At 40.3% G+C, this 1,153,433-nt stretch overlaps 5 protein-coding genes and 6 long non-coding RNA genes across 20 annotated transcripts; 6 read left to right on the forward strand and 5 right to left on the reverse strand.

Moving 5' to 3' along the window:
* Positions 1-12,147: 12,147 nt before the first annotated feature.
* Positions 12,148-22,833, reverse strand: XRCC2 (X-ray repair cross complementing 2). The gene is made up of 3 exons (XM_068673421.1): positions 22,679-22,833; positions 18,582-18,663; positions 12,148-13,134 (listed from the first exon to the last, which is right to left on the reverse strand). Exons 1-3 carry the CDS (start codon positions 22,715-22,717, stop codon positions 12,419-12,421), a joined length of 837 nt encoding a protein of 278 aa, XP_068529522.1. The 5' UTR covers positions 22,718-22,833; the 3' UTR covers positions 12,148-12,418.
* Positions 22,834-45,366: 22,533 nt separating this feature from the next.
* ACTR3B (actin related protein 3B) lies at positions 45,367-71,535 on the forward strand. Of its 2 annotated transcripts, none has more exons than XM_068673424.1 (12): positions 45,367-45,580; positions 53,038-53,093; positions 54,899-55,023; positions 56,007-56,117; positions 57,476-57,571; positions 57,727-57,834; positions 59,200-59,343; positions 59,933-60,106; positions 62,781-62,873; positions 69,338-69,463; positions 69,908-69,991; positions 70,583-71,535. In XM_068673424.1, exons 1-12 carry the CDS (start codon positions 45,537-45,539, stop codon positions 70,676-70,678), a joined length of 1,257 nt encoding a protein of 418 aa, XP_068529525.1. In that variant the 5' UTR covers positions 45,367-45,536; the 3' UTR covers positions 70,679-71,535. The 2 variants fall into 2 exon arrangements, with proteins under 2 accessions (XP_068529525.1, XP_068529524.1); XM_068673423.1 differs by having other exon boundaries at positions 70,587-71,535.
* Positions 71,536-79,471: 7,936 nt separating this feature from the next.
* On the reverse strand, positions 79,472-81,859 carry LOC137852104 (uncharacterized). The gene is made up of 2 exons (XR_011093656.1): positions 81,622-81,859; positions 79,472-81,199 (listed from the first exon to the last, which is right to left on the reverse strand). It is a non-coding gene; the product is annotated as an uncharacterized lncRNA (long non-coding RNA).
* A 128,325-nt stretch (positions 81,860-210,184) lies between these two features.
* LOC137851649 (uncharacterized) lies at positions 210,185-211,881 on the forward strand. The gene is made up of 2 exons (XR_011093320.1): positions 210,185-210,346; positions 211,227-211,881. It is a non-coding gene; the product is annotated as an uncharacterized lncRNA (long non-coding RNA).
* Positions 211,882-380,033: 168,152 nt separating this feature from the next.
* LOC137851650 (uncharacterized) lies at positions 380,034-385,421 on the reverse strand. 2 transcript variants are annotated; one of them, XR_011093322.1, is made up of 4 exons: positions 385,291-385,421; positions 384,570-384,660; positions 383,452-383,515; positions 380,034-383,115 (listed from the first exon to the last, which is right to left on the reverse strand). It is a non-coding gene; the product is annotated as an uncharacterized lncRNA (long non-coding RNA). The 2 variants fall into 2 exon arrangements; XR_011093321.1 differs by having other exon boundaries at positions 383,447-383,515.
* Positions 385,422-418,671: 33,250 nt separating this feature from the next.
* On the forward strand, positions 418,672-968,019 carry DPP6 (dipeptidyl peptidase like 6). 5 transcript variants are annotated; one of them, XM_068673426.1, is made up of 26 exons: positions 418,672-418,896; positions 796,748-796,862; positions 804,985-805,083; positions 828,211-828,305; positions 831,354-831,428; positions 850,748-850,800; positions 865,399-865,480; positions 883,390-883,510; positions 913,633-913,787; positions 914,659-914,756; positions 919,584-919,707; positions 920,644-920,682; positions 926,345-926,452; positions 926,999-927,090; positions 928,672-928,719; positions 930,629-930,747; positions 950,859-950,906; positions 955,438-955,536; positions 957,917-957,986; positions 959,997-960,191; positions 960,870-960,924; positions 961,686-961,791; positions 962,268-962,326; positions 963,885-963,957; positions 964,057-964,130; positions 965,784-968,019. In XM_068673426.1, the coding sequence occupies exons 1-26, from the start codon at positions 418,837-418,839 to the stop codon at positions 965,928-965,930; spliced, it is 2,409 nt and encodes an 802-aa protein (XP_068529527.1). In that variant the 5' UTR covers positions 418,672-418,836; the 3' UTR covers positions 965,931-968,019. The 5 variants fall into 5 exon arrangements, with proteins under 5 accessions (XP_068529527.1, XP_068529529.1, XP_068529526.1 ...); XM_068673428.1 differs by lacking the exon at positions 418,672-418,896 and adding an exon at positions 476,884-477,262; XM_068673425.1 differs by lacking the exon at positions 418,672-418,896 and adding an exon at positions 558,559-559,455.
* LOC137852105 (uncharacterized) lies at positions 683,660-691,478 on the forward strand. 3 transcript variants are annotated; one of them, XR_011093658.1, is made up of 4 exons: positions 684,811-684,953; positions 686,513-686,614; positions 688,915-689,018; positions 689,131-691,478. It is a non-coding gene; the product is annotated as an uncharacterized lncRNA (long non-coding RNA). The 3 variants fall into 3 exon arrangements; XR_011093659.1 differs by lacking the exon at positions 684,811-684,953 and adding an exon at positions 684,963-685,613; XR_011093657.1 differs by lacking the exons at positions 684,811-684,953; positions 686,513-686,614 and adding an exon at positions 683,660-683,985.
* Positions 804,916-808,814, reverse strand: LOC137852107 (uncharacterized). The gene is made up of 3 exons (XR_011093660.1): positions 808,268-808,814; positions 807,456-807,567; positions 804,916-806,001 (listed from the first exon to the last, which is right to left on the reverse strand). It is a non-coding gene; the product is annotated as an uncharacterized lncRNA (long non-coding RNA).
* Positions 809,873-813,358, forward strand: LOC137852108 (uncharacterized). The gene is made up of 4 exons (XR_011093661.1): positions 809,873-810,477; positions 811,840-811,917; positions 812,450-812,535; positions 812,747-813,358. It is a non-coding gene; the product is annotated as an uncharacterized lncRNA (long non-coding RNA).
* Positions 968,020-995,270: 27,251 nt separating the features above from the next.
* PAXIP1 (PAX interacting protein 1) lies at positions 995,271-1,029,521 on the reverse strand. 2 transcript variants are annotated; one of them, XM_068673432.1, is made up of 21 exons: positions 1,028,963-1,029,521; positions 1,025,457-1,025,591; positions 1,023,572-1,023,615; positions 1,019,048-1,019,111; positions 1,017,937-1,018,050; positions 1,014,508-1,015,152; positions 1,011,314-1,011,911; positions 1,010,378-1,010,472; positions 1,009,323-1,009,418; positions 1,008,839-1,008,976; positions 1,007,329-1,007,450; positions 1,006,586-1,006,770; positions 1,006,341-1,006,384; positions 1,004,455-1,004,522; positions 1,003,980-1,004,082; positions 1,001,371-1,001,539; positions 999,586-999,686; positions 998,240-998,374; positions 998,081-998,156; positions 997,469-997,533; positions 995,271-997,047 (listed from the first exon to the last, which is right to left on the reverse strand). In XM_068673432.1, the coding sequence occupies exons 1-21, from the start codon at positions 1,029,047-1,029,049 to the stop codon at positions 997,036-997,038; spliced, it is 3,096 nt and encodes a 1,031-aa protein (XP_068529533.1). In that variant the 5' UTR covers positions 1,029,050-1,029,521; the 3' UTR covers positions 995,271-997,035. The 2 variants fall into 2 exon arrangements, with proteins under 2 accessions (XP_068529533.1, XP_068529532.1); XM_068673431.1 differs by having other exon boundaries at positions 1,011,314-1,012,037; positions 1,028,963-1,029,515.
* Positions 1,029,522-1,050,324: 20,803 nt separating this feature from the next.
* Positions 1,050,325-1,055,519, forward strand: HTR5A (5-hydroxytryptamine receptor 5A). Its single transcript, XM_068673433.1, has 2 exons — positions 1,050,325-1,051,385; positions 1,052,279-1,055,519. Exons 1-2 carry the CDS (start codon positions 1,050,642-1,050,644, stop codon positions 1,052,609-1,052,611), a joined length of 1,077 nt encoding a protein of 358 aa, XP_068529534.1. The 5' UTR covers positions 1,050,325-1,050,641; the 3' UTR covers positions 1,052,612-1,055,519.
* The last annotated feature ends 97,914 nt before the right edge of the window (positions 1,055,520-1,153,433 follow it).

The following is a 1,153,433-nucleotide window of genomic DNA, read 5'->3' on the forward strand; positions in this document are numbered from 1 at the left end:
GAGTCTCTTCTGTGTGCAGGAGGAATACTCAGAGGAGGACATTAAAGTTTATCACTGGAGTTCAGGTGCCAGGTAAGCAAACAGTTTCTCAGGCCAAAAGCAATCATTTAAGGCAGTTATTCCAAACACAAAATCAACCAGAAGGTATTAAATAACCTTGTAGCCTGGATTCCCCCTGGGAGGGGAACACTTCCTGACATTGGATGGCAGCCTAAAATCTATGCTCTGGCCTAGAAGGGGCCTTTTTGTTTTTCCTTTCTTAATTAATAAGCTATGAATTTTCACCCAAATGACCACCATGGACCTTGCTGTCTTTTTAGGCTGTGAGGAATGAAACCACAGATCCACCTACATTACCCCTGGCCCAGACAGACTGCCCTTTGGAAATCTGCTTGCCTGCTTGGTCTGTCTCAAATCCAAAGGCTGAGTGCCGGAGGGGCACTCCAGGGGCTGTTTATACCATTTCCCCAATTATTAGAGGCATTAATTCAGGAGCAGACACTTCCTCTGAGAAATTATTCTGCAGCCAAAAGCCCTCCCACGGCTGGATGCGGCAGGCTAAGCGCTGGGGCTGGAGATGCCTCAGCGGATCACCAGACCTTCCACCACCATCCTCCCACTCGCAGCCCATGCACGAGCTCTCGCCCACGTTCAGAAGTTTCCAGCGGGGCCGAGGGGGATATGGGGAGCCTCAGCGGGGCTTTTGCTGATACCGATCACCAGCGGTCGCCCTCCCACGCAGCCGTGATGGTGCCGAGAGGTGCGATCGCTGATAGGCCTCTGCCACCTACTGCAACAACCTGTTCACCCAGAAGGACGGACGCATCTCCCACGGCTCAATGGGAAAGCGTCCCAGGCTGCTCCAGCACCAAGAGCCTCCACAAATGCCCCCGGGACATGTACGGGGTGGTGGTGGTGGAGGGGATGTGAGAGAAACGCGGCTCTGCCGTGTAGGCCGCTCACATCCAGGTGAGGCCCGTTGCTTGGAGGGCAGCGCTTTGCTGCGCCACGGCGTACAGGACGCAGCACAGAGCGAATGTCCAATTACAGTTCGACACGGGTAGAAAAATCAGGCGTTTATTGGTTGGGTGGGTTTACGAGAGAAATGGTGTCTGCGGAAAACCAGCCTCATCTAGCTGCTTCTCCTAAAGCGAAGGTGAGGACACTGAAACCGCGCTCACACAGACGCTACCAGGAAGTGTGACTGACTGTGTGAGAAACGCGTGAGTAAGAGTTCGCTGACTAACCCCTACTTAAAGGAAAGGAATTGATTTATTACAACAGCATGACAAATTGAAGCACCAGTCTTGCAAGTTGGTCCGTGCACCCACGTGGCTCTGATAGGGCCCAATAGGGCTCGGAACTGGGTGTTGCAGTTGCCCAACCAGCCAAATTGCTGGCTCGATAGCAAATGGTTGGAACAACGCTGGTTAGACTTTTCCGAAGGCGCCTGACATTTCTGTGGGAGCCAAGGGACGTGGAGCACCTAAGCTGAAGCAGAACAGACAGCAGCAGCACTCCCCAGCATGCGCGCTGGTAAGAAAGCACTGCCTTGTCTGGCCTTAAACGAAAACAAATGGCTTTCAGGACCTTGGAGCTGAAGAGGGGAGTGTCACCATGTGTCCAACAAAAACAAAAAGACACGCTGAGCCAAGAGCAGCCCAGTGCTTGTCTGCCATTCCCTGGCTATAACCTCAGGAGACTCCTCTTGGCTTGTGCGAGACTGGGAGGGAATGCAATCAGCGAGCAAAAAATGCTGTTTCTACTTGATAGCTTAATACATAGGCAGCAGTTATGCTTTCCTACTGAGCATGCTTTGCTACTCTGTGGGGTCTTAGGCTGGCCCATCCTTTGCAGTAGAGAAAATGAAACCGAGAGGAAAAACACAGCTACTTTTTCTGTGATGTAGATTTTTAATATATATATATTATTTCATTTTGTATCCTAGTTCTCTCCTCTCCTCTCCTCTCCTCTCCTCTCCTCTCCTCTCCTCTCCTCTCCTCTCCTCTCCTCTCCTCTCCTCTCCTCTCCTCTCCTCTCCTCTCCTCTCCTCTCCTCTCCTCTCCTCTCCTCTCCTCTCCTCTCCTCTCCTCTCCTCTCCTCTCCTCTCCTCTCCTCTCCTCTCCTCTCCTCTCCTCTCCTCTCCTCTCCTCTCCTCTCCTCTCCTCTCCTCTCCTCTCCTCTCCTCTCCTCTCCTCTCCTCTCCTCTCCTCTCCTCTCCTGTGGAATATTAATGCAAAACAACAGCGTGATGCTAAACAGTCAACATGATGACTGATGCATTTGAAAGGGCTATGCGCAACCCAGGTATGAATAGTACAGGGGACTGGCAAGAAGTGACAAAGCTCTTCACGCTTAGATCATGGATTTGATCCAGAAGAAGGTGGAAGTGAGTACAAGTCATTACAGTCTGGTACCTGTGAGCCCGTGGGTACCGCTGCAGGCCCTGGATCACAGTGCAAGACACCAGCGATGGCCAGCACTGATGCTTCCCTTCTCCAGCCAGCAGCAGCTGGCTCTGTGTGTGTGCGCTGTGTTCCAGCCACCACACTAATTTTTTAATTCCCCATGTTCTGAGGATCTGGGGACAGAAGCAGGAAAAAGGAAGCCAGTCATACACCTCGCTCACACATGAAATGGTGGATTTCAACTTTCCAGTTGGAGGTATAACGGGCTAGTGTTAGAATGCTGGTGCAGTTAGGTATGTGCACGCAGACACAGCTGGAGAAAAGCTTTGGGCATGGATGCAAAGTGCAGGCCAACTTTGTAAAGAGGTACCCACACCCTTAACTTTAAATATATAAAATTTCCCATTGACCTCCTTGGAACTATTCATGCATTAAACATATGCATGAGCCTTTCTAGAAATAGATAATATAAATGAGACTACCAAAATAGTTAACCAGAAATACTTTCTGTACAAGGAAATAGGAAAATTTACAAGGGGTGTGTGAATATGAGCTCCTAGTGATCCCTCTTGACAGAAGGGACTAAATAAAATCTAGGCCACATTGTTAAAGGACAAGGCATTGTTGCTCATGTATGAGAGGGTGTTTCCAGCTACCCATCGTGCAGACTGGAGTGTAGTTTGCATTCATTATGTTAATTAAACAATTTGCTGGAATTTAGCATGTGGCGGATTGGCAGGAGGCAACTTTAACTTGGGCTCTGCAGGCTGAGATCCTTTCATTACACGGACGACCCTGAGTCATGCCAACAGAGCAGCACCCGTGGTAATGTGTTGCTGTTGATGGCTTTTGTGTAAAGTCACACTTAAACAATGCAATTATGGCCTCAACAACTACAACAACAACAACAACAACAACAACAACAACAACAACAACAAAGGTAGAAACAATCAAGATCTACATTATTTAAGCATCCGGTTGTACGCAAGATATCCAGAGTCTAGTGATAAGTACAGAGTTATTGTGCAAGGGGTACCATTTAGAGGCTGAAGGCCACTTACTTATGCAAAGCTGCACTATACTGAAGCCTTTTAGACCTGCATTTGCTAAATCATTTTAAAACAGACCTTTAAGCTTTGCTGTTTCATGGCAGAACTTTCAGCAAGCTGCATTCTCAACTATCTTCTACTTTTGCTTTCATACATTAAAAGTGGATACTTGATTTGAACAAGGCCATTATCTGTAGGTCTACAAAAAGCCATCTCCTTATTCAGGAGCACTTAAGGCTTTTAGACAATTGCATGTACTGGGAGGGGAGGAACTGCTGGTTCCTTATATCAGACTACAACCCAATCTCTCTCCTGCATTTAAAACCTAACGTTACCCTACCCAGGATTATCAGGGTCTTCTTCTGAGCATCAAAACCAAGGAACTAGTGAGACTTGTAGGTAAATAAGCCAAGTCTGCAATGAGGCGAGGCTCCATTCTCCATGCCAGTCTGTACTTGTATTTATTCTGCTTTACAATGGACTTCTTTTGGCACAGGGAGATTCACTGCACTGAGCTTGGGCACACTGCTTCAGACATGGAAGAAGTCTGGGATGGGAGACCACAGCGTAAGAATATTTACTTTGCACTCAGTTTTTGTTAAATTTGCTGGAGCTAAAGGGTTTCTCCGTTCATTCCTTTTGAATGTCCTGTTTTGTGTGATGACGATTTTGTGAGATGAAATATCTTCTGTCCTATCTGTGTGTTGTTGTCATTCACACCAAGAATCCCGGAGTCAGGAAAACATATGTTTTAGTCTGGGGATGAATTAGCATTTTAGTTTAAGTACAGCCTACTCCATAATTATACAGAATGGTTTTTGGAAAGAGAATCTGAAAATGTACCTAGTTCCCAGGAATAATGATTTTGGCCTCAAATAAATGGCAGGATAACAGTGATGCTGCTATCCTCCAGAGCAGGGATTAGCCAGTCTCCAATTGTAAATATTGGGAATAAAGCACACATCGAACCTCAGTGCTGCTATTTTGTGATTTCTTATCCCAACAGAGAGGTAACATTTGTGTTGCCTTTATTTTCCTAGAAGCTAGACCTTGCTCCTGGAGAAAACAGATTGTAGGATCAAAAGAGCTCTACAGAGGCAGCCTTGGTGCTCTGTCTGTGCGTTTCCATCTGCAGGCTCTAATTCAGCTGTGCTGGGTATGTAAAAGTGCAAATGCAGAAGGAATAGTTCAAAGTTGTACTCTTGGCTTTCATACGCTGCAGCATTTTGTTCTCTTTATATCCACTGTGTTTATTTAAATATCTTTCTATCTACCTGTAGCTCTGCCTGCACCACCTTCTGGTGCTCCCTTCTACTTCTGCCATTGTCTGCGGTATCTTTGATCAATCCAGGAGCGGAACAACACCGCTGTGTAACGCTCAGTCCAAGCTGGAGCATGGATTCAGTCCAGGAGATAGGTCCAGAGGCTGTGCCCCTTTCTTTCCCCTTGCCTTTCCTATCCCCCCTGGGTAGGATACCACCCAAACTGGGACTTACCAGAAAAGGAAGCATTGGGAAATTTTGTTTCCTGGAAGAGATACTAGTAGTGGCCATAAAACCCTAACAAAGAAGAAAAGAAAAGGCTGTTTTGAAATCTCAACACTGTTATGCTGCTCTGATTTCTTAGCAGTCAGCCCTTTGCTGATACTGGTAGGGATGGGTAAAATGGCACTGGGACCGACAGACACGACCTCTGCCCTTCAATCAGAGAAGCAAAACCGCTCGAGTTTCTTCACAAATCGAACGTGACTCAACGCAAATCTGAAGCAGGTGATCCCACCAAACCAGAGCCATGTGTAGAGCTAAGGAACTTCAGTAACAGGAGGGGAAGGGGTTTACTTGGTGCTTCTTGTACCGCGGTACTGCCACCACAGGGATGTCCTGGGGGAAGAGGGGACAAGCAATGAGACCCATCACCATGTCTAAGTGTGGTGCTCTGGGAGGAGAGGAGATGACAGGAGAAGAGAGGAGAGGAAAGGAATCTGCTCTCGCCATGCAGGACCTCCCAGCCTTGATGCGAAGTGCTCTTTGGGCTCTCAAGCTGGTGGTGGGTCACGGGGGTGCTTACTGACATTGGTGTGTGTTGATCCATAAGCAGCAAAGATCTGAAAAGTGCCAGAAATTCCCATTTCCACCACCAAGAAGGGCTGATTTGCTGTTGTGCTGAATACATGTATAATGAAAACGAGGTGCATTAGGATTTACCTTCTGAGTCTGGAGGTGTCCCACTTATTACCCTGCCACTGTGGGAGACAAAACCTTTGCTGAGCATTTAGCAGTCAATGGTTCCTTCAGGGGGTCGATGAAGATTAGAATAATAATCATACTTTGAGTGCTGCCATGGATTTTGAAGCCCCTTTCTCTAACTGCATGGCCTATTTCAGTACCTTGGTCTACTGGCTTCCATAGCCTCATTACCTACATGATTGGTCTGTATCGTTTGCTTAGGTTATTCACAAATTTTGTTAACAACTTGACTTTTTCTGGTGGATGAAAATAGAAGTGTATTTGAGTGGCAACCTGCTGTTCCTACCAGGACAAGCTCAGCAGGTTCAGAAGAGCAGCTGAGCAGCCCCGGTGGTATGTCCTCTCCTGCCAGGTCTTCCTCTTCATGGTGGCCACTGGCTGCTCCTGCAGCCTCCTGGACATTTTAGAGTGTGCCCTTCCTAGCAAAGCTATTCCTTGTCATCGTGGGCATTTCCTACAGGCTCTTGAGTGAAACTGAGTCCTTTGCCTGCCAGTTTCTGATAATCACATGGCTTTCCTTTCTCCCAGGCTTTAGGAAAACCTAGAGGAGCTCCCACAACAGCCTCCCTTCTTCCCTGTTCCTTCCCATCCTGCTCCCCTACTTAGCCTGGCCAGTAGTCAACTTCTGGTGTGGCTGTGTGAGGTGGTAAGCTCGTTGGGTGAGAAAGGGACAAGCTCTTACTCATTATTCAGCCTTGAAACAGACAATTTTGTTAAAATCCCCTTCACAGTTTCATACCCCAGAGCCTCTTCCCAGCTGCCCTTCCATGTGTTTTGAACGTGGAGGACAAGAGACCTCCATCAAGGTGGCCTTGGGGTGATGCTGCCTAACAAGTAGGGACCCTCCCGAGGTCCAGTGTCCTCATACAGGCACTGCCACAGCTAATACATTAACTGGGGGACAATATCCTACTGTCGAACCAAAACGGTAAGGGTATGCTAATTTTTGAGCAAGGCCAGGGGAGCACAGCAGGCTGCACATTGCTGAACTAACCCCTCACGATGCTGTGGAGCTGGGCTGGCACAACTGCCCCCGTGCAAAGCCGTGAGAAGGGTTTCCAGGCCTTATCTTGTTGGGGACATACTAACTAAAAATCCCATTTGATATTCTCTGGGAAGACGGTCAATTTTTTGGTGCCGTTAATGCCATTTTCTGCCACATCGTGGGACTCATCTTATTTGTGCCTTGTAATTGTGGTGTGCCACGTGGTGCCTTGTTACTTTCATAATCACTTTTTAACAGATCTGAAGAGCACTCTGCTTAAATGTTGCAAGACGAAAGCAGCTTCGGAGCCGTCAAATCTGCCTGAGATTTTCCTGGGCAGAAACCTGCCTTGGTGAGATCTCCACCAACGTGTACTGATTTTCTCACTGCATGGTCCAAGCGCAGCACGGCCTTGTAACATGGGGTGATGCTTCAAGTCACACGCTTCTGTGGAGAAGGATTCTTCATTGGATGTGACGCCTGCTCACTCACCTCCTTTGCAGCACTCCTGTTAGTATTAGGGAGGAGGAGGGTGGGAGTTCATGGAGATGTTGGGCTGGAGACAGCTCTGCTGGTGACAAGGTCTAAACAGAGCTTTGGAGATGCCCTTCAGAGACTGGACTACCCACTGCAGCACGGCCTGCTTCCTTGGCAGTACGCTGAAATGTGAGGACACACAGATATCCCAAGTTAAAAATCCTAAAAATCCTAAAAAACCCATTCATCTCTTCATAATCTGGACAGCTGGTAAGGGTGATGTAGAGTCCATCCCTTGACCTTCTCCAAACCACTTCTGAGGCCTTGACGTTTACCTGCCACTGCCAGGAATCCCATGGCATTGCTTGGCCTCTTTTTGTACTAACAGCCTAAAAATCTTGTCTTTCTTATACTCAGGAACCAAAACTTCTTCTCTTTCATCTCTCCCCAGAGGGAGAGGAGGTCCTTAGTACAGGCCTGGTTAGATGCATGAAAAGAAGCCTGGCAAATGGTTTAAATTAGAAAGTCTAGTGGCTGTGCCAAGGCCTGCAGTACAAGAGCGCCAAAATCAGGAACACGGCCATTCACCGGCGTTTGCAAGGCACTGACATTTCATCACCTCTCTCCACGAGCACCGGGGCCCACGTGGGTACATGGAGCAGTCATCTGGGGCAGGATGGAAAGCAGGGGGGGAGAGCAGAAGGAGGCCTGCCCGACTTTTCCTAAGGAACGTCACAGCCGTGTTTCTTCAAAAGCCTCTGCTCCGATGAGAAGTTATTCCTGATCACAAAGTGAAACAAAAAACATACCAAAATGATAAAATATATATATATATATATTTAACATTTAATTCTTCCTGGATCCAAACCAGCAGTTTTTTATTATTATTATTATATATATTTTTAACCTTCATTATAAATAAGCCATGCAGCACCTACATAGCCAAATCCATCATCAGTTTTATCTCTTAGTTGGAAGAACCTGCAGGTCAACTCTGGCCAACTTTGTACTTCAGAGCATTACCATGCTAGACGCGTTAGTTAACAGTTTAAGAATCTTTTTGTCTTACTACACATTATTCATAGCCCAGTGCTTTTCTGCCTTCTTTCAGGCACAGAGATGGCCAGACTGTTAATTTCAGAGGCTGCTGTAGGGCATCGGGGTTTTCTATCCAGAAGATCATGCAGATGCATTGCACGGATGCTCCTTTCCCAGTCTGAAAGATTTTTCCACTGCCAAAGGCTTCCAAGTTCTTCCAGTATTTCCTCCTTGTTATAAAATCCACAAGTCTTCCGATATTCTGTAGTTGCTGGAAGCATCACAACTGTCTGCAGCTCTTACTCCCATCAAGTATTTGTTGCAGCCTCCTACGTAAGCCCAAGCTCGGCGATGTGGCATGGCTTTCCCTCCAGGTGGGGACTGAGTTTGGCACAACAACGTTGCCTGTTGCCCCAGTATGATATTTGTGTAGGAAAATATATTTGAATACAGAGGGTCAAGAGACTATTATTACAGCAGGCACTGGAAATAACCAAAATGTCACGTTCCTCTCCAGGACGTGGCCCAAGCCTGACGTCCAGTGGACATCAAAACAGGATTGCTTTCTGCCTTTGTCCATTAGTCTCCAGTAAAAACAACTGTGGGCATGTTTCCACATGTGAACCTTTACCTTGTGCCATTTCCAGACTCGACAGAACATTAAGGGGCTGGCATCAGTTATGTAAGAAAAAGGAAACTCCAATTTTATGTGCAAGTAGAAACTTAAACCAAGCAAACTGGTATTTGTGTTTTATTTGCTCTATTAAAAAGCCTAGGAATACAAAACACTTTTTGCTGAATATAGAAATGACATTTTCTTTTCAGGTGTCTGCAAAAATACAGGTTTATCCGAAAAATAAATAGAAAACCTGCAAAATGCCTTAATTTGTTTTTGCTAAAAAGCTCTCTCATTATAAAAGGATGGGGAAAAAAAGGGTGAACTAAAAAAAGGGTGAACTTCCTCTTTATTTCAGGCTTGCTGCTTTAATTCACTGTTGCATATGAAGCAACAAACAGGAATTCTAAGGAATGTAAAAAGTTCCTATGGCTACAAAAGCCGTGATAATACAACATTCAGCTGAAGTACAATGACACTGACATGAAAGGATTTTCATTTCTAAGAAATACTTGGATAAATTAGAGTTTGGGTACATGTGCGTTCTTCACTCCTCTTAACAACACACGGCGGCACTTATCTTTTGCAGGGCTGCCAGCGACATGGACCAGCTCACCCCAAATGTTCTCCCTCCCTGTAGGGAGACGGAGCTGCGGCAGCACAGGTCACTGCAGGCTCTGCAGGTGGCTGCAGACTGGGCGGTAACAGGTCCTGGTGAAAAAGGAGACTTTGGAGGAAAAAGAAAACATGGTAAAAAAAAAAAAAAAAAAAATTAATACCCACAGTTAATTAAAGTACAAAAATTGCTGCTACCCAGGTTCTTTATCACTGCATCTGTTTCAGATTTATATCCTAAAGGTTCGTTTTTCCACATAGCATAATTCTGGCAGAGCATAAGGTCAGCACGCTCCCAAATTGCGTACTGCCTACCCCTCCTGCAAGCTTACAGGGATATGCTGATGCTCTGCGCTTCTGAAAGCAAGGCTCGATGTGTACCCAAAGCAAATGTGCAGAGCATGAATATTACAATCAACAGAAAAGTGCAAAATCTGCCTGCTTTCAAAGTAAAATAAACAGTGAATTTTCAAAATTTCCCGAGGTAAACTCTTTCTGATCAACTAGAACTTTGGCTTCATTTCAGTTTATGCATTTATTTTATATTACAATGCAAAATATGAACTAGACTGTGAATAATAGAAAAGCTTTCTTTTCCAGATGGGAATACCAGAACATTTCCATTGTTGTTGTTGTTGTTTTCTTTCTCAAACATATTTTAGCAAGTACACTTTTATGAAGCAGTTTATCTTCAGCAGAGTTGCACTCTGATAGAAAAGGAGTTTGTTGGTTTTTAAAGTAGAAATCATGTAGCCGTGTAATTTTCACTTTTAAGAGGTCTGTAGTTATATTTTTATCTTCCCTTTTTTTCCCTTTTTTTTTTTTTTTTTACAAAAGTGAAGGTATGTCTGCATAATAATTCCCAGTGGAAGCGTTCACTCATATTAAAAAGAACTAGCTCTGCTTCAGACTAGATTGAATGTTTAAGTTTTCTGCTTTTCATGTATTTGTATACTTATGTTCTGAAGTAGGTAACAGTCATGATGGAAGAGAAAGCACAAATGAAATGACAAAGTCAATAAAACCATCACCTCTTTGGAGATGTTGAAAAGGGAACGTCCACACATTATGTCTCACAAAAAAAGAACTGAAGGCATGAAGTGATCAAATGGTTGGAGATGAGAAAAAAAAAAAAAAAGGAAGTTCTCCCACAGAAAGAATGATTAAACTGAATTAATTTTGAAGAGATGTGGTGGAGTCCAAGGGGATAAGTAAGTTGGAAATGGATTGGGTGAGTACATGGAGGATAGGTTTGATCGTTGGCCATCAGACACTGGTCCGAATGCAACCTCTGGTCAGGAGCTCCCCAAAAACACAGCAGTAGAAGCCGGGAGCACTTGTCAGTGAGAATTGACTTTTCTGATGCTCCTCCCAAGGCCTCTGGAAACAGCTCCTGCTCCAGGTGGGCTGGAGGGATGCACAGCTGTCCAGAACCTTCCCAAAAATCCAGTGGATTTTTCAAGCAAGCAAAAAAAAAAAAAAAAGAATCCAACAAAAATCATGCGGATGCCCAGTTCCACGAACAAGAGGATGGACACATACTCCCAACTCCATACACAGAAGCCTGGGCACCCGAGCCCACTTGTGTACTGCAGGGAATTCAGGCATACATCCAGCTTGGAAAGGCTGGGTTCAGAAGTCAGGAAATTAAAAGGTAAGGCATCTTCCTCAACAAGATACTGTGCTAGGTACTCCTTAAATATGCATTTTTATTAATAATCTGTTCAATCTAAACTATAAAACGTGTTGTGCAACATGACTGAACGAATATTGCTGTGAGAAATATTTTCCCCTTGTTTGAGTAATTTAAATTTGTAAGCTAATGTAAGTTTTTGTATTAAATAATGTACTGTGTGCAATTTTCTTTCTTGTAAAGCACTTTGAAGCTTTCAAAGGGCACTCTAGGTTAATAAATAATATGGTATCCTTTGCCAGAACTGTAGGGCATTTCCCATAAGTTCTGAATCTTCTCTGCCAGAATTGCAACACGTTGCATGCCAAATCCTGCACACAAATGTTCTACATGTGGCAAATGCATATTGGTGAAGACCAGAGGCATGGCATTCCTGGATTTCTTAGGGGGAGCGGGGGAAGGGAAAGAAGTGGGAGGGAATAATGAAGGAGGGCAGGGAAGAAATTTATGTGTGTGCATACATCTTAAAAAAAAACACCACACACAAACCAACACCACCCACGCCAACCCATAGCCCATCCTTCATTATTTTCAAAGACTAAACAGCTTGCTGCATGCAGAGCAAACTCCCAAGTACCCAGAGCTGAGTTTTTCCTTCATTTATGGCAACAGGCTTCCATTTTTGTGATAGCTTTAGATTCTTCAAACCCAGATCCCCCTAAAGGTCAAAACACCAGCAATCCTGGCATCTCATGTGATAAAATAAGCAGAGAGATTGTGAGGCTGGAGAACCATGGTCGGGACTACTGCTATTTAACAGGCTGCGAAAGCGAATCCTCCTCTTCAGGCAGAGTTGTGAATGCATTTCATATGCCCTAGGCTACTGGGAATGAACCAAGACCAGTATTTATGAAAAGTCAACACTTGGCCTTTTTGCAGTCTACCCCACGGAAAAGTCGGCTTCTACGTCTCTACCCTGGGAAAAGAGGAGTGAAAAGCAGTAAGACCCAGAAATGAAGTCAGCGCCTTTGACTGCGTATCACAAAGGTTACACTAATGAAGGATACTAGGAGGTTTAAATGACTTTGGTTATAATTTTCTTGATTTAATTGCTTCCTGCATTAAGCACAAACAAATAATTGCCAACATTCCTCACTGGTTGGGACTGAACGCAAACAGTAATTCAAAAATGTTCAGGTTTCCTGCCCTTTGCTAAATTTTAAGAAAATGATAACAAAAATTCGTAATCACCCAGCAACAAACAGCTCATTTAAAAGCTACTAAAAGCTACTTAGAGCTTTCCAGGCCTTAAGCACCAAGATTTGCTAGGCATTTAAAAAACAAACTGAAATTAAAACTGAACACCGCATTCTGCAACACTAAATGAACGTTTTACAACATTGTTTTTTTTGAGGTGGCAAGAAACGACTGTAAAACCTTTGCTGTTGCCAGAATTAAATTGCTTGGAGAAAAATATCCTGTGGGTTACCATTTGTTGCCATGATTTACAGAGATAAGGCCTGTAGTCCGTATCAAATTCATGCTGAAGCTTTAAAGGAAAAAAGCTTTCTGCAGAGCTTGTAGATTTCTGCATAATTGTCTGCGTTGTTGCAAACAGGGCTAAGTGGTGTTCCCTCACAAGCTTTTCAAGAAAGTTTGCACATTTCTTCAGATTCATCTCCTGCAAGTTAAGACTCTCCCCTCCGTTGCTTCTGTCTATCCAATAAAAAGCTGATATGCTATCTACAATCAAAAGGCAGAGAGAGGGGTGAGTGCAGAACATGTTTTCTAGAGAGTGAAGAGTGAGAAGTAACTGGGTGCTGCTATTGCAGTTCACAAGAAAAAGCCTTCCCAGGCACTGCTTTATCATTTCTTCTGTGCTTTGCACCAGTCTGTGCTCAAGAATGGTCACTAGACGAAGCATATCGAAATGGTAGTCTGTGTCAATGAACATGACTTCTACTTCCAGTCCTCCTCCTGACTTTGGAATGATGCAGCGGGCTACCAGGTGGTAGAGCATTTCAGTTTTTCCTGTTCCTTCTGGACCGTGGAATTCAATGACATCTCCTGTTCAAAAACAAAGAAGCAAGCTGTCACGTGAGGCCGTTTATAGCTCAGAGTCAAATTTCAGTGCTTACGGAACCAATATTCACTATTTCACTCATTGGAAAATGTGTTTCTGAAAGCTTTGAGAGCCATCAAAATTGTTTAAATCCTGGTTGGCATCTACCAAGAGAAATTCTGATTTTCAAGGAAGGCCTCTGAAGCGAGGGAAGTCAACTGGCAGCAACAGTTGAAAAAAAGCCTGCCAATAGCATCTAGGACAATGATACCACTAAGGGGTTGGCAACTGGATTTCATTTATCAATACAGGTAGATGAAGGTTGAAAAGGAAACTGCGACACAAAAGAGAGTAAGAAACCATCTATTTACATTATGTACATAAAACTAAGAAAAAAAAGTAAAGGACAAGAAAAAAAAAGTTGATGTTAGAGGTCTAAATCACATTGGCATATCTATTTTTACAGCACAGGTTGTCCTTCAACACGTTATGTCTGCTGTGTGCTTGTTTGGTAGCTGCACACATCACAACATAACAACAGGAATCTGAGCCCACATATTTTTTTATGTGACCACAATAAGAAGCTGCTTCTTTTGTCAGAAAGGGGCTTGCAGGTTGCTTAAACTCCAGGCAATGAGTGCTGTCTGAAGCAGAGGTCTCTGTTCATACATACACTCAGCCTAACTGCCTGATCTGTGTGTCAGTAACATAAAAATCACGTGAATTTAACAAGTTAATTAAAAAAGCATTACCCATGACTAGGAAATCAGTTCAAATGGGAATGCAAGAGACTCCAAAGCCTTTTCCAAAAGCCTCTTATGTCTTAAAATCAGAGCAAGACTCTAAAAAAAAATGGTTAATTTATGAGGTGTCCTTTCCAAAATTCTAATTTAGAACTGGATTATTTATCATATTCTGGATTTTAGGCAGCAGGGTAAATACAAGCAGTAAGGAGAACACACAACGATAGCTATAGGAAAGTCATGGCTTTTTATGGCCTTGGCAAGTGCCAATGGGCTAACAGCTTTCCATAGCAGGATGCAAGAGTAGAGAACTAATTGCAACTTCACCTGAACGTGTTTGTGCCTGCCTGAGTTAGCAGGGTAAACTCAGCTCACAGAGGATGCCCTTATTTGCACATGCAAATGTCAACACGCAGCTTGGGACAAGGGGCAGAGTGTGGCAGGGAAAGACTAAGCTCCTCACCTATTGCAAGTGTTGTAAGGAATTTACCCCTGATGTGACAATTCGCCCATTTCAGTGGCACTCAGCCTGCCTGCCTCTCCATATTCAAGTTCCCTGCTCCTCCAAAACTGCAACACCAGTTTCCTGAAATTCTGATAATTTGAAACTTATTTAAGAAGCTTGATTGCCTCCCAAACCTTCATTTATCTGTTCTGAATGGCTCTCCCCACTTTTGAGATGAAAGGTGACTACACATCCTATGACACAGATCTTCACTTTCTCTTCCCGTTGAGAAGTCGCAATTTGCAGCTCCACCACTTGCAGCCAGCTGATGCTCTGCTTTGTTACATCCATTGCGCTGGTGACATAACAAACCTGTGACAACAGGACAGGTTTTTTTTTGGAGAAATCCTTCCAAATACGCTGGGTAGGCCCTCCTACTTCAAGTCCACTGAAATATTTTAGAACAAAGGCATTTGTTCTGAGGCATTTCTCATTAAAGAACAAACTGTATGTTCTTCCTGCCCCAGGTTTTGGCACAAGGCTTCTGCCACCCTGAGTGGCATTGCTGAATCCAGATCAATGGACTGGGCCACTACCCAACGTGGATTGCTAGACCTACCTTCACTGCAAAATACCTTGTTTAAAGAAAACACAGTAACTCTGTGCCCTTTCAGAAGCAGCAGCGGGCAGATCTGACTTACTAGTTGGTATTATGCAAACAAAATGATTCTGTGAAGTGCTTGACTCTATCCATTTGAAGATGTTTTATCAGGAGCTCTGTCTAACCTCCTACAGCACATCACGTAAGAGACCTGCAATGCACAGAACATTGGAGGGGCCTTTATTGGCAGAACTAACTCATTTATTTAAGTAAAAAATATAAGCTCAGTGAAAAATCGTTCTTAAGAGTTTTTGTGGTGGCTTATAAATGTTAACAGCACGACAGCTGAGCACCTGTCAAAGTTTGTTCCGTACTGCCCCAAAAGATGCACACCCGGGTTGCAGTTTGACCAAAACACGGACATTGTGCTGACACTCCAAAAAGACTAAGTTTGGACTGTAAGAAAACCTCAAGGGAGCAGGGGATTTCTGTGCCTTCACGATTATTGAAGAGACTGCCCACAGAAAGAACTGGGGCAAAACAGGAGCCATTTATAGCAACAACTGTAAACGCAGGGTTTCATTAAATTAGCAACCAGGCTGTAACGGTAAGATAACGAGGGGAAATTCATCCTTCTGGATTAGAGCGGACAAACAGTGACACAGCAGAGGAGGAAGTGTGGCCAGCAGTGTTTTCAAAAAGCCACTGACACTATCTCTCATGTTAGGTCATGGAAGAAACTAAGTGATCAGTACCAGCATCATCCATTAATGTCAAAACAGTTTGAGAGGAGGATTAGTAAAGAGATACTGTCAAGGGATGGAAACAGTCTGGGAGGCCAAGTAGGGACAGACACTTTAACATGGAAGAAAGTTAATGGGATTTTTTTTTTTTATTAGAATTGGTGTTGCCCAACATTACCAGTTCATCTACCAGTAGATTAATGTCCCATTAGCTTGGCAAAAGGCGGAGAAGACAAACTAATTGGGTTAATAACTTAAGGCTGTGAAGGTTTTAACGTATCAAGATAGATTATCAGAGTGATTTCATAGGAAATTCAGCACTGCCAAATTCAAAAAGTATGTTTTAAGGAGTAACCCAACACATCGCTTGGCTCGTAGCAGCTTGAACTGGAGACAAACTGGAGCTGGCCCACTACAGGCAGACTACAGAGCACAATGGTCCACTGCTATGCAACGTTGCATAAACTTCAATTTTCATATAACACTAATATATTTTTAACTAAAACATTGTGCTCAGTTCTGGTCATCTTTTCCATGTTATTGTTTCAACTACATTAGTCTTAAAAATTTCCTGTAATCATTACATTAGTGAATGTTGGTAAAACTGTTTTCTGACACTGGAGTTAGAGGCAGACAATTAGAATACTCAGCACTAGCTTTACAGGTTTCATACCATCAAATACCTTGAAGTTACTGGGCTACTGATTTATAATATTGTACAGAAACGGTCATTGATATTTGTACCATCTGTAAGTGGGGTAGAAAGGCCTAATATTTATTCCAAATTCATTTTGGATGTCACACTGCTGCTGAACATTGGAGTTTTACATGGACACCCACACCTTTACATCAGGGCCACAGGAGAAATACGCCTGGCAATAGCGGAAGCTTACTTAATGCTCATGTCACTTTTCCTCCACTCCAGAAGAGCTCAAATGGTATGTAATTAATACACTTATGTCTTCTTAAATACACAGTTCCATCACAATCAGAATCACGGCACTACCTATGTTAACTGTTCCTATTCTGTAGTATTCTGACATGCATGTTACGAACACTTAATGATGACGTAACCTTTATATGGTTTATTGGAACTTTATATATACGTAGCTTTGTTACAAATACCATCGGGAAAAAGAAAATATGTAGGTCACCACGTAGCTTTAATCATACCATTTCTTTGTGGGCAATGTGTTCCAGTAGTCCCTAATGACCTACTAAATGCCAAGTTCATGACAAATGGAGAGGTAGATCTTCAACAGGGATTTAAGACTGAATAACGAGAACACACATCAAAATAACACATGGACTCACATAAATATATATACTGTGATATTAAAAGACAAAGCAAAAATGAAATAAAAGGTGAAGGCCATTTATATATATATAAAGATCTCTGCTAACTTTATGCAACTCCATTAGTGTCAGCCAAGAAGCATGACCAATACAGATAATAATTGATGCCATTTGTTAAAAGCAGAAGAAAAACAGAAGTGCTTCCCAAGCTCAATGTATGTGTTGGCACGGGGAGAAACCAGTGATGAAACTAGAAAGTTTCCAGCCATCTCAGAACTGAGGTTCTGGAAGAGTTGTTAGACGTGAACAACCTACATAGCTTTAAAATCAAAGTTGAAAATTTTGGGAATGGAGTTATTTAACGCTGTTGACTGCAACACCAAGGGCAATTACTGAATCCCAGGAAGGCTGCTCGGAGGCTGTTCAACCAGAGCAGGCCCAGGTCAGTCCCAAACATTTGTTACTTGTATGTAAAGTACTTAAAAATAGACTGAAATATCAGCATTTCCTATAGCTGCATTTCTTTCAAAATAAAAATATTTCTTCTTAAACAAAACAACAACAACACAGACATGTTATGACTCCAGGAGCCTTTTGAAGCCTACACCAGTTTCACTACTGGTTCTTAATTCTTCTTGTCGCAATTCAGAACTGAGAGTGTTTAAATAATCTTCCATACTCCGCTCCATTCGCAGTGACTTACCAGTATTTCTCTGCCCTTTGTCTTTGTTATATCACATTTGAAACTTCTAGGGGCAGGCATCATATATTGCTAAACCCTTAATGTACTCCCAAGTGCTGCAAAATAGTACGTGAATGGTCTCCCAGAGACTGCATTTGTGGACTACGCATCATCTCTCATCCAATTATCTTGATTCTTTTTATTGCTTTTTCTGCCATTTCTTCTGAACCTTCTATGATTTGTGGGAATTCAAATTGCAGACAAGTATGCTGATAACCACTGCAGCCACATACTTTTCATATGAAGCCCATTCATTCATTCATACATGTATATATATATATATATATTCAACAACTGTGGTATCTCATAGCATGAGCCTTTCAGTTTGCCATCCATGTGCCTTTTTTTATTATGTATTTCTAGTTTTGTATAATCAGAGTAGTCTTTTCCATTGTAGAATCCATGAAATTTCACATAATCTGGAAAAACAGGCAGAATTCCTGGATAATCAAGAAATTACTAATTGTGTTTATTTCTATTTAGCTCAGTATTTCTTTCATTACAACATCCAATCTTGATTTTAAAACTTCTTGCTACAAGACTCTACCTTAAACTTGTACAGGTGTCAAAAAGACCACTGATTAAAATTAAAAAAAAAAAGGTAAGTGACAATGTAGAACAAATATCTGCAAAACTCTATGGTAACCAACATGCTTGGTATTTACTCACCTACACCTGTGCTTTAAAACCCATAAAACATTTTAAAGCAGAATAATGCTCAGGAGGATGACTTTGCATTATTTCACTTTATCTGGTTTGCCTAAAATCACATTAAGAGTTACAATTCTGAATCCAAGGTAAAAAGATCTATTTGAATGCTTCTCTCTGAGAAAACTTTCACAATGACATTTTTGCATAAATAGGATAGAGATACATTTTTACCATGACCAGGGGATCCTTCTTCAGCAAACAGACAAGGTTCAAGATTTTTCAGAGAACTTCTGCCCTCAAGGCGTGCGAGTAGCTTTTAAAAAAGGATAGAAGAGACATGCTGTCAGCTCAAAACGATGGGTCTTGGGAATCACATTGAAAGGACTCCAAGAACCGGGAGTTTTCAATGACAGTCCTATCAAAAGATTGGTTTGATTTGAAAACATTTTTATAAACACATAGGCACAACCACAGTCTTTGGGTACAGGAGCAGAAGTTTCCACCCTTACAAATAATTAACACACAGATTCCGTGGCAATAAGGAGTGGATATACACTAGAAGGAATATAGCTTAAAGAAAATAATAAATAATAATAATAATAATAATAAAACAGAAAAAGCTGCACAGGTACACCAGCAAGAGCGATTGTACAGAGCAGTGCTGCCATTTGACACAACAAAGGGATAGCAGAGCATCCGTAATAACCCACACCTCCACAAGGCCACGAGGTTGAGAGGCAGAGCATTACCCATCATGAGTCTCCTGAGTCACCCTCTCTGCATATTTATCAGTAAAAGCGCGTACATTGTATTTGCAAAGTATGCAGGACTCTCATGGACCACCTCACTCGTACTATTTGCAGTTTTGGCACACAATTAGCACTTCACCCTGTGCAAGAGCTGTTATTCCACATGTACATTAACACACACGGGAAAGGACACGACCAGGACGCTCACAGCACCTATCCTGGTGCTGAAAATTTTATTCTCCAAGACAACCAGCTGCCATTTAAAGAATTAAGCAAAACGAAAAAATCCCGTTTGCTTTTACTGCCTCTTCCTTAAAGGCAGTCATGAAAGGAGCAGTGGGCACAAACCTCTAAACACACGCTGCCTTATCTTACTTTCCTCCCTGCCATATCGATGAGGAGCATTTACTCTGAATTGTCTCAAAAGTTGTTTAAACAGTTGTGCATGTGTTTGCCTTTAATGGCAGAATAAAGCCCCATTAAATGGCCCTGAATTTACTTGAAGTGGTCATGATGGGAATTTAAGTGTGACATTTTCATTGACATTTTAACATTCCCTTCCATTAACAAAATGTCAATGTGTTTGCCTTTGTTTGCCTGTTCACACTTTTTCAGGAGAGTTTTCTGACATGTTCACTGAAGGGCCATAAAACGCTCGAACTGACCTCGCTCGGGATCTGCAGACCCTCCTGCTACGTTTCACACGTTTGTGCAGCACACAAAACAAACCTGGAGAACTCTGGAGTGTTTTGGGAACCAGCAGGTTCCCATGACCTGACCGAAGTAAAAATCGGGATGGATTTACATCCACGAGAACACACCAATGTCTCTCAGGGCACATAAAGTAAGCGCTTGCCACTACCAACCGCACTGCTGCAGACCCTACGCACGCAGCCCGGGGCTGTGGGGAGGAGAAACTTCCCCTCTTGGAGAAAGGCCGGGAATTTTGCCCCCCTCATCTGGTGCTGGAAGTTGAGAGAAACAGGAAAACCACCACAGGCTGCTGCTTTCTGATGCCCTTCAATTCCCAGCAAAAGGAAGCACCACTGGGCTGGGACACGAGGCCCCACAGGATGGTCAAAATATGGTGCTGCTGCCTCCTGCTCCCAAATTCATTCCTACATTAACAAATACATTCCCCACTGTTGTTTTTTTTTCCATTTCTTTTCTGGAAACTAAGAGCACTTTCCTCTTAGACTATTACCTCTTTAAGATTACCGCTCCAGCTTTGGAAACACACAATAGATCGATCTCTATCGTTTAAATATGAATCTGTGGTTGTTTAAATGATGAGTTCTTATGTTCATTTTAAATAACTACAGGTGCTTACTCTGAGCAGTGCTCATGTAGGTAATTTATGGTAATTTGCTGATGATAGTGCACCTGTGTTTTTATCAAACTTCTATTTACTTCCGAGTTCTGAAGCAGAATCTCCAAAGGCACTTGCCTCATTAGTGTCATGCTGTGAGCAATGGGGTTTCTGGCAGAAACAGCGAACAATTTTCCTTCAGATCTCACAAAGGTTTGTCCACACCACAACAGAAGTGATGGCAGCGAAGCTGCACCGAGATGAGGCACCAGACAGGAATCCCTCACCTCTGCAGACAGTGAAGACAGTGACAATATGGGTTCTCCCAAACCAGAAGCTGCCTTGGCTCAGCTCCAGGGAGGGCATTTCCATGTTGCCTTCTTACACTGTCTACTATGGGGGAGGAGGGAAAAAATCTATGGCAATTAAAGAGTAATCTGGATGGTGGGAGTCGGGTGTCTCATGCTGTGTTGTGGACATGGTACTTCTGGATAAAACAGTGCAATGGAAAAAGCCAGGAAAAAATAAGCCTACAATTTCAAATAATGTATTAGAGACATCTGATTCTATAATTCAACTGTAGATGCTCGTTTCTTCCTTTACAATGCTTTCATCTTCTTTTGTAGAAAACATAACCTTTTAGCAACATGCTAGTGGTAGGTCTTCAGTCATACACGTCCTTGAGAAATGCAATTACACAAACAAGAAGCTGTGCACAGGTACACGTGGTAGGAAACAAGCTATCCAGCATGAGCTGGGCAACAGCTGGGTTAAATTTCATTAATGACAGCAAGGCTGACGAGACTGAAGTATTTCAGCAATGTCTTTTATGGTTTATCAATTCAATCTTTTTAATAAAGAAATATGCATATGGGCTGTCCCATTGACTAATATATTGTAATGCTTATACTATATTGGATTCAATGAAGTTATGCATAAATGTAAGCATACACGTAGGTCTTGTCAGAGATATTACTTAATTAAAATGTTAAAGAAATTCAAATTAAATACTCTAGCTCTGCTAGAGGCCATGAGCTAACCTACAGGCTATTTATAAACACAAACACATCTCAAGCATGAGACAAAATTTAATTTTCAACCACCACAACCACTCTAACTGAGCTTCTGTAAACTTTGGGCATGAAGATGTATGCTAGCGATTTATCATTTTATTGTGAGATACCAAAGGTGTCTTGCGAGAAGTTCTAATTTGTTGCATTAATTACATCGAAGAATAAAATTATCAGACTGCGGTCTCAGCCTAACCCTCAGTAAAGTCAGATATTCTGCATGAGGCTATTTGAGGAAGTTTGCTTTAAATGAAGTTCTGTTTCAAGGGCTTTAAGCATTTTTCTTGACCACTTTCCTTACTCTTTCTCTATGCCTTAGCTGTCAGTTCTCCCCAGTTCAGGTCTGTTCATCTGTTCCACCACCGGTCGTTCTGCCACGTGAATCCCCAGCTGGTGCTGCTCATGTGGACAAATACATATAACCACTTAGACACAAATGGAAGACGTGTCCTTAATTTGTGTATATTTTTGTTGCTATCTTGTATATTTTTGTGTATAGTTGCTGACACTGGGCAGCTGTGTTTTGTGTGCCAAAAGAGCTTAAGAACTTGTGCCTTAAAAAAAAGGAGAGAGCTTTAACAAGAAATACTTACTGTCATACCTGTTTCTATGTTTTTGTACTTAGAATATCACGATACCATAACACACATTACCTAATTAACTTGCTGACTGTAAGTGTAAGTAACAAGTAACATTTAAGGGAAGGGAAAACCAACAAACCCCCGAACCCAACTCCTTTTTCTCTGAAGAACACGAAAGCAACTCCTCTTCACACGCTGTATTTAAACCAAATCTTCCTCATTTCTTTCCACAGCTCCTCCTCCTCGCTACATCCACCGCCACCGTGACAGGAGCTTCTCCCGGTGGAGCCAACCCTCGGCACCCCCCGTATCACCCCCTCTCCGGCTCCCTCGCCCTGAGGCGCTTCACAGGGCGGCGGGGCGCGGCTCTGCGGCTTCCCCTCCCCTCACACACCGCCAAGCACGGGGGCAGGGCGGCCAGCCGGGTGTACCCTGCCCTTCCCCGCACCCCTCTGGGGACAGACAGCTCGTTTACACAGCGCCCGGGCACAACGAGGGGCCGGACGGCGAGCGAAGCCCCGAGCGCGTCCACACCGCCCGCCCGCCCTGAGGGAAATGGCGGCGGGCGGCGGCCTGAGGCGGGGGGCACTGAGGGGGGGGAGGGAGGGGGGGGGCTCACCTGAGTGCCCGACTCCGCCCTCCGCAGCGCGTCACCCATGGCGCGGCTGGGGGAGGGGGAGCCGCTCCCCGCTCCGGCCCCAGCGGCGGCGGCGGTGGCGGCCACTGCGCAGGCGCCTTGGCACCGCCCGCCCGGCCCCGCCCGGCGCACGCGTGGCTCAGCGCCCAGGGTGGGCTGTGAGGCGCTGCTCGGGGGGTCGCGGGTTCGAGTCCCGCCTCGGCGCTTTGTGGGCGCCGTAGGCATTCCAATAATATTCCATATTATTCTATAATATAATAAATAAATTATTTGTTTATTTTGAAGAGCGTTTCTTTTCATATATTCTTGGTGTGTGTTTTGCTTTTATTTTTTTTTGGTCATTATTGGTGGCCCTGAACCACCACCTTGCCCCTGTGGGGAGCACCATGAGGCGTGGCGCAGGTCCTGTGGGGCGCGAGGCTGTGTTGTGCCCTGCGGGTACTGAGGGCATCGCCCCCGCCAGCCTCATGGCCAGGGAAGTCCTGCTTCCTTGGTTCTGCAGGCGAAACGTGAGCAATCTTTCCCCTGTGCGGAAATGGCCGTCTTGGGGCTGAAGTGACTCAAAGGAAACCCGTCCGCGTGGCCACCATTAAACCCCGACGCCTGCGAAATGACTCCCGCAGAAGCCAGCTCTCAATTAATGGCTTAGATGAAAAGAGCTCTGGAATATTTTGCATACATGCGTACACCTGAGCGTGCGATGCTCCTGGGCAGGATCCGGCCGCCCAGCATGTCTCGGCAGTAGGATCTGCTGAGGACTGTGGCCTGTCCGCCGCCACCGTGCAAGGCAGCCCCGAGAGGGATGACGAGCAGGGGAAAACGTGGAGAACCTGTTTGTGTTTTCCATAGGCTAAATGCTAAACCAGTGGGATAAGAATAGCAATCCCACTCCCTATCTGCATATCAAAGAACAGCGGTGATATCATCCCTTTGGGTTTAGCGAGGTTATCAGCGATACTGCACGTTCTTACAGCTAGGAGGAGAAACTGGTGGTGGTGGAGATCTTTGTTTCTTCAAAGAAATAAGTTTGTCTATATAAAAGGAGGCTCAGCTAGCTTGGGCCTGAGTACACCACAAATCTGAAAAAAATACCCTCAAATAAAAGGCATAAGCCTTGTTTACTCTTTCAACCTTTTTTCAGCCCCAAATATTCTCCCTCTAATTCAAAACACCCTGATGTTGCCACCCAAATCAAGGTTTCAGATAATTCCACAAGGACGGTCAGATTTGACCTAATTCCAAACGGTACTTCTAATGTCAAGTCCTAATATCTCATTACATCACTGAAAAGAGATGGTCTCTTTTGGACAGCTGTCGTAGGTTTTCTTATTCTCTGTGTATGGATACATATGCAAAATTATCAAAGCCAAGGAAGGTGATTAGTGAGCTTGGATGGCTACAAAGGGACACGTGGCACAAAACAAAACTGCAGTACTCAGTTTAATTTTACTGAAGGAAGCCTCTGCCTCACGTTTTGGCAAAAGCCACCATAAGGGACAGACAACCTTAAGAGTTGTGTTGCTATTGTTACAGTACCTTAGAGGTCTGAACCATATTCCCTGGAAGAGTTCAAAAGGCCTGTTAATTAGAAGCGATTGCCCTTGAAGCTGACTGATGATTGAACCTAACCCAACAGTAGAGTGGACTCATTGTGAATTATGACAAAGACACTACTCATTGCATCAACCACATTTTTTTTTTTTAATTATAGCTTCTTTGTTGTTGTTCTCCTCTAATTAAAGCAGTTGCACTAATTTAAAAAAGTGATCACTGTTTGAATTTGGAAACATAAAATATATAGTACACATAAATGCCAGTTGCCTGAAACCCCCTCCTACCTCGTCACTTATCACTGTCTGTATCCCAGTAGGGTCCTATGGGAACTCTTCTCCTGCATGGGCGAACACAGTTTTGGTATTACAATCTAATGCAAGATGAAGTGTCACAGTTGAATGGAGATCAAGTGACAAAGATTCCAGAGAGGGTAAAAGCATCGAATTCACCAGAACAGTAAAAAATTGATATTTTAATGGCTTGATATATTTAGTACATAACACTTAGAAATGTGTAAATCAAACACAGCGGTCATCTTGATAGACAGATTGCTGTAACCACCTCTCATATGTTACCTTTGCATTCATTTGCTTAATACAGTGTGGCTGGCATTATGAAGTTAGAAAATTGATGCTTACTTTGACAGCACTCTGCCTTAATAAAGAATCACATTTGTGCTTTTTACATTTATTTGTCAGTTCAAGTACTTCTTTTCTCAGAAGATAAAAAACCTAGGTTTTGGCAATGATACACAGCCTTTCACCCCAAGCCTTACATAGATCTTTGTATACCTAAACTTCTGCTCCGTGCACTCCAGCAGTCAACACCACTGGCATCTTGCCAAATTCAATATTATTATATTTTATTCAAAACTGTATGTGTATTTCTCATTCCTTTGCCTTTTTTTTTTTTTTTTTTTTTTTTTTTTTTTTTTGCCTATGTGTAGAGTAAATCACTGCATTTACCTTGATCCTTTAGTGATCCTTTAGAGGAAAACAACATAGGTAACATAGGTAAGCAAGAAATCTCTTTACCATCAGCTTCAGCAGAGCCAGGATTTTTCCCTCTCTCCTTTTTTTTTTTTTTTTGGTTCTGTGTATATTTTTTCATATTTCTCTGCAGCATTCTCGAGTGATAGTAAGCATCAGGAGTACAAGATCCTACCTGCTGCTTACTCTGTTTCTCTCCTAAATAGCAGAGTCCTCCTTAATGCAGAATCCTCCTTAATGCAGTATAGTTTTAAGTGGATTGTAGTATCCAGGGATTCGATGCCCCAGCACTCCTGTTTCTACAGGCAGAAAATTAGTCTTCCTTTGTTTGGCATGTGGGGAGCCTGAGGGTGCCCCTTGAGCCATAGGCACTGTTTATGTAGTGATTCAGTAGCAAGAGCAATGACTTCTCTAATAGCAGAAAGATCAGACTCCAGGGGTATGCATCTCTCTCTGTATAAAGTGTATATTGTGGAGAAAATTCCTCTTTCCCAGTCTAGATTTTGAACGTCTTCCACGGTGAGAGATTGTGTTTTCCATTGCATGTGTCTAAGACATTCACTGTAGGGAGAGAAAATGATATTGCTAGAGAGAGATATTTAAAGAAGAGTTGCAGCCCTAAGTAATTTTTTATTTTTTTTTTGGGGGGGTGGAGGGGTGGTTATTTGCTCATTTATATGTTCATCATTACTAATTTCAGCCAACAGAAGGAAACTGGGTTGGGCTCTGGGGAAGGAAGGACTTGCACAGGTGCCCTGGGGCTGTAGAGACCTGAGTCTACTGTTTATACAAATATTAACATTTTTTTTTTTTTAGGAAACAAAGTCCTAACCTTAAATTGCCAGTTGGTCTACAACACAGAGCCAGCCTAAAGAATTAACACCCTGTCCTGGAACAGGGCCTGAGGTAAGAGCTAAACAAGAGAGAAAAGCATGAAGAAAACCAATGTGGTGACAGGAAATTTAGATTGTGTGAGGATGTTTGCAAAAAAAGGTTAAAATACTTCAAGCTACTTTTATATTTAATTAGGTAATAGCTAAATTAGAAACTGGAATTGAAATGTTTCCTCCTGTAAGCAATTTTTTTTTCAACCACTGAGATTTTGTTCCAACATGAGCTTCTTCATTTTCAGTGTATTGTCACTTAATGTTCTCTTGCAAGATTTGTGTGGGTGACATTCCAGCACAAACCAGCTCCAAACAGATCTTCTAGGTTGAAAACAGTTTGTCTCTGTTCATACAGTTGAATTAAACTCTTTCAGTAAAGTCAGCTGTTGCTTTTCTAATTAACCTCCAGACTCTTAAATACCTTTGCTCCAAACGTGACAAATTGGCTATCTGAAAATTCATTAAGCAGAAAAATCACTCCAAAAGACAAAATAGGTCTCATTTGCGCCGTCTGTCTTATCTACTCCTTTGTCTAGCAATGCTCAAAACCCCAAAGGTTTATGAACTAAAGGCGTTCTCAAAGTTTTAAGTCTCACCCAGGATTAATAATAACACTTTTGAAAGTTGTGACTTAAGGTTTACAAACTAAAGACCTTCTCAAAGTTGTAACTCTCAGCCAGGATTAATAATAATAATAGCAATTTTGAAAGCCGCGACTTAAGGTACACGTTGAGTCTGCAGGTGGCAAAGCAAATGATGAACTGCCTTTCAGATTATGTGCAACCTGTCTGTTGTGCGACTCCTCCAGTTTCACGCGGCTGATTTCTGCCCCACTGTTCCAAGTTTCTCTCAATAACTGAAGTGATCTGTCACTGGGCTTTATTAGATTTTCTTAGAGCAGATGGCTGATTCTTTTTACCTGGAGAGCTGCCACTTTCTTTAGATGCATCTCCGTTTTATGGTAGTATAATTTATCTGTTTACTTGACAAATAAACAGGTTAAATTACAAGGGTGTTATAATTTCTGTGACCTCAGAGAAGGTGATAGATTTGCTGTACAACCTGGAAAAAAAAAAAAAAAAAAAAGAAGGAAAAAAAAGAATTTAGTCCATTGGTGGATCGACTGCTTGCCATGAAAAACCAGCCCAAGTCATTACTAAATTCTGGCATCCATGTTAAAGTTTCAGAGCTGCTTGCTGGATATTTCGCTTTACATTTCAGCTTGCAGAGCTACATGGTGAATACACTTGGTCTGTGTAGCCATTCACATACACTTATGAGTAGACTTCTTATTTCTGGAGATTGCCTTTTATCGGCTTGTATTCCCGAGTTTGAATTCCTCTTTGTTTATTTGCACCAGGTTGCTCTTTTCCTGCTGCTGCTTCCGTCCTGTTTGAATAATTCTGTGCTGGTTCGTTGTGAAACTGCCAGATACGCCTTACGCAGCAGTTAACCACATAGATAGGGACTGGTTTTGTACCACTGACCTGCTGAGGGATATTTTCTTGATATTTTATTTATTTATTATTATTATTATTTACAAAAACTGTCTTTAATTGGAGCCCATTCTGGGTCCCAGTTTAAGGTTAGCAATAAATAAATATAAAACGTACAGAGAAGAGCATGCAATTTATAGAGACAACTTCATATTCAGAGGTGACTACAGACAAAGTTTCGTTCTGAGTACTCCAGCTCTGACCTACGGCCGTAGGTCTTGTGTTTTCCCTTGTGAAGCCCCATTGCTGCTCAAGCCCCATAGACAGGAATAATGAAAGTTTTGCCCCAGTCAGAAGTGCTTTTGAAAAGGTTCTCAGGCTTCTACAAAGCTGTTCAATGAAGTATGGATGATCTTTCTTAATTCTACTCTTGCAAGTTCCCCTTTGTTTGACTGTTGATGCCCTTACAAACCCCAGGTTTTACAAATGTGACAGAGAAGCCATACAGCCACTATGATCTTGTTGGAAAATAATGCAAATCCTAGGCTTATTGATAGGAATTAATTAGCACGTTAATTAATTAGCTATGTTGCACTGGATATGCTGCTAAAAGATACATCCAGGTAGTTGACATGGAGCCTAGGCCCACTGGTATTCCTTAACAAAAGTCAACCAGACATTGCCCCTGTGGTGCAGGGAACTAATGGTGCAGTTCAAACGTGCATTGCCAACCATGAAACCATGAGATAAAGGCCAGGAAGAATAACCGAATAATCCAGGCCATTCCCTTTTTTTTTTTTTTTTTTTTTTTTGAGAGAGAACTGGCTAGGGAATCCCCGTTTTACCCTTTTTACACAAATTTAGCATTAAAGTTTCTGTTTTCTGTAATCCCGACGGACCTCCTGTCAGCGTGAAATATACATCTATTTCTTTTCTTTTTGATCTTAACACTTGTAAGTAATAAATAATTGATTGCCAATGGAATTCTGGGAATATATTCAGCCTTAAATTGAGCACTAAACTATTTGCAAATGTGCTTAGGCACCAGCCCAAAAGATACATCAAAAGAATGTCAATTGGATATTGGGAAGTGAAGTGCCATCGCATGTTAGAATTAGGAAGCATAAAATATAAGCAGAGAGATAACAGCTGTCAGATCTGTTACTAGGAGTAATAGGAAAAGGTATGTTTTTATAGAAGGCTATAAACCTTTGTTTAAGCTAGACCACACTTTCACCTCGTTAATGACACTACAGACCATATTCAGGGAATGCCTCGTTTGCTGGCTGTAGTCTTGAAAGTGGGGCTTGCTATGGAACTTACCCAGGAGACATCTACAACTTCATCTGAATCATCCGTGAAATAAATCTATTAGAAAGAACTGGGGTGTATCTACTGCCATGACTAGCTGTCTTTGGTATGGACGACAGATTTACTATGGCAGTCTTATTGCACCATGGCCACAAGCCCTGGCATGAGCTTGGTCAATAAAGCTATAGTCTGTGCTCCTGTGGCTAGACTATTTTTAGGGTCTGAGCTAACCTGAGTGTGCCTACGCTGCTGTGTTTGCAATGCAGACAAACCCCAATATCTGAATGTCTGTGGAATGAATTTAGATGTTGTGTGATGTTGGCTTTGCCACTACAACTGGAGCTGAATGTGCTTTTCATGGAGCACATCCTCTTGGAATCCATTTCCAAACACACAAATGACAAGAAGGCAGTAACAAGGAAAGACATGGAAAAGTGATGACAAGGAAGAGCGAACAGATTTATTTACCGATGGAAGTCATGCTTGACCAACCCGATTGCTTTTTTATGGTGAAATAGCTAGCTATGAAGATGAGGGGGAAGTGATGAATGTAATACAGCTCATCCACAGTAAGGTTTTTGACACGTAGCATTAACTGGAAGCTGAGGAAGTATGGGTTGGATGAGCAGAATGTTACATTGGTTGAAAATTGCCTGGACTTCAAGACTTGGTGAACAGTCATCAATAGCTGATGCCCAGCTGGTGACTGGTAAGTACTTGTGCACCCCCGGGTTGATACTGGGGCTGAAACTAGTCAGTATTTTCATTGTGATTGGTGAGAATGCACCCTCCAAAAACTTGTGTGTGACGCTAAATTAGTGGAAATGACACACACACTGTACAGCATCTGTCCAGGAGTGCCTAAAAAACTTGTGGATTGGACCTTACAAAATTTAGCAAGGTGTAGAAGCTTCTTATCTGGAGCAGAATAGCTATGCAGCACTACAGACTGGGACCTTACTAATAGTACTGGAAACAGAGGCAAATTTGAGGGCAAAAGCCAGAGTTTTCATCTTGCAAACTGGATGTTAGCAACATTTCATAAGTAGGAAGAGAGTACAGCACTGGAATACATTATTTCAAGTTGTGGAATCTTGATCCGTGGAGAGTTTCAAGCATCAGCCACATAAAGCTATTACTGACTTGATCTAGAGTTTGTGAGAGCCTATATTTGAGTGGGAGGTTGGTTCAGATGGCCTTCAGGAGCTTCTTACAGTAAGTGTTTCTCTGATTCTGTAATCTTTGTTTCCACACAGCAGCTCGAAGAGTCACAAGTCCTCTCTACAAGTACCTCGAGGTCGTAGTGGGGTGGGGGTTGGTCTCTTTTCCCAAGCAACAAGTGAGAGGACAAAAGGAAATGGCTTCAAGTTGCACCAGGGGTGGTTTAGGTTGGATATTGTAGGAGACATTTCTTCACTGAAAGGGTTGTGAGGCATTGGAACAGGCTGCCCAGGGAAGTGGTTGAGTCACCATCCTTGGAGGTGAAAGATGTGTAGACGTGGTGCTTAGGGACATGGTTTAGGGGTAGACTTGGCAGTGGTAGCTTGATGGTTGAACCTGATGATCTTAGAGGTCTTTTCCAACCTTAATGATTCTATGGAGTGAGTTTTCTTGTGACCTCCTCAGATCCGTTAGGTTTGTCTTATATAGAAGCTTCTTGGATCTGTCCCAATTGGACATCCGTGACCAGAGGTGTATATCGAAGATGACCTTGCACTGGTTGTGTCAGAAGCTTTTCTGCCCTCTGGAGCTACGGGAAGCTGCATCAACTATGACGTGGGTTTCATTAGCCTCACAGATTTTCTTGTGTAAGGCAACTTGCAGTAACTCTTGTGAGGTAATGCACGTGTGGAGTGTTGCAAGGAGAGCCTGCTCTGTCCGTGTTCATCTGGCATGCTGCTGGTTCAGTCGTGATGATGGAAGATGGTCATAGGAGTGATGTGGAATAGAGTCAGTCAAGCTCACTGTTCAGTAGTTTTTCTATCAGGGATTACAGGCTGGTGGAAAACAAAAAGTTCTTACGGACTTCCTTGTGATGTAATAATGAAAAGGGGCTGGAGGAGACTCTCATCTTCATAACTTCATGGGTGGTTTTTTTTTTTTTGGAAGTTTTGGAGACATCATCAGTTAGTGATTTCAATGAGAAAATTGTCTCATGGAACAATTTTCTTTCTTTATAACTTTTGAAGTTAATTATGCTAAGACACTTGAATGAGAAAGGCCATAGCTGCAATGAAATATTTAAAAAATGTTCATGCTGGCTCATGGGTGGAATCGAGTACAAGACTTTGCTCTTTCAGTTTTGAAATTCTGAAACTCCCCTAGGATGGAAGCCTCTTCCTAGCGTATGTAAAAGTGAATAGCCATCTAAGGTTCTATTACGTTTGGGTAGAACAAAATACACTTGTCGCTTGAGAACATTTTACTGTGTTTTGATATCCTATATTCACTACATTGTTACACTAGTGAAAAAAGTCACTTTGGGGTAAGGAGCATTTCTCTAATTTTTAGATGCATTCACTGTGCTCATACCTATTTTAATACTTGATTTTCTGCAAATGTTCTAACAGTAAGCTGCTAATAGGAATGTTCACTGAGGCAGCAAATACTTTAGTGAACATTCAAGTATATCGTGAATGAAAATGAATTCTAAATATATACATAAAGTACAAGATTTTTCATCAGCTGTATGATCTGTGCGCTCACATAAGCAGTCACAGCCTGAATTTTTTTGGTGGTGCTTACGTATAACAAACTTGCTGAGACACAGTTTACAGAAGGAAACAACAGAAAAGTTTGAAAAAAAGTTAGAGCAGATCTGGTAATGGTAATTTCTGGATTAAAAAAAAAAAAGAAAAAAAGAAAAAAAAGTATATGACAAATTTCTTTCTCCGCAAATGGGGTTTTCTGAAATGCTACCTCAGATTGTGTAGATCACAAAAGCACAGTCACCTCTTCCACTACTATAGTTTTTAATTAGCATTGCAGCAGTAAGTAAGGTTGTATTTAAACATTAACTGTGAAAAGGAAGCACCTCACTAAAACAAGTCTGAGTAATTTAAGATTTCCAATCTGGAGACTTAGGCTGCAATTGCTTCAAAATGGCATAAATTCAAGCTGCTGCTGCAGGACATGTTTCCCCTCTGGACTCTAGGTTCTTGCTGCCTCCTTTGTGCTGTGCTGGTGGTTGAGAGCGAACCAGCTCAGCCCTGTGAGCCAGATGGGAGCTGATGGAGGCGAGGGGAATCAGCCTGCCTTTGTTTTCAGCTGCTCAGCTCCCTGATGTGGTGATGGGAACACGAAGCCAGAGGTGAGGGAGGGCAGGACTGTCTCATGCTGGCAGCCTGTATTTAGTTTGGCCAGAAGCGACTACAGAGCCAGTTGCAGGGAGATCTCGAAGCACTGTTTAATCTCAAAAGGTTGATTTCTCCTCTGTGAAATTTACTGTCTCAAAAACAAAGCTTAAAACTCTGAAGCACAAAATGAAGTGTGCAGAAGAAAACACCCTGTTGCTAGGTCATCCGGAGGTGATCCAAAGTGTTGTTTGTGCCTGGCCCAAAGCAAGGCAGTTTCTACCCTTTAATTTGTGAAGGAATTGCAGTAGGCTAAAATATTTTTTTTGTATAAATCCTCTGACGCCATCAGAGTTTCAACAAGGGTGATTTTGCCCACGGTAGTATCTGCAGCAAGAGATATTTTACAATGCCTCCCAAAGACCTGCACGCAAGCACCAGCGTGGATTTATTAAACAGATGGTCAATAACAAAGGAGATGGTGTAAGACAACATGGTGAGCTGGAAAGGTGTAGCAGACTTGTGGGAGCTGTCACCATAGATTTCTGGGAGCCTCTCCATGTCCGTATGGCATTTCACAAGTTACCAGGCATAATAAAAATAATTACAAGGATCCTCTGCATCAAGAGTAAGGTGTCTGGTGCATTATGGCCATTACCAAAGGTCACTGCATTTCTGAGAGACCATTGCAGTTGCCAGTAAATCTTTCTGTTGCTGCAGGCATCAAGCTAAGATTAACAACCCAACTTCTAACTGAGCATAACTGAAATCGGTGAAAAAAAGATCTGAATTTAAGGATAACATCATTAAGTTTTGAATTATTTAGACCATCACAGAGTCATGGGGACCCAGAATTGCTCTTTTCACCCTGTTATCTGGAGTCATCGGCTGACTGTCATATTTTCCTGTCCTTCCAACGTGAATCTAATAGTTCCTTTAAAAGGAACTAAAAATATCCAAACTCTTTCCCTCCATTCCCCTTTACCTCTTGCTCTTGGCAACCAAAGCCCTGACAAGCAGAAATCTTCGCTAGTGAAGCCTCCACCCTCAAAATTAAATTGAAAGATAGCATAGAGGTAAAAAATAGTATGAACTGGGTAATTTTACCCATTATTATAATTAAAAGTGTTTATAAGCAAGTGTTCTCCAACTTCTTGAGAAATGAAGTGTCTCTGAGGATTTAAACAACGCTGGGTAGATGATGAGTCTCAGGAACAGTGAAAGGGAACACAAGTAGGTCATCTTGCTTTCCTTGCAAGCAGCTCTGCAAATGTTTTAATGCAGACATAAATTAGTGACTTGGAGAATGAAAAGGAAGCAGTCCTGATAAGTTTGATCAATTGTGGAAGCATCTTCTGGAGGCAGAGTTCCACCTTTATCTGCATCTTCAATGTTTTCCTCTTTCTCTTGGGACCCTGTCTTGGAAAAAAATATCACATTTCACAATGCAAGGTAATTAGCCAACAAAAGTGATTTAAATCATTAATTATGAGCATCTCTGTTTGCACATGACTATGCGTTGACCTTTTTATGGCTGGATGGACTCCTGTGTCGCTGCTTTCTTACATCTTTTTATCACTTTTTATGGCCCATCTCTCTTGTCCTCATGGCACGTTGTCTTTCTGTGCCTTGCCTGTGGGGCATGTCAAGCCAGGTAGTGGCTGTGTGCTCCATGGATGTGCAGCTATTTTATTACATGCAGTTATTTTTGTTCATGCTGGTGTCCTTTCCACTGGCACGCTGGCTCCTCAGTGGCAGCAAATCCTCAGGATCTGGCCCAGAAAATGGTGGCTGGTGGATTATAATATTGCTGTCTTCACAGCGGCAGCCGTGTGTTGACCACAGCAAGAGAGAGAAATTTTGATTTTCTTTTTCTCTGGGTTATCCACTCTTTTTCAGTTAAACAACAGGTGCATCAGGCTCAGTCGGTGCCGAGGTGACTGCTGACATTCTCCAGCTGTGCATTTATCATCTGCTTCTTCTTTTTTTTTTTTTTTTCCTTCCTTTTTTTGTAGGATGAAAGTAACGACAACGTGGGATTCTAAATATATCCGAGTAGCTCGCAGGTTCTCTGATTGCGCTGTAGGCTGTGTGAAATCTGCAGGCAACAGGACGCCTGCCTTCAGTGTTGCTTTAGGTGAGATGCTGTTTAGTGCCCTAAGACAAAGTCAGAGACATACAAAGGCCCAAAGGCTGACATGCTGGAGGAGATGCTGGCAGGGCTTGCCTGAAACCCTCCTTCTGTTAGCAGGCCGTGCTGCTGCTGGAAACCAGTGTGTGTAGCTCAGTGGTAGATCCCCACTGCAATGAATTAGACACCCACCAGCAGACAAAGCTTTATCCAGTGAAGCAGTGCTGGGATAGGGCAGAGGAAGGACCACCCTCACAGGGGAACCCTAAAAATACCCGATCCTAGTGAGGCATTAATTTTTTTAGGGCCTCAGGCCTGCTGCGCCTATCCCTTCTGCTCTCTCACCTCTTCCTCTGGCCAGCCGCTCCATCCTGCCCCCTTTGTCCTCCTTCTGCTGCCCTGGCACAAGCATTTGGACATGTGGTGAAGTGCAAGGGGAGAGCTGATCTGGCTGAAAACAATCCTGGCTCACAAAGAAGGGACGGGGGGCTAGCCAGCTCGGCTCCCTGGCCTGGTCTATCTGCTGGGGGCACAGGGAGGAATGCTGCAGGGACTCCTAAACTAGACAGAGCCACTCAAAATAATGCTCCTTGGGCCATGGTGGCATTTCCTTCTTGTGATTACTTCTTCCTGCCACCTGCACGGACACAAGGCTGCCCCACTGCAGGTTGCCTGGAGACGAAATCACCTCACGGCCTTTAGCGCTGGGCTCCTTAATTTTGAGGGCTGGGATGTGAATTGAAGGGGGAATTAGAACAAAGCATCCTGTCAAGACCTTTTAGATGCTTGTCTCTTTGGCATGTAGTTCAATTTAAAATAACAGGTTTAAAGTAGCGAAGCCCTGCGTGGTTTGAACCTTGTTACCTCCAAAAAGAGGAACTGCTCAAAAGCACTGCTAAGAGAAACCAAGAGATGATTAGAGAAACATCTACGTAAAGGGAAATGTCTCCTTGGTTCAGGAGTACCTTAACTGTGCTCAAAAAACTTCTGTTGTATGTTAAATATTATCATTACATTTATGTGTATATCAATATTGAAATATGTTTCTTTTATTTTTCAGTGTTATGTACCTCTAGGCCTGAAAAAATAAGTGGAGGCTACACAGAGCCCTTTCAGTGAGGAACTTCTAAAGTTGCTCTGAGGATCTGAGGTCGCATGAGTACTTTGTAAAACATGACCAAGGGTCACACTGGAGCATACCCTGCTGCTTCAGGGTGAAATAATGCTTTCTGACCAAGTCCTGGCCATCAGGTGGTGACCCCAAGTGCTGGGAGTCTCCAGGTAGTCAGTGAGGACAGCTGAGAGGGCATTTCAGAGGGGCTGAGGCAATACCTTTCCTTCTGTCTGTAATGAGCCCACGGGATGAGGAGGTCTGAGGAAGAAGTTCTTGTGCTACCCAAGGGGAAGTGATGGATGAAGATGTACCTGAGACCAGGTGCTGGATTGGGACTGCCCAGTGGGTGTTTCTGTCCCTTACATGTCAGGAGTACTGAGCTCAAGGAAGGTAGGTAATGAAAGGTAGGCTTGTAAATGGAAAAATGCAAGTAGTCCCCGAGTGAGAATCAGCTTCCTGCCTTCCAGAGGTCTTACTATTGATGAGTAAGGAGTCAGATTCACGCTTATTTTCTCAGTGGCCCATTGAATGCTGCTTTCTTAGCAGCTCAGTGCCCCACTGTAGTAAACGTATGGGATGGGGGCTGAGCGCTTGTCTTCTGATGACTGGAAGGTCTTGCTGAGATGTGGGAGGAGGGGGCAAAGAGGAATCTGGGTCTTTCATATCTTAGGAGGGTGCTATAAACCTCCTCCTCAGTTATGATACAGAAGATTATCATCTTTTCCAGTGAGTGCCTGTGTAAGACTCACTCAGATATACAAAGATGGGTTTTGCAGGAAGTAAGAAAGTTTCACAGCAAGTTGGAGACAGTGTTAGGGGCTCTGCACTCTGCTTCTGTTCCAGCCCTAGGTAAGTTTGTATTCCAAACTGATGACAACAGCTGATTTTGTTTTTATTTAATATTTATTTTAGTTCCTCTGATAACTATTTGATACTATGGTGAGTGATTCGAATCACTATCTGAGAGCATCTCCAAATTGGCTAAAGTTGGGATTTGCTGATGATGTAGCTGTGGAGGATCTGGCCTTATGGCTATTAAATTAGGCAGATTTTTTTTTTTTTTCCAAATTGATTTGTGTTAGAGAAGTACAATACAATATGGAGCAAGTCCTTTGAGTTATGTTTTTTTTTTCATTCCAGCAGGAATGGCTGGGGGCAGGGAAAGGAGGGGTGTGATGCACAGAGATCAGTCCCGACTTTGTCTTTAGAAAGTAAGTATTTACAAAGTGATGAGGCAGTGGCTGTGTTTCTGTTGTGTGCTGGGCAGATTGTGACTGCTGGATAATCTTTAAACTATTGCCCCACCCTCTGTAACGCTGAGCTCCCGAGTTACATTAATCTCATGTTTCATCTGTAAAGCCGTGAAGCAGATACATTTTTCAAAGCCTAAGAAACATTTTTCTTTCCTATTTTTTTTTTCGTGCCAATTCCATATCTTTCCTGAGAGAGCTATAATGCCTGGCTGAGTGGAAAAGTAATAGTGGGTCTGCAACAAGTAGATAAGATGGAAGGCTTGCTCTATTGTACAGGGTACAGCTGCTTGATTGCATCTGCTTATTTTGTCTGCGTGTGATATCCACTTTCTAGTTGTCAGAGTTTGAGATTATTAGTACTGCATCTTCACCTCACTGCTTGCATCTACTGATAGCCTTTCTTATTTTCAACCCCATCATGTGATAGTCTCAGCTACTGTAATGATAGCTAAATTTATGAAGGAAGAAAAAAAAAAAACAACACAAAAACAAAACATATCTGAAGCAAGTCGCAGCACCCACACAAGTTCCAGAGAAGTGTTTCTTCCTTAGCTACTCCACGGAGTTGCTACAAGCCTTGACGTTTGTCAGAGTGGGGTTTTAGGCAGGGGGAGGTTTGGTATGCAAAGACTCACCCAGCAGTGGAGTGGCCACGCGTGTCTACCTCCGCTGGGGGTCTGCTCGTAGCAGGGGCGAATACGTTTCATTTGGCTTTCATCTGCTTTGCTTGGGCAACAAGCAGAGTGAAGAGATCACAGGAAGTGCCACCCACTCGGTTAATCACCCACAGCCCGATCCAAGCTGCTGTGTTGACGCTGCTGCCTAGAGCTGAGATACGCAGGACAGGAACAGTTAGCAAATGTTTACAGGTGCTGCAATTTCTTTTTTTTTAATTATTATTATTTTTTTCTTTCCAGGTGCAGCACAGACCTGTTGTTCCGTGGTGTATGTGAAGGCATTGTGTGAAACCAGGGGTCTGTGGATCTGAAAGTCTTTGTTTTCACAAATGCTGAAGTTAAGATATAGGAGACCTGAACCAGGGCATTTGGGCTTCATAAAGAATTAGTACCGAAACATTTCATAATCCATTAGCAAAATTCTGACATTTATGGAAACATCCTAATTTGTCCGTTAGTAGATATGTATAGCAATCCATGAAAAAAAGTGGAGCTGAATACATGGAAGCATTAGTGGAGACATGGGAGGTGAGAGGAGAGTGTTTGAGAAAATTAGATTTTCCATATAGCAGAAGATGAAAACACTACTTTGGGAAGATGGGTTTTCTTTGATATCTCATATAGACACATATTAAGTTTTGGTGATGACTGGGCTTGTATAACTTAGAAAAATAAGGTGAGCATAAATCTTTATGGTGTTTGAGGTACAAAAGCAAAAAGGGGTAAATCAGTGGACAGTTGTCAACAGGAGAACTACCATAGTTGTGAATGCTCTTCAGTAGGTGGCAGCTGTTTGATGTTGGACTTATGAACTGCAAGTCAAAACAACACCCCTTAGTCTGCATTTTTACTGCTAAATGGAAGAGTACTTGCTCTGAGTTAAGTCCAACTAGAGATTTTAGGGATTCTTCATCAGCTTTCATCAGCAACTACTCCCCAGAATTTATTTGCTTAAGGTAGAAGTAAGATCCAGCTCCAGTTTTTGTGAATCTTTTTGTGGAAAGGCCTTTGTTGGAGGAAATGACCCGTTCCTCTGTTGGCAGAAAAAAATATATTCTAATGTTTTCATACTACTGAAGAGAATTAGCCCCTGGCCTCTGTGGAAGGCTGGGCTCCCACCTCAAAGTACTGTGTGGCCAGTACCAGCCTCAGAGCCCTTCTGGTGCGTGACTTGTTGCAACCTGAAGTATTCACACAATTTTCCCCAAAAGCCTTTTTTTTTTTTTAAAAAAAAAAAAAAGAAAAAACCCAAACCCCATCAGTTCTGCTGCCTGGATAGTTAAACACAGACTTGGAAAGATATCTGATAAAAACAGCAGGGGGTTAGGAGACGAGGAAAGGTGTGCTGCTTTTAAAGGAGCCTCTTGGGTAGGTCCAGTCACGTGTACCTTGGATCTTCATGATTTTGGACAGCTATATATAGCTCTAATAAATATTTTTGTAAAGCCCGATCAGATCAAAATGATGTTTGTGTTGTGCATGAGGGTTCTTGTGGTGGCTCGGTGAACCAAAGACTTTGTCTCCACAGAGAGGCTTCTTGATACCTCTGGTTTGGCTGAGTAACAAATGCATTTAGTAACTGGAAAAATATGTTGCTGCTTTGTTGATGTGTTGACTCACTTGATGTATTAAAAAAACAAAACAAACAACAAACCGATTTGCCTGTCCAAACTAGTCTAACTGACATGTCTGCGGAGGTAGGCTGGGCTGGAGGATGGCGAGATTGGCTCAAATCAGACCATTGTGATCTCTTGTTTGCTTCATGGTCTTTATGAAGAAATCGGTTCTGTATTACCAACAGCTCTTCTGGGCCTCAGATGAGGTCTCATATGGCATTGCTGTGACAAGCAGATCTATGCTTTGTGAGCAGAATGTTGTGGGAATCTCACCAAGCCACAGAACATGAGCATATTTGAGATTTGATAAAAACTCCATGAAAAAAAAACCAACATTTGATTGATATGGTAATGACTCAGTAAGAAGAGAAAACATTCTATTCAGTGCACAGGAGACGAGATTGGCAGTTCCCAAGCTAGTGTAATCGTGGGTTAGTTGAACCTGCCGGCAATTTGAAGGGTGGGAACTCTCAGGAAGTTTTGCACATATTTGTGTAGTCGTTTTTGAATGATGCACTTCTCCTAGTGGGGGTGGTTTTATATCGCGCGGAGCTGGGTTATTGTTTGCATCCTGGTGTACTCCTGGGGGAGTTTGAATCCATCTTTTTAGCGTGTGTGTCCGTCTAGGTGGAATTGCCATTTTGGGAACCGGCTGTAATGCATCTGTTGTCAAGCAGATAAAGATTATCTGCGTCTATCAGAGAGATAATACAAGCTTTTTTCCTAAGAACACCAAATTGAAAACTCGAAGATGGAATTTGGAGGTGAACACTACAATTAATATAGAACTAGAAAGATACAGCTAATTTCATGCTATTCCCATGTTCATTATGGGCAGTCTTCTTTTTTCCCCTAAAATTTGCAATTTGTAAGTGTATCACTGGCATTGTTTAGGAAGATAGGGATGAGTAGAGTAATTCAGATGTTCCCTGGGTACTGGCTAGACCTCCTGTTTTCCAGGTTTCTTCAGAAGTGCTGAGGTAAAATCCCGTGATGTAAAACCACAGCTTCTGGTGTATTATTTCTAAAATTAGAGGTGTGATATATGGCAAGCTCCATGATGCAGCATCATAAAGTTGAGTATATCGAACAAAATGTTGTATTAGTTTTTAAAAGCATGTAATGCAGTTTTGTCATACATATTGTGTTTATACATATACACATACATATTCAGAGTTTTACCACAGTTAATAACCCGATTTCAAGGTAGACATGAAAAGATATGAAAGTGAACACAAGAATTTACTAGAATTCTCCTTGCTTTGCTTGAGTTTGATGAACTACTGCTTTCATTAATTATGAATGTTGTAGCATAACGTTTCTCTTAGAGTAGGAAAGCTAACTAAATAAAAGGGTGTTATTAAAATAGTTGTCAGAGTTACTGTGGTTGATATTCCCAGCTAAAACTGGGTCCCAGGTCATGCTGGACTGGTTTCAAGTTTCAGACTGTTACTTGCAAAGAGCAGAAGGGTAATTTCTCAGCTGGGGTAAACTGAAGTTGTTAGAACTCGATTTTAAAGGCAAAGAATTGGAGTGGTTTAAAATAAGCTTTGCGTAGCCTCTACCTCAAAGAGACTTTCTAAGGCATTCAGCTACCATGGTGATGAATGTGGTATAAATAGAAAATAGATTAGATAGAATCCAAAATGTTTCTGAGTAGATCTAAATTAACAGTAGCCATTTGGGAAAGAGAGGTAGGAAATCACTGTGCACAGTTTATGAAAATACACCAGTAGTAAATCTAGAGTGGTTTATACAAAGAAGAAGGTAGGAAGCGGTTGGTAAAGTCATGGCTGGGAATGTAATCTCAGTGGGAGTACTGGGTTGTTATTCTGTTCAACCCTAGCATGAAAAAAGCAGAAACAGAAGATGGACTAGAAACCTGGGAAGCACAGAAAAATTCTACCTGGGGTACAAAAACCTCTTCTGAGCAGGCTGGTGCTTAAATGGCAATGTTCCCCCATATGCCTATGGGGCAATTAAAGGATCCCACAGCCACTGGGAAGGACACGCACATAAGTCACCTGTTCTACAAAGGAGGTACAACTCTGTCCCCCCTCAACCAAACCACGGGCTCTCTTTTAACTTGTCATAACAGAAGACCCCAATATAATTTAAAGATAGCAAGTACTTTTTGTTCTGATTACACAAGCAACGTGTGGCTTTTTGCCACAATATATTCAGGTCAACTGTCTGGTAAAAATTCAAGCTTGTTTAGGCCCCAATTTCCAGTTACTTACATGGTGTATAGGTTTAGGGATATGGATAATTTTGTTTTTAGTGGGACTATTCATGTGCTTTAAATTACAGATGGTCTTAGAAGTAGCTGTTACAGGCCTATGTCGATATAAAGGATATACAATAGGGTAATGAGTGCTCTACAGGTACATCTTTGTAAGAATAATTTGTGCTGTGTTGCTTCTTCTCCCTGCCCCCTTTTCTTTTCTTTTCTTTTTTTTTTTTTTTCTTTCTTTCTTTTTTTTTTTCCCCTCCTTTTTCTTTGGCTGCAGCTGAGGGAAAAGCTCAGACTCTCCAGCAATTTACTTCCCAGTGATTGAGTAATACTTCTGTGATTTCTAGTGTGTGAACACCATTACTTGGTGACCTTTCCTAGTGATTGTATGATGACAACTGCATAACAGCTGCCCTTAAACTGCCCTCATGTCTGAGATGATCAGAGGATTAAAGACCTGTCTTTCATGCTGTTACTTTTAGAGCTTCTGAAGTGAGTCTTTTTTCATGCTGTTATCATTTTTGCTAGTTAGAAAAAAAAAACCAAGTGCATACTGTAATTATGTATTTGTGAATAATATGTAAGCACAGTTTTTGGCTGATCAGATGGGCAAAAAGAGAGGGTGTGGTGTATCTAACTCAAAAACAATTCACAGGCTATGATCTGATAACAGTTCTCTGCTACTTGCCCAAAATCAAGGTCTAGAGGAACAATACTGACCAGCCATTCATTTAGAGATTGAAGTTTTAGATTTTGAAGTGCCTCTAAAAAAATACATAGCTGAAATTATTTTCGGTGAGGGATGATGGCTGGATAGAAGAGAACCTTTTGGGGATGTGCCGATAGTGCTCTCTCACCCTCACATTACTTGATTCACGATACTACAGACATCACTGTGGGGTGCAGGAGAAAGTTCCTGGGGAGCCTCTGTGAAGGTTTCCACCAAAAAAAAGCAGTGATGGGGTCAACAGAACTATCCCTTCAACTAGGATTCATCACAAACATATAGGCTGAAGGAAAGCTGTTCAGGCAATGTGAACTTAAGTGCCAGCAGTGTCATCCTTTAGATCTCAGGTCTTATCAGTACCACCACGTTAGCCTGGTGCTTTTACAGATCAGATCAGCAGTGAAGAAGAGCTGACTTAAGCTGATCTCAAGCAGGGGGAGAGGTTATGTAAGCAAAGAAAATCTTATTTGTAGCCTCGTTTATTTGAGGGTAGGCAAACACAATTAGTTAACTTGTTAATTAATTTGGCAGTGTCCCTGGACTCTGAGCTTTTGCATGCATTTTGTTTAGGAACCCTGTCTCCTCCTGGCAGATTGCATATGTAACTGAAGCTGGGTTTCCATTACCCCTTCTCCAAAATAGCAATGTGATATATCTGGATATGACACTATCAGCCTTTAAGATGCATGATTTAGAACACAATGTGCAGTTCATCTTAATAACACAAAGCTAGTGCAAGTGCATCAAAACCACCCTCCTCTTCCACACTGACTTTTCACAGCTGAGCTCAGGCTCACTGTTTCAGTTATCTGAAAAGTTTCTTGAGGGCTGCCCTGTTGCTGTTGAATTAATCTCACAGGAGTTAAGGGTTATCAAAACTTCAACACCTTCTACTTCTTTAGATTACCTTCTTTATTGTAAACATAGAAGAGCATCAACACTTTAAAATAAAAATCCTAAAACAAAAAACAACCATCTGCTGCCTACGCAGTTCTCCCTTTGAGAATGAAATGAAAGAAGGGCAGATATTAGCCACATCACTTAACATGTTCCTCAAAGGCATTTGGATGCTGCGGTGAAAAGGGGTGTAGTCAAACTGATCTAAAGGATCTTCAATCGTGTAACTCATGGTAGGCTCTGCAGATAATAAAACTGAGACCGCTTAAGTTTCTTGGATGTCTTATTTCCCTTCCAGTATAGCTTAAACTTGGCACAAACTGTTGTGGTCTATACTGTGCAAAAGGTGGAAGGATGTAATGATCCCTGTTGGCTAAAAACATGAAACTACAAATAATAATGGTTTTGTTTTGAGGAGAAGCCATGACAGACTTCAAATGATGAAGAAGACTTTATCAATCACTAAGCTATATCGATCAGGTGTCTCCTCCTTCCTCCTCTACCTGAGGAATTACTTACCATTATTTTCATTTAAATAGTCATTAGCTATTTGAGTTCTAATGTATCACCCGGACAGATGAATGTTCTCACATTAGTCATTGCTGCTGGGTAAGATCACTAACTGATGTGTGTTATCATAGTTTTATGGCACAGTTTTTGTTCTGGGTCTTCCATGGACTTATCTCTATGTTACTTAGACTATGGACAGATGTCCTCTTCTGGATCCAGCTGGAACAGCTCAAGATGTTACTGTGCTTTACCCCTCCCCTCACTTCTGCTAACAAAGCAGTTTGTTTGAGTGCTCCCTCACCCACTTCAGGCACAAGCAACTGAGTTAGCTCATAGCACCTATTCAGACTGTTTGAACTATCTCAGCTGGTTTTGCTTGAAGTGGGTTAGGGAGCACACCAGCAAACAGCTGGGAGAGCTAGGGGGTAGTAATCAATGCTCCAGGGACCATGATAAACAGCTTGAGAAGAGAACAGCAGGGCACACATGCTTCAAACCTCTGCAGCTGTTTGCAAATTGAATTTCTACATGCAGGCTGCATGTGAGCCATGGCAATACCTCTCTTTCCAGATGAGGCTTTTTCCTCAGCCATCACAGCGAGAACCTTCTTTAAAGAATAATAAACATTAAAAATTAAAAAAGTGAAGTTAAAAATGGTAAGAAAGTTTAGAGATGTGCCCAGATACCATATGAGCGCATATTCTCCGAGCATAGCATATTGTGTAACAGCATGTGAGAGGGGAACTTTTGGCCAAGGAAGACAAAGTATATTCTTTATTTTATCTGTTGGATCTTGAAGCAGTGCCTTTTATGTGCCGTTCAGATTTGACTGTCCTGAAGAGGAGGCAGATGATTTTCATCCAGCTTGAATCCCCAGTCCCAGAGCCTACTTATTAGAGCCTGCCTGTTAGCTATTTCAACATACTGATAAGGGAGCCCTTCCAACAAACAAATTGGGCTGGCTTCCACTCCACTCTGTTATCTTCCAAAATTTCCACTGGGACTGGAGGACTGGAGTGAGCAAATATGTTCAAGCGAGTGCGCTCGGTTCGGGTAAATGGCTGAACAACCCCCTAGGGTGTCTGCACAGTCTACAGCTATTGCACCAAAGATGGCCTTTCTAAGGACCAGGGAATGCATTTCATTCATGGTTTTACGGACAACCTGTGTCTGTATGAGCTTCTGTGCAGCAATGTCGGGCTGGAACAGGGTGGTAGGAAGCAACACCCTCATAATTAACAAACTTGTCCTTGTGGTGAACGCTTGGGTCAAGGCATCTGCAGGGCCTATTTCTGGTGTGCACACACAGTATGACCATGGCTGAGTCACGTATGAGAAGACATTATCATATATGTAAATAGGGTGTCAACAACTTTGCAGGTGATGTTTGTTGCAGCCTATTTTTTTTTTTTCAAGCATCGCCGAGACCTGTGCCTGAACTTACTGCCTTCTGGGCCTGCTCATGGCCAACGGAGAGGATTTGCGGGCTGTGCCACAGCCACCTGCACCCAGAGAAACCCAGCTTTGTGTTTTTACAACTGACTGCTTAAATGGTGGTGTTTTTCCGGGGGCAAACCCCACCATCACTGAAACGTTAACCACCAGGCGAGTCTTGCTTGGAAGGGCAGCAGCATCTGCGATGCTTGCTGAGGGGTGGCGAACCCTTTCTTTCCCTTCCTTCCTTCCCCAGCTTTGTGGCCATGTCTGAAAGAAGCTTTTTCATCTCATCAACTCAGTCAGCGCGCACTTGCTGAGGTGACGGGGCACCCCTCGGAAAGCTGGGAGATAAGCACAGCACCCCTCAAAAATCACCATGCCAAGCCCTGACAGAAAATTAGAGCATTACAGCCCTGCTGACATGCATAGCCCATGACAAGCCCCTGTAGACCTCTCTGGAGCCCGTAACAACGCCACGAAGCTCTGGGACGGACCCCAGGGGGGCATGAGGCTGCCCCTCCGTCAGCCCCTCCGCCCTCCCCTAAAATGGCCGCCCGCGAGCGGCGGAGGCGGGTGGGGGCCGCGCCGTGTGGTGGCGGCGGGCGGCGCATGCGGCCCGGGGGCGGCGCTGCCGGGCGGCTGCATGGTGCCGGCCGCCGCTCCGCCGCCCATGCAGTGAGGCCGAGCCGGGCCGGCCCGGGGGGAGCCGGCGGCGGCCCGGCTACTGGTGGTGGCGGTGGTAGTGGTGTAGGAACCGCGTTGCCGGCTCCCCAGCATGGCGAGCTACCTGCCCCCCTGCGTGATAGACGGAGGCACCGGGTGAGTGCGGGGAGCTGGGGGGGGGATCGGTGCTGCCGGTCCCCGTGTGGGTTCGTTGAGGGGGGTTTTGTGCCGGGGGGAGGCTCGGCGGGGCGTCCTTTTCCCTCTCTGGGTCTGGTTTTTCTTTGTCACCAGCCGGGCTCGTGCTGTGTGTCCCGGTCCCCTCTATCCGCTGCGGGCCCCTCTGCTGCTGGCAGGCCGCTGCTTCCCCCCGCCGGGTGCCCTCTTCATCCTCTTCTTCCTCCTTCTCATCGTCCTCCTCTCCTTCCTCCTCCTCCTGCCCTTCCTCCCCTCTGGCAGCCGCAGCAGGGCAGGCCGTGTCACCCCGGGGATGCTCCGTCTCCCTGTGCTCGTTTCCCCTCGTGGGTCCACTTTCCACTCACGTTCACTGACTTTAAACCATCATAGGGCTAAAATGCTAAAAACGCAGGTGGTGTTTTGAGTGGCTGCATGCTGAGAGAAGCCCTGTGCTTGTCTTGCTTGTGAGTTGCACGCCAGAGGTGACCGTGGGCCAGGTGAGGCGTTCTTGCTGTGCTGTGGCGTCTCCCTTGCACACAGCGGCCGGACCACGGTGGCCTTGCTGGGTTGTATCTGATCGTGCCTCAAGGAGTGCACATCTTCTAGAGCTTTTTGAGGTATTGCCTTCAGCCAGCAGAGAGAGGAAAGCCACCTGTATCACATTAGTGGTGTCCTTTGGTGTTATGTTATCCCTTCTTAGCCCTCGTCAAGTCAACGTGAGATGTACTCTACGTTTAGCCAAGCCATGAGTTTTGTAATCCCCAGTGCTCCAAGGACTCAAATCTAAATTGCAGAAGCTGTGCTGAGGAGGCATTTCTCTTCTCAGAGGAACAGGTCTTACCTACCTGTCTGTGGCTAGCGAAGACCAGTCATCATCGAGTTGGTTGTGCCTTGGGAGTGGGAGGTGTCGGAGGGAGTGCTAATGAAGGAGATACTGGATATGTAATGTGCTCTTGCTAATCTCTTTCCTTTGGCCCAACAGTTATGGAGAGCTTTCGGGAGGAGAGGAGACACCGGTCCATGAGTAACTGTTCAGCCAATAACTTCACCTGTCAGGCTGTGCCTCAGGGTCACTGATTGCTTTAATTTATTATGATAATAGACCTTCCTTCTGCAGGGAACTTGCTGCACTATTTTCATTTATGTAATGCTTGGAATTTACTTTTAAGATTTCCAAAACTGAGCCATCATATTAAGAGGAAACAAAAAAAGAGGGAACCAGAGGAAGCACATTACATTGACGTGGTGTCACCTTATCTTCTTCCAGAAAAGGGTTTTGTATTTTGAAGTATGTCTTCATTAAACTGTGACAAAATTTTAAGAAGTCTCTTGTCTCTGTTCATACCTTTATATTACAAGAAATCAGTTCAGGCTTCTCAGTGGAGAATACTGGAGTGCGTAGCTGAAAAGAAAACTTTGGGAGCAGAACAGAGAATGGGTTTCATCTTGCATCTGATTCTGCATGTGCATTAGCAACTTCTTGGTAGTTCCCCAGGTTCAATCTATTTATTTGCTGAAGATGTTTTAAGTATCTGTTCTGCGCAGAACTGTTGCTGTTACAGGAGTATTGATTCACAGTTTTGAAGAGATTTCCTGGAAAGCGAGGGGAACTCTAGGTGAATCCTTTACAGAAGCTACAATATAAACTACAGAATCCAGAAAAGGCACAAAATATGCCTGTGTCTTTCCTGAGACCTCTTTTGGTCTAAGTTTGTGAAGTGATTCCTTGCACTAGCAGTAGATACTGCTGACCAACAGTTATACAAAATAAATAAGGACAGAAAATAGCTTACTGCATGCTTGCAGAAAAATAATAATTGGAGTTTCTGAAATCTATTTAGTGCTTGCATGGCAAAAATTGTTGGTTGTGTGTGTGCTTGTATATCAGTTTGTTCAGAAAGGGTTCAAATATCCCCCAAGTGGACTTCTAACTTCCATGCCTCCAAATGGTCTTAATTCATGAGACAACGTGGTGTCACTTCTGATGGGACTTCTGCTTGGCTTTGCTGCACAGCACCGAAGTGTTGAAGACCTTTTAGCAATGAGGTTACTAAATCTGAAATAAATAATCTTCCAGCACAAGAAGAAATATTCAGAACAAAAGCAGCCAGAAGTAGCTTGAGTCACTGATAACAGTCTCTGGAATTTTCCTCTGTGTGGGTTGAAAACCTTCTTATTGTTAGAATGAATCTACTTTGGGCTACAAGCTTCAAACAATTCATTCAAATTATTCATGAAAAGGCTTTCAGATGAAACATTTGGAAGAGCATAGCGGAAATGAAAAGGTATATGCAGACGAGCTGTGGAACGTTACATATATAAAAAACACTTTTCTACTTCTGTGTCTGGTACTGAATGAGGTGCTTTGTCTGGAGTCTAATCCCTGTTCTTTTCATGTAAGTGGATTTAAGAAGTTTGTGAAAAGACTCTTTCTGTTGTTGTTTTGTGCACAAGAAGCCCGAGTGAGTTTACTGTTTTTAGCAGCCACAGGCCTCAGTCCTGCACAGCACTGGAGTTCCTCAAAAAAGCAGCAATGGGTGCATAGGAAATACAGGGTTTTGGCGAGAAACTTATTGTCATAGCAACAGGTTAACATTCCTCTATTAGAGAGATGACTTTTTCTTTATGAATGAAAGGCGAACCATTTATGACAAATGTTTGCAGAGCGCAGTAACAATTTATTGGATATGATTGCTCTTTTCCAGTAGTATTTGCAAATGACTTGTCCAATTTTGATGCCCTACATCTTCATTTTCTTTGCGGGAGGTTTTTCTGGCGGTCAGGTTACGTGTTGCTATCAGTCTTTTTGTGGCGAAGGGCATGCTATTTTTAGTTGGTTAAGGGCTCCCAGGCCTGTCTGATGTTGCTGTTTTAAGTAGCTTTAAACTTCATGACTGGTTTTAACAACTGGCATTTAGTGGTGGGCCATCCGCGTGCTGGTAGGTGGGTGTGCAAAACAGAGGTGGCTCAAAATACTTCTCGTCATTGTGTGTATTTGCAGACACTGAGGAATACTTCTATTTTGGGTTTATTTTACTCGAGTCACTTCATTTTTATTTTAGGAAGGAAAACTTACTTTGGCAGTGCATTACCGATCAACTTAGAGGTAACTGCTTGATTTCTGGGTTGAGTGAGCTGAAGTTGTCTAAAAATTGGTGATATAAGTGTTATATATATGTATATTTTAATTTTATTTTGTGTGTGTGTTGTTGCTGACCTATTAGAGATAACATCTTCCAATGTTGCAGCTACTTTTTTCACCCCCCCCTTATTATATACTTCTGGTGTGAAATGGGTTGCTCTATGCAAGTATTACCTCTGCCCTTTCCACGTGAGACTTGCGAACAGCCATTTTCCTAATTGCTGTTCTGGGTCTAAGGAGCATGGGTTAATTAGCTGTTGTTTCTAATCACGGGTTTCAGTCCTGTAAAGGTCTGAACCACAGGCCCCAGTCCTGCTCGGCTCTCTCAAAGCTTATTACTGTAGTGGCTGGTGGTGCTTCTTGGCAAATTGTGCAGACATAATAGATTGGGGTTTGATATTTCCTACTTTGCATTCCTTCTTTCTTTGTTCTCCTTCCTTTGTGGTGTCCTTTTTCATTTCAAAAGCACTTTTCCACATTTTGATGAGGACCTTGCATTGCAAGTTTCTCAGGCATGTTTGTAACAATGATAATACAATTTGACAATTTGCTTATGGCAGGATGTTGTGACTGGTGTCCTGGAAGTAAAAACTGCTAAGTATTAGCATCATCTGAAGTTTTCCCATTACGGAGGTTACTTTTTTGTTTCTTTACAGGACTTCCTTTAGCTCTTTTGATATTCTTCATCATTTTCTCTCTCTCTTCAGAGCTTGTTTATGGATGTAACACACCACTTTTTGGTCCCAACCTTTAAAGCAGTAGAAATAAAGGAAATTTGAAAATGTTTACGGTCTTGCTCTTCTGCATAGCTGTCCAGAAAAACATTGTCTTCTGTTTTGAGGTGGATAAGGCAACTGCCTGAGTTCGTGGTCTCATGTGCCTAAATTACGTTGTTCTTATGTTTTAGTAAGAAATTTCCCAAATATATCCCTTTTTAAAGTGGCTGAGGGGTCCGTATCTCTTTCACTGGTTTGGTCTGTTTGTACATCTTTGCAGTCATCTTCTTGTACATTTCATTTTTCTTTGGATTTCTTTTAGCGTTTCAAAAAGACCTCAGAAGAGACAGGGTTTAGACTTACCATTCCTCATGCCAAAGCTAGGCAAACTGATTTGTGTATTAGCTGACCACCTGGAAAAAATAGTACTTACTAAAACTCATTTCTTTTTTAATTTTTAGAAACTGTTTCAATAATTTTCAGGTGACTGTTTTTAAACTATTTCCTTCACATCTCCTTTCATAATGTAGCTTTCATCTATTGGATCACATTTCTCCTAATTGTTAATGAAGTCTCCAATATGCTGCGTTTTGTAGAGTTTCCAGTAGGTTCCTATCTCACTAGCAATAAATCTGCTACTTTTAATGAAATTAAATTGACATACGCATTCCCTAAAGCTGTCTGTATAATTTACAGATCATGAGTTGTTGCATTACCATTAGTCTGCTAGGCTGTTGCCCAGGAGAAAGCAAGCCATGTTTCAGATGCTTAAATATTCATTGGAGAAGGGACTGGAGAGCAGGTAACCTCCCCAACTGTTTAAGTCCAGAGCCTTTCAGGTCGATGAATATTCAAGTGTTTAGAATAAAAGGGAACAAGGTCCGTAGGAGGTCCTGAAAGTGGGTCACCCAACGCTTTAATGGACTCCTGGGTTCTGCTCTGGGAGGTGGGACGTGCTCAGGTCCTGCTGGGCAGGAGAAAAGTCTGGGGCCACATCTACGATGCTCTGAGTGAGTGGGCTGGGTAAGAACGGGGCGCATCGTTTGCATCGTTTTTCTTCCTCAGTGGCTTTGAGAGTACTTTGAGTTTCCCTTTCATGTGGTTTTGTCAAAACACCTGAAATATGCCACAGACACTGGAAAGTCTCTGTATCTTGTTTGGTCCCAAATAGGTTATTTTTTTGGTTTTGAACACAATTTTTTTTTTCCACTGAAACTGAAAATACAGTTATTTTTATAGCTCTGATATGATTCCTTCATGGATTAATGGCATACAAAAGAAACCTTTCTGGATGATCTCTTCTGTGAGGTACCTTCTTCCAAGGGAACTCTTTCTACTGATACTGGAAAATATCAGGGAGATTTTTCTGGAGCAGAGGAAATTCAACTAGTGACAAAATACTGAGCTATGGCCTGTTGGTAACTGCTGAAGTAATTCTGGTGGGATCTGATCCCTATTTGGGTTATAAGGTATTGTTTTTAGAGGCTGCTGCCCCAGATTGGCTCTTTGAGGGTGTCTTTTTAATACTGTGATTGACTCGGTGAGTTTGGCAAGTGTTTGGGAAGGGGAAAGATGGCAACCTGAACTCACCTTTGGGCCACTGTTTAGCTTAAGACAAAAATTTTGGTTGTATTGCAGGAACTTTTTAATTTTAATTTGCGCACACACACACAAATTGTATTAAAAAGCTTATATATACATATTTATAAGCTTATACATATGTGTATATATGTATATATTGACTTGTTTTGTGTCAGTGGGGCTTGGAGGGCTGAGGTATGACTGATATTTTCATGATTTCACGAGGCTTCTGCGTGATTGCCATTTCTGAGGCTTAGACATAGGCCTTCTGAATCCAAAAATGGTTTTCTTGGATGGCAGTATGGGCATGCAAGCCAAACCCCTTTCAGAGAGACAAATGAAGAGTAAGTATCCTGTAATGCATCTTAAATCCCAGTGTAACGCCTGCTTTGTTGTTGGGTACTTTGCAACAATATTCCCAAGGTGGGCTTCCTTCTAAAATGTGCAGAAACTAAGCAGTAATTATCATAAGAAGAATTCTTGCTAGTAATGGCCTTTTTTACAAATCAGTCTAATTTAATGCCCTGATTATATCTTTTGAGAGCCATGGAAAGTATGCATAAACATTCTGGATTATACAGGCATATGCTTTCAGTCTAATGATGATTAAAAATACAACAAACCCTTGCCCCCAAAACGCAGCCCTTGTCTTTTTAGCCTTGGGGGAAATGGCTTTTTTTTTTAAAGATTACTTGAAGTCTATTGAAGCTACAGCTTTGAAGAGATGTTGAAAATATAATATTTAAATTCCAAGGTCATTGCTAATTCAGTTTTGATTTAATTTCTTTATCTAAGCCAACTGACTCTTAATGAGTGTTTTTATGCCGAATACTCCATGAAGAGAACTTTATAATCTGTTTAATGAAAAAACAACCCTCGGTTTTAGCGATGTAGTTTGCAAATATTGAGAGCAGGCTGCAGATGAAGATCCTAAATTCACTTTAGGACCTAGGCTGTGATTTTGTGGTTGGTCTTGTTTAAGAATTTTGTGGCTTTAGGTTTTCAGGGCAAAACTGGCTGTGAGTAATGCTCATTTCCCTCGCATCTTGCTGCTGTTGTACTTTGTAGATGTCTAATGACAATATTGGAGGAAAAGTTCAGTCTCTGGAATAATTTGTGTTTTTCTGAAACTGCTTCTGAATGTATTTGTTTATTTTAGGGATTAGAGCTATTTTCCATAGTCTGGGATGCTAATTATTTCTAGTTGCTAGAAGCCCAAGACGGTTTATAGCCAGTAACATCATGCAGAGATCTTAGGCTTTGTGTCAAAATTCCTTTTTTTTTTTTTCCTTCCCAAGTTACTTGCTTCTTTTTTTTTTCCCTCTTGATACTTTAGTTGATAAATATATACTATATGTATATTGAGACAGACAGACAATGCTTCATACCATCTGCTGTGTTTCATGAATCCTGCTTGCTTCTGGGTAGTATATATAGATTGCCATACCATACCTGTGGCAGAGTGAGTGGTTTGTGCAAGGCATGAAGAGAAGTTGTATTGGGTTGGAAACTGAAGTTCTGAACTGTGGATTGTACTTAAGCCACACTTTTCCCACTGCCCTTTGTTTGACGATATTAAATATGCCGTGTCTCACGAATACTTCACTTATATTAGCTTTCTGAAGCTAATCTTCCTTTCTGAAGCTCCATCTTCCTTTAATCACAGCGTGACCTGCCCAAATTTTGTCGTAGCTGGTGAATGGGATGGAGAAAGTAAGAGCTGAGCGTTCAGAATTCACGGTTCTGAAAATCCACTTCCAAAATCTCTGGAAAAGCTGAAAGTGTCTAAAAAATAGCACCTAGAATATTTACCACTTCTGAATTTCCTTCTCAGCAGGTTTACACTTGAGAGCATAACCTAGAAAATATAGACGTGTTATGTGCATGTTTGGCCTTCACTCTGAGAAGTGTTGTGAATTTTTGTTTGAAAGCTTTATTTATTTATTTAAAAGAGTGTGCATCTAACGCATGTAATGACCTTTTGATCATTCTTTTCCCAGGTACACCAAACTTGGCTATGCAGGGAATACAGAACCTCAGTTCATTATTCCATCATGTGAGTAGTGTTTTATTTTTGTCCCTCCAACACTCAGTGCACACTGCTTATTACTAAGCACTTTGGTGAGTAAATGGCTTGCTTTCCAACTCCCAGCTTGGCCTTCGTAGTCTCTTGTCCATCTGGGAAGTGATATTCACCGTGTTAGCATCGTTGGCTGGAGTGTAGCTAAACAGAACTTGTTTGCAGTTAGCTACGACTGTTGCTCATTAAATCAGCTCTTAGTTGCTATGACAAACATGAAGAGACCTCCAGTCCTATTTCCTTTTAATCTCCATTCTTTTTCTGCCAGGACTCTCAAGTAGGCAGAATGCAACTCACCTCCTGTCTACCTGACACCATGGTTACTGCCTGGATAATCTGGGGAAGGCTTCCCATCAAATTAAGTACTGAAGTGCAGGTGGCGTCTGCCTTATTTACGTTTGTCTGGGGCTTCAGACAGTTCAATAGTCAAAAAAAGACTAGATAATGGTCATTTTTAGTGGGTAAATATAAACCAAATGTTGTTACCCATTTGTTTTATTGAGCAGAATTACTATTGTAATTTGTTTTCTATGTTAAAATTGTTTAAATTAAAATGTTACGCATTTTCAGTGTTCTTGATTTTAATTGTAGTCTTAAAAGTTCCTCTCAAATGTTATATATTTGTATAGATTGTAGCACTGACTACGTATTTAGTTCCCTAATGGCACTTACTGTCTCACAGTTAATCTCCAATTACACTAAACACTGTCTTTACTTTTTGTGGACTTCATCAGTTAACTCCTTACTAAAGCATCTAGCCTGCCTTTCGAATACTCACAGTAGAAGGTATAAAGATTTTAAAAGAAAAAAAAAGAAAAAGATAACCGGGGGGTCAACGAGTCTTCTATCTAGACTACTGGTTATAGTCTATCTATATTAAGTATTGTTTTAAAAAATCTAACGTAAGAATTTCTAATGTAATTTTTTTGTAAAAATGTAAATGTCTTATATTAAAGGTGTGGGATACCAAGTGTTTCTCATGTATTTGTTTTAAATACTGTTACGTAAAACTGAGATAATGTGTGGAGGCTTGAACGAGTTTCTGAAAGAATTGTTTGCTTGTCAGTATTGGTCCTGGTACTGTTTGGTGTGTTTGAGGATGATGCCTGTCTACTGTGCATTTTCTACTCTGTGTGATTAAATAAGTAGTGTTTTACTTCATTCCATTTTTATTTATAGCTTGCCCCAGATTTTTTTTTGCTGTCTCATCTTCGTGCCTATAGCAGCCATCTAATAATTTTAGTGATAGTTGCAGGCTGATAATGGGACACATGAGAGTCTCCAAAGATTTCTTTGTAGCACTGCAAATTGATTTCTCCCCTCCCTGCTTCCTTGTTCTCACTGATGGGGATAATGACTCCACTGCTTATTTCTGAAGTACATAGTTTTTCTTCTCCTGTGCTCTTTTTCTTAATTCTCAGAGTTGAAACTCAGAAAATCACATCACTTGCAGACTTAAAGGGTATCTCTTGGTGGAGTGCTGCACCTGTGCAAGTTTAGTGACTGCTGTAGGCTGTAACAAAATGAATTTTTAGAGATTTTTTCTGAGTTATCATTTACTTTAATGAGAGGGAGGTGACCGAAATCCTACCTGAGAGAGCGATGAGGATGAATTCTGCTATATTGGTTTATCAATAGATAAAATTTCAGCTTTCTGGCAACTATACTTTCTATATTCCAACTTTTACTCCTGGGAAAGAATCCTTAGTTAAAAAAATGCATATCAATTTTATTTTTAGCTCTTTTAATTTTGCCTCAATTTGTTTGGATTTTATTTTAAGGTATTGCAATCCGAGAATCAGCCAAAGTAGGTGACCAGGCTCAGAGGAGGGTAATGAAAGGTGTTGATGATCTGGACTTTTTCATAGGAGATGAAGCCATAGATAAACCTACCTATGCTACAAAGGTAAGAAAATCTCTTTTTTTTTTTTTTTAAAGCTTCTCAAATTTGCACATTATTACTGTGTATTGTTCTAGACCTTTTAGATAGCTATTTAAAAAAACACATTGGCTTTCTTGTGAAATATTTTGTGGCATTTTAACAACTGCATGCTTTTGGTTTGTTGGCCTTACCTCTTTTAAATGTGTGTTTACTGGTGCTGCCTGTGTGATTGGTGCTTGATGACTTTTGTAAATATCCACCGCACAGTGCAGTTGTTCAGTTTTCAAAATGATTTGCTATTAAAATAGTCATAAACACTGAATATTTAAATTCTTGCTAAGAGTGTATCCTTTTAATGTGGTGTATGAATTGGGGAACGTGTTGGATACTTTTGCTTCAGGGAATGTCACAACTGCTTTGTGGAAGGCTGTCTTCAGTGTGGCTTCTGTGTGAATCATATTTTCCATATCCTACTAGAGGACTCATTGTACTTACAAGATGTTAACAGCTTATGAATTATGTGGAAAAAATCATATTTTATACATCCTACTCTGTTACTTAAATGTCATCTGTGTTCTTACCATTGAACAAAATGTAAACATATCAGATTGTATGTTGAAAAATACATTGCCTATATGGTCTTTATTTCTTTTTATAGATTGGCAGACATATTGAATATGAGTATGATTTTCAACTTTCTAAGTGATAAAATTGATACAAAAAGAAATTGAAATACAGTGCTGCTACAAAACAATAGTGGATTAAACACAGTCTGGCTTGCAGTCCTGCAACATAAAATTGCAATTGGAATTACCTGAGGGTACAAGATAATTTAGAGTCAACTACTTCAAGTTAAAGTGAAAATAGAGGATTTGATAAAGTGATCATGAGATGAGATCTTTTAATTCTTGCAGAAGATGTAAGGATTTGTGGGCTTCCAGCGTTGCTATTTTTGGTTTTGTTTATTCTCATATGGTCCAGAAGGTTGACGTGTTTTCTTGCTTCAGTGGCCTATACGACATGGAATTGTTGAAGACTGGGACCTCATGGAGAGATTCATGGAGCAGGTCATTTTTAAATACCTACGAGCTGAACCTGAAGATCACTATTTTTTAATGGTGAGTTATTGAGACTGGGGAAATGAAACATTATTGGAAGGAAAACAACATTTTTCCAAGAATATTTTTCTAAGAGGAATACTTAAATAATATTCCAAGCTCAAGCTTCCAGTATTCCAATTCCAAGCTCCGTTAGAGGATTTTTCTCTGTATGTCTTGCATTTCTTCATCACCTGGAAAAAATATCTGTGAAAGTGCATCAGAACCAAATTCTGTTCAGTTTGTGATTTAGGCTACTGAAGGTTGGATTTTGTTTTTGAAAGGCTTTAATTGCTTTATTTAAACTGAATTCTGTTTGAAATTATTGGCTGACTTTACAGTGTAGTAGAGGATATTCTTGCTTAGTAGAGCACCATATGTTAGTGGTAAAGCACAAATCTATGAAAATTTCTCTTAAAGATCAAATTAGGATACTAGATTTTAACAAGTAGTTTGCAATAGGCTTTTTAAAAATTATTCTTTATATACATTTGCCCTTATGCCTGGTTTGTCTCCAGATTTTTCATTTAAAGGAGCCCTTTGTTGGTTCTAGTTTTCACATTACTCTGAATCATGGAATCATCTTTGTTGGAAAAGGCTTTCAATATCACCAAGTCCAACCTTCAGCCTGGCCTACAGAGTTTCATCACTAAACCATGTCCTATGGTGCCATGTCCACATGTCTCCTAAATACCTCCAGGGGTGGGGACTCCACTGCTTCCCTGGGTATCTTACACTGGAATTTTTGAACAAAAATCCCACCTCCTGCTAACTCTATGGTCTAACTCTCACTGCCTGGCTAAAACTGAGTGTAGGCCGCATGTAGCCATCCCACATCCCCAGCATGTCTTATTTTGTAGCACCAAGCATGTGTGGCAGTGTCTCAGCCCACAGCTACTCAGTGCACTGAACATGGGAGATCTGGGGCAGGAGGAATCTTCAAAGATTGTCTGCTCCTAGCACATATGATTAAACCTTTCCCCTTTGTTTAAGCATTGAGTGCTGTGTTTTTTCCTATGAGTAGTCCTTCTGAAATCAGCTGTGCTACTCTAACACATTACTATCTTTGTGAACATTTGGGCGTTGAAATCATGCCACTCTATCTAGCCTCAGTGAGACAGTATGGTACAAAACAGCATTTCTTGTAACGTGATTGTTACTTTCCTTTGGAAACTTAATTTAAGTCATCTGTTGTGGAAATAACCTCCTTGATACTCTCCCCAGATTGTATGAAATTTTTAGTTTTGGAGCTTGTTTGAGACTTTTGAGTTCATTAAGAATCTAAAAAGTTTATTAGCATACTGAGCTAGTCATTACATTAACTGTTAGGACACCAACAGGAACTTTTTCAATCTTTTTCTTTTTTTTTTTTCCTCCAGACAGAACCTCCATTGAATACACCTGAAAACAGAGAGTATCTTGCAGAAATTATGTTTGAATCATTTAACATACCAGGACTTTACATTGCTGTTCAGGTGAACAAAGTGAATATATCCTTCTAAAGTACAGTATAGCTGCAGTATGTATAGTCTTCCATATGCACATGTCTATAATGCTTGAAACAATACTTTCTGAGATAATAAATGAGCACATTCTGCCTGCTTCTAAGTGTGTTCTGTTTCTCATTTAGGCAGTGTTGGCCTTAGCTGCCTCTTGGACATCACGACAAGTTGGAGAACGTACTTTGACTGGAATCGTCATTGACAGTGGTGACGGAGTGACCCATGTGATTCCTGTGGTATGTAGCAGGGTGCATTGTGAAAATATCGGTGGTTTGGACAAATTCACAGTTTGGCAGTTATTATTTTAATCTATAGAAAATAAAGTAAACTTTGTTTTAAAAATTTTAGAGGCGCTTGGTTGTTTGGGATTTTTTTTTCTCCCTTATTGAGGTTTTGCAAAATTTTTCTTATATTATGTGGCTTTATTTATTATTTATGGGATTATTTTAGCTGCCCAGGCTACATGAAGACCACAGTAAGGAATCATTAGGCCATATTTTGGAGAATATTTCTGTGTAACTCCTTGTCTTGCATTATTGTGATGCCTCAGTTCTGTTCAGTATTAACGCATATCAGTGGGTCAGATCTCCTGCATGCCTAGCATGCTTCTTGTGAGACATCCAAACTTTTTTTTTGGTGACCTGCACTTTGTGTTGTACAGCTAGTGTCTGCTTTTCATTTTTTTTTTTTTCTCTTTTGGAAGTTAGTGAACTCTGCTTGTATGGAAGCAACTGCAAGCTTGCACAAATGCATGTTCATATATATGTGGTTGATTTCAGATGGCTTAATTCTGTTAGGATGTTAAAAATACCCAGTTATCTGTGCATTACTAACATCTGTTTTATTGATGACAGTGTATTTCTGAAGCATATAGTATGCTTGAATGATCAGTTATTTTAGAAATGAAAATTTGAGTCCTGTTAATTTCTTGCATTTTGGTATTAATTTGGTTATATCAGTATTGTCTTCAACTGGGAAATATTAGGAAAAAAACAACACACAATTAAACACATGAAGTTCTGAAGAAATGTATGTGAAAGGCAAGATAAGAAATAGTGTTGGCTCAGCAATACCAGTCAATACATCCTGGGAAAAAAATCAACACAGATTTCTTGTTTTCATTGTACTAATAGTTAGATATTTCTTCATTTAATTTTTTTTCTGATCATTTTAATAAATTTATACTTTTTCCCATTTGTTCTTCACTCTGACACAGAACATGAGCAGTCTATTCATATTACTTTATCTTTTCAGATTATGCCTGAAAAAAAATACCTGATCAGACTTTGGGTTGTAATGTGTAATGTGTACAAGCTGTTTTTTGTCTACCACTTGTGTGTTTCATTGTCTATTATCTAATCAGTATCTGTTTATATGTTGTAATCAAGGATATTTAAAAAATAAACACCTTGCAGGGGGTTGCTTGTACATTCTTATGGTCATTTTACAGTTTCAATATTTTTCTTTTTGATTTAAAAATCAAAATGACATAGTATAGAAATGAGTGATAGTTTTGCTGTTAATTGTTGGTATTCCACACTGTATGAGTATGCCTAAACATATTTTTTTGTTGTTGTTTTTCTCCCTCTCCTCCCACATAGGCAGAAGGCTATGTAATTGGAAGTTGCATCAAACATATTCCTATTGCAGGTAGAGATATCACTTACTTTATTCAGCAGCTCCTAAGGGAGAGGGAAGTAGGAATTCCTCCTGAACAATCTCTGGAGACAGCAAAAGCCATAAAGGTACACCCTTTATCTCTTAATAAATATATAAATAAAATTCCTTGAACTAATTTTTTGGCTTTAACAAGTTGCCGGTGGCTCACTTAAAAATGCAAATACAGGCACTGTGCTGTAATTATGCAAGCTTCTGCTGGTTTGTCCAATCAAGTGCAGGGGAAGGAGAAGAAGGAAATCTTCATGCTAGACTCTTTGGTAGAGTTGAGTATGTTCTGCAGATTAAATTAGCATTTTAAGTTTGAAATTTGTTTAAAATTTGCTTTTTAATTTAATAAATATGCCAGTAGGCTGATTGTATGGGTCTGATCTTGCCATGAAAGCTTGCCATTGAATTTCCCTGTTGTCACACACCTAGTGCTTATGGCATTTTCATTTTGAGACAGACTAATCTGATGAGTTGGTGTGGAATTTTATTCAATATATGTTGTCTTGGGTGGTTGAGGCTTCAGTATTCATTTGGGTACAAACATCTGTTGAACAGCCCCATCTGTAAGAGTGATTACATATTTTTGTTCTTCTGTTTGTGATACATTGTAATTCATTAACGGAATAATTATTTTGTCAAATTTTAATGCATGATATTTCTCACCAGGAGAAATACTGTTACATTTGTCCTGACATAGTAAAAGAATTTTCTAAGTATGATGGAGATCCACGAAAATGGATCAAGCAGTATACTGGCATCAACGCAATCAACAAAAACAAGTTTGTTATAGATGTTGGTTATGAAAGGTTCCTTGGACCTGAAATTTTTTTTCATCCTGAGGTAAGTGTATCATTCTGAGGTAAGAACAGGTACTAGTAGTATTAAGTTACAGGCACTTTATTGTGTAAATAAAGTGGAGGGGGGAGGGAATTACAGTGATTTTTGATGCGAGTGCGCCATCACGTGGAAGCGAGGAATCAGTAAGTTTCCTAACTCAAACCTTGTACAGTCTCAGGTAGCATAAGCACAGAAAAACATGAGAACATTGGGTAATTATTTTCTTGTGTCATCCCATGTTACATTTAAAGCCCCATATTTTCTTTCTTTAAAGGCAATCTAAAATTGAGAAGAAAGTACTTGCACTTGCAGATTTTATATGGTGCTTTCCTTCTTTCTTTAAGCACAGGTTTAAACTAGTATGCTTTTATGCTGTGTATTTGGTTATGTTGCCAGTCCTTTTGGGCACTGCTCTGCATGGTAGCATTCCACTAATACTATTTTAAGTCTTGGACACTGACTTTTTTATACTTTCTATTGACATTGAGTCAATTTATAAAGCATATATGCTAAATTTCTCCATTGTCCACTGAAGTCCACTGAAATCTCTTGGTGTGGAAATAAGCAGTTTTGGGAAACATTTACAGTACCTAGTCTGGTTTTTGGTACTTCAGTCAGAGTGAACTTCAGGATGTTGTGATATCCTGGGAAAAGATAGAATCAAGTTTTAATATGTTACAGCATGGCAGAGTGTGTCTTCTCTATTAAGCTTCTTACAGGCAACTGTAGTCAAGTCTATATTAACACTAAAGTTTCTTCTTGTCTACCCTCTTCCTATTGGAAAGGCATTTGAAAATCTCATTCTCTCACCTTTTGTCTGAATTCCAGCCTTAATCTGTTTTGCGGTCAATTTATAGGCATCTAATCTTATGTCATCACTAAACCTCGAGGCTAAATAGTTTCTCCTCCCTCCTGTTTACCCATGTAATTCTTACAGAATCCTATCTCACACGTTGTTTTAATAGTTTCTCTTTCCATAGTCCCACAAAGACTGTTAGGAGTAGGATAAAGGACTAATTTCCATTTTCTTCATTTCTTGATAGTTTCTTGGCCCGGTATTGGGAAAACAAACAAACTGAACTGACTTTCTAGACAAGAAAAACGCAGTAGATGATGTGTACTGTATCCAAAAAGAATTTCTCACTAGACTTCATTAATTCCTCACTTCAGAGGGTATCACATTAGCTAGGTAAAGCTGCCTTTTGTAAAGCCATCTTGTCATCTTATCCTATTTTCAGTTTATCTCTGTCTTAAAAGATTTCAGAAAAAGTTTTGTAATTCTCCTGAAGTTAGGCTTTGGGGTTTATAGTAACTCAGATAATTTCACTGCTTTTAAAATAAGTACTTAGGTATTTTACTTGTCACTCCCTAGCCATATGGTATTCGCTATGAGATGTAATTTCACGTATCAGTTCTCCGGTCCTCTTTCTGGGAGCATGTTATGCTCTGCTTTGGATATCATAACTCTAATTTATACGTGTCCCTTCTGCCCCGCTCTTTTATCAGTATACTTACTGGAGAGGTTGGGAGAAGATTTCTGGCTGTAGTTCATTCAGTTGAGAACTCTCCATAAGAAGCAACACCATTTGTTTCATTATTCTCTTTTAATTTGTATCTTAATGTTTTAACTTCTTGCATGATTAATTCTTACAGTGGAAATTAGCTTGACTTCTTGGGGATTTTTCACATCATTCTTATGGCTCTTGATCTCCAAGCCAATTTCATTTGCTAATTTCTCTTTCAGTTCAGTGTATACTTTGTGTTTTGGCTTTTTGTTATTCATCCCGTTAGATAGTTCATCTCGTTTAGGATATAAATCACAAATAGTGTTTGCACCTTTGGGAGAGTCTTAAAATTATATAATAATATATTCTAAAATAATATGTTATGTATTTCTCAGTAATTTACTTAATTACTCAAAAATTTATCTCTGAAAGGGCAAACCCTAGGCTACAAGTTTTTTTTTTTTTTTTTAAAAGCATGTGTTAAATTTTAAATGGAAAATGGCCAGTAGTCCGAGATTATTTACTAGCATTAGTAACTCTGACTTTCTAGAATTTATAAATGCAGAAATTTTATTAGCACTGTACTGGTATTTGTATAATGATGGGGCTTCCACCCAGAACCTAGAGTATTTATGTCTGTTTGAGTATTGGAGACACTTCTGTGCTTGGGTAGGAAAAATCAAAAACAAAACAGACCATACCCTCCAAAAAAGCCTCAGATTTTTTTGTGGGAATTTAATGTGCATGTCTTAGTAGGGTTGAAATCTTTTACATGGAACGTTCTAATTTGTGCACTGATGTATTTGATTTCTATTAAAAGGAAAGACATGACTTCACTGCACAGTAACAGCCTATTTGATATTGTAGGAGAGCTCAGACTCACATCACATGCAGTGGTAGGCTTCTAGTGCATAGATTTTGAACAGTGAATTTATGACCAAGGAAGAGAATCTGAATTTCTCTACAAGGGAAATAAGAATTCCTTTTTCGGTGTAGAAGTGGGTTTGATATAATGTAGAATACTTGGTGAACAGGAGTAATATTGGCTTTTATTTCCCCTATCTCCCTTAAAAGTGCTATTGCAAAATCACTCTAAGGTCTCACTTCTGCCTTTTTCGTTTCTTCGTTCTTCTTGGAAGGAAAAATACAATGTCTGTTCTGTTTGATTCTAGTTTGCTAATCCTGATTTTATGGAATCCATTTCGGATGTAGTCGATGAAGTTATACAGAACTGTCCCATTGATGTCCGGCGTCCATTATATAAGGTATGATCTTTCTGTTGTAAGATTAACTCGACTAATTTGATAACTAAATGTCAACATCATCATCATGAAGCATTTATATATGGTATGCATGGCTACAATTTCCACTAGTATGACAAATGTGAACTTTTGTCATTTTGTTTGAAATAAACAGCATGCCACTTCTGAATAAGGAGTATTTGGTATTTGCTGCTTTTATTTTTGAGAGAAAGATTACCTATAACAGTGGCTTGATACACAGGTAAGTTTTGTCCCCAAGGAGCTCTATTTGTGTCTGACATTTGCAGTATAAATTCTTGTGCGTGAAAGTTCTTGGATTTTGCCCATTTTAAGGGTTACCTCATGGTCTTCCCTTCGCATAGTTTTATATATTGATTTTTTCATAATCTTAACATGTATATGTTCACTGCCTGCAGTTTTAGCCGGGTGTTGAACCCATTGTTAAAGTACATGAAGACAAATTCTTTTAGGAGACAATGATTAAGCCTGCTTAAACTTGTCTAGGGGTGTAGTCCAGAGAGTTCTTTCAGTCACTGATTCCTTAAGAAATCAAAATGAAGGTACTGACAGGCATAGCCTGTGGCAAGCTCTCTTGCTGTATTGGCAGCAGACCATATGCTTCCTAGTTGCTTTTTGCTCGTGCAGCAGCAGTGCTTTTTTGGAAATAACAGCCTAAAGTGAGAGTGTGGAGAGGTTTGCTTGCTCAAGTAGAAGGCAATAGTTTTCGTCTCCTGTTAGAATAAGCGTTACCCCATCTAGAATAAGACATTGATTCAGAGCAAATCTGGAGCAGGTTAAAAGATGAAATTCAGGTACTTACCAAACTCAAATGGAAAGTGACTTTTTTAGTACTTCATTACCTTCGGGCTTAGGCATGCTGCAGAAAGTTTTAGGAAATGCTTAATGCCTGGCTGTCTTTTGGGTCTGCGCTTTTTTCCTGCAAGACCAAAGTTTCCACAGAGAAACTTCTTTCGTTGCTAGGGTAGAGATTAGTAGTGACTTCTGGAAAGTGGTATTCAACAGTTGAGGTAGGTTACTCTTTCTGTACTGTAATCATCGGGCAAATATTAACTGACAAGCCAAGAGAAATTTGGGATTTTTTTTTTTTTGCCCCTTTCTGTTTTTCATTATACTTGAGTAATTGAAACAATGTTACACAACTGTCTATTGAATGTAAATCAATGTCGTAGTTGCTTAAATGAGATTGTAAGTATTAGTAAGGTCATTGCAAAGAGAAGAGCGTTTCTGTTCTTTTAAAACTGTGTAGGTGCAGAAATTCACTCACTTAATTTGTGTGGTTTGTCAATTCCAGTTGCTCACAGTGCTGCTTGGTGGCCAGCCAAGGCCCTGTGCTGTGGTGCTGGGTTTCCACTGAATATATTTGTATGCTTCATCAGTGTTCATGCAGAAATTATCTGCAAGTACCTTCTCACAAATTACATGTGGCATGTAGCCTTTGGAGAATTATTTGCAACCCATCTTTTGATGTCCTACGGTGTTTCTATCAGGTTCTATTGCCAGGATCCCTGTTTCCTGGTCTTATCAACATCTCTCTTATAAGGCCAGCTATCTCACCTTATGTCGAGGTTTGGAGCAGCAGGACCTTTACAAGGTTGTTGTTTGGCCAATGCCTGTAGCTGTTCAATAAATAGCACATGGAAGCGTTCTTTCACACGTTGTGCAAATGAAGCACATTAATTCTTCTAAATTGTATAATGGTTACTAGCAATGCACTTTTTAATTTCTGTGATTACACCATCTTAATGTGTTTGCTTGGAAGCATTGTTTTGTATTCAAAGAATCATAGAATGGTTTGGGTTGGAGGGGACCTTAAAGATCATCTAATCCTTCCCCCCTGGCCGTGGGCAGGGTCACCTTTCACCCACTCAGAGCCCCATCCAACCTGGCCCTAGACACTGCCAGGGATGGGGCATCCACAACTTCTTTGGGCTACTTGTGCCACTGTCTCACCTCCCACATTGTAAAGAAAACTGCCACTTTTATTTTGTACTCTATTTCATCTTCCTTTTTCCCCATCCAGAGTCTCTCCCCAGATACTTACAAGAGTTTTGATAGTAACGTGATGAGAACAGTTATTGATAGGTCTGTGCCTTCTGCAAGTGTGATGCAAGTGTAAGGTCATTGGTCATCCCCATGATTGATTTCTTTCAACTCCTCTCCATTTTTTGCTGTGGTTTTGGCACAAACATATGGATGAAAGACTTTAAGATAAAAATGATGTCTGACAGAGCATTCACCTGGTTTCAGAAATATCTCTGAAAGGTTCTAGCCAAGTAAGTTTAAATATTCAGGATTCAATTCAGGGTGGATCGAGTTCTGATATCCTTGGCCTCAGACTTTCTAAGCTTGCTTTTCAAATAGGAAGCGAGGCGTGAGGAGGGGGGTGTAGCATGTTGGAGAATGTGGGCTTTAATTATGGATAGATCATCCAGGTTTTCGGTGGAAATGGAGGTGGGACAGAACTTGAAGGATGCTAATTCTTTTCCCTAGAGATGATTTTCAGTTGGGTGTGCAGCTAATGTGGGAAATTGTGAATTTGAGCTTGCTGCTGCAGTTGAGATGTGGCATAGGCTTGTTAACTTTCTTTCAGAAGGTTAAACTGTTAGGGAGGCTAATCAGGGGTAAATATCTCTCTCATTTCACCTTTAACTTAAGTTACTTTGCTCTTTGTGTGAGAGGAGCTTCCCATGCACTGCTTGGTGTGTAGATGGCGCTGTCAGACCGCTCTGTGGTGTGTGAGCTGAAATCCTGGCTGGGTTGGTTCCCAGCTTGTTCGCTGTATCAACCCTGTCCTTACCTTTCCCCTCTGAAATTGTAGGTGTCTTCGAGTAGAAGACTAGGTAGGGTCAAAAATGAGGTTTGCTGTTAATCACTAATGCAAAGGGGGGAATCATTGTGGGGGAGTTCAGGCTGGAGCATGGCCAGGCCTTTAGATCTGCATCGTGTTGGCACTGATGGTAAGTCATGGGGGAAGGAAGGGTGTGCCTACTGCTGAAAATGGAAGCCCCAAGTGATTAACACTGTCAGTGTAGCACAGTAGTGCTGAGAAGAAACCCTTTATATGCTTATCCCTTCTGTTATTAGCTCTATAACATTTCTTGTGCTAGCTGGCCTGACAGGAGCTGAATTGCGGTTGCTTTTGTCTGAGTGCAGATGTGTTTCTGCAGAACAGCAGGGACCATACTCAAACTGTTAAATGGACACTGAAAATCGTGATTTTTAAAGAAACATATATATATTTTTAAAGAAACATGTATTTTTACTTCATGATTAAAATAAAACTAATTCCAGAAATAGTGTTTCTTACAATGCATTTACTTCATTGTGGAGGTAATGTTTCTTGCTCAAGATGTAGAGTACTTCTTCTTACACCTTATGTACAGTCTTGGCAAATATTGCCCTGTTTTAACTAAATTAACAAGTGTGTAACTTAATTGATTCACTTGCTTGTGGAACACTTGCCTTCAGATTGTGAATCTTCCTATTTTTACCCATAATTTTTATTAACAATCATATGTTTCTCTAATGATGTGTCTCTGGTGGTGCGATTGTGTCATATAAAACAACTTTCAGCTATTACTTAGAAGGGGGGGGAGCTCTGGACATGTTGCTGAAGTTCTTATTTACCAGGAAAACAGTAGTTGCTTATCAGCTGGGAGCTGCAAAGTCTGAAGTGTCCAGCTGAGAGTGTCCTTACACTGCGTTGCATCTTTACACTGCACCAGGCAGAAACCACTTCTGTACCCTGTGTTTGATAGCGTGGAGCTCTGTGAAAACTTCGAGATGTTTCACCCCCAAGTTTCCTCCCATAAAAGGGCTGCTTTTATTACTCGTGCTTACCTTATTCAAGTGCATGGAAGGTCTTCCACCTTCTCTTCTAAGGAAATATATTCTTTTCTTCTAAGAGTGTATATTCTTTCAAATCAATGTAACTTACAGCAAGTTAGCTATAAAAGTCAGCTGGAGCTTTTTTCCATCAGATGGTAAGATCATCAGTGTCAGCTGTGAAACCTGTGCTTTGCACAGAACTGTTAAACCAGCTGAAGTGTGTTTAAGCACAGTAAGATCAGAAGAAATCTCATTTAAACAAATCAGCTGTAAACAGATACTTGAATCCTAACTCTTGATGTCTTTTTCTGGGAGGCTAGAGAATACCCAAGCAGGCTGGAAATCCAAATAACATGTGTAGCATCCTTCATTGTTACTGTGTTTTTCATTCCAGTAGATATGGGCATCTTTGTATTATGCTCAGTTATTCTAGAGAAGGTATTTGCTGGTGTTTTTTCTTTTTTTCTCCGTACAGTCTTTTGCTACCTTCCCTGTGTCCGTTGTAAATGGTGGTGTTTGCTCAGGGGGTGGGGAACGTGTGTGGATTCTTCTTCCATTGTGAGGACTACCTGTCTTCTACCCTCCTTTCAGAAGATTGACCTGCTTGGTGAAGCCTGTATGTGAGCAGTCAGTCTTCTGCTAAAGCAGTAGGAGAGATTTGGCCGAGTGCTGACCAGAAGTGCAGGGAACAGGGGAACTGTAGCTGTGCATAATCATGTTATGATGGCAGTTAGCGTCACCTTGTATCACACATGCTGCTTGGCCTGGCTTTTCCAGATATGTGGTAATGAGGTGACTCACCTTTTCAGCCAGTACACCCTCTTCTCTTTCTCCTTGACATGCAGAAATACTTAAATAGCTATAATCTGAGGGAGCTGTGACCTTTTAGCTTCTTGCCCTGGAATGATAAAAGATCCTTCCAGTGTTACCACTATCTCTGTAGCTGCATAAGTTGGTCTCAGATGTATTCACACAATTATTCTCAGGTACATTCTGAAATCCATTTTTAGTGGTAGCATTGTCTACTTTATGCAGTATACTCAAAGTTTAATTTGCTTTGAACAGAATTATTGCTTTCACTCTCTTTGCCAACTTCATTATCTCCAGGTAATATTTTCTGATGGCATCTTTTTAATTGCTATTTCATCACTCAAGTTAGTTATGTTTTTTTTTTTTTTTTTTTCCTGTCTCATTAGAAATTTTCTCATATAGAGTGCATGACCACTTTGCAGGGTAGGAGATGTTCTTGAATATGGGGGGAAAAGGGGGATCTACCTCCTGCTTAATTTTCTGACCAACTGTGGTTTCTGGCTCCAGTTTTTATATCTATGGCTCCTTTGTCCTCCTCTTATGAGAAATCTTTCAGTAATGTTATGGGGAAGCGTGCTTTTCTTTTAAGTATCTCTACTCCTGCTTTGTTATATGGTCTTTTATATTGTAGATCATCTGAAACCATGAAGAAATGAGTTTTCCTTACTGTAATGGATTTTATGATGTGCACAGATTTTATTTTTTTTTCATAAATAAGCAAACAGCTTTATTCTCACTTAATAAGGATAATCTTGTTTGTGACTTGTAATCTGTTGCTTAAAATCCAAGCAGTTACTTCTGCAGCCCGTAAGTGAATGCTTATTATGCATGTCTTCAACTCTTTAGATCTATATGCAGGTTTCCCGGCCATATTTTTTCATTACGTGCACAGTTTTGGTCTACAGTGTCAAAAACTATTACCAAGAGGTAACACTTTGCTCGGCGTGTAATGAACTCTTGATGTAAGTCTAGTTCCTTGTCAACGTGTGTCTCAGGCATAGAAGTGATTTTAGTAAGCACTTATTGACATTTGGTTTGTGGTAGCAGCAGTATGCAAGGGCACACATGCTTTTTTTATCACGTAGAGTTCATTTTTTGATCGTGAACTGAATTCTCGCTGCCACCAGTGTTACGTTATAGCGTTCCTGTTTTGAGTCCCCTCATTGTTGAGATGACTTCTGCATTAGTCTACGGCCTTGCAGCATTATCATCAGAATTAAGGACATGACATTCTAGAGCCTGTCTTCAGAATCCAAGCACAAATCCAGCTATGAGGCTCTCAGCTCTGCTCTGAAAATAAAGTAATACCAGAAAAAGGGAAGGCACTGTATTTTTCTCAGCATTGCAGTCCTCTTTGGAGGCCTGATACATTTTTGAAGAATCCTTGGACTTGCTGGATACCATGTTTAGGAATTTAACTCTTTAAAAAAAAAAAAAAAAAGTACTAGATAACTTTACATATTGTGGAAAGACACTAACGGTAATATAGTCAGGCTGGAGCCTTATTTTACATAAGGGCTAAAACTGCTAAACTGCTTACTGTGAACATCTCTGAAACTTCTTTGTGCTGCTCTGCATGTATAGAGTACTAGCTAACTATTTTAATGGAGTCTTTCTTTAGCGATAGCACATTCTACACAAAACTCTTCTTTAAAGAAAAAAGAAGAGAACGTAGGGGGCCGTGGACCTACTATGGATAAAAAAGAGCAGTGCTTAAGGTGTTCTTTGTTGCATGTCAGCTTCCTAATACCTTTTGGGAAACTTGCTTGAAGATAGATTTAAAGAGTGTGTCTTTATTTTCTGCACAGAATGTGGTCCTCTCAGGAGGATCCACGATGTTCAGGGACTTTGGACGACGACTGCAAAGGGATTTGAAAAGAGTAGTGGATGCAAGATTGCGACTTAGTGAGGAACTCAGTGGTGGTCGGATAAAAGTAAGTAGGAATTTCAAATGCTTTGATTATGAGCGTAATAGAAGAAATGAAGTTCAGAATTTTCAACTCACCAAGTGAAAGCAGTGCTATAAGATGAATTGTGTGTATGTATGTATTATTAAATCTGTTGGTAGCCTTGCAACGTATGACATGTCTTTACAGAAACCGTGAAGTGACTGTGAGCAGTCTGTAAGGGCATTTCTGGTAGTATCTTTCTAGGAGATAAGTGATCTTAGCAGTAGGCAAGAGGGGTTTAACTGTTGTGTCCTTCAGTGTTCTAATCAGGAAGAGTTATTTGACTTGGTCTCCCAGGGGGTATAGTACATAGAGTAATAAGTGTGAGATAGCGATGTTAGGGGATGGGTGAAGATCTCTGGTTATTTTCAGTTTATAAGGGTCTTGCCAGGAAATGCAAACTGACTAAATGTGAACTGTTTCTCTTAGCCCAAACCAGTTGAAGTTCAAGTGATAACACATCACATGCAGCGTTACGCAGTTTGGTTTGGTGGTTCCATGCTGGCTTCAACAGTAAGTCTTCAAGAAAAACTGCTAAATTTTTTATTGCATGTTTTCTCCTGGCTATATTTGATCTGAGTGCTAACTTCTAAACCTTCTAATGATGACACCATGAATTATGTCACAATCTGGAATCCTCATGCAACTTTCATCACAGCAAAATTTGTACAGGTCAAGTGGGAGCTTTGCTTGAGTAAGGGTATTATGATACGGCATAATTCTGAAATAATTTTTATATGGTAGCTGTAATATAGTCCATTTATTCTTGAAGATATCAGTTGGGATTAGCCTTGACTTCAGCAGTATAGGATCCAAAGCAATGTTCCTAAAACTGAGAGAGAATCAAATGGAGGAAAATGAAAACAATTCCTGTCTCCAAAATGGGATTTCTTATTGCTGTATTTAAAAGCAGTCTTTTGGTTCAGACAAACTTATCTTGATTGCCTTCACATTTGAAAATTTCTAATTTTATTCTGTTGTGAAGGTGTAATATCAGATCATAAAGCTGCAATCTGCAAACATTTTAAATCATTATTTATTTGTCTGTTTTTCTATTTTATGCATTCTTATGTTTTTGAGAGGATTTGTTTTATATTTTCATAGCCAGAGTTCTTCCAAGTATGTCACACCAAGAAAGACTATGAAGAATATGGCCCTAGTATTTGTCGTCATAATCCTGTTTTTGGAGTCATGTCATAATGCTCGTACAATGGAAACAAGATCTCTGATTTCTTGCTCGTGAAGAAACTTGTGTAGAGCAGAGGAAGGCAGCAGGTACTGTAAATACTGAAACAAGATGTGGTTATCTCTCGGAAGCATTTGGATCACCACCGTGCACTGCAGCACAGCTCACAGCCCCAAGTCATTTCAGTGAAAGCCATTTCTCTGCAGACTACTTCAAAGCCTATCCTTCTTTCTTCCTAAACGTGAGGTAATTGAAAGTAGGTAACTCTCTGTTTAGGAGGTTGTGCAAATACTACTGAAATGGAATCTAGAAGAATAAGGCAGTGTTTTACTGCTTGTGGAAAGATTTAAACCTTTCCACTTGCCCCGATTCTGCAATCAAATCTTTAGCAACGGAGCACTAAAAACCACATTGCCTTCAGGGGAGTTGGAATGGTTGCAGGTACCTACCCAAACAGATTAGATTGCAGGATTGGGACTGTACTTTGTAAATGTAGTTTTTTCATATCATTTTGTATTTTATTATATTGGTAGGGTGAACTGATGACTAGTTCTAAGCACGAACTGCTGTCAATGTCATGGAGTGATGTTATGCATTTCTGGGTGTGAGGCATGTACTGGAGTTGTGCTGGTATGTTTTATTTTTGGGGAGAAAAAAAAAGCCATGTATGCTAAAAAAACGATTTGTTCTTGTTTGAATGACACAAACTAAGTGATTCACAGTATTGTATGAAGTTTATTATAGCCACTGTTATTTTGTTTTGAATTTTCTGAAACTGTTTTATAGAAGATGATGTTTTGTTTTGATGTTGGTGAGTGGTGGATGACACGCGGGCCTTGCACCAGTGAAATAAAAGCTGTTAACATCTTTATGAATGTCTGTGGTAGTCCTGATTTACATACTCCTGTCTTATCTCCCAAGGTTAGCTTTTCATTTATATGTCATTGATATCTAAAACTCCAGTTGAAACGAGATCTCTGGTCAAGACTCCTGTTCAGGGCAATGCTTGCTTCAAAGTTAGGTGTGGTTGCTCCAGACCGGTGAATCTTCAAGGATCTTTGAATGGGGATTTTTCAGGACCTTCAGACAGCTTGTTCCAAGGCAGAACTACCCTATATTGGTACGTGTTCTTGTGTTAAAAGAACAAACACTATGTGCCCATGATTTCAATTTTAATAGAGTAAGAAACTACTTTTTTAGGGTAGGAAACTCTACTTTTTCTGTCTGTGTTGATATTTATCTGATCTTTGGCAACAGGCTTTGCAAGTCTGCTCTTGTAACAGTTTGTGGAGCCCAGTAAGGGTTTTGCAATAGACATCAATTTGATTTTAAGTGTCATGGAAGGAATGAGACCAAGCAATTATTTGTTCAGCATAAATTAAATATTAAACAAAGCATAACTCCATGACTCAAACCTGGTTCTGAATGCTTTTGAACTAACAGTTCGGCTCAGGGTGAGTGTATTGAAGCTTACTTTGCTCAAGTCTTTCCCCTAAGAAACAAATAATCTAATGTAACGTGCAGTGTTTCAGCTTGTACCAGTGTTACATCAGCTTGTCTGTGTTCAAATATTTTGCACGAAGACTTACTGAAAAATATGGTGAGGTACAGACTTTAAATAGGTGCAAATCATATGAGAGTAAATCTCTAGGAATACACTTAAAATGCTGGACGAGTATTTCTATGCAGCCCTGAACTGAATGAGTTTTTCTGCCACTTCCAAATCATCTGCTTAAGCAATAGCTTGAGGAAACAGAAACATGGGAATAAGCCTGAAGAATTCTGACATGTTAGCCTAGCAGAAGTTCAGAGGGTATTAATTCAAGGAAAAGGGGTGATCCTGAGAATAACATGCTTCAAAATTACACACAAAATCAGGAGCCATTAGCACCATCCATTCAACTAGTCTCAAAACGGCATTGCATTTTGAGAATACAGAATGGAAATTTGCTGCTGCGCTGCTGGATTTTCATTTTTTTTAGTGGATGCGGCAGAACTCAGATCAAGGAGCACAACGTGATAGAAGTCAGGCTTCAGAGGAAGACTTCCATATTCAGTGCACCAAACATCTGTGGGCTGAGACACTGTCACACTTGCTTGGTGCTACAAAATAAGATGTGCTGGAGATGTGGGATGGCTACATGTGGCCTACGCTCAGTTTTAGCCAGGCAGTGAGAGATACCGTAGAGTTCGTAGGAGGTGGAATTTTTGTTCACAACTCCAGTGTAAAATGTGGGCACCCTTTTTCCATGTTTGTGTGCTTGTATGCGTGTCAAAAAGCAAGCAAGCCTCACTTTGAAAACAAATGAGGAAATGAAGAAGAAAAAAAAAACAAAACAACAAAAGGCCCACCCCATTGGTAGCTAGAATACTAATACAGAATATTTGAGTGTGCTGAAGCTGGGCTCCCCTGCTCTTCAGCTTTTTGGAAGGCTGCCTTGCCTATCACACAACAGAGAGCATGTGAGGTTAAAGCCATCATTGGGCAGAAAAAAAGTCCAGATGAGATGTCAGAGGACAAATGTAAATGTGACTTGTTAGCCTCTTTATGTCTAATTTAAGCTTGTTGGCAACTCAGCATGCTTTTTTACAGATTCCTTGCAAACAGTTAATGAGTAAGCACACTTCTCTGTGCACAGCAAGTTGAAATGTGCTTCGTTAACCTGCTGCGCTGGGCACTCACCTGAGAAGGAAAGCGTGCATTGGGTTTGAATGTTCTTGGGCAGGGGAAGGAACTGAACCCAAGGCATACATCCAGAAGGAATAGGTATCCATTCTTCCTCCAGTCACACGCACCAGCAGTTTTTAGTGTATTTCTACAAACCCGATTTCTTAAAGTGTGTTCTCTTAATACATAACCTTTCAGGGTAAATTTCTGGAGCCCTGTGAGGCTAGTGGATCAGCTACTCATTCCTCTAAGACAAGTCTTTCTGTATATTTTCAGGAACAGGAAACTGTGTTTAGATGGAAAAGTGCCTGTTTTTATCTACTTTGAAGTGGTGAGGTGGTGTTGGTATGCTGTCTTCAACAATATAATTTGGGATCAAACTCTGCTGAAGCACGTAGGACTCTGTAGAGTAAAACAAGTTGGAATTCAGAAGTAGCTAGACCAAGTATTAAGTTTGACAGGCTATTTGATTTCACCTACCACTGCAGCCTGAATGCTGAGACCCAGTTTGAATCTGAAACCAGGGATTTTTTGCCTGGGAACTGCTATGTGGTTAAGCTGGGGTTTCAAAAGCACCTGAATTGCTCTGATAGCTTGCTGCTGGAGAGCTTCTGGTCCTGCTTTGTCCCTGCAGCAGGGTCTGGTGATCACAACGCTTCTGTGAGATAATTTGGTATGCTAGCCTTGCAGAAACCTCGTTTGTCTCTGTGTGTCGTTCTGTCAGCCTAATGAGTTGAATAAACTCTTTGAAAGTCCAATAAGCACTGGAGCTGATGCAGTGGAAAGGTAATAATATGCAATTTGAGTGGGAAGCTCAGGAGGGGGCATTTTGCCCCACCCTGTTTTCATGCATGCAAAGATCTGCTGGATTGGTTCACTGTGTGTGGTGAAGCTGTAAATTTACCTAATAGAGGACTGACCCTGGGCCTAAGCTGGTCTTGAGCTTTGCTGTCTGTTGCTCAATGAGTCTGGTGAAGTCAGTTCCTCTGTTTTGCTCCTTTTTACTTTGCTTGTAAAATCGCTTGAAAATCTGTAGAAAAGCACTGTGAAGACCTAGGGCAACACCATCGCTTCAGTAGCTGCGTGGAGACTGGATGCAGGTAGGCTAAGCTGCAGCAGGCAGTTGAACTGCCCAATTATAACTGGGGCTTCTGACTTTGAGTTTATGATACCACATGCCTGTTGAGAATGGGGTTTATCTGTCCCCATCAACCAATTAGCAGATGATGTATTTTAGCCTTGATTAACTTTGACTTGATTTGAGTCAATGCTCCCGAAGTGGAAGGTATTGTTTCCTGCTACTGATCCCCTGAGCCTTTTTCCTTTTGCAGTAGTATTTAAAAGCACTTAAGGCTTTTATGAACCTGAAGACTGTTGTGCATATGTTCAGCGTGGTACTTTCAATTAAATACAATTAGTGAAGTCTTGACGTGAACCGGAGTGCTGATCTTTCTTTAAATAATTCATTCTTTATGATATAACTAGGTTCTCTCTCATCTGGAAAAATTACTGTTGTGCCAAACAAGCGTTGGAGACGGAACATGTGAAAAGCTTATTTAAAACCACCAGGGATACTCAGAAGAGATACGCAACCTCCTGCTTAATTGAAGAGTGCATTGCATAATATTAAGAAGTGCTGCATAGTGGCTGACAGATAGTTACAGTGAATGAAAGCTCAGGTAAAACTATGGTTTCCTCATTTTCATATGCTGGACTTTAGTAAGAACATTTCTTCAAAAGGTAAAGAAAAATACCAGGAAGGAAAGTAGCAAATGAGTGTCCATATGATTTTTAACTTTTTAGGCTTCTTCTCTGTCCCTCACAGCAAGCTGAACATATGTGGTAGAAGATGATGAGGAACTGCAAGTATTCATAGCTTGCTTCTGTGGCTTCTTTTGTTCTTGTTTCAGATGCGATGATCGTCCTGTTGACATTCAGAGCCTGGCCCAAAATCAGTGAAAAGGCTCCCTTTTGGGATTACTGATCCTGCAATGTTGCAATCCTACGAATGGCACTTGCCATTTCTTACTGCCATCTGTCACTGTCAGTCTTTGCATCATTTTGGGGAAGTTGCTTCATTTCTGTATGCTTTTTGTCTCTTCTGGTCTTTTCCTAGGGGGCTGCCTCTTAGTGCTGTAGTGCTTGCCTGCTCTGAATTAACTATGAAAAGGGGGGTGCAGATGTCTGACATGGTCACTCTGGCTTCAAAGGGAGTAGCATAATTGTATCTTGAGGGCAAGTTGCCTCTTCCTCAGATGTGCAACTAAAGCAGGTCAGTTGACTCATCCTTTTTGGTAGTGCTTTATCCCTTCTATTGACTAGAAAAGGCTATGGTGTCTAGCACAAATATTACATCTAATTGCGAAAGGCTCAAAGTTAGAGGAAAATCCCAGCCTAGCCTTGATTTTGGTCTCTGTGGATGGTCCAGGTGGTGAGGGAGCATGCTCACAGAGGACGACTGACACTACACCCATGAAGATCAGTGATGATTGAAGGATGAGTGCTGTGTTGCTTCAGCTCCCAAATGACACGAGCGTGTTTTACTTTAACGTTCTTGCAATGAACAGCCTTTGAAGTCCTGTGTATATGTTCGCAGCTTGCCTAACTGTGCCAACCCGTTATTTGTTTGGTACGCTCCATACCTTGTTCTGTGAATTTTTTAAAAGTAACTCCTGTAAGCTGCAGCTTATTCATGTGCAAGGTAAGTGTGTTAGCGTAGCAGGTTTGATATGCCTCAGGAAACAGCACATGTCTAACAGCTGCCATGCTGTGCTCCCACAGCATCCAACACAGAGCCCCTGTGTGGCAGCGGCTTTCTCGTGTGCACCAGCACTTTTCCCATTGGTCACAAAGGAAATTCTGACCACTGCGCCTCTATATGCAGTGTGAGTGGCATTTATGTCTTGCAGCACTCCCCTGCCAGGCCGATGAAAGGCTCTGGAGCTAGCCTAAGAAAGTCTGCTGCCTTGGAAGCAGAGGTCAGGGTAAATTAGGGCACTTTGGGTTATTTTTTATCTCTCTCTCTAGTGGAATTGGGAAGGGGAGGGAGCGCTTTATAACTTCCTAGGGATTTAAATGGTATTTGCATTTTTTACAAATTATTATAACAAAATCTAGGTGTCACACTGGGGAGAGACATAGGATTCATAAGTACCTGTAAATGAGTAAGCAAACTCCCTGTCACCTTTCCTGCTTCTCTGCTGCTATTTCCTTCTGAGTTCTGTTGAGTTCAGCTGATGAGCATAACTAGGTTATACTATTAGTCACTGTTTTTTAGCTATGTCTAGTTTGAAGTTTGCTGCTGCTCTCCTTGTGGTCCCCGGAGCCTCCCAGTTACATCAGCTATTCTAAAATCAAAGATCTCACATTTCCCAACAAACACTGCATCGTGCTAACCCGAAGGGATTTTTTCTTTATTTCGTCGTCCTCTGCAGTTGGGGCAAGGAGTGACAGGGCTACCTGTAATGGGAGATATTTAACCCTCTGACTGCATGGGAGACAAAACGAGTGGATGTAGACTGGAAAAGACTGAAAACCTTGGGTATTTTTGAGGGTGATGGCCACTACACACAAGGTTTGTGATGCCTTTGTGGTCATGGGCATCTCCATTATGCTCCCTAAGCGGTGACCATATATTGACATAATATATTGATATATTTACTTATATCAATAAGTAAAGGGGCAGTGTAGTTTGACTAGAACTGCACTCATCTTGGACAACTTTTCAGTAGTTTGCTGTGTGATTGTTTTTCCAGCTCCTTGCAGGTTAATGACAAGAGCTGCAGCCACTTTCACAAAGGGAAGCTCGCTCATTGCCTTTGACAGGTGGTAGATGCTGTATATGAAGAGATAACACATTTTGTCTGTGTCCTAAACCCTGTCCCTTCTCTGGAGCAGCTGATTAAGTGCTTCAGGGACACTTCAGACCCAGCAACCAGATGTTTCTGGTGTTTTTCATTATCTTCATTCAGAGTTCACTAACTTAGCAGGGTTGAGTCTTCTTAAATGTGGCAGGTGATGCCTGCCTCTAAAGAACTAACCTTGGGGCAGAACAGCTGCTGAGGAAATTTCTCGTTAGGTTTAAGTGGTTTCTTGTGCTCCTGAAGTCTCTTACACCAGGAGAGGATGTGAGAGCCCATCAGAGACTGGAGTGGGCAAAGGGACCAAGTTCTAGTTTCTGTACTTGAACTGTTTATGCATTTGTATTGGCAATCGCTGGTTAGAAATACAAGTAACTCTTGGATCAGTGAAGAGATTTTTGAACAATGATTTACCTACCTGAGACTAACCACTAGGCTCCAAATTATGTTTCCTTTTAAGCATTTTCTTTCTGGTCCCATGCATTGTGTGTGTTCTTAAACATTTCACTTAGCAAACTCTCTGCTTCCTTGGCTTTTATTTTCCATGATAAAACCAAAATATGACAGTGTCAGTGTGAAGAATGTAAATAAGAGATGACCAGAAGAATAGTTCTCATTAGCAACTGGATGTATGGTCTATTGTAGTTTAATTGCATTTTGGACTGGGTCAGCATTTACTTCAAAGTAAGTCCTCGTAACTTCTTTCTGAAGAATTGCTGGAAGCCTGTTTCTGCCCCTTGCTTGATGGTTGGTTGACATAGGTGGCAATTTATGACACATTTCTTTCAGTAGTTTTATGCATCCAGTAGGGTACTTTAGAAAACCAACTATTAGTGCAACGCGTACACAACATGAGAGCAGAAATCCTGATGTGTCTAGGCTGTGTATTCTGTTGCTTATTAATTGTTCATCTTTGTTTAATAGCCTTCATGACAGTTTATGCTACTGCCTTTACTGTGGCTTGCTTGCAGGATGTTTTAGTACGTTTGTTCATCTAGTCATACGGCATGTCTATAACACATTAAATGATATTGGCAATTAAAGGATTACAGCCACGATATAATTATGGCCCGGTGAAATAAAGTTTTCAAATTACTCTACCACAGTCTATAATTATACAGTGTGTGCCCCAGTGCCAAGGATTAATAGGGGGATTACAAACTGTTTTCCCATAACACGCACTTCATGGATACACAGTTTACAATTTGCTGGCTTTAAGGAGTTAGTGACCTCTTGTGGGAAATATTATGAGAGGATACAGTCAAAGTGTAATGTTTCTGTGTTATATTATGCTTTTTCCCTCGTTCACCTGGAGTTTATCATGCAGTGACCAGCCAGAGTAGCCCGTGTCCTGAGTGTCCAGGGAGTGAGAACAGACTAGCTTCAATGAAGAACACATCTCAGCAAGATAACCTGGGTTCTCCATCTCTGTGGGATGGAGAAGGGAGCCTGTATGATGATTTGTTCCATATTGCGCTCCTAGTAGGGTTTAAACATTTTATTTATGTGTATCTGGAAATGATTTACTCTATGAACCTCTGCAATCAACACTTTTCTAAAGAATTGCAATCATTTGGTTGTAATGAAGATAAACCAATGTTAATGCTATTCAAAATGGTTGAGAATGTAACTAAGGATCATCTCTGACATAGCAAAACAGCATTGAGTTGGTTCAATGGCAGACTTAGGCTTCTTTCTACCAAATTTCAGGTAAACTGAACACTATTTAATTTTCTGTGAACTTGGCACTCTCTATCAAGCCTCGTATTAACTTTGAAATGCAGCATCTTGCTTCCCATGTCAGTTCTGAGTGGTTATAGTAATGCTTATAAATTAAACATGCTCACAACCCTTCTCTGGCACTGACATCCACTTGCATGTGAACAGCCTGCTCTTACTAAACTCCTGCCTTTCCCAATAAAGTGACCACATGCAGACTGCTTTTGGGATGGTCTCAGGACTGTGCTAATTCCCGAGTCGTGCTCTGGCATTAGCTGGCTCAGTGGCAATTGGCCATGGCCCAAATGGTGCCATGGATCATGCTTGCAACTGAACTATACAGCTTATGTTACCCCAGTGCCTGAGAACGTCCCTTGGCACCATTTAATTTACCAGCATAAATCGAACCCGTGTATCTGCAGTGGCAGAGTGATATCAAATAATGGACTATTTTATTTTCTTAAGGCTCTAAGTTTTTGTCATGCTGTTTTTTATATGAATATGTTTTGTGTTTAAGCAGAATGCTTCTACTATGGTTTCTTCTACTATACAAGAAATGTAAACTGTGTGCTGTCAGGTAATGATGACAAATACAGTTTTCATTATTTTTTTTGAAAAAAATAATTTTTTAAGCCAGTGTTACAGTTCTTGATGTCAGAATAATATTTAAACGTGCAAGTTGTACATACATAGAAGGACATATCAGTACCCTCAACTTTCCATGCTGTGGGGTCGTGGGTTCTGCAGGTTTTGCAGCTTTTCACTGTTAATGCTTTTTTTTTCCTCAGTCTTTTCACTTCACTATTTTGTATGAGTTACCATCCTGTAACCTCTGTAAGGCTCCAAGATTACAGAGACGTATCTAACATCTAATTTGTCTCTAAGAATCTTTCCTCCTGATGGCAACATGCAAGAAGGGAAAAAAGAACCCAGCTTGACTTCTACGTTTCTCTGGATAGCTTTATGGAATTATAAATCGAACAATTTGTTCTGGAGTATTGCCACAAATCAGGCCTGGCAGCTGCAACTAGCCTGCTATGCACATTGCATGAACATCAAGGCTTGCAAGTCTTTCTCCTCAAGCAGAAGTTGCTTTGAAATTGTGGTATTTTTTTTTTCCCCACCTTGGTTTTCTTCTGTACTGGACTTCATCTTGTGTGGATGTTACAATGAATGATTGAATTAACGCAAATATTGGCTGTGACAAAATAGCATTTTTTGGTAGAGGTGGGAAGATTTTTTGGGCAACTCTACCAGAAACATTCACTTTACTTAGTATATTTTTCTGAAGAAGGAATACAATTACCAGTATTTGGCAAGATGCAGTCTTCTGAACCAACACATTCCCAAATGCATCAAAACTGAAACTCTAAAGCTGCTGGGTGCAGTTGCCATCATGGTTTGCACAGCAGCAGAATAACACTGCAAAATAAATTGTTAATGCCCATGAAAGAAAAGTTTAGTGATGGCATTATTTTCTTCAAAACCAAAGAAGAAAGCAAATCTTACACAGGTTGATAATTTAAATCTTCTGCCCTTTGAGTTACAGACACTTGGTCATGAGCACTCTAAAGCCCTAATATAACCAAAGGTAACCCTGAAATTAATTCCTCTTTCCTGCTTGGAGACTAAGTGTAATTGGAGTATTATCATCAGTTGCACCGTGTTGATATGAATATCCCCCCAAAATACTGAGCAAATTGCAGCAAAGCCAACTCAGTTCTTTCCCAAAGGAAGGTCCTGCTTCTTCCAGTCATGCTTTGTACTACAGACACTTTTATGGCAGGACTGCCAAAATCTTATAAAAATTGTAGTAGAGTAGGATCAGCCACCCTTAAACATATTGGGCTTCCAGCTGTGAGCAATTTGTCCCAGAAGCCCAATGAGTTTTGTGTGAGGTTGCTAATTTTCTTAAAATCCTCTTTAATGGTGTCTATTATTAAAGCTCTTTCTTCCTCCTGGGTGTATACAAAGAAACAAGCAACTCATGAATAAGTCCGTGCTGGGGTGCCGGCCATAGCACTTAGTGATTCATGAGCCATTGTCTCTTCAGAAGCAAAAAGACAACTACGCTCGAGAGCATACTTTAATTGTTCAAATAGGTGCATTAAACTTTTACACTTGAATAATAAATCGAGTGGAAGTAGGCCTGCCTCTTTGCAGCGACTTTCTATCTGCTGCAGCCAGCACCAGGGGGATCGTTCAGGTGGCTTCAGCCCCCTGGGATCCTTCAGGTTGCTTCTGGATGAGTCCAGTGGGCTGGAGCTCATGGGCTGCCTTTTCCAGGACTGCATCTTAAAAAAAGATAAAGGCCTGGTTGGAGTAGGAAAAAACAGCATTGAAAAAAACTCATTTACTGTATTTTATGATCAGGCAGAAGCACAGTAAGGCACAGCAGTGATCACTTGGGAATGAACGTAACAGGCAAGAGCACACATACAGTTTGGGCATCATAGAATCATTAAGGTTGGAAAAGACCTCCAGGATCATCTGGTCCAATCATCCCCCTACCACCAATGTCACCACTAAACCACATCCCTAAGCACCACATCCAACCTCTCTTTGAACACCCCCAGGGACAGTGACTCCCCCACCTCCCTGGGCAACCCGTCCCAATGCCTGACTGCTCTTTCTGAGCAGAAATGTCTCCTCATTTCCCACCTGAACCTCCCCTGGCACAACTTGAGGCCATTCCCTCTAGTCCTGTCACCTGTGAGAAGAGGCCAACCCCCTCCTCATTGCAACCTCCCTTCAGGAGGCTGTAGGGAGTGGTAAGGTCTCCCCTGAGCCTCCTCTTCTCCAGACTAAACAGCCCCAGTTCCCTCAGCTGTTCCTCATAAGAAATAAACCCCACCTTTCCTTAATTTGTTTTAATCTTGTTTCATTTAAAGTAATCTATTTCCCAAATTTACCCCACTATAGGCTCTGCTGAGATTCCCAATACTGTACCCAAGCAGCATCAGCTATGAGAAGGATTTTGGGATCAGCACAACTGAGAGCTGAACTGGGGTCAATTAGTTCAAACAAACATCAACAACAACAACCACAAAGCTAACAATAACTGTACCTTGTGGTACTAGAGCTTGAGGAGAGTTCTTCATGGGCTGCTTAGCATTTCTCAGCCAGAGTAAGTTAGTCCAGAAACCTCCTAAACTTTTTTAGATAAAGCCCTTTCATTAAAGGAGTTATATTTATTTATTTTTTCCTCTTCCCCCACTGAAAATAAAACATTTAATTCCCCAAATTGGAATTGTTCTTTTCTAAATTATATTAGTGCAAGTATTATGAATGAGGTACTGTTATGCTGTACTTCACTACAGATTGGATTTGATAGGGATTTACCTTTCCTTAGGGATCCAGGCAAGTGCTTTCAAGATTTCTCACCAGCCTTTTTGGTATCAGGACAAACCCTGTTCTCCCTGAGAGCTTACCAGAGACAAGAACCTACAAACAGAACCCAAACTACCATGTCTTTGGGGTTAGCTCGTGCTATGTTAACAAGAATGTCTTATTTTTTCAAATTCTCTTGTGGAGAAGTTTTTATTTCAATGAGAAATCTTAAAAGAACTTGGTCAAAGTGCTGTTTTTAGCTTTTGTGGGAAAAACTGCAATAAACTTGATATTTTGACTGATTCTACTGACTGTATGCTCAGTATGCTAACAGACCTTCACAGGACTAATGAACAGATACTAATTTCCTTCAATCCAGATGATCTCTCATTTAATCATGAGAAGGGTGTGAGCTAACTAGGAAGGCAAACATATGGCAACCTGGCATGCTTGGTCTACGCTAGCATCTAGCATCTTTTGCTCTAGATTTTCCTCTTTTTTTTTTTTTTTCTTTTTTTTTGGTCTTGTTATATACACCATCACTTTTTCAGCTGTCAGTGGGCAGCTCTTGTGAAGGGCAGCAGAGTAAATTTAGGGAGGAATGTGAAGAAAAGGGTGCTCACGTTTAGTATTCTTGCTATTTTAGTGCTAGTGGATAGTCAACTAAATCACTGTTGTGTGCTAAGAAAATGGAATCATAACCCTGAGACTAGGTGCTATTTTTGAGGACATAATTCATCCACTTTACCTTTAGGGTTCTCAGAGTTAGTTATCTAAATCTGAGCTCATCACTTTTGGGCCCCTTTATAATCCAAGGAGAGAGGTATGTTCCTGTGAGGGCAACTCATACAGGTCTAAAACAGGGCAGATGAACGACTCTGTGGCACTGCCTGCATTTTTTTTTTTTTTTTTTTTGTGAAGTTAGATCAAGATTCAGAGCTGAACTTAGGTGAAAAGAGCTCTTTTCTCAGAAACTCTAATCTGTGCCAGAAGCTTGGGCTCAAATTTCTGGTAGTGCATCTGGTCTCTGACAAGAAGACATTTGCTAACCCTTCTTCAGAAACATCGGATCTTTTCCCAAGTCTGAGAGCATCAGAAAGGAGGTTAGGACTAAAACCTCTGAAAAGTTGGAAAAACCTGTTTACTCCTGAAGTAGAAAAATACCCTGCATTTCTTACTGATATTTCTGGTGATGTTTTCATGTTGTCCTGAACCTGAGTTGATTCAGACATCCGTTTACCAATTACCAGCGTGGAGTAGCACTAAATTGAGTGTAACAGTCACGATCAGATGAACTGCGTGTTTCTTCTTTTCACATATCCTTTCTGCATTATTCAGTTGTGCTTCGTGAGGCTGTATCTTAACTGCTTGCTGTAATTTGTATGGGTCTGCATGCTCCAGGTTTTCAAAGGCTCTGGGCTGATGCGCAGTGTCAGAGCTGGGGAGGTTCATTTCACATTGCTGCTATTTATGACAGTACAGCTTAGGTTCAAAGATCTTCTTCTGACAACTTTGAAATCATCTGACTGCTTCTTTGTGTTTCGTGATTCTACCTTCAAAGTTATCTTCTTAAGTTATCTGCTTATCTTCACTGAGCTATCAACATCTCCTCCTTCTGGAAGCCATACTGCATCGGCTTGCTGTATTGTGTTTAATCAAGTGATAGGGGCATAAGCTGAGACATTATAATTTTGTGGTTCAATAACAGGGAACTCGTTATAGGAGTCTGTCATATTGCCCTAAAGGCAGCTGTAGTGCATCAGTGACTTTAATTCCTGTTCCTGGGTCTGCATCTGTTGCCACTGAAGACAAAGACCAAACCTTTTGGATTCATTTTGTATAATTTGGGATTGGTTTAACCTTTTCCAAATGAAGAACCAGAGCTTCTAAGAAAGAGCAGACAGAAGAGGAGGAGGAGAGCAATGTGTTAAACACATGTACATGGAAAAACAGATGGGGACAAAAAGCCCAAGCAAGACCCTGGGGGAACGAGGGCAGCCAGCCCTTCTGTGGGGCCTGTTTTATAGGGCTTGTGTTTGGTGAATGAATTCTATGTGGAAGGTGCTATAGGATTGAAGGGGCACTGCTACTGTGAGTCTGATATTTTGTGTTTATTTTGATCATAATGGGAATTATTAGACCTGAGACAGCCATGCCATGACTGCATTGCCTGTGTCCTTTCCAACAGCTGGCCTGCTCTTTTTGACATCTCTGACTTCCTATGGCATTGACAAAGAATGTGGCCCGTATTTACAGGGACGAGAATGACAATGCCTGGCTCAGTGCTCTTTTTGATGTTCTTCCCTGACATGGTGCTGAAGGTCTTGGTGAAAAAGTGTGCCAATTCTTATGATGTAGTCCCTGTGCAGTGCTTTAGCTGTTGGTTTAGTGTGAGTAGAAGGAGTAGAAGTATAGGACTTGGAAGTCCCAAGTCTTCCCATCACATGAATTTAGAACAAATAACTGGTTAATGACAGATTCATTGGACAACAGTTCAAAAATCACTTCTAGCTAGTATGAAGCACTACCTATCGTCACCTTAGCACTTCCTTTTCAGGACATTTGGGCACTTACAGCTCAGTTGTGTTCTTTCATTGTTGCTATAAAACCACAGACTGTCTTTTCCTGCTCTCAGCTGCCATATGATGTTGGTTATTATACAGTTGTTGTCTATCCAGCTATTTGTCTTGCACTGAAAATTACTGCCAGGTGTCCTGTTGTTTCACCCATGTTTGCTTCTTGTAAGATCATTGCCTGCCCGATCCACTTATGTTCTGTAGCAAACAACAGCAATTGCCCTTGACATGAGAGTGCTGTAAGTCAACTCTCTGATTTTTGAGGCATATCCCAAGTTCCTCATCACAACGATGTGGTTCAAATTGGGAATATAATTTAACCCTCTAAGAATGACTCTGAAAAAGCAAAGTGCTTATGCTGTTACCTATTTGTACCATTATAGTGGCTGTTCAAACCACACCACGGTTAAGAAGGTGTAATTGTAACAGAGATATTCACATAACATACATGTATTCCACATCACAAGAGTAAAAACGTCTGCTTCCATGTGGGCTTCCTTTTTGCAAGTCAAGATTTGTGCAAGGTGGCTCAATATTTTTATGGGCATTTCACAGCTGGAGGAGCAAAGGCAGAGGACAGGTAAATGACTAGCTGTAGAGGATCAATGGCTGTGGTGAAAGCAGAGTTGAAGTTTCAGAGGTTCCTCTCTGAGCTCAAACTGGTGAATTTCCCCTGCTTTCACCCCAGGTTGTTAGTATTCTCTGGCTGTGGGCTGCCATCGTATGAGCACATTACTCTGAGGATAGGCTTCTAATTAAATTGTTCACAGATGGGTGATTTGCTGGACTACACACATGGTGTCTTAATAAAACTGCCTGTCCCGAGGGTGGAGGGTGTAAAAGGAGAGATTTCAGCTGCCTGGATCAGCTGTGGTGGGCACGTCATGGGACTTTTAGGGTCATCACAGGGAAATTTTCCCTGCGATCCAGCCTGCATACTCAACCTCAGACTGGCAGAAGCAACACAAACAGCTCCAGTGTCGGTTCTTGCAATCTCTGTTCATGCTGTTCAGAACAACTCCTTTTTTTATTTTTTTTTTAATTATTTTTTTCATCTGGACTGTCTGTCATATGAATATTCTAAAGGCATGCTAATGCTATGGGATGTTGACAGTTGTAGCAGACCAATGTTTCATGGGTGAATGTTCTTGAATAATGTTCATTTATTTCGTTATTTGTTAGTAGCTTTAGAGTAAAAGATTGTGAGAAATCAGAATACATGCATGGGCCAGTCATGTCTCTCCTCCTTGGCTGGGAAGGATCCTGACAATAGATACGATACGAATTGGGTGAAATTCTATATTATGCATCTCCTTTCAGAGATTGCTAGGGTTATCTTAGTATTGCAATTTGTCCTTTTGACTACCACAGTTCTTCTGAAAGCCTTAAGCAAGGACCTGAGCTGCTGTGCAGGTGCATGATGTGGGAGAAGATACAGTGATTTATCCCATGGGATCCCTAGGGAAAATATTTTTATTGCTCTGTAGTTTTCACTAGGGAAATTGCTAAAAGTTCCAATGCTCTTAAAAAAAGCTGATTTAATTTTGCCTGTTTGTTGTTGTTCTGCTTAACATGAATAATAAATTGAAAACATTTGGCTTTCTCCAGTTTGATGAAAAAGTTTGTATGAAAGCTTTCCCAATTGCCATCCACCACCAGTGTTTTAAACACCGTCCATTAACTTGTCTGCTCCTGCTTGCTGGTCAGTTTTAAACCCTTCTTGCAATGTTAAGATCCTGCTGTTACACTGGTTAATTAAAAGAAATCCAAGCTTCTGGCCAGTTTGTTGCATGATGTCTTAACTGATGCAAACCTTTTACTCTTCAGCTAACATTTGTACAAGCAGAAGGAAATTGGAACAGCACTGTTAGCCTACAAGAAGCAGATTTTTAGCTGCTGGGTAGCAAATGCTATCCTTACGTTGATTTTTGTGTAAGTAAAGTACTTCTGGTATACTGCCAACCTGCCAACTTTTTATTTTTATTTTTTTATTTTTATAGTCATTTCTATTTAATGCACCATACAGCTTAATTCTGCTACAGCTCTCCCTGAGCAGGATTATGAATTCCTGTATGCTGGAAGAATATCTTTTGAAAACCTACCTTGGATATATTTTAAGGGCCTTACAGAATACTGAAATAGTTGGGTATTAACTAGTTAGGATGCTTTTTAAAGGATTTTGAAGATTATGAAAACAACAACAAACTAAAAGTTAGCATTCGCCCCAGTGCTCTTTCCTGAAATTTAACTGGGACACCCGTTGGAAGTGTGGAAGCAGCTCAAGAGCCTTAATTTACCTTCTCCATTTCAGATGTGAGTGGGAATCAGCAGAGGAGAGCTTTCAGGCAATGATGATGGTTGGGAACCTGATGGATAGATTTCGACATTTTGATGTGCCCTTTCTACAGTCCAAATGTTTTTCTGATCAGTCTTTGCAGGATCCCAAGCTCTGGGGAACTATTCCAACTTGCAGTGAACAGTCCTTGCTGCCCCACTGGAGATCAAATACAGAATATGACATTCACAGGGAGTTAAGCTGGGCCTGGGAAGGCAGCACGTTCCTCATCCTCTGTTTCTGCCAACTGCAGGAGGGTACAGATGAGGACAGTTGGTGGGGTTGGAGGATTTGATCTCCACGGGGATCTCACAGCTTATTTGGGAGAGAGGAGTCTCGGTTCTTCCCTGTAATGCCAGTGTAGGATCCTGTACCTGGCAGGTGTAAATAACAGCATCTGGTCAGGATAATCAGAAAGAGCTAGAACACAATTCAGGGTGTGATGTATAACTATAATTTGTATTCCATTTAGGTCCCATATGCAGTAACATTGTGTGTTTGCATCCAAACAATACAAAACTGCACATTTTCCCAACCACAAAGATGGCTGCACAGCTATTAGTTCCTATGACTAACATTTATGTCTCTGGCTAAAAAAAAAAAAAAGAAAACCCTTCATTAAAATAGGTATAGGTGGCTGGGTGGTGCCTTGTGCTTTTTGCAGAACACCTCAGCTAGAAAAATTCAGAATTCTGAAGCCAAGAAGGGTGAGCAGCATCAAGCAATCAGAAAAAATTAGCCCACTATACTTACCCACAATGTTTAACGACCTTTTTGTTGCTGTGTGCATACATTCATCCCATGCTACTTGTCAACCCACAAGACCACAGCCATCCAACATCTCGTTACCATCCAGGTTCCCAGGCAGGGGGTCTTCTGTACCAGGAAAGGTGTGGTGCTCTCCATTACAATCTGAACTGTGCTGACTTCCCTTTTATGAATCCTCCTATCTTTTACTAAAACAATTAACTTTGGGAAAGCTGCTGAGTGCCAGTAGGAATTTTCCATTCATTTTGCTGGTCTGCTCAAGGGAAGAGTGACATGAAGGGGAAAACACCATTTAAAACGTGTTTGTATATCCCATTTTCTACTTTATTGCTTTTTAGTAGTTTGATTTTTTTATAGTTCGATATTTGGGGAGGACACGTGATACTGGGTGGTAATTTAAAACTGAAGCTTCTTATGATGGATTAATGAAGCTTCGTTTTTTTGATCTGATGACATTTGTGAAATGCATCCTTGTGAAAGAAAAGCATTTGTGCACAACAACCCAGCAGGGTTAATATTAAACATCATCCCAGCCAGTCCTTGGGCTGTCCCTTCTGCCCAGCTCACGCTGCTGTGCTTGGCAGCCTCTGGTTTGGATTTCATTCAGTCAGAGGAGGCTGTGTTTGGTAACCAAAGCCAACACAAATTGCAAATGAATCTGAGAGTAAAGTGTAGGTATTGATGACATGTTTTACAACAGCCATTTTGTCACCTACCCCTTTTCTCCCCTAACCAGAATTACCCCGTGATGGTCAGTATGGGTTTAATTTCATCACAGAAATTCTCCATGTAGCACTGTTTGGGCATCAGTACAATGCCAGTGGGCCTCCTGCTCCTGGTAGATGGGTCTTAGCATCCCCATGGCTGTGTGAATTAAAATAAACTAGCAGCCAGAACTTGTTTGTTAGTTATGGAAAGGCAATTAATTTACTAATTGGAAAGGGGATGCATAAATATGACTGGCATGAGTAGGAAATACCTGAGGAAGCTGACAATTCATCTCTACAATGTTGTTCCTCAGAATTTCTAATTAGAGATTGCAATTGGATCCTTTTAATTTTCTTCCACATGCACTCCAAGCAGCACGAAACTAATTAACTTTCTTATTGCATCTATACATTACTTTATGTACAGAACATAGTGATAGAAGACATTTCTATTTGAGTTCTTGCCTTTTGGCCTTTAATAGAAAATCAAATATTTGCTGTTTATTAGACTATTAGGGAGTATGTAGGAACACTAATTTTTATCTTTTTTTTTTTTTTTTTTTAAATGTATTTTTTTTTCCTACCAGAAAAGAAATCCTAGACTTTTATAGTTCTAGAAATGTTTTTGTACAGCACTTGTGATTTCTTAGCAATTATATAAACCCTGATAAGAACACAGATTAATTAAGTTTAGATGAAGGAAACTTCTTTGCAGTTAATCTTTGAAACCCAACTGCTGTTCTGTACATAAAGTTCTCCTTGGCTAGGAGTAGGTATTTAACTAGGATTTTGTTTTGGGGGAAGGAAACGTAAGCTTAAGTCTGAGCACTTTGCACGTGCGTACAAGGAGTGTGCTTAAAGTAATATTAACCATTTTGATACACCTTGGGATGATTAATATGTTTAACTTTTCTCTGCCTGGCTGTCTTCTCTTTAGATGGGACTTATCTCTCAGGGAAATTTTCAGTAGGTGGAACCAACCCTCATTGGGATGCAGAATGATGTTAATTAGTGTGACTGCAGTGAGCACAGGCATTTCCCTCGTTAAGTTCCCAGGAATTTATTTTGTTGGAGTTTCCCCTTTCTCCTGGCCAGTAAGTAGTCATGTATCATAGTTATCTCTGTCTCAGCATGCTGGTTACTGGGGGAATGCTGAATCTCTGCTGTTGCTTTCTAACAGTTTAACTCATCCCCTGGCTAGTGCTGCTAGAAGGATTTGAAGAGGTCCTTTGTCACCTCCCTAAAGCTGCTGAATTTCAGGGATAATTGAACAATTTCTGCTTGGCTATGTCCTCCTGGTGAACTTGGAGAGAAAACATAGGCTGCATTACATGGATTGACATAGCAGTATTGAGAGCCATGATTCTTTTTTCCCCCTAAGATACCAAGAGAGTTACAAGAGGTAGCAAAAGCTCCTTGAAACTGGAATGGAATCAACATCGAGGAAATAACCTGGAAGTGGCATCTCAGGAAGCTGAACTTGATGGCTTACTTGTTTGTATTTATTGCTGTCCTCTAACCTGTGGGGTGATGAGAAGGAAACTTTTATACTTTACACACACGATACTGCAATGCTTTCTGCAAAGCACAACTTGTGCATACACAGCATCGCTCTGTGGTGCAGGTTTTGTGCTACTGAACACTGCTTGATTAGCCAGAGGGAGCTCTTTGTCTAACATACATGCTTTTTCAGCCCAGCTTTTTCTTATCGTTAAACGGTAATTTTAATATCACCAGCCTGTCACAACTATTCTTTTCCAAACATATTTTAAAATGACATTTAAAAATTTGGAATAGGTTTTCTGTGTAAGAAACTGAATTTTGCTGAGTTTGCTTGTCTGATCTCTAGGAAAAGTTTGGTCATGCTGGTAGGAAAATCTTTTTGTTTCCCTTGTGACGAGTTCCTTGGGAAAACTGCTGTTCGCTGGCTTCATGTATGGGCATGCTTTTCAGACCCAAAGGGCAGCTTTCTTAGGTGAGGATTCCAGGTTTGTCACCAGTCTTGCTTACAGGGAAGGTATCCAGATAGGAAGGTGCTATCAGAAATCAGGGCATGGTAAAGCTGTTCTCTGTTTACAGGACCTCCATTTCTCTTGTAAACCTTGGATTATGCTTGGAAGAAATATTAATGAGTTAGCTTTAGGTGCTGAAAAAAAAATGAAAACAAGAAGTGCAAAGGCAAATAACTCACTACCTGTTAGAAAAAAAAAAATCTCCTTTTTTGGTATCTGATATTGTTAGAGCTGTATATAAGCGGTATTTTCTGGGGAGAAGCATGCTTGCTCATGGGATGCTTTGCTCCCTAACTGCCTGATCCAAAGCTTTTTGCTGTCCATGGGATGATACCCAATGACTTCAACAGTCTGATCCCAAGTATTTCCTGCTGAAGAGTTACAGTACAGAAAGGTTTGCAGTGCTTGCAGGTTTTCAGATCTTTGCATAGGTGTCAAGAGTACAACCTGTGACTTTTTTACTTTCTGGTCAAGCCTTTTGCTGTTTTGTGTCTGAATATCAACACCTCCATGATATTTGATATGATATTGTGATATATGGTATCATATCAACACATCAGAGACAAAACAGCCAGCCTAACTGCCCCAAACCTCAAAATCCACTTTGGTCAGCTAGAGAGAAAGAGTGAGATGTCTCAGGTGTGTGTGATAGATTTGTATCAACAGCTCTTACAGCAGGCTGGTAACTGGAACCACAAATATGAAGATGCAGCTGTGTGACTCCACCATTGCCAAGAGTCTTCTTTCTAGGTGAACAATTTGTTCTGGGCAGGACAAAACATTATTTCCATGTTTGTATTTCAAAATAAATATATTCAGGGTGAAAAGTATGTTTAGTTTAAATGCTCAAAAAAGCTATTCAGTTTAGAAATAACAAAGTTAAATACTTTGGAGCCCTTGAAAACTACCTAATTTTTCCTCCACAAAGTGATTCAAATAAACTTGTGAAAATTGTTAGTCTCCCAAACTGACCTTTCTTCTGCCCACCTCCAGACCCCTGCTCCCACATAGTGTTGCATGGGGCGGTTTCAGACTGGCAAAGCTCCAGCTTGAAGGGGGAGATGCTGCACCTCAGCTGTGCAAATCAAAATCACAGCCTGAAATATTTCTTCTAAACAACCTGGAAAAGAAAGGTATGCTTTGCCCTTTCCTGTCCCTCAGGTGACTTTCGCAGGGCCTGCTTTCTAGCTGCTCCTTAGGAACATCAATCAGTTTGGTCTGTAAGGGAGCACAGATGAAAACAACATTTTCTTCCTTATCTGCAGTCAAAGATGCTCCAACTGGCAGCTGCTGTGGAAATCGCTTCTAATCTTGTCTTGCAGAAATGCTCTGCCAGGTAACATGCACTGGCCTTCCTTTCTCCCCGTTATGGGCACAGCTGCCAGGAGCTGGGGCCGGATCCAGTGGGCAAGCTGGCAGCAGCCCTAGGAAGCTCTGCTGTAGGAGCAGCCATGACAACATGCATTTTGCATCATTGCAGCTGCACCTGTGGATTGTATGTATAGGCACAGATTTACAGGGGACAGGTTAAGAAGGATACAGCCCAATGAGATCAGCACCAGATGCTGATGCACACTCACCCATCACCTGATAAGGACGGAGTTATGAAGCTGCACAGCCCACCTGCTCGTATCATGGTGCACCTGTGGAAAGGTCAGGGGGGTTCCCAGCACCACTATCATTATTTTCTGGCCTTGGAAAATGACTGCTCCACAGCCCAAGATTCAATCTCTCTAAAATTCTCAGGCTTGGGACCTCTACCATTTAAAAATCTCTGGCTGAAAAGTTTCTGACGGGTAAATCTTTTCAGGCCAGTCTGTGAGTCTGCTAATTCCTTTGTTCATTGTGTAAATAACTAATTTTGGGGGAAACTTTTTGAATGCTGTTGTTCAGAGATACAAACCATGTGTCTGGGGTGGAAGTCTTGGAGGTGCCCCAGAGGCTGACTCTGCTGGTTTAGTGTAAAACAATTATAATTACATGGGGATTTATTTGCTATCTGGCTTAGATACCAAAACTTATGTGGATGCAATGTAAGCATCTAAAAGTGAAGCAGATATTTGAGCTCACATAGCCGATGAAGATGTAGGCAAAATAATCAGTGGAGTTGCTCTGTTTTGCAGAAAATTAAATAGTTCTTTGGACTGCTGATGGACTCTGTTGATGAATTTTCCATCAACTAAACTGGGCACTTGGACACCTGGCTTCCACGTATAGATCTATAGGTAGTCATTTATGTATAGGTTCCTTTAATGGGGACCTGAGTCCTACCATAAATGAATAGAAAAGAGAATCTGGGGACTGATAGAAACAGTCTTTCTCAGCCTAAATAAGAAAAGATTGAAGAGAAGTAGTGCTAGTCTTCAAATACACAGAAGAGTGCTACCAAGAATAACATTTTTTCAGCTCTCTGGGGAATCCGATGAGAAAAGATGGATTTTAGTTGCAACAAGGAGGATTTAAGATTGACATCATGAAAAACTTGATAATGAAACGCTGAATAGATTTACTGGGAAGGATGTAGAGCTGACAACATTGGAGGTATCTGTCAGCAAGTTACAGACAAATATTTGTTGGAGATGGGAGAGAAGATTGGCTGAAATTCCTTCCAGTTCAGCAACTGAAATGCGAGGTCACTTCACTGTTGTAGTATAACTGAAAGGCAATATATAAAACGCTACACAAATCATGCATTTAGAGAGACAGTTTCTCACCCTGGGATTGGGGATGTCATCAGGTTGGGATAGTCCCCATTTGTAGCTTGCTGACCATGCTTACGTTTTCCTAAAGATCCTGCTGTAACAACAAACCAGTTACAGCTTTCTGGAACAGTGCAAAAGCAGTTCAGTTTCCAAAGACTTAAGTTATTTATAAAACTAAGTGTAAGCCATCTATAAAGACAAGTGGCATGAACATTTCTGGTAGCACTTTTGCTGTTGAAAGGAACCCCATTCACCATTTTGAGGGTGTAGGCCATCTTGTTGTGCAGGAGATGCTTATGAAGTTGCAGGAGTCCTACTGAAACCTGTGTGATCGAGTGACTCTATAACACGTCATGTCTTTTGTGTGAGAGAAATTTGGCTGAGAATTTGCAAAATTCACGTAAGAAATGCTCAGATACTGGATTTTCCTGGCCAAAAAAAAAAAAATAAAAAAAAATAAAAAAAAAATACAGAGAAATGAAATCTTCAAAGGCATTTGACAAAAAGTCGTTTAAGCCTTGTGAACTGCTGAAACAGCATGTTTGGGTAGGGCTATCTACTGTAGCTATTATAAATATCAAGCAATATATTACTGTGGCTGTGTTATCTGTGACAAGATTAAGTACATTCCTGTCATAGAGAATTTTCCAATAAAGATTTCATTGCCTGTTCCCCACATACAAAATGATAAGTGACCCTGATATTTCTCAGCTCCACTTTATCAATAAAAATTGTTCTGGTTGGCTTATTTCTGTTTGTCTCCTAATGAAGTGACATTTTGTGATGTGTCAGTCAATTCTGGACTTCAGAAAGACGTATAAACTCAAATCCGCATCCTTAGAGTAGTAGATATATACCACACACTGAAATATGCTGTGCTGTGCTTTTAATCTGTTTTACTCATAAAAGGATAAATCACCCATTAAAAATAATTACTGAGGTAAGGGAATAGATTACTTGATGAACCAGATTGCTCACAGTGAATCATACCACCACTTGCTGAAACAGGCGTCTGATGATATGGAATTGGAGACATCAAAACTGATTTAGGAAGAGACACTGGCAATGTTAAATCAAAGTTACTGCTTAGGGAGCAGAATATATGCTCTACTGGATAGATGTTCTCAGGACTGCTTGGGGTCCCATGAATATTAAAATATTCTATGGCACATGTGAAAAATGCAACAGAAAGTTCCAGACAATGCATGTTGACCTGAACTGGTGACAGTGGCTGCTGCATTGAAGCCTGCTATCGTGGTCGTTTCATCGCTCACTCAACCTTGTGCACCAGTTTCCAGGGAAACTCAGCAATGTTGTGATGAACCCTTCATGGTAAATTGGACCCAGCACAACCAAAGCAGTTGTGCTTTCTGTTGGCATGGCAGAGCTTACCCAAAATAAAAGTTACCCACTGGCCTCTCTGTAGGTTAGAGAAGCTCATGATCACTGACACTAGTTTCCAGAGCTTCGTGTGAGCTGTGAATCTTGTTTCAAGAATACTGTTAGCAATGGGGGTGGCTTGGGAGATGCTAGAAGGAGTCTGTGGCCACAGAAGAAGAAGCTTGCAATATCTGACCATTCCTGGCTTGGAGTACAGGGCACTGCTGATGGTAACTGAGGGACTAACCAGAGTTACACCTCCACCAGGAGCAGACCAAGGCATGTGTTATTCCCCGAGCATGAGAGCAAAAAGATGGAAAATTGTATAGGGATGGCTGAGGCTGGTGAGATCCTCTGGTTTAGAGTGTGGAATTCTTTATACAAACTAAGGCATGGAGCAAAGGAAAGAGCAGTGAGCTGTGACTGGAGAACTGACACCATGACATGAAGGAATGAATGATTCTGTCCAAACAAAGACCCATTGGTTCTTCTTAGACCAGGGGTTATTCTGGTAGCCTTAGACTACCCAAATAACAAGACCAGAGACCAAGAAATTCTACACGACTCTGCAGCAGCTCGTGCCACTAGAGCTGCAGCTGCTTTCCTAGGTGACATAGTTTTCACTGCCTGTTATGATGTCAAGTGTGCTAAATTTATGATGCAATGTGTTTATTTTAATGTGCAGTGTCTGCATCTCAGCAGTCACATATATTTCAATCTTTAATGTAGCCATCTCATTGTATTATAACACTTTGCATATTTACTCACAGGCTCTCTGAATGGAGAGTTGAACAGTATCTCGCAGAATTTTTACTAATTAAATAGATTGTGTGTTTTGCTGGCAGTGTGTTGTGAACATTAACTTCTGAAAGCTTTTTTCATTTGTCTTTGTCTCATTCCTTGGCATTATGATTACTGCAATTTTAAATGTGATAAGACTTTACAGCAAGTTAGACTGTACGTCAGAAATTCCTGCCTGCAGCAATCTGCTACACTAGATAGAAGTTTAATGGGATTCATAATGTTCACTCACACTCTCTCTTCATCAGCACTTCCTTCCTCTTGACTGAAGGTTTTATTTGTGTCTCTCCATATTCCGTTTGGACGGTGGGGAAGGGGGGCAGCAGCCGTTTTTGATTTCCTGCTTTAACCTTGACTCTGAAATGCTCCTTTTTGTTGGGAAGCTGAGGCCTTTATGTGGTGTTTCAAAAAGGCTTGGATGCTGGAAGATCTTGCAGCTACGAATTTGATATGTGCTCTCACAAGTGCTATGGACAAACCTCAGCCTGTTAGGATGTGTGTGAGTTCTGCAGGCTTAGTGACCCTGGATGCCCACCCTCAGCTTCATCTCCAGCAACAATCAGTCTCCTCCAATTTTATGAAGGACGTCCTTCTTTCTCCTTCTCCTGGTGGCCTTTTCACCTGATGATATGCCTGTTCACGTACATATGCATCTTGTAGCCCCTCTAAGCACTCTGACACTTTTTTATACTTGTTAGGCTCTTCTGTTTCTTTAAGGTAGGCAGCTGCTCTGGTAAGTTATACTTTTTGAATTGATTTTTTTTTTTTCCTCGGGCAAAATAAGATCAATCAAATCATATTGGTAATAAAATTGATAAAGAACCAATAAAAGCCCAGTGACACACCATCTGGCACGCTGAAGATGAATGACAAGAAAACCAAACCACCGCTCAAATCTTAACCTTCCTTATCACATTAGAAGCTCATTCACACTTCATAATAGCCCAACATTTCATTTCGGCTACTGAGATTAATGCCAAAGAATACATAATCACACAATAATTCTCTGTATCTTTCTATCCAGATGCATGAAGTGGAGTCATCAAAACAAACAGATCAGACATTTATTCCCCCTCACAGACCATATTCACTAGCACTGCATCAGCAGCAACCGAAACAGAACCTCTGCAGTTAGAGAGGATCCTGCTGTTAAACAAAAAGCAGCTGGAAAGAGCAGATTTTCCAAAGCATCACAATTATTTAGGAGCTGAACTCTTGTTAAAGCCCACAAAATTTCAGCCTGTAACTTGCATGGCCTCAAGCTCTTGACCCATCTATGTGCTTCTGAAATATTCACCTGACCCTGCCAAGAAGGATGTTAGTACAGAATATACAATTGAGACTTGGATGCAGAGCTGATATGATGGCACCCTGCTTCAGCCAATGGAATTATATCTTGCCAAGGGTTGATTTTGGCTTTCAACCTTCAGGAGTAAATTGCAAAAGTCAAATAGGGGTTCTAGATGCTTATTGCAAGTCATAGCACTCAACAATCACATCTATAACGAGTGACCTTTTGGAAATTGCATACAAATATATCCCTAATATGAATCATGACCCTGATGCACCCTGCAAATGTGTGATATTCTAAAAAAATATTGATAAGTGGTCAGTGTAATCATACCAGACAGGGCTGCAGATTTGACTGCATATTTCCAGTGCAGATTGGTAAAGGTTTCTCCATTACACCTGTCCCGGTGCTGACTGTTCCTCTAGCAATGTAGGATATCATGTAACACCCATCTGCTGATGTATTGTGAGCTGTTCACAATGCTAGTGACAGGTTTTGGTCATCTATCACTGCAAGTCCTAATCAGGGTGCCACTGTGCTCGTGATGTGTTGGTGTAATACATCTGCACAGGGACACGGGTGAGGATTACATACTGACACAGCTGGCAAATACATATGCCCTGTGTGCTTATAGATGTGTGTATGTACACACACACATAGTGTACACACTGTTGCTCTTTTTGGCTTTAGATTAAAATTGTATTGATGTTTACAGTGTAGCTCAGGCTTCCTGGAAGAGAGGGATATTTATCTCTTGAGATGCTGGATTACCAAAGCAATCCTTGGTGCATCTGCCCTAGGGAATGATATGAATTTGGACCTATAACTCTAGGGAGATTGTTATAATGAGTGTTATGTGAGTCTACAGACATAATTTAGACAAATTGCCTTATTTAATATTTAAATAAAACAAATTTGATCTTAATGCAAACAGAAGTAACCATGTTTGCGTGTAGCAAGGATTTATATGGACACTTTAGGTCCAGTGATATTAAATGGCCACTAAACCATTTATTAAACCTCACGGTAATACCCAGTGTCTTATAAAGCTGTATTACCAGGAGATCTCAGTGAGTAGATTTATCTGGGGAGATGTGGTCAAGCATAGGGTGCTGCTTGGTGCAATACGTTTGTTAATGACCTAAAAGAAAAGATCAGCTCATTATTAGCAAGGTTTGCATTTCGGAGCAATAGTTGGCAGTGGTGAATAATGGTAAGGGAAGGACAGTTCTACATCGTTTTGTAAGCTGGAATGATTTAAATAGCAAGTGCTCTTAATGTAACCAAATGCCAGCATCTGCTTCTGGGAAGTGGCTCTGTGCACTTACAGGATGTGGGGCTGCCTCCTGGAAGGCATTGCCTCGGGGAGAGGATGGGAGGTCATGGCCAATAAACAACACACCACGGCTGTGCAATATAACCTTGTGCTAAGAGAAGTAATGGGAGCCTCAGATGTATAACCATGGGGAAATTACATAAAAGGGGGAAAGTTATATTACAGCTGTTTGCTGCAATAATATGTCTATTTGTCAGAAGTGATTGTGTGGTCTGTATAAAGGCACAATGCACTTAATTACTACTAGAATAATTGCAGATATTTTTCAAAATTATTTGAGTTCAGGAAAAAAACAGTTTACTTACAAGAGGAAAATTACTCAAAAATAACGATGCATCTCACTCACTGTCTGTAAGCATCCAAGTGGGGAGGAAAATATTGATGGCAGAGGACTGGTGGAAGGAAAAGGTAAAGCCCTAGTAAGATCTAGTTCCTGGAACTTCAAGCTGGACATATTCAGGGTAATGACACGAAATAACTTTATGGAATAACAGCCCTGACAATGATGCAGCTAATGATCTTGTGGACTCTCCATCACTGCTGGATTTCTCTAGGTAAATTATGCTCAATTCAAGCTGAAGTTATGCAGGAATTACCAGGTGAAATGTTATGCCCTGTGTTACGGTGCTGTCATACTCACTGATCATAATGTTCCCTTCTGGCATTACAAATCTATCAACCTAAGAAATGCATGACCAGAGGGCAGATGTGGTACAGCTACTGCATTCTTAAGTGGAGAGAGCTATCTGGGTCATCTCTCAGGGAGAGAGACTGTGTTAGGCTGGGGACACGGACATAGGTGAGAGCTGACCTTTGGCTTGTTCACAGTGACAGGAATTGCAAATACATTTTTTTTTTTTTCCCAGAACTATATCTTAGCCAGTCCTAGGAAACCTTGTTTCTGCAAAGGTCTGCTGTATTCAGCACTGTGCCACCCCCTGCTGTCGATGCAGCCCAGAATACCACCGGCCTTCTTGCCTACAAGGGCCTACTGCTGGATCATGTTCAGCTTCATATCCAGCAGGGCCTTTAGGACCTTTCCAGCTGCTCAGCCCCCAGCAGGTACTGGTGCCTGGGTTGTTCCTCCCCATATGCAGGGCTTGGTGCTTTCTTTCCTTGAACTGCTCAAGGTTCCTTGCCAGCCTGCCGAGGTCTCTCTGGAGGGCAGCACAGCACTCCTCCCAGCTTTGTAGGGTTTACAAGCTTGCCTACTGATTCACTAGCTCAAGCTGGTGGACATTCTGCTATTAAAAGTATCTTTCTACATTTTCAGCAATGCAAGGAACTACATGCCCATGCAGCCTCGCTTTTCCAGGGCTGTGAGCTGAATGCTACAACTGGGAGACCTCTACAGTGCAGGGTCTGTGCGACAGCATCCCCCTTCACTTACCCTGGCAAGTGGCAATCAGTGGGCCAGGAAAACATGTCTCCAGGAGAAGACTGATAGCTCCTGTGAATCATGAGCTGTCAAAAACGGTCTAACTCCCTGCACCCCTCCCTAGTGCAAGGCTAGACTAGAAGACCATCTCTTGGGCTATCCCAACTGTGGTCATAGCTACTACCCCTTGCAGCTGCTTTCAACTATTAGCAGGACACACTACTAGATTCTTTTCAGACTCACTAAATCCCAGCAGTACTCTGAGACTGAATGGAGAGCTGTGTTCTCAGCTCCCTGGAAAATGAGGGCTGTTATATTGTCACATCAACAATTGGGCAGGCGTTTTTGCAGGCAAGTAATACCAGATCAGGTGGGAAGATTGAAAGGTGTAGCCAATAAAAAGAACAAAGCAACTGGGATGGAAAATTGTTGTGGTGCAGACTAATTGCAAAGCAGTTATAGATGTAAAGCACAAGTCAAACAAACAGGTAGGGAAAAGATAGCTTGATAGACAAGGAAAGAAATGCAAAGTGCATGTACAAATGTAATTTCCACAGGAAGCTTTATGAGGAATTATTGCCCTGAGGTAAAGAATCTGAGTCTGTAAGAAATAGCCAATAAAGCAGAAAGAAGGTATTTTATTATTTGAAGAGGTTAAGGTGTAGAAGCAACATCTGTGACTGTCCTCTAATATCAGTAGAGAGTTCTGAGTGCCATTATTCCCCCTGGATAACCTTGAGAAACCTCTGGGGCTTCTCCAGCCTACAAAACGAGACCGGCGGTAGCCTGCCCTGTTGACGAAATGATTGCAGGTCCTTCTACATAATTCAAGAACACAGGACAGTGAAAAATTTAGAGATAGAAAATGTGAACCTGAAGGCTGAATGAATTTGATGAATGCTTAACTTGTGAAATGTATTGCCCTAGGCTGTCATGGTGCCCGCCACGTTGAGACAATGATTGAAAAAATAGTAATAAGGAAAAAGGCTACATTATATTGACAGGTTGACATTACAGCTGAGCTTGCCTGGCCTATTGAGCTGCTGTAGGCATCACGTACCAGTTCTTTTTTTCAGATACCAAGCTCATGAAACAACTGTCATCTGCTCAATACAGGTAGCAGCAGCTCCTGCAGTGTTCACAGGTAACATTCCTGTCACTGTGACTACTTGGCAATTCCCCCTGTAAGACTGTCAGATGAAGTTGGCATAACTTTTCCAGACATTAATAATTAGGGGAAAACTGCCCTTGATTCAAGGAGGGTGGATTGGTGATTTCTGTTTTCCTTAGCTTGTATCTCAACCATGCCCAGCTCAGGCATGGGGTTGTGAAAATAGGCTTGTTTTGAGGTGTCCTTTGGGCAGCCAGGGCCAGTTTTCTTCAGCAGTTGGCATATTCCTGGTGTAGTATTTTTTCTAATTGCTGCAAAGGGTTCCAGCACATAGTTACAGAGGCTGTGTGTGCAGGATTTTTGTTTACAGGGAAAGAGGAGTTTGATGTCTTTCCCTCCTGGTGACTCGTTCAGAAGATGGAAACCCTCCACATATGCTGATGCCTGATCTAAAGCTCACTGAACTAATGCCTATCATCTGATGAAAGCCACTTTATGAAAGCTGCTTAACAACTTCCTAAAGAATACTGATGTCTTGCAGACCATACTGCCCGTACTAGATGAAGGTCTCTGGAGAACTTCCCAACAACTCCATGTGGAAACACCTGCCTTATGTACAGAAAAGCTCTCTGAAAACAAACAAACAAACATATCTATATCTTCTTTGCTAACTTGTCCATTTAATACAAGGAAAACTGTGCTGATTAACAATCTGAAAGAGGCTGAAATAGTTTGTTATTAGCTAGACTGAATGAACAGTTCATAAGGATATGAGAATGGCCATACAGGGTCAGATCAAATATTCATCTATGCCTGTGTTTGACATAGTCAGTGAGGGTTGCATAGGAAAAATACAGCACAAAAGAGCAAGCAGACAATATGACCTCTACTGACAGCAATCTGTGGCTTCCTTATAAGCATGCATTTTTTTATTTTGTAGTTTATTCTCTTACTTTCACAAACATAGATCCCAGTGCTGAACTCAGTAGTCACATACTAGATTTAGATAAGTCTGATGTTTCTGTTGGGCTGGGTCAGTGAAAAGTCATCCCTAGGCCAACCTGCCACACTGATAAAATGCCCTTTCTGCAGGAATAGTCCAGATTTGGGGATCTCCAGTGGCTAGATTTAAGGACAATTAAAGATTAGATAGGATTGACTGGCTCTCTGGGAATTGTGAGATACAGATTTCGTATTCTGTAAGAGTAAAAGAAGTCCTGTTTAAACTTTCAGGGATTATATGTCACTAAGAAATAAACTTTGCTTGTAAATTCTCTTGAATAGCTTTAAAAGATACCCTTCAGTGTTTCAGTAGAAAACGGAAGCCTTGATGATATAACAAAGCTGATGTACTGAAGCAAATGAAATTTTGGCCAGTGAATTCTCGAGGCTCAGCTAATCAGTGGTTTAAAGCCAAGAGTGTTTATTCTTTTCATTACTGTAAATACAATAAAACTTGCTATAAATTGTGCTGGTTGTGTATGGTCAGATTATTTGTGGGATTGATTGCTACATGGACTAGAATTACATTACCTTAGGTTATTGGATTACATATCATGTCTTACTGCATTTTAATATAATTTTGTTTAAATGCAAATGCTAAAATAAATGATAGTTTTTGCTTTAGGGCTGTGGATTAGTTATTCAAGATGATCTTACTATTAACTATGCAGGGAAGATAAATCGGTTAAAGGAAAAACTTGACATCTTATCAATTTTTTCTATATAGAGGCTTTAGTGGAAAAAAATGCTTGGTACAGCAGTTTCCTTTTAGTTCCTTAATCATGTGTTAAATAAGTCTGTACTCAGAGTTTAATATGGAATTTTAAAGTGCTTAGACCTGGTGAAACCTGAGAAATCACTGCACGCAGGGCAGCGGCACTATGGCAGTGGCAGGAGAAGAGGTGTTACAATAGGAACAGCTCAAACAAGGCACGCTGGAGTTCCTCCTTCCCAAAGACAAATTTATCAAAGCATTTATGGTGCTTGATGGCACCAAATTTTGGGTGCCAGGGATTCACAAGAGAGGCTGGTAACTGCCGTGTCCCTCCAGGTTGGATGAACAGATAGATGCTGCCTAGAGCTGGGCCAGATGGGGGAAGAAGATGGGAGTCACAGAAAATGTTTTAATTGTGTTATTTTTCCTTGGAAGGCCAAATAATATTTTTCTTCTTCTTCTCTGGCTATGCCATGACTTTGTGAAGAAGCTGCTTGCCCTTGTCCACTGAACAGTGGCATTTTACAGCTCAGTATGAAACACCTGAGACAGCAAACTGGGGGGGTTGGAGAAAGGGATAGAGAAAAATGAAACGATAATACAATTTAGAGAAGAAAAACATGGAACAAAACATGGCTTCACAGGAAAGACCGAGCACATAATGAGTAGTAGGAAGGGGGTGAGAGTGAGATCACGGGTGTTGTTGCAGGGAGCCCAGGGACAAGAAGGCATTTCCTCTGCCCTCCCCAAGCCAGCATGCCTTGAATTTTCTGGTCTCCCTGGGCTGGTCTTAGCTGGGAGACACTGATGGACTGGATAGAATTGAAGCACAGAGAATAATAAGGGCTGTATGGCAGGATTTATGAAGAAAAGTTAAGCATCAAATGTGCACCGTTTGTCTCTGTGACAGCCTGACATTACAGCAGTGTAAATACAGATGAAAAGGAAGAGGTGTCATTTAACATAATAGAAGGATGCCGTGAGCAAGGGCTTTCCCTGGTCCTTACTTCAAGCAAGTCCACGCATTAATTGAGATTAAACTCAGCCCCTTCTTCATGCCTGGATGCTGCTGAGACACCCTCCCTTGGCAGGCGCCTGATCCCTATCTGCAGGGGAGTTGCTCTCAGTCACCTCCCAGGGGGATGGAGAGAGAGTCCCTCTGCCTCCTGGGAGCCAGAAAACTCCCTTCCCATTTCTGCAGAGTCTCATTGTAAATCTCCATAGTCATTGCTCTCCTACAGCCCATAGCTCAGGTGATATCTGAGTGCTAGCTATTGAGGCTGTTGTCTCCAGTGCTGCAAGCAAATTTTGCTCCGTCGGGCAACAGCAGAGGATGACCTAACTACACTTAGCCCTAAGCAACCACCTAGCAAAATTGGTCATAAAGTTACCAAACCTTAGGGAAAACTTTGATCATCATCAGGTAGAAAGAAAAACCCATGCATCAGAACATGTAACATTCCTGTAAGCAGGAATTATGCCTCCCCTCTAAGATTACAGCCATATTTCCAAACCTCACCATTACCTCGCTCAGGCATTGCAGCTGCCTGAAAGCTCCTATGGCTCAGAGCAAGGCAGCGGATGCTCAGCTATCAGGAAAGCATCCAGAAGTAGTAATTTCCCATTATTCCTTAGACTGCATTTTAATTATTGACAGGCAAACAGCCAGCACTGGATGGTGATGACTGCAGGGAGCTGGAGTGCCCAAAGGCATTCTGCAGTAGGGGGTTAAATTTTGTTAATGACCTGAGTTTGTGCCAAACTCACTGCCACTTATCACGAATGACACTAACTAGACTTGGAAGCTCTTTCAGTTAAGTACTTACACTTTATTTACACAAGGAATTTCATATACTGCTGCTCAGAAAATACAAAAATGCACAGAGAAAAAATAAGGATGGGTGAGTACCTTTGGATGGTCAGCCAATTTCTTTCCTCACATTGCAGAGTTATTTTTCTGCAGCTGGGGAAGAAATTAGCTCATATTGTCACAGCTATCTCAGAAAACTCCCTTTTCCTCTGCTACTTGTATTTCTTCCAGGAAAGAATTTTACTAGGGCATTTGGATTTTATTTTATTTATTTTTTTTTAAACTGTAATGTTATGATTTTTGGGATCTTCTCATAAGTGTTAATATGTCTGTTTTGTTTTTCTTAGTGCACCAGTCCAAGGAGTCACACAGACAGTTTACATTCATAGCCTCCCTCAACTAAGTCTCTTGTAAGATATCACCTTCCTTTTGGGTTACAAAATCCGTCTCCCTCACCCCTTATTTTCCACCCTTTACAGCTTGGCACATCCATGTTTCGCTTTTGCCCTTAACACTCATGTATTAAATTCAGAAATCCACCTGCCCATTGCAAGTTAATTTTCATCCTTCCATTCATTCCCTGCTTTTGGAAAACCTTTTTTTTCTTTTACTATTGGGGAACTTCCAGCAAACCCCTATGGTATTCACCCTCCCCAGAACTCTTGGTAGGCTCTTGTGCCTCCCATATCAAAGAGAATGGTGCTGCTGCCCCCAGAGGTAATAATACCACCAGTTTCTTGGCCATGAAGAGCTTTTCCACAGGACTGCCATTTTTTCCTAATTCTTTCATCCAAAATAAATGAGTGCAGCAGTGACAATATGTCATGGCAGTGACAATATGTTCAGGAGGTGACCTAACTGCATGCTGTGTCTCAGATGCTCAGTAGATATTGCAACAGTAGATGATGCTAGCAGGATGGTCATTTCAGCTCGTCCTTGTGGCTGTGGGGTTGGTTGGCAGAGGAGGAAGGGACTGAATTGTCAGGCAGTCACATTCAGCATCAGCCTTGCATCTGGACAGCTTCCCCTGCTCCTTGAGCAGTGGACACCTTTGCAGTTCCTTGCAAGGTGAATGCTGGGAGACTGAAGATCTAACTTGCATGTTTACTGCTTACACCCACACAGCTTGATTACAAAGCCCAAACTCTTAAGCAGAATTTAAGACTGAGAAGTATGAGATAAAAAGTTGTGTGGCTCCTTGCTTTAAATCAAGAGAGCAATCATCTATAAAGGCAGTCTATTTTCCCTGTTTTATCTTCTGAGAAGAAATGAATGGCTGATAAATTTATAGAAGTTAACACAAACAGGTAATTTCAAAGGAAATTTACACCACCCTCAAGAAATCCCTTCTGCTCATATTTGGCTTTCCACCAAATGTGTTGCAGAAGGCCCACTATTAACTCTGTTTTGATTCACCTTCCAGTTGTGCACAGAAATGTATGCCTAATCCCTCTCTTCAAGTTAACTTCAACTTTATTCAGAAGGGTGCATGGCTGGAGAGAGGAGCTACATTTGATCATTACAGGAATTTTCAGTCCATGTGTGTCCAAAAGAATAAGCAAAGTCTAACTTGTCAAGGGGATTTTATCACAATGTGAATCAGGATGAATGTCAGAACCGTGCTGGCCATTTGTTCGTTAATATGTCTCTCCTCAGTGTTTACTATGTTGTATGAACCGTGGGACCATTGCAGTATGGCTGGTCTGGGATGAAGGAAGAAATGGGGCTTCCTCTCCTATATCAGCCCCAGTATACGCACAGATCCACCTTGTCCATAGGTTTCTTTGGCCTCTGGGTCTCTGAGTGGCTGCACCACCTGGATACTGGATGGATCTTTTTGTACTTATACTGTCTTCATCTTCACTGGTATCTACCACGATGTCAGATGCAGACATGCAAAACAGACCAGATGATCTGTGCCCATTACTGTGCAAAGATGTAGACATCCAGCATCTTGGTAGCCCCACTGTTCCCCACAAGTATGGGGTCTGCACTTCTCATTTGGTCAGTCATATCTGAAATGGTGGCCTCTTTCTCCCTGGGAGAGTCATTCATATACCTCCTGAGAGGGACCTATAGGCCATATGAGCTCAGTCTATACCTCCTGCTTGAGACAGAGAACAGGCAAGAGGTGAAAAGTCTGTCACTTTGCTGAGTAAGCCTAGCAAGCTGTATATATGTGGCTATATAGTCTTAATAACCCCAGCTGTTAATGCTCTAACTCTTGGGTTGTTTTTATTTTTTTTATTTTTATTTTTTTGCTTCTACCGTATAAATAAAGGGCAAAGTTCAATGCACAGCATTAGTGTTCTTGTTTTATATTAGTTTGGTCAAAGCAGGAGAGGACACTGATTGAAGGATAGGCTTTGTGCTTTGTGTCCAGCTCACTCCCTTGCCTAGTTCCTTATCCTGGTAATAGACTCCTAGTAAAGTAAAATAAAGCTTAATAAAACTTACACTTGAAAAAGTAATTTGCCTGGACTATTGATTTAATTAACTCGAGTCCATTTGTTTAAGCACTATTTGTTTTCTAAATGCATAGCACAGAACCTACAGAAGAGTGTTTTCACTGCACTGGAGTACCCTGCTGCAGCAAGGAGAGTTATGGAGAAAAAGTAAAGTTTCTCCTTGCAGGCACCCTGATGAAAATCTAAGCATTAGAGGGCTAAAATAACCCATCCATGACCTCTACCTCCATGTGGTTTAACACAAGCACTGATGCCTATGCACTGGGATCCCCTTGAGTACTTGGTTTACTGGAACATGTGTTTTTAGTACAGAGTTGGCAGCTTTATATAAATGGAGATTTTGTTTGAAATTAGCTGGCTTTCCTTATGATTTCAATAAAAAGGACCTTTAAAAGACCATGAAAGTTTTCATGCTTTGCAAAGCTTATGCTTATTCTAACAACTCAATCTCTTTTTTGGTTAAATTTGCTCAGTTCTATTGTTTTTTAATGCCAATACCATTTCATTAGCTGTGAGTCGCTTTATCCATCAGATCTGCTTGAATACGTCTTCTGGAAGGCTTCATCTACAAAAGATCTTTGAGTGAGAGGTGGAAGGATCCTTCCATTTTGCTGTTTGTAAAGCAGGATTCTTCCTTTCTATTTGATTTAGTGGTGGTGAACAGTCTTCTAGTGGAGAAAGAAGAAAGTAGAAGGAGGTAATTTTAGGAATCTTAGCTCTTTGGTACAAGAGTATATAGTCAGGTTACCTTGGCTCTGTGATTGCTAATAAGGGATGAGAAAGTCAGATTTCTGTGTCCATTTTTAAGGCTGAGATATGGAGAATGAGAAGCTTTACTACTTAAAGCAGTGACATTTTTTATTCCAGTCACTCACTGTGAGCTGGGAGTCACTAGTGTTTAGTAGGAGTGTCTAAGAACTATACAACTGATTAAAAATAGTATTTCTGTAAGATTTTCCCAGGCTAGTACAGAATAAAAATTGTGGTGTAAGGTTACACATGTCTATTGAATTCTCTTTTGTGGGTATGAGAACAATGAACTGCAATCACCTTAAATCACTGAACTTTATTTCTACAGAGAGTAAAAAGTAAAAAATGCCCCCTCCTCCAAGGCATGACAACTCTGTCATCTGGGAATCCTGTCAGGGCTCCAGGGATTGGCTACATCACTGAATTTATGTCTGGAAGTCTCTTCAGCCCATATTTCCATTCATGAAAGGTGCCTAAGTAAATCTGAGGGATGACACTCTGACTCTGAGGAATATGGTACAAGAGCCTGAATAGGATGGAATAAATGAAAATATTTTTATTCTGTTTCTTGTTTAATGTACCACATTCTTCATAAAATTCAGAAGGCAGGTTGGATTTTTTCTTCTAACCTGACATTTCATTTCCTTCCTCAGCTGCAAGGTTGCCCTTTTTTACCATCAGCTAATTGTTCATTACAGTTGAAAAGGGGAGAGCAATTGGAAATCTCCATGGAAAGCAAGAAGTCACCTGGTTCCTGTGGGTGGGTTCATATAGCCAAGTGGACATGTTTATTGGCCAGCTAGTAACCTTTACTCCTTTGACAGTCAAAGGAGATTTACTCTATAAAGTCAATGAAGTGCATCCAAATAAGCACTCTCATTAGGTTTTGAAATAAGGACCTCATCACATAAGCCATTGATATTTCAATTAACTTGGAGAATCTCAGCATCCTTGAGGTGCCTGATGTTTACAGACTTCTGGCATTCATGGTCAGTGATGCTAACACACCATTAGATACGAGCAGGTTCATGCTCTTCTGAAATAGAAATGTATTTACTGCCAGAGACATGATTTTACAGTAAACAATTATTTGACACAAGAACTGTTAGTATTATTTCATTTCTCATTTTAGATTCCCTCGGATTTTTTAAGTGGTTTTGATTAGTTTATTTAAGTCCCATTATTCAATATCTCTGTGCCTAAAGAGAATGCAGACCAGTGAGACACTGTGATCTATTACATCCATTTCCTAATAAGAAAGATATGTCAGAAATGTTTAAGATTGCAAAGTCAGACACAAAGAACTTAGGAAATTACAAATCTGCTGTTGTTCGTTCAGCCATATCTCTCCCTCTTTGTGTATCATTTAATGAGGCATACATGGAAAAAAGCTTGTGAAGGTGCAGTTTGACTGCATCATGACATATTTCTGTGACAGACTGCTTGCTCTATGGAATTTCACAGAGCTTTCTTCTAAAATATCTGATATCATAAAGTTCGCTGTGTAACCACTAGCAGGACACCTGCTAGACATCAAGACAAGATCTGAACGCTGGGAAATCATCACATCCTCATTGGTATCACCCTGTCACCCTCTGGGTCTTTAAAATCTATTTTGCTGGGTGCAGATATTGAGTTTTCCATTAGCAGCATAGCAAAGATTTGAATCTCACTTCCTAAAACTTCACCTAAACTCAGAGATTTATATGTTTGGCAATCACCTTATGGATTGTTGTGACAGGGAAGACATAAGAAGCCATAGATTACCCCAAGACGTATTTGTAGTAGCTATGTGCTTCTCCAGACTTCAGAAAGGAGAGCCAATGCACATAAACATTTCAACATGTTCAACCTATTCAAGTCAACCTATTCAATATAAGGGCTGTGAAAAATATAGTATAATATTGAAATTTTCCAGAGCCATTCTATGTTCTGTGAGCCACTCTGCTCCTCACCAATTCAACTGTAAAAGCACCATTCACAATGTTATTGGCCATTTTTTGTAGCATCTTTCTTGAAGCTGTACCAGAGGGGATACAAAAAGGCGGCTGAGGGACTGCTGGTGCCATATTTATTATGTGAAAGTCTTTCTCAGTGCTGTTGAGAATGATAATAAACAAAAGGAATAGCTTTTAAATAATTAATTGTTATATTAGTTAAATAACATTGAAGTAAGAAAGTGCTAGGGCTTGTAAGGCTTTGTTTTTGTTATTTATTGATTTCAAAAAAGAGCTTATTGTCTAGCCAAGCAGATTTTTTACTGCCTTAGTGAAAATAATCATAAAATCCATAATATGTCCCCTTCCTACCCACTATCTCCTTGTCGAGCTGTCTAAGATAGACTTGGCCAGCTGCTGCAGCACACTGATACTTTTAAATCCAGGCCATGCTTCTTGTAAGTGGTTGCAATCAGTGAGGTCAAGAAAACTTTGCAGAATCAGCTTTTTTAGACTCAATATATGTGAAAAAAAATTAAAAGTCCAAACTTCTGAGCTAAGGAATTCATTCAGCAAATTCTTCCCTTAATCACAATCAAATCAGATTTCTATTAAAACTTATTCAGCACTTGACTGCATGCTATAGGAGCCACACAAAACAATTAGGTATTAGCTGCCTTTTTTCCTTTCCTTTTCCTCTGACCCTTAAATCTGTACAACATCCATTAAGTGCAACTAACCACAATCCTTGTATGTAATCTTAAAATGTAATTAAAACAAAGAAGTGTGAAATGAAAAGCAATCAGACGGAAAATATGGACTCCAATCAGAGCACTTCTTTCTTTTCTTTTGGGAATATCAATTCAGCTGGTTGTATAACTCAGACCAGTACAGTCTAATCAAAGCGATACTGGAAACCTAAATGAGCTTTGGGGAAGAAAAAAAGAGATGCAATCTATAGATTATCCACAGTGTATTGGACACAAAGCAGCCAGAGTTGTGAAAGTCTTCTCTGGTGTGGAGTCAAGCTCATAGACTACAGGAGACAAGCCTGTGCTGGGAGTCCCACAGAAAGGCTCCATCACCCTCCAGGGAAGGCAGCGAGTGCCAGTCTGCCAATTTTGGTTACCTCCCTGTAATTGTTGAGTCACAAATGGTAACAGGGGTCATGCACCACCAACAAAAGGAGCAGCAATAACATCTGGTTGGTTTGGCATCTTTCTCAGGTCAGATCTTAGCCATATTCTGCTTTGGGTTCCTACCTCATCCAATCATCACCGAGGAGGCTTTGCAACCATTAAACACATAGTTTAATGCTTAATCCTTTCTGTGCCAAGGTTCCTAGCCTGCAAAACAGAAAAAGAAAGAACAAAGAAAATATAATTACTGTTTCTGGGAAGTTTTTGGCAGAAATTATATGCTTTATATGAATACATCTCCTAGCCAAGTGGGAACTTCATCTCTTGACTATTTTCATATTACCAGGATGATAAATGAGCAGTTCATGGCCATGCTGTTTTTATCCTATGGATCAGCTCATTTGACTCAAATGTTAAATAATAATAATATGAACATCAGTTACCGATACAGATAATAAAGCTCTCAATCAGCATATCTAAGAGTGCTTTACGGATGTGGTCAGGTACAGCAATAACTAGTCTGCAGGCAAGGCAAACGTGTAATACTCAATGTTCTCTGTCTCAGAATAACACAGATAGGGGTCCATTTGTCCTCATCTCTGTCCTTATTGTGCACTGGCTGGGATATGAACTGTTCAAGTGGAAAATTATTTTTTTTTATCAGTATTATCTACAGTCCCACAGTGGAAAAGTGGCTCATAATATTACATAGATGGTTTTGAAACAAACCTAATCTATGTCCTCTCAAGAACCTTAAAATGAAAGGAAGGATCTCCATCACCTTTGGCAGATTTCACTCTGTTGGTAAATTCATTTCTGCATTTGGCCTCTAACCACCATCACTCTTTGGCAGAATTAGGATTAATTCCCTTTACTGCACCTCCTGGACGCACAGTGCAGGGAAGCGTGTGAATATCCATGCAAAAATGTCTTTCTCAAGGGCTATTTTTCTTCATTTGAATCAGGATTGTGAAAAATCTCATCACCATTTTGTCCTGCTAGGCTGCTCATCAGATCAACGTGAGCTCAAGAAGTTTGGGGACTAATCCTGCATTTGCCAGTTGCCAGAAGTAGGAGGAAAAGTGTGGAGAGCTGTGCAGCAGCAATGAAAAGGACAGTCTCATCTCCTTGACAAAGCTGGCACACTTTAGGAGGACCCTGACAGAGAGAGGAGCTGCTCCTTCACAGCCAGCAGAAGAGCTCACTTGCATGGGGAAATCCCCTTGATGTAGGGTCACAGTGTGCAGAGACCAGGGAACACACAACAGGGCTGTAGAAGAGGTGAGGACCAGGAAAACCTGAAGGGATTCAGGGAGCAGACCCTCATCCAGGCCTTCAAAGGGAAGGAAGGAAAGGGCTATTTCCTACAGACCCTGAGGAATACAGTCCGTTGAGCCCCAGAAGTGGCCGAAAGGTTGTCAGACTGAGATCTAGATGGAAGCAATGGATCCACTGTGTGAGAATGAGGCAGATCTATTTACAAACCCTTTTACTTTCTGGTCCATCACACCCATAAGGTCCAAGTTTGATCCAACTAATAGTTACCTTGTTCCAGTATGTTCTCTGCCAATGAACAGCACTTGGGGTTCAAAGATCTAGGGTATTTTTGGTGGGGAAGATGGAGGCAGAGCCCCATCAAGTCTAATGCCCTCTGAGAGCACTAGAGAACCCGGCCAGGCTTGCTTGGGTTGCCAGCAGGAACTCAACCTTCAGTCTTTCCAGTACCAACCCAAGAGCCTCTCTAGCAGCCAGGAGATGAGTCCTGCATCATGTTTTCTTAGAAGATATACCTGGGAAGGGTTGGGAAATGTCTGGGGGCAGCCAAATTTCAGACTGGAAAGCCAGACTTGCCCAGTAGGATTGAGTAGAGAAGAGGAAAAGCCTGAAAATAACCAGCAGTGCTTTCCAGCTCATATTTTCCGTGGTTTAGCAGGAAGGATGACTGGTGGTTTTAGCATGGATCAAGGGTTCAGTGCAAAGGGAGGAGGAAAGCAGCTGAAATAGTGTTGAATGGAAACCTGCTCCACTAAAATAACTTTATCGTGACAGTGTGCTGGCCACTGACTAGAGGAGAGCTGCTGGGCTTGGTCATGATCTCTGACTATGTGCCTGTCTAGTTGTTTGGCAATGTGACAGAAACACAAATTATTTTATATTCCTTATTCTTCCCGTTTTAGTACCTCTCTCCTTTCCTCTCTGCACTTTTCTTGGTCTCTCCTCCTTTCCTTGAACTTTAATTCTATCAGCCTTTTCCCCCATGCACTGTCAGTGTTTTCCCCTAATTTCTCCTTTCATGGCATCTCTCTTTTATCTCCTTTTGAGACCAAATTACTTTTGTTTAGTACCACCGGTGTTCTTTCACCAGTTCTATTCCTCCTCTTTACAACCCAAACTCTGTTTTCCTAGGAGGCTTGGCTCGTCCCAGCTCTTTGAATTCAATTAATTGATCTTCATCAGCCAGATTGCCGTTGGCAAAGAAACCCAGCACACTCACTGTCTTTGTGCTTTAACTTCTGTTTTATCCTCATTCAATTTGTGCCCTTTGCAGCTTACTGAGCCCTAATTACCTCTGCTACCACCTCACCATATTCAATTACAGCCTTCATCTTGCTGACCTGATGTCTCTGCCCTCATCAAATCTCACCTCTCTGACTTTGCCCATTATTTTTGTACAAAGTCAGTACTCTCCACGGGGACCTCAGCTCTTCCCATCTCTCCTTTCACCTCATTTTCTTGACTACTCCCGTGCAAGAAGGACATGCCTGCTTTGTGTTTCCCTGCCTTCACCTCTCCCAGCTATTTTGGGGTGGGACAGGATGGTGTAAAGGGTTAATAGATGCAATGAGACTGCTACCAGAGCACAGATGGACCAGTGGCATGCAGTGGCTTCAACCAGCCTGCCTTGGCCCGGCTTGTGGAAACCTGGTCTTACAGCACCATTTTATAGTAAGGGTAAAAACAAATCCCACAGCCATCACCCAGCTGTGATAAGCCCCCCAGATACCCATGAAAAGCTATTTAATATAATTTTTGTGACAATTTTCTGATGAAAGCTTTCCCACTGGTGTCTGTGTACCTCCTCGCTCCTGCTCCTTTTGCTCCTTTACCTATTATCTCTTCTCCCACTATCCCACTACTGTTGGGTCATGATCTCTAGGTAATTCTCTTTCAAATAGCCTAAATTTTCCATATCCTTCACTCCCCGGCCTATTTTTTGTTCTGCTCCTGCCCTTTTCCTTCTTACAAGCCAATCTATAGTATGGAAGGGAGCTGTATGGAAGTCCCTCTTCATTCTGATTTTTTTTTTTGTTTTCCTAGAAAGGCCAATGACTTGTATAGACCTAACATGCTTTTGCACCTTTAAAATTTTTACCTTCATTTTAATATGCCCTGGTTTCCAGGATGGTGATTTCTGAGTGAGTTATTGGCTGTTACTGGGAAGTTGGGGTAGTTTACTTCTCAAAAGAGTGTTATCACTCCACAGAAATGCCCCTGAAGGTTCACTTCTCACTGAGTTGGTCCTTCAGAGTACCTAGGTTTGACTCTTCCCCCCTCTCCCTCCTTTTTGCCTCCTGCTCTGAAACCCCTTCCTATGGTTGGTTCAAGCTCCAGACTGCACCTGCAGCTCTGTCCTCCTCTTTCAGCAGGTTTCTGGTCAGTGCTTAGATCTCTGTGGGTCATCAGTGAACTTTATATATTCATGCCACAGCCATTGGAGCTATGGTATCTGTTAATTCCACTTGCCTCATTATCTGGGAAAAGAAAATCTGCAATTGGAGACTGCTGCTGTAGTGCCCCATCTTGGGGGTGCTATGAGAGGAGAAGATCCAGATGCAAGGACCTGCTGTAGGAGCTGAAACCTATTTAAAAAATGTCCCTTTGTGTAATTTCTTTCTGTTATTGTAATCCATCTCAGAGGTGAGGATGTCTGGGCAATTACTGTTTCTACAATGTATAAATTCCAAACTCATTAATCAGGCTTCTCATTTCTCTTGAAGGTCTGATTCCCATTTCAGCTCATTTCTTTGTTAAACACTGGGCTTTGTAACTGACCCCAGCAACTCCATTCTTTTTTGGCTGAAGACCAGAGCTGGTTTCTCACCAGTGAGAAGTGGCCATGTGGGTGTCTGTGCACCACAGGTGTTGTGTTATAAATTGTACGTGACCCTCCATGGCAGGTCTTTTGCACATGGAGCCAGAGGCCAATGTCCTACAGGTGAACCCCTTGTGAGGAAAAGTCATGAATAAAGACTTTGAGCTTCTCTCTCCTGCAGTGAGAGCCACTGGTCCTGGGATGAGGGTGGTTTGTGAAGTCACAGAATTGCAGCCTGGTGAGGCTGGCAGCATCTCTGGGTCCCTCTGGCCCAACCCCTGCCCCAGCAGGGCCACCCAGAGCAGGGTGCCTGGGCCCATGTCTAGGTGGCTTTTGGAGCTCTCCAAGGAAGAAAACTTTACAGCTTCTCTGGGCAGATGCAAATTCCCCAGAAATGGGGGACTCATCTCAGAAATGTCCATGAGGATTTCCCTGAATTATTTTCTTACAGAAAGAAAGAAATGCATGAGAATAAAACAAAGAAAGCATAAGTTTGGAAAATAGAAATTTGTTTTGATTACCTGGTTGCTTTTGTGCATTCCTTGAAAATAGTCTTTCTGTGTAGGATACTTTTTTTTTTTTTTTTTTTTTTTTTAAACCAAAGGAGTACTTTGTGCTTTCACTGCTTATTGAGGTGTTTTGTGGTATACACAGGTAGAAAAATATGATACCAGAGCTTCAGGTGTGCTCTGATTCCCATTTATCCTAAAGCTTTGCATGAAATCTAATTATTGTGAGGTCACTGAAAGAGTGTTTTTCTAAGGCTCCTGGAGCAGGCAGTCTGACCCCAATCTCTTCCCAGGGTGCAGTGAAATGAGATCTTCTGCCCTACTGCAATATTTATTCCAAGACAAACAAGGCAAATGATGGGGCTTCGTAAAGTAAAGTATTACTGTAGCATTTATTATCATATCCAACTTATTCCTCAGCTTTCCTTAAATTTAATTTACTTACCTCTAAAATCAATGTATTTATGCTTCAAATGTGTACTATAGCTATACCCACCTGGAGAAAAATAGATAGTGTGCTTACATCTTCTCATAAATGTGTATAAAAACACATTACGAGGGTCAGAATTTCAGCAGATACTAACCAACCTTGTTTCTTTAATATATTTGTAATATCGGCCAACTTCCACTGCTTAGAGTTTTATATGGCCATTTCCCCATGTATGCAATGCATGGGTGTTGAAGCTACAGTTACCTAAAAAATAGCGAAGAACTGGGTCAGACTGGAGTGTCCGCACCTATTGCAGAATGAAAACAGGACATAAAAATGAAGTTTGTCCAAATCAACATATGAATTGTTGGCTGTTAAATGTGTAGGCTTGGTGGTTTGGTGTTTGGGAGGAAGGATTTGGAATTTTGCTGCCTGTTTATTTATGCACTTTTAAGTGAAGCAGGATGAGACAGTGACAACAGTGCTGGGTGACTGACCTAAGGTTTTGTGTGATTCTGGGCATATCCTTAACCCAGACACAGCATCTGCTGTGTTAAATAAAGACACTGCTCCTCTCCTCTGCACTGTGTGCTGAGGACTGTAGAGAAGTACAGCTTTTATTTTTTAACACAAAGCCTTTGTTGAGAAAGGCAGGTTGTACCTGTACTGATACATTGCCTGTGAAGGTAAACACCACAGCTCTTCTGTTTTGAAGATGAATTGTAAGCACCCTGCCAATTTTTGGGTTCCCAGGTAGCGGCGAATCTCTCTGACTTCCATGAATACTAAAGTTTTGTGAAACCTGCTCTTCTTCCAGACCAGTGAATGGAGGCGCTGCCTTGCTGTCATGAAAGACGATTTTGCATGTAATGCACTTTCACCCCCTGCACTCCTCCTGGCAATTTTCTTCCAAAGCAATCTCAGAGAAGTAATTTGGGAAGCCATGCTTTAATTTTCCAACTCCTCCACTGACAGACCTCCTTCAGAGTCCAGGCCATTCCCTTAATGGTGATTCACCTTCTGCCACCCTGAGCATTAGGTTTACTACCCATAAATTTAAAGGAGGCTCAAAATGACATCTGTTCTCTTCTGCTGGGAGAGCTACAGACTGAAACGCAGTGGAAAAACCCAGCATATCTCCTCTTATTTAGGAGTTCTGACATCCTTTGGAAAAGATGGAGGGGAGCTTCTTACTTTCTGGGATATCTTCTGCATTTTGTGTATCTATCATCCCTTCAACCACTGTTGCACTTTGTGCCCTGTTTTCTCTTAGGGTGGGTTGTGGTGGATTTACCCTGCTGGGCAGCTGAACTCCACCACAGCTGCTCTCTCACTCCCCTTCCGCAAAGGAAAAAGGGGGAGAAAACATGATGAAAAGGGCTCAAGGGTCGAGATACAGATAGGAAGATCACACACCTTTTATTGTCATGGGCAAAACAGACTCAGCATAGGGAGATTACTAGGCTACTCCCTCCTCCTCGAGTGGCACGGGGAAATGGGGACTGGGGGTTGCGGTCAGTCCCTGAGGCTTTGTCCCCGTCGCTCCCTCATGGTCTCTCTCTGTCCCTGCTCCATGTGGGGTCCCTCCCATGGATGCCGAGTTAGAATAAAACAATTAATTCCATTTTTTATATCTGTGTAAACTGTCTGTGATTGCCTTTGTCTTGGGATCTGTGGGAGATGCAAGGACCTGAGAACAAAGACCCCATTACTCAGGATTTCTCATGGCTGAAAGACAGCTTCATCCAAGAAGGCAAGGCCTGGGATATTCTCATGTACCTCTCTGAGTTTCAGCTTTTAGCTGATAGGACTTTGGGTGTCTTTACTCCAGCTGGGAACAGCTGAGTTCCCAGTGCCTACTCTGAACTTCTGTCCTGGCTCCTATTTGCAGGGGCCGTCATACAAAGGGGGCTCTAATTCAGTTTAGGGCCTCTCTGTGTTTTTCCAGTATTACTGCCAATAATGATTGAACAAACATAAAGGCTAATCAGCAATAAATGAGGATTGCTAAAGAATAATTCACTAATTTCCCAGGTTCATATCTTGCTGAGACATTCCTTGTCCTCAGAGAAAATAAGTCTTAAGTTACTGATGCTAGAACCGGATACAGGGCACAGTCTCTAGACCCTCATCTTCCTGAGGGTTTTGTTCCAGGACCATTGGTAATTTCTCCAAGGCTGCTGATGTTGAAAATTAATAATTCCCCACTTGAATTAATTAATGTATTTCAATTGTCTTAGTATTAGAAATGTAATGAAGAAAAAGTGGATATGGGGAAGGTGAGCCCAATTAAAATGTAATTGTTTCATGCAATTCACTGTTTTACATTAGTGAATCTCTGAAAAGGGATATTTGTAGTTAAAAACAAAAGTGGGGTCGATGTTGACCACAGCCACACTGGGAATCCACCTACATTAACATATCTGTGGTGATCTTTAAAATTTGCTGTTTTAAACAAAAAGAAATTCAAGATATCTTCGTATGGAAAAAGCATCTGTTAAATACCCCTCCCTTCTGACTTACTAAGAGTTTGTTAATCATTAACATGTGGACAGAAAAAGCCAGTCAAAAGAGAAAAATATTTCATGTTAGGTAGATTTTTACCACCATTTCAAGTACTGGAAAGATATAGTGCATCAAGGGAGGGACCCTCCCTCAGCACAGTAATGTTTTATAAGCCTTATAAAACACCTACCTGCTAACTAAATTCCATCTGTCCAAAAGTCTTCAGGAAGCACTGTATTGCCCTAGATTTTGGCAAACCGTTATATGAGGTTTAGCCCCATATTAGCATTTTAATTGCTGGCTGATTGCTTTTATGTTGCAAAACTCAGTTCACAACAGTATGTAAGTTGCAATTAGTTTTTACTGTGTGATTCATTAGTTCCTATAAAGCATGTCGTGCTGCAACATTTGGAAGGTAATACACTGGAAACATTACTGCTCGCATTAAAAAGTGTGGAATGGCATTGAAAATGTACTAGTCCTGACAAACACAAAGATCACACATTTTGGCAGGACATATTCTCTCAGATGAGGTTTGGCTGACAGCTGCAGATAAGGTTGTTTCATATTGACAGGTTTTCCACATAAACAGAACCTCAAACCTGCAGTCTGTTCCGTATGGGTTCACATCTGTGTGGGGTTTGGGGTTTTGTGGGGTTGGTGGACACAGGTGTGGGAGTTTCCTTTATGAGGGTTTGACTGCAGAGCTCAGCCTGGTTTGTGATGTTCCTCCAGAGAATATCCAGTATCTTCTTCATGCCTGGAGAACCATGTTTCTTTTGGAGATGCTGTCTTGTTTTCATTGCTTGTGATGGTGAGGTGTGTGTGTAAGTAACATTAATCAATCCTGCCTTGAGGAAGAGGGATAAACTACTTACATCTTTAAAACTTCCCTACCCCTGTTGTCCTGTATTCCTTAGGCAAAGCAGCAGCAGCTTTGGCTGGATTAAAAACCAGCCAAGACTTATTGGCTCCATTCTGATAAGAATTGAGGTTCTTTTTGCTTTGTTCCACCTCTTTTGGAAATTGTTGGCAGAAAATTTCAACAAATAGTGCATGAAGACATGATCAAGGAGTTTTCCACTGCTAAACCCCTAGTATGACATACTTTTGAGTGTCCCTCTCAGTCACATGGATATTTCGATCTTCCCTGACTGGGTGAAATGACCCTGGAAAGGTTGCTCTGCATGTGGGTGCTGGCAATCCCAATTGTCAATCCAAGCTGTGGTCTGGTGGCTGCAGTGCCATGCCATGCAGTGTACATCATCACTTGATGTTCGTACCTTACTGGAGGAGTAAAGCTCAAAATTTAGCCTATGCTTTTGATAGAATATTTGAGTTTTTCAAGACTGATGAATAAAGAGAGGATGCAAAGAACAGTTGAAAAATTTCCCTACTGGACACTTTCCTGGGGTATTTTCTGTGTTTTCTTTCTTCTGTTTTCACAAAAACCCTGCAGATTCGAAGTCAGGCTTTTGTTCCTGTTTGTTGCCAGAAATTTTACACTGGAAGCAGTTGCCCAGTGAAGGGAAATATTGCTTATTCTTCCAGAAATATATTTATGCCAACACAGACTGATACATTTGTAATCTCACAACAAATGAGGTAAAATACAAACTTTCAGGACTTCAACACAGATTGTATCAGGTCACTCAATTTTCTGACATATACTTTACAGCTTTAGGGGTCAAAAGCACCTGCAGCTGGTCAGTCTGCCCCATTGATTTAGAGTAAGTGTCTGCTGCCTCCTAACCCTTATTTTAATCTCTCTGGTTAAGCATCTTGCTGCTCACACCAAACTGTAATACAAAGTGTGGTTTAATCCTGAATTTTAGAGACATACTCTTGTCAGGCAGTGGCAATTCTGCTTTTGGAATAGAAGAGTCTTCATTTCTTTTAGCTTAAGCTGTGCAGTGAAGACAGAATGACTCCTGAAAGCATGGACACAGCAGTCAGATATGCTGATGCAGCAGGTTGAGAGACAAGTGAGACGACTCCAAAAGTTCTGTGTTAGGCGAGGGAGTCAGAAACTCAGAATTTATGGCTGCTTTTGTGTTTCTGCTGCCTGGAAAATGAAAACCATATGAGCCGTATTGACAGCAGCAGAGGTAACAATGAAGTGGGAAGGATAGAAATTTTTCACCTGATGCCTTTTCTTGTTTTCATAGTTTATGGTGCATGGAGTTCCTCCAGCCAGAACCTTCTCTGAGGTGTTGTTTGGTGGTTGCTGTCTGTCTGCTTCATCAGCTGTGCTCATGAAGCATTTCTGTTTGAACCCTTGTGGGATGAGAACAGGTGGGGTTTCCTGAACGTGGGTTTGTCTTGCTTGGTTTAGAGGACCAAGCCCAGCTTGAGTGATGTAAACTAGTTCCACTCATTGCAGTGAAATGCCAGTGACTTTCCAAAAACAATGATGCCGTGAAGCAATTAGATAAGGAAAACAAAACCAAAAAAACATTCTTGCTTTGGAGTCAATCGAGTGGTATGCTCCAAGATGCCCAGGTAGTACCTGGCGATGGCAGCTCAGCTCATGGTAAGACAAAATGAAAGTTGTCAGTGACTCTTAACCCAGCAAACCAGCTAATCTCAGTGCCATGACAGACCAATTTGTGACTAATTTATCCGTCCATATATTTCTCTGGCACCCTTTGTCTCCATTTTGAGAAGAGCAAGACATTTGTGTTTGCAGCATGTAGGAGGTGATGTGTCAGTGGCACTACTCAGGGTGTTAGTTAAACACAAAATAACTTTGTTTTTTACTAAATGTAATTCATCAGAAGCTGTACAGATTAACTGGGTAGAGCTACATTGAACACAATGGCATCTGCAGATAAAAAATGACAAATGATATTACTCCTGCTCTGTGATTCATTGGGAAGAACTCAGAAGCAAAGCATTTTTTTTTGAACACATTATTCAGTGAAGGCCTAACAGCAACTATAAAACAACAAAACCACCACCAATGGTTTTAAATATTGTTGTACATAAAATTTAATTTATATGGTATTAAAGGTTTTTTTTGGACTACAAGTCATCTTTGGAAAATACTATTGTCTAAATGGTTCATCAGACACATCTCAAACACTTTTATGATTATTAGTAAATGGAATTAGAGCACCTTGTAGTAGTTTTATTACATTTTGCACAACCATAATGGATTACAGGGAGGCTTGCATCAGGCAGCATAGCAGCTTTTAACTCAACATGTGCTTTTCATAGGTTTTGTGTTTTTTATTTTTATTTTTTAATATTTTGTTTATTTATTTATTTATTTATTTTTATTTTGGATAGGGGAGGGTTGGAAGGGACAGGATGGGAATGATTCACTGCTCTTAAGTGATTCATGCCTGATCTCAGTTGAAAGTGGGAGCAGTGGAACTTGGCTACCTAGGTTCACTAGGTTCACTAGCATATAACGTTACGTGTGTAAATGCCTGCTTTGCCACCTGTTTTTTTTCTTGTTTTATCTGGCAATTGGAAAGGGATCTGCTGCAACCAACCAAGCCATCAACAAGTTTTAAGATAGGGAGGCATTTGCTTTGGATAATATTGGGTGTCTGCTGTGTAGGGTTTACGTGTGATCTTGCTCTGTAAGCTTCCATGATTCACAGTGGTGTTCAAGGAGTGATTTCAGCCCTGCTCCCTGCTGGGATGGCAGCGTGGTGCCAATTCCGTGTCTTCTCTACCTCTCTATCTGCATCTAGGGCTAGTCAATGTAGACCACACTGGAGAGGAATAAGTATGTTTAGGTCGTGAGTTAGTTTAGATGTCTGCTTTGGGGCATATTAGACTACAGTGTGAGTGTCTTTATTAGGTGTATGTAGACAGACAGGCAGCTTGGATAGATGTATCTGCCTTTGGTCAGACAAAACCAATGTGTTTAATCTAAAGTGGTTTTGTGGACTCTCCCAACAGCAACAAATGAAATAGAGGGTGATTTTTCCTACCTTTCTTGGACAGATTCAGATGGGATGAATTGCTATCTGGTTCTCCACTGACTGCAGAGAAATCCTTGATGACTTGTTTAAGGCAGGATAGCTAACCTACAGCCAGCTCAAGTCAAATGAGATGAATCTCAGCTGTACAGGGATAAAGAAAGATCTGTGCTGCCTACAATTTGAAAGTTTTCTTCAACTCTATATTATATAATAGCAGATATTTCATACTGAACTTGTTTTTTTTGTCCTTAAATCATCATAGTTACAACATCATGACTCAGTCATTTAAAAAACTGAACCCAGCTTCTGATTTTTTTTTTTTTTTTTCTTTTGAAAATATAAGCAGTTATCCAAGTAGGATAGTATCTTGTCCTAGTGGGGGCTGGCCCAACAGCATTGATAGGACAGGTTTTACAGCCCCCATGCTTTTTCCAATTCACAAGAGGAATTATGTGCATGCTTGCTGTGTGTTGAAGTTAAGCACACGCATAAGTGCTTTGCTGAACAGGGATTGATTAAAATACATGCTTTGGGGCCTTAGTTAATTATTTGTCATGGAATGCATAATTGCCTCTATACTGGAGATGACTAATAACTGTCTCCTGATAAGTCTGAACATACACAGTGGTCCTGACCTGTAATTTATCATGATAATACCAGCTTCCTCAAAGCCCGTGCAAAAAGTGGGAAGACATTTGTATCTCTGGTTCCTTGTGAGTTTGTGACCACAGTCTGTGATCCAATAAAAAGCAGCTTCAGTGTATTTTTCCACTGAAATAGCTTCTTACTTGAGTGGATCCAAGGAGTCCCTGCACAGCTGGCAGATGCTGAGCTTCCCCAGGTAATAAAATAAAATCTCAGCCACTGGCCAGGCTCATGCTGACAAATTCACTGCATAACTTGCACAGATTATAATGCCCTAAATAAATTTTAAATAGTTGTCTGGTACATGATGTGCAGGACACTCTCTATTGCTTGGATATAGTAAAAGACATGAAACTGTGTCTGAGCCCTCTGCTCTGTGTCTTCACACACTGCTGTGCTAACAACATTTGTAGAGCCTCACTAAACAGGCATATTTAGTAAATGTGTTTCTTTGGGACCAGTTTTCTTGTCTTTTCCCTCTCTTGTTGTATAGAGTAGAAAAAGACAAGCTGCTGTGCTATTGGAGTACAAACGTGCACTGGTGTCTACATTGAATACAAGCCAAAAGAGGCAGGAGAAAGACCTTTGGGGAATGTGGGGGCTGCATGGGTCAGCTCTCCAAATACAAGACCTGGATGAAATTGCTGATTTGTCATTCCTATCCATGGATGGGGCTTACAACTTCTGTCCCCTGCTGCTGTCTGTCTTCTCTCAGTGACTCTGTAGGGCAACTCTAATGTCTTTTTTTTTTCCTTTTTTTTTTTCTTTTCTTTTTTTTTTTTTTTTTTTTTTTTTTCTCTCTGCATGCAGGTGTGCTCCTTCCTGAAGAAAGCTCAAACAAAGATTTGTAAGACATGCTGGGAAGAAATGTACTTTTGTCTGCAACTGGAAAGGCATTGATAGGTGTGTTTGAGTTTTCCTATGTGGTTCTGAAAGTCAGCTTGTGCTGTACGGTGTAGTGTAGGTAAGGAAGCCTGTGCAGCATTCACACTCTTGTGACAAGTCCTGCAGGACAGTGGTTTTCAGCCAGGGAGGCCGTGGTGGGTGCAAGGTCCTTTCTACTAAGTCTGAAAGAAGCAGACAGGTGAAGCAAGCAGTTTAAATTTACCATACAGGAAACCCTTGTGTACGCTGCCATATAGCAAAGTCCTTGAATGTTCAAAAGTAGATTCCAAAAGTAGAAAGAAGGATGAATAGCTGTCCAGAGACATTTCCGTACATGGACTCAGTTGTCCAGCAGCAATCTGGAGTTAGAAAAGCAGCAGGAGGTCTTTGGAGGGGACAGGTGGCATGACACAGCTTTGGTTGTGGCTTTGTGTGTTAAAGGAAGAAGTTTTCTGTGTGAGACAAAGCATTTACCAAATTATCCCATGTTTCCAGGCATCTGAGATATTGAATTCATCTTTTTCTTTTGTTTTTCTTTATTGTGGCTTCTGTTTAGATGAAATTAATTACTTTCTGTTAGTTTCTCTAGCACTGTTCTGGTAGGGGGTTTGTACATTGGTAGGATCAGATTGCATAAAAGGAGGCTAAATAGCTTTTCTTTTGTTTATGAACCTACTGGTGACTTAAATATTTTAATATCATTAAGTAGCTGCTGCTCTTCATGAAAGTAGTAAATATTGTGCAAAACTGAAATAAATGTTATATCAGGAAACTCCAGGGATCAGTAAGAAAAAATGGTCTTTAAACAGCAGCAGAACAGTAATTTTATGTTTTTACTTAATTCTATTTCCCAAGAAATTATCCAGCTTTATAGTATAAAAAGTGATCCTGCCGAAAGGGGAGATATATTGTACCAAATGTGATACAAACTTATTAAATCAGGACTTACTGTTTCCTGAACAAGGTAGAACAGATGTTAGAACAGTATAAAAGAAAACAAAGCATCTTTGACAGTTCCCTGAAGTTAAGCAAATGGGAAACAATTGCTAAATGGAAGATTGAAAAGGGCAATCCATTTACTAACAGGGTTTCTACAAGGTGTTTGAGAGAGAGAGATGGGAAAGGTGAAAGATACAAGCCAAAGAGTTGTAGTTGCCTTAATGAGAGGCATTTGTTAAGTAAGACAAACAGTGAAACAGGTGCAGATGCAGGCTGTCATCTCATCTAGCCCTAGCTTGTCAGAGCTGGTGCCCTCATCTCTGACTTCAGGCAGCACACAGCCATTTCAGGCAGGGTTTCTTTGCATGAAACTTTGGAGTCACCTTGTGATCCCTTCATAGTTGGTAGAAGTTCAGTTCTTAGTAGTAAAGACTGTATCACCATCACAAAGTAGGTATCTTCATCAAGCTAGAGCAATCGTGCTCCCAGGGTGCTTCCATGAGAAGGAAAGATATTTTGGGCTGATGGCTCAGCTGCAGCAATTCCAGCTGGGCCAGCAGCTGTGGCATGGCAGAAAGCTTTTGGGCCATGGAGTTCACCATGTGCCACCTCCCACACACTTTGAACTTTTTTGAACTTGTGTCCAAGCACAAATATGCTGCTCAAGAGAACAGAGATTGCATGAAGGGGTGTGTGCAGGGCACAGGAACATCCCCCTGCCCTCCATACCCCTGGAAGGCCACCCAGACCCTTTGTTCAAAGAAGCATTGCATCCTTTGGAGGGGTGCACAAAATGAATGCCAAGCATCTAAATTTAATAAGGGCGTATTGCTTGCAAAGTAGGAGGAATATTAATTTAATGATGGTTAAGGAGCTAATAGAGAATCCAAAAGCTGCTGGGAATAGGCAGTGATGAGAATTAGAGAGTTGTGAATTATTCACTTTTTGCCATCAGATAACAGGAGAGGCGTAGTGCAACTGATCCTCTCCATTGCTTGTTCCCTGCTGTGTGTGACTTACAACCACATTAGGTTACAGAATCTGCCATAAAAATTAAATTACGTTACTAAGAACATTTCAAAGGCAAAGACAAAACATTGAAGGATGCTCCCACCTCTGGGGATGCTGGTGCCTTGCAAAGGGTGAGAATTTACTGAGCAATTCAGAGATGGACCGCGGGGGGTTCTGCTGCAGGTTGGTGATAAATCTCATTGTTCCTTCTGTTCCTGGTTCTCCTTTGCAGGGGCGTCCTTTCTGAATCTCTTCTGCAAAGACAGAAAGTGTAAACGAGGGCAACTCCATCAGAGATGTCCATGTGAGATGCTCCCAGCTCCTTGCTAAGCCTCTGGCTGTGTCTCCATTCATATCCCATTGAAATTGCCCCTGCATCCCTCCTTCAGTACCTGGATGCTGCTCCCTCCTTGCGAGCCAGACGGGATGCTTTTGGCCGGCTTTGCCCTGAGGGAGGATATAAGTGCTGTAAAACTTGGATATAGAGAGCACAGAGGCTCCTCTCCCCCGGCATCCCAGTTACCTGCCATGTTTAACAGAGGGAGAGTTGAATCGATGAATAACACAAGACCCTTTTATTTCCAGGTGAATACCTTGAATGGCTGCTGCCCAGCCTGTCTCTGAATTGCTTAGACCGACGGTGCAAGCCAAAGCCAGCTTAGTGAGACCCCATTTTGAGCTCCTGTGACTTTGACTCTCCATTGCCTTCTGTGCAGTATCTTCTCCTTCATGCTGCTGTTACCAAAAAATGGAATTGGGGATTGCAATTGCAGCAGATTCCAGGCTGATAACGCCCTGTTGACAAATGGTGCTAGGTAATACAAAGCTTGTTTATGTTCAGCTTTGCACGGCTCCGCTATCAGCCACCAGTAGGTTCTGGTTTCGGTGTTATCAGGCTGCTACAGAGACCTTAGCATGAGGTACAATGTAAATTAAACACAGAGATATACCCAATAATTCACTGCCTTTCCCACTTCTAATTTGGTGATGGGAGAATATCACTCCCTAATACAACATTTGGTTCCCGGCCAAATACTAAATTTAGATGTTCATTGTCCCTTGTTTACCATCCGCACACAGAGATAAATATTGCTTGTGTTGAGTCACTGTTAGTACCTTAGAAATAGTTAAGCTGCCCTAAAAACTCACTCCTTAATTGAAACGGGCAAAAGGTGTGTCAGCTACAGGGGACAGGGCATCCCCAGCAGAGGTGATGCTGTGTCCTTTCCTTGTGCATGGCTTGATTAATTTTTGCTGTTTACTGCTCGGAGGGAGCCATTGCACATCGCTTTGAGGTAACTACAGGGCATGGCTTCTTTTCTAAGACGGGAGGCTGTGACACTGCATTTGTTATCACGTTCTTTGCTAGCGCAGTTTGTTTTTCCTGACAGGCACAAATCCTGGTGTAGTTTATCTCACAAGGATATTGATAACAGGGGAGCAGTATCTCCAGAATAGGAACTTTTTGTGGGAAGATTAACAAAAGAGCTTCTCCTCACTGCTGTTTAATTCCCTTGCTGACTCGAATAAGCAAGTAGCAGGGGTGGGCCACATCTTTTGCACGTGAGCTTGTCATCTGCAAAGCTAGGAAGAAGTGGGGGGGGCAATGAGAGCCTTTGGCTAGGAGTGTAACATAACCAGTGTGCACAGGTTTTATAGAAAAGGCAGGGGAGCTTTGTATGGCATACCAGCTGTCCTGTAGCTATGGCTGTGCCATAATTCATCTGAAGGAAGGACAGTCACCTACCCATGGGCTTTGGTGAATTCTCTCCAGTTTCCCATGTGTGTGTGTGCATGTTTTTTTTTTTTTTTGTTTGTTTGTTTTTTCTCTTTGTCTTTTGCACAGTTTATGATCTTTGTCCAGTGCTTTTGCAGAGCATCCCACATGGATGTTTCCTGGCCCTGGGTACTCCTGCAGGTGGATGAGCCACCTCTGGTTCTTTCTAGTGCCAGTCAGTGTATTGGAGACATACGCTGGTGCAAATGCACAGCTTGGGCTGTGGCTGTTCATGGGCAGAAACAATGCTGTGAAGATGATACAGTATGAAGGTGTGGATGCAGTTTTGCACTGGTTTGTATTATTAAGGGCTGCTCAGAAACTGGAAATTGAATTTTGTTTGCAAGGCATGTCTGCCTCTCTTGCTTTTTTAGCTGTCAGGCAACATGAATGAGTTAAATTTGACAACTGGCTGTCCCTCCATCAGGAAAGATAGCTCAGAGGAGCTGATGTTGTCCCCGTCTACAGCTACATACCACAATGGATTTTACTTCAGACCAGTTTAGTCTGGCAATCTGGAGCGTGCAGCCACACCTTCTCCTTCGCTTGGATCCCTACACCCCATTTGGGACTGCATTTTGGAGTGCATTTGGTGCACGTGTGGAGAAGAGCTTCTGCTGTGGTTTCCTCCAGAAGCAATTTATTTTGTCTGCACCAACACTATATTGCAAAACAAACCAGTGCATAGGAAGTCAGGACCATTTGGGGATTTTCTTCCAAACCTCTTTGCTGCTTTGAAACAACAACTGCCCTAATGCAGACACAACCAGTATGAACTAAACATGACTGGGCGCTTTTTCCCTTGTGACTTGTCCATATTAACTTGAACAAATCTGACTGCTCTCACCCTCTCCTTGTCATGGCTGCAAACAGGAAAAAATCAGTTCAGAAATGCTTCTGGGAGGTGGCATCTGGGAATGGGACTGAGGGTGAGTTGTAAACCCTTTCTCTAATGGAGTGGACTGTGGGCTGTGTCTGAGGCACAGTGAAGCTGTGTGGGATTCTTTGGCTGCAAATCATGATGGGATAGCCAGCCTGGCTTCAGGTCTGCCCAAATACCGCGACAGAAGCAACAGTACTGAAACGCCCACTAATTGCACTATAAGCTGTATTTTTGGGCAGATTTTGTCCTTTGTCCCTTCTTCCCCCCTCTCCTTTTAATTCAAGTTGGTTTGAGCTTTTCATTTAAAGTTAGAAATTATGCTAAGAGAACACTTTGAGCGTAGTTTTCCAGTGTGAGACTGTTATTAAACATCGTTGATCAGCCCTGTTGATTGTTGAATTTGTCAGGTTTCATTTTGGCATGGTAATACAGACTTTAAAAAGGAAACTTCTTATGAAAAGACTCAGTGGTTGGTTATATAAAAAAAAAGACAAACAGATGTGGGTAGCAATAAAATCACACCATGATGTCTTTTAATTCCATATTAATATATAATTGAGTAATAAAGTAGCAGTCTAATGTTTTGCATGCTGCAGCTTTACATACCCATAATTTAGTCTGTAAAGTTACCTGGCTTCCTTAATCTTATCATGGTATAAAATTGGAATTTCATTATTTGAGTGAAATTCTATTTCTGCTACGCTTTGTCTGAGTCTGCCAGGCAGTAGTGAAAACCTTCAGGACAATTTCCTAGGAGCTAAAACTGCCATTAAAACTCATATAAGATGAAATGACATCTTCCAGTAATGTGGGTGATAATATACAAAAGCTGAGCTTTATAAAAATTAAAGAATAAAAGGGGAATGGCTTAGTTTTAAGTGAGTCAAATTAAGGCTATAAAACCACTATCCAGAGATGATATTGAGATGTTGATGTCACAGATTTTCTGATTTTTAAGAATCTGTAACCTAAAAAAAAAAAAAAGCAAAACAGAAAACAAGATGCAAAAAACAAACAACAAAAAAACATGCAAAGACTTGAAAGCTCTAAGAGAATTACTTAACCAACCCATTCCAAATGCAACTCAAACAACTTTCATGATAGCAATCTTTTGGTGAAGGTTCTCTGCCCGTGGCTTTACTTCCCTCTGGCTCACCCTTATTTCTAAACATTTCTTATAGAGAAATCTGTCTGGATTTAGCGGTACACAAAATAAATTATATAATTGTGCTTATTTCTGTAAGTCATGACCATTGCCACGGGACAGAAACAATACATGTGTGATTTGTTTGACAGTGATGTTGGCACAGCAAATGCTGCTGCTTCAAGTGCTCTGCACATAAATTGCTTTTGGCTTTGGCAAGAAAATGAAATTAAATCCACAAAATAGAGTACATCAAATAATTAAGGGGCTCTTTCATTATCTGTAAGCTGGGCTTTTTACAGGTTCTTTAGCTGTATGCAGTGCTTTCAAAATTGTGAAGATTTTCAACTGTATGTTAAGAAAAAAATCATACAAATATTACATGGATAGTTAACTTGTGAATCTGGCAAACCATACATATTGCATTTAAAAGCAGGAGTAGGTTCAATTTTTAAAGGAGTGAACGTTATCTGAAAAGCCCTGCTGAAAAATGGGGCTTATTTTTGAAAATGCACTTTCAGCAAAGCATCATGTCCAAGGCAAAGCCTTTGGGAAGGGCCTTGGGCTCTTAGTATGCTACAGGAGGATGGAGCCTGGCCTGATTTGTGCTCTGAAATGCAGCATGCAACCTTCTGGGACAAACTGACTTTTTGACATAGCCATAGGAAAAAAAGGTCAGAGCTGGGACAGAAACATGCAAAATTGCAGAAAGCGGCCTTGTTTTGGACAGTCTTCCAGAATGTAGCATTTTGCTCGATACTTCACTTGTTTTTAATCTCATATGTATGTTTCTCCTGTCCTTAAATGTGCTATCACTCATTGGAAGCCTTGAGTTTATTGGTTAAAATGATATATGTTAGCACTTTTCATATATTTTCTGTATTTTCAGTACATTCAGTACATCCAGACCTGTTTCACTGTCAATATTAATAGAAGTTCAGCAAGCTGTCGAGTCTGTCCAAATCCATTTACAGAGAAAAATATTATTTCTGTTGCCGTGTAAGAGATAGGAAAGGGTGTAATAAATTCCACATTTTAAAATAGTTGTGGAGAAGCAGCATAGAAGATTCTGGGAGTCTGCACACATTCATTGAACTGAATCTCTGGATACAAAATATGATGAACAAAAAAAGTTCACATCCAGCCTTTTGTGAAGACTTGACCCATCAGTACTTGGGAGTCTTAAAAGCCTTTTTTTTTTTTTTTCTTCCCTTCGGGGAAAATGACTATTTCTAGGTAAGATGATCTTACTTGTTGTGAAGGTTAGATATATAAGAGCCAACGTATATCACTGAATGCAATTCTTTTCCGTATTTTCTTTTCTGCTGAGACACTTTTATATAAGCTAGACTTCTGACTAAAGACTTTGTTTTTGTTATAACTTGTTTTTCAGTGAATCCTTTGTGATAAACTTCAGCGCTTCCCAGATCAGACTATTCTACTTCTAAGACAGCGCCTTGAAATTTTTAACATCATTTTAGCACTTAATTAGTATTGAGTCACAAAAAATGTCATTCCGCTATCTTCATCCTTGCCATTATGAAGAAAAGGTAACCCTTGCATTGTCTCCAAAGAAAGTGATAATCGTTGGAAAATATTTAAGATCCTTTCAATATGCATGTAATTATCTGGATAGTTGTGCCTCAATATTTTGCTGTGAATCTCCTATAATTTTGAAACTCCTTTGGCAGATGAAAAGTGACTAAAAACTTCCAGATCAAAGGACAACTTTCTGATCATGCTCTATTCTGTGTTACACAGTATGAGAGTGAAGTACCTGGCTGGAAGCAAATATTTGTTCTTGTTTTCCTTTGAATTGTAGACATTAAAATTAAAATTAGCGCTCCAAATAAGGTTGTGTGTTCAAAGTCCCAGCTTTTTGCTTGATTGTAGGTATTATTTATTTATTTATATATTTATTTAAATCTGCAAGCATTCTAAATTAAGTTTCACTGCTGCCTGTTAGATAATCAGACAGTGGATTATTTCCCTTTGAAGCACAAAGTAACAAGCAGTTTTTGGAGATATTTTGGTATCATACTTTCAAGTATTAGAGAAAAAAATAATAAGCTATTTTCAACTATTTCATGTACTGTTTATGCATTTGGAAGAGGATGTATAGGTATATAATGTATAAGGTATACAAAGGAAAAGCTGATATATTTTGGCCATGCACGAAGCTACTGAGATTCATCATGTTATCTTGAAGTTTTATTTTCCATGACTGACCCTTAACTTTGCAGTTACTTTCAGGGTATGAGTGACCGTAGGTAACGCTACTGCGCTCTTCTGCTGCTTGTGTAACTTTGTCTCTTTCTTTCTCCTCTCTAGTTCTTGGCAAAGCTCTTCAGAAGTTTTGTTCTAAATAGTTATAGAAAACTATTATAATCTGCTCCATTTGCATGTTGCCTTCTGATAGCCCACTATGAGGAACATAGAAACTCTGCCTGCATAAACTACAATGAGCCTTATGGCCATTATTACTTTCTTCAGTGATCCATGGAAAATTGTGACTCATTTAAGAAAATGCAAAGTTTTTCCTTCTTTCAGGGCTTATATCTTGCCTTGCTGATGGGATGTTAACATCACTGTCACTGTTGGTCATGAGCTTTTTAGGGCTGTAATGCAGCTAACTGTAAATACATAAATAATCCACGGATTTGAGTTTAGCTCAAGTTCACTTAGCCTGCTTGCTCTCCCTCTGTGCTGGCTCATAGCTTCCCAGACACTGTGTCTGAGTATGATCAGTGCTTACCACAGGTGGTCAGACCATGGCTGAAATAATCTTTGGAAAGCAAAAGCGTATGAGCAGATGGCAGTCTTTACATGGTGATCTTTATGCACTGACCTTTCTGGTCAGGCTGAGGAGATTCTAAGAAAAAAATTCACATTTTTTTCAGCCTCCCTCTCCCCCCCTTTTTTTTTGCATGTTGGTAGTGGTGGTAGAAATTGTCAGTTTAAAGTTTTTAGTGAAGCTTATGAGCTATTGTTCTTAAAGGAGTTTCATGAATGCACAGTTTTCTCTAAGATCAAGTGTATGATACGTGATATAAAGCAATACAATTTTTCTGGGAAATACTTCAGCCTTCCCTGAAGTCCACCTTTTTATATGTGATAAATTTTGAAGATAAATGTCTTTTCCAAGAGTCGCCTAAACAAAAGCTCTTTACTTTGTTTTTACATCTGATTTTTAAAATTATTTGCTAGGTATCAGCAAACATATTGTGCTGATTACAATTTAATTAGTAAATTTAGATTACATACATGTGTCATCTCAAGAGGCAGACACTGAAGAAAGAACCAGCAATCTGCCTACAGGGCATATTTGCTAATTTCAAAATCAGAGAATCATAGAGTCATAGAATGGTTTGGGTTGGAAGAGACCTTAAAGATTATCAAATTCCACCCCCTGCCATGGGCAGGGACCCCTCCCAGCAGCCCAGGCTGCCCCCAGCCCCATCCAGCCTGGCCTTGGGCACTGCCAGGGATGGGGCAGCCACAGCTCCTCTGGGCAGCCTTAGCCAGGCCTCACCTCTGTCACAGTGAAGGATTTCTTCCTAATATCTAATCTAAACCTACCTTCTTTTAGTTTAAAACCATTCTTCCTTGTCCTATCACCACACCCTCTGACAGAGTCCTTCCCATGTTCTCCTGTAGTCCCCTTTAGGCCCTGGCAGGCTGCTGTGAGGTCTCCCTGGAGCCTTCTCCTCTCCAGGCTTAACAACTCCAACTTCCTCAGACTGTCTTCATAGGAGAGGTGTTCCAGCCCTCCGATCATCCTCGTGGCCCTCCTCTGTCTGTGTATTTCTTGTGGTAGGGATGTGCGTAAGAAAGACCAACTACCAATTTCCAGATCAGCATCAGCACTGGATAATAACTAATGAGATACTCTTCTGGGCTTTCCAGGACATTTCTGTCTGCAAAATCAAAGCTTTGTTAAAGAGGAAATACCACAGATTCAAAATCCTAAGAACTGTTGAAGTGTTTTGCGGATGAAAACAATTCTGAATGTAATCAAAGGACTTGGGCATTAGGTTTCTAATAAGATGGAAACTTCAAGGAAATCACTGAAATGGGCTGCAAGTTCATCAACCACATATAAGCTGGAGTGTATCTTCTCTCAGAAATAAAATACATACTTGAAAAGACAAAGCACTAATGAAGTGTTGGGTAAATGTGATACATTAGGTGATGATGGACAAGTGGAAAAAAATTCAGCCAAGATTATAAGTGAAAGTATGCAAATACAGTAGAAGGTCACTGTCCCAGTAGTTGTTATTATTGTCCATAAAATCAAGAATATAAAAGAGGGTAGAATACTGTTAAAATTAATAATATATAAGCTGAAACAGAAAATGTTGCATTCATCAGACATAAAATTAGACAAAAGTAGTTTATAACCCAAAACAGAGGTACTAATAAGTTATTTTGGTGATGCCTTATGTAATTAGTTGCAGGTGGAAAAAATCTACTGAAAGCATATGTTACTACTATTTGTTCTGGTCTTAAAGGTGGTACCATTGTTCTCTTAGATTAATAAACAAATTGCACTGTTCTATGTGACTTGTTCTTCAGAAATTAGGATTTGTTTCATAACTAGATCGGTGTTGTGTATTTTCTACTTTGAATTAGAGCAATGTAGGTAGAGTGGAGCACTCGGCAAGTGTAGGTGTCTACTTTTGACTGAGTTGAATATCTCTCTAGATTGACTTTTTTGGACTTGATCACTATTGACTATAATGGGAACACACTCATACAGACCCATTAGTTTATGTGTCTGCTTCTTTAGCTTAATTGCACATGCAGAGATAGTAAGGGCTTGGTTCAGCTGCCCACTCTCAGGACACCTACCATTGTTTAAGATGTCCTCAGGTATATTGCTGAACTATCAGTATATTATATGATATACATAGAGGGGGCATTTAATTTTCATTCATTAACCTGTTAGCTTGGATCTATTAACCTAACTTCAGTCCCTGGAAGAGTTATGATGATTATCCTGGGTGCTATGGAAAGGCACTTGAAGAACAAAGCTATTATCAGTCATACTCAGCATGGGTTTATCAAAGGAAAGTCCTGCCTTAGCAATTTGATCTCCTTCTATGACAAGGTCACCCGCTTGTTGGATGAAGGGTAGGTGGAGAATGTAATCTTTCTGGATTTCAGTAATGCCTTTGATACTGTGTCTCACGGCATCCTTTTGGAGAAATTGTGATTAGGAGCAGCAGGAAGTTCAACAAAGAAAAATGCTGGGTGCTGCACCTGGAATGGAGTAATGCCAGATGAGTGGCTGGAGAGCAGCTCAGCAGAAAGGGATCTGGGGGTGCTGGTGACAGCAGGCTTGACACGAGCCAGCAGTGTGCCCTCGCAGCCAACATGACAAACTGCATTTTGGGGTACATTAAACACAGCATAGCCAGCTGGTCAGAAGAGGTGATACTCCTGCTCTGCGTAGTGTTGGTGTGGCCTCACTTTGAATATCGTGTCTCCACAATACAAAAAGGATGTTAAGGTTCTTGAAAGATTCCAGAGTTGGCTTGTGAAAGGGCTGGAAGGCATGTTCAGTGGAGAGGGGCTGAGGACACTTGGGTTGTCCAGTCTGGCGAAGAGAAAGCTGAGAGGCAACCTCATTGCTCTCTGCAACTTCCTGAGCAGGGAAAATGGAGAGGAGGTGCCAGTGTTTTCTCCCTGCTAATTGATGACAGGACACACAGGAAGGGCACACAGCTGCACCAGAGGAGGTTCAGACTGGATATTAGGAAAAAATTATTTACCATGAAGGAGGTCCAACACTGGAAGAAGCTTCCTAACAAGGTTGTTGATGCCCTATGCTTGTCAGTGCTCATGAGGTGTTTGGGCAATGGCCTCACTAATATGCTTTAACTTTTGGTTAGCCCTGACAAGGGCAGACAATTGGAATAGATTATCTTTTAAGGTTTCTTCCAACTGAACTATTCTACATTTCTAACCTGCAACCCAGAAAATAGTTGTTAATGCTGTAAAGAGTAAGAAAAAGAAAATCAACATCACAACACCGTATCTGCAAAACAACAATATTAGAGAAATGTTTTTGTGTTTCTACATTACAGGCATAGAAATAGATTGCAGAAACAATCAATCAAACAAACAAGAAAAACAACAAAACCCCAAACCTGCATGGTCACATATATCCCCAAACAACCCCTTTCCCTGGTCATGGGTCTGTGTTACTAATAGAGCGAGTCTGGTTGAAACTATAGCTAGTATTAACAACATTTGCCAAATGGGGTACTTCCAATCGTTAGAGCTTTGTGAAGATGCAGCAAGTAATAGAATTAATGTAGTATACAGCAGTTACAAGGAGATATCAATTTAAAAACTTGTGGAATGAAATGGAAGATTCAACATAAGCATTTATTTCAAGAACGCAGCAGCAGGTTACAAAATCAAGTGTATAGTTCCATTGGCAAGTTGAGTCCTACTGCATTCTAATTAGAAAAATAGGTGAAAAAATGCTACAAAGATGTTGTATGTAAGCTTTTAATAGTACTAATGAGCTGCTCTGATTCCAGTTAACTTATAGCACTGAAAGGAAGAAGACCTTTACTTGTCTAAGGAGCCATGCTCCAGTGGTTTTCTGCATGCACTGTTTGCATCAAGTAATGGGTACAAAATAGTCTTAATCAGAACTGAAGAATCAGGCAATCTTGGGCTCTCTGCATTGTGCTCAGTAATGGTGTGCTCTGCTGGGTGGAGGGAGAGTTGTAAGAGACTTGGACATGGTTTATTTGAATTAATGATTTAGCATTGTCCTTTGAAACTGCTGCATGGAAAACACTAATTTTCCTGCTTGACTTTTCATGGGACATTGATATAGATTTTTCTGATAAGAGAAAGCAGGAGAGCCTAAAACTCTTGCAAAGCTGGTATCAGTGAATACCATTGCCAGCTCCTCTGTGCCAAAAAGAACAAGCGTGACACTAATCACAGTGTTCTTGCTTGTGTGATGTGCAGACTATTAATGAGCAATCAGGAGACGCTCCTGACAGCAGGAACGTGATGTTAGGCACAACAGCTATGCCACTGATGCCAATGGACTTTATTTAGGTAGGTCAAGTAGCCAGACTTGGAGACTATGAAATGCAGCTGATTCCATTTTTGACAAATTGGTGAATGCAGGTGCATTAGCAAGGTATTAAAGCATGCAGTGATATGCAAGTGTTACCAATCAAAAGGCTGATGTTGAAGAGCAAAAGGGAGTATTAGATCATTTCAATAAAGATAAGGAGGAGGAAGAGAATTACCATAGTGTTTGAAGTATATATCAAGTGTCTTACAAGTGCCTTGCCATGTGTCTGATATTCTTTTATCAGAAGGAAATATTGAGCTATTTATGTTACTTTTAGAGAGGAATATGTAATATATTTCTAGTTCCTTGCATGTATTAAAAATCTCTTTTTGACTAGTAAGTAGCAAGATTTAATTGCAAACTAAGATTCTTTCAAGAGATTATCACTCTTCAGAATCCTGTACTGCTACTGAGCTATCTTTCAGGGAAGGACATCATACTTAAACCAAGTCTGTGGCCCTAGACATCCCCATAGAGCATTTTTAGTGATTGCCTTAACTATTAAAGTGTTAGCAACAACTGTCTCTGCTGAAGTTTGTTCATTGACTGCTGAATATTTTTTCTTCATATTTATTTGTTTATTTATTTATTTTACTGAATGCAAGAGTATTTGCTGGGAGTAAATCTCGAGAAGTCATAAACAGGAAGATTAAAGACTAAAGGTTGGACCTGGTGATTAGAGGCATGGCTTAGTGGGTCACATAGGTAGTAGGGTGATGGTTGGACCAGATGATCTTGAAGGTCTTTTCCAACCTTAATGATTCTATGATAAGCTCTTATTTTTTAATTTATATTGATAATTAAGTGGAATGACAGAACAGAACCAAAAAGGAACATTCCCCTCTTTTCTTCCCATTGCCTTTTTTTTTTGGAACATAGGGTGTGTAACCCCCTTTCTACACCCCAACCTCTGACATAACTGTACTCATTCTTTGCTTGGGCAGAAAACACTGAGTTATTGTGATGCATGTGGGATACATGGGTAGCTCTCCCTTGGGAGCTGATGAGAAACAACATTGCTGTAAGTAAGTGAATAACATCTTAATGAGTTTATTGGACATATGTTGATTGTTTAGTGGCCTCAGGTCTAATCTGACTTCTGTTTTCAAAGGGTCACTGGGACCATTAACGAAAGAGGGATTGTAAATGTGTTTGAAATACCATGAAGGCCTTTATCTGATTTTATTTATTTATTTATTTCTAGCATTGCTGGAGTTAAGGGCAACCTCCCAGACTTTGAAAACTCTATTTCTGTCTCACTAAAGTTAGTGGGTGTTTTGTTTTCTATTTCCACAGAAGGAAGGTTGAATCCTATATCATGTCACTTTGGTTCTGTGTTGCTTTATTTTCACAGTACTGGCAGACGAGCTGAGTGGGTGGTTTGAACATACCAATTAAAACATTTTTCTTGGTTTTAGGTCAAAAAATGACAGTGCCTTAGGTGCATAATGAGAAATCTTTTTATGAAATCAAGGACTCAGGGCAGAGTTTAACAGGCCATCTTCATTGAGGAAAATACACTGCAGCTTGTAAAGTGTGTTCCTTGCATATATCCCATCGAATTCAATATATTTAAAACATATAATTGAAGTTTCTGTAGAGTGGCAGCTCTTTGTGGCATTTTTCACCCTGCCCAATGTATTTGGTAGCTACTAAAGGATCATTTTTTAGCATGTGAGGTTAGCAAGTACAGCTAGACTTTCTAAATGAACAGCAGAACAAGAGGTAATTTAAGTGAGTCACAATAATGAAAAATAGACAGCACAATTGGAGTATAAAACGTGATCTATTTACACAGGAGAACAATGCCCCAATATCTGCATACCTCTACCACTCAGTTCTCTTTATGCACAGAGGAACAGGAGGTATTTCTTTCGAAGTGGAAATAATAATTATGCAAGCTTCAAGTATATGTTAGGTGTCTTGTCTATGCTGGGGTTGACTATGGCCTTAGGAGAAACTGAAGAACAGAGGGAACTCCTTTAACATTGTCCAGTTTGCTGGGAGATCTCATGGGAAATGCAACAGCCAGCGACACAGAGTTGTCAAGGAAAGAAAATTTCTAAGAGATGACTTTGAGTTAACTGTATTCATCTGAAAAACATGGAATAACAAAAGAAGTTGCCCTGCTGAGGACAACTGTGATTTCTCTTGAATTGAGGGAATTATATAATTGAATTATAAGAAGGAAGCCAAGGTGAGACAAATGTAGTACAGGTGGGGTAACATCTGTGAGCTGAGAGACAGGGTGAGCAGAACAAATCTTGAGGAGGGTTTCTGATAAGATAAAGAAAATTCAACACACCAATGTTATCTTTTAACTTGTCTCTCTTCCAACCTTACTGAGTCTGATTCTTCAGTGGTGCTAATTATCACATATTCCTTTTTCCTTGGAGGAGTGTTTTTTGGAGGAGTATGTCGTATATTTTGCTTCCAAGTTCCAGATGATGGTAATATGTCTTGGGGAGAGCATGGTACATATCATTAGCCTAATAGACATGAAATACTATGGGAGAAGGATTGGCTGTATAACTGTGGAGATAAAGTCTTACCATGGACTCAGTGGAACCAGACACTCTCTACTCAGGAGAAACCTCTCTTGTGAGTTATTACTGAGGTCTTTTAATGCGTAGACTTGTAGGACATATTTAATTGGTTGTGTATATTCTGTTGAGGCAAACTGTGTGTTGAATTGTGACTGAGAAAGCCGTACTTGCTTGTGTCTAATCCTACCAAAAACTTTCTGAATGATACAGTTCTCTGCTGCCTGCAAAGTCAAGCTGACTTCAAAGGCGGAGAGGATGTGAAGAAGCATCTGAGCAGGACCTGGGTTCACAAAGAAAATAAATGTGACTGGGTTGTGCCATAATCTCCTGTCCCTGAGGTTCCTCCTACAGTTCTTCTAGGGATGACTGCTGCACAAAAATGTCTTCAATGAAGACAATGAAGGCAAGATTAGTGTCAGAGGACAGAAGACTGATCATGCCATGTGCAGTCTTAGAAGTCCATTCATCATCATCAGAAATTCCCCTACCTTAGAAGGAACTGAAGCTGAGGTTATGGAGCACCCACATTTTGACACCTTGTAAGACATGGGGCAGCAAATGCATTGTCTTAAAATTGTTTCCCTCTACACAGCTGTATTGAGTATAGTGGATAAGCATGTTTTAGAAAACATTCATGACTGCTACGTTTTCAATAGTCAAATGCAGTAAATAATAAACAACAATGGTGTTTGAAATCTGTTGCACCTACTGCTGTCAAGTGGCGTGTGCCAGTGTTTCACTTTCTGTAAAATGTTACCTTTTAGACTTTTGATCACATTTTCTTCTTCCTAACTGCCCAGTTTATTTTGCTGTTGAACACTCCTCCAAAGGAGGGCTACAAAGATGGTGAAGGGTCTGGAGGGGAAGAGGTATGAGGAGCGGTTGAGGTCCTTTGGTTTATTCAGCCCAGAGCAGAGCAGGCTGAGGGGAGGCCTCATGGCGGCCTGCAGCTCCCTCATGAGGGGAGCGGAGGGGCAGGCGCTGAGCTCTGCTCTCTGGGGACAGCGACAGGACCCAAGGGAATGGCATGGAGCTGGGACAGGGGAGGGTCAGGCTGGGGTTTAGGGAAAGGTTCTGTACCCAGAGGTGGTCGGGCACTGGAACAGGCTCCCCAGGGCAGTGGGCACGGCACCGAGCTGCAGGAGTTCAAGGAGTGTTTAGGACACCACTCTCAGACATAGGGTCTGGTTTTGGGGTGGTCTTTTGGGGACTCAGGAGTTGGACTTGGTGGTCCTTGTGGGTCCCTTCCAGCTCAGGATATTCTATGATTCTATGAAGAGGAAAGCAATGAATTTTCACATGGGATTGGATTCTCAGCTTACTTTAGATTTGGTTAGAGGTTTTTGGATGCAACAACAACAGAAACAAAGGTCGGGCAATTCAAACCTGATTCAGAGGACTGTACTATTCTGGGGGTAATCCTAGGGATAACCCAGTTGTCATTTGGTGATTGAGAAGGAGGAAATTGGTCTCAATTCAATCCAGTTAAGCCCCTTAGGTATGAAGAACATTGTATCATGACAGCTTGTTTAGTCAACTAAAAAAAGCATATGGAAAATCTTGTCATAGGCATGCACAAGACTGCTCCCTTGTGTGTGTATGTCTTCTGCTATTGCCTGTTTCATCAAATTAAGCAAACGACCAGTGTCACGTTTCCTGCCCAAAATTTATTGAGTCAGTTAATGTTCTCAGACCTTTGCTTCTATTGCATATTAAATATGACAAGCCTGATCTTAAGATCTTGTCACATTTTGATTAATGATTGTATTAAACTCTGATCTTGTGATGCTGCAAGAAGGAGCAATAGCATGAATGAGTGGGTTTCCTTCAAAGTCTTCCGGTTTAGCCCCAGCAGATAGCTAAACCAGCACCACACAGCTGCTCACTCACTCTCCCCATGTGGGATGGAGGAGAGAATCAGCAAGGTGAAATTGTGAGAACTCATGGGCTGAGATAAGGCCTAGGTAAAGCAAAAACCACATGCACAAACAAACTAAAACAAGGAATTGATTTGGTACTTCACATCATCAGGCAGGTATTCTGCCACTTCCAGGAAAGCAGGGCTCATTCACACATGTGTGAATCCAAAATAACTGCTCTTAAAACAATAAATCAATCGATTTGCTTTGCATAAGTTATCCCAAGTTTACCAGTGTGATGTAAAGAACAGCATCTCACCTAATGAAGCAGTCTAAGGGACAAAAGTTAACTCACTGGGACTTATTTTGAGTAAATGAACAAAGAGTTTGACTGAAAAGCTAACTAAGCACCAGGATGTGTACTTGTAGAAAATGAGTTATTGCTATTCAGGAAGGAGGGGAAATAATAATACTAATTATTAAGAAAATAGATATGTTCCTGCTGAAGCTTTCTATTCCATGGCAGCTATTTCCACTGGAATTAGCATTTTTACTGACTTTGATCATTCCCTTAGCTGGCAGTTTATGCTGCAGCTCTGTATATTTGCTTTCAGTGTGACTTTGGTGTATCATGCTGTGGTCCTCTTTCCTCACTGACTTCTTGTGAATGTGTCAACAGTGACTTTAATTTACTCTGCTAAATCAATGGCTACCTTAATCCCCTTTGTACTCAAGCTGAGGCTGATGTTTTCTGCAATGAAGAACTCAGTAGATGGTTGAAGGCTTGGAGGAGATGAAAAATGAGATGTGAAAAAGCAGAACAAGATACACATAAATAGGGTGGTGAAAATGGCCTTAGGCAAAAAAACTGCACCTGATTTACTACATCTTTCCTAAAGAACTGGAGATTATTGCATGTTTGCAACACCAAGTAGAATTTTCTGGTAGTTATGCACCAGTTCTTATAGGTAATGTGATACTGCTTAGGTCACTGTCTTTGCCAGTCTGTTTTGCCTCCTTTTCTCAATTTGATGTGTTTTAGTAGTTCTTTGTCATTTGCCTGCTATTCAGAGCGACTGCATTGTTCTGAGCCTGCCAACATTTTCTCCTCCCTCACAAGTTTCTCTTTTTATCTTTATCTTGCTTCTGGCATCCTTCTTCCTTTCATGCAGCACTCTACACTTTTTGAATCGTTATCTTCTGTGCTAATTGTGATCCTTATCCTTCTTTAAATCTCATTTATTTTCTAGGGCTCTAATAAAAATCCCCTAGGCTCTAACAAAACCTTTTGAAACTGTTTGGTTCTTCTTGCATTGACATCAGCAGCTACTAAGAGTCTAAAGCTGCTTTTCCTTAATATCATAATTCATTAAATCGTAAGACCTTGCTGGTGAATAGTCTTGTATTTTAGCCTGCAAGCTCTAAATATTAGCAATGCTGGCTAATGAGTTAACAGGCTAATGCTGGGACTAGGGGTGATGAGACGAGTTGCAGAAGTGAGATCCAGGCAGGTTTAAAAACTACAGCAATTTGCTGTGACTGAGGGAACTGAAATCTTGGTTTCCTGTGGCTTTATATTGTGTGGTTGTATTATCTTCCCTCAAATTAAGTACAGACTCTGACTGAAACTTTTCCTGGTTTTGTAAGAGCGCTTGTAACAGTTTGCACTCAGGGGGATTCTCTCATGTCTAACTTCCTAATTAAACTCATGCTGAATTAATTTATTTTTCTCTCCCCTGCATTAGAACATCTTTTCACAAAACTTTTAGGGATTAAGTGCATTTAAGACTTCAGTTTCTCTCTTCAAACTTTCACCAAAACTGGCTAAGCAATTCAGATGTTAGGACACTCAAAGGTAGTAATTGCCTGTCTACATTTTCTCTCAAACCAACCTTAGAAAAATGGCTTCCACAGGACCTATTACCCAAATCTTTTGAAAATTGATGGCAATTTTCCAACCTGGAATGGATGAAGGATTGTCTACAACATTCCCTACTTATCTTTTAGTGTAAAGTGTCAGTAACACTCAATAGATGCTCTCTGAATTACAAATATAGTCAGCATCCATCATCCGTATACATGCACTTAAAACCATCTCACTGTGTCAGAAGATATAGAGAATGAGGTTTATTCTTGTTCTACATATCATCTTTATGACAGTTCCATTCTAAGCAAACAACGAGAAACAGAACTTCGTAGCAACATTAAAATATCTACCTTTTAAATAGAAACTTATCTTTGAAGTGCATTTCTGTAGAATTAAGAAGCATGGACTTTTTAGTGTGTAAATTATATGGATAGTAAGAACATAACTTGCCTTTTGAAAATTATTAAAGGGAGAAGTCCAGACTTTTAGGGACCCAGAGGGTGTTTTTGTGTTTGCCTTCTGAAGGAGATTCTGCTTACATGGGTATTTACCCACCTGGCTTTTATAGTTACTGGACAGAATTGAGGTGCATGCTCAGCTCGATTTGGGCACTTGTTCAGATGGTGAAGCCATGAAAGGGGTATGGCACAGTTTGCGTACTGGTAGAGAGTGGGAGGAAGTGGGTAGCTATTGTGTGTATGAAGAAAAAGAAATACTGCTGTTTATCTACCTAAGAATGTTGTCCATCAAAACAGAAAAGACTGGTTCCTTTGACCCCCAGGTTTTAAATTTCTGATGAACCTAGGTGATGGCACAGAGGTAAACTTGTCATCGTGCTGCCTTGCTATGTGTTGGACTTGAACATTTTGAAGCAGGAATCAGCTTCATGCATTGAAATCCCAGATGATGGCTAATGGCTGTCTGTCTTTGTAGAAATGCCAAGTGAAAAAACAAAGACATAGTTCTTGATGTGAGGAATCACTTGGAAACTCATTTCTGTAGCAATTTGTCAACATATTATTTTCCTTTGCAGAAACAAAGGGGAAGGGAATGCCTGTAAAAGTATATTGGGATTTAGTCATACCTGTATTGAATTAAATCTTCCTGAATAAGTCTTATTAGTTAAATTGAAACATGTAATTTAGGAAGTTGTTTAATTCCAAGGGATGGCCAGTGCCTTGTAGTCATTTGTAAGCATTGTGTAATGATTAATCTCTCCTAAAAATTTGCTTTTATTTCTTGCTTGAATTTGTTTCACTTCAGATATTGGACCCTGTTATGCCTCTGTCTGCTAAAGATCCTGTTAAGTCAAAAAAATCTCATTCTTTGAGTAGTTATTTCTAATCTAATTAATCATTTAAGCAAAATTGTGCTTTTAAAAATCTATTGGTGCAAAGCTGATTTTCCAGATCTGGAATTATTTCTCTATATCCCTTGTGAACTCTTTCCTGACCTATGCACTCTAAGAATGATGATGACAAAAATGTAATGGGCTGATCTGTCATCATGATGTCCCAACAGTCATGTGAACAGGCAATCCTATATTCTATTTATAGATTTAACAATTCCACAGTCATCCCAGATGGGATGAGTTACAGTGGGGAGATGTACATTTATTCTTTCTGGCATAATAGTTTAATACTTTACTTCTTAATCTTCACTACTAATTTCATGCAAATTATAGATTATTTATTTATTTTTTATTTTATTTTTTTACCTTTTCCTCTTCAACTTGACTATTTATCTGGATATTTCACAGAATATACTTTTTGAACTAAGAAGCACGTGCTTAGGGATGCAATATTCCTTTAAAAGTCTTGCTTTCCAGTCTTAATTGCATCCAAGCCAAATCCTCAGGCAGCAGAGCTAATGAAACAATGCAATCACAGGTTATTCAGAGAAATCTGAATCTGTAACTGCTCCATATTCTGTATGACTTCATTATATTCCTCATTCTGGTATTAACACAGGCAGCAGACTTAAAATATGTTTTTTTTTTTTTTCCTTTTTCTTTTTTTCCAGCCACTAAGTATATAATTAAACCATAGAACTTATTGCAGCAGCAAAGTGCGAAAGCCAAGTAGGATGGGACAATTTCACAGAAATGTTTCATTTTGGGCTATTAAACAATGACCCAGCTGCAACGCTCAATTCAGAAAATTGCTAGTTATCTTTTTTCTAGAGTATATGTCATGTCTTCTGGTGAATGAGACTTCTGTAGAGCTGTCAAAGCTTCTCAGTAAGCAGCAATATCTTGAAGATAAGTTTCTGCAACAGCAAGTAATTCCTGCTACTCTCAGCTTGTATTATCTCTGCTAATGAGAGCCAGGTTTCCCTGCTGAAAGGTGTTGTGAGCCTCAGATCTACAGGAGTGGAAGGGATTAAAATGAAATCCAATGAGGATGTATTTATTTTTTTTAATGACATCAAGACTTTGTATCTCACAGTTGCATGAGTATCATCAAGTCTTGGTGATCTCTGCTCTTTAACATATAGAGTGTCTGTGCTTCATCCTATGATAGGGATACAATATCAATGATAAAACATGCTTCTCCAGTAACAAGTAACCTGGGGCTTACGTTTTCCCTTCTTTAGAAACACTCCAGTACAGTGCACTCCAAGAAAGGATTTTGTTAACAGGTTCAGGGAGCTATCAAGTTTCTTCCTCTCTCTGGGCAATAAGCAGATGTACTTTCTCATTACAGAGCTTTGCTGTTGCTACATTAATCTGAAACCAGGAAGAAAAGACCAACAAATACTTAGGGTGATATGGGATTTGCTGATGTTTCATGAAGGCAGCTAGATTGCTGCAATACAGCTGGGAAATAGGAATATTAAAGTCTACTCTAAACTCTATTTTACTGCAATGATTCATAAAATATTGGTTCTTTGCTTTAAGAGACTCTGGCTGTATAGTGACTTTACATTTCTGGAGAAAGGAGCTCTAAATTGGGTACTAACTTATCAAATTGAAAGGAAACGAGAGAGTTTATTTATTATTATTATTATTAGCCCAAATGTGATATTCTGGCCTCAGATTTTAAAGCAAAAATTGGAAATAAATCTTATAAATCTTAAGAAAAGAAAAAATAGACTGTAAATATAATAACTTGGTAGAGCACTTTAGAAACCCTCAGCACAAACATTTCTTGTGATAGCTTTGTAGATGGAATGTGGGTCATATTTCATGAGCTGATGCATACAACAGTAGCTGTGCTATGTGAGAAACATCAGTTTTTTGAGAAAGCCTACGTCCCATCAGTACAAAGACCTACCACTTAGAAATAAGGTTGAACTTTGTTATCTTATTCACAATAAAACTGCAAGTATGTTGTTGAGGAGAAACAAAGAACGCAGGCAGCAAAAGGATGGAATATAATCTCATTCATTTTGAGTTCTTTGTTGCGCTCATTGGACTCCAAGCTAAAGTGCCCTCCAGAAAGGCTGTTTGCAATGAAACCACGTCAAGGAAGCAGATCTTTAATTCATGGAAGTCATGATGCTCTGCAGTGCAGCTCCACAGAACTCAGCAGAATTATTTCAGATAACCCCAGTGGAGGGTCTGCTCCGTCTGTTCAGTGTCAGAACAACTTAACGAAGAGCTGATATAATTCTTCCTAAGTTCAGTTTAATGTACAGTTAAGGATGATCTCATCCTGTTCAGATCTAGATGTCTCTAATCTAGTCATCTGCAGCTGAACCCAGCCAGCCTGTGCTCCTTTTAGTCAATAGGTCAGGTGAATTGGACCCTAAAAGTGTCTGTTCCTGGGAACTGGATGAAATGTGAAGTAGGGATCTAACCTTTGTGAAAGAAGGCAGAATACACATATGTTAAGTCTTTTGTAGACAGATACGAGCTTGTTTTGCTCTTGGTATGCATCGTAAAACAATGTACTCATTTCTGTGCTGTTCAGAGTTCCAGAGCCTTCCTGCCTTTATTCAGGATATACTCCAGGTTTGAACTGGATATTCTCCAGGGTTATACACCAGGTACCCAAAGTTACTTGGCTTTGAGTTTAGAGCAAGAAGAGAGCAAGCATATCTCTGCCAGCACAGTGCCTGAGGCTGCATCCTAGGTATCACCACCCCTATCCTTTGCAAGTACCCAACATGATTTGCATGTGCCAATGCAGCAAGGTGGGTGAGCAGCAGGGTCCTGAGCTGTGCAAATCCACAGCTACACAGTATGGGAAAAACTGCTGCAGAGGTGCCTTCTGGCTATTTTTCCCCTGTGGACCTTTGTGTTTCATGAGCACATCTCAGTCATTTGAAGCAGGTGTCCCAACAGGGGGAGAAAGATGCTCAGTGCTGAGTCCATAGCCCGCAGGACTAACCTGCTGATCAGGAGACAGCACGCAGCTAGATATCATGCAAGTATACTTTTACCCAGCACGTTTTTCTTCCTCTTGTTTTGTTACCATAAAATTTCATCTACCTGTGACTTCTTTTACCATTGAGTCTGCACCAGCCAGACAGGGAAAAATGAGTGGGGTCAGAATAGCAATTTTGGGCCTCTTGTGATTATTGCAGTGAAAGCTAAAGAAGCCTGAAATTTGTTGTAGAAATGATGGGAATATGAAGGAGGCCTGCCAGCCAGCTTCTCACACTTCCTTGTCATTTGTGCTGTTTTATTTGGCTGCACCTCATAATCCAGCTCAAAGCAGCTGCCGGGGGAACAAGCTCAAATATAGCTTAAAGCTCTCAAGCAAGGGAACGAATACCAAGATATTACAGGAGACTTTAAAGGGAATGGTCAGGGCAGCAAACACTCTGCTAGACAGTGATTGCTGCTCAATTGTCCCTTAATACCTTCTCTGCTTTTCCCAGCACAGGTCTGAAAAGGTGTTGTTGTGAATAGACTTCTACACAGCAGCAAGTTAAGATTTATTAGTACTTTTACAGTAAATCATGAGATCAGATTGTGTCATTCTTAACAGCACTTAATCAGCACTTAATCATCAGCCAATTTAACACAGTGATTCAACAGAATTTGCTGTAATAGAAATGGTGGCTTAGTTAAATATTTGAGAAAGGCAAGGTTCACATGAGACTTGATGAAGGGTACTGGGAGGTGGTTTCTAGGCCCAGTTACACACTTACTATTTGTTTTTGTCCCGTTCTAGTGAATTATACTTCTCCCTCATTGGAGTTTGTCTACAGATAGGCTTTGATCCTTGAGGAATCAGCCCTGAGAGATTTTCCACCTCAGGGTACCCTGAAAGGAGTCCTACCTCAGGGGGAGATCAAGGGTCAACCTCTGCAATCCATGGAGAGCTCAAGGCATTCTCACTTAGGATCACTATTTATAGGATCTCAAGATGATTAACTTCAGGCAGTATTTTTCCATTCTGGCTCCAATTCAGAAGAGGTAATTCTGGAATTCCCACCAACTACACAATTCCAGTACTCCCCAGGCTGTACAGTTCTTGTCCTTCCAGATCGTGCTAGGATCCAGGTTGCAGCAATTCCAGGTACAATCAGGGAGGGCCTGATCTTCCCAACTCACAGGGATGAGAGGAGAAGCAGCAGTTGTCTCACGAGGACATGTGAGTCCCTGCCAAGACTGTGAGCTCAGACAGTGTTTCTGCTGCTGTGGGAACAAGGCAAGGACATGTTTGCAGGGACAGGTGTCAGCAAATTGTAGCTTGTCCTGCATGTGCACTGAACCATGTCCAGTCCTGGAGTCAGAATTGCAGTGCAGTGGTGCAGTGGTGCAGCTAACAAAGCCTGTCCTGTCTCCTTGTCTTGGCTTAGAAAATATATATATATATATATATATATATATTTTTTTTTTTTTTCTGGAGTAAGTTACTCAAAGGAAAAAAGGAAAAAAAAATCTTTTAAAAAATCCTTAAATCTGTTTCCAAAGATATAAATTATATTAGTGCACAAATCAGTCTGCCTCAGGAACTGGCCAATAATCTAAATCAATCTAACACACAGCAGTAAAAAAATACAGTGAAAACAAAATATGAACAGTTTCTTTCTGAGCAAAGGCTCAAAAATGCTGATAACATTTAACCTTCTCTTCTCTTCTGTAAATATCTGTCCCCTGAGAACCTGGGCAATGTTTTAAATCCAACTGTTCAGTCCAGCATAGCTCCAGAGACATCCAGCTGTTCTAAAATGGTGACCGTGAAACAGGATGGCAATATATCTTATTATAAAAATTCCCTGTGATACCATTTGGGAGACAATTTAGTATGCAAGAAGTGTCTTGGAGCTGGATAGAGGCTTTCCCATTTTTCATCCTCCTCTGTGATATTATCTATGTGGGAGGCAGCCACTGGAAGGCTTGTGGGAACTTGAGAATTTGACTGAAAGCCATAAAGTTGCACAAATATGTTCAAAAGCTTTGTAAAGTTTCCATTGGAATCTAGGCTGTGAGTTTATGATGAAACCAGCAAACTTTGCCTGCTTATTATCTTTTGATGTAAACTTTTTGAAATATCTAATTTAAAATATGAAAATATGTCTGGAAAAGGTGTAAATACATTCCAGGAATTGACCCCCATGCAAGAAATTAATTACAGAAAAGAATTCTTTGCAACAGCTATCAACACATCTGTTTGCATCTAAGGCTGCTGTTTGTTGCCATTCAGAGGTTCTTTCAAACTGTTTTACATTGCTGTGTTAATTAAGATGATGTTTTCATTAGTTTCAGTTCACATATTATTTTAATCTAGATTTTTGAAGAAAACGATTTTAGCAGATAATGGAACGTGGGCAGCACGGTGAAGGCTACAGGGAGCTCATTACCCTTTTCTCAATTCATTGTAGTTTCATCAGTCATTAATTCCACTTTAAGCTTCCCCGTTGCTGGAATGTACATTGTGAGTGACTTTATTTTTCATATTCAACAATGTGCCACTTTCCATTCCTAATATAAAGGTAGAATGCAATTATTAGCAGAATTAGAACACTTCAAAAAGTTTAAAGAAGTGGGAAATGGCTCCCTGAGGAGAGAGCATTTAAGAATGTTTGAAACAGCAACACAAATAACCCTGTAAGTGTGAAGAAAAAGGCAGAGGAGAAAAGGGGTGATGTGGAACTTGCTCTCCCTTATATCATGAAGTCACAGAATGAATTAGGTTGGAAGGAGCCTGTGGTCCAGATCCTTGCTTAAAGGAGGGTTAACTTCAATGTTAGGTCAAGTTGCTCAGGGCCTTCTCTGACTATCTCCAAGAATGGAGATTCCGCAGCCTCCCAAAACACTGATCCCAGGCTTTGATAACCCTTGTGGTGATAAGTTTTTCATCATATCTATTAGAAAATTTTCTTGTGACAACGAGCATCAGTCACCCCTTGTTCTATTGCTGTGCACCTCTGAGAAAAGTTTGGTTCTGTCTTATCTCTATGCCTCCCCCCCACCCCTTAAGTAGTTAAAGGCTAGATCCCCCTTAGATCCTCTCTCTTTTGCAGGCTGAACCAACCCAGCTTTTTGAGCCTCTCATGGTACTTTTTGTGCTCCAGCCCCTGGAGCATTGTGGTGGCCATCTGCTGTACTAACTCCAGCATATCTGTGCCATGCCTGTATATGGGAGGACCAAGTGGGACACAGTACTCCATATGCTGTCTTACAAGTGCCAAACAGAGAGGAAAATAATCACTTCCTTTGGCTTGCTGTCTATGTTTTTGCCCAGTATTTGGTTGATTTTATTTGCTGCAAGGAATCACTGCTCACTTGTCATCAACTGGTTGTCCACCAGGTCCTTACCTGTAGAGCTGCCTTCCAGCCTGTTGGACTCCAGCCTGTGTCCACTGTGCAGATTATTCCTTTCCGTGTACAGGGCTTTTCATTTGCTGAATTTCAGGAAATTTCTGCTAGCTCATTTCTCCAGTCTCTTAAATCCCCCCAAACAGCAGCCCTGCCCTCCAGCGTATTGACTTTTCCCCCAGTTTGGTATCATCTGCAAAACTGCTGATGGGAGTCCTTGCTATCGACCGGGTTGTTAATACAACGTTTAAAAACTACTGGCTCCATTACCAAACACTGAATCATACTGTGAGTAACTGGCTTCCAGTTGTACTTGTAAACTCTTACCACTACTCCACGTGCCTAGCAAGCAACATCCACTTAGGATGTTTAGACAACTCATCTGGTCCATATCTCATCAATTTGGCTATAAGGACACTACAGAACAGATTGCCAAACTCTGTGCTAAATCAAGGTTCTTGACAACTACTGCTCTTTTCTTGTTCTCTCATCACAAAAGGCAGTCAGGTATGTTAAGTATGATTTCTTTTTTTTTTCCTGTGCTGGCTGTTCCCAATCACCCTCTTGTCCTACATGTGTCTGAATGCATCTGAGCTGTCTTCAAGGAGGATTTGCTCCATAACCTCTCCAGGACTGGGGTGAGGATGGCCTGTCATTTCCCAAGCTTCTCTTTCTTGCCATTCTTGAAGATACATGTAACGTTTACCTTTTTCAAGTCATCAGGAGCCTCCATGACCTTTCAAAGATGATAGAGAACAGACTCACAATGACATTGGCCAGCACCTTCGGATGCATCTTGCCCAGTCCCATATGTTTGGATATAGTAGACTTCAAATAGATCTGCTTCTGCCATGAGTAGTACTTCATTTCCCCAGACTCTGCTCTAAGCACAGGGACAGGGGAGGACTGACAGAAGACCTTTCCAGTGAAGACCAAGGCAATGAAAGCACTGAATACCTCAGGCATTTATAATCAATGTTCACACTCACATTTGTTTACACATATGTGCTCATGACCACATATATCCACCCTCCTTATAACATTCCACCTCCTTATATCACTGCAAATGAACTACATATGTACTAAGGCTCTCAATAGGGCCCTGGAGGCAAACTCCCCTAAATGGATTGAGTTGGTAACTTGTTTATGGCTGGGGTATGCTTTATTAATAGTTTTGCTATTTGCTGACAGCTTGGTCAAATTCAGAAGTGAAGAGTCCCCCTAGAAAAGAGAAGTGAATGCTGGTGCAAATGTGTGCAGAGAAAGGTATGAAAGAGAACTACCAGCTATTAGAAAACCTGACGTATAATCCTGGCACAGTCCTATAATTCACAGAGCATATTAGGCACTGAAATTCTTATTCCTCATTTTCTTGACAAATGATGCACCAAGAGCAGAAAATGGCTAATATGAATCTTCTCTCAAGACTACGATTGCAACGGTAATAAGAAATGATGTAAACTTAACTCACTCTTCTTATGGAGAACTAAAGAGGACAACTTGGGCTACAGGAGCAGTGCAGAAGTTTGCTCTGAAATAGCTCTTTAATCACAGGTATTCATATATATATATATTTTGCACTCTGTTTAACTAGCATGGTTCTTGTGCAGTACTCAAAGAGGCAGAAAACAAATGCATCTTGGATGTTCCTTTTGACCACTGCAGAAAATTTTATATAAATGAAGGAAAGTGTGTATGGAAATAAGGCTGTGAATCACTTGTTCACAAACAATGTGTTATGGTCAAGCTCAGGGTTGTTCTGCTTTACTTGAGCATGGACTCACAGAAAACACAACATGGAGATGCAGAAATCATATGAAAAGGAGGATTCTGTTCTTGGAGAACTCTCTTTACTCCTTATTTTCTCTGCCTTTTGATCCCATTCTATATTTTCTAGGTAAAATGTTACTGAACGACTAGGCTGTAGTGAATCCAATAACTGACAACCCTTCAGTTTTATTTCATGTAGCTCTAATGTGTCTCAGCCTTTTAGAAGGTCTTTCTAAGTTCTGCAGTCCTCTGGGCTGACAGGCTGCTGAGCTGTCAAGGCAGGGATTGTCTCAGGTGTTATTTTTGACCCAGGTTCCTGTAGTTTCACTTGCTTCTGCCAAATTCTGAGAACTCTCAAAAGCCTGATTCCCTTATAGGTTGTGTTTTCATCTCTGATTAATGACTGTGATTGAAAATGATTTTCTGGAAGATGATAGCTTGGTTTGGCACTGTCCATTTTGCTACATTCTTGCCTTTTTCTTTAAAACTGTGGAAACACTTTTCTTCATTCTTTAGAAGTGCTTTGTTTGCAGTATCTCTGTTCTTTGATATGTTAGCATTTCTTTAGTGCCTCTATTCATCTGTGGCTAAAGGAAAACTACTTTTGCTTTATGTGGATTTTCTGATTCTGGTATTCATTTTGGTATTTTCCTTCCCATCACTGTAGGAGTTGGTTCGTTCATCTCTGAAAAACATCCCAGAAAACGGTGTTAGTATTTTGATATATGGAATATGCACACAAACTGATTCTCTTCCATTTGAAATGTTTCTTCCTGAGTTATTTGTTTCTGGTTCATCTTGCAGACTTGCAGACTCAATGCAAAGCTTTTTATCATGTTTGCATACATTTTTACTACTTGTTTCAGATCATTAGCTACTCTTGAAAGTGGTTGTGCCATTACTAATGGCACCCAAGCTGAACCTCATGATGAAATGCTTCCACATTTGTAAACGCTTCCTGGTGATATCTGTTAGAGTGTTTTTTTTTTTTTTTTTTTTTTGGGGGGGTGGAGAGGGTAGCCAATGCTTATTGTTTAGTTTTTGTTTTGAGACCATAACTGCTGCTTAGGTCAATATAGCAAATGTACCATCTATTTCACATTGTGTACACATCTTCAACTACCTCTCAAACCTGTGGGTGTATAGGATGCTGAAAAACAACCTGCTCTGTGATTCTGCTGCAGTACAGCTCCCAGACCTCCATGTTGCTTCCGTGAAGAGGGTTTGATATCTTTCAATAGGTCAAAAGTTGACATTTACTGTGATGGCAGAAGATTCTCTCTTCCTGTGCTGTAGCATTAACACCCTCTCACTATTCTGGCACAAGTTCTGTGAGCTTTGCAGAGAACTTACATTTGCCCCTCTGACTTTTTAAGCATTTTGTATTTGAGTCTTGGCACATGCAATATCACTTGAAAAAAGGATTCATATGAAAAGATTTTTTTTCCCTGAGAATAATATGGTTCTGGCTTAAAACTAATGTATGGTGTTCTATGGTTTAAGACTTCGTTTCAGTCATTCCTAATGCTTGCTGTAGCTCCATGCCATCAGCATGCGTTTTCACATTTCTCAGATGCATAAGGTCTGGCTTGTTGTCCAGTAAAATTCCTTGGGAGATCAAGTTATTCTTATGGAATATATGAATCCTAATTTACAGTGATGAGGTGAGCATGGATATAAAAGCTTCACCTCTCTCCTAGACTTAGCATCTTGCTTTCACAGTTTTCCATCTCTCATGGCACAACAGCTAGAAAAGTGTCATTTTTAATTCTTTGTTGCATGGCCTTCGCATGAGGGAAAGAGAATGCTCAGCTCCTTTTTCCATTAATGTTGGCACTCCTGTGTCATTTGGCCAGATGCATGCCAGAACTAAAAACTGCAGAGAAGTTATTCTGATATTGAAATGGTCTACCTCCTTTCATCCTTCATCTTTGCTTCATTAGTAGCCAAGGGGAAGTCAAATCTGTTGGTTTGCCTCTTTCAATGATGTCCTCCGCTGTCTTTTTCAAGCTATTTCTTAAGGCTGCTCTGAACTTCTGTGTAGCAGGTGACACAGGCTCCATGTTTTCTCCTGTGACCTTACTGATGAACTGTGCTTGGTTATATTTGTATTCTGGGCTCCATACAGAATATATTGTTGGTGAAACTTAGAAATTCCTTATTTGCTTAATTTGGTTGCTTTTTTATGTGCCTTCAAATCCTTTTACCCTTTTCCCCTGTGTATTTTAGTACTGCATATGCTATTCCTGTCCCTTCAGTGAAGCCCCTTTGAACCCATTCTTCTGGAGGGTCTTGTACAGTAGTCTTCCATTTTCTTTAACTACATATACTTGTCCCTCCGCATCCAGCTGGAATGTTTTGTGCATGGTATTGGAATATTATTTAATTAATAAGATCTCTTAAGAACAATGTTTAAAAATTCATTTCTGTATTCAAAACACACATTTCACTGACTTTTCTGTAGACTGGAGCATAACAGTTGCACAACAGCATAGCTTTTTTTTTTTTTTTTTTTTCCCCATTGTCTGCACAGTTGCCTGGATAGGGATATTTCCTGTATTTCTGCTGTGTTCCTGGCACTGTGTCCTACTTACCATCCTTTTTAGATTACATCAAATACATCTTTGTTGCATTTGCTTCCCAGTTTTGCTTGCAGATACTTATAGATATATTTTCTTGGTCTTTCTCTAGGGTTCTACAAAGCTGCTTCTTTTGCTGCTAAATATATGTATATCTGTATCTATGTTGACTTCAGTAGTGTCAAATCCATCCCGGTAGATGTCATAGACTCGCTTTTTAATAGTTATAACCTGTCTAGTTTTTAATAAGAAAGTCTTTTATGATTCCATCTTCAAGAGAAAGGATCCTTAAATTTGTCTCTTCATTTTGTCTCCTTCTTATTGCAGTTTTTTAATAAGTAAAGCACAGTGCTCTAGACTTGCATTTCCATCTTTGCTGATTCTCAGTATAAATTTTCTTGGAAAAATTCACGTGATGAAGAAGTAAATGAGACTTTCTTCAAAAAACACGAGGCTTATGAGGAAAACTTTTGCTAGGACATAATGAAAACATTAAGTGAAATCCTGCCTCTGTTGTCATTAAAGTCAGTGGAGACCTCGTGTGTTTGCCTTCAGTATTTGAGTGCAACAGGGAAATGTTGTTCACAACTGCAGATGAATTGTGAAGAAAATGAATCCAGGTCCTGAAAGATATTTAAGATCTAAGCATCCCCGAAAATCTTTAAAGTGATTGCATTCTGTCATAAAGGGCGCAGCTGTGGAGCAGGGAATCACCATGTAATCACAGAGAGCGTGGAGAGAACTCTGAAGTTGGATGGGGTTACACAGGGCCTTATCCAGGCCTCTTTGAAAATCTCCAGAGCTGGAGGTTCTCTGAGCACTACTCTCCCTGTGACTATCTTTTTCCATCTGCCTACCTCATGCCCTTTCAGGTGCTAGCTGCTGGGTCCTTCCATCTCTCTTCAGCACCCAAACACGTTCACTGAACTGTTGAAGTCAGATGATCTGCTGTGGTCAGCTGTGTGCAAACACATGTGGGTCAAAGTGGTTACGAGGCTGCAAAGGAGAGGCAAGGATGAGAGAAACAAGGGCATAGCTGGTGTTATTGTCAGCCCACTGTCTGGGGTCAATGTTCAGGGAATGTAAATTTGCATGCTGGAAGCAAACACATGGCTTCATACTGGGAGGCCTTTGTTTCCCTAACCTGAGAATGATCTTCTATAAGTTTATGAGTAAAAATGGAGATTGGGGAAGATCTCTGACTTGGAATTAATCAGTCCCAGAGGTAGCATAAACAATGATGACCTAGATGGACATAAAATACGAAATAAAATACAAGCTGGGTTGCTCTTCACAGTCATAGGACCAGATAGCTATCACTGTAATGCATGAAGGGTGAAAAATAAGCAAAAGTAGATGAAAGTCTTACTGCAGGTTGTTAGTTACCACATATCTGTTGCAAAGAAAATACATGTCAAATATATTGTGCTTAGCAAGTTTTGTGAATGTGCTTCTGATTAAAGAAATACATCTGGTAAAGATGATTAAAATAAAGTAACTAATATGAAAATTTGATTAGATACTGACCAATAGGAAGAAGTAGGTTATTAAACAATGTATTGACAAAGGGCAGTTTAGGTGAGAATGATCATGAAATGATACATCCATGATTCATAGGACTTGAAGGAAGATAAGTAGCAAAACAGTAACAATGGATGTCAGGTAGGAAGACTTCAGTAAATTGGTAGGTGTTGCCTGGGAGGCAAGCCTGATGGAATAGGGAATTTTAGAAAGCTGGCAGTTCCTTAAAGGAGAATGTTAATAAAGCTCTCTGGTTGTGGAGGAGAGATAAGAAGTCAGTGAGAGATCAACTTGGCTAAATTACAAGCTTTTTATTGACTTCAAACACAAAAAGAAAGTATAGAGAAAGTAGAAACTAGGTCAGACTACTAAGGAGAATAAAGGCATTGCAAGAGCTCTCAGTGACCGAATCAAAAAGGTCAACACGTAAAGTAAGAAGAAATAGCAAGGTACATTAGTTATGAGCAGTCTAATCATTGATACTTAATAGAAGATTTGGAGAAGCTTAAAACAATGAATGTGTTATTCTGTATTAGTCTTCACTTGCAATCAGGTGTATAGCACTATTAATACCAGTGCCCAAAGCAGTAAGATGTCAGCCTAGAGCAGAAAAGGAACACAGTAGAGGGAGTTTTGAAATGTTCTTGGATATGCAAAGATTTAGCAATTATATCAGTACTATTTTATTTTATTTTTTGTAGTTGGAAATAAGATATCCAGTAGGTGTAGAAAGTGGATGAATGCTAATGAACAAGGAAATATAGACTGATCAGTACGCTAAGAACAATGTAGCGTACAAGGATTTTATGTTGAAATAAAGGATATTGACAGTAAGATTCTTGAAGGGTCTTCCCGGTGTTTTTGTTAGTGACCTGTGTTACGGCAAGGAAATAGAGCTGAGAACATCTATCAGTACACTGCAATGCGGATGATAATTTAATCTTGACAGAATGGAAGAATGATCTAAAAATATGAGAGCATTATTTAATAGGGAATGGCTATATATTTATGTAGGAATTATCAAGTATGTGAATATAGGAAGAGAAAAAAACTATCTGGATATTCAGAGAGGGGTGAAAAGGTAACAGAATTACAAACTGGAAACAAGCGAACAACAAAAGCTTTTACAAACCATTTAGTATGATAGGGGGAGTGTGAACAAGAAAACAGCCTACAAAATGCAAAAATTAATCATTCCACTTAGCAATAGGATGACCTGAAATGAAGAATAGTACCCAGATTTGGATATTACCCTTTAAGAAAGAGATGACCTATGCTGTAGCTGAGAACAGCTAAAAATATGACCTACAAAGAGAGATTGAAAGAGTTGGTCTTGCTCAAGCTAAAGAAAGAACACTGAACAGAACATAGAGTCTTCCTTATTTAATTTTCTTTTTATTATTTTCCTTATTTTTTCCCTATTTTCCCTATTTAAAGGAAAAAAAGAAAGTATTTTCTCTAAATGAATCTTGAAAATGGAAAAAAAAAGTAAGAATCTGACCTGAAGCAAAGAAGATTCAAGGTGAGCTATGGAGATGCCGTCAGTCTCCATCAGCTGCTTTCAGAATTGGTTTGACAAATATTCACGTGGAATGCCAGTGGAGAATCCTGCTTTAGGCAAGGAGATGGAAGGACCATTTAATGCCTTCTTGGATTTCTTCCAGCCTAATTTTCTATGGTGTGAGTAAATAAGATTTTTATTTTCATGACTATTTGGAGGCAGTCACTCTTTGTCCTACTAATGCTATACTGGCTAGTGAACAGGACAAAATAAGGATGAATAGGAATTTTGCTCACAGTAATCGTTTGTTGTTGCCCCATCTTTAATTTCAGATACCCAGTCAAAGAAAAGAGAGATAATATCACATGGCATAGCTGACTGCTTTTGTTGTGCGGACAGCTAGTGAAGTTCACAAATGAGCAAGCCTTTGACTGAAAAGAGTTTAACTCTGGAGAATATGTATGGCTAAATAATGCATTCTCAACAGTGGTCACTTCACATTTGACAAAAGAGTAGAAAAACAAACGTATTTTTTGTGAATGTTTGTTCATAATACAGACAAATCTGCTCACAGTATGAAATGAAATCAGCTTTACCAACTTTTGAGAATTGTTTTCAATGTTCTTTATGCGTCAGTATTGAACACATTTGAGAGAGCATATTAAGCAAGATAAAATTGCAGAAGATGGAAGTTGGCCAAGGAATTAGGACTAACTTGTGTATCATCTTTCATCCACTAATTGTAGAGGGGCATAAATGGCTGTTAGACTCTTAAAGTTTATTTTAAAACAGAGTCTGTTGTGTTCAATGGCAATAAAACTGTCCACAAGGCAGTATGTTTCAGCTTTTTGTACTCTCATTTCTCTAAAATATTTGTAGATAGAATTTCCCAGAAAAAAAAATATTGAGCTGTAGGTTACCTAATACAGATGAACACAAAGCCTTCAAATGCTGTTTGGCAAATGAAAAACCACTGGGAATACAAGGACAAGAGAGAGAATTTTGTTTCTAATAAATCATAAGCATTGAAAACTTTTAACGTCTGGGATGATATTCTCAAGACAAAAGCATCAAGTTTCAGCACTTGGTATTGTTACACTTGGAAGCCATTTGCTCCTAGACACAGAAAGTAGCTGTATTCTGTTGAGGATGCAAGTTTGAGTACAATCAGAATGTGTAATCAAATGTTTTTGTATTTTAATATTTGTTATTACTTGTGGGAAGTTATGCATAATGCAACATTTGAGAATATTTTTAACATTCCTGCTAAAGAAAATCCATTAAAAAAAAATATCTCAGGTTTTAATGAATGCAGGAATGGGTTATTCCTTACAGTCATTATTTTGAAGATTATCCCAGGTTATTAGATTTGATTAAAGGATTTTACGCTTGGCTTGCCTGAGAGCTGAGGATTAAGCAATAAGGAGCTTTCTCCTGTAACTTATCTTTGAGCTTATCATTTCAGTACTGCAGGGCTCTGATTACCTACCTGTTTTTGTAAAACATACAGATTTTGTTAATTTACAGCTTTTTAGATCAGTTGGAGCTATTAAGCCTGCTAGATAACCTGGCTGACAAGGCCTGTTACTTGCTAGATTTGTTCCTGTTGGCCTGACCAGTAAAATTCCTTGGTCAGTACAGAACACTCAACCTGTGTGGCCTCCACAAGGATTTCAGTGACAGTAAGGATTGAATTCTCCTCCCTATTAACCAGTACACAAAGTTTTGGGATTGGAAGCTTTTTTGTTTATCTTATAGGAAGGACTTGACATTCTCTAACTCCATCTAGAGTAATGGAGAGATACCAACATGGCTTGGGGTACCCCTAGCTGGGTTGTCCATCTACCGTATTGTAGAACTATTTCTGATCTGCCTTTGCACAAGACCTGGCTGCATTGGATGCTTTCTTCTAAAGACCCTTTGGAGGAGAACAGGTGGAATCTAGATGCTTGCTTAATCATTGCTCTGTCTTTCAGGCAAAACAACAAATGCTTTTCCACTATACGTAGACTGGGGGTAGGGGTCACGAGTGCATCTCTTTATGTCCCCTTTCTGAGGCAGTACACAGGTGGCCAGAAGTACATGAACAGAGTCAGAATATCACTGTGAATTAACTTTCTGAGAAGGAAAAAACACTCTGCACATGGTCCTGTTCCCCATGTATTGTCAGCTGTAACTGTAAGAGGTCTTCTCCAGGCCAGTGGATATATCTGGCTGTTGTGATACTGTTGATCTCCTGCACAGTGGTCTATATACCAGGGCTGTCCAGGTGGAAATGCTATCACTCAGTTCCCTCCTGACTAAAACTGCAGCAGTTTCAGCAATGTCCTGCTGAAGACATCTTTGTCTTCCCAGTTATTCTGTCAAATATTATGTCAAATTCAAGGATGTGTGTTTATGTTCTGTGTTGATTTTCAAAGTTGCTGGAAGCTTCTCAGGTAAATATGGGTTTTGTCCATGGCAAATGACTTCCCCTGTTCCTTGAGAGCTGCTGCAAGATTAGAGCTTGTGGCTCCTGGACAATTCTTGTGATGGCCCTTCATCTCATTTCCAGTGGTGGGGTGATTGAAGGGACCTTGGAGTTTAAAATAAAACCAAACGTCTGTTTTTTCAACATAACTGCCCACAGACAGCTTTCTGACAGGATTATCCCAGAGGCTTGCCTAAATTACTTTTTGATATCTCAAGATCCTGCATACTTGCACATTCCTTGGGATGTTCTTTTAAGTCCATGGATGGGTGGTGTCTTTAGTGTGAAACTTAAATGTACAGAACCAGATAAACAGAGTTGCTTAACTTTCATGATTGTTAATGCATTTAATTGTTTCTGTCCCATTTGACTTGATGTTCCCACTTTGGTTTCTCTCTCTCTCTCTCTCTCTCTCTTTTTTTTTTTTTTTCCTAAAGCTTTGACCTCTTTTCTATATCAAAGAGGTAGAAAACTGACACCATTCTTTTACTTTTTATTCCCTTAGGTCAGTTCATAACATATTCAGCCTAATAATTGTGCGTTGCATTCTGCTTGGCTTTTCTTTCTTCAAACAACCCTTTGCAGATGTTGCAGCTCAGTCTTGTTGTTAGTGTTCTGGTGCTAGTTCTCTTTTGTTAGGACTTAAACTCACTTTCAGCAGAAAACAGTGGCCCTATTGACAGTGCAGGGAATGCTCTGGACCGCATAGCTAGAGTCCACTTAAAATATGTGAGGTGATATGGGTGGTGAAGGGAGGAGTAGAAGGAGTAATTAATAGTAATACCAGTGGAGAGACCTACAAGTGACTTAAGACTTTTCTGATGCTGTTCATCATTCGTTATGTATGCTATGTATGTTATGTTATGAAAGCAATATGCCATTGCTTTCCTTGCTTTCCCTTTCTTTCCAGACTCTTGTACTTGTTTACATGCTAGCCTTAGCAGTGGTATTTTGGATGTGTTAGATAGCAAAAGGGTGCCACCCCACAAAGGGTGGTCATTTTCAACATGAGACCAACATGTGCTTCTCAAATGCTATTTGTTCAGTTGTACTTTTATAAGCTTGGAGGGACAGACCTCAGTAACCTGAGGCAACAGTGAAGAAATTAAAGTGGCTGATAACTCAGAAACTCTTCCTAGCTGAAACACATCTCATATTTTTTTTTTCCTGGTATTGTTTTAATCAACCAATTAAATTTATTAAAACATGAGTCGTATTCAGAAATTAAATGTCTTTCACCTGAAATAACTTTAGACAGAACCATTTTATTAGTATTCTCAGACCTCCAATGAAGACTAATGATGGTAAATCATTAATATATATTCTACCATTTTAAAAATTAAATCTGTGCCATGATGTGTTTTACTGTTTTATAACTATTCTATGAAGCCCCTTGGGATGTTCTCATAAAAGGTGCCCCATAAATTTTATATAGCCTTGTACTGCATTATATTTTATTGCAATATTCCAGATTTCAAAAAGCCTCCGAGGCATCATTTTTTTTTTTTTTTTCAAAAGGCCTCCATGGGAGAAAGAAATCAAAATTTGTGTTCACAATTTCTAGTGAAAACACCTACCATTTGCAATTGTCATCCCTGTTCTTAGTGACATATTGCCTTCTGTCATTTTGAATGGAAAAAGCTTCAGCAAAAAAGATACAAAGGGAGATACTGCTGGAAGAATAAGGTGTATCTCTTTTTGTACATATTTTTTCTGTCACTGATTACATATCAGTTGGTTTCTCTTTGCTTGTTTTGCCCTCCCACTGAGCTGTTTATGTACAGGGGAGAACAGAAGCAGCCACTTGGGTGTGATCGGAATGCCCCAGCCCCAGACGATTGCCCTGGAGATAAGCAGAACAACCCAGGGGTGAAATCCAAGCTTGGGGGACATCGTCCCAAATTGCCACCTGGTATGAACAAGCAAAGAGATCTTAATTTTTGTCAAACCTCTAAGGTTTTGAAAAGACAGGAAGAATTCTCTTTCTCTCCTAAAGAAAAGAGGAAGAACTGTGTCCTGCTTGATAGCTTGAAATTTAAGATGTGGGCTTAATTCCCATATCTGTTAAAGAAGACTCTCTATATTGATACTACATTGGAAGAAGGCAGGTTTTCGGTTGTTTTAGAGTGTTTTGGTTATTTTCAGTTACTTTAGACTAAGGATGCAGATAGGGCCTCTCTGTGCTTTTAATGTGGGGATGCTGCAGTGGTCTGGGGTGCTTAATGATAAAAAAATAGAGATGTGATGGAGTCCCTGAAACAGATGTCTTCTCACTCCAAGTGTGCAGCGCCTAAGGCAGCAATGCCTGGAGGGAAGGGAGTCCTCCAGGAAAGCAATTCTTCCAGTGCCTGTGATTCCTGGATTCCAGAAACAGCAGCTGCTCCTGCTGCAGACTCTGACAAGGAGGGATTGCAGAAACCTGGCAGGTCAAAATAGACTTTCGCAGACATTGGGGAATACTGAGGAATACTTGCTACACTGTGAACACTCTTCTGCGTGATATCAGTTGTTTCTTAATGTGGAAACAAGTTTGTCAGTACCACTCTACTTAAGAATTTAAATTAATCTTTGCTTGAATTACTTTGGGGCAGGCAGGCAGGAAATTCTTTCCAGGTCTTTCAATTTCTTCAAGAGCTAGCGTTGCTTTTCCTTAAAGCCTTATGTGCTGTGTGATTCTTAGTTATCGATTGAAATGTCCCCACTAGTTTCCAAGATTTAAGATCATGGGGAAAAAAACTTTAAAAATTAGAACTGTTAAGGCAAAAGATACTTTCAAAAGGGTTTTATGAGTTTTCAAGCTCCTGATGTTCCTGAGCACTTGTGAGTTGCTTCAGTTATTTTTGACAGAACTAGAGATGTGCCGGCTAACCCTGCTCATTGACAGATCTGAGACAGTACCAGACCTATCAGAATTGCTGCCTCTGAGCAAATTGCTTGAGAAATAGTAATTCCAGGTTTTGCCTTTTAAATGATGCATGTATCTACCCCTTTCCCCATCTGCGAAAGCTATGATCTAATTCAAAAAGTGAACTGTGAAAGTAAAAATGGTTTTGAGACACGCTTGCTTCTTGTATTTTTGCCTCCCAAGTTTTTCCCTCGAGATTCGGTTTTGCAGTTGTATTGGGTGTGTTGATGATCCTAATGCCTCTGTAAGCCCATTTACAGTCACACTATTTGCTCTGCTCAGTTCTGTTCTTCATTGTTTTCCATCCCTGTCAGCAATTTTAATCAGAGTGATGAAACCAGATTAAAACTATTTAAATATGCTAATATGGTGACAGGCAATTGAATGGCTTCTTATAAATGATTCAAAATCAAACATAGCTTCCTGTGCCTTGCACAGCTGCACCTTATTAGCTTTGATAGTTCTGCTTGTCAAATACATTATATTGCCACTTACTTTCTTTGCCGTCTGACTTACCTTTTCCATTGCCCTAGGTTTATTTTGTAGTCTTCTCAAATTGCTTTCCTGTGTTTCTGTCATCACAAAGGTGGCTTTGTAAAGCAGCACCACGAATTGCACCTAATTGGATTTCTTATGCATCATAACCTACCAGAAAAGCGCGTGATTGTCCACGAACAGTTAAACAATAACTGAAAGACTTAAAAGGCTAAATCAGGAACCCTTTGGCATCCATTTTGAAACTAGAAAGACTGGAGATATAAATTCAAACTTTAGAAATCACTGATGGGCAAGATGTAAGAATGCAATGTTAACAGAGTTGCCAAATCTCCTGGTGAGGGGTTTCAGCACTCCAAGATAGTTACAGTGTTGATTTTATTGCCAGGCTTAATTTGGTCAGCTAGAAGTATGACTTCATTTCATGCTCCTGACTAACCTAATTATGGGAGCAAAACGTTGTGCATTAGCAGTCTCCAGTGTAACCCTAAATGAAAAAGACAGCCTCAATCCCAACAGAGAAACTGGCCTGTTTTATAATTCTCACAGAGTCAGAGGGAGTGGGAACAGATAAACAGTGTGTCTGCTTTGTGCTTGCAGTGGAAGTGCTTGTCCTACATGGAATTATGTGGGGAATGCAGAGTTTGCTAAAGGATGGGACCTCTAGACAGATTTCCTCAAGAAGAGGAAAATTTTCTTTAATTTTACAAACCAGCTAGTAAAGGAATCGTTTTGAAATTCATAACATAAACATTGAAAATATTGGATATTTGGTTTTGGTCAAAATTGTTGTGTTTAAAGAAAACTAATTTAAAGACTCTGGAAGATGAACTCTAGAAAGGTAAACATCTTCTGAAAACAGAAAGCACGGATTTCACAGTGCTCTAAAAGCTGGGCAAGAAGTACTCAACATAACATACAGAAAGGGAGATTCATGTTAGAAATGCATTCAGGTTAGGAAAAAGTCTTGGAAGAGCTTTAGAACTGTGTGAGAGGTGTGCAATTTTTGTCACTGAAGGTCTTTAACAAGTGCTTAGGTGAGCATTGCTTGAGATGGTTAAAGTATATCAGATTCTCATCTGGGATATAGTCTATAGGTCTGTCAGAGTCCCTTGTTTCCTGATTACTGTGTTAAATGGGGTAATTATGGAATTTATGAAAATTAAAAAAACTTCAATGATTTATCATTTCAAGTAAGTCGCTAATTAAAAAAAAATGTATCTGGAAGGCCAGAAACTCTTCTTCTGAAGGTATTCTGGACTCTAGGCTTTGGATAAATGAAAGGTAGATTAAGTCAAGAAGAAATGTGGAGAATATTGGACAGAGTAAGGTGCATTTCATTATTTTCTAAGCAGGTTACCATTTGTATGCTTCACATCAAAACATATATATATATATAACTGCAGTGGTTTGTACCTCCTAAAAAATACTAAGTACCTCTTCACTCAAGCAAAAAAGTCTCTTACTGTCATGTACACCAAATGTAGTCTCCTTGAAGGTGAGCTCAGAGAAAGTGACTAGCTTTTGGCAGTTAGGTGAGCATGCGTTGAGGAAATCTCTGGATACTTTCTCTGGTTTCATCACCATTGTATGCAACAAAAAGAGTTTTTAAAGTGGTAACCAAAATCCATCTCTTACAGATATTCACAGTCCCACATCATGAATCGTGGCTGTTAAGCAGGCATGAGGATATTTTTGATGGCATTGCCATCATAAAATTAAGAACTTGCTTAGTGTAGGACTGTATATCAAAGCTGGACAAATAATTTTAGCCATTTTCTAGCCTGGTATGTATATATATAGCAAATGAATATACAGAGCAAATTCAAGATTTTCCTCTGCAATTAAAAATCTAACAGAAACAAATCAATGTGTATAGAAACAAGAGAGAAATGTAATTAATGTCTCTTAGTGAACTCTTCTCCAAATAAAAAACCTCTAAGAAAAACTACACCTGCAAGTGACTGGGTAATATGAAGTGTCACTGACATCCTTAGCTAATGGAGATCTCAGTACATAAAATGATGATCTCCTAGCCATACAGATTACTGAAAATGATAAATAGTTCAACGCACATGAACATAAGCTGAGCTGAACTTGCTGCTCATCTTTTCCAAGCCTTCTACAAAAGGGGGATTTAAACAGGAGATGGTAAGAAGCTTCTGGCCTGGGTCCTATCACCTTCCCCTACCCAGGGCAAGGCTCTTCTTTATAATACATTTTCTAGTGTTTGTCCATTTGCTATCCATGAGTAAAAGAGACAAATCTGAAGATAATTGCATGCAGTTTTAAATGTAGCTTTGAATCAATGCAAAATTAGTGTTGGGTCCTGAAGTGCTTTTATATGTTTGATGAATTATTATTGTCTTTCTTAGTTGGACCAGACAGGAGGTGTTTGTTCTTTTGGTTACATTGATTTATTCTGCTGTATTCTGTGATTTGAGCAGGAGAAAAGCTTTTTTTCAAAATCTGCCAGAAATCTTATTGTAAACAGACTTATCATGCCTTCTGTCAGTTTTTCACTGAAAAAGCCCTGAAATTTCAGCTTTGGTTTTGGATTTTTTTTTCTACTTTTCACCTATTTATATTCCAATTTGTAACAGTGACACAAAACTGTGATGTTTTTTCTTTTCTGTGTTATCCCTTTTGTATGTCCCAAACCTCCAACTCAAGGGCCTGGCAATGAAATGTAGCACTGGTTTAAATTCAGGTCCCTTATAGATGCCGTCTAGTTATGGGTCTGTAAAAGATCTGCTTTCCTGAGATTCAATTTCATAGACTGTATTTTTGGATGAAAGTTCCATCTCAATGAATGAACAGTATTTGATACAACAGAATCTCAGACTTGACTTCAGTCTTTAGGACTTCTTTTAGTGAAAGTAAGCAATTAAAAAGTGGTAAGAAAAATGTAGTTGCTGAGCCATTACTCAGCAATCAAGTGGTTTCCCTGGCACCTTTACCTTTACAGTCTTCAGCTAATCCTTTGGAAGTGTTTTCACTGCTTATACTCAATTAAATTTATTTTTCATTTTCACTTAAATTTATCTGTTTTTATAATAATAAAAGCCTAGTTCACCATTCAACATTCCTGGTCTTAGTATGATCCATTTTTGAACATTTTAATCTGATTATACTGGCAGTGCAACTCAGGGAATTAGCACAGTGAAGTGTGAGCAGCTGGATGTTGTCTGACTTTTTTTGAGGGTTGGAGATTTTTTTTTTTTTTCATGGGGGATTTCTGCTTTTGCTAAGAAAACAAATGAAATGACAATGCTGGAGAAAGGAAGATTAAACATAAGGTTAAAATGAGTCAATAACAACTAGGCAGAATGGCTGTGTGGGAGCTTATCAGCATTAACTCCCTTCTTGAAAGCAGGAAAGAGCCCGGATGCTCTAACTGTTCATGTGGACATGACTCCCCAGTACTCTGGTAATTCACTTTTACTGGTTTTTAATTAAACCACAGAACTCTGAGAAAATTTAGAAAGGAAGATAAAGGTAATACTGTAAAAAAAAAACAAACAGAGGAGACCAGCCCATTTTTTGATGTCACAAAGACAATCTGAAGCTGAGGTCTCATTGACTTTCAGGAGAGTAAGATCTGAAGAGTGGTGGTTGTTGGCCAAGGTGCTTGTAGTGATGTCTATTTGGCAAAGTGCAGATGACTTACATAGACCAGGACAGGATAGTGCTACCATGATTTATTCCATTCCGTAGAGCTGCATAGTGGCAAAATTACATCTGCAACACAACCACACCGCTAAACTTTTGTCAGTACAGCATTGGTCACAAATCAGTTTGCACAGCAGTTGGTGGAAATAAGTATTATAGCAACAGCTGGTTCCAAATATCACTGATACAGGCTTTTTCCCTCAAAAAAACCCTTCTACTTTTGCAATTCTGCCTGTACAAGCAATACAACCCTTGCTTTGGTTACACCAGTGCAGATGATATTCAAAATTAGTTAATTGTAGAGCTATATCGTTATAAAACTACTCCACTAGATTGTATTGTGAACTAGTTTACAAAGCTGGAGCAAGGATGAGTTTGAGGCCTCTGGATATAGTTGGGTCAGTTCCCAGCAAAACTTTTTAAATCTCACCAAAACCTTTCTTTGCTCTTCAGCCTTAATAGTGACATGCTATGGTGACATCAAGCTCTAGATGTCTACAAAAACAATATTTCAAAACTGAAGAACAATACAGGTTATTCGTTACCTGGATAATACTAACAAGGTAAGAATATTCAGTTGTTACGCATGGAAATTAAAATAAAGGCCATTTCCTTGTAAAGAGTCCTGTAACTTGTTCCTGCATGGCCTTAGCCTGGTCTTACCAAATTGCCCCTTTTCTGTGCCACAGTAAGTTTTCTTCAAGGCAGTACATTTTCTTCTTTATGGCATTGAAGCTTCAAATTCACTTTTGATTTTTTACAATCGTTCCCCCCCAAGTCTGCCCTAAAACCCTTACCCTGTAACGCAGAGATTTGGAAAACATACAGATTAACTGAAGGGTGACTGTGACAACCCATCTCAAAGACAGCTGACGTGTTCCTAGCCTGCTTCAAATGTGAGGCAGAGTGTTTTAATTTTACTTCTTCCCCCACAAATCAGATTAATTTGAATTACACTGTGTTTGTTGCAGGCTGTGTGTTGCCTATGCAGGGATGGAAGGGTAATAACATTTACATGTGTTCAAATCCTCCTGTCAAAACAACAACCAAGGGCAGTTCACATATGGAAAAGGTAGAGATCTTGGTAACCTCCATGTGAAGAAGACAAAGGAGAGAGAAAAGAAAGTGGAATTAAGTTCACAGGCACATCTGTAGGGGCAAGGAACTGCTCTGAATACAAAGGCAGGGGATCAGCTTGAATGGGGTCAGTGGAATTATGCTGCAGGTATTAGAAATCAGTGAGTGAGAATGAAAGTTGGTTGGAGTGTAGGGGCATGAGAGAAGCAGCAGAAAGAGATCACTTTATAGGCAGATTTGCATAGGACCTTTAAAGAGAAAAGTGGGAGATCTGGACTTGATCCAGTAGAAAAAAATACCTGAACTGAACAGAAGAGACAGTTAAAAGGGGATTTATGGACCTCAGTGGGCAATGTTCAATACCAGGGCTTGTTGTACGTTACTCAAGCCCATCCTCTTTCCCCTGCTAGTCACGTTCTGAAATATGGACCTACTAGGAATGTAATGGAGAGAGGCCAGAGAACAGAGGAGGTGTAGGGCAGCTGGGGTAATGCTGATGTAACTGAGAGCAATAAAAAAGGCAGTAAGAGAACTGTTAAGATCCCTGAGCTAACTAATTACCATCTCTTTTGTAAAATCAAATGTTTCGAGAGACCAGTCTCCGTTTGATGGGCAAGAGGAAGGAATCCTGCAAACTGGTTATCTTTCCAAAAGAGGACTGAAAATTCAGGCAAACGCAGAATTATTCACAGCTGCTCTGCCACAAGCCATTGAACTTACACTGAAATATGAAAGTGACATTTTTGGCCAGATTGGATTAGTGAACCAACCACAGCTATTAGTGAAACTTAAGGCACTGCGAGATACAGTTATCCTATGGAAAATAATGTGCTGCAATATAAAAGGTAGGTGCATTTGGCACTTTTGATAGCTAAAGGCTAATGACTTTGTATCCGCTTTTCTAAAAGCAGATGGGGGCTTATGAATAGGAACAAAAATTTGTATATGTTTTTATTAACAGTGAAGTTACTAAGGGATCATAAAGAAAACAGTTTTTCCTTGGTGGGAAATTCTTCCTGTCCTTCCTTGTTGGATTCTTCCCCCATTGCTGTGCCGTCATAACTAGGATGGAAAACACATGAAGTGAACTGACAATTTGCATTCCAGCTCTGTCATGTTTCATTTTGCAGTGACAATGTCCTGTCTGGGACATGACAGAGGACACAAGTACCTTAACTCAAATTTTCAGAGTTGTTTTGTTCAAATGGATTTTTTTTTTTCTTTTTCTAAAGTAATGTTATAATGTTACGTTGTTTCCATAAAGAGGGAACAATGCCTTTTCATCCATATATTAGAGATTAGTGCCTAGCTCTGCCTCCAAATTTGCCACATTGGGTGGCTTGTTGGGGTAGGGCAGGAAAAGGTGCCTTGGGAAGGCAGAGGGGCTGGATCTGTGTGGAAAGCTATGTGGGAAGTCACAGTAATCACCTGTATGGATATGTGCTTCCCAGGTCTGGCCCTGGGACTCTCCAGAAGTCCCTGGAGTTTCCATGCTCATTAGATTTGAAGACCTGACCAACTGACTCCTTAAATTATTAATGTAGTGAGCATTTATCCTGCATTTATGCTTCACAGATATTCCACTGTTCTCCATAGGCACACTTTTCACAGCATGGACAATGTAAAGAGCTCGATTAGTTTTCCTCATGTTCCTGCTTTGTTTTGGTATCAGATTCCTGGCTTTACTGTGTGGTTGGGAGCACTGTAGTGGGATTTTTGTTGAATTGCAAAGACTCTTTCTACTCAATCAAAAAAAGTAATAGAAACATTAACCTCACATTCTGCCTAAAAATATAAGTCAATGTAAATGTTGAATTTTAATGGATAGTTTCTATTATGTTTGGGGAGAAGGTCTCAGCAAACCTCACAACACATGTAAACTCCACTGCATTTGTCCATCCATCTTGCAATACTGTAATATGATTGCTTTGCAAAAACAGACTATCTAACCAGCAGGAAGGAAGCGAGGAAGTATCCAATCTTGTAAGTGAAGAGAAATCTCCATAGCTCAGCTTAAATGAGTCGGAGATGACAGGTGTCTTCTGGACTTTGAGTATGAGGAAATATTAGCAGTCACCTGTGCTTAGTGGTTTTGCAGCATCTCAGTCTGTGTCAGTGTATCACAATGAATCCTGAGATCAATACTGAATTGTTTTGCATAGTTGCAGAGCTGAATGATTAATTTAGCAAACAAATATAACAAAAGGACAATTCCCTTCTGAAGACCTTTAGAGGAAGAGCATGATTTCCTTTCCAGTAGAGTTGGAAGCCTGCATATTTTATTATGTCTGGTTCCCAAATTGTGCCCATTTGATCTGTTTAACAGAAGGTGATGCATGGATAATTCATTGTGCTGAAGGACTGAGGGCCTGTTACTTTTGCCTTCTGATATTTCCACTGGATGTGGGAGGTGGGACTGGGGTTACAGTCTCAGGATACTGCCTGCAGCATCCTCCTCTGGAGCAAATGATCTTGCTCTGAAATTCCTGTACCGCCCTTCATGCTTTGGGCTGATTTTCTTTCCTTTTTGGTAGCTTTCAGTATTTACTTCAACCTTTGTTCAGCTCTCTCTTGAGGTGCAAAGCCCAGCATTTTGCTGCTTTTATGATTATTTTATAATTCCCACTCAAATTATGCACCTTATTTATAGTCTGAAATTACACTACTGCATTCTGCCTTCTGTGTTTCCTTCTGCTTTCAGAAATCCTTTCTCTCTGTGGGACACAAGGCCAACATGGGCACTCTCTGAATTAAACCAAAGCCACACCAGAATGTCTGAACTGATTAATTTCAGCCATGCCCACTGAAACCCTCACAACCAGCCTTGTGTCCACTGTTGAGCTCACGTACACAACACATCTTTGAATGCTTGGCTCACCTTTATTCTTAAGATAAAGGTGACTTTCCTGTAGCTTTCCACTTTGACTTTCCTGTAGCTTTCAGTATGTGACCAAGTTGGGTTTTCCCCCAGAAGCCTATTTAGAGCCCTTTTTACTTCCCAGGCTTTGAGATGGGGCTTTGCTTTCCTGTAACTTCACCTTCATGCTCTCCATCCTGGACTGTCTGGTCTGCTCTCACTCCCCCTGCACTGCCACCTTCCCTGGGCTACTTCTCAGCAGCTCTGCTCTCAGTCTTGGATACCCTGGACTCTGTTATGGACTTTGAAGTACAGCCTAATGCTATCACACAATAGCTGTTTGACACTGATGTACATAATGAAATGATGATGGAGAAACTGCATTTGTCATTGCTTTCAACCTCTGCTCAGCATGACTGCAACCTTTAGAAAATTTTCTTCTCAGTGTAGAAATTGTAAGCACTTACGTGGCACTTGGTTTCTGAGAGCAGAAGTGAAAGTAGTCATGTTTCAGCCACTTGTTATGGCAAATTCTGCCCTCTGCATAGAAATGGGGACACAGCAATGTGCATGTGTATGCATTACCTCTCGGGTAGGGGTGGAGGATGTCGCTTGCACTTTGGCAGAAACAGCTTCAAATTCCAGCCTTGCTTGCTGTTAACAGCACTTCCCTGTCCTTGTCATCCTGAATTCTGCACAACGAGGGCAGAAATTATCTCTTCAGGCAACCAGCTTCACAAATGCAACTGTGTTTTCCACCTGCAGCCTCTGATGTGAGTTGCAGGAAACTGCAGAACCTTTGCCAATTTTTTTTTTCTTCTGATCAGTCCTGTACAGAGAAGACGTTATAAACAGTTCATTTCCCAGACATGTAGAGAGGTGGAAGTAGTACTTTGTAATTAGAGATGGAATTGCCACTTAGGTAGCCAGACAGACATTAAGCCACCTTCTGTGCTGAAGGAAATGGCTCCGTTTCAGAAAACAGGCATAAATCAGCTGGACATATAAACTTGGAGATGTGGTTTGGTGGGCTGTTAGTATAAAGAACTATTCCTAGAGCTTTTTAAATAGGCTGTATTTACTTAAGAAATAGCATGAAATACTGAAGGGATATGCTTTAGACAAACACTAATTATTCATTTTGATGCATGACTATCTTCAATAACAGCAAGTAATTCTGTGGCTGGGTGATAAAAGAGATAAGAGCTGATGTTGTAATCGGTCTCTTCTGTTGTTACAATCCACAAATACAGCAGGGAGAGTGAGGAGGATCTGATATGAAATTTACTTTGGGAGACAGCTGAACCTGTTAAAGTCCAAATTTAAGGAAAATGATCACGAGTTTAGTTCAAAATGGGGAAAAAATGCATTTAGAATGTAGGGCTTTTTCATCCTTCCCCCTCTCCAGTTAGCTGACATAACATTACTGAAAGATTTAGAGCACAAAGAGGAACTTACTGTAGGTTACATCTCTAGCATTTTGCTAATAAAAGGTTATTTCTTTCAGAAATGCCACTATTTTAAGCCACTGCCTCAATGCTCTGCTCTGTGGAGAGGTCCCAGTGAAATGAGAATATGTCAGTGGAAGGAGGTAGGAACAGGAGCATTTATGTAATTGGTCCCAGAAATCAGAAGATTCAAGTAGACTTCTAATCAGAAGGATTATGTCACTCATGACCTTAATTCCCTCCTTATTATCAACAGTTGGGAAGTACCTCCTGCTTGTGTCTTCCCAATAAAATCAAAGGTGCAATGGGGGCGATAATGGTGTCTAAGATGTTGAAACAGCTCATGGACTCCTATAGGTAGGAGAGAGAAAAGAGTTGTTCTGTGTTTTTTCTCTGCTCACTGGCAGAAAATACTTTATTGGAAATTGTCTAGAGCCATTAGCATTTCAATTGTATTAGTATGCTTCCTTCATGCATGTAATCACAGCCGTTGCCACTCTTAGTGAGAGGAAATAATTATCAAAGGGAAAAGGAGACCTCAAGGTCAGGTTTCTATCTGAGTGCTTTGTATTTCAGACACCATCAGTGACACAAGCCCTGGGACCTCCTCTGTGAGCCTTACCTGCTTAAAAATAGGTGCCTTGTTGGTGGAAAGCAGCACATCCATACATGTCCTCCATTTAAGTAAAGGAAATTTAGATATTTGCCTTGATCTTTTCACTTCCAGATGGGTCCTTTGAGGGGGAACAATCCCTTCCTTTACTGACTTAAAGGAATTTTCTCTGCTCTCAAAAAAGTGACTTTCACAATGTTTGATGCCAATGGGACTTGTCTATGCGTGACAAAAGTCAATCAGATCTGAACTTGCTATTTGATATAATAGACTGATATTTTAAAAGAAATTTGCAGCTTAGTAAAATATTTAGGAAAACAGTAAGACATGGAGCTTCTTTTTTTCCTCTTTGGGGGGCTTTGCACATTTTCTTAAATCTGTAGATAATGGTAGCAAAATTTATTATTCAGAAACTCAGCTTTCATGTTTCAATGTGTATAAAAATGACATACAGAGCAGGGGAAAATTCAGCGCCTTAACAGTGTTGTATGGACACGAAACTGTCGCAGTTGCTTAAACAGCTACATCTCATTAGCTGTGTTGCACAAAAGGGCGTGATGGCCTGTTTTTTTTCTGACGCAGTTCAAACCTCCTCCTTTTCCTACAGTACTTCAAGCTGTGCCTTCCAGGGATTTTTGCTTGTCAACTGCTGTGCCCATTGGCCTAAAGTAGATATTTTTCTCTTTATAGATCAATCAGAGGGGAGGAAGCTTTCAGGAGAAGCAAATACCAGACAGAAGTTTTAGTAGGTTTGCATGGGCTTTTCCACTCTGTCTTTCTCCCTTCCTTTTGTCTGAGGAGCAGCGATCATTGCCTTTAAGATCTAGTGTTGTTTATACTTACCCACGTGGAATAGCGGGCCTCAAAACTTCACTGATTTTACTGCTGAGCTCTGAGAGATGCACTAAGAGCACTGGGACTTGACATAACATTTCTTTTCCTGTCATCTCTGATGATGCAGATGCACAAACGAGGTTCTAGCTGTTTACTTGCATGTTAATTTTAAGCTTAATTAGTAACACAAGGGGTGCAGGGAATTAGTGTTTGACAAATGGTAAAAGACACATTTGGTAGGAAAATGAAGCAGCATTTATTTTTAAGCTCCTAAGAGGCTGATCCGAACTATGAAGAGAAAAAGAAAACAAAGTTGAACTACAGGAAAAGTACTTGAGAGTGTGTCCTTTCAAGTACTCCCTCTTCTAATTTAAAAGGCTAATGACTGCAAATATAAAGAATGCAGAAAATTTGTCCTGTATTTCATTTGCTAGAGGAACAAGAGCCAGTCTGAACCTGGATGTGCTTCCCCAGGGAAGACATGTGACTAAATTACAGAGGAGGAAACATTATCTGCAACCTCTGTGCTGGTTACATCTCCCTCCTGAAAGCCGTGAAAGTATCTATCTGGTGAAGTTGTTCAACTGATAGACAGATTTACATTTTAAAAAGTTTTAAGACATTTATACTCTTCCTAGAAGCTTTCTCACTTCTATTTGCAGGATCTTACCTCATCCACCAGCTGTATGGAGTCACTTTGGAGCAACTGATGTATTTTCTCTTAGGGATTACACATCTGGGTGCTTTCCTGCTTGTGATTGTGTCTTTGTCCCAAGGATTTCTCATCTTCTTTTGGTGCTGTCCAGGCATACAGGACTATGACAAGTTAAATAGATTTTTAAAAATAAAGTTAATGCTTAAGAAGTTCACTTGTACTTAAAAAATCTGTAGCTCCACCAGAGTGAATCTACCTGTCCTACTTTGTGTTTTGCTTTCTCTTGCATTGACCTAATTGTTACTTCTTGTTAGTGAAGTGCAGCCCAAAGACAAAACTTGGCAAGTAAGAAAAGTGCATTTCTGTTGAGGGATGTACTTGGTCTCTCCGTGGCCAGTGGAGGAAGTAAGCCATCAGCTACAGGTAGGGACTGGCTGAGGATCTGACCTTCCCATTCACAAGGCTCACCCTGCTGGCCTGTATGTAGAGGGGTGCAGGAATGAGCCAGGAACCTTGGGCTGCGATTTTAGTCAGGAGGTAGCTGAAAAGGGCATCCCATATCATTTTATCCATCAGCTCCTCCATTACCACTGTTAACAGCATTAATGGGTTTCTTCCAGCCCTATGTTGGTTAAATGGTGAAGAACAGAGATCACTTTCATAACCCTATCTAGCAGTTGCTGGGGTGCAGGAAGAATGGATTTAAGTACCCCTGACAATCTGTTTCACCCCTAATCTTCCCCTTCTCTAATTTAAGAACAGCCTTTCTGAAGAATCTCACCTACTCTTATTTCTAAACTTGGACAGCAAAATGGCAAAATGGCACTCTCCAAGGGCATGGAGAGGCAAAACCTGGTGTGAGGGGTAAGACTTGTGTGCAAGCACTAAGCAACTGCATCACAGGACAATATTTAACATTGGCTTATGTCATATTGCTGCTCCTCTTGTGCGCAGAGGCAATATTTCACCCCTTCCTGCTGTATGTGACACCTGCTCACCTGGAAACATAGAGCAGCAAGATCAAAGCATGTGAAGCAGCTGCCTTGCACTTGTAAAGTACTTCAAAGTTTTGTGCCTCCGTTCCTGGGAAGACAGCAAGCTGTCAGTTGTACAACCTCAGCAAAACATGATGGCTTTGCTCTGCAGCCTGCTTTTGATTTCTGAGAGACTCTGGAGGGCAAGCACTTGATTTAGATTTGGAGGAAAAGACTGCAAAAGTTCAGTGGGAGCAGGTGAAGGGTGGGAATTACTGTGCAGCTTAAGTGCAAAAGCTAAGAGGTCAAGGTTCCTGAAGAATTTAAGCTTTGAATGATTATCTCTTCAGCACAGTGCTTTGCACATGAAGCTTCTGTGGGGTTGTCTTGGCAGCTGGATATCCCTGTTGTTTTTGTTTTGTTTAAAATATCATCCAGCAACTCTGGTAAGCAAGAGCATGTGGAGAGGGCACACTCAGTGACCCGTGCTGAAAGTCATGAAAAACAGCTCAACACCTCTCATCACCTGAAAGGGCTCCTTCAACCATTGTCTTCCAATGCAATTTGCTTCTTAGTGCCTTTGTGCTGTTGTGGGAGCACCATGCAGAAGTGCTCCAAGAGGCCCGATGTGCTTTGTGTTGCCTGGATTATTCCTGTGTGTTCCCCTCACCTGAGCTGGCTCTGCAGCAAACCAGCACCTTCTGGTTCTGCTACTCCCTGAGACCTCTTGTAGTGGCATTAGGGACTTCTTCCAGTCCCCCCACACTACATCTCTGTCATGAAAACTACAATGGCCAATTATTTTTAGCATTTTGTACAAGCACCAATGTTCTCTATGTTTCTTGTTAAATGTACAATGAGCTGAAGAACAAAGAGTGTTCATCTGCCAGGTATCTATTTTTGTATCGATTGGCAGTCCAGTTTTGAAGTCCATATGCGTTGTACATCCTGCTGATTTTTTTTTCTTCTTTCCCTTAGAAAAATATCACTGTTACTAAATATCTGGTAGCATTGGGCTCTCTTTTCTTCCCTGCCATGCTGGTAAGCACTTTGAGAAATTTTGACATCCCTGGTAGTGAAATGAATTCACTCTGGAGGTTCTGAGAGGAGTCATTGGCTCTGCATAAATCTACCTACATTGCCCTGGATGGACTGGGTTATACAGTTTTCATTTTGCTGCTTTACCTTTCCCGAGAACCCGTTTTTCCCTGAAGCAAAGGGGCAGGTCCACACCACTGCAATGGAAATTGGATTGGTTCTCAAGTGACATTAGTCGTTCCCTGTTTATTGGGAAGGACTTTCAAAATAATTGACTAAACTAGAAACAGATTTAATACATGTTATGCACTTACAAGCAATCTACCTTTTGGGTTTCTACTGTGCTGGCTTTCTTTATTTCTCTTTTTTTAAAACCTGTTACATCTTTTCTTAGAGCTTCAAGCTGTTAGTGCATTCTGTAGCTACTTACAGATAAATATAGTATATGGCATGTAGGGGGTAAAAGTACTCTTCACCCATCCTTGCCTGAGTTGCTTAAAAGGAAAAAGCCCATTCCATGTTTTAAATTTACCAGCTTCCATAAAATTAAAAGACATAGAGAGATTTCTCCTTCAGACTGAGCTGAAACCAAATATTTTCTGTCTTCCACCAGGGACTGAGTGCAAGGATGCTCAGAGCTTCCTCAGCAAGGTTTCCTGAAATCACAGGGGAGGCTCTCCTTACCATGAATTCAAAAGCCAGATCCTGACTCTCAAACCAGCACTCACGTATGCTTTCTCCCTTTATCAGTGTTCCCTAGATCAAAGAGGCAGTTTTCTACATCTAAGAAGCATGTAAACATGCATACTCCATGCATGTTCTGGTTATATTCATGATGTAAAAAGTTTCTAGACTACTGCTGCAATATTTTTAGTATTATCTTTTTTCCTCATTTCCATTTCTTAGCATTTAGTCTAGATCTTGTAACTGACCTGGTTAATGCAATGAAATGTCAAGATGACAATAACCTTTTTTTTTTTTTTTTTTTTTTTTTTTTTTTTTTTTTTTTTTTTTTTCTGAAAAGAGAATGGCAGTCTTATTTTTTTAATTGTTACTTTTTAATGATGAGTTATAACTTCTTGTTTGCTGGCAAATCTATGAGTCATAATCATCTTTTGAATCCATGGTTGTCATAACTGACTTGAACCAGATAACTTCTTACCAGACTTCTGCAGCTGGATAACAATTCTTTTGAGGTTTACATAACTACTGAAACACACTTTTACTGCTTTTGCCAGTCACTCACACTTATGTAAATCTTAACAAGGCATAATGCTACAGATCCGTGCTGACTTTTGCTCTGTTCTAAGGATAACCCCTTACCTGTGATACAGCTTGCTGTTCTTTGTGCTCCCACTGGTAAATATACCACATTTTTAGTTCTTGTGTTATTTATTTTGTTATTGCACTCTATATGCATCTTTTTTATTGTATAATTATCCTACCTATGTGGTTGCTATTATTATTACAAAGTTGTTCTGCTCAAATCTCTGCATTTTTCTGAAAGTTCATATTATTCCCCTCAGATAAAAACACATCCCCCATTTGAAAAATGACTTTCCCATACACACTATTTTTTTTCCTTGAGAGAAGGAATTCATATCCTTTCTTAAGCTATACATTACAATGTTTGATCTTTCCAATCCATTTTAATTTGGAGAATGACAAAGGGTGGTTTAATTTGACCCAAAAGTTTTTCAAAGTCAGAGGACAATTCTGTACAATTTGTTGCTGAAACCCATTCCACATGCTACTATCTGGGACAACACAGGAACAAGGTTATCCCCCCCTTATATTATAAGTAGACACAGCTATTAGTTTCCCTGTTGATGAATGCAGTGGTATTTCAACGTTATGCATTCATGTCTTTTCTTCAGCATGTTTCTAAGGTGTTTACAGAATAGGATCTCTACCTACTTTTAGGAAAAGGAAAGCAGTATTTTCTTCTTTCTTTTGCAGACTGTTTCCTCCCTTGATGAAAACCTAGCTGTCTGGACTACTTCTTTACATGCAGGAACTTGTCTCTCTACTCTGGCTCTTATTTGAAGGGAGATTTTCTGGTTCTGTGTTATCTAACCCCAAAAGTTCTGCTGCCTCTAGTTAGGCAGGCTGGCTGCACTCCCATCTCCTCCAAACACAAATACCTGATGTTAGAGTGCTTCTAATCAAAATGATAGATAAATATCTCAGTTCTGTGGGATGTGAACAAAAAATAATAATACGTGGAAGGGTGGATGAATGAATTAATTTCAATTTTTGAAATAAATTCTAGAGTAATGATGATTCTTGTCTTGCATTCTGTGTGATATTCACCTAATAGAGAAAACATTGTCCTCACATACTGCCCTATCATTCCCACATATGCTTCCCTTCCTACTTCCCACTGAGGTACTGCATGTGTTATTCTTCTGCAGCTCCAGAGAGGAAATGCACATGGACCAGAAACAAGAACAGCTGAGGATTCAGACTACATGAGGGTCTGCCTGTTAGAAGGTTGTGAGGCTCCCTGTGATGAGTGGGCTGAGTTTCTCTGACTCTCTGGAGAGCCTATGTATGTAGGTGTGTGGGAGAGAGGGTTGTCAATAGATCGGGGTAGCAAAACCTTCTGTTGATGTATGCTCTTTTGGGGGGGAATGACTAAAATAGCAGAAGAATAGAGCTGAAATTTTAATTTTGGCAGAGTAGCAAATGGTTGGAAAGAACCATCTGTTAATGCCAAACACTCCATAGAACAATGTTAGAGCAGGCTGGTCTTTCTAATTATACCTTCCCATGAGCCACTTCAACAGACTCACTGTCTTCTGATAGCACCTCTGGACCTACAGATTTTGTAGCTAATGGTCCTTCACATGAGCTCAGCAAGGCTCTGTTATCTGTTGGTGTCTTGCCTTGCCTGTGGCAAGGTTAATTTGCATTCACTCTTGCACTTTTTGTGTTGCTGTCTTTTCTTATTCCTGGTACTTTTCCAGTGTCTCTTATCTAGGTGTACTGAGGAGACCTAAACAATGCCTTTTCTTCCTAAATCTTCTGCTGTCACTGGTAGTACTCCAGAGGTAGCCATAAATCAGGCCTAATGACTTTCCTCTCTCTGCTGTAATACACCTGGCTCCATTAACTTCCATACATGAGGCCCCATCTTTCAAAAAGCATCACTATTCTGACATGTTTGGGGCCTTATGTGAAGAGTCTGGTGGTGAGGGAGGAGGAGAGACACATCCTGCCCAACCTTCCTCTCTTTACTCTGAAAATACTTGTGTTTGCTGATGTTGGTCACAAGCACAGGGCACCTCCAAATAAGAAGCTCAGCATGTGCTGTCAAAGAGCAATTTTAAATAAGAGATAATTGCCAGCTATCAGCAGCAGCTGTAAACAGATAAATCAAAGAGGCACAGATCCCTTTCTGTGACATTAGCATCAAAGGCAGCAACCATGCAGCGAGTGCCACAACACAAAGGGGTCAAACTGTCTCTTCCATGGATTCTGCTCCTACCTTTCTTAGATCATAACCAAATTTAAGCTTGACTTTGCCTTCCTATCTCCAAGTGCAGAGAAGGGCTCTTTCCCTCTCCTCCCCATTTTATGACCAGAACCTGTCATAAAAATCTCGGGAGATCAGTGTAGATCTCCTTGCCAGCACTGCAGACAACATCTCCAAGTCTCTCCAAACCCATTGACGACAGACTCATTTCATTACACGGAACTACCAGAAACACATCTCCAGCAGTTCTCTTTGCACTTATGTCAGTGAAATGGTGGTGGTTTCAAAATGTGAATTATTTCCTAACTAAAAAAATTAATAATAAAATGAGTGGGTAAAAAATGATAGCTTAAAAACGAGTCTCATAAAAGTAAATTGAGTTCTGCAAAGTCAAATGAGATATGATGGTCTTTTTTTTATTTGGCTCCCCAAAATCTTGTTAATTTAAGGTCCTGGTCATTCAAATGTTCTGTATAATGAGATCACTAAAAATAATTAGGTATATGTTGCTGATGTAAAGGAAATTCCAGCAGAGATTGTATATAAACTGATAAAGAATCGCTGCTGGTACAGTTCTTGGAAATTGAAGTCAGGAAGAGGATAATTACTGTAGAAATCAGTAGTTAGTTACATAAAGCTGTCCTGGTCTGTTAAAGGCAACCCTGGTTCTGCAAAAATGAGGCAGTATTTTCCTAACAAGGATATCACTTGGCATTTCTGATGCCATGGAGCCAAAAAACAAAACAAAACAAAACAAGACAAAAACCCACAAAAGTCAGACTGGATTTTCCCTGCTCAAATTTTTCAAAACATAAGCCCTAGTGGATTATTTTCCATTAGTGGATTATTTTTATGAGGTACCAGGAAGGCTGCAGGCTTGAGGGCATTCTGCCAGGATGCACAATGAGCCGAAGAGTTAACTTTGAATTTTTGATGTCATTTTCAAAGTAAGGCACAGTGGTTCTGCCTCTGCTGAGGTGCTGGAAAATAACAGCTCTGTAAAGGATGTATTTTATTTTGATGATTTTCTGCTAGAGGGAAGGAAGGCTGGACAGCACTTGCACAAACTCCAGTGCCCTACAAAGGGGAGGCTGGGGAGGTTGACTTCTTCACATGGCTAACACAAACCTTACAAGTAGCCTTTGGCTTCCCTTGCAGCAATCTCCAGAAGTCATTTAGGAAACTTTGTCTCCCAACTTTCTGCAAATCAGTCTCTGAGCAACCCCAAAAAACAGGACACAACAAAAGCCTGAAGACTCTATGGGCACGGTGATTTCCCCATTGCAAAACTGCCTCTGTACAAACGAATTCCTCCTCTTTGCACTGCTGCTCTTGGCTGCTGCTAACCACTGGTGTTGGTGTGGCCCAGTTAATTTTCAGCCTGCAGAGCCTGGCAAAGTGCTTTGAATCCCACTGTCTATCTAAAAACTATTTTATTTTTCTGTCAGCTTCCATACAGACTGTTATTTTCTTGTTTTAGAAGCAAGAGTGCTTTTATACCTTTGGAGGCTTAGGTTCACCTCTTGGCGAATAACTGAGTCTGGGTGTCATTGAACTCAGCTTTTTAAAATGATTTGGTTTGATTCAGTGCTCTTCCATGAATACAAAATTATTCTTTTGTTTGCTTCACCTTTCCCCTAAATGTTCATACACCTTCAAAAGCAAACTTCAGGTAAAAGGCCATTGTTAGAATGCCAAAACATTCAGTGTGGGTGTTAAAAAGATATTGCAAGCAATTACACTAGTGCTAATAAAGGTAATTAGAATTGTTTAGCTTAAAAGGAGCATGATGGTTTTAAAAACCTAAAAGCTACTGAGTTCTGCAAGCAGAGGGATCATCCTCAACAGGAGAAGATTTCATTTTTAATTCATGTGAGCTTCCAGCCTGGAAAATAAATATGGGGAATGGCTGGTTTAGGAAAGTTTTACCTTAGAATAACTGGCATAACAATTCAAGTCATGGAAGAGGATTGACTTGAATCCTGGTCTTCAGATAAGCTCTGTATGAGTCCCACCACTTAAGAGTCATTGGAAAAATTTCTATTAAAAGACTGCTTACATTGAGCTCATGCTTATGAGGAAGGAAGAATAAAGAACCAAAAATCCTGATTTCAGTAACAATAAAACTCCTGTTTGCTTAAATGGAAGAAATTGCTTCTGGTGCTTATGGTTGTGAGTAGGGTGCTGTGGTTTGCAGTTACTGTAATAAGTGATTTCTTGTGTAAAATTAATCCAAACTATCAAAGCTACCCTACTAAAATCCAGGCAAAGGGTTGCTGGATGTTGGAGGTCAAGGCTTTAGTTCAACTACTAAACCATAAGACACTACTGTGTGTCTGAACAGACAGGAATAGAATAGCAAAAATAACTGTGCTGCGAGCACTTTAAGTCCTGGTAAATGTGAGATAATGAGGCTTAAACTTCCACTGAGATGAAAATAATATATATTGCACTGCACTTGCTGTGGGCATCGGAGCCTGTGGATGGTTGCCATGGCTCAGCCAGCACATGGTAGCCTTTTCTCAGTAACCTGAGTGTACATCTGAACCTAACAGAACAAAAAAACAAAACAAAACAAACAAAAAACCTCCGGGGCTTGTAAGGGTTTGTGATTATCTGGAATATCAAAGCTGCTCACCATCTCACCATCTAGTTTTTCTTCTCTCATACCATGGCAAGCAGACCACTTACCCTATAGGTATGTAACAGATATCAAAAGCTTTAATGCTTTTTCCTACTATATCAGCTGGTCTAATAACAAAGTCCTCTTACTCTATGCTTCCCTTGTACCCTTAAAACCCTTCAACACTATCCCTGCCATATACTTAGCACACACAAAACATGAGGGGAAATAGATGATAGAGTACAGTTACATTGCTAAGGCTGTCAACTAATGTTACTGTATTTATTTTAGTGGTAAGAAAATTCAAGTTTTAATTGGATAAAATATTGCCTTTCTGATATCTCTTTCTTGGCCCTGATTTGATTCCTTGAAGTCTTGCAGCTTCTCTTGTCTTTATCAAACTCCTGGTGGAAACCATTTAGTTGGTGGTAGAACCAGCCCAGAACTGTCTGCACTTCAGATAGGTGACACTCATGTCTGTAAATCTTTACCGCCTCCTTTGTACCCTGCTGTGACTGGTTTTTGTTGCTCTGCTCTCTCTTTAAATCCCGACTACTAATACAGAGGGAGCTCAATGCAATCTTGACTCCTTTTGTGTTACTGAGCCAGTGACTCCTTTTGTACTATTGAACCAGTTAACCTCTGATATATTCATGTTAAACTATAACATTCAAGAAGTAAGGGCTAAGCTTTAAATAATTGAACACAGGGTAGCAGAGTAATTACATATTATCAACTGAGGGTGAATAAAACCTAATAATCTGTAGAGAACAGCAAACCCATAGAGGAAACACCTCTAGAGAATAACTCCTTTTTAATTTAAGAGTTAGTAGACAGACAAGGTGTAATACATATACCTGAAAACCAGGCTGTCAACACTGTGCAGGTCAGAGGGAAAATATATATAATGCTCATATGTCCAATATGGAATATGTAACAGAGTCCAGATCATTCAGATAAATAGTTTTTAATTAGCTAGGGAATCATGTTGTAATTCATATATATGAACACTCCCAATCATCTTCATGATTTATACATGGCTGTTCCTAGCTGCCATGGAAGCAAACCATGCCATACTACAAAGCTCAGTTTCCTGTTGATAACAAAACAAAATCCAATGGTAATTAAATCCTAATCAATTTATTAGTCTTGATGCTCCAAAAGGTTTTCATCAGGCAGCACTGCAGGGAAAGAGTACACACCCTAAATATTCCTCTATTTTATTTTATTTTATTTTATTTTATTTTTTTTTTTTTCTGATGCTATTAAAATACTTACTCAGATCTTATAGGATTCCTGCAGTTGGAGACCCCAATAATTTAGGGCAGGGACATAAGTTCCCCTCATAGTCAGCAGAGAGCTCCTGGTGACACAACTCTGTTTAAAATAAAGCTTTTATTTCATGAAAGCCTACAGTATTTGGATCTGAGGATTTTCATGCAAAGATTGAGAAATTTGGTAAATAAGTATTTCTTGGTATTCCTTCATGACATTTGCTTGCAAGAGCTCAGTCAGTTTGCATGTGCTGTTGAAATTGCCTACAGTTATCTAACAGTTCACAGCAATTGCTCAAACTGTGAAAGAGAACAATATTTCAGTGTGATTAAGTCAAGACAAAGTCTAACTGGGCTAATGCATTTTGAACTCAGTAGAACTGATCATGTGGTTAGAATTAAGGGCTCAAATCATCTCTAAAATTAGTAGACAACAGCTGGATTTCACCATAAGTTTATTCACCCACATTTTAAGGGCATATAACCAAATAAGCAGATTGTACAACCCCCCAAAGATGGCATTGAGTATCTGTCAGCACTTTATTTAAAAACAAAACAAAACAAAACAACAAAACAAAACATTGGAAAAAGGGATATTTAATGCTTTGGCATGGAACAGTTCATCTTCCTGAGCCTCCAGTGATCCTAGAGGATAGGAACTCCTCCAGACAGTTGAATTATTGATGCCTATACCTAGACCAGTCATCTTACACACCTATCTTACTGTCTAAACTGAGACACACTGAATCTCTTGGTGATTTGAACTGCTACGTAAACTTATTCCCACAGCCAGCTGAGTCTAGGGAAGATAAGCTTGCACTGTTTGCAGTGGAGGATTCAGACTTATACCATTTTCTGTCTTTCTCCAAACATGTTTCTATTCAGGGTCCCACATAAAAACCTGGAAACTTTTCATCTTTAAGGAAAACACAGATTTGAATGCCAATATAGCAGCTCTTCACGTTCAAATAGGCCATTTGGACAACTGTTTCTATTCAATGCTTATTCATGAGTACCTTGTGACCTCAATAAAAATCCTGAGGTCCCTGGATAGCACACAAGGCAAAATCTCTTTACTTAAATTAATTCAGTTCGGGGCTTCCTCTGGAGTCTCAAGTAAAATCATAATGGTGTCAATGTCCCTGGGAAGAATGAAGGGACACCTTTGGAGGTAAACTCAGCATCTCAGCTCAGCTTTGGCATTTATTCATTATGTGGTAATTCCCAGTGAGTCTCTTTGTACATTCTTCTGGAAATATACACAAAAGGAGAATCTCAAAAAGAGGGAACATGGATGCTGTTTATAGATGAAAAGTATGTTATCAGGAAATTAAATTGTTTTAGTAAAATTTTGGCTGAAATTCTTAGGGTCCCTTGAGATGAGATAAAAAAATGCCCTGAGTTACTTCTATTAGTGATTTATGATGACTTCAGTGGTCTGTAGTATTATTCTCTCTGTGCCAACAACGTTTTCATACCAATCCAAATGAAAGCGTGTTCCTTGCCTTGAAGAACAGAAATAAATGCTATATAAAAATAAACAACATGGGGAGTAGAAGAAATTTCCCTCTTTAATCCACTCTTATATCTATGCTGCAAACCTTGCTGCAACAGCCTTCATATCGATCAGTCTGTATCCTTCTTTCACAGTTTAAACAGAAAAATAAAAAAGAAATTCAGCTTTTATACCCTCTTCAAATACAAAGCTCATCTGTTTATTTGTGAATCCTTTCTTTGTTCTCTCCTGATTGTATCCATGTGTAGTAGCAACCACTAATGTGTCTAATAATGTGGCAAAACGTGCAAAGGATGAACGCAAAGAGTAGAAATACTGAAGTGTGAGTGTAATTGTGCTAACTATTATTTTGTTCTTTCTTTCTCATGTGGGAATAAGATTTGCTTTTTGCAATGTGCTGCAGAAGTGGCATCTCCCAGGGGTGAAGAGATTGCTTCTTGCAACCCTAGCCAAAAGAAAAATTAGAGGTGAGCAAGACGTTTTTATCCTCCTCCTCCTTCTTTCCTTTTCTCCCTTTTTTTTTTTTTTTTTTTTTCTTTTTCTTTTTTATTTTCCTAATCTCTCTAAGGTTGATTTTGTGTAATAAGAAGCAGTATGTGTGTAAATAAGAAAACTTGCACGTGTAATAATGCTTTATTTAAGCAGTAAGACATTTCAGACACTGAATTTTAGGGTGATAACAATGTACCCCAGGTGGCAATTTATTTATTTATTTATTTATTTATTCTCAATTTCTACATGTGCACCAACAGAGTGCCTTTTTTTTTTGTCTGTAGACTCCTTACCATATACTAAAAAATTCTACGAAATGAAGACAAGAAAGAATACTGGCATACTAAGAGATCCTTTTTAGGGTACTAAAACAGCTATCTGCAAACAAAACAAAACAAAAAACAAAACACATTTCCCTTTCCCATGGTTCCTCCACAACATCTCAAACTTTCATTGTAAAGACATCTCCTGGATCCCTAAAGCCCTGTAAACACCATGCCCCATGGGATTTTTTTTGTTTAAACCAGGGTTTAGCAGTTCTGTTGACCCTATCTGTGGAAAGTGAGAGTGCCTTGGCTTTGAAGCGTGCTGTGAGCATTCACAGTTTGTGATTAAGAGAAAATACATTGATCCAGGGATCTAGATGTGTTACCAAATGCTGAAACAAAATACTTTGAACCACATAGAATCAGAAAACTTGTACCCAGGAACTTTAAAAGACTTGACCAAAAAGGCCTGGCCTAATATTTCACAAACTGCAAAAATCCTGCCTTTCTGAACAAGCATTAAAATTTGCAATTTATTAGTAGTATTAGCTTTTCAAAGGAGTTCTTTTGAATCTTTTTCTTTTTCTTCAATGTGTAAGGAAAAGGAGAACTAAACTGAGAGATAGGGTTTTTCATGTTTGTTTCTGGTGGGAGAATTCATAATCTTCTACTAAAAAACCCCAACCAAACAGGGATTATATCTGACAGACTTTAAGATGATCAGGAGTAGAATTTGCCAGTTAAATCGCATATTTCACAGTTTCTTTAAAAACACTTAAATACAGTTCACTTTTGCTTATTCTCTTTTTAGGCAAAATCAAACACTCATATATAGGACTCACTATCCTTTCACATATGTATTTTGCAAAGAGATTAAATATCATGATTTTTGACAGTGCTTTTGTGCCACCTGTCAGTAAATCCCATTCAACTTTTTTTTTTTTTATTTTTTTTGTCAGATGAAGGAACTTTGTAAACATTCATAAAATATTAAAGTAACCCAAATATACCACTGTGCATGATAGGAAAATTATAGACAAACATTTAAGCTGTCATTTCTTGCAACTGCCAAGATGGTTTTTACACTCAGAAGAAATTATATCTTCTATAATGATCTTTGAGTAGTCTGTAAACTGCCTTCATTTATCACATCAGGGTCAATGGAAATGAATAGTCTCTGGGTCCCATGATGCCAAAGCCATTTAAACGACTCTTACTTCCTTCTACAGTGTCTTAATCTTGTCTTTTTATTAGTAGGAGTAAATGGATTAAAACCACTTCTGAATTAAACTCTGAGCTCATGCCTTGATCTTCTCTCTGAACCTCGTCAGGTCAGGTTAGTCAGGTCTCTGGATGAGGAGGCAGTATTATGTTCTTTGACAAGATGCTGGGGCAACCAGAATCGTTTCTATTTGGAAGCGCGTATTTATTTTCTCTGACTGGTGTTGAAAAGAAAAAATCTTTCCTGAACAAGGCTGACCTGCAGTGTTGCACTTGGAAGAAGCAGAGGGACTCCTGCTCTGGGGTGTCCTGGTGTGTTCATTCTTTCTTACAGTGCAGAGACGATGAAAGGCTCTTGCTTCTGCATTGGCATGCAGCTGACTGTGGTGTGAGCTAGATTTGCTGTAAACAGACTCTGGAGATACTTGTTGTGGGGAATGGAGGAGCTTCTTCAGGCTCAGCCCTTTCACTATGTGCCCCCTGGGACACCGTGGTCACAATGCTGATCGGTGCTAGTGGCGCCAAGGGAACTGTAAAGCAGAGAACGAAAAATCAAACTCTTCTATTTCAATTAAGGTAATCGCTAGTAGAACAGGGGCTGTAACTGCTAAATACTGTTATTACCCTAAATGATCTGCAGTGACTTTGGAGACTCATTTTCACTTATTACAGAAGATACAGATATGAAACTCTTTCTCCAAAACAGACACAAATCTTGGGCCATAGCAATGCTACACACACTGCTCCCATTCCATGCTGTGGAACATCCAACTAATTGACTTCCTAATGCAAAGAAAAAAGGGAATAAGATGGTGATAAGTAAAGCTTAGAACTAGTACAGAGTGAGGTTTTTAAGGGTTTCTTTCATAGATACAGTAACCAGACGTGTATCCTATTGAGAACTGAAGTACAAGCTGATAAGATTCTGCTGTACCTTAGAAGTTGACTGTGAATTGCAAACTGTAAGCAGTGTGGCAGATGTTCAGCTGCTGAAGCATGGCAAGGCTTGAGCAAGTCAAGCAGGAGCTGCATGTATCTACCCTAAAATACACTGAGCTTCCCTAAAAGAAAGCCTATCTGGACATCTTTTGTTGAAGTTATAGCCGAAATGCCTTGACTTCTGAAAAAAGTTTTGTTAAAACTCATCAAATAGTAACAGAAAGCCAGTATCTGGAGACAGTCCAGGGCTCCTAATCCATTAAATAACATTTAGGAACTCAGCATGACAAAATTTACATTCTTACTCAAGGCACTTAGTGTCCCTTTTCAGACCTGTTCAATGTAATTTACCTTGCTGGCAATGCAAAGCTCAGACAGCAAAGACGAGATATCTAGATACAGCTTCCTCTCAGGCATTATTAATAATCTAGATTATGAAATTCCAGTCATTTACCTCTCTGCAACTTTGTTACAACTAAGACCAAGGATAGTAAGGTTTAATTTAACTTGCAGAACATGTGTGTTAATGGAATTGATTTTTTTATAATCCAGATTTTTTTTTTTTTTTTTTTAAATGTGTCTGACTTTTCAGACCCAGTGGCTAAAAAAGCATATCATTTCAGCATGTTTTTTTTAATTGTGTTTTTGGCACACTTATACCTTATACTTATATATGGTAGTACATATTGGCACACTTATACACTTATATATGGTAGCACATATTGGTGCCACCATGCTTTCTCATATGAAAGGAGACAAACGCGTGCAATGTCCCCATAACATTTATAGTTATGTTAATACCAGCTAAATATATCCACATTTGTAAATGTAAGCGATTGTCATGGAAATTTAAAAAAGGAACAAAAATATATTCCCTAATTCCAATTGTAATACTACTGAAAAGTATTTGGTAAGCAGGGGCCCCTTCACTGAGAAGAAATATTTAGATTCTTGTCTTCCTTGCAGCCACATGTAGAAATGTCAATCCTTTGGTAGTAACTCTAAGCAGACTCCTTATTACTGATCTCATCTCTTTCTAGCTAAAATATCCCAAGAGAACTCAAAGAATTGAATGAATTGTCGCCCAAACCAGATGGACTGATGATCAGTTTAAATTTCATATGGGTTTGCCTCCCCAGCAGTCATTCAGTAGTGCATAGCAGCTTGACTTGTCTTCAGGAAGATGGAAAGCAACCTGTCAGGAGGACAAAAACGCCATCCATTCACACTGTGATCTGTGCTGATAATGCCGATTGAAACTTGACATGATTGAACTGTATGATGCTTGAACAAATGCCCAATACCTACCAATAGCTCAGAATAGAAGGCAAATTGAAGGGCACTTCTCAAGTTTGGAGTTTGGTGTGGAAAGAGCCTGAAATTGCTCTTGTTATTCACAAAGCTTATCTGAACTTTCCAGACCTCCAAACCTGCCCTGTAAAGTAGAAGAAAGTAGTTTTGTAGTATCTCTGGTACTACCTGATTATAGCTGGGTTACATATGACAGGTTAATTTCAATCCCTTTTCTTTATATGTTTTGGATGAGTCCTAGCATATTAAAGGCAAGAAAAGTCAAAACTTGCTTAGGCCTCAGCCAGCTGGGCTTCCAGTCCAGCAAGGTGCATCCACTGAGCTGTGAGCACTGTTTATGTGCATGCTCTATGCCTATGACAAACACAATGTACTGTGGCTTATTTACATCTTGTTCTGCTGCAGGAGGAACTGAGTTAAACTGCTGGGCAGTTGGATCAGTGGCTAAGCTGATGAATGGCAACAATAATTGTGTAGTCACCTTAACTGAAGGCAGGGGAGCTACCATTTTCTTTTGAACTGCATGGGCATTTTTGAAGCAGCCCCACTTACCTTCCTGAGGTCTTACCTCCTGGAGATCTCCTGGAACACGTGAACTGAACTGCTTTCCAGTGAAACTATTCCAGACGTCCTCTAGGAATACATATAATGTGCTCCAGTGGCTAATAGATGGCTAATAATTCTGTAATAGAACCAGTAATGCATTCAGTGAGGATGTCACTTCCATAGTGCTGTTTCTCTTTGCATATCTGCTCCTGTCAGGCCACATTACCAGCTATCGTAACCACAGATATTGTTTCTTCTGTTTTCTAAGCTGAAATGCTTCAGATCCTAGGAGTCTTCTTTATGAGTCAAAATTGTCTGTGAGCTCCCTCTTGCAAAGGAAATGAAACCTGAATATTCTTATTGTTGTGGTTTTTAGGGGGGGTCTTGGTTGCAAGCAAAGCCAGGGAATGACAGGTACTGTGCAAACCCAGAAGACAAGACAGGCCCTGTCCTCACCACTTAGGTGGACAGCCCAAGAGTTTTACCAACCCCAGCAGTTTAAAGATTGTGAATCAGGTTCCTATAAATTTAGATAGCAGCTGTAATTTATTTATTTTTCTAATGGTGAGTTCTGGTTTCTTTTAATTTAGCTCTTGGTAACTAAACTTTTTCACATGTTTCCTTCCTTCCTTCCTTCCTTCCTTCCTTCCTTCCTTCCTTCCTTCCTTCCTTCCTTCCTTCCTTCCTTCCTTCCTTCCTTCCTTCCTTCCTTCCTTCCTTCCTTCCTTCCTTCCTTCCTTCCTCCCTCCCTCCCTCCCTCCCTCCCTCCCTCCCTCCCTCCCTCCTTTCCTCCCTTCTTTCCTGTAATCAGAAGGAAGGAAAACTATGCACAACATATAAATGAAACTCTATAAGTGAGAGAAATGACAGAAAAATCAGAATTTTTGATATTCAAGTGTACTGGGTCTCTGACTGGGTTGGAGTTGACTTTCCCCACAGAAGCCCATCTAGAGCTGTGCTTTGCACTTGTAGCTGACCAGACCCGTGATGTTGCACCAATGTTTTGGTCACTGCTGAGTGCAGCATCAAGGCTATCTTTCCAACTCTCCCTTGCCAAAAAGCTAGTTGGCTGGTGGTAGGCAACAGGTAGTGAGGGACACAAGCAGGACAGCAGAACTAAACTGACCAAAGGGATATTCCATACCACTTACACTCAGCCATAAAAGCTGCAGGGGGGTGAAGGGGAATGGAGGACGCTAATTATGAAAGCATTCGTCTACCGAAGCAACTACTACATGTATTGAGGCTCTGCTTCCCAACAAGTAGTTGAACATCACTTGCTGATGGAAAGTAGAGAATAATGTTTCTCCTTTTGCTTTCATGTATTTTTCCCCCATTTCTTTCATTAAAGTTCTCATTATCTCAACCCACAATCTTCTCTTTTTCACTGTATTTTCTCCACCTGTCCTTCTGAGGAGGGGGAGTGAGAGAGCAGTGCATTGGTGATTAGCTACCCATCAGTTGTTAAAACATCACATCAAATAACACAAGAGAAAAACACTGCTGTTATTCCATTAATGCTGGAATAAGGTTGTCATGCCCTTAATCTATGTGTATAATTTCCTCTAAAAATTCCTTGTTATGTTAAAAACTTGGAGGAAAGATTTCTCTTCTCAAAACCATGAAAAATCTCAAAGTTCTTCAGTGACTTGATCAGTCTTCAAAGCCTGACTTTCCAAATACTGTGAAGTCTTTGTGTAAGAGCAAACTTCAGTGATAAGAAGTCTTTAAAAATGAGAACAACTAAGACAAAGTGTTTGAAGACAGACTTTCTGATGGTCTTTGAAGTCACAGGAGACAGAAATTACTAATTGCTAGGGAATTTCCCTCTAATAAGATCGTTCAGCTGAAGTCTTGATATTACTAAAGCTATTGTGAAATGTGTAAATGTGCACAATCTCCTGGAGCACAACAAGAGATTATTACATTATTACTACTTTGCAAGAATTCTTATAACTCTCTTATTGGCTCATACACTGGATTTTCATCTACACTGATTATTATCATTTGCTTCCATGTTTGTTGAAGTTTGCTTTTGAGAGCTGGAACAAAGTGGTTGGGTTTATGTATTTCTTTAAATCATGTTATGCTGCTACCTAGAAAAAACAAACAAACAAATTAAAAACCTGTCGACAGCATATCAAAGACAACCAAAACCACTGGAAAATAGTTTGATATCTTTACCTTTCCTCTGAATAGTTCACTGATGTTACTGTTCCACTTTTGTGGACATGCAAGCATCTGGGGCATGGTTATTATTTACATCTTTGTTCCTATAAAGAAAAAAGTTTATATTTGTATTGAATAATGCTCTTCAAAGGTGCCTCCCAATTGTGTTTCTATGCCTTTAATGAAAAAAAAAAAATGCCAGCAAAGTTAATTGTTTACATTACAGCAAAACTCAGTCTGAAACAAATGAGGTGCAGAGTCCTTGATGTGAATGTTGCTCTCTGTTTTCACTTGAAAGATGGGCCTGTCTTATACGGCAGGACTCCAGCCAAAACTGTCTGTCAGAAGAAAATATTTTCCAAACATATAGCCAAATGCTGTAGATACAGTTCTGTGGGAAACATAGTGGGTGATAAAGGTTTTTAAAGAGTAATAAAACTCATTCTCAGCTCTTGTGTAAAGTCTCCATTTCCAGTTTGCTCCTAAATCTAAGCTAACCTTCCATTTCCTTGGGAGTGAGATAACAGCCATTATCCCCATTTTACAGATGGAGAAGTTATAAAAAAAAAAAAAGCTTAAAATTATTATTATTATTATTATTATTATTATTATTATTATTATTATTATTATTATTATTAGTAGTAGTAGTAGTAGTAGTAGTAGTAGTAGTAGTAGTGAAAACTTTATGCAAAAACACAGGTGTGCCCAGGACCCCATGTTCATCCTGTTCAGATCACTGTAATTTCAAAAGTGCTTTAACTGATCTTAAAGCCTAAGACATCTTTTGTAATGGGAAGCCATGTAAGAAACACACTCAGAATTTCATTTGTATGTACAAATGTTTGTACACATATATGTTTTCTCATCTGAACTATGTTCACTCAGTCCTACCTTTGCTGAGAAAATGATCTTTGTAGATGACATGGCTGTTCCTTAAAATATTACTGTCTAAATACTATGGTGACCATTTGTGTCTGAATACTTGAACTGTGTTAAAACTAAAAACTTAAGTGTTTTCAATCCAAATTTTCATTGTTTTGGTGCTTTCAAGGTTTTTGTGAATACTATAAAAATGAAAGCTTTCAGTATTTAATCAGAACATAAAAAACTGTCAAAAGCTGCCTGATCCTCATGGTGGGTATGTTTTTTTTTTTTTAATCGTTTTTTTTTTTCCTTTTTTTTTTTTTTCTGACACTGTGACATCACCACTCTCCTCTACAAGACAGATTTTTCTGTTCTCCTCAGCCTTTCTTTTTCAAAATACACTGGAACCAGGAACTTTATATAGACCACCTTCCTTCCCATTATGGGATGGACTTTATGTGAAACCTAAAAGGCATCTCATCTTACATTGAGTTGGTCATGTTATCTTCAGAAAAATGGGTAGCATTTTGGAAAACTACTGTTTGTCAAAAACAGGAGCATTTGCTAGAAAACCGTCTATCTCTTGGAATGATTTTCATGCCTACTGAATAAAAAGAGAAACCTACTTACTGTAGAATAACCAGCAGGTATTCTACACACAAATGATCAAAATCTGTTGAAGAAGAAAATTTACATTTTTCAGTGAAACTAGTGATGGTTAAAAATGAGATCCACACAGCTGAAATCTCAGTGTAACATTCAAGGTTGGTAGCCATGAAGGATTTTGACATGGTGAACTCCAGATTGGTTGGCACGCAGTGTATGTTTATGTCTCTATTTTTAGTGTATTCTTGCATTTGTATTCTCCCAGTTTGAAAGCCCGATCATTTACATCTTACAGCATAAAGATGGATGGGTCTGGTATTTTTTCCAGTTCTGACTAATGCTGAATGTAGAGGTTGTTCTCACACACGTAAAATGTCTAATTTTTTAATGACTATAACTAAGTGATTTGTTAGGTGAGCCAGTATTTCCTAGATCTTTTGATTTATTAGAAATTTAAAGTGATATAATTAGCCTCTTCCATATGGAGAAAAATGCTTTTCTTTTTTTTTGTATTCAAGGGAATGCAAATGAACCAAAGTGTCAGCAGCTCCTCAGATGCAATTACAGTCTCCTCCAAGAACTTGTAACACTTGTATCTTTAATATGAAAACTAATTCAGCATCTGATAGCAATATGACAGAGACCATACCTGAGAACGAGCATTCAGGAGTGAACATATGACCTGTGATACATACGGCATATACTGATTTTTTTTTTCTGTTATAGAAAATTGAGCAGAATTCACACTCTACTTGCATGCATACACATTTAATGATGTTCAAGTTGCAAAATCAATATCTTAAAAAGTTAGGAATTGACAGTATGAAAGAATCATATCCAGTCTTTTTTATCCACTTTGAATATACACTGTCAGGGTGTTGACTTTAGTAACTTGTAAGTATAGTTGACATTTTCATTTCCACAGGATTTCTCTTTCTGTGTTTCAAGCCCAGTAGCTTTCCTGCTGCTTTTTGTGCCTGTAGTTGTCACCTGAGTGCAGAAAGAGAAATGAGAATAACACTGCCGCAATCTTGGGTTAAACTCTTCTCAGTATAAGCAGTATATTCTGAAATTCCTTTTGTACTACAATAAGTCTTTTAATTTAGTGAATGAGTCAAGGAAAAGTACTGAAAGGAATGTCTCCAACAGAAACATAATATTCTTCAAAATTTGAAGTATCTGTTTCAAAAACGGGAATGTAAGAGAGCATCTCAGAACTACTCTGAGGAGGATTTAAGTATAGCACACTTCTTCATGGTAGACAGTGCAAGCATTCCCAGTTTAGGATACAAATTTGGGACTGCACAGAACCACAGTCCCCAGAAATTATGAGCTCTCCAGCACAAGGACAGTTATGTCCTGAACAGCAGACATTTCCCAGATCAGGTGCAAATGACCCAGGCATACAAAGAATCAGGACCAAGTGCATGTTCCTATCATCTTGCCTCATTTCCAGGGAAATTTGTTGAAAACCAAATCATATATGTACAGTTTAACAAATGGTTAGATACTGGCAAATTATTAGACCATTTTTATTTTATTTTTGTTAAACCAAATATATTCTGGTATAAATATTCTTGAGAAGGAGTTAGCTTTTTAAAGGGGAAACCATAAAGCAGAGGAAAAATTAGAAGCGTTTTTGGCTTAGGTTTCAAAATGACCTTTTGTATGTAGAAAATGCAATTCAGAGAGTTTTAGTTGCTGCATATGTTTTACACTTTAGCTAATATCTAAATTTATAAAAGCCAAAATAAATCTTTTGAAGAAAAAAAAAGTCTGTTTTGTTAATTAATTAATTAATTATTTAGTTAATTATTTATTTTTTAAGTTTGGCACATGTTTAAGCAAAGCAGTATTTTTAGCAGGAATGTTTGGTAGAGTTCATCTCAATGAATGATATGTCACTCAGAACAGGATTCATCCTACCTTCCTGTTGCTGTTTAGAAATAAAATATTTCATCTGCTCTCATTACTTAAGGTGGGATTTTGTTCAAGACCAAGATCCATGTTTACGTGTCTACCTGTGAGACAGGTACTTGAGCCTGTGCTGTAGTCAGTACAGCCTAGAGAGACATTCATCCCTAATTCAGACATGCACACATGGTTATACACCTTCATGTGTTGTAATCTCAACCTTTAAAGTCTCTTAATCATCTGGGCTGCAGAGAGGTGAAATGGATTTTGCACTTACTGATTATTATAGGAAGCTGTAGGAAATGTGTGCCTTACATCGATACCCTCAGCTGGAACTTGAATTTCCTTTCAGGAGTATTTAGCAAAGAAGCAGGTGTGAGTCATGAGGATAGCAGTAAGTGCACAATGCCAAGTGCAGTCTTGTATGACTGGTTTCTAAGGCATAGAAATGTTTCTAATTCAAATGTGATTGCCAGTCAGCAGAATGTATGGTGAATGCTTTTAATGATGTAAAATACCGCCTGCTCCAGTTTTCTTCCTAACAGACTGCATGAACTCTGTAATAATGGGTGCAGGTGCATTTTTATATGGTGAAATAATAGCATATCTATCCTTTCACTAAAAGCAGGTATGTTTTCTGTGCAGTTCATTAGTTACAAAGAGAGTGAGAAATAAGAATGTGATGTGCAGCCCCGTCTGATGACATTTTTCTGGGAGGGCACTGGGCATGCTGGTGGCTGTCTGAGCAGGTATCCTGGTGGCAGCTGTGCAAAAAGCAACCTCAGGATGAATTAGTTAACCCTGGCACAGCCTCACATTAAGAGAAATATGAAGGGACCCATAAGCTGCAAACCTGCTTCTGCCAGCCTGTCATATGATAGGTGTAACACTTCTAGTGCAGTCTAAAATATGCTAGTGCTCTGCAGAAGTTCAAGATTGAATGGGCTTTGAGTTATGGAGCTTGGTTTCCTCTTGGGTAACTAGTCACTAAAGTCACCTACCTTTGCACAGGATTTAACAGGGAAAGAGGGTTTTATGGAGAACAAGTCCATGTGAAGAGTAGGGTCTGACAGTTAGATCAGGGCATGAAGTGGGAGAAGGTCAGGATGGCACTGTACAAGTAGATGGAAAATCAATGGACCAAGATGGTAGCAATATCAACATGAAGAATATGGTGAGGTACTCTTTCATAAAATAAGGAGAAATAAGAATGCACAAGATGTTTACCCTGAAGTAGTCTAATGTATACAAATAGTGGACTGAGAAAGCTGTCTATTCACACAACCCAAAATACTTGGAGGAGCCAGACATCTTCACTTGCCCCAGAAAAAAAAAAATAGCCAACCAACCAACCAACCAAATAGTATTAAAAAGTCCTGAATCCAGTTTGGATTCAGATTAAAACTCTTGCTAATATAGTCCTCTTGTTTCTGATTCTGTGCCCTACTCTAATGTAAAAACACTCTTCCCAATAAGTTCAGCAAGACCTGATGTGTCTGAGACACATTACATGCAGGGTATTTCATTTGTCATGTAAAGAATCTGATAGGCCAGCAACAGCTGAATGCTAATGATGCAAATTTGTATTCGCAAATAGTCTGTGCAGCAAAAGAGGTGAATTTTTGCTGTTAGTCATGCCTGTGTGAACCCAAGAAAAGGTTCATTTCAATTCCAACTCAAATCATGGGAGGAAGTGTCTGGTTTTGTTCTCACTTTCATTTGTCTTTGTCCTGTCTGCTCTCTTCCATGCTGCAAACCCAAACTCATCTTTTAGGGCATCTCAAAGCATTTCATGGATATTGTTTAATTAAAACTTCACAAGCAGCCTTTAGAAATAGTTTTGAAGCCTTTGTCTAACACATGGAGGTTTGAGTGGTTTGCCCTATGTGCTTTGGATCTGAAGGATGATGACTGTCCGCTGGACAAAAAGGGCATTTTCTTATTAAAGCTGACACCAGGGGTGATGTTTTTGCTCTTGTGGAGGATGAAGTTTATCTGCTGTACTCTTAGAAGAGTAAGATCTTACTCTTAGAAACCTCTGGTGACTACCCTCCCTTCTGTTCCAGGTCTTCAATATCCATAGTTAGTGAGTTTTCCCAGTGTCTAAACATCATTAATGTATCTTAAACCTCTTAGTTCTCCTAGGCATGAAGAATGGTTTATTTCTCTGTTTAGTTTGTATCTTTTGTATTGTTGATGTTTGTTGTCTCAGTGTCCTCTTCCCAAACTGAATTGACCCCATGCCTTCCTATAGGTTGTATTTTTTAAGAGCTTCTGTTTTTGTTCTTCTCTCTTTGATCTATTCATTCCTTGAACTGTGATGCTCAAAGGAAAGCATAGTGCTTTTTTTTTTGGGATATGGTTGCTTCTGAGTGCAAAGAAGGAATTCTGTTTGTGTCTAATGTTATTTTTTTGTGCTTCTTTTCAGTCTGTTTTTTTTTTTTTTTTTTTTCTATTTTTTGTTTTCATTCCAGCTAGTATGCAATTGAGATCTTGTGGCCTTTCAATATATAAAGCTAATAAGCTAATAATATATAAAGCTAATTAATCCTGTATTGTCAGGACATGAGATAATGGTTTAAACTGAAAGATTGTTAATTTGGATGGGATAGGGAAGAAATTTTTCACACACACACACAAAAAAAAAGGTGGTTAGACACTGGAACCGCCCAGAGAAGCTGTGGATGCCCCATCATCAGAAGTGTTCAGCGTAGGGTTGGATCAGATTTTGAGTAACCTGATGTAGTGAAAGATGCCCATGCTTGTGACAGGGTGCTTGGACAAGAAGATCTCTGAAGGTCCCTTCCAACCCAAACCATTCGATGATTCTATGATTATTCTGTAGAATTTGCACTTGTGTTCTGCATCATCTTCCTTATAGCCTGCTTTACCAAGGGGACAGTTTTATCAGTTCACCACACTGAGAGGCACAACATATAAACCTTATTTTAGAGATGTGTTAACTGTAGGTGCTGTTGTACTGGCTGGTTTAGTGCCCAGGAACAATTCACCTACATTTGCAAGAAATTAAAAATAAATAAATATCATTTTTGTTTTAACTAAAGTGTCCTTTATCCCATTCATATATGTTATATGTACACACAGTTAAACACTGACATGAAATTATTTTGTAACAGAGCAAAGTTCATATCTAGAAGGGTAACAGAAATTTTAGTTCATTGTATCACTTTTTTCCTAGAGGAATTTTATTGAAATCTGTAGAAACACTCAGAATGGGATGATATGATATTTTCTGTGGCAGAAGTGGTAAGCTATATTATTTCCTATCTACTCAAGATCAGAGATGAGTTGCAGCTGTCTTCTTTTCACATGCCAAGTTATTCAGGAGATTTAGGAACCTCCTGCTGTCTCTCTTTGTATGAGTTGGAGGATGGTAACTATGGGTAATTTATAAGTAATGGAAATTAACAAGTGATTAATATAGGAAAATAATTTCAGTCCTGCTTATGTTCTTCTGTAATGAACAGCATTTGTTCTTTCATGATCACTATTATCACACTGTGAGGTTTAATGGAATAAGAGAACTGAGGGTGTAGATCTATTTGCAATCCAAAAAATAAAATTCAGTCGCAAAGAAATCAATTCCGCTGTGAAAGTGTCCTAAAACTTTTAATAAAAAAGATAGTCCTGTTCCCTCAATGTTTATGCCACAATGTAGAAGCCTTCTTGTCACAAGTCTCACTCTTTGCAGTTTTCAGTATGACAAGAACCTTACAAGTGAACTTGATCTTCTGCAATCTGCACTATTTATTTATTTATTTATTTATTTATTTATTTATTTATTTATTTATTTATTTTCTGTCTAAATTCTCATTTGGTTGTGTCCTCTTTCTTGAATGTGGTTTTCTGCTATTAAATACTGCAGCTCCCTTGAGCTAGCAGTTTCAGTAAACACAACTTTATTCTCTGAGCTCCTAGGGTGCTCCATGTTGTCTGCTGACTAGAGGTAGTTTCAGATATCATTACTACAGTGCTCTCTCAGGTGCCAATTAAAAATGATCTTAAAACATGTTGTGGTATATAGCCTGAGAAATCTGACAGCTGTGTTATAAAAAGTAGGAAGATTAGCCTTCTCCTGTAATCATTGAGAAATCCCGAGTAACACAGCATTTTTAAAGAACGATGTGAATGAATATAAATAACGTGCATTTTTACACATTTTAAAATATACAAAATATTTAGGAGCTGGAATTACATCTCTAAAATCCCTGTGAACTCTGTTTCACTTCTTCCCATCTCAGTAACATAAATCTTACCTAGGGGAACTATTTGCAAACCCAAGCAGGGAATTTCAAGCCTATGTGAGCACCTCCTTCCCATCTTGCTGTGGATCAATCAATACCACAGCAGCACGATAATGTTCTGCATCAAAAATTCTGCAGAAGCCTTATCAAGACCTACCAGGGAATGAAGTCATAAAGTGTTATTTTGAGTGCAAAGGCTGGCCACACATTTTGAGAGTGAGGCTGTTAATCTCAGCACTGTCACAAAGTGTGGTACCCGGGGAAGAAATAAAAAGTAATATCATCTTGCTTTTGTTTTTGTATATATGGCTGGGGAACGCAGTATTTCCTTTTCTTAATCCTCCTTCTGTCTTCCTCAACAGATTTCCCACCGACATGGTGTAATAGGTCAAGTTAATAGAACAAGAGTGCCATTTGGTTTGACTGGAAGAAGACACACACTTTTTTTTCTTTTCTTTCTGTGTACTTTTGCTTGGCTGTCCATATAGACTTGTGGGGTTCATATTTTACAGATTACTCTGAAAAATGTAAAATGTATTCTTCTGCCTTCTCTTAAGGCAGAAGGAGAGAAACATGGTTTTGGAATATTTAAATTAGTTATGAATATTTTGAATCTGAATCCCTAGCATCTGGTTGCAGCTACTTATACCCTGAAAACTAGGTATAAAGTGCATTTTACAGGTGTGAGTAGCTGTAAAAACATGCAAGGCAATGTGCTATCTAGCGCTGAGGTTTTAAACGAGTAAGGAAGATTGTGTTTTAACCTACAAGGCATGGCTTATTCTTGCTTATACCAGGCAAGATATCATCATAATCACTTCCAATAGCATTCTTATTAGTCTCTTACGGTGTCTATATTAGTCAGGGGCAAACAGCTGACTTAGCATGATTCATGTAGAAATCAAAAGCATACTGTGTCTCTTATCACAACATCAGTGTGATAGGTCATTAAATGTTAATCAAGCAGTCTCCCAAGGTTCTGGGCCATAATTTACTGCTCTACCCAACATGATGGATTAAAGCAGTAATTCTGCCTGATAAGATAGACTCCATGGTATTTTTCCTCATTTTAATTCAAATGATAGAATTTAGTCCTTTCGGTAAGACAGTTTTCATATTGTATGTTTGTAGGTAGCTTTAGGAGGGGAGGATATGACAATAAGGCACAGGAAGAAAGAAAGAGTTTTTTTGATAGGGCAATAAAATACTGACAGCACAGCAAGTTGGGCAAAATAGCAATCTTAGAGCTCATCCCCTTTTGAAAAAAAGCTGCAATTCAGTGCAGTTCAGCCTCAGGAATGCTCTGAATGTTGTTTTTTTTTTTTCCTTTTTTTTTTTTTTTTTTTTTTTTTTCCCCTGAGTGAAAGGTCCAATACACCATTTTTTTCCTTCCCTCCTAAGATTTTATTTTTTACTTTTCTATTTTGAGACAATCTCACTCACTTGGAAAGCAAAAGTTCAACAATCAGAAACTTCAGTCCAGTGACTGTCAATTGCTGTAGCACTCCTGGAGGCATTGAAAGCTGTATTGTGTCAGTAACTGGTGAAACCATCTGGACAGATGGAGACACGTGAAAGTTTGCATTAATAATCTTCTTCGCTTATTTTGAACTTGGATTTATAGTTATAACAAGAGCTGCCAGACCTGGCTGTTAAGCACACTGTTCTTTCTCTAGAAACTCAAATGGAAACACAAAACTAAACCTTGAGGCTGTTAAGTTCATGAGTCTTCTACAGAAGTTAAGGTAAAAACCACACAGTGTAGATTAGTCATGGGAATGGTGAATTATTAAGAATCCAAGCCTTCTGAAACCTGTGCAAGTTGTGCAAGATGTGTCATCCCATATCAACTCATGCTAAAAAATTACTACGTTAAAGTAAAATGTGTAATGCAGATTATAATTAAAAGTCTAAATGCACAGACCAGGGCTAAAAGGGTTGAACAATAAAAGGCACCTTTTCTTGCTTCATCACTTTTTCACAAAGATGTTAATAGCAGTCTCTGATGAGAGCATGCCTTTACTATCTATCCACAAAGCAGCACTGGGGGGACTGCTTGCATCAGTAAAGGAAATAGCACTTCTTGGCAAACTAATTTTCCTGTTGTCAACAGAAATGATGTGCAGCACTGACAAGTTCAGGAGGTATCAGCTCAGTTTTCAGTAATTGATATGACCTCGTATTTGACCATGTGACATTTGTTGTTAATAGTGGTTAGGTGTGTGCTGTGTTCTATAGCTTGCAACTTTTCTCTACCCAGTATTTCTGATCATTCTCCCTCACTGTTTAATTTTCTAGAGTTCTTCCTAGAGCACATTACACCAGAAATACAAAGTCATACTCAAGCTTTTGATGGCATTTTAACTTCTACACAACTAAGAATAGAAAACACATGATTAGCATAGTAAATGTGTATAATCCAGGTGAGAATCTAGTCTGCAACTGAAAGCAGATGGTGTTTGTGTAGAGAAAAGAAGTCTCCAGTGATGAAAACATTGGGCACTGTTAAATTCCATGGGTTCTTCTGGCTGTGGGAGAACATATTTTTTCCTAACAATAGTGCAGTTCAGTGTACTTTGGGTGCAGTCTAGACTGCTTCAGATAGTGTTGGATGCTGATCTTAATGCCATGTGTTACACTGAGAGGCAGGGCTCTCATATGGAGGTGTGTAATGTTGGAGTTAGGACGCTGACTAAGTTGGAATTTAGTTTTATTTTGAAGGAATCTGAAATAGGTATGGCTCTCCTCCACAGCAGGGCAGCAGCCCTTCTCCAGTGTTGTGGTGGCTCTGGGCAGCTTTGTGTGCTGGCCCCCAAGTGATTGACTATTCTCATGGTCCCCTTGGCTTTCACCTGTGCTAAGGAAGAAGATTTTATGATGAACCTCTGTGTTGTTCCAACAAACTGTGCACTCCTTTCTCATTTTTTTTCCTTCTTTTTCTGTGCCACACTGATTCTGCAATATATTTGATTTTCTGCCCTCCTGTAGGAATGACTGGTCTCTTAATGGACAGTTATAAAACTTGACCTATAGGCCATTCTTCTTCCCAAATAGTTATTATATTTTAATGTGGAAAGAAATATTGTCATAGAAAACAATATTTTATTTATATTTTCCCCTCAAAATGAGGAGCAAGGAAAATAAATAAATAAAAAAGAGAGAAGAAGGAGTAAAAAGAAAATGGGACTTTTTCTGCTTATTCTGCTCCCTGTGACCTGACAATAATTTATGTGTAATATAAAGTAAAGAAAAGTTGCCATAAAGTTGCATATTGTCTCCCTCTTGAGGGAATAATAATTGTAAAGCTGCAGAACCCAGATCTAGTTTACTGTTATAAATGGATTGTATATATGAATAGCTTTTGGAGGTAAGTGGTGGAACTGTTGCTGATGAAGGTGTTTATTTTATATTGCTTTTGCGTGCAGGGCAATCATTCTCCACTTGTTTGTGATTTTTATTAAATATGATACCCACTCATACTTTATGAGAAATGTTTATGCAAAGTAATCTATTTGATTCAGCATCTCAATATTTACCTAATGAATATATATTGCATCTGATTAATCTTCTTATATTTTACTGTTCCCAGCATTTTAAAACAAAATATAACCAGAGTGGGCAGCTTCATGCTATGCAATAAACTGCAAATGAATAGAAGCTTTTATCAAAGGTGTTTGAACTTATAGCTCATGGCTGGCTTGCAATGTTTTGCTTTCAGACAAAATGACTTTTTTTCCAAATATATCTTTTTTTATTCTTCTGAACTAAACTGAACTGGAATGCCTGACTTGTGATTTATATGATTTAAGAATTTGAACTGTGTAATTGGTTGTAATCTGCAATTTGATTCCATCCTTTGATTGTGTTTGTATCTTCTTGTTTCTGATACGACTAAAGCCACACATTGGATCTCTACTGACAAGTAGGACGGCTTTAGTTCTTCAGTTCTTGACTGATGGCCATGATACTTATTCATGCTATTGCCACACAGGATACCAGCTTTGAAGAATCAAGTCTGTGGCAAAGCCACAGCAATGGGGAAGCAGAGATGAGGATTAAGATATGGATAATAATTTCCAATTTCCAAATCAACTTCCAATTTGCATGTTTTGAAGAACATATATGTACTGTTTTTCTACATAGGTTCCTTTATTTTGTTACTGTCTCTGTCCATGATTCAGTAGGTAGCTTTTCTGTGGGAAAGTTGATTTTTTTATTTTTTTATTTTTTTATTTTTTTATTTTTATTTATTTTTTTTTTAGGATAGCTTTATATAAGGTTAAAAATGTTATTACTACAGTTTTTATACTAATAGCTAAAATAAGAAAACAAGGAAAATAATCAATTTTCCCATAGGATGGCAATTAAAAAAAAAAAAGTATTTCATTTTATTTGTTTTCCATACCTCCTCTAGTTTTCATATAGATTTACAGCAGTTTGGTTTAGTGGCTTTGCAAAACTGGCTAAGGATGGTGTTATTAAATTGTAAGAGCCATATTAAATGTAAGAGCCATCAACCTGGGCTAAACAGAACGCATTTAGTTGGTCTCTATTAGTGATTCACAGAGATGAGGATGAACAGGTTATGTGGGGAGCTCTCTTTATGTGGTATACCCTACCAGCTCCTGGCAAAGAACAGTTCAAAGAATTTCTCAGCCAGTGATAACATGCATTGACATATTCTCTATCAGTAAGTTTAATTTCTCTTGTGAGCCATATTTTGCTTTTTTCTCTACAGTTTCCTGTGGCAATGAGTTCTACACTTTAATTATGAAGTGTATGAAAAAATAATTTCATTTGTTTTTGTTAAACCTTCCTTCTGATCATTTTATTTCAGACGGCCTATTTCTTGGGCAGTAAGACGTTGTGAATATTAATTTGCAATTTTTCTTGTCTGTACAGTGCCTAGCTATAGAGATTTCTCCTATCCTTTTCTTCTCTCTCTATAATTCCCACAACCTATAATTTTGAATGTGTGGCTATGTTTTTTTTTTTTCAACTAAATACATTATTTTGTATTCATCAGTATTTAAATTTGACTGCAATCTTATCACACTGTCACTCAGCATTGTGAAATCCTTTTGTGAGTCTTTGAAATCAACACAGAATTGACTATTCTGAATAATTCTGTGTTATTTATTCCCTTTTCCAGACCATTTATGAATATGCTGAGCAGAACAAACTCTGGGAGAGATCCTTGAGGGACTTCCCTGGCAACTTTCTTTCACTCTAAGTTATCTGTTATTCTTTTTGTTTCTTGTGTTCTAAGTATGTATTAAGCTGTAAGGAGATCATTTCTCTTCTTATCTGTCTACCTAGATTCTCTTAAAGCTTTTGGGAAGGGATGCTGTCCAAAGCTCTTAAAAAATTTAAGTATGCGATATCAGCTCAATCACATCTTTCCTCATGCTTGCTGACTCCTTACAAAGCTCTAACAAAAAATGCCTAAACTGCATTGACCCTTCCTCGGTGTAGCCATGGATACATGGGCTCGTTCAGCCTTCCTGTGATGGCTGTCCCTTCCTGAGAACTGCTGTCTTGCCCTGGTCATGTCAGGTCTCCTGTGGGCCTTCTGCTTCTACTGTTTGTAATGAAGGCCTTATAGATATTTAGCAAATTGCTCCTTGGTTTTGTTTTGTGGGCTGTCTTCTAGTAGTGTTAAACTTGTCAGAATTTGTTCTCTTTCTCTACATTTTGGTACAGCTTCCACTTTTGAAGCTAATTGCCTCCTTTTATTATTAATCACATGGTTGTGAGATTTGACAAGTAATTTTGAATGTTTTTTGAATGGGTCATACCTATTTACTTCAAAAGTATTTAACACATGTTTTTAAATAGCTTCTGCCTCTCCTGCAAGTATTCTGCCTCTTTCCTGCCTCTTTAGTTGTCTCTCTTCTTTTGACTTACAGCTAATTTTTTTCTATATTCAACTTATGTCTTCTAGATATCTCCACAGAGTAGCCTGGAGGCAAACCTGGCCTTGGGCACCCTTTAGTTTTACCCTGGAAGATCTGTTCTGTCTCAAACATATCTGAAGCTTTGCTTAATTCACTTATTTGATATTAAAACATGACAGCAGCACTTCTGAAAAAGAATGTTAACATGTATCCTCTATCGGCAATGCCAGTATCAGTTGGCCAGCAGATAAATAATTCATTCACTAAAGGTGATTGCAATGTGCAATTGCTGACTCAAGGCTTAGTTAAGCTCTGACTACATTGTTTGTTCTTTGTAAATGGAATTTTCCCTGCAGATGGTGTAAACGTTTATGTGTGTGTGTATGAATAAGCCTATATATCTTAAATGGACATCACTTTTTATAGAAACATGTAAATAATGATGAATGCAACAGACTATTAACATTTGACAAATATGATTCATGGTACTTCAGTGCCCTCCAAGCCATGGTTTGTCATGCAGGTGTGCTCCATTTGGTTCGTCTGTCCACACCTGGGGTCACACAATGCATTGTTTCCTATCCATATTCACATGCTCCTTTTCCAGCTGAGCTTTTTTCACAAAGGGAGACCAATTCCCTACTGATTACACAAGAGGGAATCATGTCTGAGACTAATGGAGTTCGGAGCAGATCACTAAGCCTGGAAATCCCACTGATAGTTGAGGCTGAGGTACCTTTCCCTTTGTCATCATCCGAAGAGAACAACTACAGATATAATAAATAGTACACTGTACTCGGTGCAACAGCAAGACAAGGAAGGGGAGAACAACAGACCTGGCTGTTAATTGAACTTGACAAGTGTTTACACAAGGCATCAGACTGCCTGTGGCCTAGAAGCACTGATTTATATAGCTATTGATTAGCAGTGACCCAGTCAAGAAGAGCAATGGCAAACTGCTGCTTCAGCATTGCCCAGGAGAGCAAAGTTCAGTGCAAACAGCCCACGCATGTATATTTGTAGAAGTAACCATACACTCATTACCATCGCAGACTTCTATTAACATACCCATATCTTACAACATCTGTACATTCACCAGACCAAACCCCTACTCTGTTATCCTTCATATTGATTGGGTTTTTACACATGTATTGAGACAGATGTACCAGATGTACTTGTTTTTTTGTTGATACATATTTATAAAGGCAGACAACTAAGTATGCACCTGTGGCTGCAGTTTATCTTTTGCTTTGCCTTGCTTTCCTAGGAATTAAGCACAGCTCTCTTCAAGATTACTTCCCTTTTTATTGGTATCTCATCCTCCATACTGTAGCTGCTTCTCCCTCTAAAATAGTCCAATCCTTCGAATTATAAATACATCTTAACACTCCCTAATGTAATGCATGATATGTATGCACCTCACACTGCAAAGTCCTTCCCTAGTATGAAATATTCACTTGGTCTGCTTGGCTTGCAGTACATGGAATATTAAAATTTTGTACCAAATGACTTTTATTTTTTTTTAGGTAAATATTTATTCATCAACTTAATATTGGAGGATTTTTTTTTTTAGATGTATGCATAAATTCATTGTTTTAAAATCCTTATCTATACTAATGCTTCTGAACATGAGATGAAAATACAATACAAAACAAGAGGTTTTTTTGCCCTCTCTTTGGTAGCACAGAGAAATGCTCTGTTTAAATCCAACTTTCATTTTTTACTTGAATTTGCCCATTGAGAGTGAGTAGATGACAGACTAGGAATTTACAATTTGTCAGAATTAAAAACATTTCAGGGTTTTCCTATCATCAAATTAAAACCTGAAATTTCGCAAACATACAATCTTGAAAAATCCATATCCCAGTCTCAAAAATATTCAAACACAAAATCATTCAAATTTTATTAGTCAAGTTGTTCAGTTTTTAATTTTGTCCTTTAAATATATACACATGCATATTAATTTGAATATCAGTTTATTAAAATTTCCAAGCTTGAGCATGTTTTTAAAGAAGTAGATTTAATAACTTTGAAGTCAGATACTTTTGAATATTTGGAAGTGGTGGTATAAACTCTGATCAAAAAAGTCAGAAAAACTGAATCCTTCAAATATCTTTGGTTCTGATGAACTTCCATCTCCTGAGAAGACAAGCTTTGAAACAAGAGATTCCCAGCCAGTTCTACTGACATGTTCTGGGTCTGAATCAGACCTGGTTTCAGAGTCCTGTTTCCTGCATGCCCCTGAGCTTCTAAGTCTGGGAGAGATCCTAATAGCTTAGGCTTTTGAGATTGGTGACTGGAAGTGGTATCCTTCCAAGGTGCTCTGAAATCACAACATGTTCTTCCAGAAGTAGCAATGGGGATGCCAAAGTCAGACAGAGCCAGCAGTTAACACAACAGTGATACATAGTGCAGTGTGGGCAAAATTTTCCTCCTGGGCAGATTTTGGAGTCACCATCAACATCTGAAAGCAACTCAGAATCTGTCTCTACAGCTTAGTTGCATTGCTATGAATTGTTGCTAGAGGCTTTGTTGGTTAGTTATAGCACTAGGAAACTTTTGGGCTGGGTGTTCTGAAGTCTGAAATGAGCAACATCCATTAGGAAAGAGTTGAGAGTGCAAAGTGAGGCTGCCAGATGGGTACAAGGGAGTTAGACAGCAAAGTGAGGACACAATGACTTGAAAGCCATCAAGCAAAGCAAGATGAAGTTTAGGTCTCTGTTAAATAATCAAATTTGCAGTTTTTATTATCAAAACTCTCATTACTACAGCAATTGTTCTGGCTATTAATATGAAGTTTGTCTTGGATATAATAGAAAATAAATAAAGTATTTGAAAAACAGACCTCGTCTAATGGGCTTGAGAAGCAGTGTTATTTGTATTTATAAAGACTGATATTAATCATTTCCTATCATTACTCCCATCTGACTGGTCAGAGCCCTGGAAGAAGACCTATTGCTCTCTCCAACCCCTCCATCACGGTCTGTCATCACAGCTCTCACAGCTCCAGACAATAGCATCCTATTAACAGGGTTGGTCCCCTACCATCATCTGGGTAGAGACTGACCTGAGGGCAGTTGCAGGGTCCACATCACTAACTGTCTTCTCCTGGAGAACTAAACAAGCTATCTGGGAGACCAACAGGAGCCAGAATTACTTATCTGTCTCATGCGTCAGCACGAGGACCATTTCTAACTGTCTTTGACTCTTCTGTTAGTTCTACAAGAATCTTTGTATGAAGTTATGGATTCTGCAGCTCTATAAATTGTCCTGGCAAGAAATCAATAAAGCCTAATAAATTAGGTTTCCACAACGGATTTCAATAGAGGCCCCAAATCAGCCAGGTATTTAGATGGGCTTACCTTTAAGCAGCTGATCAGTCTTACTTCTAGTCAGCTCTCTGCTGTCTTAGCTCCAGGCATGCAAGCAGTTCAGGTAAAGACATCTTGATGGAATAAGTTTATTTACATGATAAATCACAATAACTGAAATATGTGCTATGTGCTTTCCTGAGCACAGACTTAACCAGAAAAAGGCAATTGCTGTGTTATTATTTTATTTTATTTTATTATTTTATCCTCTGCTTTATGATGTCACCTATTAACTTTAGGTGTGACTAAAATTCACAGAATTGCATAAACAGAAAAATAACTAGAATAATTTTATAATGTGCATTAACACTGGTAATTTCAGAGACAGCAATCTGGATCTCCAAGCATCTGTTATGAATACAGAACAAGAAGGCCTGGATTGCACCCTTCCACTCCTCTGCTAGTCCTGCAGCTTTTTAGGCCAAGAAGGTGGATAGCAAAACTGTGGGTCCTGGAGGCTGTCTTACACTTTATCCTTCCAACTTCTAGTAACCTCATGGAATTACTAATTACATTCCTTACTAGGGCTCTCTGAGAACCTCAGTTTCTTTAGCTGAGAAAGGGTGTTGGAGGGAAGCAGGATTTAAAGAGAAAGAGGGATGAAGCTGGAATACATAAACTATCCCAGTTTGTAAAGTACATGCAGCTGTGACTATTGTTTTGCATTTGCCATTCTTGCTTTGCAGATAAATAGCAGCACAAATGGATTTACATGTAAATTTATCCCATGATGATACTGTCTAACTGAAAAGAACATGGCTTTCCAGGGCTTGCCTGCTTCAGTTCAAGGGGTAGCAAATTCCTCTGTGAAGTTGGCTCATGTATTCAGTGTTTGCAGGGTTGAGACGAGAGGAAAGAAAGAGAAATCAGGTGATTCTTTTTTCCTTTTTTTCTACCAAGTTTGTGCAATCATGAAGTAGTCCTTAGAGTGGGTTAAAGCATACATCAGTGTGGTGGTGCAAAGAGGCATATTTCTTTTAGGGAGAAAATTTCCTTCAAGAGCATTTCCTTCATTTGCAGTTCAGAAGCCACACAGTGCTCACTGCTGGGTAAGTGCTGGGGCTTGGCCCCTGCAGTGCAGAGGGCAGCTGCTGCATGGCTAAAGGGAGATGAAGCAACCCAAAGTTTGTTAAAACAGCCCAGAGCCAGCTCTCTTGGGCTGAGTGACGGCAGAGTTCTGCCTGCAGGAACATTTAGTTGAGTCCCCCTGAATATCAGCTGTTTGTAATGGAAATGCTGATATCTTATCTGCAGTGACAATAATGGAGGAACCAGGAAATATGTCCAGGGAGACCCTTTATTGGTTGTAAAGTAAAAACAGAGGTACATTCACAACTGTAATCTTCTCGGGACAGGAATTTGCTCATGTTATCTGTGGGTCCAAATTTAATGTGTTTTTAATTGCCTATTCAACACACCTAGCAATTAAAGCAAAATGATATCTCTTCTTTTGAAAAATGCATGAGCTGTACAATTAGAAGTAATTGTCTTCGTTAATTGAAAGTGCAGCTTTATTTTCTGTTGATTGTATTTTGTTTTATTAAAGGATTCCCAACTCTTTTGAAATCCCATTAAAGGGCAAATGCTATCGGGTGCTTTCACTGCAGCCACAAAGGACAAATGAAAGGGTTGGCTCAGCACTTGCGGTGCTGTTTAAACTCTGTGAGCATTCAGCTTAAAGTTAGTCATGTTTAAATATGCTAAGCTGTGCTGGACTGTAACTTTCACACTAGACATCTCTTTCTCACAGCAATCATTGTTAGATCCTTGCCTTTTGGGACAATGGCCATTGCACATGTACAAGGCCAAGGAAAATGGTGCCAAGGCTGTGTGCTGCTGTTTGTTGAAGGAAGATTAAATACAACTGCACTGCATGAAGGAGAAGACACCTGGGGAGAACTAAGAGCTTTGGGAGGCCCAGAACAAAAATTGGACACAGGTCAGCAAATCTGTAGCTAAATCAGGCAAACAGCCAAAATACTACACATGGATTGCGGGTGGTGCTTCACATCAAGGTTGGAGGAGATTGGTGTGACCGAGCTGTTTCTGAAATGTTTCTCTCAATGTACGAAAGAGAGCCAGATTTCTTACTCTCATGTCATATACTGGGAATGGTTAAACTGAAGGAAGACAGGAAAAAACGTGAGCCCAGATGAAAATATTGAAAAAAATACACACTTGGGATGGAAACATCAGGGTAGTCCTTGTATATTCTGAACATGTCACTGGATATACAAAGGCATCTGTAATAGAAGCTGCATCATGATTTTGATACCAAAATTACACTTGTAGCAGAGGAACTGGAACACTGTTGGCATCCAGGCTACTTTGCTTATCAGTGGATGTCAGAATTAAACCTCAGTGCATGGAATCAAGCCTCAGCACCATGTAAAGTTTCTGCACAAGACCCTCAGAGTCCCTCTTCATCCTTCAGCAGAGAGCTGAGGTGTGCAAAGGTGCACTGACTTACACACAAAGTCATCTTTCATCTTTTCTTGTCCATGGCCCTGCAAATGGAATCAAATGGACATGGCCAGGCTTTTCTTCCCACAACCCTTTGCCTTATTCTTCGTTTCACCTTTAAATTACTAGATGCTGTGTTTCACAGAACAGCTCTGAAGAAAGACACGAGGCAACTGCTTCATTTAACACTGCTTGACAAAGCGATCTTGCATGACCTCCCAGCAGCAACCTGCTCACTCATTTTAAGTACAATGTAATTGCTGAATGTCTGACTCACCTCGCTGTCTTTCAAGTGCACTTCTGTGCCTACATTTTTAGGCATGACTTTAAAATATGGTGCTAAACACTCTCCACTCATTTTTCTGTATTGTGCTGCTGTTCTCACAAGGATGTCCGTCAATCAAATGGATGTTTAACCTTTTCTTCTGGGAGGAGAAAGTAATGCGTGATAATATTCATTGGTCTATGAGAAATGAGAACCTGAAAGCTTCACGCTTCTGTATACTTGTTTGAGTGTAATTAGATTTAATAGGACAATGTTTGCATTGCTTCTCCCCAGATGTGGCAAACAACTCAGCCTTTTCATTTGTGAATATTTTAGGAGTAGCAGTCTTGTTCAGCTTTTGAGTGGTTCAATGCCGTTCTGACAAAGGTCTGTGTATTCCTCGCAAAATGCTGGAGGATCCAGCAAATAGCAAAGATGCAGCTATGGTTATACTCCACATTAAAGCACAAGAGTATTGTTCATGCTGTGTTCATGTCCAGATGCTCTGACAAAAGTCTTGGTCCTGCTGAGGCTGACATTATCCAAACCATCCCTGCCTGGAGCTCTGTAATCCCTGAAGTCCAGCTGAGGAAGAGGAAGGAAAGTGTTGCAATGGGATGTGATACAGGTTTGCTGGTAGAGTTAGAAAATGCATCTTCATCCCCAGACCAGCACATTTACCTTGAAGGTTTTGCAACTCTTTTCACCTTCAAATGCCTGAAGATTTTTTCATGCCATTTTAATATTTATAATTTGGTGACTAGGCAACATAGAGAAAGAATGTCAGCAGCATCCCGAGAAGGCATTTCATCCTGTTTTCAGAAGCCTTAGCAAGGGGCAGGTATCATCCTCAAGGGGTGTGACTCTTTCCATTAATTATGTTGGAAGACTGCAACTAGCCAGTCTAAATAGTATTCGCTGAAATTAATTTCTACCATTCTCTCTAAAAATGGTGTCAGAAAATACCTCTTGTAGAAAATCCCACTTGTTCTATAAATGGAAATATATATATATATATTTTTTTTTTTTCTGACATCTACCTAAAGATGTGCTGAATAACTCTGTCAAAGTACCTTTCTCCCCACCAAGTATTCAAGGAGCCCAAGAGTGGACTTTCAGTCAAGAGTAGTAAGAGCATCCCCAGTCCAGCTGGATGAGCCATATTTGACCACCTATTCTTTAGTAACAGTCTGTACTTGTAGTTCATATTTCAGGTATCAGTGAATATATTTAAAACCGTACTTATATTTATGCAGAACAAATGCTACAATTTAAAAACACATGAATAATATTCCCTTAAATTGCTTCCAGGGCTTTCCAGCTCATGCTACCACTTTGCACTAAAATTAAGTGTCTTTAAAACCCATAGCTCTGATTCCTGTTGAGGAAACTCTGGGCTGAATTTGGACCCTAGGGACAGATTCTTTGCTGATGTAAGTGGGTGCCTGATCTTCTTTCTTCAAGTGACAGCTGTTATGTCTTAATCTGGAGACTGAAATATTTTTCAGTGTGAACATGTTGTCTAATGTACAGGGCATTCAGGATAAGATTTCTCATTGCTACCGGTCTGCTGTGGCTGGTTGTCTGTAACAGTTTTCCATCTCAGATCTCCACCAGGTAAAGTGTGTCTGTCTAAGGCTTTACGCCACAGGGCCCTGAATGCCTTGTGAAAGTCTAGAAAAGTAGACTTCAGTGGTCTCCCATAAGCACTGGGAATGTTAGGTTCCTTACAGCTGGATGCTTTTAAAGAATAGGGCTTGCCTTGTTCCATAAGCCCTTTTTGATCTTGTTTTCTCCAGCCTTGTCTCCTTGTATAAATATGACTTGGTCCCTAAAGCCAGAAGCCAGCTTTGCAAGAAAGTGATTACACAAGGTGTTGTTTACATTAAAAATTGTTGAAGACACGAATTTGGAGCAAAGCAATTTTACTACCTGTTAAGTCTTGAATAGTATCTCAGATGAATTTATAGTAGCTCATTCCTATGTTCTATAATTCATATGGATTTTTAATTCTCCTTCAAGAAGCATACTGCCTACAGTGATGTGCATTTTTTACTTTATTTGTTTCTCCTGCCATTCCCTAGCTTGTAGTGGGGAAAGGGCATTTTTGAGGCAGAGACTACCAATTACTATGTCTATATGTAATTTAGCCATGAGCAATACTATATATCTGACTCAGTGGAGGCGCTGCAATGTAGATGAGCCAGCCATCTGAAGCTGCCAAGAGTAATGGCGTCAACATAATGCAAGGTATGATTTGTGGCCTTTTAAGGTAAGTTTCTAAACTAAATCAAATGCATCATTTTCCTCTCCATCTACTAGGAAAGCAGCTAAGAGAGTATAGTTCATCTTTACAGTGTCCATGCTATAGATGTCTGAAGCTGGCTAAGAAAACACCCTTCATTCCCTTTATCCCACTGGTAGGTCCCAAGCGATCGGTGTTTACAGAGTTATGCACAGACATCATCTTGGCTCTTGTTAGGGCTCTGTCTCTCAAGACTGTAAGTCTGGTAATAGCAACTGACAGTTCCAGAAACTACAGTGCAGCTGCTGATGGGAAAGATTTTTCATTCTCCAACTTGCAAATCAGAAGAGTTTTCATTCCGTCAGAACTGCTATATCCCATTCTCAGGGTGACAAAAGCAGTTTCTTGGGTCCAAGTTCACATTTGCTAGGAGATCACAATGTGCTATAGAAATTGATTTTCTTTGTCACTACAAGAACACCTAGAGACAGCTCTGAGTCCTGAAGCATGGTGTGAACTTGTCTCACTCTGAGGACAGATGGCAAGCATATCTGGGATTTTTCATTTTCAGACTGGTATCACTCCAGTCTTTCTTTAGCTTGACTGGGACACAGTTGCTAATCTTGATAAACTATCAAAATCCTTTTTTTTTTTGTGCGTATTCATTGTTCAAAGGAGTTGCAGAGCCATTTGCTTATTATGTATAGCATAACACCTTAGCATGTATTTTATTAGTGAGGGGGTGGCATGGAGAGAACAGGAACTATATGTCCTTCCTGGGGAAAAGGCTAAAGAGACAGTTATCAATGACCAGCTGGGATCTTAGAACAAAGACCTGAATCATCACAGATCCATTCCTTTACTCCACAGTGCAAGTGGCTGCTGAGGTCTATGAGCACCATTGCCTCTTCATACACTGATGGAAGCTAGGACCAAGAGTGGTGGAAAGTAGTCTCTTAGGAGAAAGAATTATAATCCTTATCTGAGTTTGGCTTACTGTGCTGAAGAATAGGTATGACTACCTTGAATGTGGGAAAAACTGCAGAAAACCAGGAAATAAATTTCAAAATTAAGATCAAATAACAGCACCTTCCAATTCCCATGTTTTCCTCTCACATACTCAGTAGTTTTTCTGAGTGTTTTATGTCCTTTCACATTTCCTTGACAGATAATGCTGCAGTATCTCACTGCTGTTCTGTGATCTCTTCCCATACTGGAATGGGTTTAGTCTGATCTTTTTAATGATTTCTGAACATTTGACTCTAACGATCACAGCACTGTCTAAGGTGGTGAAGTGTATCTGAGCTGAATGACTGATGATGCAGCTGATCACAACCAGAATCACATATTTTCATTTTCACCAACCTGGCTTCACACAAAGACATTTTATTGGTAGGAAGTAAGTGTTTAATCTGGAATTTGATGGTCTTGTTTCATTGGTTTGAGACTACTCACTATGTGCAATAATGAAACAGCGAAATATAAAACAACCTATCTCCTGGCAGTCATTTCATTTTTCTGTTAATTGACAGTGTTGTAAGGCTTCCCTAGCACCATATTGGAGTGAATGTGCAGCTATTCTCTGCACTTATGATACTAAATTAGTGTTTTACCCATACTGTGGGTATGTTCTTCACAGAAAATAGAGGGGGTAGTCCTAAATTTAGGACAGCATCACAGAGCTGGAAAAACAAGCAGTTGCAAAACATTACTAGTGACCTACCTTTTTATTAATAGGTCACAAATTTTGTGGAGCTTTCTTACCAGATGGCATTTTTCTCATGGCTTCTAGGGTGATTGGGATAGACTTCACTGCAGAGGAGTGAAAAAAGGAGATAAATCTGTTTTATAGCTTGGGATGGAAACATCCCTATTCTTGTGTCTTTCCCAGAAGGTTCATGGTGGATAAAAGTGTAGGTCCATTTCTTTTTAAACTGTTTTTCTTTGGCAAAGTTTCTCCTGGTCCTCATTCTTGCTAATTCCCATTTTCTTTTAATCTCTGAACTTCTCCCACTCTGTCCCTCCCTTTCTCTGTTTCTTTCCCCTATTCTACACATCTGTTATTGTGCCTCTCTTCACTTAGTTCACTTTCTACTCCATAACATCATTACAAGTCTTCCCTCTACCCTTTCTTCCCTTTCAGCAGCCCTCAGGCTTCTCATCTCCTGATCTGTTATCCTGTATTTTGTCTTATATTATTTTGTTGTCTTACGAATGTTGCTTAACTCTGCCGGGTACTTGTCATTCCCGCACTGGCAAAACACTGGGCAGCTTAAATGGTGTGGACAAGTTTTACAAAAATAATAATCTTTAATGTGTATATTTGCATGAAAAGTTGGTGTAAGTCCTGCATAGGTTTCTAAGTATGTTATTGCAGCAATGACTACAATAATTTTGTTGGCAGTACTGTTCTTTTTGTGTTTTATGTGAGACAAGAAACAAGTAGCAGAGGCTTGTTACAGATATTACTATTTACCTTACTCTACCCTTACCACCACTATCCAATTCAGGACACACTTATTTTCATCACAAATTCCTGGGATCAGAACTGTGCAGTATTTTCCAAGGCATACAAAGCTTTGATAAAATATCATATGGCAGGCTGTCAACAATAACAACAACAACAAAAAAAGTAAAGTTTTTTTTTTTTTTAAATATATATTTACCATGTAGTAAGCTCAAGCTCTAAAGATTTAGTAGCCTTTTCTTTTACCTGTGCACATTGACCAGCTATTGGCAGACCCCACATTGCCCAGAGTACTGGGAAATCTCATGGGGTCCTTTGGTCCTTTACAGCAGTCTGGCCAATTTATGTGTTAATGGTGGCACACCATCTCTAGAGAGATTTTCAAATATGCCTCAGGAATTAGTCTTTGTGAAAAGAATATTCTTATGCGCTCAGCTGCTGCTAACATCAGGTCCAAATGAACTTCCTAAGGTGCTCTTGAAAGTAAAAGGCATTGGATTATATGAATGTGTGGTTTATTGCCGCTTGAGTACCTAAACAAATCATTGAGATGTTTATGGTAACATGTCGTTTCAGCATCCCAGCACAAACAGCATTGCTTACATACATGTACATGCAGGAGTGAAGCACTTGAGTATGCCCACACTGGCTTGCATACGTACACCCCCCCATACATGTGGGGAGATAAAGGGAGAGGATTTTTTCACCATTACTCTCATGGAAATTTTAGATCAAATTCATAGAGAAGTTAAACTTTGTCTGCCACATTAAGTTGATGTTTACTAAAGGTACAATAAAGATGCAAAGACATCAATGAGCACAACACCCGGTGCAGTCAGAACTGACAGGCTGAGATCTCTGAAACATGTGATTTCTTTCCTTTCTCTTTAAAGCTTTTTTTCAAAAGTAGCAGCAAGCATAATTTACTGTCCTAGCAAGATATAAATTGCTTTCTGAGAAAAGAAAACTGGGCTTTTGCTTACATATTTCATGCAGCTGTGATTATAGAAAAAAGGTTTTAGAAAACTGGCCATATCTGATTGCATGCTTGTTATAAATACATTCATTTCCATATCTCTGTTTTGTTACAACTGCAGAGACGATTTCTTTTTTTATTATTCTTTTTTAAAATTTCAATTAATGTTTATTTTTTAATCAAAACAAATATGTCATAAGGCAGTTATTCCTTATACACAATGTTCCTTACCCAACATTTAGGTATCTTTTTAATGATTTATTTTCTTTCCCAGCAGCAAATTCCTCTCCAAATCTCTCAGATCAAGATCAATTGCCCTTATGGGGGGGATTAAGGAATCATCAATGCTGGATTTCTTTCACAGAAGATAAGGTGGACAAACTTGCATCAGAAATGGCTAAGGTACCTCTGATTCTGTGCCTAAGGGTCTCTCCCAGTCTTGTTTTCTATGATTCCATGATAAAGCATCACTTAACCAAAGAAATTCCACTGCTGTGGGAGCAAAAGTAAACGGGGAATGATGTATGAGAGACATACTCTGCTCTGTCAGACTGTACATAAACTATGAAATTCCAAGAGTTAAGAAAGCTGACAGTGGTAAACCTTGACAACCTTGTTAAAGAAAGACAGTCTGTGTTCAGAAAAAGGTCTGGGTAAAGGTAACATATCAGTCATGCTCCATATTGTCTTCTATGTAAAATGAGTCCAGCCTCATTGTGTTTTTCTTGTAATACATTGCAAAATCTGAATACAAATATCAGACCCATAAAGACCCCAAAGCCTATTAAGAATAGGGAAGTATTCAAGATTTCTCCTCGATCCCTGATAGAGCAAGCTGGAATGATAACATCTTCACACATGCCAGTGAAACACCTGACAAGTGCAATCCTCCCTGCCAGCATATTACATCAAATACTCAAAATATCAAAGTTGTATGTTGTTATTAAAAAAAAAAAAAAAAAAAAAAAAAGTGTAGTTCTAATTCACAAAAAAGGGTTGGAGCAGTCCCCAGCCTCCTGAGGAACTACTCCTCAGAAGCAGGACTGAGGGTCAACATTGTAGCAGGGTCTCACAAGGGGATGTATGAGTGCCTGCAGTATACAGCAAGGCAGGGGGTGCTGCTGAAAGCTGAAGTTCAAATATGTTTTTGGATATGAGAGTTGAATGTTAACAAGGGTAAAATCAGGCCTTTTCTACATTCTGCATGGAGACAAGACTGAAAGATATGATGTGCACAGCAAAACATGCAGAGCTTCAGCACATGAGAAACATGGGCTTCCAGGTCACAGTGACAAAGATGTGAAGTTTACCTTACAGCTTGGACTTGCTGGATAAATCACTTCTCTCCTCTGGTCCATAAAACTATACAACAGTTGTTACAGATGCAACACTGTAAAAGAGCTAGGACATTTACCTTTCTGGGAGAAGCAGCACATTCACTTCTGCAATTCTCTGCATCTGCAACAGCTTCTTATGAGAGTTAAACACCTATCTAAACCAATGGGTACAACAGTTCCATCCACCTATATTCTTTATAAGTATTGATACTTTTTGCTAGGATGCAGTGCAATTTACACTTTGCTGCTAAAACTGAAGTTGAAATAAAAAGCTTATCTTCTACTTAATTAATAACATTTTCACAACATTGCCTTCAGGTGGGTAATTGAGACCTGAAAACCCACATGTCTTTGATTGTTTTACTAATGGATTGGGTATTTAGTGACAGTGACAGGTTCAAGAAACTTTTCTTTTGAGGTAGCCAATAAGATAAGTCAAGGATATACTTTTTATTATCCCTAAACAGCAGTAAATCTTGGGCCTTGTAAATCAATTCCTGATAAAAGAAGTATCTATGCTATGGAATCCAGCTACACTCCTAATCTGAGATCTTAATGAAGTTTATATACCACTTTCATTGTGTAGAGAGATGTTCAGAAAAAAACAACCAACAACAAATCACCAAAACAACAAACAAATCAAACTATCACTCCTAACAATCACAAAGACATTCACTATTTCCTCTGCAAGGACAAATTAAGTCATAAAATATACTGCCTGTTTGCTAGAGCTTCTGAGGCAAGTCATCACCATAATAACAATATGGCCTTTCTTCAACAGACTTGCATCCAGATAAGTTATCAAAATGGGTGTAGCAGAGTCTTTTAGTGCCTCTCACAGTAAGAACAGAAGAAGCCCATGCTAGGTAAGTAAGCAAGTGATGAATTGACACTTTATGAAAATTAGAGCAGATTGAACTTGGGAGTTGGGTGATACTCTTAGCTATTTCTGGGTCTATTCATCTGAGAAATAACTATCTTCAAGCTCTTTAATGGGAAAAGATGAATCCTTTATTTTTTTAGGAATACTCTGCAGTCTCAAGAGTTTTGTTTGGGCTTTCCTACATAATGAATGGCAGGGAGGAAGGCTGAGCTGAGAAAGACATGAAGAAAATCATGTTCTGCTTAATTACAGTGCTTAAAGAATCTGCCCTATTTTTAAGCTGAAAATTTGATTCATCACAAATATAAAGAAAATATAATCACAGGGTGTAGGCTTCTGGCATTGTGTTTTGTACAGTACATAGCCACACCACTGAGAAATGTAAGGAGGGTCCATTTGTGTTCCATTTACTGGTTTTTCCTCCTTGGAAAGATTTTTTGATGATAAATGTGTTTAAAAATCCATTACAACCGGTACATTGGGTTGTTTTGAATTGGAATGGGGGAAAAACAGCATAAACAATTTTATATTTCAAATGCAATTCATGCTGAAACATTCTGCTGCAGCATAATTTAAACTGCAGACAGATTGGAACAAATAATGCAGAACTGCTTTGTTTTAAAATATTGGTATAGATAAAAAATGTATTATTCGAGACAGCTCTTTGGGCTAGTTCTGAAATAGAAAATAATGTATGCAGATGGTCTTATATACATACGTAAGTGAGAAATTTGAAGAAGCAGTAGCACATGAGACCCAGCTGTGATCTCATCAGATGCTCTACAGGGATACTCTCTAACTTGTAAGGTTTATTTTTCCTTTTTTCAATTCCAGTTCCAAAGGCCCTGGTAAATATTTTCCATCGTTTATTCTCTGCTCTACGCACCTTATTTAACCTTCCTTTACATCTCCCTTCTTAGCGATCCTTGATAAGAGTTTGATCATATCTGAGCCTGCTTATGCTATTATTTCTCCTGTTTGGTTTTATTGATTTTGAGCTCTTCATCCTCACTCTGTCTACAGTAGCCACAAGAAAGACATCTTTGCTTTTCCATCCTCAGACAATCTCTATGCCTCATTAGAGGTTTCTTTTTTTTTTTTTTTTTTTTTTTTTTTTTTTTTTTTGGATACTTGGGAAGTTACCTGAGCTGGAAGATGCTCTGGAGCTTCTGAAAAATACTCTCAATATTGCCTGGTCAGGAAGGAACCAGCGTATAGGCCTCCCCTGTAACACAATAGACATAGCTTCTCACATGAAAGCTCTTCCTGAAACCTCCCTGTGAAGCCCTATTTTTGAGAAGTTGAAGCAATGTTGAACAACTTGTGTTTGTTCTCAGCAAATGGCCCAGTGCACTAAACAGTTGGAATGGGTGGATGTTTGCAGGAGAAGCAATACTCTTCACTGCCAGGGTCATTCTGATTGCTGTAACATATCTCCTGAGTGGAAACTCAACTGCAAAGACACATATTTCTCTCCTAGCAGCAGCTGGACTTGGGGCACCCTGTTATTTTTAAAGGAGGAATCAACAGAGTTTTATTTTGCAGCACAAACACTTCAAGTGGAAAGCAACAAAATGCAGTTTATACTTAGTGCCCACTTATACTAAATTGTTCTCCTGTAGCTCATGGAAAATATGTTAGCTGTTGACTGGGACTGCATTATGTTAGACGCTGTATGGTCAGAAAACAAAGAGACAGTGTGTCTGTGAGTCTGCAGTGTCATCCTACCACTTGAAAGCAATATGCTGCCTGTGAGGCCTTCCAGCGTCACTCACTGACTGTGGAAATGGCAGCATTGGGGTTCAAGGCTGGCAGAGAGACGGAAGCATCACTGTAAGTGTGATGGTGGCTGCAGTCTGCTGTTGCCTCCGTATTGCTGGCCTCAGATCTGTGACAGCTGAGCCTTAAATTGAGCTACTGCTGTGTCTGAACCCCTTACCTAACACCCCTCACCAAACACATTTCCCTTTCCATTGCTAGCTCTGGGGCCCCCAACATAAGAAGGATAGAAGGATGGGGACCTGTTAGAGTGGGTCCAGAGGAGGGCCAGAGCAATGATCAGAGGGTTGGAGGCCCTCTACTATGAAGGCAGGCTGAGGGAGTTGGGGTTGTTCAGCCTGGAGAAAAGAAGGCTCTGAGGAGATCTTACAGCGGCATGCTAAGCCCTAAAGTGGGCTACAGGAGAGCTGAGGAGGGACATTTTTTTCAGGGGTGTAGTGATAGGACAAGGAGGAATGATTTTAAACTAAAAGAAGGTAGGTTTAGATTAGACATTAGGAAGAAGTTCTTCACTCAGAGGGCAGTGAGGCTTGTCCCAGGCTGCCCAGAGGAGCTGTGGCTGCCCCATCCCTGGCAGTGCCCAAGGCCAGGCTGGATGGGGCTGGGGGCAGCCTGGGCTGGTGAGGGGGTCCCAGCCCATGGCAGGGTGTGGCACTGGATGGTCCTTAAGGCCCCTGCCAACCCAAACCATTCTGTGATTTTCTGATATGACACCAAGAAACTTTTGCCATTACAAGTATCAGGACTAGTGCAGGCAGCAGTTGATGAGCAAAGTATCTCAAGCCCTACAGCATGCCTCTGCCCCTGGCCAGCATACTGATCCAGTTGAGTCAGTAAGCAGGAGGATTGCCTTTGGACTAAATTCTTTGCCTTTAAAAATCAATTTTGAGGCCAAAAAATAAGGTTAGTGTGTTAACCAGAGAAGAGGTAGAGTGTACTCTAAGAATGATTCATGCCTATTGCCATGTACTGACATGGGGGGATGCTTAACTTACTCTTGGGTAGTATGAATGAAGAGTTAAGATTTTCAAATCTGTCTAATAGATAATTGTTGTGAGAGACTGCAAAGCTTGTAGGCAAGGAGTCAGTGCTGCCGTATTTGCAAATGACTGAGAAACTTGGGATAGCCTTTCTTCTGGTGTGTGCCTAAGAGCTGATGTGGTCTAAAACAGTGGAGATAAAAGTCTGTGGGCAGATGCCACAGATGACAGAAAGCATATTTAATTTCTGCCCTTGAGAGAACTGGTGATGGGAGGAACATTTCAAAGCAAAGACTGAAATAGGTACTATGTTGTTTCACCTTCTTGATGGGCTTTGCTCTACGTTTTTCTTCTAGTCTTTCAACCAAAGAAACTGTACACCAGGTGACATTTCATATAAAAAAGGATCTCAGTAAATAACCAGGTAATGTTAAAGGATGTCTTTAATACTAGCAATGTGCATTAGTAGCTTTAATAGGCATGGAACTAGCTGTAAAAGTGACTGCCCTTTGTACATACCTCAAATTAGCGTATTCTGAAGAATCCTTTTGATGTGTGGATATAATCTGTCTTTGAGTAGTAATCATGCACCTCACACAATGGTATTAGCATGTAGACCATGCAGTTTGGCTCCATGAATGCATTCTGCTGCAGCAGATGGAATAGCAGCTTGTTTTTGAAATTGAGTTAAAATATAAAAAAAAGTAAAGGCTTTGATGGGGAATAGTATTTACTATAATTATGGAAGATCTCATGACAGCAGGATCACATACCTAGACCCTCTTAAGTTAAGACTTTTATCACCATGAGATAAAAATGCCAATTCATTCTTTGCAATATCAGGGCTTACATTTTCAAAATCAACCAGTTATTTCTGGTGCCCCAGTTTCTAGTTTTCTATTTTTTTTTTTTTTTCCCCACTATACAGAAACCTATTTTTGCAAAGAGACTCTTCAGAAATCAAGTCTCTTCAATGAGATTTAAATTGGACGCACACAATCCCTTTTTATTTGTGAATAATTCAGGCCCAGATGATTCTGATGTAAATACCCACCATTTATCTCTATCAGAGTCAGTTAATATTCGAGAAACAGTTTAAAATGCTATCAATCCATTAATGTTTTATGTCTATGTGAAAAGAAAAAATAAACTATTAATCGTGCCCACATTGGACTGGACATAGAGTGATGGGATTAAATCCAATGGTTTGCCTTAGATATGAAGAGTGGCTTTCTAGCAGTAAGACAGCACTAGAGTAGTTCAGTAGGGAGGTTGAAAAATCTCTATTATTTGAGTTTTTTGTGGAAAGCTTAGATACCTACCAGGAATGATCATTTACATCTGGTCTAGCTTTGCAGACGAGCAACTAGGTGAGCTCACAAGCTTCTTTTTCTATCATTCTGTGGATGTGTATATCATTTTATCTGAGGTATATATTGTGAACATCATATATATGATTTAATGCATATGAATGTTTCTATTCTCACATATATATGCGCATATACAGGACTCACAGACCAACATACATGTATATTGGCAGTTTAGAGACACGGTCTGCTGGAAGAGGAGTTTTCTGTTTAGATTTTTAATTTTTTACACTGTGACATGAAAAGCTAATCAGGCTAACAACAGTGAAGGCCACTGTATTTGCCAGGTTGGCAAGAGCAATGCAAATGCAGAGGTTTTGCTAAACAACTCATTCTTCCTTTTTTAGCTCCAAGAAGAGTCTGCAATAGAGCCACAAGGTGGCAGATGAGCTGCAAAGATTACAAAAGATTACAGATTAATAGCAGTAAAATAAAATAAAATAAATAGATTGCAAATGACAAGTTAGTGGAAAAGCATAAAGGATAGGATCATTGTAGTACTTTTGGATGCTTTCATTAAAAAACAGGCGTACTTCCTATCACATAAGTAAATCTAATACCCTCTACTTCTTACTGCAACAGGTTTGAGCTCTAATTGTACCCAGCGGTAGCTAAATCAACCACTGCCAGTTTTTTGGGTAGGATCCTTGTTTTGGGCATTATTCCAACAAATTTCCTATGGCTGACATTTTATCAGCCACAGGTTAAGCTTCATCCTGCACCTTAAACACATTCAAGGGAGAAAAAAAAAAAAAAAAAGCTTCCAGGACATCTCTTGCTGCTTCAAATTACTGCTTCAGTTTTCAGGTGCTATAAGAGACCCAGCCTTTGGAGGTCTCTGTCAGCACCTTCCTGGCTGGTGTCCTCTGTCCCCTGGCTGTACTGGGTGCGGGGCTGGGAGGCTCCTGCACGCTGTGTGGCTTGTGCTGTCATGAGGATGCTCAGTTGCTGAGTGTTCAAACGAGGCTCTTATGGACTTTGCCAAAATTCAGCATCCTGGAGCCGCTGAGGGGGCAAATGGCCAACACTGCTCCAGGCTTTTGCCTGAGACCCAGCCCAGGCCAGCCCAGATCAGTTCAGCCTCAGCCAGAGAAGACAGGCTGATAGACCTGAGAGCCTGTGGAGCAGGCAGCACCTCAGATATCCTGCCCCCCAAGACCAATAGGTTGGCCATCTTCCCTCTTTTCAGGTCCTTATTTACTTGGATGACTCAAAGAAGACAGTTCTTCAGATTTTTTTCCGGAGGCTAAGCTGATCCTATTCTTGTAAGATCCATTTAACGCATGGAATAGCTTTCAGAGAGTGACAGCCCCTCACAAGCAATAATAAGCCTAATCTGAACAAAGACAAGCTGCTTGCTAATGGAAACATTAACAATGATTCCATTGCACTTGTAGTTGAAAACAATTTTATTGAATAATTAAATGATAATTTATTCTTTTTTGTTTTGAAAGCATTCCTCTCGCTCTTTGGCTTGTTTTGTTACGTTGTTTTTGATTTTCCTGTGTTTGATCTTATGTTTGCTATAAGAAGAATATACACTGAAGTACTTTTAAAATGTAATAGATAAATGAATTTGTTGCCTGTGGTCTTGTGAAAGGCTTTGCAATTATATGAGTAAATCTTTTGTCATAAATAATTCAGTCAGTATTAATTAAAAATTCTTGGTTAGTAATCAGTGGGTTCCATATCTTCTGTTTATTACTTTTCATTTTATTATAATAGTTTCTCATAAGTTATTGTCATTAAAGGAATTTTCTAAATATATTACAGAGAGATGCCGTGACAGTCAGAGAAAGTGACTGAAAAAACATTTCTTTCAACATTTTTTAAAAAGATTTATCCTGTTTCTGTTATTTTCTTACCTCATTGTCCAATGAACAAGAACAATTAAATTTTCAGAGCACAAAAGATAAATGTTCCCAGTGTTTCTTGATTTTTGATTATTTATAGTGATTAATCACAATCAATTATAAATATTTAATGGTTAAATTCATGAGAAATCAGAAAAATCAAGAATGCTTTTACTCTGAATGTGTTTCAAAAGGCAGGTATGAATTAGTAGTTTATATGTGTCAACAAATCCAAACTGTTATAGTCAGAGAAGGAAGAAAAAATGTTCATTATGATACACACATTCCTAGATTATTTAAATTGAACAATAAGAATGGTAAATTCCTAGTCCTGTTATGTGAGCATCCATAGCTTTGACTGACTTTAGGAGAGTTGAGGTTATTAAGGTGCGGCACCAGTTCTTGATGCATTAACAGAACAGTCTAATGGCTCCTTGCTGAGCTGGCACAGCAGAGACTGGAAGTGCTGTTTTTCTCTAAGTACTGCAGTACTTACACTAATAAGATAAAATAATTTGTTTTATGTAGTATTTGGTCACTCTTCTCCTTTGTATTTTCTGATTTATCTTGGTTAGCTACCTGTGTCCCTAAACAGCAGTTCCAACAAAGCCTCGTCTCTGCAAAGTAGTTTTTATAGTTATTACAAACCTTATAAAAAACAACTGCTCCTTCTGGTATTATTCTACAATAATGAAGCTACTAGGATTAGTCAATTAAGTAATTGTTTTCTTAGGGGAAAAGGACATATTTTATTAGCTTTATTGACCACGTCATTTTCAGTATTTGAAGCAGGAAAAAAATGACAGTTAGGAAGTTATGAGGAGTGCACGTTTTTATAAGCCCTCTCAGAAGTCCTCAAACCATGTTTCAAATTTTGTCTGATATCCTGAATAAAGTTGATATATTTTTGGAAAAGTTTGTGTTGTGAGACTGCATACATAGGAGTTACTTGCATAGATGTCTACATCTGAATTCATCATCCTTACTTTCCTTTACAAACACTGGAGGAAAAGCGTAGGACCTGCAGGGTGTTATACTTCTTATTCAAAAATAATTTAAGTGAATCACATCCTTGAAGTGTCTTATTCTTCCTGCTGACCATTAACAGATGCTAAGGTGGTTAGTTTGGCATCTTTTCTGTGGATGTTTAAAATGAGATGAAATCCCACTCACATAGTAACTCTAAGACAAGATGGGAAGACTGTGTATAATAGTGCATCATGAGATCTTAAATGATGTAAAGCCAGATTCATTTTATGAGTCAGTGATGCTATTGTCAAGGTCTGTGGAACAGCTAAATCAACATCATGATTACAGTATCAAGTATCAGTATTATTTTTGCATTTCTCTAGTTACAACACTGTGATTAGCTATAATATGCAATAGTAACAACAATAATACTATGATTATGAGTTATTATGCAAAGAAGTATTTCACAGGTCAGAAAAAAAGAAAGAAAAGCTATCCCTAGAAGACTGAACTGAAATCATTACTGACTTAAAAGTCTATGTGCTTTCTGCATGGATCAAGTTTAAACACAGTATTTATAATTTAAAATGGGTATTTATGAGTTTTTCTGCAGAGTCCTATCTGGGGGATCTCAGATATTTCATACGCTTGTTATAAAGTGCCAATGTGATACCCCACTTGAGAACTGAAGTGGAGACTCACTAGCTTAATTGTAGCTGTGGCTGAACATTATCTCAATTTTATAACCTACTGCATGTTAGTTACACACTACAGTAAATGGATATAGTGCTTTGAAGGGAAGATTTTCTCTGAGCATATGCCTGCAGTGCACATGAAGACCTGCCTTGCCAATGAACAGTGGAATGGAGAGGAGACATTACCAGAATATGAGGACAACAGACAGAGCAGAACATGATTCGTGGTAATTTTGGTAGTAGACATCTTGAAGATTAGATTACTGCTAAACCTAGGTAAGAGCTGCATTCCTATGACTACTGACATAAAAATGAAAGCATAAAAGAAGGAATCTGTGAAAGGAACAGCATATCATAGCCTTGGAAACTGCTACAAGTGAAACTTCAAAGAAAGCATGGTGAAGGAGTTGGATTGCAAATATGTTCCATCGTTAGAAAACTTTTTTTTTTTTTTTTTGGTCTTAAATTCCCATTTATCAACCTGCAAGAGAATACTCATGATATATCGTAGAAGATACAAGATGCCAAAGTTGATTAGCTGGAGTTAGGAGGCTCTATAGTGGCTTTATCAGAGTTCTGGAATTAATTTTATGTCCTTCAGTATTATTTTTTCATCTTCTTCCAGTCAGAAAATACAACAGAGTGGTCTTTCACAGATGTAGGGTAGGTATACTTTTCCTTTGCTTTCTTCTCTGTGGAAAGTTCCCTTCTGAAGTCAATAAAGTCCCATCTAGGCAGGAGCTGGAAAATCTCAGCACAATGATTCATAAACCATTGTACAACACTAATAAAATGTCATCAACAGCTGTATGAATCAGTAGCATATTGATTTTATTTCCAAATTATTCTTACATTACAGGCCAAAGATACCTATCTGTGGAAAACAAGACCATTTGATGGAGATGTTCTTGCATGAGGATTTGTTATCAGTTTATTTCTTTTTTATTTATTTATTTATTTTTCTGTATTATCACTTAATCCATTTAATCCAATCATCTGGTCAAAATCTCCCCAGAATGGTTTTGTTTGATTATATATTACCTCCAAAAGAAATATAGGCAAGCAATTGCAATATTCTTCACTCCAGTGTAGCTGGCCACTCTTTGAAATGCAATAATACCAGTTGCAACAGATTTCTACAGCAAGACTCTTCCCTGGGAACATTTTTGGATGAAGATGCCAGCAGACAGATTTAGATGGTTTGACTGCAACTCTAAGGAAGTAAACATGCCTGGGACTATCACAAAGTTCAAGTGGCACCAAACAAGCCATTTCCATATTGCCATGTTCTCTTTCTGTCCAAAGTAATGTACTAGGAATGACTAACTGCTCTCGAAACTAATAAGGTTCTGGAAGACATCGGTCAAATTTCCTGTTGGAAGGACTCTGACAGCATACCAGGAATTACAGCATTGCAAATATTTGGAGCCATTGTCTGGAATTGTTTAGTTTAGTAGTATGGGTACAGTTTTTGCAATAACCAGAGTTATACATGCATATTGATATCACAAATATCAGTACTCAGAAAGCTACTTCTTCCAGGACATCCAGCAAAACTTAAAGAGTTATTTGCCAATTAAATATGCTGCCAGTAAAAAGCTATGTTTTTGCATCTCTGAGGCTGAGAATTAGAGGAAGAATACATTATTCAGGAACTCAGAAACTAATCTGTTCCCTTACATATTATTCCTTTTAGATAAATGCATCTAATAACCAAAGAGTTCACTTCTTTCCTCAGCTGCCTTCATACTCTGAAATGGCTTCCTCTCTTCAGACATCATGGCTATTAGTAGGAATTGAATCCATGACCTTCAGTATCAAAAGAGTAAAACTTTATTATCTAAGCCAAAAAAGTACACCTTTTATCTGTAAGAAACCAGTGGACTATTGCAGGTGCTGGGGCTAGCTGTTAGATGAAGACATGATTATACACTAAGCCAGTGTGTTATTACACTTTCACTTCCTCTGCTGAAAGGTCTATTATCCTCTCCATGAGCATGATCTAATGTCTGTTGAAGTCAGCATGAGCTTTTCATTTAGTTTAATCGGCTCTGAATCATGATCTAAATGTGTGAGCCTCTTTGTACGAGCTAGAATTAAACAGAGTGTGAGAAATATGAGGAAGCAATCTTTAAATATATACGTAACTATATATCTACCCCTATATACTGATTACAACATCTCTCTTTATATTCATCTATCCTTCATATAAACACTGGGTTGGACATATTTGAGACAGTTATATGAAGGGGATAATATGATGTGTGAAGGAATTTAGTCTAAATTTAATCAAGGGGTTGTAAAGAGCAATTTAGTTACAACTGATAGAAAGATGAAGATTTGTGTGTGAAAGGAAAAGAGAAGATGGAAGTTCTCAAGAGTAACCTTCCCAAAGATGGGAAACTGAGAGTCTGTTTTATGGTGGTTGTTTTTCCTCTTGTTGCTATGAATAGCTTGGCTAACCCAGTTATGATTAAGACATTTTCCTACAGCAGTTTCTTATAATCAGCATATATTTGTTTGAAGTTTATCTTTGACTTTTTCTTTGTCACTGTAATGATTTCTTTTCTCCTTCTGGCAATGTTCCTCAGATAGTTTGGCCACAGATTTCATCACAGTTCTAGAAAGAGTATGGGAGAGGGGTCTCATCTCAACTGACTTTAACCACTTAAAGCAAACCATCCAGTCTCACCTTTCTGTCAATGGAGGGCACCTCCAGGAAAAAATGTATAGCATACACCTTAGACACAGGATGAGATGAACGCATTTTGGAGGATGCCTACCAGCTTGCAGAAGACTAATGGGACACTTTTACCTGTGGGAGGTTACACATTGGCTCTCTGCTTCTGTACATGTAAGCTTCCGAATCTTAACTGTTCTAGTCTTTGCAAACCTAATTCAAAACAAATTGAACAGCTCCTTCCTGCAAGCCTACTTGTGCAGCTCCATCAGTGGGCTGTTTTGTAATTACCGCTTTACTAGTCATGGAGTTTCATCAGGAATGTCTTAAAACTGTACGTTCAATTTGACAGCTGTCATTAAAAGTTGGGCCTCCAAAAGCAGGGCGGTTCTAATTGAAAAGTCTTTTGGCAATGAATCAGCAATGAACAGCACTCTGAGACTACAAAAATAATATGGAAAAAAGTGCCATCTTTCTAATTCTGGACCATATCAAACAGCCCCCAAAGTCTGAATGTTTAATTATTTGAAACTGTTTCCAGAGGACAATGTATAAGGACAAGATGACTTTAGGACAGTTTTATATGGCAGGAAAAGGGCTCTCAGTAAACCTCAAGTAGTTGACCTGAATCTGTTAAGACATTACTACTGTATATAAAAGTGACCACACTGGAGAGACCAAGGCTTTGTCTGGCACCACATCCTGTGCCTGATGGTAGATATGCATGGGTACTCAGGAAACGAAGGGTCCATCATAAAGTGCATTTAGAGCTGTTCTGCCATTTATGTTCCTTAGCTTCTGTTAGTCAACAGTTTAGGAAATTTCAGAACTGGAGGTTTTGTAAATAATGTATGAAACAGCCAGTTTCAGTCCTCCCCTCAGGTATTCTAGTTATATTATAGAATCACAGAGTGGTTTGGGTTGGAAGGGACCTTAAAGATCACCCAGTTCCAACCCCTCCCACCAGCCCAGGCACCCAAAAGCCCCATCCAGCCTGGCTTTGAACATTTCCAGAGATGGGGCATCCACAGCTTCTCTGGGCAACCTGTTCCAATGCCTCACAACTCCCAGAGTAAAGAATTTCTTCCTAAGTATTTCTCCAACAGTGTAGAGAATTTTCTAATGTATTTCTTTCTTGACAACTTCAGCCTATTTGCATACATTCTCATGCCTACTTATTGATGAATAACTAAGTTACAGTCTAAAAGGAAGCGTATGTGCCATAGTTCTGCCTACACCATGGATTTCCCCACTTTCAGATAGTAATATGACTGCACAATTACGACTTTTTAATGTGACAGCCAAAATAAGTATCTGATGTGTATATGAAAGACAATAGAATATAGCAATGGAGAGAGCATTACATGGCATACAGCTGTGGGATGCAGACTGCTGGGATCAAATTTTCCTTTACATCAAACTCATAGAAATACTGACACAATTGAAATTTTGCATAGTTTGTCCCTGCCAATAGAGAAATCATCTAGCTGGTGTTATGCTGTCTGTAAATAAATGAAAACTATCATAAATCAGCCACTTACTTTTTACAGATAAAAATGTATCTTAGTAATAACACTGTGCTGACAAATTCGAACTCTCTGAAGGGCTCACAGAGACTTGTATCCAAAACCTTCTGCAGAGAGTAGAAATTACTTTCAAGGATTTGGGGGCAGGTTTTCTAAATTTCCCTACCTTCTCCTACATCTTCCAGTCAGCTGGCATTAACATCAATTACTATACTTGCTACAAGAAATGGAAATGTTTTCCATACTATGTTATTGGTCTATAAATCATATTGTGAACCTGGAAACACAAATCTAATGGTGTGATATGTAGCAAAAACAGTGGTGAAAAATGGGAAAGACTGCAGTCTGCACCTCCTCTACCTTCCCTTACCACAGTCAGCCATGGCACAAACCCAAACACCATGTCTCCGAGAGCTCCCATGTTTCAAGGACCCATGCCAGATGACACAATTCTCAGTCTGTATTTCCATCTGGCAACTTCCCTCTTTCTGACCATTTGTCCACCCCCTGGATTGGTGTGGGCTGCTCTTCATCGTTTGCTGCAAAGTAGCAGAGGTGCAGAAGGGAAGTAAAAGTGAGAGGAGGCTGGAAGCCTCAGTGTTTGGAGGTCCAGGCCATGTTTGCTTCAGCACAAGCTGTGTGCCATTTTGAGATCCTCATCTATAGTATGTATCTTCTCTGTAGCATCTCCTGTACACCCCATACACATCTAGAATACCTTGGACTGTGACACAGGGAACACTAAAAATGTGAATGAGCACTGCTCTTTTATGAATAACATTAAATCTCTGCTATGGGGAACCAATCTATTAATTGAAATTTTTCCAGTAACAATATGGCATCCCTAGAGAGCTGTTTTAGACAGGAAATGAGGATAAAAGGAAAGGAAATATAAATTAGGCAATAGAGATTTTTTTGACAGAGTTTTGGTGCACTTAGCAAGGGTGGTCAGGCTGGCTGATCCAATTTACATTTGACCTAATAACCTTCGTCTGCCTCAGTACCAGTGGAGACAAGTAGGCATTGCTAAGACATGACTCATCTCCTGAAAGCAGACATATAGTCAGATGAAGTCCCCAGAAGTACCTTTTTTTTTTTTCATTGATCATATAGGTCAGACAGAAATTCTCAAATTACAGATACATAAAGTTAGGAGGGATGAAGCCTCCTATAAAGACATTGCACTCTGAGCAGAAAAAACACTTTCTACCTCTCCATCCACCAAGTGTAGAGGAAACGAATCAATTACACGATTAAATCTTTTGAGCAGAGAATATCTTCCTGATATGCAATTTCAGGTAAAAGTCTTGGAATTGCCATAAAGACTCTCTGTAATGTTACTAAGGAAATAATAATCATTTATGTATCTTACTGTCTTTGGGCTGGTGTCTTATTTCTACTTAGATTTGGATGTTTGGCATTTTATAGTCTGGAAACTCAGTGTCTGCACTGAGATACATAACAGAATCTATGAAATAGAACTGACATTAAAAGAATGTTTCATTTTATTCATCGTTTTGGCCAGGTTACAGATAAAGAAGGTTAATTTTGGTATCTTCTTAACTATTCTTGGTTAAATTAGTTTTTAGGGGTTTAGAGGATTATGTTTCCACATAAACTTTTATTGGCTACAACATGTTTATTACTCAAATCAAGTAGGGTCTGGTTTTCCAGACTTTATTTTGGTCTTGTAAAGTTATTTAATTTTATTAGATTGTTTAATCTTGTCTAAGTGCAGCTGTTAATCAGTCCCTTTCCACAGGCTCCTTTCTTCCTCTGTCTTTTCTAGAAAATTAGTTCTGTCATTACTACCAAACTCTGCTAGTCTTAGCAAAAATCATCTTGCTCACTGATATCACAGGAAAACTTTTTATGATTTCCAGAAGCCCAGATGCTCTCTGTAGGACTTGCTTTTAGCAGGTAACTGAGTGAAAGTCTTAAGACTGGGTTGGAGTAACCTTGTTATAGTTACCTGTGTGCATTGTTTTAGATTCACTGGTTATTAGCCCCACACATTATTTTTAGGAGATTACTTAAAATATTACTTTCATATCTTGCTGCTTTAATTATATCTATAAAATGTACAGCTTTCATGATTTTTTGTAGATTACACTTAAACACAGATGAGTGCTGTAAACAGGGGCAGTTGTGTGATAACTGCTATTTTGTGTTTCTGTTCATAAACAGGATTTTTATGTTTAATATAGTCTCACACGTTCTGAATCTCAAAGATTTTCCAGATGCTTTTTGTGTCTGTATTTATGCAAAAATAAAAATAACCTTCTGCAGAAAAGTAGATATATATACGCTATAAATAGAAAATTAGTTTGTTGTTTTCTAGGTTGCTAGAAAGTATTTGCTACCCAGTATAGACATATATCACCAATTTAAGCAGAAAATCAAGGAACATGAATCAAGAAGGAGGCTGAAAAAAAACACACCTGGTGTTGGACTGATCTGTTCTTTCAGCTTCTGTACATGGACATCACAAAAGTCCTAATCTATTTTTACACCGTGAACATTTGTTACTTAACAAAGCTAAATATTAGCCATTTTATATCTCTGTAGTACTCTATGTGCATGTATAGTTTTAAGAAAACAGCAATGTTCAAAATATACAAAAGGATTGAAAGATAAAGTTGAGAGTCTGCTGCCCTGAATAGGATTAGATTCAAAGGAGATAATACGATTCAAAGATTCAAAGATTCAAAGGAGACCATAATAATAAGGAAACTCTAAAAACTCTAAAAATGTTCATTTCCTATTCATGGTAGACCTCTAAGGATGCCCGAAGGGTGTTTGAGGTGGAGTAATGAACTTCAAAAAGATCAAAACTACAAATGTCACATTAGTGACCACACTTTAACCACTTTTATCCTGTTAAGATAAGCAGGACAACTGAGGCAATGGAGAAGCAATAACCTCAGGAAATCTACTCTCTGTCTGGGTCCATCCCATATTTATTCTCTCTCTGGTGGGCAGCACTACCCCAGGGCTGCAATGCTCTCCTGCATAGCGCTGGGTACAAAGACACACTCTGCACAGCTCAATGCAGGTGAAGTGCTGGTTTCCCAAAACAACACTTATCCTCTTTATTTTGTCCATTAAGAGCTATGCACACTTGGGTTCACTGTGTGTCTGGGGCAGTGATTTTTCCCTTATTTGTGACTTTCCCTTATTTGTGACTTTGTGATAGCTCCAAAAGCTGATCATCAGACCATAAACTCTTGCATGCCCTGCCTTATGTGCTTTCTGCACTTAAAATGTTCTTCGGAGCTAAGAATTGGTTCTGAAGAAGTGTCCAGCTCAGTGTTATTGCTTCTTCTGTAGCTATATTTTCCTTGTCCTCACCAGTTCATTCCCCTCTGGGAGCTGCACAGGCCAAGCAGATCTTTGAGCTGGGAATCTGGGTTGTGCAAAATGCAGTTTAACAAACTGTGAAATACCCGGCAGTACAGAAACAATATTAACAGTAGATGATGATTAGAGCTATTGGAGCCCAATTGTTAATTGGATTGTTACAAATGAAACACATGGACCGTTAAAAGGACATCAAACATGGTGGCATGCAGTAGGGACAGCAGGCTTAGGCAAAGACAAATTGTTCATTAAGGCCATATGATGGCGATAAGTAGCAGTCGTTAACACCAAATTTCACTCTAATGAGATGCTCTTGGGTGCCTGGTTAATTTCCCTTTTCATCTTGTGCTGCTTTATTTATTTCTTTTTTCTTATATGTTTTCTTTGGATGTTTTGCTGTCAGCTGGGTTCACTTTTGCCCTGGCAGTCTCTTGACAGGTTTCCTGTTTGCCTGGTTGTTTGTGCAGCTACTTCTTCGCCAAGTCACTGACACACACCAGGAGACACATCAGTCCTTTTTAGCTTGGTGGGAACACTCCAGTACACACGAGAGCCCCCAACTATTCTTTATTATCCTGCTTGCTTTTACTTTCTGTTCCATTGCACTGTTCCCAGGCTTCCTCCACAGCCATCCCTCTTACTGACACAGCCACAGCTCCCTACCTAGAAATACCCATGGTTCTGCTCCAAGACTGCCTTTTTTTCTCAATCAGCCTGTGCAGATCAGAAGCAATTCCACCAAAGGACAGTGTAATATCAGCACAAGCAAAGTCAGGAGCAAGGCCTCAGTAAGGAGATCCTCCACACATGCCAAGGTAGTTTGTTAGTGCTCTAAGATATAGTCGGTTCTGAGAAAACCTTCCAGTCTACATGAAAGGGGGTTTTGACTAATTTCAAGATTGATCTTTGTATTTCTAACCTATAATTACTGGAGGGGTCTGCACTGTGCAGCACTGAGCCCTAGGCAAGTAGATGTAGCACCTGAGCTGAGCCCTGGGTGCATGCCATGGTGTGCCCCAAGGTCCTGCCTCTCTGTTTCCCACACCAGTGCTCTGGCTCCAGTGCTGGGTCTCCTCTGAAGCTCTTCATGGAGGCTTTTTTTCCCCTCACAGGAGCAGGTCTGGTGTGTGTTGCTCAGGTCTTGTCCCAGGATGCTCAGTTTTGGATATAGCTCTGATTCTCATCCTTGCTTGGTGTTCTGTAAACCCCCAGAAGCTGGCTGCTTTTTCTGGAAGTGGGGGCCATGGGCTGACAGCACCAGCAAGTGAATGCACCACCTTTTCATTAGGCTGACTTGTACAGCCTTTCCATATCATGCAGCTCAGTGCAACACTACATTTAACACATTTCATTATTCAGAGATGCCCGGTACACAGTTTTAGTGCTGCTCAGAGGGTACATGGATGGGTCCAAATCCCCCAAAACCCAAGCTCAAAGTATCCAAGCTACAGTTTCTCATTGTGCATATTTGACCAGCCCTTTATATATGATGCAGCAATGGGAAAATTAACCCAATGGCTCTCATCAAGCATCTGTTGTGCGTATTTTTATTACTTAATTACTTTATCCATACTCCTAGCATGCACACTAGCTCCAGTCTTTAGCAACACCATGTATTCAATTCATGCTGTATATCTTTAAATTGTGTATTTGAACATTTTTGCAGTCTGCTCATCTTTCTCCATGCAAATACCATGTGTCTTGTGTAGACCTTCATTAATCCTCTGATGGACGGCAGGCAGCCTGATCATTAGTGTTGTATTTAATTGCTTATCAGTCACACTCTTAAGCTTTCCATCCTTTGAGCTGCACATTTACTATTATTAAAAATGTCAACTTCTGCAGAACTTTCTAGCTTTTATTTATCATTTGCTTGGGTAGAGGAAGCCCTGAAAGATCTCTACGTGCTGGTTGAGAGAAGAGTGAAGAGGGGAGGGATGCTCTATTCTGGCTTTATCTCAAGTGAGATAGAGGTTTGCATGACTCACAGCAACATCATTTTAGCTTCAGCAACCCTTCTTTAGTGATTTACGCTGTGTTTGTATATCCAGTAGTACCAGAACCCTGCCTGTATCCTGTGTAGACTCAATGCAGGTAGCACTGTGAACACACCAAGCCCTTAGAAACACTTATGTGCTCGTACCATTCATAGGAAGCAAAATAAACAGATACTGCTCTGGGGGAAGAGGCAGTGAGTTTGGCATGCAGCTTTGCTTGGCAGGTTAGACTGAATAAATTCATACAGATACTCGGTCACTCAGCTGCTGCAGCTGTGTAGCTTTGAGGAATTTGAGCCCTTGGTGTCCTTCAGAAGCAAGACTGCACCAGACACCAGGTGTGATAACAGCATCCATCTCCACACAAACCTCGATTCTGCATCTGATACTGTGAGCAGGAGCCTTTTCCCATGAAGAAATCCTCTGACATTAAGATTTCCCAGGCTGGGCAGGGCCAGTTGTAGCCAGGGAGAAATATTTCTGATATGTTGGTAGGGATACCAGAAGTAACTCTGTAGGGATCGAAATGATTTTGATAAAAACTGAATGATGCTTGTCTCAGATTAATGCATTATATGTATTCTAAGTGCTGTCTCTCAATGTGTCTGGCTTGAATTTTGAGTAATGGAAATGAGATATTTTCCTCCTTCCTGCTTCAGTTGTTGAAGAAATGTTTTTGTTTTCCCAGGAACAATCAATATTTGCAATGTTTTAATCTGTGTAAACTCTGAACTCTGATGTTTAAAATTACTTGCAATTATTTCTTATGGCTGGTCTTTACAACCCTAAGAAGCTATTGATGTCATTGTGCTTGCTCCTTATTAGGCAAATGATGTCCTGTAAATGTTTTTTGAGCAAAATTAATTGCTCCATCTTGTATTGACCTGTTTGGTTCATGTAATTGATTTATCTTTTATTGCTGATTGGCTGATGATGTTCACAATATAAATTGATAGATAAATCCCTTTGTTGTACAAAGTATTGCAAAAGAAATTGCTCATCAGAACCTTTTTCTTTGCAATAGAGGTTTTACTGATAGAGAAAGGAGACCTGTCACAATGAATAAAACACCAAGGTAATTTTTGGCTGCAAAAATCCTTTTTGTAACGGGGAGAGATAACTCCTGAGAATTGAAACTGCTTTATCTGGTCATGGGAAGACTGTTCCCAATGGAAAATAACCTTGTCCCTAAATTTCTGTTGTAAATTTAACAGAATCATCAAGTTCACTAAACGAGTCAGGGAGACTGAATGATGAAATATGAATGAAGACTGATAGAGATGTGAAGCTTTTCACTTCTCTGTGACATTAGCTTATTTAATGCCAGTTCTTGAAGGTATCCAAATTCACATTGGGTATCAGATATTATTATGGAAAGACACAATTGGAAGGTGAGGCCTGTGACTGCTGTATTGTCCTTGGTCAGCCTTTCCCAAGCCATCTGGGAGAAATAAATGAGGACCGCGTCCATCACCCAGGACATGTTCTTCTTTAACCTAAATATGGCTTTACCAGTGCGATGCCATCAGTTTGCTACCTACTGTACCACTCTACTCCTTTGTAGAGCATCATAAATATAAGAGGGTTTTGTAGTCCAGTATGATAGCAGTTGGCGTCAGTTGTGCTTGTCTTGCAACAATGTGAAGGAGGGAGTGGATGCCAGGTCTACATAGGCATACTGTGGTGGTTTTCTACCACAAATTCATAGTAAATATGTATATGAGCTGTGGTTTATACCCATGTATTACCTTCTAAAGATTCATGAAAAAGCAGAGTGTGTTTACCTATGCTGTACATCCATCTATGTATGTGAAATTTCTAAATAGATCCTTATCCCCGCTGGAAAGTGTTGAGGGGTCTATGAACCAGGAGGAGCAGGGCTGGACTACATTAACAATTGAAGAGCCACTTGCTCTTTCCTTTTCCTGTCTAACCTTCTTCAGGATCATCTTTTAAACACAGAAAAGTTCAAATATGTAAAGATATGTACATAGTTTCCCAGAAAGTATAAACCTTCAAAAAGCAATGCCTGGAACATCATTGCATAACATAGATTCAGTTGTGAAATGTGGCATGTGCTTGGAGTCACTGCCTGCACAAGTCCTGTGCTGATGGACAGAAAAGATTTTGAGACCATTAGCTTGTGAGAATTTTAACTCACTGCTCTTGAGTTCATGCTCACAAGTTTCAGTAGTTTGGCCATTCATGCAGCATCACAGGTAGCTAGAATTCAGGTGCTAATGTATTCAGTAACATTATACATGATTTTAAGAGGGCTTTTGGAAATAAAGAGGGGTGTTATGCTCCCTATAAAAGTATTGTTTGATAATCAAGACCCCAAACCAAACTGCTTGTGCTGAAGTCAATGGTAATTTTTGCTTTCTCTTTTGCATGAGCTGGAGTGGGACAAGAGAAAGATGTTTCCCTTGGAGTTACTGAAGGCAGGAAATGCAAAGATAATCAAAATTGAATTCTTTGATTATTTTCTGCTGTTCTATTCTAGCTTTCCAACCTGCTGCTTCTTTCAGTCAGAAAATGTAGAACAATATTAATTTGTCTGAAGCAAACCACATGTTCTCATTAAGCAATCTCCCATACCTGGATTGTCTTGCCTTGAGAGCTTTTTTGCATATCCCATCTCTAATTGTCAGCCATGCTGACCTTCAAGCACTTTGTGCAGAATGCTGAAAAATGACCAAAAGCAATGTTTTAATAACTTCTCTAGCATGTTAAAACATGGGAAAAGTGTTACTTTATTGTGTGGAGCAGCTGGTACTCATTCCAGTAGGATTTACTGAAAAAACTTTTTTGCTTCTGGCTTTAGGATGAGTCATAATTGATCCCAAGAGGATAGCTCAACTAATCTCTGAACAAAACATAATTATGATAAGTATTTTGGAAAATTTAATTATTCTGCCCCTGGGAACTTACAGCCTTTAGAAGAGATCAGCTTCTTACCAGATTTATTTGGACTAGTGATTTGTAAAGGGACAAATAATGTTTAACTCCCATCATAAAACAACCTTAATTTCAGTCTCATTAAACAAAATTAATCAGGGGACATATCTTTTACTCCAAATGACATCGGTGTGTAGGCCAAGACCCAGGGCCTCTGAGATATGCAATTGTCCAGATAGGAATTAGATAACTAACATCATTGATTTTGATGTAATTATTTACTGAACTACCTTTGTGGATCTGGGACTGAATCTTAGTGAGGACCTCTGTTTTTAAGAGGCCCGTGCAAGCACCAGCTGGCATAGTTCATATGGTGCAAATGCTGATTTTACACAACAGAGAGAGAGATACTGAGCGAGTGGTTCTGACACAATTGGTGGTGGCTGGTAAAAGCTGGAGATGTGTAGTCTGGGGAGCAGAGACTGAAAGCAGAACTACGTCATTGCAGTCATACATGTACAAAGAAGTGCAATGGATTCTAGCAAGGGGAGAAAATACCATATGTTAACTTAGTATTAGAAGAGACCATATGTTAACTTAGTATTAGAAGAGATTGGCCATAGTTCACTTATTGCTCAAGCATACTCACAAACATCCTCATAATGGCATCCATATTTTATGGGCTCAGACACCTTCTAGAGCATGTAATAAAAAATATATTGAGGCCAAAATCAGAGTTAGAGGTGTTACATATGAGTATAATAACAAATCTTGTTCAGTGTCGGGTAAAGTTTGGATTTTGTTTCTGGAAATACTGCTGGAGGGATGAACCTAGAAAAAAGAATTAATTCTTTTGGTGAATGGTGACTGGAACATTACATTCCTAGTTTGTTTTAAGAGGGAGCTGTCACTGGTAAATCTGTCTTTTTGTTCTTAGTTGATTGGAGAGACAGTGTAGAAATATTTTTTAGGCTGAGGGAGTTGGGGTTGTTCAGCCTGGAGATGAGAAAGCTCTGGGGAGACCTCACAGTGTCCTGTCAGGGCCTAAAGGGGGCTGCAGGAGAGCTGGGGAGGGACTCTGTGTCAGAGGGTGTGGTGATAGGACAAGGGGAAATGGCTTTAAACTGAAAGAGGATAGGGTTAGATTAGATATTAGGAGGAAATTCTTTTCTGTGAGGGTGATGAGGCCCTGGCACAGTTTGCCCAGAGAAGCTGTGAATGACCTGTACTTAGCAGTATCCAAAGCCAGGCTGGATGGGGCTTTGGGCAGCCTGGGCTGGTGAGAGGGGTCCCTCGTAGGGGGTTTGGATTAGATGGACCTTAATGTCCCTTCCAACCCAAACCATTCTTTGATTCTATGATTCCATGATTTTCAGGGAAAAAAAATATTTATATGAAGTGCAAGAAAAACCTCTCAAATGAAAAAAAAAAAAAAAAGACATTTTTTACTGACTAGAAATGATCATTCAGTCTTTCTGTCTTTGCTAAAATAGTCCAAATAATTGAAAAAATCTATCTTAGTGTCTCGTAAAAATAATGTCTTCTTTAGTTAAACAGAGTAGATATATTTTTGTTTGTTGGCAAAATTATATTATAACTCTAGACTATTTTTCTCAATTCCCTGAAATAGCCATAATAAAGGACCCTGAAGCTAAACAAGTGCTCATGCATACCAAATTCATTTGCACTATGTACCTGTCATAGTAATGCTTAAGAATGGAATCAAGTTGGTGGGCATGAGCTCTTTCAGTCTGCTGTGAAGTGTGGATCTAAACATTGTACCAGCAATTTCCATCATTCAAAAACTCAGGTGCTTATAGCAAGTAATAACACTGACACCAAAAAAAAAAAAAATATATATATATATATATATATAAAAAAATTAAAGCTGTAAAGCTGTGAAGTCAGACTCTGATCCATCTATAGCACTGGTGTTATACAGAGTGATGCACAGGAACCACCAGCTGTCACATGCCTGTGTTTTCATCACCAAAGTGCTACAAGGAGGGATATCAGATCCACCTTGGAACTGCAGATGTTGAAAGGGACAATTTGGAGCTAGATGTGGGGATTGAGCTGCTCACTCTCATGGTCACAAATTGCACTGGTGCTGCTAGAGAAAAACTTTTTGATCATTGGGAGGGTGCAAGTGGAAAACCTTTCAGAGGAACAGGCAACATTTTTGAATCCAGGAAAAAATGAAGACAAGCTTTCTGGAATTGGTAATCTGGACTCAGGTTAGGGGAAAACAGCAGCAACTGCAAACTGTGCAGGTACAAGTGTGCCCTGCAGTGCCTATAAGCTGCAGTGTCAGCCTTGCCACTACCTGCTTGTTGTGGAATGGCCGTCCTAAGGGGGATTTGCAATGTGAATGCCACCTCTCTTCAAGGATCTCCCATAATAACTGCTTGCTGTGTTGTGGTCAGTGTGATGTTTTTAGCACTCTAGTGGGCTGGAGAAAGTGGATCTCCAAACAGAAAAGTAAAGATCACTGTTTCACAAACCTCTCCATGTATTTATTTATTTACTTATCTTGCTAGTAAAAATATTTGTTTCTGCAATTAACTCCTGTGTAAATCCATTAGCCTTCAGCTGGACTGTAGGATTTCTGTAGCTGGGTTTTAGTGAATAAATTACAAAAAATGTAGTTGTATACTTGACCATGTAGCATACTTTTATTTCTCTATGACTTCTGCTTCTACTCCACAGGATGATCTTTATTGGTGATCCACCTTTTTCCTTTACCTTTTTTTCCCTTTTCGTTGTTTCTTCAGTTTTCAAACAGCTTACTTTCTTCCTCCATCTTTTCTCATGCTTTTTATTGACATTAACTTGTGGCTGTTGTTTAAATGAATAATTGAGTGGATTCAAGGTTAAATATTGATTAATTGTTAAGGAGTCCAGATTCAAAGTGAGTGGCTGTTCAAAGGGCTGGCATGTGTGAGTAGGGAAATACCAGGATGGAAAAGATCTTATTTATTGCCTGATTTTGTCATATATTATTACACAGCTTAAAAAAATAATGTCATACTCTTTTCAGCTCCAGATCTGATTTTGCTGTAAAAAGAGAATATTATTTTTTGTGTTATGCTGCCACAAAGAAAGAATTGTCACACTCATATCTACTTGTCAAGATGCAAGGAAAATGCAGCCAGCACATTCAGGTGCTCTTGTCACACCATCATGTTACCTGATCATGCCTGAAGGTTTTCTGGTGTTTGAAATCCAGATCCATTTCACCAGATGTCCATTCCTCAGCAGTAAGGTTCCTGTTCCCCCAGTCACCCTATGGTGGTCCTAATGGCAACTCCTTGGTCAAAACAAGTCACAATGATTTAGAAAAGGGTTGGAATAAATTTGCTTAGCAAAAGCAGTTAATGAAGGACAGAAATATTCCATAGGATATTGCAGCCCAGTGGATCACTCATTTTAGGAAGTGGACCGTACTATCAATTATAGATCTTCTCTACTATCTCCTACGTTACCATTTCTTGCAACAGAAGATGATAGCTGCATGGCAAGGGCAAAAGCATCACTGAAATCAGTACAGCTAGTTTAGATTTACTCTGGCAAAAATGCATTTGAAATTTGGCTTCCTCTTTTTATGACTTGGGTGTGTCATTTCATGTTTTTGTTAGGTCTCTGCCTAGGTGGAGATTGGCCAAGAACTGGATTTAATAAATGGATAAAACCAATTAAATATGTATGCGGAACTTGCTTACCCATTCAAAAAAGTCCATTTTTATTTCATAACAGAACCAAGGAAGTGATGTTCATTCTGGATAAAACTACAGAAATGACATTAAAAGTGCATTCTTCCAAGGATTTTTTTCCAAGGCAGAAGTACTTCACATCATGATGACAGAAGGATGGTCTTCTGTGCAGTCCCTGTGCTCCAGAGGAGGACAGGGTAAATCTCTTCTGAATTAAAAAGGATCAAGCTGTGTCCTCTTGCTACATTCATATCAGGGTGATCACCCTGTCCATCAGTCTCAGCAACTGGCCATGTTGCCCATCGTTAAGATACATTAGCACTCACCATGCAAAATATTGTCAGAAAGAGTTTCTGTTTCCATTATAATTTGGTTCAATATCAGTCCACATAATAACATGTAGCAAAGAGGCTTATCAAGAATTAAGGAGCCCTTTTGGTGTGAAATAACTGGTGAATCTCTGATGGCACTGACTGTTTTGGTGTGTCTGGTATGCAAGCCTGGATATACTGTTTCTGATGACATTGATTTATCAAATCAAGAGATGTGGGATATAAATATTTCTGCAATTGCATGTTGAAAGTCAAAATCAGGAAGGGTTTCTGGCTGTGCTTCTTTTAGCTACATTTTTATTTTTTTTCTTCTGAAAGCAGTGATCTGAGGCAGGCAGGATTTTTAGGGGAAAAAGTAACATTGCAGAGACCAGTGCTCTAGAGATTTTTGCTTCTCAGCATTGAGTAATACATTTCCACAAGCCAGTGCTTTGGCTTGCAAGAGGGGGAACAAATAGGACTGTAAGGATTCATTTTTCTCCCAGACAGCAGTATTTGCTGCTTTGTGGGCAGGTTTGTAACCCTGCACAATAGCAGTCTTTATTACTTACTTGGCTACTCCATGGCTGGTATTGCTGCTTTCCTTGCTGTAACGTGGGTTTTTGTGCTGTGAAAGATCTGTGCTGCAGGGGTGAGAAGCAGCTAGTGCTGGCCCTGCTGTGGAGAAGACTCAGCTCAGAGGAGGGCCACGAAGAGATGTTCGGTCTTTCCAGCAGCCAGACAAAAGATCTTTGTGTTTGCATTTTCAGACCGTGACCCCAGGTCTCTTGATTTAATAAATCAATATGACCAGAAACAATCTGGCCAGGCCTGGATATCAAACATGCCCAAACAGTAAACTACTTCAGAGCTGTACTGCACAGCAGGGGTGAGCAGAGAGGTCATTTATCCACATCTATAAGTTCACACAGAGATGTCCTGCAGCACTGCTGAGGCTCTCAGCACAAATCAACTCTCCACCACCCAGCTGAGTACTAAAAAGCTACAGTGAACCTTGCCTGGCTTTATAAGAAGTGGAATTTGACTAGTGGTAAGTGCTGTCTAAAACTGTAGTTTCCCTGCAATCTGATGAACCTTTTTGACAATTTAGATTCTTTCTGTGATGTGTTATCTGCAGAAGTGCTTATGTCTTTATATCCAGTATTAGTTTGATGAAACAGCAGCTTTGCCCTCATGAATTATAAGACACCAAAATGCAGGGTTGGTTGGATATTTGATCAGTCACTGCAAGATGCCACAAGAATATAAGAACACGAGTGGCCGTATCAATTCAGATGAAGTGTCCATTAATCACAGCAGTGCATCCCATAGCTGCTCACTGAACATCTGTGTTTAGTTTCTGCAAAGCCTTAAAGGGGAGGGAGCAGCCCAGAAAACCCCATGTCACAGCTGTATCAGGACCACCGGCTTTAAGGGATTCAGTGAATTGTGTTGTGTTTTCCAGGCTTTTGCTGCTGTGCAGACCACAGCCATCCATGATGATGCAGCAGCTAAAACAAGAGCAGTGTTTGGGCAGGCTACCTGCTTAGATATGAGGGGAACCAAATTTGAAACAAGCCATGTTGAATCTAATATTGCTGCTTATTTTCCTTATCATAGCTTCTACTAACTGGCCTAGTGCAGCTACTAAGCTTTCAGCCTGTTAGTGATCCAGAGCCCTCTGTGATCCTTTTATTTGTCACTCCCTATATCCTTCAGTTCCCAGGGAAGTTTTGTGTGAAAGGCTAAATGTTGCCAATAGTAATTCAGCTATTTCATTGCTAGGAAGGAAATGGATCCTCTGGTTAATCTTCACTGTCTATTTGTACATTGTCTATTCTGTGATTACTTCAGTGTCAGACAGAAATACAGGCTGCCACATGGTATATGAGAATCTTCCCAGTTTCTTCTAAAGCAAGCACCAAGACTTATTAGCTGCCTGGTAATGGCCTTCTCTTCCCTGACTGCTCCTTGTTTACTGGTGCTATCAGCTGGCCCTACAAACTTCCCAGGCAAGCTTTTTATTCCCAACGTGTTGGGAGAATAAATTACTATTTGTTTTAATCTTTTAGATGATTGCTTATCACTGTTCATCTGACTGATTTTTTTTTTTTTTTTTTTTTTTGTGTTATTAAAAGGTTTATGACAGTTCACTATTATTGTGTTATTATTATTATTTGAATTGGGTTCAGGTTCAGTCTTTTAAGCAATGCCTTCTTAATTCGAATAATCTCTATTTCTTTGCTGTGTCATCACATTGATTTCTTTTCATCCTTTCTCAATACTATTTTAATTAGTGGTAGTCATGGGTTCTATACTTCCAGTTTGGCATCCTTCAGTAGTCTCCACAGTGTGTAAATGGATTTAATTCCTTTAGCTGTTTTAACTTTCTAACAAGCTCCCTCATTTTTACTGAAGACATTTATTGGAGTTTGGACCTAGTAGTGGATTTTTGTTGCTTCTGTAAGAATATTGAATCTAAGTGCATTTTAGTCACTGTTAAAGTGTAGGGCTTCCACTGTGCAACTTTGAATCAGATCCAGTGCATTGCTCAGTGTCAAGGCACAGGTTGCTTTTCATCTCACCATCTGCTCCAGTGAACTATTGCTGAAAACAGAAACCCCTGATACGTGAAGAATATAATTCCTGTTTCACTGAAGTCATTGAAATCACAATTTTAGAAGATTTGCCTGGGGAAGATACAGGGATATGGAGTTCAAACCCATTTGTAGCCAACCTTCATCAGTGAAGTGAAGAATAACTTGAGGAATGGGAACTACTGTTGAATTTTGGAATGCAATTGCCCTTTCCATATATCTCAATTCATGAGCAACTGGTACTCGGTCATTGCTGAGAGTGATAATACTGCTATCTTATAGACATCTATTGGGCTGTTTGCCAATGTCATACATCTTGTACCTGCAGGGTGTGTGCAGAATGGGAGAGGTGGAGATCTTAACAGCAACTCAGAAAGAAAACATCCTCTGATTGCAAATCAACCACAACCTTTGGCGATGTGCTTGTACCATATGGCACCATACAGCTCTGAAACGCAAACCTGACAGAGCAGGCTTTGCACAGACAACCTAATGTGTTGTGTCTTGCTGTTATTTCACACTTCTTAGGTACAGCTTTGGGTAATATTCAGCATATGCCAGCATAACCCCCACATTTTTTTATTTTTTTTTCTTTCTTGGGGTCAGTAGTATTAGGAAGGAGCTTTAGACTAACAAACTAAATGACATGAAATTGACCTTATTCTCAATGGAAAAAGATGATATTCTAATTTCATTTTACAAATGTCACATTCCCTATTCTGTCTGCAATGAATTTTCAAGTGTTTTTAGGAGAAAGGAGATTAAGGGACAGGATTGGAGTAGTTTTCCCAGAAGGCAAAACTGTGTTTTGAGATCATGAAAGCAGGAAGTGAATCTTCCCAGACAGTGATTCTTACCCTGCGCTGTTAAATACTGCTATGAAATTGGCTCCAGATGCAGATAAGGTGAATGTAGACTGACGCCTGTTGAACCTCTGCCACTTTTGTTCTTGAACTGTGAAAATCCATAGATAAAATGAACAATTTTCAAGTATTAGTCTGTGTTGTCCTGGCAAAACCCACGGTAAGAGGAAGATGTCATGGTGTTAAGGGATGGTAAACGAGGGAAAAGATTTTATCTTCTGAAAAAAATATTACTTTTTGTTTGAAAAAAATAATATAAAATGAAAATCTAAGCCCCACAAACAGTAACAAGACAAAACAAAACAAAAATCACAAGTATTTATCTTTGCTTCTTGTTATGACTGGGCAGAGAGAAGTTCATGTACTCATGTTGGCTTTGTATACAGTTTGGTAATGGTGTCACACTATTGGCAAGTACTCAACTGAACAGAAACCTGTGAAGATACCTAATGACACATTATAATTTTGGAGTGTATTTGTCTAGTGTCTTGTGCATTCTTAATTATTTATCCTGTTGACCAGCACTGACAGCTCCTGTTGCAGGCTTGGCCACTTACAGGAGCATAAAAAAAAAGTCAAGATCTGTGAATCACAAGAATACTAGCATATTAGTAGCATATTAGAATTCCCCCTCTATTTGCCTGAGCTGTCAGATAACAAATATTTAATCAGCTGAGGATCAATAAAGCACACGCCCCACCTGCCAAGGTCTTAATTTGGGAACAGAGTTTAAGAAGCAAGACCATTGCAATGCAGCCTTTGTTAAGTATATGTAGGACAGGGACAAGATGGCTATTGTTGGCAGTCTTATTTAGAGCCTCTTGTAATTTCATTAAAATTTGATTATTTCACCCAGCCAATTTAATTCCTATTATTATTATTTTTTTTTATTGTCATAAAGTGTTAAGAGAAGATGACACTGTTCTGTCAAGTCTTACAAGTACTCTTATTAACTCTGGATGCTATGTACACTATTGAGAGCTTTTCGCTTTCACAGTGAATTACAAAGCTGAAATGAGAAAAACAAGTTTGTGCCCTTTATTGCATTTTTATAATGCATAAAGGCAGTTTCAGAATCTGTTCTACCACTGGCCTTTCAACAGAAATGCTCTGAATACCTGGTTTTGCTCATGAGCTCTGTGGGGAGTAGGTTCAACAGGACAGAAATATCATAATGGGTAGAAGCTGAAACTGCTGTTTATACATTATTTAACCCCTGAACTGCTGTGTGACTCCAAAACATTACTTTACTACTCTTTCCGAGGATTGATTTCACCTAAGTCGAGGTGTCATTTGAAGTCAAAGGAGAGAAATAGGTGTGTTTAGGGAGTGGCTCATCTGACCTATCTTAAATGTGATCTTTAGCTTGAGAAGAAACATGCCAAGAATCACACGGACATGCTTCACCATGTCATAAAGAAGATTTCCAGAATAAGTCAAATGAATCACTTCAACACATAGAAGAAAAATCACTGACAGAGCAACACGGTGCCTCCTTAGCCTTATTTGCACATAAACGTGTTAACTATGCAACAGTCACCAAGGCCATAGAGGCCTTCATCTGTTTCCTGAGATCACATACTGAGATGCTTTATCTGATTCCCAGGATACAGTTCTACTTTATTTATGAGTCTAGTTATTTTTAGGCAGAAAAACATCGGTGTTTCTTCTGAAGAAATCCTTCAGCTTTTCATCCAAGGGTAAGGAGCTGCTTGGAGGCTAAGAATAAATGAATATGACAGTACCTTCCACCTATATTTAGGTGTAAGAAAAGTAATTCCATTTGTCGCGTGAATGGAACTGGCTGAGAGCACAGGCCATAGTGCACTTGAATCCTCACCTGAACACAGATAGCAGAGACACTCTAGAAATAAACTGCAGGTTTCACATATCACTTGTGTTTCAGGCTATTTTGATTTCCAAAAATAATCCTTTGGCAAAAAAGATAAAAGCAAACTTGCTTATTCTTGGTAGATAACAGGTAAAAGCCTATTTTGATAAAAGGATGTGAAAAGATACAGTGACAAGCATGTAAAAGATTCATCTAACATTTGATCAAATACTTCTAATATGTTAGAATATCTATTCCTGCTGAACGTCAGTGCTGATATGCCCTTTGGGCACACAACAAGGATAAGACTCGAATGTAAATTTGTGCTGGGAAAACTATACTCTGAACAGGGGAAATCTGTGCATTACAATCATTTCTCATGCATATCAGCAGCTGTTGGTGGCAATCTGTTGTAGATAACATTAATATATCTCCTTATCACACTGTTAACCATACCTATATTTCCACCAGTATTTTATAATCCCACAGTTTTGACACAGAAACAGGGAATTGTATAAAGGGTTGTATGTCATCTTTGTCAGATATCAATTGGCTGTCCAATGTTGTGGCTGGTTAGTCTCCCAGTGGGGATCTGGAGGAGAATTGATTCCACCCACAGATATATCACAACTCTGAATATGAAGGAAGCCTTGAAACTTGTTTAAATTAGACAGGTAGAGTGGGATCAATCTGAATACCTGAGCTCCTTCACCTAGAGACAGGAATCATTTTATCTTAGTTTATCTTTGTTTTCGGTCAATTAATAGTAAGGGGCAATTTAGAGGATGATATATGTGATTACTTAGACATCTGCTTTGGGTTATAAATCATAACACAGATTCCCTTGACTGGGCACGAAGACAAAGGTTGAGTGATGTCTAAGCGAATGTAGGCGAGACCTTTCTGAATCTTTTCTGCTCTAACTCTGCTTTTCTTCCTGCTCCGAAAGCATTTCTTCTTGCCATTTCAAGGGCACTACTGAATGCAGTACAGAGCAGTGTCAGGCTGGCAACCAAGCAGCAAACCCAGCAGTACCAAGGCATTAACTTCTTCTAATAAAAAATTGGCAGGCAAGTCTGAGGAGTGGGACTGTGTGAAAGATAACTATCACACTGTATTTTGGAGGCAGCACTGGAGCATAGCTTTCATGGAAATATAAAATAAATGTACTTCAGATTTTAGCTTTAGGTTGAAAAGTCAACATATGTTGCTGCCTAGAACCAGCGGCTTCAGTTTGCTATGTTCACCTCTGGAAAATTGTTGCTCATCCAACTGTGAATATCTGACAGAGAGCCAGACACCCCCGAAGGCACCTCAGAAACAGGCAGTTTCAGTAAATACTGGTATATTATCAGCATACACACACCAAGCAAATGTGTGCCAGTGAGACCCGTTCCCAAATAATGGCAAATGGTAAGTAAAACAATAATATTGTAGGCCAAATGATGGCATTTTTTAAGGTTATTGTGGTATAGTTAAATGGACAGAAGGTGAAAGAGAAAGATATCTGGATGCAAGGAAGTCAAGGAAGATAGCTGGGATTATTGAGGTAACTCCTGAGAGAGGGAGGACTCCAAAGGGCTCACAGGCCTCTGAACCTTCTTGCGACTCTCTTGCCCTTTTACACACATGCACTTTCCTAGAACTCTTTTTTTTGTGACACAGCCAGCCTGCCAAAAAGAGTGGTGCCATTTCCCCAGCCTCGGCTGGCAGTTTCCACCCTTTCCGTTCCTTTGTATTTGTTGCTCATACTTACCAGATCCTGCTAAAGACTTTCTCATTCAATTTGCTTTCACTGTCATTTGAGCATTTGAACACTGTCATTTGACTGAAGAGTATCTTTGGTCATTGGCTTGGCAAGTTGGAGGAGAGGGCTTTAAACTAGAGTTGTCAGGGGAAGCAAACCTCTATCCTTTTTGCTCCTCTCGGTTTGACACCTCTGTCAGTGATAGGTGCCCAGAGCCTGGAGAAGCATAACAGGTCAGCAGGAGAGCACCCGAAGAGTGGCACAAAGGAAGTTCAGCCATTCCGGCCATTAAGCCACCTTCATCGGGGCCAACTCAAGTGTCTCTATTGCTAATACAATCATCTCCCTGTACTCTGCTCTGGTGAGGCCACACCTTGAGTGCTGTGTTCAGCTTTGGGCCCTTCACTACGAGAAGGACATCGAAGCCCTGGAGTGTGTCCAGAGAAAGGCTATGAAGCTGATGAAGGGCCTGGAACCTAAGTCCTGTGAGGAGCGACTGAGGGTACTGGGGTTGTTCAGTCTGGAGAAGAGGAAGCTCAGGGGAGATTTTATTGTGCTCTACAGCTACCTGAAAGGAAGCTGTGGGGAGCTGGGGGTCAGCCTCTTCTCACAGGTAACTAGTGATAGGACCAGAGGGGATGGCCTCAAGTTGTTCCAGGGGAGTATCAGGTTGGAAATGAGGAGACATTTCTTCTCAGAAAGTGCAGTCAGGCATTGGGACAGGTTGCCCAGGGACGTGGTAGTCACTGTGACTGGGAGTATTCAAGGAGAGGTTGGACACGGTGCTTGGGGACATGGCTTAGTGGGTGAAATTGGTGGTAGGGGGAAGGTTGGACTGGATGATCTTGGAGGCCTTTTCCAACCTTAGTGATTGTAGGATTCTGTGATTCTATGATTTATGTGTCAGAGGACAGCAAGAGGAAGAGAGTTAATGGTGACTACAGGGCTGGCATATGACATCGGCAAAGCCCCTGGAAACTTCTTGGATCCCTTTCTCAAACTTTGCCTATTTCAAAGAAATCTAATCCAGGATTACAGTTTGAATCATATGGGAGCAGACACAGTCAAACAAACCTATAGGAAGCAAGTAGGAAAATAAGTTGCAGAAGATTACACAAAGATGGCTAGAGGCTGATCAGTGGTTTTAGAACCTGTTGGTGCACTCAGGGCACAACTTTATGTGTCACAGACTTCCTGAGTATTTAAGTTATTTTGGATCATATTAATAAGAAACATACAAGTGCATCAGTAGTCTAACTTACAGTCAGAAAGGTGACCAAAGCCTCTTCGCATCAAAGGTTTTGAAATTTTGCTTTTAATACTTCCATGGCTCAGTAAGAACACTGGAGAATTGGGATGGTTATGCTTCCTTACCACACAAAGGTCTCAGTAGGTGGCTATATCAGAATTAATATGGGGGACTCTGGAGTTACCAGTTTCCAGTATGACAGCTTGTTTGCAGGATGGTACTTTGCAAGCAAAAAGGACAAGACTGTATTTCTTAAAATAGACTTATGTTTTATAACATTCTGCATGACATCTCCCCACAGCCAGTGCTGCTGTTTTGTATCATCTAGAGTCACTTGAACAGAACTGTTTCTGCTGCTCAACAGAGGGGAGAATTTGCATTTCTTTTTTGTACTTCAGTCAGAGTGAGGATCCCACTGTGACGGTTTAGAGAGTCTCGTTGGGGGAAAAGGATTGGGAGCTCAGTTATCACCATTTTCCAGTTGCAAATCTGATTGCAACTTATGTGTGAGAAACAGCTTTGGGGGAGTCCACATCACTGTTTCTCCTCCTTTTCTGCATCAAAATCTTTCGTGGTGAAGTGATATGCAAGCTTCTATAATGGGATTTATTTTAAGCCCATTGCAGCAGAAAAAGTAACCAATGCTGCCCCACGATATCTATATGTGTGAGGTGCTTCCCATGCATCATCCTGACCCATCTTTTTTCTGTCAATGAAGCCAAAGTGGTTGTTACTAACACCATGTAAAGCATGTGCAGCAATTCATTCACTCCAAAAATAGAACCTGTCTTGCTGCTGGGAGGGTATCTGAGAACAGACCGCAGTTTCCTACAGGATTTTGCTCTTCAATCTTATCTCAATATTTCTAGAGTATGAAGAGTTTGATTTTGGGAACTGAGTTCTGACTCAAAATAGTTTGAGAACAATTCTGTTTCTGCAGCTGAAGCTCCCCAGGTTCTGTTCTGGATGCGTCTGATGGCAGTTGAAGAGCTATAGGGGTGATGTGCTGCCCAGGGACCCCTTCAGGATATAACTTTCCTCCCTGTGCCCAGATGACAATTCCTTCTTCCATGTCCCAGCATGGTGGAGCTGATGAACTGAGCTTCCCATCCCTTGATAATGCTTTTGACCATGTTAGACACCTGGTGTTTCCTTCCCCAGTCTCTTTTCACAGCAGAGGTCCAGAGAACCACAGCTGATCCCCTGATTTTGTCATTTGCTGCCATATTTAATCAAACCAAATCCTACTACAGAAACAGCCAAAATCATTTACATGTGAAGTGCTTATCAAAGTGCGTTCTGGAGAGCTCCTTATAAGAGTATGAGCAGGAAGGAGAACAAGGTAGGAAGAGGAGACCTTCATATGGCCTCTCCAGGTATGCCGCAGCCCTTTGTGCCCACAAAGAGTTGTGTTCAGTGAGTAAAACCAGATCTGAAATTCATGTGAATCCAATAGGCTAAGCTATAAAATTACTAATATGATATGGAGGTGTTACTCAGATGTAATAGGCCATTTAGAAAAAAATGGGTATAGATTTTCTGTCTTTTACCTGATCCATTTCCTTTCTCATGAAGGAACAGCTAAGAAGGAAAGTGCACTCTTGTTTCATAACTGTTCCTCTGATGCTTATGGTGATTCTTTAATGGAGATGCTTTGAATCATTTGCTTTAAATTGCTGTTACATATTATTTTCATATCCGCTTTCCGTTACAGTTAAGCAAAGCACCCATTTAGTAATTCTTGCCCAAGGCCACAAGCAAACAATAGGAAGATATTTAGTGTTACTAAGAAGCCGCAGAAATGTAGTGTATGTGTTCATAAACTATACATACATTTCCGTGGACAAAATGGGCTAGCACACATGGCTGGGATTTGTGCTCAGAGTTATAATGGTTAGTTGTGAAGGAATCTTTACATTTGTGCTCCAAGAGGAGGCAATTTCAGTAATTTATTAGAAAATGCTTCATTACAAAAGGTGTGAGCACTCTTTTTAATGCAAAGAATTCAGTGCATGTTGCATATGCTTCTTCAGCACCTTCTTTGCAGGGTGGTTAGGCTCACAGCAATCAAAATTAAAAGCAAATCCCCAGATGAAGCAGTAAAACCCCTGGATTCAGCCCTGAAGGCCCTTAATACCAGTGTCAGAGCAGATGAGTGATGGGGCTGCTTCCAGAGATGATTGCAATTTCCTGTTATTATGATCTGTCAAAAATGGTGGGTTTACCCAAAGAGGAAAAAGTAAAAAATATCGAAATGAATCTATCAGCTTCAGCAACATTTTTCTCAAAGCAAATAAAATGCTTTAAACCACCCTGCCTCTCCCTATCACACATGATCACCCCCTGCAAACCTAAGGAAAGACTTTAAAAGCGGCAAAACATTCTGCTTTTGACATTTTCTGAATGCATCATTTTTCACCGCAAAGTCATCTCATACTTCATTTTCTTTTAAACCTTTGTGAGTTATAGTAAAAAAAAATAATAAAAAAAAAACACAAAGAAAAGCAAATGACAACAGCAACAACACAACACATAATTCACGGAAACCTTTCCATGAAATAGTTCCTATTTTGTTTTACAGACTATGAGTTCATTGAGCTGATATTTTCACCTCTGGATGCTGAGGTATCATATTGAGCATATCGACACTTGTCTGCACTTTACAACCAAGGGGTATCAGAAATGGGCATATGAATAGTGGGAAGTTACATTGTGGTATATCATCTAGAATATTATAAAAAGGGGCTGATTTACAGACTTTTAGCCACTCTGATGGCACAACCTCGCATCTGAGAGCTGTGGGAATGAGAAAGCTGTATCCCGTGACAAAGTGGCTGGTGTATCTGCATGTACTTCTTCACTTACATTAAATTAGGCTGCCTAATGCAGACCTCTTTCCGAGTTTAGAAAATAATTGGCTGGATGAAACCAAATGCAATCTGAGCAAGACCAAGAGAATTAATGATTCGTCAACTCTGTGTTTAGTAACAGCAGAAATTAAGAGACTGTCAAAAAGATGTGCTTCAAAAGGTAAATAAAAAGGTTTTATAATAAAAGTGTAAATCAAACCCTTTATGTTTTTCTAATTCACATTGTCATGCTTAATATTTATTATGTATCTTGTGGTTTTCTCACTACCTTGCTGTTAATTCAGTGAGACAAACTTAGTAGGTGACTGACTCAGTAGTAATGTAATTAAAACTCCATAAATCATTTTCACCCACTGTTTAGCAGTGCTTGGCTTTAGGTCCTTCTTGAAAACTCATTTCTAGAGCATTAGGACACGGTGTAGTGGAGATAAAGGATTAATGTTTCTTTGCTCTTCTTGTTTTTTTAAGACTATTTCAAAACAACAACAACAACAACAACTAAAACCTGCAATAAATGCAACCAAAAAAAAAAAAAAGGAAAAAAAGGAAATGATAGTCACTATATGGTGCTAACTACAACAACCGCCAATGACAAAAACAAAAAACAATCAACAACAACAACAAAAAAAAAAAAAAAAAAAAACACAAAAAAACAACCAACCAACTACCACCATCACCAAAAAAACACAAAAGAAATGTTTCTCAGCATAATTACTGATGTAACTCTATCACCTGGTGCCACCCTGTTTTTACTACATAGTGAGGCAACTACACCAGAGTCAAGTGATACAAACTTCTTTCCTTAGTCATGCACAGAGGGGATCACAAAGTATTTGCTCCCTAACCACTCCTACAGGGTATAAGGGGTCAATCTGATTACTGGTTATTGCAGCCTGATGCCACAGTGATCCCTGAATTATACAGCCTGGACTTCAGAGACCTCAGCCAAGTCCATCCCAGTCAGAATTTCCCCAGGATGTGGAAGACATGCCTTTCTCAGGAGCAGGCTACATCTTGCTCCATACATCTAATCAAACACAAGTTTCTCCCGTGTCGAGAAAGGCTCTTTCCCTGAAAGACCCTGGTAGCAGTGGCAGCTCGGGACTCTTCTGGGACATCCTTGTACTTGGGGCCAATGGGCAGTGTGCTGGGATGAGTGGTACTCAGCTGCTCGCTCTGAAGGGAGTTGCCTTCTTTTCTGCCTTTAAACTAGACACAGTCTCTCTGGAAGATTCTTGCAGATAATACAGTAATGTTGTTCATCAGACAGCACAAGCATGTGCTTTCATGCTCATTTTTCTAGTTCCAATAGTTAAAGGATTATAAAAGCACAGGGATGGATAATTTACATCCAATAATTTTAAGGGAACCAGCTAAGGTACTCTCAAGTTCCTTTAAAACTGATGGTTAGCAAGGCCAAGAAATTGCAGGGAAGTGAATACACCAATGTTTTTAAGGGATAAATAGAATGACTTGGGTAATTACAACTCTTTCAACGTGACATTGATCACAGAGAAGATAATGGAACATTCAATCTGGGATTTGACTGATAAAGAATTAAAACACGGTAATTCAATTAATGCTAATCTGCCTAGGACTATGGGCAATAGATCTTATCAAATTAAAGTGGCTAACTTTACTTGATGGCTTTACAAGCTGTGTTGACAAGGGAAATACTATCAGTTTGATGGACTTAGACTTCCCTAAAACATCTGACTTAGTTCCACATAGAAAAATAGAAAATCAACATGTATGCATTAAATTGATTAAAAGCTGTTAATGGGCAGGACTCGGAACATTCCTGTAAATTGAGGATCTTTACCGGGCAGGTGAACTAATAGTTAAGACTCCTATTTAACACTTCTGTCAATGTTTTGAAAGAAAGCATAAAAAACTTCCTGATAAAGATTAGTGATGACAGTAATATTGGGGGAGTGATAAATAATAGTAGCGGGGTGATGGACTCAGAGTGGTCTGAAATGATTGCTAAACTGAGCTTGGCCAAGAAGCATTGCCTATTACAACAGCAAATATAAAGTCATAAATTGAACAAAGAAAGCATTGATGTTGGATGGAGGCCGCTGCTGGAGAAGCTGATTCCCTGGAAAGGCTGCTCAGACTAAAACAGACTCAGCATGGTATTCTGTTTGGGGGTTTCACCACATGAACCGAGAGGCTCCTTAGACTATCAAATAGGGGAATACCAAATTGGTATAGTGAGGTTTTAACATCCCATATTGTTTTAGAATATATACATGACTAAAGCCTCCATTTTGCAAGATAAGTAGCGCCATGCTGAGTTCTTTCTTCCATTAACTATATGCTTAAAGCATTTGCTTAGCTGGGGACCTTCACCACAAGATATTCTTAAGATATTCTTCCATTATCTTTTTTTTTTCTCTTTTTTTTTTTTTTTCCTTCTTTCTTTTTTTTTCCTCCTGTTGGTTTCAGAAACTCATTTGGATGCAGTGGTTTTCTGTGGTTTAATTTACTTTCTCTATGTTATTATTGTCTCCAAACTGTGTATATTTACAAAAGGAATTAAATGAGTACTATTTATTTTACAGCCTGTAATGGTCCTTTTGGAGAGAAGCCATTATGTAGATACTTACAGCATACATCTTTTCCTATTAGAGAGCTCTTATGACATAAACACAACAAAACAAATATCAGGCTCAGTCCTGCAAACAGTTTCTCGCTTTATTGCAAGAAACATGCTTTATTTCCAAGAACAGTTCAGTTAAGACACCGAAGTATTCATTCAGCTTAATAGAGGCTGGAATATCTCCTGATTTCATCCCATTACAACAGATGCTTCGTTATTGATGTCTGGGTAAAAGTGTCATTCAAAAATTAATGTGCTTCTGTGTGTGATCAAATGAATGTGCAAAAATCTCAGCTAGTCTCAGTAGGAAAGTTCCTGTGGCTCCCAGTTTCAATTAGGATGGGATATCTGCGAGGATACAGTCCTACAGTACCCCACTAACTACTGGCCTCCAGGTGAAACCCATCAACCATGACACTTTAAGGCCAATCATCCAACCAGATTTTTATCTAACTGGTTTCCTACCCATTCAGACCATAACATGCTAACCTGGATACAAGACTATTGTGGGAGGTGGCTTTGAAAGCCTTGCTAAAGTTGATTTAAATGACATGTACTTCTCTCCTATTGTCCACAAATCCATTTTTTTTTTATTATAGAAGGTAATCAGATGAATCAGGCATAAACCATCTCTGGTCCACCTGACTATTTCCTTCTATTCATGAGCAGAGAAATGTCTCCATAGTTTTCCCAGGGATTGGAGTGTCTTCAGGAACTCTCCATTTGTTGTGATTTATCTGCACATCTTTGAGGTTCATTTCAAGGAGTAGGTACTGAAAGCATTTTTCTGTGACTGGCTTAGTTTGAAATTCACTCTGATAACACTAATAGTTGTTGGGCAAGGAACAGATGAAAGAATCAGATTCCTTCAGTCCCTGGACATCAGCTCAGTTCAGCTCAGAGAACCAGGCTGAGCTCAGCCACATGTGACAAAACCAAGTACTTGGCACTGGAGCATAAGGAGTAGAGGCAGAGCAATGCAGGTAGTGCCTTGTATAGTTTAGTTTGATGGAATTTTCCCTTTCTAACTCCTAGTTTCATTTGATGATAAGTTTGTTATCATCATCCTTCATCTTTCAAAGCTCTCCAAGCCAGATATCACCTCAGGCTGATGCTTATTTATTTATTTTTGTTATTATTTTAATTATTTACAAATAATTATATCCAGAGAACAAATATAGGGATAAAAATATCATGTTAGCTGTAGTAAAAGCTTTCTTTCAGTCATGTTGTTGAGAAGGTATATCTTCTGTGTTTTGAGATGATGACTTAAGTCTACAGCTAGAAGGTTTGTATTGTAGAGCTGTGTTTTTGCCCTTCATCTGAAAAATGTTCCAACACAAATCTAATGTAGTAATCTTCAAAAAAGCTACAGTTTGTACATATTTTTTATCAGATACAGAGACCCGGGACCAGGAGAATCAGAGAGAGCATGGTGGAACAAGGACCACGAGCTGTGAGGTACAAGGGGACAGGAGACCAAAGATAAGTTTGGAATAAGAGGGTTATTGTGGTGGTGCAGCAGAGGTGGTATTTTGTGGAGAACAACTACATTTAATACTGTTTTGCTATAAGCTGATGACCACTGAGGTGGGTGAGAGCAGTATCTCAACTGACAAAGTCCATATGGATTGAGAGTTTCAGGGGAGACTTTATCTGATTTCTAAATACCTTGTCCTTGCCAAGCAGAAAGGAAAAAAAGAACAAGGTAGCCAAGAAACTGTTGATTACAGAGAGCACAGCTAGGTAGAACTGCTGTGTAAATTTGAAAGAGAGGAAAATGTGCCATGGCTGAAGACCGCAGAAAAATGTTGGTGTCTGAAACATCAAGTGAGTAAAAGGGAAGAGCCTTTCTGTCACAGTGGCTAGAGGACCAGAAGTGCTTCCTGAGAGGGAGGCAATAACATTTTATTTGATCTTCTCTATTACAAAGCTTGCAGATATTTGCTGATCAGCTGACAGAGCTGTAAAATTTCCACACATTATGCACTGGATCCTATATAACCCTAAATCTTTCTTTTAACAGTGCCATTAATTCAAGACTTATTTGTTTCATGCCCTTCCGGAATGAGGAGATTGGGCAGATGCAACCCTTGCAAAACCAGAAAATTTGTAGGCAAGCTGCAGACTTGGAAACTGAAGAGGGACAAGAGCATCTAAAGGACACAATATTAAAAGATTTGTCTTCCTCCACCTGCGTCACCATCACATAAAAGCTTGTATAATAGAGAATTTCCTATATTCATTGATGTTGCTGAGCTTCATTATTCTGCAAACAAAACTGACACCTACAGTTTATAACAAAGTCTGTCTTCATGGCCAACTGACAGGCAGAAACTGGGAAGTGAAGAAAATGAGAAATTTCACAGATTAACGGGATAACCAGTGGCTTTGCTGTCTCCTGAAGCCTTCATATCAAGACTGGATGCCTTTCTGGAAGGCAGGCTTTAGCCAGATACTAATTATTGGACTAAACAACCAGATGGAATGGGATGGCTTCTGTTTTGGTAGAAGATCAGGTGGTCTCTGATGACCTTAAAATCTATGACTATCTAACAAGCAGGCATAAAAAGACACCCAGGCAATGTGCTGTTATTAGCACAATTCTAATATGGAGTATTTGTGGAGATCAGGAGCTCTTCTTGCTCTACCAGACCTAAATCTCATTGCTGTTTTGGCAAAGAACAGCTTAGCTCTACCCCATCATGCTTGTGTGGTGGTCTTGGTATCTTCTGTGAGTTCTGAAGTAGGACTGTGCTCTTACTGGTGTTATCAGTGTGCTGATAACTGTAACAGGACAAAGTTGGCACCCTATTATGAGCTTTGCATTTACTTGTTTCAGTTATTTACCTTGAATGTTTTAGAAGGGACCAAGGTATAAGCTGGTACTGTTTCTTCAGCACTAATCACTTTTTGGGGCTGTAAATCATACTATTAAGTCATACTTGTTACAAAGCAAAGCATTTTAAAATGATTAAATGTAACTACCAACACAGTACTTTTGTGTCTGCAGTAGTAAGAATTTTGTCTTTACTCTTAAAATTCATGGAAATTCTAAGTTATTTTCTTCAGTGGGATTTGGATAAAACCCCATGACTTTCTGCTTCCATTATTACAGTCAATAATGATGTTTCATTGACAATAATGGGGCCAGAAGGAAGCCACGAGGAAAGTGTTTAAATGGTCTGTCTTTAATTAATTCCCCCCTACAGAGTACCAGGCCATAGAGTTGCCTTAGAAAAATGGCTTCACAATGCAATTAAATGGGTGCAACTACTTTCCTCATACAATACTCATCAGTATAAAGAAAACAAACACTCTGAAGTAAACTTATTTTGCTCCATGGGTTAATCAATGGATTAATCAATAAAAGAGTGTATTCCATCTCTCATGAGCACTTTATTCTAGTAGCTGGTGATCATCTACCTAGGAAAGGATTGCAGGACTCCCAAATACATCTCCTTCATACGTTACACTCTGCTTAGAGCAGTGGAGGAAGGGATCTCCAGGACACAGGGATTAGGCTGTAAACTTAACAGGCAAACAGAAGAAATGGCCAAATCTAAGGAGAAGATTTGACATGAACTTTGTTAAATTATCACCGTCTTTTATATATTTGAAGTCCAAGCTCAGGGTATGGCTGCTTTATAGTGCTTTGTAAGTTAACAGATACCTGGCATTTATAAATGCCTGATAGAAATTCAATAGTTACTGCTTATGTTCAAGGTCACAGGCCTGGGAAATGGGAACCAACCCACAGCCAGAAGCATTCTCTCAGGTGAGGTAGCTTGGAAAGCTTTCAGGGAGAGAGTGGACCGCCTTTCGCAGATTCACAGCAAGATCATAGCTTCTGGAGAAGCACCTGATCTCTGAGCATTTGCAAGGAGTGTTTTTATTGGTTTGTTTTTGTTTTCTATAATACATGCATTGCAGACTACCACAGCCTCTTCAGATTTTTTAGGGAAAAAAGTCATTAAGGGGTAATCATTCCACATTCATAGGATAGTTCACTGGCAGTATTTGCTCTAATTGATCCATTCAGGAGAGTTATGTTGGTAGTGTGAATATAATCGACCAGCAGCAGATTATTATTTCTGTCACAGAGCTTCTCTGCAGATGTGATAGAAAGTAACTTTGGTAGGGGCTTACGGGCTTTGGAGAATCTCATCAACCCTGAGCTGTGCACATACTTGTATGCCACTGAGATAAACATGAAATACAACATTCATAACCACCAGACCCTTGGGCTCAGAACACCTAATGAGCGTGGAATGTGTTTCTTATATTTATGTAGATGTTAGGGAATGTTACATATTGACTGAAAATAAAGTACTATTCTTGCAATGTTGTTTTTTTTTTTTTTTTTTTTGTAAAAAAATTGTATTTATATTTATACTTAATATGTTGGAATAACATCTGTTCATATTAACTCAGGAAAATTATTGACTCAAACACAAATTATGTGAACAATCATAGATTTCTGACTGACAGCTTGTTAGCAACATTTGCATTTTATGCCTGTATCATGACAGGTCTGGCAAATTACAGCTTACTAGTCCATTAATATTCAGGAAAGTATTGATAACGTTCTTGTTGCAAAAAAATAATTTGTTTTTGTCATCTATCTTTTAGAAGCCAAAACCAAAATTAAGTGAAATTTGTCTCAGATTACCATGAAAATGCTGTACCTGTAAAGAACAAACAGTAGCTGAAATATATCGAGGAGTTTAATTAAAGAATATCTCTTGGTTTGGGATTTAATACTTAAATCAAGTTCTTTCTGAAATCATGGCATGCATGTGATTCTGTATTTATGGTGGTGGCAGGGAAACACCTTCGCTGTTCCACTGCTAATAGGTTTTATAGAAGCTGTGATTTGGCAACAGTTCCCAAAATCCTGATTGTACTTTCTCCCTACCCACGATCAGTACCTTGCCAAGACTTTTTTTTTTTTTTGTATTTAAATTAAAAATGAAAATACAGCATGTGCAAACTCTGAAGTAAGCCAGTATATGAATCATTTAAACTGCAATGTATACCACTCCAAAAAATAGTTTAGAGTGCATTTCTGAAAAGAAAATTGTGCGAAAGAATGGCACCTTCTTATCCACAGATTTGTGGCTTCCTATGTGTATTTCAAGAAGATTGCTTTGTTTAGTGACAAATGCACTTTATTACTGTTGTAGCTAAGACAACTGCACAGCAAAGAGGCAATGAGCTGTGCATAGGGTTCTTTGTGTGTATTACTGTTGGAGACTCTTTCCTGTCTCTGAGAAGTTGTGTATGTGCAAAGCCATTGAAAACAATGGTATTGAAAAAAAAAGTTAAGGCTGCAAAACTTTTGCCTTTGCTGCGAAATTACTTTAAACCCTCAAGCTCTGCCCACACAAAATAATTTATGGTCTGGAATGAGATGGTGCTTTTATGTATGTAGAGTATACTGGTCTTGTAGGTCACATAAACTAGAGTCTAAGTGTGCATCTATGACATATTTGATGAGGAAAGGGAAAGGAAAGGGAGGAAGAGGAAAAGGAAAGGGAAACAGAAGGAGTGCAAGCCTCAAGATGTTAAAAGTGCATATGGCTGGAAGCAAGAGATTGGCAACTCTTGTATTTGTGTATGAGATAAAAATGATACTCCACAGCAAGGCCACCTTACTCACCCCTTCTCAGTCCTCATGGGACTCCAAGGGACAGACTGAACCTGTCCTGGGCTGGGTGTATAACAGGGTTTTTGCAATGAGGATGTTTTGCTATGAGAAATGAGCTCTCCAGCCAGACTGATATTTAAATTTATCTGGTCTCCAGAATATTGTAGCAGCTCATGGGAGGCATGTGTTATTTCTGTGGAGCGTGAGACTCCCACAGGAGGGTTTACTGAGGTGAAAAACCCTCCTTTAACTCTGCAGAATGGTTTGTAGCTGCATCTGCTGTACGCTTATTTCTGCGTTTCTTTTGTCTCCTTCAGGAGAGTTTCTCTGAGACTGGAGTAGCCCCATATGACAATGACTCAGTTCCTGAGTCCATTTCATTTGGAAACCACTGAGAAGCAATAAACACAGAATCCCACATTGGCATTAATGCAAAACCACTTTTTAGAGCAGAAGCTGACATTACCAGGCGCCAACTGATGCCTTTTATGAGCCACTGACAAGTGCTATTTGTGGAGACAATTCAGCATTTAACTGTGTGTAAGAAGTGAGAAACAGGGTTGCCTTATTTTTATCATATTATTTAGCATAAAAACATCACTTTGGCTTCTCAAATGTTGACTTATTCCTCTTGCTGCTGCTTTACTTGAACAGACGAAGCCAAATTTATCTAGGCTACGATTTTGACTTGAATTGAGATGAAAGCCACCTTTCATCAGGTACCTCATGCTTTGTTGTTCCCCTGCCATTCCTTCTGTCCTATTTGAGCACATTATCTACTTCTTTGTCATTTTAATTTTGTGTCAACTATTGCCAAGGCTGGTTGTTACTGTCTTCCCTGACCTGCAGATATGTTACCAGAAATAATTTGGGATAGCCAGACTTCTTCAATAAAGAAGTCAAAGCTTTAGAATTATTTATTCAAGTTTTAACTCATCCTTGGAGCCATTTTGGCAAGTGGACAAAGAGTTGTGATTTTTAGAAAAATTCCTAGTTTTCTAGTACCTTCTTTATTTCCACGAGAGTTAAATGCTCTGGCTAAAAAAGCAAAAGTATTCTGGAAATATTTTCTACAGACACGTTTCTCTCCTTGTAACCCTGCTGCTGGCAGGAAAACATGCTCTGGGTGGCAGAGGAAAGCTCCTAGGGAAGTACATATGGCTGGGTTTCGAGCTTTTGATTTTGCAGGGGACCTATGCATTATGGCTCTCACATATAAGGTTTCCAAAAAACAGATTTACTAGCAGGGCTTCTAAAGCAGGCTGTAGGACTTGGTACAAAACCAAAAGCTCCGCTTTATTTGGGATCATTCCTTTTTTGGCTGAACAACACTAAAAACTTTATTAGCACTTGTCTTCAGATTTCCCAGCATTGCACAAGTCCAATGGCAGCAGTAGGAGGAACAAGTCTCACAGAATTAATACCATCTAAACTAGGACTTTGTAAGGAACTTGGTGGATTCAGGATACTTACTTCAGAGCCCAGGCTAGGACATGTTTCAGAGAGGAAAAATCTAATGTGATTCTCTGAGGAGTCTTATTATGCTGTTTCAAGTTGTGTTGTTGGTAAAGGAGACCTCCAGAACCACTAGCGATTTAAGAAAGTACAGGAGTGGCTGAGAGCAATGGTTGTCACTAGAGGTCCCACTGATCCTATCTCTGTTCGATTGGCCCTCATCTCTCATGGGATGTGGTAAGAAATGTGTGTGAGAGAGATACTAACAACACAAGCAAACACAGACTTATTGTCCTTGACAATTAATGAGATGTGCTAATAGCAGAGATCTGCCCTTCAACGGGTTTACAAATCAGGGAACAAACCAAGGTCTCTGGGCTGTGACTTGGATTGTATAGTCCTGTCGACAAAAGCTGAACTATTCCTGATAATATCCAGATACTTGCAGTTCAGCTTTCACAGAGGACCCATGGGATGATTCAGAACAAGAATCAGAGAAAGAATCTGTCCAGGCATCAGGTACTTTAAAAAAGAAAAAGAAAAAAAAAATATTAAAAAAAATAAAGAATAAAAGAAACATCTTTGGGTTATTAAATGTTGAGAGCAAATCTTAATAATAAGAACTTTTTTGATTTTGATGTACAGTATTCAAACTTTATGAGCCCCACCATATTATGTAAAGAATCTGTTTTGTTCTTGACTGGTTTTCAATTTGGAACTGGCTCTAAAAATGGGAGAGCATGTGTGTATATACAGAGAGCTACAAAAAGTCTGAGCTAGAGGTAGAGAGAAAAATCCATATGGTTTTATTTTTAGCCTATGGTCTGTGACTCCCCAGAGGGAGGTTGAGGGCAGGGGGCTAAGAGGGTCTGTTCTTTCTTTATAAAGATCCTCAAGGAGTAATTAGAAAAAAAAGATAGGCTAATCTTACTATCTAGGGGTTCCTGCCTCTGTGGGAAATTTCTGAAGGTCTGCAAGTTGGAAAAAATAGACAAGCTGAAAACCATTAATCTGCAGCAACACTGGAACATCACAGTATTTCCAGACTTTGCTATGAATTCTCTTGTTTCCAGGGGGTGTTGAGTGAATAATGTCCAACAAATAATTTATGTGATCTGCTTTTTAATTTTTTTTTTCTTCTTTTATTTTGTCTGTATATTGATCAAAGTTTTCAACTCTGCCTCTGGGCTTATTTGTAAAATGTGGGCCCTCATGCTTACCTATCACAGAGGGGTCTTATTAGCACAGCTGGGCAAACCCCACAGTCTTATGATGCAGCCCAGTTCTTCGGCTCTTTGAAAGTTCAGTGAACTTCAATGTTGAAGAAGCCAGGTGGGATTTGTCTCATAGTACTGTGCAAACAGCCTCATTCTAGGACAGAAAAGGCTTTTGAGAACACTACGCAGGGTTCTGTGACTGTAGTTCCAGCTTGAACAGATTCAAGGGAGAGTAAGCCTGGTTGTTAGACTTTGTTCATTCACTCTGTTGAGTTCTTTTGAAGGATGAAAGGTGTTACCAAAGTGTATGATGAATTATTAATTCTTAATAAATGCACCTAATTTTAAGTATACCCTGCACATAAGAAGGCCACCTCACCTATACAAAAGGAAAACAACAACAACAACAACAAAACACGAAATTTTCAACAGAGCTACATCTAAGTAATGTATATAATTATGAAGCCACACAGAAAACATCCCAAGCTTCGATTTTGTCTCCTATAAATAGGAGTCCTGGGCTAACAGTATTCTGCTGACCCATAGAATAATAGTTGTCGTGGCCCCACAATCACTTGCATGCTCATTGACAGCTTGAGCATATGCTTATTTTATTCTTATTTTAATAAGCCGAGTTCTTCTTGATGGATAACTTCTGTCAGGACTACACTCTGGATACTGCAGTGGGTTAAGAGTAGGGTCTCTTGTTCTGGCAGAGCTTATTGCTGGACAGGGACTTTTTCATTTCCATGAAGTTAACAATGAAGAAGAAGCAGTCTCATGGGTAATGCTAGTTACCTTCTAAGGCTTCCTTACTGAAAAACAATATGATCTTTTTCTGCTTATAACTGATTTCATGCAAGTTATTTCTATAGTACAAGCCCTCAAGAAACCACACCAGAAATTTCAAAGAAACAGATCTTTGCTGACTAAGCTAGGAACATCATGGAAACAATCTCTCTGATGGTACTCTTTATTCTAATTATAGGCAAATCAAGAGCAACAAATATAAGGAAAAAAAGCATGAAAGTCCACTATATTTTTGTTTCTGCTTTTTTTTTTTTTAAAAAAAAAATAATTGCTTAATTAATTAATTATTATTATTATTATTATTATTTTTTTTTTTTTTTTTTTTTTTTTGTTTTTTTTGATAAAGATTTAGGTGGCTTCTTGGTTCTAATCTGAACTGTTGACCATTGCCAGCCAACAGAGGTCTGCATTTGAGCTTGAATGTCTCAATAACTCCTTTTGACAATCATTCAACTTTGCACTTAAATAGTTTGAAGCAATTGCCCCTTGATTCCTAACTGGTGAGAGTGGTCTGGTCAATATGTCTATCTCTTTGATGAAAATGTTGAAGTACTATTTTCATCGTGGGAAAAAAAAAAAAAGGCCTGCATAAAATAACATGATTTATCCAGGAGGTACGATGAGGATGTTATTTTTAATGATAGCTCAGCTAAAATAAAATGTGCAATGACTCTAGGAGGTTATCATCTGAGAATCAGAATCTCATGAAGACAGAAAAAGGGCAGCATGAAAAATTGATCATAGGGATACATATCTAGCTTACACAGAAGACATTTTTCAAAGAGGAACACCTTTCACACTTTCTGAGGGAGTTCTACCATTTGAAAATACATTTATCAGAGACAGGAAACAAGAGTGCTGTGAAACTTTCAGCCTGAATCTGAAAGGTGGCAAAACATGTTCCTGTGTTTGTTGCACACTTCGAAATTTGGATACATTCACTGAAAGCTCTAGGTAAATTTGTACTGATCTTTGAGTGATTTTGGACAGGTTTGTGAGTGCCACTGAAGCCTAGGTGACAGCCTAATTACTAGGTGAAAGCAATGTCCATTAAAATCTGTAGAAGCTGAAAGCACTTAAGAACCTCTTAAGAAAAATGACTCTGGCTCAGAAAAGCCACATATAAATGATACTTACATACCATTTACATATTTAAAAGCCTACATTTAGTTTGATACAATAAGAAAAAGTAAAATAAAACATGCAACATACCTCAGTCTGTTCCTTAATTTCTTCCCAAGATGAACATGTGCGTCTGTGTGTCTGGTGTTTGGTTCTTTCCTATTAACTCAAGTTGATCATAGAAGCCCTTGATGAAGGGCTTAGGCTCATGCTGTTTTTATTATTATTATTTATTTATTGTTTATTTATTATTATTTAAAACCCTGTTAGATTTTCCCCTCTGAGCACATTACGTGTTGTGCCAGTCTGGATCATGCTACTGCACACATTTCCGAGAACTGCTGCTAGATCTGCTCTTATGTCTCCTGGCCATGCTCCCAAGCACACAACATAGCTATGAACAGTTTGAACTTCCATGAGTTTCTCACACTTGTCCGTTGTATTTCTGTCTTTTTACTATGCGTTTGGTTTGACTCATATAGCAATGTTTGTTGGTTCTGATGATTTTTTGTGCCAGACTGAAGGTGCTGGAACTTGGGTGTGTTTAAACTTTTTTTTTTTTTTTAATATAATATAATATAATATAATATAATATAATATAATATAATATAATATAATATAATATAATATAATATAATCACAGAATCACAGAATTTCTAGGTTGGAAGAGACCTCGAGATCATCGAGTCCAACCTCTGAAATTAATATAATATAATATAATATAATATAATATAATATAATATAATATAATATAATATAATATAATATAATATAATATAATATAATATAATATAACATATATAACACAATCTCAGTAAAGACTCCAGGAATTCATATTTCCATGAATAGATAAGCACTTTTTTTGGGGGCCAAGCTCATGTTCTGACAGTCAGTGGAATTAATGGTTTTGCTTTGCATACCACAAGATTGTTGATAAATTTGCTGGACTTTAGGCAGAACCCATGAAGATTAGGCATTCTTGGAAGGCAGATATTTTTGTACAGCTTTTTGAAATCTATCCTTTCAATCTGGACATAGAATGTGTGTTGAAGGTTTAACAGTACAAATTATCACTGCTCAGTGGAGTTATCATGTGGAAATTCATAAATTCTATATTGTTTGCTCAGTAGAACTAGGTATTTTATAGTAGCCAGTCTCTTAAAATCCCTTTCAGAGGTAGATAATGTTATTCTTGTAGTTCTCATGTGACTTTTCAACTCAGAAATCTATGTTCAGCCCATGCTGCTTGTGGTCTACTGATAGATTTTGTGTTACAAGTAATAGTTCATTTACTATCATACAGAGATAAAAACATTACCCTGAATGTATACATTTTATGGAATAAATAAAGCAGGCCAAGTGTTGTGCAGTTCATAACACTTGTACTGGATAGCTAAAAAACCTGTGAAGTTAATGATATCCCATTCAGCCCAGAGCAGTCTGCATCTTGCTGTGAATAGAAATGGCCTGCGGTAGTGCTCATTCCTTGTGCTCATTGCCACCTCAGGAAGTGAATGCATTGTGACTCTTCTTTGCTGACAATGAAGAACATGCTTTTGACATAAATTGCAGGGAAATAAAGATTTTCCTGTTTATAGCACTCCAAAGTCAATGAATACTTACTCAAGGACAAATTCACTCCAAGGACAGTGCTGGATTGAATTTAGCACAGGGACATAGAAAACAGGAGAAAAGATACACCACTCCTTTTCCTTTTCTATAATGTGAGGTCTTTAGACTAATTTAGATCTCCTTACCAGCTACAACAGAGTTCTTCAGAGTCCTTGAAATCCCAGAATGGGTCATGGCGAAGTTGGTGCCTTTTCTCTTTCGGATCCCATCCCATTATTGTAGCTGTTTCCATCAAAGGGAAAAAAAGTCCTTATGCACATTGGGCAGCTGAGGGCCACTGCTTCCTTAGCTAGCAGTAACACCCCAGAAGCCATGTGAGCCCTGACTGGAGCCGGTGGAATCAAAGAAGTTTTCTTTGGCAGATAACCAAGGCACAGGGACAAGGTGACAGGAAAACAGTCTCCAAAAGTAGGTAACAGGCAGAGCTCTGCTGACAGCCAACCTATGAGCTGTTGGACTATCTTCAAAACTAACACGGCCATGCAGAACATTCCCATTCCAACAAATCAATAAGGTCAAGTGGCAAAGTGGCATTGATCTCTGATCAATCAGTTTTCTTCTCTCAGTTTAACTATATCTCAAAATAAGGTCAATTTTTGTACTAGACTTACATTCTTCCTGGTGCAGAGCTTCAGATTGATGGAAAGTTATTGTATTCCATAGACTTTCAAGGGATTATGTTTTTATTCTGCCATCACTTAAAAATTTAGTCTTGTATTTAGTGTATTTGATATAATATTCAAGTTCATGTGCTTTAAGTTTAGGTGTGTAGTGACTTCCTCATATGTATGACTTACAGCAAGACATGCCTTAGGATTTGAAAGTGTATGAAAAGGTAGAGAAAAGCATAGAGAGAAAAAGACGGATGTGTCACCTTAGCAGACTTGGAACAGAGATCTGAGACAATACTGGTTCATTTTTGAAAGTAAGTTTCCTCCTTTGGAATTGTAGGACAACAATACCATTAAACAAGAGCTATCTCTCCAGGCTTCTACCAGATGTAAATATCTATAATACCAAACTAGAGAAAGGAAGGACGAGTCTTAGTCTGCAATAACAAGCATTAGAGAAGAAAAATGTTTTGCTCTTTAAAATGTTTACTTTCTACCTGTGAATTGAACAGCGATGTATAAGGTTAGTTAAGCAGCATTTTTATTTTAAAAATAGGGAGGGAGTGTTCATGTCCTCAGGGTAAAAAACTAGATGCTTTCTGCTTTCTTTTTGTCTTTTGCAGAAAACTGCACTTAGTTGTAGGTTTTGCAAAACATTGTGGAGACTGTTGCCTTTGAGTATAACAGAGGTGTAATCACAAGCAGGGAGAAAGAACTTTCAGACAAAGATCAGAGGTGGAACAAAACAAAATTACTATAAATCTTCCACAAATAAATTTAGACTGTATTTCTACAATAAACAAGGCTGTCTTTCAGTGACCTTAATAAGGTCAAAGCAGCTTGTCAAATCTCGAAGTAGAGCTCATGATAAATTACATGATGTGCTAATGCAATAGCAGAGCATGGGACCCAGTATCTGGGGAGGTCCCTGGGAAGCTCCATGAGGCAGGAGCTCTGCAGTGGTGCCTGCAGTTGGCAGCCACTGCCAAGGTCCTCCTGGGAAGGACCTACTGCCTGGCAGAGGACAGCCTGCAAAGTGATATAACTACTGGGTACAGATGGCCAAACACTCTTTCCTGGGCACAAGTGCAGCTAGAAGCTCTTACTGCTGCCACTGCCACCATGAAAGGTGGTGTGGAGGCCTGGCTCATCTATCAGTGTAATTCATGTTCTTTTTCTGCATACAGTATGGGGTCAGTTCAGTTGCACACAGACATGGGGCCATTTGAGATGTCTCCACCTGCTGCAGGCAAGTCTCCTGTGGATCCTGCATCTTTCCTGAAAAACACACTTGGATGTCCTGGGTACCCATGGGCATTTTGCATGGCAAGTGCGCCTATGTTTAGGAAACTAAATGTATTTCCACAGGGTAAATCATCTACGTTCATCTACATCTACATAAATCATGGTCTGCATCTACAATGCAGACACCTGTATGAGCTAGTCAATATGCCCATTAAACATGCCATAACTAAATCAATAGAGATTTAGTCAGTATAAATCAATGGTATCTATGGGGCAATTCATATCCTTCTGAAACTGACATCTAAAATAGGTCGTATGACTCCCACCCTAGATGTGCTGATTTCTCTCCTGTGACTATAGAGGCAGATTGAAGTAAGACTGCTATAATCCTTCATTCTTCAGATGTCAAATATAAAAGTGAGATCAATCCCTATCTTATTGTAATGGTTAGGTGTGAACCCTGATTGAAACTCCCTAAATTTAAGAGATTCTGGTTGGAAGAAAATGGACGGTGTAGTTTTAGTAACTTATTAATCAAAGATTTGTCCAAGGGATGGGGTCAGCTGCCATCCCCAGTGATGGTAACCAGCTCAATGACTCACATTGCTTGGTTTAGATCAGGCCAACTGCTTGAGTATGACCAACAAAACACCAAAGGGAGCAGTCCACTTAAACAACTATGGGTCAGATGACATTCCCCTGCTCAGAAATCAGTGTAAACAGATTGATTTGCTAAACTGTATAGACACATTATCCTGTCTGTTAGCAACGTTTGTGGTATTTGCAGTGTTCAAACACTATTTTTTTTTCTTCTCTTTAGTCTATCAGTGTTTGAGGTCTGTAGATAGTGCTATTACATGTTTTGCCCAAAATATCTGAAGACAAAATTAACTGATATCAGCAATTACAAGACTACAGGATTCATAATCGACCTCTTTTAGAGTGACTATATAAGATAAATGGATGTGAAGTCACTAAACTGGTCTCTGATTATCCCTTAGAATCATGAACACTCTTGCAGGTAACATTTGGGATGTTATGTAGGAATATAAATACAAAATTTATTGATGGCTTATTGATTTTATACAGTGACTCAAAGCATTTATCTTAGCTCTACTTATTACTTATCTTATCTCCAAGGATGGCAGCAGCATCAGATTCCCACTAATGGAAAATGCATTTCAGATTTCTCTGAAGAGTGATACAAATTGTTTGGTAATAGTATTTTGCATAATCACCTGTTTAAATAATTACCAGCATCTTCGTCCTCCTGATGTTCTCTAATAAACCTAATGATTTCTAAAAACATTTTACAATCTTCTCTAACAGGCTCAGACATGTCAAGGTTTTCTGGTCTAACAGTCCACAAGGTGAAGAAATCGTGCTTAGCATGCATAAGACATGCTCTAGTGTCAAAGCCAAGTGTTTAGCCAAACAGATTGCTAATATGTAGTGTTTTCTGCCCATATCCAGCTGATGCTGCCTTGCATCACAGAACATTTAGGTTTCTTCTTGGATCAAGAAGAGAGAAAATAATTTTGTCTTTGGGATTAAGCTGGTGATTAATCTTTTGAGTTTTCATTTTGATTATTTATTTTATTTCTTTTTTTTTTTTTTACATGTAGTAACTATGGTTACTTGATGCTGTTGTTTGAATTTATGATATTTACATAGCCTTCTCCTGTAGTGGAAGTGGGAAATCGACTCCTCAATTGAGCTGAAAGTGTACTTAAATAAACAACAGTATAAAATGCAAAACATGTTGTGGCTTTACTTCAAAATTTGTTTTGCCATTCCTGTCAAAGTGAAAGAAAATTCGGAGAACATATTTTAGTGGAAAACTTATTTTGCTTTCATTATGGTTACATTTAAACCTGCTGGAAGGTTGTAAGTTGTCTGCAATGATGCATTGAATGCTCATCGTAGACAGAGATGGTGACATGCAAAATGTTCATAGATGTGTACAGTTCTTTTGCTGTATCACAGGCCTGTGGAACATGTGGGTTCCTTCAGTGCATAGTGTAGAAGAGTCAAGTATTTACCCTTGAAACAGGGAGACTGCCAGAAGGTGAGAGGTCTTCAGAAAAAAAAAAATCTGGAAAAAGCCAGTCTTAGACTAGGATGGTGGTTGAGATTAATTTCTTGTTTCAGTCAACCCAGAAGAAATCTCCTAGAAAAAGGGGAATTTGGATCAGATCCAAAATGTGCTGGGTACACCACAGCAGTATCATCACTTTGATTGTGGTACAATCAAACCATGACATCAGTCTTGATACCTCATGATGGCAATGGCACATCTCTTTTTGGCTCTGTTTGCTTGGTGCTACCACTTTTCTGACACTTGCCCTTTAAATTGAACAAAGCCAAGATGTTTAATGATCCTTCTCAGTTTAGTGAAAGTGAGGTCATTACTTAACTGCTTTCTGTGTCAGCATCATTGTTTTTTTCTACTAAATGTCCTTATCTTTTCTTGTGCTTTCATATTCGTAAGAAGATAACAGGTCCTCCATAGGACCAAATTTTAAATGTATTGCTGTTATAACCTGCAGATACCGATGAGCCAGAATTAATGTTTAAACCTCAAGGGCTTCCAAATGTCAAAGACAATATGGGATTTGTGCAAAGACCTGTTCAGAAACTTTCCAGAAAGGCTGCCTGTTTGCAAACAGTGATTTTCACTTAGTCGAAGCACTTCACTTAAAACTCTCATTCTCAAAAATTAAATCTTAGAAAATAATTACACATTGTTTCAGTTTCCGTGAGGATGTGCTATACTATTGAGTGCAATTATCATTGCCAACCTGTTGTGAAACAAAGTACTTCATGCTAAAAGCAGCGGGGATGATGGGCATTGAAGCCTTCCTTTTAAAAACTCATTGGACTGTGTGCACTGGAGTTAATGCAGTCCATTTTCCTCTAGGTTGTATCCTGTGGCTGGCTATCTGCTGTCTAATGAAGTGTGTGTTCATGTTGCATCTTTTAATACTTTACAATCTTTTGTTGGCAGCCAGTTTTCATGAAACATCTCTGAGACGTGTGCTCTTGTGTTGAATTTGGTTTCATTATAGCAGGACAGTCACACAGTCACTTTCACAAATGCGCTAAACACAGCTTAAATTTTATATCCTTAGAAAAAAAGGCTAAAAGGGCTTGGCCCAAAATAGTTAATAAAATTCAGAATTTGCTTGCTGGGTGTGGTTGTGTACAAATCACTGTTGCAATGGCCAACTCCTGTATTTGCTGGTTGTTGCATGAGTCCATGCCTCAACCAAGTGATGTTCTTGAAGACAAAAGTTGCCTTGGGATTGTTTGTGTCAGGAAGGTCTGAGGGCTGTGACTGCCATTGGAAAGGATTTGCTGGTTTAGAGAGCACTCTCTTGTCAAACGAGTGCTAGGGGGTAACATTTTGTAGTTAGTAACTTAGGCTGGTGATTGCAGCAAAATTGCTGCTTGTGGCAGAAGCAGATGATGGCTCTGTCTGCAACACAGAGTCAGAGGATTTGAGAGAGGTTTTAATGATAAGATATTGTTACCCTGCCCTAGACCCGAAAGCCTGACATCTAGTCGTGAGAAGAATAATTATCCCTGATAAAGATTCATTAAATGTGTTCTCAAAACATGTCCAGCTCCTGCATTAGACCATCTAGTTTGTAAAGCATTTCCAAGTACCCATGAAAGCAGCCAACAGTGAGATTTCACTAGTGGTTTGAAGGCTGGAAGATGTGTAACCAGCTCTCCCTTCTCCAGTATGGATACAAGGCAGTGCAAAGCCAACTATTTGTCTTGCTGAGCTCTCTCAATATTTAGTTCAGTGCTCTGGGACAACTGCCCTCCTGCCTTTGCAGAATCCAGTCCTCAGTGCACTGCAGGGGACATGGTCTCCCAGACAATTTGTCTCCCAGATCAGATGTTGGACGTGGTTTCCCTCACTAAAAATGATCTGCCACAGAAATGACCTGTTCTGATCATTCTTTCTCTTTGGAAATCTCATCTAATGGTACATTTTTCCTCTGACTACCAGAATGCTAGTGAAAAACATGGAGACTAAATTGCAGAGGTAGAAGAGGGAAAACTCTGGGGTTTCTAGACTCTTTTCTCTGATAATTATCAAATTACTCAAGCAGAAAAACACAACAGAACACAACAGAGAATTCACAACAGAAGTGAAGGTAGGGAGGAGTTTTAAAAATACAATATTATTATATATACTATATATGTTATGCATTGATATAGTTTTATTGTATTAACAGATAAAGAATATTGATTTTCAGTAATTCTTTGGGGCAGAATTCTCTTCTGAGCTCAGCACAGTTATGTTATTTCCTTCTCTCAACATCTGGGAAAACTTTGGTGTGAGGGTGTATATGAATGAGCCTGGGCCGCTGCAGGAATCTGATGTCTATAAGTGCTTCTGCCACGATCTGTGGTGTGGTGTTGCACGGTGGTGTAGACCTCCCAGCTGAACCCTGATGGGACTGGAGATCTCCAGGAAAAAGGACAACAGAATTTCCCTTGCATTTCAGGCCTGGTACTGCCTGAGAAACATGGCTGGACTGTCCCACCTGAAGCCGTTCAATGTATTTCGGTTCTTTTACTCAAACAACATATTGTAATACACATTGAAGCTGAAATCTCACTCTTCTCTCTTTATTCTCATAGTGCTGGATAGTGACTTTTTAAGGTGTATTTTTTTGTTCTCTGCCATAAGAATACAGCACTGAACACAGGTGAATCGTCCCTGTATTAATGTTAAATGAGGCCTTTCATAAATCATGACTAAATTTCCTGTTACATTATGCCAGAAATTCTCAACTTAATGCTCAGTGAATTTAAAGTAACAAACAAAGATTAGTTGATATGTAAGTTGCATATCTACCTAAAAACACATTACAAACTCTATTAAAAATTTGCAGATAATTTAAATGCATTAATTTAAATTAAGGTCATTAAGTAGGGATACAGTGTATTTTTAATGCTGGAAAATTCCTATCTGGCAGCCTAATTAAATATTTAGAACAAACAGAAACAGCTGAGATCTAATTTTCAAATGTAACTCAGTCATGTTTGGAGAAAGGTAAATACACCTGCATCTGTCTACCTTTCCAAACAAAGAGGTTGACAGCTACAGGGGATCACTAGAAGATTTATGTCTCTTTTTGTCTTTCATCTACCTAAAACAAATAAAATTCATGCTACAGCTGTAGGGATGGAAGCATTAAAGAAAAAGGTAATCAAGCAGAAGCTCATCCTTTTTTCCACAAGTTCAGTCCTTGCTGATGAAAACAGCCCTTCCACTGGTGGCTGTGACTAACAGCCTTAATTCTACTCCTCTGCAAGTCTCGAGTTCTATTTAAATCTTTATACTGGAGGATTTACCATGTTCATCCCACTTGAGACTGATCATCTGCACAGCATATTCCTTTCACTTCAAATACTGCATTCACTAGAACTGGTGCAAGTGTCCATATCCCACCTGGTCCCACCATGTGTATAAACTCTGGTGCATCTTCAAAGGGAAAGCAGCACACAGGTGAGTACTGGGTGTATTTACATTTTTTATATGCTTGGCCCAGTTGAAAAGGTCCCCTAGGGATAAGGCTGAAGGATGTCCATGTGGCTGAATGAGCCAGAAGCATTTGATTGAGGGGAAAAAAGCAGTGCCTTGACTGTCCATTGCTCTGTACTGTCATTTGCATACTTGGTATGGAAGTACTTCACACCCATTCAGGGTGGTGAAAATCACAGCACAAGGTACCAGAGAACCCCAGTTTAGGGGTCTTTGGTGTCTCTGGACTGCAAACAGATGGAGCAGGAGTATATTGCTCCTTTGGCTTAACCTCCTTGGATCAGTGTGGCTTGTGCTGGTCTGGTATAGAACGCACCTTAGTATTGAGGTGTGTGATGGATAGAGATGTTTTGGGGTATCTCTTTTTCCCTTGCTGTAACTTCCTGTGTAAGAACTTATTTCACTGAAGGAAAGAAATGGAACCACAGATAAAAAAATAAGTATTTCTAGTGTTGGTCAGCCAAACTGGATCCTCTAGAGTGGGGCTGGTCAAGCTGATGCCCCATTGAAGCTTTGTTATTCTTCAAATACGTTACCCTTTTCTGAAAGCACTAACGAGCCTTCCTCAGAAGAACATAGAATCATAGAATCACAGAATATCCTGAGTTAGAAGGGACCTACAATGACCTCCTGGCTCCATACAGGCCCACCCAAAAATCAGACCCTACATGTATGCTTGAGTGTTGAACTCTGTCAGGCTCAGTGCTGTGACCACTGTCCTGGAGAATCTCTTCCAGTGGCTCATTTTGGCTGCCCTTTCCCCATGGTAGCTAAAAAACACAGCTAAGGAGAAGCAAATCCTACCACAGCCATGTGGATCTACATGACACAATGTAGAGCTGTTCTAATTTATGACCCATCCTAAGGCGGCAATTTTGTCACCTGGGATACCTTTGGTCATCTAAGCTATCTGCATTAAGCTGACAGATATTTTGTAAGTCATAAGGAGGACCTGATTGTTTCAGACAACAGCCTGTACATATCAACAGTTTCTAAAAAATCAGATGACTGTGTTTTTCCAGAAGTGTTGGCCCTAAAAGAGGGGTTCAGCCAAACACTTGTGTCTGCAGAGCGTGCCCATGCACCTGCTCCCTGTGGCAGTATCCCCAGTAGTGCAGTGACTGTGTTTCTCTATTTTAAAGCAGTAGATAACTGCTTGAAAAAATTCAGTGGCCTTATAAAGAAATGTTTCAATGGGGTGAAATCCCTCTGGCCTGCTGTTATTTTTATACCTGCCAGCTTTCCCAATGGGTAAGTTTTTCCTCCCCTTGTTCAGTGTCTTAACAAAAGTCATTAAAATTGCCACGAAGCTGTCTGTTGTGAGCAATTCCTGTGTGTGAAAGAAAGCAGACAGGAGGATGTTAGAAGAAACATGTAGTTTTGAAGAAATCTTTTCATTCTGCTGATCAATTTGTCTTCTTCAATCATGTGAAATAGAAGCAAACACTTAACTAATAAGACTATTTTGTAAAACTTCTTTTTCTTGTCCTTGTTTTATATTACATGAATCTATCAGTTTGCCCTGCATAAACAAACAAGATTAATAATTTCTGGATGTTCACGAATATATCTACCTCTCATTGTGAAACCTACTGAAATGATTAAAAGGAATAATAAATACAGTATTTTATGTTGAATAAAATGTCATTTATTTGGGCATTAACGCACTCTGGTTCTTACTTACCAATGCCCCAAGAAACTAAATTCTCATGAGGTAGATTAGCCTTTGAGGGCTAATCAGAAACCCAGTAGAAGCATGTTTGAAGGGGGACGTATTTCAGAAGCTGGATGAAGTATGGATGTTAAAAGCTTGTTTCACATGCAAACTGTTCAGCATAGAAAATGGTTTGTTGTCACCAGAAGTGACTGTGAATCCATTTCCCTGTCTCATGAAATATGTCGAAGCTTCACAGAATTCTTTGTTCCAAACCCATATGTATTGAAGACCTATCAAAATGTTTATGTTTACTTATTTATATTTCCTGAGAAATGAAAAAGGGAGGTAGAGGAACACAGAAGACTTGGGAGAGTGAGTGAGTAGCTTGTAAATAAGTCTTTCTCTTGCACGCTCTGTAGATGCTCTGGTCTCCTGTGTAAGAGGAAAGGGGCACCTTTCAACCTTCCTCCAGTTTTGATAACACTCAGTAAACATCCATGCATGAACACATACTGAAGTAACACAGTTTGTATCTTCTTTGCCTACATAGCTACTGATTGTGGATTTTGGCTTCTCATCCTCTCCAACAGAAGAGACCTGGTCTTGGGGACAAGAAAAAGAGCAAAGGCTCTCAAAGACTCATCATTTCTTAACAAGGCATGCCACTGAAGATTTAACTCAATTAACTTTTTTATTTTTTTTTTCTGTATTCAGCCCAGCACATAATTTTCCTGATCTGTGCCTGGAGTGATGGCACTGTTGTAATGCAGTGGATAAAAGTACTGCTTTGCTTCTTATGACACATTGAGGAGACATTGAAGCAGTTCTTTGTAAATTTGGGCTGTCTTAAGCACTTGGTGCCTTGGGAGAGTAGGAGCACAGGGATGTGGAGGACAGATCCTGCAAGATTTTGGGAGCCTGACCCAAAAATGAGTTAAGTGAGCTTAGCCTATATTGGTACCATTTCTACTCAAATTAAATACTTTACTATACAAATAAGTTACACAGCAAAGGGTCAACCACCCTGTCAGCATCAGGAGGAAAGGGAGATGAGGTGGAGTCTCCTCTCCACTCCCCATATCATCCCTTGCCCCCATAGCTTGTAGGTTTGAGTATCTATCTTGAGGGAAAACTCCCTGGGCAGCAAAGAAGCAGCTAATAGAGAAGGTAAAAATAGGTCAGTACATGTATGAGCACTGAAATGCACTAAAGAGAACCACAGTGACCGTTTGGGAAGTGTCCCATGAAATGGGCATATATCAACAATTGCAAGAGCATTCAGTTGGGGCACAGCTGGTTTGGGATCATCACCATGACCAGAAATGCATGGAAATGTGGTGGTGTATTTCATTTTCTCTTCCTGCTTTCACCCCTGTCATCTAAATTCAGTGTGGCATTCTCTAGACCAGTCTGCTATGTTCAGAGCTCAGAACATGGTTGTCCCCAGTCATATTCCTACCAGGATTGTTCTGACACACAAAGATCACGACTTGCTCTCTCTTTTCTTATTAATTCTTCTCTCTCTCTCTTTTGGCCTATGAATATGGGAAGGATTATGGGCTGAGTTCATCTTCAGTTCAACCTTCATCAATAAATATGATTAAAAGCAAAAATTTGCCAAAGAAAATGTATTCTGTCAGCACAAACACTACCTCAAGTCAAACCCACTCAGACAGGTGGATGAGGGGAGCGCTACGTGACAGACTTCTGAAGGGTTGCTCCAGCAAGTGTTACGGCTGCTTGAATTTAAAATGTCAGAGACTTGCTCCAGTTATAACTCCTGCTGGGCACCAAAGCCTGTTGAAAAGCCCTAAAAGACAGCTGGAAAGGGAATATTGTATCAAATGTCAGTGTGTTTTAATTGACTGGTCTGAGCACGGAAATCCACAAAATACCCAAAGGCCAAATCCTTGCCCTCAGATAGTTGGCTTCAGGAGAACTTGCAGGTGGCTTCAAAGTGTATATCATGCATCCCTGTTGTCTGAGAAGATAAGAGTCTAACGCGGCTGCTGAAGTTCAGCTTTGAGTTTGAGAGGTGTAGATCTGTGCTCAGCTCCACAGGTCAGGGGTTCAAACCTTGCTAACGACTCTTGAGGAAGCAAATCTGACACGTCTATGGCAGAAATCAGCCCTGGAAGTTTAACGCTGGTGAGTTCTCAGTGATCTATTGAAAAGCAATATTAGGAAGAAGGGAAACTTTCTGCCTTTGAAAATGCAATCTCCAAACACTGCTATATCTGAAAATGTGCTTTAGCGGTGATGTCACATTATCACCAGTGCTGACCTCTTTGTACTGGACAGACCTGCTCAGAGCCAATAGGACCATTTGGGACCATTTGACCCAATAAGTGTTTATAACCAGGTGTTCAGGGCTACAGCAATGGGTAGAGGTTCTCAGCATTCACTGCTTTTGAGGCCTTTGGCTGAGCTAGACTTGAGCAAACCTATTGGGGGGCTGCTTCTAATGCCCTTGGTCATCTGTCTTTTCATACTTGCCCATAGCTTTCTCCCAGGTAAAGGAAAGACTGTGGTGAGATGGATCACTCAGCAGGTATGGGCAGGAGAGCTAATACTTGTCTCAGATAAGAATATATGGTTGAGCAGCTAAGGCCACAGGCCTGGGTGGGATAACACAAGTCAAAATATTTTGACTCCTGTTTCAGTCAAAGAATCATGAAAGCTTCTGAGAAAACAAAACAAAACAAACAAAAAAGCCACCACCACCACAACAACAAGTTTCCTTGGGAATCACCTTCTAAAGTGATACTACAATGCTTTTTATACATAACTAAATAAAAATAAGACCAGTGTGCAGTGCTTACTTCTTTCTCTATTTTTCTATTTTTTTTTTCATGTGAAGTTTTTGATCACTTCCATATGTGGGAAAGAAAGATATATTTGAACTTTATTTCTAGTAATTCTTTGTGAAGGACTTTCCAACATCTTACAGGGCACCAATAACTGCTAGAGAATGGACTAAGAAAGAGCAGCATAGAGGCACCTTCCCATCACCTGAGTCACGTGTGGCATGTTGTGATGTGCATGCAGACAATATGGGAGACAGCAGCCACAGCCAAGGAAAGTTTGTGGCAGGCAGAAAGGGCTTAAGTAATTTAGAAACATGATATGAGTACCCGCTCCTTGTGGAAAAATGAAAAAATCTACTGTAAATCCTCTGGCATGACGCAGAAAGAAATAAGTGTTGTGTCTCATGGCATAGCCCTTTAAAGAGTGAAAAAGATGTTCTTGCTCCCCTGTGGTTCACTTGAAATAGGGCTCCAGTGTCAGCTCATGAAGGAGCCAGCCACCTTGCTCTTTTGTTGCCCTGCTCCTCGAGTGCATCCACACCTTGTGCACAGAGGGGAAGGCTCACATTCTCAAGCACTGCGTCAGCTTATGATAAGACCCAAGGCAGGAAAAGAAGAACTTAGCTTTCAAGTGGGAGTGGAGGATTAAAATAGAACCATAACCTGAGGAGGTTGGCATTTTTATTTTATTTTTATATTTTTGTATTGTGAGTAGCATCAGGCACCAAAAGGAAATGGAAGAAAAATCCACTCCTGTCCCCAGAGATCCAGCAGTCTAAACAGACAAGTGAACAAAAAGTAGGAGAAGAAAGGGATGCCTGGAGAGGTGAAGCAGCAGCTGAAGGTCATGGAGCCAGGGCAGGGTTAGCAGAGGAGCCAAAGCTTTCCTACTAGCAGCCTATCCTTTGTCTATTTGTTGGACCTTCCTGACTTTAGATGCCAGTTTCAAAGCCAAGTTAGCAAGTATAATTGCACCCCAGTCACCTTTATTGCATTCTTATAGTTTACTCCGACAGCCTTATAGGCACATCATTTTATGGACCACTGAAATGGAGGTATCTGCAGTGAGGAGCTCAGTTTAGACTGTGCTTAGCACTACTGTAAAGTAATGGCAGACAATAAACTAGAGAAGACAGGTGGGAGGGCTGTAACATTGAATGTGCTGATATATCAAAGAAAAGGTAATGAAATCCTACGTTGCCAGATCATCCTTCATCCATAAAACAGGACAGTTCACAGCAAGGGAGGATTACATTTAAATGCAGTGCTGCCTTACTAACATCTTTTTGGCCTTTTTCCTTCTCTCTTGCCTGTGCTCTGATGACCACTGGGCTTTTCCTATAAGAGTTTTCCCTTTAATCTCAAACTTAGGGTGTGAACCAGAAAAGAAGTCTTTTTTAAGGATAAACCAAATATAGGTCATAAGCCAACTGTGCACTAAGCATTTGTTTTCATAAAAGAGGATGAGGCTGGACCTGGAAGTAAAAGTGTGCTTGCCAATGAGAATGTACATATTCACAAAGACATTGCTAAATGTAAAGGAGTAATGAACACAAAGTGATCAATCTGCTTTGTTCAGGGAGGCTGGAGCATGACTGCCCTGACATACAAAAAGCCAGGAGGGTAAAATTGCTTTCACAGTAGCAATTTTATAAATGTATGCTACAACTGTTGGAGAATACACTATTGGCTTCTAAAATAAGCAAAGAAAGTGGTAGATACAACCAAACACCAATAGTACAATTGTACTAACATTTTTGGAATCAGTGTGAAAGCAGGGAGCAAACAAAGACATGGAAGTGAACAGAAAATGGACAAAAAGTAATACAGGATCATCAAAGGGAGAACACCAATTCTGCCCAATACCTTCCTTTGAAAGAGATTGTGTCCCTGGGACTTTCCTTATTTAGAAAATCAAAAGCATTTGAGACAGTGCCGCATGGGAAACTATCAGTAATATAACAAAACATGAGGTTGAGTGCAAAAACTCAATGGTGAGTATGGAAATGACTGAACAGAAGGCATTAACAGTTGCATGTAAAGGAGCTGTGTCAGTCTCAGGGAAGTTACTGACAATTTTACTCAAAAATCTTTGCAAAAGCATGTAATAGACAAGATGGGAGATAATAAAGAAAGAGAAATACCTTCCTTTACAAGAAGGCTATGAGCTACTAATGTGACATGGCTATGAAAAGGCAAATGCTATAGTAAGCTGCAAAGGGAGGAGCACATCCAGGTAGAAAAAGTAGAAGTAGTAACAACACTGTAAGGCAGAGGAGTTGTAACATTTTGCTATATAAAATGTAATGTAAAATTCTGGCCAACTATATTCAAGTGAGATTAACCACAAGCCAAATGGAGCAGAAAAGTAAAGTGGATAGGAGCAAGAAAATGTGCTTTACAAAAAGAGACTAGTAGGCTATGACTCTTACAGCCTACCAACAGAGGGATGAACGAGTGTATGACTACTGTCATCAACTATGTGACAATGAGCAAATACACAGGATGGAAACTCAGCACCAGGAAAAGGACGATTAATGCAGGTGAAATAAGAGACAAACACAGACTATCTGGAGATATACTTGAGCTAGATATTTCTAACCATCAAAAGAGTGAGGCTCTGAAACAATTTCTGGAATGGGTCACAGTACAAGAGACTAATAAGGTGGCACATAGTTTGTGCTGCCTGCAACAGCAGGGGCTAAACTCAATGATCTAGGGGATCCCTTCTTGCCCTGAGCTCTTCGACATCAAGGAAGAACGGGTAACATCATGGGTGGACACAGGGACATAATCTTCATATGGATTGTTATTCACTGCCTTCTGATGAGGATTTTTTTTGTTAGTTTTTTATATGTATTGGCAGTTTGAGCACTGGCTGACTGATTCTTGGATGTGATGGCTTTTGGAGTAATTGGCACTCCTTTCAGCCCAGTCTTGAAGGCATGTCATCCAGCTGGGAGTGTGACCCTGAGCATGCTGCCCTCCAAGGATATGTCCAAAAGAGCTGGAAGAAGGCAATGCATCAGTTGCCTAAAGGCATTTATGCGGTTGTAAGACACGCTTTGTTTTATGTGTCTGTTGTGGGGGAGAGGTAGTGTGCAAAGTATAGCAAATAAACTGAGGGTTGAGCACTGCTTTTACAATTACTAAGAGATTTCACACCCCATCCATTCTAAGAAGACCTCTGGTCCAATATCTAAGGTTTACAAACAACTTGCTACCATAACTCACTAAACCTTCATGACTCCATAGGTCAGAAATGCAGTCCCGGTGATTAGAACTCAATAGATCTCCACCTTCTTATACCAGGATTAGGTCTGGCCACAGTCATCCTGATGGCCTTTGACAAAGACAACATATTACTTTCAATACAGAATTTATCTATGCAGTTCAACAGAGTAAAGTTATCAGTTATCCAAATAATGTAATATGGAAGGGAAATACAATTTCATTTAGAGATCTACAGGGATAATTTAGTGTTCCAAATAGCCTCTTGACAGATATCTGAAAATTAAGGGTTACTCTCTCCCTCAATTTAATAATAGGGCTCTCCTAGATGCATCCATCTTAGTAAAAATAAATTAAAAAAATCAAAATCTAATTTAGCAACTCCCCACACAGTACTGGGATATTTATAAGCAAGTAACATCTGAATTACTCCAGACTTTAGTAAGCCTATAAATATCATTTAGAGAAGTAGACTCAGACTTCTGTGAGCTGGAATCAGTGGGCTACTACTGAAATCCTCCCCAAACACCCCATTTAGATACCTTGTTCTACAAGGAGCTACAAGAGATAGCCAAAACCAAGCTTATGATTTTGATTTACAGTAGTTGTATGCAGTGTGTAGAGCATATTTGAAGTATCTCAAGATTTTTCTGGTTGGATTATCTTGTGTATCTCAAGATTACCTGGATTATTGCCTTGTGGCAATAGGACTGTCCTTTCTGTGATGTGTAGCAAAGAACTGTTACATCTGTCTGAACAACACTGCAGAAGTAGGAGATTTCCTCTCCCTAGCCCTACCAATGTCATTATTCAGTGTCTTGTTCTTAGCCAGCCTAGGGCAAAGAAGTGTTCTCCAAGGTCTTGGTGGAACCTGATTTTCTCTGCAAGTGTCTGGGGAGGTGGTTTGAATACCTGAACTTGCAAATTGATCTAGACACTTTGAAGACCATCACCATATCCAAAATTCTAATGGCCTGGGTTGCACACTCAGCTGGGAAAAAACACCTTGCAACCCAGACCAGCCAGGTGAAACCCAGGCAAGCACTTTGTAAAGATGGTAAAGCTACCTCAGTCTTTAACTGGGGTGTTTGGATAGTGCCACAGTTGGAAAAAGCCACTGGAAAACTTTTATTTTGTAAGGATGGCATGAAGAATACAGAAGTTGAATAGGACAACTCATATCCAGTGATTCTGTTAAATGATGCTGCCAATACAGTCACACCCTTTGTTTGGAAGGACATGAGTATGTCTTGGTGTTTATTTGGAGACAGCACTTAGAAGGAGGAGCACCACTTGAAAGACAATGAGCAATCGTTTCTTATTGTGCCATTGAAGTTTTATTTATTTATTTATTTATTTATTTATTTCATAGAATCACTCAAAATCACAGGATGGTTGAGGTTGGAAGGGACCTCTGCTAGGCCATCTGGTCCAACCTCCCCTGCTCAAGCAGGACCACCCAGAGCAGGTTGCCCAGGGCCGTGTCCAGGTTGTTGTTGAAGATCTCTAAGGAGGAGACTCCACAACCTCTCTGGGCAACCTGGGCCAGTGTTTTGTCACCTGTACAGTAAAAAAGTTCTACTTGATGCTTAGAGGGAGCCTCTTGTGTTCTAATGTGTACCCATTGCCTCCTGTCCTGGCACTGAGCATCACTGGCTCCATCTTCTTTGGACCTTCTCTGGGGGTAATTATAGACCTTGAGGTAAGACCTATGGCTAAGATAGGTCTTACCAATGTGTCTTCTCTTCACCAGGGTGAACAGTTCCAGCTCTCTGTTTCATCTCACAAGACAGGTGCTACAGTCCCTTGATCAACTTGCTGGTCTTCTGTTGGGCAGTACATGTACATGTATGTCCATGTCTCTCTTGAACTGTCGGCCCAAAACGGGACACAGTACTCAAGGCTTTGTCTTGTTGATTTGAGCAACTTTTACAAGCAAACATCATTTACTTGTGTGAAAGTCTTGGAGAACTCAGAGAGGTCTTTTGAAACATCTCTCTGAATTTGTTACAATTGCAATATGAAAATGTACAGTTAAAGGAAAATTGTAAGAGTTCCTTCACCACTGATAGTTGATATCCAAGAAAGATAAGATCTGAAATAAGAAGTTCCACTCACAGACATTTAGGCTGCTATGCAATACATTTTTTGCCAGCATAGTTACTTCACTCGTCGATGTGATGAAGCTGATTTCAGGTAGAATTTGGTTTCCAGGCCAAAGGTCCTAGTTCATCTGCATTTACATGCCATTCATTCAATATAGTTTATTTTCAGAGAATTGAACAGTTGGAGAGACAGGAATTGAGACACAGATCCTTGAAGGTTGTCATAACTTTTCTTTACTGTCCTACTGATGACAGTATTGATTTGTCTACCATCTATGTTCAAACACACAAAACTGTAGCAGCACAGAGAGCTGAGAGAACATATATCTGATCAGTTATCTAGGCAGATTTTATCAGGAGAGATTGTTGTGTCCCTTCCTGTCATATCTGTGTCTTCCCATGTCTCTGAAAATGCCTTGCTTCAGTGCCTTTCTTTAGTGTGCTGAGTGGAGGTATTTGATTTATGCATCTTCTTTTGACGCAACTGGAGGGCACTGCAAACAAAGCACAAAGCAAAGACATCTTCTCCCTGGGATGCAAACTCCTTTGAGTCACTGTCAGACAACATTTCTGTAGTCTTCCAGTTCACAGCTCAAAGCTGGGTTTCACAACAGATTCCAGGAAACACCAAAATTTTTAAAGTTCCTATTGAAAGGGACATGTACAGTGTGAGTCTTAACACCTACTCAGGTCAGGTACTTCTTTGATTCTGCACAAAAGAGGGAAGCTGTGAGCTGCAATTCCCACAGAGGTATTCAGTGTTTATCTCCAAAGGGGTATGACACATGAAGCTTAGTAATAAGCACCCATCTTCCCAAGCAGACAAAGCTAAATGCAAATTTCATGGCAAGGCAAATGCATAATTTTCAGTTCATGCTAGGAAGAAGGGGGTGGCTTTTTATGACCCGATCCAGTTTCAGAGTCTTCCTCAACTGATAGATTTGGTCTGATCCAAACTAGCTGCTGCTGCCACTGAGTGCCAGCAGTCCTTGCTGTCTTCTTGCTGTTTCTTTATTTCTTTCCTAGAATCTGATCCTCTGCCTTCCTCTACCCCCCAGCACTGACTGTGTTTCAGTGCTTTGTGAAGATCCTCCTTCTGCTCCCCTGGGGATCCATTTAGGATCTACATTGCTCATCTGGGACATGCTGCCCATATCGACCTCTCCAAATTCTCCTGTCTCCCAGTCTAAAGCCTTAATACCTCCATTGCCCTTCCCAGGCCAAAACAGTGGAAACACTTCCCAAACTGGACAGTCCTACTGGGTGGTTCTGATTGCTCATATAGCAGGTTGTAGGGAAGACAGCAATCACATGAGATACTTTTTTATTGTGCCACCACTTCAGTGTGTTCAGCACAAAGCCCCAAGTGTTACACCAAGCAAGAGCAGCTTCATTTGGGATCCACCAGCAGTTTTCTGCCCCAGTGCATGTGTCATGCTGATCAAGGCCAATATGCAGGGGGGGTGGGGTGGTTTTGCATTTTTGGTGAGTCTCTCTCTTTTTTTTTTTTTTTTTTGTCCCAAACAAATTTTTCCCTCCCCTTCCATTCCTGCTTCCCCTTCCCCGTACATGTGCACAGCCAGCACATACTCATGCACATGTATCTGTTGGCTGCAGCAGCTCCTGGCTGGCATGGGGCAGCTACCCAAGGACACTTATGAAGTCTATGGTAGAACAGGAAACCAACATCCCATCAAAATGCCAAATCATCATTTTCAGAAGCTAAAATGTCATTTTTGCATTCTTTTAGCTCAGAGCACAGGCAAAACACCAGGCCTGACATGCCTGTCAATGGGAATGGAAGAGACACTTTGCTGACTCTGTACAGGTGCTGCTGTCCTCATACCAGAGGCAAGGCTCAGGGTTCTAACACCAGGATGCAAGTGACCGCTCCAATGTGCAACTGTGGCTGCTTAATCTTCTAACAGGAGCACAACATTGTTGCTGTTCATGGAGCCAGTGTACGGATTAATTGAGTGCTTATCTTCAATGATGCGCCCTGAAATTAAAAAGTGGAGCTTGCCCAGCCCCTGCTTATCAGTCATGAAACAAAATATGGCCACTCAGATTTCAGGTTCTCTACATTTGCAGGAAAAGTGGTGGTGCAGAAACCTCCCCATGGCTACACCCCATATTCCAAACCACAGGCAATGAGGAAAGGCAAAGAAAGGGATTCGCCTGCCCTGAGCAGCTTGTGTAAAGCAGCATAAAACCCTCCCCAGCTAGCCCACATCTGGGATGCGAGCTCCTCTGAAGATCTCCCTTTGCTTCAGATATGAGCAATGCCATGGCCTTTAATCACATTCCTCCCCCAAACAGCCACGTGTACAGGCTGGGGCCTCTCACTGCAGTGCGTTTATTCCCACAAAGCCTGTGGTGCATGTGTGAGGTACTGTCTTGCTAACTATGCCTCTCTTCATAAATTATTGATAAAGCTGCTCCTTGACAGATTACAAAGCCAGGGAGCCCTGGGCAATTCTGCTCCTCCCCTAAAATGTTCTTAAGCTTCTATTTATCTGAAGAACATATGCATGCTTTTACTGATGACTTTGCAGCTTTTGAGATTGTCGCCTTCTTCAGGAACACAATTGCTCTGCCTTTCTGCAGACAGGAACACCTCTTTTCTCCCTGCTCCCTACCACTCCACTTTTCATATTGCTTTTGGGTTTAATGGGGAAATACTCTGATGGAGACGTGAACAGATTGCATACAGATAGATCACGAAGTATGAATTCCAGGCTGACAACTTGTTTTAGTATAAATCCTCAGCAAAGAATTGGGTTAAAGCACAGGCACTAGCACGCAACTGTAGCTGGCTTGTGCTGAACTTTGCTTTATCACCTTGCTGGTGAGAGAGGAAGGCAGTATTACCTCCAATTGACTCCTTAAGGAAAGCCATATTGGACAATGGGAATGAGTAAATTGTATAACTGTAAAATAATTAAACTCCTTGGTTCTGGTTCTGTTTTCCTTCTGTTTGTATGGGTTGGCCATATATGTACTCAGTTTCCCCCTTTGCAGAACTGCATGCAACCTTCTAGCAAACCACAAAAATAAGCTGTGGCAATAGTCAGGATGATCAGGTTTTGTTCAGGAAACCATCCCTGTGTCAGTGTGTGATACAGGAAACTCGTTTAACACTATTTTTTTTTACTCAGCTAACCCATCTAAAGCAGCAAAGAGTGTTCAATGCTTCTTAAGTCTTGAAAGCACTATACATAATTAACAGATGTGTGCAGAATGTGTGGCAGTTCTTAAAGGAGAGGCCAATGCCAGAGGGATTGCCTTTATTGCTACTGATTGTATTATTATGCCTGGTTCCCAATGGGAATACACGATTTTTCATCAAGCTGGGGGCAATGTTTCGTGGGTGGGTGATGATCAAGTATTTGTACAGGTGCACATCCATCCAGTCATCTGGGCAGCCAAAGAGCTTGGGTTCAATCCATTTCTGTAACTGTAGGACCGTCTCAGGATAGTAGGAAAACATAACTTTAGTAGAGTTTTTCCAAATACAGGCTCAAATTGACCACCTGGGAGCCAGCATGGAAGATATGAGCTTACAGGAGAGTGCCTGTGGAGTGAGTGCCTGCCCCAAGTCATCCTAGTGTATTAAGAATCATTAAAAACACTGGGCAGAAACACATTACTGTTGGAAACTGAGCTCCCCAGACACATTCTGCCTGCAATAAGTTGCCTCTGAGGTGCATTAGCAGCCAAAACCTGACTTATCTCTTGAAGCAGGCAGAGTAGCCTTCAAATGGTAAAGAATACATATTACTGTCAGTGATGGCACAGACAGGACTCATTGTCCCAGCCACAACCAAGTTTGAACTGCGTTCAGGGAACTCTGCAGTGCTTGAGCCAAAGAGGCAGGCTTGGGGCAAGCAGCTTTGCTGGAGTCATGTCCATACACAGGTCGTGTCGTGTTTGCAAGTTTTGTTTTTTTTTTTTTTTTTAAACTGGAAGCTGGTTTACAGTTTTTAGAAAGTGGGGTAACTGTCAAACTTCAGATTCTTTCCACTTCTCTCAAAACCATCTTTCTAGAATTCTGCACCCATCTACTGTGCCAAAAATATTCTTAAATATTCCTTTTCAAGTCAGCAAAATCTCCTTCTATTTCCATATTTCACTTCTGTGTTATTTTTGTCTACTCTGTTTTGCACTTCTAGAATGAGGTAGGGCTTTTTTTTTTTTGTTGTTCTCTTTGAAAGCTGTAAATGATTCTGTGCCAGTCCTACTTTGTGCTGGCTTCAAGGAGAAGGCTCCTTCAAATTCCCTGAGGAAAGGGGTGTAGAAGGGAGGAGGGCTGGTAAAAAAGCATGTAAAGGAAGATGGTCCACACTTATCAGCTCCATTTCTGAATCGTTAGAGTCATAGAAACACTGAATCATTTAGATTGGAAAAGACCTTTAAGATCACCAAGTCCCACCAGCCACCTAATTACCAACACATGTCCCAAAGCACCAAGTCCACACATCTCTTAAACACTTTGAGGGATGGTGACTCCATAACCTCCCTAGGCAACCCATTCCAGTGCATAAAAACACATTCTATGAATAAATTCTTCCTGATAACCAGTCTAGACCTCCCCTTGTGCAACTTGAGGTTATTATATGAGAATACATATTTTCTCATTTGAAGCATTTATTGGTGTCAATGGCAGGACTTGAAGGGTAAGAGCTTGCACACTGCAGGTTTTGATTTTTCAAATCAGATGTAACTTTTGCCTCTGTAAGTCATCAGATATCATACTCTAATGGACATTGTTTCCTTGCACCAGAGAAAAATACAATCTTGGTTTCTTTCCCCTGTCCTGCTGGGCCAGTCCATGTTTCAGAATATGAAGAATCATAAAATGTAAGTGACTGGGCTATTTTTACTGTACTTTTTGCTGTTATATATACAACTTCTCTGGCAAAATCCACGTTTACTAGCAACTGTTTTGTTTTGTGTTTTTTTTTTCTTCCTTTTTTTTTTTTTCCTATTTTCTCTTGAGCCATCAGACCTGGTGGCCTGGCTCAGTTCTTGATTTCTGGGTAAAACTTGGGGGTAAAGTCCCTCAGCTCCATATTCTTGTTATATATCCCCTTTGCTGTCTGAGACCTGCACTTACACTAGTCCAGAGTGAACTGGTAGGAGGAACATTTGCTACTTGCTAGAATATGTATTTCTCATCCATTGTCAAAGGTATGTTTCCTTAACCTTAAATTACAGCCATTTTTCTGCACACCTGGAAGAGAAGGTTAATATTGAAAATAAACTAACTGGAGTGCCTGAGGGCAACCTCTCTAGTAGCAATTACCTTCCCTGTGAGGTAATCCTTCTGTTCAGTTTTTAAAGGTTATAGTTTACAGTGCCAGGGTCTTTTGAGGTTTTCACTCAGGATTATGAGTTTTTAGGTTTGCACTGTAGTTGGGATCTCTTTATGTAATGTTTTTTTCATTTATTTATTTTTTTCCATGATCAGTGAGTGTTTTAAAATTGCTACTGAAACAATCACTCAAAGGACACCAACAGAAGTGGAACATCAGATGCCCCCTGATCTGTTACAGATATTGTGAAACATTTCTATGAACAGGACTTCTGGGTTCTGATCTTGAGAACAATGGCTTATTTCTGTAGCTAGTAACATAAAATTAATCTGAACAAAACTCCCCAGTTCAAGAAACTCAAAGTAAGATATCTTCTCATTTATTTGACGTTTCTGGGAAGAGTTTCTCATTCTTTCCTGACCACAGCCTGTTGGCAGCTCTCATAGTGTCTCACAGACCTGATCACATCTCCCCCACTCATGCTCTCAGTGAAAGGCTTGCAGACGCAGAATAGATGTGCCAGCCAGGTGTACCTAAGGCTTCTGGAGTCCCACAAACCACAAGTGAGGAACTTCTGGGACTGAACTGCATGGGCACATGCCAAACAAACTGAATATAAGCAAATTCTGTATTGGTCCTCAAGAAATTGCAACCTGAAACACTGATACCTCATTCCAAGGACATTTTCAAAGCTGGAAGAGTGATTACACTGCCAGTTTTTTTGTCTCAAATTAAAGTATGTCAAACTGTGAGACAGAATATAGTACAGAGGAAACACTGGCCAGCAGTGACCCATGTTGGAACCGGACACACTGCAGTGCAGCACTGCAAGAAGATGCCAGCTGAGGTCTGTCAGCCATACAGCTGTTCAGGCTATGGTCCAGTCAGCCCACTCTTCCTCTCCACAGGATGTGGTAATACAGATGCTAACACAACTACTTAGTTACTGAAGCAAGCTTTTTATAGTCCTACTTTATGAAAGTAGGATTTTATGTATTATTTTTTTTTCCATCGTTCTGTGTTGAAGATTCCTCAGTTCACTTAGTGTACTAAGATCTCTGCACTTGGCTTCAGCCTGGGACATGACTCTACTCTTTTTCATATGTTCCATTCTCCTGATTGCCTAGTTTTTACCAACCATCCTAAATCTTCCTCCTTACTACAACAAGAAACACAATACTCATTTCATGTTTTGTCCAGGGCTTTAGTCCCTTCACAATCCATACTGGCCCTGTCTTGTTTCTTCTTTTTCCCTTTAATATCAACACCTTTCACTAGCTCTTATTTATTTGTTTTGACAGAATTAAATCAGTTTAAACCTTGGAATTTCTCATCCTGCTGATAGCATTACCAGATTGAATCTTTTTTAATGTTTCTGTCAGGATGGTCCAATTCTCCTTTCTTGTTCAGGTTGGATTATAGAAGTCATTTGCTAAAGGCAAATAAACAAGAAATTTTTACTTGTAAACAAAACTTAAAAGCTGTAATAGAACAGGGAACATCACAGTGCCCTTCTGACAAAGGATGAACCATCACTTTCTTGTTCATTGATCCCATTTATTTTCTATAGCAAGAAGGCTGCAGCTCCCAGCAGACCTCTGGAGCACACCATGGAAACATGACTCTTTTTGACACATGCATTTAATTTAACATCCCTCACAAGGGGCTGCATTGTCCCATTACCCTGTCTCCTATCTTATGTGTCAGCTCCACTGGTGTGGTGGTTTTATCCAGCTGGGCAGCTGAACTCCACCACAACCATCCTCTTATTTGGTAGAAAGGGGAGAAAATGTGATGAGAAATGTGGTCAGTCCCTGAGGCTTTGTCCCCGCTGCTTCCTCATGGCCCCTCTCTGCCCCTGCTCCATGCAGGGTCCCTCCCATGGATGCTGTCTTTCCTGAACTGAGCCCGTGGGGGCTGCCCACAGGCAGTAGCTCTTCAACAACTGCTCCCACATGGCTCCATCCCATGGGGTCCATCCCCCAGGAGCAAACTGCTCCAGCACAGGTCCCCCACAGGCTGCAGCTCCCCCCAGACCCCTGCTCCTGTCCACGGGCTGCAGCTCTGGCCTGGGGCCTGCTCCTGCAGGGGCTCTCCATGGGCTGTAGCCTCCCCCAGGCCACATCCACCTGCTCCACCGGGGGCTCCTCCACAGGCTGCAGCGTGGAGATCTGCTCCATGTGGGACCCATGGGCTGCAGGGGGACAGCCTGCTCCACCAGGGACCTCTCCACAGGCTGCAGAGGAACTTGTGCTGTATGCCTGGAATACCTCCTGCCACACTCACCTTGGGGGCTGCAGGGCTGGTGAACTCATATTTCTCACTCCTCAATCTCCAGCTGCTGTTATACAGCAGGTTTCTCCCCCTTTCTTAAATCTAATCTAATCTCACAGAGGTGCAAACGACTTCTCTTACTGGCTCAGCTCTGGCCAGTGACAGGTCCCTTTGGAATGGGTTGAAATTGCCTCTGACGCAGGACAGCTGCTGGGCTCTACATACAGCGACCACTCCTGCAGCCCCACACTACCAAAACCTTGACATGTAAACCCAGTACACCCGAGCAGGTGAGACCCATACATTTGGTGCATGACCAGCACTCAGCCCTGGAGAAGCATACCTCACCATAGGGCTATTAGGTGTCACCTTGTCCGCTGAGAAAAGATGGCAGTGTTTAATCATCATCACCACAATTTCATGAGCGTTAAAACCATCCAAACTGTTTTCATGTAAGTCTAACTAACAGGTTTTGTTTGTGAATAATGAAAAGCAGGGTGAAATTAAATACCTCTAAAATATGTTGTCAGTTCTCTCCCCATGTTCCAACTCTGCTTTGCACTGACAGAAAAATAAGATGCATATGAAAATAAAATCACCAATGAATAACTCATCTATTCAGGAGAGCATGCAAAGTCAGGAAGATTGTCTTTCCCATTTATGAGTTTAAAGCATGAATAATTTAGCAACATACTGGCACACTAAATATTTATTTGTGGTACTGTTCTAAGCAGAAAAGATTAAAAAAGGTACAGAAAAAAATACTTTAACCATAAAGATAAAAATAGGAGATTTACAAACAATCTTAAATGATTTAGGAACAGAATTTATGCTTCTAAATCACTGCATTTCTGCTGGAAATGTCCTCCAGCATCCTATGTGGTTCCTAGAGACTTACATTGGTTTGTCTTGATGTGTCTTATATTCTGCCACTTTTTGAACACAGTTTGTGCTAATATTCTGGAAGTAGCACTTGAAAAACACACAGTGGATACATGGGTTTTAATTCTAAATACATTTTATCCAATGAAAAATTAAATTCCACATCCTTGACTAGTTTTTTTTTTTTTTTTTTCTTTGTGATTGGACTAATATTCTGAGCCCTTGCTTTTTTTCGTTCAAATCAAATCATGATCAGCTGTCCCTGAAATCAGCCACTAGAGGAAAGATGGGGGCAGAAAAACAAAGATACCAGACACAATTTGCTGTAAATAAGGAGGAAGGAATACACCAATGTGTTTGCCACCACGTGGTTTCCAAATATGAAAAGCAAACAACATTCAACATGCACAGGCAACTCAGGATCTCCATTTTCTCTCCCTGTTCTCAGATGTCACCATCTGAGGTGATACTCAAGCTCCTAAATTTCTGAGTTGCTCTTCTGTATCAGTTTACAAGCAGTGTATGGGGGGACAGGACAGACTGGATGACATGTTTGGAGACAGCCCCATGTGTAAGTTCTTGTTTTTATAGTTAATGCACCATGATTTTAAGACAGAGCTGAGTGCGTGCAATTTTAGTTAGAGACAAGCAGTATAGGTAAAACTGTAAGGAGAGACCATATTTTAAATACAGAAGCACAAGATGCCAAAGCTATGAGTGAGCATTCAAATATTTGCTTTCTGAGTCATATTAGAAGTATTTTTTCAAAAAGCTTTCTCCATATTCTTAATTTCTGCAATCCCCTCCCTCTTTTTTTTTTTTTTTTTTTTTTTTTTTTTTTTTTTTTTTTTTTTTTTTTTTTTTTAATAGGCTGAGCATATTGTTTCTCTCTGTGAAGTGGTAAGATGAACATCACACTTTCAGGCTGGTAAATGAGCTGCTTGCATCCTGCAACACTGTGCCTAATGTTATGCTAAACCAGTTTCTGCCAAACCTCCCACACAGGAAAAAGTACTTTGTGGGCCTTGCAGGCTGCTATTAGAGAGGATGGGAAACACAGGCTCTAAACACAATGTTAGCTTCCAGAAGAGGAGCAAAATGTTTGAAGTGTCAATGAGATGAAAGAAGAGTCCTATTTAATACTTAGGGTGTGCATATAGAAATTGTTGGATGGGATTATGTGTTGGTATTATGGCAGATGGTTGAAGTCAGACTAGATGACAATGGTCCTTTATGGCCATACAAACTATAAATGGCATGAAACTGTATATATGTATTCATGTTACACCCACAAAATCTATTTGAAACAATCACTAGGATTATGTGATTAGGCATACACCAGCTGAGGAAGGCCAAAATTAAGGGATGACTGCTAATTTAAGAACAGCCACTATCCTTGTCTTTTACTTTCACAATTAATTATGCACATTTCTATGTGATGTGAGGATCCAGGAGGAAAAAGAGTTATTTGTGACCTCTCCTAGGTAGCTGGTGACAAACCAGAGTGAGCAGACCTGTGGCATCAGCCCCTGGAAGCAACTGCCTTGGGTTTTGGGAAACCTTGAGCTTAGAGCCCTTGGGTTTGGGACCTCTAGGAAAAGGGACTTGGCTGCATCAGGGAAGGGTTGTTCTTAGGCTTTCCTATTGAGTGAGTGCTCCAGCTGGCAAGACTCCGAGCTTCACACCAGGAGACAAGCTTATAGTGACATTCAGACCTGCAAATCCCCACTCTATTATTGGAGTAGACCTCAAACCTCAGGTACCAACTGGAAAACAGAAGCAACAACATTTATCAGCCACAAAGGAGAGCTATAAGGATAAAGAAGTCTATTATGGACATACAGCAAGGTGCTCAGATAGCAACACTTAAATAAATAGAAAACATCTCATACAGGCCTGTCATCTCCTCCATTGATCATCTCCAGGGTGGAGGCTGGTAATTATAGCCCTGTACATTAAATTCAATCATGAGTTTGTCAAACAAAGCATAAGTTAATTAATTTTTACTTGTTCTCTGTAAGATTTGTACTCAGCTCATTTGTGTTAAAAGGACAATGCCTTAAACCACTGCCTTTAGTGTTTTCCAGCCTCACTGTCTTGGTTTAGGTACAACTCAGATCACATCACCCTGAAGCTTGTACTAGCCAAATGTGTAAAAGCTGATCTGTTTTTTCATATGTTGTCCTGTGGTGGGTGACTGCTTGTCTGAAATTAGAATCACGGCCTTTGTTTACTATTCTGAGTATAAAACTTTCCTGCTTGAATTCCCTTTTCATCCTTGATGTGATTTCAGGCTCTTTAATTATTTGACACAATGAATATTTTCTTCTTCACTTCACAACTCTGTCTGTTTAAATTTCTTCTCCTCTTCTAAAAAAAATAATAAAAATTCATTATTTGTTTTGCCATTCAGAATAAGCAATCTTCTGGAAGCTTGAGAGTGTCCATCTCTCATCTTTCATCTGTAGGTGAAAACCTACAGCTGCCATGAACTCATCGGTAGCATGTAGTAATGCCAGCAGTGTTCACACTGAGAGATTTCCACCCTCTCTCTGAATCCTCCTTGCTTCTTGCACAACCATCACTGCAGTTTGATGAACTAATGGCAGTTTCCTTGGCATATCACTGTTTAGATGGGTGTTGTTTTAGTATTTTCTTGGCAAAGGATACATGTCAGGTACATGTGGTACATGTCAGGGTGGGAAAGTGGCCACGGTCCTGTTGTGTACGTTTACAAACACCAGTGCCTTGGACAGCCAGGCTTGAGTTAGTTTCTGAAAAAAGAGTAGAATTCAGGGTGACAACTACCAGCAGGGGAAGGAGCATTGTCCACCTCCATCACAAACACCATGCTGGGCTCTGAGTTTTGACCTTTCTCTTTCCCCTTCCCCTTGTCATGGCAACAAGAGTCTGTACCAAGCCTGGCACATCTGTGTCAGTGAGGTAGCAAATCCATCCCTGGAATGCTGCTCCCCTGCTGTCTGCTCAACCCAACACCACCTTAAGCCCTATAGCTATTGCTGTCCCCATGCCCAGTCCTAAGCTGCCGGTGGTTTTACTTATCTATGTTTTCCAATCGCCAGGCCCAATATGACAGCTCAGAACTGGCTTTTTTGAGTGAGGGTCTTCAGGACAGCTCATTATCAGCCTAAAAATATTTGTTTCTGTTGGGTGTTACCTGTCTGTTGGAGGTTTCCTTATCCTTTCACATCTCTTAGTGCTGCCTACTTTGAATATTTTTCTCTAACACTTTCTATATCCTGGTACCTGAGCTGGTGTGATTTGCACTAATCCTAGAAGGACTTTGTACTGTCCAAATCTGGATTTAGCTCTAGAATCCATACTTGGAAAAAAAGAAAAAGGCTTCTGAAAAGTGGAATACTTATTACCCAAGCATACATTTAGAAGTAAGGCTTTTTCATTTTAGAAAGACTTACCTTGCTTTATTTTGGGTGTAATGATCTTTGTTAAGAGCAGCATCTCCTTTGTATGAAGACTGACTGAAGCCTACAGTAAATGAATGTATGCAGCACTGAATGAATGTTCAATCCAGAAAATTCAAGAGTGAACCTAAATAACAAGAAATCAGCTCCTAAGCTAAACTTTGGAAATATTTAGAGAAAAACATAGAGTTATGCCTATGTAGATTCAAACTGATTTTTGGACTTAGTTTACACTGTCAAAATTTGTCAAAAACAGGGAGAGAACTTTTTTCATTGAAGGAAGAGAAATGGTTAAAATGCAGCTTTTTATGGCATTCTAGGGATAAAAGATAAGGTTAATGTTCCCGACTTGTTAGTGAAAGATGAACCAATGACAAAAATGTAAGAGAGACCCAGAGACCACAAGTGCCTTTCATCAAATACTGCCCAATCAATACAATGCTAAACAAAATCTAGACTGCTGGGGTAAAAATAACACAGTCAAGATCACTTTGGAAATTAGACTAAAAATAAAGGGTAGGTTTCCTTCTTTTTCTTTATTTGTTTAATTGTAGTCTGGTTTGTTTAGCTGGGGTTTTCTGTGGAAGGTGCAGTTTCAAAAAAAAAAAAAAGTTTTTATAGGAACAAGAGAGGGAAGAAGGGTAAATGATTTTCATCACAGCTGCTTATTTCTTTTACGAAGCAGCTTCCAGTCCTGCAGACCTCCCCAGCCTACCTGCAGCAGAGCCTTGCTCAAGGCAATAGGATCATGCTTTTGAGAGGAGCTGGAGGCATGAGCTCTCTGGATGCAATATCTATTTGGTTTTTTGAAAGCTCTAACTTTTTCGCAGTGTTCAAAGCTAAAAGATACCCAACAGGTTAGTTGTCTGCTAAAACGGTTGCTAGGGAAGTTGGTGGGAGTGAGGAGGTGGATGAAAGTTGGCTCAGTACTCTCTTTGCCATGAGCATGGGGTTATCTCCTGTTGGATTAGCTTATCTGAAGGATTTAGAGAAACAAAAGAGCACTGGCTCTGTCACATCATTCTCTTTCCAACCAACCCACATTCAGTCGTTCCCCAAGCCTATGTTGGAATGGAGATGGCTTGGCAGTTGCTGTTGATGAAAATGGTTTCAGACAAATTTCTATGAAAAGAATAACAGAGAGCTTTCTAATCAGGGAGGGTCTGGTTGGCAGAAAAGATGCTAACCAGCTATTTTAAAATAAGTTAGAGAGAAAGCATAGTAGACAAAACATATGCAGTAACTTAATAGCAAAAAGCTGACAAATAATATGGAAAGAGGGAAGCTGCTGTGAGCATGCATACAAAACAAATGTTCTGCTGAAGTGAGGTTCCTGCCTCTCTGTGGGAATTCAGAGGAAAAAAAAAAGAGTTTCTGTCTCTGATGCTACTATGAAAAGTAGTTTTTTTGCAGTACAGTACAATAAACTAATTAAAAAATGATCTGTCTCATGGTGAGTTTGGAGAAAAAAGAACTATCTCATCTGTTTTTGAGTACCAGAAGTGATACTTCTCCATGATTTTACAATATGAATTCTCCCATTAGAAGATTTGATGCAGAAGTAGAAAAGTAATGACCTTAGTGGGATAACCAACAATATTTTATGTCAAAGAAGATTTTACAGAAATTTGAAGTTTAGTGTGCTGTTGCTGTAGGTATCTGTGTCAAACAACCAGATTTGTATTTTAAGTGTAACTTTGTATTTCAGCATAATTATATTGCTTCCCTACTAGTGACTAGCCTGAAAGCATTTTTAAATTAAAGTTTGCTTACTTTGCTTTAAAAATGTGGAAAATTTGAAGTTTTTATACCTCATATATATGAACTTCAGTGCTTGATACACGTTTATAGAAAACAGGATGTTCAGGTAAGAAGGAATTATAAAATTATCTGTTCTACTGTAGCACTGTGTTCAGCCCAGGTGAAACAGCATTTTGGAGAATTTATTAAAGTTATGCCCATGTTGAATTCAGACTATATTGCCAGTCTACTTAGCTAAATCTGAAGTGGACTGCTTAAACCTTCCAGTATACATAAATTCTTTAGGGAATTAGGTAATTCTAGACATAATCTGCCAGAAAACACACACACTACTTCAATCTTTTAGCTACCAAAATATCTTCTATCTGGTAAAGACTGTATTTTTTTGATTTCTCTTAGACTAAATCACTGATATGATCGTGATATTTAGAATTGGTCTTCAAAATTCTTTTAAATGTGTTCTTATGCATTTCTTACCACTGCCAAGTTATTTATCCGAGTCTCTTACTGCACCACTACTCATACATAATTGTGCACTAAAATTGGATATATCAGCTAAATCTGATTCTCTTTCACTCCTGTAGATATAGAGATAGGTACAAGGCATTAGCATACCTTAAGGAGTGCAAAATTTGATACTTTATATGTGACTCACTAGCTTTCTGTGGGTAAACACTAAAGAAAGTTAGCTCTTCTCCAAGAGATTAATCTCCTTCCTACCCACATCCACTAATTGATTTTTCTCTGTAAATTGTTGCAGTTCTGGAAATAGTTTTACTATCTACTGAGGTTTCTGATTCACTGCTTTATCTGAAGTGGCACTTTCTATTTCAAGGTATTCTCTGATTCAAGCACTTCTGCAGGTGTTGTATGAAAAAGGTTATCATGATCATCATTGCCTGCATGGGAGTCACAATGCTAAGAAGATGCCATACAGATTGGATTTGTGCTGTTGCTCTCATCACCTGGATCATGTTCAAACACTTTGAGTTGACAAATGGCTCAGAAGTTCAGAACATCAGAACAGGAGTGTTGGAAGCAGATACCTATCTCTCTGCTCTAATGAGCTCCTTGGTTCTCTTTGATTATTTCCTCAGAAATAACACAACTAAATGCTTCTTGCAGCAAAACTCTTCCTTCTCTGGTGATAAATTAGAATAGAATGGTTGTGACTTGATTATGAAATGCAACGTTACTGAGGAGACGAAAGAAGAGGTGAATCATTATTAGGAATGGCATTAGGGTGGTGATAAGGTTTCTCAACAGTAGTGATGTTAAAGGGAGTGTGCAAATTATATGCTGCAGTTTTAGTATAACTGCAGAGTGAAAGGAAGACATAGGACTTACAATTTACTGCAAGGAAATTGAGTGGTTAGGTCTGTCCTAAACTCCCTGGAGGAAGTCACTGAAAGAAGTCATTTGATTTCTCAAAGTCATAGCATCATAGTGTTGGAAAGGCCCTCAGAAGGTCAGCCAGTACATCTGCCTCTGAAGGCAGGACCAACTTTATCTGAGTTATTCTTGTCAAAGCTGTTCTGGAAGATGTCCACTGCTAACGATTCATATGCTCCCTAGATAGCTCATGCTCATGCACCCTGACCTAATCATAAAATGCCTAGAAAACTTTTTTCCTGGTTTACAATCTGTTGGGTATTAGTAAAATATTTTGAGCTTGGTTTTTAAAAGTCACTTTGTGGACTCAGTGAGAAGACAGCTTGTTTAGGACCACAAGGCAGATACCTAATTCGTGTTGTAATACATTGCTGCAAAAGGTCTACTGGTTTAGTTCACAGGGTTTAGCAGATGTACCCATGGCAAACAATTATGGTAGAGTCCAACATTTGCATCTTGCATCTTACTGTAGCACATATTGAACTGCAGTTTTGGAGCTCATTAACAACATCTACCCATTAGTTCTAATAAAAAGACCTGAGATATGGATTTTGAGTTGTCTCAACAAGAAGGAATTTTATTTAAAACTTTTGCTGTGTATCTCCATGAAATTAAAGTTGATTCAGACTCAAGTTCTTGTTTTTATTATGTGAACACATAATAAAATTTATTATGCTGAAGCACTACAACATTTCAGAAATTTTTCAACATTTTGTTATTTCTGCAGAAAAAAAAAAGAAAGTGTTGAATTCAATAGATGCAGAAAATTCAGGAATAGTTCCAGACATCTCAAAACAACATTCCCAGAATACAAAGGAGTCAGAAAATTATTACCTTTGGGCTTTGGGTTTGTGAAGATATAGGGGAAAGCAGCTTGTCTGCTTCAGAAAACAGGGAAGGCAGAAGAAGGGATAAACATAAGGCTTTTTTTTTTTTCCTTTTCCTTTTTTTTTTTTTTTTTTTTTTTTTTTTGCGATGGGGCACTGCTTTAGTTGTTTTCTTTTAAATATCATATTAGCAATATCTAAAAGGAATAGATATCTGTCTTGATGTCCATTTGCTATGATCCAGGACAGACCCATCAAAGGTTAAATCCCAGGATTTTATAAGAATTTAAAATTATTTTTTTTACTATTTCTAACCACTTTCTTCCTAAGCATGAAGAACTTAGCAGTTGCAGACAATGGTTCTCCATGATCCAAAACAAAGCACATCTCCACACCCTTTAGCCTGGTTTCCATGTACTTATCTTAAAAAACTGAAATCAACTGAAATGGACTCCAGAATTGCAGTTTGTGTTATTTTTGTATCAGGAAGTGGTGCTGGAGCCCAAGATAAAAAGCTAACACTAGAACACTGGTGTTGCTGCTGCTGGGGCTTTCTTCTCTTCTTTCCACCCCAATCCTCTTTTCTCTACACTCTTGAGAATTAGCATCCTATTTCTGCTATTCCACTGTCTTCACATAGTTACCCATGCAAACCACATGGATACCCATGCAAAACACGGTCTTTCTTTCTTGCTATCACGACTGTCTTTAAAGTGGGCAACTATCCTTCATGGGATGGTTATGAAGATGAAGAAATATGCCCTGGTAGGTGAAACATTTAGTGGGGAGATCTGGTTTCATTTATGAATATGTTTGGTGTTCATGGAACAGTCCTACCAACTCTCTATGCCTCAGTTTCCCCAAGAGTAAGCAGAGATAATAATGCTTACCTTTCTTTTCTCAAATATTTTTTTTTTTTTTGTCTGATGATGATGTATGTATATAGTTGTTTTTACAAGTGTTAACACTAAAGATTATATATTGCATATGTATCTTAGGAAACAGGGAGATAAATCCCCTCAAAAAACAAAACCCTGTCTGGAAGAACTGGATTGTTTTCAACTGGAGGATGAGCAACTGTTTGAAACCAGTGCTTGTATGTTTGTGGATGGAGGCACGTGTCAGGTGCTGTCCTCCAGACAGTTGACTTCTGCCTGATGTCTACAGCTGTGACAGAATTCCTCTTTCAAGTGGCCACTGAGCACTACCAGGATATATCAGAAGTGTATTGAGACAGTTCATCCTGGAAAATGTGATTTCACAGTTAGTAGAACATTAGACATGGTGATAAAAAGGCTTAATGTGTGTTGTTTGTTTTTCTGGCAACAGTGATTTTTTTATTGAACGTTTGAAGCCAAGCAAAATGAAGTCTCTACAAGATTTCCTGAGTGACTCTGTTTTGATTTTTCATCTGGAAGAGTATTATTTCCTCAGACATTACAAAAAAAATACCCACAAATTTTTTTTGTATGTTCTTGACAATAATATGCACAATCCCTGTGCACTTTGGCCTTGGACTTTGCCTGAAATACACATCAGAGGAAGACAGCTTCTTCAGACAGAAAGGGCAGCTTTGGTGTTGACATCTAAAACTATCAAATAAGGAAAGTATTTTAATAGCTAGGTTATGATAACCTGAGTCTGCACTGCCTTCTGCCCCAGCTGCCTGCCATGCCCCAGTAGCAGTGCTTCCAGCATGGCAGGTATAGCCAGAGGAGCTCAATCCAGCGTGATGCTGATGCAGCCAAATAAATAATGAGGCTTCATCCAGAGCAACTCCTTGCAAATGCACAGCTCTGGGCAGGGAGAGGGATGAGACCAGCACTTTTGACAGCAATATCAAATTATGTAACCACATTTTCAAGTTTGTAGGCTATTAAGCCAAGACTGCTGAAACCCAGGGCATTAATGTGCTGATGGTGATTTACATTAATCCAGAGGCTGTGAGCTGTAGTGCAGGGGTAGCTACATACCTACTTTAGATACGGCAGTGAGGAGGGAGGCAGAGAGCCTAAACTTCAGCTACCCCTAAGCTGACTGTGAAATTTAATTTACAGCCTTGATTTAATTATGTTATGGCAAGGAGGTTCAAAGTGATGCATGACATTTTACCTCCTAGCTCTTAGCAGTAAAGGCAACAGGTTGGGATGCAGGATGGTTGCAGGATGGTGTTGTTAGTATGTGTGTCCTATGCTTAAAATGAAACATTTTGCTCACCTGGCATGTCAGTTATCTTCTAAGATACTTCATATGTTTTCCAGTATCTTGTTTTTTTTTTTTTTTTTTTTTTTTTTTTTTTTTAACAAAACTAAGAAGAGTTTTATATATTGAAGCTCCCCATCACTACTGTATCTGTGTGGTGGCAGGACTGGGGTGGCAGAAATGACTGTAGGTAGAAGGGACTGCCAGGACATGTATGCCAGCTCCTGTTTTAATGTGTAACATATAGGATCAAATCAGAGTCAGCTCAAATGGATTTGACCAAAATAACAAGTGAAGAATGAGCCGACCAGAGAAGTAGAAAGGGGACTGATAACCTGTTTTCTTTGAAAACATCCCTGCTCTTACTGAATTTGCACCTGGGGCAGATGAGCATTCTTCATGCAACTCTGAGAACACTTCCAAAAGTGAGGAGAGAGCAAACATCTTCAGACCCACAGGGAACCAGAGATGTTGAGAAGAAAACCACTTGATCAAGGACATCAAAGAGAGAAGGCGGGTCTCTGGGAATAGGAACAGATGAGTAAACCCAATCCATCATCATGAGTGGAAATGCCTCTTGGAAATGCGCTTGCTTGTAAGCAAACCTAAGTCTCACCTGTCCAGCAAACTTCAGGAATCTCCTGTGTTTCAGGAAATAACACAAGCCCCTGAAGTGGCAAAGGATCACTTGTAATGACCTTCTATGAGATAGGACTCAATTTAGGGATCTAATCTGTGTATGACCCCTGCTTCCCGCTCTCATCAGTTATTAGATGCTGGGTGCTACTGGAAATCTGAGCTGTTTCACAGAGGATTGCTGAGCTGGACAGGGGGCAGGACAGGTACAAACATACCCTTGGCTTTTTGAAAGGGAACTTGGAGATCCACTGATAAGAAATTGAGATCTGACTATGTAAATTGTCATGGGGCAGGCAGAAAAAAGAGGGGATTCCTTTAAATCCAGATAAGTGAATCAGCTGTTTATCAGCTGTTGTTTCAATATGGCTGACACAGGTGACAATTACACAGAGCTTGGGGAAGTGTCAAAGCATGGTCCATAGGGGCATACAAAATTTATGTGGATATAGTTGTACATTGTATAACAAAGAACTGTGGTTGCTTTCAGCTCTGTTCTTGATTGGTGACTAAATAAAAGAGAAAATTTCATCTGGTTTGTATGCCCTAAAAGAGATACTCTGTAATATATATGTCTTTTTCTGTCCCTATGCTTGTTTTGGGTAGGAACAGGTTTGTCAATCAATCAAGACAAGAGTTCATATGTACAATACAGTCATTTCCAATTCCTGTGATGGAAAAAAAAATCAATATTTGTAGTCAATGAAAACAGGACTTTATCCAGAACAGTAACAATCTCGAGTTGAATGTTGGGATATACTTTCACATATAATGGTGGCATGAGATAGTAACCCCCTCCCTGTCTAGCTTATTAGTTAGGTCTGTAGCTGAGCATCCATGTGACCCCCAAAACATTTCATTACCTCCCTGTAACTCTTTCTCCCTTTTTTTTTTTTTTCATTTTTTTTTTCTCCAGCATGTGGTCAGGTTGCAAGACGAGGGTGCTAAATAAACTTTATTCTTCCTGCAGCACAAAATACCTCTTATCCTATTTGGGGATCTCAGAACAACCATATCATGAGCATCTTGATCAAATATATCAGTTACCATGAATGAGTACAAACTCTTTTCAGCTAGCTTTGCTAGTGCTTTTGCCTATCACTTGAGGACAAAGAGAACTTCTGTAGTGTAGGAGTTGTGGGGCAGTTGGGATCCTTCATCTTTCATATTTTTTATATTTTTGAGATTTTTTTCCTTCACCTGCTCCTGTGCACTGCCTTCAGATGCAATAAAGCACATTTCATCAATGTTTCTAGTGGGATTCAACACATTTCAGTACTCCAGATTCTCCTTTATAATTCTGCTTTTATTGTCATATTGTTTATCAACTATTCCTGCCACAGAGGCTCACAATGTGAGTTTATGGTGATCATCATTTTTCAACATGAGTCTCTGCTCTATACAAGTAGTTCCAGCTGGCTTAAAGCAGAGACTCTGGAAGACCCCAAAGCCAAACATAGCTTTCAATAGACATGACAAAATGTGGGTGATTTTATTAATTAACCACTTGTTCCTTATCAGCTTTAGACAACTTGCCAGAGTATACTTTGTCAGTCCATTTATCATTCTAATTACTGCATAATCTTTATTCCCCCACAGTTCCTTTGTAGAAGATATCTTTCTCTGGCATCTCACTCTTTAAACCTAAACAAGTGGATTTTAGAGTTGCATGAGAAACGCTTTAGCAATATGTATATATAAATGATCAAAATTTTGTTCAAGGAGACAAATCTTAAAATAAATAAAGGAAGCAAAGACTCCAGGTGGGGCCTCACAATGGCAGAGCAGAGGGGGACAATCACCTCTGTCCACCTTCTGGCCACACCTCTGCTGATGCAGCCCAGGGTGTGGTTGGACTTTTGGACTGCAAGCACACTCTGCTGGTTCATGTTGAGCTTTTTGTCTGCCAGAACCCCCAAGTTCCTCTCTTCAGGGCTGCTCTCAATGAGTTCTTCTCCCAGTCTGTACTCATGTCTGGAATTGCCCTGATCCAGTTGCAGCATATCGCATGTGGACTTGTTGAACCTCATTCAGTTCACATGGGCCCACTTCAGCCTGTCCGGGTCCCTTTGGATGGCATCTCTTACTTCTGGTGTATTGACTGCACCACTCAGCCTGGTGTCATTGCAAACTTTCTGAGGGAGCACTTGATCCTAATGTCTATGTCATTGATAAATGTCAGTGTGCTCCAACTGGATATAAGCCTTGTTGGGCAGTCAGGATATAAACTCAAGCACTATCCAAATAAAAGTATTGGTTATGAACCAAATAGACAATACATCTCCAAGAGATGGAAAAGAAACACTCATTAAGTGTTAGAAAGGTTGGCAGATTGTTTAGAAATGTGTGTTAAGGGCACAGTATCTGCTCTGCTCATATAGGCATCACATTAATTAGCAAAATCTTTAAATGAGGTTAAGGACTTAGAGCATGAATTCTTGCCCTGAAGATCTCAGGGGAAATACCTATCTTCCCTCTTTCTTTTTCTCTCCATCTTTATAGCTCTATCAAAAGGAAAATGCAAGGCAGATGTACTCAAATGTGATGAGACAAATAGGTGTCAGAGTGCTTCCCTATAGAGATATGAATTCAAAGTACAGAAGGGGTCAAAGATGCTCTGGCTTACACTAAGCCTCCAAACACTCAAAAGCATTTCCTGAGCTGCTTGCTGCAGGTGCCTTCTGAAAATATGGCCCCATTTACAATTGCTGGGCACCAAGATCTTCAAACAGTAAGTTCAGTGGAAATTAAGACAAAACATGCCAGAATTTGGTGCTAAAAAGGAGACGATGCCAAACAGAATCTTTTCTGATGCCAGCTGCTGCCTACTTTGCTCCTTTTAGGAGCTATCACCTGCTTTAATATTCTCAGTGATTAATGTAGGCCATCCCCAATCCTCAGGCAAAAGTTGTTACTACTTGATTAATATTAAATACTTTTGGCTTTTTAACATAATAATTTTGTTTTTGCCTAATTATGATCTTTAAAGGATTATATATAGTTTTTTCCTCTCTGTTTGGCAGCCCTAAGTACTCAGTAGTTATTGATCAGAACTTCAACATGAATCCTAATGGAACCACGAGAGCATGTGATACATCTCTGATCAGTCTCTGCATTGCTAATGAATGTACTTCAAGCGAATAAGATTTGTTTCAGCTTTGTGCAGTTCATACAGAGGCTTTGAAAATACACGAAATAAGAGTCCTCGTGCTTTTTTTTGACATTATCAGAGATAAGTTTTATCAGAACCTGGGGTACTAGCCTATTTTTTTTTTTCTTGGAAGCTGCCAGTATAAACTCTTAACTCTCTTCTGAATCGGCACAGCACATTTATCGTGCTCTGCAGCAAGAAGAGATCAACAAGAGATAATGGACCATGATACCACCACAGCTCTGGGAAATGGGGCAATGGAAACAACAGCAAATGATGATTGAAATGCCAGTGTTAAAGCTCAGCCCTGGAACAGTTTGTTTGCATTGTCTATTCAGTTTCCTCCTCTGAAAAATAAAGCACTGTCTACTTCAGACAATTCTCATCAAGCTTAGGGAAGCAACACAATTTTTCTGATTCTGGACAGAATGGCAGGATTGGAAATGGTGGGCTGACATCTCTTAACAAAAAAAGGAAAGAGGAAAAGGGGAGCTTAGTCTTTCTAAGTCCTGAAGGAGGATTGCTAGAGTAGTAAATGCTCAAAGAGAGCCTATACTTGCATTACGCATTAGACTGTGACGAAACCAAGCGCAACCAATGTGCAAGCTGAGTATGGGAGACATAAGAATCAAAGCTTGCCTGTAGGTGGCTGGCAGAAAACTGCTGGGGACCAACACATCTGACAACTAAACCACGTTCCTTGTTCCCAAAATCTGGATATTGACATTTGGCAAACATTTCTGACAAAGAGGGCTGAGTTATGTCTTCTAGTGTGGTGGTGATTTGTAATTCTCTTGAGGTTTTACATGATCTCAGGAATCTTGCTAAGAGCATGCATTGTCCACACACTTTCTTCAGCCATGAATGGCTCAAGTCTTTGTATTTCACACTACTACGTCTTTAGGGTGCTATGAGGTCAAAAAAATCCTCAATGATTGGTCTTTGGACACTATGGTAATGAAGCCATATTATTTGCCAGTAAAAGTGTCAGTAATTGACTGGTGTGATCCAGCATGAAGTGGAAGATAGCTTATTTTTAGGAAAGATGTTTTTATCCATTTTATCAGTATTTTACACTTGCTCTCAGAACTTTGAAATTCTAACAAGGACCATTTTAGAAATTAAAAATGTATGGCATGAGGCTATTTGATTTTACCATTAAGGCTCTCCACTGCTGTATTCCTGAGTCATCAAGGGAGGAGGAGGGGGGGTATCCTGCAAATTAGCAGCTAGCTGTGCATTACACAGCTGCACAGAAGGACCTTGAGTGCATTTTACTCAGGGAAAAATGGTAGTGGTGGCTAACAAGAGCTACCTTTTATAACAGAAATGGTAAAAAGCCAGTCAGTTTGCAATAAAAAGAAATACAAACCTCTGGACATGACACATCAAAACATTTAGACTATTTTGATACTGAATCCCAGTCACTCAGAGAGCCCAATGAATGCACCTCACAACATGCATGCTATTTGTTTTATGTGTTTACCCCTTCTTTTGGAAGGCTATTGCTCTTTGCTCTTCTGGTCCACATAATTTTGCTCGTGTCTAGATATTATACAACCCCTAATTCCCTGTGCAGATGGCTTTTCTGTGATTCCTGCATTGTGCAAGAAGAATAGAATTGGAAAAGTCAAGGGCTAGGTTAATTGTACTGCTGCTGTTTTGCAGGTGTGCTCAGCACTTCTTTAAATTCCTGTTGGCTAAAGGGTTCAAAGGCATGTGGCTGAAAACGGGCAGCTACCTCTTTATTTAAACACTTGCATGTTAATGGCCTGACCTGTGAGAAGCAATGGACACCCACATCCTCCTCTGCACACATTTGGGGCATTATCATAAAATGACTTGAATATTAATGCCCCATCTTCCAGTTGGTTAACCCCAAGGGTTTTGCTAATATTAAAGGACTGAGCCCTGTGACTTTTCTGTTTGGTAAATATATTTATCATAGGTGAGCTACAACATGGGGCAAGAGGAGGTCAGAACAAAATTCATGCCTTGAATCACTAACAGAACTGGAAAGAAAACTTCTGTAACCGTTACAGTCAGTCTAGTTTCTTGCTATAAGTCTCCCTGTGGTAAGGTCTGCTTGATTATGGCTTATTGGTGTTCCTTATTGCCATTGTTTTGCTCTCTTTAATTCTGCAAAAGCTATCACGCTCAATCTTTGTCTGGTTGTCTAAAGGAGTGGTCAGAGGATACTGGTGTAAAGTGGAGTAAAAGACCTTCATTCATCTGCAGGTGGAAGGTGTGACTCTGAACCCATGTCCAGCCTGATGGAAATGCACCAGCCTCTCTTAGGTCTTTGTAAATATTCCTCAGACTTCACTTAAAAAAACAAGCTTTGGCAAGTACTTCGAACTGGGTTGCAAAAAACTTTTATGGTCACAAGTTCCAACCGTGAAATGGACCTACCAAGTCCCATCACTAACCCATGCCCCACTGAAGTGTTAACACTGCATTCTGGTATCAGGGACATCCCCAGATTGGTATCTGAGGGTTTGACTGAAATACACAAAATGGTTGACTATTTCCAAGAATAACTGGGTGAAAGAAGATGATGTGCCATCTTGGAGACATATAGTAGTAGACTAGAAAAATGTCTCTTCTGTAGACTTCAATAGGAAGATTCTGATATCTAGAGGAGAAAAAAATGTCAGGTTTTAAGAACTGACTTACATTAATGCTTAAATGAGTGGCATGGTTTGGAATGAGACAGTAATTTTCTTTGTAGAGGCTCACAATGTTTTTTTTTTTTTTTTTTTTTTTTTTTTTTTCATGAAAATAGAGATTATAACAGACTGATTTATTAGTTGTTGCAGAACAGTGCTCACACAGAGCCAAGGACTTTCCAGCTCCTCATGCTGCCCTGCCAGTGAGGAGGCTGGGGGTACATCAGGAGCTGGGAGGGGACACAGCGAAGACAGCTGGCCCTGACTGACCAAAAGGATGTCCCATACTATGCAGCATCATGCTCAGCAATAACAGCTGGGGTGAAGAAGAAGGAAGGGGGGTAATGTTTGGAGTGATGGTGTTTGTGCTCCTAAGAAACCATTACAGGTGATGAGTCCTGCTTTCCTGGAAGTGGCAGAACGCCTGCCTGCTGATGGGAAGTAGTGAATTAATTTCTTGTTTTGCTTTGCTTGTGCATGTGGATTTTGCTTTATTTAGTCCTTATCTCAACACATGAGTTCTCACACTTTTACCTTTCTGATTCTCTCCTCCATCCCACCTAGGGAGAATGAGCAAGTGGCTGGGAGGTGCTCAGCTGCCTGCTGGGGCTGAACCACAGCAGTGAGGGTAATAGCTAACTGTAGTATGACATGAAGACCTTCTCTTCCTCCCAATTCAGTGTGGCATGTGATGATTCATTCAAATCTCCTTAAAAGCTCACAACGGTTTTAAGTTGATCTGATGGCCACGATGCCCATGATCTGGTGCCCATTTGTGCAGCGTCCCCTTGGGCTGGCTTCACACCATGTTAATCTCTTCTCATATTTGAATTCAACTTCAAATCAAACACGTTTGAAACAGCTTCAGCACACATTCTGTCTACAGCACCAAGAAGCAGAAGCTGTATTTGCTGTGAAACTTGTGATACAGTTCTTCTTTGTCCACACATGAAACACTAAATCACTGGAAGGCAGCAGGAATGGTTGTACTGTGGCTGTAAATTTGTTAGTGCTGCTGTGATGAGCAAGTCATACTTAGTTAAGCAAACTGTTTGTTTTCACTCTTCCTGAGCAAGAGGCCAAGAGAAGTTCACTGTAATTAACAGTTAGGAGATACATGGGATGGAAAAGCATGAGGCAGTGTTTATTTAAAGAGCTATAAAACTGGTAAAAAAATAATTTTCCTACCAGAGGGGGAGCTATTAGAATCAGCTTTCATTAGGAATGGTTCTGTAATAAAGAGTTGTAAGTTCATAAAAGAGTGTAAAGCCATCTGAATAAACACCAGGAGGAGATCTCAGCAGCCCAGGAGCCACAAGGGAATGGAACACCAGGTAATACTCATAGGTCTTTCACTTCAGGCTCATGTGCATGTAGAAAGCTGCATTTTGTTAAATGCCCAGTGAATTGTGAACTTCAGTGGCTGGAATGGAAATTTAGGAGTCCTGGTGGGGAGCTATCCCTCCTGCAGCATCCATGTGAGAAATGCTGGAGGGTCTTTATAGTGTGTGTAATATTGCTCGGCACACTGCTGTGCACCAATTCCTTCTGGCTGCAGCTGTAAAGTGGTGATAATGTTAATAGCCACAGTGCCATGGCTGATAATCATCCTTAGCTTGGGTTTCCCAGGATGCATGACTTTTCATACTGGTAGTTTGAGCACCTCAATAGTCTGTTCCTTCCCCTCACAGAGGATGGGAGAGGAATAAGTGGGGTCAAAGTCACAAAATTCAGAGTAGCTGGGTTGGGCCAAAATTTCATCCAAAATGACCCGGGAAACATGCAGATCCTCAGGGCACATGAGCTCAGCTGAGGATGTTCCATGTACCTTCCTCCTGGGCCTGTTGAGAAGGGCAGCAAACATGCTGGCGAGGATAGCACAGGACACTGACCCCAAAACTATTCAAGTGGTGTGATAACAGCAGTAGCACAGCTGTGCTTGGCTACTTTGGGGGCCTGTGTTTATATTTTAATTCAGAGCCAAAGCTAATGTTTGAACAAAGGATTTTGCTTTTTGTTTTTTGGAAGGATGCTTTAAAACCTCTCATGTTCTTGAGAAATGTTCTCTCAAAATGCAGATGTCTACTGGTCAGCACAGGTATATTTTTTTTTTTTTGGGGGGGGGGTGAGGGGATTTCGTTGATATTTAATTTCCAATAAGTCTCATTTTTAATTTGCTTCTCTTCCCTTCTATATTACCAATCATTTCCTAAGGTATCATTCCTACTCTAAGTGACCGGAAATTAAAATAAAATAAAATAAAATAAAATAAAATAAAATAAAATAAAATAAAATAAAATAAAATTAAAATAAAATATAAACTCCACTGAAATTACAGGTGGAGGAAATATATTTGAAAAATAACAAAGGTTGAAAAATGGCCTGGCAACATTTAATGTGGACACTAACTTTTATTCATAAATCAAATGGCTTTCTTACTTAAGGAACTTGTCCTGTCTTCACTCCTTTGCAAGCACTCACCACACCTTTGGGTGCTGTAAAAATAATAAATAATAATAACTATCATAATCAGATGTTGCCAAAGGTAGTAAATATAAGTGTTACTTAAAAAGAAGTCTAAAAATTATAGGTGTTGGTTCATTATCAAAGAACATTTTCTACTTCACACCATTGTATGAGCTTTTGGATTCACGAGGAGAGTACAGAACTGAAAATAAAATCCATTCTCTAAAAGCTTAGATTTCACACACAGTGCTTTATCTTTATTGCTTAGTGGGATAAATTTCTAGCTAAAATTTACACAGCATTTTATAAACCTAATAAGATATTTTCTATGCTCCAGCGTTCCCCAGTCTTAGAAAAAAAAAAGTCGATTCATATAGTTAAGGGAATATAGGAACCTTGCCACCTGCCAATGGACCTGAAATCCATCTTCTCTACTATCCTGGCTCCGACACCGACCCATAGGAAGTGCTTCAGAGGGAGACCAGAGAGCTTGGCAGCAGGGAGATACAGGCTAATTTGTTTCCCCATACTGACCTCTAATTAAAGAAGATTGGCTTAAATCCTGATGGGTGAGGTTTTGAAATCCTCCAAACGCCTTAAGCACAAAGCCCTCTATGGGTGAAGGAGGGAGATGGAGAGGAACAAAATGAAGTTATGAAGCTCACAGGAGTCCTGTGTAGGGGAATAGAGGGGAATGACTCCAAGACCCTCCATGTAGCGAAGCTGCTGGGGATGCAGATGGTGTGCAGACTTCAAGACTTTCCTCTGACTTCATGTGGACACTGGAAAACATAAATTAATTGATTCAGGTGACATTAGGGGACTTTTGTAGACCTATTACCCCAAATCAGACCTTTTAGGACCCGTGTCGGGACCTGTCCTCCTAACAGGAAGACAATCATTTCTAAGCAGACATCAAAACTAATCAGTCATTATTCAATTTATTATTAATAATGGAAGCATTAATATCTCACTGTTTGTGCTCAGATGGCTCTACTGATCGGGTTTTGAACCACTGTCTAATAATTTCAAAGGGATTTTGTATCCACATATTTCCAGAAAACTGAAATGGCAGATAAGTCACTGTTTCAAAAACCCCAAGATAAATCCAGACATTTCTTGAACCTTTCATTTGAAGAAATTAACATGATGAATTAATTAGGAGGGAGTGAATTTATGTACAAAGTGTTTGAAGTCATTCTCTGAGACTGTGTTTGAATGATATTTCATACATTCTTTGCTTTCCTCTCCCTCGTTTTTAGTAACTCAGCAACCTGCAGACCTGAGGATCCTGGAAATAGCAGTATGGACAGATTGCACAGCTGCTGCTTGGAACTGTTCATTTTCACTCCTATCCTTGGAAAACAGAAATTTACTAAACCCTGTTCAGTGTGAATTAAGCTCATGATCACCCCTTTTCCAGGAGGACATGACTACAAGGTGAGGTGACAGGTCTGGCTACTCACTAACATCTCTCCCCCCCCCCCCCCCAGTGACTGTTCTCACAGTACAGTAAATGTTGGGTAATTTGGTGTGCTTTCTGCTCTGTCAGTGAGTTAGTCCTCAGACATGAGCACAGTGCAGACAGGTAGATGGAGAGAAAGCACCATGTGTGGGTATAACCAGTGTGCAGTGCTGCTGGGCTTGGTGTTAGCCTGGGTGTAGGAGGGAAACAAGACATAGGGTGACTTTTTTGAGCATTATAATTCTTATGGGAATGAAACAACAGTCTCCATGGTAAGCGATTAGTCAAGAAAGTGCAAGGGCGATGTTAACAGGCTGAAATAAGTCCATTGGAAAGGCCCCAAGGTAGTCAGGGCCTAAAGTGTGATGGCTAAGCTTCTACAAGGCCAAGCACAAGAGCAAGGACTTAGAGAGCTGTAGACTCTCCACCAATCGAGACATTCAAAACCTACCTCGACAAGACCATAAGCTACCCTGTATAAGTTTGAAGCAGGCTCCCTTTGTGCAGGGGTTGTACCAGATGAAATCTGCAGAGATCCCTTCCATATCTGAACTTTTCCATGGACCTCTCATCTAGATCCCAACAACCAAATTAAGGACACCTTGGCTTACAAACTGCCGAGAGAAAAAAGGGTCAAAGGGGATTTGGATCTATACAGTGCAATCTAACCCACCTGAATCTTTTTGAGGTGCAAATTCCTCATACTTCCAAGAGATGGAGATTGCCACAGTGAGTAGTTGCCAGAAAAAAAATAATAAAAAAATGTATCCCTTAGCTCATAAATCTCAAAGCAGTAACTTAGGAAGAAGGTAAGGCGTATACCCAGTTGGAACTTTGTTTGGATAAGTGTTCAGCACTTGGTTCTGCTCTCAGAAGCACACCAGCGTGAGTTTTAGTTAGGGAATGAGATTATCAAAATGCTTAGAATTATGTAGTTCACCAGACCAGAAAAATAAAGCTCAGCATTAGCCAAAATTGAGCCACTGCATAAGCTTACCTTTGTGGCAGGGATTTCTTAAGCTTAAAAATAAGGTCTCTCAGAAACGTATAGACATATATATATACACACATATATACATTACATTACATATATTATGTTGCAGAAGTGCGTTGTGAGGGATAAGAGTGCCTTAATTTATTTATTATTATTATTATTATTATTATTATTATTATTATTATTATTATTATTATTATTATTATTATTATTATTATTATTTTGCTTTGTATCTTGGCAAGGAGAAAGAGTTTGACTTTGAAAATAACATTTGAAAGTCCCTATATCAAATTTACCTCCCTTTGAGATGCTGCATGAATGGCTGTCAGGTGGAGGCGCAACAGATTTGATTCAAGTGTGTAAGAGGAAAAGTAAAGTGAACTTTTTTTTTTTTTTTTGAGATAAAATATGTTTACCTCTATTTGTTTCTTCTGCTAGATTTTATCATGAGCAGTGATGAAAAGAGAAAAAGGTTTCCTTAGCTGGGTTCACATTTTCATTTGCATTTGCAAGAGTAGAGGAACAAAGGGCAGAAATGTTTTAAAGCAGAACTATGTAGATCAGGGAATTTCCATACTGAGGGAAATGTCAATGTCTTAACATTTGCTTGCTCTTCAGAATGAAACAAGCTTATTTTTGAAAATCACAGAAGTTCTGCAGAAAACTGATTTTAAAATTCTGGAAAGGAGTTTATTTCACAGTTTCTATGAAAATAAAGAAGCTGTTTAGAAGTACCAGTATTGCAAAATATTGATTCACAGGGAAGTACTTCATTCTGAAAGTTTCCATCAGAAAATATAAATTATTCTTTTATTCCCTAGGAAGAACTCTCCTGCTTCAATTGATTCCTTTGCCAGCCTCCCCTTTCCCCCTTTTCCTCACGGTGTCATTGAGGAAATTAAGTTAATTGATAATTAGTGGCCAGCTACACTTATTACAGATCACACACAGTAAATCACTGTGAAAAAAACAATGTGCAGAGGTATTGGGGGACACTACTTCTTCTGGCCTCCCTCCAGCCACCATTTCTATGTTTCATGGATGATGGATATTTTAAACTTGAGCTTCTATTCACCTGTTATTTTGTTGCTGCTGAGCCAGCAGGAGTCTTGCAATGGATGTAAACTCCTCGTCCTAGGAGAAAAATTACCTATGAATACTTCTTTTTACAAACATGTTGAATTTTCAGGTCAGTGTGGAGATTGTTCTTCACTAACTGGTAGCTGTCAGCAGCATGTTCTGATTGGTAATTAAGGCAGATTTACGGAATGGATTGCAATGGGGGAAGGTTAAGATGTATCTGTCTTTTAACCTGTTTTTAACTCCAGCTCTCAGTTTGGCTACATCACTGCTAATCAGGCACTTTCCTGAACCAGAAGTTTCTTATTACATATATATAAAAGGACACTCTTTTTAAGAAGTGAGAAATACCATCTCTGTTTCATCCACTACATTCTTTCCAGAATACTACTGAGTGATCTTACAGACAAGAAATAGCTCCTATGGCAGTGCTTATAGACAGAGTAACTGATATTTATGCAGTTCTCAGAATAACATGCAGTTACTCCTCTGTAGCATAAAGAGCTCTATATTAGCCATTATAATGCACACTGAACTCATGTTTTCTCTAGGAATCATAAATATTGTGGAACAATTGAATCACTATTGCAGTGGCTGTAGCACTGGTGATGACTCCAGTGCTGTTTTCTCTCAAGTCCTATTTCCTTTGAAGTTTTGTCACTGTCTTTTTCAATAGCAAGATCAGATACTTCTTCTGCATAAGTGTTGCTGCTCAGGACAATGCTGTGCAAGACCTGTTTCCTTATTCAGGACTTTCTGTTGACCTATGTAATCCATTTGTATCTATTATAGTGCTGGATATCTATAGCTCTGTCACTAAAACTGAGAGTTTTGTGATTTATTTTGTTCCATTTTGAGAGTGTGGCATTTGTTTTGCTCTTTTAAAATCCTGAAACGGTTAGGGATATTGGAGCTGGTAATATGTATGCAGTTAAAAATATTTTATGTTTCATATCTTTTATTCTCACAATATACTATCATGACTTCCCAAGAAAATCCCCAAGTATCTTGATGGCAGTTAACAAAACATATATCACTTATCTATCATTAGATCTGTCTTAATAGAATAAAATTTAGAAGTTTGATTATCTTTATAAACTTTTCTCCTAGGCACAGGGAACAATTTTGCACTCCCTCCAAGTTAACAGTGTTGCTCTGCTGTTTTGCAGTTTCATTGGCTTATGACAAGAGTTGCATTAGCATATTAACATTTCCTTCTTCTAATTTTCCTTGCTCAGAAAATAGCTCTCCTTTGGATACCTGAGATTGTTATTGCTATTATTGTTGTTGATGTTATTATTTACATTGCTTTCCCGAGGCAGAAAAATTATGCAAGTGTGTGTGTGTAATAATTTCTGAACCATTGTCCAGTTTTAGTCAAATTGGTGAGAGGTGACAAAATAGAAAGAATAGAGAAGTTAGAAAAGATTTTGTGAAAATTGGAAACCAAGATGCCATCCTTAGTTGCCCCATCTGAGTTAAAGTGCACAGTCTGAAATTTCATGGTATCAGTTATCAGAAAACCCAAACTGAAGACATGCAGGAAAGGGAGGAGACAGAAGAGCTCTTTTGAATAATCCAGTCACAGGCAAATCAGGGTGAGGGCTTATACTTTATTTAAGGGCCAGCCAGGCATACACACGGCAAGATGGGAAATGAGACTCCAGTGCTCCCAGAACTGCATTATTGCAGTTAATGTGCCCATAGAGCAGGACCTCTTCTTGCTTGTCCCTGTTCAATCACATGCCCTGATGAGGAGAGTTCATAGTACAAATAGATAGATACGGGAGTTAAAGTTACAGGTGGTGGTAGGAACAAAGAGACAAAATGTGACATTCGTGGAAATAAGTCTAGAAACTTATATTCTCCAACTTTTGATGTTGTATTTTTAAAAAGGAATTTTTGGTATCTCACTGTGGTCAGTACAGCACCACATGCCCCCCTCAGTTACATTCAGCTAATGGTAAGGTTATTGTCTGATATGCTGAGAATATTTTGTCTCTCACATTTCAAGCATCCACAACTGCAGAGATAAAGAACAAAATGTCTTCAGTTCCTCATTTATCATTTCTGCTCTCGTAGGATCTGTCATTGTGAAATTAATTTTCAAATTGAAGTAAGGGAGAAATCCCTTTTAATTGCTAAACTTTTCTAATTTTTTTTCTCTTGTTAGTTGCAGTTAGATACATGAATTACTTCACTGTCTATAGTTCATCAAATATCTCCATAAAGTGTCTTTGTAAAGCAATTTAATTTTTAGTAATACTTTCCCCTTTCAGGGATAATGTGATGACAACATAAGAGGAAGTTGCCAAAAATGCTTTCTGGGGGGTTAATAAATCGATGTAGTAAACATCAGTTCAAGTAATATTGAAGGCAAAAGGCAAAGTGGAAATTTGCCATAAGTAGGTATGTTCTTATTTGCATGGATATTTTGTTGGTATCATATTTCACTGCCAGCGTGTTATAATCTAAATCCTTTCAAGGCAATGAAAGAAAAAACAGTCACACTCATTGCTTCCAAATAATTTTCAGATTATGTGTTCCATTTTGCCATTTTCTTAGAAAATCAATTCCATATCTCTTTATTTTAACTTTGGTGAACACTTTTTTTTTTTTTTTTTTTTTTTTTTGGTCTGGAAAAGTCCTGGTATGCCAGGTTATTTTATCACTGACTAGGATCAGCAGCATCTGCCAGAAATGCACTGTCTTTCAAACCCCTAAACTTTATATATATAAGAACCCACCTAACATGTATTTCTTCATCTTTAAAGGGAAAGATATTATGGAAAAAAAATATGGTAACTGGTTTGTAATATTATGGTTAAAAAAGGAATTCACCTTCTTGGAGTAATTTTTATTTTCTTTTTTATTTTTTAAGTAGGAAGAAAAAAATTTTCCTGGATTAGCATATAATGACTCATACCAGTTCCTATACTAATAATATGCAGGAAGTTACACTACTAGCGTTCGACATATTTTGGTCATCCAGAGAACCAGGTCACAGATGAGTTGTCTGGGATACTCTTGCATAAGCCTTTATAAATATGCGAAGCCAACTGTTTTTAGCTTCAACAAGGTATTTAAATAGCTTTTAAGGGCCTTAAGGCAAATGGAGAAGCAAAAGAACAATTTCAGAAACACTGGCAAGCTCTCTAAGTCTTGGGCAGGCTTCAAAACTGTACACAACATAGAAATAAACTGGTTGAACTTAGTTTAAGGAGGTGTTGCTCCTGCACCTTCACACTGAAAACCCATGCTATCCAAATCCCTCCTGCAAAAGTACAGCTTCTGCTAGGTTTTCTAGCTGGAGAAGGAGTCTTTTTTTTTTGTTGTTGTTTTGTTTTGTTTTGGTATAACCAGGTAAACTCTGATGCCAGCTTTCTTTTTAATTAAGTATTCTGTCTTTACAAAGCAGGGAGTCAGGTCCACACATCAGACTAAATATCCCCCCAAATAGGTAGCAACCAGCGATGCTTTGCTCCCATCATTCTTTGAGGTATGGCCAGAACTCAATATGGATAACTATGAAACTCCAGCCACAACAGGAACAACATTTTCTTTACGTATTTAATGTAGAAAGACTGAAGCATGTATGCAGTGTTAGACATAGCTGCAACTGGCCATGTTGTTCAAAACTGCAAAGCTACAGCAGGAGTAGGAAAGAGCTGTAGGAGCAATCTATAAACAATCTATAAAAAGTTAGGCAGTCATATTTTGGAAAAAATGAGCAGTTGTTCAGAAAGCAATATGATGCTTATATGGAGTAAAAACAAACAAACAAACAAATAAATAAATAAATAAAATTACTTTACTGTATGTGCCCAGGTCCTGGCCTCAGGACTACCAAAGGAAACGTTTTGGAAATTCAACACCAAAGTGGTCATTTTAGAATGTTCTTTTTAAAGCCACATTTAACAATTATCTCTTGTTTTTCTTCATGTGTATTAGCTAATTGCTTTTCAAATCAAAATGAATAGAAGTAGATCTCCTCAGGGACTCTGGGAGTATGCTGGGAACATGTTGTGTTACATCTGCTCATTTCACTTTGAATTGCATCAGATTTTGTTGTCTAACAGACTGTTAATGGGTGCTGTCACATGTAGTTTGACACGTTCATATGTCTACATTATCAGCTTGCAGTCTTGATCTTGCCCCCACTGGAGCCATGAGAAGAGGTTCAGTCCTTTATAGGACTGACATGTAGATATGCCTTTGCATTTTGGGAGAGCTTTCTGAGGTTGCACTATTGCATAACTGCCATTGGACAATATCACTTTGCACATGGAAGGTGCACATGGACTCCTATCTTACATTTAAAATGTGAATGAACTACTTTAAGGAGCTAAAAACTATCACTGGATCAATCCAGTCCAAAGAACATCAGCCTGCCCATAGAGATCTTCAGGGAGAGATATTCAGCTTCAGCAGAGAGATGTTCATTCACCCTGAGAGCCCTGCTAGAATTTTACCAAGCATTAAACTTACATCTGTTAGTTACACAGTGAACCAAATTCTTGCCTTCAGCAACATTAATTCCAGGAGTTAATCTGTGGAGTTGCTGTGAACTACGGCTAATGGAAATGAGAAGCAAATCTGATATAGAATCTCATGTGAAAACTGGCAGTATAGATTATTTGAGACATTATTTCAGAAATATTTCATAGTCGATACTAAGACTTCAAAGCTCAAAGTCATCTCAAATCTCTTGGCATGGGTATATGACATTTATTAATAGCAGTGCTGAAGGACCAGCTTCCAGTTGATGTCATCAGACAAATTACTTCTCCATTACCTATTGATTACAGTTCTGCCTGGCAAAGAAAATGTGCTTACTTTTCATACCAACAAGAGACAGAAAGATGTAATAGCTGACCACTTTAGGTAATTATGCAGTTCTTGAAATGCTTCATCTATAGCCAGATTGAAACTGCAGCTTTACCAGCATCCAGTAATCTGTCTTCTCATCAGGAGTCCCAGAGAACATATTTCTCGTGTTCCTCACATTTCCATGGATCTTTTCCATTAGATACAAGGTTCAATTCATACTTCTAGCCTGATTTCACGCAGCTGGGGAACTGTTAATCAAAGGGTGACTTTATTATATCTGATCAACAGGGTAAGAGAGAATCATTAGTGGGGCTTATGAAAAAGTTTAGATCCATCAGATTTACACAAAAGCCACACATTTATTTAAAAGAAAATGCTTGCAAGGATATGTCAGTTTTCACAAAATATGTCAGGGAAAAATCAAAGTGATTGTTTGTTCTGATAAAAAATACCATATATCTCTATCCTATGAAATAAGCCTGGTTTTGTTGCTCCTACTTGGAGATGGTGTGGAGGTGACTGTTTAGACCTAATTACATCTGGGGTATAATAGACACAACGTTGAGACAGGAGAGCTAAAGGACAGCCCTTGAGCTAGGAATGTGATGTGCAGGTCTTCAAGGTGAATCCCAGTGAAGAAAGGATGGAGGCAGAATGACTGTTCTAGATGGGTGATGAAAGAAACATTGTTAATTTACAGGCATCATCAAAAAGGCCATTTGTCTTGTCCAGAGTCTTGTGAATCACTGCTAAGGATGCAGAGCAGCTGAGATTCAATTCAGACTTTCTGATCACTCTGCAAAGCCCAAGGGGGTGGAACTGGGAGGGACAGTGGCACTAGGGTGGGCAGAAAAAAATAAAATTTGTAGGAAGAATGTGGACAGCCAATCTCTTGGTGCCAGTCTTCAGCTGTGGCCTGGGAAATGACTGTATTTTACTGTTTTCAAGTGTCTCTCTCAGAGGAAGAACATGAAGAGGTATTTCTGCAGGAGCTAGAGAGCAGCTATACAAGAATACACAGAAAATACTGCCTATCTCAGCAGTGTTGTGGACACCCATGGGTGTGCTCTGAAAGTCTGCACAAGGCTGTTAAGACCTCTAAGATTTACATGAAAACAACTTTGAAGAACTCTGCCCTGATTTACATCTTTTACAACTCCAAACCTTCAGCCAGCTTCCACAGGGAATAAATCAGAACAGGATTTGTCTCACTGATTATTTAATTACTCTGGGGTTGTTGAGCAGCTCTCTAGATTGGCACAGAGTGGCTAGGGGACTTCAGAAGACATTTTGACTTCTTGCAGAGCATGAAGAAAAAGTAATATATATATATATTTAATCCACTCTCAAGGGAAAAGTGCTGACCCACTGAAAAAATGGTCAGTGAGCTGGATTTTATCAGTTAAAAAAAAAAAACACTCAGAAGTCAAACAAACAAATTAAAAAAATCACACACACAAAAGAAACTTAGATAAAAAGCAGCAATTCAGATCCATTGTTAACATTCGTTTCACAGAAGAAAAAAAAAAGCAAAAAAAAAGCTCAGTATCTCTAGTTTTCCTGCAACATTCCCCTTTCTCAGGCAATAGCGAATCCACTGTCAACTCTTGCTTTCCTGCTTCCCAAACCAGAGAGAGGAAACACCCCACCTCAATGAAGTGAGCATCTCAGTTATTTCCTAGTCTCTGTTTTGAAAGCATCAGGTGCTTTCTCCACATCATTTAGTTGTATGAACACCATGATTATTTGTTAATGTTATGAATAGAATCACCTGTAAAAAAGATGAATGAACTCCAAATAGGATGCAAAATTGAGGAGCTAAAATTTATTATATACCAACATCAGCTCTCTGAACATGAGCATCAGGTGAATGGGCAATTGCAGAGCTACAGCAGGTGGGTGTTTGACAGGGTGATGCTTTTATTTTTGTGAGTAGAATTGGGCTCTTCTTGCTTGATTGCCTCCATCCATTTTTACCAGGGTGACATTTTTCTCAGTGAGGCTGAAGTTCTGGACCTTTCCCATATGCACAGTGAGCTCTTTTGCAGTTAGGCATGTTGCTGTAGCGAGGTGGGGGTTGGCCTGTTCTCCCACGTGCCTGGTGACAGGATGAGGGGGAATGGGCTAAAGTTGTGCCAGGGGAGTTTTAGGTTAGATGTTAGGAAGAACTTCTTTACTGAAAGGGTTGTGAGGCACTGGAACAGGCTGCCCAGGGAGGTGGTGGAGTCACCATCCCTGGAAGTCTTCAAAAGACGTTTAGATGTAGAGCTTAGGGATATGGTTTAGTGGGGACTGTTCGTGTTAGGTTAGAGGTTGGACTCGATGATCTTGAGGTCTCTTCCAACCTAGAAATTCTGTGATTCTGTGATTCTGTGATTTATCAGTAATAAGTAATAATATGTATGTTTATCTATGTTCACAGTCAAGAGTTACCCACACCTCCAAGTGGTGAGTGAGCCAGAACTCAGGGTCCAGAAGATAAATAAATGAAGAGACAGGAGCTTTTTATTACTTTTGCAATATCTGTAAGTGCTCTTGGTAAGTGACTACAGTTTTAACAGAGGAAAGTTAAGCAGCCTTAAAAGAGAGTACAGTTTTGTGTTCACTGAAGTAGAAAGGATAACTTTTCTGGCATGATGGAGGTTTCTGAATGATATTACAAGCCCCGTGAACAAGTGGAGTTTTAAGATTACAGTTTCAGAACTGAAACCTATTGAGGGATACATCAGGGAGATGAGGCAGAAACGTAAGCCATGGGTAGGTCTGTTATCAAGGATAAGGCATGTATGGCATGTAAACAATATCCAAAACATGTGAACAAATCTTTTGAAAGGAATTTTTGCAGCAAAATTTAGCGGGGGTGGAGATTTGTTAGTGTTTCCAAAGAAGTTCCCTCCATGAAAAATTGATAGCATGCTAAACTAAGTGAATGAGGCATTCACCTGTATTTCATGTAGCCACCACCATTCCTCAGTCTCCTGGCATGGGCTTGCAAGCAGAAAGAGGAAACTGAAGCTGATGGAAGTTTTGACACCATCTGCAGCAGAACCAGGATTTTGGTCTCCAGTTTCACACAGTTATTGCACTTAGGAATAAGAGGCTGAGTTTAAGCACTACCTACCTGCTTGCCTAGGTAGGGGAGCTATGTAAGACTTTGGCATGAGGCATTTGGAAGAGGCTTGTAGTGTGGCTGTGCATGTTATAGAAAATTGCAACTGGCATATGAACCTTAAGGGTGAGACTTCGTTTAATGTAACCATGATACATCACACAGAGTTCCTTCTGCATTTAATGGATAGAGAAAGATGCCTCCAAAGGATAATGGTGCAAAACTGCTGGTGAATAGGCAGAAGTCTTCTCTGTTCATTTTTACAGATGGATCTGCTGCATTTTGACTGCCTTCATCTTTATTGTTCAGAGCCCAAAGCAGAAATAATGTAGCACTTTTCAACTGACTGATAAGCAGACAAAGCATGTCTGCTAGTCCATGTCCCTCCTGTGATGCTGGCTTCATCAGTGTGATGATATCCACAGACTGATGATTCCCAATTTTCACTGAACCTCTTTGGGTAGGATAAATAGGACAGGCATTTGTGTTCTTGTTTAACAGCACTTTCTGCAGATTGCCTCCTTAGATTAACATCTCGCCTTTGTTCAGCTGTCAAAAATAATTCATGTAATGGTGCAAAACGTATTTGAGGCAAATAATAGCACAATAATGAATATAAACCTTGTAGCATTGCATTGCAGGTGAAGCAAAAGGGGAAGGAGATGGAAGAATTAATAACTGAAACTACTGGATACTGATTCTTTTTTAAAGATAAACATGGAGTGATAAATAGTCTAAAAAGCAAACATCTGTGCAGCCTGAAACAAGGTGTAGACAAGCAGAACACAACCTCCCCCTAAAAGCAGTAGAAAAATAATTGGAGAACATCTGCCAAGGGAAACTAAGTCATTTTTAAAGACTGCCAACAAATAATACATAATGGATTGGATTACATGCTTTGGTCTTTGTATACCCCAAGCTTTTAGTGGTGTCAGGAAGAACTAGCAGAGTCATTGGGGTAAAGTGAAGCCCTGAATAGGAATCCAACACAAATTCTACATTGTTTACATCCTTCCCTGCCATGCATAGGATTATAGGATTTTATACCGTTGCTCATCACCTGAAAGCAGAACTCAGCAGGGCTGATTTACATAATGTTACATTTAAGCTTATTTATCTGGAACAGCATTGCAATTTTGCTTGAATCTTTTCTTTTCCTCCTTTCCCTTTCCCTTTCTCTTTCCCTTTCCTTTTCCTTTTTCCTTTCCATCTTCTTTGTCTTTTTCTTTGTTTTGCCCTTTTTGTCTTATCTCTCTTCTCTTTTTCATCATACTGTTGGATGAAATATATTAGTATTGAGTTTGCAAGAGAGAAAAACCGAAGATTCATAAAACTTCATGAAAGAGAATTTTACCAGCCAAAGACCTGATTTAAACACATTTACACAAGTCCTTAATTCCTTCACTATCTGAAGCATCACTCAAGTATGTGCTTAATGCAAAGTATGTTCTTTCAGCCCATTGACAACAAGGTCTAGTAAAAGTATTTGACTAGACATTTTTTCCTAGTTGTATGAAAGCATATTTTATTGTACAGGTTTCCTGTTTCTTAGAATAATAGGCCCAACTGTGGTGGTTTTACCATGCTAGGCAGCTAAACACCACAACCACTCTCTCACTCCCTCTCCTTAGATGAGGAGGGGAAGAGGTAAAGTAAAGAACAACTCACAGGTTGAGATAAGGATAATTTAAATAAAGGGAAAGAATAATAATAATTATTAAGGAAAGATTATTATTAACCAAACAATTTAACTAAAGGGAAAAAAAAAAAAAAAGGAAAGGGGAAGAGGAAGAGGGAGGGGGAAAGGGAAAAGAAAAACCAAACCAAACCAAACCAAAACAAATAAAGGGTATGTGGAAGTGCAGAGGAAAGAAATTACTCTCTGCTTCCCACAAATGAGTGATGCTCGACCATGTCCTTAAAGCAGGGCCTCAACGCACGCAGCCGGTGTTCGGGAGGAAGACCGACATTTTCATGAGAGCCCACTCCTCCCCTCTTCTTCCTGTTTCCACCTTTTATTGCTGAGTGTGACATTATATGGTATGGAATATCCCTTTGGTTGGTTTAGGTCAGCTGCCCTGGTGATGTTTCTTTTGTCACTTTTTTGCCCACCCCCTAGGAGGGTTACAGAGAGTCCTGATGCTGTGCCAGCGCTGCTCAGGAGCAGACACAACACTGGTGTGATACCACTGCTGTTCTAGCTACAAGTGCAGAACACAGCACTGTATGGGCTGCTGCAGGGAAAGCGTAACATCCCAGCCAGACTCAGTACACAAACAAAAGGTAGCTTAGATCATACTACATTGTTCTCTTGGTGATTAGGACAAGCAGGTGTCATCAGGCTTTTTAAAATCAATGACTCTTTTTTTTTTTTTTTTTTTTTTTACAGTAATCATACCCTTCTTGAAAGGAGATTATCTATTTTGTTTTCAGAGGAATTTTTAATCATTACTTTTTAGAGAAATAGAGGTAGTTTTTATCCAAGACCACTAGTAGAAAACAAACCAAAAATCTAATTGATTTGCTCTCCACACACATTATGTTTAAGCTATGCCCCTTGCTTTGGGGCATTATCTAGTCATCTCAGGGGACAGAATATATTTATTTTCCCCATTTTTAAGCTATAGTTTTGCTTCTGGGAAGGAACCACAATGAAGAATGGTTATGGTTACAAATATATGATAGGGAGGATGTGCTGGTGCTCCTAATAGTATTAGTTGTTACACCTAAGATTATAGTGTTTTGCCTGTTTTGAGGTTCCAAAAGGATTTTTCTCCTCAGTTTATTTTCAGGAAAAGGGAATTGATGTCCTCTGTAGAGTGGGTTGCAATTGTCCTAGGGTACCTGGGAGTAATTTAGCAAATCTTCTGCTAGAGAAGTCCAAAGCAGGGAGTGAGCAGCCATAGTCTCCATCTTTCTAATGTGGCACGTGTGGATTTTAGTTCCCCTGTCTGTTTTTGGTCAGCATAGCTTCTTGGAGAAGAAGGTCCGTGGGGTGAAGACATCTCTGAGCCAGCTAAGGGTCAAAGAGTGTCATTTAAAGAATGTGGGAAAGGATGGTTTGGGGTTTGATGTCTTTTGTCTTGTCTTTTGCCAAATTTGACCTGATTTCAGATTTGACTGTCAACAATGTATCATCAGCTAGAAAGTATTTCAGACATTACTGTCTGTTTTGTGATCATGTGTACAGCAGCTTTCCTAGACAGGCCCAATTATACATTACCCTCAGGAAGTCCCTTCCATCGGGAGACCTTCACCTACTTTTCAAAAATTAGAAATACTGTTCCTTTCAGACAAATGAGGAGTGACAGCACATTGGCTAGCAGTGACCAGGTGCCACTGGGTGTTAATAGGAAAATTAATAGTGAAAACCTGACTAATCAAGTTCTATGATACATACTTGGCTGATCTTTGGGTCATGGTTATCTTTGTTTTTCAGGTCCCCAAGTGTGCTGCTGCTATGCTGTGTTACAGAAAAGATAAAGCTCTACAATGGGAGTGTGTGAGATAACATGAAATAAGTGCAAAGCCCTACTAGGGAAACTAAAGAGGACCATATCTATCATCTGATGGGATTATAAGGGTGGGGAAGCTTGAAAGATTTAGCTCCTTTTGTACAACACAAATCCATTCACCACCTCCTCACATACAGAGCTGTTCAGAAGCAAGAAGCTTTGGCTCTTTTTAGATGGAGGAGAAATAATTTTCTGCTAAGCTGCGCTTTTCTTATTTATAAAAATTATGTATGTTTTGTCTATGTCTAAGAAAGATGCAGACTGGATATTAAAAAGCTTTTTTTTTTTTTTTTCATGCTGATATTGAATGGGGTTTGCAAAGCACCTTGACGACTAATTTTCTTTCATTTCAATGAGTGCCAGGTGATTTAGAAAATGCTGATAAGTACCTCTTACCTCTCTATAAATATCTTAAAATATCTGACCTGCATGACCTATATAAAAGCAGACAGCACAGTTACAATTTGGATGCTTTGTGGATGGTAAATGATCCAGGCTGATTGTCTGGCTTCTCTCCACACTGGAATTTCTCCTTCGATGGTCACCCCAGAAAGGACAGAACTTTCTGAGGTCAACCAAAGTTATGTGCATGAGTAAGGGAGTGGAACTGCTCAAATGGAGGGGTTGGCCTTGTCTGACAGCTAGAAAGATCCTCCTGACATTGTAGGAGTAAATCTGGGAAATGTTTCCACAGGGGATGGATGTTGACATCATCTCAGTCACTTCAACCAGGACTGGAAATAATCAGGGCCAAATTGAACTTCTCTGGGAGATAAAACACTGAGGGAATAACAGCCTTCCCCAGTCTGCTTTCTTCTTGCCTCAGACACATCTTGAATATTCAGTCAATATATTTATTTACACAATATATGGATTTGCAAATGTTATCGAAGGGTTTCTGATATACCATTTGAAGAAGTTCTGATGCTGTAGAGGCTCTTGCCATGTTGTCATGTGCTTCTGTGGAAAGACTTAGTATTACTAATTCTTCCATGTCACATTCAGTTCTACCTTTTGAGTTTCTGAAAAAAACAAAAAGTGTTGGACTTGGACTCTTGGGAGTTGGGGAAGTAGGAAATTCAGATTAAAAACTCTTCCTTGAGTTCTTTAACCCTGGAGAATTTTTTACTTTGTTTGGGAACAGGAATAGGAAATATTCTTTGCTCTATCACAAGACAGGAAATGTCCTGTGGAGGACTGAGAAGAAAGATACATTTAGAAAACATTTTCAACAAGCACGTATCACTGGAAAGATGTCCGTTTTCATTTCCATCTCTTTCTTTTTTGAAAAAAAATCTCTCCAATACTCTTTCTTCATTTCTCTTTTTAAGAATCTATGGCACTTAGCAACAAGTGCCAAGTCCTGTGTCAGGAAACTGGTGCCAGGAGCTATTAACATTTATGTGTCCTTGAATGTGGCAAGGAGTGTTTCCTTGATTTATTTATTTATTTGTTTGTTTTCATTTTTATGATCTGGCTTATAAAACTGGTGAAAGCAGACTGTAAGAGAGTGAATACTTCACTTTCTTTTAAATTCCTTCCACCTACAGTTGTCAGAAGCCATAATGTAGCCTAACTAAATGTCATAGTACAAAAGTAGAGGTATTTTGTTCTAAGATCCTTTTATTCTTCTCCACTGCTAGCTCATGAGTTGGTGTTGATGGTTGTGGCTTTCAACTTGACTTTTCACAAATCCTCTTTACTTGTGGTTTATACTTTTCAAAGACGGCAAATACATTTTCTTTTTTTTTTTCTGAATGTACTCCAAACACTGTACACCATTATAAGGTTGTTCCTATAACTCTTGTTGCTTTGAAAACCAAAATGAAAAGCAAAAAACCAACAAACCAAATGAACAATCCTCCTCCCCCTCCCCCAAATCACTTTTTCAAACTCCTGGCAAATCTTTCATGTCCTAACTTTCTGCCCATGGGCATTCTGGTCATTGAAGCAAAAGATATGGGTATTAATTGAGTTTGTACAGCATCACTGTGGGAACAGTGAAGCAAAATACATGTTTGCTAGACTATTAGGATGCCTAGTGGAAAAGTGCACTTTAGATATGGCTCAGGATGTGAAGTCCTGTAAACTGGTTGCTCATCTGTGGAAAAGAGACTACCATGAGATCTCTGGGTGGAGCACAGGTCACTATTGGTCTGACCTAAGTTAGAGTTGAGGACTGCCTCTTCTCTGAACTGGCTCAAAGCTTCCCAGCTAAGACAAATTCTATCTGGCAGCAAGACCTGGATGTGGGAGGAAAGATGAGACAGCAAAACACTCACATATGGGGAATATAAAGCCAGAGGCAGGCAGGCCAAGACCCAATGATTTCTTCCAGTTTCGCTGAAGCTGTGGTTGGCAGTGGACACTGATGGTGCTGTTGATTGGAGAAATTATCTCCCAATGAGCTCTACTCCCAATGAGCACCTACTAGAGTAAACACTGGAGATTTTGTAGCCAAGGATCTCAGAGTCTTATCCACACAGTTAAGTAAGAATGTAAGGGTACATGCTCTGGCCCAGAAGTCAGATAGTGTGGTACTGCTTGTGTCCATAGAGCTTTCTCCCTTAAAAAGAATGGCTTCCCCAATGCTGCATTTTGGGACCAGCCACTGACCTACATGATCCTCCAGGAGACTAGCTTCTTACTGTCTTGTGGAAGCAGGCTGGGAGAGGTCACAAGCCAAAACTTCTAGGAGTCTACCAGTAGCGGCAAGCATGGGCTTGTGCCCAGGCTGTGCTTGCTTTTATAGTCCTGGGGCCTCTGATCCTGCAGACTTATGGACAGATGACATATAAAAAAAGGCAGAGTTATTTTACAATGTCAATTTGTCCATTGGTAATGAATACCAGTCAGTAAACTTATTTTCCCTTTGAGCTCACTATGCAACCTTGCAAAGTGTAGAATTTCATAGGCCCAAAGGGCAGTTACAAATGCCAGAAGAAGAAAATCTTGCTTTTCTTCACCCAGAGGAAAACCATCTCTTTGGTGTGTGCAGTCTCAGATTAGTTTGCAATTTCTTGTGGTGGAGTTCTCAGTGCAGTAGTGCTTTCATTTTAGTACTGTAATAGAACATCTGACAATAATCTCTTATGTAATTATCAGTGCTCTGTTTCTATCAGAAAATCCTGATATACCTGACTTCAGAAGATAAAGCTTTTTGCAAGATAGAGGAGGACAGTTACATACTGTCAGTAAATACTGCATCTAATATCACATCTATTTTTACTGAAGTCAAAATCATTATTTTAATGCATTATTAGTTGGTGTTTTTCACCTAAATGTCACACATTAAAACATATCATTTAGCACCCAGGTGTTGTCAAAGTAAAGATATGAGGTAGCACAACATCATCTGCAAAAATAACTTATAACAGGAGTATTGGCGATGAGGATTTCAGTTATATTCTATCTATAAAGGAAGACAGTGAATATGATATCTGGGAATATCCATGTGGTTGAGTAAGGAAGTCAGTGTATGGAGCAAGGGACTGTCTAACTGAATCAGTGATAAATGTGGATGGCAAAGGTATAATGTGATTTTTGAGTTGGCTTGGGCAAACAAAATGTCAGGCTGCCATTGAAACAGGCAGTCTCTGCTCATCTCTGCTGCCCTCCTCATCTTCAAAGTTCTTCTCCTTCCCTTTGTGGTTCATGTACTTCTACCGGGTGACTGAAATGTTCAGCCAGATCAGTGAAGATGTTTCTTGATACTTAGTTTGGCATTCCTGTTTCAGAAGAAATTGGGTATTTCTCAGCTTCCAGCTACAGATAGGTGCATTCATGTCCTCACTCAGGACTGGGGAAAGATGGAAGTATTCATTGAATTTTTCTGCCTCCTCCTGATTTCCATGGGAAAGGAACCTTGGTTCTTATACAGATGGGTATAGAGTAAACTGGTACATCTTTATTTGGACATAATGGCTACAGAATCCTGGGGTGGTCAAAGTCTTTGCTCCTCAGGTAGATACACAGCGAAGAAATGCACAGCTTGTATAATCACAGAATCACACAGAATCACAGAATTTCTAGGTTGGAAGAGACCTCAAGATCATCAAGTCTGACCTCTGACCTAACACTAACAGTCCTCCACTAAACCATATCCCTAAGCTCTACATGTAAATGTCTTTTAAAGACCTCCAGGGATGGTGACTCCACCACTTCCCTGGACAGCCCATTCCAATGACTCACAACCCTTTCGGTAAAGAAGTTCTTCCTAACATCCAACCTAAAACTCTCCTGGTACAACTTCAGCCCATTCCCCCTCATCCTGTCACCAGGCACGTGGGAGAACAGGCCAACCCCCACCTCACTACAGCCTACTTTAAGGTACCTGTAGAGAGCAATAAGGTCGCCCCTGAGCCTCCTCTTCTCCAGGCTGAACAAGCCCAGCTCCCTCAGCCGCTCCTCGTAGGACTTGTTCTCCAGACCCCTCACCAGCTTCGTCGCCCTTCTCTGCACTCACTCAAGCACCTCGACGTCCTTCTTGTAGTGAGGGGCCCAAAATGGAACACAGTACTTGAGTAGTCTCAGTCACGGGGTCTTGACATGCTATCGGCATTTATCACTAAAATATATCACCTTTACGTGTTACTTCCATGAAAGTCAGGGATGTTAAGGGCTCAGTTCATGTGGAGTATTTTAATTATCCATTTTAGGATGAAATAAATGATGTCCTGAACTGTACTGATCACAGTGGCTAGATTTCCATGGACAGTGGCTAGATTTCCACAGACCATTACAGGAGACCAAGGTCAACCAGCTTCACTACAGTCCCACTCCCTTGTCCCAATGGGACAGCACAGCTGAAACATTGCTTTTGACATGACAGGCATCTAACATGTTATTGGCCCTAATATACTGCAATTAGAGGTACACTTCAAGACTGAAACTGTTTACAGATTCCAGCAAGCTCTCTCTGAACTGGGCAGGGTTATTGACCGTGATGGCTTCTACACCAGTAAGACAGCCAGCCTGGCCTGAGATCAAACTAGCCAAAGGAATATCACTGTCAATAAGTTATGGTTTCCAAAAGCCAATGTCTTTTAACTATTCTACCACAAGAGTGCTACTGGGACGTGTTTTCTATTATCTAATTTGGTAAAGCCAATCCTTATTTAACATTATTTCCAAGTTTAATATAGTTTGTCTTTTGTTAGGTCACAGCACCCACAAATCAATATGTATTGAGTTAGCCAACCGCAAGGAGATAGTTAATTCTCATCCACCATGCTTTGAGCACTACTTTCATCGACTAGAGAAGGCAGAACTGGCTTTTTACACTGAAAAGCAAGGGGGAAAAACCACTAATGACAATGTGAAGAAGTGACCCCAAGTTATTTAAGTTAGAATTATCACTAAAATAAACCATCAGTTCTTCCATTGTGACTTTTTCAAAGTCATTCACAGGCTTTGAAACTTCTAGCTGCACTGTATAGTTATACGCTATATGGCCAATTTCAAACACATTAAAGGCAAGAATGATACAATCTGAGTTACACTAATGTATTTTCTGTTATATAAATTACATGTTTTTGCATTTCTGTGAGAAGTTTCTGTATAAAGCAGCCAATTTTGGTGCCACAGGTAAAAAAAAAAAAAATTACTGCAGAGTGTTTGGCTACTAGAAAATACAATAAGAAGACTGTCTACACAGCTTATTGTTATGCACAGACTTTACTAGCTGGTAACAAATGGTTATCATATCTTTAACAATGTGGAAGTTTTTAGATCTATGAAGTATCAGCAGTCATTGTCATTTATTTTTTTTGAATAACTCCAAGCACCCCAAACAGCATTTTCCTTGAAATGCTGCAGTATAGCTGATCACACATTGCTTTTCTTTTCCTCTAATTAAAAACAAATATGTAAATGGGCTTATGATTAATGGGAAAACCTGAAAATGTCATTATTCACAACTTAAAACTCATAAGTAATAATCCTAATACATTTGACTTCAAATGATCAAAAAATATGTGGATAAATACGTAAACAAGCAAACAAACAAAAAAGAAACCTGAGACTGGTGATGATGAATGTTTGGCCTAGAAAAGGAATTTATGGTTCACTCAGAGCATGTGGGAACTTAATGTTCTCTGCCCTACAAAGGCAGGATCCCAAACCCAAGTAATGATTGTGGAGTGTTACTGATACACAGAGATAATATAATTTTTCTAAGTGCAGTGTTCAGAGTCTTAGCATTGTTTGATAACACTGAACAGAAGATAATGCCTGAAGCAGATTTCAGTCTCTGGGGGATTAAATGGCCGGTTGCCCAAAGCTCTATCAAATTATTATTTTAAGGATACCTACTAGGTAATGAGAGACCAGAAAGAAGTCACACCCAGCCTTGGTGCAACATCCTGCAACACCACAAGGAAAGAGGTGCCAAGGTGTGACTTGTGTGGCACTGGTGGCACCCAAACCATGTCATGGCTATACCTGACGTGGCACAAATCCAGGAGCTTCATTTCCCATGTGTGAAACTAATTGGCTTCTGCAACAGCCACTGAGGCTTCTGACAAAAAAAGCTTGTGGACTTTTGTTTATGCAAATGTGGGAGTGCAGCCATTTTAAATCTCCTTTCCTTCATCAGTCCTTTATAATCTTTTCTATCCAAATTTTCCATAATCAATTTTGCTTTAAGCTACATTTATGGAACAATTTTAGTTAAAGGAGTTCTGCTATTTCTGACAAGAGAGGTGAGCAATTTTCCAGCTTCTCTTGAGACATCTCAGTATTTTTAAGTGTTTGGGTTTGAGATCTGAGTATTTTAGTGCATTTTTGTATGGTGGTGTACATCCATGCAAAGGCCACGTGTGATGAACATTACAGGTTGCTTCTTGCAGTTGCTGCTTCTCTGAGTTTTGGAAGCATGTAGGATTTTTGTTTGTTTGTTTCTTTTTCTTCTTTTTTTTTTGTCTATCGAATTTTAATTTATGAACACAAAAATAGCGAGAAGCAGGGCTTTTTTTTTTTTTTTTTTCTATCTGCAAGATGAACTAGCATTGAGTCCAGATGGCACTGTTGAGGATTTACTTTTAGTTACTTTTGTGAAGTAATCCAAATGTGTATGAAGACCTGTACTAACCTTACTGTTCATTCATATTCCAGACCATGCGGACTTTCTATAATTGTAGAAGAGGTTTTTGCAAGATGAAGTCTCTCAGTTCCTTTTAGTGCTGTCAAAGCTGATCCAAAATCTTTCTTCCTTCTCTTGGATCTGACACCTCACTTAATAACAAGGAGTTTTTTTTTGTTGTTATGTTCATTTCATTTAATTATAAGTACTGGTAAAATAAAATTTACAGCAAACTTAAAGGTTTAATGTTTTGTGCATGTACTATTTCCTGAATGTATTAGCACCTTTCCCCAAAATTTCATACAATTTTGTGATTAAATCCCCAGAGTTTAAGGGCGAGGTTAGAGAAGACCTGTCTTACACATATCCCACTTGAAGGATGGTCTCTTAAATGCACATGTCTCTGGTTTTGGTTCCAGACAAGGATGTGAACATTGGTTAAAAGTGATGACACTTGCAGTGTCCTTTAACTTTCTGCTTCTTCAAAATTTGGACACAAATGAAACCTCTGCTCTTATTGCCCTCTTTTATTTTACACTGTTCTCTTCAGTGTCACATGTGTACACTTCCAGGGACACTTAAAAAGGGAGGGTTCATTCATTGTCCTGGTTCATAAAGACCAGCTGATGTGGAAGAAAAATTAACATTAAAGAATTTTCCTGGAGATTTTCCAGGGAAAGCCTCAAGACTGAGCAAATGAGAAAGGCAATATCCATCAGTTACACCTGACTGTTCAGAGAATTAAGCTTGTAATGGGAATGATAACAAATGCATTTTCTGTCAGTGGGAGGTTTCCTGGCAAAGCTAAAGCCAGGAGACGAACATCAGGCTGTACTGAAATTGCCTAGTTTAGTGGTGTTACAATCCATACCTGCTGCAGCTTATTTGAGCTGTCATTCACGTTTCCTCGCTGGTGCTGGCAGTGTTGTTACGTATTCTCCTCCTACAAAAACTAGCCAGAGATACAGCCAGGAGCCAGGATAATGTTCAGCAAGCCTGTCCAGCAGTCCTGGTTATGCCACCAATCAGCTGAATAATGCAATGAAGGCATTCTGCCCTGTGGTTCCCACCTGGCTCTTGTCCCACTTAGAGACAGTCTTGGCCATGCCAGGGAGACAGGGGTGAAGCTGTGTTGTGCAAGGGACTATAAAAAGGGGTAGAAAAATAGATTTGTACCTGAAGAGCATACAATGGTTGCAACTTCTAGTGTTGCTGTAATACAGTTTAATCACAAAAATATTTTATTATAGCTAAATATTCATGGTTACTGTCTGTAGATTGATAAATAATCACAGCCAAAGCCACACAGCAGACTTTTGCTCCTACGTCCTCTGACTGGACAGGTTCTGCTGGATTTTGGAGGACGCTGACCAGTGACAAGAGGGATGTTGGGACAGGTTCATCCTGGCGCCTGAGGTAACCAGCAGCTCCGATGAAGTCCCGAGACCATGATGTTAGGGACGGGAGGGGATGTCAAGAGAAGGTGGGTTAGCTAATCTGGCCTTTAGTAAAAGATCTGACCACATTACTACTTCTGTAGCCTAAACAAACCCTGAGATGGATTAAATCATAAACAAGAGCAGCAGAGATGGAAATTTTTCCATTTGGTTGATACTTCCAACAAGTCTCTGCAATACTGTTTATATCTTTTCTCTCTCAGCTATGTGGGTCACAAACAGACTTACCTGCTCCTAAAAAGTCATCTCATGCTTTTATCTGCCATCAGGACCAGACACACTGCTGCAGATCCACCTTGCCCTGGCTCATGACTGTTAATTCTTCCAACACACAAAATGTGCCAGCAACTGCATTTTCCTACCAAAATGCATTATTATTACAGGCATAAAAAAACTAGAGGATAGGTTGCATAAGCTGCACATGGACGAAAAGAAACAGGTCATATCTCATTTGCCAGCCTCAGTAATTGTACAGGTTCCCCTAAGGGCAGCTTTCCCAAGACTGCCTCCTCTTTGCAGGGTTGGTCCTGTAGCATCCTGCATCTGCTACCTGCTGTGCACAACTTCCCTGGCTGCACCTGCCTGCAAAACAGTTTGCACACAGCCCCTGTCTGCTGCTCACTGTCCAAATTCTGCTCCTATAGCATCATGGTCATCATAAGAAGAGTGCTCAAAGCTGTCAGCAGCAGACGGTGAATTTATCCACCTGTACCATGGCAGCCATGACTGCTCTCTGCTCAGCCCCTCCTTGGCAATAGCAGCCAAGATCTGGTCACTTGTTTTGCTCCCAGTGGGAATATTGTATTCTTTTTCTAAACATCTACTAGAGGAGAAAAGAGCACGGCACCTACACATGTCAGGAGGAGGACACCAGAAAAGGGTTGGCATGAGTTTTTCCAATGGGTTTGCAAGATTACAGTGAGAACGAAGACTACCAGGAATGCTCGTAATACTGGCTATTAAATTATTAAACCACTGTTCTCCACTGTTTAAAATACTTCAAAGTGTTTGGAGCAGAGAGATGCTTAATTTGTAGTTTAGCTAGGACAAACAATAGGCTATGATTTGTTTAGAGATATTGCAATTTCTTCCATGTATTCCTCCATGCAAACACCCAGAATTTATTTACTATAGAACACCAACACTGGCCAGCTGGTGTCTGTGATGGGAATAGGGCACTTCACTTCCTGGCTCTTAGGTCCTTTTGCAGAAGCTGATTCCTCTCCTCAGCCTGGTTCCCTCCAAACAAGGGAGAACATTGACTAAAATGCACCTTGTCCAATGTGCATTGGTCTCCAGCTGGTCTAGACCAGGACCTAGAAGACATGGAATTATTCCCAGAAAAGAGAAGGAAGGGCACTGCAGCCTTTCAAAGGTCATTCATGCCTCCAGGCTTAATCCAAGAGCCTGAGAATTTCTTCTGTCATGTCACTAGCATCCAGTCAGTCATATTACACTTGAGGTCCTTTGCTAAACAGGGAGAAAGAGTTAAGAGAAAAATGAGTAATCAGCACATCTCATCCCTCAGTGCATTAGTTCAGATGTTCTTGCCCTTGGCACATCAGCTGTATGTCCTCCTGCCTGCTGGAGGGCAGAGCTGCAAGACACCCTCACCTTGCATGATCTGCTAGATCCTGCAGCTGAGCTCTTCATCGATAGTAACTACTAGTAGCTAGCACCTACCCAGAAACACAGATTTGGCTGCAATGTGCAAAATGAGAGAACAATAGCCTTGGGTGATCCCTTCTGTGCCTGACTATCTCAGCAGCAGTTTGGGTTTAAGAATAACTTCAGCAGAAGTTCCATGCTTTGGAAGCTGTCCTCCTTGGTCTCGTTTTTTTTAATCTGGCCATCTTTAGAGCACAGCCTGTCCATGATCTCCAGAGCTGTTCAGAACCATTTCTGTGGATATCAAACTTTTATTTTTCACATCTTCATTTCAGTTTATTCACAGCAAGTAAGCATACCTGAATCTTCAGGATATTTATTTTTTTTTTGAAAATTAAAAACAAACAAACAAGCAAACAAAAATATTGTGTTTATTTTGAGAAAAGAAAGAAAAAGGCACATGTTCTTAAACAGAGCCAAGGTGGATGTTTAAAATATTGATATGGATACAGAAGGTCTGTTGACAGAATGATAGCTTGGCTTTGTGTGTATTTGTCATTCCCTTTGTTCTCCAACGAGACAAGCCTGGTTATTTATGCTGGGGGCAAATTCTATTGTACAGGGTAACAAAGCTAAGAATTAATTATTAACTCATTGGACAGGTAAGGAACATGCAGTAGCTCTCCTTGGCTGGAGACTGCTGCCTTCAGTTCAGCTTGGGATGCAGGGATGGCACACTGCTGGAGGTGGGACAAAAGAGCCGCCTTCTGAGCGCTGCTGTGCTCAGCCACCTGGGGTGGATTTAATCTCACATGCCTTTAGAAATCTAAAGTATCACCCTGGGCTTCCTTTAAATCAGCAGGAGAAATGGGCACCTACAAGCAAGTGCACTTCTGAAGCAATATTATAGATGCCTGATTTTGAAGGAGGTAACCCTCTCCCCAGACACTGCTGCCTGGATCTCCATGGATTCCAAAATATGTCTTGGGGCACTGGAGTAGCTCCAGGTACTTAAGTGCAGATATCTACTTTTAGCCAGCTGAGTGCATCTTTGGTGGATGGACGGATTTTTTTTTTTTTCTATTTACCAGAAGTTCTTTTAGCTGTAAATTTATATATTCCAGGTTTTTTTTTTTTTTTTTTTTTTTTTTGATATCTACAACCATTCCCTGGAGGTGAGGAAGTATGTGTAGCAAATTTAATTCTTCTAGAAAAGTGAGCTTGTTTTTCTTATTTACTTTTCTTTGATTCCATAGACACAGTCTTCTGACTTGCCAAGGCCCATGGATGACCAGGTATAAGCCACTGGGTTTTAGAAGTGTACTGTAGGTGAAGCTATGAAAATAACCTTGGTGACAATGTTAGTGGTTTGTACTTTTTGAACCAGTGAGATACCCCCAGAAAAGGTTAACAAACTAAGGGATGGAAAAGTAAGAAACAAATTTTTGCTCTCCCTACGTGTACAGAAGTGGGGAAAAATGGTTTCCTGACAGTACTCTTGGTAGGTTTAATCAAAGCAATTGCTGCTGACCTAATTCTCCTCTCTAGTAAACCAGGTTCTGACCTTTACAACAGTAGAGTTAAGGCAGCCTGAATATGTAATACTTTTCTCCATCACTGAGATGAGAGTCCCTGGCATCCCAGGGGTCTCAGTCCACATGAATAATTTTGCTTCCCTTAGACCCAGCTTGACTCTATGTGTGGGAACTATTTAATCTCCAAGTCCAGCCTCTAATGGAGAAGAAGAGACTTCACAGATGCTTTCATGAGCCTTTTCCTTATGCATTATACCTATAGCCTAACAAAAGGCTCTCTTGATTGAAAAGTATGCAGTTTTTCTGGGAAACTGAAATCCCTACATTGCAAGCTGGAGATAAGAAATAATTGTGCATCTGTATTGTATAGAGACAGAAGCATTCTGCTGTTGCAGTATTAAAATAATGACTGGCATAAAGAAAAGATTTTGAAAAATCAAGCAGGGGGAGCAAGACTGCATGCGAGTGAGTGCACATGTTGCATAAAAGGCTGAGTGAGGATTAATATTATATTAGTTATTCAACAACACTGAATCACTGCAGTTTTCATTTAATGTTTCTCCAAATGACTATAACCTTAAAAGTCAAATACATGACAGATGCACTTAATCACCTCTATGTAAGAAAAATAATGTTCATGCCTGTTAAATAGAAGAAATGAAACATGACTAAGCTGGTGTTTGTTACAGTGCCTAGTTTCTGACTTTTCTGAGCTGTTTGATGATAAGGCGAGTCTGTAAGGAGTAAGGTAGTTGCTAATGCCTTTTCATCTTCAGAGCAATGGCACTCATTGTCAAAGCAAGGGTTTCAGTACAATTCTCCATGCTGGCCGTGGGGTTGGGCCAAGTCCACACCAGAAGGTAAAGCCTTAGAGCACCAGGATGTCCTCGCCACTGTTGTCATTGGGATTGGGGGAACCATCTGCTCCAGACTAAAGTCCTGTGTAAGGTGACGTAGAAATGAATAACTCTGGGAGGCTCAAACTAAAAACTAACTAATTAATTAATTAATTAATTGTTATGAAATGTTGCACCTTGTTCTTCAGATCCATGGGTCAGCATTCAGCTTACACCAGTAAACACATGTAGTTTTTGTGAGCAAGCATAGCTGGGTGTCTTACACAGCAAACATTAAAAGCAGGGGGAAATGCTTAATGACATAACGTGTTCATTTTTATCTGTTGAAAATCATTTTAATTTTTCAAAGAAAACTTGACATTAATGGTAAATTCAACTCTAGGCTGAAAAAAAAAATACCTTTCCAATGCCCTTGGCTACTCCATCAGAATGCAAGACTTCTGATTGGAGTACTTTTTTTTTTTATATAGTGCTTCTTTCTTCTTCTCCTTCTTCGTTTTTACCCAAATTTTTATTCATTACAAAGTCAAAAACTGTTGAGCTGAAAAATTATCACGTTTAAATTTCTTTTATGTTAAACGTTTCAGTGAAGCAGCAAAGTGCTTTTTGTATTTCTCCATTGCCTAAGGCATTTCTTAAAGCCTTTTCTCATGAGCTACTTTTACCCAAATGCCTGAGAAAAGGAAAAAAAAAATATTCTGAATGAATTGATTTATGAACATAGCTATTGGTTTTTAGCACACCTTTCATTTTTTGTCTTTCTATCCTGGATGAAAGATACTTAGTCTACGAATATTATTGGCTCTAAAACCCTTCTCTCATATTTCTCATATAGTCACAGATATTAGAGAGAAAGAAGACTTATTGGGCCATTTAATTCATCTCCTTACTACTACAGGACTGATATCTAGAATATTTACAGTACTTTGTTCTGTCCAACTCTAAATATTTTGGTAGATTGTGACTTTGAAAAAGCCTAGAAAGCAATTACAGTGTCTCATCAGTCCCAGTTCCAGCAAGACCAGTCAAGATAGCCCACTTGGACTAGTATGGTCACAGCACAAATGTTTTTTTTTTGTGTACAGGAGCCAGTGATATGATTGCCACAACTTGTGGCTGCTTCCCCGGCCCATCCATTTCTGCATTGCTCAGGCTGGGGCAGCTTTTTCTGTAAGCCTACAGCAGTCCTCATCCTGGTACCCTTGCACTCTTTCATCTCTTACTGCTTGAGGGTTGGGGACAGGAGGGAGTATTGCAAACCTTTCATGACTTAATCATTAAGGATGCTCTGCATACAAGCTTACTCCAAAAACAGTGCTTATGACTTTCAGAGAGACCTCTCTGGGTGTTTTTTTTTTTTTTTTGTTTGTTTTTTCATATATGTAGATACTGTGATTTTTGTTTCTGTAGACAGCACCTTTAAATCTCATGGAGTAGAGTGCAGCAGTAATTGGATTTTAGCAGACAGAACACCGAGTACTTTCTGTATACCAGGGACTTTGCCTCAGTTTCTCGCTTTTTCTCAGAATGTTAAAACTGCTGTCTTCTGGCTGTGTCCTAAATGTAATTGGATATTGATATCCTCCTTCCCTTGATCTGTTTTTTGGGGGAAGAAAATATTTGAGTTGAAGCACATAATGTTATATCTGAGTGCCTTTGACATATTTTAATACATTTATTTTTTAATCAGAAATTACTAAAACATCCTGCAAGAGCCAGGTAAGGAATTTGGATTTGGTCCTGACAAAGTGTTTTATTTCTGAACAGAATACATTGTATAGCTTTACCAGCATAAATGTTATCTAAGGTCAGTATCTTTGCTGATCACACAGATTATAAAAAGTGAAGGTTGAGAAGAATGGATTCAAGCAAAAATTAAAAGATTATTATTTAGACTCTTACTTCTATTAGTCTTGTGAAACAAAAAGAAACTAAAAATTTCTCAAATAGAGTTTTGGGTCCCAAAAACTCTCGCTGGAAAACTAAAGCTTGGAATTTAAATAATTCCAGTGTATTATTATAGATTCGTGAGGACTCATTCTTTCAGTCTGGGTTTTCACCTGTAGCAATCTGTCTGATATCATCGTCATCAGGAGAGTTTTTTAATGCAAATGAGATGAGAATCCAGCTTTCAGTGTTAGAAAACTTAGTATTAAAGTAAGCTGGCTAAATTGTGTCCTCTGTCTAAATGCAGAATCCTGCCAAACAGCAAAGGGAGATAGATAAGAATGAGGGAGCAACTGATGCACCTTCCTGTCTATTCTTCATTAGTGCATCACTGAACCCTGACACAAACGTTTCTCCATGGCTGTGTAGCAACACAGCTTTACAATTTTTATTAAGGCCAGTTAATGGGTCTTCACTACCCTTGCTGCTCACTGTTTTGAAGTATTGGGGCTCTATCCACATCACTTAATTTTTGGCCTAGGAGACAGTTGCTGACTGGCAGAGCCCAGCACTAGCTGTGTCAAAGCATGGGGTGGCTGACTGAGTTTCTGCCAAATGTTATTAAGGGAACAGTTGCCAGTAAATGCTAGTAAAGATATGGCTTGCTCTACTTTTAAAGAACAGCCTGCAAAGTGCAACACCCACTCATCCTACTCCCACAAGTCATGTGTGCTGAAAGATAAGCAAATCTATATGAATAATTTCATTGAAATCTACATTCCTGTCTGTATTAATGTTTGCACTGCTGTACCACTTGGAAGCTGCAGTCATAGATACATACCATCAATATTCTAGGTACAATGGCAGGAAAACAAAATTTGGAGTGTTGCCATCATGTTTTTTGTTTTTTCGTTTGTTTGTTTGTTTTGTTTTGTTTTGTTTTTCAGGGTCTCGTTCGCCCTGTTCACCCTTAAGTCAGGTAACCTTAGCACTTTCCTAAGCAATTACTGTTTTCTCTTGAACTGGTAGTCTTGGCTGTAATCCACTTTGACTGTTCTGGATATTATATTAAAATATTACTGAAAGCAGTGTAGAGACTGAGCATCCTTGGTACTGTCCTAAAAATAGTGCAATCATTGGCTAACCAATGCAAATAATTGGCTAAGTAAGGGTGGAGCAAGAAGTCACCAAGTAGAACATCAAAGGTAAATTACGCAATAAATAAGATTAATAAGAAGAATGAATGGAATAACAACTGAGCAGCATAAAGCTAGGAGGCTCTCCTGTTAAAAAGGGATGTGCAATACAGGCTGGTCTAGGAATCTTCATTACTCCCTACAAAACAGCAAAGAAGTGGAGGAAGGGGGAAATATTGGAAAAGCAGAGCTTCCAATCCTGCTGGAGGGACAGGCTGAAATTCTGCCTCCCTTGTGCAGCTGCTCTTCACTAGAGCACAGGACTCCATAACCAAGTCTGTAATTCAGCCTTCTCGACTCGATTCTGAGCAGGGCACTGACCATATCTGGGTAACTGCAGATTATTTGCAGATATTCCTTTGCTTCCAGTTTAAGGTCTCTCACAGAAACAACGATAAAAATGCTTAGATTGTTACTTCAGAAACACTCGAAAATCATTGGTCTGCTTTCCACAATGATCCCTTGAAGCATGATATTGTCATTGTTCATGGGGAGGCACAATGAAAGCCAACAGTAAGCACTGAGACATGCATCTGTAGTGGTGAAATTCTGAATGGGGATATGGAACACAAGTAGGAAAAAGAGATGGAAAACCGCTTTCTGCAGCTCTTTGTTGCTGTTATGAATAGCATCACAATCTCTCTTAATGAAGCAGATGTTCAGATAAACAGATTTCAGGCTACAAACACTAAAATATAGAAACTTCCCCAGGGCTTGAGTTCCAGTTCTGTTCTTTTTATTAAACAGTTGCCATGCTCTGTTTGCTACACTGTAAGCAAAAGGCACCTATTGGATGGAGAATATTTTAGAAATAATGCTATTACAGTTTCATAGGCACATTGTGGTGTAGTTTCCTTCATCATCTTGGATGTAAAATTTGTCTTTCATGTTTGTGATCCCAAATGCTATTTCTCCTTTCTTTCTCATGTGGGACACCATGGCTCTAATGCACTGCTATTGTGAAATTGGGAAATCAGTTTGTGTAAAACAGATGAGTTTTCATTTAATGTTTTTTAAGTCAAATAATGTGTCAGTGGGACTGTGTCAAATAATTTCCAAAGCCTCACGAGAAAATTGTTATATCCAAAATAAATTGCATCCACATTTGGTAACACTAATATATTTACTTTGGGGACTGGTGCTTGTTTTTGGATATACAGAGGACAAAATTACAATGTGAGAGTGAGAAGGAGACCTTTTGGAGGAAAGTTCTGGTTTGTACTTGGAGAAACCTAGATCAGCTGTGAGGTCTCACCGATTCTGAAGCAGAACACAAGAGATGGCTTTGGAGGATACCTCAAAGGACACAGCAGCTGCTGAGGAAGCTTGGTGAACATTGGTTTGGGACATAGACCACTGTGTCAAATACAACATCTGCACAGGGAACATCTGCTCTAGGTTTGTTTCCAGCCTTGGACATGAAGTCCAAGCAGCCACCTGAGGAGTGTCCATCAGGGGACATCAGCCACAGGTATAGACAAAGTAAAAAATCAACCCTGTGTATATCTCTTAGAAATACACACTTATTCTTAAGCTGCTATTGTCGATTTTGAAGTGGTCTGCCTGGCTTGTTCACAAGCAGGAAATTGGCATCTAGAAGTGTAAATTTGGCTAATGAGAAAAGGCGCACAAATCTGCAGAAACAGAAGCTGGCTCCATGCAATCTGGAGGCAAAGCAAAAAACATCATGTGCACTGAGGTATAAAATGAATAAAAAAAGAAAAAAAAAAAAAAGAAAAATTGGACCATAAAGGGCAGCAGCAGTGACTGCAATATAGCTTGTGTGCTTCTGGCCTCCCACAGCCCATGTTAGGCAGCACAGCTGCTGTACATGTTGTTCTTCTCATGGTTTTGTCTGGGGAGTGGAGTATTTGCCTTGTGATGTGGAAGAGCTGTGTGGTGTAGTGGCCAAGACAACGTGTCAAGACCTGCACAACTTCTGTCTTCATCCAGCACACGGCTAGATGGCATATCTCACTGCAACAGTGATTAGAAAGACACAGTTCCCTACCATCCCCCCAGCTTGACTCAAATTAAAAAGTAATAAGGTCTTGAGTTACAAGACACCTGCAGTGAAACCTCTGTAGAGGCAGCTGGAAACAGAATAAGTCTTCTCCAATATCAAGGGGTAAGAGTTTGCCTTTAAGCTTCAGAATGCAGCAGCATTTGTGCAGGCCGTGTGAATATAAATGTGCATACCCCTCAGTCCACACCTGAGCATGATTTTCTGTTTTCATGCTGTGAGTCCTGATCAAATCAGGTGTGGGAATGGCTCTGTCCCACACCTGTCCTACAGGACCTGCAGGGTAAAGTGAATGTTATATAAAGATCAGTTTAGCATTCAACAAGAGAAAAAGGATCCTGAATGTACAGGGTGGTATAGATGGTAGAACTCATCTGAATTATGCAACATTTTATAGAGTTAGTGTTAGTTTTTCATGCTTGCTAGTACATATGGATGTTTGGTGCTCTTGTGAAGACAGACTGGATGCTGAGGCTGGGTATGTGCACATTTCTTTCCTCAGGAGCAAGGATGTTTTCTGGAGTCCACAAATGCAGGGAAGAGGGAATTTCTGGCCTAGAATCATAGAACCATTGACAACTTGACAATCCCAAGTTGGCAGGCACCCACAAGGATCATCAAGTCCAACTCCAACTTCTGGCTCCACACAGAACCACCCAAAAATCAGACACTGTGTCTGAGAATGCTGTCCAAATGTTTCTCGCCATTTCTACTACAGCTCCTGTAGTTTCAGGCCTTTTCATTTAAAAATCACAGACTTCTCTTGGGCTATGGGAATATGTCTCAGGGAGATGGCTTTCCTATGTGAGTCTGTGTCGGTCTGCAGTCCCATGTCTCCCTTGTTTATTATATTAATAATTGACTTGAGATGACTCCAGAAAAAGAAGGGTACATGAGTAAAAATGACTTTATAAGAACTAAGTATGATCACAGGGGAATTGAAATGACTTTCCCCATTCAGACTTTTCAGGAAAATCTGCTTCTGAATCTATAGGACACTTTGTTATCCGTGGAAAGAAAAAGGTATGTTAAGAGTGGAGGTCATCTGACCTATTATAGATGTCTATTTTAGAACAATGGTTTTCCCCCACCTCTGTCTCCATTGACTAGACCTCCACTGAATTTAACAGAAGCCTACAGTAACCTCAGCTCAGTAACCTCAGCCTCAGCTACAGATGTCTCCATTTAGTCAGCTAAATCCACAGGCTGATACAGAGAATCTGGGTCAGAGATGTCAAGTGCAAAACTAATAAAGAAATGAACAGACACATTCATCAAACTCTTCTATAGGACAAAACAGCAGTGTGCTAGCAGCAATACACAGCTATTTCTTCCCTTTCATTAAAATGTGCTTAACTTGGATTGCAATTCACTTAAAGGCCTTCCTTCACATTTTGCCTCTTCCCTTAGAATTAGCCTCTGAACTCATAGCATTTTCTCTGAGCACCATGACCTCCACTAAGAGTACGTTATTATTATTTATTTATTTATTTTTAAACCAGGATTGCTCTTGTGTAAACAAAGCTGCATATTAAGCAAAATTAGTTCAAAACACTAAATCAGCTTCTATTTGGAGCGGGTGAGGTGCATGCGTTTGGGATGTTTAAATGATGTTTCAAACCTAATTAAACAAATCCAAGGGACTCTGAGTTTTCCCACTGGAATATGCCCTGTGCTTGTTGCACAGAGGCTAATGGACTTTTGGTCTCCCAGTCACCTCTGTGTCCCTCAGTAGGTGTGAGGCTCTGTGGAACAAGCCACCTGCACAGGAGAATTAAATGTACTTGCTGCTGACAGCAGTCTCCTAACAGCGTGCCCAAAGCAGAGGACACAGACTGCTTTCTCTTCTTTGGCTAGGTACTAGGTGCCAAGCACTGTCTGGATGTCTAAGGGCAGTGATTTATCTGCATGCCTCATTGCACCTGTGGGGTGATGGAAAGAAGTAGTGAATGTGGCACTCTGGCATGAACAGCAGACTACTGCATTTCTGTAAGAGAAGACTTTGCCTGGCAGTGCAAGTTAAGACCTTTTCAGTCATTTATGATAAGCACAAGAGCCAGAAACATGAAGAAAGCTGTCAGGAAAATTTCTTAACACCCTGGAACTCAATGATAAGACAATGGCCTGTAATTTCAGGCTCTCAGAGCTCTCCCAGCCCTGGCACAATATGAAATGACTTCTGTTCTTTATTTCTGTCAAAGTGCTACAATCTCCTGAAGCCAGGAACAGCTCGAGAGGCCAGATGAATCATGCCAGTGGCAGGGCCAATTGACTGCAGTCTGGAACTAGGTCTGCAAGGGGTGGAGTATCCTCCCCCAGTCCTGTTCACCTCATGGACTGGTGCCACTCCTCAGAGACATGCTCCATGCCTTCTGGGGGACAGCATCAGAGAGGCAAACTGTCTGTAACAGGAGATTTTGTAATTCTATTCACTGCTTGGTCTGGTCTTGGTCTCTGAATTTTAGGTGATGAGAGTCTGGTGTGCCAGGCTGATTGCAGTAGAAATAGCTTCAGAAGATCCTTGGTTTCAATGAATGTATTTCTGAATGTATTGCCTCTGTTATTGGTTCCACGTGAGACCTCACCACGCTAGTTTTTATATAACCAGCAATCCCCATAAACGTACGGAGTTTTAACATGTGTCCTGTCTTGCTTTTTTTTTTTTTTTTTTTTTTTTTTTTTTTTTTTTTTTTTGTGCCAAAAAGCTTTTCTGGCTATCACTGCCACCTGCAAGTCATTTCTTCTTTCCCTGAGTCTGTCCATGCCTCTTACCAGCAGTTTTGTGTAACTGCCATAGATAGTCATACTATGGTATTGGTTGAGTGTGGTGTGGGTGGGGACATTTGGGGACATACAAAAGTGTGGTGCTTTGTACATCACTGACAAGATGTGTTTGGTAAGATGACATCTGAATGTTAAGATTTACTGCTCTGTAGGAAATGAAAGCCTTGTTGTGAGTTACATTAGGTGTTAGCCCAGTAGTAGCTCCATTCAGGATGCAAGAAGTGCTCTTTACTTGAAATATATATACTTAAATCTTTGGAACTGAGTTAAAAAAGATTAAACTGCAAAATACATCAAAGATATCCTTCTTGGCTACTTCCTCATCTCACCTCTCTCCCTCCAGGTTACCTAATTAGTCTCTTTGCCTAAAAGGGCTGGATTTGCTTCCGTGTTTCTTCCGTGTTGCCCAAAGGAGTGTTAAGTCAGTACAAGTGTTAAGATCTTCTTCCACTGCCCTGTACACTGCCTTCATCTCCTTTAGCCCCAGCTATAGAAGTTTGCCACCTTGTTTATGATGTTGCCACCCTGTTTCACACCGCAAGATTTTGAGAGTACAGCCCAGCATTTTGTTTACCTTCCTTCCCCATCCTTGTCAAGACTCCTCAATGTTTCTGTTGTAAACTATATTTCTAGTCACAGGTCATTTAGCTTCTTGCCTACACACTGGATATAATCTTCTGAAGATGTTTTGCGAAGATCTTAATCCTTAGGTTATGAAAAATTTGAAATGCACTACTTTTTCCCTGGCTTCACATCAGTTTCGCTTTGTAGATATTGACTGAATATTATGCTCAAATAACAAAATCGGTACGGGGTCCTTCATTTCAGTAGCAATCCCTAACCCTTTGAAACCATAGGCTGTATGGGATCTCTGCTCATCAGAGTGTCAGTCTGTGTAAGAAAATGATAAACAAATAGCTTAGCCAATATCCCAGTGGTTGTGCCAAATGTGGACCTAACTAATGTGGTGTCCAGACCACAACTAGATCAGTTGGATCACACTTTTTTCTTCAGTGGCGCTTCCAAGTATCTCATTTCTGACTGAGCTGTGAATTTATCAAAATATTGCCTCTCCTGCTGATCATCTTACGTTTGGTTCCTTCTGCTGGGCCATAAATCATAAAGTTGCCCTCTTTGTTTATACTGTGCATAGCACAGATGGAGCCATGACCCAAGGCTGAGGTCATCTAGCCTCCTGTAATGCCAGTATAATAATAACAAGCTTAAAAGAAATCCGTGCCTTCCTAGAGGTGCAGGGAAGGACATCTGCTGTAAGCAATTCTTTTGTACAAACTGCAGAGAAATACTGTGAAAGCTGTGCTTGTGATTTGTCACTGATTTCTGTGCAGTCGTTACCCTTTCTCTCACCCAAATATTTTCATCTTCAATTGTTCCTATATTGTTAATCTCTTTATTGTTGTCGTTGTTTTTGTGGATACAATTTCTCCTCATAAGTGACTTTATATTGTTACAAGCATTGTTTCATCACCACATTGTGTTGTACAGCTGCTATTTTTTCCTAGAACTGCATTTGTATCTGTAATTTCCTGCTTAGTACTTAGTACAAAACCCTGTTGTCCTTGCCTGTAATTTTTGCTTTTTCTCCTTCTCAGTCCTGCTTTGCTTATCTGTCATTCAGCTTCTATAGCCATGTTTCCCATAGTATCCTTTTCCTTCTTTGTAATTTGTATCTCTTGCAATATTCAGTGTGTTCCCATTTCAAAGTAAAGTTGCAGCAGTTTTATTCAGATTCTTTATTTTCTTACACATCCTTCTATTCCAGATTCAGCTATCCTTTCTTTTCCCTAGCATTTCAACTATCATAATACCACAGTTTCTTTCTGCTTTATTGTAATGCATTCTTTCCTGTAGTTTAATTTTATTTTCTGCTTGTACCTTTTGAAGCTTTGGAGTGTTTCTCTACTTTCAAGTTTTTGTTCTCTTTCCAGTACCATTTCCTTGATTTACTTATATTTTTCTCACCCCCTAAAGCAATTTCTGTACTTCTCTGTAATGCTATTACAACTCGGGGCTTTTACAACTGGGCAGGTGCCAGGTGACTGCTGGTGGCTGTGCTCAGAGCAGTGAATCCAGTGCTCAGGAGCTGCTCCGAGCCCATGTCTGTCAGTGGACAAAATGCCCCCACTGCTGGCAGTGGGATGGGGCTCACGGCACCCACCTGGATGCTTCAGAGCAGCTGCTACTGAGACCTGGGGGCTACGAGGCTACAAGAGGGAGACCTCAGGTATAGGTCTGCAGGCAAGCAGCATGAGAGCTGAGCTCTCACTGGAGGCAGCTGGTGAAGCTGCAGAGGTTTGCACAGGGAAGGACCTAGAGGGGATTGCAAGTTGATGCTCTCCCTGCAGGTGCTGCACCCAATGGAGGGCAGGAGACAAAAACCTGTGCTACTCCCTCCCTCCCAGGCACTGCCTGTGTGATCTCCCCCATTTCCCAAATGCACTACATCGCCCTCTTTTTTCCCCACAGAAACCTGACTGCTCCCTGCCTCTCACCTTCCCTCTTATTCACCCCCACCGGCATGGTTTTCCCCCTTTCTTTCTCTGCCTCCCTCCACACACGTCTCTCACAGAGCTACTTCGTATCTGCCTAAGCACCCTGAATAGTGGGATCTAAATAATTATTTTGCTGTCAAATGTTCCATTTTCTTTTCCTTCCCTGGTCTATAATTCTTCTGTGAATGGTGACTGCATAGTTAATCGCAATTCATTACACGGCTGTCAAAAACCAAGCCCTCGCTCCTCTTGATATATTTAATCAGTGTCCTTGGCTTGTGCGCAGTAATGTGTAGTGGGCTTTAGATTAAACTGTTATTGTTTTTTAACAGCTTATACATCTTCAAATGGAGTCATTGCAGGACCTTGGGGGAGCTGGTTGGAAAGACAGGGATAGAGTGAGCAGCAGGAGAAAAAAACAGCTCCTGAGCATGATTGGAGGAGATGTGGTACAAACAGAGGCTGAATGAGGACTGGTGGGAAGATGCCACCACCTGCGAGCTGTCTTGTAGCCAGACTGCCTTGTGTAGCCAGGCAGGACTTGGGGACCTCAGCCCAGGCTGCAGCCAAAGCAGACGGCACCTATAGAGTGTGAGAAGGGTTCTCCAGTGAAATGTTGTACAAATATCTCTGAAGCTTGATGGGCCAAGAGAGTAAGTGAGACAAGGCTTGTGTAGAGAGGTAAAATCATTTTCTGTGTTGGTTGTTAGCATTGGCTGAAGCAGGGGGGCTTTTAGGTAAATAAGCCTTTCTTCCAGCCAAAAATAAATGCACTCATCCTCAAAGCTGAATTAAGCTGAGGGTACTGTTTAAATCACCTCACTGCTACCATCCCTGCCATGAGGGACATGCACCAATATCACACCCTTGGTGACAGTGCAGCCTGTCCTGTGTGCCTACAGCCCATAGTGAGGACCTGTCAGCATGAGGTCAGGCTTCAGGTCAGCCCAAATATATTGCTGAGTTCATCTTTTTCGTAGTCACTGCCAACACAATGTCTCCAGACTGCCTGAACATCTATAGGCACTGAAGTGGCTCCATACTGCAACTTCACTGTTCAACACTTAAGAAGTTTAAACAACCTTAGTTTGAAGCCAAGTTTAGTCAGCATTTTACCTGGGAATCACAGATGGCATCTTCATTGTCTGAACTGAAAACTTGGATTCACTCTCTGGTTTCTAAGGCACATTCAGTACACTCCAGTCCTCCTCCAAACTATCTCCTGAACACTCCTCTAACAGTACCAAAGTCCAGCAAACTATGTCAGCATAAATATGGTAACCAAAACCCCATGCTATATAACAATGTGCAAGTCAGCATAAACACCTACATAAACCCAGAAGTCATGTAAAATGTATCAAAACAGTTATAACAGGCTGCCAGGCTTTGAACACCACCATGTCCTGTTGTAATGAGAACCTCAACAATCTAAAGAAGCTGCTGGCCCAGCAAAGACATTCAACGAAGACAGTAAAATATGATGAAACTTTGAATTTTTCTCAGAAACTTGCTTCACAAAGCGTCAGCTGCACCCTAGATCACCAAACTCATTAACAGCAGTACAGAATAACCTGCACCAAGTGGAAACATGTTGTGTATGAATAACAGGTATGAAAATTGTGAATATATTCCCACTTTTAGAAGTATCCCCCTATGACAGCACTTTAAAATCCGTGAATCCTACATCTGCTCCTCCCAGAATGTAATACACTTCACCCACTTCACAATGTCCTCAGAGAAATTTTACGGATAAAACTAAACAGCCATGAATCAGAAAGAACTTGAACAGGCAAAGAAAAAAAGACAAAACCACCCAAGTATTAGTAGAATTGTTATTATTATTATTATTTTTACAATACAGTCACTCCATTTCTACTCTCTCAGTCTTGATCCTCAAGAGAAAGCTACAAAACACTTTCCAAAGGTGACAATCAAAAGACATTACTCATGATAAGAAAAAAAATCACAGCATCAACAGAGACAAACATTTATGGCATGTTATAATTCTCCCCTTTCATCACCACATGACAACTCACTTCTCGGATAAACCAGCAGTGCTCCATGAACTATAAATTCTCTCTCTGTTCTGTAGCTCTGTCTCTCTCCTTCCAGTAGAAGATATTGCCATGTCACCTTTCACTTTGTAATATCCTTTCTTCTGTCTCAAAGTTACCAAATGTTATTTTTTTTTTTCTAAGTGATTAAGAGAGTCTAAAGTCATACCTTTCCCCTCAGCTCATATTCACCTTTGAAGTTTGGTGCACCTATTTCTGACCCAGTAAGGAGCTTTTGAGCCTAAAATGTCTGTTGCAAAGTAAATCAGTTGCTGTAACAAAAGATGCTACCTTCTCCCCACAAACTTTGCCTAGCTTCATGAATAACTTAGATTTGTGTTGAAAAAAATTCATCCCAAATATATCTTTTTGTAAAAATGTTATTCACATTTGGTTTTCAGAACCCCACTTTTATTTATTTATTTGTTTGTTTGTTTATTTATTTATTTATTTTATCTCTCTAATCTGGGAGTGATCTCTAGTGGGGTAATATTGTCTACTTTATTAGGAATTATATGAATTGGATTACTTTATTTTTGAAAAGTATGTGCAGATGTGTGTGAATAAATCACCTCAGATTGGCCTGGGTGGTTTGTAATACCAAATTAATGCTTCGTGGCTGTTCCTTTCATAATACACATATAACTGGCTCAACATTTACATGTGAAATATCAGTTTTTTAAAGCAGCCTGTCTGTGTTAAGCTATAAGATATGTATTTGTGACTCTGACTCCTGACAAGATCCCCTAGGTGCTACAACGAAAGAAGGTATTATGAAGCAGGGCCTAATCTTGCCATTCATGTGGTGTCTTGAACTTAAACCAGCGTGGCACCAGATATGCTACTTGGCATGGGGATTGCAAGCAGGGCTGGGCAAAAGACCCTTCTGAAGCACGAGTACATGAATCAGAGCAGTGCTGAGCTCCTCATAGCAGCTGATCATAGATGGAAAGCCCCCAGGTGAATTGTGCAGTCTGATACCTGATGGTGAACAGCAGCTTTGAAACTGGGAAGGTTTTGCCCTTTCTCCCACAGAGCCTGGTGCGTGATGTGAGTGCAGGAACATGCCTGCTGCTGCTCAGGGGGTGAAATTGGTTTGATAGCAAAGCAGGCAACAGGCATGAACACTTGAATTCAGGACCCTCATTTATGCTGCTACTGAATTTTAAGACTGCTAAAGTGACTTCTCCTGAATTACTGCTATCATTCCACAAGGATTGTATTTTATCTTCTTTTCAAAAAAGACTTGTTTTCTTTCAGTCAGTAAAAGCTCACCAGACTATAAATCACTTCTGTACTCTTTGTGTCATTAATAACAGCATATTATCTCCTAATCTCTGTGTATGAACATGCAGTAGGGAGGCTCTCAGGGACTGAAATTCCAGGGAAATATTTTCCCAGGTGAACTGCAGCAGTTGGGATGGCGGCTTTTACTGTAACATTTAGCATATATGATGTTTCAGCTCAGGATAATACATACTCAGACCTCTCCCTGGGTTACGTGCAAGCTGCTTGCACTGCAGACCTGACTAATAACACATTCACTCCTGCTTGCCTCAATCCGACACGGATTTTGTATGTGTGACACTGTTGCGGAGTCAAAGTCACCTGCATGCTCTCAAATTGCAGAAAAGGCCTGGAGGAAAGTAAGTGTTCAAGAATTGATGCTGTTTTAACTTCAGTAAATTTCTAATGTCATTTTAGCTTGTTATAGTACCAATAAATGAAAAATCCTGAAAACCTTAAATGTGTCTTTGCCAGTTGTTTATGCTAAGGACTTGTGGCTATATGAGATACAAAGGGGATGCTCCTGGAGATCATTTATTTATAAAAATATATCAGCTGCAGTAGCTCTGACAAGACAAGTGCCTGTTTCCACCTGGGTGGAGGCAATCAGGTGCACAAAACCCACTGGTTAAGGAGTGCTGGGGTGGGCAGTGGTGCTGTGGAAAATGATCTGGAAATGGGAGCAGGCCCCACAGCAAATGCATCAATAGGGTCATGGAAATAGGCATCATGCTGGGATGTCTAAAAATGGTGCCATGGGTAATCTTCCATGATTATACCGTGATATATTACACTATGATATAATGCAGAAAAAGTACAGCATCAGCTACAGCACTGTATTCAGTCCAGGGCACTCAAACATTAAAGTGGACTAGAAGTTTGGAGGAGTTAACTGGAGTTTTTTGGTCAGAGAGGCAGTAACAGCCTTCAGAGATGCAACAACTTATTATGAGCAGCAAGGTGATAAACTGGTCACCTTGTTCCTTGTGAGTGGGAAAGAAAAAAGGAGCATTAGGCTGCAGCATGGGAAATTTGTTAGGAAAAAAAATGTAAGGTCACTTAAAAGCACTAGGAAGGCATAGCATCTCCACCTTGCAGGCTGTTGTGAAGAAGTCACGCAGGCACCTTTTGGCAACGGTATGTTGATGATTCCAAGCAGAGCTGACCTCTGAAGGTTTCATCTTCCGTAAGTGGGAGGACCGTGGTTTTTGTATTGCCCATACATAATTTAGGAAGCTTGCAGCTGCTGCCTGTAGGCTTCCAAAAACAGCGATGCTCAGAAGTCCTTGGCAGCACTTTTCTGTCTTTCTCAGTGGCACTCAAAGGTGTATATGGAGGGAATTTTTTTTCTGTCTGATCATCAGATTCCTCTGCTCACTTATCCTTGGTGAACACTACGTATTCAGTGGTTAACAGAAAGACAATGGGTACTTTCTGAGAAGTTAGGCCATCTATTTTGCCTCAAATATTGTCTTGTCAAACTGATTTTTTCTTCAAACTTATGAAGAAGCATCCAGAAATAATTAAAAACAACAACAACAAAAAAGGAAAAAAAAAAAAAACAAACAGAACCAACCAACCAACGAACCAAAAATCTCTGAAACAGTCACAGCTCATTTATTGCCTTGACAGTTTTTCAAAGAAGCATTTATTTTACCATGCTCATACTGACTTTTCCACTTTCATTTTCTTTCTTTCTTTCTTTCTTTCTTTCTTTCTTTCTTTCTTTCTTTCTTTCTTTCTTTCTTTCTTTCTTTCTTTCTTTCTTTCTTTCTTTCTTTCTTTCTTTCTTTCTTTCTTTCTTTCTTTCTTTTTCTTTCTTCTCTTTCTCTTTCTTTCTCTCTTTCTCTCTTTCTCTCTTTCTTTCTCTCTTTCTCTTTCTCTCTTTCTTGTTCTTTCTTTTTTTTTTTCTTTCTTTCTTTTTTTTTTTTTCTTTAGAGAACAAAAATAGGTGTATCAAATCATTTTTCCTAGTGATACACAACATTTTTTTGAAGCTGACTGGACACAAAGTAGTCAAATACTTACACCTACTGTTTTCTTTGGCTTCTTTAGAGGGTATATGGGCAAATAAAAATCCCATTCAAAGACTTGTCTGTAATTTCAAGTTTACGATTATCTTACAAAGATCTTATTGATTTCCCAATTCAGAAAGTAACTATTACAGCAGAATACCCAGGCCAGGTCCTCACTCCAACAACCTGATGACTGAATCACTCTTTTCTTATGAAGAACCAATAGGGTTTAGATTTGATTAGAGAAATAATACTCTGTTTTACTGACAGTTCTAGCAGCCTTGTAATATGTTAATCCACCTTTAACAACCTCAGTGGTCTTCAGACTTGACCGTACTTAGTTGGGGAGCAGGTGGAGCAATGACACAGGGCAAGAAATGCAATGGTTTACTCTCCAGCTGTGGGCTATGAAAAAAGCTCCTAGAAAATACCTCTAACAAAATTTACAGCTGGAGACAGCAGTGCTACCTGAAGAGCAGGCTGTCCTTGTAAAATTATAAACACCTTTCTTAGCCCAGTATGTGCAGCATTTGCAAGCTCATTGAGCAGTTGTTAAATAATGTATTCAGTATCTAATTATTCTCTGAAATGGGAACAGTCAACAGGTTGTCCAGCTCTGCTTTGGTTATGAGCTTTGATATTTGCTTAGCAGGTAAACCAGCTGGATGCTTCATTTTGCTTGTTTTGTTTGCAATGAGCATGAACCTGGAAGATCTTACGATCCTTCTGCAAACTGTCAGCTTCTCCGCATCCCAACTAGTTTCTGGAGAGAGCAGAGAGGACTGAGCACCTTACAAGGCCAGATCTGCATGAGTAGAATACTTTAGCATGAAAAATGTAGTTGCAGTCAGCAAAATATTTCCCTCTAGGTTTAGCAAATGTAACAGGAAAGCAAAGGAAGTTAATGTTTGCCAGAAGGGAAATGAGTAAGCTCCCCAGTATGGTTCTCAACCAAGCAATCAATCTTGAATATGGAGCCCAGCATGCCCAGAGGCAAACACCCTACTCCTTCCCCCCAGCAGGAATTTATTAGCTTGAGACACTTTCCACAGCTTTCTCTCTGTACTCTGTTTTCATAGTATAGAAGTGCTCCTTGGGGTACAGACACTCTGAAAGTGTTATTCAAGTAATTGTTGCATTGCTATTTGAGAAAAAAAAAAAAAAAAAAAGTGAGCAGCCATACACATTCCCTTCTTTGACCAGGATGGCTGATGCACCAGAGCATGTATTTTCAATTACAGAGAGATGTGGCAGTTGAGATACTTCTGGTGGGGCTGTCAGCCACAGCCCTGAGGCTGGTTTCCCCTGCAGGACTTTATCCTGTGGCATTGCTGAATGCAGTGGGGGGCTTTCCACCTACAGCCATGATGAGTTTTAAGCAGCACTGCTGGCTGAGTGCAGATATTGAGACTAATTCTCCCTTGTTCCTATTCAGAACCATCTGAGAAAATATCTTATGGCCATTCAGAAAATATCTTAATCTTCCTGGACAGCATGGCAGAGATAGCAATGGTATTTAACTGTAATCATTACTTTGTTTAGGAACTGTTGCAGTGGTGATCAAGGGAACTGACAGTCTCTGTCTCTGATGTGCTGGGGTCATGACCGGTAAGACTTGCAGTCATCTCGGTGAATCCCTTGAGCTGGCATCTGCCTTGGGATCATCTTGCTCGTCTTGGGGTGTCTGCAGGGTAAAAGTTACCATCTGAGCCAGTCATGCTTACTGGCAATGGATAGGCACAGTCAGGCTGTCACTCACTGAATCTGTTAGACCTCACTTCTAGATAATTCTCCCTTTAAAATTCACACTTGTTTCACCAGTGACTATAATGCATATCACTGCCTCTACTCCTGCTTCAGACATCTGCATTTGGTCAGAGCCAACCCCTTCTCTGGACTTCTGCTACATGTGAAATGTCTCTGGTGCAAAGACTTCTGTCTGAGAATGTAAGGAACCGTATTCTGTACCAAGACCAACAGGTTTGAGACAAACCTATTCTGAAGGTTCAGTGATTAATATGCTGCTGCTATCAACTTGTATTTAATAATTAATGTGCTGTTGGTGTCGACTTGTTTTTAGCTTCTTTTCTGAAGAGGGATTCCCAAGGCAGTAATAAACTGACCAGGGGTCAGATCAGAGGCATCATCAACCTTTGTTTGCCGGTGCCACTACTAAATCTTAAACACCCATTACAAAGAGACCATGGCATTGTTTCAAACAGTCACTACCTAGTTTGAATAATGCTGTTATTTTTAAACCTCTGTTAGTAATGAATGCTCTCAGTCTGAGAAATCTTTATTTTGTAGACTTGGTTAAAGATTTTGAAGAACATTTTTCAGAAGGGGATTGCTTTGATGATACACTTTAACCGTAATAATTGAACAATCCCTATCTGAAAGCTGTGTTGTTGAGATATCATTTTACTTCTGGTGGAAGCTTGGAAATGCTGATGGTTTGTCTATAAGATGCATGAGCAGAGGAGACAAATTAAAAAACAGGGTCTAGATGAATAATTATTTTGCACGCTTACCAGATGAAATTGATTATCAGACAGTCCTCATCAATTCATTTTCCCTGCATCTGCTTTTTTTACAAGAATGAATATATTTCACTCTATTAAAATTTCATGATCTAAGGGAGCTTTTAACACTATTAACCAATAATGCCAATAAACTTTTAGCGCAAAGAGTTGAGCCTCATAGAGATGTGCAAAATCTTCACATGTGGACTGAAGTAAAGAAGGTAGAAAAAAGAGAGGAAAGAGGAAGAACTAAATGAAGAGAAAGAAAGATTTAATAAGTGGTAACTTATCTTTTGTCTCTTCATCCTTGTGTTACTTCCTGATTAGAGTTTTCCTATTATATTTCTATCTGAAATTGTCTCCTTGTTCTATAAAGCATAGTGAACACATCAGGTGAAGAAAAATAGTCTATCACAATGGTTTTTGAGACTGGTTTTGCAAAATTCATGACATCTACTCCACACTGTTACCAAACATCCATGCTTTGAAATTTGTAAGCTCAGGCCAATACAAGAACATGTTCATGTTGAGGGCCTTTGCAGTTACCTGATGCAGGACATGCATGACTTGGGATATTCAGAGTGAGAATCCTGAATTCTGCCTTTGATAGGGATACTGTGATTTGTCCTGTCTGGAGTAGTAACATGGCTTCATGAGCCTTCAGAATTGATATAACCTTTTACTTTCTTCCTGGCACTTCTTGCTATCTTGTCAGCTGTGAAAAAGGCCCATAGAGTCTCTGCATGGACTACCTGCCTTTGTAATTGCCAGCATACCAGAAACAGACACAAATGTGGCCCTGGGAACATCTTTTGCTTCTGTTTAGAAGCTCCCAGGGGTGTGAGAGAATTTTCTGTGTAATTATTTAATGGTTGTGGTTGTTTTACAGTGTAACTGAATGTTGAGCAGACAGCATTTCTGCTTTGATTTTATTTTTAATTTTTTAATATTTATTATTATTTTTACAGGGTATGTTTTAGTTCAAATGTGTTACTGCCCAGCATGGAAATGGACAGTTAGGGAGCTGGCAGAGTTTGGAATTTGGCAGGGTATGTTTCCATGATGTACCTGACTACCTGTTACTACCGTGTGTCTGCTTCTGCAGGAGTTGCTGTGTTAATTTGGGACTGACCATTCATAGGTGATGAAAGACCTGAAACTTGGATTTACCCAACCTAGCCTTAGTATCTACTCAGAAGACTCAAGTAGGCTAGAGAAAGCCTATTACCTAGTCATTAGAAAGAGATAGCACTGCCAAGCAATGGCTTGGATTATAGTTGGATTATTTTGGCTTGTCTGCTAGAGAGAAGGCCTGGGAATACACACTTGGGTGAGAGCTATGGAATTCAGTTCATCCTGCAGTAATATCTGAGGTGCAGTGGGGAATCAAGGCTGTACCTGTGTGCAAACCGTGCACTTAATGTCCCTGGCTGCACAGATGACTCAATGGCCAAAATTCAAGTAATAGACCAGCTTGAGATGAGGGGTCTGACTGAACTCCTTGCCACCACATTTCATACAATGCATTTCACTACTCAGTGTAGGAGCTCACCAGCTGGCAATTTTGGACTGTCCCAAAGACTTCCCCAGGCAGTTCCTGCTGTGTCTAGAGCAATTTTTGTGTTTCAGAACAATTTATACATTTTGACATGTTGATTAATACCCTGGGTGGAGAATCTGGACTCCCCGAGGCAGTTCCCTCTGCAAGATTGATCAAATTGTACATAGATAAGATATGCATAAATGTACAATAGAAACATCTCTTGTAGATGCAGAAAGAGTTGCAGAGGACAGGCTTTTGTTCTTCTGTACTGTTGTACATTTCTACTAAGACAAGAGAAGTTTGTCTGTAGTTTAAGAACACCAATATGTACATGTATGTATTGTTCACTTGCTGTTGTGTTCATGTAGGACCAGGAACCACCTGAGTATAAGAACTGTTCATTGGGGGTTCTCACATGATCCAGATAGAGATGTTCTTGCAAGGGTGTTTGTAACTCAGACTCCTGTCACCATCCAGGCAGTGACCAGTCACTGTTCAAAAGATTTAATTCACCATATGAGAGTCACCTTTGGCAAAAATTCCAATAAATCATTTTTTATCAAACACTATGTGTTGATTGAGTTTCTGTGCAACATGTAGCTGCTTAAAGGTGAGATTCGTGCCTATCTGAACCCATAAAATCAATTTCTACTATAGCAAATTGTCTAATCAAGGAGCGAGATATGTCATACAGTGTTTAAGAAAATTTGTCATGAGTCTGCAAATGGCTCTTTGCTATTTCACATTCTCCTCTATCAGCTCAGAGTTCTGTTTATAATATTGTGTCCTCCTCCAGAAAATAATTTCTGCATCAATCTCAAAAATAGGAAAGTTTTCTTAATCAGCTGCATGCCAGTTGGGAAAGAGGGAATAGCAGCAAGGACAAAAGTGATGTCCTTGAATCCTTCTTACAAATAATTTAGATTCAATCTGTTTACAGAGGTTAGATACCAGTATGTAATTCAAATCCCATTGGACTGTAACATCAAGGGTGAAGTGGTATTTAGATAGATCATGCAAACAAAAATCTTCATTTTCTTAATGAAGTTAACTAACACATTTCACCTTACAGTGCAGAGTAAGCTGTTTCTAAAAAAAACAGCAAAGAAACATAAAGCAAATTCTGAGTTTCTTGATTAATCTTACAAGCAGCATTGCTGTTTGCATGGTTACAAAGTTATTAATAGGTCAAGACACATCTGTATTTCCAGGCTAAAACCACAACATTAAAATAACAGGAAATATTTCCACCATACATTATGAAGGAAAGAAGGACAATCAAAAACTCAATTTAAGTGCTTCAGTTCATTGTGATATTGGCTCACTGTCCTGAGTACTGTGGAATTAATATAACAGAATTTGGACGCATAATATATAGACTTCTGCTTAGGAGTTCGTAATCTCCTTGAGCTTCCTGTGTTATCATTGGAAACTCAGCTAGAGAATTTTCATGGACTTTGAGATGCAGTTGATCTCAAAGTTGACTTTAAAATGTTTGTTCCTCCCTGTGAACAGAAGAAGAAGCCTTGGTAGGTTCATTCATTTGTAGATTGCAAAGGTGCAATGTTAGCTTAGCTAAGCCTACACTACTTTCTATAGCAGAGAATCCACAGAAGCACTTGAACATTTTAGCTGAATATAAGAGTATATAACTGGATGCTTTTATTGTTCTGAAGAGAGAAGACACACCACAAGTCCATGAAACCTCCAAAGAAACCCCTGGGAATGAAATCAGGAACAAGTTCTTGTCTCAGACACATCTTATAAAAAGTTGGTCTTGCTTCACAGAGTAGGACTATGGGGATGGAAACTGTCATGCTCATTTTCAGAATTCTAGAAACAGCAAAACTGTAGAAATCGTAGGAGAAAATTGAAAGGCACTGAATCTATGCTCCTTACAACCAGTGTATCAAAACTTCCCTGTCTCTGCACAAGCACTGCTGCTGCCAAGAGAAGGATATTTTGCACTAAACTCAAAATCTCAACTTGCTGCAGCAGCTAGACTCACTTAAAAACTGATGGCTCAGCCAATGACCACTCTGCTGATTTGCTGAAGAGATTATTTCTGCCAAAATGCAGAAAGAAAACGAAGATCTGGGCTTTTTCATCACTGCTAATACAAAAGTGAAAGTGATGAGACAAACTGTGTGTACAGAAAATTGAACCTCTGGGACAAAACAAACTAGTTAGCTAAAAGGGGAGCCAAGCAACCAGGAGACAGTGACACTGAAAATATAAAACATCCCCATCTTTGGCTACCAGGTTCTTAATAACTTCTGCTTTTGCTTCAATGTTTTGCTCACCACCTAATGGCTCTATATTTCCTTGCCTTGGAAAAAAGGTTCTCACCTCATTTCTGCTTATCAGTTTTGAATTACATCTTTCTCAGAGATATTCCACATTGGGATGTGCTGTCTGTTGAACACAGAAGCATAGAATCATTTAGGTTGGAGAAGACTTCTAAGATCATCTAGTCCAACCTTTAACCTAGTACTGATGTCCACCACTAAACCATTCTAATAAGTTCTAAATCTGCATGTTTCTTGAAGACCTCCAGTGATGGTGACTCAACCACTTCCCTGGGCAGCCTGTTCCAATGTCACACAACTCTTTCACTAAAGAAATTTCTCCTAATATCCAACCTACATGCACCTACATACAACCTACATACACCCCCCATCCCCCTGCCCCCCGGCACAACTTGAGGCCATTTCCCTTCATCTTATCACTTGGGTGCCAAAATTTTCAGGTAACTAATAAAGAAATTTACAAATGACAACAGCTTCTTCTTCCAGGAGTTTTCCCAGTACTCAGCACAAGGTGTTTTGGTCCACGACTGAGCTCTTAGGCTTTTCTGCATACAGTTCATGTCTGTTCTCACTGCCAGCTTAAATCATTATAGGATCTTGACTGTAACAGAGCAGTGACTTACAAATATTGATGGCTTACATTAAAAATGTAGAAACAAACTATTATTGAAAAGGAAAGCCATCTTAATCACAAGAACAGTGTTCATTTAGACTTGTTGGTACATTTGCCCTTCCTCCTTGAAGACTACCTTTAGAAAGAGGAAGGAGAGCCCTTAAAGCTTCTTTTCATAAAGTGTGTCTTAACACTGACAGGTATGGTATGAGATGCGAGAAACTCTTCCAAAGCAGCAGTCTGTCATCATGACTTCTAAGAAATCCTGTATTACACAATGTGCACATACGCAATTATGGATGAAAACCTTCCAGAATAACTACATGTTGGCCAAACCTCATCTTCTGAGCATTCTGCTAGACTGCCACAAGATTCTATTTCTAAAAAAAACAAATATTCACAAGTAGTTTGAAGATGGGTTGCTGCTGGGTGCTTAAAATCTCCTAGCTTTGCTATAATTATTTTTAATTATAGAGCTTGTCATGGTGAAGTGTTTATGCGATTCCCAGCTTTTGTTGACTGTCAAAGGGAAGTGGAGAGCTTACTCCCTTCATACTATTGGAAAAAAAACTAGCACTGTATAAACCTGTTGAGTGGAAATGAGAAATTTAAAATGTGTTTTTCTAGGGCTTTGGTGACAGCTGTCTTCTCCCCTTTCATCGCCATGCTAACAGGTGATAGATGAACAAGAAAGGCAACTATCTTCCTTCTTGCCTTTGTCTCCCTTCAAAAGGAGACAAAAATGAATCACTTCAGAATAAACATAATTCCTCACCCATGAAGGGCAATTAAACTTATTTTACTAGTGAAAAGGGGAGCTTAATAAAGTTACGAGTGTTTTAAAACTCGTAAAAGAAATTTTTACATTCCCCCTTCACGGATGAGCTCACACAAGTCACAAGCTTGTGAGCACATTATCAGCTGCATTCAGAGAATAGCAGGCTGTTAAAAGTACTTTGTCAACTCTCTCTGTTTCCAACCTTTTTCCCATTAATTCAAGAATCCTTTTTTTTTTTTTTCTTTTCTTTTTTCCCCCATCCAAGGGATTCAAGCCCAATAACAAATATGATCAAAACAAGACAAGTAATATATTCAGATGTTCATCTCCTCTTTTTATGCCATGTCAGTAAGTCATCAGCCAAAGAAGTGGTAGATTTTCTTTCTTTCTTTCTTACTTTTTTGTTGTTGTTGTTGTTTCCTCTGTTTCCTCCAAAATAGCTGTTGAAAACGAAACAGGCTAAAATATGTGACTTAGGCCCCAAACACATGACCAGAGAACCAAAGCTCAAAGCAGTGTGATGGAGCAAATCCTGAAAGGCAGCAGTAATGTGCAAGTAAATAGGTTAACGATAGGCATTTGAAAGCCTAAGAGGTTTAACTCTGGTTCATCCATGAACAGAATTGGCTCTCTCTGAGCAGATGCATATTGCTTTGGATGTTTGCATCATGTCTGGTGTTTTCTGCATTATTTGGTCTTTTCTTCCCCAAGTCTGGATAATATGGCTTGCCGCAAGCTGACTTATTTTAGTGGTTCTGGCCTCAAATTGATTTGTATTTGCAGACAGAAATTGTCTTTCTTTTTAGTACTTATACAATCATACATACAACAAGGGAGTGGAGTGAGAAGGGAAGAGAGGTCTTGATCTGTTTCTGGTTTCCAGGAGCTCACGTACAATAGAAAGCAACTTAATTTGTGACCTGCTGCACTGAAGATTCCTGTATATGCCAGTGCTACAGGAATTGAATGCAATTCCTGTGATAAAAGTTACTGAGAATTGTATACCAAAAATAAAATAAAATAAAATAAAATAAAATAAAATAAAATAAAATAAAATAAAATAAAATAAAATAAAATAAAATAAACTTGTCTTTTGAGAACATTTTGTATCTAGCAACATAGTATAAATATTGGGCTGAAATGCAGTGTTTTGGTCACACCTCCCATTTCTGGGGTGAGCCTCACAGAAGGTAACATCTAAGATAAAATTTCAGACACCTAAAACAAGTGCACAATAAAGATGCACCCCAAGTGTGGCATTTCCAGAGGGATCAGTATAAAAACAGTTGAAAAAGATTGCTAAAAACCTGGGTGTCATTGGTGTCACTCAAACCCTCCATAAGTATGGTTGCCTCTTAAAAGTGATCTGTTCTGTGCCTCTTGTGTTTTTTTTTTTTTTGTTTTGTTTTGTTTTTTTTTGTTTGTTTGTTTTTTGTTTTTTGTTTTTTTGTTTTTACCAAGAGGTAGCTCAGCACAACCATGCTGCTCTTTCTGCTCTTTTCTTTACCCCCCCTCTTCAAAAGAACAGGGACAGAAATTATGTTAAAAAAGAGCTCATTGGTTAAGGACATGAAGATCATTCACCTGTCAAGGGCACACTCAGCTCAGGAATAGGTTTCATTGCCCTTTTTCCTTCCCATGGGAAATAGACTCCTGGCCTCTGGAAGTGGGGACACCTAGGTGAGATAAGATGTCACCTGTGGGTGGCTCATGATACAGGCCCTTCAATGGGCCTGAACGTGGAGTGAGCACTAGAGAAGCAATTCTGGTGTGACCAACTCAAAGTACAGTCAAGGAAAGGAAGTCAAGTGACATGATACTGTAGGCCCCCAGAATAAAACACCCATAATCTACATTTTGAAGCAGGCAGAAAACAGCTGTGGGAAAGTTCTAAACATGAACTATTTTGTCCAAAGCTAAAGAAAAGTGCTAATTAGTATTACAGTGTCAGTAAAGCTTGCCAATGAAGCAATCATATTTTTTTCTTTATTTTCTGCATCCTCTATTTGCTACCCTTGCTTTTGAGAGCCCGTTACTCTTTGTGTGGTACCTGAAGCATCCTGCACAGCTTTCAGATGCCTTAATTGTGAGGCTGGTGAAAAAAATCAGACAGTGTCAGACAAGAGCAGCACAAAATATTTTCCAGTGGTTGTCGCAGAGAGCAGGGAGAACAAGAAACACAAGGAAAACTGCAGATAGACATACCTTGATGATTCATTTCTGATTCTGTTGATGCCTGAAAATTGACAGGACTCCCCTCTCAAGAATAAGCAGGGGAAAAGGAGACAGAGATAAAATCAGGTGGAGAAAGCTCACTTGCTATTCATTGCAATAATTTTCATCTCCTAGCATTAAGCTTTTGTATCTGTTCTTCTAGTGACAATTGATGAAGATGTAAGAGCATGGAAACCTAAGCTTTATCATCCCATATCTTCCTAATAATACTCAGGCAAAAGAGCAACGTCCTTTATCAGGCAGAATGACAATGTATAAAGCTGGGATAAGCAATTTCCTAGGACACCTCTGTGGTGGTTTTACTCTGCTGGGCAGCTGAACTCCACTACAACCATTTTCTCATTCCCCCTCCTTGAAGGGAAAGAGGGGGAAAATGTGATGAAATAGGGCTCAGAGTTTGAGATAATGACAGGGAAATCACTCACCAATTATTTTCATGGGCAAAACAGACCCAGCATAGAGAGATTAATCTAATTTATTATCCATTACTAAGAAGCTAGATTGGTAAGAAACTAAAAATATACATCTTCCCCTCATCTACCCTCTTCCACCTCCTCCCATTAAGAGGCACAGGGGAATGGGGAATGGGGGCTGTGGTCAGTCCCTGAGGTTTCGTCCGCGTCACTCCTTCACAGTCCCTCTCTGCCCCTGCTCCATGAGGGGTCCTTCCCATGGATGCCATCCTTCCTGAACTGAGCCCGCGGGGGCTGCCCACAGGCAGCAGCTCTTCAAGCGCTGCTCCCACACCACTCTGTCTAACGGGGTCAATCCCCCAGGAGCAAACTGCTCCAGCACGGATCCCCCATGGGTGGCAGCTCCCCCCAGACCCTCTGCTCCTGTGTGCTCTTAGCTTTACTGCAACAATATAATTACATCTACGCCTACCAACACCAACATCTGCAACTTCCAGTAACATCCACAGGCCAAAGTAGAATCACGTCTCAATATCCAACCCTTGACATGGTCATTGCAGAGTGATGGATCAGCATCACTTACAGCATAGAAGTCAGAAAGGTTACAATAACACCAACTGTATGTTAGCACAATAGCTTCTGAAAATAATACACATTTTTCCCACTTACAATGGTGATACATTTAACAAATGTCCCCTTCAGACACAAATTCAATAAGCCTTTGGTATTCTGTGTGGGGCCCAAATATAATATCGTTATGTGATACACACCATTTTACTGCTTTCTAATATAACAACTCTCCAGTGTGAAATATGGTTTATGATCAGCATAAAATACCGATCACTTTAGTACAGTAGTAAATCAAAATTTATTTTGTACCTGGGCTGCCATGAGGGTATGATTAACTTTTATAAAATGGGCAGGATTTTGGGAGCCATTTGATTGGTCAATATTAGCTCTAAACCACAGGTATAAATCTTTATGACTAAACAGGTCGAAATTCATTAGCCCTGTGCCCCTCCCTCCTATCACGTTGCCGTAAAATGGTACAAAAAGAGTTCCAGTGGAAAAAAAAATAATCCTTGTATTCATTCCTTATTTCATCCCAGAGAATACAAATATACTGCAGGATTTGGGTTTGCACTTACTGAATGATAATCACTGAAGGTCTGACAGCCACGGGCTGGTTGTGTTTGGAAGGTTGCACAGCATGGAGGATTTCACAGGAGCCAGCATCCTGCAAAAGGTGCTCACCCTTCTCAGCCAAGGCCCGAAGCAATCAGTGCTCCTTTTCCACATCCCAGGCCAAGCCTGAGAAACGAAGCCACCTGGTGCTGCTTAGAGAGCCAAGATGAGGAAGAAAACTTGGCACAGACTGACCAGAAGTCTCCAATGTTACTGAGTCGCAGTCATTGCTTCCTCTATATCTTGGGGCAATCCTCTGGCCACATGATCAGCTCCATCTCCTCTCAAAATCAAAGGCACCTAATTTTGTGCATTTTTTCATTTTGGTATTTTGTCCTTGCTTCCCAGTGCACGAATGTCCATGGGAGATGGGGGATTCCTCCAAGCCCACGCAGCAGGTGAGTCTGAGTTCACTCAAGAGTTCATGTGCAGGCCATGATGGAGACAGTTGTTTTTCTTTTTTAAATTCTACATGAAGAAACAAGATGGCAAATGGTTTGGCACCTTGTGTTTCTAACCAGATTTTTTCAACATTTACCCTCCTTCAGTGTTAACCAAGGGTCCTGCATTTTCACCTCCTGTAGGCCCCTAGTTAGGTGGGGTTTTTGTGTGAAACCCATGAAATGCCATACTGCCATGGTGTTGACACTTCCATGGTTTTAACCCCACTGATGACCTGCTTTGCAGCCAACAAACTGTCAATCAGCTATGTAACCAGCAAAGGGACATTGGCTGGAACAGCAACCATGGGCCACGGGAACATGTGCCCAAGGGACTAACACCTCAATACCCCTATGGAGTTCACCTTCAACTGATGGTGACAAGGACACATGGAGAGGCTGTGTCACAGCAGGAGTCTGGCCAGGACCTTTGTATCTCCTCTGTGCCACCTCTCTGGCAATAAAGCTGTAATAATTGTCTCCAGACAGTTAATGGTGTGTTCATGTACCAGAGTTTCTAACACCATATAAATGATTCGTAACATTCCTTTAAACATCTTCCTTCATCCATATTAGATTGCTGTTCCCATGAGATCTATAAATGGATATTATTCATCAGAGAACAATGTTATTGAAGAAATCAAAACAGAATCTATTGCTTTATGCTTGGGAATTAGGTGGCTTTATTATGGAAACTCAGGGTATAACTAATGTAGAGTTAGGATTAGGATAATAATAAATCACCTATTGGATGGGAAATAGCTTTCTTTGCTCAAACGAAGCCTAAGGAAATTTCCCCAGTCTGAACAACAAATTTAGTAGAAAGTTCAGTTAAAACTAGAAGGAGTATGCATGCAAAACTTGTTAGGCAAAGAGGACTCATTTCCCATCTGAGTGGCCAGAGATTAATCCTGTGAAGGAAGTATCCTCTGCAACAGATTTTAGCATCTTTCTGACCCAGTGGCCAAAAAGCACAGCCGAGCATGTGAAATCTTGCTCATCGCTTCCCGAACACTCACTGTTTATTGTTTAAATAAGAAATGAGTCATCAGCAATTTTAACTAGAGGCATTGCTGGCTTCATTGAGCAGATTTTTTTGACTTCAGAGAGCACATCCCTGCCTCAAACCATTCCTTTAGAGGGAGGATTCACTGCTTCTTGTCTGGAGCAGTGTCAAGCATGGCACAGCACTGATGCATCTGGGGTTCTTCAGAGTGATTTGCTCCTGTTTGATTTGATTTCTTTTAAAGGAAAACAAACAGACTAATAGCTATGCTGAAATAGAAGATGCTTCCCTTATGGACTACTATTTCTGGAACTGGAGAGCCTCTTCTTTCTGAGCAGCACGGGATGGGATATGTTTAGATTCTCAGGTAGAAGGAGAAGCGCCCCTTAGATGTGGCTCATACAATTATACACTTCTCCGTTAACATGGAGTTTAGGCTGGGCAGACCTTTAAATGTTCTTGTTTGACTTGTGCCCTCCACATCCAGGGTTGATTCACAATCTTTAGTGCCTTTGCATGGCCATCTGGTCACCTGGCCGTCTGCCTGGGGACAGCCTGCTCCTACCCTTGCCCTTGGACATATGGCTGTAGCGATGAGCGAAGGGGAGTCTCCACTACAGGACGAGAGATAGCGAGGGCATGGAACTGGGAAATTCAGCGGAATTCTCCTCTGTGCTCCCCTCTGCTCTCAGTCTCTGCTCTGGCAAGGAAGGGGGAAAGACCAGGATGAAAAAATACGGAGAGTGAGCCTGGCATCTGCAAGGTCCCTGATTGCTCACACTGATCCCATGGGACTCATAGACAGGCAGAGGGGATCCAAGGCAGGTGACACCCTTTGAGCAGTTTACCCTGAGGTCCCCTGATGGTCTGCAGAGCAATTTGAGTTATCAGCCGCCTAACTTCAGACTGTCTCCTGCTGAACACACCCAGCTCTATGGAGAGCTGGGGAGAGCTGATTCCCATCAGACATCCTGCCTGCAGACATCTACCCGTGGGCAGGTAAAGACCTCATTTCCCACTGGCTTCACCCAGTAACAGTTCCCTGTGGGAGCACAGCCCCAGGACACCCACCTTGTAAAGCTGGATTTGCATTTTGCACAGATGGGTGGGTGTCATTTTAAGGTCTGGGTATGAGAGCATCAATACCATGAGTGCAGTTCTCAAGGGTGCAGCCCACAGAAAGCTGATATTCCCCCCTCCTTTTAACAGAAATTGCTAAAAAGCATTCCCCTAGGAGTTTCATTTGTGTACAGTCTGGCAGAAAGCAGCAGGTCTAAAATATACCTGGACAGAGATAATGAGCTCCAGACTTTCATGCTCAGGAATGATTAGAGCAATAGAGTTGTTTGAAGGGAGGAGATATCTCCAGGGGCTAGCAGGCAGCAGGTCCAAACCCACAGGGAATTAAGTCAGTACTTATTACAGAAGATAGTTGATTTGCCATGATTTGTCACATATGTATAATTCCAAAATTAGTGTGCAGGTCTGTTCCTTCAACAGTGTATTCTAACGGTTTTTGGAAGGATTTATTTACAAAGGCAATATCTTGCAATATTTTGTCCATTTCAATTTCACTTTTTTATTACAGGCAACAGAAGCTGGAAAAATACAAAAGAATTGCTTCCTCTTACTATACTCATAAACTGCCCTTGATTAGACAGTGAAGTACTGGCTATTTTACAGAAAAGTGAAATTAAATTCTTGCTTCGTGTTTCACCACAGTTTTGGAAGATTTTTACACCAAAACCACTCTTTACAGCTGCAAAGTTGGAAAAAAAAATCTCAAAATGAAGTGCCAGCAGAGGAGATTTAGGAGTAAATTAATAGATTAAAAAGACATAAATTGCTAGAGCTAGATGATACTAATCCAAGTGCTCAAATAGTACTCAAATATGAAATCGAGGAATATTAAGAATTGGTTAACTGAGCCTTCCTATCTAAGAAAGGCAGGACAATGAATACAATTTCAATGGCAAACATGACATTTAAAAATGTTTTAGGCATAGTGTAAGGATCCTGAGATTAGTGATCTTCTCTTTTGCATCAGACAAAATGTATAAGCTCTAATAAAGAAAAGGATTATAAAGCAATGATATGAAAAAATGATATATTGTGAAAAATTAATGGGATATTTGTCAAAATGAAATTACATCTTACATATCACTTTTAGGATTATTTGCAATGAGCCCATGAGCATGAAGATAAGTAAGGTTTTGTTGGTGCAGAGGACCTGGAGTTTCAAAAACCTTAAATGTCTCACCAAAGACTTGTAAGGACGCTAAGTTCTTATAGGTTAAGAAGGAAAGTCCTACTTCAGGTTAATTACTGAAAGCAATTAAACTAGCAATTGCTTAATTAATTAAGCAGTTAGGTAGAAATAAACAGTTTGTTTTTACACTGAAGAGTAAGAAGATGTGGGGTTCTACATTAAGGATCTCCATTAAGTTCTGTGCTGTGTGTGCTTTCACAAAAGATGGTGGAAAAAGGGAATATACTTAACCAAATCTACACCTGACTGATGAGCTGTGAAAGAGTCTTGTGATATTCAGAAACTTGGAGATAAAAAGGCATGCATCATTCATTCTGGACCCCTTGTTGAGGTCTCACCAGCAGATATATTACATGGGTGTGGCCTATCTGTTCTATCATCTGCACACAGGATGCCTGATGGTATCTTTAATGGTGTGCTACATGATGTGTGGATGCTTTCTGAAGCCATACAAGATATTTCATTGGAAAATTCCATCCTTCAACACAAGACCTCTGGCCAGTGCACGATGTGCTTGTGGTTTTCTTACATGCTCAGAGCCAGACTAGTGACAGAGACAGCAGACACACCTGGAAAACATCAGGCTGTGGAGGGAGGTGCCCACACACCCCAAAGCAGCCATAGAATCGTGGGCTTTGTGCACAAGCAGAAACCCAGTACAGATGTTATGAACAACATTTAAAGGCAATTTGCTGAACTTTAGGCAATTTGCTGAACTAAAGGCAATTTGCTGAACATCTTGCAATGCTCACTTAACTCTACATATAAAAGCAAACTGATAAACAGGCAGGCAACACATCACTATTTAAATAAGTCAAACTGGAAAGAAATGTTGAAGCAATGTCACTGTGGCAAAAGTAAAGTCCAATAAAAAAAAGATATGAGTGATGCGAATGTATAGGAAAGAGTATTTATGAATGTCGATACTGTAAATCCTTTTAAATCTATCCCTGTTCTTGAAAAAACTGAGAGCTTTCCTTTCTGTGGCTCACTGTCCTGGTGTTGCACATAAATCCTCCCAGGCAAAAAAAAAAAAAAAAAGCTGATTTTTATTTTTTTATTTTTTTATTTTTTTTTTTACCTTTGCTCCTAAACAAAAGTGTCTCCCCATGGTCAATCTGTGAGCAGTCAGTGTTCAAATTATGAGCTGAAAATTGCATCACTGAAGAGCACACACCACATAAAGCCCAAACAGAAGAACTTTCATCTCAAAAGAAGAGAGGGGAGGGAGGAGACATCTTCTGTACACTCCTTCACCACCCCATGTCCATTCAATTTTCCCTCATTGCTGAACCAGTCTCTTTTTCTAATATTTCCTGTATTTCCTTTATGTAGGTTGAATCAGGCCCATCCAGTATTTACGGCAGCCCTTATTTCATATTGATTACTTTTAGCTCTTAGTATTCAGCAGCAGCAGAATTCTGTATTGAAGTTCAATGTGAAATCTAACTAGAACAGCACTCTTGTGATAATTATTTTATGAATTAATTACAGGTAAGTGGCTGTGCATAAGGGCAATTGTAATTATCTGTATCATACAGTGAACTCCTGCAAATTGTCATGCACTTGGGCCTATATACTCTTCCCCTGCCTCTTGAAAACCAGCATATTGAAGCTGACAGAACTGCTTGCACCAGAATTTGGCTCACAGTGCTGACTGAATGCAATCCTTCTGTTCTGGGCTTTTTTTTTTTTTTTCCAAAAGGATCCTGTTAGTGGCTTTTTCCTCTCTTCCATATTGTTATTCAGTTGCTATGTGAAACAAGTTTCAAGGTCAGGCAATAACTCTGTTAACCTTCCTGATAACACCCCTTCTTTGGGCAAAAAATCAAAGTGAATCAGGAATGAGTATGGAAGCATCTTCTAATAATGCCTGCTTGTCTTGGGGATCTGGTTGAGCCCTGCTTAGTTATGTGATATCCCATCTCTGCTGCTTCACTCCTACTTTTGATTTTTTTCTAAAGAGAGTATTAAGCCTGAAGCCAAACAATCATGAAATAGTACAGACAATAAATTCAAGGCTTATGCACATCTCCCCTCACACATGCTGAATTGCAGCTTCATGTCTGAGAAACCCTTACAGTCTGTAGTGGCCAGGAGCAGCTGACCGGGATGTCACTGGCGCATCCTGATGGGGAAAGTTTATTTCTCCATATCTCCATAGCACCAGTGCCAGAACCTGACCAGGGTACCCCCACAGGAGCTTCTCCAGTGAGGGCTGAGCTGGGGGTACCTGCTCTACCTGTGGCCTCACACTAAAACTGGAAATTTTTTGTAACTATTTCTCATTGTCACAAGTGCTCCCCACATGCCTTGTCCTTCTTTAGCCAGTGTTCTTCTGGGTGGGTCTGTAGACACACAAAGGTGTTTGGGCACCTAATTCCAGTGTGGAATGGAGAGATTTAGGCACCACTGTAGATCTGAGTTGAAGGAAATACATCTAAGCTAGTTCAGTGTACTCTGGGGCAGAAACTGCAAAAGCTGGCCAGGGTTTAATGAAGCTTTTGTAGGTATTCAGAAACTATAAATATCTGGCACAAATAGCATGGAATGTGTGTAGGGGTACATCAAAATTTCTGCTGATCAGGTAGGCACATCCAGAACACTTAGGAGATGGGAAAAATCATATCTCAGTCCTGATTTGAGGGCTTAAGGGTCCCTTTGCTCCCCCCGTCTCCCATGCGGATCTCTGCACACATTCTGTGTAGCTCCCTAAGATGAGCTCCAAAAGGAAAACTAGTGTTTGAAATCAGAGAAGATGATTTGTGTGGGAAGAAGAAAAGATCAAAGACTAATTAACCTAGATCTTAGGAAATGAACCACAGATCAAGCAAGAAAGAAATGAGGAAAACGAGAGAAAGATTTCTTAGGCTACAGAATTTGGATCTGGAGAGTTGAAGTACTCTGCAAGTCTGCAGTGAGACCAAGGGGCTCCATGGCCATGCAGTAACAAAGCTGAGAGAGGATAGAAGTAGAAACATTTTTCTCCAAAACTGTTTACAAAACACTCAAGGAATGCTAGAGAAATGTATAACCTGTGCTGTGTGTAGACTGAAATGTATCATTTTTTGCAAATGTCAAAATCAATATTATAAAGAATAGGAGTCATTTCCCCAAAATGTAGACTTTGAGAACATTTTCATTAGAGTGATAGAAGGCACTGCATATTAATTGCTCTTCAACATTTATTCAAGAAGCTCTGAGGATTTAAACCACTGGTGGAAGTTAGGAGAACTGCAGCTTCTAAACAACTCCGAAAATCAGTCATTTAATATTTCCCTCTTCGGGTTGTTGTAAGGCATTTTGATTTTCTGACCATCCACAAGGTGGAAGCTAGTGGCCTTCTCTTTACAGAGGACAACCTGCTTGTTGGACTATCACTCGGCCCTGAGCAGTGCTAAATAAGAAAACCTAGATGAGTAAAATGTGTGGGATAGGGTTAAAACAGAGCAAAGGGCAAAACCTGCCCCTTTTGAAACCTATCTAAAAATCCCATTAATGTGCAAGGGGGCAGAACATCAAGTCTGCTTTGGAGAGGATGACTTTAATTATATAATATGGTCCTCAGCAAAGATATAAATTCTCACAATGTCTTCTGCCCTTACTGTAGACTCAAAAGAGCTACTGAGCCCGGAAAGGAGGCTGTTCTGTCCTCACACTCTACACTGCTCTGATGAATGGTGGTCTCCTGAAGATGCTGAGATGGAAGCTGAGGGCCTTGTCACTTTCTAGTGCTATCAGAAAATCTTGCAACTGTCAGGGAATAAAATGTAGCTGCACTCACTCTTCTATGTTTCTTTCTTGTGGCTGCCCATGACATCATTTTTTCTACCATCCAAAATAAGTGGCAGGACATAGCCTCCAGAAATATATTTCAGGCTGCGTGCATGATAAATCACCTTTCACTGCAAAAGGTGAAGAACTGACAGCCCTGTGTCTATGCTTCTTAGCCATGTCCTTTAGAAAGAAAATTGCCTCCATCTGTTTTGAAATGTTTGTTTAAGTTCTGGAAATAAGAAAGATCTATTTACATGGAAGTATTTTTTTTTTTTCTTTTTCCCTGGAGGTATCCATAATCTTGTCTTCTACAGTGGTTGAAGCAAAGTTCAAGAGATGTGTGGCCAGAGACAGGTTTATGATTATTTCCTTAGAATTGTCTATTTATTTATGAGCTAGGTTAGCCTGGCTTAAGTAATGTATTCAGCAGTCTCAGTTCTTTTGTCAGGAATATAAAATATCTTGAGTGTTTGAGAAGTTGATTTTTATTAATTCTCAGCCCTTTCAAAATTCAGTTTTACTGCTGTCCTTTCAAGTGTTCCTGTCTAAGACCAAGTGCTGACTACAGCAGCTCATCTTGGGAAGTTACTGAAACCTCTGAAAGAGAATAGTCAGGCTGGGAGAGAGGCTGGGAGAAAGCACAGCTCACAGCCAGGCTGGCTCATCTGCTTAGATGTAGGCAAAGAGACACCTGTGTCTTCCAACTTCTTGGGTTTCTGTGGCTCCCATATCTCATCTTAGATCCTTCTTTTCTTCAGGGCACAAATGTGGGCTTCTGCTTGGTGGTCTGATATGACCTATGGGAAGACAACTAGCCATTTATGTCTATAAAGTAGTGTAAAACTGAATTCTGCAATATGAGCTAGGGGATCAAGAGACGCAGAATAAGTCTCCAACATGAGATTTTACTTTGCCCTTTCAAGATTTTACACCCTCCGGTTAAGTAAAATATTTTATAGTCTAAATATTTTAGACTTTAAAATATTTTAGACACCAGGCTTTCTTTACAGAGTTGTAAACTAATGTTTTTCCAAGTTGCCAGTTCCCCTTCTGTTATTTCGCCTTCCCCTCCACACAGGTGAGCCCTGGGGGCTGAAGAATCAATTCTCATCTTCAAAGATGTTAAAGCAGCTAATAAGATTGATAGGGTTACCTTCATCTCCAGATAAAGCTGGCCAGCTTTTACTTGCTGCTCTGTATATCAAAAATTTCTACCCCTCCTTTAGAAAAAGAAAAATAATGGCTAATATTCATTCTTGATTGATATCTGATAAACATTTGAAGGCACAAAGTACAGTGGGATATAACTGGTAATGGAACAAAATTTTTCATTTTTGTTTTTAGATGTTTTATGAAAAGGACATCACAAGCTGTAACTGTTTAGGGATTTAAAGTTCCTACATGTGTCTCAGTTACAGTAAGTGTTTATAGCAATGTGAAATCCCTGTTGTCAATCTGCATCTTCTAACGTGACTGATTTTGTAGTCTCTGTTGAGAACTGCTAATGAAAGTTTTGTTTAGCATGAAGTCTTCTCTATCTTTTAAAAGCCTGAAAAGAATCTCCTCCCCTACACAGAAAAAAAAAAATAACCCAACATACAGCCTTGTACAGATTAGTCTACCCAACGCAATGGAGTAACAGCATGGTCCATGGTCCTGGGCACTTGGACTGACAAAGGAGAACAGTGGTACTTCACTGTTCCCAGTGCAGACTGGCACTGAAAGAAGACAGGACACGTAGCTAGCCAGAAGATTTCACACCTTTTTCTTGGAATAAATTCTGATGAAGGTCTGAATCCCTTTCTCATCCATGGTGGTCAAAAGTTTTTCTGCACGCCTTGTATCACTAATGCATTATGTTTGTCTCCCTCCCCTTCTCTCCGGCTTGGTCACAGTCTTAGTCTCCTTTCATTGGCTCCTCTTCTACTTCCTAGTGCTAATCTCTTTGTCCAGACACTGTTTCTATCTTAATCTCTGCCTAATTTATAGGCAGAGATCTACATATCTCAAGATCTCAGAAGTGTCTACTGATCTGGTAAAAAGGGTAACATCCAAAAACTTCAGCCTGAATGATAATCTATGATTTGCACAATTATTTTAGGCATAAAGGTAACTCTTCTGTCATATTTTCAAATGGTGGAAGTGGTACTAAATCTGCTAAGAAATGTTTCAAGGGTTGCATGGCATGAGTAATGGAGCATATTTTTCTCTGTCCTCTCCTCAAAACAGTTGTGGTTCCTCCGGTGAGAGTTTCTGGTTAAGTTCAGCCTGTGGTAGATATATGATGATGAGTTTTATTTGTATAACTGATGTTTGGCAAAGTCATAAGCAACTCAAAGCAGGTTGTTAGATGAGAACCTTAGTAATCATGCCCCACTGCCACGTGCATGCAGTTTTGTGCCCTTGTGCATGTGTGGGTCTGTGCATCAGGCAAGAAACATAAAAGAAGTTGTTTTCCACCAAGTAAGTAGTTGTAATACTTTGGCAGAGCCCTCAAATCAAAAGGTCATGGAAAAGTCAAAGCACACAAAATCCACCTTGCTCCACAGGTCTCAAAGTCAACTGAATAAGAATTGCTTCAAGGATTAGGATTAATTCAGGACAGAACTGTGCTCCTGTCTTGGTATATACATAGCCCTCACTGATAGGATTCAGGAAAGAGAGAATGAAAAACAGTGGAAAGAAAGTCTCATCTTGAAAATGTTTGTGCAGAAAAGCAGTTCCAGTGAGCAACCATGCTAATAAAAAAAAAGAGAAGGCAATTTCAGCTATTGCCAGGACTTTCATGCTCTGCTTAGGCTGCACCTTTGATCCTGTATGAAATCCCCAAAGCTTCGTGCCACCTGACAACGATGTCCCATCTCCTGTGAACTGGTTTAAAGGACGAATCTGTTTCTAAAGGACAGAAAATGCATGATACAGGCTCTACTTAGGAAAACCCATGTGATTTCATAAAAACAGGGTTATGCTTCACTGGCTTGTTAGAACATGTTGAGTTTTACTGTCAGTGTAAAGGCTTCCATAATGAAACAGCACTACACTGGATAGGATATTCATAAAGCTTTTAAGCCAATTCCTTGGTTTCCAATTAAAATAACATCTAAAAGGCAGAGTTATAGAGCCATGAGATATTAGTGCAGTGCTTAAAATTAGGCTAATTCTAGAAACCAACTCTTAAAAAAAAAATAAAAAAAAATTAATGACCATGAGAGACTCTGCAGAAGCCAGCTGTGGGACATGAGCTTTGTTATTGTTTATATTAACGAGTATAATGACACTGAAATCAAGGTTTTCTGGTTTGTAAATTACGCTAAATACCAACAAATGATATGGGCTTTGAAATTGGACTCTGAAGCAATATCAAATAGTGAATGTGATTAAATATAGATAAACAGAGAACAATCAGTCATGGAACTAGAAACCAAAAAAGCAATTGCAAAAAATGGAAATCTGCTGCTATAAACTGACAAGAAAAGAAATTTGTCAAAGAAAGAGAAAATGTATCAGAAGATGTCCTGAGTTCAGGCAGCAGTTTCAATAATGAATGCAAACAGGACATTGTCTGCAGTGCTGGGGAATATAATCATCTGAAAATCAAAGGGAGAGGTAGAGCAGTGTTTCTGTACAACGTATTAGTTAAAGACCTTCTATAGTAATTGTCATTATGCTTTTGAAAAAAAAAACACACACACACAAAAAAAATTAATTTCTCTTAATGGGACAAAATAGAGATGAAGTCTAATATTATGCATTTCAAAGATTTGAATGATAGAGAAATTGTATAAAAGAGACTCATTGTTTGGTGAAGAAGGCTATACATGTAAACATTCTTACAATGAACCATCAACATTGCTCCTGAGGAAAAAGTACACATAGGTAGGAATAACAGAAAAGAAATATATTCCCCCCTGGTAATTCTTACCCAAATGCCCTGGTGCCTTCTCCTCTCCTACAAGGTGAGGACAGCACTGTTAAGAGGGGTAAATGGCAATGAAATATTAAGAAGGCATGTGCTGGGAAGAGTACTTCACATGAGGTGTCTTTGGTGCAGTAATGGACATTCAGGAGATGTCCTGAAGAACCAACAGCTATTGTTACACACCATTTATGAAGAGATGTGTTCTACTCTTTAGAGCTTTCAATGCAGATGAGCAAAAGCAACCAGGGACAGCAAGACATTTGCAGTGCAGTGACTTAGATGGGGAGTGGAACCACAGTTTTGTAGTGTTAGAAGTACAACACTATTTCTGAGGTGTAGAACATATGTATAGCGAAGATTAATTCTGTTCATAGCTTTCCCATGGGCTTTTTCGGCAGCTGCAGTTCTCCTCATTTCTGACCCTCAATTTCCAGATCTGCTGTGTGCCCCTTTCCTTTATTGCTGCTGCAGTAGAGCTAAGCTCTCTAACACATTTAATACATTTATCCTGTACAGCACAAGCTGTTCAGCATGAATGTATTGCTCTTTGCTCATCCCTCTTGTGTTCCCATGGCACTATTGTTGACAGGTTTTGAACACATCACAGATAGAGAGGAGGAGAAGAAGAAATGAATCAAGCTAAAATCACAGGCAATGAAATTTCTTTCTTCTGAAACCTCTTTTTGCTTTATGTTTCATCAGAAAGTTCATTTATTACCCTGTTTTTAAGTGAGTTGCCTATTCTACCTTCAGGATCCTAATTGCTTTTCAGATTGTGTATATCATTAATACGCTATATCTTCATTTTCTAGCCTAGGTAGTAATCAAGCGCTCAGTCATTGTTATACTCACCATTCTGCCAACATTTATTAAAATGAGGCAATTAACTATTGTCTTAAATGGAGTTTAGAGGTAAGGCTCATTAGTTTTAGACTCATTACAATTAAGTGGGATGATAAATGTAAAATTATTTCACTGCAGCTTTGTACAGAAAACTTGTTTGATTATGTACTGTCAGTGTTCACTTTGTGTTGCAATTTTGCAGTTCTTCTGGGCCCATTTTATGAAAATCCAAGCCATTACACAGGCACTGTTATAAATGGTAACTTGCATTCCATTCACAGTCCCTGTGTTTGACATTGGAGTTATCCTGCCTCTCATCTTCTGTAAGGCAAAGCTGCCCCATGAGAACTAGATCTGCTGTCTTCTGAAAGTAGTTACACCGTTCAGTCCTAGGGGCCATTTTATTCTTAATCTTGGTCCCTTGGCATCTGTTTTTTTCTCTAAATACTTATGAATAAAGTATTTCTAAAAGATCCATGCAATAGCATGAGGAGGCTATTATTCCTCCATTGCCTCTGTAAGTGTCTCCATATTACTGTAAGTGATGCTGTAAGTGCTGTAGGTTAGCTGGTTGTGATGTACAAAGTCCTATTATGAGGTTGACAAAATCTTCAAGGTACAGCCCTCAAAGCGCATTGAGAGAAATTGTTCAGCATGAGCACTCGGGAACACTCTCAGGGCAGAAAGCGCCACCCTTCTAGCCAAGACCTCCAAATTTGACCATCTAACCTTAAGATCTATCACACAGAGTGACCTGGTTTCAGAGGTTGGTCCCCCCTACTCTGCTCAGCTCCCCTACATGGAGCTTTCAACTTAAGGTCCTTTTCTAATTAGGGTCTTTGAACAGAAAAAGGTCATCAGAATCTAAATATACCCAGCCAGGCTTGCAGGTGCTGTCGTTGGTCTCCTCAGAGGGAAGCCTCTGATGTGTGGGGCATACCACGCCACCACTCAAACCTGAGGACAATACACTTGCTTCACTTTTTGAAAGTTTAAACATCCTTTAACTTCCAGGCTGGTATTTAACCAAGTTGCCCAGTTTGGCTTGTTCATTGTCTAGAGACACAAGAGTGAGGAATATTATTAATATCTAAAATAAGAGAGACTGAGGGAAAAGGTAAATAATAATCTTGGTCACTAAAAGATCCCTTAGGGCATAACTATGCAGTACAACTTTTCTGTGCCTTTGAACTAGCAGCTGAACAGGGCACTGTGAAAATATTTCCAGAGGTGGGGTATGTGTTCTCAGAGATGGGGTATTCTTATCCAGAGACCCAAACATACTCTCCCTTGTAGGACATATTTCAGCTTTCATATCACTGGAGATGTAAATTGCATCGACACTTTGTTTATATTCATTTTAGAAAATTAAGGAAATCCATCAAAGTAAGGAGCAACCTAGATCTGCCCAGCTCCACACCTCAGTAGCTTCCTCACGCATTTCCACAATGAGATAAAAGGGACAGAACTGGCTAATGGCTCTTTGAAACCTGCCAGTCTTTCCTCTCGGTTTGTGACAGCTTTGAGAATCCCTGGGCTGGCTGCAAAAATGCTGCTGCTGTAGTCCTTGCTCCAAGCTGTTCTTGTCTTTGAAACCAGACCGCTAAAGTCGGGGGGAATCTGGCCTCTATCTGCAGGGAGGTCATGATCAAATGCCTAAGAAAATTGCGCTGAGTCACAAATGGTCTTGCTCATCAGAGAAATACCACTGGCAGATAAAGAGGACTCTGTTCAGTCACAAATGCGTCAGTGAGTCCCCAAGTACAGGGGAGCTGTGTCAGGTCCTCAGCATATGCCAGGGTTGGACATATTTGCACTGGGGTGTCACATTAGTCATGTCATCTCCTTGAGAAAAAAAAAAAAGAAAAAAAAAAAGTAAGCTTGAAGAATTCAGTCTCTTTTTGGAGTCTCTTCTGGATGCTCACTAACATAGATGTGCAAAAGACCTGTTTTTTCACTTCATTAGCCAAAAAGAAAAATGGGACAGGGAGCAGTGGGAAAGAGGAAAGGATTTCTCTCAGTTGAAAGCCAAAGCCTTTGCGAACAGGAAACTAACAAATAATTCATGTCACATTGAATAAAACCTTGTACTTGATCCAAAACAAAATGCTTATATGAGGAGTCTCTTTTATGTTTGAAAGTTTAATAAAAGCAGTCAAACTAAATTAAATCAAACCTGACTTTGAGTGAAGGCCTCTTCTTTTAAAAAATGTCAGAGCAACAGGTGACAAGGCAAGTAAGAAACCTGCGAAGTGCAAACAGAACGATAGAATAATTTAGCCTGGAAGGGACCTCTGGATCTGCTTGCTAAAGGCAGTGTTCAGCTGAGTTTGAGCATCTTCTGGTTTGTAGATTTCACATTCCCTCTTGGAAACTTTTAAACAAGATGGCCATGGAGCACCACTAGATGGGCTTCTGCAGGAGGGGAAATCATCAATGCAGAGTCCTGGTGCCTCAGCTATCTGCTACTCCTCAGCAGCAAGGCAGCAGTCACTCTGCCCAGCATCCACCCAACTTAATGTCATCTGAACGTTAGATGAGGGATATAAACAGCTTTTTTTTTTTTTTTTTTGCATTTTTTTTCTTTTTAAATTCATTTTATTATTGTTATTGTTGTTATTGTTGTTGTTGTTATTATTATTCAGAGACTCTGAGATCAGGTTTCTAACCCAGAAAACAATCACACTGAGTTAGTGACTAAGGTTGACCCTGAAGTGTGCACAAATCACATCACTCTAACGCCTGGGCATCATAGTGGTGTTAGCTCAGCCTTTCTCTTAACAGGCTGTGGGGAAAGATGTGTTACTGTCTTCTTTCCATGGGATGGGGAATAACGCATGGAGAGACTGTGGCTTGAATCTTCAAGGGCACCTAGTATGCATGGATGCCATGGAAGAGAAGCAGTGTCTAATTCCTTTTAAAAAATGACTTCCTATGAAATTTGTTCAATGCTTTCCAACCATACTGCAGTAGAGCAAAAACCGAACCTTTTCTCCATGGCCTGAGTACCTTGAGTGCTGGAGCAGGCTCTCATTAATGGTGGCTGTTCTCAACAAATGAGTTTTTTTGTGAAATGTTGCCTATAGAAACCTGCAGAAGGATTCGTGATTCTTACATTCGATCTGCAGATAGAGCTTTAAAAATGTCAAATGTGGCCCCAGGTGAGGCCAAAAATGCTGGTTTGGAGCTGGCTAGCAACACACTTGAGAATCAAGTATTTTGGCATGATATGAAACTTATATTATCACTCTGGTTTGTAAAAAAAAAAAAATACTTCCTTAAGAATCCATCATCCTAACCAGTTTGCAGTGACAACTTTCTTTATGCGCATAGAAGAATCTTTCCCATAACTTCAGACACTTCAGTTTGATCGGTTCCTTGGCTTTTAAACTGTAATGTGTAATATAACATACAATTTAAAATAACAAAATGAAAACAAGTAATTTCTGATTAATCAAAATGACTTGATCTTTTTCAGAAAAAAAAATAAATAAATCAGTTCAGACTAGTACATTATTTCAAGCTATTCTGTGTTAAAGGGAGTATAAACCAAACCAAACAACAAAACAAAACAAGCAAATGTGTTTTCAACATGGTACCAGATTAAATTTCATATCTGACAATACTTCTTGGGTCAGAAATTTTGTTTTTCAGCTTGTTCTCATTATGGATTTCCTGGGAGAGCTCAAGAGGTAACAAAACATAATACAGAGAGGCTACAGAAAGCCTAAAACCCTGTAACAAATATTTTAGGGAATGTACTTTGTGCTTTCAATTGTGCAGTATTGCATCCATGTAACCAAGAGGAGAATTTGTGCCTTTCTGAGGAACTTGCACAGAATCAGGCACTGCCATTTTTCTGCATCAAATCCTCAGGAGCCAGTATATTCATACTTTCAGCAAATAAATAAGATCAACACTGAATTATTGGTTTCAACAGTAAAATTCCAGGCAGCAAGCCTCATTACACTTGTTTGGGAAGGGAATTTAAATGAATGAAATTCAAAGCATCTGACTTACAGTGTCACACTGCAAACGGCCTATCACTCCTGTAAATCACTCTCAACTGCCTCAAACAGCAGTTTACCAGAGAGTTTCTGCTCACAATACACTACCTCTAATTTAAGAAAACCTGCTAGCAGCAAGGGTAGGAAGCCCAGGTGCCTTTACTTACACATCCTGTGTTTGCCCAGAGAAGAAGGGGAGTGGATGGACTGATTTGCCAGATTAGATGTGACCCCACTTCCTATCTCACTCAGAACAGAGTGCCTGTGATTAGTAGCTATCTGTGAAATCTTCAAAGTGAATTGAGACTTAGTGGTCTCGTCTGACTCCCTAATGGTATGTAATCCCTGCGCATAGGGGTTGAGATGAGTTGATGTGACGTAATTTGTAATTAGGCTGCTTGAAAAGCTGAGAGCTGTCAGCTAGCTGGGTAAATCCTGCTTTCTCCAGGGAGTGTATTTTACAGTGTAAGATAAAAAAAGCAGCAAAGCACCACACAGCTTTCAACAAAGCTGAGAAACACCACTCACACTGTTCATAGCCCCTCACTTTTCTCTCTCCTTGCCTCCTGCAAATAGCCTCTTCTTTCCTGGGATGTTCCCTATTCTTGGTAATGTGGCTTACTTCCAGAAACTGGGGTTGCTTCCTGTATCACTGATGTGAATATCCTAGTTGTGGCTCTAAAGAAAAGGAAAGTAAATACTACATTCATTCAGATCCTCACTTCATGCCTATTTAGATCACCGCTGACTTCAGTAACCCTGAAATAATTCTATTTCTGTTTGTAGGAGATTTAATGGCCGGTTGTCACTCTATTTTAAACATCAATATCACATTGTGTTTCTCTAAATAGATGATCCAGGTGTTTTCTCAGGATTAATAAGGCCTATTTCTTGTCCTTCTCTTATTTCCTGTTCTAATTCAGAAGGAGCTGGTTCCTATGGCATCTGACTTAAATCCTTGTTAAAGTACAGGGGACTGTGTGAGGGACCCTGGGGATCTCAGCATTTCTCTGCAAGGGACTGCTTCATATTGAAAGTTCATTTTATGTCACTCCACTGCATTTTCATTGTTCATCCTCCAATCCAAGATTATCTTTGCCCATCTGTCATTTATCCTACCAGTTACATGACATGACCTGTGAATCACCCAGCTTTTCTCTTAAAATCTCTCTCTCTCTCTCTCTCTTAGTTTTTTTTTTTTTTTTTTTTTTTTCTATGTTCATTCATTACTGGAAGTCTGTTTGTCAAAAAAGAATTACCAGCATATAGTTTAACCTGAAATAGCAGCAAGCTCCACAATGTGCAGCAGAACTCTTTGTGCATGCATCTGTAGCTATGTGTGCTACTGCAGCCTCAGCCCCTGCCCTGAATATGTGATTCCCCCATATAACACAAGGGCAGCAGAAGTCTGGAGAAGCACATGTGTACATGCTGCAGCCCTCGAGGAAGTCCAGATGGCCATAATGTCAGATTTTGCATTTGTGATGCTTCTTGAACAAATGCAGACCTGGTAGTATACACTAAAAAATTGATATTGGAATTTGTCACTTTTTTTTTTTCCCCACTCGCTGATGCAGTTTGCACTCACACTCCCCTAATATTGCCCTTGCAAAAGTGCTCTTTGGCAACTGGTTTTCGTAGGAAGTAGGTCTGTCATCATTCCTAACTTGCTGGTCTTCTGCCTTTCTGGATCACAGAAGGGTTTTGCTTATGCTCCTTCTTGCTAAGCCATGCAGTAGCCATATGTGGGTCTTAGCACAAAGAGGCAACCTTTGACCGAAAGAAAATCCGTGTCCCCAGAATAGCTGTGGTCCAACCAAAGCTATTGCACCTGAAACAAATTAATACAAAGCTATCTGCTGGACTTATGCTATACAGAGATCTAATAAGATGTTCACATAGAGTCCCTTCTGGCTTTAAAGCCATCCTTCCTGTCTTTTTTCTTAGTGAGTAATTACTCAAGAGGGAGACTGAAAATGTGATATTGCTGCTACTTATATGCACTTTGCATTATATGGCATCTTTAAAGCTTCATTTGGGGCCGTGTCCCATTATGCTGGGAGCCATAAAGGCAGAGGGGAAGTCACTGTTGACCTCAGGGAAATCAGCATTTAATTTAATAGCATAAAACAGGTGGCTGTGAAACTTGGAGGTTGGCAAGGCCAGGGAGTGTGGACAAATGGAGGGAAAAGGCTAATGGGAGCAGTTCAGACAGGAGGAGAATATATGGCAAGTTAAACTGACATTTTCCATTCTAACTCCTCTCCACTGCAATTCTGTGTTTAGGCTGCTGTAAAAGCAGAATAAGTCCCAGCTGTTTTGTCTCAGTTTCCACGTACAATATCATAATTTTTTACTAGATTTTAAATGTTTTAAATTCTTTGTCCTTGCAAAATTGTTGCTGTTACCTGGTGCTATAACCACCCTGCTGCTGGTAAAAGAACAGTGTCTTAATGTTTGCAAAGGGCTGCTCTAACCAGAACTTGGAGCAGTCTCCTACACCCAAACAGCATAGCACACTCTCCTGCACCTCCCTCTTGCTTCCCCTTTAGTACATGTACAAGCTTTTGCTACCTCAATGACAACTAAATGGTAGCCCAGGGGAAAACACAGAGGTGCTGGACAACAGCTGCATCCTTCAGCGTTGAAGGATTGGTGGATAGGGGTAGAAAAGCTAGAAAATAGTGTTAGGCAATATTATTTATGTTCCAGGTGGGCTCTAACCACTGAGCTCAAAGGCACATCTTTCTCTCTTGCACATGATACTGAGCTTCTTCTATGGTCAGGAAGGAAGCAGGGGGCAAGACAAGCTGCTGGTTTCAGGCTCCAGGCTTAGTTCCCTCCCTGTCTCTCATCTTTGCAAAATCTGTGGATTTTCATGGGAATTGCATTAGATTAGATTGCATGCCAAACATCTGTTCTCATCTCCCTGCTCATGGAGGTGCTGGAGAAGTCAAAAGAACATTTCTCCCCCACCTCTGTTAGGTATCTACAATTGAAAATACCACCCTAAATGGCTAAAAACAGGTACGATTTTAATGGGCCACCCATAGAAAAGAAAGTGCCACTGACCCTGCCTGGTACATGGTACAAAAAGAACAAAGACACTTTCCTGTTGTCAGAAACCTGTTTACCAGTGACAGGAAGAAAGGAGCCATGACTTCAGCCTCATAGCTGCAGGACGATCTAGAGCAGGCAACTGTCCTCCTGCTACCTAAATCCTCAGAGATCTGAATCCAAATGCTGTCTGTTGCTCATGGAAAGGAAAGGGAGCTCCCACATCCCCTTCCCTTGGTATTGCTTGTGTCTGTGCAGAGGCGGATGGGTTCTAGCAGCCGTGTGTTAAGACATGTCTGTGTGGAAGAAAAATGTCTTTTCCACAATACTAAACTAAGGCAACATTTCTTTTTTTTTTTTTTTCTTTTTTTTTTCTTTTTTTTTTTTTTTAAGTAGAATTTACAAGCCATTACCCATCACATCCAGAGTATTACTGGAGCTGTCAAGAGAAAGGAATCAGTGTAGAAACATCATTCCACTGAGAAATGTAAAATGGCAACAAGTTGGTCCCTCTACAGTATGTCCAATGCTTAATATAAAATGATGTACAACTAACCTGCAATGAGTTCTGTGCATGAACTCTCTTCTGGGATGCTTGTTTGTGATATCCTTTCTTGTTCAGAAAAATAGCTCCTTTTTAAAACATTCTTCTTTTTTTTTCCTTCATTTTTTTTTTTATTTTTTTTTTCCAGCACAAACTAATGAAAAAGCTGAGTGATTCAGCTGCTAATGTGATCATAGGAGGGACATGTTTCATCATTTATGATTCTATGGTGATTATAACTCCCTCTCAGTTACTTTCCATGCCACACACTCTGCATTACTAACAAGTGGCTTCAGGCACATTCCTTCTGTGTAGGACAAAGTGCTGGCTCGGTGACCAAGTCTTTTCCTTGCTCATCTGCAATCTGTACTCATTGCTTAGTGCCCTTCTCTCTTCCATTTGCTTCCTTCCAAAACTTAAATTTACATTCCAACTTCAATTAACCTCTACTGATGCATTGTTTCTCCTGGCAAGGGCTCAAGGACCTTGGAGGAATCTCCTGCAAACATCTTCCCCATGCTCTTTCAGGTCTGATTTCAGCTCCTGGATTGAATCTCACACTGGCAAATAGTGGCAAAGTGGCTAAGAACTCCAACCTCCTCCGTCTTTTCCTCTTCTTTTTTTTCCTCATCTTTTTCCCATCCACTCTCCCTTGTTTTTTTCATAGCTTCCTTTTCAGACATGGTCCCATGGTCCTCTCCTTCAGTATTCAAATACTTCTGAGGAAAACAAAACAAAACAAAACAAAACAAAACAAAACAACAACAACAAAACATGTCTGTACAACTCCACTAAAAACATTTGATTTTTTCTCAGCAAATTGTACAAGCCATTACCCATCACACCCAGCACATTGTTGGGGCTGTACTCACCTGCTTCCCTAATAAACTTCCCACCTCCTTGGTTTCCTTCTCCTTTCAACTCTCTAAAAATGCTGATGACAACAATGAATTCAAGTTTATATTATGCCAGCCATTTTTTTCTGGCTTACTCATCACCCAGTTTTATGGACGATCTGAGTACTCTGACAACTCTTTTTTACTGGCTGTTTAGATCTTTGTTCCCTCCCTGTCCTCCTTGACACTTAGGCTGCTTCTGATATTGTTTCTGTCTTTTTCAACACTTTGTGGCTTGTGGTGTCCTACAGCAACAATTCTTCTAAGAGTTCTTTTCTTCCTGATTTTTTTTTTTTCTCTTCCACTTTTTTGTTGTTGTTGTTGTTTGTTTGTTTTTTTTTCTGGTCACTTCTGTAAGTGATGTCAACTCCTTTTCTCCCTTCGTGGTCCTGGTAATCATTCATGTGTTTTGCCCTGCAATCATCTTTCTCTGCCACCTCTCCTTCTTGTGTCTAAGCATCCCAGATGCCTAATGGTCACCTCGATTCTCCATACAGACAAACCAAACAGGATGGTGGCTGAGGGAGCACTTTCCAGGAGAGTTTTGGTGTTGAACAGGTTTCTGTACATTTGACACTTCTGTGCAAATTCAGATGAGGTAGTTGTAGATAAATACTGCACAAAAGGCATATTATGGGTGACCCAAGCAGTTGTAAAAGTTAGGTCATAAGCAAGCATATCTTCACAGTATAACAGTAGTTTTACAACAGGAATTTTCCAGGGCCTGCTAGATATTATGTCCTATTAAGATGATCTGTTGCAACCACTGTTCCTTCCCTAGGATGCAATAAAGAGCCATTCCTTATATATTATTTACACTTTGCTCTGGACTAGGTAAATATATATGGTAATGCTGAGTGGGTCATTTTACACCTCGCTGTGCTCTCTCTATTTTATTTGCTGTGTTAATACACTTGTTTGCAGTGGTCATTTCATCAGAGTATCCTTCAGAGTAGCAAGTACCATTTCTCAGGTTATGGTGCATACATTTTCTGAGGGATATGGAGAAAATTGAAATAGAAGAGATTATTTTTTAAACCCCAAGATGTTTGTCACTCAGACTGTAAATCAACTGCGCATTACACAGCTACATTACTGATTTTTAAAGTGTTTGTATTTGAAAACCAACTATGGAGGAAGCTGCAAATTCCCTCTGGACTTCATGCCATTAGACTACTTTAATCATGCAACAACTTCATGCTCGTATTGAATAGAAAGGGCCTGATTTTCATTTTTGTTAAAGGCAGTTTCTACCGAGAGCAGAGGTGCATTACCAGGAGCAGCTCTCACCTCTTAAGGCTGACAGGGCTCATACTTGGTGCCACCAAGCTGCCAAGGTTTCAAGTAGCTGAAGATGAAGAGATGGCTCCTGTGACAGGACACCATCAAACAATGACAGACCAGATAGATACCAAGCCACCGCAGTGTTGCAGTTGGAAGGGGTGGCTGGGACCTCCTGGGAGCACAACCCTTTGGAGGGGTTCAGGATCCCTATGGATAGGAGCAGACTGTGGTGACAGCATCACTGAGTGAACATCACAGGGCTTGGTGAGTATGATAGGCTGTGGAGTGGTTTCTCCAACAGGAGGAGGTGTCACAGGGCTGAGCCTCTGCTCTGGTTTTGCTGAGGTGTGCAAGCTGTCTTTTCTATAGAGCTTTCTTGGAAAAAAACTGTTTCTCTGAGCTACACTATATCTGTAAAACCTTCCTTCTTTTCCAGTGGTGTGAAGAACAAGTTGTCCCTCATACTAGATCTTTTTGCCTCTCCAAGATATAGAGAAAAAAAATACTATTTGTCATTCTTGAGCACACTCACACAAGTAGGTAGAAGAGTGTGAGCAATGCGAGTGTCCTGCTGTGCTCTTGCAGCCTCCCACCATGCTTAGGACTGGGGTGGCACTTTTCTGTGCAACAGCACTTTGCAGGGTTTTTCCCCCTGAACTTATGTGAATGTTTCTTTAAGCGTATGAAAACAATTAGCATTTACAAATCCATCTGTCAAAACTCCCACAGCTTAAAAATTTATTGGGCGAAAAGAACTCACTCTGTTGAATGTTTGTTTGGTTGTTTTTTAAATTTGCCACATTACAACATCTTATGATGACCTCTAATTCCTGTATTTTGTGTGCCATGTGCAATTATCACCTTGTCAACTCCATTGTGATGTTAACATCTTGTACCTCTGCTTAGTGGTTCTACTCAGGCTAGTCACTTCTTGTATGGAAATTGTTTCACACCTCTACTTACACTTGTGAGTTCCTCTGAGCATTCTCCAATTGTCTATACCCTTTTGGAGAAGAGCCATTAAAATCACAAGCATTACTTCAGATTCGGGATCGTTTAATGGATATAAGTAATGGCATAATGATGTTTTCTATTCTTATAGTGTTATGAAAGAAACTAGTAACTAACTAACAGGTTATGCATATGGTTTAGTAGAAGGTCTGTCAACTAAAATGAAAGATCTCTGAGACAAATTGTTCAGCTGTCAACTGATATTGTTGAGAGGTTCACTCTTCTGCCATTTCAATGTATAATCAAGTCTCTGCAGAAGTAAGTAAGAAATATCAACCTGTGATCTCAAAACAGTCACCTGTTCTCTGGACCATTTAGTAACTTTGCAATGCAAAATCCATGTTAGAAATGAAAAGCTTGTATAGCTCGACACTGCTGAACCACAAAATTATTGACTGTCCCAAAATAGTTATGCCCTGCTAAGATAAGACAGTTAAGTGCTTCACCACAAGTAAATTATCATCTAGAAAGTATAACCTTTGCTTAGTAAATCTCCAGAAGAAGTGGAATCTCTGTAGATAATAGCTCAGATAAACTAATGAATGACAGTCAGGAAAACTTTACTGTATAATCTTGTTGTACATACATGGGCTGCTTAGCAGGTGTTATGGAATGAACTCTTATTATCTAGTAGAGTCTTTAAAATAAGGCTACATCTAAAGGTCTCCACTGGTGCAGGGCCACACTGAGCTCAGGACTTTGAATATAAAACCTGTGTAATAACGGAGCACCGGGAATTAGTAAGTATTATAAAATCAGTTATTCAGTTACTTATCTTAAGCCTTCTTTGAAGTGAGAAGGATTTTTAATGCAGTGATGCCTTGAGTTTAAATTCACTCATTTCAGGGCTTACTACTCACTTCCAAGAGTTTCTATAGACTATTGGATCAGGTAGTTTTATTTCTTACTTATCAAAGACAAAAGGCTTTCATTGAGCTGTTCACATGGAGTCCACACAGGGAGTCTAAATGCTGGATAAGCTTTAAGCATCTGTGCAGGGTGCCTCTCCTCCAGTGCTGATGGTGAATGTCTTCTGTGTAAGAGAGTTGTAGGCCGTAAACTTGCAGCATCGAGTTTCAGTCTCTTCCTTTTAATCTTAGTTCACCAACAATCTTTCTTTTGTGATGATGACAATTTTGTGACTATACTTTGAATTTCCAGAAAACTAGGATTGAAGACAATTAGTTTAATTTCTTTCCAGTAGCAAGAATGACTTAATTCATCTACACTACAAAAGGATGAGCCGTATTGATTCATGAGCTACCATAGCATCCGTGTACAGAGTGCAGACACCTATGTGCTTGCTGAATTGCAGAGGACTGAGATGGTCCCAGTCTAAGTGGAGAAGAAGGAGCTTCATCTTCAACTGAAGGAAAGGAAGGGAGGAAGGGAGGAAGGAAGGAAAATAGAGAGAGAGAGAGAGAGAGAGAGAGAGAAAGAGAGAAAGAGAGAAAGAGAGAAAGAGAGAAAGAGAGAAAGAGAGAAAGAGAGAAAGAGAGAAAGGAAGGAAGGAAGGAAGGAAGGAAGGAAGGAAGGAAGGAAGGAAGGAAGGAAGGAAGGAAGGAAGGAAGGAAGGAAGGAAGGAAGGAAGGAAGGAAGAAAGAAAGAAAGAAAGAAAGAAAGAAAGAAAGAAAGAGAATTTGAAAACAGCAATATTTCATATTAGTGTGGTGATATAACTGCTGGGGGAAAAAAAAATCCCAAAAGAAATTATGGACAGCTTTCTGGAACAAACATTTTAGTCAACACAAATTTCTGGGCTAAACAAGAGTATGTGTAAACTGAAATGATGAGGGACACCACAGAGGTCAAAACAAGGGATCTAATGATCCATTCAGTGTTTAAAGTTTTCTGAGTTCATGAAGCTGATCTTGTACCTGGCTTCATTAGGGCTGTAGGGATGCATGGGTTACCCCAGCTGTGTGACCAGGCCTTATTATTTATTCACAATTACAGAGATTGTCATTGTCACATCATATGATGCTCTGTAGCCTATTGCATTTTTAGGAAACAGGGCACTACCAATATATTCTCAGTGGAGTTGCATTTGACCAGGTAGGAACACCATCATAAAAAGGGAGTTCAGTTTAAGCTTCCTCAAATCTCAGAAGAAAAGGGTATCGATGAAGAATTTCATTTCCAGTTTGAACTGAGATTGAGTCCACTTCTGATATGATTTCTTTCTTTTCCTAAAGAACATAACATCCTCTAACTTTAAGGCCATACTCTGCATTGAGTCAGTGATACCATTAATGCAACTTTACCAGGACATTGTCTTCACCTCATCTATATTTACTTTAACAAGATGCAATAAGATGTATCTTGGTGTTGCAGGATTTTACTATCTAACCCTTTGAATATTGTCCATTCCTCAAATGCATGTCCTGATTTTCTGAAAGAAGAAAGTGTATCTCCTGGGAATCATACAACTTCAGAGACAGTAATGAGCACCATTGACATTTATTTGCATTTTTAGTCCTACTAGAAAATCAAAGCAGGATTTTTGTGAGCAGTTCTCAGATCTTCTAATATGTTTATTAAGAAAAATATTGTCTTGCTCTTTTCCTCTGGGTTGTTAGAGAAAAAAAATAATCTGCTGCTGAGAGAGAAACTTGGCCCTAACTCAACACTAGCTAAACAACTGCTTATGGTGCACTCTCTGAACAATTATGTATGTTCTTAAATGTGTAGTTGAATCAGGACTTTTCTCAGTCCCAAGATAGATTATTGTGGTCAGCCTTTTCTTCTCAAGCACCACCAGAGTCTGAAACAAGAGGATGTTTAGGCTTATTTTTACCCCCTCCCTCCATTTGAAATAATTAACCAAGGCTCCTAAGTACATTTTTTTATTTTTATTTTTTTATTATTTTTTTTTTGTCTCTCTAAAACTGGTGGAAATACCTTACTCCTCTTGACATGGGCAACAAAAGGCTATAAATCTCTGGAGCCTGCCCCACACCACTGTCTTCAAGCTCCTTCGTAGCATCACCGTTTGTTTTCCAGCACTGGAAAAAGGAGGTATGGACCATACTGGGGTCAGCTTCCTGAGCACCAGCAAGACCACACATCTGTGGAGACCAGCAAATCCATACAGGGCCACTGGACCTCAAGGGAAGGTGGAAAGAGCTGGTGCTCTTCCTAGAACTCTCTTTGCCAAGATGCAGTGCAAAGTGTGCCTACACACAAAGATGATTGTATTGGGTTTATGTAGCAAGTATATAGCAAGGTATTGGTAGCAGGGGGGCTGCACGGGTGGACTCTGTGAGAAGAGCCCAGCAGCTGCCCCATGGCAGATCAGAGCCAGCTCCAGTTGGCTCCAAAAGGACACGCCACTGACCAGACCCGATAGCAACAAGCAACGTTGTTTGTGTCTCTGTGAGAGCAGATTTAAGAAAAGGAAGAAAAAAACTGCTGCGTAACAGCAGCTGGGTGAGAGGATTGAGAAGCAGCCCTGCAGCCCCCAAGGTGATTGCAGCAGGAGGGCAGGAGGTGCTCCAGGCAGGCAGCAGCAGTTCCCCTGCGGCATGTGGAGAAGCCTTTGGTGGAACAGGCTGTCCCCCTGCAGCCCATGGGTCCCACATGGAGCAGATCTCCACGTTGCAGCCCGTGGAGGAGCCCGCAGTGGAGCAGGTGGACGTGTCCTGGAGGAGGCTGCAGCCCATGGAGAGACCCCACAGGGGCAGGCCCCGGGCCGGAGCTGCAGCCTGTGGAGGACCTGTGCTGGAGTATCTCCTGGGGGATGGACCCCATGGGATGGAGCCATGTGGGAGTAGTTCAGCCCCGCAGGCTCAGTTTGGGAAGGACAGCATCCTGTGGGAGGGACCCCACGTGGAGCAGGGGCAGAGAGAGACTGTGAGGGAGTGGCAGGGATGAAGTGTCAGGGACTGACCACAGCCCCCAGTCCCCAAAGGAGGTCAAAGAGGGTGGATGGAGGGAAGGTGTTTTTAGTTTCTTACTGCTCTAGCTTGTTAGGTAAAAAAATAGATTAATCTCCCTATGCTGTGTCTGTTTTGCCCATGACAATAATTGGTGAGTGATTTCCCTGTCCTTATCTCAAACTCTGAGCCCTTTTTCATCACATTTTCCCCCTCTTTCCCTTCAAGGAAGGGGAATGAGAAAATGGTTATAGTGGAGTTCTGCTGTCCAGGAGAGTAAAACCACCACAGAGGTGTCCTAGGAAATTGCTTATCCCAGCTTTATACATTGTCATTCTGCCTGATAAAGGACGTTGCTCTTTTGCCTGAGTATTATTAGGAAGATATGGGATGATAAAGCTTAGGTTTCCATGCTCTTACATCTTCATCAATTGTCACTAGAAGAACAGATACAAAAGCTTAATGCTAGGAGATGAAAATTATTGCAATGAATAGCAAGTGAGCTTTCTCCACCTGATTTTATCTCTGTCTCCTTTTCCCCTGCTTACTCTTGAGAGGGGAGTCCTGTCAATTTTCAGGCATCAACAGAATCAGAAATGAATCATCAAGGTATGTCTATCTGCAGCTTTCTTTGTGTTTCTTGTTCTCCCTGCTCTCTGTGACAACCACTGGAAAATATTTTGTGCTGCTCGTCTGACACTGTCTGATTTTTTTTCACCAGCCTCACAATTAAGGCATCTGAAAGCTGTGCAGGATGCTTCAGGTACCACACAAAGAGCAAAGGGTTCTCAAAAGCAAGGGTAGCAAATACAGGATGCAGAAAAGAAAGAAAAAAAGATGATTGCTTCATTGGCAAGCTTTACTGACACTGTAATATTAATTAGCACTTTTATTTAGCTTTGGACAAAATATTTCATGTTTAGAACTTTCCCACAGCTCTTTTCTGCCTGCTTCAAAATGTAGATTATGGGTGTTTTGTTCTGGGGGCCTACAGTGTCTTGTCACTTGACTTCCCTTCCTTGACTGTACTTTGAGTTGGTCACACCAGAATTGCTTCTCTAGTGCTTACTCCACGTTCAGGCCCATTGAAGGGCCTGTATCATGAGCCACCCACAGGTGACATCTTATCTCACCCAGGTGTCCCTACTTCCAGAGGCCAGGAGTTTATTTCCCATGGGAAGGAAAAAGGGCAATGAAACCTATTCCTTTTCCCCTTCCAGCATCATCAAGGAGGAGACAGGATGGTCTCCTTTCTCCTTTCCATTATCACACCCCCATGAAGAATACTTTATCTGCTCTGGGAAGTGCTGCTTTCTGCCCTGGCACAGCACCCAATGGCAGGCCACGCAGTGGTGATACCCAGTTAGACAGCATCTGTGTCTCTGCAGGAAGGAAGCAGCACACAAATTCCCCTGCCAGCTGCTACGGGGGTGAGCAAGGAGTGTTGTGCCCCATCTGCACCTTGGTCTGAATTTATCATATCTAATTTGGGCATTCAGAGGTGATGGGAGACCAACCATTTCTGCAGTCAGTGCAGGAATCGTTAGATCTTACTGCTCTACTAACCACAGCAGGATCATTGGCTTATTAGTTTTACAGCTTAGGGTACTTCAGGTAAGTGCCTATAATTTGGGGAGAGGGAAAAAAAAGGACTCTGGACTTCATTCCTGAAGAGGAGGATATATATTTATTTTTTTTAAGTAAAGTAGGCTATATAACTTTAAGGTTATATATCCCATAAGTGAGGGAAATTGCCAAAGAAATACTCCTTTAACTTCTCTAACCTGTATATGATAAGGGGAGTAAGGTGTGAATACAGACCATACTCCAGGTAAAAGTATAAAGTAAATCATTTTTTTCTAAGTAAGAAGGTCTGAGAGTGGATATGTACTGAAGAAGCTTGGCTAATATTGCCGCTGTAACATGTAGGAGTGGATGGGTCATAAATCAACTTCATTGGAGCTGTAGGAAAACTGCCTGGAAAAACAGATTCTAATGCAGCTTCATGATGGCAAAATTGCATGAGAAACCTCAAGCAGCTCAGTTGTAACTTCATAAGAAAATTAGATGTCTCTTTTCCCTAGACCTTGCTTGTTCTCCAAAACAAAATTCACTCTACTTAAATTATTTCCTTCAACATATCTTCCGTGCATAAAGTGGATACATCAGTTTTGACATGGACTGAACAAGGCCATTTTACTTCAGTGCTGCTGGTGTGTGGTTAAAGATCTGTTACTGAAGATATTATTAATTGAAAATTAATTAGTACATTGTACTTTCAGTGACCTCTACTCTGTGGTGTACCCCACTGTACTTAGAAAAATGCAGTAAGTAAAAAGAACATTACAATTTTATTTTTAGAGACTTTTAAATGAACTCATTTTCCTAATCATCTTAATTTAGAAGGTGAAGAGAATACAATGGGTGGTATACTTATTGGAAAAAAACAAATTCCTAGTCCTTTTTCTGTTACATACAGTATACTCTAGTAATACCTCTTGCATGAATTGTTGAGTGTGTGGTTGAAGAAGAATCTACATATTACTTAGCCCATGCTTATCATTAACGGTGGAGTTTTTTGTGGTTATAACTGTTACTTCTCATTAACCTCTGTGTGACTACAGCACTGTAGTCACCTCTCCATCATCTGGGGTCTTGGTAAGTTGGAATACTCTGAATAACAGCAAAACCCTGGTAACACTAATGTACTGGAATGGATGGAGTAACAGTAAAAACATTCAGCCTTATGAGTTTTGCTCCGTGCTAACCCCAGGCCAAAGCAGGCTGCTGTGGATTCAGTGGGATGTCATTGCACTGCACTCTTCAGTGTTCTGTGCTTCTGGAGGACTACAAAGTGCAAATGTATGGCAATAATTCAAATGTGGCCTCATAACTGAGCTAACAAAGCAGAACCTGTTTGGATTCAGAAGGACTTTTCTGATCCAAACGCAACAGTGTGGGACCCAGGCTCACTGCTGTGAAAATGCTCAGGTTATGCTGGTACCAAGGGGTTCATGAGTACTTCCCCCGTCTCTGTCCCACATCCTGACTGCATTCTGGGGCACCACCTGGCACAAAACATCCTTCTCTCCTCCCTTGTTTCCCATGATCGTAGGAGTCAGTGCACTCAGGCCAGTGTCCAGATGACAGCCTGGTTGTCCTGAGACATGTCTTCATCTCAGTGCCCTGTAGTTACTTTGAAGGTAATTCTAGCAGAGGATCTGTTATCTCTTGGTTGCAACTCCTAGCAGGAGTTAGGAACGTGCTTTTTTGTCTTGCTCCATCAAGGCTGGAGCTAATGAGCCCAGCATAATCTAAGCTGATTGAACATGGAACCACCACAGGGTGGGGGTTCAGACCTTGGTCTAAGAAATACACTAGGGAGGTACCTGTGGCAGTCTAGATAGAGCCACTTTTATTCCCACATTTATTTATTTATTATTTTATTTTTACTTCAAGTTAGCACAGCCCAAAAGTGAGCGGACTTACCTCTGGCTCTAGAAATAATACGGCCATATCTCTACGTGTTTCCTCAAACATCACAGTCAGAGGTGAGACAGTTCTGAAGCTCTGGCATGGATAACCCACAGCCCAGGTAATGAAAGTCAACCACACTCAGTACCCAGAGTGCATTAGCTTAGGCATGCATTTTTCAGAAGGAAGGGAATTCAGTTAAGTGTTGGCATTGCAGACTTCAGTATTTAAAAACTCCCTAGTTTTAGAAGAGCTTTGATGTCAGCTAAGTAGCTAACCAAATGATATCCTTTGGGAGAACAGATGATGTAGTTAAAAGAAACGAAGACATCATGTGAAACCCAGAGCAATAATCTTCACGTTAGTAATACAGATATTTAACAGGTACAGCTTTTCATCTCTTCAGCCGCCCCTGATGTCACCGAGAGGATGTTTGTGCAAGGGTGGTGGGATCATACCTGCAGTGATCTGAGAATCAGTAGATGGGAGTTGATGGCTTTTTTGAAGGGAAGAGGGTAATGCACAAGTCACCAGCTGTAATTTAAAATGTTCAGCCTTACAGAATACCAGGAGAAAGAAAAAAAAAAGAAATAAAAAACAACAACAAAAAAACACTTTTCATTAGAAAATGGTTAGTCAAAACCAGCTCCCCAGTCTAGGAATGTTGACTCTTAAAGAGAAGGGGTAAATTATATTCCTTTGTTTGTAAAAGACAATACCCTAATGGCCAAAGCTCCTTTGCAGACAGGGCAGAAATCAAGGGAGAAAAGTAAAGTGACTGAAAGAGGAATAAGGGTCAACAATGTCCCAGGTTTTGAGCTAATCTGAGCTTTCTGTGTTGAATTTTTCAATGTAAGACCTCATCTTTTATTCCAACTCTGAACAAAACCTTCAAAACCACTTTTTGTGTGTGTACATTGTTTTGTTTTTCCGGCCAGGCCAGGCTGTCAGTTCCTTTGAGGAGCGGAAAGAGGGAACCCACACAGCATATGGTAATACTTGGCTGCATTGCTGTTCCCAGAGAAAGCTGTTTGGCTCTCCTGAAATACAGACAGCCAAAGCATGTAAGGAAAAGTACTGCGGGTTAGCACTCATACGCTGTGTTATCTCAGACACAACAGTGTTGTTTTTTTTGTTGTTTTTTTTTTTTTTTTTTCCCTCTGAATACAGCATAAATAGGACAAGTAACTTATACTATGTATAAGTTATATAGTAAATAGTTAGTTTTTTGGAGTAAATCACTGAAATTACTTAATCCAGTAACCTACCAGATTTGGTTTATACCAGTACACTGAAATTAAAGTCTAACTATGGGCTCTCAGGGTTCACAGAAATTGATAAATAGTCCACATAATTGGTGTCAGCAATGGACCTCTGATTTTCCACTCTAGTTTGTCATTAGCTGGCTCCTTGGCTTTACTCTGGGCCTCCTTAACTGTCACTCTCTGACACAAAATTTAGCACAATTCTAGCACCGTGCTCTTCAGGGACAGTGCCTTAGAGGCTGCGTGGGCAAGGCTGTTTGCTCTCTTCTCCATAAAACATTTTCCAATAATCCCAGAGGCAGGTCCTACACAGTGTGGATGTGGTCAGTCTTCTCCAGGAGAAGCGAGACCCCAGGAGGGTGCACATAGTCCAGTCTGCGCCATGTGGACTAGGGTATAGGGCTTGGTGACTGACCTGTCTTTATTATATGTTCTAAATAACACATTTATAGTACATAAGGTAGTTCACAGCCTCGGGGTGCATGCTAAACCTGCATCATAGCCCTCAGTCTGAGTCCTACTCTGGTTACTGTTCATGAACCACCTTGAGTAGTGGCTCACCTAGCCTTTAAAGCCTATTGCCTCCTTAGGATCACTGTAAGGAGAAGAGATATTACATCAGATTTATCTGTAGTGTAAATGTACTTGAACAGGCTTGCTTCAGGCAATCTCTTTCAGATATGCACCTTTAAAAGTTGGGCTGAACTGTGTTGGTTACAAATGTTCCCTGTCAAGCATATTTACTGGCAGCACTTGTTCCCAGCTTTGCTGCTGGTCAAATGTCTGTTGAAACATCAAGAAAACAAGGGCTCTGGAATTTTAATTCAAATAGTGGTATGTCACTGACAATTATCAGAAGCCTTCCTATTGTATAACCTCCCTAGGTTATCAAAACCCTTGGGAGTAAATACTTTAGTGAAAGACAGCAAAAGCTGTCTGAAAGACTTTTCCCCCTTCCCCTTTTCTTCATCATGACTAGCCTGGTGACCACCGACTCTCTGATTTCAGTGTGCAAGTTGTTAACCTAGCAATTAATTGAAGAGCTTGGATCAGGGCAGGGACTTTGCCTAACAGCGTGGATAAAGTACTTGTGGCTTTTGCTAATCATTTAAGTGGATTTACTATGTGCCTGGTTTTCTCAGTTCTCAGGCAACCTGAACTGCAAGTGCAGCTTTAGATAAGTTGAAGGGAAATACACGCTTTTAAAGATGAATCATCCAATATATTTTGAGTGTCTTTTCTGCAATGAGATGATCATGTCACAGAGTCCATTGAATAATAGATGAGATCTGCATTGACTAGAAAGGGAGCCCTTAGTGTAACTCAGAGGTACTCCACTGTAACTCCACTCCACTGTAGCTACCTACTGCTAGGCAGATGAATCCCATACTAAATGCCTGTCTAGCAAATTCAGCCAGTTTGAACCCCAGGTTTTTTAACTCAAGGCACACGTGAAAGGTGAATGTACATGAAACTGACAATTTAGGATCCCTCTCTTTACACGTCTATAATATCACTGTCTATAGAAGGATGGCTATTTCATTTCACTGTGGTGTACCTGCTGTGCAGATCTTATTTGGGGGATAAAAGCAGCTGGGTATCCCAGCAATGTAAATCAGTTTAATCACTCTACTTATCTGGGTGTATGGTGTGGCTGCAACAATGAAATCAGCTGACTTTCTTCAGCTGTTGGCTGCTCTGGACCCATGGAGAGATTTCTATCCTTTAGAAAGGACTCTACAACTACTGAATGTCTGAAGTAATTCAGGGACCTGTCACAGGCTTTCCCTGTGACAGCAGTGAGTGAAGTTTCACCACAGAGGGAAAGGAAGAGAACCTACTTTGCTCTTTTAGTATGGATGTAATCAGCATCATTACCCAAGGGAATTGAGCTGTAAATCTAATGTCAACTTCAAGGTTAGTATCATCCCAAGCACGTCCCAGGAAGGTCTGGGTTCACTGCAGTGAAGTGCTTTGACTTACTGCTGTTATGGTACTCTTGATTATGTAGCCCTGTGACTACATGAGCTGTTACCTTGGAGGCCATTTCCTACCTGTGTCCCTTGTGAAGGTGATTTTGAGGGCTAGGACACTGGGAATTGAAAATCCACAAAAAGTAAGAGGAACAGTTCAAGTGTGGTGTTTGGGGCTGAAGTGTTCAACTGCAATGTTCCCTACCCATCACAATCCCAAATCCAAAGAAGAGGGTGGGTTTTGTGAATCAGCACTTTCAGGATGAATTTCAGTCCCAAACCCTTCTTCCTTTGCAATACCAACTTCCATCCTCCTGCACACTGTGCTGAGGGCCTTTCTGCATAGACAAGGGGTCTTTCTTTCACACATGTCCATGATGAGATTTAACCAGTAGCATCCAGAGCTGTGACCAATGCCAGAGTAATCTGAGCCATGGAATTCCTTCATTCCATCTCCTTTGCTCTGCCAACTCTTCTGGGGAATGACCTTCTCCTTTTAGAGCTCCCTAATTTTTTCTGGGGAGTCTGAGATCACAGAAATGCCTTTCTCTTTTTTTCAAGTCTGTCTGTGAATGCATCTCTGTCTTTCCATCCACCTGTTCTTTTCTCTTCCTACAGTTCTTCAGGGAAAGTTGTTGTCCCAACTTAGCTACCCCAGCCTGTCCAAACCACCACAGAAAAGCAAGCTGCTCCAGAAGAACCTCATGATTACTGAAATAATGCAAACTCACATTGGCAGACTATGGGTTTTGCCTGTAGCTCAAAATAAAGACAAAGCAATTACAGGCACTTAAAGGTACTGGATTAAAATTCTATATGGCCTCACACTTGCTCACAGCTCCACTCAGCATTATAGCCATCCTGAGTTATGTCATCACAATGCCACTTAATCCTATGGGGTACCATCTTTTATATTTTAGGAAGTCTTCAGCAATCATCCCTTGTCCATTTCCCTTCTCTACACTCTCTTCTGTGTCCCAGCATGGTAGGCTGTTGACAGATATCTGAAGCTGAGCCCTCTTTGGGCCGTGTTTAGGATGGACTCTCACTTGGCTCCAGAAAAGGACCTGTCTGTTGTTCTTATACACAAAACCTTTAAGCACAACCTTAATGATAGGAGACAGAAAGGGATGTAAACACTTGTTAAACCCAAGTGTGTCCCACTGTTCCTTGCTATATGATGAGTTGCCATGAATTGTATTGGAAGAGTGGCTCTGAAAGAAGCCAGAGTTTCAGAACACAGTGTTTCGAATCACAGATCAAAATAGAGGAGTGAAAAAAATAATTAAAGTAAAACAAATAATGCTGTAAAGTAGCAGACTTCCATGAAGGAAAAAAGAGTAATTTTTTTTTTTATTCCTTAAAACTCTGGAGTCTGTTACATCCTTAAGAATGCAAGCACATTTATTCTGATACCACATCTCCATCCCAAACTGGCAAAAAGGCTCCAAACATTCTTGCCCCTTTCTGTCACCTTCAACATCCATGTTCCCTTCTCTTCCCCCCCCCCCCCATCTGATTAACTTGAAAGTGAATACTCATGCCTAAACACCTGTGATTGAATCTTCTGTCCTAATTTGAATGAATCAGTTCATTATTTTATGAACTCCCTTTAAATCTGAATACTCACTAATGTTGCATGATCATTAAAAAATCCCCCAGCGGAATTTGACTGCACTTTCCAAATTCTCAGAACAAATTGGCCATCAATTCCTTCTAATATGACTGCAATGGTAGCAATGACACCAGGAAGATCATTCCAATAGGACAAATTTTCCTCTTGTTTTATCCCCCTGAAAACCCCCAGGCAAATTTTCAGTCAAAATACTTTAAAGCAACATCCGAGTAACAAAAGTTTTCAGTTTTGCAGAGCTCAGTAAGACCTTGCAGGATCAAATTTCTCTAACTGAAGCCTGGCCCTAATGCATATTTATGAACACGGAGGCTCACTATGCAGCCAAATCCTGTAAACTATTATTTGTATATGATAAGATTTACACATGAAAGGGCAATTGTTGTTCTTGTAAATAAATAGCTTGTAAAAGGCATTTGCAATTATGCAGGCCTCTTTTCAGGACTGCTGGCTTTTGCTACCAAATTTGGGTGAGAAATAGACTTCAGCAAGGTTTTTTTATAACTCTTTTTATTATAACTGCATGACTTCTTCCACTGTATTCAGCTGAGACACTAACTGTGCACCTCAAGATCTTGGAATATTAGTTCTGCTCTCTTTAAAGAAGGCTTAAAGTTCCTTCAGTTAGGCTGTAAAATGGATAGTCTGCTATGTAAGGAAAGCTAATAAACTTAGATTTTTTTTTTTTTTTTTTTTATTTTTTTAATTTTCTATTTATTTATTTATTTATTTATTTTAGGAAGCCAGATGATAGCTTTTCCCTAGATTGCTTCTTGCCATAATGAACTTGTTTGGTGGCATCTCATCACAGACTGATGAGGTGCAGTGCCTCTTTGCAAATGGATAACAAAGCACTGCAAAGAAGCCTTGCCGTTGTTTAATTATGAATAAAATATATTAGATGCTAACTCATAATGTGCAGAGCAGGAACAAGATTTGCAGTGTAACATTTCCTGCTTTCCCTGTTGTTACTTTTAGCATATCAACTAATAACCTGTAACATATAATTATAATCCTTGTATATAATGGACATGAATACCACTTAAACCAAGAAGAGCTGCACTGTGAAAGAAAGAAGACAACAAAGCGGTGATACTAACTTTCATGACAAAGTATAGTTATAGAAGTCATCATGCACATATGTTTGTGTGAGTCCTAAGGAAGGATTAAGATCATATATTACTGGAGTCAGCTCTGTGTCAGGTTCTGTATGTTTGAACTAATTATTGATGATATAGTGCCAAACAAATATGGCTCTGTGTTGATGGATACGTCAAAATCACTGTCTTAGGACAATGTCTATTAACTCCTACATTGATTACTTTTGATGGAAGAAATGGTCTAGTGGTGGAGAGAGCAGACCCAGGTCCAATTTCTTGTTTTACCAAGAATGTCTTGAGAAGTAGGAGCAGCCTTTTATCCTCCTTGGCCTACTAGGCCCATGAAGGGTTTGAATATTTGAATCTTGGACTTCTAATGGGACATCAACTTGTCGTCCCATGCAATGCCTGGAGAAAAGGAATGTCTCAAGAGGATTTTCACAACCAGACTAGGAAAGTGTATGTACTGTCAGAGGAGATGCAGCAGACAGATGTGTTTCTTAAATCCTGCTCTTTCCACAGTTCAAGCACTTAATGCATCACCTTCTTCTATTTGGGATTGAATTCTGAGCTCTATTCTTTCCTTGAGAAACACAGCAGAGATCAATACTGTTTTATGAAGGATATACTGCTGTAGCGGCAAAGCTGATGTATCACATATACTCTGTGTTGGATCATTCAGTAGCCACAAGGCACCAGCATCACCTCTGAGCATATTAAAAACTTTATTACCCACCAAGCAAGCAAGCTAATGGCCTCTTCTTCTGCAAGCAAGTGCCTAAACCAACAGGCTCAAAAAAGCCATGATCTTTGTCTGGAGGATCTTTATTCAAAATGCAATAGAGAAGCTGCAACAAGAGCAAATGAGAATGACTTCCTTGCTATCCAGGCCTTGCTGCCGCCCCTCAGAAAACCTGTGCACAGCCCAGGTTGACCTCTAGCACTGGGATAGGGGATGTGCCCATAATCATCTGTGGTGAAATAGAGCCAAACTCAGGTCCACCAGGTGCTGGTGGAGTGCTTTAAGAAGCTGGTTATTTCTGAAACATGGAAACCGCACTCCCAACTCAAGCTGATGTTGAAGGAACCAGCTTCTGATGCATGTTTTTTTGCAAGCCAGCCTCAGCAAGATGCCCATCAGCCCAGAGGGTGAGGTGGGTGGACAAAAACAACTTTTTCCATATTTCCCAAGGCAGTTCTCTTGATTCCCCACAGAGTACTTGAGGTACCTTGGGATTTTTAACATTCAGAGATAGCCTGCCTTTCACTAACTCCAGAGTTGGGTGAGAGGACAACAGTGAGTGTTGCAGCTTTCTTTGGATCAAGTCCTCAGTGTCTCCATTACCCCTCTCTAACAGGGGAAAATAGCATATTTGAGGGTAAATACACTGACAATTGCAAGGAGAGAGGTTAGGTGCAGTGGTGATTGAAGTGTTCTCTTAGCTGGGCAGAATCAGATGTCAGGCAAATCTATCTGCCAGAGAAAATCAATCCACAGGTAAAACCAGATCAAAACCATGAGGAAAACAGAATTAGAGGGGAGAAAATTCTAGTCTGCCACTTCCCAGACCTTATAAAAAACAAGTCAATTCAACACTCCACTAAAGCCTTCTTATCAATCAGACTGCAAAAAAAAAAAAAAAAAAAAAAAAGTGTAAAGCCAGTGTTTTTATACATACTGCAATTGTACCTACATCTTTTTAAGAAAAGGGTGCTAATCCAGCAAGAAAAATCTGTTGAATTTCAATCTACACCTGACACAAATATAAGAAGTGACTGAAGCCTCTCTTCGTTCTTTTTATTTTTCTATTCATAGACCCTTTAAAATCCTGATTTCTGACTACATGATTTGACCCCCAAGTCAGATTGCTGTGTAAGTTTAACCTTCTTTTTCTGTACCCTAATAAACATTTACATTATGAACGTCTTCCTGTTCAGTTGCCACCTTTTGCCTCATTCAGTTTACTGTGTTCACAGAAATGCCAGACGTTGCACTTGATCACCTACTGAAACTCACTATAAATCTGTATCATTGTTCATCAGGAATTAACATCTTGAGAATAAATGAGATAGTTACCAACAGACACATGGCTGATCCTTCAACTCAGTTGTATATATTTATAAATGTCCATACAGTGCACGTCTCTGCTTTTACATATGCATTAGTCTGTTCCTCCCTAAAACCTTTTCAAGGGACTGGCCATTTTAAACCCAATTGGATGGAGAGTTAAGAGTCTCAGAGTTATTACAAGATTCCTGAAAATAGCATAGGAGAGGAGGGATTGAGACCACAGTAATTCCTCACTGAGAAAAGGGCTGCAGTATGAAGCCAGCCCCTGCTGGAGAACCTAAATGGAGGACAGCTGTTACAAACATCCTAGCTGGAACAAATGTTTCAGCTGAGCCTTGTCCTATTTTGAAGACCAGAAAGCTCCATTCTTAAGAACCTAGTCTTTGTTTCTTTTATGTTTGTGAGGCTCTCTCTTGTGATTTCCTTCATGCTTGTCCTTCACTAATTCCCACAATTTTTTATTTTATTTTTTTTATGTTGACTCTGCTGCCTGCTGTGTGAGGAAATATGAAGATCTTTAATTAGACTGGAAGATGTGTATTGTTTTCTTCAAGGACAAAAAATCAGCTGTGGGGAGAAAAATGAATGTAGGGGGGTGGGAGAAGGAATCTGGAGAAAGGCTCATGTGGTAGCTTTTGTTTGGTGGGGTTCAGTTTTTTTTTTTTTTTTTTTTTTTTTTTTTTTTTTTTTTTTTACTTTTTCCATTTAGCAGATTTGTTTTCTTTGTGGTGACTTTTGTGGATGATTTCTAGAATGCAGTTTAAGCTCTCTGTTTTTAAGAACTTGGTGTGGCCTACAGCAGTTGCATTACTGTTTATAACATTAAAGAAATATATGTGCTGAGTCATTTTTGGTAGTCTTTGACCCTAAAACTTAGATTGTTTGTGCATATGACCTATATTTTTAAGATCTTAACTGCATTGTATACAGCATATGTAGAAATTCTGATCTCTTTTTTATTTTACCATTCTATAGACTTATTCTTGAGATGGCCTTACCAGAAACATTTCCTGAATAGGATGTAAGGCTATGTAAGGCTGGCTATGGTGACTTTAAAACAACAACTTGAATCTAGTTCCACAATTACATGTAAGTGTGCACTTGCAATGATCGCTAATGCTGGGTGTTGTTTCTGCCTAACTTTTAATGAGGAAAATGAGTTTTATATTTGTAACAACTTTCTTAATAACATACCTCCCAATCAGTCCTGCACTGATTAATTTTAAATGTAACATGTCAGCAAGTGCACCCCAGTGGCTTAATTTATTTGTCAAATTAAGGATATGTGTGCGTTGCTATAGAACCACCAATGTGTAGGGCTTGACTCTAATGCTGCAGTCAATTGTTTTTATTTTTTCATTTTGAATAATTCATCAATAAAAGGATCAACTTAATTTCCCCCATTCCCTTCCCAGAAGACTGTAATTAACAAAGACCACATTCCTTATGAGGTTTTACAACTTTAAGTACACAAACTACACTTAGTTTTTGGTTTAAAAGACTAGACAACATCCCCTTAATATTAATTAGAATTAGGTGTTGTCTGTATTGCAAGCTTTTTCATCTTATTGTGATGAATTCTTTTGAGTTCCTATAATGTGTTAGAGTACAAATTATTCCTCATTGATCTCTTACATGGAAGTAAGGTGGGGAGAGCCTAGAGTTTATGGTTCAAAGTAGCTGGCTGTTAAGTATTGATCTGTTTAAGTTAACAAGAGCATTCTTGTCAAGTAATCCCTGTGTTCCTATATGTTTTGCTCTTTTATATAAAAGTCCATATAAAAGAATTTTGTTGTTTTCTGTAGACATTTTGATAAAGACATCAGAAAGCACCCAGGAAAGGGAAAAAATAAATTAGAAAAGCTGCTAACACTTGCACAGCAACACGATTAATTCTTCTGGTAACTGATTTAGCAATGTTTGCTTCATTTGCTGCTCTTGATGCAGGGAAAATCTGTTGTTTCAAAGGTTTTCTCTCACTGCTTGTGAACTCACCTGAATGTATGTGCTGTGGGCTACATCGCTTGTCTGCTCAGACAACTAAAAGTTGTTCCCACACAGCAATACTACAGATAACAACTATACCTACAGAGATAACATAGCCTGTTTTAAAAACACACAAACAAATCCACAACACACAAAGCCACTAAACAAGACCTACAGTAGACTTGGAGGCTGAAATGCCCTGTTAAATAGGGTACGTTGTAGGTTGTGTTTTTGTTTTTTGCCTTGTAAGGGTACTTTTAGGTATAACTGCTTTTATTGATGTCTGACAGCCTTAGGCAGCAGGTTATATAGAAACTACTAACTCTGAGATGGTACTGGGGTTCCTGAAAGTGTTACCTCATTGTATTGGCAGTTATCATAGAATCATTAAGGTTGGAAAATACCTTCAAGATCATCTGGTCCAACCATTACCCTACCACCAATGCCACCCACTAAACCATGTTCCTAAGCACCGGGACCAGCCTTTCCTTAAACACCCACGGGGATGGTGATGCCACCACCTCCCTGGGCAACCTGTTCCAATTGACCTGAAGCAGAAATAATCCAAGGACTGATTGTAGCCTCATTTATTTATTTATTTGTTTGTTTATATTTTGAAAGGCCATAGGCTTGATACAACTAACACACCTGCCCCTGACACTGGTTGGGTTAGATGTTCCATGGTGGGAAGCACTAGGGTGATTGCAGTTGAAGAGCAGAGGGAGGCAGGGACCCAGGTGCAGACCCAACCAGGTTAATCTGAGGGATGGGAGCTGAGGATGAGATGACAGAATATGCTTACAGCTCCATTTTAAACATCAGACCATGACTTATGAGGAAGAGTAGTGATAGGTCAAGGAGTAATGGCTTTAAACTAAAAGAAGGTAGATTTACATTAGATATAAGGAAGAAATTTTGCACTATGAGGTGGTGAGGCACTGGCACAGGTATCTCAGAGGAGTTGTAGATACCTCATACCTGGAAATGTTCAAAGCCAGGTTAGACAGGGCTTTGGGCAACCTGGGCTGGTGGGAGGTGTCTATGCTCATGGCAGGGGTTTGATGATCTCTAAGGTCATTCCCAACCCAAACCATTCTGTGACTAATACATGGCTAAAGCCAGGCTTCAGTAAGAACATACAAATCCTAAGATACATAGATTGTTACATTCAGTGGATGAACAGCTAAATCTTGCCACCATAAGCTGTGTTTGAACTCTTCTGAGATCATCCCTGAAACTCCAGAGCTCCAGAAAGTCTTATAAGTATTGAACTACATAGCACAAAAAGATCGTAACTAGAGAAACTGAGCTCATCTTCGGGTACATTTCAGGGTCTGTCTTAAAGCTCAGATTTGGCACTGCAATATAGAGCATAAACTGCATCCCGATCGGTGTTAGAGTATCCTCAAATCCATTTTCTTGTGCAGCACAGCCATCCAATGCAGGAGGTAAGCAAAGCTTTCCCCCAGATGTGTATTCAAGGCCAAATCCTGCCCTCTAGTGCACTGTTGCTGAAGGGGGAAGGAAGACTTGACTAAGGTTTGACCTCTGTACAAAATTAATACACCTCATTTACTCCTGATTTTTCTGTCCATTAGGCTGCAGCAGTCATCACTATTTTTCAGCAGATGGACTTGTTTTGCAAAGTAGAACACTGTTCATTGGTGTTAGCAAGGCCTTTAGTGTTTCAGTAATGGTTGCCAATGTGTATCTTGTGTCTAAGTTCTTCCTGTTATTTTGTTTGCATTGTTTTGTTTTGTTTTTCTTCTTCAAGTGCCAGTGGTAAGCAATAACTTTTACTGCTATTTTACTGATGATGTGCATGGGGGCTTCAACAACATCTCGTGTAATAGTAAGGTAAATTATTTGCAAGCCAATGAAATTTATACTGAAAGTGCAAGGTAAAATGCTTAAGAAATGATAGATGGAAGATAAGAGTGGGTTCCCAGGCAATCATTGCAAACGTTATGTGGTAGTTTCAGTTCCGTGTTGTTTCAGGGGGCTCCTACAGTATTCTCTAGAAATATGTTTTTAGGCTCTTTGTCTTTAGAGCTTATAGTAGCCACAGTGGGGGTAGGACCTTAACCTAAGGCTCTATCACAAGGCTCAGGCCACTGAGTTGGGTTATCTCACAGTATTGAAATGAGGCACAATGGATATTCCACTCTGGCTTACCTCACATTAATCACAGCTGTATCAAACTGACCTGGTAAATCCTTCGTCCCTATGGCTAATGTGAGATTTACCAGGTTATTTGTGTTTCTGTGCACCTGAGTATGGTTTTCAAATACCAGAATTTAAAATACTTGAACTTCTAATTGTTTCCCTCCCCTGCCTTCCTGTAAAATTGCAAGCTTTTAACAGCATGCCTTGGAAGACAATGAGGTGTTCCCAGCCAGATTTTACACAGAGTTAAAGAAGGGGTTCTGCCACTGACTAGCAAATGCACAAATGTTCATGTGGCAATTTTACAGCAAATTGTATGAGTTTTGAGTTGAATCATTTTGAATCATTTAATTTTTGAGCTTCCTCTTCTAAGTCAAGTTAAGGAAGATAAGGGGAAAGGCAAGTCCTTTCTCACCAGAAGGGTCTGCCCAGGTGGAGGTATGCTGTCTGCTGGGGGCTGTCGTATAGGCCTCCACAAACTGGAGGTACATGCTGTAAGCTGGTAGGTCTTATCTTCCTCATCATCAACCTTGATTTCCACTGCAGGTTGCCCAAATAAACAGTTAAAACGCAATGAATTCAGAAGCAGCTATTCTACAGGAGCCTAATGCAACTTGTCTTAAAAGCACCTGATTTTAGGGAGTGGAAGCTCGTGGCTAGCACTTTGTGAAAATGAGGAAGGTAACTGAAGCATTCAAAATAACTCATCTGTTTTCAAGAATCTTGGCTTAAAACATCTTTTTTTTTTTTGCTATTCTTTTTACATTTAAGTAAATGCTTTACTTGCCCTAGGGATACTGTGTGTTGCATATCCTTCATGCTAAAAAGTAGTTCACACAGAACAAAAATGAAAACTAAGGCTGCTTTGGAATTTTCCATCAAAACTGACCCGTGATAAATACTGTGTTTTCAACTCAATAAGGGCAAAATGGATTTTCTCCCACTCCAGACCACTTTTATTGGGGGGTGAGCAAGACTTATTATTATTATTTTTTTTCTGGAAAGTCTTAATGTTCTTACTTGAAAAGACTGTTAAGTCTTAAAATAAAATAAAATAAAAATCTGGTTTTGTGGATACAAGGGATACAAGTCCCTTTATCCTCTGATGTTCAGGATTCATGGACTGCAGACCTTGGTCTGGGTCGACTGCTTCATTTCCAAAAGATGACTGATAAACATCACAAGAGATGAAATGAAACTGAGAAGTCCAGCAAAATGGGTTTGAATTACTTCCCCTGTGAAAATCTGAAGAAATCTTTCCAACTGCTTTTCCGCTTATTATGACATATTTTGAATTGATGAAGATATTTCCCTGAAAACCTAGATTATTTTTGTCTTCCCCATTTTTTTAAAATTTTTTTTTTAATGAGGAAAAAATTCCTTTGACTTGCTCTAATGAAAAACTTTCTCCAGAAAATTTTAAAATAGAGCTTTTATTATTTTATTTTATTTTTATGGATTTTGTACATAGTAGCTGTCAAAACTGACCTGAAGTTTCAAAATATCTGACTGGTGATTGGTGAAGGGTCAGCAAGGCTCTTTGAACTTGTCACCCAATTTATGCATGGCCAAATGTTGCACCATCTTGTGGACAGCAAGATTATGACATCGTTGTAGAATTCTCTTTCATCCATTTGTAGAAAGTGGTACCAGAGCTTTAGTTAGATACAGACACTCATTTTCAATGCACATATAGTACTCTTTTATCTGTTTCAAAGAGCTTGTTTCTTTTGCAAAGGTGAAATTTGAATGAAATTTTCTCATTGATTTATTAAATTAAAAGGCCTCATGTAGCCTTAATCTAGCCTCAAGAACACTTCATGGCAGGTTTCATTGGATGATTTTTTTATGTTTATAATTTGTATAAATTATGCAATATTTTTGTAACATCCTATATCATGATATGATTTAATATCTCATATATATTCTTGAGTCTGAAAGTAATGTGGAGAGATGTCTTTGAAAGACCATTAAGTATAAATAAATTAGAGTGAGAGCTAGAGTGGTACTGATGAATAACATTCCTCAATAAGGAGACCTAGTAGACTAAATTAGATGAGTAAATTATTACTTAATAATGCCATGCTTAAAACATTCCTAACAGTTAGGGCATTCACCTGGGAGTGTTAACTTATCTGGCCAAAGCACTGCTTACCCAGCAGCTATGTAATATAAAATACAGTGCAGTTCCAGAAGCAGGCACAAATGAAGAAATACCAAGAAAACGCCCCTAACGGCACTCTGTAGATGAGGGTCACCTTGGGCATGTGCTCTTTAGCCTTATGAAACCTGATTTCTTTGCTGGACAAGTTCATTGCTTTCAAGGAATGTGGGCTGGGTGCTGCAGATGGGACTTTCTGGGTGTCCCTGGTGCCCAATGAATTTAGGAGCCTCTTGGAGGTACAGAACACCTGTTAGAAAACCTGGCTGTTTTCTAACTAACTTATTTTGGTTCCACTGAGGTCTTTTATCAAATCTAGTCTGCTGCCCTTCCTCCAAAGTCTTAGAGCCCTGGTACAGCCCAGATCCTAGATGCCATGCAAGTGCTCAAGCATTTGAGCTCCTACTTCCTCCTGAATTACTACAGCAGGCTGAGATAAGTGGGCAGGGAAAGGTGAGGTGATATTTGGACAAGCTGAGGGGTCCAGCATCTGTGTTATTAATTGCTGCTAGCTTTTTAAGCTCCCCTTTTCCTGGTTGTCTTGGGTGAACAACAAGCAAAAGAAGAGCTGGAAAATGTAACTGAGGAGATAGGAGAGGCTTGGTGACCACATAAGCTGATTTCAGAATGCTAGGAGAACGACACCAAAAACTTGTGTCTCTCATGCTTCTGAGGTTCTCACCGGGTTGACCTCTTTCAGAAACAGATTTACAACCTGTCATCACTGCAGCCTGCAAGGGACTGCAGAGACACTGTGAACTAGCTCTAAATGCCCTCATGTAAGCACTGAAATCTGAGCTTTGAGGGGGAAGATTTTCAGACCAAGTTGGGCTCTGAGCTAGCAGCATTGGCTTGATGTTTTACCCTAAGTTAGAGTCAGCATGGATAAGTCCTGGTAGTCTGTTGAATCTCTGCTCATGCTCAAACTTTCGGGGAACTTTGGACACCTCCTTCCGTGCCTGTTCATAAAGCCTGGAAGTCCACATAGATAGCTCTGTTCAGGGAAGATTTAAAGCTAATTTTTCCAATCACTACACTAGCTTTGATTAACCCCCACTTCTGGTAGTGTTAAGAAATGAGTTTGGAGAGCAGCTGTATGCAATTTCACTGCAGAGCCACTGAATACAGTGCAGACAGAACAGGTCCAAGTGCTGCTCTCCAGCATTTTGCTTAGTCCATGTCAGTGGTCCCAGCAATGCAACTGCAGCAGGAGATGCTCAGCCTCATCCACATGCAGAATTTTTCTGTAGGGTGAGGGTACCCTGTATGTACTGATTTTTTTTATTTTTTATTTTTTAACCTGTGTTGCCTTAACAGAGACTAAAGGATATTGTGAGCCTCCCTGTGTTGCTGTTATGAGAACTGTAATGATCAAGCCAAACTCTGCATTAACTGTGTCCACTTCAGTGGATTCAAAAAGCTCAGTCAGGCTTCTGGCTATGACTAAATCATCTAATTATAGCCTTCCCGTGCTGTGCTTTTTGCATTCGTTCCTGATCCATCATTGCATTGATTTTTAGAATTGTGTTCTTTAGCACTCTGTGGTCTCAGTTTTCACATCCTCCTCGTCTCCTCTGTTCTCAACTTCTCTGTACTTGCTGCATGTTGACTTCTTATCTTTCTAAGCATTTTCCTTAAACCATGGTTTTAATCACGTTTCTCTGCCTAGGTGACTCTTCACCGTTTCTGCAAAGCTTTGACTTTTGTGCAAATTCGTATTAGACTCTCTGTAGCTCTGCTTTTTGACCTGTACAAAATGGATGTTCCCTCCTGGTTACATCACAAGTGACGTCAAAAATTGCAGTGGTAAAATATTGAGTTTTAGACTACCTTGGGCAGCTTTCTACTGTAAATGTCAAAAAAGGAAAATGAAAGTGTTATGTCTTTGCCATATTATTGCAAAAACTTGGAAGCCCATGGAGTTCATAGAGCAGTGATACTATGCCCTATTCAGCTCAAATTTAGATCAAAACAGGCTCCCAGAAATAACTTATAAACATGGGGACATATTTCATCTAATTCTGAGCTGGAACTTGAAACTAGTTGAATTTAATGGTTTGCAGTCCTGCTGTTTAATATTGAGATTTGTGATACTGAATGTTTCTCTAAAAGCCTCAAATTGTAGAGACAGAATAATTATGGAAATCTCTTATTTTTATTTTGTTTTAGTTTTACAGAGGTTTTTCTGTGAAGTATAAATTTGAAGAACTCATAAAAAAACACTCAACACATTATTAAAATTCTATGATATAGTTTTAGCTTTTTTTTTTTTTTTTAAATCTTATGTCATGATTGTGTGAATTTTCCTGTATCTGTTTTGCGTAGCTGTAGCTCAGCTCCAAAGACAGATTAGCTGTCTTGCTAAATGTTCCCAAAAAGTATGACTGAGATTCCTTCTTAATACCCTTCTCAGCTGAGCTTATGTATAATCCTTTTCAAAGTGTAAAATGCCGAGGGATGTTTATATGCTGTAGCTTATATGACAGTATATTGTTGTTCCTTCACACTTCACTGAACTGTCTTCGAATACTAATCTATAAATCACTTACAATTCTCATATGCACTTTAAAACTTTGTGCAGCTCGTGGCATTGTATGTTCTTCTCTAGATATATAAGACACTTTAGTGTAAAAAACAACAGACTAATGATTTCACATTTGTTTTTCTGCGGTACTTAGGGGCCTTTGCTGAAACAAGGGACAAATTATGCTGGACCCTGTAGGACTGCATGGGTATGTCCTGCTTTAAGGGAGCTGTAAGTGGGTGGGCAGAGGTGGGATCTTCCCATCTCATTCATGGCAGAAGACTTTTCTTTTTTTTTTTTTTAAATTTATTATTTTATTCTATTTTTGTTTTTATTTTTCCCCTGAGATCATATAGGCTTGGGCAGAGTTTGCAATTGAATTGATATCTCCTGAATTTCAAAGGCTGCACTTCCACTATTCATTAGTCTTTTTTTTTTTTTTTTTTTTAAGGGTTCATAAATATCAACAAGCTAACTCATATTTCTGAAAGCAAGTGCCTTCTCCCCACTAACCTAATTAGAAGCTATTCTTTCCCATGTAGAAATGAGGTTCAATGCTGTAAGGTTTTTCTCAATTTCAGGGGAGAATGGGGATTCCTGCAAGTGGGGCTCTGGGCAAGCATTAAGTGAAGAAAGGAGAGGAAGTAGGAGACTCCCTGGCTCTTCCTTGCCAGGGCAGAAGAAAAACTTTGCCCTGTGGTGAAAATAGGATCCTTGACTGCTCTAGTGGGCTGGCTGTGGATGGAAGAGGAAGGGGTAGTGGAGTGGTGTCTCTCCTATACTGCTTTGCTTCAGGACAAATCTGTGCTGAACAAGCATGGGGTGACACCCACATGATCAGTCTGTGTGATGCAAAGGGTTTATTGTTTAAGGAAGAGAATACATAGGCAGGAATTTATTTTTTTTCCCTGAAGAACTTGGCTTGAGAGGCAGAATAGGAGAACAGATTTTTTTTTCCCCTGTTCCCTGTAGTGGTCAGAAGGGTTTTCCATGCATCTCCTTGGGCAGTTTTGCTTGCCTAGTTCTTCTTATGAAAACTGTTCAGCCTGGATTATTTGCAGTTGTATGAACATGGACATCTGTGTGCTCAGCACAACAAACTCCCGTGAGACTATAATGCCACCAGGGCATATCAAACATGCGACTATCTGCTACAGAGGGAAGTCTGACGTCTGACAACACGCTAAGTCTTTGGGACCTCTCTCCTACATCAGAGCTTAAAGGCTTATGGCTCTAATTAAATTTACCTTTTAACTACAATTCTGCTATCGGCTTCCATAACAGTCTCTCTAAGCCTATTCTAGCCATGCAGCTAGAAGATTTAGCCAGTTAAGCATGTGATGAGATGTGTACTGTTCAGAACTGGAGGAGCTGGGATTCTCCAAAGCAGTGTTGGCTCTGGTGCTTGGTGAGCAACCCGGGCACTTCTGCTTTCCATAAAGCATCATGGCCCACACTTGCTTCCCTGAAGAAAGAAGCAACACCCAGGAAGGATTTTATTTATTTAAAGGTTTTTAACTATGAAATAGAAACGCACTAAAAATGCCTTCATTAATCTGATTGGATAGCTGAACCCCCAGGAAAACAAAACAATTTCATAAGATGAAGCATGCATGCTTTTAGCCTCGGTTAAGCAGATCTTACTCAGAGGTAGGGCTTTTGTTTGTTTATTTATTTAATGCTCTTTTCCCTATTTTGCAAACTAGATTTTACAAGTTTTTGTTGTGAAAACAGAAGGGGCAGCATCTGGCTTCATGGGCTGAACTGGAGGGATGGAACAGGGCTAGCAGAATGTGTCTGGATCATGACTTGTGATGTAGATTATTTACTTTATTTTTACTGTTTTTATTTTATTTACTTTTTTTTTTTTTTTTTTTTTTTTTTTTTTAAACCTAAACACCAAATTTTTATCAGCAAAGCAGAGTTGGCTGTACAGTCCCCACTTCCCCTGAACTCCAGCACCTTTGGAAGAAGAATTCTACCAAAAGCAAACAAATAAAGTAAGATGCAAATTTCATCGCTTCTTAGAAAGTAAACATCTCTCCAGCAAAACACAACCCACCTTTTCTTCCACTGCAAACAGCTGGCTTAACCCCCCTGAGCACCGAAAGGGGGGAGGATAAATAAATAAATAATCTTCAAGCTTAGTGGAAGCCTTGAGGTTTTTAACGCGATTTCTCAGTGTCCGTGCTGGGGTAGGGGGGAAGATCGGGATAAACCCGGAGCAGGGGAGCTGTGCGGGGCGAGGGGCGCGGAGCTGAGCGTTCCCCCCCCACACGCCGCGGCGGCCCCGGAGTGCTGGGGGCGGGCAGAGCCGCGCTCGCCTCGCCTCTGCTTTTGGAGGGCGGGGGAAAGAAGCGGCCGGGTGGGGAAGTGGGGGGGTTGCTTTGGGTTTGGGTTTGGAGCTGGGAAGCCGGGAAGCCAGCTCGCCAAGCCCGGCGGCCGGGGGCGAAGTCCCGGTGCGGGGGCAGCCCGCCCTGTCCATCCGCCCGGCGGGGCGCAGAGCCCCCCCTGCCCAACTTTCCCGGCCGGCCCCAGCATGAACCAGACGGCCGGGGTGACCAACAACGTTCGCTGCTCCGGCGGCAAAGGGCCCAAGGTAAGACCGATAAACTGCCCTGTTCCTCCTCGGCTGTTCCCGGGCAGCAGCCCCGACCCTAAACCTGTGGCTTTGGAGCAGTTCTCCCCGCCCCGGGGCAGCATCCCTCCGGTCCTACACTTCGCCAACTTGAGCATCCATCCTTCTCTGGCTACCCCCAGCTCTGGGCTCACGGCCGGGTTCACGCCCTTTAGGCTGCGGCTCCGGGAGGTGCCGAAGCGGGGTTGTAGGGAGCGAGGATGCTGCGGCCTCGTAGCATCAGTGCTGGACCGGTCCCGGCTGGCGCTCCTGCTTCTAAGGGGTTAAAATGATGTGAAAGTAAAGATTAGCGCCGGTGTGCTGTGTGCGGTCAGGTGCGTCTGTAGCTGCTGCTTTGCTTCTTGCCACGGTGTGTTTGCATAGCCAGCATCTGGAGAAAAAAAAATAATAGCTGGGATAAAACACCTGATTGTGTGCTCTGCTGAATCCAACAGAAATGGAATGGGGTTCTTGCACCTGATTCAGATCAAATTTGCACTAGCCTTTTCTGGTATTAATGAGCATGGCCCTTGCATTTGTCTTTACAACACTGGTACGCTGTAATGTTAAACGAGAGTTGGGTAAATTAATGTGCCTCTTGTAAGCAATTCTGTTGATGCTTCTACAACTCTTCAAAGTGTATTTCAATGTTTGTATTTCTATCAGGAGAAAGGGGGGAGTGGAGGGGAGGAGGGAAGGGGTTTTTGCTTGATTTTTCTCCCCAAAGATTTCAAATGTCTTTGTAAGGCTAGCATTTTGTAGAGAGACATGTTTCCATGTTAGTTAATGGGGTGCACCATAAAGAAATGCAAAATTTATGTTTCACCAGAAATGGTGCTATTAGCTTCTTTTTTATTTCTTATTTTACCTCTTAATACTGGCTTTGCGTTCCGTCTTCTAGACTTGATGTGGTGGTGTTGTTTAAAATGCTGGTTCTGCTGCTCACCTGGTTGGCAACGTCCCGTTTAATCAGTACAGCCCTGCTTGTGAGAGTTTGCCAACTCTTAGGCACACTGATGTACCCTGTACCTCTCCTGAAAAATGAATTCTGTTAGTCCTTTTTTTCTCATATGATGTTTTAAGGATTAAACCCACTTGTCCTGCATCTATGTGAGTATTATAAGACACTACATGATGAGGGCTGTGGAAGTACACAAACAGATTAGATGAGTCTGCTGAAGTTATTTACTTAGCTCCATGACTAATCATATATTTGAAGTGAAACCCATTCATAAGCAATTTGCATAATTCGAGGGCCTTAAACTGAAGGTCCTCCATGGATCTTGCCTATAATTGCAAAGTTGGGCCTCCTTTCTTTGGACTTTCTGTTTTTCTGTGAGTTTTGGGTTTAGCAGGTAAGGTTATTGCATGTCAGTAATAATTTATTTTATCAAGCTGCTTTAGTGCAGAAGGAAGAGACGAGGCCCAGATGTGTATGTTCTTAGCACATGGTAACTGATACTTTTGTATTTGTCTTGAAGGCAACCTCATCTTATTTTCAGACATTGTAATAAATGGATTTTTTTTTTTCCATTGGAAATAAATATATATTTTTTTCAAATCAGAAGATTGACATGATTGATGGTTTCAAGTTTTTAATTAAAACACAATGAGCTCCATGGATGACTGATTTATTTGCAAGAAAACCTTGCAGAGCTCAGAAATGTGAGCATATAAAATAGAACCAAAAAATAAGCATCTGAAAAATGTCTGTGGTGGACTAGACAAGAGGCAAAATAACTAAGTGTTTTGTGACACTGACTTCTGAAGCATGGAAATGCTTGTGAGATGTTTAATGTCTGTTGTTTTTTTTTTTTTTCTGGGGAAAAAAAATAAGACAAAAAAAAAAAAAAAAGCAAACCAAACTTCTCTGGCTTACCCATCTCCTAACTTTTGAACTCACTGGCTAACTTTAATCAAAATAGACAGAACTATGGAAGTGTTGCAAACATCAACTTTCTACAAGTGGCATGGAAATCAATTGCTTCATAGAGAAGAATAACTAACCTGAACAAGGGAAGAAATAGGGAGAAATCATCCCTTATCTCCACTTGCCCTGTCTCATCAACCCAGTCAGCATGTGGATATAAGTACAACACGGGCTGTCCACAGACCATCCCAGGCTGCGTAGAGGTTGGGACAGAATGGGGGAAAGGAAGAAGTGTTGAATAAACTCCCAAAAGAACTGGATGGTTTTGTTAGGAAAGCAGCAGCAATGTGTGAGAGCTGGGGTATTTGCAAGAGGGGATGGGTTGTGCAAATAGTGTGGGGTGGAAATCCATTGCAAATCAAGCACTATTATTTTCACAGCTCATGAAATAAATTGTTCTTTTTCCTTCCCCCAAAATATGTTAGCACATTGTGTCATCTTAAGAGCTGCAATTGCCAAGTCACTGGGGCAAGGTCACTCTTCTTCCTGTCTTCACTTGATTTTTCCTCTTGCTAGACAATAAGCACTCAGGCTCCAACTTTCCTCTGAAAGATTTACAGCTATGCACAGTTGTGATGAGCAGTGGAGACAACGTTTTAGAGAGGGATACTGTTAAAGGCCTTAAGTGACTGCCTTGGTTGTAATTTCAAAGTGTAGTAATGCATGCCCACTAAAACATGTAAGGTTTATAGACATTTCCATGTAACACCTTTTACCTGTTTTAACCAAGATCTATCTCTACGACACCAGTGGTTTCTACTGAAAGGCTGCAATTTGTTTGTTAGAGAGAACTATTTTTGAGAAATTGTTGGTGTACATATGGTTTTTAATGCTCTTTTTTTTTTTTTTTTCCTGCCTATGACTAATCCCATTGCCTTTCTTAAGAGAATTTGTGGGAGGAAGGAGAGTGGATTCACCCCAACACTGCAATGAAAATCTTCATTGTAGGAACATTTCTGACATGTTTGGGTGCTTGGGGTAGTGAGCCCTAAACTGCTGAGAGTCTGCACAAAACCAGCCAGCCCTCTTGTGTGGGCTGAGAGCAGGCTTCAGCTCTAAGGAAGTGAGCATTTTTGGAGAGATGGTTCAATTATTCAGATACTGTCATAAGAATTTGGGGGTCAGTTCCCAGCTGTCTCATTTTGACAGATTTCTTGAATGAATTAACGAGGGCTAGCTCCATATGGGGACTCAGACACTTCAGCACTGCACATTGCAGCTCCTGGCTCTTGGCTTCTGTTAGCAGTCCAGAGCCCTGTGCCAACCAACACAAGGCACAGAAGTTGTCTTAAATCTTGCTTCTTTTCTGAAATTATTACCACAGTAGATGTTGTGAGAAGTCACTATTTGATATTGACACTCCCAATTTCATCCATCTCAAGGGAGGAAAGTCTACAGAAAAACATTGGGAGTCATTTCTTTCTTTGGAAACAGTTCTGGTTGGGGTCTTCTATCTGTGTACAGAGAGCAAGGAGGTATCACAGGGAGCAGGATTTGTGCATCTGGTGTACTTTTAAGCACTGATGGGGATTCAGAGTCTGACCAGCTCCTGTACTCCAGGGAGTTGCTGTAGCTAAAGGAGGACAGGCTGCTGCACAGCAGGAGTGCTCCTGTATTCCCCTCTTGGAGAAGGGCCAGTTCTTCGGAGTGGGGAAGGAGATGGAAAGCCTCAGTGTCTCCAGGGGAGAGAGGGATGCACTTTCTCTTTACTTTGTGTGAAAATACATTTAGCCAAACCGTTGGCTCATACACACATCTGGAGGGTATGGTTTGAATCCCACAGTTTTGTACAGCAGCCTCATGTGAAGATTAGTGCATAATGGTTGGCACAACACTCCTGCTGATTCAATCTCTTCTGATTTCTCTCTGGCCATCTCTTTGAATGAATATATCTGTGGTAGCTCTTTAGTGTGGAGCTCAGTCTTAGACACAGTCAATGTGCATCTTTTGGGTCATGTTTCCTACCTCTGAGACATGTTGTCCCATCAGATATTGGTACAGCTCTGTTGGTGTACACCAGTACACAATGCATGACCCCAGTAACACATCAGTGATGAGATCCCAAATAGCCTGCATTTGTTATGATGGTAATGCTTTTATTTTGATACCTAAATTGCAATGTTTTGTTAGACATTTAAATCTATTTGTGGATCTAGGCTTTAACCTCTTCTTAATTCAGATCGCAATGAGTGGGTTGGAGGTGAGTGTTTTCTTCTCATAACAGGAGTGATAGGAATCACTCAAGCTCTATGGCAAAAAGAAAAAACACTGGGATAAAATTGAGTAAATGGTGTATGTTCCCATCATGGTTTTCCTATGTGTGGTTTACAGGACACATTTTAGGCTACAGGAGACACTGAGCAACCACCCTTCCTCTCTTGGCTTTATGTATGTCTGCATATTGAGAAAAGCTCATTGAATCAAACTCTTGAGGTTGGGACATCTGCCTGAATAACTGTAACTTGATTTTTAATCAGCACTAATGAATGCCTGAGGATAGCAGCAAATCATTTGGACAGTCTTCTTCTTCTTTTTTTTTTTTTGTTTTTTTTTCTTCTCATTTTAAAGAAGAGACAATTGTACTAATTATCAATATCAGTATGCAAGAAAATGGGTATGAAAACAACTCAGTGGAGTAATTTAAAGTCTTTGTAAAAGTAAAGTACACTGAATTATGATGAACTGGAGATAGAGTTTTGATTGTACCTTTGCTTGCACTGCCATTATTTTGAAAATCACAAAATTAACCTATAAGAGAAATAATTTGTAGTTTTGGGGTGTCCATACAGAACAGAGTATTTGCAAGGAGTTCAAGGGGTTGATCTAAATGGGCAGTGCAGTGCTCATGCATCTGTGGTCAACAGCTCAATAATGACCTTTAAACGGGATATGAAAGATTTTTTTTTGTTTGTTAATGTTGCTTTATTCTTTAAACTGTCCTATAATAAAAGATTGTTTCATCTTTACTGGGTGAATCTAATTCTCTTCTCTTCTACATGAACTATTACCCCATGTGAATTTCACTGTTTTCAGTTGAATTACTACTTATTTATGTTGGTTTAATTGCAGACAGATTCAATACCTCTAAATTTATGAAAGCAATAGAGCTGCAGCATTTCTAGCACTCCTGGATGCAGAAAATGAAGATAAAGAAGCTATAGTAGTTCCTGTGTATTATTGCTAAAGTGGAAACAAGTTCAATTTTACTTGCACATTGCATTTTACTGTGTAGGGGAAGCTGCCATGTATGGGCACAACTAAGGAGTATATTTATGAGTTGTCCATTTTTAATACCCTATTGGGAACGGAAGGTTGAATTCTGCACCCTATAAGTATTAAAGTAGGACCTGCTGTGGCTGCTAGGGTTTTAAAGCATGATCAGTTAGCCATCTTCAAAATCCAGCCCTGCTCAATGGGCAGACCCTTAAGAAATCACACTTCCATCTCAAGACATCAACCTTTCAGAATAGTCTAATATAGCACTGCATGAGAGCCCCTGCCACGTTTGAGGCCCAGCCCTGCTGGATGCTGTAACTCCTTATAGACAGAAATGGCTTTGCCTCAGAGAGTTTACACTTGAAGTTGACAATAGGGGCAAAAATCTGGGATAATAGGAGAATTGCCTTGTTTATACAGACAGTGAAGTAAGGTGCTGAATATAAACTACCAAACATAACAAACCTAATAAGTTACTAAATACTTAATACTTAACTGAATTTCTCTATCATAGACAAAGAAGGCAAAACTAGCTATTGTCCATTTAAGATCCAGTTGGCACATATGCTCTCAACATCCCACCAACATATCCCTCTCTAAAAAACTTATTATCTCTTGCCCAGTATAAGTGTCAGCAGGAGAAAGTTGGGGTCAATGAAAAGGAAAAAATTTATTGACTTGGGAAACCTATACACTTCCTCTGTCCTTTAGGAAGCCAGGATTTAGTCTGGCTACTCATGGAGAAACATTTATTTTGTACACGGGGTGGAATTGTGTAGTGTTGATTTAACTCTTTCCCCTCTATCAGTTTTTACAGATCCTCTATCTACTCTATCCTTTGTGGGGGATTGTTCACAAATCAGCAGAGGAAGGCAAAACCTGCCAAAACTGGGAAAGATGAACTGTAAATCAAGAAAAAATGCTAGGGAACTTCAGGGGAAGTGTTTGAAACTGTTTTTGTCACATTCTCACTCTTTCTTGTAAACTGTAAGTTCTCAGTTGGCAGTATCTGGTGGAAGTGCTGAATTAGTGAGAGATGTTTTGCTTCTGTTGATGTAAATGAAAAGACTTAAGAAATTTCTAAAACCTTAAGCAACCCAGCCTTGAGAATTTTAGGAATATTGATTGTGTATTATCTCAGACAGTGAAATCTGATTTCTCTGTGGTTCTCCCTGTATACCTGATGGCTTTGCCAGTTAATTCCAGGCATATTCCCTTGAGTGCTTCCTTGCACCCGTCCTAGTGCCAGCTGTTCTGTAAGGTTTCCAGCAACTGAAAATTTTGCAAGGAGCATGATGGCAGGTTCAACACTAGAAATTTTGGTGGAAGATGCAAAGATACCCTTTGAAGTATGGGAAGACAAAGGGAGATGGCCAGGCTGACTTTATAAATGCCCAATGGATCATGAACCTCCTGGTAGGGGTCATGCTTTCCCCAGATGAAGAGAATCTAATTGCGAAGTGCAACCTGGGGAGCAGCTCCTGCAGTGCTTGTTGATGCCACTTGTTTGTGACATACCAAATGTATTCTGGGCGATGGGGAGTAAAAGGAGTGGGGTTGGTTGTACGGTTGTGCAGGTATGCACCTGCAAGGGTGTATTTTGCCTAGAGCAGATGTTATTTCAAGGTTTTTGAGGGAACGTAAGAAAGAGGTTGGAGAAGGACTATTCTTTCACCAGTAAATGCTTGCCAGGAGCATTATGGTAGGGCTGTGAGGAGTTTCCAGCTATGTGGATGATTTTGTTCTCCATATCTCTGCAGTGACCTCAGGTGAGGGCAGCCCCAAGCCCTGAATCTAAATGAGCTCTGGGGATCTGCAACATCAGAGCCATCCTGCTCTGGGTTTATTTGTGGGTGTTGCTCTCTGCTGCTGTTTTTCATCTTTAATGAGAGCTGAACACACCATAAAATTTTATTGAGTGTTTATGCTAACAAAATTAACTAACAGTTGGTGCTTTAAAAACGCAGCCGGAGCTATGAGTGTTATAACTGGAATCTGCAATGGCTTTTTAACTGGTGTAGGACAGGGCAAATGTGTGAGCATCAATGTCATTTAACTGCAAACCTCTTTATATTAACTTGTTATTGACCAGAGCAATTTAATAGAAATTTCAAGAAAATCTTAATGTGATATGTGCTGATATGTGCTCAACCCTGCCCCTGCCGCCCCAACCCCCTGCCAAAAAAAAATAATCCCCCCTCCAAAAATCAAAAAAAGGCAGTCATAGCTGGAAGCTACATCAAAAATGTGGGGCTAATTTATAATACCAAGACCAGTGGGCTGATAATCAAAATAAATTAGCTTAGCAATTTCAGTACTTAAGTGCTTAAGTCAAATAATAGGAAGAAGATTTATTTTAGCATTTTGACTACTGTGTTTCCCAATAAAACAGATATAATATCATGCTGTGAACGCAGTATGGATCACTTGAGGCCATTGACTTCAGCAAGAGTACAAAGAACCTCTAGGCTATAGAAAAATAAGAAAAGGGATTAACTTCAGATGCAATTTCTTGTTCACTGGAACTCATTTGGGTTATTTCTATATTGGTGCTGTTAAGTAAACAGGAGAGACATTTGCCTTATTTATTTATTTTTCTCATTTGTTTATTTTTGTGCATCTTACCTACACCTATTCTGGACAGAATTCAATATTTATGATTTTTATATTATGCTGGGGATTTTTATGCCCATTTTAAACAAAAATAGCTAGATTGACATGCTGGGACATTTCTTTTGTAGATGAAATGGTTTGGTTATCAGTCAGAATTGAGAAAAATGTATTGACCTAGGTATTGGTAGGGCTAATTTGCATTTCATGGTGTTTCCAGAAATAAAGTTTGGTGTATAGACTTGCATAATGCTAAAGGGGAAGATCTTGATTCACGGATTAAGTCCCATGTTGCACTGGGATGTTGGCCAAGTGATTTGGGCTTTATGTTTTTGCATTGTCACTTAAAAATCAGCTGGGATCTATGATAAAGGCCAGACACTGCTGCCAGCAAGAAAAAAATGCCTTAACCTGCTTTTAGTCTCTCAGTATAGGTATGGTCTTGGGGGTCTACTGTGAAATCACAGCAGTCAGTAGTAATTGTTCCATACTGGGGCAAATATTCTGTCCATGCTTTAGTTTTTTTCTGTTGCTAAGAATATGTATGAGCACTTCCTTTGCATGGTCTGCCAGCTCTTTCATGAAGGATAACAACTTTGTAACCCACTAAGTGGGGTTTCCCTTCTTATTGTTCACCTTATATTACTGTGTTTAAAATCAGAGATTTTAGGAAATGTTAACATTGTTATGAACATATTCTCCTTTGTGTTCAGGCATAGGACGGACAGCAAGACAGAAGGATGCTTGGTCCTTATACTGTGAAATGCAAACCTTGCTCTGGAAAATGTCCCCAGGGGAACCTTATGCAAAGGAGCAAGTTGAGCTTGGAACAACATGCATGTGGCGAGAGCAGGAGCATGTCAAATTTTCAGCTTGTTTGAAGGGGAGATTCTTAATATTAGGAAATGGTGGGGTAGCAAGAAAGAGAGCATGTAGACTAATTTCTAGGTGTTGTGCCTTAGAGTAGGAAAAATGAAAGATGCTGTGGCAAACCAAAGGCTTTTCCACATTGAGAGTCCCAGGGAGAGTGTTGGGAGGTGACAGAGGTGGCTGGTGCTGGGCCCCTGCCAGCTAGGCCTGCAAACTGAAAAGGGGCAGAACAGCTATGTTTCGAGGTGAGCTAACTTGCTTATTTGCAGATGGCATCTCAAATTGGAATGCTAGGAAGAGGTTTAAATTATGGCAGACAGATGTGTGCTGCTGCTAATTTACTGCTACTCAGGGCAGTAGATACACCATATGCTTTTTTTTTTTTATTATTATTATTTTTTTTATGTTTCTTTATGTATTAGTTTATGCTTCTAGGCTTTTGACTCTTGGACTTCCTCTTAGCATCCCAACACCACTGTGTTTGCAGCTCTTCAGTGCAGTATTTCTTTATCCAAGTAAGATTTTGCAGGATAATGACCTCACACAGAGCCTTTGCTGCTGCTTTAACTGTTCTCCAGAGTGGAGGATCAGATAGTTTTTCAAAAGAAACAAGTCCAGGAAAGGTGCAGCAGCAGGGACTCGCTTCAATGTTATTTCTATTGCAGCACTCCCTAGGAACACTGGTTGCATATTGGGATCCAATTGTACAAGAGGCTGTGCAGCCAGAGAGCACAATACTGCTTCTTATCAAAGCACAATACTGTTCCATCAAAGAGCTTACATTTTAAATTTGTTCACTGGGTTAGGGATATCCCTCAAACTAAGGACTTTATTCTTCACATTTTATTCTTGCTCTTCAGCACTGATTTCAGTGTGCGATCTCATTGATTGTCATGGGGCTTCTCTTAGGTTGCTTAACGTGAACCAGGTTTATATCTGGGGCCCAATGAAAGCACACAGTGTAATGCATTTTTCTCGACATGATGTGTTGCCGCACTGCCAGTCCTCTTCTGACCACCTGTGGCACAGTTAATCTGCCATCAGAGAGGCTGCCAATGTCTTTCAGTCATTTACGGGTAGTGTAGTCACTTGTTATTGTTAAGGATCTCTTTTCCACCAGGTCAGGACTAATCTTGGATTTCCCAGGTTATCTTCTGTGTGTTCTCTATCTCCATATTTTCTGATTTGTTCCCACCTCAGTCATTTGAATTATACTGACATTCCTAAACTCCCTAAGGCTGCAGATATATTACAGAGCATATCTGCATCTGTCCTGTGTCTTTCACTCCTTTATTCTAGGTTCATTCTTGCTTCCTTCCTCTACCTAATATGCTCCTGCTGGTTTTCATGGCAGGGAGGACACTGAATATTCCACTTTACAAATAAGTTAATTTAGTTCTTGTCAATAAAACCAGATGGTTTTCCTTTAAGTAGTAAGGAAAACTCAAGACCATTTGTTAACCATTTGTGTGAAACGTTGCCCATGAAGGATGTCTAAAGTGTTAATAGACCCGAATACACTGCCATTGTGATTTAACCAGCTCATGGACTGACTCAGGTTGAAACACAGATATGAAAACATGAGCTACTGAAAAGTTAATGATGTTTTTTGATTGCTACAACACAGGCTTTTAAGAAGGTTTTTAAAGCTGGTGCTCAGAATCTGCACCTAAAATTTGGAGCCACATGTGATCATTATAGAACTGATGAGATATATAGCCAAGGATTGAAGAGAGGAAAGAGACTGTTTTTGGACCCTCAAACTCTGTATGCATAGCAATATTTCAAGTATTTTTTTTTCCTTGCCTCTTTCCTTTCCCTCAAAAAAACAGTAGAAAGTTTCAGTTTTTATTACTTTAATGGAAAGTAATCAATGTTCTGCACATCATAATATTATGTTAAAAATACTCAGTTACAGTATTTTGCTGTCAAAGATAGATTTAAGTGACTCCAATGGTTAGCCTTCCTCAGATACTTTCCTTTGCTAGCTTCATTGCATTTTACAGCTTATCTTTTGCATCAGAAAAAAAAAAAAAATGATTTCTATTTGATGTGGACTAACTTAAAGAGCTGAAGATTATTCCGTTTGTTGTTGTTTTTGTTTATTTATTTTTGTAATAAGAAGAAGGAGATACATGTCTAAATTTCAGTGTTGCCAGCAGAGGCAATATATCTAAATTTCTTGTGTACTACTGGAAGAGTTCCCACTAAAGCTTTTTCAGAGTGTAAAACATGAAGTTTATTGAAGAACATAGTAATGAAAAACTGTGGCTCCTGGTGCTTAAAAATTTAGTGGTTGTACAAAATGAAGCTTTCGGCACTTCAAATTATAGTTTGTAGAGACATTAGTACAAATGACTTATTCTTTCTGAAAAAGCTCCCCTCTTCTAACTTCCTTGTAAGCATTTATTAGATTTGGGTTTTAATATGGAGATCATCCAGAAGATAAAAATATCAATATTTTAGCTAGAAGCTGTCACTTATATATACTCTTCTACTATAGAAACAGAAATTGAGGAGTTAGGGGAAAGCTAGCAAAGTAAAAAGTGGTCCTACCACCTTTGCCCTCGTCTTAGCAAGTTAACCAAGACTGTAACCCTCTTTGTGTAAGCAATGACTGTGTCCAGCTGAGAAATTTGCAGAGGCTGAAGCAGTCAGATGCACCCAAATACTAAAATAAGATGACAAAATGTAAATGTTGTCAAAACAAAGGCAATACAATATCCCTTGTTTTGTACAAAAGGTACTTACTGTCCCATGAGGTGCTTGGAAGCCAGTTTGTATGTGCTTGTCAGTGGTTCCATTGAGTTCAAGTCACAGTGCTTGCCCAAAAAAGGTTTATTTGGTGACTGGGAAGGTTATATTGGTGCACCACTAAAAAGACAGCTTCTTTCTGATGTATAAATGTGAAGGAATTTTCACATTTTGGCTACATGCTTAGCTATGCTGTTACAGCTCTCCTAAGCATCACTATAATAGCATTGCCAAGCATGAAATTTCACTTATTTTCCAAGGTTTCCAATTTCTTTTAATAAAAAAGAAAATCAAATAATGTTCAAGCTTATAGCTAGTATTGCTGCAGAGATGTTCCATTAAAAGGTGAAAAAATACCATCAAGATGATGCAAGGATGTTTACTTGAGTCCTCAGGAACTTTCACTCTAACTGGGTAATCAAGGTAAAGTGGTCCTTGAAGGATAGGACTCAATTTAAGGATTACAACACCAATGTTTAGGTGTGTGATTTCATCTGACATGTAATTTAGGGGTAGAGTTTCTCTCCATTATCACTATGTGAGATGCGCCAGGTATCCTTCCAGCTGCTGTACCATGGGAATACAAATTTCCTACAGCTCTTGTGTTGTGTTTACCATCATCAACAATACATCTTGGAGGTCCTGGGACATCTCAAATGATCCTGGCCACTTTCACTTAGGTAGCTGTATTGGATTGGCCATACCTAAAATCCAGTTATAGTCACTGGGATACATTCAGTGCAATTAAGCTAACTGTAAGGTCCCCGTGGGCCTGCTGATCCCTAACTTTGACTTTTTTTGACTAGATTCTTGTTGATTGTAACAGGAGTTTAGACACACGGTATTTTATAAGCACCTAAATTTAGGAATCCTAATCTCAAATTGCAACCCGCTTGCAGTTGCAGCCTTGTACACTGTGTTACTTGCTGTCTGTATGGATGAGAAAAGATGGGAAGAATTTTGGTTTTAAATTCTTGCCTGCCGTTTCTCAAGGGCCAGGACATTTGTTGTGGGTCAGGCTGGAGGGCTGAGTACTACAGTGTGATTAGCATACCTCTGATCAGTTTATCCATAATAAGATCTTGGGGAAAAATGACTGTTTTTATTTTCCTAGAATTTGTGGCTTGGAAAAGAATGGGTTATTCTGATCAGAGTAATTGTGATCAGAGTAATTGTGGCAGGAAACTTAGATTGATGTTTGCACTTCAATCCTGATAAATCTTTGGAGAGAGAACCTCTTGTCTGGAGCAGGAGAGAAACGATTCTTATGTGAATTGTGAAGTAGTGTTTTTTGTTGTTTTAACTGTTTACTTTTTTTTTTTTTTTTTTGAAAGGTTAGACCAGAGAAGCCAATCCTTTTTAAACAGGGAAATAAGGGTTGCAAAAATGCTGATATCAGTGAACAAGAGATTTATGAATCTCTATGTGGAGATGAAGGCAGATAAAAGAGGCAAGATTAAATCATGCTTTGCCTGTAATTGTGAATGTGATATCAACATTTGCAAGGTCTTTTGGGAGCCCTGCAGGGCACATTGAAACATTAGCTGGTCAACTACTAGCCAGGCCATGGTTTCTTTGGCACAGCTGCTCCCTCCTCAATTGCTCTAAGAACCAAAGATGGGGTAATTACTGGGTGTTCATAATTAGGGCTAGGTCTCATTCTCCACTACATTAACATGGTTTTAATGCCAGCATGGTGACATTTTCTTTAGTCCTATTGCCTATTGCCATGACCTCACTTTTTTAGGGAAATATAGCTGCCTTTATTCTCATTTTCTGTTTGGTAGCTTTGGATTGTTACAATGGAGTTTTCTTCTTCAGTTGTACTTTTAAAAGATATGCTTTCCCATTAAAAATAACTCTACAGCTAAGTGACAATATAATATGTAAAAATCAGTAGGAAAACATCATTTCCTATGGAAATGAGGAAGCTCATTGGAAAGTTACTTTCAAAACTCTCCCAGAATTTAGAGACATTATCCTTAGAAGGGAGGGGATTAGGAGTGAAGGAAGAGGAAGTTATCTGCTAGGATATTTCTGTGGACTCCATTGGTGTAGTGTTTCAGCTTCTCAAAATCTCTAATGAGATTTTCTTCAGATCACTACTGATTACTGTTAAATTGGATTGGATTATATTAGATTAACGTTACTCCAGTTTTACAGACAGTGGAACTGAGAAATGATGACAATGGATTTTTGAAGATAGTTTTATATTATATATAAAGATGACATTTTGTGATCTTTGCACAAGCATCTGCCATTACATGGGAGATGGGAACTATTTGCGGGATTTCTCCTTTTTGCTTTTGAGAATCTCAGGGGTGCTTTCCTGAAACAGGCTACATAACTCTGAAGCCCTTCTGGGATGCCCTCTGCTGCAATCTGTGGAAGAGCAAAAGAAATGAGTCCAGACTTCAGCATTGTATAATAATAAACCAACCACTCATTTATTTGCCCTCTGGCTGGCAGAAGGAAGGTATTTGCACTCAAGTGGTTTAGTGACATCACTGGAGACTACCAGCCTTTGCTGCTTTTATCCAATGCCCAGACATCTCTGGAAATATAAGTATTCAATTTCCCTGATTTCATTAGGGTTAGGTGTCTAGATACTTAAAGAACAGTCACCCTATAAAACTGCTCCTGAGTAGTTTTGACTTGGGAGTATTCACTGACATCAGAAATAACAGATGGTTTCAGATACTTGCTATTGTCCTGATAGTTCTGGCCCTTTAATTATTTTCAAATAAATTCATATAAATGAGTGGCACTTGTAAATATTATTTTTATGCACTGAGTAATATGCTGAAGTGAAATTTTACATGCCAAGTCCACAAGTGCTATCAGCTTCACTGCCTCTGGAAATAATCAAGGTTTGCCATGAATGAGCTGCATGATATCAATAGTCCTCAGATACTTACAGGCACTAGGTCTGACAGGACTGAGTTACTTAGGGGCCTCTATATGTCCAAGGACAATGGGGATCTAAGAAAAAAAAATTTTTCCAAGTGTCCACCTAAATCACTGAGGGATTGAACTGGAGAAGAGGTTAAGATGCCTACAACACAGATGAGATTCAGTTTCTCCTGTTGCAGTCTTTGCAGACATACTTTAAAAGAAAGGTGTCTTATAGGGAAGCAGCGAGGCCTGTCTTTAGTGAAGTTCTGAGATCTCTGTGTTCAAGGCCAGGCTTTTTTTTTACTTGGACTCATACAAGCTGCACTAATCACCATAATACTCTACTACTCCTTAAGAAATTTGAGAATGAGATTTTGGCACTTTTTCCTCCTTGTAACATCCCTTTTTAAAAATTTCCTTCATTATTTAAAGGGCAGAACAAGTTTTCAGGTGCATGCTTAGTATTTTGTAAGTTGAATTGTATTCTCCTTCCTTCTTGTGGCTTGAATTGAATTTTAGATTTTTAGAACAGTGATGTAAGCCATTAAAGTCTTTCTGTTTAAACAGCCACAGTGCTTCCTTCAGAAAAAGATCAGAAAGATAGCATACAGAGAAATCCTCAGTGGTTTGGAATAAATAGCATGTTTTATTGAACAACCAGAACAAGAGGGTTACAGTGGTATATTGGTGTGCATCATCTTATGCATTGGCTATACTCATGAGTTAATAGCCAGCAAGAGTTTACTGCTATTTATCTGCCTATCCAAACTCAACTCTGGCATGTCATTCCCAGCACAAAGCCATTACTTCTCCTCCCCTCTGGGGTGACCTTTGTGTGGGAAGCCAAAGAGAAGTTGCTGTATTTTTACAGCCAACATGGCTCTTCTCAGCAGGGCCCTACTTATTCACTGGGTGGCTTCCAAACTTTGCAGCCCCTTGCCAAAGCAGCTTATCAAGCAATGCATGCCCATGTTTCCACCTCAGTGAGCTCTCTATGTTCATCACTCTTCATAGAGCACCAGAGATGGAGATCCTGATCTCCAAGGGATCAAGTCAAGAAGTTCTCAATGCCAATGACAAGTAGAGGCTGATGCCTGAAGTGCAATATCAAGAACTCTACCTACCACTTTTCTTCCTATACTACTTTTAAGGCTCTTTCTCTCCACCTGCAGTGGGCCAAAGGTCTCAAGCCTGGCTGAAAATCAGGACTGTTCTGTCAAATTTTGGTTTTATCTTTTTTGACATCAGCAAATGGGGTATTTTCTAACAAGGCCCAGATGTAATCATAAGCTGCATGCTGAACTCTGTGCCTTTCTTTTCTTCAACCAAGTTTCAGATTTTGTTTTTTCTTCTAAGGAAAATGAACACTGTTGGTTCCGGCTATCAGAGATCTATTTTTTTTTCCTGCTCTGCGGCTTCAGTTCAGTTTGTGTTAGTACGCTTAACATTTTTTGTGGGAGGTTTGTTTATTTTTGAGATGAGAACCTATGTCAAGCTATCCTTGTATTTATCCTGTTTAGCTTTTCAACTCAGATACTTGAGGTCACTCATTGGTAGTTTTAATAGTCAATATTTGCATTCATTAACTTCTGTCTTGGCATCAGAGGGGTTTGCATTCCCAACCTGAGATGCTCCCTGTGAGGGACCTGTTTCCAGAAAAGCTGTAGGAGAATAATTAGGTCATTTATTTAGCAAAGTTAGGTAGTTGCATATCACTTTTCAAAAATCCTAACTTTCTATACATATATTTAATTGTGGAATTAATTTATTTAAATATTAAAGTCTTTGAAATCTCTCTTTCATAAGAGGAAAACATTTACCATGACATCCATTTCATGCTGCCCCTTTGCATCTGAACAGGCTCAAGTTGTAACCCGCTTGGTCACAAACTATCAGTTACTTCTGTAATTCTCATTCAAAGTTCCTCTCACAGTGCACTGCAGGAAAAAAAAAAAAAAGAGGGAAAAAAAGAAGAAAAATAAAAGACAGATTTTATATGCTAAGGAGACTACTTCAGACAGAAGCAATTAACTGGTGTTGTACAGCTTGTACAAGAAAATCAGGAGATGTGAAGTGAGGATTGGTCTTTGAAAATGTAAGTAACAGGCAGGGCTTGAAAGACTCCTGTTGTAGCAGAGTGGGTGGAGGGCATAGCATAGTGATTTAATTCTAGGTCCTGAGCAGCTTCCTTACTGCAAACTGAGATGAAGACCTTGTTTCTCCCTGTCATCACATTCACAGGGATGGGGCAGTTTTGCTCTATGCTGGAGGCAGCCCAGAAGTCTCTAACATAAAGGTAGTGCCCATCTGTATCATCTCTGTTTGTCCAAGAATTATATGTGACCAAATTCTTTGCTGGAATCAGTGCTGCTGGGGTGAGTGGAAATGTGCCTGCTCACACTAGCAGAAATTTTGCACAGCTCCATCATAAGCAGACAGACACCCCCAAACAAGGCTTATGTATGTGCTAAGAGCTGAAACTGATTGACACCAAGAGGGAGCATGTCCAGGGGGGGGAAAGGGCTGCTTGGATCTGCCCCAAAGTACAGTCATTCAACACATGAAATGATACAATGGAGAAAAGCATCTAATGCCTCTGAAGATTAAATTAGTGGAAAGAATCCTACTCAAGGAGTAGCAGGGTATATAGATTGACCTCACTGGGACTCAGGGGCTCAAATTATCTTTGAGCATCTGGGCATCAGTCCAGTAAAAGCCAGATTTGTGTCCTATACAACAGATTTTCCCTGGTTCTTCCTGAAATAATGCATTTCTGGGGCACATTTTGTTCATATGAAATGTTGCTAGGAAAGCCAAGATGGAAAATTCATAGATACCTTTTCAGACTGAAGCAGCTGGGAGATCTCTGTTTACATGTGACTTTGCTAGCACTTTTTTTTTTTTTTTTTTTTTTCAGATTCAGAAACCCACATGTAAACAGAAAAGCTCAGGAATGTCATGTAAATTAGTGACACTACCTTACAGAATAGCCAGACCATAAAGCAATAGGTGATTTACTTTTTTTTTTTTTTTTTTTTTTTTTTTACTTCAGCTCAGTTTTTCACCGTGAAAGGAATTATGTATGTCCTTTGTTTAATACATAAAATAATTCAGCATGCTACTGTATACTAGAAATCAGGGATTAGTTCAGGCTGTAAAATTCATTTTTGCATTCCTGTTTTTTCCTGATTTTTTTTTATTTTTTCCCCTGTGTGGCTAGTGATACCCATGGAGTGGGCAGGGTTCAAGCACTGTCTGGCTCAAAATCTGATGGGCAATTGGAGGACTTCCTTGCCCCAGAGAAGTTTTGGGCTTCTCTGTCATTTGTCCTGTTTTATATCCTCTCTTGAAAATAAATCACTAGTGTTCAAAATACTCTCTTCTTTTCATTTTGTTGAATTAGTATATTTTTCCAAGTTATTCACAGAGATTTGTGCTGGTTAATTGTGCAGGTTACTTGCTAAGGAGTGGCTGACCTGGAGACATTACTTTATCTGCGGAGTATGGACTCGTTTTGTTGTTGTTGTTTTAATTGTTCCCTCTTAACTTTTAATCTATTCTATATTAAGTGTGGATTGCTGACAGGTTCAGATCAGGTGATCTCAAGGTCTATTTGTATTAACCAAACCTGTGCTCTTTTTTATTAGAGATGGAGCTTTGCATTTTGGGAGGTAAAGTCAGCAGGTTCAGTGCCACTCTTGTAGGAATTTCTTTAGCTTCTGACACCTATTTTACTTGGGGGCTTAGGTTTTAGGTAGATGTCATTCAGCAGTTGCCACTCATATGGGAAAATTTCAGCACCTGTTTGAAAAATGCTAAATAAAATCAGGTATCGTAGCATTTGAACCATAATACAGGCTTTCCATGCATTAATACAGCTAATGGAAGAGCAGACTTTTCATCTCTCACTAATAATGCTGTGCATTAACCAGTGGTTCAGTGCGGAATAAAATGGCACAGCTTTAGCTAAAATATGTGAAGGCAGTGCTCTGCTGACCAGTCTTGAAGTTTTTCTCCAGCACTGCTCTTGCTCTAAGCATGCAGATGTGAATAGAAGCGACCCATGCCCCTGCCACACGGATAAATCTAATGCAGTAGTAACAGAGATTTTTCTGCCCTCATAATATGGAGAGAGACCCACTTCAAGTCTCACAGAAGCAGAGTGCAGGAGTGATGAAAGATGTTGAATCTGGCCCTTTTTTCACAATTTTTACACAAGGAGCCAGAATATGTAAAAAAAAATAAAATAAAAAAATCTGTAAAGGATGAAGATTCAATTCTGCATTTTGTGTGTGTGTGTGTAAGTCAGTTGCTGGAGCTGATTAAAACTCAGAATTTATCTTTCCTCCAAAAATTTTGTCAAAATCGATATCATTTTGTAAACAGAGCCGGTTTTCTCAATCTGGCTTTTCCTGACGGAAAGCTGTTCCAGTGGAAATCTTCTGCCAGACCTTGTTGAAGAACATATGGATCCTAAAACTGCTGTGACTGAGGAATGAGGCAGTTGTCTGCTTGTGAATTTAAAAAATAAAGATAATAACAATGAAAAAAAAAAACAACACAACAAGAGGAGCTGCTGATTTGGGACTTATTTCCCTATCCATCTCCAGTTTTGTTTCTTGGTCCGAGCAGAATTCCTGAGCACTGATCTTCATTTCTGAGAAAACAGTTTCAGCATGTATATGGCCACATACAAAAAAGGATCACACAAAAACAGGTTCAAAAAACATTAAAATAATAATAATAATAATTAAAAAAAATAATTTACTGCTTGTGGTGGAAAGCTGTAAGCTTTTAATGATGGTATATTTGAACTGAAGATGAAAAGCCTACTACTATCAGGGAGCTGAGTGTACTGTCAGATAAACAAAAGCAAACAAATAAAAAAAAAGAAACAACCAACCAACCAAAAAAAAAAAACACCAAAAAACAAAACAAAACAAAAAAAAAACACACAACTATATGAGGCAGCATATTTGTAGCAATGTTCAGAGGATATATTCTAGGTAAAAGATAATCATCCTAATACATATGCCTCCAGTGCATGTGCTGAATTAAATAATGGAAGTATACTTTCTTACAGTAAATATATGTATCATCAACAGCAATGCTGAATTTGGCTCGCTGGCTCTATTCTGTTCTCTTAATTGTTCATATGAACAGTAGCTCTAATACAGTTAATAAAGCAGGTTACAGTTCCTGGGGTTTTGCCAACTTCTCTAGTGTATCTCTCAGCAAAAGCGGTCAGCAAAAAATCCTCTGGGAAAGATAGAGTGTTGGCAGCAAGAAGTAGCAGTTCCCCAGGGGTCTTGGCAGGGGTCTTGAGTTAATATAGAAATGTCACTGCTGCAGTAATAAAGCAAAGATGCTTCTTTCCCAGTACTGGCATCCCAGATGTGGTTCCTACATTATCTAAAATTCATGGAAATTAGATATTTTTAGCACTGTGCTCATTAATTCAAACAGAAATGGAGTCCCAAATAGTAAGCAAATATTTTTCAGCTTTCATGGGCTCAGTTGCATCAGTCTATTCTTAGCTTATTCATTCCTGGTTGTGATCAAACTGGATTAAGATGTGCATTCATACGTGGTGACAAGTTTGACTCAGTGCCTTGAAAGGTAGGAGGATAGTTAACTGATTTCTATAGCTATCAAAGTATTTGATTGTGATTAGCAATCAGAAGCATGAAAGGAATTTGCTGCAGCAGGGCTGAATCTTTAAATATCTCCAGTACATTTCCCAAAGCTCACCAAACTGGCCTCTGTGGTTAAGGCAAACGCAGAGTTAGAGATGAACCAAAGGGGAAGGTGGTATTGGAGACAAAAGGGCAAATATATTTTGAATTCAATCAGAGAATTGCTTTGCATCACAGTGAGTTTTTCATTAGAGGTGTGTGTTAGAGGACTTTTAAACTGTTCTGAGAGAACATTCCTGCTGTTTATCATCCCCCCAAATAAACAACAAATAATGTCCAAAACATGGAATCAGAGAGGCACAGTGTTTTGCTCACTATCCCATTGCAGGTCAGGGGCAGAAGGGTGAGAAAGGCTTGTAAATCCCAAATTCTCTTTGCATAGACACTGAAGGCTCTTCTTAGTAGCTGCTGTCTGGCAGAGAGCAGTAGGAGCCCCACCTGGCTTTCTTAGGATATTTTCGATCCTGAGAGCTGTTCCTGGTGGGTGGCAGGGATGACCTGGGTGCGTCTGGCTGCTGCTGCTGAGCTCAGAAATAGCCTGAAGATGTAGCTTGGAGCAATTAAGCTGTCTGTTTTGCAGGTGTGCACGTTTGTACCTTGAGCAAAAGCTAGAAATAGGTTGTTAGGGGAGGTCTTGTACAGCTGACTGCTAATCGTGGTAAGAGATTTTTATATGCCTAGTGGGGACTTTCTCCAGTGCAGAACAGATTTCAGCTCAGCTCTGGGGAAATGTGAATGCTGGTCTTATCCTTTGTACAGCTGATGGCTCTACTTAAAATCTCTAGGTAAGAAAGTGGCCATCACCTTAAATGTTCTCTGATCTCTTCTGGACCATGTCCATTAGTTTTCTGTTAACAGAACTAGAGACTGAGTCATCTGGCATGGCCTGAAACCTGGACACCAGGCAGCTGGCTAGAAGTCCTGTGCCAATGCAGTACGACTTGTTTCTTTCTCTAGTGCACTCTTCTTGTCAGAGCACTTCTTATATTAGTGCCCTGTAGTCTGCCAGCAAACGCATTTGGATCAAGTGTTAGTGGGGTTGAATTAATTGTCCCTGCTATTCCCAAGTGAGGAAGTACAAGCAATGCTGTGTTTGTGGAAGCACAGCATGCCCTTCTCTATCACTACATCCCTATGTATTCTCTTCTGGTCCTTCTGGAGAGGCAGCAGAATTAGGGTACATGATGTCCCTATGCATAACAGCCTGCAAACTTCTGTTTCTGTATGCTGCTGGACTGCCTTGACTCCAGTAGATTGAATATGTCTGGGACAGTTCTCAGATGGTAAGGCCATCTGGCATAAATTGCCGTCCTCTATATCGTAACCTCTTGGAGCCTCCCCAAAAGGGTGCAAATTGCTTTTTGTAAAGGGACAGCACCTGTGTTAATTCCCAACCTGCACCAAGGAGTTGCTTGGGAGACTGCTAGCATGCAAAGGCCAAAAATCTGCCTGTAACTTTGTTAACAGTTTAATGTCATAAAGCTCTCAGGGCTTGTGTCCATGAATGGTCTTTGAGACCAGTCATTTGTTAGCACAGGGACACAAGCCCCACAGTCCTGGGTGCACAAGGATCAGAAAGGCACCAATATCTGTGAGGCCTTAGTGAAGAGAACTGTTTTCTTAAAAGCATGCATAGATTTCTCATTTCTCCACATGGCTTTAGGATAGGACTGAAATCCAGAGGTAAAAACTCTCCTGAGGTGTTTCACTTGCTCTCATAAGTCACTATGTAGTTTGTTAGCATCTTTAGAGAATGGCAGAATGAAAGGATTGAAAAGGAACACAGGCATCCCAAAGGCACCTTGGCTGGTGTTCTAGGTTGCCATTCTCTTATTTAGATACGGGAGACACGGGCAGAGCTTCTTCCTTAAAGACCCATAGATGGATAGTCTATGTGTCAAGATGCAATTTAAGAATAAAAAAAGCCCATAGTAAAAACATTTCATTCCATAGCTCTTAGTGCCATTAAACCAGTCAGCACAGGATGTAGAAGTAACCCAGGAAAGAAAAAGCATGATAATTTTTAAAAGAACATAGGCTGCTAAATTAGTTTGCAGCTTCCAACCATCTGGGGAGAAAAACAAAGTATGCTCTTCCCTGTTTGAACTGATGAATTAAAAGTGAAGAAGCAACTGGGTTTTGTATTGATGGTCTGCATGTTAATTCAGAGCCTGGAGCTGGTGGATTCTGCATTGACTGAGCAGAGTTAGTAGAGCATATATGTTGAGAACTTGCCTCTCTGATACAATGTGAATTATTTCAGCCTGATAGAAATGGTTGCCCAATGGCATGCACAAATGGCAACATCTCTTGTCTGGTTTCCCTGGGGAAAGGGGGCATTATGTGATCACAGTGTGTGTGAGTGTGCACTCTGCTTCCCAGTAGTTTTTGAATTCAGTGGGCCAACATCAACCAGCTCTGATGAATGGCCCAAAAAGCTTCATGAAAATCAGTGACTTCATAGAGGAGAGAAACTCTTTTTGTGCCTCCACCATATAAAAGGCTGCAGTACGTGTTTGTTCACTATTCACAGGACACTGGAAGCACTGTATGAAGGAGGATTAATAGGAATAATCAAGGGGTAAGTGTCATCCGGAGATGACACCTGGTTAGATGGCAGAGAACCTAACTGTGAGTCACGGAGCTATGGAAAACCAAGCTTTAGTACCTCTGTTGTATAGGGAAAGCCATGTTGTTTTAAGGGCTCTGGATCACTGAGAAATAAATAAGACACAGCATCCTGTTTAAGACTTCCAGAACGTAGCCCATCAAAGAAATAACTAGCAAAGAAACTGCCTTCTAGATTGTGCTGCCTTTCTGAGGCAACAATACGATGGTTAAAGTACCAGCTCTTTATATCTTCCTTTGAATTTGTGGACATTCCTCTTGTAAGGAATGGTTGGGTCCTTTCTGGATAAAGAACAGCTATTTATGTGAGGATTGTCTGTGCCATGATGAGATTATGGACCTTTTGTAACACAGACTAGGTTCCTTTATCTTTTTGCACACATGGGAAGATAAGAGCTGTGTCCTGGCATCTTTGCATGAAGCTGTGTTTTTTTTTTCTTTGCAACATCCTTTGCATATTTTGCATCCCATATTCCTAAAACTCATCAGAGTACATCTGGGTGCAAGGGAGGTAGAATCTGCCAATTAGTCAAATGTCAAACAGAAGTAATGTTTCATTTAAGTTATTCTGTTCTTTAATGCATTCATCTTCACATTACTCCTGAAAGGTAGAGAAGTCCTCATAGCCCTCTTCTGCAGTTGGAAACAGTGACACAAAGTTCTTTTTTCAAAGTATTTCAAGAGGTCTCTGCAGGAAGGCAGATTAGACTGAGGCTTCTAGGCTTATTTCCAAATCTGTGTAAGATCAGCTTTCACTTGAGGTCTTTACTGATGGGCTGTGACTACCTCCAGATATGGGTTAATTTGACCAGGGCAGATGTGGGATTTTGAAACAGCTTCTACTGTAACCTTGGAGAGATGATGGATAAAACACAGAGATGGTTAGGAGCTGTTCATGTAGTCCATTGATATTTGAGAAGAGGCACTACTTTAATAAATAACCAAACTTTTGGGCTGACAAACCTCAATAGATTTTTTTTGATGAATAATACCCAACTTTCAGACTTAGGTCTGTCAGCTGTTGTCTTTTGCTGTTTGTGGATTTCTTCTCCAAAACCTTTTTGTAGTTAATAATTCAAATTTTGCAGGCTTTATATTCGCTTTGTTTTCATCTTCACCGCATTCTTTGAAAAAGCATGGGAGCTTTCCTCGATATGATAACCGTGGCTAGGTATAATATACCCGGAGAGGTCTTATCAGTTCCTTCCAGTGTATAGCAATTATAGTAGTGCTTTTGATTTATGTTATATTCTCCTAGCAACCACGCATTCTGTTTGCCACCTTCATTTCAGCTGCATATTGGACTAACAGCTTTAGGGATTTTTTTTTATTATTTATTTTTTCTCGCAGTAAAAATCCTTAATCTCTCAAACAGCTCCAAATCACTTTCCTGGTCAATGTGCTAAAGCTTCTCATTTTTTATCACAGTTTTTCTTTTCTTAGTATTATTACCATTTTATTTTTTTTCAAGATCTTTTACTTTCTTCATTTTTGCATAAGCTTTAAGCTTAACCACTTCATTTGTTTAATACCTGGCTGTATCTTTTTTTAGATTTGAGAGGCTGATAAAGACACACCAGGTTTACTCCCTATTGGTATTGCAGTCTTACTGACCCTATCCAAGTCCTTCATTCAGAGTGAATGGTGACACTCAGAAGTTGCCAAGGAAGCCTTTACTCCATCCACAATACTTCCACTGTTTGTGTTGCTGTTGAATTTCTGCTGTGAATGCCTCAAAGGGAAAATAGCATTTCCCCCCTCTTGCTTTCCAGTGGGAGAAAAAGAACCACTCAGAAGAGTGCATTTCTCTTGGGAGGGTGTTAATTTATTATGGTGTTCTAAATTTATGTATAAACAAATGCTAATTTGAGAGCAGGCAGCTTTTATAGTGACAGAGCCATCTGTAGGGGACCGATTCTAATTTAATTTTATTATTTCTCTTTCTATTTCTAGAACACAACTATCACTCACATCTCCAGACCTCTGTGTCATTAAAGAAAAACAAAACAAATCAAAACAATAAGAAACAGCAGACACCAGGCTCCTGAGTAAATCACTGGGGCAGGTCAGGGCTTGTATAGCTAAGCATCCCTCATATGGCATACTGGGCAAATGGGGCCTTTGGTAACACAGTCTGAGCCTGGTTTGGGCTTTGACTGGTTTGACTCAAAGGAAAGCTGGATCTGTTTCTGCATCTCTGTTGTCTGTCTCCATCTCTTCAGCATCATATAGCCTTAGGGCCAGATCCTGCACATATAATTGTGATTGCTTTGGGTACACATTCACTCCATAGTCAGCATGAAGGCAGGTGGGACAGGACCGAGCAGGCACCAGGACATACACTGGTGCTAACATGGGAGCATTTTTCTCATGTGAATGGCTCCAAAGACATTTCTTCCTGTCCTGACCTCTCCATGCCATTGCTCACATCCATAGGCACAAACTCTAAGGTTCCATCCTGACAAACATTATCATGGAAGGCACTAGCATTAGGAGAGAAATGTGAGCAAGTTCTAGAGAGTGAGTTAAACCTGAGCTTTGTCCTCTTGTTGCCTTTAATAACCTGACTACATATTGTAGACAGGCTGGCCCAGGAGCCTCTTGTGAGCTCCTACTGATCATGAACTGGGGGCTCCTCACTCCGATTTAATTCACTGGGAGACAAACTCTTTGAACTTTTTTGAACATTGAAGCAGGTGGCAGCCTTGGTTCAGGTGCAGATCTGAGCATCAGTGGTGCTGAACTCAGATGTGTGTGTATGTGTTTTTGTTTGTTTGTTTTGTTTTTGTTTTTTGAAAAGTCGAGACAAGAAAACAAGATTTTCTTTCATGATCTATCCAAAACAATTATGATGGCTGGTAACCTTCCAGAGATTATATAAATATAATATCAGCTCCTCTAGAAAATGCATATTAAACATGAAAAGCTACAGAGTGTGTAACAAATGGGAGGAACTGGGTATTTTAACATAGTTCCCAGTTCAGAAACCTACATCAATCAAGTTAAAGGCTTTGAAAACTTGTCTTACTTCTGGGGAGCTTTCATGTAATGGGATTTATCACTTCAAAATCCCATTTGTAGGACCTAGCATATAAACACACACACACGTGCACGTGTACACACCCACTGTTTTTTTCAAGAATAGTAAAACACATGTAGCATTAGCACAAGATTTTGGAGTGTGTTGTCTTAACACAGCATATTTCAGTCAGTGGCAATCTTACTTTTCACAAATTCTTTGGGTGGTTATGAATACATGATGTAAGAAAGTACAAGGAAATCTTCAGGTAAATTGTAATTTTAAAGCTATATTAGGAAAATGCTGAGATATGTTTATGCAATTTAAGAAAACCAATAGTTTCTAAACTGTACCACCACATGAGTATGTGGCATGACAGCTATATATGAGCTAGGCAGGCTGTTCCCCTTTTCTCCTCTTCGAATGTCTCTGGAAAAAAATATTTTTCTTTTCATACTGCTCATCTGTGTGTATAATTGGTGGCAGCTATGCTATCAGGAACAAGAGCAGTTTAGCAATAATTCTGCTGAATTTCAATTAAAATTGAATCTACATTACCCTAAATTCCAAAGATCGACTCTTAGCTTTATTGTTCATGGGGAACACATTTCTTCATGTGACCTATGAACTGCTTGTTTCAAGCAAGATGATTGCTGGTGGGGAATTTTCATTTTCCTTTATTGTTGTATAAATCAGAAACCTCTATAAAAACTTCGTGCATTCTCTGGTTTAATCCTAAATTACTACATGATATCAAATGTATTAGCAGAGAATGTATTTGTGAAAGATGTGCATATGAGATGTTTCACCACAGCTGGAGATGGAACTATGCAGCCCAGCTCAACAATGTATAGAAGAAATCTCAGATGCCTTTGAAATGTATTTGGAAATGTTTCCCATGCTTTTGCCCAGAATAAGCTTTGAAGCCTTTATATAAAAAAATTTGGATCAGGTGCTACAAATTTGAAGTAATCAGCAGTACCAGGGTCTTTAAGAGACATTGCAACAACTGACCAGAGTGAATGGTCTTGAAAATCTCACAGCTGTAATTTGTATATTATTTCTTTGGACAAATACCCTTTCCAGTGGGTGTTCCTGTGTGTTACAGTATACTTATGATTGACTTATTCATGTTATCTGATGACAGACTTCTTTCAGGCTACACCATTTCAGCATTGGTTAGGAGCAAGTCCTAACACTGCTTTAATATCAGTGGACTTCTAAGTGAACATCTATCCTACAATTGTGGTCATTTCCAATTAACTACTGATCTGGAAATTTCCAGCTCAAATTAGAGAGATTAAAAATCAGGATGAAGAGGAACAAGGGGTATGTGCAAAGGTGTTTTTTGATGTTTTGCCTCATTCTGTCCTACTTGGCCATTTCTCTTGCCCTTTTCTTCACTAAGCAGGAGAAAGGAAAAAAAAAAAAAAAAAAAAAACATTTGTAAAACTTTTTGTATTCATCTCCAGGGTAATTGTATCTTTCAATGCCCAGAAGTCCTTAGGGCTTTGTAACTCATGCTGTGTCCTGATACAGTGGAAGGATGATAACTCAAGGTGACATATTTGAGAGGCGGTGACCGTTAGTTCACTGAAATGAGTTTGCCTTTGGCGAGAACTAGGTCAAGTCAACGTACTTACGAAAATCCCACCCTCCCTCTGTACCAGACATAGCCTTCAGGTGTAGCTGTCGTAGGCAGATAACAAAATCCTAAGTATTATAGAACACTGATAATTTATAGTAGCACATACTTTTCATTTCCATCTTTATAATCCTTGGAGAAAATCTGGATTTGTCCACATTGACTTTATAAGTTCCCTGAATTCAAGCCAGGAGGCAGACTGGAAGGAGCAGTGATGAATGCACCCTCATACTTCTCTGGAAAGAAGCAGGCTCTTATTCCCAGTTCTGGACCTTCTGCTACACTCGGCATAGCTGGTTATGCTGTTTTGCCATCCTACCGAAGGATGGTGGCAGCACTCCAGAAAACTATTTTCTAATGATTGACACTTTTCTTTGAGGACTTCACTAGGAGAGGGCATAGACCCTCCCTGAGTCCTCCCTGGATTTCTACAGTGCTGTAGCCTGTGCTCTAGTGACAGTTTAGACATCCCCTCTGACCTCTGTCCCCTCAGTCTGAGAGCTGGCTGAACCCAAGTACCAGCTCTACACGTAAGTTGTATCTGTGGGAAGCTTCTTGTTTTTCTTGGGAACTCTTCCATGTTGTACTGATGATAAATTACTTGCCTTCCTCTCCATTTCCCATAGGAAAAAACACCTTATCACCCCAACCTCTGCAAAAACTTCCCCTTCTGCTGCACAGATGCAAGCTGCTTTTTCTTTCAGGTGCTCTAACTGATTAAGATACTTTCTTTAATTCTGAACAGCTGTTCTTAGCTTGCATGTATTTCTGAAGAGTCATGTTTCTGTGTCAGGCCTGGAGGAGGTCATTGTGTGTCCAAAAACTTGTCAGTTTTTCCAACTTTATGAGCTGGTCTACTAAAAAATGTTTTCTCTCTTCACAGACAGAGGTATAAAGGAAAAAAAATCATGGGTTGCGTGGTATGTGTGTTTGTGCTTGTCAGCAAAGTGTAGTCTGTTGGCAGTTTGCTATGGACAGAAGAGTGCAGTTTTGAGTTTTCCATCCTAAATATTACTTTAACTCTGAGTGGTGCATAGCAATCTTTGAGACACATTAAAGAAAGAAAAAAGAAAAAAAAATGACAGTCCTATCTCTGGGGTGCTGTGTGCCATCTTTACCGGAAATAATGCAGGCTTGGTGGCCTGATAGTACGTTAAATGCCTTTATTGTTTCTCACCTTTAGTATTGAAGCATTATTTCATCTGACCTTGAAAAGAATTATGTTTTTATGTCCAGAAAAAGAAACAAACCCCCCACAAAACAAATCTAGCTGAGAATGTAACTCTAAGCCTCCTCAGCAACATGGATTACTAAAATCACATCACCTCTGTGCTGTGCTCACTCCACTGACTGCCTATATAGAGCAGCAAAAGGATTATGCAACCATCTAAGAGATTGGCTGTCATAACAAGATCCAAAATCAGGTGAGTCTGATCTAAATTTGGGTTGTTGTGAATGCTTTTCAGATAGCTCTCTGTACACAACTCCAGGTGTCTCAGTCTGAGAAAAGGGTAGATTCATTAAAACTCAGAGTCAAGCTCTCTCAAGTTTTTTTTTTTTTTTTTTTTTTTTTTTTTTTTTTTTTTTTTTTTTAAGTTATAGTACACATAATTACATTTAGGCTTTAAATCCCTAGCAATGTCTCTTTGATAGTTAGTCTTAATTAGCATTGGTCTGTATATGCTGAGCAAAAGCTAAAATTTTAGCTTTGCCTTGTTCCACTCTTCCTTTTACTGGAGTAGTTTAAAGGATCAACTTGTCAGGAAGAATAAAAGACTCTCTCGTGTTGAGAGTTCTCATAAAAGGCCCTAAGAGCTTCGATAGAGCCATTACTGTCTATTGTGCACAGCCAGTCTGTAACATACAGACATAAGCCTATATTTAATGCACTGAACTCTGTTAACGTGATTGGGAATCAGCATGTTTTCCTGCTGAATTGGGCACCTTTAGCCCCTGTCTCCAAGAAAGCCCTGCTATTGTGTGCTTTCCATCACTAACTTTATTGCTTTGAAATGGTTTGTATCGTGGAGGAAGAAAAAAATGAAAAAATATGGAGGAAGAGAGGAGATGTTGACGTTATAAGTGTGAGCATGCTTTGTGCTGTGACAGTCTATGTATTAAAAAGACGGCTTAAGGAAAATTCATTTCTATTAGGAGTGGGAGAATTGAATGTGTAGAGACCTGAATGAGATGCATAAAATTAGAAGAGATGAAAAAATACTGAGTGTCAAAAAAAAATGAATCAGGCTGCAAAACAATGCACTGTAAAGGGTACTAAAACTTTGAAGAAAGATTGATGTAACAACAGCTGCAGTTAAATATTGAAGGAAAAAAAGTTCTTTCTATACAGTACCACAACTCTTGACTTTAAATCAGTTTTAAATGGGATGAATACATCAAAACGTGTAGGGGAAAAAAAAAAAGACACTGTATTTGTGTAAGGATAATTAAGAGATTTTTTTTTTTTGGCAGCTTTGATCACTGAAAACTTTGTTATAGGAGAAAATTTGGAATTATTTTTGCAATTTTGTGCTTACAGTCTGTGGGACCCAGAATTCCTCATGGAAGATATAACAAAGCAGTCTCATACACTGATATCTTGGCAGTTGCGTCAAACAGCTCCCTCAGCATCCCACCTCCATAGCTACCAAAAGGAAAATGATATTAATGCTATCAGAAAGAAAAAAGAAAATTTCTGCATCAAAAAGACATTTTGTCAGCAAAGATAGAAATGGATAAAAGGCTTCAGAGTCCATTTAGAATTTAGCTATCAGTGACATTTTTTTTTTTTAAATTGATGGTCCAGTGCTGTCCAATACTGTGTGGAACTAAGGAATGCTAAAATAGTGAAGTAGACCTTTTCTTTAAAGAAAAGTTAGTTTTTTATGAGATTAACAGAAATATCCATTGTTAATATACTACAGACACCTTTTTTTTTTTTTTTTTTTTTTTTTTTCCTCCTGATTCCTTTGCTTGTTGGGGGCCCAATTCATTTTTCCTAACTGAGAAATCCAGAAAATCTTCCATTAGAGTTAATTTCTGTTGGTGAACAAGTCACTGAAGGGACTATATTCTGGATGAGAGAGACATCTCTCCAGGGCTGCATCTCATCACCAGCAGAGACAAAAACTGCTGGAAATGCCTGTTTCTCTCAATTGAGAATACCTGACACTGATGCCGAGGTAAGGGTGTTGGAGGAAATGAGATAAATACCAACATCAGCCTTCATAATTAATGTTAGCCATCACAGTACAGATTTCAGGCTATAGTTTATGGACTTCATGCAAGCGAGGTTCATTTTTTACAAGGACACTGGCTAGGTTTTAGTAACATAGTGAACCTTGCCATTCATCCCTACAGCTTTTCTAATACCTTTCTGTTTCCTTTTTATGTGCTTGGATGCTACAGTACTGCTGTGCTGGTGGTGGGGAACCTCCTTCCAAAGATGCACTTCATTTATGGGAGGGATACGCCTTGCAGGCAAAGGATATGCTAGCCACCCTGCAGCCAACCTAGCCAAAGAGGAATCCTGGTTTAGAAAAGGTTGAAAATGTGGAAGTACCAGGCAAATAGACTAAATGCAGGAATCTAGGCACACGCTGACAAGCGTGTCTCCAGTGTCCAGAAGCAAGCATAGAAAAGAATGAGAGATTACAGCATGATCCTAACGGAAAAAAAAAAAAAAAGCCTGATTCTTTCACAAAGTTTTTTTTTTTTTTTTGCAAAAAAAAAGAAGGTTCAGTATTGTCAGCAGGAAAATCCACTTTTGGATTGTATTCCAGGTTATAAGCTTCCAATAATGTTTCAGGAGGAAAAAAAAAAAAGGAAAAGGAAAAAAAAAAATGAATAAGCAGATTTACATCAGGGAAATATCTGACTGTCATCCAACAAAACTTCAAAGATTGTCTAAGCAGTTGGATCAAAAAGAAGTTTTAATTTGTTTGGTTTCGACTTCAACATTTCCATGCTTGCTTTTTGATGTTTTTGCTAGTTCTTTTCTAAATTTCAGTCTTCAATATTACTGTCTTTTGTTTCTTGGTGTTGTTGAACTTGTAAATCAGGTGATAACTCCTAGTGTAACAACTCCACTTCATTTATTTTGTGCACCAATCACTGTGTTAGTTGAAAAACAGTTTATGCTTTTTGCATTATCTAAATGAAGCTGTTTCAAGGTGCATTCACCTACAGCATCAAGAATTTATTCCTTACACCTCTTTTGCTAATTAATCAGTGCATATTTGGCACAGTTGGTGCTCCATTCAGGAAAATTTGTCTCTAGTAATTTTGTGCATCTCAAAATTGTGTCCTCAGTATAACCTGTCTATCTTACAGTGATGGAGTGGAGCCATATCAGAATTTTTATATTTTATAGCATTTGGTCAGAATCCATGCAGATTCAGGAGCTTTACCTATTTGCAGAACCATAACATACAGTGTTACCCTGTTAATTCATTTTTCAGGCAGTGGGATATACAAGTATCATATGATTTTTCATAGATTATTGATTATTCTTCTCTCTGTGGAGTGGTGATAGGACAAGAGGTTTTAAACTGAAAGAGGGCAGGTTTAGCATAGGAATTAGAAAGAAATTCTTCACTCAGAGGGCGATGAGGCCCTGGCCCAGGCTGCCCAGAGGAGCTGTGGCTGCCCCATCCCTGGCAGTGCCCAAGACCAGGCTGGATGGGGCTGGGGGCAGCCTGGGCTGCTGGGAGTGGTTGCTGCCCATGGCAGGGGAGGTGGAACTAGGTCCTTAAGATCCCTTCCAACTCAAACAATTCTTTGATTCTATGTTTTGTCAGAGTACTTTTGTAGTACCAGAAATTGAATTCCTCCATGATTGCTTTTGGATTTTTTTTTTTGGCATCGCTAGTGTCCCAACACTGTAGCCAAACTAATCTAAATTAATTTAGGTGTACTGATTTTATGGGCAATTTGTATTAACTGGTGATCTGTCCTTTATGGTTAATGTTTTTTACATGAGCTTATTTTTACCTGCTGCATTAGCCTGGCATCCAAATTGAAATTTGTCAAACTTTGCCTCATATACACTGGGCATTTGACAAAATAATAGATTTCAACTCATCATCTTCTCATTTGCCTTGTTAATGCATAAATACAGTCTATTTTAGTATTTTCTAGACCGACTACACCTAAGTAATTTTCTCTCCTTTTCAAGTGTTGTCACTTCTAAGAAAGTGGTGTTATCCCCAAGATCTACAGAGAACTTAACGAAGCCCTCTGCTCATCCTCACCATGTTGAAACCTGCTATGTATTCTTAGTGTTTTATTTTTAACCAGCTTCTAACCCATGACATTTCATTCTCAACCTATGAGCCTGGAGATCCTAACACAAATCCACTGAAGCTGGTGTGAATCTCTTTCGATTGTCTTCAAAGGGCTTTGGATTAAAACCGTTTCCCCCATAGTGTCTTCGGAGGGATTCTTCAATAAAATAAGATTGCTGTAATATCATTGTCAATCTTACCCATTCTGTTACCAGAGCACTGTATGACTACAGAGGTCTCACTTTATCCCTCATAAAAGTCTAATGAATTAAGGGTATCTGTGCTAGGGATCTGAACAGGGGCAGGCCAGAGACTGATAACTGCATGTGGTTGTCTGTGCTGTTAGGTTGTTAACACCGTTGTTGGCACAATTTTCGTCTGTCACTGTCCTCAGAAGTGTTCAGGCACAGCTCCAGCTGTAGCAGAGGCTAAAGACCTTCCCAGTGGGCTGTCAGCATATGCTCCCTGTTTCAGAGAAGTGAGGGACTTCAGATGGATGGATGCAACCATGTTGCTTGGCCTCAGGAGGGGAGATCATCCCGTGGGTTATTTTGTGTGCTTACATAGATATAACCATTCAAATTGGTAATAAATAAAATTTTCCTAAGCTGCATATTTTGCATAGCTTTGTGCACCACTGTGTTTTGATGCAGAAGACAAGGTTGCACTTGATGTGTGAACTGGAAGCCAGGGCATTGAGTGCCTGAGGAGACATTGACAGGATCGGGACTGGCCTCTAAGAGGCACAGAAGGGGATGGGAATGAGTTTTGATGTCCTGTCCTTCAGTCTTTTCTTCCAGACTACCTTCCTACTTATAGTTTGGCAGGTGCAGAATGTCCTGGTCTGAGATTGTGATGTGGTTGTCCTCCAAATGATCCATGCAGGATGTTCAATGGTGCTTTTAAAACTGATTTTTTGTTGTTGTTGTTAGTTGGATATTTTGTGTAGGCAGTTGGATGAGAGAAAGATGATATCCTTCACATGCATACTTTAAGGTAAAAACCTGCAATTTTGCACTTTAACTGGAAACAATGAAGTTCACTGTCAAGTGATCTACATCCTAAATAATCTGTGTAAAAACATTAGAGAACACAATGTTGCAGGGATTTTTCAATTACTTGATTTCATCTTTCAAAGACAAAATGACATACCACAGTGACTCTTGGACAAAAGACCATCCTTGCCCCAGATTAACCTTGTGTTTATTGAGTGCAATTGTCTTCTGCTCTTAAATGCCATGATGCTATGTCTGTTGAAATATTTTTTTTTGTATTCCCTTGAAACACACGAGGTGTTTTTTCAAGTCCCTCTGAAAGGGACTTGACTTAAAAAACAAAACAAAACAAAAGACAATACCAACACAATCTGAAACAAGAGACAGAAGTCCCTCTGAAAGGGACTTGACTTAAAAAACAAAACAATACAAAAGACAATACCAACACAATCTGAAACAAGAGACAGGCTGTGCCCTTAGGGAAGGACTGTGCTGGGCATTTTTGAGCATGTGAAAGAACAGAGTTTTTCTTTCCAGCATGTGTCAGCAGACCTGCATGACATTTAAAATGCTTTGGGTTGGAAAGCAGACTAGGAAAAGTGACATTTCAGTTCATCAGTCTTATATTTTTTAAAGTAGTATTTCAATTGCCCAAAGTATGCTTCTGTTCCTTAAAATAGAAAATGTATAAGAAAATCTGTTAACAGGTGGGATAAGAAGTTCATGGAATAGATGTAATACTTTTCTACATGCCTCTCTACAAAGCATCAATGCTCATCAGGCAGTGCAGCCAGTGGTATGACTGGGCACCAACGGTCATTTTGGCAAGATCCTACCAAAATGAGAAACAGGAGGAGATCTGTCTCCTCAGCTAGCTGTAAGTGATGACCAGCCAGAAATGAGTAATCAAGAACACCTCTTGTCCTCCAAATTGCCACTTATCTCCATCTTCTTCACTAAGAAACTTATGAACCACCTTCCTTCATAAGTTTCCATAAATCTCATCCACTCATATCAGTGTGTAAAAAATATGAAATAAGAAGTAAATGTAGAGATTAAGAGTGGAAAATGTCATGGTTTTCTTCCCTCAATCAAGGCCGTGTGCTTTCACAGGGATGGTGCTCTTGTCTATGCTTATCTTTGTCTTTCCCCTCCATTTCATTTACTCTGAGCATCTGAGCACCACACCACTGTCTGCCAATGAGCTTTGTTGTATGTGTCTTAAAATGTAATTTCTCCATACAAAGACTTTTTCCTGGTGTTTGGAAAGTAACATGCATTTCAGTGTCAATGTTTAATGGAATTACTCAGAAGAAAAATTATTCTGGGTTTAAAAATCATCATGATAAACCATTCAATAAGACATCAAATCAACACTTTAAATTACCTAGAAACATGAATCTGTACAGGACATTTGGGTTTGAGGCCATCCCTCTGCCATGGCCAGTCTCTGTCAGATAAATCCTTTCATAAACTAATTAACTGATCCTTCTTAGAATAAATTAGGTTATTTGCTACCATTACTCCCACTGGAAAATTGTTTAAGAGCCTTACTTCTCTATTGCTTTGAAACGTTCTTCTAATTTTCAGCCTCAATTTATTCACGACCAGTTTATCTCCATTTGTTCTTGTGCCAGTGTTGTCCTTTAGTGCTTAAATAGCTCTCCTTCCTCTCTTGTTTGATTCCTTGATGTATTTATAGACAACAGTCATATTCCCTCAGAGCTTTTGTTTTACTAGGCTTAAAAAGCCAAGCTTGTCTCTTCCCATAACACTGGCATCATGTTAGTGTGATTTTCTTCATCCTTCTACTGAGCACCTAGTGTTGTCTGAATTTGTTTCACCTATACTTGCATGGTAACCTACAAATACCTGAAAATAATAGCAGCCAGCTCTATTCAAGGTTCAATAAAGGAGAAATAATGGGAAATGATACTTGAAGTAGATGAGGTGGAAATTTTTCATATGTTTGGTAGCATTTATAAAAAGCTGAGCTTATTTCAAACACAAAAGCAAACCCACTTAATGCTGTAAAATGTTTACACTTTGCTTTCCCCCACTGCATCTAGCAGCATGTTAGTTTTGCTGTTTGAAGCTGGTGTTTTGTTCTCCCAGGATCTTTTTCAGGCCACTGTTTTCATTTTAGTGTGTCTGGGATAGATGCAAAAGGGAGAGTGGGGGAGGCTGTGCATTTGTGAGGTCACACATCTCTTTGGCAGGTTATTTCCCTTTTTTTTACCCCATCTTCATGTGCAATTGTGCACTGCAGGAGCTGCTGTGTAGGTTTGCAGCACACTGTCTCATTATTACTAACACCACAAGTTTCCTCTAGCTCTAGTTCACATATGGTGGCCTGAGCACTGCCCTTTGCTTGGCAGGGTTGAGAAGCTGGGACATGTGATGTGCCAGCAATGGGTCAAGCAGCTCATTGGGGTCACTTTCATACCTTGAGCAAATCCAAGACTGGAAACTGGTCTAGTTTTCTTTCATGCTTTCCCATGCTCCCCGAAACATGTTGTGAAAGCTTCATTATTTATTGTTGTAGTCATCACATTGTGTTTGTTTTTGGGCAAGAACCAAAGATGTTGGCAGCAGCTTTTGAGTAGTATATGAAAACAGATTCAATGAGTTTGTATTCTGATGCTTCAGTACTGCATAGATTTAGGCATCTATTTAACTTTTAAACAAAAATATCTTTTAAAAATACATGTAACTTTTAGAAATGTATGTTCATCTGCTTCAGGTTAAGCAACTGTGAAAGCCTTTGAAGAGTTGGAGCCTATAAAGATGCACTCAGCTAAGACAAGATGCTTTGGGAAATGCAGAAGAGGTGTTAACACACTTATTAATTCAGTTTCTCTCTTGTATACACAAACTCTCATGTGCTCTTCTCTTTAGAATAAGAAATGTGACATTTATGGGCCTCAGTGGTGGAGTAAGTCTGTAGAAGAGACTTAAAACCTGGTGTTCAGGTGTGTGCTTCATTTTATGTGTCAAAGTCAGTTTAGAAGACACATACAACTTTTTTTTTCCCCACAAAAAATCCTGAAATCATCTGTTATTCCTTTCTCTCTTCATATTCCTGACACATGCTATCATCAAATGGCCACTTCACATACTTAGCTTCTATTCGCATCTCTGTTTCTCATCTAAAATACTTCCCTTTGGTTTCAACCAATTTCTAAGCTTTAAGAGGGTTCTTAATTAGAGATGATCAAAAACATTTTAAATTTAACAACTATCAGGAAATGCAGCTTAATCAAAGTAGACACATTTTGAAGGGACAAATTGGTTTCAGTTTTGATACAGTTTTAAATAGAGAATAAATGTAAATGAATGATGTCAGCTGTTTCATTTCAAAGTATGAAATATTTCATTTTTACTTTCCTGGTTTGATTAGTTTTGTTTTACCTGTCATAGTATCAGTCAAAACATTATTCACATTGCCATTTATTGTGTATATTTTTTGTATTTAATATTTAATTAAAATGCATTGGCATTATTGGAACTTTTCTGTATTGTGATGAGATTATTTTTTTCCTCCAGAGTTTTGTGTTAGTGAGAAATTTGGATTGTTAATTTTGCTTTCTGATTCAGGATTTCCTAATTCCAACAACAAACTTGTGGTGAGCCTCTCCTCTGTATTTTATTTTTTTTTATGCTGCATTGGGAGTAATGCTTCCCCAGACTTTCATTTTGTTACAGAATGATCCAGATCAGTCCCATTAAAACAACCTTTGGCACCAGAGGGTTCACCCAGATGTCTCTGAGTACTGAAGCTGGCTTGGCAGATAGAGCTCTAAATTTCTCCAGAAGATGCAGAGAATGGCAGAGGTTTCAGGACAGGTGGTTTGAAGTCTGTCTCTAAGAGGCACACTGGGGGAATGTGTGTTGAAGGAGTTTTCATGAATCACAGGCTCACAGTGCCTTTAATGAACAAACAAATAAATAAGTTATTGTGACACGCAAGTTTTGTAGCTGAGACCACAGCATGGAAGGCTGGGAAGGCACTACCCAGGTCTGGGTATTTATAATGTTGATTTAGCTTTCTTTGCCATTCAGTGCCCCGTAAGCAGTTTATTTTCTGGAAAGTTTGAGAGCCCTGTATTTCATTGATGGTTATGCATCAAGTGTTTCCTTGGTTCCCAGGCTGTGCTCAGGCATCTTTCCAAATTATGGTAAATATTGATTTAGTGCCCTGCTTAAACATGCATCTCTGGTGCAAACTCTTCAGTGAGTGTGACTGAGTCAAGCAAGAATTAAATTCACAGCCAGAGTTCACTATAATAGCTGTCTTATTCTTGCCTTCTTGCAAAGCATCATGCTGTCATGTGTGGCTCTGAGGTACATAAATGAAATAAATGTATTAAAATGCTAAGATCCTTGACAGTGAAATATCCCCAGACCCTTAATTCTGCAAAAGTCACCTCTGAAGAGTGACTGTAAAAATGGCGTGTTAAGGCTGTGCCCTAGGCTTCTAAGAGAGGCTCCCATCAACCCTTCCTCCATCCTGAAGCTGAACCTTCCAAGCACTTTGAGCTTGAGCAGTTGGTGTTGTTCCACACAACATCAGAAGTAAAAAAAGCATCCCTAAGAAAAAAATTTATTCTTGGGTTTGTGAGTGAAACTATAGCATCTAGAGGGGATATGGTGGAACATTTGGATATTCTTTGGTGCATGGTGCATGATGTGGAGTCCTCTTCCCCATTGATCGGCCAATTTAACATCTGTTGGTAGGTAAGCTTTTCTGACAAGATTTATGTGATTCGTGATCTTCACAGAGAGCTTTCACATGATCCCCTGAGGCGTTCTCTGATATTACTAAATTGGGGTCTTTGCTACGTGAGGCTAATATTAAAAGAGTTCCTAACTCCTCAGGATTAGCTCCTTTGACCAGAGTTTTTACAAGAACACCGACTATGTATGTATTTAAAATAATGCAGCAAAATAGAAAATGGTTGCAATGGTTGTCTTGAATGGTTTGAGGGATGGGGAGGGTTAAGCAAGCTCAACTGAAAGGAAAAAAAAAAAAAAAAAAAAAGCTAACTTCTGCCTGCTCCATAAGAAACTATTTTAAACTGTGCAAGTTCCATCTAAGATTTTTTTTTTTTTTTTAAGCACTTATATGAAACCAAAAATATATTCTCTTTGATGTTGTATAAAGCCTAGCCACTAGCACTATTTAATAGCTTGTGTCTCTAAGAATCCACATTTCTAGCAGAATCTAGTTTTCTTCATGAGAAACATACTGTTGGCTGTACTGGATAAGACTGTATTGGATAAGAGGACTTTTACTTCTTACCAGTGTTGCCTCTACTCTTAACTGAAAAGTTTCAGCCCCATCCTGCAGGAATGACACAGCCCTCGGCAAACCTGGGAGGATGTTTGCTTAACAGTGTCCACTGCTTGCACAAGACCTTTTCCTGGTCCTTTCCTTTTCAGATGCCACCTGGGACCTGCATGCACCAGTGGCTTAGTACCTAATGCTGCATTTCTCCTACAGCCACAGATTTTGCAATCTGCCTACAAGCAGTGAAACATGAGTGAAGCATTATTTCTTTTTTTTTTTTTACATCTAAAACCTGTAACCTGAAACACAAGTTTTTGAGACCTCTCTTACACAGAAAACTTACCCATGGTAAAGGGAGGCACTTGGAAAAGGGAGGCAAGGCATTAGAGGTCATAACTGAGCTTTATTATTATTACTACTACTATTATTATTATTAAATATGTTTTATTATTATCTTTTGTTATTATTGAGGAAAAGCAGATTTCAGCCTTAACTTGTATATCAACAGAGGTTTCAAGAAGTGGTAAAAAAGGGAAAAATAGACCCAGGTTACCACTATATGTGTGACACATTTCTTTGTGTCTTTTATTCCCTTGTGGCCTCTTTTCTTTCTTTCATGCCCATACCAGCCATTGTCAGAAGGGAGTGTGTGTTTTGTGGTAGGTATGAGGCAGGGCGCTGTGTGCAGGCAGCTGATAATGGCTCTGAGAAAGGAAGAGAACATAACTCTTGGTGGTGTCAGTTTAAGGTGCTGATGGATTGAATGGCAGATTCAGAGAGACAGGTTGGTGTCCCTGACAAGATCAATGATGTGAGAGGTTAATTAATGGCGCATGGCTCATTTAGTGTTAGGAGGGGCACCAGCTGGACAGACCATGAGATAGATTTGTTGAAAGAGCATTACAGCTGCAACTAAATGTGTTGGATTTTTTCTCACAGAAATGGGCTCTTCATGTGTACTTTCCTACACCAGCTTGGTTAAAGGTGCCCTAGGGAAATTTGCCCAAATATAAACAGTGTGTTTGTACGTGTTTGTATATACGGTACATGTATGTATGTGCATCCCATCTTTGGCTCCCTAAAGGTCTTAATGAAGCTAAGGGTCTTCTGAGAGAGGAAAGCTTTGATGGTTCTCAAAGAGTCATCATAAAGTTGGGTTCTACTGAGCAAACTGACTCCAGCCCAGGCATTTATTTAATAATGTGCTGAACTTCTAGCATGGGAATAGTCCTAGTAGGTCAAAGCATGCACATTAACGCTTTGCTGGGCTGAGTCATGTTGCTCAGCTTTTTGCAAGGTGGAGGCTGTAATAAGCAAGGCTGTTCAGTGTAATTGTGATATTTCACAGTATTCAGACACAATGGTGCTCTTCATTTAAGCACTTTAAAAAGGCTATGGTTTTGCCTCATTTTAGCAATGGAAAAGGACTTTTGCTCAGGCCAATGGCAGATTTGTAAGCAAAATTCAAATCTCTTGAGACATGGCCCTACTTCTGGAGTAAGTTCAGCTGAGTCTCCCTGAGGATCCACTGTCACACAGGTACGGTGCCTGCTGCAGTGCAGCTCTGGTTCTTTTGGCTCTACCATCATAGGAAGTCACTGTGTAAGGACTAGTTGTCACTTGGCTTCCATATCTAGGTCTATGGGGTGATGAGCAGAGTGAGCAGGACCCCTTCTTCCTCCAGTCACTGGGAACGACAGTTAGTTCCTGTGAGCATAAGCTTATGTGGTGGGGAAGAGGTGTTGCTCAGCAGTCTCCTTCAGGTTTCCCATAGGAACCAGCACCACTCAGAGCTAATTTTACTAATCATGTGGAAAGAACTGTTTGATCTGGATCCACACGTCTTACACCTCTACCAGCAGGGCTCCACAGAGCCCTCAGTTCTGTGAGAGGAGCAGAACACATAAGTGAAACATTATTTTAAAAGCAAAAAATTGGCCTATTCAATTCATCTGTCCAGGACCTTGTAAGTAATTGCTGGAAAAGTTGTGCCTGCTGTGCATGGCCATTAACAGCAATATGATTTTGTAGAAGCTTTTTTATACTAGATAAAAACATTTTTATACTATTTTATACTAGATTTTATACTAGAGGCAAGAGGGTGTTTCAGAAAACATTCTCAAAAAAACCTTTGCATTACTTAATACATCCCAGAACCCAATGTTTCAAGCAGATGCTTCATTTCTAGACAGCAGCTGAAAAAACACTCCTTGAAGCAGGTGTACTGATGTGTATTTAGTAAGAGTAGGGAGGCATGTTTTTCATTTCTTTGTTATAAAAGCAGCTGATCTCCAGAAAATAGGTGGGTAATTGCTGATTAATCAAGTATTGGAACTAATGGTATAAAACAGTACAGTAATGGAAAATATTCAAAAATGTATATTGATCTTCACTGGTTTGTTGATTTTGTAATAAATACTGATTCAGCTGAAGACCCACTGAATGATAGGTACAATTGATGCTATTTCATCTTATAAGTTCTGGTGCTGTTGGTTGCTACGGGTTTTTATAGATTATCAAAAGAAAGATAAACATGTCTGAGCACCTGCCGTTGACTGTCTTAGGAGCATTTTGAGAAAATACAGACTAAGTTTGCCCTCTACTGGATTGCAAAATTACATCACTGACTTTATGACCAGCTAGAGATATTATGTGCTTGTTATTCCCATGGAAGTTTTCCATTATGTGATATAACACATACACATTTTTACCTCAAGAGTGTATAATTTTCTACGTCATCTTTCCAGGCAGTCACCTTTGTGTAAATAGTTCCCTGAATTATTTTATTAATAGTAGTTTCTCTTCAAAATGACTGCATACAGTGTAACCTTTGAATACTGTTTCTTTTTCTGCAGTGGGAATAATTCTGAACATCAGGAATAAACTAACAACTGATTGACAGAAGCCATCTGCTTGAACAGGATCTTCCTTTTTCCCTCTGACATCTTGTTTTCAGCTACGGCTGGGGTCTCCAGCAAGCTGTACTTGCAGCCAGGGAATGGGACCAGAGGGGCTGCAGCTCCTGCTCTTTCTCTGCCAGTCCGGCTGCCTGCCATGTATTTACCGCATGCTTTTAGTGTGGATGGAGCCACTTTGCAGTCAAGGCATGAAACTACGCTGCATCCTATTTCTAATTGCGTAGTGGGACTTTGGGTCCCATTTGGCTTTTAGTTTTTAAAAATAGTGGCACACATATATCTGTGATGCACTGTATTTTGACATCAACTCCAGAAGGATGACCCCAGAGTTATGAGGTCATACCCATGAAAGCTGATTCTGCCTATAATGAATCACAAGGTATATGAGGCCAGATGCTCATCTAATGTAAATCAGCAAAAGTTCTCTGACCTGAATGTAGTTGTGCTGGCTTGTGCTGGCTGAGGATTTTTCTCATTTTTAATATAATTTCTCATTTTTTGTTTTCTTATTTTGGATGAGCTTGTAATGAATGTTTTTGGCCTCATCACACCACTTCAAATTTCTGTCCTTGTTTGCCATTTTTTGGTCTGCTGGGTTCTGTTTTACTACCAAAAATGCTATGTCACACATATATTAGTACCAAAAAGAAAATCAATAACTGACTGGACAGTGCTCAGTAGATCTTTGTTCTGACCTTTTGTCCAGATTTGTTCTAAACTGCTGGTAATGTGTTACAAGCAGTTCGTGACAATTTGTAGGGCTCCTTTCAGCCCTCCTGTGGTCTGTGGAGCACCCAGCAGGAGTGTGAATCAGAAAGCCATACTGAGAACTGTTGTCCTGGCAAAGCTCTAGTATTTTGGTATAAATTGTGTTTCCACACCCTGGTGAAAGGTTATGGTGAAAAGTCCTGAAACCAAGACCAAGCCAGAGAGCCCAGTGGTTCCCTTGATTTCCCCACAGCTCCCAGAAAGCCAGAAATTGTCTTCTCTGTGAGGTCGGAAGACCACAACCTGAAAAGGTGATGAGGCACAGAGTTTGCTCTTCTGAGAGCTCTTCTCATCCTTATTGATGAACAACAGACTCCAGGGCTCCTGAGTGCGGCTGTGCAAAGCTCAGGGAAATCATACAAATCCATGGCAAATAACCGCAAAGCAACTGTGTTTCCCCTTCACCACTGTACCACACTAAAAGTAGAGCATCTCAGGCTCCCCACACGTAGGGAAATTTACCTTTTCCAGACACATAAAGTTCTTTCCAGTAACATGATGGTTTTCCAGAGCCAACAGGTTGTGCCTTTTTTTTTTTTTTTTCTCCATTGTAGTGTTATATATGACTAACCTGAAAGAGGCATGGAGATTGAATATTATCTATGCTGCCCACCAGTCAAGACTAAATTTGGAGGGCAGGAGGAAACCAACATATCTTACAGCATCAGGTAATAGAAGAGGAGATATTTCTGGCTGGCTGATTTATATGTCTATTTATTTCACCATCAATTTTGGAGCTAAAGTCCCTAGGAAAATGGAGTAAGCAACAAATGATCAGTGGAGAAAGGTGCATGATAAATTAACATGCCCATGGCTTTACAGTTTGTCTCAGAGGCAAGCACCTCTGCGGCAGGCAGAAGAGAGTGCAGCTGCTTATGCTTGGGAAGAAATCTTTTAATATTTGAGTGCTGGATAGGTGGAAAAGGAGGTCCACTGCAGTAGTGGAGAGCCCACTGATTGCTCTGACCAGGGAAGCTTCTCTCAAAGTATGTAGGTGGGCAACTTCATCAGCCTTTGGTTTCTGAATTACTTTAGATGTCAAAGCTTGGTATTTGTCCCAGAGGTTCATGTCTCACAGGTTCCAGACACTCTCTCAGTCCCTGTGGGAACAACTACGTGCTGTGGTTTCTCATGCTGGACAAAGTTTGTTTGCACTGGGGAATGTGAGGGCAGAAACCAGCCCAAAAAACTCAAATCAGGAGGTGTAACTTGGCAGAGAATAGCTCTGCTGAGTAAGGATTTTCTGTGGTTGTGCTTTTTGTTTCATTTTGTCTTGTTTTGTTTTGTTTTTAATAGTTCCCAACTAGCCCTTCTGTGCTAAAGTAGCACTGCAAGGAACACATGCTAAATGTCCTGAATCCCACATTTTCTGAAATGTGACATTCTTTGGGATCTCTGAGATTTGGGGACTGTCTGGTTCAGAGCAAAGAAGGTGATACAGCTCTGTGTTGTGAACAGGGCTGGATATGGAAGCAGCACACAGGGTATTCACCCTCCTGCATGCACCCTGCCCAGTGCCAGGAGGAGCTGTAAGGAGTCTGTTGGCTGCAACATTCCTATCATTCCTGTAAATTCTCTCATTCAATGTGATTTATTTTCTCTTTCTCAGTGAGCAATCAAGAACAGAGTATGTCAGTAACAGCTGAACAGTTGCATTTTTGTGGTGCCAATTCATTTCTTGACAATAGAGTAATGACTTCACTTTTGTCCTGTAACTGATATTATTGGGATAAATCCCAAACACTAGTATGTTTGATTGTGCATGGCCAGAAAGGTAGTGGCTTCATCACTGGGGCAGGGAAAGCAGTCTTCTGAACTTTCAGTGTGGCTTCAGCATGGGTTTCTGCCCTGAGGCTGGCAGAGTGTGGGCCAGGAGTAGTGCTGATGCTGTGTAGCAGAGAGGAGAGCAGGTCACAGGGGAAGCTTTCAAGCTTTTATGTTAACACCTTTGATTTATATCTTTCCACCCGTGAGCCCAAGCTGTTCTAGCACCATCAGACCAGCTGTCTTTCTAAGGTAGTCAGAAGGTCCCCTGTTATCATGGTGTCATATAAATTTTTATAATGTTTTTCTAAGGATAATTCTGTAATAGAACTGATAGTGCCTTATTTTTCCATGGAGTGACATTCAGAGAAGCTAAGATGTGGGTCCTCAAAATTTTTTGGCCTTATTAGGCTATATTAGGGTTGTCAGTATGCTAATGAGCCTTGATTGCCCTGAACAGCTTCCTCTTGGAACTCTGCCCACACCTTCTGCCCATGGTCCAGGAGCTCCATTTAAGGTTGAGCTCAGAAGTCCAAGGCTCACCTGAGCTATGCTGTAGCTCAGCCCTGAGCCCAGTCCTGTCTCCTGCTCTCCTGGTACTAACTGCACTCCCTGGATATACCCATGGATCTACAGCGTCAGTATCATATCTCCAGACCTGTCTTCTGCTGGAGCTCTTGGAATGGCCCTGGACCTGACCCACCATTTCACCTTAGGACTTCACCCGTCACCACCCTGGCTCAGGTGCCCTATCACCCTTAGCTCCTGACTTATTCTCCCTTGTAGAGCAGCCCTGCTTTTCCTACTCCCTGGCACTCAGCCCTGTTGAAGTCATTGGGCCATTTATAGACGTTTCAAAAACTAGCCTGTGTCTTGCCTGAGGCTGTGGAGTGATAGCACAGACAAGAGAAGTCTTCATTGAACCATTGTTTTTTATGCTGCATTAATCCCCAGTAATTAATAAGATTTACAAACTTACATCCATTACTTAATTGCTTCAGTATTCATAAAAATGTCACAGCATTTTAGTTCCTTTAGCTTGAGAAGCTGGAACTATGCAATCTGTGGGGCAACATGCAGATGTTGCCTTTGTTATAATGTCCCTTTGTTATAACATTTACTTGGTAGATAAATACATGTAGGTCTTTATTGTTAGCTCTGGCCTGACAGCTGCCTACTAAACGCATTTTTGATAGAGAAAACAGAGAAAAGTGATGGAAAAGAATTTTGAAAAATGAAAGAAAATCTAAAGGGTAGCTTGATAATTTTCATTTCTCAAAAGCCATTTTAAACATCTTGGGAGTAGATGGGCAGAGAGAAGAGAAAGGGACCTGGACTGTGAAGACATTACATGGAAATGGTCAGGGGGTTGTGTAGAGCAACTCATTTAGGATATAGAAAGACTCCTTTTTCTGTAATGCACATGAAAGGAGAAGAAACACCTGTGTCCATTTTCCTTGCATTGGAGCCTGGCTCTGAATTCAGTTCTCTAGGTATTACAGAGCTAGTGTGTTACCTCATTTGGTAGTCTTCCATTTTTATTTTCACAAACAATAGCCATGGCATTAGAATGCAGCTGTGGGATTTATAAAGGAAAGGAAATAATTTTTCTTGCGTTCCATCATATCAGCTCACATCTAATTTATTCACTTCATAGATGCATAAATCCACACAGAAGTCAGATTCAGCTGAAAACAGAGTAGATGGAGTATTTATTGTATAGGCAAGAGCAGCCCAGGGGATGCCAGAAAAAGAAAAAAGAACACCAAAGTACATATTCTGATCCCAAACTTAAAAGAACCTCCATCTCATAAACAACTCCGATTTCACATTCTTTACAGAAAGGAAAATAGTATCAGAGCAACAGCTTAAACAGGCTTGATATTACAGCTGACTGGAGAGTAGTTTCATCTCCTGTACCAAAAAGTGCTTATTTTTTATTTAATTAAAGAAAATTGCAATGATTTTAATAGGTAGTATAATATGGCATAACAGCTGTAATTGCCAATCTCATCCAGCATTGGAGTTACATGAAATCATTCTCCTCTGACTTTGGACCAGATTGGTAAGACCTGTTTTTATTTCAGAACTTGTTTTCTCTGCATTTTGTAAAAACAGTGAACACTTGAATTTCAAAGAAGTAGCAAGCATTTGTGTGGAAGTGAATGGGAGACAGAAGAGAGAGTGGCTGCCTAAGGTTAGGATTTCAAACCACTTCTAACTGCAGCAACAGATGTAGGAGGATGTATTTTGTGCCTTAGTAAAGTGATGAGAAAATAAGGTAATTTTCTTCCTATAAACTGTTTGCAAGCTCTTCTGCTCCTTGTCTTTTCAGGATATCTGCATGTATCTGGTAGCTCTTGACCACAGAAGACTTTGGGGCCCTGATTTTCTGGGTTAGAAAGGCTAAGGAGAGGACACCTTGCTACAAAGCTGTAGGGTGGTTGCTGGATGGTGGTTTGTAGGGAACCCAAGCACACAGGCAAGCTTTGGAGTACCGAAGCTATGCATGTATGAGAATGAGCATGTATGTGTGTGTATGAGCCCAGGACAACCTTGCATGTCACAAAACCCAGTGCTGATGGAGATGAAAATACCACAGCAAGGTGAGGGCTGAACAGTAATTTTCATGGTTTTGGCTTTAGATTCAAACATGAAGAGAACCATGAACATACTGGAAAGAGTTCAATGTGAGTCCACAAAAAGAGGACTGGAGCCACCTCTTCTATGAGGTGAGGCTCAGAGAGCTGACACTTTGGCCTGGAGAAGAGGAGGCTCAGGGGTGACCTTATCAATATCTATGAATACCTGAATGGGGGATGTAATGTGGACAGAGCCAGGCTCTTTTGATGGTGCTCAGTGCCAGGACAGGAGGCAGTGAGCACAGCCTGGAGCCCAGGAGATTCCCCTGACCCCCGGGCAGGTGGTGGAGCCCTGGCCCAGGCTGCCCGGAGGCTGTGGGGTCTCCTCCTTGGAGAGCTCCAAAAGCCGCCTGGCCATGGGCCTGGGCACCCTGCTCGGGGTGGCCCTGCTGGGGCAGGAGCTGTGCCCGCAGGACCCTGAGGTGCTGCCAACCCAACCCAGTCTGTGATTCTGTGATTCTGTGATTCTGTCTATTCCACTCATGTCCTGCTTTAGGCTTCTAAATCTTCCTCTGGCCTTAATTCCTTTTGTCCTTTGTGTTTCCATTGAAGAATTACTGTGGTAATGCTTCCTCTGTCCATTCTGCCACGTATTTGATCTTTGTGTCCTTTCACAGCATGGATTTATTAAAATGTGCTGTTTACATTTTTAATTTGCTGTTAATTCATCCTTGGAACAAGCAATTGCACTTCTATAAGACATTTTGTTTGACTCTGTAAAAGATAATTGAGATAGGTTCACTTTGCATAACGTCTTGCAGATAGCTATCACAGGAGTCAAAAGCTTTTATTACATAAAATATTTCAAAACCAGAGTTTCTGCTTACAGAAAATTTTAGCATAAAATATATTATTGTCCATAAGAGAAGGTATTAATCAGCTCTATTTCAAAATGTTTTCCATAGCAAAACTTCATAGTGTCACTTATACTGTGTGCTGATATTTAATAAATTGCTTTTGTTTTTCAGCCATGACAAGGCAAGATGAATTTTGTGGAAAAGGACTGTCTAATGGAGATGTGCTGTATAATTTGGATGATGAATTACTGGAAAACCAGAGTAGTCTGTGTTGTGGTCTTTTTATTGTTCAGTGCACTAATGGAGTTAAGTTATATTTACATTTTCTAATTATATTGTGTTACGCAAAAAAAATATACGTAAATATCCTCTTGCCAAACCAACCACTGAGCTCCATTCCTCTCTTAGAGAGAGAGAAAAAAAAATAGAGAGAGAGGAAAAAAAAAAAAACACAAACAACTAAGCCTGAAATAGAAAACAAAATAGATAATGAAAGCCCACTGCAATCACAAAGAGTCTCCACATGGTATGCCAGGCAAGCCTCCTGCTTTTCATCACAGCCATGCCATGGTGTTTGCTTGTCCATCGAGCACACAGTTTGAAGTCTTCTCCTGCCAATAGCCTTGGCCAAGATCCCTTGCTCAACGATGCTTTGGGAAACTGTCTTTACAGCCCTCTTGATTTTAGATTCAGCCAGGGAATGTGCTTGCTAGGGGTTGTAGTGTTCAAAAGGCTGTTTGAAATCATGCTCTCCTGTGCCAGATGCAAAAGAGCTATAAGGGCAAGGGTAAGTGATCAGATCCCAGCATTTGCCACTTTTTCCCACCAGAGCCCAGGCACAAAATCTTTTACTCTGAAGGGATGGTTCAAACTTTGGTGCTCCTCTGTGTGGTGTGTTCTGGAAAGCAGGTGAGCTGCATGAGTCATTAGTCCTCTGGGGTAATTACAGAAAGGGAGGGACAAACCATTCAATGAGGCACATTTTTTTCTTATATCTTTGTCTAGAATGCCAAAGCAAGTTACAGAGTGCATCACTGTAGTACAAAAAAACGTTATCATTTTAAAGCTGGTTATTTCTTTAAACATGCTCTATGTGCCTCAGTCAACTGAGAGTCCCTACAAAACTCCCACTCACCAAAACTTTACCCACTTAAATGAGTTGCTAATAACTGAATTTCCTGAGACTTGTTAGAGTCAGTGGATTTGGTTTATTGCTTCATATCTATGTATATTTGTAAGAGGAGAATGGTATAATACTTATTCTTTTTGATGAGACTTCCAGGGCTTGTTCTTTGCTGCTTTCCAGGCATTAATTTCAATTATCTCTGTTTTCTTACTTAGCTGTTTCCCCATGTTTAAATGACTGTGTCTAGATTATACACTACAGGATACATTAGAACGCAAATTGAGAAAATGTATTCATTTATGATGCCCAATAAAATAGAGCTTTGAACCATACCTTTTAATGAAAAAGATGTCCAAGGCAGGTTTAAACTTTGGTGCTACTTCCCCAAAGGTAGCAACCTAATCTGATGTCTAGGGGAAAAAAAAAAAAAAAAAAAAAAAAAAGCAATCAGATCCTTTACTGTCTTTCTAAACAGTTTGGGTATTCAGAGACAAACTGACATTGTTCTAATGTCATGTTTTATGTTATTGTAAAGAAGCCGGTGTCCTGTTTGCTCCAGCATTTTAGAAACATGATAAAAAGTAGGCCATACCCTAAACAGTTCACACCTTTATAAACCCAAATAATACAAGTTAAGTGATTGGCCCAACCGATTAAGTAAATCCTTGACTTTGATGTCCTCAATAACACCAGCCTGGCAACTGGTGCACACCAATACACAATACAGATTACTTGTAGACATGATATCCACTGTTCAAAAGGATTTACATGCCTTATCTCAAAGAAATGAGAATTTGAGCCTTGCTCACCACTTACACCTAGGAAGAATAAATAGTATGTTACAATGCCTATGTTGCAAGATTTGGTCATCCACTGTACTGAAAATTCATTGAAAGTCCATTGAAAAGTGAAGCAAAAATTATCTGCGGGTGTTGTAGGAACATCATCTGACAGTAAGAAGCATTAACATCGCCTTCAAAGTGAGAACTCAAAGTGAATTGACAGGCTTATATCAACCTCTCATCATATAAAAGGAGTAATGCAATTAAATGTAGTCTTATTTTGTTGAAATATTTTTGTCAGGCACAGGGTGTTCTGAGGTGATACAGATAATTAGCAAAGAAATTTAATCATCCGTATCACAATGAAAGAAAAAAAATTGGCTCCTTAATCAAAACATAGACCCACATGATCTGAAATTAGAATGTTTCAGTATGTCTTCCAGGCTAGAAAGTCTAGCTCAAAATTAATGGGAGTTGGCAAGCATTAAATTATCTACCTAAAAGAACCCATACAGTTTCATGGAAGAAACAGAACTATACTGATACTCACAAAATAAAAGTTATCTGCAGGACTACAATACTGAAATAGTGTCTTTCCTAACATATAGCAGAGACAGAATGCTTTCTGAGCAATATACTGTCACTAGGGCATTTATTAAAAAGAATGTTCATTCTTGGGTAGAGTGGGAACTGTACTATTTTTACCGATAGTGACCTTGACTTACAGTGTTGCACACTGAAGGAAACTTTATGGCTAGACCCTAGCCATAGCTGTGGGATTCAACAGCTGGGCTTTTGTTTCTTTCAATGGGATGAGCTTGCTTGGGTCCTAAAGCTTGGCATTTTCCTGGCAATATATGTGAGATTCTACTTGTGGTTTTGATATCTTTCCCATTTGGCTGGAATCACTGTCAGGAGTGAACACTTGAGTGAAGGGGACTTTGATGCTTTTTGCCTTTTCAAAGTACCTGTCATTAAAAAAAAAAAAAGTAACTGTCAGAATGGCATTGACTTAAAAATATTTTAGAGAGTGAAATCCAGTGCATAACAAAATTTCAATGTTTAACACAAGTCTGCCAATATTTCAATTCGGTGTTAATGAAAAAACTTAACACATATGTTGCTTTTAGCATACCATGTTTTAGTTATTCTTTTATGAATTTAGTATGTGTTTGTTTTTTAAAACTCTGAAGCACCCACTTCAGCTGGAATAACCAAATAGCACAAGATACTCTTAATTTAGGAAAGACACTGTGATCTGTTGTTTATGCACTAGATTTGGTGAAGTCCATATGGAAATCCAAAACACGTTCAATAGTGAGAATACTTGCTTAAAGATGTGTGTACGTCATTTCTACTACAGAACATGTAGTTTTTAAAGTTTTAGAAATTTTATCTGTGTTTAACCAGAAGTGGTACTTACCTGAAAAGCAAGGTCTCAGAATGCTTCATATGCTTCATATTAGTGTTTTCCTGTTGTCACTAGTGCATCTAATGTTTTTGACCAGATTTTCCTACCGTTCCCATATATTTAAATTTTATAGGCCATTCTATTTTGCAGAAAATGTATTCTGAATGCATTTCCTCCAACTCTGAATCCCTTGGCAACTTCAACAATCAATTTCATTCATGAAAAAGTAATTATTTGAATTCTGCATATTTTTAGCTTTTATTCATGGGGTTTAGAAGCTGGAAGTGTGAAGAAACAGAAGATTCAAAGGGGAATCAGTAGGTTTTTCGAGCAGTCCTCTGGATCCTACTGTCCTAGCCTGCAGCTGTCTATGTTGCCTCACACTCAGGCTGTGTAATGGAGTGTATACACTGCCTGTCTTAGCAAGTAAACTCACACACTCTATATGGGCACGTACATCCATATAGACTCACCTAAGCCTATCTTCCTATATGCTGTATGAGTGCTGTAAGTGTACTTCAAGTGTCTGAGGCATTTAGAGGTTAGACAACACCAGAGCATAGCTCTTGGTTCAAAATTTGAAAAAAAGCCACAAGTGCTTCTATCTAATAAAGTAGAAATGCAGGACATGTGGGCTGGGAGCTCTATACACCCATTAGTGCTACAGATCTCAATATGAGATCTCTCATCAGATATGCTTTTATGAAGCATACTGAGTGTCTAAGCTAGTTGAGGTGGTGGCATAACATGAAGGCAGTGCCCTGTGTGAGCCTGTAAGCTCTGTGGTTTGTCATGGACTACATGAAAACATGCTGTACCAGTGTTATGGTCTATTTGCAGCTGAATAATTTACTTGCAGATAATGGGGAGTTGACTGCATTCCAGGTAGCTGTCTAAAGGTGATGTGTCTCAAGACAAGTCCCTGGTGAATCTAATAAATTACCATGTTTTCTAAGAGCTAGATGTCAAAGCACATACATGTACATGGTCATTTAGTGTCTGAATAGCGTCAGAAGGAATCAGTTGTATTGAGCCCCCCACAGTTTTGCCCAGCATGGAGTAGATACATGACAAATAAACTGTCCAGTTGCACCTTAGGGAACATGTTCCTATTACTGCAACAGAAACATGCTGGTAAGTCTTTTCTCAAAAGGAACAGTTTTCAGCTATGTGGTTTTGAATTCCCTGGGCACGTAACGTTGCTTAGTCCAGTGTCTCACAGAGTGAGGTTGTGCCTATGCAGGAGGATGAGAAATAAATGGCCAGGCTAGCAGAGAAATAAGGTCAAGAATATGAAGAGGGGGGGAATGTCCTTACATGGTGACAATGTTGGCAGTACCCCCACAAAAATGTAGGTGTGGGTTTTAAAAATAAATAAATAAACAAATTATTAATGGCCCAAAGACAAATCATTCTGAAATTCATATCATACTCCTTATCCTCAGCATATCTGAGATAACATTATTTCCCTCCTTTCAGCCCCTTCTCTCCTATTTGGGTTAACAAAGACGTCTTAAGTACCCTCATGCAGTAAGAGCTAGCAAATGTTAACTTTTTAGCAGCAGCTGCACTGTCAGTACTCTAATTTCTTGAAGAATTAGGGATTCTCAGAAGTCAATTTTTAATTTATTTAACAGTTCATTTACTTTATCTGTCCCTACAACGTCTTCTCTTTACTAGAATGAATTATCACTACAGTTGTCTCCATGTTTTTGTTTAAATACATAGGCAAGGTTCCAGCATAGTTTGAGTAAGAGTTTTTCAGAATAGAGATGTAGCATGGCTTGACTAACAAAATTCTCAAAATTGGTCCACTTAGGAAGAAAAAAATTGCTTGTTTGTAACTCTCTCTCTTTTTCTCTTTTTTTTTTTTTTTTTTTTTTTTTTTTTTTTCTGTGTTGTACTACTAAATATCATTATGGAATTTATTTACTACTACAAAAGTTCTTTTCTTGTCTTCCATTAGGTTTGCACAATGTAACACTCAACCATTCTATTTGGGATATCACCAATCCCATCTCTCTTGCATGCTATAACTTAATAGCAAAGCAAGTACTACAGGTGATCTTTCCCTTGGTAATTATCTACTTTACTTGGCACTTATTAGACCACATATTAGAACAGATTGCACAGTGAGGCTGTAGAGTCACCATGCCTGGAGGATTTCAAGACGTGACTTGATAAAGCCCCAAGAAACCTGGGCTAATGTCAGAGATGACGCTACTTGGGAAGGAGATTAGTGTAGGGATCTCATGAACTCCTTCCAGCCTGAATGATACTCTGATCCTGAGTTTTTAAGTTGGGTTCCTCCTCAGGGTTTCTACAACAAAACACTATCACACAGGTAGTAAGTCTCAATAGCAGAGGAAATTTTGTATTATTATTATTTATTTTTTTTTTGAGACTCCTGATTTATTTTAGATTTAAGGCTGAGTATTTTCAAGTTCTGCAAGTTATGTTCCCTTGGCAAACTGATGTGTGATAGAAAATGCAAATCAAACCCACCCCAGTGCTCAGTTCAACCCACTGGCCTCATAAAAGGAAGATGTGGGTCTCACCACAACACACTGTGCTGTGGACCTGGGTCTGCCAGGAAGTAAGAGTGTGAGGTGTAGTATGACTTGGTTTTAGAGAGCACAGTCTTGAAATTAGGGTGGAGAGAAGCCTGAGCAAAGGCTTGTGGATTGAGGCTGACAGGAGATGGGATTCTCACAGAAGTGTTTGACTTGGAAAAAAAAGTTGTTTAATATATTTTGAAATTACACAAATTATTTTACAGGGGAGAATAAAAAGTGACCTTAAATTAAGGAGAGGAAGTAAATTGCTGATACTCTCAGAAGTGACTTTTTTTTTTAGTTCAACAGCTGTTGTATTTGTCTGTGGTCTTACATACTTAAAACATTTTTCTTTAAAAATACTGAATAAATGAAAGTCAGTGCTCTGCAGCCAGCTAATACTGTGTGAGATTAATTCTTCCCTTCTATTCAGAAGGACTGTTCCCAGGCTTGTTTTGGCTAGTGAGAAGGAGAGCCAGCATCAAATGCAGTGAATGGGTTTTATTTGATAAAATAAATTCTCCCACTCTCTTATCATCATAGCTTTAAATAAAGTATTGTGAATAGGATGTAAGCATTGTAGCCTGTGTTCCCTTTCAGATAAAGAAAGTCTGCATCAGAGTACTGAATCCCACAAAGAATAAAATTTCTATAAGGCAGTTTTTTCTTTTTTTTTTTTTTTTCCCCATATATTGCATACTGTGATAGAAGTGAGAAAAACACATTTCTTCAAAATAGCCTATAAAAATATTGGCAGATAAAGATGCCATATTGTTTTTGTCATAATACCTGAGATATAGAGAAAATATCTGGATCAAGTTTAAAAAGCCCAAGTTCCCAGGGTTTTTCTTCAGGTATGTACCTTAGATACAAATGGATGGATATTTATATATAACTATATTATGCATATATGTGTATATAGTTATAAAGAGGTTTCACTTAAAATCATGCTGTTGAGAGTCAACTGAGTCTAGGCTGAACCTTCCCATGTTTAAATAGTCAGTTACTCTGCTGACAAAGGAGGTACATTGGGACTAAAATGACCAATGCAAGAAGTCACGAATTCTAACAATTTTTCTCTAATAAAACATCTGACTTGGTTAACAAACATTTTTATTTTTGAATTGAAGTTTTCTGGACTAGATCTTTAAATTCAGAATAGCCACCAGCAAGCTTTTTAACAGCTTAAATCTTGTTACTGTCTTTGGTTGTAGGGTGATTGGTTATCTTTCCACATCATTCAAAGTCAAAAATGTTCCCTACAGAAATGGGGAATTTCAAGTCATTTCTACATTCACCATTTCACTTCCTAGGCATGGAAATTTGATCCTTGTTCAGTGAGAATAAGTATTGTTGCAGCTCTAGTGAATTTCCACTAAAATTACCTGGGGAAAATCCATGAAGAAGAAAAGCTCAATAGTGAATGCCAGATGAAAAGAAGTCCAATGGGGTTAACATACTTGAGAGATTAATGTGGTAATATCATTTGTAGCTGCCTAAAACTTACCAAACTGCTTCACTGACCATTTTTAGTGTAATCCCCTGGCCACAGCTCAAGGTACAAGTCTGGAGTATGACTTAGTCTCACACTTCAACATCCCAGTGCAAGTCCTAACTGTTTCATCAGCCAAACAGAAGTGATTCAGATAGGGAAAAGAGCAGCCAAAGTCATGATAGGCAGAAGCCAAAGTCCTTGTGACCATGAGGGTTGCAGTTTTGGAATCATCTTAGAAAGTGACGCAAGTCCTTTCCTTAAGAGACATTCTGTTTTCTTATATAGATCAAGTATCCTGCTGTCTGGATGGCAACTGAGTACAGCCAGTAACAAAAAATGTCATTCAGTTTGGAGTTTTCTGATCTTATGGGTCACAGGATAATTTAGGCCTGTCTCTAGCCCAACCTCCAGCTCAGAGCCAGGTTGCCCAGTAGGATCTTGGAAACCTCCAAGGGTGGACACTGGCCATAAAGCTTTCAGAGATAAAGTGATTACTGCCTCTTTTCTCAAAGTGTTAAATGGTTCAAAAACCTGAGAACTAAAAGTGGTAAATCAAGAATTTGTCACATAATAGATTTTGGTTTTTCTCCAACATCGGCAGTGTTATCATCTTGCACTGTGTTGCAGACACTGACTGTTGGTTCCTATTTCTTTTGAAATCTCTGGATTATGAAAATGTGAGCATAATTTGTGGTAGGTGTAGAAGCACACTAATGCACATATGCTGGCCAAATGAACCCTGGTTGGTTTCAAAAAATAATTTTTAGAAAACTCAAGAACTGGATAACGTCAAAGGTGAAACTAAGCATTTTCCCCTTAGTTCAACTTCAAACAAAGCTGTTTTAATCAAGGCAATTGCTATGGTTATTCCAACTGCATGTAAATTAAAAATTAAATGAAAATAGGCAAGCAAACCCAGTAGCTGCATTATGCCGAAGCTGAGGGAAATATATCCAAAAAACACTATTTCCAGAGTGCAATATACGGTAAGTAATTCTATTGGTATATAAAGTAAAGCAAGAGGCAAATGGGACTACTAACTGTGAAGTAGATAAATATTCTGCATTCATACATAATTAAAACACCTGAGGGTAAAATACTGAGATGCAACAGGAACTGTTTGATAAAATATAAAAATTGAAGTAAAGAAAACAAGAGACAATATTCGAGAAATGTTGTGAAGAGCTTCCTGCTCAAGAGGCACCATGTATTAGGTGTATGCGGTTCCCAAACAAAGACAAGGGAGAAGATAACCAAGACCTGTAAGGTAAGTTTCAAGTGCAATTGAGTGGCATTTTTGCTGTATGTCAGTTCACACAGGCGGACCTCACGTACACCAGCATCGTGTACAATGCCATCGGCATTTCCCATAAGTGGCTTTGGGTCTCAGCCTGGACAGAGGTTAGGCAAGAATTAACCATAGCTAAAGCACTTTACAGGTGTTCACTTCCTCATTACCATTGCTTTCTAGACATGTTTAACATCGTAGGTGAGAGATTTTATATTTGAGTATCTTTCAAGAGTATCATGTATCATTGTATCATGGCTGAAAGAAAAATAGTGTGAGCACCACTGTGGGATTGCACACTTTGTCTCCTGTTTCTAATGAATGGCCATTGCCTATGAGATGAAGATGCTACAAGCTGTGAAGGACTGGAGTTTGAGGTGCTACAGATCAGCACAGCAAAAGGACTTGTGGAAGGGTCTGCAACTCCCCCAGTGGAAAAACAGGGAGCTTCTACTCTAGCCATCGCTTTGGTTAAACCTTGGGTGGCAAGAAGAGAGTTTCTGCCTACGCCTTTTTCTTCTTGGTTTTCCTTCTCAGCTATTAAGCAAATCACTTCCTTTCTTCTCAGAGTTTCTTCTTTGGAGTGGGCAAGACCATCCCAAATGAAATCGATGGGCATCTAATCCTGGAGATGGCTGTGATTACTCCTGGTGCATCACTGGACAAGTGACACACATACAATCCAGGAAGAGAGAAAAAGACGCAGCTCTTCTGGAAAGAGTTTTTCACGTGGGCAGGCTGAGGTGTAAGCCTTTGGGATGTGTGGCAGGGCTGTTTCTGGAAATCCACCTACCTGCAGCTGGAGAGGAGCATCTTCCAACGGCCGCTGGAGGAGCGGCTTGGCTGGGGGTAGAGAGGTTCCCCCGGGCTCACAACGGTGAAAAAAAAAAAAAACAAAAAAAACACAGGAGAAGTGGGGATGCTGCTGGAAGGGCGCAAAGGGATGCCCGGGGGCTGGCTGTAGGCACAGGCGTTCATTTCCCCACGGTGGGGCCGAGCTCCAGCTGCATGGAGGGAGGCACCCTGCACCCCGTACCCCACACTGGGGGCGCCCCCAGGACTAAGCTGGGCATTTCCCGGGGGCTCCTGGCGGGCAGGGGGCGGCGGGGATGGGGGACTGCCATGGAAACGGCGGCGCGCATCCCCCGCTGACCCCCGCCGGTGGGATTCCTCATCCCCACCCTCCCTGCAGCAGCCGTGGCCTGTCAGGGGCCGCGCAGGCTCTAGGCGGTGAACAGTTAACGCCGGGAGAGGCGGCTCCTCTCCCCCCCTCCCTTTCCTCTGATTCTGTTTGAAGAAAAAAAAAAAAAAAGAAAAAAAAAAAAAAAAGAAAAGAAAAACGTGTACATCTCCCCCCCCCCGGGAGAGCAACGAGTCGGGCACGGCCAAGGCAAGGGACCATCACCCCACCGCCCTTCTCCATCTCTCTCTTTTATTTACTATCCAGCCCCCCAATTTGCAAACGGTCTCCTGGGGTGGCCTCGGCTCGCCGGGACCTCCCGGGCCCGGGGCGGTGGCCGAGGATGGCCGGGGCGGGGGCGGGCGGGCGGCTCCCTCCCGCTCCCCCCGGCGGCTCCCCAGGGCAAAAGCTGCAGCTGGGAGGGGACTGAGCCCGGCTGCACCCCTCTTCTGCAAGCTCCTGCCTCCCCTCCGGCAGGGTTTGCTTTTTTTTGCTTGCTTTATTATTAGTATTATTATTTTTTTTGGCAAAAGGGAAAATATATCTCGAAAGGGTGGGGAAGGAAAAAAAAAAAAAAAAGAAAAGCAAGCAGGCAGCCTCCTCCTCCGCTGCTCGTAGTCCCCTCCACTCCACACCAAAAAGCCATCGCAAGTGCATGCCAGTTCTTCACTAAAGTGCTCCAGCCGCTGGATTAAGTAACTCCGGGAGAGCAGCACACGCACGCACAGAGCAAAAACCATGAAGGAAAAGGCGATGTTTCAAACCGCTAAAATGCAAGGAAACATGATGGTAAGTGGCTGCGGCTGGCGCCACCAGTGCTTGTAAGTAAGTGTCAGGGCTCCCTGCTCGGGTTCGGCGCTGCCCGGAGCCCTGACACCCCCCTCCACGGGCTCCCCTTGGGTGCTGGGGCACCCAGGGAGGATGCTCCTGGTCCCCTTCCGAAGGATGCTTCTGGAGGTGCGGAGGCTGCGGCGCTGCCCCCCACTAGGAGGGGGCCGGGGGCGCAGCGAGGGGTGGGGGGCGCCCGGCTGGGGGTCGGCAGAACCGGGCTCTCTCCGGGCATCGCTCTCTGGTACGGGCAACTTCGTCAAGTTGATGTTGGGGTGCTGGTGGGGGGGATACCTGGCGTGCCGTTGAGTATTACTAGTGCAAGCATTTGCCTCGATGCCTTTAAAAAAAAAAAAAAAAAATCCTACTCGGGTACTCGGGATGCCTTTCTAATCAGCTCCCCCTCCATTAAGGAAAGAGGAAAAAAAAAATAAAGAAAAAGCCAGCTGCTCTCCCGGAAGAAGTGCTGGTTGCCATCTTGTGCTGATGGAAATATATTGGTGTGTTTTGCCCGCTGGTTTGACCCGCTGGGGATGCATGGTGCCCCGGGGGTTGCTGATGGGATGGAGGGGTGGTGATGGAGCAACGGGATGTCTGTAGGGCACTTTGCTGGGAGAATAACTTCCTGTGCCTGACCTGGAGCTCGCGAAGGGTACCTGTTGGTCTCCTGTCCCCTCCCTGCTCCCCAGCAAAGCGCTCATAGCTGGCTTTTGGCCACCCCTGGGGGGGGGAATGATGTTGGGGTGTGATACAAATAGTACCATGAGTCTCTTTTGTGCCTTATGTCAGCGTGTTCAAGAGGCAGCCAAAGTGTTCTCCATCCTTTAATTAAGTTCCGTAGTAAAAGGCTTTGCTGGCTTTTTAAGGCAATGCCTCCTTCTCCAAGTCCGGTAATGTTGCTTTTTTTTCCAGCAGTAGTTTTTAAGAGGAAGGTGCAATGCTATGTGACCTGTGAATTCAACTAAGGGAACTGAACAGGAACTTCTGCAAACAATTCCCCAGCAGAATTGCACAGCCAGTGTGACTGCATACTCCTTTCATTGTGCCTTTTAAATGCCTGGGAAATATCTGGTGCTGGAACTTTTTTAACATGGGGAAATGTAGATTATTATTTGCTCAAGCTACTGATCCTAGATGTCGTTATAGTCTGTGATGAGGATGTGCTCTACCACTAAGAAAAAATAATTAACCACCTGAGATGACATTGTTCGATTAAAGTGCAGGATTAACCTAATTTACATAGGCAATGTCACAGAACTAATAAAAGCCTCACACACATTTTCCTTGCTGGTGTATGAAGTCAGGAACTGAGGAACGGGCAGGGATTCCCCCACTGCCGCTTGGCTGAGGGCTGGGGCTTCTGCTGGGATTTTTGGCTGGTACTTCTGAGTGTGGCAAAATGGATCCGCATCTGCACACCTCTGCGAGATGAGCAAAGGCTGGAGTGATCGATCTACACAGAGAGCTTTGTAGCCAGGGCTGTCCACAATTCAAACCCTGCCAGAGACAACAGCGCTTGCCTTTGATTCAAACGGGAGGGGAGCAGGATCCAGCCCCCAGGCTGCTAAGTCACAGTTACCGCTTTCTTACTGTCGCTCAGGGGGGTCCCCCCTGACTTGATGTCAGGTTTCCCTTTGACAGCATCTCAGGAAAGAGTTCTTCAATGAAATACAGAGACAAGGAAACTGTTCCACTGACACAGCTGATTTCTTTAATTAATGCTTGTGTTTTTATGGGCCACCTAAAACACACAGCTGGTTTCTGTGCTAAGCTGGTCTGTGGTTGCAACTGAATCTGCAGTTTATTTAAGCAAGAATTAAATTTAGGTGAATATTTGAGCTTTAAAATCTTTGGAGGGATTTCCCATTTCTTCAAGTTAATAGCTAGTGGACCTAATCCTGAAATCTCAGCTACACTTTCAGTAGAAGCTCTAGCAAGTTAAGACTAGTAGTTTTGTTACCCCTTTTTCTTACCTTTTTTTTTTTTTAATGTATTTTTCTTTTTATCTATTTACCACTTATGTTACAACTAGTATCAGAGTCCTGAACTAATCATGTCAAACCCTCCTGCTCTAAGTATCTTCTCACACACCTGGCAGTCACTGAGATGAGGAGAGGGCTGTGTGTGGAGTTGCAGGGGATTGCATTAAACCTTGCACTACTTTATTTGCCTTAAAGAATTTGAAAAGTCATTGAAAATTCAAAGTCTGCAGTGTTTTCTTGTTTGTTTGTTTTCTAGCACTTTTGCTGTTGCTTAGAATCTGGACAAGCTTCTAAGTATATATTGATTATTTTTTTTTTCTTAAAAAATTCTTTCCTAAACTGAGCTATTTCATTCTTAAATGATGTGGCAGCAAGTGATAATACTAGCATGATGGCCATGCAGTGGGCCTTTTTTAAGTATGGTGATAGCTCACAGAGTTACTACACCTGTGATTTCTTTATTACCTAATTAGACCAGCAAAAACAAAGCCATTCTTGTGACACCAAGATAAATGTTTTTATCCTTGTGATTGTATTTCACCAGGGCTTTCTTTTGGCTTTTTTAAAGAACAACATTTACCTGGAAAGGTGCCTATTTTTTATTTTACTGCACTATTTCCCATTCATCATTTGAGCCAGGGGAATGTAACTTTGAGAAATAGTTCATGCTCTTATAATGGGATTTCTCTTAATTCTACATAAATACTATAGGGAGTGATTAACACACAATGGTTTCCTCTAGTAACAACTGACATATCCCACGAGGTTTTCACAGTCTCTTTCAAGTTAATATGCAATGATAAGGCTTGGAGATAAATGTGCATCACTTCTGGAGATTAATTTAATGCACCTACATTTGATCCTAACTGTAGGTGCAGCTATATGGTTTATTTCATTGAAGTATTTATTTATTTTTGTATTCCCCTACACATTCAGTTGTCAGGTCAAGGACGATAATACCAACTTCAATTGCAGTTGTTTTATTCTGCCCATGCCTTCTTTTCCCCCAGGACTGATCTATCAAGCACACACAGGCTTGCTTTTTTCATCTTCCTTTTTTTTTTTTTTTTTTTTTTTTGATTTGCTTGCAACCACATAGGGAAAAAAAATTGTTTTAAAGAGGACCTCTAGTGCAGTGCCAGGTTCTCATTTTATGTACACCCTTGTATATTTTGAGAACTAAAATGGGTAGGGGTGCAACTGCAATGAAAATGAAGAGGAGCTGCTACCTTTGGAAGTAGACACTTAGGCAAGTGGAGAAAATGGGCTTAGTGAAAGCACATAGGGGTCTGTGAGGCAAAATTCAATCTTCTGTACAAGAGCATGCTTTATTAGGTGTGTTCAGTTGTCAGTGACAGCAGTGAGCTCCCTGCTGTAGCCAGCTCTCCCTGTTAGAAGGATGTGTTCTGAGTTAGAGCTCTTGTTCTGAGTTCCAGCCTAGCCAGAATCTGCCCTAATGTTTGGAAACTACCAAGAGAAACTCTAATGAATGTGCTGGTTTTCTGCTTTATTCTCTTGAAAAAGAATTATGACTGGGGCAGAAGAGGCTGTCCTGGTTCACTGGGAGGACTTATAGAAGAGTCTGGAGATTTAGATGTTTTCTTTGACAGTTTGACTCCTTACTCTGGTAGCTGCAGCTTGGATGCATATATAAAAACAAATAAAAATAAGCCCAGTGGCAAGTGTTATCCTCAGAAACTCTGCTGGCATCTCTGAGGCCTTGTAGGCCTCAAGGGTACAAGTGGCATTAGGATGAAGCTACCTTGTCAGTCTTGGTGAGCGCTTTCTGTGTCTTCCTAGAGACACAGTGGTGCAGCCAAACAGAAAATCTGGCTTTGCTCCTGCCCATTTTGTTTTTCTAGTGCCTCTCAGGAGCAGTAAATTCATATTAAAACCCATAAATAATAGGCATTGAAGTTCCGTTGTAATTTCCCTTATTTGCTGTATTTTATCTACAGGTTTATTGCTTGCAGTGATCAATTACATTACACTGAACGTGGGGTAATGTTCCTCAGCCAAGAATACAGCTGGCCTACCATGGGGTAAAGAAGCTGCATAGTGATTAATCTTTTCTTGAAACTTCCACACTGGAGTAGGTGGTTGTGTTTCTGTTCCAGCTCAGTCTCCCTGCTACTTTTTCCTTCCCTCTGCCTCAACTCCCACTTAATTTAGAAGCCTAACCCAGTCCATAGTTTGTGTACTGCCCATCAGCTGACCACTACCTCAGCTGAAACACAGGGGCTCCAGAGCTACAAGCAGGGGAGCTACGGCAGCAGTTCCCAGGTGAGCTATCATGGCTCCAACTGAAGTTTAAGTCAGGCAGAAATGAAATTGCCAAACAGCAAGAATTGCAGCAGAAGATCTTTGGCTCTACTGCTGCTTATTGAGAGGTGGTTTGTATTTGGAGGACTGTAGCAGTCCAGTATCCTTTCTGGGTCAAGCGTAACGGAGAACAAGTTTTTCCTTTTGTCAGGATAACACATGCAGCAGAGGGTGCAATCCACAGGAGGTACTGGAATTCCTGCATTTTGCCCAGTGGAAGAGCTGTGAGATGTGCTGGGCCTGTTCTGATGTTGTGTCAGTAGTTGATGGGAAATTAAGGGTGTTTGCACGTTTAAGGTGGGATAGTTGAGAGCTCCTTGAGGAAATATCCAGTAGGATCGCGGTGTTGCCTACTTTGTCTAAAGGGACACCTTTATTCTTATGGTGTGGAAGGGCTGAGTCTACCCACGGCATGTTGGGAAGTGGTAAGGGATCTGCTGGAGCTGCAAATCCCATGAGAAATATACGGGGCCAGGCTGTGTGTCAGAATGGCTTTGGGACTCATGTAGTAGTCTGTGCTGCTGGTCAGTATTTAGCAATGGGAAAGAAAAATTGGGAACTTGTGGTGAAACTAATTTTCATAATTGGGAAGGTTCAACATCTTGAATTTTGATGCAGGAATCACTCCTGCATCACTCTGTCTTGGGCATTAACCAGCAGCTCCTCTTCTTCCTCCTGCTAGCAAGGAGAAAGGAACACTTTAATGTTCTTTTTTCTGTCCCTCCTTTGGGTCTTGACTGTTCACAAAATAGTCTAACCCCTCTCTTTCTGAACCTTTTCTCTGCTTTCCTGAATGGTAGGTGCCCTAACTGAGGCACCTGTTGTGATTTTACTACTACCCACTCAGATGTCATTCACTAGCACCCTGAACAGTAACTGAGACTGCAGAGCTGGCTGTGCAGTCAGGACAGCAGCACTGTAGTCATCCATATCTGAGGGGTTACTTTAGTTTGGTAATCAAGTGTGGAAGTGCAACTTCTTTCACCACCTAAGATCACAACCTAAAGTGAAAGTTTTGGAGAGGTTGATGGCCTGAGATGATGAGGAAAGTTCCCCTCTACATTGTGCAATGTGTCTTTCAACTACTAGAAGATAATTCATGGTATGCTCCTTTGCACCAAGTGTCACTCCTGTGCATCCCACTGGTTGAATTTCTTGGCAGAACCTTGTGCTCACGTAGTATTCATCTAACTGTCTATATAAAGAGGAAGGCAGTAACAAGTCATGCACAAGTATACCTCTGGTTGGTACGCAACTTTTAATAGGAACAGGATCTTTAAAGTAACTGACAAAGGCAGAGCAAGATTTAAAAGCTAGAAGTTGAAGTTGGAACATTTTGGACTAGAAAAATAAGATGCACAGTTTTTACAGAGAAAGTATTTATCTACTGGAATAGTCTCTGAGGGAAGCGTTATAGTTTCTCTGGCTCTTATAGTTCTTCATTAGAACAAGGTAGGAATAGGATTCCTCTGACTAAACATTGGCTTCTTCAATGGAGACATCTGTATCTAATACCATCAGCCTTGGCTCTCTTTACAATCATTTTAGTTGATGGAGTCTGGGGCATGATTCATCCCAACTTCATGTAGGTGTACAAAATGGACCAGAGGAACTGCACTCTTAAGTGCCGATTTCCTTTCATTGACTTAAAGAAATAGGGAGTACTGGCTGAGCCATAAACATCTACACTGCAGATATCTATGGCTTGAGTCCATTGCTTAAACATAGCCATAGATATTCCAGCGTATCTCAGATGACACTAAACACCTCACCAGGTCTTTGCCATTATCAGGACAAGTACTGCTCTGCAGGGCATCTTCAGTGGGATTGGGGATACACGAGCTGCATGGTTAGAATTTTACTCTGGCCAGGTCCCAGCACACACGTGCAGAAGCAGGTTGGGTTTTCCACTGCTGCAGTCTACCTGTAGCAAGAGAGGAGCTGCATCTCAGTTAGATGCCATCTTGCTGAAGAAATTGCTTGGTCCATGGTTTGCGCGTATACAGAGCTGCCCGAGTTCATTATAATGCACCTCTAGCTTTAAAAGGACTCAATCTAAGTGGTTTTATGTCATCACAAACTCAGTGAATGCATTTATCTTCTAGGTCTGTGTGTTTGCATGTGTGTTGTCTGTGCATTGTTGTACTAAACAGTGACTCACGTGAGGTTAACAAGCAAAACCTATTTATTAGATTGTTTTATGTCCCGTAAATCCTGTGTAATCCACTAATGCATAATGCTGTCACTTAGGAAGCCAGGCATTCCTTCCCAATGGAGCATCGCATTTAGCAGATTCCCATGGTTCATTTTAGAAAGGTTTCAGATGGGAATATTTTTTTTAAAATAAAACTAATCTACAGAATAAATACATGTATAAACCATTAGGGCCCAAGTGCTGACAATACATCAGTAATTGGGTCCCAGATGTAGCATGCATATACACATAGATGTAGATTTGCTACCGTCTTAAGGAAATATTATTATTGTAGAAAGGAAAGCTTGCATTTGCCATGTCCTCATTGCCCTTGAAGTGGATTATCAAGGTTATGTTAAAACTCTGCTTTTGCAGTGGCTGTCTTTGTGGTGGTATCAATAAAATCCTGGGATTTTGTGGAGCACCTGTGTTGTAATGCTTATTCCGTGCATTGGGAAGAAAAGCGTGTCTTGCAGGTAGTTTCCAAGCACAAAACTTTTGCTGTGAGATTGGTATGTCCAATGATATCTTCTCCATCACTATCAAATTAAAGGCTGGGAACAGCAACAATGGAATCACCAATGGTATTTTGGCCAGAGGAGAGAAATACTATTTGTGCAGCTGAGTCTGAGTTCAACCCTGAATCATACAAAGAAAGCTATGTACAGTCTGTACATACCAATCTGAACAATTACAAAGCACAAAGTAGGAGAATTTTATACTTAGTGAATGGCCAGCAACCAGGCCAGGATTTTGTTTGTAATAAGAGCCTTTCTGATGGTGTGTCTTGATATTTATTGTCTTTATTAAAAAATATGAAGTATTTCCACCATCTCATCCCAAATCTCTCTAGAGATTACCCTGAGATGCACCCAAAAGCCCAGCCAAAGCCCACGTGAGACAACTGACCACTCAAGACAGTGGGATTAGCTGCACTGCTGGCTGTTGCGTGCCCAAGTGAAGCACTGGACGTTAAGCAGGCTGCTGAACCCTGTGAAAAATCACACTCAAGTTACTGAGAACACTGGCCAGAAGATTTCATCAACTCAGGTGTGTGTGGAGATGGTTAGACTTGGCAGGAATTCCAGTCACACATTAGATGGCCTCATTCTGTAGTCATTATTCAGCACTTACTCAAGCAAAACTTTCGCTGAACTTAATGGGTTTACTACCTCTGCTGAGCTGAATAAGGAATTTGTCTGAGCCTCAGGTGTCTTCAGACCTGAATCTCAACACAAAACCCCACCACGTGATGTGTCACAAAGGATTTTCAATTATTATCTTTTTAAGATTGCAAACAGAAATATACTGGAGATAAACAAAAGAAAAACAACAAAGGTAAGGGACATGATAAAGAAGTAAAGCAGAAAGGGAGAGTAAGGTGGTTATCTGAGAAGATGCAGCAGGTTGAGGGAAGCTCTATAAAGTTTTTACTTTATCCCATTTTGTGCATTGTCCCCCCATAAAGAACCTCAAACGCTCCATCAGATACTTCATAGAGCATGCTGTGTGCCTGCACTTTTGTTAGGATTTTTTCTGATAATGATGAACTGGGAAACATGCTGGAAATGAAACATTTTTATTTGTTTACAATTTGGGACTGATATTAAAACCATGGAGAAAAATTGGAATGATAGTTTGGCATGTTTTCTGTAAATACTGAGTATTTCTTCTGTAGTATACGATATAACCAAAACAACCTAGAAATAAGCTTGTATTGCTCTTTTCTTGCGTCTAATTATGAGGATGTGAAAAATATGTTCATATGAATGCCTTCTCATGCTGCTGTGAGGGGGCTGAAAGTACCTTTTATGAACATCTCGTTTGTAAAGCAAATGATTTTAATGCAGGAATATTATTATTCATGAGCTCTGAGTTTATCGACTCCATTAAAAAACAGATCTATGGTCCACATGAAGGATATGTGAATTGCTGTGGGAAGAGCAGAAATTAATTGTACTTCATATCAGTATGACAGTACCTTTGCTGGTCTTGCTATTTGAGAGTTTGTTGTTATTGTCTTTATTTTTCAGGAAAGGAAAGCTTATGCTATGGTCCCTGATGTTTTCATGTTATTCTCCATGCATTTTATTTTATTAGCATTAATCATGAACATTTTGATTTGTAATTTGTCAAAAACTTTGTTAAGAAAGGTACTATTAGTTTGGATTTGCACATTCCTGAAGGAATCAAAATCTATTAAAGACTACAGCAAATTTAAAAATAAAAGATAGTTACTTCTTTTGGTTCCTTGGCTTTTATGAATAGGCTTCCATAATACAAAGAGAGCATCCCCACAACTTACTTATTCATTTTCTAACAGAACTGGGGTCCTACTGGATAAAGGAGGCTGCTGGGCAACCAAATAAATTAAAAGTGCATGTATGCAATAGAAATTAATGCAAAACTCACATTCTCCAGAGGCACGCTCCTTGTTATGTTCCCTGTTCAGCAGTGTGCTTAAGCACCTGTTTAACATTAATGGTAAACATGCATATGCTTAAATGTTTCTGCTGACTGGGGAGTTATGAGAAGTCTGCCTTGCACACACATAGTTAAACAGCCCATTTTCCATCTGTGTGCAAGACTAGAGCATGGTGCTAGCTGAGCATTTTCCAGGTTAATTAGATTGGCATAACAAGATCCCCAGTGGACTCTGTGCAGTCATCAGCTCTTCTGCACTCTCCAGTTATCAGGAGGTCTGCTGGAAGTAGCGTATCTTTTGCTAGTAACTGAAACAGAATATTGCACTGTATTTCACCAGCGTGTTCAAATGGAAACAGAATTGAATGGATTGTGAGTACACCATAAATATCAATTTGGCTCCATATTGCTAGCGTGAATATGGTGCATCCTTCAAACGCACAGTGTCTACCAAGGACTATTTATTCTATGGAGCTACCAGTAATGGCTGTGCTTTCATGAATTATGCATGTATTTGTCCCTAAACTTCACCTAACCATGATTTGGAGTGTTTAAATTTGATGCTGGCTGTAAGTACAAATTGCAGACATTTTTCATAAAACGTAATGTCTTTTCAGATTTCTCTGCAGTACTAGTAAGAGTCTGTCATGCCTGCATCAGCAACAAAAGAAAAAAAAAAAAAGGAATCAAAACTTTTCTAATTCAGTATAGGGGGATAAAAAGTATCTTGATGCTACAAAGCCTTGCAAGGCAAGGCAAAATTATGTGAAGTCAAGGGTACTCTGTTCATCTTTTCACTAAAGCTAGTGAAACAGGATGTAATCCCATTGTAGATATAAGGCAGTTATTATTTATCAAATGAAGAAAAGAAAATGATCCCACTATATGCCTAGAAGCAGCTTGCCACAGTGTAACGTTGTAGCGGCGAGAATCATATTAGCCCTTGAGGCCTCTTGATGGGTTAAAATGAGGGAGAAAAAGCACATGCTTTTAGGGAGAGATTAAATACATGAGAAGGAATGTGACTATTTTAGCTGAATTCAGTGGCACAAAATTTGGCTTTCCAGTATTTTCATGGAGTGACTGCTTTGGTTTCCTCTGAAGAGTCCCCGTTTTCTGTGTTTATACAGTTCTATCTGTACATTTGAATAGCTGTTTTCTGGAGATTTCTCTAGAATGGGCTTGTTGCTGTTTCTTAACCTATCCTCTTATGTTTTTAAGGAGTTATATCCTCGTGAAGCATTGCATATTAACAGTGACATGATGGAAAACATTCAGACAAAGCAGGCTAATCCACAGAATGGTGACAAATGGCTGTAGTGCTGTCCTGAGCTCTGTTTCCTGCTATATTGAAGAAGACACATCATGAATAGATGCAACTAAAGAAAGGCAGAACAATGAAAAGACCGGAAGGCTTTGGGCAATTTGCATTTGGGTATGGTGAAGCTTTCAATCTTCAGTCACAGTTTGAATCTATCCTAAATTGATAGTTATTGATGCTTGCTAACGTCCATTGCCTGCTTGCTAATCTTGGTGTGCTGTAAGAGGAAGAGAGCCCAAGCTGCATGAGGAATTGCTGTGAACCAGCCCATGACCACACCACTTGGGTGCTCTCTGAGGTGGCTGATGGAGCCCACGTTGCACATCATGTAACAGGAACCCCGCTTGTGCCCAAGTGGCCTTGGTAATCTTGTCACAGGAATTAAAATAATTTGTGTGGGATGTTTTTTTTATTTTTTATTTTTTTTAGCTCAGAAATACCAGAGGGTAGAATTCACTCCTTCTGAATGATGTTTTTGTTGTTTAACATAGACGTATGTGTGTTGCATGTAGGAGTTGAAAGTACAAGACCAGCTGATATAGGACTGGGGGATGAGATGGGTCCTAAGAGCTCTTCATCTCTGTGGGGCAGGCTCTGGAGTGGACTCTTTGTGCACTGTGCCTTTTGCAGGGAGCTAGCAGCATTGCTTGGAAAGCAGCTTGAAGGTAAATTGCCATGTATGAGACGCAGACGTTCAAGTCGCTGTTCCTGGAGTGAAATAAAGAGCGAGCTAAATTTGTAGTCAGGACACACGCAGTCTCCACTTATGGGCAGAGTCCATATGTCAAAGAATACTGCAGTTGGTGAATTCATGCACGGGCACATCAAGAACTTGCAACACATAGGAAATATTGGAATGGAGGATACTGAGCCTAGTTCCTAGCTATCTGAAGCAATCACAGTGTAGCAGTTTTGTCATCGGTGTATGCAGGAGAATTTTTTGCTTGAGGCTAGTAGAGTCCATCAGATCACAGAAGCTGAGCCCAATAAACGCTTTTATTGTCTGAAAAGTGAATGCAATTATTTCTCTTGTGCCTTGTAAATGTGTCAGACTGGTACACCTACTGTGCTAGTTTCTATCTTGTGCTTTCTCTTTTGGAGATTCTCATAGGAAGACACTTTTCATCTCATGTAACTAAACATACAGAAATTCATAACAGAAATATTAAGATTGGTATTAATGAAATACAAATAATTTTGGCCAGGCTACTTCAACACACAGCTCTGGGTGCACAGGGCAGTGTGATGAATGAGCTCTATGAGAGAATGAGAGTAGAAAGGTGTTTATTAACAAAATCTGAGCATGCTGGCTTTATGATTTTATTCCATAAGGTCTTGCCCTGGAGCTTGTGACACTAATTTCCCACATATTTAGGAGTTCATAGAACAGTAGAATGGCTTGGGTTGGAAGGGACCTTAAAGACCATCTAGTTCCAACCACCTGCCATGGGATGGGGTGGCAGGGATGCCACCCACTAGGTCAGGTTGCTCAGGACTTTGTCCAACCTGGTCTTGAACTCTTCTGGGCTGGGGCATCCACACCTTCTCTGGGCACCCTGTGCCAGTACCTCACTGCTCTCTGAGTGAAAAATGTCCTCCTAACATCTCGTCTAAACCTCCCCTCTTTTTAGTTTAAAACCATTTTCTCTTGTCCTGTCATTGTCTACCCAAGCAAAAAATTGCTCTCAATCTTTTTTTGTAAGCCCCCTTTAAGTACTGAAAGGCTGCAATGAGGTTTCCCTAGAGCCTTCTCTTCTTCAGACTGAACATCCCCAGCTCTCTCAGCCTTTCTTCATAGGAAAATGTCTTCATAGGATTTGATGTCTTTCATTCTCTGAATGTTACCAGCAAGGCTGCACTTGCTTTGAGGATGGGGGAAAGTCAAATGACCTGACCTCCCCAGCTATGTGATGGCAACGAAGCCTGGAAAAGATGGTAGAAGGGGGGCTGGAGACTGTCAGATTCCAGTCATGGGGTGTCTTAAAATATCAAAGCTTCATACATTTGTGGATGTCTAAGTCTATTACACCCACAGCATTGCCTTTATCAATCAAATCTAATCTCATCAAGAAATGAAATCAGGTTTATTTGACAAGACCTATTTTCCAGAAACCCATATAGGCTAACCTTAATTATACTCCTGTCCTTTAGTTCTTAATTAATTGACTCCCATGTCATTTTTACTACTTTTCCATTCTTAGAAAGAGTCCCTCTGAAGGGAGACACCAGCAAACTATCGCCTCCATGGGTAAATAGGGCATTAGTTTTGAAGAGTCTGGTTGTAAATTCTGTAAGTCATGAGAGTAAAGTCAGCAAGGGTGAGGGGGAAATGCAGGGAGCTGCTTTGTGATACGAGGTAAGACAAAGAGCTGTGAGCAAGAACATCCATTCAGGATCCTATGGCGTCAGTGAAATGATGGAGTGTGTGTGTCCATGAGAGGACAGAAGAGTGTGAGGCAGAGCAAATTGATGTTAGTGAAAGTCCTAAGGTGATGGTATTGTTTGTTATAAATTTTGTTTGCAAGCTGAAGGAGTGTATGCTGAAGGTGTGAGGAGAGGCAAAAATGATATTGATGATTCAGTAGAGAAACAACTTTATGATGAGAAGAAAGTCACTAACAATTCTCAGCTATAACGAGGACAGACTGGGGTGAGAAGCAAAAGAATACTGATGCAGGTCTGTGTATGCTGTGCTGGAGTGGAAGGATGTGTTGCACAATCTAACTGAAAAACCTACACCACATTGCTATGATGTGGAGCAACTTAAGAAGTTGTTAATGCAAATGTGTCCTGCCATGGGGAGAAAAGCAAGTCTAGAGATTTGACTATAAACGAGAGGAAGGACTAACCTATGGTAATGAAATGCAAAGTGTCTGATCAAAATTCAGCATGTTAATCTGAATAGTAAATCTTTTATATGAATGTGTCACTTGAGCCCCATAGTCTACAAGGTTTTCTTCTTTCAGTATATGTTGCCCTTGATGTCCATTTTGATTGCAGAGTGTGGTAACGTTTCACTGTTGCCACTTCGTTTGCCTGCCAGGGCTGCTTGAAATCAAACAGCTTTAAAGATTTCCAGCTACTGGAGGCTATAGTGCGTGTAAGGCAACTGTGATGTGTTGAAATGGAAAGCATAGGGCCTTTGCCTGTGATCGAGGGAGTGTGATATTTAACCAAAGGGCACCTCATCTGATCTAGTCATATACAAATGAAAATTAAAAGAAAAACTGTATTTAAGTACCAATGAGGGTAATGTGCCCAGGAAACCATGCTGAGCAGTGGCTGTTGTGTCCTCAGCTTCACGGAGGCTTTGACGTGTCATGCTTTCTGAGAAGAAACACTGTCCAGCAGTGAAGACATCTGCCTTGGCATGCAGCAAATTTGAATTTGTGGGAAATACAACCCTGATATCTTGTGTGACCCTGGGTAAATCTCTCAGTGTGGCTTTGTCATCGGGGGGCAGCTCTATCACCTCCAATTGAGGTTGCTGCAGCCTACGTGGAGCTTCCCACTGGTCTTTTCCTCTGTTCCCCAGGCGTGAAATAGAGAAAATAATTTCTTCCTTTGCCTTTGTATGTTTTGACTAGTATTTTAAGTTCCTATAATATTCATGTGTATTGTTACAGTACATAAACTGTCTCACTCTTCTAAGTTGGAATATTGTCTATACTTAAGATTATATTAAATGTCATGGATCTACTGAAGGTAAGTTATGCAGTAGGAGGTAATAGGGACATGTAAATCTCTACAGGTGAGCTGCACTTGTAGAGCAAGTTTATTCTAAATTACAAAGAAAACAAGATAGTTTCTTCCATTCTTGTCTGTGTTTTTGTCCAAATCAAGGTTTTATTATGAATCTAAGCAGTATTTGTTACTATAGGTGCTCTGTAATTTTTTTTTTTTCCAGTGGTATTTGATGTATTACTAAATAGATGATATTTCAGTTGATGAGAAAATTCTGACTGACAGTGGAATCTAGTAAAAGAATTGAGATCTAGTATTTCTTTATTTTTAAGCTTCTGGATTTGTGTCATTAATCTTATACAAGAATTGCATGATTTTGATAATACTTTGTTTAGAAAAAGAGGAATTAAACCACTCCACCAAAGTCAGATGTATGGAAAAAGAAAAACAAACAAAAACAACTTTAGCATATAATCTTTGATTGTTGTTTGCTTTTATGTAATATAAATATGTAGAAAATTAATTTCAGTTTTAATAAGATGAGGCAATCTGATTGATGGGAACTGAAATTTTGTTTACCGGGAAGTTCCAGCGGTCCTTGTTTTCATCCTGCTTAGGAAGAAAAACAAATATTGAATTTTTTTTTTATTTTTTTTTATGCTAAATTGAGATTTAATTTTCTTTCCTCATCTTAGTTTTACTTTTTAACACATAACTTTTCCAACAGTCTAAAACCTACCAATACCATCAGAAGTATGCTGTAAATTGGGGTGACTGAAGAAAGCATACTCAGACACTAGCTATTAGTGCTTAATTCATCCTTTGCTGTTGTAGCTATCATGTTATGCAAAACCACACTCCTCATACACAACTCCTTTAATATCCAGCATGGTATTTCAAGCATGAATTGACTTATGTTTGCATAAATAAAGGGTGGTATTGGATCTGGAACTGTCTACAGGATAGAAACATTTTATATTGAGGAGTATTTTGTTTCTGTGTCTTCGGAAAGAAAGACATCTGCTGTCTGAGTATGCAATGGGTATGTGTAGCTTGCTTTGTCTTGATGCCCTGTTGGATATGAGATAATTCCAGAGGAATATTTACAGCTTTCCCAGGAATGAAGCAATAGTTCCTTTGCAGCTGTGAATATCCATGTAAAAATGTACTTTCAAAGTCATTCATATTTAGAGTGCAGTAACAAGTACTGAAGGCTTCCTTAAAGTCCTTGGCATACACTATGGGATGGTTTCAAGCTGATTGTTGTAGAACTTACATATGGACAAAATTTTAAAACGTACCTAGCTGAATGTGGCATCCAAATCCCACACTGGAAATTGGAATTCACTCCAGTTTTGGTGCCACCTGTTTAGATCTTGATTCTCCATGCATCTCATGCGGTTGTGTTGTTCAAGAGGAGTAAAGAGATGAAAATGATGCCCAGGGAGAAACTGCAGCACATATAGACAATATTCATCCTATTTTCCTGTAGTCAGCCACTGACAGTGAATCTGGGTCAGGCAGCTGCTCTGAGTGCCACATTCTCATGACTAGACTAATATCATCCCAAACCTGCTTGTGTGAAAATATCAGAGCTGCTGTCACACTCGACTGCATTTAAACTTGCCCTTGATCACAGTCCCACCTCTGTTCCTTTGTTCTAAGTACAGGGTATTCTGCTCTTGTTAGCTTTGCCAAATTTGCTGAGATTTGTGTGTTGACTTTAGACAAACAGCTCCCAAGGAAATGTTATCACTTAAGGTAATCCTTATTACATAGCAGGTTTACATGGCAAGTGGAGCGTGGGGTGTGTTCTCAGGAGGGTGACTTTGTGGTACGAGGTCCCAGAGTAGCTGGTAGCTGTCTACAAGAATGGTCCCAACTGACTCAGAAAAGAGCTGTGCTCAGAAGCTGGCCCAGAGGTTTGCTGTTTTTATTTCCCAAAATAGAGACCTCAAAGTTTACACTGTATGTCATAGGAGCTTTTTTAGAAGGTAACAAAAGAAAAAACAAGCTGAAGAATAGAGTTCAATGAGCTCTTTGGAGATAATTTGCAAAGGACTATTCATTTAAATAGTTGCTCATTGTTGTTATTCCTTGTATGGACTGCATGCTTCTGTACTATCTAAAATAACTGTGCGAAAACATCAATAACAAAGTTAGCTGTGGTCCTAACCTGGTTGATTTTCTTCCTGCAAGGAAGATGTAGCTTTCACCTTCTCCTTCCTTCAGGCCTTTCCTATGATTGCAAGTGCAGTATGGGATAAAAATCATCCGCTCTTCTTGGTTTGACTCCCTCTACCTTTGCAGTGTTGTGGCATATATGTAGGTCACAATGTTACTCTGCTGTGATGAACAGGAGAGGCAGACAGTCTTTTTGCTTTCCCAGTAGAGAACTCAGATGTTACACTGAGGCATTCCTACTTCTTACTGTTCTTTTTTTTTTTTTTTTTTTTCAGTCTGCAGTGTTGCAAGGAGTGTTTCATTATATATTGTTGTAAAACATAATTGATAAATATTGAATCCAAGGCACTGAATTTAGCAGTTAGTGAGATAGTTGCATATTTATGTAGACAAAAGCTATCATGGAGTTTGGGTGCCAAGTTCTATTCCAAATGATGTGCTAAGGCTTTTTTTAAAGCAAAAGCAATATTTCATCTCAAAGCTGCAGTGCATAAGGACCATGTCATGCTAGCTGTGCTAACTGCAGTCTTTTCTGTTGTAATGGCAAAAATTCAGGGCTATTAGCAAACTGATCCAGACAGAGAGGGATGTTTTTGATGCAAAGGAACTGTTTCCTTTCCACCTCGGCTGCTCCAGCGCTGCACAGCAGAGACTTGTGGAGCTGCAAGTAGGATGGGGTGATCCTATAAATGACCCTGATTATCACTCTCATAAATGACTTTGCGTTTTCTAACCAAATGACCAATGAAGCAAGAGACATTGAACAAGATTTTTAATTATAACAAATGGAATCTGTGCTCTCTAATCAGATTGCTGTATAGGTGGCTATTATTTATTGCTAAAAGTTAAAGCAATTAAGCTTCAAGCAGTCATTGAGCTTATACCAAAGAATTACTTCATTTGAGTTTTTTTTTTGTTTGTTTGTTTCTTTGGTACTAATACTGCTGCCAAAATAACAGCTGCAGGTGTTACTGTTACATACTTGCAAATGTGAACAAACTTAATATTTGGATTACATAGAATATAACATGGAGTTTTTCTGTTTCTTTTCTTCTTCTTAGCATGTCTTTCTTTATCTGCATTTTCTATCTATCTCTGAGCAGATTCAACAATGTTCTTTCTCCTTTATTTTTCACCTGCATCACAGCTGTCTGCTTGCCTGTCAGCCAAGCATGGTGGGGTATCTGTTTCAGCTGTTTTAGGGCAACACCAAGAGTAGACATGATGTCTTAGTTCAGAACACAATTAGTTGCTGATGCAGCATGATGACATTTTGAAGAATAAGGCTCACTCCTCCTTTGTAATATATTTGTACCAGGGATTTGCACTGATACAACTACTCTGGTGAAAAAAAAAAATCTGTTTCAGAAAACTCTAATTCACCTCGTATCTGTGTTCACCTGTTTGTTAAGTGGGCAACTTAACATCTGTCTATCATGTTGGGGTGCTGTAAGGCTTGCTCAAGAGCTGCTTTTAAAGCATTTGGAGATGCTTAGATGATAGACACTATAGAAAACCACTGATTCTGTGCTCTACTTTATTTCTCCCTTTTACCATATTAAGTCCAGCTCAGCAGTTACACAAAAATATCAGCACAGTGCTGTTACACAAAAACACGTTTGCTCGTTGTTTTTATTGAGAAGTGATGTTTGTATTCCCCATGCATGCACACATAATACCTTTAGAAATTAGAGCAAAGCCACCTAAGTCAAAGTAGATTTAACTCACAGCAGGTCACACTGAGAAGGTCCAAGACAAATGTTGCCAGAGCTCCTCAGACAGCATAAATAGCAGAAACGAGAAATCAAATGAAGTCTGTAGTTGGATTGCTCTTCTCTTACGACATAGTCATCTGGAAGCAGAGGCAACTGGTTACTTAAGGGAGCTCTGAGCAAGGATCTGAGCATTCCTCTAAGAGGATAAAAGTTGCTGCTTATTCAGATGTTTTCCAAAGCTTTCATGGGATTCGAATGCCTGGTTCTTTAGAAATAGAATAATCCTCTGAGTGGCCTGGAGGAGCCCAGCCTGGAGTTATGCTATCAGAAAGGCATGTGTGTTGGTACGCTACTGTTTGGATGTCAATGTGAAGGCATCTTTTTTGACCTCTTCATGCCACTCAGCACAAAGGGATTCATTTGGAACTACGCAGTGATTGTAACAGAAACCTGTGTGCAAAGTACTGTACGGAGGCCTGCTCCAGAGGTACCAGGAGAATGGTGTCTTCTTAAAATGTGGCCAGGATTAGCCATTCAGGAGACAGACTGAAAACGCATTATTAATACTTGCTGCCTTCCCCCATACTGGTGTGTTATAGAGCAGGCCAGCATTTATACCCACAGCCCCCCATTTATTTCTGTTCGGACAATGTCAGAGCTCATCTGTCTGGGGGTGCTCATCAAGGTCTATCTGAATTAATTAAATAGTTGTCAGTTGGCTATTTACACCACACTGAACTCTCATTCAGAATTAAAGTATCCTTCATTTCCTTTTATTTATTTTACTTGTGAAGTGGATTAAGCTAAATTAAATTAGAGCTATTTTAATTCCATGTGGGACTATCCTCCCAGGAATTTAATGTGGCATAACTCATCCATTTGCAAAGTAAATTTATATATGTCTTCACTGAGAATCTCAATATAAATAGATCCTTAGGCCATATCAAGAAAACTGTTTGCTGTTAGGCAATGCACTTGGGAAGTGTGTAAAGTTATACTGCAAAGTTATACTGCACCAAGTGTACACCTGGGCAATTGTTGTGGAACAGTAATGGAGTATATATTAACATCCTGGATTAATTTGTAGTATTCTATCCCCTTTATAGACAAAACAGGTTCTGTTGAGGTCTCTAAGAATTTTCCTGGGAACTTATGACCCTAGATTCTGTTTAGAAACATGATAATCACAGATTCATAAAGCGAAGCTGGGATCTGAGACCTGATTCAGGAGGGAACACTGTGAAAATGCTTAGCTTTAAATACAGAAATAGTTTGATTGACTGGTTAAGAATTGTTCTGAATCAGAGCCAAAGTGCTGTGGCTTTTTGTGACATTTATATGGCCTCAGGATATGGATGTTCAGAGAAAACTTCAATGACAGTCTTCCTTAATAATTCAGAAGTCCCGATTTTTCTTCAGAATTAATATCAGTCACGATGATACAATCATTCTGTTCACTTGAGGCCAGACTATATGAGGACCTGTTTGCAGAAAGTAGCTTACTGATTACAGCTTTCTAACAGGCAGCGGGAGCACTGGGCTGTAACCCCTTCTTTTAATTAAAGTTGTTTGTCACTTATTAAGGCTATTTTTAAACTTTTTTTTTTTTTTCTTCTTAGTTTCCTGGGGAAAACAGTGTCATGCTTTTCATCAACTTTAATTTTTGTTTAAATTTTGTTTAAATTTTAATTAATTAATGCTAGATTTCTATATGTGCGGCTCTTGCTACAGGAGGTCTCTCTTCATCATTAGGAGGTGAAAAACATTGATAGCAACACTATTGTGAAGTAACACAGAGCTGTTGATGTACTTTACTGCAGGTAAAGATTAATATTTCCTGAGGAATTAATGATAGAAAAGGGATCAGTAGGGAAACCTATGGGAAATCATGCAGCACCTTACAATTGCTATGAAATTTACACATTTCTACCATTGTAAGTAAACTCTCTGCCACATATGATGAATGGAATTGGAGATGGGCCACAAAAGCTTTTTTAAAAATTAAATTAAACAAAACATTAAAAAAGGAACATTTAAATTAAAAAAGATCATCTGTAAAGATGAAAAATTAACAACTGTGAGAATTTACCTAGGGACTTGAAAATTTCTAATCTGAATCTGAATTTTTTTTTTTCTCCTACAGTCATCTTCAGTATCATTGGAATAGTACAGAAAACACCTGCTTTGTACCACTATCTTTCTTGCAAAATACTGCAAAGCTGAATGAGCAATATTTTTGTAAAGTTTGGTTACCTGAGATATGAATGATCTGTCAGTGGTGCTTTAGGAAACATGAAGAATATTTCAAGAAGGAACAGTTTTGTTTATTGCAAATCTATTATTCACAGCTGAGTATACGCATTCTTTTTTTTTTTTTTCCCAAGTGTGTAGACTGATATTACAGATACATTTGAATATGCTGTGAAATCTTAAAAACCTTAAAGTTAATAACCTAAAATAAACTTATTTTAGTATCTCAGTAAGCAAGGGGAAGAAAATTCACAAAATCAAATGTATTCTCCCAAGAGCTTCAAAGGAATAAAATCCCTTTCATTTAAAAAGTCATCTTGTAATTGCAAACTTGCAATGGATTTCTTCACAAATGTATAAAGAACATTTTAGAAAGGAGTAATGCATTGAAAAAAAAATCTATTCCGTAAGAAACACTTAAATATGAAATTCAGTTGGGCCCTGCCCAGACAATTTTCCTCATCTGAGGCCTAGGCCAAAGCCAAGGCTTTGGATCTGTAAGTGCTCAATTCCCTGGGCAACCTGATTCTGGAACCCATGGGAAGATCTAGCATGCATGGGTGAGCATCTGCAGAGCACCAGAGTGGGTCTTACCCAACCCTGATGCAGTTCATGTGGGGAGCTACACTGGCCTGCCCTCCCCTTTCAGGGGGGTTGTGGCTCTGCCAAAACTGCTTGTTGATAATTCTTGTTGATAAGAGTTGATAAGTCTTATCCCAAAGCTTGTATTGAATAATTTCCAATTGCTTGCAGTCTGGTGAAATAGGAGCTAATGTGAAACTGGGACACAGGCAAATTTGGGAATCACGTACATCTGTGCCTCTAAATCTCATTCAAGACCCTGTATTGTGTAAGGTCAACCCTACCCTACAAATTGGTCCCATATTTCATTGCTAAGCAAATTGATGTCACAGTCATGTCCTTCCTATGAAGTAAATTATATCATGGGAACTATTAAAGCTTTCCCTTTAAACTACTTTATTTTGTGTTTTAGTACAGGACCATTTTAAATTAATTATCCTCTAATTTGTAGTTGAGGCACTCAGTGGCTGTAAGTGATAACATCTCCACAGTGCAGTTAATGTTATGCTTCTTTGTGTGTATAAATACTTCACAAAAGCATTTTTCTCTGATGTAAATTGAATTCTAATACGTTAGACAGGATCATTTCTGTATAGTGCTTAGCAATGCATTCCAGGTGCTTGAAAGCAGTTTTAGAGAGGGTGAAAAATTCTCTACAAATTGTTCAGATCTTAGAATTTCTGTCTGTATTCTACTAGAATAGAGTAGACCTAATATTCAGTTAATAAAAAACATTTTTTCTGTATGAATTTAGCTACTTGACTGCAAAGAGAGTGAAGTGATTTGGATTTTCAGGATTTTTGAGTTTTTAATGCAGGTTCAGTTGTGAATTTCTGATGAAAAATATATTAAAAGTTAAAAAAAAAAATGAGAGAATTCCTTTTATGTTCTGATATACTTCTATACTTTTTTTTTTTTTTTTTTTTTTTAATAGTGAGGTTGAGAGCAGGAATTCCAGCAGTGATTTTTGTAGGAGGCTTTGTTTTTTTCCAGTGTTCAAGGTGACATTTTAAAGACTCTTAGCAAAGGATCTTGCTGCTTTTGGGAAATAAGGCCCAGTTAGGGATGAGTTGAAGTGAAGGGGAGAAAAACAAAAACAAAAACAAAAACAACTGTCTTCAAAGTCTTGGTCTATGGATTTAAAATCTTTGATTAAAAAAAAAAAGAAAAAAAAATAGCAAAAGATCTAGCATTCAATTGGGTTTCAAAAAGCTGAGTGATAAATGAATACTAAAGAGTAAACTTTTTATTTGTGCTGTTAATATATTGTTGATCTTATTAACCCATCCACAGGGGAGGGGAAATAGACATGGTTACTAGATGGATTTTTGCTCTTTTAGATAAAGCCCTAAACTTTGAAAGCACTCTCTGAGACATTTTTATGCATGTCTTGATTGTTATCCCTCCGTCATTTATGCTGTAATGCATTACTGGAAGATCTTGAGTAAATTTAATTTCCTTACCAGCTGCAGCCTTTTCCTTTTGGCAAAGAGTGATTATGTTTGGCTGTGTTTAGAATGAGAATAGAAAAAGCTTTTCACAGGGTTTCTCAGATCTGTGGTGCTGTGTGAAGTACTAAAGTAGGAACCGGTAATGGCAGAGACCCTGTGAGATGGGAGATGAGACATTCTGCTACAGCAGCAGAGTCCCTGCTCTCCAGTGGCATTGCAGGAGCTCTGAAGGAAATAACTGCTTTCTGCCAATACTTAGAACACAAAGCATACTAGTACCGCAGACATCACAGACTCTCTTAACAGTGAGAACAATCTGGGATATTTTTTTTTTTTTCCTTTTTATTAAGTCTCCATCCAGTGTGATGTAGTTAAAAGACACCAAAGAGCTTAATCAGCAGCTCAGCATTACAGAGGTGATTTCCAAAGTGCCAGGCTTAGCAGAGTTCTCATTGAAGTCAGTGGGCATTTTCTCAATGACATTATGGCTATGGGGAGCTTACATGTTTTAAAAAAGCAGTTTGTAAATTCATGTCTCGTGGGTGCATTTCAAACAGTCTCAATACAAGAGCTTCATCATTTTGCCCTGATCACAAATTCATTTGATTGTACCACATTAACACTGGCTGTTCAGATATGTGGGGTAGATACAATCTAATGTTACTACTAAATCTGTTTTGTTATTAGTAAGTTTTTCTATGAACCCAATAAGACTGCATTTTCAGGTGTGGCTTTGCACCAGAATGTTTATTTCCCTGACCTTTATGTACTGTAAAAGAGCAAACAAACAAAAACCTTGGAAGACAGAGGAAAACAGAAGCACAGCATGATAACAGCAACAACTCAGCAAGCTTCAGTCTTACCTAAATGCAAATCAGCACAAACTTAGACTAATTAAGTTCTGCAGTTAATGACAGACTATACAAGCCTGATTTAGCAGATCCTCTAATGAGACCCTTGGGACTTGGAAAGCAGAAGCACAGTGCCCTCTGAGGTTATTAAGGCATTGCATCCTCACTAAAGATTACAGAGCTGCTACTGTGAATGGGAGGCCAGGGCACTCAAGATAGTCAATCCAGGTTTCCTAGAGCAAATAAGAGTCAACGAAAGAGCAGGAAGGAAACATATCACCCTGACATTGCTCTCCTAGTTATTGTTTGTGTACTCAGTATGAGAGAAAGAAGATTCTCCAGGGAACAAAAAGAAGGGGGTTTGGGCCTCTTCCAATATGTTATGCAGCAAAAGATCTGTTTGTTTAATTATTTGTTTATTTATCTTTTTGTTTGTAATCAGAGGATTAATAACAAATATAATTTCATTTGTGTTTTCAAGCTTGCTTTGGATGTTACTTGTGTGCTGCAGAGAGATAGATGCTTTTCATTTGCTTTATTTCACCATCACGGTATTTGCTGCAAATTACCAGAGATCTGCAACTAGTGCCATTTGTTGGCACCGTACTTCAAAGTTTGTCACCAAAGAATGCCAAGGAAGTTAAATGTGGGAAAATAACTTTTTTTTTTAATTATTATTTATTTTGTTTATTTATTTGTTTTTGGTGTGTGTGTGTTTGTGTTAGAAATGATTCAACACACATGAGCAAGGGCCTTGAATGTTCACTCTGAAATCAGAGTTCTGACACTAAATATCTCTGGGCTGTGAAATAGATATGGAAAAAAAAAAGCATTCTAAGGATTAACATGCAAATAAGGGCACAAGTCTGGTGGTTTGTTTTCAAATTCCCACATTCAGTACTGCTCCAATAGCCTTTTCAAAGTGGAGCAGTTTGCCCACAGGATAGGTTTATAGGATCACAGTGGAGCCTGTTCACTCTGGTAGGTCTCACCACTCCGATGCACTGATTTGACTTCCATGCTAGGATCCAAATTCTTGTTCAGCACAACTCCAGTTTAACTGCAAAGATACGTCAGAGGTCTGTGGAGTGAGGTGCAAAGTCTGGGCAAAATAAATTTCTGTTTTTCTCAAGGCAACCTGTGTGCACTTAGAAAAACAGCAACAACAACAACAAAATCCTCAAACTTAACAATTGGCTGATTTACTTCTCAGAGAAAAAAAAAAAAAAGCTTTTCTGAACACATGGGTACACCTTATGGTAGACTACCACATCATATGATCCCTTCATGAATCTGCACTGGTAGCCTAAAACAGGCATTTGCTGTGACATTCCATTGCTTGATTTGTGCTAAGTGGCCCCGAAGGCTCAAAGGGAGTATTTGCTCCTATAGACAGTTGTTTGTAGAGCATCTAGCACAGTAGGGCCCAGACCTAAGTAGGGCCCTTGTCTCAGCCCAGCTGTGGCTGCCATAACCTTCTTCCTGCTGTCACATCTTCTGAGAGATGCCTGGAAATACACATTCACAGTGGTTCAAAAATACACTTCATTTTCAAAGATAGTTGCAAGCAAAGGAAGAAAACATTGAGGGTGGAAGACAAAGCAGATATTTCAGTGTTGCTCAACATCATACATTTTCACAGAACTTTTTAAGTTGAAAACCAGCTTTGCAGGAAAGGAAATTAAATTGGTGTAAATTTATATAGTGGCAGCTTCTCTTCAGTTGCAGATTTTACCAGAAGAAAGGAGTAGAAATAAGGAGAGGCACTCAAAGATGTTTAAGGATAAATATCAGGAAAGAGCTCCTTGTTGATAAAGAATTAACTTGTCTTTGTCTGACTTTTCCCAAGAACTGCATACTATTTCTGTTAAAACAGCAGAAAACATGTCATCGGTTATTGTCTGGGAAAAGGCATGGGACTGGGTGGTACAAATGCATTTTTTCTTGTTCTCAAGCCCACTTCCATGTAAATCTTAATTCACTTGATGACTGCCCACTGGAATTCCTTGAGCTGTTTCCTCATCTCTCTCCTCTTTCCCCAGTGCTATGGATAAAGTTCTTGAGTCCAGCTACTTTCCCCAATTTTCTCTGGTGTGTTTTCTTTGTGGGATTTGGTCTTCAACCACAAGTCCTTACTCATATTCCCTGATTGTTCTTGAGGGACTGGCTGCTCTGTTCTCCAGCGTGGTGGTGAAAGATGTGCACCACGACACAGCATGAGGTGCCAGAGGCTACTGAGTCCTGGGGAGATACCATGCTCTTGTTTTGAACCTGGTAAAGTTCTCTTAGCTGGTGAGCCTGGCTGAACAGCTAAAGCAAGGATGCTTTAATTCCAAATGACTGTGTATGACTTCAGTGCCTGGGAAGTCTAGGTTACAGACCAGGACTCACTGTGGCTCTTAGAGCAGAAGAAAACCATGGTAACTGCCCCAAAGAACTCGTAACTTAAGATTTACAATCCAACTGGTAGCAAAAATAAGTCTCCAAAATGACTGTGGTGTCAGAAAAAAAGATTCACACAGAAATAGGAAATCATCACTCTAAAGGCAGACGAGAGCTGAACAAAAGCAAATCTAACAGGAAATCTACCAGTTTCGAAGTAGTCACCTTGAGATATATTGTTTTTAAAAGTGTGTTTCATTAATGCAGAGGTTGATTAACTATTTCCTGTGTCTGGTCCTAATTTGTTAAAAGTACTTTTTTTTTTTTTCTTTAAAGAAGTTCTTTTCCAAAGTTAAAATTTATCAAAATTTGTGTAAGTTTAAAAAAAAAAATTGTCATTGTGACCATTATTAAAATTAGTAAGATTAATTACTTATATCCAGCATGTTAGTATCTAGATCTGCTTTCATAAATGGAAAATATCGAGAACGGCTTTCTCACATATCAATTGCTAAGTGTGAGTATACATATATATATAAAAATGTGTGAGCATATATACACATATTTTGAGTCCATTGCAAACATCTCAAAATGAAGCCATTTCAGTATTTCAAAAACATCTTTTCATTTTTCAGCCAACTGACTGATAATAACATCTGATGTACATACAATGCTAAAGAAATACATCATTTCTCTAACACAGCATCAATGTCTAATTTTCTGCATTTTCAAGTGACAGTTGAACATTTTTCAGTATAATCTGTTTTACAAGGTTGGACCTCCTGCTGGGGAGTAAAGTGCTGTATCAGTGAAGGTAGATATCAAAGCAAAGTGCTTTTTTTTTTTTTTCTCTTTTTTTTTTTTTTCTCCCCACTTCCTTCCTGATAAGGTAAAAAGCAGCCTTAAGGGCCTAGCTTCCACTGAAAAATCTAAAAGTGTACCACTTGTTCATCTACAGATGATGAGCTATCAGCTGGCAATAGTGTTTTAATCCACAATCCTGAGTAACCCTGCTGAGAGCAGGTCTAATCGGCACAGCAGTGATGGCCCAGAGGTGATGGAATTTCCCAGGTGTAGTCAAAACTAAAGGTTAAGTGCTGTTCTCTCATTGTTTTTTATTTATTTATATATATATTTTAGGACTATCAGAGCTTTATCTTTTCTTTCTTTGGGCTCAAGGGCTTTGTTTATAGCTTCAGCATTAGCTTTATTCAATGCTGCAATCTTGGTCTTCTAAAAACGCTCACAGCCTTATGTTGTAAAAAGAGGTGGGGAGATGAGGATCGGATTGCTCCAGCTTAATATGTTCAGCAAACCAGCACTGGCTTTGAAGATGCCTCTGCTAACTGGGAAATGTCAGTTGTACTGTTTCCTGGCTTACTGAAATTATAAATTGATGTGGAGTAATTTGCCAAACAGTTTGATGGAAAAGAGACACCTGGAACAAAATAAACAATTCTAAAGTGCTGTATGACAAATTTCTCAGGCCCAGTCCTAGCACACAATAACTGCTTAGGCAACATTGAGAACTGGTAATGAAGGAGAAAACATGATTCTTATTTATAAACAGAAGTTACTACAGAGTTGCTACAGGATAAATATAAAGCTTACTTGCTGTTCTGCAGTAATGTTGTATGGAGAAAATTCTATTACATAATCAAAATGCCATTGTGTGGCTTTTAGAAATTATTGCTATAGTCCTCTCGAATGAGGAAGAAAGGGTGTTTCAGTGTAGTAATAGAGAGGCTGGGACAGATTTGTGTGAACAAATTCATAAGAATGATGTTCAGAGGGCATGTTGGAAGCAGGACAGTCTGCTTCTTCATGCTGCAATTAGTCAAACAAAGAGGAACATTAAAAAAAACAACAACAATGCACTAAACAAAGAGAATAAAGGTGAGTAAGGCTCGGGAATTTTTTACTACTTCCCTCGTTTGCTCTATGCACTTTGTTTCTTTCAGAGGTCTGATTAAAGAATGCTTTGTGCTGACGATGCTGTCTTAGAGTCATTTTAATCAGGTCGCTGTTCAAATATCCCTTGAGTGAAAGAGCTTAGAGATGTCAAATGCACTTCCTCTTGTTGCATTAAGAGTGCTGGAAGATGGAGGAGCAGAGAGAGCTGCTGTATGATCCAAACGTGCTTGAAGCAGGTGGTGCTGCTCAGTGTGGTGTAGAAATCCCAGCCTGTCATCTCAAATATGAATTAGAGAAATATTCCTGGGGTTCTTTGGCACATGTCTCCTGGGGGCATGACACTGTCTTTGTCTAATAAAAGCCTGGCCTCAGCAGGGTGAGTGACAACTTATTTCCATATTTTTATTGAACTAGACTCCTCAAACCTTGTACCAATGTTCATTAAAAGCTGCACAGTTTAGGGAAGAAACATAAATCCGGACTCCCATTTTACATCAGAAGTGACTAAAAGGTCATCAGACTTCCCTTTGTGACTTCAGCAATGTAGATTTCTCTTTGAACTTTGTTCCTTTTTAATATGAGTTACTCAGGTCTTACAGTATGCTGATTACATGTTGGAAACAACTTTGAAATGTGCTGTTGGCAAAAGGTCACCAGACTAACAATTTATCAAAATCTTTTAAATCCTTTCTGTGAGGAATTCAGTTTAGATTTTAAGAAAGGAATTTCTTTCAACTGATTATAATTAATTTTAGCCCTTTTAGTAAAACAGAAAGGACCATTTTTTAAAGGCATTTAACTTCAGTGATATTTCTTGTCCATGGAGATAAAACTGCTTTTAAAATTAGAATAAATAACTTCATCCTGATTATTCTAAAGTCACCAAACAAAGAGGTGACCTGACCATGATATAAATCAAATATCTGACAAAACCAGTCCCTTAATCCAGGGCCTTAAATCTGGAATGTGCTCTTCTGGATTTAACGTTACAAACCATGATGTATGTTCAGTTTGAAGTCTGTGGATGATCTGAAATGAGTTCACTGGGATTATGAGGCTTGAAGCAAAGCTTATGGGCAAATCTTCTAGCCTATGCAAAGTCAACACAGTCAGTCTCCAGTTAGGAGCAATTTGCTTGAATGGTGATCTGCCAACTAAGGTAGTGTAGAGGGGCTGTAGGGGGTACAAAACAGGCTGTTGGCTGTCAAGGGAGCTGAGGATGGCCAACTTGGAAGTTTACAGTATCTACATTTGATCAGATAAATCCTATCCTTAATAAGTATTTCATTCTCTAGAGTTGTTTGTTGCATTGTCTTAGTTTTCATTTATGGATAGTGAGCGTGTAGCCAAGGACCATTTAAATCTTGTGAGGAGGAAGGCTAGAAATAAAATGAGGTAAACAGATACCTACCAAGTATCTCTTAAGTATCTATTAAGTATATATCTATTAAGTATCTCCAAGTATCTACTGGGGAATGGCTCTCTTGTCTTTCTTTGCAACCCTCCACTTCTCAATGCCCAGAGGAGAAAGTGTGATTTATTACAAGTTATATGCAGAACTGATCACTGTGTGAACCTCAGGGTGTCTCTTCACCAGGAGGTCTGTACTGAGAATGTTAAACAGTAGCTGGTTTATTGATTATCTTTCTTATATGTCATCACCACTTTTGATACTCTTTTAAAAGGTTCCCACTCCCTGCAGAAGAACCTGACAGCTTTTGTTTCAGACTGCTGCCTGAAGTTTTGATTCAGCATTTTCCATGACACAGAGAATGGGGACAGGAATGGGGAGGGTGGAAGTGACTGACTCAAGTGATCAGCTGCATTCTTCATTAGTGGCCTGTCTAAGTGTTTTCCCGTCCTTGTTGCGTCTTCCATCCTCCATCCCACATGTGGAGTTTCCTACCCACAAGGAGCAGTTTGAATGGCTGCACTCTCTGTAGAGTTTTGCAGTCCAAGTGAGCGTAAAACTATCTCCCATGCTCGCCCTCTGCTTCCACAGCTGCATGTTGTTTTCCCTTCCTTTGCACATCAGTAGCAGTCATGTCCTGTGTGATCTGCTCACTGATGAGCAGAAACCGAATCTTACTTTATTTTGATGGGTTTGGCTGGCTGAATGCGCTAAAGTGATTCACCAAGAGCACGACATCTAAGTCAACAAGGAGCACATGGTAAAGAGGCTGAGAAAGAACCTCTCCATTCAGTGTTGGCATGGCGTTAGATGAGCTTAATCACAGCTTTGGGGGAGGAGAACCTTCTGGGTTAAAAGATAATCAGATTTGGTTTTAACTGGATATATTTAACAGACTACTTATTTTGCTTGCAAAGCAAATTTAACAGTGGTGATATAAACAGGCCGAACTGGCTCAATTCATGCTGTATATATGGTGAAAAGTGAGTGTGGCAACAGCCTGAAGAGTTGTGTGTGCTACCTGTGCATACATCGTAATTTCCTGAGCATATCACAGCTAAAGGGGGATCAGAAGAAGAAGGGAAAAAGCAGGAGTTGCATGATTTGTGAGCAGTAGGGGTACCTTGTAACCAGCCAGGGTGAATGCTGAGATGCATCAGTCATTAATTGGTCACTGTAGCAATACTGTAATAGAGCTACAAGAACTTTGATTTTCTGCAAATGAACAGTGATATAAATATAAAAGATTAATTATACTTCTGTTGCTATGTGGGTCTCCATTTCAGAATAAATATTTTTTTTTTTCTGGAATAAAAATTATTTTATTCCAGATTAGAGTGTATGCACTGGGAGGGTATTAACTTATCTATAGCCATATATTTTTTCTGTTTTGTAGCCACACCATCTAATTTCCCCATGTAGCTGAATACAGAACTGGGTGGGTTTTGAAGCCCAAATGCAGTAATAAGTGAGATGTGATACAGTGAGAAAATTGATCTGAATGTCACAGCTTGTAATGTAGAGGACACAGGTACCTGTTAGTACCTGTAATGCCATACTCCTCAGCCTCAGGCATGATGGAGTAATCACTTTGAAAATTATCCAGAGTGGAGGGCCATCTCAAACAATTTGCTGAAAATCAGTTTCTGCGTAGGTGTTCCTGCTAAGCGAGTACCTCATTTAAGCTTCATGCTGATTAAGAAGGCCTTTCTATACACAGGGAGATATTAAAAAGAGGTTGCTCAATTTTTTCCTAGTAGATTTAGCAGATATTTTTTCTCTGGGGAAGAACACAATTATTATCAGTTTCATTTGTTAGCAAGTAATAATGTTGCATTTATTACTGAGTAACCAAGGAGAGAGCCTTGGTTTCTTAGATGCTATAGACAGAGAGAACAAACAGCTCTTACCCCAAAACCACGTGGTCTGTGTGAGATAGATTTGTAGGGAATAGGTCAGGAATCTACAGTTTATACTTAAGACAGTCTTAATGTTTGTATTATGTGCACAGAGCAGGGCAGTGCACTTTCGTAATAGCTTCTGGGACATTTTACAGTGGTTCTGCTTGTTCAGCTGGGAATTAGCTAAAAGGAAAGCAGTGGAGCAGGTGTGAAGTGAAACCTAGGGCAGAAGATGCGAGAGACAGAGTTGGAGAGAGCTGAAGTGCAGAGAATATCAGCACTCAATGAAGGATGTCTGGGCAGCACTGCGAATGTTCCTGTGAACAAAGCTTCCTGATGTATTTGCTTCCACAATTGTTTCTGTTTTCTGGGATATCTGGAAGACTGTCTTTTCCTGGTGCCATTTACTGTGAAAGAGACACTGTGAGCACTGTACAGTGGATAAGCCATCTTCTGATCAATTTTTGGATCAGAGGAAAGAGAAGTTATTCTTAATGGAGGTCACGTTACTGACCCCCTCTTTCTCTGACCCAGATCCTCATTTGATTATAAGAAAACCTCTACTAGGATTGCTACTGGTTTACTTGTAAAACAGTGGTTTGCTTCTTTTTCCCTACAACTTGTATTTCTAACATTTCAGCTTTCATCAGTTCTTGCAGGGATTTTGTGGAAGCTGAAGATGTTGGTAATGTTGACAGTGTTAGTTTTGTGTAGTATAAGAGGTAGCATTCTCTTTTTAAGGACAGAAGACAAAAGAAGGACCTGGGAAAATAAACCTGTAGGTGTTAAGTTAACCAAGGCAATCACTGCGGTGTCCCAATCAAAAATGACAGCATTCTTCTTTTTTAATTCAGACCAACACATGACACCTTCTGCAGTCCTGCTGACAACACATGTGCCACAGCACGTACAGCAAGATCAGATCTGATGCTAGACTGACTGAAAAGCAAGAAACTTAGAGCCTGAATCCCAGTTCTGACAGCTACTCCCAGTGACCCATAGGATAATGTCTGGCCTGCCACATTTGCCTCATTCTAGGGCAGTGAGTGAATACCAGCAGCCAAACACTTACGTAGCACTTACTGCTGTGAGCTCTAAATAATAAACTCTTGTACTGTAAGGGAGGGGTCATAAACTTGACATTTGGTCATCAGCTCTGGAAAGGTTGGTCCACCCCAATTTAAATTATCCCTTTGGGGGAAGAAAAAAAAAAAAAAAAAAAGACAACAAGACGACCAGACAACCATTAACCTCTATATCTCTGTTCCCACACAGTGGCAGAGGAATAAAAATGGAGTTTATTACATAAGTCTGTAGAAATAGTATTTATTGCCTCAGGACTTCACATCAATGCAGATAATAAAATGCATATCGATATTGGACCACATATAGCTGTGCATGAGAAAACTCTAGTCTGGAAGAAAGCGCAGTTTTTCATTCTTTTCTATAAAATGTCAATGAAATCATCAGCTTGGTGAGACCTCATAGGCATAGCAGTGGTAAAAATTATAAATGCTAACAATTATGGCTGTGTTTAATTGGGCATGGATTCTCTTACAGCTTAAACACAAAGTTTTTTCATGCCAATGACTGTCAGCACAAACGATTAATCTCATTTGGGGATATGGTTTTGAAATGATGGTCCCTTATCAAGAAGAAAAACTACAAGGATCACTTTAAATCTCTGAAACATTGAGGCAAACCTTAGCTGATGCAAGCTTTCATTCCTCCCCATATTGCAATCCAGTCAGCAACCTGATAATAGTGCTACTTATGTGTCACCTTATTGTTTAAAGCAGCTTCCGATAGGTATGAAGCAGAAGCCCTTTTTATTCTCTAGAGTAAATGATATAGAAGAGATGTTCAGTGCTAATCTGTACAGATGATTTTCTGAAATATATTGGTCTGGGGTTGGATTTCAGCATCTCTATGTGAGAATGAATATCTGAAAAAAGCAGTGGTCATACATGTATGTTTAGTCTTTTAATGGAATGGATCTCTCGGTGTTAAACCTCATTGCTATTATGAAGGATATCTTCTAGAAGAGTATATTAAGAAAGAAGCAAACATTTGATTTGCACAATATTACACCAGCAACTTAAAATCTCTTCTTAAACTATATCATTTCTCTATTCAAATTCAGGGACATTATACATGTAAATGCATTGTTAATTATGAAAGTTTGCGCTTTGGATAAACATTAGGATGTAGTCACAAGGGATTGTAACTGAATATGAAAATTACTTTTACAGCTATATTTTACTCCAAGAACATGCTTAAGCAAGGCCTATCCTGAGGAGGCTGCACAAAGAGCAATTTTTCAGTTTTATTGGTGATCTATTATAGTGCAGATTGGCCAAATTATGATTGTCTTGGTTTTACCCCTACAACTATAAAATAATTGTGCCAATAAAAAAGAAGTTGTGACTATTGACTCCATGACTTTTTAGGTAAGCTGAGAAAAGAGGCTATCCAAATTCCTCCAAATTAGCACTATTATAAAGATCTATTAATTCATCTGCTTCACTCATTAATCAGCTATAGCTAATAGGGTAAAACTGAGCAAAGGTTTCTGTAACAGAGTGCAGAGCTTATTAGCACACAGATACCCTGGTCCAGCATGCCTGGGGTGTTATAACAAAAATAGTCTGAACTTGGTTTACTGAATAGTTGTATGAGATTAGCCTATCCTTTGCATTACATGTGCTGAATGGAATAATGAGGTCAGTAATCAAGAGCTAAAACTTTGCTGATGGATAATAATCCACTTTCTGGTAATGGTTGACCCCTGTGAACAGTCAGCATGAGTTGCATTGATTAACAAGATGAGAGACTGCAGCTTGATAGGAACAACCCACTTATTAGTGTAAAACAATAGACTTATTGTAAATTGCACAGACCAACAAATGAGCAGGAATAAATTGATGCTTGGGCATTTTGAGATCTCTTGGTGGAAAATTCCTCTATAGCATGAACATTAAGCTATGCTCCTGCACTTTAAACTGCCCTTAAGAGAAAGTAATACAGATCAGTATGGCAGAGAAAAGGCAATGGATGTTCACAAAGTGGTCGTTCATGGTACATGTTGATACCTAATTTATCAATGTACGCAAATGATCTATGGTAAAGATCAGGACCGTGACACCATATATAAATAATGTGCTTGGTAAGCAGTTGACCTGACCTCCTAGAAGTAGAACATCAACAAACTGTACCCAATAAAATCACTTATATGCTTAGCTTATGAAAATTACATCCAAGACCTCCTTTGAGTAAGGTCTGAGAAGCTCCATGATAGGCTTTATGCTCCCACTGTTCTCAGGAGTATGTAATGCATGTGTTACTGTGTAATGTAACTACTAGCAAAAAGCATCCAAAAAGTTTGAGAGGGACTCAGCTTTTCCTAGGTAAGAGTGGGATGACATCTTTGTGTAGGTTAAATGCTGGAGGAGACACAGCACCTTCATAATCTGTTGCAGAGAGTTCTTTGGTGCGACATGTTGGGTAGGAACCTCATGTTTGTAATTATTTTTTGAAAGAAAAAAAAAAAGAAAAAGATTTGGTGAAGTTTTTTTTCAGGCTCCATTTCTCGACTATCATCATCTAAGGTAAAAAATAAGTAAATATTGATTATAGGGGGGGAAAAAAAATACATTACCCCATTACCCAAACATGTTCTGTTGTAATTGGGACAAACTGATTCCAGAAAGGAAAACTGCATTATAAAAGTAAAACAACAGCAGCAATTATAAGTGAAGGCAAATAGGAATTAAAAATTATAGCAGAAAAATCCCTAGCAAAGCAAAATATTTCTAGTTGTGATATTAATTTCCTTCTGACTTCAGGGAAAGAGGGCTAGCAACAAAGGTGCAAAGTTAGACAAAAATGTTACTTAATCTGTCAAGACAATTCCAAGGAATCTGTTGGCATTGTGCAGATACCTAATCTCACAGGTGATGCCATAAAGTTGAACTAATTTATTCGTGAAGAGTTAATCTTCCAGTGACAAATCTTTAACCTGAAAGCTTCTTTACTGATATATGGCCTTAGTGCAAAACACAGAAATTTACTCAGTGAAAATATTCTTAACACAATTTGGCAGGAAATGCCTTCATTCAATCATATCCCTAAAAATATCCTTTTGGTGCTGTTGTGAATGCTTACTATTTAACAGCAATGCTTCTTCAAAGATATGAAATTCAGGTTCACTGGAGGTGAGCGTTCTTGTTGCTTAACACGTCCTGTGTAAAGTCTGTTACTGAAAAGTTCTTGTTACTCTGTGATCCTGTGCACAGTAAGCTGCTGCTGGCACTTAGGTCAACATGAAGGTTGAAGGACTTCTACTCTACATACCGTGCTATTATATGTTGTGTTTTAGACAAGATGAAGGCACTCAAGTGGTAAACTTTTGCAACTGTGTATTTTTAGGTCAGCAAAAAGTTGTTCATAAATTTGGTCTGAATTTGTTGAATCAGATTGAACGCCAAAAGGAAAAAGGAAGATTTGTAAGTAAAAATTCTCTGCTTTAGAATTTTCCACTTGAGATATTTTGTCTTTTTCTCTTATAGCAGTGCGTTTCTTTATTATTAGACCACACGTACTTTCTCCAAAGGACAAAGATGATGCAAGTTTAGTGAAAACAAAATGAATGTTTTGTTTGTTGTTAAATTATTGTTTAATTGGAAGATACCATATCCAACTTTTCACCTAAAACTTTACCCATATTCCCTTTACTTTTCTAATCAGTCACTAACAAAAAATTAGTCATTCAGGTTTTATTTCTCATGACCCCTTCTATTCTCACTGAAGTCAATGGATAACATTTCAGGACAAGAGTAAACCATAGTATGATACTGGTTCTGCCTGCCTTCATTTTGTCTGAGCTTCTGGTTCCTTTCAAAACTGACTGGCCTAACCTCAATTTTAAATTAAAATTTACCTTCATAGTAGATGAGGAAAATATAATAGCAACAAACTATTGCTTTTAATAGGTTTATGAGTTTATGTTAGTGGTTCCTGAAACTTGAAAGACTCATGGATCTCAGTGGGTAGGTTCAAGAGATGAGTTTCATTCAGAACAGGATGCTGAAAACTTCTATCCATTAAAAGACTTTTAGAGATGTAAGTAAGAAGAATTTAAGATGGTGAAGTGGCTAAATGCATTTTCTGAACACTCAGAACATGATTCTTCTTGTCATTAATGATGTTGCTCACATTGTTTAAACAAAATATCATGGTCCACTTCAAATATTGAGTACAGAACTGAATCTAAACAAAACAAAGCAAAATTGTTTCTGCTTTTAAGAAGGTGAAGAAAAAAAGCAAAAAAAATTAGTATCGGGTCTTTCATTTCTCTGACTTTGGGTGTACTTTTCTTTGTCCACATTCATTTTGTATGTTCTTACCTAATCTATAACGATTTGAAATCTAGTATCACTCCCTCTTTGACGAGTCTGCAGAGAGTATGTGTATTTTCTTAATGCACATTTTTTTTATGTTTTGGGAGATGCATATTTTTATGCTTTTTTGTTTTTGTTTGCTTGTTTTGGCCTTTAATTTGGATATCACTTTCACCAGCAGTCTATCATTAAAAATACCAGAGTAATATTTCTTTAATCAGAAAATGGGCAGTGTATTCAGATGACTTTTTTTTTTCTTTTTTTTTTTTTTTTCACTTCATGAGCATCTTTTTCTCCTGTTTCTCCAAATTTCTATTTTGGGAGAAAAGCTAAAGACTTTTTCAATTCTCCCTCCCTCCCTATCCTCTGTATAGCATTGATTTGTTGTCTCATTTAAATACAGAGCTCAATATTGAGGTGTATAAGAGTGACATAAATAAAACAGCACACTCTGCTGAGCCAAAGGGGCTATTTTGCTTGGAACTGGGATAATTTATGGTAGGCTTGGCACCGGCACAAATATATAGTTGGTTTGTTATCACAACGACTTTGGATTTGTGGGAAACAGGTGGTCTTGGACAACGGAGTGGAGAATAGGAAAGCTGAGGGCTGCTGCTGCACTTGTTAGGATAATGCTTTGAGGCAGCTGTGCCTTGGCATGACTGTGGCTGGACCAGCCCTGACTACTGCAACATGCAGCTGCAGGAGGAAGGATAGTTGCCCTAAATGGGGGAAATGGTGATTTTTATTTAGGTGATTTATTAAACCATGATGAGCGCAATGAGAAGATCCAGGGTGTGGAGACAAGATTGTTTGGAAACTTGAGCTGAGGAAGGGGCCTGGAGCCTTGACCTGACTGGGAAGGGGGATTTTCCTTCCCTCTGTCACTATTTTTACCATGATGTTGGTGATGATTTTGGCTCAGCAGAATGAGACCACCTCCTCCCCCCTCTCCTCAGCCTCCACACCTCTCAGCCAGCTGGTGGTCATCCTACCCTTGCGTACTCCCACCCAGCCATGAGCCTCCTTGGCTGTGCATCCCCCCACTTTGTAGCCCTCCCAGGACAAGAGACTGCTGAGGTTCCCTCCAGTTTGCCCACCAAGGAGAAAAACCTCACTGTGCTTTTCCTATGGAGAAGCTTTCCCCCCTGTTCCACTGCCCGGGGCAGCCGGGACTGCTGTGCTGTGTGAGTCGACACCTCAGGCGAGGTGTGGGGACCGGGTGAATGCTGCCAGGTGGTGTCAATTTAAATAAAGCTGCCAAGAGAGTGCATCATAAAAAGGAGGGATAAATGAATCTCCAGGATGCAGCTTCACCATTTCAGCGACCCACAAATTACTATGGAAATTGCACTGCTCATCACCCCCCCCTCTGCTTCTCGTCAGGCAGGAAAGCAGAGTCAGCGGAAAGCATCGTCGTCCAGAGCACAGCCCCAGTGCCCATTAAAAGCAGCCTGAGGAGGGACACGGAGAGTGCAAACAGCGAGGAAAATGCCTGTTGAGCAGGGCTTGGCCTAGGGGAGCTGCCGTACGTTCAAATGTGCTGAGGGAGAGGGGCTTAGGCGGACCTTGTCGTGGCCACAGCGTGGCAGGAAGCAGGCTGTGGGCTGAGGTGTACTGGGGGCCCTCACCTCAATTGTCTGGCAGAGTGTGGGGCTGTGCCTATCTCTGAGGAGAAAAAGGCTTAAATCACTTAGAGCATGCTGCTTTAAGCCTCTAGCAGGAGGGAGAAGGTGGGTTTATTCCCAGACCATGATTTGGAGCTATGCATGGTGCTGAACAGGGTGACGTGAAGTCAGTAGGTCATTTATTTGCTTGATGGATCCTCTGCTTGGATCTTCCTCCCCTTCACCCTTCAGATACTCTCACCAGATACTGGCTTAATGCATTGCAATTAGTGTATGTGCACAGTTTTTTGGTATTAACGGAAGGAATGCTGTGCAGCATTCCTCATATTTCTTGCTGATGCTTTTCTGTGCAAGATCTGAAGACCACTGAACCAGAAGTCATAAGATTTAATCTATCACCTGCATATCTATAAGATCGATCACCTGAATACCCTTAGGAGAAAGGCAAATCCTTCTCTAGGATTAAGCTGAAAGTAGGGGGAAGCCATTCCCCAGGATAATGTCTCAATAATGCTTCACTCCAGTTAAAATGCTGGTGTTTTTCATCCCTTTAAGCACTTGGCTAATAGAAGGTAATAATTGGGTTGATTATAATGTTTAGTTTTTGTTGTTGGTTTATGCTATTTCCTACTGTGAGGAATATATGTAAGATGGCTTTAAACTGTTTCATTTTGTGGCTTGAAATCAAAATTAATCATAAGGCTCTCTTTTCTTTTTAATATAATCAAGTGTTTCAAGTTGTAAGATTCAGCTTGCGCTGTACACCACCTCATACAAACTGCATGCTTCACGGAGTTAAATAACAGAGTCAGGGCTTTTAATCATAAGTAATGGCAAAGGCAGAAACAAATTAAGAGCTGCAGGCAAGAGAAGAATAATATGTCCTGGTGAGCTTTGAGAACTGATGGTTTATGTGATTATTCATACTCCAGGAGCACTGGTGGGCTTTGTCCTGGGAAGAAGGGCTCGGTGCAGTACACACGAATTGCACAGGAGATTCCTGACTGACAGTGAAAGGCAAAAGGTGAATGAAATACACAGATGGAGCAGAGGATGATGGAACGGGAATGTGTCCATTTAGGTTTTCAATAAAGTAGCTGCTGGCACAATAAAGTCCCATGGATGTTATAGACATTTGGCAGCAGCGGGGAAGGGGGAGAGAAAGGGGCCCAGACACAGCTCTTTGGGGGAATTTGGTTAGTGTGTATAAACACAAAGAGGCAGTGATGCTCAAAAAAATGGTTCCTGGGCACAAGAACTGCAGAAAAGGCATTTTAACTTGCAACTTCCAGTTGATAGGAAGACATGGCAAATAATTTCCAGGGAAGAAAAACTCAGGGTGAATGTGATGTCATACTTGCAGTTGTATATTTTTTAAAGTAACTTTTAATAATATTGCAGAAAATGCCAGTTCTTGGCTGGAAACTGAGTATACAGTTCTGAAGCCCAGAGAAGAAAGTGTTGCCAACTGAACCTTGCTGGTATTTTCAGATTTCTGGAAAATTCAATGCATGCAACCAGACTGATAGAACTTAAAGTATTAAGAGCTTATGTTAATATTTCATAATATACATGTCTATCAAAATATGTTCTTTCATTGCAACTGCAGTATGTTAGTATTTAATATGTTCAGCTGATCACTTAACTCGATATAGTTTCCAGCCTGCCTCTCCAATGCCTTGTGCTTGAGGCAGTCATTCACACCCTGGGCAAGGAGGAGTAACCCTCTGCCACAACAGAATGGTTGTGATTTAGTCTCACTTTGCATGAGTGAAAATCATTTTACATGCTGGGAAATAATATGAGAGGACTTGGGAGTCCTGCAAGCAGCCATAGGTTAAGGGAGTTTTTGTTTATTTTTTTACTCTGATGGAACAATTTCAACTGATACTCAGTCCATGGATGAACAGACAAAATTTGTGCTGCCCCTCAAGCTTTTCCTACTGCTGCCTGTGTACCACCCTGCAATCCCATGCAATGACCTGTGCAATTCTTGTGGCCCCCATGGCACCATTTGCTGACTAACTGGGGCTGGTGGTTACCAGTTTGTAGCATAGTTTTCAGATGTGGCAGTTAGAAACAAACCATCTGGATGTTCTGTGCCTTGTGCTCTAGTAAATGATGAATAGTAATTTCCTGTTATTATTGGTGTTGTAGAGAACTTTTTGCTGTTGTTGTCTGACACTGAAGTGATCCTTAAGCTTGAGTTCTGCCCCTTCAACATGTAATCAGCAGAAAACTCTCTTCTCCTGTCCTGATCACTCTTGGTCCAATTCCCTGGATTTACTCTACAGTTACCTTCCCAACCACATTTCCTGTCTGCCTTCACCCCACACCCTGAATGCAACTGTCTAGTTTGGTGCGTTTTCTACTGCAGCTTAGTTCGTTTCCTCTGTGTGTCTGTTTCAGAGCTGAAAGCAGTCCAAGTCATCTGTTTGCAACGGCTCTTAGGTTCTTGGCTTCTTTGCTTCAATAGGAGGCCACCCTGGTTTGGACTTTTTATCTGTGTGTTTTTGTGGTGTTTTTTGCTTGTTTGTTATTTGCCTGTTTGGAGTTTTTTGTTTGTTTTTCTTAGTGGTCACTTCTCTGTTAGGCTGCAGTTGTGTATTCTAAAGAAAGCAGAGAGAGTCCTGACTTTCTGTCAGTGGAAGGGATGATTGTTTCTGCCTTCCTCCATAGGTAAACAGGGAAAAACTGGCATCACAACACTTCTGTGTTTCACCACAGTTTGGATGGTATCTTCTTTAGTCCCCTACCTGAACCCAGCACAACAGATGTGCCTCCTATGGCAAAATTTTTTAGTTTCAACAGTCCATGGTTGAACATCTTCAGATCTCCCACATTAGAGAAACTGCAGCAGGAACCTCTGAGTGGATAGTTCCCCACCCAGTGCTGTAGAAAGGGGATTCAAGTCAAAGAATCAGTGCTCATGATATTTATTTATTTATTACTGTTGCTCATCAGCTCTCTGCTCATTTCAGTGGATGCAGAAAGAAAAGCTCTCAATTTCCGTGATCTTTTTCAATGACTCTCATGAATGCTGTGTTTCACTGGCCTCCTGGGTTGCATGGGATGGTCTGTTTCTAGCTCTAGTTTGCCAGTTTTTAGTCACTTACCTTGAAATGTGTTGTTTGATTGTGATACAATGCTGTATAAAGCCTCTGGTGACCTTCTCCCTCCTCTGTCACCTTAGGATTTCCTGGTGTCATACTGTGATTAATCCATTGCTCATGTTTCCCTGCAGTGGCTGATCCTCTCACATTCCAGCTACTGTGAGCTTTATGCGGTACTTGCTCTTGTTTTTGTGGTCCTCTTATCGACATTCTGCATTTGCCCGCTGGCCTTAAAATGGCTTTGTCTTTCATCAGCTCTTGCTCACAAGTACTATGGTCTGCTGTTACTGCCTCGTCAGTGTTGTAGGGATAGCATTGCAGCTGGCTACTCAGTCCTGCTGGAACAGAATTGGTCATTGACCTAATGGTGTACCTGCCAACATGGTGATTGAATTCTTGGCAGTTTTTTCCTATAGTGTGTACACATTGATAGCCCTTAGATTTGCTGAAGTCATGTTGTGGAGCTCTGTTTAATTGGAAATCACTGCATCTTCAATCACTGCATGCATCACTTTCTTTCTTCTGAGAATGGTTGTGGCTTTTAAAATTAAAAGAATGTTGATTTCCAACATGTTACATGCCAAAGACTGCTTGTCTTTTTTTTCTTTCTACATTTTTTTTCCTACCATATATATTCCAGACTCGAATGTCTATGTATGTGTTCTGCTTTATGTTTTCTTTTTACCTTGGCTTTCAGTACTTGTTCTCTTTTAACCTTTTCCCTGTCAGATCACTTGGCTTTGCTGTTTGCAACCATTTCTCTAAGATCAGCTGCAATTCAAACATTTCTCCAGTATGACAGAATCAAACATCCCAGACAGTTATTTTCTGATTGGGCATCTCTAATGACTACAGTGTTACATGCTGATTGCAGTAAGGTCCTACCTACTGCAAGACACCGACCTCTCAGCACTGTGTTGTTCAGCAGTGGCTGTTCAGCAGCAGCCAACAATTTTGCTCCATTTCTCAGTTCTTGCTACATGAAGAAAGGTATTTCTCTACAGGCTGTTTCTTTTCCTTGAATGCCAATACTTACCAGAAAGTCTCATTAGATGTTATGGGGTTTGAAGCAGTATTATTCCTGACAAGTCTCTCCTAGGAGGATTTCATTTTTTCTACAGTGAGATAGCAGAAGTTCTCATTTTTGTTCCTTGTAGGTGGCTGTTAATACTGATTGCTCTTTCTTTTACTCTTTCCATATTTTCACAAAGGTTTTGTGTAGAAAACTTCTTTCCTCCAGCTGCCAATCAGAAATCTGAATCCCCATCTGTATGCCTTAGTTTCTAGTAAATTGTCTTCTGTTCTGTTTCTCCCTTTAGTATATTACTGTATTTTTGTATCAATTGTAAGGGCATAAAAATCCCCATTTTAAAAACCAAACTCACCTTTTATTAAGAGAATTATGAAAATGCTGTATGTAATATGGAAGTACAAACATGATGATTGCCTTGTATCTTCAAAAAACTTTTTTCAAGATATGATTTGTTCCCTCCAAGTTTCGTGGTGTTTGCCCAACATTGTGTACAAATGTTTCATCAATATATGAGGCAATGGAAAACTTTAATTTCTAGAGTGAAAGCAAATTCATTAAGATTGTTATGCACTATTACACAACTGTGTTTTCTGGGTGTTCATCTTTCTCATCTTCTGTGATAGGCCATTTCACAAGTTTTTACTATGTCTGTATGTTTTCCTTTTCACACATGGCTCTTGGCTAATAATTGTGTTATACCTGCATCTCTGGTTCTCCTCAGTCCACATCAGTCCTGCTTTTTGCACAGATTATGGGATAAAGTGTGATACTGACATGTATATTCTGGATAGTGAGAGCTGAATCCAGAACGAGGATTCAGCTGATGAAAGCTGAAACTTTCAAGAGTTTAGGCATGTAAGTCTAGAATTACAGTCCTGACAACCTTGGCTCAGCTACAGACTAAAATTCTGGATGCCTACATGTAATATCTTGCTTTTTAATCTTACTCTGCCAAATGTCTTGGACAGCCTCTCTTTGCATTCTGAGGTTTGTGTCTGTTTTTTCAAGGTGTCACAGTCTCCTGCCTGTGCCTTGTCAGGAGGAAGAGTGTTCAGCTCTCAGCAAGGTTGTTCTAGTAGGTGCTGCCATTGTGTGCTAACCAGGCATCCATCAAGTTTACTGAAAAAATACGTCTGCTGCTTCAGATAAATGGTAGAGGAGTATACAAGAGGGATGCTCTATCTTTTTCTTTTTCCCCATAGGACATTTTGGGGGTTGAGTTTTCACCTACATAAAGCATTAGACTCTTCCTCTGCCTGAAAAGGATTCACACCCATGTGTCCTTTCCCAGATGTAGCAAAACATTTTCCCTTTATCCTTTAAAATGTTAGCGTGCAAGCAATTTGGGATTCATGGGCCAAGGGACACCACATGACCAACTCACCAGCTTATTAAAGTACTTATCTTTGAATGAGAAGTCTTGGGTTCACATTCTTGTTTCTAGGCCTTTTTATGTATTTTGAATTAAATAGTTATTGGTTATAGCTCTGAGTCCTTCAAACTGACATTGGATGGCTTGTTTCATTATATAGAGCCAGGTGATAAACTGTGTCTGTCAGATCAAAAACTAAATAAATATAAATATCCCTTAGGCCAGGGAAATTCTCAGTTTACCTTGCAATTTTTTGTGGTAATGAAAACGCTTGGAAAAATCAGCACCTCAACTTCAAGAGGAGTTTTATACAGGAGAAAAATGAACACAGGAGAAAAGTGCGCAAAAGCAATTTACTCCTTTCAGCAGCTCTCAAAAATCCATCGTCTTTCAGTCCTTATCCACAACATATATTTAAAAAACATTCTCTTCACACCTGATCTCACTAAGAATCCTTAATCAGATCTTCGTCATTTTAACCTGTTGCAAGTAGAAATTGAAGAGAAATCACAAATTCAGCATTTTTTAAACACAGTAAATAACCTCGGGTGAGGAGTCTTGCTTTGTCTGTGCTGCCACTGGTGTCTGGGACCTTGGACAAAAACTGGAAGCTTTGTTTGTCTCTCCCTACTAGTAAAGTAAAAGGAACCTCCTTCCTAAAGGAGGGTAAAGGGTGTTGGGAGGTATGGAGTAACATAATCAAATACTTCACTTTTCTTCAAGTTATTATTATGTAGTCCCATATATTTCTGAAAGGCTATCCAGTACCAAACCTAAGCTAGAAACAGGTGATACATCTGAGAAGCAGCAGATCTGGTCCCTCATGTGTTTTAGGAGCCCCAGGAAGTTCTCATATAGCTGCACCAAACAGCTGACATCCCCTATGCATAGTCATTGTTAACTCTTTTCTATTAGGGATCCTCTGTTTTTACAGTAAAAATCCAATGAACACCTTTTGTAGTCCTTAGGATATGTGTTGGTGATTAGTGGGAATTCTTCCAGGAATATTTATTGGGACTGGCCTGTAATCAGACCTAGGAAGGACATTCACAAGAGCAACTGAAGTAAGTCTGGACTTCACCTCAGTTTAGCATCGGAGTGTGGACATGTTTTCTCCCCTGTGCTTGGATAGCAATCCCCTATCCTTATAAATAAAGGAGAAACATCCATCGTTACCAAACATTTAAAAAAAAAAAACAACTCCAGAGTGCTGCTTGTTTGTCTGTTATCTGTACAGATGCAGGTACAAGTAGTATCAGTGAGAAGAAATGTAATAGGGGGGTCAGAGTCTAACTGCTGAAATGGATGCTCCGTCATTGTATGCTTACTGCCCCAGTCAGTTTGGACAGAGAGACTTCAACTGCCTTCCAGCAGACTTCTGATTTAATTAAATTTATTGGGATGTGAGAAGAGTTCTATGCTCTTAGTGATATTTTATATTAATATCTTGCAAAAACACTGGACTAAGCTACTTTTGTGGTTTATGCATAGCTGTCTGGACTGAACTAATATTCACTTAAACACAGATGTATTTTTTAGTTTACACTATGTCTGTTTTGTAATTGCATTATGTTCCTCTCCTGTCTTTGCTGTATTTGGCTACAGTACTCAGATCTTAAGGCAGCAATTTCCTTTGTGTTTTACATGCTGGGGAGCCTGTCTGTGCTGCTTAACATTTTATGGTGAACTTTCTCCCATTTTACAGTCACAATCTTGGATTCATGTTTATCAGAAAATCTTATATTCAGTAACGGTATTCTTAAAGGCAATTTTTGACCATGGTGCTTATGAAGGAACTTGCAAACAGAAAGTGAAGAGAAAATAAAAGCAGTATAAGTAAATTATTTTAAACCTCATGATTTTTAGGCTAGTTGCAGTATTTGGAGAAGTATAGCACTGGACTTATTCATACCTTTTCAAAACTTGCATTGCTGACTTTTTGGTATATTTTTTATTAAATGTTCAGTGATGCTACTGTGTACTACTTGGAAATAAAATGAATAATAATAACTTAGTAAATTGGACTGAGTAAAGTATAAAGAAAATACAAGCATGCATATATAGAGAGAAGAAAACCTTTTACTTTATAATATGTTCAAAGTTCTTCTCCAGTATGAAAATCCCCATATGAAAACTATATAGAAACATAATAAATCTTCAGTAGAGTTCTAAAATATAATTTCTGCGGATGCTACCAAAAAGATAATAGATCCTTGAATATCTCCTCATGAACTCCAGGTTATTATATACCTTACTAGACATAAGGCACAGCATTAGCAGAATTTTAAAAAGTACAATTAGGAAGAAAGTGATATTTTGTCTACCTTTTCCTTTATTTGCAAGTAAATGTTCACTCAGATTAAATAGATATTAATTCAGGTTGAGTAGTACTTAACAGGTCCATTCACAAACCAAAAATGTGACTGTGCCTGGTGCTATATAAACGCTGAAAAAAATTCTAATGCAGGCACTTAGAAGTATGAATATCAATTTTCTTCTCTGCTAAGATAACCACCTGTAGAGGAGATTGTATACAATGATTTTATTTATTAATTTATTTATTTTTATCTGGAAACAAGCTTTGGTGGAGATACTGAAAATATTTAACAATATACTTGTATGTCCCATTTTTATCCCCTCCTTTTTTTTTTTTTTCCTCCCATGTCTCCCTGGTAGTCAAATGCCAATGGATGTTTGACTTTGACCTCTTAAAACCAGTTTTCAACTGCTGTCCATTTAAAAAAACTAACAGTGTGGTAATGAATAGTATTTCAAAAATATTTCTCAAGTATTTTGTAACGGGTGGAGTACTTGGCTCTCTGATCATGTTAGTGAGATGTAGTGTTTGTTCCAATACTCTGCTCGATGTAGGACTGAGGATCAATTTTGGTTTTAGCTAATTGCCAAGGCCCAAATAGTACACAAATTGCATTTTATGTCAATTCAGACATCGCAAACCCTTAACACAGAGTAAGGAGCTACAAACACTCCTCTGTTTCCTGCTTGTGAAAGTAATATTGGAAAAATACAATCCTAATAAGCCATGTCAGGTTAAGGACATTTCTATTTCAACACATCAGTTTAAAGTGACTAGTGCATTGCATGTTTTCTGACGATGATCAAGTTATTAAATAGTTTATAATTTGGTATGTTTTTTTCAATGTTTTATTTCCTCTCTCAATAAATAAACTAATTAATTAATAAAGAGTGCAGCCACACAACATTTAGTGCTGTGCATCTTTGACTAAGTAAAAATGTTCCAAGTGTTACTGGTAACATTCTGATCTGCATCAGGCTGTGGAGAACTTGGTTCAAGTCTTTATTTAACATCAGTGAATTTAAAAACAAAAAAACAAAAACAAACAAACAAACAAACAAAACCTCTCTCTGTCTCATGAACTTTCAAAATATCTTGCAGGAGCGAACAAAAGTGTCCCAAGCCGGTTTCACTGGCATCTTGGTAATGGAGAAGTTCTGTTCCTTCCAGAAGAGGTCTGATACTTGACTGCATGTAGCGATATGTGTCTTGCACCAGAATTTAATGTATGCACCACCAAGAAACAATGTGATTTTTCAATTGAAAAACTCATTATTCTTGTGAAGTTTGCATGTGGAAAGAAAGAACGTTTGTTTGTTTGTTTGTTTGTTTGTTTGTTTCTTTTTTCTTTATTAGGAAATCAGACTGCAAGACTTTTTACAGATAGAACCCTTGCCAGAAACAGTGGTTTCCTGTTTGTGCTCTTTTACATTTTGTAGACCCTCAGCACTTACTGAACGACGTAAGAACTCAGCCATTTGAAAGCTGAAATAGCAGGTTGATAATTTCTTCTTTTTCTCTTTTGATTTTTTTCTGAGTTTCTGTTAGAATTGGTGAATTGCCCAGAATTGTAGAAACACTGTAAACAAATCTATTTTTGCTATTTTGTGCTCTGCTGTGGTCCAGTCTTCCTCACGTCTTCCTCTCTTTTCTGTCCAAGCTTTTCAAACTGTATTAAAGCTTGAGGGTGACACAGCTCTGTGGGAACAGACAGGCCTATCTGTGTTCCCTGGAGAATAAAGAAGCTATTGCTCCAAAATAATTTGTGCTCATCTATGGACAACCAGATCACCCAGCAAGACAAATTGGATCTAATTTGGGTTTTGGCACATGCCCACATTTCTGTCAGCTTCCCTTGCACATATGCAGGCTTTCAGGGCTGCTGTGGAAGACCAACAGGACCTGATCTCACCAAAGAAATTGTCCGTACTGAAGTCAGACCAGCTGAATGTGTTGCCATTGGCCACATCTTGTGTCATTTAGCTAGGAGGTTTTTGTTCTGGTTTTGTAAGCTTTCGAGCCAGATTTATTGTATTATTGAGCAATGGTCTGAGCAAGAAAATGTGAGGTTCTTACCTGTGCTTGTTAACAATTAGAAGGCAAAGACATATTTGTGCAGTAGATTTTAATAAAACAAGGTTTGTTTAAAAATTTTTGTGAAAATGGATTTGCATTAAAATATATCTAGTTTATACTCCTTGTAAAATAAGTTACATATAACACAGTTACAGCTTGCTACAGAGGCCAATGGCAAAAAGCTCCCCGGAAACAGTCCGCTGCCTAATCCCACTGCTGAGGCTGTCAGCATTGTCTTCATACATGGAAGACAGTAAGACTTTAACATGTTTTAATTATTTTTTTTCCTAGATATTGACTACAAAAACTATTTGCAGAAGTTAAGCAGTTACTTTCTTAAGGCTTTGACATCTGTCGACTTTGTTAAACTTCCACAAAACATTTTATTTGATTGTAATAATTCAAGTCAAGCTTCTTACTAAACTTTCTAAGTGTATATATATATGTATACATATATGTATATATATATATATATATATGTTTTTTTGGATGACAACTATGGATGATGGTTTGACACTGCTTGTCAGAGTAGCTGAGACTAATATATGCTAAAGACAATGCCCCTCTTCAACTTGACTACTTGACTAGACTTTTGAAGCTGAGCGGTTGAATGAGTAGTAAATGTTTTAATTCTGCTGGTCTACGTTTGAGTAATGGATTCATGTAGTAGATGTCAGATTGCTGAGAATCTGCTTTATCATTAGACAAGTTTTAATAATAACAAAACCAAAGAACTAGTGTGTAGTAAAGAAATAAAGAAGCAAGAGATACAATGTCAAAACACATCCCCAGTATTATGCTTAACTATAGGGATTTTCCTTATCTGTTCCAGGTAAGTCAGCTACTTAACTTCTAAAGCCCTTCACAATTGTTGTGTCCTGGAGACTTCTTGAAGTTGCATCGTCTGCTTTCCTTTTTTTTTTTTTTTTTTTTTTAAAGCAACTTGTTTCTACTTATTTATTTATTTATTTATCAATGTAAGATAGAATGATCTAGCTTTTATCAGTCGCTCCTTTCCAAGACCTCATTTTGTTACTTGTGATCTACCACTGGAACATCACAGGTATTATGACTGTATTAAATTTGTGTTTTTCCCCTGTCCTTCCCAAGGTTTATTAATTAACAGTCCTATAACACATAGTGATGGATTATGCACCTGACTTTAGGCTTTAAGTTGCCTTCCTGTTTGTAAATTAAGTGATTTTAAAAGATGATGATATAGGTGCTAATATATTAAGAGAAATATTATCAGCATACAGTCATTTTGAAATTTGTGTTATATTGCTCACCACATAATTTTCTCAAGAATATGTGAATATGTGTATATATGAAGATAAAAATCAGTCTTTTAGTGAATGTGTAAGGATGGAAAATTAAAACTGCTTAGCTCTTCACTTCCTTTCACTAATGCTGTTAGGTTTGAAGGGATTTGGCCAACTTTACATTGCAGGAGTCTAGTTTTACACTGTGGGCTCTGAAAAGTGTTTTAGGAAGCAGCGAGACTATTTTCTTACACAATACCCAACTTCAAATGCAATAGCTGTGCATCTGTTGCCTTCTGTTAGCTGTATCCATCATCCAATACCACTTGCTATTGCCCAGAAGAGATACAATTTTTATGAGATACTCCTGGTTTGCCTCCCAGGATGCCTTAGAACTGACATCTCTGTCAGATTGGGTCAAAAAAAAAAAAAAAAAAAGTGTTCTATAGTCCATCAGTGAAAAAAGAAAACATAAATATACACATCTTAAAAGAACTCTATAAATTTTGGAAGCTGTGCTTGTGGGCTAAAAGAAGACTCCTCATGTTCTCTCTCTCATTTGTTTTCTAGACACCAAAACAACTAATCATACCTTTCCAGGACATTGATTTATCTTATGTGTACATATTTCCAGCAGCTGGGATGGACTTCCAAAGTATAAAAGAAAATACTTAGAAGTACTGATGTGGTGCAGAAAGAAACTGGGGATCTTTGATGTGGCTGTTTCTCATTGTTATTCTTTTCCATGGAAAGTCCCCCCCAAAAAACAAACAAACAAACAAACAAACACCTCAAGTTTTGGTTCGAATTGTTTTAAATGCAGTATTTTTTAAAATATTTTTGCAGATAATTTTTCTCTAATGTCAACATCAGCAAGAGAGTTAATCATGGAGGTTGAGAAGTGATCTGACTATGAGTTTTTTTCCACTCTGGTGCTGAGGAGCTGAGGAGCTACAGATGCCACTTCAGAATTTTGACCTGATTCTGCAATAATCTCACATGTTTTGGTTAGTTTCAGGCAAGATGCTCAGGAGAATGTGTGGAAATTACCTTTTTTTCCCCAAAATTATCAAAAGGGATCCAGAACAACATGTGCTATTTTGTAAACTGAGGTTGGTTTTACTGTCTCCATGACATGGACTCCACTCTCTGAGTGAAGAATTTCATCCTAATCTCTAATCTAAATCTCCCATCTTTTGGTTTTAACCATCCCTTCTTGTTCTGTCATTATCTGACTGAGCCCAAAGTTGCTCTCTATCCTTTTTATAATCCCCCTTTAAGTACTGAAAAATTGCAATAAGGTCATCCCCGAGTCTTCTCTTTCTCAGACTGAACAGCCCCAGCTCTCTCAGGCTGTCTTCATAGAAAAGGTGCTCCAGCCCTCTGACTGGCTTTGTGTCTTTCTTCTGGACCATCTCTAACAGCTCCACATCCTTCTTGTGCTGGGAAACACAGACCTGGACACAGGACTCCAAGTGGGGCCTCACAAGGGCAGAGCGGGGACAATCATCTCCTTCTGGCCAATCCTCTGTTGATGAAGCCCAGGATGCAGTTGGCCTTCTGGGCTACAAGTGCACACTACTGGCTTGTGTCAAGCTTTTGATTCACCAGAACCCTCAAATCCTTTTCTGCACAGCTGCTCTAAATGAGTTCTTCTCCCAGTCTGGATTCCTGTCTGAGATTTCCCTGACCCAGGTGCAGCACCTTGCACTTGGACTTGTTAAACCTTATTAGGTTCACATGAGCCCACTTGTCAAGCTCATCCAGGTAAACTCTTCCATTTTTCTCTCGTGTATATTAGCTCTGCACTCAGCAGCTTGTCTCTCCTAACTTTCCTTGCTTTCACTAGAAACAACACTATGCAGTGCCTCACCTGTGTTTCACTTTCAAGCCCGGTGTGATGTGGTGAGGCAGATGAGATTATCTGAGCTGTTTGTCCATAGTAAGAATCCTCATATATGAATGTCTACAGTTAGGATCTTCAAACTGAGAACAGAGTTGAATGTTAAAATATACTATTAAATTAACTCATTATGAGTGGAATTAGGAATGTGTCAAGAAAACCGGTGTCTTGCCAACTGCAATTTCTACTTTACATATCATAATGCCAGTCATTTCCAAACAACTTTCTAGTTCTTTGAAAAGTTATTGAAAAATCTACTCCTACACAGGAAGAGGTTAAGGAAGGTTGGTCCTGAGGTTTTTCTTTGGATTCATTTATGAAAGCAGTAACACTTTTAAATGCAACTGTTAGCTAACTTCAATTAGGCCAGAGAAACTCATCAGGAATTCAGAGGAGTCTTGTTGTTTGGTGAAGCAAATAGACTTGATACTTTCTCTCAGTTTTGCAAATACTACAGTCTGTTACTGATGCAGTAGATACACACATGGACTCTTAGGAATTTGTTTTAATGCTGAGAGTATTGATCGAACAGTAATCTGAGTTTCTGAAATGTCAACATCAGTTTACAAAATTATCTCTGATAATGTGCTGGCTCAGATTATGGAAAGAATCATAGATTTTGTAGCCTGAAACGGGTAATTTTGATAACCTAATCAGAGTTTTTGTGTAACACAGCTCTTTAGGGGACCAGGTAGAGCTTCTGTGCTAGTTTGGCTGGCGGGCTTTACCTGCAGAGTATATTGTCTCTTACCTTACATAAAACTGGGACACTTTCTGGGAAGAGATCAGTTTTCTGCTATCTGTCCCCATTATCTGACAGATTTTTGGTCCCTACTAATGACTCAAAGAATCTACTGAGGAAGAAGAAATCTGGAAGGAGTCTTTCTATTTATTTATTTATTTGTTTTTGTGTGAGCTTGTTCCTGTTTGTTGGTTATACTGGAAAGTTCTTTTGACCACCTAGAGAAACCAAGTCAATAACCCTTGAGAACCCTGAGATAAGCAATACAAGCAAGACCTTAAAGTTTTGTTCTGGTACTGATTAGACACAACTTCAACCAAAGTCTTGGAGTCAGGACTGAGGTTTCTTAGTCAGGAAACTTTGAACAGGTAATTTGGAAAAGATAGAAAGAACAGTCTTGATGAGGAGGAAAGAGGAAGAAACTTCAGAAAAACAAGTAGAAACTTTGGCTCTTGTAATTGGGGCACATAGAAGAAAACATTAGGTTCATTTAAAACCTCTTGCTAAGAGAGAGTGCATGTAATCCTTCTTGTGTGATAAATCTATAGCTCCCTTAGGTAAGTGCTTTGTTTCAGAGAAACTGCCTGGAGTCACCATGTCTTTCTGTGGATGGGTCTCAAACCTGTCCAGCCCTGAATGAAGTATGGCCTGATGAGGAAGCACAGTTGCTCTCAGAGTAACTCTCACAGTTAGGATTATGTGAGAGCAATACCCTGTTAAAAAGCTGCACAGACTGTAGTATTTTGCCTTAAAATGTTAACACACTTTGGGTCTGCTGGTTGGAAAGGTTTGTGCATATCCTGAACCCTGTATTGAGGACACAATTTTAGTAATGCTAGTAATTGGTGAACTCCTACATAAAGCAAAGGGTGCAGTGATATTAAGGGGAAGTCTAGTTCCCACACCTAGCCAATGGGAAATTTTAATTAATCAGTTGATTTGTCCATGGTTTTGCTCTCCTAATTTTAATTCTGTACATATATATATATTTTTTTTTTTTCCCCAGTTTTTCATGCACTGGAAGGCATATGAACTTCTGATCGATGCCACTAAACCTGATTATTTTTTTTTTTTACTTTCTTTTATGAATAGCTTCTCACACCTCTGACTTTGAAATAGTTTCAAAGATGTAGTTTTACTGTACACACAGATCCAGTTATGCTGCTTAAGGCTACATACTGTTCTTGCATACCAAACAGCTTTACCTGATGACCAAGTGTCAACAGCATTCTCTTGCTTCAGGCTACTTTGTGTAGGATCCGTCATTCAAAACCAGGTCATTCTAGCTATGTGATCATTTGAATATCTTTAGTCATGCTTGCAGAACACCTCCCCATTAATTAGGTACTTGTTCCTCCAAGGTGATTAACAAACTCATTTATTCTGCTAATTGCCAGAGGATTTGACACCTAACCTCAAGAATTACTGTAGATTTGAGACAGGATAATGCTCAAGATTTCTTCTTTGACTAGCTGATTCAATGTCCTCTCAGTTGTTGACAGCCTGCACAATCAGCAGAACAGTTCTCTTGAAATGGCTTCCCATCAGTGGTGCACTAGGTGAGGAACAGCAGGAGCTCTTTTATAGGGAAGAGAGGCAAAGCATTTCCTTTAGAGTGCTTATCTTGATTGATGATCCCCAGAAGTGTCCATGGCATCCTCAGTTAACCTCAGCTCTGGAGCTGAGATTGGTTTCCAATCACTAGGTTTTATAGGTTTACCTTTGTTTTAGGCACTTCCTTTTTACCTCTTATCTAGGAGTCTAGAGCCTTTTGCTTGTATCTTGGACAGAAATTACAAATTATTTTTTCAAAAATTTTTTTTGGTTTAATTTTATTTTTTATGGAGAGTCAAAATAATGACTTCTCTTATGAATAAGGCATTAGAGTTGTAGTTAAGCAGGGAGAGTAGTTAAGCAGGGAGAGTTCCATTGCAGTGATTGGAATGAAACTTCTTTCCAACAGAAAAGCATTTCTGCCATATCTATTTGTGCATGCAAGGGAGGACTATGTTAGTGACAATCTGCACTGTGGATTTTATCAGTTTCAACCTTCATGAAAAAATTTAGCAATCAAAAAGAAAAAAAAAAAAAACAGACAAGACATAACATGATGTTTCACTGCTCCCTAAAAGCATAAAGTTTGCCAGTGTCAGTCAGTTATTTTCTGTGGCAAAGCAATACTTTTGTAGGGAACCTAAACTAGCTTTTACTTGATTGAGAATTAGACACTTTACCCTTTCTGAGTACATTCTTTAAAAGACAAATAGCGGAAATAACTTACAAATGTATTTGGAGGAAAACAGTGAAACAAAAATTATCTGCTATGAATTTTCTTGAGCCTTTTGAGGTGAAGTATCCTATTTGATAAAGGACTATTTTGCTCTTGGAGGAGTTCCAGGAAAAATATTCTCAGCAATGCTGTCTCTGGCAGTACAATATTCTTGGTATTGAATAGATATGTCCTTGTTTTGGGTATAGGCTTCTTCAGGGAGTTGTCTGAAATATAGAGAGGCCAGTTCTCATTCTTGAATTTTCTGTTCAAATCTTACAAGTCCTGGTTTAACATCTGGAAGGTGGAGAAGCTTTATGTCTGTAAAAAATGAATCCTGGCCACTGGAGATGCCACTTGAGTGATGATGTGACAGTGCTGGAGATCTCTCGTATTTTAATACTAAAAATAATTTTAATAGAATGCAGTTTGGGGGCATTTTCAGTTTAGTTTAATTCGTAGGTTGATTGATGGGGTAATAGTCCTGTGGATATTTCCTCAGATCCAGCCCATCTGTAGAGTACTGAAAGTCATTAAAGCTTTTGTTCAGAGGTGGAATGAGGTCTAGAAAGAGCACCAGACTCTCCAATATTCCTTAGGTTTTTTGCTGCTACATGCATGAGCTCACTAGTGCAACTCACCAGGAGATGTGATCACAGCAACTAACTGCTAAACCTGACCTTTTGAGGGAGCTTGTCTCATTCTGTGAGAGTTTTCTTATGAGTTTAATCTACTCAGTCGCTTCTATTGTTTTTAAGCAGACGGCTGTATTCAGTAGCTTGCTGAAGAGTTTTTCACGTTACTTATATTTAAGAACTTCTGGATTGAGTTACTGATAAATCTAGCCCCATCTGTAGGGTTCTGCAGGGGGGTTCATCTGCCTTTCTGTGCTTGTGCAAGCAAGCAGTCTTAAACAAATACATTCATGCCACTGCCATGAAAGGAAAACCTGGAGGACAGAAGTAAATTGCAAAAAAAAAAAAAAAAAAAAGCTTCAGAACATTAAGATCTTGTAATCCCACAGCCATTTTACTACTTCAGGGCTGAGTCTATTCTCATTTAACGTAGTGGAAAAATGGGAGGATTAATGCCATTGAAGTCAGCAGGAGTGATGCCCGCTGAAGTGAGAGTAGAATCAGAGTATAATCAAGTGAGAAATAGGTAGTGTAATTATGAACATCTTAAAGATACCTGCTATGGTCCATGGTGGTGTTAATGCTTAGATTATGATGATGATGATTATTACAGAACTGTATCATTGTAAATATGCACAGTTCCCATGGAATAGAGAGACTTTTCGGTACATTTCAGCCTTGCAGTTTCCCAAGAGAACTTGGAAGAAAGACCAAGGATATTCTTTCCTGTTCATTCACAAGAAAACCAAACAAAACCAAACCAGAGCTATCTGCTCTGCTCACCACAGATAGGTATACAGTTTTTGCCATGTACTTTATAACTGACTGTTAAAAAGTGTTTGGTCATTTTTTTTTGATTCGTTCTATTTTTTAAATCCCTCTCAGTTTAACAGTTATTTTTCTTCTGTATGTTTCTCCTTGTTCTTCTCCATGCTCTCTCCAAAACTATTTACATTTTGTCTCTTCAAATGGACACAGAATCCCAAATGTAGTCAAGTAAATATCTAACTGGAATTACATTGAAAACTCTTTTTCTCCTTCACCAGTCCCAGCATAGTATTTGCACTTCTCAAAAGCATGATGTAGTTTTCTCATACTTGGTTTAAGATTCACTTTAATATCAGATCCTTCCCCGCAGAGCTTCCATTTATGCAAAAATTCTCCAACCCATGTTTGTGTATTTCCTTATTTTCACTGAACTGTAGTTTCTGTTCCTTATTGCATTTTTCTATTTCTCCACTTTAAGGTCTGTCTGAATTCTAATATACAACAGTGTGTTGGTCAGCGTATTCTAAAATCAGGCATACCTGTGAACTGTAATGAGCCAGAGAGAATGATGTTACAGATGATACCCTCACATTTGTTGACTTTGGAGGAGTGGAGGAGTAAAACTATACTTTTGGCATGACAAAGTAGGTGCTGATGGCATTATGAGCATAGATCTGTCTGGTCTGTGATGTTTACATCACTTTCCTAAGCCAAAACTTAGGGGTGCATTTATACAAACTGCAGAGTAAGACAAGGAATCAGCTCAGCTCCTGACATAGAGATATTCATCTCTTTGCAGAATTATACCCTGTTATATTTTATAAATAATGAGATACTACAACATTTTCCAAATATCTATTAATATCCAGGAGATACAAGTGCTAGTGATAAAAATCACTGTAGCATTACCAGTTTCTTCAGAGGGAGAATGTTGCTGTCATTCTCAGGCTGAGGGCAAAGCAGAGGAAATGTATTTTTTTTTCTGTAATGCTTTTACCCTCTAAAGAAATCAAGGTGAAATTAAACCCATCATAGCTGTGCTGAAAAATAAAATTTACACGAGGAGAATATGAATGCAGTTTGTGGGCAGACTGTTTTCTGCCTCTAGGAAATACAATGAAAATTCAAACTGGCTGGCTGAGTATTGGTTTGTGAGTGTTTTTGTAAGGTTGTAGACAGGCCTGACGAGTCTCACACACAAAGTATAACATCACACATTTGGCTTCCACCTCACGCTCCCTGCGTGGATCCTTGGCTTGTGCATCTTGCATTTGAAGTATGCATGGTTTTTCTCCTGTTCAGCGACCCCTTAGGGTGTGTGATCTCCCACCGCAGCCTGGTTTCGTGGCTCTCTTTTTTTATCAGGGCATGATGTACAGGGACACATCTGCATCTGACGAAAGAGAGACTCCATATCTGAATATTTCTGTAAATTTAATCTTGGCTTCTCCTCTCACTTGATTCTGAGTAGAACAGACACTGTCAAACAGTGTTTTTTAGTGGCCTACCAGTGGGAGTTTAAGTACGTTGATGTTTGTGTATGCATGGACGTGTTTTCGGCTATGTATGCAGACACTCTTCGTTGCTTTTTCCATATTAGTTTAATCCTCTGTGAAAAAGGATTAAACTAGAAAACAGTACTCTTTCTGTGAAAGAAGTTGATTGTGGTATTATCCTGTCCTCTCCATCACCTTTGTAGCTGGGGACAGCTCTGTTTGCTTTTCCTTCTGCATTCATTGATGAGTGACTTCACACATACATAAAATCATAGGTATTCTTTCAGGATCCATGCAATTTTCAGAACCCTCAAGTCAATAGACATACCATTTTCAAAAGTGAGTTAATGGGAGATGATCAAAGGCATTTATGCTCTCAAGTCAGATATGGGGCTGAGACCAGATATCCTAGGTAACTCGGAGATATGCAGACATTGAAAGTTAATTATTTTTTCACATTTCTTATTGTGTTTTTGGTGCCTTTAGATCTCGTCTCTGTATGAAATAGGTTCTGAAATAGATTGATTGCCTCCTAAACTAAAGGGGTTGTTCATTATACAGGGAGCATATGTAACTAGAACTTAGCTATAAATATATACATTGTAGGTTCTTAAAGGTATAAAAAAAAAAAAAACCCTCACCTTCATAAAGTGAGGGCATATCATGGCTAACAGTTCAGGTGATAAGAAAACAGTGAATTATCTGTGACTGTAGTTGGTTTCTAGAGAAAGTCTGGCATACACTGTTGGCTTGAGATCCCTTTCTGCTATGTTGTTGTGTTGCTTTTTTGTGTGTGTGTGTGTGTGTGTATGACATTGCAGAAATCACTGAGGCTGCAGGTTGCAAATGGGCAACTGTGGTGTATTGGAGCTTTATAACCGTGCATTCATCTAAATATCGCAAAAGAGGAGTCTCATTGTGCAGAAGCAAATCCATAGATAGATAACATACTTTATAATGGCCTATCCATCCTGTTTCCACAGTAGAAGACAATCTGGAAGGGGGAAATCTGTGCTGTTGTATTGAAATACAGGATTTTTGTGCCTGTCAAATGTTTTATTGCATGCTGTTAGTGAACTTATATGAAGAAGGAAGACTTACCGTGTTGCTATCTGGAAACTCTGAGGCTGGTGCTCAGTATTGATTTAGTCATTGTCCACAAGAACACTGAAAATTATGCCTTCTGTGGTTGTTATGCTTTCATCGTAAAGCCTTTATTGAACAGCCTTGGCCAGTAATACTAATGGATAGAGCACTATTAAGCTCACTCCTCTTGTGGGTCAAATGAAGTCTTCTCAAAATTTAGAAGTTCAGCGTGTCCTTTCTTTGTCAGTGATTCTGCTATCAGTTTTCCTGGCCAGGTGGAATGAACATTGCAACAATTGTATTGTGTGAAAAATTTGATTCCTAAAATAATTTGGCTCCAAATCTCTAGACAAATGAGAAACCTGAAGTGTCAGTTACTGAAGACATTAGGGAGCTCTCACATTCCCTGAGACAGACAAGGTTTTGTGTTGTTTGACTTAAGTTTTCTACTGTGTCTGCATCAGTCAACAAGGAAAGATTGACTGATGTCATTTACTTGGACTTCTGTAAGGCTTTTGACACAGTCCCACATGACATCCCAATCTCTGAATTGGAGAGAGATGGATTTGAAGGGTGGACCATCCGGTGGATAAGGAATTGGCTCAATGACCACACCCAGGGAGTGTTGGTCAATGGTTCTATGTCTTGGTGGAGGCTGGTGATGAGCGGTGTCCCTCAGGGATCTGTCCTGTGACCAGTGCTTTTCAATATCTTCATTAATGACACAGATGATGGGAATGAGTGCACCCTCAGCAAGTTTGCACATGAAACCAAGCTGAGTGGTACGGTTGATACCAAAGAAGTAAGAGATGCCAGGACAGTAGATCCTGGCAATAGATCCAGAGATGCCTGGACAGGCTGGAGAAGTGGGCCTATTTGAGCCTAATGAGGTTCAACAAGTCCAAGTACAAGGTGCTGCACCTGGGTCGGGGAAATCTCAGACAGGAATCCAGACTGGGAGAAGAACTCATTTAGAGCAGCTGTGCAGAAAAGGATTTGGGGGTTCTGGTGAATCAAAAGCTTGACACAAGCCAGTAGTGTGCACTTGTAGCCCAGAAGGCCAACTGCATCCTGGGCTTCATCAACAGAGGATTGGCCAGAAGGAGATGATTGTCCCCCTCTGCTCTGCCCTTGTGAGGCCCCACTTGGAGTCCTGTGTCCAGGTCTGTGTTCCCCAGCACAAGAAGGATGTGGAGCTGTTAGAGGTGGTACAGAAGAAAGCCACAAGGCCAGTCAGAGGGCTGGAACACCTTTTCTATGAAGACAGCCTGAGAGAGCTGGGACTGTTCAGTCTGAGAAAGAGAAGACTTGGGGGTGATCTTACTGCAACTTTTACTTAAAGGGGGATTATACATGTAACTCGATGTTCTTGACTCAATGATCTTGAGGTCTCTTCCAACCTAGACAATTCTGTGATTCTATAATTATAAAAATGATGGAGAAGGACCCTTTACTTGGGTAGTTAATGATAGGAAAAGGGGGAATGGTCTTAAACTGAAAGAGGGGAGACTTAGGGATGGATCCAGGGATGCCCCATCCCTGGATGTGTTTCAAGGCCAGATTGGACAAGGCCTTGGGCCTGATCTAGTCGGTGACATCCCTTCCCATGGCAGGCGGGTTGGAACTAGAAGGTCTTTAAGATCCCATCCAACCCAAGCCATGCTATAATTCCATGACTCTATGACAATGTAGATATCTGCAGGTGGAGGTGGGAAGCCTGGGCTCCCTTGATAGTGGAAGGATCAATGTGCTTTTAGGGAGTGATTTATCCAGCCTTTTTAGATCTCTGCTTAGCAGGATATGGTGTTAACATCATTGTAATAACATCCTTGATGTTATTAACTATGTTCAGTTGCTCTCCACTGACTGTGAAGGGACTTTGTTATGACTTGTTCAGATGTACATATTTATTTTTAATCAGATTAATCCCAACTGAAATCTTAACACCTTCTCTTTATCCTGAGATGAGACCTCTGTTCTAGTCCTTCTTATAATTTTAGTAGGGACTTGAACAGGGTTTCTGGTATCAGCACTGTTATCAGCTATGCTCTATTGTAAACACTGTTTCTCATCAAAGTTTTCAGAGTGGTTGTAAACTTGCTAGTGGTTGTAAAGTGCCGAACTAAAGGACCAGATAATTACACTTGCATGTCTGTTTCATCTGGCATTAGTCACAAAAAAAAAAATAAAAAAAATTGTGTAACATTTCTTGAGGATCTAATGAAAGCTCCACATCAGCAGACCCCACAGTAGTATAGTGGCTGTGACTGTTTACCTTTGTCTTCATTGGACTCAGACCTCAGTGTAGCTAGATACTTAACTCATCTTGAAGATGTCATTGATTTATTATCTCATGAAAGCTTTCTTGTTTTGAATGTGTAGTTCTTTGCTTTGTCAAAAGTAAGGAAGATTTGATAAAGAATGCCCTGGAAACAGGACTGGTTTGGGTTGAAAAAAGTATCCATCTGAAAGAGTGGGTAGATGAAACAGAATGTAGAAGGTATTTCTAGTGATGGCATTGTCCATGGGATTGTAGTTAAATCCTAGGAAAGGTATTGGATTCTAACAATTCTTGACCCTTACATTAGGGTAAGTAGTAGGTTTTTAATGTTAGCAAAAATTTCAATTAGGAATATATTAGAACATATGGATTCTTAATGTGTTTATGTTTTCTGCTTTAACTTCCAAAGGAAATCTTCCTATTTCACAGCACTTTATTTCTTATTTAGGAAACTGCTCTTGTTATGACTACTTGTGTCAGAGAATTCTAGAGTATGGAATTATATAATTAATTTCTTAAGGACATAGATTACTAGTCTATTGTCAGAAACAGCTTGCATAACATTTTAACACCAATATTACATTCTAGATTTATATAAAGGTCCCCTTGTGAATTTGGTCCTTTGTGACTCTGTTGAGTGTGCATTCAGTGTTTATCTGCAAATGTGAGCATGTGTGTGCTGTCTGATACATTCACAAATAATCCTGGGATTATAGCATCAGTATCCATCTCTTAACAAGCTAGCTATGAGCTTTTCTTTCACTTAAAATGCTATGTAGACAACCTGAATGCAAGAAGCCCTGCCTTACTCTGTGAGGTTCTTTAATCTTGCCTTGTATTACATGGAGAAATTTACTAAGAACAAACATTTATTTTGAATAGCATCATTTTTGGTGGTGTGAACTGAGACCTTGTAATTAGTACAAAGAGAAAAGAAGAAGAAGAAGAAATGAGCTTGATTTTATTCTGCCAAGACTGTATTTTAGGAATGTGCAGAGTTCAAATTTCTGTCAGCCTCACTTGTAGGGAATTTTGTTTTCTCAAGAACAACTTCTTGTAGTGTAATTAAACATCATATGTGAAGTATTGTAGTGATTAAGAGCCTTTTAAGAAGTTAGCAAAGGGCAGTCTATTGTGATGCTTATAAATCACAAACTAAATATAAATATGTATCTAAGAACAGGGAGAGGTCTGAGATGGGGAAAAAGAATAAACATTGATGTCTCTATGTTAAGTCTAGTGAATTAAAATTCTCAAGTGAAATTAGTCTCTAACCTTTCACCACCTTTTGATCAGGTTCAAGTGTTTTAGTGGATAATTTAATGGCAAGAGTTCTTTTGTGTCTGTTGTGGGTTTCATCCTGCCTGGGTCTGAGATATGCCACAGAAGCATAACAAAAGCATTTGTCTATTCTTGGAAGTTGATGATGAGCCTTGTAGTCATTCCCATACTTCTTTCAGTGGAGAAGATCACACTCACACAGAGAAATAAATCTCCTTAATGCTTTCATAGTCTTATGGCTTCATACTTCAGGAGATGAGGTGACCTACTTAGGGGAAAAAAAGATGGTTAAAGAGAAGTAAAGGACAAAGGAGCAATGTAGATTCATGAAGAATCATAGCAGAACAAATTGATCATTTCGGTTTCTGGAGAAATGAATCGGCTTGCTTTCTGCTTGAGGCTCCTCAGTTCAGCTTGCAGAGATCCTATGGAAACGGTAACGTGTTCAAAGTATCAGGCTGCTTTGGGTAACAGGCAATATGACCAACTGGACAGGGGACTTTGGTATCTGGAGGGAGAGACTTTTACCTTTGTGACTGATTTTGCTGCAAACATGTTAGTTCTCTCTGTTGCTTTCTCACCTTCTGCCTTGCCTCTGAAAACTGTAAGCTCTTCAGAGAGCTATTTGGCTTACAGTGCACATTTATATGTGCACATTTATATTACACTGAGACTGACCATGTTTGGGGTTCCTATGCACTGCTGGAGGAAAACAAAGAAACAGAAAACCTCCTTTTTTCTTTCATTAGTTTTAATTCCACGTATATCTGTTGATATTTCCCTAGTTGTGTTCAGATATTTGAGATTTTTGAGGCATTTCAGGAAATGCCCACAGTCCTTGCTTACCAGTTATCCTACTGCCTGTCCTATCTATTATTCAGACAGAACTCCACTGACTGCAGCTGAGTCTGGGATGAAGCATTACCACAAATAAAATTGAAGGTATGATCCCAAATGGCCTTCCAGTAGTGACAGGTGCAGGAATGGTATTGACTTTTCTGTACATATGGTTCCATTTGTTTTATGTATGTTGAAATGATGTGAGGAACAAATGCTTTGTCCAAATTTATCATCTTTCTTTTGCTGAAACAGTACCCACATCACATGGCATCTTAATATTCTCATATATCCCAGAGGGTGTGTCAGATCTATGCCAGAAAATTCCCACAAAAGCTTTGTGCCTTTGAAATCTTGCCACTTCTCAGGTTTGTGCCAGCTCTGCTTCAATAGTCCAGTTGCTTCTCTCCCTAGAAGTCCTTCAGAAATTGCTTTGCCTCACAGCTCTTGTGGGGCAGGTCATAGAATGTCTCAGACCCAGAGAGCATCAAACCTTTGAAATCATTCTTCAAAGGAAACTTGCTGGTTCCGTGGAAGGGAGTGTTTGGAGGGAAGGGGGAGCACTAGATCCACAGAGCTTTTTCTCTCTGAATGTGTCAATTTAAAGTATATTCAGATCATTTCATTCTAGGTATTCGGTTCAAGTGGATTAGGGAGGAATCTGGGCTTGCTGTAGTCAGTGGAAAGAAGGATGCCCTTCCAGAGTGTCATTTGAGAGTCCATAAGTTTTAAGCATGCTTACTTCCACTGACTGAAAACCCCAACTGTAGGTAGTAAGTATATTTTTTTTCTAATGCATTCTCTTGTGTTTATTGTTGTTGTTTTTCTTCCCAGATTTCCAAAGAAAGTGACATATTTGCAGTCATGCTTGTGTGTCTCTTATTTCCCCTATCAAAGTAATTTTAAAATCTACTGACCTTCACCAGAGCTATCTTAGGGTAGAAGTCTGTATTGCTACAATTTTCTTTAGAAATAGGTAGTCAGATAAGTAAAGACAATTCATAGCCCCTTGAAGGGAGGCTGAAGTGTAATTTTTTGTCTTAACAAGTACTAGAAACCTTATACAGGAGGAATTGTTATGAAATGCCCCACCTGCAGGACAAACTTCAGGTCAGAGCTAATACCTCATTAGACGCTACAGAATCTTACTATTAGAGATTTCTCAATAGAAAAACTGTGCTTTCTGAGTTCTGCTATTCTGCAAAACTGCATGATCTTTCTTCCCTACCTTCCTGCCTTTACTGTCTGGTTTTAGGACAGTGGTTTGTTGTGTGATGCCGTATACAAGTGCCACAGTCTGGGAGCAGCAGTGCAAAATACCCTCTGCTGTAAATAACTCTCCTTGCTATGCACCTGTTAGAGCATCACAAAAGATATTTGTCAAGATGCAGGAGACTGAACTTCAGCTGAAACTACATTTTGCCACATACATGATCCAATCGACACCAGTAGGATTGTCTGAAGTTTAAATTAGCACATAGCCTGACCTCTGCTGTTTACAATTAAGCGAAAGGGACAAATCTGTTTCCATTAATCATGGCAATGGTGGATGTAAAAAGCTGTATTAAGTCAGTGTTAATCTCAGAAATAGGAAGGAAATCTGAAGTAAGGAATTGAGCAAAGTGGGTGGTATTAAAAGTTACTTCTATGCAACTCTTTCTGTGCCACTTTAGTTCTGCATATTGCTTTGCTACAAGGAAACCAGTGTAATTCCAGCTGGAAAAGAACAATGCCCACCTAATACAAGTTTGTAGTATTGATAGAATACTACAATAATATATAGAATACTACAATATAGAATAGGCCACCGAGCCTAAGGATCCTTCTGCCCTTTTGGCGCATACAGAAGGCTATTTTCATGTGCATATTTGCTTTTCAAATAGTAGGAAGAAACTTGCCTATTGCAGATGATCAGTTCATTTGGACTCATTTCTCCACTTTTAACATAAGAGGCTTGGCCAGGGAAGCTAAGTAATGAAATAGCTTAGCTGAGCTTCTCCCTTTTGTGGGTCATCAACAGGATGCAGGTTTCTGAAAGATTAAAATGTATTTTGTAGCTGCAATATGTTGTATATTCTATTGCATTGCGGTACACTAGTGAAATAACCGTTGGTGCTTTGAAACATACCCATTTGTGCTGGAATCATGAAAGACATGTACAGGCAAGAGTGTCAGGTAAAATTCAGAGTGCCTGAGGAGAGTGAAATACTGCCCTATTGTATAAAGAGCAAAGCTTACTGAAATATCAAGACTGCTTATTTAAACATCATGATGTGGCTGTTTGTGTTTTGTTTTGTTTTGTTTTTCTGTACAAATAAACTGGAAATCTGATTTCTCACATATAAATAATGACATAAATGAATGTAGTGTCTCATAAATGTTCTACTCCTCTATCTAGCACCTATCTGGGGTTAATTTTCGGTTTAGGGCGTATTCACTTCTTCTTTCACTACCTGGAGGCCTAATACCCTATGAAGACTTTCCTTCTTGTGGAATGACCTCCTTCATCTTTAGCAGATTTTGGATCAAGCTTGAGTTCCAGCTTCAGACTGTCACAGATAATAGTTTGGAAGCCTTGTATTTTTGCTATCTGGATTGAGATTCCAAACTTTGCCATGCCATGTCAGAGTTTTGTGTATGTGTGTGCATGTGTGTGTGTACATGTACATAAACACTGACATACTTGCTGGCATTTTCAAAAGTGAATCTGGAGTGCTGGCAGTCAGTTTCACTCTCTACTCAAGTTTGGGTATGGATTCAATTGAGCAGCTGAACTTCATATTTGGCAATACTGAGATCATGAAGGTAGGATGAGGAAACAGATGAATAAGATCGTGCTTTGGGAAGGAGGAAATTACATTTAATCGTGACTTGGAAAGGAGGAAATTGCATTCATTGCCCTTTGGACAATGCCTACAGACATTTCTTTTCAGTTGCCTTTTCCATGCCTCATCATCTCTGGGCAGATTATTGTCACTTTGTCACAAGGCAGCTAGGGACATACACAGATTTTCTTTCTGAGGGAAACATTTTCCTTGGCATGGCCAGCTCAGGATCTCTGCTGGCCATTTTTAGGTCACGGGTGGTGCATTAGATGCCAGTTATGATCTATGTGCCTGGGGCTGGTTTAGCACAAGAATCATGCTTGCATCACGGACCTGAGATCAGAAGGGTGTCTGACCTGTATGCTGATTAAAAGCTAAGTCAATTAGCAGACTGTTCTCCAGGACTCTTGATTGTGTTCCTAATCACAGATCTGAAACAGCACATATTTCAAGAATTTGAGTGTGCTGTAAAAAGCAGTGAGGACTTAAGGTTTTCTTCTTCCACCACTGAAGCAAGTGTTAGCTGTGAAAGTGGCTGGCTGACTGGGTTTCTGTAAAACTGATTACTTTAAAGCTGTTGAAATTTGTTTGAGTGGTTAATGATGTTAGGGCACTGAGAGCCATGGAGAGGCAAATTTGTTAATCATTTTGTATCTAAATAAACAAATAAATTGTCACAACACATGCAGTGTTTCCATTCTCATCTATAAATAACCCTTTCTTCCGCTACTCCCCTTTGCTCAGTGCTGCAGACACAGAGCATCTCATTGATTTGGTTTGATTTTAAGAAATGGATGCGAATCATTCCATACTTCCTCAGCTCACCGGTGAACCTAGAAACAGGAAAGTAGCCAGGCACAGAAACACTGCTTCTGGAGTGCTGCCTTCCTGAGCTGCCCCTGCCCTCTGTCCATTCCTGTGTGAGGAGGCAGTCTGTATGCAGGAGCATGTGGTGCTTCTTGTAGGATGGAAGTGAGGGAGGTGTGTAGCATGCCATCAGCTCCACAACCTCCTCATCTGCTGCCTAAAAACCCAGGATCCTAGGGGGAAGAAAGGGGAAACCTACCTCTTCTCTGTCCTTGTCCAGGTAAATGGTAAGTCAGAATTGCTATATTGGGTGAAACACATATATCATGGGCTTAGAAAGCAAGGAGCCTTGTGTAGTGACAAGCTTGAGAAGAACTGCCTGTGTTCCAGGGAAGAGGAGCATGGAGAACATCACCACAGAGCATGGAAAGATGCCTTCTAGAGGGAAATGAGGTAGGGCACCTCACTACCTGAGGCAGCAAGAAAGGAAGGATGAGTTAGTTTCAGCTGTTTTTTCAAGGCATCCTGATTTAAAACCCAGGGCTGCTGATAAGCATTAATTCTCCTTTGCATGTTTCTCACTGCTCTTGAGGAGCAAAAGAAGTTCCTACATGGTGAGAAGCAGTCAAGCATTATCCTTTCTGGAAAGAGGCTGAAAAAGGTGGAAAATGCAAGGGGTGAAACAGACAGGACTGTAGCCCTCCACAAAGCAGAGGGTGCTGGCTGGTGATGAAGCCAGCAGGCTGGCTGGTGATGTGAGCATCCAGGCTGTTCTCACCATAGTATAAAACTGAAGTCCTGAAGACTCCTGTGCCAACCGAACATTGCAACATTTCTTATGGGTCTTATGGCCTATTTCTTATGGGCCATATGGTCATCACCCATTTATGTGGATGAGCATTTCCAACTTCAAGTGTAATCCTTCTGTCATTGAATTCAGCAGAGAACTTTGCAGGGGCTTTGCTGATACAGGACAGATACTTGAATAATGAATATCATGTGAAAACACACATTTGCTTGAAGAAACTGGATAACTGGCTGCAGTTCTGGAGTGTGTGCCTCCTCCAGCTGTTAATTATTCTTCTGGTTTAGATCTTAAGGGAGGAATTATTTATCTTTTGCTATTTGTGTTTCAGTGAAACATTAACAATCTCTTACTAATTGCCTCTACTAATTAGCAGTATTCCTGCTCATCTAGTGAAGCCATGGAGGGAGAATGTGGAACAGGAAGGAACAGGAATAATGCAATCTCTTTGTTGTCCTTTTTTTTTTTTTTTTTTTTTTTTTTTATGAAAACTGCACAGAAGTAGAGTAAAAGCATAGTAAATCCTGTTATGCAGCAAGTGCACTGCTCAGGACATGCCTGTAGGAGTGCAGATGTTTTGAAATGATTCTGTTATCCTATGAAGAAATTTGAGGGTTTTGCAGGAGGCTGTAATTCAGTGTTTACACATCTGTCACTCTCTCCTGTGTACATTGACACAAAGCAACCACAGGCTCCTTTAAATGAAATATTTCAGCCCTAAGATTTGAATGTTTAAAAAACATTTGTGCATAGCAAACCACGTTGATTTAATATGTGACAAGCATTCCTCATTTGAAATGAGTGCTTACAGGCATCTGCTATGATACCAGTTATTTACAGAAGGAAAATTAGAAATGTTATCCAGCAAGTTACAGTATAATTAAACTGAATGAAATATAAGGTTGGAGTGTGCAATAAATAACAAACTTATTTATTGAAAAAATTAAGTGCTGCTACCACTTATCTAATACAAAAGATTCTGCAATGGCAGACTTAATAAATATGCCTTTTCTGTGGTGCTATTTTCCACACAACATAAATCCTTCTTACTAAATAAGATGACTTAAAGAAAGCAGAGTTATGGAAATACATGACTGATGAGAAAGTGGTACAAGTTATTCTAACATAAAAAGATGTCTCACACTTCTAATGCTGACCTTTTTCCCAAGGAAAAATATTTACAGTGTTATATGTTACTTAATAATTCCAACTATTCTGGTCTTCCGGTTCTCAACTCTTTATCTTGAATATGTATATTAAAGCAACTGTGACCATTTTCTGGGATTCAAAAGAGCCTGATCGTTCTTCATATGTAGACATAACTAGGACAAATGCCTGTCCTTGGCATCCAGGTGCCTTCCTACCATTAATCTTCACAGCCCACCTGGGTAAGTGGAGATTATTCTGCACACATTTTATTCCTGGGGTAAGTTAAACAGAATCAAACAGCTTGCCCAAAATTTAATCTTGGTCTGACTGAAGTTAATAGGAGGTAAATGCATCGTTATGCTGGAGGCATAATTTCACACGTCATGAAGATGCGAGTCAGTAATCAGGAGTTTCTGTCTCTGCATCCGACAGCCAAATCACTTCTCTGTGGCCTGTTTGCCGACTCTTCCTATACATGTCGGCCAGGCTGGAGCTCCATATAAAGCAGTGTGAGACTGACTTTTGTTCTAAATGAGGCCAAGATAGTATTCTACTTTCTTCTGCTTTTTGTCTTTAAAATGTCCCCACAGCAGTTCTCTAACTTGTAAAAATAAAATAAAATACATATACATTTTCTTTTACTCATTGGAAATGTTCACCTGGTATCTGTGACCTTGGTAGAGGCGAGGAGGTAAGCCTTGTACTAATGTTAATTATGTGTAAAGGCATTTATAGAGATATTTAAAAGGTTACCCTTCTCAGAGGAATAATCAGGGCACTGTCTGCAAAATAATGAAAATTTAAAAATAACTAGTTGAACAATGCCTTGTAGAAATGAATAGGCTATACAAAAACCCACATAATGTCAAATTGCCTGCCTATTTCTAACACACTTTTTATAAAGAAGGGGAATATTGACATATTGGCTCTAATTTTAGATGCCCTAGTGAAACAATGTGTTGCTATATAGGTTCAGGACTTACTCCCATCCCCATAAAGATTATGCTGTAGCTTTTGGTCTCTTTTTCTGATGCTGACTATAACAATATAGGGGCCAAATGACTCCAGTCTATTAGAGGACTAAGGCCAACGAAGTGCGTAGCTAAGCATATCATTTGCAGAATGAAATTCTGGCTCTGGCTCTCCTTGACTCACTCACTTGCATCTCATTGCATTTTCTTTGTTTTCCTTTAATATGAAAAGAAATCACAACTATTTTTTCAGCTTTGCACATGCAATGCATAAAGGTGTTAACTGGGGTTAAATCAATTTTCTTTTAAAATGGAGACAGGTCTATTTCTGTGTGGGTACAGCTTTGGGAGAGGCATGCTGTGGATCAGGGAAGCAGACAGCATTGACTTCAGCAGCAACTTGTTGAATCTAGAGGAAAGGACATGGGAGGCTGAGACGCTCCATCTCTTATTGCACAGGACTATTCCTAGTATTTACCTGTTCACAGACGATCTTCACTCTTACACCAGGGCAGTGTTACTTCTTTAGTTAACTGCAGTGCTTTAATTTCAAGACCAGGTAATTCTACCTTTCAACCTAACATGTTCTCTTTGGCACGCAACAAAGAGAATGGAGTTGAACAGAACTCAGGTTTCCAGTTCTGTTGTTGCTGCTCTGTATTGGGATGGGTAATCAGTCAAGGAAATATCTGCTCTGTGGCAAACCAAAGAATAAAATTAGTTGGAAATGATTTATTTATTTTATTTGTTTGTTTGTTTTTCCAATTTAGCCTTTTTGTTTTACTGTTCTTCATTGATATTTCAAAAACACTTAATTTCTGGAAATAAATTGTAGTTATTTTCAGTTTGAAATCAGTGCGTGTATATCTTCTGTCCCTAAGCAATAAATCCCCCTCCACAACTGTCTTTGAACTGGGCATTTTGTTTTAAACCAACCTTTTTTCTACCAGCAGTTTTAACTTCAATGGATCAGCATTTTTCAAGGGTATCATCAAATACTTCCTGACCAGCTCTCTGGAGTGTCTAATAAGACTCAGATGAAGGAACATGCTTTCCAAACCAGAGCACGTTTCATGTGCAGTCACTATGTTTTCACATATTTCACAAATATAGGGATTTCTTTTAACTTCATTATAATCTGTTCTTTTTTTTTTTTTTTTCATGTTTATATATCCTTGTGAACAAATATTGTCCATTATGATAAAAGGGAAGTGATACAAAATAGGAGAATCCTAAATAGTGTTTGACTAATTCTGCATTTAGGTTGCTGTGGCTTCTTTTGAATCATTATCTATTGTATTTTGGTATTGCTTTGTGTTTTACTGACTATACAATATATTTCCCACAGAGACTAGTTCTATGCATTTCCTGTAGTGAAGACTATTCAAATGGCCCATAATCCTGTAATAGTTTATAACAAAATCAATTTGGTATGCATTGGAAAACATTCTCCACTACTACATTCAAAGGGAATGTGTGCAAAGAGCAGGGAATTCATATTTGTAATGATTTTTTTTTTTTGAAGTTGGAAATATGTGTGCTTGTGTAATTGATGGTTCTCTTTTGTTCTATTTTGCTTTTTCTATCTCTTTTTAAGGAGAATCCCATTTTATCACCTTAGTTAGCTGGAAAGGTTTTAGGATTTAAATTTTTATTGCAGACTAAGATCTCCTGTTCAGACCTTGTATTTTGTGTGAATTTAGCTCAAATTTCCTAAGTACCTCCATGGAAATAATTAAGTGAATTATTGTGCGTCGCTCTGTGTACAATACCTGCCTGGCAGCACATCTTTGAGTTAAAAGTTAAGAACTACTGCAGCACCCTCAAGTGGTGATGCGGATCTGTATTTACAATGTTTTTCAAATGTTTATTTCTAGGGCAATGAATCATTTTAATGTTTTGGGCTGACCTGCTCAGCTATTGTCAGATCCTGCACTCCTTCCTCAGGTAAAACTCCCGCTGAATCCAATTAATCACACTGGAATCTGAGCAAGGGACTCAGGGAAGTTTTTTTGACTGTCAAATGATTTTGTTTAGAGCATAAAGCATTCACTCTGACTGCAGTAACTTTGGCTTTTCTGTCAGTTGTGCAGGAATAAATAATGTGAGGACCCTACAGAAAGAGAAACCAGCATATTAGGGTTCTTCTCAAGACCATAGTTGCAAGCGTACTAGACCTGTGGCATGAGCAACAGTAGGACTGCGAACCCAAATTGCTTGAGCACCCCTTCTTCCCCCCCATTAGTGACATCGCTTGTAATGACTGAGGAGGAAAGTTTTACTAGCTTTGTCATGAGGGTCTCTGATTACAGTTTTATTATTATTATTTAGTTATTTATTTATTCCTGTTAGCTGCCAATTTTAAGCAGCCAGGTGAGAACTGGAACGGATGAGTGGCCCTGGGTTGGAGCCTGTTGCTTCCAAAGTTTGCAAGTGGCATCTCTGCTGATGCTCCACCTCCTTTTCATTCTGCTGAGCTCTCTCAATGCTTGCAGAAAGAAAAAAGAGTCATTACCCCATCAAATAAGTGGCCCTAGCATGATGTCTGTGAGCAATTCTGCCCCCTGTACAGAGTTGTGAGAGCAAATCACCTACCTATGCTGGTCCTCATCTGTAAAACACCAATGAGGGGTTTTATTTCAGAAGTTTACTGTAAGTCTTAATGGATGTTGTCTCCACTTTAAGGGCCTTAAGTGAAAATAGATATCAAAACGCCTTCTCTCTTGTCACTTGTAATAGTGCGTGCTGGGCAGAGGGCACAAGCTGATGGGAGTGGAAGAGCTTCCTCCACACTGGCACTGCATTGTGTGGTTGCTGCTAATGCTGCAGGTTAGCAGAATAGCACAGCTGCTTGTTTGCCACTGCAACTTCTGCCAGGTCTGGCATGTTTTCTGCATCAAACTCAGAACAGGCTTGACAGACTCTGTAAACAAAACGATGTTGTTTCTTAAGGTCACAAAGTGATCCAGATTCCTATTTATAAAATTATATTGTGACAATTATTTATCTTCTGATAATGATTAAGAAAATTTGAATTTAAATGTTAAATATCATTATTTTTCCCCTTTCTCCCAGTTATTCTACATAGGAAATAGAACTTGCTAACATTTTAGCTCTATTCTGTCCTCACTTCATTCTTTTTTTGTCCTCTCTTCCCATGAAAGACTCATCTCATTTAAAGTGTACCATCTAGGCTGTCATGTACATAACAGACTGCATTGTGTTCACAAGAGAAACATGTCAGCAGAGGGCAGGGTCTAAGAGTAGTGAGTTTCCAAAGGGATCTGATAAAGAAATAACAGCTATTTCTAATACAAAGTAGATAACAGACAAAAATTATGTGTGATGGAGCATATTTGATATAATATCTGTGCTTTCACCTTAAAGGCCCACTGTCAGCTTAGAAATCACATTGTGATCCTTTTTATTTTATTATTTTCTATATAAAGGCACTACCAGTGACACAAAGGAGCATGAGAGAGATTACTTTGTAAACTTGCCTTAGGCTGCTCCTAAAATAAGCAGAAAGGTGCAATCAGACCTCTCCCACCCTGGCTGCAGTACTAAGTTGGGATGTGCTGGCAGCCCGCATTGCAGCTGACCCACAAACCTACTTTGAAACATTTCGGGGCACATGTGGGGCTTGTGAGGTGGAAGGACATGTGGCTCCTGCTACCTCTTAAACTAGGTAGCCTGGCTAGAGAATAGTCAAAGTGCTCGTGGCAGAGCGAGGAGCTGGAGCTCAGAGCCAGCATCCCAGTTAACTCAGCCACAAGAACAAGGAGCAACTCAGCACTGGATCATAAACCCAAAACACAGGTGCATTAAAGAAAAAGAGGAGTGCTTCTCTACAGCTCCCTAGAAAAAGCATGCCAAAGCTGAAATCACAGCCAGTTTGTTTATGTAGAAATAGGTCTTGCTGAGTGTTCTGAAAGAAACACTATTTTGGGCTTAATAGACCAGCAAAATCCAAAGATTTGAGCTCAATGTGACTGTTTTCTTTCATTTTAAATACAAAGAAAGCTCAGAGGGTTTCAAGATGAAGAAAATGCCTTTGATGGGAAAATCCTAGGTCATTTAAATTCTTACAAATTCAATATGACATCCCAAATTCTGGCCAAAATGCAGGTTTACTCCTCTTTGGGGTGACTGTCCCACTTTCTGGTTGTGTTGTCTCTGTTATCCAGCAAATATTTCCACCTCTGACAAGTTGTTGCCCGCATTTGTCATAATGTGCCGCAACTGTCAGGGCCATGTGTGCTTTATGTTGAAGGACCCGTATGTGTGCAGATGACACAAGTAGGCCATGCTAATTGTTGTGAAGTGTCATCCACTTACAAAAATACCAAGCAATACCAATACAAGAATGTGTTCCATTGGATGAGGATGGTTGCTTCTCAGTAAAAGATATTTTCAAGGAATTTATTATCCCCAGAATCAGTGCTGAATTCTGTTTTACTGAGTTACTAGGTAGGAAAAATATATTTTAAATGGTGAATAATATCTAGAATAAACAATTCACAGAAAAATTGTAAACTTTGCCCAGTCTCATGAAATGGAAGAAGGTTTTAGTGCAGTTATTTATATGAGATCATTGAAGATGCAGTGTTGAGAAACAATTTCATCATTATCAAGAACCTTAAATTTCAGATAAACAGTGCTGTCATTTCTGTCTGCTTGTTGCTGGTAGCGGTTCCTGGAGGGGAGGAATCAGCTAGTGTAACAAGTGGAGTTTCAACAGAAATTGTTATTGTCTTAAATCATGGTGCCTTCATTTTCTCAGCCATTGCTTTCAGTGTTGGTGCATTTACAAAATGCAGCACTGTCTGTGCTGCTGAAGTTTTGTTGGTGTCATCTGTGATGGACTCAATGGTTGTTTCTTGGAGCTCTGTTGTGACATTTTTAGCTGCCTAGTTGCTGCTTGTCTGCTTTGTGGAGAGGAACAAGAGGATCTGAATGCTGCTGGGTGCTTGCATAACTTGGAGGGAATTAGATTTTTTTTCCACTGGAAAAGCAAATTAGACTTCTTTCAGAGTTTTGAAATTACCACTAACAGTCAAAATTTCACAGGATTGCCTTTGTCACAGTCACATTCAGATCATTATGAAGCAGCTTGTATTTTCTTGATTAGCAGAGTCCTGGGTTGCTTCTGTCTTTGCGGTGAAATTATTGAATATCCTTGAAGTTAGTTTTTACTTGGCATGAAAACTAACTTTTATTTGGTTCACTTGACGTACTTTTATGATTCCCTGGCATATGCAAATAAATATACATGTAGATTTACTTCTGAGTCGGGAGGGACTAGACGTGTGTGTGCATTGATTCACAAAGCTTAGGTTTACCTATTTTTTGAAGATGTTACTTAGCAAGACAATAAGGTCTACATTCACTTAACTGGCAGCCAAAAATCAAATACTCCTAAATGTAGGTACATGCCAAAAATATGCAAAGATACATGGGAATATCCACTGGAATTTTCTGAAGCAGTGGCCTATATTGATTACAACATCACTGATCTGATCTCGGTAACTCCAGTGCCTCACATTACTAAACACCTTTACAAAGCTGACCTGTGTCTCTGACATACTCTAAAAGACAGCATTAAAGTTGGAAGGAAGCACATATATTGATGAGTTAAATCAAAGCACATCCTAAGAGGTATTTAAAATGAAAATCTCTCTTTGGGTAGCTTGTCTGTTGATACTAGATAAGTGTGTTCATAAACCTGTGTAAAATCTGTAAGGATGTAATTTATTGATCTCCTAGCAGTATTCCATTCTTGTCCTTGTGTCTCCCACCTCTTGAAAAATGAATACACTGTTTGGACAGCCATTGATAATCCAGTATATTTGCAGTTACACAATGGCAGTTGACTGAAAGCATTAACAAATGTTTAAAATAGCCTCTGAGAGCCTCAGTTGTTTTATACTTTATATTACTTAGACAGATGAATTGGATGAATGGAGTACTTTGTACTTAGAAAACTATTAGTGAACTGGTAAGCTTTTTTTTTTTTAATCAATTTATGGAGACAAATGGGCAGGATATACTTGAAGACAAATATGGACATGCTTATAAAGGCAAATGGGCAGGACAAGCATATGCTTGTTTCTTTGCATATTCATATTTCTGTCTAGGTTCTCCTTTTAGCTCTGTGAGTCCAAATCCTAAAATTGTGTCATTACATCCCATGAGCCCTTTACTCAGTCTAGGTTTTAGTTCTTTTCCAACCAAAAAGAAAGCTGTCAGTTTAGTGACAGATAGTCCAAAGAGTCACAAATCTGTTTAAAGGAAATCTCTATGTTGTAAAGAAGAGGTCTTTAAATGAAGAGGTCTTTAAATGAAACCATTTTGTCTTGTCTATTCCCTTAGAAGTCCTTGGCATGCATCTGAAATGCTGACTGATTAAATCCCTTCTGCTTCTCTATGATTTTGCATGCACGAATTCTCTTTGGCAAGTGGAAATTCAGAATTTCCGCTACCATTTTTATAGTGCTGAATTAGAGAGGAATGGCATCAGCTCCTCCCAGCATGGGCAATTAAGGATGTGCATATGTGGCTCACAGACATAAGAGGGAGCAGGAACCTTGTGTATCTCCGTCATGTACAGAGCTGAACATAATCTCTGGCCTCGAGACAGAGCCAGTCTGAAGAAGCTGACTGAAGTGTCAGTGGATACTTATGCAAAATGGTTACTGTTACTGGCTTTCAACAATTTTTGTTGTCTTTCAGAAGCTAAATTTATTTCCTTTTCTTACTGGTGAACTCCCCTGAGAGACTGTTTTAATCAAACAAACTGATTGTTGTCATTGGCATATCTAACTTAAGCATCAAATAGTAACACGTTGCAAAGCAGAGAATAATAGAGACCAGTTCAGCAACATTAGTTGGGTCTTGCATGGCTGCCAACAGCTCTTGGCATCCAAAGAAAAATTTATTTATCTGTAACTTTAATGCTTAACTTCCTTGCTTGTATTGAAGACATGGCATTGGGATCTCATCCTAGCTTTTCCCAGACAAAGCTTCCAAAGACAGAATATTAATTAAGGCAAGAAAGACAGACTTCAATACAAATTACTATTTTTATGTATTACAGTACTTGGTCCAGTGGTAGACCAGGACCCCATTGTGCTGTGCAGCTTCACAAACACATGTGCATCGGTACCTTCTTTTACTTAGGCTTTGCTGTTACCTTTTCTGACAGCAAAGTGGTGCAACCATTGTTCTAGGCACTACCTTCTATCTTTTTTTTCTGCCTTTTATCTCCCCTGTACCACTTGCAAAATCATAAAAACTAGGGATGGGAAAGACCTTCCCTGTCATGTGGTCTATCCTTTCGCCAGCCGGCAGAATTATTCCTTACAGCACATTTTCTAGTGCCTCATACAGGCTATTTATAAATGTCCTCGGCATTAAGACTTTCACCTATTTCCTTTAGAAACAGTAACGCACATACTACCGGGAAGAGCTTGCTGATACTCAGCAACATGTTCTTAGTTTCATTCAATGAGACCTAGCTGTGTATCAAGACTTCTGGTAGATAAAATCTCCATTCTACTGAGCACAGAGCAAACAGTTATACATCAGGTATTGGCAGCACCCTCTGGAGTGGCTGATCCCTCTCTTTGAAAATCCTCTCATTGTATGGCTCCAATTAACCTTGTAGCACTCCAGTGCATCTCCCAGCTCTCCAGAGGTGCTGGTGGTTTCCATCTCTGCCAGCTTTGGTCCGTTTCTTCTTTGCTTCTTTGACCCCAGTTGCCTTTACCTCCTCTCTCTCTCAGCCCTCCTGGTACTTCACTGCATGTTTGCCTATTCTATGTGCTTACATTTTTCTTTCTTCACTGCTCACCCTGGGTCCATCTCTTCCCTTGAGCAGCCTTTTCTTCCAGCCTACTTTGGTTTCTTCCCCCAGACTTGTATCCTGTAAGGTCATCTTGCCTACTCTTCCCAGTATGCGAGTAACATTTTTCCTCGAAAAAGCCTCCATCTAATCATTAAATTATTCTTAATGTGACCAGAAACTTTTTTTTTTTTCCAATACTGCTCTGCTATTATTCCACCCTTGCTTATGGAAAGCTTTTTTTTTTTTTTTTTTGAATTAATTAATTAATTTATATTTGTAAGGCCTGGAGGATTATTTTTTAGAGTAATCTCTGTGATGACAGAAAGAAATGTGCCTTTTTATGTACCAGGTTCCCTCAATGCTGCGTTTCTACAGAATTTGCATTGAGATGCTACTTGCACAAATAATGGTAAAAGAAAGTGAACGTAGTAAGTCAGGATAGTTGTTCCACGGTATATAATGCCCCTCAGTATTATGCAGCCCTACTGTCACCTATCTTGACAAAATTTTATGTCCCCCCCAGCACATGCATTAGAGAAGAAAGTGATCAATTGTTTCTTCAGGGACTGCTGTATCAGTGCATCTGACATAAGAAAGAGACTTTCTGTTCTCGTTTGGCTTGGTTTTTAGATGACAGCAGACCTATAGATGGCATAAGCCTGAAGGCAGTAGAGATTCATGAGTTAGAAGTGTTTATCTTGTCTAACAATAGTAATAGGAGTTAAACTAGTGTATCTTTGCTTCTGTAGTGCCTGAAAAATTGCTATTATAAGAACTCAGAAGGATATTACACTTGTGTTAATAAACACCTATCAACTGTCAACTAATAAATGCAGTCATTTTAAAACAAATAGTAATCTGGGGTTTTGTGGGATGATATGAAAAGTTAACCAGGATATTCTAAAATTCCTTTAGAAATTCAGTCAAAAAGGAAAATCTCATATTTTAAATAATAAAAAAGAAAACTATACATGAACAATTAAAAACATAATTTTTGTTAATATTTTCCCACTAAGCAGCTGCTCATAACAATAATCACATATAAACTAGAAATATGCTTAGCTCCATTTGCAACAATTTCCCTATTATTTAGATGACAAGTTCAAAGTTTAAGCAAACATTAATTGCTTAGTCAAAGCAAAAGAATGTAACATGAATAATTGTTCACAAGGCTTGAATCACCTGTCAGACATAAGTAATATATATTTTTAAAATATATCCAAGAGAAGTATTGTTGGATTGCCTCTTTGCCAGTGTCATTCTGAGAAGTCTTGTCCAAAAATAAGTCTTTTATGTCTGATTTTAAAGGCAGGAGGGCTTGGGCTTGACCTGCTTTTGAAAGTGTTACATTAACAGTGCTCGAATGTGGGGATGCTGTTTATTTATACAACATGGAAAAACAAAGTGTCATTTTTATCTGTGTGCTTTAAAAATGCCAGTAAAACTTAGTTACTTGGTAGCTGCAGGGAAAATATCTTAAGCTAACACTTTATTTTGATGGAAATGTCACTAGTTGGGAATCAAACCTCCTTGCAGAACTTTGGATACTGAATTAAATATACAACTAAGAGGCACTTGAGAACACTGTTGGTTTTGAAATGCCTTGATTTGTACCTTGGGGTCTGTTTTTAGGAGTTAAGGGAAGGATTCTTTCTTACATATAAGATGTGTGTTTAAAGATGTTAATCTTATGGTTGCACTTCTGAAATATGTTGCCTCTTTAAATGTGTTGGACTATACAAGTTACTTTCTTCTCAAATCTCACCGTAGGCTAAGCAGGTCTTTTGCTGTAAGAAAACCACTGTTAATACACTGATAATTTGTTGCCATTTACTGTCTTATCTCAATGCTTCCTGTGCTCTTTTTTTTTTTTTTTTTTTTTTTTTTTTTGGCTCCGTCCTATTTGCTATGCCCTGTTGCTGTGCACATTGTATGAGAAAATCTGGTCACATAACCAGGACATTGTAAAGGACTCTGGGCTCCAAGTCATGCACAGGTGAACAGCAAATTAACCGTGGAATTTCAAGCAGAGTAGAGGACTTCCAGGCTGAGCTGTAACTCAGGAGTGCTGGGTTGTGTCCCTCCCCAAGAGGCGGACAAGACTCCCATAATGTGTGCTTGTGGGGGACAAGCTACATCCTGAAACAGCTTGCACACAGGCAGAGTGAAGTGCTCTCCAGAGTCCCTAATGAAATCATCTGGGTCCCCTATGACTCAGAGAAATCTTTCTGCTTTCAGTAATGGCCCTGACAGACTTGATTCTGGTAGAATCCTGTTGCAGGGAGGGGTTATTCAAGAGATTTCTGCCTCCAGCTGCCTGCTCGGCCCTTCTGCACAAGGTCACTCACTGCAACAGGGTTACAGAAGTGTGTGGTGCAGTTCCCAGTGGTGCAAATGGTCTTCCTTCACCCACTGCAACACCTGGCTAATGACAGGACTTTGTTTCTGCTGCCCGTGGTCTGTCATGGAGTAGTGAGCTGGAATCAGGAAGGCCTTTAAATAGCTGTGATTATTTATTTCAGGGCAAATGAATCACAGCCCGAAGCTGCATGATCAGGAGTTTTGGTGGATGAGGACCATTTGGCTGGTTGTTTTTCACTGAGCTTTTAAAGTATTTGACGTTGCAATTTTGTGTTCTCTTAATATAATTTTTCTGTGAATTGTGTACACACATACATGAACAATATGTGCATGCATGACTAGACAAACTTGATTATGTGAAATCTTGATTCTTAAGAATTAAAAGCACAAGCTGAATGTATTTGGAGCTAAATTGATCCTTAGTGGCTCTTTCAGTTTTGAACTGTGCTGTGAGGCAGAATGTTTTTTTTTTTTGTTTGTTTTCTTTTTTTTTTTTTTTCTCCCTGTTCTTTGTTTGAGACTTTTGAATTCAGACATTTAATCTTTGGTGGTTTTTCTGCTTAGTGGTTTAGGCTTGCCTTTCTGTGGCTTTCTTTGATTATTCCTTTGTGTCCTAGTTTTCTTTAGAAGTAAAAAATGTATTATTGCTTTTAATTTGTTTCTCCTGTTCCTTTTTTTTTTTTTTTTTTCCTCAGTTTTGGCTGTTGCCAGTTCCAAATAGTCATAAAATCACCGTTAATGCAGTTCAAGATGGAATTTAGTGGAGCTAACTGTACGGACTTCTGGTAATGTGTAGTCAATTTGTGGCAGAAACATAATTTAAGAGGGGAGCAAGCAGCTTCTGGAGTTACCTCTGGTGAGATGTGTGTTGCTGTGACTTAGAAGCTAGACCTTCACTTTAGAGCTTTGTGCGTTCATCTCATTTTTTAATTAAATGTCAGGATCTCAGTTCTGAAGATCAAAATGATTCCTTCTTTCAAGTTCCATCAGGAAGGAGGCAGAGCGGTTGTTTGTTTTCTCTCTCCATGAGATAAGGTTCCCTTTTCATCTAAATGTTAAGACTTTTCATCCCTGACTTTGAAGACACAAATAAAAAGGAGCGGATGAAACTGTTTAGATGTAAAGAGATTTTTTGATCAGGCAGTTGTTGAAATCATTGGGGGGGGGGGGGGGGGGGGGGGAGAGAGGAGAGTGTCAGGGACAGCTGCACGTTAGAATATTGTATGTATATGATCGACTCAGTTGTGGGTTTTGTTTGTTTTTATACTGAGGCAATTGAATCTTTCAAAGACGGTATTTTCTTAACGGCTAAAACTTTAAGTAAGAATAGTGTTTAGAAACATCTCAGCCTTTCAAGTCCACTTACTGAAGTGTAACCAAGTTTGTGAACTGTCCAGCAGCGAGTCTGTGGCTGGGAATGGCCAAGATCTGGCTCCTGCTCTGTGTGCTTCCCATCAGAGAATGGCAATAGCGCTGGCCAACTTGGAGGTCAAAGAGGCAGCTTTTGCCATGGGAGGAGAAGAGGGGACAGCAACTCTGGCACTTCCCTCTCTCCTTTCAACCTGAGCATCTGTTGCCATGGAAACTCCGGCGCCTGATGCTGGAGCAACAGGACCTGTCACCCCGCGTCCCGGTGCGGCCGTGCTGCGAGCGGCTGGACACCCCCGGGCAGCTCCCCCGCTGCCCGCCGGAGCCTCTTTGCTCCTCCGGGATCCTTCATTCACGGCTGCCGTTATTTCTCCGCGCCGAGCGTGCGGGGACCGGCACCGCCGCGCAAGGACCGCGGCTGCGGGCGGCCCCCGGCCCACACCCGGTCCCGGTCCCGGTCCCGGTCCCATTCCCGGTCTCATTCTAACCCATCCCGGCTGCCCCCGGTGCCGACACCACGCTTGTTTATTCCCTGCCGCTCCTGCCGAGAGCCACTTTGGGTGGATTTCCACTGAGGGGCGCTGAAGCACGTTTTAATGCAGCAAAAAAAAATGAATTAATATAAAAATAGTAAGTGAGGCGATTTACCGGATTTTTTTAAAAAACGAGAAACAACAACGTCCAAAAACCCGCAACCTCCTTCTCCCCTTCATCCCCAGCCGGGGAGAGGCGGGGGAACGAGAAGGAAGGAACGGAGGGGATGGGGACCGGGCAGTTGCGGGTGCCAAAAACCTCGGGGCGGACCCAGGGCTGGGCTGGGCTGGCAGCGGAGAGGCTTCGCCCTCTCTTCCCCTGCCCCTTTCCTGCGAACCGCCCCGGGCACCCCGGCCTCCGGTGCCGGTCCCGCCTCCCTCCTACCTGCCTCGCCTTTCCCCTCCCCATCTCCCCTTCTCCCTCACGAGCAGGTGTCTGTTGTTGCTGTCTCTCTCTCTCTCTCTCTCTCTTTTTTTTTTTTTTTTAAGTTGTTTCTCCGGGAAAAAAAAAAAAAAAAAAAAAAAAATTGAAGAAGAAAAAGAAGACGCCGAAAAGGAGATGATTGTAGAAAAGCCCTCCCTCCCCAGAAGAGCAACGTGCTTTGAATGAGGTTTCCCAGCCTCTTCCACTCCGTCTCACACACGCTGTCACTCTGCCTCTCGCTTGTGCACACTGTTGGTATGCGACCTCGGAGGCGACTGCTCTGCCACCTCAGCCTGGGGAGTCGCTGACAGCCAGCGATTGAGCCAGCCCCCCTTCTATTTCCCCCCCCCCTCTTTTTGCAAACACACACGCACACCCCCAAAGCACATTTAATGCTGATCCACTCAGGCGCCATTATCGGGGGTACGTCGTCTTGGAGTGTTTTGGTTCTTTTTTTTTCTCTTTTTTTTTTTTTTTTTTTTCTTCCCAACACTGGATGGTGCAGCATTCCCGGGGCCTGTGGTGTTTCGGCTCGATTGCGTTCTATTATTTATTTATCTCCTCTCGCCCCATCGCTCCCCCCTCCCTGCTCTCTCGATCCCCCCGCTGCTCTCCGGGTGCCGAGGACCGGGGAGCAGGAGCCCCTTGCTCTACCTGCCGCTGATGTGGGACCGAGCCTCCCCCGCGTGTAGCATGCTGTAGCCAAAAAAGAAGAGAGGAGGGGGAAAAGAAGAGACACAGAGGGGGAGAAGAGGATCTTTTTCCCTCCCTCCCCCTCGTTTCCCGCGGATTGACTTCATGGCTTCACTGTACCAGCGGTTCAGCGGGAAGATCAACACCTCCCGCTCTTTCCCCGTCCCTCCCGAAGCCAGTCACCTCCTGGGCGCCCAGTGCAGCGAGGAGGACGGAGCTGCCGGCAAGACCCCGCGTCCATTGCAACAGGAAAGCAGCCGGCCCCGCTTCCAGTATCAGCCGCGAAGTGACTGCGAGGAGGAGGATGTAAGCGCCGGGCTCGCTCGCGTTTGGGTTGGCTCGGTTTCGGGTGCCCCCCGGGGTGTGCGTGTGTGCTCCCCTCCAGGCTTGCGGCGGTGTTACGAGCGGTCGTGGCGGTTTCCCTCTCTCCTGAGTGTGTGTTTGAGCTCCTCTTCTTCCCCCGAAGTGCTGGGGACGGTACGGGACGGAGCCCGAGCCGAGCCGAGCCGGGCTTGCCCTCCCCGGTGTTTCCCCGCACCTCTCACCTCGCTCCTTGCGCGGCTCTCCAGTGCCGCGGAACAGGGCTGGGGAGCACGGGGTCAGCACGTTTGGGAACAGCGAGGGCAAGCTCCGAGAATCTCCCTCCGAGCGAGCCGACACGGCTTTTTTTTTTTTTTTTTTCTTTTTTTTTTTTCCTTCTTCTTTCTTAATTATTCAGTTTTTACCTTTTATCACTCTCCCGGGGCACAAGTCTTCACCTTATTCCTCCCTCCTTCCTTTCCCGTCAGCCTTCCCCACCCTGACCGAGGAGAAAGTTTTTAACCCCTGCGGAGCCATTGCTGGGGCTCTCTCCCTTTCCTCCCTCCGCCCCCGGGCGAGCCCCCGCGGGGAAGGGGCTAAATCGGCCGCGCACCTTCCGCTCCCGCGCTGCCTCCGGGACTAGCGACTTCAAAGGGTGCATCTGCATATCGCCTTAGTAACGAGTGACTCATCCAGGCCGCTGCTGTGCCTGATGGAGTTAAACTGGCTTGGGTCGATAGCGCTTAGTTCTTTCGGGGGGAGGAAAGTGGGGATTTAGGAAGCGGGGAAGTGCTCAGCGGTAGGTCCCCACCGCTGGTGTAGTCTGCGTGGTGTTTGGTTTACAGAGAGGTCTGGGGTGTTTTGCTCCTGTGGAAGCACGCATAAGGGGGAGCGAAGGGCTGCAGTTGAGAACGATGTTTGTGTGGGTTAAAAATACTTCTTGCCTGAGTGGGACGCGCTGTTGGCTTTGCGGCAGGGTCCAGCCCTGGCTCTCCTTCCCGGGAAAGGCACGGCTTCAAGCTGAGGTAGCACAACTGGCTCACTCGGAGGAGAGAGTTGTGCTTGCAGGGAAACTTCCACAGTTTGTCCTTTAATTCTCCATCTCTTTCCCCACCCCTTGATTAAAAACTTTTGCAGTCGGTAGAGCAGGTGCACTTTTGCCAGTGAAAAGCCAAATTGGTCTGAACCACCCCGAGGTGTTTTCTATGCTGATAGTGCCAGGAGCCTGAATTTACGTTTCCTTGTGAACCACTGATTAGCGACGATCTTGGCGATGCTGCTTCTTAGTATCGCTGCAGGGTATCTGTCCCAGTGTCTGGGCCCACGCACCCACCCGTGGCCCTTGCCGGCGTGGCTGGGGACACGGGGCCCTCCCGGCGACGAGCTGGGCTCTAGGTGTCGCTGCGAGCCAGCGGAGTGCCGCCGCCGGGGCTGGGCTCAGGCACATTTTCCTCATTATTTGACCGTTTTAATTTCGCTTTCCTGGGCTTGGAGACGACAGATGTCTGGAGCCGCTTCTCTGATCACCAGAAGCACTGAGCCGAGAAGCAAAGGACGCGGTTTAGCATTTGCGAGTGATTTGTGCTGACAGGCTCTAAAATAATATTAATAACAATAATAATACTCTGCTAAAAGAAGAGTTGCTTTTTTTTTTTTTTCCTGTCTTTTTTTTTTTTTTTTTTTTTTTGCCCCCTCCTGATTTGTGTGTTGGTGGGTCCAATGTTGTACAGTGTGATCAATAGAGGGAAAGGTGCCTTCCTAGAGGTCCCCCACGATGAAGTGCAAAAAATCCATAACCAAAAACAGAGGGTTGGAGAGACTTGTAAACACACGTGGGAACCTCGTGTGGACTATTTTTAAAGGGGGCAACATATCTGAGAAAGTTCAATTGACCGGGTCAGGCTGTTCAAAGGTACTCCTGTCCGGCAGAGCCTGGGCTGGCGAGTCGTTCAGGTCGGAAGGGTGCTGAGGCGATGAAGCCGGTGAACATGTCCTTCAGCTGGGCTGCAGGCAGGGGGCTGCCCTCAGCGGGAGAGGAGGCAGGGGCAGGCAAGAACAGAAGGGGGTGGTGCTGGGCCAGCCGGATAGGACCCGGAGGCGCTGTCCGTGGTGCTGAACGCGGGCGGTCCGGGAAAGAGCTGTCCATGGTGCTGAACAGAGCCCGCCCAGGTCTGGGGAGCTGTCCATGGTGCTGTACGTGTTCGTCCCGTGTCCAGGGAGCTGTCTGTGGTGTTGAACCCTCCTGTCCGTCTCCGAATAGAGCCAGTGGCGGGCTCCTGCCCTTGACCCTGGTGAAGTCACGGGGGAGAGAACGAGTTTCTCACCTTCCTCGGCAGCTGCAGGCAGGACGAGCTAATGTGACTCTGAGCATGAAATCCCTGTGGATTTGTGTGAAATCTAAAAGGAAATGTGAGGCAAGCAACAGGGAAGGACAGTGGGAGAAGTGAAAAGAGAGCGGCCTGTTTGTGCAGGGTGCCAGGAGCATGTGCTGTTGTTTATCGTGAGGGAGGGCTTAACAAGACATCATTGGAAACTTCTGATATCAGTTTTACATGAAAACTGTAGTGGCACATTCATGTCATCTTTCATCCTTCAGGACTGATCTAGTAGAAAAAGACAGAGCTCAAAAATACAGGGGGGAAAAAAAAAAAAAGAAAAAAGTTTTGTTTTGTGGCCACACTTGAAAATATCAAAACAAACCTGAGAATTAGACTGTTCTGTTCCTAACTTTGTCATATGACTAATACTCAAAAGAGGCCTGAGATTATTTGATGGGTTACTAATGATGACTTTCCACATTGAAATGTGCACGCTGCATTCAGTACTATGTTTTTAAGCTTTTCAGTGCTGTAAAAAAAACAGAGGGAAAGACAGGATCATGCCTTTGAAGGTCACGGTATTGTTAGTAAATGTTTTGTCTGCTGAAAGTAGTACTGGTTGGAAAATACTAAATGAAACCTATATGTAGTTGAAGAGGAAGCAGTATTTTCATATTAAACAAAAAATATATATTAAATAAAGACAATCATGGCAGTAGTTGTAGCATAGCATAGTAATAGCATAACAGCTACTCAATTCACTTTACAGCCACTATTAAGATGGACATGAAAACACAGCTTTTGTAGTATGAAGGTATAGAGAAGCAGAAGTCACAGCATTCTTTAGTTAAATATTGCACTTTTAAAGTGTTAAGTATTAGTCTGATAAGATGATCATTTTTTTGGGGGGGTGAGAAGGGGATAGGATGGGGAGTGATGATCCGTACAGGCCAGCTATGAATAACCCCAGAAAAAACACTTCCACCTTGGCTTTGTGGCAGTATTGATACTGAAATTAATTATCACAAGAACTGTAAACAGAATTATGACTTTTTTTTTTTTTCTGTAGAATTACGTTTTCACTACATTCATTAAGGTATGAGAAATATCTGTGAAGACAAAGTGAAATCTATTGTGGTGGTATCTTCTTTTTAGATTGATTAGATTAATACTTTTCATACTGTACCATGGAAGGGATTTTATCCTAGATGTTGATTTGAGATTACTTTTTTTTTTTTTTTTTTTTTTCTCTGTAAAATAGAGCTTTTTATTTTTTCCAAGCTTATCCTTCTTTGGCATTACAGTGATTAATGAGTTTAATTTTTGCAGGCAACTGCCAGGAGGTGCTGAGTAAGATGTATCATGCTGATTGTGTATAACCCTGCTCCTTTTAATTACTGGGACGATAACAATGCATTAATCAAGAGCATAAGAAATTCAGCACTTTTCTGTAACACAGAATATCGATCTATTTTATAGGGCATTGACTATAAAGTGATGATCACAGAACTCCTTTTTGTATTAAATTCTGTATGATAAGTTATGTGTTAAAAAATATTGAACCCTTCACTAGAAAATTATAAAACTTTTCTATATAAAGACCCCTATGCTGCATTCTTGTAGGTTCTGTTACTTGGCCAAAACTCCTACTGGCTTTAATGGGAGACTTAACCATATAAAAACAGCTAAACCCAAAGAATAAAAGATACAATTAATGTGAATATTTTTTCATTTACTGAATTCTTAGTAATTCTGTATTTCTTGCATTGCTTAAAACTACATTTGGTCATATATTATACTTTAAATATTTTAAGATTGGTTACTCAGACTGATTTACATTTTGTGATTTTTTTTTCCATTCAGATATAAATAGTAATAATTTTGAAATGCCGCAATAAAATTGCATTTCCTTATTGCATAAATTTAGGATTAAGTAATTAAAATATCAGTTGTTAATAGAGAGAGTCTAAGAAAGTGAGTATCAAAGCATTAATGTAAAAAAATTGTAAGTTGTTACGTCAGACTTGCTGTTGCATGTAATCGTAAGTGTTAATTTTCAGTTCATTATTTGTCTAATGGAAAGAGGTATTGCTTTCTGAAAATGTATGTCAAGGACAGTGTTTCAGAAAGGTTGAGGACTGAACTGCAACAGACCTTTCAGAAATGATGTAGTCTTTTCCCCAAGAGATGAGAAATTTGGTTTGATAGAAGGTATGGTTGGACTGCAGGAATCATAACATTACAGGAAGATTGAGTGGTTTGAATGATAACCAGAAATCTTGTCTGCAGACCTGAGCTACCATGTTTATTTACAGAAACTACTGTTGTTTAATTCTGTAAGAGTCTCTTCTTCTGCCTTTTCTTGGTAGGTTTTTGGATGCTGAACTCAGTTATCCAGCAGCCACTAAGATTTAAAGGGCTGGGACTAGTATTTTCAAGAGAAATAGAGTTAGGCCCTACTAAAATTCTGTAAACCCAGCTTTTGAAATTAATAAAAATTACAACGTATCTCCCCAGAGGCAAATCATTATTATTATTACTATTATCATCATCATTATCATCATGCAACTTCACCATATATTTTCAGTAATTAATAATGGACACTGGAGGTGATACATTTTTTATATTTTGTATAAAAATTATAAAAGGATTTAATTATAAAAGAATTAAACCACCTCATGATGTTTGTTGCCAGTTCAAAATCAGCTGTTGTTTCTGCAAGCTTTACTAGCCATGGTGATGATGCATGCACTAAAAAAAGTCTGCCAGATAGAATGTATTTTTAAGTATTCATGAATAACTGTGTGAACAGGCTGAATCATCTCTCTAATAGTAGTGAACAGTGAAATAAGTTGAAATACCTTATTTAGAATCTTTAGCTCACGTTATTTCTCTTGAGTTAGTAGAAGCTGGGACAAGTGCAGAATGAAGACACTGAGACCAGAGTCAGAGAAGTTTGTGTGGTTTTCCAAAGGACTTTCCAAGATATGGGAAAAAAATGACATGGAACTGTGATTCTTTCAATTTCTCTGTATATTTTGGTTTTAGGAAAGGCTAGAAAGATAGTAGTTCTCAGGATGTCCATCCCACCATCGCAACTTTGAAAATGCTCTTTGGGAATGCTCTTTGGGTCAGAATAATTTGTCCCTTAAAATATATATATATATATAATAATAATAGTAATAAACTATTGTGAGCTAATAATTTTATGCTTGTGGTGATTCACATAAATCTTTCTTTAAAATTCAGTAACTTCAAATTGATTTTGCCGGGATTTTTGCCTAATGTGCTGGACGATTCCCAGCACGTTGCCGTGATGTACGTGCATTTTCATTCAGTGACCAATGGGTGGCAGTGTCTCTTGCTTACGCTCTGTTACGCTGAGCTCTTGGCATTTCATTGATTTTGTAGTAAAGCACCAACCAACCATTTGTTTACATACCCATTCGTACACGTGAGGGTTATTTTCAGTTCCTTATTGCTTTCTCTAGGCATGATTGACTTGCTGAAAATTTAGTAACTCTTTCTTTCGCCATCAGGGAGCAATGCTTGTTTTCAAAGCTCATCAAAAAATGGTTTAACAACAGTTTTGAATAGTCCCATAATCAAGCATGGAGGAAGGAAGGGAAAAACAAATCTTTTTTTCTAAGGAAATTTTGTCTCTTTTCTCCCAACGGAAAATAAAATACAGCCTTCTCCAAAACTCTCTTGTGTTCATATTTGGATTTGATACAGTGTAAATTTTCCAAAGTACATACAGATAATATAGGTTAGTAAATCCTATTTCTTTAAAAAAAAAAGGTATTGTTGAAATCCAAATATAGGTTTTGGAATCTGATTCCTAAGTAAGTGCCTAAATGCTTATTTTGGATCAGGTTCTTACTTACTTATTCACCTTTGAAAATATTATCTATATTTTTTAAATTCTGTGTGTTTGTATTCATGTATTTGGTAATGATGAAATTCAGCAAATATTAATTAACTGAGTTAAACTATATTTTGAATCTGTGCATAAGTCTATATGAAGAGATCTAGTCTCCTGTAGGATGTTCTGTCAATACGTACCTAAAAATGAGAGTAAGAACAGGTCTGACATGGGTACTGTGCACATGCATATTTTGCAGAGCAGAGCAGTGTAGAAGGGAACAGAGGAAGGGTAGAGTGGTACAATCCCATAAGGTGTTTTGAAGGATGAGTGGCTTGTGGTTTTTGCATAGTGGAAACGTTTGCTCTTCACAACTTTTCCACCCATAGAGTATTTAGGAACATTCAACCAATGTTTTAGTTATTTCTCAACTTCTAAGCACTTCAGATTAGAGACCTTTCATACTTTTTTCTGTTAAAATAGCCTTTGAAAATTTTTCTAAGATTACAGAAAAGATTAACACAGTTTTTAAGCTCCAGGGAATCGGCAATGTGGATCCAGGGAGAGAGGGTAAATATTTGTCCATGTTGCAAGTAGCAAGTTTAACTAAAGCAAATGGAGTGTGTGGGGTAATGTGGAAAAGGCCAGTATTGTGAATCTCTGTTGATGAGATCTTAATAGATTTCTGTAGAGCATATTTTCTAATTGCGTATCACTTGTATAGCGTAAATTATTTTCCTCTAAACAGAGTACTTGACAATAGAGCCGTGCTATTACGTAGACTCTTCTACCAGTTGTTGTCTCTGTGACTTTTAAAACTGGATTTAACATTACTATCTTTACTTTGCAGATGGAAAATCAGAGGCTGAGTTGACACATTGCCTCAGAGACAGCGTGTCTCAGTTCTACAGCAGTGACAGTTTGCTGTAGCTCAGCCCTGTGAGCTGTTTCAGTTTCTGGTTCTGGCCTACAGGGTCTTTAAGACCAAAAATATTTCCAGTTGTCACCGAGGATGTTCTTATAGGTGTAACATTAATTGTGAAGTCCAGCACATCTAAGTCTTTGATGTATCTAGCACTCATTAGGGCAACTTTCACATGGCATTTCAGATCTCTGATGTTTTCCTCTGGCTGTTCTAGGTATTGGATCTTTATTTGGCAGAAGGAGATTTAAAGCATCCAAAAGGAAGGATAGGAGTATCTTAATACTTTCATTATATAATATTTGGGCATGGGGGTGGGGGTGTTCCTTCTGTATTTGTCAAAAGCATCTGCTCCAGAATTTCAAGTAGATTTCACTCTAGTCAGACCTCAAAAGCAAATGCAAATTTCTTCCCTAGCTTGCTATCTTAGACATACAGAGCCACATGAAATGGAAAAGCTGCAATGGGAAATGCCTGGTAACCTTAGCTCTAGTTATACCACAGTCATTAATTTTAAAGTGTTTATGACAAGTATATGTATGTGTTCCTTCTTTTCCATTAAAATGAGCTCCAACTCTCTATAAAAGAAAATAGCAGTGGTATTTTGGTCAGAGGAGAAATGAAACCCACAGAGACTAAGCAATTGCAGATGTTACAGCAGTCTCCAAGCTGTAGATCTGAAGACACTTGGTGAGTGGAGCCAGCAGTTGCTTTAAACAGGATCCCTGTGCCTGCTGCTTTCCTACCATTCTGGCAGAGGAATAATGATGTCCAGCATCTGGGCAGCAGCAGGAGGCCTGTTACTGCCTGGTTGTCCTTCTCAAGGGTATAAGCAGTGGTCTGCAGAACATAGTCATGTAAAGTTGGTGTCTGTGGAGATGCGCTCAGATGTTCTGCAGTGCCTCTTGCTAATGCAGAGTGAACAAAAAAAATGCCTGTGTCTGCAAGGTCAGCTTTGGGAAAAAGAAATAGTATGTACTGGTGACAGTAGCAAAACAGACACTGATGTCTGTGCCAGGGTAGAAAAGCAATCTGGTGGTGGCTGCTGCCACTGCTGAAAAGGTAGGATGGTATGAGAGGTGTCTCTCGGATGGATGGCTCTTCCCACTTGCTTCTGAGCCTCACCAGTGCCTTAACAGCAAAAGAAGTTGCAAGCACAGCTCAGTTTTTCCTCTCTCCTCTTCCCCAATCATTCCTCAGCCCTTCATCATCACAGGAGCGAAACTCAGTTTTGTTTGCAATGCCAGGAAACTGTGAGTCAGTTCTTCCTCCCTATCTAACAGGTGGCTGCTGGCAACCTGTTAGATAGTCTTATCTCTCTCTGCCCTGGCGCCTACAGATGGATCTCCCAGCAAAAACTCAGATGGCTCCTCTCCAGAAGCTTCACAGTGACCTGCCCTGTGGCACTGTAAAATGCAAATTGCAGCTGCTGCCTGCCTCCCCTGCCTTCCTTCTGGGGCAGGTGGGTCAGGGTATGTCATATTCCACAACAACATGAGGGACCTTGAGCAGAGAGGTTATTGGGATCTGCTTTAAATACTGCTTGACCCCTTGCATAAGAGACTGATTGTCCCAAGATAAGTTTATTGCATATACAGCTCTTAGATTTGCACAGATTGCTCCTGGGATTATGTTTCATGTGACTGTAGAATCCTGTCTTTATTTGTCATTTATTGCTAAATCCTTCCTCATGTTTCTGGATAATCTATATAAAATATGGCTTGTCTTTGTTTTTGTTTTTCTATTTCCTTTAAAGGCCAGGAAAAGAAAGGTAATACTCAAAAGACCAAATATCTATCACATTGTTAATAGTAATGCTGTAGGAATCAACAATGATGTTGCCATAGAGACATAAATGGTTTATAGTGAACCAAAGATTTCCACTTTTACTGGTCTTGCTGCTGTTAGGAATAGTGAATGCAACTATTTTATTGACACAAATCACCTACCTGTTTTATATAAACTTTTATTTTTTTTCTTTAAATTTGAGCATTTATAATCCCATATACAAGAGGAGGCACCTGGAGAAAGCACTGAATGAAGGTATTACAGTGTCTCACAATGGTGTCTCTAATAAAGTGGGCGCTGTTGAAGCAGCTGCTTCATTGTACTGTGAACTGCACAAACAGCACTTGTCAAAACAGTTACAGTGATTCATTGCAAACAAGAGTAATTAATAAGGACTGACATAACTAAGGTTTAGGATCACAATAACCCGATCTATTTTACTTGCCTTGTTTATACTCTCTGTGTTTGGGTTCTGTGCACTTGGAAACAGATTGTTTAAGGAATAGATTTCACCGATTTCTGGGCACATTTTTATACCTGCTGTTTGAGGTGGCACGGATATGTGGTAGCACGTTGGAATGGCTATTTGGGAGGTCTTGCTGTTCTTGGGTTTGCCAGTGACCTGCTGTATGAACTTCAGCTAATTATTTATCCCTGTGGGGCAGGATCTGCATCTGCTGGATACCATAAAGGAATCAAGGCTGTGACTTCATTCATGGCTTCATTGCAGAGGTACAGAATTAAACCATTTCTGCTTCTGGTCTAAAGTTTTGGCCTAAAAGAAATCCATAGAAACACAAGATTATTAATAATTAGCAGTGTGGTCATTGATTCTGACAGTGGCAACATTTTGGGGAGCATTGCTAATAACCAAAACAGACCTGATTGTGCTTGTTTATGGTGGGCTAAAGGTCTCTCTCATTACAATGTTTCACAGGCAGTGCCAGGAGCTGATAATCACTATAATGCACATTTTTATTTTAGCTAAGAAAAGCTAATAAGCATCTGTAGTTTTGAAAATGTCAGATTGAGCCAAAGTGCATGCAATTAGATAAGGATAATGTAGCATATAATAAGAAGATACATGATACTGGATGAACAGTTATCAGACTATTATTCTTTGGCTGCTAAACTGCTATACGTCATATAAAAGAGAGTGGTTGTTAGTTGAGGGAAAACATGCCACAAGTTGTCAGAGAAGGAAACATGAGCTAATGTGATGAAGTGACAAGGTTACCCTTGGGGGAATATCAACATACATGTCAGTCTCTTGGAAGTTGGAAGGGTTATCTGGGTTAAAAGCCATGTACTTGGGAAGGTGGAAAGGCCACTGAGGATAAAAAAAGAAGCCAATATGGAAAGCAAGGTGGGTAAAATGAAGTTATTTATTGTCATCATCTCTAGGGCTTCATTTTCTCCTGTTGTCAAAGATTCTCTGTCTTACGTGGTGATATCTGGGCTATTCTGAGTGCTTTAGGAGGCTAAAACATTACTGAGACATCATCATCACCAAAAAGTAGATGCAGCCATGATATACTGGATATGAATTTTCAAGCAGTGTCCTTGGTCTAATTTGCCACTGGGGGAAACAATGAGGCAGACTCCAAAAGCAAGAGAAAAGAACAAGAGGATGAAAGACAGACAAGGGACAGTGGAGGGAAAGAAGAAAAAGGAAAGCTGTGATGCACAGAACTCGACGCTAGCTCTGAGATCCTGGAAGCATCTTGGTGGGAAAGTTTACAGAAAGCATCACTAAAACATTCACTGTCTATAAACATGTAAGCTCAGTGTGGGTTGAAATTCTCTTCCTGTGAATATTCAAGGAGGGTCATTCTGTGCATTCTCTGGAGATAAACTCAGTGTAATCATGTTCAAAAGGATTATTTTTATTTATTTATTTATTTATTTTTTGGGGGGGGTTGTTTTGTTTTAACAGTTCACTTAATAGAAAATTATATGTCTGTCATTAAGCTGTCCCTCTCCAGGTATAGGGGCAAACTTGGTATTCAAGAAGGAGGGGAGGGGAGGAAAGCTCTCTTCTCTCATGTTGAGTCGTGAGAGACTACAGTCTTTCACAGATACAAGAATGTTTATAGCAACTCTGCACCTCTGTAGTGGCTCTCCTCTTTGGAGGAGCAAGAAAGAAATTCTTCATGGCACTGGAGAGAGAAGGTGAAGGTTAAGAGCAAGGTTAAACCAGTTTAATCTCACCCTGTAAATCTGCATGTGAAATCCCTTGAGTTACAACCATGTCACTTCACTGTTTCTTTCTGTCTGTGCTAAGCTGAAGCTGTTCTGGATCTGGGCTTTTGGCAGATAGCACAGTGCTAGTGGACTGGAAAGATACATGAGAATGTCATAGTCAGCTTTTTAACTGTGCAATTTAGTATAAAATGCAGGGAGCAGCAGTGTGAATCAGAGGAACAAATTTGCTCTGAAAGTTCCACAAAAGGCACTTCTTTTGCTAAAGACAGATTGTGCCAGTCCAACCCAAAAAACTGTAATTTAATTTGAAAGTACTGTTCTGCATTCCTTTCACCCGATTTCAATTGTTGATGAGCCATAAAAATTTTCTGTGGTCCACTGGAGTTCAACAGATGAGAATTTCCTAACTTCATAAAATGATTAAAAGCACTCCAAATGTATATTATTAGAAAGGCTTCTGTGAGACAACTCAATCAGCAGGCTTCAGGTGCCTTTATGAAAGGTTTGGTAAGCATTGTTTGGATGGGAGCTTGCTGAGATGTACAAGAACTGGGCAGGATGCATAATAAAATACAAGACTTTAAATATAAAGTAACTTAAAGAACAAATGGTAACACACGTGTGTGACAGAGGTTTTCCCAGGTTGCCACAATGCCATGGAGATGAATTGTACAAGGATCAATGTCTCTAGCAGTGATAAGTGAGATCTGTGTGACTGATTTTGGCAGCAGCCTGCTCCTGTGTTTTACTTTAACCCAATGCCTTGGACATAGCACTAGAAAATAAGTAGATAGGTTTTATGTGTAATGCCTGTATCTCTTCTAGGAAACTCATCTCTTCTAGCATGATGTATCATAAACCAAAAACTGAATTCACTTTCATCAAACGTTTGTGAGTGATGAACCGTTACAAGACCATTCTGTTCTGTTCAAGGCATTTCTACAAAAAGAAGAGGAATGATTGATGGACTTACCGCAAAATAAATGTTGAACATTAGGGACTGCCTTTCCTCTCCTCTTCTCCCCCCTTTCATGCAGGCTGGCTGTGACCTTCCAAACAGACATGACAATGTTGCTACTTCTATTTTATTTTTCTGTTGCAGTTGTTTTCATGAATAACCAGCAGAGGCTTATTAAGGTGTAAATAGGCAATAAGACTTCTGAAAACTCAGCTTTTTAACATTGGTTTGGATACCCCAATTTTTTAAGATAGGGTGAAGAAAACTGGCTGCTACTTTTAGCTGAATGAGTTATTCAGGGCTGACAGTTTGGCTATTGACATTGCTGAACCTTCTGATGAAAACTTATAAAGAATATCTACCATAGTTAGTCCTTGCTTCTCTTGTTCCCAAGGAAATCAGAATGCTTCAGCAAGGTACGGCACCAAAACCTGTTCCTTACAGTAACATAACCTTCAGAGCTCCTAAGTGGAAAAGTTTATGCTTGCTAAGAAGCAAAGAAAGGGATCCTCTTATCAAGGCAGAGTATTACAATTTTCTATGACTTGATCTCTCCCCTTTGCTGCTAATGGTGGAAATTAAGAACCTGTCCATTTTTGGGATATCTATCTAGGAGGAAGTTTTATTGTCAGACCCAAACATTCCCAACATTTTTCTTGTTCAGCTTCAATAATCACTGCTTCTCATTTATTCAGGTCAATGGGCCCTTTCCCAGGGGGACAGTACAGTTTTTTAAGATGAAAGATAGTGTTGGAATAAGAACAGATGGCTGTAATCTGGCCATAAATTGGTTTAGGCTAGAAATTATGAGATTTCTAAGATCTTGAGCATTGAAGTATTGGAAGAGCCTTCCAGTAAGAGTACGCAAAGATAAGTCATATCTGGCTTTAAGATGGATCTCAATAACTCAATTTTTTATGGGATTATATACTTGGCCTTGGAAACAGAGAAACCACAGTGTCCCTGTTTACAACTAAATCCACTAAAGTTTTGCTTGGAATCAGTGAAGAGATCTCTTCCTCCAGCTGGGTGACAGGGACTTCAGTTTTAATTATGCAGGCTAAATGTCTTTTAGAAAAATCTTCTGAAGAGTTAAAGGTTCTTACTATACTAAATATATATGAAAAAATACAGTAAAATGGGTTAAACAAGGTTGAATCCATCCTTTGAATACATGTATAAGGTTACTTGGTCAAATTTGATCAAGAGTCCCTGGATTGCTTCATTTTAATCAAATTGCATGAGGTGTAACAGGTATATTTGCCTATGGATTTCTAGCTATCTCCCCCATAGGCCAAACAATTTTCCACTTCAAGGGACAACGTATTTAAAGGTCTGTCACTATAAAGGCAGCATCATCTACATAGCTTTTAGTTGCTGATGATCTGTGTAGGCAAATTAATTCCTCTTTTTACTGTAGATTTGTATGGTTTTTTTTTGTTTGTTTGTTTTTTTTTTTTTTTTTTTTTGTTTTTGTTTTTTTTTTTTTTTTCACCAAAGTACTTTGCTCTAGCTTTTCTACCCAGAGTACTGAAGTCCTTTTCTACATGCAGTAACTTTGCGTATCTCAGTAATTAAGACAGGAGCCTCAAAAGGGTTTTCCTCTGTCTTGTCCTTCATGAACAGAGGAGAGACAGCTGAGTTGGAAGGGAAACTGAGGGAAAACAAACATGTTCATGTGGCTCAGTAGGAAGAAGTCTCAGATGTAGGGCTCTGCTCCTGATGTAAAAAGTGTCCAAGAAATGATACCACGTGTCAGGCAATTCCTGTTATCTTCTTCCCCTAATGTTGCTTTTCCAAGCTCACAGTGGGCTCAAAATGTTGGCAATTTAGGAATGGCTGTGCCTGACTTGTAAGCAGCTGTGCCATTCATTGAATCTGGCCCTGAGCACTTTTTAAACTTGACCTGTGACATAGACTTGTTTAAAACTAATGCAGCCACTTCTTCAAATAAAGTGATGAGAGGCATACGTGTGAAGATATTTACCGTAGCAAGACTGCTCTAACACAGCAGCTTTCCTGCCAATTATTGCAGCACTGACAGAGGAGAAGAGCTCACTCCCTTTCTGGACCATGCAGGAGGGAAATAGCAGAAGCACAGTTTTCTGAAATGGGTGGTGAGGGAGAGGTAGGGATGCTATATAGTTGTGGTTAGAGGCTGGGGATGCTGATGATGGCTTCTTATAGGGTGAAGAAGTGGTTTGGGTATGTAGGACAGTGTGTGTGTTGATGTGGAAATGGGTAATCTCCAGTTATCTTATCCCAGCAGCAGAGGGAAAGCATGGTGCATGTGAGCAGTAAGTCAGCAAATACCAGTGCTGTAGCACCTGACCAGGAGTTAGACATCTGGCTTCTATTGTTGTGCCATGTAGTTTTTCAGGAGATTTTAAATCTCTGTGTGGTATTAGACAGATTTTCCAGAAGATTTTGGTTATGCAATAAAAGTCATCTAATATTGTTTCTACTCTGCTGTGAAGATGAAACATTCTTATTATATCCTGTAATCTCACTTGTACTCTCTATTCTTGATGTTTTTTTCTAAGCCCTGGGCTAAAAGACGTTGTGATAGAAATGATTAACCCAACAAAACACTCAAACTATGAAGCCCTAAAAACGACTGTCTTTTTTTGTATTTTTCAAGACAGTAAAAAAAGATGAAGCAGTGCAGGTTACATTGCTTGAAAGTGCTAATATGTGTTGAACACTCAGAATTTCCATGCTTGTATGAGCTGGAATTTCACATGCCATGAAACACACAGTATATCTAAATCCTGGCCTCCCCAGGGCCATGTGCTCCCAAGAGATGAGCTTGCCTTGCATCAAGGGTGCATGTATGTGGCCCAACGAGGTACTCTTGTGGAAGAACTGATGGCACTGCGAGCACTATATTATACCAGTGCAGTGCTAGCTTTTATCTGCTGTTCATTTGTATTAATCAGAACTCATTTATCTACTGAATACTCACATGGCTGTGAACTTTCAGTCCCTGGTATAGGTGGTTCAGAGCTCCTTTAGATATCTCTACATGGTATTACAATGGACATCAGAGAAATCATCACCATGTCAGGCACTCAAAAATGTAGGCAATACCAGCCTTAAAGTTTCCAGTGAATCCCTTCATTCAACCCATTCTTGTATTCATTACTCTAGTTTTCCTGCTTATGTCTTTAACTAATTTTTTTTTTATTTTTATTTTTTTTTTGAACAGGACCCCCTCTTCCCATGCATGCTTACAGTTATTTAATGAAAAGCTCTTCAACGTTTCATTTCCCCTCCTCCCCCATTGTTTAATGTATGGCCTTAAGCATTAATCTGTGTGCTTTCTTAAGATGCTGTTTAATTTCCTCATGGGCTCTTCTCTAGCATTTACTGTCGTGGTTTTTGAATGTGCCTCATAACCTATTGAATTTGTCTTCACAGGACAGCTGCTGAGTGTGAGGAGGGGTTTATTGCTGTTCCATGGATAGAAAACTGAGGAAGAAATGATAATGAATAGAGAATATCTTGATGTGGGGACTGTTTTAATGGGAGACCATAGCACAAGTCTTTGACCTCAGTGACAATGCTGACTCTCAGCATTTCTACAAATAGTATCAGAAGTCCCCAAGGTAGCCATTTGTAAAGCAATAAATACTGTAATGTTTACTTAGCAGAACTCAACTTAAATGTTTTGCCCAGCATCAGAGAATCTGGCTGTATGAGTGACAGGGGAATCACTGTGTCTTCAGGGTGTCAGTCCACTTGCTTAGTCATGAAACTGTCCTTGCTCTTTCTTTCCAGCTCAGTGCTTCATTTACTGCACACTATTTCTTTTGGGCCATACATGTCAGTGTGGGCCCTACAGATGGCTTTCTTCAGCTTTCAAATTCCCTCATGAGGCAATGGCCTTTGTAGTTGGAAGTCTGTGTGTGCTTAAAGACAAGAAAGCTAGGTTAAGTTTAACTTAGGCCATATGAGTTCTGTATAGATCCCTGATATTTTGCTATACTTGGTTTTAAAGTAAGACTTATGGGGAGAATTAGTGTCTTTTATTACACTAACTAACAGATCCTGTGGGTAGACAAACTTAAGTGCGTGAGTCCTTCAGATCTGAAGCCTTCCCTCTCACATCAGTTAATTTAATGATGCTTGTTCTTACACAACCCATCTCTGTTACGTCCTCAGATCACTGAGTCTGAAAAAGCAGCCCCATCTTAAAAAAGTAAGCAGGAAAATGAGAGATGACATTATGTGACAGCAAATGAAATCCCCAGATTAGAAGTAGGAGAATGTTATCATAGCCCATTGAGTCAATGGGTAAACTGAGAGTAGTTTGGTTTCATCAGACACTACGGGGAAAGAGGTCTACCTCTTGTCTGTAGTTTCATAGCTGTCAGGGCACCTTGAAAACACAGAGTGACTTGGGAATTCTGAATTCTTCTCTGATAGAAAAGGGCATAGTATTGTAATTTCTACTGTAGTATTGTAATTTCTACCTGACTCATTAGGAAACTAGGTCAACTGTCTCTGACAAATTTCCATTAACTTTTCCCTGTTTGTATGTGTTTGCCTACCTTTGTATTGTGCTTTAACAACAGATTATCTTTGATAGAACCTAATTTTCTGTGGTATTCATACAGGGCCTGGCACAGAGAGAACATAGTTCTCTCTGTGGGATAGTTAGGTAAACTTAGCTGAGTTATTTTGTTATCTTGCAAACAAACCTTTTTTTTTTTTTTTTTAAGCAATATAATTATATATTTATTTATTTATTTTTTTTAATGAAACTGACAAGGTTGTTCTGACTTTATGGTCAGGTTTGATAACAACAAATAATAATAATAATGAAAAAGCAATCTAGGCTAAATTCAAGAAATTAAAGAAGGAAGTTGCAATAATCATTCAGATGGAGTAAATCATCTTTCAGAAAGTTTTCTAATCAATAGGACATGGTATTTTATGTGGCTCTGTCTTATAGTGCCTTGTAGAAATAATAAAATATTACCAGTAATGAAGGTTTAAACCCAGATATCCAGTTTCCCAAGGAGTGTATTAGACACCATAGTAGAGTTATGGTAGAGAGGTAGAGAGGCCCTCCAGCCTACATAATATTTTAAGTATTCAATTGAAAGTGGATCAGTTTGAGTAGTAAAAAATATGAGTGTCTTCTCACAGAATATTTGCAAAATCTGCAGCCGGAGATATTCCTGGATGAAATTTCAGGAGGTACAGCAGTAAAGCAAAACCAACTGAGCTGAAAAGTAGTGTCCCCAAAAACATAAAGTGCAACTATTTTTTCATCCTTCTTATTCTCATGCATGCTCTGCCAGAATTTTATATTATTTTAGTTAATGCAGAGAGTTTATTTCTATCATAGCATTTTGAGAAATGTTTAACTTTTGTATCTTCAGTGCTTTTATTCTTGAGAAAGACTAATTGAAATCTGTATTCGATTTATCTCGCTGCTCTGTAGGATATCACATTTGAGTTAAGTATAAGCAGAACTTTAGAGCTGATGTAAACTTAGAGGATTTTCTGACTTCTAATAAAACAGAGAATCCTTAGGGTTTTAGAATAGCTCCTGGTGGAGGCAATAGGAAGAAATGTTCATCAGTGCTTAATGGAAAACTGTAGTCCTCCTGCTAAGAGAGAAATGCAGAACCACAGGACTTTTTTATTGCTCTATATGACAAAAGATCTGCTTCCAAGTTCTCAGAGGCAGATGAAACTTAATGTACCTGGAAAGTAGAGATTTTCCTGTGTCTTGAGTGACTCAAAGGACTAGATTTGAAGAGGAAAATTAAAAGAACCAAATGCAAGTTTATGGATGAATGCAGAAGAAATTATCCCTTTGTGTACTCAGAGACATAAATGTCTTCTGGGAAAAATATTTAAATAGAGATGGCAACAAAGAGGAAAACAAGTTTGAAATGTGGTCTGTTTAGAAGAAAGCTCCCTAAGGGTGATATTCCTGAGGCTGTCATGAAGTCTTTCTGGAAAGAAATTTCAATTTCAGTTTTTGGCCTGTAGATATTTAGTAGCTGTCAATCAGAAACAATAAGTTAAAGAATTGAGGTCAAATAGCAAAATTTGGTGCTGTGTTGTATGCTAAAATGAGTAGTTCTGGGCTACTATAAAGTAGATCTGTTTGCTGATTTCTATAATTACATTCAGTGTATCTGATCCTCTGGTCACAAGACTTTGTTGCATTGAAACTGGGGGTTTGGGTGTGGATTCTGACCCAGCAAAGAACTTGCTCTGAAAGCACCAGAAAATGTTCAGCATTCTTCAAACACCCTTAGGTTCGGTGTCAGAGGAACAGGAGTTTGCTGCATTAGCTAAGAAGTGCTGACATATTTAATGTAGACAACAGCAGCTTGAGTGCCTGATGTATCCAATAAGCTTACAACTACCCGGTAAACCATAAATCAGAGTTCTGTCACATGAGCTGCTCACAAGTGGCAGCTTCCAGGCAATAAGTGCCTTCTAAAGGCTAAGCTAATCCAAATCGCCTCACTGTTCCCAAGGACTAAGAGCATGCACAAAGAAAGTGACTTCAAATCAGCTGCCAAGTGGTAGTTATATTGCTCGCTGTAGCTTGCCTCTTTATACCTAAGCCTGAAGGAACAATCTATCCTTTTGAGACAGCCTGTTTCTGCCTTGTCCAGTGGAGTCCTGATCTGTGAGTGGCACGGTGACAATACAGTGATGGACTGATCAGTATGGGTAAGAGCCACCTGCAGTGCGGCTTCAAATCTCAGATTAAATTTATGATCTTCACCTGAATTTTTAGTGCGTAATGTATTGGTATACCTGCCCTTTCCTATTTTGTGCTTCCTAACTATTGATGAGAAATTACTTTAATAATCTGCTAATTTGGGAACTGTATTTCTCATTTTTATACAATCATAGAATCACAAAATGCTTTGAGTTGGAAGGGACCTTTACAGATCATCTAGTCCAACCCCTCTGCTATGGGCAGGAACATCTTGAACTAGATCAGGTTTTCTCTGAGATTTGTAGGGTTCTCTCATCTCTTCTGCCATATAACAAGCTCATATTCTTTCCACATTTTCTCAGAAAAAAAAATGTCTGGGTATCCATGTGCAAATTATTTCTGCAAGATTTCTTCTTCACCCCAAACTCATACAGATACTTTTCTGGTGTGGCAATTCATTGAGTCAGTCTAGACTGGACTACAATAAATTAAGACATGGTGCACTTAAATACAGATGTCTCTGTAGAGAGGAAAGTTAAATTTCTTACAATCATCATCTGTTGAGTTCCTTCCAGTGGGTCACATGCCAGATATGTTCCATGGAATGCATCCATCCATCCATCCATCCATCCATCCATCCATCCATCCATCCATCCATCCATTTCTTTTAGCCTAACAAAGACAAGAGGAGATGTTTGCTCACAAAATGCTGCATTTGTTTTGCCTGTGGAAAAAGTGGAGCTGTTGCTACCAGGATGGTGTAACAGGTGGGGAAGGAGCCAGAGCCCTGTCTCATCCTGTCCAGACATAGACCAACAAGGCATGGAGTAGTGATGTTGGTTTTGGCTAAAGGCAACTTCAACACTGCAATGTTGTACTGAACTTCCATGAATTGCCACTGCTTTGAGCTGAGTAATAGTTTCAGATAAATGTAATCCTAGAAGAATATCCAGTCTTGATCAGAGTATGCCCCAGTGACAGAGAATCCATCAAGTTGTTTAGGTCTTGCCATAAGTCAGCAGAGTTAATCACTCTGCTCCTAGATGAATGCCTCATTTTTCACGTGAATTTGTCTGTATTTGTTTGACTTCAGATTTCAAGCATTGATCTCTGCTGGGAGGCTGAAAAGCTTTCTGTCATTCAAAATGTATGGTAGAAGAAACCTGTGCTTGATAAACACAGCTCTGTGCTAATGTCACTTCCATTTTTTCACTCTTTTCCTACCTTTGCCATTTAATGTCACAAAAACAAACAACAACAAAAAAACTGTCTTACTTCTTCAAAGGTTCGTAATGGAATTACTGCAACTCTGAAGGTTGAGTTGCAACTCCTGTAGTTGTAGTCATGTCTAGTAAAGGTTATTGTGACCGGCAATCTATTATGAGTTTAGGCCTGGCAGCACAAACCTCACTGTGGGTTCCTCACGGCTGCACAATAAAGGAAGTTTGTATTTGTATGGCTGAACTTGCTGAACTTGCTGCTGGGACTTCGCTGCTCCAGGGACCAGAACTTGCTAGAACAGAGACTGTATGCTGCTGTCTCCTATCACGGGTTATGGAAATACATTGAGGTTTTTAATTTATTTCTCCCTGATCTATATCTCTTGTCATGGAATTCAAATTGATTCTTACCACTTAGGAGTCATCAAATTGCCTGTTTATTGTCTATGGGAATGATCAGAATGGAAACTCTGTGGAGTATTACTGACGTGTGAATAAACAAGCTCCCTGCTGGCAGTGTCTGTCTGTCATAGTTTTAACTGAAAACAAAAGTTTTAGAATGGATTGCTCTTTAAAATCATGATAAAACATGTTACAAATAATAAGAATGTTTTGCTTAAACTGAGTCTGGTTACATGAGAGAGCTTTGATCTGCAGGGCTTTGACAGCCTGCACTTTGGGCACCAAAATAATGAACTCATGGCTTCTGCGTGCAAATCCCAAATGAAATTCAAGGATAAAAGAAATGAAAAGGGGGAGAAGAATGAGTAAGGAGGGGAACAACCTGTTCTCTTGCCCAAAATATACTCTAGGTGTATGATGAAACTCAACAGCCTGTTGAGAGAAAAGAAAGGAGAAGTAAATTACAATTCTGGTGGCAAAGGGACTAAGAGAATAGGCTGGGAATATGTGCAGATAAAATGTCACCAGGAGCCACTGCTGAAGCAGATGGAAAAACTAATTTCTTCTTCTGTTTAGAGAATATGAGGGTAGATGAGAATATAGCCTGGATAACTTTGGGTTTGGTTAAACTGAAATTCGTGGATTCTTGATAGTAGCTGCTTGAGAAGCTAATTTGTAGAGAACTGACATTTCACCAGAGATACCTGAAGGTCCTCTGCACTGCAGCTGTATATGGTTTTCTTGGATTGCTTAGATGCTTTTTAAATGGGTGTGCTTAGGTCTTGAACAGGATGGTCTTAAGGTTACTCCCCCAGGCACAATGGTTTACAGCTTAAGTTCTTAACACAGCTGGGGTGCTGAGGAGAGAGATGAGACCAAGGAGGTTGTCTCCTAGCCTCTGAGAGCAGGCTTTTTGTCACAACATATTCTTGCATTTGTCCAGTTTGACTTTAAATTATTCAAGCAATTTACATCCCCGCATTAGTCCATTTCAAAACTAGAATCTCAGTGAGCCCCTCTGTTCACAGAACAAATCATGCTGCATGCCTCCAAGAGCTGTGTGCACTGATTTGGGATGGGCTATGGACCATGGAATATAAACCAGTCACACAGGTTGAGCATGACCCTGTGATTAAAACTGTGGATTGGAGCTTAAAACAAACCAGCCAACCACATGTGCATCTCTCTCTGTAGGCATTTTAAAATCCCGTTCTGTGAGGCCACAGGGGAGATTGGTTTCAGTGGAGCCTAGACTGAGGCTGATGTATTTAGACACTGTTGATGGCATTAATGCCATTAATGGCATTACACACTATCTGTGTTTTGATGTTATTCTGCTATTCTCAACTGCTGGCTTCCAGACCAATTTACATAGTAGTGAAGTCCTTCCTTTTAAGGAGTTAAGTCAATTAAAATCCCCAAAGAAGGAGTTGAGCATTGATCAGTTGATGGTGGCAGGGCAGCAGGGCTTGTTCTGCAGCTTCACCAGTGCATGTCAGTTTTGTCATCTGGAGAAGTCCTGCACAGCTTTCTTCCCCTCCTGGGAGTGGGCATTAAGCATGGCTGAGCTTTGCCAATACTTTACATTTCTGTTTGTGTGTTGCTGCTGGAGACATGAACAGGATATGGAGGCATTTGGAACAGTCACATCATGATCCCTATGGCATCGCAAAGCCAGGCAGTACGTCACATGGCAGGACAAACATGTGCTGTCCTATTGCACATATCCCAAACACATAGGCTGAAAGGAAGGACCAGAGCAAAGCATAGCCCCTCTCCTCTATTGCTGCTGCCTTCAAATTTCTTCCTGGTTGTGGGACAGCTGGAGAAAACATCTTTATGAGTAGAACAATGCATTACCATGGAGAAATGCAGCAGGTAAACACTGAAATGAAAGATGTACAGCATCAGTACTGGTGATGTCCAGCACCTGTAAACTTAAGCCTCTATAATTTGAGATTTGCTGAAGAAAACCAGGAGATCAAATAATTATAAGTCCTCTTAAGACCTTTTATGATTTGCTGTTGTAATTTCAAACATCGTGCTTCTAAAATAAAACCATTGTCACCAAATAAATGCCAGTACAAAAACATAACAGAGTGCTTAAGAACAGACATACTGGATCAGAACAAAGGTCAAAATAGTTTAGTTTTCCATCTCTTTGACAATTGTCAGTAGTGGTTGACTAATGAAGGGATATTAGACTAGAGTAAGTTCATTCTGTATCTCCCCTGGCGTGTCCTTCTGTCAGCCTGTGGCTCAGATTGTTTCTGTGCCCTACGTTGTGTCACCAGGTTTTTCATATAAACACATATAAACTTCTGGCATACATAACATCCTCAGGCAATGAGCTTCACAGTTTAGCTATCTGCTACTGGGAAGGGAAAGGAAGGAAGAAAAAGAAAGAAAGAAAGAAAGAAAGAAAGAAAGAAAGAAAGAAAGAAAGAAAGAAAGAAAGAAAGAAAGAAAGAAAGAAAAACAGACTGACTTTTTGTAAGAAGAGGAGAAAATGATAATTTCCTTACTGTTCCTGCACACCCAAGCTTTTCACTGTCCATCCTGCAATGAAGCCTTCAGTCCTGTGTTTCCAGGTATGACTTGGTCTGCCCCTGTCCCCTTCCTTCCTGAGACATCACTAGGGTAATCCTTATTTTTGGGACACAGTGGGGTGACTTCCTTATATTCTATCTCAGAATATCTAGAAACATTGTAATTTAAGTTCTTGCGTAACAAACTGAAAAAAACTGTGACTGGCAGAGGCTGACCTTGTGTCCAGCCAGAGCAATGCACTGGCACAATGCAATAAATTTGCCAAATTATTCTAAACAAGAAGTGTATTATTTTTTTACCACTGAAATGAAGAGCTCTGTTCTTTTTCCTAATGAGGTTAAGCAGCAAAATCTGGATTTTCTGGAAATCTCTGGATTGTGTTAGTAGTGTGTTTGAAATACATAGCATGGGGAGCAGAGATGGGGAGGGCAGATGATATTGCTGTGAAGTTAGCATGCTGCTTCCTGAGCAGGTGTGTGTGAGCCCAGCTTTGCTGTCTAGCTTTCTCTCATGCTGCGAGTTTGTGCTGGAGTGAAGAGAGAAACCCCCAGTCTCTCTCCTAAGCAGTGTGATGCAGACCAGACTTTGATTTTGGGCTCCCAGGTGAGAATTGTGTAAAATTTGTGTGGATTTCAAACTGATACTGAAGTTCTCCACATTTCTGGGAAAAGAGGGGAAGATGAAAGACACAGAAGACAAACCGAGAAAGAGAGTAAAGGACAGCACACAGAAAGAGGGGAAATGAATAGACGTGTGTCATTGCTTTGTATCCAAATGGCTATGCCACCAGGTTGGCATGCTTATGCATTGTAATGCATTTTTCAAGCTATATGGTGATTTAAAGCCATGACTGGTATCAGAGACTGCAAGGAAAGTAAAAAGCTGCCTGCTTTCTGCCCTGAAATTCCTTCCTTGCCTTGGCTGTGTGCCACTAAAGCACAATTAAACTAGCACGAACAGGATGTGTCACTGGATTGAAGATCACAGAGTTCCACCAAACCCTCTGGTTGTGCCCCCTGGAGACCTGCAACAGAAGGTAAACCCTGCGTACTGCTTACATCCCCCGGGCACTGATGTACAGGTAAAAGGCCTCACAAGCACAGCCAGAAATTTATAGCAGAAGCAGATGATGAGACAAAAACAAGAATATAAAACAAGTGACAGAACAGGAGACAAGAGAGTTGCAAGTAAACTCTTAGTTTTTCCTCCTCCTTTCCTGGTATTGTAGAACAAAGAACAAGGCTCTACATTGCCAGCAGTATAGAAACATGCTCTGGGTCTCCAAGCCACTCAGCATGCCTTCAGTAAATCAGCAATTTGTTGATCCTTGTGGCAACAGAAACTCTTCTTCGAGTTGACACTGCTGTCCTCAATAGCAGATTACATGGACGGATGAGGCCATGCTGCCTCTGATGGTTGCAATCTCAGGGCCTAAGCTTCTGTCCACATTAGTTCTTTTGGCCCTTTTACTGTACATTTTGGGCCCTAAAAGAAGACTGGTGCCACACATGAAATATTTCAGAAAATAATTTTTGAATTGCTTCCTGATGTTTCCTTATTGACAAGGCATTTGACAGTGACAGAGCCCATCTCCTGAGCTAGGCAAGGTGATTTATGCTCTTGCTATGGCATCTTTATGTAGAAAACTACACTAAACTCAAATGCCCAAGCTTGTATTAAAGGCTACGATGTGTTCTGGCTGTTCCCACTGCTGCATATTATTTATAATGCTTACCCCACATTTGCTAATTCTCTGGCACCTGTTACTTGATGACACCTCTTCAGTCCCATAGCAGATCCAAGCACCTTCAGTGTCACATTGACTTATTTTGAGACCATGGGTTCCCACGTTTACCTCAAGCATGTATCCATTGTATCCACAACCCTAGAAAATTAAATGACCCTTGTGTGGTCTTGGTGCTGTTGGAAGGGGCATGGAGGGGCCCTTTGAACATGTGTGGCCTCCCAGGTTGGGGCAAGAGCTCTGGTCATTCTCCACGGGGCTGTAGTGGGAAAACAACCCTTCATTTCTAGCTCTTCCCACCAAAATATATCCATCTACTGGATGGGAAGCGATTTAATTCCTGCAATTTCTATAATGGCTATTTTTTCCTCAGAGCTGGAGAGAGAGGAAGAAACCAACCAGGTCTAATATAATACCTAAACCTCTAGCATACAGGTCAAAATCACTTTGTTTCTGAGAGCTACTGATAATGGTCCTTATTTGGAGGAGCACCTAAGGGCACAATTAAGCTTTGAGTCTGACATTGCACCCTCTTGGCCCACCAGAAAACCCATGTTCTCACAACGTGCTGGTTTAAGCATGTGCTTGGAACAGCACGTGTAAGAGCTTTGCTGAGTCAGGGTAAGTGAGAGCAAACTCACTTATATACCGTGAATAACGATGAGAGCCAGAAAAGCTTTCTTAAGGACACCATCAGCTTGAAAATCACACACAGCCTGAAAATTGTATCTGTTCTAATTAGCAGTAGCCCCGTGACTGCGAGAAAGTAGCAAGGCATAAAACGTCTCTCCTCTTGGGTTGATAATTATTCTCCTGATTGTGCTTCAAGCTCTGTTGTTCTTGCTGCTTTATTTGTTTTTCGTGCCTGCTTTGCGTTCACCTCGTGCATTAGCACGATGGCCTTGCTCTGGCATGTTGCATGCTCTTTGCCTTAGGCTGTGCAGATGGGCACATCCCCAGAGCAGCAGTAGGAGGGCTCACAATGCTGTGGTGGAAGTGGGTCTCCACAAGTGTCCCCATTTCTCAGTGAATCCTCTGTGGGCAGAGGAACAGCCTTGCTGACTTGCACGGTGGAGCTGGGGAGTGAGGAGGCAGCTTTCTGTGCTGAGCAATAGCACCTTTTTCTCCCTAGCCCACATTCTGGGATGGGGGACTGAGGGTTAAGAGTCCTTCATTTTGGGGGGTCTGTCATGGTGATGAGGGGGAGACAAAATGAAAAATAAACTTTCAGCCCTAGTGCTGAGCTGGCAGCAAAGGGGATTTGTGGGGCAGGATAAAATTTGTCTTCCTTTTCCTGGGTGAGTTTTAGTATTGCAGCTGTGTGGCATCATGTGGCCATGTCAGCATTTGTGCTCATGTCAGAGGAAGGTGATGGCAGGATTTTGGCCATTACACCAGTTTAACACCTTCTTAAGTTATCCTTGTAGTTAAACTGTTGATGCTATGGGACAAATAGGTCCTGCTGAAATGTGGACAATAGAAATGCATTTAACCATTATTCCCAGATGTTTCCAGGCTTTCAGCCACCTCCCCATCCCATCTCAGTGCTCTGTGGTCAGCTGGAGCCCGTACTCAGAAATTCTCCACAAGCTGGCAGCCACCACCTCCTCTACCTCTGCGGCTCCCAACCAGTTGCCAGCAGGACATCGCAATGGTATGGAGAGAAGCTGGGATTTATGTGCCTCTCCTCAACCTTTCTGCTTGTCCATCCAGATATGTCCCAGCACGACAAGCCCTGTGCAAGGCCTTGCTGCTTCATAGCAATCTGCAGGAAAAATAAAATAAAATAAAATAAAATAAAATAATAACAATAATGATAATAACAGTGAAAATTCTGGCAGCTCCTCAGTTTTCAAAGAAAAATGCAGCACATTCACCAGTTGTTAGCAGCCAAGCAGTAAACTCTGGCCACCTTTCTAAGAATCCAGTGACCTGCTGATCTCTGCCTCTCAAGTGCTGTTTAGGTTCGGGTGACTGCTCACATACTGGAATTTCTATTTCTGGTAATCATAAAGGTATATTTGTTGCAACTAGGTACATTTTTACATGATGGGAGGGAGGCATGTATTGTTTATATGGTTCAAAGAGAAACATATTTTTATGCTAACCTGGTGCTTGCTTGGAAAAGTAATTTAGCAAATAGCTTTAAGTATAGCTGTCAGATATGAAGTCTGAAAAAGGGCTTTTGCCAGGTATCATGTACATACCCTAATTTCACAATTTTCCCCTTGTCTGGGAATGGCTTAGATTTCTGATTGTACCAACATGCCAAGTTTAAGAGCATGATGATGCTCTTAAATCATCTCAATCATTTATTGCAGTTTAATTCACTGGGACTTTTGCTCTTTCAGTGGCAGAAGGATGAGGCTGGAAGCTAATTTGGTAGTGTTGTGTGACCTTGTGACCAGTCTGGAAAAAAGTGGTTGTTTGTTTTCATAGAGGAGAAGAGGGGTGAATATGATCTGAATTGTTAAGGTACATAATGCACAGTGCTCCTTAGGGTGGCTAACATGAACATTTCTCTGAAACAGAAATTTAAAGATACATGCTATTGATGGAGCTCTTTAAGAGAGAATGAATAAAATCCAAAGTATGCTACTGAATGGATTTTTTTCCCTCACATTTTTCATTGTAATCTACGTACAAACAGAAAAAGAAGAAAAAAGAAAAAAAAAAGTGCACATACGTGGCAGTACTGGCATTTAGTCAGCAGAGGGCAGGGTTTGCTGAGTAGAAATTCTTTCTGCTGAGAGGAATAAGGCGCAAGAAAGAGTTACAGAACCCAGGAAGGAGAAATTTTGAAGATGATGCATCAATTCCTACTGCCTCCCCCCTGCCCCGTTCAGCTGTTCTCAGTTGCAGCTTAGTTTTTGTTACTTATATCTCTGATTTGTATTTTTATTTATTTACTTATTTATTCATCTTTTAAATAATTATTTCTCAGTTTTAACCCATAACATACAACTAATCCTTCAATTTAGTTAAGCTATTTAGCTTTTATTTAGCATTTATGAGCTCTGCAGGTTCAGGGATCACGTTTTAATTTTCATAAACGTATTTTTTGAAAATCGTTGCTGGCCATATTGTCTCTTTTTGGAAACATTAAAACGGTAGCAGAGTTCAACAAAGTAAAATTGAAAAGCAGAAAGAGTCATGGGGAATTTTTTCTAACCTGAGGTCAGAAAAAGGTGAAAAACTCTTGCAGGAATGAGTTTCAATTACAGAGAACAGGAATAAATTCTGGACTTCTTTGTGCTAACATGGTTAAGTACTAGACCAAAGGGTTGGGGAAATTGTTAAAGTCTCTTGGCTGTCTTATACCTGAATGGATAATAAAGGCATTTGAGGTTTTACACCTTTCAGAGTGTGGCAGCAAACTACTGAACTATTTATGTTTTCTAATATTGATATATAATGCCTGTGAGCTGTGTACTAATAGTTTTTTTTGTTTGTTTGTTTGTTTGTTTTTATGCTATAAAAAAAAAAAACAACAGCAATGTTTACTCTTCTTTGTTAAAATTAGAGTAAATGGCAGAGTGCATGAGCTCATAGGACATGAATAATAAAAGTGATTCTTTTTAAAATGCCAGAAGGAAAATTCTTTATGTATAGGAAGACTGAGATCTGGATCTGCAAGCTTTAGAAGTGTCCCTATAGCTGCTCTCATCTGTGACTGAATTTAGATCAGGTTTAGATGTGATTGCACATATGAAATGTATGCAAAGATATTTAGAGGAAAATGTCACTTTGGGAAAAAAAAAAAAAAAAAAAAGGATTCACAGTAACAATAAAGAAAATGTTATATTATATTACATATCTGAATAATATAAAATGTTATATTATATTATATATCTGAAATACTTGAGATGATAGTCATTTTTGTGTTAGCCCAATTCCACTTTCATTAAACTGCAAAGAATTCCTGTATGTTATTAGTCCAGTTTTGTCATTGACTTTGTCAAAGCAGTTAAATTCTGCAATAACCCAAGGAGGTGCTATAGATGCTTCAGACATAACTAAAAGAGAAAGGATGAGAGAAGTTGCTATTTCCACTATTTTGTTTTTCCTTATTGTTCTGGCAAGATATGCTCCACTGAGGTGCAACTGCTCTGCTTGGAATAAATAGTGACAAAAGTGAGAATACTTAAATCCTCAGGGAAAATATGAATATTTTAGAGTAGTCAGATCCTTCAGGGAAATTATTATTTTGGCTGGGAGAGTCTAGTCCTGTTTAGGAGCACAAACTGATGGTTTTAAACTGGTACCTTCAGCCAACAACATTCTCACACATCAAGTTCATCTAATAATATAGAATTATGAGGGTAGGAAGAGGCTAACTGGTTCATAACTAATAGATAATTTACTTATTTCTTTAAAGAAAAAAGTGGAGGGACAGTGGATTGTTTAAGCAGAGAAATAGTAAGAAGTGCCACATGGTGACAGTCTGGAGTTCTGGAAATTCCCGTGACTGCCACGACCAACTACACTGATGTGGTTCATTACCTTAACACTTGAGAGGATCACTGGCGCCTTCAGTCTGTCAAATACAGTCTGCTTGAGGCATCTTTTTGTAGGTGGAAAACTGACGGAAGAGGAGACCAAGAGTTGGCTAGGGAAGCCTGTGGTCCCAAGAGGAATTAACCCCAAATTCCAGTCTTACACTTCTGACCACTGTCCATCCTCTCTTCCTGCAGCTCTTGCCATTAATACAGATAAAAGGTTATTTATTTATTTCTATGTCTGACTCAGTAAGCGGTAAGATTTGTGCAGAGATCTGCTTCTTGTTTCGCTGTTTATATGTACAGTCTTTTAGAGAAATATAAACAAAGAAAAGCAAAGCAATTTTTTTTATATTATTATATATTTTTTTTTAGAACCAAACTTTGCTGGAAAGTTGATTTCAGAAGTAAGTTGTGGATTTGTTAGACATGTTCAGATTAATGCACACTGCAGTGCAGTGAATATTAAAGGAACTGTCAAGAAGGAAAGTCTGTGTATGGGATAAATTAGGACTCTCCAGGGATTAAAAAGATGTAGGATTTTTTTTTAAGTAGCTAGTCTGCTATTGAAAAATAATGAGTAGTTTCCATAGCAACCTGACTTTCACATGGTGCACACATACCGTAGCAACATAAAAAAGAACAGTATCAAAGAAGGAATAAAATTGAGCTGTGCTATTTGGATTTTTAAAAAAATGTTCCTCCATCATAAACTCTCTGTTTACAATGCAAAGATCAGTAAATCACAGAGGATTTTTTTTTTTTCCAGAATAAATAATTATAAGAACTTTCATCCAAATATTTGGAAAAAGGAAGCAAAGTAAGAAGTAATGCTGTAAAGAGGGCTGGAAAAGGTTATATTTTTTTCCTGTCCACCCTGTAGCTTGAACAAAGCCAAGAGTATTGCAAGTTATTAACATCTTCTCATGGCCCTGTATCTAATTGAGTTCAGTATAATAAAGAGCCTACTGCTATTATTTCCTGAATGTACATTGAGGTGTTTGACACTTTGAGATGCACACAGGTTGGTCATCATTTCTCCTGTGCAGAATATTTGTAAGAGACATGACAGGAAAGTCAAACTCTTCAGGTTATAAGTTCTCAAAATTAAGACTAGGTTTCTCTGAAGGTCAGCCACATGTTGCAGTTTCTTCAAGCCAGGCTGGAGTTGCTTATTATTTCACAGGGAAATGAAATAGAAAAGATGTAAAGACAAAACAGAAAGACAACCAACAACTTTGACGGAGGTTTGTTGTGGTTGTTGCATGTCAGTTTGAGTACAGAATTCACAACAATGGCTGAAGGCTGTGAACTACAAGGAAATGAAGCTCAGGAAACTTTCAGACACACTAACTTTGACAAGTTGAACTCTCACTCTGCGTTCTACTCAGGAATATTACTCTCCTGACTCCATAGTCTAGAAAGAAAACTACTATTTTACTTTTCAAACCTGCTTGTCTTAGAGAAAAACTGACTGGAGAATTTTAAATGTAAAGAGGGGAAGGGATTATAAATATAAAAATATTAAGTCAGGGTGAGAGGAAAGAGAAAATTATTAATAGTAATCATTATAATAAATTAGAAGATGGAGTTTCTAGATCTTTGGTAAGGAAAGACAAAGATGATGAGATCCTAAAAATCACGTTTCTTCAGACATAACCTTTCTTCCTTCAACAACGTTTTTAGTTTGGTAATGGATATAATTATCTGAGAGTTGCCTGGCTCTGTACCACAGCCCTAATCACACTCGAGAAAGTGCAGGTGGACTTAGATCAGCATGTGCATCCTTATTAGGCTAACATCTGGCCAATGACTGTATCATGGTATAATTTTAAAAGCAGAATCTGCACAGAGCAAATGTGGTTTTCAGTCCTGCAAGGATTGATTCTTGATCCTACACCATCTTAAGCCATGTGTAAATCACTCATAAGAATTCATGAAGTGATGGCAAAGTTCTGTGATTATGCTATACTGATCTTTGTGTCAATATTAAAGATGATGGAACAGCTACAGGACAGATAGGATCTTTTGGTAAGTTGAAAGAACACAAAACCCATCTATCTTGAGAAAGTCAAATCTGCAGCAAAAAATATAGGTCAGAGTTGAAAGGTAAGATGAAGTAATGTACCTGAAAAAAATACTCAGTGTCATTGAGAAATGACAAGTGAAGGACAAGCTCCGTGTGCATTAATATGTACAAAATGTTCATGTGTATTTGACCCTTCAGTAAGAAGAAGGATGGTGTAGTAGGTCTTTGGACTTGCGGGAATCCTTAACAAAACCTACACAAGGGACTAGTATCCGTGCTTTGAGAAAAACATTTAAAGCAGCGAAGAGGATCCAGATAAAAGCTTTGGTGTTTAATAAGGAAAGGAAAAATATGCCTTGGTGGGAGCTGGGTGAATTTGATGTGTTTAGTTTGCCAAAGAGAAAGTTCATGGCTCTATCATATCACTCTGATCTACTTGGGGCAGGCAGAGTATGTTGAAGGAAAATGAAGGTACAAAAAGATTTCAAAATGAGGCAGGAAGATGTGGCCTGCTGGTGGAAAAACTTGTGAAGAGTTATTTATAAGGAACTGTGTCTTGGGGAATTTTTCAGTAACAAATAATCAGTTGTCTACAAAACACTGTAATTCAAATGGAATTCAAATTTGAGCAAGGTCTATAGCCATTGGGATTTCTTAATAAGTAACTATAAATGTTCTTTACAGTCGATGAATATATTAATTGTTGATTTTTGAGAGCTTTGTCATGATTTATTGCACTACAGGCATTGCTTCAGGACAGCTGCTTTGGGATTATTGTTATACATCTGTCTTACTTTAACATCAACTCCTCAAGGTAGCTTGTCCCCCTTTCACGGAAGGTATTGTTCAATCAATCCAAGCTTGATAAATTCAGCTTACCTTACACTTACCAATGAGTGCCAGGTCACAAATGTGGATGTGTGCGTAGTCATTGCATAGAGACTGATATATAGTAATTTCCTGTGTTGAAGTCTTTTAGAAATGCCAGCAACTGGTGCACTATAAATTCTTTTGTTTTGTTTTGTTTTCTCTCCCAGCTTTCAAAAATAGAAAAGAATTATTTATTAATTGCAAACAGGTGAAAAAGCCATAATGATCATGTGATTTTGTTTTTGCAGGAAAAAAAATAATAATTCACAGATTATAAAATGTGATGATTTTTCCTTTAAAATGAAGAGATTCTGAACTGTCAAGGTTCATAAATACCAGAAGGATTGTATCCTTGAAATTAAGAATTTCCTTATGCGATTTTCTCAAATGAGCTATGTATTTACAGGGAAAAGTGCCATTTTCAAGTCAGACTGTTACAAGTAGTTGTTTTTCTTGGTGATATTTTCCATCTGTTTTTCTTATTCGTAGTACAGGACTTTTCATATGGCTTCAGTCTTATTAATACTAACACAAAAATTGACAATAACAAAAATGTTCTGATTTTAACTCTATGAAGGCAAATTAATAAGTAAGACTCACCCTAACCTTTTCATTAATACCATCCAACACTTGTAGTTAAGCTACTTAGAGCTATGGCAGCTTTTTTTGATATAATACTTCTTAATGCCAAATGCTAATTATTCATGGGAATGTGCTTTCCTGTAGCCCCAGGTTGTTGCAGAAAATGACAGCTTTTAATATTTCTAAAATAAAATAATATATTTTTTCTCCTGTGGCATTTTAGTGCATATCACATTTAATGAAATGTAGACTTTTAAGGTCATTTCATTAGTAATGAACTCAACAGAATTCTTTTTTTTTTTTTTTTTTTTTTTTTTTTGGTGTCTGATTATACTGTCATAGTTTTAATAAGAAGTTCCTGAGTAATTTTATTTTTGTAGGGTGTTCACTAGGGTTTCCTAACTTTGAAAGTCTCTTTCCTCTATTATATATATATATATATATATAATCTTATATGATTGCTAAAATGATGCTAAAATGAAAACTGTGATGTGATAAATTGAAAAAGATTCCAACTCTTTTTTCTTTTTTTTCTTTTTTTTTTTTTTTTCCTGTGAAGATCTGAAGTACATTCCCTTTTCTTCAGTTATGACTCTCCATCCCACCTCACTTACTTTTCAATTAATCATTTTTTTTTTCCCCAAGTCCTTCTCTTTGGGGAACATATTTTTATTACTTCAGAAATCCTCTTCTGCTTTCTACAACTATTTAGATTATTTTAAATACTTGCCACGAGAATTATGAAAACCCCTAACAACTACTGCAAGGCCTGATGTGCACCAGAGAGTTATTTTAACCCATGTCTGCAGGCCTGATCCTGACCTGTATGAATCAGCAGGGAATTTTGGACTCCATGGAGAAGAAGATGCATTCCAGCCACACGGCTGTGGCCTGCTGTGTGTTTGCAGATGAAGACAAAGCAGTGCCTGATTCGTTGTCTTATTGGAAATTTGCTGTCTTTGGAGTTACTCAAAACCATGCAGTCTGTAAGGGGCCAAAACTGCTAACACAGGATCATCCTTTGCAGAGCCTGTCCCCATGCAGCGTACCCTAGCAGGATGCCTCTCTCCTGCTTTTCCTATCTCAGTTGCTTCACAAGGACAAAACTCCTCTATCTCCTAGTTGCTTCACAAAACTCCTCTAAAGCCCATGGTAGTACTGAAATGGTTAAAAAACGGCACCTTTTTAGGTACCATCACTGCTAGAAAGTGCTTTCTGGGGTCATTTGAGCTTCATGCTGAGGCATGTTGCTAACTGCTGGTGGTGTGTCTTCTTCAAAGGATGGCTTCCATCCTAGCTTGCTCCTCTGCAGAGAGCAAAAAGCCTTTGAAAATACCTTCTGCCTCATCAGAGTAATGAGCGTTTAGGGAAAAAAAAAAAAAAAAAAAAAAGAAAGAAAGAAAAGAAAAAGAGAGTCAGCTCAGTGGTTCAGAATTTTGCTGGATTCTGTGTAATTAATTAAGATTTTTTTAAACGTTGGTTGCTCTGCCAGTCTGTGTATCTAGGTTGTGCCAGTTTCCAGGATTCCCCTCCACCCCCATCCCCGCCCCTCGCCCCGGTTCCTCGCACAGACGTGAGCAGCTGCAGCAATGGAAGACTTCTTTGTAGAGGAGGCAGCTCCAGTGGAACAGGTAGGAGGGCTGGGGTGGGCGCTCACACCCTGAGTGGGCCACGATAGCCACTAATTTTTAAAGCCAATGGTCCTAGGCTCCAACCAGCTTACAGCCCCTACAAAGGAGCTGGGCTGGCAGTGTCTCTGAAGACACCAGGTGTAGCTCAGAGCAGCCTCTACCATTGAGTAAAGATGCCCTCGTGTCTGCAAGGAGAAGGTTAAAAACTTCCCCAGGTGACCAGAAACCTCCGTGTTTTGCTCGCCAAGCAGGTATTGCCGTGAGCAGAGAGCTCTCTCTTCCTGGGAGGATGTAATTCAGCGGGAACGAAGACAAGAAGGGAAGGTCTGAGGCCTTGTGGGGAACAGGGAGGAAGCAAGGCGGGCTGGAAGTTGGGCGAGCAGGCCTGGGTGTGATGGATCTTTCACAGCTCCCCACTCAGCTGTTTTTTTTTCTGGACTATTTCTTCGCTGTCTTTGCCGTTTCACGTGGTGGTGGAGCTGGATAACTGAGGACATTGTTGTAGTGCAGGTTACATCAAGATCAACTTTACCCTTATTCCATATGTTGATAAACAACATTTTCTTCTTATGGGATTTTTGTTTGTTTTTGTTTTGCTTTTATTTATTTTATTTTATTTTATTTTATTTTATTTTATTTTATTTTATTTTATTTTATTTTATTTTATTTTATTTTATTTTATTTTATTTTATTTTATATTTTGTTTTGTTTTGTTTTGTTGTTGTTTTATTTCATTTTAATTTATTTTATTTTTTATGTTGGTTACTTTGCAGTCATTTACACCTCCTACCTCAGCCATGCCTTAGATAACATATTTCTGGACAAGCAGAGCCCTTGGACGAAAGGTCTTACAGTGATCATTGAGTGTGGAAGAAATTTGAAGCTGGTTAATGCCATGGAGTTTGACCAAAAGGATGTAAAGCAGGGGGTGTCTTGTTAATGTTGCAGGTATTTTAGGCCAAGCCTGGTTTGGGGAACTTTTCCTACATTAGGGCAAATAACAACTACAGAAATTACCTGTTAGACTTCTGTCTTTCCACCATGCTGATGCTGTAGTGTTTGAAGAGAAGTTTTGCATTAGGATTGATTTGGGTTGCCTAAGGTGTAATGCTATACATATTGAAATTTTCAAGGTGGAAAATGATGTGTAAGTGCTAGTTATTCAAACCTGCATTTTGACTAATAGATGAACTCTAAAATGAGCTATTCTCTTTCACCACATCAGGAATGTAGACTGAGTTTTGCTGCTATTTCAAAAACATCAGGTGCATTAGCAGTATCAGAACCTGCTGCACTTTTCCAGTGATCTTAATCCAGAGATAGCATTCAGGAAATAACAGCTGAGAGCTGGGAGGAAATAGATGCCAATAAATAAAGCTGTGGATGCAAGAGAAACCTATACAATGAATGGAAGTTCCTGGGTCTGATGTTGCTGGTGATGCTCCAGGGTGCTGTGGCAATGCGAGGTCTGATTGCTGAAGCAGGATGCTGTGTTCATGTGATGGTTCCCCAAAAATGCATTTCTCATCTGGCACCCAGGCAGACCTAAGATGCGCCAGCTCAGAGACTCTCTGTCCTGAGCCGTACTGCATGGATGGGCAGTTTTTCATCTATTGGGCTTTTAGTCAATCACTGTGAAAGGACGGAAGATAATAGCTCTTCCTTACTTCCTGGGATGGTGTGTGAATAAATAGTTCATGAATCTCCCAGAGACTACAGGACCACAGATACTTTAAAGGGACTTAAAGTTAGTAGATTGTGTGCACTTCATGCCTGATACAGTGTCTCATCCAGTGATGAGATCAGTGTCTCTGATTAGAGAATCTGAAGACAAATTTGAGCCTGCTCAGTAGCTTTGGAAGAAATGTTCAGGACATTCATCTGATAGCATTTCAAGTGAAAGATTAACATTTTGCAAAGTCACATCATGTTTCCTGACTCTTCTTTGAAACAAAAACCTGTTGTTTCTAAACTAACTTTGCAAGTAAATGTATGTTGCAGTTGGTGATTTTTCTTTATGGACAGATGACAATATCTGTGAGAAGAGTGAGGAGTTACGGTCCTGTGTTAAATAACAAAGCAGGCACATCAGTAATAAGGTACCACTTCTTTAAGCAGATTTATTTGAATGATTGTGATATAAGCTCATAATTCAATCTATGTGGGCAATTCTCTTTTGCTGCAGCCTCATTTCCATCTGCATTGATGCAGATGTTTGGCTACCAAGCAGAACAGGACTCCAGCTTAATGTTGGTGCTAGTCTGGAATTTATGACTTTGAAAGTGCCCTGTTTAATTGCCTGTTTCCCCTGGGAGTGGTGTGCCAGAGTGTAGAGAGCACTGTAGGACTTCTACAAAGGTTTACGTTCAGCTGTTTCTTTCAGAAGTACTCCTGGAAGAAAGTGTTGGAGAAGAGTGCCTTTGAATTGGTCAAATTCTGAACTGAGGAATTTCCTGTTTCTGTTTCTTTTAATAGGAAGGCTTACTTGCAATGATTATATTTTACTATAGATTTCCATGTGCTTGCAGTCTTTCTACAAAATCTGATGTTTTAATGTGAGGAGGAGACAGTATTCTATAGCTACATAATTGTTATACAAGCATTTTGGGTAATGGCAGAAGGAACACAATTAAAATTCATAAAATTGACAATTGCAAGCACTCAAAGAGGGTAGGCTTAGAATTTCAAATGTCCATGATAAATTTGAGTGACAGTATGAAATCAATAAAATAAAATTCAATAAAAACAAATACTAAGTATTGTAATTAGGAAGGGAAGTCATATGACACCAGGACAAAAAGGGGAGTAATTTGGTAAGCATCTCTCTGCAGAAAATGGGGTTTGTGGCTTATATATATAGTGGATGACAAGTTAAATAAGAATCCAAAATGTGTGTAATTGCAGAAGTGGTAGAGTTCATTCCAGGATATATAGATGGATACGTGGTTTTCAAGTTATGGGAAGTAATTCTACTCTATTTGGTTTTGGATCGGTTTGAAATTGAGTACTGGTCCTAGCACTAGGGGGGAAATATGAGGAAGCTGGAAAAAGCCCAGATGAATTCAGAAGGGATGAGAAATGTTCAGAACTTAGAAAAACTGTGTTCAGTTGGGGAAAAAAAAAAAAAAAAAGAAAGAAAAAATAAAAGAAAAAATAAACTGAGAAAAATAATTCTAACAGTCAAAAAAGCTTGCCTTTTTGTTGTTGTTGTTGTTGTTTTTAATAATTTTTCTTCTGGGAAATCTTATTTTACAACAGAGAGCTTTTGATTAGATTTTAGGAGAAATTTTATCATAATAGATGACATTACGAAAGATTATAGAGTACTTTTTTTCTGATGAGAAGAATTCAGAACAGAGTAGACAAACATCTGTCAGGGTACTTGGGAAACTGTACTGGGACGGACTCAGAATTCTCCTGGGATTTCTTCAGCAGCATGTCTCTGTTGATTTTACTGCTATGCAGAATAAATGCTATGTGTTGGGAGGAAAAAAATAAAACAAAATAGAGAGAATTCTTGTCGTGTGCTTCAGAGTAGTTTGGTGCTGGCACAGAAGAGAGATGCAGAAACAAGACCTATATAAGTGCTACCAAGTCACCATATATAGCATCCTTAGTGGTCATGGCTATTTCTCATAAACAGAAAAGTGCTGCAGTTGCTCTCCTTTGGATTAAGTGCTGAGTGAGTATTCAACATAACTTCTGCAGGTGAACAGCTTACAAACAAAACATAAATTTATAAACGCCCATTTGGAAGAATGCTGGTTCTTTAAATTATACAAGTGATTGATCCTACATTGATCAACACCATCTTTTATCGTAAAATCACAAACCATCTCTACCCCAAAATTACCTACTGAAAGATGTGATTGCAGAGATTATCATTATTTTAGAGCTTTCCCAGTTTTTCACCAAAATCAGGATATTTCACTGTGTTTGATGTCAAGGTCGGGGACACAGGAGTAAGGGGATAAGTCAGAAAAAGCTTTGGTATAGCTGTTATGATTCCTTTACTGGAAAAGGTCCCATTTTACTGCTTGGCTAGCAGAGTAAGAGATAAACAGAAAATGTTTCCTGTGTGGGTTCCAGTAAACAAAATCAAAGATCCAGAGCTGTCATCTGCCCTGCCAATTCTAGGAGGACACCTCTAACTATTGTGTAGCAGGCAAAGGATTTTTCTGGTGAGTCAGTATCTAGCAAAATCCTAAAATAAAAATAAGTAAATGAGGGTGCTGCTGATTTAGAATTCTTGGATTTCTAAGTCTAGTGGCAGTTACCACAGTTATACTGCAAGACATAAACAACTGTTAATGCTTTCTGCTGAAAAGGGAGTTTCTTACAGCTTAAGCGTGATTTAATAGAGCAAACAGATATTTTTAGAAGCATATTGATATATCATGCATATTTGGATCATTTTGGTGGAGTTCTTCTGGGTTACCTATGGTTGTGACAATCCAAAACTGTAGTGTGAAGCATAAAAGAGGTTAAAACCTTTAGAATATAACTAAAAAACATTTCTCCTGTAGGGGAAAAAACAAACAAACAAACAACAACAACAAAAACAACTACCAACAACTTGTCTGTTGGCTGATCAAGACTGTAAATCAGCCTCTTTCAGCCTGTTTCAGTTTCCACAATAAAGTAAGAGGAAATAGCAAATGCTATTTCTATGGTATTGTTAGAACTGGTTCAATGAGCAATTCAAGCAAATGTATCCAATTAACTTGACCCTTAACATGTATCCTCAAACCATTTGCAGACCACTCTTGTCTTCACTGTATTAATCTTTGCAGTCAGAGTACAAAACACACTGCAGCACCTAGATCTTCCACAAGCTAAGTTCTTGGTGTATTTTCTGTTCTGTGGCAGAATAATTAAACTTTTTTTAAAAAGATACTGGAAACTTAACACAGATTTTATTTTATTATTATTTTTTTTGTCTGGTTTGGCTGTTTAGATAACTAATCACTTTGAAATTTATGAATTTTCAGGATTCAGAAGCATACTCTTAGGTATTCCCCAGAACACCTTTGTACCCTCCAGCAATTTCATAAGCCAGAGTTCTCCATGTATTTAGTAGTTCTAAATGAATTTTTCTTCTGTGAATTTGTCTGATACCTTTTGAATCAATGTAACCTTCTAGGCCATCTGATGATTTTATCTGATATTGTGTAGTTATTATATTGGAAGATAGAGTGAACAAGTACTCCCTGCTGACCTCCTCACTTGTTTTTATATACCCCTATCCTCTTGTCCCTTTTTAGGCTGATGAGTCTGAGATTATATATCTAGTCCTCATATGGAAACCACTCTCCATCTTCAGTCTTGTTTGCATGTTTCTGTTTCTACTAAATCATTTTAGGGACAGGGAGCAGCTTGGAGCTGCACACTCTTGAAGGTGAGGATAATCCATGGAGTTATATAGTTTTTTTTTTTTTTTTTTTTTTTTTTGTTTGTTTTGTTTTTTCCTGTTTTGTTTGCTACTTCTTTTCTAACATTTCTCAGCACTTGGTTTGCATCTTTAACTGCTCCTGAGCACTAAGCTGACATTTTCTTAGGTCTACTTATTATAACCCAAACTGTCCATCCTGAGTGCTGATTGCTCAAAATCCATTGCTGTCCATGTAAACTTTAGGGTTGGTTTCCTTTTGTGCAGCACTTTACATGTACTTAGATTAGGCTTTTGTTGGCCATTTTGTCATTAAGTCACCCAGGAGGGCCTGGTCTTAAGATACTTGACAGTCACTTGGGCAAATCCCTATGTCACTCCTTTTCTATCCCACTCACTGTCCTTAACTTGTTGGCTCTTCTGTCTTTATCTGCTATTAGAGCCAGTTATTGGCATTAATCCTAGTTCTACTGATGGGTATGTTCACAAGGATGTCATTGGAAGAAATGTGCACTACATGTGCCATGTTAAATTCCCTTTCCACATGGTGTCTACTGTACTGGTTTGATTTGATACTTGCTAGTATTTTTTTATTATTTTTTTTTCCTGGCATTATAATCAGAAATGAAGTCATTCTGTTCAAAATGATAATAATTTTCTTATAAACTGTATAATAAAACATAAAATAAACTCGTGTTTTGGGGTTCTTCTTATGATTCTTCCAGTTTCACCACTAGACCTTGGACAATTATACTGTCATAGAAATTCAGTTACTTTATGGAGACAATTTGTCAGTTTGAAAATTGGACATGCTAGATTTATGGCTCTGGCAAACTAATGATCTCTTTCTTTGGTGCTTTGTCAAAGCCTGGAGTGCTGCCCATCAGCCAGTCTAAGCTTGGTGTCTTTAGGGGAATGTGTTTTGGTGATTAATAAGGTGTTGTCTTCATCATAAAATTATTGCACTGAATATTGACAGAATGCTTCTGATTCAAGCACATTTATTAGACAGTATCCATTCATGACATTGATGCCACTGTATTAGTTTCCTGCGTTAGTTTGTAAAAAAATTAAAAAAAATATGTATATTGAAAAAGCAATGTATATATTTGCATAGATTGCTGAAAAAGATATCAGATAAAATATTGCTATGTTTTTATGTTCTGAGAATGTCTTGAACTGCAGCACTCCACCAGCTGATAAATTCCTAGGATCAGGTATGGTTGAATAAGTTTTTACCTTGGTAAGTCAAAATAAAGATGTGTGAGCAGTTGTTTGGAGAACTCAGAAGGTGAAAGGAATATGAAAGTTAATGGCTCTAGGAAACACAATGAAGGTGGGAGAGTGCATATGCTTTCAACTGTAACTGACTCACACTTGTTTAGGTTGCATCTATGACGTGATACAAACACATATTACTTCTTGATAAGAAGAAACCAAGAAAACTATTTTTCAAACACCCAATATCTTACTAGACAGGGACTATCTGTATCCTATTTGCTATGTATTTAATGTGAGTTGCATTAACACTGTCACTCACTAAATTTTGCTGTTAATAGATACTGTAACCCTGCTGAATACCTTACTGTGAGTTAAAAGTACTTTATGGGAGATTTTTCAGAAGCACAACAGCCATTCAGGTGTCTAATGCTCTTTGAAAGTCTACAAAAAGAGTAGTAATTTTTGCCCCATATGAGCCAAACCTAGAAACAACAACAACAACAACAACCACCTTATGGTGCTATGTCTTTGTTTGGCGTTGCTCCATTGTGTTTTGGGAGTAGCACAATGTCACTGTACAGTGACATGTGAAACCAAGTTTCTTCTGACTGCAAAGGAAAGCTTAATTTCCTCCTTTGAGCATTAGTGTCCCATATTGCCTTTGAGCATTAGTGTCCCATATTGTGCTTTATCTGCTAGGACATTGATTCATAAGCACGTGACACTGCTTGTTTCTAAGTTAGTAGGATAGTATTGTAGTGGGTAAGTGCCACAATGAAATAAGGCTACTGAGGAGGAGAGAACATTTATAATGTCAAGGGGATATTCTTCCCTTCCCTTCCCTTCCCTTCCCTTCCCTTCCCTTCCCTTCCCTTCCCTTCCCTTCCCTTCCCTTCCCTTCCCTTCCCTTCCCTTCCCTTCCCTTCCCTTCCCTTCCCTTCCCTTCCCTTCCCTTCCCTTCCCTTCCCTTCCCTTCCCTTCCCTTCCCTTCCCTTCCCTTCCCTTCCCTTCCCTTCCCTTCCCTTCCCTTCCCTTCCCTTCCCTTCCCTTCCCTTCCCTTCCCTTCCCTTCCCTTCCCTTCCCTTCCCTTCCCTTCCCTTCCCTTCCCTTCCCTTCTTCTTGATGTAGACTGGATTTGGAGCTGCTAAAATTACTGAAAATTTTCTCCCCAAATGTTTTACAATTGATGTTTCACATAATTTACAAAGATTTTTTTTTTCTGTTATACACTGTACTCTGTCAATTAATGCCAGTAAAATGAGCTTCCAAAATCTAGTTAACACCTGCACTTCTGTATCTTGTCCTGATCAGCCTTTTTGCTAGACAGAATTTCTTCTTGTTTGGTGCATCTAATGAATGCGTCATACGTGCTTTTGTCCTTTCAGGTCTTCAGTTACTTTCAGACTGCAGGTTTATTTAGCTATTAAATAATGTCACAACATCCACTTGTTAATCAGGGTGTGTGATACCTGGCAGCCATTTCCTGAGTCCTTAAAAGCATAGAACAGAGAAGCACAGAGTGTATGAAAGGACATGGTGGTATCTTAGAGCACAATGCTTTTAACAAAGGTCTCCTCAAAGAACCCTCTAGCATAAGACACAGTTTAAAATGCAGCTAAAGCTTTTTTGCCCATGTAGCTAGATGACCTTTTCACTAGCAGAGGATACACTGAGTCCTGACAGAAGGCACATGGACCTGTTGGCACAGGTATGTCCACCTGTGTGGGAGGGCTGAGAAAGTCAGGGCTGGGGGGAAGTCATTAACTGCCTCATCTCACCTTGCTGTGCAATTGACATTTTGCAGTGTACACCTTTGCCTTAGCCAATGATTGCAGTGTGACCTCTGAAGCAGAAGACACAAGAGTGACTGTGCAATTTATGTAAAGCTTTCTTCCAAGCATGTGAAGGATTGTGGGAATATTTGAGGCACAAAGCAGGTTTCTGCATGGTGGGAGGCTGCAGGAGCATGAGTCTCATCCAGGGCTGGTACACCTGCTGTAGTCAAATTCAGGCATCTAACATCAGTGCTCCCAGCCGTTTCATGCTGTCCCTCGTGTGACACCCCTTCCCTTTCAAGTCTCAGGGTAATCCTAAGAACTGGTGCTCATTAATATTCCTCAAACCAAAGGTTTCCTTTGAAGAGACTTTTCCTTAAAGAGTTTTGAAGACTAATGCAGTCTTCAAACATTTCTCCTACAGTCAGCTCCTTACCAGTTACCTCCCGTGTCTGTTCATCTCAGGAAAGGCTTTGTGTCCTCCCCTGCCTTGCACAGACTGCAGCACATCGCCTGACTGAATCCCGGATCTGCCGCATGGGAGGACTGAGCTGGGTATTGGGTGCCTGGAGCAGTGAGTACTGAACAATTGGAGAGGTGTTTCAGGAGATAACATATACATAACATATACAGGCAGCTTAAAGAGGTGTGATTCATGCAATCAAGATTCATTTAGGAATGAGGTAAATGGGAGTTTTAGGCACACAGCAAATTCTGACCTGATGTGTTTATTCATGGTATGTTTTTGAGCTATTAGATAGCTGTACAGCATTTCAAATAATCTCTGGTCCTTATCAAACATCAGAGACCAAGCAAGCCTTTGAGCTGGGTAGGTGTCTCTGTTTCAGTAGGGTTCAGTTTTTCCTGTAGAGAAAGAGTTGTGACTCTAGATATCAAGACAGACTTTGTGTGTAGTTTTAAAAGTACAGCTACATTTATTTATTCATTCAGCCTTGCAAAACTGTCATGGAAATTTATCAGTTCAGCCACAAAGACTAATCTTCTAGTTTTAGCAGGATGGAAATACTAATGACATTTTACTCGTCCATCAAAAATAATTACTTGTCCCAGCTGAGTGGGCAAGAGGAATTTGCAAGACTCAATTAAATACCTACATTTAGGAGAGTTTATTTCATGTTCTTGTTGTAAAGCACTTTGATTTTTATCAGGGCTGTATAAATTAACCACTTCAGTGCTTTCCAAGAAACCTCCTATGGGGCAGAACTTAGATTCATTGGTAGCCTTTGTGCTGTTAAGTATGGCTTACACTGAGAAGCAGGTAATAGAAAATATCTACAGTAGCAAAGTGATTGCCACCAAATTCACTAATGGTATATACATAATACTAAATGAGGCATAATAATTAATAAAATGACTCAGGAAAAAAGGACCAAAAACGATCAGTATTTTCTCAAGATTTTATTTATTTATTTATTTATTTATTTATTTATTTATTTATTTATTTTGAGACTTCAGTGTTTATTTAGCTAATAAGGAGCTAGACATCAAACTGAGACCCACTGAAATGAAGCACAGCACTGTAGATCGGTGTGGAGGCAATCTAGAGATGCTTGTAAAGAGTTTTATTTAATGGAGAAATTGGGCTTCTCACACCTTGCTGCTGTGCCTCAGGTGTGCACATCCTAGTCATCCCTGCTGTCCTCCAGAGGCCAGCCTGGGGAAGATGGTGACAGTCCTTGTGCTTTGTGCATTCACGTTATATATCCCTGAGGGAGAGCTGATGAGGAGGCACTACGCTGTCCTGAGCACTGCTGCAGTGAGATGCAGCTGGGTTTTGGAGTACCTCTTACCTTCACAACATGCTCTTATCTTTGTCAGGGCTGTGATAGCAGAAGTGTTTGGGTTCCAAAAAAAACACATTTCCAATGAATAAAGCATGAGGTAATAAGTTTATTCATATGCCATGAGCCTTCCTTATAGCTTCTGTGAGTCAGCTGGTCATGTTTCTGAGAAACAAGACCAGCGATCATCACCTTCAAGGACACTGCATCAGATTCATTTGTGCCATCCTTTTTTTTAAAGATTTGTTAAGCTGGTTTCCTACAACCTTCCACATACCTTAGCAGCTAAAAGATGTCTTCCAAATAGCTGGTTTCTGCTGCTACAAAGCCAAGTGTTCTCCTGGTAGGTAGTTCCAGGTCTAATTTCTGAAAAAGAAGGGATTAGTTCAGGATTTATGTAGTGAAGTCCTGGATGTAGGATAAATTAAATAGCTCCTTTTATTCTGACATAAATCACAAAGCACCTGCAGTCTGAGTGACTGTCCCTTAAATGTCACAGGGACATGGGTCATTGTGGAAATATTACAGGTTTGAGTCACACACTTAAATAGAAACATGGAAATTGGAAATCAAAGAGAGTTGTCAACCCATCAAGCTCGTCAACTCACTTGTACTCAATATGCCCTAGGACCCATCCAGAGCAGTTTGTTGGCTGGACTAATACTCCACTGTCAAATCATTTCAGTGTGAATCTTGAAAGATACCATCTAAATATAAATGGTAAAAGGCTCTGATGACATAAATGTATTCAAAATCACAATTTTTAGCATATGCCTAGGCAGGGCTTTGGATGAAATATTTCTGAATAGTTAAAGAAAATAAAATGACCACTAATTAAACCATGACAAGAAGGTTTCAGTGTGTATTGTAACATGTTTTATTGTCACTATGGAGACAGTATTAAAAAAAAAAGGCAAATAATAAACCATCTTCTTTTGAAAACACTAAAAAGCTTCCATCTATATTAAAACCATTAAAACTATAGACCACCCACCAGCTAATTAAACCTATGGCAACATAATGACCATTTAGTGGTATTGAGCACTCAGAATTAGGTAACAAATTTGCTCAGCCAGCCAGTGGCATTAAATAATCATACACACATAACCTCAACAAGTCAATAAATCAACGCTATGCAAAATCATTACTCCTTTGCATGTCTTTTCTTCTCCAAGATTTCTGCTTCCTTCCAATAATTTTGCACATTAAAAGCTTTTCCAGGATGCCTCTTGGAAGGACATCCTGTTGAGATGGGCAAGAAGAAGGAACAAGTGCCAAGCCTGGAAGGAATGCTCTACTAAGGATTCCTTACTGCAAGAAGGGAATTACAGCTGCTGAAACGTCTTTCCTTTGTACAGATGAGGAAAGTTACTCCCAAAGGATAGACAACTACTAATGAAATCTTTTATGAATAGATTAGTTCTTGTGCTCAAATTCTTCTTTTTTATGACTGTTGGTCAGTACAATATGTTTTGTTTCTTGATGTCTTGCTTTCCACACTGTAAAGAGTAAATAATCTTGGTTCCTTCTGTCAGAGGGAGAATAAATATGCTACAAACTGTGAGACAGTCAAATAACAGAGAATTAGAGAAAAATAACTGCCTTAAATTATAGGCCATACCAGATCAAGACTTGTTTGTTACAATCTACCCAAAGGCCAGTCCATGGAAAACCTGAGCTCACCTGTCATTCACCATGAAAAGTTCTGCATTTAGTGTTTCACCCATGAGCAGATATGAAGTGAAATTTTCTGGAGAATGTGTCACATTGAGCTCATCTTAAAGTTGCACATTCTTCTATGTGAAAAAGTCTAGAAGTTGTCTGGTGCTGTCAGAAATTCTATTATTTAAATCTCTTGTTTGAACGCAGTTGTCAGGATGTGCCTAGGTGAGTAATCTCATTAGACTGGGGAGTGAAGTTCCCACCATGGGAGATTAGGTTACTGGTTAGATAGCTACTGGGAGACAAGCCATGGCCTGCAGTATTGCCCATACCATCAGGTTTTTGATTCTTCATAAAGCCAACATTTATTCCTAAGCCCTTTCTTGAGCAGATGTCACCAGAGTTTTATGTCAATATGTGAAGGGCAGGGTGACAGTGAATTAGGATTTTCTCAGGAAAAAATATCTAAGCATTTCCAAATAGCTCTATTGACACTCTGAAATAAGCTTCTAGAGCTTCATCTGCTTTCTGTGTGACTCTAGGATGCTAAGAAATACAAAGATATGGGTTTTAAAGGTTACATGTAAAGAATGAAAGCAATAAAGAAATATACACAGGATTGAAAGCTAGGTAGGAACCAAGTGAATGTGCAAAAGGAAGGATGAAAGCTGGAAAAAAAAAAAAAGAAAGAAAAAAGAAAAAGAAAATTATCTATCTGTAACAGGCAGGGAAACTAATATCAAGTGTGGAAATATTTAGAGATAAACTCTTTATGAATATCGATCCATATTATTCATGGTTTCCAAAAAAAGTGTATAAAAAAAAAAAAAAAAAGAGAGAGAGGATATCCTCCTTATGAAACTAACTGTTTAAAGGGAAAAAAATAAGACTGAGAAACAGTGTTTCTGTAGATACAGTTGGATTTTCTGTATTCTATTAGGGAAAACAAACTCATCTCAAATTATTTCTCCCCCTTACAATTATCCATTTACAATCATGATGCTGCTTGGTTTAGAGAAAAGTGACATTTCATGAAGAAGAATCTAAATTCAAAATCAGGCATCTGTACAACCAAACACGCCAGAAAGCCAGAATTCATGATTCCTGTAAACTTTCTATAGCAGTTCCTGCAAATTAGACAAAATGTAACAGTTCAATATCAGCAGTGTATCAGGTCAATCAAAAAGTACATCACTCACCCAAGCTCCAGCCAGTGCTATCTGGATTTGAGTCTCTAGCAAATCTATTTAGACAGGAGTGCTACGTGAACAAACTCCCAGCTGATCAGGTTTGCAGCACAAACCCAAAATGAGTTTGTCACTCTTTTAAATTCCCCCATACATTGGTAGAAAATTGCTGGAAAATGAAATGAAGAAATGGCAGAAGCAGTTTAGTTTCCTGTCAGCTACCAGGTGCAGACAACCTTGCACGAATATGATACATCAGCAAGCTCATGTCAGTGTAATCTGGGCTGGCATGTCAGCATTAAAGAGAAGGTGTTCAGATATTAATGGTCTGTGGCTGGACTTCTGTTCCTGGGTCTCTGTGGTTTAATCACAGCTGTGGGCTTCACCGTTGGCCTTCGTACCCTTTGCTTTGTAGAGATGTTGGACAAAAGCTGCTCATCCTACAGCTGATCTTATGTGTATGAAAATCGTGGGAATCTGTGCAGGTTCCTGGCAAGCTATGCGTACAGCTTTCATTGCAAGGCTGGAGCGCCAGCTTTCTCTCTCTACACCGTAGCTGGTAAGTCTAATTTTGTTTAAATGTGTGGCCCTGCACAATGTGCACAGGCTTTTTCTGGGCCTCAGGACACACTCTAGGCTTTACTTTGTGGCTTAAAAGTAAAAATCAGTAAGTTTTGTGTGTGCAGAGAAAACAACAAAACTAGGGAGGGACTAGAAAACAAAGCAAGAGGAGTGGCTGAGGGAACTGGGGCTGTTTAATCTGGAGAAAAGGAGGCTCAGGGGAGACCTCATTGCTCTCTACAACTACCTGGAAGGAGATTGCAGCGAGGTGTATGTTGGTCTCTTTTCTCAGGTGACAAGTGGTAGGACTTGAGTATTACCAGGAGAGGTTTAGGTTGGGTATCAGGAAGAATTTTTTTCACAGAAAAGGTGGTTAGGCTCTGGAACAGGCTGCCCAGGGAGGTTATGTAGTTACCATCCCTGGAGGTGTTTAAGAGATGTGTGGACATGGTGCTTCGGGATGTGGTTTAGTGTTGGGCTTGGTAGTTATGTGGCTGGTTGGACTTGGTGATCTTAATGATCTTTTCCAACTTTTTTTTTTTTTTCTTTATTTATTTTTCTGCCTACTATAGGGATAAGGAAAGGAATAGGGAAAATAAGTTGATTGACTCTAAAGGTGTTACCATACTGGGGAAGAGACAGCCGTTAAAAGTTCCTATGTCAGTCAATGTGCCCAACCCTTCTTTACTTTCAAAGTGAGAACCTCACATTGAGGCACACTTTGTATGTAATAAGAATGTGTACACAGATTATTTGGAATATCTGATCTTGAATAGCCATTTCTGGAATAATTTCTTTTACTTTATAATTTTCATTTTGCCAAGCCCAAAGTTAACTCTGTTCTTCTAACCTTCTTCTAGCAGCCAGTTACAACCGGAGATGTTGCATGGGATGTGGAGTCCAAAGGACTGGCATTACAAATACTTAGTTTTAGGTGAGAAACGATTTAATATTAACTTGTGCTCCAGCTGTTCTCTCTCAGCTTCATGCCCAGGTCTTGGGTACTAGAAAGAAATGGGGTAGCAGAAAGAATGTGTTCTGTGTCTGTACAGCAAACGATTTCCCCTCAGAAGTGCTGAATATTTAAATATTTATTATTTGACTCCAGTAAATGCACTGAGAATTGAAGATGTAGTCTCACCAGTGATCAAGCTCTTAATGAGAACAAGTAGTGGTAACCCCAGTGTAATGTGCAAACTAGAACAGTGCATGGGGTCACGTCTATCTTACGGCAATGAGTGACTTACATATGGAAACCCCTGTGATTACAAACAGGTGTCACATTATTTTTTCTATTAACCTGATCAAATAGGTTGAAATCCCCAGTGACTTCAATATTGAGGCTTGTGCTGTGGGCTCTGTGGCACAATTGACTGTAATCTCAGGGGTGGGAGAGCGTTGCATGGGATATGAACTCTGGTGGGCTGAATTTTCTTTAATAATTACCTCAGTGTTTATTCCCTTTAGCTAGGACTGTTTAGTTTGAAAAATCAAACTCATCTATTGTTTTTCATCTATAAATACTGATCTATATATATTGATTCTCATCTATAAACTCATCTATTGTATCAGGGATTTATCATTGGGCTGAGTAAAATCCTGTGAAGGAAAAGCAGTCTTGAAAGTATAGAGGTATGTAAACTGGCTGAGCAATCTAAAAAGTGCTGAAGGCTGTCTGTTGTTTCTTGCAATGTTACTGATGAATGTGATTAACCAATTTTTAGTGTCCACAGTTATTACAAACTCTTCCTTTGAATCATTCAATTGAATAGGGCAATTGTGTTTTTTTTGTTTGTTTGCTTGTTTGTTTGTTTGGTTTTGTTTTTGTTTTGTTGTTGTTTTTTGTTTTGTTTTTCAAACAAAGCAATTTATTTCACAGTGGTGAGTTGTCTGACAGTGAGTTCGTCCTGTGTCCAGAGGACATTTGCAACCATTGGGAGCTCTCTTTTACCAGTTTGTGCTGCTCTCCCAGACTTCTCAATTAATAGGATTCCATCTCTCTTCTTGTATATAAAGGTCCAGAGTATGTAGTTATTTCTTATTATTCTTCAAACCCTAGTGGAACCCTAACCCATTTTAAAGGGAGAAGATGCCCTCCCCCCTGTAAGATGCTAGTGCCCTTGACCACATTGGGTTGTTCAAGAGCCCAGATAAAAAGGAAATACCTACCCTGATCATGACCCTAGGCAACAGCTTACGTTATGTGGTGGGTAGTAAATTCACTGATTCATGGACTTCTTGGTGCCCTCATAACAAAGTGAGTGAAATAAGGCAGGGCACAAGCACAGACTTCTTCCTTGCAATCAAATACTTTCTGATTTCTGATTCTGGCTCTGATGGGTATCTGCAGGTGCACTGAAGCACACAGGTACATGGGAGTGGGGAGGAAGAAGGGGAGCTTAGAATTTAAATTTCTGTTCCAGGCTGTTTTCTGTGGTTGCAGTGTATAATAAAGTTGGTGTGATACCATAAAAACCACCAACAGGATGAGAGGTTGGAATGATTTCTTCACATCTGAAATGGCTGCATCCATCCTTTTGTGTCAGTTGACATCCCCAATCCCAGCTCCCTTGTAATTAAGCTGTTCAACCTCAGCCATAAATACCACATCGAAATATGGTATTTTTTAGCACTGCAGCCAAGCGACTGCAGTCCTTCTGCAGGTGTGCTGCAGTAAGCCATGAAATGCAGCTGCCACAAAAGCGTCTGGGAGAGCAGGGCCCAAATTACTCCAGCTGCATAGCAATCAGGCTAAATTGCTGTTAGTTTGATCGAAAGGACAAATAGGTTGACAATAATACATGACCGTATTGACAGACAGCCTTTCACAACAGCTATAGAAGCTGAATAGAAAAGAGGTAGGACAAGACTTCAGTGACTTCAGCCTAACAATTAGATTGCCTGTTTCTGTTTTATTTCTCCACTAAATGCTATTATACTTGACATTTATGTGTGTTCACTGCTATAATTTTAAATTGTATTATTGAAATAAAGAATGGTATTTGAAAACCACAAATGATAGCTCATTTAGTGCTTTCCTTGTGGCTTTTGCTTATCATACTTTGGACATGCAAAGGATTTGGCAGTTGCACAAGTGGGCACATGTAGTGTGTCCATTGGGAAAAAAATGCATGTTTTGGACCAGATTTATAGATGAGTTGAATCTTTTTTTGCTGTGTGTGTGTGGTCTGGTAGGGCATTTCTGTGGTCATGGTTTTATGTGTGGCCAAGCAGATGGCTATCAACATACCGGGAGGGAAACCACGTGAAATGTTTTTCTGATATTTTCAAGTGTGGGCATCAAGTTACATATGTTTCAGCTCTCAGAGTTTGGGCCATTTCAGAAAGCAACTTAGAAAGGTATTAAAGAATAGCACAAGAATTTCGTAAAAGAGGAAATTGAGTGGAGGCACAGTTTAACTTGCAAGAGGTAAGAGTCCTAAAAGACAACAAAAAAGGTACTATAAATTTTTTAAGAGCATGTGGAAGGCAAAAGAAAGTGAAAACCAATTACTTAATGTGGAAAGAAAACAAATGCAAGATGACTCAGAAAAAGCTGAAAATTTTAATGCCCTCTGCTCCATTCTTCTAAAAGAAATTTACTTGTGACTCTATGTTTAAAGTGATTAGTCTTAACAAGGAGATGTGTGACAAGGTGAAACAAGAGAGGAGAAAAGGCTGCAAAATATGCAGATTAGGCAAATGCATTTAGTCCAGTAGCACTTGATTAAAATTGCCAGTGAATACTTGGGGAATGAACCACAGGGAGGGAAAAAAGAAGTCTGAGAGAATGATAGACCAGTCAACTTGACTCTGATAGCCCAAAGGAAAAAGGACCTGTCCATTAATAAACCTGTAGAGGATAATAAGGTGATAAAAATAGACCATGTGGATTTGTCAAGTATAAATTGTGTCATTCCTGTAACAGGGTAAGAACTGCCAAGTGGATAAAAAGTGGTAGATGTGATATATTGTGAATTTAGTAAGGCTTTCGACACCTCCCCAAACGACATTTCCCAAGCAGTCTAGAAGGAGATTCTTTATAGTAAAATCATCTTGAAATGGGTGTAGAGCTGCTTGAAAATGAATACATATTAATGGTTTGCTATTGAGCTGGGAGAGCATGTTACTGGAATTTACCCAGGAATTTAGCCCTGGGTCTTCTAGTGGTTATTTTCAATGATTTGGATGCTAGAAGGTAGTCTACTCTTCTACAGTTTCCTATTGATGTCAGGCTGAGATGGGTTACAGACACTTCGAAGTACGGGATTAGAATCCAGAATGACTTGGATACACAGAAGGAACCCTGAATATGTTTTCCAAATAGTTTAAAAACAGTAAAAGTTAAATAAAAATAATTAATAATTACAAGACTAAAGGAAGAGAAAGCAAATGCAGAGATGCAAAATGCAGAATATTTTGCAACAGCAGTGCACATAGCTACCTGCTATTAGAGTGGATCGTAAGCTAGATAGACGTTGTTGATATTGTTGTTAAGATATAAGGGAATGTCATATAGGCTTGCATTAACTGGTATATTATGAGCAGGATGTGGGAAATATTTACTCCTCTATATAGACTTTTTTGTGCTTTTAGACATGCTTTAAGAATGATATACACAAATCTGAGGAAGTCCAAGGGAAAGCAACAATATTTGAAAAAAATCAAATAGCTTCTGTTGGAAGGCTGAGTTTATTTGAATTTAAATGGGAGGATTTTGAGGCATCTCCAGTGCAGAAGAGCATCTCAGAAAAGGGACAGCAGTGAGTGAGAAACAGTAAGAGTGAATGGACTCAATTTTCAGTAAGAAATATTTAGGTTTGTTAGCAGGAAAATATTTGTGATGCTAACAATAATTAAGCATTAGAACAAGCCTGAAATGGTTGATGAAAGAACTAGAAAATATGACCTTGTCTGATTAAGGATATTATGCCCAAACTGGTGACACTTTTCAACAGCACTGGAGAAACAGTAATTGCTTTTACTATCTACCACGCAGGAATCCTTGCAGTCATCAGGGCTGTGATATAAGGGCAAGTCATTGACCAAGGTAGCTTCCAGTTTCTGTGAGTCACTTTTTGCCAGCCTCAAATCTAGAGAACTGAAGATTGCAATTATTCAGGTGCACCCTTGCAAAGAAGTCAGGTTTTTCCTCACTCTTTGGTGCTTATTCCCATAAGTCTCATCCAGCAAACTTGCAGTTCTTGATTTCTGATGCTCAGTGATAGTTTACTGACAGGTTACTAAAAACAAACAAAAATTAATTTTAATGCAACCATATATACTATATTGCATATAGTATACATATATACTATTATAGTTTAGTGCAAAATATTACACCCAACAATAAAATTGACTTGAAATTATTTAATGATGGCAGTTTGTACTGTAGATTTTCAGATGATAAGTTGCTATCTATTCAGTGCCATTTGCCTGTGAGCATTAGAATATATACATGTATATACATGAATGGAATTGTGCAATGCCAGAGATGATGAATGAAAACCTGGTCCTACTGAAAACAGTGATAATACTTCTGGTAACATCAATGAAGTGAGGATTACACCAAAGAGAATAGAGAAAATAAAGGAAATGTAGCTAGTCTGAAACTTAGAAATAACAGTAAGTCACAAAAACTATATTTGAAAATCCCCCGATAGATGCTCAGATCTGAGCACCCATGATTGTCAAGTCTGGATGCAGGGATGTATCCTGGTTTTTTTTATTATTATTATTTTCATATTTTACTCATTATGACAGAGGTTAACTGTCCTTCAAAGTAGGACTTGTGAAAGGTGTTGGAGAATGATCCAACTTTCAGCAGTTCTTGCCTGCTGAAAAGTGTATAGGTCACAAACAATATTTCAGTGAAGCTAGAGCTCTAGTCTTATGGTCCCAGAAGAGACAGAAGACTTTATTTCTCCCTAAATATATAACAAAGGCATAGGGATAAATCTAAAGAACTTTATAGTATATTTTTGTCCTTAGTAGAAAATATACTATTAATTATCTGGGACAAATATAATTGACAAATTATTGATAAAACATCTTACAGATATCTTGTAGAGACAAGTTTTCTGGAAAAGGTGAATCACTGTTCAATGTTGAGTCTAGTGTACAGTGAAAAAACAAATTGTTCTTAATTAAAAAAAAAATGTTTTGGATCAAAAATATTTCATTTGGTCAGTAAATAAGACCAAATAAACAAACAAACAAACAAAAAACAAAACAAACAAAAAAAAAAAAAAACACATACACACACAAAAAGAAAAAAAAAGTTCTGTCCTTCTTTTGGTCCAAGCTGCAGGGTACTCTATAGACTAAAATTTGAGAAAGTGGGCCTTTTTTTAATTTATTTTTATTTTTTTTAATATTTCAGAGAAAAAAAATAATAATTCAATTTGTGGAATGTCCATTTTTAACATTCCTGTTTATATTTAAAAAAAAATGCATAATGCAACCTGCATGGTGAAAATTCTGTTTCAAATTGAAATACATTCCATTTCAGGAATTGTATTTTGTTCTACAAAGTTAACTATGAACTTGAAAATGCAGAAATAAATCAGGTCCTTTTGTTCCCTCACTAGTAAACTTTAACAAATAAAATTTAATATCCTTGAAGGACAAATGATTCTGAGCACTGAAAACAGAAAGTCTCTGTGGATTTGGGTCATGCACTCAATCATTTCTTCTGAACTTAAACATAGCTATGAGAAACAACCTTAGTTCTTTATATATTAAAGCTAGGGTCTTAACTTGATACTTTTGTCACAATTTGATTTTGAGATATAAATCACTAAACCGAAATCTCTATAAAACCTCATTATACAAGGGGCTTCTGTTAGTATCATTGATTGATTTGCTGATTTGCTGTGTGCTCATCATTGATCAGGTGAGCTTTTCAGCTTGCTAAATATGTTCCATGTGCATCAAGTGAAGTTGGTATGAATACTCTGAAACTCTGACACTTGTGCCTTTCCCAAGCCTAGTTTTAGCTTGGTACATCACAGAATTGCAACACACCTTTGTAACAGTAAGCCCCATTAAGGAAATTACTTATTTCTGAAAATGGGTTCCCATCCCATTGAAATTTACAGAATTTAAGCTGATGCTTAATTCTGCTAATTTTGCACTTTAATTTTGCTGAATTCTAGCTGTGATTTAGTATTTCTATTTTGATATCTAAACAAAAGATGCTTGGCTGTGTTCAGCACACACAATTGAGCTTTTAAATTCCTGTATCCGAAAACAAACAAATCAACTGAAACATACCAAACCAACCAACAAACAAATCCAAACAAGCAACCAAAAGGTGTTTTCCATTTTGATTTTTTTTTTTTTTAATGCAGCTTTGGAGCCTGGTAGATATTTAAAGACAAAGTCTTCATGACCTACTAGTGATTATGTAGGCTGAAGTGTCCAAAATGGCCTCTGAGACACCGAGGTCACAATCCCCTTTGGTTGAACAAGTAATAAAGAACATTATTTGATGGCTTTTTCAAAGAAGGATGCATTTCTTCCTTTATTACATTTTCTTTGCTCAAGGGCATGCTCAGTTTAAAGAGAGTGTTAATAAGGTATCTCAGGGTTATTGAACAAAATAAATGCAGGCAGTGGCATTTTTTCCCAATCTGCAACTAGTCAGAAAAACGATCCAATCAAACTGGAGACACTTTGCTCACAGTGACGTATTTATTTTCATATTTGACTGCCATACCTCACATCTTCCAGAAAAAAAAGTGGAGAAAGTTTAAGCTTAAGGTAAAGGGGGAAAAATGTTCCTTTGTTCACACTTACAAGTTCTTAGTTCCAACAGAAATTTATTGTGGTTTAGACAAGATGAGTAGTTTGTGTCTCCTCTAAAATAGGGAAAGTGATTTTTTTTTTTCCTGTTTGTAATCTCTTTGATCACTTAAGACTGCAACAACAAACCACATCAGATACCACTTCAAAGAATCTGGCATTTGGAAAAAAAACTTTTAAAACTCATACAACAGATACTTCTATGGGTAAAAATGTGATAGAACACTGTGCGGTAGGCTCATCTTCATGCACTACACATCTATCAGCTCAGTTAGCCTCCCTCTGTTTGATGAAATAATTAAATTGAGAGCATGATGATGCACTGTTTTAATTCTGCCATTGCTGATGGCTTATTATTTTTTCTACTTTAACTTTAAAAGGTGCAAAGAATGTGAAACCAGGATGCACAAACCTCCAGGCCCACCAGCAAATTTACCAGATTTCCTCTAACTGCATGACTGGAATATCTGAAGAGGAAGAATGAGCATGTCCTGGAGGCAAAAAATGAACACCTAGCTTTACCCTGTTCAGACAGCTCATTTGAAGCATAGAGTACTTTTTTAATTGTGTGTACCAGAAGAACCTGGGTTGTTCCTGGGCAGCTGCTCAGAGGAGGATTTGACCCCTCCTGCTTTGTACCCGCTCTTCTGACAAATTTGCTGGATGCTGGACTTTTGAACATTTGTATCTGTTTTACCTAGGCAGCTCCACTGTCCTGCAGCATGACAAGCAGAGCTCTACAATACAACCTTTGTGCTGCCTGAGCAAAGGTCAAGCATCTTAAGTTGACTTATCTAACAGACTGGACTTACTCCATTTGAATTCATCTGGCCCCTTCTGTTAGACTTGTTTGTCCATAAACCTATAAATGCATTTCTAAAAGTACATTTCATGAGACTATTTAGTATCTTTCAACATAATTGTGCTGTCTATTACAGGAACAGTGGTAAGACAAATTCACCCTGGTGTCTTTTTCCAAGTTAAATTGCTGGTCAATATATTTTCCACTTCGTGAATTCCAAAGTTCTGAAGGTGCTTGATCATATTCAAAATCTCATAAAAATTGTCCATTTAACAGCAAAAAGATGAATTCTTCCTTATTTGGAAATTTTAATTTTATTTGAACTCTAAGATAGTACATATCATTGTACTTTTATGTCTTTGAATATTCTGGTCAGCTTCTGCTACTGTGGGTGGAGTGTAAGACAAACTTCACAGCATTTCTTGCAGTTATAAGCTATAGAAGAGCAATGTCTCAAATTCAGATTGGGACAGTGGGAGTTTTTTTCTTTCTTCCCTCCTCTTCTAATGATGAACATATCCCTCATAGCACAGTGCACAAGTGGGTACTGCCTGTTTGAACCGTACTGAGAAAGGTCTTAATGTTAGTGGAGGGGATGTTTAAGAAACAAAAGCCTCAGTCCCAGTTCTGTGTAAATGCTCTGAGTGAGCTCATCAAAGCAGCTGGCAGTTAGGTAAAGGTATCTTAAGCTATACAACCTTTTAGGTATTTCTTTTCTGTTGTTCACACATCAGGTCTTGTCTCTTTGATGATTTTCTTCTAGTTCCCTACATCTCAAGTAGTAGGGACTGACAAGTCCGAAATCTGTAATCACTGACAAGTACGAAATCTGTAATTTATTCCTAGGTAAACAACAAAATTAGGGAGTGGATGTTTAATTAGAATTAGAAAAGAAAATAGCATGAATTTGCTTGGTTATTCTTTAGAGCATTAAAACCCTAGGAAATATCATGTCCTTTAGTTAAACACAGATGTTGCCAGAACACAAAAACCTTGGCTGCCACAACTGTTAGTGCATGGACATGCTAACTTAATGACACTCCCAAAATGCATTTTCTATGTTTCCTTCAAACAAAATGTCAATGTTATTTTTATTTTATTTATGTATTTATTTTTTACACAGACCTCATCAGGCTTGGTTCTGTACAAGCACAGAGCAGACAGCTGGTACCAGCCTGAGAGAGTTGGACTCTGAGACCTTGTATTTCTCCTGGCAACTTTCTATGTTTTTGCAAATTTGGACATAAGCACTGGCAGGCCAGAACACCTTGATAAGTCCTCCTTTCCCCAACTTCTTTTATATGCATGCTGCATTCAGCAGCGATTTGCACTTTTGATTTATTTTTCTGTTCTTTCACAACCAAGCACTACTTTATAAACTCAGAGTCTGGATGCCGAGTCACTGCAATCCTTCCTTATTATTCCATCCCCTAAAAGCTCTATCAATCTGGTAATTGTCTGCTGTGTTACTCCTCATCAGCAAGCAAACTGGCCTTTTGGATGGAGGTAGAAACATTCAATACCTTATCCACTATGAAAAATTACTCTTTGATGTCAAGTAAATTGTAAGAATTACAATCGAACTGCTTCACATTAGTAAAATACAAATGTAATATTAGCAGAGTAGTAATCTTTTGTTAATAAAATAATCCATATTTTTGCCTCTAAAGATAAAAATAGAGGATGAAAACATATAAATGAAGAAACTTGCATTTTGTTGTGGAGAAGGAATTTTTCTTTCCTTCCCTTTCCCAATATTTTTGCTTGATTTGCCATGAAGTGTTATGGCTTTTCAAAACTTACCACAAATTTTTTTGTTCCACTCTTCTGATCTTTCCTTCCTGCCTGCCCTCACCTCTCCAGAGGTAAGAAAAGAAGAGTGCTTTTGTGTCTTTTTCCTTTCTTTCAGATTTACTTGGAAAGAGGAAAGAAACTAGGAGAAGCAGGGGGGATAGAAGGGAAGAGAGTGGGAAAGAAGACTTTTTAGTTATCACTATGTATAAACTATAAAATATTAAAACATAAACTGGTAGTTTATATGTTTCTGTCCAGCAAACACCACTGAAAGTCCTAGTTCCCTACACATTCCTGTTAGGCCATAGAGCACCAAACTACAGAAGGTACTTTCTATACTGATTTCCAATGTGCTTGTGTCTGAATTAAACACCGACTGTAGTTTCATTTAGATAAGGACTGCATCATCTGCTTTAGATGCTTGTGCTGCACTCAAGCCAATGCAATTTGTTAAAGCCAAGATTGTGGCCTTCAGATTTTTATTTATTTATTTATTGTCAGCTTGTTGCTCTTAACTTCCAGATCTCCTCTATCTTTCTCTAGTTTCTCCCTGTTTCTCCAACACTGCTGAGTTTACTGTGTGCTGTCTTCCTCTGTATCTGCTGCTCTCCTCCACTCTTCTTGTGTCTGTTGCCTCCTTTGGTTCAACTGTCCCCAGAAACCAAGTTCCTTCCATGATTCACCTTCACATCTCTCCCTTCAGATTCTCCAAGTCACAGATTTCTCTTTCTCTGTTTGCAGCTTTGCCGGGAGCTGCATGACACATGGCCATGGTGTTCAAGTCATCAGCACTTGTACACACTGATAATTAAAGGGTTATTAAAATAGTGCAGTGTGAGTCTAAAGGATGTCAGATTAAAGGTTATGCAATGAATTCAATTAAATTGACAGTAGAGAGCTGGGGAGGCAGGGGTTCAATTTCTTATCCCAATTGGTGGTTATTTTACTTCCCTAGCACTCATTAAAGAGAGAAAAAAAAAAAAAAGTTAAGCCCTAGAGACATCTCTGACTGCCAGTGCAAACATTCTCATGAAAATACCGTAAAATCCTTAGCTCATAGATAGGATTTATACCTTCTAAGCAATGCACTTGACAGTCCTTAATCCTGTTGACTTTAAGAATTCTCTGAATATTCTTTATACATTTCTGTAAGAATGTCTGAAAAGTGGGACAGGAGATTTTCCATCAAAAATGGTATGTAAGCATCAAATCCATTTCACAGCTTGTGGATGTAGATTGTCCTTGAAGTAAACAGAGTTTTTTTTCAAAGATAAGAAGAAACACCTTAGATTCAATTACAAATAAGTAACCTCAAAGTCAACTCGTTTTGTAAGTCCCAAGCAGTATGGCAACTTTTGGCTTCCCCGTACTGGAGCTGGCCATATGATTCACATGAATATAATCACATTGACAGGCCTTAAGGTCAAAAAGGACTATCCCATCTGAATTTCAGTATGCAAAAATCTTTAAAACTTTCACCAGCATAATGGTACTCACCTAGATATCTTCCAATAAGTCCCAATGAAGACAGGGATTTAAAAACATACTTGTGAGAGCAAAGCCAAGGAAGAAAAATACAGACACAGGACAGGTCCTTTGCAGTGGTCTAGGTGTTAATAATATTTTAGAAAAATAAATTCTAAGTAGATATTTCTGTTTTAGAAAAATAAATTCTAAGTAGATATTTCTGTTTTGTGTTTGGACTAAACATGACTGTGTATCATTTTGATGTGACGATATGTATGGAGCAAAAGATATACTGTCTTTTATTGTCTTCTACCGTCATTTTATACAGAGATACAGAGGTACTTTAGACACGCTTCCTTTTTATTATTATTTAATTATTTTTTATTTATTTTTCCTTCCTGCAGAACTTTAACAGGAATTGGGAAATAAGGTAGAAATAACATAATTGTCTGGTCATTACAGCCTTCCTGGCTCTCCCTGCTCTGAACAACCAATGTACAGTATGTGTACATTAGCTTGTTGGTGGTGTAAAAAGCACTGGAAGTAACTACTGAAATTCACAGAATATAACCTAAATATTACTATCTGCATGACAGTCTAAAGTCCCATTACAGCCCATGCAGATCTAGCCAATACAGTCAATCATGGCCAGAGACCTAAATATTTTTTCAAGCTAATACAGATCCTTAATTGTAGGTACTTTAATTTACAAGTTGAATCCCACCCACAGTGTCCCTCTGCTCATCTGGTTACAGTCCCTAATAACCAGACATATTTCCTGGAGGAGCTGTGGGATTTTTGGCCTTGTCTGCACCATTGTGTACCCACCTGTGGCTCTGGGCATTTTTCCCTGTCTGTGACACCAGATGGGAGGTACAGAGAAACTATGGCTCTTGGAACAGCAACCCATCACATAGGGTTAGGGAGGTGTGGAGAGCAAGTCTCCCTCTGCTTCTTTGTCAGCTGCTGATTTGTTTCTAATATTGCAGATCACCAATTATCTCTGTCCTAACCCGTGAATCTGACACACTGGACACTTTGTTCCAGCCTGTTCCTGTTTAGAACTGTACTAAAATCAAATTAACTGTACACCCCACCCCAGAGGAGTAGAACAAGTGACATTGCCATGAGATCAGGGACAGTGCCCTCTTAGTAACACAATAACTCCCTGTTCATGCAGTAGAAGAAAGGAAACAAAGAAACATGTTGTCCTTGCAGCAATATCACCATTGTTTTATAGCTCCCCAGAGTGTGTAAGACATTTTCCAGATGTGAAGGACTCATTCTTCACTTTCAACAGCTGCACACATGCTTCTAACTAAACGTCATTGCAGCACATATTTTGGCAGGTTGGAGAACATTCCCTTGTGATTGAAGACCAGGGAATCAGAAAGTCCTTGCTGTGTCACAGCCTCTGGTCCTCAGCCTGGTCCTCAGCCTGCCTGCCTGCCCACAATAAACTTGAAGGCCAAAAAAGAATTTTAAATTTGCTGTTCATCAGTGCTCACACCAGAGGGAAGTAACTCTTACCTCAGTTGCCCACTCTAAGGAGTTGTCAACTCAGTCAAACCCATAGGGAAAAATAATCTCCTACCAAGACTTATATTTGTACATAATATATTTTAATTCATCTGTTTTTAGGCTAGTAGACTTGGCTTTATTCTTTTCTCACGTGAATTGAGTTTTCGTTATAGAAAAATCACCAATGTTACTAATTACTTTATTTTGAAAGTATTTTACATATCTGAGAGTTGTTTGTTTTTGTTTTTGTTTTTTAAATCAGTGTGGTTTAACAATCACTTTTTTTTTTTTTCTTGTAATATAAAAGCCAATATATTTCACATACTATCTGGAACTAGACAGCTACTTTTTTCAATTATGTTAAGCATATGATTAATCTGGATGGAAATAATAGTTTTATAAAATACTTATAGTATTTTATAAAGTCTACAGTTAAAGTTTACAGTTCTGGCACTTTACTAAGCATAAAAATCTTGTAGAAAGTGGAAGTTATTTGCCATACTTTTGACTGCTTTCAAGCGATGCAATCCTTAATATAAATACTAAGTTAGGAGATGCCACCATCTTCCATATTCCTGTCCTGGTTTTGGCTGGGATAGCGTCAGTTTTCTGCATAGTGGCTGCTATGATGCTGTGTTTAGAAAGCAACAGAATAATGCAAAACACATTGAAGTTAATGTGAACCCTACCAGTTACTAGTGGCTTGAGTTTGCTGCCTGCTTCCACCCGCGTAGTAACTTCTCATCCTGGAAGTCCCACGGAAGAAATAAGACACTGCTCAGAAGAAGAAAATAATGTAGAGTCAGCAGCCACTGACAACAGGACTGTAAACAGAAATCAACCTGTTTGCTGGGCAATTTACTTTTTCTTTCTCTTTTTGTCAAGTGTTTACTTTTTCTTCCTGTATTACTAGAAAGAGGTAGATATGCCTTTCTATTCATCAATGTACTTGATCTCAAAAAGCTTGATTAAGCCAACAAATGAAGGTATGGAGTCTCCTGTTCTATGGCAAGACAAGAACAAATGGCTTTTAAAATAAGGTTTGATTCTGAGGCTCAATGGGAAATAGTGAAGATCAGTTTTTCAAAAGTAACAAACTCCATTGAAGCAATGGGATAACCAATTAAAAATGCTCATTTTTCTAAAACATGGTAACCGACTATGCTGTTCCTTCTAGGAGTTTTTAATGGCTGCATATATTATTGTAAAGAATATGCTTCAGGACACTGGAGTTTATGTGACTCATGTATCATTGCAAATGATGTAGTGACATGTCTTGGGCATATCTCCAGACATAGCGGAGACAGAAAGCAGCAATGTCATTTCAACCAGATATAATGTGTTTGATCTACAGATGTTTCAAGAACAGATTCTGACCAAAACATTACCTAGAGTTAAAATAACAGAACAGTTAAAATAAGAGAACAATCTCACTATTCTGTGGGAGATACTTTTCCTCATAGTGTTTCAGTAGGACTTGCCTGTCTTTATCTCTGCAAAATCAGTGACCTTTTATTGTTCAGATTCTCCTTGACCATTGAGGTTACTGTATTGCCTAATTCTGATGTAGACCAGTATTTATAGATACCCACAACTTTAAGAAAGCTTAGTTCTTTTCCTCAGTTGCTGGAAAAAAGTAGTAATGAATTTTGATGAGTTTGCTTTTCTGTAAGGATTTAAAAAGTGAAAGAGTTTCCAAAGCTAAAGATCACTGACAAAATATACCCCTCTGACAGATCCCTATCAACAAACAGTAATCTGACAGATTCACAGATTTTACTGTGAACCAGGTAGCATTGCTTGGCAGAAGACATGTGCTTCAAGTGAGAGTTTGGAAGTCACTTACAAAACACTTTGTATAATAAATAATAATTCTGTAACTTGGATAAATAAAACAACAGAGATGATACCCAAAATATGAACAGTTCAATGCAGTATAAAAATACAAAACCAGTGCAACACAAAATAGCACTATTGCATGCCTTGCTTGTACCTTGGTTAGTAAATCCTGCCTTTGACCTCTGGAATCAGTCTCACAGCTAGCTAGACTGAAAATTTCAGGCAGAAGTTTTGGTTTTACTCTACTGGGGTGAAGAACATTTGTCCACAGCTCCAAGAACACTATTCTATTCTATTAAAAATAATAATAATAACAAACAAAGAAGTTTTATACTAACACCAGGAATGTCATAGGATATTTAAAGAATATCAGTGAAAAGAAAAGGACCACCTGTAGGAAAAACAAGGCCTTCAGAAGAGACATCTGGAGCCCTGCTGGTACCTTATGTTGTTTTTTTTGGATGGCACCATTACCTGTGTTGTGGCAACTGAAACAGACTCTAGGATGGGATCTAAACTATAGGTATCTCAATATGAGCCAGCCAGCTGAGCTCCTGTGACAGTCAGTAGAGGGAGTCAGTAGAGGGAGTCGATTAAATTAATGGAGTCAGAAGAGTTCAGATCATACTGAGACAGAAACCTATGTCTCATCAATTGAACTGTGCCCAAAACTCCATTAGCTGCATTGACTGAATCTCCATGGTCTGCAGTAGGACCTCAGAGATGTGGTTCACGTGGCCACACTCAGGCATCGGTCTGAAAGCCCAACCCCACCTTAAATGCTATGTAATGATCTCTGCCTTTTTAATTTTTAGTATTGCATGAGAATCTGCATTCAGAGTTCATTATAGCCTTCTGGAGGTTGTCATGATGGAATCTGTGACTTTTTAACAGAAAATAAGCAGAACTTTTGGTAATAATAATAATAATAATAATAATAAAGCCTGGGAGGGATTTGGGTACTAAGTGATTATCATGCTTGCTGCTTTCATGTAAAAATAATCAAAAGGGAAACAGTTAATGAGTGATTGTCCCAGCTCAGGGTTTATTTAAAGTTCATGGCAGAAAAGCTGTTGAGGAGACTAGAAGAAATGTGGCTCTTCCCCCTGCTCCTCTCCTGTTTCACAGTCATCTATACATTGAGGAGGAATTCAGTGCTTTTGCTTAGCTTGCACATTTCATGTTTTCTTCATAGCTCTTGCAGCAAGAAACATCACTTCCAAATGAAAGATGGAATGGCATTTCATGTTAATGAAATGAATGTGATGGCAACCTGAAAACATTGGTAATCACAACTCTGTCTATGGATATGAGACAGGAAAGCATTTTTCCTGCCCCGTTTGTTAGAGTATTAAATACTGATTAGACTCCAGTGAAAGTAACAGGTGTAAAAGTGTAAATAAGCTATCCATGTTTCAAACAGTGCTTTGTTTTGTCGCAGTGGGTATTTTAACCTGTTTAGAATCTATTTTTTTCTAGCTATAAAAATGTCTTCAGATGATTCAGAATTACTGACACCACAGCACAACTCAGCCTTTGCTTCTTGCTAGATCTCATAGCTTCCATCACTCACAGTTCTGCTCCTCCTCAGTAACCTGTTTCTTCTTCTTTTTTCCCCCTTTTATGCCAAGCATTGCCATCCCACTGCTCAGTGCACAGCAGTGCTACAGCTGTCTCAGCCTTGCCTCTGTAAGGCCTGGTTGGCTTTTGGGGAAGGGGGCAATTTCTGTTCATCCTTAAGTTGCCCTGGGAAGTGGCAGTTGGTTTTCTGCATTGTCCTACACTGTCCACCACCTTTCTGGCAAGCTCAGCTCAGCCTGAAGAGTAAATGAATGAGGAACTCAAAGGTGCAGGGAAATAAGTTTTTCAAGCCATGGTTAATTAAAAAATGAAGAAAAACAGGAAAGAATGAACCTTCCTGTCTTTCTCAGATCCTTTCTAATAGCTCTGATAAAATTTAACTTGAACCTCTTTGAACCACATTCCCCTCTCTCATTTTTACTGACACTTTTAGCAATCCATTCAGACTACAGCGAGTGGCAATTAAAGAAAGTTCAGTAGGAACAGAGTGGGCTCTGGGCTCACCAAGCAGTTGCCAAGAATGATATTAGAGTGAAAGAAATGTTGAAAATCCTGTGTTTTTTTTTTGTTTTTTTTTTTTTTTTTGTTTTGTTTTTTTTTTCCCCCTTTTTCTTGTTTCCTAAGAAAGGGTACAAGGAACTTGATGCAGTTTGAGCTGCAGGAGGCATGTCCTCTGCAGCTACCCTTGGGAAGTCAATGAATTCTTCCCCCTTTAGTTTTCCTGTAGTTCTCTATATGGATTTTATTTATTTATTTATTTGGAATGGTAAAACTTAATGGCAAGGAGTACCTCCTGCTAGATGTTTATGACAGTTAGTCCACGGACTCTAATTTCAGAAAGAGCTGTGACCAAAATTGTAAGGATCATTAATTATTCCTTCTGTAAGTAATTGCATTTCTTTGGATGAGTAGCTTTTCTGCAGAACTATATAATAACACCTTTGCCTATTAAAAATAAAAGAAACAAGAAATGACTCTGTGCTGGAACATCCGAAGGATACAGTAGATAATGAAAGATCCTAATAATTCTGTATTACTAATTCTACCTTTTTTGGCACTGTTGACTTGAGTGAAAACACAATAACATGTCTTGAACTCAGCTCAGTTCAAAACCTGTGGCTTTTTCAATGGTACTCATGGTGATACTGAACACCCACACCCCAAATTTGTTGCAGATTTGCACTGATGTAGTCACTGAATCTAGCAGGCTGTAAGGATATCAGATACTCTGAGCTGATCCTGAATACTTTTTAACATTTCCCACTCAGGGAACCTGAAATCTTATCGCCAAAATGCTCAAGTGAATTTAAGCATTAATATATGTATCAAAGACTTATGAATCACATGTGACCATTATGAAAAAAAAAGTTTGATTTTACAGTTTCTAGGTTCTTTGTTGTTCATCAGTTTGGTCTGCTTTCAGGTCTGCAATTTTTCTCTTCAGCCTTTGAGTGTGGAGGTCAGTGAGTGACCAAGTTGTTTCTAGTTGTCCTTGAAATGCAGGCAAGAGGAGCCAACACGATGCCACATTGGCATGCTTATTCCTCTGGCATTTTTTTGTTTCTTTTGAAAGGGTACTTGAAGCAAAAAGTCCAGTTTAAATACAACATTTAAACCTGTAGGATTGTTTTCATTGAATCTGAGGTAGGCCAGTGAATTTCTAAAGCCTCTGAGGTAGTTTTGAATGCAGAAAACAAATGTAAGTGGCTTTATGTCATGCTACCATCTAGCATTTCACTAAATGGCTGCTTGAACTGCTAGGTGCTGGCAATTCTAGAAATGGATTTCTGACGTACAGAAGTTATTTTTATACATTGCTAAGTAATTCCTGCATACAGGGATGCCTTCTTTGATTTAAGCAGAGGATTGCTGTGGGACCTGATAGAGGAGGTATATTGGGGGACAACCAGAGTGGGGCTTCTTGGAGAGGGAAGGCCAGCCAGGAGGGTGTCACTGAGCAGGGAACAGTCCCACAGTGCCTGAGCAAGGTGAGCAGAGCTGGTTCAGAAATGTCAACCAGGGTCAAACAACAGGTCAGGTCTCCGGTCACATCTGTAGGATAAGATAGGTTCACAGACAAGCCAGAAAGTTGAATCAGCAGGTCAGGACCTGCAGACACATGGCCAGGCCCAGGGGGGGAAATAAGGTTTTGCAAAGCCTGCACAGGGTCTGGACCCACTGGCACCTGGCATTGACTGTTCCAGCTCCCAAGAGGACTGGGGATGGGGACTTGGCTTTCCTTGCTGCATTTACCCCCACACCTCCCACTCCACATCTGACTGAGTGGTGGCCCCACTGCACAATGCTAGATTTTACAGCCACTCTTGAGGGACATGCTGTGAGTACCCCTCGCAGTGACCCTTCCCAGCTAAGGCATCCAGGTGTCGCATTAAACTCTTGTCTTGGCCCCTTTGAATACATCCCACAGCCAGATAAATAATGGTAGAGATGGGCCCTACTCTGTCCTCACCTGCTTTCAGTGTGAAGAATTTAAGCAAAGAGAAACAAATCACTCCCCTACTTTTTATGCAGAAGGTAATCTTTTCAATATCTTCATCCTGCTGCTGTAATGGATGAGTCAGAGATGATAATGTGACCTCCTCTGTGGCCAAGCCGTCCTCTTGAGCTTGCTGAATAATTCTCTTATGTGGAGAGCATTCATTAACTCAAGCAAATTTTCAGGTCTGGGATTTTGCAGGTCAGTCTCCAGTGTCAGCCCAAATGGCCTTTGCTTTCTTCTATGTATGTGCTGAAGTCCATTTGACTAAAAGTCAGACTGGTCTTTGTGCTGTGCTAGTCTGGAAATGCAACCTTTTGTTCCAAATGCAGACACTTATTAAGAGAAAAAATAACCATGAAGAAATAAGATATAAATTATGCTCCTTATTTTTATTAGCCAATACACAATATTATTTTTATGTTTCAGAAAATATTAAGGAGAACTCTGTTTTACATCCAACTTCTGCAAAACCACTGTGCAGTTATGAAGAACAGGTGAAAATATACCACAGCAGTTTCTTTGAATGCTTTGTTACATCTTCACAAGACACTCAGAGAAATACCTAGCAGAACAGATGGTACAAAATACCATATAACATCCTTATTCTGATGTAACAGCAGAGTAGATCTTCTCTCCAGGGCTGCTCTAGTATCTCTTGAGAGCCGAACGGATGGGCTCACAGCAGGACATAGAAGCGTTGCGAATGGCACTGCTGTGATTCTAGAGATATTCTGGAGAGTCTGGCTGCACCATCTAAGATTACTTGATGTTGTCTGGCAAACGAAACTTAATTGGTTTCCATTTACATAAGAACACACAAATTTCAGTAACTCCATCTCATTGTTTTGGGTATTGAGAGCAAGCAGGCTGCTTTACGGTATAGAAAATTCCAGGGTTCAAAGCGGCTAAATGTTCATGTGTTTGGGGATGGAAAGAAAAGTGGAGTTGCTTTTTTTTTTTTTTTTTTTTTTTTTTTTTCATAAATGCAGGCTTATTTTCTGATCATTCTATTATAAAAACATATTTTTTTTCACCATTAATTGAAAACCTTTTCTTCTTTGCATTGATGCGTAGAAGTGGGAGGTAATGATAAATGAAGATGATTTTTAAGAACTTGAATAGGAACTTCTTCATTGAAGTTTCCATTATTGCCTTTGGTGAGAGAGACTGAAGTTGAAATATAAGCCCCTTTTTTGAAATGTTTTTGAATTCACAAAGACTCTGTGATGACCATTTTTTATTCAAAACAGAACTTTGTATCTGTGGAGCAGAGAAAAGTAAATGGAAGTGGTTAAACACTCTAGGAAAGTTAGGCTTCTAAGTAAATTGCTGAAAACTATAGCAAATAGTAGCAGAAAGTTCCTTTCTTGTAAATGTTTTTGTTATAAGAAAGAGGAGAAACTTTGTGTCACTTTATTTGCATATGAAGCTGACAGGAAAATGTTACCTGTTAGGGAGGCAGAGCTTGCACAAGGGAGAGACAAGCAGGGCAGCGTGCAGATTCTGCAATAGGCTGTGAATGGAATCACAAGAATCTAGAGGTCAGTGAACTGTTATTAAGAAATGAAGAAACCATGCTGTGCTATAATGACAGAACAATTCTAATCCACTACTTTGCCCAGTAATTTTTAAAATTTAAATTTGGGTTTGGATAGTTTGGTATGGATATAGTAAATAGTTTAATAAGCCTGGTACTACAGAAGGTAAGCTATCTGGCTGGAAGGTCTAAGGTTTATGACCAAAGGTTGGAAGTCTTGTCACTGTGTCTGCAACATGTCACCTTGGAAAAGCCACAATAGTATTGTAAACCTAATTTTAAAAATCATCAGGAGTGTTTTATTTTCAGGTTATTTGTGTTTCACTGTTTGTGTTTATTTCATATGCATAGTGTTTTTCAAGTACCTATTTTTTGGTATCATTTAAATTCACAAAAGACCGTGGGGCCATGCAATCTTTTTTTAAATTTCACTCCAACTCTGCAATTTGTGCAATTTGTCATCCAGGAAGACATCTTGTCTTATCTAGAGATATAAACACTGGAAAATCTTCTCGTTCTCTCGTTTTCACACCTGGCTGGAAAAATCAGAATCTCTGTTATCTCTAATTTGACATGCAAGACATTTTGTTTTGCTGAAAGAAAATATTTCACTGTCCTCAAGCCAGTTTTGGTTCAGATTGCTTTAGCGAATTATAATGGCTGCATTGATTTCTTTCAAATGTGTTAGTGAAGATAATGTTCAGAGACCCTAAATGTTTCATTCTTTGCCTGGGCCCTTCCTTGGTGTATAGAGGCTATGTGACTCTAGATGGGTGTTATGAACATATCAACCATAGCCAAGACCGTGACACCTGAGAACCAGGTCTGTAACAAAAATGGGGGCTACCAGGCATCAGATGCATGATGAGTTTCCCAGCCACTTGAGATGGGCCCATACCAGGGTATAGTTAATCCGGATGAAAATGTTTTTCATTTTGGCAAACCAAAATTTAGTCTTTCAGTAGTGCAGATACTAAAAACTGAAATAAGTGACCAGAAATCTACCACATAAAATGCAGATTTTTTTCTGGAAATAGTTTATCCTATTGCAAAGAAAAAGTTATTTGAATGGTATATTCCCAGCCCACTCTAACACAGTCTGTCTGAATCTTAGTATTGCCATCTGGCACCCAGTTGGAGATCCACAACAGCATATGTCTCTTTTACATTACTATTTGATATTTATGAGTAAGACAACTTGATAATATATTTAGTTAATTACTTTTTTTTTTTTTTTTTTTTTTTTTTTTATAATGTCCAGAAAATTCATGGCAAATTTGGTCCAAAACTTTGTTTTGCTCCAGTGAAGAGCAAACAGCTTTCAGCCTGAAAATAAATAAATAAATAAATAAATAAATAAAATAAGGAAAGCTAAAGCAAATATGTTACACACAGAGAATAAAAGAAAAATTGCTGCAACATGATGGGTTGGTCACACAAAGCTTCAGTTCCACATGGAAAGTAAAAAGCAATCAGGTAGTTAAAATCCTCATCCCCCCACAAATAAGAAAATTTTATGATCATGTTTTAGTTGAAAATTATTACTTTTAAATGGAATGGGTATTGCTATCCTTGGGTTGGCTAGCCCTTCTCCATGGCCCTGAAATATATATCTGCTTTTTAAAGGACATTGAAATATATAACTCTGAAAACCAGTCATAATCATTTTGTTTTAGAAAAGGTACCATTGTGTTCCATCAAATTCAGGTGACTCATTTCCTGCAAGGAGTGTGGCTCCTTGGAAGATGACAGCTAAGGCTAATCAACACGTAGTACAGCTCAGTAGGACCAGAGCAGTAGGGCAAAGCAGTTGGTTTGGAGGGTCCTCCCATGCACTTTTCAGAGTTACTTCAGTTTGGATTAGTTTGATGAGGCTAACAATACATGATGTCTAAGCCTGTCTGGAGAAAAGCTGTCCTACTAATTGTTGCTTCTGTCCTTCTTTTGCCTCTCAACCTATCATAGTCAGGAGCAGCACACTATCATGTTTCATACAGTATATATAGTATTCCACTACCCTGCCCCCTCACCCATATGAAACTTCATTTCTGTTGCTGCCCATATCCCTGTCTTCAGTCTGTTTCTGCTTCTTTACGGATGGCACCATGGCACCATGGAACCCTATCCCAGCTCAGTGCTAGGTCACAACAAAACAAAGGCCCATTATGGGGAAAAGTGGTGTGCTTGGTCTTGCAGAGGAAAACATTGATTTTCGGAGGATATCCTGGACACACTGAAAAGCCACCCTCCTAGACATTCCTTTGTCTGAGGCCCTTGGGAACATCACTGCTGCAGCTGTTTTTCCTCTGGTGAACTGGAGGTTTGGATCTGGCAGACAAGCTCAGGGTGGTGGGACAACATTACACTTAGGAAATAAGATGACAAGAAGTAGGTACAAAATATTTTGAATCTGAAAATGCACAGTAAAGAACCTTTTATGTGAGTTGCTGGTAATGTTTCTTCACTGGATGAAGTTCTGGGAACCTCTTTTGTATTCATGTATCATGTAACATCTGCCTCCTTCCAACTGAAGGCTGAAAAGTTTGGGGTGACATAGTTCTTTTGGGGTTAAAAAAAAAAAAAAAGAAAAAAAAAGTGAGTTGTTCAAGGCAAATCCTCCAAACTCTCTATTCTTGGTAAGGTATTTGTGATACACTGATAAAACTATCTGGGCATCTATTCTGCATGGGTTCAAAAACTGTGTAGGACATATTGAAGGGATGTATATTGCCAACTCAGTCCATGTTGGCCATGATATAAACAGTTTTTTTCAACTGTAACGTGGGTCACAGTGGTCCGTGGCAGCTGATCTATGGACTTCTCAGAAAGATTTTTCTAGGAGGACCCAAGAGATCATCATTTCTCACAATTCGTCTCATATTCAAAATGGATGTTGGCACCTTTCCACTCAAAGATTGTATCATCCATGGTCTTTGTGTCCCTACCTTGTTGGCAGAGCAGCTGTATTCTCCCCATACAAATAAGTCTTGAGCCTGGATAATGATGGAGCTTGTGTCACATTCAATCATGTCCTCACCTTGACTCAATCCCTGTGTCATCTGCTTAACCCCACATAAACACACAGGCAAACACATGCTCACCCTCCCTGGTAGCACTCAGTTTTTCATCCCTTTCATGCAAACATGGTTACCCCAAATACATCTCCCTGTGACTGTTTTGGCATTCCCTGTGCCTTGGGGTGGGCCTGTAACTGATGTTTCAATACCCCTCAGGAAATCATGCAGACCAGAGCCTGAGTTGCTTACAAAAGAAAAATGCATCTGACAAGCAACAGCTTCAGGATTGGGGCCAAGAGGCATTTGGTGCAAAGAGACTTTGCTTGGAAATGGCAGGGAGGGGAGAACATGGGGCAGGGAAAAATGACCACCAGATAATCCAGCTTGGGTGAATAACAGTTGCAGAGGTGTGGGGAGACAGAGACAGCTGATCCCTACACTCTGTGGGACAGTGGGGCATGTTCTTCATAGTGCAGCCTCACTTCCCTGCCTTCCACCCCAGCAAGGTGTGAGCTTTTGTCTTGGTTCTGTCTCCTCCAGTCTTTCAAGAAAATGATTAGTAAATGGTCCATCTCTCCTCTCAGTAACTGAAACACTTAGTCAGGACATCATCAGGTTGTCTGGGTTTGTGATGGGCATGCTGAGCCCCATGAGGCCTGGTGGCTGACTAATTTTGAAGTAGAGGGAGGCATTCAGTCTTTTAATTCGTACAAGAGGCTCTTCTGGGCGTTGCTTGAGTTCATAGTGTTTTAACCCCATGATACTGAGGCATGAGTGCTCAATGCATGCTGGAGGACTTCACAGTCTAATTCTTTGAACATCTGTGCTGTCGTTAAGTGTTGTAACACATTACATGTGTATCTGGAAAGGATATGCCAATTTGGTTTCAACTAAAAAGGATCAATCCATTATTCCAGATGCACATCCTAGTCCACACAAAGACATGTTGAGTACTCATGGGACAAGGATCCACATGATCCAGTACAAGGGATCCACCTGAGAAGTGCCCTACTACTCCACCTTGAGTGCTGATGTCAGCCAGAATTTCTGATGCCCTCTCCTCTTGAGGAGCCAAGGCCATGCGAACTTGTTGTTGCTGTATGTATGGGATAATCCAGAACATGTATGTCATGGGATAATGCAGAACATCTGGGATGGGGGGCAACTGAATGGCAAATCTGCACTGGCTACTTGGTAGTATTGCCAAATACAGTAGTTCAACAAAAAAAGATGGATTTTTATATTTTTGCCATACAAAGTTGACATTCTTTTGAAATATTTACCAAAACAAAAGTAGTCACTTGAAAATTGGTTCTGAACATATATAATTTATTTATTTAATTTAAAAATAATAATATATTCTGACTAAGAAAATACACAGTGGAGTAATCAGAGCTGTGGAGGGCAATACTACATGGAAACTTCAGCCGAGTTCACTGGGTTATTACTGGAATCCTGCAATAAGTTATTATTAATTAAAGACAGTTTTATTTTTTTTTTTCCTTTTTTACTATGGGCAACAAACAAATGAAATATCAAAATCTCATTCTTTAGATGAAATCCATAGGTATTAAAGAAAGGACAGTCATCTACCTTGCTTGAAGTTGGCTTGGATTTTTAGAGACTGCATGAAGCTATATATTACTTTAATAGAGCCACATTTCATAATGCAGCATAATTTAACACATTTAAATTGCACAACAAAGAATGTCCTATTTTCTAAGAGCAGTATAAAAACTAAAGCTACCTTTGGATGAATGTGTGCAGAGCAAATGAGAACAGAACAGATGGGAAAGCATTTACATAGGAGATGGCAGGCAATTTCATTTTTTCTATTGGCATGCTAATTAATGATCTTTCCAAAGAAGGAATGCTGCATAAATCTCCTAAAGGAAGGATAATAGCAAGGTCAGATATATCTGCTAAACTATGCAGGAATGTGAATGCACAAGTATTGCAAAATCGTGTGTCAGATTAATAACCTGTTTCAAAGAGAAACTTGAAGCACTTGGTAAATACAATTTGAAATGCAGATATGAGATAGAAGGGCAATGCACTGGAATTTCAAGTTGCAAAACTTAAACTCTTGAGTTGTCCTGGATCCTGGTGCAGTGATTTGTTAGTGCTATTGCACCGAGTGAATGCTGAAAAGTGGGCTGGGGTGAGGGAACATGGCTTTGTCATTTTCTTCCCTTTCCTGACTTCATGGACATCCATGAAGGTCTGCATAGTTTAGCTGAGAAACGGTGATTCAGAAACTTCAAAGCATTTAGTTTAGTTGAGATAAAATTTGAAGAGAGGTTTTTCTACAGCTTAGAGCAATAGCTAAAACAGTTACAATGCTTGATGTAAAGAAAACCCAGGTGATGCTGCTAGCTCTGCATCAGTCATTCAGTCTGGTCCAGATGGGGTACAGCTCACAGCTGTAGTCTGAACCGCAGTGGCTGGGGGTCTTCTCAGCTGAGGAGTGTCAAAAATCCTTGCATACCAAGGCCATGGCAGTGTATTTCTGTCTTTTTGTAAAGTAAATGATGAAATTGCCTCAGGTCATCCTGATGGACTATGCCACAGAACAGTAACCTGGGACTCTCCATTCTCAGCTTTGTCTGCCCGCAAAGCTGCACTGCCTGAGAGTGTCTACAGGCTCTCCAGCCTCAGCTCTCTCCTTCTCTCATACACTCTACTTTTTTTTTGGTCCCTCTTTCTCTATCCTTTCTGCTGACTTTCTGTCCCTGCAGCCAGATCCCTGAGAATTCAGGGTTTCGGCATCACTGGGTATGCTGAATTTCATTTTTTAATGCATGGAGATTATAAACTTAAAATATACTGTCAGCTGGAAACCACTTGGAAAACATTTTGAATAGGAAGACTGCAAGGAGAGGAAGTATTAAAAGATGTGTTTCAGGGAAAGACCACAGGACCACGCTGTGAGTAACAGGTTGGCTGAGGACTGAGATTCTGGGAAGAATTTGATCTGTAATGTCTGTAGGAAATCTCTGTGCTCACTCAGCACCAAAATTGCTGACTGTTTAAGTGGGGAAGGAACTGGTTGTTCAGAGCAGGTATTTGATCCTCACTTTGGATCAGTTCCACTTGTGAATAGCTCCAAGCTATATTCATAAGGAAGACTCAGAAAAGTTCTAGAGTTGAAAATGTAAAGTGTCATAACCTCCAGCTAATGCAGGAGCAGCCATCTGAGAGGGTCCTCTCAGGCCCCACTGTTAGGTTTGAGCACAGCAAGAGGAGCCTTGGACATATGGAGCTATGTGGCTTATATATCTCACTCATGGGCTCTATCTAGTCTTAAGGACCCAGTTGTCTACCGTTCAAAACTAGGGATGTTGCTGTTGCCTTCCTTTCCTCCCTTCTTTCCTCCCTAGCTTTTGTAACCACTTTTTGTCTAACCTTAGGGGACATGATACACTGGGATCTTAATCCCCTTTCTTCTTTGATCAGAGCACAGATGTGAATGAAGTCACATCTTAATACTTGCGCTTACTGTCTTATCATCTATGGGTTAAGATACCTGGGAGGTGAGTGAAGCAGATCCCAGTCCCTGCTCTGGTCAGCATGTTAAATACATGCCTCAGATCACAGAATCACAGAATTTCTAGGTTGGAAGAGACCTCAAGATCATCAAGTCCAACCTCTAACCTAACACTAACAGTCCCCACAAAACCATATCCCTAAGCTCTACATCTAAACGTCTTTTGAAGACTTCCAGGGATGGTGACTCCACCACCTCCCTGGGCAGCCTGTTCCAATGCCTCACAACCCTTTCAGTAAAGAAGCTCTTCCTAACATCTAACCTAAAACTCCCCTGGCGCAACTTTAGCCCGTTCCCCCTCGTCCTGTCACCAGGCACGTGGGAGAACAGGCCAACCCCCACCTCGCTACAGCCTCCTTTAAGGTATCTGTAGAGAGCGATAAGGTCACCCCTGAGCCTCCTCTTCTCCAGGCTGAACAAGCCCAGCTCCCTCAGCCGCTCCTCGTAGGACTTGTTCTCCAGGCCCCTCACCAGCTTCGTCGCCCTTCTTTGGACCCGCTCAAGCACCTCGATGTCCTTCTTGTAGCGAGGGGCCCAAAACTGAACACAGTACTCGAGGTGCGGCCTCACCAGAGCCGAGTACAGGGGGACGATCACCACCCTAGCCCTGCTGGTCACGCTGTGAGGAACAGCTTGAGTAGAGAAGACATGATACATCCCTGTTACCAGTGCAGGCAGGGAGGGAACAGGTAATAGTTTTCCTCTTCAGATGAAGAAATTAACTTTGTGCACCTAGCTATATGTGCCACTGTAAGCCCAATGTCTAGGCTCCTGTATACGGCTTATATCCTGTGGAGATCTAGCCAAGAATGTGGGGATTAGAAGCAATGCTGTTGAGTGCTGTAAACTCCTTCTTTAGGGTAAATTAATTTATTTTGCAGTTTGCACTCCCCCTCTTGTTATTTTCCATAGTAGCTAAAGCTTTTCTGCATAGAGAAGGCATTTTTTGTGACTTTTCATCAGCCTTTAGTGGAAAGCTGTGGGCTTGAATTCATATCTAGAAACTACCTTTGCAGCACTAGGGCAAAGCTCCATGTGTGTCTGTAAGTAAAACTTAAGGGAAAAAAAAAATAAAAAAAAAAAATGAGAGAGATTAAAAATAAGAGGTACAGGGATGGCAATCAAAAGCCTGAACACCAGTAGGAAGAAGCAGTTGACAGGCTATTACAGTAAAGCCTACTAACGGTTACTCATACTTCATCAAATGAGAAACTGTCTCAATCCCAACATTAAAAAAAAAAAAAAAAAAAAAAAAGAAAAGAAATTTAGGTGGAAAAAAAGATAACGTGATGATTTTATCTATATTTTCAGTAATATATGAGATTCGTTGACAAAATGTGATTTAGAGGACTTGATGAGCAAATAGGATTCAGAAATGTAAATATACACTGAAAGAAATGAATAAATATAACTAGAAATATAAAGAAAGACTTAAAAATTACTTTTAACCTTGAATGTGCAAAAAATTTTGTGCATGTACTGTAATATGTGTGTGAAAATGTTCAAATTCTAAGGATTCCATGAACAAAAGAGGATAATATAGCCAGCAACAAAGTTTCTAAAGGATTATTATATATATTTTTTTTTAATACAGAGGTATGGATGGCTGTTAACTTGGCTGGCTTAACATCTAATTTAATAGAAAATGAGACACTGGCAATAAAATAAATAATGTTGTTTAATTACAGTTGTGACCTTTAGTAATTGCTACATTATTACTTGGTATTGTAAGAGATTTATTGAATTTACTGAAATAATTGTTTTTTCCTCTGGCAAAACCATCAAGCACTGGAATTGGAAAATATCTATTGGATGATCTGGTTTGTATATCCTCTGCTGCACAATGTCTTGTCCAGTTCTGCTGTAAATATCTTCAAGTGTTGTTTTGTGCAAAACTCACTGGAAGGTTATTCTACAACTTCACTGAAATTACCCTGGAAACATTTCTGCTTCTGTTCAGATGACATATAGGGTTACTTCCATCTCATTTCTGCTAGTTGGATATTATTATTATTACTGTACTTCTTTTCATATACCGCGTTCTTATCAATCTATCTGCTTCACTGATTTCACCCTTTTCCAAGAGTTAAACCCTTATCAAAAGGGGATGGTTTTCATTGGTTTATATAAGTGCTTCTCTGATTTTGAAGAAAATGTGAGAATTTGTATTATTGCATCAGAAGCATACAACTTTGTGCAATTATTAAAGAAAAAAAAAAGGCAAATAATGACTACCAAATAAGGTACCCACTGTGAAGTTTGCATTTTAGAAACTGCAAACTCAGATTCCCTGCTGCCCCTAATTCCATAGTATCTTAAAAACAAATGAAAAATTCCTAGGGCAAAAGATATTAGTTTAAAAACAAAAAAGCAGTCAAATTAAAAACAGACCTCCTATCTTTTACATGTCCAGGCATAATAAGTAGCATTGGAAATGCCTTATATTAATCACACTACATGGGAGGAAAATAAACTCAGGGAATTAGAGCTAATATTTAAGATGCATAGCCAGAAAATGATGGTTTGGCAGGTGTAATGAGCTTTCAAATTATTTTCATAGGTTATCATTTAAAGAAATATCAGAAATCTGTAAAGATCTGTCATTGTGCCACCAGTTCGAAATAGTTAACTTTATTGGGTGAAATATGTAAGTAACTGACAGGATGGGGCTACAAGGTGTAGCTGGGTAAAGAGCAGTGAGCTGGCTGACATGGGTTAACACCTCTCAAAAGTAAATGTAAAAGTCATTTAATGTATATCGAACTCATGCATCAGTTATACACTGGGATCATTTCTATGGGATTTTGCTAATTTTCTCTAATGGAGAACCTCAAGAAACAACAAAAAAAAAAGAAAGAATAAATCCACAAAGTTAGGAAAAAAAAAAAAAGTTGGTTTTAGATTAAATGTGTCCTCAAAATGTCCATGCTGAAATGATATGAATTGGTTATGCTGCATCCTCTGCTGTCACACTTTTTCTGTAGCCTTCTGTGCCTCAGTTTCCCTTGATCCCCCCGTCTCACTGGGGTCTTTCTGAGGCAGCTGTAAATGAGTGAAGACAAGAGGCACTTCCATGGAAGAAGACAAATCCCAGACTTGCTGGAAGCTGAACATCATAAATGGACTTGAAATTAAGTAATTTACCCATATGAATAAAACATAAAGTGCTATTTTTATCAGCTTGACTGTTCTGACAAACCCAGTAATTTTTCAGCTAATCTCACAGCTGGTCCTCCTGAGCCATGGGCTATCCCCTGTCCTCCAGAATTTGGAAAGTAACATCATTAATGATAATAGTATGATTTTGATGGAATTTTCTACCTTTTAACCAAGCCCATTCCACTGAGGCCTGGAGGCTCATTTCAGAGGCAACCTCCCTCAGATAAGCTACCTCAGCCAACTTTCAGAAACTCGTTCAGATTATTTAATTGAACCTCTCACTCTCACAAGAAGATATTGCTTATACTCAAAGACTTAATAAGTCTCCTGGTCTAGATAGCTCCCTCTCTGATCATTACAAGAGGCAGGGCCATTAATATCAGCTTATCAAGCTTTGCCGCCCTGTCATATTTTCCCTTCTTTTAATTTTACTGAAAGTGTTACATTAGCACAGTGCTTCTGAAGAAATATGGAGATTTTTTTTTGGTCTGATTTTCCTCCTGACTGTTCTTATTTTCAAGAGGCAGGTTGTTTGTCAAGCTATAGTTGTGGCAAGCCTTTTATTTTCTTCTCAACAGAAAAGAAACACAGTTTTGATAGCTGCTACAGGGCTTCCTCATCAGGGATTGATGGATGCAGCCAGCCACAGAAAGTCTTCCTTGCTCTCCATTTCCCAAATCTAGGGCTGGCCATGCCTCCTGCCACTGTACTGGGCTGAGCTTTGGAGATTTCAGCTCCCCATCTCCAGCCTTCATAAAGCCACACTGCAACAAGAGAAATGGCTACAACTCAGCCATCCACAAATCTCTGGTGTTGGGCCCTTCTACATAGGGAGTCACCCTGCTTATCAGTCTCACACTGCTATCTGACCTTACCTCCAGGCATCAGGGGCTGAGTGGGACAGATTTTCTGCAGGTATGAAAGCTCTTTGGAGAAGTTTATGCTCGCTTTCTCCTACCAAGCTCCAGAAATTACCTCATTGAGTCCAACCTTAGCACATATTTTCTTGTTCAGACATTCATATGCAGGATAAATATGGGTTTAAACAGAGCATCTGTGCCCTGTGTCATCATGAGCTGTTCCCAGAGCTCATCACTTAGGGGGCAGAGCAGTGTGGGCTGTAGTTTCCAATGACAAACCAATCTCTTTTAGTGCACTCTTTCTCATGGATGGTTGCCTGGATTGTTGATAATGCTTCAACCTTATAATGCGATAGACACACAAGAGGCTCTCAAAATGTTACTAGCTCGCTAAATGACAGTGGCAATAGAATAGTGTCAAATTCAGAAAGAAACTGGTCAAGACATCCAATTAAAAAAAAACTTGTTTTAATCATCCCACTTATATAACAAATAGATTGCATCCATCTCTTGACATTTGCAAAAATCAACAAAAGTGGGGAAAGTTGTCCAGTAACAGTTATTATCTTACAAGAAAAAAATAAATCTATACCTTTTCAGACAGTTCATCAGGACATTGTCTTTTCTTTGTTCCCCTTATTGTTCATCATAGTCAAGATGGAATTAACTATTTTCTCAAAGGTTTATTCCTTTCAGAAATTAGTTCAGAAAAATCACCTGTCTTGGTAAATCAGACAGAATTCTTCCCAAACAGACCTTTCAAACTAATGGATTTCTCCTTGAACTCAGATGACCTTCACATGCACTTCAACTCAGAGGACACAGCTCTCATCCCATGGAAAGGCTGGTCCCAATGTGTGGGTGACAGCAATCTTACGAATGTGAATTATCCCTCACACAAATTATGAGTTGTTTTTTTCCGTGTGAATACTAGCATAGTCTTTAATTTGTTTAATCTGACTTCAAACAGTTGAAGGTTTTGACGGAGGCAGCTGGGGGAGGGGTGATGTGGAAGGAAAAATTGTGGAAGTTTTTAAAAGATAGCTATAGATAGGAATTACCATTTCCTACTCTAAATAGGGAGAAGATTATGTTCTATTTTGGGAGCTACTCTGTCCCAGATAACAACATTTCTTCTGTCTGTCCTCACTTTGTCAGGACTAGGTATCTTTCCTCTTGGCAACTCTCTTTGCCTTTCAGCAGCCTCCCCCTCCCACAACCCCCATTTATTCATATCCTTCTCACCAGGCTGCTTTATCACTGTTTCCTTGAGATTCACTCTTTCTTTCTTCTCTGGCCTTCAATCTCCTCAGATGTGCTCTAAGAGGATCTTTCTTATCCCATATCTTTCAGCTCCAGGCTTGCCTTCGTATCCCTCCTTATAAATTTCTCCTCTCTCAGCCTCCTCTTCTAGGACTGAGCTTCCCATAGCTCTCCACACGATTTTTTTTTTAATTTTTTTTTTTTTTTTTTTTTTTTTTTTGCCAAATACAGGCTCTGTGTGTGTGCACTGTCTGTCCCCTCCCTTCAAATGGGTGCAGACACTTTCAGTGCTAGAATCACTGATTTGGGGGCTTGTTATGGAGACTCTGAACCTGCTGCATGAGACTGTATTGATCTAGGCCTATATCTCCTGCTACTTTAATTCTTTGTGTGAAAAATGCAGTCAAAATATTCAATTAAGTACAAATCAACAAATCAGACACTTTGTTATTCAGGTAACATCAAAAAAATTCTACAAGTGACATTTGTGAGATAAACAGTCTCTTGGATGCCATTCCCCTGCTCAGGACTGCCTGAACAGACACATTCTCACAAGACTGTGTTCAGGCCAAACAATTTCTATTGTAAGGCAGAAAAACAATTCTGGAAAATGCCTCTTCCAGAAGAGAGGCCACACAGATGTGCGGGATAAGCTGAAAAAGAACTCTTTCAGCAGGATGGTATGTTCTGCCTGAGCTCTCTGAGCTATGAACTCCTCTTTCTTAAGTTGTACAGAGGTGTCAGGAGTCTTTTGCCCATAAAGCTTAGCTTCTCTGGGCCGCATGTGTCAGATGTGAGGCTGGCATTGGCCTTGGGTTGCTCTAAAGTGCTCTGCTGTACTGCGACCTCCAATGGGAGGGATGGCTTCGTGTCTGATATCACTGATATCAAAGGATCTTGGTGTCCTCTCCACTCAGTGCATTGCCTCACTGGTCCAAACCCACCCCTGAGGATGTCCATGCAGGAAATGCCATCAGTGGCAAGTATGTCCCCACTGGTGGAACCCTATGAAACTCATAGGCACAGCCACCACTTTGATATTCCATCACTGCAACTTAAGGGAACAGAAACAGCCCAAAGAAAAAAAAAATAATAAATAAATATATATATATATATATGTTTTCCTATCCACCTCTGAGCACCATCATTGTATATATTTTAAAAGGCCGTACAAGAACAAGGAATCCTGCAGTAATTTAACTGACAAAACAACAAATATATGTCTATTGGATGTTTTCTGGCTTTATTCAGTTTATAACAATTAACAGGGGAAGATTATCTACTTTCCTATGTTATTTAAAAAAAAAAAAAAAGAATTATTCAATTTATCAAATTGTACCAGCCTGTTCTAACAGAAACTGAGGCAGTTTGCCAGAGACTAATGATTCAGTTTTATATGATTATGTTCTTTAGCCAGATCCAGATATTTAGAGGAACTAATAATTAGTTATACTGCTAATCTCTAAAATGCCTGCAAGGACTCACATCTAACTACTGTACTTCAGTCACGACATATTTTTGTTTCATGTCATTTAGTATCAGTATGTTAATGTAAGAACTGAACAATGACAAGATTATATGACCCGTACAGTTTTTCACAGGTTGGCATCATAAGGATGTATAAGCAAAAAACAACATAACTGAGAAACACCTAAATGGAAGCTGGAGGTTTAATTAGAGAAAATGATGTGGCTATAAAATTTTCTGTCTGGTATTGTATATAGCTGACCTTGATGTTCAATCAAACTGTCCTTCAGTGGGGGCAAAGCCTAACCTTCTGGCTACGTTCTGCAGTGCAGAGCAGACTGGGACTGCAGAGTGACGTTTCAGTGATGTCTGATAGTTTAGGATGCCTTTATTCATAAGGTCAACATGGAAAGAAGCCTGATCTTCAGAAACATAGCAAAAATTGGTTCCCTCTATGATCATTTGTATTGGACCTTGGGAATTTTTTCTATGCTTAGAATTACCAATTGTTTCAAAAAATAAAATAAAATAAAAATGTATCTTTATTGCTTGTTATAGTATAGTCTTCTTTTTTCTGTATCCCTCTGTGTACCAGCCAGTGCAACTGGGATTCATCAGGGAACCTTCAGGCATCTGTACGATGTTGACTGTAATACTACTAAACACTGCATTTACTGGTACATAACATTCAGTACTTAAGTTCATAAAGAGTTTAAAAGACATCTGCCAAATCTGCAGATAACAACCCTGAAAAATATTCCCCTTTTCACTGTGTCTCTGAAGGAGCAGTGGGAGCCAGCTCTTCACTCATGAAATGTGCAATGTTCCTTCTTTCTTTCCAGGTACCGTGTTCTGAAACTCTCCTTTTATTAAAAACAAAACCAAAAACTTTCCCAATCATAAGGGAAGGGGGAGATGGGTGTCCATTTCCTACAATAGAAGAGGCTCAGTTTGGGCTCTGTGACCAATGCCCATCTAAACTGTCATAAAAATTAACATCGTAATTACCAGATCCAAATGTCATAGAATAATGTTCCATCTGGTCCAGAGCTCTGTTTCCAGAAGTGACTTACACCAGATGCTTCAAGGAAGGAATCAAATATTAAACATTTAGAGAATACCACTAATGCCCTTACCAACTACCAACTTGGTCATTGGGCAGCTGCTAAGAAGTCTAGTGACAGAGGGAGCCTGCCAGCATCTCTGCTTTTCTAGCAAACAGAGCAAGGAAAAGCACTTCCCAGGGGAATATCAGGATCTGTTATATCCATCCACGTGCACATTTATCATTTCTCCTGAGCTCACACACACACGTGAATCCAAATGCACACACAATTCCTGTTTTCTTAAGTGCAAAAAATACGCGATGCTTGCAACACATCAAATTTATCGGAGGTGAAAAATTGCTCAGGAGACCCCTGAAGGTAGAATTAGTTTTAATCAGGCTAAGACAGATGAAAATCTAATTTAGTCATCCTAGGCTTTATTTATAATCAAAAGAGCAATGCCATCACTTGTTCGTCATGACTCTTGACTGGCACAGGTCATGACTCTTCTGACTGGGTTTAGATGTCTGGTTTAGGATATAGTCCACTAACTTGCTCTCTATCAGCTGCAAAAGGAGCTCAGGGCGACTAGCTCAGATGGAGATCTCTAGAGGGCAGATGTCTGTGTTTTGCTAAATGAGTCCAATCTTTGGTGGCAAAGCTAATATTTTTAGAATGATAAGAGGGTTTAAAGAATTAAGATCTAAAATAGTTAAGGCACTTGGGGCCATATTTCAGTCTGCCCCTCTCTTTAGTCTGCCTTATGACCTGGGCAGAAATTACTTCTAACAGAGTCTAGATGATTATGGGAGTGGGATAAGGAGCTTTTTACTTCTAACTAGCAGCTCAGAATGATCCATCTTCATAATGATCAAAATGTGTTAGCAGTAGTTGGCCATGAAATGGGTTGATTGCATCACTAATGGTGGATAACACAAAATGCCCTCTGGATTGACATTAATTTGTCACCTTGGTGGAGACTTCAGATAAAAACTCTCTGAAGAGAGACAGTGACTGGGCTGCTATTTCCCTTGTAGAGTTTGTTCTTTAAGCAAGAGGGGATGGTTGTACAACTTCTGGCTGTACCTAATGTTTCCTGCCTTCAAGTCTAGTGTCTCCCAAAGTCACTACATATATGTTTGTTCTAATTGCTTTATATTTCCGTATTTTTATAATTTATTTTTGTCATTATTTAAAGCACAGGTTATTTTATTAGAGGTAGGAACTAGATAGTTTTATACATGTATTTTCTTTAAGTTTATTTTGTTGATCATCTTTCATTTTATAAATCTTTGTCTCTTGTGGTCAAGGACAAATTGACTTCAGGTGTTTCAGCAAATCTGATAGAAGTAAAACCAGAACTGGAAGACCATTACTGTTCCTAACATTCCAAGTCTACACTGGGTATATAAACAAAAGCTGAAAGCTGCAAGGCACAATGTTGTATCACCAATCAATGTCAGACAGCAACATAAAGTAGAAAGACAAAATACACTCCCACAAAGAGCAGCATACCATAAAATACTATGTAGAAAGCTTTACGTATACCCGATAAGGGAAAGAAATTGAAACTGCCTTTATAAGAACATATGATTAGTTCTGAGAATTAGTTTTCCACCATGGATGGAAAACTAATTGATGAAGTGTAAAAACAGGTATTGTTTAATTCCTTTCCCTCAGAAGGACACAGTGGCAGTTTTTATTTATCAAAAGAGTAATTTCAAAGAGGATAAAAACTATCTCTAGTCTTGAGTAGGTATGGCACAGAGTAACAAGATTGAAAAATTAGCTTTCTAGCTGTAAAGACTCGACTAGATTGCCTAGGACAGTTATCAGGTTTCCATCAGTGGAGTTCTCTAAAGTAGAGTTGACAAATATCCAACAGGAATAGTTACTCTCTCTACTCCTACTTGGTAAAATTTTATTTTATTTTTAATTTGAGAGAACCAGAACTTTCTTATAACAAGATGAAAGGTAATACATTGTATTTTGTTATATGTAGAACTCTTTTGGTACATATAACTTTTGTTATATAATTTCTTTTTTATATATAACTTATATAACTATATATATATAGTTATATAAGTTATATAACTTGTTGTTGTTGTTACATATAACTTTTGTTATATGTAGAACAGGTATACAGTGTCCTGATTCCTGCTCTTAACTGAGCAATGAACACTCAGTGAAGCACAGCCCTGGAAATCCTTGTTTTCGAAACTACTGCTCACCTGAGCAGTCCCAAATGGTGGGTACCTGGAAATATGAGATGCCCAGAGAGCTCTGTTAACTCAGACAGCAAATGCATCTCCCCCTAGGCCCCAGGTTTGTTGCTTATACATATTTGATAATACGTACTCAATTTGGTGTCTTGATGCAGTTTCAGGATAGTTGAGGCTTGCCCTCCTTTGTGTTTCTGTCCATCCACTTGTCTCTCCTGCTCAGTTTCCTAGATTTCTTGCTTCCAAACAAGAAGAATTTAGCCAGCTATCTCTCAAAGCAGGAGGTAGGGCCCAGAGTCCTCATTCTCTGTAGCTCCTCCTGGTCCTTTCTGCAGTCCAGAAGTTCAAGACACGGTACTGAATGGAACAGTGTCACATAGCACTTCTGCTGCTGATGCTGGTGATAGAGCTGGGACTAACTCTTCAGTGAACCCAGTGGCACAAATCAGGAGTAGCTATTGCTGTAAAATGATCACAAGGAAGAAATTGGAAGTTTTCAGGTGGTTCATTTAGAAAACAAAGCCAAAAACCTAATTAGTGACTAATTACCTTAAATATGAACTTTTGATGCTTGGGACTAAATCTCATAAAGGCAGCGGGTATATTGGATATTGTGGTCTCAGTGCACTGGTGGAGTTGTGAGAATATTGCTTTTTCCTCTCAAACCTGTTGAGTTCAAGAGCTTTTAGATAAGCTGAAATGCAGAACATATGTAATGCAGGGAAGGAGACCTTATTAAATGCCTCATACTGGAGAAAATCTTTGTAGCTGAGTTTAATTAAGACACTGTTTGCAAAAAATTTAAATTCTGTAAGAAATAGGCTATTTCACAACAGATATCAGTGATGCCAGGCTGCCATGGAATACTTTGTTCCACCCATGCTGCTTTCAAGGCTTCTCTTCCACATCTCCTGCATACTGGAAATCATCCACTGAGCGCAGCTTTGAATAACTAAGCCATATGTGCTACTTTTTGCAACAACTCTTTGCCTGCCTCTCTGCACATTTATACACAAGGAAGGACTTTTTTTTCCCTTTCATATTTCTCTAGCACAGTGAACAGTTGTGGCTGAAGCACTCATTTCAGTTAATATATATTCAAATAGTAGTGACCATTAAATATGCATTGTCTCCTCCCAGTAATGATTTCAGTACATTCACGTTGTTGCAGTGTGGCTTCTCCTGAGTGCTTTTTTTGCTGCAAAGCACTGATTCTCACCTGGCGATGGTTGATGTTTTCAGGGAGCAGGGGGCAGGTTCAGGGGTTGGCCATGGCTCCCAGCATGAAAGGCTGGAGGGTAATGCCAGTGAAGGGATCTGCTTGTCCTCAGCCTGCCAACATAACCATGCTCTGAACCAGATCAATGTGCTGAGAAGCAAACTGAGCTGCCTCAAAAATAACCTGGTAAAAAACAAGAATTTTCAGAGCCATGTCACACCATGAACCCATAAGGAGTTGTGTTGACACAACCAGGGAGGCACCATGTTGCAGCATACTTCATGTATGAAGTAGTAACATTAATAAAAGTGTCTTCTGGTTTTGTCTCTTAAGCAAAGTGAACATGCGTTCAGCCATCTTTGTAACTCATGTGGCACCATCCCACTTGGAAAAAGCAAGTATAAGAAGGGTAGGCAATGGGCATGTTGTTCATCTCACTGCTGCAAAGAAGTGTATGTTGCCATGCAAAGTCCTGTTTCATGTAATGAAACCAGCAGGTAATAAAACCAGAGCTGTCGGTGACAAACAGGACAATCTGTCCTGGTAAGAGGAAAAGGATAGAGCAAATCAGTTTTCTGTGTTTGGACCAAAAGCTCTTGTCTTTGGGGACAACATCGAGCTTCTCAAGCTGGAGGGATAAAGGAGGATGTCCAGGTGGGAAAAAAAATTCTCTCCAGACTTCTGTCCATGAGCCACAACTCTTTCTGGGCAGAGCTGAGTCCGGCATTTTCTTGTCACTGTAGCATTGTGTTTGCACCCTTTTTCATCACAGTGTTGAGCTGTAATAAGGCACTTCCTAATTTCATCCTTTACAGGTCCTTCATGAAATAAAATGAACCGTTGGGTGTTTTGTTTCCTCCTTTCACCTCTGGAAGATGCTCCTCTTGTTGCAACGATTCATTATTTTTTAAATTAATATTATTGTTGTTATTGTTTATTATTATTATTATTATTATTTCTTTTTCTACACAGTTTCAGCTTCTCACTTCTCTGCTCTCTGGTTTGGGCTGTGGCTCTAGTTAACATGCCCATTTCCAGAGTCAGTTCATGTTCTGAGTGGTGTTAGTGTGTGATTCTGCTCTTTGAACCCATGCAAATTTCATGAGAAAACAGGACTGCAGGTTGCCATCCTTTTCTCTCTGAGGCTTTATTAAGTTTTTAATGGTTACTTTACTTTGCTTGCCAGAATATTCTTCATCTCCTACTGTTGGTGTCATCATGGTCTTGTGCAGATATTGATTCTGTCAGCTGACAGAAATAATGTTGTTCCCCTAAATCCTCTTGTTAATAATGATGGGATATTTTCAAAAACCATGGAATCCATGAAAAGATTTAAAGGCTGATAGAGAGCCTTAAAATGAAAGTGTGGTTATTATTATAACCCCTCAGATAGGAATGGTATATTTCAGCTTGATAATGGACAAGCTTTGTGTGTTGCCACATCTGTGAACTAAGAGTGCCTTGAGCTTTGGAGCCAACTAGCTGATAAGTGAGCTGAGTTAACTTTGAAGGCAAAGGTTCAAACTCAGATGTATGTTGCAGTTTAAATGCTTTGTGGACATCTAGTATACTTGTGAGTAAATGTCTAATTTTGGAGGAAGGTAAGGTTTCAGCAGTGTTGTCCTTTAGTACAGCCCTGAAATAGGGCAGCTCTGAACTTGCACTTGGCTGCTCTGGTTGATGCCCAGAGTAGACATATGGTCAGATCGTGACCTGATGAGCAGGTAACACTCTGGTGCCATGAGGACCCATGGGCTTCCATAGGTAGGTAACAAATGTTAGAGCAGGCCTGAAGCCACTTCACAGGGCAGTGTAAGCTTGTCAGAGAAGCAGAGGGTCATAGCTCATGCTCACAACACAGCTGAGCATCAGGTCCGGCTTGTAAAGAGATGTGCTCACCTCTCCTAGAGAGCCCTGTGGCCAGGGTATCTCTCTGTCAGGTGAGAGTGTAAGGTGGGAGATCATGAGCTTTTTAGAAATAAGACTTTTGTGGATCTTTTGCTTGTGCTGTGATAGTCTGCTAGTACTTTGCCATATACTTTGCCACCAGCATTTCTTTCGAGAAATTTCCCCAGTGGTAGAAATAAACTCTCCTGAACCAGCTGCCACAACTTCATATTTGTCAGCTACTTAAAGGAGTAGGAAATTATTAGCAGCATTTCTAGGTAGTTTGTTCCCCTCGTATTGCAGGCACTCTATTGTCCAGTCCCACTGATAAGCTACCCAACCATGATCTTAGAATCATGTAACATTTTTCCTTTGTATTCTGATTAGGAAGGTACTCTAGAGTTAGTTAGTTAGAAACCATCTTATGAATTTTAGCTTACATTTGTTCTTTCTTGTTTATATACATCTGTCCTGAATTGGTGTTGACCTTGTGTTTAAATAGCTCTTCTTCCCCATTCCTGCTTCCTTCCCCAGTGTATTTATAGATGGCAGTCATATCCCTTCTTAGCCTTACATTAATTATCCTCCTCTAGTTTTTCTCATACGACACATTATCCATTCTTTCAGTCATCCTCCAGCCATTATTTTCATCTGATCTGATTTTGTTTTCTCTTGAATATGAGTGACCAAAATTGTACCCCTTATCCTAAATGAGGTGTCAGCAGTGCTTTGCAATTTCCTACTAATACTTCTCAGTCTTTACTAGAAAGTAAAGACTTTCCCAATAACTCCTTGCATTTCAGATTTCTTTTTTTGACTGCCTTCCACAGTGATGGTTCATAATCCTGTGATTGATTGGTACAATCAAACCTTTTTCCTCTTCTGTTAATTTGAGATCTGTTGTAGGAACCTGATTATACTTACAGGAACACCCATGCAGTGCTATATCTCTCAGTAAATGCACCTGAGGTGAGAATTTGAGGTTGCAGTAAATATTCTGGGATGATTTTACTCCATTATGTTTAACTAAATTACTGGGTAAAAGCTCAGCATCTTTCCTTACTGGAAGCAAAGCAGCAAAACCCAAAGAAGCAATTACTCCTAAATAGCACAAAGAGTATATTAATGTGTAACCCACCAAGGTAGTCAAATAGAGAAAATTAATACTGAAGAAAGATCTGTGAGAATTTGAGAAGAATTTGTAGTGAGGCATAGTTTTCATATCAGAAGTGTTCTATTGTCTTTTTACAAAAGGTCAATATGACTTTTTGGTACCCATGGTCTCTGTCTTCTCTCTCTCCCTTTCTTCATCTGACTGCTTTTTACAGATTGACAGTCAGGCAGGAAAAGTTCTCTACTTGAATGAAGAGACGACAGTGATTAGATTGATGCTTTATACTTGCTCTAAGGAGGCTTATTTTGAAGTCAGAGTTTATGCAAAGGAGAGGGGGGACTGAGAGTGATGTGATAAACAAGATCTGGGCTCTATTCTGACCTCTTCCATTTCACTTACCTTTGTGGAGATACCTTGAAAATGTCAGTGATTTGATATTTGTGGGTTTCAGGCTTTTTAGATCTAGGGAAAAAATATGAGAGTAAAGAGTGTAGAGAGTGAAATACTCTATTTATGATTTAGGATTTTATCCTGAAATCATGGTAAGAATGTGCTGAAAGCCACTTTTCTGCAGATCACAATGTGAGAAGACCATAAATTGGTGAAAGCATTTTGAATGATTCTGAAATGGATTTAATTTAGAAATAATTATTTTCCTGTCTTCTAACCATAACATTAAACCACAAGGTAGAGTCACATTTAGCTTGATCCTGGCCTGGACATACAATGTTATTTATATACCCTGAGCACACCAAGCATGCCTGAACAATTTCACTCATTAGAGTGTGTAAAAACCAGAAGCTTCTGTCAGTCTTTTGAGGACAAAGAAATATGAGGCTAAATTTTCTAGATCTTAGAGGAATCAGTTAAAGGAATAATTCAATTTATTTGAGGTATATATTATTTTGATATCATGCTAGAGTCTAACATGATACTTCTGCTCCAGGTGTCTAGTGGTACAGAAGCAAGACAGGGAAGAAGAGAAAGGCACTGATACTGACCCAGCTCTTACTGTGCATCCACATGTTAGCTAGCATTGAGCTGCCAGTCTTGATTTGTTCAGAGACATAGATACAAGCAGAAGTCATACAACTGCACCTTAACTTCACCTACAATTAGTATGTTGTTTTTTTTTGTTGTTGTTGCTGTTTTTTTCCCATATCATGACTTGTCTTCATTTAGCTTAACTGAAAGTGCTGTTGCCTCAGTGCTTATACCACACAACATCAAGAAGAGTTTCTAGCTGTTTTCTTAGGTCTAACGAATCATAAACAAATTTAACTAATAATACACATTAAGAGATTTGGAGTATTCTTACCTATCTTTTCAATAATAGGCAGATTAAGAGGCCTGTCAGAATGTCTAAAAATTAGTTCTGAAAACTTAAAATTTAGAATAATGTTAAATAATTTTAAACAAATCAAATTACTAAGGGGGAATGAGGTGCTTATAGAAAATCTAAGGAGGTGTAATTAGTTATTTTCTATAAAAAAGACTAGTGTCACTTTTATTCTTTATTAAGCAGGTCAGATTCTACCTCCATTAAAATCAGTGAGAATGCTCCTTATGAAAAAATGTTAGGACTTTGACATCAAATATGAATATAAAATGATCAAATAGATACCTTGGGCCAGTTTGTCACCTCTGAAAATTGCACTGAACTGCTCTTGGTTTGCTCTCATGACCACTAGAAAGCAAGTCAAGTCTTGAATTTGCTGGTCAATGTGCATCTCCATAAGGATTCTATGATTTTTCTCTACAACGTAAGTAATCAGACATTGCACAAGTAAAAGCTTGCAGCTTCAGACCTGCAGCACTTCTGTCTATATCTTTTCTTGTAGAGAAAGAAAGGGCAAGTTTCATAAGGGCTGCATCAATACTGACCGGTAATATCAAACGTGGCCTTCTATGAAGTGTAATTTGATCAAGTGCACACCACAAGATGGGAAGATAAGATTTCAGCAATACTAGCACGATAAAGATCTACAAATCAAGATAAGAATCTAGGGAAGCATAATGTGATAAGAAAAGTAACAAAAATCACATGGGAAAGTGGTGGTGACCCCTTTACTCATGTGGAGAAAGCCACTGTGTATTCTGATTCTCAGAAACAAAATCCTTTTACAGTATCTATATTGTATGACTTCCTTCCAGACACCTGGCTTCCAGACACTATCTGGCTTTTCATTAGAGGTGACACGTAAAAAAAGGTGTCCTCTGCATAGTCACATCTGGAAAGATGTCTCATTGCTCACCACAGCAATGAGCCGGTGGGGAAGTCAGCTCTGAAGCAGCTCTGAAGCATAGGAAATCATAGTTTGTCTAACAATGTTATTTTCTCATTCCACAAATGGACTTAAAATATATATATATATTTTTTTCTGTTTTACCAGAGATATATTTCACACACTTTCTGCTTTCTTTTCCCTTTTTTAATATTATAAAAGGGAATGAAAGAAGCCTATATGTATGAACAATAAAACCAAATGGCTCCTTTCAGCAGCCTCTGTGGGGTGGATAACATGAACTGTGATCAAATTTTTCCGTGGTTAGGACTTGCTGTGGATTCTCTCACAGCTTCCTTTCCCTTAAGAGATAGTACAATCTCCTGAATCATCCATTGATTTTCAAGAAATTTAAAACTTAGCATCTTTGTACCTTCTATCATACATAGTTGGTGTTTTGTTGTGTTTTGTTTGTTTGTTTGTTTTGTTTTGTTTTGAAAAAGGAATAAATTGTTAAAAATAATTTGTGAAGAATGAAAAATACGCATTTTCACATCATTATATAAATTTCATATCCTTAGGAAACCACAAAAATAAAGTAGAAAACACTACATGAGACATTTCTCATCACCATTACCTTGCAGCATATTGCAGACAGCTTTGTAATATCATGTGATTTCCATATATTTTAAATAGCTTTTTTTTTTTTTTTAATAGGATTAAAACAATCCCTTTGTAAAGACTAATCATAACAGTTCTTTAAAGTGTCATGGCTGTCAGCTCACAAGTCTTCTTAAAGTCAGAAGGCTGACATAATATATATTTATTTTTTTTTTCACTGACCTAAATCAAGTATTGGATGGATCAAACCTTCTTGCTCTATGATCTCAAAGGAGTTTTTTTTTTTTTTTTTTTTTTTTTTTTTAATGTCATGTTCAGCTATTGGTTACTTTATGCTGAGCTGTGAACTGTGTGGTTATTGGAAGCAGCATTAAAAGCCAGGGAGTGACTCTGTTTTCAAGAATATCTATCACTCTACTGTTTTAGGCACCCGACTGGTTGTAGAAATATTTACAGCCTCATAGGATAAATATTTGACCTGCAGACATCAGAGATGAACAAATCCAAATTGTCCAGAGTGAAGAGATTAAAAAAATTATGGAGGGTGAGTGAACAATGCATTAGTCTGTTAGAAAGATTACAATACTAAAACATAAATTGCAAACAGATAATTTTGATGTTTGCGGAAAAAATGTCCTGCTGCATGCATGTTATTTGATCAGACTTGTCATTGCAGCTTTTGATTGTGTGTCTATTATTTTGCAGATAAGGTGCATCTTTGCAAATTTTTTTTCTAGAGACATTAAGCATTAAGCATTCAGGCTAATTTGATATTTGAGAAAAATTTCAGAGAATTTTAAACAACACATGCAATAAAAACCCTTGAGGAAGCTAAGTTAAACTGATTTCCTCAATGGCCTTTAAAAATGTCATTTAAAGGTGGATAAATATATATATATATATTTATATAAAAGTAGAAGAAAAAGCAAATAAATAAATAAATAACAATAATTAAAAAATATATATTTTCCCCTGAGGCTATATTTTAGAGCTGAGATAAATTGCAGAGCTGATATATGTGGAATGTGCTTAAAAAACATGTTACATCAGAGTCTAGCATGATGGTCAAAAGAATTAAATAATAATAGAAAGGCATATTTATTTGTTATTGCATATGTTATAAGTTAGAAATCAGACCACAGAGAAATTGGACAGATTGTTCTTTACCAAACATGAAATTAATCTGGTGCAACAAGTGAAATGAACATCTCTCTGGTGTTTCATGAACTGTTCTTTGAAGATTTCCTTGAGAAGTTTGGGGTTTGTTCTTTTCACTGATAAATATACAGGAAAGAGTAGTCACTTTAAGAGCCTTAAATAAATTTGTTTGGATGCTTTCAGGATATGGGACTCTGATATCAGTTAATGGAGTTACATAAACTGTCTTGCATATAGTCATTAAATAGTGTGTATTTCTCTGTTGAATTGTTTCCTGGTAATATTGATTTGAGTATTTAAAAGTAGCTTATATGATATTGCATTAATGATGAAAAACAGATGATTTCCATGATATAGAGCAATTTGTCATCAAGACATAGAGTAGTAGAGGTTTTCCGCACTTTAAAGACTGTCTTGAAATAGAAGCAATATCTCTATTTATGGTTTTGTTTATTGAAAAGTATTATTGCCTGAGTGAAAATTATATTTTAATCATCAAATAAGTTACATTTGTGCAAACAGGCACAGTTTTCTTAGAAATTAAAGCATATCTATTAAGCATAAGTAGATATTATATCATATTAAGTGACACAAGATAATTACTACAAAGCATGGTACTTAAATGGGGTCAGGGAGGAATTTAGTTTTAAGAGGCAAAATGTCCTTCTTGGATAGATATATTTTATTTGCTTATGGCTGTGTACATTGTTGTGCAGCTGAACACTTTGTCTTTTACCTCGTATTTGGTAAAGTTATTAAACTGCAGGCTATTAAACTTCTTTTAATTGACGCATTTTCTGCTCCTCTCCCTAAAGCATTCGTCCTATTCTATCATTTTGGTACCTGATATTTCAGGGTAATACAGTTCAAAATTAAATTTCTGCAGAGGCAAATGTCAGTTTTAAATGTTACTATTTCTTCTTTCTTACTTCAAACTATTCAATGTAGAAATATTTCAAAATCTTGAAGAGGGCTTTTATGGTTGGGATTAAAATAAAAGGGTAGACCTTTTTATTTTTATTGTGCGGCATGTGCATTTTTAATAAGCCATAATATATTTATGCAGGAGATTATATGCCTATGATATGATGCACGCTCTCTTCTTCCACTTAACTCTTGGCATTAACTTGCTCAATATTTATGGATATATCAAAATTATGATTTACACTGTACTTATCATTAACATCCCTTGCAATAGCTTTCCATAGTTCTTGCCATCCTTCAGAATACAGTCATAAAATGAAGAGATTAACAGATAATTAAATTAAATCCTTAATTATTTGGGGATGATGAATTCACTCTGTGATTCCAGAAAGGTATAGAGAGCCTTTTTCACAGGCAGTATAAATTGAAACCAATGGAGCTATGAAGATTTATGCCTGCTTGAAGATCTGACTCATGCTGTTAATTATCTACTCCCCTTTTAAAAACATATTAATAAAAATTGGATGTAGGTACAGTTTATTATAATATGAAGCTTTCAAGGTATTTTTTGAAATATTATGTACATTCAAAGACAGCATTGCTTGAAAAGTATCAGTCATTTTTCACACAACATAGAATATTCTTCAGCTAGAAGCAGAAAAATGTTGTTGTTTCTCCAGAAATTTTTGACATCCGTGAGAAACCTCTCCTTGTTTTCAGTTAATTCTTGATCTGGCCTATGTTTCACATGGATCTCCAAAGCCCTGACATACATCACTGACAGTTAAATCTTCTGAAGTGTTCATCAACTAGCCACTCCTGCTGGTGAAGTAGCTGGGAGCAAAACACTTCTGATAGTACAGTCAACTCATCTAATTAAGGACAGAAAGCCAAATGTATTAGAAAAATGAGAAAAATTAATTATAGGGTCAAAACCAGCAGAAAAAATAAACAGCCTTTCTGTATTCAAGATTGAGTTCATTTGCTTAAAAAAAAAATATTCTCCCCACAGTCATTATAGAAAAGATTACATATTACAACATTTAATGGGCATTCTAGGCTATCATGAGGATTGAAGATTATAATATTTAACTTACATGCTGAGCAGTCTTGAGAGCTCATTAGTGGTGGTAGATAATGATAGAAATATTTGGTTAATACTTGTGCCATATTTCAGGGGATCACTGTTCAAGTTTTTTAGTAATAAAAAACTAAAATAATTGTCATGGAAACATGAAAATTAATATGAAAGCGTACACTGGCTACTTCAAAGCCACTGAGCCTTTTGTAGAAACCGTTATTTAGAAAATGTTTAGACTACACATTATTTACTCAATAAATAACTCATTGTGATCCATCTTACCTGTAAGTATTTAAGCTCAATTTTGTAAATGTTTTTTTGGCCCAATAGACTGTGACGGTTATAAAAACCTATTACGATCTTTCATCCCAAGTATTTGAAGAGCATGTTTGGAGAAAATATGCCTTTGAAAAATCCCTGTAATTTGCTCTGAAAAGTACTTATGGTGGTGGGCTGATACTAATTGTAATCTTCAGGAACAGTTCCTGGAACTAACTGATTCCATCAGGAAGCTGTACTTCCCTGCTTCTTAATTTATTTTAGGCTGCAAAATGGTATAAAAAGCATTGATTTTGTAGTAATTTCTCTGTCTCACTGCTTCTTAAAAACATATCTTGATAAATATTATTTAGGTGGTTTGCATTAGTATGTGTAGAGGCTGGATTATAAAAAGAAAACAGTATCTAAGAGGTTTTAAAATACATTAACATTTTTTTCAAGAATTACAGTCTGACCACCCCCAGCCCCAAAAAACAATAAGATTGACATGCTTAAGCCTATTAACAGAATACCTGTCCGGTCTCATAATCCTGACTTTTTGATAAATATGTTTTCACCTTTGTTGAATTGGCAGTGACTTGCAGGTTCATTGCTGAGGAATAGGGTCTGAGTGCAAGTTCCAGCTAATGTGGCCTCAAATATTCTGTTTGTTCTCCATAATGTGTTCATTAGTGAGCAGTATAGTCAGCTTCAAACCTTATTGGAGACTGACTTTGCCTCCTTGCCATTCCTTCCTGATACTTCTGGGTTGTGTTTTGTCAGAGCAGTCTACAGGGGCTCTGCCTGTTGTGTCCCAGAAGACACATGCAAATAGTAAAAGCTGATGGAACAAGAACTGAGTGAGCAAAGATGGATTTAAGAAGGGAACACACTACTCAGGAAATTTCTTGATGTCTCCTTCTCTACCTCTCCCTAAAGCAGCTTTTAGACAGAGACTAATGGGTGTGCAAGTCCATCAATTAGCCCCCACCTCCTCCAATGCCAAGGGTATATCCTTCATCCTCCACTCCTTCAGCAGGCACTAATGCAAGAAGAACGACTGGGAGAAGAGTGGGAAAGAGTGAGGAGGCATCTGAATGTCTTCAGTTGACCCTCGGTGTGGGTGGGGAGCGAGCCTTTGGGTTTCTGCCCAGGCACAGCCAGAGCAGCCCTCCGGCACCATGAGCAACGGGGACCTGCCTGATGCTGACCTGGTTAGTGCTGGCAGGTAGGAATGGGGGGCCAAGAAGCTCAAGGATGACAGAGACCCCCCAGAAATTCAAGATATAGGGGTGGGAGGTGGATTAGGGGAACTGCTTACCATCTTGGCACAAGGCAGCAGAAGGGTCAAGATTTCTGTTTTTATGTTTTTGTGGTCCTCCCTTTTCTTTCTCCTCTCCTCCCCTTTAATATATTTGTGATTAGTCAAGAGAGGAAAGGAAGAGAAAGGAGTCATTTGGATGCAGCAGGTCCCAACTTTACTGTTTCTGCTGGGGCCAATTCCCATCACTGGGAGTCCTTCATCCTTGGGTAAATAACCACCCAGGAGGAGCAACAGCAATTTATGTGGCTCCCAGTCCTTTTGCTTGGGGACAGATTTTGCAAGGGATCCACTCCATGTCCCCTTCAAGTTAACTACTTTCAAAGACATGTCATGGCTGGGTCAAGAAGCTCCACCATCACCACTCCAGACCAGTGGATCTATTACAAAGATCTGCTTGGAAAGAGTTTGGAGGAGTGAACCAGAAAAACAGTTAAATGTCAAAAAATGCGGATAAATGTGAATAAATAATTTTCATTTTCTGTTTATGAAGCTGAAAATGTCCAATCATTCTTCTTAGGGGGATCATTGGCACAGCTGCTTGGTGTGTAATGCGTTTTGCTGATGAGGGTGATTACAAAGTGCATTGATTTAAAATAATAATGGATCATTTTTATTATTTTTTTTTAAAGGTATTCTTAGGCATGACAATTAGCACTGTGGAGGTGTTCCTTGCAAAGATAGGTGTTGCAGTCCTTTAACAGGTCTTAGTTATTTGAAATCTGTCCTTTGAGTTGCAAAAACAGTGAAACAAACTATAAATCATTAGAAATATGGATTACTGCACACAGTATTACTGTGTATTGCTCCTTTCATAACTCTTATAGTGTTACCAATTAGACTTAACTATTAATATCTGGTGTTTGGTTCAAAATGGAAATTATTAAATTCACTGTATATATAATTGATTTATCTTTGCTTGTTCCCCAGGGTCAGCAGAGAACTCCCAAGTATGGTAGAGCTAAGTGTAAACTAGATTATAGAATTTATCCATTCTTACAAGTCTCGGTGACCAGGATTTAAGTTAATTGATTTAATTTTTTTTAACAGACTTTGTAAAGCACTCTGCAAATATATCTCATTGCAAATTTATATGAAAAGGCAGAATGAATGAACTTGAAAATGTTATTTATGAAGCTACTTCTGCCTTTCCATTTGGATTTTGCAAACCTCTATGACTAAAAAAAACCACCACCACCAAAAAACACAATATTGAAACAACAGGTTAATCCCACAAAGTCTTATCCCTCTAAGTGATTTTATTCACTACAACAGTTATTTATTTTCTGTGGGTTCTGCCCATAAAATTAAATATACCTATAAAAGTTTACTACAACATCAGACAAAATTAGTGAAAACTTTTTCACTTACATGAAAGTGTTGCATTGTTCAAAAATTAATATAGTCAGATATTCATTGGCGTAATTGTGATTTTTTGTTTTGTTTTATATAGAGAGAGACAGCTGATTGAGATGTAAGTTGTGGATACACAGATGTGGAACCTAAATGTCATGTGGTGGGCTTTATATCCACCTCATTCACCTATGGGATGTAGGACCCCATGAAAGACCTGCCAAGGAAATGTTCTCAGTTGGACAGGGCAGCTCAGAAAGTTTCAACTGTCTTTGCAAGTTCAGACATTTGGAGGTTGCCTGAAGATATAGGAGAGTTTAACTTTTGTTAACTTTCTGTTTCAGCTTGAGTTACATTCCTACCAGGGATGACATCAGAACTTCTTTTAGCACAGGGTCAGCATTTTAAAAGAAAACTTACAGAAGAAATAATGCTTTCAAAATATCACACTGCTGCTCAAGCACTTTAGCAATGTAAAATTGAAAAGCCAGAAAGCTAATGAAAATATGTATTTAAAACTTTTTTAGAAGTCTTCATTTTTTTAATTTATTTTTTTTTTATTATTTTTTTTTGAAATCACTTTCTATCTGCAATTCTTATTTCACAGTAAAACATTCTAAGATGTTAATAACTGCATATCTATTTGGAAGTCAGTCTTGCTGATGCTGTGCTAATGGCCATTTCTAATCACTGTTAGCAGCAACAGCATGCTGTAGAAAATTTACGTTAGCATTTCCAGTCAGCATTTTCATTATGAATTACGAGATCCAAGGTTTCTAAAGTGAAATCCTGGTCTGCTTGAAGTCGTTGGCAAACTTCCATCAGCTTTGGTAGGTCACAAATTAGATGCTGAGGGTCTTCTGGGTGAATGCATCTAATTTAACAAGCCATGTGGCACAGGGTCTTTGCTAAATTGCTTGCACAATTAGGTAGTTTCAAATGTTCTGCTTATTTAAATGAGATGAAACATTCTTAATTGGCTTAATTTATTTTTAAATTATGAGGAGAAAGAAAGGAGGAAGGACAGCACCGGAATTCATCTCTCCTCTTCAGCTTCTTTGATCTGGCATTATTTACAAGCACATCTCCATCTCCTTTTGCTCTTTCTAAAAGTACCCATACAGGCTGCATCAGCACGTGTTTAGCTACTATGGACTGAGCTTCTCGGCACTAGAGAAACAATGATGGGGAGCCAGTACTTGGCCTTTAATTCATTTTAAGTAACAATTATGACCTTCTTGGTAGAGTACTGGGGTTTGTTAAGTTTAAGTTATGGTTTATTAGGCAGCCTGTTCACTTTTGCAGTCAGTGATATCTCTCTATCAAGAAACACTTAGATAAATGTATATGCACAGAGGCATTCTTACTCAACTCAGTTACAAATTGCCTTCTCCAAGGCAAACATTTATTACCCAACAGTTCATGCATCTTTGATAGAAGTATTTTACATAATCAAAGGAACATGTGAGCCTGCTTCAAGCTGGCACCTGAGGAATACCACTGCTGGTTAGTTTTGCATACATTCTGTGCTAAATTAAATATTTAGTCTGAAAGTTTTATATGTTATACAAAATAATGCATAGAATTTAATGGCAAATAATACAGTCAATGAAAGCCTGACTATAAATGTTGAGCTTGTCCCAGGAACTCCTCTCGGGTCTGTATCTTTACAGGGTAATAGTGACTTCTCCTCTTTTGCCCAGCAACAGCACTGGAGGATGGAAAGGTGAAAGTATCCTTGAAGAAGTGTGGTGCAGAATATCTGCTTGGTATATAATTACTACATTTAGAGAGAATATACAGTGCCCTGGTGACAAAAAAAAATTGTTCATATTAGAAAAATGGTGTTAATAGCTCAAAATGCCTCTGCAAATGCAGAAGTTTGCGTAATTACACAAATTTGGAGAGTGTAAAAGCCATATAAAAGTAACCATTTCTGATGGTAAATGAAAATGACAACTTCAGTTCTTAAGGAATTCATTTATGCAAACACTAGACTTTACTGAACTTTAAGGACTTGCTTTTAAGTGTTTTGTTAATTGCTCTGGGATAAGATCATTTTTTGTCTGAACTTGTTGGTTCATGTCTTTAGGCAGGATGACAACCTCCTGCCCACCCCTCACACCATACAATGAAAATCAGAGTGGCCTCCAGCCTAGACTGAGGACCTCATTAAGAGGGAAGGCTTCTCAGGAAGCCTTTATTTTGGACAGTTTCACCACATGTTGATAAACAGAGAAGAATTTAACTTTTCATCTCACTAACAGCAACTTCTGCATCCATTTTGTCCTTGCCTCAGACATGCTATTGTCCTATTTTTGGCAATTCTTCTCTGTTACATTTTCTTTTATTACTATTGGCTTCCAAATAAATCATGTGAGATTTCTGTTCTGCTCTAATACCTACAAGGGGGAAGAAGAGGGTCTCTTGTACCCTTCTGAGGTCAATATTAATTTTGGCACTCTTTTTTATTGCTGAAAAGGAAATTCCCTTCCTGTTTTCTGTATAAAGGAAAGGACAACAGCTGTATCTGAGGGACAACAGCAGGATGAGTGATTCTACTTGTGTGGTAAAAAGCCCAAGAGGACATTTTGGTAAGCAGGAGAATTGATGGAGACCTGATAGGACACCTTTGGGAGTATGTAGCTTAAATCAGTTAGCCTCAGAGACTGAGAAGATGAGAAAAAGGTCTTTCTTAATATGTTGACTCTTAGTCTCATCCATCTGGGAAAGCTGTTTTTGTAATCAAAAGTTCTCTGTCATTCAAAGTATCCATTTGTTCTGAATGTCTCTGTTGAGTGTATGTATTAGAATAGCTGAGTTGTGGTAAGTACAGTAAAGCTGCATCCTGTAGATACCAGCTCTCAGGGAATAACAAGGGCAGTGCCTCATAGGGGGATTTATCCCAAGGTTGTATTGACATCTAGACTTGGCCTTGTGCAAAGCTGAGCCCTCTCAAGCGAGGAAGCCTAGAGCTGACTTGGTTGGCCCTTTGGAAATATGGCCAGACTCCTATCAGGAAGGACAACAGTCTGATAGAATTGATGATCATCTTATTTAAAACTGGGATCTGGTCTGTACAAAAAACAAACAAACGAACGAACAACAACAACAACAAAAGTGAGGTGCATTTCTTGCAATTCCTTCTCTTATCCAGTTGTTTTTTCCCCTTAACAGGTGGAGCAAACACTAGCTAGATCACCTGAATGAAACAGCTTTGTGGCTGCTTACCGCATTTCCCTGCTTTTACAGCTTCTACAGAACTTTTCTTGAGAACTAAGAATTTCTCAAGTAATAGCTTGATTGACAACAAGTATATAGTTTATTACTTTTCTCAACATTTTCTGTAGTTTCAGGCTATGTATAGACAGTGGATAGGACAAAAAGTCCTCTCACAGGACACGCATCTCACTGTCTTTCTTCACTTGCAGAAGAGCAGACCCTCTTGGATCTGTAAGGAGGCTGATAGATGACTGTGACTAAGAGCCACACTAGAGTGCAATGAAGTTTTTTGGCACTTTGTTCTTAACAGCAGTGCTGCAAAGAGATGTGACACAGAGAGTTCCAATGCTCACTTCAGTCATGTTCCCTGTCAGCTCTGCTAGAATCACTTGTTTGCTCAGAAAATGCAGCAGTAACAGCACATACTACTTTAAATAAATTCAGCTTATTTTTAAAGCAATAAAATAATAAAATGAAGCTGAGATAGTTTTTGAAAGACACATGGATGTCTTCCTTCATATCATGGGTTTTGTGGTGACTCATAAATTCTTTATGGATCCTTCTTCAACAACTTTGTGCCTCTAAAATATCAGCTAGCTTTTGTGGATTTATAACTAATTGGTACAGTCATCTTGGTATTACACAATCTGTTATATGAAAAACATAGATACTAAGTATGATGAAGGCTTTTGCTTTCCCATTCCATCTCTCTCAGGTTTCATGATTGCCTCAGAATGTGCATTTTAGGTATATATACACATTAATTTTGACCTTTGCAGATTATGGTCTTGGTTTTGCAATAGGCTTGCACATGAGGCATCCACTTAGCACATCCATGATTTCCTGTATGTTCAAAGCCTGTGTGGTCTGCTCTAGCTCTCCTACACATAGCAGTGCTCTGGGCAATGAACTACATGTAAATTAGACCTTGGTATCTGAGTACTAGGTACAACTCTGGCAGAAGCTATTCCCTGCTGACAACTACCCCGCAAAAAAAAGAGGGCATTGAGCTGTTTTGACAAGCTCAGCCTCTTGCTTTGGGTGCCTTAAGATCAGGCCTTAGCTTCTGTGGTAAACCTTACTCCTGTGTTTGTTTTTCTCTGCTATTTCTATTGTGTCTCTGTGTAAATTTTTCTACCTGTGAGAGTCTGTGGGGCTGTGGGGGTCTCCTCCTTGGAGAGCTCCAAAAGCCGCCTGGTCATGGGCCTGGGCACCCTGCTCTGGGTGGCTCTGCTGGAGCAGATTTGAGACTGATATCTTCCACAGGTGCCTTCCAACCTCAGCCATTCTGTTATCTGTGATTTTGTAGACTGATACTATTTATATTATTTCTTCTGGTAAGCAGTCTAAAACCACTGCTCTGTTCTGATGTCTAGCTTGGGGACTGTGTCTGAGTAGCCAGACAGAGCTCCTGGGGTGTTTGCACAGAGAAAGGAACTCTATGCAGTTCGTTATGCTCTCAAGCTCTCCCATTCACAATTGGTACAGTTTCTGGCACTGTCTGGTCCCACCTCCCCATCATTGAGCATTCAGGGACCCACAGGGATGCCCCAAGTTTCTAGCTCCTTGCCATGGATGCTGCTGGGGTGGGTGCAGCCAGTAGGTATGTATCCTCCAATATGTGCAAACAGTGCCCATATTCCTTCATCAGCACCTCTGCACATAATTTCTTATCAGCTCCTTTTACACCAGGACAAGGTGAAAAGGATTCTGCCTTCCTGGTCTCTGATAAAATGCTTCTAAGAGTATCTTGAAGAGAAACCCTTTGCTTTTTTTCCTACATTATCAAATTCAGAAATCATATTTTCCTTACCCCATCTGTCTTGCTTTCTGCTCAATATGCATTTGTCTCCTTCAGCATTCTTTCAGAGGATTACATGTGGAGTAAGAGGAAATGATCAAAGGATTGGAACAATTAGTGTTTGAAAGCACATTCAAATATGTATAAAATGCTTTGATTTAATGATGAGTAATGTGGAGACAGGTTGATGGCAGTCTACATATTTATGAAAGATGTAAACATGAGGAAAAAGAGAAAATATTTGTCATAACAAGACAGGGTTTAATTTACATTTAAGGAATTAAATTTTAAATGGAAAAATGCATGCTGAATACAAAGCAAAGCTTCCTGCTTGTAAAATCTCTTCAGCTATGGAATAGTTCTCAGGGGATGTAGCTAAATCCCTTTAACATTATATGAAAATTTTCTACTGACCTAGAGGAAACACTGAAGTATTGATTTAGGAGAACCGTCTTGCATCAGTAAAGATGTGGTCTGAATGATCTAATTGTTTGGGGTTGTTTTCCATCACTAACTCCCAGGATTCAGCAGTCTTTGAATTTCTCAGGATTTGCAGAGGGTAAACAATCTCAGACAAGCAGTTTCTAGTTTTAGTGCTATGTAGTGAGGATGAACAGCAACTGCTGCAACGAGTGTTAGCCTTCATAAGGCTATTTTTCTATCTCATCTAATTGCTCTGCAGGCTGAATTATATTTTGGCTTGGTGGAAAACAAACAAACAAACACACACACACACAAGCACACAAAACAAACTAAAAAGCCAAAAAACAACTCGTCTCCTGTTTGCACCAGCAGTGCTTTAACTGAGAAGTGCTAAAAATTTACTAGCAGGAGGAGCAGTGTTTGTGTAGTGCAGCTGATATGAGTCCAGAGAAGGTGATCCTGTTCAGACTGCCTATAGCAAAGATTATTGCTCAGATATATAGAAATTTCATAGGACAGCATAAACAGAAATTAATTCTCAAACAGCCCTCAGAGGCAGGCAAGCATCAGTATCCTTGTTTTATGGGCTCAGCTCCTCAGAAAGACTTCAAAACTTTGCCAGAATTGGAGGCATGGCATGAGCATCAGCTGCCTTGCATGCTGGAGTTACTCAGCACCTTTGAAAGCCAGCTTACTTGTGAGCAACTACAAATGGGCTTAGATGGCCAGCATTAGTCTCCTAGATTAGAAAAAATATGTCTTTACACATTAGCCAAAAGGAACTGATGCCAAAGTTGGAGTTGGAATGTAAGGCACTAGATTTTCCTCTATACCAGGCTTTATGTCTGTCTGCTCTTAGACAGGCATCCCCCATTCTATTCTAGCAGTTTCTTTAAAGCTTTTTCAACAGTACCTGCCTGTCTCAAAGACTGGGTGATGCTTGATGATGCTTTTCCAAACTTGCTTAATACAAAACACCACTGTGACCACCAGTGCAGAGCTCCCCCAACCTATCACAGAGGGGGAGCTGGCACAGCAGCTCCCTAAAGCTCAGATGCATCCCTCCCCAGAGGTCTGGCACTGAGAGCAATCTGGGGCAGCACTGCACCTCCTGGAGAGATGTACCACGGTGGAAGCAACGAGATGCAATGCCTGTGCAAGAGCTTTCAGCAACTACTACTGTTCTGCACTATTAAGGTGCTTCTAGCATTCAACGTAACAAAGTAGTGTTCAACGTGCTGTGTTGACTCCAGACATGATCTGGGAATAGATTCAAAGTAAGAATTCTTCCCAAAGAAACAGAGCTTTGCAGTGCTAAATACAAACCATTTTACTTTGAGTTTTCTGTACCTGATTAAAGAAAATACAGAGATGAAGTGGCAAATTTGTGTGTTACAGTTACACAGAATATATGTGTGTAGTTATGTGGATAAAAAGAGATAAAGAAAATAAGTGTAAGTGTAAGACAATAAGAGAATTTCTTAAAATCCAAACAAAAAGATTACTTCAGAGATCAGTAACTGGTAGCTAACCTAACTGGGGAGAAAACCTTCCCTGGCTTATTTTAGATCAGAGGTGTATGTTATTGTTCAAGAGAGGTTTCAGTCCTCCTGCTAATGTAAAGCAAGTTCAAGTGCCAAGGAACACCATCTTGATACAGAACCAATCAATTTTTTATTATCCAATAACTTACAAAGAATTTTCTTAATTTCTCTAAGGCAACTCAATAAGGTATTTTTAAATTTTCTTAATACAGCCGTGGTAAACAAATATCCATACTGCTGCTCTGAAGTGATTTTGTTCCCTATAAGGTAATCAATACATTTATTCTCTGATTTAGAACTAGGCTGGCTTTCTGACTTCTGCCCATAGAAAGCTCCAGGCCACTTCCGCTGAATCTCTTTACTTCCAATATTTTCTGGAAATCTTTATTTCCTATTAGCATAACTAAACAGCACAGAGAAGCCTACACTTATTACTTGTCTATGCTAAGCTCCTTCATGTATTGTTACATGATTCTGGATATCTCATTTTTGTTCCTTGCATTATCTTTTCCTAAGTAATACATATAGGACTATAGAAAGACTTAAGATTACACGATAGAACTGCATTTAGCTCAGTCTTTCTGCCATTCATCAGCATTACTTAGGATTTAGGTCAGTCATCTAAGGATTCATCTCCTAACTAGCAGATAGGTTTTCTTTGAATTGTTAAGTCTCACAGGTCTCTTCTTCCCACATCTCTGAAGTGGTTTATGAGAGGCTTTTTTCATTTATAAGCTCCTGGCATGCTCAGATAACTTTCTTACATGGCTCGACACAGTATCAAAGTCCGTTATTTGCTTACCAAGCATAATCCCTCCTCTGGCCTCCCTGCAGAGGAAGACAGCTGAAGTACCAGCCTGCTTGGGACTCAGCCGAGCCCTGGCTGAGGGAGGCTTCATGCAGAAGAGCTTTTCATAAATGTCAAAATCCCTTCATTTATGAGCCCAGTGCTGGTGATAAGAATTAAATATGGGAGAAGAAATAGGAGGAAAGGCAAAGGAATTGCATACTCAGAAGCAAAATAGCAGTTTTTACACATAAATACAGAGTTCTTGGTATCTAGTGTAATTCAAAAGAATTCAGAAACAGATTCCCCATGTCTTGGTATTCTGTGTTTTTATATATATGTATTTAAATATACACAGACAGACACACTCCACGTATGCCACAGCCACAGCACGCATGGCTCTGTGTCGGATGTGCACGTACAATAGTCATTCTCAGGGAGAAGAGCGATATTGCTTCAGAAAGAGGTGTTTGGAGAGAACTTTGAACACTGTTGAGGTAAAGCCATTCCGGCAGTACAAACTTGGGGAATATGAACCTCTCTTAACTTAAATGAACTCTATGTAGGTTGAAAAACCTTTCTTTAATACTACTGAATCTTTGAAGTGGAAATCTGCACGTTGTGAGGGAATGACTGAAGTATGGAAGCCACCTGCCCACGAGAAGCCTGTAAAGGATACTCACCTGCACTGAGCAGTGCGACTGTGTAACAGGAGCTACTGCTCTATGCAGCTCTCTCTTTACACTGCCTATTTCTCAGCCCCAATACCAACACACAGACAGTGCACTGTAACAGTATGGAGTCACCTATCAAATGTGATGTCACATAACCATTCCAGAAATGTACAGGGCCCCAGGACGGAGACCTGGGACAGACAGCATTGACAGTGCGCTGTCAATGATAATGGTAGGTAAGAGGACGTAAAGTTTCTTAACTCAGGGACACAAAGAGAAGTCTTGCAATAAACAGAGACCTGATCTCAAACAGTGCTGTTTGGGTTTCATGCGCACAGCAGAATTCATGGGGAACTTCACGGGGAAGATAATTTGATTCAGGTGAAGGTCTTCTCTGTTTCTCACTTACAGGAGAGAAATCTTCTTGTTCTGGTTTTGCAAAACTCCTCTCAGAAGAGCTGGGCCCTTGCACTCCCTCTGTTCAAGGATCAGCACCTTCCTGCTCCTGTCTCCATAGGCACAAGGTGCTTACAAAACTCCCACTCTAAAGCACCAAGGCTGTACTTGCATTTACCAGGGATCTGCTAGCCCAGTCTTATGACTAGGGTCAAAAAAATACCAGCTTTTCTCCATCATGGTCACAAGCCAAGTTCAAGGGAAATCTAGTCAAGATGAAAAAATAACGGGAAGCTGCTTAGTTTCCAAGATGCCTGAGCAGAAAAAAAATAAATAATAATAACACTTGGGTAAAGGTGCTATTAAGCACTTCTGGTAGATATACATTTTTCCTGCAGGGAGAAAATAACTCATTATTATTATTATTACTATTTTTACAGTACCCTCATGCCTCATCTGTTTCCATAAAACAACTGCTGTGTATATGTAAAATGGAAGGCACACTGTGATGGCTGTTCAGAGAGTTTGACAATGAGATTGGCTGAATGTCCTATAACTTGTGAATTGTGAATGTCCTATAAATATTTTAAAACTTCTACTTCAGTTACAGCCTCACAGAAATCCATATTGAGGCTTCATTTTTCTGACAGCTGCCTTCAGAGTTGCAATTCTGACTGGTTTTGCTGCTGTGAAACTTAATCAAGAAAAACAGGTCATTGCCAGTTTGAGCCTACCCTCAACATATTTGGTTTAGGCTTGTATTACAGTAATCACCACTTGCTTGCGTAGGTTTATAATGTCAGACTGTTTCCCAGACCAATGGCCTCTAGGTCCCTTTACAAACACCTGTACAGTATTGTCAGGGATTAGTTCCACCAAGCATTTATTCTGTGGCTGTAGGGCTACGTGGAGTTTGCAGCCCTCTGATATGAAAGATGATTATTCTACCCGCAGGGATATGTTGTGTACAGTATCCTTCAGGCCTCAAACCTAAGGCTTTGTGGGAAGTAGGTGAGAAGGACCTTCTGGACAAGATGCAACTGGAGAACCAGGTCGAGCTTTGTCCTTTGTCACTGATGCTCTGAGAAGGGTTTAGTTTAACTTGCAAATTGATTTTCTCTCTCTCTCTCTCTTTATTTTATTTTTTTCCTTTTTATATATATATATATATATAATGGTTACAATAACATTTTCACACCTCACAAACATTCTGGGCAGATGATACCTACTGCGGAGGAAGAAGTATTCAGACACCACAGTAATTAGGATTGGGTTCGTGCATATATCGATGACAGTGAAACACCCTTGAATAATCTCTGCCTCAAAGCAAAATTTGACTTGCTTAATGATCTCATTTTGTCTTGTTGGGTGACTAAAAGGTTACGATAATCTCAGGAGATCCTGTAAATCCTCTGTTGAATCATTATGTGCAGTGGGGCTACTTTTTCTATAAAAACCTGAAGGAAATCAGAATTTCAGGATCTGTGACGAGAGGAATTTCCATTACAACTTAGGTATGAAATGAACAGGCCTTCTGCTTTGCAGTCATTTTGTACTAGTATCGCTGATAGAGAGGTGTAAGTTAACCCCAGAAAGTGTATAGTAATTCAGTAAGAGCAGGGATAACAAAAATAAAAGTACAGCTTTAAAAAACAAAACAAAACAAAACAACAACAAAAAAACATACCCTCCATGACTGAACATAATTTTCTGACTTTCTTTCATATCATATTTATTCGTACCAATACTATCAAATATCCATAAATACTATCTGGGAAACTCCTAGCCTAACCAATGATTTGAAAATTTATTTTCCTGTTAACAGATATCTTGCAGGAAGTACACTGCTTTCATTTCTGCAGATCTAGAGTCATCCACCATCTTCCAAGTCCTGCACTTTCCAAAAACAAACAAACAAACAAACAAACAAAAAAGCATTCAGCTAACCATCTCACTGAAATATATTAGAGAGTTACTCCAGTCGTGTCTTGTATTCTGCACTCTATAATAAGTACCAAGCAATTACTCTGTGGTTATGCAATTTGTAAAATTGATCTGCTAACTAAAAGTCTGATTCACTGACAAAGAAAAAGTAAAGGCAAATGAAATGTCTTCTGTAAAGGTTAAGTGCATATTTTATTTGTAACAGAGTATTATGGATCTCCCCAGTGCAGTTTTGTGTATTTGAGCAGCAGTGTGAAGATGAAGTTTGTTAAAAGTTGCAGTTTTGTAGTTAGTGAAATTTCTGAATCCTGACTGCTGTGGATGGTCTCTGGGGCAGATTCTCCAGTGCCAACTAACATGACTGTGCTCATCTTTGATCATTTCCTTCTGTATGGATGTTAGTTCTTGTCTGTCTTCGCTACCAGACTGACCATTTCCACAGAGATTGTGTGATCTCTAATGTATTTGTTAAATTTTACTTTGTCAACTTTTGTTAAGAGCAACCACAATCTCCTGTCAGGGCAGACGTATGTACAGCATAGTCAGATCTGTTTTGTTTCCTTAGAAAACCAGATTTTAGAATCAGATTGAAAGTAAGTGCCTAGTGAGGAGTTCTGAGTCTTATTTCCTATGTTTTTGAGAATGTGATGGTGCTCTGACAGGTCCACAGTCAGAAGCAAAAACAGTGATAGTAGGTTTTTGGTAATAATTCATAAATTGTTTGGGATCCTCAGCAGCAGATTCTGTGCCAGAAGAGTGGGAGATACGTTACAGAAAAATGTAGAGCAAAACCTGTTGTCTGTACAGAGAGACTGTAATATGGGGTAAAGCTAGAGACAGCACAAAGTCTTCACCCCTTCATTCTGGGACTTCGATTTTCTGGAGGTTACATCCAGACAGTGAACGAAGCTCTTCCTTCAGCCTTTGCCACTAACAAAATTTGTCACATCATGAATTCTGAGGACAGGTGGGGCAGAATCAATTTGTACCCTGTTTCATCCAGTAAATTACAGCAAAAATTGTACCTTGGAAAAACAAACAAACAAACAAAAAAACACAGATTTGACTGTTGCACATAGCAAATCTTGCTCAAATATTTAGTGTGGAAATAATTTTTGTAGCTTCTTTTGTAGCCTTTACCTGTCTTCGATGTGCAATTTGTTACACCCTTTCAGTAGATGTACAGTTTCTTATACCCTTGCAGTAGAACAAATACCACTCCCAAAAGACCACAGATTGGAATAGGAGGCATAGATTTCCAATCTTTGCAGTCTAAAGAAATGTGCTTCATATCAAGTGAGATTTGGCTAAACAGAGAGATATGGATCCAGTTTTTAGCAGCTTTCAACCTGTGAGCCAACCTGTGAGCCAATGTCACTAAATTAAGCAGAACAGAACCTTTTCTGGAGCAAGAAGAAATGATGTTTGAGCACCCTGCCAGTTCATGGGTGATTAGCATATGCCTTTGCTCATTACTTTGTCAAGAAATTTGCTCCCAGTCAAATGACAAGAAATGAGAAATGCTTTAACTAATCCAAAATTATTTTTCTGTAATTAGTGCAATCTCGAGGAAGAGAAGTTGAGGTTACTGGCAATATTTCCTGAAGAACTATTTGTACCAACAGTGATTACCTAGAAGTACTGTCGTATTTTGCAGTCCTGTATACTTGTGGGGGGATGTATGTTCCATACTGTGGTTCCTGGCTTTTGCTGTACGCTGCCTGAGTGCTCATCAGCTAAGCACAAATGCCAAAATTCTGTCCCCATGCAGGTCTTCGATCAAGCTACCTACTTCTCCAAGAGCTAATAACTATATAAACATAACTAGGGACAGTTTATATTTTTAGGGTACGTGTGACCTCCAGTGTAAGGTTAAGGTTAAAACCATATAACCATAGTTGTCCATCCCATTGCACTTCATTTACATTGATGGCTTGATATGTCTGTCATTACTCAGCTGTTAACTGTTACAACACAGCTGCAACAAGCTCTTGCTTCAAAGTTTCTTGGCAAAATTCAAAACCCACAGAAACAATTCTATGAATTGTGGCCACTGCATCTTAGTTTATCTAGTGGTAATGCAATAACAGGTTTCACTGTGGAAATGAAAGCCACCTCTAAAATTGAATAATTGAATGCATACAGACGATTCTGTGAATGCATGAAACTTTTTGGTTTTGCATACTTGAAGACTTGTACATGTAGTTTAATATTATTTCATTAATAATAATGGAACAAAATATAGGTTAAGTCATGAATCAGTGCATTATTTAGAATCAGCATATTCTATAATTTCCTTGATAACTTTTAGATATCTGAATGTGAAATATAAAATATCTGCTCTAGTGATAATTTTAAAATAATCCCAAACATTCTACATTACGTTAATCCAACAAATGTGTGTTTAGGTTGTCTAGTACTAAATACTCTGTGAGTCAAAAATATACATTTTTTTTCCTGAGTACAGTTACCAATAAAATAGTGTCTATTCTGGGCAAGTAATTGAAAAGCTGGCACTGTTCCTGTGAATGAGTACAAAAGGTACCACAAAAGGTAGCCCAGCAGCTTTTCTTCTATAGTTGTAATTTGCACAATGCATCCTTTTTTTTCTTTTTTTTTTCTTTTTTTTTTTTTTATCCTTCTGTCTATATAAGGCAGCTGTACAACAATTACTGTCAGCATAAAATGAGCAAGCTTGCAAATTGTCTTCAAAGTCATCCAAGAAAGCAACTTTATCCTTCAAAGTTACCGAAATATTATATTGATATTATATACAAGTATTCAGATAATTTATACATTTTCTTTGGGATAAGTTAAGTGCACTTTACGTGTTTTATCTGGATGACTCCTAATGCATGGAAATGTGAATTATTCATAAGTTGCCTCTTGGTTCTAGGAGTCTTTATAAAGCTTTTGTTTGCTAATGCATTTGATAGGCTATTTTGTGCACTAACACATTATATAGATAATTCTAGCAATAAAATAATTGCTAAATTATGCATTCTGTAGTTCTGCATTAAGAGCTAGTACAGTGTGCTTCATCATTTTTCCTCTGTTCTACTTCACAAATCTAAAGATAATTGATACTGTGAAACTATCATCTAAATCATTGAAAATACACTGTTGTTGAACTATTGCTGTACATGTTGATGTAAAATTGGTGGTGTTGACAAATTTATTAAAGCAATGAAAGCCTAAATACCTAACCTGGATGCTTCAATATATTACCCAGATTACATTTTCAGCTTCTTAAATTTGTAATAGGAAAAAACAGAATTTATAGTCATTATCCAAGCAAAACAACGGATAATAATCTTGAGTGCTTGTGTGTGAATGATGGGCTTTAGTTAAACTGATGACCTAACACCCCCTCCCACCAAAAAAAAAAAAAAAAAGAAAAAGACAGAACAACTTCTCCAATTTTCCACCCAAAAAGATATAGGATCTAAGGGGCTACAAACACCCATTTCTTCTTTTTGAATCACAAGAGGTTATGGATGAAAGTATTGCTGAAGCAATATCCATGAAGTTTTCTCATTGCAAAATAGTGAATCCTACTGGGGAAGGGAGGACTCTGCACACATGAAGAGCCCTGATGGATGTGAAGGTGATGTGATGACTGGCTCCAACTACTTCCTGACAGATCCTCTGTGACAGCAGCTCCTCTCACATTTCCCCGGTCAAGAATAGTTGTGATAACAGTTAACTAACAACATTAATAAAATATGGCGTTTCAAGTGCTTATCACTAGTTAGTAACTGAGTTAATTCTTTGCTTATGCTCTGGGGTATCTTTCACCATTGGATGTCCTCAGAAACATCAGCATCAATGCTGTCAGGCAGGGCAAAGCCCTTTGCTTCTGGTTGGTCATGCTGTCCTTGGAGACAATTGCCAACAAGTTAGCATGCTTATGTTCATATTTCATGATCAGGGTCTTAATAGTTTTCTGCAATCTCTCAAACTCTTTATTAGGATTACTATCTGCTATCTACTGGCCATTTTGATACAGGATCTCTCTACAGCTATGACTTGCATTGCTAGATTGGTCATATCTTTCCCCACATATGTTAGCATTCAAAGGAACTTTTGTATTCCATCCATGCCCATGAGACGTGGCTTTGGATTATGACTTAAACCTAGATGTGGTCTTCCTGTATGCTTGCCAGTGCTAACTCAGCCGCAGGCATATACAGTGGACCCTTGTGAGTTTGAATACGTTGGCACCACAGCATCCTTTTGCTTAGTAAAAGTTCTTATTATCAGCATGTGTATACTGTGGTAAATATATATCCCTCAGGTACACTGATAAGCTTTTTTCACTGGAAAATGGTATTTCAGCAAAGGTATCAAAAGAAACAGTAACCCTAGAAACAAGTACAAAGCACAAAAAACACCTGAGGCAAAAACAGAGGCAGAAACAAAACTGCCTTCTGATTTAATGAGATTACCTTTTATGAGGAATTTGTAATTATGAATTTAGCTTAGTGTCTTGAATGCTGTTTGGCCCCTTAGGTCTTGCTCTTCTTCAGCCAGATCCTGAATTTTATATAAGCTACCTGAGCACCTTCTAGTGCTAGGACTGTATACCACTTTTACACAATCACTGATAAGAACTGAAGGGATTAAATGTCCTGTTGCTTATGTAGAAATTGAACTGTAGGGGAAAACAATCTGCCATGGAATTTGGTACTGAGCCTAGCACCAAATCCATGCTCTGGAGAACAGACTGAGCCCTGCTCAGTGTCTGGCTTGCTAGGTCCTGTCAGGAAGGTGTTTGTCTATTGGGTTCGTATCTTGCCTCTGGCAATGAGTAATATGTAATGTTTTAAAAAAGAGGGGAAAAAAGAAACCCAAAACATAGTGCACTTAACCAGTGCTATTAATTCATTCTCAATGCCCTACAGGCATCTTTGCACATTCTCTAACCTGATCTCCAATGAGTCTTGCCTCAGGTTCTATAAATTAAAAATAATTACTGCCAATGAAAATTTTTAAAATCTGGATTCAAACTAAACTATCTTAATTAACTTAGAGCTGTTTTTCCTTAGTTTTTGAAAAAGGAGCAGTCTTAAATACAACACCTAACAGAGAAAGAGGGTTGCACTGCACATTTTTCCAAATGCAGACCAGCAGAATTCTCATTTCATTTGCATGGTTCAGGTGGATTTATTAAACATTTCCCATTCCTTTTTTTTTTTCATATACCTCCCACTTTGCTATAACCCCAAAGGATACTTTTAATAACATTACACTATTCTTAAGAATCACTGGTTATCCCCACCTATGAATTTATCTTTTAAGTGGTTGAAAAGCACAACACGTGTAAATGTTTCATGAGTTAGATTTACGTTTACTACTGGAAAAAAAAATCTGCCATAGTATTTTTTATTTATTTATTTATTTTGCTAATGTTTTCTTAGAGACATGCTGAAAATATTCTCTTTTCCTGCTGTATTATCTTTCCTTTCTTTCTGTATTTTTATTACTTCTGGTAATTTGGTTGATAATCACTTGAGTGTATGAGTTATGGGAAGGCATACTTACCAGAACAAATTACAATATTTTAATTTTTTTACTTTTGAAAAAGTTATAAAAATTGTGATTATATATTTATTTATTTTAAGATTGTTTCATCTTTCTCTTGGAACTTCAGAGCTTTTCTGAATTTCCAGGGCATCCATTGGTTAAAAGTCATCAGAATGTAGTTATTCATCATTCTTGAATTTAGCGTGCGGATGGATGAACAAATTTGGAGGGAGTCCAGATCTTCATAAACTTTGTGAATTAGGATACAGGCACTTAATAAAACATATCATGATTTAATTAATCCTTAATATAATGGGAAACATTTATATATTACTTGATCTTTATGCTTATTAGTTTACAAAATATTTGTTTGCAAGTGCAGCAGATTATTCAAATAAGGATCTCTGTTTTAATTTAAGCGTTCTTTTCACACTAGGAAAAATTTAGCATGACGTACTCCTGAACTAGAATTCTCCATTCTCATCACTTGCAGCCTGATGTTACCCTGTACTTTTCTCATGGAAATGTAGTTATAAGGCAAGAGCTTCAGGCTCCTGTGTTGCACTGCTACCTGGGATCGAAAAGAGTGGAGGACCTATAGTAGATAATGTGATTGAGTACCCAAGTCATGTAGAATGTAAACACAGCACAAGTCCTAACAAAAATTTAACGTGTTCCTAACAGAGAGGGGTCAGTATCGTGTCTCATGGAAGAGCTTTGCCTCTTCTGTTCCCTTTTGGTCCTGTTACAGTATACTATGGATGTTGGTGTATCAACAGAAAAGGAGAAGGGAGCTGTCTAAGCTAGACTGGAAGCATTAAGACCCAGATCTGCTTACAAAGGCACAAGTTGGATATAAGCTTTTCATTTACCTGGTTGCATTCTGGATTTCAGCTGCCATCATCTTATGGAAATGACTGACGTGAACTTGTCCTAATCACATAATAGGTTTGAAAAGTCATTTTTCATGGGACAGGGTATGAAATAAAATGTTGGACACTTCAGCGATCTACTGTTTTACATATTACTTGGCTTGATCTATTACTAAATAGACTGATTTGAAATAAGATAATTTGCAGAATCAATTGCAACAGTCCATCCACTTTTTGAAGTAAAACTTCAGGTTTGTCAACTGTGGAATGACTATAGAAGGACCAATGATGGAGAGGGCTCTGCAGCTCTGGAAAGTCAAGACCAGTGAGGAAAATGTGGTTAGCAAAGCATTTTCCTAAGCATTCCTATTGCTTAAAGAAGTAACGGAACTCTGTGCTTCCCCATTTAATAACTCAACAGAGGTTACGGTCTTTTTTTCTTGTCCCTCACACTTTCCATATTGAAACCAAAATTGGTTTTATTATTTTATTTTATTTTATTTTATTTTATTTTATTTTATTTTATTTTATTTTATTTTATTTTATTTTATTTTATTTTCCATTTTCTGTTTCTTTCTTTTCTGCTTTCTTTGTTGGGGAAAAAAAAAACAATACAGAGAAGAATTGTGGACTTCAACTATCCAATTTATTTTTAAGCAAGAGACAGTGCTTTCAAAGAGAACAAATCTAATCTCTTCAGAAATGCTCTCCTGTCAAGATTTAAATTGCAGAATCTCCCAAGTATAACATGTAGAGTCATTGTTAAGGAGATTAGGCCAATTTGTACAATTGGTTCTAGAATCCCCAAATTAACATGAAGTTAGTGTGGTCATACTGAGAAGTGAGAATATTAATGAGACAATCATAAGATTTGATCTTCAAAAATAATTTGAGGGTTTTTTTTTGTTTGTTTGGTTTTTTTGTTTTTTTTTTTTTTTTTTAGTAGTAGTAGTATTTTAACAGGGTAATTAGGAAAAAAAAAAAAAATCACATTTTACTGATTTAATTTCCCATCGTCCATATAAGGACATAAAAATATTAATAAATGTCTATGTGGAACGCTAATTTATTATATCTTCTTAAATGCTCTACTTAAATTTTGTGTTCGTCGTTATTCTTTGTGCATTGCCATACTTTACAGCTGAGATTTCTGAGATACATACTTCCCAGTGACATTTATGGGAATGGTACATCAAAATCCACTAGGTGGCTTTGAAATTCTCTGATATATTTTCAGTGTACTGTGGAAATACTACTGAATTTATCCTTACACCACCCCTCAGAGACAGGTAAATATCCTTTAAATATATTTTATTGAAGATGAACTCTGCAGAACAGAAACATGAGAGACATAATGGGTCTAATCCTATTGACTTAATCTGGCATTGGAAGCATAATTTTGAGCCAAAACCATTAAACATTCATCAGTAAAACTACTCTGATAACATATTTGCCTAATACTATTAAAAAATAGGAGATAGAAAAAATATATATATTTTTTTTTTGGTGTGTGAAGGAGGAGAGTATATTTTCATATATTCAGAAGTGAAAACCAAAATATGTATTTATAATTATCGCTATAATACCTCATGGGAGAAGTAGCTCTTGAGCTCCATATTACCTTGTCTTCCTTGGCAGAACTACATGATGCTGTATTGTATTCTCACTTGGACCCAACAGCACCTCTGGTTACAAAACAAACTGCCAGTGTATTGTGCATAGTCTGATATCATTGATAGATAAAGTAACCAATTTGCCATTAGGCAAACTAGATTTTTATTATTAATATAATCGTATGATATTAAAAATAATATTTCCTGAAGAAAAAAAAAAAAAAAGGCAGGGAGGTGAAAGAAAGAAAGAAAGAAAGAAATCTGTCTGGATATCTGTCAAGAACATTTTCATTGTGTTGAAAACACAGTTTCTCATCAAAACAATGTTGACCAGCTAATTATTTATCTAACAGACTCAGTTAGCAAGAATGGACAGTTGGGTTTTTTTGATTGTTTGTTTGGTTTTTGTTTGTTTGTTTGTTTGTTTGTTTTTTCCCCATAGCCTTTAATTTCTGTGTAATTCTTCTACACTTTGTAAGTGGCCTTTCCTCTCTGTTCACCACTTGTAAGACCTCATGTGAAGTACTGCGTCTGGTTTGGGGACCCTTCTAAAAGCTTCTTTAATGTGTGATTGAAATCAGATATTAGGAAATGATTATAAAGTTAAGAGCAGGATAACGTTACCTTTCAGCATGGTGGAAATCATGTTATTGGAAGTGTATCAGGATATCCTGGACAAACACCTTTCAGAAATGGCCTGGGGCAGTTATTTTTTCTGGAAGGATAGTCAGATGAAACCACCCCTTGCAGGTTCTTCCACACTGGATTTCTATGATTTTTCGGTAATAAATAAGATAAAGTGCAGGGTCGGTGCCTTGGCTCAGCTGCAGTCTTCTTGTGTGACCTTGGGTACATCAGTTAATTTGAGCCGTGTTTCAACTCTTCAACTCCAAAATGGAGATTACTATTAGTGTTTAGTATTAAAGGTGCAGTGAAGGTATAGTCCATTAATGCTTTTAAAGCTCTGGCATATTACATTAATGATAAAGATAAAGAAATGTCCTCGCCCTGCAGAATTTATAATCCTAAAAGGTCAAACGAAGAATGTGAGAGGAAGCATCAATACCTTTGTCTTACAGACGAACAACAGAGCCAAACAGAGAAGTGATTTGTTAAATGTGTTAAAGCAGAACTGAAACAAACCCCCCAGATTTATGGTGTATTCCTTTCTCTCTTATCATGAACACCACAAATGTTGTGATTTTCTTTCTTGAAGCTCCTCCTTCAGAGTTTCTGTATGGGAGATGTTTTTCCTGGCAGCTTTAGTAGGAGCAGTACAACCTGCAGACGTTCAAGTTTATTTCTAGACTGCAGCAAGTATTTCCAAATTAACAGGGTAACCCTCTGGCTTAGTGCATCTTCCCTTCTTCTGCCCAGCCACAACATGTTCACACTGATGTCTATTTCAAAGGGTGACTTTTTTTATTTTTATATTTTTTTTGTCCATTGGATGGGCATTTCTATTAATAATGCATATTTACTTTCTTTCATGGCTTCCTGGCATTGCTTTGTGCTTTTAGACTTCAAGATCATTGGACCAGAAACCCCAGCAGCTGCCAGTCAGCTTGATCCAACACTCCCTCACGTTCAAAGCTTGTTTCCTTCAGCCAGCTGTGAGTGCTGCAGCACTCCTCCTATTTTTGCATAAGTAAAAATGATCTCTACAGCTTTGCTGTGCTTTGTAGAATTTACCGAGGCCTGAGGCAAACCCCACTAAATAACTTATTTATTTTTAAAAATACATTCATCTGAGAAAACACATGAAAGGGCTGGAATTACTATGGGAAGCACTTCACCTTGGGGTGGGAGCTGCTTCCTCCGTGTCCAGCGATGGTACACGCAGCACAACCGGTGACTCACCAGATTACTGCTCGGGTGGAACAGGCTGTCATGGGCTGATGCGTGATGCCACCGGCAGGACATCGTCTCCTAGCAACTACTGAGAGTTGCTGTCTTCACATTTAACCCTTCCAAATTTTCCCCATGTGCCAGGACGCCACCAGGATGTGTTTGCACAGCAGCTTCTGCTGCAGTTTAATCAATACTTCTCTTTGAACAACGTGGGGCAGGCCAGAGGGCTCTAGCAAATTGACTTGCCTGAATCAGATGGATCAATCCGTGATGCTGATGTGATGGCATGAAACTTTTTCCCCTTCTCTCACCTTCCCATTTCTTTTCCCCATGCCTTTTAGAAGGGAAAATTGTTTCTTCTTTGCTTTCATTGAAGTCTACCTTAAAACACACTACTCTGTAAAGCTCTTATTTCGGGATATCCAAAAGGAATATTTTAAAATATTCAACTAGTTTAAATATGGTGCAGGAAGATTAATTAGTAGTGTGACCTCTGAACTTTATTTCACTTTATTATATATCAATAGATAGATGATGCATCAGCATGACCCAGCAGTTCCCCTCCAGTTCCTGCTTCCCACCACATGCAATACATCTTCAATGCAACAGCAGAAAAGAAGTTTCTGTATGAAGAGGAAAATTAATTAAAAAAAAAAAAAAAAAAAAACCTGTTTGTAAGGTCTTTCACTACACTTAAAAAAAAAAAAAAGATTAAAAAAAAAAAGGAAAAAAAAATATAGAGGTGGATTTTATGGAACAAATTCAATCTCAGCAACCTAAGTAGAAGAAATCATGGTGTCATTGATTTAGAGGTACATAAGCATTAAAGTGGCAAGAGCAGGTGCTTATCAGTTCTGGGCTGGTAAGGGATGGCTCATGCCCAAGTCACTGTCTTTAGTAAACTGTCTTTTGTCTCCAGTCATCACAGAAATGAACTTGGGTCTTTGTTTAACCCTTTTCATGTATTTGTGCATTTGAGTCCAAGTGCACTTATCAGAATGGGAAAAAAAAAAAATCACTTCATGCTCTTCTTTAAGTATCATTAAAAGCATTTGATGATGGAAGCATGTTGTGCACACCAGGCGGGCAGGTGTATGAACCAAAAGTTTTATCCCTGTGCTTTGTCCTGAAGTGCTAGCCTGCTTGTTGGCTGTCCCATCTGGATATGAGCCAGCAGTGTGCCCAGGTGGCCAAGAAAGCTGACAGCATCCAGGCCTGCATCAGCAATAGTGTGGCCAGAAGGACTAGGGAAATTATTGTCCCCTTGTACACAACACTGGTGAGAGCACACCTTAAATATTGTGTTCAGTTTTTGGCCCCTCACCCCAGGAAGGACATTGAGCTGCTCAAGCATGTGCAGAGAAGAGCAATGAAGATGAAGGGACTGGAGAACAAGAGCTATGAGGAGCAGCTGAAGGAACTGGTATGGTTTGTTTGAGAGAAGAGGAGGCTGAGGACCTTGTTGCTCTCTACAACTACCTGGAAGGAGGTTGCAGCAAAGTGCATGTTGGTCTCATTTCTTGGGTGACAAGCAATAGGACTCAGGTAACAAATGACAGGATGGGAGGAAATGCTCTCAAGCTCACTGGGCAATGTTTAGGTTGGACATTGGGAAGAATTTCTTCATGGAGAGGGTGCTCAGGCATGGGAAGGGACTGTCCAGGGAAGTGGTGTATTCCCCACCCCTGGAGGTATTTAAGAGATGTGTGGATGTGGTAGTGAGGGGCAAGGTTTACTGATAGGACTCGGTAGGTCAGGTTGATGGTTGGACTTGATGATTCAGAAGGTTTTTTCCAACCTAGATGATTCTAATTGAAAAAGGCTCCTGAGAACATACAAAAGTTTCATTCGTACCCCAAATCACTGGGAGCTGAGCAGCTGGCGCTTGCTGTGCATGAGCAATTTAGAAAACTGTTATTTGAAAATGAAGACCAAGAAGAGTCCCTCCTGATGTTTCACCATTTCTAGTTTGAACTGTGAATGACCATTTCTGTAAATATGCAGAAACAGGTTGCTGATACTGCATTCCCAACATACCTTGCAGAGGTTCCACAGTCAAAGGTCCTTTTTTTTACCACACCTTAGAGAACTAAAATCCCTATTGCAAATCAGTAGTAGCCGTCATCCATTATTTTTTTTTGACCCATCTGATTGCAACAGCTCCACTACTGAGCAGTGCTTTGCTGTAGTGCAATCTGTTCGTTTAAAAAAAAAAAAAAAAAAAAAAGGTTTCAGATTCTGCACAGGTTTGTGTAATATTGCAAATCTTTCAATATCTATTAGAGCTGAAACTTGAGGCGTGAATGCTAATGGTACTGAAATTTAACACTGTGATGATCTGATGAAGCTGCCTAAGGAGGTTTTTGTAAACCTTTTGTACAATATCTCTGCTTCTTTGCCAGTGAAAATTAACCTCTGCTTGCACAAAAATGAAACTTCACCTAACTCATTTAGATATAGCAGGGAAAAGAGAAAATCAATTCCTAACGAACAATATCACATTAAAAAGATCTAATTAGGAATGGCTTTTTTTTTTTTTTATTGCACTGATAATGGTAAGCTTTAAGAATGACATCATGACAAAATCCAATAGCTTACAACTGAGTGAATTTTTTAAGAAGGTGTTTTAACTACCGGATCAATAACTTCACACAGCACATAATTAAATTGTACAGAAATTCTCAATAAGCAGTAATGTCAGAAAAGTGGTACTCTATTTTGAAATAAATTATACGTAATTTTGTGCTGCGTGTACTTCTAAAAGTTTTGTGAATATTTCTAAGAAGTGGGAATTTCTCTGTACACATCACACAGAGGACAAAGACTTCTCTATTTTGTCTTACTCATGATCAGCTGAAATTGGGTGGAAGAGTTTTCTGAATTTATGTAACAAACTTTCCCTGGAAATGTTATTTGGATTTCCATGCATCTTTCTTTTAAGGCTGGAACTTGTAGAAATATTAGAGACATACAAAGCCATTCAATGTAGTTCCCATTATTTTCTTTTCAAATTATTATTATTATTATTATTATTATTATTATTATTATTGTTACTACCGCTACTTTATTATTTCAGAGAGAAGCAACTAAGAACAATTCTACTAACCAGAGATAGGCTTAATTTTAACTTTTCATCCAGGGTTAACACAGTCTTCAAACTAACTTCAGTTTTACAGAAGTGAAACACTCTCTAATGGGTTTTATTCAGCTACTGCATGGTTTAATACTTAGGATAATCCATCAAGGCTTGGATATAGCTCAGATACAATAATGTGCTGCATATCCATTACATCCAATGGCCCAAAGTATAATTTGCCAGTGGCAAAATTATTTTTTCTAAATGCGCACAGCTAATCTGCACTCACATATTTTGCCCACTGAGGGAACAGCATATCTAATGTGTAATCTTTTTGTAATGAGCCTATTACTCTGGTTTCTAGGTAGAGCTCCACCAGGCATATCTGTGGGCAGTTTTGTTCATACTCTCATTAAAAATTGTCTTAGTAAGATTAGCTGCTGTTTGGCAATTTGCATGGCTAGATATATTTGTTTATAACAAGAGCAGGAGATAATTAATACACTTTATACAGCAAGTTTCAGCCATGGAACTAAAGAGGCGCTAGATAAAATCATTTCTGTTTTTTTCTTTAACCAGTGAAGTGTAGCAAGAGTTTCAAAAAATATAGGAAAAGAATTCAAGGTTACACAACAAAAGAATTTCTGTAGCACAGAACTTAGAGATAAGAAACAATGTGCTGCACATAATACTTCTGAGATTTGAATTAAAACTGCCAGGGATATTGGCAGTGGAGACGAGCACTGTAAGGCAGTGTTCTGCAAAAAGAGTTCATCACTGGTAACAGAATTTGAATTATGCTTTACTAGATTTCCTGCATATGTCAAAAATAAGTAATTGCCAATTATCCTGCTCAAAAGAGCTGGTGGGATACAATCATTTCACTTAAGCATAAGTGCAGAGCTGCAGAGCTGAGGAAAGAGCTCTGCAGAGGGAAAACTTCAAGAAATAGTTTCTGATAAATCAAGATAACTTCAAGTAAAGCAAAGACTAATTTTAGCTTGGTTCTGACATGTAGTTGTTCAACAGTACTTAATAATCTTCAGCAATATACCAGCTATAGCAATGGGTTAATTCAACAATACATATGCTGAACAAGGCAGTACCATTAACTTTATAGTTTGGGAAAGAAACTGAGCCACAGAGGCCGCGGCTCTCTCGGACTAATTATGCAAAACCAAGAATGAATCTGGGTACTGTAAGCTTATCCACTGGAGTCTTCTTTCTCTGGATGGGCAGAAGAGAACTAATTAGAAAATACAATTCCTTATGTTCTGTGCTTATTTTTCCCTCCTGTCTGCATGTAAAAAAAAAAAAAAATGTTGAAACTGTACAGAAGCCGTTATATTTAGTTAGTTAGTTTAGTTAGTGTTCAGAACCAAAGCTCCAAATTTTTATTCCAGGTTCTGTTGTTACCTCATCCTAGGCATGTCACTTATTAGCTTGTCCAGTGACTAAAATGGAAATAATTAAACAGAGCAGTGGTGTTGAGATGTACTTGTTTTAGATTGCTTTGGTATCTTTACAAGAATTATAAAGAAAGGCCAAATATTGTAGTACTGCAATCTTTTCAATGTACAAAAAGGTATGCCTAGGAACTGCATAGAAAATTTAAGAAAAAAAAAAAAAAGAACAAAAAAAATGACATAACCATATCATAATTGTATAGGCTTGCCTATAAATACACTCACCTTATTCAATAGTTAGTATGACTAAACCCCCACTGGCACTGGTAGAACTCAGAACTGAGTTTGGCTCTAAGTGTCAAGCAATTGTAGGTTTTTCAAATTTCTGGTTTTGTGTATATGTTTGTGTGACAAATATTTGGTTAGGAAGAGGTTTTGTAAACAGACTTCTGTCAGTTCAGACTTGATTGCAGATTAGAGGTGTCAACAGTTCTCTGAAACACCCACTCCCCCGATCCTAAGTGCCTACACACAAATTCCCAAAACTTGAGAACTGCAAATGGGGCGCATAATAAATGCACGTGGGACAGCCAGAGAATTTCCCCAGGCACAAAGGAAGTCCAGTAGACTCCTGCATTAGCAGAGGGAGCACTCTCAGCTGCACTGAATAGGGAAGTTATCATCTAAGCCTCCTCAATCACAGCCTGCTGTGGTATAATAGAGCTTGTGCTAAATACTGTAACTTCTACACCTGTGTAGGGGACTGTGTAGGTCTGTCCTGATCTTTCCCTGCTGTCCCAGGATGACTGTTCCCTGGGTGCAGGACAGCTGCCAGCAGGTTATGAGGGTGCCTCCAGGCACACAAGATACTGAAGTGGGATCTGGAAGATGGTTCCTGCATCCTCTGGGATTTGCTCAGCAAAGGGTTTTTGGGGACTGTAAGTGGAAGACTAAGAACACAGAGAGGATGAGGGATGCTTTTGCTCCATTGCAGTATTCATGTTGCATATCCTGGAGTCCCAGCTGAGCTCTTGATCTCAGTGACCTAATCTAGGGTTCCAAAATGGAGGGACTGAGATTTCTGAAAGCAGCACAGCAGGTGGTGAATTTGACTCCTGAAGTTATATAGGACTTGGATTACCATTTAAATTAATCTGAGTTTTGGCTTGACCCCTTCAAGCTATTTAGCTGATCTGATAAATTTGTCAGGAAGCACCCAAATGAGTGCAAGTATTGTTTGCTTAGAAATTTAGGAGAGATGCTATGGGAGGTGATTGTCTCTCAAATTCTCATTGCATTCTTGGTTTGGCTGAATCCCAAATGTGGAGAAGGAGAGTTGAGGAGGAAGAGACTGATAAATTTAGATATCTATGAAAATCCAACAAGATATGAGATAGTTGCTGTGATTGTGCTCTCTGCTTTGGGGCTTGACAGTGTAGCACATGGCTTGAATTCTGCAGGTTGAACATGTCCCTGGGGTTTCCTCTGTCAACTAAAATAGCCTCATTACATACCATGAGGTCGCTGTATCATCTATTGTGTTGTATCATCTATTGTGTTGTGTTGTCTATCTAAGAAAACAGTGTCAAAAAAAAAAAAAAGATTTTTCAGAGGAAAGCAAGAATAAATCAAGTAAAATCCTCTTTTTTTCTTTTCTTTTTTTTTTTTTTATTTATATATATATATTTACTTTAAATAAATAACATGCTTGTAGGGTGTTGATCAATTTGCTTGGAAGCTTGATAATTCATGAGTGAGGCTGTTCTCTGCAAGAGAAACCAATCCCTTCCCCCTGCATGGGAGCCTCAGCAGGATTCAGCTGTGCAGTGAAAAGCCAGCCGTGCTCACAGTACTGCCTTCTGTGGGGAAACAGCAGCTGAATTTTAATTTCTGACTGGAGAGAAATGTAGGTTAGAAGGTTCTGCTTCCCCACCTTCCTCCCCTAGAGTTTCATATCCCTGGCTGAGAGGATTGTAGCTCTCTAGGAAAGCACTTCAGTGGTCTGGCATTTTTGGTCCTTCTTCCCTGCAAAGCCTGCTTGCTGCTCTTCCGTAAGGGGCTGGGGGGAGGAGGGTAAACTTCTGCAATTAGCTGATCCTGCACTGATGAGCTTGGTAACATTTTGTTCTCATCTTGGGTATGGGGTGCCTTTACAGAACTGGTCCATAATCATCACTTGACATCCCTCAATACTAGGGAGCAGCCAGCCAGCTGCAGGCTGGACCCTGGTGTGCTGCCAATCTGGTCTGCAAGCTCAGCATTGTCTGAATGGGTTCAATACATAGTTGTAGAGGAAAAACAAATAAGTGCCTTAAAAGCAATTGTGTCAGTCTGTGTGGGATTTCCCTCTCTGAAGTATAAATGCCAGCAAAATTCCTGTCTGTGTGTAAATTTGAGCTAGTCACTCCAGGCTCTCTTTGTAGTCCTAGAGGAGAAAATGGCACTTTAGTGGTGTGATTGCTGACCTGGGTTCCCCCAGGCTTCCCACTGACTGTTTTGGCAGATAGCTGGTCAGCAGAAAGGCATCGGTCTCTCAGGGAGCTCAGGTGTTGATATCTCCAGCCAGGTGAGTCCTACACCCAGCACCCCTCTTTTTGGGGCTCATTTCCATCATCCTGCAGCATGCCAAGAAAAAATCCCCATCTAACATTGTAGTTTCTATTCTAGGCTGTGACAGAAGCCTAATCCTCCTCCACCCCTGGGTTATTACCCAAATATCATCTTGAGGACAGTGTGCTTGGAAGGGCTTTTTGGAAGCCCGTCATTGCTTCTTCAGCTTTTTTGTTATGTCTGTTCAGAGACAGAGTAACATGCTTAGTGGCTTGACCCCAGCTTCCCCTTCTCATCTTATTTGGCTCAGTTGCTCTGGAAAATACTACAGTGGTTTGTGGGTTTGGCCGTATCTACTTCTCCCTTGTAATAAGGACTGAATTGCTTTTTACTATCCTTTTCTCTCATTCAGTGTCCTCTCTCTGTCCTTCCCTGTTGTTGGGGCAAGACTGTATAACATGTAATTCATCCCTCTCTCACCCTACAGCATCCTTTTTAATAAACAGACCTTGCTTTGGCCATGCCCTGCCACTCTGAAGCTGTGATTCAAATGCTTTAATACTAAAGTATACAGTTACATAGGTCTCTCACCTTCATTTCTTCTACACTCTTGGAGTGATACCAACCAGCCTGAGTGATTTATTGCATTTTAATACATTGAACTGTTCTTTCACATCTCTTCTCCGTTCACCCTCCTCTGCGAGCGCCTTGGCTTCATTGCCTGTAAAGTGTCACCTTGGGATGGATATTTCCCCTTCACCTTCTGAAGAGAAAGAAAAATGAAAAGAAATCTGTTTAGCTACTCTGCTCTCTGAGTGAGCCATTTAGCTTCTCATTCTCTTTGATTGCTCCTCTTGCACCACGGTAGTACTGTTAACTAACTTTCCTCTGGGCTTCCTGCTGCCGACGCACCAGGACCTGGGTTATTGCTCACCTTTGTAGTTCTGGTTAATTCGTCCTCACCTCTCCACCAGCCCTGCTTCAGCAGTAGCTTTGCAGTAGAACTGGAAATTACAGGTATGCATGACATGTGAGTGACTTCTTTATTCACTTTGTTTTGCCTGAATGTTTTTTCTGTCCTGATCTCATACATTCTGATGGTTGGGGAAAGGAGAGGAGCAGTATGGTAGCTTTGCTCATTTGATTTTGTGAGCTTTTCCCACTGCACACAGAAATAAATATTAATTTATTTATTTTAAGGGTTGTATGGGGAGAGAAAAAGATTTAAATTTATTTACTGTAAGTTTTCTTGTTATTCAGAAACTTTCTGAAAGGAAAATTTAAGAGAATAACAAAGAGTATCTTGGATCAGCATGACAGTAGGTAAAGAATACCTTTCTAAAGTCCCTGGAGGGCTGGCGAATCAGTAAACAAAATACAAGATATTGAACGCATCCAGAGGAGGACAACAAAGCTGGTAAAGGGATTGGAAGGTGTGAGTTGTGAGGAGAAGCTGAGGGCACTTGAGTTGTCCAGTCTGGAGAAAAAGAGGTTGAGAGGTGACCTCATTGATCTCTACAACTTCCTGAGCAGGGAAAACAGGGAAGAAGGGGCTGGTCTCTTCTCCTGGTAATTGATGACAGGATGCATGGAAACTGCACACAGCTGCACCAGGGGAGGCTCAGATGGGACATCAGGAAAAATTTATTTTCTCTGAAGGTGGTCAGACACTAGAAGAGACTTCCCAGAGAGGTGGTTGGTTAGCCTCACTAATATGTTTTGACTTTTGGTTAGCCCTGAAGTGCTCAGGTAGCTCAGCTGGACTAGATGATCTTTGTAGGCCCTTTCCAACTACTGGATGGTAGGCTTTGATGTTCTTCACCCATCTCTGGGACTGCTTTTTTTCCCTTACTTACCTAAACACGAGAAAGGATTATGTCGAGAGTACTATTTCTGCTGCTTCTAGCAGAATCTGACTTCAAGGTTAATCTGTTTAAAATGTGGCTGCTCTGACTTGTTGACACAGTCACCTCTAATTACAGAGTCAGAGCTTGTATAATACTAAGGTTTATGTAATTCTTTCCTCACTTTTCCTTTGCTATTTTTGTTCACTCTCATTCTACGGTTTATTCTTGGCATTGAAATCCCTGTGTTTTTTTTTTTTTTTTTTTTTTTTTTTTTTTTTTTTAATTTAACAATAAAGGGAACTTATAGACAAAAGGCAGATTCTGATCTCAGTTAGACATCTAATTTGCTCTGAGCTTTGGACAACAAGATTGACTAAATTGTATATAACAACACTGAGGTTAAGTTTTCCTATCAGATCTCTTGGATTTTTTCTTGTTAGCCTCTCCTTGCTTAGCCTTACCTGTCAACATCTAAATCACCATTATTTGATTCCTATAAAGACATCTTCTCCTTGTAGAATTAATCATTTGACATGATTCTTACAAAGCATCTTTTGGTTTTCTTTCCCCTGTTTTCCAAATTTCTTTTGCTGGATGCTCCGATAGGGAGCATAGTAAAGAAAAGAAATACTTTTCTTTCTGTCTGTCTTTCTGTCTGTCTGTCTTTCTTCTCCCTCTCAGGTAAATCAAAACATCTTAATAAGCTTATATAAAATTTCTCACTGGTGAAGTTAGCCACACAAGGAGAGAATGCAATCCAGTAGGCATCTGAATGAGTGGACTAACTGTGGGAAGAGACCTATAGTAGCTGGCAGATGTCGTATATATAGCAAATTAAATTGATGGGGCTTACAAGATTTGGCAGTCTGAATTTTGTCAAGTTGCCTTGTGTTTGTCCTCCTGGAGGCTAACAGTTAGTACGGATGCTCACCTTCCCTTCAATGTACAGGCATTTGGCATGGGAATTATGCTTGTATAATTTCTGTGACCAATTTGAAACTTACCATCAAGACTGTGGCCTTGTCTGAATACACAAGTTGTTTCATTTTACCCTTAGGAGCACAGCTAATGCAGCACTCCTACTGTGGAGGCAGTGTTCTTAACGTAAAGATACCTTAAAATAGTACATGCTATACATTATAATAAATACCTTATAACATTTTAGTTGTTTCTCTGTAGGAAGCAGTGCATATATGGGATGCCTCTATGTTGATAGAACTGCATCTGCACTAGGTGTTATGCCAAAATATTTATTTTAGTAGTGTGACATCCCATCCCTACCTACCACATCTTTACCCGCCACAACTACGTCAGTATAAACCCTGCACTTAGGTCATGCCAAAAATATTATATGGTTCTTGGAGAGCTGTCTTGACCTGGGGTGAGAAAATGAACATCACAAGACTGGTAACACATACCACTGTGTTTGAAGAAAATTTCTCTGGAGTTACTGTGTGTATTCTGGTGCAGGTGTACATAGCCATGGGGTGGCTTATCTCCAGCAGCAAGAAAAATGCTCAGCTCAACATAAGCACATGGGGGATCTAATCCCTGCAGCAGAACAAGGCTACAAGGTGGGGGCTGTTGCATCTGGAAACCAGATGCAGGCAGGAAAGAATGCTTTTACTTGGTGATGACAATTTTCAAAGCTTTGTATTGGTTTTGCCTTGCTTTGCTTTGTTTCAGAGGCTTGTTTAGAAGACTCCTGCAGAAGATAAAAAGTTTTCAGTACAAATACTCCTGCTTTTCTCCCATTGTCTTCCTTCTCCAACTGATTCTCATTAAGAAAAAACATAGATACGTATATACTCCTGAATCATCTACCTGTGCCAGATTTCTTGGATGTAAATGGAACATAATGAACAGAAATTGCTTCAAAAAAGTTACTGTTTTTTAAAGAGTGTGAGAAAGGAAATGTCAAGTCTAGGTTTACATAGGAATTCTTCTGCAAAGCTGTGATTAATACAAACATTTCCTGAGTCATTCTCTAATGCCTTCTCTTTTTCTAAGTACTGTAATCTAAATGAGAAAGTAAACAAATAGTACAACGCCAATTGTTGCAACTCCCAGAAATTCACAATGGAGAGTTAAACCCTAGTGGTGGGGTTGAAGGGAGATAATTAAAACAGTTTGGAAATCTTAATAGATAGACAGAAAAATGGGGGCTTTTCTGTCAATAGATAATCTCAATTGCCAAAGTACTTGCAGATGGCTTTCAGCCTAGATATTTTCAGCTGGGAGGATCTTCAGCAGCACAATGAGCTCTCTGAATGCTGACCCTTAGTAAGTATCTAAACTAATCTCCATTTAAAATATCTGGGGAATCAGGAAACAACTGACTCTTACCCGAGCTTTCCTCAGATGCGTTTTGCAAAAGGCTCCCAGCAGACAGAGTAGAGCTGCTCACAAAGACGTCAGTAATCTTTCCAACCTCATCTGTTCTTGTACAGACTTGTATTAAAAATGAAAGAGCCCTGGTGAAATTAATGCAAAATACAGTTGGGAAGATAATGAAAACTCTTTTCTGACAGACTTTAGACTGCTGCAAGCATCCCTCACTTCCCTATTCCAAAAAGGGTATAACGGTACTTTTTAGTGCTTTGTTATATTTGAAGGAGAAACACACATTTTCTACTTTTTTTTTTTTTTTTCCCTCCATTTTTTAGTAACCTAAAATGCAAATTGGATGAGGACAACATATAATGTCCTCGCTTATGATTTTTTTTTTTCTTCTGCAGAAAAGATGTGTTCCGTATTTTAATAGGACCATCTGTCACAGTAGCAAGTGCCAAGCTGCAATATTGATCTTGTCACTTTGGGGAATAGTATGATATTTAGGATTATAAATAACATTTTTCTTTGCTCTGTTCATGTGTTTAGCTTTTATGTAGAACCCAAACTCTAGAAACTACTCTTATCACCTAATAAGTACTTTCCTAGAATCCATAACAGAGGTCTCATTAGGACCTGAAGAGCATTATTTGTATTGTTAGCTGTCGTGCCTTAGTAATGTGAATAATTTAATCGGTCTATGCAATTTATGTAGTGACAACTATAGCCACAACTACGCAAATTTAATAGCTTCTAGAGCCCATAAGTCATCACTGGGCACTAGTTTTCTCTCTTTAAAAGAGAGGTGATTATGCTGATGAGATTTTAAATGAAGAGCACTCAAACTGAAGTTACAAAGAAAGCAAGTGCTGCATTTCTTGTTATTTTCCATGTTAAACAGAAGCTCCCTGGGTGTTTAAAGGCTCTGTCCCTTTTGTATAAACTGGATATTGTGTTAAGTCTTTATTTAGGCTGCCTTGGAAAAGAGAAGATGCAGTGTGTGACTCATTTGTGTTCCAGGCTCTCTGGTTCCAGGCACTCTGGAGAGACCAGAGTGTTAAGATCAGGTAGAAGTTATCGTGAACCTGGAAAGGTTTCAGTGTGTTGCACTGCTATATTCAGAGACTTCTGCCAGCACATTGCTGCTGAGGAGGAGACAGTTATCCCAATAATGTAAAAAAAAATTGTGTCTTTCTTTCCATTTGCGTTTCTTCACCTAGATGTATTTTTCAGCACAATGGGCAAAACTGATGCTCTTAGGAGGTTGATGGCAAAGCTGCTGGACAGGTGAAAGAAGTAATGAAATTTTTTAAGTGACAATGATATTTTACAAGATTTTCAGGGTTGAATACTTCTCTGTCGGATGTGATTGGCATTTTAGTGACATGGCAGCATAATATTTTTTTTTCTTCTTCTACTCCACAGTCTCCTTTGGTTTGGTTATTACTTAAATTTTATGCCTGTTAAAGTAAGTTTTTGCCTGGGATTTGTAGCGTTAAAGTGTTAGAATAGAAATACTTTAATGCTGTTTCTTCTGTTAAGAGTTCTGCTGAGCTCTGTATATTTATCCTCTGCATGTAATTTCACTCACAACTTCAAGGCAGCACATGGAGCTCATAAGTACTGCATTTTACAGATTTTCAGCAGTTGTCATTAAACGTCTCTCTTGAAAAAAAATAAAGCTCTTACACAAAACATCAAAAGCATGTACTAAAATAATCCATTATAATCCTATTCTTCATTTCTGAAAGGCTGTGCAAATTGATTTCATCTAAGATATTGCTGAACTATATTCAAGGTTGGGGTTGGTTCTTTTATTTGTTTCATTTCCTTTAACTTACAGAGATTTACAGAGTGAAGTATTTTTACTGTGGAAAAATGAAATCTAGTAAATAGGTTTCTGGATGCTGAATGATGGAGTTTGAATAATCCTTTCTCTAACTCACTGTTTTTGCTGCCTGCTTGCTCAGACCATTGATCACCAGCATTTCATTAAAGTAGCACCTGGTGAGAGGAGAGCCAGGTCTGTAGCCATGTAGAAATACATAGAGATGGCACACTTTCCTTCTTAGAAAGATTGTTGTGTATAGATTTACAAGCAGTCTGTAATAGGAATCAGCCAACTACTTCAGAAAATTTTACATGTAAGTCACATTTACACACATAGGTCACACATACACATAGGTTGGGCTTAAGTTCAGCTGCCAAAGTGCTAGCATTGCCTTTGGATACCGCATGTGATTCTTATGCAGCTGGGCTCTGACAGGGGCTGAATTTCAGCTTTGACATCCATGGGCATCTAGGTCAGACAGTGTCCAGCCTGGGTTTTGTGGGACCTGACTCCTGCTCTCCTTGGACCTCAGCATTGTGGCGGATGGGCAGGGTTGCTCAGTCCTTGTATCTCCAGAGGGGACCAATGACAGTCAGAAGAGGAACAGGCATTATTTTATATACTGTTAGGTGTAGAAAAAGAAGCAATGACCTTGTTGATAGTTTCTTTTTCTATTTTTTATGTTTTAATATTTATTTATTTGTTTGATTGATTGATTATTTTTACCAGCAAAAGGAAATATCTACCTCTCCTTCCTGCTCTCTGGCAAAACTGGCACTAAGTACTCTTGTAGAGATGTAATGGATACAGATATAGAATGCTGTTGTTTTCTTATATGTCAATCACTTTGTGCAATTGCAAATCCAGTCTTCTTTGCTGATGTTCTCAGAGACAGTAATGCCATGTTGCAGGTGGGAAAGAAGACAGCAAGAGACATTGTTCTGTGTGACGGTTATTGCATATATATATATATATATATATATATATACTCCTCTCACCTGACTTTTGGTGGTGGCAGGGAGCTATGCCATCATTAGCAGCCAGCAGGATGTGGTAGGGGATATATTTGTACAGTGAGCTCAAGTCCCCTGGTGCCTTCCCAGGGGAAGAAAGTGGAGGAAGCACTGGGCTATCTCAGTGGCCAGGAGTTGGGCTGCTGGGGAGGAAAGTGAACTGGAAATGAGGATACCAGAGAGCAAGGACAGGAGAGCTGTGAGGAGCTGAAAGGCTGATGCAGGGAGCAGGAGGATGGGAGAGAGAGCATGATTTGTAGGTAAATGAGCAGGTGGGAAAGGATTACATGAAACTCTGTGATCAAAGACAAGATTCTGTGTGCTTTTTTCACTAAGAGCTTCGTCTCTTCCTTTGGCTGGATAACATGATTTGCTCTCGAGCAGAGATCTCTAAAGCAAACATGGATATTTCCTCCCTTTGGATGATCAAACAGAAGAGCTGCATGAAGTTACTGGAAGTGTCTGATTAAAACCAAATCCCCCCAAATGCCTATGGTGACAATTGTTTCCAAATGCAAGAAGTTCAGTATAGCTGCAAGCAGCCCACACAGACAAGGCTATACCTCAGAAAAAGGAGTTATGAACATCCCTGGGGAAGCAGAGAAAGAAGTAAAGAGTATAACAAGGATCACAAAACAGAGTAGAAACATTGCTCCAATGAAAGTAGAGATTTGTGCTGAGTGTAAATTAATTAAGCAACAGATTTAATCTGAGGTTTATGGGCATTACTGTGAAAGAAAACATGTCAGACCTATTATAGCTAAAGTATTTGTATCTGTAAATAGACTGTGCAAATTCATAAATCCAAGAGAACATAAAAAGCAGCTGTTTTGGAGATAAGAATAGATGTAGCATGGTAGATATTTGGTCTTCAGTGTACTAGGAGTGTTGCTAGGAAGGGTGTGTGGAGACTAGAGCCCAGTGTGATAGCAGAGCAGGGTGAGTGGAGAATGATGCACAGCTTTGTGAAGGAAAAACATAATAATTAGGGAAAATATTTGTCTCTAAATATTAGCAGAAACAGAGGATAGAAACAAGTGCTTTGAGGTGAATGACTTCAGGCAGTAAATTGTGCCAAGAATGGTGCTTTCTCCATTAGAAAGGCCAAAGGAATGGCTGCCAATAGCATTTTTTACATGGGGAACATCCTGCTTCATTGCTGCGCAGGCAGAGCTGGGCAGAAGATAGGGCTGCCAGCAGCTCCCCTCTCCTCAGTGGGTCACCCAGATCTGCACTTCCAGACATTATTTCCAGAAGTTTCTCCCTTCCTTGATGTGGGTGTCCCAGCTGAGCATCCCAGCCAGAGGGGCTCTATGGTGCCCATGATGTGGACTTTTATCTGTGAACCAGATGTCCCAGGGTGCAGGTATTTCAGCTCTTGCCTTTGTTATGACACTTGCTGAAGTTCTTACCCTTGAAATGCAGGTTGGGAAAGGAGTGAGCATCCTCTGCCTGGACAAGAGGATTTGAGGGGACAAGCATGGATGCATTTTGGGGCAGAAACACAAAGCTTAGGACTTCAGGGTTTTTGTCTGTAATGGCAGCTGTCTATAAGAGTCATTTGGACAGGCGACCTATGCAATCAAAACATCAGAGAAAATAGGAATGAAAAAGATCTCCGAAGGTCATCTAGCTCACCCTTTTGTCCAAAGGCAAGTTTAATTATACCCATGCCATTCCCAAGAGATATTACATCTTCTCTGCCTCTGTAAATTAAACGATCCAAGTTCTTTCAGGTTTTTCTTCAGATACAATGTATTTTTAGAAACCTGTGATCCTCTCCTGGACTCTTTCCAACTGATTCACATCCTCCAATCACCCAGGGCTGGTACCCTACACATAACCTCCCCAATTCTGAAGAGAGCTGAGAATCACTAATGCCCTTGTGGACTCTGTAGAAGTTTTGAGATTTTTCTATCAATTTGGAGGGAGCATATGGAGAGAGCAGTTTAATGTCTTGAAGAACTCTTTGGTTTGTGGTATGGGACCCTTTTACTAACTTCTGTCAGGATGAAATAATGAGCTAAATTTGGAAACTTGTAGAAAATGCATCAATGTAAACACTTTGGAGAAGACTGAAAATTGCGACAAAGTTTTTGATAAATGGAAAAGATTCTTTTTACAAGGAATTGCTTATTGCAGCTGTCCATGTTAGGTCAGGTCTCATTTAGCATCTTCATTTAATGATCCTGAAGAGGGAGTAAACAGCCTGTTAATGAATCTGTGTGTGATGCTATATAGGGAGTAACTGTGAGTAATAGGCAGGAAAGGAAAGACTACAAAGGGACATAGAGATGATAAACACAGATAATGGAGTTAATTTCATCTCTGCGTAATACAAATTAATGCATTTGAGTAAAGTGGAGGAAGGGAATATGCTTAAAAAAAATCTGGGGAAAACAGGCATAGTCAAAAGCCTGTTCCAGGAAAAGCAGACTTAGGTTTGCAATGTGATATTGCAAACCTGAAAAGCTGAGCACCACTTTGGACTGTTCAGGAAAAGGCTGCACACATATAGGATGTGGGAATGTCTCCTCTCTGTTGGCTTGCTTCTGCCATGTGTGCTTCCTATTTGAATACAGACCCCCCTCCCCAAAAAACAAACAAACAAACAAACCACTTAAGTTGAAGGGGGAATGCTTAATGAGACAAGATTCAAAGAGTTTGGATTTGCTGGTCAACCCAAGGGACAGAACAACATATGGATGTAGGTTTCAACTAGTAAAAAAAAAAAAAAAAAAAAAAAAGGAAAAATGTCAGAATTATGAAGAAATACTGTTAAGAATAGGGAAACTGGCACCAGCCATAGGGCATTTAAGCTGATCACTTGTGATCTAGCCTGGGGCTTAGAAAATTCTACATAGTACATGGAAAATACTTGGGCTCAAAGGGTTATAGTAAATGGGGTTACATCAAGCTGGAGGCCAGTCACTAGTGTGGTTCCATTTCAGGGCCAATTCTCTTTTTCATAAATGACTTGGATGCAGGACTTTGAGGTATGCTGTTTATAGATGACACTACACTGTGAGGAGCTGTTGACTCCATTTTGGGCAGAGAGACCTTGCAGAGAGATCACAAATTAGAGGGCTAGGCAATCACCAACAATATGGTTATTAAGAGCAAGTGCCAGATTCTGCACCTGGGAACAGGCAACCCTGGTTATAATGTACAGACTGAAGGAAGAGAGGCTGGGGAGCAGCCCCATGGAAAGGGATGTGATGAAATGGAAATGCATGGAAAAGGCTGATGAATATGAGCTAACAGTGTGTCCTGGCAGCCAGAAAGGGTGGCTGTACCCTGGCTAGCTGGTGGAGAGAAGGGATTGTCCTGTTCTGCTCTGTGTTGGTACAGTCTCACCTCAAGTACTGTGTGCAGTTTGACATGCCACAATATAAAAAGGACATAAAACTATTAAAGAGTGTCCAAAGGAGGGCTACAAAGATTGTGAAGGGTCTGGAGGGGAAGATGTATGAGTGTCTGAGGTCACTTGGTTTGTTCAGCCTGGACAAGAGGAGACTGAGGGGAGTAAAGTTCCCAGAGGTGGTCGGGCACTGAAACAGGCTCCCCAGGGCAGTTGTCATGGCACTGAACCAGCTGGGGTTCAACAAGTGTTTGGACAATGCTCTCAGACATAGGGTTTGATTTTCGGGTGGTCGTTTGTGGAGCAGGAAGCTGTACTTGATGATCCTTGTGGGTCCCTTCCAAGTCAGGTTATTCTATGATTCTATGAAACATATAGCAGGGAAAAGCTGATTTGTGGGAAGATGGCATAGAAGATAAGGGATGTCATCCTCATCTTTATTGCCATTTATTTTAGTTCTCCCTCACATCACTCTGACAAGAGTAGCACAGGAGGAAGCTTAAAGTAAATGACAACCTGGCCCTAAGAGTTGCTGTTGAGAGCAGGTTCCCTCCAGTGTTTCAGCCCTTCAGTCTCTTCTGCAAACAGACAAATACAGTGATCAGATATATCAGAAACTCAAAGATTTGGATGTAAAAACTCATGGGTTTTTACTTCAAATGATTTCATCTCTTCCCTCTGTGAGCATTCTGATGTGCTGGAGGCTTGAATAAATAAAATTACCTATGTAAACTGTAACACTTCCAAAAACAGTTCCCTAAATGCATGTGTGCATGCAGTTACATAAAGAGAATGAGGGAATCTGTAATTATTGCTTTTGTTTAAAAAAAAAAAAAAAAAAAAAGAAAAAAGAAAAGAAAAAGGTAGCTTAGTCCTTTTGTCCAATACAGCAGTCAGTCTTGTCATCGTTGTGAGTAAAATAAATAAATGATCTGCAAAGAGAAAAGAAAAAAGACATCCAAAAATTAAGCTGGTATACTTATATAGTAATGGCAACATGGATAAAGACCTGCAATGTCCTAAAATATCACAGAAACAAGGTAGCAATGCAGAGGTGAACAAGGTTTTTAAGAGACACGAGTAGGGCATGACAGATGAGGTTGTCATTGCAAATAGCTGCCGCAAAGTCTTTGCCATTGGTATTAAGAGAAAAAGCTGAAGGTCACATCAGAGACTAGAATACGTATTCCTAGGACACTACAAAATGCTAAAAAGTTTTATGATTATGCCAGAGAACATAGGCAATTAGAAATGTTGGAAGTTGACAAGGCACCAGGTCCAGATGAGTTACATTCCAGCACTGAGATGGAAGCAGCATGTGGAATTGCAAACTTTTACAGGTATTTTTTTGGTCCATCTCCAAGGATAGGGTTGTTCAAGAGGATTGAGGAAAGAGGAGCTAACGCAGTCCATGTTCACAAGTGATGCTCAAGAAAAAATCCAGTGTTTATGCCATTCATTGATATGAATATAACTGATAAGGGAAAAATATGTTTTGCTTCTGCAAGCACATGATAGAAGATTGTTTGCTTGGACTCAGGAAAAGGGAGTTCTGGCTTATAAATTTACTTGCACTTCTGAGACACGTTATTGTACCAGGAGACAAATGCCAAGCAAAGTCTATAATTTATCTGGCTTTCCTGAAAGAATAGCATGCAAAATATTGATCTACTTAATAAACACACATTATCTCCTGAAAATGATTAAAAAATAGCTCAGCAAGAATAAATACTATCAGTAACAATGCAGAGAGATAAGAGAGCTGAGAGAAAATGTATTAAATAGAATCTAGCAGCATTAGGGTGGGATCTTACAGATTCTTATGCTACATATACATTGTTTTGAGTCTTAGACTTAAAATATTGTGGAGGAAAAGTGAAAATCTCATACTTCTTTGTGTGCCTTGTGTTACAGGTCAGGTTCAGCAAGGGGCAGGACAGTGAAAAACCATTCAAGGCCATGCATTGTAATCTTTAATCTGTGCAAAATCTTATGTCTGACATTGGCAGAAGTTGCCCTTGAGGAACGATTCCATATTTGAAAGAGCTCAGCTCTGTCTGGGGTGATGATTGGCCTCATACTTATTAATGATGGCAAACCAGATTGTTTAAAGCAGTGCTGAATTTGATGTCACAAAATACTTAACAGAAGATGAAGAATGGGGTGTGATGTTTTCAACCTTTCTCTGTGCTGAGTTCCTTCCCAAGGGAGGGCTCCCATGCTGGTTTGGAGATAAGAGTACCTAGAAGCAAAGGGTAGCTGCCCATCTCTGTCCTAGGTGTGATGTTCTTCATGTCTGCTAATTGTTCAAGCTTTTAGAGGTGTTGCATCAACCCTGCCATGTCCCAAGGCAGCAGACATTAACAGGAGGGATTTCCTCTTTATTTTGCTGCTCTTTGGCTATGAGCCAAATTCCTCAGGCATTTTCTCATCTTTTGCAGAAAGAGAAAGCTGTAATATGTTTCTTGCTGATGAAGTTTTCAGTCAAAGAATTGGTCAGACAATGGCACTGTAGGATCTGTCCCACAGTTTAGAGGCAGCATATTTTCCATGCATGCCTCCATTGCAGTTTTGTACGTTGTTACTCTATCATGCCAGAACAGCCCTCTTGCACTCACTCTGCAGGAATGCAAATAGGAATTGCAAGAGCTCAGCACCTTCAGGGATCTGGTTATGATAATCTCCTTCTCTAGCATAATCTTCATAGCTGAACTTCTGCTAATGTGTTTGCAATTCTCTATTTTAGCATTTAAATAGTAATTATTAGTGGCATGTTCTTTTGGGTGATCAGCCCAAAGCTGCAGTGGAATAGTGTGACCTTGAGTTTTTGTATAGACAATGGAAATTAGTTGATAATGGACAACAGTAATTGCTTGGATGACAGTGCACCTCTGGAGCTACATCACCACAATACATCACTGAGGCCAGGAGCTTAGCAGGATTCAGAAAAAAATGAATTAACAGAATGCAAACAAGATGTTAAAAAGAATAAAAAATGGGATAGAGGATAATACAGAGGGTAATTATAATGTAATTATATAAATATAATTATATAAGTAAGCACACTAGCTTCATTGGGAATACTGCATGCAGGGCTGTGCTCAGAGATGCCTAGTGAGGATGTTTTGAGACTTGAACACTTCTAAAACAGAGAAATTGATTAAATATTTGTGTTATTTACTTTTGGAAGGGAGTCCACAAAGAGGATATCAAACTGCCACACAGGACTCTTCAGGTGTCAGCCTCTGGGCCAGATCTAGCTCATGGAAACCAAGTGTCCTGCCAAGAATCAGTAACTCCATCTTTATCCTAGATCTGCTTCCCTGGGGAGGCACGAGGCAGTGGAGTGTCCTGCTGGGATTTGTCTGGCAGAGCAGGAGACAGGATGCTCTCTGCTCTCCGCTGCTTCAGTGCTGGTGGGAAATCTCAGCAGCAAGGAGGTGTGCCAGAGGGGATAGGATGATGGGGGAGGTTTGGGTGAGCACTTGGGAGGTGCTGAGATCTGAGGGAGTTGGGCAGAGATGAAGGGTATCCCGTGGGAGGTGATGAAAAGTTGTTGTACAAATAAAACTAAACAGTCATGCAGCAGCCAGAAGGCAAGATGTGTGTTTCTGATGGGGATGTGCAAAATAACCATAGGGTAAGAGAAGGAAGGGATGTGTAGGGCATATACACATGTATGTAGGGCACAGGGTAAAGGAACCTGAGAATTTGGAGCCCTTTTCTCTCATGGTAGGGGAAGGCAAAGGAAGGGGATGGGACTAACCAGATCATTGGGATGTCTTTTCCTCTTCTTCACACACAGACAGACAAATGGCCATGGTCGTTGTTGAACAGATACACAAAAATCTGCAAGGAGAAAAGAACCATGATCGAAGAAAGCAGAGCAATGAAATTTCCCACTCAGGCTCCCGTTAAATAGGTTTCCTTTTCACCCATTTCCCAGTAACAGCTCAAGTTCTGCTGCAAGGTATGATCACAAGAAGAGAAATCAAAAGCTTCTGAACAGGTGGAAAACCTCATGTTTACAATGTTTGAGTTCAAATCAAATACCAGAATGTTGTTATCATACATGGAGCTCATTGTCATGGACTGGGCTGAGAGAAGAGTTCTTCCACTTTTGGGAAGAGTATGGAAATTTGTATCAAAACTAAGAATACCACTGTTGCTCTCATTATCAATAACATGCTTAAGGAGAGATAGTCAGACTCCATGATTTAAGTCAAATTTTAAATATATATATATTTATATTTTATAAAGATAAAAGCTAAGCTGGAAGCACAGCATCATTCCTGTGTCTTATATTTTCTGAAATTCATTATACTGTCTACCCAATTAATCTGACCACTTGTACTTTCTAGTCAGTTCTCTTCTGCACTACTGTGTTTGCAGGAACAAAAAGCATTCACGATTATAAGGACAAATTTTATAAGCACATTAAATAATAATAATAAAAAAAAGCATTTGGAAAAAAAAAATATAATGTTTCTTAACAGCAGAAAATGTGTGCCTTGAAGCAAGTTTGTGAACCTTTACTCTGTGGCTGATTCTGGCTGTCATTACTGTGAGCTGTGCTCTGCTGATCATCAGTCTGATCCAATGTAATGCGTCCCCTGTTTTTATCTTGCCTTCTGGTACAAAGATATCCTTCTTTCAGAAATGGTTTCGCTGGTAAAGTGGCTGCACTTACAGGCTTCCTATTAGGCAATTTTATTATAATGTTTGACAGATTGACGCACTCATACAATTTAGTATTATTGTATCACAGATAACAATAGCAAAACTAACTATGAAAATAGGAAAAAAAAAATCTTTAAATATTACATGGTGAAGAGTAGCTTAATTTCATTTTTGGCCAGGGGGCCTTCTTCAAGCTGAGGGGAAAAATATATAATTCCATTATCCTGTGTTAAATTGCTATCTTATTTTTTTCTTTAGAGTTTCTCCAGTGAAAACAGCATGACCAAAATCTTGCTCGCTTTTGATATACATATATATATATATATATATTTTAATGAAATTTGAAAATAGGTAATATATCTGTGATTTTTCCATTCTGTGGTTTTATTGCTGGGACAATATTGTCTCTGTTATGGCTTGTGAGCAGTGCTTTGTATGTGTTCTTAAATAGATCTGATGCATGAAATGATGATGTTCCTGTGCTTTCTCAGGCTTTGAAGTCATTAGAGCTAAGTATTACCAAGTTTGCTAAATGTTTGGGTGGACAAGCTGCTGTACTGTCAGACCTGAATGTTCAAGAAGTAATAATCCGTACTAAAGAGAAAAGAAAAAGAGTATCAGCATTTTTAAAATGAATGTGTTTTTCAGGCCTTTTTATCTCTCTTCTGGGTTTTGTGTCTTTTGTGTTAATGAAGTCAAGCTTTTTCTTTCTTCAAGAAGAGCAGAAATTAATTTTTTTTTTTTTCCTTTTTAATGAAATTCGGGTTTCTCACGTGGCTCACTGAGTGAGGAGGCTCAGGGAAGCTCTGTACATCTTTATTTCCTCAAGATTCAGTTACTAAGGTCAATGCAAGGGAAGCTGGGCTGTGTGGTGACTGTAGGATGGGTGCTTGCATGGGGCCCTTGTGTGGGGTTGGAGCTCTCCCAGATATATGGAGTCTCCGTTGCCTCATGGGTTACCTTGGATTTTGATGGAGATTTTCTTAAAGGTTTGGGATCTTTCTCCTCTCCTTAGCATTGGCTCTGCTGTCTCTATGTGAGGATGGAGCCATAGCTCTGCTTCTGTCTGTTCATCCTTCCTTTCTCCTGCTTGGAGGGAGTTGCACCTTGTAACAACCTCTCCAAACATGCGTGTGCACACTAACCTTTTTTTAAAATTTTATTTTATTAATATTTTCACTCTTAGGTTTGCAGATATATTTTGAACTTGAGTAAAAAGTCAATGGCTCAAGAAAATCCTGGGGGGGGTGCGGGAATGCTGGTTGGTGCTATTCCTTAGTTGATGGCTCCTTTGTCATTAGGGGTTGCTGTGATTTGTGAAGAGCTGCCATGCGTCAGCACAGCACTGACTGTGTTTCCGTAGCGAGTAAGGCAATTATTGCTGATATGCCTTGAAAATGGGGAAAGGCATCTGTTGTTCCTCTGAGGTGAATGGTGAAATGGAAATTGATGCTAATAATAAACATAATTATAAAGATGGCTGCTGGAAAGACTCCTGGTCTGTAAGGGAAAAGTGATGCTTTAAGAGCTGTGCAGTGGATCTAATGAGAATTGGTATTGCATTTTAAACCATTGTACTGAGGCTGGAATGACAGGTCTGATCAAGTCACACCTATTATGTGACATTACTTCGCAAAAAAATCTCTTTTTATAAAAAATACATGATGGCACATAGAATTAGCTTGGAATTTCTATCTCCACATATCTCATTATCAAAACTATTTTTCTGAGCTTTTTTTTTTATTTTATTTTATTTTATTTGTATTTGTGTGTAAGGATTGTGGGTTGGAGTTATTTTGTTTGCTTTCTAATACAGAAGGGACAGAAGTCAAACAGATTTCCTGAGTTCAGTAAAGCTTAAACTGGCCAATTACAGGCCATCATCAGAGGAGTGTAGGGCTGAAAAATGAAAAGAAATGTGAAAGTCTGTGTTTGGTGCAAGCCTCCAGCTTGCCATGCCTGCAGGATCCAGTCTTTGCAACCGCTAATGTCAGAGGAAGATGATGAGAACATGTATTATTTTGGAAGATTCATGCTGCCTGGTAGTTTATGTGCCAGGTGTCTAGATCTGGGTCACAAAATATCAGCCTTTAAATTAGAGATGGCTTTGTGCAAATGTCAATGGCAAAGGAGTTGAGTTGAAAATATCTTTAAATAATTGCTGTGAAATTAAGGAACAATTTTGAAGTTGTAATTGAGTTTGATGCATCATGATTATGTTATTGGTAGCAGTCCCTGGCTCATCCAATGTTATTATTGCAGAATCGATGTTTTTCATTTAATATTTTCTGAATCATTGTAATCTTCAGTGGTACTTAATTGAATAAAACATAAGATTCACTTGAAATAGCCGCAGATACAAAGTACTGCATTTCTCAGAGGAAGAATGTTTTCACTTTGTTTAACCCAAAGCATCAGTTTATTTGCAAACATAATTGATACTGGCTTGCAGAGTATTCCTAGAGTACATTAAATGCAATAGCCATCACAACAATATTAGATTTATGGCAGATGAGTGTAAATAGTACAATATTAACTGAAATGGATCTTGGACTGTAAATACACCGTCACGTCCCACTGTGGATGGATCAGGAGTCTCATTCATGAATAACTCTACAGATAAGTGGTGCTCAAAAGGAGAAAAAAAACAAAAACAAAACAAAAAAAAAGCTTGGGTTTTGAATTACTTCCTGATACTTTACAAGAACTACAGCTGTGGATTTCCAGAATGCTGAGCTGCAGGGTCACACACAGGCAAGGGTAAAGCCCAGCTCCTGGACCCAGCAAGGCTGTTAATGGCCAGCGCCACAGGTAGAAACACATCCCTGGGTTCAGTGGAGGGTGAATCAAACCCTGGCCAGCAATGATGGGCTGGCAGAGGCTGGAAACCTGCATGAGGAACTGTACCTTTCAAATCCTTGCTCAACCCGAATGGAGAGGTAACAAAAACGAAAGTTACTGAATGATGATGATGTCAATCATTCAAGCCTTTTGGAAAAGGTACTTTGAAATAGTCTATGAAAGGAGGGGAGAAGTGTGATGCTGCACACACTGAAAGAGTTTTAGTACAGGGTGCCTTGGAAGTGAGTACCAGAGAAAGAAATGTCAGTTCTTCGTGGGCTTAGTCAGAAAAACTTGCAAAAAAATGGTCACTTTAGGAATAGACAGCCATGTTCTGGGCAGGTGTCAGGCAAAATATTCTTCTTGGGACTGTAAATTATTTTCAGCAGAGTCTGTTCTGTTGGAAACTTCTTGAGCCCAAAGCACAGGAAAACCCTGGGCAGTTCAGCTTCTGGGTACTGACATAATACAAATACAAGAAAATAAATAAATAAATAAGCAAGAGATTATTTTTCTTTTAGCCTCTTTTCAATCGCTTTCCAATATGTTGACTATATTGGTTGCACGCACCTGTGTCACAGGATTATTTTATGAACAGATGCTTTTCAGTTGTGACTTCAGCTCACAAAAATGGATTTTCATTTATACTGTGTCTGCATTGCACTTCTCTGACTGTGTAAGGAGGCTTTAAAATTGATGTGTGTTGCACTTAGAGCCACTTATAGCCACTTTACAGAGCCAGAGTAATGTCAAGGAGCTTTAGTGCCTGGGAGAAGAAGATGCACAGGCCTGTGCCAAGATGGAAGCTCTACCAGCCTTTTAAAGCAATCAAGTATCTTTGATTATAGAAATTTAAACTTCATTTACAGTGCAAAATCTGACGAAAATACTTAAGTTTCTGTTTCCCGAAAAAGAATTCCTCCCAGATAAATTAACTACCACTTCTTCCTCATGGAAAGAAAGACAAAGTGAAGAGGAGTTCTGGCACCATGCTCTGCAGCACAGTGTGGGCTCCACTATTTCATCAAAGGTCTTTGTGTATCAGAAGGGTTTATTTTACCATCTCTGTCTTAACATTAGTTAAGTTTAACAAGGCAAATTCATAATAGGAAGAAAATAAAATATTTTTTGAAAAGGTCTCTTTAACAGAACTACTTGGAATCCTCTAACAGTGTTGTTAAAGATTGTATCTTTACTATAGAAAATTATATTGCAGATTTTATTTAGCAAAGAGATATGAAACAGTTCTTTTTTATTATAAACAGAGTCATCCTAATGGCTCGGTTGATTAAAAAAAAAAAAAATGTAATGCTGGATGGACTACGAATGAATAAATTATTTTCCTGCTAACACTAGCACAACAGTAAACCAGCAATCTCAGACTACTGTCTAGCAGGTAACATGAACTATTAAATAATGACCGTGCCATTCTGCTGTCAATACAATCTGAATTAAAATCAGCTTCAAGAAAATACCAAATTAAAGCATCCTTTCAAGACCACTACTTAGTATAGTGCTGTTTGTGTAATTTTCAATCACATGCAGCCTGTTCCTGGCAAATATAAAGAGAATAAAGTCTGTTGAAAATAGATTAATCTGTTCTGGAAAGCTTGTCTCTTGACTTCATTTCTGTAGTTAATTAAAAGCTTGATATGTTGCTTAGTATTTTCCCATTTACCCTGACTTTCTTTGACCACTGGAAGGGCCAGAATGATCAAGTGAAGTGCTGCTGAGGAATCCTGTTCGTTAAAGCTTTGTACAACAGTCTTCTTTTCATGCTGAGCTCAGATTTACTGGCAAGCATGAACGTGTGTCCTTTTCCCATCAATCTATTATGCTTTCTTCTCATATCACTCCTTTCAGAGAAGCTGTTGCTTGCTCTGATATCACCAAACTACAGCACAAGGTGAAAAGTATTTAACCAACTATTCCCGCTCTGGTTTGCTTTATAAGGCAGATGGAATTGATTTTTTTTTTCCTGCTGGTCAGCTTCTATTTCCACTATTCTAGGCTCTTGAAGTTTAAACCTCTAAATGTCCCATTCAGCAGCCATTTCCCACACCAGCAGATGTCTTGATCTGTGGAGGAGAACAAGAGAAATGGAAAGGCTGCTGATTAAATGAGTAAATATAGGACCTAAGCCTATTATCCCTGGAAAATATGTCCAAAAGGTTGTCTTTGGGTAATATTTGCAATAAAAGGCTAGTAGTTTTCTCAGGTGTGATAAAATCTGACCCTTCTTGCTTTAAATTGTCTGATCTGCCCTACAGAGCATGCAGGGATGGGTGTTGCAATTTCTTTCTTCCAGTGTGAGTTCATGTATGAAGGTGAGACTTCATAAGCTCTCCGCAATTGCAATTGTGGATATTTTGCTGGCAGAGCTAAATGGAGACCCAAGTGCTTTCCAGAACATATCGTTTACAGCAAAGCCTGATCTCAGCACATGCTATTGATTCGCTTTTGTTTCCTACTGCTGACATTTAGCCAACAGGTTTTAATTACTTCTGCACCTCTTCCTGCAACTAATCCATAGTTGGGATAGTGAAAAACTTGGGTGGTGACTGAAAGTTGAGTTGGTCTCACCTTTTGTGTCTTTTTGGACACTGTTATACTACAGAATATTTAGGTAATCGCTTGTGCCATTGTGATGTACACACGGTCTGTTTTTTATATACATATATGTGACGGGTATGTGTAATTGCAGAGATCTGTGAGGTCTGAGAATGAAACATGCATTACTTATATGTGACAGGTACATGGTTCTGTCTGTGACACAGCGCTGTCAAGCTCAGATTTCATACTTGCATGGTTTGTTAAGGGATATATCATCAGGGGAAAAAATACACATTCTTCCATAGCCTTTTTTTTCTAGCTCCTAGGTTTTGCAAGAGCTGTGTAGCAATGTTAGGGAACTTTCTATCAGTCTCTAGATATCACAAATTCCCATCCTTGTGCTATTTTCTCAACTGAAGGAAATCAGAGAAATATATATATATTTCATGGAATAATTCAGAGATGTGTTCAATTATTCAGCTGTAGGTTACTTTGAAATGTTTGTGCCATTATTTCTTGTTATTTTCGTACAGCATTATGTGTTATAATGAGAGTGTTATAGAAAGGATGTATTTGTTGATTTGGATTATGTGGAGGAAAGTACAATTAAGTGTACCTTTCTGGTAAAACTGCTGTGTATTTTATTCATATTCACAAAAAGTAACAGTGGAACAAACTGTAACAGAACAATCTCAAAGTCATATTGAATCACCACAGTGTTAAGCAGAGGTCCTCAGGTCCCTTAAAGAATGCTGCTTACCTGTCCTGGGGCCCTACTGCAGCACTTGGACATCCAGAGCAATTACCTGTGCCCAAATCACTGCTGCTTACTCTCACTGTTTCACCCTGCCCCTGCCTGGCTGTTAGACCTCAAAGAAACAAACATGTGGGCTGGGGAGACACAGAGTATATTTGAGCCCCAGAAAAGGACTTTTTATGCCCCCTATACATTTTGGGCATCCAACCTCAGCTTTCTCTTCTCTTCTGTCAATGGCAGTCATAGGGACACTGTAGCCATGAGCATGAGAAGGACTAAAAGAATGCACTTGCATTTTAAAGCCTTATTCTACTTCCAGTAGGGATAGGTGGGGGAAAATCTGAGGCAGTCTGTCGTTTCAAGTAGAGATGGGAAGGATTTCACGACTCTGTTTTCAGCCTGCCCGGTGTTGTGCTCACTGCCCTCTCTCCAGCTCTGCCTGAGCACCCAAGGGGCCATTGCTGAATTCCTGCTCTAATTAAGGAACATTATCAATGATAAATAAAGGATGTCTTATCTCATTTTAGAGGTCTTATGCAGTGCTCTGAGCTCGGCTGTTCTGAAGACCCCAGTAAGATGAATGGGACATAGAGATCTATGCATCCTTTGTGTACCCATTCTCTTGTGTTACTTGGAGATCAAATAAATGGATGGGAACAGGATGTTGCCACTACATTACTTGATTTATTTACACTATTCAAGGTTGTGTTCAGGCAGTGGTGTATTGTATGTGTGAATTGTACATCATGCAGTAAGTTTTCTACTTTCTTTACTGCATCATCTGGTTTCATGTGAATTGTGAGCCAGGTTTGGTGCAGCTTTCTCAGTACCAAAGAGTACCACTCCCTACTGAGGCAGTTAAAGAAGAGGGACAGTGCTACCCAATTTCAAAAGCCAACTCTCACTCACTGAAAACTAAGCCTCTCAAAGGTGCTCCAAGTGGCACATCAAAACTGCTGGTCAATTTTTAAAAAGGAGAGCATGGATTGATCTGGTTTCTGTTTGCTTTATCACATGGAAAGTGGACTACTGAGGCTGTACCAGTATTAAGTCACCACTGCTCATCCTATTCCTTCTCTTTTTTTTTCATTTTTTTCTTTTCTTTTTTTTTTTCCTCACTTTTTTTTTCTACTTTTTTATTTTTTTTCCCCAGACTTGAAAAAAGAAGACAAACCTTACCTCTGTGTTGAGGATTCTGGGTAGGCATTTCCAGCTGGCCTGTTTTCCATAAATATCATTTTTACTTGCTTTCAGTATACTGGTAATAGGTTTTATCCATCCTTTGCTTTAGCCCACACACCTTGTGAGACATGCAGTGCAGAAAGGTGAATGCAGGGTGGGTATTGAGGCACAGCGAGGGAAAACAAGTGAAGAAACATAAATCTGCACACAGTTTGTTTCATCCACCTGCTGAAGCAGAGTGATGCCCAAGTGTTGTTTTCTGCCTCTTCCTTACACCTCTGAAGGTGTACAATTCTTGTGTAGAAGAATTGGAAAATATTTTAGGGTTTTGCCTTCTAAGTAAATAAATAAAAATTAGATAGATTGTGTGTTGGATTCCTGTATGCTTCTTTTAGAGAACACAAGTGTCTGGGGTGTTTTTATTGTTCAGACTCTTGAAAAGGCTATTTTGGGCTGGTGGAAAAGCTTATCTAGCACAGAGCCAGAAGGAATAGAGCAACATATGTTTACCACAACAAGTTTCATCCCAAGAGATCTAGAAATAGTTGAAAAACAATCACACCAGTATACAAATGCTTGCAGCCATCCAAGCTCCCACCACTAACTGGGGCACCACCCCCAGCTCCAAGAAGCATTCCAAAGAGGCAGTCAACACCCAAGTGCAAATAGTGGTGTAGGTGCCAGAGCTGATGCTTTTGCCCCTCTTGGTGCTGTTTGGGAACGTTTGGGAGAAGTTACCATGAGGGTCCCCTGCATGCTCAATGGGTCTTCACCAACCCTGGAGGTGTTGAAGGTCAGGCTGGATGGGCCCTTGGCCAACCTGATCTAGTGGGTGGTATCCTTGACTATGGCAGAGGGGTTTTATTTAGATGATCTTTAAGGTCTCTCCCAACTTGAGCCATTTTATGATTCTATGATGATTCTACAATTGCTCATCAGGGTCTGGTGGCAGTCCCCAGGTGTCTTCCCTCTTCAAAAAGCCAGGCTCAGCCCTCCCAGCCTAGGGGGTCTGATGCAGCCAGCCATCGGGCTGCCCCTGCAGAAACTGAGGGCACTTGGTCCTTACACCTGTGTCACTTGTGGGACTTCATCTGTTGTGGTGGTATAACTTCTGATTAAATACAACACCCGTAAATGGATGGATGTTATAAAAATCCTTCTATGTAACAGCATCAGTATTTTGCACAACCCTGCTATTGAATGGAGTATGTTGTAAGTTCAAGTTTATTTTTTTCTTTCTTTTCTTTTTTTTTTTTGTTTAAAGCTGATATAAAAGTAAATGAAAAATAACAACCATTGCAGTGAAAAGTGTGCTTCATAAAACAAATGTTTAAAAAGCCACTTGCTCCAGCTGTGGCTTTTATGTACGAGGATCTCTCAGGCAATTGTATGTGCTTACATAAGATGTCTTTCACAACATTTACATTTAAACCAGTCATCATCTCATATGCAGATCATTTATTCATCCTATAAATCACTGTTGTAGCTAAAAATGAAGATGGGGCTCTCCCTTTACCAAGCAGTAGGCTTCTAAATAGCCTAATATGTTTGCAGCTGTTTTGGAGATGTGGATTCTCTGTTTGAGGGTAATCTGGGGGGGTTGTTTTACTTTCTCTTTGCTTTCTCTATTTTCTCATCCCTGGTGGCCTCTTTTATATTTTCTCACTTGGATATTTGACCTATGAAAAAGGTATTACTCTATTCTATACAGCTTTATATATATATATATAAAGCAAATAAATATATATATTAATAAGGAACAAAGAAATAAATCCTTTCACTCCCAAATTAACCATCAAAGAGCACCCATGCTGAAGCAATGAGGAAAGGACTCAGTTGCTCCCTAGAAATAACCAGAGAGGGGAAAAAATGTCAGGGAAAATTGGTCCCTATGATCATGGGGAGCAGAAAGACTATGCCAGACTGCAAGGAGGCAAACTTTGAAAAACTAATTTGCAGACAATTCACAGCTGGCACTGGATCTAGGGCCTCAGAAGTCTCTCTCACACAGATAAACATGTGAGGAAGAGGCATCTGTTGCATTTCAGCTGCCAAGGTCACACCAGCAGGAACAGACAGAGGGGAAGGGAAAAGCCAGCGGTACGGTCCGTGTTCCTTGCAGCAACAACACAATGCCAAACGACTATGGCACTGCTAATCATGTGCCTTTGGAGCTGTAATGAGGTATTAAAATACATGTGCTGGCTCAAAAAATAACCCTATTGTGGATCAAAAGTAATATTTTGGAGAAGTTTAGTCCACTTAAGTAGGGAAGTTCGACTATCTGTACACGTTTGATTTTTAGGGTAAGCAAATCAGAGAGGATACATAAACCCAGGCTAGGTTGGGCTTGATGATCTTAGAGGTCTTTTCTAACCAAAAAGTTTCTATGGTTCTATTATTCTATAACCCAAAAGTGAGTAGGGTTGAGGTATCTATCATGTTCCCCAGAGTCATGCTCCAATTTAAGCAGGAAAGCGTTAGGCGAAATAGCTCCAAGTTGCACACAAGTAAGCAGACTTCTTCACAGCTTGCATCCCAGCGTTGTCTCATTTGTTTACCTTGAACTGTGGGATCCTGCAACTAGGAGCAGTAGTAAGAAACAGAAAACAGCTGAAAAGTGTTTCAAGTAAATCTACTATAATCACTTTAAACCTCATTCCCATGCTCAAGTTAAAAATAAATGCACCTTAGCAAATCTTCTTGTGATGCACAAATAATAATAACACCATAAGACTGGGACATCGACCGAGGAGTTTTTCTTGCCTTGTCTGTTGTCTTTGTGTCTCCACTGCTTGTAGAGGAATATTGTCTCAAATAGTAAGAGTTTTCAAGCTTGTAGAAACATTTTTGTGTACCCCTTTAAGGAACTGATATTCACTGAAGTACATAATTAATAGCATTGACTAAATAAACTGTTTTTGATCTGTTAAATGAAAATACCACACTAAATTATGTTCTTAATGATCTTGGTCATGGGTAATAGAAATATGATGTATTTTTATCTGTAACTACATTCATAATTATTATTGCCTCTAGCATGTTCAGAGAACATTTGAAATCCTGAAAATCATCCAAGTGGATCCCCAAATCACAGAGATCCTCAATGGAGACTCTAAAAGTTCACCTGGGCGCAGAGGTGACAGCTCCTGTGAGGATGGAGCCTCATGACTAACACTTGGCAGACCCAACATGCTGTAGACCCTAGGGGAGAGGTGGCACTAGCAGGGCTGGTACAAGATAAAGCTAATTAATACATATACTTTTAAGCCAAAACTTTTTTTTTTTTCCTCTCTATAAAAATATCTTTTGGAATATGGTCCTTGACAAGAGATAGGTTTTGCTGAAAGATAGGGACTGCTTTGGAACCAGATGAAATATTTGTATAGTCTTCTACTAGAAACAAGGTTGAGAAGTAGCTCTGGGAATGGTGCGTATACAACAGAGATGCTCTGCCTTTGAAGAAATAGCTGATCTACCATCTCAGTGTTTCCAGTTCCCAATCCCAGCTGGGGCCATTGCTGTGCAACAATGTGATATTACTGTTGTCACATTTCTGGAGAGGGGCAAGGCACAAACTGTTTTGAAAACTACAAAATTAAATTTTCCCTCTTCAAAGCTTATTCAGACAAGCACATAGCAGAGACCTCCAGAGCAAACAGACAGTATGCCTTGCTGCTTCGGTTGCCTATAAAAGCATAAACTCCTGCACAGGGAGTTTCTAACCATGAAACTCTCATGGTTTTACTGTGATCTGTGATAGGATCTGTAGTGGTGGAGCTACTTGGGGCTCTGACCACAGAGACCAGAATGAAGAGGGGCTATGTGGATTTATTGTGGATGAGACATTGGCATTGGGGCTGCAAAGAGTGAATTGGTCACCAGCACAGCTTGGCACATCTGCAGTATCATAATGATGCTATGGACAGCCTGTTTTGTACAACCCCTTCCCTCTAATTCCCCACTATTTGAAATCCTCTAGGAAAGCTGAAATGATGGGGGAATAAGGCAGCCAGAAATGTATTAAATCAGACTTGGAGATTAATTGGATTTCCATTTCCATGTTCTTAGAAGAGCAGGGGTCAGGTGGACTTTCCTCTCCAGATAGTTACTGCAGGAGCTGCCAGGAGCTTGTGTCCCCCTCCTGCTGTCACACCCTGGGAAAGCAGCACAGATACCTACTGAGCACCTCTCACCTTGTGCTCTGTGGATCTGTTTTTGACAAATCTGACAGATTCAGCAGTCACCTTTTAAATGCTAAAATCCATGGCTAAAACACTTTCACAAACTCCTCTTATAGTAGGTGTCTGTGCTGGCAGTCTGTCTCTCTTACAGAGTTGCCTTACTAACATCTCCTTCCTCCATAACACTGTATCCTAAAAACTGTAGTTTTAGCACTTTTCCTTTGTAACCTACTTATAAGTAGGTTTTTATATTGCCACGGATTGCCAGAGTATGCGTGTTCCTGGGCCACGTGTCCTCCCAGAAATTAAAGTAAACCAAGCAAACCAATGGGACCTGGTATGTTATGGTGTGAAGCTCAGAGAGACTGTCTGTACAAAACCAGACTGTGTGCTGTGCTCTGCTGCAGGTAGCACATTGCAGCACCTCAGGCACTGATGGTTTATTTCCACAAAGAATTTCAAATATGTGGCTCTCCACAGGACATAATTTTCATCTGGGGGGAAGGGATGGGGGAGATGAACATTAACAGGCTGTACCAAAGTTAAGCTAATCTAGTAGGAGTAATTTCTACTCATTTTGTCCACTGTTTTCAAATTCCTTGATGTGGTGGTGAAGGGGGGATAAATAACCCAGTGTGGTGTAGCCAGAAGCCCAGGTTTCAAAAGAGCAGAAGGACTCTGCATCCACTAACTGTACCTGCTGCAGCTGCAGGCTGACTCCTGTCCTTGCCTAGTCCCTTCTACAGATGTGTGCAGCTGGGGAGCTCCCTGTAAGCACAGCCTGCTGTTGGATCTGGTCTCTGTAACATGCAGGGGATGGCAGAGCTCTGCACTGACTCCTGTGAGCTTCCATAAAGGGACTGTTCCACCTCCATGGGCAGCAAAGACCTGCACCTACATGGGGGGCAGGGTCAAAGATAGCCTCAGTAAGCTGATCTGCCCTAAATTTGGGGGAGCAATAACAAACTGCTGTTTCTTCATGGTAATATGTGTGGTCATACACAATTGTTATTGTGTTTTAGCTGAAAATACTGCATAGGTATACTTGTCTTACAGAACCATTGCAGCATTATTTCCCATTTGCACCATAGAAAGCTTGCAGCAATCTTTGAGCATGGGGGAGTGTGGTGGTGGAGGTGAAGATGCTCTCCAAGAACTCCTGGGAGCATTTTGAGACTGATCCCAGAGCACAATTCTGTTCCTGCCAGTCTCAGGGGAACAAGGCATTTCCTTTCCAGCAGGAAAGATTCTCCGACACGCGTGACTGACTTGGTACAGGGTAATTGCAAGTTGTCTGCCTTACTGCAGCACTGTGAGATTTTGTTAAAACAAGCACTCTGGGTGAAGACGAGTTGAGAAGCTGGGGGCAGGTCCTGTCACCTGTCACTGGTTCCTCTCCAGGTGGGATGGAAATGACTGTCCTGCTGCCTTGCTGAAGGAGCCAATTGATGTTGAGTGGGGATGTCATTTGGGTGACTGTAGCTGGCACCTTGGTTAACTGAGAACTGCCTGTGCTCACAGTGATGCTCCTGAGCTGTCCCAATGGTGGCACCCTGTGGGAAATGCAGATTCAATGAGGCTGCTCAGGGTTGGCAGGGCATGAGAAGGGCTTCCTGCAGCACTCTAAATGGTGTCTGTGTAAATCGTGTCCGCGTGGCTGCTGGGGTAGGCAAATCCTAATTCTTGTCCTGTGATAGGGACGGATTAATCTGGCGTATGTGATGATGAAGCCAAGCAGTAAAGTTGGTTGGTACCGTAGCACAACACAGAGGTCAGGATGGATGTCCTTGGTCCTGATAATATGTGAGCAGATTATTCTGTGCCTGTAATGACTGAGTAGCAGTGTTCACTGCTTCCTCTTCTAGCATTGCCCCAGGAGGTGTTTGGCAACCTCTGGTCCCTTCTGATCAAAGAAGGTTGGTGGCAGAGAGCTGGAGGACATACCTGTCCTCTTCCTCCACATCCAGCAGCAACTTGTGGCCATCTGGGGGTGTGAAACCCCCTGCACAGGCAGTGGACCCAGAGAAGTACCACCAGACAGAGACCAGGGAATTTCAGTAACACTGGGATAAGGGTACCAAAACATTAGGATGTGCCGGGGGAACACTTGGAGTCATAACACACCTACGTAATGAGGCTAAGACGTATGATTTTGCATAGCTAACTGCTGGACTAATTAGCGCAATTAACTTTCTATGTGTCTAACAATAAGCTTGTTGGAAAGAAACCTACAATGTTAGGAAGAGTGGACATTTCCAAAGCTAAAGAAAAATGCGTGTCTCAAATCGCTAACTGCAAAGGAATACACATTGGAAGGGCATGCAAGGGTTAATAGAGAGGAACAAATATATTTATTTCCAATAAAAGTGCCATTAAGTTCAGTGACTGACAGGACTGAGGGGTCAGGGGCACTGTGAATGGTCTATGCTGTGAGAGGATCCATTTTGCAGAAATTTCCAGGACACGCTGTAAGGAAGTGTAAAACCAAAACAGGTTTGTTTAGTTTGAATTCCTCCTGGGAAGAAAAATAGCAAAAGTGTGGAATAAAGCAAGACTTCGTTACTACATACAACAGGTGGGGAAATAGACCAAGCCGATTGGAAAATTCAAACCGATCCTCTTGTACAAGCCCTTGAAAGTAATTCTGTTCTGATGGCTGGGGAAAAATGTCTGAGTGAGAATAACCTCACTATAAACATCTAGAAAATATTGTGACTTAAACTATTGGGACTAAAGAGATGAAATTGCAGTGTAAGCTGGGACTGTGTCATAGAATAACCCAGCGAGAGGTTGACACAGGCTATTAGATTTAAATGTAAATTATTGCTTCTTGTTAGAGAGGTGCTATTCACTTCTTTAATGAGCTGTTCTTAGCTTCTGGAGGCTGGGACCAGGCAAGGTTGTCCAGTTTCCTACCAGCACAATTACACGTTGCAGATTATTTATGTTGTAGTTTCCATGAGCTGATGTGCTCTGTAATGGTGGAAATGCAGAAATACCTTCTGGCGCTGGGGGGCTAACCTCCAGAAAAGCTTGGCTTGCTGTTGGTGTGACCCTGAGCTGAGAATTAAATTCATCCCAGAGGGAAGGAGTGATTGCCTCCAGCAGAGCCATGTTCCTGGTGAACGCCACCTCGTATCCTAAACCCATGATGTAAAACCGAGGGACAAATGGGGCACAATCACTTGCTTGCCAGGTAAATGCCCTGATATTCCCTTTCCTTAGCAAGTGATCTGCTGGCTCAGCAGAGATCACAGCATCGTGACAGAGGATATTTAGCTTCACACAATGCTACAGCACGGAGCCAGGCTCTGGGCTGGATGCAGCCCAGCACAGTGGGTGTGCTGGGCAGGAGGCGAGGAGGTGGAAAACAAAAATCTATCAATTTTTGTAACCACCTAAAGTGAAGGTGTGCAATCCCAAATTGTGCTAGTCCTGAGCCCTTTGTGTTATGTCCAAGGGCATGGGATCCCCTGGGGGCTAGCAGTACTTGGTTTGTGCCTCAGACTCAGCACACCCCACTTCTCCCTACCCCATACTGACAGCCACGTGGGCAAGTGGGCTAGGAAGGCTTATCTGTAGGAGAGAGCTCTGCTGTGGCATGGAGTCTACAGGGAGAGGGGTTGGGCAGTGTGGAACAGGGCAGGCAGGACAGCTCCTGTGTCACCCTGCATGAGATCGGCAGGGGCAGGAGGAAACAATATAGGGGACTTACAAAGTGCACCCATCACAACAGGGATTTGGAGAGGGCCAGGGGAGTTCCTTTTACCCTAATAAGCATGCCAGCCTCCCTGGGATGCACTTGCACTCTCAGCACCCCACCAGTGGGAACCTGCAGCCACAGTGCATCCTCTAAGCCTGCCTCGTGTCACTGCTTTCCTTCTGCCAGAAACATTAAATCCTCAGTGATGGGAGGTGAGGGGAGTGCATCATCTTCCACCACCATGACCATGACCATCACCATGACCATCACCATCACCATCATCACTACCATCACCATCATCACCACCATCACCACCACCCACTCCCCCTCCACCACCCTGGGAGCCCTGGGACTCCCAGCGTGGCCACAGTGGGGTTCCAGCAGCCTAGGGCTGAGCAGAGGGCGAGCGGGCGGCACAGGGCGAGGGGGCGGCCGGGGCATGCGCAGCGCGGGGGCTGCCGCCGCGGAGGTGGGGAGCGAGGACCACGGCGCTGCCTCCCAGCTCCCGGCTGCCAGTTGCTGGTTGCCAAGCAGTTATCATTGTTTCTGTGACGATTGCAGAGGCTGTTGCTAATTGAAGAAGCCCCCACAGCATCCTTTTCTCTCTCTGCTCCTGCTTCTGCTTTTATTTTAGAGGCTCAAGGGGGAAGCCAGCTAGACTAGTGATTTTTTTTTTTCCTTTTTGACGTGGCGTTTTTATTTATTTCTTTTCGTGGGGGTGGGAAATTTCTCAGCTGGTGATTAAGTGATGGACTAGTTACTCATCCCTTTAGTCTTTGTGTGTGTGTGCGTGCGTGTATGTCTGAACACACACAGACAAGCTTACACACACACAGAGTAAAATCCTGTTTGCCACTGCAGTGGGCACAAATAGGTGAGCATGACTACAGCCAAGGAACAAAATGCATCAGGGAAACAAGCCCAACAACAAGAACAGGTAATGCTTATTTTCCTCGATTTAAAGCAGACATAGATTTGCATTGTATAGCTGTGTTTCTTGTATGATTTATGATTTCTTGTATGTGTGTGTCTTTTTGGTGTGCATTCCTAAAATTGCCAACTGAGTCACCAGTCAGTGGCAGGAGGAAAGTACTGTGTAGCTGGGCTCAAGGTCTGCTCTCTCGGTGTGCCTGGAAGCTGGGGGGGGGGGGAGAGGCTGAAACTGTGCTATTTTTAACAGACTGCACCTCTCCCTCCAGGCTCAGGGGTTTGCTCTGTAACTTGTTCCCTACATGCATGTGTGGGGCAGTGTGCTGGGACAGAGGCCCCCTTTTGCTGCAGGTGGGCAGCAAGGCTCAGTGACAGCCACCCTACAGATGGACATAAAATTGCAAAAGTGGGTTTTGTCCTCTTACTTTGTCTGTCACTTTCAGGGTTGTTTTTTATGTTTTATTTTTTGGCTGATATTTCCTTGGAGGGATACCTCAGGGTACAGCTTGTGCTTAGCTGCACAGGTGCCATCAGTGTCATGGGGAGCAAAAGCTGCCATAAGGAGGGAGTTGGGGGAAATCGCAGTGCTTACACCTTATCTGAACTTGATTGATTTTTCTGTCTCTTGGTAGGCTCTTTATGTGTTTCTGTAGAGGTAGAAAGTTAAAGACTTCATTCTCTGCCATGCCTCTTGGTTTTTAAGAAAGCATTCCTATTTGACTGCACTTACCCGGACAGGATGAGGTAGAAACTTTCCCTTTAAAAAAAAAAAAAATCAGCGGGTGGCTGAAAAAAAAAAAAAGAAAGAAAGAAAGAAAAGAAAAAAAGAGAGGGGGAGGAGGTGGGGGACATCCTCAGCTGTAAATGACAGGCACTACTAAAGGTGGTGACACAGGGGACAGCCTGGTGGCGATCCCCCAGCACAGGCGCAGCGGCTGCAGCCCGCCCGGCCCCGGACGCATCCCGGCCGCTCCAGTTCCTCCCCTTCATCCCTCCTTAAACGCCGCAAGTTCTCTGCTTTAATCCTCCGTCAGGACAGCACGGGAGGATAATTTAAACAGAGCTCTCAGGGCACAAATTAATCCTTAAAATAGTTCTCCTCGGTTTGATAGGTTCTCGGCTGAGAACCTTGCACGGTTTTTTTGTGTGTATTTGTTTTGTGAGTTGGTGCTTTTTTAACGAGATAAGGAAGGGAGAAGCATGGGGAGATGCTGGGCACCCTCACACCACAAATAGCACCATAAATTCTGCATTTCCAGGGTGACATTTTACTGGTGGCCAAAACGGGCTGAAGAGATCAGTTAAAACAAAATAAAATAACTTTGATGCTGAGGGTAAAGAAACTGTGCCTCCATCTAATCTTACCTCTGTTATGCTTCCCTGTTTCTCTCCATTGCTTTTGGAATACATATTTTTGTCACTGCTTGCTGCAGCCTAGCATCACCGGGCTGTGTTTGTGGGAGGAAGGGGTGCACACTGGCCTTCTCTAAACACAGAGGGCTGCGGGGCTGCCCCTTGCCTTCTTAGAGCTGTGTGAAAGTGTCGGGTGGGTAACTTGAGTACAAGTCGGTTGCCCTTTATAAAGGAGTGCTGCTTTTATTTCAAGTGGTTTCACCTGTCAAATACCATTTAGCTACTGACTTGCCATGTCTTTGCTACTTCTCTCTTTCCCAGTGAAGTACAAAATGTTCAGAATAGGTCTTTAGTATTATGCAGAAAGTTGTCTGAATATGTTCTATAACTGATTGAGTTGCAATTATATCCATATGGTACACTTAAATATTCTAAAGGTACACACTCTTTGAGCTCTGCCCCAGTGTAAGCATGAAATAAAAATATCAGGAATATATAAATATCAATGATATTGATGAATATTAATGTTTGAGTCTGCAAGCAACTTTGCTCACTCCCATAATTTTTTTTGTTGTTTCCATAATACGATATTAGTCAAATGGCATTAGTGGGGATTTGAAGCTAACCTGTGTCCTTTGATTACTGTGCACTTTTATCTTTCAACACCAGACACAGATCTAAACCTTCATTTTATTTAAAATAGTTCAAACAGAAAAAAGACTCCATACAAATTCTATTTCCAGCTGAAAATTGGCTTGTGTATTTCAAGAATTGCTGAGGTTTTTTTCTTGCATAAAAATAATCAAGAAACTGAAAATTGTAGCTGGGATAAAATTGAAAGTAAAGTGCTAGTCTGTGGAGGACTGAATCTTCTTCTAAAGCAGCTGCTGCTGTCGTAAAGAGGTTGTGATTCCCTTTTCTGTATTCATCGCTGTGACATCCCTGGGATCCAGAGGCAGGCAAGTGACACAGTTGGCTGTGTCCTACCCTGCTAACCCAAACAGAAACTGGGCACGAAAAGACATTGCAGGAACAGGGTGGGGAAAGCCTGCAGAAGCTTTGTGGGCATAAGTTAAAAATCTAATTTAGACCCACGTGTTTATATAGAAATCAAGGCAAGTTCTGCCTTGAGAGTTGCAAAAATTGTAATAGTTAGCAAATGATTAAGATACGGAGTTAAACAATGCACTATCTAACCTGCTTGAAGCCATGGAATAAACATCCCTTTCTTCCCTTTGCTAATTAAAAATGTTTCTATAGTTTCCTCTTGATAAGCAACATCGCTCACCTGCAAACTGGTTAAACTATTCAGAATTTTATTCGTTTATCTCCTTGCTGATCTATTTAATGGGGCTGAACTTTAAGTCTTTTGGGCATCATGAACAGAAAACATCCTGTAAGTGGTATGTAACAATTTCTCCTACAGTCAAGTTGTGATTGCTTGATGAAGATGTAAGTCAGAAGTAATTGCCTCTGTATGCTTTGAAGGTTCTGCCACAAATATATATATATATATATATATATATATATATATATATATATATTTGTTGTTTAAATGGTTGTAGGTAGATACAGTGTACATGTATTGTGCAATTATTTCAGTCATGTTTCTGCTATATCTAGTGCTCAGAAGTCCATAGAAAGCCCTGCAGACACTAATAGGCATCGGATCTGGCAGAAGAGAACTACTGAATCTAGGTCTCTTTCTTGGAGATTGTTAGCTGGATATGAATATTCGATTAAAACCACTTTTCCATTAAACAGAAAAAGAAGAAAAAGAGAGAGAGAAAGGAAAAGAGAAAGAAGAAAATAGCAACAGCGGGTCAATGAAAGGGTAAATGTGCTGTGGTAGTTTATGCCTGCTGAAGCTGTTTGTATTTTAACATGAGTCTGAAAATTTGTTAGGGTTTAATATATTTCGTATCTGAGTTTAGCCTAATTCTTGTTACTTTTAATGGCCTTTGGGCATTAAAATAAAAATAAGGAGGGCATACATAAAAATAAGGAGGTTGGTGGCTTGTTATTGTTGTTCTTTTTATGAAAGAGGCAAAATGAGGTAAAAGGCATAATGCTACTATGAGACTTTAAGTATTTTGAAAAATGAGTCAGCGTACCAAAGATAACAGGATCACAGATTATCAAAGAACAACTTTTATAAAATGTATTCAAAGGCGTGATTGGTTAATTTCATACTTGAACACTCAGGATAAATGATTGTTCTTATTTTTTTCCTGCATAAAGAAGAACTGTCATAGACCTGCAGGGATTGAGATCCTGCTCCAAAATGCGCACATGTCCTAGAAGAGGTAGTTAATGATTGCTTACATGCAGCTCCATGTACAAGGCCAAAAATTAAGTGGGGAAGCAAAATAACTCGAGGGCTGCTTCTTATTGAAGTAAACTCTATGAAGTAGTGGCATTAGATCAATAAAACAGTTCTGCTTATTAACTGCCATTAAGATAATCAATTTTGAATTTTACAGAACAGATGAAATTCCAAATGATAGGTGTCTTCAAATGGAGAGAGAGCACATTTACCTTGGAAAAACTAGGCTAGGCTCAGGAATAAAAGGATGAAAGATGAATATTTCATGTTCCTAATGTTCCCCTGCCACTCTGTACTTCACAGAAATAGCCTGCAGTGTGTTGCAAAGTGAGTACAGTTGGAGTATCTAATATACTATGCTAAAATGTGACTCTGTTTGAGTAAATTTGTCTAAAGAGGTGGAGGAAAGTATGTTGTGCAGACTTCTTCCCTACACGTTTATAATTCAGGTCACTCTGGAATTCCTGTAGCAAGGGGAGTCAATCCCTGTGTGTTTTGTTGTCTTCCTTCAAGGTCATAAATAACCTTATTAAGATCTGAGTCCAGTGCTGACACTTAATTCTCAGAGTAGATTTAACTAAAAAATATGGCTGACCTTACATTAGGAAGTTGTGTGGACCCTTGAAGGTGAGAGGGGTGGTATTGGTGTCCCAAATTATTATACACATATTATACACATTTTAAAGAGGCAGGTTATTTCAAGCTAGTTCTAGACTGGTGTGAATGTACATTAATGGCTGAACAGCATCTGCTCATTTAGTTTCAACCACAGGGAAGCCAGTTTGTATGCTCTGAGGTCACTCAAAAATGTGAGTTAAAGCTTGGCAATTGTGAGATTTGTTTCAGTAATGCTCCTCTGATCTGAACAAAAATATTAGATGCACTCCACGTCTTCAGCAGGGTTGGGGGGGATGTAGTTAAATAAATGTAAATTCATGTGAGCTATGTTCCTGGGTCTGAAGATAATCTTAAGTGTTCATTTTTTTTTTTATCTGAGATGTGAATTAAAATCTTTCCAGATCTGCTCTGTTCGCTTGAGGTCTGTCCAGCAAAAAGTTGTACCTGGGTGCCAATTATCTTGGTTAATTCAAGCTTCATCTGAAAGACCACAACAATCCTGATTCTCTGTGACCCTAAAGTCTCTTTCCATCACATGAGTAGAACAAATCCAAAGAGTGCAGGATCCCTCCATGTTGTAAACAGGATGTAGAGTAGAGCAGGTTAAGGCATATATTATAAGTTGTGAATTTTATCTGTTGAAATAGGGAATGGACTTTGTCCTTCTATTTGTCAATAGCATTCCAAGTGTATGCTAGACCAAGAAGAGCCACTAGTGAATCCTCTGTGCTTGGGGGGTTGAGATAAAACATTGTAATTTTGTGTTTGGAAGCAGACAAAAGTTGACTGTATCACAAGAAGGCTCTGATTTACAGTGCCATTAGCTAACATAGTCAGACTCCCCACTGCAGCACCCCAGTGGCATAAAATCCATTGAGAGTAATTGAGGAGCACCGTGACATACCTCTGCACTACCCAGATTTGACAGTGGGCTGGAAAGAGCTTGGCCTGGGGCTGTTGAACAGGTGGGAGTGAGTCTCCCAGGAGATGAGCTAATTTAGCATATTATCTCAGTGACTTGTGATAGCAAAGCTCCTACATTCTTGGCTGGAGTTGAAAATTGTCATATCCCAAAGGTGAGTCCCTGCTTGTGAGAATCCCTCATTCTCACTGATTCGCTGCAGCATTCTGTCTCTAATTATTACAACTGTATAGAAATCAAGGAGCAGTGTCTGCTTGTGGAAAGTGTCTGGCAAACAGAAGAAAGAAAAGAATTATGAACTTGTATAGAAAACAAAGTTGTTGGTTCTTGTATGTTTGTTTTAATGAAAGGGTTTAATATTAGGTGTTTAAGTGCCTAATTTATTTTAAAATATATATGTTTTTTGATATGAGACAATACCATTCTTTGTTGATAACAACCCTGTAAATTACATACCTTATTGTAGACCCAACACAGGCTTTCTCCAGGAAGTCACAGAGAACATTTGTGTTTCATTCTGTTAATGGTATCTGATCTATTTCTCAAGAGATTAAATTTCCTTAATTGTGCTCCTGAGAACACTGTATTCAAGAACATGAAATTGCATCAAACTGGCAGTCTTTTCAAGCTGTTAATTTGCTGTGAGGAATGCAGGCAGCTGAGCAATGAGGAGGGGGAGACAGAGATGGAAAGGAACATGTTTGGCATAACACTGACATCTCAAAGGGAGAAGGCTGTTTTCTGGTGTTCAGTATGGAAATGCAAGTGCTTCTGGAAGGCCTCAGATGTGCCAACACTGTAGATCTAAGTGCACAACTTCTAAGGGGTGGTGTAATTGCATAGGATGACATTAGAGATTGTGTAAACTTTAAACTCTGCCTATAGCTTGACAGGTCAAGTGGAGATTACTCATGGTATGTGTTCTACCTCTGGTCCTTGGGACAGTATTGGTTGAGTGCTACTCTCTTCATGCCTGACATAGATACCTTATACTTCAGTCTTTCTCATTAAATCTTTCTTTTGTTGATAGGTCAGAATAATTTGTCAGTAACTTGTCCCTGAAGTTAACCAGTTATCTAGGTCTTGGGATACTTGGTTTGAACTCAGTAAGAAAAAAAATATATATATTTATTTTATTTTATTTTATTTTATTTTATTTTATTTTATTTTATTTTATTTTATTTTATTTTATTTTATTTTATTTTATTACCTCTTAACAAAGAACATTCAATTCTTCACTCCAGTTGTGGTCCATTAGCAGTGCTATGCATTGCTACAGTCATTTCATGAACAATGTTTTTAGCTGCTTTCAGTTCTTATGCCTTTAATGATGCTTCTTTGTGATCTTTATAAAGCATTACATTGCCATGAATCGTGATCACTTTGGACGATGTGAGAAAAGGTATTACTTTTAAATGATGTAGAGTACAATATTATTTATTATTTATGTATTTTGTGTTTTGCATTAAAGGTTTTTTTTTTCCTCCTTTCTTTCTTCCTGTCTTTTGTCCTTCCATCCTTCCTTCTCTAATTCTGAAGTGGGGTTTAAGTAGGTAAAATAGATTCAGAGAAGAGAGAGTGCTGGCAGCAGCAGAACAACAAAGCTGAGCTTACCCCTTCTCCAAAGGGCAGCTGTGATTGTGGAGTAACACTGACTGCAGAAGTGAGAGGATGGAGTGGAGTGGGTTGAGCAAGCTTTCAAAACAATTCCTGAACATAAATTTGAAGAGAGAATTATATTTGAAATCAGTGGAGGTGTTCAAGAATAGAAGGATGAGTTAATATCATTTTCTGATCAAAGAGCAAAGTCTGAGTGGGATTTCAGGGATGGTCCAGTGGTTTGAGTATGGGATTTAGTGCTTCCTGTGTCACAGACTTCCCTTGTGGCTTTAAGCAACTATGTTAGACATAGTTCCCTGGCTGCAGTCAGCAGCTTATTGTAAGTATCACCTTATGTTGATAAAAACAAAACCAACAAGAACAACAGGATCTCCTGAGGATAAGTACATGAAATATTATGAGCTTCTGAGATACTGTAGGAACTCAGGCTGTATGAGTAAGTACTCAAGATATTAGAGAGATGTACTCCTTGACATTTAGAGAATGTATGGCAAGAGTCATAGGAGAAAGTCTGAAAGTTAAAACTCATTCTGAAGCATTAGATGTGAATAAGAACTTCACCAGAAAATGATCAAGATAACGTTAAATTCTGGGAGGATTTTGGATAGTTATAAGCTGACTTGCAAATGAGAGAGAGAAAAATAAATATATAAATAAATCAAATTTGGGGACTGGATCAGATTCTAAGATTTTGGGAACCTGAAGCAATTTTAAACTTTGAGGTAAGGTACAGATACATCTTTCAGCTCTCTCTTGCATAATGCAGAAAGACCTTTTCCGAGAAGGAGTAATTCAATTTTTATTTTTTTATTATATTTTTTTTTCAGTAGGAATACTGTGGTGTAATTAGAAGCCCACACAGATTAAATGGGAAAGTAGATAAAGGGATGATGAGCCAAGGATATGTGCAGTCAAGGGTAAAAACAAAACCTTTCAGAAGTGGAAGCCAGATGGGCAAGAGAAGCAGGCTGAAGTTCAGGGTCCAGGAGACTGATGGAGAAGAGTTTCCTGAAAGTCAGGATGAGGTTATGAGCCAAGGCTGAAGACCACAAGCCAAGTGTGAAGATCAGAGCCTGCTGCTTGCAGACAAAAATCCATTTACAAAAGCTGTGGATGTTGTGGAGGGAGCTATTAAGCATGATGGAAATGAAAATGGCTACCTCCCACCTCCTTGCCCAAACTATGCAGGGCAGGAAAATCCTCCATAGATCAAGCAAAATGAGAGAAGAGATGAGTGAGCTAAAGAATAACTGCTGTCTGGAGGAGTTATGGGAGCTACAGCAGAAGCACAACAGGATTTGGTGTTTAAAGAGGCTTATGGAGGAAGAGGAAGCTTCCTGTAGGTAGTTGGTCTGTAAGGAATTAGTGAGCACATGGCAGCACCCTTCTGTATCCCACATGGAGATGATGGCAGAAGCAGGGAGGTAAATTAGCTGTGATCATGTTGCATAGGGTTAGGGTGATGGCCCTGCTGTACGGAGCAGCAATGACACACACCATTCCCAGGAACACAGTCATTGAAGGGTCTCAGCAGGCTTTACAACCTTCCCAAGGGCTCACAGTGAAGAAAAGCAGCTGTTGTCCATGTGGGTGATGTGATGGCACCAACAGAGGAAGGGGTTTCAAGGTGAGAACTAGCCACAGGCTTTGTATGATAAAGAGAGTTCAGAGCATTGCCTCTTCTCTTGCCTTTACTGGGCAATCTTGATGTATCCTTGAGCAGTGCTTTGTCTCAGTTTCTCCATCCTGTAACACACTGCTAACTGCTTATTTACTTGCTTTGAGGGAATCAGGGAAGACAGCTATATTTTACCACCTCTCAGACTCCCTCTGTCTCCTCATAAATACCCTGTCTTCAAAATAAATACTTAATAATGCATTAACTGAAGTCTCTGCCTTATATTCTGTCACATGGGAGGGCATGGTGGGAAAAAAAGCAGCAACTGGCTTTGCCAGTTGAGATGATCCCTGGAAGAACAGGAGGGGGAAAAAAAGGTTAAGCTTCTCTTCTTGCACAGGGAAAAGGTTCTGCTTTTCTCCTTCTCCCTCATATAACTCATCCCTGGGTTATCTGATTACCTGTGCCCTTACTGTTGCTGGAGTAAAACCTTCTTTTGCGAGAGAATGTGTGCTAGATGCATGATGTATGATGCATGGTGTATGATGGTAACTGGCTAGCAATGTACAGCTACTAATATTATGAGATATGATTTTGTGATCAAAACTGCAGGTGGCAACAACAGATGGACTGTTTCTCAGAGTGGGATTTTTCCTACCCTGCTGGACAACATCTGGTCACAGATGAACAACAGGGACTCTTTTGGGATCTTCTCTTGTTAAATAGCCCTGTAGTGCCAGCATCATGACCAGTAGCCTTTGTGAGAGAGGCTGGAGATAGGACAGGGAAATCTCTACGGTTCTTGTGGAAAGAGGGGTGACCTGGGGAGGGATTTCCCCATCTCCATGACCACCTTGAAAAAGTCAAGTTGTAAATGAACATGTGCAGGAGGACAGGCTAATTTTATTAAATTGACATGTGCTGGGATGGAGAGAGTTAGTCAACAGGGTTTCAGCAGTGAGTCACTGAGAGAGCACAAGCATCTAGACATCATCCTAGACATCACGTGTTGCTGCCTGAAACTTCACATGTCCTTTGCAGCTCTTCAGTGGTCATAGGAAGAGCCAACCTCATTGTGTGGGAAAGCCTCGTGCCCTTGTTGCATCTGTTCTCATGGATGGGAGTACAAGGGAGTACACAAGTCCTGGCTGGGTAGGGAATCAAACCCTGAGTGTGTCTCTTGGTGCAGGAGGATGAGACAGGAAGAAGTACTTAAGATTTAAATTGAGCTTACACATGAAAAGTTTATGAAAAAAAAAATAGAAAGGAGAAGGTGGAGAGTTTCTGTGAAACTATAAAAACAGGCAAGTCTCAAGGCTGCACTGTTGTTGGGTTATTGTTGGTTGTTTTTAACCCTTCAATTACATCCTTTGTCAGTCTGAAAATAAATAGCTATTGTTTTTATTATTTATAAAAACTAACCAAGATACAAATAAGTGGGAATTTTATATAAGGGCTCATAATGCCAAAGTAGTTTATATTACTGCTTAACTGCTGCTGAGCTTGAAATTGGAAAGATAATAAGCCTTCAACTGAAGCAATTAGTCTGCAGTTTTTGACTCCATTACCTTTGCTTATGTTTGTAGCCAAATAGTTACATGCAGATATTTAAAGCTTAGTTGTATTATAGTATTGTCAGAACTGAATTCACAACTTAGACATTAATTTATTGTTAATTTAGCTTGTCAGAAATATAATAATAAATATGTAATTGATTGGGAGTAAACATATACAGTGATATATTATGTAGAATGTATTTCAGGTCTTTAATTTACCTTAGTTATATGATGTGACCAACCTCTTAACTTTTTGTGTGTGTGTGTGCGTGCAGGGTTTTAAGGGATATGATACTTAATCTTCATATGGCTGTAGTATTTAATGAATGTTACATTAAGTTGTAACCAGCCTTGAGTACACTGACAACCTCACACTTTTATCTTTCCATTTTCATGGACAGGAGCAAACAAGTTATTTTTAAATGCTTGTGCAACATTTTGTGACTCTTAGTAGAGAGGAACACAAGGATTTACAGGGAAAACATGTGACAACACAACCCATATTAAAATGAGAGAGGAAAGAGACACAAAGTCATTGTTTACTAGTTGTACAAAACCATCTACTGCAAAGTAGATGATATAGCTTGAGGGAGGTAATTACCAAAAACTTCAGGCTCTTTATGTTTTTGAGGCACCGTGGTAATAGATAAAGGAATTGCTCAAGGTAGGAGGAATTTTTTAATTTTTTCCTAAAGTTATGTTGTTGTAGATGTCACTGTGCTGAGTGTATCAAGTAATGACTGTTCCATGTGACGTGGGAAATTTGGTCACAAACTTGCATCTAAATTGCGTTTCTACTACTTAAGCAATCTGGACACTTCACAGTTTAATAGAATCTAACAATACTAGTAGTCTTCTTTTTTATATTTTTAATGCCCCAGTATGTCTGCTGTAAAAGTTAATTTACAAACATTGCTGAGAATGCTGATCCATTGAATCTAATGAGTATTTGAGACTAATCTTGGTGAACTTAATCAGTGGAGGCTTCAGTTGCATTAAATTGAATTCTTTGTGGTCTTTTCCTTGTAAGGTGTAATACATATTTTTATATGAATTATATTGATGCTTGACATTGCTGTTGCAAGTCATGATATAATTAGAAGTTTTATTCTCACACTGCAAGCTAAACCAGACAGGTAAAACAAAGAACAGTTTGTGAATGTAAGGGACAGGAAAATCCAAGGAGAAATTGATTGAAATAGCCCTGGAAATTATTTAGCTCATAAGGCTTGTCCATTTGTAAAATTTATATTGATCAGTGAACCTTTTGACTTTCCTTGCTGAAGGCTTTTCATTTTTTTCTTGTTTATTTGAATAGATATCTCTTGGTAGGACTAGCCAACTTCAGTTACTATTCATGTACTTGAGGAATGTTACCTTCCTACTCATAACATATGTAAGGTTTATAGTAAGTAAATAGATGATATCATCTTTTCTCTTTGTTCTCTCTCTCACTTTTTTTTCTCTCTCTTTTTTTTTTTTTTTGTTTGCTTGTTTGTTTTTCTTCGGGGGGCCTGTTGATATTTTTACCCCTTGTCCCCTTGTATATACTGGGCTTGTTAGTTTCCTTCTGTTCTCAGCTCCTAGCTGTGGTGAAACAATGAGCCTGAGTGTGCCCTTCTTACTCAGTCTGTGTTTCTCCCTTCACCTGACATACTTGGCAAGAGAAGGAGGCTGACCAGAAGAGGAATAACATATATTAAGCAGATGGTCTCCAGTCCAAGTACAACTCTGTTGTCTTGGCCCTGGCATTTCATGCAGAGAAGGCTGTGTGAAGGGATGTCAAAAGCATTAAGACTGGGCATATCCCTAAGTACTTTGCCCAGTTGCCTGTAGAAAACAGACTTTAAACCTGCAAAACCAAAAAAGTTGTAACAGGCAGTTTTATTCCAGCTAACATATTCTATTTTCATCTGTATTTTATGATATAAAGAGCTGAATATTTTAAGTGGCTCTTCTTTGTACTAGTCTGTCAGAAATGGGAGAAATGTTTATCTGAGAAGTCAAACTTCTCTTAGGTCGTCTGCTTTGCGAAGTCTGATGGAGCTCTGGCATGAAATGGACTTCAGACTTAGGACCACTACAAAAATAAGGCCAAGTTTACATTCTGGAACAAATTTGCAGGCCTGGTCTCCTCATCATTTTTTTTTATTTTTTTATTTTTTTTCAGAAGATTTATTGGGTAAATCATTAGCTAATATCCTCTAGTATCTGGGAAAACATTGTTCACACAGGTCTTCTCCTGATCTGGAGTTGGGAGATGACTATGGGCACATGGGGACCATGGGCACATGGGGACCAAAACTCTGTGTCCACTGCCTCCACAATGTCTGGTATTCTTCCAATAAATTCCTATAGGTTCCTAGAAATGCCTGGAGGGTCCTATAAATTTCACAACTTCTTTGTCCACTTATAATGCTCTTAGCATCTGTGTGGGTCAATAGATAACTTGTCATCCTGTACTTCGTGCCAGAAAAAAAATATATATATATATATATATATATTTTAAATCTTTATTTATTTATTTATTTATTTGGCTTTTAAGCACCCTGAGGTGAATTACAGGAAGTCTACAGGGATCAATGAGCACAAGGCCACTGTCACAAGCGGCTGAGCCAAGATTTTAAGTCTTCGGTGTTCACCTTGCTGTAAATTAGAGATGCTTGAAATTATGTTAGTTTGTTTGTTTGTTTTTTCTCTCCATAGAATGCAGTTCATCCATGCAGGGCTGTTTCCACTAAATCTCCTAACTCAAAATATTTTGGGAGACCTTTCAAATCTCCACATTGAACACATTTGGATCACAATCCTAATTTCATTTAAGAATATAAATATATCTACACTAAAGTGGATGATCAGAAAGTTTTACATTGAGATTTGAGAGGATTGGGCATTACCAAACACAAGAAAATGTGTTCTGAAAACTGTTTTCTGCAGCCTAAAAGAAGTTAGAAGTTTATGGTTTTGTTCCTGTGGGTTTTAAATACCTAATAACTCAAACTTTAAAAGAAACTGAAAAAATAGATGTGCCAGAGGTTTGGGGAAACAGTTAATGAGAGATCACAATGAAGCAACATGTGTCTGTTCTTTCTCTGTTTTTTCCATATGTAGGGGACAATGATACACATTCTTCAAACTATGTTCCATATCATGTTTCTCCTGTTCTATCCAGGTTCTTATATTTTTAGTTGGCAAACCTATGGGTTGCCAGAAACATGAGCTCTAATATCCACTGAATGTCTTTTTTGTTTGTTTGTTGTTGTTTGTTTGTTTTTTTTTTTCATTTTTTTTTCTTGGCCCATTTATTGACCAAATGCTTTATGTCAGCCAAGAAGAAACTGTTTTTGTGAGGAAAAAAAGAATTAATTTGTTTCAAGCCATTCACCAAATACTCTTTGTTCTTTTACATGTGGTTTGCTGCTCATCAGGTGTAATGCATAACTTGTATTTATTTTCATTTTTGAAACTGCTGATAAAACAAGAGATGACAATTCCTCTAAGGAGATGGAATTTAGGTGACATTCAGATGTTTATACTTCATTACTTTTCATTGACTTGACAGTTTCTATAAAGTTTTTTCCATCATATAAACCTTCAATTACCAAATGAAGATTAGTCCATGGCCCCAAGCCAACAGACTGTTGAACGACATTTTTATATTCTTTATCAGCATGGATAATATGACTAACTCAAGAATAGATCAGTCAGTTCAGAGTTTCTTCAGAATGGATTGTGCTGGTAGTGTATATAAGTGAAGACCTAAGTTTGTCTGAAAAAGGTGTAGCATTCACATGCACATTTGCTCCAATTGTCTTTGCAAATATTAACCATTGTTACATTCCATTGTCTTTCATATCCTGGGAGGGAGGAGAGAATACACAAAAATGCATGTTAAGCCATACTATTAGCTTAAGCAAACAAACCAATAAAATCATTTATGTTTGTTTTGAAAAATCGGAATGACCAAGAGAAGGCTATGAGCTTTTTTAAACAAGAAAATTCACTTGTGACTCTTGCTTGCAGGAATTATGGCTTTTAGGAAAGAAAGATTTTTGCAGAAGTAGCTGCTGCTGTTGCTAGCTCTCCAAACTCCCTCCTTTCCACCTGGAAGGGGGCTTGTAGAGGCATCAGGTGACCAAAAACATTTGCTTCCCACTGCTTAGATTCAGTGTGTGCCCTCGGTGTCTCTGTTGCAGTGCTCACTGACACCACAGAAGGGGCACATAGCTGAGGATGGCACTGAAGACTCCTGTCCATTTTTAGCAGCAGATTTTGGTGCCTGCAAGCCATTTACTCTTACTGTTTCATTTTTATTTTATTTGTTGTTGTTGTTCAGTTCAATAATACTTCAAACTTCGGCCACATGCTCAACTTGAAAAAAGCTGAGGTAGTTCCTAATTTTATTTTATTTTTTTTTTAAGAACATTTGTGAGAAATATCCTCCTGTATTTTATCTTGGTAATACTACTGAAATATACAATCCTGTTTGTTGTGAAGTGAAGGCACTCTGTATGGATGAAACACAGTTATAACCACTGAGCAAGCTGCAGAGTCTTATTTAGATAGCTGGGATCTGGCAGGAGATGACCAGTTAACACAAAAAGCCAGAAAAAAAATCAAATAGCTGTAGGAGATGTTGAAAGTAACAGATGAGAAGAGGTTGCTTGCAGAATTTTGATTCTACACAATAAATTATTGCTGGCAAATTGAACTGCTGCCTACTTTTCAGTGATATTACAGAGCTGGAAATAATGCATATTTTGGCCAGACAGTCATCTAATGTCTTTTATTGACAGGCAAATAAAACCTGAATGAGGAAAAAGACTAATTAATCATTACTTCATGTAACCTTTACCAGCATGATACAGTCTTGACATTTGAATCTTAGCGTGCAGTATTCATTTAAATTAGGCCTGTTTCTTGCAGTAAGATCCAGAGGAGAAAAAAAAAAAAAAAAAGACATGGAAATACTTTGGGAGGTTTCAGGGGAGCCTAATAGAGTTAGGTGTTTGAGTCCAACCAAAAATGACAGTTTCAAATGTTTTAGCTTTCTGTTTACCACATAGTTGTAAATAATGCCCAGGGGGGAAATTGTTGAGTTGTGATAAATTGTTGAGCATCCAAAAGCTATTGCTGGTCTCACTGGGGACTGCTGCAAGCTCAGTGCTCTTGAAAATCCAGCCAATTATGTAGGTGCTTATGCATGAGCTTTGAAGGCTCACTTTTCTTGTGTATTAAAAAACATGTTTTTAAAAAGCTTTCCACTGTTACTAGCCATTTATTTTTCCCTCTGTTTTCTTCTGAAAACAACTAAAAAGGTAACACACTTGAAACAAACACATTTGAAGTGCCGTGTAGTCAAATGATGGCATTTAATTTTAGGAAACCAAGGGAGGTTTGCTGGTTAGTATTAAGAATGTAAAGGTAACAGTTTCTCAGACTTTAGGGCACTAGACAATCCTGTTGTGTTTTGTCCTTTTCTTTGCACCTAGCAAAGACATAAAAGTAAAACTGCATTGTCTTTTCAGAGAATACATATTTTCTTCTTTTTTTTTTTTTTTTGTTATTAATTGAAATATGACAGGCAATGAAAGGCCTCAGGACATAAGATGCTCTAAAATAACTATTTATTATTGACAATCATTATATTATATTATTATATTGCCAGTAACTATTAACAATAAAGAAATATAATTATAGGCTTACAATGTTTAAATATAGCCTCCTTAAAGAAAGGTGTATGTTGCTGAATTAGCTCTTTCAACATATAAGGAGTTGCATAACGACACTTTATGCTTTCTTTGTGCTTTATATCTTCAAACTACTTTTAAAAATATTTTTCCTGACACCTCAGTGATGTAGGTAATCTGTATTACCCACACTTGGCGGAAAAGGAAATTTTATATGCTCATGAAGTGACTTGCCAAGGGCTAAATGCCTCTTGTGTTTTAGCCTCCAATCCCATGCAGTACAATGTTGTTCTGTGCTGTGGGGAATATTGGTTTGTGTCAGTGCTGGCTCCAGGTAGTTTGTTGCAAGATGCAGATATGTACTCCATTGTGTAAGCATTTTGGAAATGTTAACAACGATTTCTTCTTCTGTTCCTCCCTTCCTCAGGTTTCTGCTCTTTTAAATAAAATCAGACACTCGGGTTTTTCAATTTTTGTGGGCACCTCTTGAGATTTGACAACCATTTCAAGTAAGCTCTCCTACATTCTAACACTTCATCAATAACACTTGTGCACACAATGGTTATAAAAGTTCATGCATACATACAACACCACCATGAAAATCATCAAACAAATCCATGTGTATGTCAGCACCCATTGAACTCAGGGCCTGAGAGCAAGAAATCACTGCCTTAAGGCCAAGATTTTTCCAGAAAGGTTCTGGACAGAATCTCTCTTATTTGAGACGCAGCATTTTCCAATTTCCACTGGATTTCTACTGGCCTAAGTAATAATTGAATTCAGAAAGGAAAAGCAGAGTTGTACAGCACTCTTGAACAATGGCTTATCTCTAGAGTAACGAATGTAGTGCTTCCACTGCAGATGGTTTTAACTTTGAAGTGTTTTGTTATTTGTTCCTGAAAGAAGAAGTAATTCATGATATGTGCTTATTTGTGTCAAAATAAATAAATAAATAAATAAAAATAAATAAAAAGCAAGTGCCATGGGTGAATGCTTTGCAGTGACAGGAGAAAATGGGCCCTGGTACTGCCTATTGGATGTACTAACATAACCTTTTCTGGTATCTGAGTGCCTGATGATTCCTAACAAATTTATTGTCACTGGTAGGGATGCTGTTGTAGATTATGAAGCCTGAACAGAACATTTTGGTTATATGCTTAGCCTTAACTATGTCAGGCTGCATGCTTACCTTTAAGTTGTGCTTCTCCTTCTCACAGAGGACAGAGGCACCAATATTTTATCCATTTTGTCTCACACCTGTCTCCCAAGACTTCAGTACTTTCAATGCCAAATTGGCCTTTTGCCTAGAAAATTCTGTATCTCCTGTCCTTACCTGACGTTGACTGCAGTATTTTATAACCTGCAGACGTGTGGACTTCCCTTAAGGGGCAAAATATATATAATTCTTTAGAGGGCAAATAGGATTGGCATGTGAGAAGTGTTAATAGTGTTGTTTTTAGCTCTCCTACTGGACAGCTATGCAGCCATGGGTCACTGAGATGGAATGAAGAAATATGATGAGGCTTTCAGGAAGATCCCAGTTTTTGTGTTTCCAGTTTTCATAGCAATTTCTTTTTCAGTAATCCACAACTAATGAGAACAAGAAGGATCTAGATAATGTGTGGAGGCTAGAGGAAAGGGAGCCTTACCTTGAAAACATTAAATATGACATGATAAAAATCTGTGTGGGGAAGAGGAAAAATGCTAGTAAAATACATAATTATTACCCTCTGTTTTGTTGAGTTCTTTCTGGCAATTCTGCAGCTACAACTAAACACAGTTTCTTTCCTGAAGTACTTTTAGGTGGGCTTTCCCCTTCCTCATGGCTATTTCAGAGTAAGTGTTTCAGAGCTGTCTGGACACTCTTGCATTTTCCAAAAGACAAGGATTCTGGCATTTGGTTGACTGTAATTATGGGTGTTTTCAAGGTAGCCCTTTGTCTCTAATAATTCTAAATGGCTTTCCTTCCTTGGCTTAACAGTTCAGTTCTAAATGTATTTATAATACCTACACTCTTGGTTGTTTAATTAACTTAAAATCCTCTGTAAAGGTACACAATATGGAATGATAATCAAAATGTTCCTTTATTTTTCATTAAATCCATGTAATATCAAGCAATACATACAGACATGCACATGTAAATGGATATACTAACCCACCCAAAAGAAATTTCTCCTATCCAAGGAAAAAAACAAATAAGACTTGAGCCAAATAGTAGGAAACCTGAAAAAAAAAAAAAAAAGCCCAAATGTAGGAAACCTGAAAAAAAAAAAAAAAAAAAGCCCAAATGTCTAATTTAACAGTTTTTAAGTAAAGATGTCATTACTGGTGAATTATTTATTTATTTATTATTATGGGTAAATTATTTGTAAGCATAATTTGGGAGTGATGAGTTTACTATCTTGTTATTTGGGGCTCTAGCTGTTAAAGGAATCAGAAGGTATGTAGAGACTGAAAGAGAAAGACAGATGGGGGTTGAGGAGATTAAAATGTTACCATAGAGTCACAGACTCCCTTGTGCTCTCTCTGGTCTTTGTGTTTCTATGTGATGGTGGTGGATGATTTGTGATATTATGTGATTTGTGGATGATCCACAATTTTTTCACAGGTTATATAGTTCACTTTTTTTTTTTTTTTTTTTTCCCTGAATTTCAGAAGTGCTAACATTTCTAGCTGAAATTGAACTAGATAATAGTTGTACTTAACTATACGAACTTTTGATAATTAGTCTGGAAAAAAAAAAAAAAATCAGATCTCAGGCATCTGAAATTGGACACCCTAAATTAGCAAAACATTTATCCTTGATCTTTGTCTGACTCATCTCCCCATCTGTGCAATGGGATAATATCCTCTCTTCACTGCATAGAGGTGCTGTGGAAAAGAAGTGATGAATATCTAAACCACTCACATATTGTACTAATGATCTCCACAGAAAGTGTTGTGAGAATATTGGTAACACTGCTTTTAAAGCAGGTTGGAATTGCATGCTGCAAATAAGGCCATGCACACAATGGTGAGGATCAAGTGAAATATTGAACAGACCTCGTTATGTGTGAGCACCAGCCACTTGGTGCAATGAGTGAGGCAGTTGAAAGCATGTAGGATGCATAATTATACACTAGCACAACACAGATGAACAAGGGGATAAATTGTTGCTTGTGAACCTTGAAGCTTAAATCTGACATTTCCCAACTTAATGCTTGCATGTGAACTTTAACCGTCTTTTAGGGTAGATGTTGTCTGTTATTGTTGAACAAGGGTGAGATTGTCAAAAGCACTTGGCTCTCTCCTGCCTCTGCTGCCAGCAAAGATAACAGGACTTTATGGATTGCTTTAATGGGAGCAGAGTTAGGCCAGTTCTGAGTGTTTTTCAAGTCACAAACTATGATTTACGTAGCAAACTGTCTCAAAAAATACACTCAGAAAAATGCAGTACTTAATGCTTGAACTCTGTGAAGCTCTTGTCATTCGTAAGGGCTGTTAGCTTTGTCTATTAAGAACATCCTTGTATGCGATATGCTAAAATTAGGAATTGGCAGTGTTTATTGTTGTTTGCTAGTGCATAACATGAGTATGCACATTTTCTCTTATTAACCTTGAATGCAGAATTTCATTGACCTGATTCTAAACATCAGAAACCAGGAACCTTGAGGTAACCTACAAAGGTTTTTATCTGACATGCTCCAAATTGTATTTAAATGACCCAGAGTCAAGTTTTAGTATTATTTATACTACTGCAAGTGTCAGAGATCAAAACCTTATTGTGTTAGTTTCTTATCAGACACTGCCATGAAGATCTGGCAGTTTAAATTGAAAAATAGTAAACATGAGGTTTCTTATTCTTGTTTTACACACAGAGAAGGCAAAATGCGGCCAGCAGGAAGATGAGTTTGTTTTTCATTTGCTTACGATGAGAAGAGATTTCCTCAAAGTCAGACATGAAATCTTTAGCAGAATCACAAACAGAATGCAGAGCTGTTAAACCAGAACTATAACTTTAGCAGTGTTAATTCATTTCTATTCTCCTTTGCAGAGGTACTCTTCTAGTCTGTATGGTGAGGTTTTGCTTTATTATTTTTTTTTATTATTATTATTTTTTTGCCATCCTTTTAAGATTTCTTATGTCCTTTTCACATTTGAGATCTCTTGTTAGTAGCAAATAATTATTTTCCTCTGCAAAAGAGATTTTTTTCATTGTTGTTTTCCTCACACCACTTGCCATGTTTCTTCTACACTTTGGAAACAGAAGTGTACTGAATGCAGTGCTACAGGATATTCCTCCCAGCCCCACCATAATTTAGTACCATACCCTTGGCATAGACTCCCTGATTCTGCACATTTTCATAACAGTAAAGAAAAAACATTTTAACTGCTACGGTTTATTGGGCCTTCTGAGGAAAATATTTATTCCATGGAAATTAAAGAAGAAAATATTCCTCAAGTTGAGAACCTGAAGCAAGCTAGCAACTGAATAGAAACAGCTGTCTTAATTCCAGGAAGCTGTCCACTTTCACTAACTAAAGTGCTTTGGAAAACTTCTGTCAACTCTCTGTCATGGAAGCATGTTTGTCTAGCATACTATCTTTTTTCCATTGCTTCATGGGTTCCATCCTACCATGGTGAGTTGTGGAATTATAGTTATCTTTTAGTAGCACAGATATAGCCAGGTACAAACTGAGATATACATCATAGAAATATGTCTGTTTGCCATACTAGATAGGGTTTATCATGCTGAATTCTCTTTCTGAGACTACCACATCTAGAGATAGGTAGAGTAGATGAAGATACTATCTTGTCTAGGAAATCATTGTCTACATCTAATTTAATTGACTTTCCAACATCCTTTACTCTCTTTTAGCCATCAACTTTAACTCATAGTTTTAACTTATCATATATATATTCATATTACAATAATATCTGGTAGTTCTAACCATGTGTGTAAAGCCATTATGACAGTAACTGTTTCCAAAGAAAAGATCTATGTATAAAGCAAAAGAGTATGCATAAAAACAAAACAAAACAAAACCAAAACAAACAAACAAACAAACAAACAAAAAACCAAAGAAATAGGAAGACAATAGAAAGGTCACTTTTTTTCCCTAGGATTTGTTAAGGATACTAAAATACAGGGTTATATATCAAGCATATTATAATATCTAGGATCATCATTCAACAGAAATGAATGACGAACTCATTTAAAAACTGTGTGACTTTTTGAAAATCTGTATTTTCTTCAGTGAGACTGAAAGGGAAGGAACATGCATTTTCAAGCGGAATCTTTTCTCTCATTTTTGTATTCAGGTGGTTTAAGTTCTACGTGCAGCTCAACAAGCCTGGCTGGGTGGTGGCACAAAAGACTCTGCATTGCTTGTTGCCTGCAGTGGTTCTGGCACCACAATTCAAAGGGGAAATTGAACAAAGTGATTTAATTATTTCTTCTCTCCCAGTATCTCATCCCTCTGTGCTTTATGAGTACTGAACTCTCTGTTTTAAATTTGTTTTAAATCACATTTCTGTATTGTTTCATTTTTTATCGTGGTTATTATCCCTCCCCCAAAATATCTAACAACACCAATGAGATCGTAGGAATCCTTATGATGAGATTTTAAATGTTAGATATAAATTAGTCTTAGGAATAAAAATGATTCATTCCCATGCACAAAAGGAGTATATCAATAAATCTCTAATATTACATGTTAAATGTGTTCCTAAGTGCATTTGGAATTTCACATGGTGTGCACTTATGTAAGCCCATCTCAAAGAGATTAGCAAAATTCCAGATGTCTCTGTGATTTGGTAGTTTGAAACCTTACTCCTTTATCTACCATACTTCAAGATTTATTCCTAAAAGGAACAAAATTTCTATTGCTGAAAGACTGGGAGCAAATCCCATGTACTGGTGCACACCTGTTGGTTTTGTGGGCATCTGTGAGATTGCTGTTTGTTCTTTGGAAAAAATAAAAATCAGCCACTTATCCCAAGTTAGCTGATTTAGAAAGGGAGAAAATAAATACTTTCATCTCAGTACATTTTTATAAGATAAAGAAAATTTATGAAAATGAGATTTCACCAGAAATTGAATTATTGCATGCACTACAAAGGTCCATTTAATAGTGAAGTTAATGACTAATGTATTTCCATATTCCATTTCCTTTGAGATTACAGCTTTTTTTCTAGGGATGAATGGAGAAACTATTCTTCAGCTGAATAGGAACAGCATTCGTCATGATTGTGGTAGGATGACTCTTGGGAGAACTTTATAGAAAATAACTTCGGGCAGTAGTTAGAAACATCCAAGTTTTTTACCTCTTCAGTGATTCAATTTGTGCAGTTTGGTCCACTGAAGGACCCGGACCATCCTATTCTTTGTGAATTACCCGTTCATCTGCACAAACCATTGTTTCCCTGTGCAAGTGACTAAAGCTTAAACGTGGCTCCATTATTGATTATGTTTTGTTAAAGTGAGCAAGATATGGGTTGCTGTAACTATATGTTCCTGATGTAACCTTCTCAAAATTATAGCAGAAAACACTTAAAACCAAACTATAAAAATATATATTATTTTAATTCTGTGAATTAAGTTTATTCTTTATTAATAGGAAGTTAATATATTGTAATTAGTAACTGCACATCAGGTTACCTGAAACGCTAGAGTTATTCAAAAAGTACATAGAAGGAAAGCGCTATTTGGAGCTACTAAACCCTACTACCTGAAACACCATTATCCTTTTAGTTAAAATGATTTCCTTTGTGACTCTTGGTTTCTTTGCTAGAAACTTACAATACTTGCTAAAAGCTCATGTTATTTATCTTCCATGAACTCTTGTAGATCCATGATATTTTAGCAAATTCAGATATTTCATAGCAACACACTCTAGATTACTTTTTTTTTTTTTCTTCCCAGAATTTAGCCACAGGTTAAGTTGTTTTTCATCCAGCATCCAAATTATTCAAAGAGATATATCTGAGAAATATTGTGAAGATAAATAATAAAAAGTGAGGATTATGGAATCTGAGGATGCAAAAATAGTCAAAACCAAGATCTCTGTGAACCGTAATTCAGCACAAATCTGATCTGAATGTTACTCCATGCTTTCATCCCTCCTTGCTACATTCTTCAGTACAGAATGTCAGTTGTATCTGTATGGAAAAATGTTTGCAATTTACTTACAAATGTCTACTATAATGCAATTCGGAGCTCAGTTTTGCTTGAACTATGACTGAATTATAGGAAATATTCAAAAAATCTTAAGTTACATGTCTACTATTACTACATACACTACTGTCTGGCCTGTTTGTAGCTGCATTGCCTTCATCTGTTGTCCTCCTCAAATGCCTGTCTGAGAATGAATTTAGGAGGCATTCTGTGTCCACAGGGTAATGTCTGCTCCTGAGAATAAGAAGATAAATTCTTGGTTTCTGCAAATTTCCATGTCTGCATTTATTGTATATATATCCCTACTGGCTAATGTTCAGGAATGAGGGCCTTGGAAGCATTTTCTCTTGTGTACACAGTGAGTCTTTCTCTATGTAGTTATAAGGAAATACTTCTTAGCATCCCACTTTTAGCTTAGATACATCAAAGACATTATTGATGTCTCTTGATAAGCAGACTTCTGGTTATGCTTAGTGAGTGCCTTTTATTATAATGATATTTCACAATTTTTGTGCGTATGATTTATGAATAGTTCAGTGCCTTTTAATGAACTAATTATGTTTGTTTGGTTTTATTACTAATACTAGAAAATATCTGCTATTTAATATTTTTATTTGATACCTGTAAACAGAAAATGGTTCTTGGGCTCTTGGGTGATAGATATGTTTGGCTATCGTCAAAGCCATTGTTACACAAAGCTTAGATTTGCTTGAATTAATAACAGGAAGTTGGAAGATCCTATAGGAATAGTCTCACAGTGAATTCTACAAGTTCTTTGAAGTGCTGTGCTAGGAAAAATGCTGTATTTCTAATAAAGCAGCAATAGTATTCTATTTGAAATGGTATGAAAGAATCATTACTCACTTCAGTCCCTTTGGCCAATGAACTTGACGATATCCTCATGCATTAAACTTGCATTCGTCTTAACAGCTCAACCATACCAAGCGAAGCATAATGTGAGAAGTTTCATTGTTGGTTATAAGCAGGGCTATCATTAGTCATCAGAGCCCTTATTAAATTATATGATTTGTTTAATGGACCTACTGGATATTTAAATTGCAGAAAAATCAATTATATATTTTTTTCCTAGGGAATTAGAAGAGAGGACCTGCAAATATACATAAATATAAATTTATGTGAGACTGTTCTAATAGGAACTAGACTGGAGATAGAATTGCTGTGATAATTAATAATTCTATGAAGTCTTTCTTATTTATAAGAGCTGGAACTTAGTCCCATTGAAAGATAGCATTTATGTCAGACATGTTTATACTTTGACCTTATGTCAAAGCTTGAAGTGAGACCAAAATGACATTTCATATAAGCAGTCATTACCTCAAGTTATTCATTGTCACTGCAAATTTCAGATATGATTCTTTTTCTCCAGCATTAGAAATGATATTTAATTATTTAAATCTAACTACCTCGAGCTATTTTCCTGCCCTTCATTGTCCAAGACACTTGCAGAGGGCTGACATCTGCCATATACAGAGGACTTAAGATCTGCATCTTTCCAGAGTGGCAGAGAGAATCCAGTAGAATGCTCTATGGCATCTAACATAATCTGTGATTTGGGAATAGAATCCTATTGTTATATTCATAGAATCATTTTAGTTATATTCATTATTTAGTGGCCTTCCATTTCTTTCTAGTTTCTTGTAATGCTCTCCAACAACTGATGTTATTGCCTTCTAAGCAATCCTGCATATCCACAACACTTCAGATATGTTTAGTTTCTTAGCAGACTGTTCCATCTAATACTTTTAAGATTTTGCATAGCTTCTTTCCTGTATTTCCTGTGGTCTCTTCTGCACCCCTCTACAGTGCTGTTTCATACCAACTTCTGTACACCTTATCTTTTCTAATAATTCTATACATTTATGAATGACTTAAAATTTAAAGGTAACAAGAATCTTGGCATAATATTTGCAGACATTATTTCAATGGTGGTGGGTGGTGGCAGGTGATGGAGTGAAGGCTGCTTGGTATTTACAGAATTTTTTTTTTTGTGTACTTGAAAGAATTACAGCTAAGATTGCCTCCTATATTCAAGTTTCTAGCATGCAAAAGTGATTTTTATCTTCTGTATTTGTCATGAGGTAAACATCATATGTATGAACTGATTATCTGAGATGTATTGGTTCAAGAGAATGTAGGCAGAAAAGACTAAATGATTATGAACTAAGTTAAGAGCTATGTGCTATTTATGCAGTGCTCTGGAAAGCAGAATTTTTGCATTTTGTAAGAATGATAGGAGAAATTATTTTGTATGGCTCAACAAAGGAGAGCGATAATTTCCAAAAGATTATGTACCTGCTTGCTGTAATTTATATAGAAGAGATTTTTCAATTGCTCATATTGAAACTAGATGTAAGACAGCATGCAACTAGAAAGTATCGTAAAAATAATTCTAGTGTAATTTCAAAGACCCAGATTCCAGAACTACTTTTAATTCAGAAATGCAACAGGAAATACAAAAAAAAACAGTGCAGTAGTTGCTGAAGAATGAGAAAACATATGCCAGAGTCATTTGAATAGACAGCTTGGAATATGACAAAAAAATGAAATAAAGATATTTGCAAGATTAGTTCATTCTTAAGATTATACATTCTGTCAGGACAAAGTATTTGCATATTGATACGAATAACTCTAAAGTTAATTGGAAAAAAAAAAAAAAAAAAAAACACTTCTAGTCTTGATTTCAAAGGATAGTTAGAGTCTTGCTTTTTGTCCATGCTTCCACCTTTTCATACACCTCTGCTGGTAACTGTGGAGTCTGGTACGTGGTTCCAGCCAAATATGATAGAGTGGGCAGTGATTTCAGTAGTATTGAGTTACAATATGGTAGGAAAAAAGGCATAGGAAAAAAAGAAGCTCAAATTAGTGTCTTCTCAAGGGGAAAGGACAGAGAATGAACTTGGCAGTTGTGTGGTCTGGTTGGCCTTCCAGCTGACTAGGCAGCACATGGGGTAGTTTCCTTTTCCCTTGCCAATTTTCTTACTTAGGTTGTGGCTCTGCCCAGTCCAGAAGTTGTAAAGTTTTCTCACAATTTTCATTTGCATTGGAAGAGGTTTGTTGCTCCCTTTTCAGCAAAAGCAACTTTCAGATCAACCAGAATCTATGAACTGTACAGTCAGACATAGGGGAATAGCAGTTAATGTATAAGTGTCTAGAAGATGAAGTTTGAAGTTCTGACCAAAAAATGGTGGAAGTTGTTGAGTTTGGCCAATCCTAAGCATTCCTGTGGGAATACTTTTAACACTCGTCCCCCAAGTTTTCTTCAACCAAAGAAATTCAGATTTCATTGTACTCAGTGACAGGAATATTGCAAGTAGGCTCTCAATCCTGGGTGCCTGCAGTAATTCCCAGGAGAATAGCATCTGTTGGCACAAATGGACTGTGAAGCTGATTGCTTTTCTGTCTCAGATACATCAGAGAGAAGACTCATGTACTGAGGCCTCGACAGCTTTGTAAATCTCAACCTGAAAGAATGCAATTTGCTTGCAGGACTCCAAACAGGCTAATGCCTTCCAGCTGGAATTTCGTGTATGTGTGTTTGGTAATGTTGTATTAGCATAAGTAATGGCTTTCTTTCCTGTGAAGGTCTGAACAAGGAAACAGCTTTAGAGCCTGACAAATCAAGAGTCCCCAAACAGATAATAGCCACTTGAGCTTTACAGGGGTAACATTTAGCTTTCTTTCATTTCCGTAATTTTCTTTGTTTCTTGCTCATCAATCTGCTCACTTCTCCATATTCTTGTAGCAGCCATTTGTTTTGTTTTCTTGCTTTAAAGGCTCATTGTTTGGGTTTATTTATTTATTTATTTATTTATTGTCATAAACTCCTGATTACTTTTTAGTTGTCTTTTTTTTTTTTTAAAAAAAAAAAAAAGAAAAAAGTATTGTTTATATAATGAATCTTTGGTTCAGTGCCTTTTTCTTTTATTTTACCTTTTAATAAATTACAGGCTTTTGTTTCTCTTAATACGTAGTTTGGGTTAGATATCATATTTGGTTATATCACCCAAGTGATGATTACAACTTGTGGCCAAGGTTTGCAGCCAAAATGAGAGAAACTTTCACCTTCAAATGAGTGTGCAGAAGTCAGTATGTCATTCTCTCAGTTTCTGAAGATTCAGGAGTTCCCTGAAGCCCAGAGTCAGCAGCTGATAGTCTCCCATCAGGAGAGTTCACTGCCCCAGACCTTTTTCCTGTAGCTTGCTGCTGTCAGACTGGATGTTTGTGCTCACGAAGCACTGCATGGTCTTCAGTTGGACTCTGCATAGAAGAAAACGTGTCTCTGAGCAAAGACTATTGCAAATGTCACTAATCCTCTACTATGATTCATGTATACCCACAGGATATACCCATGGAGACATGGATGCCATACCGTAATTCAAAGTCATATGCAGTTCAGAAGAGGATCTGTATTTCTATTAGTTTCTATAAAACACCCATCCTACACATATGTTTTATTCTTGCCTATTAATATGCGTACCACCCAAAGGCCAGAAACAATTTGAGCTGTATTGTGTTCTGCATGGATAAAAGTAATAGCAAACAACAATCCTGATTCCTAAGAGGACTGTTGTGTGAAAGACAACATGGACCTGTGGCTGAGATGGGCAGAAGCAGCAGGTACTGAGGGGAAAGTGGAGCAAGACTAATGAGATAAACACAAGCACAATAAAAACTAATATCATAGAATCATAGAATAGCTCAGGTTGGAAGGGACTTTAAAGACCATCTGTTTCCATCCCCCTGCCATGTGCAGGGACACCACGCACTAGATCAGGTTTACCAGGGCCCCATCCAACACCTTCAAGGATGGGGCAACCACATCTTCTCTGGGCAACCCGTACCTGAGCCTCACCACAGTCATTGGGTAGAATTTTCAGCTAATATCTCAACTAAATCTCCCTTATTATAGTTTAAAACCATTCCCCCTTGTCCTATCATTATTTGCCTGAGCAAAAAGTTGCTCTCCATCTTTTTATAAACCCCCTTTAAGTGTTGAAAAAAAAAAAAAAAAACAATACAGTCACCCCAGAGCCTTCTCCTCTTCAGGCTGAATATCAGCTCTGTCAACCTTTCTTCACAGAAGAATATCAGGTGTGGAATAATTCCAGTTAAAGACAGAATTTACTTCAACAGCAAATATTGTTATCTTGATGAATTGCTATCTCTAAGAAGACAAGCTTTTGGAATGAGGATATGCATTTTCATACACATTACTATGGTTCTGTATGCATGTCAATACTTCTGATTTCTGTCAAATTGAGCTGAGACAAAGAACTTACAGCTACTTCAGACTCAGATGAAAGTGTCACCAGGACGTTTAATTTTTCAAGATGTGTAAAAAATATACAAAATTTAAGCAGTAGACCAATACATTTACAAAATACAAAGCTCCTCTTTGTCCCCCTCTTCACATATATCTCTTGGACTTCTTTCCATTTCTAGTTACATAAACATACTAATTATGTAAATGTAATGAACAAAATGTAAGTTGCTACTGCACTTACTACTTCCTCAAGCCTTTATGTTACAGGTTGTGTCAAATTTACGGACAAATCCTGCACACTTGACTCATGCAAGTAGATCTGTTAAGTTTAAAGGAGATATCTCTTAATTAAGAATTGCTCATGTAATAATGACACATAAGACAATGACATATAGCTGGGTATTCGTCTGTCAGTGCTATAAGTACTCATGAAAATATATTTTGTTTTCTCTGACTCTCCTCCCTATGTGAAGTGTTGATGAGAGAACCATAAAATTCTCATCAGCAAAGCTTTAATATCACACTTTTCTTCTGGGATATCAGGATCTGTATTCTTACATGCAAGATTTCCCTGTTGTCTGCAACCCAAAGGAAACAATTCACTGCAGGAAAAGCAAACAGTATTTTAAATGGTCACATAAACTCAGCATAAAAGACTATTTATTTTATGCATAAGTACACTGATAATGGCATTTTCTGCATTAGTTTAATATTTGAACACTAAGAATTCCAGGTTTTGATTTCTCAGTTTGGAGGGCTGCTATTTTGCTGTCCCTTATTGCAGTTACAGAGGGTTCAGGCTATATTCAAATCTTCATTTACTGAAAATTGTAGTTAATCATTGAAAGGCATTATAATACATGTAGCTATATAAAGCATAATCTTTTCATGGATTGTCTATTCAGCATAACCACCATGCAACAGAAGGATAAGAGTATAAGAAAGTGTAATGGAAAAGGAAGCAACCATTTTCAGCCTTTGTTTTTCAGAAGGAAGTATAAAAAAAATTGAGGAAGTAAAAATATAACAATGTGTGAAAAGGTCCAGCATTGTTTGTGTGTGTCTGGGGATGGGGTGGCATTGATATACATATTTTATTTTTATTTTTATTTTTATTTTTCTACATGGAACAATATAGAAATATTAGATATAATTTCATGTTGCTTATCTGTTGCACACAAGATTTTATTTTTATTTTTTTTATGCATAGAGAATTTTCAGTCTTATTAATGTAGTTTTTTACTTAAAGTTCTCAGTACCTTGATATATCTTTCACATCTTTTGGACATCTATTTTAAATATTCTACTCCTTATTTATTCCATGTTTAATAGGTTTGTCCAGGTGTAAAGCCCCTTTACTAGCTGTACTTTGATTCAAGAGGGAAGCTCTTACTATGGCAGGATGGGTTTCTTTCACTGATGCAGCAGGTGTTGGCCTCAGGGCACTCATTGAGCTGGCAGTAGCAAACCGGCTGTGATTACATGCATGTGAGAATGATACTTTGCATCTCTGTGTACAGAATTTAGTTGGAGATTATTTCTTTCCCCCCAGCACATTTTAGATAAGAGACTTTTTTTTTTTTTTCTTTTTTTTTTTTTTCACCCCATTGATGATGCTCCTAGTTTTACCCGCTGGCATTTTATTCCTTTCTGCAAAATAAATGACTATCTTATGTTACCTAAATTTACTTTTCTAAATCTACTAAATCTACTTTTTGTTGCCACTGTCATTTGCTGAATTCTCTCTTGATCAAGCAAATCAACATTCTGAAGGATCAATTTTTTTCCTAGTTTACGAAGAGCAAACAAGGGACACTTCATAACCTTACTGTTAGCCTTAATATAAGAAGATAAATACGCATAGCCTCCTTTTCCAGAAAGCAGATTAATAAGGACACATCTCTGACCTGATGTTAGTCCTTAGCTTTCATTATAAAATCAGAACCAAAATGTTGGAGATGGTCTAAGAACCTAAATATAATGAAATACTCCTTTGGTGAGCCTGCAGTATCTACTTTTTGTTGAAGTAAATAATGTTACTAAATTATTTGAAGTATTCACTCAATTTAAAAGATTTGAACTAGCCCACACAGGGCCAGGATTTCTGCTTATCTAATGCTTCCTGCACTCTAGGGTATAACTTTTTATACTGAAATGTTCTGTTATCAAAGAGTTCCACTTGTTCTGGGTTTATGGTAGTTGTGTATGGGGCACATATGCATCTCTCTGAGGTTAAAAGTGTTAGTGACACTTGGAAATAGGGTACTCACCCAGCTAGAACATCGTTCTGATCCTCAATATAGAATCTAAGGTTCACTTTGTTGTTTTGTTCAGTTTGATTTTACTTGACTGGAGTTTTAAAGTACTAGGAGAATTTTGTCCGTGTCCTATTTCAAGGAAATCTTATTAAACACTTTCAGTCATACTGCACAGAGTTTCCTGCTGAGTATTGTTGCTGAGGAAGGAAATTCCAGCTTGATATTTTCATTAATGATTGCAGAAAGTTGGACTGGCACTACTTCCAAATGTTGAATCGAGAGGGGTTATAAGAAGACTTTTCATAATGTGAACTACATTGTAAGAGAAAAGTTGTACAATGGTCATATTCTGTCTCCATTAAGGATTATAGTACATGAAATCAGCAGGGAAAGCAATTACCTTCAGAGAATAGTAACCTTAAGAAAACACTGTAGGTATTTCTAGCTGCCTCTTGATATGTTGGAAACTTGCAAAAATATAGGAAGTCAAGTGTCGGTGATATCCTCTCTCTCTCTTTTGTCATAAGTACTTGTTCCACTAAATTCTAAGTTAGAGGATGAGACCCCTCAAAATCTTCCAGAAATGTAGCTCAGAATTAGATTCCTGCAGTTACTGAGGATAGATAGCTTACTTTTCTACTCATCTAGTTTACCTGCTGGATCAGGATTTTGCTTTAACTTACAGATAGCTGTATGTTTGCAGACTCCTGATTCATTCCTCATCTTGATATATGACATGAGCTGATTGTTGAAATGTATTTCAAATCCCTTTATATTTACATCATATTCTAAGTATAGAGCTTAATGCAGTGTTTTGTAGTGATTCAGAATAGGTGACTCAGAATCAGGGAGAAGTGACTAAATTATTTTGACTGCTCCTGAAGGCATTTCTGTCATAAGGAGATACTGGAGAAGAATTTGAATATTGCATCAGGACACAAATTAAGTTGGCAAAAGAAAATGAAATGTGGCTATGGAGAGTATTGACACGCTGGATTGGGAGGAAGATAAGAAGTGTGTAGGACAGATAAAATCCAGACTTGATATGCTCCATCATGCAGTTTGGAGAAATACAAACTTCAGCCTCAGAGATTTTACAGAGCGGTAGTTATGGAGGGATAATGAAAGGAAAAAGAACTAAAAGTTCCTCTGTGAAGAAATATATAACTTGCTTGATATGAATTTTTGCTCATATTAATGCTTATATAGTATGTGTTAATGAGTAAGTGTTTGATGTAAAGTAGGTGCTGTATCCTTACTCAGCATTTGAAGTACTGCAAAACCTGCAACAATACTTTTAAATACTTTATCATATATAAGTACTGAAAGTTGTCTCTTTTTTTTATTTCCTCATGATAAATGATTTGCTTAACTTGTTGAAGCAAGACTGTTTTATTGAATTCTGGTGGAAACCTCCATGAATGATGTATAAGGTCTCATTTAATTGGTCTTTTGGTCTTTCCATTGTCTCCTGAACTCACTTTGCTTCCCGAGTGAGTTTAATGAACTTGCTGTCTGTGGGGAACATTGATATTAATGGTGCGGTAATGTTCAAAGGCCCTGGGCAGGACTGGTGCAAGGTGCTGTGCAAACCCACTGATTTGATCACAGGCCCTAGTTTCATTTTGCCAATCTTGTTACTTGGTTTCATACATGCAGCAACTTCAGCGAAAAAATAGTTCCTTTGAAGCTACACTGTGGTAGCATAATTGCTGCTCAGCAGCAGCAAGGGCATTGGAATCTGGCCTGTGGAGTACGATTCGAGGGACCGAATAATTGGGGCCATTAAAAACATTATGTCAGGTCTGTCCATGTCCTCAAGGGGAAATCATGCAGGAATAATGGCAATAGGTCCTCCTATATTGGCCCCAGCTGCTCAGCTTTCTTGAGTGGGGTGGTTTACTTTTTCTGCATCACCTGGTTCAATCCTATATCATTGCGTGGATCAATGTGTTGTGTGATGAAGGGGACGGTAAAACATATTCTCTTAATATTAAAAAGATATTAAGAACTTGCTAGAATTCTTATTCTTCCATTTAATAGAAAAGTAGTTTGGAGCACAGGGGAGCTGGAAAAGAAAAATATTTACTCTATGCACATTTTAATGAGACAAGAGTAATTTTACTCCAAGATGGACACAGATCTGTTTAGCACTTGTCCTGGAATCACACCAGCTGGGCACATCTGACCTAGCCTTGTTGGACCCTGCCTGGTGTGGTAGCACAGTGCTGGGACCACAGACCTCATAGTCAGATGGTTACTGAGTGCTTTAGTGTGGAGTTGGACAATTGCTCTGGCACCTGATGGTGATGGGAATATTCTGTCTTTACTTCTCTGGAAATGTGATTGGTAAACAAAAGAGCTTGTGGGCTCTAATTAGGAAAATGCAAAGATGAAACACTGTGCAGACAGAATTAATTTTCATTAATTCCAATTAATTTTCCAAATTTAAAATTGATTAATTTTAATAGTTTTTTTCCCATTTAGGAGATCTGACTGGTAGTCATTGTGATCACCTCTGCAACACAGCTGCAGAGAGAGAATATTCTTCTGAGATTAATGTATGAAAATTGGACTGTCAGAGTTCCTATTCCTGTTTCCAATTTTATCTCTGACTATTAGTGTAACCCTGCTCAAATCACTTATTGACCCTGGACCTTCACTCAGTTTATTCCTCTGAGAACTCCATCCAGTAGCTTTTAGTTCACAGGGTGCTGCAGATTAAACTTTGCCAAGTATTACAAAGTGTATTGAAATTGCTAGATGAAAACAGTTTATCAGTGAAGGGCACTGTTAAATTATTTCACCCTAAACTGACTCATCCCGAGAAGTTAAAAATAGCCTGCCGATGGGTTTTGTCTTTCAATTGTGTTGTGACTTTGGAATTTCATTATTGCGCTTGCATGGCCAGCCCAAAACCCATGTCACCCTACTGGGAGTGACTTGCTAAGCAGCCTCCCTGCTCTGTGGGGCTGCAGGCACTTCAGTTGTCTGTATCTGGGGCACATATTTGCAAGAGACTTTCCACTTGAGCAAAGGAGAACTGATATAATGAAAAAGATTTTTCCAGGCTGTCATGATGGAGCCCCTACAATTCCTCAGACTCTGCTTTTTTCACTCAGCAAAGCATTTTGTGATTTCTGTAACTGCAGAGAGCACACCTTATGTGTGTTTCTGCTTCCCTGGCTCAAGTGAGTTTGATGAAATACTGCCAGTTATTCACTTCTCTATCAGATTTATTTCCTCATTCAGGCTAAGCTGTTTCCGTGTGCTCCACAGTTAGATGTTTAAAAGTCACGGTAGATTTATGTTCACTTTTTTCATTTTTGGCTGATATACTTCTGGTCGTTTCTTGTTTTGCTTTTGTTGAGGTATATGAGAAGAGGTTAATGGGAAAAAGAAGGATTTCTCACACTGATTTCTGACACTTTCTTTTTTCTTATTTGAGGTAAGATTAAAACATTTAAGCCTTTTAGGTTTAGGGAGGAATATTAACAGTGGTGTGCATCAAATTTACACAAGTTGCATAAGTCAGGGGAGAGACCAGTTCAGTGTTTCCCTGCCCCTGCCTCCCCTGTCTAACCATCGCATGGTGTACCCAGTTTAACAGTCTTGGTTCCACCCAAATCCTAGGGCTTCCCACACCTACGAAGGCTTAGGGGCAGCTAAAAAAGAAACTCCTGATCTGAACAAGATCAGGACACCTAGAAACTGAGCCAGTAGTGCTCTATGAGGGATCTGCCCTTTTCAGAAATCTCTTACCAGGGAGCATTGCTCAGGGGCACCCTTTTCATTTACACAGAGGCAGTGTGGCTCTCCTGGGAGCTGTTTATTGATGCTATCTATCTTTCAGCTTCTGTTATATCTTTTATTTGAGAGACCTTTTCTCAGTTCTGAACGGGTGAGGTAAACCCCAAATACTGTGTTCAGATGTTTCCAGGAGGAGGGAGGCTTAGAATTAAGCCCCAATGCCTTCTGAGGTGCAGAAGCCCATGAGCCTCACATGAGCTTTGTGTTTGACCTTTATGGCTCACTTTCTGAACAGATTTTCAGAAGAAGTGATTTTTTTGTTCTTTCTTTCTGGTTTCAGTAGCAGTTCTAATTGCTGACTATTCATGACGGGGCCCAAAAACTCTGTTCCTTTACTCTAAATTTTCACATTTCTGGATGATGCCATGTCAGGAGGTCCTTTGGTTCTGTATATAATATCAGTAATGTGATCTCAATTATTTGGTACAGTAGGGCATGAAGGAAGTTCATTCACGTTACATGAAGTAAATTCATTCATCTCTGTAAAATGGGCTTGGAGAGGACAGAAATAGGTGGCTGTATTAATTTGAGTATGTATGAATTTTGGATAAGCAGATTGGCTCAGCCAGGGAGGACTAGGCTTTCATTCAGTGAGTCTCATGTTTGATGGAGCTACAGAACATGGATTATGACTATAGAGAGAAGTAAAACAGAATGATGGATCCATCTAAGTAGGAAACAAGGTGAGAACATCTCAGCATGGTGCAGCCTTGCTCCCTGATAACAGTTACAGCCTTCTCTAGGTCTTACTTTATTTATTTGCAAAGTAATTACACTTCCAGTTTTCTGTGATTTTCCAGGAGTTACATAAGGCCATGAATCCCCAAGCTTTCTTTGTTATTCTTGTTTTTATAAGATCCCCAGACTCCCCTGGAGGCAGCTCCCAGGAACTGCCCCCAGGCTTGCATGTCTCTCAAAATCCTGTTTCTCCATGGTGTGAGATGCTTTGGGTGCATGGGGTTGCTTGACTGGAAGGACTGTAATACTAAGCTGTTATTGGAGAGCCCACCAGCTAGCTGGCCTCCTCTGAAAGTGTGGCATACCCTATTCTCATGGTTCAGTCCTGCTCATCAATAGCTGAAGAACTCATCAGTGCTGGGGGAAGGAGTGAAAGAACTGCACAAATCCAGCTACAGGGAAGCATATATATGCAAACAAAAGGGAGACCTTACACTGAATATACAAGATTTAATGGGTCCGATAAATCCTTTTGACTACAACTGAATAATGCAGAAGTCTGTTTGGGCAGAACCTCTTGCAGCTTTCTGAGAGTTTTGGATGGCCTTCTGGAGATCTTGTATGACTCTCTGGAGACCCAACAGGTACCTCATGCAAAAATGTGTTTCTAAGACAAAACGTGTTTCTAAGACAAATAAGAGTTGTGTATAAAAAAATGTATTTGCATAACCTTGATGTGTCTGTGTAAGAATTAGCTTTTACATCTGGCAAATAAAATACTGTGTAAACTTTCTGTGACCAAAAGATGACATTAACACAAAATGAATTGTAATTAATCTTAGTTGACTGCTAATTACCTGTAAAATCTGATTAAAGGGAAAACTAAATTTGCCTGCAGTAATTAGTGTTTCGATATGAAGTCTATGTCCATGTAAATATGTCTAGCTCTCTCTGCTAATTTATCACCAATGATATTTATGAGCTTTTTTTTTTTCTTTCTTTCTGCAAAGGTTACAGAGAATGAAGGACAAAATTAGAATAATGAATCTTTGTTTATTAACACAGCAACAGAACAGATATTATATAGATATTTTATAGACTCCAACATCTTGATATTGTCAGAGAAACATAACATTTCAAACATATTAGCATAGAAATAGGTTTGTTTCTTATTACTTCAAATAGTTCTGCTTGCACTGGTTTGTCATTCAGCTGTCAGCAGAAAGGCAACAAACATTCAGTGTGAATTGACCCCCAAGAAAAGTCTGGCGATTCTTCTCTTCATTGACAAATGGATTTTGAAATATTCACATAATGAAATCCCCAGAGCAAATGGACTTTAATAGCTCATAGGGTTTTGTAAAGCAACATAAAACTGCAGCTAGACACCCGGGGTGAATTTTGAGTAGGGATAGCAGGCAAGTATATACGCACTTCCTAGTGTGATTGAAAAGTGTAGGACATGTAATTCTCCATTCTGACAGGTTGTAAGTCCTCTTCCCTGTCTTCTTAGCACAAATTCATTAGCTGTCTTGTCCTCCATCAAAATGTTTTAAGAATATTTCTACACCAGGAAAACTTTGTAGGTATCATGTCCAGCACCAAAAGGGCAATCTATAAAGTATTCTGCATAGAAAAATCACAAAACTACACTCAGCACCGGTACCATTCAAAATGCCCCCCAACACCACTGTATCTGCACTAAGGAGAGGATGGACATAGCCTATCTCAGCCACCTAAGTACAACCTTCATGCAGCAAGATATTTTTCTATGGAAATAATCACATCTTTGATTCAACCACCTGAATACTACACTTAAGCACATTGCTAGAATATATTTAGGGGCTTTTTGCTAAATGACAGAGTCATTTTTATTTTGTATTACATTTTTTTTCTAAGCCTTGCTTCTTGATAAACCCTTTCTGTTCCACCCTCTGTCCAACTGATAAGGAAATGAGCCATTCCTTCATTTCACCTCTCCCTTTGGTTACTCTTCGAGATGTTTTTCTCTCAAGTTGTTCAGCTGATTAACATAACTAAACAAAGCTCAGAACATCATGTCCCAGATTGTACTGAGACTGAAGTTTGCTGCTTCCATTTCAGCCAAAATTGTATCAGTTGTTCTATAAAAGATACTCTGATCTTCCAGTCTTATATGATCTTCCAATCTTGCCAGTCCTATATGGATAAAACATGGCATTTAGGTGTTTACAACAGGACTGCTAGTATTTCTCTCCTGAAATTTGTCTCCCATGAGAGCAAGGAGCAAAAGTTGAAGAAGGTTTCATTTTTCAAAGAAAAATTTGAAGGATATCTAGGCAACTTTCTAGATGTGATTCCCTCTCTGTTTTTCTCCTTGGAGTAAGGATGTGTAGATGTTCTTCTGGTGGATCAGGAGAAATAAGAGAAATACCATCATGCTCTGTTTACCCAAAGTCAAGTAGGAAGACTGCAGAAGCTTTCAGCTAGATCTCCAAAGACACAGAGTTCTGAATTAGGCCCTTAATTCTGCCCTAAGGTATTCAAAGATTAAAGTATTAATGGGTAATTACCAAATAATCAAAAAACATTACATCATCTTTTGATGTAATAACATTACATCATCAAATAAAATTACATCATCTGTGTATATCCCTTTGGAATTTTGTATTGTCACATATATCAAGGTGGAGAAGAATTTGTCCCTATGCAGATAAATTAAGAAAACATTTATGTATTTTAAGATTGATTAGATCCTTGATTATTTTTATGTTATTTTTAAGGTCTAACCAATTGTTACTGAAAATGAAATGTATTCCAAAATACCAATAGACCACATATTAACAAATTACAAAAAAAAAAATCAAAACTAGTTTATTTACTACTTGTACTCTACTTTTTTCTTTTTTTTCTTTTTTTTTTCTTTTTTTTTTTTTTACACTATTTACTCTACTTTTTGATATTTTGTCTATATTCCGTTGTTATTAGATTAACTGGAAAATCTACAATAACCAGAGTTTTTGTGTTTGAGTACAAGATTGGGCAAAGTTCAAGTGTCTAAAATAGCTGTGCTATTTGTCCCCTCTGAATAATTTCATCAGATGTGTCACGATTTTGATTATGAAACCTAAGTTTCCTAGTCTTTGAGTGGACATTTCCATGTTCAGAGCTTGGTCAAATTCCCAAATAGATATACAAGAGTGTATTTAACTAAGTTAACATTACTAACTATTAACATTAATTTAGCCAAAGAGAAGCAATACTGGCCTACAAACTCTGACTTGACTACTTAATTATGTAATAAAACTTACGCTGAATTTGGAAATGCTCAGGTTCTGTACTTGAGGAACTGTGCTGTTCTATTCCCGTTACCTTCATTCTTCTTGCCTTTCTTTCCCATATTCAGTCATTTTATGTAGTTAAAACAAAACTTTACTTTCATTTAAGCTGGGGTTATGCATCAATTGCATTGCCTGAAACAGTGAAGTCAGTTTTGACTAGAACCTTTTTCAGAAGAAATAGTGATGCAATGGAAACCTGTCTAATATGTACAAAACATTGCCATTGCATTGTAGTGGATCCTTAGTGGCAGATTTTCAGGCAGTTTGTTCTCATTTTAGGATGAGAAGGCACCTCTCATTCATTTTATGGTGGAGAGCAGGAGGTGAGCTCAACATCCTTTAAAAAAAATGTTTTGATTTTTCCCAGTTGTATTTTTCTTCAGTGTTTTCCTTTGTTACTTGATAATATTCAAAATCCACCATTATGCTTGCATAATTCAGGAACTGTTGGGTCACTTGCTCATATTCAGCAGACAGAAGCGTAAATAGTTTTAGCCATTAGGTATCTAAGAATCTCTTCTGTTTACTCTTCCCTAACACTTACTTGTGTCTTACACAGATAACAGTTATAAAATTGTAGCTTTGCTTTATGCATTGTACAGATAATAGTTGGAGTAATTCTGAATAGCTGAAATATTGATGTTTCCTTTGGCAATTTAGCCCCACGGGAAGTCTTTTGACTATTTAGAGGACAGGGAGTATATCTGTATGTTAGTCCTGCAGTGGAATTCTGTTGCTCTCTAGAACTCTGTGAAGAAGAATATCTGAATCAATACTCTTGCCAGCTTGACTCTGTGTCAATACTGCTAATATAACCTTACTTCTGTATATATGGGACTGGAGTTAGCTTTCTACTTAGTTAAACTCCAACTACTAGGAATTTTCACTAATTATTCTTGAAATACAGTGAAATTTCTGTAGCAGATCCAAACTTCTTCCAGTCAAAATTATTTAGAAACCTGAAACTGAGAAAAAGGAAAAAAAAAAATCCATTACTTGCATAACACCTTTTTTTTTATTATTTTTGTGCAAAGCTTTTAATCTTTTTGTCTTCAAATGCTCTGCCAGGTGATTTCATCTGGTAGGCAACTGCTATATCCTGCAGCAACAAATGCTTATTTTCTTAGAAAAGCACCTTCCAGCAGACCTGAGTCAATGGGAGTTGTAGGAAGCCGCCTGTCCATTGTGCCATGGTCCTGAGCTGGGCCACTGGCTGTAATCTGGCCTCAATTCTCCATTGCTTACAGCCAAAGCTTGAGTTTTGCTTGTTTCTTCTTAAGGTTTTATGATAATTGTCTGTTTTAAAAATACTTAAAAGACCCCCAGGGTGAGAGCAGAACTTAGTGCGTCTTCATGAACACCAATAATTTGCCTTGCCAGGAGCAGCTGAGTTTTTCACATCTGGAACAAAGTCCTGCTAACATTATCCCTATCTCTAACATCTTGTCAACATTTTTGAAACAGTCTGCTTTCATTTCTCTTCTTTTTTTGAATGCTGTGTGTAACAATGATTTCAGAAACTACTGAGCCAGGTCTCAGAGAATACATGCCTTCATTAAAAGCTAGCTGTCCCAATGAGTGATGAAGTGATGATGCTTTCTGTCCTAAGCCAGTCTGGCTTCGTGTCCTTACCCATGCCCAGTTGCTGAATTCTGGGGCGTCACGTAGTAGGGTGATACTTGGGAACGTACGTGAGGAATATAGGCATGAACCTTTCTCTGCTGCAGAATTTTGTGCACCAGGCTGATAATGCAAATTGACATTTCTGCTTGTCATTTGGAAGTGAGTACTGTAATGCTAAAGTAACTGAAATGCAACTGAACTGTCATTTAGAGGTAAAACTTAATCTGAGTAAAGGAAAACGGTAGATTTGAGAGCAAGGTAGAACTGCCATTTTTGAACATTTCTAATAGTTACAAAAGGAAGTTGTTAAAATCAGATGAGAAAAATGTCTTTTGTCTCATGGGTAACCTGGACATTATTTTTTTTAGATCGGAAAAGGTACAACATGCAGATTGACAGAAGATGCTAGGTGAATTTTCCTGATGTTTTAGAAACAATTCAACAGTAAACAAATAGGGAAATAGTATTCCTTTCTTCAGATGATCAGTATCAAAGAGCTAGTAAAATAATGAATCAGACTAGATACTGGTTTGGGTACTGACTTGGTTGACTTTGGTTATTTGGTACTGGCTACAGGGATTTAACAGTGCTTTCTTTATGCAGCAGGCACGTGATTTTTGGCACCAGGAAGGGAAGGAGAGGGTTGTTTTTGTTATTTTTGTTATTTCTTTATTTTTTTTCTTTCCTCCTAGTGTGGTGACTTAGCTCTGATTACTGAGGCTGATTCTTCTTTTATGTAAGAGACAAAAGCAGCCAATGATTCAGTCTATTAAAGCTGAACTGTATCAAAATGACTGGTGATTCTGTGCTGGAAATCAGCAACGGGCTATTGCTTGGAATAAAAAACAAGCCTGATAACATCATTGTTTCAAGACTATCCAGTCTACATCTTTAAAATTCACAAGAAAAACAAAAGAAGACTTAACTGCTGAATTAATCAAAACAGCCTGAATTTCTCTTCAGCAAGCAGATTATCTTCAGAACAAACAAACAAACAAACAAAACACCAAAGAAAAAATGAGCAAGCAGATAAGAAAGATGTATGACAGGACTGTAAAATGGAAGCTACAGAAACCAACAGACCATGAGCAAGCTTTATACAATTGTGATGCAAGAAGCCAGGTAAGATTAAATCCTTTAGCTTTGCAAGAAAAAGGTAGAACAATCTGCCCCTGGCTGTTGCAACAGAAAAAAGGAGGTACAAGGGTCTGAGACATGCTTGCTTATCTTTCAGTGCTCATATCCAAGCGTTTTTTTTTTTGCTCCTAATTCCTCTAGGCTTCTCATTTGCTTGTTTCTTTGACTCAGATAACCTGCAGGATAATCATGTGCTTGAACCACCTGTTAAAAAATAAATGGCACGGCAAGAGAACCCAGCAAGATATGTTGAATGAATGCTAGCAGAAATAATGGTAACACGCACAAATCCAAAAGAGATGATAGGTGAAACCTTGCAGCCCTTGCAGCAACAGCACGTTTAGTCGGTGCCAGCTGGTTCTCCTCCACCGCCCACTCCCTGCAGGAGCCAGAGCCCCAAAAGGACTGATGCTGGTTTTCACTGCTGGAGGTTTCTGGAAGTCTGTTCAGCATAAACTGTTCCTCTCAGCTGTTTTACGTCTCTAAAGGAGGTGTGATCAATGACAAGTCACGGTGAATGACAGGTTTCCTAATTCAAGTCATGTCTGGTGTTGGGTTTTGTATCACAAGGCAGCTGAATATAAACTTCCTGATCTCTGCCAGGTTTTCCTTTCCTTTGAAATATGCAGGTAATGTTTAAAGTAGAGAAAACATCTGAAAGTAAAAGTTAATAATATTGGGCCAGATTCTCAACTGATGTAAAAGAGCTCATACTTCTGTGGTGATGCTCTTGAGTTACCCCAGGCAGGAACCAGACGCAAAAAGGCTGGCAGTTTTCTTAGTGTGCTCTTTCAATGTTCTGGGATTATCAAATTGCCTAGGGGCATTAAGCAACTTCATCAATTGTTAATTTCCTTTTGGTGCTTTGAAAATACTATATGAAATTAGTGATTTTTCTTCCACTGAGGACTATATGCTCTTTTCTTTTCCCTTGATGTCTGTCCATATGCATCTGCAAGGTTTAGGGAAGGACATGGATCTGCTCCTGCTCCTTCCCACTCCCCAGGCAGTGACATCCAGAGAGCTGTGCAAATTATTATTTAATTTCTTCAGCACTTCTAAAGCAAAAGTGAAAAATGGCTCTACCCTAGGGGCTGGGAAGAAGTTAATATCTTTGAACCAAGTTAAAAATGTTGTTGACTGTATTGGTTTCTGGTTAGTTTACCTCTAAAAAGAGACAAGATCAGACTTATTTTGGAAACATCATAAAGCAAATATATATATATATATATATATATATATATATATATTCGTCAAATATTTTGTCAGAAATCCTTTTGTTTTTGCTGTTATTGAAATAGTGTCCTGCCTCTCATTTGGGCTGGCTCTGGGCTCACTTGCTCCTGCCCCTGGGCACTGGACTCCTGGCCAATTCAAGTCAGTGCTGAGGCTGCTTTACAACCTCCAATCTTCACTGGGGCCACGCAGTGGTTTTTCTATGCCTGCCCTGTGTAAAAGTGCAAGAGGCAAGGAAAAGCTGCCTAATTTGTATTCCCACCACAACTTACAATTTAAAGGTATTTAGATTGTCCGTCATTAGCAAAGGTTTCCTGCAGTCCTGCATATCATTATTCCGGCTGCAGCTTCATAACCTGATGGTCTAGGTTAGAAAAAGAATGTATTGCAGAGTCTGCTGTCTAAGATTAATGCTAAAATAGTGTTTAAATGCTTCTGTGTGATGTCTTGAATGTGGATCAGTTGAAACGCTACATCTACCTATCTGCCTAATCATATAGCTACTGCTTGAATCAATAACGTTAAGTAGATGGAGATCTATTTGAAATACAAATCCAGAAAAAAAAAAAAAAAAAAAAAAAGTCACTTTTTTTCTTTAATCTTTGGACCAATACTTTTATAGAGCCTGTTTCATTAATATATTATCTCTGAAAGGTAACTGGGCCTGTTGGAGTTGAAATAAGATTAAATGAATCAGCTACTGTAGTACATCTGTTAAATCAGAGCACTTTGTTCTCAGTTTGTAAAATAATCTTCAGACTAATGAAGTAGGGTCAATAACATGCATTTTTGCTGGAACCAAATTGCTGTTAATTGTGTCATAGCTATGGTGAAGTCAGTAAGTGTTGTCTTTGTACGTTGACTATTGTGATGCCAGAAGATAAGACATTTTTTTCATTACATGGTACAGATTTGGAGTCTGTACAGTGTCTAATTTCTTCAGTGTAGGAACTCTCCACATAGCTCACATTTCTTGCAGAAATATCTCTGGCTACTTCACCCAAATACAACCCATTGCTGAAATGGATGACTTAGCAATGGACAACTGGTATTTAGCACTGTGGTAGACCTGGGAATCATTTAACTTCCATAGACCCCATTGTAAATTCAGAGTATTGAGCAACTCCTGAAAACCACATATTATCCCCAGTTATGCTGTTTCAACTAGTGGCTCACTGGTGGAGGAAAATGACAGGAGAAACATTTGTAATAATAATGTATGCAATGTGTTGATTAGGTATTGCAGTGATTTCATAAAGACATGTATTGAGTATTTAATTTACTAATGAAAAAATACTGAAAATAAGAAGGAGGGAGGGAGGGAAGACTGTGTTAACTGGTAGTATCACACCTTCTGGTTGATGTTTCAAGGGATATCAGACAATGTAGAGCCATCTGCTTTGATACACACCTCTGACACTCTGCAGAGGAGGTTTAGCCAGGCTGGGAAGACACTAACAAGAATAGCGACCTTGGTCTAGATTTGAAAAAGGCTGGTGAGATGAGGTGAAATGGAGAGGAGAAAAAAGCTGCCCCATCTAAAAGGGGATGGGGTAGGAGTGACCTACATAAAAGGCTAGGGGAAAACAGACCTCATCAGATATCTTTTCTGCATTAAAGCTTTTAAATTTAGTCTTTAAGCTTCATTTTGTTAAAATTCAATAATCTTTGACTTGTCATTTATACTAGCCCCAGGTTGCAGTCTTTGGAACAGCAACTGTTCTGGTGCCAAACCAAGCTGGCTCTGTGTGCCCAATGTGGAGCCTACTGTGAGATGTCTTCATGAGGGAGGGACCAGATGGGTCTTTTCCTGAAAAGCAGAAATGGGGAGTATCTCACCAATTCAGAGGGACCACAGAGGGACAAAAGTAGCACCACACACTTGATTTGTGATTATGCAGGGGGAGACATATTTCTGTCTGACAAAAGTTTTTTTTTAATTATTTTTTTAAAGTTATATTCTTTTCCTATGAGAGAAAACACAAGCACTGATGAAGTTCCTGGTGAAAAATTACAGTCTAGAAGAGCAAAATGCACAGAAATTAGGTTATTTGCCATTCTCCCACCTCCCCAGGGAATGCGCCAACCATTCAGCAACTAGCTGCTCTGGGCTGGATTTGTCTCAGTCTTTCTTGTTGCAGCTGTATAAACAATTAAATATTAATTGGACTAGAAAAACAGATTGGCCAAGTGGAGAAAAAAAGAGACTCACCTGGGACATGAGCGGCCAAGTTCAGCTCTCAGCTCTGAACCTGCTGAAGTAAATTTTTCTGACCTGCTTCTGAGCTGATGGTCTTGGTCACAGGATTATATTTTATCTCTATTGCTGTTACCCAGGGTCTCTTTCATGTTCAGACCATATTAAACATAAAACAACTTTGTTAAAGATTTCATGAAAATTAGCACAATCCCACCAGAAGTGTTGATTTCAGTGACCCTCACGACGATTTTTCCCTACATGAACATTGAAAGCTGAAACATGGAAATAGATACCTGTTAACTTATTCTGCCTTTTTTTTTTTTTTTTTTTTTTCCTGCCAATGAGAGGATGGTCAGTTGCCTTTTGCAAGTTGCTAGCTGCTTTCTTAGCATAAGACATATCATATTCCAAATATATTAAAGTTGCTATTGGGCATCAAATACCTGCTTTGTTGCCTCAGCAGAGCTCCCAAACCCCTGCATTTTGTCAGTACCTGTAGTGCAAAAAGACCAAGGAAAGAAATGTGGAGTGGTGAAGATATTGTATCTAACTTAGAAAGCAAACAAGAAGGACCAGGTGTCCAAAAATGACCACATGGATATTTGTATGGATGTTCATTCAGGAAGCAATGAAGCTCTGTTTTTTGGATTTTGAGCACAGTTTTTTTTCATATACAAAAGCACTATTATGAAATAATTTCTCACTTCTAAAAGCACGATTATGAAATAGTTTCTTACTTACGTTCAGGCTTACCTATGCTTGACGTTCCCAGTTGAGTGGAAACTAAATTAAAAATATGGCTTGGAGAAGACTAATACCCTCATCTTTTACTTGTTTCCAGCTTTTAAGTTGATCCCTTTTAGTCTCAGAAATGTTAATAATCAAATGCGATATCCAAGACTCCCTCTGCCCCTAGTTTTCTTCTCACTATTCCCTCAACATTTCTGTATAACTGAGCATAAATCAGCCACTGGACAAAATTTAACAGTGATGCTCTGCGTTGAGATGGCATGTTTTGAAAACTGGGCTTATTTGTTTTCTGTTTCCTGTGCATCCTCCTTGAGGTTCGCAGGGCTGGCATGGGAAGAATGGCATTTGCCTACTGCTGTTGCTGCCTGCTGCAGCTCATCTTAAAATTTCAAAGCAGATAAGGCACAAGGGATATCTTAGCCATGAAAAGGGCATGAGATTCCCAGTAATTCTCGGAGTAGAGCTTGGGTTCTTGTTGTCATCGTTTTGAACACTGTCATAACAAGTATGCTCTGTATTTGTCAGTATTGTTGCAACTTAGTATTCTGTTAAATTCAGCTAGGTTGCAGCAGCATTTGCCAAAATTTATCCTTTGAGGCAAACCAACAGTGGTGTTTGTTTGTTTGTTTGTTTTTTGTCTTTTTTTTTTTTTGTCATTTTGCTTTTCTTTCTTATTAAATGGAATGATTAAAAGCCAAGTCACATAGACTTTTCTTTGAGCTGTTTTAATGAGTAACCTGCAGAAGCAAATGTGTTGCAGGGGCATCTGTTATGGGAGGATGGAAATGATCACAGAGCGGTTTGAGCCATGCAAACAGGAATTTCAGGGGAAGGGGGAATCTGTTACTTAATGCAGTCCAGTTTCACAACAGCTCCCCAAAGCCAGTCTCACATTTGGCTGTTGTCACTGGAGATATAGCAAAGGACGATGAAGTAAACTGGATTAATCAGGGACCTGTTCAGATTTTGTCACCCCTGCTGGTCTTTTGCATTAGGAGAGTGTGACTTTGCCAGCAGTACATTAAGGACAAAGCCTCCAAAATCTGCAAGTCATTCAGATGCACGCTTGTTCTCACTTGTCGTCCTTGTGCTTCTGGGCAGTGCATTGCCATTTCCAGAGGGCTCCTGAGAAAAACAGCTGCTGGGTCAGTGATTGGACTGGGGATTGGAGAAATGCCTTCTGGAAAGAGACAGATTTAACCTGGTCCCTTGCACCATGTTTAGCACACCAGCAGCTCTCAGTTGCCCTGCTGCAAACTAATACTGTTGTGTGGGCACTTTTTTTTATTTGTTAAACGTCTTTTAGGATCCCCAGCTGACAGGGAAGTGTTGTTCCCACTGTGGATGCTTCAGGTACCAATATGTAGCTGCTGTAGGCTGAAGAAATGAAAGAGAAGAGTTTTATTCATTGCAGGGGTGTTGACCTCAGACCTCAGGGTTTCACACATTGTGGCTTGAGTTCTGTACAAAGTCAGGATTGTCCTAAAAAAAATCAGGAAATTTAAACTGTTATGCTGTCTTGAATTACATTAGTTTTTTTCTGGATCTCTAAGGACTCATTCAAAACATGTTAACAAAGTTTTCTTTCATGGTGAAAGCATAAAATCTTGCTTTTTTTTTTTTTTTTTTTTTTTTTTTTCCTAAGAAACACTTTTTAATAATCACATGGCTAAAGAAATGGGATCATTAAGGAAATATCAGGAGTTTGCCAATACTGGTGAGTAAATCTGCACACTCACAGCTTTTATTAAACTAAATGAGAGTGGTGGGAATTGCAAGGCTCTGAAAAGGAAGTTTTAAATCATTAAATCCTTCTGATCTCTCCATGGGGGCATACAGTTTCTAACTATTTTATTTACAGCCTTCTGGTCTCTTTCTTTACCACTGATCCTCACTTATGTTTTGGCTGGCATCACACCCAGCCAAGGGACCAGTGACCTGGCTGAGCACTGGACCCTGCTGAGCTCTCAGAGGAGAGGTGGGGAGCAACCTTTTCCAGCCTGTTCTGCTTCCCATTTCACAGCAAAGGTCCCGTGGAACAGGAAAACAATTCTGCTAAGAAGGAAACAAACACAAGTGTTTCTTTGGAAAGGATTCTAAAAAATAATGAGCTGTAACATGTTTGGATTAATCATTACAGGGAATTGAAGGTTTGCTGGAGTAGCCCTCTGCTGCAGGAGAAGGAGTTCACTTCTGTAGCAATTGGTCTTGATGTGATGTGGGCTGCTTTTGGGAGCTCTCAACCATGTCTCTTCCCTCTGGTCACATGTCTGGCTGACCAGTAATTGGGAAAAACTATTCACTGTGAGCAAGATTTCTGATGACCCTTCAGCTTTTGGGTCATTAGTTGGCAACAGAGTTACAGGGTTGGAGACTGCCTGTTTTTCTAGCAGGCTTGCTGCCCTTGCTATCATGTAAAACACTCACTGCATTTAAATCTGAGAAGGTTTTTTCTCCATAAGCATGAGGGAGGTTATGCCTGGTGCAAGTGATGCCAGCTGGATATGTGGGTGACCAGTGCTGTGGTACTGGAGAAGGCTGACAGGTGGGACCCTTCTTTCACTGAGGCCAGTGGTAATGTGATTTTTCTCCTGTTAGTCTCTATACCCTGAGCTTCCTTCAAGCGCAGTGAGCACAGGAGTGTTTCAGCATCCCACAGGAACAGAAGGAGGACAAGTCCTCATGATTTACCTAAAGCAATGCTTAGCTGCACTAATAAGTTTAAAATCCAGTCAGACACTAGATCAGATGAATCTTTTGAATATATATATGTATATATATATATTTATATTATTTTTTTTTGACATGAATTGCTTCTACAGTGCATTCCTTGAAGCAAGGATCCTTTCTGCTGATCAGTCTTACCTAGCAGGAGCAAGCAGAGCTAAAGTCCCAGTGTTTCACACAATCCCACAGGGCTAAAATGATACAAGCTATTTTGTCCTGCCATTTCAAAAGATGGACAAAGTAGGGAATTAATTATAATATTGATTCCAAATTAACCGTGTTAGATTAAATGGTTTGTTCAATACCAGGTGATTTTTAAAATGTATTAAACAGTGCATTATTTATAATCTCCACTTAAACAAGAGGACACAAATATTTCATGTAATTAAAGACATGGATTCTGAGACCTAACTTTGCAGGCTGAATAAGTAGGTTAGGTGCACTTCTGGGGATTTTTGCTTTACAAAAGGACATGCAAAGGACCTTATGAGGGCAGGCAGAAGCTCCATCTGGTCTAGTGCCTTGTCTTGGACAGTGCTCAGTAGTAGATATCTGCAGAAAAGCATAAAAAAGGGCAAATGCACAGCTGTACTTTCTCAGATCACCCTCCCTGTTTCCAGCTATCTGTGGAGAAGGGCTTGCACTGCCAAGGATACACATCTCCAGATGTAATCACACATAACATCACCGAAATCAGTGCTATTCCAATAGATTTACACTGCTGAAATAAATGTAAGGTCTAGCTTTTAGCTTTCTGTTAAGGCAATGTCACTGAATCCTGTACTGACTCCAGAAGGAATAAACAGGAAAAGGTGATTTTATTGCATTATACCTCAACAAGGCCAGATGGACACCTTTAACAGGAATCGGAATATAATAAAAGCCAGGAGTGCAGTAGTATGTCAGTGATAAAAATCACACATCAGGATTATGAAGATGAATTATACGGCAGTTTGCTGCTTCTTTGAGCCTGAAGATTTCTCTAGAGAATTCAAGGTTTAGATATAAAATGCTTCTGGCTGATAGAGCTGCTCACGTTGTTGCTATGACTTGCTCGTGTTTTCCCCTAAACTGATATAGTTTAGTAACACCTAAGGTTTGTGTTCTGCAGTCCTATTAGCTCCAACACTACTTAAGCTACAGAAAATGGAAGGAGATGGGCATCTCCTTGCTGAAAAGACTGGTTTTGACTGCAATATTTCTGGGGGTAGCCAGTGGCTCAAGATTGTCACTGTAACTGTGTTCAGTATGTGGAGATCATGATCTGAAATTCTGTCGTTGATGTTGAGGAGTCAAGGGCCTGCTGCATTGCTAGGCTGGGATACGCTCATGAAAATGTTATTTTTTTCAGCTGTGGTCGAAAAACAGTAAAATATTTTATTCTTACCAGTCCCTGTATGGCCTTCTCATCAACTCCCTGTTGCTTGTGTTCCTGACCCTTCGCATCCAGATCTAGACCACTCACAGCTCCTACAAATACCTTCTCTCTCACTAACAAGGACATTGTATATCCACCAGCATCTCCACAAGCTTCAAGTGGGATCTGGCAAGTAGTTAATCTGTGGCTAACCTGGCCTCCTCCTGAATGGCATAGGTGGAGAAAGGAAGGTTAGCTGTTAGCCACAGTTTTTGCCTCAGTTTTCTCAGTAGTTGGTATTTCTCTTAATGGGGGAATGCCAGGAAACACACAACTATCAAAGCAAGCAAACAAGTGAGAAAAAAAGGCCCTGGAGATGAATGTGCTGGGAAGATCAAATCCAGAAAGTTAATGATACATTTTAGGTTTTCCATTTGAAAATATTCATGGCTTTTCAAGTAACCTCGTCATTTGGTGTATGTGTGAGTCTGACTCATGATCTTTGATTACGGAGGGACTGGCAATGCTCATTTATCAAAAAAGGTGGAGAACAGTGTTTTTGCTCTGTTTTTGTTGTTGTTGTTTTGTTTTTGTTTTGTTTTGGCCATGGTATCCAGACATTTGAGTCTTCTGTGCAGAGCAGAGGAGCTCTGTATATGAGATTTACAAGCAAGAGCCCTTGCAACATATTTTCCTTGGGTCTGGGGGAATTGCCTAATGAAAAAAATGTCATAAGAGTGCTTTAGAGAGGGTTTATGTGCAGCAAGGCAGTGAAAACAGCCACAGTCATATGAGGTTTCTCTATTACAAAGGGAAGGTAGAATCCTGGAACACACGGAGCTTCTCCCCTACCTGTATTTTGCTATTTTCTTAGCTGTTTTCTGGATGAAATCCCAGCCAGATCTCTTCTCTGTGGTGGTGAATCAGTGGGAACGCTCTATGCATACTCATTAGACTTCAAAATCCTCATGCATAAAGAAGAGCTCACAGTCAGGACAAGTGATGCTGTTCAACCAACTGCTTTCTTATTGAATTACTTTTATGTCCAGTGCTGAGAAATGTTGCACTTTAAATTGTGTTTTAGTTGTTGAGTTACTTTTTTTTTCTTTCATTTTTTCTTCTTTAACCTCTTAGTTTTCCCACATGGGAAATATTCTGCTCTTTGGTAGATGTTAAACAATTAATAAAATGACATATTTTGCATCCTTTTGTCTGGACAGAGCAACAGAGCTCTTGTGTACACAGATACAGGCAGTGACAACAAATTCCCACTCTGCTACTAAAACACATCTGTTCTGTGCTAGAGTTTCACTGTACTGGTGTTGTAAGATTATTATTTTTTTATGTTATGTATACCAGAATATTTTACGCTGTGTGCTATTTAGAAAGAACATTTTGTTTAATTGTTTTAAACTAGCAGCAAAGGATACATAATTTCTCTTAGCCTTCTTTTCAGTATAAGAAAAATTCTATATGGATTTTTTTTTATATATATATTTGGATTTTCTGGGACACAAGAGGTCTGAAAAATTTTCCTTTGCCAGATAAGTCCTGTGCAGAGCAAAACAAAACAAAGCAAATTAAAAATTAAAATAAAATTCTGTAGTCATTAATTTAGGGGCACAGCAACATCACAGAAGCCTACGAAGGATAGTTGTCGAATTTGGTGAGTGAGTCTGGGTTGGGAGCCTCCATGCATGTCTCAGCCGATGGCAGGGCCAGATCCTCTCCTGAAATCTTCTGCCCAGGACTTCTGCTGCACAATGCACTAACGATCAGGGAAACATACGCTGCATTTGATAGTTAAACTGAAATAACCTTCATTTCCACTGATAAAAGTTGTTGGAATAATGTAATATTTTGCATTTAATTAGAAAAAATGAGTTGAGAGAGTATGTCATTTTCTTTTATATGACAATTAGAAATGTGCCGACCATCGCAGTCTGGAATTTATGTGCAACTATCCTTTGCAATTAGTCATCTTATTTACTGTCAAATAAATGTGTTTTTAGCAGGATTTCTGTGAAACTGCAATTACATCTAGGGAATGGGTAGATTAATCCCATCTGCATATGCTGGATGGATCTTTCTACAGATACCCCGCATCCCAGCCCCACATGCTCTGTTCTTGTGTGCCTTGCTAAATCAAATAAGGCCAGGAGAAGAAAATTCTCTGCTTTCTTCAAATGAAAAACTGAAGCAATATAACTTAACCTTATTTACCAAAGAAATATTACATTTCCCTATGCCACCTACTAACATGGCAATTCTGAGGAGGAGGAATGCGTCATTCCGCATTGAGGAGAATATTGGTTGGAGGTCAGCACCTAATCCTGCAGCCTTTCTTTCTGTTGCTAAAAACTCCATGACTTAAAAGAGAAAGGACTCTGGGATCAGGCCATAACACACGGAACAATTGAATTATTTCATGAGATGAAGGGGATAATAAATCATGCTAGAATTAACTTTTTTTTTTTTCCCCTCTCTTTTTGAGGCAGTATGTATTTCCAGAAACTCATTTCCTTTGAAATGACTATAGTACAGATTTCCTGCTTTGAACTCTAATTGTAATTATTTGTTGCAAGAGATGTTAGTTCATAAATTCAGGTAATGATTGAAGATAGTTAAGGATCATACCTACCTTTGTATACACAACACAAAACCTTAATACATGCATACCTATACATGAGTGAGGTCAATGTTGTTATTGTAAGACAGGAAAATGTATCTCCCAGTCATGTTCATCTACATCCATGTTGCAGCACATGTATGAGTGCTTTTAAATTGATGTTAAATCAGCTAATTGTAGTCATGCTAAAGTCTTTTGTTAAACTACTTTTTGAAACTAAAGAATATCTGTAGGAAATGTAATCTGAAATTTTACCAATGTATTTCACTAAACCTACCCAATCAGAGGGATTCATTCACATTTGTAAGTTGATATTTCTCCAAATATTGATGTTTTTACAAGTTTTAGGAACTAAACTGTAGCCTGCAACTATTTGCTAGACCATCTGTCTTTCAGGACTACCAGAAAGTCTAGATGGATGGAACTAGGTATTTAATTTGTAACTAGGTATTTAATTCCCTTGAATTTACTTATGTCAGACAGAATATAGCTCACTGGTATTTCCAATAATGATAACTAATTGCCTCAGCCAAACTGTGACATCTCAGTAGGAATATGCATTTGCGAGATGCTTACTTGGTCAAGGGGTGATTGAAAAGAGATTGCACATAAATAGGCTATCATATATACCAGTGTAACCAGTATCTTTGAGATGAAGAGTATGGGGAAAGTGCTCCATATCATTTCCTTATAATTTTAAGGGATAAACCTGTCCATGGTGTGGTGGGGAGAAGTCTCTGCACCTCCCTGAGCAGCATAAACTGTGTGGAAACATCACAGAAGAACAGTTACAGAAAAGCTTAGGCTGAAGGGACCACTGCAACTTCCTAGCCCGAAACTGCTCCAGGCAGGGCTAGGTCACAGTTACATTAGGTTGCTCAGCTCCCTGTCCAGTCCATCTTTAAAACTCTCCAAAGACAGAGTTTATACAGTCTCTCTAGCTCTTATTTCAATGCTTTACCATTCTTACTGTGAAGATTTTTTTTCCTTATGTCTAATCAGAATGTCCTATGTTGAAACGTGATCATTGCACTTGGCCTTTGCTGTACATGAAAGATCTACCAAGAAATCTTCCTCAGGTCACCAAAGGTCTACAGAAGAAGAATCAGGAACGTGAGAGACATTCTCATTCATCACTATTGTTCACTTACAAGACACCTGCAGATGGATCAGTAGAGTCAAGCACCATACAAATACAATGTCTCTCCTGTGTACATGCAGCTATCCTTATATAGTCTTTAATTACACTATCACCCACATTTTTATTTTTATCTTTTGCACTAGACCCTCTATCCTATTCAGTTTCCAGGCATGATGACTTCAGAGTTTAAGCAAAGACTGTATAATGAAATGAGTTGCTGTCTTCAATATTTGTTGAAGAACCTGAAAAGGATATAGTGAATTTTATATTAGGCATCCTAAATTAGAAACAAATTTGGACTTTCAGCTGTCTAGGTGTTGTTTCTGAGTTTGTAAAGAGAGGATAGTAATTCTCACTTTCTTAAAAAAAAAAAAAAAAAGTGTTAGTAAGACAAGGCTTTTAAGTGAATAAAGCTGTGGGCTTTGAGACTGATGAATACCATAGACTATGTCCATATTGATAAGTGAAAAGCAGGCTCCTGAGTGTGTTAATCACACCCACCTCCACAGCCAATATGTGGCCTGTCAACTTGAACACTAAATAGCTTAAACTGCATGATTCAGAAGAGGTGGTATCCAGAAATCTGGTTCTATCCAGGGATGGGATGCCATTCTCTCTGACACAGCCATGCCGAGTCCATCAAGACAGAAACAAGAGCTTGAAGTGATGATAACATATTAAGCTTTTTTTTTTTTAAGGCTGCATGGTGCATAATATGTGCTGGCAAATAAACCATGTGAACACTGGGAGAGTCGAGACTTCTCCATGTGCTCAAACCTTTGAGGGCTCGTGGAAATTTTTCAAGTGAGTTAATAATCTTATAAATATACCAAGATTTGATTATGAGGAAGTAAAAAAGTGTAAGATAAAAAAGGGATCAAATTAATTATTGGAAGAGATGTACCTACAGTGTGAAATAAACTTACTGAAATAAATGAGATATGGTCTTAGCAAAATGATCCGGGGGCATGGTTTTGCATCCAAATGCTTACAGTTTGAAAAGGCATCATAAGTCTTGACTTCTAATTCTTGAGATCTGACTTTGCAACCTCGGTGATTTAGTATAGTGTTTTTTTTTTCCTTTTTTTTTAAGCAATTAATATTAGTAGCATCCAAAACTGGGCCAGCAATTTTAGAGGCCAGATACATTAGCACTCTCATCTGTAACAAACGTTGCATATTCAGATGATTCATATGGTGCTTTGGAGAATCAGCTGGTAATGGGTATTTTGCTGGACATGTGGAGATTTGTGATTTGTGGTGAAGGACAGACTAGCCATGGATTTGAGCAGATGGTGGTCATTACTTGTGCCAACATGTAACTGTGTTTAATTATAACAGAAGTGTTGAGGCAGATTATTTTTCTGGGCCCTTTACATATATATCTTCATCACAAAGTGAGTAAGTATGCAAGGAAGCAATGCATATGAAATATCAGAACTGCAACAAATTCATTATAATCATTGTTGACTGACACAAGATATAATATTTGGAAGTTCATGGTCTCACATATATATTTCCAGGTAGATCCTTCACCTGAGAGCAATAGACTCAGTTCTTCTCAAATGTGGTGACCACGTACTGCAATTCAGTTTGATGGAAACTACGTTTTTCCTTGAATTCATGAAGCAATACAGTAAACTCTGCCTATAGATAATAAATATGTCTGCACACCTTCAACTACAAATACAGCTTGCCATTTTAAACCACATTATGTGGAATTATCTGTAATGTAATGTGATTCTATCTTGGGGACCACACTGCTTTATGTTTATACACTCTCAATGGGTCATATTTTCAAAGTTTATGAGCTATTTTGTTATTGTTTTGCTAATGACACTCAAACCTCTTTCTTTCTCTTGTCCTCATAATGCATCTTCGGTGACAGATAGTGTGGTCTCTTGACTGTGGGTTTGTGGCTGTGGAATAATTTTTAGCAATTAAACACATTATTGATTAAACAGTTCCTTCTGTTCCATGATTCATCCCACTGCACAGTGCCCAGGGAGCAAAAAACAGCTGCAAAGTGGGCAAAATGTAGAGAAGACAAGCTGTGTAAGATTATTCCTCCCCAACCCCACATTTCACAGCTAACTTTCAGCCCCAGCAACATCTTGCAATCAAGAGCCCATGACAAAATGCTCCAGTAGAAAGCCACATATCACATGCAGAAGTAGTACATAAACCGAGTGCTGCTGGAAGCAGGGCTGATGTTTCCTACTTGCTTTGAGGAATATACAGCTGAAAGCATTATGACGTTTGTTTATGAATGTAAAAGCAATGAGAATACACTTCCTTCAGTAGTACATTTTTTTTGGCCATATGGCTTGTTTTGCTCCCCACAATTGCTGGACCATCACCTACACCCAGCTCCTACTTGCCTGCTGGGGTTACTGGTGAAACCAATGTTGTAGGTACCATTCTGTGTTTTTCAGCTCTTTGCATGTATCTTTTGATGTGCTTTTGAATTAGCAGATTTAAGCTTGTGTGTATCAACACCTTATTTTTCACCATTTATTTATTACCATTTCTTGTAATAGGAATTTCTGCCTCATCCATTGAATGATGCTAAGGCTTTTTGATGTTGGTTGTTGGTCATCCTCAAGTGGTGCTGTTTCTCTATATTTAGGGAATTTCAGTTGTTTGAGATTTGGGCCTAAGACACTTGTAATGTATCTGGGCTGGACACAGAGTGAAGAACTTCGGTACCCAGTAGGTCTCAGTTTGTAGCTAGGTTTAAGAAGCTGGAGAGGAGGAACAGGTCAGGCATGTCTGTATAGGAGTCCTTGGCTCCCTCTGCATGGAAGAACAGGGTGAGATGTATGGGGCAAGGCTGGGGCTGGCCCAGGGGCAGGGCAAACCATGCTCTCCTGCTGAGAGCACCACAAGAGGCAAAATTTTCCTTTCACTCTTCTTTTAAATACACATTTTGTATAGAACTTTGTCTGAACTGCCACTGAAAAAAACTACTTTGATTTATGAAGTTCTCTGTTATGTTTTTTTCCTCTCTCTCTTTTTTTTTTTTTTTTTTTTTTTCATTTAAGAGCTCCAAACATTTTCATAGCAGTGGATTTCAGTGAATAGGTGTTTGAACTGTCAACACATAATCATGCAAGTAGCAAAAAAAAAACCAACAAGGGTACTTGGGGCATCTTGTGTTTTATCTGTACTGTGTTTTTCTGAGAGATGTGTTTGTTTTATCTGTAGCTATGATATACTGCATTCTGTTGGATCTTATCACTGTTTGCAATTCCTTCATTAAACTGAAATAACAAAATTTACTTAGAAATAACAGGAGGCCATTTTGTTCTTTGAAGCTTTTTGTGCAACTGACCTTCACTTAAGCATTTGTACTATATAAATATTTCAAGTGAGCCATGAATCAAGATTAATGCATTAGGTGACTACCAAATCATTAGTAGTGCAGGATGTAATAAAGTTGATGCCAGGGCTTTATTAAAGAGGGCGTGTTAGTCATTAAGATAAAGAAATGGTGTTGTGTAAATGTGAAAGCAGAACCTCATTTCCTCTGGATGTCTCATCTTAAACAGGTGGCAGTGTTAGGAATGGCAAGTAGCAGAGTAGGAAGTCAGGCATGGTTTAAATCTCTATGGTGACTGAATTCTGATTAACTAATTTACCGCATCTCTTCTCACAAGGAAGATGACGTTTTACCTTATTTTCCATTTGGCCTCAAAACTGTAATCTGGATAGTGTCGAGAGCTGATTTGTCACAGTCAGAAACAAATACTGAAAAGAAGAGAGCAAGGCAAAACACATAGTTTGCAGCAAGCACACAAATGTCTAATCTTATCCCTTTTTTTTCTGGTAATACCTGCAGAAGAATGGGCAATAAGACATTTTTAATCCATTTTCAAGGAAGATATTTTGAGGATAAATAGGAAAAAAAATGGAATGCACAAATTCTGCTTACATTTGAAAATTCCCTGGTTTTATTGATTGACATCCATTTATTTTATTAATTTTGTTTGAGCTGCCACATATTCTGAGTTTTAGCTATGAAAAGATCAGAAAAACACCTTTTTTTGGTGGGGAGGGGGGATGGGAGGGAGGAGGATAATTAAAAAAAAAAAGTTCACTTTGTCATCATTTCTTTTAGTTACCACCCCAGTGAATCCCCACTGATGAGGACATCAGACAGTTTAATAAATGTGAACAAAAATTTGTATTCAAGCAGAAATTCTGTGCACTTACACCTGTGTTCCTACTGGGAGAGTTGAGAACTCTTTCCCATCTCCTGCAGGCTGTGGTTAGTCACCCAGAGACAGAGAAGAAAAAATAACCTTCATTGATGCTCACTTGTTATCTGTGGCACCAGCAGCTTCCTTCCCCTTTCATTTGCTGGAACTCATAACTTCCATAACTTTTAGGCCATCAGGGTGGATTTCATAACTGAGGAAATGGATTTCATAACTGATGAGCTGTTGATGATTTTTTTTTTGTCTGTTCCTACTCTTTTTAAATTAATCCCTTAAGATATTGGTGGTGATTGTCCTGCTTTTCTCCATTTTTAGTCTTGTTCTATTTTGATCTCTTCTGTCTCAAGTAACAATTCTACCACTCCTACTCTCATGGGTTCTGACGAAAATGCTGCTTTTGCCTTCTTTCCATTGCCTTTAGCACCTCATTTATCACTAGCTTTCCTCACCCCCTCATATCAATGTATTTCTGGGACCATCTGAACAATGGATCCAGCTTAACAACAGCCACACAACCCAGGCTGCAATGATTCTGTAGCCAGGACTGTAGCCTTTCCTGATAATTTATTTTTTCTTTTCCATCTCAAAACAAATTTTGGAGATTGAAGATTTTGCTCTGCTCATTGCTAGTACAGTGGGGTTTCTTCACAGGTTTCCCATCCTCGGCTTCCTTCTTGAAATATCATTTATCTTCAGATTGTTTCCATCTTACCTGTCAAGGCAACTTTACAAGTATATTAGTTACAGGGTAAAATACCAACAGAACATTTCCCAGTGGCCAAGCCCTGCAAACCAGTCATCTGCTGTTATATAGTATTTAAAAAAAAAAGCCCATGGTGGCTGTAGAAACTGATAGGTGGGAAAAAAAAAAAAAAGTGTATTACTGAAGAATTTAAACTTTATGTGGATAAGTGTTGTAGTTGATGACTCTGCCTTGTAAACTGCCCTGTCTTTTATAATAAATTTTCCTTAGCTGAAGTAAACATTTACTTTTTTTTTTTTCAATGTTCATTTTTGTAAGCAGTAACTAACATGTGATGTAAATGATCAATTTATAACTATCTGGGGTTTATACCTTATTTCATGATGATTTATTTTTGTGTAGAATGTGCTTTTACTACAAGTGACATTTCAATAGCGTATTGCAGTCTCAGGAGTCCTTGAACTATTTCCAAGCAGTGAGCCTTCTGGGGTTTAAGCCAGTTGGAAATCTGTCTGTTGTGTTGATGGATTATGGTCCATGTAGTGAGCACTCAGCCTCCACAAGGTTCATGGCATCTTCACCTTTAAGTATCTAATTTATGTAGAAATGCCAATAAATTATTTAGAAGGGCATGCCTGCTGATATCAGCAGTTCTGGAGCAAGTAAAAATGGTATGACTTTGAAAATCATTGGAAATGTTGGCAGATCTTCAACATTTTTTATAGGTTCTGGCTATTAAATATTTGAGAAGTAAAAAGCTTGCTTTTCTTCTTTTCTCCAAGATTTTATTGTCACTTCCTTAAGAATTTAACAGACAGTTCTTGGAATAAAGTCCATATCAATTCTGGAAAAGCATGCATCCCAGAAACGTGCAAGAGGGCATTGAGCATTCAGTGTGACGTAGATATGAATAGATTTGTCTTTCCTCCTGGATCATTAAGAATTTGTTCCTGAGTCTGCAGAAACCTCATCTCTATGCCAATAAACCAGGCACTGCAATGGCCCATTCACTGAATGCAGGGTATGCTCTGAGCACCTACATGCTGCTCAGCTCTTTTTCTCTTCAGATCGGGTGATGCCCATATAATGCTCCTGTATCGAACTCAAAACTTTCCATTGGGGCTGGTTTATATTGCTTGTGGCAAAGTCAAAGTTGTGCCAGGGACTTGATATGGGATGGACAAGAGTCCCACTGCCTGGGCCAGACCACATTTAGTTTCTTACCATAGGTATGTCTTTAGGGGCTAGGCAAACATCCAGGTTAGTACAACATGCAGCACATCTGACGGCATAGGATCTTGCCCTGGAAGCCTAAGTAATCCTGATGGAGAACTGCAAATGTTGACTCTCCAGGTTAAACACCTAAATCTGCCTGAAGGTGTCTATCTAAATGGCAGTGTTTTTGCAAGTGCTTAACACCTAAGTTCTTTATTAAATCAACAGGAATTTGAAAATGACCTTGTGGGCACAGTGGGATAAAATTAACATATATTAATGTACAGGCTTGCTAGAACTTGCTTTAGAAGAGAGAGCAAAATCCAGCAGTGCTACTTCTACACTTAGGGTTTGCAAGGTACCACCAGGCAAAGGAACCTTTGCAAACACTAACCTCCTTTCCCCTCCTTCACCCAGAGCTTCCTCAGATAATAAATAAATTATAAAAAAAAAAAAAAAACTTGGATTTTTATTTGATTGCAAGGGAACTTTATCATAGCACTGCTATGTTAAGATGTCTGCCTTTTCCAGAAAGATTAGATAGAACTTCAATTAGTGTGTGTGTAAATGAAAGCAAGAAAAAATACTGATATTTGTACTAAAAGACTGGAGACCTAGATTTTTGATTGAATCGTCTACTGAACTGTTTTGCCTATTTTATTCCAGCTTCTTTAAGTGTCTGGGGTATGCTCAGCCAGTGCATATAACACTGGGCAGAAGTCACTAAGCTCCTACATACAGCACAAGGCTGTTCAGAAATACTGAGCATTAACAGCTCATTTTGTTAGAGCAGGGCTGTGCCTGATCACATAAAAGGCAGAGGCTGCTCCACCCCAGCTGGGCTGTCTCCACCTGGAGCCAGGGATGCTGCCTCTGGAGCTCCACAAATGGTCAGTTCAGTGCTTGGCCACCTGTTGTAAAAAGAAAGTATGGCAGGAGAATGTATTTTACTGCTTGATTTAATGTTTATATCATAATATTGGCATTAAAAATTAGAATTAAATTTAAACTTTGTGTAGAAATGAGAAATCAAGTTCTATTTCAGATAATGTTTTGCAGAACTATGACACAGTATATTGATTTTCTTTAATCCTGAAATTCATTGAAGTAGCGGTGGAGCTTTATTCTTATTCTTTATTCTTAACTTAGATCTGTTTATCTAATACTTAAAAGATTATTTTTTGTTGTTGTTTTGAGAAGTGTATTTTAATTTTGCAGACAGGATTAGGTCTTTAGCTAGGATTGATAACAGAAGACCAGGCTACAGCAGTTTTCTTCTATTCACAGTGACAGCACATGGCAAGCCACTTTCTAAAGGTGTCATGTGAAAACAGCAGTTATCTTAGCATGGAGTTGCCATATGACCTCATGAGTTGCCCAGCAATTTGGAAATTGAATAGTTTTTCAACACCAAGAGTAACTTTAGGCCCCAGAGCTGGATTTGTGTGTGTGAACACAGACTGCTAAGCTGATAAACCACAAGCATCACTTGCTACAACAGGCAGAGATTGTGCCACCTGAATGGGCTTTGGTGCTGCACTGGTTGCTCCTAACTTCTGCATCCACGTGGTAGCTCACTGTCTGCTTCAAAGTAGATATCCATCGCACCTAAGCAACAATCTTGTTTTAGACAGGAAACATATGGTGAGAATAGACTTTTTTTTTTTTTTTTTTTTTTTTTTTTTTACTGTGGTTGGAGTACTGCAATTTTAGGTATGGATCTGCTTCAGGGCATTGTTGTGAGGTGGGAATTGGTTGCAGGGACAGCATCTATTGAAATACATCCTAATTCACCTGAATTTGATTCATATAAACAAATTAGCTCTCTGACACTGTGTCAATATATAGAGGTAGAGAGGCTCTGGATGCACTTCCTTATGACAGGGTTGGGAAAAGAGTTTTAACAATGTTAGGGAACATCAGGGTTTTCAGCTGCTGGCTGTCTCAGAGGTACACTAATGATGTTAAAACATTTCAGGTTGTCAACAGTGATTTGCTTAGCAGAGGCTTTAGGGTCAACATTGCTTCTTATAATTAAGCTCTCTTCGTGTAATGTTTGGGCAGTCTCTATCACAAGGAGGTCACAGTTTTGATAGGAACTTTTAGCATCCACTGTCAAGACTGCTGACAAATTGAAAATCTAGCTATTAGCACAATGATGGACACTCTTTTATTTGTTGTGGACATACGAGTGCATCAGCGTCCGCAGCTCATCTCTCCCCCCCAGCTCAATGACAACCTAAACATGATCTTTAGAAGCTGCAGCATTTCTTCTGGTAATAACCAATTTATGCAATCATCCCTTTACCTCTCTAGTTGAATTTAGAGGATTCCATAAATGAGCTATTCTTCTGTGAAGGAATGATATCTGAGTGGAGCAAAGTGGTGTTTGTATATAGAGGGTTTTTTTTTAATAGTTAGGTCAATTGTGGTCATTAAATTTTGTTCCTCCATACGTTTATTGGCTGCTGCAAGAATACTTTGTTTTATATTTGTCTCCAAGCATTTAAAAATTATTGATTTGTCCTGGGCTTTCCTATTTAGCTCTATCTGGGAGCGTTTCTTAGATACAAGGACCTGGCTGGTCATTTCAGGGACTGTTTCTCTGATCGGAGCAGCTATCAGCAAGTAACTACCTCTGTCTTGCAGTAGCTGGAGTTCTCACAGGGTGAAAGACAACTTAGAGCTACAAAACAATATCAAACTAATGGTTGTAAACTGTGATGTGTTACAGCATGGTCCAGAAGAATCTTGTTAGCTGAGCTGCTTGTAGAAATGTTTAAACCTCTCAGTGAACTCCTAGTCTAAAAAGTGAAAGCAATACATCACGTTTTCTTCTCTATATAGGTGTGTGTTTGCGGGCTGCAGGTATGTCAAACTATACGTATATGGCATAGTTTAGAAAGAAGAAAAGTAGGGTATGAAAAATGTGATTTAAAAAAAAAAGAGTCAGTATGAAGACAGAAGTATAAGATCCATATTTCAGGTTTAATTTTTAATCACTATCCAAGTCCACTGAGACATGAAAATAGAGTATGATCAATTGATATAAGGAATGTTTCTTCCAAAAATTTTAATGGCATTATTATGAAGTAACACCTGTTACTGCATAGATAGTTATTGGACTACATGTGCATGAAGTAATACCCATAGAAGAAGTTAGATGAATAGCCCATAATAAATCATAGACCACAAGGGTATGCAGTTAATATCAAGATTAATTATACACTGATTTGTAAGTCATTATATCACAGATAGCAATGTTGAAGTATAATTTTTCTCAAAAAAAAAAAATGGTGAATTCTGATATAGCTGCTTAACTATTTATAGGCACCCTTGAGATGCAGGCTAAAGCAAGACAAGAAAACATATTACTATTTCATTGGTTTGCCTTGTATAATGGAGTGGCTAAATCTACAGTATCAATCACATCAAGACTTAATTAGAGATTCTGTTTTCTGACCCAACCTTGTAAACACCTCTGTTTTTCTGTCTTTTGAAGTGTGCAGTAGTAGGCTGTTTTTTTCTTATATTTTTCTCCTCTTCTCTCGTAATGGTTATACAGTGGCATCATTTTTACCTGATTTATTAAAATGACTAAAAGGCAGAAAAACACAAGATATACTCAGCCATGTTGATGAAGTGCTATATTTGACAAAAACAGCATATTAAGCATCTCATAATTTATATTCTTGAGCCATCATCATGTGAAGCCCCATAAAATCCTTTCTATCCCTTCTCTGATTAAGGACCAGATCCATTTAGAGACCAAGACACTCATAATGTGGGTTCAGCTCCCTGCACTATGCACAGAGAGGGTAGGATGTTATTGGGAGGTGACACAGCAACTTGTGCACAGGGCAGGCATCCTCCTGGCAGGGAAAGGATGCCCATGTTATAGAAGACTATGCTGTGTCTTGAGTCTTTTCCTGTAGGGCAAGTGCTTGTGAAATCATACATCAAAATATCTAGGAAGTGCTTGAACTCTGCATCTCACTGAAGTCCATGGGACTTGAGCACAAGTTTAAATTGTTTCCCAAATAGAGAAAGGCATCCCATTAAATGCTTTCCTGAGTTCATCAGCAGCTGAGCAGTCCCCAGGGGCATGAGGGTATGAAGGAAACCATTGCACTTTCCCAGCAATTTTTTCCCCGTGGATAGAGGAGAGCATTCTACCTGAAAGGAGGCAGAAAAGCCATAGAGCAGTATTGTGCGTTAACTGGTAGCATCATTTCTTAATTGGTACCAAAAGAATTTAGTGAAGTAATAAATACAGTTACTGATTTGAGGAGCTACACATATTATGCAGTGTGAAAATGATATTTAGATGAAGAAATCAACAATACTCTAAGGTATACTGTGCGGTTACTTAATAAAACAAAGGCAGACAAACAACAAACAATTGTAATAGTCATGTTCTACTTTTTTAGAAGTTACCAATTTTCTCTGTCTTTGCTTAATTGTTCTCATTTCCTTTAAACTGTATTAAAAAAATAATACCAGTCCCTGTATGCCCACTAGCATAACACTTGTAGTTATAAAGAGCTGCACATGTCATCCCCATACATTAGCAACATTCTGAACTCATAGCTTAAATGTTGCACATGGGGGTGATGCATGCCATCTGGACTAAGGTAAATGTCATCCCTAATGGACATGGGAAGCATTTTTCCAGAGACTGATTCCAAGCACAGCCCCATTATTGGACAGGTCAAGCATTGCCACCTCTGATCCTTCGTCCACCTGTGGCAGTGATCTGTGCCAAATCAGGCTCAGTGAAAGATGCTCAGGCAGTTTGCCGTGACTGCTGTGATCATCCCATCTGCAGCAGAGGGAAATGGGATTCCTCTTCCCTCCGCAACAAATGTTTTAACAATGGGTAATGAAAGTGGTAAGCTGGAACTAAACGTGATATCCACTCATGCACATAACAGGAGCTAATAAAATACACAGAGAATTCATTTTCCAGTGCAGAACAGCAGCAAATGAATAACATGCCTAATGACATTCTTAAAGCCCAGTTCAAATGCTCCTGTCCTGACCGGGCAATGAAGAAGTGCTGATTTCTGGCTAAAATACATGGAGCTCCAGCGTTTCTTTGTGCCCTGGCCAGCCAACCCTTACATGGCTCTGCTTCAAATACTACTCCCCTGCCTCTAAACCTCATGGGAGATTATATTTTTCTGGATGTGATCAAGGAACCCATGGAAATATAACTCATAGGTTATCTCAAACAGAGAGGTGTTTAGGAAGAGGGACCTCAATTCTTAAAGGTGTTTGGGAACCTTGCCTACAGTGAAACTGAGGGCATTTGAGTGTCTAAATGGTCTCTAACAAACTAGTCTTGGTATTGTTGTAATAAAGCCTATCCAGTGCCACCCCCTGCTATGGGCAGGGCCCCTTCCCACCAACCCAGGCTGCCCCTAACCCCGTCCAGCCTGGCCTTGGGCACTGCCAGGAATGGGGCAGCCACAGCTCCTCTGGACAGCCTGGGACAGGACCTCACTTCAATCTGAGTGAAGGACTTCTTCCTAATAGCTAACCTAAATCTGCACTCTTTTAGTTACCTTTATGTAGATCTGCTGTTTTTCCCACAAATCTTTACTACTAGAGTGAATGAGTCGATGCCAAATAGTGGGGTCAGCGTCACTACTAAGTGGAGTTAAAAAATTGTCACTTACTGGATAAAAAACTATATTGGTAATGAGGGCTCCCACCATGCATGGTTAGTCACTTCTGCCTGGAGGAGGGGGTGACTGATGGGGAGAGGGAATACTGGAATACTTCAGAATAAGAAAATTGAACTAGTACAAGCATGGAAGAGTCTATATAAGTAAAGCTTTTTCATCAATTTCTCTCATTTGCGCTTTCCATGTAGGTCTTTTAGCATCAGACGCACTTTCTGTTTTAGGAATTTGAGTTTTTAATATAAGTGAGAAATTAATTAAGATATAATTATGATGTATATAAAGCATGGGTGGTATACAACATAGGAGACTCTTGGGAAGTTCATGCTCAGCATGAACCCAAGTGCAGAGGTTTCTTGGACTTGTCTCCAGCGGGCACCTTGGTTCAGATGCTGTGTTGTCAAAGGATCAGGATGTCAAGACATCTTTTATTCCCATGGGGGATAATGACTTCCTGCCTGGATGGCAAATGTTCTCATTCCTCATGAAAAGTTATAGGACAAAGGTTAAGTTGCCTCCTGTAATTTCACAAAGATATTTGACACACGCCTCAAGCTGTCTTTTCTATCTGTGCCAGACATTTTTTGTTGTTCTAGAAGCTGACTGAGTAGTGCAGCCTGGTACACCGGGGCTTGTTAAGACCTTGCAAGATTTATTGTTTTACACTTTATGTCTCCAGCCTGCGAAGGAGATGTGCTGTGACCATGTAGCTTATGCCGAGAGCACCCCCTCAGGTGGCACTTGCATCTGGACTTCCAGCATCACTGGAATTATGTTTCCAGACCCCCAGGGAAGAAGTAGAACTCTGCTTATTCCCTGAAATTTTCTATATATGTATTTTAATATATTTGTTATTGAAGCAGGCAGATTCCAGTTCTTTGTCCTATTCCCCAGAAGAGTTTTTCTCCCTCTCAGGTGGGGAAAAAAATACTGAAATCACAAATAGTGATGAAGCCATTAAGAAAACGGAAATTAAGATGGAAATTAAGGGAGAAGTGGGATATATTTTTTCTGTGAATTCTTACATCTGTCACAATGCATTGTGTAGGAGAATGAACAAGATTCTGATTTTTTGTTGTTAAATTCACGTAAAAAAAAAAAATAGAAAAAAAATCCAAGGTTTGTAGCGCCCCATTAGTTTGCTGTGACATCTCCTGAAAATAATATGACTTTTCTATTTGACATTATGAGGCTATGATAGCAACATTTTATAAAGGCAAAATATGTAGAGAAAAGCAATGCTTTTTCTTCTCTAATTCTAAGATGGCACAAAAGTGTCAGGCACTAAGGCACAGCCTAAAGATATTTCTTGCTAACAAGGAGAGGTCATAAAACATATAGCTTTTTCCTCCTCCATCCTCCTCCTACTAAAAAGTAAATGAGAGCATGTCTGCTTCGCAGTCACTGCCACGAGCCCTGGCTTTAAATGAGTTCACCTGGGTCCTGAGCCCATGCATCTGGCTGCACCAGCCTGCAGCTTAGCCCAGGCAGCCTGCCTCAGTGTTTGTCCCAGCTTCTCAGGCAGGTTTGCAACACTAGTTTCCATGTTTCAAGAACAACATGTCTTCAGGTGCCCTGTGAGCTACTGGGGATGTGGGGCACATGTATCACAGTGCTAACTGCCAATCTGAAATGCTGTCAGGAGCACACATGGCATTAGGGTGTGCTGTCAGATTCAGATTTAAGGGTCTCTTTCCACTGTGAGCACAAATTGGGGAAAAAAAAAAAAAAAAAAAAAAAAGGCTTTTACTTCTGCAGTTCCTCTGATGCTTTGCTCTCCAAATCAGACACATTTTTCATTAATTATTCACTCCAGTCATATTCCCTCACCATATGGGAGGGGGTTAGCTGCAGAGATGAGGTTCCACTGCAGCTCACTGCTGCCTCTGGGGCTGCCCGCGAGGGCTGCAACCATCCACCTGGCAAGGCATTGCTGCAAGGTCCAGCTCCACCCAGCTCACTAAAGGACGTTTTGTTTCTCATTTCCTCAGAAATGAAAACTAATGGACAAAAGACAACTCACTTCTGGTACAGAGCTAAGTAGGAGCATCTGTAGGGTGTGAGGGTCTGCTTCCCCATACCAAGAAATTGAAAGAAAATAAAGTACCTACATGTGCATATATATTTCTCTGCTGTACCAACAAAATGAATGTACCAACAAAGTGAATGAATCTGTGGAAGTCTTAATTGTTTGTTGTTATTTTTTTTATTTTTTTATTTATTTATTTATTTTTGATCCTGCTTCCCTCTCTCCCTTAGTTCAAATGAATGACAAAAGTGACTTGAAATATTTTAGTACCTTTGTGTGTGTGTGTGTGTGAAGCAGTGGAATTTGACATTGTATTTTATCTTGACAACCAAAAGACTAGCACTTGACACTCTCTTCTTTAGTAGCTCAGACCAGTTGTGAGAGGATAAATGTTATACAGCAGGCTGATCTGACAAAGAGACTGTAGTCATTGTTTTATATGGTAACAGGTGAAGGATTGCTGGAGAGAGGTAGAAAATCCCCTGCCACCATGAAAGGACAGGCAGGGCAGACTGGGACCTGGTCAGCAGTGTGGGTGGCACTGGGGGAGTTAAAAATGCCAGCAGCAGAGCAGCCTTGTCCTCTCTTCCTCGAGGCAGCTTTTGGCAATGGCTGAGTACTCATCCCTCATCATTCAATAACTGAGATCCTTCACATCAGTTATCTGCTGTCTATAGAGGCAGGAAGCGATGGACCAAAGGAACAGCTGTTAAAAGCACAAGTGTTCATGTCAATGCAGTAGAAGGAAAATAAGGCAGTGGACTTATCTTGACCAGCTCATACACCTGTCTGTCCCTTTGCGGCGTCACTGCTATTTGTTGGCAGCCAGCATGATGGCTGGCATATGGAGCACAGATCCGTTGTGCCATATCCTTTCTTCTCTTCTTTGACACAGAGCATTTCACAAAGTCTTACTGTCCTCAGTGCCACATTTCTGTTCTGAATTTGGTGACAGCAAATGTTGCTTGAGAAGAGCACAAAGGCTGTGACTGATGGTTGGTTGGGGAGACACTGTTTGGAGCTGTGTAACCTGGAGGACGTGCTCTTATTGTAACTAAGTGTAAAGGTCACCATATTGCTGGGTATTCTCTACTCTCCAGGGAAAGAGGGTACTGGGTTCATAGCCATCATGAGTGGAAGAGGAATCCACAGTCTGCAAGTCAAAGAATGGAGAATCAAGAGCCCACACATATAATTTCTGGGGCCCCATTTTCCTGAACTACAATTATGGAGGCATTGCCATGAATTTAGGGGTTCTGGTTCAGCCATCTTGAAAAAGTTAGGTTTCAACTAAGGTTTTCTGTCCTAAATGTTAGTCAAGATTAGTGTACACCTGAAACTTTTGTTGAGATCTTTTGTGCAGGTACCACGAGTCCAATAGCTTCATTATTTTTGCCCTTTAGTTTCTTTCTGTCTGTACCTAGGCCAACATAAGGTTCTGTCAAGTAGGAAGCTTGGAGTTCGGAAGCCAAATCCTGCTTTTTCTGAGTATACAGAAGTGTGTGCAACTGGAGGTAGAGGGGTCATGATCTGGTGAATGTGAAGGGAGATGACAGATGGGATTTCTAACCAAAATGACTTTATATTGTATTACAGAAAACGTTGAGCAGTGCAAGCTGGTAGTATTGAGAGTCCTGCTTCTAATTATTATTCAACATTATATTTCACTGCTAATAACCTTTTTGTAATCACAAAATATAAAAATGAAATGCACATTGCTGATTTTTGTGTGTGCACCAATGAGTAATACAATCATGATGTAGTTTTAAATTAAATTCTTTTGTTCCTTTTGTTAATTTCAGTTTTATGGTTTTCCCCAGCCAGAGCCTAATTTACAGTAGAGAAAATTCCCTTAAATTGATTTTTTTAAAATACACTCACATACACTACATTAACCTTTTCATTCCCTTATGGTATGTGTCAAAGAAAAATGATCCCTGTAACATCTAGTTACTGGAGAGATGCATATGTAGAGTATATAAATTAATAGACTTCTCATTCTGCTCTGGACAGATTTTTCACACAGTAAGTAATAACCTGGCTGTGCTAATGTTCATCCCTCTTTAAAAATACCAGTGCCTCAGCTCACAGCATTTGCATTCTCCTGCTGCTACATATCTGATCACTTCTGAGCTCAAAAGTAGTGATGGAAGAGTTTTATCTTTGAAGGCAGAGAAGAAGAATGAATGCATCAAGGCTCATGCCCTCAGAAGCACCTCTGCGCCTGACTCCTGGTGAAGCCACAGAGAATTAGGGATCTCAGCATCACTGAGGACATTAGTTTATGTGTGGTGTAATGAGGGATTTCACGCAGACAACCCCCTGGGCAGTTCTGGGGGAACGAGGTACTTGGTAAGGAATTCCAGACTGGAAGGGGTTTTGCACCATTGTTTGGGTTCAGGATGTCTTTAAGTCTCACAAGGTGAGTATGATGGGCAGAGATATGAAGATATGATGAAGATGAAGACACCTTTTTAGGTGTGTTTTATCTTAAGTTGATCTGAAGATCTTTAGCAATCTAGGGAAATTAGATGGCCCTCTCTCCCTGCTGGTCTTGTTCAGATCTCTGAAGTTTAGAAGCCAAACCCCACTTCTGGAGAGTAAGAGATCAGTGGGGTGAGGAATGAACCTCCTTGTTTCTTGGTCACTCACCTTCCTCCTTTCCTCTTTCTGAAGCACTTTTTCATGGGATGCAATGAAACTGCCACATAAATGTCACTGTGTCTACTTGGGAGATTTCTCTCTCTTCAAGCCCTTACAACATGTTCAAATCAAGGTGATATCCATACACTTAACTTCTGTTTCAAATACAAGGGGAACCTCTTTAACCCACTCTTTCTCACTTTTGACATCACAAGTGAGAAAGTAACAAAATGAAAGAGATAAATTTAATTACAGAGGCAACTTTGGAGTTTGAAGCCAGTGGAAAACACACAGGTAAACCATCAGCACGATTCAGGAGAAGAGACACTTTTGTCAGTGCTGTTAAGATGCTAACATTAATTGTGCAGGGAGATTAAAAATCATTGAAGTGATACAGTGGCTATGCTGCTGGATGGCAGTGACCCTTGTGAAATAGATCTTCGGGGACAAAAAAAAAAAGAAATAAAAATAAAAATAAATACAGTCTGCGTCCTTCAGATTTTTTTGTTGTTGTTTTGTTTTGTTTTTGAGTAGGAACATGGATGTCTCATTTCTATTATGTATTTCACTTGCCTAGTCTCAGAATTGTATTGAATTAAGGATATTTCTTTCAAATGAAAAATGAGCAAGAAAAGAGTTCTTTCAATACAAGAAGTCTTGCTCCTGTGGTGTTGTGCCATAGCTAATACAGCACAGTATGGGAAAGAAAATTGGCATTTTGCTTTCCCAAGGAAAAATGACTTGCTGTTTGTTGGTTGTGTTTACTATTGCCCAGAAAGTTTTGAAAATGAAAATAAATGACTTTGTGAAGCTTTCTGTAATGCGCAGTGAGAACCCTGGTAAAAATAGAAATCAATTAAACCAGACCAAGCATACGACTCGTAAACCTTTGGAGACCTTGGAGTCACTTTGCCTGTCAGCAGCACTCGGTACTGAGCCAGTCTGCTTGCATTTCATACCGAAAGCCTGAGCCACTCTCGAAGAGCTGTAATTCGTCAAACTGCGGTTTTCCTAAGCTGGGGCTCGACAAGGGCCAGGGGGAATTAAGGCTTTTTTTTTATAAAAAAAAAAAAGTCATGTCCATCAAATCAGGATATGCATGAAGTGGTTTCAGGTTTGAGAAAGATATCTGAAAAAAGCCTGAGCAAATCCATTAGGAAAGCTGAGATGTTACATGGGGCTCATAACTATTTTTGAGGAAGAAGCACAGTGGAGTCTGCTCTGCCTCAGCATCCAAGACAGGCTCATCGAAGTCAGCTAGGAAGGAAAAAATAAAAGGGGGGAGGGGTGGAAATATAAAATAAAATAATAATAATAATAAAAAAGAATAAAACAGATGTTCTTTCCCTGTTATGTGAACAAAGGAGACAAAAAAAAAAAAAATCCTGAACAATAAGTATTGCAGAATTAGGCATGATCTGGGAGCCATAGCTTAGATTTAGGGTTTGAGATTTAGGTGGAATTTAGGTCTGACTTTATATTATAATTTAACCTGAAGGGACACAGAGGCCAAACAATTGTCCATAATCATTTATGTGGTTTGTTAGGATGCTCCCAGGCACATTTATGGCTCACAGCATGTTCCCAGGACTGACACAGCAAAGCTGGTATTTCAGAATGGGCCAGGGACTATGCTGGGAAGGAGGATGTGATGTAGTTATCTTGTACAATGCGTAAAAGGGTTTGGCTTGAAATAAAAATTCTCTAAAAGTATAAATATAATCTGTGAATTTTAGCATCCAGAATAACTCCGGAGTTGGCAGTTTACACGCCTCCTACACTATAATTTTAATAGGATGCTCAGACAGTTGAGAAATACAGCATCATAATCTAATTAAATTATGCTATGTAGAAAAGACTAAAGGACTCAAGCATGCTACTAAAAATATTATTATTGACCTCAATAGGGACAGGTTCTGGTTTAAAACGGGAAGAACTTTTTATCTCTTTTGAGAATACTACTGACTTATTTAAGGGAAATATATGTATATATTTCTGCTAAACTTGACTTTTATGTAGAATGCACATCTCACAAATCCTGTGAAGGACAGAAATATGTGATATTTTTACTAAAGTTTGAGAATTTTTTAGTGTGCACCCATCAGATTTTATCATCTCCTGCCTGGACATTTTTCTTTGTTCAGTAAGTAAAAACATTTTACATTGTATCTCACCAGAGAGGCTCAGTTAGTTTTCATTACTTTTGAATTCTCATTATTATGGGTTCTTTCCCCGGAAAAGTTATGAACTGGCACTGCAGTATCACCCCATGTCATCTTTTACTCTGGGTCTGTCCCCATTGTTCACCTCCATGGGACATGGGAGGTTGGTTCTGACTCTGACCTGCTTTGGCCAAATGCTCCCACAGCCACAGGATGTTTGGAAGCCATCACCTTGCAGCACCCTTGTTGTCCATCCACCATCATCCAGTAGGAAATGGTGAGAAAAAGACATTTTGAACAAAAAGCAGCTGAATTATCTAAATTTGCACTGACAGACAATGGTTGGTGTACTGTGGTTGGTTGTATTGAAGGTGCTTCTTCTTTCTGTTTTATTTTCATTTTATTTCAATTACCACAAACATGCATGAATCTTTGAGTACTAATAAGAGTTATGCAAGGGTTGACCAAACAGGAATCTACCCTCTGCCAGTCCCTACCCATTTTAATTCACGCATACATTCATATAATAATCACTGTATCACAGGTTTATTTCAAAGTAATTGAAATTTCTGCATCCTGAGTTTAATGGACACCCAAGGAGAGTGCAAAATGAAATGATAAAACCATTCTCCCTCCCCGCCTCCATCCTTGTACCCACTGGTTTGGTATTTCCCAGCTGTCTCTGCAGCTTGGTGACCTCAAAACTCTGCTGTTTTCATGGCTGTTTCTCACATTGTTCCAAAATAAATTATTTAGGAATTAAGCTTTGTTCACTTCATGTTTTACTTCCAGTACCATTCAGAAACAAGTTATTTACAAATTAAATTACTGGGAAAAAAAAAAAAAAAAAGCCTGGAAGTTAGTAAAATATAATACTAAACAGAATTTCTAATGCAATGCTGTATTTCTACCCAGGGAGATTAAACACTTCACCACTTCTCTTATCACAAATTCTTCCTTGGTGTTCAGAGTCATAAATTGAATGGCATTTTCTGTTTTTCCTGAAATTTAGTTTCTCTAAAACTGTAATTGCCTTTTTACAAATGTAAGCAGAATGGCATTTGGTTGGAATTGAGGGATGTGACATATGAGCAGAGGTTTCTCCAAGCTCTCAAATCTTGCCAAGAAGCTTATTTTCCTTTTTCCTGAGACTATAATTCCTAAAGAAGTGGAGAGATGACATTCTAGCATGCCTTGGCAATGTCACCTTTCGCAGTTTATTTCTGCATGGGTATGAACTGTTTCAAGGCTTCTATGTGTGTTGCTGCTTTGTTTGGATGAATCCAGGCTTTCAGTGCATTATAGTGGGAAAACTGGAGCAAAGATTACACTGCAATACGCAGGGGTCCTGGGATCAGTGATATTATCTGCAACATTTGGGCTTGCCAAATCTTTTCAGGGATCTGATGGAAACATAGACTCTTATGGAATAAAATCCTAAACATCAAACCTAGTTTCACTGGTGCCATGGCAGATGTTTCACCCTAACAGACAGTTTGTTTTAGTTTTAGTGGGCGAATATATGTGCTTATATCAAACACTGAAATAAAATCAAAGAAATGCTATTGATTTTATGGGCTCTGTCCCTATTGGGAATAGATCTTTAATTATTAATTGAATTAATAGCTAAGGGCCCCTGTGAGGACTGGTTGTCCCACTGTGCCAAGAACTATAAAAACATCTAGGTTATGGTGGATGAATGAAGCTGAAGGTAGGAAAATGAAGATTAATAAGATATTAAAACAGGACCATCACAAGTCTTTACTAAATGTATCTCTAATCACATACATTCTGCTATACACATGCACAATTATTACAACCTCCTTTCTCCTAGGCTTGAGATAGAAAATGGCCATGTCCTTGTCTGGAGCCATACTTTGTGCAACCAGCCCAGCTGGTGTTCACAGCTTGAAATTTTATCACCTTGAGAACATGCTCCTGGCAGAATTTCAGACTCCATGTTCCCCATTTGTAACCGCCTTTGGAAATGCCTCTTTGTCTCACTGTCCGTAAGCACTAGGCATAACTGGAGAATATTTAAGTAGTAATGTTGCTTATTCATGTGTGGTAAGGTGTTAAGAGAATGTTGCAGCAGGGTTACTATTCCTGGGTACCAGAGTCATGTGAGATGCCAGTTCAAGATACAGAGATGCTAAATTAATCTTCTAGTGCTGTTAGGTTTGGAGGGGATCCAAAACCATTTCATCACAGCGCTCATAAAAATGATGGGAAGTTGTTAAATATCCATTTCTGCAGGACAAAGCAAATAGGAATTCCAGATATTACTGTATTTAGATCTTTTTACAGATTTTTTTTTCTCTCTTAATTTAGAAGTAGCACTGGGTTGCACTTGTAGCTGACACAGGCTGGCTTTGCTCCAGTGGAGCCGATGATCTGCATCAGTCAATGCTAGCTGAGGATCTGGTGCCTTCTGCTTTAAAACTGTGGAAGACCCGTCATCTGTTAGAGCTAACAGTTAGGCGTGATGTGCAGATGGCATTCATTTTCTCCTATTGCCTTTGTAATATAAACATGCAAGACTGAAAGCTCTATCAAAGCATAAAACATGCAGGGTTTATTTTTACAAAGGGCTGAGTGTTACAGACACAGCCTTTTCCTTGCTCACCCTCAAACACTCCATTAGTGCCCAGACTCAGAGTATTTCCTGACGTGCACTTTGCAGCAAATTGTGAGGAGAAGTAGCTACAGGGCCAAAATGAATGGCTTCAGGTAAAAGAGCCTCACATAAATGCAGGGTGGGATAGCATGTTGCATGGGTATAGGGTAGAAGATTTTTCTCATGGTGCTGTGGAGTAGAGATCAACGATGTTAACTGTTACTAAGTCATTGTTCCCTATCAATAAAGACATTTTTTTTAGCCAATTCTTCTGGCTGAAGAAAAGCATAATATAGCTGTCTTTCAACACAGCAACACACAGGATATTTTTATCCCTCTAAATTGTTCTGTTGGACTTTTGTGTGAAAGTCCAGGTGTATCCCATGCCTTGTTTGTAAAAGCAGGCCAAGTTCTTCTTCCTCTTGTTGAGGTCTTTCAAGTGACAACTTTAGCATCTCAACAACTGAGTTTGCTGTAGCCTCAGGCTCTCTGAACCTATCTGCAAACCGCTTGCTCTTTGGCATCCAGCTTCAACTGGAGCACAGCTCGGGGTGGTCGACAGCAGAAACTGAGAAGGCAATTGGAGGGGAGAAGGATAAGAAAGAAAACAAAAGTCCAGTAGAGGTACCTCAGTTTGAATTCAGAGATGGGAAAGATGTGGTTACTTGCTTATTATTATTTACCTGTCTTATGATACTGCCTAAACACTTTAGTGATTGAGGTCTGCACTCTGCCAGGCAGGATACCAAGAATGAGTCCTGCACACAAACAGCTTCCCTCATAAATTTAAGACATTTAAAATTTAAGCAGAGGATACAGACAGGTGGAGGGGTGTGAGGAGACATAGGGCAGTATAGATCATCAATAATAACCAGTGGTCTCAGCAAACCTCCTATTGTAAACACTGCTACACTGAGTTTGCTGCTGTTATAATTGCAATTAGTATTTCCTTTTTGCAACACAAAGTTAATAATCAGTCAGTATGGGGTACTGACTACTCATCTCATTTTTAATACTGTTTAGCTGTTATAATCCGCAGCAATTTTGTATTATTAAGAACTGATTAACAGCAAGATTATTTTTCTGCTGAAGGTCACAGGGACACCAGTGGTCCTGTACCTTAACTGCTGAGCAATGTGTTTATCCTGAGCCATGGCTGGAAATTGGTGAGCTGACTTGCCAGAGATATTACATTCATCATGCTCTGTCATCAGGCACAAGGTTTAATTCAGAATAAAGTAGAACAAGATGAAGTAGAATACATATTCCTCAATTAACTGTGTGTTGAAAGTCTTTCTGGAAGATTTTTTTGTTTACTGAGTCTCAGTGTAGCACTTCAGGTCATACCCATGTTATTTAGCTCAAATTTAAAAGAAAATAAAAAATTCAGGAAGCAGAGTTTGCAAGAATGGCAGATATAGAAACTATATAAAAGCACTCCTGTAAACCCCACTTCTGAAGCCAATCAAAGATCTCACACCTGTTTTTGTCTCATACCATTTGTATTTTATTTATTTATTTTTCTTTCTGATTTACATTGTCATAGCTGAGAGGAGAGCTAATTTTCCTGTCTGCATGAGTAGCAATGCCACTGGGAGATTTCCAGCAGATGTAGATTGTTTTATGCATCCTGTATAGTCTGTAAGTGTATAATACCAAATAGGATATACACTCAGTCTCCTTTCTTGAAATGTAGAAGCAGCATCTCTATGTTGAAAAGGACTAAGAGGTGAACCATGGCCTGCCCACTGTTGGTACTTCAGAAATATTGGTCTAAGATATATAGCTTTTATTAAATAATACCAATGATTGACAATTGATATGTGTATTGTTTTTCTTCCATTTAACTATGTTGACATAACATTAAAAAATAAATAAATAACAAACAAACAAAAAAAAAAAACAGTTTTGACTGAGTTTTTGTTTCATAAAACTGTTATATTATTGTAATATGGTCACCATGCAGACAGACTTTTTGTCAGGTTTCAAATAAATATGCCAGAAATAAGGTTGTTGACAGCATCTTGGATTGGAGCGTATCCAGCTTTCATCCATAACATGTCAGTGCAGTGATTCTTTCACAGGCAGGAAAATATGTCACCAAAGATCCATATTTTAGAGTCTTAAAATACCATAGATGTCTGGATTTATGACTTCAAAGTCAACTTCACAGGTGGGTAGCGTTATTTTTCAATCATAAATGAAGATGAAAGCAATAACATTTACAGTTTGTAATATGCAACATCAGTGAAGGGTGCTTGTTTTAAAACCTGTGGTAACATCTGTTTTACTTTCCTAATCCAGAAACAATTAAGGTTTTATGTAAGAAAGAGAAGGGGGTTGAAAAAAAAATGCAAAGGGAAAAGGGAGAAAAAGGAGGCTGAAGGGCTTTAGCTCGCTTGCAGATATTGTGCAGGCTTTGTGCTAGCTCTTCATAAGAAGCAGAGGGCTTGTGACTCCCACAAGCAACTGACTTAATTTTAATGTTCTCTTCTACACTGTTTTTAGTAGAATCATCTCATCAGAGCAGAAATTGTGCATGCTTGGTTTATTTTCATATGTGAAATATGCTCAGATTTTGGTATTAAAGGCAAAATAGTATCTTTAGGATTAACAGCCGTGGTTCACAAGGGGTATCTGCTGCTTGGTTCAAATCTCTGTATTTACATCTGCACACTAGGATCTTTCAGGAATGAGCAAATTATGCCTTTGTACTGCACACTGGAAACAAACTCTTTGAGGTGCCACTTCAAGAGTGTTATTTATGTACTTGAATCCGTATCTGACAAGGGCTTAATTAAACACCTTCCTGACTTCTAGAGCCAGCTCTGAGGCTTTCCTGAGCAATGTGAACAGGCAGCTGATGTCTGTATGGAGGAATTTCTTTTTAAGGGGTGGGAGCTGGGAGCTTGCTGCCAAGGTTATCAGGGATCAGTGACAAGGCTGTAATCTCCTGGAGATGAAGACTGGTCATAGTGGTGCAGCAGCATCCCTCCGGAATTAACAGAAATACAGGTAGGAAAGACCTAAGCCATGAGTGCTAGTGTATATGATACTGTGTGCATGTGGATTTCCTGCAAGTGATTTCATCAAAAGAAACTTCAAATGACTGAGAACAAAAAAGCTGCTGTCCAAGCCTGTGCTGAATAAAGATGTTTACCTTTCTTTGAAATGCCATTTATCTCTCCTTGCTTTTTATCAAGGAAAACTTTCTGACAGAATTTTGAAAGCAAAATGAAACTTGCCTTTCTGCTTTCTTGCAATGCATTAAAACTCAAAGTATTGTTTATAAATACTTTTCCTCCTCTTGACATATTAGAAATCCCCAGTCTTTGTTATTGTGAGTTTGTTCCAGTATTGATTGGATGACTAAAGAATTAATGGGGTTATTATACGATAGCAGATGCAATGGAAGTATTGATGCACTGAAAGCTTAAGCACGTGTGAGCATGGGAAATCTCACAGAATGCAAGGTTTTATTTTTGAACTGGATCTGAAATTGTTGATTCAATTCAAACTTATTGAAAACCTCCTGAATTATTTTTGTCAATTTTAAAACTTCTGGTTGCTTGGGGGGAAGTATATTTTCAGGAATATGGGTGTTTCCATGAGCCCTGCAGTGCTGCCTGCGTCTTACCTCTGCCTGTTTGTCCTTCAGACACTGTCAGGGTTTGGCAGTGGCTGGGCAGATGTACTGTGGCTTTTCAGCTGCTTCTCCCCATTTCTCCTGTCATCCCGTTAGGTCCCACTGTGCCGTGCTGTGGAAGGAAACATATTTCTGCTACTTATTAACAAGACCTGGATTCTTTTCCTGGCCTTATTTCTGATTTGCATGTGATTCTGGGAAAGCCACATACTTTCTTTTGAGCCTGATTTGCACCACCTGAAAAATAGGGACTGTAATACTTTCCTAATAAAGGTGTCTAAGACTACATTAATTAATATTTGTTAAAGTGTCTAAGTTGAAGATGCTATAAAAATGCAAGTATTTATATTGTTTTCTTGATGGAAAAATTATATTTCTCAAGGCTCCTGACCTACTTTTCATATTTGTTTATAGATTCATTCCTTCTAATTATTTTGCATTTCAAATACAAAGCCAAGTACAACTGTGGGGAAAACAAAGATGATGGGATGCTAACCTCTGCATCTCTTTGCTAGAAGGAATGGGCACCATTGTGCTCATTCCAGAACTAGAATAATTAATGAATATAGGTACCACCTCAGATGTCTAATGGTTCAAGCCCAGCTCTCCATTGCATATTTATAAACTTTGTAATGGATAGATCCCCAAATGCATAGGAAGAGGATTTCAACATTATATTTTTTTTCTGTAAAATGGATTCTTAATATTAAAAAAGTTGGAAAATATTCTTCCTACATCTTCTGAAATTAAACATATGAGGTTTGCCTGACCTCTGTTCAGGTAATTTTGCCACACTACATAAAATAATAAATAAATAAACATAAATTACAGCAAGTTAAATAGTTTCATTGCAATACAGAAGCACTTCCTCTATTATAAGGCTTTATGTCTTCCTAGTTTGTTTGTTTGTTTGTTTGTTTTTAAAGAAAAAAAGAACAACAACAACAAAAAATATATTTCAAAGAAGTATCAGCAGGTCTGCATTAGACCCGCCATCCCTAATAATTTAGTAAATGAAGCAAACCTCCTAAATCAGTGAGGTTAATGTGGAGGAAAAGCATTGATGGCTGTTCTGGCTGTGAGGTCTGATCTCTGGAGGGACGTCATCCTTCCAGGAAAGCGGAGAGCACGGATAATTCATACAGTTCCTGTGTCTGCTTCAATTCATGCATAAATTCGCATTTAGTGTACAGTGATAAGGGAAATCCAGCAAAAAAAAAAAAAAAAAAAAAAAAAACATGAAAGGGATAAAATGCAATAAATATTTAAGATCTTGTGAATGTGAACACAGCACTTCATAAAAATCTCTGTCTCAAGAACAGAGGCACCGTCTACATCCTAGACAGAATATATGGTTTAAGCATAGTGAAGTCAAAGCTAGTCAATGAGTAGTGATGGAACTTTTATTGTAAAGATTAAAGGGCATGATTAAATATAATGGATATGCTAGACATTAAATCCATCTTCATGTCCTTAGACTTACCAACATGGGAATGAATGCAAGGTGTATTGAGTGGATATGATGTTTTCTGGGAAGGCAAAAAAGGTCACCATGGGAATATCTTCACTGATATTTTATCTCTTTATATGCCCCTGTGAATTATTTATCTTCCTGTATTCCTCTCTGGTATCTTATTATAAAAGTATCTTGAAAGTTACTGGAAAGCTCTTTATTCAAACTTAATGAGGGGGAGGTAGGAAATTAGCCTTTAAGTGAGCTAAATGTTGGTGTGGACAGCCAGTGCCAGTATGCAAGGAGGCAGTGGGAAGTGTGGGTTACACTGCTGAGCATCCAAGGGGTGCACTGCACTTATCAGTTAATCTGATTTAGGAGGAATTTAATACTATAATGTATTAGAGTGGCATAACTGTACTTGGCTTACCTGCCTGCCCCAACACGGCTGCATGGTGTGATTCTGTAGGAATACTTTGCTGTTTAGATTCTGTTGTTTTTCTCCTTGTCTCAGTGCCTTTTCTAAATGTATGCTTTCCTTTGATATTTCTAGGAGCTGGTGGGGAGTAATCCTCCACAAAGAAACTGGAAAGGAATTGCGATTGCATTACTTGTTATTCTCGTTATCTGCTCCTTGATTGTCACCTCTGTTATACTCCTGACACCAGGTATTTATAACCTTTAAGTCACTTTCATTCTGTTTTTCTTCTGTAATTTTACACTTCCAAGGATAAAGGGATTGCAAGCTGACTGAAAAGTCAACATCAAAAGAATCATCCTTACTGCTCTTTAGCTTGATGGGATGCTGAGTTGGAGACCATTCTCAAGCAGATTGCTTTAAAGTTTTACATTTTGATTCAAAGGTCAAGATCACTGAGCTGAAGGTACCAGGGTGAAACTTGGTTTCATAAACATAGATGGCAAGTATCATTTTAGATGGGCAGGGTACCTGAGACCTGTCCAACCTGCCCATATGGGGTAGCAATCAGGTCATGGGACTTCCTGAAGCCCATGTCCATGTGGAGCTGCAGCCACCAGTTGGGTAACATATCCTGGAACATCTATGGTGGTATTAAATGTCTGTGTTTAGGCAACTAAATCCCTTCCCATTCAACTATATTGATTTTTTTGTCAGACTGCAGTGGTCCGGCTTTACAAAGCAATTCCAGATTGGTATGTGCTGGATAGCACTTAACTACATCAAATGATTAGTCACTTCCTAATAAGAGATTCTTCCAGATAGTCCTGTTTCCAAGCTTCAGCAAAGTTCTGCACATGTAACTTTTGTAAATTACTTCTCTTACAGTAGCTACTGTAGTTCTAGCCTTGAATTTTTGTGTGATTATTGATTATTACATATTTATACAGCCCTCTAAATTTCCATGACTATTTAAACAGAAGAAATAATCTACTTTTGTGACTCCGAGAAGCTTGTTATTTGAATATGAATAGACAAGTGAATGAGAGAAAAGACATAGAATGCAGTGTCAGAAAGGGTTAGGAGCTACAAAACAGAGAAGGCAGAAGGTCTCCTGTAGGGATGTAAAGAAGAAAAAGGCTTCATTCTTGGATGAGTACATGGAAGCACAGAGAAGAAGAGGGAAGAGGCAAAAAGGGAGAAATAAAACCATAGGAAATGGAAAATCACAAGGTGGTGAAGTAGAGAAATGAGATTAGAGTTGTGGGGCAGAAATTTGTAGGAGCTCATAGCGTGTGAACTGACATGTAGTTCAGCAGATTTAGCCCATCTTCCCTGACACAATTCTTATTCAACAGTCCTGCTGTAAAATAGACTGGAGAGAGTGATAAATCAAGAAATACAGGACTTCACAAAGTTAACTGGAAAATAAGTGAAACAATCTCTGTGATGTCCTTCTGGTTATTTAAAGTCATGCCATGTTCGGTTTATTTCATGCTATCCTGAATTTTTCAATGCAAATGCAAGTAGTACATGGTCATGCCAGCGTAATTAGGTAATTAAATTAATTAAGGTTAAACTTAATTAAGACTCATTCTTTAAATTACTTTTGCTAGGGTTCAGATTAACACCTTTGGACATAGCAGTTCATCTCTGAGACATTTTTGGCCATGGTCTGTGGTCTGTATTCATATTAAGCAACACTTATTTGCAGTGATGAAATTGTCCCTTATCCATGAGACATTGAAATGTTACCTCTTTTTTTTTGAAGTGTATTTACAGACTTTTCATAAATGAATGCTGAAGCATGAATTCCTAAGCCCATACTTGTGGGTTTCAAGAAGTTGACAATGACTCTTATTGCAAAGATAAGACTAGGTGTACAGCTTTCACTGAAGAGCAGGAATAGATAAAAGTGGATACATGGGGTGGAACATGAACATACCTGTGTAGTACTAAAGACAGTCTGAGTCACAAGTCTTTCCTTTTACAAGACCACCTGTAATAAGGATATCATTGTAAGGTTGGTCAGAATATCTGATGAGGATTTAGCATCTCTGGTTTCAGTTCCAAGCTCTGCTACAGACCTCATTTATGACTTCTCCTGAATCTTACTCTCCTTTCTCTGTAAAGACACACAAAATCCACTAATGACTGTTATGACTACAGATACTACAATGCTATTGTACAAGTAAAAGCTGAGCCAGAAAAGCTATACTGAACATTGATTCCTTGTAAATAATGTTCTCTTAGGAAAACACAAGTAAATATGTGTTATTATGACATTCTATGTTATGTAGTACAAAATGGGAATGGGAAATGTATGCATTCAGCATTAAGTACAACTCATATGTGTATTTGTGTGTTTATTTTATTTGTATGTACGTACAAAAAAAAACATTCTGTGTTTGTGTATGTATTCGTAACACATGTATACACATAAATCATCCAGTTATTAGTAAGTTTTTAGCAAGAGCTCCAAATAGCACTTTTGAAAGTGTCTCTGTGTTTCTGTGTTTAAAAGTTAGGAAAATGCAAAGTCATTTTCTATGCTCAAATTTTATTATATGTATATATATTTTGAAATTTATAAATTATTATAGTGGAATTTGTTTTGTTTTGTTTTGTTTTTCTCCCTTAATGATGTTTCAGAACTGTCCTCTGCATGTAAATACAAAACCTTTGAGCTCAGTACTGTTTTGTTTTGGTTATATATATATATATATATATATATATATACTATTATGGATCTAGACTGCTTCATGGTGAGACTCTGCCAAGGGTAAAATCAGATAGCTTAGGTTGCTGCTGTGGCTTGGCAGCAGCTGAGCTCAGTCTTCTCTTGGGCCACTGACCCTGGAGCTTGTTACAAGCACATGCAATGGCACAGGGTAATGGAAGGCTCATTTCACAGGCATTGCCCAGCAGTCAGTGCTGAGTGAGACACTGAGAATGACTTGGCAAACATAACATTTTAAATTGCTAATCCTGAATGGGGATAGCACTTCCCAGAGAGGTAGGAGAGGAGCCTGTCCAAAAGGAGAAGCAGAATGTGAACTTACTTGTCATAAAAGAGCTCACTGAAAAAAGAAATATTTATCCTTTGGTAATCAAACTAAGAATACAGTGATGGATATTTGAAGCAAGGGCAAAGGAAGGGATAGGAGGACAGAGAAGGAAAGAGGCAAAGCAGTTTTGCGGATGTTTGTGGGGAGCTTCTGCCAAGTATGAGAGTGGTATTGGAAAAAAAATCCTCTACTGAATCTCTCAAGCAGGATGATGTGGTTTGGCATGGTCAGAGCAGAATGCTGGAGGCTACTTCACATGTTTGTCTTCTGATGATAACACTGGAGTGCAACCTGACACTCATGCTAGCACAAATATATATTTGCATTTCATCTCCGCATTTCTCATTTGTAGCTATCTTGTCCCTCTCCCTGGCTGAGAAACCATTCTTCTTTTGGTATTTTTCCATTGGTTTGAAGGACTGTTTTACAATGCAACACTAAGGCAATGAAGAGGTGCTCTAAAACCAGTGCTGACCATCATGAAATTACTACAGAGAGCAATTTGGGGAATTCCTGGGATATAGTGCAGTATGCAGACTTGCAGTCCATGCTCTTATATTAATAATAATAATAATAATAAATTATAATAAAGTGGGTATTAGCTAACTGGATCCATAACGTGAATCATCAGGATGACATTTCCCCCATAAACTGAAACTCAGGGCAGTCTCTGGAAAATGTAAGAGTGAGTGGTAGAGTGGGGAATGGGAATGGCTTGTTTCATAGACCAGATGCTGAATAAGGTTTTTAATGAAAAGGAAAAAAGGATTTATGTACCTCTCCAAGATTATTTGCAAAACAGTCCAGAGCTTTAAAGAAGGTTTAAATTCTGAATTCAGCTTGAGAAATGCTGAAATTCTGACTGGTTTGGGTTTCTGAGAGGCAGGTCACTCACTCTGCTGTAAGAGCAGCTTGTAAATTTGGAACAGCATTTACATTCAGTAAACATCGTACTTCCAAAAGCAATGTGTTATTGCTAGCAAATGCTTAGGTCTTATTTTATAAAATTCTAATAAAACAATATTACTATGATTTATATATCTCTTGATATTCTAGAAAATAATTCTTAAAAGAAGCAGTAGCTGGTGGAAGCTTGAATTTAATTACACTGTAGTACACCACATGCCCACAACTGCCTACGCTGAAGGAGTCTATTTTTTTTTGTGTGTGTGTGTGTGTGAGTCCTGCCATTCCACCCACCTTTGAAAAATATGAAGCTATTCACTTAAATGATAAAAGCGTGAGACTGAGACTTTCTTAATTGACAGTTGCTCACTTGTTGCAGCATATGGCATCTATATGGGTCTTGTCTTATCAGAGGTGTGTGTGTATTTTTATAAACATGTGCAAATGTTTGTAGGTTTGCATGTGTGCACACATATACATACCAAAGCTATAATGAGGACACAATTCTGCAGAAGTTTTGCATTAAAAAAAAAAAAAAAAAAATCCCTCCCAAAATGTCATTAGACAATTTGTTTAGGAAAAAGGTGTTTTCTGGGCCCCTCTATTTGGAAAATGAGATTAAGAAGGACTGTTCCTGATGTTTAAAGCTTTGTGAATGTATACATCAAGTTTGTTCCTTTCAAATATAACCTTTAGGTGAAAAAATGTACACTCAATCTCATGTTAAAATCTTTACAAATTTCATAAGAATTTTTTTTGGACAGAGATAGTGCTGAAGATAGTCATTGCATAGCATCAATTCACAGCACTCTGTCAGACAGCCAAATACATCACCTTGTGAACTTAATATGGCTTTTGCTACTCAGCAAGAGCAAAGAAATATCCACTGACCAGTTGTGCAATGCTGTAATTTGTTTGCTCACAACTGTTTCATATGAATGTACATTATTAGTCAACAAAAAAGTAGGATTTTACAAAAGGGAGAGAGACTGCCTTTTCTCTTGCCTTGGCCACTTGCCTTTTGGGGATGGGGAGCTCTGCTGAGGTAGAACAGGGCTCAATTCTTCTCAGTGACTGAGCTGGCATGCCGAGGTGGGATGGGAGCTTCTAGTATGTTGGATCAGGCCTGCCAAGAGGTGAATATTTAAAAAATAAAAATAAAAATAAAAATAAATAAAAATAAAAATAATAAAAATAAAAAAATCCATGACTTAGCAGCACACAGTAGCCCAAGAGACGTGAGAAAAGCATCTGACACTGACCTATAGCTGAGTACCAGGGATATTGGAAAGAAAGATGGGCATCCAAAAGTATCTGAGGCTTCCTCACCTGTCAAGCAGCCTCTGAGCATTACTGGAGTTGAGAAGCTTGAAAGAAAGGATTGGTACCACAGAAGCAAAACAGGCAAGGAGGTTGGCCTGTCTATAATGGGGCTAGAGGAACAGAGCAGACATTCTTAATGAATGTTCTGACTTGACTATGTGTTAGATGAGAGGCAGTAAATCTGAATTTTTCACCAAAATGTTATTTCCTGATAGCTTATTAATTAATTATTTTTCTCCTCTGCTCTGTGACTGAGATTAGCATTGTCCACAGTATACTGGAGGAACTATTGCAGCTAATTTTATAATATGGTGTTGGACACTATAAGGGAATCTTATCAAGACATGTCTTATAGAGGCTGATGTGTGTGCATGCTTTATTCACTCCTTCTCCCTTTGCCCTTTTGTCCCTTTGTCCCTTACGAGGAGTTTGAAGGGCTGTGAAGGTGCAGAGGTCACGCAGCCCCTGGACTGGCCATCTGCATCCTCTTCAGAAAGAGGGAATGAGAAGGACTTCCTGCCCTGCCCCTTCCCAAAGCTCCAGCAGATTTGCATGTGCCTTTCCTTATGCCTTCATGATGGGGAACAGTGTGTCCTCATTCCCTGAGGTGGCTTTTGGAAAGCAGTGCCTGAACCAGCTGCAATATCCCACAATATCCAATGCCTGATCTCCCTGCATGCCCAGTGCTAAGACCTTGCTCCATGGTAGGAACTAACTGGAACAGTTTTCTGGAGCTCTTCTGACCTATATTTTCCAGGTTAGTAAATAAAATTATGCAGAAGAACTTGGCATAGTGCTGTCACATAGAAGGATTTGGCAGAGGACTTGTATTAATATGTCTTGGCACTTTGAAAGCCAAACTAAACAGTGTGATTGAAATCAATTAGATTTAAAAACAAAAGAAAACAGAAAAATGAAAATTGAAGAATTTCTTTTAATTTGGTAAAAAAAAAAAAAAAAAAAAAACAACAAAACAAACAGACAAAAAAACACCTTCTGGTGGAACAAAACATTGTTCAGAGTTAATTTTCAGTAGTCTCTGGTAACTCAGGAGCTTCAATTTAGTGTAGTAGAGAAGAACTTTTTCCCCTTAACAAATGGCTTCTAAGAGTCTGTTTCCACTGCTTGTAATCACCAGTGCATTCAGTCAATGTAACAGGTTTAGTTCTAGCCAAAGGTACCAATGGCTGCGTGATACCAACAGACCCCAGGCATCTGGATACTGTAGTGGGGAACAATATTGCTGTGGAAATACTCAGGATGTGGCCTTATGTTTTACTTTTACAAGCAGATGTGCTTAAGGCTGATTGAAAAGTTTCCATGAAAATATTTTTTTCAGGAAAAAAACTTGAGTGTTGGGAACAAACTACTCAAAGTCATTTTTAAATATCTTTAGAAAATGATTGCTTGTCCAACAACAACAAAAAAAAAATCAACAAGAAAACAACAACAACAAAAACAACTGTTGATGGAAAAAGAAAATCAAAAAGAAAATTGTGGATTTCAGGTTAATTCTAAAAAATATATATATATATATATATATATATATATATTTGAGGAAATGAAAATCCATTTTCATATTTGGCATACCAAGCACTTTTATTGTTCTGTAAGCTCAATAATCCATCAATTCAACATAAACACTTCAGTCATAGGCCCAAGTGCCTCTGCATTACTTTTATGAGAACTGTTACACAGTGGAGAGGTGCTGGTGGAAATGAGAAGGCACAATTTTTGCAAAGAAGAGGCTACCTGTGGCAAACTTCTTAAATTTGTGTCTTAGTTTTACTCAGTTCTACTCATATGTGATCAGTCTTTGTGACATCCTAGATGAGAAAGATTTCCTTGTGGTAAGACAAAAATCTCTTTGCTGTCACTGGCTGAAACTTTAGAAGTGGGGTGAGGAAGCACATTACGCCATATGCTGTGGGAGTAAAATTTCCAGCAGTGCCTAAGAGCACCACAGAAATGGTGCTCAGGAAAACAGGACTAGGTGAATTCCATCACATACTCTATCTCACATCCCTATTGGATGTTATTTATTTAATTTCTTGTTCAAGAAATTTGGCAACCCATATCCTAATTTCCAGTACTAGAGTGTTTTTTTTTTGTTTTGTTTTGTTTTATTTTTTTTTTTTGCAATGACACTACACATTTGGTCTTGAAATTGCCATGAAATTGTTCTCTGCAGGTTGGTAGAGGCTCTTGCTGTAATACACAATACTTTATTTTCCTGTATGAAGGGGAGGAAGCATACAGCAAGGTTTTCTTTTTTGGGAAATTGAATTTGCTACAAAGTAGATCTAGGAAGAGAAGAGGGAAATAAACAAGGGATGCTGCTCATTAAAGAGGATCTTTCAGAATCTTCAGTTGGCAGTCTGGTTCTTCAATTTAAAAGTTGACCACATTTCTGTGTTACTATTGTGTTTGAAAATGAAACCAAACACTTTCAGTAAAAATGAAAATCAGTATCATGCAGACATGCACCACCAAAGGATTTAGAGGTATTTCTCATAGATTTTTCAAAAATATCTCTTCAGTTAGGTGTTTTATGAATTCTTAAAAATATTCTGTCTAAATCCTTACAAGGCTAAATACATTTGCAAATGTTGTTCTGCATGACAGTTTTTAAGGAAACAAAAATATCAGCTCTAAGTAGGTCAATTTACATATTATTTTATTTTACTAAAAAAAAAAAAATGGTTTTGGAATAGTGGATGTTGAAAAGTTTTAATATTCTTGAGAGTAGTCAGAATTCTATAGTGCTCTGATATCTGCCTGTTTGCATGCCTTTTTATATCTTTTTTGATCTGTTTCTGTCAAAAAGGTGTGTTTTGGATCATTGGTCCTTTTGTAGTTGTTGAATCTAGGCATAAATAACCAGGAGGTTTCTCTTTGTGAACTATTAGATGGTCCTTTTCTATTATTGACAATGTGAAGGAGCTTATGAGTGACAGAAAGCTTAATGTGGACCATTCCTGAATGAAATATGATATGGCACTACTCAGAGTTGCTGTAGTTTCAGGTACAGTTCAAAGTAGAAGTAATGGCAATTTGTTTTTGTATGCTTCACAGTTGAAGATAACAGTTTGTCTCAGAAGAAGAAGATAACAGTGGAAGATCTATTTAGTGCTGATTTCAAAATCCATGACCCAGAGGCTAAATGGATAACTGGTGAGTGAGGCATGAATGTGCGTTGGTATCCTTCCTTCACTGGCTCACTCCCGGGGTACCTGTTTTTATTTTCTTCTTTATTCCCCCTGTTCTTTTCTTTACTCTTCAAATTACAGAATCATGCAGTGGTTGCGCTTGGAAGGGGCCTCAGGAGATCATCTTGTACCAACCCTTGCTTAAGTGGGAGCAGCTAAAAGAGGTTGCCCAAAAATTAAATCCTCGAATTCCTATTCCAGTTTTCCTCCCGATTAATAAGTATGCAAACACCACTGCTCTGTTATTGCCATTTTTTATTTAAGTACCTCGAGTGAGAGAGATCCCATAGAGATATCCCACAGCTAGGCATTGAAAGCTGCAACCTTTATCCCAGAGAGCTCCCAGCATTTGGTAGGTGATATAGTACATGACTAGAAGAAGTGAATGGAGCACTATCACAGTCATTATTTCACAATAAACAAATCTTCTGGTTTATTTTTGTTCATCAGAACACTTTTTTTTTTTTTTGTTTTTTTTCCAGTAGAGAGGTGAAGTGTTGCTAAGCAACTGGCAAACAGTGGTCCAGCAGCAGCTGGGCTGGTGCTTGCACATACCCCATTTGCTCTTTTTGTACTACCCTGCTGTGCATTTTTTAGTCAGGGGGAAACCAAATAATACTGGAATTAATGCACGTAGTGTTTGCTGGAGTGGAACTGTTTGGGGGACGTAGATTCTAGCTCCCGCTGGAAATTGCTGCAGTCTGAACAATCTTTGGCAGGAATAAAATGATCCGTGGTATGCCATTCATGTAGGTTCCAGTCCAACTCCGATTATCGCTGAAGTTATTAGTCTTTCTTCTGAATTTAATGGGGAACTGGATCAAATCCTTCCTCTTGTTTGGCTTTCATTGTCTGCTGTGCCCATTGGGAACAATTCTAATACCTGTAATGAAAAGAGAGAGAGCTAAAGGGTTGTGCTGAAAGAACACGCTCCCCAGCCACCCTCAGCACAGCTGTCTCTGCCTTCTTCCCCCAACTATGGAATTGCTTGAAAGCAATTGCAGACAATACACACCTTCACAAACACACCTGCGGTGGGCAGGAACTCTTTTTCAGGCTGCATACTCTGGTGGAGCAGTGCTCCCCATAGCCACTCTTTGGGAAGAATGTAAATGGAAATATTAGGAGTGTTCCAGTTCAGAGTTATTTGTCTACTATTCCTTTTTAGCATTGATATCCCTAATGGTCTTAATGAAAGAAGAGTTGTTTTATTGTGACCTTTGCAACTTTTTTTTTTTTCATTATTATTTGCTAGACTATGAAGGAATGATGATGAATTAAACAAACTTTTACTGGAACAGAGAATGGAGTATTGCCATGGAGCTGTGTATAACCTCTCCCATCTGAGTATACCTTTTCACAGAAATAGTTTTTATTGTTGTGGGTTTTTTTCTTTTTTTTTTTTTTTTTTTTTTTTTTTCCACAATACTACAGTCTTCTGTGCAAAAACAGTATTTCCTGTGCTTTTCTGGTTACAATTACATCCTGGTACCATATGCACTTTAATTGAGAGTCCAATCCTAGCATGTTTTTAACTTTATTTCCCACTTTCCATGTGCTTTCACTGACTCCAGTGCAATTTAACACAGATCTTGCCTGATCTAAAACTGCTAAAATATCTTTTTATACAAGAGAATTATGAAGTTGTATTGTGCAAACCTGCCTAAATATTTTAGAAGGACTTGTTTTGTCACTGTGTTTCTAATATTGCTGATATTGATTTTAATACAGCTAGAGGCATTTTTTAAGCCAATTCTGTAGATTTACCCAAGTAACTTGAGGGTTGAGAGCAAGTTTCCAATCTGCAATGTCATTCATGCAAGTACCCATAGCCATTTTACATTAATTACCTTTCTGAGTTATAGTTGCTTTTCATAGATCTCTCTACCTGGCTAAATGGCAAAATCTTGGTCAAGGTCCCTCATAAGCAAGATGAAAGACCAATAGCCTGACATCCAAGCACACATTCCTATTGGTTTCATGTTCTCAGTTTAAGAGCAATGAAAATCTGTCTGAAAACACCCAAGCCAAACTAATAAAACCTAGTACAGCAAGAGTGTCGAAATGGCTTAGCAGAAAAATTGCCTATTTAACAGTCACAAAATGAGTGACTTTAGCATAGTTTAGTGGATAATCTGCACAAAACATAAATACCTGTGGTCTATCCTTGCTTCCTTTCTCATCCTGTTAGTTATGTAGCAAAATACCACAATCATTCAGAGATCTGCAATATTCAGTCCTCTCAGCTCTTCAAATCTATATTTCCTTCCTTTCCCTTTCCAAAGCAGATAAGTATTTCTCTTCAGGGTGGCAATTTAAAATATTCTGAAAACTCACTGGAATTGACGGGATGAACTGATGTTTAAGCATTTTTTTTGATTCGCGGTGGGCAAGTGGAAATAACATATTTCAGATCGATAGCTCTGTCATTCCATTGATTTCAAAGGAGCTAGAAAAGTAAAAAGAGAACCAGTTTCAAAGCTGACATAACTACACATCCAATGCAAAGACCACACGCTTTCTCTCAGCTTCCAATTGCGACTTAAGGCTGATTTGTGGATATGGCTGCATCTTTTTTATTAGAATTTCAATTAAATTTACTGGCATGAAGTGAGAGATATGCCAAAGATGGAACTTTGAAACTCTTAGCATTTTTGTGATGCTGCAGTAATTTTTAATTCCAATCTACATCTCTATCCAATGGTTTATGGAGAGGAAAGAATATTTTGTTTAATCAGCTGCTGCATTCACTGTCTTCCACAGCCCCGGACATTGCTCTTACTGAGTCACAAAAAAAAAATCTATAGGGGACCAACCTAATACATAGACCAGAGTCAACTGCTCAAGAGTATATTTCTAGTTCCACATCTTCCATGGATTGCTATTGCTTAGATATGCTTTGTAGCATAACACTGGCATTGTTGTGAAGGTTTCTCTTTTCACAATAACATTGTGCATACCGTACAGTATATGGTATATATGGTATAGTACAGTAGATATATATTATTATAATATAAGAAGTTTGAGATTGTTCTAGTGACTAAATTGCATTCCCCTGCCCAGCAAATTAAGTGTAAAGAATCCAAAAAGCATCTCTCTGCCAGACCCATCCATCGCTTTCCTCCCAGTGTGCTCTGGTTGTTGCTCACCGCATCGCACCCTGCGCCGTTCCATTCTCTTCCTGTAGAGTAAACTTCCCTTAACTGTACAACTATAATTATGTTGTCCATATGCTAAGCATGCATGTGAGCCCCAATTAGCAGCTCATTTCATACTGTGTATCTTAAAACTGTATTTGGACGCTTCCTCGTTTGCATATCCTCCTCCGTACAGTGCCACAAGTGTCCCATGCAGCCTTTTGTTAGCCCACTTGCGGATGACAGATGGCCTAATCGTTAGGCAAGTCTCTAGCTGCTTAGCAGTTCTGCTTTCAAGCTCCACATTACTTTGTAATTAGGTTTCACAATTGCTAGGCTTTTTCTGTATTCCCCTTGACATGGGATTTTAGCTCAGGTTTCTGAGAAGCTTGCTGGGATGCTGCAGTGTTCCTGTAATGGTAGACCAAAACTGGGATAAAGGTATTTCATCATGCAGAACTCCTCAGCCACCTGGACAATAACTGATAGTCATTGCCTGGACCCAGCCTGAGAAACTGGTCGGGTTATGAGTGCTGCCACTGTGGCCCAAGGGTGCTGCAGTGATTCCCACCAGCTGTGAATCTGCCCCTGAGTGTCCCAGGAGCTCTCCTCCCTTCTCACAGGAGGCAGAATCATGCCTAATGCCTAAGAAAACAGTAGAAACAGAAGTGTTACACCACTCATGGAGGCTTATGCTCATCTTTTCTTCTTTGTATGTAATGACAAATAGATTTTGCACACACTGAAAGTACTTGGCTTCTGCTGCTGCTTCTAGGAAAACATAATAGCAGCCTGTAATATACAACCCCTGCTTATTGCGATTGATTGGGTGCGGCCTGCCATCGTTACTTATTTCTTGGAAGATGTTTTTCCAGCCTAGCTGTTGGCATTTTGCAAGACAGAGTGTGTATTGCAGTGGTTGTTGTCAGGATTTGGGGCTGAACGTTAATGACTGGAAACTCCAACCTGGAGCACATCTCCTTTGTGCCAGACATGGCGAGACAGTCCTTGCGGAGAGGCTGTAACCAAACAAAAAGAATAGAGGATGAGATGAAAAGTACAGTGTACTCGAGCAGCGAGGAGCACAGGAAACCAAAGGATGCCTTCAGGGTTGGAAGAAGTTGACTAATCCAAAAACCTGAAAATTAAGCCCTGCTGTCCGAGTTCCTTGCCCACTTGCTGCAGTTGAAACACTGTCAAAATATTATTTATTCTTATCCGAAGGGGAATAGTGGGTAACTTAGCAAAAGGCTCTGAATGGCATTTTCAGAAATGGCTTCGTTATTTGGAAACCTGCCCCTCAGCAAGAGCCAGAAGGGCTGTGTGCCTAGCTTGTATCTGCGAATGGCAGCTGGGCATTTACATCACAGTCCTGAAAAATGCACTAATAACTAATATCTAAATATAATAGAGCAGTTCTTTTATCTTTAATACTAAGTCACATACGTTTTATCGCATGTTTTACTAATAACATTATAGACTCTCTAGGCTCTTTTTAAGTCTAATATTGAATTTAATGACCTAGAACTAATAAGTTTTATTTCCCATGCTGAAAAAAATTGTCTTGCAGTAACTGAGGTAATTTATTTCAGTTTACCTTTAATAATAATGCTCAGATCAACAATACTTAGATAGCCCAAATGCCCCCAAGTCTATTCTGTGCAGTGTAAATTCATTGCACTGTATTGATAAAAGCACTGATGCATTTCAAATGATGCAGATGCACGTGCAGTGAATGAATTATTTATCGTTTGCTTTACATAGATATGGAGAACTTTGTAAGTGCTAATACTTTTCATTGTGAAAAAAGGGTTGTGTTAATATGCTGCTTTGACAGCCCTGGAGACTAAAATAGCATTGTTAGAGAGCTGTAACATGGCTAGCTGGAGTTCAGGCTTCTCTGGCTAGGTCCTCCATGGGCTTGACCACATCAGAGAGACCAAATGAACTGCATGGGAGAAGGAGCCTTGTTCTTAAGAGGGTTAGGCTGCTGGCATGAAAGGTCTTTGTCTTTCTCATCAGAGGAACAGGTTCTGGTCTTGTGTGTGTTCTGCAGGTGCTACAAGATGAGGGCTACACACCCACCCCCACTCTCATCCTAAATAAATGCAAACTGCCCACAGATGTTTTTGTTAGTGTAAATTTGGTGAAGGCATAAAGAAAATTGGGTTACTCTATTGGAATTTTTGCTTCATTGCCTGCTGTGCTAAACAGAGATACTAGTAAGTTAATTTTAATGTATTTTAATTTTGTGTTAAAATCACTTAAGAGAATGTGTTTGCTGAACATAGTGGTTCAATGAAAGCTTGTCACACTCCCAGTTCTGGTGTGCCAAACCTCATATCCTGCCCCACGGCAGTTTGTTTTTGCAATGTTTTTGTGAGCATTCTGGCTTTCCGGTCACTCTTGAAATATTTTCTGAGATGCATAGCAAGCCACATAGAATACAACACAGCAGTTTGTGGTAAAGTTTTCAGTGAATTTTGAGCCCCACAGCTCTGAGATACATGAATGGTGATCTATGAACATATGTATGCTAGTTAAGTAAGCACACGGTGAACTTTGAGGTAGTGTTGGTGTCAGTGGAAGTGTCCACGTGCTCTAGTGATGGTTGATTGCTTTTTTTAATCTAAATGTCCTTAAAAATGCCATCTTATATTGCCAAAGGAGAAGAAATAAAGGCTCACACTCTGTCAAGACTGCTACAATGGGAAAGAAGAGAGGAATGTATTAAACATTTTGGACCATAATTTTGATTTTAAGACTCATCCTGGATTATCATCTCCAGGGATTTCATAGAATAAAATATCTACTCAGAGCACTGAAAGGAGTTTGCCTTGCTCCCTGCCTTGCAGCTGCTGTGCACTTGCTTAAGTTCAGCAATGACAGTAACCTATTCACTAAAGACAGGAAACCATGGAATTAATGGCTTTTTAACATACTATAATAGGCTGTGGAGGAGAGCATTTCAGCCATGTAGCTATTTTGTTCATTGCTGCTAGAGAGAGTGAAATGAGAAATCAATTTAGTTCTTTTAAAAATTAATACAGTCTGCAGAAGCAGACTGAGGAGCAGGGGAAGAGCTTTGTAGCTTGGCTATAGAAGCGCCTCTGAGTTCAGCATCTCTGTAGTGCTGGGGTGGTGGTGGGGCATGTGTGGCTGGTAGGATGAGAAAATCTTCCTTTGGCCTCTGAATCTGGAGGGAGAAATATACTGGAGAAAGTCTTGTTTGTGAAAAATATCCCACCCTAGAAAAACAGAAGCAACACTGTAATGGCCAAATATTTATTTATTTATTTATTTTGAGTAGTTTGATATCTTGAAGAGGTCAAGATTTTCGTGTAGCTAACCCTGCATTTAGGAGCCTCCATAGGTAAGCTAATTGTCCCAACGTCTGCTGAACGCTAACCATTCCCCAGGGTGTCATGAACTGCTTTTGTGCATCAGCACCTCTGAGCCACAAGTCCTCTTGAGGTATCAAAATATGTCTCTAGCTAATGAATACCCAAACACCCACGTGCAAAAGCCATATGTGATCTCAGACGTTCAGTGCTTTAGCTTTGTGTTTGTGTCCCTGCATTAAGCCAAGTTGAGTGAAGAGGCCAGCATGGGGACAGGACTGGTGGTGTGAAGGTCACCTTTGAGAAGTGAGATTAAAGGAGGTGAGTGATGGAGAGGGTTTGGCGGGGTGATGTAGTGGGGAGCACAGGCTGCAGAGTTAATGGGGCTGAATGCATGAGGGGAGGGTCCTGGGGTTATGCAGTGGAGCAGGGGCTGGAGTTGAGGAAACGATGAAAATGAGCCTGCAAGTCAGTAATGTGATCTTGTGTCTTAGGCCACTAAGGCATTCTCACAAAAAGCTTCACAAGACACTCAGTTGTTTGGGTAACCTTATAGGGACCAATTAAAGAGTAAAAGATGGCTGGAAGATGCCGGGGAAGTCTCTGGATTTTTCCTTCTTGTTTGAGCTCTGCTAACACCCACTCCAGGTAGCTGCCTAATTCTGTTCCTACTGACATTATTTTTAAAAGAGCAGGAAAAACAGATTTCTTCCCCACATACAGCTTGATGGTCACACTCGTGCATGTTAGATGAGCAAACATTTCCTAGACTTCTTACATCCATTCACAAAAAGAGATTCCCCATTTTGCATTCATGCCTGGCTCCACTAAAATTAGCGTTTTTCTCTCCAAGTAACTCAGAAGTGAGGTGGTGCCTCCTGCCACGACGATGTCTGCCAGCGAGGAGCATCTGTGGGGAACAATCTGAAACTACAACAGGTGTGAAAGCAAGGAGCACCTGGGCTCTTGTGTGTGCTAAATTTCTCTGCAGATTCGAGGTTAAAATCTGTGGAGATTGGATAGAAGCTGCCATGCTTTGTGCCTCCCTATCATCATTTTTTGTGCTTCACCGAGGTGCATGGCAGCTTTATATGGCTGGGGGTTGAGACAAAACTGTGAAATTCAGTGCTGGCTTTCTCTACCCCTCTAGGCTTCCTGCAGCTGCACTCAGTTCACAGGGGGTAGGCTTTTGATTTAAAAAAAAAAAAAAAAAAAAAATAGAAAAGGAGAGAGAGAGAGAACAGCAGGAATGGAAATGGGGAAGAAACAGCACTCTGCCATGGGGAGCTGCTGCACCCGTGGGGGACTTTAGAAGATGCAGCTCACATCAGCAGTGTTTCTGCTGCTGAAAGAAAAGAAATGCATTCGCCAGCTCTGCCTACGTGTTTAACAGTTTGAATCCTGTTAAAAAGGGACCTGATTTTTCATCTTGTTTAAAGTGGCTCAAAATCAAAACCCACTGCTTTCAGAGATGAGGGAGATGTGCTGGTTTTACAGGGATTTAACTGGGAGAGGGATTAGGTGTTCTCTTGGTGTGTGTTAGTTAAAGCTCCAGGTGAAGAGCTGCAGGTTCAGTGTGACACTAATAAAATACTCTTCCCCAGCTTTTACACCTGCAAAGCGAGCAACCAGGAGCTCCCAGTTGTCCCTAGCCCCTGGGGAAAGGGGAACTGCTGTGATGGAAATTGCATTTGATAATCCTGTAAAAGGATGGTCACAACTGCAGCCGGCATGGTTGAATTTGTATCAAAATAAAATTGTTGTGCTGGATTCTTGTTTGTTCGTTTTCCTTTGTCTCATCAGATGTGTATAGCACAGAAGGGAAAGAGGAGGGAGAAGAGGAAAGCAGCATGTACTCAGCTCCCAGGTGATGGTGAGATGCAACAGAGGGTGATGGTCTTCTCCCTTGCCTGGACATCTGGCCATGGGTAGGGTTGCCTTGGGAGGAAGTAAGAAATGTATTTCAGTTAGATCTCTCACTACTGAGAACACCTGGACAGATGGATAGGGAATTCAATTCTGAACCTCAGTTAAGGAACGTTAAGAATGAAGGTTTGCATGGACCTGCTGAAGACTTTCCTAACAATCAGGTGGGTGTAAGGATAGAATGTTTTGGGAAAGGAAAATCTAGGAGAGGAGAATCTAGGGAAGAGGAAAAAAAAAGGTAGAAATGTGTTGCATAATTGCAGGATATGCTGAGCAAGAAGTACATGAGAGTGAGGGCTGATGAGAAAGGAGAGCTCTTCAAGGTACTTGGGGTCTCTTGTTAATCAGCCCATACTGATTACAACAACATTGCTGGTACCTTCAATAGTGATTTCCAGAGATCTGGAATCCATCCACACAGTTCATCTTAAAAGCCCTCCATTCTGTAGGACGCAACTTGGTGCCAAGAAAAGGCAATTTTCCATTTTTCACACTGCTGTGCCCGACTTTGCTTGGTGCGAAGCATGTTTTCTTAACTCAGGAGCTTTCCATGAGCTTGCTCCACTGCCCTTGGACACTTGTTGAACATGGAGTGCTCACCAAAAATAGAGTGGTATGTATTTTTCCACTCACCCCTTTTTAATGAACATTAAATGAATATATACCCTGATACAGTAATATCATAAATCAGAGATTAAAATTTACATCAGATATTTGTAATTGAAATTTTAATAGGCAAAGATTTACTTATCTAAGAAAGAAATCCTCTGGTGAGTTTGGATCTCCTGAGTGTATTAAGCTGATGAACATATAAGAAGCAGTATTTTTTTATTATCATTACAAGAAATACTACTAGGCTTATATATATAATTCATTAAAAGAAATTTAGAGTGAAATAATTATCGTTGATCAAGGGAATATAATTATACTTTAAAATGTAGATATACAAATCTCACATCAGTGAAAATTCAATTAAGAATGGAAGAGACCAAAGGTTTGCCCATCCCCAAATCTTGTTTCCATCACTGGCAATATGTTCATGTGCAGGGGTAAGAAAATGCAGCAAGCTTCACACACTTTTTAGGTCAGGGGAATACCAGGTCCTCTTGTGGTTTGTTTATTTAGTATCTCTAAGTATATTTATTGTCTGAGTAACTTGCCAACTGTCCTCTAGAGACTTCTGCATCCCTCATGTCCTTCATCAAGGAGTTTCACAAGCCTATGACCTACTGCACATGGAACTGCCTCCTTTTGCTCACTTGGGAATTTGCTCCTGTTTGCTTTGTTTGATGGTCCTTATGCTGGTATTTTGGATCATCTTCATTGTGTCTTGAATGGTTTCCATCCCTAGAATGTCATTTTTGAGATAATAGGATCGTCACTACACTGAAATATCAGGGGTTGTCTTCTTAAATATGTTCAAATTATTTTAGTTTCATGACATTTTAAGCCAAGTTCATTGGTGTAACAAGTTGTTTGACCCCAAAGAAAAGGTGGAACCTTTTGCACTGCACTAGGGATAAACTCTATATGACCTGGTGCTGAATTGTACCATGCTGGATGATCACAGTACTGTAAAACTTGGGATATATGTCCCCAGCATGACTTTCACAGATTTACATGAAGCCAATGCTGTTCCATACACATACCCCAGGGTTTAAAACTGGTTGCTTTGCTGATATCTCTTTCTACTACCAGCAATGAGGAATAATCTCTGGTAGAAAATGCAGTGATCCCGTAAGTGATGCTGAGGCAGAAGTTGTTGTGCATGCTGTGAAATAATCTCTGATTATAGGAGTGTAACGCCTTTAAAAAGCTACATCTAATATCATGCTTAGCAGGGAAAGAACTCAAGGTAGGGCATCAAAGGTGAAGAAATGAACAAAAGAAAGAAAAGAAAATGCAAGGAAAAGGAGACTGGGGAAAAAAACTTCTTACAATATGTTTCTTTCATAGAGAGAAAGAGGTGATAATGTAATCAGATTTGTGTATGGCCGGACAGGGAGTTTGCCTAATAACCCTGCCAGCTGGGTATGGTGCCAAGCTTTCCTGTTGATACTTCACCTGGAGTCTCCCTTCACCTAAAGCTTCTGGGGAATTACAATAATATTTATTTTAGAAGAATATTTACTGGTCAAACAGAAAATATTTTATTTTAGTTTAGTTTAGTTTAGTTTTAGTTTTCAAATATACTATTACAACTGTATGTGAATGGCCCTCCAAGGCAAAGAATATTTGGAAAGTAAAGGAAAATAATCCAACATTTAATTTCATTTTAAAAGACTTCTGAAAAATATCAGGTTCTTTTGAAGACCTATAGCTGATTTGTCAATGCTTAAGGTTTTCAATAACTCACAAAATCTAGACAGTCAGCTTTAAAGCTTACTTGGTGTGGATGGTAAAAGGAAATGAAGTCTAGTAAAATGACAGTGGGGAATTTCAAAAGCTCAAGTCAAGAAGGGAAAACAGTAGTTTCAGCCCAAAACCAATTTGCCCATAAAGGAAAATATTTTGGATTTACTGCTTAAATGATGCTTATTTTGGCATGCAGTGGACCTGCTAAAAAACGATTTTATGTTACAAGGGTGTTAATTCTGGCAATTCAGAGAGACTTTGAGCTCACTGCAATCATGCAGAGGCAATCAGTCCAGGTGCTGCTGGAAAGTAGTGGCCTTATGCACTTTCTGCAGGAATATCTGAACACCATGGTACCTACCGGTGAGATGAGAAGAAACTTGGGTTTGTCCAAGTTTTACGGACTTGGAAAAAACAAAAACATAAGTTTTTTTTGCACCCAGAAATCCTTCCAGTAGTCACATTTATTATCACCCTAATAAATGCTTATTCTCAGCTCATCAGTCCCATTTTCCTATTTCCTAGTGAAATTCCCCAAACCATTCCCTGAACTGGTGGTTCTCCCTGTGACAGTCCCTGCTGTGACGGCATTCGTGTATGTGAGCAGGGGCACAAAAAGCTGCTGCTGCTGCTGTTTTTTATTGCTTTGGCTGATGGACTGGCTCATTTTACAAGATGTATTTCTTGGAGGACATGCATAAGCCATGGTCCTTATTAATAATTCGGAAGGTTCTTTTACTTTCTTATTCTCCTTCCCAGTGGAGTATGAACTCTGTGACACTAAAAAAAAAATAATAACAAAAAAAAGTTCATGCACTCTCAAAACCATTTTTTTTGCCTTTTTTTTTTTTTATATTACAAAGAATATATATGTAAATATATATATAATTTATTGAGCATTTTCCTTCTTCCAGGTTTTAATTTCATAGGCAGAATTTGAGAGAGTTTACTATTGCCTTTTGCCTTGAAACATTTAGCTGTGTGGTGGTTTTGCACTGGTGGGTAGCTCAGCTTTACCACCCTCCTCTCTCACTCCCTGTCCTAAAAAGGCAGAGAAGGAGAAGGGGAGAGAGAATTGGGCAGGCCTGCCCATTAGCAGCCCACTTACATATTATGGATATTTGCCTTAATGTTAGTTTTGCTAACGACATTGCCAAAGGTCAGGAGCAGGGATTACCAGTCACACACGTTCATTTTTTTTATTTCTTTTATTTTTTTAACGTCTTACCTAGTGAGATATTTTTATAAGTAGATTTATATATCTATAATTGTAGTATTTCTGACTTTTTCTTAATAGGTGCAGAATGGCCAGCACGGCTAAATTATCAATCAAAAATAGATCTGAGTATGAAAAATAGGGGACAGTTTGTTAGAATTCCACATTTGGCATTTATTTTTCTTCTTTCCAGGACAGGAAGCTGAGAACATATAATCAATTTTTTAGTTGCAATCATTTTTTAAGGGAAATGATATAGTCAGGAGAAAACAGTACTGAAAATAACCTTTTTTTTCCCAGTTTGAAGGACCTTAATCAACACAGTGAATTTTGGTAGCTCCATCAAAAAATGATAGATTGTAGTGGGAATAGACATTTTCCACAGTAGGATAAAGACCATGAGAGGCTCATGGACATTCATGATAAAGAGAAGGATTTCCCTTAGTGACAAAGAAATGATGTATTAATAAGGGAAGTAAAGGAAAACATGAAGAAGTAAAGACATATTCATTAAATAAGAACAAACAGCATCCTTTGGTTTTGAAGCTGTTGGCTGAAAGTTTTTAACACATTGAGAAACCATTAAGAAGATACTTTTGGACCAAAGATTTTGTAGGATTCAAGAAAGGACCAATCATTATTTTGGTGTAATCTCATTTACTTCATTGCATTTAAATTGGGTGTTTATATCTGCTCTTCTGCTTTGGCATCTGCATCAGCATGTTTGCTCTCTTAGCAGCAAACCACCACCGATTCAAAACTAATATTGGGCAGGGCAGCAGATGATGCATGATGCCGGTTCCTTGGTGAGAATGGGAATAAGAACAAGATGGAATAAGAAATTCAGTGAATCGTTTTTGTGAGTCACCTTTGTGATTCACTGTGGGGCTGTCTGTAGGAGCTGGACTGGTCACTGCAGGCAAACAGATTTGAGGTATTCCAGGAAAACTGTATACTTAGCTAATATTAATTTCATTTCTTCATTGACAGTTAATTTAAAGCCGATTCATTTGGATGTCTAATTGGAAACTGCTTCTCCTGGTAGCGGTTCCTTTGCGTTTGGAAGTCCATTCAGCTTCAGGTTGTGCTCCTTGCTAGGTCCTCTGCCAATATCACGTCCAGAGGTTCATTAACGGCCCGTCACATCTATTCAAGGTGTTTCCATGGGCTCTGTAACACAGTGCCCTCTTGTGACCAGCCCAAATCCCGTAACCGCAAACCGGTAACCGGCGTGGGTAGGATGTTGTATTTAATGTCTTTCGTCGACTTTCAAAGGTCTGGCGTGAGTGTGACAGCTACAGCTCTGTCGCACTCTTTTTGCTCTTGGACTTCAGCATAGTTATAGCATGCTAGACACGTCTGAAATAAGGTGATGTAAAAGGGATCCTGCAATATTGCACGCAAAGAAAATTAAACATTTATCCAGAACTGTGCACATAGTAAATTTGCCTGTTAATGCACAAAGATCTCCTTCAGCTGGTACTGAAACTTCAGCACTCTGTCTACAATAAAAACAAAAATAATAATAATAAAATAAATAAATAAATAAAAGGTGTTCTCTCTCTGTCATGGCCACTAACAAGTGTAATTGCATTGGGTGCAAAGAGAAGGAGCCAAGGAAATGCATGGAGGAATTAAGAAAGCAAGCCGTGGGGTCACATTTTAATGAAAATTTATTCATGAATTCCTTTTTTTTTTTTTTTTCTCAGTGTCAAATGCATTATTACATTTATGTGTAACACTCATGGTTATACGCTCCCCTGTGTGAAGGAGACCTAAATGAAGCAGATAAGAGCTCGTGCTTTTGGCAGAGAAGAGAGGGGGTCACCAAGTGATGCTTCAGCTCCAAGGGGTGCATGGAGAAAGGCTGCCTGCACCCTGCTGGCAAGGCGGGGACAGTGGCTGTCACATCAACTGGTAGCTATAGTGGCAATAGCTCTTGAGGTTTTATATTCCTGATAAATTCAGTGCTTCAGCATCCCTCACATCGCACAAGCTGGGATGAGTTGCTGTGTTTTACCCATTATTTGCACTTTGTTTTGCTGTTTAGATGCACAGTGAGATTATGAAAAATAGATAATAGATAAATGTGTTCTGGGACTATTTCCTTGGAAATTAGCTCTTTAGGGTTAAATGGCTTCTGGCCTGTGCTGAAAATGGGAAGTTTCAGGCAGGAAATCGAAGTGATGGGTATAATCTGGAATCTCCAGCTGTCCAGACTCAGTAACCTGGGGTCATTCTCATTTTTCCTGCTGTAACTCCTAGGGTTTGAAGAGCACTTGGTATGAGCACAACTGAACTGAAACAGAAAATGGCAGAGAATTTTTTAGGAATATTCCTCTACTCTGGAATAGGCCAAAGCCAGTTCAGGGCACTGCAAAGTCCCCATGCTGTTGCCATCTCTCACAATGAAACAGGGCAAGCAGCAATGAGCTGTATATTTTTGCTGTTGTTGGTTTGTTGGTACAATTTTATTTATTTATTTATTTATTTAAAGGAATGATTTGCCCTGAATGGAGTCAAAATGGATTTACTTAGAGGATTTTTCTCTCTCTCTTTTTTTTTTTTTTTTCCTGATTATAGTCTCTGTCTCCTTTTTCCATGCATGCATTAAAAAAGCAGGTAGAGAATGGGAAGAGGAGCTATTTGAAGTTGAAATACATTCTCTGTTTCTCATATGGACTTCAGTTTTTCATGCCTGTGCCACTGAGTCATGATCTCTACATACAGAGTTGCCAGATTGGGGCTCTTTGAAGCGAAGTTCAGTCTTGCAAATGAGGTGCAGCTGCAGAATTGTATCCAGCTTCAAATTTGGGACTGAGATTTCAAAGGTGTGCACAGACAGGGTTTAGGGCTTAGTTCCTAGCCTTCTCTCAATGAGACTGAATAGACTGAATAAGCTTTTTTTTCTTTTTTTCTTTTTTTTTTCTTTTTTTTTTTTTCTTCCCTCTTTTAGCTAGGGTCTTAAAAGGTTTGAGGTTAGTCAAAAAAAAAAAAGAGAAACAGAATGGTGTTATGGACTTTTATAGTTTTAAGTTTTCCCAGGACTCAGCCTTCTTTGAGCTTTTGACAAGTTAATTTACAAACCTGCTAGAGATGCACCTTGATATGGGAATATTTCTGAGCTATAACTGTGTTTTATTTTACTGGCACTACTGTAAAAGCAATATATTGGTGCACCAAGTACAACTGCATTGAAGTAATGAGCAATTAAAAACACTTCTTGCATAATAAAGCACATTCTCTCATGTTGCACTTACTTAATGTACCAATGCAGTGTGTTATACAGCATTTAGCTAAATTACAGTAAATCACCTGTTTCAAGTTTCCCTTTCTACTTCTCATGTTAAAAAAAAAAAAAAAAAAAAAAAGTGATTGAAACAGTAAAAGGATAATGACCCATAATCCCAGGAAGATAAAAATGGGATTTCAGTTGTCTCCTGGAATTAAAGGCTGTAGCGATGTTGTTAAAGCCAAGCTGTTCTTCATCCCGTTGTTCCCTTGCATCAGCATCACAAAGAACAACAGGCTGTTGCTTATTTCTGCACTGTGGAGTAACAAGACTGAAGAAAAAGGAGTTGCTGGTAGAGAACAGGTGGATAGAAGACAAAAAGTAGGGTGATAGGGGCTGTAGCGAGTTACATGTGCTTAGTGACTACAGGGGCCATCCCCAAGGCCCAGGGCTCGCTGAGGGTGGGATGAAGCTGTGGGTATGGAGATGGGGTTTTGTTGCCATTCACCTCTCGTGCTCCTTCCCTCCCTTCTCTCTGTTCTTCCAAAGCCAGCTTACTGCAACACCAGGGGACAGGAGACGGGAAGCCACTTCTGAATTTTCTCTCTGGGAAGCAGCTCAGTATCAAAACAAGCTTGGTTTGTGCTTTGGGCAGGGAACTTCAAATCCAGGTGTTATGAGTACATGTGATAAATATCAAATAGGTGCACTGCAGCATGTCTTGAAAGAACCACAGATTGTAGTTTTAAATGAGTCAGCACAACATTCTCCTTTTCTACCCGAATTTGGGGTCGAGTCTGTCTGGACACCTGAATGAGCTGAATCTGCTGAGGATTGCCTGTGCTGTTATTTCCCATTAGATTCTCTGCTGTGAGGTTTTACAACAGTGAGGGAGCATGCATGGCCCTACCATTTGCTGACTGCTTATTCCTGTGAATTTTTCAAGTGCAGGACCGAGGGTGACTCCAGGGGTCATGCAAGGCTGCTGGACTCCCGTTAGGCAGATCCTGCCCCAAGTGAGCCAGTCACCCTGCAGACCCACTAAATAAGTTCCCATTTCATGAAAACAAAGGCAAGTAAACGTTTCTTTAAGCCTGGCTGTGCTTGTTGTTCTCCCCACTTATATCATGCTCAAGTTTTTTCCTTGCCTGGTATTTTTTGTTAACATTTGCTGCCTCTTTTTGTTGTTGTTGTTGTTTTCCTGACATTTTTTCTCTCTTCTGTTTACCCTTTTCTGTAGTTTTTCTTCTTTGCTTCCATTATTTCCCCGAGCCCAAGGCTCTCTCTCTGAACATCAGTCTCTTAACGTAGGGGACTGCAGCTGGCAGGATTAAGGTTTTTTTTTAAAGTCTTGGTGCCACACACAGCAGCCTGCTCACCTCTGCTTGCCCTTTTTCCTTCCCCTTGTCACACAGAAAACATTTTTTTTTCTAGGAAAGTCTAAACCTACCACAATTTACCTGCCAAAACAATATACTCACATGAGCAGTTCAGATGTCTCTGCACCAAATATATAAGCCTGTTGCTTTGCCTGGCACTTATGGGCTGCTTCATCCCCAGGTTTTTCCTTGTGGGCTGGTTTGTGGGTGGGAATGTGCCAGTCCCAGCAGCAAACACCCACCCCTGCCCAGCACTCGTCTGGGTGCTTGCTTTTGTTGTGATGCTGTTCCCATGGTGATATAGCAAATTTCAACACAAACCAGCAGCCTCCCCCAAGCCTGCAAACACTGGCATCTCTACAAGCTGGTATTTTTCTTCCTGTGTGCTGCAGGTCTGCTGTGGATGGTCTGGATTTGCTTTATGCAGCCAGACCCTCCTCTTTGGCCCCGGCGTGTGTGTGCAAGGGGTGAAGTCTGTGGGATGCTCAAGCCCACCCACTCCTTTCCCTATTCGAAGTTCCATCCTCAGTGTACTGGGTCTCACTGAGAAACTTTTAGGATGCTAAAAAATCATAACTTTTCTTTTTTTTTTCTTTTTTTTATTTCATTACCCCATCCTCATGAGTTTTTCTGAGTGAATGTGGTTAAAACACACAGCATTGCCAGCCTGAAAATACCACCTCAGTCTGAAAAACCAACAATCTCACTGCTGCGTGCCTCCTTCTTATTATCCTCTGCAGCCTGGTCGCTGCTGGGGTGCTGTGCCTGAACAACACCTGCCTGGGAGGGCTCTCATAAACCCTTGGCCGGTGCTGGCATTTCAACAAGCACCTGCTGCCAAGCAATGCCCCGGTGTCCTAAAGACTTCACTGCTCTGGGTCATTAGAAACCCCATGACAGCTTTTTTTTGGAAAAGGGGATGAAAACATTGGGCTCTTCACCTGTTTCCAGCTGCAGTAATTGGCCTCATTGGGTGGAACAGGATGTGCTATTTTCACTCACAAAACTCGGAGGACTCTTCCAGGTTTTCTAACCCCACTGAAAAGGGTGGAAAAATATCTTACTACAGCAGCAGGGGTGAGAAATGACTGAATAGTGCCTGGTCCCGTGGCAGTGACAGCCTTGCACATGGCCCATTGCAATGCCACCTCGTTTTCCACAGAGCATGCTACCCTTTTGCCCTCTGGTCACAGAGTAATTCATTTGCCAGCCTCACTGGTCACGCCACCATCCAGAGGCTCATTTATCTGATACAGTTCAGAACAACTTCAGGACTTAGGTTTCTCTTATTCACCAATCTCCCTTAATCTTAGGGATTGAGAACAATAATTCCCCCGATGCTGACTTTCATCAGACTGAGACTCACTCAATTATCTTTCATGTCTGCTGATCTGAAGCCACAGCACTTGAGAAGTTGCCTTTTCCTCTAAGTCTGTAGCTCTAAATGACTGAAGCTCTCCTAACAACCCTGATATTACCTTCTGTTTTTCAATAACTGTTCCTGCTATTTGCTGCACGTGAATTTTAGCACTTTTTTTCCCCTTATTTTTCTTTCATCAGTTGGTAAACTAATAGAAAATTACAATTTTATTAACAGCATGTTCTAGAGCTGGATTTAACTTCTTATTCCCCCCCTACCCGTCTTTTATCACAGAATTCTGCTTTCTGCTTTCCATAATCTCCGGCAAATAATGAAAATTGTCCTCAAAAGCAGACCTGCCTTGCTATTATCTTACAAACCAGCCTATCTTCCCTAACAGTGTGTGCTTACAGACTCTCACAGGAGCTGTACAGTCATAAATTCTTGAGCATTGACGCCAATGCAAATCTGTGTTCCTGTAGCAATTCCTTTGGCTTCCTTGCATCTGCCAGAAGTCAAACTTACTCCTTCCAGAGGTAAAGTTGTCCATGAACATATTGTGCTCTGTGATGAGCTATTTAGTGTGATGCCCAGATTGCCTCATAGCAAGTGCTCCTCCAGCTCCTCTAACCATGGCAGTGGCTGATGATCCTGTCCCCTTTTAGATATCCATAATATGGCAGCACTGTATTGGGCATGATAAATAATTAGCCTTCCTATTTCCTTATGTCCTTTAATATCTGTCAGTTTATCAATAGAAGAATTTTTGTCAATGAATTATTGTACTCCCTTTTTTTTTTTTTTTTTTTTTTTTTTAATATCATGGCAAACGATGCCTGATCTCTTGTTCTCTTGCTGGTGTTCCAGTGTTTTGTTGGCTGCTTGGGCTGCCTTTGTATGTTGAGCTGATAACTCAGGGTTCCCAGATGGAACCTACCAAGTCCCATCACTAAGCCATGTCCCTCAGAGCCACATCCACATGTCTCTTAAATGCCTTCAGGGATGGGGACTCCACTGCTTCCCTGGGCAGCCCATTCCAATGCCTTACCACCCCCTCCATGAAGAAATTCTTCCCAACACCCAATCTAAGGTTCCCCTGGCACAACCTCAGGAAATTAATGCCAGTGTTTTGTCTGGTTTCACCCCAAAGGAGAGGCTGCACAAGCCCAGAAATAGCAGGGGACAGGAGCTCCTGGCTGCTCAGTTTGCTTTCTCTGCATTCACATTTCCTGCCTGAATTTAAAAAAGATGTTTACAAGGAAGCAAGGAAACTCTGACACTGCTAATACATCATTGGGCTTGGGTTTCCCAATTTCATTTATTTGCTTTATCTTTAAGAAAAAAAAATTGCTGAAGCTCCCATTCCTCCACACTGACTGTACAGCACTGAGGCTGCTCTGTTATTTCTAGTAATCACTGCTTTCTGTAATCAGTCACTTTTGCAAGTGTGACTACGTGTCTGTGCCTACACTCTGGGCACATAATGTGTTCCACCAAGCAGACAATTTCCTGGAAGTTGAGAGAGGGGGAGGAGCTGGCGGGGTGAACTCTGCTGTTGAAGAAATCCATTATATAATGGAATAAATGGCTTTAAGCCTGAAAGTTACATTTTTCAGCATCATTTACACTGAACACCAGCCCCAAAGAAAGGCAGGTATAAAAAATGAGATGCAGTGATGACCTTTATCAGCTGTGGTGACAGCTATAAATCAGGCTGCAAATCCTCATCAGCTTGCTGGACAGAATTCATTACAGACAGAGATTGCTGCACTGCTTTTTGTCTTTGATTGAGGTATGTCCCATTTAAATAAATGCTCCTTCACTGGAACAAATCACACATTTCAAAACAGAAGTCCAAGAATATTATTCATTGATTCATTTGAGGACTAAGACAACTTACAGACCAGCTAAACCTCACAGTGTTTTGCTTGAAGTATAATGCAGATCAATTTGTTCTTTTTTTAAGCAGACCAATTTTCTGTTCATTAATTCAGATGCTGTGTTGATGGCTCGTATTGAATATAATAGCAAGATTTACTGCCCTAACAAATCAGTGCTGCTTCGTTTATCCTTCCTTATTCATATCAGAAGTTCATTCAGCAGATTAGCACCTGATTTTAAGCTCATTACACTTTATGAAATAATGAAAAATTCTTTCACTGTCTACTTCTGACTATACAGAAACTTTTGTGTCTTAAAGTTTTATCAAAGTGTAATTTTTGCAATAAATGCAAGCAGGAGCATAGGGAGCAATAATAGTTTAGTATTAATGTCATTGTGAGCAGTAAAATAACTTCCATCAGTTCAGGTGATGTTCATGAAAGATCCATCAAGTATTAACAGGCCACAGACTCATTGTATTAATAAACTTTTTTTACCTGAGTGTTGAACTTTGAGTTAAGGGTGAACTTTCATTGTCAGTTTTTCCTGTAATTAGAAAATATTCCGAGAGCCTTGCAATTATCCAGATGCTTTGCTAGCTATGTTTAAAATGAGCTTTTTCTACTCAGAGTTTAGAATGTAATTGGGAAAAACAAAACAAAACAAAAATGCTGACATGGGATGATTATTAAAGCAGTAATCTTTTTCAAAATACCTGATAATTAGGTAATATTCTGTCTCTCAGTTATTTGTGTTTTCTGGAATATCTGAGAATAAAAACATAGACTGTATATTTTCCTCATACAACAAATGATGCTTCAGTGTTAATGGCTTAAGGATATGTATAAAAGAGAAATGTGTTTAGGGAGTGTTAAGACCTTTTATCACATCAATGCAAAACTGTTGGCTCAAAGGTGTTTCTTCAGGACCTGGCGTAGAGGCTGGAGGTTGGAGCTGTAAATAAATTGTGCTGGACCAGACCCCAGACATCGTCCGTTCCGGTGTCTGTGCATGAGCAAATGCTTAGCAAAGATTTTAAAAAGTTAGCACATTTCTCATTGGGATATTCTTCTGGTGACCAGCAATTGCTGGTTAAAAGACTTTCTAAAAAGTGTCTCCCCCCACGACCCATATTCTTTTCTGCGTTTTAATTCCAGTTTTATAGTTCTTGTTTGGACACCCACTGTACTCGGGGACTGTGAATTCCACAGCTTGCTATGTGTGAAGTAAGCCCTTTTCTTTGTGTTGAACCAGCCACTGGCTGGTATTATTTAATGCCTCCTAATATTTATTTTGGAAGAGGCAGGGAACAAGCACTCATTATTTATCTTTGCTGTGCTGCTTATGACTTTTTGGACTTCTGTCCTATTTTTTTCAATCAGTACTTTTCTAGGTTGAAAAAAATCTTAGTTTGTTTAGTCATAAATCATACGAAGCACTATTTTAAAGTCCTGAATATAATCAAGAATGCTTATGAAAATGCCATGCCCTTGAACAACACCACAGAACTAATGACAAAAATTTAATACTGTCATATCTGAACAAGAGCTCTCTTCATTACTCTGGTCTCAAATGCAAGTCTTAATCTAATTCAGATCCTGCAGTTTTTATTCAGTGCTAAAGATATTGATAAAATTTATGCCATAATTAAAAGGAAGAGATGCTTTAAGAACTTTGCCCATGACTCTGAAGTGCTGCTGAGGTGATTCTAAGTCTCAGAGTTTGTTATTTGGAGAGTATCATCCATATTGCATCAACAATTTAGCCTTGAAGAATCCACTTCACCTCACTCTCAGAAGTGATTTTTTTTTTCTTCTTGATTTTAGTTGTAAACCAGTGACATGAAAGAGATGATTGTTTTATTATTAATAATATATACAGTGTAAAAACTTTTCATCTGCACATTTGAAGTATTTTACAAAGATGGTTAACAACTGTGGTGAGGATGGTCATCTCCTGTTTAAAAAAAAAAAAAAAAAAGGGAGACTGAAACATGGGTAAAGAAGGAACATGCCAAAGCTTTAGAAGAACAGGGTCTGTGGACCCAATGTTGTCCTCAGTGAGTTTCCTCAGGATGAGCTGTGGCCAGCTGCTTGAGGTTACAGTGAGCTGGGTCTGTGCTTATATGAATCCTGTAGGATTTAGACCCACCTTTGACTCATGCCAGGACAACCCATGGTTTATCTTTAATCATTCATGTGTCTGTAACACTTGTGGGATACACCATGACAGTCATTTACAGGTAGTCACAGTGAGGGTAGTCAATGAAGAATTGTTTCCCTAACAAACCAGAAGCAGAAGTTGGGTAGAATCCATCAGTTCTCTAACTTAGTTAGTCAGGTTGTAAAAAAACAAGACTAGTAAGCCTACTCCTGTGTCAAGAAACAGTGCCGAATCTTTTAATGGCAGTGTGCTTGTGACTTTGGTTTTATCTTTTATCTATGGGGCAGTGCATGCAAGCACTGATCAGACTCAAGCTTCAGTTTATGACATCTGACAAGGTCACAGCCCTCTACTGTTGTAGTGTTTTTTCATCCTGAACCTTTGACCTGCCACCCAACTCTCATTTGGAGTCTCTTTCATGCATCTGTCCCAGCTTTTCTCTCAAGTAGGTTTTGAGCTTTGAGTGCAGGAGGCTCTCTCCTGCCTGTGCAACACCTGCTGCAGGGCATTCTTGTATTTGCCCAGATGTCATGAGTGTTGAGATAACCCAAAGTACAGTGTGGGCAAGGTGATTTGCATCTCCTTCTGCTATTAGTAAGCAGAACAAATGGCAGAGTTGGAAGATCTGTTCAATGTAGGGTATTGAACAGATCTGTTCAACATAACATTTGCTGTGTTAATAGAGGAGTTGCTTTTCACTTTCAGGGACTTCCTAGGGAACTGGCCTAATGAAATTCCACCGAGATTAAGGATCTCAGAAACCCTTAAGTGTTAGGAATTTTTTCTTACATTGGTTTATCTGCACTAACAGTAGAATTGTCTGTGAATTCACAGTCAAAACAGGGCACCCGCTTGCATTCAGCTCTGGGAAAGTGTGGCAGATGAAACAGGTGACAAGCTCTAACCATGTTGTTTGATGACTACCCTGGAAGCCACCTTAATGTTACAGAAATGGCTGCATTAAAAAATAAAAATAAATAAAAAATCTGTGTTCTTTACAGGAAGTCTCCCAGCAGTTCTTTTGGTTCAACTCCATTGTCAGGTTCTACATAAACAGACAATTTCAGACTTCTTTAATGATCTTTTCTTTTCCTCCTTGCAGATAATGAATTCATTTATAGAAACCAGAATGGCACAGTGATTCTGAGGAATGTTGAAACTAACAATTCAACAGTATTAATAGAAAACAAAAAAATTGTAAGTATTTCCTATAATGAGTAGCAGAATTTCAGTTTTCTTGCAGTTGGATCAATAAAGCAGAAAATGACTTGGGTTTCGACTTCATGTATTGTCAAGGAGAAGCAATACGCTGGTAATGCTATGGGCTAAGCAACAAGAGATAACTTGAAATTCAACTCCAGTTCTCATTATTATTTTGCAATCTCAGTTTCTTTCATACTACTGGAAAGTATCATATAGATATTTGAAGCTAGTCTTGCATATCATATAATTGAAAGATATGTAATCCTTGTCTTTGCATGCCTAATACAAAAGACAATTTATATATTTACTGTCAGTTGGTAGTATTCTCCACATTTCTCTGTGCAAACACTTATTTCTTTAACGTGTGAGTTTGATAGTTTTTCTTTCCTGATGTTTGAAATATGATTTCAGTGTTGGTAAAGGATACTGCTAATGAATCATAGTGGTTTGTATATGATAAGAACTCCCAGGAATTTACTGGGGAAAGAAAATAGTAAGTTGTTACTAAAATGAATGAAAAGAAAATAAAATCACAACTAATATTACAGGGTATTACTTATAACAATTAAAGTTTTCTGATGCATTGTTTTTTTTGTTGTTGTTTTGTTTTGTTTTGTTTTTCTTGTAGCCAATTAAACCAGCTTTTTGTAAGAAGAAAAAACATTAAATATAAGAGTGTTTTCAATATTTAATTTAAAAAATGATTTCTGAGATAAAATAAACTTATGGTTGCTCCAACAATGAAATATAAATCTTGTTCTGGAAAAATTGCTGATAATGCAGTGCCTGTTTAAGGTTTTGGTCAACTTGAGAGTTAGTTTGTTTGTTGTTGTATGTTGTTGTTTTCTGCTTTTTGGTTTGTTTGTTTGTTAATTTGTTTGTTTTAGTAGGGTTTATCTTGTTGTTGTCATTTTGTTTTGTTTTTTTTGTTTATTTGTTTGTTTTTTTCATGCAGTATCTTTACAAAACTCCAAAAGTATGGAATGGCTAACATGTTTATAGTAACAACCCAAGAACTGCAGAAAACAGCTTTAGAAACAGTAGACCTGACTTAATTTCAAAAAATATAAGTAAATCTCAAAGAAAACTTAAAACAAGATTCCAGGTTGACTTTATTTTGCAGTTAAATTGAGTATGCAACTCATACAAAACTAGAGTGCAGTATTTGTCTTATATACATATATATACATATATCTTTTATACATATATATATTTTTAATGAGACAAGGAATTCCTCACTGAATTATTACTGCAAGACACAACCTTAAACTTCACATGCTGCCATTTAACTTTCATCCTTTGCTACATCACACAAGCAATCTTTTGGTTTTTGTTTGTATGTTTGTTGGTTTACCAGAGCATAACCCATCTCCTTTCAATTCTACTGTTCTTGTTTTGATTTTTTTCTTTGTGACTGTGTCAACCTAAAGAGGCATGACTTGAAGCACCACTAACCTAGGGCCAGTAAGGCCAGTGAAGCTGAGTGTTGAAAAATATATCTTCCCTTCATAGATATATAACGAGTCAGTTTCATGTAGATATATATAATTAGTCAGTGTTATATATTGGCTTGAACCAATCTTGATCTTGACCTGTGGATCTCTCACTTTCCCTGGTTTCACGTAATGATTATTCTTATATCTGTTGTGTATAATATTTTCTCTGAGAAGAGTGTTTTCACCACACTATTGGTAAAGGAAGAGTCTGGCCTCCATTAATATCAAGGTCTATTCAATTCTATTTGTTTATTCCCCTGGTCTTCAATTTTTGCCATTCATAAGAAAAGCACAGTGTTATGAGACGATTCTATAATCCTTGCTGTGACCTCCTTGCTGCCTGATCTACACTTGCTCCTTTGTCCTCTGGATAAATAAATCTGCAGAACATCACCTCCATGTTCACCCAAAAAGCCCCAGTACAGGAGCTAGCATTACACCTCATTCAGTCACTTTCCCTTTGTCTTCTTCCTTCCCACTCATGAACTCACCATAACTTCTGCTACCTTAGAATATTTTCCTTTCTTCATGTCGGTAACATATCAGAAAACAAAATCTGCTTTCATGCTGACATCTTTCCATCCTGAACCATGGTGGCCTCTCTGTCCCCTCTACCTTTGGGTATTATCCTACTTCATACCACCTCCAGCCCTGCTGAATATCAGGAGGTCTCTCTTCATGGGATCCTGTCTCTCTTCATGGGATCCTGATCCCTGAAGTCCAAATTCTCCTTCCCATTCTGCAACCAGAGAACCTCTCAATGACTTTCATCCAGTTTGTTAGGTGAGGGGATAAGGCTTAACAGGCAGTGGATGAGTGGTGTGTCAGTGGCACCTCTCTTTGACATTGGTGACACATATATTGGCACTGTGTATTAACGAAGACTGGAAAGGGAAAGGATGTCTGCACTATACAAATAATAAATACGGCAGAGAAAATGAAATTTCTGACAAGTCTGAGACATTTTGTCATCTTTTCTTGATAGCAAGACTCACAGTACAGCTTTTTGCAGAACCCAGATCAGGGTGCACCAGGAAAGCTGATCACCACAGCATCCCAAAGACTTTCTTGACTGGTAAAAATAGGATAGGATTCCACAGGGTCTTAACTGGTACAGGCAATGGTGTCTCTTTACTAATAATTTGCTCCAGCAGGTATTTACTGTTTGTTACCTCCAGCTCTTTAGCCAGTGACTGCAGGGAATGAGAAAGACTGAATAAGTAGTTATCACAATTTCCCAATACTGCTGCCTACCAAACAGTGTGCAGCAGTTTCCATTGTAAGGAAAATTCTGCCTGAGCTAGCTGCCTGGTCTGGGGCACAGTGCAGTTATACCTTTTCTCATGGGAGCATATATTTGCCCAAATAATATTTCTGTTTTTTTGAAAAGAGATGCAAAATGTTAGTTTTCAAGACACTTAGAATGACAATATTCTTCATCTTTAGAAAGATGGTCATAATAATTAGTTCTAGATGTTATTTAAAATGGTATAAAGTTGAAAATGGATTAAAAAATATTTATTTTAATATCTGATTTATTTTCTAGGTCTCCTTAAAGGCTATTCGATATGAAGTGTCACCTGACCGGGAATATGTACTTTTTGCTTTTAATGTTGAACCAGTAAGTAAATAGATTTGATTTCAAAATACACAACTAGTGGTGGACTCTTTTTTTTTTTTTTTTTTTTTTTTTTTTTTTTTTTTTTTCCCCAGTTCTATGCCAATAAGATAATATTTTAAATTAATTGCTTCCAATGAAACAAAGAAAGAAAACCCCTCACTTGGATATTCTGAAAGCATGTCACACTGCCATCTAGTAGAGAAGAAAGGTATAAATTACAGCATAGAGGAAACAGTGTCATTGACAGAATTTTATAGGCTTTGGGAGGGGGATGTAAGGACATGTCTTTGCTACAAGGATTTCTATTCCTCTTCTGTGTAATTTTTTTTCCATGGTGCCTTTTTCAGTCACACTATAAATTTCTTCCCAAGAACAAAAAGCAACTGTCAGTGTCTCCCACAACTGAAATAATACATTAATTATGGTGTCACCATTCCCAGTGCTGCAGTTAGGGTTGAGCTATCACTTTCATTATAAATCCTTTTCTTCAGAGGTTTTAGTATAAATCATTTGTAAGAAATCACCATTGGATTACTTCTAAGTTTTAGATTAGGGTGATTTTTTTTTACCAAACTTCAAAAGAGAAAAGTGTAACCAGTCATTTTTAAATGACTAAAGAACCTGACACAAGGGAAGCAGATCTTGGGCATGAATAATATTTACTTTCTTTTAAATTCTGCTGGTATAGGATCCGAAAAGTTTGAATGATGGCTATGCTGTACTACTTGGATTAACTATAAACCCCATACATTTTGTTCCATAATTTAGGATTGCACCAGTTCCTCAAAATGAAAATAATTAATTCACTAGCAACTGCAAGTCTTTTTCCATACAATAAATCTAGTTTGGGCTGCTAACCAAGGGAAATTTGTTGGTCCTTGAGGTAAGAGAGGTTGTGGCTCTGTTGCTCATCTGATTTCTCTGCTGTCATCTTTGGAGTTATTCCTGACTCACAGTGTAAAAGTCAGGAGAACCATGACTGCTGCTAGAAAAAGGTCAGATAAAACTGTGTTGGAAACTTTAGGGATAATTCATAAAGGCATTTGTTTGGGAGATCCTTGCTGGTGCAATTTCGCTTCCCCAAAGATTAGCAGATTTCTGGAAAGAGTTGGATGTGGAAATATTAAGTTAAATCTAAATACCTCAACCTTTTTCCAATACTGGGGATTTTGCAGCCCAGACTTCACTCTTAACATACAGAGAAATGCCTGAGGCAGGCAGGGGAGGAGGTGGAGGATGGGAATGGAAAGGGCTGGATGCATTTCTTCCACATGTCCCTCACTACATCTCAGTGCTTGCAAATTGGTGTTTATGGGATACAGGCAAAACATGGGGTTGTAGTGTTGAAGGTTCCAACGAGGAGGGGAGAGGAGCAGCACACATCTGCCTGTTGCTACTTTCCCCACACCAACTCTTCCTCCAGAAAGGAAAACCCAAGGTGGCAAGCTGGAAATAGAACCTCTGGGAATATTTCAGGACACAACTAGATGCATATTCAGTGTAAGAGAGCACTGCAGATTGCTCAAAGGTTCATATATAAGATTATGATATCAAGACTTCCTGAAATGGTTTTCTGAAACAAAACTAAACTTAAAAAAGTTTATTTTATAAGTTCATTTTTTTTATTATTATTTTTTTCTTTAAGATCCATGTTCTTATAAACTTTGTTTTTGAAAAAAAAAAAAAGTATACTAATAGAGCAATAGTAAGATTCACTCCTGAGTATTGCATCCTTAAGCCATGCTGGGTAGCATTTTGTCTATTAAAGTTGCAATAACTAATAAATTACATATTAAGCTCTCTTCTCCCTTGATATGCAAACTGTGGCTACAAATAATTGAGCATTAGTTAGTTTTTCATATTTTCTATCTTTGAAACTGTATTTTTGGCCAAAATTCAAATTACACTGCTTTCAGCAATGCAAGAAGTTGATTAGCAAAGCCTTGGGCAGTTGTCCTTGTATCAGTCAAAAGGAAATTTCAGGAAATAAGTTGTCAAAGGATGTTTGAATTAAAGTTTAATTCTACACATACTGTCAAAAAATAAATTTCTTAAATCTATTGTGTATGTTTTTTTAGAGGTGTCAGAATGCATTGCTTTATTTTTTACCATTTAAAGGTGTAATGTGCTACCTTTTAAATGTTTGTGTGTATAAATGTTTTCATTATTTTTCCACAATACATTTGCACTGCATTTACATATGTGTATGGTATCTTAATATATATCATATAAGGTAATCATTTATCTGAATTATAATGTAAATAGATTCAGTCTCCATTCTTAATACCTGTTAGGAGTAAAAATCAACATAGAAAAGCATTGCATGTCACTAAAATGAGGGGAATTATTTTTAAGAAAAACACTACAAAGTAATTTTCTGGAAGTAATGGCTTCCTGGTAAGATTTTGCTGTTTGTTTGCACAGGAACATCTCTGCTCAGTGTTGGGTCTAGGTGAAGGCACTGATGGCACTGATGAAGGCACTGATGAAGGCACATTGCAATAATACAGCCCTGAACATGCAGATACGTTCTGCAAAGACATTGAGGCAACTGATGTGTGTTTTCCTGTTGTATCACTTCATCACCTTGGAGGATGATGAATTAAAGTGTGCTCCTTATATATATTTCTCCCACGAAGCCTGGAAGGCAGCTGTGGGGCTGCTGTGGGTGCAGCATGGCCAGTCAGGCTGCCAGCTTTCCTTCTAAACTCATTTTTAAGTGCTTCTATTTCCAGAACTTTAATCTTTCAGCCAGCAATATTCTGTGTAAGCCTTGTGCTAATAGGGAGATTTTCCCACCTTAACCACAGAAGATATGTTGTTTATGTTTTTTGTTTGTTTGTTTGTTTGTTTTTTCCCCTCTGGAAAGGTCATAGGGAAGATGCCAGGCTTCTTTATCTTTAAAATATTTCTTGTAACTTTCCTGTTGTTTGCTTGTTTTTATTTCCTGAATGACCCTATGGGGAAACTTCAATTTCAGATTGTCCTATTGTCCTTCACTGAAACATGCATATAGACCTCTCACCCTCAGACCTCAATAACCCCAAAACTTAGGCAAATCAGGGTTCAGCCACAGCTGACTTTCTGTAACTTGGAGAGTTGAGGGGTTACAATAACAAGGATTAAACAAAACCCCATGGGCTTGGGTAGATTACTGTGGTAGTCAAATAGAGAAGTTTGTGTAATGGTGATAGAAGAAGCAGAGGAAAGCAAATGAGAAGAAAAGTGATTTTCTTGAGTGACGTGGCTAGATGTTAAATAGAGAATATTTAATTGCCTCTATTATGAATAGCTGTCATTGTAATGGAAGAGAGGACATAAAGTGGTCCAATTCTTCTTAAAGCTTTGTTTCTTCTTTTCCAATTTACCAGTTCATTACTGTGTGTGAGCTAGTTAAGAGCAATTACATACAGGAAATCCTGGCTGATTAATACGGACCAAACTGCTAAGTCTTCTGAACAACAATTAGGGCTTAGAGACTTTTATAGCTGATACAACAGACCCTATTACCTATTTTGTAGTTGAATTAATGAATTTTTATAATGTTGAAAGCTGCAAAGAATTAATCATCATTGTAATTAAAGGAGGTCCAAGTACTTTTTTTTTTTTTTTTTTTTTTTTAAGTAGTTTCTGTGGTGACTTTAGTACTTCTTTCCATCCTGCCTGTTGCCACAGATGTCATGATGTTTTACAAATGGTTGTTGGTGGTGTGTTTTGGTTAATGCTTCAGACAGAGAGCTTGAAAGTTCATTGTGGCCCTCCTGAGCTAAAGGCACCTCAGTGGCTTCCGAGCTAGAAGCATAAAATCCTAACCGGGTGTTAAGAAACAACTGAGTTTTCTTTCATTAAAAAGGCCTTTTCTTGGTCTATGGAATTCGTATGGGTCTGGGGAGAGAAACTGAGGAGCTGGAGAGGTGGCACAAAGGAGGCCTTGCAAGGCCCACTCCAAACATTGTACATTGTATTGAGAGCAAGAATGAACTAGAAATGGGTTATATTTCCAAAGCAGACTATCATTATAGTTGTTGTATTTTTTTACTGTTTGTCCAAGTCTGGTTGTTATTTAGAATGAACAGGTTTTGTGCTTGTGGCTCCAATTACAACCTCATAACTGCTTTAATTAGGCATGTAAAAATTAAGATAATATAACGCTTGTTATCTCCAAAACACTAATGGGTATAAATATTAATGAATTCTCATAACATCCTTTTGAGCTAGGTGAACACTATTATTATGATAAATATGCCTCTGAAAATTAGACACTGTCATAGTTATTATCAGTAATACTGCTAATATTTTAGCTATGATATTTATTACTTAATTGAAACAGATTTACCAGTGTTAGAAATAGTTTTTTATAAACCTGTTTTCTTTCTGTGGCAATAAATATATTTCAAATTTACTATTTTGTATTCCTACACAACTTTGTTTTCAGGAACAATGATAATTTATAGTGCTTGCACTGAGTACAGTGAGAAAAGTTAGGATATTTGTTCCATAAAATCAAGTTACACATTTAAATGATTTGTTTAATTTTTGGCTCTTGCTGTAAACCAATAGAATATTCAAGTGGAGCACTTGAACCACATAGACTCATCAAATCTATTATGATTTGGTAAATCTTGTGTATATTTCCCTAAAATGACATCTTTGATTGCTTCCTATATAATAAATATTCCTAGTACCTTTGAGCAAATAGTTAATATTTCAGTGCAATTCTCATACCTTCTGAAATTGCACAATTTTTATGAGCATGCCTACAGGAGTTGTTAGCCAGGTGATTCTGGGGAGACAGGAGTGTCCTTCTGTTTTCTGAATCACCTTATATTCTTAAGTCCTGTTTTGAGTCACGTTATTGCAATAGCCAAAAATAGCAGAGTAAATATCCTTGTTCAATAATATACTTTTTATCCTGTTTGTTGTGATACTGATAAGAAGTGCTCCAGCTCCATTTACATAACAAAAGCTAAGGCTTGTGTGTCCGGAAGTATTGTATTAACAAGAAAGTACCAAGAACATCGATGAGGTTAATTTTCTGGATGATAGTTTACTTTGTATTTGAAGCCAAAGTAGTTGCTATTATTTGAGAAAATCTAGTGGCAATCATTTAATTTAAAAGGCAAATGTGTTGTGATTTTTTTTTTTTTTAATTGTGAATCCAGTCTTTCTAAAATAACCTTTGTGACAGACTGCTTATCTTTTCAAATCTAAAACCCACCATGAATAAATTCACTAATCTGGCATTTTGAATGTGGGCTGAATAGCAACAAGATAAAAAAGCAAATTTTCAAAGGCATCAGAGAAGGTTGATTCAGGACCACTTTCATTCACTTTTTGGCTCTATCAGACCTAGGCAACTGCAGTCCACCTGGGGCACCTACTCTTCACAGTCACCTTGGATTGTATAAACCACAGCTGGTAATAAACAAAATCTGAGCAACTGAGAGATTTTCCTAGGTTTGCATCTCTGTTCAGGCAGAAGTAGCAGTATCTCTGTCAGACACAGCAATGTACTGAGTTCTGCAGTATGTTGGTATCAGTAATTGGTTCAGCCTAATTAATATTTGATATCTACTGTGGCAGAAAGAGACAGGGAAGTTTGCCACACAACTCTGGAGGGATTTATGGGTTTTCAGAACTCTATTAGAGAATTACGCAAACAGTGTCTGCTCAGGTGTCCTCATTTGTGCCTTTGACTGCAGAGCCCTTGCAATCAAGAATCTTTTTTTCTGACGTACACACTTCAAAAATTAAAAATTCTCACTATGGGAGGGTGCATAGCCATTTTAATTGAGTAAACATGCTATCAGGTGGTGGGAATATTTGTTCTTACTGCTCACTGGTGATCGCTCTTTCCAATTTCTCACATGTGGTGTGTTTGGAATAAAAATTTTTGGATGCAGGCATAGGACAGTAGAGCACCTATTAGTGGCAGGTTTAACCCTTTAAATAAAACATTTCATTTTAGTAATGTTAGCACTAGTTTAGGACTAACACAGAGAAAGAATAGGTCAAACCTATTCCTTTTTTAATACATTTCGGAGGAGCTTCATGTTTTGTTACAAATCCCTGCAAACCTCCGACAGAAAATTGCTCCTTTACGTAGGCTAAATGTATTATTTTTTCTCTTAAAAACAATCTTCTGCCTTGACATGGCTTAGTTTAATTAAAGAAAAAAAAATCCAGCTAAAACAAATAGGTAGATTGGGATTGGACATTCATACATTAGCTGCAGGAACATTTTTGTAGTTGACTTTCTTGCACAGTCAGTGTAAGTGTATCCTAGTTTAAATTAGGAGACTGTAACTGTGAAAGAAAAAATGGGTGGGTGAAGGATTCCTGTGCTTATTATCCGGGGGGGGTGGGGGGGGGAGGGATTTTCACCGCTTCAATGTAGGCCTGGGTGCTCACCACAGCATCATCTCTTCAGCAAGTGTTGGAGAAGCAGAATCGTCTAAACATTGAAGGTCCTGGTGGGGACCCTGCAATTATTGTGGGTAGCCATTACAGTTACTTGTGGCCTTGCAGCCCTTTCCTGGAGCACACAACTAAGCTGCATTAGGATCCCAATTTTTTAGCCGTGTTGTTCCCCATTATTGAAGGATATTTTCATCAGAAAGTTGGTGCATATGAAATGATCATCTAAATGCTTTCATAAAACATGATACAAAGTGTTTGCCATAAATTACAGGCAAAGATCTGCCCAACAGGTACAATTCCCAGCCCCCACATTCCAGTTTTGCTAATGCATACTACCTGTATAGCAGGGGTTCAGTAAAAATGAACTTAATCTCATTTTCTTACTGTGTCTCTATTCTAGACACCATTGTTTAATGTGACTATTGGAACAATATACTAACTGCAAGAAATGGAGAGCACTAAAACTTGAGTATGCTGACTTCAGCTGCTCTGCCATGCCTGTAATTAGAGCTTTAACTTTTTCCTACTAAAAGAAAAAAAAAAAAAAAAAAAAAAAGGATTAAACTCTTGCTGCTCTTCTAACAATATCCATAATTTGAGCTAGGACTAAATTTTAAGCCTCATGGTTTGTGATGGGAGACTTCAATACAAATTGTACAGATGTGACTGAGTAGAAAATAATACTTCAAACTAAGCCAGACAGTCTTGGTCATGTAGCAGAGGCCAACAAACTGTGTCCTACATTTATCCACAGACACATATACATCAGTGAACAGAAGAGCAAATCCACAGTTCCAGGGAAGAGTAGAGTAATATCGAAAGTCAGAAATAATTAGCCTGTCATGCAAGAGGGCATAGGTATATTATGTATCTGTATCAGCCATCAGCAGTCTTCCTCTGTAAATATTTTCTTAGCAAATGAGATTTTCATCAAACAGAGAAGAGAAAATAAAAAGACTCAAGGCAAAACACAATGATACAAAAACAACTTTTTTTTTTCTTGGATAATATTACATTTTTCATGCTACTTCCTTTTCTGAAAGTATAGATGATCTAACTTTCACAGACAGACTGGTAGAGATTAACATTCTAAAAATTCACAAAACATCTTTAAAAAAAGTCCTGAAATTTATTTTTGAATAAAACATATGTAAGGTAACTGTGCAAGGTCTCCTAGATAGTCAAAAATCAGGGGAACCTTCCTTGCTCTAACAGGAATTAAATAAATGCAGCTATATAGAAATTACAGGGAAAATAAAATAAAAATAAATTATATATATATATAATATATATAAGAACTTAGTAAAAAAATAGATTCCCTTCAACCTACAGGAGCTTCAGAATTACATGATAGCTGAGTTCCTATTTTTAGTGTAATTTTGCCTCCTAATTTTTCAGAAACAATGAAAACCACATTTTATGTTGCAATGTAATAAGTATAGACAGCTGTTTTAAAATGGCAAAGAAGGAAATATGTTAAGAATAGGATGCAATATAGGAATATGGCACTGATTCAAAGAACATTTGAAAAAAAAATCAGAAAAGATTTAATTCTGGTGCCTATGCAGAAACATAGGAAACAGTCCCTGCCTGCAGGAGTTTATAATCTAATTCTTCTGATTTCAACTCTCTTATTTGTTTATTTATTTTAACTCACTAGAATATGAAGAAAATATATTTAGTGCCCTCTTCTGGAAAACCAAATCTTTTTATGCAGAGCACCCCAATGAAGTTCCCATACTCAGAAATGCAAATCTTCTGATTCAAATGGTCTTTTTAGCTGTTACATGCCTCAATCCAGGGAGTGTGCGGCTCTGTGTTTCCCCTGAAAAAGTGCCTTTTATCTCTTTAACTGCCAGGAGAACTCTGTTTTTGTATTTGTTTCAGGACTATGTTAAAACCAATAATTATCCTTGGGCAACTAACGACCCAGATTTGAAACTGGGATCTTCTATTCAATTCTATTCAATTTTCTTCTATTCTGTACAGGAAAGAAAAAAAAAAAAAAGGAAAACCACAACCTTACACTTTCTTAGAAAGGGAAATGAATCCTAGGGCATTATTCAAGTCTTTAAAGTCAAAACTCTTCAGATTTTTGTGTGTAAGTGTGGAAGAGTATCAGTATTGTTGTGAAGGGATGTGCAGCATGGACGGGATGGGGCATGCTCTGTGTTTCTTCCTGCCTGGTTTGCCTTCCCCTCACTTTTCGAAGAGATGCCCACCATCACCACTGTCCATTGACCCCTCAGAAGATGTCTGCAGAGGCCCAAGGATGACACACAAAATGCCCTGCTGTTAGAGGTCTCTTTTGTGATTTCACTTGATACTTTCCTTATCTCAGAAAATAGAAATGTTGCCTCCAATGAATTAGATCCACACATGCATCAAGATACAGCTCAGAGTCTTTTGATATCATGTGGAACTGGAAAAGGAATCTTTCTCTGAACAGAGAACATTTTGGGAGCAAGGTGCTTGGCATATATCTGAAGGCTTTCATTCTACTTTCACATCCACTTCCGTGCTCTTTCACTTCTACTCTCTAGCTCCTTTTGAAGGTCTCATCTTTCCTGTCTTGGATTTCTTTCTTTGAGTATTCTAAGACTGCCCTAAGCCTATGAACATCACAAAAGATTTCAGTGACAGTGCTAGTTTCTTTGTAGTATACACCCTCAGAACTGCTACAGTAAAAAAGCAATTTTGGTATGCTAAGGGTAAATTTTAATAGAAAGAGCATATGCTGTAGTTCTATAGCTGATTTCTGCTGCTAAAGTTTATTATTTAAAAGTGAATAGATTAATTAGATATACTAAACATTCAGCCCATTTTCATGGCTTGGTTCTCATGTAATTGCTACAAAGCTGTACCATTTGAATTGTAAACACCACAAAAAGGAGGATTTTAGAATCCCACCACAGTCAGCCTGCCCAGCTCAAGAAATGTTTCATTTAAAGAAGACAGTATCTAATGCTTCATTATAGGCATTGATTATTAAGCATTGATTTCTCCTGCTGTCCTTTAGCCCTCTGATTTATACTTTCAAAGTCAACCAAGGTGAGAGTCAATCGAGTGAATGTAGATGTGAGCAACGCAAACTCCTCATCTGTGTTTGCTTCCCTGGGCTGCAGTTGTAACCAGGGTTCTCTAAGGTGCAGATCTGAGGCTGAAATGGACACCAAGGGCTGATCAGAGGAATCATACCCCATGCATGCTTTCGAGACCATTGTCTGGGAACGGGGTGTTGCTACATGGTGCTTAGGGACTTGGCTTAGTGGGTGATGTTGGTGGTAGGGGGGTGGTTGGACCAGATGATCTTGGCGGTCTTTTCCAACCTTAATGACTCTATAATTCTTTTATTTGATGATACATGACACTGTAGATGCAAAAATAGTAAATGTAAAGAATGACTGGAGAAATCAATGGCAGAGACATCCATCAAGGAAAGCAGGTGTGAAGGCAGCAGCTCCAAGCTGCAAACTGCAAGAGCCTGGGAGTGCTTCGGGGAGGGATGACTATAACTATGCTACCTCTAGTCTTCCTTCTGAATCTTCATTGGGCTACTGTCAGAGCCACAATGGTGAGCTGGATGGACTCTGGGTCTGACCCAGTGCAGCTACTTTTGTATTCATAGTTATTAGGTAATAAAAAGTTATTAGTTTCTGTTTTTTGTTGTTGTTGTTTTTATTGTTTTTACCTTTTTCTTGGATATATTGTAGGGTACGTTAGAATCACAACATTAACTTTGTACTCAATAATTTTACCCTCAAGTTTCTCAACAGGACTTCAAAACAGGCAAGTACAGTGTTTGGAGAATTTGCATCCACTCTTACACTAAGGTTACTGTAGAGCAGGAGGGGAACCTGGGAGCTTATACTATGTGTTGTGAATACCAACAGAAGTCTAAAAAATAAAAGATCAGTAACATAATGAGCTCATTCTTCAACCCTTACTCATGGTTCTTAATAACTTGATTGCAGATGCTCCCCAGTAACCTGGGACAGAGCAGCAATGAGTGCATGAATACTGGTGAAAAAAAAAAAAAAAAGAAAAGAAAAAAAAAAAGCTTCAGAGTGCTTTGTAGCTGCCATTTTATTTACGATTAAAAACCAGAACAGTCGTCCTTTAAGCCAGTGACTGCAAGTGCTTGCTCATGCTGCTGGTGCCAGTGGAGTGCTGTGAGGGACAGGTGGCTCGGGAGCAAAAGGAGGCTTTTGTAATTGCTTGGCAGGGCAGAGCTGTATTAGAGTGCAGCAGCAGTTGGCAGATTGGATTAACGTTCTCCTAGGGGCAAGATCTGGCACATGAGCTGTATGTTAATACCTGTAGCCTAAGTTGATTCTGGAGCTGCATTTGTAACAAAAAGAACATCCGCTTTACCTCCACCATGTCACAAAGGCATAAATCCTAACACTGGCATCAAAATTCTCTTTTGACATCATCAGTAGAATAAGGCTCTCAAACGTGTAATTTGGAAACATATCTTTTAATAAAGAATTATTATCATGAAACAACTGAGATAAATAATCAGTTTGTTGAAAATGAAGTAACAGCACTACCTTACAGCACTCTAGTCCATCTATTACTGTATCGGATACAGCCATCACACTTTATTTGTAGTTATCTTACAAACTAGAGGCGACATTATTTGTAAAGGAGTAATTCTTTGGTTTAGCTGGTTCAGAGACTTTTGGAATGGTAACTAGAAATTCAGCTTCTAATGCCCACACACCCCGCGGTATATTTGTGGGAGAGATTTACATATTAACTGAGCTTGTTGCCTTCAGCATATGACCCTATTACAAATAGCTTGAGTTTGTGTTACAAATGCTTCTAAAAAGCAAGACCCTATGGCATGAATATGCCATCCTTTCCCAATGTCACCTTGTTGTGAGATTGATTCTGCTCCAAGGAAGCCTCTCCAGCATGGGTGGCAGGAGGGCTGGCCATTCACAGCTCCGCCTGACTGGAGAGCTGCTCTGATCGTCCTCTGCACACCAAGGACGAACTTATAGCCTCAGGCTCCTTCAGGCTCATATTGCAATGATTTAATTTTCATTTCAGAGCAAATGGATTGAATTGTTGAAAGATTTAGAAAACAGAGTCATGTAAAGATTTTTCTTCTGTTCTCCCACTCTCCATCCCTTGTACAGACCATTTCATTCTCTTCTTCCAAAGCAATTGCTAAAATTTCTTCCCAGTTCAGGAGATACTCAGTTTCTTGTCCTTGATTTTATATGATATTGGGTAGCAGCGGAGGAGTCCTTTATTCACAATGATATAACTGAAATGAGTTATATGAGACGCTGACCCATTAGGTCTCCCTGAGACATTGGTTGCTTCATGTTGGCTGCATCATTTTGCCCAGAAACAAGTATGGCGAATTCTTTGGCTGATGTGTTGGGATCCTTTCCTTTCCAAAATAAACAGTTTCTTCCCTTCTCTCAGTAAAAACACATGCAATCCCCAGGTATAGATCTTGATTCTTTTGCCTAAATGTTAATTTAAGTTGGTTCCTGTGGAACACAGAGACAATTATAACAAAGGCAACCAGTTGCCAAATGCCCTGCATCTCGATTAATCCCTGAGACCCCTTGTTCTAATTGCCCTTCCTCCCTAAAACTATTTTCCCCATCTCCGCCCTTTCCTGAACTTACCAGACTACCCCAGCATGGCACAGCACTACTAATGCACACTGCCCAAGGCTGCAACCACATTGCTTGTGGGGCTGATCATCTGGCTGTGGTAAGAGCATCCTAAATTGGGAGTTTGGGAACAGCTGGGGATTGTTTGGCTGCCAGCTAAAATGATGCACAGGGAATACTCGATGATAGCATTTCATTATGGTTTTCCTAATTTATTAGAGGCACAAAGAGAAATGGGCAGTGCTCCTCGGAAGGCTGCAGTAACAAGCTGGTACACGGCATGAGACTGCATTAGAGGTACATTACTTGGGAAGGCATAACGTATAAAAGGATAATACAATGTAGAGACAAAAGAGAGTTTGCTGCCTCAGATGAAAACAAAACAGGTCAGTATCACAATGAATTTGAAAGGTGAGAATGTTGAAAAGACTTCAAATTATATGGCTTTATTGATTTGGTTGGTTCTTACAAACAATCAAGCTCAGGGTACAAAATACTGGTATGGATTTTTTTCTTCCTTTTTTTTTTTCATTACAGTGACACAAAAGAAATAGATATGGTTTTTCAGAGAGTCTAATTCCAGGTTGGTTACTATGGAGTGCCTATTAACAATAAAATGGTGGTAATACTTTGCTAGAATATGGGGCTGGGGAGAATATATATGGCCAACCTGCCTCCACAAACTGAAAATAAATATATGGAAGACCATTACCTAATTTCCCACAAAATATGCCTCAAAGAGAGATATCTGCTTGTGCTCTAAATCACAAATATGTAGGAGAATCAAGAAAAAATTTAATTTCACCTAAACATATCTCTGAAAGATGAGAAGTTGGACAAAGCATTACCAAGAAGTTAGTGTTCAGCTACAGGACTGTTTTTTTCATCCTTTTTGGAGGGTCAGTTCAAACTACTATGAGAAATGAAGGATTTCTTCTCAATTGAACAGAATGGTTCATATGTTTTCAGGTTTTACAGACCCAACAAAACTGATAGCATCATGAGGAATTTTGATGAAGGCAAATGATGACTCACATTTAGTCTTTGATGCTAACTTTCATCAAAAATACAGAAAATTCTCCAAGCAGGTACAGTGACCTGCTTTGATTCTCCACAGAATACCATAACAAAGTATGGCAATGCAATATTTTTAGTCAGACAATTATCCTTGTCTCTAATGGAAAATTTATACGGATGACATCTATTACCCTGGAAAAACAACACAATATTTTCTTGTTGATGAAAGACTGATAGAAAAATCAGTGTGACAGTGTAGCTCTGACTGTGGGTTATCCTTTACTGAGCATAGTACGTGCATGTAGTAGAAAGAAATGCAACCTGTAGCTAACCTTTGCTTGTGGTTTTCCCGCTGAACATTTTTTTTGTCCCCTGTTCATGCCATCGTTATAAAACGAGGTACCAAGCACTCATGCTGCTTCCAGCATAGACCTGCAACCCTCCCGCATTCTGTCATCACTTTATTCTCTTTTCCCTCTTAATTTGTCACCTTCAGAACATGGTGAAATATCACAGATATTAAGGAATAATTCTTCTTTTACCTGCATATTTTATTTCACAGCATGAATTACAGTTTTATGGGGTGCCAAGACCATTATAAAAGGTGTAACATGTAATTATGTCACATGTTTGGGATCATTCAATTGGACTTCCATATGTGCATTTGGGGGGTTGTCTGCTCGTAGCACAAGTAGGAAAATGGACTACAAAATCTCTGTACAGAAAACATTTTTCTGTACTAAAAGTGGGAAACTCTTTTAATGGATCTGGCAGTTCCTGTTTCACCAGCCACTTGCACTTTATTTTTGCTATTTTACTGTAGTGCATGAAAAGGAATATATTATAAGGATAATTTGGGTCTGTTAAGAAACCCGAGGGGATCAACTATTTGGAGATATACTTTATTGTTACAGAATAAAAAAAATGGTTCCTTTTACCCAGATAACTACTGGGGCTTTATGATTAATTATATTAAAATACTTTCTTGCTGTTCTCACACATCAGCCAACTACTGTACAGGGTTTTTTGATGACTATTTGGAATGATCATTTTTGTTTGGGGATGCTGGGGTGACTTTTTGGATGTAATATCTGATTACTGAATATGAAGAACACACAAAATAGTAGATATTTTGTATTAAGCCTTTCAAACTGCTTTATAATGCATCTTACAATTTTAACTTACTCTATGGCTGTTCCTTTTCAAACTCTACATTTTATGGGATTATTTGTGAGTTTTCTAGGTAATAATTTAATCTAAGTAATAACGCAGCATGAAGGACCAGATGGCTCTATGGAGTCATTTAGAAAATGGACACAAAAGATGTTTTATTCCTGTATTTATCAAGTAAGTAATAATCGGGGAGTCATGGCAGACAGTCCATTTGTGTTTAATCTCAGATCAGCAAACTGTTCAATACACTGAGAGATAAGACACTAAATTAGCTTTTTGATTGAACAGCCTATTGGCTGATGAGAAGATTGAGCTGGGTTGGGGAATTTTCTTCTAAACATCCTCAAAGAAAGTTTTTACTGCCTGCATGTGCATTGTTTCCATTGATTCAGCACCTTGTCATACAGACATTAAGGGAAGCCATTTGATGAATGCAGATTACTTCAGTTGCTAGCAGGGTATCAGCCCATGAAGTGTGACAAACTGGCACAGAAGATGGAACTGTAAACTAAACTCTTCCTTTTTTCTTTTTTTTTTTTTTCTTTTTCTCTGATGATAGTGCTATAACCTCAGCAGATATCATATCATTTTCATCACAGCCATATGATGGAAACTATTTCCCAATTTCCTTCTAAAAAAATTCCTAATTTCCATACAAAACATTTTCCTAATTCTTTTTCAGTTGCACAGGCAGTGGCAAGCTGAAAATAATGATGAAAATTTTATACTTTTAATAAGGAGTTAATGTAGGTGAAGGTTCTGTTGTGTCCAGGTTGTGCCCCTGTGACAAACCCAGTGAGATGTGGGGAGGTCACAAGGAGCCTTCCTGTCTTTTTGGACTTTTGTCAAGTACTGCTGCAGTTGTCTGGAGGAATGAACAAGAGCTGTAAATTCTAATTTAAAGTATATGAATAATCACAATGAATAAATGAGTCCAAATCCATTCCATTTTTCAATAACATACACTTTCTGTTTAATAAGCCCTGCTACACTAGGATCTGTGTCTTTGGAGATCATATAAGGGCTTTCAAGGAGAAATTGCACTACCATCCACACCACATTTTGCTCTGATGGAGAACAGAAATTGCTTTTTCCAATTAATATCTGTAGCTTGTAGGAATCAAAATTGACTTGCTGTTTTGGAATTTGGTGGGAAGGAAGGAGACACTGCTTTACTGCTACACATGCTGCAAGGTTTGCAGTCCTGCTGTCATATGGTGAAGTCCAGGTTTCTTTGATTACATAAAACAAGGTCAGTGGCTTCACAGCAAAGTCTTGTCATATGTAGTTAGCCCTGTGTTTTTCTGAATTTGAGAGAGAGAGAATTGCCTTTACAAGACTTGGGCGAAGAGATGGCTCTATGTATTTCTGCTCCTTTGTGACTTCAGCAAAGCCAGGCACAGGTTGCAGCGAATAACATAGATTAAAAGTAAGCAAGATCTGTGCTGTGACCTGGGATAAGAGACCCAGTGGGACAGTGCTTCTGGCACAGTGGTTTTAGTATAATGACTTTTACAACACTCATTGATTACAGCTGGCATGGAAGTTTTTGTGACCTGGTTTTGGCCATACCTAAAACCCTTCAGAACAGTCTTAAATCTGTTCTGACCTATGTTGGCAGGAAGACTTGGCAAACAAGGTTTTACAGATGAAAACAATGCCAAAAACTCTGCTACCTTTGAAAGCATCTCTTTTCTGAGAGGAGGTGTGTGCCTCTGATATGCAGCCAAAAATTAGGGTTAAGAGCATCAAATCAGTGCAATAAACTCTTACTACACCCCTCAGATAGATAGGAGGAATGCAGAGAGTTAACACTGTTATTTTTGTTGAAGAAAATAAAATCAGAGAGGCTACATGAAATTAATATGAACATTTAAGAACTGTCCAGTCTCTGAGACTTTGGGTGTCAGAAGAATGATGATCTCTTTTCTACACTTTTCCTTGATGTGCAATTTTCCTAATGACAGGTAAACAATTGAATTTGACTCAGTTTTGTCAGCTGATATATTAAGCAGACATAGCCTTTATCTCAAAAATTTAAAATAATTTCATGTTTTTTTTTTTTTTTTTGTTTTTTTTTTTTGGTTTTTTTTTTCATATCTAAGAGGAAATCAGCCATTTCAGTTTTCAGGAAGGCATTAAATGGTGTTTCTTTAGGGTCCCTATCTGAGTAGGGGGGTTGGTCACAGTTTGTTTTCCAAACATGTTTGAAATAGTAAGGATGAGAAGGATTTTTGATCTGCATGGGGTGTTGTGCTAAAGAACTAAAATAATAATATACATCTGATCCTGAAATCTTTTCTCATACAAGTTATAGTTGTTTACGTGAGCAAACCTACTGACTTTATATCTTTCCTCTTTTTTAAATCTTTAAAAGAGGAAAGATTGGTCCAGTGAATGAACTCTGCAAGCTACAAGCCTTTGAAGACTACAACCTACAGGCACAGCTAATGTGAGAAAGTTTTGCCAAAGACCCAAGACAGTATAACAAGTAATGTTCAGAAAGTAAAGAAGTTCTCTAACACTCCTACAGATCTATTATTTTTCCCCCCACACACACCTAATCTCTCTCTCCAAATAAATAAATAAATTCATAAATAAATAAATATTTACTTCAGTCTCCGTTAGTGGCTCTAAGACGGCTCTAAACTCTCCAGTATGACTACGGGGACTCTGTATCTCAAGTGGGAACACCAGCAGATGTACTTCTCAGGCTGTTCCTTTTCCCTCCAGCTTGCCACATTTCTCCATCTTGTCCTGAAGCCCTTGATGCTTCCCTCTGTTCATACTTATTTTGGGGGCTGATTTCTGCCTCTGCTAAGAGACTATACAATGAATTGTTACCTTGAAGGCCAATCTCTGTGTAGTTCACATTTTTTATATTTACATCATTTTCTATATCTTAGTGCCAGGATACTTGAAGACAAAAGTTGCTCAATATTTATTATCATTTATTAGTATTTTTTAAATATTAGGAAACCAGCGAGCACAAAACTGTCTTTCCATACTTATAAAACTACTTCGGACTTAACAAAACTGCTTGTTAAATACATCAGTATTTCACTATACGGCCATGTATGGTTTTCCAGCTCTGTAGACAAAAGTAGTCCTCTACTACATTCTCTTTAAAGAATTTTAGCAGTTTAGGAACCTCAACAATGCTTGAATAAAAAGTAAGGCCATGGGCTTCAGCAAGGTCCGCATTTTCAGTATTTTAAGCTTCAAAAGCTCTTTGGAGTTTTGGTGTGATTGGGGGTAGACGAGATAACTAATTTATTTGATGTCATCTGTAACAGGTGGAGCTGAAAAGGATGTGTACTAAAATAAATGCTATCTTGAAAAGAATTTGTTTGTGCTACTAGACCTTCCCTGGCATAATACACCACAGAGATTGACCTTGTCAGGGGAGACTTTATGTATCTGTGTGCCTCAAAAGGGCACACAGAAGATTTTGGGGTACAACCTGGTGATATCCTTGTAAGGAGATGAATGAATTGCAGAAAGGAGGGATTTCACATCCGTATGCTATTCATCTCTGCATTTCACAAGGAGAAAACCATTGTTTTCACTTCTATATTCTAGTTGTAGATTTTTTTTCTCTCTCTCTCTCTCTTCCCCTCCCCCCCCTCCCCCCCCCCAGGAAGTTTTTTCTGTAATGTAAAGATTTAGTGTTTGGATTCAAACTGTAACAGATAAGTTTGTTTTGATACCTACAAGCTGATGTACCTCATGTTTCTTTGCCTCTCTACTAAGCCCCAAAAAGATGAGAGCATCTTAGAAACCACTGTGCAGGCTTGCCCACGAGAGTGACTTGCAGGAAGCCATGCTTACTTGTCTGTGATGCTAGCAGTGTGCCTGGGATCTGGGATGGTCTCTGCTGAGGCTCGCAGTGCCATGGAGGACGTGGTTTCTAAGCATTAAAAAAAAAAAAAAAAAATCAAACAAGAAGTACCTAGTGGGGTAAAAAAATCATTATCAGACAAACTTGATTTGTGAAGCAAGTATTCAAGAAAATTTCTCCTTTTGTTCTCTGGGACAGAATGCTTTTTGAGAGCTACTGGAGGCAAAGAGAATTAAAATTTGAAACAAGTGTCCAAAGGAATGATTTTAATATACCTCTATATATGTATTTGTAATGAGGCATAATTGCAAAAGTGGGTGCCTGTGTATTTATACAGGCATATATTTATACAAATTTGTTCTTATTTAGACTTTCACACTACTGTCTAGCCTTCTGTGTTGCTCAGCATTTCTTACCTTGGACAACCACAGATCCCTATTAGGGAATGCATTGTCACTAGAGGAAAATTGTCCACTAATTCTTAAATCCCTGACCTTGACACCGGTATTATTATTATTTACTACTTGGAAAATGTCATGAAGTCTTCCTACTGAGATGACCTGCCATACAAGCTGACAAGCTCCTCCCCAGGGCCCAAAGACTGCAAATTGATATGAAGATGCAACTTAGCAACTTAACAGGTCAAACAAATGTGAGGTCAGCTTTATGCCTGAAGTCAACCAGGTTTCATTTGCTAGCTGACATGGGTCTTACAACCCAATCTGAGATCACGCAGTGTCACTCCCTTTTTATTTATGCAGGAATAAAGCAGAGAAATATGTGTTATATCCCTGTTGTGTCTAGTTATAATGATGGAGAATGTCTCTAGCTGACCAAGGTGTCCTCATTAATGATTGTTCTATATTTAGCCCGTGTGGACAGCATGTGCCCCCAATTTAATCAAAGACCTGGTAGTCATGGTAACGACACTGAGCATCTGGATGTATACGATTTGGCAAACTGTAATAAAGTGCAAGATGAAAAGCACACACAACAGTGCTAGGTGAATTCATGTATTGTGTTTTTCTTTTTTTTTTTTTTTGTGTGTGTGTGTGGTTGTTTTTTTTCTACTACAGATTTTGAAGTACTTATTACAGCTCCCTAGCTATAAATACTAGATTTTACTTATTTATTTATTTATTCAGAGAAAGATCCCTATTAATGCAGGTGACAACTACTAATCTTTTTTTTTTTTTTTTTCTGTTTTGTTTCTTAATTTCATTTTGCAGGTGTATCAGCATTCATATACAGCATATTATGTCCTCAGCAAAATACCTCATGGGTAAGCAATTATTCAATATTTTAATTTTAAAATTCATTCATTAAGAATTCTGCAAAATAATGTGTATCTTGACAAATGGTTTCCCTGTGACAGCCCTTTGCAATGGTCTGGCAATCAGGTGCAGAAACCACTGTGCTGTGTGTTGTACCAAAGATTACATAGTCTGGAAACAGAAGTACTCAGCTTCCCTGGAGAGCCAGACTACGTGAATTTCATATTCCAGTTTTCAAGTTTTTGGCCAGAATGTAGATGTGCTGGTGTCTGGCTGAGAGACAGTTGGCCATTCACCAGAGTGCAGTTGGAGGATCTATCCAAGGGAGTTTAGTTCCTTAAATTTAGTCAGAATTGAGGCATCACCCTTCAGCTTTGGGTCTTTCAGCAGTTTCCCTTGACACAAATGCTTTCTCTAGCATTGCAGATGAAAGAAGATAGAGAAATAGTCTATTTCCAGGATCCCAATGTTTCTTTGATACACACACTCAAAATTATACTGAAGCTATGAGCCTTTGGGTTTATAATTTATCTTTTCAGAGAGTGTGAGGTAAGTGCAGACAAACAATAATGCCACACAGGCTTTACAAATCATTTTTAAACCTAATGAGGGTATATTGCTTTACATAAAGCATGTAACATGAAAGATTACAAGTCATAATATGTAATAAATCACACAGACTCTTCCTTTAAGCCCCCTATCTCCTTTAAGTGCAAAGTGTTTAAAAGCAATGGTAAAAAATAACAATCCGTTGTGTTGAAATGTAATTTCGGTATTTATTGTGCTTGTTCACTAGGTTATCATTTCTATACATTATGGCTAAACAGGTAGCAGATGTTTGAGATCCTTGCAACAGCTCACAAAACCTGAAAAAATAAAAAAAAAATCTACTTGGTTTATATACAAGGCGGTCATAGAATCACCAGAAAATTCAGGTTGGAAAGGACCTCATGATGTCCGAACTCCAGCTCAAAGCAGTCTGCTCAGAGCTTTATCCAAGGGTTTTCGAAATCTGCAAGGATATGGACTGCACAACACTGCTGGGCAGCCTGTCCCACTGCCTGATTGTCATCATGGGGAGAAAGTTTCCCCTTATGTCCAGGTGATATACTAGGATGTGCCTCAGCACACTTGTTTGCACATGTGCAATAAATAAATAAATAAAAATAAAAGCTGAAATAACTTTCTTTGGTTTCCAGCAAGCAATCAAGAAAAAATACTTTTTACAAATAAAGCTGTACTATTTTGAAATCTGTGAGTCCTGGAGCTCACAAATTCTGCTTCCATACAGCATATATTTTGTTATTGACCCACAATAAAAAATCATGAGCTCAAGGTTAAATTTTTTCCATGTACAGATAGAACATGTGTATTAGGAGACTTTTCACCACCATCTGTGTCAATGCTCTGGCATCCCAGTGTGAAACATTCCAGAATTCTTCATTCTCTTTCCTTCCTTGTCTCTGTCTGGTCTTCATTTTTTCTTACTGGATTTATTTTACTTTTTAAAACTTCATCCTTATGGCCAATTATATCTGAAATTAGCTTGTGGGTTGAAAGGATGTCAAGCAACAGGCTGAACACACAGCATGAGCACATAAGCTTTATATCTGTTCCAAATGTGGCTAAAAGCAAAAGCTTTTGAGAGACAGCACAGTTTTATCCCAGAAAAACAGTGCAGGTGAAGACAGAAGTATCATACATGGTGTATATTAGAAACGCTAAAAATTAACAATGCAGGGATCCAGGCAGTTTGCTACTACTGCCTGACCTTTCTTCATCCCTGACAATGAGTTCCTTGTCAACCCAGCCTGAATTTTTTCACACACTCAGCTGTGTTTTACCTTTCTCTTCATGTTGTTTGAGTCATGGTGCAGTCAGCTGAAGGAAAAAATATGTCAGAGGAGACAAATCCACTATGAGGGGAAGATTTGGAAAATTAAACGGTGCCAGAAGGCATAGAGCTGTATCAGGCATTGGGGTCCCCACAGGACGATGCAGTGTTGGATCAGGCAGCATTTACAGGAGGAGAGTTGGAAGGGTGGCGGTGTTTGTGTTGTGGAAGGAATGATTTACAAAGCAGTTTAGGCTGTAGATATGTGTACAGGCATTGCAATCAACTTTGCAAAGTAATGATTGCATTTATCTTTCAGGTGATTATAGCACATGCTAGTGTTGGAAGTCATGGCTTATAAGCATTTCCATGGAACGTGGGCATTTATCATTCTTCTGGAATGATAAATTTTAGATATTTTTTAGGGTAGTGCAAGAAAAGAAAGGGCAGGTGTGGTGGTTGCTGTTGGATGTAACAGGTGATGCAATGCATCAATTGACCTGGTAGTAGAGTCTCTATTGGATGAAGGTATGAAAATCTCTTCACATATTTCATATTTAATACAGGATTACTGCTCTGATGGATGGGTGTGGATGAAGATCGTTGAGGTCAGGACACAACGTGTTGACACAGCACAAGGTGCAGTTCAGTTTGGTGCCCCAGGTCCTTCATTGACAACAAAATTTGCAATCCACAGGCAACATCATTGCCCTCCATGAGCTGATAAAATGAGGGATAGCTCTGCTAGGGCTAACTATTAAGGAAGCCAAATAATCTAACCCGTGGCATCACTTTTTAAATAAAGTGACATTAATGTCAGCATAAATTGTTTTTAAAGGGAAATTTCTAATTCTTTCTTAAATGTTCCATAGACTTTCCAGATTCAGGCTGTGTCTAAAGTCAAAAGGGACTTTTACAAGCATTTTGCAGGTTTCATTCAGAGCTTTCCGTAAGTGCAATGTGCCAATTTGGGAACACCATCAGCAGATATGTTGACAAATGATATTTTATAAAGGGTACAGGACTGTAACATTTTTCTATGAGAGCTGCTGTGAAGATGAACTCCCTGTGGAAGGAGGAGTAGCGCAATTTGGCTCTCTACAGGACAATTGGTATATGTCAATGACATATACACCAATGATCTTATTTAAAAATGAAAATAAGGCTGAGGTAGAAGAGAGGGTAAATAAACCTGCAGGGACTCTGCAGAGATTTAATTTCTTCTTCTTTGTAATTTCAGCCTTCTCACAGCCGCATCTTAGTACATTCAGGCTAGAAGGCCTTACAGCTTTTGCCACACTTGCTTTCTGTTTTGTTGTTTTTGTTTGTTTTTTTTTGTTTTGTCTGTTTGATTGATTTTTTTGCTTGCTTGTAGCCTGAGTTTTTCATTTTTCAGAGGGGAAGCAAGCAAAGATCTGCAGTTCTCATTTTCCTGGGCTGAGCACTTGGGGTGTGTAGGGGAGTTGGGTCAGTTCAGCCTTCCTGTACAACGTACTTTTTTTTCTCCTCCCGATCACCCAAAAATGTGATCCTGGCGCCGGGTGCCATCTAGTGGAACAAACCTCTGTTCTCACTTCCCTTCCCTGGCACAAGCAGCTCTGCGTCGACCCCTTCTCTTTTCTCTGAAAGATGCTGCTGTTCGGATACCTGCTGGTAAATGCTTACAGTTGTCTGCATGACAAATATTTTTGCAAAGCTGCTCTCATAACCCCAATGTTGCACTTGCCGCGTTGTAATTGCCAGCTAATTGTAATTTATACGTATTGTGATTGCATCCCCAGGCTTAGATGTGCAATAGGTAGTTCTCATGTGAGGTGCTGGGAAGAAATGGAACAACAAAACAAAACAACAAAAAATAATCGACAACTATTTCATAATATTTTTTTTTTAACCTAACTCTGGAAAACAAACATTTAGCTAATACAATGTAGGCACAAACCAGCTGTTTTTTGTTGTTGTTGTTTGTTTGTTTGTTTGTTGTTAATTATATTGTGGGTTTTAATAATATTCCTTTAACTAAGTCCAATCTGGATTATTTTAGTCTTTCACATGTTTGGTTGGTTTAGGGAAAAAGCTCAGTTTGCACACAGTTCTCAGTCAGTCCATGGGCATGGGGAACCTGACTGTTCCCCTCACTCTGCTACAGGATTTCCCTCACCAGTGTTAACGTCATTTCACAGCAGTGCCTGCTGCTGGGCTACTGGTTTGGTCTAGCACTGCAGGTCCTTAGCAAGAGCTAACTTTGGATTGCTATCCCATTGGGTTCCTCTATCCTTAACTTTTTGCTGTGGCCAAAAATAATATTTACTTTTTTTCTAAACTTTCTATGTTGTGTTTACTTTTCTTAAAATAAAGCCCAGCATAAAATATGCATTTCCTCAGACCTCCTAGCACTCATCTCTTTCTGCACAACCCATTTCCCTCTGAGCACAGCAAGTGGCAGAGGTTAGCGCTGCCCCCCTCCAGTGAAGTCTCAGCATGGTGTTAGCACATCCATCTGGGGCACGTCACGGCAGCTTCCAAATCTGCTTATAGGGATCAGAGAGAAGTTAATAGTTATCCCCACTCCTCACTGACTTTGCATACAAGGAGGAGGAAATTGTAAATGCCTACTGCTATGAAGAATTCACAGTTCTTCCCATATTCATATGGTGTAATCAGAAGAACATGATAAGTAGATAACAGTAGAAATTGTGGGGTTTAGTTCAGCTCTTCCTACATACAATGCTTTATAAAATATTGCACTACTTCCCCACACTGAACTCCCATTACCTTCAAGAGAAGTTCCATGGGTGGAGTGAATGCAAAATAATGCTTTGGAGATCTACTGAAGTGATAATGGGAGGAGGATCTAAGCCTGTTCTTCACTGTGAGTAAATTTTCAAAGTGATGGCTGTAGTTCTCTGCAGAGCTCTCACTGATGTTCCTGTCTAATTCTTTTATACAGGTATTGGCAGGGAACAGAACTAAAGAAAGCTTAATTAGACTTTGCATACACCTGACCCTATATGACTTTGAAAGACAAGCAGGTTTTCCTTGCACATGCTCTCATTTTCATGTTTATAGTAAAAGGTAAAAAAAAAAAAAATCCTTCACAGAACTGGCTGCACTGCTGACATCTTCCAGACCAACCAAGTTTCTTCTGTTTTGTTCTGGACTATTATGCCCTTTCACTGCAGCATTCAAACATTTTTGTACAGCAAGAATCTTCCCGTACTTCAGTGTCTCCATCTGTGAAGCAAGGAGAGAAATATTGCTTACCCCACAGAGGCAATATGTGATAATTACTGTGGAGAGTGCTGCACGATTTCACTCTTTCACATTTATAAACTAGAGCCCACATTTTATTTTAGGAGGAAAAAGCACTGTAATTAATAGAGTCTGTTTTCAGCTAATTAAATTTTACTTATAGGAGCTGAGTATTTTCCCCTAACAATGACATAAGGGTTGAAATAAGCCCATATAAGAGGTATGTAAAAACAAATAGTGATGTGAAATCTGTCACCAAAAAAAATAAAAATGTATTGTGCAGTTTCTAAATAATTGACTGCTGTGGCATATTCTCCCTCATCCCTCTTTCCCAGTTATCAGTTCATCATTTGTATCATCTTTCTAAGGTGTGTTATGTAGTTAATTCAGGAACCTCTGCTTTGTAATGTCATGGCTCTTGTGCCAGACTCAGTGCCAGTATGCTCTTGTGAGGACACTCATGGTCAGATATGCTTATTCAGTTGTATTTGACTGCAGAAGACTGGTCCTTGGAATACATTTAAATTTGGTAGCTAGATTGTGGAGCCTAACCTTAAATCTTCCAAAATGAATTGGAATCTTTAAGTTGAGTTTACTGGAATTTGTCTTAAGCTCTCTTGGAACTGTTGGGCTTCTTGCTTTTATAATCATCTGAATTAAACACTCTAAATCACAGTGCTTGAAGAGCAGTTAAATCACACGTGTGTTTATTGCTTGGGAATACATTTTGTACCTCTTTAATAAGAAAGCTCCAGCATTTATTAAGCAAGGCCCTCATTTGAGCATCACTCACTTCCAAGTGGTGGCAGGCTGAAAGCCACTTAGCCTTGGAAGGCAGTTCCAGGCAGGACTCTCAGCTGTGCTGGTGGGAGGAAAGCCACTTCAGCAGCTCAACACCATATCATTTCCACCAGGGATCTGCCATTTGTTCGCCCATGTTGGTCACTGCGTAGCATTTGTAATGTGAAATGTTCCTCTTCTGTGTAGGCAAAGCACTTCTTTACCACACACTTCTCTTTTCCAGAGTTAGTTGTGATGTGGGTGGACACCTTAGAAACCATATATAGCAATAATAATAAAGAATGGGCCCCTGATGGGAGGATTGGATATTAAGAATTAGCAATGACTGCTGAGACTGAAAAAAATAAAATAAAAAACTTAGGTAATTAATAGTTAGATGCAGATGTTAGCAGCCTAGCAAAGAAAAGCCCAGCAACAACTTTCTGATGTTACTGAAAAGGTCAACAGCTTATGGCTCATCAGGAAGCTGGGGAGGAAAAAAAATAAAAATTATTTGAAGCAAAGTCTCCCATAGCATTTGTACAAGGCAGCATGCCCTGAAAATGGAAGTAGGATTCCTATTAAATTCCATTCTTGAATAAAATGTACAAGGCCACTGAATACATGCACAGCTGGACCATAGAGCAGCCTTCCAGTACCTAAAGGGGGGCTGTACAGGAGAGCTGGAGAGAGATTCTTTGTCAGGGGGTGCAGTGATAGAACAAGGGGGAATGGCTTGAAACTAAAAAAGGGGAGATTTAGATCAGAAATTAAGAAGAAATTCTTTACTGAGGGTGGTAAGGCCCAGTCCCAGGCTGCCCAGAGGAGCTGTGGCTGCCCCATCCCTGGCAGTGCCCAAGGCCAGGCTGGATGGGGCTGGGGGAAGCCTGGGCTGGTGGGAGGGGGCCCTGCCCATGGCAGGAGGGCGGAACTGGATCATCTTTAGGGTCTCTTCCAACCCAAACCATTCTGTAATTTTGTGATTGCTTAAAAGTGATAATATTGCTGTTGATAAGAAATGGAGATAATGGCTCTAGTGTTTGTCTTGTATATTTTATCGGATGAGAACATGATCTATGTGGGTAGAGACTCTTTAAAATATTGTGTTTCAATATTTCTGAAGACATCCACACAACCCTCCAAGATGATTTTTATCCCATTGACGTGTTAGAAAATAAGGTGTGTTCAAAGATTCATGGTTTGCAAAACTATATGGAGAATACTGAGTCGTTCTAGTTTTATCTGAACCCCAGTAACATGAAGTGTTAATTAGCATAGAGCACAAGCCCAATATTCAATCTCTTGACCCAATTAAAGGTGTGATCAAATGTCCAATGAGGTCACACTGTAACGAAGCACTTCTGTTGGTCCTGTAGTGGGGAGATCACAGCTGCATCTTATTTTATGTACTAATAATCCCATATTGCTCTCTGCAGGCACCACTTCCTGGTGCTATATTTTCATTAGATTTTCAAAGTCAGACAAGGTCAGCTGGATAGAAAACACTAAGGTTTCATCACAGACGTACTTTCCTGGAAACTGGCAGAGTTGCTCTGAAGAACCATGTGCTTTTATCCTATGTCCATTATTGTTGAGATCTCAACTAGATTGTTGAGATTGCTTACTAGGTTGGTTGTCTTAATTTTTTATTTTTTTCCCTGTCTTTTGGATAACTGCTCTTCCCAGAGCTATTGTGATGGAAAAGCATCTGCTATAATTCTGTCTAACCTTCTTGATAGCATTAAAATATTTGGATTTTCTCTTTCCCCCGCCTCTGTTGTAATTAATGAGACTTGAAATCCTGACAAATCCAGTGCCTTACCTCATGCTTTGCCTAGCTCTGAGATCAGAGCTGGCTGAGAAATCTCAACAGAGTCAGAGAAAATTACTTTTAAGTGGTTCTGTTTATCACCTCTCATTTTCTCTTTAGGGGACAAAATAATACTCCAGGGCAAAAAGTGTTTTATTGTTGTACTTTGTTTTGTTTTATGAAGCAAAAATCCCCTCTATAAGTTATGATTTAGAGGGGTCACATAAAAAACACGATAATCTCATCCTTTTAAAAATACTGTTACCAGTATCTAAAGACCATTTCTACTCTTCGCTTACTCAGGAAGACCTAGGGATTTTTATAACAGTTTGCTGTCTTCCAGCCTGGATTACCGTGAGTCCTAGCCATGCATCTGTGTCTGTTGCATTTTTTTAATCAGTTTTTGTAGACCTTCACTAGAAAGAAAAGCCTGTGCCTTCACTTTACATAACTCCCAAAGGAAGTTGATGGCTTCTTTTCTGACAAGTGATTGATTTTAAAGTGGTATTAGTATTTTACAAGCTTTTGCAGGTCTAGTACGAAATATTACATTGATGGATGCTTTACAAACAGAGGCAAACTATAATCAAACAAACCTCTGAGCTCCTATTCTTTGCTAAATCTGACTAAATTTCCAAACTGGGGATAAAGACATTTTAGATCCCATGTGTTGTTTTTTTTTCTTTTATGCTCTAAATGAATGACATTCATTCATCTTGAACAAAAAGCTTGGTGAGCTCTGTTGTTTTTAAGAACAGCTGAGTTGTTTTTAAGAACAGCTAGATGATCGGATGTCTATCTGTAGTTGAAATTAGTAAGTTCAAATTGCTTTTATTACCTCCTCTTACTGGAACACTGAAAAGCACTGTAGAGGAAGTATGTGTATGTGTGTGTTTGTGCATTAAATATTTAATAGTGGATAAGCTTACCTGAATGGAAAAATTTTCCCTATCTATTTAATCACTTTTATTTGAATTCCAGTTGTGTCTTCTGACAGTCTAATTTCTTGGTTAAGTTTCTGGAAAGTCTTTGATTCTCATTTGTATTATATTTTATACCATCTCTCTAAAATTCTCTATAGGGCCGTGTGTCTCCTGGGAAGCAATTTTCTTAATGACACCTGTCTCTTCTCCTTGGTGAATACTGAAATAAACAAGTCACTTAATTGTTTAAGAATGCTTTTTTGCTCCTTGATAAATGGCATTCATGTTTCTTGAAAACCTTCCACTCTTTATCCAAACTTATCTATGATTCTTTGTTCACTTATGAACAGTTATGTTTTACTTTCTTTTATTTCTTTTTGCAGAGTTCCTCCAGTTCACTTTTTTCCTCATCATTCATCAAAGATTTTTTATTATGAAGTTTCTAATTCTTTATAAACCTTCCACATTTCTCCTTTCCATGGTGTTTGTTTGTTTTTTTTTTTTAACATTTTTTAATATCTTTCCTTCCTTCTTCCCAAAGAAGAAGAAATCTATCTAAGTTTCTGTGTGATTTTATGCTATTAGAAGTAGATGTGAAGACACCAAGTTCTAGTTCTGAGACTGATAAGTAGGATAGGCAGATAGGTTTTTACAGCTAACCATAAAAAAGTCTTAGTGAGCTGACGTGTTTAGGGCTGTTATCTTTCAAGATATTCAGTGCTCAATTGATGAAAATAGAAGGTATTCCTTTCTTCCTCACTTTTTTTTTTTGTTTGATTGTTTTAATTATCTTTATTTCTTTGAGTTATTTGCATATAATACTGCAACCTTAAAATGTGTTCTGTATTTTCCAAAATTATGTCCCAATTAAACAAGGGTATTCAAAGTTTTTCTCAGGAACTAATTCCAGCTCATATATTTAGCTCTGGTTATTCTTTCAGAAAATAGACATGTGGAAGTGGTCTTCAGTGAAAATTGTTATATTTTTATTAACATAGGCCATAGGTGCAAAGAATTTCATACAAATGTTATTGTTTTATATTGGAAATTAAGTTAAAAAGTTATTAAAACAGACCCAAAGAAGAACAGCCCATACCACACCCCAGACCTTGACTGTTTTTGAGTTTCAGACTTTTTCAATCTGGTATTGTGATATATTTTTCTTAGAATATTCTTGGGGTATAAGGAAACTCTCACTCAATTACAGTGGAATTTATTTATTTATTTATTGTTAAGCTTCACTTGAAGTACTTACTATAGAACAGTTTGTCATGTTTCTTCTCAAAGGGAGACTCAGAGCCATAAAGTCTCCAGGGTAAACTTCTATTCTTTAGAATAACAAAAATTGCCTGAAGGAACAAATAAATTGGAAAAAAAAAAAAAAAAATCAGAAAAAAAATGCAATCTCTTTAAAACTAGTCCCTCATTAATAAAAGTTTGTTTTGTTTTGTTTTGTTTTTTAATGTAAAATGGCCAACCTAATATGATTGATTAGTTTGTTTTATCCTACATAGATATTTACAATTACAATAATTACAATTAAAATTTATTTGGTAGATGGTTTGCAAGTTGCACCCAGGAATGTTCCTTATTCAGAAATTTTGAGGGGAGACTTTTTGAGTAATGAGTACTCATGTAAAGAAATGAGTAAATTTCTCTATTTACTGGTTCAATAACCTTTTGTGAACTTTGTGCTGAAATCATCTCTGTGTCTGGAACAGTTTAACTGTCACTGCTCCAGACTTAACGTGGATGAATTTATATAGCACATGCTGTCTTCTGCTTGGCTGAAAACAACATACTTTTCCTTTTTTTCCCAGGCTTTAAAATCAATCATTTTAAGAGATGAAATAAATATCATCAACCCTTTAATAACCCCCTGCCTTGCCATTTCTTTGGCTGGAAATAAAGGTTATAGTCCCTTTCCATAAGGAAACAGTGAAAGTGTTGTAACAGCGCAGTGAAGCTAGTTCTTCATGCAAACCCATAATAGGAGATGTACAGGCTGCCTTCAGAACAACCCATTTCCAAGTCAGCACCCTGCACAAATGAGCACACAGGGGAAGGCTCAGATCCAAACAAGGCCTGATGATGAGGGTCTGTGAGGAACACTGGCTCTTTGGAGAGGCTGAGATGACCTATAATGTTGATTGATTCAAGAAAAAATACAAAAGAATTTTAAGCAGGATACTTTGAAGGAAAAAGCAAGGGTGGAGCTATGAGAGGTGATAGCTTCTCAGTAATAACACAGCTCCCAGAAGAAGCTGGTTGATGAGACCAGCATGAGGTCACATGTAACATGCAGTGCTTGGACAATGGGCAAGTGCTCCTGAGTTATTGGTGCACATTTTTTTCCAAGTCCCTTGTGGCAGTTTTACTGAGGAGAACTGCATGTCCAGAATAGTGTGAAGAAATATGAGGTGTGTTGGATAACAGCTCTCCAAATGTGTGGTTCAGTTTGTGGGCTGCAAAGAGCTTTCCTGGGAAGAGCAGTAGAGAGGTGGTGTAGGCACATACTCCTCCTCCCACTATGAAAGATGCACTCAGTTTGTGTGGTGGTTTTACCCTGCTGGGCAGCTGAACTCCACTACAACCACTCTCTCATTTCCCATCCTCAAAGGGAAACGGGAAGAGAAGAAAGTATGCTGGAAAGAAGAAGAAAAGGTTCACAGGTTGAAATATCCTTGAGATAATTTCATTAAAGAAACAAAACAAAACAAAACAAAAAAGCTGTATGGAAGCACACAAGGAAGAAAAACAATTATTCTCTACTTTCTCTACTTCCCATCAATGAGTGATGTTTGGACATGTCCTTGGAAGCCAGGTTTCAACAGCTACTGCAGGAAAAGCTAAATGCATCCCAGACAGACACAGAACAGTCTGTAACTGAGGCTGCCAGGGAGGCAATCCATGTTTATTCTAGCACAGACCATGCACCCAACATTGTCCAAGTCAGTGTCTAGGAATCTGCTCTTTCATGGTAGAGTCTACAAGTAGGTGAACTTCACTTTCATGCCAGCTTCAGGCATCCTGTCAGTCCTGTCTCACCTGGCCACTGCTAACACAGCCTGCGTGCTGATCCTTGCAGCTTCTCTGAAGGCTGCTATATCATGCTGGTCAAGGAGGGTTGCCCTCTCAGATCCCTTTCAGGTGATGCTGAAGTTCTCCACAGGTGATGGAGTGAATGGTTCTACTCCCAGGAAAAGGATTCTCTTCAGTCTATAAGAGATGAGGATCATGTCCATCTCTCAGGAGCATTTTTGGGGGAAAACTCAGATCTTAGACTTCTTTTATATCCCATGGTGAAAAATAGTAATTCAGAGCATAAGGATGGCTGCCTGGTTAACACCTCCCTCCAGTGGTCCACGTCATGCTCTGAACATGCTTGCTGTGACACATTGAATTTAGAGACAGTTTATGGTAACTTGGTTTGTGAATCAGGCACCTTCAGACAATATGCAATTCCATCAGTCAGCCAGCCCTCCTATCTGCATATTTATCAAAATGTTTTGAGGCAAACAAACAAGATTATACTACAAGAAAAATTTCCCAGACATTCTGAACAACATAAGAATTAATTCAGTAGATGCAATGATATTTTTCCTCAGTGAAAGGGAAGATGACTTTGCTTTTATACATATATGTGTGTGTTTGTGTGTGTATATATATTTGTTTATTTTCAGCAGCAAAGCTCTTTGCTGGTAGCCTGAATTCAGGGTTTTTACCTTCTTCCTTGTCTTTTACCTTATCAGCTAGCAAAGCTGTTTTGTGCAGCTTTTCTCATTGCATTAGAGTTGTCCTCTTCTAAAAGATGATGCAGTGAGCAGAACTGACAGGACTTGTCTGGGCTCTGGCCTGAATTATTGAATGTAATTGGTACGTCTGTCCCTTAGCTCTGTCTGGTTTATCTGAAGCATTACAAGTTTGAATTCTTACAATTTGTCTAATCTGTTTACTTGGTGATGGTATTTCCTCCCTCTATTTGTAGCATCTTGTTCCTCTTCTTACTATGGGTAAAAACAAACCAACCAACCAACTGACAACAACTAGATAATTAATTTGTCAAATAGTAAAGTACTTTTTTCTACCATAAGAGGATTTGATTTGATTCACTAGCTTTCTTTTTTTTCCTGCACTCAGAGTTTACTCTCTGTTGAGATAATCAAGGTAGCTAACCAAAGAAATTGACTTAACAAGGAGTGCTGACTTGAAACTTAAGCAGCTAATGCATCCAAGCTCGAAAAGATTCAGAATATGATCTGCTGTTAGTAGGAGTTCAGTATGACTGTTACCTGTTCTCTTATCCGTATCTTACAAAAGTGACTTTAGGCTTCCAGCAAAGACCATTAATCAGGAGAATAAAAGATGTAGCTATATTCCACCAGAGCAGTCCAGGATGACATATTGCTGGTAGAGTCAAATGATGTTGGGGCATCCTGCAATACACTTCTACTTGAAGGGTCAATACCTCAGCAAACCACTCGTGCCCCTCCACATCTGCCTCGAACCTGTTGTTGTGAGTACTTTATTGTTCAGTCAGCTCAACATACCTTTTCCCAGAGACAGTAGGGGTTTATGATTTATAACCACTGACCCTCACCCTCTAGCAGGAGTGTGGAAGTTGCCATTCCAACCACAAAAGTTATGGCAGGGGCACTGTAGGCATTGGAATCCCTCCTTAGCACACCTCGTTTAAGGTCTGCCCTGATGGCATGTAGCTTTGAACAAAGGTTTGCAGGAAAAACACCTTTTTCACATTTGAAAGACCATACAAAATATATCTTTAAACACTCCTCTTGCTGCTCCCTTTGGGTGTGTTGTGACAGCCATGGTGCAGTGGGATGATTCAGCCACAGGAGGTCTGTCCCAAATGGGCAGAGCTGGAGGGTAGCCATGGTATAGCACAACTCAAAGACCAAGCAACAAAGGCCATTCAGTTAACATCTAGTTATTGCATTGAGTTTTGTTCTGTTTGGAAAATATTATCTGGAAAACATCACCTTTAACAAAGTAATGAACACTGTAGAGATGCCTTTTGCTTAAGGGCTAGGCAGATATTGTCTCATTTCTCTGTTTTTGGGTGATGTTGGCCTCAAATTGCCTTGTTATTCCTTTCTATAGGCAAGTGATGATAATGCCCTTACTTTTTAAAGCTGTTTGAGATCTTCTAGTGAGACGTACTGTATACGGGCCTTTTTAGTGCTCTTTTTCATAGAACATTACTATATACAGAGTTGTAGCAATGTGACTTCAGAATATGAAATGTAATTATTTGTGCTGAGTATAAATACCATCAAGGCAATGGAAGAGTTTTACTTTCTGTGCTGTGATAAAATAATATTAAGCTACTTTGACATTTACCAAAAAAAAAAAAAAAAATCTTTTTTCTATATTGTATTTCCTGTGTCTCACTGATGTTCTGCTACAGAAATGAAGGTAATGGATGAAAGAACAAGAAAAGCATTTTGATTTTATTTTCTAAAAGATTGAGATATTTGGTATTAATAGGAGCTTTTGCCTTCAAAGCCAAACTGCGTATCAGTTCTTATACAGCTGTTAAGCATTCCTGCCATCATGTTCAAAGGGAAGTTATTAGGCAGAAAAGCCATGAGACAAAGAAGACATTATATTTTTCTTGTGGCAATATGTTTGAAATATATAATTATTATTTATCCTTTGTGGATATCATCAGTGTTGATAAATACAATTACTTTGTTTGCCATCCCTTGACTAATTCGTAAGGCTTAGGCAAGTTGGTGGTGGAACTAATGTGTTTAACTTCATATTAATAAGAAACAGAATTTGGCAGTTAAAAGCTTGATCTTACCAATGCTTCCTAGAAGTATAGTGCTTACCATGCAGTAAAATGTCTGCTAAAATCTGGCACCAAATATTAGATGATTCTTGCTGAAGAATGTCATATAGAATCACGGTGGTGCCAAAACAGGGTGTGCACCAGCTTAAATGAGGACATTCCTGAAGGTGAAATTTTATTTTTCTCTTTTTGCAGGGATCCCCAGAATTTGTATCCCCCTGAGGTCAGCAATGCAAAGCTTCAGTATGCTGGTTGGGGTCCAAAAGGGCAACAGCTGGTAAGAGAAAGAACAAACATGTAAATGAATTTAGAGAATATTCTGCTAACTAGATTCTTGAAACCTGTGTGTTAGCAACTAACATCTATTGGGAGTTATTTTATCATGTAAATTATTTATAAAATTGCTAACTATATACATTTACTGCAAAGTAATTGTGGCTAAAAATGCAGGCAAAAGATTTTATGAAAGCTCTTTGAGAGGATGCACCTGCTTCTCCCACTATTGGACACAAGACAGATTTATAATAGACAGTACAATTTAGTTAGTATATTATTGCTTCACAAGGGTGTCTCCAGATGTGCAAACTTGGCACTAGAAATATTTTAAATCTAGAACAGATTTGCTCTGAATTTGCCCTGTAGTTGTCTGCAAAATGGACAAAAGTAGAAATGTATTGTAGAAAATGTTCAAAGCATGCTTTAAGAAACAACCAACCAAACAAACAAAAACAGCTTGTTCGAGATTCATTGTGTTTCAATGGAGCCTTTCATGCTGCAATGGTTTTGAAAGGTCCCATTATGTCTCCTGGATGCTGCCATCTTGGATTTGCCCATTATTTACAGCACAGATTTCCTGGCTGTGTCCCCTGGCTTCATTTCCTGATGCAAACCCAATGTAAAGATATAACATATGCCAAACAATCTCTATTGTAACAAGAAAATTAAACATGTCAACTTCTTTTTTTGATATGGAATTTTAATGAAAAAAAAAAAAAAAGAGAGAGAGAGAGATTTAATAGTAGCCAAGGAAATCTAGCATCTCTCTCTCCTGTCCCTACTGCTTTCTTCAGGGTTTTCTTGTTTTGTGTTCTTAACTAAATTGTTTTCAAAGTTTGTTATTTAAGAAACTGCAATAGTCATTGCAAGTCTACAAATCAGGTTAGAAGGAAAGTAACAGCTACAGGAACAAGAAGGTCTCTCCTCTGCTCCATCAGGAAAATCAGGCTTCAGAAATTCATTGACCTCAAATCTGGTAGGAGTGGAGATGCAGCAGCCTTTGCCTCTATGCAAAATGACTTCAGAGAAGCTCATTTTTCCTCATTTCACCCACATATGTGCCTGGTTCTGTCCTCTAACATGTTCCATTTCAAATTCCTTAGTCTGCTGCCCAACAGATCCCTGCTGAGCAGTTTGTTCCAAATCACAAGAGATTGAGGTCTGATGCTGACCAAACTCTCTTATATTCGTGAAGACCAATGAGTTCACATCTTTAAGCTTCTGGTTAGCTGATAATGTACAATCAGCTGAAAACACAGCTAAAGACTGCCTCTAGGATATGGCAAAGAAAGCAGAAAGAGAGCAGCATATTTTCTTTGCTGTTTGCTAGTGTTTTCTGTTATAAGTCTAACAAACTGAACTTCACAATATATAACAAAAGATACATCTGTTAATAGAAAGATAATACTGAGTTGCATTAGCAATTTTCTTCTGTTCACAGGGGCATCTCTTTATCATATTTTTTGCTGTGGACTTATGTGCTTCAGCACCCTGAGACTCTGCATGTTATTGACTCGCATTTATGTTAGTTCTACCAAGCTGAACGGATGTATTTAATATCCATCTTAGAGAGAAGATTAACTTCTTTCACACCAAAGATAAGACAACCAATCTACTTCCTCTATTGCCTTCTTTCCCAAAGTAACATAACTATGCAGAAAGAAAACATATTCATATCAAAATGGACAAATTATGTATACAAAAAAGCAATACATACAGCTCAGGAGAAGAAAAGGCTTTCTAACTCCCAGCTTGATCTTTTAATACTGAAATAATTGATACCACTTTCCACTGATTTTATTAAAGTTGAAGTAAAATCTTAATTCCCTAAGACATCAAGTTTGGTACACGTTCCTTCTATGGGATGCATGGAAGATTTTTTAAAGTAATTTCAAATATTCCTATTACAATTGAATTCTATATGTATTTTGGAATTGTCTTGCAACAGTGGATTTGTTCTGGATTTTATTTTTTTTTTGGCTTCTAAGTATGTAAATCTGTTGGCCTGTAATTCAGTAGTGTATCTATTCATAGCTAATGATCAGAAGAGAATTGCCAAAGAGAGAGAAGCTTTTCTGAAAAAAAAATAAAAAATAAAAAAAAATAATAAAAAAATCTTCAAGCATTATAAATGAGATAGAGAATACACCATGTTCAGTCTTCTGTATTTCAAGACTAACTGAGTTACTCAGAATGTAATTCCCAGTGAAGTCATTGTCTCCTTCTGTGAGGCCAACATTGAGTGCAAACACAGAGAAAAATCGAAGTCTTTTCAAATCTGATGGTGTGAATGTTTGCTAAATGTAGGCTGGGTTGTGTTGCAAGAGGAAGGAGATGTTATTAAGTGGGATGGAATGAAGTAACATGCTGGAAACTAGGTGTTGGCTCCCTTTATCCTGGGTGGGACAAGCACATGTTAGAGTCCCAGAAAAAAGTGGGAGTGAAGGGTGAGTGGGTTTGGGATTGCATCACCTTGAGGTACCCTAGCTTTCAGGAAACAAAAAGGATTACCATTGAAATCTCCATATTCAAAGGAGAGGTAGGACAAGTGAATAGATGGTTTGGTCCTGCAACTTTTTATTTCCATTGTTTCTCCTTCCAAGGGGAATTTTTAGTCTCTGTCTGACCTCTTTCCCTCTTGCACGTCTAATCATTCAAAAAAGAATCAAATCTGATACAGAAGAAACTTGAATGATCTGCTTTCCTTGTGGTTTAGAATAAACGGTGGAACTCTTTGTGGTTTAGAATCAACAGTGGAACTTTCTAGAAGCAATTTTCTGTTTATCTTGTTTTCCTTTGTCCTTATTTATTAAATGACATGGCGACTTTTAGATTATGAACTCCTCAGAGAATGGTTCTTGACTTCTAAGTAGCCTGTAGAATGCCACATATGCCAACAGATCTACATAAATAATGGCAGATACTGGAACTGAGCAAATCTACGTCAGGAGATCAGAATGCAGAAAAACGTTCACTTCTGGCATCTCAGGAAAAAAAAAAAAAAAAAAAAAAAAAAAGAAAGAAAAAAAAAGCTTTAACCTTTCTCAGATTTCAGCCAAAGACTTAGCAAGTTAAAAGTCTAACAAAACTGGTGGAAGAGTCAGGCCTTTCTTCTGAGTCAATAGAAAAGGAGCCACCAAAAATACAAGAGTTAAAACATTCCCTAAATGTGGCAATTAATAATTGGATCCTTCTTTCATCCTATGACATAAACCATATTTTTTGCCTTTGCAGAAAGTGTGGAAAGCTGTATTAAATTGGAATAGCAGTGTGATACATTCACTTTCAGTGGGTGTACATGACTGTGAAAAGGACTGAAAAAAATCCATCTTTTCCATGATGCATCCAACAGCCCAAAGTCCTTCTTAGTATGCAATGGCATCAGCCCAGTGACCTTCAGCATCTTGCTTGGTGTCTTTCAGTGAATAGGCTGTAGTTCTCTCAAACAGTATCAAAGCACGATTCTTTTCAGCAACATAAGGATGTTAGTGGCATGATAGATGGCAAAAAAAAAAAAAAAAAGTATTATGTTCTATCTTTGCCCTATTCTGTGTATGCTTGTCTCGGATTTCCTCTCTTTTTCTGGTCTTGCCATTTGTGACTCAACAAAAACATACTTTCCTCCCAATGGATTATCAATTCTACCACAAAACAAACAAATCAACAAACAAGAGAAAAAACCTCGTAATTGATTTTACTGGATTATTTTAAGAGTCTCATGTTTTATATCTTTAGATTTTTGAAGTGGGTTCTGTACATGGGCATGTATGCAAGTTTTCCATAGTATATTTTCCCCAGTATTGTCTGTGCAAAGGTTAGTCATTACTATCACACTGATCTGAATTTTCATAGAACTTATGAGATTTACAGGCTCAGACCTCTCTATATGTCTGTAGCTGAAGTGCCCAAAGAATAAAAAAATAATAAATAAATAAATAAGTTTTCCAGATGTTTTTGTCTAGGTTACTCCAAAATGAGCACATCTAGGTTTAAAATATTTGCTTCAAGGACACACTAGGGATGTGCTTGAGTCCTGTTGTCATAAGGAAGGCACAAGCTGCAGGACAACTTTAATAACATGCAGTGAGTATTCGCATTGCCAACACTAAAGTACAGTTCACAGGAGTTGTTAAATTCCAGTTGTCAGAAGCAGAATAATTTCTTCTATTGCTTCTATTTTCCTTTTTTTTTTTTTTTTTAATCAGAACCTGTAACAGTCCTGACAGATATTAATGATAATGATGACACATCAGACGCTGGGGGATGCAGTTCTGCACAACTTTAGAGGCAGCAGTTGTAATTCAAAAATATTTCTCATAGTATTTATTCTTCAGCAAAGAGAAACATTTTTGTGAGGTTCTCCTGGCCAGTCAGTTGTTTACTGTTTCCACTATTTCCTTAAACTACCAAAGTCATGAAGGAAAAGTTTTATAATTGTATTTAGCTGTTGTTTTGACTGCCCTTATATTTACTGCTTTCCCACAGACTGGTCAGAAAGTGTTTCTTCTGCATTCAGAGCCAATAAACCATTTTCAGTGTCAACTCTTTTGGAGCAGGAGCTACCTTTTATTCTTGCAGATTATGCAGCAATCAAGTATATAATTGGTTCTAAAGTAATAAAAGTTATGTTTCACACCAGGTGCAATAAGAAATCTCAATTTCAGTGAAATGCAAATACCAGGGGAAATGAGGAACAAGTCTCTCAGTCCTTACCATGTTAGGACTTTTCAGGTGCTCTCAAACCATGAATGCTAATGCTGGTAAACAGCTTGTTGTTATAGGTATTGCTGTCAAAAAAAGTGCAATACAATTTAGAGAAATATTGGAGTTAATTCCTATATAAAACATTTGAATGATAGATCCTGCTGCACAGGGCCAGAACCAATCCATTTAATTTGTTATCAAATCATTTCAACACTAGCATAATGTCTTGCTAACTACGATATCTAGATGCAAAATGATGTTTAAGTGATGACACTTGGAACTAAACTGGAGTGACTCCTCTAATTAGCAGTTTTTTTCCTTTCCTGAATTTGTTCCTATCATGCCAGTTTAGTTCCAGGCAGAAGGGCTGCACAGATATCAAGTGAGGAGGACAATTTTCATAGGAGGTACTGAATCATCCGTTGTTCCTAATCCAGCAAAGCCTTTGAACTGCTGTCTATATAATTGTTGTGGGTCTCTTTGTTTTTACTATTATTTCATAGATGTTTATATCACCATCTTTAAGCTGCTGTTCTCTCACCTTTTCTTTTCACAATGATCTCTGAATTTGTATTTAGCTGTGGTCTGCTGTATGTAATTATTCTGGCTTGGTTATCTTGTTAGTTGCAAAGTGGTTCCCTCCTTTCTAAATCCCATATATGCCCTATTCAGAGTTAGAGGACAGCTTTTTGCATGATTTCTGCATTCTGGTAAAAGCATGAGTTTCAGAATAAACCTTCCCTTCATCCCCTTTCCCAGTGTTAGAATACAGTTTTTAGGAAATCCCCAGTGAAATATATTACACTGAAAAAGTAGTGGTTTGTGGTTTTTTTGGGGGGGGTTGGTTGAGGTGTGTTTTTGTTTTTTGTTTTTTGGGTTTTTTTTGCTTCCCTTTGATGCTCTGCTCTTTGGTTACAGTGGCCTAGGTGCCCTACTTTTTATTTTTGCACATGCTTGTCACTTTCTCTGACATCAGTAGATTTTATGTGTACAGTCCTCATTCACAAAAGGGAATATCTGGCATGCTCAATGTTGTGAGCTCTGCTGAAAATGGTTGTGTCCTTTCCCATTTCAGCATTCTTGGTGATGTGTTTTCACCAGTGACAAAAGAGTAAGACATTTAAGATAAGTGAAGAGGTTTCAATAAATGTTACTGAAAAATGATACAGGTGATTACTATAAATAACTTGTTGCCCTTTCTGTGGACATGAAGGATTTCAAAGAAAAAAATCAATTAATGATTTGCCATAGAAGTTTAAATAAATCAGAGAAAAGTTCACTTCTCTTACATCTGAATTGGAGACAATAAGTTCATGTAGCATTTAGGGCATCACCCCTAGAGGATCACCACTGCTATAGATTCTCTCCATGTCTTTGTAGATGTTACTTTTTTCTGGTTTAGTTACAGCATGAAGATGGCAATATAACCCTACCTCCCAGTGGACGTAAAGTATTAAAACATTCAAAATTATGGATATGCACACTCTGAGTATATTCCTACCAGAAATATGTGTAAAGATGGTTTTGCTAGCTCAGACAACTTTCTCTCTCTTTGTCACAGAGCATCTTGTTGCACTACAGGGCAAGTACTGAATTCTCTTCCATTATATGTTACAGCAGCTCATTGTATGCTTCTGAAGTTGCACAAACATGCAAAATTCCTGACAGTGCAACATACTAGCACACAGCCATTTCCACTGAAAATAATTTCCTCCTTGAGATCTAAAATCTTACTATTGTTTTAAATTCGGTTGTGTTAAGGGGATATTAAGCATGTATTTTCTGGATAGGAGCATTTTCATTTAAAAGATCTAACACCCAGAAGCGTATGCTTGGTTCTGTACATAAGTGTTTCTGGCATCTTTTACAGCTGTGGTTTGTAGACATAGTCCATTAAAATAAGTACTTAGGAAGTTACAAGAAAGCTGCTTTTTTATTTCTTTTTTTTTTTTTTTTCATGAAAATAGTTTCCTTTTACTTTATAAAGCATCGGTCATTAGTAACAGTATGTTTAAATACTATGTTTTAGGATAGTGCAAGCAGACTAGGGAGCACAACCTAAGAGACTGGAGCAGCTCACCTTTGTTTGCAGAGGTGGTCTTGTGTTCCACAGACATGAATCAAAATTATGAGAAAACTTCAAGAACAATACCATTAGGTCTACTGGTATATGCTGTTCAGCTCCTGGAATAAGTGTTTCTGGTTTCTGTTACTAAACAACATATGAAAGAGAAATATTAACTCTGCAAGGACAGTCGTGTACCTGGAGGAAACCAGTTGCCATTTTTTTATGCTGGCAAGTAATCTATGTGCTCCTCTTAGCTAGATATTCATTCTATAACACAATAAAATAGCTAAAATGAAACACTGTATCATCTCACATTAAATAATCTAATTTATAGTGATGCTCTACATAGACATCAGTGATATTAGGTTACAGAATACAAGATAATCCATCAAGTATAACTTAAAAGCAAAATCAAAGCTCCATACTAAATGGTACATTTACTGATACATACTTTAATACAACAAGGCAGTTATAAATTAAAATAACCCCATTAGAATCCAGGGCAAGAAATTCCAAGCAGACATGGTTCTCTTTGTCGATGTGAAATAAACCTTCTTTTCTTCCTCGAAGAACAGAATATAGGACAGAATATTTTTCTTAAAACATACCTATTTTTAAATCTTCCAAGTCATTATAATTGCTTATTTGGCTGGACTCCAGTGGATTCTAGGTGTGATTAGAATCTGTACATGATGTTATGGACTAGTATCTTCACAGAACATGAATAGAAATAGATTGTATTTGTAATGATGAAATGACAAAAATATGAAGAAGATTGTTGAAATCTGAGCAGAATATTAATGCAGTTAAGGACTTAGGCTGGGAGAATGAAGACAAAAATCTCTTCTGTGTCTTTTTTTCTTTTTTTTTTCTTTTTTTTTTTTAATAAAAAAAGTGGGGGGAGTGAGAGGAGGAGGGGGAAATGTGTCTCTAGATCATAGAACTCAGCTGTTACTCCTATAGGCTATTATATGGGACTTGAGTGCCAATTTAGATTGTTTCTAAAGACCTTAAGAATCAGAGGATCTTGCAAACTTCTGTTTTCCAAAGGGAACCTTAATATCTCTTGAGGAAAAAATCACCAAACTTTACTGAATGCTACAGACATAGATAAAATCAAAAATGTGATTTTAGTAAGGTTTATATATAATATTGTCATTCTTAACTGTTCCTAAGGAGGAATTACAATATATAGGCTTTATATAAAATTCTTAATATATATATATATATATATATATATATATATATATATATATATATATATATTATTTATTATTCACAGCAGACTTGCATTTTCCCTAGACTTCCCATAAGCATTCTTGTTGTCCTTCATGTCACTTACAGAAATCACCTTCGAATAGGCTTTGGTTTTCTGAACTCCATCCATACCCAGACAGTGTCTCTATATTCCTTCCAGCTCATCTGTCCACTTTCTTCTTCTTTTTGTATGCTTCCTTTTAATGTTTGAGTTGGGTCAGGAGATCAGTGGTCATCCACACAGACTTCTTGCTACCTTTGCTTGGTTTCCTACAATGAGAATTAATCATTCTTAAGCTTGGAGGAGGGAAAACATGAAAATCCAACAGCTTTCATGTATCCCTCTTCTCTGCAGATCCTTGTCTCATGGAATTCTTCCAGGCAGATCCCTGAACAGGCCAAAGACTGTTCTCCTGAAGTCCAGGGCTGTCATCCAGATCCTGAACTACATGGTGTCTGTGGCCAAGGCTGTCCCCAGCTTTCACATTCCCTGAGGTTTCTGCAGTCAGGTCCACCTCTGAAACATCTTCTGCCCTTTTCTCACTGCACACTGGTGAACACAGTCTCCACCCATGCCTAACTCCTGTAGGCATCTACACCAGCACCAATGATATGCCCCAGCCATCCCTGTAACTCCAGACCTAGAGAGCCAAACCCTTGAGAGCTTCTTCTGGCTCAAGGTCTTCAATATGCGAGGGTAGTTGCTCCAGTCAGTGCTGGATACCAAACCTGAGTTGGTTACAAGCCACAGACTATCAGAGCTATCTTTACCCATCAGCCACAGGCACCCTGATGTTCTTCAAGATTTCCAAGAGTGTCCAGTAACCCAGAAGGTCAAGAAGTGAAGCCTGGAACCTGCTGTGCAAATTGCTGCATCTCTGGGGCAGCCAGGGCCTAGTCACTGATCGTAGAAATAGAAAAAAACTTCATTTGAAGACATGAAGGAATGTTTTTCCATTCCCTCTGGCTTCTTAGTCTCTTTGTTGTCCATGGACAATGAAAGCAAAATTAAGGTCTTAACATTTATTTCACAAGGCATACTTGAACATTTTACAGGTGATAACTCTTCTGTGTTTCATTTGCTAGATGCTGCCACTGCATGCAGCAGAGTTTTCATTTGTATTTTACAGTAACTTTGATGGTTTTCCTTTGCAGAATCAATTGCATTTCCTTTCATTGCATTGATCTCCATGCAGTTAATCTCTTACACTACTAATATCAGATGCGTACAGGCCTTCGATCTCCAATGAGAAGTCATTAATACTATTTTTGAAATGTTTATGGATCAACACGGTTCTTATATGCATCAATCTGTACTACTGTATTCTCAGACTTCAGTAATCCCCTGGGGGCAGTTTCAGCTTCTTTATGTTGAAATCCTTCCCACAGAATCATTTTAATACTAGCATAGTCCTTGCTTTGGTCTATAAACACCACCTTTCCCCATTTCTAGGTAAAGGGTAAGTAAAGTAAACCTTACCCCTGCCTAAAGTAAACTTTGTCTGTGTGCTGCATACCTTCAGAAACTGCTATGCCTTCTAAATCCTTGGCTTTGGAAGAAGTTATCTTCTTTCCTTGATTTAAAGCAAAGCTAAATCCTTGTATGAAAAACTGAAACTGTAGCCGTCTCTGTCAATAATTTATCAAGATATGATTCTCTGCAATGTGTTGATCATGTGGAATACTTTCATTGGTTCATCATTGATCGTAATAATGACATTTTGATTTTGTAAAGAAAAAGTTAACTTAAAAAAATATTTCTTTCTTTCCATTGTTATCTCTTTGTTATCTGTCTCTTTCCTAAGCTGCAAAAATAAACTGTGTGGTGGGTGAGAATGCAAATACTTTGAAGATTTTTGACTTATTGCTTTAACCCACCTGCTATCAAGTTATATTTAAATGGCAACTATAAAACCGTAATTAAAATACTAGCTGTTCTTATGTATTTTCACTGTTGAGGGCCAGTTTATGATTTTAATACCCTTTTGAATAACTGATGAGTTGGTGTAATCATATCATGTGCGTTAAGGACAACACTCATGACAGAATGCAAACTTTGATGTTCAACTAGCTTCCATTAATGCATTTTTTGGTATTCAGAAGATCAGCAAAGTATTCATTAAATTGTGCATAGTCAATGAGCAGCAAGCTTTAGAACTGATTTTGAATTGATCACACATTTCTCTGTTGCAGTTGATGTAAGAATGATCATTGCAAAATGCCAAGACCTTTTTGGTACAATGCTTGTCAAATTTCCTTGATATCCCAAAGTGAAAACACAATTATCATATCTCCTTCAAGATTCTGCATGGACAATGATGGGCATGCTAATTCTGTGTAGTAAGGACAAGTTTTAACTTGGGCAAAACAGCAAGGGAATCTTTCCCTGTGCAGCTTTTCATTTGCACAGTCCTCAGCTTCTAAGTTTCACAGGGCACTGGAAAATCAAAACTAGTTCAAGCGGGGCTGTCTCCAAATTACTTTAATGGAATTAGAGAACACTATAAAATGAGGCATTGAAGCATGTGGGGAAGGAAGAGATGCACATTTTGTATGCACATTTTCAGGAAGAGCTTGTTCAAAACTATTTCACAGAATCACAGAATTTCTACGTTGGAAGAGACCTCAAGATCATCGAGTCCAACCTCTAACCTAACACTAACAGTCCCCACTAAACCATATCCCTAAGCTCTACATCTAACCGTCTTTTGAAGACTTCCAGGGATGGTGACTCCACCACCTCCCTGGGCAGCCCGTTCCAGTGCCTAACAACCCTTTCAGTAAAGAAGTTCTTCCTAACATCTAACCTAAAACTCCCCTGGCGCAACTTAAGCCCATTCCCCCTCGTCCTGTCACCAGGTACGTGGGAGAACAGGCCAACCCCCACCTCGCTACAGCCTCCTTTAAGGTATCTGTAGAGAGCAATAAGGTCGCCCCTGAGACTCCTCTTCTCCAGGCTGAACAAGCCCAGCTCCTTCAGCCGCTCCTCGTAGGACTTGTTCTCCAGGCCCCTCACCAGCTTCGTCGCCCTTCTCTGGACCCGCTCAAGCACCTCGATGTCCTTCTTGTAGCAAGGGGCCCAAAACTGAACACAGTACTCGAGGTGCGGCCTCACCAGAGCCGAGTACAGGGGGACGATCACCTCCCTAGCCCTGCTTGTGTTTATGATCTGACATTTTCAATCCCCAGTTGCATGCCTTGGCTGTTAGATCCCTCAACCAGTGTACAAGCAAAGAGGTAATTCTTCTCTTGTTCCTGGACACATCATGAGGCTAAAGATGTCCTTTCTTTTTTTTTTCTTTCTTTTTTTTTTTTTTTCCAAGTCTTTCAGACCTATGTGATGTGTAACACCATATAAATATCTTTATATCTAATATACAGTTCAATTCACAACATGAAATTTTACCAGCCTTTACTTGAGGGAGGAAGAGAGGAAGGGAGGAAGGAAGGAAGTTACCTCACACTATGAAGTTTAAAATGTCCTTGATTAGTCTGTGAGATTGTTCACATGCACATTTGATTGAAGAAATAATTGATGGAAATAGAATGATTTGGGGTAGTAGAATCCCTGTTTATATCCCAGGGAGTGTTGCAGGCCTGCTTCATTCAAGGACTGATTAACCATGCAGAAGTCTGGATCTACCTCAAGAGATTACATTCATTTACCCATGTGTATTCTCATTGGGCTTGTTTGGAGAAATGAGTGCCTGCTGCTTAAGAAATTTGGTGTGATTGACCTGTAGGTAGAAGAGACCAAAGACTTTAGCATGTCTAATTTTAACAGCATCAAAGCGATAACCATCGAATATCTGCTACAGTCCTTCAGTTGGGGTTGTTCCTCCCTGCAGCAGGAGAGGGCTTTCAGAGATGATGAAGGGTGTGCATGAGGAAGCCTAGCACTATGGCAATACTAGCTGGGAGCATGCATGTGCTGCCATTGTCATCACAGAGCTAATGGGACAGATCTTGAGTGGATGAAGGTACCCAATGTTTTCTGTTGGCTGTCTATATTCAGTGGAAGTGGTAGTTACGTAACTTATACGGACTGCATTGATTGACTTTATTTGGACTCAGAAACACACAGACAGCCATCAAAGCTGCTGGAGAAGGAGAATCCCATGGAGCTAGGCATATTTTATCTTCCTTTAGTTCTTCGCTGGCACCTGCATCTCCCTGCTGAGTGTACTTGGCATCTCAGACAGACTGGATCATGCCTTTGGAACCACATATTTACAAAAGGTGACAAAAACTCATATACAAGGTGAGGCAGGATTGATTCCAACCAGTGTGTACTGGCAAATGTACAGAGTATGATACAGACGAGAACCATTTTTCTTTGCTATTTCAGCAAAACAAATGTTACAGTGGCTGCAGTTCTGCCTTTGCAGAAGGAAATATTATGAGTTCAAGTAAGTATCTTGTTGAAGCTGACCATGACTCTGCAAATAATTTCATCAGCTGAACATGGAGTTCATAACAGGACAAGTAACATTTTAGATTGCTTCTCTCTCAAGTATTCACAAGCTTATAATAGTCTACCTGATATGAAATGATAATAATAGTAAGGATGATCTTATGGTTAATGCATTGGAATAGAGATCAAACTGTCCAGGTTTGACTCATGTTTTTTCCCAGTGTTCCTATGTGACATTGAAAACTGGATTTGCCTTATATATAGGAATAGTATTAAATATATGTGGCCTCTAGATGGTCTTCAGGAGAGCACAGGTTTCCTATGTGTCTTGTCTATCTGCAAGATGATTTAGATAAATGAAGGGGCTTAAAACAACTCTGGGTACGTGTGTTTGAGCAATTTAGTCTTGTCTTCAGTGTCTCTACTTTTTTTCTTCACTTGTTGAATGGACATAACAGTGCTTATCACTATGAAGATGATATGCTGTTGGGTAGGGACTGTCTTTTCTGTGCATTTGTTCAGCACCTAGGACAGTGAAGTCCAAAGATAATTACCTTTACAAAAAGAAATTTACTGATCTGTAAAATAAATATAAGTGTTTCTTAGATTTTTAAAATGAATCTCTTATTTTATTTATTCTGCCAGAATACTCCCTCAGTAAACTGGTTTGACAGTTTATTTGCAAACTTCTGTATAGAGGGAAAAACAAAACAATACAAAACAACAATCTGAAAATAAAAGAAGGTTTTAACACTAAAAATAGTAGACAATGAAAAACACTATGTTGGATGGAGAAAGAGTAGCATGTTGATTTATAGCTATATTTCCCTACTCAGCAAGCCTTTTTTTTGTGTGACTGTTTACTTCAGACTATTAGGAAACTTGGCCAATTTGTAATTTAAAACAGTTTCAAGAGAAATCTTTGTGCTTGTCTGTATATGAAGACCAGGTCTGTTGACAAAACTTTCTATGTGAAATGGAAAAACTTTTCATGTTAACTACTCTCTGTGGTTAAATCTTGTGGACTGACCTGGCAGTGGAAAAGGTCTTCTGACATGTAGAAAACATTCATGCTTCTACAATGTACCAATAAGCTAATAGGCACTGAGCTATTAACTTTATGGTTGGAGATGCTACATTTGAGTGATGTTGCCCATTACGTGACAAGTTATATTGTGTTAGAAAATATGAGAGAAAGAGAACACCAACTCATAATTCTACCTGAAAGCTGGAGAATAAATAGAAGCAGTAAAAATACAGATTAATGTGTATTAACTTATTTTATCTTGGTCTTGAAGAAATAGGAACCTTACTCACCTTTTTGGCTGGAAGTAAGCAGGGTGAAATAACTGGAAGAGAAGATGTAATATCCTTCTGCTCAAAATAGTTGGCCACTCTGACCTTTGCAGTGGTTTTAAAGAGATTATTTTCATTAGATTCCAGGAAAAAAAAAAAAAAAAAAAAAAAAAAAAAAAAAAAAAAAAAAAAGTTTTTAAGTTAAACCATTGAAAAATAGCAGTACTGCATCATAATTATTTACTACCACTCTGGATTGGCTTGGTAGAGAACAATACTTAAGAAACCTTTAAGCAGTCATAAAAAAAGAAAAAACAGTTTGAAATAAGTCCTCCTTAAATCAGTGTTGTTACAGCTCTTGTATGTTTTACATGGATTAAGTTTATTTTGTGTTATTTTAAACATTTACCTTACTGGATAAATTTATTTTACTGGATAAATACTTAATCTTTGGCTTAAAGTTCTCCTACTGGCTTAGGCTGGTTGTTTAACCAGCCTAGTATTTTTTTCTTCAGTATCAGTTGTGTCACATAAGGAAGTCAAATGGCTTGCAGTAATCAGTTCTAATGTAAGTTGCAAACAGGCAGAGATTTCTTCCCAGCCCTAGTAAATTAGTGCTGTGTTGATACCTGAGGCTAAGGGGGTTGTAAGTTTATGCTGAAAAATTCAGGTGATATCCTGAGCACCATAAAGCTAACAGCAAAATCCACATTGAAATTATTACCCTGGGAGTCAATGAATAAATTAAAAAAAAAAAAAAATCTTAGTCCCAAAGGACATTCCAGTTATCTTTGTTAAGACATATTTATATCATTATATATATATAATGCTTTTATAGCATCCAGCAGGAAGAGAAGGAAATTCTTTCTTCTATTACATCCAGTGGCAAGGAGTTCCATACATTAATTCTGCTTTCAGTGGGAAAAATATTTTTATCCATTCTTTAAAAAGCTCTCTTTTAACTTTCATTGGTTTCTGTGTTGTTTTGGTTAATAATAATAATAATAATAATAATAAAGGGCAAAAACAACATTCTCTTCTTTTCTGTCCCATCTTCATTTGCTTGTGGAGCTCATGACTTACTTGTTTATTCTACAGAATTAACTATTTTAGCTTCTTCAGTCTATGTAGGGATGTTTCTGTTCTTCTTACTTCTTTCTGAATATCTAATTTTTCCTCTGCATTGAATGTGTCATAACGAAAATGAGCATGGTACTCAACCTGCAGTTATCTCCTTTGACCCATTCTGTTTTCATTTTATGTTATTACAGGACTGATATGTAAAGGAAGCATAAAATAATGTGAAAGTGATGTCCATATATTTTTTAAATTATTTTTCTTTATACAGATTTCTTACTCTCTAATTAGCTCAAAGGATTGACTCTCTGATAGAAAGTACTACTTTAATGTAATAAAATCAAAACAGTGGAAAATATTATAAAGGTATTTCATAAAATCATCTGATATCTTTCTAACCCAGACTGTGAAGTAATCCAAAGACATTTCTTTTTTGATGAATAACTGAAGTTCAAAAGCTTTTTCTTAATTTATAAGATACATTACACAGAAATCTTCCTTGTGCTGCTTCAGTTATCCTTTATCTTGATTATGCTTGACATTTTTAGGGTACAAGACTCTGTAGTTAGGAGGATAATTTTAAATTCTCTATGAGGTGCTGCAGTTTGGCTCTGAATTACACAGGAGACAGTTTGAAGTCAAAGCACTATATTATTTTCCATTGCAGCTACCAGATACTGCATGCAGACTGATTAGTGCAATGAAGCTTTGAAAGACAAAACAGTGAAGACAGGAAACATTTGCAGCGCTTTACAAAGCAAAGGGCAGGAGCAGGTTGTCATTCTACCTTATTTATTTTTCCTGTAGACTCGTTTAAAATTTAAGGCAGTACAAAATACTGCAAAACCTTCCTTTGCTGGGCAAGAAATGGTTCACATCACTTGAATAACTCCACTGATTGTGTGCCTGTTGCAGGAGAGACCCCCAAACACCCACAACATGGGTAGACTTGGAAGTTTGGGTTTGTCAATAGCATCTTTAAGGTGCAGTAAGAATTGAGAACAGGTTTTTTGAGTCCCAGTCTGTCCAGGTTTCCCTCGCAGTTTTACCAGTACGTGCCACCAAGGTGTTAGGAACTATTCAGGATGCCTCCCATGGACACTGAACATATAAAAACAGGGGAGTGCAGACCCTTGCCTGTGGCAGGAGAAGCTGCAGAGCAGGATGGTGTGATGTGGGCTGTCCAAGCAATGTCCTTGTCCCTGCAGCCATCCTATGCTGCCTGCCCCTCTTCAGCCTCCTAGCTGGACTCCTGCTCTTATTATTGGTGTTGCTGCTACTGATGCTCTTTTGTTTATACTGATTTTTATTTTTGACTATGAAAAGCAACCTAGCATTTTTCTCAAAGTGACTTTTCTGCTCAGCCTTCCTGAATTTTATGTGCATTTAAGTTTCAACAACCCTCCCATGTAGGCTGGTTAACACATTAAATTCTTTACTCAGTGTCCCTTCTCTGGATCCTCTGCTTACTAAACATTAAGGTACTAAAGAGAATGTAGTATCTTCTACAATGTATATTTTACTTTCAAAAAATAAAAAATAAAATAATAAAAAAAAAAAAAAAAGGTTGCAACTTTTCTTAGTTTAGAAGCCCTAGTAGGAAAAAAAAAAAAGTTACAGTTCCAGTCATCCTTTTTAACCATAGGCAAATCCTCAATAACAGCTGGCAAAATTAAGTTAGGTCCTATATTTTCTTCTGGAATCTTTCCAGCTCATCTTTAGGTGAAACATATACTGTAATAGGATGTGAAACAGGAGTTGAAAGTAAATATTTTTCCCAATTCTATCGTTTCATGAGAGTAACATGAGAAATTGCATTCTTGTATTGTGGTACAGACACCTAACATTTGTTCCAATATCTCCAAGGCTATAAATACCCATCTGTAAACGTCTGCTGAACTCTATTAACAGTTTGTCTTATAGTCTGTCTGTGTTTCCTGATGCCCTCTACAGTACATCTTTGCAGTATGAATGGAATTTAAAAATATTTTAAAAACAAGACTAGGATGCAGTTCTCTTTGAGTGGAGGAGAGGAGAAGATCTGTTTGTTATGGATGACATTCAAGCATCTAAGCAGATGATGAAGACTGATACAATAGACCAATATTATTATTATTATTATTATTATTATTATTATTATTATTTTTAATGGCTAGCTAAAGTTTTGCTCACTTTGCTTACTCATCAACCATTAAATATCCAAATTAACTGCCTGATTCCAAAAAAAATTATCTAGGAAATCTAATAACACGCACAATAAATGGGAGACATTTGGGAGACTGATGTTAGCCCCTTGACAATCTTGGATTGAAATTTTATAATTGATAAAAATTTTATATTGATACATTCTTGCTCATTTCTTGTTCAAGCTGGAGTTGCTAAGAGGTTGGACCAGGTGATCTTGGAGGTCTCTTCCAACCCCTGCAGTTCTGTGATTCTGTCATCATCCCCAGGAAGAAGAGCTGGGGACAGTGGCTGGGACAGAGGTCTAGGGCATCCCTTTGTGTCCCATGCACGCAGTCCCTGGCCAAAACCCCCATCTTCCCATACTTTGTTCCCCATGTGCTGCAGTCCCATAGGCTGCCCCACTCTGGCAGCACATGCTGTCTTGTTGCAGTTCCATTAAAACTGGACACAAAATTGTGTAATAGGTTGCTGGTCCTGTTTTAAGGAAACAGGAGCAACTGGAAACAAGGAACACACAGTTTCCAATAACCAGTTTAGTCACCATGTAGCAACAAAATCAACTCTGCAAACTGCTGCCGTGTCCTTGCCCACTTCTTGAAAATCCATAGAGATGGTGTTCCTCGTTTCATGCCCTCATTGAACTGTTCAATTTCTGAAATGAAGACAAGAGTAAGAAAAATAAAGCTTATATTGAAGGACCAAGGCTTCATCTTGTTGTAAATTAGCATCCTTCTATTAGTCGATGGCATTGGAGGCAAGCTGTGGAAAACCTTTTTTTGACAAAAGATGCTATAAAAATGTGCTATGTGATTTTTATACTGCCAATTATTGTAAAAGGAAAATGCAACATTTTATAATGGAGCCACTGCTTAATGCTGTTTTCTTTTTCTTTTTCCCTTCAAATTAGATATTTATCTTTGAGAATAACATCTATTACTGTGCCCATGTGGGGAAACAAGCCATCCGAGTGGTCTCCACAGGAAAGGAAGGTGTTATTTTCAATGGGCTCAGCGACTGGCTATATGAAGGTAGGACACAACATTTAGGGCAGCAGTTAGTTATGAGCTTAAGTTACACTCTAAATCTACAGAACTGTCTGGAATTGGATGTTCAGCACTACATTTCTGGGGACGGGTGGACCACAAGCTGAAAATTTGCTATTCTAACAGTTGTCTGAAGTGCTGGGCTGGAAATAATGTGAAATGATGTCAGAATTCTGTTTTTCAGGCTGTTTTTCTTTCCTTTAGTCCAGAGGTAATAAATCACAAAGCATTAATGAACAGAGCTGCTTCATTATTTAATGGCACCTGCAATCACTCAGAGACGTGCCAGTTGTCAAATCACAGGAAAGGACAGAAGCGGGGGGAAGAGTGGTTTTATTTTAAGGGAAGAACCTAGGAAACAATTTTACTTGATTGGTTGTTTGCCACAGCCCTAGGTGGGCTCTGGAAGCTGCCTAGATCTTGACAGCTAAAAAATTTCTTAAAACAGACAGGTCCTCACAGTAATTGCCTTTCTTCCCTTAAAAATAGGCTGGATGGGGCAGAGGGTCATTGCTGGAGCACTACTTTCTTTTGGTCCTTTCGGCTGGCAAATGGCTCTTTAGATGTCTGTGAGCAGCTGCTGCAAAATAATCTTGCCTGCTTACTAGCCTAAGAAAAGATTGCAGCCACCTCTGTTCTTTCAGAGAACATAATAGCCTTTTACAATAATGCTCAAGCAGAATTAAAATTAAAATATATAACAGAACACATACACACAGCACGCTTCCCTCTCTCTTGCTGGCTGATGCTGCCAGCAGTTTCTTTCCCCAAGAATCCTGTTTTGGGGACCTGTCAGTGTGACATGGTTTCTCCCTAAAGTTACAAGTCCCAGAACATCCTCCCTCAGGTCCCAAAACTGCCACTCAGAGAAATCTGTCTTACCTCAACAGACAAGCCTATTAACTGAGCCCTGCTGGTTGCTTCTAGTTTTCTTGAGCCTTAATGGAACAGAATAGGTTGCCAAATAGCATTCACCATCAATTGGTTTTTAAAATATGAAGTCCTCCTCAAATTATCCTATATCATAGCTAAGTCAGGGCTGTTGGGCTTGAAAATGAGGGAATTAAAATCAACTCTTTCATTTATCATGCCCAAGAGAAACTATCAGCATTCAAACCAATCAAACACATCGGTGGAAATCCCTGATACCCATTTAGATTACTTTTAAACGTATGTTGATGTTGTACCACAGAATATTTGCAAGTTAATGTACTCCTTGCAGAGCACTTTGTAAGCAGGGGAGTGGCCAAGAAGTTGCAAAATGCTAATTTTATTTATTTTTTTCTATTTCTGAATTTGTTGCTGAAGTTGTGGGCTGGCCTATTTGACTCTGTAGGTCAAGTGAGCATATTGGTACCCATCTATTGCTGATAAACATCATTTGGCACATAAGGTCTTATGGAGTCTTGCATGCAGCAGCATACTGACAGGAGAAGTTTGTCACGCCAGTGAACTCCAAGCACACTGGCAAGCCTGTGATGACACTTGTGTTTTGCTGACACGTGTTTTATTCAATTACTGGATTGCTCAGGCAATTTCTTGGCTGACATTGACTTTTAGGTTTGTCCTTTATAATGAACTTACTTGTTAATGTATGTTAATGTGCTAGGATAATAAATGAACCAAATACTGTCTGCATATAACAGGCCAGGTTCAGTAACCTCTTTGAGCAGCATGTATGGAATAAGACCACTGATCCTGTCATTCCCTGAGAGTTTTGTGGATGTCATGACATAACATCCCTTTGAAAATGTCAGAGTATGAGTACATACATTTTATGTTGAAATGAAAACTTGTCTTACTTCACAAGCAATGTAGAGAGAGACCCACAGGAAATGTGAGACGCGTGATGGATGCAGAACCTGAACTCTAATCCAGAGCTGGACCATGCAGGCTGAGCTCCTTCTCTTGCATGGCATCACTTGTGCAGTCCTCACAGGGGTAAAGCTGGGACTGGAGTCAGGACTGAGGATTTGTGGCAGAGGTGTGAACAAACTGTGGAGATGCAGGATCGGATCAGTCCACAGCATCCATGTGTGAGCAGTCTGAATGTATGCATGGATGGATAGAGAAGGATCCCAGAAGAAATTAGGTATTGCATGGTGATAGGTGGCAAGGGCCAAGGAGAGATGGATGACATCCCTACTGGAGTCTGGGAATTCAGGTGTCATGGTCAGCAAGGCTGAAACTGGGGTGCTCTGCTGACCAGCACCCTTATTTTGCCAAATTGTCTCAAATATTTTGCAATATTTGTCTCCATTTCTTGGATCCTTACTCTTCTAGGAAGATAACCAAACAAAAATGTAAGTTCAAATTCACCTGACTGGAATTGTTTAAGATCTGAGCAAGGATCAAAATTTACCATCCTGAGCCTATCTTTTATCTTCCCCCATCCCCGCTGATGTTTGGAGATGTTTCCCTTGGGTCTCCTTCACAAAGCTAGGTGGGATGCTCAGCCCCACATTTGCCTGCACCGCTACCATCTCAGTGCACTCTTGGGATGGGTGCTGAGCATATGCGGAAATCTCATTCCATCTGTGCAGCCACCTCCAGCAGATAGTCAGTGAAGGAGCTGCGAGAAATGCTGAAACAAGATCACAGCAAGTTCAGTGCCTAGCTTTCCCCTCGGGTGCTCTTTTAGCTGCTGAAGTTCACCATCATCTGCAGCAGCAGCAGCCGAGTCTCCCCAGAGCGCCTGGTGCTTGCTGTGACGGTGCGTGACCTGCTTCTCGCTTTTCCTAAATGCATTGCCAAAAAAAAATAAAAAGTGAATAAAAATATTTATGTTTTCTATCTGAGGCAGCCAGTTTTAAACATTTTTAGCCATAATCTTTAAAAGCACATCACCACCAGCCCACCCCTGCCTTTTCCCATGCCACCCGCCTGCTGCACCACGTGGCTCACAGCCCCAGTGCCGCCTTTCGGGGTACCTCCTGACGGCCCATATGAATAGTGGGCCCAGGGGAAACACTTCTCTTCATAACGTGATTGCTCATGTCAGGACAGAATAGATGCACTGTACTATTAATCATACATTTTTTCCTAAGTCCAGAAGCAGAGCAGAACTAGAGGAGATTTGACAGGCTTTTTTTTTTTCTTTTTCTTGCCCTGTAAAAATGCAGGAGTTCATTTCAATTCAAGTTAAGCTCTGCTTTTGTAAATCTGCCAAAGGGGAAAAAAAATTCTTCATGGTATTTATGCTGATCTGTAGACTTTTGATAATATAGTGAAAAACATTTCAAATCAATCAGAGCTTAATCTACTTACTGCATTTAGCTGGAAGGCTATAGATTGATGCATAGATTACTTAAACATGAAAGCATAGATTAAACATGGCTTTTATTACTAAAATAAGCATTCACAATGTTTTCATATACTCTGACTTAACGTTTTCAGAGCTGTGCCTGATAGATGCTTATACTAAAATGTAGTGATACCCTATAAGAGAGCTTTTAAAGTTCTGTGGCTGAAACCAGCTAAACGTTTAAACAAATAGCACCAGCAAAGAGTTCTTTATGTTTCACTGTTTGCTATATGACCAATGTTGGTTTGAGCACATATTTCAGGAACAACGAGGCTTAAAGATAACTTTTAAGCTAGTGGTGGCAAGTACAAAGTATTTTCAAAGTGATAAAATAAGAGGTATTTATATATACTTTATATATGTACTATTTTATTAAAAGAATTATGCATTTTAACAAGTACAGTGCAGCTAAAGCCCATTTCATTTAAGTGCTCTGTTACAGAAATGAATTTGACAGAAATGAATTCTGCTGTGGTGTAATTAAAGGGTCTCCATTGGCTACCAGACACAGGGGGAAGCTGTTGGATGCTGTGCGACAGGGTGGCAGAGGGGCTGTGCTGCAGGTTGCCTGTGTGATGCTGCTCAGTGACACAGAGAGGATGCAATGTGCCTGTGCTGCAGTTTGGAAGCTCATCCAGTTCATTTGTGTAGGGGAGGGACTCTGTTTCCCTGATGCTGTATCCTGGGAAATGCTGAATCCTGCCAGAGCCTGTTTCAGGCTCCCTTTACGTGGCTCTGCTGAGCAGTACAGGGACCTTTCCTGGGCTGCACTGCTCTAAAGTCCTGGGGTGACCTCCTTTTAGCAAGCCTGCATTCACAGACACGACTCTACTGTTACGCTCTGCTGCTTGGAAATCACAGGGGAGCAGGACACCAGGCGGGCTCCATCCCTACACTGATGGGAAGGGAAGGATGGATTTTTACCTACAGATGGGCTAATCCTATCCACAGATTGTGAAATTGTTTTCCTTTTGTCTTGCTCTTTGTGCCCTCGGATGTAAAAGTGGTCCTTTATGAGCTGTTATGCGACGTGATCTTCTGGGCACATTTTGTTTGGGGCTGAGAGACTTCGGTTGGAAAAGGAAAAAATGCACATGAGTTGCTCATCGCCCCATGTCCCCTCAGAGTGATCAGAAAGATTTGTCCTGCCAGTCTCTAAAGATCATCTCAGAGCAAGCATTCCCATTCAGACCTGGTCCTGGCCTGGTGGCTGGGACGTCTCCTCTGGACCTCTTCTCATCCTCAAGACAGAGGAGCATGTCTGAGAGGCTCACGTGGCATTCATTTAAAACTCTTATGCAATACGAGTTATACGTATCCAACATTTCAAATGTTCTCTGTTCTGTTGAGCTTAATGCATTGTAGTGTTGCTCTGCTTTATTTTTGGCTGGGGAGCAAGAGGAGCAGTGAAAAGAGACTCCTTCAGCCGTGACTTGTATGTCTTATTAATCTTCATTCTGCCTGCATCTTGCTTTATCACCAATAGATCCTCTTATATGACTTTGCAGTGACACCTGGTGGGAGAGGCCAGGATGTCATCATCATTAAGACAATGAAACTGCAAAATTTTTGCTGCAAGATGTAGTGAAAGACTCCCAGTTTCCCCTCCCATACGTTTCCCTGAAACTCTCCTTGAGCTTGTGGGAACAACATACCCAAAGCTACTGGCTGATTCATGCTAATAGTGTTTCTGTTCCTTTTCTAGACAGTGCAAAGAGAGAAAAGAGAATGCAGTAATAAAGAAAAATCTTCCATAATTTAATCAGCATCTCAGAAAAATCAGAGAATATATTTAGAACGTGTATGGCTGGTCTCAGAGGTGCTGTGCCCGGTAACAGCTGCCAAAATAAATAGCATTTCTTTTGAAAAGTATCTTTTATGCTTATAGTATTTCAAGCAACTGAAGTAGATTTATTTCTTAAACTTGGAAGTATTAGTCCTGGGAAGCTGGAAATGGTCTTAATACTCGTTAAGTGCTAGATAAGTCTGCTGAGATAGTGCCCTGCTTAATTTCCTAAGTTGTCTGTGTGCCCAGTTTGTCATTGTATAATTCGAGAACTCTGAACTTCTGCTTGGAAACAGGAACTTTGGTGATCAAATTGAAAAGGGACATTCATAATTAGACTGAAAGCAAGCAAGTCCCCAGATTCCTGTTCAGTGTCACCAGAGGAGATTAGATATTCTTATATCTGGTAGTATAAGCCTAGCCTTTCCCAGTAAGCAGCTCCAAGGCTTTGGGGGAAGGAAGGAAAGGGGAGGAGGGGGGGTGGGGGGGGAGGAAGTATAAAGAACTAGTCTGAGTCATCACTGAATTTTTTAAGAACCTCTGGATAAATTAATCTCTCATCAAAAAGATTCTCAAGCCAGGGCTCCAGACAGACAGAAAGGCCAGTCCTAATGGGACTACTAATGAAGCAGACGACTCCTTTTGGACAAAGGATGTGAAGAATCACTAGGGCAGTGAATGGTGATTCTCATTTGTTTGTTTTTAAGAACTTTCACATTTTCAGGTAAAAAGAATTTTCCATGGAGGTGGGTAAATGTGCAGTCCTAATTATCTTCCATTAAAGGGTAAAGGAGCAAGGACCACAGAGGGCACTTGGAGATGTCTTTAAATAGTGCCACAAATGCACCCTGAGTCCCAAAATCATTGGGGTGTCCTCAGGAATGTGCTGGTGCTATTTGGGGCTTTTGAGGAAGCTGCATGGAATTTTTTCCCCTTATTTCTGTGCTTGTTCAGGCAGAGTAGGAAGCCCAGTGTGGTGTTTCAGTGAAATTGTCACTGTATTAAAATAGAAAGCTTTCTTCTGTTTTGCATATTGGGCATCATTCAGCATTGCCCATTAAGTACATGCAGCTGTTGTGTAGCACTTGCAGGCACACAATTCCCAGTTGGCCATTATTTAGCTGTCTATTGAAAATGTAGGTGACTATTTTTTTTTGGTGCACCTTTATTTTCATGCGGATTTCTACCACATGTACATAAAATCTGGCCATTTTTTTTTGCAACCACATAAGAATGAGGAGTAGTTCTTAACCTCAGCCATGTGTTTGAAGTGGATGCTTCCCCTGTAAATAATTCTGTTGCCAGGAAGATCAATTATATACAGCAATATTTTGCCTTATCCATGTTAAAACAGAAGGAAAATGAAGAGCCTTAAATTTCACCTGTTCATGTAATGAAAGATTTGGTAGAAGTTCCATTATCTTCTAGTTTTGACTGAGGTTCCCTGTCCTGGGGAAGCTTGCAGTGCAGATTGCATCGCTGGTGATGGGCTCCTGGCCCTTCTCAGTTGGCTAGGGTCAGAGAAAATTGAACCGTTTACAATGCATATTGTGAACGCCTGCCTTGAAATCAGCAAGCTCCTGAAAACTTTTAAATGTTCTGTTATCTGGACTGGCTTCAAAACCCAGCACCACGCTGCAGTAAGCCATGCCAGCTCCAGCCCAGGCTTTAACCTTCGCTTTCTGTAGAAGGTTGTTTGGAAGGGGGTTGCCAGCCAAACTCAACACCTGTCATCCTCTAATTTTTGGATTGCCATCATTCAGGCTTCAGGATGACTTTTGGAAGGGAAACAGATTATTTACTGTGGTCAGCACTCTCCTCAGGGCGGTGGAAGGAAGCCAGATGTCCATCCTGATATCGCTAGTCAGACAGCAGCTGCCAATACTCTAAGTCAAGAGGCTTTTGGGGAGTGAGGATGTTGGTATTTGCACCAAAGACGTCCTTTCCCAGAAGCCCTGCTTAAAAAGTTGTTTCCTCAGGAAGAGCTTTGAGCCTCCAGGCTTCCCTTGGCATCATATTAATATGTTGGACACTTCACTGGAAGGAATTCAGACCTCCTTAAAAGCTGTGGCTAAGCTGAATGTGGGCTGTTTCCTCAGTAACCCCTCCTTGATGGCCACTGGTGGTGACAGCTTGGAGGTATCTCGTTCTCGAGGTATCATGCTTCTAGATGTCCTGGACACAGCCAGAGAGGAGATTCTAAATAAATCTGATCTGCTTTTATAGTATTTTAGGGAGATTTTTCTCTTTCCTTTCAAATCTTCCAATGTCTCCCAATTAATTATTTCAATTATTCCAGTGTCTTTCAATTCATTCTTTATTGTTTTTGTGTTGCTGTTGTTAATTTTGTTTTGTTTTTGTCTTATTATTGGATGATTTCTATATACATGCAGTATCAACAAAATAAAACTGTCATATATTGCTGTTTTCAGAGTTTTAATCTTCTAAGAAAAGGTAATATTGAGTTGCAATTGGTCTGCTTGGCTGTATGATTAAAGAGATTATGAAATTAATTGAATCTCTTTCTGAAAATAGATTTGCGGTCAATACAGAAAACATGAGAGCACAAATTGTGTTCAGTTAGAGCAGTTTAAATCCAGACTAAGGCTTTTGATTTCTGCAGATTTAGCTGAGATGTTCAGCTTCCCACAAATCTTTACCCAACTGTTGTGGCAGAATCTCTTCTCTTTCATTGCTATTTTACTGTTGGTACTTTATCAGGCATACAGTTAGCTCATATTTACCTTATGTGAAAAAAGAGACCTAGTTTGCAATCAAATTAAACCTGATTAGTTAGCTACTGTTCTGCTTAAGCAAAAGTATGTGAATAAAAATGAAAAATTGACACATAAAATACGTAGATCAGTATAAAAGTATTAAAATAGCACCTGGTAGGTATCGACAAATAAATACAGCATCACTGAGCCTAATATTTCTTTAAAATGGTGTGTTAAAAGTTGTATAACACAACTATTAGAGATTTCTTATTGTGTGTGAGTTCTGGTTCTCTGCTCCAAAGTCATTTACAGTAGCCTCGGGTTAAATACTGTATTTCGGATCTGTGTCCCCATTTTCTGATTATGGTGGCATTTTGAGTAACTAATTAGTAAACTAGCGATTTGAATATCACAGAATAGATTTTGAAGTACACCATGCTAATTTGAAGTCTGGAATAACTGTGGAAGCTCATAGCGGTGCTCCAGATCTTCATCAGAGTGATGAACACAAGGGAGGTGCTGCAATATTCCTGCTATGTGTCCACTGCCAGAGTTGCAAATGAAATTTCTTAAATTGACGTTATTCTTGGGGAAAAAAACAAAACCAAACAATTTCAATTTTGAGAGCTTTGGGAGTTTTTGAGCCACTGATATGACTTTTTCCTCCATAAAGTCGTATCAGTGGGTTGATATGATAAAACATGGAGAATGCATTTACGTGTTGAGGTTAACTGTGGACAAATCAAAAATGCATCATTTCTGTGTTGGCAGAATTGAGTTTGGTTGCTGAGACAAACATAGCAGTCTTCCCAGCTCTAGAATCCTGTAGAAGATTAAAAAAAAATCATGTTAATTTGCACAAAAACATTTCACATAAATACTGGGGGGAAATATATCTGTTAGGGCATGTCGCCCAGGGACACTGTAAGAATCTCTGTCCTGGGAGGGTTTAAGAATGCTTTGGACACATTTTTGTCATAGGTTGCAGAGATAAAAGATCACTATTTCAGTGCTGGGTGGGGATTAGAAGATGTCTTTGGGTTTCTTCCAGACCAACAATTATACCTTTTTATGTGTAGTTTTGATGGATCTTTCTGATCTCTTTGCGGTTACACATGTTGACTCTGAGATTACAGAGTCACTGTAAAAGCTTTTGGAACATCCCTTCAGATGGTACAAAATACCTGCATCTATACAAAGTAAAGTAAACACACATAACCACTGCTTATACAACATACGTGTAGCGAGTGGAGCTCTTTGTCACAGCACATCTACATTTGTCTCATTATTCCCCTGAAAGCCCCCTTCTTTCTCTGAGGGTCTCCATGATTTTTCTGTTTAAAAAACATATTTCAAAGGAGAGATCCAAGCGTAGTATTTTTAAAGTGCTGCAATCACAAAGTGATTAAAGCAACAGAAAGAAGAACAGCCAAAATTGAAAGCTGCTGTAGAAATATTGTTATTGAATAATTCCATCAATTTGACCTGTAAAGTAAATTTCTGTATCTTTTTCCTTGTTACATTGATTCTTCTGTGGTTCAGCCTTGCTTATCAAAATTCAGGGGCCAGTGGAAAACCTACAGGCTGTTTAAGTAGTTATCCTCTTTGTCTCACTGATCTTTGGCCTGAGTAAAGACGGTGTGCCAGGAAAAAGAAAAAAAAAAAAAAGAAAAGGAAAAAAAAAAGAGAGAGAGAGAGAGAGAAAAATTTATTCTGTCCAAATTAGAGCTAGTGAAAGCTACATGAAACGGATGAAAATTCTGCTGAGAAATGTGAGCCTTACTAGAGGTCTGACCTATCCAGTGTTGTATAAATGTAGCAAAATCAAAAGAAAGTCAGAAATAATGACAGAAGTCAGCTCATATGTTCATAATTTGCACACATCAGGCTTTCTAATGGGGAAAAAAAAATAAGAATGCAATAAAGTGTGTTGAAAAATCCTGCAACTCCAGCTCCTAACATGAGCTGGAAACAGCCAGGAGTGGGAGCAGGTCTCTGAGCAGAAGGGCAGAGGAGGCAACGACCTGTGAATGCAAAGGGTGAGCTCCTGCCGAGGGCAGGCAGGGGCTGAGGAGTGCCCCTGCAGAGCTGAACTCGGCAGTTTCCTCTGGCAGAACAGGCAGGAGGTTAAATCTTTGCATGTGAGAAGCAACCTCCAGCACTGCTATCTGTGCTCAACGTTACATGAGGGACAACAACTGAGATGCTCAAGTTCTGGTTCTGGGAAAATGGGATGGGTTTAAGATGTGTGTCAAGATGCCAGCTCTACACCAGGCAGACCTCAGTCACCTTTTGTACATGAGGATATGGGTATTATAGGTCAAAATACAGTATATTTTTCAGATTGGAGTGAATAAGCTCCACATTGACACCTACCAGCACGTGGAGAAAGCCATACCTGGATTTTTGCTCTGGATCAGGAGAACCAAAGAACAAGGGCAGATCTTTAGAGTCAGATTGGCATGCCAGCAGTTGCTGGAAGATAAAGCATCCAGGGGTTATATCACCCTCAACACTCTATTAGTTTATGTCACTATAAGTAACTACCATATGGCCTCGCTCCCGCACCAGCTGTTTTCCAGCCCTCAGTGGATACAGGTCTACAGGGCAAACTATGCCAGAGAGTAACCATAATTGGAAAAGTGGAAGAAATAGTATATCTTAAAGATCCTCTTAAAACTTAGACGTGTAAGTAGCAGAATGCAGGTGGCCAGCATTGGCTGCTGTGTGCCAGGCTGGGGACAGCAGCTGCCTGCAGACACCCTGCAGCTCTTGGTGCAAAACCATCAGACCTTTCAGCCAGCTTGTGCTACCATCTTGGCTACTGATTGCATGCCAGATAATTCTGCTTAGATTCCTTCATTATTTTTTTTTTGGGGGGGGGAAATGACTGAAAATTTGTGTCCTATTTCCCAGTCATAAGGAGTTTTAAGACCATGAAGTTCTTGCCCATCAATCTACGCCAGAAAATTTTAGTTTACGGTTTAGAGTCACATCAAACAGCACAGCAATGCAAAATGCTAAGAGCTCAATATGCTAATTCATTTATAATTATTTAAAATGCTGCTTATTAAGAAATTCCTCGGTTGTGGATTTTGAAAGAGTCTTTCTTTTAAATGTTTTTTTTTAGATTTTAATGAGTGTGGAAGCACTCTGTAGTTCTAAAACTACATCAAGTGCTCAGTATTTTTATTCATAACATTATTTGTGAAGTAGCCAGGACTCCTTGATGGTTGTGCCATGAAAGATTGCCATATGGATATAAGCTACACTACAGAAATATCTCCTGTTTTTTTTTTTTCCCCGGTATTGATTACACAGCAAAGGTCAGCCACTGCAGTCTGTTGGGCAGAGTTTTTAAATTCCAGCCTATTAAAATAAAACTATTTCCCTTGATTTATGTAGGGAACAAATGTGCTAGAAAAGTGGATGTAAAATTCACACTTTACAGTCTCATCTAGTATGTATAACACTCTGATGTACATTTTAGATTCCTTTAGATCCTTATCCTTTAAATAAGGAAAATTATATGATTACGCAGAAGTTGATACCTCTAACCACTGCACATGTTCCTTAAACTTCTCAGAGTTTTACTCCAAGACTTTGCTTGGTTGTTTTTTTTTTTGTTTGCTTGTTTGTTTTTTTGATTGTTTCTACTGAATTTCATAGCATTATATTTTTGAATATAGATGATTAAACTTTAAATCTGTGATGTTTGGGCTTAGCATCAGAGAATGATACCTTCCTGCTGATACCTGCTAGTAGTTATATTCCAGTCTAAGAAGTATTAACAATTCTCAAAAATGCAGAATAAAAAGTTTATATCATATTTCAGGTCTCGATGCTCTCTGCATAATAATTTTTAAATGATGCAGTAAAAGATTATTTTTTTTCATTTTCTCATTAGTACAATCATTTAAAAAGAAGCATTACTAGTTTATTTCTCACTGTGATTTACAGAGGTCTTGCCTAGAACATCTGTAAATTTCTCATGCATCACATTTTCTTATGCATCTGTAATTCCCTTCCAGGCTGAATCTTTTACTGTTTTTTTCCTAACTATATGTCTTTTTTGTTGTTGTTGTTTGTTTGTTTGTTTATGCTTGAGGTATTATTTTTATGCTGGTTTTAAAACATTGAAGGGATTTTTGTTTGTTTGTTTTTTCAAATCTGTGTGGTAACACAAGCAACAAAGACTGAATGAGAGAGGCACTATCTCAGAGAGAAAGAGTTAATACAGAAGGGATGTGAACATGTGTTGGCAAAAAGAAGTAAGTCCAGAGTCGTCTTCAAAACTTCATTATAGATCAGAGAAACAAGCAAGATTGCATTAGCTAAAAGAAAAACCCTTATATAGCAGGGTTTAATCTCCTTGGAAATGTTGCAGAGTTTATTTGAAAAATAAACCTAACAATACTCTATTAAATTTATAGAGGAAATGGAAAGCAGAAACTCAGAGGCCTGTAATTGCCACCTACAAATATAATCATTAGAGTGAGTAAGAAGTAATGAAGGAGGAAATCAGATGCAACTCACCTTCTTAGCCCTTCTCAGGAAGGTGGAAGTCATATTGCCACCGTGTGGTGAGACTACCAAAAGCTAAGAGCAGCTATCTGAGCAGTCTAGAGTATTGTAAACAGTCACAAATCTGCATGATTTGCTGGAAAAATAAAGTATGCAAATAGCATCCTGATTAGAAAGGAGAAGCAATACGAGATGAAATCACATTTTGCTTTTGATTAATGTATGCCTTTGGGTTTTTTTGGTTTTTTTTTTTTTTTTTTAACTTGAATTTTAATTCAAAACTCTAACTGTTGCATAAAAAAATCAGTGGAAAAGTGTGCAGAGAAAAGAATTTTTTAAAATATTCTCTTTTAAAATGAGGTAATTTATAAGCCTTTATGAGTACAAAAATCCATTGTTATGTTGCATCTCTCATTGAAAATGTCTCCAAAGCCCCTGCATGCATTTTGATTTTTCTCAAGTTTTTATAATAATGCTGGGATACTTCCCAGTGTTATCACATTTATAAATACGAACCTTTCTGTCTCACAAAGAACTTTTTAGAACATGCTGTATACAATAATATATATATATATATATATGTATTAAATGGGAAGTCTTCCAGTTTTCCTTAAAGCAGGATTTGGGATTCATAAAAGTGTGTCAGCTTGTTCCTTCCCCCTGCCCAACTTTAGATCATAATTCCTCCTGGCACGACAGCTGATTGCAGTAGAAATTATTAGGATTCAAGGGCATGATTTCACAGCCTGAGTCGGATGAGCTTTGCACAATCCCCGCTTGGATCAGATTAGCGCTGGCCCCTGAGCTGACACACAGCTGAGGAGAGCCAGGGGAGCCTCTCCAGCATCATCCTCCTGGAGCAGGGGCTGCCAGCCACCTCACTCTCTTTCCATCCACAGATGTCTGGCCCCAAAGGTGCTCCATGTCAGGACTCATTTCTTATATTTCAGTGACACACGATGCTTTCTCTCATTTCCAATGTGTTTAACATCACTTGCATGTGGTTGTGCAGGTTTCAGCTTAGCCAAGTTCTTAAGCTTCATGTTAACCAGCAGCTGCCTTTGTAAGAACAGCTCTTTTAGCACCCTCATGCTTATAGCTAAAATACAAGAATAAGATGAAATGAGCATCGTGGTTAATGTTCAGCTGTATCTCTTGGTACGTGTCTAATTACAACCTTCACAAAAGCAATTATTCTCTCCTGATCGTAATGCCTTTTACAATCATCAATTAAAACCTCCCATTATGTCCTGGTAGAACAGGAGTTATCATCTTTTTAGACACAGGAAAACTGAGTCACAATTATTGACCTGGTTTTAGATGAGCCAAGAGAAATTAGGACACAAAACTGAGGTGAGAGTCTCACCTTGGCCCCCTAGATGCCAAAGAAAAGGCACAGCATAACACAGAAACCCAGATCTGGCTGTTTTCTGCATGGTCCTGGGCTTGCCACCAGCCCAGACTCCTAGCAGGTTGTGTGACAGGACATGAAGGATGCCCAGATGGGAGAGAGATGTGTCTGTGTGGGTCACCATGCAGGAAGGCTGCACTGGTCTAAGTGACTTCAACAAGGGCAGGAACCTTTTCAACCCATAGGGCACCCTACAAGCAGGAGGGAAAATGCCTGGTGTTCAAGCTGCCCCAGTTCTGCTGCACTGTTATTTCTGTTTTGCACAGTGGAAGGGCTGACAGGCTCTCACCTGACTTGCAAATCCCCCAAAAAATAGGAGCAAATCACTTCAGGCCTTCCCTTTCTACTGATATGACTCACAAGCATTTGCCTCCTACATTAGTTTTGCTTTTCCTCAAAGTTGAGTCATTGTCTTGTATTTGATTTAACAACAATAGAAAAAAATATATATATTAGTTGCCACTGCATCAGGCTAGATCAAAAGCAATTTTTTACAGGAGGCTTTCAAGATAGGCAGATTAAAGATTTGGGAAAATTGTAAGAAACAGAATGGAAGAAAAACAGCCCCTAAAAGCAAAACATTATGCTTTCATGCTATTGTGCTTTTAAAATTGAAGGCAACAGCCTGAAAACAGACAATGAAATAAATCCTACTTGATGGGAATTATCTGGAGATCTTTGTATTTATTGCATTTGTTTTGATTTTCCAGTCTCTGCCTTAGACTTTGCACACAGAGATGACTTAAAAGATTCAATACATCCTCAGTGTAAAAATTAAAGTTTGCTTGATTATTGAACTGACCTGTACTACCCTGGAGAATGCTGCGTATTATTCTGGAGTATCACAAGCAGGCTTGAGACCTTGAGAACAGGACAGGAGGGAAAAGCTGTGTCCTGAATTGCTTCAGGTGCTGTAGCCGAGGCTGTGCTGCCTCGCGGAGGCACAGCACGAAGCTGCAGCAGGGTTTTACTGCAGGCTTTTCAGGCGTCTATAAATCCCTGTGATTTAGTGCTTCTTGCCCAGATTGTATTATGAATGATGACACGTTGGAGGAATTATTTTTCAGCCAAATGTAGGTATGTTAGAATCCTTTCCTTTTTCTCTGCTCTTTTATTTACTGCTTGGCATCTGGAGCAACTGTGGAGGTCTCTTCAGCTATTGAGGAGGATAAAAAAACAGGTGGGATGGGAGGTTCAGGAGGCTCAAGGAGATGATGGAGTTATTTTCAAGAGGGCAATGGTCTGGGGAATTTCCCTGGGAATTTAGACAGGTCTGGCAGTGAGGCTGCGGCTCTGGCTCATGGGCACCACTGATAAGCACCAGACCTGGAGCAACTGTGGGAGATGTTGGCATCCTTCTGCTTGCACTTCTTGATTGGCAAAGCGCCGAGACAAACAAGGGGTTTACTTCTGCCCAGTCATAGACTCATGGACTCATGGTTCTTTTAAAAGTTCTTTTCTTGGGAGCGTTGAACTCAGCTAAAACATTGTGGCCTTTGAGTAGATATGGGATGACTCTTGCTTAAGAGCCTACCTCCAAATTTTAGCCACCTGATTTTGACCTTGTTGATTCGAACTGCATGCTTGCCTGGCAAATAGTGAACCAGGGAGGTCTGGCATGTGTCAGAATTACTTTTCAGTTTCAGTGTTTTTGTGAGCTCTAAAATGATGCAAGAAAGAATAATAATCCTGAAAAGGAGAAAAAAACAACTTTTATGGGGTTGTTCTGGCTCCCTTAGCAGAGAGCCTGTGGTGCCAGATGAGAGGTGGGAGTCGCAAGACAGAAAGGCAGACATAATAACAACTTTCTTCTAGTGTGAGCTGCCATTTGGAAGTGTTGTAGTACAGGATCTACTCATTACAGAGGCCCGAGATTCTCTTTAATGAGGAGATCATGCAGCACAACACTTCAGAATGGCACCTCAGCTTGAAGGGAAGACACAGGAAGACTGGAGAGTGGGAGGGATGGAGGTAAACATGCCTCCAGACTCCAACTTAGTGAATGCCCCTGAGTCTGCTGGGCAGCTAGGCAAAAGGGGGGAGGTGGTAAGCAACAAATTGTTAGTGGGGACTCAAGGAGTGCCACCAGGTTGTATTTCAACACGGAGTCTTCAAAAGGGCTGCTGCAGATCCCAGATGGGCCCCAGCCCTGACCCAGCTCCTTTCCCTGGCAGAGGACAGTGACAATGTGATTAATGATGCTGCTCAGAGCCCAAGTGCTACCTCTAAGGGGGTAAAAGAGCCAGCCAGGCAGACAACCAACCAACCAGCCAACCAACAAACTAACCTTTCTATTTCTGTCCCAAAACTGATGAATGAGTGATTTGCTTAGACAGTATAGAAATTACAAACACAACTTCACCAAGTGTTTGGTAGTAAACAGCAGATCACAAAGTGTTCGACCTTGGTTCCAGCAAAGTAACATCTGTGGGGCATCCAGGGATTGTTCCTGACCACCTCAGTACTTTCTTTGATCTGGACTTCTCCTCTAGAAGAAAGTATGCACTTGAAAGCACAACAGAGGTATGATTTGGAGGAGAAACTAGCCCTTTGCCTACAACACAGCATCTTAAACAAGGAGATCAAGAGTCACTTCTGTTCAACTTCATTTTAAGTTTGTAGTTCACTTAGTGGAATCAGTGTGCTCTTTGCTGACCATTTGAAAATGGAAAGAAAGTATAAAGGAGTTGTTTGGCTGCACAGTTTTCCTGAGTAAATGTCTATTTTTGGTTTGAAGTGGAAAATAATAAATCATGTAGTGCTTTCACAGGTATAAAGGAAGTGGACTTGGCTCCTTTGAACACATAAATAGTTGGTGGAAAAGCATAGCACTTTTACATTTCTTCCTATTACAATGAAAACCAAGAAATAGATCATTAGTATATATTACTGGATACATTATTTATACCACCTATGGACTTAGAATTGCTCTAAGCCAGTTCTCTGAGTATACAAGGCAGAGGGAGATAATTTACAGGCAATTAGTCAACAAGATGGTTGTGTTCATGGTAGTATATCATGGCTCTTTTGCCAGTTAGGGAATGTAGATGTGCAAACAAGAAACCAAACTTTCTCTTAGCATTTGTCAACAAAATGCTTTTCAAACTGAAAAATAATAAAGATCCTTCCCATGGGGTAAGCATACTTCAGGTATGTTCATATACTGGTGGAGTCCTGCTGAGCCTGATGAAGATGAGACCTCACCACTGATGTGCCCAAAACATAACTGAAATTTATGGCCACTGACACATGGAGGGAAGGACAGAGAAAGATCACTTTGAAGATGCCTGAAGAGTACATCAATCACAGCACCCTTCTGTGATTGATGTTCCCCAAAGTTGGTCTCTGCCCACACGGGAACAGGGCAGGATACTCACTTTGGGGTACCCTGTAGCTCAGAGCCGTCAGGGGGAAAGGGATGTTCAGCCAGCCCCAAGCTGATCTGTCTTCCAGGGAAAAGACGAAAGACATCCAAGGAAGCCTCAGAAAGAAGAGGACAGTATATATGAAAATTGCCATCTGTGAGGGTAACCCACATCCAACTATGCCAGGAATAACATGATTTAGAAAATAACTGATTTGGGGGATAGAAGAACAAGGAGTACAGTTCAGCAGTTTTGGTCCTACTCATCAAGGGCAATTGTATTTTACTTGTAGTTTCTTTGCAATTGGATAACGTTCACCATTCAAACATTTTTGAGGCATTTCAAGGTGGATATTTTATAGGCTGGCAGTGAGAAAGTACCTGATAAGCTGTTACCTTCCTGAGGACCCTGAGGACTTCCTATGGCCTTGCTGAGCATGGTGCTAAGCAAACACCCCATGAAAACAATCCCATCCACAAGTACATGCAGGGAGTAATGAGATACCAGTCAGCCATGATCTCAACACAGCAGCACTGCTAACACTGTGGATGACACAGGAAAAAAATACACCAGCAAAGGTGCTGCTATAATGAGGCTTTTCTATGTGGGAATTTTCCTTGATACTAAACAGCAAGTGTTTAAAGGTAAAGGAGGCTACAAAGGACCTTTGAAAAGAAGATTACTCTACACTAGATATAACGAGCTGTTAGGTTGATAAAAATGGAGCCATCTACCCTGCCAATAAATGCAACAGATAAAGAGGGAAAAGGGAATGGGCTTCTTGTGGGTTTTTGGGTTTTGTTTTTCCAAAGCCACCCTTAATCAGCAAAAAACAGCAGACAAAATTATCTTTGGTAGATGGGGATTTGTGGGGTATGGGCTGCATTTATTATCTGGTAGGTTATAAGCTTTATTATAATTTCCGGTATTTGCCTGATACATTCAAAGGAACAATACGAGCTGGATCTAATGCATGTCATTTATAACTCTGTGCATGTCATTTATATGATAATGGGGGAGTTTCCCCTCATCCCAAGTGATTTCTTCAAAATTCTACTTGCTGGCTCTCACTGTACTTAGCTACTCCAGTGTAAATTAAAATGCACATTCATGATCTTTGAACAAAGCGGGCAAGGATAATTAGTAATTTGATACTGTTCTGTACAAAGCAGTTCAAAGTAATACTTATAATTTGCAGCTAATTAATCATTTTTCCTTAAAATTCTTAATTGCCTTTCTATGATATTCATTTTTAATAACTTTTTTTTCCTATCGGTTTTGGATCCAATTATGCAGGCAATTTCTTTTTGTTGTTGCTGTTCTTATGCATGATGCTGTCTGTGTTTATATGTATATTTCTCTATGCATTTTGATCTGTTTTTCTCAGAAATTTTACATGCTAGTTTATGGATAGGCTTAGTCACCTGAAATTTAAAAAGTTAAAATGATGAATTCAGTGTGTAACTATGAGAAGCAAGATACAACAGGGAATAGAAAAATTCAAATCAATACAACAAAATAAAAAATATCTAAACCTCTGGAATTCCATTGCTAGAATAAATAGTTAACCTCATCTGGTATTTAATTCACTATCCAATTAAAATTCTCATTAGGAGACTCTAATTTTTGTATCTTTAAAGGAATCCAGCAGTCATTAGAGACACAAACTTTGGACTTTCTAATGAAATTAATTTTTTCATAAATTTAAAAATAAAAATGCTGCTGAATAGTGAAACCTATGTTGGCATAGTGCCTATAAGGGAAAATGTGGCAAAGCTCCTTTAAAAACATCATGAATGTGTTAAACCTTACACATAAAAAAATCAACTGGATTTTGATTCTTCATCTCCACTGGAAAATTGGAAAAAGGTCATTCAGCCCTTGTCACTGACAGTCCAGCCCAGCAATGAGAGGAGCTGGAGATCTTTGCCCATTGGGCTGTCCCCTATGCTGGAGTTGATAATAGAGTCCTATTTATTTTTTGACTAACTTCTACAAAACTATCGCAAAGGCTTGCTGTAGACTTTGTTCAGCTATGCAGCCATGGTGACTGCACAAAATGGGTGGTTCTTGGTCCACAGAGCTCCTACTCGAAGCTGCGATTTATCAGCCTTTGAAAGCTTTCATAACCTTTGTGCTTGGCAGATGTGAAGGGAAACACAATAACTTTCTTTCCACCTCTTCCACCTCATTAGAAGAAAATGTGTTTCCCTAACCTGTCTTTCATTGTCGAGGCATGTGCTCACTGTCTTAATATAAAAAGCTGCCAAGTGGTCATTGCAGAAACGTGCTTTGCTGCAGACTGATTCACGTTCTACCAGAATTTCCCTATCGGGCATTCTGCATACAGAGGACGTTGGGTTTTATTTACTATCGACTTACTGAAGTAAGTTTCGGGGCTGAAGATGTTGATGAGGGTGACACAGGCCCAGTGCTCTTTCCCTGGGCTGTACCTGGAGCAGGGTACCATGCCACTTTCCCTCTCATAGTAGAGCAGCTGGGGACATCACCTGTCCCCAAAGCAGCTATAACTACCTTCTGAGTATTAGTTGGGCTTAATCTTAGGTCTGCTACTCCCTGGAGAGAAATGGACTAATTCTGAGAAGTCCAAGGAAGGGCACCATGCAAGCTTTTGTTGATAGGGTTACAATAGTTACATGGTAGTCTGCAGCTCAGAAAAATTGGAGGAAAAAAAAAAAATTCCTTATAATAGAGATAAAAGAATTTTCAATGGGTTAACATTATCATGCAGATATATTTGTCTTTTCTATTTGCTTACCTTAATCAATAGTAGAGGTCCCCTAAGACTTTCATGTAAGAGGAAAAAAACATACATGTATAGCAAGAGCATGGAATGATTTTGTTAATGTTTTTTCCTTACATAGAAGGGGTTCACACTGTTTCTTACAATGCCTATACCTCCTATTTTCTTTTACTTTTCCTTCAGCACTTTTACTGCTTGTTACATGCACGACACTATCATGCAACAGTGCATCTAAACGATTTCTAATTTTCACAGCATCATGAGAGGCCAGGCTTGTTGGTGGGACTGGGATGTGCCCAAGAAAGAGACTTTGGAGATGAGGATTGTATGGGCCTGGAAAGCTCATGCTGTCAGAATTCACTGCATATGTAGATTGGGTTCAGCCATAAACCAACCAATATTGGCCCTCATAGAGCCTGCGTAACCACAGGTAGTTTCACTGATTTTAGAACTATTCATCTTTTCTGGACTCCCTACTGCATTATTATTGGACATGACTACACACGCTGTTGTTACCAAGGAAGAATAAAAGTAAGCATTTTGTCCTTATACAATTGTCTATCAATTATTTTATATGATTTCATGACTTGTTTTGATAAAATTTATGCATAGTAACTGGAAAGGGTTTATCGGCTTCTGGTTCTCACTCTTGAAGAGTATTTTTTAGTGTTTTCTGCTTGCACATACAAATACCACAACCCATAAACATAGTCAAACCACACTGATCCATCAGGTTTATAATGTTATTATATGCCATTGCCTTCATTAATAATAAATGTTTCTGTTATTTAATAAGAGTATGGTGTTTTGCTTTGTTTTGTTTTGTTTTCTGAAATATTGCTATAAGCTAATTCTGCTTCTGTTTTTATCCTGCACTCATTTTGATTATTCCTGGGTAATTCTATTGATCTCAGTAGTTCCTCTAATTATACAGCACTGTAAAATCGGATTCATCCTCTGAGTCATTATTCAGCTAAATCTCCCAGTTAGCCAGACCCTGAATCACTGCTCAGGTTGAAACCTCTGGGGATTTTTGCCATAGTAGGGCAATATAAATTCTGAGTGGTTTGTTAATGTCTGTAGCAGTTTACACTGGGTAAGAAGTTTGGAGCTAAACTAAGTTCGGTTAATGTGCTACAGTTCCCATTTTATAATGTAGATCCTTATTTTGTAATATTAACAGGTTTATTAGCCCTCACGTAGGTGACTAGTAGAGTGAATAAATCATGCAAGTAATTCACGTGAAAGACAGCTTGCACAGGTACTGAAAGAAGTCTATGGGGTTGAGGAATCAAGTTTTTTAATAGCAATGTCAGGCTGTTCAGTCTTCTTATCTCTCCTATTTCTTTATGAAACATTAAAAGAAATTGCTTTGGGGCACTTGTGTTCTTGAACTATTGCAATCCTCTAATGAATTTTTGATAGTCAAATTCAGAGGGTTTTGTGATCACTAACTTTCTTGATATGTCCGTAGCTATTGAAATTGATCCCTTGTGTCAAAGTTGGCTGTCCATCTTCTTGCTGTCATAAAACCCACAGATTAGCTGCGAAGAATCTGTAACTTTTAATTTAAAGGAAAGGTGCAGTGGAAGCTGCTTGAGCAGGTTTGAATAGAGTAATATTCAGCATATAATGAAAGCCTTGATTTGTCTCACTGCATTGCACAGATAAGCAAATTGTATTTCCAGCCATAGCAACCTGTTAAGTGGCAGGGAGAAAAAAAAAAAAAAAAAAAAAAAAAAAAAAAAAAAAAAAAAAGAAAAAAAAAGAAGGACTTGACTATAAGGAGCCCGACTACATCCAGTCAATTGGGCAACATGAATTCTGTCTTGTTGAGGTCCTTACCACTGAGGACGTAAGAAGAGACCTTGCAACAATCACTTACCCACAGCAATGAGTGCAGTGCAAATTACTCAAGACTTTTGCCAGCTAAAGTTACTATAGATTTAGTGCCTCCAGCACTAACAGGCTTTCATGGAGAGCTGACAACAGGCTGTGGGTTTATGCTTATGGCAGGTAGTGGAAAAATACATTATTATGCATTAGTGACATACTGCAGTCTGCCACTGCGGACGTGTTTTCTAGATGCATTTGCTCTTTGGAGTGAGTGTTAGAAATAGGAATATCTGCCTATGTGATCTCTAAGTAATATTTCTACTTTCATAATTCCATCCCCATTTTCATTATCTCTGGGCATCCTGACAGATTACAGACTTGCCTGTTTGGATGAAACATCTGCATGCTGGTCTAGCCCGAATGGTTCAAAAAGGTTTTGCTGTGGCTGTGACTGACTCACACCAGGGAAGGAGGAAACCTGCTAATTGTTAAGAGCTATTGTAAGCATAAACTTTGGATCCTTTTGAAAGCAAACAGCAAAGGATTGTTAATGATGGTGGACAGGAGAGAAAAACCCAGAAGCATAAAGAAGGAAAAGTTATGAAAACAAAAGTGGGATGTGGAGACAACTCAGTGTTGTTCTACTGTGGTGTACATCTCCCTTTATGTCTTGCAGTGTTTGCTGCAAAACTGGCTCCAAAATATTAATGTGACCTCAAGCTGGTATGGCAGTGTGTATGGAGTGTGGTCACCTTGCCTGCCTAGAGGGTCTGGAGTGGGGAGCAGACCTCCCAAGGCACTTGTGTGCATCTATTTTCTTATATTTTTTGGTGGTTTAATTTTAATTATTTTTCATTAAATCTATTTCTATGAATGAGGGGAACTTTAAACATTCACAATTTCTTAGTTATTACAGCCTGACTATGCACTCTGCTGAATGCAAAGAGCTGCAGAGAAGTACCCGAGGAGAGAATCAGGCCTGCAATAGCTGCTGTCAGTGTTCTGAAGTCCCCAAGCTCTTAGCAGCAAAGAAGGTCTGGCAACTACTTATCAATAACCTTGTAAACATCACCTCAGTGCCCTGACTCACACAGGAACTACAGGATCCTTTGGTGAAAGGAACACAACAAATTAGAGGAATCAATGGACCAGGAAAAACAACAAAACATTAAACCAGCAGTTTTGATGTGGTTGAGATGCCCTCCTGAAGTGGCCACAGTCCTTCTCCTTGTCCTAAAACCTGTCCTCAAGGAAACCATGGTGGGCACTGCAGATATTTGGGACAGTGGAAAAGGAGCCTGGATTTGAGTGGTCAAAAATTGGGCAACATCTGAGCACACGGAGGCAGAAAGCATAGGATGAACCCTCACCCACTGCGGGTGGAGATGAGCTGCTCCTTCTTCCCAAGGGCACAGCTGAAGGCTCTGCATGTCCTCTGGCTTCCTTCCTGCTTACTCAGACTAGGAAGGATGATGCTGCACACGCTGTTCACAGCACTGTGAGTCCTTGAGACCAGACAACATCCCAAGTCAGGGTGCTGCATAACTGATTAGTAAGGTGGTTGGTTTGAGGGCTAGGATGGCAAACAAACCCCTGCTCTGCCTGTTCCTCCTCAACCAGGAGGAGACCAGGGGAAAAGATAGCATCTCACCAGAGTGTTCTGCAAGGAACACAGGGCTGCAAGGCTGCACGAGCAGAAAACAACATGTGTTCAAGCAATTAAGCTGCATGACTAAGGGGAAATTAATGGCACTTGCAGCCCACACCTTCCCTGTGCTTGAGGAGATGCAAATCTCCTGGCTGGGCTCCTTCCCCCAAGATGGGGGCTCCATGTTCCCACAGCTGCTGAAGAGATGGGAGCACCTCGACTGTGTGATGCTGCTGCCATCGGGTGGTGGCTTTTTGGGATCAAGGATTTTATGTTAAAGTGTGTCCTTTAAAGCATGTCCTCAAATCCCACAGGGGAAAGTAATAGTTTATCTTTACATAAGCCCATTGCCTGTCATAGCAGAGGAGGATGTGTGTTTTGAGAAGGAATAAGGGGTCAATGGGATGAACACAGCACTCAGTTTTCCTTAAGGATCTCTTTGATGGTGGCACAAACAGCTTGAGAACATTTCTTGCCTGCATACAGGAATCATGGGATTGGGTTGAGACTGGGTTTTGGAGTGTTCTTTCTGCTCCTTTTTTGTTGTATTTTCTTTGTTGTTTTGTTTGTTTGTTTTATTTGTAACCTCCACCTGTTTCCAAAAGGGCATAGAGCTGTTTAGTGATCCTGAAAAATGACTTTTTTTTTTTTTATTTGACTCAATTACACAACTCTAAAACAGTATTAATCCCACTGAAATCGATAGTGCTGCAGGGCTATTGCTGACATCAGCATAAAATATTGTCAACACAGGAAAATGTAGATTGGATATAAAACAGTAATCTAACAAAAATAATACAAAAAAAAAGTAATATAAAACAGATTTTTATTCTATTTGAATACACATAACTACTTTTACACCCATTTTATATGCATTAAAGTGACTTAATGTAAGTCATTGTAGAGCTGCACTACAGCAACTGAGAGAAAATTTGGCTTACATATGTGCAGAAGATGGCATGGTGGTCTTCTGAAGCCATCCCTGAAAAACAAGTCAGGGAAGGCCAATGTGAACAATGTGCTTTCCCTAACCATGTAAAAATACCTGCTTTCAAACTAGACAATAGTAATCAATTTGGATGTGTGGTTGGTGGTTTGAGATGATCTAGTAATTGATTTTAAAACAAGTGGCAGCTGTCAAATAAGCATCTGTATTTATGCGATGTTTCTCTGACAACCCTTGGGGTTTCGCTATCTCAGAACTCTTTGTTTCCTCCATTCCTACACCCCCTTTTGGTTCTCTGATCTCTCTTCCTCTTATCTTCTTTTGATGCTTCCTACTGATAAATTCTTTTGAGTTTTCTTTCCTAATGTAAGCCTTGGCCTTTGTACTAGGCTTTAATTTCATTTTGCTTAAGATTCCTTTTTACTAACAGTTTTAATAAAATAGTAAAATGCCTTCAGCACACCAAATCCTAAATGATCTGAGCATCATCTACTATACATTGCACAAACAAAACCACTGATTCTGCTTCCTGGAATCACTGTGCTTTGCCACATCAGCAATAAATAACATACAAATTAGAAGTTCCCTCTGACAGACTAAAGCTTGCATAGTTTTTTATGTAAAAGTACTCTGAAATTAATGTTTTAACATTAACAGCCAGGTAGATGTACTTAAATGTGTGTGTGTCTGTGTGTACATCTACTCAGAGGAGAATCAAACTGTATTCTGTCTTTGTTGTCTTCTGTGGGCACAACATTAAGAATATTGTTTTGATTTCCTACAGAAGAAAAAAGTTCAATGTCTGGAGCAAGAAAATAATTTTAATTGTATGAAAGAAATTGATTTATTTAATAAGTAAATCCTTCTAAGTGTCTCTACACACTATACCCTTTTTTGACCTTTAGAGATGCAGAAAGCCTCTATTTTCCAGATGCAGTTAAGAAAAGCCTTTCTGCTCAGTCTCCAAGGATGCCTCCTCAATAACTGGAGTTAATTTTCTGAAGTTAATGATACTGCAATTGTAACACAAGGGGCTTTGCCAAAGGTGGACACACCATTCATATTACAGAGTTCACTTGTTTGTCTGCAGCACTGATCTATGGGAAAGCCATTATTCTCTTTGAAGAGAAAAGGTTAGTTTCTTTCTATTCACTATAATATTTTTTCCTGGCCGTTCTTATTGGAAGACGATAGCAGCAAAAGACTGAAAAGGCCTTAGGACCAGTCCTACACTGACTTGCTCCCTCCTGTAGAAAAGCTTTCTGTGGCACTGTTTGTGGGGATGTACATGCACATTTACTGCCACACTTCCCAGGGGAGCTGGATGTGTGGACCTGTACATATGGGCACATCCAGAAGATGGCTGTGGAGTGACATTCTTAGGTGAGGTCCTGCCTTACACAAAGCAGAAGCACCTGGACAACCAAAGAAAAGTGTCTGATCAAAGTGGTGTCTTCAGCTGGTTTTGTCTTGCATGGAAATTGGACTATTGATGCTTGTATAGTCTCAGTGGGTGAATTATACGGCTAATAAACTCAATCTCTGTTGAGTATGAGAACAGAAAAACAAACAAACAAACAAACAAAACACTTTAGAATGATTCCTTCTTTTTTTTTTTTTTTTTTTTTCCTCCGTTTTTATTTGGAAGTGACAGAAAGGAGTTGCAACAGCAACTGTCAGAGGACTGAGCTAGCCAATCATTCTTGTCTCCTTGTGCAAGTCTCTGTTCCATTTAGCTCACAGTTGGAAATTGCAAGTCATTCATAATGACTTTGTAAGTTGGAAGAAAAGTCTAAGCAGCCAATGGATTTCCCATTCAGCTCCTGGTGGAGGCTTCAAGTTTTCACTGACAGCAAGCCAGAACTTGGTCACCTTCAGCAGAATCACAAGTATGACTCAGGACTGGCAGAGGCTGTGGAAATAGATTTTTAGAAACTTGTGAAGAAATGCGTTTCTCGCCCTCCGTGGCCATAATGCTTCTGTGCACTTATTAACAAGATGGAGCTCAGCTTGTTGGCAACTCCGCATAAGCCTTGGAAGCAGATTTACCACAGAAATGTCTGTAGAGATAGCTCAATGGCAGATTAGGTTATACAACATTAAAACCACCTGCACAGGTTTCCAGATGTCATCCACAAAACAGGTTTTACCCAGAATCTTCTGGTTGCCACTGAGGTTGCAGAAGATAAAGCCCTGATACTCTTGTTTCCTCTTCTTTAAGAAATTGGTTGCCTAAAGTAACTACAAGTCTCCAATTTCATTGCTCTTGCGAGTACCGCTGGCATAAATTCAAGCTTGAAAGAAGCAGACAGACACTTCCTTTCCTTTTACATGCATGCTGGGCTAGTTTTGGCTGAGACACCTGCTAGAAATATCCATCCAACTGCTCATCCGCTATGCAGTCTGTCCAAGGCTTGCCCATACGGTACCATTGCTAAGTGCTACATCTGAACCCAATTTCATCACATCTTGTTACTTGCCAGCCAAGAAGCACAGCAAGGGACTGCTGCTCCCTGCTTCCTGGTGATGAGCAGAGAAGAATCTAGTAGGAAATGTGTTCCTCTGAGGAGATGGCATTCCTGACACGGGCAGCCTGACCCACTCTGGATGCTCTTCAGGTCTCCACACCAAAGACTAGCAGCTACGTAATGCAACCTTTAATCTGGTTCTATCAAGATTCCTCTCTTTACATCTCTGCTGTTGCCTCCATTTTTTTTTCTTTTTCATCCTTCTCATGCAGTGATATTAGAGTCTCAAAAAGAGATATATACCCACCTCTAGTCAAGGACTTTAAATGCTCCTCCTGAGGTCTGTTATCTCATGAAACCCTTTGTTTCACACAGTTTTGAAATGGTCATTCTGTTCAGTCTTATTCAGCTAGAATAGGTGTTAAAATATACATCCTGTAACGCTCTGTAAGCATAAGCTATTGATGGCATCCCATGTGAAAGCCATTTCTAAAGCAGTTTTGATTTTTACCTGAACCAGTATGTCAGTACATGCATTGCTAGGAGAAAACAAAGGATTGACCTCAGCTGTGAGACTTTATATACAAGGCTTGCCCACTTGGACTGCCACCTCCCTCAGCCACAGCCAGAAATGCCCCACATCAAGCTGTCTCATGTCTTTGTGTTTCACTGGATGACCACCTGGACAATATGTGTCTCCCACCAAGGATTCACGACTTCTAACCAAGGTCATTGTGCAGTTTCAGAACGGTTCAATGTTGAATGGGGTAACATAGAACAAGCATTGACTGTGTTTGAACCTGGATAGACAAAGACCTGGAAAAAAAAGGAGCACAAAGCCACCGGCAGCTGATTGAGGAATCTCCACACCTCACATCCTTCCTACGTCGTGTAGCACCTAGTGACTGAAAGCTGTAAAGAAGAGCGCAAGAGTTGTGTTCAATATATCCTCTTAGCTAGGAGCTTGTAAGGAGTATGTGGAGGGGGACATTTAATGAGAACCGTGTTTCTTACAGATGTGAAGTGGGATCTGAAGTGACATAGAAAGACCCTGGGGTCTTTCTGATTTTCTGATTGTGCGGTAAATACAAGCACAAAGAATAAAGTGTCCCCAGAAATAAATTGTCTGCAAATTATGTTCTGCTTTCAGCTGAAACTTTCTGACACAATTGTATTTCAGAAGAATGCTCACTGGTTTGCTAAAGCTAACTGATCTCTCTAATAATGGCAAGGTCCTGGCTTTCTTTCAAAGCAAAGGTTCGCACTATTAAATCTCATTAACAGAGGACTACAAAACCTGTGCTAAAACCTTTCTTGGCATGTGACCTTCAGCAGAACTGCTTCATTAAGCCTGAGATCCCTGAGAAAATGTTTGTTGAATAAAGTCATTCTTAATTAATGTTAAAATGTCAAGAATTCATCTGCCACCCATTTTTACCTTTTCCGTTATACTTTTAATTATGACCTTAATGAGGTAGCAACATAAAAGTCAAGAACTGCATATTTTAAATGTATACACAACAGGCAGGACAATGCAGCAAAAGAAATATAACAGAGATATACTTTCCCATGTGGTATTTGCAACTTCCTAGACATTTTCCTAAACCCTCAAGATGTTGCCATTAAGGTCTGATTAATTAATTAATTAATTGTAGAAAGCCTAAATTTTGATGATTTTCCCTTGCACCTTTCCTAATGTTACCTTGAATGCTATCTCAAGCCCAGTGTAAGTCTGTAGTAACAAAGATTGCCCCATTTGATCTATGACAAATCTCATTGTGTATCTATTCTCCAAGGAGATTCATCCAAGATTTTATATCAAAAATAAAACGAAACAAAACAAAATAAAACAAAATAAAATAAAATATAAAATAAAATAAAATAAAATAAAATAAAATAAAATAAAATAAAATAAAATAAAATAAAATAAAATAAAATAAAATAAAATAAAATAAAATAAAATATCTTTGATGAATTTCTACTCTTCAGCCCAGGTGGGCATTTTGGTTGGACCAAGAGGCCATCAGAGAGTGGTATGCAAACACGGTGGGTCCAAACTCTGAAAATCCACATTCATTTCTCCAATGACCAGTGATGATAACAAAAGTTGGAGTTGCCCAGACCGGTACAGTTGGACGTCAGTGGTGAAAGCTCAGAAACACTCTGCAGCCTCTTTAATTCTTATTTTCACATTAAAGTAACAGCACCTGTCTTCCTGCCCATCAATCTGTACAGCATATGCAAACCCTTCTGCTCTGGTTTAAATAGGAATGACTCATATGATATTAAGCCTCTTAATGAAAATGGATTACATTATTGGCTTTTGCAAAATAGGAGGTTTAAAAAAGGCAAGTTAGTGTCTTCCAAATGTCAGTAACTAGAGACACTTTGGACAAAGAGTGAATTTTATAGCTTTTCTGAATATCTATAAGCTGGTCATCTTTGCAATGAAGCATATTAAATGATAAGAGAAAGTATTAGAAATTAAAAGTCCTTTGAATTTGTACTAAATGAGAATTAGGTTCTGCCAGACTTCAAAATTGTTTCTTATGATTGTAAACTTGTTTTCCACTTACATACTTGAACTCTGACATGCTTGTATTGTCATCTTTCCAAGTACTTTGTCAACAACAACCACACCTCTGACCCTGGCTACTTACGGAATATTGCTTTGCAAAAATGACTTTTAAAATGAAATAGGGATAAAATTCAAGATGGCAACCAGGCCACAGACACTAAGGAAAAGGGTTACAAAGTTCCAACATTGCATAATTTATAGGAAATTGGTATTTTTGTTTATTTCCAACTGGCAACAGAGATTAGGAAGATTCAAATTTCATCTGAACCACTTGTACCTATAAAGGCTGTATAAAGGCTGGTTGAATCCATTGATAGTGTCTAGCATGACTGTAAAGTATTTATGGAAGAGAATTAAACCTCAGCCACTGCAGCATTTCCATGGGGTATAACAGCCCCAAGGGAGCCTTGCTTTTGTTGTTATCAGGCAGGTAGGAACCCAAAACCTGTATGTTCTTATACCCAAGCACAGGACACATAGTAGGAACAGGAGGGCCCTTTGTTCTTTCATGAATAATTTGATGTTTCTTGAGCAATACAATTATGCTTAATAACCTATATATTCAGAGTAAATGTTATCAGTTGTGTTCATTTGTGCATATGGCATAATTTAATAAACATTTTAATTGATATTCCTGTGGCATCTTCCCTGTGCTGTGATTAGACTGGGATTTTCATATCTACATTATTTTCATTTACTGCTAACTAGTAATTTACATCTAATAGTCTTTTTTTTCTTTTTTTCTTTTTTTTTTTATTAGAGGAGATCTTGAAGACACATATTGCTCATTGGTGGTCTCCTGATGGCACCAGGTTAGCATATGCAACAATTAATGCCTCCAGAGTCCCCACCATGGAGATCCCAGTATACACTGGCAGCCTTTACCCTACTGTTAAAATGTATCATTATCCAAAGGTAAGGGAAAAATACAGATAACAGTCCTGCTGTTCTAGTTTGGAAAATAAATAAATAAATATTTTTTTCTTTGGTAGGCTCAGACAGAAGACTGTATAATAGTACATATTCATAAGCAATGAAAATAAACAGATCTAAAAAAAGATCAGCCATTCATCAGTAAATGGTCTTCATTGTTCTTTAGCTGTATTTGTAGAACTGCCATTTTCTGATTCAAGCATTAGTCATTCCAAATGTAATTAAAATATTTTTTTTTTCAATTCTTGCTTTGTACCTGAACAAAAGCAATTGTGCTTCCATGCTAGACAGGAGTTAACAACGTCTAAGAGTTTGCAAGCAAGCCTTACTACACTTAGGTTCATGCCTTTTATGTAGGTTTTTTTGGAAAGTAACTGTGACCCAACAGGTCATGTCCTTTCCTACAATACACAATGAATCCATATTTTACTGTGTTTACCATTATCTTGTTAGACAACCTTTTTAACAAACAATTAAAAAAAAAAAAATAGAAATGTTTATAGTCACCGGGAAACAGTATCTTTTACCAAAAATAGACAAATGTTAATTAAAATTTCCCCTTTATTCTCCCTAACAAACTGCACACCTCTGTGCTGTACCACTGCTATTCCAGCTTCCCTGAGAATGGCTTCATACAAAAAGAGTGCATTTTATGATCCTTGGGCTTGTCATAAATCAAAACCAGTCTGTGATGTGTTTTGTTTTTTTGTTGTTGTTTGTTTGTTTGTTTTTTTTTTTGTTTGTTCATTTTTTGTTTGTTTGTTTTGTTTTGTTTTGTTTTGTTTTGTTTATATTATCTTATTTTATCTTACCTTACCTTTATTTTACCTTATTTTATCTTATTGAAATCTAGGCTGGAATGGAAAACCCAACGATTTCTTTGCACGTGATTGGTCTGAATGGCCCTACCCATGACCTGGAAATGACTCCACCAGATGATCAGAGAATGAGGTAGGTTCTTCTTGGTGCTGGGATGCCTGGCACCAATTCTGTCAGGGGTTTATATCAGACACTTACTGGTTTTTGAGATCATTCTACATTCACTTTATTTGCCACTGTTAAAGAGTTTCACTTTGGGTAAATCAGATTAAAATTTTTCATGTATTTTTTCTTCTTACATGTATTTTTCTTGAACACTATTAGCTTTTTACTCAAAATTGCTGTGATCCAATCTAACTTCAGAGTAGAGTTATTTCCAGAGTACTCAGCAAAATGTCCCAAAATCCATAAGAGCACTTTCATTTCACATGTAATCACTGGCATTGTAAAGGGATTATTGTCTGCAGCCTGTACAGAAGACCGTGAAGCAGAAACAGGGCAGATCTCTAACCCAGCAAACGTGATCTCATTGCTTCTTGACTTGAGCATAGGAATGAAACCAGAAGGACATTCTGCCAAATACTTCCTAGCATTCATTAAAAATAAATAAATAAGAAAGCTTTTGCTGTTTTTAAGGCAAATACATTCAAGAAGTTTGACTGCAATTCAGCCAAGCGCTTTGCCACCCATTTTTAATTAAGCAAGTGCTTTGTCCTGTTTGCATTCAGCAAGAGCTGAAAAGTTTGGCTTGGACTTTGGCCCACGCTCAAAGCTGGAGGTACATTTATGGGTCAGCAAACACTTGTAAGGAGCATCATGTTGTTCCAGCCTGCTCTCGGGAGAGAAACAGCTTTAGTCAAAGCCTGGCACACCTACCTGCAAAGCTTGAGCATTGGGTCCAAGTCTGGATTTCAGTAACTTTGATTTACACTTGAAATAGTTTTCCAGCATGCCGGGAGAAACCAGACTCTGCTTCTTCATGTAAATTATCCACAGAGGCCCAACCATACAACATCATAATGCTTTCCATGCACATCCAACGTAACACTGCAAGGTTTTCATTCCCAGCACATCACTGGTTCACATGGCAGCATCCAAGCATGCTCACCTTCTGGACTGCTTGCTAAGTTAGGCTGCTGGATCCCTGATTCCAGAGCCAAGAGGGTTACTGGTACTGCACTGGGCTAATGATACAGGGCAAGGGAAGGTGTTGGGTTGATCTTCCTTAGGCATAATAGGTACATAAGACATGTGCCTGATAGCTGTGCACAGGCTGGGTAGTCATCTAATAAGATGCTAAACCAGTGGGATCATTTACTGTGGAAATTACCTTTCTTTGCATTAAAGCTAATGCCAACCCCACAACACAATAAGTCTGAAAGGCTCCAATTCAAACCCAATTATGCAACAAAAGATGTCTGCCCTGTGAACAAGCCAAATGGGTAGAACTGCAGTTGCCTTTCAGAAAACCAGCTTCAGGTCTGCATGTGGCAGGCAGCAATGCCAGCTCTTCGTACCCAAACCCCAGGATCAGAACTGCAATTCCTTGACAATATCATTTTCCTGTTCCTACCACACTCCATAAACAGAGACCCAGAAATGCTTTAATTAGAGTAATAACTTGAGGCTGCAGGATCCGTGTTGCTAATAAATTTGTGCTATGTGGCTATGGGTGGCTGTAATTTCTTTGGTAGCAATCAATACTGTAAAATGATGCAAAATATATCATAATTAATTAGTCTCTTTATATTTCATCAAAAACATGGCAATTTCCATCCCTGGGGCATGATATAAGTAGAGCTGCTAGAGCAATAGGGGTATTTTCATTATGCATATGTTTTCCAAAACGAGAGGATTAGTGTGATAATGTTTCATTAAATAGACAAGAGAGATGCACCAAAGAGCTAGTTACAGAAAAGAGTACCGAAGGTTCAGGGGAAGCTGAAAATAAGGCTCTGCAAGCAGGGTGGACCTATATGGAGCATTTCAGTGTGCCCAATCTGTGTACACAGAGGATATATGGGCAGAGCAACCAGATATATGATACATGATATATGGACAGAGTTTGGTGCTTGTTTTATCTGCAGCAAAGTGCTTTAGTACAATTAATAATTTTAAGAATATAGTGGAAATATGCCATTTTTTGTTGTTGTTGTTTTTAATTATTTTATTTTAGATTTAAAGAAAGACAAATTTTCCACAAGTTTCGGATAATTATTAAAAAAAAAAAAAAGATGATGGGAAGCAAATTTGGGGATAAAAGGGCACCCTTACAAAATTATTTTCCTTTTTAAAAATCTGTCATTACATTCATTTTTTCCAAAATTTCTGTAATGTTATTCTTTGCTGTGAGAAAAAGAAAGTGGAGGGAGGGTAAAAAAATGCAGTAAAATAAAATATTCTGACGTGTCATGTCTGAGAGGCATTTTTATTTTGATGAAAAACACTGGACTCATAACAATAAATTGTTACGTCAGCAGGTGGTTGGAATTAGACCATGGTCCAGCTTATTCTGCACGTCACATTTGCATCTCAGATGGCAAATGAAGGAAAGATGCTATCTCTCTGAGTGCAGATTTCATCCCAGGTCCTTCCGTAGGCCATGGCCATAAGTGATGGAGGAACTCAGACAGCTGTGTGTTCTTTGTCACGCTTAGGTCTTACTTGCTACTATTGCAGTGCAAATATTCATAGTTTAGCTTCATACCTCCAAAAAGCAGCCAAGAAGCATTAGGGCACAAACAAGGGCACTACACAATAACCATGCTCAGGTGTCTGTGAATCCAACCAGTAACGTCTTTACTGGGATGGGCAAATCCCCTGCGAACCTCACACATCTCCTGTCAGAGCTCAGACAGGCAGTTCCTTTCCCCTGGGAAAGTGTAACCATCTCTGATGAAGACATCTACAAATGAAGCAGTTGGGTATGGTTTAGACTTCACTCTGTGAGAACTAAGTCCTCCTTCAATCAGCAACCATAAAACCAGGGCTAGGTCAGAGGAGCACTGCTTGGGAAATGCCCTGGCCCCCCACTCCCCTCTGCTGGCTGCTCAGCCCCTCGGAGCTGCAAATGTTTGCAGTTAGCTCAGATGAATCACACCATATTGTCTTGTTTTCCTCTTTTAAATGGGAAGCATAAAACCTACTTGTCCTACAGAAGAGATATAAGAAGTAAATTAAAGACTTGGTGCCACTCCGAGGCCAGAATAATAAGTACTGTACAAGTACCTACAGTTACCTCCTGTCTGGGGTGTCCATGGGTTTCACAGCCGAGAGAGGCTTTGGAGATAAATTGCAATTCTGCACGCATCTCCAGGGTGGTAGGGAAGATAATATATAACCTAAAATAATAATTAAAAGTTCTCCAGCAAGAACTGTGGCTCCAGTGTTCAAGCAGTGAGAGGGATGTAAAAATTTAGTACATCTTTCAAACATGAAATTGGATTTATGGAAAAAAAATGCTCCAAGCCACAAAGTGTACTAAATACACCTTCTTTTTCTTTGGAGACTGAATTTTCTCAGTTCATTGTAAAAAAGGAAGGTGAGGTGGTTGTACGGTTTAATTTTGCTACATTGTTTTTTTCCTCTTAGGGAAAAAATTGCTAAGCTCTTGCTGATAAAAAGTAAAATTATAATTTTATTTCAAGCATTGAATTTTCAGACTGCTGTTGTCTCACCTGGAAGTATCCTTCCTCCCAGTGTGGTGGATGCAATTGTTGAGGTCTTTTGTTATTTTTCCTCAGCCAAATCCAGGAACTAAATATTACTGCAAACTACAAAATCAATTTCCAACTTGTTATTTTGCTAGACAAACGAGTCTTTGTTACTTTTGCCCTTTCTCTTCAATATATACAGGAGTGCTTGCCAGAACACGGAGTACTTTCCAGTGACACGGCACATTAATTCCAAGGGTAGCAACGATTCCTTATACATATTTTATAGCAAACAAATGAACTAATAAATTTTTTATAGACTGTATGTTGTGAGGAGTTGTATTATGATTTAAAGGTGTCTTTGGCCCACATAGCCCACTGGTATATTAGACCATCAGTAGCCTTGTCAGCTCAGCAGGAGCTTTATCCTGCAGAAGGGGTGGTGAAGCCCTGAACTGCTGCAGAGGTGGACATCTGTGAGCGCCTCCTAAGAGGGTGACCATCAGGGTATTTATTTGTGAGCCTGGATTTTCCAGCCCAGCCCAGCCTAAGCAGTTGCACTGCTCAATATCGCACATTGCTCAATTTTCCTATGCTTTCTAGGGCACAATATTGCTTACAGGACTGTGCAGCCCACACGGGCATTTTACTCTGGGTGTTATCACAACCTGAATGTGTCCAGCAGCAGAGAACAGCACAGGGAGCGTGGGATGACAATTTTGCCCATGCAAACTGTCACATCTCTGCTGACTTCTTTATGGCAACCAGCTGTGACTGTTTTGCAGACACCCCGTGCCTCTCTAAACAATGTCCTTCCTGCTCTTTCCCTTCTGATGCAACACTTGGGGATATTTTGGTGTGTAGCAGGGATATTTAGAGACCATTAACTCTTCATAAGCATAAAGAATCCGACTACTGGCAGTGATGGGTTTGAGTCAGCCAGTTAGTCTGCTCAGAATGAAAATTGTTTGCAATTCCTTTTCCACCTGTGCATAAATTTGTAGCTCCAGGCATTTCAGTCCTTCGTGGAAGACTGAATAGCCTGAAAGGTTCTTTATCTCTACATGTGGCTTTTCTTTGAAAACGACTTTCAGAAGAAGAAGATAAAACACCTGAACAGCCCTAAAAATGCCATGTTTAGGGGTTGAAATCCACACGTAAGGAAGACTTAGGACGGAAGAAACATCAAGACACAGCATTCACAATTATCAGAGGTGTCCTCGAGCTGCCTCCGACTGCTCAGCCGATTCCTTGGGATGTCAGTAACGTGCCATTTTTCCCGTTTCATGCTTTTCTGTGTTTTCAGGGACTATTACATAACCATGGTGAAGTGGGCCACCAGCACCAAGGTTGCAGTGAACTGGCTGAACAGAGCCCAGAACGTCTCCATCCTGACGCTGTGCGATGCCACCACGGGTGTCTGCACGAAGGTAGGGGATGAGCCTGGTGGTCACTGGTGTCCTACACGAGGGGGAAGTATTTCAGCTACCTTGCCTGGGGACACATTAGCTGCTGCTGCATATTTGTTTAGGCAGACAGAGAATGTAAACACTGCTTACCATATCTTGCCATATTTGCCGTGTAAGGGTGGATTGTTTTTGTTTGTTTGTTTGTTTTTGTTTGTTTGTTTTTTATATCTTGTGGAAAGGCAGGAGAATTATAGTCATGAACATACTGTGTGTGTATGCACATATGCGTACAAGACAGTGACTGCTTGTCTTGAAATACCTGTGTACAGGGACAGGCACACATACATCAACAAACCATAACCTGAAAATATTTGTGACATTCTACTTCAATGGCATTATGCCCTTGCTTCTCTATCCACACTATAACTTAAGTTAATTAATACCTCCAACAGATATACTAATGTAAATGCATGTATATTGATTGATGTTACCTTTGTAAATATTAGATGATACCATCTTTTAAACTGGCATAGATATTTATGTAGTAGAATAGTGTTCTGATACACCTTTCCCTTGAAAAAATGATGCAATGCTGTGCATAGATCACAGTGCAGAGTCTTTTCTTAACAACCTTGGTTTCAACTTTTATTTATTTTTTACCTACCTTTATTTATTTGGCATATAATATGCCATGTGGATTTTTTTGTCTGTATGAGTAGAGTGTTTCATTGAATGAAATGAATGAAATGAATGAAGCATGCTGATCCATCAGAGCTGAAATACAGGGAAAGCAGTCACTGGATTACACAGTGATCCCAAAGCACAGGCTTGAACAGTTTGGAGGGTTTTTTTGTGCTTCTACACAGATTTTCAAATTCACTCCGACTGCTCTCTGCACTGATAAGCAACATGTAATACATGCAAGTTATGTTATTTAACAATCTTCTTTTGTTTTAGAAACATGAAGATGAAAGTGAAGGTTGGCTGCACAGACAGGTAATAGTGATCTTCTCTTTGTGGTCAAATTATTGGTATTTTTTTTTCTTTTCTTTCTTTTTATTTTTTCTACCAAGGAGAAAAAAAATATATTTTCTAAAACTGAGAAAGGTAAAGGAGTGTGATTTGTGTTACAGAAAAGAGTGATTTAAAACCCCTCAGAGGTTTTTGATTTACGTGACTTTTCTATTCTTTCATCTTTTCTTTTTCAAAGAAGAGTGAGGGTTGTTTTTTTCAACATCTTCCTATATTAAACCTGTAGATTTCCAGCATGTAAATCTCTGAAAGATCATTTATAACACTTCCCCAGCAGTCAGTTTGTAAAGTGATCTCAGATTTGATTAAGCTGTTCTTTAGAGAAAAGCTGCTGATACCAATTCAACCACAACATTGAACTGTTTTTCATGGGATATGTGACTGCCAGACAGGGAGGAGCGTATCAGATAAAGTACTTGCACTATATCTTCCCAATTCCAGTTTTAAAGTATTTCACATTTTTGTCACAGCTTTCTCAAAGCATCCAAGAACCTATAGAAACTGCAATACATCAGTTCACAGCAAGAACAATGATCTCCTCTGTTCCAGTGGCTGTCCTACAGCAATGGGCTATGTCTGATCCAGATAAAAATCGATTCTGTAGAGGAAATAGATTTTGTGCTCCAAGCATTTCAAATAATCTTTTACTCTACTTAGGTATAGAGTAAAAATATTCTGCCAAAGTATTCTTTGGATTTACAACACCAGTGTTGCCTTGAAGAGAGAACAAAAGCTTCCAAAACAAGCCAAGTCAAGAAAAAATTGAATTGTCCATATTTTGTGTCTTAAAAAAGGAAAAATAAAAAAAGAAAGAAAAAAGAAAAAAAAAAAAAAAAAAGAAAGTACTTGTCCTGAACAACTAGTAGGTGATCTGCAAGTTTCTAATGGGCTTCCTTCAGGTAAAAAGAGTTTATTTTAGTGCATCTCCAAACATCATATATTTAGTTTGAGTTTGGAGAAGGATGTTACAAACAAATGGGTCAGACATCTTACTGCTTAGTAAGGTAAGCTAACACTTGGTATGGACTTTGGAGACATTTATGTTACTCTTCAAAACCATCTGTAAGAGTCTGAAGAATTACAGAGCTCTTTTTGCCTGTATTTATGACAAGAAAAGTACTTAAAAATTTAGTTTTGACTGAATATATGATTACTAGAATAATTACATTTTCTGTATTTACCCTTAATTCTGTGACACATTGATCTAAAAATCTGGAAAGCCATTTTCATGCCACGTGCATCTATCTGCATATGAGAATGATGTGAAAATGTTGAATGTTAGTGCAATTCCTCTAACCTCTTTAAGGAGATGAATCATACATTAGGCAGCCTCTGAAGGAGCACAGGAGTGTGACTCAGTTCTGAAAAAAATTCCTTGGTTGAGACATTTTAATATCGGTGTATGTATATAAGCCAAGGGCCCAATTCCCCGCTGTAGTCAGCTGGTGCCATCAGCAGTGTGGTCAGACAATTAATGGACCTTGAGCATGATTCAGCCCACCCTGCTGAAGACACCAACTGTCTGGTTGGCCATCTTCTGTATGTTCCATTGGCCAGACCTTCTTTTGAGAAGTACATCAAAATTAAATCAATAAGTCTAAAGAATCTGTATGCCTCAGTCTTTAAAATCCTGCCTCATAGTACTCCAGACACATGGTTTCACAAGTGTTCAAGAGCTTTACATTTTTCTTGGGTGTTTAAGTACATCTGATCTTCCTGGGGTAGGGGCAAATATCACAGTAGGCTCGGAACAGGAGACAAGGATTAAAAAATGTCACTGAAATAGCAGAAGATACTCTAACGGGACATGAGGGAGTCTCCAAGGATGACAGAGTTCATATTTTTCATCTGTCTGAAATACTGGGAATTTTGAGATATGGCATATGGCCCAGGAATTCGATTTTGTTGTTGTTGTTTTTGTTGCTGTGGTTTGATAACACAGTGAGATTTAATAGTCTGTGTATAGAAGGTCATAGTAAATGATCTTGCATTCCTTTCTGGGTTTCGGTTCATGAGTGAATTTTATTCAAGACTTGTAACTTTGGAGAGCCTCTCTCCAACACAGGCCAAGAGAGAGACTGGTGTCACTGTCTGGATGACTGAAAAATGGGATTAATTACTCAAAGTGTAATGAGAAATATACACAATTTGCTAGAAAGTGTCTGTCACTCTGAGTCATATGATATGGCCAGAATTTGCACGTGTTCACCAAAGCTGCCAAGGGATTTTGGAAGTTTTTGCTGCTTTTTTTTACATACCTTCCCATGCTCTTCTGAGTATAAAAAAGAGACTGACCTTCATTCATACATTTGATTAAATGTACAAATTCTCTGGGAAAAAAAAAAAAAAAAGAAAAAAAAAAGAAAAAAAAAAAAAGATTATATCTGTAAACAGTTCTGTTTCAGTTTTTGTGAAGCAGCCATTTCCAGATGGTGATGGAGACAGTAGAAAGCAATTAAGTCTTTGGTGGCAACATTTTGGTTCCCAGTAAGAAACAGGTTGCTGGAAATGGAGTAGCTGCTGCTTTTTTACTGATGGTGTTTGGCTTGGTCAGTCCCACCAATTCATTCTCCAGCCACAGGGTCATCCTTTCGGGTCATCCTTTCTTTAATGATTATTCCTTCAGCTGGAGGATGATGAGGGCTCTTGGTACTCAGCTCCAAGCGCTTTTCTCCTTCCTCCTCACCTCTCACAGCAGCAGCTCTTTGTACATTGGCTCCCTGAGCAAGAACACTAAAGGCAAATGGGATCAGTGAGCTACACATGGTTGGATGTAAGTTTCAAATTAAGCTGCTATGAAATTGTGCAAAGGTTACCTTCCTTTTATTTTTATTTTTTTCCTGTAAACACGAGTCTGAGAGCTCTGAGTTACTGCTATGTGTAGCTGATATAAGGACAGCTTAGTCCTCCATCTGCACAAAGCAAAGGGTTTCTGGAAACTGCCCTTGACAATTTGGGTAAAATTCATTTGTCTAAATACAGAGATCTAGCTGAGCAAAAAGACCACAAGAGCCACAAGGACTTAAGAAGTGCCCTACTGAGCCAGACCACTGCTTCCCCAGCTCCATCATTCTCTCTTTAAGTCACAGCAGCTGAGGATATTTAAGAATTGGTGTCAGCTGGCTGCTTTCTGCAGTCCAATCCTCTCATATTTCACCACCACCTACAATAAAAATATTAGAAATGCTTGAGACTCTGTCTGTGCCTATTTCCTTTAGTGTCTGTTGATGAGTCATGAATTTGTTCAATTGTTTTTTGCACCTTCTGATACCAGCTGTTTTCAGAAGCCTCTTGTGGCAAAAACTTTCAGAGATTCCCTACCTGCTGCAGAGGAAAAGTACTGACTTCTACCAGCATTAAATTGATCTCTCATTATTTTCAAGGACTGCTATTCTGTCCTAGTGTTTTGGGATTCAGTGAGTAATAGTCAGACAAAGGCTTGGTTTGTGTCATGCAGAGAAGCAATGAAAAATTAAATTAAATTAAAATTAAATGAAATAAAATAAAAATAAGGTAAAATAAGATCAAATAAAATAAAATAAAATAAAATAAAATAAAATAAAATAAAATAAAATAAAATAAAATAAAATAAAATAAAATAATAAAAACGCCATGTACTGCTTGAGGCCTATACACACACACATGTAGGTATGTTCCTGAGGTTTTGGAGTGATTCCAGCATGAAGAGCAGGGGGGTTGTTTGTTTAAATACCACCATTTTAAATGTTGTTAACCTGCTCGTGTTTATCAGCTGAACCACAGCTCAAGCCAAGTTCACTTCCAGATGCCCAGTGTCACTCTCTATGTTCTAGTTATAAATACCTGTTCCAAAAGCCTGCATGGTGACACCCCACCTTGCCATCCAGGATAAGTGACCATCTCTGTCACGACCTTAAACGAAGTTCTGATTGCATTAATGCATTGTCTTTCCAGCAACAAGAACATGCAAACAGACTGTCTCCTAACATGAGGCAAGTGCTGAAGCTCGTGTCTGTCCTTCGTGCCCTGCACCTCCTTCCTCTGTAGAGCTGAGCGAACATCAGACTAATCTGCACAAAGCCTGGCAGAGACGTATTGCTGGAATACATAATGCAGGAGGCACAGATATAGAAAAGTAGGATGAGCTCACTGCTATTTACCTCTGTAAAGGAAAGTTGGTGGAGCAGCAGTTTTGCTCATGTTATCAGAGTTATTTTTCAAGTTCTCCTGTCATGAATGACATTTGGAAATAATGTAGAGTTTTGTGTTTCGAGTTTCCAAACAATGTCATAAACAAATGAAACCATTATTTCATGCAACTGCAACAACCTGTAAATGGGAATAATTTAAAATATACTGAAAACCTAAACAAGAAAAAAATAAAAGGAAAAACAAATAGTTTGAACACCTAGCATAGTGTTGATAAAAAACAATAAAGAGTGGAAAAGAATTAATCAGTGAAGAAATGGTAGCAAAGGAAAACACAGTAAGAATAATGTGCTAGTTTATGAGAAATAAAAATGTTTCTCCTTTTGCTGTGTGCATTTGCATTAACCATAAGTCTCCCTGTGCAGGGAAGTTCTTGCTGGCTCAGTGTGGTACCTGAACCTGTGTCTAGCAGAAAGTGGGGGTGTTGGATAAATATTGAACCAGAGGGGGACCCAGAAGAGATTCAGCTAGTGTCCCTGTTGCCCTCCCTTGGAGAAGAAGGAGACATAAAGCTGGGTCAGGGCACGCAGGGCTCAGCTGGTCACCAGGAAAGCCTGGTATCAAAGGAGCATTCAGCAGAGGTTCACTCGTGTTTTTGTCCCAGCCATTGAACATACAGAGGACATTAAGCTAGCCAGTTCCTTTGACACAGACCTACTGTGTCACACCATATGGACCATCCTTCTGCTTCCCCTTGTAATCTATTGTTCAACCATCTCCTGCAGAGGAGACTTCCCATATGCCTTGGGGTTCCTGTACAAAAAGAAAAACAAAGACACTTCCATGCAGCAATTACTTGCCATATGTGTTGTTTGATTGCCTTGCACTGAGTCCCTTCTATCTCTAGTTGAACATACTAGTAACCAAATAAAGGCCATTCACCGCGTTCACCTGGGAGCTCTGAGTCAGAGACGGTTTTGCAAGATATCCTCCTTCTCATAAATAATTTGGTGAAATAAAGGTTTGTAAGAGGGCAGGAAAAGACAGCAGTGAGATGCTGAAGGATGTTGCTAGTTGGGTTTCTTTGAGGACAGAAATAGATTGGTTCTTCCAGCAGAGTACACAGGGTTTGTCATGCTCATGACAACAAGCTTCAAGTCATTTATAAAGGCTCAATTCCAACTGCCCCAAGCAGTCGGCTGTAGATGTGCACTTTTTGCTTTACAAATGGGAGGTGACCGTATAGCAAAGGGACTCTCCTTACTGCCTGACTCCTTGACTTCCCCAGATGAAAGGTGTCAGCTTCCCCAGCAGCTCAGAAGTATACTATTTATCAAAACTTTCTCCAGTTTTTAGTTGTTTTTTTGCTCACCTCAGGTTGCTGTTAAAGGGCACTCTGTACTTTGCTGTAAATTAATTTCACAGGGTTTTGCAGCACGGATCAATTTTACATACTGTAATTTAATGGGAACACAATGCTTAATTTTGTTGTTTGCAGAACGAAGAGCCGATTTTCTCCAAGGATGGTCGGAAGTTTTTCTTTGTGCGAGCTATTCCTCAGGGAGGACGTGGAAAGTTCTACCACATCGCTATGTCATCGTCACAGGTAGGGAAGGTGCAAGCATAGAATCTTGTGAATAAAGGAAAGCATTCAGTGATGGTTTAACAGGCACAAGATAACATGAATTTCTGAATCATATACTTAGAAGGAAAAAGTCTATCGACTATCTCTTTTCAAACAATATTTTTTCATTGTTGTTTTTTGTTCATTTGTTTTGTTGCATTTGTGGTTTTTTTTAATACCTTCTTAGTTGTACATAAATAAGTAAATCCCTACACTGCCAGAAAGGATTAATCTGAAGCTTGTGGACACACTGGATTAGAGAAACGGGTTTGAAGCTGCTCTGTATTGAATTTATCCCATTATCTTCAGTGGAGTTAAGATGATTTTCACTGTGTTATTTCTATACCTGTCTATTCACAGAAATATGAGAGGGAGGTAAAGTGTGGAAATTGCAGGTGCATGGTTTGTTTTGAACAGGTAATGGAGTTTAGAGAGTTCCCTTTCTCAGAACAGAAATACAAAGAGAAGCTTTGCTCAGATATCTTCTTTTAAGAATAAAGAAATCAAATTCTCTTTTATTTTTGGCAGCCCAACAGCAGCAGTGATAACTTACAGTCTATTACATCTGGTGACTGGGATGTGACAAAGATATTGGCATATGATGAAAAGAGGCATAAAATGTAAGTAAACTTTGGTCTGACAGATCAGTCATCCACTGCTTAGCACTGGGCTATGGGGTTACTTACAGTAATGTTGTATATGCACCTGACATGTATGAGCTCAAGGAAATGGGGATAAGACAGACACCTCTGTTTCTGCCTCTGTTTTAGTTTAACTTCCTACACCATTTCATATAGCTTGTCTTTGTTTGATTTTCTATATACAGTTCAAACCTCCCTTTCTGTGACTATAAATGTAGCATATATTTCTATAGTAAAATGCTTTCTCCTGCAGTGACTTCAGATGTTAAACTCTGAAGGAAAGATGACTATCTTCATTGACTTCCTAGATAGTCAGTTTTACAAAGAATCCTTTATTGACCTTCAAAAATAGCAATTTAATAGAAAAAAAATAGAATAATAATAATAAAAAAGTCACATTCTTTATGCTAGTAAAATAAATTATTTGTTTGTTTGTTTGTTTGTTTGTTTGTTTTTTTAAAAAAAATTAAGCCAGATTTCATGAAAATACATTAAAACGTTTGAAGTTTTTCTGGAATCAAACACCATATTGGGTCCTTTGTATGCAAAGACCCATTAGATACAAGATTGAACTCCCAGTTTCTTAAGGTCACTGAAATGTCTAAGTCTCTGGAATATGACAAACTTTGAATGATCAGAGCATAATGCTCCTTCAGGGTGCTGAATACCCTCAATTAGCAATAACTTCAATAAGAGAAAAAGGTTATTAGCACTTGGAAGAGATGAGAAGCACCAAACCTCTTGCTTGCATTTTCACTTACCAGTCAAACAGAAAATACCATGCACTATTTGTGCAACCAGAATTTACATTTAGGTAAATGCAGCTTATTGGAAAGAGGACAGCAGGGCTGAATACCTGTCTGACATGCTATTCACCCCACAGACACTATGTCCACTATGTCTGCTCCTGTGGGCTGTCACTATTCACATGAAATGCATCTGAGGCATCATTCTGGACCCTGAGGTTGTTCACCTCCAGCAGTATCAGGAGGTTCAAGGTCAAGAAAAACTGCCTCAGTGTTACTGCAGAACAGGGCTTTCACTCTTTAGCTGGGAGAACAGATCACCACATTCTCAGCATAAAACTTGGGCAATGAAGCATTCTTCATTTATGTTGCCTTCCCTGCAAGTTCAACTCCCTTTTTCAGAGGGGACATTTCCATACGTTTCACGTAAGCCCCTGGTTAGCTAAACATGCAAAGAATTAAAAATAAAGTAAAAATGGTTCTAGAGGAAAAGAAAAGCTGTTAAAAGGTAATTCTGCACCATAGAGCTTGATGTGAAAATGTGAAGGTCGTTATCTTCAGCACTTGAACCGTTTTGACCCACTGGTATGCGTAGTCCAGGACCCAAACTTTTTAATTGCATCCTACCAAGTACTTGTTTGAGCTGGCTCAGTGACATGTTCCTCTGTATGTTTTTCTAATTTCAGTTTAAAATTTCCTTGCTTTTACAAGATCAAGCAAATAGCTATGTGAATTAAGATGCTATTGTATAAGATATTTGTAAGTGTCCTCCTGAGAATTCAATTATCTTTTTTTTTTTTTTTTTCTTTCTTAGTTATTTCCACAGCACAGAAGATTTGCCAAGAAGGAGACATTTGTACAGGTCTGTACTTTACTAAAGTCAAATGCAGAATTTCTCTTTTCAGTCTTACATGAATCATTACATAAAAGATTGCAGTAAAAACAATTACTTATCTGTTTCTTTTAACGACATTGCAACACCCAGACAGACGAGCATAACACTAGCGAACAAAATGTGGGAGATTTGGAAATGTTTGAAATTTAGCAATTTTTTCATTTTATTGCAAATTTCAAATTAATCCCAAGATTGATAACCTATTACAAAACTTTCCAACAAAACTACTTAGTGTTTGAAAGAATTCAGAGTTACGTAAACTAAGAGTATAAACTGTTTCTATACTTCCAGACTTTTCTTCAAAGTTCAACAGCACTTCACCTGCTCAGGAGATTGAAAAGAAAAAGCAATATGTTATGTTTACAAAGGTGTTTTCTTTCAGTAATTCTAGGTAACTTTAGTATTCTCAGTAACTGTACAATGAATAAAAGGTTAGTTTATAGTAAGCTATTGTAATGTAGCTATCACAAAGTATTGTGGGAATAGATTATAAAAAGGAGGAAAACCAAGCTCTGAAATAACCATTCTGGAATCATTATTTTCTTCTATTTTTCTTCTCAGTGTTTGTAATGAAGGACAGGGCTGGTGATAGCATCATTTTATAAAAGACTGCCAGTACATTTTCATTCTCTAACATGATTTCATAACTTTTTTCCCTTAGTGGGGAGAAAACTAGAGCGAACTATATTATCTACAATTTAATCATTTTTTTCTTTTTAATTATGTTTTCCTGTTTGCTGCATTACATATTTTTAAGAGTAGTTCAGGTCAGTATTTATTTTCTTGAAGAATAGAAAATGGGGAAGAAAAAAATCAAATCCATATTGACTATTAATTTTTATCAGCAGATGGGAAAAAAAAAAAAAAAAAGTCACTTAAAAGCTGAGTCCAGGCACAGTTGCTCAGAAAACCTCACTAACCTCCATACTGATAACAGCGAAAAAGATGCCCAAAATGTGAATGTCCTCAACTTTATGTTGATTACATAGTGACATTGGCCTCATTTGATTTCCTGAATTGGGTAGTCTGAAACATGATCTCAGCCTAAACAAGATCCCAAGGGCTGCTCAGTTGAGTCTTTGGTGGCCCTAAATAGGTTGCTCAGCCTCATCCCTTTTCACCTTGAAATGCTAGCAAAACCACTCATCTACTTCACTGCAATACTTGGAAGATATATTAATTAATACTCTTGAAGTACCATGAAGCTGCAATATGCCATAACACTGCAAAATTTCATTTATTAATATGTGTTAATAATCAGTTATTCGTTCTTCAATCTACAGTAGGTTCTTACAAAATGCTTCTGAAAATATGGACAAACCATATTATCATCTTCAAAATAGACCCCTAAACACAATCTTTTCTTTCTATTTGGACATTGTAACATCAATTGTTCGAATTCCTGAAAATACCTTTAGCCTCAGAGACAGCTGTTACCAAATCAAACCAGTGAGGCAACCAGTTAGAAACTTAAAGAAAGCAATTCCAGTCCTTTATTGTCTCCTATAATATAAATTGGTATAGAAACACTACTCCTTTATTTCATGCTTTCATTCACTAAATCATAACTTCCTCTTGTGGAATTGCAACTATGATTTTATTTTAAAAACTGTAACATCCTACATAACCATCTGACCTTGCAAAGAAAGATATCAGTATCTGCTTATATATTGTCCATTCAGGAAAAAAAAAAAAAAAAAAAAAAAAAAGCCATTACTGCTGTTTAAACTCAACCAAATGGAAATGCTTTGTCTCTTGCTAATGTTGAGCACATTATATTTATGTTCTTGTTCCACAGTACAGTGAGGTTCAAGTAATGTTGCTTCCAGATAACATTTGCTCAGTGACCTTCATGGACTTGTATTAACTTTTTCAGCGCAAGCACAAATGGGAACTTCAACAGGCAGTGTCTGTCTTGTGATCTGATTGAAAACTGTACATACTTCAGCGCATCATTCAGTCACAACCTGGAATACTTCTTACTGACATGTGAAGGTATGTTGGTTTTGTTTTTGTGACTATTGTGTCTAAGGATAGGATTTAGGCATGGATGTCTTAGATATCCTCTGAACCTGTGGGCAGTTTTGAAAGATAGGCCTTAAATATCTCTGTCACTTCACTTGTAAAGCTTTACTCATTTTTTTTTTTCTTTTGTGTGTTGTTTTTGGTGGTGATTGGTTGATTGGCTTGGTTTTTTGAACTATAAAACACATGTGCAACCTGCTTCTGTGCACATCTTACTATTGAAGACAGAGACAAGTTCCTTTAGCCAGTCGAAGCATCCTCAAATTAAAATAGGAGCAAAACCTAGGGGAGAGATAAACATCAGTAAATTTATGAGAGGAAAAAAACAGCAAGGTGGGATTAACCATGGGTGACTGGAACTAAGTTCCAAATGCATTAACTCTGCTGATTTGATTGCAAAGATTTCCTTACACCAGTACTGTGAACTGGGGGATTTCAAAGTTGATAGGTTGCCGTCAAAAGACAGTTTGCCAATAAAACTCAGCTTGCAGAAAAGTATCTAATGGACAATGTGCTTGGTGGGTGAGGATAGAGTATCTGTTGTTTCGCTGCTCATTCATCTTGCATTTCCCTTAGCTTGAAATAATCTACAGGCCCAACAGAGGTTTCCTGATTTGAAAACACCTTACAGGACATTTCTGGAAAAGAGTTTTAAAAGCCAGCTTTCTCCAGCTCTGTTAAGAATCAATGAAGAACTCCGTAACATTTGATCTTATGTGATTTAATTCTGCTTAGTTATCCTAAATTACCCACACTGTGCATACACACAGAACTGGATTGCAGCTCCCATGCCTGTATGGGTAAGCATTGTTTTTACTGGTTGCCCAATGCCATGAATGAAGTATCTCAAATGGCTGCACACCCCTAAAAAAGTCTGGCAAAGCAGCATGCCAGCAAGAAAGGTCTGATTTTCAGCAGTTCAGGAAAAAGTAAATATGTATATAATATAAAGAACAGTAGCTGTTGTGTATGCTGTTGTAGAGCAGTCAGGTGGTGCATTTGCTATTCACCTGCTTTGAATAGCAAATATTCACTGGTGTCAGCAACTGTGGAGCACACCAATGATAAAGAAGAGGTATATGAGATGGCAACATGGGAAACAACCAGGATAATCATGATAAAGAGCCAGACCCCCTGCTTATGTGTGGGCTCCTCTCCATGGTCCACAGACTCCTCCAGGCCACATCCACCTGCTCCACCGGGGGCTCCTCCACCCACGGGGGGGCTGCAGCGTGGAGATCTGCTCCATGTGGGACCCATGGGCTGCAGGGGGACAGCCTGCTCCACCAGGGGCCTCTCCACAGGCCGCAGGGGAACTGCTGCTGTGTGCCTGGAGCACCTCCTGCCCTCCTGCTGCTCTCACGTAGGGGGCTGCAGGACTGGCTCTCTTACTTCTCACTCTTCTCAGCTGCTGTAGCACAGCAGTTTTTTTGTCTTAAATCTGCTCTCCCAGAGGCCCAACAAGCATCAGTCGTGGCTTGGCTCAGGCCAGATGGATTTGGCTCTGATCTGCCATGGGGCAGCTGCTGGGCTCTCCTCATACCCTGCAGGCCCCCTGCTACCAGAACCTGGCCACATAAACCCAGTACATACCAACCAAAATGTCTATACATTTCTTAGAATGTGTTTTGTCCCAAGAAGGAAACATAGACTGTATTTTTGAAGACATTTATAAGTAGACTAAAAAATACATGGCGATACAACGGAGTTAAGTAACACTGGCAGTACAACGGGTAATTATCTTAATGGACTATCTGAAAATCTATGACCGTATGTGGCAGACATATGCAGAAAGTGTAATTTCCCACTAAATATTCAGTAATGTAGTGAACGTTACTGTATTTATGACGTTTGTCTCTTGACAAGAAAAGCCCTGTGCATTGTTATTCTTGTATTCATTTCAAGAAAAGCTGTCAATAGCTCATAGAAACAGATCTCCATCACACCAAGATAATTGCTTTGCCATAAATTGAAGTATTTGCGAATACCAATATTAAATTTTCTAAAGGATCTTATTGACCATTGGAGATATGTTTGTATTGTATTATATCTCATTTACAAAAAAAAATAAAAAATGAAGTGTTACCTGAAGAGATTAATGAAATTTATTAGGGTGTACATTAATCCAGATGCACAAGATAATCATTTTGTATAACAAACTGTGGGCCAGATCCTCAGATGCTGCAAACAATACCCCCATTATCAGGTCGTTAGTGTTAAATCTGTTTACATCTGCTGAACATATCTTTGTCTGAATTTTAATTAAACAGGACTAAATTGTCAAACTGTACTCTCCACACACTGCAAATGCATCACAGCTTGAACCTTGAAACTACTGTCAATATCTCCATTCAAATACCTTTGCAAAATGAGTGTGCATGAGAAATACAGAAATCCTGGCAAGATTTCCTTTTTCAATTATTTTATAAAAGTCCACTAAATTTGGTAGTTTCCTTTCTTACATAAATGAGAGTTGTATTTTTTAAAGTTCTTTACTTTCAAGAAGTTTGCTGGTATGTTTCTTTTTAGAACATTTTGTGCAGGACCCATTTAACATCAGGTGTCTGTTGTGTTCGCATCTACAGCAGAGTCAACTCCCTTTGGCTCCTGTTATAGCCAAAGTGGGTATGGAAAGGGGAATCATTGCTTCTGTGTGAAATGCAGATTTCTGGACAAAATAATCATTCCCTCAGACTTCGATGGCTATGCTGAATATGCAGGGAATGGAGGGTGGATGTCTTAATGTATCATGTGCATCAGGCTCTTGGAGTCAAATGGAGAATTTTGAACACCCTGACATAGGCTGAATTCATATTAGATGCTTCCCAGGAAGTTTGGTTCATGTTTATAAGATACAAAAACTTATTATACAGGTGTTGCAGTTTAATGGAGAGTCACTTGAATCCACTAACAGGAGACTTCCTTCTCCATTGCTTCTCAGGCTGCTCACACCTGAAGTCAGTGCTACTATCCAAGCAGTGGCAAACCATACCTAATGCGGTTTGGTGCTTTCTCCTCCATCTAAACTATAAAAAAGCACCCACAGCATGGATCTTGATGTATACATGTACTCTGTAACTGGCTACACAAATGTGTGTTTGTAGCAGTAACCATGCTAGTGTCAGATTTATATGTACCTTTGAACTTAGCTAAACTTAATATTTTTATTTTGACCAACCCTGTAATATTTTGAGAATTCATATTTTCTCAGATGTCCATAGGACAATTTAATGGCCAAATATTTATATGAAGTTTTCAATGGCTTGAAAACCATTTCTGCATTGACTGTTAGAGACTAACCTCCGCCATACCTCAGTTTCTCTCTAACCCTTTTAAGAACTCACTTTGCAATCTTCAGTTGCCAACTTCACTGTGTTTAGAGATGCAGACACAACTGTGGCTCAGAGTAACCTCTCTGAAATGGATGTTAAGCTTTGTAAGGTTTGATTAAGTGAAAGGCACTGGAAAGGGAAAACATATAGCTATTAAGAAAAAGAAAAAAAGAAAAAAGAAAAAAAAAAAGTCTGACAAGAAGTCTGGCATTGCTCATTTGAACCCAAAGGTAAAGAGCTGGAAGATTTCTACTCACAATTTCAGTACCTTAGAGGCAGGATATAATTGTCTTGAAGGACTTTTTGCTGTCCTTAACAGCAGTGCTATGCAGCACAGGCTGAAATGAGAGAAGTTCGCTATAATAAACGGTAACCTCTCTTTCAAGAGGACAATGTAATGCTTACTGTCAATAGGCAACATTTATTGCAATCACTCAGTCCCAGAAGGCTAGTTACCTTATTTTTCATCTAATTTTATATGCTCATGATTGAATTACTGTGGTAGGATCTAAGGAAGCATGATGCTTTGCAGACTGCTCTTAGATTATCTTGTTGAGACACTGTGGAAAAAGCAATATGTACTGGAGCAAGGTCACTCCTACTGTCACCTTCATCACAAAATATGGGCTTACACTTCTGTCTCCTATCATAAACCAGCATAGGCTCTGCCACTGATTCCCTTTAAGATAAAGAGAATGAAAATCTGGATGGAAGTGTTTTGCTACCTTATACTTAAATTTAATTGAGGATGGATTTTTCTCATCTGGAATACAATGTAAAATTCAATTGTATAGACAAAAAGGCAAGAAATGACAAGTTTTGGCTGTGGAAAGCAACATTTTCCTGTTTATTTAGTGGTGTTCAGATATATAAAGTGCAGAGCTGAAAGACACTGAGACAGTAATGCACTAAAAAACATTTTTAGGTGATTGCTCCTCCTTTGCAAGAATGAAACCTTATCAAGACAATAACTGTAGTCAGTTCTGTAATGTTTTATTGTTTCCATTTTAAATAGATGTTCTTCATCTTCAGTGACTCCTTCCCTTGCTCCCCAGAGTTACTTACCAACACTATTAAAACCTGAGTGTTAACAAAGTCATTCATGGAGGAAGAAAGGATGGACAACCGCTTTTATTGCAGGCTACCTTGTACTCTGACACTCTGTGTATCAGGTTTGGTTCCAGTGTCTTCACTCTCATAAAAAGTGTGTTTGAAGTTGCTGAGATTTGGCTTGAACACATGGAATTGACAAAGATTTTCCAGATCCTGGAGTTCAAGTCCCTGCTATTTCAGGCAGCTGCATCATATCTTCCTCTGAGTCAGCTGGTCAGTCGCCATCAACTCTAGCCTTAAGCTAATCTTGGCCAGCTCTATGCCTTTGGGGAGCCATGAGGTTCCCCACAAAGGGTTAATGCCTACTAGCTTTGAGATGAGAGGAATGGTGAGGAAGTCTTCTAACCCATGCATACATTACTGCAATTAATGCCATTTAATATGTGATGAAAATGATAGGGTGTGTGCTGTTCATGGAATTTCTACCAGCCTGATAATTAAAGTTCTCCATAATCATGCATTATCAGGAAGGGATTAATCATTTTTTTAAGGATGACACAAAGAAAATTAGTAGTTATGCAGAGGGGAGGGGACTATAATAAGGACTAAGAGGAAACTATTGCCTCATGCTCAGCATGGCTGCTGGTGATACAGAAGTGCCTTTGCCACTGCACTGTGTTATCAATTTGTCTATTGACCAATTTGGGAAAAAAAAAAAAAAAAAATCATCTTTCTCTTTGAAAAGAGAGGACAATGTATCTTAGAACAGGGAAAGCTATTTTTTCTTATAGGTCTCAAGTCCTTTCTATTTCTCCAGAAATAGTAAGATTGTTCTGGTTCAAAACAAATTAAAATCACTATGGTTTATCCAAGCTCTTTGAAGATTCTTTTTTGTTGGATTCTTTTTGTTTATAGTTGACTGGTGTGTACAGGTGAAATGATGTTAAAGCTGTCTCTCTCTTTGGAGAAACGAAAGTAGGCTTTTCTAACAAAAATGTTGAAGTACTATCACCTGATTTCAAAGTCCTCTCTAGTAATGCAGTTATCAGTAGCTCAGCCTAGATGCTGTAGATCAGTAATCACAGGTGGCAGGAACAAAGTCATTTCTGCCTTTTCTATAAGTCAGTTTTGTAGCTGTAGAGAAAAATGATATGTTGTAACTGAGCTGTGCTTGATAATATGCCTAAAGAACCAACGGGAAAGAGATTTATCTGGGTATAAGTCTGCTTTTCACCAGGTATGTCCTCTGAGCCAGCAGCCACAATGCCAATAGCACTGTAAGTACACTCCTGGTCCTGCAGTGCTGAATGATGCCTGTAGGCTGGGTTAATCATAAAAAATGAGATTTATAGCTCTTTGGTTCTGCCAGATAACATCCTGGTTCAGTCCCATAAACAGAGCAAGGAGTACAAAAGCACTGTGTAGGAAAATGTTGTAAAGGATCTCCTTTGAGAGAGTGATTCACACTAATAAAGAAGCAATGCAACCAATTTAATGATAATCTGAGTCAAATTCCTCATATTATTGTACATATAACTTGTCCTGTCATTGTAGCTTTGAATTTTAAAGATGAGTGCTGCAAGTTTATTATTTACAGAGGCAGCATGTAGCTATAAACTTCTCATCTCCTTAAAATGTTTCTTGAGAACTGAATTATCTTCTTTCTCCCTCTTGGAGGGATATGGAAACATCATCTGAACATGTGAGCACTTGGTAGCATTGTCTGCTACTTCCACCTATTAAGTTTATCCTGAGCATTAAAATGAGCATTTATTGTTCTTATATTTTCCTAATTATTTTTGGAGTCAAAAAGACTTTCACTACTAAGTTGCATCAAATCATCTAGCTCTGCTTTGTGGAAGGCTGTCCTCATATCAGTTTTAATCATATTTTAACCCTGAATAATCCAGACAATGTTTTAGCAAGGCTTGGCCTTCCAGTATGAAGAGGTCTAAAACCATGTTGTGGAACCATTTTACAAATCCCTTTTTCTGTCCACTCATGTGGTCACAGCACAAGCTCCTGCCCACATGGATGGCACAAGTCCAAAATGTTATATTTCTGAGCAACACCATACACACAGAAATCTTTTTAAGGTAAAAAGGGGCTAAGTTAAAAAATACATTCAGTGAAAGCATTCATTTGCAATGAGGGCTGCTTAAAAAGAATTCATCAGCGTAGCTTTTATGTTTGTCAGGGCCAGGATTTGGAAGGGGGTTCACACCCTTGATTTGTACAATCATGTTAAAACTAGTAACTACCACTATCACCTCTCCTGCATTAATAATGTGGCTCTTTACTAAAACCCAGCACTCCCATGGAAAACAACTTTTAAAGGAGGATGGAGGTGGCAAGAAAAGTGGGAAAACTGGATAATGGATGCTGCCTTGTGTGCTGCATAGCCGAGCACTGTGCAGTGTGAGATAAGCTCAGCCAGCAGCCAGCTGGGTGGGAACATCCTCTAAAATGCCAGCATCCAGCACTCTTACCACTTCTATAGTTCAGTCCAAGGATTTAAAAAATAAGATTTTTTTTAAAATGTAAATAAACATAAAATCCTGTGTGCTGTTTCTAGTATTGTGCCTATTCTTAGATGTCATCTCTGTGTAAACACATTGTCTTTTTTGAGTACATTTATTTTGGAAAATCTTGTAGTATTTTTTTTTCTCACGGGATTACCAGCTGATTCAGCCAGGCTTGTATATGCCCCAAAGAGAAGCTAAATTAAATCGATAAAGCACTTGGATTTATTGATGAATTTCACTCCAACAAAATAGCATTTTATTTTCCACATCTTCTTATCAATTCAGCCAGTTTCATCTGCACTTTTTTTAATGTTGAGTTTATAATGCTGAGTTTTGGGAATGTGTTTGCCTGAAAACTCCATAAAAACCTGGATATATGATGTTTAACTATCAACTATCTTCACAAAAATTTGCTAGTTTTGGCATTTCACTCCTGAGAAATTTCCTTCTGTAATATTCATTGCAAAATCATGGGGACTTCTACTGCTAGCGACTTGCTTTCTGAATAAAAGTGTCTGAATTATTTTTGCTACAGAAAGGAAGCTCATGATCTTTGTCTTTCATCATGAGTGAATCAAATCACATTTTGCTTCAGTTTCTTTATTAATATGAGGGGTTGATGGGATCATCACAGGGACATTTTGGCAGCAATTTGTATAGCTCTGTCATTTTGAACATGGAAAGCTTAATATTTAATGTCTCCAGATAATTCTATATTGAGATTTATCAGGATACAGGGAAGAGGCAATAGAAATTTTATTGTTGGTAAAATAAATACAGTGCTGAGTGTTTAATTTGATTTATGGAAAGACACATAAAGCCCTTTGCAACCTTTCCCCAGATGATCATTTTCATGCTTTTACCAGGTGGGGAGCAGAGGTACAGCAAGAATTAGTGACTTGCCTATGGCCACATCTCAAGCCAAGTATCATGACCCCCATTTCCTTCCTCATATTGCAAGACAGCACTCCAAGGAAAAGCACCGTTGGCTACTGGAACAGACCAGAAGTGGGTCTAGCTCCACAGCCTGTCTCCATCAATGGAGGCTGCATAATTACCCTCTTCAGGATTTTTGCAATAATGTACCCATCAGGGACATATCTGCCCAGCTCTCGCAATAAGAGGTTGGCTCATGCCTTGAGGCAGGAGAATAATGAACCTCTTTCTACATTTTTCTCAGTTCCTTCATTTAATCAGACCTTTTAACCTGTGCTGTGTGGGCCAGACCCACCATCCCTTCAAATCAATGGAAAACCTGGAAATGGGGATTTTTGTAGTAGCTATGGACAAGCAGATGACAGGAGAGCCCTAAATCAACATAAGATGTCTACCATTCCACAAAGCAAGTTCACAAATTAATGTCTGGTTTATAAAACCTAGTTATATTGCTAATGCATTGCCTTACATATCACACAGAAATCTGGCATATAAGGGTCTCATCAATAATGTTCCTAGAACCAGACTGATCTTAATATTCATTATTCTCATGTAAAGAAAAAGAAAAATAAAAATCTGTGCAATAATAATCAAAGTACATAGCATAGCTCTTCCTTGGATACTTTTGGCTGTTTATGGACTATAAAATAAATGAATATTTAGACAAATACATCTGCAAGTGAAGTAGGTGGATTGCTTTCTCTGTTCCCTAAAAAAGCAATCATTTTAATTGCAGAGTACTGATGGATTCTTTAAATCCTGTGTTGAATGTGAACACCTATGATTTCTATACTTTGAAACAGGTTTTTATAATATTTTTTTTAATTTGATGGTCCTTATCTATACCTGGAGAGTTTGATAACTGTGGGCTGAAAAGTTAAGCTGCAAAATGCTAGTTAGGAGACACAGGTTTGATTTTCTCCTCTGCCACAAGCTCCTTTCAACTCAAGAAAGTATTGTAATTCAAACTTCCTAGAGATATTGTGAAAATAAAATCCATTACTAACTGTGGTGCTCAGACGTGCAGTGACAATAAGGGCACAGAGGCTCCTGGAAGGATAAAATACCAGAGTGGTTTTGAAAGATTCAGTGAATCTTCAATCCCTTCATTGCAGAGCAACCTTCGTAGCAGAAACTCAGCTATTAGCATGCAGGAGAGCACTCCCATAACAAAAACAGCATGTAAAATGATTAAATCATACCAGAGTGAAGAGCTAACAAGGCATGGTTGCACACAGTTGCTGTTAGCTCACAGCACCGTGCAACATTTCATCTCAATAGCAATTCAATAACCGGTCTGTAATTACATCACAGCCCTTAATAAGCATGGGCCCAATCCTCCCAGGTGCTGAGTGTTCTGAAATCCCACCAGCCGTGGTGGGAGCTGGAGAAGCCTGGTGCAGTAGAGGAGCCCCTCAGCACATTGCGGTGTGGGATTCCTGCCAGACCAGCTCCTGTGTCACTACGATGACACTCGGTGCCTTTGGAGACAGGTCTGGTATTCAACGGTCTCTTGAATAAAGGACTGAATTTTGACTTACAGAAGCAGTAAAGTAGTTATGAAAAAAAATAATAACCCAGTATGGGCTTAAAGCATGTAATTTTGTATTATATGTTTTTATAGAGCTTCAAGTGTTAGGAGCTGGAAGACCCAACACAGCCACGAGGAGGGCATGCAGGTGGCAGCAGGAATACCATCCTGTGGCTTATTTTATTTGGAGGGTCCTTGGGTGTGTATGTGTGTGCAGTTTGCTCCTTGTAGTTGGTATGGAAGGAGGGCCAGGAGGGACAACTCTACCCTGGGGTGCATCAGGCATGGTACTGCTAGCTGGGCAAGGGAAGGGATTGTCCCAGTGTGCTCTGTGCTGGTGTGGCCTCACCTCAAATACTGTGTGCAGTTTGGGGTGCCACAGTATAAGAAAGATATAATGCTATTAGAGAGTGTCCAAAGGAGGGCTAGAAAGATGGTGAAGGGTCTGGAGGGGTGTGCTCAGCCCCGAGCAGAGCAGGCAGAGGGGAGGCCTCATGGCAGCCTGCAGCTCCCTCACGAAGGGAGCGGAGGGGCAGGCACTGAGCTCTGCTCTCTGGGGACAGCGGCAGGACCTGAAGGGACGGCATGGAGCTGGGACAGGGGAGGGTCAGGCTGGGGGTTAGGGAAAGGTTCTGCACCCAGAGGTGGTCGGGCACTGGGACAGGCTGCCCAGGGCAGTGGGCACGGCACCAAGCTGCAGGAGTTCAAGAGCATTTGGACACCGCTCACAGACACAGGGCCTATTTGTTTGTTTGTTTTTTTGGGTTGTCCTCTGGGGACCGAGGTGCTGGACAAGACGATCCTTGGGGGTCCCTTCCAACTCTGATATTCAATGAATCTATAAGTCTATGACTGATCTTTTAGGAAGAATGTGAACAGAGAAAAAGTGGATGCCTGTCAAAAATACAAGGGGAGTGCTTAGTTAATGTTGTTTTATGGTAAAACACCTTGTTCTTTCTTTTGAAAGAAGAGCCAAAGTTCCTATTTAACCTCCCCAGGTAACCAACATTAAATGCACAGAAGGAAAATGCCTGTATTTAATGCCCTCTGAAACTAAGTTATGTTGAAAGCCTGCTGCTTGGCAGTATTTGTGAAGCATGAGGGTTGACTGTCGACTAATAGTATCATAAAACTGCCCATCGTGGTAATGACAAAACATCTCTGAAGCACTTCTTGCTGAAATTCAAGTAAAAGCTTTCTAAGTGCTAAGGTCCTGCTAAGAGGGCCAGCACTTGGCATTTCAGGTGACCTTTGGCGAAGACTGTAATAAATGATGTCGTCGAGGTAGTCTAAAGAGACTTAATTAGATGCTGAAATAACTACTAGTGCTGAGACAGAAGTTTTATTAACTAAGTCAAGAGCCTATGGACAGAGAAGCACAGTAGGCACGTCCCGGTTTAAGCAGATATGGAAGGTTGATACTCAGATTTTACCAATGAGGTAGCACCAGCTGCCAGCACACTTCAGCATAGCCATGCTCTGCAGACCCCAGCCAAGACTGAGAGCCAGTTTTAGATATTTTCCTTACTGCAGGTGCAGTAAGCGAGAGCTGCCAGGCTCTGGGGAAGGTGGTTTCTACCTGCAGTCCTGACCGATTGTGCCTCTCTGTGCCCCATCTTGCCTTGCTGGGGAGCACAATGCTTTATAAAGCACCCTGTAGTAATTTTCATCAGGACCATTAACACTTAATGTCCACAAAGTCTGGAAGACAAAGTCAGTGCTGCTGCTGAAAGAGGCACCCCCATCCTATGTCCACCTTTAGGGCTTTTCCCACTGATCTACCACCAGTGCCTCAATTCGGTATGGGTCCAGGATCTGATATGAATGTAAATTTAATATTAATTAAATATATGTACCTATACATATTTTTTCTTCTGTGATCAGTTCTAGAAGCTGTTCTGCTCTTTTACTGGATGGTTGAACAAGCGTTTGTGATCATCCAAGGGAGTGGGAAATGCTGGAATGGGACCAAGTATCCAAGGAGGGTGGAAGCAGGCAACGTTGGTTTAAATTATTTAGCGAAATACAGAGCAAGGAACTGGGAGTGTTTTGTGGCCATCAGATGAGTGCAGCTTGTTACTGCTGCACCCCAGAGTAGAATGCTATCTATGGTCTCTATTATTCATGACCAAAGTATGGTTTTCATCTGCTGGCCCAGAGTTACCTCATTTTCCAGCACACTAAATGTGATATGCATCAACAGAATGCTTTGCTACTTACTGCCTTACCTGCAGCTCATGGAGGGTCAGATTTTCTGGACCATTTAAGATGTCCTTGGCCTGATCTGGGGTGTACGGTAAGGGGTGCAGAGCCGTTGTTAGACACCCTGTGTTATGAAGGGCTGAATGTCGTGGTGTCTTTCTGGGTGGAGCAGGACAGGCAGCCTCCAGGAGTGTGCTATCCCTGTGCTGCTCCACACCCAAGGCTTCCTGGCCAAAATATCTGAAAACTGGAGGTAAATCTGAAGTGTATCTGACCACCCTAAGATGTGACAACAGCCTCCAGGAGCTGGGCAGGACCCAACAGCATGAGTGTGGGTTTCCCACCCCACCAAAGGAGCCCTGCGGCTGTGGCTGATGCTCACAAATTGTGTCACGGGATGACTGTTATCTGCTGTGACCAGAGAGGTTTCCCATACAGGGATGATTACGATGACGCTTGGCTTTTTGTATACCCAGTAGTGGGAGGCTGTAATTAGTGCTTCGAGGCAAACTGTGACCTCTTGGAACTTTTCCTGAGGGTTATGAAGCTTAAATTAGTTTCTGCTGTTTGAAAGCATGCACAGACTTAATCTGAGGGTCCCATTTATATTATAATTACTATATAATTCACATTTGCATTCACTTGACTTCCTTTCTTACTTAACAGCTAAGGTTGGCTCTCGTGTCTCAGTGCCTTTGTGCGTAGTTCAGGGGTCAGAAGTCCCAGGGGTGAAGCACGGCTGGGGATGTTCTCCCTCGCTCGCATGCCTGTACGACTTTCAAAAAGCAGGCTGATAAGAAAAATCCCTTTTGCACAGGCAGAAGCAATCACAAGAGATTTTTCTCCAGGAAAAGATAGGACATTATTAGTAGTTTGGAATTTAAAGGAGAACTTATTTTCTGTTGGCTGTTAACAACATAGTTATTAAAGGAGTCTGAGATTAATTAAATAAAATGCTGGCTTTTCTACATGTTCCAGTCACGTTGTCTTCCATTGAATAATATTTTCCCATATTATTATGCATCCTTAATGCTGTGTAAAGTATAGAAATACCCATAAATGGTGACACAGAGTAAGTGAAAAGAAATATGCATGAATATTTAACAACAAAAAAAAATATTGACTAAAAACACCTGTAATTTCCAATGCATGAAAAAAAAAAAAAAAAAAAAGGATTGTGGAATGAAAGTGAAACTCCTATGACCTTTAAAATTATTAAATTATTTTATTCTGCAAAGCATTACTCATTCCTTGCTTTTACCTGCTCTGTTCCTGTTTAGATTTTGACTCTTGCTTGTAAATATGAGCTGTCTGGCATTGCCCAGAAGCAGGCGATCCATCATCTGTTTACAGCCAGGGTTCCTGTCATTTGGTCACTCCATATGTACAAAATTTTATTTGAACTCCACTCGTAGGAGATAAATGACCATGACAACAGGCTTCCTCTCATGCTTCATATAATGAAGCTTCACAAATCAGGCAGTGGCCTCCTGCATGCTGAGACCAGGGTGCATGTGCGTTATTTCCAGCTATATGAGCGACCTTGGTTGAACTCATTATTCTGTAGTGGATAGTACAGATGTTACCATCCCGCAAGATTTAAGGCTTCCTCCAAGGAAAACTGCTTCTTTCACCTTGTTTGCCAGCTGGACCAGCTGTACGGTTTATTGCAGGCTTTTGTTTCCTGTTTGCATGACACTTATTTAGCGCTTTATTAATGCAGTCAGTACATTAAGGATATATTAAAGCCTGAGAACTCATGAGATGAAAACAGCTTAATAACTAGGCAATGAGAAGCAATGTTATTTGTGTTTTCTTTTAAATAGCCAATATCAAGTGTCAATTATTACTTAACTAGCTAAGATACAATTATTTATTTGCCAGAAAATTTTACTTACAGGAAAGAATAAATTAAGGTTATCTAAATCAAATTATAATATATACAAAATCCACAAATACAAAATCAGCAATGAGGCTTTACTCTGTCAGTATTCATGTGCTGTAAACAGCACTAAGAAGAGAATATTTTTTCTCGTGCTATAATTACAAGGAGATATACTGTTCCTTTGAATTTGTCAACAAGAGGTTTATTAGAGGAGCTGGGAGGATTGACAGGGACTGCAAGGTTCTTGCTGCCTTTCCACCACTCCACCAGGGATGCAGCTTTGGGTGATCTGGTGAGCACATGGCTGCACAGTCTCTCCATCATGACAGCACTGCCATTTGTAATATATTTTAATCACAGGACTATAGGAAAATTCATATTGGAAGGGACCTTAGGAGGTCTCTAGTCCAACCTCCTGGTCAAAGCAGTGTCAGAAAAGAGGTCAGACCAGGTTGCTCAGGGATTTACCCAGTCTTGTCTTGAAAGTCTCCAAGAAAGTAGAGTGCACAACCTTCCTGGGCATCCTGAGGTATCCAGAGACTTTCCAAGGTAGGCAGGGAATACAAACAACAGTCCTCTACATGTGATATTTCTCTCAGGGTTAGCTTATATTAATCCTATAAGAAAGTTAAGTATATTTAAAACACGGTGTTTTAAAGGTTGAATCTTTGCTTTTATCTCTTTTCAAAGCTTGGAGAAGGCCTGAATTCAAATTGAATAGAAGGTTAAATTAATTAGGGATTCAATTAGAAAGTGCAGGAGGTAGAAAAGAAATTGGAAAAAAAAAAAAGGAAGAAAATTATGTATGGGGATTTCTCTGGTCAGATCCATTCTCCCAGCTGAAGGTCTGAACCAGCATACTGGAACAAAACACCATCACCTTTGGGGATGACAGTGATCCCCATGTGAGCTGGAGTGGTTGCTTCCTGGTATTTCCATCTTCAGGTACACACACTATCAGGTTTAGGAATTCTGCAAGCAAATTCTCCTAACATTTTTACAGCTCCTTATTTTTACAGCAAATTCTTCTCTTTTTCACAGCTCATCTGGTCACTACAATGGATGAGTGTACTTGCAATGTTTCTTGAAGCATGTAGGTTTTCCAGGTTCCTACTTGGAACCATACACATCTGCTGTTAATTTCTGTCTTTTGAAAAACTTGGCCACAAGGAAGGAAAAACTTCCACTCATCCCCCTGGATGTGATGCCTCATTGGATGATATTAATTAAGAGGGAGAGAATGAGGATTAGCTTGAGAACTGTAAAGGAAGGTTAAGGACTGGCTAAATGAAAAAAGGCAGTAGATTATGATGAAGAGAAACACAAGGCTAATTGGGGATCAGCAGCAGGGTTCATTAGGGGCTGGTCTTGGGAATGACCTTACTTAGATTTTTCCATGACAGCCTGGGAACCCAAAGCTGGACTCAGCTAATGAAATTTGTGAAGGCGACAAAGCTGATAAGCATCGTTAGAAGGCAGAGAGAAACAGTGGAGAAGCCGTCTGTCTTGCAGGCCTAGAATGGGGAAATTAATAGCACAAAGAGCAAGATTAAGCATGTGGTGACAAAGGGCAAGAATTTGTCTTGTATGTTTGAAGCTCTGAAGAGCGGGTGGGTATCTGGGCCTGCAGTGTTCACCACTGGGTGTCTGCAAACCGCCTACCAGCTGCGGCCATGGAGAAAGAAAATGCACTTTTGGCATGGATCAGGCAAGCAATTTTCTGTAGAATCAGGCAAATGGCCCTTTTGCTGTATAAGGACTAGTTAAGACATCCTCTACAGCAGGGGATAGAGTCCCTGTCATTTGTGTTTAGGAAGGATGAACTGAGAGTGAAATGCTCTTGCAATAAAGGATAAGAGGAAAAGAGAATTTGTCTTACAAAAGGGAGCTAAAACAATCTCGTTTACCTAGCTGGATAAGGGCTCTGGGGAGACATGACTGTTCTGACTGCAGAGGGAACGCTCATGGTTAGTAGAAAACAGCTTTTTGGCACAAAACCAAAAAGGTGTAAATTGAAGTGACAGCCAGCAGAGTTTGAATTAAGAGGGCAGCTTCTCTTGGAAGAGTGAGGCACCAGTAGCAATTGCCTCGGGGAAAATATATTTAGAGGGCATTTGTCAATAATTTTATAACACACTATTGCCTGAAGAAGCAAGATTTCTCAGAGCTGGAGGTCCCGTGTCCTTCTGTCTTCCAATGACTACAGGAGGGACACTGGGCTGGAGCTGCTTAGTCTCCTTCCAGCTTCCCACACCGCTATTTGCAGGTGCCTCAAAATCCTAGGGAACAGACCCTGGTCCTGACCACACTTACTCACTCGAGCAATCTTTTGAAGAACTCATCAGAGCTATTTTGTGCAATGTAATTAACCTCTTGCTCACTTGCCCTCTAGACACAGCTAACTGAAGCCATCTCAGCACAAGCAGCTTTATTTTTGCTCTATGCAAAGCAAGCATGAAATCTATTACCAGTAAGAGACGGGGCAGACACGAGTGGTACCATCGAGGCGGCTTGTGCAGTTCTGCGTGTTGCCTGACAACTAGACAGTATTGATTATTTTACAAGACAAGTTACATTCGAGGAAGTAAAGATTAGATTAAAAAATTAAATGCCTTGGGGAGGGTGAATAGCAGCACAAATCTGTTTGATGTTTGTGTCAACAAGGTTGCCAAAGCAAACAGCACGAACATCTGTCTGTAGCGCCAACTGGAAAATATTGTAAATGGGAAAATATTTTAATTATAAGCAGTGGCTCACAGAACTTCCCATGTCTTTATTTATTAGGATGATATTATCACCCCAACATATGAACTTTATGCAGCACGTATAAATAATTCATGGATTAGCAAATAAAGAGATCTGGAATCTGTACACAGAGATGGCTGTTGCCAATTATCTCACTTGTGCAGAGCCAGACCCTCTCAGCTCCCATCGCTTGCAGCTGCTCTTTTAAATCATTCATCAGTGCTTAAGAGATACGCTGGTGGCACTGGCAGAGAGTATTTGAATTTTCATTGTTTACACACTGTGAATTTAGCTTCTGGTTTGAAATTATCTGCCACATTGAAGCCTTTGAGAATATGAATGAAGAGAATAAGACAATTCCTCTTTTTTTCCCATTTTTTAACACATACAGTTTTGATTCCCCCTTTTTTTTTCAGTTTTATATAATATTCTTTTTATAACAACTGCTTCCTTTGTGAAGTTGTAGCTGATATAATTCACTGTGTTGTTTAATCCATGAAAATATCAGAAATATTTTGGGATACTCTCTTACAAGTGTTACAGAAATAATGTCTTGTGAATATTTTCTATATGACCTTCAGTTTTTATTCTAGAAATCTATGCCTTGCTACCTAAATATCTACAGAGCTGCTTATTTCTAATAATGTTCAAGCAGAACCCTCTTGAAAATAATAGTGAAAACTGTTTAAAAATTGATGCTAAGCTGTGGGCAATGCTTTTTCTTGTAAAATTACAGAAGCACTGGCTTTGTGTGCACTTTGGGAAAGCAGGTAGTACCTCCTTGATGATACATTTGCCCTTGTCACTACAGTTCTATGGCTTAATTTACTTCAAGCATGGATAATGAGAGTAACATTTTTAAAGGCAAAGCCTTTATGATAGAGACAAATTTTTAGCTATGCTAGTTGAAAACTGAAAATTCCCATGAGGAGACTTTTACACAGCATTACTAACTCTGCATATGGGGAGATATAGGTAATGTCTGTTCACACAGAAGCTCTCCCACCGACAGTGTTGGTCCTTTCTCTTAGGGTAAGAATAAAGCAGCAGTGTTAAGGTGGCCATTGAGCTGCTGGAGCAGGTTGGTGCAAAGCTGGAGATGAGGTGGTGGAAACACCCACGTGCCATGGAGAGGGAGGATGGGGACAGAGCCCCTAGAGCACCAAGAAGCAAGGGGCAAAGAAAGCACCACCAAGTTCCCAAGGAGAAGTGGGCACAAGCACTCATCAGAAGTGCTGGATGAAGGACCAGAAGCAGCAGGATGTGCCAGGGCTCAGGAGTCCCCATCAGGACGGTTTGGGAGGGCTCAGGAGAGAGGAACAGTGGTGCAGGAGGTGGCCTCACACCACTTCTGTCAGCTCCGAGCCTCCCATCGACCAGACAAGGTTCCACTCTTGGATCTGCAAATGAGAGTGGATGGCACTTACCAGATGGCATGTGTAATGGGACTGTCACACCGTTACAGGTTTTAAAAATAAAGTACGGGAGGCAGCTAATGAATATACACTTTCTAATTTCAAGAGTTCTGTGCTTTCCCTGTCAGGTGTTAGGCACTCAACATGCATGTGTTATAAGACTCTTGGTGTTTGTGCATCAAAAGGCACAGTATGGCAAGTAACTAGGATAGTTTAGTTTAAAAATTGGCATTGAAATTAGGAGTTTACATCATTCCAAAAAAAAAGTAAAATTCTCAATCACCTTCAACTTGCTCACAAGGCTAAACTGACGCAAACCTGATGATTACACTCTACATTTGTCTGTATCATTTTTCATTTGTTGAAAAATAAAAACTGAGCAACTCTAAAGTCTACTTTTTCAAGGATATTTATGTATATTTAAAAATATTTTGATTTGATATTTATATTGTTTCAAAATGAATATCTTTGTGTGGAACCTCACTTGAAAATATTAATCTTAGGAGATGACAGTGAGGTAGTGAGAGACTAACTAAACACAATATATAATACATGGAGTTTTCTAAACGGCACACTGGCTTTTTTCTTTATTTATTATTTTCTCACAGCTTTCCCGGTGCTAACAAGAAAAAAAGAAATTAGAAAATAAAAGAATTATATCATTATATTTCTCTCTTTATTCCTTTCTTTTTATTAGGCATTCTTGTGTTAATTAAAGGACTGCGGTAGCTCTGATGAAGACATTTGGGAGGTTTCCTTTCATTTTCAGTGATGATTTTATCATGCCCATGATGAATTGTTTATTAGGTGTGTTGTATTTCCAGCAGGCTTGTTTCTGGGACTGCAGAGAAAAAGCAGGGCAGATTGATATATAAATACGGTCAACATATCAATGCATATCAGCAGTAGAAAGGTAAATTCAGCTAAATCTTGGCGATTAAAGCACTCAGTGTTTCTCTCTGTGATTTATGCTGACTTGGCTGCAGTTGTAAGAAGGTGAGGCAAATACAAGAATCTGATTGTTGCTGAAGAAAATTCGCAATGGCTAGAAACCAAAGTCAGGGCTGGAATCCCAGTGAGTATCAGGCCCCTTTAAACTGTCTTAATTTTGAAGTATAGAAAAGGCCTTTTCTTTTTGATATTCAGCCCAGTCCAGCTGCAGGGTCCCCAGATCACCAGACTGCCAGAACCCCAAGAAAGTCAGAACCACTGTTTCTAACAACCTTTTCCCCAGGTGCCTTTGTACAGCCAGCTCCAGATTCTGCCCTCCCTCATTACAAAGCCAGACTGACCCCGAAATGCCGACAGGAGGTACAAGAGGAGCCCTGCCACCAGGATGCGCAGTGGCAGATGTCCCAGGTGTTGGCATCTTCTGGGTGTAGGGATGAGTTTCCCACCACGTGCTAGTCAGTCCCATACAGCTCAGCCTTTGCATCATGTTTTTGGGAGAAGGAAAGGAAAACCAGATAACCACTATCTCTGAGGTTATCATCGTAATCATTGAGGTGTGCCTTCCACCTTCCTGAGCAGTTCAAACCTGTTGGAAAAGCTATGAGCAGGCATGATAGTAACCTGAGAGTAGCTGTTCAGGGTCCGACCAAAGCTTCTTTTGGCCCAACGTGCCGTCTTTAAGAGCAACTGGCAGTTGACTGTTGGAAAAAAAATAATAATAAATAAATAAATAAATAAATAAATAAATAAATAAATAAATAAAAGCTGAGCAGAGCAGCTACAAAATTAACTTAATCTCAGCTATCATCCCATTTGTCTAACAGTCAGCCACTTGACGACTTTCTGAATTGGCGTTTGAATCCAGACTACTGTGCTAAAGACTATAGCATCACACAGCAGTCTGTGCTAAAGACCACAGCATCCTAGAATCTGTCGCATCCCATGACAATGAATTCTGTTGTTCATCCGTGTGCATTGCATAGTAATGATAATCCTCTTTTTATCATACTAACTGATTTCAGTACCCAAATGCTGCATTTTTCAGACAGCATATGTGGTCTTTTTCAGTATAAGAGCCAAACTGGTGTTTAATTCATTAAAAAAAAAAAAAAAGAAAAAAAAAAAAAGCTTACAAAATGGCAACAGTTATCCGTGGCATATAAAATGTAAATGCTTTGTGCTGTGATGTTTGTGTGTCATTAGAATAATTTAAAAAGCAAGTGATTTAATTGTGTTTGTGCTAATTATAATGTTTACAAATTAGGGAAAGATGCATTTAGTGGTCCGTTGGGAAAAGGCTTTGAAACCTCACGTCTTCAAGTCTACAGCACTGTCATTTATTCATGGAATCTTTCTAATACCTGGGTGATTTGGTTTTTAGATTACTCTTGCATGGAAAGCAATTCTCGGGAGGCTTCAGCTGCGTGGAATTCAAAACCGGGTTCACGTGGGGATGCGTGCACGTCGGTAGTTATTTAACTGTGCTGTTTTCTTCTTTTTTTCAAGGTCCCCGGGTTCCGATGGTGACTGTTCACAACACAACCGACGCACAGAGTAAGAATGGGCTTGTGTCTTGTATTTTTCAGAGAAAGGTAGCCAGGCAGGACACTGAGGCATAGCTGCTCTTTGGTAATTTTGCATTGGGGGGGAGCCTGGACTCTGCCTAAATGCAAGTCTTCTGCAAGTCAGAGGCAGCCAGACCCTAGTTTCAAGCTGTGGGCTCTCCCAGGCCCCTGGCTGCAGTTTAAATTGTCCATTTGGATTCCCGTGGGTATAGGTGTGTGTCTCTGAAAAGCTTCTGTAGAAAAAAAAGTTGTTCTTAAAATATTAGAACCACAACATCTTGCTGTTATGCATACAAGGGTGGTGATTTGTGGATGTCATTTGTTATCAGCTTTCTCAAAAAATGTACACTCCAAGTCTCTCTCTTCTTTTTGTCAGTCTTTCACATTTTTTCTTTCATGTTCTCCCCAAAATAAAGAAATATTTAGTTCAATCTCTGATTTTGAAAAGCCACCCTGATATGAATTACCAGGTTGAGGGAAAGAACGAGCAGGAGTGTGAGCCCCTCAATTTGTAGTACCCCTGCCAGTTTTCCTTTCTGATCATGAGTGTTGTGGCACTTATTTATTTGGACATGCTTTTTTTATGCTTGTGATTCTCACCTATACCAGCGTGAAGATGGATTTATTCCAAATACAGGTTTCTACCCCAAAATCTTTGTACGGTCATTTGCCAGGCTTACTGGGACTCCCTGCAAAACCCAGAGAGGCACGAAGGTGCTGGGGCTCCTCCTTCGTGCCTGTACCAATTCAAATTAACCAGAAAGATCTGTTTTTACCCAAAATCAGCATAGCAGGGACATCCAGGTAGTCAGGTCTCTCATGACCCTCAGAGACTTCATAGCAGGAGATGGGACTGAGTCTCACCTGAAACCACCATTTGTCTGCCCCTCTCATTTTGGTAGGAAACTCTTTCCTGTCATTTTAATGTAGCATTTAGCTCAGCATTAACCTGAAGTTAAGGCCTTTGGGCATTGCTGTGATAGAAATAATAAGTAACAGCTTTATTCTAGCTGCTCAGTATGTGGCCGTATCTGTTTATCAGGTATCAGTTTAGCTTAGCTGGATTTACAGCAACACCCTGCTGCTGTATCTGCAAAGGAGCAGAGCAAGCCAGGGAATTTCACCCCCAAACTAAATGTTTTCTGTGAAATGCTGAGCTGATTCATTCCCATTGAAGGTGAAAAGAAAGAATCCTCTGACACCAGGACATGTAGGGAAAAAAAAGCATGAGCTCCACCCTGCTTTACAGTTTCTGTGCATGACGTTATTGCTTCTTTTCTCAATTCCTGTTGGCAACATCCATTTCAAGCCCTTACTACACCTAGAAAAGTTTGGCTTATAAACAGGATATGTAGAGTCCAATCCCAAATTCTAATTGATTTTTTCTAATCAATTTTAAAATCAGATTTGCAGCATACTGTATTCTTGCTGTTAAAATAGAAATGCTCAATAGTGTTTCATGTAGTGTCAACAGCATCTGACGCAGTTAAGGAGATATTTTGCACATTTAACTTTAATTTGTTCAAACTGAAGTGTTCCTTTGCAAAGAATGGCATGCACAAAAATTAGCAGCGTCCTGGAATGAGTCAGGTTAAAGCAGTATCTTGCTGGACCATCCTGTAGGGGAGGCAACAGGCATCTATGCTGCCCAAGCAAAGTAGTGAAGGACCACGGCTTAAGCTATCTGCTGTTACCTTATTTTTCGGGTGATGGGGATCTATTTCCTTGTGCCTCAGTTTCCCTTCTGGTCTGCAATTTTAAGGGTCAAAGTGCCTTGGCAGAGCTGAGTGTGGTGCCAGGGCTTGTTCATGTTATTGCTGCTGGTGGGAGTGGGGCAGGGGACAGCTCAGAGTACCCCTGTACCCAGAGCCCACCGGGAAAAAGAACCAGAACAAAGGCAGAGCCAAGTGTGGAGGGATTATTATTATTATTTTCACAGTTTTGGTCCCTTCTTAAACTACTTACGCTATAAATAGCAAAAATTGGCATGTACAGTTGTTCTAGTCAACAAAAATACAAAAATTGCTTTTTTAAGTAACACTGAAAGCAAATTGCAAACTCCTAATGTTTTAATCTCTACATGGGTGGCTGCTCATATCTCAGTCTCTGTACAGGGACGTAGCAGCAGGATTTCTGAGCTCTGTCTTGCAACCACGCAAGCTCCTTGCTAATGACTGACTCACTACCTCTGACGCAACCTTCGTGCCTTGTGGGCCATTCAGAAGTCATTCATCCAATACTACTTGGCCATCGATAATTTTTTCTTACTTTTTTTTTTTTCTTTCTTTCTGTCAGAGGATGCAGACAATTATTTTCAGGATAGGGGGACCTTCCAAGTAAGCATCTTTATCGTAAAGTAGACTTTCTAGTTTGTTGCTATCTGTACAAACCAAGATCAGTGGGACTGAAAGGCTGACTAATGCCATACCCATCATTCCTGAATCTGGGTTCTTACAGGAGCTAATTCCATCCATGCAGGTCCAAAACATGCAGTCCCTAATGCTGCCATGTCTTCCTCCTCTCCACCCATTTTTGTATTTTTTCCCCTTAAACACAATAATTTTACAATAGATATGGAGATGCCTCACTGTAACAGCATGTAGAAGACAGTGCTCTCATGAACTCTGTCACAGGCTTCTGTATAGCTTTACAAATGGGTGAAAAAATGATGGATACTGTAAAAAAAAAAAAAAAAAAAAAAAAAAGAGAGAATGAAAGACTGGAAAAAGTAACATAAGGCACACTGAGACTAGTTTTATTTTGACAGATATATTTGTGTAGTATTTATTACATAGAGAGCACAGTCCAGTCATGCACAGAACGCAACCCCTGCTGAAATTCATGATTTTCTGCATATAATTAGCATTTCTCTTGCTTCCTTTTTTTTTTTTCACCTCATTCTTTTGCTTTTGAATAAAGGGCAACTGACAGTTGCATGTTACTGGCTTTGCTTATTTAATGTGAGCACATTACCCTATACAGGGAGTTTGCCTCTGTATTCTGCAATAATCTGATAATAGTGAGTTGCACTGAATATTATAGTGTGCTTACATTTAATTAAGCAATGACCATTTGTACTCCACAGACTCAAGCTCCCTGTGGTCCTCAAGCAGAAAAGAAAGTCCTTTAGGAGATACGCCAATCTTTTATTTCCTCCACAGTCTTCCTGGCTTTCTGAGGATGCAATTATATGAACAAATAAAACGGCTTGACTAAATTCCCTTACGTGGCAGGCCCCTTTCTGCTGATAAAGCTACTTGTGTGTGCCGTAATTAAATGAGAATCTTAATATTTAACTAAACGTAATAGGCTGTTGCTCTGGCACTTTTGTGGGGGTTGTGATTTCAATAGGGATGAGCCAGGCTTTTCAGAAGCAGGGTGAATAGGCAGGGAACCGATTGACTCTTGCTGAAAGACGTGGAAAACGTGCTAATGGGAAGGGCAGGTTTTTGTGGCGTGCCTGCCTTTTCAGCAGAGATGGGCAATTAGAGCATGTTTATCGCATACCCTGGGTATTATTGGAAGAGTTAGGATTACACATCTATTTGTTGGTGTGTTTCTAAGGGGAAGCTAGAATGAAACACATAATTTGGTGCGAAGCCCTCCTTGGGTTCACACTGCAGAAACAATGCTCTGGACCCCCCTGCTTCAAACCCAGCCGTGCAAGGGGCTCCCAGGACCAGGATCCAAAGCCAGGGTCATCCCATGCCTGAATCCATCCCCATGGGGCCCAGAGCCTCATCTTCACTGGGAGATGTTTCCCACCACCTAGGACTTACAGCCTGAAATGTCTCTGCAAGGTGGGCCCTTTCCTTGCCAACTGAGAAGGACTTGTTCTATCTGTTCCTGGAGGTGGCTGCTATTGCTAGAAGATGCCCAGAGGGTACAGCATGTGGCCAAGGTATGGGTGGTAAAGGTTAAATCTTGGGAAGAAGGAAGGAACTCCTTACTTCAGTCCCAGAGAGTCCTTGGATAAGAGACACAAGCAAAACAAACAATTGTTGAAACATAGCTTGAAAACCAAGACTGCTCCCAAACCCAAAGTTGCAATATTTTATGGTCTCTCACCCCTCATCTCTGCCCATCGCTTTCCTTCCCATGCACTTGCTCGTGCATAGCACCACAACCCTGTCCTGAAGCACACTAAGGTCTCCTCCCTTTACCCATTTATTGTGTCTATCTTGCCCACAGACTTGAGTACCTCTACCTTTGACCTCTAGATTTACATGGCAGGTAGATATCTCTCTGTAACCCTAGCTCAACACAGGTGGTCACATTCCCATCTGCTATAAATCCACTTAATGTCACTGATTTCAAGGAATACAGTTTTTTTCCATTCCATAATCTGGAATAGATTTCAAAGACTTTGCTAAATCAGATGTTTGTGAGGAGGACATAACTAGTAAGAAATTGTCCATTAGGAAAGTTGTGTTACAATTACTAAGGTGGCTATAAAATGCCAGCATGCATTTTCACAAACAATGCTGGAAGTTTTTGTGATCTTGTCCTTCTTCTTTCAGAAATTTTTGAGCTGGAGGTAAATGAAAATGTGCAGCTGACAGTAAATGACAGGCAAATGCCTAAAGTAGAATACATGGAAATCAAGATAGATGATTACAGTAAGTAGCATTTTTCTTCTTCCTTATTTTTTTCTTTTTCTTTTTAACTACTATTGCTGTGAAATGATACAGTCATCTTGCCCAGACTGGCAGGAGGAAAAATTACTTTGGCTCTCAATAAACTCACACAGTTTGCAAAGCACTCTCTTAGGAGGTGCTACATAAGGAAGTTATTACTGAGACAGGATTTGATGAGAATGCAGCTGAAGAAAGGCAAAATAATGGGGTTGGGTGGTGTTTTTTTTTTTTCCTTTTCTTTAAAAGTTTTCTTTATAGAGGAAAATCCACTCTGGGAAATGACACGGTGTGGTGCCCCCATTGTTCAGGGCGTTCGCCTTAGCTGGACTGGTTTATTATTTAAGATGAGTGTGAAGTGGAATTACTGTATGTGCTTGCCGGCTACAGCTGTGACTGCCTTTCAGTATACAATACTGAACTGCAGTGAATGAACATGACTGCCTGTCGAAGTCATTCAGGAGTCTTTGAGAAAGCTATATCATTTGATAGGGTTGGAAAAAAAATCAGCCTTACAACAAAAGCCAAGAGAGATTTCATCTGGAGTAGAGAAGGCAGAAACTCGGAGCAGTTTATATCAGCAGCTGGTGCATTGTTTGTTCCATTTGTATAACTATTCCCCGTGTATCTGTATGCCAAAGAGGACAAAGGGAAAGAAAAACTACTGGCAAACAGGCAAAGCATAAGCATTTTCTGCCTGTAACTGCACCTTAAGCAACCTAAAAATTATCTGCTCTATCTGTAAGCAGATACCCTACGTGGAAAATCCACGTAGTCAAGGTTGTGCAAAGGCTCCCCAAAATCCTAGTTTGTGTGTCTGGTGGTAACTCTAAAAAAAAAACAGCTAAGGAACCCGGGTTCATATTTCCTATGCCAAAAATCAGCACACCTCTCAGACAGGGTGCAATGAAAGGAAGGCAGCGAGGCGTGACTGATGGTCACAATACTAATTTTGACCATTACCAGGTGTTTTATAAAAGTGTGGAGCACAGGCTGAGAAGCAGTTACCATTTGAAAAAGATAATAATGACTCCAAAAATGTTCTGCTTGCCACATTGGCATTAGGAACACAAACCCAGTGCATAAAATAATGAGAGCAGACGCACTTCCAGGCTTTATGGGCAGAAGGAGGTGGAGAAGCCTGTTGAAAGGTGATGCCTATCCCATCCGAAAGCCAACTTGTACTGATAGTGGCAGCTGATGAATGATTCCGACTGATGCTAAATTTCTTACCTGCAGGTATCATTGAAGCTGGATTCTGTTCATTTAACCAAATATGCATGTGTGTATAATAAATAAATACCAGCAGGCTGTAGCAGCGTGGCTGCTCTCATGTCCTCCCTGTGTTTTCACAGCTGTGGGCTGATCAGCCTTGGGAACACTGCCTGTGGCACTTATTTATATTTAAAGTCAAGCGATGGCCTTTTTGGCTGTCCCTGGGCCATTGATCCAATTTGCAGCCCATTAGCATTCAGATGGAATAACTAATTAGTCGGAGTGTCAGACAATGATTGCAAAGCAAACCACTTAAACCACGCGGCTAATCTGTGTATTAATCTATTGAAAATGCTCCTAATACCGATTTAATTGCTGGGCCTTTGCTAATCTGGATTGTAGTTAACATTTTAAAAATAAATGTGCTCTCGTTAATGTGGAAAGCATTCGTAAGGGAGCATGTTCAGCTGTCAATAAGAGGCCCTCAAAAGCAGTTAAAAGAAGCTTTGGTGAGTGTCACCATGCCACACAGACCTCGGGCGTCTCCCACTACTGTTGGTTGGTTCAGGACCAGCCCAGCTATCCAGGCTCCAGCAACTTTACCTCCTGTTTCATAGCATAGTTCAGCCTCCTAAAAACTAGGATTAAAATACATGTTTCTTTACCTGTCTTCACACCACTACAGAAAATAATAATAATAATAAAAATAAAAATCCTATTCTCTCCCCCACCCGCCACACTTAATTGGATCTTAAACTATCATCTTCCTTGCCTCTTTCCCCCCTCCTCTGCTGCCCTGAAATATTGATTCCTGGCTGTGTCACTCATCCAGCTGCCAAAAAGGAAAATTATAGCTATTGCCAGATGTTAATTGAATGCTGTAAAAGTGATGCATGACTGAGCAGCACACTCTCTACTCTCAATTTACATTTCTTGTCACCTCGGCTACTATAATATGAGTCTTTTCATTGACAACATCTGTGCTCTGAAGGTGTTATTTACCAGCGCGCCTGATGAAATGCCGTTTTGTTCCTGTTCATAAGCAGCCAAAACACCAGAAATATGTATTATCGTTATGTCAGCTTTCCTACACTTAAAGGCATGCTGTCATTTGTTGTTGTTTTTTTTTGTTGTTGTTTTTTTTGCCTAGAATTGCCAATGCAGATCCTAAAGCCAGCAACCTTTTCAGACACAGCGCACTATCCCTTGCTTTTGGTTGTGTAAGTTTTTGCTCTTCTTTTGTTTCTGTTCACATTATTAGGGCAGCGTGGAAGCTTCAAACATGACCAGAGCCCTTTAAGATATGTTTTGTACAGTGAGTGCCAGCCTGTTTAGCACCTTAGTCCATCACATTGGTCCCTACCCAGTGCCTCACGTCAGAATTGGGCAAAGTTGGACGCAGGATCCTTCTCTCCTGTGTTTGGGCCAAGGGTTTCTGTTCCCTGGAGGGTGCCCTAATCAAATCCTACAGAGCACATTGTAGGATTTTGTGCAGCTGATGCACACACACTCACCATTCAACTATTTTGGTGGCAAAAAGGGGAGGGAGGAGGAATAAAAGAATAAAACCATCAATTTTCTGTCCTGGTGCATGGGCACTCAGCTGGTTAGGTGGATGCACCTCCGTCCTGCAGAGCAGCCTGTTAAGTGCAAGGCTGCAGCACCTGCTTCGAGAAGGGTTGGGAGAGCTCAACCTGGGCCAGCAGGAGATCTAGCACCAGGGATCTGATCCAGGAGAAGCTCTGCCCTGATTTTTTCCCTCCATGTTTAACAAAAGGATTTCAGTAAACAGCTCCAGCTTCTTCTCATCCACAGCAGGAGCTAGGTCTCCCAGGACACAAGGAGGAGCATCCTGCTTTCCTCCACGGTGCCTTTGAAGACCTCCACGATTTTAGCATTTATATTAGGCAGGTAGGATTTCCTCTTGGCAGGCATAGCAGATGGGTACCTCTTTATGCAACATTTAGCAATAATACTATGCAGAACTGAGGGTTTTATGGCAATTTGGAAAGAAACCCCAGGTGGCAATTGACTGACCTTGGAGGAACTTCCCTGGCCCGCTGCATCCCACTGCATCTCTCGCTCCCTGCCAGGGGACACCCTGCAGCAGAGAAGCCCCATGTAGGAGGGAAAGCGTCGGATAAATGCCTGAACAGCACCCTGTGCTTCCCTCAATGAAGGACAAAACCACCGCAATAAGCACGTCGTTACATCACAGAATTACTGCAGAGAAAATGTACTTCATTATACAAGTGCTTGAGGAAGATTGGTACTCATCAAGCTAACAGCACTTGATTAGGCTGCCTCTGAAGCTGGATGCGCGCGAGTCTCGCCTGAATAAATGCAGATTACTGAAGTCACATGCACATTAAAAACCTGCAACGGCTTGTCTGATGTCCCCAAGAACCCCCCCAAAAAGGACATGAAGTGTGTGGGAGCGCCAACAGCTCTACAGTAATTGCAATCCTAAGATATTACTTCTTATCATCATCATCTCTTGTTTTTTCCTGAGCTCTCTGGCTGAAGTGGGGTCAATATCTCTCAAGGCAGTTCCCTTGTGCAGGGACAGGCTCTGAGCAGAAGGGTGAGGAGGGAGTCTTGCCCACATATTCCCCTTACCCACCGATCTGGGGGCAACCTGGGCATTTTTTACCACTTGTAGAAGTGCTCTTACCCTCTGCACTTGCCTCAATAAACGGACACGTGAGTGACAGCCCCATCTACAGCTACTCTTGAGGAACCCACAGGAGAGGGAAGGGCTGGGCTGGGTGAATGGGGTCGGGAAATGAAACCCAAACACTTGCCCATGAAGGAAAGGAGAACTGATGTCTGCAGGCTTCATCCAACACATTTTGGCAGTGCCCCAAGCCAGGCTGCTCACATCAAACCCCCCACCAGTAACACCCCATTGTTGGGCACGGTAGAGAAATACCTAAATCAGAGCTGCACACAGGGAAAACTTCAGAGCATCACTGTCCTGGATCACTCACAGGAGTCTTGCCCAGTTAGTGGTGTACTTGTTCGGGGTGTTTGAAGTTCAAACCCCCCCCCCCCACGGCCTCTACCCCAGCCTCAAGCCCCAGCCCACCGTACCAGCCTCCTGCACCTCACCATCGCAGAGGCTGCTCTCCCCTTCCCCAGTCCTGCACTGCCCAGCCCCGCGAGCCCACGGGAAGAGCTTTTGCTCCTCAGAGCTCTGCCCCTTTGCTTGATGCCTGTCTGTGTTTCAGGGACGGGACGCCCGGCAGCCAGATCGTGACGGAGAGGTTCGAGGTGACGTGGGAGAGCGTGATGGTCAGCTCGCACAACGCCATCGTGCTCAAGTTCGACGGCCGCGGGAGTGGCTTCCAAGGCACTAAGCTCTTGCACGAGGTTAAGAGGCGGCTGGGCCTTTTGGAAGAGAAGGACCAGCTGGAAGCTGTCCGGTGAATGACGCTGCTCTTGAAGAACTTAATTTGTAGCTAGCAATTAACCCAAGGCTCCCATTAGTCCCACTTCCATCAGTGACCAGGCAGTGGCACATGGGAGAGGGAGCCCATGCCAGCATCGCAGACAGGGGAGAACAACCCTTAAAGAGCTAAATTAGAGCACACTTATCTGCACCACGTGCTCAAAGCCCGTTTATTTTTAGCTCTGTACAGTCACAAGTAAGCTGGAATATCAACTCATGGATTAATTTTCTGGGCTGGCAGTTGGAAAAAAATAATCTTTAAACCTTCACACTTTTTATAACATTAAAAAAAAAATACTGCAAAACCCTAAATGGTGAGTCCTGTCATATTTTTAGATATACTCTGAGCATAATCACATTAAGAACACTACCAGCGTAGTGTAACAGCAGCAGTTTTATTATGGCTTTCAGAAGTAGGGCAGGTTATTTGTTGCCATTGCTCCGTCAAATCCAACACAACAGGTCATAAGATTAAATCGAACTGAGGCTCGCATGGGAGCAGCGTGCAGCAGCAGGAATTTACACTGTCTGCACCATTTTTTTTCTGAGGCCACCCCAAGTTCAAGCCAATAAAAATCTTTAAATCACTGCTTTTGCCGTATCTAAGGGAAAACTGTTTTTAACTCGTAGTTTCTCATCTCTTATATTCTAGGACAATGCTGAAGGAGCATTATATTGACAAAATGCGAGTTGGTGTGTTTGGGAAGGTAACATTTTCCTGTTGTTCCTCTACGCTCTTTGGGTTGGCTGATGTGGTTAAGCAGCTGAGCTAAATCCTGATTTATTGAACATGTCAGAAGTGACTTTTTGTTATTATTATTTATTTTTGAGAAAGACTGCTTCTTGCCCAGAGATGCTGATGATGAAAGCTGTCATTTTATTAATGTATTCATCAACTTTTTTGTTGTTTTTGGTTTGTTTGTTTGTTTGTTTTAATTAACTTCTAAATGCATAAAACTACTGTTTGCCAGAAAAACGCTGCCAGATAATTAATTATTTTTTTTTCCCCTTGCAAGCTTTCATTTCATTTTCATCTCATCCCTTAAGGCCTCTGGGAGTGTGGGCAGATCTAGCTTGTGTTGTACAAATGTACAACAACAATATTGATTTCTGAGGCTGATTCGCGCCCCAGAGTGTGCCCGGCTGGGAAACAGCAATTGCAAAGTACACACGATTTGAAATGAGAATGGGACTGTGAGTAGAAATTGTTTATTGTGGGAGATACAGGCTTAGAGTGGGTGACGAGAGCTGCACATACAGTGGCATCTCTGCAGGGAATTATTAACAGACTGATGGCAGACACCAAAATTGTGATGTCCATTTTAAATAACGAAATGCTGAGAGGACATTTTGGAGAAGTAATGCATCTGAGCAGATCTACAGTCAGGACGTGGGTTGAAAAGAAGCACACAGCCCTCCTGACTTCAGACTCCTGACTGCTGATGTCCCTGCCCTGTTTGTGTTCCAGGACTACGGCGGCTACCTGAGCACTTACATGCTTCCAGCTGGGGAAGAGAACCAAGTCTTTGCCTGCGGAGCTGCTCTTTCCCCACTGACAGACTTCAAATTATACGGTAAGCACCATCCCAGAGCCCTTCTCCGACCGCAGATGGTGTGCCCACCCTACCCTTGCCCAGTTACCTTCTCTTTCTTTCCCAAGATCCTACCTGTTTTCTGCACTGTGTGTCTCCTTAGGACTAGCTGTAAAGCTATAAACCCTTTTAACTCTCCAACTGCTGTCACCAACCTCTACCCGTGCCTTGTACAGTCTCCTCCTTACCTCACCCACCCATTTGTGCGAGCTCCTCCTTGCCATCCATGGGAGCTGCCCACCCACCCTGTGCTCTCTCTACCCATTAATTCCCCATGCACACAGTGCTCCCTTCTCCCAGAGACAACAATTCCCCCTGCAGTTTTAGAAATATGTCCCATGTCATTAAAGCTATGCCATAAATTAAATGCTTTACTAGCATCTGCAGTATTCGACTCAGAAGCACCAGCGTCCTGGTGCACCAGTGACTGACAGGTGTTTTCTTTATTTCTTTTCAAGCTTCAGCATTTTCTGAAAGATACCTGGGCTTGCACGGGATTGATAACAGAGCATATGAGGTAACTGCATGGACAATACATTTCCCTGAGAAAACGTGAACGGGGTTTTAACTCTTCCTTCTGTTCTGTGGAGGGAGCATGGATGCGCAGTGGACTCCCTAGTAAAACTTCCTTTATTTAAAAGGCAGAGAGGTATCATTAAGCCCGGTTACTGCTTTTGTTGTCTTGCTAGTAATAATGGATACATTTTTTTATTGATTAACCTTCATGTCCACCTCTCTCAATTGGGTAAATATAGATATTCCAGTCTTCCTGATTGAAAGAACTGAGCCCGAGTAACTCGGATGTGCCCAAATGGCCACAATGTCACAACCTCCATTCAAGTTCATCCCAATGGTTTTCACAATTTAATTCTTGCTGAAGTGTAATTTTAGACCCATTTTCTTAAGGAGAAGTCATAGAGCCTCCTGCGTACCTGCAGCGGAGGCTTTTTGCTGGTAATCCAGATGCTGAATTCATTGTCTCACACTTTGCACTGGTGATCTTCAGATCATGGTAAATTCTTTTTTGTCCTTTTAGAAATTTGAAGGCAGGTAAGGAGCAGTGAAAGCAAATGAAAATATTGCAGAAATGAGAAATTTGAATTGCCACTTGCTCTTTGTGCATCGAGAAGTTGGCCTTAGCTAATAGTGGTATTTTGGCTTGACTTGAGATAACTGCTAGGAACAGCCCCTGAGCACTTCGCAGAACACTGCACTGCCCCAGCCATGGCCCCTAACTGATTCACCTCTCCTGGATGCTGCAGTTGGACTATGAATTGCTTAGGGAGAAAGAACTGTTCCTATCCTGTAGACCTGACATGAACTTTATGAAGGCCACATAAGTCCAGACCAAGGGAGCAGAAAGCAAGGAGCCATATGGAAGGAGAACAGAGCACAAGATATGGTCATACACAGTCAAAAAACTTAAATATCATGCACAGCAATCAGAGGATGAGAGAACCCATTAATTAAGTCTAAGAGAATCAGGAAGACCAGAGTCTGTCCATGAAAAATTTACAAACTCTTGTTAAGTCCATACAGAGTGCAGTATTTTCAGTCACTCAGATTTGTATTTCCCCTGTACAGTTGAGAGTTGGTTGGTGGCAAAATTGTTCTCAGCAGTGGACACTTGAGTTTAGCATCAGATCCCTCCTTGGTCTGTCTAAGCTCATCAAGGCTAACTTTCAAACCATACCAAAGTCACTGCAGCTCACTGACGAACTCTTAGGCACATGCACTTGGGCATCCTTTTTGTCAGTGCTTCGTATTCACTGGAAATTCACTTTGACTCTTTCCACGTGTTTTGCAATTCAGGCTTTTGGTGAACATGAAAGCCTCAGAACAGATGAGGGTCTCTGACCTCTTCCTGCTGCTGGTGCTGAGCCTGTAAGGAGCAGTGGGAGTCTATTTTACTTCTAGAACGATTCTTCAAGTGGCCGAGAGAATGTGCTGTGCTGGTGCCTGCTTGTTATCCTTGTGATCAAGTATCAAATGGAATTAAGTGCTTCTATTCCTCCCATATAAATTGCTAATTTCTTGCAAGAGTTTTAATCTTATTGCAACCTTTACCTTCACAGATCACCAAATTAGCACACAGAGTCTCATTACTGAAGGAACAGACATTTTTGATCATTCATGCTACTGCTGATGGTAAGTTAGCCTATCATTTGCACTCATTATATATTTGGGATGGCTTTGATTTTTCTTAATTAAATTTGCCTCTTTAATGATTCTAATCTGTTTTTACAGAAAAAATCCATTTTCAGCATACTGCGGACCTTATCACACACCTAATTAGGGCAAAGGCTAATTACAGCTTGCAGGTACAGTATGTGTTTCCTTTTTTCATATTTGAACAGTTATTTCCCCATCTGAACTCAAACTGCTGTTATGAAGTAAGCTTTGAAAAGCCACTTGCAAATACAGCCTGCCAGTAGAAACAGAATCAGCACGTAATGTGTTCCGATGGATTCGTGTGCTTACTTGATACCACTGTTTTGGTTTGGACAGTTGTTGAACAGTTATTAAATTAGAGTCAATTAGGTTTTGCAAGACGTATCTCTAAGGAATCGATGCCTGTTAACTTTCAGTGGGAACAACAGGCTGAATTCAGGACGAATTACAGATAAAAAGGGATCTAAATTAAATCAACTGGAAAAAGTTAAGGAGAGAAATGTCACTCAAATCTGACATCCCCAAACGACATATACCAGTCTGGAAAGCCTCTCTTTCTGCAGAATTACAGCTCTGATTTGCTGAACTGCCCACATCCATGCCATTGAAGGCTCAGTTTCCAAAACAAGCCAATCCACAGGCGGTGGGGATGGTCCCTGTGCTCTGCCACCTCCCAAGTCACAGCCAGGAGAGTGCGACCAGCCCAGGCTAGACCATGCCAGGGATCACAGCTCACAGTAGAGATGGTTGCATTGCAATGACCAAGCCTACTAACACTTGATTTACTGAATACCAGCTCCCTCTGGCTGCACTTCTGCAGAGCTTCATGTATAGTTGTACTCACTCCATCAGGCTCCAAAGGCAGGTAAGATGGAGCACGGACACCAGGGCTCAGGAACAAGCATGGCATGGATTTGGTGGGACCTGAGAGATGCAAAGTGCCCCTGCACATTTCCCAGTGCAGAAGCATTGGACTGGCACTTTGGAACTTGAAGGCACTGATGGGCTAGGAACCCCTTAAGGGCTAAGTGAGGAGTGAATAGAGGGCCAAGAGATCTACATCACGTATCAGAATCATAGAATGGCTTGGGTTGGAAGGGACCATAAAGGTCACCTAGTTCCAACCCCCCTGCCATGGGCAGGGATGAAAGGTATCAAGGTACTTGGAGCAGTAGTAAGACACCTCAGTCCTACCTGCAAGGATCCAGTCCAAGAAAAGCATTTTTCTCCATTCCATACCCTGATCTAAATGAGTAATGATGATGACCGTCTTTTGCTTTCCTTCAGTGTGTGCACAAGTTACTTGTTTCATTAAAATGGAAAGTTGTGCTTAAGCTATCTCATTTTGAGTTTCCACATTTTTTCTACTTAAACATTTTTCCAGCAAGCTTTGTTTCAATTTTTTACTTAATGACATTTCTTTTTAAAACCATCATTTTTGTCAGCAAAGCCGAGCTCCTTTTCTCTCCACAGATGTGCACTGATTTTTTCAAGTCTTCATAAGCACCAGAGCAAACACTGTTACTTTTATTGTAAAGGTGGTTTGATTCAGCTTGAACTTGTTCATAATGGAATTGAATGGAAAACCCTCAAAAAAAAAAAAAAAAAAAAAGTTTTTTGATGTAAATGTGCACTGAAAGCACTGCAGTGCCTGAATTAACCTGGACCTGGTGCACATCCTTAGGAAGACATGATGCCAGGGAGGAGCAGCAGGTTTGCAGGCCAAGTTGAGTAGTAGATACAAGTGATTGGTCCCGTGATTTTAAGCCCCTAACAGTGTGCATTTCCTTGTTTCTTTGCAGATTTACCCCGATGAAAGCCATTACTTCAGCAATGAAGCATTACAGCAGCATTTGTACAACTCCATTGTCAACTTCTTTGTGGCATGTTTCCAAGTTCAGGACAAACTCCCAATAGCCCCCCTGAAAGAGGAGGAGGACGACGATTAACCACACGTGTCCGTGCTAAGCACAAGGCAGATCTCTCTAACAATATGCAACTGGATCATTTTCCTGAAGAAAGAGATGTTATGTTGTTAGCATGTATTTAAAGAAAACTGAAAGCAGCTCATCTGCTTTACTTGACAGCAACTCCTTCCTAAATGGAAGAACATTAAGCATGGTGAACTCAGCAGAAACTGCTGTCTGAAACAAATCCATCACAACCAACATCTTCTTTTTCTTTTTTCTTTCTTTTTTTTCTTCCTTTTTTTTTTCCTCTTCGTTTGCCACAAAGTGACTTTTAGTGTGAAAGTGGCAAGACATTGGACTTGAAGAAACACCCCAAGAAACCGCTTTGAGGACTGGAAGATTTGATGTCCCTTTGCATTCAAGCAATCAAGCAGTAGCAGTGAAATCCATCATCCACATTAGGTTACTATAGTTAGCATCACACTGTGTCAGAATAAAATAAAATAAAATCTAACCTAATACACGGAAAAATTACAGCACAATTATCTTAAGGGATACTGATTCATGCATACTTGCCTGCTCTTTCTCATGTTCAGAAGGTTTGTCATTGCTACAGGACATACAAATTCAATTGTACAAAGTATCACTATAGTTACGCTGATGTTTACCTTCCTGTAATTATTTCTTAATTTTGTATAACTTTTACTTCTGTTTTCATTAGGTCTCATGCTTACCTTATTAGCTTCTCAGCTTGTTCTGGATGGGGAAAAAACATATTCCAAATTAACCAACTCAGTTTAGACCTTTGGGTTCTAAAGAGGCAATGAGGGTCAGGGTAACCAGCCAATGAAAAAAAAAAAAAAAACTATTAGACTAAAGCAAAGAAAAATCTCACCCTCGTGTTCCCAGCACAGCCTTTGCTTGCAAGATTGAGCATTTTCTTTGGCATCCTTGAAGAATATGCACAAAAATAGCCTGAATCAGCTTAACATTGAGACATTTTTACAATACTACAGAAAAGGTAACAACCTATCGTTATTTTGGGGGGATTTGGAACAATTAATTGGCAGCCTGTTGGGAAAAGTCTACATTAGGCTTTGGTAGGAGGAATTTGTACCAGATACTTAGCAGATCATCTCATAAAGCCATTTAAACAGAACCAATATGCACAGATTTATTGCACATGATGTCTGTGGCTTAGTTTTATTCCAGGTCGGTGATTAGCACATTCCAAACATGTTTGGTTATCTCTTCTGCTCGCACGAGATTTGCTAAGCATACAAGATTTAAAAAAAATGAAAAATAATAAAAAATTGGAACATTTTCTGTGCAAAGCAAATTTTAAATCTTCTTGTGAGAATATTTCAGCTCTCAGAACAAAACCCAACATTCATTCACTTCCACATTCCCACATCATAAGAATTTTGGCTAGCGTCGCTCCTTGTAAAATATTCTGACCAAATGTACAGCCAGTATTAATACTGTATATTTCATTTTGTTGTATATAAAGGAATGTAAGTCAGTTATTTGTCAGGTCCCCAATCCAATATTAGTCTTGTGTTCAGCATGCATGCGATAACACTTCTTTGCTGATCAGGACTCTTTAGAAGTACTAGCTTGGAAATATAACAATTAATGTAATTTCTTTTCTTGTTTTGACAGCTTGAATGTCAATGCCGGTTTCTACTTTTTACATAGTACCGTGGGTAAACTCACATCCTGACAGCAATGATGATGTTTCCATTGTGTTCTTTAGTGTGTCTTTTTTATTACCATTATTTTAAGCTTTGAATGTTGGTTGTACTTTGACCATCATAAAAAAAAAATATACTGATAAACCACAGAAATGACCTGGTTTGGTTTTAATTATCTTCTTTAATTTACAGTGCAATGACATTGTGTGAACAAGAACTACGGTATAAATCTGCTTTATCCGGCAAAATGCCAAATAGACAACAAGAATGCTGCGTGTCCAGATTTTGCTACACTAAACAGGCTCAAAAGCCTGAAACGAACTTGACCTGAGAAATGTAAAAATCTGCTCTGTCCACAATCTTTTTGTAGAAAGAACTTTAGGATGTGGCATGGTAGTGTTTGTTCATTCATGGAATAAAACATTATTTTACCACCCTGGTTGCTACTTCTGTTATTCAGCGTTAAGTACTTAAGTAAATGTTGAGGTGCTGGACGTGCTGTCCCTGGCTGAACCAAACCCAATCTCCAGGATATAGATGAGCTTAATGAAAACAAGCCCTTATGAATAAATACTCAGCACCATTTACTCTGCCTGTAGCCTGGTCAGTGGTGTTACCATCGTAAGTGCCAGCTGCTTTTAGGAAAACACGTTTGTGGGATGAACCACTGCTTTTTTTGTATGCCCATTTTGCTCCACTGGCTGCAGGGACAGCAGTGACTATCACAGAAAGACCTGGGGGACAAGTAAGGGCCCTCCCTTTTGACCCTAAAACACTAAATCACGTTGCAAGGCCATGCTCTGAAGTAGCCACTCAGAGGCACAAAGGTGAAAAGGATGCTTTCCACCGTGCTGACTTGCTGCATCCCTTTAGTGCTGGCCTGCTAGCTGATGCCACCTTGACTGGACCAGATTCACAGGAGGAAAAACATATTGCACAGCAAATATAAGAAACAATTGCAGACATTTAATCTTTGTTACCAAAACAACCAGAAAGTAGAAGCATTAGCAGTGGTACAGGGCAGGCAGCTTGCGCTAGTACAAAATCGCTTTGCTGCTATTTTGCTTAATTACCTAAATGTAACTAATATTTTTTTAATCGTCCAAACAAATCAAGCTCGTACCCTCAGCTAACTGGCATTTCTGGATGCCATAATGTTCAACTGTAGCATCCCGAAGTGGGAGAGAGCTAATGAGCAGTGCCCTACTAATTCAGGAGAAAACCACAGAGGGAAAAATGAGGCATTGCTGGCAGCTAATTAGCAAAGCCAGGCAGCCAGCCACGTTTGTAATTGTCTGTGGGTTCAGGCATGGAGCAAATAAACCCATCCAAGCTCTCTGCCCATGAGTTCATGCCAAGTGAAAGCCTCATCTCTGAAGGTTAGGAAGGAAAAACACGAGTGAAGGAGAAAGGATATGTGGGATGCACACTGGAAAACCACTGGAGGGTGGTTAGCAGTGGGGAGAAATGGGTGTTCAGTGAGGGAGACCAAAAGGACAGTGCTTGCCCTGGATAAATGCCCACTCCCTTTGGTGTTCTTTCTACTATGGACTTCTTATCTGTTTTCTATTTGCAAAAGAATAGGGAAAGGGAAAAAAAATAGAGAACATAACAGAAAAAAGCACAGTATCCCAGTTGCTGATTCGTTAATCATTGCCTCTTCCTGAGCCAGATACTTGCCTATTTGCATTTTCCTCTTCCTACCCAGGGATCAGAGGCTCCCAGCAGAGCTCAGGGCACTTGCTAAGACCTGAATCCTCTTCCCACTTCATCTTTCTGTCTTCCTCTTCGGTATGGTTATGGTCTGAAAGCAAACCCAGCACCCCCTTGGAGACTGGGTAGTGACAAATATAAAACAGCTTGGTGAACCCTCCCTGTAAGTCACAACCCAGCTCAATTCTTCATTCTAATGGCCAATTCATGCTTGGCCAGCATCCTTTGCTCGGTGCTCAGTCCTTTGCTGGGGGGAGAGAGGAAGGAACACTAACAGCCAGGGGATTTGCATCTCTGCTGGTGGAAAAATCCCTCAGTTTTTGTAGCCCTGAGTAGGACATCACCACTCCCCTACAGCAGGGGCCAGGAGCTCACTCCGTGGGGACACAAAACTCGATGTCCACGTGCTGATGGCCCCGGCAGCACTTGGAGGGGAAGAGCTGATAGAGGGTGTCTGGAAACAGGGAAGCAGCTTTGGCCTCCCCTGCTTTTTGGCATCTTCCACTCAATTCTGGTTTGTACAGCAGGAAAATTGGGTAAGTGGTGACTGCTCTCCTCCAGCAGCACCCAACATCTTTGCAAAGCATCGGCAGAGGGGGAAAGCTTTGAGCTCGGGGTGACACTGAGCCTGTCCTTAATGCATCCCAGTGCAGGACTCGGGTGTTTATATAAGAATGACAGTTTTCATTCCCCAAACAAGTCCAAAAAGCCAGCTGATGTCAGCAGCTTGTTTCTGCAGTAGTAACATCCTGAGAGCACAGCTGGATTTTCAAGCACAGCTGAAGGAATGGGGGGCCCAGGGACATGGGCTCTCTGTGGGGGCTCAGGCAGGGACTGGCTGCCTCCCCATCCCCAGCTACTACTACACTGATACCCATTCTTATCAAGCCAGTAACCCTTTAATTACTAGCTGTAATTACAGCAATACAATCTCCAGGGATAGAAAATAGCCATTCAGCAGCCGGCGCAGTCTAGAGTCTTTTATTTGTCCACAATAATCAATGGCCTTTGTAAACAACAATTTCTGCTGCTGCAGTAGTGTTGCTGACATAAGTGAAGGGGAAGAGTCAGAAATCCTTTGTAAGATTGATTTTTCTCCTTTCTTTTTCTTCTTTTCTTTTTAATTGCTTTGAGACATTCATTAAAATCCAGATATTAAATGAAGCCACGTTCTGTCTCCTCGCTGGGACAATAGCTTTAATCAAAATGTCCATTTCCATGACCAGGAGAGAAGAAAAGAAAAAGGCAAATACAGGTGTAACCGTGCTCCAGGAAAGTACAAAAGCGAACCATGCTCCAGTATTCCTGTGGAACAGCAGGGTTTCCCTCCGTTTCTTTCTTTCTTTCTTTCTTTCTTTCTTTCTTTCTTTCTTTCTTTCTTTCTTTCTTTCTTTCTTTCTTTCTTTCTTTCTTTCTTTCTTTCTTTCTTTCTTTCTTTCTTTCTTTTCCTTCCTTCCTTCCTTCCTTCCTTCCTTCCTTCCTTCCTTCCTTCCTTCCTTCCTTCCTTCCTTCCTTCCTTCCTTCCTTCCTTCCTTCCTTCCTTCCTTCCATGTACCTTTTGGGTCATTTTAAAGGAACAAAGGACTCTTTCAATGAGCTGATCATTCATGCTGATGTGCTATATTTGTAGCCACCAGTGGTAACCAGCCTGCACCAGTTCCTGAATACCTGCTCCTCTTCTGGAGCATCTCATGGTGGGATAAGTCCTCCAGATGGAAAATCAAACCTGGCACATGATACAAACAGGGTAAATCCTCTGCTCCACCTTCAGCTCTGTGACACAGAGGGAAATGAGGGAAGAGGCTCAGAGCAGGGCAGTCCTCTCCAGCAGCTCCCTGTGAATTCACCAGCCCCCGACATGCAGAACCTCAAGAACCTCAATAAAGACCAGCATCTTCATCAGGCTGCCCACCCATTGCTCCAAACCCAAGATTCTTTGTGAGCCTATAGTCCACTATGCCACATCAATCAGATCTGTGCTATTTGTGTGAAGATATTGCCCACGATACACCCAGAACTTTGACATTTATTGCAAAGCATTGAAGAGGAAGGAGGTAGGACAATGGAGAGCCTAGAGATGAGACCTTCCCTACGATTAGGGTTCTGCCTGGAAAGCCCTTGTTCTCGAAGAGGTATTTTCTAGAAAATGAGAGTCCTGAAAACAGTAAATGAAAGCCCCGTTAACTGTCTAGGATTTATCCAGCAGACTTTTGCTTTTGCTTCTGTGATTTTCATAATTGCATAATTTGCAGGGAAATTGAGATGAGAGGAACTTTTCTCACGCGCCCCAGGGGCAGGCTGCAAACAGTTCATCACTCAGCAGAGGAACAGCAGCCAGAACCTCACCCAAACTTCTCAAAATAAATCTGCAACCTCTGGTTCAACAAAAAGGGAGGAAAAGCAGGGCCCAGCCTGCTGCAGATACCTGCTTTGGGACCACCAGGCTCTTGCTTTTAGGGCATGAAGATGAGTGGTTGACACGTGAGCATCTCCTTTAACCCAAGCAGATGGGGAAAGCAAACAAAGAATCATTACAGTTGTCAATTAATGACTTTTAAGAAATTAACTAACCTCTCAGCTTTCAGCCAAATTCCGTACCGCAGCAGTAAGCAGAGCACGCACACTTGGTAGTCTGTATTTATTATGCTTTTACAGAGCCAGGGAAGCTTTTGAAGGGTAGGATGCCATCTGCTGCTTCGAACTGTTATTTCCTCACTCCCGTCCCTTCCCAGCGTGCAGCCGGTGCTGATGGGGGGAAATTTGGAATACGTCTGGGTTATCTGCAAAGCGAAAACACTTTCATCCATGAAACAAAATTTGCCTGGATAATAAAAAGCTGAATGAAGAATTTAATCTCACAAGTTATGAAGAAAAGTCTCTGCATCGAATGAGGCATCCTCGAGAAGATGAATGATATTGACACACAGACCCATTTTCAAGCAAGAATTATTTTATTTTTCTTTCTTTCTTTGCAAATGTACCTTTTGGGTCATTTTAAAGGAAAAAATATATATATTTTCTATGTTATTTCCAGCTTAACTATTGTTGGTAATTGTGCCAATGCCCATCTCCATGTCCAAGGAAACAACCACTGCCACATCTGCGAGATGATGTGATGCCCCGCGACCCTGAAATACAGCCCCAGCGTGTCTTTCTGAAATCTGTGGAGTGAGGAACAAATGAAAACACCTTCAGCTCTTGGGGACTGGAACTTAAACCCGTGAGCAAGCTCTATTAAGTCCGGTAATAGACACCAGCCGTACCCAGGCACTCGATGGGAGTAGCCTGGGATGGATGGCGCACCGCCCGCGCCAGCACTCCGGCAGTAATAAGAATCACGCTGGGCTCACTGCACTGCCTAATCCATAATTTATTGGGCTTCATAAATATCAAAACATACCACAGCTGTTAGCACTTCAGTGCAAAACCCGCAAATATTGCTTCAATTATTCAGGAGCTCATCGCAGGAACCAGTCAACTGCTTCCAAGGTGCAATTTCTGAAGGTATCCATTACTCGGGAGCTGCTGGCTGGGCCCCTGGGGCAGGTGGGAGCACCGAAAGCAAGAGGAAAAATCACCTCTTGTAAAAAAAATAGCCCCAAAACCTGAGCTCTGGGCATGGAGGGGGATAGACAGCTTGGTGGCAGCGCACAGAGGGTCCATGTGTAGACCCCTGCACCCCGTGGAGGGGGCTCTGCTACAGCATCTCACTCCCAGGGGCTGCCACAGTGAACTTTAAACCATCAATCCCTAAAATTCCCCCTCTTAAATTTACCCTCTGTGCTGGATACAAGTCACATTTGTTGAAATGGTGAAGCCCGGCAGTTTGTTTTGACCCTCCAGTGATGAACCACCATCTAAACCACCCTGGGCTTCCCCTCCTGGAGATATCTCCGTCACCCAAAAGTATTTGGGTGCCTGAGACAGGACCAGCACGTGCCACCTTAGGGGCTAAACCTGATCGATACACTGCACCCCCTGTTTTTACAACCAGGTTTCCAGGTTGGACTGATTCTAGTCCTGTGGGACATTGCTAGTCCTGTTTTATGGGCCAGTACATTTTTCCACTATGAAATATATATACATGCATATCAGTGTAATACTAACCAGTCTCCCCAGCCATCCTCCTGAGAAGAGGACAGAAGAATAAAATGCTTGAAGCAGCAGATGGCACCTCATCAGTTTTACTCCAAAATGAGGAATCTCAGGGATAATTAGGTAACTGAAAGCTTCAGGAAAACTGGCATCCAGCAGGAGACAGTGGTGAGCTTCGCTGTTGAAAGGAAAGGCTGAGCTGAACTAACAGCAAAGAAGCCACATGGAAAGTTGGATGATAAAACATCATAGAAAAGGGAAGCAGGTCTCAATTGTTGGGCTCTTTGGGGACTTTTTCTGAGCATGAGATGAAGCATGAGATGCAGTTCACCCCAAGTGCAAAGCAACCTGACCTGGCTCTGTCCCCATGTGCACCCCAAAGATGGATGTGGCTTTGGAGAGGGACCCTGAGAAATGAGGACAGAGGACAAACATTTCATCTTAAGGCAGGCTCCAGGAGCAAGGGAGAAAATCCAGTCCCCAAAATGTTGATATAGATAAAAATCAAGGGAAGGTTTGACACAGGATGCAGGACTGGTCCGTGTCACAAAAATGATGCAGAAAAATATCATTCCTGGCGCAGGGGAACATCTGTTCTTGTTGAAGAAAATTTCTGGGACAACTTTGGATTCTAGCAAGTGAAGATCCCCTACACCAGGCTGTTCTTCATGGGAGGGTGTGCTTGTGACACATACCCAAACCTGGAGCCTGGCTGGTGGCTGGACTGAAAAAAAGATGAGTGGTCTCATGAGGCATCACACTCACAGGGATTATTGCCATAGTTGTGTGATGACACAAAAAAAAAAAAAAAAAAAAAACAAAAAAAAAAAACACTTCCTCCTCTTCTAAACATCATCTTTTTCCCCAGAAGGAACCCCAAAGGTTGTCTTGGTGCAGAGAGTATCCCTTTGGGAAAGCCCTGCCTCCAGCTGGGGACACCACCATGGGACAGTCCCCATCAGCCAGACCCAGCAGCAGGTTGCAGAAGAGTTCAGCTCCATGGGACACATCACTGCAGGCAAAAGAGGGGCCAAGAGCCTCTACCCAGGGGGATTAGACAAGATCCATACGATGGATCACCTCTGGGAAAACCTGGCAAGGGTCTGCCCGGCTCTGGCTGGAGATACTGAGAGCCACCTACATGCTTGTGGTTGGACGTCTCAGTGCAACTGGAGCCTTGGCTTCTCTGCCATCTGTGGATGATGTTCGTATGATGCACTGCACTCACATTTCTGGGGCTGCCAGGGCTTGGGGAGAAGGCCAGTGACTGCAACACCTCGCAGGAAGCAGGCAGGACAACATCAGATAAAATGCTGACCTTCCAGAAATTGTACCCGAGGATTTGAACAAAACTTTGTAAACTGAACCCAAATTTATTTCCACATCCAGACACTAAAGACTCACTACCCATCTTGGTCTGCTTCATTCCTCCAGAACTGAAAAGCTGCTTTCCTGTAGGAGTATTTTTTTATATTTAATGCTCAGAGCAAACTCCTGGTGTTTCAACATGGCCAGGGCCATCTGAAGGCCTCCTAGGTCAACAGAGTCCATCTCCTTGTTTAAATGGATGACAGCTTCCTGGCCCCATGAATTTTGCAGAGCCAAACAAAGCAAAACAAAACAAAAAACCCTTTGCAGGTCGTATTTCTATCAGAGAGTTTTGCGGCATGCGGAAGGGCAGCCCAGCAGGAAAGGGCACCCGCTGCCAGGCAGGGCTCCTGCGAAGGAGCAGCATGAAATTTTCATGCAAATTTCCCACCAGGGCCACTCGAATAAAGCTCCAGATTTCCCTGCCTTTTTTAATGAATAAATTACTCGGCCTCGTTAGCGGAGTCTCCAGCACGAGGGCAGCGAGCATCACCCTTGCTGCTGAGCTGACCGAAGAAATGCCATTACCGGGGATGAACGCTGCCCTTAAACTTGTGCCGGAGAGCACATGAAAAATGCCTTAGCTCCTAATCTCACCCACAGCCACGTAACGGGGGAATAATTGAGATGTAAGTGCTGCTCAGGCACGAAATGCAGAAGGATTTTTTTATTTTTTTTCTCCTTTATTAGGCTAACAAACCATTTCTGAACCAGTGGAGCTCTTTAATGTGCTGGGGATTTTGTGCTCGGTAGAAGCATTCCCCAGGTCTTTGGGGAACAGGCGTTTTCTCCTAGGACACCACAGGCACCTGGGAGGGGATTTCTGCAAACAAAGGGGCTCTGACAGTGACTTCTTGATACAGCTGTGGTAGATCTAACACCACGGGGCCATCCAGGCGAGCTGTTTGTTGACTTTTGGCTCTTCATCTCCGTTTTTCAGCTCACCTACCCACAAAACCAGAGGCCAGAGGAGGCTGCAGGGTGGAAACAAGCTCAGTGCTCGCATCTCCAGAGCCAAAACGTTGGTACCGAGGTGCTCAGACCCCTTCTGGAGGTTATCCTCCAAGGAGGACACACAGCGTGTACAAGAGAAGGGCAGTGTTTTATAAACCTTTCCAGCATGTTCCTTTATAAGGCTATTTCAATGGCTGTGAGCCCCCCAGCACCCTGTGTCATCCCCATGTGCTTCCAAATTTATCACAGCCCTTCCCTCTGAAAAGAGCAGTCTCTGCTCTTTCTTTTCCCCTTTTTCTAGATCATGGGACAGCAAACCCACCCACCCCAGTCTCCCCACTGCTGGCTCACACCCCAAGAAGTCCATTTGGTGGCACTCTCTGCCACATAGTACAGACCCCACAGCTTTAAGCCAGGGTTTCTCAGCACTGTCTTTACTACAAAACCTCAACAAATCCAACGTATACGCATCGAGTCTAGCTGCAATTAAGGAAAACATACATATGGAAAGCCTGCTACTAGAAACGTCCTTCCTAAAATACAGACTAGCAGTTCCCAGGCTTTCAGTCAGTACATGAACATATGGAGGTTGCCTGATTTTCAATTCCATTAACTTCCTCACTCTGCAGAGTGCTAAAAACTGCAGCTTTTCTGTGTACGCCCCTGGCAGCTTTAACCACAACCGTATAGAAGGCAGGAGGGAGGAACAGCAAACGCCCCCTCTTCACCCGGCCAAACATCTCCCTGCACACAAGCAGCTGGAGAAGATGAGCACAGCTCTCTAAAAGCACCACAAAAACATCCATCAGTGCTGGACTGGGTTTGGTTAACAGTTCGGTTGCTTGGGGTTATTTGGGGAAGCATCCCTGCTGCTGGGATGAGATGCATTCAGCAGCTCCAGTCCTACTAGGCTGTTGCTGTTTGCTTTGTTAATGCCCTGTTTCCCAACGCAAATGTTTCCTTCAAAATTTGGAGTAAAAGAAAAAAAAATACACAGATTCAGACTCTATTTCTGACTTTGGGGGGGGGGGGGGAAAGAGGGGAAGGGAAGGGAAGGGAAGGGAAGGGAAGGGAAGGGAAGGGAAGGGAAGGGAAGGGAAGGGAAGGGAAGGGAAGGGAAGGGAAGGGAAGGGAAGGGAAGGGAAGGGAAGGGAAGGGAAGGGAAGGGAAGGGAAGGGAAGGGAAGGGAAGGGAAGGGAAGGGAAGGGAAGGGAAGGGAAGGGAAGGGAAGGGAAGGGAAGGGAAGGGAAGGGAAGGGAAGGGAAGGGAAGGGAAGGGAAGGGAAGGGAAGGGAAGGGAAGGGAAGGGAAAAGCAGCTGAAAGAGCAACAGCACATTGCCACAGATGGGACCATGGTACAAGGTGTTGTGTTGTTCATCTGCCCCCTGCCACATCAGCCTCTGGGCTCGCCCCAGATATCCCCCCGTGGCCCAGCAGGCTGCTGGTGGAAGGTCAGGAAGATGCTCTCCAGTTTTCTGCATTCACCAGCAGAGCAAAGGGGCAGCTGGGGCAGCTCTTGCTCCTCTGCCCCCGTCCTGCCCCTGCCCGTGTTTTGTATTCCACCTTCATTCCCTTGCATTTGCCCCAGCTGAAGCTAACATTTAGCTTTGAGTCCTAAAATTTCCTTAATGTCTTTTTGTGAATGCTCACCAGCATTTCAGGGGCTTAGCATCTTCTCAGTGAATCTGCCTGTCTCTTTCCTTCTGATCCTGCCCAAATCTCACCATATGGCATCAGATGCTTCCCTTTATCCGATATATGTTATTTTTCCTGTTTCCTTTATCCTTTGCTGTCATTGCTACACACAACCGCAATCGTTTTTTATGATCACTGCATGCCACAATCAAATTTAATAATGATGTTACGCTTTCTTAGGCACCCACTAGCTTCCTCCTTTAAGTAGTTGCCACACCTGTGCTGCAACCACTCTTAAAAGTAACTGTATCTGTTGAAATTAAAATTGCATTATAAAAAAAAAAATGCAATTTTGCTCATGGGAGGTTTGTCAGAGACATCAGCCAAGCCAGGGTTTCACCCAGAATTTGGAGGAGGGAGCAGAGAAAAGCCAATAATAGAAAGGAGCCAGCTGTGAGAGCTGGGTCTGCAATCTCAGCCCAAACCACAAGGATGACAGCAGGGCTCAGCCTCCAGCCGCTGTAAGAATTGCTCTCTTATTGTTCTGGCTACGTCTTCTGCAGGTCTGTTCCTGAATGAAGGATGTTTGTGATATGAATGAAAGGAAGATAAAACAAACAAACAAAAAAAGCACCACAACACACATTATCCTGCCTTATGTGCTCCTGCAATGAGAGCACCATGAAAGCAGGGAGGAATTAAGTGGCGACACCGATGTTCTGCCTCGCTGAGGGTTTGCAGAGCGGTAATTAAGAGGAGCACTTTGTGCATAAGAGAGCTTCTCCTGCTGCAGAGGAAGAAAAAACATCTCTGCTCATTTTAATAAGGCGCTGATGGATTGCACTAATCGGTTACAATAACATTTCAGCACCTTCCTCGTGCAGATCTAACTGCTGGGTAACCCTGGGATGTTTGCCTTCAGCCTGGACCAGGACCCGGTGCAGCTACTGGGGAAAGGGGCAGCAATATAAATGGTGCTGGATGTGACCCTTGTTGGGCCCCAACCCAGCCTGGGTTTATTTATTTAAGCTTTCCCAGCACGGTTTTGAAACCCCTGCTGCTTCCCAGGTATTAAACCCCAACAGCTGTGCAGATGGACGCAGCCCCCATTCCCCCAGGTGAGGCTCCTCAAATCACTGGAACAACTTTCAGAGCAAACCCACATCACCCAAGAAATTGTGGATTAGTAAAAGCCACCCCAGAGTGATGGCACAGCCAGAGAGCACGGGCTGGGATCCTGGTGATGGAGAGGAGGGCAGGGAGGTGATGTGCCCTCCGTTGGCTGCTATCACTGATGGATGACATAAGCAGGCATATCTGGAGGCCATCTGGTGCAATACCACGGACTTCAAAGCACCTCGTGGTTTTGGAAACATAGCCCACCACAGGTGTCACCCAAACTGGAAGGGGATGGGTGGGTGGCTGTGGGGTTAAAGTTTCCAAGCAGAAATAAAGCAGAGATGTGAGGGTAGGAGAGCACGAAGGAGACAGCCCCGGGGTGTCGAGGGAGCAGGGACTTTCCCCTGACCTGCAGCTGCCCAGCAAAGCTCAGCTGGTTGGAAGGGAAATGGATCTTCGTACTGCTGCATGTGCATCCCTCCCAGGAGCGAGGGATGGGGCAGGAAGAGGGACTTGCATCCACCAGGTTTTTAGTGACACACTGCAAAGCGCTCCAGTGCTGTAGAGATTACAGCCTTGAAGCACGGGAAGAGCTGAGAATAACCTTTGTGTCTGTGTGTGTAAAACGTTACAAAAATAGAAAAATGAAAAGAAACAAGAAAAAAGCAGCAGCAAACAAGTCCAAGGTAGTGCTGGCCATTACATGTGATTTCAAAGGCTGAATTTCTGACTTGTTTTAAACCAAGGTTGAGTCTCTTTCAGACTTACTGCTTAGATTACAGTCTTGCTCTGAAAGGGAATATATCTACCTCTCTGTGCCAGAGACGAAAAATGTTGCTATTCACATCTCATTGGAGGTGCTAGAAGAAAGTAAGCGCTGCCTGTAAATAAGCTGCCTCAATAATTAATTGCCAGCACAGGCGGCACAATAGAAAAGCTCCAGAAATAAGTTACTGCAAACACAATTTCAGACTAACAGTGCATGAATAGCTTTTGAAAAAGCCTCCAAAAAAAACAGACCTTGAGTTTTGGAGAGAGGTAAAACACCACCAATCAACCTGTCTGTGCTGTTCTCAACAGGAGGCCTCAGCCTAATCGACATCAGGTGGGGCAGCATGCAGCCCAGAAAGGAACCCTCATTGGCCCCCATAAAGGAAATACAAAGGGATAAAAAAAAAAAAAAAAAAAAAAAGGTTGAAAGTAGCAGGGGTGTGAGTTGGGGCATGGTGAAAGAGAAGATGTGGATGGGAATGGGTGGGTGGGTGGGTGGATGGATGGATGGATGGATGGATGGATGGATAAGGTCTGTGAGCATGGTCAGTGATAAAAACCCAGGTACAGAGATAGCAGACGCATGACAACCACAAGAATCTTCTGCTCAAGGAAGCTTCATCCAGCAGCAATGGGAAGAAGAATGACCAAGGATGGTTAGATCTCTTTGGCTCCTGCCACGAAGCATGGATGTTGGCTGGATCCTCCCCTGGAAAATGCCAAGTATGGGATGTGTAGAGGTCGAAACATTTTGATGGGACTGGGGTGCCACAAGCTTGGCCTTGCTAGAGGGACACCTTGATGGTCAATCCCTCAACCCATGCAACCACGGGTTGTATCGCATGCTGTTGGGAGAGCAGACAGGCAAGGGCTGAGGGTGCACTTGGTGCAGACTTTACCCAGGACAAGGCACCGGTTACGTACGTGCCTATGTGCATGCACATGACACAGCAGCCAGACTCTTTAAAAAGAGGTAAAAGAGGGAAGGAGACCTTTTGGGCCAATTCAAGGCTCACTTGAAGATATCATTAGCAAGTAGGAGAGGGATGGCACTGAAAGGAAGCAAGAAGGAGAGATTATAAACAGGAAAGGAAGAGAAAAAATACGCATCCAAGTGAAATTTATAATTCCCATGTAAATGAAAGAAGTAATGATGCACATCAGACTAATGAAATTATTCTGCAGACTGACTACTAGCTAATGAAATTGCTTACTTAGCATACAGTAACTGAGCTGCAACTGGCATTGCACTGCGCTCGTGCGAGACAAAACTCTTCCCATCAGTAGTGAGAAAAATGCCACTGGGTAGAGCAAGACAGCTTTGTTTTACCCCAAACTCATCACACAGCGCAGCCAGGACATGCCAGGCATGGGGTCAGCTGCACGGGAGGGCTCAGCTGGGAGCTGTGTGTTGACAGCTCCACTCGTGGGTGCTGGAGCACAGAATTCAAATCCTATTTCTTTTGGTTCGTGGGTGGGTGGCCAGGAGGAATATGGTGTGGTTGGAGCTTCATTAACCAGCAGTTGTGTGGGAGGCAGTGGAGCTGTGTCTGGAGACAGCTCTCCACAACTGTACACTAAGAGCTCCAGGGCAAGACCGACAGCACTCTGCCAGAGCGCCTTTCTTAACCTTACAGCATGACGGGCTCCAGACATGAAGTCAAAATGCTTCAGGTTTTGAACAGTTACAACCGATTTTTCTTTTTTTTATATATATATTTTTTTCCTTTTCCTTTTCCTTTTCCTTTTCCTTTTCCTTTTCCTTTTCCTTTTCCTTTTCCTTTTCCTTTTCCTTTTCCTTTTCCTTTTCCTTTTCCTTTTCCTTTTCCTTTTCCTTTTCCTTTTCCTTTTCCTTTTCCTTTTCTTTTTCCTTTTCCTTTTCCTTTTCCTTTTTCTTTCTTTTTTTCCTTTTTTTTTTTTTTTTTTTCCCCCAGGAGACACAGAAATCAGAGCTCTGCATCATCTGCAGGAGACTTCCCGATGTTCTAAGCCTGGAAAGGAGGCGGGTAGGAGTTGGCCATGCTGGAAAGCCCAAGAATGAAGGGGCAGAAAGACATACCCAAGTATTCCAGAGAGAAGCCCTCCAAATGAAATTACCACTTTTAGGAAAGGATTAAAGGTTTATGGATGAAAAATGCCTGCACAGGAGCTGGCAGCTGCTGCTATGGCAGGCCATCCTCCTTCACTGCCTTCAGCTCATTCTTAAGGAGCTTTGGGGAGCTTGGTGCTGCCACAACATTGAAGATCAGCCTTAGATACATGCTGAATCACACCGAGTGCTTCACTTGAAAGCAAAGCACCCTCTAGATTTAAGAGACAGAAGGGATTTGATTACTTTAGATTAAATTTTATTTAAATAATAGACTAGAATAACTAGTAGAATAGTTAATAATAATAGTTACTAAAATATGCAATTCTTATAAATACTTAAAGCTTTAAGCTGTGCAAGTTTATCACTGATTTTTGGACATTTTTTTTTCTTTTCTTTTTTGCTGTCTTTTGCAGCAAAATTGTACACAACCAGAAAATTTGACTGAAGAGCTCTCCATCAGACATTTTATCCCTCTGCATTAGGATTCAAGATAAAATACTCAGCAAAGTTCATCTTGGTCTTCAGCCCAGTGAAAAGACATGAGACAAGTGCAGGCTCTCTGGAAATCCCACCACACACCTCCCCAGAAGACAGAAGATAACTTGCAGGGGGGATCATTGCAGCAGGGTGCAGATGCTTCACCTGCAGAGCCATGGCCAAAGGCATGGCACCCCACTTTCCCAGGTAGATCCTTATGTCTGTCCACATGTGCTGCCTAAAAAGCCATTTTCTAACCCCAGAGCAATCATTTCTGTGTTGCACGCTGCAGAATAACCACCCCCATACCCATAGGAACCACTAAAGGGCTCTGGGACAAAAGCCACATCACCAAACTGAAAGGCTTTGTGAAGTGAAGCTTTGCAGAGCCAGAAAAACAGCCTCCTCCTCCCCCAGATCGATGTTCCTTCATCCCACCCCTTCAAGGTCAGCTAAAGTTTTTCAAGAGGCATTTGCCAAGGGTTGGGCAGCGTTAGCACACCCCGTTCCTCCAAGGCCCAGCACTCTGTAACCTTCAGCCTGCCTTCATGTCGGATCCCCTGCCCCGATCCTATTATCGCTGCTCACCGGGGAGACCAGCTAGGTTTGAAGGAAGCCAAGTCTCACAGCTTGTCAGCTCTGAAATATGTTGCCTGAGGCTGCCTGGGCTCTTGCTATTCCTCTTTCAGTATGTGGGCTCAGACAGCCTGCAGCTTTCCCCCTCTTTTGAGATGAATTTCTCTTTTGACCACTGCCATTTAAAATGTGGGAGCTCTGTGCTGTCGGACACGTGCAGCCTTTAGCCTTACAAAACACAGCCTCAGGGGGACACAGGGAGCATGCCGTGCAGGTCAGAGCTGTGGGTGGTCACTGTGGCTAAATGCAGCCATGCAGCAAAGCCAGGAATTGGGGACAGGCACAGTCCAGGCAATGGTGCCCCAGGCCCTGGGAGTGTTTCTGACCTCTGTATCCAGAGTTCTCAAGAGGGATGTAGGTGCTACACCCACTCCAGCTTGGTCACAGGCTCAAGGACAAGACACTTTTGCCCACCAAGCAGTGTTTTCCCACCTTCCACAGTGTTGAACTAAGTGAAATCAAAACCCTCAGGCTGCAGTGATAGCTTCTAGCTGGTTGGCAAAAGGCTCCTGTGACCATCGTGGTGCTGGGAGACCCAGGGGAGGCTCAGGACTTGCCAGAAGTTGCTTTATTCCAGGTTGATGAGTTTTGCCTTGCATACCCCAGCTGAGAAACACCCCTTTTATAGAGAATTCTTAGGACAAGAGGAATGGCTTCAAGCTCAATGGCTACGTCCCTCCCAGTTGCTTTAAAACCACATCCAAAGGGGATGTGTGGCACCATGCTGGCTTTGTGATCACTTGGCCATCAGAGCAGAGCCTGCAGAGCCTGGTGACACCTTTGGGAGTGCACAAGATCCTGCAGGAGCAGGGCACCACGGAGGCTGCAGGCCAGCAATCATACAGGTTTTGCATCTTCCTTCTTCTCCTGTGGGGCCAGGGGATGTGTGAAGCTGAAGTCCAGCCACAGATGCTCTGAGCCCACCAGGAGTGAGCTGGCAGAAGCAAAGCAGGAATTGTGATCTTACTGGCCATGTGGCACTGAAAAACTTCCCAACTCCCCTGAACTCCCCAGGATGGCATTTCTGGCCCAACCTAATGCAAACTATTCCTTGCTTGAGCTCAGGTGAGGATCCGAGCAAAAGTTCTCCCCCTTCTGAGACCATCCAGGGACTGACTGTTCCCTGCCTCCTCTCCTGGTTTGGAGATGTATCTCCTTACTAAGCTTGGCACTTAATTTGGTAATTCACTTTCTTTTTTTTTAATATACATGAAAAACAGAAAAACATAATTAGATCAGAAATAAATTTTTAAGCCCATTAGAAGGAGAAGGAAATTGGGATGTGCTTTTACTGCAAGACTTATGGAAACCATTCTCTGTAAATGCACCTGGCAGATTTCTTTCTGCCCTCCTCTCTTTGCTAGCCCTGATAAATTCCAGCCCTCTGGGCAGTGTTAGCAGAGAGCTGTCCCAAGGACACCAAGGGACAAGTTGAAAACAGGCACTTGCACAAACTGGGATCTTTAAATGTCCTCAGGGACAGACGAAGCCTTCACAGCACACCTGTGAAGTTACACACGGGAAAGTCCCTGGAAAGCAGGTGTGCCTCATTCTGTTCCAGAAACCCTTTCCTTCTGCCAAAGTGAGCAGAGAGGAGATGAGCTTTCACCTGGGTAAATCCCACCACCTTGGAAACCAATAGTAAGGCACTGGTGACACTGGGCCTTGAGTTCAGTTTGAGATTTGGGGTTTAGCTTTGGGTTCAGCTGATGGTGTTCCCTTGAAGAGCCACCAGGAAGGCTGGCAGGGAGGATGAGAGGTTCCAGCAGGGCATACAATGGGGATGGGGACGGGCTCGGATCCCCAGGACCTTGCTCCAAACGTGCTTGGGTGCCCCGAAGGCTTGAAGGGCACGGCGACTTCCCTGAATGGTGCCTGGGCAAAATCCTAAATAGAAACATCCTCAGTGGGTGGGTGGAAGCATTAGTGGGATTTTTTTATTATTTATTAATTATTAAATATTATTGTCATTAATATTATTTAATTTATATTATTGATGCAGTTATTTTTAATTTTTGATTTAAATTGGGCTTGTGGTCTTGTGTTCGCTAACGGAGGGCGGCAGGTGGCAGCAGAGGCCGCGAGGAGAGGGGCAGCAGCACGGCGGGCTGCTGGCTGTCCCCATAGCTGTCCCTACAGCTGTCCCCACAAATATCCCCACAGTGTCCCTACCAATATCCCCACAGGTGTCCCCACAGCTGTCCCCTGGGGACACGCGTGGCTACTGGCCTCCACCCCACACAAGGGGGGTCCCCAGGTCAGCACAAAGCCTCCCTCAAAGGTTTAACACGAAGCACAGAGTGTTTTGGGTTGGCAGGGACCTTAAAGATCATCTAATCCCACCCCCTGCGATGGTCAGGGACCCCTCCCAGCAGCCCAGGCTGCTCCCAGCCCCATCCAGCCTGGCCTTGGGCACTGCCAGGGATGGGGCAGCCACAGCTCCTCTGGGCAGACTGGGACAGGGCCTCACCACCTTCATAGTGAAGGATTTCCTCCTAATATCTAATCTAAATCTCGCCTGTTTTTAGTTTAAAGCCATTCCCCCTTGTCCTATCACCACACCCCTGCCCAAGAGTCCCTCCCCAGCTCTCCTGCAGCCCCCTTTAGGCCCTGGCAGGCCGCTGGGAGGTCTCCCCGGAGCCTTCTCCTCTCCAGGCTGCACACCCCCAACTCCCTCAGCCTGGCTCCACAGCAGAGCTGCTCCTCTCCTTGGTCCAGCCCCAAAAGCACTTCAGGGTGATCATGAACACTGAAGAGTCCACCTAGTCTACAAATAGGAGTACTAATATGGGATACGATCCTTGGCAGACGGTGTTTTCCAGTTTGTTTTTCAGGTTGAACTAATACAATGAACTGTTTTAATTTGTTCGTGTAGGAAGGAGCCAAATAGGCTTTAGATTTAGAAGTTCTGAGGAACCCAAACTGGTCCTGAAACCCAAATCAAAGCAAGCAACAGCCATGCCCCTGATGTTGCTGAGCCTCAGAGGTAGAGCTGGGGGCTCAGTTAGAGGAAACACAAGCAGGATGAGTGCACAGCTTTTTGAATACAAAAACACTAGCCACCCCCAACCTCCTGGAAGGGGACCCCACTGTCACTTCAAAGGTGCTCATTCTTGTGGAAGTTTATCTGGTTAGAGTAAACCTTGCTTCTGCTGGAAACAACACATTGCATCTCCGTCAGTCTTTCTTCTCTCCCATTTCAGTTTGTGGTTGTATTCTGTTAGGGGACTCTTTCCATATGAATCTCATCAGCCTCACGCTTACAAAAGAGCTGTTTAAAGTTATGAAAACATATTTTACAGAAGCCTTAACATGACTTGCAGAACATAAGCCAATGCCTTCCCAAAAGAGAGAGGGATCCGTCCTGCACTGCTGCACTAGGTTTGAATGGGCAAAATTGCATAAGAATACCTTTTTAATGTTTTTATCATAGCTGCATCATGCTTGTAATTTGTAGGGTATGAACTGCATGACAAGACATAATTAGGAGCACTGCTCATTTTAATTAAGGTATCTTATTCGATATGGTATTCCCGATCCCCAGAGGTGCAGCAATAGCTCTCTGAAGGTATCTGTGTAATGCATCCTCCTGCTGTACGGGCAGTCTGCTTCACGTGTTGCATCTCCTGCACCAGGCACTTCCTCAGAGGAAAGCAACCTCCTACAAGTGCTTAGGAAATATTTCTGTGCTGTGAGCAGGAGAAATGGAATTTCAAGGGGGAACCATGCTCAGGGAGTGGATATGTGAGTGAGGAGCATTTTAGCTTCAGGTATCCATATGGATGGTGAACGAGATGTGCCAGCTGGGGACTTGGGGACAGCCCTTGCTGGCTGCAGCTGACCCTGCCCAGAAAAGTGGATTGAGGAAAAGTTTCACACCCCAAACCTATCCAAACACTTCTGTCTGTGTTTTCACCCACTGCCACCCTAGGATGCACAGCACAGCTCTGAGATGCCTGCTGCTGCCCAGGCTGCTCTTTCAGCTCCTGGGTAAAAGGAATTGCCAAGGAGCTGAAGCTCACTGCCCTGGTCCATGCCCACAATCAGCAGCCGTGGAGACACCAACTGGAATGACAAGATTTCTCCTGGAATGCCCTGGGATTTTTTTATTATTTTTTTTTCATGGTATTTCAGAACAGCTTGTCTCTGTAAGCCACTTCAGGAATGTTGTAGTAATTAATCACTACCTTCTCCATGAGTGGAAAAAAAATTAAAAATATTACAGGAGCTCTCTCTAGAGAAAGTTTCCATCTCTGAAGACCAGGAAAAAAAAAAAAAAAAAATGATTCCTGCCTTTTTGCAAGCAAGATCAGAAGGAGAAAAGTGGTGAATTTTAATACACTCTTCTGCATATGCTATTAAGCCCAAGCAAGAAGATGGCAGCAGTGCCTGACGCCTTTCTCAACAACCTCCATGGCACAATTGGGTGCTGCCAAGAGCTAGAACAGGCTGTTGCTAATCGATAACATTCACTTCGGTGGGAGAGAAGAGGAGAGACAAAGACAGCAGCGAAATTTGGGGATGTCCTTGATGGTCCCCCCTTGCTCGCAGTGCAAACACCGCAGGGTTAGGGCAGCGATACGCAGCGCCAGAGCAGGTTGGGTTTTGGGTTGGTTCCTGAGCATCCTTGCTGCTACCCCAAGGGAAACCCCACAGCTCTGGAGCTGGGTCCCCTACAGCCCTTGGGGTGACACAACAACACTCCCCATCTCCGTCCCTCCCTCTAATGGGAGGATTCACATCATTCACATTGAAAGAGGAAAGTGGAATTGGTGCAGTCCATATTAGCGGGCTGCCTATTAAACAGAGGAAAGCCTTCTTCACAGAAACCTACACAGACACACACATCTGCAATTATCTTTTTAAATTCTAAATCAAAGCAAATTAGCAGCCTAGCGCCGAGCAGCAAACATGATTTGATTAGGCATTTCATACCCGGGATACAAGAGGGTTTTTTTGAAGACCTCAATTACAGCTGTGAATCGTGCTTTTTCTGTGCTGTGAGGAGCTCACAGCCCAACACTTGCAGCTCAACACACAAGATCTCATTCCCAAATTCTTTTGTCCAATTCTTTTGTTGACCAGATACCATGAGCACAAGGGCCAGGGGCTCAGCAGTGCTCGGATCCTCACCTAAAGCACCGGCCCTCTATGCCACAGGAATTACACAAACTTCTTTAGTTCTTTAGTTAAATGTATGTTTCTAATCCTGCGGCTGATGAGAAAAGCTTGAAAATTTGCTTAGTAAAGTTTTTATTAAAAGCCCTTTCAGATGGTCAATTAATATTTTAGATGTTGTAAATCATCCCAAGTCCTTTGGGGCAGCAATACCGAGTGTCGGTGTTCACACCACACAGCTGAACCGCGTTGTTTCAGCCAGTCCCTGCACACACAACCCCTTTTCACCATTTTTTTTGGTTCCCAGGAGCTTCACCAGGACTATGTCCATCACTAAGGGCATGGCTGCGTGCCCAAGAGCTGCAGCACAGGGTCCCAAAACAGCTGAAGCTGGGAGGAGGGCATCACCCCCCACACACACACAGAAGCAGGGACACCAAAAGCCCGTGCCCAGCTCCTTCACGTGGCTGGTGAGCACCAGCACCAGAGACAAGGATGTATCTTTGGGACACTCAGCATCCAAATTAAACTGGCAGCTCATTAAATGTACAGCACTCTATCAATATTTAATGCTTGCTAGCTTTAGATACGGATAGCTTGTTAGAAAGAAATGTGGATAAATGCATTCTTACAGGAGGGACATAGTGCCTGACAAACATCAGACACCTAAAACTGTTGGGACAGGGGATATGTAAACACCAAATCTTGGTGAATGAGCCTGTTTGCAGCACCAGCTTTCGATTCCCTCTGAGCACGGAGCGGGAGGCGAGCACTGGGAACACGGCGTCCTGCCAGGCTGCAGAGCCCAACAGCACCAACAAACCAAACAAAGCCACGCGAGCAGGATCTGTACAGCCAACTAAGGCTGTCCTAAAGGAAAACCCTCCTCTATCCAATGCTGCCTTTAAAGTTGAGGGTTGTGGCTCTGCAGGAGCACTGAGACACACAGGAAGAGCAGAGCTCAGAGGCAGTTCCTTCCCTGACTCCCTGGGAGCATCCCTGCCCTTGCATCCCTGCCCTGCATGGCCACAGAGCACAAATGATGCTCTCCTTCCTGTGATGAGGCCCAGGACCCTAAAACTGCAGCTGCTGTCACTGAGAAAGCAACAAGCCAGTGTGTGCAACCTACTCCGTGATGCTCCCGTGCCTCTTCCTGCTGCCATCTCCTGCTTCTGCAATGGCCTGGCAGCAGTTGGTTGTGTAGGAGGAACAGCACAAGGAGGAGCTGCAAGCAGTAATTGCCGCAAAACCCCTCGGCACGTCTGTTACCTGGTAATTTGTCACTCAGAGAGGCTGACATGGAGGGTGCAGGGTTTAAATTTGGTTTGGTTTAAATTCGGTGCTAATTGCACCAAAGGCCAGCACGACTTCCTCATGCCTTTTGTCAGCCTTGAGCTGCTCTTCCGCAGGGACCGAGGTTACCTGGGCTTTCTTCACTGGGTTCAGCAGCTAAAGGGCAAATCCCGGGGAAAGCAAATCAGTCTTAGCTGCAACTGACATATTCAATTCATTTTTAATGACACAAAGGGGTGTATTAATTCGTTAAACACCCAGAGAGCCATATTCAGCATGAAAAAGTAAAACAAACCATCTGCAGAGAGAGGCAAAGCAAAGCAGCACTGAGTGCAGCCACTCCTGAAACCTCTGGTTTATTGCTTCCAAATCTGATAGCAGCCCAGCCTGGGAGCCATGGGTTTGTACAGAGAAACACAAAACAGTGCAAGGTGGGTTTTGGTAAGGGTCATTTTGGGGGAAGAAAGGCAATGAAATCCTTTGGATGCAGAAAAAGTCTGGTTTCTGCCTTTGCAGGTATAAAACGGTGTGCTCCTGCTTTGTTTCCTCAGGTAGTTTCATCCCAAATACTTCATTAGTTGGTAGGTTAATCATTCATTTTGCATTTCGACTCAAAAAGCCCCAACTAAACTGAAAGTTTCTTGCAAAATGCTTCAATGTAAATGGAACAATTTACTAATTTTCAGCTCCCAGGGGCTCGTAACCTCACAAAGCCCCCACCTTCCTTCACCTCACAGAGGCATGAACATGAGGTTTCTGCTCTGACTCAGCATCATCCCTGCTGCATGGTTTGCTCTCCTGCCGTTTTGTGCCTGATGCTCTGGGTATTCAAACAGCCCAGGAAGGTGAGCAGGCTTGTTGGGAGGAATGATGTCTTTCACTAAACCAGCTGGTGCCACTGGATAAAAGAGGAGCTTTCAATCACCAAGACCTTCCTCCAGATGTACGTGTATCCCGTAGCTTGGCCCCCACCCGTCGCAGCTACCCCAAGAAGATCCTCGCTCTGCTAGCAACGCTTTCCCTTGCACTTCTGGGTCGTCACAACAATAACAGGGCTTCCAAGCTTGTTATATTGGCATTTCAGCACAAATTGAAAGGAATGGCTATTTGCAAAACCAAACAGAGCTTGCATTTCATGGGTCTGCATTTGGGGTATTTTTCCACCTTAGAGCAAAACCAACCAAAGCAGTTAACAACAGTTACACTGCTTTCTTCTACTTATCTTCTGCCTTCAAGATTGAGAGAAATACTTTTTTTAATAACGGGACTTTATTATATCGTCTGTTGCAGGGAAGTGGAGATGGAGTTTGCAATAAAATCCTCTTGGCACAGCAGGCCAGGAAATGAAGCCACATCGGTCTCTGCTGACCGCGACAGAGGAGCCGTGAACAAGAGGCACAGGGGGACATTCATGGTGAGGTGTTTCTCCAGCCTGCACACACACACCAGAGGGCTTGCTCAGGGCCAAACCACTTAATTTCCTTCCCAAAACCATGCCGTGCCCCCACGCTCACGTGAGGCCAGGAGGAAGAGTGCAGGCAGAAATGAGAGCTGCTCTTCATGCTGCAAGCAACATCCCACAGGTATTAGGGACTGATCAGAGGCAGCAGAACAAATACATTACTTTTTTTTGAAAGTACAATTTATTTAATTATTATTATTATTTTTTTGCCTCAGATGGCATTTACCTCTCAAGCAGAACACAGATGGTTCTGAGTAGGTTTGAAGTGCTCATGTGTTTCTTCAGAAAAGAAGGTAGCTGCCCTCACCCGCTCTCCTGGCTGGCATCGCTCTGAGCACCTCATCCTTCTGCTGCTCCAGGCTGGAAGGCTGCTGGCTTCACCGAGCTGAAATGCAGAGCTTTGCTGACAAAACCATTTCTCTCTGTCTTCCCTCTCAAAGTCTCAAAGTCTTCTCTCTCAAAGTCTCTTTGCATGGAAGACAAGGATCGTAGGTCATAGCCATAAAGCTCTGTTTTATCTCCCTCCTCTTTGATGGAGCTGCTTCATTCAAAAGTGCCTTATTTGACATGCTTATAAAATTTGGCCTTTTCAGCTTAAAAGGTAGCTCACTGTGAGGAGATGTACTAGGCAGACACATCCAAAGTTGTGTTTGATCTGGAGTGTCCCCAGATCACCGTGCTTTCTCCCTGGTAGACACAGCAGGGCATCCTTCTGACAAAACACTGCTTGAGGACCTTACTGACAAGGGTGGGAGCATTTTTCCAAGCTTCACTCACTCCCCACAACTGTCTGGCTACATACTCTGTTAGCTAAAATTCCCTTGGCAGAGCTCCGAACATCTCCTGAGTGCTCAGACAGCCTCTCTCCACTTGGCTTCCTCCAGGGAGTGTGCCTCTATCCCGCTGCGGAGCTCCTCAAGCGTGCCCTTCCCTTGAGAGGAGCCTGCTGCATTTCAGAGAAAACTTTTTCCCAAAATCCTGGCCAGGCAGCCGAGTAACGATGTTGGCATCATACTGGGGAGAGCCTCGCTTGGTCTCACAGCCCTGAAGGTAGGGACAAACACCTGCAATGTCCTTATTAACATTGTTATATTCAGTACCACTATTCCATAGCAATTTTAAGAAAACGTACTTAAAATTAAACCCTTGAGTAGTTTGTACATATTAGTGCTCTGTGCAGTGAGCCTCGTCTTTTCGTGTGCTCTCTGTTTCTTCTGTAGCCATGCCTCAGCTCTGCTGCTTGGCTACTTCTTTCCTTTCCTCTTCCTGCAGGCAGCACAGAAAGGCAGAAGAAAGGAGAAAGGGAATGAGTTTTGACTGACTGTCAAGATGCGAACTTTGAATTTAGCTAACCTGTACTTCATCCTCTGCCTCACTGCTCCCAGGGCTAACTTCTCTCTGAACCACAATTCCCCTCCATAAAAAGGGAAACTCCTACATGTATCAGCCCAACCTCCTGTTAAATCAACGTGCTTTTCGAACATAAAATATATAAGCATCAACAGAGCTGTCTTCTTGTCTTCTTGCCCCGAGGTGGGATAAACCAACTAAACTGTGCTTAGAAAACGTCTGATGAATTTTTTAACAGTGCAGCTGCATTAAGAGCAAACTTCCACAACCTTCCCAAGCACATCCGCCGCGGTGCTCGTCTGCTCCCCTCGACTGTTTTACACGTCTTGAGCTGTGCAGTTAATTTTTATTCAGGAGTAGCTCAGCCTGAGTTGAAACCAGTAGGAGATGTGAAGGGCAGCATGAAAGGCTTCTGTAAAAGTATCAGTGGTAAAAAGGGAAAGGAGAAAGAAGAAAGTCTGCTGTTTGACGCGGCAATGTGATGAAAATACATGAAAAAGACTGAGGTGCCCAGTGCTTTTTTACTCTTTTCACAGATCATGAGTTCACCTGAGACCTCCTGGGCTCTTGGGACTACCAGCAGAGTGCTTGGGGACACTGCAGTACCCACAGAAGAAGCCAACTCAAGCTAGTTGGTCCTACATACATTTATAGGACACATCTGAAGGTGTCAGCTGCTGTCACTGTAAGGCCCCTTTTGATGATCTTTGACAGGTCACAGTGATTGGGGTAGCGTGTGGTAGACTTCTACAGTGGGGTTGCAGCAGTGGTGGATAGGGGAAGAGCAACCAACATCATCTACCTGGGGTTGTGCAAAGCATTTGACACCGTCCCCTATGATATCCTCATCTCTAAATGGGAGCCACGTGGATGTGATGGATGGAGCACGGGATGGGTAAGGAACTGGCTGGATGGTCACACTCAGGATGGTCAACATACTGGAGGGAAGAGACGGATGCAAAGGGACCTGGACAGGCCTGAGGTGGGCCTGGGCAAACTTCATGAGGTTCAACAAGGCCAAGTGTAAGGTCCTGCACCTGGGCTGGGGCAATCCCAAACCCAAATCCAGGCTGGGCAGGGAATGGATTGGGAGCAGCCCTGAGGAGAAGGACCTGGGGGTGCTGGTGGATGAGAAGCTTGACATGAGCCAGCAATGCGTGCCTGCAGCCCAGAAAGCCAACCGTGTCCTCGAGTCTGACCTCGGACCTGGAGCCTGAGCTCAGCTCTGGGCCCCCAGCACCAGAAGGACAGGGAGCTGTTGGGGTGAGTCCAGACGAGGCCACGAGGATGCTCAGAGGCTGGAGCCCCTCTGCTGTGGAGCCAGGCTGAGGGAGTTGGGGTTGTTCAGCCTGCAGAGGAGAAGGCTCCAGGGAGACCTCCCAGCAGCCCGCCAGGGCCTGAAGGGGGCTGCAGGAGAGCTGGGGAGGGACTCTTGGGCAGGAGGTGTAGGGATAGGACAAGGGGGAATGGCTTTAAACTGAAAGAGGGTGAGTTTAGATTTGATATTAGCAGGAAATCCTTCACTCAGAGGGTGGTGAGGCCCTGTCCCAGGCTGCCCAGAGGAGCTGTGGCTGCCCCATCCCTGGCAGTGCCCAAGGCCAGGCTGGATGGGGCTGGGGGCAGCCTGGGCTGCTGGGAGGGGTCTGCTCAGCCTTGAAGAACAGACTGGCTTACTGCTGTCCACAACTACAGGGTGGAAAGAAGACAAACTCTTCGAGATGCACAGGCACGGAATGAGAGGGACTCATGGAACACTGGACAGTCGGATTAGGTATGAGGATGGTTTTATTTATTACCTTGGCAGTAGCAAAAGACAGAAATTGGATGCACACAGAGGTTGTGGAATCTCCATCCTTAAAATACTGACCGGACCTTCACAGGTCTCTTCCAGCCTGACCTCTACAGTTGTGTTCCACAATTCCACCTCATGACAGACAGCAAGGAAAGCTGCAGGATGGTGAGTGGAGAACAAATCTTTCTAACGTCCATCTAAACAGAGGGAATGTCTCTGCTATCAAAACCATGTTTCACATCTATTTACATTTAAATAACTGATATATCAACACAGGTTTTCTACAAAAACAAAAAACTACTAACAAAAAAAAAGAAAAGCTTATGTTGTAGACCTAATGTTTCTGCAAGCAATGTTTCTGCAAGGTTTTTGTTGACATTTTTTGTTTGTTCTTGCTTTTTTTGTTTGTTTGTTTTTTCCTCTAAGATGTAAAGGAGGCAGGATCAACAAGGACACTTGAGCATTATAATCTTCCACTAAAGGAAAAGCGAGTTCATAACAGCAACCTAGTATCAGAACACTTCATCAAACCCTTCCTCTACCAACTAATCACAGGCACAGTAACATCTGTGCAAGCCAGTTGGCTCTGGACAGCTCCTGTGGTTCTTGAAAGACTTTTTCTTGGCAGGTTCTGTTTTTTACTCTAATTGAAAGGTTAATCAAATCAGTCATACTTGTATGTTGGCTAAATAAACACACTGTCTCCACTGATGATGAAACAGATGCGTTACCACTTATGTTTCCCACAGGGTTCATTTGTTCCATGATTGCATTTGCTTTTCTCCAAGCTTCACTATGCAATATCTGACAGCATTTTGGATAGTTCTCATAAAAAGGAAATTTACCTTTCAGATGCTATTGCATTCACACATCTCTTAACTGTAGTAGGCTTTGGCAAAGGTGCTATGTATCCTCCACACTCCTTGACTGTGGAAAACGTGCAAGTTAATCCCAAAAAAGGTGAGAACCATTACTGAGGGGTAAATGCCTAATTGAGTCTAGCAGCTTATGTTGCCCAGACAGAAACTTTAACACGTTCAAATCTGGTTTCTCTCCGCCTTTCTTCCCCTCAGTGAAATGTTTCATTCTGCCAAGAGCTGTCTTAGCAGGTCTTGTTAGCTTCTCGAAACCAGTGGTGCAAAGTTGTATGCCTTGTGATCGATCCTACTCACAGTTAAACATCCCTGCCAACTCATTGTATGCATCATATTCAACTCTTTCTCAAACCAGCATTTACATTGGATATGGCAATCCATTGTTTGCAAGATACACAGGAGATATGCTGAATGCTTGACAAGTAAAAAGTGTTTATTCAAGGTAAGAAGTTTTGTGTATCACAACATTTCCAAAGTTCAAAAGCTACAACAGCTGATACCTGTTTTTAAAGGAAAAGGCACCAAAAACTTTCTGCACGCTGGTAATCAGTATAATGAAGAAAGTCTCAAGCCATACAGAGATTAACACAGATTTACGTTAATTCAGTATTACACATTCTGAAATGTATTTGAAGACAAGAAAGTATACCTTTTTCTCCAATAAAATATAGTGTGTATGCACTGCATTGTTGAATTTTTTTAGGGTACAGTTCATCTCACCTATTTTTAATATTCTTTAAAAGGTGTGGATAACCAAGCTAACTTGCTAAACTGTTAAGAGAAGTGATCTCTGCAGAGGTCTTTAATTAAATTGGGTTTTAGAGGTATGCTCCCCCTCAACTGACAGTAAAGAGGGCATAACAGCCATATGTGTCTGAATGTTTTAAGTTATATACACAGCTCATCAGCTAATAGAACTCCCACTGCATTCCATCTTTCCTTTTTTTTTTTTTTTTTAAAGAAGTGTAAAAAAAATTATCAGCTTCCATCCTCAGGTCTCCACATTTGAGATTTTTCTTAATCTCATAATGAAAAGGAAGCAATTATGGATAGCTGAACATCACACTGAGGAAACATAGCTCTGCAGTTACAAATAAATGGCATTTGGGAAAAAGTACTGTTTCCTCCCATCCTGCACTACACCTTTTTAACCACCAACGCATCTAAAAACATCTTAAGCCAAAGTACGAAAATCTCATTTACTACATTTTGTCACCTTACCAAAGGTCACGGGGATTGAAATTGCTGTTATTATGTAGCCCCTTACTGCTTACAATAGAAATGGTGAATGCAGGAGTAAATGAGGATAGCTGAGGAAGCCAGAGCCAGCACTAACAGGCAACAGGCACAGTACTGACCTCTGCGGGACTTCACTCATCTTGAAATTTACACTCACTGTGTTCCTACAGCTTGAATCTGTCATTTGCTTAAGCACCTTGTTGAACTGAGGCATGGGGAAAAAAGGCAACAGAAACAGTGGTCAAATATCAGGTGGATTTACATTTTAAGCCATAACACAAATGAGATTTGAAATTAATAACTTCTCTGTAGAAAGCTTTGCATAAGCTAAAAATAGCTCCTTATCTCAGTTTAATGCGACTGTTTGAAAAATCTTCCCTGCAAAATAGTTCTGCATAGAAATACAAAATGCTAGAAAAAAGTGTGATAAGCTGTTGTTTAAAGTAATTTTTATCCTTCATTTTGAATCATTCTTTGAATGGTTCACGAGGTGATATGATACACTCGATACTATGCAGACAAGTGAGTATCTGCACACCCCTGCTAGAGTTTAATGGCTTGCTGATCAAAGAAGAAAGGTTTTTAGTGTGACCTTTCATCTATTAGAATCTAAACTGGTAGAAACGTAAAGTCAGATTATGAGAACTGTGTGTTTATTACGAAAAACAACTGAATATGGATGGGGGAAACTGATTTTTTAATATTTATTTAGTAAAACTCACTATACAAACAAAACTTATCACAACAGCATAATATGTGAGGTTATAGTTTCTCCTGCCTTCAAGCTATTCCTTTGTTTCAGTAAAAACACACTTACACACTTACAACAACTTCCCTTATAAAGCACTGGGATTTTTATATATTAAAACATACCTGGTAAAATAAGCTTAAAATAATTTTACATTGCTTGGAAAAAGATTTGAGTAATTTACTCTTACCAGAGTGCCATCGTTGCACATTATTCAAAAAGAATGAACCACCACTAAAATATAGAGTAAAACATTTAAAAGTACATTTATTTAAAATGTGGGCAAAATATCAATATAAAAGAAAATAGAGTATAAGAAATAAAAATAAAGTACAAAACATTTTCATCTTCAACATCCATAATTTAATAGACAGCAAGCCCTTTTATTTTTACATCCAAATTACACTTTTGGCTGAAGTACCATCATTTATGCTAAAATGTTTAAAAACTGGCTAATCATGATACCTAAAGTGGGCTCTTTTAAAAGGGTAGTATCATACAAAACATAGTAAATTATGTTTCCTCATAATAAAATTACACATCCTAAAAAAGATGCAGTTGATTTTTGCTTTCCTGCTTTAAACTGCTCTTCATCCTTAGGTAAACAGCTGGAAAACAGCATCCACAGGAAGTTTTAGTTACTTTGTACAATGGCTGAACAGCTAGATTTAATGCTCCAAGGACTCCGAAGCAGTAAGGCATTTTACTATCCATCAAGTAAATTTATATGTATGCTTGTTAAGGAAGAACAACATTAAGAAACTTTTATAAAACACACCCATAAAGACATAGAACCCTTACTGGTCCTACACTGCATTTATCAACCAGTTAAAAGCTGTTTTTGTCATATGCAAATCACATGTGACATTTTCTTTTGTGACAGTCTTTTTCCCCCCATTGCTTAATATTCTTCTCCCGGTACTTTCTGGTGACCCTGAATCCCCCCTCCACTGAAGCATTATTTATTTTTCAAATCAAAAAGTAATTCTGCTTTGAAATTAAACTAGGCTTCTGGGTGTTCAGCTACTTTCTTATCAAGTAAACATTATACATACCAAAAAACAGTAAGTAGTTAGCTCCTAATTCAGGAAACCTTGTAGTAAATCACACTTCCTTAGGCAGCTGATAGCCTTTACCAAAAAAAGGATATGATTCATAATCCAGTGTTTGAGTAAGTACTCCGGTCAGGACAAACTCAGCATTGTGGACATCTGGAAACATTGAAAACATACATAGTTTACACCATACAAAGACATTCTTCCTTCTGCAGATGCATTAAGAGGTGCCATTCAATACCTTTCTGCTCTTCATGCAAGACATAAGGAAATATGGTCCTACCACTGCCCTGCTGTTAGCCATCCCACACTTCATGCCACAAATCAGGCTTCCCAGTGTACCCTTTTGTTAGTGAACACAGTATGTTTGTGGGCTCTACAATGAAGTAAAAGCAGTTGAAGTGGAAAAAAAATAAAATAAAAAACCAGATCTTTAACTAAGCTGACGAATAATGAGAATTAATCTTGCATCATCCAGTGCCAAAACCCCAAGCTCAAGCCCACCACCAGAGATTTGTGCTGACCTGGCTAGAAAATACCCCTATTACAAACACCTAGGAAAATGCTGCCTCAGATTTCTCCATGCAGGATCAACCACATACCCCTCTACTAGTACCTTTAAACGTTCAACAGGCATCTGAACTTGTAAAATAATAGAAAAATAATCAATACTGTTCAAATTACATCAATTGCTTATACATACCTATGCCTCTAGCAAAATACTCTCGACATAAGTGAAGGTCATTTTCACAGGAAATCAAGATTATCTCTGGCAAACTCTAAATGAAAGAAAGTAATTGTAAGCTCAGAGTAATATAGCAAGATATTACCAGTAAGTTTCAGAAAGCAACACTGTACGTACTTTATTCTGCTTATGCTCCATGAGTTTTCGAAAAGAAGGCTGTTTAGATAACACTTTTCCTCCTGCACATTCCACAATAGCTTTCATGGTGGAAAGACTGGGACAAATACCAGGTGTAATGTAGAAGAATTTTCCCTAAAAAGAGAAACAAAAGAATAAGAAAGCCTTATTTTCTTAACTGATTTCAGTAGTACATTTAATTTTTGCGTGACTCATGCAATCATGGAAACAATTTATAGTGGCCTATAGCAAGAAGTCCAACAGCTGATGAGCTGTCTGTAATTACCACTTATCTGCTTTCCCTGGAGGGATAAATCTGCAGTTTTGATAAATTTGACTAATTTGGGTATGCCTATTTCATAACCCTTAAAATAACAACCACAAAACCATCAAATGACCACTGGTTAAACTACAATTAAAATATATATATACACATATATATTAACTGCAACTTGGCAAGACATGCAAGAACAATAATGCTTCTTCAAGTATAGGGATGCCTAGAGGGCTGCAAAAAAAGCTTTTAGCTCTTTTAATTAAAGCTTTCATTTTTAAAATTAACATCATAATACATTAATTACATACATTACCTCGTGACTAAAAAGAATGCTACTTGATCGAGACTGATATAGGTGAACAGATCACAAAGTAGATTATCTCTGTGTTTAGCAGCTAGGTATAAAAAAGTTCTTGCTAAACTGCAAGACTTGCTAGACTGTAAAACTGAGTGAAATGTAACACTTAAATTTAATAAAACACAAAGATGCCTATTCATTACAGGCTGTGAAAATACATTTTTAGGTGGTTTGCCTCAAGAAAGACTCCAATTCTATTAGGCTGAAGAATCTCTAGCAACTTATATTTTCACATATCTCTCCGCAAAGTGTCATAAATTCAGTCGGAGGCATGAAAACGACCGTGCACGATCCTAGCAAACTGCCTGGTGCTAAGTGCACTATTCAAGGAAAATCAGAGTTAAACTTTCTGAGGCTGAAATGCACACTCTCAGCTCCCATTTTTTGAGGCAAGTTCTTTAAACACCAGGACATTCAGAGTGGAAAAAAAAAAAAAAGTGCTCTCTGTAAGTGGCATTTTGTAAAAGAACAAATACTGGTTTTATACACTGAGCATATTTTGTTCCCATGTACAGGATCCAGTCACTCAGATGCAAAAATGCTTATGTAGAAAATATGCATTGAGACAAAACCAGAATTTATAACAAATATAACGTGTTATATGCTAGACTGTTTTATTGTCCTGAGCTACAAAAGCTGTTGCTGTCCCAGTGCTGAAAAAAGTAGGTTGAAAAGCTTCGAGCATTTAAATGCCCTTCTTAAACTGTGTACCTTGAACAGTGGAGCCACTTGTGCTCTCTTTAGGGACTCTTCTAAACTAAAGCAGAAAAGCACCTCAGCTTCAGCATCCCGCAGCACGAAGTTCTGCTCGTCTGAAAAAGACAAAAAATGTTAAGACCAGAAAGACAAAGCCAGCAGCATAATATAGGAGCTACTCTGATTAGAAGACACTGGTAGTGGATTGACCACAGTGGTGAACACAAGTTTTACATAATGATAGTACCCCTTCTGTTAGGCTCCTTGTGAGGATGACCCACCATTACCTGGAGAATAAATTGTGTTTTACAATTGCGTATCCAGCAACAGCCACTGTCCCATAAAGTCTCCTTTTCTAACTTACTGGTGCAACTTACCCAGAAAGTGTCACCAAGCCCTCATGCAGCATTAACAGAGCAAACTTTCAACCTATTTCCCTTTTTCCTGTTACTCAGCTGACTTTCTTTTTAATTTGGGATGGGATTTTGGCCTTAGCTTCGCTGTTTCACAAAAAGGCAGGTTAAAAATATTTCCAAATTAGATTTAGCTCAAAGCATCTAAGTTTAAGGAGAAAAAAATATATTGTACGGAGAACTCATCTTCCCAAACACAATTTTGATAACTTGCAAGAGATGGTATTTGTAATTTTCTATAAAAAAAAAAATAGATCATCAATGGGATGATTCTTCCAAACAATTGCTGTGTTTTCCATCGTTGCACCATGTATAAAAGTGAAGGCAGCCTATTAACTACAGATCTACTAAATTTCGGTAGACAAGTGAAGTATTTCAAGTACTAGATCAAAACAGTCGTTCTTATAAATCCCCAGGCTTTATTTATCTGCTAATAGCTTTCAAATGGATTGATTTTTCAGTTCACTGATGCTGAACCAAGCACGTTGCCGTCTCCAGATTAATAAAAATGTTTGCTAATTTATTGGTTAATTATCCACTGATTTAAATCTTTGTGATGGTTAGGCAGCAATTTAGTTTGCTCCTTTCAAACAAATTACATAAAAAGCATAAAACAATCATAAAACAAGTAATCAGCCTTTAAAAAGATTTTCTTCAGACACAGCTTCCTTGTCAAATCAACCTAAACCATCTATTTTGTTATTTTCAACTGTCAACAGAAAAGTGCAAAAATAAAGTTGATATATTCCAACACAGTTGCAGAGCTAAATTAATTTGTTTTATTATTTAAATGAATTCTTGTATGCATTTCCAACAGTGGCTTATTTCTTTACAATTTATATTTCAGAAGAATTACTGAAAGCAAAAACATTTGGGGCTTAAAAAGTAATCACAGATAAGATCTATAAATGGCTACATCAGAAAGACAGACTGCTTAACAACATCCAACTATTTATTAACCACTCTAAAAAAAAAAAAAAAGATACTGCTTTACTTTCCTTAATGGAAAGAAACTGGATTAAATCAAAAAATCAAATGAAAATTATGTGCAACATAATGTTACAGAGGAACAAGAACTTAGTGAAAATGTATACATCATTTCTTCTTGTGACAGCTTTATTTAACCATGCCAACATAGCCTTCTACCACAAATGAAATACAAACTATCTGCTAGAGTAATTGTTTAAACTTTATACTTAATTCTCCCTGGGTTATGAACTATAGAGGTCAGACTTGCTGCAGACTTTAAAATCTGTGTTTTGTAAAACTGAACTCTTTAGAAAACTGGCAAGAGACATGAAAATTGAAGTCAAAGCAATACTTAGGCTATATTCACACACCTAAATCAACCAGCCTTAAGTTTATTGTAGGTACCAGTTCAACTTACCAACAAACTTCTGGCATTTGAAGCACTCTTCTAACCACTCTGGAGTGACTATGTGCTTGACTACAGAAATTGCTGTCAGGAACTTGACAGTGCGGGTCACTTTACTGGCAACGAGGTGGGTGCATTTCTGGGCTGATTCTGCTACTTCGCCTCCCAGGATATACAGTTTCTGAAAGTTATGCAAAATACAGATCAGAATGAAACAGTCCTTTATAAATTGTAAGAAAAAAAAAAAGTGGAATGATAACAGTTTAAAATTAAGCTCCCAATGAAATAGTAAACATAGGAGAGTTTCGTATTACAGTAATTCCTTTATTAAAGCTGATTAAAACGCAGAATTTACTGCCATGGAAAACCCAGGTGTTTCCAGACACCTATCTGGCTAGAGTGAGAGCTACATTCTGAGTCTGCAGCTTTATTTTTTTAAACAATAAAATAACCCTAAGATACAAATCAGTTTTTTGTTGTTGTTTTTTTTTGTTTTGTTTTGTTTTTTTTTTTAACTGAAACATGCTATTAAGCCTAAATAGGCAGAAAATTTGAAATTTTTGCTCTTTTCCTCTACAGAAGATATAATATATACTGTAGCTATGGTAAACTTAATTTTGCTACTCTTTTTTTCATGATAATATTTTTTCTTTGAAGAACATATATTTTTTAAATACATTAGTTCTCCATGCATTGTTCCCTATGCATTTTAGATGGTATTAACTATCGTTTTTTTCTAGGTTTAAACTACCCTACCCAAACTGTCTCATCACAGTTGGCAGCTTGTCAACTAAGATACAAATCATTATCTGACAGGATTAGTAACACAACTGATCAACTGGTAAGGCATATCAAATTACAGAAGGAATTAGAGTGCTTCCTCTGATAAAAAAATCTAATAATGAAAACATCCAAAAGTACTTTAGTGAAGGTGTCCACCTTCATTATCTATGCGTTAAAGATTACTGATTTTATAAGTATTTTGTTTGAATAAATTAAAAATCAGAAAGAACTATTTTAAAGCATAAATATTTAACACACTGCGGTGTTTTTAGTACAGCAGTCATCTGGAGTCACCAAAGCAAGAGGCCTACTGCGTGTATTAGAAGCCCAGGAAGATCTCCGGCTTCCCTCTGTACACCACTGCTCTGGGAACAATGAAGAAGTAGGATACATAGGGACAACATTTTCAGTTCTTTCTTACTGTGCTGGTTAAATGCTGGTTTGCATCAAGGTGATACACAAAAGCACTATTCCGTGACACTGAACCTCTTCACTGTTTATCTCCTGAAGGGTATGCATAAACACATTGTGAATACTAAACTTGTACACCTACAAAAGGCAAAAGCTATTATTTTCATCCTTAACACATGTTCACCTCAAACACTGTATTGCTATGAGCGCAGATCTTGTAAGATTTCTACTCTAATGCTTAAGGAGCCCTTTGGATATACAGAAGAGACTACCCCTCCAGCTCAAGAAAATGGGAAGTATCCAGCCCCAGTAAGGTATTCAAGCTCTGAAAAATCTTAATGGTATCATCACAGATAAGTTTGGTTCAAATTCACAAGACTTGAGGCTGAAATTTATTTATGTGCTTGTGAGCCATAGCTGTAATAAAATCAGATTCTTTGATTCTTCGTATAATAAACCTGGTACCAACGTGACAAAATAAGGAGCTGTCACTGGAACTTTACTGAGATATACAGAAAAATAATTTATATTTCAAAATATTAAAAATCAAGCTTGAAATGCAAACATTTTAAGGGAAAAAGACTACAGATTCCAACTACTTTAAAAACAACCCTAGGTATAATAAAGAAATTAGGTTATTTGGAGAATGCCTAAGTGATGCATGTTCCTAAGAAGCATAGTAGACCCAAACTAGTCCTCCTTTACTTTCGATTAACTGGAGTAGGCACAAGTGGCAGGATCTTTCATGCCCTACTGAAGTCAGCAGTTAAAAAAACGGACAGTAACAGTGTGCCACAAACCTCAGCCGATATGCGACAAATAAATGAGAATTTCTTCTTTTTGACCAAATATTTAGCACTTATTAAGGTTCAAGGAATGACTGGATTTTTATATCGTTAAAAGAATGTTATAAATTATTTAGAGGTAAGTTCTGGGAGAGATTTATTAGGGAACAGAATCTCCCTGGGAATGCATTATCTCATGCCTGCCATAAGCTTTGTCATCAACTTCCTTCAAAACATTTGGCATCACAGATAACAACAGATAATAAATAACACTTGAAGCAGCTTGAGTCTTACCCAGCACAACAATCACTACTTTCCTCACCTAAATTTGGCCATGAAGTTCACTTATTAAAAAAAAAAAAATGTGTAAGGGGCCTCTTTGCCTTTTAAAACCATCTTACGGAACAAAGAACAGTAGCAGAGAAACAGGAAGTACACTACAGCAGAACAGTTATCAAATAAAACTCAGTCCACATAAATGACTGATCTCAGCCCCAGTAAGTGTAGGTTTTTATCCATCCTATTAGATACAGGCTAATCAAGTCTTACTTTGTAAGAACTCAATGTCCATGAAAAAATAAAATAAAAAATAAAAAAAAATCCATGTAGTTCACATGAGGTTAAGTGAAAAAAAAAAGTCACCTTGATGTACTGTTGAACTTGCATAGGCTCAAATCCTGTGAAGAGTACCATCGGTGTCAATTCTGGGGTGAGCTTTTTAGTAGGTGGCGGTAGGTCTTCAATCCTACAAGATATGTGAAATACAGCAGAATGTGAAGTTTGGGCCAGAAGTCATTTTTTTAAAAACAGATAAACTCACTCTCTGCAACTTTTAGCAATAAAAATGCTCAGATGAATGAGAATTAGGCAGGATCAGTCTTCTGGATGAAAAACTGTTATGCTGAGAACAGAACATTTTCTCCCAATTCTGTTCTCTCCGTGTTCTCTTACTACTCCATTCTCATTCTTCTATTCCTGCCACTTGAGTAGCTGGCAATATGCAAAAAATCTTGCTAGTTACTGCAATTAGCAGGGTACAGGATGGAACCAGGCTGATGTGCAGCTGACAGTTCTGTGGGAAGGTAAATTAAGGACTGTTGGCACTGACTGTTCTTACCGTGCTCTTTTGGAAGATGGCTGAAGACTGGGTTCATTTTGCTTTGGTTTCAAAGGCAACCTCACACCCTGAAATTAGAGCATCTACATGTTTACATCTGAATTGAGCCTAGAACCCTATTTTGACTTTAAAGCAGGACAACTGTGCACCAATGTTCTAAGACTATACTTTGAAAAATACACAAATGAGAAGGATGTACTGCCAAATGTGTACTGGTGCAGTGACTGCTTACACAGCTGACTCAATAGCAAAGCTGAGCACTAACCAAAGCTTCTCCACAAAGTTATACAACCATTTAACTGAATGCCAAACATTTTTCCCCCTTTTAAATAAAGCTGATTACCATTATTTGAAAAACCAAATAAATAAATGAGACTGAAAACCCTGTGTATTTGTTAAATACATGAAGGCTACAGTAGTCTTCCAGGAACTTACATATCAACAGAAATGTTTTCTATCAACAGAAAATAGCAGCACCTGTATTTTAAAACCTCAAGTTCCCTATTTACAGAAACAGAAGCTCCAGTGGATGCTCGGGTATTTGCTGCATAGACACTCCTTCCTCCCTCTGTACTAGCTCAGTCCCCCATGGGGGTTTGCTCCCCACTCTCAGAAACCTGTAGTCTTATGCTAGACAATCACTAGTAAAAGCAGCTGGCAAGAAAAGCTCAAGCACTTTCTTCTTGACAGATGTTCCAACTACAATATGAAAATGCCAAAAGTAAATTGCATCAACACCATCTGACGGACAGATGTCCTCACATGAGGACCCCAAACTTTAAATCTCAGGATGGAAAGAACTGTCTGCTGTAGAAGGCAGTGAAGTACCTCATCTGACCCTTTCACATGCCCAGTGTTTTCTGTTACCAAATCACCTGGTTCGTATGTAGGTGCCCCGTAGGAAGCTGGACAATATTAACTTCAGAGGTCTCTTCCAATCTAAATTACAAAATTCTAAATACACATGGAAAAGAAAGGTTCCTATATAGTAAATATTGAACGGGAGGTACTTAAATTAAGCTTTCTGATGCCTTAGTTCTCTGCGTTTGCTGTGTAAACAAAAAAAACAGACCATCACTGGTCTGACTGGACCACAGTAAAAATGCAGATTGCCCAATTTTAAGATGAGCTCAAACACTGTAAGCTCAAGGGCTGGAGGTAACAAATCCAAAAATGAGCTAGTGAAAAAGCTATTTTAAATACTACTAATAATAGTACATACAAAATCTCTTCAAGTATTTGTGGACCACTAATACAATGCATCCTTCTTCAAGGAAATATGACTCTCACAAAACTTTTTGTTGTTATTTTGTTTTAAAAAAGCTACCTAAGAGACTATGACAATTTCACAGGGGTCTATAGAAAGAAGATCATTTTGAACTTCAGGTCATGGTAAGGGATTGCTACTTCTGAAGCTGCATTATTAAACAATTACATTGTACTAATACTTCTAAATTGGATCTGAACATTAAGTTATGAGATTTATTAAGCTTTTGTTTTCTGAAGAGTATACAAATGGACTGAGGTGAAGTACAAAGTACTCTCAACCCTTAAGTTGTGTTACCTATTCTATTTAAAATTGTAGCCAAGATTCTAACAAACTTATTTCTGATTTTGAGTGCTTTATACCTTAAAAACATTACATGGTCTGTTTCTTTAAAATCAAAGAGTGACGCACAATCCGAAGAAACTTGATATAATATCATGCAGTTTATTAGTTCTGTAAAATATTATTTCTCAGATTTATAGAACATTAGCCTGAAGCACATGGATGGTCTGTGTGTATCCCCTCTGGTATGTTGTGCACACCATATGGCACACGTGCTCAACCATTAGAAACACTAAGCAGTAATCTGACAAAAACAGCTGTACAGAATTCAACATACCATTAGAAGTTCTGGTGATACCTTCAGTGGAACTCTCCAAGAATCTAGGAAGTGAAGAATACAACAGAAGTGAAACCACTGCAGAATTATTTACAACAGAACACACACGCTTCTATTGATTAAACATATGTGCTACATATGTGCTACATATGTGCTACATATGTGCTACATATGTGCTACATATGTGCTACATATGTGCTACATATGTGCTACAGAACACAGGATTTAGGGACTGGAATTCTTACCCAGAAGGTTGAGAACTAGATGTTGACTAGGAGAAAGTGGATCTTGAAGACTGAATACTGTATAGCGGCTGTGCTGTATCTGCCGTAAAGCTTCAAAGTTTCCTAGCAGGATGTCACAGAGCCATTGTGCATTTACACAGGGTATTCTCCACTCTTTGGCTTTCTCATACTTCAAGCCACTGGGTCTTAATATTCAGAGATGAGGAAAAAATTATTTGATAAAACAGGTAAAATAGCATTTATACTACGAAACTTTAAACACCAGTATTTCTGTGTTGGTCTAATTGTTGCTAACTGTGATAGAGAAATAAAATACTCAGAAAAAACTTTTGCTCTCTGTGCTAGCACAAGCAAAGTCAATTCAGGTAAAACTTGAGTCCAAATGGAATCAGATTAGACCTGGATTTAATTCAATTTTCCCTCCCCCAACATTTTAAAACAATTATTCCTTCCCCACCCCAAGAGATTTTACAGATGATACAGCAGTCAGCATCACTTACAAAATAATCTCAAAGAGTGAAACAAGCAATGACTTCTCTTTTGCCTGTCTTCAGTAGGCCAAATTTAAGACATAAGTGTGCAGTAATTTAGCTCAATAAACAACATCATAAAGTTTAATGCTGTCAAATCGCAAAAATGATTAAACATTCTTAATGAGATGTAACGAGCACTCCACATTGAGAAACACACTAAGTGGCAACAGGCAGCTGAGAACGTGAGCACCGTAGAGATAAACCACTTACTCTTTGCAGATGAGAACTGTGTTGCTGCGGCACAGATAGCCCGTGTACTTAGCACCTGCTAGGTAGGCCATTAGTTTGAGGTCATCTCTGTCACTATCAACAAATCCTGTCACAGAGATTATCTACAAAAAGAAAGACATAGGTATAACTGAAAGTAGATAGCATTTACTAAGTGCTCCTGTTTTTTTCTCTTACAAACTTTTTTACATGACTATGAAACAGAGAGCATCTTAGCTATGGTACACAGGCACTGTAGGATACATAACATGGCTTATAGGATATGCAAACTACAGAGACTGGTTTGTTTATATTTAAATTACACATTTCTGGCACTGATTCTTCCCAAGTCACAACTATTTTCATTCTGCTGGTCAACTTTTTGCTATTTACAAAGTCTTACTATGAAAAAGCTCCCATCTAGTTTTCTTCTCATACATCTTTAACCTTTCTTCTGCTGCTGTTTATATTGTTGCAAATGTTTACACTTACTTCCCCTACTCTCCTTTTAAAAATTTAAATTTTTAAAAAGTGCTCTGCTCTAACCTGCTATGAAGCTGAATAAACTGTACCAGCTGATCACAGGTAGCAAAATGGTAATTCTATTATCTTCCTTTCTTATCCTCAGTCTCACAAAGTTTTCAATTTCCTGTTCTTTCCTTTTATTTAAAAAACAACAACTGTGATTTTGTTGTTAATAATAAACTACGTTAACCACTGTGTTCACATGCATACTGTTACAGTCTATTTTCACCAACCCTGTTTCTTTTCATGTCTTTAAGAAAAGGCTGATACTAAGGGTGTCATCTGTTACGCCTGCACTCAAGACAAAGATCCAGTGCCAAGACATAGTTTGGCATCTTGTTTTATGTTGCATTGTATTTCAATCAAGACACGTCTCATTCAGCTTCAAGTTTATTTTTTCACCCCACAGCTTTCCACTTTCCCAGCTCTCCTCATTACATGCCAAAACACAGATTACTGGAACTGTGACCTCCTTTTTTCTGACTAACAGAACAAGGTTCCTTCTCTGGTATTTCATAAAATCATTTCGGTTGGAAAAGGCCTCTAAGATCATCTGGTCCAAACTTTGGTAGGTATTGACTGAGAAAAATAAAAAAAATACTCAAAAAAACCCTCAAGATATTGTGTTAGTGTAAATAAGTATAAAATATTAGATGTGCTTTTAAGAAATAAAAGGCTTGGATTCCCATCATATTGTTATAGATAACTCATGTCTTGAGTACTCATTTTTACCTCGGTTTCTTTAAGAGAATAATAACCAAACTCACGTTTTAATATTTACCTCTCAGAATTCAGCAAGACTTGCAAAGCACTCTGAACCGCCTGGTAGTATGCCCCATACCAACACAGGGCTTTAAGATTAAGAGAAGCTCTTCTTCAGTTGACAAAAGAAATATGCATTTTGCTTTGGGTAAGTACTTTCCAGCTATGTTTTAATATTGCTCATGTAAAGAAACAAACATTCTTTAGAAATAAGTTTTTTCCTTACATGTTGAGAGCATGGCTTTCCTCCTGGTGGAAATGCCACTGGGAAGTGAAGGGCTCGATGAGGTGGTACCATTTTCTTCTTCTTCAAGATTGAGTTCAGCCAATGTGCCGTTATGCACCTCTTCCTTTCTCTTAAAGCCTATGAAGACATGCACAGATTTTTAAAACAGAAAAACATCTTTATTTTATTTTAGACTTTCTAGAATACAGAGCTTCTGTTTTAATGATTGTTTGCTCCTCCTCAACATTTTCATGATCCTGTTTCTGACAGCATCTTCCTTAGTGTTCTCTGGGATAAATCTACTACATGAATTATGAAACATGTATTATGAAAGTCTCTTGTACTGTAAACTACAAATGATTTTAAAAGCACATAGTGGAAAAAAAACATTTTATAATCAAAGCATGGAGTATTGCAGAAAAAAACCCTTACCTTTCCAGTAAGGCAATGAAAGCATGCATGAATACATTACCGGTTTGCTTACCTGAGCATACATGTTACTGACTTGGCTTTCACAGAGAAGATGTGTGCATCTGCTTGTAAGTGTAGGGTCCACTGTCCCACCATGTGCTTGAATGATCTGGTAGGAGAACCAAATTAAAGCTTCTAATATATATAACAATTATAAAGCTACCCTAAGAAACAAACAGTCTGAAATCAACGTCTACTGTTTAGGAGACTGTACCATTTCACTGAAGAGTTACCCCCCCAAAAAAAAAGGTTTGTTATGTAGCTTAAGAATTTTTGGGGAAAAAAAAAAAAAAAAAGAAGAAAACAAAATTAAGTATGCACCTTTTCATTGAACCACAAAAAGTGTAACTTTTTAAGATGCAAGAAAAAAAAAATAAAGATATGTAAACAAAAATAACCTTGTTTTTTATTTTTGCAGTATAACTATTAAACAATTTCTCATAAACCATTCAATTCTATCTCAGCAATAAACACAAGTGCTGTTAAAAATGTCAACAGCTTACTTGATTATGCAAAATTGTTGGGAAAATTCAACTATAAAATCCATCAGAAGTTTCTGAAGAACATCAAAGTCCTCTCATTTAGGAAAGGATACAATCAGATTTTTCTGAAAAATAGAAGTTGGCAAAAAATAGAAACACTCTATTCCTTCATCTTATTCACTCAGGTGGATACCTCACAGCCTACTAAACGCCAAAATTCTATGCAAAAAACAGTCTTTTAATACAATTAAGTTAAAGATAGAAAGCAATGCTGTATTACATTTGCTGTACTACTGTTGCCTAATTAAAAGCATAAATAGTTGGGAAACACTTAATGTTACAGCTTTTTTAGTTAATGTTCTGGCTAAAGACCTAATTCAACCTGGCTGCATGTCTGAAGCATTTACTACTTTTTCTAGTCAGCCTTAGTTGAGTAACGTTTCTTTTTTTCCCTAGTCATAATATAAACATTAAACAAAATGATACCTAAAGAAAAGTGAACAATACTTCCAATTGTTCCTTTTAGGATTTAGTTACTGTGAGAGTAAGGTTATCATCGTTTTTTGGAAATACAGCAGAATCTTACCCGTTTCCAGGTCGCTAGCAGCTGTTTATCAGACATCTGTTCTGGGTAATCAGCAATCGCAAAGACACAGCCCAGCAGGAAATATTCTTCTGGAACTGGAATAGTTTGGCACATAAAGGAGAAGAAAATTAAAAACTTAAAGCTCTGAAAGGTTCATTTCAAAACATATTCACTACACTCATCTTCACTATTACCAAATTATAAAGCACATTTAATTTTGAAGCTAGCTTTTTCTTGGAGAAAACGGGATCCAAAATCTCGAAGCTGACAGCGATGTCTAAAGGCACAGTTTGGCCCACTATTTGTGGGGAACCTGGGGTCTTTTTTTGTTATTTGCTTTTGTTTTGCTGGAGGAAGAGCTGGGTAAAGGGGTAGGAGAAAGGGACACCAAAGGAAATCACAGGACACACGCTCCTTTACATAGATCATCTAGGAATAGTCAAAATAGTCAAAAAGCTTTCAGTTCTACTAGAATGAGCAGAATTCAAAGTCAACTATGACAATCGCTATCTGATACTGAACCCTCCTCATTAATTTACTATTATTTCCAGAATTTAACCTACCTTTACAGTTGTTATCCCCTCTTAAAGCCTACCCTTTTCTTTCTTTCAAAGAGGAAAATAAAAAAAACAAACACAAAACTATGCCATGCAGAGACTAACATTTCCACAGCATAACTTATATGCTAGTAGCATAAAGCATACATTTGAAAAGAAAAGGTTTTCAGTGCTCTCATGCTTTTCAGATTTCTGGACACCTTATTTATAGCTTACACCTGTCAGCATAAAACTTAGTTAAACAGGTCCTGAGCTATGAATGGAGTTTTGAAGTCCTCCAATAACATACTGTAAACACAGCACTACTTTTTGATGTTCTAACCCAAATCCTGCCATGTCATTAGAGATTTTCTCCAGGATCAGAGGCAGTATTACTAACTTTCTACTGCAGGATCATGCCCAAAGAGCGGCTGCTGTTGCAGTTGTGTCTGTTGCTGCTGGTGGTGTTGCTGCTGCTGGGTTGCAACCTGGTGCTGTAGTGCTTGAGATGTCTGAGTTAAGTGTTGTGCTGCCTGGTTCTGCATTTGCTGTTGCTGATGCTGTTGGTGTAACCTCTGTAGGTGCTGCTGCTGCAATTGCTGCTGCTGCATTTGCTGCTGCTGATGCTGCAGCTGTTGTTGCTGGAGGTTCTGTTGCTGTAGCTGCTGCAACTGTTGCTGCTGGAGCTGCTGCTGCTGCAGCTGATGAAGTTGCTGTTGCAAAGCATGCTGCTGTTGGAACTGGAGCTGCTGTTGAGGACGGTGGAGCTGCTGCTGGGCATGCAACTGCTGCTGCGGAAACTGAAGCTGCTGCTGTGCAAACTGATGCTGCTGATGAACCTGCTGCTGCTGCTGCGGAAACTGGTGAGTCTGTTGCTGCTGGAAGGACTGCTGGGAGATCTGGGGTTGCTGCTGCTGCTGCTGTTGTAGCTGCATAAGTTGCTGAGGTTGAAGATGTAAAAGAGGATGGTGCTGTTGCTGCTGTGCTTGATGTGTCTGCTGTAACAAATGTGTCTCTGGTGTTAGTTTCACTTGGCTAAACAGCACCGCGTTTGGATGTCCCTGTTGGCTATGATTTACTTGTTGTTCTAAACTTTTTGTAGGTGCTGAAAGTGATTGTAATATCTAGAAAACAAAGATTAGTTTTGTAATCTTTTTGTTGTCATTCAGTTTTAAAAATATTTAAACAACTACTGGGAAAATCTCTCTCTTAAAAGAAAAGAAACTTATGCTTAAATATTTGCTGAGCTCAATGCAAATCCTCAAGTGCTAATAGCTTTTTCAAAGTGAAAAGACAGGACGTGCACACAGAAAAGCATTGAGCTACATGTCTAATTAAATGCAATACACATTTTAACAAATTTAAGACTTAAACCCATCCCTGTATTCTTGGTAATTCGTTCAAATAGCATCATGACTGTTAACACTGCATCAGTAATTGTATCAATCAACTCAATCAACTGCCATACTCATTTTACATCCCTGCTGGCACACTAACTTCAAAGTTTAGTTCCGCAGCCTTGTTTTCTTTCACTTAAATATTGCTAATAACGCCTCCATTAATTAGTACTGTTTAAAATATGGGAGCTGAATTCAACTTTTCATTCTCTTGACCTAATCCAGGGATATACAGTCCCATTTTTAGAACTGAATCCCAACATACAGCTCAGCACTAAGTTTTTGAGAAGAATAGCTTTTGTTTATGCTCAGTGCTGAAGTAACCTGGAATTTCATTTCATTTTTTGGTGTATAATTCACAGAGTGGACACTAAGACCCAACGCTAACTATCTGTATCCTCCTCACATCAGATGTCCCTCAAATCTTCATCGGAGGTCACTCAAGTTCTTACAGTGCACTTCCAAACATCTCAGGTTGCATTTATGCAACTCTGATGTTGTTGGTACAGCATACATTACAGCCATGATTACCAACGCATCACCCATCATTGATCTTAAGTATAAACAGAGTATAAACATTCAATAATGAAAAATTAACAGACACAAAGAACGTCCCTGTGGCTCAGTATTAGGAGAGATTGTTGTTGTGCGTCCCAAAAGTCAAAATTACAGGAATTTCAGGACAGGTACTTCAAAACAATGGGATAAAACTTTCAGAAGTATCCTAGGGCTATATTCACAAAGTATCTCTGCAGCTGCAAACGCCTTATTACTGCAGACTTTGCCATTCACTAGAGATTTCTGGTTCAACTTTCAAAAACTGTACAGTAAGACACAGAACCCACCCAGGACCGGTACCCAAGCAGGATCCAAAATGCAGCTTAACCCAGCCAGAGAGAAGTTAAAAGAAAAAACTGTGGAAGTAGCATTTCTCCCTCCAGGAGGTAGATCCACAGCTGTGAGATGCAAAGCTCCAAATGCTGGAGCTAGCACTGCAACTCACACAGCAGCTGGATAGGGTGCTTGAAAACAGTCCTTGTACACTACCGTCAGTCCCTTCTCTGAGTCCAGAGAACCAAGCCTAACCAAAGCACCTGCATCAACTGCCTTGCACCTCTATAAATAGTACTTATGCAAAAATACTTCCATACAAGGCCACTAAAGAGGATTTTATAGTGCAACAACTAGGTTGTGGGTGATGTGACGTTTAGGCATGAAAGCACTGGCCAGCCAGTCAGGGTTTTGGCTATTCTGCTCATTCCTTACCCCAAAGTTTCAGTCTTTCAACAGTTCAAGGCACTAAGAAGAGGAACCTAAGACTCAGTTTCAAAAGGAAGCCAGCATTTCCTTTTGATATAGGAAACAAAGAACCAAGAAATCCAACTGACTCTGCTTTTTGTGTTTCTTTAGAGTACTTGCTGTAAGCTTGTACTGAGTACAAGCACCTTTGAAGGTTTTACCTTCAGGTGAACATCCAAATAAATGCCCCAGTGTAATTATCTAAACAAAAGTTGTGTCTAACATTTACCAGCACCTACTTCTCTCACACACACTCCCTTCCCGTAAACCTCTTAGGATTTTAATGCTGCAAGTTATGTCAGTGCACACTCTTGATTTTTAGTCTCTGCTAAAAATAAATTCAATATAAAAGCTACAATTATGTCAACTATAGCTGGCATAAAAAGTTTTAAGTTCAGACTTCTGCATCACAGTCCTGACTATGCTGTACCACAACTTAATGATGCCCAGCTGAACAGAACAGGATAAAACTGACCCTTCTGGGAGCACAATCCACTTTACAGTTAGGTGTGTTTATACCACTAATAATTCCTTGCACTGAGTATAAAGCTTGAAGGCTATGTAATCAGGTTTTCTGCACTAGCCAAATTACTTTAAATTAATCATTTTTCCCCCTCTTATAAAGAAATCAATACCGAAATACCACGAAACTCTAAACCAAGCTACAGTGAAACATGGCTTTACTCTTAACATTTTTTCCACATGCATTACTTCTGTGAACCTGCTAGGAATGAAGTCACTTATTATTAGGAGGTTACCAATTTGGCTACATCTAAGTAATGCAGAAAACTTTTAATCCTTTGCACATTCAGAGGACAATAAAAGGAAACTTAAATTCTCGGACACATTAGTTCCTAATAAAAAGTCCAATCTTATAAATGAAAAATCCAACACTTACATGTGCTACATTTGACGGTCTATTAATCTGCTGAATATCAGCACTATTAGTAATATTCCTTAACGTCCGCACCGCCGGGCTCCACGCAGCCATCATTTCTTGTCGATCAGAACTTTGGGCACCTTGGACCGAAGCCATCAAATTGCCTCTCATATCCGGAGGCAAGATATTCCCTGGCACTGGCGGGACATTGGCACATAAATTAATTAACCCGGAGTCTTTCCCTTGAGGCAACCTACGCTTTGCTGTGGATGCCTGGGGAACTTCAGCTGGCGTCCAATTCAAATTCCTCTCTTGCTTTTCCGGAGAAGAATCTGAAGAATCATCAAACATCAGTTCCCCTTTTGCCTTATCAGCAGTAGTAGATTTTGGTGAGAAAACTTGATCACCCAAAGGTGACCCTTCTCGAGAAGATGCTGGGCTGGATAATTTTTCATCAGTACTGGCTTCATTTTGAGAATCTTGCTCTTCATTTTCTGCTTCTTCCTCCTCTTCCTCCTCCTCCTCTTCTTCCTCCTCGTATATAATTAAGCGAGGATGATACGGAGTCTCTTCTTTTCGAGACTTATCAGCTACAGAATCCAGTACCCAGTCAGGTGTCACAATTTTAATGACATCATGTTTACAAGCACATTCGTATTTCTCCTGGGGAAAAGAAAAAAGATGAAAACATTCAATTTAAAGACAAAAACAAAGAACAAACAAAAAACACAGCACTCTAGCTTTTGGAGGGGCTTGACTAGAGCATGGACAAACAGATCACAAAAGACTGTTCAATGACAAATTGCTCTCTTCCAGAACCAGCAGGACAGACCACGCTACTGGCACCACAGGTTCAAATTGATTTAAACAAAAAAGATCCACATTTACCATACAATGGACTCAGAAGACACAAATGCAGAAGACAGAGTCTTCGCTTCCAAAACACCATTACTCAAATTCTTCTAAAACTTAGGATTCAAAAAGATATTTGGTCTTGAGAAAGTTTTCAGAACACCAGCAGGAGTGTCACAGTAAATTCTCAGATGCAGCTGCTCTCAAAGTAGACATTAAGGTGAGGCTAAATACACTCATGCTTGCTCCACTGAAGTATAAAACATCATGAAAAAGCATTCAGGGAAAATGGGAATTTCACAATAAAGCAGAGATGAATATTTAAGAGATGATCGCTGAAAGAATGAATTTCAGCAGGAATATATAGCAGAAAACAGCAGGGTACTTCCCATACACCTTCCCAGAAGTTGCAAACCCTAATGTTGCCCTCAACATGAAAGTTACATTTCATATTAGCTAAATCCATTTCACTGAGAGGTTATGATATTGACAAGGTAGAAAATTTTATCCCTCCCTTCCCCATTACCATTTCACCACTTAATGATATGTAGAAATAGGGGAACTTCACTATTTCCTTTCCTAACTGAGCAGAAGTACACACAGGTTGAATGTTTCATTTATTCTAATGTCTTCTTTGATACAAACTCCTCACAAATATCAAAACAGTGAAAAAACTTTCAGCATAAGATTTGAAACTAATTTCAGGATCCAATATTTGAGAGCGATTGAGCTGGGATTTTCTTTGTATGTCAGACAATATAAATTAACAACCAGAGCATTCAGAGGAAATTAATTTCATTTAATGATTCTCTGGAGTTATTTCCTACAATGAAACTGTCATTCATACACAATAAAGAGATTACAGACGAAACCAAGTTTATTTGCAGATATGAATTTTCATTCTTTTTTTTGTGGCGAGAATTATTAAGAATCTTGTTTTATCATCTTGCGTTTAGTCAAAGCAATCATTTCAGTTTTCACTAGTGTCAAAACTCTTCTCATTACAAACTGCTGCAGGTTCCTTTGTAGTATTATGTCGGAACAGCAGGCACAGATGCATTTTAAGTAATCATCCTATAAATCTGTCCCTGTTCAATGATTATGGAAATTAAACAAGATATTTATTTCATCCTAAAGACATTAAATACTATTGTGTTTTCTTCCATTCAAGTGGCAAACTTAAGACAGTACCCTTTGTTCTAAAAAGCTTATACATTGAAGAAGTGTTGCCTTAAATCATACTATTGCCTATTAAAATTGCATCTTAGTTAGCAAAGCTCTTCAATCAAGCATTACATTTTGTTGTGGCAGAGACGACAACCAGGATGGTTCAGTACATCCCTTTAGCTTCTACAGACAAAAAATCACGGAATTAAAAATAAATAAGTTCTTATTTAAAGTTTTAAATGAAACAAGCAATGAAAAGCATGCCTTCACTGTACAGGCAACTTTCTCTTCTCCCAATACCAGCCCAAGATTTATTCTAAAGCACTTTCCTACATATTCCACACATGAGTTTAATGACATCCCACTAGCCATATGTTTTTCTCTATCTTAATATTAGATGGTTTACATTAGCTTAGAAATACTAGAAGGGTTGTTGGCGAAACAGTAACACATTAAGTTTGCATGAAATAATATTGGAAACTTGACAACGTTTTACATATCAATCTAGGGAGGCATTATGTAGATCTTAGAGCTACTCGGTCAAACAATTGAAAATGCTCTCGTGCTATTAAAGGACAAAAAAGAAAATACAAAGCAAAACCAAAAACTCGCTGCATCCACTGCATTAACCAGAAAAATCCAAGCAAATTTTTGTTAAGTGAGCTTATATTTAAGTGAGCTTAAATTTAAGTGGTAAAAACAGACTAATCCAATTGCAAATGTATTTCTTCTTCAGGAAGTTGACTATCTGAACACAACAGGAAGTTTTAGTACTATTATAACCTGAGCCAATACAGTACAGAAGCCTGTTCTTAGAGGCTCAGTGCTGCCTTCAGCCACCTACCTCAGCTTTCTGATTCAGTTTCTCTGTTTGTAGAAAGACAGCAACATTTGATTTCCTAAAAGCGAGTGTTTTGAAGTGTGACTACTTTATCAATCAGAACTTGTGCAAGAATGCTGTGCACGTTTATCCTACTATCTCTCTTTAAGAGGGAAGTGTTGAGGGACTTGGGAGTTATCTTTAATTCCCTTCCCCATGTAACATCTAAGGCATTTCACTCAATTTTTAAATTATGTTGCTTTCATTTTTCTTCCCTGATTCTAGCTACAGATAAACAAACCACAATCATTCATGATTATGGTATGTCAAATTAGTTTAGGACAAACAGAATAAAAAACACGCTTTATTCAACCAGACATACAAATAACAACCTGAAATTGGACATCTTTTGAATTAATGAGGCTTAAAGCCATGCAGAAAATAAATACCAACTGATTAGCTGCAATGCATAATTGTGGTGAATTTAACTGTTCAAGTCTAACAAACAAACTTAAGGATCTTAACTTCACAGAGAAGGAACATTTTTGATTATTCAAAGGAAAATGAGGGCTACACCAGGAAGAACCATACACATAATAAACTCTTACCCCTTTCGGCTCAGGCACAATCAAATGAGTACACTTCTTATTTAGGTTCAGCTGGCAATTCCCTCCATAAAAAGTAATCAAAGCCCACAGCGTGTTTCGGTCTTCAGATGAAACCTAAGAGGAAAGTAAATAGGTCTCTTACTTCTGTGAACAAGCTGCCTCCACTCCAAGAATTTTAGTACAATTCCTGACATTGCACTTGGAAATCTGGCTAATACATTACCCAGCACCTCCAAGTACCGAATTAACGTGAAAGTTACAGGAAAAAAAGGGTGACAAGGACGACAAAAAGACATTGAACAATCATTTTAACCTGCATAGAGAGGCAAATGCCCTTCACTTCTGTAAAACTCAACACTAGGACATCACCTTTCACAGGAAGAAGTTAATGATCAAGCAAACAAGATTTATTCATTACCTTAGGCAACCTGTTTAGATTCATTCAATAGAATTTTAACAAGCAGACCAAATTAATAGCCTACGTAAACACATCAAGTGTTGTTATTTCTAACAACTCGTGTTCAGCCCTGCCAAGAAAGCCACGTGCGTTTAAGCCATTAACGTTCAGATTTAATCACAGCATTACAGAATAATTTAAGAGGTATAAAGCACACATACACACCACTGGCACCTAGGTCCTGATCCTGTCCATCTGCACACACACACACACAGATCAGACTACTCCCAGATCTACAGAACCGTGAACAAACACAAACCACTGAAGCAATTTCCACTTATTTTACTCACTGACACCCCTGTTAATTTTTCAGTGCGTAAGCAGGAACAGCACATTCACTGAATATTGTTAATACAGAAACTAAAAACAAGGAGCAAAGATTTCATACTCTACTGTACTCTTCATCTTAGAATCACCATGCTGCTGGTGATAAATAAATTCAAGATATATTGTTGATTCAAATTTCAATTGAGTTTGAGTCTTCATTTTCAGTGGAAAAAAAAACTATTTTCCAGTGGAAAGCTGTTTTAGGTGATAATTCACCTAACACACAAGGAAAAAAAAGTCACAACAGAAAAACTGTCCTCAGAAAAACAAAGCATCACACAGTTCGTACTCTGGGGTAGACTGAACTATGTATGGTTCACTTCTTACCTGAGAGAGACATGCAGTGACTCCAAAAAAGACCTGACATGATTCTGGAGAGAAGCCATTTACGCTGAAAAGCAGGTGTCAAGGATGCAAAATAAGCTAAAGAGAAGTTTCCTGAGGGATACTGGAAGAAAATTAACTATTGTGCATAGTACCTCTATGGTATTATCAAGTATTTGACCATTCAAAACCTTTTATTTTTAAAAGCATGTGTTTTATTTACAATTCAAGTTCTACGTAACAGGAAAAAAAATAAATAAAAAGTATGAAGTAGATCAGGACACCTAAGCCATTATGACCAATTTTGGTTAACATTACAAACTTTTCTCTTCCTAGAACATCTTCACCTATCCCAGGATGCTGAACACAGAAAGTAGGTTGGGGTTTAGGTGGGATAATAGGAAAAATTTTGTCACTGAAAGGTCTGTGAAGTATTGGAACAGGCTGCCCAGGGAAGTGGTTGAGTCACCATCCCTGGAGGGCTTCAAAATACCTGTAGATGTAGAGCTTGGGGACATGGTAGTATAGGTTAACGGTTGGACCTGATGATCTTGGAGGTCTTTTCTAACCTGAATGATTCTCTGATTCTAAGTAAAGTTTAGGAGTCAATCCTTTATCAATAGCTTCCTTCTGTTATCAGTCAGTGCTTATCTTCCAAACGCAGAAGTACAGAAGAATCCAGGGAAGAAAGTTTTGTTATAGTCAGCAACGGACAAAATAGAATGAACATGGTACACAAGAAATTCCAGAAAACAACTGTAAAATTTAAGGTTGAACACCTGTTAAGTTTTAGAGAGATTATCTGAGAATACTAGCAGGCAGGTCACTAAAAGAAAATATCAAATCTGCAGCTAATTTTTTTCCTACCAAGGTATAACACTGGATAGAAAGTTGGCCAAGCAACAGATTCAAAGGGGAAAAAAAAAAAACAATCTAGGAGCTACTGTGAATCACAAACTGAAAAAAAAAAAATCACACTGGGATGTAAAAGCAGAAACACAGCCTGAAATTAATGTGAAGTTTTCCACCATACTTTCAACACTCAACAAGATCTCTGACAGCAATGCATGTTTGTTTTCAGATGCTTGAAAGAGATGTACAAATGAAGCAGTATGTGAAAAGAGCAATGAGAATATTTTTTCTACAGACCTAGTAAACATGACTTATGAGAGAAACTGAAAAAAACAGAATTGATGGGCTTAAGTAGTTAAGACAACATCTCCAACTCCATAAAAGGCTACCGAATGAAAAGAGAATTCTCTGGTGTCTCAAATAAAGCAAAACAGGGTTAGACAGCAGCAAGGTATTGAGGCTAAACTCTAGGAATACAACAGTGAGGCACTGGAAGGTGAATGGGGAAGAATATGAAATAAGTTTCTGTTATGGGGGCCTTGTGAAATAGAAGAAAGAGTGGTTTGACAGAAGTGACGTGGAAAAGACAGATGGACCAGCTGACTTCTGTGACCTTTCTGCTTCTTCCACACTTCCATGTTGTTATGTGTTTAAGAAAAACCCCTAATTCCTCAGAAAAAAACAACTACAGAAACAGACATGCATCATGTTACGGTGCAACTGCATACTGAGACTAGGCAAACAAAATTACCCTCCCTATGCTGTCAACAGGTGCACCAGCAATAGTTAAACTTTGAGATCTACACAGAAAGCTGACAACAAAGCCCAGAACACATCAACAGATTACTGCGATTATCCAGAATACCCCAAGAAGTCCATAGAACACCCTGAGGTTCACCATGTAGCTCAGTATTTCATCTCAGGCAGTTTCAGCACTGCAGCTTTCAGCAGTGCACGGTTGCCCACCCCTTGCCTTAGCACCTGCTGCTAGCACTTAGAGCAGCAACAACTCAGTACCTAACTTGTAAGAGGTCCATTAAAAGCAGGAATTAAATGCACCATCTTAGAATAGTCAGAAGCAGCAAAACAATGTTCCAAGTGGATCTGGAAAACAAAACAGAGTGAATGCAACAAAGCTCACTTCATTTTTTCCCTCAGTAACAGCCAGAAATGCTCTGATCGCCACGCTCCTTTCATCTGTAAAGACCAGGGAAGAATAAGCCTTCCTCACTTGTGCTTTTGCTGCCCTCTTTATGGTATTATGACTGAAGTTTTCACATACAAGACTGCAATTTCTTCTCCTCCAGTAAGTCTGTTTCCAGATTAGTTTTTCTGTTACTTCCCTTCAACAGCAGTTTAGCCAGATTTTGCTGACAGCACTTCACAGTGAACAGTGCACTCTGCTTTCTCAAGTCCCCCCTGGTGAAAATAACTTTTAGGGTGGAATGTTAAAATGTATTTATAAGGGACAGACAAAATTACTGGGCTTTTATCCTATATTAACTATTTCAACATAGACAAATGCCAAGGAAGTAAGCACTGAAATTGGTATGCAAACAAAGTCTTTGCTCTTGCTGCATCCACATACTTAATTGACAAAAGATATTTCTAGGACTTGCTTCTTCAGTAAATTCACTATTCTGAGTATAACTTCGAATTAAAACACAAACAGAAGACTAAAGTGCAGAACCTCAAAGCTCTGCCAAAACAGAGCCCAAAAGCCATCAACCAGAAAAAAGCTAACAAAAATAACTACTCCATTTTTTTCCATTATTGCAGTACCTAAAACCCTAATGAAAGGCCGGATGCCACCGCGTTAGAAGCCATAAAGAGACTGAAACAGAACAATGTTAAGACTTAACAGCCCATTTTACTGAGCACTATAAGGCTCTGGATATAATCCCAAACCACCAGGTTCTAAAGACATGAAGGGCCAGAAATAAAGGCAAACGTGCAAGTACGCATTTATTGCTGACAGGTGTGCATACCCCTCTCCTTCCATGCACCCCAAGAACATGATATGGCTGAGACGTGGGCTTTTCCTTTGGCCATTCATATATAACCACAATAAAACTTCCTAAGCAACAGCCATTCAGGGCTACATTCCCACATTTACTGCTACAATTTGGTTATGGACTGCATCGCTCCGTAGTTTTTATCTGTTCCTTTCTCTTCTGAGTACATAATAACATCAGCACTTTTAAAAACACCCTTTTACAGACACCTGGTTCCAAATGGAAAACTTATTTCCTAATTGTGCAACTTCTCTATGGGAAAGAAGAACAATTACACAAGTGTGAAAAAGTAGCTAATTCCAAGCTTTCCTTTTCTCTCTCTCTTTTTTTTTTTTTTCTCCCCAAAACAGCCTTAAGGAACAGGGAGAATAGAGCTTACAGAACTGTGACATAAACAACTGTACGCTCCCATCCTGATAAGGGTAGGCTGATAAATGTATTTATTATTTCTAAATACAAAACACAAAAAATCACCAGCCTGTATCACATCACAACAATCCCTTTATTTCTAATGCAGTAGTTCTGCTAATTGGGGTTTTTACATGTAATGCTTGGTGCATCTTTTCCATTTGGAAGCCAAGTCATTTACAAAATACTTTCTTCTCCTTAGGTCAGCTGATTTCCCATGACTATGGCAAGTGTTTCGTGCTAACTGGTGAAACCTACTTGACATGCTGATCAATCAAAAAACCTGTAAAGACCTCAATATATATTTTTTTCTAATTCAATGCTTTCCTTTCCTACAGCTCACTCGCTGAGGTTAATTCTCTTGGGGATGCAGAGAATATACAGAGAATATACACCTGGATTCTTGGTTATACCACCTCATTTTCCATTATGGACACCACCACCCACTACCCTTCCGAAATGATATCTCCTGCCTGAGAGCATTCCTCCCTAGGCTTGGCACTGTTCAGTGCAATCATCTGCTGGTATCTGTACTGGAACGTACTGCTCTGCTCCAGCTTCTCCATCTCCATAGTCCTTATCATGAATGGTCTGAGGGAAAAGATGCATGAGTTCCTTCTATAACAGCCAGTCATCATTCCTGTGATCCAAAGAAAAACTGAAACTAAGATGAAACCATAATAAATGGTAAAACGAACTACACCACCCATATGCCAGAATATATGCTCCAAACAAGTTAAGCATAAATCTAACCAGAATAGAATGAACAACAAGGGTCTGCCAAAGGCAAGGACAGACTATTCCAGTAACAGGAATACTCCCCCTATTTGTTAACAAAGTGTTATTTATAATACAGAGTATGGATATGAGTTATTGTGTGCTTCTTCTCTGTTTCATTTCTCAAAAAGGCAGTAAATAGGCCATTCCACTCAGAACCACCATTTGCCCCCTTACTGCATTCCAGCATTTTTCCCGGATCCTCACAGTTAATTATCAACTTCCAGCTAAAATGGTTGAGTCCATTTGATGACAATTTTCTTGCAAGTTCCTTTTAAGAAGCCAAAATAGCCCAAGGGAGAAGAAAAGCAAAGTAAAACAAAGAAGCTCCAAGCATGCTACGATCCTTGCAGGCAACACCCATCCTATCATTTTAAAAATGTAAGATGCACATACATATGTCTTTAATGACTGGATTCTACCTATTTTAACACATTTCCTACAAAACTTTATCAAATTTGAACTTAAAGGATACGGTAGAAGAGCTCCACAGCGAACAGACAAAGTCACCCAGGAAGGCTGAAAAATAAGAAATGTAAAATGTTAAAAAAAAAACTGCCTGCATGAATGAAATACAAGGTCATGTCTAAGTTTGTACTACATCTAGTTTGAATTTACATCGCTTCTCTCAGCTTTAGAGTGTAAGTGTTTTACAGAGAGTTTACTAAGGCCTAACAAAAGAACCATTCTGATTGATTTGTAAAAGTTAAGAAAGACTTCTCAAAGATCATGCAGTAATATGGGAACAGTTTTCTTGTCCTTCTATAATTCCTTGAACACTATTTACAGTATTTATTCATATGCTCTCCTTTTTAAGTTCTCCCTGCTCTAAAAAACAAAACAATAACAAAAAAAAAAACAGCCAACATCCCCTGCCTTACACTCATGACCAAGGAGTGAGGAACTATAACCTTACACAGAAAGGGGTCTCATACAGTTTAGAAGTAAAAAGGGGGAAAGAATGACATCACATTCAATATGACATAATTTTTCCTCCAAAAAACAAATATATACATATAAACATATATACACACACATGCATATATTGTGGTAACCATGTTTATGGTGCCCCAATTCCTGCTATTCTCTCTCCCTTAGAAAAAAAATGTATTAAAAAACAATAATTCAATATTCAACTTCATAAAAAAAAAAAAAGTGAAATTTTTCTCCTCCTTTTCTCTCTGTAGCAAGCTACCTTCGCCTCTAACTCCCACTCCCTCGATAATAAGTCTAATCTTCTTGGTTATAGATCATGCTGTGATGTTTTCAGGTCCAACTAAGTGACATCACTGAAAGACCTGCTGTCTTTGTTTTTTGGCAAATGAAAGAAAATTTAGTTAGAAGTGCTCCAAAAGAAAATTAAATTGTTTAAGTAAAAGGAATTTGACAGCAGAAGGCACTGCTAGGACACTGATGCCCTCCCTTCCCACGAGAGTGGCTGCAGTCTTCTTGTTTATAAGACTGAAATTATGCCACAAAACCTCTTTTATTAAGGGGTAGATATTAAAAATAGGAGCTCAGCTTAAAATTAATCAGCACACACACTATAACCATAAGGTCTCTAGCTAAGCACTCTTAATTTTGGGGAATTTGTTAATTCATACTTCTACACTGCCAGACGAACTCTCATGCTACAAGCCATCAGAATTCACTACTGTCACCTGCAACCATATGGACACAATAACCCAAAACCATGTACTGGCAGAGAAATAATAATGATTTTTTTTAATCATTCGTGACTTGCAAAACAACAAGCTCACATTTTCAAATATGAAGCCTGTAAACTCTCTGGAAAAACAAAATACCAAACAATTTTCAGAAAAATATAAAACAAAGAGAGGAAAAAGTAATTTTTCTAAGCGCTTCTATTGTTTAAAATTAACACCATACACATAAGCAGAATCCAGTAAACCATTCTGTACATTCCCAATTATGTGTTAAAAAAAAAAAACAGACATTAAAAAAAATTATTTATATTTACAACTTATTTTTTTTTGCATTGCCAGAAAGCTATAAACTTTCCCACCAGAAACATCTCTAAAGTCAACCTGAACAGGCCACGATGTCACAGAAGACTGAAGGAGGAACTGCCAGGCAGGAGAAAAAAACAGGGAATGGACCACACACACAACAGTAAAACAAACAAAATATGGAGAGATAACAGATACAGAGTAATGAGAGAGAGAAAGGAGAGGACCCACTTGTAACAGATGTCTACAACTCAGGATAAAAGTTCATGAAACACGAATAAAAAATGTTAAAGATACATTTCCTTTGGACATTATCTGGAGAGGAATACTTTGTGTTACAACAAAGTGTCTATGTCAGTACTTAACCAAGGTTCTGGCTGAGCCACTCACCTTTACCACTGGAAGATCGAAAACTTCACGAGACTCTCCAACTTCAGGATTGTCCCCGTCTTCCGAAATAATATGAGAAGCAAGTGCATTGTAAGACACCTCCTTGGCTTTCCCAGCCTTCAGAAGCTGAATAACCTAAACCCAAAAGAGAAAAAGGAGAAGCAAATGATTATTATCACCTTTATTTAAGAAAAACAATAAAGAGAGAAGACTTTTTAGTGGTCTAGAGGAACAAGTACAGCTTTCTCGTTCTGTACAAGCAGAGAGCACTCTTTTTGTGGTAGGCAAATGCATCCCTTTTAAATCTTGATTTCCAACAGTTTGCAACTGCTGCATTTTAATGACTGAAGCTGGAGGTTTACTTTCCGAAGTAATTTAGGCTTGCATAGAAATTGGGATGTTCTACATTTTTCCAAAAATACATATTCCTTCAAAATCTAGTTTTTGTCAGGCAGAGTAAGAAATCCCCTCTCCTTTGCCTTTGATTTTCCAGTTGTTAGCTTCAGAAGCCTTTGAATATACGTTGAGCAAAGTACAGAAAGGAAAAGTAACCAAGTCAGTAGCTATGGAAGCAACAGGTGAAAAAAAGCAAAAAGGTGAACACACATTTAAAAAAATGGATATTAGAAAGATTTGCAATTAAAAAAAAAAAAAAAAAGAAAAAACACTGTCCTAAGAAGGGGCAACTTCTAACAAAGGGCTGCTGCACTGGGAAAAGAATTGATAGAGGATTAAGGGTATTTCAATATCAAAAAATGCAAAACCTCTTACCACTTACAAAACACATCTTGTTCCTGTTTTTGAAAGGCCAATACAGAAAGTGTTGGTTTAAACGTTATCATTCTCCCAGCTCAATTGTAGAGGTCTGTGCAATGAGTCCAGTCCAGCCCATACTAAACGGGACTCAATTGTATGACAATAAAAGTAGCACAGAAGGCTGGGAGGGTGAAGAGAGGGAAAAACGATCAAAAAAAATCTGGAGTTCAAAGCTGAAAATTTCAATTAAGATTACTCTTTCCTTTTATTATTGAGACATTTGTAGTTTTACTACTGGTAAAACTTTATTACCGGTCCTGCAAGTCCAATGGAAAACATTAAATCAAAATAAAGTGCTTGAATATATAGTAGAAATTTAAAAACATTCCCAATGAAGAGGACACAAGCTCATTGTCCTGCAAAACTCTCCCCAAATCCCCTTTGCCTGTCTATATTTATGGGGACACTAAAAAGAGGAGACTGGAATGAAAGCTGTGCATCCCAACCTGACAGCATGAGGAAGAAGTTGCAACTAATGAAGCAGAAATAGGATTTTTTAATATCAAATCAAAGCTGCAAAGAGTTGCTCATGCAAAAAGTTCTGCTAGCATCAGGTTTAAGTCTAAACACCGTAACTGTGATGAATGATAGTGCCCCATGATTAAAGTGGTTCAGAAAAGACTTTTAGTAACGTGGCTTATGTCAGCTTCAAAACTCTTCCCAGAGCACGTGACTTCTTCAGCTGAAGTAGTGGCAAAACTGTGAAGTTGTACTGAAAGATCTTCCCTGTGTAAGTGCTTGCATGCCTGCAGCTGTAACCAGGCAATAAAATGCTGGCAAGCCTCAATATGGTCCTGCACTTCAGACGCCAGCTTAAAGCCATTCAGAGAATCTCCATTTTTGGGGCATGTAAATTCCCTCTTCCTTATCTCCCACTAAATCTTGAGTTAGAAGAAACAGGAAGAGTTTGAATCTTTGAAGTCAGGCATAAAATAATAATAATAAAATGAGATAACCAGAAGCCAAATACCCTGCTCAAAGTCCTCATGCTACAAGGCGTTATTTTCTCTTTCTTTGATATTGATTTTAACCAGTCTGACCAAAGCTCAACGGTTTGGCTTTACATCTTTTAGGAAAGCAGGAAAAGCATTTATTAAAAGAAATAATCCTAATAGCTGACATCTAGTTATCGCCTCTGTCAGGTGAAGACAGCCAAGTGCACATCCCAGAGGAATGGGCTCAGACAAGTGCCAGCAGCCCAATTCTCCCTCATTTGCCAAAGAACATCCAGGCACGATTCCAGACTTTTGTTTCCCTTCTAGTTTCTGCTGCGTATGTTTTAACAGGTAGTGGGTATGCTGTTATTCACCTGAATATACTATGCTTTGGGTTTTTTCTTTCTTACTCTTGGATTTGTTTTGATCAGAGTGCTTGCTTGTGCTAGGCCTGTTCCAGTATTTAAGATAACTGTTTTTTGGAGAAAACATTTAGAAATAGGCTGCTCAAAGAGCACCCATCCCCAAAAGATGAAGGAGGAGATCTCTTTTCAAACCCAACCTAGCATCCATTGGTATAAAATGAAGTAAAAACTTCAAATATACTTGCAGTTTTTTATAAAAATTACCAAGGCTACAGTCAACCTGCAACCCAGAAAAGCCACCCGCAAATAGGTGAGAATTTTGTGTGCGTGATCAGAGCGAGTTGGAGCCTCGTGGCACTGACATTAAGTGCTACAAGGAATGAAACAGGAATGAAACTTCACATGTGAAAACTTGCTGAAAGGAAAGCCTGGTTACTCGCTCCGTGGCAGTGCTGCTGACTGCCTCGCTGTGTCAACACAAACCTAACGAGGTGCCTTTTGGGATGCTATTTACGTAAAAACTGATCTGCCAGAGCCCCGTCGTTATTTGCAGTCATCTTTATATATACATGATAATGTTGTTGCTATAGCTTTAGATAGTTGTTATTCAGACACATTTACAAATATTTCATGTCTGAGGACTTCAGGTTAGTGTTTTTTTCCTGTTTAAGTGCAGAGCAGGGCTGTTTTTGAGGTATAACCCTGTTGTTTTGGGGACAAAAAACAACTCAACAGGTCAGGAGCTGCAGGACCCGGGTGCCCAGCACGGACTGGAGCACAGCACCCAGGGCAGAAACCCCTTTTAACTTCCCCGTGGAACCCCTTCCCGCCCCGCCGCGATCCCAAAGCACCACGAGCGGCCAAAACACGAAAACTTTTTATTTATTTCCCACACAACCCGACCCCACAAGGCCGAGGGGAGCCGGGAGCCTCGCACCACAGGGCGGGAGAGGTGTGAGGGGAAAGGGGAAGAGGCGGGCGGGGCGCTGACGGGAGGCGGCCGGGCAGGCGGTGCGGAGCGCCCCGGGGGGGGGGGGTCCCCGCCGCTCCCCCCGCCGCCCCGGCCCCGTCTCCCGCAGGAAATCCCTCTGCCCGCCCCTCCTCCCCTCACAGGGCTGCTACGGGGCCTGCGCCGCCGGCCCGAGGCTCCCATGGCGGTGGCGGCGGCGGGAACGGCCGTTAACGGTCGCCCCCCCCCCCCTTAACGGTCCCTGAGGCGAGGCAGGAGCGCGCCCCCCCCCCCCTCCCCTCAGGGTGCGGCGCGCGAGCCCCGAGCCCGCGCAAAGGGAAAGGGGGGGGGGCGGGGGGGGGGGGCTGGAAGGTTCCATTCTGCCCCCCCCTCATAAAACGGGGGGGGGGGGGTGACAGGAAAAGGGGGGGGAGCCGGTACCTTCGGGTCGATGTCCCCCACGGTGAAGAACTTGACGTCTTTGAACAGATCCTCCGGGACTTTCAGCTCGTCCTCGTCCGCCGACATGGTGCCGGCCGTCGGGACCGCCGAGGTGGTGGCGGCGGCGCCACCCCCCCGACCCCCCCCCGGTGCGCCGTCCCCGTGAGGAGCCCTGCGGGGCCCGGGTCTCCCTCACGGCGCGTCCCCTCCCCCCGCCGCCGAACCGCGCGAGCAAGGCGCGCGCTGCGGGACGCACCATCCCCCGCCGGGACGTAGGGGGGGCGAGGGGGGGAGGGGACAGCCGGTTCGTCCGCGCGGCTCCCCCCTCCCGAGCTGCCGCCCCTTCTGCAGCAGGGCGCCGGCCGCCGCCGTTCCGCCGCCGCTACCTCCGCTGCTCCTCCCGTCTCCGAACCGTCCCGGGATGCGGTATCCGGGCCGGGCTGTCCCCCCCCACGTTACGGAAGGCGATGGACTCGCCCGCGACGACAGAGGCGGGCAGCGGGGATACCCGGACCCGCCCAGCAGCGAGCAGGCGGCGGGAGGGGGAGGGGGGTGAAGGGAGCGCGCCGCCATCTGGCCACGCCCCCGGGGACGCCGAGGCCACGCCCCCTCCTCCAAGGCCACGCCCCCCGCGGGAGGACCGTGACGGGCCCCTCAGGGAGGCTGAGGGGAGGGAGCCGCGGGCTGCCCGCGCTGAGGGCGCGATTCGCTTCCTGACGGGATTCGGTGCAAAGGCAGTCCCCACAACGTGTATTCTGACATCTAACTCATTAATAAACATCCTGAATGCTGCCTAAACAGAGTTTTTCCCTCCTAAGCTTTCTCAGAGAACCTGTGTTGATACTAAACCACTCGAGCTTAGAGGGGGATGCACGGTAACTAACATTAACTGGTCAGAAAATGGAAATTAGCACCTTTTATAATCATCAGAGCGCTTTCAGAGCCTCTCATCTGGCATATTTTACACATCCGTGTGTTAATGTGCATAATCCGTGCATTAACGTCCATCAACCTCACTTCCCCCACCCCTCATGCTTTCCAAAGAAGTTTTGGACACCTCATATTATAGAATCATAGAATGACTTGGGTCAGAAGTGACCTCAAAGATCATCTAGTTCCTACGGACATATCCCTCCCATACCGCAGAGCAATGCTGTGAGATGGCATCAAAAGGCTTGCTGAGGTAAAAGCACTGGACATCTGTTGTTGGGGTCCTATCTACAGTGCCTTTCCCAGGAGAAAATTAGATGTATTTAACCTGATCTATTCTTGAAACATACCTGGTAGAAACTAGTAATCTGTTTGCAAATAATGTATTATTTATCCATTATTTTTCTAAGAGTTTAAGTGAAATTTGTAGTGTACAAGTTCCTGGCTTCCTTTTTATTCTTTTTCAATGAATTAATTTTATTTGCCTTTCTTCTGTTTTCTTGGATCTTCACATGACATCTACCCCTTTCTACTCCAGCTAAGTTAGCAACACTTATCAAAGTTTGCTCTGACCATTTCTTTTCCTATTTCAGAAAGAGATCTTATCCTTTGGTTGTAGGTTTTGCTTTATTAGCTCCCTGATTACCATTTACTTTTTTTTTACTGAAAACTGAGGTAAAAAAGCCATTAAACTTCAATATGATACGCCTTTTTCATAGTACAGGAAAAAGTAGGAATAACCATCTGCTTATCTCAGCCTATCCCCTTCATCCACTAATTCATATCCTCATCTCACTTTCTATCTTTCCTAATAACTGACTCTTGTTTAGGCTCATTTTCTTCTGCCCCAAGTATTTTCTGGACTATTTTGAAAAACACTTCCCTGAGTATGCAAGAACATGGTGACCTGATAATTATAATCATGTTGTTTGGAACAGCTCGTCCTTAAGCGTGTGATACACGGGTATAGGTTGCTGAGAATGTATGCAAGGTAAAGAGGAAGACAAATGTGGAACTAACCAAGCTTTTGGGACAATGTTGGCGGAAATGTTGCATAGCTGATGAAACTTTGCGGCTTGGCTCATGCTCGTGACCTTTGCAGTTGGACAGGTTGGCCAAAGGACAAAAGAAGAAGATGATGGAGGATGAAGTAGTGACTCTTGTGGGGCCGGAGCAGCCCCCAACTCAAATGGTGCGCATGTGCATTTGTAGATATGCTTACACAACACCTAGGAGGTGCTTATACCACACCTAGGAGGAGCCTGGCAGCCCTTAGGACATGTTTTGGCCCCATGTGTCAGAATAGCTGCCAGGTAGGAGGGGATAAAATCGGGACTCTCTAGAAGGAGATGCAGATGTGCTACTGAGGCCAACATTGCCTCAATGTGGAGACCCATTCAAGCAGTGGGTCTGCCAACTCCTTGCCCTAGGAAGCCAATGATTGGGGAATGCACCGCACTCATCGCACTGGGGTTGGTATGTATGTAAATAGCTCACAATAAAACTTGGTTATCACATGTGTATATATATATATATATATATATATACACACACCTATAGCTTGTCTGATCTTTGTTGAGCTGAAACAACCAGCTTCAGCCCCCAGTATCCAACTGAAACACCTAAGTTTTGCTTTCCTTTACCTAAGGACACCATCCAGCACCCCACAAGTCCAGCCCTTGCTTTCTTTGTTACGTAGTTTCCTCTCTTTCTAACTCCCTTTTTGATCCATTTTAACTCTAAGAACTACTTTGACCTTCATTCTTCTGGAGAAAAATATTTTTTTTCCTTTCATTTTCTTTCCTTTTCATTAACACCATTGCTTCTGGAAGTTTCTTTCCTTTTGGGTTTCAGTGCCTCTGTAATCATCTTCATCTTCCAGCATGGGTAATTCTCACCTCTTTACTTTCATAAATATCTCTATCTTTCAGGTTTCTGTTTCACATTTTTCTCTGAATTCTTTTCTCTTCATGATGTCGTTCATTACTTGGCTTCATCTTCTTTCCTAGTGTGATTGCTAAATTGCCCCATCTCACACGAGTACTTTCTTTACATCTAATCTCATATGCCATTGCATATTCCCATTCCACAGAAAGAAAGCCACAGTGATTTATCCTCTTGATTTCTCTCCTCGGCCTACTTTCTTTGTCACTATAATGAGTTCCCCTGGTCTTCCTATCCTTTGGGTTCACCATATCCACGGTATTTTTAGTTCTTCACACAACTCAAAGATTGCAAATATTTCAATTATTTCAAATCAGGCACTGTGCTTATACTGACAAAGAAGTGTAATGCAAACAACCAGTGCTTTGAACATGATTTTTAATAACAATTCCCTTTCCCAAAGCTTTAGCTCAAACTGTGCCATTGATTGGGCCACTTAGGATCTTCAGCTAATCGAATCAAAAGAATATGAGAGAAATGTGGTATTTTGAATCCTATCAATTTGAAAATCCTCTACAACATACCAGATATTAGTGATACAAGGTCAGCATACTGTGTTAAAATGCTGAAATTCATTGAAGAAGCAGCTTTCTGGTAAAAGTTATCCATTAATCTAGGTATATAGTAATATCCTTAACCAGAATTGTTCTTTTTGAACAATTATAACAAGGGAAGGGAAGGGAAGGGAAGGGAAGGAAGGGAAGGGAAGGGAAGGGAAGGGAAGGGAAGGGAAGGAAGGGAAGGGAAGGGAAGGGAAGGAAGGGAAGGGAAGGGAAGGGAAGGGAAGGGAAGGGAAGGGAAGGGAAGGGAAGGGAAGGGAAGGGAAGGGAAGGGAAGGGAAGGGAAGGGAAGGGAAGGGAAGGGAAGGGAAGGGAAGGGAAGGGAAGGGAAGGGAAGGGAAGGGAAGGGAAGGGAAGGGAAGGGAAAAAAGGAAAGGAAAGGAAAGGAAAGGAAAGGAAAGGAAAGGAAAGGAAAGGAAAGGAAAGGAAAGGAAAGGAAAGGAAAGGAAAGGAAAGGAAAGGAAAGGAAAGGAAAGGAAAGGAAAGGAAAGGAAAGGAAAGGAAAGGAAAGGAAAGGAAAGGAAAGGAAAGGAAAGGAAAGGAAAGGAAAGGAAAGAAAAGAAAAGAAAAGAAAAGAAAAGAAAAGAAAAGAAAAGAAAAGAAAAGAAAAGAAAAGAAAAGAAAAGAAAAGAAAAGAAAGAGAAAATTGAGTTTAATACCATCTATAGGAATAGAGGTTAAGAATTGTTTAAAACAGCTTTACCAGAATTCATCTGTTTTATAAATTCAATCCTAGAAAGCAAAGGTAAAGTTGAAGCCCTGACCTTGGATGAAGGAGATGGACATTCAGGTCTTTCCTACTGTTCCTGAACAGCATAAAAGAACTTTCTCTTCTTCCCTCTTCTCCTACTTCACAGGTGGATATGGACACTGCATGCATACGTTCTTTGTATGGTCTCTAAGGTTGCAGTCTAGACACCTAGAAGTGTCCTAGTTCCCCCTGTGCTCTGCTCTGGTGAGGCCGCACCTCGAGTGCTGTGTTCAGCTTTAGGCCCCTCACTACAAGAAGGACATCGAGGCCCCGGAGTGTGTCCAGAGAAGGGCTACAAAGGTGGTGAAGGGCCTGGGGCACAAGTCCTGTGAGGAGCAGCTGAGGGCACTGGGGTGTTTGGGCTGGGGAAGAGGGGGCTCAGGGGAGACCTCATTGCTCTCTGCAACTGCCTGAAAGGAAGGTGTGGGGAGCTGGGGGTCGGCCTCTTCTCACAGGTAACTGGTGACAGGACCAAAGGGAATGGCCTCAAGTTGTGCCAGGGGAGGTTCAGGTTGGAAATGAGGAGACATTTCTGCTCAGAAGGAGCAGTCAGGCACTGGGACGGGTTGCCCAGGGAGGTGGTGGAGTCACCGTCCCTGGGGGTGTTGAAGGAGAGGTTGGACGTGGTGCTTGGGGACATGGCTTAGTGGTGACACTGGTGGTAGGGGGGTGGTAATTCTTCCCTTTAATTATCATCTAAAAATTGTAGTCACAGAGTCAGAATGGTTTGGGTTGGCAAAGGACCAACCTGTGCCACCCCCTGCCATGGGCAGGGTCCCCTCCCAGCAGCCCAGGCTGCCCCCAGCCCCATCCAGCCTGGCCTTGGGCACTGCCAGGGATGGGGCAGCCACAGCTCCTCTGGGCAGCCTGGGACAGGGCCTCACTGCCCTCATTGTGAGGGATTTCTTCCTAATGTCTAATTTAAATCTTACCTCGTTTACCTTAAAACTGTTATCCCTTGTCGCTACATTTCCTGACAAAGAGTCCCTCCCCACCTTTCTTTTAGGACCCCTTTAAGTACTGGAAGGCTGCTATAACGTCTCCCTGGAGAATAAAATTAATGAACATATTTTTTTACTTCTTTATGTATTTAGTGAGTCATCTGCCAACAAGTTATTTAATTTCTACTAATTACACTACTTCTAACAAAAATGAGTAACTCAATTTTCTGCATCATGTATGCAATCTAGTTTTACAATCCATAAGAACAGAAAAGTATCTTGACAAAGAATGCTACTGAACATGGCAAATATCCCCTGTATTTGCCAAAAAAATACATTTTGGATTCTGCTTAAAGGTCAGCACGCAGAATTAAGTCAAATCAGTGGGCTGGTCTGCTTGGTTGTAGCAAGCTGTAGAACAAAGTGCTCACCTCCATCTGCACAAGGACGAGGAGCACAGGGGCACAGGGGCAGGTGGGAGCCCAATGCAAGGAACCAGCGCCTTGCCCAGGGCTGTTCCAGCACAGCAGTCAGCCCCGTTGTACACCCATCACCACAAATCGTGGGGAACAGCTCCCCACATCATCGTTTGGACTGAGGCAAGTTGCTGCTTTGGGGTGGGATGGGAAAAGGAGGTTTGGGATTGTACAGCATTTATTATAGGATACTTAGGGGAGGGAAGCAAAGGGAGGGGTTTAGGTTCTTTAGGGAGAAGCAAGAGTGGGATTTTTTATATTTTAAAAAGGGGTGAGAGGTTAAAAGTGGCTGGGCACATACAAATAGTGGCTGCCTCATCAGCATAGGCTGTCCTGCCCTCCTGTAAAATTCCTTCCTAACATTAATCTGTGTGTGCAGTGTGTGTGGAGTGCAGCAGCTGGGGTCAGGCCATGGGCTGGAGAAGCCGTGCATCCCTAGTGACTGAAGCATGGGAGGGCAAGTGTGGGGCCGCGAGCAGAGATCAGGCAGGACCAGCCCATAAATAGGTGAAGTGGCCTGGGAGCAAGGGGGTGAGTGGGTCTCTACGGGCCAGCTGTGGCTTTGAGGGCACCCCTGTACTTCTTAGGGGTGAGAGCACAAGCAGGGTTACTTATGGGACCTGGGAACTCAGGGGCTTGTATGTCTAGATGCCAGCAACTGGGGAAACTGGGATAAAGTGGCCAGTTACTGGGCAGACTGAGTGTTTGAGACCAGCTGCTGGTGGGGGCCACCTTATACATATATATATATATATATATATATATACACACTTATTATTTATTTATTTGTTTGTTTGTTATATTATTTATATTATTTATGTATATTATATATAAAAATATATATAATTATTATTTTTTCTCACTAGTGGACTTGTTTGTGTGAGTGCTCTGGGTGTGTCTATGACTCACTATGTGTATACGTGCACATGCAGTACATCTGTGCTTCTCTGCGCCTGCTGGAAATACATCTTCAGCCTGACTACTGGTTGGACCTAGGGACACGGAGCAGCAGCTGCCGTGTCTCTCTTGGATCCATAATGATGTATTTTCCTCTAATTATTCGTTCTCCCCATTCATCTCATCTCCTTTCAGAAGGGTTTGCAGGCTTTCCCTGTCACATCGCTGGACTTGTGCCCGTCACATAACGGGATGCTCAGTCACGTGGCGGTGTGCTCCTGTGCCAAGCCAAGCACCTGCTGAATAAATGTAGGTCTGATCACAGTGCAGAGGGATGAGACCAGTTCAAAGCAACTTAACCTCTTTTCAGAGGTGCTTAGCACGTGGCAAAAACTTAATCTACCCAAGAAACACCCAAGATTGGACTCTTTATTTTAAGTGCAGTCTTTGCTCTGATGCAGCCACGGCACTGTAATTCCATGGGAGCGAGCACTCAGAGAGATCAATTATGCCTTAATACGAGCTCATTTCTGGGCTTAGTTACTCTAGTGGATAGACTGAACAGAGACTGCACATCGCTGTAGTCCACAATGATCTCAGCAGCACATTATCTGTTCTATAAAAACACCAAGCACAGTAATATGTCTTAACTCTGAGAGGTCTGCACATAGAAGTTTATGGATCATGTTTTCGGAAAAAGCCGTAAAATGATGTGTCCTTTGCAACTGGCATTGCTTGCACATAGTGAAAGCCCACTGAGTTGACAAGATTTGTGCAGACAATTAGTCTTTGTTTACATAAATGCCATATTTGTGTGCCCAAATGATTCTATGAAAAATTCATAGGCACCTACAGTATCATATTTAGGCATAATTGCTTGTGAAAAAAAAAAAAATGATTTTTTTTCTTGCAGTTAATTAAATTTGGGGCTTAGATTAAATTGTATATTTGTTTTACTCCAGTGAGCAGAAGCTTTTCCCAGGTCTGAGTTAATAATACATACTTATGTGGCAGCAGCTGGCTCTCTAGATGTTACTTCGCCAATAAAATATATCTTCACAAATTACCCTTATTTATTTTATTATTTATTTTTACAGAAAGCTGGTATTAGTTTCAACATGTCTAGAAAATTTCTGAGAAGTCACGGACAGCAAGCTTCCTGCCTTATCACCCTACCAATTCCTTTACATGAATAAGAATCAGGTTTTATAACCTGAACCAAAATATGCAAAAGAGATAAATAGAGGGCCCTACCTCAGCTTGAAATGTGCAGATTGCCTCTTTCCTTCAGTGGAACTGCTTGCAAAGGCAAACAGGATTTATAATTAAAAACTTTCTTTTTATCTGTGCTGCAACACTGAATCCTAAAAGGCTGATTTGGAGCTGATCGTTTCACTCTTGATTCTCTTCTAGTTCCAGAGTAACACTGCGAATGCCATGTCACTTGGTTGACAGTTTTCTTTTTTAATATAATAGTTACAGGATGTTTTGCAAATGCCAAGTAATAAGGCGTACTTTTACTACAAGTGTGCATAAAAGGGTAGGGGAGGAGAGCGCTCTTGTTAACACATCTAACATAAGGGCATTTTTTAATCAGAGGTGAGGCTTAGCATTAAAGGAGGAGATACACTTCTTTCTGTTGCCTGGCATATTAGTCCACAGGGAAAGGTGAACGAGGATGGAGTGTGTCACATTGCAATGACTGAAAAATAGCCCTAAGCTGCAGCTAGGTATACCTTTATCAGAGTACAGCAACGCATGCAGTGTAATTGTAATAGTTACACTTGTCTCAAGTCACCCCTGCTCTCAGATCAAAACTAGCCGTGGGAATTTTTGTCTCTCCTGCAAATGCAGCATCACGCTATCATTGGGTGTGCCTTAAACCAGTCTGCTGGGAGGGCTGCATAGCAGTTTTTAGGTAATAAAGGAATAAAATATATGGACTCTTCAAAACTGCAATATATCCAAACACAAAGCTGAGAGGAACTGCCAGCATGGGTGGCGGGGAGCAGGAGAAACCCTTGGTTAACCCCTCTTCTTTACAACCTACAGTGATAACATCTGAACAGCCTTTCTGATACTTTGTTCTAGTTTGTCAAATTTCCTTATGGCTAGAAAGGGTTCCCCAATATCTAATCTGAATCTTCTGTCAATGAGGCTGATTCTTTATGTCTTTCCTTCACACTACCAATAACCTTCTCTATATAAAATTTCTACACACATACATAGTTATATATATATATATATACAAATAAAATATATATGTAGCATTATGTTATAATACTTTCTTAAAGAGTTCTGCACCTGACTGTAAAGTACCGAGAAAGAATAGCGCAGTAAAAACAGGTAAATTGCTAATCTGACCAACGTGGAGCCAAAATGACTGAAAACTTATCTGCTGGTTTAATTTCTTGAGCCAGTACAGCTTGGATTTATGAAACTGTACAAAGTGGCCCGTGCTGCTGAGATGAGAGGGGAAACTGTCCACTGCTAACTTCTGCTGGCTCCTACTTGCAATACCACTTAAACTGATTGAAACCACCCCGAAACATCCCCAGTCCTGGTTGCACATTCCTACCTCTGTGCTTTTTTCTGCATTATGCTCACACAAATGCGTCGGTGCCCCAGGGATGACCCATGCTGATTTTGCTGAGAACAGCAAGAGAACAGAGAAATGGCCGTTTGTTTTATTTCTGTAGGTCATTTTCCTGACTCAGTTACTGTCCCGGTGCTGGCACGGCACAGGTGGTGACTCAGGGTTCGTGGAGTGGGAGACAGAGGGCAGCAGCTACACGAGCCTGTCTGGCTGCCTGTGGTGCCAGAGAAATCCGCACGTAGCCATGGGGTCCACGCTAAAACCAATGAAAAACATTTCTGCCACGGAAACTTTCCCCGGCTGATGTAAATACAGAGCAACTCCACCATCTTCAGAACAGGTCCTGAAACTTACAGCGTGGAAGGCCAGGAGGTCACTTAGATTAACCTCCCTGAGTAACACAGGGACCAGAATTGATCACTCCGTTGTTTTCCTCTAAAAACAGAACCGATCTGGTGGCACATTTCTGCTTTGTGGCATTCCTGCATTTAAAGCAGCATTTTCTGGGTGGCAGAAAGGCATGCCTGCACGTGCTTACACACAGCCACAGCAGTGTATGTACTTATCTGCCCACGATAGCTGCAAACAGAGAAGCTGCTTGCGTTTGTCATTCATGTGTGGTTGCAGCTCTGGGAGCTCCCAGAACGTACACGTGGATGTGACCGCAGTACACAGACAAGCAGCTGCTGCTGCCTGGTCGGACTGTCACTTTCTTTTCTGGGGAAGGAACCTGGCTTTCATTTCTTATATATTTTCAAGTGAAATGAACTTCAATTTTATCCAAAATTGTCTTTTTCTGAGCTGAGTGTCTTGAGTGACTGGGTAGCTGAAGTGGAACTTCCAGAAAGAGATTGGACCTTGGTATGAAGACATCAGGAGATGACGAATCCACTGCTGCTCTTAGATGATCAATGATTTTAACATGACCTCGCAGCCAGCTTAATTAATTAGAGATTGATATGTGGAACTCTCTGCCTTTTTAGTATGCCAAGCAGAAAACATTAAGAAGTAACACAATTACTACTTAGGTCCTTAATTATCTGCCACTCTTCAATGCAAAAAATAAATTAGAATTATTGACCTGGTACCTAGAGTAAGTCTGTTTTAATGATCTCAATTACTAACTGGGCGCTGGGATCCAAGGAAACAGGTCTCACCATCAAGCCCTCCCTCACTAGAGCCAAGTTCAGCACAAACACAGCCACACTGCTTCTACTCTTGGCTCTGACTCTCTTTTTTTTTGCTTCCTGGAGGCTTTCTGGACAACAAAGGCTCAATAAATCCCCAAATATTCTGGCTACTTGAAGTACATGCTGTGTGACAAGCTGAAGCCCCCTCGGTATGAACAAATAGCTCTCTGAACCAAGAAAGCCTACAATCGATTTATGTCTCAAGGTCTGGTTCCTCCGTGACCTGGCAAGGATTAAGTTCACGGGATGGCTCCTTCGGTAGCTTATAAGGTCTTTCACTTCTACAATATCCCTGATGTCCCTACGGCTGAGTCAGATATAGCTGAAAATGCCCAGAAATTGGGGAAAAAGAGACAACTGCTGTACCATACCCAAGAAAATGTGATCATGTTGAACCTCTCCAGGACACCAGGCTGAAAAGAATCTGCTGCTCCTGATTTTGGCATACTCCAGCCTGAACTTGTTAGCCCTCAAAAGTGCTTAAAGGACCATCCTGCTCCTCCATCACTGAGGTTTCTGACATACTTTGCTCCACGTTGGTCACTTTTAACCTCTGACACCCCACCGGACACTCGCAGCTACAGGTTTAACGTTTAACGAAGCGGCTGAAAACCTCTCTGGGTTTATTTAGAGCTCGCTGAGTTCCCTGGATAAATCAGAGCAGCCTCGGGGGCCCAGGACTTGCCAAGTCTGAATTCTCAGTGTTGCGAATGGAAGAAAGTGTGGCGTGAGGCAGAAGGCACCAAAGCTGTAATGATCTTCCTCCGGGGTGTCAATTACCCTCGCTGTTTGCCTTACAGCACACATAGGTGATTACAGTGTGAGGGCCAGGATACATTTGTTTAATGTCTCCTTGAACTCCATTACATTTTCCACTCATCTTGCTGGAGCCTTATCTTCAATTACACTCCTTTCCATATGCCCCAAGCTGTTATTTGTTACAAGACCAACCTGACCCTGTTGTATCCAAAATGTCAGGGAATTAAATCAAATTTTTATACTTTTCAACCCGAACAGTTATCTCCTGATGCACATAACAAACAGATAATGAGATCTGCATTTTATTAGACACACTGGTACTTCCCGATGTTTAACTATTAGGCTGAGCCCTTTTGCTGCTCACAGTTACAATTACATCCTTTTTCTCTGTGGCTGGATAGCTGTCAATTGATTTAACTTATTCAAAACATGTAGCACAGTCTTTTCCTCGGCATTACTTGCACTCGTGCTTAGGGAATTGGATACGTTTCTATTCTTTTTTCCTAGAAGGGAAGGGATATTTCCATAGTTATATTTCTCTACAGCGTAAGCTTTTTTGCTTTCTGTATTTCGTGACAATTTTCCTAAGCTTTGTTTCAGAGTTAGATTCAAAAATCACTTCTTAGCTTTAAGGGTATCCTTAAATTCTACTCTTTATCCTTCAATTCTACTCTTTCTTCATAGGACTAAACCACATATCTGAAATTAAACACAGTCTTAAATGAGGATGTGTTCCTGAAATAAGTCCATGTAAGAAGTGCCCCGCTGGACACATCCCAGTGGCTGACGTACACCATCTAGTTGTAGCACTCAGCACTTTTCACACTTTATATGTACGTACTTATAAGTTTTGATTCATACACTGCTCAGGACAATCAAATGACAAAATCGCCAATTTGGGATCTAATCAATGCAAATATTTAGATACATCACGGGGCACGGAAAAATCCGCCCTCCCCAAAAGAGTCTAGGTAGCACGTGGCTCTCCTACCTGCTAGGAGCTGAGCCGCACACCCATACACATTGCAGTCAGTAAATACCAAAAGTCTATTAATTAACTAGAGTTTGATATCTCTAATTGATATCTCTGGTTATCTTTCTTGTTCTCTCTGGTTTTATGGGCATACTCTTGTTCAATGCAAAAAAAAAAAAAAAAAAAAAAAAAAAGAGCAATACAGGGAAGTGAATCTAACTCACTTTACCCTAGGCTGACAAGAACAGTATCACATAGGTCGTTGTTTGCTGCATCTCAATTTACAGAGGGTAATTTCTCCTAATAGGCTAACCTGATTGCTTGCTGAACGTACCTCAGAGACTGTTTGTCCTGCTTTTGTACAGCAAAAGCTCACCCACGTCTCTCTTGATTCTGAAAGGGTAAAAGCTAAGGTAGGAATATTATTATTCGGATTAAAAACCAAAAAGTACAGATAGGGTTGTCTCTTTGAGATTTCCTAAGTATTCCAAAGGATTTAGAGATGTGTGATTTATACATTTAGCTTTATTAAAATTTTCAAAAAAAAAAAGGAAAAAAAAAACTTACTGCATTTTAAATTATAATCCTCCCTGAAATCAATGGGGAAGATGCAGTCAGATCCATGGATTGCGTAAGGAAATCTATTTTGCTGATGCCCACAGAAAACAGCTGCCATAAATTTTTCGAATCCATGCTAGACGTCTCGATGGCTAACTCTGTTTACACAACCCAAACCTCCGCACTAACCCTCACCTGTCCCGCTGGATATTTATCAGCCATTGTTTGCACGAAGCGTCTTAATGAACTCCTCGTGGTTCTCCACAACTCATGATGCTCTTTTGCAACAGCTGCCATCAATCTGACGCTGTAAGGCAGTGCTTAATAGGGCATGCCTCTCGCCAGGCAGGAGGGATTATCCAGGGCAAGGACACAGGGATTTATGGTTCCTTAGAATCACCGCTGCCGTAAAACCAGAAAAACTGCAAGAAAGCCTCACAGACATGGAGAAGGAGCACTGTGGCTGAGAGCATTTGTCTTTGTGCCCCTCCCACATGATGTGTTGAGCCCCGGACTCCACTTCTAGGCTCCCACTGAGGTGCAGAAGGGACGATGGAAGGGAAGGACGGAGTCACCAACCCAAACAGGAGAGGGCACGTGCATGGGGGCAGCTCTACAAGACTGAGACCAGCACCAGGAGTCAAAGCTGAAGGACAGGAGGTCTCCTTCCTATGTGTGAATGGTGGATGAAGGGCTTTAAAACATCAAAATGTTAAGTGGTTCCTTTTTTTTCCCCCCATTTTTCTATTAAATTGTTGCTTGCGATTACAAAATGGCACTTGTAACCCTACGGACGAGTCAGTTGCCAGTGGTGATGTTTTAAAGCCAGTGCTAACTATTCCAGTGCTCAACAAGGAGCAGAACAAAGGAGAGGCCTTAGCACACACCAAAGGGAAGACAGGGCAGTGTGTGGAGGAGGAAAGGCACCGTCGGTCTCTCCAGAAAGCTCTGAACACGCACCAGGTCAGATGAAGAGTCCTTTTAACAAACCCAGCGAGATGCATTTGTTTTCAAAACGAGGCTCATCTTTCAAAGTAATCCGTGAGGCATCTTCTGTGCAGACGGGTAATACTTTAATGAAGACACCCCGTGAAGCATGATCACATGAAACCCTGAAACAACTTAATGACATCAAAATGGAAGATTTGGACTACACTCACTTGAAATTCTGTAGGGAATTTGTCTGCGGGACCAGACAAAGGTGGGCACACAGCTGTACCCCAGGGTAACAGAGAGCAGCAGGCCTCAGCAGGCCTCAGCCATTCTTGCTGCAGTGCTTTTCCCTCCGCCAGCTCTTGCACGAGGTTTTTGCCACTGCCACACGACGTGTCCCCAGAGCTGAAGCTGAACATGAACCTTTGGTGAACTGCTGCAGCTCTCAGATGGCTGGTTCACCACCCCTGAGTTACAGGTTACCAACCTTGACCCTCAGACCAGCAGACAGAAGAAAATAAATCACCTATTTTGTAATAAAATGCATTGCTAGACAATTAAGGAAGGTCTGGCAGCATTTTGCTGTCAAAGCAATGAATACTGGCTGTCAAAAATAATCATGCTGCTAATAAAAATTCTTACAAAAATACTTTTATACAACTGTTTTCATCCCACAGGGTCAGAGTTTTACAGCTGTAACAAGAAGACGCAGCTTGATCAGGTGCCTGCTGAAGTGAAAGGAACCAAAATAAAATATTTTTTAGCACGATGCTGCCAAAATCTATGAGAGAAGGGATATTTGTGGTCCTGTAAAAACGTCTGTCTCTGTTCAGGTAGCCGGAAAGGTTTGCTTCAAGAGGCAAGGATTTTGTCAGCCTGCGGGAGATGTCTGCAAATACGTTTCTTGCATGGGCATGCATATCTACCTTTTTTTTTTTTTTTTTTTTTTTTTTCTGACTTCTAAATAATTCCTCTCATTTGTATGAGCCTCTCACTCTCTGAAGAAGCAACGTGGATATGAAATATGAATAACATTCTGCAGCTTTCCTGTATTCTCTAATGAGCTTTACACCGGTGGAAGGCCTGCCACGTTGATGGCACTGAGAACTTACTGAAATCACCAGCAGTGCTCTGATCTGCGTGACCTGGGCAGGCAGGAGGAGGGAAACATAAAGGTATGCTGAATAATCAGGGGGAGGAAAATACTCCACACATGGAAGTAAGCAGCGTGTGAATACTAATCTGAGAAGCTCGTCAGCAAAACCCAAGCTGGGAAAGCTGTACAACTGTGCCAATGCTCTCACTGGCTGGTAGATGGTAGAGATGTGGCTGCGGATGCTCAGAAATCTCCAGAGAAGAAGGCAGCAACCAAAGGTGTATAAATAAATCAGGCTACTGGTGGAAGACGAGAAAAGAATCTCCCACTGAAGACATTACTTGATGGCTGGCATTGGTGGTTTCATTTTTGTACATGCTGTCGATTTGTTATGATAACAAAACCAGTCTTGAATGCTAAAGACAGTGGTGGGTGGAGATAAGGTACTCAAATCAAGGAAGACCTTGCTGCATGGAGCATGCTGCCAAGGAACCAAAGGGGGAAGGAAGGAGGTATTAGGAAAACAATAAATAAAAATAAAGGTGCTGGCCTGGAAAACTATTTAAAGTGTTTTCCGTCCTTATCATGGTAAATGGATCTTAAAATATTTTGTCTCTGGAGTTCTGATAGACAATTTCCAGACTACGGTTGGATTTATCTAAATAAATGTTCAGAAACCTACCACCTGCAAGGAGGCAGAAAGGTGACCTGGAAGACAACGCACACCAGGAAAAGCCATGTTCAGCCTCGTGCTATCACAGCCGTTCCTATAGCTTCACACCTATGCAAATTATCTGCCAAAATGCGTAAAGCTCAAGATAAACAAATCTCTTCCACAACTTGGCATAAGAAGAATAGGCCTGAGCTGAAATGATAATTGAGTTTTAGAGACCCATCCATTTCCTGTCATCGTGCCATCTGTCTGCCTGGCAGAGTCCTGACAGTTTGCACTGGCAGCTTCGATTGCCAGAGCTCGTGTATTAAGTTAGAGGTACCCGGTCGTCACACACGGCTTCTTAGGATTTTCCTACAGGCCTGGGATTCGAGAAGATTGACAGAACTGCAGGATACTCTGGGCTCCCAAAAGCATAATGTACTTTGACATTTTCAAACTTTGTTTTTAGTTTTTAATCAGAAATCTGGATTCACAAGCAACCTGCAGAGACTAACTCCATCAGGGACAGGAGACAGCCATACATCTCGGGACTGACCACGGACAGATTACAGATGCAGGTATATATACGTGTTAAGTATTTGCTATCAGCAGAGAAATAAATGAAAACTGCAGATGCCTTGCGAGGGCAATACCCCCTGAGGCAGGCTCCAAGTTATTGCATTACTGTCATAACTACTCGCTGCGGAGTACCTGTGACTAAAAGCCAATATGACACCTAGCAACTCGGCCGATTCCCCTGAAATTACACAGATGATTAATGCTGTCCCTTAAGGTATGAAAGAAGGGATAAGGTTATTTATATTTCATTTATTTACACAGAACGCAACTTCAGCTGTGACACCGGATGATGCAGGAGTTGTCTGTGAGACTTCATGAAGTTATGCCGGTCCTCCGACGATGAACGTGGCTTTTTGCTAAGCAAAAACTAAGGGGTAGTTCCAGCAGGAGTTAATTCACATCAGGCAGAAGGTAGGTAAACGGTCCTAATGGACCATTTACTGGGAAATATATGGTGTTTCAAGGTACTGGAGTCCATCCTCCCTTTAGGCTGCCTGTGTAATAGATTGTGGACAAATTCAAGAGACACAACTGTGAGGAAAGGCACTCAGCAGGGAGGCTGCATAGGAGGGGACTTAGCTCTAGGCAAAGAGGCTGCTCTGTTAAACAGCTTTTATTCTTGTTCTGCTTTGTTCTTCCAGCAGAAATTAAAGTATAGACCTGTCACTGAATTCATACAAATGGTGATAATTCCTAAAGGAAGGCTGGCATCCCTAAACTGAATTAGACCTGCCATTAGAGGCTGAGTGAGGAACAGTTTTCCAGCCACACAAGAGACCCAGCCAGACAAACAGCTCAGTCCCTGGAATGCTCCGGGGATGCGGGGCGCTCAGGTCCTCCTTGCCCCTCCTTGGGATGCTTTTAACCTTTGAACCATTCCTATGTACCAAGGACATGCTCTAACTCATGGACCACTGCAGGTGGAAGGAGTCTCGCAGTGTTCTTCCCAACTAGAGCTACTGCTCTGGAGCTGAGAAAGGTTGGATGAAATTAATTAGACAAAGAGATAAAAGAGATGAAAGCGGTGAAAGTTTCATTAAAACTGGTGCGTGTCCATGAAAAGCTCCAGTTCAGCATCCTTCCTCTCCACTCCCCAGACTACATTCCTACCACCACAGGACACTGAAATCCAAACCAAGCCAGAAGTGGAGCACCATAAGAGTCTATCGTGATGCACATTGCCCATCACATTGCCCAACTCTGAAGATCTTGGTTTTAGCAAGACTAGTGTGAGACTCAGAAGTGTGGATGGCTGTAAGGGTGTGAGAACAGCCTCACAGTTTGCCTGGTTTATGTGTGTTTGTATTTGAGAGTTTTGCTGCTGCAAGAAAGGAGTGGGTGGTGTGCAAGCGTGTTCAGAAAGCATGTTTGGATGTAAAACGCCCGAGCTCGAGTTGATGAATGTTAAGCAAAATTGAGTTGGTGACTACCTGTGTTTCAGAAATCGCTCTGACAGGATACACACTTACTGAGCAGTCTGGCTGGCAGCTGAGCAGAGCTCTGAGCGATGCTGTCTATATCCAGTGAGTATGCAAGTGCCTTTAATGCTGGTCTAACCCAGCAGCTCCACCTGCCCTGTAGATCGAAGTTCTCATTTGTTCAGTGAAAACACCTCCTGGGCCATTTCCTTTCACTTTTCTGCCAGTTTTACATACAGAGGTTCAAAAGATCTGTATACAGATTGACAGTAAAAGTGTACTGACCCTCTCCCCAAGAGCAGGCACTACTTGGACATGTATGGAGGAAGGGACACCGCAGTGAACGTCTGGAATTCCCTCCTGCCCTCCAACTATCAGCTATCATGGGATAGTTTGAACTGGAAAGTACCTCCAGTAAATGGTATTTTGTTACAAGTAGTATTTAATGGTCTGTAGTGGAGGGAAACTGCTAAATCTAGGAAAGCAGCGTAACTATTAACTCCTCTGGCACCATCAGTGAAGATGTGAGATAATCCTGACTTTGTAGTCTAGATGCTTGTCTGTTTCATAGGTGAGATCATTCCACAAACATAACTAAATTGCCACAGACCCGAAGCTTTCACTCACTTTATAAATATCAGTGGTTCTGAGGAAATCAATGGGCTTACTAATGTGTGCAATGTAAACAGCATTTGGTCTTTAAAAGTGGCAGTCACTTCCAGAATCCAGTGTATCAAGCCACCTTGCTTAAAGATTACAGAATCAGAATGTGGAATGATCTAGGGGGGGAAGGAGTTCTGGAGATCACCTGATCCAACCCTCGTTAAAACAGGGCCAACTGGTGGTCTTCTATGATGGCGTGACTACATCAGTTGGCAAGGGAAGACCAACTGATGTCATCTACTTGGACTTCTGTAAGGTCTTTGACACAGTCCCACGTGACATACTGATCTCCAAATTGGAGAGAGATGGACTTGATGGGTGGACCATTCAGTGGATAAGGAGTTGGCTTGAAGGTCACACCCAGAGAGTGGTGGTCAATGGCTCCATGTCCAGGTGGAGGTCAGTGACAAGTGGTGTCCCTCAGGGGTCTGTCCTGGGACCCACGTGAACCTCATGAGGTTCAGCAAGGCCAAGTGCACGTTGCTGCACCTGGGCTGGGGCAATCCTGGACATGAGCACAGACTGGGAGAAGAACTCATTGACAGCAGCCCTGCAGAGAAGGGCCTGGGGGTTCTGGTGGACAAAAAGCTCAACATGGGCCAGGGCACACTTGCAGCCCAGAAGGCCAACTGCATCCTGGGCTGCATCAGCAGAGGGGTGGCCAGCAGGGGAGGGAGGGGATTGTCCTCCTCTGCTCTGCTCTTGTGAGGCCCCACCTGGAGTTCTGCGTCCAGGTTTGAGGTTCCCAGCACAAGAAGGATGTGGAGCTGTTAGAGAGGGTCCAGAGGAGGGCCACAAAGCTGGTCAAAGGGCTGGAGCACCTTTCCTATGAAGAAAGGCTGAGGGAGCTGGGGCTGTTCAGCCTGGAGAAGAGAAGGCTCTGGGGTGACCTCATTGCAGCTTTTCAGTACTTAAAGGAGGCTTATAAAAAAGATGGAGAGTGACTTTTTACTCAGTCAGTTAATGACAGGACAGGGGGAATTGTATTAAGCTAAGAGAGGGGAGATTTAGATTAGATGTTAGGAGGAAATTCTTCATTCAGATTGAGGTGAGGCACTGGCACAGGCTGACCACAGAGGTGGATGCCCCATCCCTGGAGGTGTTCAAGGCCAGGTTGGATGAGGTTCTGGGAAACCTGATCTAGTGGGTGGCATCCCTGCCTATGTCAGTGGGGTTGGAACTGGATGGGCTTTAAGGTCCCTCCCAACCTGAGCCATTCCATGATTCTATGATCTTGCTACTTGCATCCAATGCCCCATCTCCATACACCCCTAAGAAGAGTCTGCCTGCACCTTCTCTACACCCTCACATGGGGTAGCTGGAGACAGCGGAATGATTCTCCCCTAAAACTTCTCTTTTTAGGGTTGAAAAACTCAGCTCTCCTTCTCCTTCTAGCAATTGTCTCCTTCTCCTTCTGGTTAGTCCCCAGCCAGTACGGTTGTACAGGGTTCTTCCTTCCCAGGTGAAGAACTTTGCATTTCCACATATATTCTATATATATGTGTTTGTGTGTATTTGCCCACAATTTCTATTTCCAATTAGTACTCAGCTGACCCATCCAACTCCAGAATCTGCTAATATATATTTTTTAAAGTCTGGTAAGTAAGATAATGAAAATATAAATATTTTTTTCATTAGGACATAATCTAGTTTTACTTCTTCAGATTTAATACATTTTATTTCCATTTCCCTTTAAATGTAATTTTTGTGTATTTGTTCCTGAAGCAAAGAATTATAGTATCTTTTCAGGAGCACATATTCCATAATTTGTGGTTAATTCTGTTAATTCTGGGCTTCATAGGATTCTCTGGGAAGGGCCCACGCAACAAAAACCTCTCGGTGCTAGCAGTTGCTAAGTGTTTTGATCAGTTGAATGATAGTCAAGGACGTTTGGCACCTTGCAAACCAGGAATTTTAAATCAGGAGGCTTTTATGAAAGCATGCAAACCTCAGTTGCCCTTTGCATTGCAAGTAAAAAACCTAACCATTCAAAAATTGCCAATATTCATGTGCACAAAAGATAAAATAACAATCTCTCCCCCAAAAAGATGTCACTATGCTCCCAAAATTATGTTACAGCCTCTAAGGCTACATCTGTTCTAGGAGCTAAAGCAGACCAGGTTCTGTTCTCTGGCCCTAGGACAAATGTCACAGCCCAGCATGAGTCCATACGGGTAAATTCCCACCCCCCAAAAAACAAGGTGGCCATCAGGCTGCCCCACATGTGCCCCACATGGTGGGGAGCAGAGCCTGTGCCCCCGCTGTGCTGTGCCCTGCCACGCACACAGCTGACACAGGACAGCGTGGGGCCAAATCCCACACACCCACCTGATGCAAATCCCCGAACCTGTTTTGGATGTGCTGCCCTGTGTTTCCCTTGGTAGCATGGAGAGAGGAGGAGCAGCGCTAGGAAACATCTCATTTGCTTACCCCCTGTTATTGTTACTTTGCTGGTTTTCATTAAAAAGTCCGGAGAGGTTCAGAGGACACAGCGGAAAGCCCCGGTTTGGGTTTACTCCCGAACACCACGAACACGCGGGTGCTCCCCAGAACATCAGCTTCTTTTAGCTTTTCTCCCCCAGCTCTCTAAAAGTCCCACAAGTGTCATTGCCACCGTTTCCTCATACCGATGCAGCCCCTGCCAATGCAGGCTGTGAGCCCCTGCCTGCTTGTCCCTGCCACGTGCCTGCTCCCAGGAACAGCCAGCTCCTGCCCCAAACCGCTCCAGACCCCTTACCCTGGGACCTTCCAGAGAAGGAGGAGGCACAGCCCTACCTGAATGCAGCCCCAGGCTGGCAGGCAGGAGCTGGCTGGCATCCCTGCATGGAGCTAGAGCGCCGGCAAAGCTGCTCGGTGGGCTTAAATCCTGCCTTCCACTACGAGGCCCTGAATCCCTCTTCTCATCACAGGCAGCACGAGAAAGAAAAAAAAAAAAAAGAAAAAAAAAAAAAAAAGGTGGAATGCTCAAACGGCACTTCCTAACAATATCGAAAAGAGAGATTGTTGCTAATGAAGGGCCTGCCGATCGCTCACAAGTTGGGAAATGTCAGAGCAGAAGTTCTCCAAGAAATAATCCCCCTCCACGTTCCCCCCACCCCAAATAAAGCAGGGTCGCCAGCCGGCTCGCTAGCTGCAAGCCCAGGCGAGCCGCCACCTCCTCCCGCCCCCCGAGAAGCCCCCCAGGTCCAATTCTGCACGGATGCTAACTTTGTGCCCTTCTTCCACCCTACAGGGGGCCAATCCCACCCCCGGCATCCCCAGCGGGGACAAAGCCGGGCACGGCGCATCTCCCCCTCTCCTCTCCTCCTGTTCCAAGCGGGATATAAATTAAAAAAAAAAAATAAAAAATCAAAACCCCTTTTTCCCCGAAATGACTAAGCACCAAAACGCTCCGCACCCGCGCAAGGAGGCGAGGGGGGTGGGGGGACACTCACCTGCCCCGGCCCCTCGGTAGGGGCAGCAGCTCCTCCGCACGGGCTCCGCCGCCGCCGCCCCTTGGCTGCCTCCAGCGCCGCCCCGCTCCGCTCCGCGCCGCCCCGCCGGAGCGCCGGGGGGAGCCGCGCAGCTCCCCGCACCCGCGGAGCCTCCTCCCGCAGCCGCCGGGGACGGAGAGGGCCGGGGGATATCGCCGGTGCTTGGTCGCCGCCGCCGGGTTCCTCCTCCCCGGGGATGAAGACTCCGGTGGGGAGCCCCGCGGAGCGGGTGGTCCCCGGGGATCCGCGCCCGCGGTAGTAACAAGGATCCCAGCGCCGGGACCGCTATGGAGAGGGTGCTCAACGCCAGTTGTTTCGCTGCTGCCACCGCCATGCACGATGCTGGCAACCGGAGTGCATCGCCCGCCGGTGCGGATGGCGGCAGGACGCAGCTCTCCGTCTTCAGCGTGTTGGTCCTCACCCTCCTGGCCATGCTGGTGGTGGCCACTTTCCTCTGGAACGGGTTGGTGCTGGCCACCATCCTGCGGGTGCGCACGTTTCACCGGGTGCCCCACAACCTGGTGGCCTCCATGGCCATCTCCGACGTGATGGTGGCGGCCCTCGTCATGCCCCTGAGCCTGGTGCACGAGTTGTCCGGGCGGCGGTGGCGGCTGGGCCGCTCCTTGTGTCAGGTGTGGATCTCCTTCGACGTCCTGTGCTGCACCGCCAGCATCTGGAACGTCACGGCCATCGCCCTGGACCGCTACTGGTCCATCACTCGCCACCTGGAGTACACGCTGCGCACCCGGCGCCGCATCTCCAACATCATGATTGCCCTCACCTGGGTGCTCTCCGCCTTCATCTCCTTGGCCCCGCTGCTCTTCGGCTGGGGAGAGACTTATTCGGAGGACAGCGAGGAGTGCCAGGTCAGCCAGGAGCCCTCCTACACCATCTTCTCCACATTTGGCGCCTTCTACCTGCCCCTGTGCGTGGTGCTTTTTGTGTACTGGAAGATCTACAAGGCAGCCAAGTTTCGCATCGGGTCCAGGAAGAACAACTCCATCACCCCCGTTACACCCGGAGCCTTGGAGGTAGGTCACCGTGCTTGCCTTTTGCTTTGGGGAACTTCTGGGAGCAGCTGAGCTGCCGAGACCCTGCAGCAGTGGGGAAAACTTACACCTCAAGTTGGCAAGCAAACAGCATCCCTCCAAAGCCCTGTGAAGCCTGAAGGCTTTCAAGGGAAAGTTGACTTCAGAGTTTGCAAGCCCAGGCTTCTGACTCCCACATTCCCAGCTGGGAGCATGCAAGGAGTGGCCAAAGCAACTTTGGGCCAGACGGAGAGCCTTGGCTGCACATGGGTGTGCGGCAACCCACAGAGGTCCCCCTACAAAATGAGGGATTGGTGCTCACGAGTGAGAGCAAGGGGTCACCATTCTCCCCTTGGCAAGGTGTGCAGGGGTGTGAGTGGGTGGGATCCCATCAAAACTGAGGAAGATAACCTGGAGAGCAGCTGTGGGGTTGGGGAGATTGTGGATCTACCTACAAAGAAGACACATGCAAAGCACCCTTGCAAATCCTGCCTGGGTTGTGCCAGTTCATCCCAAGCACGGTCACTGTGCACCGTCAAGATTTCTTGGGGGAAAGAAGGAAATCTGTTTTAATTGTCTTGCCTCTCCTGTTAAGGACTCTTAAACTCCATGCATTCAGAGTAAGAAAGGGGACTTGTGTGCATGGTGTGTGGGTGTGCGCTGTTTTACTGATCTGATCCTAAAGGGGAGAGAAACCTTTGTGTGATGCTGCACGTATTTCACCTGGGCCTTTGTTTTTGGGTCTGTGTTGCCCAGAAGAGGGTCACACCGTGACGTAGATGGCCCGCGTTGCCCCGGGAGTTCTGGCTGTCGCTCGCACAGTCTGGTTGCCTACCCGCTGTGTGGGATCGGCTGCCCGAGGCACATATGGCTCAACTTGTGTTTGTGTTTGGCAGGTGAAGGAAGCCGCCCAGCAGCCACAGATGGTCTTCACTGTCCGGCATGCCACTGTTACGTTCCAGACGGACGGAGACACATGGAGAGAGCAGAAGGAAAGGAAAGCTGCCCTCATGGTGGGCATCCTTATCGGGGTCTTCGTGCTCTGCTGGATCCCCTTCTTCATCACGGAGCTCATCAACCCGCTCTGCTCCTGCGACATCCCGCCCATTTGGAAGAGTATTTTTCTATGGCTAGGCTATTCGAATTCCTTTTTTAATCCGCTCATCTACACTGCTTTCAACAAAAACTACAACAATGCCTTCAGGAACCTGTTCTTTAGACAGCACTGAGCGAGAGAAAGCTTTCCCGCTGCCCCAGGGGGCTGTTCTCAGCTCTCGGTGAAACCAACCAAACTCCAGGGAGTTGAAAGCCACAGATACTGAGGTGATGCTAAAGACGCATCCCCACGGGTCGTACGTCCTTGTTCCTACACAGACTCTATCCCAGCTTCTAAGGCAGTTGCTATTTTTCTTGAAGCAGCATGTGAGGGTTTCTCTGGCCAGCAGTGAAGCATTCTTCCTCTGGTGCCCCACCGCTCCCTTGCCTTCACAGGGATGTTTTTGGGACTGTGTGGTGGCAGTAATAATGCACAGCAGCCTTCTGGCAAAAGGTCACATCTGAAACTCTGGTTTCAGCTCCTGCCTGGTCTCTCGGAGCATTAATCAGCTTTGTCCCACGTGCATAGCTGGGACCGCTTAATGTCAGGAGGTTTCGGGATTATGTGTGAAGCTCGATGTTTATGGCTCGGTCGAACAGACTGTTTGTCTTGTCTTTCACTGGTGGAGATTGTTACGTATCTATATTTGCTGAATAAAGGTCCTCAGCAAGGGTTAAAAGCAGACTCCCAAGTACTTTCTCACATGCTTTATCAACAACAGATTGTGCTATTTGCTATTGGATTCCAAGTAGCAAAGCTTTTTTTTTCTTTTTTTCTTTCTTTCTTTCTGTGTTTGTTTGTTTTTGCTTTGTTTTGTTTTGTTAATATATTTATTGTGAAGGCTTAATGCATGGTATACACTTGAATGAGAAAGAATGCCTGGGAAATCCACCTCTCATTCTCTGACTGCTACTTGTGAGCATCTGTCTCAGACCTTTACTTCCCAAAACACCATGTGTTCCTGGCCTATAAATGTTAAACTTTGTGTCTGTGTTTGCCATTCTAAACCACAGATGTATTTTGAGCGGCTGTGGGGCAGGTTTCCTGTCTTTGCAGGGGATGTAAGGAGCGTATTCCAGATTTTGTGTCAATACAGATCTGCATTTGGCTACTTATGGGTGTGATTCAGGTCTTCCTGAAGTCAAAGCAAGGACCCCACTTAATTTCCTCGAGCACTGGACTGCAGAAAAGGGGCAATTAATGATGGGCAGTGTTTCATTCTGGAAGCAAAACCAATCCATAGATGTGCTCCACCATGAGGACCAGACTTAAGCAATTCTTCTTTACCCCATCCCACCTCTTCCTCCCCCATAAAGCTTCTGTCCTGCCTGGTGGCTATTGCTCTGTGTCCTCTCTGCCTTTCCGTGTTGCCAACATAATTACGGTTGTTGACATTTCACTCCTAGAAATATGCACTTTATACAGTGCCAGGGGAAGGCTGACAGGCCTCCAGATAAAGAAAAGCATTAGTTTTAACTATCACCTCTTAGGGGGCAGCCTCTGAAATCAGATTGGAACTGAAATGGTGAAGAAAAAGACAAGATGGGAATCAGAATGACATGATTTCATGTCTGATACCTCAAGAAGAAGAGATAAAAGGGAAACATGTCTATAAATCATGGGAAAGCTCCCTTGTGGCAGATAGGATTAGTTCCTATCCTTAGTGGATCATGAGACATCAGAAGTTGAAATTGTCACTGGTCCTTTAAATCAGTCAAATATCTGGTAGAGTTGGTAAAAAAAGACCTTTCTCTTTTGTAATCTTGAGACAGGTGAAAATGGAAGCAGAGCTCAAGGTGCTCTCAGGCCTTGCAGTTCTTTCAGGACCAGTTAGACAAACATCCATCAGGAGTGACACAGACGTAGCTGATCCTGCCTCCAGGCAAGAAGAGAGACGAGGAGGCCCCTGAGATCTTTTTCAACACTATTTTATAAAAGTCTGTTAGAAATATTAGGTAAAATCCTACCCTCACTGAAGGCAGTGGACAAATTCTCAGGGACTTCAAGTAAATCATCCAACAAGCTTTGTTGTGTAGAAGGATAGTTTTAATGTTAATTAATTCATGAAGATGGGTGGGATGGGAACGATCTTCTAATTCCCCTGAAACAGTCTCTGATCTGCACTAACAATGGACCAACCTCCCTACAACTGACAAAGAGTATTTAATTTCTTCATTACATTAAGTATTACCTCTGACATATCAAAAATTGTGATAAACTCTTGAGAAAATTTCTTTTAGTGGGGATATAAAGGTTGCATTGCTTTCTTTGGACAGCTCATCACCAACACAAAGTCGTATTTTTGGGGAACTTGACTGCTGTTGTGTGAAGGGTTGTTCAGCCAAAAGTGAGTTGGAAAAAAAAGGTTCCCTCTCCAGCCAGACCCTCAGCTCAGCTCTGTAGTAGAAGCTACATGACAGTTTTCAGCTAGGCCTGAAAGCAGAAAATGGGCTATTTATTTCATATGAACTACATGGCTCTGAAATACAACCCATGCACTTTTAAAAACTTTTAAGCATGCAAGACCTTCTTGTGGTCTGAAACAGAAGAAATAACTTTTGAGCTAGAGTTGGGTAAAAAATTCTCCCAATGTATGAAGATCAGCCAACTCTTCATCTATGCCATTGGTATTTTCCTTTTTTAATTGTTAGGCACCATGGCAAAAATTTCAACACAGAAGCATGGATTAATCATGACACTGGACTTTAGCCCAGGTTAACACACAATGCTATGTCTACACAACCCCATTTCAGGCCAGGCTGTGTCCCTTCCCATTTCTATTTGCTGTTGGATGAGTACTGCAGATTCTCGATGGTTCCTGCAGTTCTGTGTCATGCGGGATCCTTGAACAGGATGTAGAATAAACTGTATCTTAACTTAATATCCCGTGTAAGTAGACAAAACTCAAACTGAAACCAATGGGAAAGATGCCTGCTGTTGCTGTGGCTTGCTGTCTGGGTTGAGGCTCCCTCTCATTACAACCTGTGTTTATTCGTGCTATGCCTTAAGCAGTGACAGGGAGACGGGAGAGTATTGTAAAATGACACTAAATATTTCTAATTTGTCTATAGTCATGGATCGTCCAATATCCTGGCGCAAATTACATCCACATCTATTTGACAACCCACATCCCATACAATCCATACTGATCTTCTGCAAATAACAGCTTCCAGCTGGTCATAAGTTTTGTTCCTTTGATTCTGCACATAATTAGCAGCTCCATTACGGGCTGATTCCTACAGCTCTTGCTTGAGGCTTAAGACCAGTGGCTTTTCTTCTAAATATCACTCCTGCAATGTAATGTGATCACACAGGAAAAATATCAGTATTCCGGAGACTGTGCTGAAGATTTGCATCGAAACGTGCAGCTATGATCAGAGCATATGAAGGGGCATAAAGAAACCTTGACTTCTGATCCTGGCTCTGAGGCTTTTTACAAAGCCCTGCCTATTCAAACACATATGCCGAGTGGGCTCCCAGAGACCCAGATCATGTTTGAAGACATGCAGCCCCAGCTTCAAAGGATGTCTCTTGTACCTTCTTGTTTCCATTTATAAAACGGAGTCAGTGGTGTGAAGAGATCTACCTCACTGAGGCTTTGTGAGGCTTAATTAGTAAATGTTTATCGTGTACGGGGAAGGTGGAACACTCTGGTTTGAATGCTGAGCCGCATTATAAATTGGGCTCCTATTTAATTTCTCAGAAGAACATTATTACCCATTATTATTGAATTTCCTATGCAATTTAATGGCTATATATAATACTTCCAGAAAAGATTTAACTAACCTTCTTCCACTTACGATTAATTTATTTTCCTCTCAATGCTCTGACAGTTCAATGAACATCTGTATGGGAGCACGAAAGCTGGAGCAACCGCGGCGCGCGCTGCCTGCTGAATGTCTCCTCGCAACACTGAATGCATTTGGTCAAGGTTCAAGGAGCAGCAGCTCTCAAGGCGGTCTGCTACCCTCTTTCCTGTATTTTTTTAGGGAGAGGAAAAGGTCACAAAAAGCATGCCCTTGGATTAAATGACAGGCAGGCTGAACACCTTCCCCCTCCACCCCGTACTGCTGACCTTTCTTCTCGATGCAGGCAGGTCAAACGGTGACTCCAGGACGGCCAGAGGTGGGCCACACGTGCCTTCACCTTCCCTTAATTTACCCAGCTTTTTCCTGAAAATTTCCACTGATGTGGCCTTCAAGCTGTCAGTGGCAGCTGCAAGAGGTGGTTTCATGGAGGTAAAGTTGTGGGCAATTAAGGAAATTTCATCTGACAAAGGTAATTAATGGCTATTAGTTCCAGCGATCGCTGCGGTGAGGTACAACTGATGAAGTGTCAAGGTGATTTCTGTAAAGGAATGAATGATTTCGGCTGCTTTGTCCAGGAGGGGCACAGCACCCTCATTCACTTGGATCCCTCCCTGCACCCACAAATGGGGACAGCAGCAGACAAAGGGAACATGGTGAGGGTGTCATTAGTGCCCCATGGGGGAGCAGTGGGGTAAAACGCCTCTATCAAAATCTGCATCCCTGGCTGAATGTCACCAAGCCGCCAGCTCCTTTGGCTTTAAAAGAGGTGGGCAAAAAGCTCTTTAAATCACCGTTATTTTCCGTATCACCTGAGATGAGTTGCAGAAGGCTGGACGAGAGCTGAAGTTGTGCTATTTTGAAAGGGCAAACTGAGGGAACTGAGTACCCATAAGGCTGATGCTGTTGCTGATTTACAGCTTGAAACCGATCCTTGGCAAAAATGTGGAACAGCTGATAAAGGACTCAATGAATAAAAAACTACAGGAAATAAATATAATTAAAATAAATCTTGTTGATGTCTGCCTTTGATTGCAGCACACGGTTCATTGCGGATGGTGGTACAAAGCATTCATTGCTGGGTAACGAATCTGGCTCGATGGCACGACACTGCTATGAAAAAGTGAAGGAGAAATCAATGTGGGCTTCAAACTGCCCGATATTTGCTAATGATTCTTGGACTGGAAAAGGTGTAAATGCAGCCAGTGGAGTCACTCACAAGGAGAAATGAGGGTGCAAGCCAGTGAGGGGCACTTTAGCACAGCGTGATGGAAGAGGTGGCACTGTCCCTTTGGACGGGGCCGTGGCAGGTTTGCATCAGGAGCTGGGCACGTGGGACAATTCGGCACGGTGGCAACAAATGGGAGCTTATTGCCTGTGCAGGGGCTGTGTCCAAGCATGGAATTTAAGCTGGTCACTGGAGGAGAGGCTGCAGTTCGGATTCGTTGCGTTTTGCTGTTTCTCCTCCTCCGTGCACGCAGCCGAGCAGCGAGCCTGAGCCTTGCAGCTCTCTCCGCAGTGTAATTTCTCATGCTGGGCAAGTCAAATACTTTCCCTAATCAGCCGGAAAAGCAAGACAGGTGGGGCCTTTCTCCAGACCCCCTGGGCACTGCTGATGTTCCTCAGCCTAACCAGCATCTTCATCAGTGGGAGCAACACCTCCTGCAATGCCGAGCGCCCGCTGGGGCTGGCATCATGCAGGGCTGGGTGCAGCTCCCAGGGCTTTGCACCCTGGAGCAGGCTCCGTCCCATCACTGCAACAAAAATGGGAAGGGGGGAAATGAGAGATATTCCCTCACCGTGGGCTTCTGCTGAGCCATTTCTGACAAACTGGTCCCAAATCCTGCATCCAGCAGCGCTCCCTGGGAAAGCAAACCTGGCCAGGCTGCCGCTGCGGTGGGGCTGCTCATCTGTGTGGGAATGCAAAAGGAAGGAGAAAAAAAAATCTTCCCTGCTCTCCACAACCCTAATTTGCAGGAAGAAAAATCCCCAGCCCCAACACTCTGTTGGAGGTGAAACGTTTGCTGCATCACTGGGGCATCCACCCTGCCCAGTTCCATCCCCTTCCCATGCTGCTGGCTGCAGAAGGTGGAAATCCCTGAGTGATTCAAGGCTGTCTGCAGCTGGCCACATCCCCAGGTTTGTGCAAGCGCTGGCCTGCAATGCTGCATTTTTCATCATTCCTGCAGCAACCTGAGGTCAGCGCGTCTTCCTTGGGCCCCGAATCGTGCTTATGCCTCAGGCTGCTGGCACGGAAGAGGGCACTGTCTAAAAACCAGCATCTCCCCTTGCCAGACTGCCCCTGCTCTCTGGGATCGGGGTGCCAAACCGGCAGCTGGGGTGCACGAAACCAGAGGCTTCTGCTTGCCTGAGCCACTGGGACCCAGTGCCTGAACCAGACGGCTGCTGCCAGGCAGCGTGCGTCCCCGCTGAGGTTGGCATGCAGGGAAAGAGGCAAAAAGATGTCACAGGAGGACAGGGGCTGCAGATGATGTGTCAGCTGTGCAGCATCAGGAGTCATGTGAAAACGGCATGTTTTTAAACCTCTCGTGTCCCCAAATAATTGTGAATGTGGGGAAGGGAAGGGAAGGGAAGGGAAGGGAAGGGAAGGGAAGGGAAGGGAAGGGAAGGGAAGGGAAGGGAAGGGAAGGGAAGGGAAGGGAAGGGAAGGGAAGGGAAGGGAAGGGAAGGGAAGGGAAGGGAAGGGAAGGGAAGGGAAGGGAAGGGAAGGGAAGGGAAGGGAAGGGAAGGGAAGGGAAGGGAAGGGAAGGGAAGGGAAGGGAAGGGAAGGGACGCTGATGGTCCCTGCGTTTTGCAGCCTAATCACAGACCTGCCTTCGAGGGTGGGGAGAACAATTCTGATGCAGAGCCAAACCCAGATCTTCCAGCGAGCACCAGAGCATATGGAGCCTCTCACACAGCACGAGGGAGGTGCAGGCCCGTGATGTTTTTCTCTCCTCAGCTGCTCGCCCGGTGCCAAGGTTTGCAGGTGCGTTAAGGCAGGATGCCCCCGCCGCGCGTCTCGGACCTTCCAGGCACACATCACGGTGCCAGGGTGAATATTAAACAGACAGGGGGAGAGCAGCAGATGCGAAGTGCAAGGCAGCGCTGGCACCAGGGGTTACTCAATACCTGGAATTTGAACGCAAAAAAAAAAAAAAGCCTGCAAGTCCGCAGAATAAAATAATTAAGGTTTTCTGAAGGTTTTTACAAGGAGGCAGGTGGATGCCAATGCAGCATGCAGTTTTGCAGCACAGACCTCAGCCTTACAGGGATTTCAGAGCACATTACCCTGGCTAAAGCTACTTTATGTGATGCTAATAGCTGCCAACCAAATGAAAGTTAGGGCTGTTTTGTAGTAAAATAAGCGTTTAAGGCACCCAGACAAGACTATAAGCAGCATAAACCCTTTAAATTCCTTCAGAGATCCCAGCAGCTGTCAGTATTTGAATGTAGAACACGGCAAATAACTCCTGAACAAAATCTGTTTGACAGCAGATCCACTGCTGCTCCTCAGATAGGCTCCTGCACGTTGTGGCTGTCACTTTTATTTCCACCTGTCTCCAAGACAGCAGTTACCCACCTGTAGTGAGCGCGCTTTTTTTCCAGGAAAAGAGTGAAATGTCTCAGCCCTGTCCAACACTGCTGTAGCGCTTGAATCCTCTCAGGACACCCGTCCTCACAGAGGGGCTCACACCCAGCTGTGTGACTGTTTTGGGTTTACGTGGCAAGGGTTTGGTATCGGGGGCTGCAGGGGTGGTCTCTGTGAGCAGAGCCCAGCAGCTGCCCCATGGCAGAGCAGAGCCAGCTCCAGCCAGCTCCAAAGGGACCCGCTGCTGGCCAGAGCTGAGCCATGAGTAACGCTGGTTGGGCCTCTGGGAGAGCAGATTTAAGGGACAAAAACGTTGTACTACAGCAGCCTGGGGGAGAGGAGTGAGTAGTGTGAGAGACCCAGCCCTACAGCCCCCAGGGTGAGTGCAGCAGGAGGGCAGGAGGTGCTCCAGGCAGGCAGCAGCAGTTCCCCTGCGGCCTGTGGAGAGGCCCCTGGTGGAGCAGGCTGTCCCCCTGCAGCCCATGGGTCCCCCATGGAGCAGATCTCCACGCTGCAGCCCATGGAGGAGCCCCCGGTGGAGCAGGTGGATGTGGCCTGGAGGAGGCTGCGGCCCATGGAGAGCCCCCGCAGGAGCAGGCCCCGGGCCGGAGCTGCAGCCCGTGGAGAGGAGCCCACACAGGAACAGGGGGCTGGGGGGAGCTGCTGCCTGTGGGGGACCCGTGCTGGAGCAGTTTGCACCTGGGGGATGGACCCCATAGGATGGAGCCGTGTGGGAGCAGTGCTCGAAGAACTGCTGCCTGTGGAGAGGAGCCCTCGTGGGCTCAGCTGGGGCAGGACGGCATCCATGGGAGGGACCCTGCGTGGAGCAGGGGCAGAGAGGGGCCGTGAGGGAGAAGCAGGATGAAGACTCAGGGACTGACTGCAGCCCCCGGTCCCCATTCCCCTGTGCTGCTCGGGAGGAGGTAGGAGAAGAGGATGAATGGGGTGAAGGTGCTTTTAGTTTGTTTTTAATTTCTCATTGCTCTAGACTGTTACCAATAGGCAGTAAATTATATTAATCTCCCTATGCTGAGTCTGTTTTGCCCATGAGGATAACCGGTGAGTGATCTCCCTGTCCTTATCTCAACCCACAAGCTTTTCTTCATCCTATTTTCTCCCCCTTTTAGTGTCGAGGAGAGGGAGCGAGAGAGCAGCGTGCTGGAGCTGAGCCGCCCACCAGCACGAAGCCACCACAGCACCGCTGTCCCCAGCCTGCTGCAAGGCAGCACAGAGAGCAAATCTGCCCCAGCACCACAGGCTCCCAGGCAGAAAGGGAGGCACAGACACCATCTGCCCTGTCTGCAGCGAGATAAGAGTCTGTTCAGCACGTCTCTTCGGCGAGACGTGGGGTCAAAGGCTGAGAGCGCTCGTATCTGCTGGAGGATGGCAGCCCAGGGCAGGGAGAGACTGATTAGTTTTCATTTCCTTCCATCAGCTGCCATGCAGGGGGAAAAAAGGAGCAATATCCCTTTTATTGTTCCCAGATGTGGTTCTGGGAGATACTTAGATGTATTTATTTTTTTATCTGAATGGTCATGAAACACCCCAGTAACCTGGATGACCCAAACCTCAGTGCAGAGGATGGAAGGAAAGTGTAATGTGCTGCTCAGCTATGGACCAGCTATGCAAGATGCCCAGATACTGCGGGAAATGAATGGCATGAATGTTGTGTTTAGCACTTGGATGCTTCGCTTTGTGTGGTCCTTTGTAAATAGTTAGCATCTTTCTTTCTTTCTTTCCCTCAACAACTCTTACAGTACCCCTCTGAACCAGATCAAACCCACTGCCCTCCTCCACCTTCCCCTTTGACTGCTCTGAACGTTGGGATGCTTCAGAGCAGGATTCGTGCTGTGCTTCCAGCCTCCTTTATCCAGCTGTATGCCTGCTAACATGGCTTGGCCAGGCAAAGGCAGAGTGCCCAGCACGGCTCCTGCTTGCTGGAGCCCCACATGGCCTCAGGAAAATGAGTCCTTCTTGGGCACAATGATCAACCCACATGCACTGGAAAATGTCAACAGAGATGTGTAATTTTCCTATAAAACAAACACAAACACTATTTCTTTTTTTTTTCTGCTGACTGGGAATACTCTTTGTGCAAACACACGAAGGACAAAAATCTGCCTCAGCAAAAACTTAATTACTACAGCTTCTCTCTGATCAAAGATAAAAGGAAAGGCAAGCCAAAAGTAAACTGAAATTTCACCCAGGAAGATTCTGTTAGCTTGTTGCATTTTTCTGTTGCATGAGTTATATGTGACTGAAGGAGATAAAACATCTCATGAACTCTTTCTGGAGGAGATTAGCAAAAAGTTTTGGCAACCACAGTGATCACTCAGGACTGAGTGCTATTTTATTCATCATTATGCACGAAGGGCTGATGCTATACCCAGAGCCTGCTGTAGTCAGGTGAGAAATGGGACCAGGAGGTAAAGACCACAGCCATCACTGAGCGGTATTTTTGTGAGCATCTTGTTGCCTAATTTCCCATTCAAAAGAAGTGAGGTATTGTTAAAAATAGATGCTTTTCCACTACGTGGGCAAGAAGCCTACAGAGACTTGCTCACATTTAAACATTAAATTTGCAGACTTTTACAGATAGGTGAGGTGAATTTCACCTGGGGTAAAAATTAATTTAAAACCCGGAGAAGTACAGAATGTTCATTTACATTTTTTTCCTCTTTGATGACTGGATAACTCTAGGAACCTGGCAGATTTTTTCCCTCTTCCCTCTTTTGGTTCACTTCTCACAGATTAAAAAAAGAGAGATGCTGAGGGTCAGTTTCAGCCTGTGGGCCTAGGGCATCTGGACTGTGAAAAACAATTTTTCCCAGTGTACCATGCTTTCTGCCCATGTGCCATGCTTTCTTTGCTTTCTCTGAGGCCTCTCAGACTCCAGCTGGCCTAAAGGAACTCGTCATCTTCAGATTGTGCCACCTCTCCAAATCATTGCAGCTGACAAATTATTATTATTAGAAACATGTTGTGGAAACAAGAGCATGGCAGCTACTACAGAAGCTTGTCTTGCCCAGGGTTACCCTTTACCACTGCAGATATCCATCATTTAACTGTTTTTGCTTCGTGATTTGTGTTGGCAGGGGGTTCAAAACCCGTTCAGTGCCACCCCCTGCTATGGGCAGGGCCCCCTCCCAGCAGCCCAGGCTGCCCCCAGCCCCATCCAGCCTGGCCTTGGGCACTGCCAGGGATGGGGCAGCCACAGCTCCTCTGGGCAGCCTGGGCCAGGGCCTCACTGCCCTCACAGTGAATAATTTCTTCCTTATCCCCAGGTGCTCCTTCGGTCTCAACACAGCAGTTGCAGGTAAGAAGGGCTGCATCCTCCCCTGAGAGATGCACGGTCACAGAGCCAGCAAGAAGGAACACGTCTGGGGGTTCAGAGCCCTGAAGAACTGGCATTGATTTTGAAAGGTTTCTTTCAGACTAAGATTTATTGTCTAAAAAATGTGAGCATTCCCATTTGGCAGTTATTACACCTCATATTGAAGGTAGCTATGCACTTTCCAGGTCCAAGAGCACTACTGGCACTTAACGTGACCAAATGGCAAACCTGGGATTTTCCCACCACCACCTCCCTTGGCTCCTTCATGGTGCTCTTGTTTGACCAACCTGCTAACAACCAAAGCATCTTCGGTGTTGCAAAATCTATTCTGAGCTTAGAAACCTATCTGACCAAAACATGGCATTTGCAAACCTGTTCTCTAACTTGGGGAACCCATTCTTATTTCCAGTGTCTCATCAATTCAAAGCTAGTGTTGGATGGGTTTAGTCTAATCCTACTGAAAAGACCTGAGTGAAGGTTTTGTTTGTGGTAGGTTTTGTTTTGTTGTGTTTGTTTCTTAAAGGCTTTAGTCTTAGACTAACACGACAGAAAATCTTGCAGGGACTAGCACGTCGTTTTGACTGCAGTATGACAGATAACTTCATTTATTCACATTCGTACCCTCCACTGCAATTCAATCTATTGTTCCAAAGTCTGATTGCATGTGGGAACCAGGGATATACCTTGTACTCTGACTGACAGTATTCTAGGAATTAATTACAACTATCTTTTTTTATTATATATTTTTTAATACAGGAAAAATGTTTATTGTCTATTTTTTGTTATTGCCTTCAGCGATCATCTGGAGAATTCTTGTAGCTACATGTCTCACATGTATTTAAAGTAAAAAATAATAATAATAAAAAAAAGATACAATGTCCTCTTCTTTTTTTTTTTTTTTTTTTTTTCTCCTTTTTCTTCCTTTAGAAAGAGTTGCGTGGAAGCTGTTTGGCAGTGTGTGGGTGCATTGTGTGTATGTCAAACTCACCACGGGGAAGCTAATGAGGGGAGAAGAGTTTTGCCTACAACTTAAACACCTCTTCCAGCCGTTCATTTGACTGGCATTTCAGGGAAAAGCCAAACCTTAGAGGAAGAAAGAAAATCCTGAAGCGTGTAGGTGACAGACAGCAATGTTCAGCTGCAGTTGATGTCACAGCGTGGCTCTGCAGTTTCTGCTCTGAGGCTGAGCTGCCTTGGGAGATGGCAAGCTGCCTTCCTGCTGTTGGCTTGCTCCAAGTGTTGAGTCTTTGTGCTGGACTTGGCTTGTGGCTCTCTTGAGATGCTCAGCTGCCCCCATGCCCCACCACGGAGGCTCTCCTGTAGCTCCCACGTGCCCAGGAGCTTTGTGATCCCTTTCCTCATTCCCCTGGGTGGGAACACAGCAGCACTTTCTCATTTAGCTCAAAACCCTGGTAGTCAAATGCCTCCTCGGAGTGAGTTTGCAAAATCCCTGTAGAGCAGGAGATTTACTAGAACAATATCACTGGACAAGGGGAAAACAAATGGGTTTTAGCATGTGACACACAGCTTCTTTGGCTACTTGCCATTCTTTGTAAATGAGAATATGGAGGTCTAAAGGCAGAAATGGTGATGCTTTTTCAAGTGATGGCTCTTGTGGTCTCGACAGGAAATCCCTCTTTTGCAGTGGAGTCTTACAGCAAATACAGGGAACTTTACCGCTGGCAACCGCAGGTGTTACAGGTATTTTTGAGCCTGGAGACAAATCAACAGGCTGAACTGCCAACAAGAACCCACAGCTTCCTGTCAAAAGTGCTCATCCTAAAAATACACAAGAGCTTACTCCTCTTTGCCCTTTGCAGGCAGTGCAATCCTTCCTGCAAAAGGGCTCTGATCCCAGCTGGGCCTTCTTGGTGCTCCGACGCTGCAGGTACCAAGAGGATTTACAGGAGGTGCAAGCTGAATTTTCTTCTTTTGACCCGTTTAAATATGTTTTAAGACTTTTTGAATGTGTGAGGCATACTGCTGAGCTGCATGGTAGGTGCTGCTTGATTTAAAACCATTAAAAAACAGAGAACAGCTGGTTTCTGGTTGCCCCACAGACTGTTCTGGGGCCATTACTCTACATCTTGTTCTGTATATTCTTTTTGAAACCATCTATCTGAAATGCCTTTACAAATGAAAAAAGAAAACAGGTGTAGGCAGGAATAGAAAGGGAGGAGACAAAGAGAAAATGTAGTCAGAGCTGCCTGAATGGTCCACTGCTTTCTGAGGCTGCATCAGTCGAAAGAAAAATGTAAGCAGTGGTACCGGGAGCACAAGCAAATTGCCCTAAGCCCCGTTATTTGACTTCCAAAAAGCAACAAAGGGTGAGGCAGCAAATACAGAATTTGGATGGCTTTGAACAATTATGCTTGTATTTTCAAAGCATCCTAAAAAGGGAACGCCTAGCTGAATTTCTTGAATTTCTCCAAAAGAAAAAATATAAAATAAAATAAAATAAAATAAAATAAAATAAAATAAAATAAAATAAAATAAAATAAAATAAAATAAATAAAAAGACTTTGTATTACAGACTTTCTTTGTCATGGAGAGTCTGACAACAGGGACCCTCCCCAGAAGGGAAGGAAATGAAGAGGCACCACATCAGAAAAGGACAAGCTTTGCCAGGTGGTTAATTGTGGGAAGAGCTAACCAAGCACTTCACTCTTACTTGAGAGCAAACATCTGTTGTTTTTTTTTTTAAGATTCAGACCAAGACAGACAGAAGGGCTGAGGGCGGTGATGGAAAGTCAAGGTTGAATCCTATAAAAATTACAATAAAAAGTGAGCCTTATGAGATGATCTCAGTAGTCACTTAGAGATCTAGGGTTGTTTCTCCAGCTTCAGCTTGGATTTGAGTTCCCTTAAACACCACTGGCTTTGATGTTCACTTTTCCTCATGTTTAAAAATTACAGCCCTGAAGACTGAATCTGAGAGATGTTCACATTAACATTAATGCAGCCTTGGACGCTTGGCCTGCTAATCAAAATAAAGCCATGATAAACCACTTGATAATAAGCAGTAAGAGTGCTGCTGTGGGAGATTTGGGGTGCTGAAGACCTGCAGATGCCAGGGTCTCACCTGCTTCGGGGCCCAGAACACACCCTCAATGACCCATGAACTTTTCACCACCCTAATGTGAAAGCTGCGGAGGTGATCCTAACCTAAAGCCCCAATGTCAGCGTTCCGACTGCTGCTGTGATTTAGCTCCAGTTAAGAAAACCATTTTTTTTTTCCCCTTTAATAACTTCCTGGTACCTGGTGCTGACCCTCACCTTCCCAGCTTGGTCATGGACCTGCTGGTCACTGGGGACATGCCTGGAGACCTGTCTGGAGGCTGTTATCTTATCTGCAGGGGACATCTAGATACTTGGTTTAGATGCCCAGAAGTTGTTGCCCCAGTCAGAAAAGGGATAAAGATGATAAATGTCTCTCGTTCATCAGCATATTAGATAAATTACACGTGCTGTAAAAGAACCAGAAGCTGAGCTTAAAGTTTTATGTGAGAGCAAGGGAGTAGCTCGATCTGAAATAATTAGCTTCGTTTGAAGGAGAAATAAAATCAAGATGGATGTGTGCTGTGTTCCCAATCCTCCCCTGAAGAAGCATGAACTTCACAGATGTATGGGCCTGTCTGGGAGCATTCAGCAGCATTCACTTAGGTCATTATCACACAAGAGCTGGTCCAGGTACAGACTTCCAATTACCTTTAAAAATAATAAAGTGCCTAGAAAATAATTTCATTGCATTTTCTGTTGCATTTTTCCCTTTATTGTGGATATAAAATGATTACCGTGGCTCTCGGCTGGCACCTAGGAAGCACCAATGTAAACAGAGATACCAAGTATCAAAAAAATCTCTTCTTTTTACATTATCACTGAAGAAGAATCGCTCCTTTCAGTTAAGCAGTGAGTTGCTGTTTTAATTTTCTCCTCTCCTGCTCCAGCAAGTGCCGGGCTTCCCCTGCTGGAGGGCTGCTGCCTGCACCCTCCCTTTGGGGGCAGCAGCAGGCACAGGGTGCTGTGTCCCCAAATCAATGCATTTGTTTATGGGAATGCTTTCTGATTTCTAAACCCATTTCAGACAGAAAAAAAAAAAATATATATATATATATATATATATATAAAGCAGATTATATAGGTATCCTGGAGTATATTTTTGTTGGACTTTTCCTTAAAGTAAGAGTTACTATTAAAAACTATTAAAAACTGTTTCTTCTTTCTTGTATGGCATCATCTAAAATTAACATCTAAAATTAATTTAAGGTGTACAATGTTTCTAACTGGCCTGAAATTAAAAGAACAAGTCGTTTAATTACCTACTCACACAGGTGACCTTAGGTAGGCTGTCAGCCTGGGTCACCCCGAGGCGGTCAGTAGGGCTGACACCAGCTACAGACCTGCTCCTGAGCATGCAGTGAGGCTCTGCAGCACTTGTCAATGATATTGGAGTTAAGAAACATTTCAAAACCTCACCTTTTTTTTTTTTTTTTTTTTTTTTTCATTCTGATCTTTTTGACTCCCACTGAAATGCTTTAGATAAATGGCAATGCCCTGTGAAGAAGCCAGCAACCTGCAGCTATGCACGTACATGAATTAGGGCTGGCTGTCCCTGGAGGGAAAAGTCTGTAGAGGATGGAGAGGAGCAAGGGGCAGAGAGCAGAGGCAGGAGAGGTAACATTGGTTCCTAGCTTACCTTTGCTGTGGGTACTAAGTGCAGGGTATTGAAAGAATTCATGTTCCTCTGCTCATCCATGGACCTTGGGACCATCTTTGGAACTGGCACTGTCGCTGAGAAAGGAACAGGACAAATCTCAGGTAATTGCTCTGGGTTTCCTCCTGCGTCCACCTCCTCCTGGTTTCTCTCTGCATCCCCTGGACCATTTTGTCCTCCTTGCCTGTGGCCTTGCCTGTGGCTGCTGGGTGGGATGTGGCAAAACACAGCAGGTGCCCATTATCCACATCACACGCCAGCAATTCCAGGGCCATAATATTTACTGAGATTTTAAGGTACTTATGTAGAATAAATAAATAAATAGGAAAATGCATAAACAAGTCAGTTTTAACACGAATGTGCCCAACCAGTCCAAACCAGAGCAGAGTGGCTGCCAGTGCTGGGGTCTCCAGGCCAAATCCCAGTGCTGGAGGAGGCAGAGAGGGCCCTTCAGATAAATCTGCTGCCCTTCACGTTGTCTGGTGTTTCTCAGCTGCACTCTGCTTTTACAAAACAGGCTTTTTCACATCGGCAATCAAATTTGTCGTTTGAGGAGGGAGAGAAGCAATTCCCACTTCCCATTCTCCTAAACACTCATCTGTTTTTAAACGGGTTTATTATGTCTCCATTCACGGTGAGAAATGTGCAGAGCAGCAGCAGCACGAAGAAAATCGCGGTGGCTGAGCTCTCTTCCCAGAGCAAGGCACCAGCATCTCCCCCCGGCTCCCTCCCAGCAGGGACACCAGGCTGGGATGGAGGAGATTTGGGCAGCCGGGGCTGGTGGGAGGGGTCCCTGCCCATGGCAGTGGGTTGGAATTGGATGGGCTTTAAGGTCCCTTCCAACCCAAACCATTCCGTGATCCTATAGCACACGCTGCCTCTTAAGAACAACCCCTCAAACAAGTGCCATCAGCTTTCACAAACTATTTTGGAGAAGCTGGGTAAATATCAAAAAGCAAGATCACTCTACACGTTTCACTCAGCTTCTCCCCAAACCCCACTGCTTGCTCGAGGGCTGTAATTCCTTGTCCAGCCCTGCTCCCAGCAGCAGCTGTCTTTTGACAGAAAGGGATTGAAATCCTCTCTAGTAAGGAGTGTGTGGGTTTCCCCATGCTGTATCCACTTTGTTCACAGTTTGCAGGCAATTTGAAATAAGCTATTGAAGACACCAAGGCAGGCTCTGCCTATTGTGAAAAGCTTTTATAAAAAAATACAAACCTTTGGATCAAGTTTGCTGAGGGGTGTTTCATAGTACTGAATATCCATAATTTTAACCAAGCACATTTTAAATAATGCTTTTTAAGCCTGTCATACAAAGCACTGCCTCAGAATAATCCCACCAGTTTGGAAACCCGTGTCTTCTAAATTGCTCTTTTAACACGTACTTATTCCCCAAATCCTTTTTTAACAGGAGGGCTGCCTTGATAGCCATGGAAAGTACATAAGCCTCACAACGAGATATGCAGTAATGCCCATTACCGCTCTGTACAGCGATGTCCAGCTGAAGCAGGAGCTCTTCACGGCAAATAGAAAGCTCTCCCGTGTTACGGATGTGCATAAATAGCATAAAACAACCCCATGTATGCTTCTCTAGTGATGTGCAGACGGATGTTTGTCTGAAGCCTGGGATCCTCAATTCAACTGTTTTCAGAAAAGTGAGCAAAAAATAAAAAAAAAAAAGGAGCAGAATTGGAAAACAAGCCAAATTTAATGCTAGTAGCCCACGAAGAGCTGCAGGATGCTTTCAGCTCTGAATGTTTCCCCGTGCCCAGTTGCAAGAAATGAGCCCAAGTGAGGAGAGCAGGTACACGTGGATTTTCAAGATCTGGGGTCAGAATACACGAATTGAAAAGGATGGAAAATGTTCATTACAGCTGAAATCAGTGAAGAGGGTAGGAGTCTTGTTTGTCAAACCAGGCAGACAGTGTTTGTTTTTTTTTTTGCTCAAAACTCCACTTTTTGAAATGCTTTTGGCTTTTACCCACTGTACTGTGACTCTCCTGGTGTTACCGTTACCTCTCTATCAAAATTTCTGTTTTCATTGCCTCTCAGCTTATTCAGCCAGGTATGTCTGTGCTGCTTTTGCGTGTTGCAACACACTCAACCCCCTCCGAAGCACTCAAATCCTACACATCAAGGCGTCAAGCAGGCAAACACGATTACTTCCAACCAGCATTTATATCACCAGAACTCATAGCGGGTTCAATATGCAGAAGAGGTCGACGATATTTTCAATGAATAAATTGAGAGGGATCTAGGTGCTTTGTGCGTGTTAGAAATTCAGCTGGCATGCCGTGTAGTGCTTTCTCCATGAGCTTCCCGAATATGCCAGGAGCAAAGCACAGCCTGAAAGCCCTCATCCCAAACAGCCACAGGCAGATCTCCCCCTGCCCCCTGGACTCACTTCTATTTACAATAAATCCTAATACAGAAACCCAAAAACCTGCTGCAGTCTCCAGGGAGCTATACATCTATGTTAGTGGATGGGAATCTTAAAAGTGACTTGATTTCATTTGCTGCCATCTGTTTCTCCTCAGTACTTCCTTTTTTTTTTTTTTTTTCCTTTTTTTTTTTCTTTTTTTTTTTTCTTTTTTCCTTTTTTTTTGGATGAATTATTGTGGTACACCTTGTGCTGACCAAAGTGGTGACAGTGCTGGGGCAGGAGAGCATCTCCTGACCAAAACACCTCTTGGACCACCTACAGAGTATCCCTGATCCACCGAAGTAGAAGTGGCCCAGAAAACCCTGGGGGGCATTTCACAGACCACCCCAAATCTCCACCTGAGAAAAATCCCCCCTAATCTTGCTCAAATCTTAGCAGAGCCAGGCTCCTTGCTTGGGTTATCACAGCCCCATTCCCACCTTGTTTCTGGTGATGGTCCCTGTCCCCCCAACACACCCAGGGACACACGGAGGGGGCTGCACATTGGGCCCATCCACTGATCTCCACAGTGTGGTCAACCTCCAAAAAGTAGGGAAAAAATATAGCCAGTAACAAAAGGAAGATTTTCCTGCCAAATTCCCATTAAGCTGCCCAGATGGAAACCAGACGCAGAGAGGTGATGTTTTTACCTCCAACATTAGCTTCTTCAGTTTATTGCCCATGTTTCTCAGAATGAAGGACTAATTTTAATTTTAAACTAATTTATCCTTGGTAGTTTTATATTTACAGTAGCTTTTTTTTGTGTGTGTGTGTGTCAGTTTTTCCACTGTGCCTGCAGTTAACTGAAATGCTTCCCTTATTTTTTTTTTCCCATAATCACTAATTTCCCCGATACTGCAGACTGAATTTATGACTTTTTCTAAGCACTCCATAATGTCATGAGCCAGCTGAGGAGCACTGTTGTCCTCATGCATATTAAGCCCAGCTGTACAGGGAGCTCCTGCCTTACCAACCACTTGCTTTCGAAAATGAGAAAATGGCAAGGAGCTCCTCTTGCTGTGTTTCTGCCAAAACCCTGCGTTGTCCAAAGGAGAATGGGGAGAAGTTGTAGGAAACCTGACCTAACTCCTGGGTGCCAGAGGTCCTTCCCTCCTGACCTGCAGGCGTCTCCATGTCCTCAGAGCTGCTGGAAATGTCACCCCCGTGCCAGGTCCACCAGCTGGCCCAAGTGCGTTGCCAAGCCTCTGGTTCACACCGAGCCCTTTCTGGTAAGGAATTTTCACCTTTTGTGCTGCCTCTCACATCTGTCAGCACTCTCCAGGTCTGCCAATACCTCTCCGCTTTCCCCATTTCATGGGAAAAGTCCTACAGCAGGCTGTGGGTTTTTCCTTCAGGACAGTTCACTCTTCCAAAAACAGGGATTTGCAGATGGGCCCCAACACGTGCAGAAGTGCAGCAGTGGCTGTGCACAAGGAGATGCTGTCTGACTGCTCAGTGTTTGCAGGAAAATCAACACCTCTTGACGGAGATCTGGTTTTATCTCTTTTGGCGCAGTTTCTGGGCTTTACATCCTTTTGCCACATCCAGGTTTGTGACCCCTTTTGTTTCATGCTCTGCTTTGGCTAGCTGACAATAGTCCTTAAAATAGCTGTCTTGTCCATCACCTCTTGGTATTTTAGTTTTTATTTTTTTGATGCACAAACTGGGGGTCCTGCAAGGTATTGCAGTTACACAGCAAACGGAGAGGCACCACCAGCCATCCCTGATATCATTGTGGTCATGCACAAGGATATCCAGAGCATCAAAGCAAACCAGCAGCCACAGAGAATTTCATTGCTCCCATCCAGCCAGCACTTGGCTCCAGACCCCAATCTCAAAGGCTGGTCGGGCTGCAGGGCACATTAAAGCTGTCTTTGCTCCCTGCATTGCCTCTCGCCACCCACCCATGCTCCTTCCCATATCACGCTTTGCAAATCTCCTCCCTAACCTCTGGCACTCCTGAGTGCTTTCACATTTGCTTTTATGAGTACGAGCTCCTGCTTAATCGCCTGTAGCATTGCCTCGTACTAAAGCCACTGATTAAACCTCTCACTCCCAATAAAGTTTATTCCATCTTGGAAGAAATCACGCTGAGCAGGTGGGGTACCAGCACCACAGCCACAGACCTCGGTGCTCCTCCACCGAGAAGCCAAGCTCCAGCCACCCCCACAGCAGCCTTTCTGGGTTTATGCCTTTACTCAGCAGCCCTCCTGCACTGCACCCCTTCACCTGCTCTGTCAAAGAGGGAAAAAATAGCAATTGTCTGAGCAGAAATGGGAAAGGGGACAGATTTAGGGTGAAGATGCATTATTTTGTGGGGTAACATGTATAATAGCTGGAGCAACACTAATTTCTTAGAGTAATTCTTTTGGTGTTAGACAATGATACAAGGCAATATCTGAGAAAAATAATAATAGTAAAAATTATTTAAACTAGTTCTGATTGCTCTCTTTCTGAGAAAAAAAAATCATAACCGTGCAAGCAAAGCTCCCAACCCAACCCAACCTGCAGTGATTCTTCTCAACATACGCCTACAGCAAAAGAGGGAAACGTTTGCCATGCTCTGCTGTCTTTACACAGCTCTCAGGTTTTCAATGTTTGATTTCACGTCCACCTACAATCAGAAGTTGGGTCACTCATTCACTGAGTTTCCTTTCCTATAACCTCCCTGCCCTGGCCTAGGCTGTTGCACTATTGCAACACGAAGCGTGATGCTGCCTTTTGCTACTCATCGAGTCTCGCTTCACTGGCAGAAAGCCCCAAAACTGGGAGCCCAAAGAACAAAATCTCTATTTCCCACCCTTCACAGAGCAGCCTTTCCTGCTCAAAGTTGTGGAAAGGGTTGATGGGGTGGAACTCGTTGGTCTTTGTTATCCCCAGCTGGTCTGCGCGTTAACATCAGCTCCTGTGGAAAAAGTTGACCTCCCACAGAGCTGTGGTGAAGAAGAGCCCTTCCACTTCTGGTGGCAGGCACTGTGCAGCTCATGTTGGCTGTCCCCAAGATGTGTTTTCTGTGCACGGGCTGTTTTTCAAGGCTTTTCTTCCTCTCTCTTTTAGGTTGGAAAGCATCCCCACCCACACAGACTGCAGCATGGAGGGATACGGGGTCTGGCAGCCAATGGAGAAAAAAAAATTCTGGAGGAAAGAGCTGAAGGATTTGATTGCCCTTTTTTATGCAGTGCAACCCCATACATACCCTGAACCATAAATATTCCTTGCAAGGCACTGTGTGGTGCCAGCAGGCTGCTCATTAAATTGCCATCACCGCTACAGCGGGCACCCGGACAAGCCTCCTGCTCCTCACAGAGAAGCTGGCTTTTACACGTGGTGGGATGAAGGGGAAGGTCAAAAATTTGAAGGATTTCTTCTCCAGGTGGCCACACAGAGGTTCCGAGCCCGTGTGTGAAGAGCTGTGCGTGCTGCAGCCTGATCCGAGACATCGCGGCTGGGGGTGGTGAAGCTCCGTGCACAGTGGGTGCAACTGGACAGGGAACTGCCTGGGAAAACCCCTGCAGATTTTTTAAAAATTTATTTATTTATTTTTAATGAATGAGCCCAAATGCTTAGTTTTGCCACGTTCAAAATGTCACCTTTCAATTTTTCAGTTTTAAATGGCATTTTTATATCTTACTTCACCTTCTCTACAGAAGCCTGAAGAAATCCTGGAAATTATTCTTTCTTTCCTATCTCCAGGCATTTTCCAGCATTTATATTCATCTTTAAATGATTTTTCCTTGGAGTCCTTGGTGCGTCTAATGAACTAAAGGACAAATGCATGCACAGAGCTGCTCACTGCCTGTGGTCTGGGCCGTTTTCATGGCAGAGCCCAGCAGGAGATCGCAGGGTGCCATGCTGGGGGCTTGCAGATGTCAACAGCAGCTCCGGTGTGGGATGTTGGTGCCCCTCCACCATGCAGACATGTACGTGTTTTGGGGGATGCAGCATGAAGGATCCATGTCAGCACTGCTGGGTTCCACTGAACATCCAAGTATCTCCATTCATAACTACCTCGAGTAGTCAAAAATCACAGCACTGACTTAAAAATAATGAGATTTAAAAACAAAAACAGCACACAAACTCCTTGAATCTAGGACCATTGTGTTATTTGGCACGTGGCTCGTGATGGGTCACTTAGCCCAGTGTTGCACTGCACACATGTACAGCAGCTTATAAAACTGCATTATGCATATACCAAGTCACTTTTATCAACTTTGATTGCAGATGGTTCCTCCTTTTTAATTTTAGTCTGCATTTAGGCCTGAGAAGCTTTCCTTTACATCTACTAACTTTTTTTTTTTTATTATTATTATTTTTATTTTTTTTTCCATACAGGAGACAGAAGTCATTCATACACTCCCACTGCTCCAAGCTCTGGGGCATTAGAAACTCTGAGTGTTACAGGAATTGCAGAAAAAAAAAAAAAAAAAAAAAAAAAAGGCAGATCTGGATGCTGGCTGTGGTCTCCTCAAACAAACAGCAAATGTTACATCTTAGAGAGGTGTTGACTAAGAGCCAAACATTTTGCAGCTCCGTCAGAAAGTACACAGTGTGTTCAGTTGTGCAGGAAACTCATTCGGCTGAAATCTAGGCAGCTATTAGTACAAATTTCATCAAGACGGATTTTTTTTTAACCACCAAAATTCCTTCAGATATGCTTTAGTAAAATGAAAAATATACTGCAATAATAAGCTATCAGCAGGGAGATAATGCCTTGGAGAAACCACCAGCACTAATGCCTCAAATATCTAGGCACTGCAAGAGAGCCCTACTGCCACAGGTGCTGAGCAAGCCAAGAGGAGACAGGAGGAATTTGAGATCTGAGAAGTGCCCTGGAAGAGCTTAAATCTGCTTGGGGGGACATCCACTGCTTCTGTCTGGAGTAGGAAATTATCAGCTTCCAAATGAACAGACCATCTAAAGCCATAAAAATACAACCAGTCATGAAAGTAGGTGCCCAAGGTGGACCTGATGAACATGCGCATCTCACTGTGTCCTGCAAACCTCTGATCTTGCTGCTCTTGCTTCTATGCGATGTAAGGGAGATGTTGTGCAGATCTTCATGTACCTTTAAGGCCCCAGCAAAGGGCGCTGCTCAGCATCATCAATGTCCTGAGGGCACCTTCTGCTCTGGTCCCTCAGCCCCCTGCACAGCACTGAGTCTCTTCCTCTGACCCAAACATCTCGCAAAAAGCTATCATAGTAGCAGAAGACAGGAAAAAAAAAAAAAAAAAAAAGAGGTAAGACCCTAAAATTCTTATGACTTAATTCCAGGGCATGAGATGTGAAATAATATTAGGAACATGGTTCTATCGACTGTATCAGTGTGACTGAGTACGAAGCCAAGCTTTCACTGACCTAACCAACTGGTCAAGACTGGCCATCCGTGTTATGTTAGCAGTGTGTCCGAAGGGCAGGTCGTGCATCCATCACAGAGCCCTGCTCAGGACTATGGACTCCCAGACAGCAGTAGCAGACATGCCCCGACCAGGACAGACTTTTCCTCTGGAGGTGCAGCTTCTTAGTGCAGCTTCTTATCAGGCAATGCATTGGACATCATGGGGGCTGAGCTGGCAATTGTGTTTAGCCTCCTGCTAGCTCTGCATGAGGATGGCTCTTCACACCATGAAAAAGATTGGTAGCTCTAGACTGGAAGAAATGAGGAATCTCATCACAGGATAAATCCTCAGAATTTAACTACTTAATGATGCAGATGGTGCCAGATCTATTCCTGTGACACAGGTCCTAAAGGAAACAAAAGGAGAAGAAAAAAGCCCCAATCACCTGCCCATCATTCTGGTAATCCCAGCCCACATGTTGTTCCAGATATGGAAGGGTAGAAATTCTTTGCTGAGAAGACCAGCCCCTGTTACTAAATTTGCACTGGCATCTGAGAGCTGCCATAAATGAGTATACCTGGGAGTACCCACCTGGCTTCAGATGCAGGGTTAGGATTTGCATTACAATTATTTTTTTTTTGGTCATTCCAAAGACCGGTTCATTCATTAACTGATGCTTTTGCCTGATAATTAGTGCCTAGCAGCACCTTGGAAACAGTGATCCTATTTTGTGGGTGACTTAACGCAGAAACCTCTCTGCCTGAAGAAAAGAGAAGAGGCGTCGTGTTTACGAGCGTGCAGGGAAGCTGTGCAGCAAGTGCTTCTGCAGACAATGCCCGCACTCGCTCTGCAGGAATGTATAACTAATGCCCTTCTGGAAACGGCCTCATGAAGCAGAAACCATGAAGCCAAGAACAGATGGGAAACAACCTTTCACTCACTGCTGCATTTTGAAATTGGAAATAATTTCTAACTAAGAACACAAATGAACAAAGCGACTGCAGAAGCAGAAATACTGATATGGCATTTCCACCCTTTTCATGGGAACACTCAAGTCTTCCCAGAAATGCATTTACTTTAAGTGATTATCTGCTTTTTCTTTATTTTTTTCTCTCTTTTTTTTTCCCTCTTTTTTTTTTTTTTTTTTTCCTCAAGTGTTTGATTGTGAGAAAATAATTACAGAGGAGTAACGTGATGGGCTCAGTGAATGTATGTGTGCATTAATAAATATCTTCAAGGAAATCCTGCATAAATTTCAAGCTGGGGTTTTTATATCTACAGCATGCCACAGCAGACAGCCCAAGGACTGTGAGGAGGGAGAGTTTACCACTAGGAAGCAGAGGATGTATTCCTTGTCCCGCTTCTTATTGGGCTCAATCTAAAAAGACAAAGATGAAAGGAAATTTGTCAAAGGCAGGACAGGAGAATTAAAGGTGGGTGGAAGGGCTGACGAGTGAATAGAGAAGTGATTCTGGAGAAACCATGAATGAGAAATAAACATGTCAAGAGGACCGAGGGAAACAGTTGTGATATTTATGAATTCGTAGAAAGCAGGTAGGCATGTTTTATGTTTTATTGTGCAATTTTTCCTTCAAGGGAAACAGCTTTGCGGTCAGGTTATTTCTTCTCCCACACTGTGGCTTTGCTGTTTGTAGAACAAGAAGCAAAATAAAAGAGAAGAGATTCATGGCTTAAATTCCCCCCTGCAAACATGCAATGAGCAACCCAGTGGCTCTCACAGGTGATGCCCAACCACATCTCCAAGGCTGGAGATTGCCTTTACACCAGTTCCTCTGCAAGTACCACTTGAGCAGTCTGAAAATGCCCTGGGGATAAAGCCCATGGCCATAGGGCTGGAGCTGAGTGGACGGGGGCAGCTTTGCAGTTCCTGAGGTGGGAGCGAGCCCCAAGGAGCTGCCGGGACCCCAGCATGGTCCACACCATCAGTCACTGCAACTTCTGCACTGATAGAGATGAGCTGCTGCTAAAACCATGAGCAGCTAGGAAAAACGAGAGCAGGAATGCTGGAGACCATCACACTGGTGGAAAATCACCACCTGAGCGAGCAGGAGCCCGCTGCTCACATAAACCTGGAGATGAAAAGGCCATTTCAGTGTGCCTCATATGCACTACAGAGCACTACAGCTGCTCAGGCTGCAAGAAGGGATTAGGGCTCATCTTCTCCCTTGTCACTGAATCATTTTGAGACTAATAGGGGCAAATAACAGTAAATGAATCAAAGAGAATGTGAGTTAAGCAATCAGGTAACACATCTAATGGAGATAAAAATGATGGAGACTGAAAGGGCTGTGTTTTTCCATTTGCTCTTTATTAAAAATACGAAGATGAAAGGCATGCAATACCTCTGAGAAATAAGCGTGGCTGAATTGCAAGAGTGACACAAATTACCCAGCATTTACCCCTGGAAGAACAGAGATTTCTGCATGGAGTAGCGTCCACACTTCACATTCCCAAGTCCTCGCAGCTCTTGTGAACAGCCCTGCTGGAGACACCAAAGGTGCTCCCTGGCATGGGGCTCCTGCCTGCTGTTGGCCCTTTCAAGGGCAGTAAGAAGACCAAGGTGCTGGGCCACAGGTCTCTGCCTTTAGGTCTTCACTCCCAACACCCAAGTCTTTCAGCTTCCAACATCAGATATATGTTAAAGAGGCCCCAGGGATGTAAGGTGTTACAGCGTGAATTAAGTGCCATCACTTCTCTTTCTGGTCAGAAGTAGAAACTACAAAGACCCTTCTGATTAAAAAGATAAATAAACTGAACGAAATCCATCCACTGGGGAAGCTGACTGGTTTAAACCAGAGGTTCAGAGGGGCTACATCCTCAGGGTACAGATCTCAGGGGGGCTATTTTATCTAGCCCAAAGCCTGTGTCCCTTCATGGAACTGATGGAGCTGTGCACCACGGGCACAGCTGGACGAGCTCTGAGTTGAAAGCTGGATTCAGACACCAAACACGCAGTGGTGTGTCTGTAGATGTTACACTGCACAGCAGCTCATCAATTTGAATCTCATAACCCCTCAAATCTTTGCATCTCGTGGGAGTGCTGCCTGCTCTCCTGGCACCCAGACCTGCCATTTAGCCCGTAATGCACAGCGCGAATTGGAGCAGTGGCACCGAGTCTCCAGACACAGGCAGTGGCTCATTCCTCTTGGTGAAATGGGGCCTTTTTGGTGCCAGGCAGGCAGCAGGGAGCCATCTTTCACTTAAAAGTTTCACTTTACGAAAGGAGTTGGGCTAGCCAGGGAACACAGAAAGGTAGCTCAGAGTTACTCCCCTGTGACATGCTGATGGGCCAGACTGAAAGGAAAAAACACAACTGTGTTTGTCATGACCAGAGACAAGAAAGTGGCCATGAAGAAGGATGCTCAGAGAGAAAGGACCACACTGAACCACCAAATGAACCTGCTAGAGGCAGTGTCTGAATCCCAGTTGACTTCAGCAGATGATTTATCAGGACCTAAAGCTACAGGTCATTTCTGCATGTCTCCAAATAAAACACGCCCCAGATGCAGGATGTTTTCCCCCACTATTTTCCCTTTATATTCTGTCTCCCTTTTCTTCCACCCAGTTTCCAGACAGGGGTAAACTGTCCACATAAAAGCTGATTTCTTTTAGGGATGTTGGAGAGCAATAAAGGGAGGTGGTGGCTTTCTTCGTGCTTCTGGGAGCACATCATGTACCAAAGGATGGCTTTTTTCCATATTTACTGCAGAGCATCACATGCTGTTTTGCCAACTTTTTTGGCATGCAAAGCAACAGGAAAATAGCAACTTCGAGATAACTTGTAAGGTTTTAAATTATGATTTTCAGGAACACCTTGAAATTCTGTGTTTGAAAATCTAAAAATTTAATATGTTTTTGGCTGTGAGCAGCAAGTCATGAACACCCGAGGGTGCTTACTTAGCAGCAGGGAGAAAACTTGCCTTTGATATGGGATGGTACCCACAGCAGGAGGAGAGGCAAAATGCAACCTGCTACTTGAACACATGGATTTGATTGCTTTCTGCTTTGCATTGATTTTGTACACCGTGAATTCACCGACTTTAATATAGTAGCTATTGATTTGTACTAGTGAAAGAGACGGGAGTAGCTAGCCCCTTCTGTGACAAGCAAGCTTGTTTGGTTTTATGACAAAGATTTCGCTTCCATGCAATTACAAATGAAATGACTGGTTCAGACTGAAATACAGATTTTCCCAGGTTACACGTGCAGGGCTTGGCAGGGCTTGCCCAGCCTCAGAGCAGTGGTCCTTTAGGATGAAGGGAAGGCAGGGACATACACCCAGCCAGGAAAAACCTGCACCCTGCTCTGCTGGACTACCACAAGCAAATAACTTCACACCTTCTCCATCTAATCCCAGCTGAACTGCACTGCCCTGACTCACCACCAGTCCATCAGCAATTTATTTTTTTGACAGTCATAAAGGCAGAAATGCACATCTCTGTGCTCCAGCCACCGCGTCTAATCGCTCCTTCCTCCAGGCTGCTTTTATTTTTGGCTTGGTTTTGTGCGATTTGGGTTTGGTAGAACATCCCCTGGAAAATAAGACCTGGTAGTGTTAGCATTAAAACCAAGTCAGGACCCCCCAGCCTGCCAGGGCTGAGTCATTTGGAGGTCTGAGGCTGCAGGTGACCCAGCCTCTGTGTCCTCCTTTGATGTCACTTTGCGAGCTCCTAAATGAGCACCAGGCCCACAGCCATGCTCAGGAGAGCCCATTAACTTTCCATGATCTTTGATTTACTCAAAAATGAGTCAGACGTGAGGAGCCTGGGCATGATCAGGCCATCTCTGAGGATCTCCAGCAAGAGTTGCGTTCTCCTAAGCAGCTGCAATACCCAGACTCGCTCCCAGGTAAAGAGCAAGATCACAGCGTGCCTCTGGGCTCGGCAGACATGGGGCTGAGCAAGCAGCAGCTGCCTCCAGACCTGTGCTGGAGGCACTGACGCTGCCAGGTATAACACCAAAAATAAACCCTGGGCGTGAATTCATGCCAGTCCCTGCTGGCAGCTGTGCCAGCCCACAGTCGCACCTCTGCAATCCCACCAGCCAGCAGCATATGGAAGCGAACGCAGCACACTGGCCAGACTGGGCTCCCAGGGACGTGGCTTCATTCCCTGGTGAAGGAAGGTTTTCCTAAGCCTGCATAAAATAGCCCTGTCAAAATGTTTTGTCCACAGTAAATGTACTTTGCAGTTACAGCACTCCGTGAGCCCAGCCTAAGGGGGGTGTGGGGAGCGGGCACAGCCTCAGCGCTAAGCAGCAGGAGGGATGGTTTAGGTAATTCATCATATTAGAAGTGCCACATGAGATGGAGCAAATTAGACGGCTTGTTCAGCTGCTAATGAAAAGAAAAAAACATTTCCAACCAGAGCACTGTGAGCTCCTCTGGTCTCCTGCAAACTCCAGGAAGTTCACGGAGGGACACGAGTAGCACTGTATATGATAAGGTGGTGCAGGGCTGGCTGTATTCAGGGAAGAATACAGACTTCTTGCACAACAAGGTCTCAGGGTGACCTTGAACAGAGTGGCTAAGCACTAGGAATGATTTGGAGGCTCGCAGGGAGGTGGGAATGATGGACCCCTCCTCTCACCTGTGTCCTCAGCTGAACAGTGCAAAACAACTCAACTATGCCGCAGAACAGGTGACTGTACATCTGTCAACAGGTGCTGATGTGTTAGAGGGATGTAACAGCATAATTAAATAAATAAGAAAGAAGAATATGGGCTTATCCTCAATGTAGGATGGCTGAAATATAGCCCTTTTGCCACGTGCATGCCGATCAGCTCCATGGGACACAGCCTGGAGAGCTCAAACCTAGAGCCAGTCCCCATCCAGTGCCCTCCTGCCCCATCTCACGGGCAGTGGAGAACCTTCCTCCTCCCCCTCATCCTTGAGTGGCAGTGAAGCCAGTCTAGTCGTGGCCAAGTAGAGACTGGGTTTCCCATGGAAATTGTTACACTTACTCGTTTAAGCCAACTATTTCCAAATATTTTCCTGTTTATTCTGAAAAGCTCTGTGCCCATGAACATTCCTGTGAGCTAAGTCACTGCCTGTATTTCAAGCACCAATAATATCCATGGAAAGCTAACAACAAAAAGGCAATAGGATCACCCTCTTTATAACCATGCACATATGTTCATGTTACTGCCTCTGCGGCATTTTCCTAGCTTTGGAATTACCATGACAAGGGAATGAGCCAGATGGAAAAAGGGAAAAGAAAACCCACCTCCAAATTCAGGGTGTTCTCTGACTTCTGGACCCTCAGGAAAAAAGAGCTGTTCCTTTGCTCCTTTGCAAAAAGACAAGAAAGCAAAATAGATGTGTTTTTATTTAATGTCTCTTTGGCCTTTCTACCTTAAATGTGCCGTGATTTTTAAATTATGTGATGCATATTGAGTAAGTGTACCATCTTTTGTGTACCATCTCTTAGAGATTATATATATTTTCAATATCCAATTACAGTGAAATAAAGGTCAGGGCCCTATCAATGCCCTGTTCCAGAGGACACAGCAAAACCTTCAGCTCATCGGTGTTTTTCCTTGCATTTGTGTACTTAATGTTATATCTTGTTATTCTAATGGGGAAGATTATCCACTTTTAAAACAAGTTTTCTATATTGATGACACTGCAAGCACAGCTTTGTTGAGCTGTTTTCTGCCTGGGAATGTACAGTGCCCTTTTTAAGAATTAGCTTGATGGATATTTTTTCTGCTTTGCCTTGTCAGCCTTGAATCACAGGGGAATCACAAAGGTGGAAGGCAAAACTTCAAGATAATACAGAATTTTTCAGCAACTTTTTTGTGACCAAAGACATTCTGGCCACAAAGGATTCATTCTGAAATTCAAAGCATCTGGGTTTGCTGAGTAGCAACATGAGAAATATCAAAAGCTTATACTTATCTATGAGGATCGTCTTCACTGAAGGTTGCAATGGGAAAAAAAAGCAGAAGGCAGGATGGGATTTAGTATCCAAAATCACCTGGGTTCTTTTAAAAGTCATAGTTAGACTCTTCACTAGCTTTCCTACAGAATTTCTCAGGGTGAGACTGAATTTTGACTGGTAAGACCACACGAAGGCTAAAATATAATCCTATACTACTTTGGGGGAAAAAATCTTGACTGGAGTATAGAGATGAAAGGGATGAAAGCCCACCCAAACCCTGGTGCGTGCTAGCAAATAAAATAAGGTCCAAGTATGTCATTTTTCCACTTGCCATGAGCCAGGGACTGAGGTGCTGCTAAAATCTTCCTGAAATCCAGATAGTGACTCTTATCCATCTTGCCCTTAGCCCTGTGCTCCTTCACTCTTTTCAGAGAACTCAACCAGATTTCTCTAAAAATATGAAGTGAGTGTTCCCAAGAATCTAAGCACTAATCAATCCTTCAGTGGGACAGATGTGTTTTCTAGTAATAATAGTAATTATTTCTGAAAGCCCGTGGAAATTTGACTGCTGTTTACCAGCAGTAAGTAGGAACAGAAGAGGAACTATTTCGGGTCATAAAACCAGGCTGCTGCTGTGCTCAGAGAACCAGTTCTCTTCTGCAAAGTTCTTTTAATGATGAAAGTTTCCAACAAGATTACTTTATTAAGGGCATTTCTACAAGACACAGGTGTAGACATGTAAACCAGCCTTAGAAAAATGGGGCAATTGGTAATAAATCACCACTAAATAGCTCATGGTTATTTAGATTTTGTTACTTGAATGGAGAAATGTAAACACAGTGACATCCCTGATGTTTTCAGGAAATATATGACTGATGACCCCATAAATTACCCCCGGATCAAGTTAACCACCGGCATATGTCCCCTCCTCACTTGGACACACATGCACATGAATGCAGTCCTGCAAATCCACCCTGTCATCAAACTGCCTGTGAAAGATAAATACAGCAAATAGGGGCTCCAAAGGACAGTGGAAAACCAATCTAAAACCTAATACTCGTGAAAAAAGATATGGACAAAGCTTTCACCACTTCAAATAAAGTAAAGGAGTCTTCGTCAAGGGTGTAGGTACGACAGGACAAATCTTTCCATATGGCTAGTCAGAACAGAATCTCAGCTTCCGTCAGAATTTGTAGCCAAAAAGGTTTTTAAAGCTTCAGGCTCACAAAAATATGCATTGAAGAAAGCCAGCCTTTGTTGTTGGTTTTTTCTTTGCTATGTTTTGTTCTTCTGATTCTCCCTCATTTCCACTTCATTAGGATTCTAAGAGCGAGACAAGCCTGTAGCACTGTGGTCCCACAAGGTATCGTGCACAGAAGGTGCTCACCATGAAACCAAGCCCTGATCCTACACAGAGGAGGCAGCCTGGCTACCGAGCTGCCCATCACACTGCATGAGGAGCATCCCCAATCCTTAACCCCCAAACCCAGCCTCCTTGGACTTTGCTTTCACCCTTATACGACCCGCTTTTCAGCCGCTGTAGTCCCTCCAAACAGCATTATTATTTCTCCCAGGAAATGTCAGACCAAGTGCTTTATACACACAGAGAAGATTGAAATAAATAAATGTTGTTTTGAATTAAATAAATAAATAACAGAAGCAGTTACCAAGAACAACAAAGATATGTTTTCCACTGACTAGACATTCTCAAACTTTGTAGTTTAAAAAATTATATTCCAACCCTGCTCACTTGATAATCAGTTGAACTTTTTTTTTTTTTTTTTTTATCACTAAACATTGGACCAAACTCCTGTTTTTTGGCTTAGTTCTGCTGCCCTGAAGACAATGGTAAACTTTTCGCTAAGCTCTGGCGTGAGCTGAGTTGGGTTGGGTTGTAGTGACTGCTGTAAATTCCTCTCCTAGATGCTAAAAAATGGAGCTAAAACCTCGTTGTGTGAGTCTTATGGATGTCTGGAAAATATAATCAGTGTTTACAGTTTCCTACAATTGGTGGCAGAATGAAAATAAATACAAGCCTGAGTAACGATGTGCTCCTTTACTGCTCTGCTTGGTTTAATTCTGGTCTCAAAAAGAAGGGGAGAAAACAGAAAAGAAAAAGAGGGCTCCAGACTGGAGCCCTGCAGCGCCTACAGCTCACTCCTGCTTGAAAATTTGCCTCCGTTTGTTTAGTGAAATTTCCTCCTACTCTCCAATTATTTCTCATTTTGTTCACAGCTGCACGCTACTTCAATAATTCCTTCTGTGAGGAGACAAACCAAAGACACAGGTTTTAAAAATGCAGCCCTGGTGCCTTGACTTTTTGACCAAATGTATCTGAATTAATTGTTCTTTGGTGCCTCTTCTGCTAGAGCCAGGCTTCGTTTAGGAGACCTAGTGCTGCCAGAGGAGCGGATATTAAGGGGGGATCTGCCCGTTCCTGTGAATTTGCACATTTCTCGGCTGGCAGGCACCTCTCAGACACCTTCAGATGGCTGCGAGGAGGAATTTTTCCAACACGAAGGTGTTGGCCTCTCTGGGAGGCAGAGAGCAGTTAACGCTGGAGCTAATTACGGTGAGGCTGACAGAGGCTGACACGTCTATTGTTTGATGAAGGGGCCACCGGGATTTCTGCCGAGCGAGAGGGAGGGATGCCTTTCTCCATCTCCCCACAGGCCCTTGACATCGGGGAGTGAGAAGACAGGGATGCCAGACCTTCTAATTATACACCAGCAACCTGCGAAAACAGAGCTTTGGAAGTGTTGGTTAAAAATAACGCCCCCAGGCTCGGAAGCCAAGCGGCATAACAAGAAAGAGCAAAAGGGTGGGAGTGGGGAGGTGGGAGAGGTCTTCTGCTCAGCCCCTCGTGGATGGGGCCAGCAGAGCTCCTGGGCCCTGATTCACAAAGCACATGTACAGGTTTGTATCACCTAAAGCTTTGGCTGTATTTTTATTTTATTTTATTTCCCAGATAAGTTTTACGCTCAGTTTAAAGGCACCTTTATCAAAAATAGTCCTGATATCATCTATCGAGCTAGTTGTCCTCCAGCCCCTAGGACAACTGCTCTCCTATTTTCCTGTAAAGAGAAGTATGGGCATCTACTGCTATGCCCCAGGCCTTGAAGACCCGTGCCCAGCTCTGCAGCAGACAGACCAAGGTAAGGCAAGCAGGGAATCTCTGCAGCTGGCATTTATTGCGGATAAACCTGAGATCTGCACAGGGAGGAACTTCTGTGCATTGAGCTTTTGTCTGAAAATCATCTGCTGCGTCACTAAAACCACATTGGAGTGTTGTCTGAAAACCTAAGGAGGGGGATACAGATACAGCAATGACAGGCACTGAAGTGCTCCATGTTCAAATTTGCATTGATCTGGTAGCATCTGAGGCATGCACCGTGTAAATTATTGGATATTAATTGGACAGAAGAGGTGCCTTCCACAGGGATGACCTAACCAGCAGACTCATTATTGTGTCTGGTTCCATATACAGAGTACCCCAACAATCAAAACAGCCAACAGCACTGGGAAGGACAGAGAAGCTCTCTCTACCCAAATGCCCAGGTGGTGGTTGTCAGGTGGGACCTCATTCCCAGATGTTGTACATCTCCTGAGCATCTTTGGGCATCTCTGTGCACAACAGATAACCTCCTCTGCTGTTCAAAGAAACTGGTCTCTCAAGGTTATTAAACCATTCAGTTTGGGGTCTTAGTGTTGGTCTAGAGTGAGTTCAAAACCCCAAGAGAGGGTTTCCTATGTCCTAGTGTCCCTAAGGTCTCCGGTGAAAGGATCTTCCTCATCCTCTCTGGTTTGTGAACTGGGGCCTCCAGGTATCTTCACTGGGCAATACTGGAAAATATGACTCAAATATAGAACAACTTGGCACTAAGGTAGCTTTTCTGAGGAATGATTATCCATCCCGCCCCTTCCATTAACCCACCCGGCTGTGAATGCAGCAGAGAGTTAATCAGATGAGTTTCTTATCATCTAAAGATGACGACGTTAATATTTCCTCCTCAGCTTTTTCAGAACAGTTGCTCTGCCCACGCCTTTCAGCCCAGCAGCTGCAGCACTCTGTGGATTCTCAGACCCTTTAATTAAATAAAGGGAAGAAAAGCCCCATAGTCACAGAGGTGGATCCAGACCACATCCACATTACTTTCCACGTAGTGTGGCTGACCCCCTTGCAAACCGGTGGTGTCACAGAGCCTAAAACTTGCCAGCCTGCCCCTCTGGAAAGACAGTTTTATTGGGCAGCACATCCCAAAATGAGAAAGGATTGCCGTCATATATCTGGCTCCTGGTTTTATCAGTGTCCACAGCTCCAAGCCAAAGTGAAGTATTAGGAGGTAAATCACCTCCATAGGTTTCTCACGGGCACTTAGGAAGAGAAAGCAATTTTAGGCAGGACCACAAGGAATTCCCCTTCCTTGGTAAGGAAATTCTATTATCTCACCTCATGCTCCATTGTTGCCTGTCAATATTAAACTAAATAAATAAGAGATGGGGAGAGAAAACCAGAGGGAAGTGATGCTCTATCAGGGCTCTCGAATGGCAGAGGAGCACAGCTCGCTGCCCTAGCTCTGCAGCTCATGATATCTTGTTTTAATCTCTGTCACAGTGTTGTTGATGCCCCCACTGAGACAACAGCACAACCCATCTTCTCTGCTGGCTGTTAGACTTTCCGATACGAATCTGCCACTGTTGAGCATCTTCCACGGGTACACGCACAGCCCAAGGTGCACAAACACGCCAGCCTCTTACTCCCTGAAGGAATGTACAGACAGTGGCGATGCTCTCATCCTCTGGTTTTGGGGTTGTTACACAACGCCTGGCATTCCCCCAGCAGCCTACCCACAGTCACCACTGGAAGGTTCACAGAATTTGCCCATTTCTCCCATGAGTTTCCAAAGACAGCTTTGAAAGTGCATGAAAGCCCCTGGCAAGCTGGGATGAAAGGAGAGAAAAGAAAGATTTTATTTATTTACTTATTTATTTGAGACTTGAGCCTCTGAACCGTGCAGGACAGGCAGCAGCTTGCAGAGCAGGAGCTTGTGGAATATGAAAATGGTGAGTACCAAGCGCTGCCTTCAGTATTTCCATGCCATGAAGTGATCTGAAATACCTTGATTATGGGAAAACAATGCACTGAGCACAACTGCCAGTGCCCATCACTTTCTGGAGAGGCACTGGTAGAACATGAGCTGGAAAACTGTACAAAACTGTCCAAAAACCATACAACTGTGAATAAAAAATGGCAAAAATTGTCAACAGCAACCTGAAATGCCAAGAGGGATAACAATATCAGCTCGATGTGTCTCTGGCAGAGCAAGTAAGAGGCAAAGGCAGTGCTGAAGGGTGATGCATGCCCAAAGGCAGCACAGCCTCTGTCTTTGGAGGGCTTTAGGGACAGCTCTTATGTGTGTTATGCCTCAAATATCTCCATGTCTGTGCTCTTTCCAGTGAGGAATCACCCTTGCCCTCTGCAGAGGGCTTTGAGGACTCAAAATCAAGACCATTTTCAAAGGACACAGCCATTGCTTAGTTGAGAAGTACTGATAGTGCTGCATGAGTGACAATCCAGATCCACACCTTCTGGGTTGTTTCTGCCTGTTATAGGGGATTACATGCACTCTAGAGGTGTTGCCCAAGCTCTGCCCACACCCTGTGCCCATATAAAGTCATGATTTATCACCAGGACGTGCCAGACTTCAGGAAAATGAGATATGGCCTGCTCCGACCATGCAGGAGAAGGGAACTGTCCCAGGGATCTCTGAGCCATCAGATGAATCCCTGGGGCACACAGGGTGAAAGAGAGCCTCATAATAACACTGCCTACATCCATGGAACAACAGTGGGTGAGAAATTAAAATACCAATTGCCTATTCAAATAAAGAAAAGGATGAATGGCAGTGAGCACAGGAAAGCATTTCAAAGGAAGCAAAGTCACGTCTTGCAGAAATCGCACGAGGCTGCTGTTTGCTTGGAGGTAGCAGAAGCTAAGACCTGACAGCTTCATCAGAGAAATTGTTTAGGAAATGACCAAGGAAACATACTTCATTGTTCAAATATCAAGCTGCTCATATCTGGAGAGGAGAGCGTGTATTTGTCAGCAGCAGTAATACACCCCACAAAGAAGAATAGCAGGGAGGCTGAAAATTTTATCATAGATCTGCTGTGACTCAGATATCCCTGGTGCTCAGGCTGAATACACAACACCGGAGAGGAAGACTCATATTGCATTTCCTAGAATGAGAAGTGATGGGCAAACGCCAAGCATGATATAAGTCCTGACAGAAAAGAAAACAGAGATTTTCCCAACTATTAAGTGGGGGAAAAAAAATAAAAATGAAGGCTGTGAATGATCTCAGTGCAGCAATAATCAAGAGAGATGCATCTGGAGTAACCGACAGCTATTGAATTGGGGAAGCCATGATTAGACAGGAGGATTCAATATAAGAGGTCAGGGGAGTACTGAAATAGTTTACAGTGTGGGCACCGATAGATTAAGACAGATTTGCAAGAAAGAAAAATCTACTGAAAGCAATTTTCCTTAAAAAAACACTTTTTTTTTTTTGTAGAAAACAAACACATTTTAGGGAATAGAAGGAAGATGTGTGCCCTTTCAAGAATGAAAATGTGTGCTGCAATATATCTAGAGAAAAGAAAAAAAAGAGTAGTTTGAGTACATTGCTTTTATTTGACCATGAGAGCATCCAGGTCTGGTTAGGTGACCTTGGGAGAATCACCTACCCAGACTGACCAAGCTGGTTGCTTCATTAGGAAAAAATATTAAATAAAATGGGGGAGGGCAACCACGTCTTGGATTTGGCTTATTTCTATTGAAGAATTTCCAGTTTAGACATGTTCTCTTCAGAGGCCACGTGAACAGAAAGTTGCAGCTGTTTCCTGTTGTGTTTACTTGTAGATTCAAGGCAGGAGCTGATTTTGATATGCGTACCACAACGGCAATTCCCAGTCTGCAGTAGGGAGAGCAGCCCACAGTTCAAAGTCAAGCTGGAAGGCAACTGCAGGGCTATTAATGAAGCTCATCGTCATTCCTGTCCAGTGACCTGACCTGGAGACTGTTATTCCTCTTACAAGTGGGCTTTGAGGTAGCTCCAGCAATGAACTAAGTCAGGAAAGAAAAAGGAGGGCCAAGGCTGTGGCTGCATTCCCCATATGCCATGGTTTTTTTCTCTGATGGAGGTGAAGTTGCACACAGGGTTTGTTGGAAAAAAATCGGCATAAGAAAAGATTTATCACTTCTGTTCAAGCCTGAATTCTTGTTCTTTTATGTTATTCTTTAAGAGCCACATCAGAGCCACATTGATCACAGATAGTTTGTTCCCATCACGAGATAGTGAAGCTTAAGCACAAAGCTAGGGAGTCAGAGGTGAGGTACAGGTCTTCAAGACTGAGGTTTTTTTATTTTGCCTTTGGGTCAGAATAAGTGATGAATGGGCCTTTCTACATTCTGCTTTCTCAGACCTGCCACATACAGACTAAACTGTTTTGGGTATGGGGGAATAAAATATCAGAAAGGCAATCTAGGTCAATAATTAGGATGACAAATTCAGGACAGTAGATGTGTGTTAACTGCAAAGAATTGCAAAAGCACTTTGTGCCACTAGATGTCCGAGCAATAAAATGACATGAAATTATGTGTAGATGTATGTAAAGGGATGCAAATGAAAAAATGATTCTAATTTTGCTTGCATAATGATGGACTGTGGTATATTACCAATCAAGATCAAGTCTTCTGTTTAAAATAGATGATTATATGGAAACATCAGCTTGCTGCAAACACAGCATTGGGAATGCTTAGAAAAGTAACAGAGAAGACAAAGAATACATTATTACACTATGCTAGCATCTTGAACACAGACCTGATCCGCTAATCTGATTTAGCTTCTTGTACACATTTTGGATGCTGAGACCACAAATCCAGCTATTCATACCTCACCCAACCTAGCACAGCATTACTACTTATCCCCTAAACTCTCCTGCAGAAACCACGCATGCTTCTCTCCCTCTCATCTGTTAGAGGCAACTGTCTGATATGGCCCTCAGAAGCGCTCCTTTTTAATGTTGTTTCCAGGTGGAAGTCATCATCCTGGGTGTCCTTATGTTAACCAACTGCAGCAAATGCATCTGCCACAGCACACTGCAAGCCACCTGTCTCCTTGCTCCTTCACCACTCAACTTTCTTGAGAAGGTCTCTCCACACTGGGAAACACTGACAAAGCCCAGCCAATTCTGTAAGATATACAGATATACACACCTATACGTACCTTGGTACAGGATAACTGGCTGCACCTGCACAGCTCAGCACTGTGGTCTTGTTTGACCCAGAGACTATAATAATGCGAGTTGTTCTGCTTGCAGATGGCAGGTTTTTATTTGCATCCTGAAAACCAAATCACATGAAGAACTCGAGTTTATAATTCAGCCTGCTGTGAAAAGGCAGCTAACCTCTCCCTGTTATTTTCAGAAGATACTTGCATATTCTACGCACTGCTCTGATTACTTATTGGCCTTTTTTACATGCATGCAGATATCCAGTCATCTTAAAACAACTTAAAACAGGCTCTGAAAACTTCTAGGTCATGAGAAAAACGTCAATGAGTCAACAAATGAATTATAATTTTGTACCCCACAGATGAAGAATAGAGGAATACAACAGGTCCTGAACAGGAATGAAGATTCAGAGAGGAAAATGACAGCAATGCTCTCGAGATGTATACAGCTTTGTATTTATGGTGTTCAAAGATGCAATCAGCTGAGCAATTTCTGAACAGGACTGTATCAGCTGGTGAAAATGGCTCCCTGCAGTTACTGGTAGGCTGGTAATTCGGTAACCTGATTTGGGTTAGAAAGTCTATCGTGCATAAATCCCAAACAGTCACCTCAGCTGCCCGCACACAGGCACTGCTTGGGATGCCCTCAGTGTCCTGCCTGCCCTCACCTCTGGAAGGGCACAGGATTCCCACAGGACCTGTGCTAGATCTGCCACACCATGGAGCCACCAATCTTCATGGAAGAGGTTGAGATGACCAAGGCATTTCAACCCAGATGTGTCTAGGCTGCTAATTCAAGCCATAGGCTTCATATTTCCCTTTAAAACAGGCATGAGCTGCAAACATCAGTTTTTCAAATAAACTAAGCTCAGAGTGAGTTATCATCAAGCCTTACATGGCAAGTGAAAGGTGAGGCTAGGAAGAGCTCTCAGCCTTGCCATCATGCCTGCCCTTCCCTGAGCACCAGCACCATCCTGCACCATGTATGGCAATACTCTGAGAACCCAGCAGCTGTGGCAAGGACCCTTCATCAGCTCATAAGGGCTATAAACCCATATCTTCAGGTTCAAAGCAAATTTAATTAGCATCTTGTTTATTTGAAATAGGGCTATGTGCCTGAATGTTCTTCTTCCCTTCAACTGTGAATAACAAAGAATTACTTAAAAAGTTCTCAAGAACTCAAGACAGCAATTAAGAGAAGATGAGCGATCTCCACAAAGTACAGCACGGCTGCTTTCCAAATTAATGTTGTAAAGTTCCTCGGCTGGGATGTTACTGTGACTGCAAGTTATCGTCTCTGAGGCCGGAGATGCAGCAGAATCCCCACGCATCCCTCTCAAGCAGTAGTACCTCACTGTGCACAGGGCACACAGCTAATACATGGCAGAAATTGTGCTTGGAATTGTGTATCTGAATATGGAGTGAAAAAGGACATGTCAGGCCATCCGTGGTGGGAATGGAGTGACTTGCACAAGCCCTTCCTGCAGACCCCAATGGTTAAATACAAAATCCCAGTAACAAAATCCCAATCCCAAAACAAAAATAACATTTTCCTGACAGGGAAAATACTTGTGGGGAGCAGCCAGATACCTGCAGTTCCACAAAACTGTGCATTAGGAACAGCCAAGTTAACAAGGAAGGCAGTTTTTAAAACACCAAAAAACTCCTCTGCTTCTTCTTGAATGGAACTTGACATGTCCTTAGTCCGTCAGTGCAAGCTAATCCCCCGGCTCATTTGTAAGGAAAATAGTGATATAAATGGATAAAGCTCTCAAGGTAGCTGCTAACAATCATGTTCCAAGCCAATTTTCTGCTTCGCTAATACTCTGAAGCTAATCAGCATTTTTCTAAATGATCTCTGTATAATACTACATTTTTATGTCCCCAAAATACCCACTTGGAAATATTTATGCTGGTCACACACCCGGCCGCTTATTTATCCTTACCAATTAAAATACATTTTGCAGACATATTTCTGCTAGCTGCAGCCCCCGAAACCGAGTGACCTTCTCCTGGCTCGGAGTTTCCCTGGCAGCCAATGTGGAAAGTGAGGTGAAGGACAGCAGGATGAAGGATGGTGCCAGGGCGGATGCCGTCACAGCACGGAGCAGAGGGGCAGCAGACGGCGGCTTCCCAGAGCCCCTGATACTGCAGAGCATTGAGAGAGCTGAGCATTTTGTGCCTGGAAGCAAGGCTGGGCACTGCAGGTGGCACCGAAGGAGACACGCGGGTGACGTACTTGCCCTTCAGGGCACGTTCAGCATGGGATTAACAAAAACTGATTTGCATTTGGATTCACCATACAAATTTAAACTTGCTGCTGCATTGCCTTCCACAACAAGCTTTGTAACAACGGTATTCAATTAACCAGCTCTCAGTTTTCTGATAATGGGATATATTTAAGGGGGAGACTGCTCTATTAGTGACTATTCAGCTTCTTCCTCCTTGGCATCCCACCAAGGTCCTGCTTGGATATCATCTTGTCCTGAGTGTTTTTCACTGCTCATTTTGCAGATTTCTTCCATTAACTCTTCTAACCAGCACCTCAGGTTAAGATGCAGACCCTTATGAGACCCATGTAAAGGGGCTCTCCAAGATGTTTGAAGATGAACATAGATGAAAAATTTAATTCACTTTTTCTGCAATAGCCTTGTCTAAGCGCTCCTTCTGTACCTCACTCTTTGGTGGGCTTTGCCACTCTGATAGGCCTCCTCTCCTAGGGCTTGAAAATGATTTATTGTTAATTTTGATGCATTTCACAAGCTGCGCCTCACTCACTTTTTATCCTGTCTTGTTTCATTTTAAAACTAGCACATTTTTATAGCCCTTTTATATCTTTTCCCACTCCAATTTGAGCTGTTGCATGATGCCTCCTTGCTTCCAGTAGAATCAGCCAGAACATCCACACCGGGCTTTCACAAATGAGTCTTTTTACAGGTTTTGCCTTTCCTGGTTCTCACCCAACCCCAAGGAGGGTCCATGACATGTGCTGCCACACAGAGGACGCTTGGCAAGGTCTTTGTGGGAAGCCTGACATATGTTATTTCTGAATATACACCCACTATAATTTCCAGAGGGGTCTTAGATCTGAAGAAGAGCTAGACTGAACCACAAAGACTACAGAAATTAGAGGTGCTTCCTGGAAAGAAAAAGGAAAAAATTATTAAAAAAAAAAAAAGGGAGAAAGATGGAGATGCAGGGCCTCTGCTTTTTTCCAAGATGCTGATAACTTTTAGCTGACCGTGGGTTTCCTCAAACACAGAAACTGAGCACCTTCGTTTTTACTCAGTATCTCCATATCAAAAGGATTTAACCCATTTCTACACTGACTGCAGAATTATTTCTCCATTAAACAGCACCTTTTTTTCTACTCAATTTTAATGAAATACCAGATGCATAGTACTACAAAAGAGTCAGGGAAAATATTGCCAGCTACCTCTTCAGAACTCTGCAAGGAGAAAAAGCTAATAACAGTTAAAACATCTTGCAGCTGCGAGTTACTCAGTGTTGTGATGACATGGGCTGTAATAAGTAGCACGGGAGGCAGGCAGGAATGGGTTCACAAAGCTTTATAATGAGCATGATGTGAAAAGAAGATTTAAATCTTCAGTTAAATCCACCTAAGAACTACCTTAGCAAAGACAACTGAAACATTTGCTATTTATATCTTTATATTAGCAGTAAAATTCATGATTTCCCAGAATCAGTTCTACAAAAAAAAATCCATTTTTTTTCAGGTTTAATTCCATTCTCATCTGAATGGGATATACTTTCAGTCAGTGAAATCAAAGAGAACTTTGATAATCCCTTGCAAACGACATCCTTCAATAAGTCTTTTCTATTACATTTACTCCAAGCAAGTTCTTCTCCAGGCTTGCTGAGGCACCATGGAAGATTCACAAGTTACAGAATTTCTAGGTTGGAAGAGACCTCAAGATCACCAAGTCTGACCTCTGACCTAAGTCCTCCACTAAACCATATCACTAAGTTCAACATCTAAATGTCTTTTAAAGACCTCCAGGGATGGTGACTCCACCACTTCCCTGAGCAGCCCATTCCACTGCCTCACAACCCTCTCAGCAAAGAAGTTATTCCTAATATCTAACCTAAAACACTCCTGGTGCAACTTTAGCCCATTCCCCCTCATCCTGTCACCAGGCACATGGGAGAATAGACCAACCCCACCTTGCTATAGCCTCCTTTAATATACTTATGAAGAGCGATAAGGTCGCCCCTGAGCCTCCTCTTCTCCAGGCTGAACAAGCCCAGCTCCTTCAGCCGCTCCTCGTAGGACTTGTTCTCCAGGCCCCTCACCAGCTTCATCGCCCTTCTCTGAACTCTCTCGAGCACCTCGATGTCCTTCTTGTAGCGAGGAGCCCAAAACTGAACACAGTACTCGAAGTGCAGCCTCACCAGAGCCAAGTACAGGGGGACAATCCCTTCCCTAGTTCTGTGAGCAGAAAAAGGAACCGATCCTAATTTATACATTTTTAATATATAGCTGTATGTTTTAGTCACTAGAGCAGAGAAGTATCAATTAGATACATAGGAACAAGTCAAAGTACTGCTTTGTCAGCGAGTTACACTCTGTGCAGAGGAAGAACTGCAATACCACAATCTTTCTTAATTTGTGGTTACGGCTAAAATGAATTAAATGTCAGAAGAATTTCTGTTGCATAGAACTGCTGTCACTTCAGTTTGTTTTTTTTGTTTGTTTGCTTGATTGATTGATAAAGCATGTAAGTTCTCAAGATTTCTATCCAAGGAGAAACAACTTAAAATTAATTAAAACAAAGAACAAACAAACAAAAAAAAAAAGGAATGCCAAACCATTTTTGCCATTCTGGAACAAAAGGGGGACAATTTTGACCCAAACTGCCCTGTAAAACACAGAGCCTAGCAAGCCCATGTATCCCACTTTGCAGAGACGTTTCAGAGGCTTCCCACAACGTGAAGCTCCTGCCCCCAGTATCATAGCAACCTTATTTTCCGATCATTTTAATAAACTAATTACCTCAAATGTATTTGGCACTGGTCCTGCAGGAATGTTGTGGGAACATTACGGCTGCGATGATTAGAAGCTTCCTATTCATTTCCAGGTTAAATGCATTTGTGGTCATTTTATACCCATTTGTTCTCCTGCCAACATCGCCTGCAACTGTGAGCTAAAAGTCCTGAGAGCTGCAGGACACCTGGGGGTAGCACTGCTGCTGCTTCCTCACCTGCATTTCAGCCAAAGCACATCAACATCAATGTGTGCCACCAGAAACTTCACAATTAGCCCTGGCTACAACCAGCTGCTGGTCCACCCATAATGCAAACCGAGGAGCTTCACATCTGGGAGTTTTGAGGGGGATTCAGCTGAACAAATGTACAGAAGGATTTCAGCTGCCTAAGCATGAGCAGCTGGTGCCATTTCAGGCTTCTGTGAGGTTTGGATGGTACAGATGAACATGGCACAGGACCTCAAAGGGACTCACTGCTCAGGCAGGGTGTGTTAGGGCACCCCCAAAACCCTATCTCCATTAGGAACCTGAATCCCACCTGGAAGCTCCCTGTAGCACATGGTGAATAGCTTTCAAGGGTTTGCTGGCTCAGTCTCCACTGATTACGATGGGTGTTTAGCCATGGTGCTCGCAAAGTGCCAGTATGTAGGCACCTGAATATAGGTGCCCTAATTAGGGACCCAAATCCCACCTCATCTTGCAATACTAATGGGGGAAAAAAAAAAAAGATATTTCTGGACAACAGCCTCTGTAACCCCTTCTGCAAAAGAAAATGACACAAATGGAATGATCCTGCATTAGATTTGGATTAAGGAGTAAATAAGGAAAAACTGGTGGCAGCTTTGGATAGCCATTGCTAATTACTGAAACATGATGTTTGCATGGGCAATGGGATCCACCTCAGCAACTTAAACCTATTTGAATCCATCCCCCTTATCAAAGTGGTGTCACATACTCAGAACAACATCCCAAAATTTCAGCTTCTTAAAAAGAGAAAGGAGCTAAACAAAATGTAATGAACAACTCTTTGCTTCCTGCTTTCCTCCAAGGAAGGGTCACAGAAACATAGGAGTATCCTTAAATTTATTATGTGCATATAGGGTTTTTTCAGCCTTGATTTCCAACATCAGACTTTGACAAATAACTTTTTATAGTTGGATTTTATGCTCTCCCAAGGTGAAAGTATAAAAATTAAAAGAAGTCTATTAGAAAATCTGGACTGACCTAGTTTCAGTTATCCTTGGAAGGCATTAGTTAGAAAAAGATAAGACATTGTAAGAAAGATTTTGTCCTCTAGAAGTGAGATTTCTTCTGGCATTTGCTTTGTCTTACCTGAGGCCATCACGGTGGAGTCAGAAGGTCCCTCAAATGCAGCAGGAAAGTAGGGGAGAGCATTGTAATGGAGAAGAGAAGGAAGAATACAGCTGGTATTGATAACAGAAACTTTAACATGTTGGACACCTCTAAATATAGGTCAATAAAATTAAAAGGAAGGATAAACCAATAGAAGATTACAAATGAATTTCTTTATTCCAACAATACGTCATCAATGTACGTTAGAGGGGGAAAGAATACCTGGAAGGACTTGGTTATGGGAGGCTTAGGTTGTCCTTGCCTGATAGGGCAGGAAAAATGACAATCTGTCCCACCAGCCAAGAGAAATACCAACAGAAAAGATTTCCGGTCACCTCAAAAATATTGATGAAAATGAGCAGAGAGATAGCAAGGACTGACATAAAAGGCTTGCCAGCGGGGTGGTGGTGAAAGCTGGATCTTTGAAATCCAGAGCTGTAGTAGTTAAAGCAAAACTTGCCAGTCATGCAAGGCAATGAGAGGTTTGGCAGCAAAACTCTTGCCTCCAGCCCCATTGTCAGTAGGGTAATGCTGATGCTGCTCAAGGACCAGAAGGAGGAGGATGGAAAAAAGAACAGGAGCATGGTAGAGTCAGGCTGACCCTGACCTTGAGTAATTTCATATCCAGAAGCTGGAAGGACCCACTGCCCTTCCTGAGTCCCATATGGGACACCTGGGCAGCAACAAATATTTTAAGCTAATCTATCCAGCCAGGAACAGCATAATGTAATGGGAGAATAGCGAATTTAAAAGGGAGAGAAAAAAGGAAAGGAGTAAAATGACAGTCTCTTATGTCTGACCTTAAGAACAGGTAAGATTTCAGAACAGACTTGGAAGAAAAGTATAATGGCAGTAAATGATATAACAAGCAATATGGACTTATCAAAGTAAGATCAGGAACATAATTGGCTTTATAGATGCAGAGAGTGCAGTAGAGCTCATCCATGCTGGCTTGGAGAAAGCATTTGATTAAATACCATCTGGGAGATTAGTTCAGATGGGGAGGGTGGAAGCTAGATTGACTGCAAAGTGGGTGTGCTGCTGGCTGAAGGGGAGATGAAAACACATACTGCTGCAAAGGTGAGGATCAAGCTGGAGGGGAATTATTAATGGATTTCCTGAACAATCAATCTTGAGACCAATATTTTTATTAATTACTTGGGCTTGGAAAATGCCTGACAAAATCTGCTAATGACAAAATTTAGAGGCGGTGTCAATATGGAGGTGGAATGAGATAGCTGAAGCAGCACATGATCCTGAGGACTGAGGTAAGAACAGTGAGGAAAATCTCATTGGTACAAAATGCAAGGTAATTTAACTGGGCACCAAATAAACAGGCAGCTTTATGACATAAATGTGTAGTTCATCAGCTGTGGAGCACCAGCTGATCAGAGTGACCAGTGGGAAACAGCAGCTGGGAAAATGGAAAATCTGTTCTTAGTGCCAAGATGGGCTGGGTCCTAAATCCCTTAGAGGAACTAGGAAAGGTCTCAGTGGTAGAGGTAGGAAACATGATTGTCCTGGTATAGAGTATTGGTGCCCCTCATCTGTGAACTGTCCTAGCTGTAATGGCCTGTGGTCAAGTGAGAAGTGGGTTCAGCCAGAAGGGGGTAGATGAGGGTTGTTAAGATAACTAGAGAAACTGGGAGGCATTTGTACCAAAAGAGATAAAAAGAGTGTGGTTTGATCAAGCCTGGGAAAACAGCTACCTACAAACACACGAGTGGTAAATAGATAGGAAGGAGGAAATGTGTGCAACTGGCATAATAATGTTGGCAGAAGAATGAACTGGCACAAGTTATCATGAATAATAACATTGCAGCACGGAAGAAAGTTTCTGGCTATTTATTAAGAGAATTAGTGGGGAGAAGCAATCTCCTTTTAAGAGGGAGTTCACCCAGCTGGTAGAAAGCACAGTGTGCTTGTCCTCATGACCACGGTAAGCAAACTCCAGGACATTAACAGGTCTTTTCTGGATCTTTGCTACTGAACGGGAATCCCAGAAGCAAACAGGGGAACAGCCTGGTGCCATGAACAGGAATTTGCAATCCTGTCATCTCTGTTCTTAGAGAGGCAAAGGGAGACCTGCCGGGTATCTGGACATGGGCCAGCCTGGGGTAGCTGGGCACATTCTGCCATTGCAGTGGGACATGGTGTTTCGTTTTAAATACTGCCCTAAAAACTGTTGCACAGAATGATGCTGAATAGCTAGTGTGCTAAATTATAACTTCACGTGGTGACTTTTTATTTAACCATCTCCAAAAGCAGAGGCCCCTATGACAGCCCTGAACCAGGAATTGTCCCCTGCAGTTCAGTGCAGAATGGCAATGCAGGGACACTCACAGCTGTCCCCAGCCCTCCTGCACGGGCAATTCAGCATTCACCATGAACAGCCATCTCCTACACTGGCCTTCCTGATAGTGCTTGGATTTTGGCAACTGCAATACTGGGAATTTTATAGCAGAGCCTGGCGGATCTGTGGTGAAGGTGAGATGGCAGCGGACCTGAGGGGAGAAAGGAAGAGGACTGGAAAGGAGAGAGGAACAAAATCAGAGAATGGAAGAGAGAAAGAAAAGGAAAAGGACCCTGGGGGCTGCTGTCTTATTTATTAGGCCACGGTAGCTCACCTGGGAGTGTGGAGGCTCCCCTGGCATGCTGAGATAAGCAGCTGCTGCCTCCTTCCCAGAGGGAACATAGAAGTAATGGGGTGTTCAGGGGGATGCGCTGCTGTGCCAGAGGCAAGCAAAAGGAACGGTGTCATTATTGTGCCTACAGAGGCTGGTGGGTCCCCAAGAGACAGTGACAGTAATGGCGTTTTAAAGTAACTCAATAACTATTCATGCCAGGAGGATGAGTTACTCTGAGTGGCCTTATTTGCTAAGTTACTAGACAATAAAAATAAGAGGATTTTCACAGCTGGTGCAGAGAGGATGCTTCCTCCATCTTTCTTTTATTATAGGGGAATAATCAAAAGTCGGTGTAAATGGACACTTTCCAGTCCCAGGAAGGTGGATGTAGTGCTCTGCAGAGCATGCACAGCTGGGGCTCAGTGTGCCTGGGCTGGAGAGAAACAGCAGCAAGGGCTGAACACTGAGAGCAACCACAGGAAATGCAGCAATCTGCAAGACATTCCCCCATAACTGTACTCCTTCGTGGAGCTATATGTGGGAATGGGTCCGGTTCTGGCGCTCCCTGTACAAGAGAAACTTGTACAGACCGGGAAGAGTCCAACAGAGGGCCACCAAGATGACTGAGGGACTGGAGAACCTCTCCTAGAGAAGAGGCTTGGGTGGGAGGACCTTATCAATGCCTACAAATTTCTGAAGGGAGGGTGCTAGAAGGACAGATCCAGGCTCCAGGGGGAGACAACAAAGATGGTGAAGGGTCTAGAGAGGAAGACGTGAAAAGCAGCTGAGGTCCCTTGGTGTGTTCAGCCCAGAGCAGAGCAGGCTGAGGGGAGGCCTGCAGCTCCCTCACGAGGGGAGAGGAGGGGCAGGCGCTGAGCTCTGCTCTCTGGGGACAGTGACAGGACCCGAGGGGACGGCATGGAGCTGGGACAGGGGAGGGTCAGGCTGGGGGTTAGGGAAAGGGTCTGCACCCAGAGGTGGTTGGGCACTGGAACAGGCTCCCCAAGGCAGTGGGCACGGCACCGAGCTGCAGGAGTTCAAGGAGCGTTTGGACACTGCTCTCAGACACAGGGTCTGGTTTTGGGCTGGTCCTGTGTGGAGCCAGCAGTTGGACTCAGTGATCCTGGTGGGTCCCTCCCTACTCAGGATATTCTCTGATTCTCTTTTCAGTTGTGCCCAGTGCCAGGACAGGACCTGGTGTCAAAGTACACAGGGTGTGTGGTTCCCTCTGCCAGAACCAGGTCCCAAAATGCCCACTTGACAGGCTGCTTTGGGGGGCACCCATCAAGAACAAGAGCAGGAGACAGTGTCCCAGGTGCCACCTGATGCCCCGGAGCTGGGTGATAGGCACCACAGTCCAAGGTCCCATGTCTTGGTCCTGCCTGGAGCACCATCGCCAGTGAGCCTGCCCTGCAGTGCCTCACCTTCTCCAGCTGTTGGTGAGCAGCTTCAGTTACAAGCCAGGAGGTGCTCAAAAGAGTCCAAGTCTGCACAACTTCATTATTTTATTTTATTTCATTTTTTTTCCTTTTGACTAGAGAGAGGTCCTCCTCCTCTGGGCAATGAAGTCTTAGTAGAGGGCAATCCCCTCCAACTACATGGCTGTTGTTTGTGGGGATTTTAACCCACACAATCAGTCAAGAGTCTCTTTTTATTTCCTGGGCAAGAAGAAGTGAACAAAGTTGCAAGAAGTCTGTCTAGAAACCTAGCTCTCAAGAGAAGTATACAAACACTTCTTCTGTCAGACTCCTTCCCTGGGAAAAACGAGACCAAAACCACTCATACAAAAATCACACTCACAATCATTTATTATCCAAACTTGCTGAAAGACACTGAAATTAATCAAAACACAAACTGGGCAGGGATACGTTAAGCAAGTGAAAAATAGACACAGTTTGGATGTGCTGGCAGATATCCGTCAGATATAATTATGGCTCCCATTCTTTGTCCTTTCTACCAGTAGTTCTATATATTAAGTTCCATTCTATTTTAATTACCCTTATTGTAGCATTGCTTCATTCAAAATGAGTAGTTCTTAGGAATGGTGCTTTCAGGGAAACACAGTGGGTATTTTTTCATTTATTTTTATTTTTTCTGGGAGAGGGCATTTGTAGTTGGCATTTTCAGTAAGTGTGGGGAAATCCCTGTTTCCAGTGCCTTGGGAAAGATAATGAAGTTTGCACAGTTCTGAAAAAGTAGAAGGGAATTGAAGGCTTAAAATTACTTTTACAAAAGAAAACTGGAAGCTTAATTTTAGTGTTTGTTCCAGGCAGCAAGTAGGAGTCTCACAGGTGAGATAAAGCCTTGTAAAGTAATTAATTCCCCACATTAATTTTATTTAGGTGCCACTCAGCAGTATCCAAAGGTCCAAGCCTGTGACCACCTTCTTGTAGTACTAGCCAGGCAGATTAAATAAATCCTCCATGCCACCCAAAGTCCCCAACAAGACCTAGCTGAAAATTTCCCTCAGGCTCAATTTTTCTGGTGGAAATCAAAATGCCTGCAAAATCATCTGTTTTAACCCAGCTTTGATTATTTCAGGTGGTGGAAATGAGTCCTGACAGCTTATGTCCTGCACCCAGGTCCCTGTGGATACTTGCCCTACGGCTGCTGGGGAACACTCTCTGGTTTGGGTTTATGGGCCCCATGCATCTCCCTGGAAATCTCAAATGTGTTTTCTGTGCAAGGATATGCACTGGGAGTCTGATGCCTCTAGGGCATGTTGGACCCACTGCAGCCAACTAGGAATCTGTCCCTGTGCATGCTAAAACTCCCACATGCAGAGCTCCTGGGTACCCAGGTGAGTGTCCTTGCACAGAAAACACCAGGAGCAACTAACTCATGGTGACAGAGATGACAAAACCAAGAAACTTCATCTACATGAAAGGTCAGCATTGCTCTTTTTTTTTTCTTGTACAAGAAGAAAAATTGTTGCAGACTCTGTATATACCATTAAATTTTGATATAAGGAGGTACACGGATAAGCAAACTGGAACAAAAATGACTAAAGACAATGTTCTCAAGAGACTCAAGCCCAAGCGCTTTTTGTTCTCAGTCCTCAAATTTAAAGCCATGAATTATTTGGGATGTTTCCTTTTTAGACAGCCACACAGCCTATTTGTCAGAAAATTGATGCTTGCCACTTCCCTTCAAAAAACTTTTTCCAAGTTTTTATCTTAGTTGCCAAAACATAAGGCGTGCAGGTCTTCGGTTGCTTTTGGAAACCAAGTCCTTATGTATTTAAAGAATAAAAACATCCCATAAAGTCTACCCTCTCCTTCCCACCTCTTTTTTTTTTCAAAAGCAGGCGTGGTGGATGCTCTCTTGGTACAACTTTTTCAGTGTTTAATGTTTTGTGTTAACCAAGTAAGCTGGAGAAAAGAGCTATGGCCCAACACCTTGTGTGTGCACCATGTGGGCTAAGATTAGCTTATACAAACACATTCTGCATGGGATTACACAGGGCCAGAGCTGAGGTGCCCAGTTCAGCTGCTTTCACCCACTGAAATAACTGCAGGGAGCAGTGATCCATCAGGGATCAGCAGGAAGTCATTCCCAGCCCTGTGCACTGCTCAGACCCTCAGGTTAGTATCACCCAGCTTCATCAGCGCGCTGCTAAGCTGTTTTGCTGGCATTTGGAGTACAGTAGCATGATGAGTTATTGATATTTCCTTGAATATTACACAACTGCTTGACAAGGTAATCCATCACAAGAGTGAAAGCAGATAATTTCCCGGGAGCACACTGAATTCCTGCATTCAGTTCCCTCTCTGGTTAAGCCCACTTGCTGGTCCCATTGTGTTGCTGCCTGTTCTTTGAATTGCCATTTATAAATTGCTCTGTGTACAACCAACTCTGGCGTAAAAGGCTTTACCAATTGCAACATACAGTCAAATGCAAATAATTGCTTTGACAAAAGGAATAGAAATCACATCAAGGCACATAAACCCCATTCCCTGGGTACTGCAGTTTAAAATAGATTGTGCCCTATGGCTGATAATGTACTCCTGTTGTAATCAGTAAGAGTCTACAAAATAAGTCAATTATTGTTCTAACAAGGCATTCATTAGTAATCTGGACAGAGATCATATGGATGCTATATAACAGCTGGAAGTGGCAGAGAGAAGCAGAGAGGTGGCAGGATGAAGGCACAGGTATAATAAGAGGAGGTGCAGCCCTTTTCAGAGACCCTGCTTTAATTAGGAAGAACTGCAACCTGCCACCTGTGAAGCAGAAGCTATCTCACTCGGTTTCTGGTGAGCACTGTGCTTTGCCAAGCCCTGAAGGCAGGAGGAAGGCAAACAGCACAGATACAGAGCAGATCCTGCTGCCAGCAGCATGACCCTGCTGCCTCCAGTCCAAGCACGCCAGTGTCAATGGTGCGTGTGCAAGCATGGCACGAAGGTTTCTCATCCTGCCAGGAAATTCACACTACACACATATAGGACAAGCCATCTGAGACTCATCTGAGCTAAGCAGCACTGCCGTTTGTGCCTGGCACACAAGGCTGAGCTACAAACTTCTAGAGCTCGAAGCAATACTTGAATGACAGATGAGTCACAGCCACCATGTGCTTCACCTGATGAAACGATGGATTCCAGCTGCTAAGGGAGTTCAAGCTGATCCTACAAACACTGGGTCTGTAAGGCATTCTGACCTGCAAACTGACAGCAAACTGCCCTATGGGTCGGGGTGCCACCACCACCAAGCACCACCATGAGCCCAGGTGAAGGTGGCAGTGAGTTTGGTGGCATGTGCCCTCTGCAGCACAGGCACATCCAGGGAGCTTGATGGAAACACATCTCTATTGAGGGCTTTTTGCAAGCAGATGTTCCTCTTAAATCATCCTCACGTTTCCACAGAAATCACCATCTGCACTGGCATGTAGGTGAGGGCGTGATGCCCTGAAGTTGCGTGCAAATTGCTGCCCATCCCAAGGGGAAGGCTGACAGAGTGCCTGGTGGTTCATCCCTCTGTAGGTCTCCTTTGTGCACTCTTCACCAGGTTAATCCTGCCCTCTTTTCTACCCGCAAATTTGCAGGAGGTCACAGGGATGGGCACAGCTGTGAGTAACCCCTGTTGCATGCAAACCCTGCTTCGTTTTTTTCTGCTCTCAGCAAAAGCTTTGTAGGGCATGAAGATGAAGTCAGAGGGTAGGTGTGCAGAGATGTGGTGCAGAAGCTGGGAGCAGGTATGGTCCTGCCCCTCCTGTGCCTCAGTTTCCCCACGGAGGTGACACAAAGCTCAGCATCCCCCGTGCTTGCAGGCCAGTTTTGGTATTTGCAGCATCACCCGAGAGAGGAGAGGAAGCGTTCCACGTCAGTGCAGAGTAAATCATTAGTAAATGAGAGCTAATGAATGATCACGTGAATCCCAAACCGGAGGGCATCCTCCCTGCTGCTCCAGCTGCCTCTAGGTGGTTGATTTCTAAATTACTCTTTCCTCAACGCTTCAAGACATCGCCTTGGGAGCTAATCATGCTGCTTTTTCCAGCGTGTCCCAGTGCTCATCTACACCCGAGAGCCGTGCTCCTGCTCCAGCTCAGGTGGGGCTGACCCCAGCCTGGATGCAATCTATTCCTGCTGGAAAAGCTGATTTGCTTGAGGGGAGAATACATGCTGGGTGGTGACAAAGCACCTTTACACACACACACCTGCATGAGGAGCTGCATACAGGGCTGGTTTACACCTGGTCAGGGTGCATGGGCAACCATTGGCTTTGTCTATGCAGAGAACTCTGCTCCATTTCTTGTAGCAGAGCCCACACCAAAGCAAAAGCATGGATTGCCACCAAGATTTCTGCAGGTGCCACAGCACTGTGCAGGAACAGATGTCAGCATCTCTTTCCAAGGTGTTGTTATTACCCCTGGATGCAGGGAAACTGAGGCAGAACAGGCAAGGGAGGCCCTAGACTCCCTCAAAAAGCAGCAGCAGGGATGCTGGAGTTATGCCATGAGCTGGGCTCACATCTACCAGCACTGACTTCTTCAAAATACTAACAAAGAGGAGGCAAAAAGTCTGTCTTGTCAAAAGTTTGGCTTGAAAAAGTCACAGTCTTCCAAAAAGAGTGTTGTGAATCCTAGTTGTTGGAAATTTTCAGCAGGTTTCTGCTCCACGGCCATGGATGCTGGCATTTCTGCCCCCAGACAAGCACAGCCCCAAGGACTGAGGATTGCTTTGCTGCAGGGTCTGGGTCCCTGCTGAAGGCAAGTCTCACAAATGTCTTTATGGCTCCTGTAATTATTTCCCTCCCCAGTTAATAACACCCTTGGGCTCCTCATGAGGCAGGTAAGCCACGTGCAGAGCCTGGGGCACAGGGAGCCGTGATGTCCCCACCGCTGCCAGCCACAGCAACCAGCCCACCTACACCTGTTTGTCCTGATTAACTGCACCTCCTTAAGCACTTAATTTTATTTTTTTCCAGACCACAAAGTACTGTGCCAGCATCCACAGCCAGCCCCAACATTTTCTCTTTAGTTTACGTCTGGTTCAACTGAGCATGTCCAGCTCTGTAGTGCAGACACACAAGGAAACAAACACATTGCTATAGAGACAGCTATGATTTGCATCTTAATTAAGCAATGACAGATGCCCTGCTGATAAAGGCAATCTTTAGCTGTGGATCCCCATTGGTTTTTAGGTTACAGCATCCCCGATTATAAGTAGGTGCTTCTGAAAACAGCATTTCAGCAGGTGATTGGCAGAGCGTCACGTCTTAATGTTTTTGCTGCGCTGATGCTCTGATGTGAATACATATTTCTCACTGGTGAGACACTCAAATACTCTGGGATCAAAGCAGAGAGAAACTGGGGAAATGCCAGCTGGTTCTGCATGGCATAGACCCCACTGCTCAAGGTGGGGGGACCTGGGGCACGTGAAAGGACTGCAGGAACCAGCAAAGCAAAGGCAAGTGCTTGTGCCACAGGCTGAATGCATGGGGACAGCTGCAGCATTCAGCCTCAGGGAACTGCTTTGCTGTGTGCAGTCCTGAAGAAAAATGATCAGCCAAGGAATGGCCTCAGACCTGGGCACGGTGCTGGCAGTGCAACACTAAGCAACCCCAAAGAGCTGCAGAGGCTGGAGAGCTGAGCACTTGCAGGACAGGAGGTGACCACGCTGGATTTTCAGCCCTGGCAACACTTGACCAGTCATTGAACACCAAAACCTCATTTCACCTCTTCTGCACTGAAGGGACTTTGCAGAAATAATGCTTTCCTGCTGGTCTGAGCACCTGGCAGCAAGCAGGATGGAAGGAGTCAGCTGCAAGCAAGGAGAAGACAGGGTGCAAGGAGACATGAAACCGTGCACCCCTGCTCCCCATATAAACCACCCCCATGCTTAGGGATGTGCCTGCAGCCCTCTCGTCTGTGTTATCTTTGCAACCATTTCAGATTAAGATCTTTCTGAAATTTGGCCAAAGGCTCAGGAGGAATGGGTAAAGTGAGACAGGCAGGCAGCAGACTGACACCTATGCATGGTATAGGAAACCGATATCAGTTGCAACAAATCCTTTATGGGATTTCAGTCCAAATGGTTATGTCTCTGCAGGCACATTCTGGTGATATTGGATGCCAGGCTCTATCCTACATCAGACGGTGACTCCTACACCAGAGGCGTGGATTAGGCCAAGCAGACAACGGGACTGGGAAGAGATGCAGCTGCAGCAGATAACAGAAACCCCCCGCTAGCCCACAGAGCCATTCCACTGCGGCACCTCCCCATCTTTCTGGCAGAAAGTAGAGGATGTGTGTTTGTTCTGCCAAGTGAAACCGGAGTTAGCAGTCAGGTCAGGTGCCTCCCGGGAGGATCATTCAGCCCTCGCGCCCCTTCCAGCTCTGTGGCATGCTGAGCAGCTCCCGCGCTTGAAGGGCAGGAGGCCCATGCCTGAGCACACCAAAAAGTTAATTGGAAGGAGCAGCAGTGGAAAAGGCCTGACCTTTTCCTGAATTGCAGCCCAATGCTGAGCAGCAGAGGTCATCCAATTAGTGGGGAAAGTGATGCTGGAAGAGAACTTTCTGCCCTGACACTGTGGTTGTGAGGGGCCCCATCGCAGCACATGCACCTTCAGGGTGAGCTGTTCCTCACAAGGAGAAAGTGGGCACTTCTCCCTCGGACATGGATGGTCACCACCAGCACCGAGATGGCTCCTGGAGCTCCGTAAGCATTGCCAGAGATTGGTTACAGTCCCCACAGCCTGCTGAAATGATGCCCTGATTCCTGGCTTTTCTTGCTGGCAAAGCTGAGTTATTCCAAGGGAAACAGCCAGGTAGGATGAAGTGTTTAGACCGAGCAATCTCCTGTGCTAACAGCTAAGAGAGACCATTTCTGTATCTCTGACTCTTACCGTATCCAAGCCCTAACAGGTTTTCTGCTCTCCACGGGCACTCAATTTAAAAAGAAACTCCTCCATCAACACTTCTTCAAATATCCCCAGGGCTACTCTCCAGGCTCCAGCAGGACTGAGTCAACAGGAGTCCTCCGGGCTGGTTCAATGGGCTGTGCCTTAACGCATATCCACTGGGATGTTTCTCATTTCACAGGCTAACAACGATTTTCCTCATCTATTTTCTGATGAAAGAAAGCAAACAATTACTGCTCGGGATATCAGCTAGCAGCGTATCTGGCTTACACAGATAAACTCAATTCCTTTGTGCTGCAAAACACTTAGAGATCATGTTAATCTTCAACAAGGTGCTGCGAGTATTTTACAAGGTGTATATTAAAAGCAGTTGTACCGGGATATTGATCTTTCCTCCACATTCAGATTATTCTCCATGCTGTATGCTCCTTTGTAGTCTTAGAAAGCCGTGAGAAGTGCAAGGAGGAATGGTGATTCACTTTCTTCATCTTCTGCTGTACCGTACAATTGGCAGAGTTAAAGTTAATACCCCGAATCATTCAGAATGGATCTAATTATATTCTATCTGAATCAGAACAGCCTTTTGCTTGGTCAGAGGTTCAAAAGAAAGCAGATGGAAAATGCATAAAGTCAAAAAAGTGAACGGAGCAGCTAACTTGAAGGGGATTTCACCACCAGCCATCACCATACGGCAAACAAGGAGCTGTGGAAGAGCCCTCATGACTTGTAGGGGCTGACTGATGGCACTCGAGGAGCACCAGAATAAGGGGATAGGAAGAAGAAGAGAAGCACTGGATGCTCTAGGAGATGGGAAAAATGCTGAGAAGTAAATGCTTGGCTGTTCAGAGGATGACAAAAAACAAACAGCTGGAATCTTGTATCACAGCCAGCTTTTAAAGAGCAGAAATGTAATTTGGGTAATAGTTATTAAAGCGCTTCCTCCAGAGAGGCCTGTTTGTTAGTCTCACACCAGTTTTGTTTATTGTGGTCATAAAGAGAGCCACCAATACGTGTAGAAATAAAAAGCAAATGGGGATTACCAGAGCAGTATGTGAGACAAATCTCAGATTTTCTAGAGCATGTATTTAGCAAGCTTAAAATCTCCTTTAAAATAAATCTGATTTTCTAATTTTTTAAATGTCGTTGATTACAGTTATTTGGTTGGAGAAGGAACATAAGCAGGTGTTACTAAGAGATCTACCCTCTTTAGGAAGATTTATACTCATTTCTTTAACAGAAACCTATGATCCCCATGTGATGAGCGAGGTCCGGCTCCCAGTTAAAAGCAGGAGAGATACGTGTAAATAAATGTTGTAATTAGAACTGACACTTTCTGCTCAGCTGCTAAGTGACCACAGGGATGAAAAACGACATTAGTTCCACCCTGGGCAGAGCCACTGCGTGCTGTAAGAGATTCGGGGAGAGCATTAAACAGCAATGAACTGGCTTACGGGCTCTGGCCAGGGATGCTGGGCGGCTTGTGCGATCCGCAGCGCCAGTTCCAGCGGGATGACTGGCACCAGCACTGACAGAGAGCTGCCAGCTTTCATTGTAGCTGCTGTCTGCAAATGTTTTCCAAGTACAGGGAGACAAATCTGTGTTTGGTGATGGTGTGGTGCAAAAAGTTTCAGCCAGTCCTTCAGGTTCCCAAGGCTGAGGAGGTGACGTGGTGTTGGAGAAGACCACGGAAGACGGAAAGCCCTGGAAATGTGGGAACTTCAAAGACTGTGACACCAAGAAGTGATGGCTGCTCCAGGTACCTGGAATATTCCCATGGAGTTTTCTATCCCTCAATCTATTCTTACCACCAAGAGGAGTCCTTCTAGGACAAAAGGGGCAAGACTCCGACCAACCTTGTTAGCCTACGCAGCCGTAGCACTCAGTAGCAGCTCCTGGTGTCCCAGCAGAAACCCCGAGGCACAATTCTTGGCAGCTACGTTGGGTGCTCATTTGCAGGGGAATTAAAAAAGGATGTAGCAATTTCACGATGCCGTGGCATCAATCAGAATTCATAAGCAGCTTCCTGAAATTATCACATATGGTAACTATACGGCATCTGGCGGGTAATTAGATGTCAATATTTAAGGAAGCGCGGCTGATGCACTGTCTCTGGCTTTGTGCTTTCTTTTTCACTCCTGTTGCCTCTTGAAGAGGAAGCTTAGCTATTTGTTTCTGGTCAATATGACAGCACAAGAATTTGGGATGAGTTTTGCTTTTGTGCCTGAAAGGAGGCTGACATGGCCCCAGTCCAGCCCCATATTGAGCAGCCAGGTCAGCAGTAACACCTTTTCTCTAACCTCTGCATGAAGTCTGTGGGTGCTAGCTGTATATCTTTCTTTGCTTTTCCTTCGCATTAAATGAAACAGTTTAATTTTTTTTTTGCATGTGGTCAGCTCCATGACTTGTGCCCAAGAAACCAGTGTGGGCAACCCCAGGAGGAACAAAACAGCACAAATGCAGTCAGCACCAGCCCATGCCTTGTAAAAAACACATTTTATAACCTTTAAAATATGATAGAAGTGTTTTAAAATAACAGCTCAGCAGAAGATTGATCAAAACAACTTTAATTAGAGACATGAGGCTATTTACATTGGCTTTTGCCTTTCTAATTTAACTTTAATTTTCATGCTTGAGGGTAACCAAGCAAGCCAAAACTCAAGTGGCTTAGTGGAAATGTGTGCTTTTAATGAAAGCATCTCTCACCCTCTGCAGCGAAACAGCAGAGATGACCAGGAAACAGCAAGCAGGAGCCGACACTTTTGGAAACGCCCCAGGTTTGTTGATGTGATGTGTCCCTTACTCTGTGAAGCAACGTCTGATCATTGCTCCAGGATGGTGACCTCGTGTCCAGGTATGACCCCTTCCTGGAGACCCTCAGAGCTGGTTGCACTGTCTGTAGCTGGAACCTGATTTATTTTACCCTTATAGTGGCAATGAGGTTGATGCTGCAAAGTGTGAGGGAGATCAATTTTTACCTTCATCTGTCAGGGATGCGGGATGGCAGGGATTGATCCCATCAGTGGCAGGTGTTATGCAGAGGATTCATTACTCAGGCATTTATATTTTGGATGCTGTCTTTGCCACCCCAGTGTTGCCTGTTTGCAGTCACCCAGCTGTAACTCTTCCTGGCTTGGCAGCAGTTTGGTGATGGAGAGCAGCTGGAGGTGAGGTGAGAGGCACGGGGCTCACTGCTGACCTCCTCAGGAGCAGGAATGGGGCAGATTTCATCCCTCCAAACCCAACACCTCCCAAACTAACACCCTAACACTGTGTTAGTAGGTTCTGCTGTCATTTGGGAAGGACAAACAGTAGGAACATGCCATTTGGCTGTAACCTCTTTTGGCAGTTTGAACGTGTCCAGAAAGATTTTAATGTTCTAGAAAGATATAAAATTCTAAAAAAAATCAAAACATTACAGGTCAGTTTGATACAATCCGCCCATGGTGGATGCTCCAGTTACCAGGAGCACACATGCCCGTGGGATGTGCCACTGCTGTCATTGCCCATGCAGCAGCAGGATGGTGTTTCTGATGACTGTAGCCACATGGAGAGGTTTTAATCAGAAAGTATTTCTCGAATGGCTTTTGTTACAGGGGAATGGCCTCAAGTTGCATCAGGTCTTTAGTGAAAGAGTTGTGTGGCATTGGAATAGGCTGCCCAGGGAAGTGGTTGAGTCATCTTCCATGAAGGTCTTAAAGGAATGTGTAGATTTGGAGCTTAGTGGCGTGTTTTGTGGTGGACTTCAGTACTAGGTTAAAGGTTGGACCAGAGGATCTTAGAGGTCATCTCCAACCTGAACGATTCTGTAATTCTGTGATCCTTTTCAGACATCTCGTACTTTCTTAAGCCTTCTTGAGCTGCTCGCCCTGTTGGCTGCCTGCTCTTGGTGGCACTTTCTGCCAAGAGGACTGTGTAGCCAGATAGATGCAGTGAGAGCCAAGTGAGCTGCTGAGACTTCAGATTGAGTGATTATGGATTGTTTGCTCTTCCTACCTGAATGCTGAGTAGCATCAGAAAATCAGGTAATAGCAACACCAGCCAACTTGACTTTCTGTAGTTAGGTAGCATTAATGTTAGATGGCATAAATAAAATTAAATCTTTTTCTCCAGTCACCTCTCACAGGAGAGGACAGGTCAGACCTCCCTTTGCTGGGGAACAGTGCTTGATGCAGTAGTGATGGCCTCCAGATTACCATCTCTGACCCTCCTGAGGAGCCTCAGCCTCCTCCTCTAGGTCTTCTCAGAAATTCCTGCCCCACCATGGAAGAAGCAGCCGTGGGTCCACAAGAGATGAGCAGAGATGGGGTCACCCCACAAGGATGTTCCCACATGGGCAGGGTGAGAACCCAGCCTGGAAGCCCCAGCTGTCCCTTTTCCCTTCTCCAGCTGTTTCTTCATCCCATTCCTTCAAGTGCTTGCAAATTTTAATCTGGCCATACTGTGAGTTTGGGGAGAAAACATCCAGCAGGCAAACATTCTTTTTTTTTTTTTTTTCATATTCTTCTCCCAGATCAGTTACTAATGACACCTACAAGGCAAAATTAACAGCATGGCAGGAGCTAGCTGTGACTGCAATCTAAAGCAGAAGCAGTGATAAGAACCATGTAAGAATAAGTAAATAAAGCTTGAATTGATCAAACACCCACAAGCAATGCACACACTTCCCAAGCACAGCTCCTGCAAAGTCTGGGTGAAGGACGGCATCCCTGCCTGCCACAGCCCCTGTGTGCACGAGCTAAGCCTCTTACTTCAAGTGATAAAGCTTGATTAATAAATCATTTCAGGCCAAATGGCTGGTAAGCACTTCAACATTACTGTATTTATCAGATGGGCTGCAGAAGAGATGGAATTAGAAGAAGCTTATAGAGCAAGTTTGGTGAAAGTGGTACCCTTGCCTCGACTTAGCTGCTCCATGCATAGGGATGGGGAGAAGGGCTTCCAGTGCATTAGTATGGCTAGCGTGCAAAGTGAAAGGCTCATAAAGATCTGAAGGAGACCAGAAAGCACACTGGTCTCTCAGAAACCTACAGCTGGCATAAATATCACTGCTGAAAGCCCATAATACCTGGTCTGAGTGATGACCGGTGTGAAAGAGGAGGTACAGCACTGCGGTGAGCTTGACTTTGGGTAGAGGGAAAATGGGAAACACAAATCATTGCAAAGGAGCTGCCTCATGTCTCAGCAACAGCAGCTGGGCATTAGTGGTGAATGAAAGCTGGGGAAAAAAAGACACGGCCCAGACGTGATCCATCACCTGCCCAAAGGGCAGGCACTCTCCGGGGACTGGTGGCAGGGAGGTGACGTTCCCACCAGCTCATAAACCTTTCCATAGCCATCCCCGGAGAAGTCTTGGCATCAAACTCAAAAGGACACAAGCACCTGGCTCTGAGGAAGGACCAAGAGGACAAATAATCTTGCAGCAAGTCCCAAGCCAAAAAAGCTCCTATTTTCCTACTGCAAGAAAGAGGAGGTTTATTGCTTCGATCTCACTAATGCTTTGAACCCGCAGGGCAAACTGAAAAACCTATGTCTACAGTACGCCATAAAGATGATTGAGAGAATTTCAGGCTGATATCAAGCAGGAAGGGCAGGCAGAAATACAATGCTACGTCAGCATGAACATGGCACAAATGTGCAGAGAGGGACCAATAAACTGGGGACTGAAAAACAAACCATTATTAGGGATGTAACCTGGAGCCAGAAAAAAGTCTTTGCCAATGAAATAAAGAGGACTCACTTCTCCTTGCTTCAAGCCTTACCCAGAGCAGGCTGCATCTATATTGGCCAAAGCTCTGTTATGTTATCAAGTCTACACATTCATTTCTTTTTCATTTTCCCCCATGTTTCACAGTTTTCTTGTTTCTAAGAATGAAAAATATACCTAATCAACTTCCGAATTTCGCTCTCCTTTTAATAAAGTTGGACTTCATCACAAATTTCAAATAAAGCAGGAAAAAAATGTTCCGGAAGAGTTTTTATAAAACATTCTTCTCTTCGGGGTCTAATAATTACACAGACTTGTTGCAATCAAACCACTGAAGTTATCAGGAGTGTTTGCAAAGACCTGACTCATGGCATGTCGTAAAAGAATAATGCAAAAGTCCCGATAGTTCACCACAAACACTCCCAGCCTTCCAGGGTAGGCAGCCACCTCTCTTGGTCCAACACCTGATCCATGGCTGGGCACCCTGCTAAAGGGTGGCCATGGTAAAGGGACCCAAAGGACTTCCCAAGACTTTCTTTTGACTGAAAGTGCACAACAGGGCTGGGACTGGAGCAAGGGATGAAGCTTGGTGTCACTGGTGCTGAGGTGCAACAAACCTTCATGCTTTTTGGGGCTCTGCTGTGACACCCTGTTGAGCATCCACATCCAACAGTCCCCCCAAATTCTTTTGCAAATGCCTCCTACTCACTTCCCTTATCTCTTTAGTGGTCTCACAGTTATTTAATCTAGCTCCTTGGAGTTTCATTTTCATTTTAATTTCCCCAAGGTTCTCTTACATTTTTTTATTTTTTTTTACTGCCTCTATTTCAACTTCTGCAATCAGCCCTAATTGAAGTTTTTTCTGGGCTGAGCCATCAGACATGCAGCTGATGAGCACTGGTCTAAATCATCCCTCTGCTTTCTTAATTCTGCAGTTGAATACATTGTATTATTAGGAGAGGGGAGGGCAGGAATTCCTGTTGCTTGAGCACTCTGCTTAGGCCAGGAGGATTCTTGATGCCAGAGGTTAAAGCCTGAACACACTCGTGTTGTGTAGCACTGACCACAAGTTCACAAGGGGCCACACCTGTCTGTGTACCAATTTCTGCTCATTTTTACATGATCACAGCTTCCACCTCTGGATGATTTTGCTAAAAGAGCAAAGGGTTATGACCTAAAATGTGCGGTGCATGGCTCAGACCAGAAGCATCTCCTGGGGGCCAAAGGACAAGCTCCAGAAAGCTTAGTAGGTCTGAGACATTTTCTCTGTGGAGATGATTAAGCCCCAAGGAACCAAGATAATTCAAAAGCAAAATACAATCCGTTACCTTTGAAGTGTTGTTTCTAATTTAATTTTAATGATGCTTATGAGAAATGTGACAGCTGTGTGTCTGATTTTTAATTGCGGCGTCTTCTATCTGTGAGGCTCCAATGTCGTGCTATGGAGGCTCTGCTGATTTCTGGATATATCTATTGCAGTAAATATACTAGAAATTAGATCTTATATCCTAACTTCCCTCCTCAGAGCAGGGTTACGTAGCAAAACCTAGTTTATTAGCTTTGTCGTTAAAGGCAGCAGCTTTGTCTGCTGTAGCTGAGGCTGAATTATGGATCTGAAAGCAGAGTCTGTTCTGGAGGTCTATAAGGAAGTATTGTACCAAGATACTGACAGAATTGGAAAAGTGGAGCTGTTGAGATGTTCTGGTTTTGGAGCATTCGCTGTCCCAACAGTCATATTATTTGTATTTAATTTGAGATTGATGGATTAATTTGCTTTTTTTTCTTTTGCTCTTTTTTTTTTTTTTTAATAAGTGGGTTGGCAGTCAATCTGGGATCTCCTCACTCCTCCTGCTTCATTCTGTCTTTCTCTGTCAAGAAAACCCTTTAGGATTGAGCCGTACATTTCAAGAGATTATTTATTATTTTGTTCTATTCTAATAGCATTTTTCTTTGGACACAGAACACACTGGTTTCATTTCTCACCTTTCCATCTCCCCAGGACATGTAGAGAAGGGTGAGTTCTGTTACAATAGACTTTTCAATCATCAGAAGTGTTGCCTAAAAACCTTCCTGGATGTCTTTGGAGGAAGTTTTGCATGCCCAATTTCAATCACTCTTCTCACCTTAATTGCTGATTCCTCTCCTTACTTGTGCATAGTATTAAAGGTACCGAAGAACCAAAGCAACATGTAAGAAGTCTGGATTCAAGCTCCGAGCTGAGCCTCTTGGTAGTAGGGTGTTCAGCTAGAAATAAAACAGGAACAGATTTTCTTTACCGCCTGCAACATTCACCCCTCAATTATCTCCCTAGTATTCCTCCATGCCAAACCTTGGTGTCAGAGGGCTGGAAAGCAGCTGTGCAGAATGAGATGAACACCAGGCTGAATGGGAGTCAGCAGGGCTCCCTCATAGCAAAGAGGGCACCTTGCACACCATGCTGCAGTAACAGGGGGAGGCAGGCAGGTCAAGGCAGTGATTTCTCCATTGCATTGAGTTATGGCTCTTGGGATGCTTGGGGCCCCATCAGAAGAGATGATAGAACACCATCTAACATGTGAGAAATCCTTATTAGATACAAAGGGGGAAAAAAAATCACAATGAATGAAAGGTCACAGAGATACCAGGGAATCTCCATCCTTGGACATAACCCAGGTTTGACTCTAAAAGGCCAGCCACCTTGTCTAGGTGTGTCCTGATGCTGGATGACATCCAGAGGCCCTTTCCAGCTGGAATCTCCCCATGAGCTGGTGATCCCCTGCCTTTCCTGTCTTCCTCAGCCAACCAAACCAGAGAAGCCAACATATTCGAGTGACAAAATCCAAAGCAACTGTTGTGAAGTCCATAGAGTTATACTACTATAAGAGAAATCTAACATCTCCGTGTCCTGGAAGTAAATTCATAAGCAGCTGTACGCCCATCAAACACCAGAAAAAGCCCTCACTGACTGCATTTCTCACTGCTTGTTTCACACCAACATTTTAAGCTATTAGCACTGAAATGCATAAATAATGCTTTCTTATTTATCAGCCTTATTAAACCCTGGAGACTGACTTAAGCTCCTAGTTTGTTACATTATTAAGCTTGTCACTCATTATTAGATCAGTTTGGGTTTATTGTAGCTCTGAGCTAAAGACTATTAAAAGCAAAAATTGGCATTTACATAACATTAAGACAGTGCAGGCCAATAGAAAGTTGGAGGAGTCAAAGTTTAAGCTGATACTTTATGATTAATGTCCACAAGGGAAGAAGGAGCCCACTAGCAAGAAATAAAGTGGTGGGATCTGGTTTTCCATGGCCTTCCACATATGGGAGGAGGTGATGGCTGTGGAGCAGCTGGGCTGTCTGGAGGGGAGCTGCAGCATTTTTGGTCCTCTTGGCAGAAGCAGATACAGACTGTTTTTCACTGGGAGTTCCCCGTCTGGCCCCTGTTTCAATGCTGCTTCAGATTCCAGCCTTGCAATAAGAAGAAAATTACAGCAACCAAGCCAAATTCCATTTTTAAGGAGAAACTTTACCAGTCCTTCGATCTGACCAGGGTATCTTCTGAAGAAGGGACGGGAGGTGTCCACACCGACAGCCAGCTTTCACTTTGTGCTCTGCAGGCTCTGGCACATCAATGTGGTTGGCACCAAGGCCCCTTTGCCCACACACCAGCAGTGAGCAGAACTGCAGGGCTGCGCATCTCCGGGCTTAGTGCCCGTGGTCCAGCCCCAGCCTGGAAGCCAGAGCGGCTCTCAATGTGTGTGTCTGCAAGGGCTGGCCATGCCCAGGTGTGCAAAGTCTTCACAATTCTTTTATTTTCTTCAATAGGAATGAACACAATGAGCTTCTGGGACAAGTTCAGATCAGCCACAGTGCTCAGCCCGCTCCCCACAGAACCCCCATCCCTCTGCAGGAGATGCTTGGAAGATGCTTAGAAGGAGAGGCCCTAAACTGCCTCTCTGCTGATGGGCTTTACTCAATATTTTACTCGTTGCTTGGTTTGCAGGCAAAGAAAAGTTTGGTATTTGAATTTTTGTGATATAGCTTCAAGCAACTATAAAATAAAAAACAATTTTCTGACCATCTTTTTAAATACCACCATTCCAGGGTGCACCTTCTCGCATTCTTATTTTCAAATCCGCATTCTGTCCCCGCCTAAATTCTGGACTCTCTGATGTGTTTCTCAAAGGGATCCTGCAAATAATGAAATCCCCACTTTTGAAAAAGCAAAGATACATGTAACTCGTTATTTTTTCCTACAGAATACGCCTTTGATCTTTGTCATCTCTGCTTCATTTCTTTGCCATTGCAGTGGTCTCATATTTCATGTTAATGGGGGATATTCACCCATTCTTTTCTTAAACTGTTTTTCTTTACTTTTTTTGTCAGGATCAAAGAGCAAACATCATAGCTTCTGATCAAACACGGACTGATTTTGTTTCTCTCATCTTTCCCATTAATTATCTGACCATTAATGAAATATGTCTAATATGCTCCTGATGGGGTTATCAGCTGCTTTATCCTCCCGTTTGGTCCTTCTGGTCATGTTATCATCTTTCTCTTTAATTCCTCTAATGAACCGAGAAAGAGAAAAAGTATGTGAATAAATTAATGTGTGAGGGAAGGCTTCACATGCTGTTGGGGAAGCAAAAGAAGCTCAAAAGTTTGCTGAGCATACATGGCAGTGAATTAGTGACTGGATGAGCACACAAGCATCAAAAGCAGCTTTCATTCAGCTGCTCATCCATAGCCACGCCAGCTTGTCCTGGCAGAAGGTCCCAACAGCATCGTGTTGGCTGCCAATGGCACCTAAAAGGTCAAGTTCCTGCTCATGAAAACCACTTGGTTCATGGCTCAGGGGAAGGGATCTGGGCTTTCCTTCACCCTACACCTCCATACTGTGGTACCGACAGTGATGAAGGACAGGGCGGTCACACATTCCTTACTATTATTTTACCAGTAGTTGTTTTTTATTCAGCACCTCTTTCATCAGCCCTTGTGCTCTGAGCCATAAGGTTAGCACCAAATCAACCCCCAGGATCTGCTTTGGGTTCTTCTCAATTTTTACATGTATTCCCAGATTGATCTGATGATCAAGAAGGCTGTACCAGAAGAGAGCATGAGCCTGGGTCCCCTTTGCTTAGTCACAGAGATTTGGGCAGAGAACAAATCAACATAAAGTTGAGATATTTTCGAGGACAGTGACTTTAACTATAAAACCAAAGCTGGGCATGTGTGAAGCTTTGCAAAACCAAAGCTGTGCATGAAGAAATACTCCCTGTTTCAGTAAGACAGCTGTTAAATTAATTTATCAGGTTTAAAATCACATCCCAAGGACACCAGACATTTTGCTAACACCCAAATGACCTATGTTCAAATCCATCATGCGTCTCAATGTGTACAGCCACGGTGTTGCTGTAGCTGTGGCCTTTGAAGATTACTGGATTATATCTGTCTACCTGAGGGCATTTTTGTTCTTCACCATCTTTTCACTGGGTCTAACTTTAAAGTGCCTCATCATGAAGTGCTTTGCCTTGGTTTCATTGTGACACAGAACTGCTTGACCCTGTTGTGAAACCCAATACTTCTTTTCCTGCTTTCTCTGTCAAGGCCAGGAGCAGTGAAAAGCACCCTCGAGCAGTTTGTTGGCATAACTGCAGCTAAGGCAGCCTGCTGGTAATGAAGGCACCATCCTCTATCTCACAGCACGCTTTCCTCCTTCGGTATTTCAGCCCACTGGAAACCACCTGGATGGGTAACTCTGGGTATGGAATACCCCTCTGAGCTGCTTCTCTTCAGAAGAAATTAAATGTGGAAGAAACATGGAAGGCCATCAGAAAAAGATGAGTGTCCAGCAATATGAGCTCCTTAAATATGTCTTGGGTGCTGTCCTTACTTGGTCTAATTGTAATTTTGTTAATGTGGAGTTTAACCCTGAGCGTTTATGAATTTGTGCAATTAGTGCCTTTAGCAACTCCTACAACTAGAGCTGATTTAAAAATAGAGCATTTTTAGAGCTACGACAAAGGCTTGAACATATCAAAATCTCAGTATACAAAAATTAGGAGAAGTAAAAAATTGCTAATTTTCAAATGCCCTCTCTGCTTGGCAGTCTCGCTGCAAGAAAAGACAATAAAGAAAAATCAGTGTTATTGCCATGGTAAGTCAGTGATGTGGCAGGGACACAGCAGGCATAGCCCATAAAACTGTCATCGTTTATTTCCTGAATTTTCCAAATGGTAAAATCCCTTTCAATTTTACAGCATTCTCCCTGCGTTCGTGACTTGAAGTTGTTTAGGTGCAAGATCATACCCACGTCAGCTCTAATTTTAAAGTGGGTATCCAGTTGTTTCTACCAACTTTACAGATACTTTTCTACTAGGGAATTCCTTAGACAAAAGCATTAAAAATTAAAAGATATACAGAGAAAAGAAAAAAGGCTGAAAATATGTCTCAGGCAATTAAATAACATTACTCATTTATTTTCCAACTCATCTCTCCAGGCAGTGTTGATGTATTTCTCAGGGCATCTTCCCCTTGCCCGTTCCTCTCAAGAGCATGACTTTCAGAAAGTTCCTAATTTTAATCACGTCCTGCAATGAAGCTCCGAATAGAAAATTAGAAGCAGTACAAGAGACAATGTCACTGAAGAGTGACAACCTTGAAAGACTTTGCTCTATATTTCATGAGATATTAGGGCTGACGTCTCTGAACCTGTGTAGCCCTTGTACATCAAGCTCATGGTTACCAAAGAAACTAGCCTTCAACACATAGCCCAAAAAGTCTTCTTGTGCATCCTTATGGACTTCACAAGGTAGACATGCACTGAGCTACTTCATTATCCAATGCCAGTGTTCCTGGGGGTCCCTGAGCCTCCTGGACTGCCCCACGTCAGCTCTGTCTGCATGGACTCCTGCCTCAGGAGGCTCCAGAGCAGCTGCTGTAGGATCTTCAAGCCCTCCATCAGTAGGACCTTCAGGTCCTCCATGGTCAACGGCAGAGGTGGGTGTTCCTGGAGAGGATGAATACTGGTAGTGTGGATGTGCCCCCTTGTTTCCCTGAAATGCCACACATCTCTGCATATTTCATGGTTATGTCTGTCTTTCCTTGAGGTGTTGAGTGCCATGAGGCTGCAGTGATGGGCTTCTTCCTTGACATCTCTCCAGGAATGAAAGGCAGAAGCCCACGTCTCCTGCTCCTGCATGGTGCAGCAGTCAGCAAGGACCAGAGCCATCCTTGGCCACCACACCATGAAGCAGGGGATGGAAGCAGAGGACAGAGGTGTGAGGCTGGAGCTGGGCTGGTTGTTGCTGTTGGTAGGCCCACCACTAGAGGGAGACCAAGATCTACCCTATGGCTGGTGGGTGTTCACCTCTGGCTGGAAAACAGGAAAGATAAGCAGTAACATAGCATTTTCCTTTTTATTTGCCAAAAAATATTTGGGGTCCAGATCGGGGAGACAGTTTGATGCGATTACTACATCATGCAGTATAGTCTGTGTGGGTGCTGCATCATGTCCTCAGGATCTCCTCAATCTCCTCCCAGTTTAACACCGTGGCCCTGGTTCAAGTTCTTAGCAAGCAATACCATTTGTCTGCTTTATTACGTGACCAAGAGAGGATTTGGTCGGTCTCTGTGGAGAAATGTCTACATCTGAATCATACCCATTAGGCTTCAGATACCAGCTGGGGCTTTGACACTTGGAAAACTATTGTTGCTGTGCTTTTATGCTTTGAACCAAACAAAAATCAGAATTGATATATTAGGCTTGGAGCTGCCCTCTGCTCCTCATGATGGCCAAAATGGGATTTGCTCTGAAGGTTAATCTTGGTTTTGTCCCCGTGTGTGCCAGGAGAGGAGACTCTACCGAAATGTATGGGCTAGAGTTGGGATGGCTCTGCCACTGCTGGTGCTTTGGGGTTGGTCCAGGAGGACAGCAGAGGTGTCCGTGCCAGGCTCTTCCCACACCATAAACCTCGCTGTCACACCCAAATGAGACATGGTCATGCAAAGACTAATTGCAGTGTGAGTCCAGTGTGTCATAGCAGGATAACCACACCTGTGCAACAGGTGACACGAGCTCCACGTTTCAGGAACAACAAGCACGTAGGGAAGGAGCTCAGACAAAATCTTCTAGCAGACAGTCAGTGTCCTTTCTGAAACGAAGTACTATTTTTGGAAGAGAAAGGGTACATACATTAGCTAGTAAACCCTCTACATCTATTCTAACTTGCATGACACTCTGGTGGTCGAAATTTCTTACCAAAGCCTTCAAGCTTCTTTGTCTAATTCATGTTGCACTTGTAATTTCTGGCCCCTTCTTGGAGCATGCACGTGAACTGATTTTTTTTTTTTTTTTTGCGGCTGGTGTTTGCTGGGTGCTCGTGGCCCCTCCGCCTCATCACTCCTCGGGGAGCAGCAGCTGCAGAAATATTTGCAGTGCAACCTGATGAGGCTCATAAAACACTGCGAGTGCAAACACGATCAGATTTACAGAGCCGCATGTGTCCCACAGCCACCGGGGGCTGCTGTCGATGGAGACGGTGACAGCCACCATTTGTCACTTGGTAAAAGGGCACAGCTCGCCTCGCAGACCAGCCCTTGCTTTTATGCAACCCTGGGTATTCATCCTGTGGGGATGCAGCCAGGCTGAGCCTGCTGGAGAGGTGCCACCAAGCTTTGCTGCCCTTGGTCTGGGCAGGGAAACAGCAGAGGAGGGTGTGGGGTTAGGAGGGTTTGTGCCAGAGGTGGAGACAGTTAGAGATGTATTAGCTTTTGCATCAGATTTCAGCATTGCAGCTGGCCTCTGCTTTCCCAAACGCAGCCCCTGCTGCCTCCCAAACCTGACTTTCTGATTTTAAAAGGCTGCTGCTTGTGCCATGGGTGTGCCACACTCACAGCTCCATCCCTCTGTAAGATCTCCTTCCATGCAAGGCCAGAGGGGGGCTTCTTGCTTGCAGCCAGCCACCACGAATTCTTGCTTTCTGTGTGCAAATGAGCTCGGTCAGAGAGCTGCTGGACGCTTGTGCCCGTCACTTTTTCACATTTTGGCCTTTTTTTTTTTTATTATTATTTTTTCCCTACTGTACCTGGCCATGCCTGACAGATAGAAGACACCCAGAAGCCTTCTGCATGCACCCTGCACAGGTGCAGATGTCTTCTGCACATTGAGGGAACCATCCCAATGCCACCCTTCATGTGCATGAAAATAAAAGTGTTGGCCTGCTAATCAATTCGCTGTGCAGAGTAATTAGGAGAGGGTTCAAAGCAAAGAATAGAGAATGAGGGGTTAGAATAGAATGGAAGGGTGAGAACAGAGAATTAATTCCTTGCACCGTGTTTTTAAAACGCTTGCTACAAATCACGCTCTTTCCAGGCCCCAACAAAACCTAATCAGCAGTTAATCTTCTCGCAAGATAACTTCATCAGCCAAAGCAACTCATGATAGATTTATTTAACCATGGTATTAGTTCATCTAATCACAGCTTCATTATAGGCTAATCTCCTCTCTAGCCCCAGAAGGAGTCACGGACGTGACAAGCCATCTCCTTCCAGCCCCAATGCCATATCTGTGTCTGTGGATCTGGAGGAAAAACAAGGTTTTGCTTGGTCTCAGCCTGAGCCTCGTGTGTTGGATCTGGGAGGGGTTTCTACAATCTGGGAAAGATCCAAAACACTGGAATTGAATCCGGGAGGCATGAGAGTGCAGTCCTGATACAAGACTTTTAAACAAATCAAAGGGATTATGAAATGTATTAATGAAGAAAAAACACAAGGAGCAATTCATGATGAGACGGGAGCCAGTCCATGGTCAGCTCGGCTGCTGTAGCTGTGTCACAGCTCACCACAAAAAGCTTGTTTTTGTCTCCATCTGCTGCCACGTCTGGCTTTTCTGGCTCTTTAAAGAAGTCCAGGAAGTGTCAGGTCACTTGTTTTGGAGGCTCAGCATCACTTTAGAGCCACACTGCTGGCATACGTGGACAACACTTTTCTTGGAAATGTAAGGTATTGCTTAAAATAAATGGCAGGCTGATAATAACATGGTCCTCCACAGATCTCACTAAGCAATAATTCCCAGAGATTTCCAGCTCTGGAAGGTTTCAGCTGGGAACAGCCCTTTCAATTTAAGCCGTCACGTTGTTAACCTCAGCAAAATTGCACAAGTAGCTGATGGAGCAGTTCCGCAGTGCTGTCAGCCAAAGCCAGAGCTCTGAACATGCCTAGTTTGAACAATAAAAAATAAAATAAAATAAAATAAAATAAAATAAAATAAAATAAAATAAAATAAATAAAATAAAATAAAATAAAATAAAATAATAAAATAAAATAAAATAAAATAAAATAAAATAAAATAAAATAAAATAAAATAAAATAAAATAAAATAAAATAAAATAAAATAAAATAAAATAATAATAATAATAAAACCTGTGTTGAAGCCACCTAAATGCTGCAGTGGTCTGCCAGCAGAATGGTCCACAAGGATAAAACTTCTTGGCTGCTTTAAAATAAAAATATACTCCACCGCTGTGGTTCACCACATTTTGAAGTCTACAAGAGCACTGCTGCTTTGTGTAGCAGGGAAATGAGGATGAGGAGCCGTGGACGAAGCAACCCAGGAGCAGTGCTGTTTGCCTGCCTCCCATTGCAGGCCTGGCAAGAAGCTGGTGACTGCAGCCAGCTGTCTTTGAATATTATTCAAGAAAAAGGGATGTCCTTAAACACCAGAAAGCCATTCCGCAACGTCTCCTTGGGTGTATTTGCTCATGTGTAGGGTCTGCTTCAAATTCATCCTCAGTCTGGTCAACCACATGTGCCATCCTTGCCCTGCTGCTCCACCATGGTGCTCCCAGCAAAATCATGCATCCAGCTCTTGGAGGCGTCCATCCTAACCCCTTTTCAGCCAGGCTAAGGTGAGATGCTCTGAGAATCCCCCTCTGGCCTGACTACATCTCTCTGTGGGCATCAAGAAGAAACAAGAAGCTTTACAGAACTGGGGTAGGCTCAGACTCCAGGTGAAGAAGCCCAACTTTACATGCCAGTACTGCCTCGAGTCAGTGGTCTCTGGAGAGCCTTTCAGTCCCCCACAAAGCAAGCAAACACCTACACTGCTCTGCTGACGTGTTCCACTGATGGGAACTGCAGCCCAGACTCCCACGTCACGTGGAGATGCCTACGTGGTGACACCTCATCGTGGGTGTTTCCTTTGGGATGCCAAGTCCCTCCCTGGAGGGCAAAGAAGGATTTATGGGGCTGCAGCCACCCCGCAGGAGATCTGACCTCGGAGCCACACACAGACTGTGGTTATCGTGGAGGGCAGACACTGAGCACTGACATTTTCAGGACTAGGGTCTATTGAGTTTGGGCTTGAAGAGGGCATTAAGACCAACCCAAAATGCAGCTGGGAAAGGAAAAAAAAAAAAAGACAGGATTTTGCTGTAAGTGACCACCACTATTTGTCACTTTTCATAAGAAGATTCGATATTTCTGGCTCTGCAGCTCCAAATCCTTGCCTAATACCAAGCTATAACCTCAAATCAAAGGCAGAAGGGTCTGAAGACAAAGTTTAATGATGAGGCAGCTTGGCGAGGAGGCACGGCTGATCGAGATGAACATTGTGAAGGCCGGCAGCTCATCATCAGAGCCAACCCTACAGCAAACAGACCACAAGCCCCAGATTGTCAAGAAAGTTTGTGCCTTGAGACCGAGTTGGTATTGAGATGGTAGGTGATGTCTGTGGAGAGAACATGAGGACTTGCAGTTTTGCTTGGAAGAAGCAGGGGAATGGGAAGGCAGCAGGGAAATGGAAATGACTGCAGAGGAACCTGGTGCTTTGCCCTACCCGTCGGGGAAGGTCTTAGCACTGCAGGTAGGAGATGTGGCCATTGCAGCATGCTGTGGGATGGGAGGCAGAAGGCAGCACAGCATCCTCCCGGGTGCCTCAGGTTTGTGGGCTGGGCAGGATTCACCCCAGCACGGTGAGCCACAGGCTCCCCTGGGCGACAACACCACGTTTCTTCTGTAGCACAGCTGCGGATATTGCATGTCAGAGCTGTCATCGCCTTGTCCTCACCGATGGCGCTTTGAGCAAGGCTCGTGCTGGGTTAGAGCATTGTTACTTAGCAACTTCAGCCCGCTCTGTAAATGAAGTGGTGTGGAGGGCTCTTCTGCAAGGAGAGGAGAGCAGTATTTGAGGTAGGCTCTGCCCCTCTGCTCTTACCTAGGCATTTGGTAAAGCTATTTCTTTGTACTTTTTCATCTGCATGTCACTTTTTCCTAATCTTAGACCACAAGCTTTTGGCAAATTCTGCCACCTCTACACACAGCAAGAACAACAAAGTCTGTGTGTTAGACAGAGGCTCCAATGTACTTTGATAATGATGTGAGTGAATAACAATAAAGTTGTTAATTAAGCCCTGTGCATTTTGTGTGTGAATACACACATATCTGTAAAACAACAGTTATGGGCTCAAAAGAACAAAAACTGTGAAATTCATGTCTTGTTGGAGTCTGTTAACTACGGTGTCAGTAGGGCCAGGCAGGCCCTGGAGTCGTGGGGTTAAGAAAATGAATGGCCCTGTATGATATTTTGTACTCTACCACAATTTGTCATAAATTCAAATGGAAAAATTAACCTTGAGTGTGTAAGAGTTGCTCAGACAAAGACTTCACTTCCATCTTGGTCCAGGGTAAGGAGCTGCTCTCTGTTCCTTGTCCTGGCAGATGGGAGCCTCTGCAGCAAGCAGAGCTGTGAGGGGATGGAGGCAGCCCTCTATGGGCCTCAGGTCTGAACGTGGGACAGCAGAAATTGTGAGTGTGGCACCACTGGGGAGCAAACAGCCCGTCTTCGTGGGACAGGAGGAGCTGCAGCCCCACTCATGAGGTCTGGTGGAACTGAGACCTCATGAAGCCGTTCCTGCAATGCTGAGGTGCATCAGGCCAGCGATCCATGACCTAAAGGTGATCTGAAGCACTGCATGCACAAAAGGTACTTAAACCTGTCCGTACGGAGGGTAGTCCCCTGCCCTGGCCTCCAGCACCTCACACAAGGCCCACAGGACCCACCTCAAGGCCCACAACCCCAAGCATCACCCTGAAGGTGGGCGTTGGGCCAAGCAGGTTGTTCCTTCTCGGAAAACACAGCAGGACCCAGCAAGGCAACGCCCCAGGTGATATAAATGCTTGGAGCACTTTGTCAAAGGGCTGGGATGAAAAGTAAACTAGGCCGAACCGTATTCTGGAGGTTGTTATTTATGGCCATGGGATGTGGTGGGTACCAGAAGTTCCCAAGGCATGAGCACGGCAGATTTAGCTGAGGAGGGCAGTCACTATCACAGTCTGGGACTTGGGCACCTCAATTTTTCTTGTGTCTCACCTGAAATACTTATTTATACCTACTGATTCACTAATGGCTTCATTCATTCTCTTCAGTTTTGGGGAATCCACCTTTTCCAGGATCCAGTCCATTGCCTTGTCACAAGGGTGTACACTCTTTAATACTAAAATTATGAATTTACTTTTGCTGCCTTTTAATTATGTTCAAGCCACTGGGTAATTAAGGTCATGCTATATAAATGATATGTCTGAGCTATCACCATGCCAACAATCGCTGTGTCATCTGGATGTTTTTCACCCATCATTTATATTTTCTCCTCAATTTTTGATTGCTCTATGATAAATATATTGGTAAGTCTTGGGCAAAGGTATAAACCCTGAAAGGAAAAATTAGCTGATAATTCCTAATTAAAAAGATTAAGTTACTTTCTGAGATTAGCCAGATAGTTTTTAATCTATTTAATGTGATGTATCATTTTTAATGTGCTGTACCATTTTTCATGCTCTGTAACATTTTTTTTAATGCCAAGTTTTAGTAAAGTTTGAGCATACCATGTGATGATGGCAAACACTTAAAAAAGCATAAGTACAATGCATGCAGTTGACCTCCATCAGCTAAACCTGTTAGCTCACCAAGGAACGCTATCAACATAATTTAAGAAAGAACTATTCTCTATAAAAGCATCTTGATTGTTACCAGTGTTTTCCAGCTTGTAAATTCAGATGAGCATCTCATTTTCTTGAGAAACATGACGGGTGGCTGCTGCAGGAGAAATCAGAGAGGAACACAACAGCAGCAGCTCTTGCTATAGCATACAGAGTTGTCAGGATTTCTTGGCAAGATGTATCTACTCATATCAAACCTAGTTATATAAATAAAATATATATAAAAGTAAATACAGAAGTGCTGGAACAGAGCTATCAGAATCTAAAGAATAAGTAGCTGTGTCATGTAAATCTGCAACTCAGAATTTATAACTTATAATGAATAAATAGCTCAATGTTATATTTCTTTAAACATAAAATGTAGGGAAAAAAGGCTCATGAGAAGAATGATAGAAAAAGAATCATTCAGATAAAAATATGATAGCAGAGAGGTACTTTTACCCTTAGATGTATACCATTGACGAGACTGGGTAGGAAAAATGAACTACTGAATGTCTTTTTCACTGGCAACAATTTTAAAATGATGTTTAATGACAGGAGAGGATTTAGTGGGAAAAAAATTCACACACACACAGAAAGATCTGAAAAGTGAATAAGATACCTAAGTAGCACAAGAACTGAGAAGCTCCATCTGCTTGGCTTCATCAAAAATAAGATCAAAAATTGGTCTGATCCCCGAGCATAAATATCTTTAAAGGAAGGAAACCCTGAGAACAAAGGGGATGTGAAATCACAACCAATGTCTGGAGGTTAAAGCCAGACCATTACCAGTGAGGTACACAACACAACGTTTTCATGGGGAAGGTAATTAGCTACCAGTGCAAACTAAGGACGGGATCATCTTTGGGTGGTTTTCTGAGGAGTGAGAAACAATCCCACCCCCTGCTGCAGTCGCTGTGATAACCAGCAAGTGGTTTCCAGCCTGGAGACTGCTTTCTTCTGCCCTTTATCTGCTATGAAGCTCAGACCCATCTGTGCTTCCTCTCTAGAAAGTGATGGAGGAGTGACTTATTGCCCTTCTAGCCATAGCTGACCCTGCTAAAACAAAACTGTCTCTTCTGGTGCTCTCATATGAAGGTGCTGGAGTTTGCAGCAATTGCATGTATAGCAATACCAGTGCTGGGTTGCTACAGACAGAGCTGCAGAAGCCCTGCAAGTGGGCTCAGCACCACATGAAGCTGTGGGAGATGCTTCCCAAGAATCCAGGCAGGATCCTGTCTGCAGCCTGCACTGGGGATATGTAAACACTTCTCCAAAATAAAATAAGCAAAACACTTGAGACTCAATAAAACAGCACTGCATTTTACATTATTTTGAATATTGCCAAGCAGCCCTAGTGAGCAGCACAGGTGACGACGGGTCACTGGTCCCATGCAGAATGAGCAATGTACCTTGAAGGGAGAGGCATGGATGATAGTTTTTGTTAGTTCCACTGAGCTGTAATCCCCTACCATGCTCTTCTGCTTGTACCTAGGAATTCCCATCTCATCATGCCTTTTTTCCATAACAAATCCTATTATTATTTGGTGTACAAAGCAAAAACTGTATCATGCTTTTGGAGATGCCTACACTATACCCTCGCAGCTGTCAAATCCACTATCTGCAAAGCAGGTTTTATTTTTACCACATGCACTCAAGGAAACAGCTTACCCTAGTTATGGTTTTCAAGAACACAGCCATAATATTTCAGATATGTGTACCATCATCGTGACAAGTCTGTCAGTCAGTCTGTCTTGGGAGCAGCTTTATTTTTCCTGCATTAGCTGTGCTGTGATCAGACCTCAGAGCCCCAACGTGGCAGACGCCGCATGAGAAAGCAGTGAAAACCCAGTCCCTGCCAAGGCTCACTCCTTTCACTGCAGTACGAGAGCCTTCGAAAAGGCTGCTGGAGAAGAGGAGCTTCATCTGGTGAAGCCATCTACGCCGTGCAAAGAAAATACAAGAGGGTCCTGAGTGAACGTGCTAGGGCTTTACACCTGTTTATTCATGTGGCAACTCAAAGCCTGACACAGGGGAGATCAGGACCCATTTCCCAGAGGATTGGGACCTGGGAGCCTGCAGGGAAGCCTGCAGCAGACAGGGCACTCAACCCCCTGAGGTGATGGCAGGGGGAGTCCCTCCTGGGTGAAAACCGATGGAAAAGGAGTGAGGAAGCCTTTGGCTTCCTTCCAGCCTACCCCCAGCAATCAGGGTCCCAAACTGTACAGCAGAAAGGAAAAACTAGCAGGGATTAATGGATTTATTTTCTACACAGGCACTTTTAATGAGAGGTGATTCTCTCATGAACTCTAAAATAGTTTAACCTAAACCTAAACCTAACCTGAATATAGGTTATCATTTGCTTCAGGTTCTGGGAGGTCGGTGCAGCCGTGACTGATGGCATTAGAGCAGTGATGGTGCAGTGAGGACCCACACGGTGGATCAAAGTGGGATCCCGAAACCTAATGCAGTACAAAGACAGCCCCCCACCTTGCCTTTTTGTCCCTGAAACACATAACCCAGCCAGAGGCATGGGGGACAAACACCACCCAGTTTGGGTCACACCAGGCCTAACTCCTCCTGTTCATTTCTTTGGAATCCAAGGAGAAAGGCACAAAAATCAGGTGTGAATGCCACCATCACCCCGCACTAACTTTTTTATCTACACAGGAACAAAACAGTGTTGGTGCGGGTCTGGCACCTGAGTCCCTCGAGGACACGTGTGCCCTCATGTCACACACACGTGAACCAGGGCCCAGCGAGGCCCTGTCCCCAGGCAGAGCTCTGTCCCCATCCCCTGAGCACCCTGATCTCTGTGCTTCATGCTTGGGTCTTTGCTCGCCTGCACTGCCTGGTGACATTGCCAGGTGTCCCCCAAGGGGTTGGGGTGACATTGCCAGGTGTCCCCTATGGGCTGGGGTGGCCCTGCCCGTGCCTCAGCCCTGGCTGGGGGTGAGGGGTGAGGGCCATTCCTCTCACGCTGTACACACAGCCTCAAGGGAAAACAGCAAACTGGGATACATGTGTGGCATAGCCTACATGAGCAAAGGTCCAGAGATACAAGAATAAAAAATGAATGTATGATCTTTTTCTTTCCTTAGCCCTAATGCTCTCTCCTCTTTGTTCAGTATCATCTAATTCACAACAGCTTTTTTTAGAAGAAGATGCTTACATTCCTAGAATGATAGAATCACAGAATAGTTTGGGTTGGAAGGGACATTAAAAATCATCTAATACCAGCCCCCTGCCATGGGCAGGGTCCCCTGCCACCTGCCCAGGCTGCCCCCAGCCCCATCCAGCCTGGCCTTGGGCACTGCCAGGGATGGGGCAGCCACAGCTCCTCTGGGCAGCCTGGGACAGGGCCTCACCTCCCTCCTCACATTCCCGGCACTTCTTGTCTGTCACCTTCAGTTCCCTTCCTCCCTGTGTTTTCATGTTGCTGCACCTCCTTCCAGGTTAAAAAACCTCAGTCCCGAGCTAGGTGGCCACCACCACCTCATTAGTCCGCTGAAGTTACCGCTCTCCTTCCCCACTTGTTGCCCCGGTCTCGCTGGCTGGTGGCTGCATTGCACAACTGGGTGTTTTGACACTAAGCAAGTGTGGAAAACGGAGACGGAATCCAAAATATGACCCTGGACTGAAAACATGCATACAATTCGGGACAAAGACTATCGAGCAGAACATGACAGTGCAACATCTGAAAAACCAAAGTGCTGTGGCACCCGTGTAAATGAGACACTGCAAGGAAGGAGGGAGGAGGTTGCTAAAAGTAATAATATGTTCTTTTTCTTTCCACAGAGAGCCCCATTTGTCACGTAATGATACAGTCAATAGCTTTATCTACCTTTTGCAGCTGGCAGGCAGAGTATGTGTAGCAACATTACCCCCTACAGTTCAGCAGTATGTTCCCACTTTCTTTAAGCTTTGGATATGGCTCTGGGTTTTGCTTATCTTAAGCCTACAAATGAACTTCTTATTTTATCTTGAATCTATTAAACCCGTGCATGCATGGAAAACACTTGAAGGAGGCATGAGGAATGGGTATGTCAGCAGCCTGCAAAGACTAATTACTGCAAATAAAATCTTGCAAAAATGCAACACGTTCAATTAGCCTGAGCAACTTTATGTTTGCACTTTCTCCTAATTTACAGCTTTTCGTTAACAAGTTTTTGTTTGACCAATAAAAATGAAGATTTTCTTCCCCTTCCATGAAGTTTTAATCTACTACTTGAGAAGGATGTAAAAATGTCTTACAGGATGGAAAATTTAATTGAAATTACACATTTGGCAACTTTATTGTAGACAGCACAGTTTCAGAAAGAAAAAGTTGTCCTATGCATTTTTTTACTTTTTATTTTTTGAGGCAAAATATGTAAAATATACATGACGTTTACCATAGTGTGGTTGCCTGCCCGGGGGTGCCCTGTGGTCTGCCTGGCAGGAGGGCTCCTGGGAGGGTGTATTTGGGGAATTTGAGTCTGACCCCGCAGCTGCTCCCCTTGTCGTGTGTTCTTCATTCCTTAAACACAAAATGAAAAAAGAAATGCAATAAAGCTTTCTTTAAAATAGAAATCCAAGGGGCAATATGCTCAATGCAAGATAAGCTTAATGCCAAAAGCAATACCCACTGGACTTGAATTTGAGATTGGAAGCTGTACGGATTCCCATAGTCCGGGTGGGCTGTGTGATCATCGAACAGGAGCCAGGGCTGCATTTTTCAGCATACCATGCAAACTCCAGCTCACACAAATAGCAGGCAAGCGATTTCCTCAGCCAGGTGTGACAACTTCATACAAGCCCGGTGTGAAACAGCAGCATGGAAAATTCTTACAACGGAAGCAATCCCAAATCTGAATGGATTCAGGGGGAAGGGCAATCATTTTACCACTGATCAGCCTGGGGCTGTGTCTTTACCACCCTTAAAAGTGCTTTTAAGAATCCTGGAGAATTAAGTTTCCAGCACTGTTGCGTGTCCTTCCCCATTTACACACCCTGATGTTATCAGTGCAGACTGGGTGACACACACCAGTGTTTCCTTGCTGGCAGAGGAGAGCTACAGGCGAAGCTTTGCAGACACAGCTTTAATGGATCTCGTTAGATCACTGGGCCTCCCTGACTTTGGGGTTGAATGTACCTTACCTTGACTTTGCAGAGAGGAATCGATCCTGACCGCGGGGTGCTTTTGCAGTTAGCGGCAGCCCCACGGCAAATTCAGGGAGTAAATCACAAGAATTTGTTCCAGTTCACATTTTCTCTTCCTTTCAAGAGTCTGTGATAGCAGTGCACAGTGGCAATTAATAAGAACAAACATATGGTTGCAAGGAATCCCTCAGTTCTCCATCACGCTTTAACTTCCTTGGAGAGCAGAGCCTGAAGGAGAAGTGCAGAGCGAAGACCTCCACAGGCACATCTGTGTACTCAGAGATTAATCCTTTAAGAAAAGCTCAGGGCTGAGGGAGCCAGGCGCTGTGTCAGAAACCAGGATTTCCAGCCCAGCACCTGCTCTGCAGCTCTCCCCGTGTGACTTGTGACAAGTGTCAAGAAACTCAGATCCCAGGAATATCAAAAAGAAACCTGTGAATACTTACAGATTGGGTTTTCCCTGGGTTTGTTGTTATTACAGTCGTGTTTGTTTGTTTGTTTGTTTGTTTCTGGGATTTTTGCCATGATGAAATGAAGGTTGAAATGCCAGCACCCCCAGGGCAGACACCGAGCTTCCCAAACAGCCTTGCAATACCTGCACTGGGTGCTCCTAGCACAGCACTGGGGCACATTTGGGTTTCACCCGTGGCTCCCTGCAGGTTCATTCCCTGCCAGCAGCACAGTGGGAGCAAGGTTCCAAGGCAGCAAGGACGATGAGAAGTTCGTCTTGCTACAAACCCTCACCAAAGGAATTTGAAGCTCCACATCCTAAAGAAAGCGACACCTCCAATCTCTTAACTCCCGTGCAGCTTCCCAACGAGACCTGTGCAAAAAGAACAATCAGAGCTCTCATCAAAACCAATTTGATATGCTAAGGCGATGCCAAGTAATTATTGTAGGACACCGCGGTACAGCTGCCTCGAGCTCCTGTGCACTCAGCACATTTTGAGATGACTTTGGCAGTGCCTTTGCTGGGTTTTGCAGTCACATGGGAGCCCTTCAGGCTGCCAACGTGCTCCTGGGACACCACAGCACGGCCACCTTCTTCTCAAGGTGGGATCTTTGGGTCCAACCCTTCTCTTGGATGTGCTGGGGTGGGCACTGGAGCCTAAGGGGCTGCCCACCTGCAGGGCTGCAGTCGTGGATCGTCCCCATCCCATCACCAGAGCTGGAGTTGCTGCTCAGACATGCAGAGTGTGATGCTGTCCCCTTTGTCAGAACATTTTCCTAGTGATTTTTCATGAGACCCTGTAGGAGACCTTCAGCTTCTTGAAAGCCAGGCAAGATACCCTAGGGCCTCTCCAATGGCACTGAATATCCACATTTGTGCTATCCTGTCTGGACTCCAGAAGGTCATGTCTGTCACATAGGTTATCCGTGGATATATCAGATATCGTAAGATCTATCATATGGCAACAGATGTCTGCATGTGGACAACCAAATTGGGCCCTGGATCCCCATTACCTGTGATTACAGCCCAACATTTTCCTCATAGCCCTACAGGTTGACCAGAAGACCTCCAGAGGTCCCTTCCCACCTAAACCACTCCATGATACCCACCCACACGTAGACACCAAAGTATTTGTGTCCTAACCTGTGGGCCTACGTGTGTCCCACCTGCAGCTTCCTTCTTGTCCTGTACATCACAAGAAATATGCCTTTGCTGCCCGTCTGCACGGCACTTACAGGCTGGATCCCAGCCTGGTGGAGCTTTCACATGGGTGTTAATGGGATCAGGAGCACGGCCCACGCAAAGATCAGATGTAAGCCTCTTACATCAGCACCCAGAGGCACAACGGCATTAGGCTCTTCATACATTCAGATCAATTCTGTAAAAAACAATAGGAAGAGAGAGAGCTTTGTTGCCTGTTGTTCTGAATTAAAGGAGACATTGCACAGATCACCAGAAAATATTAACAATTAATCATGTCTAAAACATGTGCTTTGAATTTTTTCAGAATCTACCTAAACACAAAAACAAAAGGATTTTCCTCCTTGAAACAAACGTGAAATGCTATCTAGTGTTGGCTCTTTGCTACTGCAGTCTCACGTAGGTGTTTCTGAATGAAACAAAATGGGCAGTGAAGCATTAATGCGCCCTGGACAGTCTGCAGCAGCTCTGTGCACAAGGGGTAGGGGAGCCTTGTCTGATTCTTAAGTCTGGTCTGAATCCCAAAGGCCATACAGAGTTCACACTTGCTGGATTCACCTCCCACAGAGGAGAAACAGAGCAGGAAAAAAAAAAAAAAATCAAGAAGAGAGGATGGGAAATGAGAAGTTGCAACCAGCTGCAAAGCCACACACCAGCACCGGGATGGCTGCAATTTCCCATCTATTTTAACACAGCACAGGAGTCTCTCTAGCTGGAAAATATAATTTATTTTTAATTTATTTTAACTATGTCCACTGTAACATTGAATTATGTAAAATTCTAGTATTAACTATATATATATATATATATTTTTTTTTTTTTTTTAATATGTAACTGGATTTAAAGCTCATAGGACAGAAAGACAATGAGCTGAAGGCCTCCTGGGTTTCAAACCAATCCCTAGTATTTGTCCTACATGTAAAAAAATTGAACTTTTGCTTGTAAACATTTGTGGTTTCCATTCTGATGGCCGAGTTAATTACACATCAGGTTCTGCCTCCAAAGCCACACTTGCAGGAGAATTCCCGCACGAGGCCGTGTTTTCACTGGCAGTTTTTCTGTCCATCAGCCAGCTGCTGTGACATCTCAGCACGTCCAAAAACATCTTCTTTAAATTGCCATCAGCCTTGCCTACAATGCATCAAAACATCTTGGCTTCCCCTGCGTGACGTGCCTCAGAAATGTCACTTTTACTCGTGGCAGGTGACACACCAGCTACCAGTTTTCTTGTCCTTGCAGGAGGAGGGAGCAGAGGGAGGGGATGGGAAGGAGGTAGCAGAAGCTGATTTGGATTTTCCCATGCTGAATTATCCCCTGATGACTCTACAAGCTGCATCACTCACCTCTGTTTGGGGCACATGTGGCTGGCACTACTGCATGCAGGGCTCGTGAGGAGCTCACAGAAAGCTCCCAGGGTCTGTGGAATGGAGACCAACAGCTCAAGTGTGGCCATAAGCATTTCCTATAGGCTTTTAATGTGCCCCGTGGAAACGTATTTACCTGTACTCAGACCACTGCAAGTGAAGGTTCAGAAACACTGTTCTCCTGAAACCCACACACAGCTTTCTTCCTAAAATAAAGGCTGGATGCTTCTCGCACCCCAGGCATCAGTCATGTTGCTGCTGTTAGACTGGGAAATGATGAGGCACAGTTGTGTTTCCTGTGTCTGATCCCAAACTCGAAAATCAACTCACAAACTAGCAGGAAATGATGGGAAAGGATCCCCAAGGAATGGGAAAGAATGAAACCTCCAGGACAGGGACCCCTGTCCTGTCCCAAACTGGGTGAGACAACCAGCTGATGGCAGCAGGGGAAATGGCCCTTTCTGTGGTTGCAGGGCAGAAATCCTTGATGTTTCCTGAGCATTTCCCCTTGAGGATTTCCTCTTGTTCACCTCAGCCTGCAAAGGTGAGTCCCGTGACGTTTTAACCACAGGGGCTGGCGCCACAAGGCAAAAACCCCAGGGGAACTGGAGCAGGGGCCCAGAAGGATGCGACAGGGCTTCATGCTGGGAGCCCCCTGTGCTGCTCCAGCACCTGATAAGATGACAAGTGGCACCAATTTGCTGTTATCTAATAAAAATACACAGGAGACGTGCCCCCAGTGGAAGAAACAGCCAGGTGTAGCAGCACTTCAAAGGCACACTCGGGGCTCGTGGCAGTCAACACAGAGAAGCTTTTTTTTCTTTTTTCTTTTTTCTTTTTTCTTTTTTCTTTTTTTTTTCTTTTTTTTTTTTTTAATGGTAGGGAAACACATTGCTGGAAAAGTCTTTTTGAGGTGCAGGTTTGCACATCTAAAGTCAGCAAGGCAGTGAAAACGACCATCGGTGCTGATCAGCAGGGTCTTTTAGACTCTTCCACAAAAAGCACCGTGAGGCTCCCTCAGCTCCTTCTCCCAGTCTCACCAGCACGGTCCCAGTTTCTGGTGGCTCAGTTCTGCTCCCTCAGGACAGAGGGAAAACCCACTGGGGTCACGCTCAGCATGGGCACAAGTAGGGTGTTTTTCTTCCACCAAGGCCTGATCTTAAGAGCTAATCCTCCATCAATAACAAGGTGAAAACCCCAACCCCAAAACACCTGAGGCTGGTTTATGCTACTTGGGACTGTCACAACCCCTTTGCTCTCTGGGATTAAGGTCATGAGCACCTCACCCACAAAGGAAAAAGAGAAGAGAGAAGGTACCGGGTCTGAAAAAGCAATTTCTCAACCTGCCACAGTGTCCTGACACCTCAGTTTCACAAGTCACTTGTTTTCTGCTCATTTCAGAACATTTTAGCACCCTGAACCAGTAGGAAATCGTTTCTTCTGGCTGTTTTTTGGCTACACAATTCTTTTTTTAAGCTTGTTACTGATACCCGGAGTTGAGGGAGCCGTGCAGACCGAGCTGTGTTGGGAAGGATGTGCTACATGGGTACGGCCATATGCATTTTAACTCCTTACTGATACCCTGCCTGGAACGATCCGGAGGCAGGATCTGGCCCTGCTGCTCACAGCCCTCACCCCGCTGTTCTTTGGGTGCTGTTTTTGCATGGAAAAAAAAAAAAATCACACAAATAACAAAGCCTCGGGAAGGCAGCTATTTACCAGAACAGAGTGAGTCACCGTGTTTACTCTGCACGCCGGGATCTGAAAGACAAGAAGCCGCAGAAGGTCACGGAGGAGCTGTCTCCTTGCCACTTATTTTGTCTGCTCCTCCGACAAAGGCGAAGCCATCTGCAGTACAAGCAACGAAGCAGTGATGACCAAAAGATTTCAAAGGGACATGCGAGGAGTGCCAAACGCTCTCGCTAAAGCCAGAGCAAACAAGAGGAGTCGTACGGCTCTTTGTGTAACCTTTACTCTCCCGTTACGTGCACCAGTTTAGAGTAATTATGGCAAAGCCGCTGATTGTATTAGAAATGTAATGACATTAGCAGGACTGTCGCCGCGTTTGTAGCAACAGTTGTGAAATTAATTTTTTTCTTCATTAAGGAGATCCTTATTTGCATGATTAAAATGTCAGCCCAGATAAATGTGCGTGCCAGAGAATGAATCACTGAGCAAAAATGCCACCTGCCAAGCCCGGAGAATAGGACAAACAGGCAGGCGGCGCGGGGCAGCTTGGAGCTGGCTCCAGCTCCCGGCGGGAGCTGCTCCTGGGGAGCTGCGATGGCCACAATGTGCTGGGGCAGGATGCTGAGTACCAAAAGGATGCTGAGTACAAAGAGGTAGCCCTGGAAAAGAGGGAAAAATATGTGCAATCCAAACTTTCCCCTCTGTTTCTATTTGGAGGTGAAAAAGCTCCATCCATGAGCACGCATCTCCTGTGTCCTGTTCTTGCCTTCCATGCACACTGCTAGTGCTTGGTGCTATTCTTCCCCTCCAACTGGACCGAAACTCCTACCAAGAATCACATTTCCTATTGGTTTTCAATCCCCGGACCCTGAGGCTGGCTTAGAGCTGTCCCCAAAAGGGCTGCGTCCCAAACAGCAGCGCTGAGGAATGAAGGAACGGGGAGCACCAAGTCGTCTTCCTGTTTGGGGTCAAGAGGGGAAGCTGAAAAGATAGTGTGGTCTTAAGGATTGTGGATGTTATCTGATTCAGACAGGTCCTCATCCTTCAAGAGCATTTTCATTGATAATGAAAGCAAGGAAAAAAGTAGGATAGAAAAAATATGGTATTTTAAACTGAGATGTTCCTGTTATAATACACTGGGGTTCTCTTCATCTGTATTTTCATGGAAAATTTTAAGACTTGGACATTTTAGGAAATGTAATGAAGCAATTTTGATGTTTCCAAGGAAAATGTTTGTTATTCAAAACATTGGATTTTGATGGCATGAAACATCCCAATTTGATCTGACAGCTTGCTTTAAAATAAAGTGCTAAGAGCTGGGAGGGGAAGCCAGCTGGGAAAACCAAACACTTCACTCTGCAAGAGGCAGAAACAAACCACTTGAGCCACTGCAAGGCTGTGACCTGGAGGAGTCCAATATAAAATCTCCCCAAATCATTGCGTATCAGTGCAATTGTGCTGGTTAAGCAGCACTTTCTATTGCACCACACCATGACGCCTCGTGCGCCCAGGCTGCAGGAGGGCTCGTGCAGGGCTGCTCGTGCTGCAGAACCACTCGGTGCCCAGACAGGCAGGGCAGGCAGCTCCAAGCCCAAGCCGAGCTGCCAATTTATCACAGATGAAGCAAAGAGGCAAAAATAAGCTGGAAAACTGCAGCGTGCCCCCCCCCCCAGCCTTATCTTCTTCCTGAGCAGATCACCACTGCTGGCATAAAATCTTTCTCCTGACCTTCGTCTGAGCAAAGCAGCCACATCAATACCAGTCTGTGATATGTTTGCTTCGAAAGAGAATATGCTACTGAGGTATTTCGGGTCAGACTTTTTTTCCACGAATCCTGTTAATCAAGTCTCTGTAGGCAAGGAAATTGCTGCAGATATTTCTAACAGAGCTGAACTCAGCCCAGTACGAACAGAGCCAGACGAGTCAGCTGAGACAGATGTTTCTTACGATTTCAAAATTGCCTTGGCTATTTTTGTAAAAGTTAGGAAAGAATCGGTAATAGTTCCCGAGTGCTAATTTGCATGGATGGATTTGTTTAGGAAATGGTGTGCTCCAGACCACAAAGATGAAGCGCCGCTGGTGGGAAGGGGCAAAACGAAGGCAGAAGGCTCCAAACAGGGGACACAGATCACAGAGATAACTCAGGGCTTCATGCAAGGGTTAGGGTTAGGACCGGGATTAGGGTTAGGATTAGGGTTAAGGTTAGGGTTAGGACTGGGGTTAGGGTTAGGGTTAGAGTTAGGGTTAGGGTTAGCCCACAGGAAGGAAGAGGAGGTGGGGTGGAAGGTGCCTGCCCACATCACACCTCCTGATGGACTCAGCACATCACCACAGAGCCCACAAAGCCTCTTTGTCCCAAGAGTTTGGTACAGGGCAAAGCAAAGAGGCTCTTGCTCTGGTTCAGCTCCTTACACATAGGCAAGATCTCATCTGCACGGCCACTTCCACAAAGCCTCCAGGGACTGGGGCAGCTGTTGGCTCTCCAGAAACGAGAACAAGTACTCACCGAGTCCTTGCTGGGGTTTCAATTCGGACCTGCAGTGATGCAGTGAGAAACTGACTCCAGCCTGCCTTGCCACGTGCCCTGCACAGCATTAGGCTTGAGGTGATTTGACATCCCAGGCCTCTGGAAGAGCTGCCCCATGACCTACCAAGGTCTCTGCTCAGGGCACACAGGTTCGGTGTGGGGTTCTCGATGCTATCTTCTGCTGCTGTCACACCGAAAGCCAGGCAAGCCCACAAATCCTTATTACTTATCGGTTTTTGGCTCGGTTCGGATCAATTTGTATTAGTGTGGTGGACGTCTATTTAATTCTTGCATCCTTCCTGACAGCAGGGAAATGGTTTTATTTTTATTGTTATTACTGTGGCTTTTTGCATTTGTGCTGGAAAGTCCCGCAGCATTTGTGCGAAGGAAAGAAGAATTAGGTAGGGTGAGATGCGTGAAGTTAGATGACATAACAGAAACTAGCAATGAAAAATAAAAACTCCTAACCCCTGGATGAACTGAAGAACAGCATTAACCAAAGCAGTCCTAATTAACTAAAACACTCCTAAAACTCCTAAGGTTTTGTCACTGCCAGCCCTTGGTCTTTGGGAGGATGGGAAGCCCTATCTTTATCAACACCCCCTATTTCTCTGGGCTCCCAGTAAATGCTTATCCTGTATCTTAAGCTGTGAACTTTGCACTCGCAGACTTCTTCCTCCACTGTTGCCACAATAAAAGGCACGTGAGCATGTTCTCTAAAATTAGCCATGTTAGGAAAAAAAAAAAAAAAAAAAGCAATATCATAAAAGCCCTCCTTGACCTTGTTGCAGAGTTGGATCAACACCTAATTGTTAAATGCTGCACGTCTCCCTAAAGACAAAACAAACACGAAGAAAAGCTCCTGGATTCTGGAGACTGGCAAAGCTATCTGCCATCTGCAGAAATTCAGCTGGGCCTTCAGCAGATAATAATGGCAGACAATACCTTTATTTTCCTCATTTTCTCTCCTTTTACACAGTTGAATATCTTCCCCTTTTGGAACGGGCGTCCCCATTAGCCTGGCAGAGGAAATGTTTTCCTGGGACCCTGCTATTGTGAAACGCTCCAGCTAATCTCTTCAGTGTGTCGGTGGTCAAAGTCAACAGCATCTTGAAATTGCAGCCTGGAACAATTGCCTGCGGTCCCACCATTGATGCTCCTGTTACCTCCACTAGAAAAAATGCTTGCAGTGCTTGAGCTGCAAGCACGCTCTGTTGTAGAGGTCAGGCAGAGGCTGGCTGACTATTTTATTACATTTTTTTTTCAAAATTCCCTGATTCTGGACTCTTTAAATGCATTGACAAGAGGGTGCAGTGCGAGGCCAGCTGTCTCCTGGCCAGCGTGCAATGGTTTCACATGAGGAAGGGCGTCTTTAAAGGCAAGACTCTTCGGTTTTGCATTTTAAGAGCAAGTTGGGAGAGCTTTCCTTGCCCTGTGCTGGGACTGATTCAGGCAGTTCTGCTCTGGGAGGAAAAAGCACGGCCAGCAGCACGTCCTTGGCCCCAGACCCCAGTGGGGATTCAGCAGCACATCACCCTGCTGTCCCCCTCCATCCCCCACCCTCCAATTTTTTTTTGTTTTTATTTTTGACTGTGAATTTCAGAGATTTTAGGCTTCTTGGAGCATTCTGCTTAGGCATAAAGGAAAAACCCCAACAAAATCTTACGCTGGCCACGGTGCTGTATTCTGATGCAGCACGCAGCATCCCCAGCCATGGAGCAGAGCTCGCTGATTTTCGCTGGATTACACCAGGGGTAGCTACTTTCTAAGTGACTTGCTTTTCTTTTTTAATTTATGCCTCTAATTTGCTATCTAAATGAAAGTTTCTCCCCAGAGTGTTTCTTTTCTGCAGTCAAAGGCCAATATTTGGGGGCAATTGTTTCCAAGCCAAGTGGCTAAAGTCAGGTTGATAGTGTTATAATTACATGAGCTTGCATTATGCATACTTGATTCCCTCTGTGTCTTTCTCTAGTCTGTGGCAGCTGATGGTAATGGAGAAAATGCTGCTGTATTACATCCTAAAATTTCAGTTTCCTGTTTTGGAAACTTGCAAGTCTCGTGTAATCCCTTCTGGTACAGGCACGTGCTCTGGGGAACTGCTCCCTTGCCCATGTGCTAATGAGTACTTCCTATCATTAGACCCAGGAATCATTACTGTGTAATCATAACTGGTTATAAAGCAATTAACAGGGAAAAAAAAAAAAAAAAGAAAAAAAAAAAAGCTCTTAAGAAGAATGCTGATGGTGTTTGGGAGCGAGTCCTGCCTTCCAGCTGCCTCCTGGCAGGGGACGTGTAGGACAGCGTGCCAGGAGCCTGGCCTGGACCTGCTCCTGCTGTGCCCCCAGCCTGGGCAGGGCACGGACACGGGGCTGTCTTTGGGCTGTCTTCTGCTGTAGGGATGACTGCTGGAGAGCTGTGACAAAGCAGCTGCACATCCTTTGTGGTGTATGGAAATCTGTGTGGGACTTGCCTGGCAAAGGGCAGTCAGAGGCAGGCACCTGGAGTCCCTAAAAAACTGGCATATTTCTCACAGCTGGCTGAAAAGGGAGCCTAAGGTGGATCTTCAGCTCTAGATCCCTTTTGACAGCTAATATTAGCTGGGATTTTACCCTAACATTTGGGTGACTTGCTCTAGGTCAGAACAAAGAAATTGCAACAAATCTGGGGCTGAAACCTGGGTAGCTCTGTTCTGCAGGAACACCTGCACCGTGCAACCTTCTTTCTTCTCCCTTGAGAAGAGAGAATACATAAAACTAACTATGGGACACAAGCTCCCCTGCACTTCAAGCAAGAAATTCTTTATTATGAGGGTGGTGAGGCCCTGGCCCAGGCTGCCCAGAGGAGCTGTGGCTGCCCCATCCCTCCAGTGCCCAAGGCCAGGCTGGATGGGGCTGGGGGCAGCCTGGGCTGGTGGAAGGGGTTCCTGCCCATGGCAAGGGGTGGGATTAGATGATCTTTAAGGTCTCTGCCAACCCAAACCACTCTGTGCCTCTGTTCACTCTGTAAGTGCCATGCACTTAGCTGGAGAGCATCTCCATGAGCCCCAGCTCCCAGCATTCTCCCTAGGAAACTGCAAGAGCCTCCATACAAGGAGTGATGTTTTGCACACATACAGGCCACGGGGCATGATTCACCCTTGCTCACTGACCTACACAGCCATTTATGCCAGAGCAGGATGGAAACAAAGCACTGCGGGTCCTACTTTGGCAGCACCACGCCAAAAGCAAGGTGAGATGCAGGCGGTCATCCCCACATCTGTTGTTCCAGCCCGTGGTAGAATTGTCCCCAAGCTGGAAGACAAAACGCTAGTGTCCTATAAAGAAAAGCAAAGGAGCAGCATAAGCCATAAATATGTCTGTGAAGAGGATTTGCTGAAATCTCACCACCCTCACTGGAAGCTCCACCAGCACCAGCAGGGCTGGTCCTTTACATCTAAGCCTGCTTGTGTAAGGTTATACAGAACCATGGCAAAAACCCCACTCATAGCAACATTCATGCTGCCATGAGGCTATGGTGAACAGAGGATCCAAGGTTGGTAGAAAGACACCGTGTATTTTAGGAGATGTTTTGTTTTTAATAGATATTCCTGGAAAAAAAAAGAGGGAGGGGTAGAAGCTGTAGGAGACAAAAATGTTGGCAATTAAACTATTAGACTGATGAGTCCAAGCTTAGCCTCTACACGAACAGGATGAAGTGATGAGCACCGCTCTGTCTGCTCTAGGAAGCTGAAAAGAAGAAAAATCCTTTGGGAAGGTGAGAACTTCGTTGAAGCAAGTATCCACCATGCCAAACAGAGGCAGCATGGCGTGATGTTACGAATGGAGAAGCTGCTCCTGCAATGTACTGAACATCCCTCAAGTCCTACCCTAATTAGCTGAGCCTGGCATCTCGCAGTCAGGCCATGAGAAAATAGTGGAAAGCTTCCTGATTTATCGATACCCCGGGAGAAAGGGCACGGAGCTGACTGATTGAAAGCCGCCGGCCCTGCAGCCAGTGCCAGGCTGCTCAATCACAGCGGGAATCCATAGCGGGGGGATCCGCGGGGAGGAGATTTATCACTGCCTACAGCTGGCAGCACCACTTATTGATCCAGGAGCACAAGATGCTGCCGTGTTGTATAGGTGAAACACTGATGGAGCAACACGAAGCCCGGCAGTCCCATGGGGCTGGCTCAGGGAGCCCTGCTAAGCCTGATCTTGCTCCTCGTGCAGCACCACAGCAGTTCCCAGCAGCAGCAGGGCAGTGTGATGGCTTCAGGGCTGGAACATCGCTCCCACCGAAGGCTGAACAGGTGGGAGATCAGCAGCAAAGAGCCACCAGGCCACCTGGTTGTTTGTAAGGTGGTAGCTTAACTTATTCCGTGCCTTTTTAGCTGTTTCCTGCTGGCTGTTCTTAAATTTACGCGCTAAGAAAACACACCCCGTTCTGCCTTCAGCTGTTCCCCGAATTAAACAAGTGCTCCCTAAAATCCTTGCTCTGAGAATGCCTTAGGAGTAACAAGGACGTGGGAAATGGTGACTTGGTGGTCCTGTGCTCCTGCAGGGTGGCAGAGGGCTCGGCTTGGGTGGTGTGAGATCAGCAGCGCTGGGGTACGGCCACCAGGCCACCCCAAGGAGAATCACAGAGGGTTTCTCCAGCAAATGTTAGGCCAAGGAACCAGCTGTTGGAGCTCCTACTCTTCCTGATATCCCAGTCCCTCCTCTCTACATCTGAGACCCTCTGCCCGACATATTTTCCATCCAGGTGGAAGAGAGCTGGCACCTCCCTCTGGGCGAGCAGCACCCTGCCTCTCGGCACAAACCACTTCCACCTGCACCTATGTCAGCAGGAGGAGGCTTGGTGCCACTTGGCTGAAATCCTCACATTTCCCTTCAGAAGTTCCACTTCCTCAGTCATTTTCACTTCTCATCAGCTTCTGCATAACTCCCTTTTTCTAAAGCCGGCACAGGAATTTTCCCTGCATTTTAAGTCTTTTCACCTCCTCCCCAGATGTACAGGCTAAAGGTTTGTAATCTAGCATCACTCCAAATGCAAGTGCTCTCGTCTTGTTTTGACAGCTGAGCTATAATAAATTCTATTGGACTACCTGGGATCCTTCTTCTAATGGCTTTCTATATTCTTAAAAAGAAATTAAAGAAAAAAAAATACTTTAAAAGAATCAAATCAGCAGCTAATAATGGGAACTATACCAGTTCTTACTCTGCATACACAAAACAGAGCATGCAGGCAGCAGCACCTTTTGCCCAAAAGAAGCTGGGTCACTGTCTTCAGGATTTTGCACATTTAAATGCCTGTGATATACAGAGTCAGCATGCCAAGGAAAACGAGAATGCCAGTGCAAGGAGCTGTGATGAACTTTGTGAAGAATTTGGAAGAGAGGCATGTCTGCAGTCTTCTGACTGCTTTGCAAAAGCTTTAGCAATGCAGACAGCAGAGACCTCCAGTACCCATAACATTTCTGAAAGCTTGTCAAAGCATTTTCTTAGTTTTTAATTAGCTTCTGCAAGAGGTCACGGCTTACAGCTTGGAAGAGAGAGCTGGGAGTAAAGACACCCAGGGTCTATTCCTAGCTCGGGAAGTGACAGGCCAGGTGGCTCCTGGCCACCCGCCGCAGCCCCTCTGCCCAACTTCCAGACCTGTAAAATGGGCAAAATAACCCTTGCTGCTCAGGGATGATGCGAGACCTAATTAGATGTTTGCAAGGAGCACGCTGACCCTCGGATGAGTTGGGCAAGGGAAATGAATAGTATTATCATATGGGTAATGAGCTCTCGCAAGACAGGAACTCCTTTGTTCGACGAGACGGGCTCTTCCAGCAGCAGCCAGGTTACAGCCCAAGTTTATTAGAGGAAAGTGAGTGTTGCTCCTCTCTGTGTAACTGAGAATATATTGCTTTATATGAGGAGGATTTATCTGCAATGTATTGCATTCCTCAGAGCCTTTACCTTTAGGGAAAGCCCTAGGAATAACTCCTTAATGCCTAGTTTTGTTATGAAAATGAACTTTAGCTATCTTATGAATTGTTTATCTTAAGGCTGCACAATCACTTTGATTATAAGAGTCTAGTGTTATTCAAAAGACTGAAGAATCTCAAGTGAGTAGATGAATATTGAAAAGATATGAGGGACATTCTGCTTTTCAGATTCTCTTCCACTCGTATGCCCATTCCTTATATGAAGAAGAACAAGAGTGTAATTGTATTGCAAGCTAGTATTGTGATACCGAAGAAGCAATTATTATATGTGTACAAAAGGATCATTAAATATTTCCATCGGTAACCACGGATCGCACCAGGAGTGTATTACAGTCATGCCATATTTTCATTACATTCCCCACAAGAAACTTAGTGAACAATTAAATTCAGCACGAGCGGGAGGAAATTGAAGCGGAAGATCTTTTTCCATCCACCCTTAAAAACAGGCTGAAATGAGAAACAGCGACAAAAAGTGACTGAAAACTTTGCCAGGGGGTGGTTGGTGGGATAACACAGGAAGCCGTGAGTGACCCTCGGGCTTGCTTTGTTTCTCAGTGCTGAGGAGGGATAAATACAGGTGCCCCTTCTCCCACCTGCACCTTGCCATGGCCGAGCTCCAGCAGCACAGCTTCTCGTGCTGCCGCCTGCAAAAGGCAGAGAAATCTCCTGGGCACAGGTCCCAGCCCTTTGGCGAGCTCTGCTGAGGCCCAGGGGAGAGGCAGGGAAGGAGAAGCACCGAGGAAGCGTAAAGGAGAAGATGCTATTCTTATCGGTGGGCATTTATATTTCTGGCACCCTGTGACAGCGCCTGATTAACAGGTGAGGTGCGAGGCATGTGTCTGTGCCACTGTCACAGCACAGAACGGGAAAAGGCTGAGCTCTTCCTCCTTTGAAATGTTAAGTAAGAGGAGCAGAAGAGCTCTGTAACTGCTAACAGCCAGGTTACTGAACGAGGAACTGAAGGCTGTTGTGAAATTGGTATAAACAATTCCAAGGCTCCAGAGGTTCCACATCTTTAATCAAAGGTAAGTCAGACCTGCGATAACACCGGAGCTATCGAGTTAGCTTCACGCTAATTGAAGTGTTCAGACATCACAGCTAAATGCTTTTCTTTCCATTGTTTATTGCTGGCTGTTTTGCAATTACAGCCCTAAGTACAAAGCATAGGGCCTTTCTCAATTCTTCCAAGCTATGTAATTACTCCAGCAAAAAGATTAACAGGAGGCCGGTTCCACATCAGCCTTTTCACAGAGTTCAGCAGTCATCCTCCTTAGTTTTTTTGTAGGTATGTGACTAAATTCAACACCTGCAGAGTGACTGCAGTCCTTCAGCCCCACAGCATGCACACCAGAGGGAAAGCTTCTTGGATTGCTTCCTCGATCTTTTTCTGGAAGGAATCACCACCTGGAAGGAGAGGGGAGTCAGCTTGATGCCGCTGTGACAGTAAAAGCAGACACTTCGACGTGGATAACACTTATTGCTGACACATCAATGGGAAATGATTCTTGGTGAATTTTGTAATTTGGAGGTGAAAAGTTGTGAATCCTGCTCTGACTTTCACATCTTCATCTGCTGGAAAGTGTTCTAATTCCCATATAATCTATTTTTAACACCCCTGTAATTAATTGCTGTACTTTTCTCCACCTCGTCTGAACTCTTTTATTAGTAGTTGTGGCTCACTTTGTCTGCTGAACGGAGCAAATCCATTTTGTACAGCAGAGAACAGAGATCTGCAGCACCTCCAACACCTACACTGCACGTAAACTTCTTTGAAACGAGAGTCATGTAATGGGATCTACTCCAAATTAGCAGAGGTATAAAAGTGGATCTGGATCTTAAACTTAAGGCCTCGAGGTCTTTCTTTCTGGATCCCTATAACTATTCCAGCTGTTCTCAAACTGGTAGATGGGATGAGAGCAGCCTATGCAGCCAAAAGAGGTGTTTCCCTTCGCCGGCACTTACTGCCAACACTTAAGCAGGCAAACATTGGGTAATCCCTATGACTGTTGTCCTGGCATATCTCTTGTTGCTTGGAAAACAAACATGTCAGTGGCTAGGCAGAATGATTTCTGCTGTAACAAAAAACCCAGCTTATTTGCAAAGCACCTCTGATAACAGATGTTGTAAGGAGAAGGTTAGTAGGTCAGCAGATGAAAATGTGGGAGCAATTTTTACAGCATTTTCCAGCCTCCTACTCAGTCTGCTTTTAAAACTAAATGGCATTCAACCCCAGGGAATATCCTCACTACATTTTAGATCTTACGAAATATGGATTCTATTACTAATCATTTTTGCCTTTGAATTTCCACCTTCTTTTCTCTTTTCTGTAGTTCATATCCTCAAATAATATTTACCTGACAATTTTTTCACTAAATATCTTTGTTTGACTACGGGACAGCCTGGGACACCCATTGTCTATTCTAATGGGATGCAACTACTTGTGGTGTTCACAGAAGGTGGACAACATGAGGAGTGCAGAAGATAGCCATCCTAGATGAAACCAAAGGTCCAGTTAGCCCAGTATCTGAGAGTGGCCAGCGTGTTACGAACAGGACAAGCTTGCATGGTTGGCCAGACCGGACATTTTCCCAGCTTCCAGCTACTTGGAGTTTAGCAACTTCATGAGCAGAAATGTTGTCTTCATATTCAGTAGATTTCCTTCCATTATTTTGTTCTATTTTTCTCTGTCCTCGTAAACAACATACTTTTGTAGGTTGCACATTTCAGATTCTGTGGGAGAAAACTAAAATCCTTTTTTTTTTGCTGTTATGAAAGTGGAGACTCATCATCTGTGGTTATTTCATCCCTAACGAGAACAAGACCATGCTTAATAATATTCAGATTTAAAACAAAACAAAACAATGACACTTAGGATCTGCAGGTTTGGATGTTGGTGATTCAGTGCACAGCCTCTTTCCCTGTGAGTTATTAAAATCACTGCCACAGTGTGTGGATATTCCTGGATGTGTGTGGATATTGCTGGATATTGAAGAAATTCACAAAGTTCTCAGCACTTTGAGACTTTAAAAAATGACTAAAATAACTAATCCAGCTTGAGTACAGCTAGTTCTGCTTTCCTCAGCTTGCATGGCTGAAACAATTTTATTGATAGCCACTGAAATGCCCACTTATGGGCATGATGATCTTATTGATGGTCACTTAAATGCCCTCTTTTTGTCCTCAGCTGCCAGAAATGGTCACTGTGCTATCTGGTGACTGTCCTGTTCCATCCAAAAGGAAGCCGTACAAAGATGCACTAGGAGGCAAACTATGATGTTCATTAAGACCTCACCCCAAACTCGATTTTATGACTTCGGCGCTGGCTTTAATTACTGAGTGGATTGAACAAGCTAAGCAGTCTAGCAACCTATTATTAACTTTACCTGGAAACACAGCTGAGTCTAGCTATTAGACGTGCTTCCAACTTTGTTTGGAAAAAAAAAAAAAATTCTAAATGAGGGCAACTCCTCCCCTTCCATCCAGTTTCACCTGACCTCTGCTGTGTCACACCCTTACAACTTTTAGCTGAGTAAGATGAAACTACAAGGAAAACTGTCATGTTGTGATTCAGTACCTGGTAAGTACAAAAGGAGTGCGTCCTTGTTCCTGCACCAGAACACTCTGCACAGCGACTTCTTTCTTCCACCCCTGCACCGGCCAGGCTTGCTATTTAACCCTGGGGTCAGTTCTGCTGATAGAAACACAGCTATATGACACCAGCCTCTTGAGTACACACTGCTAGTAAGTTCCTACAGGAGTGTCTGCACAGATGGCAGGAAAGGAGCTTGCTCAGCCAGGGCTTGCACTGTCACTGGCTGCGAGCACTCTCGCTACAGTGGTGTCAGCACACCAAAGCAGCACGAACCAATACAAACCTCCTCCTGTCGTAAGCATTTCATTCCTGAAGAAACAGGTCATCTAAGAATACAGGTTGCCAAAAGCACACATGGACAAATAAACAGCTTTTGGATGTGCAACGGCAGAATGGGGAAATGTCCTAAAAACCAGGAGCAGCAATTCAGTGGGAGAAATAATTCTGTTATCTCAGGATTCAGATTGCCACATCGAAGTCCTTGTGAACGTAGCCAGTGACTAAGTCCTGGGACTTAGTTCTGTGAAGCATCAAGCACTCCCATATGGTGCAGAGAGCTTCCTACAGAAGCTCGGGAGCTTTGAAGACTCTGAATTAAAAATAAATAAATAAATAGAAAAACAAACAAACAACAAAAAACCTGCTAGTGCAGATACTTCCTGCAAATGGAATAGACGCCAAAACATGAATGCAATACATGAGTTAATTACTGCTCAGCTGCTTTCAACAGAAAAATAAATTATTGCCTTGATTGATTACAAGACTGCAAAAGTACAGTTAAAGGTTAGATAGCAAGTTTATTCACAGTCTCTCTGGAATAATAAAAGATAAAGATATTGAAACAGGGTAAATATAAATTAAGGATTTTTTTTTTAATTAAACAAAACAAACTAGATCCTTCTTTTTTCACATCATTTTCATTTCATATTTAAATACCTGAACATTTAAAAGTCATCTGGTCCAGCCATCCCCTACCACCAGTGTCACCACTAAGCCATGTCCCCAAGCACCATGTCCAACCTCTCCTTGAACACCCCCAGGGATGGGGACTCCACCACCTCCCTGGACAACCCGTCCCAGTGCCTGACTGCTCTTTCTGAGCAGAAATGTCTCCTTGTTTCCAACCTGAACCTCCCCTGGCACAACTTGAGGCCATTCCCTCTAGTCCTATCACTGGTTGGCCTTGTTGAACCTCATCCCCTTGGCCTCAGCCCATCAGTCCAGCCTGTCCAGGTCCCTCTGCAGGGCCTTCCTACCCTCTGGCAGATCGACACTTCCCCCCAAATTGGTGTCATCTGCAAACTTGCTGAGGGTGCACTCAATTCCCTCATCCAAATCATCAATAAAGATATTAAAGATGGGCCGCAACACCAGCCCCTGGGGAACACCACAATGACCAGTCACCAGCTGGATTTCACTCCGTACACCACCACTCCCTGGGCCCATCTGTCCGGCCAGTTTTTAACCCAGAAAAGCGTATATCTGTCCATGCCATGGGCTGCCAGCTTCTCCATGAAAATACCGTGGGAGACCATGACAAAGGCCTTTCTGAAGTCTAAGTAGAGCAGCCTTTCCCTCATCCACCAGGTGGGTCACCCGGTCGTAGAAGGAGATGAAGTTGGTCAGGCAGGACCTGCCTTTCATGAACCCATGCTGGCTGGGCCTGATCCCCTGGTTGTCTTGCATATGTTGTGTGATTGCATTGAAGATGATCTATTGCACAACCTTCCCCGGCACCAAGGTCAGGCTGACAAGCCTGTAGTCCCCCAGGTCCACCTTTCGGCCCTTCTTATAGATGGACATCATGTTAGCGAGTCTCCAGACACCTGAGACCTCTATGGATGGCCGTGACTGCTGATAGATGATGGAAAAAAAGCTCAGCCCCATGGACTTGTGACAGTCCAGGTGGAGCAGCAGGCCCCTAACTGTTTCCACATGAACTGTAGGGGGGGGTTATTCTGCTCCTTGTCCCAGACTTCTGGGTCAGGAGGCCAAGTACCCCAAGGATACCTGGTCTGATCCAGATCCCAAAGCATAAATTAGCCCAGCCTGACTCCTGGCAGCACTGCAAAGGAGCCTTCATGTCTCTGCCCTGCTCTCTCCAGTGCTCCTTTGGGAGCACGATCCTGAGGCTGACACTGCACATCGCTGCTGGACCCTGCAAGGACTGCTGGCAAGGCCTTCGCGCAGCTGTGACGCAGGTAATCTGCTGCTGGGCTGGAGGGAGCCATGGATCTGACAGATGTTCACGTAACTCTCCGCTTCAATCAATACGGCCTGCTGGTCCGAAGTCAACTTTCCAAGTAGTAAATAAACTGGGGTCACTGCATCCCCAGCCTGGTTAATCCACAACCCAGACAAGCCGTGCGTAGATAACAGAGAATTGATTTCCACAGCGCAATTGTAGACAAATGACTACAAACTGCCCATTCAATTTATGAGCTACAAGGAAACATGAATGTCCTTATGATTATCTGTGATCACCAAAGTTTCTTAAGAAACAGAACACAAAGATCCAAAGAAAAAAAGATAACAAAGCGGCTTATTTATGGCACGACTTCTTGTTTGCTGATTTAAAAAGCAAAGCAATGCTACCATGGCAGATAGAGGAGTCTGAGCTGGCTCTCAGAACAGCATATCCAGTATCACTTGACACGGATTAAGGGCAAGCAGAGGGAAGTGAATTTCAACCAGCTTTGGATCCTCCCCCTTTCAGTCTTCTCAGGAGACAAAATAATATCTGGTGGCGTTAGCAGATGGACTAAATGGGGAAAGAAAATGGGAAGTCGGTTTGAAACAGCTATGGCTCAGGCAGTTTGGGGAAAAAATATAAAAATTTTGCTTAACAGCAGAAAAAGGACACTAGCAACACTGCTATAGTAGCTAATCTGAGCATAAGTACTAAGTTTTGCTGCATTTTTTCTTTTTCTGTAGTTATGCGTTGACACCTAGTACACAGGACTGTGGGCCTAAAAAGAAGTGTTATGTGTGCTAGATTTGAGTAGCTGAGAACTGAATTTTGCTTTTTGTCCTTTTGACTGATTGAATCTGTTCCAAATAGCTGCCTAGGGTAGGATAAAGCATTGTTAGCCTTCCTGATGCTGCCTATGCAATAAACTGCAAAGAAAACTGCAGAAGACAAGTCAAACAGGATTGCTGCTCGTGGGGACAAAACTTTGTAAAAGGCTTGAACTAAAAATTTCATACCTCAGTAGAAATTCAAGCTTTCCCAAAAGGTAGGATTGATCAACTTCGCAGCTGTGGGTTAGTTGATAACAGGCTCCAAGGCTGCTGGCAGTTCAATATCACTTGAGCAGTAAAGAAGCCTTTGCAGCAGTTTTGATAAACATCATTACCTCAAGTCTAGGTCCAAATTATTTTTCTAATGCTTGGTTTAAGCAGTACATCTCACCAAGCCATTTCTCCAGGGCAAAAGTCCAATCGTACTTCCACCAGTCAGAAATATTCTCTGTTCTCCTTGCCCTTCCGTCAGTCTTTTTTTTTTTTTTTTTTTTTTTTTTTTTAAGCTGAACAGCAGCCTTTTGAAACGACTAAGTTGTTTGACGGGCAGTATTACATAAAATTATGTTTTTAATAGTGTTTTCAGCT

Source organism: Anas acuta, chromosome 2 (assembly GCF_963932015.1).
Source record: "Anas acuta chromosome 2, bAnaAcu1.1, whole genome shotgun sequence".
Classification (NCBI taxonomy): Eukaryota; Metazoa; Chordata; class Aves; order Anseriformes; family Anatidae; genus Anas; species Anas acuta.

Bases quoted from the DNA above. Each gene is read 5' to 3' on its own strand.
- PAXIP1 (XM_068673431.1), bottom strand. From the start codon at position 1,029,049: ATGTCGGCGGACGAGGACGAGCTGAAAGTCCCGGAGGATCTGTTCAAA. The intron at 999,687-1,001,370 runs GTAAGTTGAACT...TGTCTTTTTCAG, and splicing joins CAAATGCCAGAAGTTTGTTG to ACGAGCAGAACTTCGTGCTG. The intron at 998,375-999,585 runs GTACACAGTTTA...TTCTCTTTTTAG, and splicing joins AAGTGGCTCCACTGTTCAAG to GGAAAATTCTTCTACATTAC.
- XRCC2 (XM_068673421.1), bottom strand. From the start codon at position 22,717: ATGGGTGACGCGCTGCGGAGGGCGGAGTCGGGCACTCAG. The intron at 18,664-22,678 runs GTGAGCCCCCCC...CTTTTTTAAAAG, and splicing joins GGGCGGAGTCGGGCACTCAG to CTACTCGCACGCCTTGAGGG. The intron at 13,135-18,581 runs GTAAAAATGTAT...GTTTTTGAACAG, and splicing joins AGAAGGATCCCCTGGTCATG to GAGATGTCATTGAATTCCAC.
- ACTR3B (XM_068673423.1), top strand. From the start codon at position 45,537: ATGGCGAGCTACCTGCCCCCCTGCGTGATAGACGGAGGCACCGG. The intron at 57,572-57,726 runs GTGAACAAAGTG...TTTCTCATTTAG, and splicing joins GACTTTACATTGCTGTTCAG to GCAGTGTTGGCCTTAGCTGC. The intron at 69,464-69,907 runs GTAAGTAGGAAT...TGTTTCTCTTAG, and splicing joins TCAGTGGTGGTCGGATAAAA to CCCAAACCAGTTGAAGTTCA.
- HTR5A (XM_068673433.1), top strand. From the start codon at position 1,050,642: ATGGAGAGGGTGCTCAACGCCAGTTGTTTCGCTGCTGCCACCGCCATG. The intron at 1,051,386-1,052,278 runs GTAGGTCACCGT...TGTGTTTGGCAG, and splicing joins TTACACCCGGAGCCTTGGAG to GTGAAGGAAGCCGCCCAGCA.
- DPP6 (XM_068673425.1), top strand. From the start codon at position 559,255: ATGGCTTCACTGTACCAGCGGTTCAGCGGGAAGATCAACACCTCCCGC. The intron at 957,987-959,996 runs GTAAGTTTTTGC...TCTGTGTTTCAG, and splicing joins TATCCCTTGCTTTTGGTTGT to GGACGGGACGCCCGGCAGCC. The intron at 964,131-965,783 runs GTACAGTATGTG...GTTTCTTTGCAG, and splicing joins AGGCTAATTACAGCTTGCAG to ATTTACCCCGATGAAAGCCA.